Genomic DNA, 1,028,796 nt, shown 5'->3' with positions numbered 1-1,028,796 from the left:
GTGAAAGCAATTAGTGGAAAAATTAGTAACTATTATTAATAGTTACATTTTCTGCCTGGGCTGCCAGGGCAGTGGGGCTGTAACAACCACAGCTCACAGTAAAATAACCTACAGCAAGCTGCTCAGCCAGACAGAGCACCAGGGAGAAATCAGTCCTTCCAACAGATTCTTCCTCATTGCATCCATCAAGCACACAGATATAAAGGAGCAGCATTTAAAGGCCACATTAGTGGACACATCCTTAGACTGCTGCAGAGATGATGACTGCAATCACATTATCCGTCCCCTCAAATTCACCTGTACTTTTGAATTCTTCTTTGTAGTGTATTTGAAGGATTTCTTGCTTGATCCATCTTATTTTGCTCACACTGAAGCATTCCATTGTTTCTTTTAGGTTCTTAGAGGGGTAAAAAAACATTATCAGACTTAGACCTCTGTCTTTGCAGGAGCCCCAGTTTATAAGGGGAAGCAAAAGCACTCAGGTGGTGCCTGATGTTAACTTGAGACATCTGCTATGGTAGCTGAGCAGAAGAGTGTCTGAAAGACTGAAAGAAAATGTGTATTATTTTCCAAGTTACCCTGCCGTGCCAGTTTTAGGCAGTTTTCATCCTGCCTCCTGTTAATCTGCACTTGCTTCTACCCTACTGTGTTCCTGCTCGCTGCTCTGTTCAGGGCAGATCTTCCAACTTTCAGCCACAACACTAAAATGTTCGCTCACTTCTTGGTCCATAGGTTTCCTGCTTTAAAATGCCAACAGCTCTGTCTTTGCTCACAAAGCAGTGTGCTTCTACTATACAATAGCTTTTAGCTACACCATGGCTTTCAGTTCCATTGGGTATTCATCTTGAAAATTAAATTTTAGGAGGCAATGATCCCTGCTACTTTTCCCCTGGACCAGGCTTTGCCAGACACCTTCTCATTATGTCACTTGGATTCAATTACACTTTCCTTCGGACTAAATATTGCCACAGATACCCAATACTTTCACTCTGCTATATAAAAATAGAGAGACCTTTCATCCACTTTTGGGGTTTTTTTTATTTTTATTCTAGCACTGTTCATGTGTAATATGACAGAAACCTTTGCTGCCAGCGCTTCTGGTTTCTCCCCAAAGTCTCAACCAATTGGGTGCATTTAGACAGCTGGAATCTAGCCCTGTGTTATTAATGTGAGGAGAAGTGTTTCCATTCACCCTGGTGCCCAGGAGCTGGATATAGCCTCTGCACACCTGCAATCCAAGAACACCCCTGTGGCATGTGGCACAGGACATTCCAGGAGCTGCAGGCCACAGCCTCCTTTTTAATGGGCTTGTTTCCTCTCAGTGCTTTGGAGCAGCAGGGGAATAAAAGGTTACATTTGTAAAAAATGTCACTGCTTCAAATTGCAGTAACATACGTGGCTTTTCCTGATACATTGCCACCAAAGGGCTTTACAGCTTCCCTTGCCCATTACCTATAAACCAGCCTCCTTGCTTCCACTGCCTCCCTCTCTGGCTGCTAGTGGAACTGGGGAAAACTGTTTTTATTGGCAAAAACACCGATGAAGCAGGCATGGAGACACCTGTGATGAACACTGTGTAGAGAGGGGCTCAGCGGGACATAGGTATTCAGGCATGACATTAAAATCTCTAAATTAATCATGAGGAATTGAAGAAACACCTGAAAGACCCTTGATGTGGAAAAGAAGCAAGTAAACTCAAGGTCCTCCCTGCCTGCCTTTGCAGACAGCCACCTGATACGTGGGTAGGTGCATTTTGGGCCATAGCAGCATGAAAACACCCAGGATGCATCCAGCTACAGGAGCTGAAGTTAGTGACTGGAAGGTTTTTTTAGGTGCATTTTCTATGTAAAACACTTTTCCTCAATAGGGGTGCAACAACAGGGTGGAGGGAATAATCACAATGTTTGAAAGTCTGTTCAAACACAAGTCCTCCTCCCCAGTAAAGGTAAATGACCCTCATTTACTCACCTCACAGTTTCCTGGTGGGGCTATAGCAGATGCTGTGATACCAATATAGCCATAGCAGCAGTGCCTAGCTGTAATCATTAGCCCCAAAGAACAGCCTATGGAAAAGAGAGGCTGTAAAATAGCCCATTACTTCATGTCATGGATTCCAGGAAATCACGTTATATTTTGATTGCAGATATTCAGGGCAGGAACTGCTAGTACGGCACTTGAGATAAGGAAGAGGCCAGATAGACCTAAATAGCAAAGCTTGGTATGACTTCTTATGTAATTATCAGCTCTCCATCACCATGAGGTCTGCATGTCTCAGGCAGCTAAAAATAGAGCAGCTTCCTTCCCCCTGCCTTTCTCTCCTTCCAGCCTGTGTGAGGAAAGACCTGACTCACCACTTGTGTTTGGGAGAGCCCTCTGAGCCCCTGTGGGCTTTCCCTTCAAAGGCAATATAATATTGGTTCTCTAAGAGTATTTTTATAATAGGATTTTTTTTATGTGGCACACTCACAAGGTGCTGGGACTTTCACTCATTGCCAGTGTTTGATAATACTGAGACGAGACATTTCAGTTACTAAGCATAAAAGGGAACTTCCTGTAGGCTGGAATACAAAAATGGGCAGCACTTCTTCCAAAGCTGTTATTAAAAATTTATATTCTTTGAGAGAGACAACTTGAAAACCCTGCCCTTAGAAATAAAATGTTTATATTAATTTCTGGTTACTGCCATGAGGCATGCCAGATTAAGGTGTGAGGATAATATTAATTCAGTTCCTGCTATTTTTTCATGATTCCTGGAGAAGGTCCCAGCATATGTTTTAGTTACAATTACAGCTGTGCATTTGAATCTGTCATTGAAATTCACCATATTATACAGACAGAAATATTAAGTGGCAAAATTTGGACTCCAGTTGGGATTCAAAATTTCAGTTGTGCATTGCCTGGATCTAGGGGGTTGTTTTGTATTCTGATGCAATATACACAGTTGAAACCAGGTATTTCAGTGATTTTGTCCACATCCTGAATTCAGGGAATATGAAAGTGTCTGGGTTTGGGCTGGAGAGAGGAGAAGACTGCCACAACACTGCTGCTGTCTGCTCACACTTCATCCCAGCCTCTCCCTATGTTAAATGAGGATAATTAACATTTTGTTGCCTCTCAGAAGATCTGGGAGATAGCCTGTTGATAAGTTATTCCTCACAGTGCTTGCCAACTGCTTAAATATAGTCTGTAAATGTTTTGTGAATACTCTGTAACTGTAAACACGTTGCATTTCTACTCCATGTCTTTCAGACTTCTCCAAGCTTCAAAGGAATGTTGTCATGAGAGCAGGGATACTCTGGGGTGGAAGAGGAGGCAAGGGTGCAGACCAGGGTGTCTGGGACAAGGCAAATGACACAGGATGTCCTCCTGGGATGAGCAGCCAGAGCAGCTTTGCAGTTCACCCAAGGTATTCAGGGGTTTCCCTGTGTTTCTGTGCCAAGGGGATGAAGCTCCTGAGTTCAGGTGGACAGAGTGGGACACTCACCTGTAAGAGAAGATGATGAGTGGAGATGGTGCAGACTCAGGGGGGTTCCAAGGAAGGTGCTCACAAAGCAATGATCACCTATTATCCACCTCTCCACAAGAGCTGGAGGGCACTGAATGAAATTGCAAGCAAAGGGAGGCTCTGTTTTGTGTAAATCACAATTAAACTGCAGAGCCTGTGGGATGTTTTCGTAGTTAGGCTTTCACATGAGTCCCAGGAGGGATTTCATAAATCCATGGAAGCAAAGAGGTCTGTGAAATCTTATTAAATACCATTTCTGGCATAGAATCACCAGGAATTCTGGGAGAGCAGAGCAGGAAAATATTGGTACCTTTTTTGCTTCTCTTTGTGGTTACTTATTTCTGGTCACTGTTGGAGACAAGATATTGACTCAACTGAACCCTTGGCCTGAGTATGTATGTATAGTTGGGTTTATTTTTTTTCATTTTTCTGTGCAAAAAAAAAAAAAATCTTGTTTCTATCTATACAGGCTGGAGAGACAAGCTTGAAAAAAGGTCAAGACTCATGAAAATTCACTGTGGTCATCCTCTGCTTTTTACCAGTTTGATGATAACATTAAGAGTCTGGCTTTTTTGAGTGTTTGATCACTTTTCCCAAGCCTTACTGTGTCCACTGGAGTCCAGGCCCAGATTTTAGGACCACAACTTCCTTACCACCTGCCTTTTACCTTCATATCTCTATTGATTCCCACCTACAGATTGATTTTCTCCCTTTTTTAGCTTGGATTATTGAAACTGCTGATTTTTCTGTAGCCTGTGGTATAGGAGTTTTCAGTATTTTAACAGCAGTGATGTTCCAGATGTACACAAGAGCCTCTTCTGAAACCAAGGCATGTGAAGAAGAGAGACTCAAACCATCATTTGCAGGGTGGTTAAAACCTACCCTTACACAAATTTGGAAACAGCACATCAGTCAAAACAGAAACATGCCATGGGAGTTTCTCCTCTGGAAGTTTTAGTTGTTAATTCTTGCTGGAGGGGAAGAGCTTCTCCCAAAAGCAGATGTCTTGGTGCATCAGCAGCAGCAGAGTATGGCAGAACAAGGCAATCATGAAGGACCATCTGCCAGGCATCCTCAGCACTGCTCAGAAGCTGCTCCAGAAAAAATCATCACATAGAGAAATTAAATCAGACCAGCACAAACCCAAAGATTTTCTGAGTAAGCATCTTGTGCCAGTAGGGATGCATGCCAAAGCATCCATGACAAAAAAAAAAAAAAAAAAAAAAAAAAAAAAAAAAAAAAAAAAAAAAGAGAGAGAAAGAAAAAAAACCAAAAAAACTCCCACTCCGAGCATTCCCAAAATAGGCAAGATAGTAAAACAGTAAAACCCGAAAAAGCATAGGAGTCCTTTTTTCACTTGCCCATTTCTCTTGGCCTTGCAGACCAGCACATCTGGCAGACTGAAGTCTCAGGGGACAAGGCACGTAGGAGAGAGCCCCAGGGGCTTGTCAGGGAGGTCAACACTTGCTGAAGGGCTCTGATGCAGCAAAATAAGGTTTTAAGCTATACTGTGATGGAAAGACAATTTGGTGCCAGGAGGAAAAGGCCACACCACCTCAATTCCAGACCCCAGAAAAGTGTGTGTCTTTTAGGTGCATGACAGCAAGGAGGGAAATATAGCACAATGCAGGCTCAGCCCTGCCAGACTGCTGAAGTTCAAGTTATTTCCACATTACAAAATACCTTAGGGGACATGCAATTTTTCCACTAAAGTTTACAAAAAGGATAACAGAGATCTTACTGGTCTCTTGGCAATTTTCCTCCTCAGCAAATCAGAAGCAGTTCTTTGTTCAATGGCTGTGCATTGTCAGGAAATTTACTGTGTTTCTTCAGCAGGACTCCTGCTTTGTACACTCTCCTGACTGTCACATGTGCACTGAGACTCAAAACAATGTCAGCCTGTTTAAAACCATCAGCAAATAAGTAATCTCAAGACATTTTTTAATAGCAGGATTTGTTTCTGTGGGTATTTGCACTTTTAAGGAACTTATCACCACTGCAGCAATCAGTGTCTGGCCTCTGATGGCTGTCACTGACACTTGACTTCAATATCCTATTTTTCATCCCAAGTGTGTAAAGAGAGTAGTCACATCCCACTTGGTCTTTTTCTGCTGCATTTAACAAGGTGAATGAAGTTTGCTCCTGTAAGAGAAACTTTTCATCCCCACTTTCTCCACATGCTGGTGCCCAGACAGTCACAGCAACCCAAGTATGAAAAAATTGCTGGTGACTCTTAGCTCACTTCTGTTGGATTGTCCATAGATGGGGTTAGGCAAAAAGACCTGGTTGTATTAATTGCTTGGATACAGCTTTTTTATATCTTTTATGAAGACAGAATCGGCCCTTTTGTTGCTTCTGGTGGATCAACAGTTTCCACTCTAAGCTGCTGTTTTCATTTTCTTTGCATTTACTGAACTCCAGTGTGTTCAGTTTCCCATTTTCCACACTTGCAGTCTGCTCTAGGCTGTATTTTTTTTCTCCATCTCAGGAAATAGGGATCATTTGTTTCCAAGAATACGCCTGTGGAAAATTAGTTGTTAATGTTAAATACATCCATCTGTCCTTTTGAAGAGATTTGCCACCTGCTTGCAGTGGAAAGGAACCAGAAATTTGGCAAGGAGAAACTCTAGGGAGACATCTTCTGCTGTCCCCATGAAAATCTACTCACACTGAGTTCCCTATAAATGTCTGGAAAATACCAGTTTCATATGACAGCGGCTAGCACACGTCTGGCTGTTCCAGGAGAATTTGCTCCTTGGCATGGAAGGAAAGGGCATCACCCCAAGGACCATGCACCACTGGTAAGAGCAGCAGCCCATCTCCTCACCTCTTACTGCCTGTGTCTTTGGCTGATTCAAGGCCCTGAAGATGACAAGGGTCTTCTGAAGCATTGCTTTGAGGTGAATAATGCACCTGAGCTTTTAAATGAAAATGCCTACATGGTACATAACTATGAATACAGAGGAAAAATGTTTCAAAGTAAAAAGTCAATCTATTGTATAACACACTAATCCCTACTTTCTGAGAGAAACTTTCTCTCAGGGGAAGTTTACCATTTACCATTTTTACCATGAAATATTGGCACCAGGGTTGCTCGCACAGAGGAGAATCAGTAACAGTGGATTTACACCTGACTTTGACATTTTGCAGTCAGCTTTTCACATTCTGCTACAACCTGTAGCACTAACAAGTCAAACCAGAGTGCAATGCAGACACACCATAAAGCTGAAATGGCATCCTTAGGGGCAGTGTGACTGTCTACTGCTGGTTCTTTTATTTTAAAGTAGAGAGAAAAATTATGATCTGGTTTTAACACAGAAGAGCAGAGGAAACTAAGTCTCTGTGAATAAAGTGGATCAGAACCAGAAAGGTTCGAAATACACTCAAAAAATGTGATAAAAACCAAAAAAGGTTAGATGTTGATGCCAAAAGTTTCTTGTTCAGGAGTGTCTCCTGAAAGGAGGGAAATGGGTGGATATCTGGAAACTGAGTGAGCTTTCTTGAAGAATGTGGTATTAGGTCATGTTTCATACCAGCCTAAAGCTGCAAGATTCATTAAGATTCAAATAAGTAAATTTTCTTATTTGAAAACTTTATCTAACCGTTAATTTCTATTAAAAAATACCATTGTCCATGATAAAAGAAAGTGCTAACACTTGTGGTCTGGATTTTCTGTTGCTTATGAAAACTGAAACACATCCTATAATTGTGTTATACAGAGTTTTACCAGAAACAATTACTCATTAACTTTCATTCAGATTTAGGGCAAAGATCACAGTCTGCTATCAGAGTTCTGACGTATTGACTCTGGCTAATTTTTTTCAGTTTTATTCACCCGATACCTGACATCCCAGCTGAAGTCATTGTATTTCAAAAGTAGCTGCACAACTTCAGGTTTTACCGAGCCAGTGAACTATAAATTGAGATGTTATGCACTCAAGCAGGGGAGTGCTTGCACCTGAGCAGTCTAAATGACTTGAAAATAAAGTCATATATATATACATATATGTATCTTACTATTAACTGAATCCGAGCACAGGCTTCAAAAACTTTGACTCAACTTTTTTATTCCCCCTCCTGGCTCCAAAACTAATTATTAAATACGAAAAACAAACAATGGATAATTCAGTTTAACTCCTAAGAATTTTTTATTCCATTTGAGTGAACCAATACATTCCTTTGTGAAACGGTAAGCAACATTAATTAGTGTACATTTTTATGTGCCATCTATTCTAACGTGGCAACAGAGAAGCTTGCAAAATTCTCCTGGATTGTGGTGTTCAATTTGAGACTAATTTACTCTGTGACTGATGTTTCTGCAAAAGGCTCAGAGCGACTGAAGTAAGTCTATCTGATATTTCATACAACTTTATGTTTTATCTCTCTACCATTATATCATTTGGTATTTTAGCCTGCATCTGTTTAAATAAGCAGTAATCTTGACAGTAGCTTCTGAAGCCATGGTACTAACAGCGTGTGACACTAACAGCATAAAGTGAAACATTGTTTGCACATACCTCAAGCCTGCTAATTTTCTGAGATACACTCACAGTACCATCACAGTAGTAGCACCAAACACACACAAGAGATCACTGGAGAGCCTTCTTGTAGGCTAGCAGGTAGAATACAAAACTTCAGATACGGAGGAATCTGTTAATTATAACTTCAGGTCTTCCATTTTTCATCCTGCAAATTGTAATACCCTGCCTACAGCCTTCCCAGTATAAGTCTGTCATAATCTGAGTGAAAAATCTACTCCAGAGTAGTAGTTTTGAAGTTTTTATAACATGGAACACCAAATGCATTTTCTACTGTTATTTGGAGTAATTACAGCAGTAAAAGTCAAGTCTAAGGCTTGGAAGCCTTGAAAGAACACTTGCTTCCTAACATCTGGCTCAAGAACATCTGGCTCAAGAACATCTGGCTCAGCAATTGACACGATATTAAATGCAAGAAGTAAGGTCACTGACTGCACAGTTGGCATAGAAAAGAAATCAGAGGGCAGGTTCAGCAAAAAAAAGGGCAAGAATCCAAGATGGCAGGACAGTATGTTTAGCCTAGGACTAAGCCTGCCCCATTTCCCATGAACATAATACATAATTAACATTTGATTACTCATTGTGGCCAAAACTATGCATGATGAAAACCTGGCACTGTGGAACTGCAAGTGAGCACGCCCCTGTCCCCAGCAGCTGTCCTGCCCTGTCTGCTCACTGTGCCAGTCCTCAAAAGGAGGAATTCCCCTTGGAATTGCTGAGCTCATTGTAGATGACCTTGGCACGATTCCTGGCTCCAACAGAAAACGTGGCACTCAGTGGGCACAGGGTTTGGCAGCCTGGCTGCAGGAACCACGGCGTGGTGCTGTCCAACTGAGCCTTGGTCCCCCAGCACCACACACCAGGCTACACACAGGCAGCCATGGGCATGATAGGGCTTCACCCCTGATTTCCTCCCTGCTTTCTACAGTGAGGAAGGATGAGGGTCTCTAGCCAGCAGAGCACCTCAAATAATAGCAGCATTAAGAGTCAGCACTGCATTAGGCAGCCTGTCACAGCAATTGCCCCTACAACCCACCAGTACCTTTTTTTTTTCTTTCCCTAAAAATTGTAGTCTATATCAAAAGAAAGTATCTCAGTCCTCTCAAAGATATGGCACCTTGCAGAGCCTCAGGTGTGCAAGTTTGGAGGCATTCTTCTCTCTCCTGTATGGCTCTGGGTTTTAATTTGTTCTTTAGCAGTCTTCCTGTCTAGCTTGTTGCAAACAAGATTTGTGTTGCCTTTTTTTGTAATGAAAAAAAGTAATTAAAATCACTTCTATGCTTCCCATCTGGTTTTTGCATCAGGAAAACAGGCAAAGAGAAATTACTTCCCGAGATCAGCCAGTGAAATACACAAAACCTGGAAATTCTCTCATTGGTCTCTGCACAATCTAGGATACAGCCAAGGAAATAAACCGAGACTATGAACATAAACTTTCACTCTCTTTTTAGAATGTCTGAATGCTATTAGTCTCCCTGGGCCAAATATTTGCACTATTATTGTATCCAGAGGAGCACCTGATTTCTACTAATATATATTGATATTATGTGAAGAACAATGTGGTTCAACTTGTTGTCTATGTTTGAAAATCAGAGACTTCAAAGGGAAGATGTGGAGAAATGGGAAAATGAGTAAAAAAAGGAAGAGTACACTTAGGAATAAAATGCTAGGCGAGTCCTGTGAGCCTGAGCCATAATGTGAAGCACAGATAAAATGAGCACATTTAGTAACCATAGATAATGATGTAAGTGCAGATCTTGTAGCAAACATCACAGCACTGTGTTGTTCTCTCCCCAAGATGATGTTTTACCCACTCTGAAGGCATCTGGTAAGTGACCTGTGAAAGACATCTGCTGGTTTGTTTTAGAGGAGATGAGAAGAACCTCCTCTGAACAGACAAATGATATACAGCAGGCAAGGCTTTATTTTTGTCAAGCCAGCTGTGAGCATTCATCCTTTCAATCACAGGCTCATTAGGATACATACATATTTAATCAGGACTGTAACTCTGAAGGTACTCTGAATGCTGCTACAGTAGTGTATCTTTGAGCATATAGCACCTTGCATTTTGACATTTAGGTGACCATTCTAATACTGAGGTAAAATCCAGATTTCTACCACTAAACTTCAGAGGATTAGAAGTCGGCAAGCAGTCACTTCCCAGTGAAAAACCACCAGTTTTTTTTCTTTATGTTTAGCAAGCAGCTTATTTAAAAAAAAAAAAAAAAAAAAAAAAAAAAAAAAAAAACACAGCAAAAACAATGCTGAGAATTATTTGATTAAACTCCAGCTGAGGTCATGTAGCCATCTGCCTTACTGCTGGGGCTGCTGGAAGCTGTGGTCTTGCAGTGCTTCCCTTCCCTGTCCGGAGCAGAGCTGCCAAAACAGGAGTGCTGTTCTGTGTGCAGATAGCAGAAGCATTCAGCAGCTGATCCTGCTCTCAGTCAGCCTTTTCCCTTCTGCTGGCACCCCCATCAGTGGCAACAAATCAGGCAGCCTCCTTGACCAATGCCTCTCGATCATGCTGCCAGGTCTTCCATTGCTCATTTCCTGCAGCACAATCTCAAAGAAAGCCTGTTTCCACGCCTGAGCTGGTTTGGACAAAGATAAATCTGAAGGCTGCCCAGTGACTACCATATAAACATACAAAAAAAAAAAAAAATCTGATGATCCAACCTACAAGGCTTCATTTATTTGGTATAATTAAGTGGAGAAGATGCCAAGAAAATAATTACCGGAAAGTTTTCTTTTGACAAACTTACGATAGAAATTTCTCAACAGCTTCAAGGAACTCCATGGATGAGCTAAGCCCTTCCAAGTCCAGCAGATTGCCCTTTTTGTCATGAAAGTGGAATAATTCAGTCTCTTCCAGTTCTTCTCTAAAGAGATTGGTCTCTGAGGTAGGAATGATGATGATGCGAGGGACTGCATTGCTGATGACAGAATCCACAACTCCATTTGCTTGACTTCCTTGAGTTGCCATTTGGGAGGTGCTCGAGTCTCCTCTGATGACACTGCTGCTATTCAATCTGACAGGCAGAGAGGTTGCTCTCTGGGAGCTGGTCATGAGTGCTGCAGAGGGACTGGGTAGGACAGGCTGCCCAAACACCTTCTCCAAACAGCTGGAGGAGAGCGAAACCTGGAGTGGAGATATAAGATTTAGCATTGTCAGACACCATGTGGCTGTGGAAAACAGTATTTGAAATATTCATTGCTACCAGTCAATATCTTAGCCACCAGGACAATTTTCTAAACTCTTGAATTATTAATTTGAGGGAAAATCATTATGTGCTAACATGTACTGCTTGAAAAGCAGAATGTTAAATGGAGCAAAAGAAGTACTCAAATATCAGCAAGGAGTAAAAAGAAAAAAAAAAAAAGAAGAAAACAAAAACTCCTTCCTGTGTCTGACTTATTTAATCTGACTTATTTAATGGTACTACTTAAATTTTAACACATCTCAGGGTAACAGGGTACTAGATTATTGCACTTCTCTCTCTTCTAATAGAAGAGATCTCAGGTAAGACTCAAGTACACTTCATTCTTTATTTCCCTAAAATTTTGTCAACCTTGTGACAATCTCTTTCTCCCCAAATGGCTCCTGATACATCCTCAGGGAAGTTGGTGGCCTTGCATTCACACATTGAAAAGTGCTTCCTTCAAGAAAGAAGCAATAAATGCTCACTTTGCAAACAATGCTCACTTTGCAAACAATTTCTTATCTGCCTATTTTGAGAGAATTCTGATTTCTAACTTGGCTCTGATGGCAAGGCCTCTGTATTTTTTTGATAAGTCTTGTGCACAGTATTCAAATTCAGAGTCAACTAAGTAAGCTTTGAAAGTGTCAGTTAATATTTAAATACACTGGTAAGAGAAGGCATCAGTGGTCAGTTTTGGATTCCTTTAAAAAAATTACAATCAACGTATCAGATACAGAGATGACCTAGATGTTCCTCCTTTCTAGGGAAAAGCAACTTTTAAAGTGCAGTTTTTACTTCACTACTATGTGAATTCCTATAGTTTTGTGTCATTCTACTCCACAAGCAGGAATCATTCACAAATCCCTATTGATAATAATTTCTCTAGCTGCTCTATCTACCAAGTGGAGGGAAGCACAGTTTGCTAAAAAAAAAATGGTTTAAATTAGTGTAACAGAGAAGTCCTTCCATATTCTTCCATACCAAAGATATTAATAGAATAAAAAAATCCAACTCCAAAACCACTCTTCCCTGTTTCAAGTGCTGTGTTCATTGCAACAGAAGGATAGGTTTCTTTTGGATGTGTCTTGGTGGGCACAACACACACTGACAAGTTTTTTTGATAGTTTTCACATCAGGTAATTATCTTGAAACAAAACCTGGATGCAGAGAGGACATTTGACCACTCTCCTTTGAAATCAAGTATCCAAACTCACATTTTAATCCTTCCAGAAAAGCCTCTTCACTGCCATGTTAAATTTCCAGGGTTCAGCCTACATCAAGTTTGTTACTATCATAACTGAAGTAAGTCATGGGGCTGGATCGTATCTTTGTTGCAGCACAGAAAACAGTCATATGCATTTTTGTGCTTTGAAATGCACCAAGCCTGGGACACTGACTGGCTTGTCCACAAAAACTGAGTGTTTTTGGAAGTGCTCTAGCTGGAATTCAGTCAAAGACAATCCAGTAACGCTGTTAAAATCTTAACATAAATATAAAAACCTGCATTGGTGCTTTTTTAGGGTTTGTTGGGGTTTTCTGGAGGCTTTTTTGAGGATGAATGTGTGGTCTCATGTGGTGAAACACTCTAACTGAGCTTGACAAATAAATATTTATTCTGATAGTAGGAATAGTGATACATTGCATTTAGCTGCAATGAACACACAAAGGACCTTCACAACACACAGGAATCTCTGCTGAAAACAGTAAAAAAAGCAAGTGAGGCTTTGAACATTCAATGTAAATAAACTCCTCATAGTTCAGTGAATGCCACTGAAAGTCTAAAGGGTTATTTATCAAAGTAATTCAAGAGATGTCTTTCAAAGGCAAAGTATAGCACATGAGCCTTCTTGTGGGCTACACAGTTGCTAAATTCCAGATATAGTTATATTTATTTTATTACTGAACTGTTTATGCAGACCACCTGAGATTTACTTCCTTGTGAGACCACAAGCCAGGGATTCTCCAGAACCTGGAGACAATATCCTTTGCCATTTGCCTACAACCTTGGACACATCTGGCTGCTGACAGAAGGCAGCAGAACTAAGTGGTAGATTTGAGTTGCCTGACACCACATTAGAAGCCTCTGTTTTTCTACCAGCACTGTTCACAACAGTTACAGGAAAAGAACAAAACTTGTCAGGACTTGGTCTTAATGGCACACATGAAAGAAGACAGGACAGAGGCATGCAGGAACTGGGTCATTGGGCAGCTGGGAATTTTCAGAGTAGTTCTTGCTTTAAACTATGCTGTCTCCAGACAATTACCATCAGATCTGGAAGGGAGGACAGGGGACAGGAGTAGATGCTATAGCTGCCCAAGGTGTGGGTGTTCATCCACATGTACTAGAATAACCCCATGCAAGGGTGCCTCCATCAAAAAGGAGATGCTACTGTCCAGCCACAGACAGGCTTTGTAAGCCACATCTGTCTTTCCCTGAAAAGGCAGCACTGGTGTGTGCCTGGCACTGTGCCACTCACACAAATGTGTTACAATCTGGCGGAAGCTGACTCATGGGTGACCTACTGCTCCCATCAGGGAATGGGGTGCTCCTCAACAGCAGGACACCAAACCTCAGTGGTTTGGCCAATGAGGGTGATGCATCCACAGAGGATGTGCTGAGTACTCACCGTCTCCTCTTTCAGTGAGGGAAGGGTGGCACCTGCCAGACTTTCCCACCCTTAGGGAGAAATGGGAGTTCTTTCTTGTCTTCCCCCTCAACAAAAATAAAACATTTTAATGTGCACTGAAAAGAAGGAAAAGGGTACCTTCTATCACGTCAAACTCTTGTTTCACAGACTTGACTTTACTCTAAAAGGAGACTGCAGTAGGATAACAAGGGCCATGATGGAAGGAACCAAAGCTGGGGTAGATAAATAGGCAAAGAACTCATCTTCTTACATCTGATGCTATTGACTATGCCTTAATGCAGCTCCAGAGCTATAAGCAGAGCTGGCTTTCCAAAAACAGGCAAATACCAGTGAAAAACACGTAATTAGGCATTACTGACACTCTCATTTGTCACACACAGACACAAAAAAAAAATAAAAAAAAATAACAGCAAGGAGAAAGATGTTGGAGTCAGTATAAATAAATGAAATAGATGGGCATAAAGGCTGAACTATCACTGCAGAGATGATGTTCTGCAGCAAGATTAGCACCAAAGGGAGAACCCTCAGCTGAGACTTTTTTCAGTACCTTTTCAGCAGTGGCTGCATCGCAGCTGCAGGTCTTTGGGAGCGGGTCTCTCTTCTCTTGCCTCGGACTTGTGGAGAAAGAATGACTTCGGCGAGGCTTCAGTTTCTCTTGAGCTGGCTCTACAGGGTCGAGCTCTACATTGCTCCAGGTCTAATCACAAATTGATGAAGGATTTCAGACAGTTGCATCCTTCTCAAATTCTTGTAAGATCTCAAACTCTAGCAAAACCCATGCACATTCACAAAAAACCAAAGCTGTTTCAACATAAGTCTCACACTCAAAACTCCCCTGGGGAGAGGCTCTATTTTCAGTCCTGTTATTACCCTGGACTATTTTGCTTGCCGACCAAAAAATAAAACCAGCTTGGAAATAATGACAATTTATTTAAACTATTTTCACCAGGATGTTTTCCACTGTTTTTTTTATCTCATTGCTTATGCTATATTTATACTTGCAGAGCGTCTGAATTCTAAAGATGGGAGTTAATACAATTAATCTGTTTCTTATGTCTTGTGGCATTCTGTGTGACCAGTAGCTGAAATAAAACCATGGAAATGGACAGATCCAAAACCATGTTTGCATACATCCCAGCAGAATATCCAGAAAACCAAGGGCTTCTCAATCTGCATGAGCTTGCTGATTCTACAAACTATCACTAGTGCATGGGAGACAGTGAGTGGGCTTTGCTCTAATTTTCTATGTCAGCAATGAAGCACAAATGGGATATTGCAAAAGTGCTATTCCATTTACAGCCTTGGGCTGAGGCCTTCTGTTATCCCTTACTGTGTAGTGCCTTTTGACTGAGTATCAATGATGAGGTCATTCCACTCCAACACCAGCTTTTAGATATGGATAGGCAGAGGCCAGACAGGGCTCAACACAAGTAGGAAGTGCATAATTCCACTGCATCACCTTGCTCTTACATCTATGTGTGGCCATCTATTTATTTCCCCTCACTTGTTGAATAAAACTCTTGAATGAAACGTTCCTTAACATGACTCACAAATATGTTTTTTCCCTTCACTAACATGCACATACACACAGAGGAAAATGTTGGTGGCAACAGCTGCATCTTTTACAGTGTTCCTGGTGTCATTTCTTGCCCATCAATGTTTTATTGGAGCATTCCAAAATTTCAGTCAGTCCTGCTGTCATGCCAAAGTCATTGAGCTTAGCTTTTATTTCAGCAGCTGCTGTTTCAGCTAAAATCTCTACAGCTGCACTGAGCTGTCAGTTGTCCCAAGGACAATTGCCTTTGGCTGCATCAACTCAGCACAGCACAGCAGGGTTTTTAACTGGGACTCCTAAATCAAAGCTGGGCCAAAAACAAAGCCTCTCATCGTCATTATCCTGTCTATTTAAGCAGCACATGCACTGAAATACATCCAATAACCTGCTGCCTTGAACTAACCAAAACCAGGTAGTGAACAACAGTGAAGAACAGAAAGCTTCTTAGATCAGGATGATGCAGCTGAAATTACTTCATTTGGCATCAAATGAAGGAGTAATGGGAGCAAATTTAGGTTTTTATACCTAAAGGTATAAAAGGTATGCTTAGGATTTATAATTTTGTGAGAGGTTATTGGTGGCAGCGGTTGCTCTGGGAGGTTTCTGATGCCCAAACTGAGGGGGAGCAGCACAGGTCCCTAGGAGGGCCAGCCCCAGCCACAGCACTGTGCTGTGCCAGCTTCCCAGCAGCTCTGCAGGCAAGGCCAGCTCCTTGTGATTGAGAGAGGCTGTGAAGAGCCTCAAGGGATCCCTTTGTTTCTATCTCACTCAGTCACCAGCCTTAGTGATGCTTGGGGTATGTTCTTACAAAACATCCCACCATGCTCTAGGGGCAGGAGTCTTTCACTCCTCATGGCTAAAATCCAGGTAAAGAAGTAAAAAATTTCCCATCCTACAGAAAATGGACTTCTTTTAAAATAAAAATACAGCTTTTGGGTGGAAGATTGTTTACTTGTCCTCCAGACCTGTGAGATACCTAACATAGCCAGTAGTTGGTGACACAGGGAGTGTCTGACAGTGGCTCTTTTTAGTTCACATTAAAGACATAATCTGAACATCCTTAGTCCCAGCAGACATCAGAACCACACACATATGGTGGCCTGAATGCTTTTTCTGATCATAAATCACCATGCATGAACTCCCAGCATTGCAGAAATGACCTTACATGACCCAAAAAATTTGGCTACACTCTCCTCTTCGCCTTTTCTGTTTTCTAATTTTGAATATGTATTTTTAGAGTTGCTTATTTAGAGTCTGAGAAATGTTATACCCTCTTTTCATGGAAACAAGAAAAGACTTACAGCTTCTCCAGTAGAAACTGAGGGAACACAAATGCTCTTGGTCCTGCCAGCAAGAGAGTGGTGGCTGCAGAGAGAAGTCCTGAATGATGACTCATTTATGGATCCCCTCAGGAGGTCATTCTTTGATATTCGTATCAGGAACCTCAAGCAGGGAACAGCTTTGTGGATGGTTTTTCTGAGGGAAAATGTGAGAAGGAAAAAAAAAGCCAAACCTGTCACACTGAAGACATGGCTTTGAAATGTATGTGGTGAAATTCATGTGGTGAAAAGGCTGTCTCTTTCCATCACCTCAACACAGCTTCTGTTTTGGTTAAGGGGTCTTAAAGATTACGTGCAAACAGCATGGTAGCTGGTGCAAACAACTCAAAAAGAAAAATAACAGGTTCTTCTGGGCCTTGTGTCAAAATACACAGAAGAACTGCATAGGTAAGTGGTAAGAATTTAAAATGTCTTGAAGAGCATGATTGCATATGGTTTACTTAAAATGTTAACCCAGTTGGTACAAAGGTTTTCACTGTGCAAAGACACACAGAATGATGTAACACCTCCCCAGCACTTCCCAATCCATTATTTCAGCCCAACAGATGAACAAGTCAAGAAGTGAGGCAGCAAGTATGGCAAGGAAGTGATGCAGGGGACCACTGATCGCTGGAGGATGTCTGTGTGTTGACTTTACACTGAGATGGAAGTCAAGCAAATGTATATTGTAAAATATTTTGCTTCTACAGTTACCAGGTTTGTTGAATAGCCAGTGCATTTTAAATCATCATTTCAATTTTCACAAAAGATAACACATTAGAATTTCAAAGACGTGATCCTGGCATCATGCAAGAAGGTCACTCACTTGTAATCAAAAAAAGAAACCCACCACCATCAAACCTCAGCATTTGGCATCATCACCGCTCTCTGAATAGTTCTGTGTCTCTTTCCTCTGGAATTTCAAAGGCAAGTGAACAGCAGCTCTGTGTCTATCCTGGAGATGAGGACTGAAAAAAGCTGCCTGCACCATCATTCCTGATCCTGCCAGGATGCCTCTTGGTGACCAGGCAGGGCTCCCTGAGCTGCTTGGGGCAGACTCCTCACATGATGCTGGGTAAAAACGGATGGTTCATGTTGTGCACAAAATAAAAAGTCCCGAGGAAGGGTTTACAGGACACGAGAAAATGTCATCAATTTCCTTTCAGGCTGAATACCTCAGTCTGGTGCTGAAAAGCAGCTGCCAGCTTTTTACCCCAGCTAAGAAGATGAACTACTTCCCTTGACAAATTCAAGTTAGTGTAAAACACACCATCCTTTCTATTAAATTGGTTTTGGTGCAGAGGTCTCCTAATGATGGAGATTCAGGAAATGAATGTCTGATGGTGAATTTTCAAGGAAAATATATGAACATTTCTGAATGTCTCGAGGGACCAGAATTTCTATTTCACTAATATTTGGGAGGACTGTTGAGGGGCATTTTTCTGGTTGGGATGAAATTACAGGTTTTGAAAGGAGTTTTAATATTGTATGTGCAAAAAAAGGCATAAACTTAGGTACTTATTTAATGATATTTATATAATCTGAAATAAAAGAATCGCCTAAAGTGAAATATATAGCAATTGCAAGCAACTTTTTAAAAAATACTGCAAGTCAAATTTATTTGTGATTATTCATTATTTATGTTGTAGGAGTTTTGAACCAACATTTTTTGTGTAATTCTGCCTTACCTGGGAGCCAGTTGGAAACATGGAGTTGCAGAATTTCCTGTTTGCTATGAAAGAATTATTCCAAAACCTAAAAATTCCAAAATCTAAGGGAGATTCTGCAATAACTCTAACACAGCAATGTGTTAGTTATTGTGGAACATAGAGAAAAGTTGTTAAAGATGTGAAAGCTTTCTTCTCCACAAAAGAGCATTTCACAAATTAAAACTCTGAGCACATTCCTCACTTACATTATTTACTTCCTGTAAGTCCTATTAAGGAGAAGTGTTTTTCTCCTTTCTACTGGTGGGGAATGGGTGGGCAGGGGGATGGGTAGATGAGGAAGAATATAACAAATTCTTAAGCCAGTTCTTAGAAGCCAAATGCTAGCACAAAGGTCAGTGTTACATTTTCAGTTACATTTGCTATAGTGTACATTTTCTTTTCTCTGTAAGGAGAAAAGGCAAGGAAGTTCCACAAAAAGTCTTGGGTTTTTTGGGATGTTAAGATGCAGTGTCAGGAATTCTCTGTGGAAAAAAACATCTAGCTTTGCTAGTGGATTGAGCCTGATTTGAACACTTTTGATCCTGATTTCTGGATGCCTCTTTCTAGAAAGATTTGGAAAATAACTTAGATGTAATTTGGTTCAGTAGTTCCAATATAAAATGACAAATTATCCACTGCTCAAACCCTTAACCCTTTGGCCTGAACAGACTGGCCCATTTATCTGTGCTTGAATGAATTACTTTCAAGGCATAATGTGAATAATTAGAAGATTTGGAAATTATCCAGAAACAATAACCTTAACATATATATTCATTATTCACTGTTTAAGCAAAATTCATCCTGCCAACATATTTTTACCAGCTGACTTATTGGTATACTGTAAGGTTTTTTTGGTTTTGAAACTGCATTCTTGATTCATCACAAGGGACCCAACATTACTTCTTTTCCTGACTGGATTGCTCCCAAGCATATGAAATGTCTTCACAAGAAGTCCATAAAAATTTGTCTTGTTGATATGTCTATAAATACAGATTAGAAAGCAGGGGGTAAAAAGAAAAGCAAGATAAAACAAGATACTTATTAAGAAAATGTCTGAAAGCTTGTTGTGGAGTCCAGTCTTTTTCTTAGCAGTCTTAAGACAATGCTGATAGGAAAAAGACTGACTGAAGTAGTTCACTGTCACAGAGCCATAGGAGGGTGTGGGTTGGAAGGGATCTTGAAGGAATCTTAAAGACCATCTAGTTTCAAACCTGATGCAGTGGGCAGAGACACCTTCCACTAGACCAGATTGCTTAAACCCATCCAACCTGGCCTTGAACACTTCCAGGGAAGCATCCACAGCTTCTCTAGGCAATCTGTTCCTTGCTAAAATAATAAACTGAACAAAATAACTTTGATTCAGAAACAAATAATGGGTCCTAAACACATCAGCTAGCCATGCAAAACTTCCCATTGAATTTCTGCAACCCATCAGAAATTAGACATTCTTCTACTCCTACACTAAAATGCTCTGCAGGCTTCAAAAAAACTCAGATGGTTTTTGGAGGATGCAAAAAGGTGTTAGTTATGATAGCAGACATTTTCAAACAAAGTACCACTCCAAAATAGAGAATCAGGGATTTGACAGATGGACCCCTCAGTGGATAAGGAGTTGGCTGGTGGTGACACTCAAAGAGTTGTGCCCAATGACTCAGTGTCAGGTGGAGCTCAGTGACAAGTGGTGACCTCAGGGGTCAGGGCTGGGACCAGCCCTGTTTAACATCACTGCTGGTGACAGGGACAGTGGGATTGGGAGCACCCTCAGCAGGTTTGGTGATGACACCAAGCTGTGTGGTGGGGCTGCCATGCTGGAGGGGAGGGATGGCATCCAGAGGGACCTGGACAGGCTGGAGAGGGAGCCCATGGGAGCCTCAGGAAGGTCAATGAGGCCAAGAGCAAGATGCTGTCTGTGGGTCAGGACAATCCCAAGCACAAACACAGGCTGGGCAGAGAATGGATGGAGAGCAGCCCTGGCCAGCAGGACTTGGGGGTGTTGGATGAGAGGCTGGACATGACCCAGCAATGTGTGCCCACAGCCCAGAGAGCCAAACGTGTCCTGGGCTGCATCCAGAGCAGTGTGGGCAGCAGGGCAGGGAGGGGATTCTGCCCCTCTGCTCTGCTCTGCTGAGACCCCACTGCAGGGCTGCAGCAGCTCTGGGGTCCCAGCACAAGGAGGATGTGGACCCATAGCAGCAAGTCCAGAGCAGGCCATGAAGATAACCAAAGGGCTGGAGAAGCTCTCCTCTGCAGATAGGCTGAGGGAGTTGGGCTGTTCAGCCAGAAGGAGAGAAGGCTGTGGGCAGTCCTTACAGCACATTCCAGTACCTGAAAGAGGTTCAGTACTCCTACAGGAAAGCTGATGAAGTACTTCTCATGAGGGCATGTAGGGATAGGATAAGGGGGAATGGCTTCAAACTGCAAGAGGGAAGGTTTGTATTGGATATTAGGAAGAAATTTACTGTGATGCTGGTGAGGCACAGGAACAGGCTGGCCAAACAAGCTGTGGATGCCTCATCCCTGGAAGTGTTCAAGGTTGGATAGGGTTTTTGGTCTTGTGGAAGGTGTCCCTGTCCATGGGAGGAGGTGAGAACTTGATGATACTTAAGGTCCCTTCCAACCCAAACCATTCTGTCATTCTATAGAATCATAGGGTGAAAGGTTTTCACCCTTTTTGGGCAAGTTTGAACCAGTCTTCTGAGAGACCTTCACTTTTCTTACAACCACACTGTCATACATCACACATCCTAAACAATGAACTCAATTTCCAGCTCTCAAGTCCTAGTTGTCAGGCAATGGAATTTACCAGTTTTTCCACTTCTTGGGTGAAACAAGCCTCATAACAATGACTAACCCTGCCATCTAGTGGTATTTGTACATTTATCACATTTACCACCATGGCATCCCTGTGTTTTCTCAGAACTTTCGACACAGTGTCACTTTACCACTGTAGTGGTAGCTACACTTTGAAGGACTTGCAAAAATGCATGCTGGGTAGCAGTGCTGTTACAAGTATATCTCCTTTATATAATTAAGTAACTTTTGCTGACAGTGTCTCAAATTTTTTTTGTGAAAGAGTGCTTCAGAAAATCAAAATTTGAACATATGCATATATTAGCTGCTTAAATTGGTAAGGATGTGATTTTTTGAGCTTTACTGGTTGGGACCTTTTATCCAGAGAGTGCTCTGTAGTGGCTGTCTGTGGTACAATGAAAGGTGACCCAAGCATCACTTTCTCCTCCTGTCAGTCATAGTGTTGTGCAGCTCCACAGCGCAGAGCAGGGTTCTGAGGGAGAGGAAAGGTGAAGGGAGGGACTGTTCTCTTTTGGCCACTCCCAAGGCCATATCTGGAGCTGCCATGTACCAGCTGGGTCTGAGCACCCAGAGCCATCATGGCCTGGTCAGCACAGGAACATGCTGAACCCTTCCACCCCCTTCCAGGGGTAAGGCTGAAAGAACTAGGGTCATTTGTTCCATGTAAAAAATCCACATTTGCATGTACAGTTATACAAAAATCTATATATTTACTGTACCTGTATCTTGGGTGAATTATTGCATATATGATGGGGTTGTAGACTGCAGAAGCTTTGGCAATAACTGCTGGCACAGATTTGGAATATGGTGTTAGGATGTTGCCTCGACTAAAACAAAACAAAAAACATAACACACAGCTATGCCATAGACATGGATACTACATTATTTAACATATTACTCTTTTGAATTGGTTTTGTGCTGTTATCTTTTTATAAGAAATACACCTGTAAAGTTGATTCATTCAAGTGATTTCTTTGCTCATGTGAATGGTTTGAATTTGAGAGTGAGTACTTGGTTTCATTCATTTAGAGAACATCAAAGACATGAGCAAGTAATTTTAGGATGATTAGGAACACAAAGTATCACCTCTAATGTAGCAATTATTCAAGACCCATTTAAAAAGGAGATTCACCTCATGTGGATGATAGTACTAATCATATTTGCATAACCCCTGCTCTTTGGATTCTTCTTCCACTTACCCTGCCCAGGCAATCAAGGTGACACAAGCATATGGAGACCAGGACAAGACAAACACAATGATGACCACAAAAGCAATTTTTGCCAGCTTCCACTCATTCTTCATGGACTGAGAGAGGTAGGATTTCCGGCTGCAGGATCCCAGCTTTTGAACATCTCTGGGAGCAGGAAAAAATACACATATTTTAGCATGACAATAAAAAAGCAGAACCTCTAACACATTCTCAGCAATATGCAAAATGAAGTAAATTTTGTATTTTGCCACTCTAATTCTTCTTCTCTCCTATGATATTTAAAAACCCTAGAAGGTATTTAATGTGGTTGCAAGTGTTATGTTTGTCTGTGAGACTGAGCCAGAACCCCTGGGGCTACAGGACAGGACTGCTGTGTCCTTATCCCTAATGCAAGGAAGGTTTCAAGTTGCAAAGATACAGAAATTGGTGTCTCTTGCCCTTCACTACTTTTAGAGGTGGAGCAAGAAAAGGCACAGCTGGATGGGAAAATCAAGTCTTATGTCTTTTCCTTTTTGAGGGAGGAAATTCCAATTCATGAGGTAACATGCTGGAATACCCTGACAGCTTTAAGATACCTGTCCCAAACACTTGCAAGGACATTTTTGCTTACCTGCAGATTTATTTATTAAAGAGTATTTTCTTTATGGGAGGTACAACACGCAGTCCTAATATTTTTTTCATGAAAAATCAAGTTCTCTTTTCACACCAAACACACTATACTTTATTTTAGAATGTTTTTATAGTTAGACATTTTATATACTTTAGCATAGAAATAACGATTTTACATATTAGTGTTGTTAAATGGAGATACATTTCAGGCTGAGGACAATAACTACCAGCCAGCAGGTTAAAAAAGTTCCTGCTGGTGAACTGTAAATATAGAATAGAATCATAGATATATTGAATGGCGTGGGCTGGAAGAGAGTTTAAGATCATCTAGTTCCAACACCCTGCCATGATCAGGAGCACCTTCAACTAGACCAGGTTCCTCAAAGCTCCATCCAGCCTGGTCCTGCAAAAGGCATAAAAAAAGATTATGTCCACTGTGCTCCATGGGTGTACAAGACACCATTGTTTCAATGTATTCCTTCACTTGTTGTCAAGTATGCATTCACAAAGCACAATAAAAACCAAGAAAAAGGCCATAAAATAGAGTTCAGAAAGAACTTCATTTTAGGCATATATAAATGTACTTTTAAAAGTGGAATTTAAGAGTATGAAGCCAAATTATTTCAACAAGTGCCTGCACACAGGAGCAGAGAAAAGCAATCAGAACTGATGACACAATTGAGCAGCAGGAAGGATTCCCAGCACCAGATGGTGTTGGATCAGGCCAAAAATAAGCCATGTGTTCATTAGCAGAAAAATAACTCATAGAATAATGTCAGTTTAGAGATCTAACACCCTGCTGATTTTTCATTTCAAATATAGACCAAAAATTTTCTGAGGAAAAAAATTTTTTGATGAAAAACATCTGAGCAAGCATAGCCAGATATTGTGCGAGCATGCAGTTGTGATGCTTGAGTGAAGCATGATGGGGTTTGGGATGGTTGCCTTAAATAAAACTGTCAAAAAAATATGAGGACTGTTATGTTTATAGAGTTGCTCAAAGGCAGATGATTCCCCATTGCTTCATGTTTTTTATTATCCCTCGAGGCTGAAAACTGCTGGAATACACAAGGACATTGTTTCTTATAGTGCAAATCTGAAATACAAATAATTCAACCCAAGTAGCTGATGTACTATTAATCACTACAGTGGAATAAGATTAAAACCACTAGAAACCTTCTTCTACTCTGAAATTCATACATCCATTCCAGTTTTAAATCAGCAAAAATTATTTCTCCTGTTACAGCTATTTCAATCCAGACTAATTTTTGATTCAGATTTTTCTGCAGCAAAAGAAACTGAGAAAATCTTCTATTACACAAAAAGGGATATGTAGTTCTTTCAGCTAGTTTGCTTACCTGCCAGTACGCCTTATGGCCAGGAACATCGATAAATAGCAGTGGAATATTATTACCAGGGGGATAAAAAATACACAGCAGCATAAAATCATGGTGTAGCTTCTGTTTGCAGGGGAGTAGGTTACATAGTCCCATGTGCAGGATATCATCAAGCCCTCAGGCACATAGGAACCTATGGAATACATGGAACACATTATTCACACATGCACCCAAAGTTAGCACAGGTGCTGATCCAACCATTAAGCACTTAAAATAAACTCTGTCCTGTATCCATGGTCTTCAAGAGCTGTGCCAGCCAAACTACACATCATATATGTGGTCTGAGAAGGGAGTGCCCACATGGGGAGCAGATCCTGGCTACAGAGCTCTCAGGTACACACCTAATGCTCCATCTGCAGTTGTGCTGCTTAAATACATCCTGGGTGTAGGGGGGCAGAGTGTGCAGTGCAGTGCAGTAGGTGCAGATGGGTGCTACAACAACAAACCATCAGGTGGTGGCAGGGCATCCTGGTGAGGACTGATGAGAAAACTCATTTTTTTATGCCCCAAGCAAGGCTGAAAAGAGCACACAGGGAATGCTAGGAGAGAGAGAGAGCAGACAACATACTCCAGCCGAGGAGCGGAGCCACGCTCCATCCCAGCGAGTAGAGCCACACCGCGGCGATGACCTGCACGGTGCGTCTCTTGGAAGTCCACTGGATGGACTGCAGGGGCTTTGTGATCACCAGGTAGCGGTCAACAGAGATGGCCAGCAGGGTCATCATCGAGGTTATCCCAAAGAGAGCCCCGCAGAAAGCATACAAGTTACAGCCTGGAGAAGGAAATGGCAAGGTCAGGGGTTTTCTTGAAAAGAGGCTGTTTTCTCTCAGAGCCCATTGTAATAACTCCCCCTTTATTTTTTTTTTCTTGCTCAGGACTTCTTACTCAATAGGAGCATATTCTTAGCTTCACATTTTCATAGTTATTAAATGTTTATTAGAAAATCAAAAATACAAATAAAATACAAATATATGTATTTAAACGAGTTCTACTTCACTGCAGGCTGCAACTGGGAACCTTTTGTCAATGGAAAACTGCCTCAAAGAAAATCCAATCTAATTAAAGTTATATTTTCCTGGACTGTTGCCCAATATATTGATCTTAACATGCTGCAGCAGACATCTGTCTGTTAATGATGGATGTGTGGTTCAAGAAATGACTTTGGTTTCTGTGGCTTAAAAATGTAGAAGTGGTTTAAATTTGGTGACTAACAGACCAGCTGTAAAACATAGCTCTGACTCCTATATTTAATGGCAGCACTTTTTGAAAGAACTGACATTTTTTACATAACACAGACCTCTTAACCCCCTCTGCATTCAGGCATTGCACTACCAGATGGAAAAAGTTTCACTGAATTAAATGGAGCAACCCGTGTGGAAAGATCATCCATTCTTTGAAATCTTGCATTGCCCCATGCAGTTATAGACAAGAGCCCACCAGGAATGCCAGGCAGCAAAAGCACCAGATCCAACCTTACAACAGAATTCTGAAGTCCATACAATTAACTTGCAACTAAGGACCAAATCCCACTCAACCCAGATCAAATGCTTCATTCTTGACAGGGTAATTTGCACTGATTTTATCTAAGAAGTGAGCAAGACTAAAAATATCTTCAAATTAAGGATGAGTCCCTTCTGTGCTGCTGGCCTTGCTCCACCATTGTACAGCCACCAGTGGGTGCAAGTTTTCATCCATAATATGATGAGGAGCACCAAACAGCACTGAGCCTCCTTGCTATACCCACATTTCAGCTATAATTTCAACATAGAGCACCTTTTATTTCTTGCAGTTGGAAAGAAAGGAGCTTGAATTTGCTGAGTCCTCAAATGACTATGGTTATCTAAGTTTCTTAATTAAATATGAGATTCCTAGAAGCATGCCAATGGATATCAACATACATTTCTAAATAGAAGTAGTAACTAGCCCTCAAAATGAGACAGAAAAACTATTTACAACTTACTAAAACTTTGCTTCCTATTTTCAGCCATAACACTTCCCTTACAAGCTAAAGGGTACTGCATGACTACATGTGGATGTTGACTCCTTCCTTTCCAAAATATGCAAAATAAGTCACAGCTGTAATACAAAACATGTGACATCACGCTGACTGATGATTCCTGGGGCTGTGACTCAAGACATTTGTGCTGCTTTATCCATGGTGCAATCCAAGGCTGTTGTGGCTGAAACAGGCTGCAGGCAGCATAAAGCTGGCAAGGTGTGAATTAGTGTTGAAAAGTACCTATGTCTCCAAGTATCCATTCTCTGTGCAAGCTGTTGACAAAGCACATGGGTGCCTGAGAAGCCGACATCAGGAAGTCACTCACAGCTAAATTCATTATAAAGTAGTTTTGGGGAGTCCTCAGCTTCTTGTTGCTTAAAAACATGAGAAATACATAGTTTTAAAAAGACAAAGTGGAAAGTTAACTTTATAACTTTGTTTACTACCATAAACAAATATTGTCCAGGTTGGAATTGATAGTTACTCACAGTGAATCAGTTGCTAATCATCAGTCACTTATTGCAGCTACAGCTGTAGTCACTTCAAAATGATTGAAAAGAGCAGGAGCTATAAAATTGATTGTTTCCTCTTCAAGCTAAGGGGAGTTTCAGCTGTCTTGATATATATGGATTTGTTCAGAAGAGCAGCTCCCTAGGAGTGCTGTAGTATTGATTGTGCCTTGCACTGCACATGAGGAAGATCTGAAGAAAGTTACAGAGCCAAAGGATCTGCTTCTGATGATACTGTAAAAACTGCTGACTGAGGTGTTGTGTTGGCACAGTTGGCATGAAGTGGTTGACACACCACTAACTAAACACCTTTACAAAGTGCTGCAGCAGGAGCAGAGCACACAGAGATTTGGATAAAGTGCTTTTGCTTATGTACATCTCATGAGAGACAATGATAACTCTCAGTTGCAGACGAACAGGCAACATTAAACACCACAACAAAGAGTATGAAAGCGGAAGTCTGCAAGCAAAGCTTATCCAAGTAAAACAATTGAGACCTTTCTGATGTGCTTTGCAATATCAATCTCCACAGCTAACATGAATTTCTCTCCTCTTATTTTATCATTTGTTGATAAGCAAATACTGAAAGTGAAAGTGAGACAGCTATCTTAGTGCTGCTTCAATTCCAACAATTTCTTGGATCTCATAACTGCCTGCAAAAACAGTGAGAGTGCAGAGTTCACACCTTCCCAGGTGCTTATCTGCCTGTGATTTAATGATTAAATTTGACAATTTAATGCTTTTATTACAGCAGCTAAACCACACACATTTCAAGACAAATACGGAGCTTGTGCTGCATTTTAAAAAATTGTGATGGTATCTACAGTTGCAGGGAATTCAATTTCTCTAAATCATATTAAAAGCCTGTTATTCAAAATAACTAATGTTATTTTGTGTCTCTAGCTTTGTAAGGCCCAGTTGTGTCATCATGCATGATGACAGCAAGTAGTGAATGAGGAGGATTTTGAAAATCAGCATCTGTGTGAGACATAGGGCAGATATTTATTTTTTCCATGAGATTTTTGCATACTGTAGCTGCAGTAGCTTTGGCTGTCTATGTCTCCTCTGCCAAGACAGCACACAGACTGACAGAAATCCTATGATCTGCCTGCAGCAGGAAATACACTGGTGGCATGAGCTCATTTCATGTAGCACATTGCCTTCTTGGTCCTTTCAGGACATCTGGGCTCCTGGGAGGAGTGTCAGTGTTTGTCATGCATTTCTGCAAATACTACAGGGTAAGTGAAGAAACCTACAGCTGCAAGACTGTGGTTTCTATCACTAGCAGTATTAAACTATTCTTTAAACTTTCAGCTGGAAATTGTTTCTAGAACAAGGTATTACTTTCCCATTGTATTTGATTCTTTAATAGATCAGAAATTTATGCTGAGGTTATCGATGATGCATATGGATGTGTTTCTGTATGTGTAGGGTTGCTTTCTCCTCTTTCCCCCCGCATTTGTTGCCATTAGATTCCAAGTGGAAAGTAATGCAGAAATCTGCACATGAGGTGAATCTCAAGGCCACTCAAATCAATCACAAAAGGAATTTTTGTACCTGTAAAACGCATAGAGGACTAGGAGGTTTCCTATGATGCCAATGGAGCCAATAACGAGCACACACGTTCCTACAGCATAAAGAACATGGCTGGGGATCTCTGCCTTGGTCAGAGTGTGAGGCTGGGTACTCATGTTCAAACCCTGAATGGAAAACAGAGGAAAACAGAGGAAAAGGAAAGTTTAGCCCATTTGTGACCCTTAGTCCATGGAACACTCTCTCAGGCTGTTGGCATTCACTTCCACAGCTCATGCAAATCAAATACACAATTCTGAGTTCTTTTCACATCCCCTGTAATCAGGTTTCCCTCAGGTAACTTTCTTAATTTTGACAGTAGACATTTATCTTATGAAAAGAGCAACAGAGAAAGCAGGCTGGAAAAGACAGCTAAGGAAGTTATGATGGTGATGTGTAAAAGACAAAGAAGCATGAACATAAAACTCGCTCTGGGTAACTGCTGCACTTTGGGGCACAGAGCTGGCTGACAACACAGCCTGACAGCAAGAAATAACCTGTCACAGTTTGGCTTTATTAGGAGCAATGATACAAAATCCCACACTTACACACATTAAATCCTCTGGGTCTACCCAGGTTCACTATCCACTATCTCAGTGCTACAAAACCTGGGAATTCCCCATGCAAAAGAGAGATGAGAAGTATAACAGTAGCACTAACACTGCCTGTGTAAGAAAACATACATAAAATAGTCTTGACATCTCTTTCACTGCCCTGTATCTTCAGCACATGTATAGGCTCCCTCTGTTTTGTTTTGTTTTTTTTTAAATCAAATTCAGATTTATCACTGGCTACATTCAGCAGCAAGGCAGCCTACAGCTAATCCACTCAGCTCACATTAGCATTAGCAACGAGAAGAGTCCAAATTGCCTTGTGGAGATTCTTATTTACGAAGTCACAAGCAGCTATATCTCAACACTCACAATCAGACCTGGAGAGCTGAGTCAAAGGTGTGGCACCTTGCCACAGCTGGGCACCTGCTTCATTTCACCCCGTTTCTCAACTGCAAAGCTCAGCAATGTGTGGAGTGTGTGATAAGGCTGATTTTGGCCTGTGAGAGAGGAGATGGGTGACAGAACAGGTTAATATGATAACTATGTGATGATACCTCTTGCAATATATAAGCAGTCATTTTAAAAATTATAAGTACACCCTTTATTTTCCATTGTTACCTCCTAATCTCCCATACTGCTGCTTCTCCTTTCTGCCCTATATTCCTCACTCATCTGTGAAGCACACACAGTACAGCTCCTTATGTATAAAACAGTCCTTGCTGTGGGCATTATCCCCCCAACTCTGTGACCCTCCTGGGGTATGCTCTGGGGAGGCTTCCTTTGGCAAAAGGGAGGGCATGGTGAAGTGCATTGCACACCCTGAGCATTCATACAGCAGAGGGTCTGGGGAGGAAATGCTGACAGCAAAGCTCCCTGGACTGAAATGAGGTAGTAAAAAGTACAAAAGCTTTGGCTTCAAAGCACCAAGGTGGTTTCAAGCCTTCTCAGTCATCTGACAGACTCTACCCTGGACAGGATGGCACTTCACCATACAGAGATCACATCACTGTAAAAATAGGAAGAAAAGAAAAAGGGCATCTGCTGGTGCTGGTTGCACCAGGGGGGCCCCGACTGTTATTTCCAGTGCTTAGACAGCAATAAAAAAATGACACCATGTGTAGCATTTGCCCTTGAGAAAGGTGTGAGAGGCTGTGTAAGAGCAGGCAGAGCACAGTGAGGTGGCCCAGCTGCCATGGCTGTGTGGTGGCACCAGGCAGAGCATGGTAATGCCTCTCCTTCTCTCTCAAAGCCAATAATCTTAGCAGTGTGTGTGCATTGAATTATAACCCTGCCACATATCTGGCAATGCATACCAAAGAAGCTAAACTGGGGAGAAAGGAAAAGGGTTCATTTTTTCTTCCTTTCCATCTTACCTGTTAAGCATGCCAAGGATTTGCCTCTACCTAGAGATTTATTATATAGAGGGCTATTATACAAATGTAATTCAGGGCAAGTAGAACTTGCCTGTCATATGATTTATGCTTTACTTCAACAAATGGGAATTCACTGTTGCAGAAATTCATTTGAGAAATGGACTACAAATTTCACACCCAGAGGTGTCTCACCTTATCTCTCTGCTGAAGAGAAGCTGACTTGGACATTTTGGCCTCATTTACTCATTTGCGGGTGGTGAGCTGTGTCAAAAGCTGAAAAATATCTCACATGACAGATTTGTAAATTCAGCTTACAGTTTGCTGGCAGTACTAGATGAAATATAAACTATTGATGCTTACAGAGTGGAATCTAGAAGGAAATAAATACGAAGGATTACACAGAGCCTTCAATCTCAGTGAGAAGTTAAAGTGAGGGTTGTTTAGATTACACAAACTTTGGATCTTGCCTCCAGGGGAGTCCACAAAATACCACGGACACTTCTGCTGCAATGTTAATAGCAGTTAGATAACTTTCTGATCTGAATGGAAAGACAGCCACTCATTCCCTCTGCTGGTGTCACCATGAGAGAGCAGGACGTGGCAGGCATCCAAGCTGTAAAAAATGTGGCAAGCTGACAAAGACCAAAAGCCATTTATAACACTCTCATTCGAATCTGAGAAGAAAAATGTGCATATCTATGTGTGTGTGTGCGTGTGTATAGATATATTTCAACAGAAAATCTCAACTTAGATAAAAAATAATTTCACTAAACTGGTGGAAAATTTCTAAATAAAACAGGCTAAATGACTACAAATAGCTGTAGGTTAATCAAGGAGAATATATACCTCATTTTACTCACATAATGTGAGTATATTTGGCATATTTTCACAATAGAAAGCTTTTAAATTTAAAAATTCAAATACTCTTAAGTCTGAGAATTTAAAATCTACTCTGGTGAACAAATGCTGCTTTTCTAATACAAACCCATCCTCCATACAGCATAACATCCAGCTACAGACAAGTAGCACTATCGTCAAGGTTTTATGATATTCATTAAATTTAAGCTTTTTCTTTTTTCCTCTAGTGTCAGTTGTGAGAATCTGAACTTTTAACAGTTTTAATTAACAAGCTAAATACTTTCAAATGTAAATATTTTACAGTATAAAGATGAGGGCTAGAAATATGAAAAAGAAATTACAAACTTAGTGATGAGCTTTAAGGAGAAGCTAGTTTTTGCAGATCTTCTCAAAAGCTGCTACTATGCCATGCATTTCCATTTTGTACTTTTAGTTTCCCAAAACTAGTAAGAATACAATTAAATGATAGGAGAATATTCCAGGCTACTATGAGTGTTTTTAACCCAAGAAAACTCAAATAACTCTTACAAATCTTTCCAGATAACTCAGTAAGCAGGACAGCAGCTACATACAGCAGGTTGCATTCACTGCAGACACTGATGAGTCTTACTGTGTTATGTCTATATTAGCCTCTCTTAGCACCAAAATTATGTATCAAATGGTCAATGATAGCTGCCATGAATCAGCAAAAGGTTAGTTTGTACTATGGGGAAGGTCCTGCCTTTTAGATTTAGTAAAGCATAGATTTTGCATCCATCTCATGTCACCAAGACATCCTGTGCAATACTTTGACTTTATATTTCAGCCTAATCACTTTTATTAACTGCAAACTTAGATCTCTTGAGAATGCAATTGGAAAAATTAAAAAATTAGAAGACACATTGGGAGAAGTTCCCCTTCATCTGTTTCACACTGCTATGGTGACATACATCTGACCTGGATTTAACACACCTATCTGAACTGTGTTTATGGGCACTCAGTATCATCACAGCATTGTAATGTAGAGTGAAAAGCCTATTCTGTATAAGCCTCAGTCCTGCTCCTTGTCTTTAAGGATGTGAATTAATACAGTGATAATGAAGGAAGGCATTACATTTTATTCAATGAATATATTGAATATTTAATGGGTGAAGTAAGTTTTCAAGTGCTTACTTGAAAGGAGTTCACTGGCCCATTTTTCCCCCAGACTCGCTTTGCCTCCCTCCATATTTTGGTCCTGGGACAGAATCCTGAGCACTCTGCTAAAGACACATCCATTTGCTGAGTGAACATTTCAAAGGCACCACCCAGAATGACCAGATTGTTTAGGTCAAAGATCCAAATGCAAACAAGCAGCCCATGAAGATGCCAGTAATTGCACCAGGGCCAGCTTCTGGCATACTTGCCGACCCTGTGCTTGCTCTGTTTGACTCCTTCTGAATTAATGCTACAATCATTTGCATTTTGACTCTATGAGCTGTTGGAGGACCTGACAACTCACATAAATTATGATGTGGCCTTACCCTTATATATGAAGTGACTACAACATCAAAACACTGTCACCTATGTGGCTGCTTGGAGGGCTTTCCTGGCAGGGTAGCTGAGAGATCTGCAGGAAAGTGGAAGGTAAACAATTAACAGCTGTCTATCAACTATATGGCAAAGGAAGCAGGCACTAGATATAAAAATAAACTTTCTCCCACATTTCTTATAAAATAAAGATGGGAGACATGAAACAGATGAGGAAAGTCATTCTAGAAAAGCTTTTGTAATTTGATTTTTAGTGATAAAATGACGGTTAAATAATTAGAGCCATTGGTTTCTGCTTTTCAGATGCTAAGATTAATAAAGAAGACAAACTTAATTAATCAATGCAGAAGAAAAAAAAATGTTAAAAAGCAGAGCAAGGGCAGGTCCCCTTCAACGGATAGGGGTAGAAAATAATGGACAGAAATGGTTGTATGATTGGCATTAGGTGGATACAAGATTATTGAAAGCTTAATTCACCCTCTGGTTTTGCTCATGGGTGCAAGCTCATCTTGTGGAAATGATTTACACTGAAATGAGCTTAAGGAAGGGCTTGCTTACATGGGGGATTAATGTGCACTAACAAGGGAATAAATTAACAACATAGCAGCCTTCCTATGTTGAACTGCTCCATGGATTCACAACATAGAAGTTTGATTTGCTGTTCAAAATTTTGTCTATACCATTACACATGACATTTTTTTTAAAAAAGGCTAAATAGTGTTTAGGTATGTTAGCTGAAATGGGAGAAATCTGATCATGCCAGCTAGCAGATAATACTTGCCAAGTTCCTTATAATTTCACTGATAGTCCACATAATCCAGGTAATTTCAGTATGAAGGACCATCTGGTTTGAAATTACAACAAAATTTGGGGCTTAATGAAATATCTTGTACGTAGGAGCTCTTGAAACAGCAAACAGAAGGCCGTTGCTGTGTAGAGACTATAGCAGAGCTAGTGATCTCAGGTATTTTACAAAAGATGACATACTTAAAATGAAGATTTTTGAAAAATATTGTTAATATCCCTGGGCTTTTAAAAAAGCCCCACACTAAATCAACTTTGACAACAACTTTGCTTGTTCTGACTGACAGTACTGTGTTCCAACACCACACAGTAAGGTCATTAATCTGGCCCTCAGAAAGTAAAGTCAAACTGTAATCATCCACATGTGAAGAAGTTGCTTTCCTTATCAGCCTCTGGGTCACAGTCCTCTTCCACACTTGTTCCAGTCAGTTCACATATCAAAGCCAGGATCACTCAAACACACATTTACAGCATGTATTCAATCAAAATGAAAATTGGTTTAGCAAATAGACTTCAATGCGTGTGACTTCCATGCAGTCCATCCAAAAATGACAAAGCAGGAACTACCTGTGTGTAACAGGACAAGTAGAAAAGTTAGGCACCTGCCCCAGACCAGGCAAGTCCTCACCCAGACTGTCATCATAATTTTTTTGGAAAACCTTGAGAATTTTCTTACAATAAAGTATGTATCTAGTTGATTCCATTCCAGCAATTTGCTTCTGGGCTTCTGGCCAGTTGGAAAAAAGCTCTGGATTTCAGGACTCATTTGTATCCTTAAGATCTCATGTTTAGTACATCCTCTGCTTTGATGAGATGCTTTCTTTCAGGTCCTTAATATCTGTGCTTAAGTTTCTTGCAAGCAATCTAATGAAGCATGGCTGGGGATGGCAGAAAAAACCTCAAATCCCCCAGAAAACTCCAAAGAGAAAACCACCAAAACCACATCAGGTTCTCAATATGAGAATAAATCAGATGGATACTTAAAGTAGACATACTCAGATTTTCACATATCCAGCCTGACGAGTCAGTATAAGCAATATATATTAATAATTCAGGTATTTTCTAAATTAATGATATTGTATTAAAATCATGCTTCTGAAAACATAGCAATCAGTAGCAAAGAATAAAACTGAAAAGAATTTAAATTTTAATATCTATCTGCTAATTACAAAGCTCTCAAAGGGCATATTTTCATCTCTCTGACTAAAAGAACTTTAAAATGCAAAGCCTTTTCTGGAAAGCACAAAGACATTGCTTTCTATGTACATCTTCACTGCTGAAATCAGTGATAAAAGACACATTTGTTTGTCAGACCACAAAAGAAAAAAAAAATCCAAATATCAGCCCAGCTGAGAAACAAACTTGTGTTCCAGCTTGAGTATTTTCTACATGGTTTGGGCAGGAATTAGCAAACATGAGGGATTACCCAATGATCTGCAAGTTTTTCTATGGACCATGCCTGCACAGTCCAGCCTTGCTTTGTGGGGAAGGCCTGGCCAATAACCAGCACTTGTTTTCCTTTCCTGAATCCTGGCCACTAAAATCAAACTTTGAAGGAATGGACTTTCATTTCAGGACCTGAAAATTTTAAGCCAAGGTACCAAGACACATTTCCTGAGAACATTTCTGTTCCAGTATTAGCGTACTTGCACAATCCAGACAGGTAACACTAACAAGGTCTTCACTACATTTTCCTCTACAGAAATTTTATTTTCTATTTAAATGTATCCAGTTCTCATCTGAAGCCTAAAAGAACAAAATTCTACCATGAATTACAAATTTTTGAAAAACAAATAGAAACCCACTACCAGAAACTGTTAAATTGAGCTGGGGGTTCAGTCCATCTTTCCCCTATCATTTCTCACAGGCTTGCATGCCAGTGCAGACAGTTCCATAATGTGACCACTAAGACACTCCCCACATTGTCCCCTTGGTCATAAATGGTGTCTAAATTATCTGATGCTGTGTCCAAATGCACCTCAAATCACAGCCCAAGCTATACACGCTCGGGCAGGCAGCACACTGAACAAATGTAATCAATGCTGTCACTGCATCAAAATTAGCTGGACTGTTACAGTTCAGTGCATATTCCTTTGGCCATGAGGGAACAGATGACTGCTAGAACAGTGTAACAACAAAAGCAGCAGGCAGAAATCTCAGGATATATATATTTTAAAGCCTTGGAGCATGTTAGTTAAAAATATGGGTGGTCAGAACATGTTATGCTGGTTAAGTCCTTCAATATAAGAAATTAAGCAATAGAAATATATAAGAAATTAAGGTAGAAGCCACAGCAAATACTTGTTTTAATCTTATTATGCAGCATATTTTCATACATCATATTTCTCCTTCTGAGCATCCTGCTGCTAACTGGAGTTCTTTAATAATCACACAAAGTTTACCTAAAAAAGAAATCTCATTGTTCTGTGTTTGCCACCGGGTGGTGAGAGTGTTTTGAATTCACTTGGCTCTGTAACCCCTGGGGATAACTTGGGCTCTTCACCTGAGCTGCTCTCCCTCCTCTGCCTCCTTTGAGCTCCTGTAGCTCATCCTGCCCTGTTTTACTCATCCCAGGCTACCAGATGATGGCTGTTGCTATTTCATCAGCCACAGATGCCTCATACCAGGATGCTCCTGCTCCAGCCTTCCCACCATGTGTCAAAAGCCATTTCACCAGCTGCCACTGCTGGCTGCTGACAAGGCAATGCCACAGCACCCATGGTCTGCCTGAAACAAGCCCTCTCTCCCACTCCATCAGCCCAAGCAGCATGAGCTCAGCTCCCAAGTGAGGCTCACCTTACTGGATTTAACACAAGTACATGGAGAAATGTCTGCCTGTCCACAGCTGTTGGTAACACATGAAATTCTGATCTCTGCCAGTGGTTTCTGAGCTCTGCTCTGACGTTTCAACATATACTCTAGCTTCTGGACAGCTTAATTTAAAAAAAAAAATAAATTCTTCCTTACTATTGATAGCTGAAAGCACATTCTTCACCAGCCACCTCTGGCCTTATTCACCTTGTCTGGATGTTAGTCTTTTCATTCCACTGCTCAGTTTCTTGAGGAGCCCCACTCAACTGCTACTGGAAGATCTGTGCATGGAAACCACTCTGAGAAAAGTGCCCTACAGTTTAAATAGATCCCATGAAATATTTTGTTTATTTTTAAGGACTGTGGAAAAAAATCCCATCAGCTGACATTGGCTTTTCAAAAGCTGATTACAAAATGCAAGCACATCCCAATAAATCAGCTAAGACAAGATGTTAATAACTTTTACTAATTAATCCTGTATGGTGTTTCTAATGCTACTTTTAAAAATACAAACAGTTAATAATTTTCACCAGTGTGGTCATTTGGTTCCTGATGGATTCTCTGCTCTAGACTTCTTCTGTCACCTACAAAGAGCTGTGGTGAATGACAAAAAAATACAAATAATAATAATAGTAGAATTATTTCTTTAGCCATATTATAATGAAGCTTTTTTTACAATTTTTACTTGCTAGGCACAAAGAACTGTAGATTTCCCTCTCTACTTCTCACTATTTTTAAAAAAACAACTTTTTCTTCTGCAGGAAATATTATTAGCTGAAGGCCTGAAACCAGAAATTTCCTTCACCATCTAGGTAATTTCCATATTTCAAAAAGAGATTTTGGTCGTGTGTGACATGGGTGGGGGTGAAGGGCAACCCAACTTCTTGATGCCATTTGTGTCATTCTGTCACGTACATTTGGGAGCATGAAAACTGCTAAATGTAATCAGATCAGAGGCACAGCACCTCCTGTGTCTCACACCTGGCAGATTCTGGCAACAGATGCTTTTAAGAGGAAGAACATGGGGAATAGAGAAGTGAACACTCTTAATCTGATAACTTCAAGCACATTTGTGATATTAGTACAAACGCTGTAGCATTCAGTTTCTGTTTAGATCAAAGAATTGTCTGATCACTCTAAGATGAGGATTATTCCATATTATATCTGCTTGCTTCTGTTTAATATTCCTCTATGCATGGAAGGTGGGGTGTGCAGAAGGCAGAGCCAGACACTTCCAAGAGGTGGACAGGGAATGGACATAAAGAATGTCAAAATGTTGAAGTGAGCCCTGCTAAGAACAGGTGATAGGACTTGACAACCACCCTTCCAACATAAAATATTCCATAATGCCAGCAATAAAACCTCCAAAAACATACAGTTAATAAATATAGGTTAAACCCATAAGTGATCAAAATAACATGTATCCTGTCTCAGTAAATTTAATGTCTTCCTGCCTACCTTACTTTCACAGAAAATGGGACATAAAGAGCCAAGTGAACCTAAATGCTGTTTTATACCCAGAGACTTTAGATACTTCCAACTGATAACCTCTGCAGAAGCCATACTTCTTTCATGGGAAGGCTGTGGTTAAGTGCTCCACTTAATTTGCAACTCTTTTTCCTACTGTGGCTTTAAATCCACATTAAAAGAATGATTTCCAGAGGTCTTAGGCACTTCACACCTATTGATTGCACTGTTGGTGAACACCTACTGTTTTCCTGTGGTGCTGAAAATACTCCCTGGTGTTTATTTGCACTGTTAGGTTCCTAACCATCATGAAAATCTGCCTTTGAAGTATTTTATGATTAATCTTAGAGAATCTAAGTGGTACTGATACAATGTTAAGTCCCATGGCATAGTGCATTTTAATGTGGCAGATTCCCACTAGACACTCAAGCATAAAGCACCCAGACACCACAGGTAATGGAAATAATCAAGATGACTGGGAAGAGAAAGAAGTTACTGGGTGAAATATGTCCAAGGACACCTATTTCTGCAGCAAAAGGCAAGTCTTTATTGCCAAGTGAAACCTTCTGGCAGGAGCTCAACTACCCCTAACTGTCTAAAACAAGAGTAAAATAAACTCATCCAGGAAGGACATCACTGCTTTTCTAATCCCATGGAGGTTGAAGAACTTACACTTTTCTTGTGGATTTAGCATTGCTAAAGGAAGAGACCAATGTCCTTCTGGTCCATTTACAATAAGAAATCCACTGCAGCACTGGAGACATTTCAAAGATTGAAGCAACACTTGCAAACTAATAAAAAACTGCAATATGAGCATAATTAGAGAGGAATTACACCAATCAAAAGACCTTTAGATTTCTAAAGCACTAAACTAGCAAAGCATAAATTGACATATTTGGTAGAAATAGGTGTATATAGTATAAGTAATGTCTGTCTCTCTCAGAAAATTATCTCATGGCAGTGCTTGTCCTGGGGGAAGAAACAATATCTTACTCAAAAGCAAGTGCCTTTACTTAAGTTTGGAGAAGCATCAAGAAAATTTTGATACAGCAGTGAAGCAAGCTTCATCCTTTTGCTCTCCACTGCACTGTGTAACTCACTGAAAATAGGGATGATGCAGCTATTTTAATGTTGTCCCTTATTTTGATTCTTCAGGCCACTTACAAAAACTAAAAAAAATTTTAGCCCATCTGTGTTAGGAAATATCGTCTTCCTCTCATATATATCTCTGGATATGGGGTAAATCTGAAGCATCTTCTACATTGCTTCTGCAACATCACCTTGGAATTAGGATGAACTACCAGAAGACAAAATCTCAGCAAAGGCAGCTCCCTTTTCTGAGTTAAGAAAAGTGTCATTTACAGAAAAGAACCTTTATGTTAAAAACCATATAAAAAAACAGCAAAGTAATATGCACCAGAGAATCTCAAAAAACAAACAGAAGTCTAACAGAGCACTGTGTCTGCCTCAAGGCCATACTAGATTTGAGTTTACACTGGACCTTCCTCTGTCCATCCAAGTCTGGAAAAGCATCACATTAAAGAACATCTCTTAATAGAAAAACAGCTGAAGGAACAATTTGCTCACAATAGCTGGAGAGACATGTGAGTTTTCTCCAGCAGTAAAAGCCCACTGAAATGGGCTGAATAGTAACTGAAATAGTCACTATTAGTTGCAAAATTTGCAGCTAGTTTTTGCAAAATTGCGCTGAACTTCAGCAAAAGTTTATTGCTATTAGTTTTGTTGTATTAAACATTGAGCTAATGACAGAGTGCAATGCCATTGATTCTAAATGCAAAATTATTCTGTTACAGATGGGTCATTCAAGTTTTTTGAAGCATTACCCAGGACACCATCAGACTGCTACCAGCAGTGCCACTGGAGTTCTCCAAAGAGCCAGCATTGATCCACTAAGAGTCTCCCTGGCACTCCTGAAGTCACTTTCATTTGCTCTCTCTCAGCTGTGGTACAATGGTCTGTGCAGCACCATGGAGGGAGGGACCTCTTATGACAGAGATTGCATGGTGACAGCAACGCTGCCTGTTTCTAAGCCATGCTGACCCTTTCCCTAGCATAGTAAAGTCAATTACATCATTTGACCAGTTGCACAAGCTTCAGAACAGAAACTGTAGCAAAAAATATCAGGTATATAAGAAACTATGCCTATTTTTCTTTCTCAACGAAAGGCAAGTGATTTATTGAGCACTGTATTATTGGCTGCAGAAAGTTCAGTGGAAGCACATTGTCCTTTTTTAAATTCAAACCCAAACAAATTTCCTTCTCACTTGAGATTTTTAGGCATTGCTAACTTTTGCAAAGCACAAAGTGAGCTCTTTCCTGTTGCTTTAGTAGGTCTAGATTAGCCAGAGCTGTTTAAATGTTGCCTATTTCATCATGCAGCCAGCGAGGGCTTGGTTTCACCTAGTCAGTCATTTCACTGGCAGTCATTTCACAGTTGTGATGATGGCAATCAGTCTAGAGGGATCATCAACAACCAGAACAGTCCATCTCCCTATTTCTTGGGCTTTCTGCTTCGGGTATGTTTGAACTTTGCAAATGCTGTCAAACAAAGCAGCTGCTACCACTCCCTGGGCTGTTCTCAGCAGGATCAGCTGGTAACTCCCAGCTCAGACCACACTGCAACAGGCACACGGGGTGATCCAGCTGCACAGTCTGCATCCTTGAGCCATGCCCTGCATTCTGCATGTGCCACATCACACGTTCAGCTGCTAACCACCATCTCTACCAGGCATTTCTGACTGCTGGCTGACTTACCTGCTAAGCACACTTTCAACTCCCAGTGCCTACCAAAGCTGCATGCAAAGTCTGAACAATATCTTTTTATTTAAAACTTTTCTAGGGTGGCTGTCCTCATCACAGAATTCATAAAGAGTGTGTAGCAGCATGCAATCAATTTATGCAACTCAGCCTGGTGCTTCCTCTCAGCTGCATTATGAGAAGCTACCTAAATTCCCTTGCACCTATGCATTAAGATTTCCTGCTTTGCAGGACTGAGACAGTTTGACTTGTATTGCAGCTGCAATGCCTTGCAACTCCACGCTTCTATTAAGTTTGCATAACTTTGAAAAACTCTTGGGTACATTGATACCAAAGGCTGAATCATCTCATGCAGTAACAATGCTTTGTCATGCCCTGGGGGTTTAGGAGTGTGACCAGCCTCACTTAACCACCTGCAACAATATGCAGATGCACGTCTCTGCTCTGGGTCCTGTTTGTGCATTGAATTCTGCTTCTCAATTGCCTAGCCAGGGACTGCTGGACTAAGCAGATCATCTTCAGCAGCCACCCTCTCTCTCTCCAGGCTGGCACCTCAGGGCATTGGAAACACAGGACATCCTGGGGGGGATAATTTGCAACCTCTGAAAGCAGCCAAACCAAGTCAACCAAATTTCAACTTCAGATCTCTTGATCAACTAACTTAGTTGCATATACACATGATTTTGCACAGCTAAGCTTGTGGCAAGAGAAAGCAATACAGGATGTGAACTAGTTGAAAATTTGGTGAATGTATAATGACAGGGAACAAAACTTGGATTTCCTCATAAATTTCTCTTTAGAGAAAATTTAACAGCAAAAACAATCAGCGTGGTAAAGATGGGATTAAAAAGACAAACTGAAAATTAAGACCTTTAGCAGTGCCAGAGCACAATATTGGTAAATAATTTGGAGTTAGGGGCTACATGCTCAAATTCTTTTTCTCTTGCCACTTATTTATTACTCGAATGGACCCAATAAAAAGCTTGCTCCAACTTTTTGTCTCACTTATTCCAGGACCTGTTGCAATGAAACAACATCTGCAATTTCCCTCCCAGGCTGTAATTTCTCCCACAGCATTCCCATAACCTTTGCTCTTCCACTCTTCAGACTAGAAACAAATATTCTTGGTAGACTTCTTTGAATGCCAGGGATGGGCTGGCTAATAAAACTAAGTCCACATAAGTTGTCAAAGATTTAGCAGTAAATCTTCTGTCCTGAAATCTCTACAAAATATTGTAATGGTAAAGGGTCAGGGTATACAGGGATGGGGCTGCATGACGACAGAGGAACACAAATTCTTTATATTTAGCTCACTGGCCTATCTCAGTCTTCTGCCTCAAATCATCATAACTAATTTTAACACACAAGAAAATCCTCTTTTCATTATGAAGGAGTTCAAATAATCCTAGCTTAATGTATAAACTATTGACAAGCCTTTTTGCAGCACTTCTTTTAGGTCACTTTACATTCTATTAATCGGCTTCACAAAAGGATAACAGCTTTGAAATCTGGTTTAGGACTTCATTTATATTCCCTTTCTCATAAAAATATTCCTGCTATTATGGATCAGATCACAATAAGGTTTAATCAATCAGCTCTTGATGATGCAACAAATACTAACATAAGCAACCTCCTGCTACATCAAGCCCTTGCACAACCAGTTCTCCCATCAGCCAAAACTCCAAATCAATCCTAAAAATCTAAACAAAACAGCACAAAGAAAATAGATTTCCCTCTGGGGAAAACTGGGTCAGATACACACACACACACACACACACACATAGACACACAGAGAAAATAAATAACAAAATTCACATTAAACAACTTCAGTGAGATTTTCCTTCTAGAGGAGAAGCAATTCATTTAAATCATTCCTTAGAAAGCAAAGCAGAAGAGAAATGCTCCCTTTCCTCCTCCCTGCCCAGCTCCCAGTTCCTGAAGCCTTACTCCTGGCACGTACTTTTTGGGTTCAGCCGAAAGCATTTCCCTCCCCTCCGCACATCTGCTCTGTGCAGGGCTGCCGAGCTGCGACTCATCCTGGGGAGCGCTGGAAATCCCAGGCTTTAAAAAGCCGCTCGCAAGCCCCTCCTGGGCTGCCAGGCTGCCAGCTCCGGCAGCGATCGAAGCTCCGCATAGCCCCCAGCAAGCCACACGACCCGTCAGTCACCCTCACTGGCCACGCCACCGCGGCTCCAAGTGCAAACAGATGACTTGAAACAAACAAATAAACAAACCCTATCCACACCCAAAAAAAAAGATATATATATATGTATGTGTATATGTGTGCATATATATGTGCATATGTATTTGTGTGTATATATGTGTGTGAGTATATATATAATATATATTTATATATTTATATATTTATATTTCTAAAAAGGATGGACACAGAGGATGTCTTTTCCAGGGCAGTCCAGGTGACTGTCTCTGGCCAGCCCATCCTGGCAGCATCCCGAGTCCCTGTGGGTGCCACCACTGAGGCTGGGTACCCTTTGAGAGTCAGTACCTGAGGCTGTGTCTACTGCCCTGGGATGGAGGGCACTGCCTGGGATTTCTCTTGTGGCAACTCCTGCCCCTGGCCTCTTATTCTTATGCTGGAAGGAACCTGGGTCTGCCTTCCCTGGAACCCCCCTTAGATGGCTGGAAACAGCACCGGGGCACCCTCCATCACCCCTCCTCCCCCAGGCTCTTGCGGTGGCCAAACCTGGCTCCAGCTTTCTCTTTGCACACCCTGTGCTCCATGCCCACAGCCCATGAGCCCCTTTGGCCAGGTTAGGGTGGTTCTGCCCTGCTGCACAAGTGAGCAGCAGCATGCCTAAGCCATAGCTAGGTTTCTTGCAGGGCTGTCAAGAAACAGGGCGTAAAACAGAACCACTTCCCAGCAACTCAACTCACAGTTACCAAAACTTCTTTTGCAGAACATGCTTTAAGATTCAAACATTTCCTGTCACAAAGGGGCTTGCATAGTGGTGCAGCCCCCCAGGAGAATCTTTAAACTATTTCTGACCACAGAGTAACCCTTTCAACTGATGATTTTAAAAATAGTAGAAATTGAACTACAGATATGAAACTTACAAGAATGGTGAACATATACCACATAGACCATGGATAATCTGCAGATGCTGGAGAATACTGCTTGGAATTCCTGGACTGGAGGCTTAGATTTCAAAACAAAGTTTACTTTGGCATTTAATATCCCAAAGACATGATGAATATGTTAGAATATAATGAACAGTCAGCCAGAATAGAAAAAAAAAAAAAAAAAAGCCAACAAAACAACCTATTTGGTGAAAATACAGTATGGTGTAATACATTGTATTATAGAAGTATGGTATGACTGTCATACATAATTTAGACACTGGCACTGTTTGTTGGTCGTTACTTGGGTTTCATTCCCGTCTCAACCACCTTATTTCCATTCAATCATTTGACCTGACAGGTTCTGCTTCCCTGCTCTGAAGATCCCCAATTGTTAGCTGCTGTCTTTCAGTCAGTTGTACCTTGGCACCTTGATGCATTACCTTTCAGGGCTCCACCTGTTGACCTGATCTCTGTGATCTGCTGGCTGTAGATCCTTTTTGGATCTTTCCACTACTTTATATGCTCCAAGTTCAAATCCACCTAATGACACAGATATTTTTACAGTTATATATTTTTATTACCTTACAACTTTTTCCATAAATATTGCCTTTCAGAGGAAAAGCTATAGACAATATTGAAGCTACTATATACATTAGTGATTGTTTTAGAACCTGTTGATTTATAATTTGTTGGCTAATAATGTTTCTTATCTCCAGTGTGGTTTAAATTTTCTGTAAGGCAACAGAGATCACACGAGAAATTATCAGCCCTCTAACATGCACAGAAGGGTTCCTTTTTTTTCTTTCCTTACAGAAGTAAGTGAAATACTGGAAATGCTGCTCTTTGAAAACTGCAACCTGAAAAACTGCTCAGATGTCCTTTCTGAGGAACTGCTTTCTTTGTTCATGGTGTTCAGTCCCACGACTGCAAGCTGGAGCTGAAACTTCCCTGAAGACAAGCCACTACATACAACACCTCACATAGCTGGATCAAATTGAACCTTATCTGCTGTGAGATATTCTGATTAAAGTTAAGAATTGGATGCCAAGGGAAAAGTTAAATGCCAACTAAAGCAAACTTCTTCATGCTTCAGACTTGTTTAGACTTGACTTACAATGTAAGTTGGCTGCATGAAAGACAGTGTTTAGGTACAACTACACCTCCTGCCAGAGGATTACTGAATTTCTGTCCCACACATCTCTCTCTCCTGCTCTCACATCAAGAGTAGTTTTTCATTAGACTTCTCTATTTCAGCTATGTGTAATTAATGCTAGGGCATGGGAAAATACAGTAAACCAATCAAGTGAGTTCAACCAAAATGTTTGGAGTCTCTGAGCTTTATGAACTGCACTTGAATGCTTAAACTCACTGTGTTTAAATAAAATCACTGAAAATCAGTGTCAAAATTACTCACAGAAAACAGATTGCTCAAGTAACTGGAGAAAGAGGTAAGGGAAATAACTGCCTAAAAAAAGGCCAGATAAAATGCCTGGGACACAGTCAAGATGCAGGCACTAAGTGGTAGCAGCTCTGTGGGCAGATTTCAAGGAACCAAACAAACATTGAACAAAATGCAGGAAAGAAGAATACGTGGTTATTTGGGGTTTTTTAAAGGAAAACAGAGTAGAGTGATTTAGGATGAATAATAGCACTTTATATTTCTGTGACACCTTTCATCCCACAGGCTCCCAAAGCAGTTAGCAAATTTAACAAGTGGAAGGACATTGTCCTCCATACATTGGAATAATTTTATCTGTCACTAAAGGCATCCCTACTGGAGCAAAAGCAGTATCTGTTTAACAGGTTAGATCTATTGTGACAAATACCACATCTCAGCAAAGCCACAGGGAGAGGATAATTGTCAACAGCTGGAACCAGTGCTGAACCCTGGATTAATCAGTTGTTAGAAGTCTGCTAGTGTTTCTCCAGTTACCACTGGTGCTGATGACTTTATCACAGATCTTGCAGAACTGCCATGCCCGGGGCAGGCTTTCCCATGACCCAGCTCCTCTGGGCACTAGCCTCAGCATGATGTGCCTTCACATGCCACAGTTCCCCTTCTTGCAACACTTGGGTGTTATATTCATCAGACAGAGTGAGGGCAGAGACTGTAAATATCCAGGGACGAAAACAGACCCAGTGGTCAATCAAGAGACACTGCACACTGAGAAATGTAGAATCATACAACAGTTTAGCTTTAAGGGACCTTTAGAGATCTTTTAGTCCAACTCCTGTGCAATCAGCAGGAACATCTTCAACTAGATCAGAGCCCCTTGGATGTTTCCAGGTGATTCATCACCTCTTTGGGCAATATGTTCCAGTGCTTTACCAACTCTCATTGCAAAAGAATTCTTTCTTATATGTAATCTAAACTAACCTCCTTTTAATTGATTTAAAGAGTCAGCTTTGATCTAAGCCTTCACCAAGGTCATCTTTCTCTCGTTGCAGCTGCATTTCTGGCAACACAGAAAGTGTCAAAGGTGTTTCACACTGAACAGACTGTTCACATATACTACTTCCTAAGCCACATGGGTCTGACACAACCTTACCAGTCCCTTGGAAGTCTGGACATTGAGGTTAGCAAAGCAGGCTAAATTCAGTTACAGACTACTATCTATAGTGGCAAAGGGAGCAGAATTGCACTGAAAAGCTCCTCCAGGCTTCATATTCAGTGGGATAGTAGTGAGTTCCACACTCCCATGGTCTCACAGTCACGTCAGGGATCTCAGTCCTCCTTCTGTCCAATAATGGCTACTGATGAGAGTAAAAAACAAGGTGCGTACAGCATGATTATTAAAAAACATCAAACAAAACAACAAAACTGGAAGAAAGAAGAAAATTCAATGAAAGTTAAACACATGGCCACTGAACTGGTATATTCTAGCTTTAAAAAGCAAAGAAATAATATCAAAATCCCTTTCCAGATGTGTTGTTGGACCAAAAGACTGTCAAAGTCTGATGGGTAATCCACAGTCACATGTTCATTTTGGGATAGAAGAGAGGCATGTTTGGAAATGTGTTTTGAGCTGTCAAATAACCAACAGTGAAACAAAAATTGGGAAAAGAATTATATGGCAATGAGCAAAATGGATTTATTCAGCAGTCCATATTTTTCACACAAGGCACAAGGAATTATTCTTGGGACTGTTATAAGGTGCCGTGCAAACACTCAGTGTCATCCCGCAGAGCTTCTAACAAGTCTAAAAAGTCTCACACATTTCACATGGCAACTGAAATATTTCAACTGCAAAGGAAAACAGTGTTAACATGGGTCAAGCCAGCTGAGAGTGAATGAAACAACCATAGAAACTTTAGGGCTTGTAAAAACTCTCAAGAAGTGTAAAAATTCTCAAGAAGTGCTTCTCAGGTAGGGTTAATTATCATGGACAGCAATAGTTTTTCAATTGCTAAACTTCTGTAGTTTAATCTAAGCTTTAGGATATGAATGCAGTCAGTTTACATCAAAGTATGGGTTAGACTTAATCACAGAATTGGAACGCAAATCTCTCTGTTACAGTTTCCAGTGAGGAACAAATAAGACCAAACAATACTTATCTAGGACACAGCTTATGCACAGGTCACTCACTAGAAAAAATGTGAATCTGTACAGCTGACTCTTTACTTCTCCTCTCCCACTAACAGAGCATATGCCAATGACTATGATTAACTGGGCATTTGTCTTTTCTTTCTCCTTCACCTCTGCCAAGCCCAGAGAAATTTTGCTTGCTTTCATTCTGAGAGTGAGAAGCTGAGGGTACCTGAGGAGGTGGTCCCTGTATGAACAGGGGCTTCAGCATAATTCTTATCCCTTTCTTCAAGTGCCTTCCCTCACAAAGGCTTATACCCCTCCTATTCCCTTATTCCATGAGCAGCAATAAGTTAACAGGCCTCAGGCACAACTTTTCATCCCAGGAGTACCCTTACCTGGAGTCCTTCCCATGGAAAGAACAATCCAGTTGAGATCCATACCCAATCTCATTCCTCAGTTGGAGACATCCATTTTCTCAGATACAGCAAAGGACTTCTAGCCATGGCTTATAATCTTCATGGCCTTTGAAACTCCTTCCTCCCAAGGAGAGAGTCCTCAGCATCAAGCTACAGCCAAGGAATGTTATCTCTGCTGGAGACACAAAATGGCAGGGGAAGAACTGTCAAATGACCTGAGGGAGGAATTCAACTTCATAATGCTCTGGGGGGACACTCATCTTGGGGACAGGAATCTGGGCTCTTGGTTACCACTCCTAGCACTGCTATGTACCCTCTGGAAAGGCTATTTGAACAGGAATGGAAATGGACCTGTCCTGGAACAGGGACCTTAGATCAGTATTTTGTTAGACCACCAATACTATAAATTTACTCAAAATACAATTTCCTTTACTTTCAACACTTAGTTTTAAAACACTTTTCATGATACCAGTGTTTTCCACAGGAAAGACATTCTGATTTTAACTAACTCACAAGATTTTTCCCCTGCCTCATTCTACCCCAGAATTTTCTCCAACAGCTTATGGAAAAACCCTAAAAGTCACAACTTTTTCTGTCAAAGTCATGGCAGTAACAGTCACACTGATTCTGTTGTTGTTGTTTTGTTATCTTCTATATTGAAGTTTTCCATTTCTGGTCAAAGGTGACTTATTTCTAAAAACAGAAACATTTTCACACTTTTGATGCTTAAAACAAAATCCTTTTGTGTAAAAAGCCAGCCTGGAGAATTTCATCCTGGCAACTGAGTGAATCAGAGTCCTATCAATGCTTAGGCAGGTAATGAGGTTAAAAGAAAGAACCTCAAATTTGGTGTTGGCTCCCTATTTCAGACATTCATTTTAAAAGGGACACTGAAAAAAGGAAGCCCTTATAGATCTTCAGTTGCTACATGACAAAGGATGGAAGAATACACTTGGATGTAAAGCAACTATGACCCACACGTCCTTGAAGTGCCAGAGGGACAACTGGTACAATCCAGAAGGAATACACGTTAGTCAATAGCTGTGCTACTGCCCTGAACACTTAGCAGAAAGTGCTTCTCCCTGTTAAGTGCTGCCCCCAACACAGCTCTGATGGTCCCCTGGTGTCAGGGGCTCTGTGTGTGCTCCAGGTGATGCTCTGCCCTGTCCCAACCATGGCACTTTGCAGAGCACGGCCAGGGAAGCACGTGTGGTGTGACCTTGCAGAGCTCAGCCCTGCCCTCACCCTTTCAGTGATCAGACATCTGTTCCAGCTCTGAAGGAACCTTCAGTGTGAACCATTTCCAACCAGACACCTCCTAAAGTAGGGGAATTAAAATACAGGTTCCACTGAAATTATGGGCATGAGATGGCAATGTGTTTCAGAACATCTGAGGAGGTACTGTGATGCAAAAAAACCCGTAATTTCTTCAGCCATTTCAGGCCAAATAATCCTATGGTTCTTCAGATAACATTGTCCTAAAACACTGCCTGAACCAGAAGAAAAAATTAAATTTAAACTACAAACTTGTTTAAAAATTTGGCTTAAGTCTCGACTTGAGTATCCTCAAGACTCAGTGACAAATACCAAAACAGTTGTTGATTCTTACCTTGGAAAACAGAAGCAATAGTGTTCCAGTAACTGAATTAGATGCATAGTAGTACATTCATCCTGAGCTGAGAAGAAACTTGAATTTCATCTCTGCTAGAAAAAGAAACCATCACTAATACCTTCTGGATGAAAATCTGATGTGTGAATCTGAGACTGGTTTTCAAATGCAGGTTCTAAAAATAACAGAAAATAAACCCAAATTGTCTAATCTTTCTTTCAAATTGGATCTTCTCTGACTTTTTATCTTCAAAAATTTCAATTCTGTTCCAGAAAAAAAGAAGGAAACTATTTGGAAGCAATACTTTAGAAGAAGATTTCATACTTACATTCACTGGGTTTTTCTCCAGAAGAAAGAACAAAAAAGCCCGTTAGTAAAAACCCTGTTCTTCCCTTCACCAGACATTCTCTGGTCTAAAATTCCCTCTCTTTCAGACTGAGATAATTTCTCAGCTTTCTTAGTCTAATGCCACATGAGTTCCTGTAATCCCTCTCCCATCTGGTACAGAAGTCATCAGGATGCACTTATATTCCTCCGCAAAACAAATATTATTTTAAAAATCCAGCACTTTACAAAAAAGAAACATTTCAGACAAAACCTCTTTGCCTGAGAGCAGGGCATACAAATAAGGAGACTTGATGGGCATCACAAAAGAAGCTAGAGCAGGACTCAGGAGTCTGGACTTCTTCGACCACCTGGTGTCCTCCTTCCCTTTTCAACAGGTACTCCCACAAGTAACTTCTTCCCACATTTCTCACAGAAACCATAACACAAATGGTCATGTTTCCTGAAAAGGAGACAGAGTTTTACTTGGTCTAGAAATCATTAACAAAGGAAGCTTTGAAATGAGTTGGTTTTTTTCCCAAACATACAGTGAATAAGGGATAGCCAGAATGTAAAAACAACTATCTGCTCTTTCAGGAATGGATACTTCTTCCAAAGCTCAAAACTGCAGGGCAGAGAGAGAGTCAGAATAAGATATTAAAACAGCAAGATAAAAGGACATTTTTGTCAGAGAATGTGGTGACTTACATAGGACAATTTAGGGAACCATTTAATGTATGACTGAAAGAGGTTTTGCATTTCTTCTAAACATTTTAAATAGAGTGGTTTGTGTGTTTGTTTTGTTTTTTTTCTTAAACCAGAATTTTTTTCAGAAATACTACACAAAATTTTGCATTAGAACTATAAACAGGCCAGATCACACACTCTCCATTTCTGAGAGTGCCTGCATGCAGGTGCACACATACACATGCTTTGATAAAAATTAATTTAAATTAAAAAATATTTTCAAATATAGGGAACAGTCCTCATTGCTGAAGTTAACTGTACCACTACTGAACATTTATTCTGGCAGCTGCAATTTTAAACTCTTCATCCAACTGCTCAACTCAGGAGAAGGCTGGCCTACAGAAAAAAAGCATTTTTTTTGTCCTTTCAGAAGCATAAATGGGAATTAGATTGTGAAGTAAGCTTTGTTACAGCTTATTCATCAAATATAGCTGCATATTACAACAGATAAACAGTATCAAACAAATTCTTGAGTTTCCTTATTCTTGTTAAGCTTTTCCCAGTAGTCCCAAGTATTCTCTCCACATTTTTCCCAAATGACACAAAGAATAGGAACTAATGTTTCTTTGTCAGAGCTACATTTTGGCAACAAGGCACATGACTTTGAGGTTTAAACACTAGCAACAGCTACACTTCTATCCAAATTAATTCATAGGTGAAAACAAAGGAGTAGAACAGTGTGAAATCAAAAATCCAGAGAGGGAAAAGAATCTAGTTGGATCGTCCATTCTCTTTTGCCAGCTCTGTGAGTCAGAATGGTATATTGCTATTCAAGGAATGACTGGAACCATTCACTTTTATAACTGGAATACAAGAAGTAATCCAATTTGCTTCAGAGGAATCAAAGCAGCCTATAGCAGATTCTGTCAGGCAGGGAAAGTTTGTGAGCTTTCAGGTATGTTTAGAATTGCAGTACTTGTCCAGCTACACCATGAAGTTCAATGTTGCAGCTCTGCCAGGAACCAGCAGCTAATACTAAGGAAACAGAAGAGGCACCTCATTCGATATCACAGCCACAGTGTAGCTTTAGAAGTCAAGGAGTTTAAAATTCTGTGCTCAGAAGGCAAGATTTGCCATAGTTGCTCAGTTATTATTGAATTAAAAAATTAAATCCAAAAGTCACTTCATCCATCTCAAATTTGCAGAGCTGAATCCGACAAATTGACATTCAGCTTTGGTGTAATACACAGGAAAAATGTTGTTGCTTTTCAGCAAAAGCTGTTGATACAAATACAGCTTGATTATTCATCCTGTCAGTTTCTCTTTCAGCCTTTGGTCCTGAGTAACAAATCACTTTTCTTAAGTCATGGAACCAACTTCTACTCTTATATCACAAGCTTCCATTTGGCTTATCTATTTGCATTAGGATAGTGAAAACAGAAGGTGGTTTACAACACTGATCTTCACACATGTATTAGAAAAACCTCTATTGTATTTTCTAAGGAGAGCTATTTCTATAACCAGAATTTCATCTTTACTTTGAGAGAATTGCTCTGTATCCTTCACTTGGTCACTTTTTAAAAGTCTGTCCGACACAGAATGGTTCTCGAGTCCCAGAATCAATTAGATTGGAAAAAACCTTTAAGATTATAAAGTCCAACAAACACCACCTTGTCAATTAGACCAAGGCACTAAGTGCCACATCCAGTCATTCCTATGCACCTGCAGGGATGGTGAGTCCCCCATCTCTTTGGGTAGTTCATTTCAACATCTAATGACCTTTTCTGTTAAGAAATTCTTCCATATATCTGAACTAAACATCCCCTGGCACAGCTGAAGGCTGTCCTCTTGTCCTGTCACTGGTTGCCTGGGAGAAGAGACCAATTGCCATCTGGATACATCCTCATTCCAGGGAGCTGCAGAGAGTGATAAGGTCACCTTTGAGCCTCCTCTTCTCCAGGCTAAGTACCCCTAGCTCCCTCAGCCACTGCTGATAGGACTTGTGCTCCAGACCCCTCACCAGCTTTGTTGGCCTTCCTGGGACATGCTCAATGTCGTTCCTGAGCTGAGGCACCCTGAACTGGATACAGGACTTGAGACCTCACCAGTGCTGACAGCAGGTGAGGAATCATTTTCCTGGTCCTTCTGGCCACACAGTTCCTGATACAGGCCATCAGCTTTCTTGTTTCAGACCTCCCTGACCCTGATTTGGCATAATGGGAACATGGCATGATGCACAGGGCAGCACCAGGCAAAAACCATACAGCCTCAATTTTAGCCATGCACCAACTTGTTTTTATTGTACTTAAGAGGCCTCACTGAAGCACGACACGTTCATTACCACTGTAGCACTTTATAAACAAAACATCAAGCAAAGGATTAACTACATAAACATCTTGTTAAATTTGCTGTCACTATTTGCTTGTGATCTGATGATAACTGCATAACTTATTGTTAATACTAATTATTAGTCTTAACAGATTTGGCATGTTATAATAATTTCTACACCCACTTCCTGGCATTACTGTTTCCCTGCCTCCTGATCACCATTGATTTTGTGGTATCTTAGGAGCCTCCTGCTTTCTCCAGAGAATTTTGTAACCTCTTATCTGATCCCACAGCTTCTCTACATCCACCTAATTGAAGTGGTCACCTCTAGACAGGCAACAGAATGTTGAATTGATACCATATTCATCTGGACATGGTAACTCTGAGTGATGTCATACATCTCATCATGAAGGGAAGATGCATCTAAGGCAGAATCAAAAAGAAGTAAAGTCAAAGAAGAGTTGTTGAAGGCTTCTCTTTCTTTCCTTTGTGGTGCAACAATTACAGCCCCTGATCTGGTTTAATAGTTGTCTCATTAAAAGATTTACTACAGTCAAAACTCCGAATACATAGAACTGCTTTTTGATGTAGAAAATCTAATGATTCATAATTATTTTTGTTTAAAATAGGTAACTCAGCATCCTTAACAACCAGGGTGTCAGCAAATTCCTAATTTTAGTTTTACAAATGGTGTTCCAAAAAGACTTTTGATTCCAAGGTATGAGAAATATGTACAGAAGAAACTTGGCCTGAGATTTAATTTAGTTTCCAAAACTGTGGGTTTTTGGATGCTTATACTGAGAGATAAATGTCTTGGTTAATGTTAACTGAAGTCAAAAAAGACTACTAAACCTTCACTGGTCTGGAGAAAAGGATATTTAATAGATTTGAGAGAGGAGTATAAAAGCAAAATTTCTGAGGGTGAGCATGCAAGCTAGTGCATGTCTTTCACATTTCATAGAAAGCAAAGTATTCCGAAAAAGAGACTAATAATTTCCATAAGTTTATGGAATCTATAAGTATACCATGTAGATTTATTTTGTACCCTTTGCAGAATGAAAGTAAGTTTGATTAAACCAAAGAAGTATCTATACATAAAATTTTAATGTTAACTAAATCAAAAATTGCTTCAAATTTTAGGGTATTACTACTGTAGTAAAAGTCAGATTTCCCAAAACATGCTAGTCTATATCAGCTAACAGATTTACATGATGCTTCAAGCCCTCAGGATTCTTGGTATAAAGAACAAAGAAAGTCTGTTAACAAAGCTAGTGCTGTTTGTTTGTGAGGTCTAGCATGAAATGGTTTTACATTCAAAAAATTGTGTTATACTCACCTATTGCTTTGCACTCACCCATAGCTCAAAACAGGAACACAGAGCAGCAAGACTCAGCTGAATACAATGGATCTGTGGTGATTTCACTGGGCTATGGAGAACTTCTGAAATTTGATAAACCTGTGATAAGTGAAGAGACAATGAGTTATAGAGTACTGGCTTCTCCCATAATAAAGTGTCTGCCACATTTTGATCTTAAAATAGTGCTACTATTCCAGAGGGACACTTCACAACAGAATTGACACCTTGGTCACCCTATGGTCCACCCTTCAAAAATGATACTTAGCTAGCTAACAAACATCCCCCCCTTAGCAAATGGGCTCCTGCAGTAGTTCACATCCCAGTGTCAATGTCACATTCTTGTCCCCCAGTGCCAAAATGCCATGTAGCTGCAAAATGCAGCCTCATATTAAAATACCGCTGGTAAATCAAGGATAGGATCACTATAAGTTTAATGTACCTACACATGTATTAACATGCTAGAAAGTATTTAAATGAATTAATTTTTGCAGTCATATTTGATTGTATGAAAACGATTTCACTTTGACTTGCCCATTTAAGAACTCTTTCAAGCAGTCTTAGAAAATGTACTCAGAGATTGTTCCTTTACTTAAACTGTTGTTCATTTTCACATTTTCTATCCTGGCTAAAAATTTAAAAGATTTTATTCTGCTTCTTATAACTATGAATTAACTTCTTAGTTATACCTTAGTTAGCAATGAAATGAAAAAAAAATCCGTGTGATATTGCAGAGATTTATTAATATAATCAACTTTCAAAGTTTTGCTAAAATCAAGAACTCTGCAAAGGACTGTCTACATCTTCAGTATATCACACAGAACTAACCAAGAGCTCTTTATTTTCCAGGAAAACACAGATTTGATGGGAAATTTACTGTATTAGACTAGAGTACTTAAAAAAGATTGAAACTCCTATTTTATGTCAGGATGGCTTGTAGAAATTAGTGTAATTAATTTTTCTGAGCTGTCTGATATGAATTAATTTCTGGCAGTTAACAAGCCAGAAAACTACCTTTTCCTCTAACTCAGAGAGAATATACTGACTTCCATTCTCATCCAGGGATGACATCACAAGTGTTTCTCTGTCTGAACTGCTTGATGTGTGGGAGCCACAGACAAGAATGTGATTCAGTAGAAAATTATTTGGTAAGGGAAGAATAGCTATAAGATTTTTTTTTCTGAAAAAACACTTTTCCCCTCAGCCAAGGCAATGAAAATAGGAAAATCTGGGTGAGAAGTTAAAAAGTACCTTTCAGTAATTCAAGTCATGTGTATTTTACAAACTTTGAAATATAAAAATATCTTGTTGATGTTGAAAATACTTCTACAGTGGTAAAATCCTTACTTTTAAGAACTTTGATCCCCAGGAAAAAGCCTTTAAACATGAGGATTTTATATCAGCAAAGCTCTGCATGCAAATACCGGACTTCCTTGTACAGGGGTAAGTTCTAAATCCTGCTTAGCCCTCATAACATTCCCCTTCAATCTGAGAGATTTCTGCAGCATGCATCAGGTGAGTGTAATTATTACTCTCCTAGAAATTCTTGTATTCATGTTTTCTGCTTATACTTTAAGGTAAACAACATTTCCTTACCCAGGCCACTACTCAATGATACAACTGCAGTTTTCTGGAGGTGAGATGAACCTATTGGTTTTCAAATCAAAGAAGTTTTAAAAGACATTTATCAACTAATTCCTGACTGTGCAAATAAAAGTCCATGGAGAACCAGGTGGATGCAAAACATCCCCCTGGCAGAGGTCTTGCCCTCTTAAATTCATCTTTCCCAGGCTGGTGATTGCATGGAAAGCACCATGGAGAAAACAAAACCAAGCCATGCCACAGAGCAAAAGAATCTGAGCATTTTGAATTTCTATGGACCTGCTGTTCAGAGTAATGATTCAAAACCAAGAAATTCATTATTCTACTGATGTCTAACATTTCAGTAAATTATGCTCATTCGTTTAACCACAAAGGGACATTCCAAAGGGACAATGAATTCCCCGTTCCGGCTCAGTAAAAACTTCTTATGTAATCGAAAGGTACAGAACCCATTGAACTTTTTGTGGTCCCATTTTTCTCCCCACAACATAAATCTGGCCACATCAAAACAACCACATCCCTGTTTATGATGACCCTCCTAAGACTGAGATGTCGCTCATATACCACTAAGTCAGACCTGTCAAAATGTTCTATGACCGCTAAGCTAAGACCAAATGACTTCACCAGTGGCCCCTGGGCTCTAACAAGAGGAAAATAACATTGATCTTAATCAGATCAGACACCACCTTCTCTCAACTCTGTCTCAAAGTCTATTTGATTTCATGCTTCATTATAAAATCAATTAATTGTTTCATTGCCTAGTCATTTTATGTGCTTCTTATGGAATATATTGCATTGATATTCAAAAGATAGCAGGCACTCAGGATCTTTTGTATTAGCTACACAAAGTAAGAATGGAAAACAGCATTGTTTTTAAGAGACGCAGCACGTGTAAACCAATGCCATAAATGAGTTCACCAGACCATCCAAAGCAGTGTGATCAATTGTACCAGCCAGGGGGCCTTTCCTGAGTGCCTAAAAGCCCTGCTTCCACAGGGCCTTCAGAACCTGTGACAAGGGGACAAGTGTCATCCACAAATCCATCCTCAGCATCGCCTTTTTCCAGTGCACAAGCACTTCCCAGCATGAGAACTCAGTCTCCTCAGAGCTGAAGGCACAAGCATCTTCAGTGCAGTCAGATATTCTGGAAACTGAAGGTAAGCATGAAACACCAAATTAATTAGTACAGACATTACAACATGCTGGACATGTGGAAAAGGTAAGCCACGATGAGGCTCTTTTGTAGCTGTGCAATAAAGATTTCATTTTCCACACAAGTTGTAAATGTGAGTGGATGTTCTTGGAAAATGGAATCATTCACTCAAGCATGAGTTTCCTAATGAAGCTGATTTTTAAGGAAGTTATTTATAGTTTATTCTATCAAGCTTATCATTTACATCTAAATTCAGTAAAGCACTTAGCCATGATGCATTTAAGTTCAAGATGCAGCTCCATGAATATATAATGAGAAACATTCATTTCAGACAAATGGGAGTACAACATTAGCAATGAGAGAAAGAGCTTGTTAAGATTCAACCCTACAAAAGTATGCATATATCTTTCCCCTGCAGAGAGTATTTGCAAGAGATGTGGGCTGGAAAACTGCTTTTCTGTTTTTATATTAACTTTTGTCCTAGATGTCATGGACACACTCAAAAGAATAGTTTGCCTTAGCCTTCCTGATTAAGTGCTCCTATAAAAAAGATTTGGTTTTTTTTATATTGGATTTTATTATTTTTAGCATTATCCAATATTCCTTATACTTATTCCTTGATAATCTGCCATGTTCTCTTCTTCTGTGATTTACAAATATTCTTTGGATGTGGCACAATGACATTACCTTGCCCTATTTTGAGGTGTCAATAATTGACAGAAGCCTGTCTTGCAACTCTTTTGAAACCATTCTTTATTCATATCCAAGCTGTAGAAGTTGCAGTCAGAGCTGAGCTTCACCCAGAGCACAGTATTCTGCTTTTGACACTGACCACCACTAATACTTTCAAAGAACATACACCAGGACTTAAAAGAGGTAGATGTGGAATAATTTGCTGCCTACAGAATGATTTTTTCCCTCCATTCTAATTCAGAGTAGATTCAGGTCTCCTCTCACATCATTATCTTATTTACTTGATATGATGGCAGTTTTGATAGTTGCCTAATTTCTAAATGCATAAAGTGATTTTTGGAGTCCTAAAGCCCTGTCTGTGTATAGAGCACTTCCAAACACACTTGGACACTCACAAAGGTATCCCACTGCCTTTGTCAGGCAGGACATCTCCTGCCAGTCAATCTGACCAGCCCCATGGACCTGGCTTCAGCCTGGCAATCAGAGGAATGGCTGGAACTACAAGTGACTGGCTGGCTTTCAACAAGCCAAGTAATATTTAAGCAGAACACAAGCATTCAAGGCAGAAATATTAGATGTTCCTTTGTCTTTTACAGAGAAGGAGCTGAAGTCCACAGTGTTTCACATCCTCCCTGATAAGTCTGTGTGTGTTGGTCAGGGTCTCATTTCTATCCATTCCTGGAAAGTGATGCTACATTTCTTGTAGCTTCTTCACTTCTACAACACAAGGCCCCAGAAGCTGCATTTACCTGCATGGCTTACCTGAGAGAAATTGCCTTAATCCAAAGTGTCAGACCACTGAAAACCCCAAGTGTGTAAGCTGAGGTCACATGGAGGAATACATCTTGCAGCACTATGTCCCTGTCAGCGTGAGGAGCACACTGCAGTGCCTGAATGCTGCCAGCCTGCCTTCGAGGGTCACCAGCTCACATCCAGCCTCTATTCTGACTCTCCAAGGGGCCTGGTATGTTTGGCATGTTGTCTAGAGCCCTACCTACCATGCAGGAGTGGTATGTCAATAGTGGGAGGCAGGAACAGTGCAGTAAGTGCCAGATGTGAAGCACTGGAAAACACAGTCTGAAAGAACTGGTCTTACTCTGAACACATGAGGATAGATAAGCCAACTTGGCAAATTCTTAGTTTCTGCAAGATGAAAACTATTCTTCTGGAATGAGGATAAGTAAACACTTGGACTCACCAAATTACTGATAGTTTCCATTGAGTTAGGAGGGACTTGTTAAGTTTCTTTTTATTAATTTTTAAATCTATGTCCTACTAGAAGAAATTTTTATTTAAGTATCAATTTCCAATATTTCTCTGAGACATAGAGGTCTAGCATAGCTGGATTACTTATTCAGCACTCTTTGCTCTCTTTGCTTGATCAATACTTATCTCTAGAAATAAGTTAAAATATTTCTTCTGGTAAATCTATTTATAACACCACTGTCATGAACTTTCCTCAGGCTGAATATACATAGAACTCATTTTCACAAGCTGAGAATCACATTTCCTCATGTGTATCATCATAATAATGTGAAACTTTGTTTCCAGGCTTCTGTCCTCACTATTTTGGAATCAAAGAATGATTCAGGACTCATTAAATAACTCTCCCATCCTGTGACTGGGAAGAGAGTCATCAATTTCAGACAGAGAAAAGGCCACTTTCAGGACTGTGCCCCAATAGGGAAGAGGAGAAAAAATAAGCTATGAATCACAATGTCAGTGATTTTAACATCAATGAACTGTTTTCCCAATTTATGGGAAATTAACATCACCATTTGGCACTGCAAGGATATAATACAGGAATAAGTGGGTTTAAGTCTAACTTAATAATGAAGAGGCCATATTGTTTCCACATTTCTGTTGTGTAGTATTCAAAAATCTTATGATGAGTGCTGAGAGCTCATATCAAGTGCTACAGAAAATTGTTCTATACCTTCCTGTACCATACCTATAAGTCCTACGTTTGCATAATTTACTTAGGTATTCCAACTTTGCCCAGGGAACAGCACAAGGCCACAAACAGTTTAAGATTGTTGCTTTCAGTGAGTGTGAGTGTACCTTCACCAGCTCCAGTCACAATTCTGGACAACCTGGTGTAAGAAAGACTGGACTTACTGGAGTGGGACTAGACCAAGGTCACAAAGACATCTAAGGGACTGGAACATCTGTCACATGTGGAGAGGATGAAAGAGCTGGGACTGTTCAGCCTGGGGAAGAAACAGTGAGTATACAGCAAAGCTCATGAAATTCTATCTTCTGTATTCCATCAAGGATACACCATTTAAACTGTGAAGGTGGTAAAACACAGAAACATATTGTGGAACTATTAGAAACCCATCTGGACATCGCCCTGAGCTGCCCCTGCTTAAGCAGAGTGGCTTGACTAGTAGATCTCAAGTGATCCCATCCAAACTAAACTACTCTACCATCAACAGCATAATCTGCAGCAGCAACACTATAAAGTCGTTTTGTTACTGCTATGTTTCTGCACAAGTAACATCATTTTTGGATGGTCTGTAGTTTTCATTGGACTACAAGTAACTCCAAATAGTTCCAATTGATTTTCCTCTAGTTGGGGATAACATGAGAAAATGTGATCAAAAATAGCTTCAGCAATGGAACAAACAAAGTCATCTGCTTTAGTGGTCAGCTAAAGTGTTTGCAACCAAAGTCATACAAAGGGCAAATCCTCTTTCCAGTAACTTGCTGAGCTAAAAGAGAAAATCTTTGCATTGCCTGTGATTGCTTTCAGTGCAGTTATCTGCTTAGGAGTAGAAGGATCTACATAAAATAAATCTTACGAGAACATATAAACTGTGCTACACTTTGAGAATGTGTACTAAAATTTGTTACCGTTATTTTGCCTCCTATGAATGAAAATAAATGCATTCCTGAGCTACTGAGTAACTAAATCAACAAATGAATTTCTGAAGGTGACAAAATTTCATCTTGCTTTCAAACACTAACATACACACACAGCTACTTCCAGGTAAACTCTTACTGTACTTTTACTCCAGAGCACTGTGCTGTTTCTCAAGTAGGGTCCTTGAAGGCCTTTTTATCAGAAGGCAATTAACCCATCTCAGATTGGAAAGAGAAATGTCACTTTTCAGCTTTTACTGGGAATAGAAACCTCCTCAGAAACTCAGAAAAGAAGGATCCTTACCTCACTAGCTGGATTTCATAATCTGTGGACTCTTTTCATCTCCCTTGATTATGGTAAGAGATCAGCAGTACAAGCTGTAGGCAAACAGAGTTCCTCTTGCTTTTATAACAACTTTCTAAAATGAGTGTATATTTTTAGTTTCAGCTACTTCCTCTACTTCAGCTACTAACTCATCACCTTTCAAATATTTGCAAAGTATGATATATCAAGAACACAAAGCTACTTTCATTTCTTTAATATTGTGGTAAAAAAGGTCAGAAATCTCCAGTGATCTTGCTATTTCTTTAGAGGAAAAAACAGCAATGTATTACTGGAAGCCTGTATACAAGTAGAGTCTAAAAAGTGAAGTGACTTAGTAAGTATAGCGAAATCTTAGCAAAAGTAGAAATTGCAAAACAGACAATACTCAGCAGGGAGCATTCTAGTATGGAGGAGGAGACATGCACAGTGTGGTGAACACATTCTGTAATGTTTTCTTTGTTTATTTTGCAATGATAAAGAGAGAGTGTTCACCACTTGAGGAGACTTCAGGTTTTCACACAAAGCACAGAAGGAAGAGTTACAGCATCCTTTCCTGTTGGGAAACACAGCAATGTGGAGAATGAGATAAGGGGAAAGTGCTATCTGAAAAGAGACAAAAATACCTGAGCTCTGGGTCTCTCTCTCAGGCAATACACTCACATCCCTGCCTTCACAGAGGCCAGGGTCATCTCTCAAGTACCTCAGCTTTCACTTAGCCACAACTGGAGACTGACTCTGCAACTCCAACCACCCCGCTTCCAGGAGGGATCTGTCTGAGCTACTGCCATTCCTGTGTGAGGGAAAGAAGCAGCCCTTGCTATGTGTAGACCAGCAGGGAGAGTGAGAGAGGTGTGGAATAAGTTGGCTTGGGTAACTTCTAACAAATTCAGGAGACTACCTGGATGAGTAAAAACTCCCTGATCACTTATTCAGACAGGTCATGAGACTGGTAAAAAGGTGAGACAGCTGCCTGCAGGCAACCTGTCAGACTGACAGTGTAGTCTGGAGTTGGACCAATACCTCTGCTTTATCTTTAGGTACAAAACCAGGCTGATGCAGACCTACATTTGACATTCAACCCCACCCCAACAACCCAGCCAGTTCCTCCAGGCTGCTCCTTCTTCCTGCACTCTCTGAATCAGTGGCAACAAAAGGGAGCATTGTCTGGACAAGTGAATCCTGTCATGATGCTTCCCAGAAAAGCTCAACAATGGAACAGAAAACCTACGGATACTTCATCTTTTCCCATTTTCTTGTTTCAGCTTACCTCTCATCAGTTTGTCATTGCACCCCTGCAGAAGTGCAGTGATTATTTAACACATCTCTCTATTGTTCATGAGCTGCTGTACACTCACAATTTTGATGCTTGGCATAAAATAGCATGTCAAATGATGTGCTTGCAGTAAAATATCACTAGATAGGTCACAACATGACAACAATTTGCAGGTAAGAAACAATATTAGTAATAGAAACAGTAAAATAAAAAAACATCATGGAGAAAAGGACATCTTACACAGGTACTTAAAACTCTTGGAAAACATTAATCTATCTTTGCTAGGAAAAACACTTACTGATAAAAATGATGTTGCAAGACTACAGCAAATATTTTGGATAGACATCAAAAAACTTGTAGTTCAAGCAACTTATGTCTTCCTACAATTTTATGAGGATAGATAGAATAGTCCAAAATATGTTCAAAACAAGTATTTTATTTCAACATCCAAAGACTTTTTCCTTTCTGCATTAGATCATGACAAAAATATCAAAGCCTACAATAGGACAGAGCTTGGTCTTTTTACTCAGTGTACTTCCAATGTTTGTTTTGTTTTTCATTCTGCTAGCAAAGAACTTGCACCCAAACCCAGAAACTTTTCTGTTGAAGTGCAATTGTATTTCTCTCATCTTCTAAATCATTCAATGATACTTACAGAAAACAGGAAGAAGAAACTGCCCTGCAAATACCACTGCAGTTTGTCACTGAGACTTTCTGTATTTTGAAATTAACATCAACAAAAAATTTCTATAAATTCAATGACAAAATATGTGTAGACCCTTTACAGTGTCACAGTCAGCACTTGCTGGATGGACGAAGTCAGTTATATGGCAGCATCTGTCAAAAGTTGCAGACTCTCTACTAATTTTAAGTCCTGAAAGTCTGCAGAAAAGGACGAGAGCAAATAATTGAAGGGACAGTGGCTGTTTGAAAGTCTTAATATCTCTCAGAGACTGTTATGCCATCTGTATGTCCTGAAAAGAACATTGGAAAGAGAAGGGTGGGCAAAAATAAATGTTTTCACAATATTATGATTGGCAGAGTACCAAAAAATCAAAACCAGAAACCTCTTAGGAACAACTCACAGGAGTCTTGATCATTTCAGGCTTCCCTTGATGAGGCAATAAAAGTACTGACATGGTCTTTGAAAAGCCCCATCTCTGAAAAGCTGGAGGCATTTCACATTACCTTCTCTTATGCTGAGAAGAAAAGAAGGCAAATCTAGGAATCCCGACAGAGTAAGCTCTGGTCTTCATATGAATTAAATCTCAGATCATTGAAGTTGCTAAATAATTTTACACTGGTAGAAATTTCTATTTTCTATTCTATGGTTTTATATTAGTTCATTTTACTCTGAAGAGACTTCCTCCAGCTATGACACTTTGCTCTGCACCATCCCTGCCGTTTTGGAAACTGTACCATTGTGAGTAAATACCTGTGGTTGCTTGCTGCTGATGGACACATCTTGTCTACCCAATGTATCAGGCACTTAATAACACCTCCAAATATCTCCCCAAAGCTAAAATGAGCATGTTACTGGAAAAGACATTATTTTTTTCCATTTTGTCTCTACAGAAGCAATGTGAAGAGACAGTGCACTTTCACTCTGTTCTTTCATATCAACCACTATGTCCGGTTATCAGAGTCAGAACATGAAGCACAACTGCTGCTGAATTTTGATTCAAATCACCCTTCCAGAACATGCTGCCATGGCAATTTTAGGCTCTCTGGCACCTGAGAAAAAAGAAAAGGGCAAGCAAACACCCCTCCGTTCTCTGGTGCTGCAAGAGGAGAGTCTGAAGCCAAAGGCAATCCCTGTTGCTCTCCCAATTGATTTTCATTCTAATCGTGCCTGGTTGTTGTTAATTTTTAATTAATATCATAGTTTACCTCTGCCTAACATCAACCAAATGTTAGCTCCGTCTTCCTTCTGCTTCTCTTCAAGCCACTAAACAAAAGACTGCTTTGTTCTCTGGGTCTGAATGTACTGTAGAGAAGCACAAGACAGAGATAAAAAAGTAAACTATTTGTAACTAGTTTTAGAAATGGCTTTCAGGTCTCTGCCCCTAGCTCTATGCTTCTTTGCTTTCTATGGGCAAACTAGGATTGCAGCTGCCTACCACACACAGTTACCTGGGGATTGCACCCTGAGCTTCAAGCCACTGGAGGCAAGCACCCTTAAAGACATGCCTGCAGGTCTGAACACAGCACCCCCCCAGAAAAGGATGTGAAGGAAAGCCTGAGGCCAAGGATTGCGCTGCCAGTTAAAGGATTGCACCATGGGGCAGGGCAGCACATGTCTGCTGAAGTCCCTGAGAGCCCCAGCTAGACAGAAGTGTCACCTCGTGCTGCATGTGGCTCATGCACAGCACAGTCATGTCATCTGGCAGCACAGGGTGGAGCTGCACTTGTGTAAGAGCCTCAGAAACCACCACAGAGACGAAAGGAGCAAAGAACACAGGACACCAAACTACTCTTACCTACCTACTTTACTTTTTCCATAGCCAGTATAAATTCAGACAAAGAACACCTGAGTAACTTCCACTTAAGCACCTCAGACTATTGCTTAATTCAGGGAGGAGGAGGAAGAGCTAGCAATACAAACATGAGATTCTTTTTATTTTGAGAATCAGAATGTGAAGAATCCCTTTCTCCTTTAAGCACAAAAGAACAAATAAATAATTTTCTTGCTCATAAATTCAAGGCAATTTTCTATTCTGTTAATCTTGTAATGACTTCCACACTGCAGCTTCCCAGCTTTTCAGCTTTTTGAGTTCAAATTTGTTTCTGTTGCGCAAAGATTTACCTCTTCTTCCTCTTGTGTCTGCAATAAGTTCCAAGAACTACCTCAGTCCATTGGCATTAATTCTTCCTGAAAATTTCTCCTTAATCAAAAAAATCCAGTGTTTTAGCTAGACAAGTTTTCACTTGGCATTTTCAATAGTTTTTTTTTTAATGTATCTTATACTTCCTCTAACTTCCTTCATCATATCCATACACTGGGGACACAATGAATTTCAGAGGTGGGCTGGTTGTGGAACTGGCTAAGTTCTGTTATCTGGACAAAAATGCAATCATTCCCTTAGTAAATTTATGTTGGATTTACCAGTACTGGTTTCCACTCTGATTAGAGCAGTTGGTGCTGGAAAGTCACTGCTGGACCCATGGGGTAGCAGCATTAAGGCTTTGACATTGATCCTTTTGTCCTACTCACTTTGACATATCAGCCTCACATGCTTCTGGAAACAGAAGACTTCTCCTATAATAATAATTCAGAAAAGAAAAACAACAACAACAGCAAAAAAATTAACAAAACCCCCCAAAGATTCCTCCCAAAAGAACTAAAAGAAAAAAAATCACAAGCAAAACCAAACCAACCAACCAACCAACACCACCAAAACCTAACCAAGCTTTTAAACCATGTTCTTTAATTCACTTGAGTTTCCTTGAAAGCAATTGTGATATCTAATGATCACAAAGGATGGCATGAAGAGATTGGGTTTTTTTAAGAAGTCTCAAAGTTCAAAATGTTGAAGTGAATGATTTTTTCTCCTTCATCCCTCCAGCATATCTGTAAACAGGTCCTGTGCCTGCTCAGGGCTCCCTGGGGCTTCCTAGTGGGACCATCCAGTACTTGTATATGAGATGAAGGGGCTTCATGCTTTTAAGAAGGCTTCCCTTTAAAAGCTTTTATTTGCTTATTAAGTAACACATTTGTCTAACGTTATCCCTGCTGAAACTGATGTGGATGGAATCAGGCAGACAGCACATGTTACATTACATTATGAATCTTAACATTTCACTAATTGCATTGACCTACTTCTCTGAATTGCAGATTATTCTCCTACTCATAAAGCACATCTGATTGCTTTACGTAGTTGTTCATGCAATGTGATACAATTGCAAGGGCCCACAAGGGGGTGAAACCTTGTGATTTATCTATCCCATGTAAGCAGACAGCATCTCCAGCTTTCATCAATACTTTGACCAGATGAACAAAATGAGGAACAAAGCTCTCTTATCTTCTGCAACTTGTACAGTTATTTATTTCTTAACTTTTTCCTTCCCTTTTAAATAGCAATAACAAAACGTTAATTGAAATTAGAAAAGCAGCTGATCAGCTCTGACATGGCCATGTGGTTTTTCATTTCCATGACAAGTTTCTGCAGGATGTAATGGGAAACAAAGCTTCAGTATAGAGGCCTCAAATGGGTGAGGGTCAACCATCAGCTGACATACCAAGGACCTCCATTCAGTGTCTCTGTGCTGAACTGTATCTTCTAAACAGATGAATCCTCTGGCTATTCATTAAGAATTTTTACCTAATTGTTGTGCATGCATGTAACTCCCTATGAGCTGGGAAGAGCATCATTGCTCCTCTGCTGAAGCAGAAAACTACAAGGATAAATGCACTCTTTAGGGTAACTAGCTTTTTAAACCTTGTTTCTCATACATAGAAGTGCTAAGATAAAGCAAAGAGTCTGCCAGAGCTCAGGACTGAGCATTACTTACATGAAATGCTGCTGCAAACACAATGGAAAAGGTAATTCCAAATGCTCCAATTAAATGAGCCATTATGATCCTGCCCAAATTCCCAATGGCAAAACCAGCCCTTGAAATGAGAACCTACTAGTCCTTAAGCCAGCTTCACTGGACTTTGGACCAGGGTCTTTCATATAAAAAAACCACCTGTATCTGTGAACCTTCCTGCTTCTGAATGAAGCCAAGAGACCACTTCTGAACTTTAAGAACTGTGTCTAACAGACAGTGCCTTATAGCTCTTCATGTGGTAACATGAAGATGCATCTTTCAGCTGATGTTTTCCACTGTACACACAAAAGCTCCCTGCTGCCAGGAGCAGAGGAAAAAACAAGTTATCAGTCAAACTTAAAACCCCAAAATTGCACGCTTGTCCTTAGTTGATTGCTTCTCTAAGCTGCTCTGCTTCAAAAACAAATCTCATTATTGCTTGTGTAATGATCTCATTGATCATTAAGCATGGCCTTTTACTAGAGCTACAGTAACACTGGAAGGATATTTGAGTAGAAATGGATAATTTCTATTAAATGTATTTTTGACTCTTCTCTATACTTTTAACAAAATATCATTAAAAAATGTGATCCTGAATATGCATGAGCTAAGCAAGCTGCACAAGTAGAAACATGCTTATATTGACACAGATGGTGCTTTCAAAAACACTAATATTTTCTATTTCAAATTAGAAAGAGAAGGCAACAGAAACATCAATTCTCAATAAACTTTAAATGTGACAATTTTTCAAAAAATAAATACCTGGTATTTTCAATATTCCCTGCAGTATTTCTTTGATTAAAATGTTTGTAAACTTAAGCTGCAAAAGCCCAACATAGGTCTTTCTGAAGGTGTACTTTTCTGGCTGAACTTACTGCTTGCTAAAAGAGAAGGCAAATAGCTTAGCTCTACTTCATATAAACATAACAGACCAAGTGCCTTTGCTTCATTTGCAGGTCTAGCATTATTCAGGCCTAATATCCCTCCTTAAGTGGCTTAAAAATGATGAAACTTGTAATTATTCAATTCCTGAGTCTTACAGTAAATGCTCATTTGCTCAAGTCTCTAATAGCACCATAGTACTGTAATTAAAAAAAAAAAACAAACAAGGCAGAGGTAGGTGAGGAAATTGCTAAAGGAATGAACATGATGACTATATCTAAGTTTACTGTGAAACTTCTGACTTAAGTGGATTTATTCTCTTGAACACATAAGTAGGTACACTAACTGCAGGTTACTAGTCTTGATAAGATGGCCATTTTTTGTGAAGTGCAAAAATAGACTCACTATAAAAAATGGTTGGAATTTCCTTCCAGCAGGGAAAAAGCTGCACTGTGGTGATGTGATTACTCTCATTTCAGCTCTGGGGAGCTGGCCTCTTACTGTTCCCAAAGCAAGATGCAGGAATCGTGGCTGTTTCTCCTGGCACATGCAGTAAGCAAACTATCTCACCTCAGACCTGCAACAGAACATGGGCAACTTCATGAGATGCTATGTTTTGTTTCAAACCTTCTGCTTAACTATCAGTTCACAGGCACAAGGTGGAGCAGCAGCTGGGGCAGAAGAGGTGGGGAAGGTCTGGCCACAAGTCAATAATCAGAGTGATCCCTCAACACGTAGGAGTAATGGGGCAGGAGATCTGCCTGGAGTGTACTGATCCCCTAAAAGCCTGTGAATGCCCTGAAAGGAACATCTGCTGAACTAAATCTTGGATTTAAATTTAATCCATGTGAGTTCCTCTGCATTTAACTAGGGCTTTCAAACCACGAGGAGAGCCCCTGTGTTGACCAAGAAAGGAAATGTGTCATTGGCTTAGTGTGCTCACTTCCCCATAGAAAACATTATTTCACTGCCTTAGGGACTCCACACAATTGCCAGTTATATGCCTGCAGAGTTGTCCATGGGGCTCAGCTGACCATGAGAAACCTGGATGCTGTTCCACAAACAAGAGGTCAACTGAGTCCTGAGACCCCTGACTGCAGCTCCTGCCATTAAAGTGTCCCTGCTGCTATTCCCAGGAAAGGTGTTGGGCATGGAGGGATGTCTCTGCACCCACGTTTTATGCATGCTTTATTTAATTCATCATGATCTTGACTGGTTTGCTCTCCCATCCATAAAGCTCCCAGAAGCTGGACAGAGGTGAAAGACTCTTTAGGCAAAGAGCCTCATGTAACAGATGGATACACAGTCCCAGCCTGACTGCTTCATCGAGCAGTTCAGCCAATTTTTCATGCCATCATCAGCAGTTGCAGGCCAAAAGGGCAACAGAAAGGGAGAGCTTAATCTGTAAGAAATCATCAGCAAATGAAACCAAGGTTAGATCAGGCCAGTGCATTACTGACTTCACTATTTTGAAACTGTATGCACAAACCACTTCCCATTTTAGAAAGCAGAGGAATTTGTTTGTTAATTAACATGCATTTAGCCAAATCTGACAGAAAGAAATAATTACTTTTTCTTTAGGAGAGAGTACTTCCTGATCATGTAAAGAGCTTGAGTAACAGGTGCTCCTGAGCACAGTCCCTGTAAATCCCACTGTTTGCATACCCATGCCCTGAGGTGCTCAGAGCAGCAGTGAGGGGAGGGAATAATGCCTGCCCATGATGCATGGCCTGAGTGCAACTTCCACTGGACAGGGACTTAGTTACCTGTTCAAAATACAAAGTGAAAAATTTGGTCCCAGCACATTTCTGACACAGGTTGGAAATATTTTCTCCCTGAGCCATGTTGAAGATTACCTACAGCAAAGGGAAAAAGGGAGTTTCAGTACCTTGTCAGTCATTGAAGGTATAATTGTAACACAAAGGAGTACTTGTGTTTCATGCCAACTCAATGAATGGAAATCTTGGAGCTAAGGTACAGTTTTAACTCATTAAATTGCTCACAGAGAAGGCAAAGGTTAGATTACCAGTGCTTACTAATGCATTACCATATATTTTTATTGGTAACCTTGCCAGGATAGGAGTAAACTGCTTTCTGTTGAAAACAGTTCCTGGAGAAAAATACCTTCTGTTTCCCTTTGAGAAGGTTGAGACCCCGATCCCACAATATGCTGAGTGGTCCACTTTCTGCTCCAAAATAAAATAAATAAAAGTTCCTTGTTGCTCAAAATTTGCAAACTTTTATAAAATAAGTTTGTTTCAAACTCTATTTGCTTCAGAACAATAAATATTCCTTCAATTTTCTGCTACTTAAATGAGGAAAAAATCTCAAACTGCTTCTCTGCAACTGAAGGAACAGTTTTACCCCATATAGGCTGCTTTATCATAAGTCAACAATTAAAAACTGATGAAATATGGTATTAGAGCACTTGAAACTTTACCTTTTGGGATGCACTCAAAACCACCACATCTAAGATGACATTCTGGTGAAAACAAATATTAAAGCATAAATCTGCAGCCAAATCAAATCTAAAAGCATGGAAGTGCCACCACCAAGGTAAGCCTCAGCAATTTGTCTTATTGTTCAGTCTACATCAGTCTCACCATTAGAAGACACTTTGGGCTTCTTTTTGTAAACTTTTTCTTAGTTGTAAAGTCTGTTGGTTTGTGAAAACTCAGCTGTTGACATCAGGGAAAAATATGTATTGCATGAAAATGAATTGACCTGCAGCAAATTATTAAGAGTGTGAACTGTTACCTCCTCATGCCAGATTAGCACCACTCCCTGCACCTGCAGGGAAAACACACATGATTGTTTATTGATTAGAAGTGAAGAAAGCCTCAGTGAAGAAAGTGAAAGTAAAGAAAGCTTTGTGTGGTACACATCGGGCTACAGCATCAGAAAACTTTGTTCCAATTCTGCTGCATTCTGGTCCCATGCTCAGAGGAAAGCAAAGCAGAATGGACTTTGCTAAGACAAAAGTACAATTAAAAGTTGAAAGAAAAAACAAACAGAAAAGCACAACATCCACTTTAGATGAGCAGTAGCAACCCAACAGCCATAACTACTAATGTGCATTACTCACAGACACAGCTTGCATGAGTCCTTCTTCACTGATAGCAAAAAAACCCACCCACCAAAACCAAGCAAAACCCCAAAACCCCCAAACCACCAACTTAAATCACACTTGGCTCTTTATGTGAAAGGCTTAGGAGTTGGGGGTTTTTTGGTGCTTGAGGTGGAAAGTTTTGGGGTGTTTTTGCTGGTTTTATATCTGACTCTCCATTTGAGCTATTTGAGGCATTGCTCTAAAACTAGATCAAATAGTGTGGGCTTCACATTAGTTAGAAATAATCTATGAAAGACATTATTTGCCTTGTTCCACACATTTTACATTTAGAAAAAACACCCATCATCTGACTTAACTCCTCAGCACCTGTCTTTATCATTTTTATTATTATTATATAGATTCAAATGGCACTTTATCACTTTAAATTTGCTTTGAATGCAAGCCAAGAAATTCCAGCACCCAGTATGCTCTGCTAGCCCAAGTCAGCAGACTTGCTTGTTATCAGGAATGATGCAGATACCGTGTGTGTGAGACGGGGGAGGAGGAGAGTCATGCAGGCGGTCATGGGGAGGGAGCGGTTTGCATATTAACAGCCCGTGCTGGAGCGGGACAGCCTTTTCGGGGTCGGCACTCGGAGGGACTCGGTGCAGCGAGGAAAGGACCGCGTATCACCGGAGTGAGTTGTTTCACCTTTGCTAGCGCTGCAGCCTGGCTCCTCTCTTTCTCCTTGCTTCTCCTGATCCTGCTCTGCCCTCCCTAGGCTACCGCTACAGAGGCTGTGTGGGAGGTTAGTCTGTCAAACAGTGCTGCGTGTAGAGCAAGTCCTAAGCTTATTTAATTTTTAAAGATTTGTTCGTTTTACTCAGCCTGACTCTGAGTGCTGCTAGCGGCAGAGAGGAGCTCCACACGGTGGCTGCAAGTGTAACTCGACTACCCCATCTATGCACCTTCTGCGCTGCTTACAGGCATCCTTAAACTGTGCCTGCTGCACTTAGGACATCTGTACAATCACAGGCACGGCTCAAACCGACTTGCCTCAAAAATTGTGAGCTGCTCTTCCAGAGGCAAACAGGCTGTAGAAGCCCCCGTTCCTCATCAGTGCCTTGCGCAGTCAGTGCTGAGCTGCTTTGATAACCAGCCTACGCGTCAGGGTACTTGCCAAAGAAAAGACAACCTTATCAGCGAAGAAATCGGAGTGAGGAGGCTCTGGGCATTCTGCAGGGAGTTTTCAGTAAGTGAGAACCCATTTCAAACCAATATGCCATTAGACGTAAAGGCTTTCTAAAATGCCTTCGCTTACATAACCAAGCTAAATCTAGGCTAATGTCAGAGAAATTAGATGAATTTTAAGCAGCATCAACCAATTATTCTAGGTCATTTTTGTGCACTGGTCATTTTTCAAATTCCTGTGTTCTAAACCAATGGATTAACATACTCTGGTCCTAATTCCTACCGTCATCCTATAGAGAAAAAACCTCCTGCATCTGCTTCCATTCGCTCTATTTTTCTCCTTATCAGAAGTCAAAGGTTTATTTGTTATTTGTCTTTTACTTCAAAATTATACTCTAAATAGCTATTGAGGACTTTTTTTCCTTTCCTTCTAACTGCTGTCATTTTCCTATAAACATAATCCTCCCACACACATTTTCTCTCTTAAAAGCCCTTTCTTGTTCCCTGTTCATTTCAGACTATCCAAGCAAATAAACTGCAGCTATAAAGTATCTTTCCTGGGCTTCTGTACTCCTTACAACTGTTTGTAAACATTAGTACTTTTATACTCAAAACTTGCAACGTTTGTAAAGACAAAAAGACACAGAGATCTCTTTAAAGTTTACTTTTGTTCATTCTTTTGTTTTCTTTAATCCAAAATAGAAACTACCTCTCCCTAAAAATGTGCATATTGTGTAAATTACTCCCTGCTGCAGAGGCACACATGCCCAGGCACACAGTTAAATCTATTTGTATAGAAATAAGAGGGAAGCTTTCCAAATTTAATCTGAAAATATACACAAAGTAATTCTTAAAAGAGTGCACAAGCAAGCATGTTAGCCAGCGCAGCACGCTCCTGTGCCACTGCCCAGCCCTCTGCTCTGCTGCTCTAAGGGTTTGTTCATAATATTTCCCATTGCAGTCTGTCCCACACAACCTTCTCCTGAGCAGCTGGAAAGCAGAAGCAGTTGAAGTTGATGCTCATTTTCAAAACATCTTTAATTGAAATCTCAGCAGAAAGTAATTACACTGCCCAGGAGCCACTGACGTGGCTGACATTGGGCTAGCAGGGAGCATGCCCTGCCACAGAAAGCTGTGCTTATTCACACTGCTGGAGACCTATCATATATGCTGCAAATCTCAAACAGGTGATTTTTTTTACCCTTTTGACAGTTAGTCCAAGAAAACGCCTGGAAAAAGAAAGAAGGGGGGGAAAGTCAGCCAAATCTCACATACACATTTCAAAGTGCCACCGCTTTTAAGAACCTTGTCTAATCTCAAGTCAATCTGCTAAAACTCCCATAAAACAAGCTGCAACAATGAACTGAGAAAAACCGAAACCCCTAATTTTGCATCTCTTTAGAAGTAACTAAAAATATTGCTGGAATGACTTAGTAAAGAATAAGCATGAAGTGGAAAAAGGGAAACAAGGACATTCAGCGACACCAGACAAAGTGTACTAGGCTTTGTACTTGTGGTAGATGCAAAGAGAGAAGGCAAACAAAGGTTTAAGCTGTCTCATAAGTTTCGTTTAGTTGATGTGTGACAAAAAAGAATGTGTGATGTCTCAGCCAAAGGACCATTTTTCAGTGCCAGGCACTCAGCAATCGGGATTGCCCTGGAGCCAGACTAGCTTTCCATGAGAAACTGGCTGCAAACTGCCTCTCAGAAAGTACTTCCTACTTAAGTGTAGGAGCACACAGGTTAGGGTTTTACATACCGAGCAGTTTGTGACTAACTCAAGAGTCCTGCACGTTTCTCACTTGTTGCCAAATCTAGGTGATCCCCAGGCTTCTGGCTGGGTACTGCTCAGAGCTGTAAGTCCACATTCAGCACCACTGGTCCTCTCAAGGAGACTGGCAATGCCTGAAGAGCACTTTAACAAGGCTCTGGGTCTCCTCAGTCTCACTCTGGCTAAGAAAATAGTTTCAAAGTATCTGAAGATACTTGAGATCTGTGCCCCAGCCCACTGTACTGGTGCCTCCCAGACATGGTGGTCTGAGCCAAGTACTCAGGGCAGAGCAGGAGGACACCAGAGATTTGTGACCAGAACACATATTGGGTGGTACTGCAGAACTCAGCAAAGCGAATAAAAACTTTCCCCAGACAAACTTGTATCTGTTACAGGGATCATATACAGTGCTTAAAAGCCTGTCTAATTCTCTCATGCCTATAATTTTGGGCCTAGGCTCTTAGCAAATTATACAGTAGATTCACAATATGAAACAGGTCAAGTGCAAAGTAATTTAGACAAGCAGGGGGAAGGATTTGGTGCTTGTACTCCTCCTTGCACATATACCCACACTCACATCCACACACACAGCTTGGATTGAAAAAAAAGCCACTTTTTCACATCCAAGGAAAGATGTTAGGTGGCCAAGACAGTTGTTATACAAATTACTGTGCTGGACAAGCTTAAGAGGTCAGAAAATGGACATGATTCATCCTGGCAAAAGCAGCTGGCTTTGGAGAGCCAACTAAACAATACAGAGCAATGCTGCTCACAGCTGAGCTCTGAGCTTTGTAAGAATATTATGAGGTCATGCTGATTCATCTGAAGAGTTCAGTGAGAGAGGCAAGGCATTAATTTTAATGGAATGACATGGGGTTGGCAAGCATTAAAATTATTTAGGCTTTTGTTCTACCACAAAATGCTTTTGGGAATTCTTAAAACATCTGATGTGGAAATAAAAGACTTAAGTGGTTTTCCCTGAGAAATTATCCTAACCACTCATTCGTCTGTATCTTTCCTGAGATCTCTTGCACTTTTATTTACCAGTATTTAATGGTCTTGGGTGTGCAATTTATTAATCTAAAAGAGGCTGCACAAAACAATTTCAAAAGTTGCCTACATAAAACAAGTAGATGCAAATTCAAATCTTGAGGATCTGAAGGAAAATAAAGCTACCATGGATGCTAAGGCCCCAAAGGGAAGGGTGTGGCAAGCCAAGAAGACTGAGGAGACGCTGTTGAGGTGACTGAGCACAGCCCTGTCCATCACCACTTCCCTGCCTCCTTAATCCTGCTGACATGTGAGAGATCCCTCATTCACTTAAATTCAAACAAATGGGGTGTGCTTCAGATATCTGGCTTTATTATGATCAGTTTGATTGCAGTTGCCTGAGGGATAATCACAAGTTCAGCTCAGGGAAACCCAGTGGGTGCTGGCATTCTCCTTCTACAAGCCTTGTCAGTGGACACCTATTCACTGCCCATTCACACTGGACTCCCACTTTAAAAAAAAAAAACAACCTTTCATATCTTTCTTATCTTCCTTTTTCACTGATGCATTTTGGTTCTTTTTCTAAAAAAAAAAAAAAAAAATAGCAAAATACAAGTGCGTTTTTTTCCTGTGTTCTCCAAGGATTTTTTTGAGTTCTGATTTTCCATATCAGCAAAACAAGCCTGAAGCTTCCTCAGAGAGATAATTGCTTTAAGGTCTCCTATGGCTCAATTTTTTTTTTTTAAGCCCACATATTGACAGAACAGGCTTTGTTCAGACAGTAGAGATTTACTCATCAGGTCACTTAAAATACTTATAACCATTAGTACTGCTCAATATTCTCACAGTAATGCCTCAAAACCTCTCCTCCTTTTAGGATGCTGATTTCCCCCACAACAAATAAGGCAACAAATAAGCAGCACACCAGGTGCACGCACATACAAATCCTTCTAAAAGAGATTTTAAATCTATACTATGCTCTAAGTGATCCAGGTATCTAACCTTGAAAATCATGCTGAGAAATATCCATTATATTTGGAATTTGTTATTTCAAAATTCAACCCTACATGAAAGTTCATATACATTTACTTCAGATGATTTGCATATTAAAGAGAAAAGGATGCACAGATTTTTTTCTCTTTTCTCTCCAAGATTCAGATTGCTACCTGGCTTAGAAATATAAGAGATTAAATTCAAATATTTATTTTCTATAACTGGACCAAAGTGAGAAAAGAGACCATCAGTTTTCAGAAAGAGAGGTTATGTCAGACTGGGAGCTGACAGGAAATAGAATTACTTAGATTTTTCAATTTTAGTTTCTGTCAAAACAGACTGCTGTGGAAATTTTCCATTGGAAGACTTGAAGTCTTCCATCAATCTGCCAATATTCCCTAATCTTTCTCCACAAAAAAATGGGCAGAAAATTTCTTATTTTCTTTGCTAAAAAAAGAAGTAATAAGAAATTTTCTTTTGGCAGGAAGAAAACAACAACCAAAACCATAAATCAGTACTATTCTTGGTTTTCAAAGGCAGAAAATATCTCTTAAATCTCTAATATTTTTTCATTCAAGATAAAACAATTGAAGACATTCCTGCAGCAACCAATTTGATCAGTAACCAGGTGGAGAGCAGCAGCACACCCACAGGCAGGGCAAGGCTGCTTCTCAGATAGTTTCTGTCTTTTCAGCACTGCTCAAACAGGAAAATGTAAATAATTATGCCTTTTCCCAAAATATTCTGACTATTATGTTGATTAAGTAAAAAGGAAGAAATACTGCACATTTTTTTTTTTTTTTTTTTTATTTTTCCTGCCTTGTGTAGTTTATAAAGTTACAGCTGTGGAAATTTTTCTTTATTTGGATTATACAGTAACTATTTGAGTCTTGTCTCTCTGGTTCCTTCCTCTGAAATGCAAAAATTTAAACAAATAAAGGCAGAAAGGCTCACTTGGACAGTTAAAACATAATTTTAAAAGTGAGGAGGCAGAAAGCTGCTATAATGCTCAGCTCTCCAGTCACAGGGATGAGAAGGACCATAGGCAAAGATGGGCAAAATTGAACTTATTATTCCTAATGTTTCTCAGGTGAAACAAGGCAGACTAAGTCTCTTTCCTGGTTATAGACTTTTATTTGTATTCTGTGAATAACACAACTCTGCCCAAACTCTAAGGAACAGAACAAAAAATCCTTGCTTCATAGTTGGCTATGTCAGGTCATTCCTGAGATGACAGCCTAAGAAAGATTTCTGCTTTAATGAGCAAAGACCCTTTTGTCTGTACACACAGAGACCCAGACAGCTCCTCTCCTTTCCTTTTCTAAATTGAATATCCTAGGTGACATTAGCATGTCACTGGGAGAAAGGAAGACAAGGAAGAGTCTTCCCTCTGAAATCCCAGTGTTGCTGTTAATTGAAAACATTCAGCTGACACTAATTTTAAGACTTTAAACTGCATATGTGGCAGAAATATATGAATAAATATAAGAAATGGGTGAAATTGCAGTGCCCCATCCACCCCAAATCAGGGGCACTCAAAATCAACTTGTTGGGTCTGTATCTGCTTCAAAACTTGTTTGATTTTCAGGTTAACTTTGCAGAAATATTTCATAAAGAAACAGCAAATGCTTTGAAAACAGCACTAGGGAAAAAAAAAAAAAAAAGAAACTGAAAGAAAGAAAAATGTCACAAAGCTTCTTACCTTAGGATAGAATAGTGCTTAGAGAAGACAAAAACTTCAATTCACATGTCATAAAGAAAGATTCTTTTTGGCAGAGAAATCTAGGCTTGCATGAGTGGAAGCTGATTTGTTGTTATACTTTCATCCTGTAAAATAATGAAAATTGAATATATAATCATCTCCAGCAACTCAAGCACTGTGAATTTATATAGAAACTTAATCTTACAATAAAATAAAGAGGTATCCATTGACTGAATCATCACTCCTGAATCATTGTCATGTTCTGGTTGCAATTCAAGAGGGGACAATGACACCTGGCAGACAAAAACCTCGAGCTTCCCCTTTTATGGCAGGCCCACAGCAGCATTGTGCCAGGCACTAATTGTGGTGCTTTCCATAAATGACTCCTAAATTAATGAAGAACCCTCATGCTGAATAAATATAAATACACTGCAATGCATCATCTTTTCCAAGCACACAGTGCAAATCCAAACTTTTAGAAACACCTGGATGAACCTTTCCTCAACCCTACTGGCCTTGCTTCCTGGAGGGAGCAGCTGGACTTTTTTTACATCCTCTAACAATGATGAAACCTTAAGGCAAGAAAACCCTTAATTTCTTTCAGCACAAAGTACAATTAAAGGGGACTTTGCACCACAAGCCCTTTGACAGACTGGATGCATGTGAATACACAGCTCAACTCAGATGGTTTTTCTCCCTCTTCACCCCCAACCCAGGGAAAACTCACTGCTGACTGTCATCTCAAATACTAATAACCTTATACAGGAAAATGGAATTATGTGCTGCCTTATTTTAAAGCATTTTCTCTGAATTCTCATACTGAGTATCTGCCACCACTTTGCAGTTCCACTGCAAAGGAATCATGGAGGGATCCTTTTTAACAGATTTCTCGGTTTAAATAAAGCACAAGCACAGTGAATATTATATCTGAGAACAGTTTATTGATAAAGAAAGCTAGGTGGATAGAAAAGGGGACAGAGAGGCAGGGTAGGCTGCAGGGCTGAGCAGGGAGAAGGTGAGCAGGGGCAGTAGGAGCCAGACCTGGAGCCTCGTGCCCCTAGAATGGAGACAGCAGGCCCTGGTTACGGCACAGCTCACTGCGCTTGTGGGCTAAGGCTCCTCCCATGGTCCTACTGAGCACTAATCAGGCAGAACTTTTCCTGGGCAGCAGGAATTTCACTGCCTGCAGCCCAGTGGTGGAAGCTTTATCTCACCTGACTGACCGCCATGTGAAGTCTCCCCACATCCAGAACTTCCCTTCATTTGGTAAAGGCATTAGAGACCCTAAAATGGCGGCGGCCTCCGCACCCCTCAAGTGTCCCAGCTGCCCACTGCACGTGGCACGTCTTAAAGCTCTGTGGTAATCTTCCTCTCCACGTCAGAAAATGGATTTCTAGCATAAAACCAGGACAATGCTGAGGCATGCTGCCAGGTGAAGTACCCCCAGAGCCAGTGCTTCCCGCCATTTTTCAAAGGCATTGTCTGCCTAGAGACCCTAAAATGGCGGCGGCCTCCGCACCCCTCACGTGTCCCAGCTGCCCCCTGCACGTGGCATGTCTTAAAGCTCTGTGGTAATCTTCCTCTCCACGTCAGAAAATGGATTTCTAGCATAAAACCAGGACAATGCTGAGGCATGCTGCCAGGTGAAGCCCCCTCACATCCAGAGCTCCCTACCATTTTCCAAAGGCGTTGTCCACCTAGAGACCCTAAAATGGCGGCGGCCTCCACACCCCTCACGTGTCCCAGCTGCCCCCTGCACGTGGCATGTGTTAAAGCTCTGTGGTAATTTTCTACCCCATGTCAGAAAATGGATTTCTAGCATAAAACCTGGACAACTTTGAGGCATGCTGCCAGGCGAAGCCCCCCAGAGCCAGCGCTTCCCGCCATTTTCTGAAGGTGTTGTCCACATAGCGACCCTAAAATGGCGGCGGTCTTCCTTGAGGCGTAATTAAAACTCAATTGGTTCCTCACATGCTTCCAGGTTTTGGTGACCAGTCTAATATTTCCTTGTATTACCTTGAGGGCTGGATTTTCCAAAAGAGAGATGAAATGCTGTTCCAATAGAGAATCCAGCAGAAAATGCTCGTTCCTTCCTGGGCTGTTTTTTAACTTTAATCTTGCTTAAAGTTTTCAAATTGATTGCTCAGTCCTGCTTCAACTGGAATAAAGGCATCCCAAGTTCATCAGGAAATACAATATCTCCATAAAGCCACAAACAGTTTTAAATAATTTTAAATCTGTCATAAAATTTTTAGACACTTGTAACTCCACCATGATTTTTTGACTTATGTGTATAATGGTGGATGCCAACTTTACACATATTTGACATTCTCTCAGATTTCCTGTTTGATTTTTGTCACTGAGTGGCTCCAAGTTGAATTTAATCATGAGATCTATTAATCTTCTGTTTAAAGGTATGTTAAAGCCAGTTAAGCTGGCTTTCAGAAAGTCACAGAGAAAAGCTGGAAAATCAGCTAAGCTGGTCAACAACTTTGAAGTATTAAAACTAATTTAATAGTAAGTTTAAATCTGTTAAGTTCATGGCTTTGAAAGCTGTATGTAATGAAACTGGGACTGAAGTGTCAGGAAAATCCACAAAGCCAGAGGTTTATGTCCAAAAAGGAGGCAGAGGAGTCCTGCAACTTTATTTGGATAAAGAGAGAGAGTCCTCTGGGGCACAGGCCTGCAGGATTTTCTCTCTCAAAGTTCTGGAGGGCACAGCCTACTTTTATCCTGAACTCCCAGCTGCCTGTTGCCCTCTTCCTTTCCACATCTGAAGTCCAGGGAAGGTACTGCCTTCCCAAACCACCTATCCCCTACTCCCCCTTGAACCCCGAAGTTCAGAAACTCAGGAGCCAAGCTCTCTGGGTTCTGCAACCAACCAGCTGCCCAGAGTTGGTAGAGACATTAAGATCCATTTCAAAGACATTAACACCCACACCTTCACCCATCAAACTGTTTGTAAGGACATGAGCTTTCCTCTCAGAAGCACTGTCAGTGTAGGACAGGGCAGGTGTGCAGGACCATGCCAGCCACGCATTCATCAGAATAGGAATTGGAAAAACACTGCTTTGATGGCAGGTTTATTGGTGGAAGGTAAATCACCCCCTTCTGCATTTATTTACACCTGGCTTTTCAATGAACTCACCTCAGCAGGTTTGATAGCACTAAGGAGGTGGCTAAATACCTGCAAGTCTGGGCACTGAGGTCCATCCACCACCTTTCAGTATTTTTTAGCCATGACTAACCTAAAAAAAGAGAAATAATTTTAAATAGTTTTAAAGATTTTCCTGCTCTCCATCTCTGAAAAAATCCCCAACATCTTCACCCCAAAAACCAACTCAAAGACAACAAATAGATCTTTTTCCCCTATAAATGACATTTTTCAATAATTCAGTAATTCTGGGTGATTTAAATGGTTTCAAGATGTTCCTCATTATCCCCTTCTTTATAAAACACACTGGGAAAATGAGGTAAAGGAGGACAAGCTAAGAAAAACCCTAACAGCTCACTTTGTATGTTTGGCAAAAAGCTATTCTTAACACAACCATTTCTTTCATTCTGAAACTTATCTGTAATTGTTTAGGAAGCACTACTCCTGACATTTCACAGTAAATATAAATAAAAAATAAAACATACAAATATTTACAAAAACATGTTTACAGTAAACCTATAAAGGCTTTTAAAACATCAAGTATTTTTGGTAAACCCCTTGTGGAGTTGATTTTGGTTTTGGTTTTTTTTTGTTCATGGATGGAAAAAAAAAATCATAAGCTTAAAAGTGCATCACCACTACAAATACTTGATTACTCCTTAGGGTGTATTCATTAGAAATTTGTTTAGCTTTGCTTTAGACAACTCAAACAGTTTCCGCTGCTTCCTTAACAGACCAAAATATTCCACTGTCTACCACAACAGGCAGAGAGACTTGCTGATCATCAGCCAAAATTCCCAATTCTTTACATCACTTCACTACTCTTGACTGGACATGTCTTTGTGTACAGGGCTCCCACTGTAAGAATTAGGCTCTTCCAACACACTCACCTACTGGAATATTTAGATCTCAGCTGTCTCCATCTCTCTCTCTATGTAGCTGTCTACTCCCTCACAAGTGCACCTTAAAAATCCACTATTCTTATGCCTTTAAATGCCTCTGAACTGCCAGTAACTATTTGCTAACCTGGGGCTGAGTGGGCTAGAGTCAGCCAGGAAACAGGAGCCACGTGTGAGTGGTGTAGCAGGTCCAGGGCACTGGGACTGCTATGAATGCTTAGGGAAAAAAAACTCTATGGACACTCCTAAAAGAGGAAAACAGACACTAAATCAGCAAATCAGACTAAATCAGTGGCATTTGCTTGCCTGTAAAAAACTGAAAAGTAAGAGTCAGGGTTTGGGGCTCTTTCACTGTCATGAATCTCAGATAACACATGCTCTTTTAAAAATGCCATTTTTCACTCACAAATGGCCACACTAAATCAGATACAGGGACAAAAGGGAAGAAAATCTTGTTACCATCTCATTCTGTCTTCTTACATTAACTTTGTAGACATATAATCCAAATTCATAGTATATAATACTACATAGTTTCATCATGTATGCAGTAGAGTGTACCAAGTAATAAATTTGAAAACAGAGTAGCCAAGCTCTACCACTTACCTAAAATATGCTTGAAAAAGCTGAGACTGTCAAAATTTCTCTCTTTAGAGAAAGAAGTGGTTGCACCTGTAATCTGTGAGCTGCATTTGCCAAGCAGCAGACAAACATGTTTTCCAGTAATTAACACATCTAAAAAAACTGATCACATCCTGATGCAACTCATTTCCCCTGGAGCCTCTTTCTTTTATGCTGTGCAAAAGATCACACTTGACTTAATAATTGTACTGAAGTATCCATTTGGAAGCACTTGTAGATATCTCCATTGGTAACTTTCCAGCTCTGTCTCTCTTCTGGGCCATGAAAAGTCTCCATTCACTAATAATGTGAATCTCCATTCACTAATAATTAACTTCTGAGCCTGCTGTGTGCTGTAGGGCAGCAGATAACTTTCACAATAAATTAAGCAACCTCTAGTGTGCTCATTTGCTGGTTTTTTGTTTGGGTTTTCTTTTGCTTTTGCTTCTCTGAAGACAGAAGGTAGAAAGGTAGGTGTTCTGCAAGTGGCAAAACCAGTTTGCTCTTTTCAGTGTGAGTTAAGTGCAAGCTTTTCTCTATCTGAACAAAAAGTTTCTCCACCTAAAGTCAAAGTTGATGATGTATCTCCTCAAGCACATGTTTTCAAAGAAAGATGACTAAACAGGGGGTTGTTCTATTGTGAGGTTATGTGGTATCACTTACTCATTAAAAAAAGGAAAATAGTTCCCTTTCTGTCCTAGTGCAGATGATCTGTGTTCTAGGCTTTCTTACAGGCACTGTGAATGTGATGCATATAAAATAATGGTAAATGCAATGTCTACTTCAAGGCAAAAATGAGAAAGATGTGCTTTGGGTGAGGAGGCAGATGTTTGTTTTGCTATCCTTTCACCAGGAGATTTAAATCTCAGCTGAACTCTATTAAGAAAGTGCTTTGTGTAAATGCTTATCTTTGGCTTAATGCAACCTTATCTGTTCACCTGTCCTGTACCATCCTAGCTATACAATCAAACTCTCAAATACTTTCTTTTGCTGCCTGTTACCATGGGAAACAAATAGAACCTTCCTGTAACGTGATTCCTAACTAGAACTGAAGGGAAAAAATAAGTCACTTAAACTTAAAAACCTTAAAAAGTAATTTCAAGTATTCTTTTTGCTTCTGTGAAAAAACTGAAAATTCAATGATGATTTTCTCAAAACAACACTATAGCATATTTTTTTATTCTTGAATAATTTTGGGTGTTTGCTTATACAACTTGGGTAATAATTGATACAAGAAAATCACAAGAGTTTGGTAATTCTCATGATGTGATCTTGGATGAAGGTCTCCATAAACAGTAGGGACTGCACAGGGCAGGCCTGAACAAAACTGCTGCTCAAGACTACTATCTTCTGGTACACAATATGATTTTAAATTTGCATTCTGGAAAAAAAAAAGCAAACCAACAAACCAAAACTCATTTTATCAAAAATGTCCTGGGTTTGGAGTCACAAGAGAAAAAAATGAAAGCTGAAGGTTTCTATTACATCTGGGGGGGAAAAAAAAAATCAAGCCAACTTTCTAGAGACACACAAGGAGGAACTGCAGGTTCAGCTGTCTTTGTCCACATCTGTGTGTGCTGTGGCTGCCAAATGCAGAACAAAGAGGTGAGAGCAACGTGGCGATTGCAAAGTGCAACCCACCAGGGCTTGGTGTAATATTTCCTCTGCATTGTACAAGCATGTCTGTCAAAAACAAGCCCATGGAGTGGTTTTGTGGAAAAGGAGCTGAGTTAACCCTCTCTAAAGCAGCTCTGTCTCCCCTCCCAGCAGGGCCCAGGATGCCTCAGTACAAGCTCACCTACTTCAACCTGCGGGGACGAGCAGAGATCAGCCGCTACCTCTTCGCCTATTCGGGCAAGAAGTATGAAGACCACAGGATAGAGGCAGCAGACTGGCCCAAAATCAAACCAAGTGAGTAGCATGGGTTGTTATAGCTGCTAGAAATGCTGGCAAAAAGAAAAGCAATTGAAGAGTACCTGTACATTTTGTGAGCATAAATACACCTAATTTCTGGCTTTAATTAAGCCAATGCGAGTTTTAAGGTGAAACAGGCAAAATGTCACTGCTGATGCTCTCACAGGAGACCAGATCCAAATGTTCAGACAATCCAAAATGCCTTACCTGCAATCATCCAGCTGGGTTTTTACTCCTTATTAGTTCAGTACAGCTTTTGTGTACCTAAAGATAACTAAATGAGTGTGGATCTCACCTTCTCTGGATAATTTAATCTCAAAGAACACACCTTAGCCTTTAACCCTGGGTTTAGAAAGCCAAATTAGAGAGAAGGGACAAGAAGGACCTCCTTTGCAGCCTGAAAGATTTTCAGAGAGGAAAAGTGATGATAAAACAAAATCAGTTGAGATAGCAAAGAAAAAAAAAAACCCAAAAGGATCAAAACAGGTACTAGAAAATAATTGTTCCTAAGAATAAACCCTACCACCAACCCTTCCAAAAGCACCCTTCAGGCTATTGTACCCCATTCATTTCATATCTTTCAGTTTAAGTAATGTCTTTTCAGCTTTTAAAAGTATTTGTTGTTTCTGTTCTTTAAATTAGCCTTAGTTCAAGCAAAACAGATCTTGAGTTTGAAGACTCAGGGTATGAAACCAATGTCCTCATTTCATGGATTAGTCTTGTGTTTGGCTACATGGGCTATGACTTTTCACATCCAGAATGAAGAATAATGCCTTTAGTTTGGGGAAAAGACACAACTGATTCACAAGGTGACTTCTATTAATGAAGCAATGTTTTTTCTTGATAAGATTTCATACCATTTAATAGGCCTAGCCAGCAAGCTACCAAATTTTTCTAAGGTGCAAGTTTTGCAGGTTTGGTCTTTCCTTTTTGCAGTAGAATGTAGAATGATAAACACTCAAACACAACTCTAATCCAAATGGCAGTTGAAGCCTTCAGTGCTCAAGCCTAAAAAACACTGGCAAAAATCCACAGAGGAATCCACAGGAATAAGAAGCAGTGGAACAGTGATATTTTCAGCTAGAGATAACTGACTTTGGAAACCTTTTCCTCATAAGAGCTTAATCCACTTGACCACATGGTATAGCTTATTTCTCTTTCACTGCAGTTCTCAGGGAAGCAGAGTAGAAACTAAAGGTGAGATTAAGAATTCAGAGGACCTGAGGTAAGCTCTGCACAGGCTTTTCATATTTAATTATACACATATTCACACTCACTTTTGTCCTGCAATAAAGTTGAGAGCATAAGCAAAGTACATTTTTATGTGGAGTTTTCCATCCTGATTAATTAAGACAAATTAAAAAGACAAAGCATAATTAGTCACTTAAAGGGTGCAGAGGCATTCACATTCTAGGACAAGATGCTGTAACAGCAGATCTATCTGGTAAAAGCATTGCATCATTCTTTGAACATTGTTGATGATCCCAATGTATGAGTAGCACAAGAAATAATGCAGGAAAGTTCCTCCTATGCTTTCCTTCACTCACTGGGAGGTTTGTGCTCCACAAACTTCTCAGTGGAGCTTTATGTGTACATGACTTTTTCACTACAGTGAATGTGCTCCCAAAAACACTGGGAGCAGAGACACCCTAGAAATCCTAAACTACACAACTTGTGACTTTATCTGCTGCATTAACAAATGCTGGCTGAGTCATTAACCTTTGGACACTTTTGTTTCTCTTTCTGTGCTCTGAAAAGTTTGCTGGCAGGCTTACCAAGGGTTAATTAGCATTTTTCATTTTCTGTGCATAATAGCCTTTCATAGCAGCCTCTGTAACTGAGTCCTAGATGAAATTCCACAGCAGATAAGAAGTTTAGTAAAATGTGGGAGCTGCTGCTCTAAGATTTGTGAAGTCATCTGTGCAAAATTGATGCTGGTCTAACAGCTCTTTGAATTTCAGGCATCTGTAGGCACCCAGTTAGTCACTCAGACAGTCGATGGGAACAGGAATCTATCCTGCTAATGAGCCAGGAAAACATACACCTACACAGAAATAGTTGGGTGCATATCTGGAAGTGTTGTTACATCTTATAGCAGCAGGCTAAACTTTTGCTCTTCAAATCCTCCTGAGCCCTAGCTCTAGCACCAAAGTAATGGTGCCATCTGCTACCACTGACATGCACATTACAGACAGCAAGCAATTTAGGGGTTTGCTAATTAAAAAAAGGTTACTTGGATGCATAAAAATGTAATGCTGCTTCAGGAAATTGTCTGGAGATCTCCTGCTGGCTACCTCCCCTTCCTTTGTGAGGCATTTCTCATGGTTACGCGCAGTATTTCCAGACAAAATGTTCTCCCACATGCAAATCATTCAGAAAAACACTGAATCAAAGGTAGCAACAAGGCTTTGGAATAAAGAGCCTTAACTTTTCAACAAGACCAAAAGCCAGTGCCTCAGTCTGCCCTAGGGCACCTAAACTCTGACTTTGCAGGCTGTGACTCAACACAAGAAATGGTTGTCTCCTGGAGAGAGAGTAGGTTTGTACAGGCTTTGTGTGTGTTCACACTCTAAGTGTTGCATACAGTATTTGCCCTATGGAAAACAAGCCTTGCATTCTCTGCTGCCCTGAGCTTTCAAAAGGTGCCTCAGCTCCCTCCACAGAGACACAGCTTAAAGAGGAAAAAGCACCAGGTAACAGGATTCTTGCCCAAATAGTTAAACTACTGCTATGTTCAAAAGTAAATTGAAATGAGGACATCCTTCCAACCCACTGCATGTACAAAGGCATAGTTCACTCTGCTGAGAATTATTCTGCACAACTCTCATTTGTATCTCTATTCAGATCCCTTACATAAAGGTTTTATTCTCCTCCTATTTTTCCTGAACTGAGTCTATCTTAGAAAGAAGAGAAATAAAGTAGCAGATTCTAGTTAGTCTCATACTGGTGAAAACCAAAGGGTGTTAAATGTTTTGCAATGATAAAGGGAATTATAGCTGCATGTAGCAGCAGTTAAAGTAATTCAATTTAGTATGTGGCTTATTTTGTAGCCCTCAAAAATCAGTAAAATTAATTGAACTAATTACATAATTATATATTGAGGTGAGATTAAGAAATACCAGACAAATTGCTTTGTACATTTGCATATATCATGTTTGCCTTTACTCACTTGCCTATGAAAGGTCTGGAACCAGTTTTGACAGCAGTCAGCAAATACAACATGATGTCCCTCTTTTCAAAAACTTCAACTATGATCAAGCAAGACAAACAAAAAATACTTAGGGAAGAAGCTTGGACAAGAGAACACTTCATGTTTCTTGAGCTAATAAGGGACAAATTTAAGAATTCAAGTTTGTTTAAAAGCATGAGAAGTCAGGTCTCTGAATGAGATCTGAGAGGATAGGTTTGCTTCTGCAGTTTTCTCAAAATTGAAATAAGGTTTTGTAAGAAATACAAAGCCAGCCAAGCCATACCATAAAAACCAGGAAATACTGGCTTATATTATTCTGAAGAAAATACTTAATTCTGTAAAACTCATGGGAAAACAAAAAATATATGCATAAAGATCAATGTGTGCAGAAAAACCCATTTAGAAAGCAGACTTGCAGCTGTGGCAAGTTTAATTTTTGACCTGAACTGAAGAGTGTGGTGGGGTTTGTTGTTTGTTTTGACATTTTTCATGTGGCTGCCACCAATAAGCTGCAATTCTAACGTACCTTCAGGCAAATAAATAAGTACTCCCACCTGGAAATACTGTCCCACTTGATTTTGTTTACACCTAATGGTGCTTTTGTTGTGTATAAGAGGATGGCCTATTATAACATAAGAACTTCTGTTATTTGGCTTATACACTCTGAAGTTAAAATATCTATAACTCAACAATTGTGGTTTTTCCCTTCTGATCCCTTTAGATCATCTTTGGCAAATTTTCCAGTAGATGATTTTGGGCAAGGACTGCAGTTTAGAATATAAACACATTTAAAGAAGCCAGTGTATAAGTAGTAGCATTGTCCTTCTTTAGCACAGAATTTTAAAAATCAGAAAAATATCAAGCAGCAGCTTTCCATAATGCTTTACTATAAGTAAGTCAATAATTATTTTAACAAGTAAACTAATTAACTCATTCTTTATATGTATTTTTGAACACACTCTGACTTGACCATGACCCCATTTAAAGGGTAATCAATTCAAGATCTACAATAGGCTCATGCAAGATCTGTTCTCCTCACAAAAAGCACCATTGCACTGACATATGTCATAATAGAGCAGAAAATCCACTGTAATGGTGACCTAAGTTACCACCACCTTAGATATTAGGCTGCCAGGCAGCAATAGCTTTTGATCTGTGGTTTCTTCAAGCAATTTGAAGCACTGGCAACAACAGACTTTATCATCACAGCAAAGGATGCTTCTCCTGCACAGATGGCCATAAACACATCATGAACAGTTTAGAATGTGTAGAATGGTACTTGAAAGGTCCTTAGGAAATCTGATGGACTAATGGCCCTAAAAATACTCCCAAGATAACAGACAAATCTTGAGAAGCACCTGACAGCAGACAAAAATTCCTCAGGGGAGCAGTTGCCCTGCTTCCTGAGTGACTTTCTGCTATGTAGTTGTACTAAAATGTGTACATAGCTATCTCTGGGTAAAAAGGAGGGCTTGGCAAGAACTTCCGACGAGAATAGGAGCTGTAATAAACCAAACCTGGGCTGAGATTAAATCACAGCATCCTCCTCATCACCCCTTCCTAGAAGTTTCAGATTCTAGGATTCTACAGCTTGGGCCAACCATTTCCCAAATGCCTTGCTCCTCAGCCACCATTAAAAAAAATTACATATTTCATATATATCTTATTGGAAGATGCAAAATATCTATTTGCTTCTCATGATACAATTTAAATATAAATGGATAGGAAAAGCAGTTATGGTCAGTTTTCAAGGCAAAGGAGAACTTATTTTGACTTAGATATTGTAGTAAGAAACAGGTCTGTGACATTTATTTTGCCCCTACATTTGACTAAACCAGCTGCCTTATTATGGAGCCAATCTAAGCTTGATTACCAAACGATTAATTATTCAGCTTTTGAGAAATAATCAAGTGCTTAAATACATGCTGCATTGCATCAGAGCCATGGACAATTACAACATGGGCAGGATGAGTCATGGGCAGGTCATCTTGGGGAAAAAAATGGGGGAACATGTTGGAAGGACAGAACAGAAATGAGGAGAAGAACAATGGAGCAGTTAAGACCTGTGAAAATGGCAGAAAGAGGTAGGAGAAATTGGCAGAAAGGGAAGGAGAAGTTCAAGAACTGTATTTGCACTGGGGAGAAGAGCAGTGGAAGCACAGCATAGCAGCTGACCAGCCTAGGACAAAACTGTGCTTAGCTCTGTTGTGTTTCCCCACCTGGTCCCTGACAGTCCCACAGGAGCACCCTCCACTGGGTCACGGCCAGGAGCATGAGTGAGTGAGGAGTTTGTGTTCAAAGGGAAGGCCTGAACACCAGTGAGAGCCCACAGCCATGGCCAGAGGCCAGCAGTCATCACAGCCCTTAGGGGCTTGATGGGGTGGGAATTAATTAAAGGGATCTTCTTGCTTTTAACACACATCATCTCCCCTACTCAGCATCCAGCAGACTTGTATAAACACCACAGTTCTCATCACAAAAGCCAACCAGAATTAAAGTAGTATTAAAAGGAATTAATCCAATTCCTAAATACTGTACAGATACTTTAGTGAGATCTTCCTAAAACTTCAGGTCAGTCTGAGGACTTGTCCTGTCAAGGTTTTCTTCATGTGAAGTGTAGATTGTGCAGATTTCATTCCAGTATGTGATGCAAAAAGCCAATAAATAACCAACATAATACGAAAAACAAGAACCTGCTGATAAAAGTTCAATTTAAAGAAGACTATGGGTTTAATTACTCAGAAAGGAGGTTTTTAAAAAACCCTTTTCCTCTTTCAGTATAAGTTTGGAACACAAACATTCACAGCACTTTGTACTTCAGATGAGTGGCAAAGCAAGCGGGAACTAAACGGGAAAGGTCATATTTTGTGCATGCCTGAGAAATGACGTTGTTTGCATGACAACAGCAATAGATTTTTCTGCTTTTCCTGCTCAAAATGCATTTGCTCAAGTGGGAGCTGGAAACATTGTAAAGACAACATTGTTTTGAAAAACATGGAAAGCACATTGGTATGGATACACAAGGGCTTAAACTGACGTAAGTACGAAACAAAACAAGGATGGTGAGAGAAAAGCCAGCAAAGTGACACTCACATCCTCCCAGCCTGCACTACTTTGGCTTCACTGCTCAGTTGTAATTGCTTCCCAGTGGATGGTGTTTCATGCCTTGCCCCCATGACCTTGATTTTACTCAAACATCTCTCTCACACGGCAGCTTTTCACTTGCTCATCTAAAGTAGGAGCCTGGCAGGAGCCACCCTACCTGCTCTGCTCATCTGCAGTCACATAAACCATGCCTTTCACCAAAGCTGAGAAAACTTCAGCAGGTTTAGTGCCATGCTTATACACACAGGGCATTTGGGCATCTCCTTGAACACGTCAATGAGCTGAATTGGGCCAAAAGCACCACAGGAGGTCCAAGCAATCCACAGAAGCCCATATCCATGGGTCTAAGGGTAAGACTGCTTAAATCCACGTGCAAACAGGTTTCTGTTGTAGTTTAGAGCCCCTGAGAGTATGGCCTAGGAGTGGATTCTGCAACTGGTAAAGTTTCTAGAGGCCACATCGAGGTCATTTGTCAAATCCCAACCTTACCTCCAGCAATCCAGCAGTGTCCATCTAGTGTGAAGGCTCCTCATATCCTCCCTTAGGATGAGCTGTGTGACAAAAATCCATCCCCCTCTTCCCCAGCTGGAGATGGAAGACTCCAAGTTTCACAGAAAATGCGTTTCTCCCCATAACAGCCAAACTCAGATATACAAAAAAATCATCTGGGAAAATTGTTATACTGAATTACAGAAGTGAAAAGGTACTTTACAACAAGTTCCAAAAGATTTTGGTCATTACATGAATTTTAGACAATAACATTTCAAAGGCAAGTATTATTTTTTCCATACTGAAAGCACAACTTAGTAAGCCATTACACCTTCTCCTCAGATAAGGAGATGTACTCTAAATATTTTCTGCCACTTGACTAGTCTTTGTTATTTTCTTCTATGTAAAGCAGAATATCTGCTGCACTGTCTGGTGCTCAAGAATAACCTGCCCTGCACCCAAGAAGGAAAACCAGACTTTTAAAATTATCTGCACAGCACATGTGCACTTTATTTGGACCCCTTGGAATTTATAAGCACTAATTTATAATTTATTAACTCAGTAATCAACAAAATCAGGGCATAATTATATACATGCACTCTATCAGCTGGGAAAAAAAATCTATTACATTAAAAAAATTTATTACATTAAATCCCAACTTTTCCCTGTTCTTGATAAGAAAAAGTTAAATAGGATTTGAATACACAAGAAAGGAAGGGACATCTACCATTTACCGTGTGTTATCCTTTAAAGAGTCCTTTGTTCAGTAATGATAGCAATAGATTTGCTGCTTCCTAGCAAACAAACCCCAGGTCTCATTACAAATCAAAGCACTAATCTTTTAGACATTACAGGACACCAAAATAAAGTCTGGTCTCATTTTTTAATTTTATAAATGTATTAAGAATTGTGTGTACACAAAGCTGTCTTTGTATATTTTCAATTGCAAACTTAGTTTCTCTTTCAGAAAAGAATAACCAGATCTTCAAGAAAGTAGCTCAGCACTGAGGAGAATGACCTTTGTAGACATTACTCATGTTTTCAAGGAATGAATAGCAATTCCCTTGAATTCAGAAATTACTGGATTCCTGAGAAGGACAACATGAGAGCTGACTACCACTCTGCCAGTCAGCTGATTTCCACACCACAATCCATTTTCCTTAACTCTTCAGGAAGATGCTTCCCTCCTTTAGTTGTAATCAAATGTTTCTTAAAAAAAAAAAAAAAAAAAAAAAAAAAAAAAGCCCCTAATAACAAACTGGCATTAATTTTTCTTGTAGTAACCCACAAAGTGAAACATCAGTCAAAGCTAAGATTTATAGACTTCTTCCCCTGTATGTAAACACAGCAGCAAAAATATCTGTGGGTTTCTAGATGAAGCAATCCCAGTCTCAGTTTCCCAACCTCAGCAGTGAGTGACAGTGTGTTTTGACAGCTATTGCTACAGACTGGCTTAGTCATGTTGACCCTGCCAGAACTGCACTCCTTCTGGGGCCTCCAAAAAACCAGGCTGCTTAACCCCTTCATGGGGGGAGCTATTACCCCTGCTCTGGCTCCACTTCTGCAGTTTCCTGTTGCCAGACATTGCTGTACATCCCTTGTGGTCTGGGGGATGTGGAGCAGGCTGACCACACTGACTCATCCAGCAGCCCCACCTGCTCTCATTCCCTCTACTTGTGCTGGCCTGAAATATGTGCTTTACATAAACACAGTTACACATCTCTGCTGCTTTAGAGCAGTGATGCCCAGGGCCCTCTGCACCACTAACCCAGAGCTCAGAACCAAGACTCTTCTCATTTTCATAGCAGAGAGCTTTCTTGTCAAACATTTGGGAGATACAGCTTGTCACCTCTCAGTGAGTATCAATGAAACAAAACATGGACTTGCCAGGACCTTGCTGCTCTCTGGATAATAAACATGCAAAGTCTTCTGTACAACAAGTCTATTATTGCTTCAGTAACAACCAGCAGAGCTTGCTTTCTCCCTGGGGTACAGCAACTAATGCTCATTGAACTCTCTTGCTTCTGCTATTCATCAACATCTAAATTCATACTGAATTCCCAGTGTGCTCAACTTGAGGGAAAAAAAAAAAAAAGGTATAATGTACTCAGATGCAGAGAAAAAAAAAAGAAAAAAGAAAAAATAAAAAAGGCACAGAGGAGTCCTGGATGTCTTGTGCAACTGCACAATTCATGTTGCAGATCAAGATGTAACATCTAGGACCTGGTACCTAATGTGATTCGCATACATGAACAGAGCAGTGTTCATCATTTATGAAGTTGCCTTGCTAAATAGTTATGAAGGCATTAGGTTTCATTAATGTCCCTTTTTCATTAAGAGCTAAAAATCCTCATGGAATAGCAGTGTCATTCCTGCTGCCCTGTAAAGAGTGTTTTTTTGCCCTGTAAAAAAGTGCTTTTCAAACAGGGTTTGAAAGCACTTTGCATGCTTCCGATGGCCAATGTTCTCACTTTTCCACTACCACCTTTTTACATCACAAGACAGTCTTAAAATTGATATAAATCTTCATTACATAAAGGGTAATGCAGATGAAAATTGGATACAAAGCATTTAACTATGATCAGCACTTGCAGTCATGTACTTGGAAACAGGATCCTTGGAAATGCAGAGATTTACCATTCCCTCAGTGAACAGCACCAGGTTCCCACAAGCAGATTCTCACTGCCCTAAACACAACTGTTTTCCCCAGATTAAGCTCCAAGGTTCCAGTTCCATTTCATAGCATGCCAGCAGCTCCTCCAAAACACAGCAAAACAGCAGTCCAGGTTTCCACATAACTATGAAATGAATAACAGGAAAATAAGACTGATTTCTTATCTCAAACTGCCTTACAGATATCTACAACACCTGCTTAGTTTGTCTTTCCCTATGCTTAAAGTCTGGAGGCTTCTTCCCCATTTTTTTTAATGCAAGGCACATCAGGTAAATTTGAATATTTTTTTAGGATTTGTAGTTCAGTGTGAAAGATAGATTTGTCTCAGTGATGACTGCCAAGTGAAATGCCCTGTCATGGTGTAGGTTCTGAAACATAGATGTTTCTCTGAATTACTGCTTCTGAATTTCAAACAACCATAAATGAAAAATATCTTGCCATCTTTACCCACTCTCTTGCTTCATGCCCCAGCTGCATCCTGCAGCATGAAATCTTCAGTAGTACTTTACTTATCCTTGAAGAGGATACTTTACTTTTCCTGGAGAGGAAAAAGCAGGGGAAAAAAGGAAAAACTAATATTCCCCTGAAAATTTTTTTCCTATATAAAGAATTCTGGATGTATAAGAGCACATCCGGCCTCTACAGCACAACACCAGGAAATAGGAAACGCAATGCGCTGGTTTCACACAGTGCAATCTTGACTACATCCTAACTTTTTTATTTTTAGCCCATGCATTTCTCCACAGAAACAGTGTGAAACTGTTAAGTGCTATAACAATGCATATCCTCTGAGTGGTAAAACTACAGCTATCACAGACTCCCACTGTTAATGGCTATGATTTAACTTTTGTTTGTTTTTTGTTTTTTACTTTCTCCTCCAAGCTATCCCATTTGGCAAACTCCCCATCCTGGAAGTAGATGGAGTTATCATTCACCAGAGCCTGGCAATGGCAAGATACCTTGCCAGAGAAGCAGGTAATAGATCTTTGACTATTTTCTTTTTCTCTTCTTAACTTACATTCAATGCTCAGGTAAAAATACATCCACAGTAAAACCAGAAACAAACCAAATAGCTTGGCCAGCCTAACCACACAGAACTCAACACCAGCATGGCAAAAATGAAACCAGTGCCTGGGGTTTGGGCTGACTTCTTCAGCCAGTGCACTTTATTCACCTATCTCTGCATGACAGAAAGCGCATACCTGTGGTTTCCCTAAAGCTGCCACAGCAACTCACTCTAAAGCTCAGCTTTGAGCTGCCAGGCTAACCAGAGAGATGACCAGGAAGAGGTTTTGGAAGCATTAGAGATTATCACAGCAGGCAGAGAACTCTGAAGCAGATTTAGGCAACAATTCTGGGCTAGCAGAGAGATTAGAGGAGATGTTGACATCACTTGCATCTTTAAATACTTACATGCTGTGGAAGTACACAACCAGTTAAATGAAACGATATGAGACTTAGTAATGCAAGTAATCAAAGAGAGTGGCCAGGCTTTGCTTTAGGTCAACGAGCTGTCATTCAACACCATCTGCCAAATTGGTCTGGCTGAGGGCAGATGTGCTCATGGCATGCTGGACATCAGAAAATTGAAGAGGGGGGCTGGGAAGCAAGTACTATCCTGCTTTTTTTACACTGCCAGCAAATGGATGTAGCCTGCCTTTCAAAGTATCTCCCATTTTCTAACTGAGGAAGGAAGCAGAAGTTCATAGCACTATTCTTCAAGGCACTAACACAACATTTTCAAGTGTGTCTGTAATGTTTCTGCCCATTTCCTCCAGCTTTGATGCAATCTTGCAATTTTGCAAGAGAGGAGGATGAGGAGAGCCCACCTGGCTGAAAAACAGTGGGAAAGCCTTCCTTCCCCCCAGGATTCTGCCCTCCCTGGCTCCTGTTGGGAGGCTGATCTGGAGCCATGCTCTTTTTGCAGTCTGAAGTTCAGACTTTTTTTGATTGACTTGCACCAGTGACAAAGGCTTGGGATCTGGAGAATACTGAGGTCATGCTGTGCTCTTCCCAGAATTCATAGTGAAAACTTGCAGTTCTGCCATTAAGCCTGCATACACGTCACTAATCCTTTAAAATTAAGAAATGGCATTTTGAAGTGCCAACACCAACATCTTACAGCTGAAGGATCACAGAACCTGAGAGCCAAGAGGAAGGGCACAGCCCTCACCTTCTAAAGCACATTTCAGTAAAGGAGATGACCTGACAGAGATAGGGCGTGCAGTTTGTGATCTGAACTGCACAGTGAAGGTGAAAACATAAACACAGGTGTGTGAAGTGACAGCTGGGGAGAAAACATAGAGGCATTAAGAGAACTGCAGGGAAGCCAAAGGACTACAGGGGAGAAAAGCAGATTTGTAAACAAGACAAAGTTTGGCTGAGGTCCCTGATTATAGTGAAAGAATAGAAAGTATGTGGAATGTCATGAAAATGTTCTGAATGGGGCTGATATAGGGAAAGAAAAGCAGACTTTCACAGATGCACTTTTGGAGTTGAAAACACCAAAAACATCATGGAAACACCATGAGATGGAGAAGAACATTGACAACTGGGATTGGTAAAAATTAAAGGAAAGGAATTTGTGCTGACTCTCACTGAACGTGTGGTGGAAAGTAGAGAGGATAAAGAAATAATGTTCAGACTGGGGGCTCAGGTAATAGATAGAACAACTCACTACCTTGGATGGCTGTACAAGGACTGAAGAGGAAAAAAAGCAAAGGTAGATGAGATTGCACCTGGATGCAAGGAGTCAAATCCACATTGCTAGCCTCAAAAAGACCTGGAGAACGTGTATAGTTATGAAAATATTCACAGAGTTTGCCTTTGGGGTATCAAAAATTGCTGCTGGCACTATCTCTAATGTCCCTTCATATGCTTGCTTCCCACAGGTGTGGCAGGCCAGACACCTGTGGAACAGGCTTTAGCTGATGCCATTGTGGACACCATCGATGATTTCATGACGCTGTTCCCTTGGGCAGAGAAAAACCAGGATGTGAGAGTAAGCAAATTGCTGAGTTAAACGAATATAGCAAAGCTCACCAAAGGTGAGATGGTAGAGCTCTGTGGATCTCCTCCTTCACTAGGTTGTTTTCAGCCTTGGTAGAAACTCTGAGACCATAATGAGCTGCCCCTCACCAGTTCAGCTTGAACCAAGGATGTGCCTACACCAAACTGCCACAAAAGGGCAAAGACAGGACTGGTGCTGCAGAATTCCTCTCTTTTGTCACAAGAAACTGTGCTCAAATCTTTCTGCCAACTCAATAGGATGAATAGCCCCATCCCATCCTTTAGTGTTTCTGCACTTGGATTTCTTCTAGGTTTTCCATAAGTATCAGTGTTCAATAACATCAGCTGCCAGGGATGGCTGCTTGTCAGTCACCAGAGCAGTGTAGGACAGCAGGCACTGCTAAGTGGGGCAGGCAGCACAGCCCTCACAGTGCTTTTCAGATGTCACAGCCCACCTTGGTCCTCTGCAGTGCTTCTGACACCAGGCTATGCTGCCATGGCTGCTTTAACACACACTCACAGGCTTGTCCTACAGCATTTGGGGTTTCTTTTGGCATCAGGCCAGTGCCTCTCAGCAGAATCCTGAAAGCAAGCACACAGATCAGGGGGAACTGCTCTGGGCAGAAGGCAATAATGAGATCACTCCAGCATTACAAAGGCTCTGCACAGCTCCGTGCAGATAACCTGACACTCTTAGGGAAGTGGAGGTGTAACCACGGCTCTCACCGTAAAATTCCAGTGCAGCCACCTTCCATTTATTCAAAGGAAATATTTCACATCATTTAGGGTATCTTACTGCAGAGACCACAGAGTAAAAAATAATGCTTCAAATCCATAATAAATAAAGAAACAATATGGAAGTGCTATGAAGAAATCTTTCAGGGGAAAATCTGAAATTTGGAGGCTTAGTACTTAAAAGTGTGAATTACTTACACTTCCTAGTAATTTCCTGAAGTTTCCTAGTTTGGGGAGGGTAAATTGACTCATGAGTTTTAATGATTTCAGAAGAGCCACGCTCCTGCTGACGTGCTGGTACAGAGGCAGCACTGCTGCTCCTCCATGGGGAAGCTCCTGCTGTGACTCCTGCGTGTGCCCCAGCTCGTACCCAAGCACTTCTCCAAAAAGGGACCCAGATGGTGTCACCAGTGATTAATTTAAACAGGAAGAGCTGGCGGCCAACCCCGACGTGCCCATCCGCACGTATGCAGGCTACGTTATGTGCCGGGGCCAAGGATGGTCGGGAATCTCATTTTTCCCACTCTCCCAACATTGCTCTCTCACTCTGCTCCCGGGTGCGCTGCCACCACCTTGTGGTCGAAGCGGCGTCTCACGATCCCGCCAGGTCGGATTGACGTCGGCCACTCACACTGAAGCCAAAACACCTCCCCAGACATGACTAGAGCTCACGGGAACACGCATCCCGGGAGCTGTGAGAGGACGTGTTATGCCATTAGCCAGTAGCAAAGAGAAATCAAAGCAAAGTAGGGGAGCAGAGCTGGAAGCTCCCTCGGTGCCAGGCACAGACACCCCATTCACCCCACATTCCCAAAACACAGCTGGCACTGAAACAGCTTTGACCCACTGCTGCGGAGCTCCAGGTCTGAGATGAGCAGGTTGTGCCACTTCAGAAGAGGGATCCTGGTTGTTCCCAGCAACTTCACAACTTGGCTGTGCACTACAACCCAGGGCACAGATGAGATTTCTGGACTGCAAACTCCTGGCTGGTATTTGCAGTCACCTCATCCAGTTACTAAGCTCTTAAAGCAGAAAAATATGTCAAATCTTTGATCATGTCTGTAGAAACACTGGTTTGATTTCAGCCTGCATTTAGGTTTCTAATTTTTCTAATTCTCTTCTCATTTTTTTCACATTAACCCCAGTTAAAGCTGTAGAAATAATTCCATTCCTGTACATCAGTGCTTGTTTACCCAAGCCTGAGCATGTTCCTCCAAAATTAGGCCAAGTACAGTAACTGCACAAACTGTGCCACGTGGGTTGACCAGATGATCACAACAGTCTGCAGTCTTAACTGTTTCCATGGAACTGAGAAGAGAAAACCAGAAGTTCTCCTTGCCAAAGGAAATGGTTTAGCTATTTTATAAGGAACCTTAAGACTTTCTGCTATGGGGAACATCTAGTGGAGAACCACCGCCATGACCTCATGCTTCAGCCATTAACATACACTAAGGCCTGAGCCTTTGGATCATCCTTTAAAAACACGTTTTAGCCACCTCAAATCTTATTGCTGTGGAGACAAAAAAGAAAAATAACATGAACATTAAAGCTCAAAGATAAATCAACCCCACCAGGTAAGCTCAAAACCCAAGTTCCATGTCTCACATAAGAAGGGCTGACAAGCAAAGATAACTGACCAGCATCTGACTGACAGCATGGGAAGACTGAGCACAAGGGGTTCTGGAAATTTGAGACTGCACACTAGGAAAGATGACATTCAAAAATTACATCCTCCAAAAATTGCTATGAGACATTAGGAATGTATCTTGTAGCTGGATTCTTCCCAAATCTATGTCTGAGTTGTCTTGCCACGGCTAGGTGCTTATTCTGTTAGCACAGATAAAGCAGCATCACCACAGACATCATATCAGCATCAGGAAGCACTCAGGTGTTCCTTACGGGAGGAACTGGCTTTAAGTCATGGCTCAGCAAGCCATGAATACCATGTTTTGAGCCCTAATTGAACCCTAATCTTCTTCATATTTCAGCTTTTTTCAAAATGAATAGTAAATGCTCAAAAATTCAGTTTTGCTGACTGTTGTGCATCTCTGTGGTTTGTTCTTCCACCAGAAAAAAGCATTTGATGATATCCTCACCAACAAAGCACCTGAGCTACTGAAAGATTTGGATACTTTCCTAGGGGATAAGAAGTGGCTGGTAGGGAATTCTGTAAGTACAATTTTTGTTTCTCCCATTCCTATCAGGTGCCAGAAAAATTAGTAATGGACTATTGCTGAATTTCTGGGTTTCATGTCAGTCCATTAAGCAACTCTCCCCACACTTTGAGCCCTCTGCTCTTACCCATACACAACTGGTCACTTGATTGCAAAGTGAAAATTCTTTTCCACAATATTTGAAAAGTGAGGCAAAGCAAGACTAGGATCTGCATTTTCTAAAGCAGTACTTAAGTATGTTGACACAAAACATTTTAAATGCCCTTGTGAACACAATTCATGACTACACAGAACCCTGTTTATCATCACTGACTTAAGGCAATAAAAAAAAACAACAAAAAAACACCTCTGTAAAAACATTGTACCCTTTTTATCCCAAACTGTTTTCTGCAGCACAGTTTCCACAAGAAAGACTAATATTGTAACACAACTAATATTTGTAGCCAGGACTTTATTTTAACCAATATTTCACAAAGTCAAGCTTTGCATTGCAACCTAACTACTAGCCCTGTAATAATGAACTCAAAAAACACCTCCAACCCCAAAACCAAAACTTGAAACAGATAAATTCAGTTTTTTGAGAATATTAGTAGTCCTGGCTTTTGAGATTACCAACTAAACTTTACTGCTTTCTGTCCCATTTCTACTAGGTAACGTGGGCTGATTTCTACTGGGATGTGTGCAGCACGACACTTCTGTCCTGTAAAGCTGACCTGGCAGACAAATACCCCAGGCTTTTGGCTCTCAGGGAGAGAGTGCAAGCACTTCCAGCTATTGCAGCCTGGATCCAGAAAAGGCCAAAGAGTGTAATGTAGATCAGCTGCTCAGAAAAACAAATGCTTGCTTTATGACAAGCATCCTAAGTTATTAACTTCTAAATCATTTCAATTAACTTCAGTTGGCTATGCTGTATCAAATCAAAATCTACCACTTGTATCCACTTCCAAGAGAATCTAAAATACTGATTTAGTAGAGCAATAAATACTGATTCACAGAAGTGTGGTTTCAATCACATTCCCCTTCACTAACAGTGCTTGATCAAACCAACTGATGTTTTGTGCATTCTCAAAGGGAGAAAAGATGAATACATCTTCCCGGAGAGGTGCAGTCTCAACAACATTTTGCCTATTGCAGTCTTTCATCTGGAGGAAAGCAAGTTAAATTGAGAGGGCAAATGCATGGAACACAAAGAAAATAAAATAGAAAGAAAAAAAAAAAAAAAAAATATGAACCACTTAAAATTCAAGGGCCTGAAAAAAGCACTTGAGAAGCTTGAGGTTTATGCTGTGCCCCTGGAAAAAAACCAAATCTCTAAAACAAGCCAAGAAGTAGCTGGTGCCCACAGTAGCACCAGTTCTCCATAAACACACCAGCTGCACAAACATTTAGCAGTTCAGTATGTATGTCAGTAAGCAGGAGACACAAACTGGGGGTTGGTGGTGGCAACCAGGTTTAGAACAAATGAAGGGTTTGCTCTTCCAGGACTGAAGAAAAGGCAGGTGGAAATCCTGGCAATGTGGACAGCTGTGGATGAAAGTGGTTTACACAAACTCAAGGGGAGACAAGTGCCTGTGAGAGGTCTCCATTGTGTGGTGTAAGCAGATAAACCACAACAAACTTGGGCCACACTCTGCGCTGGAAATCACCACTGTGGGGAAAGTATTTCCCTTCACATGTCCTTCCCTCTCCCACCTCAAGTATTATTTCATTGAATCACGAGTGACACCAAATAACCCCGAAGAGATACAAGTCAGGTACTGTCAGAACAGAAAGAACCTTTACTCATGCCCATCTTCACCTGCTTTGGAACTCCTTGTGTGCTTTGCTCTGGCTCTTCACACATTTTTCCTTCTTTAGCTCCCAAGACTCCTCTCTTCTTCAGCAACTGAGTGCAGAGAGAGTGGCTTTGTGTTTCTTCCCCTCTGTTCATCTTTCCCAGTCAATAAAACAGAACCATAGAACAGCTGAAGGGACCTCTGGATGTCCTCTGGTTCAAGCCCCTGCTCACACAGGGTCACCTAGAGCCAGCTGCCCAGGACTGCAGCAAGTTTTTGGTTATCTTCACAGATGGTGGCCCTGCAATCTCTTGGACCCCCAGCTAAAAAGTATAAACAGTTACAAGGAAGAAAGGCAGAAACACAGGAGCTTCAGAGCACCTAAAGACAGATACTGACCCCAGACGTAACCACAGCTCCTCTGGACTGCATTAACTGATCCCATACACATCCAGAACACCACACAACCCATCCTGAAGGGCAGGGGTCTTGCTTCAATTCACATTTGAACCAGGCAGGTGAGAACATGCAGGTGCAATGGGATAAGAGCTGAGTTAGCATCACACCTAACAGAAACACACAACCTAATCAGCTGTACATCAAAAACCCGTGGTTCTCTGTTAAATCCCACTATTTAGTCCAGCAGAACCAGTAGAATTAAAGAAGCATAGAAAACTGATTCTAGCCCCTATCCCTTCTCGAACAATACATCTTCACCTTATTTCACTTGTGCATTTTGGAACAGAGAGCACAGCCACAGAACATTTCCAGGAAAAGCCAAGCAGTTTAGTCCACACTTGGAAAACAAGTTTTGGAAAAGCTTTAATTTCCCACCCATTCTGAATTTGCAGAGGTCACGTACAGTTGACCAGAACACCCACAGAGTTCACCAAATCACTTTGCAGGAGTTGTTTTTACAATCAATATCCTGACACCACTGTAATTAGAGTATAATGACATACTGGTAATTAACTACTGTTGGACAAGTCAGTTCAATTGGAACATTCCAGCTGGTGTGAGAGATGCCTAATTGATTTGTAACATGCACATTATCATCCCCACACCTGCCCCAAACCACTGCAACCATGAAAACATTTTGTCAATCTATGGAATTTTATTGGAACATTCCGAGTTGATACAAAACCAGTACAGAACATCAAATGAACCAAACAAGCAGAAAGACTTGGGCATTGTCAAATAAGGCACATATAAAAAAATCTACACGCGGAATCCAGTGAAACAGACAGTTTATATATATATATATATATATATATTTGGAGGTAGAAATAATTACAAAAATACTGACATATCTTAAGCAGTAGCAGATTTGTTAAAACAATTACTACTTAGGTCCCCATTTTCAAAAGTTATCTGTAAAACCTGTATTCAGCATCTGAGGTTGGCACTTTTGGGCCATTTATGCTTTTAAGCATCAAAAGAATGCTATTGGTGTTAAAAATCTTCAATACCATAAGCAATACAATAAAGAAACTACAAAAAGTTATAAACATTCATAAAACTCCTGGTCAACAGTAATTTAGGGAGTCCTTGGGATACATCATCTCCTTTCTTCCTTGAATTTCACAACATATTTACATTTTAGAGACCCAATGAAGCTTTTAATAACGTGGCTATATCTGCTGGAATGGTTCCTTCTTCTCCTGAGGAAAAGACAAGCATTAGTACAGTTTAAAATATTTCACATAAACAGATAAAAGCCTGCGTCCCCAAAACAGTAAAAAAAAAAATCCTCTGTTTTTAGAACTTGGTCAGACTCAGAGGGCACTGTCAAATCAAAGAACAACCAGAAAAAATACATTTACCCAGTTTAAGGTAAAAAACCATAACAAAAGGCTTGTCTGCATCAAGAACCTTCTTTTTTTCAAAGTAATATATTGCAGCTTTAATTTACTTAAGTGGACATCATTATGTGCAAGACACCTACCTGATTCTGCTGCAGTCATATCTTGTTCTAACTTCAATTTCTGTTGGCTGATTTTGAGCATGGTTTCTTCAATAGTCCCCTTACTGATGAGCTTTATGACCTGTACTTCCCTGAAAACCACAAAAAAAAACCCAAAAAAATCCATTTTTGTAGTCTGGATTAGTGCAAAAAGAAAGGATGCTATGCCTTTGCTCAGCTGGCTGGAGTTTAAAGCAAGGATGAGGAAATGAATGAGAGGGCAATACAAAGCGCATCTAGATTTTTCTCTGGAACAACTGTGTTCTGTATTGCCAGAAAACACATTTTCTCCTGCACTCCCAGCCTCTGCAAATGTCTAGACAGTCACAAAAATCTCCATTAATATAAACAAGTCAAATTCCCCCTAATTCCATTTTACCATTGAATACAGTTGAAATTACACACATTGTACGGTTTCACTTTTTATGATCAAGGTGGCACTTAAAAGCTTACAAGTCTACTGAAGAGAACAAACAGCTTGGCTAGACAGTCCCAAAAACTTCAGATCTACCTTGGAATAGTTCCCAGCACCAGAAATTTGAGAATTATACACAGTTTGAGAGTTACAGTGAACTAGGAAAAGGAGTAAAGTGTAAATAGAAGTTTGTTCTGCCCGCAACATGGACTAAGACAATTACAGTTCCTAGCTCTCACACAACCCAGAGCTGCTCTACACAAGCCTCTGCTTAAAACTTTTAATCATAAATACTGTCCTTTTAGCCTCCTTTGAGAGCTTGCCTCCAAGGTATTACGATTTTAAAAAGTCTTACCGTGTCTGACCTACTCTGTGGCACCGGTCTTCTGCCTGCTTATCATTGTAAGGGTTGCAGTCAATGTCATGAAGGATAACAACATTGGCCGAGGTCAGATTAATGCCCAAGCCACCAGCTTTGGTAGACAGAAGGAACACAAATATACCCATATCTGTGTTGAACTCATCAATCAGATGTATCCTGCAGAACACAAGACACCAAGCATTAGGCTTTCGAAAACACTCCACACTGGCTCCAGAGCTGAACACAGAAGTTAGGATCATCTTTTGGAAGAGAGGACAGTGCACAGCAGCTCCAAATTACAGATGCTATGCAGCAGGAAAATGGGAACCAACAGTCCTCTGCAGCGACCAGAGAAATATACTGAGTGACAGATGGATAGCTAAGAGTGAAAAAGATTTTGGTGATTACAGAACACAAAGAGGCAGCTAGAGGACAACAGAAGACTGAAACACATGACAGGGGATGAATTTTACTTCATGACAATCTTCTGTACTAACTGCATGTGCAAAGGCAGAAACAGATATCAGTAACACCACAGTAAGAAAGACAGTTTTTTGAAATGAAGGAAAAAGCATCCAAAAAGATCTTCAAAAATTCTTGAGACAGAAAATCAACTCAGCTCAAACACAAGAAAAGCATTACAACATTTTCAGCTGCAGGGACAGACAGACTGGTTAATCCTAGAGAAAAGAGTGTATCTGTCTACTATAAGAGAGATACACTCTACTTCCAAGAAATAGCTACAGGTGTTATGACATACTGACATACAAACACACCAGGAACTGCTGAAGACACACATTTTTCATTTCCATGGCTAAGACTGCAACCCCACCATCTAAACCTGATTTTTTAACCTCACCCTTACTAAGATGATCTGAAGTTCAATATTTAACACCTTCTATGGTCAATGTCCAGTGAGCAGACTTCTATACACCAGCAAACTAAGGTAACTGTCTGAAGTCACCTCCCCCTCTCCAACACATTCACTCTCTCTCACTTATTTTCGGCAAGTCACGTACCGCTCAGAAATCTGTGTTTTTCCATCCAGCCTAATGTATCTATGTTGCCAATGTTTTAGAAAAACTTCCAAGATGTCCAGCATCATAGTGAACTGGCTAAACAACACAACTCTGTCACCCTAAAAAGGACAAAGAAAAGCAAAAATTTTGAAACATGTGAAACATGTCAACTATGAAGTACAAAAATTCTTTATTGATGCAAATATATGATTTTACTTTCACAGAAACCCTGTTTTCTGAAATAAATGACTAAGCTGATAGTCAATCAGGATTGACTTTCAGTGAAGATTTCATATCCAGTAGTTCTGCTGTATTAACTCACTGTCTGTCATTGCAGTAATATTTTAATTATTTTGTACTTAAGTGGCTCAAACAAATCACATATCAAATGCATAAATGACAGATTATTTCATCCATAAACATCAAAATAATTTCATTCAAAATTTAAATTTAAATATTTAATGCAATATAGAGAGTAACCCTATTTTGTATGAAATAGTCAGATCCACAGCACCCACCTGTGCAAATTCAGGATACTCTGAAACATTATGGCACATGCTTATTTGCAAAATAAACCTGTTTGAATTTCAGAGTAGGATTTCTCTTCTTACCTTTCCACTGGCTCAACACGCAGATGATTATTCTAATGTAATACAGTCTTATTCAATTGCCAAGAGAAGTTTGTGAGGTGTGAAAATTATGCAAGATCCCATAAATTAATAGAGTAGTTAACTTGGGATGAATACTCTGAAACTTGGAAAACTGGGAAAATTTATTTCAGCTGTCTCTGAAGTGATGTGCTGCATATTAAAAGCTATAAGTGTTGCTTTGCAATTCTGCACATGCACTAAATTACATTGTAAAGCTCCACATCAAACCAACTGGGTTGCACACAGAACTGGCAGATATTAATTTAACAAGTTATTTAGAGCCACTCTTTAGACAGGAAAAAGCTTCAGCTATCTGTAATACCTTCTCTTTAAGGTCGGAGAGAATGCGTTCCAGTGCTCTAAACTTTCCAGAATCCAGAATCTGATCCATGTCTAATGTGAAGTCATTGATGTGATGATATTGCTTACAAAGCACATTCAGCTCAAAATCTGTCATCACTGTCATGTCTTCAAAGATAAGGTCAGGGTTAGCATCACGATGTGTGGGTTCCTGTTAGCAAAAATTAAGGGAAATAATGCAATACACAATCTCACCAGAGAACTAAAACCAAAACCATCACAGAGTAACATCTGGGATCTCTGAAAGAAAAAAGTAACACACCTAGACATGGACAAATGCTAGAGCATGGCTCATGCAAGCAATGAAGATGACCTCTCAGCTTCAGGTTTATAGGAGATGATAATTACTTCACAGTTTAGCTCTTACAAGCACTTGTACTAAAAACCTAAGAAGGATATGCTCAACCTTCATAGCAATTACCTACTTCCTATGACCTATGACCTTTCACCCCTTTATCAGACCACTTCCCCTCAAGACACATTCCCTAAAAGAGAGGTCCAATCCTTGGATAGATGGTAGAAGACAAGGAAAGCTCATCCCAAGAGGTAGGGTGGGTAGAGCGATGTCATGCCTGGAAGAAAGAGGGAAAAAAAGCCACATCTGGAGAGTACGATGGTATGGGAATAAAAAGGGACAAAAGTCCTTCATAAAACAATGGGTCACTTCTTGCTTCCCCCAGTCTTGTCTGGCTTCACTTTAAAACAAAGCTGAAGAATATTCAAAGCCAACTCCAACTTTTTTAGAGTCCTTGCTGCACATTGAGATTTTTTTTTTTTTATTTTATAGAGATAAGCAACAATTTTCCCCAAGCTCCTCAGGCAACAACACCACAGAAATTATATAAAAAAAAATCCTTAACAGATCAATACGTACGCCTTCCCTATTTTAGTTCTATAGTGCCTAGTTCTTGCTACTCAGAAAGCTACTAAACTCAAGTGACCACCTAAGATTTTTTCCATAAACGCTCTGGCTTTAAATTTTGGGGTGGAGGGAAGAGGTGCTAAGGGAAAGCTTATGAAAAGGAATAGACTGCAGACCCACAACCGTTCTCTCTATTCTAACGCTACAAAAATCAGTGTTCAATACCTACAGAGCTTGGTTAGAGCACTGGATAGATGCAGAGAAATAAAAAGCAGCAACAATGAATTAAGTTTGGCAAAGACACATTTTTGACCAGAAGTCTGACAACAAAACAAACAAAAAAATAAGTTTGCATTAGAAATTCTGAGAAATGAAGGATTGCTTCTGAGTCTCATCCCCTTACTTTGAGCATGAGAGTGGACATGGTCCTGAGCTTGTCATTCGTGTAGTACTGACGATGCAGAAGAGGGTGATTGGCCATTTTCCTAAGTTGCATCATTGCATTTCCCATATCAGAGTTTTTCTCTGTAAACAAAGAAGGCATCTTTGTAATACAACTGAAAATAACCATCTGAAACATCTATCTCTCAGCAGAGCTTTGTTTGCAAGAACTCAGTTTGAAAATTCACCTATTATCTGAACTTCAAAAAAATTCATAGAAGGGACATAGACAGTTTATGAGCATTTAGACATTTCTACAAAGCGAAGACTGTAGTCATGTTCAACATGTATCTCAGCGTGAAAAAAATCCACCAAAAGGAAACAAGGCCCTTACATACCATTACTGTTAATAGTTTTCTTGAGTTTGTTTAAGAGATCTACATAGAGTTGTTCCTGTTTATCAGACATGGCACACAGTTCAACGAGATCTTTTTTGGGAGGTAGCTGTTTAAGGACCTGTCAAAACAAAATGATACCAGATAAAACCTGTACTGCTGTGAACCATCAGTAAGACTGCACTGTCTTATAGCTGTTATGATACTCTGTTCATTCTCCTCATCCCAGCTCCTTTCACTGCTTGCAACTTCACTAACTCAGGCAGCAATTCAACTCAGGTCTTCACCTGGATTATACATCAACCCCCCCCCCCCATCAAGTAACGTGGTCTGGACACTCCAGAACTGCATGAGATAATATTATATGCAATATCTGGGATCTACTCCTCTGCTAATCAGCATTACCCCCTTCAGACCACTGACCACTGAAGTCTGCAAGAGCCCATTAACATTTTTTAAGACCATTTTTAAGTAATTTTGCCTCCTATTACAGTGTTGGTCTCCGAGATTATCAGGCTTTTTTTGATAATACAAACCCATCATTTTAAAGATAAAACGTTACCTCATCTTTTACTCTTCTCAAGATGAATGGTTTTATTATCTGCTTGGCATGTGCAATTCTCTCCTTCTCATATATGCTTTGTTCTTCAGCACTCTTCTAAGGAAAACATTGAAAGAATTCAATTACAGTGTGAAGCTTCCAGCTGTAACACCACCACCTTAACTTCCTTAACTTGATCAAAATCCCAGACAAAACGGATATACTTGACCTGACCATTAGTATTCTGAGATATCCTTTGACAGGATATTTTAATTTAAAAGGTTTACTCAATTGTTTAATTTTCTAGGTTTTCACAATCACATTACCTGTTTCAATAAGATACCAATAAAACAGAAGTTATGTGACAATAGCAGTCTTCTAGCAAAAAGACAAAAGTTATTTTCAAGAAGAGAGTCCAATAGTACTCACTGTTTTTGAAGAGAACATCCTTCGAATTTCACTTGTGCTACTGCTGAACATATGAGGCATGACAAAATTCAAGAGGGACATCAATTCCAACAGATTATTTTGAACTGGAGTCCCTGTTAGCAGCAAGCGATTCTTGGCCTGTTTGTCCAAAGTGGAAAGAGCAATGAGAAACATTTGTCAAACAGGCTAAAAAAATGTTATTGGCAAAAAAAACACCACAGCTATGGAGAACTGAGAAAGTGACCTTGGTTTAAATTACAACTAATTAAACTTATTATACATTTGGAACTCATGGAATAATTCCCTTGCTAAGTCAACAAAACTGCTTACAGATATGTGGGGAACTGTGCACCAATTTAAGACAATTTAAAAAACATTCCTGGATCTATTAGACTTCTTCCTAATTGCTCTGATTGGGCTTTGTTTTGGTTGTTGGGGTTTTTTTTGGGGGGAGGTTTTTTCTTCCTCTTGATGACTGTGTTAATTGCTGCTCCCATATCAAGCTCTCTAATGTCATACAGTACTTAAGCACAAGTTTTGAATTGCAAGTAAAAGCTAGTTTTATTGCTTAAAGATCAGCTTTTTAAAAAGGCTACTGATGAAAACATGATCTTGAAAAATAAGCTGCAGTAAGCAATCTTAAGTTTATTGTTATTGTACAAATACTACAGTGCTAGATCATAATATTCAGAGAAAGACCTGTACTCAAATATTTTTCAAAACTCCACTTACTCAGACTGCAAGGCACAAGAAAAATATTTTCAAGCTGGATCCTCTTACATAGCCCTATCAGAGCAGGTCCTTAAATACTACAAGGTTGCAGCACAAGTAATCAGAATAGCGTTTTTAAAATCTTTACTACTACGGGATATCACTAGGAAAAAAAAAAATTTGCTTAATACTGAAACTTAAGCACTACCATCACTGTAAGGATGGTACCGGAAATTTATCACGTTTCTTTGGGAACTTAGGTCCCTGAAAGAGATCACAGTGTAAGATCCACTCCTTAGACCACACCAACACTTAAATCCACTTGCATACTGTAGTTTCTCTAAAGTTACGTGTACCTGAACTTTACAGTTAGTATTCCATTTTCCCTGTGCTTGTAACTACAAAACAGAAAACCCAGGAGGTGTCCCCTCTAACCCAGCAATAACTGAACATCTTACATTAATTGTCATGAGGTGCTGGTAGCGGATAGAGCTCATGTTCTTGAGCATATGACCTTCATCAAAAATTGCATAGTGAAGCTTCAGCTTGCGGAACAGTCCTCGATCTTCTGAGCTGCTGATTGCAGAGTTGTATCTGTCAGAGACAAATATCACTTGCACTTAGCCTCTCTCTGGAAATAAATGTACTGTTACCACAATCAAATTAAGTTCTCTAATATTGTTAAAAATTATGGAGAAAGTACATGAGGGGCAGTAATACTGCCTGGAAGTAACCAATCACAACAGAAGTTTATTACTGGCAAATAATTTCAGTTTACTTGATGAGCCAACACACTCAGTAACACTTCCAAAAAATTTGCTGAAGTCTACTACAATGTAACACTATCTGTAATATACATACTGACAGATACATACCTAAAGCACCCTCTTACACAATCACAAAACCTTAGTTAACCATTATCTGAAACCCAGCTCCTAAAACTGTCTGGTTTCTTGTACCACTAGAGGTCAGCAGGACCTCACTAAAGCTCAGTTCGTAGTGTTTAACTGTACTTACGTAGTCACAATCACATTGAAATCAACAGCTTTATTATGAATGTCCACCCTGAGATGTTTCCTATCTTCTTGGGATCCTAAAGAAGGAGAAGACATAAAATGAGTACAATTACATATATTTTAGACATGTAACAATTAAAGACATTGCAAAGAAATCACCATCAATAAATCTGTACTTAAACAACTGTCTTAAAACAACACTGCCATGAGCAATTTATCTTTTCTTACACTGGCCATGCAAGCAACTGTATTACTGGATTAATTTCTTAACTAGATTCCTCACCATAGTAAAAGAGGACATTCAGTTCAGGACACCATAGGTGAACTTCTCTTATCCAGTTATCTGTAAGACAACATTAAAACAAAACCCAGTCAAGTCATTTATACTTTATTATGCCTTACTGTTTCACACCTCGGCATCAAACACAACATCAGATTTTAATGAAAATCCCTTTAAATTCTCCTGAAGTTAAGAAACATTCTGTCTTAAAACTGGAAAACTGATACATAAGAAACTGAACCAACCCCAACTGGGCTTTTTAGTAACTCAACCAGCTTGTACTTTCAACTCCTGCAGGAGCAGGCTCTGCAGGGTCTGCAACCACTGTGTGAAATAGATACAATTTCTAACTTTGCAGCTTGGTTTGTTCTTCTCTAGACAGTTAAATCCCCAGAGAGCAAATGACTTAATCTGCCAGTACTTGCCTGCAGAAGAATGTCACCAGGGGAGACAGTGCCTCTGGGAGCAGACAGGGCTGACATCCTGGCTGTGCAGCTCCAGGTGTGCAGCAGCACAGTGGCCACAGGCAACGCTGCTGTGCCCCTGGGGCAGCTGCTTGACAGCCAACACATGTGCTGACCCCAAACCACAGCAGAAGAGGGAGACTCTGCTAAATGCCACTTGGGAAGGGGCTGGACCTAGATCAGGGATGAGGAGACACCCTAGAAAAGTGCCAGGAAAGCTGCAAGCAGATTGAACTGCCGAGGCACTGTCAACCTGCCTCTACATTTTGGACTCTGAGACCGACTTCACAAAAGCACCTTTGTTCACATCCTAACATACACCTCCGGTTTTAAGTAATATATGCATTAATTAAGAGTTGTTTTAAAAAGTGGGTTCCAGTGAAGTTTGAAAGAACACTAAAAATAATGATTTTAGACCTCAGTTGAACAACTGGAAACTTTTTTGATACGTCAAGAGAAATTTTTGAAGCTCAAGTATTTTACATTGAAAGCAGCATTTACTTTCTAAATTCAGCTTTTTAGTTCCCCGTTGTCATTCAGCAAATCCAAATTTAACTCCATCAAGAACCATCTTCTCCTCAATCTCATCAGCTTTGCTGACATTTCATTCCACCATACTCTTTCCAATTTCAACTGAGGCCATAAAACAATCAGAACACACAAGTAAAAGACAGCTAGCCTCATCATTTTAGGATTTTTATCTGCTTTGACAGATGCTGTGCAGTAAAGACGAAAAGAGACAGTGCATGTTTAAGTGTCATGAAACCTAACCCTAAGCACAGCCTGAAGACTAGGAAGTTCAGCCAATATTCAAAAGGTAAAAAGATTGCTTTGCTGCACAAGTTCAGATTGTAACAAGCAGCTTCATTTTTTTGAGGCAGACAGATTATCTAAAAAAGTTCCATGCTAAGTCTAATTAATTCAGAACAAGCATGCCTGCAGTATGGTCTGCATTCCAACTCAAATTACTTAAGAAGTTGAGTACCACCATAATAAAACCAAATTTTCTTTCATTAAATTATCTTTGCTTTACTGTATGTCCATGACTGGTTTGGGGATTTTTTTCTCTAGCAAAAATATTTTTGAAGCTTGTAACTTACCTAACGTTGAAGCTGGCACAACTATCAAATGGGGACCTCTATTGCCCTCTTGGTAGAGATAAGCCAGAAATGCAATAGCTTGAATTGTTTTTCCTAAGCCCTAAGAGAAAATAAAACCATTTAAACAAAATTTACAATCTGTGGGACATAAAAGTGTTTTGAACTCATAAGACAATTACAGTGTAGTGATGGCCCAGCAAAGACTGGAAATCTGATTAGAAAATTTGTTCCATTTAACCAATTTTACAGAAGACAATTCCTTCTTAAGTACAACCTCAGTCAAACTTCATTATCATTTCAGCTCAATATTTGAACAAAGATTCCTCTTTCCAATTTATGAAGTTTTTCTTTTTAGTTCAAGTTCATCCCTCAATTAATTTTCAAAAATTTACCTTCCTGAACCAATGGTACTGAAAAATGATTACTTGGAAACTAAATGTTTATTTCCATTTGAATCAGTTGTACTGAAAGGGTATTCCAGTTATTTCTGAAGTGGAATTTAATATGGGAATCAGATTTAAGATAAGCCTACATTTCCACCAACACTCACTTTTCTGGTTTTCTGCATCATGAATTTAAAAACTTCACATATCTACCACAAAACACACACATTTTTAATTAACATGAGATATAGAGAAGTTGAGAAACACTGCTTAAGTCATAGCCAGGCAAAGCAGTGCTTTCATTCATAGTTCATCAGAATATGAACAGCAGCCAGGATGAAAAACAACAGACCATGAATCCAGCAGCTGCATCAGTAAGTTTTTTTCTGTTGTACAAATATGGGTGGTGTCAGCATTTAACAAAACCTCAAACCCATAAGCTCATCTCTCTTAGCTCAAAGTCGATGGGGAATGTCATGACAAGAGATGGTGGAAATGCTGATTCTGGAGAAGCAGAGAAAGTTTCTACTCACTTGGTTTTTCCTGCATTGTTATCTGCCTGTTTTGAAACTGATTAAGAAATGGAGAAAATAGGGGCTCATACACTAAATGCTGGAAAAGTAGAATGAATTATATTCTTGGGCAAGGAGCTGTTAAACTCAATGGTTTGAAAATAACTTGTTGTAGCAGAAACCAGTTCCACTGCATCAGAAAACACCATGTGACTTGTAATTGTCAGTGTCCATGAATCCTAGGCTACCTTTGATTTTCAAATAGAAAGGAGTTCAGCAGCTTCTAAGATCCTGGAGAACTGTTTGCAATTTAAGATCACTTATAACTTGCCTGAGGTTTCGAAGCAAGAATATAACAAAGTCTTTTTTGCAAAATTTTAACGAATCATAAATAAGTGGTTTCACACTTACCATTTCATCAGCCAAGATGCCATTCAATCCATGCTTATACAGCAGTGCTAACCAGTTCAAACCAATCTTCTGATATGGCTTCAGTTTCAAACTGTTAAAAACAATCAAGTTTATTATTACCTTTTATTTGTTTCTCCAGGAAACACAATTTTACACTTATGGTGATCACAGACTGGCAGGTTTAACACTGCCTTTATTTTCACTCCAGACCTCTTTGTGTAGCGAAAACCAAACACTTTCTTAATCAGTCACATGTACACAAAATGAGTTGCCTATTTGTTTTCATAGATCTAAAAATGAGCAAAGTAACAAAAGAAATACTTCTCTTCTACAATCAGTGATACACAACCAGATAAAAGCAGTTACAGAACCACTCATTTTAAAAATACACAATGAAGTGGCATTTTGCAGCTGCATCCCTAATTTTGCTATGTTGTACAACCACTGTTTGCATTAGCATCAAAGAAAAACCCAAACTCAAAACCCACAAAACACATGCAACAGCAAGTCACCTTGTTCAGCACTTTTTTCAAAGAAGAAGTGTCATTGACATCCTTCCTTCAAAGACTTCCTGCTTTCTCCCAGGTTTTATTTTCACACAGCTGAGAATCCTTTTGCTATTTACTTGTAGCAGCATCCAAATGGAATTCAAGATGCTACTTAGGCCACTCTCACTACACCCCTACACTTCCTAACCCTCCACCATATCCATTTTCATTCCATCTAATATCCATTTGGAGATCCTTACCAATTTACCTCTCTGAAAGAAATCCTTCCCCTCAACACATCCCTGCTGCCACTCCAACTGGACAGAGTTTCAAATTACTTTGTACATCTGAACTTTCTGACCATAGTCTTTCATCTAGCTGATAAACCTGCCCAGTTTGCTCAGATGTGTTCCAATGTAGCATTTTTGAAATTGAATCCTATTTGAAATCTGTCCCCCATTAAAGAAGCAGGTTTGCTTGGGCTTTTATTTGAATTAAGTTGACAACTCATGCTTCCATTGCTTCAGGTTGGCTGATACATTCATCAGAAACAGGAGGAAGTAAAACACTAACTTTTTAGCTCACTAAGTATCACTAAGTATCAAAAATCTGCAACTCTACTTTCAGAGATTACAGTTCTGAAAACCCTGGTCTTCAAGTACACCTCACTGTCCAAAACCCTTCTGAAGTATAAAAATGAGAGATACCTGCGATTCAGAATGGAGGGTTGCTCTATGTTCCATCCACATCCTCCATCTCTAGTAATCCTGGTTACCTGTTTTGTCAGTTTATTGGAAATGTCTTCACATTTATTCATGAGCTTTAGAACCACATCCCTCTCCTTCAGCAGTATCTTGCAATTCCAGACTATATCTTCTGACAAACCAGAAGTCTTCGTCATTTTTGTAAACTGAAAAATAGTAATAAAAAAATCTATGAACGGTGGTAATAGCACCTGTAGTGAAAATCCACAGCTGCTGCAGTGGACTATTGCAGGCAGTAATTCAAGGAGGAAGGAGCATCAGCACCCCGATCTTCTCTCAAAACTCCAAATACTCCTTATACTTGGCCCACTGCAATTGTGTGAATCCACACTGAAGACTATCATTGAAGCTCCTCACATTGTGAAGCATGAAATCTTAAGAGATACAAATTATTTGAACAGTTTCTAAGGTAAAATACAAGCACTTTAAACTCAAAGTTCTCAACGGGAGGCAACATACAGTGCAAAGGCACCTTTGAAGGCCAGGCACACTAACAGAACAAAACCCCAAAAGGAAGGGAAAAAAAGCACTGATTCTCATCAAGATGCCCTTTTAGTATCTGATAGAGTTTAAAGATATGAGATGTAAGTATACTATAGGCATCAAGGCAAACAAATGAACCTAGAATAAAAGTCATTACATTTTGTTATGGGTCTGTGTGGGTCTCAGCATTACTTGATTCCAGTTCTAACTCTACCACAAAGGTAGTCAAACCAGACTTAGGCATTGTGCCAGGCTTTCTGTGGTCACCAAGTACTGTCAGTACAAAGAAGCCTTACTTCCACCACTTGCTTCCTCAAGTCCTCACTAGTTAGGGCTAGCATGTATTTCCTTCCTCTAAATTTCAGATCTTCATCACAGTATGAATATTTTACATGCCACAGATAAGCAGCCTGAAGTTTTATCAAAACAGGCCCTTCAGGCCCATTGATTTCTCCTAAATTCCATGTAGAGCCATCTACAGAAAGTGTAAAACCTACCACTAAAAATGTTTCTGCAGTAATTGGAGTCATATTTGTAATTATAGTATTTTTCTTGAGTAGTTATGCATATTTCACTGTAAAGAACAGGCATCTTTTTTTGTTTATTGATGGATTTAAAGAATTGAAGAATACAAGATGTTTTGGCTTCATCATTCTTGTATTAAAACAAAAGTAGTTTTCACACAGATTTTTCTGAATTTTAGTCCAGGGATCTGTTAAAATTTAGCACAAGACTTCAGATGTATATATCCTCCAAGAATTCCCTCCATAAAAAAAAGAGTCATATGATCCAGCTATTATATGTTAAGTAACTCACCAATATTGCCACATTGCAGACCAAAAGCAAGTCTTGTTAAGGTGAAGAGTATAACCAGAGTAAATTAAATTATAATTTAAAAAACAGCTTTCATTAGAAAAATACTTTAAAAATAAATGGAGGCAATTACAGTTTGGGGGTATGCCTTTGTTTGTGTTTTTTCCATTTTAAACAAACCCCAGAAAGTTTACCAATACTCATAGGTTAGACCAGGCTAAGGTGCACGTCAACACCTGTAAAGATGTTTTCTAAATAGACACCTCTATTTAGAAATAAGAAAGAACATAGTATTTAATAAGTGCCTACAAAATTTCGACATTTGTTTTGATGACTAAAGCCCTGGTTGGCGTGAATAGAAATCCTGCAATCCATAAATAAAGGTGTGGAGAATTGAGCCATCTGTTATTAACAGAAATTGTATTGTTTCATGTCAGCACATTAACATCCACGTCCAAGTTGCAACAAGAAATACTTTAGCCACTGGTTTACATGTAAAATGCAGGGTGTTACCCTGCTCAGAACACAAAGCAGATCCACAGGTGGCCTTTGCTTTCCAGAGGTTCTGACACCCTCCCACGTTCAGCTTCTTTCAAATGAGGTCCAAAAATGTGAGACCATCATGGAAACTGAACCTATGAGCTCTCCCAGCACACTTGGAATTGCCACACCAGCACTTTACACCACTTGCAGATGATGAAGGCTTTCCCTTTAATGCCTACGAGTGAAAATTAACCTCAGCCTCAATCAACAAACTCCAGTTCTACTGTAAGCAGCTTCTCATTGCTAACCTGATGCATTTGCTGCTTCCCTTCAGCTGGCTTTGGTGCAAAGTGGCTCTGGAGTTTGGTTTTTGTGGCAGTTTGTACATGTGCAGCTGAACAAAATGAGATGGCAAAAAAGGTGGAGCTACTGTCCCTTGAGTCTGTACCGCCTAGCTCATACACTGCTGCAGTGTACAGATTACAATGGACAAGCACCACCTCTGACAGCTCAGTTCTCCCATTCCCCTAAAAGTGATGTGCTGTGTCAGCACTTCAATGTAATACTTTCATCAGTTTAACTCGTGTGTATTCTGTAGACCACAAAGTCTTTAAATGCTAAATTAGCCATCTCATTTTGCGATAGAGTAATACTGTAAATGACAAAAACAAGAGGAAACAGCAAGTCTCACATAGATACATATGTTTTTGCACTAATAGGAAATCCAGACAGGTAATGGTTATACACCTTAAAAATAAGAAACTGAATAGCATTAAACCCTCTCCAGTTCCTCTCCCATATTTACTAGAGGAAGCAGAAAATTGCAAAACCACCAATCCAGACCCCAAAACCTCAGCTGAGCTCCTCTGTGAGCCAGTCTAGGCTCTGCTTTTGTTTCTTGATGCACAGTGAACCCAGGCAAGTACTGCCCTCACATGACTGCGCTCACAGTCTCTCTGGTGAGAAATGGCGCTGAGTGCTGCAGTATCCAACACTGGGCAATTCCACAGTTTGGAAATGAGAGCATTGTTAAAATATAATTAAGCACCAATGAGTGTTTAGAGGAGTTAGGATGGGGAGGAAGGGCAACTAGTGCCCAGAAGTGCTTCTATCAAGGAAAGGAACGAAAATCTGCTGGTCCACAGTGTGAGCCAGTGGGGTATCATCAGGACCTCAAAGCAAACAAAAAAGGTGAGAAGCCAGCACAGGAGACTGAGAGGAGACCTCACTGCAGTTACAACTTCCTCCTAAGGGGAACCAGGAATGCCAGCACAGATCTTTTCTCTGTGGTGACCAGGGACAGGACCTGAGGGAACGGCCTGAAGCTATGTCACAGGAGGTTTAGGCTGGATATCAGGAAAAGGGTCTTCACCCAGAGGGTGGCTGGGCACTGGCACAGGCTCCCCAGGGAAGCGGTCACAACACCAGCGCGACAGAGTTCTGGAATTGTTTGGACAATACTCTCAGGCAGGTGTGACGGTGTGACTCCTGGGGCTGTCCTGTGCCAGGCCAGGAGACTGGCTTTGTTATCGTCCCTTCCAACTCAGGATTGCTATGACTCTGTGACAACACCCACCAGGAGAGCAGGTCTCAGCAGCTGTTGGTCTACTACCTCATGTCTGTCTGGAGGAGGTATAGAGCATGAGGCCAGCACAGAGCAGGCCTGCAACGAGAAACATCACTGAACACTGGCCCCTTGCACAAAATCTACCTAAAATATGATATAAGACCAAGACATACGTGAACTTTCCTCTCCACCCTGTCCTGCAGCGTGGTCTGATCTTTTGCTTCACCTTCCCCTCCATAGATGACGACACTCCTGGAGTTTGTCCCGCCCCTCTTCGTAGCTCTCACAACCATGCTTTCTTCTGACTGTCCTTCAGTTTGTCTACTGCTCATAAGCTCCCCTTCTATTCTAATCAATAATTCCCAGCAGTGCAGAGCTGCTCCTCATTGTCTCCTATTTGCCCATCACACCTCCTCTTATATCTCAGCTCCAAGCTTGAGCTTTGCAGAAGCACCTGGGCCTACCTTTCCAAAGCCTCTGCCTCAGAAAGCAGTGTGCAATATTTGGTTGTGAATATGACGAGCACTCAGAGAGGTGCTCTCAGAAAAGACATCCCAATTTCTTTTGTTACTTTCCCTGTGCACACAATGTATTCTAGAGAGGGGCCACCAGTCCTTGCACACCTTGCTCACTTCTCCAAGGAGACAGACCCCTAAAGCCTCAAGGACATATCCGAGTGCTCTTTATGCAAGCTGGTGTTTGAGAGAAGTCTTTCCCATCTGGTCATATCCAGCACTAACGACTGGATAAAACTGTCCTCCTGGAAAATATACTTGACCTACATAGCAGGCATTTCTAAATTGCCAAAGGAAATAATCTTTGTGAGCACGGACTCTCTCCGTTTATTGTGAGAACCATGTATACTCAATTTTTTCAATGTGTTTTAAGCATTACTAGATTAGGTAAAACACTTGAAATACCTACTCCAAAGAGTAAGTATTTATGAGTGCCCTTATTAACCCTATGAGCTTATGAAATTAATTTAAATCCTCTTGGAAACAAAATAGCTTAGTGCAACTTTAAAAAAAAACTGTTCAGAACAAAAAAAAAAAAAAAAAAAAAAAAAAAAAAAAAAAAAAGACATTCTCGTTTATGTCTTCCTGGAATAAAACATTCAATTTACAAATAAGTAGGCTTTAGTTTTTAATCTCAGACTGAGAGTCTTAATATCGCCCTCAATTCTAATAATGAACAAGTGGTAACAACTTGTAGTACCTGACATTGTGTTACACAAGATAGCATTAAAGTAAAAAAGAGATCTTAAAACTAAGCCAATTTCTTTAATGGTCTAACTGAATCAGCTCTCTCCATTTTTCTAACCATTCTTATTAATTGGTAGGAAGAACACTGGGTTACTGAGCTACTGGATCTTTATAAACAATTAAATCCACATACAGATACAAAACATCTGCTAAAATCTGCTGCAAACCACTTCTACTCCAGGCAAGTATCCACAATACTATATAAACATGTGGCTGCTGACAGCAGCAATCTTCATGAAAGACAAATTTCGAATGCAAACAGGCCCATGCAGCTTTTTCTTTTACTGTAAAATACTTTACACAAAGAAAAGCAGAAGAGCCCTGTAGCAAATACTTCTGCAAAGAATTAAGCTCAGACAAAATCCAACAAGTTTAGAAATAGCTGTGTGACAGATGTTCTATGAGAAGCCAAAGGCTTGGGGCAAAACGGATTTCTTTTGCTGCATACCAGTACCTTGTATTTTTTTCAAGTATCGTCTTCTTGTCTGCCCCCCCTCTCCTTACAACAAAACACACAAAGATCATTTTGTTCTCCTTAAAATTCTGTTTCTCTTACTGTTTTGTGGTAATATATTTCACACACTGAATAATAAAGGTTATTGTTTTACACATACTGAAGAAGCTAATGCTTATATAAGTGGGGGGGGGGAGGGGGTTCAGAAAGCACACTGATAAAAAGAACACAAATAATTTTGTAAAAAAGGCCTGTGTTACTGCTTTAAAAACCAAAGCACTAATTCATTAAATCAAGAGAATCTGCTGTAACGCACTACAAATTTCTTACCAGGGCATTGCTCTTAGCAGGCCTGAGGTCTCGCAGTTAACTGAAACTGTATGAAATGTGAAGTCTACAAACAAGCCATGGTAAACACCTGAAAGTAACAATGAAGCAAGAGTAGATAATGTACTTACCAACAGATACTGTTTTCCCTTCCGTGGTGCATTGTGGCTTAGCCTTCTGATGCTTTACCTTTCATTAATAAAACACTGCAACTCACTCCACTAAAAATGGCTGCATTGCTTAGCTAGCAAAACCATGCTAGACACTAAGCTGCAGTAGAATAAAGGCACAAAAGAAGAAAAAAAAAGAGAACGACCATTTCTTGCCTGAAACTGAAAATATCCATCCTGGCTTCTTCAATCGTGGAACTAGCCTGGAAGCTGCTGCTGCTATGCAAGTGTCTGCAGTAAAGTCCTGCCACATTCTTCCCTCCTGCGTGGGTTTTCAGCCACAAGAGCTCAGAACAGGCTAGCAAACACCTCCTTCTCAAGTGAAAGCTCTAATTTCTCCTTCTGCAGTGAAATCAACCAACTTTCTGTGCTACAGAGTGAGTGACAGTAATGTCAGCCAATCAGCTTGAGTTTTCCAGAAAAATCACCCCTTAATTCATTCAAAATCAGGTCATATGACACTATTTGAAATGCTATTGGCTTAGGAGGAACATAGCATTTTAGCCTAATGAGGATAAGGCCACCCATCTAAGCCTCCCTAGGCTGAAGCCACCTTGACTCTAGGCAGGCTGGGAATAGGAAAGGAAGAATGCAGACCTACCAGAGCCTCCCAGCTGTTAAAGGGCCGGAGTGCTATTATTTTCTGAGCCTTTTTCTGAGAACACTGGGGAATCAGAGTCAGTTCGCTCAGGGAAGCATCCTGCAGGAAGCTGAGGATTTTTGCTTTGTAGCCATCCTCCATCACTTCGTCACCGCTGCCGTAGTCCTCATCCAGGGAGCTTCCGCCGTCTTCGGAAGCAGACTCGTCCTCCATGTATTCTGTTTCTCTTTCAGCACTCCAAATGCTCCTTTTGCCTTTGTCCTTTTTCTGAAAGCCATTCTGCTCTTCTTCAGAAGCTTTCTGTTTTGTCTTAGCTTTACTCTCCTCACTCTGGCTCTCAGGGGAGGCTTCGGTCCAGTCAGCAACTTTCCTTTTGGGAGGAAATTCCACACCTATGTGTGCAACACAGAAGGCAAGAAGTCAACGTGTATTGGTATGGGGCTGATGAAAACACTAGCTGTTCTTCCAAAATAAAACCTACAGATGTGTAAAACACAAATCCAGTATTTAATACAAAAGGACTCAACAGCAGGTGTTACTAAGAGAACAGAAAAGCAAATCCGTATAAAATACGTAAATAGCTCCAACTGTGAGTATAGGATAAGCAAAGCTCATTTGTATAATGCTCAAATAGCAGAAGGTTTTAAATATCTTAAAATAGAGATGATCAACATAATGTAATATTTGTGATCTGCAGAAGCTCTGAAGCAAGTGCAAATAGTTAAGAACTCTGATGTATCCTTAAGATGAGATACTGGTCCTACTGCACCTGACTGCAGAGATATTAATTCTGCCGACTTGAGAAAACAAGCCTCCTTTCACCAAGAAAATGATATATTTTTTCCATTTTAATGCATTGTAGTACAGTATTTTGGGTGGGACAATGAAAACACGCACTTGTTAAAAAAACATTCAAAGAATGAGGCATCTCCAACCAAAAATAACTCAGGTGTCCTAAAATAAGCCAGAAGTTATTTACACAACACAAGCAATTAATTTTCAGAAGTGCCTTGCAAGGGTTTTGATTCCTTCATTGCAAGAGAACAGTTGCAGTGCAGAAGTTTCTCTTCTTCCCAATTCCAGCTTACTGCTGATTGAGTCCAACCCTGACATCTGCCTTCTCAGAAGCAGCAGTATGGACACAACTTCCTGAGCACTGACAACTCTCTCCACTTGTAAAGAATCCAATTAAGAATACTACCCTATCCCAAGAAGCCTTAAATAGCTGATACAGCAAAACATGCACATATCTGACAGCTGTGTAATACACTGAAAAGTAATCAACACATTAAATAGGACTTAAGTTATAACTTGCAGATTTACTTGGAATAACTGGGTTTGCTCCCTACCACGTTTAAAGTACTGGTATTTACAGACAGGTTGCATGATTCAAGGCCAGTTTCTAGTATGTTTCTCTCCTAGAATACATTTTAAAAGGACAAAATAGCATATATCACTTGTTATCTATGCAGTTAGTTGCGATTACTTGTTTAGAAACCATTAACTTACAAATAGTGCAGTTAAAAAACAAACCTTTTTTTAAACAAGCAGGAAGGGAGTAGGTATCAGCTTTAACATGTACCAAAATACATTTTAAGAGATACCCACAGGTAATTACAACTTTTCATGCCTATCTGTATCAGCAGGGCAAAGGTATTTATCTCTAGTTAGAGAGCAAAAATCAAAATACAGAAAAATTAAGCTCCCTTCTTTTATCCTCTCTGTAATACTAACTTCAAGTATAAGTGCAAGTTTCTAGGCATGGTGCTGTCAGGACTGGCATCACTGGACATTCAAAAATGTTTGAATCACAAGTCTGTTTTGTCTTTGGATAAAATTAATTATAAATATTTCTTTACCCTCCTCATCGTCTGCAAATATTTTCAGGGCCTCCAGTGCATCATGAAACACCCAGTTATGTTCCTCAAGTACCTCTCTCAGCTCCTAGAAAAAAAATAAGAGATTTCACATGGATGTGAGAAAAACACAAGGTAAATTTCTGTGCCTTATAACATCAGGCAAAGAAAGCCCCTGTAAATCAGATGATTCAAAACAAAAGGAAATATAAAAAAGGAGAAAACTTTTCCGTTTCTTTGTACACTCAGTTTAGGCAGAGCTGCACCCCACTTTTCAAAAGTGTAAGAACACACATGTGCAAGCTTTGCTTCCAACAGCTTCAAGCACAGTACTGAAAGGGCTCGAGCAGTTGCTGAGGACCACCAGGTACTAAAGTAATACAAAGTGCAAAATAGCAGTCTGGGGGAGAAGAGCGAGAGAGGGAGGAATCATTTCCCCTTGCATTTTTACAATAAGCCATCAAATTTGACTATGCTAGGCTTGTCATAGGGCCAGAAATGTAGGAAGAGTAGTTCCATGTAGTCCTAACCACATCCCATAGCTCTGAATTCAGGACAAGCCACATTCTAAAAGCAGGGACAGCAAAAGCCTTCCTACCCCAGGCTCTTTCCAGAAGTGCTGTTGGTATAAGAACTGTTTCATATGGACTATCAACAGCTGCAGTTTTCTTAGGAACTCAAAACCCGATGTGCCATAGGGAGACATCAGCTCACCTCCTTATCCAGTCCAGGGAATGTAGCTTGCAACTTCTTCACAAGCATCTCTTGCCTCTCCCATTGTCTTTTGGGGTTTGAGTCATCCAGCTATAGTAAAAAAAAAGGTAACCATTAGGTTTAATAATAATTACAACTATAAAAACAGAAGAAAACCTCATCAGTATTGCTAATCTTTAAAGAGCCACTCTAAATTATAAAAGCACTTAAGACAAATTCAAGCTGAAGTGATTCCTCATACATAGTCAATGATCAAAGAAAAACCAAAACTTTCACATAGAAAATGTCTTCAATCATGAAAGACTGGGACTCTTTACTTGATAAGCATACACAATGCAATGTTATATACCAAAATATAAATAATTTAGAACTGTCTAGTTAATTTTGCTTTAAAATCAAAAGTTATTAGTAATTCTGGATGATATTTAAGGCAGATAATGTCAAGGTTGGTGATCAGATTAGCTTACTAAGCATGTGGTGTTTAACCCACCACAGCCTACAAACATGTCAAATGGTGTGTTTATTTTAAGACTTATGGGTAAAAAATCCACAAATATCATGTCATAGCATCATGGAGTCACATCAAAAACTGACAAAACTTTTCATCAACAATAGCTTCACTAACAGCTACTATTAGACTGTGAAATGTAAGTTAACAACTGCCAAAACTTCCACATGCCACAAGCTGCCCTGCTTTGTATTCACTACTAAGAACTTCCTAGTTCTTCCTAGAGTTTCTTCCTAGAGCTCTGAACGCAAAGTGGTTACAGAGTTACTTGTCTACAGCAGAGATACCAACAGGCTGGATCAACATTTACTTCGCTGGAGGAGCACAAACCACATCACCCAGAGGCACCCTGAGTAACAGCACATTATTCCTTTCCTCAGTGAATCTACACTGTCAGCAAGAAAGCAGCTACAGACCACAGAAGAGCTGCCCAAGTATGCTCTGGTCTTAGGAACCACAGGGAAGAGCAAGACTAAGGAAAAAACCTTGCAAGTTCTCAGTACAGCTCTCTATAATGAGTTCTAAAAAAACATATTCCATGTTTGTTTTTTTCCAATCCTTCCCCCTTTAATTGTAATGAAACTGTTAATAACAGAAAACAAGCTGATGTATAAAACCAGGTCCAGTGAAACATTGTTTGCCAGGCTGGCTGGTTAATAATTAAATAAAGCCTCCTTTCATAACCAAACCCAGGGGTTTGATGAGGAGAAACAAACTCAGTTCACATCTCTCTCTCTCTCTCTCAGGAAAAAGGAATTACAAATGAGTTATAATATTTTTTCCTTTAATAGAAAACTGTGTTTTCTTTATTTGGTTCTGAGGGAAATATTAGCCTAAATTCCAACACAGTCACCCTCCTTCATCCAACCTCCAGTATTTATGCAGAATTCCCTTTCTCTACATAAGTGGCTTTCAAGGATGTCTACTGGAATGCCTGAGAGATGGCCTCATGACAGCACTGTAGGACTGTGCAAATCTGCCAAATGCCATCCTGAATGAACCAGGATCATGACACAGTTCCCATTAATTAGAAGAAGTCAAAGTAGTCATTCCTTTAAATGTAACCACTTTATTATTTTTAAGGATTTCCTTAAATCATAGTTTCAAATATTCTAGCAACATCTATAACAAAGAACAGCAGAAGATACAGCAAAAGATGACTTGTGCTGGAGGAAATACAAGAAATGAGGCAGACAAGTGATCCAGAGCCTGCAATTCCCACTGATGTTAACAAAAACTGAAAGGTACTCAGAGCCCCACACTGTGCTACCTGCCATCAACTACTTCCACCAAGCAGTGAACTGACTGGTGTGATACAAATTACAAGCACTGAAGAGCAAAGCAAATAATTCCATTCAGAATGTCAACAATAAAAAAGCACAAAAAACTTATCCAGATGGCAAGATCTGATTTGACTTAATTTTCTGATAAAACATGCCACTGTCACTGACCAAGTCAGGTAATTCCATTTATTTTACAATGCACAAAGAGAAAAGCACAGTACTTACATAACTAGCTCTTGACTTTTTTGCAACTCGCTCATTTTTGGTTTTGCAATTTGTGGGAGAATCTCTTAGTTTCCTTTTACCAGAGGCAGCTTGAAAAAGAATTGAGATGGAAAAGAAGAATTAGATCCTTTCATTAAGTTCACCCCAAAACAGTAGGATATTTTAATTACTACAACAATGTAGTAGCTACTTGTTACCCACACAATGTTTACCAGTCTCCATAACAGTTTCCTACTACAGACCACAGATATATTGAAATTTGAAGCAAAGCAGCTGCTTGAAGGTACATGTTTATTTACCTCTAAGTAATCTTCAGCAATCTGGCAATTAATCAAGTAATTACCTCTCATATATAACAACTGAAATAGCATTTTATTATTCTTTTTTGTAATTGCCACATGTTGTTGCACAAAGTTGTATGCATCTGTGTCTGGTTTTATTCAAGCTGCTATTTTTTCCAGGCTGAAGCCCATCTGTGTGCTGGAACATGTACGTCACTGCAAATCTGGAAGTGCTGATGACTGATTTCTGGCTCAGATGCACACTGGAGCAGTTACCAAATGCTTTTCAACATTAAATCCAGACGTCTCAAAGAAAACTATGCATATTAAGTCTGTGATAACCTTATCACTTACAAATAGTCCACATGAGCCATAACTTTCTGACTATCTTTAGGCCCTGGTGATTATCAAGAGATTATCATCTCAGCATTAAGGTCTGCCCAGCCAGGTGCACCTCCAGACTGCTGCTGTGCACGGCTTATGAAGGCAAGAACACATTACCAGTATTTCTACACACCAGCTTGGCTTGAAGCAGCAATACCAGAACAAATTACTGTGGAAATTCCTAGTCCATGATCTGAAGTAGTACTGAAAATTAAATCTTCTCTGGAACAGTAAGTGCCTGCAGAGCTTTGGTGTCTGATACCAGCATCTCTGGCCAACCTACCCTCCCAGCCTGCCCTGGGTGTCCAGTGAATAATCACACCCACACACAAAAAGCACATTTGCTTTCCAAACCAGAAGACTGTCTGGATGATCAAAACAGTTTTAACTCAGGAACATTAAGCAGCCAAATCTTTGTACAAGAAGACACTTTGTGTGGAAATACTTCAAATCAATTTTCTACTATAGTCATTTGCTCTGACATCAGAGAAGTGGCACAAAAATACTGAAAAAAATTTTTAAAACATCCCAAAGAGGAGTAAAGTGATAGCAACTCTTCCTTAAATTAAGGATCTAGTAAGATATACTAGAAAACATGAAGCTTTTTTTTTAAGTCTGTGTATTTATATATATATGTAGGTAAAAATATCACAGAATCATAGAATTGTTTGGGTTGGAAGGGGCATTAAGGATCATTTAATTCCAAATCTCTGCTGTAGTCAGGGACACCTGCCACTAGATCACATTACTCAGAGCCCCATGCAACTTGGCCTTAAATACTTCCAAAGAGGGGGCATCCACAACTTCTCTGGGCAGCCTGTTCCACTGCCTGCCCACCTGCACAGTAAAGAATTTCTTCCTAATTTCTAATCTAAATCTAGCCTCTCAGTTTGAAGTCATTTCCCCTTTTTCTGTCACTACATGCTCTTGTAAATAGTCCCTTTCCATCTTTCTTGTACTGGAAGAGATGTCTGGAATAATGCCGGAATAAATACAAGAGGCACAGTTGAAAGCATCCAGAGAATGTGTCACTGGAGGCTCTCCCTCACCATTCAGACCTTGACCTTTCTGCCCAAGACCTAATTTAAACAATACTGCCAGGAAAATGCCAGCTACTAGCTTAAGTCTGAGAAATGTGTGGTTGTCTTGATAATCAAACTAGGAGCTGCCAGACTGCTGCTGGGTCAAGCACTCTAAGTCACTGGAGGCCTTGTGCTATTATTTCTTAAGCTCAATTAACATGGTGTTCAGGATAGATAATTCTGAATGTGAACAGTGACCCTGCAAATCTCTTTGCCCTAAAAAAATACATGGGCTGGACAGAAGAGTATTTCAAAGATTTTCCTGCTTTTAGGTCATGGGCTGGGCACTCAATAGCCTTCGAAGGAAGCCCCATCATGAGCAATTTTAGAGGCAATTCAACTGAAACAAAGGATCTGGAAACCATGGTCTCAGGAACCTATAAACACAGAACTATTTAAAAATCAACCAGTAGTCTTTAGAAAACCACCACATTTGCAAATGACAAAAAAAAAAATCCCAACTTTCTGAAGACATCCACTTTGCAAAGTACACTTAATTTTTCTTTCACGTGCTAAGGAAGTATAAGGCTGAAGGGACAAAGAAACTCTTACTGCTAGATAGGAAGTATCCTTGGAGTGCAGGCAGGGCACACCAGGCCTTCCAGAGGCATCTTTGTTCCCCCCATAAATTTTATAACTAATGAGCCATCAGAAAAGCAGCACCAGGTTCTCTTTTATGAGACTTTAGAGGAACATCTGTAATTACTTCCCCTGTTACTTGCTGCTACCTCTAACAAAAAAGCCCCTTTTTTTGCTGTGATTTCCCTCATAATAATAAAACAATAATTTCTGACTGCTCAAAAAGCAGTGAATAACAGATTTACATGAGGCTTCAGCTCAGAAGCATACCCATCACTTTGGTGGTTTTCAAGATATACAGAAAGCAACACCAGAAAGAAATCACAAGCAACAGGTATTACCACAACTTCACATCTTAGACACATATTTTCAACATGTCACATCTAATCTACATGCCTTTCAAAAATCTGTACTGTTTCTTGATTTAGCTCTATACAACTATTGAATTCAAGCTATAAATACAAGTTTTTTGTCATTTTGGAAGGACAGAAAAATTCAAGGATATCTTGATTACACTTTTTTCACAAAGCCATGCTCCACAAAACTGTTTCATGCCTTGACCTCTCACACAGTCAACATTTCACAACAAGTAAAGCATATCTGAAATTGACACAGTTAAAGCAGATGTTCAGTAATGTCTCCATTTTTAAAAAATGTGTCCAAAGTGGGGTGATTTATACCATCACTGTCAGGCATGCTTACTCCTAACTAAATATTTTATACAACAGCTGTGATTAGTGAGAATTTTGCTGCCAAGATGACTTTCCCGTGGCTCATATTTAAAGGATGTGAAACAACATTCTTAAATCAACACAAAAATGGCCAAAAGGCAGGGTCTACATACCAGAAATCAAAGTGATTTAGTTCAAACACTGTGAACTGCAACAAAGTTTAAGGATATATAGTAGCTTAGATTGGATTAATATTTATCAAAACCCTTGAAAAGTAATCAGTCTTCCAGAAACAGCAGCACTCAGTGTATTTCTCAAAACATGCCAGTCTTGTTTCCTATTGCCAGTATCCAAGAATTTCCATCTATAGAATGGGACCATGCACACAGTGACAAACTCAAAATGGTCTGGTTAGTTAAGAAAACAACAAAAACCACAAAAACATCCTTTCATAGCCTGAATGTTTTTAAAGCTTCTTGGAAATTGTTAAAAATCTCATCTTTTATATGAAAATAAGAAAATAAAAATACAGTAAACATAAGAGGGGGAACTAAATAAGCAAAAAGTGTTGTTAAAAAACAGGAGTAAAACAGTTCTCCCTCAGCATACACTTCCTCCTAGAAGTATTATCCAGACCATAAGATCCTGCATGAAAAGACACATGAACTACTTAGAACAACTAAACAATCGAGAGTGATCATAAATAGCCTTTTCCATCATTTCCATGAAGATCCCTCAGGAAAACCTTGGACAACTGAACTGGAAACAGATGGTTGATCGGCTTTCTATAATATCAGCATTCCACTCTTCCCTGACCAACTCCAACAAATCAAAAACATAAGACAAGACTTAATCCTGGACTTGGGTGATGTCATGAAACAAACCCACGGCCTACAAATTATGACCCTTTTACACATCTAACACTTGCAACACACTCCCACAAAACGTGCTGGGTTTTTTGTTTAGCTTTGTTTCTTTGTTTTGGTAACAGTACGAGACTGCATACATTGAGGCGCAGAACAGACACCCCTAAATAAGCACCGAGGGTTCAAAAGCATGGTTTGGGTGATGTTTTGCTAGAAAAACAGTGGGATCTGTCTGATGTTTAATACTAACAGTTCTTATTGAGAATTACAAGCAGGTCTTGAAAGCAAACTGAACAAAAAAACTGTGATGGGCCTTGATACAAACAATATTCACATATTAATGACTACATACTCATCATATTTTTCCATACTACCAGGCAGCTCACCTAGAACATTTAGAATTACTTTTGCTAAGTCCTTACTATTTGCCTCAAATTCTGGACAAAGAAGGAATCAGCAAGAACAGAATAACTCAAGAAACCACAAGCAAAGCAATCCTGAGCGTCACAGAACAATTTCCACTTTCTGGTTTTATTTACAGATCTTGATCCACATCCTCTTCTCATCCTTCTCCCTGCAAAGCCTGTAAATTCGGTTTTGTGTTATTACAACAAACAAAGAGTACTGTAACTTTTAGCAAAAGCTTTACCACTTTTTAAATACCTCCTAACCAATTTCACTGAATAAGCTACAGCTTATGGGTTTGGTTTTTGTTTCGTGTTTTGTTTTTTTTTGTAACATACCTTTGTAATTGAGCTTCAAACCAGCAGCTACTGCTTCATCCATTGTGCATGCTGATTCTACCAGCTGCAAAACAAAAAAAAAAAAGCCAACTGCTAAGTGGAGAAATTTAATCCAGTTGAACAGAGGAAGCTGTGACTGAAAAATACTTTTAAAATACCCCCCAAATATACACCTATTATAAAATCCAAGAGCAAAACTAAGAGGTATCAAATTAGCTGGACTGATCACATAAGCTGTATTTGGAAACCCTTTGAAACACAGACTGGAAATATTTTGAATCCAATGTCATTTATTATCGCTTTCTTTCCTACTTCACAAACAAACTTGGCAGATTTACTTAGCAGCTTTTTTTTTTTTTAAAGACTATTCAATGCTGCTATCATAAAGCAAGATAAAACCCCCTAGTTTATTAACTCAAAGTGTTTGAATACTATTGTGATGCACTGGTCCATTTCCTGCAAGTAAATGCTTGAAATGTATAATATGCCTCAAGGTTTATCAATACATCCTTGCAGCCCTAGATTGTTTCTCCATCCACATGTAATCTCAACATTGATCTGTTTTACAAACTGCATGTTGAGACTTTTAGAAGGCTTTCTGCGAGGTAACAGCAACAAAACAAATTACCTAAATGCTACAAATATGAAAAAAGGCCACAAAAAATTAAGCTACAAGGAATTCTGATTCCCAAGTATCAGTCCACATTTGGAAACAGCACCTTAATTTGGCTTTTTCAAAAGGTTCATGATTTTTTTCCTCAATAGCCTTCATCAGTTGTGTCAAGTTTATCAGGAGAGCCTGCTTCAGGTCCTTCATGAAGGAACAACCTGATATTCCTCTGCCCTCCTTCAAAAATGTTGCAGCTATATAACTGCAGAAAAAATTCTGCACAGCGCCCATTTTCTACAAAGTTCTGCTGATACAGGAGCTATCTTGCACTCTCCTGAAAACAAACACCATCAGCCTCACATGCTGCTCAGTAGCTAAGTCACAAAACAGCAGTTAGACACAGCACATAGCATTTCTAGCAAGTTACTAAGCTACAATGAACTTTTATCAGTCTTTGAATCAAATTAATTCTGTGCAGCTAAAAACTGAAGATAAATTCTGGACATACACAAAAAATTTAAATTACAAGGTTCAGAAGGAGAATTTTAAAATTGCTACTTGCAACTCTTTTGTTCTTCCTAAAATAAAGGGAGCCTAAGAATAAAGCTTGGTCCATTTGGAAACAAAATACTCAGTAGGGAGCACCAGTAAAACGTCTGTATTTCTTCAATGCCATTTCAACAACCAGTAAACTTTATATATTAATTTAAATGCATTTAGCTTTATAAATTAAAGCTAGTGAAAACCTAGTTACATATTAGCATTGAAAAGTAACCTTGCTAAAAATACCATGCACTGTACTGAAGGTATTTTACTGTAATGAGCTACCATGTCTCACTTGGAGGAGCTACCTGTAGATTTGTATTGTACACTGGACAGTGGCCAAGAGTTCTCATGTTCACATGTCAGCATAATCAGAATACATTATAGGAAGTTCAAACCTACCCTTTGCCTCACTGGAAGTACTAAAGTCTTTGCATGTTGAATGTCATAAATGTAGCTTGCACAGAGTTTTATCTACTGGAAGATGGCAGTGACTTCACTCATTCTGCAATTCATCAGTTAGCTCATCCCAACAACAGCAGTTACTAATAGTTATCAATTGAGACAGCCACAAGTAAGATTAAATGTCACAACAAAGAAATACTCAAAAAATTTTCCATACATTGGAGTTCAATGTTGTTGAACTTACCTAAAGGTATTTATTTGAAGCGTATATATTCATTTTTATAGATATCCAAGTTCCCATGTATGTGGAAATGTTACACAGCTGTACTTCACTAAAATGTTACTTTTACCCTTTTGCTATTAACAATGAAGAGCTGCACTGTGTTTGCATGGCCCAGTTTGAAAGTGGCAGGGGCTACACAGGTGGTTTCTGTGAGAAGGCACCAGAAGCTTCCCTCATATTCAAGAGAGCCAGTGCCAATCAGCTCCAACACAGTCCTGATGTTGACCAAGGCCAAGTCCATCAGAGACAGTGGCAGCACGAATAGATAACAGTTAAGAAGGAAAGGGGGTAGGAAAATGGAGGAGAACAACACAACTGCAGCAGGAGAGAAGGAGAATTCACGAGAGAAAAACAACCCTGCAGACACCAAGGTCAGTGAAGGAGGGGCTGGAGGTGCTCCAGCTGCTGGAGCAGAGATTCCCCTGCAGCCAGTGGTGAAGCCCATGCTGAGGCAGCTGTGCCCCTGCAGCCCCTGGAGGTCCGAGGTGGAGCAGAGATCCACCTGCAGCCTGTGGAGAACAGAACAGCAGAGCAGCTGCTGTGACCATGTGGGAAGCCCTCCCTGAAAGCAGGCTCCTGGTAGGACCCACGGAGAGAAGGGCCCACACCAGAGCAGGTTTGCTGGCACGACTGGTGACCCTGTGGAAGTGACCCACAATGGAGCAGCTTGTTCCTGAAGCATGGCACACCATGGAAAGGGATCCAACTCTGGAGCAAGGGAAGGGTGGGAGGAGCCCTCCTGCCAAGGAGGGCTGATGGACTGACTGCAGTGCCCATATCCCATTCCCAGGCACTGCTGGTGTGGAGGGGGGAGCAGGTAGAGAAAATCACAAATATGTTAGGCTCCAAAATAAGGGAGGGGAGGGGGGAAAAGTGTTTTAAGATTTAGGTTTATTTCTCATTACTCTGATCTGATTGGTAATAAATTAAGTAATTTTCACAAGTTGAGTCTGTTTTACCCACGACAGTAACTAGTGAGCCATCTCTCTGTGTCTTTATCATGATCCATGAGTCTTTCATTCTATTCTCTTCCCTGACCAGCTGAGAAGCAGAGTGACAGAGCAGCTTTAGTGGACATCTGGCATCCAGACAGAATTAACTCACCAAAAGACTGTACCCTGTAATGAAGTCAGCTTAGAAAAACTGCCTATAAAATCCTATAAAATAATAATCAAAATAAATCAAAGAACTGAGCATTATTACTTTTAATAATTCTTGGTCACTTCTCTGGGGAAAATGTTCCTTCATTATTTGCAACTTTGAGTCTCTGTTATCTTCCTCTACATCCTCCTTCACAGCTGGCTGCTGCTCCCCACCATTTACAAGCCCCAGCTGGGGCATTTCCTCTTCAGACTGGTCATCATCATTAGACAGTTCAGAGCTACAATGTAAGGGAGAATAAAAAAAGAATTAAAATTTATTTTTGCTTAATAAAATTTTGCTTAATATTCTATCAGAATATTACTGTAAACTAACTCTACTACCAGGATTGCACAAAATGCACTAAGATTGTGTTCAGTAACTCTGGATCAACTTATATGCAAAGGGATACATCTATTCAGGACAAAGTTAGACATGTATCAAGTACAGTCTCCTCTTTGCACCAAACGATTTTAACTTAGCAAAGGAAAGAAGAAAGGAAGAATGGACAAGGGAAATACCATGACTTACCCTCATATTGTACTATAAAAGATTATTTATAATTTAATAATAACCACCTTAATACACTTTATCATTTCAGCTACCTGAATTACATCAGACTACCCCAAGTTTAATCTCAAACAGCTTTGCTAGTGTTTATTTGCCCAGATTTGGATTAGGTTCTGTGTAAACACTTTCCAGGTGCAGTATCAACTCCCTGTCCTAGTTCTCAGCTCACTGAGAAAGAAAATTCAAAGTTCCTTGTGCAGTTTTTTAAATGTATAAATATAAGAAGAGCCTTTCTGAAAAAAAGTCCTGAATTTACTGCAAGATTGATTATTAGAGCTAATTTGCAGGAAAAGCAACCCCCCTATGTATCTTTCAAGATATTAAGTAGCACAGATAAGACTGAACCTAAGCACAAGTCTCCCATCCTCCTTCCTTCCATAGAAATATAAAAATCTCCTTTTAGGAAGGCAAAATTAATTGAACTCTATGGAGTTTGCCATTTCATAGGGATTTCACCATCAGAAATGCTTGCCTGCAGTTCTCTCTATACAAATATAGGTAAAAGACTAAAAATAAGCCTGGTTTTCCTCAGTATAGCTTTCTTTAGCAGTTGCAACAGGCAGATTGCAATAGAATTATGGAATAATATGTATGTGTCACATAGAAGATACACAAAGATAACTGTTCATCAAAGAATCCTTTTTTCCCTTTCCTAAAGACACACACAGCTACATGGACTCTCTGGCTGTGCCTCTTAAGAGTAAGGAAGTAAGAGAAAACCCAAATTATTCTTCAGTCCATCGAGGCATTGAGTTGTAAGCCTCAAAACATGAGTCCTACTTCCACTTTTAAAAAAAAATTTAATGAAATATATTAAAATCCATTGGCATATTTCTGATCTTTCTGCCTTGATAACAAAGAAGGTTTCTTTTAAAAAGCGCATGTAAAAAAGAAAATCAATCCAAAATGAAATTGCTATTATCTTATCCCTTCCTATCAGGGAATAATATCTAGACACTTGTCAACAAAGCCAAGCTGCATACTTCATAAATCTTGTCCTCTATGTATAATCACATTCTTATCTAGCATAAAGAAACACTGATTTAACTACTAAGCAACTCTGACCCAAAAGGCCTTTGTTAGATTCTGCTTTTTTTTCCAACAGAGTCCAGACAGTGACTCTCTGGCAGCAAAACCTGTAGCACACTTTCTTTAGCAAAGATGCATTTTCTAGTCTAAACTTTCTGCTGTTCTGTACCTAGTTCAGAACAAAGGAAGCTAGGATATTCTGCAAAAAAGAAGCAAAAACTCACAAGAAACCACCCACTAACCTCCCAAACTGGGCAACACATGCACTAAAATCCATAATGCAGACACTGAATTGACTGATTCTATGCAAAGCCAGAGCTCCTAAGCCTGGATGGATCCCAGCTAACTCCTGCCATGCTCTCAATTTGTTTGTTAGCTCAACCAGAAAAGCTGCTTGTGAGACAGCTCCATGAGTCCTGTGCACATTCATCAGCACCTGAGCCAGCACACTGGGACAAAGTATCGGGCACTGAGGTGCCTGGTGGCTACACAGAAACGTTCAGGAGTACAAGAGGATGTAGCCTCAAGTTCATCAATCCCACTAGGAGACACCTTGCTGCCCATCTCTCACTGCCAGCAACCACAACACAGTACAGGAATAGCAAGCAGCAGCTCTACAAGTTGCATCCTGCGTGATTTATCAGCATCAGCTCCACAAGGTACAAAACCACCTGAAAAGCTTCCAGGTGGGACTGATCCCAGAAGCAGAGTAATTGCATTTATACAGCACTGCACACAAGCTAATTTGATGCATGCAACCAGCTGGCCACCTTTGTCTCCTTGCACAATCTACAACTTAAATCACAGGCAGAAGCAAGAGCTCACTTGTAACTGCTGATTTTTTTTTTTTTCTCCTTTTCAATTAGCTGCCTTAAGTTAAAACTTTTTGGAGGAAATGCTAAAAAAAAACCCCAAACCACACAACACCAATATTTCAGGTAACAGCAGCAGGAAAATGCATTATTCCACTTCTGCTGTAAGCCCCCAGTAACTCCATGCTCTGTGTAGTACTGAAAACCTGACAAGAGACTACACCTGTTAAGGCTGCAATTCCCACAGTTTTCTGCCCATTAATTCAACTAGTCTATCAAAAAAGCAGGTTAAGCCACCTTGTTTTGCTTAATACAAGAATATCTAGAGGGCACAATTACTACACAGACATATAACTAGCATGGAGTCCTTTAAACTCCAAATGGCTGCAGATGTTTATCCACGTTTTTCTCACCTGCTCTCTCAACGGTGCTTTTCTAGCACAGACACAAGCCTGACTCCTGCACAGTGACGTTCCTCCCAGCACATTCAAAATTATAAATTTCCAAATGACTTAGGAAAGAAATAGTTTTCACTATGCACAAGAAACACACCATGCAACTCATACTTAAGTTTACCTCGGGACTCATGCTACACACTCTATTTGCTTCCCTGTCAAATAAATAAACAAAAAAATTCAACTCCAATGGTTTAACATTAGTAAAGCAAGTGTTGTACAGTTTTCAAGTTGCACTAAAAGGATTTCACAGAAGGGCAAAGGCAAAAATGTATAAATTAACAAACATCATACATTTCAACATCGCAGAACTCCTCCGAGAAAATGTTTTAGCTGGGTACTTCTTCCCTGGAAAACCAGGGAAGCTGAACCCCAAAGGAGCAAACCAGAACCCAGCCCAGGCTCTGAGTTTCAATTCAGTGTTCCAACTGAGAACACCCCGTGAGGGTCAGAGACACGACAGAAAGCTAGTCAAAGCGTACATTGCGGCCACCTCTCTCCTCGGAGCCCAGGCTTCCTTGGCAGCACCGACGTTTCTGGGCTCCTCCTCCTCGCTGTCAGACACATCGAGGAACTGCACCCCTCGCTGGCGCTTGAAATAAGACTCTTTCACCGTCCTCTGAGCTTCAGGAGTTTCTGGGATGGTGGAATACTCTGTGCAAGCCATTTCAAAAGGAGAAAAAGGAGAAGACAATGACTTATAACTTCACTTAATTGTACTTAGAGCATCAGATAGCTGTGATTTCTTCAGAGACACAACAGCCAGTTAAACAGAACTCACACTCCCATGCACAGAAAATTCCTGTAAGCTGCATTCCTCTAAATGGGAACTTACCTGGCAAACATTAAACAAACAATTTTTATACTAGGAAGTTTGAGAAGATGTATTTTAGGTTAATAACTACTTAGAAATAAATACTTATTTTTAGATAAATGAATAATGATGAAAGTCCTCTGAACTACTTCCAAGCTGACTGAACACAGATAGAAACATAGGCATATTTCTCTCTTTTCTCTATGAAGAGAGAAAAATTGATGGACAGAGCAGAGAACATGACAGCTGCAGAGAGCATTTCTGTATGAAAGAAATCTTATGGAAAATAAACTTAAAATAACTCATTCTGGCAGCACTGAATGAACAGAAAAAAAATATAAATCCTAAAAGTACAAGCTATTGGCTGACATAGGAAACTGCACAGGCTTTGAAATGGAAAGGCACCCAATAAACTAAAAAAATATGGTACCAAATGTTACAGAGTACACTACAGAAAAAGAAGAAAACAACTTTAAAATGGAGTTTAATAGTGGTTAAAGGGATGGAAGTGAATGTAACTCAGTGCCTATGAAGAAACATCAACAAAGGTCAATGGCAGTTCAAAAGAGCAATCATTTAAGCCTTAAGCCTCCAGGTTGTTAAAGAAATTTGCCTATCCAACCATCCAGGAGCCACTCTGGGAGCACCTGAGATGGGAAGAAGACCCCTTTGCAGCTATAGATCCCACACTCAGAGTCATATGAGGTTTCCCAGAGCAGTCTCAGATGTCCAGATCCCCAATATCATTTATACATGGTGTAATAACAATCACAGCTCGTGCTGGTGCCTCTGAGTAGCAATCCCAAACAAAAAAAAATCCTGGGCTTTTACACCCTCACAGACTAAGTGCAGGGAAGTCTGGAGTCATCAGCTCTGGAGTGTCCCGTCCCCTACCTGGGACCTTTGTGCAAGGGAGCAGCAGTTCCCTGCCTCTTGTCTGGGGCTCTCCCCACCCACAGCTCAACCTGCAGCCACACACTGAGCTACCTGTATTGAATGGATCCCTCAACAAGGTGACATTAGCCCACGAAGGAAAAATCCAGGATAAGGCATAGGAGAGTCAGCCACAAACTTCTGAGAAAGTTGTGTTTTAGTGGTACTACTGTCAGTAGAAGTCATCATATAAAAACATCTTAAATTCTCTTAACACAAAGAAAGCATCACAGACATCCTCTCCCTTCTAACAGACCATCCATTTTTAAAACTCATGTGCTTGTGAACCAAGCACCAGTGGTGCTGCTAAGTCCAATTAATTATTGAACCACAATTTTGGCTGGAAGTGAAAGTAGTTTCTTTTGCCTCCATTCACTAATGCAGAAACTTGAGTTAAATTACTAGGGTGTAACATCACTTTGCAAAGCTGATTTGCCAGCAGACAGTAGACACAGATGCAGCTAGAATAAATTCATCTGATAGACAAATGCAGAAAGAAGCTACATAGCATCTAATTCCTTCATTTGTGATAAAAGAATTAATTTTAGTTGAGCTATCAAAATTTAAATATTTTCTATCATTTTCAAAGCACGATACAGGATTATGGTAATGATTTTTAGAAGAGGCAAAAGTCCCACTTCGCAAATGAACCTTATTTTGAAAAGCCCATACACATGCAAATTTAGGAAAGCCTAAAAATTATCAGCTCTGAAGTAGTAGTACACTGTTCCAAGACAATCCTCCCTGCATCCAAGACAAACATGTTGGCAGTGGAAGCTTCCTGAGCAGTACCTTCTTCTATCTGTCTATTTTTGGAAGGAGATGTGTTGTCCTTGATGCAGTTGCTTCATCTGAAAACTGATTAAGTTTTTGGATGAATACAGGAGAGGAGCAAAACAGACCTCTCACAATAGGACAGAAATACAAAACGCATTAAAAAATGTGATTCAATATCAAAACAGGTCTGTAAGAAATGAGAATTTCTCATCTATACTGAATTAACAGAATGGACCAAGGCAGTTTTCATTGTTCTTTGCCTTGTAGGTTAGACTAAATTCCATGCATATTCTCCCTGCAAGCAGCATGACATGGAAATGACAGGTACTGATGACAACTTTGCTAGGAGGCATCTTTACTGAATTTTAAAACACAAGGAAATTTTACAAAAATAAAATGGTCTTAATAGTAATTTTTTCCTTTACAGTATAAACCTTAGACAAGGTTTATATTTAAATAAAGAGTATTTACTATTTCCTTAGTGATTTCTCATTTTATTTTAATTTTATTTAGCAATTACTATCCAGTCTTCATGACAACTCCTTACTCCTATACTTATAAAAGGAAAAAAAAAAAAAAAACCAAAACATTCTCCCTCTCAAAAAAAAGCTCAGTCTTCTGCCCTTTCTCCACCTAGCTCACTGAACAAATTCCTCTACTAAGTGGGGGGGAAGCAGAAATCACACAAGTAATAAGGAGTCTCCTCATATTTAGAGCAAACTGTATCCTTGTAGAGTAGCAACAGATTAAAGTTATTGCCACAAGATGTAACTGTTGGAGGCAGAATTTTCTGATTACAGGCAATTCAAAAGAACTATTAAGGAATGCCTGCAATCCTAAAACCAGTATTTGATTCTGAGATTAGAAATAGGAACTCATAAGTATCCCTACATGCACACATTAACATTAGAACCGAAACCCACAATGACCTGTAATTCTAAACACAACCTCCTACACAAACCATACACCACACTCTGAGAAACCCAACTTCTTCTCTCCCAAGTGAAAATAAAGGTAAAACAAAAGCAAAAACTGAGGCAATACTTCAGAGGCTTACCACATTTCCTAGCACTGTTCAACAAGCATTGTCAAATAGAAAGTAACTTCCACCTAGTTTTGGAAAGCAGTATCAAGCACATGCTGCTCAAGTCTACAAGGTAATAAGTATTCCCTCTTCAAAGGAAAGGTTTTTCCATTGGCTAAAATAATCCTAAATGTCAGTATTACTCTAAGATGCATCTTAAAGCAGCCCTTTAAAAATGATGATTACTTCAACATATCGTCCCTTAGAACTTATGAACCCTTAGAAAACTTCACTAGGTATTTCAGTCATCACTTTTTTTCTAGAAATACTCTAAGCAGAATTACAGTCTATGAACTGAGACATAAGCAAAAGACAGGACTTCCTCAGATCCTAAAGAAAATGACAACAGAACAAAAAAAACCAAACCAAACCAAACAAAAAAAAAAAAAAAAAAAACCCCACCCAATAGTCCCAATGCAAGTGAGCTCTGAGCATTATAATCTCAAAGTGTAGTCATTTAATATACAAATTCAAACATTATAGAGAGGATATCAACAACATCAGCCATCAATAACAGGGTTATATACCGTAGTTTAATTTATTTTACAACTTTTATTTTAATTCTTTTTGGAAGCTTTGTAAGCATGCTTGTTGAGACCGGAATACAAGCTTCATTTTGAAATTCATGTTGGTAATTATTTTAATTTGTTCAGTTCTGGTATAGTTGTGCTCCATTTCTACAACTGTGTAGAATAATCTCATTATTTTAATACACCCAGCTATTTACATAATTAAAAACATCTACATGAAAATTAAGATGCTTCACCGTTTCCTTAACGGATTAAGAGATATAGAACTCTTCAGTAAATAATACTAATTTGCATGAAAAACTGTAGTAAGCCACTCCAGTGTACTTTTCTACCTATTTTAAGAGACAGCTACCATGTATAACTTGGTAACTATCCCCAGAGATGGTTTCTATCCTTCAGCAAATGCAATTCAGAATTATTCCCTCCCACCTGGCTGCAAAGTCACTGCAGGTCTGTGCAATTTTGAATACAGACAAGTGTATAAAGATGACCAATTCTTGTGGCCATCACACCACAAATTGCTTATCAAAGCATAAGGAATGCATGTTCAACACAAACGAACAAGAAGCATGGCCTACAGACATAAACGGAGAAAATCTACCAATAATGGTTAGTTCTAGGAAAACAAAAGTAAAGAAAATGCCTGAAAGGATAATGGTGGTTCATGAAACAACAGACAACATCTGATTACGTTTTTCTAAGATAGATGACATTTAGACAATACCATACCTTGTTAGACACGCATTTCAAGGCACTTGATAAAACAGAAATCTGAACAAATTTCTTGGAAATCATATTGAACTATTTGTGCTCCTGAAGGAAAAAGTCAGATTTTTAAATTCTTTTTAGATACACACTGTGGTTGAACAATACCAAAGGAAGTAGAACAAAACCCCAAGCCGTTAGCTGTTTAATAGCATTTCTGTTTGTATAAGTGAAATAAAGATCACTCTCCTCTTCTTTCCCCAGTTTCTTGTACCACTATTTTATTAATCACTTTGTTTGTCTTTAGAAGAAATCTCAGTAATTGTTGCCCTCACATGGTTGGCTGAGCATTAGGGCAAGTTATTTTTGGAGAACTTGGTGCAAACTGCTTCCTGTATAGAACAACTCCATAGCCAGACTCGTTGGCAGTTAGCATCAGAGAGCACACAGTGTCATAAATTCATCTTTGGGCTTTCTCCATGACCATTCAGCAATAAAAACAACAACAACAAAAAAACAAGCTGACTGTTTTATTTGACCCAAAGCAATAAAAATACTGTCTTCCTGACACTAATTAGGGATAGGCATCTGCTAATCAAATCTAGTCTTCCCTATTACATTTAAGTGCCTCATAACATGCTGACAAAATCTGAGGGTTTTATATTTTGTTTATCTCTGTAGATTTAGAAAATGTGATTTCATTTCTTAAAAGGTTATTAATTTTTAATAGGTTATATAACATTGATGTGCAAATAAGTGGGAGAAAAAATCATGAAACCACTTAATCTTCTTTAACACTGAATATCTGTGAAAGATGAAGCATCATGTATATGCAGAGCACTACTAATTACATCTCAATTTTAAATGCTAATTAGTGCCCCTGTTCTACACCAGCATCTGTGTCCATGGATGCTTTTTTCAGTTGGACACCTGTTGCAGTTTTGTCTGCTCATGCACTCCACCCTGTTTCACTGCTAGCTACCACCATCTCCCATTAGTTTTCCTCACAACTACTTAGCCTTGCATTACATTTCTTTCAGGCTGGCCTTCACCTTTCTTTTTAGTATCTTGTATCTAAACTCATCCTCTAAATTGGGTATTACAGCCCTTCTCCTCCACAGTCCTAGCCCTGCAGAATTTAAGACAAGGGAAACCAGCATTGTGAAAAACAAGCACTAAAATTTGTTGGCAGCTGTGGTCCAGCAACATGCTTATACTGACAAAGCACATAGGCAGATTAAGGGCAGAAACATAATATTAAAACAAAGTAAATCCCAAACACAATAAGCTCCAAAACAAGCAGCACCATCCATTACTGCACAACTACATTCACAGTTCAAGAAGGGCCCCTGCACTCAGTAACCCCTCCATAGCACAAGGCAATGATTTACCACAAGCAGGAAGGGAACACCTGTTCCAAAGTGCACTTCTTCAGTGCTCATTTTTTCATACAAGCATTACAAAGACACAGGTGCAGAATTAACCAGAATTAACAGCTGCTTGCTTCTTCTGTAAGGTTCTCCCTGTCACCAAGTGGACAGTGGACAGGTTACTCAATTCCAGACTTGCAACTCACATGTGTTATATATTTTATTTTTAACACAGAACACTGCTCAATATTTGCTAAAGTAAACACAAGAGCACTCCAATCAACTGAAAACAGGCAACCTGCACTAAACCAAAATTTAGGGAAGAGTAAATATCCATCTCCTGTAATTCTGACTTGGCTATGCTCTAAAAAAGGAACTCCTCCTTGTGCATGAAAGGTTCTCTTGCTATCACATGGATAAGGTATTGTGAAAAACTGCCTTGCACCACGAGAAAGTCACGTGCAAAAACAACACGTACTTAAACAACATCAACAAAATAGCTGTTTCAATTCTGAATAAATGCATAGTCAAGGTCTGTCTGATCTCTCCAATAACACCTGTAACTCGACAACTACACCAGAAGTTATATGGCATGTCTGAGAAATACCAAATAATCAGCAGGAGATACTGTCTGTTCGTATCACACTTCCTCAGTAACACGAAAAACCTACTGGTGAATGAGATTACACAGCCAACAACAATTTCAGTCATCAGTATTAACCAACCAACTCAAATAGGAACAGCACATCCCTGCTGTACACACTACAACACAATCAAGTTTTTGACATTGCCATGAAAACCCCAAGCTTCTGCCCCAAAAGAGAACAAACACTAGGACAAAACCATTTACACAGTCAGCTTCTGAGAATCATTACCAGGTCTCTCAGCTCTTTAAAAAACCAGGCCCAAGAGAAAAGAAACTGTTCTCTTTCTTTCCAAATCCATCTGAGATGCTTCAAAGTGCATTAGCCAAGGACTCTACTCAAAAAGTTAAGTCTACAGTGTTGTATCTATCAGACAAATATAAGCCACTTTTTCTTGAAAAACCCTAAAATACTAGTGCATAATAAGCATCAGTAAATAGAGTTAACAAATAGGAAAACATAAAACACTTTCAACTTAATCTGAAGATTATTTAATCAATTAATAAAACAAGTTATTTCAGAAGGTTACCGACTTGCCTGTAAATGCACAGGTTCAATTAGAGCACACACTGCTAAAAACGAGGATACTTCTGTGGAAATTGCTGCAAAATGCGCGCACAGAAAAACACATTTTTAAAACAAGCCAAGGGGGCAAAACCCGAAAAGAAAAACACAAAAACAAAAGACAATTACTTTATTTCTACAAGTTAAGTACTTACACAGCCCTTAGGCTGCATGCAAAACACCACCTGACTCACCAGTTCTCTCTGAGCCGTCCGAAGCCGGGGTGACTGGCCTGTTGCTGTCATCCGTACCTTCCTCCTCCTCCCCTGCGGCGGCACCGACCGCGGCAGCAGCGCCAGGTGCCTCCGCCGGGGCCGCCGGGGACGGGGGCTCCTGCTCCGCGCCCTTCCCCTTCCTCTCGAAGCGGAACCGGTCCAAATTGTAGAGGCTCATATTCTTCACCTTTCTGTGGGAAACGCCAGGAAGGGGAGAGAGCCGACAGGGCCCGTCTATTACACATAAGAAAACGCTGGCGAAGGGACCGGCCGGCGCTCCCACAGAAACGCGAGGCCAGGGACGCTGTCAGGCAGCTGGAAGGCTCCTGCCTGCCCGTCCATCCACCCGCTCTCCCTCTTCCCCGCGCTCCCCCTGCCTCCCTCCTCATCTCAGGGCGGCGGGCCCCACACGCACCTGTCGCGGGCCCCGGCGGGCGGTGTGAGGCGGCGGCGGCCGGCAGGGGCCGGGCCGGGCCCGGGGCAGGAGTGCGGCCGGCGGGAGGAGGGATGGAGGGAAGGAGGGAAGGCGGGATGAGGCCCGGACAGCGCACACGACGCGCTCCCCTCAGGAGCGGGGCGCGGGGCTGCCGGCGCGCGGCGATGACGTCACGGGCCCGCCCGCCAATCGGCTGGCCCGGCCCGAGCGGGCGGGCGCGTGCGCCTTCGCGCCTCTTTCCCGGGAGGCGCTGCCCTGAGGGGCGGCCGTGGCGCTGAGGGGCTGGAGCTGGTTCCGTGGGGGTCTGCGGGGTTTGGGCTGCACCCTGCTGCTGCCGTGACCCGGTAGATCTGTGGGTTCCAGCTCCAGGCGCCGCACGAGTGACGCCTTTGATTCCAAATCGTCGCGTGGTTCACACCCCGCCCCGCACTTCCGAGTTGGAAAGTTTGGGTGGAGAAGCGCGAGAAGACCGTCATAGGAGATCTGGAACCCTAAATATGGGGTGATACAATCGGAGAGTAATCTGGATTGGAAGGGTCCTTAAAGACGCCTAGTTCCAATGCCCCTGCCATGGGCAGGGATACCTTCCATCTTCCGGGCTGCCCAAAACCCATCCAGCCTGGCCTTGAACACTTCCAGGGATGGGGCATTCACTGCTCCTCTGGGCAACCTGCTACAGTGTCTCACCACTCTCACAGCAAAGAATTTCTTGCAACTGTTTAAACCTGCTCTCTTTTAAGTTTGGAACCATTCCCCCTTTCCCTGTCGACTTACGTGCTCTTGTAAAAAGTCTCTCGCTATTTTTCTTGTAGGCTCCCTTCAGGTACTGGAAAGCGCAATTTGATCACTTCTAAGCCTTCTCTTCAACGCTGAATACAAATTCTCTCAGCTTTCCCTCATAGGAGAGGTGCTCCATCCCTCTGATATCTTGGTGTCCCTCCTCTGGACCCGTTCCATCAGGTCTGTGTCCTTCCTGTGCTGGACCTCAGAGCTGCTGCAGCCCTGCAGTGGGGTCTCACCAGAGCAGAGCAGAGCAGAGGGGCAGAATCCCCTCCCTGCCCTGCTGCCCACACTGCTCTGGATGCAGCCCAGGACACGTTTGGCTCTCTGGGCTGGGAGTGTCCATTGCCAGCTCATGTCCAGCACCCCCAAGTTCTTCTCAGCAGGGTTGTTCTGGATCTCTTCATCCCTAGCCTGTGTTGATACCAGGGTTTGCCCTGATCCAGGTGCAGCATCCTGCACTTGGCCTTGTCAAACTTCGTGAAATTCCCACAGACCCACTTCTCAAGCTTTTCCAGGTCCCTCTGGATGGTACCCCATCCTTCAGCTGTGGATTTAGGGCAGTTTTCAGCTTAGGTTCCTTGACGTGTTTCCATCATTGTGTTTCTTTGGCAGAATTGGTGGGAAAACACCTGTCTTGGGTCAGGACCTGCTGCCATGCTGGGTTTCAGTGGATGTATGGTTGCAGAGCACATGCAGCCAGGTGTGCAAAGGTGCCTGAGGTTACCCGGTATTGCACAGAGAACCTTGCCAGGGCTGAAATGGTGAAGTGGCAAAGAGGTACTGAAACTACCTTCATATGTCTGCCCTTTTACATACCAGCCAGACATGAAATAAAGGGCTTCAAGGCCTGGCAGAAATGAATAAGCATTATACTGGGGAGCCAGGTGCAGCAGCTAACAAAGACAGTCTGGAGAGATTATGCTAGCTAACAGAAAAGCAGAAAAAGAAGCCACTTACCCATCTATTATGCCAGCTCTGTGGTTCTGGGCTCACAAGATGTTCTTTCACCCTTAAAGTTACTTGATTTTTAAATTGCAGTAGCCAAGCAACTGAGAAGAAAAAGGATTTGGAGGAAATCAAGCTTCACTAGCAATGTATTGCCTTCGTATCAAATTTCATCTACAATTTGGATAATAGATGAGTTTAAATTTAGTGGAAACTGTGTTCTGCTAATCCCAAATACAAATAAATGGCAGTGTAAATGGAACAGAAGAGTGATTTTGCCCCCTGAGGTGGATGCCAAGGCACAGGTGGATTTGCAGACTGGCTGGTGTCTGAACAGTGCAGTTCAGAGATCATCTGAGGTTATCCCCTGAGGTTATCCTCTGAGGAGGACTAAATTGTGCTGGAGAAGGAGTGCCTGGGCTAGACTCACTGTTGACATATAAAAAGGCAAGAGATCAAGGGCTTTCATGCTAAGAGCAGGTCAGTATGAAAATGGAAGAGAGTTTTGCCTGTCAGCACAAGTTCAGACTCCTAACAACTTGAAATTCCACCCGCTTAAAAGGCAAGTTACCCCAAAAGTGGGAATAAAGAAGCTTGTAGGTACAGCAGAAATAAAGCTGGGTGTGGGTTAGAGGAGGAAAAATGTACAGTCCATGAGGACACTTTTACTTTAGCTCAGAGAATTTGGCTCCTTTTTGGGACCTGATAACCATGGCAAAGCTCATGAGCTTCTCTGCACACATTAGTAGTGCTGTTAGCACCTCTGATGTGCTTGCCTCACACTGACTTTTTGCAACACACTGAGCATCTAAAGGTTAAGGACTCTGACAAGACTTTGTCCACTTTTTCCATGAGGAAAGGATGACAAACTGTGCATGTGATAGATGTCAAGTCACCTTGTTTGACTGACTTGGAGGACACAGTCAATGTTGTTAAATCTTCAGAGACAAATGGGCTATGAGGCTCCAAAGTGAATGAGTAATGTTTGAAAAGTTGAGAAAAGAAAGGTGAAACTGGAGAAAGTAAGTGTACAGTGGAGCATACACTCAGGCCAGTTTGTGATTCTACAAGGCAGTCAGGAAGAACATTAGTCTTGGGGACAAAGTAATAAGAAAAAAAATCATAAATTCCAGAGCTTGGGAGAAAAAGCAAGTTGAAGATAAGAAAACAGTGAAAATGAAGGGGATTAAATAGAACACTCCAGAACATGCCAGATTTTAAAAGCATTTCATTTACAGGAATTAGCATGAACCTAGAAAATGCTGCAGCAAATTACTTCAGTTTTTACAGTGCTTTGAACTTGGAAAGACTGGGTAATTGGTAGGTATTAGTATTGCTAACAAGCTATTGTGAATTCCTGGCAAGCAAGGCAGGAAAAACGTCTTTTTTGAGGTGATAATGACACTGGTTAGACAGCTCATGCTTACTGGAGAACTGACAGATTGCTGTCTGCTATTGTTTTGGAGGCTGATTTGTGAGGGATTTTTTAGTTTTTTTTTTTAAGGATGGCAGCAGAAATTTGAAAAGGATCTATATACAGATTTGCTTTACATGCAACATTAGAGCTGTTACATTTGACTTGTTTTTACTGAAGACACAGTTTTGTTGCTGTGCCAGTGATAGAGGAGTATACCAGATGGTATGTAGGCCTTCAGAGAACTTTATGAAGATTTATAGATCAGTGATATATAATAATGGCCTGAATACTGAAATAAGCAAAAGAAAACAAAACAAAAAAAAAATCAATTTAAAATTAGTCATTTTGAAATTGACACAAATTTAATTTGCATTGTCCTTAGTAGAAGGAAATTTGGTTTTAGGAGTTTGATTATAGGAGTTAAGACCTGGTGAGATACAAAGATTTATGTTCTATGTTACATTTTACAAATTGGCAATGCAGTCAAATTGTTGTTCACTAGTAAATAATCAGCCAAGACAAAATGTGTCTACAGACATTCCTGGCAATTCTCTGTTGTTTCAACTATTGTTCCTTAGATTTATTTCCTTTTGTATTAAGGGAAGGTCTACCTCAGCTACCTCATGAGAACCCACTGAAGTTGTACTGTAGTGTAAAATCAACAGGGTCTGTGACAGCACTTCGGTTGGAGCTTGCCCCCAGATATTGTATAGGATTGGTGGAAACTTTGTTATAACTTTTGTTATAAATTGCGAGCAACAAGATGCCTTGTCAAATGCCAGCGGGTTTGTACCTGAGTCTAAATAATAATAATAAAAAAATTCTAACAAAAATTTTAAAATTGATTAAAATGTTAAAACTAATTCAGCTACTGTAAAAGCAGCAAGAGTTGTATGTAGCACATGATGTTGCCGTAGCAACCTCACCATACCTAAATATATGAATAACCAAAGTATTTTGTTGTGTGAGCTGCATAGTGATGGCAGAGTAAGGCCTCGGGTCAGAACTGTCTCTTCTCTCTTACCCAAGGGTTTTTTTTTTCCTTTTTACTGTTCATTGCATAGACAGGGTTTTTTTCTACTCAGCAAACAATAAAAAAGAACACTCTTGGGGAAAGAATAAGAGAATAAGACTGGTTTTGTAGTATGACAGGTTTTATATTGGTATTATTTTATATAAGTGTCATTTTTTTGTTTGTATGAAGATACTGTCTGTTGTGGTTCATGTTTTCTAGGAACCATTCAGTAGAATGAACCATTCTACTACTCTACCATTCTGGAATGTTTCTACTTTCTGAGGTTATTTGAGGTAATTTTGTTCCAGTACTGTTATTTCAATAATGAGCTTATTGTATATGTGTATATATATATATATATATATACATATATAGTTTTATTTGTTAAAATGTAAACACTTTATTTTGCTCTGTTTCTCTGAGGTAGTTAGTGGTCTTTTTTGAGTTTATATATATTTGATTAAGAAACAAGAGACGGAAAAACTTAAGTGTAGAATTTCAGACATGGTGCTTGCTACCCATTTCATTCATTTGGGCAAATGCACTCCCAGAAATCAAGATAACCATAATCAAAAGTCTGGCTAGCTCTCAAAAGGCTGTGACTTGTCAGAAACCATGCACCCATGATACTTCTGCTGGATTTTTGTTTTCACTTTCAAGTGAATGTTACTTACAAGCACCCACTGAATTGTGGATGAGTCTGCCTAAGACTGGAACACCAGTTTCATTGGGACAATCATGGAGTTTCCCATTTCATTCTGCTCCCAAAGCACATCACCCATGCAATTTTCACCACAGGACTGCAGGCTATCTTCAGATCTTTTAATCCAGTCATGATAGCACATGGGTCATCATCTACTGCTCAATTTGTCATCTCTCAAAACCCCTGATTTAATGGCATCCTACATATCTTGAGGTCTTAGGATCTGTATTGAGTCTGGAAATTATTCTAGAAAGGAAAGCAGTAGCTGCTGTTTATTTAATACATAAGGAGTTAAAAACACTTTAAAAAACGAGCTTCATCAGAATTAGTTTTGCCTGAAATGCTGAATATAGGACCTTTGGAACAAAAAGAAGTGTCAGAACTGTATGAACATACATAATTTCAAGGATTTTAGTTTGTCACCTGCAGCTGAGACCTCCCATATTGTTTGCAATATACAAATCACATTTTTTGCTTCAAGGAACCATTTTGAGAGGAGCGTAACCTCAAAAGTGCAGGCCAAAAGGAATTTTAGTTCTCCTGAATCAATTAAAACAAATACATTTCCAGTGTGTGCTTCCATACTTACTTTTTGGCTTACTTCTGGCTGCACTGCTGTAACTCTTCTATACTGTTGCATTTTTGATGTGGCATAGTACAGAAACTGACAGAGTAAAAATGAACAGGAAATGCAAGTCCTTTGGCCCAGCATTCATATAACTGTCCCCATAATTCATCAAAACAATGTCATGGGGCTTGCATAAATAAATACACAGGAGCAAATGCATATTTTTACCAAACATTTTTACAGGGTTTTGTTTGTTTGTTTGTTTTTTCAAATTGCATTTATAAAACCTGGTTCAGCTATTTTTCCCCAGCTACTTTTGGAAGAGAGAAGGGCTGATCTGGACTTCTGAAAGAATATCTTTCAAAACAGAATTTGGCCTTAAGCAAATAAAATTTGTTCACTAGCATGTTATTAGCGCATAAGCAATAGCAGCTTCTGTCATATACTGTTCTGAGTCTCAAAGGAACTGGAGCAAGGCATATACAATCTTTCATTACGTGCATTTATGTATTATTTTATACCACTTTCTGTTTAATTCATGCTTTTAAATTATAACCCCTCATTTTACTGCAAATAGTGCTAAAAGAGTCCATGCCTTCACTGGTTAAAAAAATTATCTAAACCAAAAAATATAGAAAAAAAAAATAGACCAGTTATTTTTCTAAGAGAAAAAACTCAAATCATCCTTTGAGCTGCTTTTATATTTTCTTTGGGTTCTTTTATAACCTACTATAATTTGTTACTTCAAATCTTAATATTTAAAAGCTGGAGCAATGGTTTTTGTAAATGCACACAACAGAAGATTAAGTACAGGTACACTTCCACTCCTAGGTTTAGAGTTCCTTCCTTAATTTCTATTTTTGTAATTGGAACAAATACACTTTATTTCATTTTATTTTGCCTTCAATGAAAAATAAGCCTCATTCCTAAAAACATATCTTGATATTAGAGAAATATTTTTAACTTCTGTCTTCCAAACTTCAAAATCTCATTAAGAAGATATCTTTAAAGCTTTGGGACTTAGAAAGGTCACACAGGTAAACTGGGATTTACATGACGTTTTTTAATTGCTATAATTGTCAACTCTGCAAGAAAGAATTACTGTTACTAGGCTGCATTTAACTATTTGCATACAGTAAAAGCTTCACACATTTGGGGAAAGGATGACAATTTCCTGTCCTATATCTGTAGTGAAATTTTATATTTACTCTAAACTGAAAGACAATTTTCAGGGCTGTGGCACAACCGAGCTTGAAACACTTTTAATGAGAGAGAACTATTATGCCAATAAAATGCCAAGAAGCTATAATCACTTAATGCTCTCCCACACCCTCACCCCACACACACACACCTAGGGAGCAGCAGCCAGCTTGGGTTTGTGAAAATGTGTAATGTCAAACTGATTCAGCTTGTTTTGAAGCAGAGCAGGAAGGTTCATGAATATGGAGAGAACAGCAAATGTTATTTTGTTGACTTCAGTAAGGCTTTTGGCAGTGTGTTATTATTACAGATCCATGACTTGGGTATCCTGTGGCATTCCCATTAGCCACAGAAACACAATCCTGATCAAACTGCAGAACTGATTAATGGCCCAATAGTGAGTGGTCAGTACAGGAGAATTTATTCTATGGGGGTATGTTCCTGTGGCTTTTGTACAATCCTTGTATTTACAATCCAGATCACAGGATGCAAACTGCAGATGACACCAAACTGAGACAGAGCTGTAAGCATGCTGGAAGTCCTGCACTGAAATTAAGATTAAAATTCAAAGTAATCTTGCAAATAAAATAAATATGTGCTACTCAACAGCAAGAATCACTGTTCCATCCAGGATCAAAAATGAAAAAAATAAGGAGTGGCATTAATACAGATAAAACAGATGAGGAAAAAGTAGCCTACATATCCATTCTTCTGGAGAAGCAGAACTGGAAGTGATAACTGGTCACAACACTATGAAAAATGGAAATGCAATGTTTGGTTGTACTAAAATTTACATCCCCAAGACTGCTGTTTTCTTTGAGCAGGACTATTGTACCCAGTGCCCAGTAAGGCAAGAGCATTGTGTCCAGTTTGGGACACAGTTTGGGACATACAGCTTGTTCTATTGTGGCTGAATTGTAGGTAGTTTAGAAACAACCTCTATTTATTTTCATTTATTGAGATTTTGGCCTTTAAAGAAAAGTTTAATAAATGGGATGTGCCGAATATAAAGCAGAGAATACCTAGGAGAACATGTCTGCAAGTGCACATAAAAATACTTCAAGGAGGTAGATGAACATCTGTCCCCTATTTTCATGAGACACAGAACATGTAGAGATTGCATTAGGCTTAAGAAATTCTTTTAAACCATAGCAATAATTAAACACTGTAGTATAACATCTGGTGAGATTGTGAATTCATCATCATTAGAAACTTTCAAGAACCAGTTAGGCAAACATCTGTCAAAGCTGATGGTTATAGTTGATCCTGCCTTCAGGCACAGAAAGAACTGGATGATCTCCTTCTGCCTCTTCAAACTACATTTAAAAAATTATTATTTCTCTCTCTTTCTCTGTTTCCTTAGTCTGCTTTTCCCAGCTCCCTAATCTGTTTTCTTGCACCCAGTTTTAAAAGAACAATGTGGGACAACTCAGAAAGTCATGCAGACCTCATGGAAGCTTTCCTTAGTTAACTCTTTTAACTAAGTTTTTAAAATATGAGATAGAAATATCACATGAACAAGTACATGCAGTTGATTTCAACCCACTACAGTTTTCTTTCGTCAATATATACTTATGTCAAATGAGAAAAACAGTGTTTGAGTCTATTTGTAATATGGGTTGTAATGCGACAATCAGGGATGTAATAATCCCACAAATTCCCAGCTCTTTCTTTTAAAGTAAGAACTAAGAGAAGAGGCAAATGCTGAATGAAGGACTGGACCTCAAGCTGTGATGAACCAACCTGCAGGTTCTAGAGATGGGTCCTACTGCCTCTAGCTATGTGCTGCTTCTGCCCCCATGTCTCTGCCCCTCTGTAGCTCAGGCACAAAAGGCAAGACCAGCCATGGCTGCACAGACAGACTTCCCAGCCTCTGACTGCAGCTGTTGCTGAGCGCAGGGATCCACTGGTCTGCCAAGGGCTGAGGCTGCAGGGGTTCTCCTATCCTTGCTGCCAACCACACTTGGTGATGAGCATCAAAAAGACACACAGACAACCATGGCCAGGATGGAAATGGGCAACTTTCCTCCTTCTCCTGCAATCCAGCAAAGCCAAGAGCAGAACACAGAGATCACCCAGCTAATGCATCTCTGGCTTCAGAATCAGAGAAATCAAGCTGATTTTATTCTCATTTGATCTTCTTTAGTTCTTTCACCCTCTTTCAAAAGAGTGGGACAACTTCTTTACAAGTACACACTTCTGAAGGAAGGCCACAGATGTCCTCTGTTTGGACACCACTATCACAAGGACAGGATAAATATCTAATCCAGGGCCACACTTCCAGTGCACTGGGCACCTTCCAGTTTAGGGGCTCCTGAAGCCAGTAGCAGATTGCCCCAGCCACTTTAGATGTTCTGCTAATTGACTCGCTAATGTCGTCTTGCTCCTGCAGCCTGACCATGTTTCTTTATGAAGACCCTTGGAAATGCCTAACAGCTCTGTAGATTCAGACCTTGGTGGCAGAGCCTTCCAGATATTAACCAAAAAGCAGTTTTCAACCAATGGAAATGACCCCATGTAAATACCATGTTGCCCCTGGTGTGTTTCAATACAACATGTTTTTAAAAGGTCCCTTATTTCACTGTGAGAGCCAGCACAAGAGGAGCTTGGCATCACACAAAATTAATCTCTTGAGTTTTTGTCCATTTATAACTGATTGTATTTGTTTAGTTTTGAAGGGCAGGGCAAGGGGAATGGTTAATAAGGGTTTCTGAAGACTTACTTCACATTTTAATGCTTTGTTGACGTTTTCAATTAAAACAGAATAAACCTTGTGGGATGAAAACAAATATGCCTCTTAATTGGCATGGCACATTAAGCACAAATAAACACAATATATATTTCCTGCATAGCATAAGCTATTTACTAAGTATTCCCTAGCAAGTACTGTGGTGCCTTATTTTCTGACTTTCTGGTATGCTGACAGCTCAGTTTTCAAATAGTCGTAAAGTCGTTAACATTTTTACCTCTTCTGTCTAGCTTTACAAACAAATTATTTAAAAGTACATTCTCTACTCTAAAGAGACTAAGAATGATAAAATATATATTCTTGTGCCTCTCTCTTTTCTGGGACTATTTGGTTAAATGATCTAATTTTAACAGAATTTTTTACCAGAGCGAGGCAGCTCCATCACCTGTAATGTTCACAAGTTCAATTACTGCTCCACTGATGTCTTAAGTACCACTCTGAAGAATTCTCTCACCACTTCTATTAACAGCAAAGAGTGATTTCTGTGCTAAATAAGGGCCCGTTACCGATCTTCATTTTGGCAGAAATCTCATCAGGTTCATAAGGAGGGAAATCAGTAACAGGGATGTTGCTGATTTAGGAACCAAAGCAAGCTCATTCTCCTGGCCACCAGGGGGAGAAAACTGCCACCAACATTTCTAAAGTGCTCAAAATCAACTTAAAGATGCTACTTTTTTTGCTTACTAAGGCTTTTTTAGAGATTTAGGTCCGTCGTTACTGAATTATTTATCACTGAATTACTGGATTACTGAATTATTTATGATAAAATGATTAAGTCCCTTTCTAAACTAGTGTGAACACCATAATGTAATGCAATTTTACTTAATCAACAAATGTAAAATAGTTATTTTATGGATTGTGTTGTATCCTTCTGTTAATGTTTCATGCTACCTTATTTTAAAGGTAATCCTATTATTTCTAATAGGACTGATTGCATAGTAAGATACAACTTAAGTACAGAAAAATACTGCCTTTAGTGAAAGGAACAAATTTGTTCAAAGCAGGGTGACACAGAGTGACACATACTCACCCCTTGGCCTAGTATGAACTCTGGATAAGAATAGAAAAGTAAAGAAAAAAAAAGATAATGCATTTAAATGTTGACTTGGTACTCAAGAAGAGTAATGTGAATTCAAATTACCTTCAGAATGTAAGGAAAGAAGTTTAGGGGGTTGCATCTTGTTGGAACAAATAAAATTATATTTGAGATTAAATGATAATGCAAGTCTTTCATGTAGCTCCTTTTGTGGGTATTGTATCTTGCATCTCTCCTTCTGAGCAGATATTCAGCACGATTCTCTCACATATCTTCTTATATTGTTTTTTTCACACGTTTACATTCATTGTGGCAGAAAAACCCACAGAAAATAGGATTTATGTCACAAAAGCAAGTTCCATAGAGGAGCTGTTTATAATAGTGCTCTTTTTAAGCACCAGCTGACCAGATTTAAGAGTAGCTGTTAATTTTTAACCACACTTAGGACAAAAGCTGACTACAGCTTGTGGCCAGGCACACGAACTTAGGGTCAGGATGAGTTTTTGGGTGGTGTATAGGTAGCCTTCAGCCCTACTAACCAAAAAGTGATGCATCAGCTAGTGTCCACTAGATGCCAGGCTTCCTTTGCGGAGCGGAGCGCTGGCTCCGGCTTTCCGCGCGCTCTATCCCCATGGCCTCCGAGGTCCCTTTCTCTCCAGCACTGTGGGCAGAAGCTTTCGTGTTTAGCACCAAATCCTGACCCCAATCAGGCTGCCTCCGGGTTTATCATGTTATCCCTCACAAATTTTCAAGAGAGGCAAAAGGCTTTCCAGAAGGACTAAAAATAGGAGTTGTCACTGAGAAGAATTGGGCATTTTCTGAGTCCCTCCTTTTGGCACAAGCAGAAAGCTCCCAGTGAAGAGAATGGGATGAGTTCTGTGATTGACATACTCAATCTGCAAACAAACCTAGCTGAACAGTGGCAAGGAAGAATGCTGGCTGCCTCCTGTGCTCCTGCTGCTATCATCAACAGATAGGTGACCTCCAACCTCTGGCTGTCATCAAATAGGCCAGGCAGCAGCTCAAAATATTGACTTAAAACTACATTGAGGAAATATTTGCTTTCTGATTATCTTGCTTCTGTAGTTGAGGGAGGCTTCCAGAGTGCAAGCATCCCTCTGTATGAGGGAGAGGGGGAGGGTGGGCCAGTAGCTCTCCATCAGTACCTGGGGCAAGGCACACTCCATCACTCATGATGGGCCAGCCAGAGCAGCAGCAGGACTGCACACTCCTCCAGGAGGTCAACAGCTGTTGGCAGTGCTGCCCCCACACACTGGCACAGATTCAGGCTTTTCTGTTGAGATTTGGGTTATCTCAAAGAAAATGACAGGGCTATTAGAAGCCCCACTTGTTTCAGAGTCTGAAGACGCCAAAGTTGTGTGGTGCTTGTAGTCTTACTAAGTGGAATTGTCTTTAGAATCTTCAGAATCTTTAGAATCACAGAGTCATTTAGGTTGGAAAAGACTTCCAAGACCGTTGAGTCCAACCATTAACCCAGCACAGCCATATCCACCACTAAACCATGCCCATAGGTGCCACATCTACATGGCTTTTAAACAGCTCCAGGGATGGTGACTCCAACACTTTCTATTATATAGGCAGCCTATTCCTATTCTTCACAGCCCTTTCTGTTACTTTTTTTTTTTTCCTAATATCCAATCTAAACCTCCCCTGGTACAACTTGAGGCCATTTCCTCTTGTCCTATTGCTTGTTACCTGGGACAAGAGACCAACTCCCACCTGGCTCCAGCCTTCTCTCAGGCACTTCTAGAGAATGATGAGGTTTCCTCCCCTGAGCCTCTTTTCCTCCAGCCTAAACACCCCCAGCTCCCTCAGCTGCTCCTCACAGGACTTGTGCTCCAGACCCTTCCCCAGCTCTGCTGCCCTTCTCTGGACACACTGCAGCACCTCAATATCCTCCTTGTAGTGAGGGGCCCAGAGTTGAACACAGGATTTGAGGTGCAGCCTCAGCAGTGCTGAGTACAGAGGGATGATTCCTTCTCTAGTCCTGCTGGCCACACAATTGCTCATATCTTGGTTCAGATCAGTAGTTGTCTGCTGTGACTATGCACCTTAGTTTTAAAGAGTTGATTGCAGGAGAGAATACCTGATATAGGTAAAGACCTCTGGCATGTTAGAAGCTACATTATTTAAATTACCTGTTGTTAACTTAGAATATTAACTACTCAAAAATGACTAGCTATATTACTCAGAAATCCCTTTCTTGAATTCAAAATAGGATAATGGATATGAAAACTTTCTGGAAACCTTAACAGACCAATTAATTTAAAAAAATCACTACTGGAAAATGATAATAAACACATAACATACTCTCCTCTCTGCAACTAACAAAGTTTCACATTAAAAAAACAACAACAAAAAAAATTATTTATTCATTAAAATCCATTTTGGTAAATGGACTGGTTTATAAGCATTAAGTATTCAGCATCCATGTTTATTCTCTCTGCTCTTAGATTTTGTCTCTGTGGGCCCTGTGTAGCTGTGTGGCAAGATCTGCAGTAAGCATCCTGTGCAGCTCCTCCAGACTCTGAGCAGAGACCGAGGGGTTTGAGAAAACCACAGAGTGAAGCAGTTCTCTGCTCACCTACCAGCTCCTGCTGATAATCCTGCCCTACGCTACTTGCTGGGAACAATTAGGGGAATAGAATAGGGTACTCTGCCACTTTGCCTGTCATCAGCTTCCCCTTTGAGATCAAGTTGCATAAATGTAAATTGTCCTGCCTGTCTGGTGCTCAGCACTGTCGCATCCCTAAACTCCACAAAACTTTGGGTTTCCAGTCAGAGCAGTCGATATGTGTGAAAGGATTGCTGTGATGTTAAGCTTTGTCAGCACCATGAGCTGGGGATTTATATTAGAGCTCGATTTTCCTGGTGAGCATAAAGGAAAAATGATGAAATGGGCTGCTAGTATCACATACAGGAGAAAATGTTATTCCCTACCCACGTTAGAGGAACCAGCCATTTTACTCTGGGCAGATCCTCGCAGATAGAGACATTTCTTTATTCATGTAGCTCAGTGAGTGGTAAATGAGGCATGCTCACAGAAGTTATTTGGGATGGAAATGAGTCTAATTAGTCTATCCAGCTTAGGAATAGCACTGTGGAGCAAGTCGGGGGAAGCTGGGAGTCAGCAGTGGAGAAACAGAGTTATGTGCTTTCCACAGTTAAGCAGAATATTTATTTGAGATTTCATCTGACAGAATAAACAATAGATAAGGGGATAGCTCAAGCAGGAAAACATCCCTAAGAAACTGGTTCAAAAACATCCTTATTTTAACTGCATTGTTTATAAGTAGCCTCCTCATATTCCTGCCTTAGTTTTCAACTTCCTAATTTGTTGTACAGTAAACAGTAAAAAGCTGCTCAGTTATATCAGAGCTTTCTTAATGGGGCAGATGTGCTCTGAACTTAAGTTGTACTAATAAAAAGTGGTGTCTTTTGAGGTTAGCAAGGGCATAACAGTGATTTTAAAATAAGCTTCTAGAATATGTACATGTGTTTTATGTACTGACAAATCTTTTAATGGGAGAGAATCACATCTAGTAATGAATCGCATTCTTGGAGTGAATAATTCAGCCCTTGACGCCAACCTCTGAGGGAGAATATTGTGGTCATGGTGTCTGAACAGTGTGGTAGCTATGGCTACCTATATAATTCTTAGCAATGGAAAAAAAAGTGACAATGACATTAAATTTAATCAGGTTCCCCTTTTCTGTGGTTCCCACTGGGATGAGCCACTAGTGTCTTGCCTTAAATATTCAAAGCCTTCAAAGTTTGCATGTGTTCATATACTGGGACAATATCCTGCTAATACAGAACAATGGATCTGTCATGTATTTCTCCTGTGGGTAGCCCTAAGTCTGAATTTAGTTAGTATAGGGTATTATGATTGCTGCTTCTTTAGTGATTGTCTTTACATTAGTCTTCACTTAGAAGGAAGAAGAGCAGTAATGAAATGTAGCAAAAATACAATGAACTTGGCTATTTTGGTTTGGAAATATGGAGCAAAGGACTGTGTCTTCTTAAAAAGATCCAGCTTTATTTCCAGTCACACTTCATCTGATATGAATGAGCTGGTACTACATATCACATGGCTGAATACATTTGGGAAACATGACCTAACATATACTTAGGAAAGAGAGCTTAGACTCAAGCTAGAGTAGTTAAATGCACAAATTCTTTGAATTTCATTTGGTAAAATTCATTAGTTCTTTTTGTGTTTTACTGAAAAAGCTGTGAAAATGTGACTTTTATTAATTAATATTTACCAGTGCAGGAACTTTCCTTAATCTGCAGTAAAAGCCAGTAGTGAAAAGTCAAAACTGACAAAATACTTTTGAGTACTGATTTGAAGCAGATATTTTAAAATGCAGCCCTTGAAAAGCATTTGCTTTTTTTATTTCTAATTGAGAAAGGGTATTTTTTCTGTTAATTTGAAGATAAATTTTCACAGCAGGAAAAAGCTGGTGCCTTAACTGTAGGCTTAAATACCTACAGTTAAGCACATTTGACAGAAAATCTTTCTCTCAATTTATATTTCTTTGGAGAGTTATTGTGATCAGAAAATTACCAGATTTGTGATGATTTATTATTTTATCTTACTTTTTTTTTGGTAGTTTAATGGTGCTTATCTCTGGCAGAGTAAACCAAAGCCTATTCTTAATACTTTCTCAGAGCATCAGAGCAACAAATTTGAAAGCATCCCTTGTCAGGTGTGCTTTCTCTCACATCTGTGCTCATAAAGGAATACTGGTGAGAGAGTGGACACATTTCACAATTCCCACATGCAACTAAAAAAAAAAAAATCTTGATAAGAGGTGACTTCCTCTGCATGTCACATTCCTACAAACTATATCTCCTTAAATGATTGGAGTGAAAACTAAAGAAATAAATGCCACTCTCTTCTACAATACAGTAAATCATAAAGGAAACAGGATGTCAGCCACCTTTATTTATTTTTCTAGGTTATTATAGAGTCATATATGCTACTCATTATCTTGCTGCCTGAATACTTCTCATAATTATGACTTGTTCATGTGAAAGAAAAATAAAATAATCTCTCTTTGCTTTGTTCAGGACAGAGCAAGCACCTAGCTTTATTTTAGTTGGTTTAAGTAATTTAACATTAAAGAGTTAGATGCCTATTAAGCATGCAGAAAAGATGACATACTGTTATTTTATGTCATAAAATCCATTCTGTATTGTTTGAGGCAGTGTAAACCCAGCTAAATAATCAAGCTCCCTAGTTTGATCCAGGCCATCAGTACATTCAGCCTCAGTCAGTCCCTGAAGCTGCAGCACATCAGCTACAATCTAACAGTAGAACTGGACATTTAATTATAGCTGGAAAAAACAGCTTCTTTTTAGGTGCAGTCTGTCACTATGGGATCACAGACATTCTTGCCCAAACAGTAGCAAGAGCTGGACTGTCCATGTTTCCCAGACACACTTGCTTTCTCCACTTGGAGATTTTCTCCAGGTGGGGTGCAAAGACTCTGGCTCTTTGTGTAGGTCTTTACAGGCTGCCCCACTTAGCGTGAGCCTCTTCTCTGAACGCACATTTCACACCAGTGCCTTTTACACATGCACAGGCTGATGGCACAGCGTGTGTGCAGCAGTTCCAGCTCTTCCTCCATGTAGCACACACATGAAGGTCAGATGTCTCAGGCTCCCCAAGGACATGTGCTGCAGAGAGCATGCTTCCATCCAGGAGATGCCTCATAGAAATGGAAAACCTGCCCAAGAAGAAGGGACCTTCAAGGATGGAGAGATGAGTGAGTTCAGCTTGCATGAATTCTCTGTTCCTCTTTGCTCACTACCCAGATGCTCTCAGTGATGGTTGCCCAGCCCTGTGTACAGATTTTGGGTTGAGATTCATCTACATTTTAATCCTGTGTTTGATCCTGTAGTATGAACACTGACTCAGACTTTGATGTAGGTTTTAAAACATCTATAGGACTAGCAATCCCATTTTATTTTTCTTTTTTAATTATACTTTTCCTTCAACTTCCCCTCACCAAAACCAACTTGCCCTTCTTACTGCTGCTTCAAAAGCTTAGCTTTAAGGGTTGTGTCACTGATATGATAATGCCAGAAAAAAAGGAGAATAGGAGAATAATCACCCCTAGCCTGCTGACACCAGAAAGTGATGTCTGGTCTAATTAAGGCCTAATAATTAGCTACATGTTAAGATATGAAACAATATGAGGCAAGTAATGAAAAACAAGTTTTACACCTTGCTATGTCAGACTTGTTAACTGTCAAGTGGAAGATATGACACCTGCTTTGGCAAAATAACTTTTGCATCTCCAAAACAGTGACCACCAAATTAAATCTATCTTAAACAGTGCCAGATCTTTCTCTTAAGCACAGCAGTAGCAAATACCTGACTAGTATAAAAGGGCTGAGCTAGTCAGTTAAAATTATTATGCTCCCAAAACTGGCCACAAGCTTCCAATCTCTGTTCTGCACCAGGGTTTCACTGAGAGCTTGGGGGTGGAAGGGGAGTCAGCTCAATTTTCTGATCTGACTGAGACCTGGGGAAAAAAGAGTAATTTCACATTTAATCTCAGTCCAAGCAGATATTGTGTTTTCCTTCATCAATGTATTTTATGAACACTTGGAAATATGAAGACTAGTCACTATTCTCTAAAGAAATCGTTTTATTAGCATTTTCCCCTGGAATAAGTGACAGGCGGGTTCAAAGTAAATTGCTATTAACAAAACATTTCTTACCCAGCCATGTGGCAAATCTACAAACTGGGACACCTAGATGTGATAACTCCTCCTACACTGTATGTTCTTAAATGAACCCAAATAATAAAAAGTTTTTTCCCACAGAACCTGCAGGAAGTGCTTTGGGAGCAGATATCACAGAGGTTGAGAGGAACAAGAGTCCTCCAAGGAAGTGATGGCAGCAGGAGGGCTCACCAACAGCCAGCAAGGTGTGAGCACCATCTCTCACACCACAGAGGTGCTAAAAGGAAACAGCATAATCATGAGAATATTTCATCAGAAAAACACTACTCTCTCTTGCCTGGACAGCCATATCACTCATGGCCAAAGCACCACTCTTACCTGCCTGATGATCACTAATTGATACCCAGTTGTCATAACTATACATCTGAGAATAAATTTGTCATAAAAGCTTTTTTCCCTGCAGTAATGTCTACTGAAGATAATATGCACTGATAGATTTAGCTGTCATTTTAAATTGAAGGATATACCACCAAGACCAGGCAAACAGCCAACCACAAAAAGAACAAAATTACTGTAAGAGAGAGTAAAAAAGCAAGTTGTGACAGAATATTGTGTTCAACACAGAGACAAAAATTCACATGCTGGCCATTTCAGTTTGAATTTTGTCTGAGAATTCTACAACAATTACTAAAAGGAAGCAAGAAAGCTTCCATATTCAGTTTTTTCTAAAAATTAGTATTAGACCAAGAGAGAAATGTCAGGAACTTTTTGTTCTTCCCCCTCCTCTTGAAAGCCAAGTTAGAATCTTAGCTTTAATGAAAAATTACCACAGAGTTAAGCTTGCTTTGTGCATCTAGGGAAACAATGATGCTGCCATCCTGCATCTTCTTTCTGGTTCCACAGTTAGATCCTCCTGCCAGGCTGTACATATGTGTGTCCCAAGCAAATGCAAACTTTAAGGGTTATTTAAAGAATACAGCTGTGAAAAGTTTAATCTATTTTGTAAGTATGGAAAGGGATTCATTCTGCTATAGCATGATACATAAACTTAAGTTTCATGCACATTCTATTTCCTGTGATTACAAGAAGTAGTGCACATTCAGTTATCTTCAGCTGACACTTAAAATTGCTTCACTTGATTGTTTTATGATCATACATTTTAACTTCAAAGTCTTGAATGGGTCCAAGACTGAAATGAACATCAGTTTTCATTTAAGGTCTAGAATGTGTTCATGTCTGTGTAAGTATTCAGTCCCAGTGTATCAGCTTCACTCCCTACATTTTCACATGAGAGGCACAACATTTTTTTAGATAAAGTACCATAAATACTGAAACTGGCAAATGTGAACCCTCAAGAGGTAAAAGTAAATTAGATGTACTCACAGTGACCACTTCCAAAGGACTGAAACAGAATTTAAAATAGCCACATCATCAGTAAACCCATTTAAACCAGAGGGAAGACTGATCATCTCAAGATTTGGTAGAAGAGCTGTGTTACTAAAAAACATTACCAATGGATAATAAAAAACTTTAACAAACAACAAAAGCCTTTTGAATCAAGACAGATAACAACAGCCAAGGGATTGTAGCTGTGCTACAGGATAAAAACATGTTATACATAATACAGATTTCAGATTATGTGGATAATGGGCCACAAATTAACTTCACTTTTCACTTCAAATGCTAGTTCCTCCAAACCTGTTGCAAAAAACATACCCATGCCCCAGCTATCTTACTGCATTTTAGATGCAAACTCTATCATGAAACTTTATCTGGGTATGATAAAGTAATAGTTAGCCAAAATCAAAGGCTTTTCCTTCAACTTTCTGCACTGACCATAGGCAAACCACCCTTTCTGAGGTAACTAAGGATACTAGTGAGGTACTAACTAAAGAAGATGCTGTTACCAAGTGAGGCTACGTGGGCTCAATGAAGGTGCGGCTTTTTATTGCTCCATTTTCTGGATCCCTGTGATAGCTCTCCAGGGGGGAGCAATATAATAAAAAGGGTAAGCTGATCCAGCCCTTTGGAATAACAATCTTCTTAATTGCTGTACGCATCTCTTGCACGGGCTGGCCTCAGGGGAGCACGCCCTGTTGTCAAACAGCAGCTTCTGTATCGCACTGGTTCCAAAGTGCACCAACTTGTGTGTGCCCAGCACAGCCTGGCTGATCACTCATCAGCCCAGCACAGGGTGAGAAGGTTATTCATCATCCTGTGGCACAGCAAAGTTAGTTGTAGGGTGTTCTAAAACATGTTCCTGCAAATCAGTATAATATATATATATATTATTGAGTGTCAGAACCGTGTTAGGCCTGGGGCACGAGCTACATATCTGATGGCAGGGGTGTCCTTCTGAGCTAGCAACACTTCTGACCTGGTGCTAGGAGTGTCCCTGTCTGATATCATATATCCCTTTAAAATGGGGAATAGCTCTCCTGGGGTGCTGGGATATTATTGTTGTCACAAACAAACGTACAGCGTGACGTCTGTGGAGCTCTCTTCTTGGGCAGGATTTGGTGACAAGCAAATATTCTACACCTTTGTCATTGTGACAAAGAGTCACTGTTCTTCCCATTGCACTAAAATAAACCAGCCAAGTTGGCACAGTTGGGTTTCAGATTCCAGGGGACAGTGAGTCTCACTTGGGAGAAACTAGCTTTTTATTTCACAGACTGAGGAGCACAGACAGTATCAGTACTGGAGACACATTGATTCTGTTCTGTTTTCCTGGTGTTTGCAAGCTGGCCTGCAAACTCTGCTTACTTCACAAGCCAGTCATTCCAGAGCTTATGGGAGGTGCAACTTCCTCATCTCATCAAGTACCAAACCCCCAAGCTTGCCACTCTGATATGAGGAATTTTTAGCAGCAGTGTTTAAATTAAAAGGATCTGTGAGAAATCCAGGAACACTTGAATGAGTTATGAGCAGTTAACACCATCAGATTAATGAAGGATCAAAGGGGAGAGGTATTTCCAATGCAGAGTGATTAGAAGGGATATTACAGGCTGAGGATAATTTAATACAGTTGAAATTCTGCTTTATGTAGTTTGAACAGATGCCACAAACACAACAAATAATTTACAAAACCCATCTTGCCAAGTACAAACACCACTGTCCTTCAGGAGAGTAACCACTGGCAAATTAAGACTCTCACATGTAGCTGACTTCAACCACCAACCTCCTCGACCTTGCACTAAATGTACTTTAGAGGGAAGGAAAAAAAGTCTTTCCTTTTCATGATAGGTCCTTTTGAGAGTGAACACAGCATCTCTGTTTTTTTCTTTGAGACTAAGAAATTATTCCATGGCTGCTTCTTTCTGGCCTTGGGAGAAAGTCTACTCAGAATTACATCTTAAGATGACCTTTTCAGGATGGTTGCCGGCATGGATGGCAGAAAAATCTATTCCCACTGCTCCTGGAAACCAGAAATAGTGTTTGCACTTTCCAGTGAAGTAAGAGGACAGAGCTGTGACTGAGTCATGACAGAATCCTTCCTCAATTCTTTTGAACATACGTTTTATGCCCCAATGTATATGTCAGTTGAATTCTGAAACATATTTTACAATTTTCTAAAATTGCTTCCACACACCTTAGTTCTCTATCAAATGCTCATACACTCCTTGTTCCCAAAAATACTTTCTTTTTTCATCCCTATTAGAATTACTAGTGTAAATTTCATTGAGGATCAGGGAAAATTTTTCTTAGTGAGGATATATAAAGAAAAATATATTTCTAAAAGAGGTGGGCTGTTAAAAACTCACCAAGGACTCACCAGAAATGATAAGGATGTTTTTTTTCTTATCCTCTAATAGCTTGTTGGTTTGCAAGTACATTAATTTTTCTTCTTATATATCACTACACATTACCAAAAACATGTGTGTTTTTTCCTATGAGCTGCTAAAAATGTGGCCCTTTAGGAATTTTTGATCTATTCCTGTATTGTGTTAATAGAACAGACACACATAAACAAACAGTGTGGCATTTCTCTTATTCTGCCCATCACAGCCTTTGAAATTGCAGCTGTGAAAAACAGGGGTGATGAGGAGTACAGAGAATCTGTGTCAGTCAGGCAAAATTACTAGTCCAAGGAGTTTTGCTTCTGTTAAAAGGCATTGACTCTCTCCAGCCCGGCTTAGTGCTTTTGTACCATGACAGGGAAATTCTTCCCAGTAAATGTTAAATATTTAGCCTCCCACAGATTGACTGCTTTGGTATTTAGATGTTTGAACATTTTGAAACAGAATAGGAAAGAAGGGGCTCAGTTTTTTCCTAAGTAAAGTTGTGTGTTTCAAGAGACAGCTCTGAACACAGAGCCTGTGACTTCCCTAACGATCCTTCTGGTGGCTTTCAACCTTTTTACCTCTGCAGGAGCGTCCCGAGCCGCGGAGATTAATGTGAGAAAAGCCGGGGCCGAGCGGCTCAGCCGCAGCAGCAGCAGCCGGGGCACCTGATGCTGCCGCGGCCGGCGGTGATGGATGGATGTGCTGGGTTCGAGTGCGGGATCCCCAGCACTGCCCTGCCCCGCTGCCCTGGCCAGTGCCACCCCAGTGATGGATGGATGTGCTGGGTGTGATGCCGGGATCCCCAGCACTGCCCTGCCCTGCTGCCCCGGCCAGTGCCACGCCAGTGATGGATGGATGTGCTGGGTCCGATGCTGGGATCCCCAGCACCGCCCTGCCCTGCTGCCCTGGCCTGTGCCACACCAGCAGTGATGGATGGATGGATGTGCTGGATCCGATGCTGGGATCCCCAGCACTGCCCTGCCCTGCTGCCCTGGCCTGTGCCACGCTGGTGGTGATGGATAGTTGTGCTGGGTCTCATGCCAGGATCCCCAGCATCGCCCTGCCCTGCTGCCCTGGCCTGTGCCACCCCAGTGATGGATGGATGTGCTGGATCCGATGCTGGGATCCCCAGCACTGCCCTGCCCTGCTGCCCTGGCCTGTGCCACCCCAGCAGTGATGGATGGATTGTACCCAGGTTCGAGTGCCAGGATCCCCAGCACTGCCTTGCCCCTCTGCCCTAGCCAGTGCCACGCCAGTAATGGATGGATGTGCCCAGGTTCGAGTGCCAGGATCCCCAGCACTGCCCTGCCCCTCTGCCCTGGCCAGTGCCACCCCAGCAGTGATGGATGGATGTACCTAGGTTCAAGTGCGGGATCCCCAGCACCGCCCTGCCCCTCTGCCCTGGCCAGTGCCACCCCAGCAGTGATGGATGGATTGTACCCAGGTTCGAGTGCCAGGATCCCCAGCACTGCCTTGCCCCTCTGCCCTAGCCAGTGCCACGCCAGTAATGGATGGATGTGCCCAGGTTCGAGTGCCAGGATCCCCAGCACTGCCCTGCCCCTCTGCCCTGGCCAGTGCCATGCTGGCAGTGATGGATGGATGTGCTGTGTCCAATGCCAGGATCCCCAGCACAGCCCTGCCCCGCTGCCCTGGCCAGTGCCATGCTGGCAGTGATGGATGGATGTGCTGTGTCCAATGCCAGGATCCCCAGCACAGCCCTGCCCCGCTGCCCTGGCCAGTGCCACCCCAGCAGTGATGGATTGATGTGCCCGGGTACCATGCCAGGAGCCCCAGCACAGCCCTGCCCCGCTGCCCTGGCCAGTGCCACGCTGCCGGCGAGCGCCGCTGCACGCCGCGCCAATCCCCAGCCTCAGCGTCTGCTCCTCGCGCTCATTACAATTAGTCAACGTGATATATTGTTTACAATTTACAGCAAACAAGCCTGGGGCTAATTATGACTTAGCTAGTTTGTCTCTTTGATGTCAAGGTCCTCCGCAGGAGGCCCAGCTACTGAGCAGCAGCTAGGTTTAGTCTCAGACTCAGGTACAGGGAATCAGCACGGCTTCTAATTCATTCAACTGCAGCTATGCAAAGTCCTCAGGCACTGGGAATTATAGCAGCACAGCGAATAAACTTCCTGCAAATAGATTTATTTCTGTGTCCTCTTAAAACACCTGCTATCCAGGAAAGCAGCAATTAAGAAAAGAAACCAAAAAACTGTGAAATTCAGGCATTCTTTAGGTTGGTTCAGACACAGCGAGACTCCATCCACATAAAATATGAGACAAATATTCCTTCATTGCACTGGAATTTATGGATTGCTTTTCTGGTTTATGTTGCATCATTATGAAAGCTGCAGCATAAAAGACAGATGGTTTGACCCTTTCATGTAGAATTCTAGGTTTCTCTACCATTGTGTGCTCATACTCTACCACTGTGTTGCTAAAATAATATTGTCTGGATGAAAACTACCAGTGTATTTAATGCACAATTTCAAATTAAATAAATACATCAATAAGGTTTTTAAGGGAGAAACTAGATCTAGTCAGAATTGATACAGAAGGGAGGGCTTTCAACAGAACATGGTGCTCCTTCCATCAACAAGAAGAGAAGCCACACAAGTCCCCTTTGCCTTGGTCACATCACCAACCTTGACTCTCACCTGCACCTTTGGCATTAGGTGACTAACTCCTGCTAGAACCAAACAGAGGCAAGAAATGTGGTTAGAAAAGTCTAACATCAAACAGGCTTCCCTAACAAGTCCTAGGCCAAATCTGTGCATTTTGTAACTCAGTTGTGGGTGGGTTTTTTACCCTTCATTTATTCAGCTCAGTATAAGAAAAAAGTCTCATACTTCTTTTAATTTGGTAGCAGCAATAAAGGAGCTGCAGCTGTGGTGGTGAAGTGTCACCAGTGTGAGAGGTGGAGAGACTGAATTCAGTAGGAAAAGCCTCATATCTCTTCCCAAATATTTAAGTAAAATGTAACAATATTGACTCAGGATTTCCCAGTAAACTCTACCATGTTCCTCTATGGTAACTTTATCAATCAGTACATAAGCATTTTTAAAAAATGAAAGATGGGTGCAAACAGGTGTTAGGAACAAACTCTGTACAGTCTGGTTTATGCAGTATGTTCCCAGCAACTTTGCATTCTCTTCTCTCTACATTTTTCTGTAATCACAGCAAAATTTGCTTGACTACTGAGGCAAAACGAGGTAATGGATGGGATCAGGAATTGGGATAAGGACAGCATTAAAATAGGAGAGGGTAATCAGGCAAGATAATATCTGTAAATGCCATTTTCTTGTGAAAGTAACCACTTGTGAGTAGCAAGGATTGAAGGATAATCACAGTATGAGTCCCTCTAAAAAATACCATGTCTAACAGAAATCAACACAATCCTGCAGACCTTATTTTAAAAAGCTATTTCAGTTGTGGATTTATCCTTTCAAGAGTTAAGAACTCTTAAATGCCTCAAACTTGCAGTCTGAAATAAGCTGCAAACTTACCCCACCGTTTTAGACAGCCAGTCAGCTCATCCACAGAGATGGGCATTAACTGCAACATTCAGACCCTTCACCCATCTCTGCTACACAGAGAAACCTGCAAACTGAAACACCAATATATGAGAGAGCCCTGACCAGCTTCCCCATGAGTACAAAAAAGGAGCTTTCTTTTGGATCCTTTTGGGGAATCACACAGGGAATCAAACTCCTCACAGGGCCCAAAGTCCTCCTGAATCCCCATGTGCATATCTGAGAGGATAACTGCACTCACAGCAGTTATGTTCAACATGGAAAGAGCTGCAGTGCAAAGTTTACCAGTTACCAGATGGGATTTTCTGTTTCTTTTGAAGCTGAGGGACCATTGTGTGGCAGCTTTGGCTGCTGTTATCTGCTATGTTTGTGCCACTTGAAAATCTCTGACCTCTGCATTCCCTGTGTCATAAAAAGAACAAAGCAGTGAATATTGATTAATAAAAGTCTTTGACTCTACCAGAAAAGCAGTTGCAAGCACTGGGAATTTGTTTGAGTTGAAGAGTATGTCCTCCAAGACTCAACACCTCTAGTTTCTACTCTTTTGACCCAGGGAACCTGCTTTTCTCTCTCTCTCTCCACTAAGTAAATTTACCTGACCAGGTGGCAACAAAATTGTACATCTGTTCTTCTTGTGACTGAAGGATAAAGTTAAGGGAATGTTCTAATGCCTTTACAGCATGAAAACCAGTGTTGAATCTGAGCCACCTGAGTCCTGTCTCTGCAGGACAATGATAAATGTCTGCCTGAAGTGCAAAGATCAAGTGCTGGGAGAGCAAGGTCAGATGCTTTACATGACATCTAATGTGACTGTCATTTCTCAGGCTCGGTAGCCGGTGGAAATGTGGCGACAGGATGAGCCAATCACTAAGGTACCATGTCTGGCATTTAAATAGAGTGCAGCAATGCCAGCAGTGCCAAATGAGTACAGATCTAATTGCCATTGCCTAATGAATTCCTCTGTGGTGTGGTGTGCATGTTCAAAGAAAGTGTTAAGCTAAGTCCAGCAAGGTACTCTCAACCAAAAATGCATTTTAAAAAGATTAAATTCTGGCTTTCTACTCCTAAATAATCTCATGAATTAATAAAAGGTTCCATACAAGCATATCTATAAATAATGGATGACCATTTTGCTGTTTTATTGGGAATTACCTTTCTGTACATTCCAGCATTTGGCTCTAGGGAAATACCACTGTCTGTATTAAATGCCCCTCCAAGATCATGAGAATTATACAATTCAATTGTTTTGGTTTAAAAATCGTTATCAACTTCTTTTCTTTGAAGAGTATGTTGCCTGATTATTGTTACAATGTACTAGTGAGAGATACAAGATATAAAATATCTATTAAAAGGAGTGGAAGATATGATTTATTGGGAGACTGAAGACCTCCCGGTTTTCAAGTTAAGCTGATTTGGTTGCACCCTTGAGCACCTCTGGATGAGCAGAAATTTGGTGACAGATTGCTCTTCAGTTGATTTAACTCAGGCCATTACACCATCCTGTGGTGTCAGATAATGAGGGCAGATTAGGTAAACTCATCCACAAAATCAGATGTCCCTTTTTAAAATGGGATGGCAGCTACCCAGTCACACAGTTCCCAAAGACCATCATCACCTTTGTGTTCCTGCTGATGTCTAAATACAGAGTGAATTTTTTTTTTCCAGGAAGCTGTATTCTCTTTCAAAGAATTTCACCCAAAGTCAGGCAGTTCAATGGCCTGTGTAATATCAAGGAATCCTGTGGGCTGCAAGCAGTGTGATTCCTGTCTGCTTGTGGAACTTAAACATTCTCACGTAGTTTCAGATTTTGATATTGGTCTGAAAAATGCTTTTCTCTAGAATCATGATTTTGTTTAGCTCCTGTTCCTGAAAACTGTAAAAATCATGGAAATAACTAAAAGCCTTGTCAGCTGAATATCCACTGACAAGGGTTTTTTATCTACCAGAAATTCCACCTTTTTCATAAATGGGGAGGTCTTTAAGTGCCTCTCCAGGTCACTTTCTGATCTCTTCCTAAAGGTCACATAAAAGTGTACAAATGGAGGCAGATAAAGTTGAACGTGAAGGGGTCTGATGCTTTTTGCTGATGCTGTGATTGACAGCTAAGGCCTTGCACAGTGACAGTGTCACTTGAGAGACCCTGCCCTTTTTTTCCCAGGTTTTCTGCAGTCTCTGGTGTCACAGGGGGACAGCCCCCTGTGGTAATGCCAGGCTCCTCACTGTCAGGGGGCTAAGACCTGGACTAATTCATTGCAGTGCAGTTTAATTAAACTGCACTGGAGTTGTTTCCCTGGTAAAATAAGTGTGGGAAGAGAATGTGTGTCAAAAGAGACATGCCTCTTACTGTGTGTGCTTTATTGTTACACCACAGCTAATATATTGTGGGAATTCCCATGGAGTCAATGATAAACTATATTATCAAGCTCCATAAAATAGGCATTCTACTAGTGAGGGTTACTGTAGCCCACAATTCCATTAATCCTCCTAATTTATTATATTATAGCTGTATGTGAGGTCTCATAAATTTATTATACCCCTTTCATCTTGATAAAAATGCTTGTTTCTCCTCTCAAATAAAAACCCTTATTATTTGTTGTGTCTGTCTCTAAAAAATAAATGTATCAGCCCCTTGCAAGAAAATATGATTATTGGCTGAGAAATGTAAACTGCACTTGACATGTCTTCTGCCATAAAATTAAAGAATTTTATTAAACCTTGCTTTCTGAGTACAGAAACCAGTATATGAAGGCCCATTGAATTTTTATTTGCTTTTGTTTTAGAGCATTGCATTCTCTTTTATATATATATATATATATCTTTACAAGGTTTTGTAATTTAAAGCCACAGACCCTGCATCTGTCAGGTTTGCCTTTTATGAAGAAGGCAATTTTCTGAGACTGAACATTACATATCTCTTTCAAATTCATCTGGGTGGCAAATGAAATCATTACCTCTTTTAGGGCATTTCACATGAGTGAAATATTTGTTGATAGGTTATGTTACAGTCATCTACACTGAATCATTTGCTAATACAAGGGCTATATTGGGTAAGTATAGATGATGAAAATAACAAACTTTTCCCTAGAGCTGGTGTCCCTGATGAGGATCAGAGTGGCCTCTGTCCTGCACTGGACTCAGTGGGTGCAATAGAAATCTTGCCTCAGCCACAGTATAAAGAGAAGTCCTCTATCATGGAACAAAGCAAAATATGAGCAATTGGTGGAGTCTCACAATGGGCAATATCAGGTTGGACTGGGGAGCACAGGAAAGGCTGTGCTGATTCAGTCCAAGGGCCCTCCAGGCCATGTCTGATAGTGGCCAGAAGCAGACACCTGACTGAGAAAAGGGAAAAGCAAAGGACCCTCCCAGCTACTGTCTCAGGCACTGTCCTTTGATTTTGAACGTTTCTTCATTCTCCTCTTGAATCCATGCAAACTTTTTAAAATGCACAACATCCTTTACCAAGGAGATCCACACACCTAGTTCAGGCTGGGGTGAAGAAATAATCTCCCTGCACTCATTTTTACCCTGGTTCTTCCATGATCTGAGCACCCTAGATTTTATGTTAGATGAAGCAACAAACAGCACATCCCTGTCCATTCTCTCCACACTGCTCCTTACTTTGTTATCTCTACTGTCCTCCCACTACATCCCCTCTGTTATGAGCTGAAAAGTCTCAGCCTGCTCAGTCATTCCTCATACAGAAGCCACTCCTTGACCACCTACATTTTAAGAACAGGATTTCCTCAGCCCCCTGTATCTTTTTTGGATTTTACTTCCAGTTATCAAATTACAAGCTTAGTTGTGTCATGACCATCCTCTAATCCATCTCTCCTTGTAAGTGGAGTGCAACAAAATCTGCAATGCTCTTAGTAGTTCTTTGCCCTAGAAACAATACCAAAATGTGGTTCCAAGTCCCAGTTCAAAAGTTTGAAGCACAAAGAAATGATGCTGGAATCCTACTGAATAGGAGACTTCCAATACATGGAATAGGGTAGTCTAAATGAATGAGCCAAATGTAAATTTCCCTCAGGCCACATTACAACAAACATTGAAACTATCACATTGTTGTTCCTAGTGCTAAAGATTACTTTTAAACATAAACGAAAAGCTGAGGACAAAATTTTGAAATTTTGTGATATGGTCTTAAAGGAGGAATGAGGGAAGGGTGAGAAGGTGAAGAAATACTCTAGGCAGAAACTCTATTGAGAAAAAAGATTCAGTGTTATCTCACAACCCACCTAATTTTCTCTTTCAACACAGTTTCCTGTTCCAAGCAAGAAAAAGTCTATTATTAAAAAAAAAAAAAAAAAAAGATAAAGCTGTTAGAAGTTCCTGATTTGGTATATTAACTACAGTTCAAAGAATGAACATGAAGCAAGTGGTTTCTTTGGGGAACCAGGCAAAAAAAGAGTATTATTTTCCAAACAGTGTGAAAAATAACAACTGGCAGGTATTTCCCAAGAATGCCTGTGATAAAATCCTTGGGGAAGAAAATTATAGATTTAAAATTGCACTAAGAGTTTAAAATCACAAGTCTGGGTGATTAGTAAAAACAGAAATGAGGCTAAGAGAGCAGCATCTGATATCCATGCTGGTGCTCACCAGGTTGTGTATAGGGGAGATGGGAGGTGGAAAAAGCTCCTGTTCCTCAAGTTGATAGGCTTTTGTCATTGTGTGGGGGAAAAATTCTTTCCCCCTCAAGCTATTTAGAATAGTCTGATAAGACTGCTTTCTATAAACCTTTATGAAAAACCTCAATTTCTGTACCAATTTGCACTACAGAGCATGTTTGGACAACACTACTAAAAGTATCACCAGTGGGACTTTCCTGAAAGAAATAAGAACCTGCTTCATATAATAAAATTTACCTCTCTCCACAGCAGCCACTTAACTGCATCAGGATGCACTTAAGGACTCTTGGCTGCCTTGAAATAAAAACATGTTTGGTAGGGAATGAGCTCCCAGCTGGTGTCACTTCCTGGTGTGGCTGCACTGTTTTGTGCCTAAAAGTTTCTGATCTCATAACAGAAGAAAGAGCTTTTACATATTAAACCAAGAAGACATCAGTAGATTTAAACTCATGGGCCACATTTCTGTCCTAGTTCTGAAACCACAGTGAGGTTCACCTTCCACAGCTGCATAAGGCACCACAAGTTAGAGAAACAGTTGTGGAAACCTGAAGCAGATCATAGGCTGGCTGTGCCATGCCATGGAATCCCTTTGCCTCAATTCAGCTCTGCTGTAAGAATTTCAACAACAATTGTAAAGCTAAATAAGACTGAGATCTTAAGCACAAAGCTGGTATATCCTGGGACAGTGCTTTATAGAGTGTTCAAGTGGCAACATTTCACATCCTCTTCTCCCCCTTGACCCTTTCCTTTGTGTCAACAGAGGGTCTTTGTTGTCCAATAAATACATTGCTTGTGATGATTTATAAGTGCTAAGTTGCTTTCTCTGTTAAGGAAATCTCCTCTATGTTGGGTATGGATTTCTACCTGCCAGCAGATTGTTTCCCACTAAAGATGCTTGGTTTTTACAATGCACATATCCATATCCTGCTTGTAGTGACAAAAAAAATAAACAAAAAAACCAAAAACAAAAACAAGCATACCCCATCAGTTGTCAATGTGAGACAGTGTCTCATGTCTCTCATTTTGAACTGCAAAAAAATTATTCTTTAACACTAAACAGTCTTCAAAAGCTATTCCTTATGCTGCATTCTTAAATTTACAGTCAGTTCTATTTTCTGTATTTCACTTAGTTAGTCATATTTAGCAGCCAGGTGATAAAGACAACAGAAATCTTTAAACTTCCTTATCATTAGTATCCTCAAACATGAATAAATTTGTTCTATACTGTATTAAAATTATGTATTTCATGTAGGAAGTTGATCCATCGGAATTACAAAATAAGAAAAGCGTGCTTCAAGATCAGCTTAGTGCAATAACCATTAAATACAGCCATAGTTTATGACTATCACCTTAACACCCTTGTAAGGAGTAGATATTTGCCATCCAGTTGTCACTGCTTTCACAGAGAACATTTACCACCTGTGGGATTTTTTTATTTTTCATTTTTAAGCTACATAAAATTTAATTCTAGATTTTGACTACACAAAATCTGGTACTTGAGACAGAAGTATGAACCTGAATATGACCAATAGCCTTTTAGCAAGATGCTAATAAAATTAACACTCCCTGTTCTTAATGGGCATTGCCTGATTTGTGTGACTTGCTCAGGTGCTTTGAGTACCTGTGTGACCACAGCCATCACTGTATTCTGGAAGAGGAAATGGTCTTCACTTAAATTGAGGCTTTGCATTTTTCTGCCTTAGTACAAGAATGTGATCAGCAAACAGCAAATACTTGGCTGTTAAAGCCAAGCTGCCCAGGTTGGAGGAGTGTGAGCTCCCTGAGCTGCCTTGGCTGACAGCAACACTCCATCAGTCACAGGTGCAGGAGATATGCTCAGGAGAGAGTTCAGCATGCACATAATCCAGTGCAGAGATAGGAATCAGATTCAAAAAGGTGTTTTGGACTGAATGCCAGTAGATGTGAGGCACTGAGGTAGCACATGGATGTGGGTAGGAGTACTTCTGTATTGAGATTAAGGAATATGCAATGGCAGCAGGAAAAACAGGATATCTACAGGATAGTTTTCTAGAGGTCGAATTAAGGAGTATGGTTTGGAGGGAGACTAGAACCAAGTGGAAACTGAAGTTTTATTTTCTCAAGAAAGAAAAAAGAAAATCCAATAGGATTTACTATGCACAGCAATTTACTATTCAGCAATAAAACCACAGTGATTTTCACATAGGTCAGAAAGAGAAGGCAAATTCCACCCACATTTTTCACCAGTGTTTAGCTCAGCTCACTGAAACTTATACATTATTTTCTTAAACAAGAAAACTTTCCTGAAATTCTAGTGAACAAGTATGAATCCATCACATGTGCATCCTATCTTATTGACACATGGGGAAACTACAACAGCTGCACCTCTTGTTCAAGAATAGAAATGCATCAACAAAATAATGAAGTTACCTCCAGTCCAGAGACAGCAACAGGAATCTCAAAGCTCACCTCACATACAAGTATTTGCAAGAATTGATTTGAATCATGGCCAGAGAGCTGACACTGGAAGGCACAGTGGGAAAAGTGGATGCTGACAAGGAGTATTTCAGGGAAGCAAGCAAGGTTCCTTGGTCTGGAAATTAGAGCTTCTGCACTGTGTCTAACTTGGCTAAACTCAGTTGTAGTGTCAAGGGGTGAGAAAGGATGATGCAGACTAATGGTAAAATTTTTATATTGCTTTCTATCTGGAGTTAAAAAATTTACTTGGGAAAAAAGATCAGGGCTTTACATGACTTGGCAAGGAAATGAAAATATGGGCAGAGAGGTGTGTGGGCAGGGAAAGGGTCCAAATATGAATTACTCTAATAAAGTTAAGAAACAGCCAGTTCATTCAAGGTTCTTTCATGTTGACTGGCAGCAGTCCTGGGTTTACAGCGTGTGGTGAGGCTTGAAATTAAATAGACTCCACTGACAGCAATTGGAAAAGGTTGTTCAATCTTATAACAAAAATAAAGCCATTACACTCTGTCTGGAGGAAAGTTCCTGGGGGAAAATGGATGAGGAAGCTATGCAGCTGGTCAAGGTGAGGAAGAAATAAAATCACAGGACACAGTTTCTCAACCTGAGGAATTGTTTTCACTCTGCTTCTGTAGGGACTTTGTTGTACTTTCAATTTTTTTGCAGCACTGTTATAACTTGCAAGCACTATTGTCATGGCTAATACCTAGTGACCAGGTACCAGAGCTATCAGAGCTGCTTCTTACACTGCTTTTCCTCATTTTTCCCTTTCTTAAATACATTTTTCCAGAAGCACAGCTGTGTCCTGGGAGCTGGCTGGCAATACCTGTGTCCAGTACAGGTCAGCCTCTGGCCTTGCCCCACAGAGGGTGGAGCCCCTGCAGCTCCCCACTGCCAGTGCCTGGGCACCTGTGCCCAGTACTCATAAAATTTCAGTGATAAAGCCACAATTAGAACATTAAACCTGCCCTCAAAACAGCAAAACAAACCAACAGAATGGCCCAACAAGAGTTGAATAGAGCATATGCCAAGAGACAGAAACCCATATATATATATATATATATATATATATATATGAAACAAACAACAGTGAAAGCTTAGCATATTCCAAAGAACAGAACTCATATAGATAGATAGATAGATAGATAGATAGATAGATAGATAGATATAGATATATATAGATATCTATTTATAGATATATATTTATGTGTATATATATATATATATATATATGTATGTGATTTCCCTTCAGCACCTGCTGCTTTTCCCATGTGGGACTGCTTACACTCAATATTCCTCCTAATAACTTTAAAAGGAATATCTTGACACGTTTGCCATTGATAACAGACGGAGGCAAAGCAATTAAAAATGATAACTGCAGGTGCCAATCCTGCCTCTTGGCATTCAGGGAAACCTTTTCCAAAGGCTTTTTAAACACCTCCCTGTGATCCCCAGTCTGAATGGGGGGAGGAAGGAGTCACTGCTGGCAGTTTCTGTGCTTGCCTGAGGCAGGATCCATTCCCATACTCAGTGCAAGCCCAGCCTGCTCTGCAGTAACCCCAAACCCCAACACACCCAACGCAAACCCAAGTCCCACTAGACATAAATTTTACTTTCACATCTCCAGCCTGCCGCCGGGGCTGGTAGGAGCCTTGTGTCTACACTGAGATGTGCTTCCAGGGGGTGGTGACAGCTCTCAGAAGAAAGCAGTGACTGAAAGGGGAGCATGTCAGGGGGCCCTGTCTGACATGGACCTTAGCAGCATGGGAGAGGTTGCAGGGACGGCGGAGGGAGTCAGCACAGCCTGGCAGGGGATGGGGCAGTCAGCATTAATTCTCACCCTTAGACACAGCCTTCTACCAGCAGCTCGAATCAAAAAGAAAAGTTTGCTTTTAAATCATAAGGAAAGTTACAGGGTGTTAAAAAAAAAAAAAAAAAAAAAATCTCCACCATAAATAATGCAAATTATAATAAAGCAACATTTGAAATGGACTAAGAGTAATACACAGCTCTGATCGAAACAAAAACTATTTACCTCAAGCTGCTTACACACAAATCAGGATTTTTTGATACCAAGTTCACCTTCTGCCTTGACTGTTTATGTGTTTTATTGATTTGTTTGAAACTCTGGCTGGAGACTGTTAAGAATTTGCAGCAAAACGATGTTGTAGAGATCAGAAACACCATGGGTGTTAAATAACCAAGAGTGCCTCTTAAAGCCTCAAGAGCAGTCTAAGAAATAACATGAACATTTTCAACGTTAAGTTTCCCATTTCTATAACAAAGAAATGCAAATGAAAGTCAGAGACTGTGGCCAGTGTATAGCTAAGAGCTGAAGCTCAGCTTTTATGTGTGGATTAACTTGGTGATTGATCACCAAGTCAGAGCAGCTCTGCTTCTGTTATGAGCCAGTTTCATCGCTTACAGGATTCATCTCTGCTTAAGTGAGAAAAGTGCCAGTGCACAGGTAGCAGTTTAGCCAAGCCATTCACACTCTGGAAAGAAAACAGGCAGTGAATGTGAAGGCAGTGGCAGCTTTCAGACAGGAGGGCCTGGATTCCCAGGATTTTGCATTGCTCTGGCTGATCTCACAGACAGAGCAGGCTGGGGAGCAGTGGCTACAGAGGATGCACACTCCCACATTTGTCCCACAGACACCTGCTGGCTGAAGAGCAGCTAGCTTTATTCATCCAGCCTTGTACAGAGAAGTCTGAGTGCTGTTCCTTTGTCCTTTTGTTCCTAGGTTTGTTTTTGGATTTTAGAGAAAATTCCAATGCACATCTAACATTTTAAAATAAAACCTACAGTAATAAAACAGTAAGTAAGGGCTGGTGGTTTTTCTGTGGTTAGGCCTGAGAATAGGGGCAGTTGGCAGTCATTTGAAGCAGTAATATTTTTCAGAGATGCTCTTGAAGAGTATTCTTATGAATTGGCCTCTGACATCTAGTGAAGTACACACAGGACTCATTTGTCTTTAAAGAATAGTGGCACAAATTTCAGTAAGTTTTAAGGTCAGGGCATACTAGAAATATGGACTTGTTTTCTTATGAATTTCAGTCAGAAGAAACCAACAGTTTGTCATGGAGCAAAACAACCAGTATTTTCAAACACAGACTTATGGAAAATTAATTGAAAAAGAACTTCCAAAACACATATCACACTTTGCTCGTATACACAATCAAGTGGTGGATTCTTCATTAAGTGTAGAAAACACTCTCCATAGGGAAACACTGTTAGTGATACTGAGTAAAAAACACACAAAAGCATATTTCAGAGGCATAATGAAGAGTAGATTTGAGTGTGGCTCACATTGCCACATGCAGAAAACCAGACTGAGTCCCAGGTTACCAGGCTGGTAAGATCTGAACAGGGCTAAGATAATATCTCAAGATTGCAAGGGGAAAAAACACATCACATATTGGCTATCATCTTTAGGCAGCATCTGGAATAAACCAAAATAGCTCTGTAAGGAGCTTCATATAAGCCTCCTACGCCACAATGGTGTAAACACAGGAGAAGGGGCAGGAGAAATGGCACAACAATCTGGAAATCTATTGGGAAAATAAACAATTAAGGATAAGAAGCAGCTGTCAGTCACTGGCTGTGCCATCAGGTTTTTTCTGAGCACAACTTAGAGATGTATGTGTCTTATGTAGCATCCCCAAGTGTTTTGCTTGGTTAGAGAGTTTCAAGGACAGAAATTCAACTACAAAAATAAAAGCCATGGTCCATCCTGAATAACAAAAAAAAGCCCTCAATCAATCCAGATTCACCAACCTGGGCACTTTCCAGACATTTCCTGTTTCAAACCAAAAATGAAAGAGAACTTTGAAAAATATTACCAGGAAGAATTACAGGAGTGGTAATTCTGAGCATTTGTGCTCATGGACACACCTTCCTTTTAGGGCAGTAAGGGAAGGGCTAACTGTGGAGGGGTTTTTTGCTCTGGCAAAACCTGGTGCAGGTAACTCCATGCTGATTTCTGAATTTCTCACCATAGTGTCAGCTGGACCTCAGTAACAACAGCTCCTTTTAAAGGGAGCTTTGGGAGACATGTCAGATTTAGTCTTGCAGGCACAGATTGTGGCACTCTGTAAGATGTCCCAGGTTCTCTAAAACATAAATTGCAATTGCAGGGCAGTTATTCTGAAAAGGCAAGTAATTATTTAGCAATTTGTTGAAGACAAAGAACAAATAATTACTTACAGACTACAAAAGAGTACTTCAGGTAAAAAAGCCTGATTTGCCATTAATTTCTAGCTCGGTCAATGCAAAATATTTGCAGTACAAAGTGAATATGGACTCCTGTCAAAGTGCAGTATTTTCTCCTGTCTGTTTAAAGACATCAGAGAGGAAAGTGCAAAGGAGCAATGCCCCTAAGGAAGGCCAGATAAACTCTGCTCACATCAAAAAGAGCCTGGAATTTAACGTGGTACCAGCCAATCTTTGTGCAAGGAAGCCAGTGTTCAGGCTTGAAATGGGAAACTGAAAGAGGTCACCCTGCTTTTATTGAGCTTCTCCTTCATGTCAAACCAGTGGGTTGTGTGTTGTACTGCTCACAGGTCACTGACAGCCTATCACAAAGCCTCTCTGTTTGGATGCCATCCCCGAAACCTCACCAGCCAGCAGAGCAGAAACACCAAGGTAGAGCTGCCGTCCAAAAAGCTTCCCAGCACAATGGCTGCTGCTGTCATGGCAGGACAATAAAGTGGATTTTATGCTGGTATATTTGTCTCATCATATGCATGACAGAAAGTCTAATGGGCCTCACTTGTTTCTTAGTGGCTTTTAAGGCCCTATAAAATAGCCTACTATCAGTTTGATCTGTGTTCTCAAGATGTCTGCCTGAACATCAGAGAACTCCAGCAGGAGCTATGTTTTTATTCCCCCAACCTGCAGGGAAGAGATAAGCTAATTAGCTGAGAAATTAGAGAGGGAAACTATTAGCATCACAGAAGTGAAAACGAAAGCACTATGAGAATTTACAGATGGGGAGGACCCCACCTACTGCTCTCTAAGGTCTGTAGGGGTTTTGTTAACATATTCTTTGTTTTCCAGGGGAAGGCAGCTCCTGCCAACAGTCATGATAAAAAGGGACTCCTTTAATATTGGTGGAGAAACACTTTTTCCTTAAATACTCTACTTGCAGTTGGGTCTTGACTTTATGCAGTTTCAAAAGGAGCCTAGTTCTAGAGGACAAAAAGCTTGTGCTTCAAAATTACTGATGACAGAAGCTACAGACAGATTTAACAAGTGGAAGGGAAGATGTTTCCCATCTGACCAATCCATCATGTCTGGCCAGTGAAGTCTTACCCTTCTTTCTCTCTCAGCAGCCTAGGACTGTCCTACATCAATTCACTTGGTGCCAGCTCCTTTTGGGGGACTGGTAAATCCTCACCATGTCCCTGTATCCATTGTTATCCTTGATTCAGGACAAGGAACTCATGAGTTTTTCTCTCACTCTTGTTTATACTGGTCTGACCAACTGCAGCTGAGTCCACAAAAACAGTGCTTCAAGAGCAGAAGACAAATGGATTGCATGATCTTTTAGCAGCATAGCTAACAAACTTCATTCTTGGAAGACAAAGAGATTGAGTTCTTCTGTTTTCAGTTTTCCAAGATCCAGATTCACTATCTTGCTTCTACGTTATAACTTATTGTTGAGAAGATGCAAATAGGCAGAAACAAAACCATAGAATTGGAATAAATCCAGTAGATATTTCACACAAACCAACCACGTATTTACAAAATCAGCTATCAAACACTTTATTTTTAACTTGATCCCTGAGAGTTATGGCTATCATCAGGACATCTCCTGGAGAGACATCCTGGGCTTTAAACACTGCAGAGATCAAGGCTGAAGGTAAGAAGGAGCAGAGAGACTGGAACAGACCTTGTCCACCTAATTAATTTCTCTCAGAAGTTTTGTTCCTAGTTCTGACCACAATTCTTTCTGACATCTTCTGATACATCTCTTTCCTGAGTTACTTTCCAGAGGGTTCCAGACCTCTAAGGGAGGGAGTACTGCCAGTCCTGCAGACTTCTCTAACAGCACTTTGTTGTGACTATTCCCATGTTCCCTTCTTTCTGCTGAAGCATTTCTCTTTGCTCCTCCTCATCTCACAGCAGATGCATTCCCATAAATAGGTAAGAACCAAACTCCTTCCTTTTAGGAATTTAAGGGAACTGCACTTCTGAATGAATAATTCTTCTTTTATTTCCCCCAGATCTTTTTCTGAAAATTTCCATGCGTAGCAACAAAATGAATGCAACCATCAATGCTGTGTCCTTTTCCACTTGATATCCCTTTAAATACCTTCCCTTAGATATGCTGAGCTTTCTGCAGAGCCTGTTCCTGGGAATTCCTCTTGCTTTCTCATGGTCTCACAAATGGAAGTGACCATCTGGGGAGAAGCATGCTCCAGAAGCCAGTTCACAGAGGGAAAGACATTGTTTTGCTGCAATAATGAATTCAACCACGGCCCTACAAATCCACCCCACGTGTGCTCCAGGCTGAAGGTGTGTGTCAGCACTGTCAGTGTGCACAGGACTGCCCAGCTCAGGGAGGTAATTACAGGTTAATATTGCACCTCCATGATGGATACTCCCTGTGTTAGTGTGTACAACAAACCCCTGCAGCCCCATGAGACAGGGCACAGACAGAGACCAAAGGAAAGGGAGAGACATCTCTGTTTACCCAAAGCACCCAGGTCAGGAGAGATGAATATGCATCACAGGCAGCCTTTCCTGGTGCACCCAGGCCATTTCCAGGACAGAAAACACTTGTTGTAGTACTTAAACATATGTATTACAGCAGTACCTGGCTCTGTCACAGACATCTGGGAACAACCTGACTTCTTGCACTGCCCACCCCTCTCCTATGCATTACAGTGTAAAGACATGGGATTATGTGGCCCATTTCCTACAATAGTCCCTTTGAAGAACACGGAAAAAAGTAGAAGTTAATAAAACTCTCTCCATACCCTCCTGAAAAGGAAAAGCTTTCCAGCAACTATTAAGGAAATGTTTCTTCTGTTGGCTAGTACTTTCACTAAACAGATATATATTTACATAAACATTTTGTATATTTACTCTTGGCCTTGAGAGACATAATACACGTGTCACAGAGGTCAATAACATTTTAATTCCAAAGAATTTCTTTTTTCAAAGCCACCTGGGGATGCTTAAAACAGGATACAGGGCTTTTATTCCTGCCTGCCTTCAGGAAGGCAGCTCTATTCTCTGCTGCACACACGATAGTTGCTATGCATACAGATAGAGCCCTAACAATGCTATTCTGACATTTAAGCACTTCACGCTCTGTGCAGGACAGCCTGTTTGTATTTTCAAGCTTGGTTCTTGGGCCAAATGCAAAGAGACTACTGTGTGACTCTGAGGTTATCTTCTGTATTCCCATCTAAAAGTTAATGCTGGGGTGTGTCAGGTATCACCTGGGGATTTAAGCAAGAGGCTTTTTGCAGTTAACCCAATCCCGTGACCTGCTCTGAATTACCTTTGATTTGGAGGCAGTTTCGTTAAGTACCCAACTGCCCCTTCCATTAATTGGAATCAAATTCTCCTGAAATGTGGGTGCACAATAATTCCTATTTTACCTCCTTAATGGCTCTATAGTTACTCTGTTACACCTTAGAGCAGAGGTATTGATGAGTCACAGGTGGAGAAGGTTGTTTTGTTGTGCTCACCTTCTTGAACCTGATTTTATTTGCTGAATGTCTGCAGAATATCAGCATCTAGTTAATCTGGCAGCTTTCTATATGGAGGTTAGTGCCTTCTTGATAATAATGCTTTCTCATCAGGAGACAGTTCATTCATTACTGGTTTTACCAATATTATGATCACACTCATTTTTGCCCATCTTGTGGCATCTGGAAAAGGAGGGTAATAAGCATTAGCTTTGTCTCATTTTTTGTCATTACTGATTGAAAAAGTGGTATGCAACTAATGTAAAGAGTGGTGGCTTGACTGTTTTGAAGGTTAAATAAAATCTAACACACGCTCTCAGTCAAGGGCTGAAGCAGGATCTTGTATGGATGCTGAAATGAACTCCTGCAATGTCCTACAGCATCCATGAGGTCAACCCTGCCCCTGCAGCCAGGATCAGCATCTCTTGCAACCCAGATGACTCCATCCCTCTGCAGCAATGCCTCCTTAGTCGTTGCACTGTGCAGAACAGGCAGCTAGAGGAAGATCTAAGAAGTCATGTTTCAGAAAAAAAAGGGGATATTTGATGCAACACCAGTTACAGTTACTTTCAACAATTTACTAAGTTATAACTGTTTCATAAATCCTTAGTTATGGCAAGAGTAAACAGCAACTGGAAAAGGAGCATCAACTGGAATTGTGCCTGGAAAGCTGGTATGTGCCTTGTCTCTGTGCTTCACTGCACCTGCTGGCTTTGCCACTGCTGTAATTACACTTCCATGTAAGAGGCATGTGTCATGTATGTATGTATGTATGTATGTATGTATGTATGTATGTATGTCCTTTCTTGTGCAGGCTGACTTGCCCACTCAGGGAATGGTGCCTGTGATAGATATCTCATGTCTTACTTCCACAGCTGGTGCAGATGGAGGCTTCACAACAGAATCCTTTATTTTGACCAGAGGACATGTGGACATGCATGTTCATGGCAATTGTTATAATTTCGTCACTCTAATAATTTCTTTACAACCAGTGCCTTTTGCTTGCTGTCCCCTAGGTTTTTAGAAGCAGACAGATTACTGGTTATGTTTAAGATACACATTGAATGCAACTTTTGGTAATTGAACAACACCTCTTGAAAATCCTGCTAGAAATTGTCCCCAGAGTGTTTCCTCTGGGACAGCTTAACTCAATTTTTGTGATTTAAAGGTTCTGTCTAGTTCTTTTAAATATTCCTTTGATGTTGCAGTGCTCTGGTTGTAATAGATTGTTATTGCCCTATATTGAGTTTGCAGAGTGAAGGTAAATCTTTTGTGATGTGATTGTGCTACCCCAAACTCAATATTGTTCAGAGGTCCTTTATAACTCTCTGGTTTCACTGCAACAAGCGGGACAAATTTTCATTTTTACTCTTTTAGATTTCTATTCTCTGTTCTGCAGCTCTAAGGGATAATATTTACAGGCAATGTCCAGTGCACTTTTCATGAACTGAGAACTCAAACACCATGGAGGGACTGCAGTTATTCCCCCATCTCAATTTGCAATATTCTTAGGGGCAGAGAAGGCAAAAGAGACCACATGTGAGTCCTGGCATCCTATAGCAGTATTCCTAATAGTGTAGAAAACAAAAAAAACTTCCAGTTCTCACATTTAGCATGTCAAGGCAGCTCTTGCTTTACAAATACATAACATACCCATTTTCATATAATATCACCAGCCTAATTCCTTATAACGGTACTATAGGTATGGGAACCAGCTATACATCACAAAAGCCTGGTAATCAGTACACTAATTATCAGCAATCAGTAATCAGGTAATCACCCATCAGTACCCTATGCAATATATATAGCTATGTTTTTCTATACTGCATCCATACATGCAAATGCATACACAAACACACATACAATGGAAAATTTTCTTACTTTTGTGTCGGCCTGAGTGGTTTTTGTGAGAACCCTTCCTAAATGGATGAGTCAAATTTTGCAAGCTTGATGTCAGATCACGCAATACAGGTCAAGAGGCCCTTCCTGTTTGATGCTATGGCACAAAATATCTCTGAGAGCACAAGTCTCTGGCACAGATCTTGAGTGCCTTCCCAGGTTGCACACATGCAGCCAGCAAGAACAACTCCCCAGCTCCTGTCCCAGATAGCCAAGGACTGTCTGGGGCAAGTAGAGTAGCCTTAGGACCACCTCTGTGGCAGTCTTTGCAGTTGTGTTACAGCAGGTGTGCGTGACAATCCCACTTCAAGGGCACCATCCCTATGCTTGTTCATCACACACCTAGGGAAAGGAAGACTCCCCTTCTGCCCAATTTCCTCACAGAGGTTTAAATAAAACTGACCAAAACATTGGAGGCAGATCACATTTCTTAAAGGAGTCAATCAACTTCAAATTTCCTCTCACTAATTTTCAAATATCTGGTAAGGACAATGCATGTAGGATGGGGATTTAAAATTTTGTCAGAGACTAAGTAAATTTTTGTATAAGAATATTTTCATTTTGCATTCTGCCAAGTAGCCTCCTAGACAGAAAAATTAAAGACAATTCTCAACTTACATTTGGATTTATTTAGGCATAAACTGTTCCCAGACTTTTATGTTTCCCTAAATGCTTTGACTGCTTTAAAATGTCCAGGTTTAATTTGGAAAATCACTCAGACTGCAGAGAAAGTGTTTCTTCTGAGGAAAAAAAGAGCATTCTTTTTTCTCATCATTGTAGTAGCAAAAAATATCTGTACTACCTAGGGCTGTTTAAGAGAGAGACTGTCATTTATGCTAGTTAATAAAGCAAAGAAAGAAAATAGTTTATCACTATTGTGCAGTTCATCTTGTTTCATTTCGGTTTTTTGTTTGGGGTCTCCTTTTTTGTGTGCACACATACTTCTGGGGAGGTAGGATTTCATTAGAAATGCTGAAGAAAACCAATCTTAATTAGTCTGAAACACATCAGTAAACTCAAGCTTGCTGGCTCAGAGTCATGTAGTGTGAAAGGCTGATACACTGGGGTCAGTCATGATGAGTTAGTGGTTTAGTGAGACTCCCATGAGTCTACCTCTCCAAACTATAAGTGGTCAGCAAGACAAAATAGCCTTGATCAGCATTCAAAGTCATGCCTCTCTGGACAGGATGGTTAGCTACAGTTTTCTGCCTACTAATGTTGCAATTATTTGTGGTGCCCTTTGTATCCTGGGTCTGTTATTCTAAAATGTTTGGCTCAAACCCTTTTCCCAGGTGAGTGCACTTTGGCTTTCTTGAAGTTTTTTTTGTGAGATGTGGCTTTGACTCAGAGAACACAATCTCCCACCATTTTATAAGACATTTTGGACTAAAACCCACCATTTAGGAGGACACCCCATGCAGTACAGGAGTGCTGGCTGGGCTGACAGATGTACCTGCAGTGTACCAAAGACCTTGGGGTGAACCAAGCTGAATTTCATTAAGACCCTCAAAATATTTAGAATGTAATAAAAAGTTGTTGGTTGTTTCTGTTGGGGTTTTTTATTTGGTTTTTTTAAAAAAAAAAAAGCTGAAAAAATTAGATTTTGGACTTGCTGGGAACATTTGTAGGGGAGTAGAGAATGACAGGCATCAGGAAATGGAGAAGCCAGTGAGCAGGGAATTCCCAGGCTGAATGCAGAGAGGGTGTCTGGCTTGTCACTATGGGCCACTGATGTTACAGAGGGGGATATTGTCCTCACTCAGACCAGTAACTTGTCCATTTCAAATACTGGGATTCTATTCCAGCAAGAACAAGGGATTTTAAAACAAAACTATCTTGAGGATATAGTTTCTCATTTGGTGACTTTCCTCTGGTCACAAAACTGAAGGTGTCGAGGGAGGATTAAGAGAGAGAGAGAGACTAGTAGACATTTGGAGAAGAGGTTTGGAAGCAGAAGTTTCAAGGCTATTCTCGAAAATTCTAGGTTCTGCAATTAGGTGAACTGAGAGAAATTCTTAGGATCAAATTTTAAAAATATTTAAAAATCAACAGTGCGAGTCACAGAGCAGCCCTGCAAAGCATTGGCACCTACAGCCTAAACAGGCCCAACTAAGATAAGATCCACAAAGCCCAAAATGTGTTCCAATCCTATCTATTTCCTGAACAAACAGCAACCCACTTGCCAAAAACAGCCCAGAACCAAAATGTCCTTGCATCCTCAAGAGCTTCTGCTTCCCCTAAGAGGGCAAGGGAAGAAAGGGCATGTTCCAGTGTCCCTGCTGACATGGCCAAAGAAACCACAGAAACAGCTCTGGAGAGACTTCAGGGGGATGCTTACTGGATGATGGGAAGCTGCCTGAATTACTGCAAGGAGCAGGGTAAAACTGCAAGGGGCTGTTGGAGACAAGCCCCAGCACAGCCCAGGGAAGTCAGGCTCCCGGGCAGGCCAGGAGAAAAGGGGCCCCAAGTCCAGCTCTGCCTATTTTGTTGGGCTTTTTTTACATCTGTATCTATGTGGAGATCTCTCTGGCTGATGTTTAGCTTTCTTTGTAGCGATTTTATCGCTGCTACATAACACATCCCAAGGCATTAACAAAAGAATAAAACCTCTGGGACAGCCCAGCTGATCACCAGGCTCTGATAGGAAGAGGTGCCATCATCTGTCTTTTAACTGAGAGCCTTGACTGAAAGGAAGCTGGAAATAGGAGGCGAGGAGCCAGTGCCCAGTGACATTTCAGGCACCACAGGAGGAAGATCACCTAACTCATTTTGCTTTCTTATTGTTGGCTTTGTCTGATCCGAGGTACAGGTGCTGGTAGGGGAGTTTGCCTGGGGTCACTCCCCCTCTTCACACTCTGCATTAACTCCCTGCTGCCCTGTGGTGACAGCTCTCAGACACCCCACCTACAGCGCTTTGAGAAGTTATCCGGAAAACTGACAAATGATTCAGACCAAATCTCCCAGTGGTAAGCATTTGGAATGGAAAAAGCACATTGAAAACAAGGAAAATTGTATTTTCAGTCTTCCTGGAGCCTGGCTCCTTTGGGTCGCATGTGCACAGTAAAGTTTAGAGATGCCATCTCTTAAGGGAGGTCGTAGCTTCATTTACACAAACTAGAATTCCTGAACCATGAAACGATTCTTTCTGCAATGAGTAGCAGAGAGATAAAATCTCTCAAACATCACCTCTCCCCCCGTTACATGCCCTCTCCCCCTAACTTTGTGGGACGCTTTTTTCCAAAGAGTTAAACTGGGTGTTTCTCAGGGGTTTTACAACAGGCGTAACTATTGCTGAAAAACAATCTGATACATTCAACTTAGCAAGGCCCTACTCTTTCCCTCTAATCTTTCAGCAGGACCCAAGGGAGGCTGAAGCTGAGATCAGCCTATTCTCCCCTCGAACTTTGATTCGCTATTAAATTCCGCCTAATGACGATGACTTTGCCATCTCACGTTCATCAGCGGGCTCTGCACGGAACAATGCGGGCCCAGCAGCGTATAGAGGGACATTGTTCCTGCCTCCTGGTTGCTCTGTTTGAGCAGTATCACGTGGGAATCCTCACAGAGAAGGGACATGTAAAACCAGCAAGGAGTATTACTCTCCAGGGTGTGACAGTAACCCAAGTCATACCTTGTGCATGGGCGTCTGTATTTGTGTGATCTCCTGTCGAGCTTGGAAAAACAACAACAAAGCCTACAAAAGAATAATGCATAAGGAAATACCAGAGAACTTGGTGGAAGGTGACATGCAGGGCTGTGATGAAGGAGTCTTGTTCGTGTCTGCCACACAGAAGTTCACGTGCAGATTTCTCTGCCGTTTTACAGAAGTGCCCCAGCCAGGAGCAGCTCTCGTTACTCCACATAACAACTTGGTTTTCTTTGCTGTCCTGAGAGCTATTGGTTTCTGAGATTTCCCAAGCAGACACATGTGGGTGTATATCTGGTGTGATATCCACGGGGTGCCACATGGATTGTGCTATGAGACACTGCATGTGAGGTCAGCACACGCAGCAGCACTGTCCCTGGGGTTGGGAGCATACAGAGGGTCAGGAGGTGGCCAGAATGCTCTTCCAAAATGCATTATTTCCCCAGGTACCAGCCCTACCTTACTGTAATAAGCACAGCAGTTCTCAGTTACTGTCCTTTTGTTTTCTCTGTCGCTACACAAGGCAAGAAAACAACAAAAGCCTTGCATTTGCTAAACTTGCTTTCCTTTTCACACACTGTAACTCTTCCACTGCTCTGCTCCAATAAATGACATTACAAAAACATTGTAAAATCTCTAGGGAAAACCCTATGACTGGAAAGATGTAGTCCAGGCATGAAGAATTTTTGATGTCAGAAATGACTAGAAAACAAAGATTCTGTGTCTTTCCATCATTCCCTTAGCTGTCTCTTAAAACAGCCTTACACTTTTACAAATTCAGTTTCATTCTTTCCGATAATTTTCTAAACTACTACAAATACTTTGTAACTAGTTTAGTTTTTTTATTCACTGCAATATATACAGCTACTCAAACTAGGTGTTGTTTTGAGTTCGTACCCAAAAAGCTTGTTCAGCTTTTAGCAATCCAGCTCAAAGAGAATCCACTGGAAACAGGAGTCATGTGCCCTTTATTTATCTTCCTGCCTTTTTTGTTGGTTTTTTTTTTTTTTTTGCTCTAGCAAACACATTTTTCACCATTCCATACAAGACATTTAATCCAAAGGAGAAGTTCAGTACCCACTGACAGTAGCAAAGTATGAAAAGTGAGAAAAACAACCCTATGCCACATATCAAAAAGTGTTAGAAGTTTCTCTACAGGCACACACGTCAGCCTGATTCAGGAACACAATCTCTAAAGTCATGCTGGCATCAACATTGCTTAGGTTTAAAGCAATCCATTCCCTGTGCAAAACTTAATCTGATTTTTCTCATAAAGGCTACTATGAGGTGTTGACTTGAGTCACTAAAATAAACAGTTGTGGATATCAAATCTGGTACTTGACACAAATTTACTGAAAATCAGATATTAACAGGTTTGTGGAAGTTTGGTATACAGTAATTAATACCCAGAATAAATGATCAGAAATAACTGGTGAAAATAGAAATTTATCCATATCACTAGAACAGCCAAGTTTGAAGCTATCTGCTCATTTAGGACAGAACTTAACCTAGGCTCACATTGCAGGAGGGCGCTGATATTTGTGCCCATTAAAACACAAAATACTGCCATGATATTACCCTCACAGGGGAAAAGAAACTGAACTTCAGAAGCTGGCAGTTTCTTATTATTGACTAAAAGGTCTTTTAGTCCTTTTTCTGATTATAGCAACAAAAGAACAAAGAAAGATCTAAGCACTGGCAAAGAATGTTTTTAACCCATGTTCCAGTCAAAGGGAAACAAATTACTCTGCCCTTATCTCTGAAAGGAGATCCAGTCCCAGAATAACTTGGCCTCATGCAAGGATGTGCCCAGTACCAAAAAGGAGAGCTTCAGAGTAAAAATGGAAAACTTTTTGGCTTTGTGATTATTTCTATTATCTGCTCCATTCTTTTCCATATCAGGCACACACATTGGTCTAAGTGGTCACAATTTCTTTCCCTTTTTAAGACAGTGAAAAATACATCTCTGCTCATTTTTTGTGGACCTCTCAGCCATTTTGTAAGATAAGCCACAGCTTCTCTGGGACAAACAAGTCCCACCCTCATTCCCAAAACACCCTGAGTTCAACCCCACACACTTGACTCCCAACAGCCTTAAAGCAGCCTGTGATGGATTTCACACCAAAAATTCAATTCCAGTATATCTTGTATGGAAGCAGTGCCCCATCCTAACCTTCATTCAGCTCAAGCCACCTTCAACCACGGTTACACCCAGACTTGTCATCGTGACAAGGACAGAAACTGGCATTTCTTTACTACATACAAATATTTAGGCAAGAGACACTTAAAATTAATAGATAAATCTTTCTTCAACTCCTAAAGGAAACCCACACTGTCAATTACATTCATGCAATTATTCTGAAGCCAGGACAGGTGATAGACACAGGAAATCCTGTTGCTGGTCCATAGGAACCAATGTACATTTTAAGTATAGGTCACTTTTAAAAATGATCTCTGAAAAAGATATAACTGCTTTAATCAAAATTATTTCTACTTTTTTTTTTCTATTTTCTTTCTTTGTTGGCAGAAGTGTTTGCAATCAATAATTATTTCATAAAACAAATGCTATTTCACATAGGAGGTAAATTTCAAATCTCCAGCTGGCCTATTAATCATAAAAATCTCAAAATCCTAAACTTTGGGTCAATTGTTCACTGTGCAAGAGAAGCAAAAAGATTGCTGTAATATCATGTTTTCTTCCATCTTTCACTCATCTTTCAAAACTCGGATGTGAATGGATTTTTCCCCTCTCAAAGCCTCTCCCCTTTAAATGCTTGTTGTCTCTACCACTGATCAAGTTTCTGAGAAATGACTTTATGTAAGAGATTGAGCAAGATAAAGTTGCCACATTTCGTTTTATCTTTTTGGTTGAATTATTAGGACTTAAAGTTGTGGTGACAAGACTGCTACCTTCTAATAGGCCTTGTTGCCATGGGACTGGGCTTTTTGAAAAGAACAAGACCTACGGCCACCAAGACCTTTTTTACTATTATTTCCATCCTTGGCCAATACAGAAATCCTTAGTCACAGACAGGAAAATGTGGTGTCGTATACACAGTAACACTTGCTGACAGTGAAAAACAAAAGGAGTGGAAACTAATACTGCAGAAAGCTGAATTGCATCACAGCCTACAAGCAAAAGCATTTCTCTTCTGTAAAAGAAATGCTTTGTGCATCCAAACAATTCCCTCGCTCTGGGACTGTTCAGAGATAAAAAGGAGAGAAGGCTGTCATCGTACAAAGTAGGCATTCCAGACCTGACAGGAATTTATTTTCCTCTGGAAGAAGAAAACACTATGCAACAAGAATAGGCAGACAAGCAAAAATAATCTGCCAGGGGTCCACCAGCTCTGGTGCCTGGCCACCACCTACACCTGGAGTGGGATTAGCCACATGGAGAGGGTTAACAGGGAAGGATTGCTGTCCCTATGCAGAGGGAGACCTGCTTCTGCCACCCCACCCCCATAGAGAGAAATGCCATCATTCAGATACAGAACCACTAAAACCCAGCTGGTGAGCTGCATCCAGAATCACCCACGGGAATACAAAGAACAGGAGCAGGTTGGGAAAATCTGGTGTCTTTCTATATGCAAAGGTTTCACAGGCTGGATGTCTGCACACAGTTAAACCTTTAATTAAAGAGGTCTGCCAGGTGAAGCACTGATTAAAACCAGATTTCTGTTGTTTAGCTCTTTCTATGTCCTGAGATTTGTCTGTAGTTCAGCAAAGCACCCTGAAGACTGCTGGTCAGAGAGGGGTAAACAGTGTGGTGGCTGGTGAAAACTGAACTGTTTAACTGTGTAACAGACATTCACTGTTATTTTCTATTCACAGCTATTAAAAAAAAATCAGTTTTATCAATTCTTAAGAATTATTTTTGAGGAAAGTACTAATTTATCTGTAGTCTAAGTAAAAGAAAAAAATTATCAGGAAGATAGAAAGGGATATCTCCATGGATCAGTGTAGAAGTGATATGTAGCAAGTCATCTCTGCCTCCTGTGTCTTCAAATATTATTGTCTTGCTAAAAATTCAAGCAATCGTGGGAAGTGCTACTCCCATTCTGCAGTGCATTTCCTGCATTTACTACCAAGTCCTCTGAAACTGAACTGTACACAATGGTGTTACTATGGTTTGCAGTAGAAGAGATTGTTTTGGATGTCACCAAAGGGCATAGTCCTGAAGAAGGGTTTATTTGGATGAAATTACTGCTAGCTGGTAGTATGTTATAGGAACTCCAAGAAGGTGAAAATCTGTAGGAAAATGAAGCTGTTCACTTGTTGCATCTGTGGGTCTGTACTAGTTTAGTATTTTAGTTTAGTACTGTCTTGAGCAGCCTTTATTTCCTATGAGTGAACACACCACTGTGCTGACGTGAGAAAATGTTTTTACTTGGAGAAATGAGCAGCTGATGGTACAGGTGAAACTGGATGACTCAAAACATCTCAGCAGCTCTGGAGAATGGGCCAGAGCAAGTCTCCTGGAGCAGTCACTAGGTGGATATTGACTGGCCCAGGGGAGGGATTCAGGGGTCTCTAGAAAAGGTGATTTCTTTTCCTTTCTCTCCACCTTTCCTACTTCTAATCTCCCCTCTTCCTGCAACACCATCCTCCTAATCTCAAGTACAGAGCATCCATCTTCAGTCAATGTCTTTTATTCAAAGAGATGCCAGTATTTTCATTTACACCCCTAAAAAATGCTCTCTTCTTTCTCAGGCTTCAGCACATTCCCCAGCCACTTTCAAGCATCTGCCAAGTTTTGGGGAAAGGGGCTGCTAAGGGGGTTGGGGCTCAGAGCAAAATAACAGATGCACTGTCAAGCAAAGGATAGGGACCAAAGAACTTTCTACTTGCCATAGGAAGATGGACATGGTGGCTGTTGATGTTTGGGATAAAATGAGAACTACTGGTGTTACCATCAGATGTTACATACATGACTAATTCTTGCTATGAGTGTAAATAGGTAGCTCATAATAAACAATAAGCTGTCTCTGAATGCCTGTTTACTGTTTAATGTGTTTACATTTGGAATCTATGATCTCAAGGGCTTTTTCCAGGCTAAATAATCATATGATTCCTTTCTGTGATTCTGTGAATACAATGTTTAATCAAAAAGTGCAAACAAAAGTAAGGTAAAATAGTTCTGATGGCTCTCGAGACCTATTTTCAGAATACATTAAATATGCAAGCAAAATGAAGTCTCTGGGTAATGTCAAAGAACAACAAATAAATAAGGCCTATGAAACATAGATAAGTTATTCAAAACATGTTGAAGAAGGAGACACATTTTAACTATGAAAAGATCATCTAGGAAATTAAGGACTGGATGAACCAGTAAGATATTCACTTGCTAAAGTATATAACAGTTCCCTACTTATTCTTCTGCTACAAAAGGGGAAAAAAACAATTAATATCCTAGAATATCTATACATATAAGGTTATTTCTTGTGTAGACAATGTTGCTCTTCCCACTGTGTCATATTAGAAATACTTCCTAATACCAACAAAATGCCAGAACTTCTATTGAGAGGCACTGGGAGGTGCCTCTAATCCTAAATTGCATAGACATCACTTCAATTTAATTTATGTAGGAGAAATGTCAAGTGTCCATGAGAGTGGGCCTCCTGGGAAGCATTCAGAAATGTAGATTCAGGGCCCATGCCTGTTCCTATTTAAGCACATACACCCTTAGAAGCAGAGACTTTAAATTGAATTGGGGGTATTCTCTTGATCATCAGCTTTTTCCAGGCATGTATTTCAGAACTGGCTCCATTTTCTGTCTCAACTTACACTAGTGTCTGTCCCCTAAGGCAGTTTCATAAGGATCTGGATACAGGGCTCTGTAAAGAACATAGTAAAGCAGACCTCTCTATAAGAATCACTGTAATAAGTCCCAACAATGTTTCCAGCTATGCTCAGGTGTCTGAATATTTGCATCAGACTCTTCCTCATTGACCTTAAAGATCTCCTGTGCAAGTAAACAGCTCAAGAGATCCACATTTCCATCTTACCTCCTGCCTCCCCACCCCTACAAGCACGTGTTTTTACACCAACTTTCTTCTCTTCTCTGAGGGATGGTGTACTGGGGGGAAGCACAAATAAAAAGCCATGGTCTTTAAATTTGATTTGAAGGTGGCAAGTTTTGTGGTGGTTTTGATCTCCTCCAGGCATTCCATAATCGTGGGCCAAGTTGCCTAGAGATCTTTGTCTCCCACACTTCCAAGTCTCTCTGTTGTGGCTGACAGATCCATTGTTTTGGAAGCATGTAGCTGTCATGGGAGGTCATGATCTCCCAGGAGTGAGGCAGTCCCTTGCCTACTTTGGGTTGGGCTTTGAAGATAAAAATGGTAAATTTGAACTTGGGTGCGAGTGAGTTTGATGGAAAGCCTTCCCTTGTGCTCCTTCAAAGCTTGTGCCAGCAGACAGCAGGCACTGCAACAGCAAACCTCAGATTACAGTGATTTTTATTAAATATTATGCTTTAATAGCTGAAGCCAGCTGGGTCAGGGCCCACAGTGCCTGGGATAATGCAGACACATAGTAAGTGGCAGTCACTTAGCCAGAGCACTTACATTTGACCTTTGTATTCCTTCCACAGCATCCCCTCACTTGTCACCAGAAAATGTCTGCAGTGACACCAGTGTCATGCTGATGTAGTATTGCCTTATAAATTTAATCCAAGAAAGTTCCTGAAAGTGAATCCCATATAAACACTTAAGAAACATAGATGTGAGGCTCATGCTTACTCCTATATGACAAAATTAAAGAAAACCCACACCAAACATGTGTGTGGATTCTGTGTCTTCCTACAGTGTGTCTGTAACATACATCATTTCAGGGAATATCACCTCCCTCTGCAGAGGGGAGATAACACAAATATAAATACAGGCATCATTTGGTGCTGACAGGCACCTGCTCAGGTGATCCTGAGCCCTTCCCTCGGGAACCAACCCCGCTGTGTGGTGTGTGACTTCAGTTATCAGGGTTTTCTTCCTTCCTGCTCTGATGCTCTGTCATCTACGGGTACCAGCAGAGAGGATTAGAGCTGCCTGTCAGCTTTCTCTGCCTGTATGAGCTCACAGAATAGCCTGGGCTCACAGTGAGCTGGCCCTGCTCCTCTTGGCACAGAGCTGAGCTCTGGGCTCTGGCAGAGCATCCCCTGGCACACGACAGATGTGGGGCAGCCTAACAATGGCACTGGCCCTGTGCTTGCCCAGCTTTTCCTGCTCTTAATGTGGAAGGGGAATAAAGAATATTTGCAGGGATAAATCAGCACCTGTGCAAAGGACTGTACAGCAAAACCGCACCAGAGTAGAACAACATAAAACAAACAAACAAAAAAAACCCCAAACAACAGAACAAAACAAACCAAATTCTACAGGGTTTAAGAAAAACATCTTTAAAAGCAACAGAGTTATGTTGCTCAAAACCTGGTTAACAATCTCTGTACCCATCACACCCCTGCCTGCTCCCCAGCCCACCTCAGCAGCTCAGGCTTCAGCTGAATGCTGGCCATAAGAACAGAGTCAGGACTTGGAAAAAGCAAGCAGAGGGAAGCATTTGTGCTCCAGCATGCTCTGAGACAATCCCTCTGCTGACCATTGTCACACCTGAGAGTTGCTGGATCTCTGCTGTCAAAGTAGACTCCTTAAGCACATATGCTCTTGGATTAAGGGCCAGAGCTGGACACATTAATCAACAAACACTGCCCAAAATGCAGAGTACTGCTGGATAGGCAGCCTGTTGCTGGGCTGCCAACCCAACAGGCAAATCCTGTGGGCCATACTGAGGGCTGTGCAGGAGATGGCAGTCAGCTGGAATGTGCCATCCCTGCCCACTACCTCTATGGGCACACAGTGCACCTGTGACAGCTCTGCACCAGAGAGGGTTTGGGAGTGAGCTGGTCACTAGAACCTCTCTCTGTCCTCAAGTGTGCCCTGAACAGCAGCATCCAAAGATCATATCCCCTCTCAGACAGGCAGTGCTGCTGCCTTATGAAGCCTGGCAGAGGAGAACATGAAATTACAGTGGGTAAATGCAGTCATCTCAAAGGTCAGTCCAGGTGAATCAGGTGGAAATAAACCTTATTGGCATTGTTTGCTTCTCGTTCACCCAAAAAAAGTTTGAATTAGATAAGATTCCCACCACTACTTATTTATATGGTTTACAAAATCCAAACAAAATACCTTTTTGTTTAGAGATGGAAGAGTTGTACGTGGTAGATGCTGTTGGTTAGCTCAAGGTGCTAAAGGAAGCCTTACAGAGTCAAGCAGAGCCTCCTGGGGAGGTGCACTTGCTAAGAATTCCAATATAAACCCTCATACCTAACAGGGAGGTAGGTTTTGTGCTGCTTTTCCTTCCTCAAGTGCATTTCTGCAGAGAGAGCTGCTCTCACAAAAGCCCAGAGCAGCTTTCTGCCCTCACTGGGCAGCATTTGCAGGTCAGCATGCTTGGGATGGGGCAGCTCCACCACCAGGGAAATTTCCAACAGCAGCCCAAACTGAAGTACTCCAGCCAGTACAGTGGAGCAGGATGTTCTGGTTTGGAGGCAGACATTGTGGGTTTAGATTTTAATTTCACAGAATGCCATAAAAAATATTACGGGAAGTATTAATGAAGACATGAGACCTTAAGAAACCTAAATCATTATCATTTCTTGCCAAGAGGAGGGGAATAACAGTTGTGCCCAGCTTTACTTGCATCACTATCTATCAAGCATGAATGGTACAACTTGTCTGCTTTTTTTCTTCTTTTTCTGCCTACACAGAATAGAAGTGCTAGTACTTGCAAGTACAGTGAGAAATAAAGAGCTGCTAGTAAAAGATTAATATCTTACAGTGCTGAATTACATCCATACAAAAATCGTCATTCCTGCTAGCAATGTAATAATTTTTTAATTTGAACTAAATTAGATGATTTTCTTTTAGGTAAAAAAAATTATTGGTACTGAGTTTAAGGTTTTAAAAATTAAAATTCATCCATTATTCAAGTAATTAATTACTTTGATGAGTAATACTGCCTGGAAGCTACTTCATTGCATTATCATTGTTTCTCTTTTATAATCACGCCTTCTCCTGCTGTTTTATGGCGTAAGGAAATGAGGCACCCGTGGTTAGCCCATGGTCTGGAGTTTTCCAGGTATGGGAGCAGGGAAGGATTATCATCCAGCATGGAAAAAGACCCTGATCACTGGGGAAGAGTAGGGATATGAGTGGTTGTAGAGCACAGGTAACAGTGGTGGAGAAGCCTGGAAAAGAAACCTGATGTGAAGAGAAGCCTTTTGTGAGATCCTGGTGTGGGAACAAAGGGATGGGCAGCAGGGAGAGCTCTCAGCCACAGCTCCCATTGACCCACTTGTTCCAGCAGGGCCTGGAATTTGATGGCCTTCAGTGCCTAGTTGAAATGTTAACTAAACACTTAGGCTGTGTGTTTCAGGAAGGTATTTGGGGAGCTGCTCTGGAGTTTTGTTTTGCCAGTTTATTTGGCCTCTTTGAGTTTACAGCATGGGCACTACTGAAGGTCACTACTTACAGGCTGCAGTGCAGAAAAAGAAAGAAAAAAAATTCTATTTTGGAGCATAGACAGAGGAAAGTCTCGGATACTATGGAACAGGAGAAAGTGGGAAAAAAATTCTTAAATTTCAACCATGACTGCAATAAAAAACTCTTTGTCGTTAGTTTAATGCACATTAAATGCAAAAACAATTTTCATAGGTAAAGTCAAGAAAGGATGATTATTTGAGAATCAGGCTGGGACAAGAGGAAGTGAGATCACCCAACAAAGAACAGTGAAGAAATTCAAAAAAAGAAATGAAAGGAGAAGAAAGCCAGAAGAGACGAATTGGGAAAGGTCATCCAGAAGGACCAATATCCTGAACATCTCTCTTTTCAGTTGTTCTCTTTTATCTATCTTTCAAGTTTTTTAAATAAATTCTTTTATAGCCAAGAGGGCTTTGGGAATTTTCATACCTAAAACTCAAGACAGAGAAAATGCTTTCTCCCCTTTAAATGGAGGGGAAAGTGATGCACAGGTGCAATCATTTGTCCAAGGCCCCCCAAGGAAGTCACTGACAAAGTCAATTAACATCTTGCCCACTCAACCACAGTGCTCTGCAGCGAAGGCTCTTCCATGTGATGTGGGTCAAATTCATTGCATGAGCCATGCCCACAGATACTTTGAGTTTATTCCGTAAAAAGATGGGTAAAGCACAGATAATTTATTTTTATAAAGTTTTAAAACTTCATCCTAGCTCCGATCTTCATCTTGCACCACTGTTCCACCATCACATGTTACATTTATGTAGATGTATGTATCACTCCATAAAATATCCTGGTGATGCAATATTTCCATTGTTAAGCTGTCAGCAAAACCTTGACCTTTGCTCCTTCCAAAACAAACTTTCCTGTCAATCACTATCTTGTTATACATGGATATGACATTAGACCTGCAAATAACAATCTCGTTGATGGACAGCTCGTCTGCCACCACTCTCTCTTTAAATTGCCCAGAGTTTAAAGCCTTGAACAGCCAACCAACCCCACTTCCCTCTAACCTGGGGGCTATACTTGAAAAAATACAATTAATAGCCACACAGACTCTAATTTTCCCAAAGCAAACAAGCAAGGTGGAGAGTTGTAATCATCTGAGGCTACGCCTGAAAAGTAGGGGAAACACAAAATGTGCAAGAAAGCAGCAGATTATTTGGTAGAGCTTTTTCCACTACCCCCCTCCCTAAGGGGGCTGATATTTAAATTGGGAGATTTTTCAGCACATTACTTTTAGCAGCTACCAGTTTGAGGGTGGGGGGAGGGAGGAGGGTAGGGAAGTGAAACAAACAGTAAAACACAGATAAAAAAATAGCTGATTTCTAAACCAAGTGAGTCAGTGGCAAAAATCAGAGTCATCTGGGAGCCACTGCAACTCCCCTCAGCTTGGTGCAGTGACTCTGTGGCAAACCTCACACTTTCTTTGTCACAAAAGTGGTAGGAAGGAGCTAACACCATTGTTTCAAGTTGCATTTTTACCACCCAACAGCTGAGAGTGTGGTTACAGACAAACGCCTTGACTTCAGGTCACAGGGTAATTTGGGTTGAAAGGGAGAGCAAAAGGTGTCTGATCCAATCTCCTACTCAGATCAGGGTTGGCTAGGAGATCAGACCAGGTTATTTGTCCAATCAGGTATTGAAAACCTACTCATTTTGGTTGAAAATTATCTCAATTACTAGAGCACTTCTGTGGAGTATGATTTCCAAACAACTCTGCCACTCCTACCTTTTATCATATAGGAACACCAGAAATTACTATGATGGGGGGGAAGATTCATTCATCAGGATAAATTAGAGAGGATATGCTTGTTCAAGCCAATCATCCTAGCTTTCAAACAGAGTACATCTTGCTCCATTTTGCTTATTCTGCTATCAGGAGGGCATTGAAAACCCTTACCTGTTTCTATACCATTTCTATACCATGAATAGTCTATATCATTCGTGTGCTCATTCTAACTAGAAAAGCTTGAGACACCTAGCCAGCAATCTTTCAGGCTTATCACCTTCCTTTAGAAGCTCCAGAAAAGCAAAGCTTTGTAGAAGTGCAGAACAACAGGGGTCTGTGCAGCAGAACCTGTTCACAGCAGAGTTCCCCAAAACTCACCCACCTCCTGGCTGCTCCTGCCCAGCCAAAAGATCCTGCCCTCTCCCATGCACTAGACAGGCAAATGCAGCAGCAGAGAAGGCTATTGCTGCCATTTAGTGCACTGAAAGGGCTTTGGAGAAGAGCACTAAACATCAGAGGTGGGCAGAACACATTGCTGCTGGCACCTATGGGAGGTTTTCAGCACCACTCGGTTTAACTCAGGCCCTGGCCAACAGGATTCCAAGGAGAATAATTCTCAAAAGAAACACTATGGAGGAAAAGACCCAACGTGTGAAAAGCTGAATGATGCAGTAGCATTTATTAAAGTGCCCTATCAGACCCTCACATCAATATCATTTACGTGTGCCAAGGCCATTTGACCTCACAGCTTCCTTTGAAGAGCTGAGGATTTCCTTCAGGTGCACTGGGAATAGGAAGTGGATTATCTCCTGAGAGGCCACAGTGTAGCTTTCCCTTCTGCTCTTGCATTGTCTCTCTCACACATTCCCTTAGTTCTAGCTGCAGCCTGTGCTTCAGAGCCATAGAAAGCTTTGGATAGCAGAACAGGGTTTGCTGATTTGCTTTCCCCCACTTCTGCCAGCTTTGTAAAGGTAACTGGTTATTTCTGCATCAATGTGACTTCCCACATTAACACAGAAAGTAACCTGTACACATACAGGGCAAAGACTCCTCAGCTTTATATAGGAAGAATGAATGTCCTTGGGCCCTCTGAAGAATAAAGGATTTGGGTTTAGGGGAAGGTTGAAGATAAACCATCCACTTCCCTGCACCTCAGAACTTGCTGGGTACAAGGACACCACTGCCCTTGGGCAAAATCTGGAGTACAATGATTGGGTAATCTCTCAAGTTTTGACTCAATACACATTTTGGGATGACTTTTGAAACTGCTAAGAAACTGGATTTGGGGACAATAATTGTTATGCTAGCTTAACTTTTTCTGTATAAAGTACTAAAAGTTGAAAATTACTGGCTACTTTTTGACTTTACCAGACCCATTCCTGCTTCTGTGCAAGGCAACAAAGACCATGTTCCATCACCTACAACAGGAGCAGAATCAGATACAGCCAGGTGGCTTGCAGGATGGTTTTTACATACCTCCCTCAAGAGTTTAGCCACAGGGCTCCTCCGGTCACACCTCTTCCCTTTCTGCAAACCTCTGGAAAAAAAAAATAAAATGTCTCCTATCTCAGACAAAATAGAGTCTACATTATTCATCAGGACCACACCACAGGTCCGTATGGTTTATGGATCCTGTAATGTAGTAGAAGGCAGTGAACAGGGAGGGGACTGAAGATGGAATTGAGAAAGAAGGGAGCATTATGCTAATCTATATTCAGTAACTATAATGCTGCAGATACACTATTGTAAGGAGCAATATTTTGACATATCATCAGAGAAGATTCACTTTTACTAAACAATAAGTTTAGTAAAAGTTTTAATTAGTGGAAGATGAGAATTAAGAACTATACACTCAGGGAATCCAAAGAAAGAAAAAAAAAAAAGCTGAACCCACTGAATGTCATACCTGAAATATTAGAGTCAAAGTTGTGTTGTTTTTATGGGTGTCGCTTTCAGATTTGGGAAATTACAGGCACCGTGATAAATATTTCAGGCAGTTGATTACAATGAAAAGTAATTAACCCAGCTACAACAACAGGTGTTGTATGGGGAAATGCTGGCTTTTATCATGAAGTTGTGGGTGCATGTGCTAAATGCATTCGTCATTTTCTCCTTTCTTTTATTCAGAGAATGCCCTGGGGAAAGTATTCTAGTGCCAGCATTTATAGGATATAATGAAAACCCATTAAATATGTATTTGACTGCTAACAACAGTGTAGAGAAAGAGTAACTTAACTATGGTTATGTAAGGCTGCCTGTTCAGCTGGCTTTGGTGATATTGGTAGTTGTAGTAATCCCATTTGAACTCCTTCACCCTGTACTCAGTTGCTGGTTTTGAGCTCAGGGAGAACTGTTAATTTTCGTGCCATTTCATTTTCCAATCAGCAAATACACACAACAGGATTCAAAGCTGGGTTTGCTTTAACATAAAGAGTCAAAAATACCCCTAAATATGAACATGGCTCTCTGTAAATAATTAGGGAAGAAAAGTCAAAGTGAAAAAACAGCTGTTCAGAGAGCTAAAACATAGCACACATGGGTTTAAATGATGTTGCACTTGTTGTCTCAAAGCCTGCTCCTGACAGCCAGGCTCAGGCACAGACTCAAGAGATTGGGAAGATGCTGCAGTCAGTCAGAATTGAACTCAGATTTTTGACTCCCTTACGTAGAAAATACCATTGGACATATTGCAGCCTTCCCCTTCCTCCTCTCAAATAATGCAAAATAGATGCAGAATCTTCACTCTTCTGCTCCTCTCTACATTTGGAAGGAGATGAAGAAGCTGTGAGTCTACTTTTCCTGCTTTCCTCTAATCTGATATAACCTTCCCTATTCTCTGAGGGTCTTGAACAGCAGATGAATACAGGTAAAAGCCAGAGCAGACAAGACAGGTGAGCTGCTCTGGTAGAATGGCAAGGGAAAAACAGCACTGATTTCACTGACCCAAGCTGTCTTCTCCGCCAGATAAGAACCCCATCCTCTGCTTTTTTGCAAAAGATATCTTGGGCTGCCTGGCCCTGTGCAGGATTAGAAAAGGATCAAGAGAAGCAGTTTAGCACAGGGCATCCTCTGTGCACACCAGCTCCTCACAGCCCTTGGGGAAAGGAAATCTCCCAAGTCTTACAGGAGGAAATGCACATAGCATTGGTGAGCTGCAAACTCTCTGATCTCCAGAACTCTGCATTTCCCCTTTATGGGTTATTTCTCATTTAGGACTACAGAGCAAGAAGGAAGGGAAAAACATTAGTACAGATTGCTCTCATTCTCCTCACCAATGCTGCAAGAATTCCCTAAGGAAAAGGGCAAAGGAAATAACATTTACGATGGCCCTTGTTATTTTTCTCCAGAAGGAATAGATACAGGGGGTGTGTTTGCAAGGCAGGTTTGTTTGTCTAAAGATAAACAGAGTTGTCTCCCTTAAGCCAGCTCCATTATTTATGAGGGAAGATTTTTCAGCCCCTGAACAGCCTTAACAGCCCCTAACATGCTCATAAAGTGCACTGTTCCTCCCATCTGAGGCTGCGTGAGTTCAAAAGTCATCTCCCACTTGTGCAGAGATCGCCGCTGCCTCGTAAACTCTGAATTTACGGGGAGCAGGTTACATCCACTGACCCCTGGAGACAAAAGCTGAACCTGACACTGATTGTTTAATATCTCACTTAGACAAATGCTGCTCAGAACAGCAAAAAAAAAAAAAAAAAAAAATTCTTTAACTCTGGGTATTTTTAAGTCTGGGCTGTCAGGTTTGGGTTGGACTTCAAAATTGTGGTTGTTTTAGGTTTTTTTGTGCTGCCTGCTGTGTTACTTCCCATAAACAAATACACACAGAAGCATCTTACTAGAGAAAAAAAAAAAAAGACATTTCCCTTATTACAAATGTAAGGCTAAAAAAAGCTTCCAATCACATGAAATGAGTGTAATGCTTGTAATGGCTTTGACAGTACAGTTTGGCAAGTGGAAGAGAAAGGGGAGACAGTGTGAGGCAGGTTGAAAGTCTATTTGGGGTAAAAGACCCTTTCCCTCTAGCAGCTTTGGGTTTCCATGTTAAGCACCTATGTTAAACCTGCCACCTCAACAGGTGCAATCTGAGAGCAAACACATTTATCTGCCAGGCAAGGCTTCTTGGGAAGCCTGTGCCTTGACATCTGAAGATTGACTGATAATTTTAATAAGGGCTGTTATCTGGCAGGGGGTTGTTTGACCCTGATATTGTTGGTGTGTACATACACACTCACACCATAGTGTGTTGTGCTGTCTTCTGGCGCTGGGAGCCTTTCCCTTGCAGGAATATCAGCCCTGCCATGCAGTGAGAATCAGAGCTGCAGGAGAGCAGCTCTCTGTTTAACCAAACCCAAACATTGGATGGATGCTTCCTGGGAAGGGTCTGGCTGCTCACCATTTCCCACAGGTGAGGCTGTTCTGGCTCAAAGAAGTACTTACCCACATTCCTGCCAGAGCTTCTGCACATCACCACATGAAGCTGACAGGCAGAAGGGCTGGTCAATAAACTCACTGTTCCTCTCTCAAAAACACAAACAGAAAATAAACCCAACATTAAGCAAACTAATTTCATTAAGTGGAATATCTGCAATGACAGTCAACAGTTAAATAAATTGCATGTCTGCAACTAATAAACACAGACCTATTTAATGTCTTTGGGGAGATCTTTCTCCTTGTGTTATAAATGAAAAAATTACAAGGATTTTACCTAGTGTCTGCTTTAGTATTATGCATCACATAATTTTGTTCCTAGACTGTAAAAAATGCATCTCCTGTTAATTGTTGGCAAGGAACATGGCCAAATTTTTCACAAGTTGAGATGCCATTTCTCTCCTGGAAAATCCTGCTTCTGAAAAGCTCAGTGGCAACAGCTGGAGCTGAAATAGTGGCAGATGCCTGTATGTGCCAGCTACAGGAGCATAAACATCTTGGACTGAACCCTTGGTCCAGACTTTAGGAATACCTCATTATCTCTCTTCCTGCCTCCACCTCCCAAAAAAATCCCAACTCCATACATACCCCACTGTCTTATACCAAGGAGTAGTCTTGGAGCTAAACTGGTATCTGGAAAGCACTTGAGATAGTGGAGAGAAAAAAAACCAAAAACAACAGCAACAAAAAAAGCAGCATTGTAGGAAAAACCCCCACAAATGAAACAATTGCTTTGTGTACAGAGTAAAATATAAACTGCATGCATTAAGGGGCCAACTGAACCATGCATTCAGTAGATCAGTACAACAGCAGTTACCCAGAAATTGAACAAATTAACCAGTAATAGCATCTTGTGCAGAAGAATTGCACTCTATGGTCATGAAATAATAAAACAAACAAACAAACAAACAAACAAAACAAAACAAAACAAAACAAAACAAAACAAAACAAAAACACAAACAAAAAAAAAACCACAAACAAAAAAAAAACCAAAAAAACCAAAAAAAAACCCCCCCCAAACCTCAAGCAGTTAAAAGCAGTAAAATCTTAGGAAGTGTGTTTTCATCACAAAAGTTAACCTGATACCTTGCAACTTCTAAAATCTTTGTCTTTTCTTTACATTGTTTATAAAATACTTCATAGATGGTTAGTTTTTTTGTACATAAGTGAGTGCAGAATGCCCTTCAGAAGGGTACACCAGCTCAGTTCCCATACACATGGGAGTTATATTGTTTCTGGGAACCAACAGCTAGAAGACTGCAAAACTGCAGAATTTGTTTTTTGGGTTTTTTGTTTGTTTGTTTGTTTGTTTGTTTGTTTGTTTGTTTGTTTGTTTTATGGTTTTTTTTCCCTGTGAATGTTTATAGGCAGCAGTTTATACCTAAGGATCCCTTTGGTGAGCCTTTTAGTAAAAAAAAAAAAAAAAAAAATATATATATATATATATATATATATATATATATTAAAAAAAAACACATCCCTTGGGATAGGTTTTACTTTTTATTATTTAAAAAAAACCCAAGACAATAAATGGACAAACAATTCTTTTGTGTCCCTGACTCAAACCTCACTTTAGCTAGGCAGCAGGCAGAGAATTTGTGGCACAAGCTGCTGAGAGATACTGAAAGTGCAGCCTTGATAAATAAAGGTTTGAGGGAATCTATCTGCAGTATTATTTACAGACAGGACAGCTGTGCTGGTGACCAGAGTAAAACACCCTGACTAAATATAATCTGAAGCCAGAGATAAGTAAGTGTTTCAAAGTGCGTCCCTACAAGAGGCACATGTTTGGCTTTTCATGCATCACAATGGATGTCCCACATGAACTTTTTTCTTCTTCAGGTTTCCTTCAGCCCCCGACTGTCCCTGTCACCCTGTGCCAGATGGGAAGTGAGAGCTAAGCCGATCCACCTCTTTGTGGTGGAAACCCCCCGAGCTTCGGCTACAGGTTACTGAAGCCTTCATGAAAAATTCAGAGCTGGTATAACAAGCTTGCTGAAAGTAAAATGCGTGTCACATTATCCACCCTCCCTTTCTGCACTGAGCTGCCACCGCTGAGAGGTAGAAAATGTGCCTGTCACAAACTTGTGCGGGGATACGGGCGCACAAATAAACATTAAACTCAATCCTCTTTCTGCCTTTTTTAGCAGTAGAATTGATATGGTGTGAAAATTAAGGAGCAATAAAAGAACACAGAAAATTGGTTTATAGACACATATAGGAGAAGTGGACACTAAGCTGCTAAAGAGATTGGGGCATGGAAATAATTTGTGCCTTTTTCAGTAGTCAAAGCCTTGTTGTCCAACATCAGATGTCATTTACGAGTGGTATATTTAGTGCCTATTAAAGGTGCTATCTGCTTTAGGAGATCAAGCAAAATGATGCAAAGCAGAATGACCTGGTAGAAATCAGTTTTGTTATTTGGACCAACTTTCCTCTATATGCTTTTGCCCCACAGGTGTGAGGAGACACACACTCCCAGCAGTTACTGAGGGTCAGTGTGCAAGCTTGTCCCTGCTTTCCAACACCCAAACCCCACAGCACGTGGCTCAGTTCAGTAAGAGACTGGGCTCAGGGAGGTGGGGAGCAGCCTTCCCCTTCCAGCTGACTGCCTTGTGTGTCACCCTCCAAGACCTTTGCTTTTTGCCTCCATACTCTGGACTTGAGGATTTGTGTGGAAAAGGATAAATAAGGGTGATGTGGATCAACCAGAGAGTGGATGTGTAGGGATGTAACCAGATTTAACCAGAAAAGGAAAGTCAAAGAAGGTGTAACCTCCTGATGTACAATGCTGGAAAACTGGCAACAATGGATGAGGGGAAGGCAGAGATATTCAAAAACCTTGTCTTCAATGACAACTTGTCTTCCAACACCTCTTGAGTGGATGGACAGCAGGATGGGGATGTGGGAGCAAAGTCTCTCTCTGTGTATGTAAAGACCAGTTTTATGAGCACTTTAGGAACCTGAATGTACATAAGTCTCTGGGACTCAGTGGGATGCACCCCAGAGCCCTGAGGGATTTGGCTCCTGCACTTGCTCAGCCACTCTCCTCACGCTATTTGGAAAGTCATGACAGTCAGCTGAAGTCACTGCTAACTGGGGAAAGGGAAATGTAACCATCTTAAGAGAGGATAGAAAGATAGAGGAAGCCTGGGAGCTACCACCCTGTCAGCCTCACCTCTGTGCCTGGGGATACCATGGAAGAGATCCTCCTAGGAGTATGCTGAGAGAACAGGGAGGTGATTTGGGACAGCCAGCACAGCTTCACCAAGGGCAAGTCCTGCCTGACCAACCCTGTGGCTATGATGGAGTGACTGCATTGGCAGACAAGGGAAGGGTTGCAGATGCCATTTATCTGGGTTCTGCAAAGCCTTTGACAGGGTTCCCCCCAACCCTTCTCTAAACTGGAGATTGATGGGGTTAATGAGTGGGTTGTTAGATGGATAAGAAATTAGTTGGAGAGTTTCATCCAGAGGGGAGCGGTCAATGGCTCAGGATGCTGATGGACATCAGGGACAAGTGGTGTCTCTTAGGGGTCCATACTGGGACCATTGCTATTTAATATCTGCATCAATGGCAGACAGAGGGATTCAGTGCACCCTCAGCTAATTTCCAGATGAACCCAAGCTGGGTGGTGCAGTTGCCACACCTTCCAGTGGGACCTGGTTTAGCTTGAAAAGTAGGTCCCTGGGAATATCATGAAGTTTAACAAGACTAAGATCAACAAGACTTGGATCAGGGCAACCCCAAATATCAGCACAGGCTGAGGGATGAACAGCTCAAAAGCATCTCTGTCCAGCAGGACTTGGGGGTGCTGCTGGATGAGAGGCTGGACATGACCCAGCAGTGTGTGTTTGCAGCCCAGAAAGACAAGCCCTCCCAGAGAACTAGGTGAGTCTTTAAGGCATTTTATGTGCTGGCTCCTGCTGTGACAAAACCTCACATTTGCCATCAGTACAGCTGCTGAGTGGAGCCTTCTCTGTGGGATGGTGGAAGCCAGGGTGGAAGGGACACTTCCACCATTCTTTCCACATTAGTTCCTTGCAGAGGCCAACATAGCAGACAGAAGGGACACAGGAAAAAGCATTTGCAGCTGCATGATGCTTAGGAGAAGGAAAATTCAGAGGAAAGAAGACTGGGCACACAGAACCAGTGGATTTTGGTGGTTATATAAAACACAGGACCTGAGCATGCTGCATGCAGCATACCCCAACTTCACAGCAGGATAAGCAGAATTGCCTCCCTTGCCCTAGGCCTTTCTCTTGGGCAGCAAATGTGGGACAGGAGCCTGAGAGTTCCTCTGCCTTCCAGGCAGGCAGCAGCATTGCCAGGCTGGACAGCCCTTGGAACTACCTCAGCCAAACCACGTGCAACACACAGCCCTAAAAGGCACCCCAAATGTAATCTCCCTAATGCTTAAATTGTGCTCTAGAAAGCAGATTCCTGGAAAGCACCTCACTTGTAGTGCATACAGGCAGCAAGTGTTGCTCCATGGTATTTATAGCAATTAATTCCTCCTGCAAAAACAGACCTTTGCTTTTATTAAAGAGCACTTGGATTAAGGTGTAATTGCATGCTTGCTTGGAAAGTTTAGATAAGAGGTTTTAGGTTAAGAGTAGATTGTGCAGATATAATGTAATTTCTAGTGTTTCTTGCTTTTCCAATTCCTTCTTTTCGAGCAAACTCCAACATAATAATTTCTGCATGAGTACTCACTGATGGGATGCCACAAAAGACTGCTGTGTACACAAGCTACTGACAATGTGTAAGTAGTCTCAGACACACTGGAGGGAAAACACAAGGAATAGAAACTCCTAAGACCACAAGGAATAGAAACTCCTAAGACCACTTCTGTCTTTCAACTCACTACTTCCTCCTTTTGCCAAACTCAGACATTAAAAAGGAGGAAAGTAAAACACTAAGCATTTTTTGTCTTAACCTCCTCTGAGATTCGTGTCATGTTTTTACTCAAACTTAAGATTAAAAAAGCACTTCTGACTATTTCATTAAGTTACATCTTTTCTACTGATATTTTGTACAACTCTGTCTTTTGAAGTCCTATCCATCAGATCCTACCCTGTCTTCAAACACTGGCCCAATTACGTTAATAGAAGTGATTAATAATTCACCGGTGTTTTCTTTTATGGTCTAGGAAGGCTTGCGACAGTTATGAATAACATTCAGTTGTGTTTGCTCAGGATTTTTTCCTTATTTTCTTCTATCTCTGTTATCTTACAACATAATCGTCTCCCTACCTGCCCTGGCTGCTTTTACACACCCTCATTGTTTACAAAATGAATAATTAATGGTTGATAACCTGCAGCCAAATCCCTCCCACCCTTTTTCTCCTGCTTGGTCTATGCCATTTTCTAGTTTATTCCAGCAGCTTGGTTTACAGAACTTGATATCACTTGCATGTTTGAAAAAGAGTAATGGGAGCAAATAAAAGTGTAACAAGGTAAAAGTTCATGTTAACCTGAGCTACAATACGTGTAGGTAATTTTTGTAGCATTGTTATACGGCAAAATGAAATATATATAGACTTATTTTGTGAAGTAAATGAAAAATTCTCAGCCCTTCTAGAGCAGAAAAAAAAAATCACTGCAAACATCGTGGCCACTTTCTGAAGCACTTCTCCCATTTTCCATTTCCCATTTCTCCCCTGCACAGCCACAAAAGCCGGGCCAGGGGATGCTCCCTTGGGCTTTCCTGGCATGGCCCTGACTTCTGAAGACTCGTTTTTAGTTCGATTTTCCAGCTCAGCATCTGAACTGAGCCCTGACTGTCTTCTTGCTTCCATTATTTTGCCCTAGCAGCGTTTTGCTAGAGTCACAGGAGGGCACCACGGTGCACGTGCTCGGCTGCCCAGATGTGTCCCTCCACACCTGCACAAGGAAGCTGAGGCTGTCCAAACTGCAGGTGAACAATAAACTAAAATAAATAATAATAAAAAAAAGAAGCCCATGCAATCCAGACAAGGCATGCCATGAAACTCAAATATTTGGCATCTGTTTTTCCTTTTCAAGCTGAAGTTGCATGCACTTCTCTCGTAACCAGGAGCATTCAGATACCTGTGCTAGCAATGAGTGCACACCAGTCTAGTTTAAACCTGCTGAACAAAGCTTTTGTTACAGAGCAGTGCTGATGAGCTCCATATTTTTCCACACACAATACCCATTCAACTAGTAGTTTATGAACCAGAAGAGAAAAGCAAGTGTCATGGGTTTTGTTGGTGTGTCAAAAAGTCAAGACAACACACCTTTACAGTTCTCCCAATGATGCATTTCCTGCAAACAATTACAAAGCCTGTCAAAATTGTCAACATGTATACAATAAAATACATCACATACTACGAACTTACTGACAAAAATAACATGATGATAAAATGAATTAAATGCAAAAAGGAAAGCTAAGAATCATTGAAATGCACAGAAATTGTAAATCTGGTAATTTAGAGTTTAGAGCTTTTCATGGGAAAGCCAAATTAATGTCTGCTAATAAATAAAAAAGGAAGGCTCCTATAATTCCAATTAATTTGGGGCCTGGTCATCTTTGATAGCCTTAGCAAAGGGCAGAATCAGATTTCTGGGCATTAGAGGCACTTTTATCAGCACAATGACCTGGTGGTAACTCCTCTGCCTTTTGAGAGAGTCAAGCTGGCTGGAAGATCATTGCATCCATTTACTGGAAATTCAGAGAGGGACGTGGTTTTCAGCATGCCACCTCCAGATTTCTAAAATGAAATCTATCTTGCAGGATGCCTGTGCAATGAGAGAAATGAGTTTCTGACAGCAGCTGCCTGCAAAGTCCAGGCTCTGGTCACATTATGTTGGGTCCAGCCACTGCTTCAAACCACATTTTTCTCTGGTTCCCTCCAGATAATCCAAGAACCCCAGACCATCCCTAGGAGATTTCAGGGACTTTCACTCGCCCAGGTTAATGGTGATCCTGGCATTAATGGCATGCCCCAGAGCCATTCAAACTGGAAGGTCTGAGTCTCTGTTTCTCACAGCTGAATTCTGAAGGGTAGAAGACCTTCAAACCTCAGAACCTTTTACAGAGAGCCAACCTACCTACATCTCAAGAAATGTTACTTGAGAGGTTTTCTGCAGAACAGTTTGCAAAACATACTACAAAGCAACTTTTTTCCCCCCACCAAGTTATTTAATTAAACAATTCTGAAAAGTTTACTTGTTTAAAATTAGTTATAAGACAGAGGGGCACTTGAAGAGGTTATTAGGCAGGATGGTAGAAGACAAGAGAGTCATCAGTGGGACATGAACAATTGGCACTATGTTCAGGGTATCACCAGCCAAAATACCATTGCTGGTGTCTCATTAGGAGGGAATATCAATTGATAATTTCTGCTTTCAGAAACCAGCATGCAGTGGTAGGATGTTCAGCTATGAGCCAAGAGATTTTGTCTTATTCCTGACAGAATCACAGAGCTTAGAAAAGCAGCTCTGAATCAGATCTTCCACATCTAAAGCAGAGATGATAATTCCAAATAGCTCAGCAGGATACTTAGCATTCTTCATCCACACACATAGTGGGACTTGTAGTTTTAGGATGACAAGTGCTATGAAACACAAGCAAAGTTTAAAGCAATTTGGTGGGGCTGTTGAAAGGGAAAGAGTGGAAAGAAGGTAGAAAGCTTCCTGCAGTCACAGGTAAACCAAAGGGGTCAATAAAAGATAGCATAGGTATACAGCAGATGAAAAGTCTGAACTTTTTTGCATGGAAAGTATCAAGAGATGTGAAAACTTAGGATGAGATGTGAGGACATAACAGATAGCTGGAATGAGGTAACTACAAAACTGCTGCACGAAATGAGGGGCAGGGAAGGAAGCTTTTAGAAGGATTTCGGAATAAGCAACACTATTCCAGATGCTCAAGCAAAATGTGGAGAATCAGGAGAGAGGTCAGCACTGGTGAAAAAGAAAGGAGTTATGGTATCATCATGGCTATATCTTAAATCATAGTATAAACCATTTCTTAACCTATCAAAGAGTCAAAGTATTTCTGTGGGAAAATCTTGTACTAGGAAAATACATGGATCCCTAATCTCCAATTAAATCCAAGAGCTAAACATTTATATTCTTACCATTAAAAAACTAAATACTTCCAAAACACCTTCTAAGAAATCTAATACTCTAATCCTCAAGAGAAGCTTTTATAAAAGGGTGCTTAGACTTAGCAGTTAAATAATTACCAAGACCAGAAACATGCAAAGACATTTTGAAAAATTATATCCACTTGTGTGTTGCATGCAGGGCTTGGGGCTATTTTTTTATTGTAGTCACACTATTGCCAAAGTATCAGAGAAATAAAAGGAATCTATCAAGGAATTAAGTAATTTTTCTCTTTCTGTGACAAAAATTCTGCACAGAGGTTCAGAAGGAAATTCTTCCTGTGTGTTTTATTCCAGCCATAAAATACACTTTATAGTAGCACTGAAATGCAACAAGACACATTTCTGCTGTGCTCACATGGCTTTATGCCACCTGGCCAAGAGACATTGGTAAGGCATGGAGCACACACCCTGTCGTGTGTACTCAGCTTTTATTGCCCACTCAGAAAGTCTCATTTTCGTCATTTTGAAAGGCAGCAGAACTCACTCCAAGAAAACCCCAACCTGGATTAAAGTAGAGTCAAAATGCAAAGCAATCTGAATGCCATGGTGGAAAATATATTTAGCTGCTTCATTGACTTTTGCATTTCCACACTCTACACCCCTGTTACAAACAGGACTAAACCTTTCAAACCTCTCAATACCACATGAAGCTGCTCTCCAGTTCTCCAAGTTAAAGCCTTTTCTTAGGAACTAACCACTTACTGCACCTTTTCAGACTGGAAAACAGCACACACACACACATGTGCAGCTACCTGAATTTTCAAAATGGGCCCAGGAATGGGCTGGGCTCGGTACCACATGCCAGGCTCTGGATCCCCATCTGCCAAGTGAATGGGTTTTCATTAGTGTAGGAGGCTCCTGAAACAGCCCTTCTAGCTGTGTAGGAGAGGGCAGACACCCACTACAAACACATTGCTTTGGGGCACTTTGGTAGGAGTTTCACCCAGAGTTGTAGTAGCAGGTCTTTCAGTGGGCAGCTCCCCTGACAGAAGAAATTGCTGTGCTGGCCATTTAGCAGTTGGGTCTGCTACAAAAATGGGAATTAAATATGTTTCTAAGAGGAGGAGGTGATTTTTCCTATTTGGTGTTCTCTTTTTTTTTTTTTTTTTTTTTTTAAGCAGACCCAAGCATCAGAAATGCTCTGATACAGAAATAAGTACTCTGATACTTTGGTAAGTATCTGGCAAGGGATTTGTCATGACTTAGATCACTCAGTTTTCAAAACCTAAATGGCAAAGATTACCTTTTACAAGGTTCTGTGGAAACACACCACGAGCTGGCTTTTGTGCAGTGTGAAAGAGAACCTTGAGGCACTGATCCTGCTCTGAGTGCCTTGGGATGCATTAATACCTGGAGTGCACAGTGATTGCCAGACATTCAAAGCCAGGGCTTACCACCCTCATCCCAGTGATCACAGACTTCCTAAATAAGACACTCATAGGCCTCCAGCTGTGTTTGTGTGAGAAGGGTTTTCCAGGCCCTAAAGATGCCCATTTGGAACCACCAAAGCTGGAATTATACAGAGAAACATCAAGCACCAACACAGAACATTCTAAGAGTGTTTTAATACTGTTTTATAACATCAACAATGAGGGCTTTTGCTTCATGCTTGGGATCCTTGTTTAAATTGCATGGGATGGCCTGTTTTAGTTTGGTTTATGGGCACATCCTGTGCACTCTTGCACAGTTGAGCAATCCCATCCAATTCTAAAGGGCTATTTATGAGCATAAAGATGACTTACAGTAATAAAGAGCTACACCCTCGTCGTTCCAGCACTCACCTGCTCACTGAGGATCTTATCATAATACAAACAATGAAAAAAAATATACTCAGATTCCGTTTTGAGCCATGCCTCAGCAAAGCAGAGAAGAATAAACAAGGATCCTCCCACAGCTTCCAATTCCTGTAGTGGTTTGAGGCAAGAGAAGAAAATTCGAACTACAGTTCTTAGAAGGATGAAATTTTCTTGTTTCACTGTGGATTCAAGACTCACACTTCTGCCATTTTTTCTTGCATAGAAATTATACACCTGCTTTCAAATGCCATACTTCTGGGTTTTGTTTGGGGTTTTTTGCTGAGTTTTTTGTTTGTTTTGGATGTTGTTAGTTAGGGTTTTTTCATGCTATGAGTATTTCTTTCTATTATATCAAAACTAAATTCTTATGCAAAACAACCTAACTTTATCAACATTCTGCTTTGGAATATAATGGCAAATTCAGGAACTGGGTTTGTCTATTTCCACCAGTCTAAGTCTCCATGTTTCTATCCCTCCTTTTTTCCCCCTACAGAAGATACACCTGGCCTGTGAAGATTTTCACTGTTTGCTTCTTGTGTGTCTGGGATGGAGGCCCTGCTGCAGCAGAGGGCAGATGAACATCCTGGGGGTAGAGCCAGCTCAGAAGGAAACTGATGTTTCCCTGCCAGACACATATTACTGGGATTCTCCCTACACAGAGGCAATTCAGGGAGAGGCTCCTGGACCAGAGACTGTGAGCTCCAGAGAGAGATTGCTTCCTTGTGATAAACTAAGCTAATAAGTAAGTTTTTAAAATATCAGGATCTCTAATGTTGAGAGCTTTAAAGAAGGGTCAGATTGTGAAAGAATTATGGGTGATACACTGGCATGCCACAGCCAGAGAGGGAGACACTGGAGATGTCTGTGTCCCAATATGTGCCCCCTGCCAATGTCCCCTGACTGATGTCAGCTTACAGCAGAGCTGCTGGTTCATGTCAGACACCTTTCACCACAAGAAAGACTTTGGGGTGCTGTAGGGTGCCCAGAGAAGGGCAACAGAACTGGGGAAGGGTCTGAGTTAAGTCACATGAGGGAGCTGGAGGTGTTTAGCCTGGAGAAAAGGAGAGAGGGGAGATACCTTTTTGTTCTCTACAGAAAGGAGTTTGCAGAAAGACTGGGGTCAATAACAAGTGATGAGGGGAAATGACCTCAAGTTACATCAGGGGAGGTTTAGATTAGATATTAAGGAAAAAGAATTCCAGAAAGAGTTGTGAAGTATAGAGTGTGCAGCAAAGTGGTGGAGTTGTCATCTCTGGAAGTGTTAAAAAATATGTGGATATAACACTTGAGAGCGTGGTTTAGTGGTGAACATGGTGGTGGTGCTGCACTGACAGCTGGACTTGGTGACCTTAGAGGTCCTTTCCAAACAATGATTCTATGGCTGTATGACTTTAGATCAATTCTCAGCACAGCTTCTGCAAGAACTACTTATACTTCATTCTGAGCATTTTCAAAATATTTCTTTTTCATAGTAAACCTCATCAACTGAGATACAGACTGGAACAATATTGTCTGTTTTAACTTATACCATTACAAAAATCCGTGGACCCCAGAAGAAATTACCACTGTGTAACAAGAGTGTAACAAGCCACGCTTCTATGTTTCATATACCACTGAAGAGTTTTAGCTAAGGATGATATATTTAAAAAACACATGCTGCATTAAACAGGACGGGGTGAAAAGTTTTGCACTGAGGCGTTTGGGGCTGGGTTCGTTTTTGGGTTTTTTTGTGGGTTTTTTCCTTCTGAAGAGTCTGTGTTGGCAGGAAGGGACTAAACTTAGTAGAGGGGAAGAGGAGAGTGGAAAAAAGAAAACAAGAAAAACAACAACCAAAAAAACCCAAAAACACCACAAGCAAAAAAACTGGAAAAAAAGAAAGGAGGGGGGAAGGGAGGGGAAAGGGGCGGGGAAGGGAGAGTGGGGGAAAGAAGTGGAGGAAGAGAGGGGAAAAAAAATAAAAAGGAAAAAAAGGAAAAAAACAAGAAAAAAAAAAGAAAAAAGGGAAAAAAATGAAAGAAAAAGGAAAAAAATAAAAAACAAGAAAAAAGCAAAACCGTTAAAAAAGGAAAAAAAGAAAAAAATGAAAAAAGAGGGGAAAGGGGCAATAAGGGAAAAAATGGGGGGAAAAGGGAAAAGAAGCAAAAAAAGTAAAAAAGGAAAAAAGAAAAAAGGGGGGAAAAGGAAAAAATAAGAAAAAACAAAGAAAAAAAGAAAAAATAGAAAAAGAAAAAGGAAAAAAATTAGGAAAAAAGAAAAATAGGAAAAAAGGGGGAGAAAGTGGAAAAAGTGGGGGGAAAATTGGGGGAAAAAGAAAAAAAGGAATAAAGGGGGGGAAAGGGAAAAAGAGAAAAAAGGAGGAAAAAAAAAAAAAAAAGGAAAAAAAGGAAAATAAAAGAAAAAAAAAAGGGAAAAAAAAAAAAAAAAGAAGGAAAAAAAAAAAAAAAAGAGAGAGAAAACCTACAAAAAAGAAGGCGAAGCGAGCAGAAGCCCCCGCGGGTGTGCGGCAGAGCCGGGAGGCCGCAGCTACCATGGACAGAGCCCGGGCGGCGCTCCCGCCCCGCAGCGCAGCATCCTCCGTGCGGGAGCTGCAGCCCCAGGGCCGGGAGCGGCTCGGACGCGGGTTTATGGCCAGGCTGGGCTTCCCGTGTTGATTCAGGGCATCCCTCCCAACACCTGCCTCCCAGCGCCAAGCCGGCAGGTTCGGTTGCAATAAAAAGTTAATAAAAGGGTTTATTGCAGGGTGCGTAAACCTAAAATTTTAAATTAATCAAGGCAGCAGCTCATAGGCAACTTCAAAGGCTATTTTTTTTTTAAACATAACAGAGTCCTTCTACGTGCAACACAAAAGCTTTGTGGCAAAATACATTTTGTTTTAGACAAACTGCTCTTCTGCAGAAGGGGAAATATGAACACTGATGGATTTTCCTTTCAGGTATACAATGTACTCAGCACAGAAATTTCCTGTTATGGATTTTGTACCCCATTACTCCTGAAGGATGGTTATCAATAACACCTTTTTTTCCTAGATAATAGATTCAAAAGGGAAATCTGGATTTGGACACTGCAGTACGTACAGGGAGAAGGATGCAACTCCATGTTAAGTGCTTGAGAGGAGTTAAGTGCATGAGAGGAGCGAAGAAAATTAGAAAAAAAGCTTAGAGAGCTAATAGAAAATATCCCAATTCCCTAATTTGATCTAAAAGCCCGAGTTGAGTTAAAAAAGGAATTAAATTTCAAAAGAAAATCTGTTATATTCAGTTGTCATAAATCTGTGCTTGGTGTACATAATTGACACCAAGTGCATTGCTGAGCATCTTATTTCATGACACTATTTATATCTTTCAAAGAGTAAGAAATTCTGAATGTATTTCACTGGAAAACGAGATATTATCATATCTATTGATCTTACATAGAGTTTCAATAGACTTTTTTATGTTTCCTGAGAATCGCCCAAATTAATTGTGCAAATTCATCTGCTGATGTTTCATTTTCAAGAATAAATTGTTAATGCTGTCAGAACTTTTGAGAGTGCTATTCCCTTTCTTCAGCATAGTGTGGAGTTCCTAATGCTAATTCAATGCCCTGAAAATATAACTGGTTGAATATTATATTGTGGGTAAATTAGAGTTTTATAGAAACACTGAACTTTCCATGGAAAATTAAAAAGTCTTCTAAATCAGGTGATCTTGGTGACAGTACTGAATTGAATATTGGATATCTACACTCCCAATTTTGTGGTCCTCCAAGTTGTGCTCAGGGCTGGCTGGGTACTGAGAGGGCTTCAAAATAGCTGTGCTCTTTGAAAAAGCATATCCATGCTCTGGAAAGTAACATATTGCTCAAGGTTCACAGTTTCTTCAGGCAAAAGTACTATGGTGGTGTGGTTGTACAAAAATACATATTGGGCTGGGATGACAGATGTGTCATTGCTTCTGGGAATAACCAGGAAACTATTCACTGTCATGGCTGCTGAAAAGCTACCTAAAGTAATAAAATAGGGAGTTAGAATAAGGTTTCCATGTCAAAAATACTTGTCCATGTAAGTGCAAGCTGACAGAACTCCATTGCACATGTGTCAAAAGACAGGGTTTACCAGTAAAATCTGTGGCAATACAGAAGTATCCCACAAGAGCTGTGTTCTCAGCTTCAAAAAGCCTAAAATATTATTCTGCAAGTTAGAACAGCAGCTGCTTTTCTGGACAGGGTCCACACCTCAGTGTCCTCCTTGTAGTGAGGGGCTCAGAGCTGACTCCAGGTGCAGCCACAGCAGAGCTGAGCACAGAGGGACAATGTGGAAACAAACATTTGGGTCTGCCCACAAAACGAGCATCGGTGCTCCTGCCTGTGTGAGGGGAGCTGGAGCTAGATGATCTTTAAGGTGCCTTCCCACCCAAAGCATCCTGTGATTCCATGGTTTGCCAGCTATTACCAGCTCAGACAAGAGGGTCTGTATGAATTCAGAGGTCATGACATCTGCTGTTAGCACATCTCCTCTTCATCATTTACTCCACACCCATGAAATGTGTCTGATGGCCAGCACAGACAGATTTAACCAATGCTCTCACATTTCTTTTGATGTCTCATCAGATTTCCTGGTACTTCCAAAGACAAAGAGAAAAGCTGTTTCATCCAAATAACCTGTCCAGTTCTGTGCATGTACAGCCACAAATACATGCACAATATGGTAATTAACTGTCTCCTGGCTTTGTTGTTTCTCTCATATTTTCCATTTGAGAAACCTCTGGTCAGCTTTCCTATGGTATATTCTTTTAGTTAAACTTTTTCCATCTTCCAACTTAGATCGTGTTTCACTTCATATCACAGTACTGAAGGTGGTAATTATTTTCTCCAAAAAAGTGAAACCTTCCTGGATGCAGAGAAGGTTTATGCTGATGGGAATCTGTTACACTCCTCTCCTATCCAGTGCTCTGTTCTAAAAGGTTAACATTAAACTGCCACTCAAAACCCCTTACCCATTGTATTAAAAATAATAATAAATTAAATATCCCTTTTAAAAATCAGAGGCCTGCAGTAATTTCCAGTAACATTTGATGAGAACTTTAGGATATTCTCTTCCAGTGAGGACATTAGAACTCAGAATAATTCAGCCATTTGTTTTCAAACCATGAAATGCCTGAAGGGGAAAACAAAAATTGCAAAGCAAAAATTGTCAAAGGGAGTAGTTAGATGAAAATAGCAGAAATTAGGAAAACTTCTAATGTTATATTTTCTATTATGTTAATTGATTTTAGCTGATGAAACATTGATGTTGGTACCATAGTAGAACCACAGAAACTGTTTGAATGGACCAATATTGTTTGCTTCCTTTTTTTCTTTAGGCATAATTATAAAATATTAACTTTATATAAGAAAAAAAAAGATTAAAGCCAGCAGGGAACTTTCTCCCTCATGAAATCCATATTTCCCAAAGGCTGATGGCCCCGTCCTCCAACAATTGCAGAGTGTCCTACAGAAAATGCCCTGGGTTCCAGCACAGATCAGTCACTGATCTAGAGCCATTCAGAGAGCATGAAATTTATGTGATAGCAGTAAACACAGAAAGGGTAATATCTACAGACTGGGTATCAGGAAGGACAGGAGAGGCTGGCAAGCAGTGGTTTGATTTTGTTTGATAGAAACTAAAGCAAAAAAATTAGAACATATTCTTATTTTTTTTTCAGGCAATAGAAAAGCTGAAATCTTCTGACATGGCACTTCTAATAATTTTTCAAAAAGGTGCAAATGTAGAGTTAACATCTTGAAACTTGATGTTTTTACATTTCTCAGATTTGAGGTATTCAAAATCAAGAAGATCCATTAAAATAGATGAATTCATGAAGGGAGGGGGAAAAAAAGCCCTTATCTTTGATAATGTGTTGGGTTTTTACTTTAACAAACAAATTAAGGGTCTGTCAAAAAAAGACACCAAGCTATTTGTTCCCAATGTTTCCTGCAGACTTTGGAGAGCCTTATTCAGTTTGGCCTGCTGACCCTCTGTGGAGGCCCTGATCCTGTACCACCATCTATTTTGGTAATCTGCAGGTCAGCTCCCTACATCAGCTCCACAAATATTGTCAAGGTGTGCAAGGACAATAAGTACAACTGCCAGGTGCACCCACAGACACCACTTCAGTATTCCAATAAGAATCTGAGTTTTTCTTACCTGCTAAGCACACGACTGCCACCAAAACTGCTGAAAACTCAGTTTTGAGAACCAAAACCCTGGCTTTGAATGCTTATCTTTAATTTCTCTTATTTCTACATTGGGGAATAATTTTTTTCTTGTTTCTGGATTAAGAGTAGTCGAAATTATGACCACAGCATCTCTAAGGTCAGTTTAGACCCACTGTCTTCTGTTGCAAGATGCTCTTCTGTTTGCACTTCTCAGTTATTTAGAAAAACTAAAAGAAAGCCAAATATAGAAATATCCTTTCCAGATGTCACTTCCTCAGGGAGGGGTGGGAATACCAGTGGAAAAGCTATTAATTACTTAGTAAATTCTTGTTTAACCTGAGATACACAAAGGTTTATGTCCCTTGCACACACATCTTTAGTTGAATAGCCACACACACAGGCACAGACAGGGACCCTTCAGCACTGGAGTGCCTGAGGCAGGCTGTGCTCTGGAGCTGCCCCCACAAGCTCAGGTTCCAGAGGAGCTGGAATCATAGGGAATACCTGTCCTGGAGGTGTCTCCAAGCACCACAGCAGCCCCAGGCAGGTGGGTGGCAGTACGAGGAACTTCCAGCACACTGCCAGAACTCACAGCTGCTTCAGCTACACTGGACCATGCCCCAGTGCCTGGTAGGGCAGCCTGAAGTTGAGAAACTTCCAGTAAAACCACAGCACAGTCTTCACAGTCCCAGAAGAACCCAGCTGAAAAGGGGTTTCATTGCAAAGATACCTCATAGACTTTGCAGAATTAGCTAATGATATCAAATAAAACTGCCCTTCCTCAAAAGGTGCCTCACTCCTTCACCCTCAGCTTTGAATATTGATCACTGTAATTCTCCTTAGGGTGTCAGGGATGGGGTCAGCAACCACAGGCAACAGCAGCATCCAAGTGGAGTAACCCCAATACTTTCTAACCCCAAAATTACAGCCAGCAATGTTCCCAAGCTTTCACTCTCTTTCCCAACAGGAAAACACTAGGAATCCAACAGCAATTCAGAGCCTTTCTTTCCCAGCTGCTGTCCTCACAGAACCAGCTTTCTGCTTTTCAATCCTTTTTTAAAGAAAAAGATTTCAGGATATTCTGCAACGCAAAGAGGGAGCCACCAAACTTTAGAGCAGGGAAGAGGGTTAATTGAATGTCTTCATAGCCAAGTAATAGGAGCATAATTGATTTAATCCAGAAGTCTTTCCATGACCAGAGATGAACCACACAAAAATTTGCTGTCAGAGTATTTTTGCAAAACATTCTGGTAAGCAATGAAACATAACAATGCAATTCAAGCTGTATTCATAATATCATCACTACAAACATTGCAGCACTGCTAACTTAATATATTGGAAAATATATTCTCCCTACCTGAGAGGTGACTGAGGCTGGTAGGTTCTGCATGTTCTGCACATCAGACTGTGCTTTAAGGTCTCACATACTCTGGAACACTACCTCAGAGCCATGTTCTCACCCATCCCAGTGGGGCAGCTCCAGCAGGAACAAATTACACAGATTCAAACTTAATGAAGAAGCAACCTATGAAGTGGGAGAATAATTTTGTTTGCAGAAGCCTGCATCCAAGCACAATCCTTCCCAAAATATTGCTCAGCTTAATCCTATATTAGAAAATTTCACCTCTCCCTCCCTCTTGACCCACTCTAGATAACAGGCTACATCTGGGGCAACACATACTACTCTGCCTCCTGCTTCCTGGGACATCAGGAAAGGATGACACTATCAAAAAACACTGTGAAACTTCTCTGGAGCTGTAAAACCAGCCCCTAGCTGAACTTCCTTTACTTTGAGCAAAGTCTTGCAACGGGAAATACTTTTGAAGTGGCTGGAATAAAGTGCGTTTTGTGAGAAAGCGGTGGCACACAACCTGCACTCGTGCTCTATGTTTGGCCCTGGGCTCCTGTTGTCCATAGCAAGTCAATTAACATTTCTGGGCCTCACATCCCTCTACATAGACAGGAAAATTTCCCCTAAGCCAGAGGAGAAGATCAGGGACTGAGAACTATGAGTAGTCCCAATATGAGCCTCAGCCAAGCTCTCAGCTGTACCATTTCTGTAGGATGGTTGTACAGTCCCTCCACAAATCATCACAGCTTGTTGACAGTCAGCATTTTGGGGGACTTTCATGTAACACTGGCCCTAAGTTCAGCATTAGTACAGGAATGAGGAAAATAAAATAATATAATCGGTGGCTAATACAAAGCAAGCACTAAAGTGATACTTTTGCCCACAGCAACTGAAATCCCAAGCAGACAAGCTGTATGGAAGTATTTAGCCCCCTTTCCATGGCTTTCCAAAATGGAGTACTGGGAGGAACACAAGGAGCTCTGAGAGGGATCCCTGCTTCCCCTGCCTCCCTGCTTTGCTCTGACCCTGTGCACAGCCCATGCCTGCTCCAGTGGAAACCAGCAGCAAGGCTTCTCCCAGCCACTCCAGCCACAAAATTTTTGGCAGAAGAACTATCTTTGCCGTGTTAAAAAAAACCCAAAAAAACCAAACCAAAACAAAAAAAAAACCACCCCAATATATAAATGCTCCACCCTCCTCTTTTTTTGAAGCAGACTTCTGAGAAGAGTTGTTGCAGGAGACATTGCCATGCACGGCTCTTTCAGAAGCTGGGCTGGTGGATTTAATAAACGAATAAATAAATAAATAAATAAATAAATAAGCTGGTCTCCTCGCACTGCTCCCAGGAGAAGTGGGGGCGGTGTCCGCCGGCTGCCGGGGGAGCGGCGGGGGCCGGGGTGTAGCTGCTGCTCGGGGATGCCGCCCGGGTGCCGGGAGCTAGCAGGAACCTTTCTGGGGCAGGATAAAAATGTTGACTGTAGATAAGCGAGGTGCAGGTGGGGACTGAGGGCACTGCGGCGGCTCCGGGCCGTCCCCAGGGTTTGCTTTTGGGGTTTATGGGAAGCAGGTGATGCCGCTCAACCGTCTCGGGCTTATTCAACCTGTCCCCTGAACCAGAGTTCAGTCAGTGCACGTCGGCGGTTCGGGCATCTCCCGTCTTGGCAGAGCCCTTGCGGGAGGAAGGGAGCAGAGAAAACAAATAAAAGCTCAGAAACTTGCAGAGTCAAACGCTTTCCCCTACGCGGGGACGGAACTCCGAAAGCTCCGCCGGCTCGTTGCGGGGCGCATCCCAGATGTGCCGAGGTGCTGGGTGCGGGCTCGGCATCCTCCCCGGGCTCACCGGCCCCGGACGGAGTAGAGGGACCGGCCATCTCCCCGCGTGTCCCGCCCAGCAGCAGGGACGGGTTCCCCACGCGTCCCGGGGTCCCGCAGGCCGGGGGGTGGCGTGGGGTTCGTCCCGTCCCCCCACCTGCCGGGCTCCGCCACCCTCTGAGCCAGAGGATTTTGTAGCGCAGTGCTGCTCCACAGCCCGCCCGGGATGCTCTGCTCGCTTCCCATCCTGGCTCCTGCTTCTGGATAAAACTGCGTTTCTGAGCATCGGATGGGAACAAAAAAGTACCCCAAGGCCAAAGATGTCGAAACACAAAAATATCAGTGGGTGGTTGGAGCTGAAATGATACGAGCTGACCCGGCAGGGTCGAGGGATTTGCTTGTTCCGAACAGGTCTTTTAAACACCAATCTGACAAGCAGGAGAGGGGTTTACCGCGCCGGTGGGCCGGGTGTCCTGTTTCAGCGAGTCACGTACCATTAAAGAGGCACTTTTACAAGTTTGTGGCGAGGCGCTGAGGCATTCAAAGCTGCTCGCTCGGGAGGAAAACCCGCGGCGGCAGCGCTTGGGGAAAGGGTTAACCCGCTGGCCGCCCTGCCTGGGAAATGATGGTAAATTATCCGGCGCGTTCTCCCGGGGAAGAAATTAGACTTCAAAAGGGCTGGAGCCCTTCTGAATATATATCAAGCAGATGGGCTGATGCGCTGTCTCGCTGATGTGCCATTGATTAACCGCCCCACAAAAGTGCTGCAGCCCCGCTCGCCCGCGGCGGGTGCGCGCCGCCGCCCGCCTCTCTCCGGGGCACCCCGGCGGCGGGAGCGCGCCTCGGTGTGCAGCGGGGGAAGAGGGGTGGCCGCCGCCAGACACCGGGAAAGAAAGATGGGATCAGAGAGGGGAGAGCAGGGGAAGAGGGGGAAGGAAAAAAACCCCAAAACAAAAAACGAACAAACAAAAAAACCCACAAGTAAAACAACAACAACATAACTTCCCAAAAAAGGAGGAAAACCCGGGATGAAATACAAAAAGGAATCTCTTCGGAAACGGAGGGGATCTGCTTTCCCAGCCCCAAATCTCGCCTTCCCTGCCAGCTCTGCTGAGAGCCCATCCCCGCGCTGCACAAGCTCCCATCCCAAGTCCCAGCTGCACTCCGTGCTGCAGAGGGCCGGCACCTCCCCGCCCCGAGCAGCCTCGGCGAAACCGAGCTGGGAGCGAAAAGTTGCGGGGAGCGGTAGAAGACCGGAGCCCTTCTCGCTGCCCGACGGGGCAGAGCCGGCACCGGGCTGGGGGTGTCGCATCCACCCCGGAGGAGCTCGGTAAAAAGGGCTGCTCGCTCCTCCCGGGCCTGAGCACGGAGGGAGAAAAGCACACGCCAGAAAGTCACCCATTGTAGCGTTTAAATGCTTCACCGCTCAAACCGCCTTTGACACGCCTTGGCTGGGCTCCCGAAGGCATCCCGAGCCATTCGATAGCACTTCAGAAGAGGCCTTTCTGTCCGCCCCGCTCTGGGCAGCCTGGAAATGGCCAGCGACTGCAGTGGCAGCGCACCCACCGCACATGAGCAGCGCACCCGCGGCACAGGTGCAGCTCCCATCCACTGCTCTGGAAAACGTCCCTAGAGAGAGTCCGCCTGAAGTTAACACGGAGCGGCGGCAGGGCAGCGTGTGGTTTTCCGAGACCCCAGCCCAGCTCCGGGAGGGCAGCCGGTCGTGAGCCCCAGCCCCGACCCCGGCGCACACACAGCCCCTTTCCGTGTTGCAATGACTCGGCCAGAGGCGGAAAACTTGTCCCCTTGTCCCCCAGAGTGAGCTGGCAGCTCCTCGCTCCAGCCCGGCTTGCCCGCGGAGAGGATGGGGCTGGCAGGGTCCCCATCTCACCCACGCAGAAGCCGATATCTGTCCACAATCCCCTCACTTTTCTCTCTCGGACAGGCACATGGGACGGCGGGTGACCAGACACAAGGTCATGCCGCGTACTGGCACCGGTGCCCGCGGGTGGCAGCGCCAGAGGTGGGGCCACGGGAGTCGGGCACGCAGAGAAACGCAAGCCGGGAGGTTTGTCCCCTCGCGGGGAAGGGGTTTTGGGGCGCAAATTTGCCCGGGTGTTTCCCTCTGCTCATGCACGGAGCGGGGGATTCCTGCGTGTCTCCACGGACCCCTGCGAGCGAGTGCACGTGTGTGCAGGCGGCCACGCGTGTGCGCGCCCGTGCGTGCCCGTCCCTCTGTGGGCGCCTGCCTCTCCGCACTGTCGGAGCAGACACGCTGGGCCGCCCCTGCGTATCTTTTTCTCCTCCTTTGTCTCCCTTTCTTTGGCTTTGACTCTTTCAGGTGCCCCGGCGGTGCCCTCGCGTGCTGCTGGTTGCTGGGAGGTGGCGTGGCTGCCACTGCGCTGCTGTTGTGCAGGGGAGGGAGGGAAGGGGGCTTGAATGCTGGCTGTTGTGCTCGGCTGGGGTGGGGGGCCGCCGAGGAGGAGGAGGCCCATGATGATGATGATGGAGGGGAGGGGGTGACGATGGAGCTCACCGCGGGCGCGCAGCTCCCTGGGGAGCCGCCTGAAAGGCCGCTGCGCTCACCAGCTGACAACGCGTGCTCCGCTCCAGACACGGCGCACCGCGGCCGGGAGCGAGGCCAGACCCCCCCTCCGCCCTCCAGCCCCCCTGTCCCCCCCATTGTCCGCCCCAAAGCATTGTCCGCCCCGCTCTAATTAAGAAACACTGGCCCCACGGCCAACTCCCCTTCTAACCCCCCCTGCCGCCCCGTGGTCCCTGCGCTTTTCTGGTCTCCCCTCGCTGGGTTTAACCCTTCCTCCTCCCTCCCCGAGGCCAGAGGTTGAGCAAACAGCAGCCGGAGAGCTGCAGGGCAGAGATGCGCCCCTCTCGGCTCCGCTCTGTCCCCCCGAAACCCCCGCAGGCGGGACGGACGGGCAGAGCCCCGCACCGCAACCCGCGGCCGCGCTTCACGCGGCGGCTCTGGCTCAAAAGTCGCCGGAGTCGCCGTGCGCCTCGCACAAAGGCGACCGCCTCCCCAAGCCCCCCCAGCCCCCACGGTCGTTTCGCACACCCCGGAGGACAGTCAGCGTTCAGCCAAAATTTAACGCTCGGATAGTGCGCTTCTGACTCGCTCTTTTCAAATAAAAGCCCGTTTAGGATGATAAAACCCCACGAAGCAAGCCGGGCGAGACTGCTTCCAGGGGCTAGTGCGCGTCCCCGCTCTTGTTAAAAAACTTTGCGGTAGTCTATACAAAACAAACACTGTCGCAGGCTCAATAAAGCGATTTATCCATCTTCATTACTTAAAGAAATGTTGTCTCTTTGTTTGTTTGGGAGATATTAAGCATGCTTAGCTTGCAACACATAGTTGATTCCTTCGCTAGTATCTTGGATACTTGGATCTGACTTTGGAAGGTAGGAGCTAATTGCTAATAATGGAGAGAAAGGAACCAGCCAGCATAGCGGGAGTGGCCTGGCATATGGGGAATGAGCGGTCTGAAATACTCAATATTCAAGTTTCCAAAATATTAATGAGATTATAGCAACCTGCAGCTATACGTTACAGCTTGTTAACGGAGTGCAAGAGAGGGGGGCTGCCAAGCGGTTGTTATGCAAACTCTATAGCTGAACCTTAAAATGGGAATGCGGCTGGGTATCTCTTTCAAAGAAGCGTTAAAAAAAAAAAAAAAAAAAAAAAAAAAAAAAAAAAAAAGAGAAAAAAAGAAAAAGGAAAAGCCCCTCTGACGGCGAGTGCTGCGCTGCGGCTGCGAGCACCAGCCGCGCCATGCGGTGCGCTCGTCTGTCGGGGGAAGGACCCGACCGAGGGAGCGGGGAGGATTTTGATGCGCTCTTTTCCACCACCTCGTGTGTTCGCAGCCGCAGAGGCAGAGCCCGGGACGGCGCGGCGGGGAGAGACTGCACGCATCCGTTCCTCTCACTGCCGGCACCGCCGGGACGCCTCCTGGGCGCTGTCTCTCAGTCACGGATCCATCCCCAAACTAAACCAAATAAACAAACGACCCCCCCAAAGTTGGCGGGTTTTTGCTCCGCCGCATCACTCCCCCGATGGGAGCCTCGCGTGCCCCTCAAGATGCGAGACCGCCTTCCACAGCACAGAAATCAGTGCCGGTAACCAAAGCTGACCTACCCCCGACAAAGCCGGCGTTTTTTTAGGGAGAGAAATGACCCTCCCGATAAACTTTCCACCCTGCGGCACCGTACCCCGCTTCGGCAGGTTCGGGCACCGCCCGGTGCTGGCGGCGGGCAGGGCAGGGCGGCAGCGCGGGGTTACCGGGGGGGCAGGTGCCCTGTTTCTGCAGGGGAAAGTGACACCCTGCTGGGCTTCGCTCCCCCGGCCGCGCCTGGTTAACTGATCACCTCCCCGACACCCCCCTCCCAGTGTCACCTGCTGAACCCAGCGGGACCCCGGCACCGACCCGGCTCCGGTTTAGCCCCGGGTCTGGTGTCACGGGCAGGCTGGGCTAAGCATCAGCCAATCCCCCACTCCCGTCCGGGTTTAACAAGAGCCCAGGGGCCGCATCCTGATCCCCCGGCTGTTCGAGTGCTTCCGATACCCCGCCGGCTTCCAGCCTTTTCCACTCGGCTTATACCAAGGAGGCTCCATGGGGAGATGCGCTGGTACCCCCAGGAAGGGGAGGAGTGGGGAAGCAGGGAATGATGTGACTCGAGCGGGGTGCGGGGACAGGCGCAACAGAGCAGTGACAAGCTCCTTACCCTGCACTTGTTGCAATTACCCCGGTTCGGCTGGGAACTGCGGGACGGAAACGGGACGCGCTCCCGGCGGCGCAGGGAGCGGAGGCAGCGCTGCTCCCGGCAGAGCCCGCCCCGGACCCCGGCCCTGGGGTCCGCCCGTCCCTCTGCAGGCAGCCGGGACATCCCATCGGCTCCCCGGAGCACCGCTCTGTACCTCTCACCCCCGCTGCCGAGTTTGACACCACCCCGCTCGGGGAGGGCGAGGGGAGAAGTTGAACCCGACCACGCTTTGAGGCTGATTTTGTTTTGGTTGGTTTTTTTGATTTTTTTTTTCAACGTTTATTTGATCTCAAAAAAAAAAAAAATTAAAATACATAAGACAATGGCAGCTGGCGTTGCTAGAATCAAAATAAACGATTTTCGTCGTAGAAAAGAATTTTTGTTAAAAAAAAGAGAGAAGCAGAAATAATTGCAAACACTGCATAATAAATACGTTTCCTATTACCACAAAAGGAAAATAAAACTGACATAAAAGTTTGACACGACAAAACCGTTTTCGTTTTTAAGAGAGCGTTAGGATTAAGTGGCTTAATTAAACATTGGTCTCCAATTGGCAGTTAGTAGCTTTCCTCTTGAAACTGCATCTCCAGCCGCTGATAAAGTGCTTGCGCCAAGTTTCCCCCCAAAAGACGCCGACGTGGTGCTCTAAGGAAAATCCAAATTTTCTGCACTATTTACAGGTTAAGACGGTGCGTTACTGACTTCGCGCGTGTGTGTGTTTGCACAGCAATGCGACCCACGGCAGGATGGGTGTCTGGAAGACGGGGGTGTCAGGGCGGGTTGGCGGCCGGGTGGGGATGGATGGCGCCGGCGGCACCCCCGGCAGCGGGGCCAGGCTTTCTCCGGGCGCATCACCCGCCCGCCGACGGGGCGAGCCGGGCTCCGCGCTGCCGGGCGGCGTGTTGGCAGGAGGGAACGGCAACGACTTCTAGGCGAAAGAAACTTTCCAAGTGTAAACTAACAACGAAAACAAACCAACCGACCCCGACAGACAGGGCGGGTAGAGTCACTCGCTAACAGCCAACCCCCCCGGACACACCAGGGGCTGCCGGGGGTGGGAGACGAGGGGGCGGATTTCAAAGCGACCGAGGGGAGCCGATACTGTCCGTGGTGGCACCGCGTCCGGCTGCTCACCGCACGGCGGAGTCTGTGCTTCGAGGGGCGGCCTTGCGGGGGTGCCGGGCACGACGCCCCTGCCTTAGCTGGCCTCATCCGAATCGCTGTAGTGGGAGCGGGGCGAGAACTCCCCGTCGCTCCTGTGGGAGCGGGGCGACGTCTTGCTGCGCTCCTGCGGCGGCTGCCCGGGCTGCGGCATGAGGAGGGCGGGGGAAGGGGCTCTCTGTCCCATCAGGGCGCCCTCCGCAAAGGAGGAGAAGTGCAGCGGGTCGAGCTGCACCGAGTAGCCGCCCGCGGCCGGCGGCGGGGGGAAGCGAGTCCTGCCGTGCCCGGGGGGCGAGGCTCGGGGCGGCCCCGGCGGCGGCGCCGGCGGCCCCGACGGAGCTCCGGCCCCGGCGGCGGCGCAGGGCGGCTCGAAGGGGGCCCCGCGGTGCTCGGCCTTGCCGGGGCCCTCGGGAGGGGCGGCGGGGCCGTGCAGCAGCTCGGCCAGGGCGCTGATGTAGATCTGCGCCATCTGCAGCGTCTCGTACTTGGAGAGCTTCTTGTCGTTGTTGAAGGAGGGGATGACATTGCGCAGCTGGTCGAAGGCGTGGTTCAGCCCGTGCATCCGCCGCCGCTCCCGCGCGTTGGCCGCCAGCCGCCGCTGCTTCTGCACGCCGCTCACCTGCGCCCGCAGCCCGGGGCCGCCGCCGCCGCCCCGCGGCCGCCCGCCGCCCCGCGCCCCGCCGGGGCCGCTCCCGCCGCCCCGCGCCGCGCCGCCCTCCGCCGCCGCCGCCTCCTCGTCCTCGCCGGGCAGCAGGTAGCGCGGCGAGGCGGCGGCGGGCAGGCGGGCGGCGCAGCACACGCCGAGCCAGGAGCCGGGCGCGAAGCCGCCGCAGCCGCCGCGCTCGGGGCCCGGCGGCGGCTCGGGCGGCCCCGGCGGCTCCCGGGCGCGCTCGGCCCAGGGCAGGCTCATGGCGCTCCCGCCATGGGGCCGCGCGCAGCCCCCGCCTCGCGCCCGCCGCCCCGACGGCTCCGGTGTCGGCCGGGCGCGCGCCCCCCTTTAAGGAGCGGCACGCGCCGGGGTCCCCCCCGCCCCCGCTCCCCCTCCCCCGCCCTGCCTCGCGCCCCACCCCTCCCGCCGCACGCCCTCCACTCGCGCCGGTCGCGTGTCGGCGCGGCCAATGGCGCGCGCGCGCGCGGGGCCGGCGCGTGCGGGGAGCCAATGGCGCGCGGGGCGCGGGGGGGGCCCGCGAGCCCGAGGCCGGCGGCACGCGCTGCCCCGCCCCGCCCCGCCCCGCCCCGGCCAGGCGCGCGCCGGGCGGCCTCCCCGCGCGCGGCGGGGCGGAACGGGGTGGGCGCGCCGGGAGCGCCCCGACGGCGCGTCCGGCCGGCCCGGCCGGGGTGCGGGCCAGAGCCCCGCTCAGGGCAAGACTCGAGAGCCCCGCACTGGGCAGCGGCCCGGCCCGACCGGGGTGTGGGCCAGAGCCCCGCTCAGGGCAGAGACTCGAGAGCCCCGCACAGGGCAGCGGGCCAGAGCCCCGCTCAGGGCAAGACTCGAGAGCCCCGCACAGGGCAGCGGCCCTGCCCGACCGGGGTGTGGGCCAGAGCCCCGCTCAGGGCAGCGGCCCGGCCCGACCGGGTTGTGGGCCAGAGCCCCGCTCAGGGCAAGACTCGAGAGCCCCGCTCAGGGCAGCGAGCCAGAGCCCCGCTCAGGGCAAGACTCGAGAGCCCCGCACAGGGCAGCGGCCCTGCCCGACCGGGGTGTGGGCCAGAGCCCCGCTCAGGGCAGCGGGTCGAGAACCCCGCGCCGGACAGCGGCTCTGTCAGACGGGGGTGCGGGCCAGACCCCCGCACTGGGCACAACCCGAGAGTTCCCCACCGGGTAGCGGCCCTGCCCGACGAGAGGTGTGGGCGAGAGCAGCGGCAGCGGCGGGCGGCTCTGGCACAGAGGGAACACACACCAGCTGGCACCGGGTCCTCCCGCCGCTGCATTCTCTGAGGACGCTCCGTCGCGCCCGCCTGGGGAAACAACCCTTTCCTTTTAGCCGCTGCTGGCCAAACCTCAGAGGCAAATGCGCTCCCCACGCCTGGCGGGAGCAGCCGTCGGCCCGCCCGGCTCTCGCCGCGGCCGCAGTGACCCTGCCCGAGGTGTCGGTGCGGAGCGCTGCCCCCCCGGACGGTGCGGGAGGCGGTGCAGGGAGCGCGGCGCTGCCGTGCGGAGGTTCGGCCGCGAAGCCGCGAGGGAATGCCCTCGGTTTTAGAGCGGCAATCGCGGGGAGACGCGGGAAGCCCACGCGGGACCCGGTAGGTGACAAGCTGTGGCGTTTGCAGCCGGGACAGCATACTGCCCCTGGAGCTGCCACGTTTTCGGCAGGGTCCCGATCCCCCGCGAGCGAGTCCTTTTGTTGGGCCAACAATAGCTGGCCAAAGGTGGTAGAGGGGGAAATAGCTCCGTGCACGCATCTTAACTTCCCTTCCGCGCTGCCTCCCCTCCCGCCACCGCCGCCTGCCTGGAGAGGAGAAGTGGAGGTTTGCCTGTGTGAATAGGCGTGTGGAGAACAAAGTGATGGGCACAGTATGAGGTAGATATGTTTTTTCAAAAGTGAATAACTCGCAAGCCGAGGAGGGAGCGAGGGAGAGGGAGCCCAGCAGCTCAATGCCGAGCGGCAGTGACATGGAATGAGCAGCCTCACTAGTTTAGGAAGCTGGCTGGGCACGCTGGGCGCATGGCAGGTGCCTGGGGCCACCTTCCACAAACAACTGGATGGTATTGAGGAAACGCGATGCTGATGGTTTGCTTTCTTTAGAAACAAACCGAGGCAAACCTTCGCTATTCTTTTTTTTTTTTTTTTTTTTTTTTTTTTTTTTTTTGTCTGGCAATTATGCTTCAAAGGCAAAAGCTGCTGGCTCCCCCCCAAAACAAGTTTTCAGTTCCCGACCAAAATTGTTTAGTCGGTAAGAAAGGTGGCAATGAGCGGAAGTCAATACCTTGTTTCTGTATATTATACACAAAGTTGCCAGACCATCTATTTGTATCCAGTAAAAACTTTTATACTCTCCTATTGTCTAACCCCCTCCCCTCCTTCAATAAATGCTTCTATCATTAACAGGAGTAAAACTCAGCACTGTGATGCATGGTGTTGTTGCTGAATAAATTCCCAGCCCCCCAGTTTCTCTTTCAGTCCACGATCACCACGTGCTCCCTTCCTGGGTGCCCGTGGCACAGGTGTGCTTTGCCAGCAGCCCTGCTGTGCCCTCCTCCCCAGGGTTAACTTAAGCCTGCGAGTTCTCCGTTTGGGCACTGGGTGCCGTGGCTGTGAGCTCTTTCACGCAAGGACCGTGGGCCAAACCTTGGAAATGAGCAGGAGCTTTGCTAAGCAGTAGCCACTGACTCCTGTTTCCCCAAGCTTCCAGCACGGGGAGAGCCAGGCTGGTGCAGTGAAGTGTTAAACATCTCCCTCCAGGCTGGTGGACTGTGGGCACAGAGGGAAGCAGCATCCCATTAGCCTCCCATGTGGATGCACGGTGTCTGATGCCCCGAAGGATCCTGGCCTCTGGATACCCCAGGGCTGCTGTCAGGTGCCGGGGACTTCCCTTAGCTGTACCTCAGCGACTGTGTGCAGCACTGGGGAGATTGGCCAGACACCTCAGCATGCTCCTGGGATGGGAAAACTTCCCGGCTGGGAAACACTAATAATAAGCTGCTTACTTTTCAAGCACTTGTTTTGTGAGCGCATGCACGCTTTGAAACTGGAGGCATTTGACACTCACTCCACAGTTTGCCTTTGAAAGGACATGTACAAAAAGCCATTTTCCCCACCAACACCACTGCTCAGAGGGGGAAAAATGTTTTATTGAAATCCAGTGGTCTCTGTATGCCTGTATCTGCTGTGTGCGCACAGAGTCAAAGTCAAAGGCAAAGGGTGGTTTATGTCAGCACTGGGTTTAGCTCTGCTCTCCCAGAATAAGATAAATGTAAGTGATGAAGAACTCCTGGGGCTGGCTGAACTCATTTTGTATTCAACACTGCCCGGCCCTTTTCACTTTCCTTTCTCCCTCTCTTTGTATGTTCAAGCCTACTTGAGTTTCTTTTTTTCTTTTGTAGGAGTTGGTTCTTTTGAAGCGGTTCGAGGCACGCCCTGCTGCAAAGGGGACTTCACGGGAGTCGGAAACACAGGCACACCGGTCTGAAACACTTACTGTACAATAGCAGGAATGTAGGAAGCCTTGAAAATGAATCTGCTCTAAGCAAGTGTCAAAGCTTTCAGAGGAAAACAAACTGAACTTATCCCCGTATCTTTATGCATACTTTCCCCCCAGTCCTCCTTTCCTCCCTCCCCCCCTCCCCAGCCTGGTTAAGGGCCCAGGCAGCAACTCGGGGTCAGGAACGTACTAGTGTTACAGAAAAACGGGTTACAAAAGGGGAGACAGAAGACTTGCAAAAAGCCTCCTCTATCATTACAGCCAGAGACATTTTGAAAGCACAAAGCACGTGGGTCAGTCCTCAGTTTGTACTCAACAGTCTAATTGCTCATTCAATCCCATTTCAAGATCAGACAGCTTCTCTGCAGGCATCACCACTGGTCAGAAAGTATTTTATTCCTTCTTTTCCCTTTCCCCACGTGTTCTCCCGTTTCCTCCTTTCCTCTTGAAAAGTACATGGGGGGACACACAGCCCTCTTTGTACCTTGACTTTGTCTTCAAGCAGTAAAACCCATAAGTAGATATAGACCAAGGTGTGAGTCTTGTTCACTGAGATCAGGTAATCCTTTCCGAATCTCATCTGCAACCTGCTCAGTCCTCCTGCTGGAGGAGGGAAGGGGGATTTCTGACCTCCCAGTGGCTGGCCTGCTCCCTTTATGGCAAATCCCATAGGAGCTACTACAAATACAAAAGGACAATGTACATATTAATTATTTCCAGTCTCATGTACTGCATCATCAGAATATTCACCCAAATAATGCATTCATACTATACTATTCAGAGCAAGATTGCTTAAAGCAGAAGAGGGTCCAGCAGCAAATGTTTCTTAGGCTCCTCCTATAACCAGTGTCTTATGCTTTACTGCCAAATTGTGTTTTAAATACACATTAGAAGTGATGACTGCAAGGAATGCAAAATCCCAGGTACCTGGGAAATCACATTTCTGAACCCTGCCCCTTTACACTCAGGACCATGCTGCTGCTGAAGTAGATGTGCCCTCACTTCTATAAAGCAATCTTCCTGGGCAGATTGTTACACTTAGTCCATACCATTTGGTTCAGCTCTTGGAGCATTTGTAAAATTAATTCCCACTTCTTAGTGACATTTACCTCCATAAATATCTAGGCTCTGGGACTAATCCTGGGGATGGCTTGCAGTTGTATACAGTTAATGCTAACTGCAAGTACTTCCACTGCCTCCAAGAGAAATGCAAGGCACTGGTATAACAATACTTGCCTAGCTCCTGGGCCCATTGTCAGGCATAAGCAATTCAGCCTGGTGATACAGCTGGAAATATTATCTATGGAATTTGTACCAAAATGTACAAACACTTTGCCTATATTTAAATGGCTACAGCTGTTACTGAGATGTTAATTTATGCTCATATTTTAAAAATAAAAAGCTTCATATTCAAGGAAGCAGTATTTATATTTTCCTTTGCTCATTTTATTCAAAACCCTTTTTTGTTTTTCACTCAGCTTGGCAAGGAGGTTCCACTAAAATTGCTAAATGTCCTCAGTCCCACCAAAGTCTCAGACAGCTGAGGCACTTCTCAGCTGCGGGACACTTTGAACAATGATGTTATTCTAGGTGTAGCTTGCTCACCCTTTGCAGCAGGAACAATTCTGCAGAGCCTGTGCATGCTCACAGGCACCACCCACAGGTCCATCGTTTTAGTTACTCTTGAAATGAGCAGTAAGAGAACATTCATGACCTGCTTTATGAACAAGTGCTTTCTAACATGCTTTCCTTTGGCTGCTAGTTGATATGTTTTACTAGTGTAAATCACTTAAGCAACAAAACTACAAAACTGTTGTGATCAACAGTTTTACAGTATATGACCAATACTTCATTTAGTTCAAGATCAGAGAATTAACATCATCCACAGAAACATTTGTTTGTTTTTTTAACTGATTGCCTCCGCGTTCCCTTTTTCACTGTCACTTTAGCCACTGCAAAGTACAGTTATAAAGGTTTGCTCTGGGAAAAGATTCTAGTCATAACTTGAGGTATAAATGAAAAATTTAGCTTGCAGGCTCTCTGTGGCATAGTAGAAACATATAACTGAAGAGGAGAGAGAAAAACTAACAGTTGACATGTCAGAAAGAGGAAAAAAAAATCGACATTTGAAACAGTCTGCCTTGCCTCTCAATAGCAGCATCACTTGAGCAGTACCCTGGGAGTGTAGGGGCTGCTTCAGCTGCACTGGGCCTTCAATCTGCTCACATCCATCACCCACAAAGCTCTTGGCAATCAGGCAACTCAGTCCCTGAAGGAGGTTTCTTAGCTGTGGAAATGCCAGCCTGGAATCTGAACCTTTGTGGGTCTCTTGAGGAGGGAAGGTCTCTAAAATGTGAACAGTAAATATTTACAGTCACAGAAGCCAAAACAGTGGTCCTTCTAAGGGGAGAAAATCAAGTGAAAGGACCCAGTCTGGTGCTGATCAGCATCTCACATCAATCCCTAAGAGCTGAGTATTTCTCCAAGAAAACCTTGCCAGCCAAGAAAAAAATACCACATTGCCATTTATGGGAAATCCTCTCATTTAATCCCTGAGAGCAAAGAGCACAGGGCTTCTAGGAACAATCTATTTCCAACACAACACAGCACCAACAGAGCTTTCAGGAACTACCTTTCTGAAGACATCTTCAGCTGGACCACTACCTTGTAAATAAGAATGTCTTAAGAATTTCTACCTGTTAAAAAAGCAGAACCATTCATTTCACTCCCCTCTCCTTCATGGGGTTAAGACAGAAAGACATACAAAAAATTAAGCATTAAAGAGAATTAAGTTTTGGGGGCACCTCAAAATTCCAAGCCATGCATAAAACTCTTTGCAGTCTATCAGATATCAGACAGCTTCAGCAGAGAGTTGCTTGCCGTGCCTGAGACAGTGTCCTCATGGTTTTGTTCCAAGCAGCAATGCTCAGCTGAAGTCCTGCAGCTCTTGGGAAGCAGTTCTCCTGTGGCAGTGGGCTTGCAAAACCCTGACTGCAGCAAGACCTGTACCTCCGGCACAGCCCTGAGCTGCAGAGCAGATTGGTCGGGAGAGGGAGGGAGAATACAAGAATTTTTATTTTTCAGGCACACAGGATGATTTGATCTCCGTAGCAGTTTTAGAAATTCCCAAAGGGTGAAGCCTAGCGCTCATCTGGATTGAGAAGAGCTGTGTTGAGGCAGAAGGTGAAGCTGGACACAGCTGATGGCCTGCTGAGGCCAGGTGCTTGACAGCTTTCATCAGGAACCCACAGTTTGCAGTAGCCCGGGTGTATGGCTCTCATGTCACAGGGGTCATGGAAGAGCTCAGTGAGAACCGAGTGGTTCAGTTTTGGAGGGAGGGATGGCAGGAGTAACCAGCATCCCACCCTGCCTGGCTCAGAGACTCCCACCTCTTGCTTCAGCTCAGGTGCTTCACCCACGCTAGGAGGAATTATCTGTGCTGTATGCCTCTGTGCCTTTACACCCCAGTGAGAGCATGAGGTGACATGCACGGGAAAGCAGCACAAGCTGTCCAGCCAAAGCTGCCTTGCTGAACAGAACCCTGGTGCCTCCACGGGTCCTGGAGCGCCGTGCCTCAGCCGCCCGGGATGGACACGCGGGCATTCCTGTGCCACATATCCCAGCGGGATGGGGCTCCCCGGCTCGGGGCTCCTGCTCCGGGGGTGCTCGGTGGGCACAACTGGCCAGCCCAGCCCACACCGCGGCACTGACGGTGCCCCAAAAGCTCGCCCTGGTGAGACAGACAGACGGCGGCGAGGCCGCCGCCCGGGCCGCCGGGGTGGGGTGTGCGCCCCGGGGCTGCCCCGCTGCCGGCAGCAGGTTGAATATTGTAGGTGTGGGCGATTAAAGTGTCGCCGGCACAATGGCGGTCTGTGTCCCATTCGCCACGCCCGGGCTCCTCTTTGGAAAGCGCACACAAGAGGTGACAGGGCGCTGGCCCCCGCCATTATCCCGGCGGCATAGCGGCGCGGCCCGCCCCGTTTCCCGGGAAATGGCGCTCCCCGGCCGCCGCGGGACCACCGCGGCCGCGCACGGCTCCGCGCTCCCCCCTCTCCTGCCCCGGAACGGCGGCCCCGTGAGGGGGGATGGCGAGCGCCTGGCGAGGGGGAGTCGCAATGCCACTGCCGTCCCCCCCGGGGCACTTTTTGGGGACAAGAACCGCCCGTCCCGTCGAGGCCCCGGCGGCACCGAGCGCGGCCCGGCCGCCGCCGCCGCCGTGAGGGAGCCGGAGGTGGTGCCGCAGCGCCACCGCCCGGACGGCGCCGGGCAGGGCAGGGCCGGGCCCACCGCTAAACCCGCACGGCGCTAAACCGGCCCGGCACCGGCACTAAACCCGGCCGGGCCCGCCGCTAAACCTGCCCGGCACCAGCGCTAAACCGGCCCGACACTAAACCAGCCCGACACCGGCACTAAACCCGGCCGGGGCCGCCGCTAAGCCCGCCCGGCACCAGCGCTAAGCCCGGCCGGGCCCGCCGCTAAACAGTCCCGACACCGCCGCTCCTCTAACCAGTGACAACAATGTCCCCCCCGTATTTTCCTTCGTTTCTTTTGTTCGTTTGTTTTGTTTTTGGAAGTGCCCCCCATTAACTCGGGAAGATGAAGTGCGTGGCAGTGGATGGAGATCTGCGCGCAAATGCACCGCACCTGCCGCTTCCTCAGGTGGCTGCACCCCATGAAATAGAAATTCTAGAAATTCGTGTCTCTGCTCCGGGTTGAATTCTATTTACACACTCCAGCGAATTACTGTGTGCAGTGGATAATAAACCCTCTGTAATGCCACGAGTAATAATTCGCTGGCTGCAAGTTTTGGAAAGAAAAGCTACTTCTGTGTGTCAATACTTAAGGAATCAATGTTTAGGAATATTTATGGATACGTTTTCTCTTTTCAAACAACCCATATAAGACACAGCAGACTTAATACATATATGGAGAGACCTACATTTGTCAGATGATATAAAAAAAGTCTTAAAAAGTGAAGACTGCAATATTTATCGAAGACAATAAATGTATCTTTCAAAAGTCAGATTTCCAGATGTATCTCCTCTTATGTCCATCTCTCTTTTATCTTGGTGTTAGAAAAACAAAGCTCCCATATCAGCTCTACTTTTTGTATTGTATAGATGGGCTGACAGGATAATTTTTGAATCATATAAAGGGGTTTATGGAATTCTGTTTTGTTGGCAGGAAGGAGGTAAGAAAACTTCATCTGCAGTCTCCTAAACCTGGGGAGACATAAAACCGGTATGATTCAGAAAGGTCTGTAAAAGTTCGAGCAAGACAAACCATTCCAGTGTTGCCTGAGCACTATTTCATAAAGTAACATGCTTTCCTGTTACACTACATCAATTTCTTGCTGTATTTGCTGTCATGCCACAGAGACCATTCCTTAAAAATGTGTCAGATAGAAGGAGTAGCAAGTAACCACATTATTAGCTTTGTTCACAGTATTTACTTTCTTTCTCCCGTTCCCCCGTGTGTAAGCAAAAGAATTAATTAGTAACAACATGGGTCAGCTGTGATTACTCTTACTGTGGTCCACAGTGAATATTCATACCCAGAGAATATTCAAAACCAAACAAGACCTCCCCACTGTGTGTGTGAAGAAGCATGTCCCTGGTCAGTGGGGGAGAAAGGCAAACTTACCAGCGGTGGCAGGGCTACAATGCACTCACAGAGCTGCTCGCTCCTCCTTTTTTTTTTCCCCTGGCATTTGAAGGGACGTGAGCAAGACTGGCTTGCAAGAATGCAGCAAATGTAACACACAACCCACAAAAAAAGTGTTGTGGTTTTTTTTCTTTTTTTTTTTTTTTTTTTTTTTTTCCGGTAATGATTTGTGTATTTACCACCTTCTCATTCCCGGTAAAAATGTTTGTGTCAGGATCTTCTGGCTGCTTTTGGCTGTGCCGAGTGGGAAAAAGGGTCTCTCTGCAATCTAGGGGAATAAGTGACACCTCTGAGTCTTTCTTTGAGTGGCAACAAAAATTAGACCCATGTGGGGTGTTTTCCTATATGTAGAAGGACAGTATGATATTTCCAATCCAGTAGTACCAGCATGGTGGATTGGAATACTACACCTGTGTATCTAAGGTGCTGCTGCAGCCCCACAGGGAGGGAAAAGCCGGGCAAAGCTCAGCTGACCTATTGGGCAACCAGGTGTGAACCCTCAAATTAGGCATGTGCGTGTCTTGGGAGATTTTTGCTCTGAAATAAATCCTTGTTTCCTTTCTCCTCCTGTTCTCCATAGCCCACCAGGGCTCTGGTGCTGGGGTCCCAGTGGAGGTGGAGGGGGTGCACACAAGCAGCTGGAGCAGAGGGAGCAGTGGCTGAGAGCCCGGCGCTGAGCACTCACCTGGGGGCTGTAACACGAGGCACCCGTGGGGCTGTGGAAGCAAACCTGCCTGCCCCACCTCGCAGGGGCTGTGCCTGGCTGGCTGCCAGGTGCCCACCAAAGCTGCTGCACCCCTCCCCTTTCCTCAGCTGGACAGGGGAGAGAAAACATTATGAAAGGCTCAGGGGTTGGGATAAGGACAGGCAAAATCACTCACCTATTACCATTGTTGGTGAAACAGACTTGAATCAGGGGAAGATAAATATAATTTATATCAAATCAGATCAAAGCAGGGTAATGAGAAGTAAACCCAGATCTGAAAATGTCCTCCCTCCACCCCTTCTTTATTCCTGGGCTAAACTTTACAGCTGATTTTCTCTACGTTCCTGGCCCTCAGTAGCCCAGAAGGACCAGGAATAAGGGCTGGGGTCATCATTGTCTCTGCTGCTCCTTCCTCCTTAGGGGAGAACTCTTTGTATTTATCCCATACCCCATACTAGGGTCCCTCCCACGAGGGACAGTTCTTCATGAACTCCTCCAGCATATGTCCCTTCCACAGCGTGCAGTCCCCCAGGAACAGACTACTCCTGTGTTGGTGCCCCACAATGTCACAAGTCCTGCCAGCAAACCTGCTCCAGCATGGGCTCCTCTCTCCATGGCTCCTTTCTCCTGGCAGAACCTGCCAGGAGTCTGCTCCAGCATGTGCTTCCCACAGTATTCATTTGGGCATGCTCTGCTGTGCTGTTCTCCACGGGCTGCAGGTGGATCTCTGCTCCACCTTGGACCTCCATGGGGGCAAAACTGCCTCAGCATGGGTTTCACCACTGGCTGCAGGGGAATCTCTGCTCCAGCAGCTGGAGCACCTCCTCCCCCTTTTTCTGTCTGACTGGGGCTTTGCAGGGCTCTTTCCCTCACCCATTCTCACCCTCTCTCCCAGTGGCAGTTGCTCCTGGGCAGTAGCATTTTTCCCATATTGACTCTGTGATCCATGAGGCACTAACATTGTTAGTTGCCTTATGCAGTGGCAGGTCCCCCTTGGAGCTGTCTGTCATGGGGTTTCTCAGACACAGAGGAAGCTTTGGGCAGCTTCTCACAGAAGCCATCCCTGTAGACCCCCCCACTGCCAAAATCTGGCCACACAAACCCCAAACAGCTCTCATTTACTTGACTGCCACATCAGATGCTGCAGGAGCCAGGAGAGCAACCTAGGGAAGCACCTGCAGATGGATGGTAACTTCAGGAGCTTGATGACTGTCTCATTCACCCCCAAAACCTTTCATTAAATAATGGGCTTGCCTTTTAACTCTTTATTTTGATTTGGAGGGTCAGTCTTTTAATGGATGATGGCTGGATTTGCAAATAAATCTGTTGTTAACTTTTGTTTTGGCATAGTGCAGCACTCCCTTATCCCATCTTGTGTTGATGCATCATCTTAGAACAAAGAATGGGACACAAGTGTTTACTTTTTTCTAAGAAAGAGGAAAAATTCTCATGCACTGAAAGAAATGTTGGCCTTACTAGTGTTGGTAGGAATAATTAGCTACAGAAGGGCTGAACTGTGATGTCATGATGGAGGGGTGTCCTGTGCTTGCTGGGCTGCAGGTAGCTGTTTTTCCACTGGTATGGCAGTTATTGATCCCAGAAAGATTGGTTTTCCCCTTACAGCAGTGAATTGGTTCTAAGATGCTGAATTCTTGATTTTTTTTTCTTTTGACAAATGTTGCAGAAATAGATTCTGTAGTACACACAAAGTATTACACCACTGTGATGAATGGGAGTGGGGGGCACAGATTTTGCCAGTCTTGACAGGTAATATATTTATTAACTACACCTCTTGAAAATTATTTTCTTTCTAAATTAAGCTCTTGGTTCCTGGAATTTTGAGGTGAAATTGGTAAAATTTTTATGTTTAGGAATTTGTTAAGCTACGAATCACTTCCCCTGCTCTGACCTTCTTTTGGAGGCTTCTATTTCTGACCTCATGAGTGATGCCTTGGGTGAGATATAACAAGCTGATAGATTGTCATGATGTCTTCACAGTTGCCCACTGCTGTTGTTGGATGTGACATGTAGATGTATGTGTTCATGCATGTGTTTATCAAAAATTTTGTCTGTGACTCAGATTAAGGGGGAGAGACTTGGTTTTGACATGTATTTCAATACTGCTCTGCAGAGTGAAGAGGAAACATGAATTAGTACTGGGAGAAAAATGGTTAAAGCAGGGCCATGTTGGTGTGATGCCTTTGTTGTTTTGGAGACTGTTTATTTTGTTAGCTACAGCCACAAGCATGCACAAAGGAAAATGGTTTACTTTTCATGTCATCAGCTTTGAGCAGAGTGAAGGAATTAAACTTTCTGGGAGCATTAACCTCCAGTAACTTGCAATGACCCAGTGAGTGTTCACAGAAAGGATGTTCTCATAACTTCATAGCATCCTATGTAAGTAGGAAAGAAAAAGATACTGTGGAAAATCTGATTTGTTCAGGGAAACAGTCCTAGCACTTTTTTTTGGGTGAAGTCAAAAGGGAGACACAGGGGACTTTGGCACTGGTTGTGCTGCAGCTGTGTCCCTCAGGGCTGCAATCATTCACTTGGTTGGCTCAGCAGAACTATTTATCTCCAGGTGTTCATGGCTGGTCAATAGAAACATCTTTCTAGGTGATTCTGTGAAATCAGATAAACGTGTTTTCTTCCACTGCTCACTTTTTGTTTGTAGTTGGTATCTCAAAAAGGTCGTATAACTGCAGATACCATGCAAGCAACTCATCTTTATAAACAGCTGGCTTGTATCTCCAGTGGAGCTGCTGCAGCAGAAACACTTGGCAGTCTTTAACACTATTACTTCCCTGGAATTTGCTGTAAAGAAAGGGAAGTGTCATGTAGGGTTCACCATGGTGTAGCCCATTATAGACAGTACATCTGTCATATCTGTAAAACTACCTGGCTCTAGAGAGATGTGTGTGTGAGTGTGACAGAGACATATTGCCTCTATTTAAGTGGATGATCCCCTGGGTGCCTGCTAAGCTTAATAGAAAACTGTAACAGGTCAGGAATATTATTTAAGTGAACAAAATACACTGAATGTAAAATGCCAGGAGACAAACTTTGGTTGCTGCAAGTTAAATTGTCATGGCTGATGTTATTGCAACACAGTGTGCTAATGGTTAGGTCATTAGTTTAAAATGTTAATGAAACTTAAAGACTGAGAAAGCCATCATGAATGAAATATGGGCTACTTTCTCTCACAGTATAACTTCTGTTTTTTAGGCAGTGTATGTCCAGTATCAGAGAAAACTAACCTCTGTGCAAATAAAGATGGCAGAAAGTGATTCTATGAAAATAAAGGCCGTGCTCCAAGAAAATTCCTGCATTATACTAAAGCAGAAGGTGGGATGCAGTATTCCTAAAAATTATGTCCCATACATGTCAGTGCTAAGGAACTCTAAACTTACTCTCCAAAATTCTGTTTGTAAATGGTCTTTGAAATCTAAGCCTGACATTGATGAATATGGTAAAACTTGGTGTTTTCCACAGATGCTCTTCACTGAGCTGACTCACAGCAGCCTGAGGAGCTCATCCCACTTCCATTGGCTGAAACCCTTCTGTAGCAGAGCAGCAAATCCATGAGTACATTACTTTGCCATAGGCTGAAAATCCCACAGCACTCAGCAATTGAACTGGAGGAAACGCAAGTTTAGAAAACAATTTTATTAGACAAATTATTTAGACAAATTATACACAGAAAGCTCTGCCACTTGTAACTGAGGCCTCCAAAAAGTGTTTTGTGTATCTGTATAATAGGCAACACATCAAAATAGGCCTATTTTAAATATAGTACATGGTTAACAGGTTTTTTAATAGCTAAAATCACTGCAACATCTGGTATGTCCCTACGTAGCTTGTTGGAAAGAAATTTTCTCTTTTTTTCCTGTTTTTTTTTTTTTTTTTTTTTTTTTTTTTTCTTCTTTTCTCTTTTTTTTTTTTTTTCCTTACTCAGAAGTGTGAATGAGTTCATGAATGTTGCAAGGGGGAAGCAAGTTGTGCATGCTTTTAGACACTTGCTACCCTGGAAACAAAATGGCCTTTTGCACGATAAGAATTCGTTCTGCCTTACACAGTAGACAATATTTGAAGATTTAGTACAAAAAACAGTGACAGTACAAGATGCTCCCCCAGAACAGAATTAGCATCAAAATAGAATAGATCTGAAGAATATACCTTTTAATTTATCCTAAAGCAAATCACATAGGCTGATTCCTATTAATCTTAGCCAAAGAATGAGTTAGATTAAAATAAGTGTATGGTTGCATTAAAAAGAAAACCAAACCAAAAAACTCACAGGATAAACTGCTTGCTTTCTACTTAACCGCATTTTTAGTTTAAGGATTACAAATTGAAAGCTCTTCCTACGTTTCTAACAGGTAACAGTGTTACTTGAAAAAGCTGGTGCCAAAGTGGGCACCGGTTTTGCTCTCACTGCTGTTCTTATTCTTGCTTTATACAGTTGGCACTAATGTAAAAAATACATAGCTCCTCTAAACCTAACTTAACATAGAAAGGGTTAAACTGAGTGTCTGTTCATATTTTTTTCCCTTAGAACAATATGTGATTATAATTAAGGCCACATCTGTATATCTTGAGGGCTTTTTTTTTTTTCTCCACTAACACTATTATTGTATTGATCAACAGTGCTGACTTGGAAAAGGATTTATTGACCTTTGATCCATGTTTAACTGCTCTAGAGCTATATCAGTTGCTCATGAACATGGTATACCTAAGAGAGAGTTCCATTTGTTTAATTAATTAAAAGGAAAATAATCAAGATTAGCCTTATAGAATGCTCAAAAGCCAATGCAAAACCTAACCAAAGGAGTTACATCTAGGTACAAATGTTAAATTGCCCTGGATGCTCTAATAGAAAAGTATAAAATATGCTCTGTTGGCAAACGATGCAAGTCAGAATAATGTTAAAGCAACCTGTCTTTTCTAAATGAAAAGACACCCTGCACTGTACATCTCTCCTGTATACAACACATTTTTACTAAAGCTTTATTAAATGAATTGCAATAGCAACGGCTTCAATTTTATAGCTATATATACATGTATATATATATACACATACCTCTGGGTATATATGTATATATATATATGTATGAGATACTAATTTATTTAACACAACAGAGGCTTCTGCCATATGATACAGTTTACTGTACATAAGAAAAACTTTTAACACTGTACAATCACATAAAGGTCATATGCACTGTTGCAGTGCAAAAGTAGATTTAACTGTAGTCTTTACTGGCATAGTAATGGCTTTTTGTAATCCTACAAAATTGCATTCTTATATTACGGGGCCTGAATGATCTTTGAACTTCATTTGTTTTCTTTTTTTTTCCTGTTTTTTTAATCTTTTTGCCTTTTTTTTTTTAGTTTTCAATTTTTTAAACTGCAGGGTTTGCCTTTGGTCCACAGTTAAAAGGACACACAGCAGTGGAGCGCTGACTGGATGCAGCAGAGTACATGAAAAATACTTCAGTTATTGCAATTATAGTAAAAAAAGGCGGTGGGGGAGGAGGAGCAAATGCCCTTCTGTAAAGTAATCCTCAGGGTTTTCCTATGCATGAATTGCTGCTCGTTTCCTATATTTAAAGTATATGAAAAGCCTGAAGTAACCAAAACCTAACATGGTGATAAACAGAAGAATAAGTGATTCAAGTAGTAGAGAGAATAAGGGGAGGCAGAAGAGACCAGACTGAGAAAGCAGAGAAGAGGAGGAGGAAGAGTTGCTACTAATAATTCTGATTCTTAAATAAAATAAAGAAAAGAAGCCCAAAACAACCCCTAAACAGAAAATAACACCCAAACAAATAAAAAGAAAACAACCCCAACCCCAAACCACAACCCTCAAAACCAAAAAATGAGGAAAAGAAGAAAGGTTACATCCATGTTAGTCCCACAATATTACAGCTGCTCCTTGCAAAGGGAGTCCTAAATAAGAAACAGTGAAGAAACGTGTTCTGGTGCTCAGATGGAGGTGCCTCGGTCTGGGTCACTGCCGATGTTCAGGCCCAGGGTAGGAGTTGGTTGGTAAGGGATGGATGACATTGTTTTGATGGGGCTCCTGAAGAAGCCCCCGTTGGGTGCCCTGTGCCGGAAAGGGCCAGTTCGGTGCTCGGGCACGCTGCCGAAGGAGAATCCCGAGGCGGCTTTAGCAGACAGCGTGCGGCTCAGAGTCTGGATCTGCTCTGGTATGAAGGTGGTTGTGGTGATGTGAGTGTTCCTGAAGTCACTGATTTGCTCCAGTGCCTGGCGTGTGGGTAAAGTGTCAATGTCCAGCGGGGTCAAGTCAATCGAAGAGGTGGAGAACTGTTTATGGGGACTGTCGTCGTCTGTGCAGAGGCTGTTCACGCGCCTGTGGAGGTGCTCCAGGTCGATCTCCTTGTCGTCCTGGGGAATGAGAAAAACAAGAGGCACCACTCACCATCGCCATTTGTGCTGGGCTGAAGTTTCACAGGGTGATCAGCACTGCCCGGGGAGCACAAGGCACAATTAACTAGAGCTGGCTCTTGGCTGACAGTGTCCTGAATGTCACCAGCGAACTCCCCCACCGCCTGAAGCCAGGTGGGCAAAGCCAAACTGAGGCAGACCCTTACACCACAGCTACCTTCAAACCCTGGATCCAAACAACAGAACTCAAAGCACCACCGGTAGATTTTCAGGAAAAGGCAAGCTCGGAGCTAGGTGGGTTGGACTAGCAACAGCTGAATAAAAGTAAACTGCATAATCTCAAATGCCTGGAATGATGCCAGTTCTTCAGCTCCGCAATGAGAACTAAATTTGGATGTCAACATGGGAGGCTCTGAGGGATCAGGTTGCCATCTTTGTCATCCTCTCAGGGTTTAAGGGAGGGCTAGAAACTTCTCAGGTTCCTTTTTGCCTTTATAATGTAAATTGTGGTATGGAAAAGCTGAACATACAGAGAAAAAACCCAAGCGCTGGTGACTCATGGACATTGCACAGAAGGGAGTACACCAGGCAATTTTAAATTACAATGCCAACAGAGGGATTAATTATCTCCTTACCTACAAAGAAGCAATTCCATCTATTCTGATGGAATTATACTTTTGTGGGTGAGAAGAGAAGGCAGCCTGATGCATTTAGTATAATATATCATCGCTTCTCTTACCTCTGTCCCTTTTCCTTCTTAAATCTCTCTTCCCAGAGAACACAATTAAACATGTTTGTTTGTTATAATTGAGAATTTAAATGCACAGAAGTTAAAAAAGAGGAGAAAGCCCTAGGTGACCCAATAAATCACCTGTGTTGTACATACATATTTCTGCTGAACTGCAAGCTTAATTCAAAGCAGCATTAAGTACACACGAACAGGGATATTCCCTCAGTCTAAGTAGTTCAGCTAATTCAGAACAAAAATCAATTTCAACTAACCTTAAAATTTACCTTAATCTCTGTGAAATTTACTGGCTCTTCCAGGCCACTAGAAATATCTCACACTCTAGGACCTCACAGAGGGTAATTAGGCAGCCGATAGATGTGCACTGATGACTTCCAGCCTTGATTACTGAAATTCATTGACTGGCTTGATCCAGAGCTCCCTGAATCAATGGCAAAACTCCTAGTATACCGAATGGGCTTGAGATCCCTCCTTTCTCTAGGAATGACGTCAAGCACTCTGAAAAAGTCCACACCTAGAACAAACTGCAGGAGTTCATCTACTTAGCAGAAAGGATCACTGAACATTTGCGCTGGCACCAAGCCGAACACAGAGCCCGACTGGAAGGAGATTGAGCTCCCCTCCAGGACTGCACCCTCCGAGGGCAGGGACAGGGAGACAAACCAGGGAAAAAGGGGAAGGGAGCAGGGCATCAGGGATCTCCCAGGGACTGGATGATCACTGACCACAAGGGCTTTGGTTTGAGCTCATCATGGGAAGGAAAAAATGCAGTGCTCACTTCTCGGACTTAGCTTTCTGTCTATTGTTTATTCACAGGTGGACATAGACATGGATGCACATAACAACCACACAGGTGACATCAAATCCAAACGCATTCACCAAACGCTATCTCCTAAAAAAATTTGGAGCTGCACATGGATGCAGGAAAACTGGGGCCACATCAGAAGCTAAAGAAATATACAGAGGCTCGATTAGTGTGTGCAAGTCATGACTATGTCTCTGAGGGACAGTCCTAAATATTTTCCTTTTTTTTTTTTAAATTTTTTTTTTGTTTGTTTGTTTGTTTGTTTGTTTTTAATTTTGAAAAAAACAAACATACAAATACTTTGTAATTTAAAATGCCAATGGGGAAAAGATTGAAATTTCATAGTTTCTGAGCCTCTAAGAGTAACTCAAAATAGTCCTTTTTCTTTTACAGAGATGCATTTGGGGCTAGGGTCAGACCAGTGAAAATATATAAGCGGTGATAATCTCCCATGCTTAGCCCACAACCCAATCTCCACCCAATCGATACACCAAAATGAGACCCACTCACAGTAAGATTGTGCATATCTCCATAATATGATCTTTCCTCTTCTCTCTTGTGTGATCAGTAGTGAAACATTCAGCAGTTTTCACATTTAAATTATCATCAGGCTTCAGAGTCAACATCCCATTGAGATTACTGGGGCGGTTCATACTTCTCTCAGAGCTACTGTTTAAGGCTGTCTGCAGACTCAGGCAGACATCAGTGAATGGGTTACTTCTGGCACGCGACCGAAATGTTATCTTCGCAACCATTAGACAATTTTGTTTCAGTATAAATGCTTGCATTCTGGAGCACAAGATGGCAGCCACCAGGAAAAAGGGTTGGCTTGCTGACCACAAACTGGCCCAATCTGACCCCCGATTCTGGACTAGTGGCCTGGAAGAGCCAATGGATTTCATGGAAGCTAAAATGAATTTTAAGAAAGTTAGTTAAGATGTATTTCTTTGCTGAATGACCCCCACATCCAGGATAATGGGGACATTCAGCACATACGTCCACGTTAAACTCAGTTTTGAGCCAAGCTTTTAAATTTAACGTCGAGATGAGTGTTTAAATGCTAAGCTAATGACCATATAATAAAGATCATGGAGGCCAAATTATACCATTTGTGGAATGTACACATGTAAATTTCTCAGCATTTGAAAATGGAAATGGAAAATTTTATACTTGTGTAAAATATCTGTGTTGGCAGTTTTTTCTTTTCCTTTGTTATTAATTTTCACGTTTTGCACCAGATACATATAAAGTATGAAGTTCTGAAACTTTGTTTAAACAACGATCAAGTAAATTTTAGGGTTTTAAAATAATTTACCAGGTGAAACTACATGGTTTCCATTCCTGAGAAACCCAATTTAAAGACTAGAGATTCCTTTTTTTTTTTCCTTTTAATAATGGTCCGGTCCAGATCTTGAACAAAAAAGAAAAAAAAGAAAAAAAAAAAAAAAGAAAAGAAAAAAAAAAAGAAAAAAAAAAAGCTTGGGAATTAAAACAGGCAAGAAAAGATTAAATGTATTTTAACATCAGTGCCAATGTTGTCTAATTAGGTGGTGTAATTAATCCTGCCTGATTAGACAGCATTAGATTAGCAGGAATAAACACAATGAAGAAACTGCAGAGAAGGCAAGACCACTGCACACAAATTAACAGCAATACCCCACAAGCTACACAGATGTGCCTAAGCTACACAGACAGAAAAGCTGTATTTGATAGTGCTACATTAAAGCTCATATTTAGGTTTAGCTTTGGGTGTTGCTTCCAAGGACATTTTAATAAATCATTTTGTCCCTAATTTCTTTTTAGCATTTTGTAGAAGTAAAAACTTAATTATGAATATAAGAAATTTGGTGCAAAGTTGCATGAGGCTCAGATGGCTGGTAGAGGGACAAGTAGATTACCACAGGAAGGAAAGCATTATACATGCAGGTGTAGAAGCAAACTCATGTCAGGTGTAAAATAACATATTTCTCTGTGGCATCTGTACAACATCTTCTGAAACAAGCCTGTAGCAGGAGGTTTCAGAAATAAGTCTAGCCTGAACCTGAAAAATCTAATGTAGTTTTGCTTCCCTGGACTTCAGATGAAATAACAAGAACTGAAGTTCATGGAAGTCTCAAGAGCTTAATGTTTCTGAAAATGGGGACAAGCTTATTCAAGAAGCTAACAGCTGATTAAAGGGGGAAATTTTGCAAATGTGTTTTAAAAGACTCAGCCACTGAGCTTAGGGGATGTATTTTTCAAGAAGAAGCCAAGACACCTAGTGAGAATTAGCTGTTGCCAATGGGAACAATGAACTAAATACTGATGTATTAATAATGTACTATTCTACAAGTAACAATCGTGTTTTACTCAGAATAGTTGCATATTTATACATCATCAATATACATTTATTTTTATTCAAGCTTTTCTAGAAAGAATAGCTAGAAAGATTTTGAGGAACATCATTTACCTTAAAAAATCAGGAAGCTAATGAAGTATCTCTGAACTGATTCCCCGCCCTCTCTAGTGCTATAAAGTCAAGGCAGCAATCTTTAGGGTGCATGACAATTCCCCAGGAGAAATGGAGGGTCTAATACCTCTTTTGATGGAACCCGGGAGCCTTTCCTTTTATTCCACCACGTTTCCAACATTGCAATGAAACAGGATAGGACAATCCCTGCAGCGAGGATGCAGAAAACACCTGCAAAACTTTTTATGTCCAGGGCACCTCCTTTCTGTTTGGTATCCACGGATGAGTAAAGATCACACTGACCGTTCTTCGGCCACCATTTATGCTTCAGTACGTCCATGTCGCCATTCTGCTGCAGCTCCAAAATCCTTGGGGAGAAAGCACAGAGTCAGGATTACAGCAGGGGAGAGTGAGGGTGTGGATCTGACTGCCTGCAACCTTCCCACGTGTCTTGGAAAGCCAAGCAGCAGATGAACCTGCACAGACTGGTTCAGCCAGAAAAGAAAGCTTGGGTATGGGCTTGCCTGTCAGACTGAGCATATGGGTATCTATGTTCCACTCCAGATACAGCAAAGCACACACAAATCTCTTTTCTTCTTTTAACAGTCTCAATGAAAATGTTTTACTTCCTATACTGTATTTTCTCAATCAGCTTTTACTAGTCTAGGTCAACTGACTTTCATAGTCCATTAGGTACCTGACAATATTTTGCATCCTAACCATTGGAGAAGAAACTTTTCAACTAAAAAATCAGAAGGAATATACATTTCAGATTTACCATATTACACACCATGTTGTGGTAAACTGATCTTTTATGGGTTACCTTCCTTTGCTGCTTTGGAGAGAGAGCAAAACCATCTTATTGCAGTCACTGATGACCTAAACCAGTCTTGCTTAATGTCAGAATGCAACCTGAAGATAAGTGATTGCACAGGAAGGTTCCTTGCTGTGGAATTCACTTGTCCTTGGACCTACATACCCAGTCTGTGGCCAAGTATTTACTAGACAAATTGCAAGGACAACATATTTAACTAGATTTCCCTAGGATGAAATGTTTGAGAAATGAGAATTATATTTGGAAGAATATTTTCATATTTACTCCATTTATTTCTGAGGAGAGTGTTTTGTTGTTTGTATTTTTAAAGCATCCAGAAATGACTAGGGTAACTTCTGGGTGCCTCTGGTTATCCAAGATAAAAAATTCAATGGTTACACCTAAAAAGAATAAAACAACAGGAAAGCTTTCCTTCATGTAATAAATTTATTTTTCACTTGTGTTGGAAGTGCAAACAATTACTACTGCAGTCACTTGACACAGCATGCAAAATGCCCAAGTGCCCACCAACCAGAAGAGGTCTGAGATGTTGCTACCAGAGAGTGCACTGCAGGAAGAAGGAAAGCTGTCCCACAGCTCAGTGCAGTGGTCTGGATCAGCCTCAAAAGGGAGCTTGACTGCACCTGGGGACCACAGGGAGCTGCTCTGTGAAGGTGACTCAGTCTCTGATGCTGCTTCAACAGGTGGTTGTGTCCAAGAGGCCACTTAATTTGCTACAGCACATCCAAATGACCACGTGTTTGTGCTGTGGTCTTGCCAGGAATGGGAAGCTTGACACAGCCACCAGTGGCTGAAATCCCAGCACAGGCCTGGAGGGAGCTCCCAATGCACACCCAGTAGTATGGCTGGTGGCTGGGATCATGACCTGTTCAGAGGGGAGCAGCTTGTTCACCCCTGTGCTGTCCCAGAGGGAGAAGTGCCCTAAAGGAACAGGTCACAGGTGATAAATGTGTCCTTAGAGATGCCAGAATCACCTTGTTCATGTAGCTTTGAGTTCGTAAGGAGTGGGACAAATTCTGTGCAGTTCCTGCTGACAGTACATTGCTCAAGGTCCCACCCTGGAGAAAGGTATTCAAGGTCAGAGTCTCCTGCACTTCTCTCAAACCCAGAGACAGCTTAGGGAAGCCTCATCCTGAAGTTTTCTGATGGAGCAGGTGCATCTCAAGGATGGGAGGATTCTCTGTTTTGTGGCAAGGGACCAAATAGCTGTTACCATAGCTCACCCATGCTCAGGTGAGCTTTGGAGGGAAGGCACCATAGGCAGGACTGCTGCCATTGCTGCCTGTTGGGAGTGTGTAGAGAAGCTGGAATTAGACCCAGTAACAGGAGGAGATGCAACTGGGATAAACTGGAAGATAAGAAATTCCAACCAGATAAGAGGATAATCAGAGAGGTCAAACAATGGAACAGAGAATTTATGGCATCACCACCCCTGGTGAAATTCAAAGACCCAGAGCAAATTGACCTGCTCTAAACAAAGGGCTGAACTGGAGACCAGATTACTCCTCTGCAGTTGCAAACAGTGTCCATACACTACCCTCGATTGTGGCATACAGTCATTGAAAAGAACTCACCATAATTCTGTTTCTCACTGCCCTGGAATCCTGTACTAGGATTTAGGCAAGTATTTTGGCCCAAATATTCCATTCTGAGAGGTTAGCAAGAGCAGACAGCCAGCTTAAACAGAACTCTTTTGTAGAAGTTCTTGTGGAGTAATAGTCAATTAATTTTCAATGCCTAATATAAACATATGTGTTTTTATATTTAGAAATTACTGTACTATCTACCCAAGGCAGTAAAGAACATCCATGGGCTTTATTTCTTCCAGCAGAGGCTCTAATCCCTAAGCAGGGCTATTTTCTCTTTTTTATTCAGTCAGGAATAGAATGAACCATCCAAATGATTGCTCTATTCTCATTAATTAAATGATTCTTCAGTTGTCAGTATAATTCCTGATTACACAAGACATCTTCTTAACAAAAAGCATTTGCATAAAGACACTGAGCTTTGGCTTGTTCCTTAACAGAGATTTATTCCTAATTGTACCCCTGGTAATTATTGGCAATTTTCTTTATGGATGTAACATAAGTTCAATTCTTTAAAGGAAAACATAAAAAATGGAAGTAGAAATTGTGGTATTGGTATCATTACATGGGAGAGCTCAAGAAGTGGAAAGCTTATAATGAAGCCTTGTAAAATTGCAGCTGCAAACAGATGCTGAGAGATAAAAGATATATTGAGAGAAAAGATAAGAGCACTAATATCTAACTATATTAATGGCACGTAGAGAAAGAGGGAGATCCTGCTTCTGTGAGGCTTCAAAAACACTTTGTTTCAGAATTCACCTGTTTGTGGAATCAAAATAACAGTTAACATATTAAGGAGATTTAACACTTCTAACCTGTTGCTATTTATGAAAGTTCCTATCTTTGTAGCTCATTTTCAGAAAATGAGCTTTTCTGGAGATGCCAGGGAAAACAAAGGAGGAAGGGAGGTTCCTTGCAGGCAGGCACACGGGCAGAGCTATCCCTGCGTGCTGCAAGCAGGCTCCCACACGATGGCACTCTTTCCATACAAATACGGATTTCCCGCAGCTCCTGGTGGGCTCCCGATACGCTAATCAGATGTACCTGTTGGGTGGCAGACACTACAATCAGTTTGTTACTTGATTTTCAGATTTAATAAATGACTAAAGTAATAACGCATTAACGAAATGCTCTGAATGATAATGATGTTCTAATGCTATAATTCCAGCAAGCACCTCTCCTTTCTAGCCCCAGATTTTTACAACTGAACTTTTTTCTCAGTGGCCTTGGCTCTTTTCAACCTGCTTATTAGTACAGAGAAGTACTGCAAGACACAAGCCAGTGGAAATTAATAAGCAGGGTGCATGAATTCCTGATATTTTGAAACACCATAGTCTTAAAAAGCTTTCACAAGAAGCCTATATATTGAAATAATCTGATTTGGCCAAAAATCATGACCTTTAAAACTTGCTTATGGATAGAGTGCAGGTCTTGAATATATTTTTGTTTAGTAAGCAAAGTGCTAGAGCTACATTTTTCAAGGCAATGACGTAAATTTATTGAGCTGCACAAACGAAAATGTCTGTGTGCACTTTGATTTGGCTCTGAATTCAGAGTGCCAAGTGATGTCTCGTGGATATAAACACAGAAAACTAAAGCTGCCTGTGGTTTCCAAATCTAACAGGGATGTGAACAAATCCTAGTGAATCAATGGGAATAGGGTCCCACTTGGTAGCTATGTACTTTGCTGCTGGCAGTGAAATGGAATTACTCCTCCAAAATACCCATAGATAAAAAATCCCAACTTAATATGATAGCAAGGTGTCACAAATGCTCTGAAATTGAGACTTCTGTGACAACACCCTTTTTGATTTAATTTTTTTCTCAGATATCAGTAGTGAGCACGAGATATGAGAGGCCGTTTACAATGATATTGGAAATGCCAATGCATGTTCTGGTATGTCAGAGGTGACTGAATATCAGCTTCCTGCACCAGGAACATGTTGTCCAGAGGGATAACTTCCCTGTTGGCACTGATAAGGAAGAGCATGTGATGAGGTGCTTGGCTCTAGTCAGCAGATCAGACTGCTGCAGAGAGCAGATTTGCAGAGCCAATGTAATGAATGCCCACTGTTGAAAGGGGGGGAAATGTAAATAATAAAATAATAAAAATGCTGTAGTTGTGTACATTGGTGGCTCTGCCTCGGGTCCCAGCCCTTGTGCTGGATCCCAGGGGGCTCACATGGGCTGCCTTTGGGAGCACTCAGTGCTTGCAGATGGGATCAGGCCTCTGGTACCTTCTGCAGTGGCTAGCCAAAAATCATTCCTCAGGCAAAACCTTTTCACTGGAGCTTTTCTATCAAAAATCTGGTACAAAGTCCACAGAATTTGGTTCTCCTCTTCACGCAAGATACATAACTAAGCTGATTTGTAAGCATTCTTCAGTTATCAAAGTAGACAGGTAGACAGGGACCCATAAGGAGCATTTGTGGGCTTTTTGTTTCAGAGTAGCCTAAATCTTTCCTATTCACTGCAATAACTGGAGTGATGCCAGCTCCTGTTGCATGTCCCTGAGCAAGCTTTAGGTTTTGGCAAAGCAGGCTCCTCTCTGGGCAGCAGAGCAGCTTTCACTGGTGCCACCTGGGATGCTGGCTCGGGGCTGTGGTGCCAGAGAGGGATGGCTGCTGCCTAGCCTGGCTTGCTTCCTCATGGGGAAGGAAGCTGGAAATAAGAATGGAGAGAGGCAAGTGGGACACTCTTGGAGTCCTTTTCATCTCCTCTCCCACCTGTGGTACCTCACTGTCTCACTGAGACCTGGTGAGTTTTCTTGTTTTGCCCTCATCCTTGAGGCCTGGCAGGAGACACACACATTGATGATCAAAGCCCTGACTTTGATGCCATAAATCATATTTGTAAGATGTATAGCATCATATTTCAGACATAAAAAGGACCTGTGGGAAGGCATAGGGCAGAAGTCATTGTCCTGAGGTGAAAGAAAGAGGGGAGCACTGCCAGTGCCTGCTCCTGAGTGGATGAAGTGATGTTGGGAAAGCTTGCAAAATAAGCAAAGCACCTGGAAGCAGAGATCATTCTATATCTATATCTATATATCTATATCTATATATATATCTATATCTATATATATATCATCTATCTATATCTATATCTATATCTATATCTATATCTATATCTATATCTATATCTAGATCTAGATCTAGATCTAGATCTAGATCTATACCTATATCTATCTATGTCTATATACAAGCCCTTCCTTCGACCACAGATCTTGATATCTGTGAGAATTTTTAGTTCTGAAGAGACTGTTTTCTGTTTTCCTGTGTGGATATTTTTTTAAAGCCAGCTTTTTAATGAGCTGCCAATCATGGGCTCCATGAGAGGAAATTTTGTGTGCCAGCCAAGCGCTGCCAGATTAGACAAAGCAGTGCTCCCTTTGCACCCATTCCCACCACTTAACCCAGCAGAAGAGTGCCCGTGGGTCCAGCTGCAAAGCCTGTTTTGTGGCAGGGACTCCAGGCAGATTGAAGCCCAGCTAAGTGGAGGCCCACGAGGGCAGGCAGGTGGCTGCCTTCTGATGTGCCCTTCAGCAGTGCTCTGCACCAGACTGCTGTCAGCAGGAAGGCAGTGCACTGAAACCAGGATAAGCATCTCGCCTTCTAGAGATGACAGAAGGAGCAATAGTAAACCAGAGCTGCTGTTCAGCATTGAGGATTTGCATATCAAACAATATTGAAAGAGATAAAGCAGCTGACCTTCTGTTTTGTTCAGCAACAAACCATTGCCTTCTAAAGATGCAGCACTCATCACTTCAATCCCATAAATTAGTATCACTTTGTTCAATTTAGAGAACTTCTTTTTACTTGAATCTGTTGCATGGATACTCTCTCTCAAATGCAGAAGGCTAACCTTAAATGAAATGGACTCTGCAGTAAAATGAGATATTAAGTCTATTTATTATATGACTGGTGGAATTTGATAAGGACGGCTCTACAATAGTTTTGTTCAAGCTGAACAACTTTGCTGAATACATACTAACAATTCAGAAACCTACATAAAGATAAAAACCAAGTTATTAAAGATCTTCTGCTTACTTTTTATACAGAAAAATAGAAGTGAGCTTTAATGGCCTTTCACTGTGAAGACCTTTCCTGCTCAGGAGAAAGCAGCGATAAAAGTATTAGTACCTATTTATAAATCCCAAATGACAAGAGAACATCTACAGACAGTTGCATAAATATGAAGAGTTCATTAAGCTCAGTGCTGTTATGGTAAACACCAAATTAATTCATTATGGCCAGTCACGGTACACCGCCAGCCTTATTAAAACAAAGAAATGTACTTTCAAGGGACATTGGCTCCTGTGCGCTACCCACCATCCAGCCCTCTTTTGGAAAATTACTTGAAAAATGACAGTTACTAAGATTTATTAAAAATTCAGTACTTCATGGCCACATGAACACCCTGGACTTAATTTTCCTCTTGCTTTCATTAATATAAGCCAACAGCAAGAGCAGGGACAGCTTGTGGAGCCTGCAGAAGAACTGAGCAGGCTTTGATGTGCTCCCCTCCACTGGGACAGCTCTGCACTCCCTGTCCTCGGTTTGCCCTGGGTAAGGTGTCTTCCCGTGCTTCCCAAGTTGCCTCCAAGATCCACAGATCAGTTGTGCTGCACAGGACTGCCACAGGATGGAGAGACAGAATTTTCTAAATTTACACTTTCTTCTCACTGTCCCCCACAACACTGGAGGCACTTAGAAGTGATATTGTGCCTTTATGAGAAGAATTCATGATTACATGCATACCACTCAAGGACTTGAGTTGCAGATCCCAAGGAGAATGTAAGTAAATGAGGAGCTCCTCTCTTATCTGAAATTAACCAATAATTTCACACAAAATCAGGAAACCCCAATGTCCAAAGTCAGCAGGAGTTCCATCATTAGCTTAGAGCGCACCTGGGAGCTTCAACCTTTCTGGAGAGGCTGTGGCATCTTTCTGAATCAGTACAGGATACTTCAATTAACCAAAAATTGAAAACTTGGAATATGCCCTTTCAGCCACTGCATACTTCTTAGCTGTGTTCTCCCTTAACTCTCACCTCACTGAACATTTCCTCCAGTGTCACCTGCCAGCTGACCCCTGCCTGAGAATCCCTGTGGTTAACAAGCCATGTAAATTACTGTTCTCCTGCTTAGCAGAAGGGAAACAATTGAAACAAACACTTTAGTTTGACTTTGTTATTGTTTTTTTTTTTCCAAGATTGAGATGCAAACAGTTTTTAGGCTCAATTACTATTTCAAAGTGCATTCTCAGACTTTTTGGACACAAAGCAATAAGTCAAACACCAAAAGTTTGCATTAAGAAAACATCAAAATGAAATACTAAAATATTTGTCTTTCCTTTTATGGAATTCTTTTTAATTAGATCATAAGGAATAGTTTCAACTAATCTGTTTAGACCCTCTGCTGATGTGCTGTGAGAAGGATAAATAAACTAGCACTGGACAAACACACAAGCCTTGTCTTCAGCTAAGAGGCAATTGCATTAAAAATCAAATGATTAACATCTTAAGAGTTTAAGAATTGTGGTGACTAGTGAACTTCTTTTTTTTAATATTGTATATGTTTAGTCTACCTTTAAAAGGCAAGCACTTATTCCAGCTTTGACAACATGGTATTTGCTAATATCAAAACTGGGCTCCAAAGACTTGATGAGGCAGAATGAAAGCGAGCAGAAGAGACACAGGAGAGCTGGAAAGGAAAAGACAGGGAGCCCACAGAGACCCAGAGCATATGTGCAGTCAGAAAGGCAACACCTTGGGTGGTCTTTGAAAATGTCAGCAGCATCCTTAAGCACACTGTGATATTTGGGTTATTGGGTGCAGGAAAAGATCTTTCATTTCAGTGTAAGAACCTGGAAATGATCATGTTTGCTTGGAGTCATGCTTCGGGCAGTGCAAAGCCTCATTCTTATCCAAACTGCCTGCATCTATATTTTCAGAAACAGAAGACACATCAGCTACACTAACTCCCTTGAAGTGACAGTCCAGAATAGCTCTTTATAAAAGTAAGAGCTCTAGGTGGCCCTTGCATATTTGACATTTATCTGCTATTTACCTAAGCAAATATGACAAAAATTTCTGGCTGATGATTCTCTCATGTTTTAAACTGTTTGTACAGTGCTATTTTTTAAGCCCTTAAAAATTGAAAACAAGATCTTCAAAATTTCATTTTTGATAGTGTTTAAATGAATGATTTACATACCTTGACTTAAATATAAAAATTTGGATTTTAGAGACCCCAAATCAATAGCTTATAGCTATCTCCAAGGTGAACAGAGTTGCTGATAGAATAGGAGAGGCTAGACAGATAAATACAGAGTCTGAAGATCAAATCACAGTAATACGCTTTGTGTCTGAAATCTGACATTTAAAAATACCTCAAATGCTTTTATCTTCTTGGTACTTCGTAACAGTAGTGAAAGCTTCCCACATTCAGGGTTTTAAACACACTGAGGTTTTAAACCACTACTTCTGTACATGAAAACTGCAATAACCAACCTTATACATTTGGACATATACTGAGGAGACTCTCCAGAGAATGCTTTGGACAATGAAAGTAAAAATATTTAAGATTACTGTATAGGATATATTATTACTCCAAAACTTAATTCATAATTTTGATTTGCTCTCCCAAGCAAATAATTTCATGGAGGAACCATTTCTAGAGATACCCTGAAACACATTCCTTCTGTAAAGCCTTTCTCAGATCATACAATGAATACTCTTCAAATACACACAGCAGTAGAGAAGCTATCCAGGGAAGCCTAAGGAAAAGCCACAGTTCTGCCTAGAAATTGTAAGAGTCCCTGCTGAGTTTACCAGAGGCACTGGAGAGTGGATTGGACTACACTTTAAAAAATGCTATTTTTTATTCTGCACCTTGAGGTTTGAGAAATTCGACTTCTGCTGTTAAAGCTAAAGGTGTATCAAACCCCACTTTTGAAACAAGCTGGCCCAGGTTACAGACAGATCTGCCTGAGATGGACACCCTGGAAATATTGCTTAGGGCACCTTGGCTGGCTTGGGCTTGCTCTGCCTACCTTCCCTTCCAGCCTGCATCAGGTTAGACTTCCTCAAAGACATGAGACCATAAATGTCTCTACCTCCATGAGCATTCAGATCTTTTAATATCCGCCAAAGGAGGGTTTTAACCTCTCCTAAAGAAGATAATGAAAGATAAAGTAGTACAACTTTGCGAGCAAGGAGCTGCCTGAGTGCAGGGCTCTGCTCAGTCTGTGCACAGCAGAACCCATGGTCTGTGCTGCTGCTGCCTTTTGCAACCCTGCTGCTCTTGTGCATGGGGAGATAAGGCAGGAAGTTGCTCTTCTTCACCAGATGGAGTGATTACTTTCAGGAAGGCAGCAGCATGCCAGGCTGCCACCTCTGTGCCCACAGGTTTTCTGCCAACAGGAGAACTTCCTAGTGATCAAAATCCTTTCCCATGCTCTCCCAGGGCTACCAGGAATGTGGAGAGGTGAAAAAGCCCGGCACAGAAACCCTGCTAGCTGCTGGTGTTTAGGAAAGTTAAGAACTAATGGTTTATTGCCCAGCTTCCACTGGGGTGTGTGTCCAGAGGGGCTGCAGGCTTCTTTGCATGATAGGAATCAGGCTCTAAGTAGCATGCTGTTTGCTTGAAGGATCACAATACTTGAGATTTCCATGTTATGAAGAAGTGTCTTGATAAAGAACCAAGTGCCATTCAATCTGGATAACCATCCGCAGGAGGACTGAGTGTTTATTCTGTTAATAAAGGCATCTCCCTGATAATGCTGCAGTTTTTCAGGAGCTTGGCTATATTCTCATCTCACAAAATTTGCCTAATCAGGTCCCCTGGTCCCCTCTGCATTGCAATAAGGAAGTGTTGTACCTGTTCATGTGTGTAATGCTTTCTTTTTTTTTTTTTTTTTTTTCTTTCTTTTTGGCTCTGGATTTTAGTGCTTTGGAACAATGCAGAGCAGTCAAGACCTACCATTACTTTTGTTGCTGAAGGAAGCAGAGCAGAAAGGAACTAGTAGGAAGATCTGAAGTTTTGCATTTCACCTCATACCTTTTTTTCCCCTGAAATGTAGGTCCATATTATTCACACATTGATTAGTGACCTGAAGGTTACATTCTATCCAGCTCAGGAGAATAGGAGAAAGGAAACATAAGCTTGCATGGCAATGACAGCACACATCACTTGTATCTTAAAAGTATCCTACAGCTTGACCAACCAAATCTTCAATTACAGCAGATGCCTTGGAGCAAAAATCTTTCACAGCCAGCCAGACCAGCTAATGGGCTCGCTTGCCCTCCATTATTGTACCTCCAGTCACATCTTTTATGGAATTAATAATCCCACTTGCAGTTCTGCAATTTCTACCACGCGAACCTCGGAGGAAGAATTTTGGCAGCAAATAAATGAACCTTTCCCTCCTTCTCCCTTTACTCCCTCTCCAGTAGACACAGCTCATGAAGCAGCTTCCCATGCAGCTTCCCACAGGGGCCACTAAGCTGGGCTTGCTCATTGTCCCGTGACACCATGCCACAGCTGACTGGCATGGTTCACTGCCACTGAGAGAAGGCAATGCCAGGATTTCCTGTGTAATGTTACAAAACACATCCCATCATTTTCCTGTGCATTGTGCCAGATAAACTGTGGTTGAAAGAAATAACCCAGGAAATAAAATGCAAGGCATTCCCAAGTGTTATTCTATCATTTTCCCTGTGTGGAATGCCAATGGCTTTGTAGGAAATGTGACACTTTTATAGCATAGGTCAAAACCAAGAGACTTGGCACTGAGATTCAATTTGGATAAGCCCATGAGCCTGCTCAGTTGATCTGTGCATCTTTTTTCAAGATCAAGGGCATGAAGTCAAATTCTACAGCTCTTTTTGGTAGCATAGAGAAGTGAGCTCCTTTTTGCAGGCAGACAGAGCTGAGAGCTCCTGGGCCAGGGCTCCTTTTGCTGCCACTCTGCATGTTGTGCAGCTCTGAGCATGGGGCAAGTTTGGTGACAAACTCATCAGAGAGTAACAGGACTCAGAAGTAGAGTAGATGCAGTCAGATGTAGGGTTTGGAGGAGAGGCAAAAGAGAGGGGACCTATATAAAAAAAAGTCATCCAATTTTAGAGGAAGAATCAAGACTATCCTGACTTCTCTTGAAAAAGTTGTCTGGTAGGAGAGATGGAAGCATAAATGCCCAGGTATTTGCAACCCTAATTTCCCAACTCCAGAGAGTAAAAGTGTATTTGTGGGAGGCCAAAGGAGGATACTAACAGGCTTTCATTTTTACCCAGCCACTTCACCTTTCTCTACCTCTGTGTCAGACCAAAAATCAGGATTCAACTGAATGTCCCTGTTGCTGTGGGGCAAATTCACAGCTGCAGAAGATGGCACACAGTAAATCACTGTCCTCTCACTGAGGGCTGCCATAAATAATGCCACAGGAGGTCCCCCCCTGCAAACAGCAGCTGCCTGCAACTGCTGGGAGCAAAGCTGTAATGCAGCCCCCAGGTAGGGAACAGAGAGAAGGTAAACCAGAACAGTCTGGAAAATAAGATCTTGGCATTTATCATCACATTACCTTGTAAGCCTCCCAAAATATTTGTATCTTTTCTTCCCCAGGAGAATTTCTATATGAAGTTTACATTACTTTTGACAAATTTCAGGAATGCCCTATGTTAATGCTCTAAAAGTATCTAGTCTTAAAAGTATTTTCATTAACATCACGTATTACCATTCAGCTTGTACAGAGCAGAAAGCTGAGTCAGAGGCCATGAAGCAAGAATGGAAAGATCAAACCTCAGGTAAGTGGTGAAAGCAGTGGCTGAGCTCAGTTCCTGGTCTCTGCTCCTTTTTGCAGTTGGTACATTTGTCTGTTTTCCTAAGAGAAGTGTGGAGGAAAGGGAAGGCAAGTGAAAAGAGCAGTTTGGCAGCCTACATGACAGGTGGAAAAGGCTGAGGAGGTGCAAGTGTATTAGCCATGACTTCCCAAGCAGGCAGCTGGCTGACTCTATAGCTCAGCCTCTACATCACTGACAGTTTTGCAGGCTTGTGCTGCAGCACAGCCTCTCTCTAGCTGGCCACGGGCATTTCCCGAACACAGGCACAACCTTGGGGTTATTCTGGGCAGGGCTGGCCTGGAGGGGAACTCCAAAGCAGTGATCCCTAGGGGAATGGAGGGGGTGGTCCTCATGGCAGCTGGGCAGTGCCACAGCCCCTCTCCAGCTCCAAAGGGATTAGAGCAGCACCAGCAGCCAGGAATATAAGGGGGTGGTGGAAGAAAACTCTCAATGTTCCTTCTCTATATTGCCAAGCTGCAGCATTTCCCAGCCCTTTTCAGCACCACTTGGCATCCTGAGCTCTGCACCATTCACGCCTTGGATCACACAGCTGTCCTTAACTGCAATTCCTCCACCTAATTTGGGTCAGACAAGCTCCAGGGGATCCCTCTCTGGAAGTGCTTGACTGAAGACAGACATCAAGGGTGTGTATTGCACACCTCATGGACACAGCCTGCAGATGGGGCTAAATAGATAAAATCCTGATAAAAATCCTAATGTCAGATTAATTCCTTTCCTGCTTGGCAGAAAAAAAAAAAAAAAAAAAAAATTAGGAGCAGGGGCTTTTTCCAGTTCTGTAAATATCTTCTTTTTGATAAAGATGTATTCAAACTCTGACAATTGGTTTAAAAACAACACAAAAGACACTAGGAACATTCAGATATAAACATGTGGCTGATTGATCGTGGAGATTGTGATAGTAGAAGGAGCTTTACATGGAGATTGTTCTGTGAATATTTAAGGTTGGGCATAGTCCAATGAGTTTTTCTTTGGCTTTTTTTTTTTTTTACTTTTTTTTCTTTTTTAATACTAGTTTCTAATTCTGATTTAATGATAAACTAAGAAGGTTAGTGGCTTTTTTCCTTCCAATCTTCTCTTTTTGCTGGGGGTTTCAGATCAAACTGGATATTCTGACCAAATTTTTCAGAGAGCAATATACACATACAGGATGTAGGCAGACTGGACTCCTACTCTTCTTACCTGGTTCAAAGTAAGGACTGAAAGTGAGATCTCCTTTAGAACACAAGTTATCAGGTGGAGAAGTCATGCCAGAGACAGAGATAAGAGTCTCTTGCCCCTGCAAGTAAATCTTTACTTTAGGAAGCTACTGCAGGGGGCAGGAAAATCAGATATGGGAATCTGCCTGCATTAAGGAAAGCTGTAAACCTCTGGAAAAAATCTGATACTGAAGCTTAGGCTTCTTCTTATTTTCCCTCCTTTGAAAAAGAATGTTTGTTTTCCAGCCAGCTCTTTGAGGAACTGGAATTAAATCCCCAGCACAGCATTTCTGTGTTGAGAGGGGCACCTTCAGCTGCAGTGCTGTTGGACCAGAGCCTGCACAGGCACTCACCACCCGCTCTGGCAAAGGTGGATGTGACCCCAAGGTCAGCCCAAGCAGCCTCTAAGCAAGACCTGGGACTTCTGAGTGTCTGCTTCCAGTGACAGGGAAGTGCCACCAAAGGAAATGCAGCCAGCTGCAGAAAAAAGCACCAGAGCTTTTCCCTCTGCTGGAAACCCAAGGCAGCCACTCCTGTAACAGGGATGGGAGGCATGCTTTGTTTTATTGCCACTGCTGGCAGAGAGGGAAGCCAGCACAGAAAGTTCTGCAGGCAAAAAAATTACTTATACTGGCTGATTTTCTTCCTATACTTTTACTTTAGGGCAGTAATGCTGACAAAATTGTTGGTTCTTTTCACATCTACAAGAGAAGTCAGGTTTTATGTCTTGTCCATGATAGATAAGCTCCTTAAGACTGTGCACATATTTGCAAATTGAATTAATATTTGACATTGTAAACTTGATTTTTCCAAACTTATTTTTAGTGCAAGCATTGAATCTAACCAGGTTTTAAGTGAAACCCTGTAGAGCTAAGAATGAAGTTCAAAATTACTGCTTTCTTTTAAAATCTTTTTCTTAACTAAACAAAGAGAAGAAAAAAAATGCCATGTGAAGACTCATGAGCTGCTGGAGGGGGTTCAGTAGAAAAAGAAATTAAAATTTAATTTTAAACTAATTTTTAGGACACTTTTAAGATTCCTCTTTTGTAATTTTCCTTCAGAGGACATGAACCTGGTTTATATTTACCTCTGTTATCTCTCTTCCCAGTCCTGCGCATGGTCCTGGGGCTAGGAAGAGACTTTACTGGAAAAGTGGCCACATTACAGTGGGATATTTCTGGGATACCTAAGCTTTGTTTACCTGCTAAGATTTTTCAGCCAGGAGGAGGACTCTGCTTTCAAGACAGAGATTAAGGTCACACAGTTGCCTGAGGTCTGATGCCCAGAAAACACATGGGGAAAACTCCATGCTCCTTGGACACACTGATCTTTTGCATTGGCAACATTTTCACCTCTCCTAATGAAGCCTTTTCCCTAAAGGATGTGCTGAGGAAGGCCAATGAAAATTTCAGGTTTTCATGTTTTTAGCTGCTCTCTTAATTTCTTACAGTGTGCATTGCTGTGGGGTAGAACCCCAGAGTGTAACTCTGAGATGCTTGAAAACCAGAGAAGAAAATGAAAGATGCATTTATTTTTCTTTAAATGTATCCCTTTGGAAAAGCTAATCTCTAGTTTTGGGGGCTCTGGTTCACAGCTTTGGGCTGTGTGGTGCTGTAGACTGTTTCTTTACAGCCTGCAGGCATGGGGATGTAATACGCTCCTGTTTACCTCATAATAACAGCTGACTTCTGCTTTTTTCTGCTGTTTCAGAGGAGGCAAAATAGATCACACATAAAGGCAAGGAAGATAAGGAGATAAAGGGTTATGAACTGAGGCCAGGAAGAGCAATTGTGCACTATGAAAAGAGAGGCAGAGATGGGACAGGAGTGAGATGGGAAATACCTGACAGGAGGCAGTGCAGCCATCCTGATGTGATCAGGCTGGTGGAGATAGCAGAGTGGCTGAGCTGAGACAGGATGTTTAACCCAGAACAGGGGAGGAAAGTCAGCTGAGGGAGATGTCCCTGTGTTGGTGGGTGTGCTAAGACATGGTGCTGGCAGAGTCAGCAGCAAATCTTTCCCTAACTGGGGCACATGGCCCCATGGACATTTAGTGCCTAATCCTCTGTCAAGATTCTGACCTTCTGTGCCTTGCTGGGGCTGCTCTCCTCAGCTAAAGGTTTAGTGGAGGGGATGGGGCTGGCAAGTTGATTGACCTCATTTGACTGGAGAGGGAGCAGTGGCAACATGGGTAAGTGGCTGAGGGAAGTAAATGGACTAATTTTAGTCTCCCTGCCTTCTATTGAGTAGATCCCAGAAGAGAGCTTTTCTGACAGTCTGATAAAAAATCAGTTACCTGGTAAGTGGCACTGGAGAGACAGGTGCTCATGTGCTCTTTAGAGACACATAAAAATGGCTCAAAACTTGCTAGTCACTGGGCCTTAGAATGTAATTAGTTTAATTTCTTTTCATACTAACACACAGCATGTACCAACAGTACATCATCTCCCAAGGTGAGAAATTCAGGCAATGTTTTCTAAAGCAGCTAAATGATATGAGCATCTCAAGATTTTGTAAAAATACACCATGGGTTTGGGCAATTTTACCTTTCTTGACACATTCTAAGATGCACCCAATCCGTCCCTAACTACTATAGAACAAATGCTCCTGACACTGAATCCCTGACTATTCATACATTTAATTTTTCCTTTTGCAGCAATATCCCAGTGGAGCAGCAGCAGGTTTGGGGATCATAAGCACCTCAAGGGGAGTGCAATTCGACCACAAAGAGCACGTGTTAGAACATTTCCTCATGTGGAGGTGTTGTTTAAAGAGAGGTGGATGTTTCCTGCACGAGAGCTTTGTGCTCTGGTACAATTTGAGATCTCAGCACTGAGAGCCCCAGACACAGGCACAGAGCCCTGTCAGAGCAGAGCAGCAGGCAAATCCCATCATCTTTATGGAGCATGCAGTGACACACGTGGCAGCCAAGCTGCAAAGCTATTTTCCTGCTTGTAATTACTTACAACAGCACTTCTTAACCTGCACAGCCTGCCCCCTCCACACCCCAGCCCACTGAAATGCTGCTCCTCACCTCAGGAGCCATCAAATATGACATGGCACAAAAAGCTCTTAATTAGGCTGCCGTGGCTTAGAGGAAGAATTTAACACATGTGAAGCATTTGAGAGGCTCTGAGAGAGGTCCCTGTCTCGTGGTGCTCATACAGCACGAGCTCCAGGATGTGAGTGATCCTGACAGAAATTCCAGAATGACTCCCCTGCTCCCTCCTGGCTGCAAGGGGCAGGTGGGAAGAGCAGCCATGTGAAGCTGTACTCACAGCATCAGATCTTCCTCCAACACACAGGACTCACTGTGCAGAGATAAAAAGTAGTGCAGCCATAGCTACCTTGCCTAGCTGGTGCCTTTATGGTTTGCATCTGATAAAACCTGGTTCAGAAAAGATCCCAGCACAGACACTTAGTTAAAAATGGAGTCTTTCTTATACACTAGATTATTATCTGTTCCTGCTGGGCCAAGTTAAGCAGAAACACCCCTCAGCTGACTCATTTCAGCAGCCAACAGTTGCTCAGTTTTTTCTTATTAGCAACTTCTGAAAGATTTCCCAAGCTAAAAAGCCCACAACCAGCTAGAAAAATAAGATAAAATACGTCAATTAAAAAAAAAAATAAAAATCTTAATTACACTGCAGCTTTGTCCTCCAAAAGGAGGGTAGTTTTTCCATAAGACAGTGTTGCTCTTTTAAATAGGACTAGTGAACTTCTAACCCCTCACAACTTGTATTTACTGTATTTCAGAATTGTACTAGTGTATAAAAACCACGCCATTTTTTTTCCCCCTGGAACTGCAGATCCATTTTGCCATTCTCCTCTATTATGGAACTAAACATCCTATTATATTCCACAAAATAAATCAATAGAAGTGATATTTTATCCAGTGCGTTTGTAGGGTTGTAGTTTGGTTAGTTGTTTTTTGGTTTTTTTGCTCTCTCATTACTCTCTCCCATCCCCTATTATTCTGTCCATCTCTAAGGTAAAGCTGAATGCACTGAATTACTGTGGGTGCCCCCTCCACAAGAGACTGCTGGGAAGGAGTTATTGGCAAATAACCTTTTTTTCTGTGATGGTGCTTTTGTCTTCTTGTCTCCAGCAAAAGAGGGAAAAAAAAAATCCCCCTTATTACAGGTAACCTTCCCCTTGCTAATACCAGGTATTGCACTGCACCCTCCTGTTGGCAACCAATCAAGGTGTTAATTCTGAAAAATCACATCAGCTGAACTAAGAACAAAGCTGATGCTTTGCATGTTCAGAAATCCATTAAGGGCTTCCTAACTTGCTGGATGCTGTAGTGTCTCTGGCCAAGAAGATCTGTAGCAGATTCTGAAGACACAGTCCTATTTTACACAGCACATTTCTTAACAGAAACAGTATTAAAAGCATTTGTCTGGTACATTTTTTTCCTGCAGTGTTGCAAATAGTCAAATTCTCTGTCAGGGTTATCCTTTTAGAAGAACCTGTCCTTTTCAGATTTTGCCTGAAACTGGCTTCTCCTGGGTGGGAGTCAAGACTTGGAGAGCATCAGATTAATTCTGAGACTTCAGGCATCTCATAAAGCTTACAGAGGAGATACAGGATGGAAGATTCATGCCTTGAAATCTTTCCACAGGAGATGCTCCTGATCAACAGTTGCTCTTGAAAGGTACAAAGGCAGTTTATTTTATAAAGACTGGAGTGCACAACCACAGCTTTGAGGAACCCTGGTCAGCCAGGGGTGAGAAAACTCACATTCATGATTAGAATGAGATGTGACAGCTATGAAAATTCCTGAAGAAAACTGAAATGACTTAAAAATAGGAAGCTACTTGAAGATTCCTATCACTTCACAGGTTGGAAAAGCTATTCCATTGCCACCAGTTTAGTCTGGTAATCAACATTACCAAAAAAAGCTCAGCTTTCAGCAGACTTCAGCTGGCACAGAACACATTCCATCTACTTGGCTGGATGTAGATGGGATAGAAAGGAACACCAGTATTAAAGTTCAGACCCACAGCTTCCCAGGATTATCCAGGACATTAGTCCTCCTTGCACCTGGGAAGTATTTCTTTATTTGCCCCTAAAAACTGTCTGTCAAAGTGAAGGGAGGGCTGAAGCACAGATCTGGAATTCTGGGGCTGTGCTGGTGGGAGGATGCTGGATCCCAACACTGGTGCCAGAAGCTGTTGTCAAGAAAGAACTCTGGGACTCTTGGGAAGCTTTCAGACTGATGGAAGATCAGAGGCAGGGTCACCCAGCTTGGAAAAATGTTTCTCAACAGGAACACATGAAAGGCATGAACATGGCACTGTCACAGGCAGAGATCCCACACCAGAATCTCAGGTCACTCATCCCTGGCAGACGCTCAGGGATAACAGAAATGTGATTTCCACCTTCACCAGGCATAGACACAGTTTGAAGAGTACTGGAAAAGTACACCTCCTGAACCCAACAAGAAAAGTTAAGCCCAAAGGCACTTTTCCAGTCAGTTTTCATTAATTAGGTTTTTCTCTCAGTGGTCCACTTCAAGTTCATGAAACAACTTATGACAAAGACATTTCCTTTTCTGTCAAGGATGCATCACCCACCATGGACCCATTATCGATATGGACAAAGCATAACAGGGTTTATTTTTGATCTTAAGCACCACTTGGGAAACTAGCTGGAATTATCTTAATTTATCTATGTAAAAAACCCTATCAAATAACCTACTTAACATCTGTTCAATATTCTTTTTGATGAAAGCCATATAGCCATAAAGCCAATATAAATAAGAAATCTAAATATTCCATGCAAATATCAAAACACTCTAAATATTGTGATCCTACACAATGCAGAGTGTTAACAGCGACAATGAAGGTAGGATTTACTGCTCATGGTCCAAATACACAGACCACCATTAATTCAAGTGCTGCCAGTAGCTGATCTACTTTATGTAGAAAAATTACAATCAACTGCAAGTCCAAATTTGAGCTATGCAAGCTGAACTTTAAAAAAAATACTTGAAAGTTAAGTCTTGCAATGATTAAAAAAAAAAAAAAGTACAAAAATAACAATTGTATTTTCAGCACCCAGATAATGTAATTGCCTATTTCCAAGAAAGGAGTTTGGCTGAATTTTTGATAATTTTAATACAATACCCTATTCATCAGGGTGGCTTGCAGAACATCACTTAAATGAGAATGCTCAGACTTGCAATACCTATTTTAGTTCAAATAGATTTGTTAATACTTGCAATTCCCATTTTTCTTCCTGCACTTCCAGTCATGGCTTTTTCGCAACACTTTTCTAGGGACAGCTGTAATATTTTTGAGCATTACCATGTGTAGAAAAGCTGTCTCCTTGTTAAAGATTCAGAGGTAATAACCAGCCAATACAGATTCAGTTCTTTTGCCAGGGAACAGCCACCCTCATATAGAGAGCTTGATTTTCAACCTTGTTGAAGTGGAGACAAAATAATGCAAAGTAACAAATCAAACTTTTATTCTGTGCTGCCAGGAAAAAAATGTATTTCCACTACAAAAACTTCCTTCCTTCCAGAGTTCCTCTGTCCTCATTCAGATACAATGAGCAACCACATGGGCTATATCTACTCTCCTGTCTTGATCCATAAATATCATTATGGAAAGTGTTTCTGCAAGAAACCTCTGTCTAAGGGGTACTGCAAAACCTGACACTCAATTCCAGAAATCTGGTTTCCAGCCATGGAAACAAAAATTAGGTCTGTATAAAGTTGACATAAATTACTTGCTTTCTTTCTGTTCTAGAATAACCTAAACCCACTCATTTCTCTCTCATTTTGATAAGCTGAATACCTTGAGCTTCTAGCATTGTTCATGATAATCATGTTTCTCAGATTCCAGACTGCTTATGTAGCTCTGAATTTTTATGATGTATCTGTAACAGAAATGAGCTTGGTATTAACGACCAATAAAAATAACACCAATGTTGCATACAGAAACAAAAAGTCCCTTTTTTCCTGCATAGTAGCAACAAACTTGTGTTTCAATTTCCATTATTTCTCCTCAGGACTCTACAAATAATTAATTTTAGGGCCTGTTTGTAATAGAAAAAGATAATTTAATTTCTAACAAAATATTTAATCTGGCTTAGAGCAAAATGCTTTCTTACAGATTTAAGCACCAAAGGGCTTTTGGTTTTTAAAGTGAAATAAAAAACAGCTATGTTAAAAATTAATTTTGAATAGAAAAAAAATTGTTATTCAAATGTATATGAAAATATTTATAATTCCTTTCTTGGCCCAGTCTCTGAAAGAAAAAGAAGTTGATGTCACCATCCCAGCTTTTTTTGTCTTCTTTTCCTTCCTGAAATCATCTCCACAATTTCTATGAGGGCAAATTTGGGTTAAGGCAAAGTGCAAAATGGAGCCACAATGATTCAAAGGTCTCATTTCTTCTGTGCACTTCACTCCTCTTCAGAGTGAGCCAAGGTGGGTAAGAACACAAAACATTTAGAGAAATAATCTTTACACACACAGCTGCTTATGTGAAGGTGGATTGTAGAGCCTGAAAGCAGGGGCCCAGTAATGCCAGAAGAAAAGGAGAGGGCCCTGGGTCACTCCAGGCAAGGCGCAGTTTGGAGAAAGTTTATTAACTGTGATGCTAAGCTAGCACTGAGCTGCAGCAGCTGGCAGCTGGGGAAGCAAAGAAATAGACCTGTTCAAAATGTGAGTGCCACTGATTTGAAAATTTTAAAAACTTTGAACTCTGGACCCAGGAGTGTCATTTTATAGTTAATTTTCAGAGAGCTAATACACAGCAGTCAGTGCTGGAATAAGCCAACATCTCACTGAACTATTTATTGTCAGAACCACAGCTGTGATATACATGGTTACCATCCCACAAAACAGCCTTAGTATTACTTTTTAAAAGGGTAATGAATGCAATAAAAGCTTCTCAGCCACTGCAAGAGCTATAACAATATTAATGTAATTTGAAAAGATGGTCAAAACTCTTTGCTAATGCTCATGAATCATCAGCTGCTTTTGCAATGTAACTGCTGTGTTTGGAAATTGCATTTCCCCACTCATTCACATTATTCTGACCATTCTTCCAGTCTGTCTGTTTTTAAAGTCATCATATGTCCAAGAAACAGCAATCATGAACCTTGAATGTGCTTTTGTCCTGCTTTCATTACAGAGAAGGAAAATACACTGCAGGTGCCCCTCTGAGCAAGAAAAGCCATTCCTCCCAACAAGTAGCTCTGCAGTATGACCATGAGCTGCTGATGGAGTTGCTATCATTATAAATAGGTCTTCTGTGGGACAATCTTCAGCTGTGATTAGGTTTTGACGAAGACAGAGGGGTGCTTGATGTGGGAAGGAAGGATGCAAAGAGTTTCTGCCATTTTATCAGTGTGAAAGTGAAGTTATACAACATCTGAAGTGTTTTTGGAGAAATCCCAGAGCTGGTTTCTGGCACACAGTGGGTTTCCACACAGGCCAGAAGCAATAACCATACACAGAAATAAAACATGCAGAAGTGGACCTGGTCCTGACCTATGGAGTTTCTGCAATCTCACACCAGAACTCATTACACTCTCCACAGGGCAGTGAGACTAAAGCTAAACCTCATAGGTGAGCAAAGGCTTGGATGTGGCAAAGCCTAAGTGAGATTTTGTGTCCCTGCACCAGAAGCATTGAAGGAAAAAAGGAGCTCATCTTTTCTTCCCAGCTGCTTCCACTTTTGACCCTGAAATTGCACCTCATCACTAATGCAGGCTGATGAGGAGGGGAAAGGCAGAGAGAAGCCAGGGAAGAGGGGAGGTGGCCAAGCTAACCAGGGCAGAATTCCAAGGAGTAAAATGCTATCTATATTATAATAGATACTGTTATATTACTATTACTATTATATTATAATAGATACTACAGATACTATAATAGTATCTATACTATTCTACTATAATAGAAGATCTTAGATCCTCAGAGCAGACTTTTCCACGGGAGGATGGGGTGGGAGAGCTACATCTGCTACAGAGGGATAAATACCCTTGTAAAAGGCAAAAATGAACCCAAAATCTCTGTTTCAAAACACCAGGACAGCTGAAACACCAACAAACAAAAATAATTCTGAATAAAGCTTTTGTGACACAAAGAAGGCTGACAGGAATGGTTCAGAGTGTGAAAAATTGTGACTAATAAACAATATAAGTTCTGTTTTACTACAAAATCCCATCACATAAAAAAAATTGTTCCTGTGAATCATTCTGGTGAACAGACTATGTTCAGAGCACAGTCTGCACTGTCCATAAATATCACCATGGCCAGTAAACTCAAGGCAATGACAAGGGGGCTGTAAAACCACTGAGGGTGCCACCACTGCAGTGGTTGTAAAAAATGCTGCAAAAGTAAAATTATCTTTTATTAAATCTTTTGTTTGGGAGGAGCTTTGCACTTTAACAGGGCATTTGGCACCCAGGATAGCTTTCCAAAAGTAGCAGTCTCTCTGCCCTTAAACTGGATTTGGAGTCCTGTAAAGTTCTAAAACTTCTTCAGCCAAGAAGGTTTCTACATTTTCTACGTTCTCAGCTGTGACCAAACCTTCATTACCTTGCTCAAATACTTGCAACTGAAGCATGCAGAAGTTCAGGAGAATAAAGTTACTCTTTTCTCCTAAAAGCTCAACCCACAACTGTAAAAGCTCAGTAGGGGAGTGCAAGGTCTGATATGTAAAAAGCTGCACACAAGCCAATTATAACTGAAGCCCATCCATTTTATTTATCTCATGTGACTAAAGGTGAGAAAGTCATGTGGGGTCTGATGGGGCAAATGGTGTGCTGTGGTTTAGTACCACAGATGACATCCAGGCTGTTACTGTTCTTTTCCTGCAAGGACGTACATCTGGAAGAACTCTTGGAAAATCAGAATGGTAGGAGTTTCTGAAGAGCATGCATCTTCCAAGATAAGGGGAAAATTTGGCTTTGACCTCTAGACTGTTTTCTGGACTTAAGACAAATACCAAAGGACCTTCAATGCCCTGAGCAGAGTGGTGACAGCTCACAGGAAGATGCAGATATTATAAAACACAATTAAACTGCCTTCAGTTCAGCTATCAGGACTGACAGGTTTATGACCAAAACAAAGGAGTTTTACTATTAACAAGCCAGACACAGCATTTTCTCAGACTATACAGACAGATGTTGATTGTTTCAATGATATAAAAATAAATGTATTGCGTAAAAATAAATTCATATTTTATAGGTTTGATAGCTTTTGTCAATATGTGCAATCTTAACAAAATACCATATGCTCTAGAGATTAAGTATGACTCTTGTGTAATGCCAAATGAGTACACTTGGAGTTGTTTTTGCATATTAGAGGTTTAGAACTTGTTCCTTAGAGCATTAATATTTCCTTTGGAATAAGACATTAACAGCAAATCCAGCAAAACCCTTCACACTACACTATAAAACAAATGTAAAACAAACTTTAGTCTCACCCACAGGAGGATAGGATAATCTTAGGGTAATTCCACACTTCTCATTCCTATTAAAAAAGACATAAATTCAATCTTTATCATCTTTTCTATTACAACAGTCTCTCTCTATTAGGACATGCAGAGTCTAATCAGACAGAAATGCTTACTTTAACTAGTCAAGCTCTGTGTATTTTGTACTAAGGCCAGCATATTGTACCTAATTAACCCTTCTGCTTTTCTGGCTGTGTTGCTCAGATTGCTCTGAACTGAGCACTAAACCCATGACAATGAAATTTTAGTGAAGAGCTCACGAGGGAAAAATTGCACTCCATTCACCTTAGCCTTTTGTGGCATAGAGCAGCAGCATTTTTAATACAGCCTGTATTCCACCCAAATGCATCCCACAAACACTTCTGGAACGGCACTAAGGGAGAGGAGGGCAGCACTGCTTGCCCCCAAACAAGATTTGCAGAATCACACTATGGGATATAAGGGCAGTCTTTGCTCCTGCAGGCACAGTAACTGAATTTCCAGGCTATAATTGGATGATGTGGTTTGCACCATCGCCAGAACCCCTCGATGGAATTACATCTGCCTGATAAATTATATAGTTTTCAGAACTGTGTTTTACACAGAGCATGGAGCCCTGGGTCCTAATGTCTTGATGGGTATCATCTACCTTCTGCTCCTGACATCCCAAGGGAGGCTTACAATGATATGAGCTGCCCTTTGCTCAGACATGAGGCAGAAAGGGAATGCCCATGGGAGAGCTCATGGAAGCTTCTCCCTGCCAAAGGGTCTTTCCTTTCACAGCCTGACATTCATTTCCCTCTCTGGGCTAAGGAGAGAAACAGGAGGCAGGGGGAAAAGGGATGTCTGCTGTTGTCTCCTTTCTTCCCAAAGAAAAGCAGTACAAATCCACAAAGCATCAGCCACAGGGTTTTAATATGCTTGGTAAACACCAGGCTGCTGAGGCTGGGTTGTCCCAATATGTCTTTATTAAAGTGTCTCAGTGTTCTTTTACACCTGAAATTCTGATGTGTTGAAACAAAGTAGGAGTTAAACAGGATTAAATTAAGGATTTTGGCTTCCTCTGATACATTTATGCAGAAGGCAGTTTATACCAAGGGAGTGGATTTCAATCTGAATGTAGAAGGAATTGAAAAATAACCTATATATAACTGCAGTAGTCCTAATGGCAGCTTAAACCCCCAAGAACCAATGCAAATAAAGGGCCTGCCTCCCTCTATCTATCCCCTGACTAAAAGAGAATACACAATGAGGTTGGACAGAGAATAAATAAATGAGAAAATAGTCATTTAGTATACTTATTTAATTAGTTCTTTCTGCTTCTAGTGGTAATGTGGCAGAATAGGAGACTGAACAGAACAAGGTGGCTGCCTATGGCATAATTAGGCCTTTTAAGGAGGGAGAGAAAGACATCAGTCTGCACAGGCTGGTAGGGGAAGCAACTTCAGTGAGCACCCAATTTCCATAGCTGGAAACACACAGCCTCTTTAATGAATGCCTCAGATAAAACATTTAGGTTTTTTGGTATAATTTTAAAATAAAACACAACTGTTACCAGTGAGTTGAAAAGCTTGGGTTTTCTTTGCATTACTGGAGCTCCCAGTCTTGGGGCTCTCTGGCCCTGAATGTGCAAAAGATGACTTTAACACCTAAATGTTTTTGTTTTTTTTTTTTTTTTTTTTTAAACAAGGGGGGAATAAGAATGGGACAGCAAGAATGGAAGTCCTCAGAAGGAAGGACTGCCTGAGCCTCTCTTCCTCCTTCCCCTTCTCCCCTTTGGAGCCCCAAATCACCACTTTGTGTTTTGACTGAGTGTCCTGGACCAGCATTCTCAATTTTCTAATACATATCAGGGGCCTGAACACACAGACACACCCTGCACTGCCACCCACCACCCTGGGATAAACCTGTGGAGAACCAGCACTTCAGAAATCATTCAGGCTGCTCAGGACACCACAGAAGTTCTGGTTACCAGCAGATTGTATAGCAAAGACAGGGTAGGATAAAAAACTGACCTTGTAAAAGAGGGGTGGAAGATCTTTTAACCCCTTTAGACCTTAACTAAAATCCTTAAATTAAAACCACCCTATTTTGTGCAAAACATAAGTGTTTTTCTTGGGCCAAAATGCATGTGCATACTGACATATCCTCATCCCCAGGTGAAGTGCAGCCCCACTATAACACTACTGTAGCACTGAAATCTAGAGACTCAGATGAATTGATTTTTAAATGGATTTTTTAACCTCTTCAAAGAATCCAGCCCTAAATCTCTGTCTTTGATGAGACTTTTCCTCATGTGCCCAGGCCCCAGACAGCTTCAGTACCCATCTGCAATGTACATTGGAGCTTGGCAGAACTCTTTCCCTTAAACTAATCAGTTTTGCTCTAACCCACACTCCTGTGAGATGTAGGACAAGCATTATCCTAAGTGCATCGCTATTTATTTAATAACCTCATTTAGAGTACAATAAACACACACAAGCAGTGATCAGGATCATGTCTGGCAAGAAGCTGCTGTGGCTGAAGTTGATAAATACTTAGCAACTGATTTTAGTTGAAATTGGATTAGACTTCCCAAAAGGTCAGTAAAATGAATATCTACCTGAAAATTACTATAACCACTCCAAAATTGTCACGTAGAATTTCTAAAATTAACTCACAGGATAACATGAGGAATTAATACCAGGCACCAACAGAAACCTAGAAAGCAGCATTAAAAATATGGTCTGATGGTAACAATAGTTTATTTTTTCCTAACTCAATGACATTAATATTTATGTCTTTATTAATACTAACAACCCAGCCTTGTATTTCGGCAGATTATCTTTATCTGGGGAGATGAGTAACAGCTCTACTTAACTTTTATGGTTAGATTTTCAAAGTCTGAATCTGCTGAGGCCATTCCTGGCAGGTGTTTGGCACCAGACTTGCTCCTGCAGGGCAGGAACCTTAATGGAAACACAGGAGGTGTTGGATGGACACCCAGGGATCTGACTGCATGCCAAAATCAGTCTCTCTGCATGACATGATGCTGTCCACTGTGCCTACATGGGGGTCAAGACCTAGGATTGCACTGGTGGCAGTTTTCCTTTGGGAAACCAGGGCTAAAAGGGGAGGCAAGAATGCTGCTCTCCCTTTGTTTTAAAGAACACCTTTGTTTTTCTCCTAAAAGAGAAAAGAATACCAGCAGAGAAGCTACAGGTGATGGGGGACTAAGCCAATGTCAGCTAAACTCCTGGGAAGAAATATTTGACTTTGGTGTGTTTTGGATCTCTCCCTCATTTTGCAGGGTTGTTATTTGATCTTACCTGTATATTGCTTTGTATAAGACTTGGTGCCACTTCTGCAAATACCCTGCTACAGCTGATTTTGAAAATCCAGAGTAAAATACAATATCTTTGGAGAAGAGAGAGAGTTGATATTAAAAAAGAATCATTATCTGAAGTCACAGTCATTCCTTTAATCATAAGGTGGAAGAGAGATTTTGCAATTTTCTAAGTGAGATTTGCTCACTGCTAAGAACAAAAAGTGAGCACAGCTAACATTACACTGGGCAGTGCACCTTGTGAACATATTTTTAAGCTTCTTACTGGGAGAAAATAGTCACATATTTTTCCAGCCATGCTCCTTGGACAAGGAGCAGCTCTTTCCCCTTTTAGATGGGTTTTACTTACAATGACATATTTAGTGTTAGAGGCATCAAAGGGAACAAAATAATAAATAGGTGTTTTCTTTTTTTTTAAATCAGGTCCAAAGCATCAATTTAAAATTGCTGTGCCCAGTATCACTTGAAAAGCAGAATGGGTGATCCTAGTGGTATTGTTTCCAGGCACTTATCTCAGTTACCAGAATATCAGTGTTTTATAAGCAGAATTTTAGTATCTCAGTATTATATTAAAATACATGCCATGAAAACATTAAAAAAAAAGGTAATTATTATTATTTCTTATCAGCAGAAATAGCTGCTATCAGGGCTGGGTTCATGGAATTCAGTGCAGAGCACTGATACCAAACCAGTATGGTGGGAAAGCACCCAAAAAGTATCCTTTGAAAGGATTTTGGCCCATAGGTTTCACACAGCGTTGACATTTCTTCTGTTCTTCCTTCCATTTCCTGCTCTTGGTGCCTGCTGGAGCCTGGCACTGCATGTGATCTGGCAGTTCAATAGCCCAAAGTATGAAAAATACTTCATAATGCCTTTTCCCCACCATGGTTAGCATGCATGAAATGAATGAGGCTTCCTGCACAAGGGATAAATCTATAACTAAATGTCAAAAACTATAACTCTCTCTGAAGGTAGCTTATTAACAATTTGCTATGGTTCATTTTACAGTGACACTTCCATATTCGGGAGTGTCAGAGTACAGAGAAGCAGCCTGGGATCAATTCATTCTGACATTAGAAAAAAGAAGATTAAAAAAATAAAAAAATAAAAAAAAAAAAAAAAGAGAAAGGAGGGAGAACAGAACTGGTATCTAACAAAGCATCTGGACTCATTCAAAGATAAAGAAAATTCAAGATTCATTACTGAGCCCCCCAGCCCTACTCAGACAGGCTTTGTGGCACAGTCAGGGTGATTATAGCTCACTGGAGGAACACAGGCAGCCCTAAAGCCACATTTGCTTAAAGAGCATGATACAGCTCTTCCTCCCAAATCATGTGTTAAAGCTCTGCAGAAGAACAGCATGAGTGAAATACACTGTATGCATATGACAGAAAGAGCAGCACCAAAGCCATTGAAAGGAAATTAATGAGTACAGTAAACCCAGATTTCTGATACTATTAGTTTTTAAAACCAATATTAGAAGCAATGCAAGGTTTTGCTTAAAGGTAACAGAAAAAAGCAGCTCTGATTCTGCAGATTGAAAGAGAACAAGAGCACAGGTTTGGGGTTAACAATTAAAAAGAAAATCAGTTCTAGGGGCTGGCTAAAAAACTGCAAGTGAAATTTGCCCTTCTGGATCAGGACATCTCTATAGCAGTGTGATAACCTGGACACAACACCCATGGGGAAAACTTCCACACCCTGGAAAGAGAAATGTCTGCCCAGGCTGCCCCTCCAACACACAAACTTCATTACTGTTTGTCATCATCTTCTGGTTGGGAAATGAGGAATGGGCATTTCCCACCTGTTTTAGATCTTTCCAGACCAGAAAAATTGCAGTGGAGCCAGGCACAGCTCAAGGGAGCCCTGCTCAGCTCGTTTGCTGCCTCTGAACTGCTGCAGAGGAAAATGGGGAAAATGAAGGGGAAGTGTGAAAAGCCACAGTGTGTTCCTCCTGCTGGCTCAGAGGGACCCCTGGCAATGTGTGGGAACAAATGGGTGATCCTGAAGGCATTTTTCTCTGAATTTGCTCTCACAATAGCTGAGATGGGGCAGGTACCAAACTACTTTGTGGTTATTGGTGAAGTACTTAATAAAAGGGAATAAGGCATGTTTTGGCAGCTTGGTGATATAACACTATTCCTGGAGCTATCACCTCTTAATGATAAAAGTTTGAGGCCACTTTGCATTTCAGTGAAAACTTGTGGAGAGAGCCTGAACCAGAGATATCTGCAGTATCTGTATTGCAAGAATACTGGCTTTGTTCAGCTGTCAGACTTCTAGAGTTCTGGGGAAGTTTCCCTACCTTCCATATTCTAGTTCCAAGTTTTCACATTGAGCTTTACATCCTAGCATGGGTGAATGATAATAAGATTATTAAACAGCCATCTCTTAATGACTTTTATCTTCTGGGGTAATTTTTAATGCCACACCAGAAATGAAACCCATCTTCTAATGAACTAAAATCCCCAGCACTCCCAGACCTGTACATCTTTTATAAAGGTTGGTGTGTGAGAGACAGTTTACGAGAAAGAAAATTACTGCTTGGCCCAGAGCTTGGACTCTTAGGTGCTACCTGCCTATAAATTTGCAGACTATCCACAGGAAATAAAAACTACAGGGAGAAAAAACTGGAATGCTCTTAAAGGTTCATAAAAGCAACAGCAATTGTAGACCACCCAAGTTACCTTTATGTTCTTAGGTGGGAATACTGTTATCAGTGAAAAAGCAGAGGTATTTCTAATAAGACAGTAATTTTCTCCTGAGGACCCCCATCCCATTGGAAGTGTGTCACCTCCATAGCTCTGGATTTGGGTGTCAGCAAGACTGGATGTGGCTTGGAAAGGAGAGATGGTTCAGGGCTGGGAGGAGGCCCCAGAGAAACAAACCTGAGGAGAAAGTTAACACTCTTCTCATCTCCTTTAAAAAAATTGTAAATAAATGTAAATGCAAGGAATAGAAAGTCTGGTCATGCCATGAGAAATTACCTGTGATTTCTAAGAGGCAGATTTTCACTCTCTCTATCAAAGATGCCTCAAATGGATCACAATGGCATTACCTATGCAAGAACAGCTCAAGTGCTGCTGATTCTTCCATCCTTATGAAAATGAGGAGCAGAAGCTGATGCTAAGGAGTCACCTGACATTGCCAAGGTACTGCATCCAGTGCCAGTTTCCCTTATGCTTTATGTTATTTATTAACAGAGAGAAAAAGTTTAAATAGTTTGAATATTTTAAGCCAACAACTCCCTACCACAGACACAGTGAGTGAAATATTTTCAAGTGAAAATAGCAACAACAGCAACAATTAAAAGAAATTATTGTTTTTAAAAGCATGTTTACATCTTTTGCTAAGGATTTTCCCAACTCCAGGGGAAACTCCCCAAGCCCTCATGGAGGATGCTGGCAGCTCTAGTGCCTGGGAATTTATTCTGGAAATTTCTGAATGGAAGACAGTCACATTTGCAAAGGAACAAACTGAGAAACTTATCACCTGACATAAATTTCTGCCTGTTTTCTTCTGTTTTAGAAAAGCAGCTTTCTTGCTTGTATAGAGAAAATAACTCTTATCCAAAAAGCTGCCATTTTAATCACATTAGCATTAATTAGCAGAAAAATTTGATATTCTAATGATGATACTAATTGCTTGCAGAGCTCTCAATACCTTCAAAGCATTGCATGAGAATGAATAGAGTAATGCATAACTGTGCATGCCTTTTATCAGCTCCAGTACTATTTGATGCTCGTTAAGTATTTTCTGGAATTAAAATGCATGGCACTTGATAGCTGAAAGCCCAGTTGTTTAAAAGAATAGAAGCCACAGAAGTAGCTTTCTATGAGGGAAGAAAGTTTAATTTTCTCATCAGAGGAGCAAAACATGTTTAGCTTAGCGTGTTTGCTGTTTATCTCATTATTCCAGGGAGCACTGCATATTGCAGTTGTGTGCCTGTTTTTCAGAGGGACTGTGGATAAGTACAGTTTATTAAACCCTGCTGAGGCAATCTGTTGTGTCTGTCTGTTTTAATGTTGTTATAAGTCAGTTAAGCATGTACCATACTTGTTAGCTGCATATATACTAATTTAATGTATTGATGGGCTGTCAGTACAAATACCTAATGAATATTAAAATACAAACTCAGATACAGAAATGCAAAGCAGAGCCAGCATGTGGTCAACATTTTGAGGGACAGGCAGAGAAAGGAAAAGACCAGAGTTCAGAGTAAATGACAGTAAACACTCATGAAATGAACCTGAAAACAAATCACTAGCAGCTTCCCAGGAAAGATGGAGGAAAATAATAATTAGGGGTCTCAAAAACACAGGCTCTAAATATACACTGTGAACTTTGTCTTCTGCCAGCTGATTTCAATATAAATGAAACAAAGGGTGGTTAGCAGACCAGTATGCCAGTAAGACAAAGGGAGCTAGAGAAAACAGAATAAAGACACTGTACCAGGGGAGGGAGGGGAGGGGAGAAGGAAAAATCTCCCACTGTCTCTTCGGCAATGCTAATTTTCTGTTTAACAATGGCTCCAAAAATGGATAGCAGTGGATACTTTGCATGCCCTGCATAATCTAGTCTTTCAGCAAAGGCATGTACATACAAATCTCTCCAGCTCCAAGTGAATGTGGCAGGAGTTTGCTGGGCATGTTGCTCCCTATTAGATCACATTCAGAGCTGCAGCCAGCTGCTTGTTAGAGATTCAAAGGCTTGTGCACCATTCAGCCCCAGCTCAGAGGCATGCTGTCTATCCTTCTCAGGGTTTGAAGTGAAGAGCAAATTACAAAGAGAAAACCCTTGGGCCACAGGAGGAAATATCAAACCCCTCTGAGTGGGGAGGCAGCAGGGTGGAGACACGTGAGCAGCCACAGAGCTGATGGAACCAGGAGAAGCAGCCCAAGAAATGCAGGATCTGTCTGGAGTTCAAGTGCTGCTTCTTTCTCCCCGTCCCACCTCTCCAAAATTATAAATGTGACTCGGGGTGAGAGGCTTTGGCACATCTTCCAGTTGCAGAAAAGGGAAGAAGGCTGTTAAATAGGAGGTGACCAGGAGGGAACTCGTGGTGGTGGCACCTCGTGGTGGGAACACCTCACCAGTGCAGAAAAGGCACCAAAAAGTGTCTGGTCCAAAAATCCCCCTCTGGTGGCTCCTTCACAGGTGGGAAAGCCTGCTTGGACCTGCTGCTCCCATCCTGTGGGATGGTGACCCACTGCTGCCCATCCAGCAGGGGCTGCAGGGATCTGCAGTGGCCCAGGAATGAAGGGACTGCCATGCAGATGCAGAGGTGTTGGGAAATCTCCCTCAGAGGGCCACCAGGGAGATGCAAAACCAATGTAGTCTCCATCTGCAGGGAGAGTTGTCAGTTTTGATTTAGAGGTGATTTTCTCAGTGGAGACCTTCATACAGGACAAAATGGGAGGGAAATCTGCCAATTTATCTATGACAGAGCTTTCCTAGTTGGCAGCCAACAGCTGTGTTTGTGGATGGGGAAGAGAATGTGTCTTCATAGATCAAATGCATAAGGATATGTCAGAATTTCAAGCATTATGTAAACATTCAGTGAAATGATAGACAGCAAGCCTTTGAAATGAAAGGAAAATCAGTGAAATTGGAAAAATCTGCTAAAAATCTGAACTCCACATTAAGCACATGCTTCCCTAGTGGCATCAGTCACTAAAATATTTTACAGTAACCTTCTGATTTAAATATAACCTGATATGATCAAACACCTCATCTTATGGTTTGAGCTAGGAGGGTAAACCTACAGGTTTCTTTGACACCACTGGGCCTTCTTTTCTGCTCCTCTTTCCTGGCTCCTTTTCAAATGACTTGAAATGACTGTAAATGTGTGCCTATAATGCTGTGAGGTGTGAAATGCACTCTGCTTCCCTGATCCTTTGGGCTCTGCTGCTTCTCCTGCAGCCTGGGAGAGGAGTGGCAGCAGTGGCCATCAGAAACCTGCTTGAGGAACAGCAGCTGGGTGGCAGGCTGGGATGCTACAGAGGAGGAAGGACCAATTTAGCTTGGCAAGATGCACTTCATCACCTCTAATTTACAGGTAAGCAATCTTGCTGGGAGAAGCAGTGGAGGCAGGGGCATTCCTGAAGGTAGAAGAGAAGAATGACCTGCTGGGAAATTTCAGGAAGAAATGACCCTTTGGGCCACTGGCAGACATTTGGGTAGATGATGGAAAACCCAGCTAAGGAGATCAGATGAGGAGAAAGAGCACATGTTTTGAATCCAAGGGGAACAACACTTTTGGAACGGCAAAGCTTGAACTAATTTGAGTCCTTCTCACTCAAACCAAAATTTGCGTTGTGGAGAGCTCGATGCAAAGCCACCACTGAAGTTTTAGAGAAGCAGAATCTGGACTAGCACTAGTGTCTAAATCCAACCAATTTGTAAGTCTGTTCTCTGAATTTCCAGGGTTTTTCTATTTGCTTTCTGCCATCGGAATAAAGCCTGGTACACAGAGGTAGATGTCAAGCAAACATTCAGTTCAGTTTAATAAGATAGAGTGTAAATAACACAGGCTCTACGTTTGACACTCACTAAATATGACTGCATTATTCCTGTCTCTTGTGGCTTTTTTCATTGCTTCTGGCAGGAAAACACAGAGTGGTAGGAAATCACTTACTCCAAGGTAAAGGCTTTGCTTCTGTAATAACTCACTAAAGGCCTAATACTGCTGAGTTTGAAAAAAACTTGGTAAGACAAAGGATGTTTAATTTAATCAAGTATTAAGGTCATGTGCAAAATGAAAAATAAGGAAAATAAAGATAAAATAAAATGCAACCCTTCCATCAAGAGGCTGAAGGCAAGACAAAGAAATAATTGTCTAACTGATGGCTTCATGCTTGAATGGCTAGGAATATCTGCTATGCCCAGAAAATAACTGAAACATCTGAAATCACCCTTTAAGCCAGAAAACAGCTCCTGCTGCTGAAAATTGACAAGTCTGTAAAATCACACTGTACAGCAGTGGTGCTGAGCTGAGCCTTGCAAGACCAAGGCTGCAGCACTAATCTCCCCAGAAGCAGGGAGGGGAGGAGGAATGCAGGCTCAGTCTGCACTTTAGGAAGGATGGAGCCTGCAACCCTCAGCAGCTCCTGCAAAGTGCAGCTAAAGGGAGATGAGGCAAGGGCACCACAGGGATGTGCTGAACCAGGCAGAATAAATAAATCCCTGCTTGGTCTTTGCTGACCTGGGGAGCTTGGGGAGGTGTAAGTGTGCCCACTGGGGCAAAACAATCCCAAATTCATGCAGCCAGCCATGCTTCTATTATCCAGCCACTGGGGCAAGGAAAATGACCTTTTCCCCTTGCTCAGTCATCTTAACAGCAGCCACAACAGAAAAAAACACCTGAAATCTTGGCTTAGCTAACATATGCAGGCTCAGCTTCCCATCAGCATCACTCCTGCCTGCTGCAGCCCTGCCCCACACCAGCACCACTTCTCTTGCCCTGCTTTTGCCTGGATGTGAAGATTATTGCTGCACAGTCCTGCTGCTTCAGATGCAGACTGAGACTTTTCAAAATGCCTCCTTTTGCATTTCTCTGGCCTTGTGATTTCTGTGTGGTTAAAGCTCCAGAAAATAAACTGGTCTCTGGCACTGTCTTTGGAGGGATTGAGGAAATAAAAAGGTATTGCAACCAGATTTCACATTTGAAGCTATGTAAACTTAGTTCCAATCAAGCCATCACTTGTCAAAAATTAGGAGAAGGCCATCATTAGGCCTCATTCCAGCTGGTTTGAAATTAGTAATTAACTTTTCACAGAAAACAGACATTTTGCAGGGAATCAGAGATGACATTTTTGCGTGTGATGTACTTAGTGAGCCAAAGGAGTCTGCATATTGACAGTAAACATTATGCCAACAAACCTCTGTAGGTTGGAAAAACCTCCTGTGCTAATTTGGGATGGTTTTCAACAGTGAGGATACTAAAGCTGAAACAAGAAAACACATTTAGGCTGCAGTAAGCAGAGCATTAGCAATCTGAGGTGTTCCTATTTACCACCATTAAGCAGAATGGAGAGAGGAACAAATGCAGCAGCGATCAGCTCTGCCCTGGCTCAGGAACCTCCAGCTGGGATGGGGCAAGCAGGAAGGCAGACAAAGCCACACTAGCCCACCACAAACTTCTGTGGGGTTTCCAGGACAGGAGCTTTCCAGCTCACAGGTGCTTTGCTCTTGCTGGGATCTCATGCAGATCAGACCAAGGAGCAATCTCAGCACCAGGCAAAGGCTGGGTTTCTCTGTAGCCACAATGCCCACTTGCATTTACATGGCTTGGTTGTTCTTCCTTTGCTTTTGTAAAAATTCCTGGGAATCTAGGAAGTTATAGAAAAGCCTGTCTTATCTCACACCCCAAAATTCTGGTTCAGGCTAAAGTCAGGAAGTTTTGTACAATGCTGCTATTTGTTTAGCTAAACATGTCCCCACACATGAGTGTAAGTATTAAGAATACAGCTGACAGTCATAAATCATGGCAGCTCACTGTGCATACAGAAAGGGAAAAGAAAGCTGTCACTTTGGTGCTTGACAGCACAGTGATGAGCACCATACAAATGGATAGTGCTCATCTAATATAAATTAGGTAGTTGCTGCCTAAAAGACTGCCATTAGGGAGTACAATGCACTGAAACTTGGGTAAACCAATAATATAATATTTTCTGCAGCAAGAAAGACAGGAGTGCCACAGGAGAGTGAAGTTTCTCTTATTAATGACTAGATAAAGTATTTGGTTCATTCCACTTTGGGAAAAAACCCAAGACAGCAGAAGCACAGGGAAATTCAGAGGACGGATGAAGCACTGGGAAAGACAGAGAATAGATCTGCTTTGTTAGGGAAATAAATGGAGTGATCTGACAATTCCATATCCAATTCCTGTTTCTGTGTTAAGGGCAGTTTGAAGAGCTGCCCCAGTCAGGGCAACATGGAGAAATCACACTGGGGGAAATTTCCTGGCCTCTTTCTTGCAGGGCTAAAGGCACAGCAACCTGCTAACCTGCACCCTTGCTTCATCCTGGAGGGTCTCAGATGCAACATTCCCACCCAAGTACCAGCACAGCCTTTACTGCTCCAGCTAAGCACCAAATTGGTAACTTGAATGTTGTGAAAGAAATTTAATGCAACCAGGAAAATCAATTTTATTTTGCTTTGTTCTAAACAGGGATCTACTGGCTGACATGGATCATTAAGTAAAGTGGAATGAAAAAGCACTAGGAATGACTGAAAGCCTATTTAACAGAGCAGCAGCCATACCTGTAGGACATAACATGCACAAAAAGACAGTGCAGAGTATGGAAGGTGCTGGATGATATTTCCTGCTCATCTCAGCATGGCTGCATAGTTCAGCTATTCTGAAATTTGTTCATGTGAATCAGGAAAACAGAACAGACTGCAGCAATATGCAACTGGATGAGAGAAAATTAAATTCCATACAATAGTGACACTGAGCACTGTTATGCATATAGACCCCTTGGAATGTTTTTATTACAATGTCAGCTACACAAGGCTTTGAAATGTGGCCATAAGGAAAAAAAAAAGCTTCATAGCACAGCTTGGCAGACAGCACAAGAAGATCTTAGCCCAAAAAATAGTTGTTTTCATCTCTTCTCCCTGTACAGACCAAGACCTAAATCCACTTACAAAATGCAAAGAAATAAATATATTTTCATTAAAGATGAATTAAGCATGACAGCCTGGCCTGTCTTACACATAAAAGAGAGAAAAGGAGGTTGTTCCTCATTTGGAAATGTACTGCCTTCATGTGTCACAATGGCAGCTGGAACCTGAGCAACAAAACCTGGCAAGTGATTAATTGCTCCAGGTATTTAAACAAGTACCATGGCATACAGAATAGGCATCATTAAAAAGAGAGTTTGCTGTCTTAAATCTCCCTATTACCCTTCATGCAAACATGCAATCAGAACTGGCCTAAAGCTGTTGAAGCCTGTAAAGCTGAGTTTTGTATTTCCACTGGGTCATGTGGGAAATTCAGCCCTAACAGAGCTTGCACAGGGGTGAGAGGGAAGGAATCTCTGAGGTGTTGCTGAGACAGAATAAGAGCTCCACAGGTCCCTCCTCCTGTCCAGGTAGGACTGTCCTTTTTGATCTACTTTCCCAACAATTTTTGCAGGATCTGACTTTTTTTTTTTTTCCCCCACAGAAAAGATTCTTGGCATGCTAGAACAGATCTATGCCAAAAGGCAAGAAATCTTGAAGGAATAGGCTACCCAGAATAAAGATTTTTTACAAACATTCCCTGTGCTGACCAATACAAAAGCTCTAGTTTTAAAATAGCCAGAATCTGCACACTGATAACTAAAAATGAAATTTGAGCATATTTCTTACTAAAGAAGTGGCTGTCGAAGACAAGTAAAAATTTCAGGAAGTACTTAGTTCCTCCAGTAAAAAAGTGCACAAAAAAAAAAAAAAAAATTCTCTCAGAGAGCCAGTCAATGAGAATAGATGAGAAAAGACTTGCAAAGTTCTGATTTATCCCTGCCTTTTATCCAGTCAGTCTGGAAGGACATGCTTTAAAACACTGTTTTAGAAAAAGGGTAGAAATTAAAGCTGATTTTGCAGGACATATGGATAACTGTGAATTCTGGAAAGTTCCAACACAATTCTTCTTTTTGCAAATGTGACAGTGCATGATGTTAAATGCTTTCTGCAGCTGCTCATGCATGATTGATTACAAAAGATTCAAACAGCAGCTTTATTAGTTTTAATGAAAGCAGAAGGTGTCCAGCCTGTGAGAGTGCTTTGTTAAGAAAATTGGCAGGGATGGTACAAAAGCAGGAATTTTCTAGTAGGACTGGGTTGCTCAGTATATGTGGCTCAGACTTTTGAAAAACAAAGCAGAAAACCATCTTCACTTGGTGAATTTGATTCCTGGCTATTGTCTCTCAACTTTGCCAATGGCTATTATATGCAGGTATCCTTTATGTAATAGAGCCCTCCAACACATTTTATTTCCTTGGCTCCCACCAACAGTTTCTAGAAAGAATGTGCTGTTATTCACTTAAATTGGACAATTCAACAATAGTGGAGGGAATAATGGAGAGGAACCACAATCCCTCAAAGTGATAATAACCTGCAGAGATATTTCACTGCTCATTTTTTAACCAAAACCTGACATTTCTCATTATTTCTGAGTGCACACTACCTAATCCAGAAGTCTATCTATCACAAGTAATTCAGGTACAGAACTGACATTGCAATTATTTTTACTAGTACTAGCCAAAAAATGAACTATGTCTCAATGTGCACAGATCAAATCTCTCCTACAGATATAGCAGTATACCTGCATTGGAAACTTCCAGTTATTGGAATGAAAACACACAGTTGTGGATCCAAAGAAAGTGTTTAGGGAAGAAAATGTCCCTGTTTGACACCATTTATTACTTTCCAATAGCCTATCCCTGTCAAATAACAACTGTATTTTATGTTATTTAAGATGTAAAAATCCATCAGAAAGCACAATAAATTTATCTCTCATGCAGAAATAACAGTAGCACTAGTGCAAAATACTTGCAATAAAATTTCAATCCATGGGAAATGCACTGGAGTTTGGCTTTTGTTGGAGACTCAAAAGCATGCCTGATTTTTTTATAAGCTTCAGGATCCAGGTGAAGAGGACTGAGACAATTTAGATTTCATCTCACAGCTCTTATATGAAGCCAGTCTCTTGGTGGCAATCAAAAATACCTCTAAGAAAAAGAGAAAAATAGACTTTTCTCAAATTTTACCAGGGCTGTTTTTGCATTTTTTTTTTTTACCATGAATTATAGTAAATCTCAGCAGCATCATAGAAAAATTCAAGATTCTTGTAATTGTCCTACTACAGTGGATAATCAGAGACCAAATGTGTGATTATTATCAGTTATGTCTCTGAGGCAATCTACATTTATTATTCCCCAGGTTTGCCTGGGAAGAAATGCAAGCTTTAGCTTACAACAATGGAGTTTTCTTCTGTGCCACCATTCCCTTTATGCTGAAAGTCTGTGGGTGTGAGAAAAGTCAATGGAATAGAACTCTCTCAAAAGTGCCCCCTCAAAATAATCAAATGAAGGCTTTCTTTCCCTGAACTGCAGTACTACATTTACATCAGATCTTTCCTTACATAAATGAACAAACTGGAATTACTGCATTGCTATTTAAATAAATGATGGGTGTTTTTTTATTTAAGGCCATCTTCAGTCTCAGAGAAAAATAAAGTAACAAAAAATTAAAACACCCCCAAATTTATGCCTTCTATGTTTATCATTTTTACTGAGTTTCAATTAAAATCTATTTACCCCATTTTGAGGGCTGGTGAGCAGAGCTCATGAACACCATGCCAGCCAGGCATTCATTCATTGCTTGGACCTGAGTGAGGGCAGCAAAGGCTGAGCTGTGAGAGTGACCAACAGCCACCAGCACAGTGAAGTTGCAAAATGGGCAAGTGGTGTGCCAGAGTACACCAGCCTCAGCATTTCTGATTCATGTTCTGGCAAGTACACCTGCAATCTCATCCAACACACTCTGCACAACTGGCCTTTACCCATCTTCATGAAAACAGAACCAGTGCAGATAAGAGATACAGCAAGGAACAGGAGAACAGAGCTCTTATCTCAGGAGGTAAAAAGCCTTGCTGAGACACATGGAAAAGGAGAAATGAGAGTTAGAGAAGGCAGAAACAGAGGAGAGCAATGTGAGGGAAATGCCAATATTAACAAAAGCTAACAGTTACACACTGGCTGAAGAAATCTGACTATAAAGGATAGGGAGTAAAAGAGAGAAGGAAAAGCTTCCCAGCAGGAAAAGCATCAGAAAAACAACAGACCTCCCAGGGGAAAACACTCAAGTGAACAAAAATGCCTCAGCCTGGTGTTGATGTGGCTCTTGATGAAGTTATGAAAGGACCCATGTGGTGTGCTTGCCTATCATAGCAGGATAATGGGTTCAGTGACCCAGCAGACCCCTCTGATTCTTATGGTCATACAGCAGCAATAAAGCAAATTGCCTGTAGCTGTGTCACTTGGGCCATCTATCAGGCAAACGAGGATCTTGGACTGCAGATCTGAAACATGCACCCCAGTGCAGCAGCAGCAGGTTCTGGCATGCCCCACTGGTGTTCCCCAGTGCTGTGGGACATGTATGGTGGATGAAGGACACCAGACCTCTCATCTCCTTCCCCCCCATCTCTGCTCTCCTCCTGCCAGTGCCCCTCTCTGTGTCTGCCTGGGAAACCTGGAAACCTGGCTTGTCCAGCTGCAAACAAACCCAAGCCTCCCTGTACAGCCAAGATGCCAAAGGGATCTGCCCTAAGACCACATCCAAGGCAATCTGGAGCAGCAAAGTAACCTCTGGAGACCATTGTGCAGTGCTCAGCTGCCTTTGGAAAGCTGCTGGCTTTTGAAAGCAGTTTAACTTTCAATGGCCTAGAGTAAGGGGTCTTTCTAAATAAAAATGTCCATGTAATATTAATGAACCATAACTTTATTAATGCCAACCAAGCTTGCATAAATATTATCATAAATGAGCATATAAATAGCTAAGTAAATGCAAAGATATTTCAGACCTCCACAGGGGATATTAATAATGATAACTTCACTCTGGTGAAACCCTGAAGACTCTACTCAAAACTTAAGGTTTCCTTAGTAAAAATACATTGATCCAACAGAGATTTATTTACACCAACCTACTTTTAGTTCAGAGGACTTATAACACTATTACTCTGGCTATGTAATTAGTGGGTAAAACACATATACTAATGAGCTTGAAGGTAGAATTCAAATGGATGAATGAATTTTATGAATTTATGAATTTTATGGATGAATGGTTCACCCCTCCTTTCTGTAAAGATTTTACACTCTTTACTGTGCTAATTTGTGATACTGGGAAGCAATTTCTTTCCTTTCACTCATTACATTCCCACAAAGGAATAGAAGATTAACTCTCAGTTCACCAGCCCTCTAAATACTTGTAATTTCAAACTGGTCTCTAGTGCCTTTTGGTGATAATAATCCTTGATACACCACGTCAGCACAACTATGAAATTAAAGCACATTACAGCAAAATGCCTTCCAATGCTGTTAAAAGTTTTGGCCTGCCACATGGAATGAATCATTACAGTATTAAGTTTTCTTTTGGCTTTGCTGTCAAGTTCTCTGTAGCAAAAAACTGCCGAGGGTTTTATAATGGCTCCTGTCACCTTGGCCCCGATGGCCTCAGGAACACATACTGCTGACTTCAGCTACAGCTTTATCCATAATTTCATCCTAAACAACCCCGAGCTCATAAAAGCCACAGAAGAAAAATTCCCACTTTATTATCATATTGAACATGTCATGTTCTTGAAACAAACCAGCATCATGAGACTTTAATCCTCTTTCAACTTCCCATAAATGCCATCAATCAGAAAACTGTCAGCTCAAGTGTGACAAAAAACCTGCTTCCATTCTCCTGAGACCCTGGTGAAATGAGTATTATTAGCCCATTTTCTCCTCTAGAGGGGTCTGGTACAAAAGAGTGAATCATCAAGAAATGCAGTCTCTAGCACAAGATCAATATTGATACATCCCCTGCTGAGAGGCTTTAAAACACTACCCAACATATGGCAAAAACCTTTGTGGCTTTCCAAAGTCTGTGGTTGAGAAAGGGGCTGGAAAAGTGGCTTTGTGACTCCAGCAGGATATGACAGAGCCTCCTTGCTGCAAAACTGATCCATATGTGATAACCATGTGTGCAAATCTCTGCTTTTCCCTCCCAATACAGAAGTAGATGATTCTTGTCCAGACTTTTGCCAATCAATGACCTAAAGATCCTTCTTCTCCTCTTTGTTTATACACAAATTGACCATTAAGCAGTCTGGGATATTTAAAAGCATCTCTACTTGTTGCTCAAGTTGCTCAGCAAGATGATAAATTCATAGCATGATGTGCCAGAGACAGACTTTTTCCCATAAGGAAACACCTATCTTGAAAGGGCTGCAAACATTTTCTCCAGCTTTTGTAAGAAATTAATTTGATCCCATCCATGAAGCTATAAACTGAGCAAATTTAATACACATTCTTATTTCCAGACTTGTTTTGCATGGAAGGAGATTTTAGTCATTTTAAGAAAAGGTCCCAGGAGAGCATATTTGGATTGATATATAATGTAATACTTCTCCAAGGCCCCACTCTACTAATTTTCTCTGTTATTGTTTTACAGAAAAGAGCATTGATAGATTACTCTTATGAGCACCTGGTGTGTTTACATAATTTCCTTTGTCTTGCATTTTGCCTATAATTTTTGTCTGTTTGCAAGGACTTCAACTTCCTCAGTCAATACAGACAAAATTTCCATACTTATCACGCATGGATCTTCTTCAAGCTTATGCAAAGAAGTTTTCAGGCTAAGTTAATAAACCAACTCAACCAATCCATGTTAGAAGTGTGAATAGGAAGGCCCAAAGTCCAAAAGCACTGAGATGGAAATTCCTGCCCGTGGACACTGCCCACAGTGTAACACAGATGACAGGAGGTGTCCAGCCACCTCCACTTCTGCCATCTTTCTTTCCCAGAGCACCAGGGATGCTGAGGCTAAGCTCAGGCTTAGGAACACAGGCTAAAGGACATTTAAAAGATTCCCTGTTTTTCCCAACATGTCTTGGGTCTCCTTTGTAAAATATTTCCTTGTATAAAATGGCCAGACTCCAAGCAAGAGGAGCAGATGTATGAATACTTCAGCAACCTGAAGAATGACTTCAGAGACAATGACACATTTCTTTCAACAGTCATTTCAAATGCCATTGTGATTATTAAAAACCAAACCAGTAATATTCATCTAGGAGCTGAACTGAAAGACAGGATGTTGATTGAAATCAAACTATCTACCAACTGCTGCAGCCCCAAAACTGTGGTCCCTAAGCAGTATTAGTAAGTGACATTTTATGCTTTGAACTTCTACTTCTCTTGGCCATCAGCTTTCCTGCACTCCTCCAAGCACACAAGCTGCAGCCATCTGACAGTAATTGCCATGACAACTGATACTGGTCCCAAGAGGACAAAAGACAATACTGCCAGCAAAATTCAATAAGCAGTGTAATGAAGTCAAACACATCAGGGGGAGTTAGTTGTGGTTTCATGGTATGGAGAGGGAGCAATCTGCAGCATCCCTCCAGTGTCCCAGGGCTGTCCATGTCCCAGCCTGGAGTATCCTCATGTGCTGCTGAGGGTGCCCTGCATGGGATGAAGAGATGCTGCAAAGGAGGACATGACAAGCTGGGAGGAGGAAGGCAGCAGAAGGGTGGTTTAAAATGAAGTGAGGAGATTTGCAGACATAATAACACTTAGCCTGGCTTACAAACAATGTCACACTGACATAGGAAAAGCCAGAGGAAAATCTTCAGAACACAAATCAGGATTAGGCACTTTCCTCCTATGCATTTTCAGCTTCCTAAGTTTTCAGCTCATTGGCCTTCCCATCATCTGAAGACAAAAATCTAACAAGTTCTAACAAAATTAAAAAGAAAAAAAGCACACCTGTTTTTATCTACTCAAGTTTTAATAACTAAGGAAATGCCTTAATTATAAGCTTAAGTTAACTGCATGGCATCATTATAAGGCTGATTTGGAGTTGCATGACTGAATTAACTGCATCCCTTACCTTCAGGTTTCTTTGATGTGGAACTTTAATTCAGACTTTCATCATTTTACGATGACTGATTCTGGGGTTATTATAAGCCTTCTTTCTTATTTCTTTCTATCAAATCATAAGTTTTTCACTTTCAACTCTAACAAAGGTTTCAGTTTCTAATAACATTCAAGTATCCAGCTGACTCCAGCTAATTTAGCTAACCACTATGTCAGCATGCAGCAGACAGGCTAGCTCAGAAGTGGTGTGCTAAGAGGAGCAGTTCTGATTGACAAGGCCTTCAAGATATTTCCTCATACTTTTTAACTTGTTCCCTATTTTGAGCAAAAAGAAATTAAATCCATGAATATCATACAATTCCCCCATTCAACCACAAAGGGCTCCATTTGGTTAAAACCAAGCCTGAAATTTGTTTGAGAAAACTCAAGTACAGAGAAGGCAATAAACCCCCAGCTAGGAAACAATTCTGTAGGAAAACAAATGTTGCCAAGAAAGCTTCCTGCAGCCCTGCTGTCAGAGCACAGTGACTCAAGGCAAGCACCACTAACCAAGCCCAAATGGAAGTGATGCAGACTGCCAGAGAGAGCAGCAAACAGAAATAAGGACCCTTTCTTCCCAGATGCAATGTTTGTATTAGTGCTGGCAATACAGAAGGTTCAGCAAGTCCAGCATCAGGCCTACAGAGAAAAATCATGTGGTTTGTAGGCAGCACACCAGGTATTTCACCATCCCCAGGAACATTAAATCATCAGTTTTACCTGCAAGCATCACAAACTGAACTTTAAGACGGCGCCTCCAGTTAGGAGCAAACTATCTTGTTTATCCAGATCAATATATCAGTGCAGGCCTGCAGCATTTCTCCTGCTGAATAAAGATCTGACACTATTTACACAGAGATAACCTGCACCATTGCTATTAAGATTCAGCCCTGTGATAATTCCAGCTGTGTGGGACAGGCTAGATTAGCGATCTAAAGGGATGTAACATTTGAAAATTTTAGCAAGGAGCTTATCACTGCCTAGGCAAGATGAAGCACTGGCATCTCCACTTTTTCCTCAATTCAGAAAAAGATATTAGTGGGTATGCAAGCCTGTGGGGGATGAGAAAGCTTCTCTGTGAGCAAGCAAATCTTCAGAGCTGAACCTGAAATGCAGCACTGTGGGAATCATCTTAAATTGCAATAGGCTGAAAGGAGCACAGCATGGTCTGCTCCCAGCCCTGCCAGCCTAGGACACAAGTCTCCTGGTGAGAGTCTTTACCCAGACTTTATTTCCAACACAAGCAAAAAGATGATGACAGCTCATGAATGGACAAACCACTTAGACATCTGAGAAACAGGGGCAAAAAATGGGAAATAAAAAATCCTCCCTTTTTCACAGTGAGCAAGAGTAGAGACCCCAAACACCAGTTTTGTTTCTGGGGAGGTTTGCAGACCAGGAGGACAGGCACTTAGAGCCCTTGGGGCATCTCCTGGCCCCACAGGGTGCCCCCAGAGCCCACCACCCTGTTTGGCAGGCAAGGGGCAGCAGGCTGCTGCACAGCACTGAGGCAGCCAAAAGGACCTGTGCTCAGTGAGGCAGCAGTAGGAAAACACTTTGGGCAGGAAAAAGCAAACAGGCAGTGGTGCCAAGGCACCAGGTAATTTGGAATGAAGCTGGCAGCAGCAGGAGGAAGGGAGATGTGTCTGTGCCAGCTCTGCAGCCCTGCTGCCTCCCTTCCATGAGAGCAGAGTCTGCTTCTAAACCCAGCTCTTAAAAACACTCCAACACCAAAGCCACCCTGCATTTCTGCTATCCTAAAGGCTCAGAGCAAGTGAGCAGTAAACCACTGGTGAAAGCTGAGAAAATGGGAAGAAAACAGCTAATGGGGGAAGCAAGGGTTTGCTCTGCATCCAAGTGATTTGTGGGGTCACCTTGGACGTGTTGTTCATCCCCCCTGAGCTGGGTGACCTGGAGCAAGCTGGAGCTTCAGGGACAGACCCTTCACTTGCAAAGCCAAGCAGAAGGAGAAGGTATCACTGATCACTGCTCTGCTCTCTGCTACCAGCCCAGCCACACACACAGATATTTCATTTTGGGGCTGAGAATAAATCACAGCCACTGCTGCCAGCACAGCTTACATATACCTAGTTACACATGCAACCATGGATGTATTTCTTCTTGTGTTAAACACCTGTCAGTAGCTCTTTCTGAAACCTTGAATTTTCAAGAGGCCATGTATGTTTAATCTGGTGCAAGACTGCTACTCTTAAAAAAATTAAAATGAGTGTTATAGGTGTTTTTAACTTAAGAGGGACATGAAGAATATCAAGAAACTTTCACTTCCTCAGGGCTTTAACTGTGCTTCTTTTCCAATTGCTTTTCTTCTATGGATTTTACAATTTCCTCCAGATTGATACAAAATGGAAGAACACAGGGGAATTTGATGCTGAGGGTGAAGCCAAATGGTTTTTGAAAGCCCTGATTGCTGCCCAAGTCTGACTGTCAGAGCTGACAGGTTTCTGTGGCTTTGCATAGCACTTCGCAGCATAGAAAAAAGAAATGAACATAAATTCCCTGTTTCATGGGGACCTTAATCTTGAGCCTTACATCTAAATTATGCCAAAGGCATATTATAGGATTAAATTCTCCCGTCAGCTAAACCATTATAAATCTGGTAATTCTATGATCTGAAGATCCACTGCTAATTAACTAAATCCCCCCAAACCCAAGGAAATTAATATAACCAAACAATATTAAAAACAAAATATCTATTTCTCAGTTACCTCAAGGCTCACTTCTTCATGGTTTCTCTCCTGTGTTGCTGTAGGAATACCCCAGACAAAGCAAAAAAAAAAAAAAAAAAAAAAAATCAATCCTGGGCCAGGAACTTCTAATCCCTGCTCTCAAGGCTGAAAAACAGTGCTAATGACTCTGCTGCTTTTCTCTCCAAATATTACTGTAATGGAGTTTGTTTGTTCTTTTTTAATTAAAAAAATAATTGAATTTTTAATTAAATAAACAAACAAATCCTAACACAGCTTATCCATCTTATCAGTTTTCCATAGGAATCTGATGTCTTTGAGATACTGATGATCTCTTTGGTCCTGTAGATGTATCCCCCTATGAAACTGCAGCCAATACACTTATTTTTCCTTTTAATGCTTGTCACCAGCTGAAACCTTTCTGCTTTGGTGGGAGCAGCTGGAGCATGTACTTATCTACAAAGCCAGGTAATTAGGTGGCAGCTTTTCTTCACAGCTTTGGAAATTCAGCTGTTAGGCTATTCTCTCAGCTGAAGACAAAAGCAGCAAATAGAAGGAAAAAATATATTTTTCAATTGCAGTAAGAATGAAAGGATCATAACCTTTCCAAACAGGTTTACTTCCCCTGGCTCAGCCCTTAACTGTGAGTGCTCTCAGAGTGAAGTGGCAAAGCCAGTGCATGCTATTTAGCACATGCAAGAGGGAGATGTGCTCATGGACCATGACAAATTATTGCCACTAGGACTTAATCAGGAGTGTAAGCACATGTTCCAGACAGGCCAAAACCCCTTGTGATGTTTTTCTGTGACTGTCACGGGCTTATTATTCAAATCCCTCTATTGAGGGTGATCACTAGAGGAATATGATAAAGTATTTGGTTGAGAGGAAGTCCAAGTATGATGTACTTTTCTGATTTACCACCAGACAGCTGAAGAGTGCCATTACAAATGTCGTACATAAGAACCTGAAAGAGCAAACTTTTCATGATAAATTCTTTCATATCATGTTATAAATCCTGCCTACCCATTTTCTCCTCCTTTTTTTTTTTTTATTTTTTTAAATATGATTGGTCATTGAAAGCATGTATTTCTGTTCATTGACTAATTTTATTCTGTTTTATCTATTGCTTTTTTTTTCTGAGAAATTTCAGTATTCTGGTTCTATATAAGACTTCTCCCTTAGTCAGGAACTGCAGTCTGTAATAACAGCAGTCAAGGCAGTTCATTCTGAAAAATGCATGTCAGAAAAGGACTGCTGTGACTTTGAAATATTGAAAGTGACTGATAACATAATATGTGAAGCAGAATAAATGCATAGAAATGGAAGTTTTAGCTGAGCAGTCAAAGTATGAACAAAATACAGTGTCAGAGCTCTGCCCTGAAAGTTCTCTGTGCAGGTGGTTACAATGGCAAATTACTAAATGCACTTTGCAAAAGCGTTTTATGAATAAAATGGCAAACACAGTTTTTCCTTGGCCATATCATCATTTCTGTCTGCTTGCACACCATGTTTAAGTGGAAAACTGGGGTCTGGAAAGGCATTTGATTTTTAGGACAGTCATCAAAACTGTGATGGCTGGGATCAGGGCTCTGTTTTACTTTGGGCTAACCTAAGACAACTGGCACTAAAGCAGAATATAAACCACATTGTTGCACACTGAGCAAGCAGGAGTCTCCAGCATTATCCAGCTGGTTCATGTCAGCAAATGCTTCCATCTGCTTTGACACTGCAAAGCCTCTCTGCCACCACTGAGTCTGCTTTGGGATTTGGGCAGAGGTATTTCCAATTCTGTGATAGCTCATCATCACGACATTTTTTCCTCAAGACTACAGAGGAGTCAGAGAGCAAAGGATTCCCCACTCCATCTTCAAACTATTCAAAACCTGTCTATGCACTGCACTCTGACATACTGGTGACCCTGCTGGGCAAACTCTCTGGCTTCTCCTCCCAATTTCCTCATTATTTCCTTAAGGAGCAGCCTAGAGCAACCTACCCCATGGGATTGCTCTGAGACACAGCAGAAGATTTCTCTGGATGGTTTTTTTTTTAGAAATTTTTAAAATTTAGAAAATTTTAAATTTCTCACGTTGCTAATCTCCTCCTGCATGGAGTTGAGCAATAAGGAAGGCTTCATCTATTCACCCTCTAAAAATCCCTGAGGAGCACTCAGCTCCTCCCCATCCTCACTGCCTCTCCTGCCATTCCCTCTGTTCCTGCAACAGGCTTTCTTCTTCCTCATATCCTATTTCAGCAGGGGAAAACAACTCTGCTGGCAAACCTGCTACCACTCTTCCTTGGCTCTACAATCTGGAGGCTTTCCGCATCCCCTTTCCCCCTTTTTCCACCCCTGAGCTTGGCTGAAGTCATAACCAAGGCTAGCACCCTCTTCACTTACTGATGATTCAGGAATGGGTACAAAGAGCAGATCAGAGTTTTACAGCAGGGCAATCTCTGCAGGCTGAGGTAGCCACTGTTGCAGCAGTTCTACTGGTGGAAGCAAAACTCTTAGCTCAGATATGGGTAAATCCTTCCAGCTGTAATTCCATCAAGTTCATTTCAGCTTTCAAAACAAACTTTATTTTCAGGCCTTTTATTTTTTATCTGGAAAACAGGACCAGCTGAAAACGAGCTTTATGGTCCAGCTAAAGGTTAATTACTTTTTAAGGCAACAAAATGGGTTAGCAAAGATCTATTACTCTTTGCTCTTTTGCTACTCTTGATCATTTTGACTGAAATAGGTTGACCAGTGTTTTGAGAGCTGAGGCTAAGAGCTGGGAACCTTTGGCAGGTAGTGCTGGTGTGGGATAGGCGGGATAAACCCTCACTTGTGGTTTATTATGGTTCTATCATGAAGGCAGCTGCATGCTGGATCGTTCCTATTTCCAGGGAAAGCTTTGCACTCCTTTTCCACCCCACTTTAAAGGCAATGCTGCTGCTCAGCTGAGCCTGAGTGGGTAGTTACACTTGTTCCTCTCAAGACTGATGCACATGTTAAAGATTTAAAAACTGTACTACAGGACTGTGTGCACTGATGGTAAACCTGATCTCTGCTTCAGGAATTCACAAAAGGCAAGTTCTTGGAGGGAAGCCACTCACTGAGATTTCTTTTAGCTTTGCTGCCATCAGATTTATAACCAAGCAGCTTTGAATTCTGCAGCCATGCACTTACTCACTCCATAAAACTTTAAAACACATGAACAACTCAGCTTACAATAAACGTCGCTTCCATATAGTTGGATGAGCAACACTGTTTCCACTGACTGTTCTGCACAGCTCACTGGGTAATATCTGGCCATTTTACACGCAGAGTCTGAGGTGCCTAAGGCTAGAGAAGTGGATAGAAAGTAGTAAGAAATAGCAAGCAGTAAGATTTGCAAAGTGTTCTCTACTGATAATTTAACACATCTCAATTAGACTGTTTTCTTGGGGATGATTCATGGGTAATGATGGGGAATTAATATACAAAAGCATACCCTTACCTGGTTTGTCTTTGTGAAACTGAGTGCAGGGCCCTGTCTGAGAGTGAGCATTGATTAGGGAAAAGTCCTGAAATCACAGCACTGCTTGGATGCAGAGGTGCCTTTCCACAGTGAAGCAGACAGGCAGCTCTCTGTTGCTCAGAGCTCTATACTGTGTGAGAATGCAAGATCTAATGCCTTTTCCTTATTATTTTCTTTCTCATGTTTCTTCTCAGTCCTGCTACCTCATGATTCTTTAACTTAACCCATCAATTAATGTTATGGTATATTTAAAAAGCCCTAATCTGCTCACTGCCTTTATATGTTTTGGCTGAGTAGTTTTTCACTCTGTGTATGTAATACACTCCAGATCTGCAGCAGAATCCTTTAACCTATATCATCATTTAATATAAAGAAGTTGCTAAAGTCTGTGTTTGTGTAGGCATCTCCATCCTTTTCAGCTCCTAGTCATGAATTTACAGTGAGACCTGCAAGCATCAGGTGCAGGCCACCAGGAATCAATAAAGCCATTTCTCCTGTTCTCCCAATGTGATGTGTGGGAGCCACGGTTTCTCCGCAGTCCTGCAGCCAGCAGCCTCCTGAGCAAGAGAGATGGGGACAGGTAATAAAGCCAGGAAATGCTTCTGATGACAGTGCAGGAATCTTCAGGACCTGGAGCTCTGCACTAGGTAGCTAGTGGAGGAGGATGCAGAGGGACAGTGTCAGATCATCAGCCCCTTGGGCAAAGCTATTAGCAATGTGCTCAGACAGGACTGCAGAGCACTGTAAGCCAGGATCAGATGCCCGTGGGCTTGGTAGGAAACAGAAGAAAGAATAGCAGAGGGACCAAAGATTTCTGTTAGGGCTTTCTCATGAAGTAATGGATGTCATTTTTAAAGATCAGAATGAAGCTACATTTTTCTTATACTCCCTTTGAGCTTACAGCTCTTCAGCCCAGATCCAGTGGCCACAGTAAGTGTGCAGAGTGTGAACACCCTGCAGCCCCAGCGGGGCAGGCAGCACTTCCCCAGGTGTTTCCTGGCATGAAGGAACTGCAGTTTGGCTTGGAGGACCTGGGTCAGCAAAAAGGAAGATGGGCATGCTTTGAGACCTAGGGCCTGGTGCAGTTCCTAATCTTACCCCTACAAGTATCATGTAGACAGCAAAAAATAGGATAGACTGGTTATTTTGGATGGTCAAGAAATATTACCTAGGGTGTGGTTAAATTTTTTTATTTAGTATCCCGGTTATCTGAGAAATGACCTTGTTGCTATGTGATGCTTTGAAGTTAAGGCTTTTATTAGCAATGACTATATCTGAATAAATTAAGACTGGATTCTCATGTCAGATTTCTCAGAAATCTGGAATTGATTTTAATTTCTTTTTCCTCTCACTAATGTAATTTCAGTATTATGAATTTGTGACAAGATCTAAGAGCGGACTCTCAAAATTAAACTCTTCTATTTAGATTCAGGAGTTTGCTTGAAGTCAAGTAATTCTCCCAGTTTGTAGAGTTTCTTAATTTTCTGGAATTATTAGAAAAAATAGTGCTTTGGGTGGATTTTACTAGTTTGTCCACTATATGTTTCAGAGTGTTATATATACAGCTCAGAATAGGATTTCAATTTTCAGCAAACTACTGAGACAAAGCAAAGTTGATCTCTTACTAAGGGATCCACTATTCTGCAGATGATCACCATATTTAATAATGAAAAAATCCAATTAAATCATTATTGTTAGTACTCTGCAGGCTTAAAATATAACCCAAATCTCTTATTTTCCATATAGCTGGTAAAAGATAAGTCAGAGAATCAAAGCAAGGGGTACATAGTCCCAAGGGCAGAGAAAAAGAAATAAAAGAAATCAAGGTATTTAGGATTAAAGTAATTTTCTTTGCACTGGAGTCTTTGGACATAAGTGACCTCCAAGACACAGAATGAAAATTTAAGGAGAGAATTAATGGTGAGGGGACAGAAAGAACACGTATTTATGGCTCAGGGCAGGAACTTTCTAACACTCAGGATTTTGCTGATGAGATGTAAAAAGGATAGGAGAATATCCATACAATTTATTTAAAGCAGCAGGCTAATGATTTGCTAAGGAGCAGTCTGAAATGCCATAGGATGGCTTTCTTCTTTCCTTCCAAAGTTTTGGATATCTGAAAGCACCACTTGCTGCTAGGGAGGTGTCTTTGGGTTTGCCATGAGGAAATTATTTTAAGTGTCCATTTCTTTTCCCCCCTTAGGATAAAAACTTGTGATTGACTTGTCTAGCAACAGCACAGATTCACTGTGACTTTTTGTGAATAATGTCAAATTCAGACTGGGGCTTCTGCAGAAGCTATGTGGCAGTTGCACCTTCCACACTTTTTGCCCACCCTTCCCACAGACAACCACCAGGAATTATGGAAGTGTTGCTGCTCCTCTTGGCACACAGATAACTTTAGGTGCCCATGAGCTTGTGCTTGGCTGGGGCAATTGTGGAAGCACAGCTGATGAACAAGGAAGAGTCCCACACTGTGAGCTGTAAAGGCAAGCTTGCCTTTTGTTTTTCATTCTTCCTACTGTCACTGTTTCCTTTTACCTAGAGGGGCAGAACACACATGGATGCTCTTTGGAATATGAGGGCTGAAGAACAACTATGGCTTGATTTTTCAGTGGTTTTGGGTGTTGACAGATTCCAGTTACTTATGCAAAAAGCTGGCTGCTGGCCTCTGCTGGGCACAGAATTAGTGATTCCCACCCCTTTGCCTCTAGGTTGCTGTGTGGCTGGGACTGTAGACCCTGGAGAAGAGAGAGAAATAGCAGAGAAAGTGGGGACATGAACAGGATTCCAGCCCTTTGCTGCCACCCTCCTTGACCCCCACCAAAAGCTAGGCAGCAGCACAGTGCCTGAGCCATTGCTGCAGCACTGCAGGAAGCACAGACATCCTACAAAACACTCTGAAAAGCGTCTGCAATTATATTTATACCTCCTAGGGGTGCAATGGAAGTTATAAAGTTTAAGGCTGAAAAGAATTCTTAACAGGTGTCAAATTTAGTGTCACCACACAGCTCCTCATGAACCAAAAGACACATCCTTTTCAAGCTCTCCTAGGAAATTTGGCAGCTCCTATTATTACAGCCCCTGTCATTACCTTGAAAGAAAAATATATAGAGAGGGAAAGCTGACATGCTGCTGGTGCTAAGGAGGTTAAGTCTTAGTGGCAAAGGAAAGAAACAGCAATCCACCTGAGCACATCACCTGGCTGCCTAGTGGCAAGGCCAGTCATGTTTGTTGACATTTGTGACACGAACAAAGTCATCAGCATGGTCCATCTTTCAAATATCACCCAGCTCCTTTTCTATATTATTTGTGTTACAGCCACATATCAATTTTCAGGATGGACCCAGAGCATCTGTTTTCAGAGAAAGCATTAGGCAGGCCTGGTCACAGATGCTGTGTGTGACCCCAGCTGGCTGCTTTGCCATCCCTGTGCAGCAAAAAGCCAATCTCATACTGCACACAGGCCATTCTCTGCCACTCATGTCTTTGTTTTGGCACTGAAGGGATTTTTTAGAGTGAGAAAAAGAAGGGTCTCAAAGACCCTTTTTTTTTGACACTGCTTCCTGTTGGTAAACTTCACCACAGTGTTACCTTGACACTGTGTAGCTTTAGAGAGAAGGGGTGAGTGTTTTACACCTGTCTCTTTTCCTGTTTCCCTGGGAATCACCTGAATGTTTGGAAAAGGTACTGAAAAGCTTTAAACGTGTGCCTGTGCTTCCTGCACAGAGAACAAAATCTCCTGTAAGCTTGCCAGACCTTTCACAGCTGCACCCTAGGGATTTAACACTCTGCAGCTTATGGCTTTATATGAAATTTCTTGAAAGGGCCTGTATTTTCACATCAATATATTTATTTTGGGAAAGATCAAGAAGTGCCAATATATTTTAAACCAGTTCCCTACTGCATTAAAATGTGAAATATTCATGTGAACATTTGCTAATGCTATACAATGAATCTACTCCTCTCTCTATTTAGCATGCAGACTGCAGCTGCTGAAGGTTGTTGAGCCTTTTCATTAGGAAAAAATGTAAGGATGATATGTGAAAACCGCATGGATGTAAACTTAAGGAACAGTACAGAAGAGTGTTAAGAAAAAAATCTTGTTAGCTACCCTTAAGCATGATTTTTCTTTTCTCCATTTGTGCCTGTATAGTCTTTCACTGCTTTAAACTGTAAATTTATATTTATGGACATAATTAGAAATGCTCCATAGTATGTTCTCATAATACAGAAATAAGACTATAAGCACAGCAGCACACACATTTTCAGAGAATATATCTCAGGCTCTCTAAATGCTGCAGGAGGTAGTATTTCTCCAAGCAAATTCCAGTTTCTCTATTCAGCCATTATTCCTGCTAATGTAATGAGTTGTTTTCTCACCAGTGCTAACTTCTGCATATCCATCCAGATCCTCCTGTAGCCCAATACCTGACAAATAATCCCTTTCTCCATCTACCTGAACTCTGACAACTTTAGCAGGAAACCAGAAATGAGTGCCTATGATCCCTGATTCCACCAGGGGACAACATATGACCTTGGGATTTCGTTTAAATCTCCTGATGCTATGGATTCCCTAAGCATAAAGTGGAAATAACATTTGCTTTCCTGAGAGATGCTAATATTTAAGTATTGCTTCAAAGATCCTCAGATAAAAATACCTATATATGTGCAAATTTTTATGCTTCCTTCTGCTTTCCTATAGCTCCAAGATATAATAATACACTGAAAAGCCAAAATTTTCTTATGAAATAAAATTGTACTTGGAAATGTCAGGCCTGCACAGGCCAATGATCCAGGAGTTGCTGAAGGCAGTGTATCACAAGAAGCTGTAACCCCGCTCCATGTGCTGAATACCGCGAGCAGGAAGAAACTCTCTCACCAGAATCAGCCACAACCATTTCCCCCTTATGCCAAGAACTATAGCCAGTATATAAACCTTGTCCCAAGCAGTCTCTGAGGGCACTTGGGATGCATCCACCTTGATTTTCAGAGCAGCAGTGCTGGGCATGAAGAATGGAGTGCTGCTGGAGAATGGTGGTTTCACTGTGTTTAGTCATAAAGACACACACTGAAAAATTCCCTCATGTTTTCCAATTTTTGTACTCAAGCTCACATAGATAAGGATGTGGAGAGGATGACTTAACACCTTGACAAGCACCTGAGAACCCTAACAGGTGGAAGAATTTCGTCAAAAGATTACAGGAAGGAATTCTACTCCTTTGTTTTGCACAGAGATCCCAAATAGTAGAGTGCCAGAGATTTTAAGCAGAGCCAGCCTGGTCACAGCTGGAATATGAGAGTATTACAGTATTTGGTAAATATTTGCCCCTTTGAAATATACAAAGAATATACATGTTTCATTAAAATTAAATTTTTTGTTGATCCTGTGAAATTGTGTATTATGTTGCTGCTACGCTAGCAAAAAATTCAGCAATATCAATCCCAAAGAGGAACAGATTCAAAGAATCCAAGTCTTCTCTGTTCATGCAGTAGGTGTGAGCAGAGAGTGATTCCTCTGGATCTGCACAGTGTTACTTACTGGCTACTGTCTCCCCCACCACAGTCTTTGGACAAAGGCAAAGGCAACAGCCCAAATTTAGCATATTTTGTATGTTTACCTGGCAGTCACACAACAGAAATCCCATTGCAGCAACTGTAAAATTTTTCTTCATACACATAACACAAACCAACAGAAACCAGAATCTGGCTGAGAGACCAGATTCAGAATGAAAAAAAAAGATCAGGAGACTAGCTCACATCTTCTCCTATGCACCAAACTTCAGATATTACACTTTTTAAAAGTTTAGGTTTGGGGTTTTGTTTTTTTTTTTTTTTTTTTTTACATTTCACACACATCCTGATTTAGGAATCAATACTGGAGTGAAGCACAAATACTGCAAAGGCACAATACATACAGTTAATTTAGTATTTCCGATCCTAATAGAAACACAGTACCAGTAGCATGTCTAGAGATGTCACTTTTGTAACCCAAGAGATTGATTAGTATGGGGATAAACACCTATGCTTTTGGGGGCTAATAGGAGTCTTTCCACAAAAACATCAAATGTTCTTGTTCATCCCCTTTAGTTTTCCCATCAGTGTCCAAATTCACTTTCTTTTTCAGCTTCTGTATAGGAAGGGTTGAGTTTTGGTGACTCTCTATAACAAATGAAGCAACTCTTTCCTCATTTTCCTGCTAATGAAGTTGAGTTTTTCTCATTAATGTTTTTCAAAAGAAACAAGAACAATTCAAATAAGAATAACACAAAAAGTATTTTTAATGCAGTTTCCAGAAAAGTGAGTAATTCAATGTCTGGGAGAAAAACGAACGCGTACGCGAGGAATGAAGCGGATCGCGAACACAAGATGTTTCTCCTTCGCCGAAAATTAAACGAAAAGAAGGGTTCAGAGGTGAGAGAAACCATTCCTCAGCACCTAGAGCAAAGGCTTACCTCTGTGAGAAGACGTCTCGGTAGGGGCTGCCGTGCTGCAGGGCGATCCCGTATCCCCTGTCGGCGACCGTGTTCCCCACCGTGTAGAAGGAGCACTCCGCGTCGTTGATGGCCACGTACTCCAGCACTGCTGCGTCCCACACAAAGGCGTAGTTCCCGTGCTTCACCTGTGCCAAGCAGAGGGAAAGCTCAGCTGCGGGCTGCCAAGGCCAGAGGGAGGTCAGTGCACCTGGGAATGGAGCACTTGCTCGTTAAAGGAATGAGGTTTTGGTGCCCGAACTGCTGCCAGCACCTTTGGTGCCCATACACTGAAGGGCTTGGGCTGAGCACCTCGGCTGGAGCTGAAGAAATGTGACCTGGAAACAACATGCCACCAGTGACACAGTGCCATGGAGGAAATATGGACTGTGTCTTCTCAGTCAACAAGGGAACCACGCTCCCTCCCCCAACACTAAATTCCACAGGAAATCCCCCATCCTCCCTTGAGCTGTAAAAATAACCAGTTGGAGGCAGGGTAGGTATTCCCATTGGGAGAAGCATGGCAGGGCAGACATGGCTATCCAGAGGGAAGGCCACCATTCAGGATGGTCTACATTTCACTCATGCTTCAAGATGTGACACACTTCACAAAGACCCATTTGTCTTATGGGTTCTGTGGGCAAGATCACACCAAGTAGGTCTTTTGGGATTACTTCTCTCAGCATGAGGCATTTTCACATATCTTCAAAGATTTTCACAGAACAACATCATGTAAGCAATTTTAACTGTTTGACTAAGATAAATCCAACCAGATCATGACACTGAAAAAGCTTTTAAAGTAACATTTCCCCATCCATTCACATTTGAAACAAATCCAGATTTAAAAATAATTAAAAATGCATGATATATACAAAATTTAGGCTTTTATTCAGGAGCAAGCCTTTAATAGCAGGAACTCAGTCTATACAAATCAATTAATTTCTTCTTTCCAGATATATCCTGTTTTTCTGAAAAAACAGTAATCTCTAGGTGCTCTAGCAGACCCAGATCTTTTGCTGGTTCTTTGGTCTCTATGTCAGACCTGAAGAATCCCTCTGCTTTTTCTCCTGCCCCTCTGCTTGGCTTCATTTAGCTTTTTCCCTGTGCTGTATTAGGCAACTAAGCTGTAAAACTAGGCTGACTCCATTGACTTTGTACATCTAATGGGAATAAATACGTGACAGCTAAGTGAAAAGTAAACAAAACACAAAAAGGCCATGTGGGGCCAGGCAATCCAGAGAGAATTCAAAACCAAGTCAGCATATCAAAGTAAGCAATGTCAGTACATCATTTAGATTAGGCTTTGACAATGTAGATTATGTTTTTAAAGACTGTTTACATATAAAAGTTACTGAAGCAAGCCACACCGTCTGCTTGCTCACAAGATGTAGTGCACAAGGAACGATTGCATTTGGGACACATTCCTTTCTACTGCAGGCCTGGCAAGGGAATATTTCCTATTTCCATCTGTAGGCATGGCAGGGGGAGAATTTGTGCAGATTTTGGAGCAGAAAGGCAGCCATATTATCTGTGGACTCCACAGGACTTGCAGGATAAAGAAAATTCTTTTCAAAGTGCACACACACAGAGTGCAGGACTGGGCTAGTTTTAATCTTCAGGCTCTGGAAATTGTCAAGAATATTTTTTCTCTCTTCCCAGTGGAGTTTTAGGTATATCTAAACAGGCAGGGAATAGAGGATAGAAGTGAATTTGCAGTTAAAAAACAATACAACTTGTATGCTTGTCCTATAGGTTCTGCTGCTCACAGAGCTCTTCCTAGCATGGGTTGTTCTGATCTTCCTACAAGCACCACTTGAGTAAGAAATAGCATGACTGAGAAAAAAGCCCTTCCTTGGAGAATTTAACAGGATAATGACTCAGCCTGAAAAAGGATCATGGTGTGCAGAGAGCAAGGGGGAGAAATAGGAGACAAAAGCAGAGGATCAGAAGTGGGCAAATGAATCCTGAAAAGGATCAGATAGACTTTCTGAACAAAAGAATTTAGGAAAAGTGGGGTTCAAAACCCAAGTAATTTTACATGTGGGACATAACCTTTGAGGTGATGGAAAGAGCAGAGGGTTATGTTTTGACACCTGCTTTTGTCCTAACCTGCTTTTTTATCATCCTAGTGCATTGAATTCACCTAAGTGCTTGTAAGGAGACTTATTAGCTGCTCAGCTGGTCGGGAAAAATTCACTTGATTTAGCTGCCTTGCTGTAAAACAACTCACAAAGAGAATATATAAAAGTGGTAAAAGCACTTACTGTCAATAATATCTGTGATGAAATGGTATGTATAAGATCCTCAGAGCAGAGCTGATAATATCACAGTTCAGGTTCCCATGAAGATATTACTTTTCATAGATAAGATCACAGTGAGCCTCAGTTAGAGTGCATGGGGCACAAAAGAGATTGAAGAGCCAGAAGGGATCATTCCCATCACCTACCTTCAACACATGATTGCTCCATGCATTAAAATACATCTTTTTAGCACCTTTGCCCTATTCACTTACAAATCTGAGGAATTCAAAACCATGGAGCAAACCTCAGTTGTCATGCTTGCAATCCTTATTCTTACTACCCATTTTTTATATGTAACTTTCTTATGTCATTCCTAGGTATTTTTGCTCTGCAGTTTTAAATACACACTCACACTTTGGGGCTGACATCTTTCAATTATTGATGGATCTTTCTGTTACTTAGCTGAGCTGGATATAGCTTTCTTTAATCTCTCCTTGCAAATCTATCAGTTTGGCCCTCCCATTAGCAGTGACACTACTTTTGAACTGTCTCCAATCCTTAATTTTTATGCATGGGAGAAACACCTGTTTCACTAAAAGAGAATCAGTTATCTGCCAGCTCTGGACTATAGGATTTCCTTTCTAGCATACTCTTCTTCTGAGAATCGGTCTAAACTCCTTGTCCAGGGTTCTTTCACACAGCTCAAGACTGATTTTAGCTTAAAGGACTAAGAATAAAATTTTGCTAGGGTATAGAGTACCTGGAACACTGCTGATATTTCACAGATTTGCACCTACACTATGGAAAGAGGAGATGATGCTCTCTGTAAAATGCCAAGGGAATTTCAGAACAAACTGCCAATTAAAAACTTTTATCCTTCTGTCTCTCCCTCTTATCATGGGAAGCATGTATTTTGCAGCTCTTCAATAGCTATGCAGAAGATTTCTACTTTGGGCCTCAAAATCAACAGCAAAAATTCCAGCTCCAGTATTATGAGAAAAAATTAAGGAACTACACTCAGCCAATTATGGGAGCTAAATGAAAGCAGAATCTCCTTGGAAAAATAATTGATCCTTGCAACACATGTAACTCACTACTCACAGAAGAACTGAATCATCTCCTCATCATTATATTGGCCTTTTGTGCAGAGTGAACAACATTTCAGGATGGTGGCAGATCTGGATGCTGCTCACACGTGGCCATGCAGCCCTGGATCACCAGGGAGGGGTTGTAGGAGGGCAGCACATCATCACTCTGCAGTGACCCCAGCTCTCCAGCCCACCAGGGCATGCAGAGCTGGCACTTCACTCTCCTTCCCTGTGGCTTCCTGCCTGTCACTGTGGCAGAGGCTAAAAGACTTTTCAAGTATCTGATATCTGTTGTTATAGGAGAAAAAAAAAAAACCAACAAAACCAGGCAAAATTGAAACTGCAAGCTGTTCATCAGGGTATTTTGAACTCATGCACTGCAGTGGTCATTAAGAGAAACTGGGAGGTGTGGTACCACACAGAAATGCTTGACCTGACTTCATGGTCCTGTGAGCACTTCCAAAGGAGGGACTGTAAGAAGGGTTGTTACACAGAACAGGAGTCATCAGCACATAGATTTCTATAGGGCTGTTCTATTTCTATTTTCTATCATTGAACACTTACAGAACTTTTCTTTGCTGAAGCCCTGTCAGCAGATATTAGCCAGAATTTATCCTGGATGATTCCACCAAAAACCAGCTGAGTTATAAGATGAAAACATTTAAAGCCATTACACTGTTGCATGAGCACATTTTTCATGCCAAGAGGGATGTGGATAGTATTTCTTGTTACAGCTAACCCACTCATGCATAGTAAGTTGAATAATGTATTTGTGTACAACTCTGGCATTCTAAAAGCACATTTCTAGGTCTAGCAAATGTTAAATTCCAGAAAAAATAATTGTAAGTAAACAACAGCCAATTGCTGCAATTATTCATACTTGTATTCTTGGATAATATCTTTTCTGTATTTTGAAGTCCTCTATAAAAGAAATACAAAGAATCCTCATGAAAGAAAAAAAATACACAATAGATTGCAGGTTAAAAAGAACTGGCAGTTATTTTTCCTGCAGACCTCTTTTAAATATTTCACATAAAATGTGTTGACTGTTAAAAAACACAATAGAAATCATAAAACCAGGAAATCTTAAGTTTAAACTAATTAAAAGTATGTTAATTTTCTAGAATTAAATCTGAAAATTATTAGATAATGTAAATGAAGCCCATTTTCTGAACACCCTGTGCCTACACCCCCGAGGCACAGTGGTGGTGCTTTTTCTACTCCTTTCCTTTTTCAGCCAGGTGCTGAACACCTTTCCCTGCCTATGAAGTTGTCAGCTGTAGTATTTGTTGTATTTTGGCCAAAAACAAGCAGCCTCCTCTGCAGCACAGCAGCAGCAGCTTCAGCCCTGACCTAAAGCTAATCAAAGACACTGATTAATTACCTGCTCCCTACAGCACTTTGAGGGTCCTGTTCTCCAAAATGGGCCATTCCACTGCAGTGGCTACACAGAGGAAAAAACCCCATCCATTGCTGCTAGCTAGACCTCTGCCCATCAGTGTGGAGGTGAGACTTTGGCATATACAAATACACAAATCAAGTTTTTTATACACTCTTGCCATGTTCAGCAAGTGTGCAGCAGCTACAGCCTGCAGAGGGTTGTGCTCCTCTCTACAAAACAGCCTTGCCAAGGCTGCTATTACACAAGGAATGAAGGAGAGGGGAGAAAATTGAATGAACATTTGCAAATAGATGAGTGAGAGCTGGTACAGGTGATATGAATATTGTACTCCAAAATAGGGAAAGGAAAAGATGAAACCTAAAGGTGGAAGCCTAAATCTAGATTTTAAGGTTGTCAGATGTTGGCAAACAGCTTGATGGTATTCAGAAGAGAGGGTTTTTTTTTCTAGCAGAAGGGAATGGAAACACTTTCCATAACCCTCTTGCAAGAGGCCAATGAAGTTGCTGTTTATCAGACTGCAGCAGAAGTCAGATCTACTTTCAGAAAAATTCTTATTTTCTAACTTGTTTTCCTCAGGGGACCAAGGTTTCAAGTCTTGGTTTTGTTCACAAAGCAAATCTAGCTGACTTCTATTTGGATCCCAGTGAAATAAACCCTTACATTTCAGCTTTGTTGAATAGACCCCACTGATTTACAAAAGTAAATCTTTCCCTACATCCTACAAGTACAATTTTGGCACTTCTTGCCTCACACTCTTGCAGGACAGCACGTGTGGCTGATCTGCATAACTTAAGAGTGAAATGCAGTCATGCAATCAGGGAATCTGAATCTGAAATCTGACTGACAGCTCTCTGCAGTACAAGACTGCAGCTGGGTTCCCATGGTGGTATTAGAGCACAGAATAAGCATATATATATATCTCTATATGTATATAGATGTGTATATATATATATATATATATATATATATATATATATGTATATATATTCAGTCATCAAGGCAACCAGCTACTACTATTATTACTACTACTACCACCTTTAACATGTAATTTTGCATTGTCTGTACAAAGTTATTTAAATTCAAGGGCCACTATTTGAAAAAAATGGACATGTATTCTTTGTACTTATCCAAACAGAAAGTGGGGAATAGTTTCTAAAAGCTTCACTGAGCCCAGGAGAAAACAGCAGCAGGAAAATGAAACACCTGGAAGCTTAGGGGAAGAAAGAAGAAGTTAGAAATCCCAGCCTGACCTCCTCTTCAGTTTATGAAGTTTATCTTTCATTCCAGTGCCATATCAGCCTGAATGGCATGTCTATTTGTTACACATGAAACTTAATCAGGAAAAGCATTAATTCTTCATATGCAACCTGCCTTCAGTTTCTTGAGAGAAGCCTCATGATCACATGTTCACTTGGTCCACTGGGCAGAACTCCTAATTCACCCAGAATAAGAATTACTCAGGTATGAGAGCTCTGTAATGAGAGGGGCAGCACAGTGTCAGAACTTTCCCAGTGCTCAGTGCCTTCACATTTTGTCATCATAATTAAAGGTATCTTGTAAGTTGACAAGAAAGAAAATAACAAGAGGATGGAAAGAGTGGAGGCCAATTGAAGGTGCATTTCTGAGAGTGGTGGGAGAACAGAGCCAGCTGCTTCTTCAGGTGCTCACAGCAAAGCACTGAAAACCCAGCAGATCATGCTGATCAATGGCATGCAGCTGAACCACAGGTTTGCTACAGCAAACATTAATTTCAGACAGAAGAGACACAGGAGGAAAAAAAATAAATCTCAGCAAAGCAGGTCTTTGAAAGGTAAGGAAGCAATATCTTTTTTATTATGCCAGCTTCTCACCTGTTTCTTGACAACTAAGTGCTGCAGATAGCATTGCATATTATTTTAAGGGTATCATTAGTGAAGGTCATATAGAGAAATTATATGAAAGCACTTCATAAAATTACATCTGTGGTAATCAAGTGGCAATCTCAAAAATGAGGCAAATTTAAACCAAATGTTGCTAAAGCTATTCCCCTCTTCTGATAAAATTAATATTTTTATGGCAATTAATTCCCAATAAAAGAACACTTAAATGAGGAAATGCACATGGGTCAATACTCTTCATTTGGGTAAAAAAAATTAATTTTGGATTAAAGTACCATGAAAGAGTTAAGCAGAGGTGAATACAGAAAAGCAGCATCCCTCTTTATATTAAATCAATCCAGTATGATGCTTCCTGAAGGATTCTTGTCCCCTTTCTTTAGAATAGAAGCCGAACTGCAATTCTTGGGCAGAATCCTTTTTCAAATATATGCTAACTGAATACCAACTGCAAGGAGAGCAAAATCATTAGAAGTCAAAAAACTACTCATCAAAACCATTCATCAGTTGAAAAAGAACTTTAACCACAAGAAAAACCTTTGCAAAACTACCAGTGATACTGAAAAATTCTTCAGTAAAAGCTCATTTGAAATAATACTTTCATTTTAGAAACTTATTTTAAAGAAACTGACTTATCTTTCAGTTTTTTATATTCCTTGTACATGAGGCCCTGACCACTTTCCTAGAGGTAATAGGATTCAAGATGTCCCACTACTCACACAAAAGAATTTAACTATCTTCTTTAGAACCATTGTATTCTTCTCCTTTTGATAAGCATCTCCTGCCCAGATATGGAAGGAGCCAGCTTGGTCGAGACACAGTACCTGGAAGCTTCAAAAGAAAAGCTTCCCAACCCCTCTTTTTCCCCTCTCTGCAATTACACTGCACAGCAATTCTGCATGTTTCCCCTCATTGTGCTAACCTGCAGGAGACAGGAAGCACAAACTGCTGGCCAAGCTTGGGCTGCAGCGTGCAGGAACAGGTTTGCATCCTGCAGCTCAGGGCTTCCACATCAGTTTGCTTGCATACAGACTTTGGTTCCCTCAAAAGCCCTCTCTTCCTCTGCAAAAACTGAATGAAGCCACTTCTCTTCTCTGGCAGTGAGTCTTCCCCCTAACTGCAGCAGGTCATGTAACCGTGGGAAGAAGGAAACTGAGATTTGTCCCCTTTCAGCAACATCTGGCATTCTCTCAGAGCTCAACAAAGGCTGCCATAGGGTGTCTCTAAGCATCTATTTTGGAAGACTATAAATCCAGGCTGCAGCACAGTGTGGTTCTTAATGCCACCACACCATTCCTTGTCACTGGCTGGTCAGGTCTTTGGATACCCCACTGCTGAATGCATTTTGATTCTTGCAAGGTGTTTTGAACCCACTGGAAATGAGAACATTACAGATTTGAGCTATGAAGGTTTTCTCTTTCTTTTGCAGTTTAGGACCCATGGAAGGCATCAGGAGCTGTGGCAGGGGGAAGACCAGTGCAGTCACAGTTTTTAGTCAGCTCAGGCTGCATTCTTGCTGTAACCATGAAGACAACTGAGAAGATGACACAACAGAACAACTTGTGACACAAACTGCCTCTAAGTTTTGAAGCTAGCTCCTGTCTCTGCTGCCCTGCCTGCAGCCAGCCTACAAGCCCATGCCTGCAGTCACAAACTAGGAAGTCAAACCCCTCACACAAAACAGTGTAAACACCTTACTTGAGTGAATGAAATAATTTCATTAGTTAGCACCAAACTGTGACAAAGGAAATTGAGCAACACATGCAATAGCATCATAAAATGATGAACTCAATATTGTAGCACTTCATCCAATGTGTAGCTGGTATCATCCAGCATCTGGGCAGGGATGGCTTGAAAAGGGCCAACGCCTTGTCAGGAAATATATTCTCATCAGTGTTGTCTTATTTATTTCACTGACAAACAAGTCTATGTCTATGTCTATGTCTATGTCTATGTCTATGTCTATGTCTATGTATGTCTATGTCTATGTCTATGTCTATGTCTGTCTATGTCTATGTCTGTCTATGTGAAGAATGAAAATCTAAACTGCTGTTGCTTGCTAGTTACATTTATACCACAACCTAACTTAAAAATAACTTCTCTTGCAGGACTCTCCCTTGAGAAGGACAGTGTGTTGGACACATATATACTAAATGCAGGGAAGAACTGCAGTTTTTCTTTGGATTTCAAAAATTTGATACTGCATTGCACAGGAATACCTGAGCTGCCAGCACAGTGGCAAGGGTGGAGAATTGCCTTAACTGACTGCAAAAGCAGAAAAATAATTTACTTGCCCAGTTCTATATTGTTGGCATGCTCCTTGTTCCTTCAGCATGGATTTTTAAGTGGAAAATGATGAACACGAATTTTTTCTTCACTTGTTAAGGGATACTAAAGGGTGCTACACAGCTCTGGCACACTGGTGATAAGTGCCTGACCATATTTTCAGGAAAAGCAGCTGCATGCCTGCATCTGTACAAACAGCCTTGCAGCTGTGCAGTGCTCTGGGTGCAGATACAGCTCTATTAAAACATCACACTGCACACATGTGGGCTCTTCTTCTGAAAATACCATCCCTTCAGACACAAAGGGAAAATATATTTCCTACAAAGCAACATCCATGTCAAGTCTAATCTAGTATCATTGTTGCTACATCGTTCATGTTAAATTTTAGGAAAAACTTTAATTCACAAGATGTATATAAGAAAGCAGAGTAAATACAATGCCAGAAAAATATATCCCCTTTATCTTATGGATGACATATCTATGAAGAGCATATTATATTGCAGCTGAAGAAGATAAAACCACAGTAATATTTTCTCTTGTCTCTTTTAAAATTTCTTTTGAGATGCTTTTATTCCTTTTTGTCATATTTCAAATTATTTGGAGCTGAACAGTGCAAGTACAATGGGAATCTGAGGCTCAGGGCAGGAATCTACATTTGGCAGCTGGTGAATAACTAACAGTCAGCTTACTCTGTACACACATGGGGCACACACCAGAACTTAGGTCTAGCAATGTATGAGCTGAATGAATGAGGTAAATCACAGATTATAAAAATATGACAACAGCATAATAAAATAATAAAGAAATTCACCAATTTAGAATAACATGATGAAGGTGAGATCAAAACTGCAGTTAAAAAATTTACACAAGACTTGTCATGAGGTGTTAGAAATTCCTCATAACTTAAAAATTTTATGGAGTAGTAAGAAGTAAAATGAACTAGAAGCTGTATAGAAAGTGTGCAATGTAAGTCCTGAAAGGATACAGAACAATCTGATGCAGTATCAGTCCTAAAGTGTACCATGAGAAACTCTATGGGGACTGAAGAAACTCCACCAGGCCTTGGACTACTATTAGATAGAAATTAAAAACAAACCTTCTGTAAGCTTCTCTGTTATTTGGTTGAGATTTGTCTTCCTTCAGCCAGGAATGGATCTGGATGTGATACAGTGTTATGTCAAATAATTGTTGCTGTCATGAGATTTTCCCTTTGCAACTCTGTTCACAAGAGTGAACAGCCAAGCCAGCTTCCAATTGGTGTATGGAAATACAAATTGAGCTGAAATCTATCACTGACTGTTTTCAGTGGATGCCAAATTTGAGCTGAAGATTTTTCATGTTGGATACAGGGAGAAATTAACTTTGAAGATATGAGAAAGGGTGTGAGATAAAGACAAAATCTTTCATGGGATATTTGAAGAAGGTGGAGAAGCCAGCTGATTAGAGGCTGAATTGGGCAATGCAAGATCTTGAAAAGCAGGATGCTAGTTTGGGAAGAGAGAGGTATAGGAAGAAGCATAGCAAAATCCATCAGATACAACAAATTTATGTGATCTTTAGCTACATGCTGATATTTCCACTCTACTAAACTTCATTTAAATTTTCCAAAATCACTATAGCATCTAAAAAGGTGGGGAGACCCTCAACACCACACATGAGAGGGTGTATTCAGAAACTCTAACTTAAGATTGGTATTGGCATCTCTCAAAAGACAAAATAATACCCTGAGTATTTTCCACAACTGTTTTAATTCACAAACATATGCTATATGTCATTATATTAGCCAGAATTTTGGTATGAGCTCTTCTGAATTACTTCTGGGTTTGCCTAGTTTGATTCTCTTCTGAAATCTCATATTTTTCTGCTGTCTTTGCTGTGTTCCATCTGCTGCTCACTTTGTTATATCTGAAACGATTTAATGATCACTCTAATCAAATATAAGACACTGTTTAAAGAAAACCAGCTCCTTCATTTAGCTTTCAGCACAGCCATAGCATAATCAAAGATGTTCAGTTTGATAATAGCATAATCTGAAGGACTAGGAGCACTTTGCAAACATTCATTAACAACACTCACATTTTCCTTTTGTGAGGAAACATCCCAGATTTTGCTGTTTACACCTGCTCAGTGTGCACCTACATTGGTGTGTGCTGCCTCCTGACCATGCTGTGAAACACAGCATTTGGACTCCAAGAGATTCATACAAAAACACGAGTGACTTGGGAAAAATTCTAGAACTTGAGGTCAAAATTTTGATTCTGAAGATGCTGCTGCTGATAACCACCTAATATTTTTCATGCCAAACTCTGCTTTTGAGCATGCAGTAAGTGTGGGCCTCCCCTCTATGAGGGATGAGCAGACTGGTGTCCTGTCTTGCAGGAATTCTCAGTGAAAGCCCATGAATGAGGTGACAGGGTACTTGTGCCAGACCAGCAGCTTTCAAGTGCACACTTGAATGTCACATAAAACATGACCTCAGAACTCCTGCCAGCTGTGAAACAAAATGTAAAGGTTTTTAAAATTGGGTTTGTCACATTTTTCTGATCACATGCAGTTTAGAAAGCCTGGCCATGCCATTTCTCCATGCTGCAGGACACAAAGTATTGGTTTTAGTGTCTTCCAGAGGTAACAAATTCAGACCATTTTGGACAAGATGTGTCCTGGCCACATATCTTATAATATCTTATAAAACAGAGTATTAAAGAACTGCATTCAGGACTGAATGGAAGATTGAACAGAAATTTAAAGGTTCCCTGGGAATTTGTATTAGAGAGAGTCAGGGACAAGACTCACTAATGGGAAGGTGCCATGTCCTAGATTTGTTTATTTACAGGGTGAGAATTCTTGTTAGAAAAGTATTTGTCTTTGTTTTGTCTGGGTTGGTTAATTTTCTTCATAGTAGCTAATATGGGCTTCGGATTTGTGCTGCAAACAGTGCAAGTAGCACAGGCATATTTTCATTATTGCTGAGCAGGGCTTGCACAGTGTCAAGGACTTTTCCACCACCCCACCAGCGAGGAGGCTGGAGGTGCACGAGGAGCTGGGAAGGGGCACAGCTGACCCAAGGATATGCCACACCATGGGACATCATGCTGGGCATATAGAGCCAGGGGAAGAAGGGGGGAACACTCAGAGTGATGGTGTTTGCCTTCCCAAGTACCTGCTACATGTGAGCCCTGCTTTCCTGGGGATGGCTGGTCACCTGCCTGCCTGTGGGAAGTGGTGAACAGATTCCATGTTTTGCTTTGGTTGCTTTTGTGGCTTTCTTTTTGCTTATTAAACTGTCTTTATCTCAAGCTATGAGTTTTCTCACTTTCACTCTGCTGGTTCTCCCCCACCCTGAAGGGAGGGGAAGTGACAGAGTGGCTGTGTAGGGCTGCAATGCCAGCTGGGGTTAAACCATGGCTGCATTACAAGGAAATCCTGCTCTGAGGTCAGAGAGATAAAACAACACAATCTTCTAGCCTTTGATTGATGCTATGACCAGAACCCTTACAGACTTTTATAATACAGCTGCTTATCTTCTGGGTTTTTCATTACAGATGCATTGTGTTTTCCACCCATCTTGATACAGCCCCTGGGATTGATATCTCTCTCTCTCTCTTACATTCAGCAGGGAATGGGCTCTGTTTTATTTGATTAAATAGCCCTTCTGCAAACAGCCATAAGCACCAATCAGCCCCCATGCAGCAGAAAAGCTTTAGAGCTGGGAATAGTAAACAACTCTCTCCTGCCTTTGTAATTCAGGAAGGGAGTTGTGCAGTCTATCTAGAGCAGTTATTTCATGCAAAATAATAGAAGAATGATATGTGATTACAGCCTGGTTAAAATGCTTCTTAAAATACTCCACATAGCTCTTTAATCCTCTCCTCCCATAGCTTGGCTCTTGAAAAAAAGCTCATTTATTGCAGTCACATTTTCAAACTGGACAACTCTGCCACTTAATTCATATGCAAAGAGACATAAACTGCTTGATGGCAATTTAACTAAAGAGAATAAATGCTGGGAAAAACCCAATTATAACTACTTCTCAGCCTAAGGATACATTCTCCTTATTTAACAGAAGAGGTTTAGCTTTATTTTTAGTTGACACACTTCAGGAAAGCCCCCTTGCCCAGCTGGCAATAGGGACAGAAAAGCAAAGCACCCCCAAGAGCCTCTGTTCACATCATGACACCAGACCATGGTGCAGCCTGGCAACTTGTGCAGAGGAGACTTTCTGCTTACTGTAATTATCCTTTAAAGAAATAACCTCCTACATCCCAATGTCAGGATTTTGTTGGCATGAGTGTGGTTTAATCCCACAAAAGTTAATCATAGGTTCTGGCAGTTGCTTTTGTATGACAGCTGTCCAGTTTGACCACCTGATCTGCTTCAAACTGGCCCTTTCTACTCTCTCCTTCCTTAAACACAACATAATTTTTTCCCCTCCTAACACTGTGAATAATGAACAAGTTGAACTGATTGAAATAAATCAATAAAATTATATATTCAGACAAAATGCAGTTTTACTAGAATATTTCCCACTATATATATTGAAATGACTGTCGAAAAGCAGCCAGCAGCAAAAGTCTGCTCAGTCTCTTGTCTCCCAGACCAGACCTGTTTTCAGATTAGGTATTGGAGATCTCTCTGGCTGTAAAACTTCTGTGTGCAACCAAATGCATACAGGTATTTAGAAGCACAGACCTAGAGTTTGTAAAACAACTACCATTTTGGGGATGCATAGGGTTCCTCTTTTGTATTTGAAAAATTACACTTTTTTGTGTTCTATTTCTCTCCATGGTATCTTAAACTCCTGTTTTGAGACTAGGATGACTTTAAAGGCAATCATCTGTTTTAATTATATCTTCTGATACTTAGAGGCTTGAAACTTATACACATTAGATTTTCCCAAGTATTCTGCTAGTGCTTTTTAGCTTGCAACTTAATTTTCCTGTGCCATTCTTATTGTTCCACTACCATGTAGTTGCCTACCAATATGTTTATTAATGTTTTGACTATTCGTGGATGATATTGAAAAAAGTGCTGTTGGAGCAGATGCAGTCTGTCCTCATCTATCCACTTTTACTTTTCTATGACTTCCAGCTGTAAGAGTATTAGAAGGAAAAAAATTGAAACATTTAATGAGGAACTGTTAAGTGTCTTACAGTGGAGAATTCCTACAGATCTACTCACTGCAATTGCATTTGCTGGTCTTTGAAACAGACTTTTGTTTGTTTAGTAACAAGTTGTTGATCAGAAATTACCTAAAGCTATCAAAACTGTTTTGTGAATGATTGGTTTAGCAGCTTCAAAAACATGAGACAAGATCCCTCTGCTACCTCTTATGTTCCTCTCATGATTTTAGACTTGCAGCCCCACAAAGTCATGCTTTAAGGCTGGAACAGAGGGGATGTATGAAATGCACTCTTTCTCACTATTTCTATTCATCTCTCTTTTCTGTTGCAAACAGCCTGACATTCAATCCCATCATTTGCATTTGTTAATGCATCACAAAGTATTTGGGCATTATTAAAATATGTTAATACATGAAAATGAGAGCTGGAAACATTTAAGCAAGCAAGTGAACACAGTACCAAGTTGTGTGCCTGGAGCAAGAGTGTGCTCTGCTGCCTCCCTCTATGGACCATGAGGCAGAGCCTGCATTTCCCTGCTCTGTGAGTGGTACATCCCCAGAGCAGCCCACCACGCCAGGAGCCTGCAGCTGGGCTTCAAAGTGACAGCCAGAGCTTGGGAATGCTCCAGCTGATTGCAAAGGGAAACCTTTGCTCAGATCAAGGGAGGAACGCTGCAAACCCACGGAGACAACAAAGGGGATGTGTAACTCTGCTGAGAGGTGAAGGGTGGGAAGAAGAAAGGAATTAGAGAGCTGGAGATGCTGTTATCCAAACAGAAGGGACAAGGGGTCAAAAAGCAGGCAAATGAAAAAGTAAGAGGGAGGAAACTAAGTGAAGTGAGAATTCAGAAGGAAAAGAACAAGCAGAGGTTGCCTGAGTGCGTAGGAGTCTGTGCAGTCCCCAGACACTCTTGGGAGGGTGGTGTTATTAATCTTCATGAACCTAGAAATGTTACAGAACCTCTGCAGGAAAAGCTCTGTGTTAATGGAGATAAAATGGAGTAATAAGACCTCACAGGACCAGAATAACAGATGCCTGATAACTTATGTGTCCCCTGTAGCCAAGCAGGAGTGCTCCAAATACCAAACTACTCTTCTTTGTCAGGCGTTTTGTAGAGTTTTTCTTTCTTGGGATAACAAGAATGCAAAGTGACGTAGCAATTTCTGACAGAAATTTTCCACTGCTGCTTTTTGAAAAGGGATCTGGAACTAGATTTAGGCACAAAAGAAAATATGTGGTTGTTCAACTGCAGAAATTCAAATCTTCTGTGAGCCTCCCATAGGAAAATGTCTGCAAGAAGTAAAAGAATAACTTCAAGTAGGACATTTTGCTCATCCCAAGCTTTGCTTCCCTGCAGGTTGCACAGACACAACCCATGTCTGATGTAACCAGACTAGGAAAACATGCCTGGGAGTTTGTACCTTCCATCAGGAGTCCCTCTGGTTTAATAAAAGCAATGTACATGCTACTCAAAAATCCAGAGAAGGGAATATCCCTCCACAAGCTGCTGACGCAGGAGGATTTTCACTGCACTGAGGCACCTCAGCACAGCTTGCTCATCCCTCATCATACAGTTTTTGGTCATTTAAAGCTGCTGGTCATAACCCTTTTTGCCAAGGCAATGCCATAGGTTGAGGAGCCTGGGAAGGTAGCATATAAAATTTTAGCAAGAGTATTAGAGGTATATTTATGGATTGGAAAAAGTTACAAGCATTTATTATCTAGCAAAAGTTTCCTTGCATTGCTTTTTCATTCTGTGTATCCAGCATGTTTTCACTGTAAGATGCCACACCAGAATCAGCATCACTCTAGCAGCAGGGCCCAAATAATAACTGAGACCTTTCAGAACTGACCCCTCAGTATCTTTCTGCCCCCAAGAATCTGCATCTCCCAAACCCTTCCTGGCCCCTGCAGCAGATAAACTTTGGTTTTAATTGAGAGAGCAACAAGCAGCAGAACTTCCATTTTGCTACAAATATATCTGTGAAGACATTTCCAGTCTTGTGCTCTTTAATAAATCTGTGTGTTACTCAGGAGATGGTTTGTAACAGCACCCAGGAGAGCTGTTTCTCTTTCAGACCTCTCCCATGCTAATGCATAATGAATGCACTCATCACCTCCTAAATACTCACAAACCTTTTCTTTTATAGAATATGACAACAGCATTGCTCTGTTAGAAGTAAATATGCACAAAACAAGCTATTCATTTGTAGGGGTGGGTCCAGCATCCTTTTCTGTTTATACCAGCCAACAGGGTGACCAGCTCAGAAAAATTAGGTAACAAATAATACCAGCAAAAGAAATTCCTGTGAGCATTACCCTGACATGCTCATGCTCAGCTTTTGCAACCACTGACTGAAAATGCACTCTTTTTCTTAAATTATTTCCTAATTGTCAGTTTTCTTACTCCCTGATACCTTCTGAATTTTTTGATCCTGTAAAAATCCCAGCTTCAGGACAGAACTCAGAATTTCTACAATTAATCACCTGCCAGTGCAAATGAAAGCTTATTTTGCTTTGTTATTTGCTAAGCATTTATGTTGCTTAGTTATTCAGAAATTTAAAGTCCGCCACATATATAATGCTTGGGATTACAGTGTTCAGATGTGATAGGGCCATGGAAACAAATGGGGATATTTACCAGTCTGGCAGCAATTCCCAAAGTGCTCAGTATGACAAAAAGGCACCAAAAGACACAAAGTCTTCACACAGGAAGCCACAAGCAGTTATTCCATATGTGGTGGTCAAGGTACACCCACCATCAGTGTGTTGTGTTCCCACCTTCCCTAACTATCAGTCACACCCAAACTTCTCCAGAAATAACAAAAAAACCCAACCAACCAAACCAACAACAAAACAAAAAACCAAACTCCTATTTGATATCTCAACAGCTGGAAACTGGGGGCTATTTCCCACACAATTAGTTCTACTAACACAGAAAAGTTCTGCTTTTTGCACGTGCCTGAGGATTATTTTAGAGCAAATGGGGGGCAGTGCACCCTGGGCCTGATGGTGGCAGCTGGCCCTACACTCCTACAGAGCTGTGCTCCTGCCATCAGGACAGGGACATTTTGCACATCAGTCCATCTTAATTAGCCCAGTTCTACATAAGAAGAGCATCCACTGAAATCTTCACTCAGAAAGGAATCAGTTTTCCTCTCTGGACTTTTTTTTCCATATAAAAAGGTGACTACAGGATTAGACACAGGCTTAGGTGTGAAATACTGAGCTTTGCATTGGCCATCAGGATGAAGGATGGGACCCATTCCTCCATCCCATGCTCACTCCTCAAAGGGCTGTCATCTGTCCTTTCTCCAGCTGAAAAGTCTGTACTCAGCTCTGCAAAATGCAGTTCTACAGGACTGAAGCAAAATTAGCTCCTCAGAGTGTATTTTGCTGTTTCTTATTTTTATTGCCATTTCTAGTCATGGAATATGATCTTGGTTTGGTAGGTACTGTACAAAATAAGCCACCAAGAAAAATAGGTTTCCATCTTAGGCACTCCTGTCCACTCTCCAGAGAACAAAATTGCCTGTCTACAACAGCAAAGAAAGAAATGTGGACACCTAAATTAGACACCTTACACATGATGAGGGTATATTTATAGCCATTGACAGATCAAGGTGAAGCAAGGTTTCAAGAGAGAATTATCTTTGAACAGAAGATGGGATATATCTGTGGGGAGAGCCCTAAATAACCAAGTTTTCAGGCAAACAAGCATCTGAAAACAAGCAGAAAACTTCAAGATTAGAAAACTGCCTCTGAGATTAATGGAATGATGTTGTTGTTAATCCATGAGAACATTCAAAAGAAACATGTGGCTGGCACCATTGAATCTGGAGAAATCGAGAAATAACAAGGAGAAATTGCCCAATAAAATCTTATTTTCCCCATATATTTTTACATTGTATCAGACTGTTAAGAACCTTTAGTTCCCATGCCCATCTTTTGAAATCAGGCTGTAGCTCTCCTTTGAGGATGAAGGCTGAAAGGTCAGGCACAGAGAGGCTGTTTTTTGAGAAATACTATTCATCTGATAATGGTGGTGTTCATTAATTTAGTTCATTCTGGGGCACAGCAGTTCTTTGGTTTCCCCCACATCCCATCTATGACAGTATTTAGATGATTATCATGTGTGTTCTTCTCTCCCCTCTGATTTGGCAGATATAAAATAAACCAAAGGCAGGGAAAGAGCATAAAGAACAACAAAACAGAGTTGCTCAGCTGATGGGTAGTGATCATAGCCCACCAGGGACCTGGTTTTCAAGTTTTTTGTTGGTGTAATAACAAAGGGGAGCATTAAGGAGTTTGAAGGAAAGACACAACTACAGTCTTGAGGGAAAACATACTTTACAGAAGGGCCCTTAGAGAAAGCATAAAGATATTTTGCTTGAAAAAGGAGTTATACTGGAAGCTCACACAAATGATTTCCAATTCAGAAATGAGAAAGCTGCAGGGAGAGTCAGAATTCACCATGAAAGGCCTTGAAAGTCAAGGCAACTTTTTTTTTTTTTCTTTTTTTTTTTTTTTTTTTTTTTTTTTAAACCCAGGAGCATTTTCAAGGAAACTAAATGCAAAGAGAATTCTTTATAGAGGCCCCAGAAAATAACAATGGAAGCTACTGAAGTGACAGGCTGGAGGTCATATGGGTAAATCATAGACATGGTATGGAAAGTAAATTGGCAAGACTTAACTGGACACACCAGCAACAGAAAGAAAATTTAAGATGATGACGTCAGCTTCTGTAGACTTTAGGCTGAACTAAGTTAGTGGTCAGACATGAACAGACAGCAGAGGAGAGCACACAAATTTTATTTCAGATGAAAGAAGCTCAGCTCAAGAGAAGTGAAACTTCAAGTTGTTTCAGGGGAGCCAATTTGTTCGGACTTAAGGGACAGGGATAAGCTACAGATAGAAAAGACTATGGTCCTGGATGTAGGATGGCTCACAAAAATTTCAGAACAGCTCTGGAAAATTCTCCAAAAACCCTGAGAGATGAGAGAGAGAGAAAGCAAAGACATTCTACCTTCTACATGGAAGGCAGAATGGCACAGCAGCACAGCAGGACAGCAGTCACTGTGGGGTTGTTAAAGTCACCTGGGTGTGCACTGACTGACCTTTGAACAGAGTCAGGAGTAACCTGGGTGGCATTTCAGGGAGGGCAAAAATGGTGAGGTACATCCAGTAGCATGTAAGATGAAACAGGAGAAGATGAACTCAGAAAAACCTTCCAGAAAACTTTGGAGACAAAAGGATTCAGCAATAGTTGGCTTGCTTAGTTTCTGAATGAACACATGTCCATGTAGATTCATTTTTTGATATGCAGGCTAACTCAAATTTTGAGTTACTTATTCTTTTGAATAAAGCCCAACTGCAGAAAATAACTTTTACAGATGTTCTACTCTAGATAAAACCTGTGAAAACTCTCTAGAAAGTCAAAGTTAGATCAGCCTTTATAACATACTCAGAAGTGTTGGTGAGAGAGAGCAAGCCTTTTGTTAAACATATCCTGAATTCTGAGAAAATGTGACGGCAGGAAAAGTTTTGCATTTATTTTTTAAAGCTATGCACAGAATCTGCTTCATGCTCTGTTAACTGTCACAGACCAGTTGTTGTACTTTCCAAACACACTGAGCTCCTGAGCTAACCCAGATAACTTTTAGCCTTTTGATAATGCCTGAAAGTAATGCCACACTGTGTTTGTAGTGCTTTCTGGGCAGGATTCTAATTTTTATCACTGCTGTAAGTTTTTTAAAGACCCAGATAGAGCAGTAAAGATACACAGAATTATAGGGGGAAAAAAAAAGCCACACCATCCATGAAAATACAAAGTAAGGGCAGTCAGTGCCTTTGCTATTGCAAGGCACCTGTAAGCTCCAAATCATGGGCTGTGCAGGAGACAGTAATTGCAAAATAAGCAAACTGCACCTTCAGCTGTGGGACTGAGCACATCAGAGTCTTAAGGGTCCTTGTGAACAATTTTACTCATAGAGCAGACACAGAACATCTCATCTGACCGAGAAGCATCAGCTCCAGAGCAGAGGGGAATCAGGGAACTGGCGTCTGGGTTGATAATTATCCCCCTAACCAACATCTGCACAGTGCAGTCACCAGCTGGGATACACTGGAGAGCTGTCCCAGCATCTTTATATGCTCTCACCTCTTCTGCTTCCTATCCCTGTCTTAGCCACTGCCAAACTGAATCATGGTGCACATCCAGTATCCCAAAGGTCTGTCTTGGTTCTCTTTTGCTTTCAGTGTCTTTTCATTCTGGCTCCATGGCCAGAAATGTTCACAATAAAGATGTGTGGGCTACCATACATTAACTAGATTTTTTTGTGGTGCAATCAGTGAATCTGCAACTAGAATGGCAATTCCAATGGCAAATTTGTGAGTGTATCAGGAAAATTAATTAATTCAGGAGGGGTTTTGGCCCATCAAGTCTTCGTGATGTTGCTACTGCTGTAAATAAATTAAACATACCCATGGTCAGTTATTAACAATTTGTTCTAGCACAGAATTGCAAATTGTTATTAATCCTTTCTTCCACATACAAATAACCTTAGCAGAGCTTTGTTATGGTCTATTCATAAATATTTTTACTATTACAGTATTTTCAGGAGGGTAAAAGTGACATACACAGTGCCCAGGGAAAAAAAGGCTCTCATGCTTCCACTGGCATTGCAACTAGGATCACAAGAAAATCCAGATCTCAAGACCAAATTCCTTCTGATACTGTGAGCAAGTCGACAAGGAAGTACTGTGAGCCTACAAGGAGTTTCTCTTAATGCACCATCCAGAAGCATTATTCCACCTGACAATAATTCACAAGTTTCCTAGCAGCTAAATATTTTGCAGATAGAGTTAAATAGACAGAAGAGGTTTCAAATGCATTCAGATTCTGCCTGGGAAAGGAATTTTCCACTCTGTACTACTGAGAAAAATGAAGAGGCTGTAGGCTATGGTGTCATGTTCAGAAGAACAAGGTGGGTAGGATAGGGCATTAGGCACTATTATACTCCAGGGAAGAAAGAGCAGACAGGGGCACAATAGAAGTGCTTCATTATATTTTAAATGGGAATAGTTCCAAGGATAGGAAAGCCTGTGGTGCTTGTAAAGGATTAAGCAGGGTAATGTGCTTTTTAAGAAGACATAAAGAGGTATGTAATGTGATATCTTTAAGCCTAAATGATTTTTCGTGGAGTCCTCAATGAATGTTTAAGCAGGCATGACTTGGGCCTCTGTAAATCCTCTCTGAATAAATAACTTCTGCAAAAATAGAGATTCCTAGGACAGAATGAGATGCATATTTCATAGCCTATGCAAAAAAAAAAAAAAAAAAAAAAAGAAAAAAAAAAAAAAAAAAGAAAACCAATTTGAGACACACGAAACATTTAGGAATAATAAAGAAAAAGGGAAGATAAAAGTGAATATTCTCCAGAATAATCCAGGCTTATACAAAAATACAGCTACCTCCCCATCCATTTTGATTTGACAGTATGGGAAGACAAACAACTGAGTGCTTCCCCACCTTAAATTCAGGCCTTCAACAGCTTTCTGCTGCCTTTTGAGAAAGGAAGAGACAATAAGTGGAAGAAAATAACTAAAGTGCCTGTGCTTTTCAGGCTGTCTCCTGTTTGAGGTATTTAAAACTGCTCTCTCTTCAGGGTAAATCTATCCAGCTGCTCTCTAGCTGGACCTGTGGTATTTATAGCTGCTCACTATGGATGGAACAGGAGCACACACAGTGATATGTATGCACCTGATTTATGAGGGGAACAGCACCAATAAATATCAAAACCTGAAAACTTACAATGGCATCATCTTTCCCATCTTATTTCTCTCGCCTGCCCTGCCCTCCTGCCAGGAAAAGCAGGTCAAAGCAGCAGAATGCCTGATTTAAAGTGGGACTGTGCAATCACTGTCATTTGGCTGCATTGTACTTGCACTCCCACAGGTGCCACTCCCCACAAAGACACTGGCACAGCAAGCAGGCAGCCCTGCTGAGTGAGGGGGTGAGGTGCTGAGTGACTCTGTGGTTGGCCCCTCTCCTCTCCCCCCTGTTTATATATACATTAGCATCAGGCTGCTACTCTCCTCACAATAACATAGTGCCAGCTCCACTTGGGGTTGTCAGAATAAAAGCAACACCAAACCAGAGAACTTTTAGGATTTGACAAAAATATTTTGGGAAGTGTCTTCTGCAAAGGCTCCTTGCAAACCTGATGAGGTGGTGCAGCAAGGGATGCTGTTAAAGATGGGAGTGTCCACTGCATCCCTGCACATGTGGTGGTCCCTCCTATCCCAATCCTTTAGGGTCATTGCTCAGCTGAGTGGAAATCCCTTCCTCTGTGCCTGTTTGGAGCACTCTTTGAGTCTCTGCTGTCTCACCTGTGATATGCCCAGTTAAATTCATTAAAGACCCTCAGGAGCATTATGAAACATATAAATAGGCCAAGGAGACTCATGAATTCTTTCTGATTTTTTTTTTTTTTTTTTCATTTTTTGAAATGTTTTACAGAGATTATAATCTCTGCTTTTTATCAGATACCTTTTAAAATATTAGTTTTCCTTGCCTAAGATTAGCTTTTCACATTACTTTCTTCATGTAGCTTTCTTCCTAAGCAAGCCAACTACAATTTCTCAAAAGCTTCTGGTGAACAGCAGCTGGCAAATAATCTTTTTCTGTGTCATTTCTTCCTGTAAACTGAAGGAAGGGGAGAAACTGTGCACCCACAGGTAGATATGTATGTTCATTGGAATCAGACCTAATACCTCTGATTTTTTAAAACTGGAGGATGACTGGCTTGCTCACTTGACACAACTTAATTTTTCAACATCATCATTTGCTTATTCCTGGGAAGAAAAAGCATAGGAAATTAAGAACTTGGGTATTTCTGGTTTTGTAGGTTTTAGGACAGCAACTGCCATGTTTCCAGGAATGAAAACTCAGTGACTGTAATCTGGAATTACCTGCCAGCAGGATGTGCCTGTTTGGTTTTTCAAGCTAAAAGCTTGTGAGAGAGCACAGCTGTGTTTGATGTACTCTGGTTTTTGATCCTTCTGAAACTCATTTCATAACTTAGGAAGGGAAACCAGAAGGAGGGAAGGTTCCTGGGTTTGGGGTTTTTTATATATACAAAAGGCAAATCCCAGCTTTATCAGCCACTTACAAACTGAGCTAAAATATGTTCTCTCAAAAAAAGCAATTTCCTCTAGCCAATAAATCTTCAGACCCTTTTTCCTTGCTCTTTCAGCTTATGACTTTATCTAAAAGGGTTTCAAAAGTGCAGTTCCCCAGGACCTCTCCTGCCTCTTCTTTTATGCTGTTTAGTCTTTCAGAGGAGAAAATATTATATTGGTTATCCACACGTTGGACTGGGGATTTTTAAAACTCCAAATAATCTTTTTTTTGTTATTTTTTAGTTCTTTTATTACCAAGAGCTCACCAGTGATTTCATCATTCTTCTTAACATACTCTTTTCTCTTGTTACTACCTAGAGAACATCAGAAATGTCAGGATTTCCTGGCCAATGGAATTGGGTGAAGACAAAAAAGCAGAGTTCTTCTGGATTTTCAGAAGTCTCTAAATTCAGATTTTAACAATATGAACATACAATTCACAGATATTTTCTGTAAGAAACTCTCACATATTGAAGTTTAAAATAAAGTCAGCTAAACATGATATTTCTTTGATTTGATTTAGCAGTCTGAATATCAAGATACAATGGTATTGTATGGGAAAAGCTTGTACACAGTCACTTATTAACCTATATTGACTCTTATACTGAATCCTTTCATGGGCTGGTGTTTGTATAACAGCTGCAGCTGTCAGCCAGAATTTGGGAGGGAACTATTGCATTCACAAATGTGTCTACAAAGAGATCACAAAGTGTTTTTCCACTGCTAAACCTACTACAGGATGTGTTTGTGAGTCTCTTTTTAAAGTCAATTCATCCATTTCCGCTTTCCTCTCCGAAAAAACACACAACCCAGAGCTACAACAGAAAACCAGGATTTGCAGCGTCAGGAGACTACAAAAAAAGACAATCAATGTCTTGTGTTCTGGGGTTTGGAGTCCAGTGGTCCTATTCCCATTTTGCACCCTTACAAACACAGCCATCTCGTATAAAAACACCTGTAAACGTGGGAGTCAGTGAGTTAGGGGATTCTCTGAATCCTTCAGGGAGGAATCAAGGTGCAGGGATTGAATTAAAGCCTTTGGATGGATTGAAGTACAATAAGCCACTCACACATAAAGTAGACGTTTAAGTAAAAGTAAGTTAGTAAGTTTTAGTAGGAGCTGTAGTGCTTTTAGTAATTAAAAGGTCTGGATTCCACAAGAGTAGTTCAAGTTCTAGTGAAGGTTAAAACATACTGATATCTTCAGCAAGAGGCTCCAGGCCCACACTTGTAGACAGGACTTAGTCATAGAGCTGTAGTAAGAATATTGCTTACATTTTTTAGATAGAACAGGATAGGTTGTATGCGTAGTTTATATAACCTAGTGAGGTAAGAAATTAGGATTCTAATAGGTTAAGGAGTGGTGGTCTGAGCTTGCATCTTAGCTTGTTGAGAAAATCCTGTGTAAGAGTTAGTATTGGGGAGAGTTAGTGCTTTTTTGCCTTTCTTGCCTTTCTGCTTTGCTGTCATTGCTTTTTTCTAGCCATCAACACCTGAGAAGAAGATGGGAGCTGCTGCACCGACATCAGCCCTGCTGGGACCTTTGGGAACAGCCTCTGCTCTAACTTGGGACTCTAAACTAAACTTAGTAAGGACTTTGATGTCTGTGACGGTGCCTTGGACACTGATGTCCTTCTGCAATAAATAACCTTTTCAGCAGCTACTAGCTGCTTGCTTATTTAAGAGATTACCTGACGAATTTGGTGCCTAGAGCACCGGAGGTTGTAACCTCACACTATTGAGTGCCACAAACCTGACAAGTCCCAATGCTCTGTGCCACTGCAATTTCAGGAACTGATTCCAGGCAGGATCACTGCCCGGGTGCACATTTAGAAGCAACAGCCAGGTGTAACACACGGCATGCCCGGTGGGAAGCAGAGGGAAGGGCGCCAGTACCTTCTGGATGCCTGCAGAGGACTCGAGCACGTTGTTCTCGGAGCCGTTGCTGCGGTTGATCATGCGCCACATCTGGGAGTACATGCTGTCCCTCTCGAACGGGTTCAGCCCCTTCACCCGCACCTGCTCGTACACGGCCGAGTCCAGCACCGTGCCGTAGGGAACGTCCGTCTGCCGCGACAGGTCCTGCAGAGACCTGCAGGGTGGGCAGAAGGGACAGCGACACCTTAACCCACCTTTGCAAGAGGCAACTCAGACAACACTTTCTTCTGTTGGGTTTTCTTCCCTCCACCTTTTTTTTTTTTTCTTTAAAAGATAAAGCAAGACCGAAAATTTGTATGATTTAAGACACAAAGAGGAATATGAAGAGAAAGGAAGGGGAGGGAAAAGTGGAAATGGATGAAAAAAGAGCATGGATGCTGGGAAATGCCAAGCTCCTTTGAGGAGGGAGTGTTGGAATTGTACAGAAGTTGGGTATCCACCTACAGCTATCCACCTGCTGTGGGGTGCTGGTGGCAGCAGCAGAACTCATGAAATCCAGCCCAGAGCACCTGGGCTGAGCACCTCTGTGTGCTCCTGGGTTACACTGTGCAGGGGTGTTCCTGCACCAAACTGTGCATCCATCTCAAAGGTCACATCCTGTATTATTTTCAGCAATTAGAATATTTCTGTTGTAGTTTCATGAGCTGCTTTTCATCATATTTTCACTTGTCATAGTTCGTGTTATTTAGTCTAATCAATTTGTTCTGCTTCACCTGTTACCTAGCTTTACTCTATAAACCAAAAGAAATAAACCATTTTAGAAGTTCCTAAAGCATCCCAAATAGGGTTTGGTCAACCAAACTTGCCTTGAACTTAAAAACTGTGCATTAGAACCATTTAAAGTTTCCTTACCTCTTGGTCTTTATTTTTCTTTCCTGTAGAATTGCTCTCCCGTACCTTTGATTCTTTAATGGCACTCATTAAAATTTCAAAGTAACTACTGCAATATGTCTACTGCTTAAACCCCATTACAGCTTTCCCTGCACAAATTAACTGTGTATAAACTGCACAAATCTAGTGGATGACACATAAGGACAATCAAGGAGCTCAATGCTGTCTTAAAGAAAGCAATAGCAAATTGTGAAAGCTTATTGCAGATACAGAAAATGCAAACAGCAACATAGGAAAATCATCAAATTCCAAGTTGTATTTCTAAAAAATGTAAATATGAAGGCTAATGAAAATGGCCTTATAGGGAAGGGGTTGGAAAAAATGAAATTCTTAGGTGTTTTGAGGATGGCACTGAAGAAAACAGTAATGATACCTCACAGGATATGTATGCCATGAACAAAACAGAAAGCAGGAAAAGAAAAAATCAATAGAGATCAATGGCAAGGGTTTAGATGTTAGCTAAGTGAAAAAGAAATCCTTTGAAGTTTAGACATATGGGCTTAGAAAAACATTGACCCAAGAGCTAAATCCTAGTCAGATAACATACAGTAATTATAAGGAAGGAATAAATGTAATTGTGAGGAGTAAATAACTAATGGCATTAAAAACCCTCAAATCATCTCACTTTCTCCAACAAGACTGCATTCCTTTTAAACAGGGAACCTGCAAAGAATCTGTACATACATGGAATCATCAGAGGTGAGATGCTACATGTAATATTTCCTGAAACCAAGTGTATTGGTTCTGAAAGATTAAATATAAAATGTATGAGCTGTAAGCAAAAATGTGAAACCTCCTTGGTCAATTTGGTTGCCTTCTACACTAAAATTACTTCATTTGTGGGCAGGACTAGAGATACTGGCATGGTTTACCTTAACTTTAGCAAGGCACCCTGCCCAAAATATTCCTTCTATCCAGAGGAGGTCTTTAGGTAGAGCTGTGTGGGAAAGAAGGTTTGATAAATTCCCAATTGGATTGTCATTCTCAGGGCATATCTCACCTGCAGGCTGCTGGCAGGTGCCCCAGAGCTCTAACCTGGGGCATGTCTCTACCAATGACTTGGAGGAGGAAAGCAAGCACCCTCCTGTCAGGTCTGCAGATGATATGACATGGAGGGACCAGCCACCTGCCCAAGTTCAGGCTGGAGTTCAGATGGGCCTAGAGAGGCTGGAGGAGTGGGCTGTGAAAGCCACAAGGACAAAAAGAAAGCTCTAGGGAAGAAAAAAAGCCTGCAGCAAGCAGGCTGAGCACAGCTCTGCAGAAAGGCACCCTGGCAGGCAGCAGTGGGCCTTGCTGAGAGCTTCTCCTTATTTTACCATTAGGCAAAGTGTTGTGCAAAGTGCTGACAGACTGTCTATCTGTCAAAGGCATCACTGATGAAAGGCTCTGGATAAATACAGCATACTGTGTTCATCCATTCTGTTACTGCTGCCAGTACATTCCTGTAATCAGCTGGCAGTGCTCAGCAGTGCAATGAGCTGTCACAAGATGCATACTGCAATGTCCTGTAATTGTTATTTGTCATACTAGAAAAGTGTAAAAAAGTATTTATCCACTCTCCAATTTCTAGCGACAACACTTAGTAAAATTGAAATCATTACCTTACTAGACTCTGTATAGCCATATAGTTCCTAATACAACAATCAACAAAGCATTTTTTTGATATATTATTGCTAATCAGGATACAATTGACAGGTGTAGCTGCCACAAATCATTTAAAAACAGCACAAAAGAAGAAGAGCTCCTGTGTATATCTTGTAGCTATAAAAGCAATTTTGCTATTTTCAGAAAGGCATACCAGCACAAGACATGAGCTATTAGTCTTGAGGAGTGCTACAGTCAGGTATGGGAAGCAAACAGGCTGAGAAGCAAGTGTGCCATCACACACAAAAGCACCACCAGCAGGGAAATAACAAGGAGAAGAATTATGTCACTGCCTTCAGGAAGGCATGTTGCAGTTGCCACGTCTGGCATTAACTGGAGTCTGCAGTGCCTCACTGTTAGATGTGCTATCCCAAAATGCAGGATGCCTCTCAGCTGCCCTGCTTGCATCCTTTCACAGCCACAGGTGAGGTGCCATGCTGGGACAATGATGACAAGAGGACAAAAGCAAGACAAATGTAAGTGTAAACTCTGTGGATGTGCTAAATGCTGTTGTTGGCAGTAAACCCAAAGCTCTGGTTCACCTGACCATGTGCTGAGGAGCAAGAAAGCAGCTTGGGAGCCTTGGGGATGTACATGTGTATATACTGCTGCACAGACAAGCTGCAAATGCAGCAAAGATCTGGCACACATCAGTGGCTCCCTCCCCTCACACAAATATGTAAAATGGGACCATAATATATGTGACCTCCTTCAGAAGCTGTTTGCTTAATAACCCACAACTCTGCAGACTATTGCTGAGACACTCAACCTGGAAGCTACAACAAAACAAAGTACAGCAAAACAGAGAGAAATTACAAACTTTGAGAGAACTACAAGAATTATTAAATACTGAAAATATTAAATACTGAGGATCCTTTACAGAAGGAAGAACTCCTAAAACTGCTTTGCCCCAGCCTGGTTTATGGGTTGCACATTGGTTGGTGTACCTGTGCTCCTGGATTGAACAACTCATGCTCTTTTCAGACAAATATTTTCAGCAGACACATAAATCCTCAGCCTCACTCTGTCCCCCAGATTCACCACACAGCTGCCACACCACATCTCAAAATCAGGAAAAAGCATTTCTCAAGCTAATTAATTCCTGCAAGGGATCCTTTGATGCTCAAATCCTGATTCCATTACCTACAGTGAAATGTAATTTTTCAATAGTTCTCAGATGAACTATCTGCAAAGAAAAGCATTCATTAGCATGAGTAAGCAAATGATAATTTCATCTTTTAAAACTTTTTCTCTTTAAATTTCTAGTTTTGAAGCAATAAGTAAAGAATGATAAAAATTGTTTAAAAGTATTTAAAAAGCAGATGTAGTTGTAAATAATGTTAGAAAATAAGATCTCTTTAACTGAGTTTTTATACAGACAAATTCTACTTCTAGGGAAGTGACCATGCAGTCAGGTCATTCAGCTTATTTTTGTCTTTCACTCATGCAGCATTGTGGGGAAAAATATTATGTGTGGCCTTTACCGTGTGGTTTTTTACCTCATTGCAATTACTGGGATAATACCAATATTATCCCAGCATCAATATTATCCTAAATTAACTATGCTAATAGGGCTATTCTGAGGAGGAATTGAGTCATTTGAGGAAGAGTTATTAACAGATAGATGTATTTTTCAGTGTTTGCTGATCTTGTTTAGTATTCTACATGTTAATCAGGCAGCAGTTGTCAGGTCACTTTCATTTTATAGCTTAGTACAAATCAGTTAATTTGCAATTTAAAAAATTATCTCTTTCTGCAGCTAGAAGAAAAGCATGGTAGGATTTGGATATGTTTCTTTCTCCAGAGCATACCCTTTTCTATAAATTCAAATCCTAGACTCAGAATTGGTAACATGTTCACATATGTCAACCAAAGGTGTTAAAAAAGAACACAGAAAAATGTTGAGAAGCAGAAAGTCAGCTTCATAAAGAAGTAACTGAATTTCTTTTTAGGTGATAAAATACCACTGAGGTCAGAGACTTGGGCACCAGCATATCTTTGTAAACCTGAGTTATAGATCAATTCAGGCTAGCTCTGCTAGGCTCGAGTGCTGCATAGAGCTGTCTGCAAGAACCAGCTACTAAATTTTCAGCAAAAAACAACCAATGTCATGGCCTACACTGAAGTCTTTATTTATGACTAATTCAGATAAAGCTTTCCACTGCTTTTGAGGGTATTTTATTAATTTTTCTGATTGGTTGATTTTTTTTTCCCCCCTAGGACAGTAATGATTAATTCACAAGCAGATTTAGGGTTAGGGAACAGGGCACATTAAGCCAAGGGGTTTGACTGTTGTCAGGGTGAGCTGTGGCAGAAACCTGTAATATTGCTTGCAGGCTGAACCATGTTAAAGAAAAGATTAATGTTCATGCATTGGGCAATATCTAATGACTGTGTTCTGGGCAGCCCCCTTGTAGAAATCCTGTAGTGAGTTGCACTGAGCTGTATAAAGTTTTAAGGAATTCTCAGCTTCAAGTGAATCATGGTTCAGCAAAATTTTGTGAAAAGAATGGCTAAGAAAGACCTGCTTTCCATTTCTGGAGGCAGAGGTCTCACCTATCAAACAAGACACACTGGTTATAAGATGGAGAACATAACGTGAAGTTCTGATTTTACAGAAGACAAAAGATGCATATTTTCCCCCACAACATGTACAATCTAAACCCTTACACTTCCACATTTTAGAAGTTGATTAAACTTGAAACCACCTAACACCAGGCTTTCAAATGGCAAATCCTTTGACTTCTTCTGTGTACACCCCACCCCCACAACCTTCCTGCAAAATGTCTGTGCCCATGAGAAGGTGGTGACACCCTCTCCTAATCCAGAAAAACTGCAGTAATTTGAATAAAATCAATCTCTGCCAATGGACTCTTAATTTGGTCCTAAAGGAATCATAAAACATAATAATGTCAACACTGGGTCAGTGATGAGATTCAGAACATGAGCACCTCCTAGAAATAGCTCAGGACCTCCGAATTTATTTGGCATTTACTAAGAAAAGCCACTCCTAATTATTATTAATTTATGTTGCATTTGAGAAAGTGATCTAAAGAATTAAAACCCCTAGAAATTATGCTTTGCTGCCACAGTGTTTTGGCATTTGAAATGCTGACTGTCTTGATTTAAATGTCATCTGCAATGTGGGTCAAGTGTGAACAAAAGAATCATCCAGGAACTACTTCAGAACTTGAGTGCCTCTGTTCTTGATGGTGTGTGTTGGCAGAAGGTGAAAAGCTGAGCTCCCAAAGGTATTAAGAGTAGCCATTTCTATGGAAAAGCAGATTTAACACCCATTATTTTTCTTCTAGTTTCTCTAAATTAATTTAAAAACGGCAAAAATTTGATTCTAATTGAACCCTGAGGCAGAGCACAAGTGCCATTAAGTGAGGTTATACAGAAAATATCTACTTTGAAACTCTGTAGGGAAAGGGAACACTTATTTCTCTAAGGGTCCTCCTTAGTGGATGGACTAATAATATTTTTCATGCTTTGGTTTTCAAAATAGAGCTCTGTACACCACGAGGCACTGGCTGGGAGCAATGGCCCAGCCTTCACCCCAGCTGAGCAGGGGGAAGCTGCAAGGGCTCTGAACACAAACCAGCTCCATACCCAAAAGATGAAATGCAGTAACTACCAAATGTGTAATGGAAATGAAATGTGCTGTGGGCTGCTTGAATCCTCCTATCTTTGTGAAAGATATTGCAAGGACCATACCTGCAACAACACTCTGTAGTATCTGATGCTAGCTGGAAATCAGAAATGAAAGACTATTAACTGCTTTTTATATCTGTGAAAACCCACTGACTTCAATTTCTTTCCTTTTTCCTGGCTTGTCTAAAGCTGACAAGCACTACTAGCAGAATCTGGATTATTTTTTTAAATGCTTATACTCATTTCCATTCTGGCCTTGAAGGCTCCCCAAGGTACAATTTGAACTGTTAAAAAAAAAAAAAAAGAAAAAAAGGAGCATCAGCTTTTTTCTTTATTGCTTATTCATGTTTTCCACTTTGCAGTAATTCAGCATGATAAACAAACATTCTCTCTTATGTGCTGGTTTAAGTTTCAATTTTGGCAGTTTTGTAAACTAAAGTTTTATACTCACACCATAGTTAGGATAACTTCATTCCCTAATGGATACTAAACACATCTAATTACTCTATTTTTGAGCTGAAAGTGCTGTTGAAAAATGTCTGTTCTTTCATTCCAGGAGCTTTCCATCTGCAACATTCTCTACTGAATAAAACATTTTCAGTGACTTTGCCCATAAATAATACAGCACAAAGACCAATGTAGTCCCAACTGTACATAATAGCCTCAAAATTCCACTGAGGCTTTTCTAGTGACATCATAATAAACTGAAAGAAAAACCTGAAGATGTATTAAATTATACTTTGGGCATATTTTATTCTTTTTTACACATCATAAGAAAACACAGACATTTGTCACAGTAATTTGAACATTTTTCTGGACTATTTCAAAACTAGAAGGGACATGATTTCAAAGCAGGATGCAGAAGCATATTTCATTCTTGTAAGGACAAACTGAATGAGTGAATATATCATTACAATTTATTTTGCATGTCTAAATTCCCATGTTGTTTCTTCAAAGTCCTTGTTCAAATTTAAATCTTTTGAAACTTAAATAAATAAATAAATCAACTTTCATTAAAACATCAAGATCAATGTTGACAAACATTGATACACAATATCATTTTGCTCCCATACAATTTTTTGAAGGGATTTTTGAAGGGATTATAATTGAGACTACAGAGTCAAATGGTTGGGTTGTGTCAAAATAGCCCAGACACATTGCATCATCTCAAAAGAAAATGGTAACTTGATTTAACTGGCAATACAACTGCATCAGGGGAGCAATTTTCTCATTTTCTCATGACTTTAGTCTATTTTATATATCTCTGTCTTAGAATATGGAGCCCTCTTATAGATGAAAGTGGTGAGGTTGTTACCTCAGAAAGGAAGGATGGAAAATTTCCAGTTTGGAATGTAAGGACTGGTAAAGCCTGGGCAATTTGGTCTATGGAACACCAACTTCTCCCTCCAGCTTCATCACCCAAGGGTCAGGACATAACCATGCACTCAAAGTTAAGCACTGCTTCTGCTCCTGGGTCCAGCTTGGGCTTCAATTGCAAATGAAACCTGTCTGCTATTGCAGATGTTTGCCATTCAATGTGAAAGCCTGGATTGGTTTTAGCAGATAGAAAATCCTCACCTAGAGGAGAAGCCCCTTTGTGCTGGCACACAGTGATGCTTGATCCTGACCTGTGAATTCACAGGAGGCCAAGGCTCCCCCTGCTCAGTCTGTGACAGTGGCTCACTGTCTCAAGGGGAAATTCAGAGAGATTTTGAAAGCAGCTGAACTAGAGGCAGAAAGACTTTAGGTGATGACACACAAATCAGGGACTTGAATCAACGACTGGACTGGGAAAACAGAATTTTCCCTAAGGTCAGCATTGAGCCTAACTTGAAGGTCAAGTTCTTACCTTTCTGAAGGAAGAAATATGGTGAAATGTTTCTCCCTCTTTTAAGTCCCTCTGTGTTTTTTGCAAAGAAGGATACATAGGAAAGGGCAATTTTGTCACTCTCACACACTTTCACAGATTTGTAGACTCAAGATTAACCTGCTATGAAAAAATGGCCAGCTGTGGTGCTTGGCTAGCTAATGCTTCACTGTATTTTCTAGTCCCTGCTTTGACCCAGGAGTGAGCATTTGAAGGTGAAGGATGTCACTGGAGCAATGGGAGCGAGGATAACTCAGCATGCAGCTCACTGAAGGAGAGGGCACTGGAGTACAAAAGGGCAGAGAGAGAGAGAGGGTAGGAGACCTAGAAAGATTCCTGTGGTATGGAAAGACGATGTGATCTTCAGAAAAAGACTGGAAGGTGTGACAGAAAGAGTTCACCATCAAAGGAACAGGAGAAGACCAGGACATTCATTTCTGGGAAGCATAAAGCAAACAAATAGATGGGAAAAAGAGAATGACATGATCTGCTTATGTGGTAAGAGATCTCCTGGGAGCAGGAGGAGCAAAGATGACTGTGAGTGAGTTTATTACTGTTTGTTGCTGTTAACACATCTCTGCCTTGGCAAGAACAGGTGAAGTCAGTTTTGGGGTACCCATACTTTTTTTGAAGAAGCATTGGGCTCTTCCTGAATGAAGTGTCAGAACACAAGTATTGTGGAATACATCTGAATGGAAAGCAGAGCTGGAGAACACAGCAACAATTTATGCTTTCCTATTTCAAACACTGATAATGTGTGGTCATCTCAAACTCAATTGCTTCTTTCAAAATATGTATGTGTGCAAACATACATATGTATGTCTGCCACAGGGAAAAGCATCTACCAGAAGGCAACAATTCCAATCCTGAAAACAGAGTGTCTCCAGGGAGACCGACAGTCCATGGTATATTGTTATTTTTCTAACTTTCCAACTACTTCTCAGGAGGATAAAAATTTATTCCTGTTCTCACATTTAAGTAGCACATTTATACCCCTCTAGATGTATATTTATGCTCGCCCTCCTTTCCCTTGAATCATTCATTATCAACTTACTGGATGGAGTTCTCAATGCGTGTGATGGTGAGGAAAGCTGCTAGGTTGGCCGTGTAGGAGGAGATGACAATCAAAGCAAAAAGCCACCAGGCTCCCATCATCAGCCGGGTTGCCAGGGTTGTGTATGGCACCTCTCCTCCTGTGGGGAAGAAAGAAAAGCAAGAAAAGCAAGAGTTTTCATTTGGCAGAGGAATGCTCGTGCATGGCTCAGGATAACTAGACCCCAAGGTTAAAAGCATAAAGCAGTTCATTAAAAGCTGGTGCTTCAGTGAACCGAGCAGGATTTGGAGCTGCACTTTCTATGCAACAAAAAGCACTGAAGGAAGCTCACACTGTCAGTTGTCATTCCTGTGTTTAATCTCTTTTGCTATTGTGCATTTAATTGTAGCTCATCTGCCAGTCCTGTCCAGTAATGGAAATAGACTTCTAGATCTCAGAACAAAAGCAGTCAAAGTAAATTCTAACAATGTTCTTTCCTCAGAGATCTTATCTAAAAACCTTAATTAAGTTTTTCTTTCATTCTGGGGAACATAAAGTCAAAAAAATCCCATCAAAACACAATTACTTTTCACAGTTCTGTAGGCAGGCAGATGCTCGTGAGAACCATATGTATGCATACAACTTGCTGCAAGTGATCTTAGACATGCAGGGAAAAAAATCACATGTATTGAAGAAGAAAGAAAACATTTCTTTGTATTCCTATAGTTGCTTTCCTTCAAAATCCAGCTGCCATGTAAACAGAACATGAGCAGCAATTAAACCTCCCAGGATGAGCTGCAAACTATCGATTGTGTGACAAGAGCCTACTAATGCAAGCCATGAAAAGCAGCAGTTTTTATTCAAATAGCTGCCCCAAAACACACTAGCTTGGAGTATTTGCAAGAGCTCTTTCTCTTTAAAAAATAAACGAATCTCAGATTTTTAGATGAAGGAAAATGTAAATTTTTTTTAAATCCCCCTTTTGTCTGCAGTATGTTTTGTCACAGCTACAAGTAACTAAGGGGGGATAGGTGAACTCAGCAAACACCCACAGTCAACTGCTCAAGCTGTTCACCCTTTTCCTCACCCTCTACTCTGAGCAATTTCAGAAGCTGATATTATTTTTGAGGTAGCTTTCTCCTGTGCAGAGTCTTTTGATGGTACAATGCCTGGGATTTGCAAAAGCAATTTGTTACCAACTCACTCCTCTGTAGGTAGTTTGTTTTGTACTTATGTAAAAATTCCTTAATGTTTCCACAGCAAGTAAGTTTAAGGGAATACAAATTACAATTATTCCTATTCCAAGAACACATAATTTTCACTTATGTACAGAAACTGGATATTTAATCAGTGTTGCCTATTAAAGATTCTCTTACTGCTTTATTCAGAATTTTTCTTACCTATACAAAATGCTGAGAACTCCACATTGCCATACAAATTTGAAACCTTTTCCTGCATCAGTGATATGGAATTGACCCATATGTGAAATAATAATTGACTCCATTCATTTATACTTTGGGTGTATAAACACTGAAATCCTTTGCCTTTTGAGAATTCCAGAAATGACAGACAAAATCTGTTAGACCTACACAGCTGGAAACAAGTTTTCTTTTATTTCCAAGATGCCATGTAGTCATCTGAAAAAGGAATCTACTGATCACATTGGGATCTATTATTTCAGTCTAAAGAGTATCAAAGATGAACACTAACTTCAACATCTGAAGATCTGGGTTTCTCTGCTGCATAAATTTTAAATTACTTTTAATAGAGTATTTCTACTTTACAACAGTTTTTGCAACGTCTTTGAAATACTTAATTTAAAATGATTTTTTAATTAAATGAAAAGAGCAATTACATTAATTTTTCAGAAAAAGCTGTTTGTCCTTTTAATTTTCAGGTGCCAATCCCTGCAGATAATCTTCACACTTAATTGAAATGGATGGTGTGATTGAGAAGAAGCCAATGATATTTTGGATATCCTTGCATTTACTTTTTTCAGCTTAATGAGTGAAACTCTTAAATTCTCACATTTTTTAATTAAATGTCAGAACAGAGAGGACCAATGAAACTCACACATCTGCCTTCTGGTCCAAGTGAGGATACTGTGCACCAAGTGAACATGAAAGCCACTGTCAATCCCTCAGCCACAGCATTCCCATCTCTCCATGCAGCTTTCCCATACTTCAGTAAGGTTGTCCCCACTATTCACTATTACTTTTTCCTTTCCCCTCCCATGTTAAAAATAGACTTTAAACCCCATGGATGCTGATTCCCCAAGTGCTTTTATTTCATCCAGGTGTTTGTGGAGCCTTGCTCCTAATTCACATTTGTTCCTTGTATACCAGCAGTCAATAAATGAAGCTTGAGGACAAAGCTTGTATTGAAGTACATGTACAATAAACATATATCAAAATAATTCCTCGCTCCTCCAACAATTCTTGCACTGAGGATTCTTAAACCATCATTTCTAAAGCAGGGCTGACACCACAATTGAATAGGTGCATGATTGTTTGTGAGCAGTACAGGCAGGGTACTCCACCTTTCCTAGCAAAAGAAGAAAAGAAACAAAAATCAAAGGAGATCTTTTACTGCCATGGTTTTATTTCTTTGGCATCTATTAGGAGACTTAATGTGATACAGTCTTGTTCCATTGTGCCCTTTGCTAAAACACTTCCTGCACCATGACAGTTCATCTTAGGAAACCTCTTCATTCTCCCCAATTTTGTTTCTGGGGATAAGACTTTCTGAAGTTTTCTTTCGGTCCCAATCCACGTTTTCTCAGTGCAGAAGAGTGCCAAGTCACTCAGGAGAGCAACAATCCCTCCTTTTCCATTAACATAACCACAACAGAGAGCTGCAGACCTAAAATATACTATTCTCCACTTTAAACTAATGTGCAGGAGGGGCAGACATGCAAACCTCCCTGAGCTCTGCTTTCCAAGACCTAGGATGAGTTTCAGGAGTGTTGATATCGTTATGGATCACACCTTGTTCTAGTCACAAGAGGTTACACACAGCACACACAGAGCAAAGCAGGAGGGAGCCAAGAACATGGAACAGATCTTGGCCTGCTGCTGTCTCTTGTGCCATGTCAGAAAACAATGCAGACACCTGTTGATGACCAGAGAAAAATCTGTTCTATGACCCTGTTCCTGTACCAAGATCCATCAGGGGAGGTCAGCACACTGGTAGTGGTTACAGTGAAAACACTGCTGCTGGGGCATGATGAGCAGCACTTAAAAATACTGAGCCCTACTCATGAAACAAAGGGAAATCATAGAAGACAGCAGCCCTGTAGTTGCTTTGTCACCTTAAGAGACAGATCTCAAAGGAATACAGAAGCTTTATTATCATTTATTGTGGCCTTTCCAGTACATCTACAGTAGAGTGCAATGCCCAGAATTCCACTACCTGTATATCACCTATGTGGTGGCTACAGCTCCCAGTACAATTCATCTGACATGTGATGGTTGCTAAAATCACTTAGAAAAATCTAATCTGCCTTTAAAATTTTAAGATTGCATGTGCAGGAAGGGAAAGATGTTTTCCAGAGTAAACTGAACTAGAAAAATCAATCTTATTGGGAGTTTTCTGAAAAAGTTGAATTACTGTAGAAGTCACAGTGGAAGAAATTACTTTTAGTCCTCCCACTCTCATCTAATGCAGCTCTTCTTCATCAATCCTAGACAATTTTAATGCTGGCCTACTTCACATGACAGGCTTAGACTGCAACTTATCTTATAAATTTCTGTTTATTCCTGTTTCTTTCCAAGTGCTTCAAGCTAAATAGAAGGCAGGAAAAATAATGCATTGTCTTGATAACACAAACAATATAATGTATAATTATAACAGAATTAAATAGCAGGATAAAACCCAACTCAGTAGATAAAATGTGAAACTATACAATTACCATACACATTTTTACTTTAAAAAATTTATTTTCCCTCATTTGTATTCAGTTTAGAGGTTTCTTCACATCAAAAACCACAAGAGAGGAGTACAGGCAAGAAGGAGGAATGAAAACACAGGACAAACAGGCAAAATAGGGAAATTCAGGATCACAGCCTGGTAAGATGTTGGTATTTTAAAATTCTGGACTAAATTGGAAGAATTCAAAATGCATAGGCTCTTCTTCCAAACATCTTGTTCTCAGGGATTTGTCAATTGTTTGCCTGAAGAAAAACTGCAGTGAGCTGAGTTTCTGTGTAAGGAGTTTTCCAGATAATTTAAAGAACCGTGAAAAATATGTTAATTGTGACTGTTTTGTTGAGGAACTGTAATGCCATCAAAATTAAAAGCAAAGTATCTCAACTGTGCTTGGAAAAGAAAGGTGAAGAAATAATAGGGTGGGTTATCTGGGGACAGATTTTGATTCTCCTTTTTCTTACAAAAATGCTGTCCACATTCAGTGAATTATTGGCCTTTGGTAAAAAAGCACAAAGGACTTGGGCTGCAATTTAGCCTTTAGCCTGTTAGAACAGTCACATCAATTATGCTGTGAATCTGCAATTTCCATAAATAAAGTGCAGATGCCTGTTGCAAACAGTGTAGATCAATGTATATCTTCTGTTTTCTTTGTGAAAACGACATTAATAGAGAGGGGGTGCAAGGGAATTAGTTTGTATTAACAAAGAGGAAAAGGCATTTTATATTTCCACTTTTATTTTTTTGCCATAAGAAACAAAACTTAAAGTTTGACTGAGCTCTGTGATCTGTGCAAAACTCTGCAAAGCAGAGCTCTTCAAAGGCAGAACCTTTCAGAGCATTAGCTATTGCTATTGTTCTGTTAAAAACTTTCTTGATAATATAAAATCTCTTCCACTTTCAAATAGAAGTGTTCATTTCAGTATAGGACAAAAAAATATTTTACAGTCAATGAAGCCTATACCTATTTCTACCAGCTGTGAAGTAAATGCAGCTTGGAAGTTGTCGGGAAATCTCTCACCATGAATTTTTCTTCTCTGGTTTTAATTTTTTTTATGTATCCTTCTCCATTCTTCCTTGGACTTTTGCATGTATTTTTCCATAACATTTAGGCTGGCATGCCACAACCTGAGCTTGTAATATTCCATTTTGTGCTGAAGTTAACTCCCATTGACCACAGCAGGCACAACAAATTATTCTACAGGAGAATAAAACTGCTTGAATTGCTAATGCCTTCCAAATAAGCTTGTAAATCAGTGGCTGAATTCCCTTCCTTGCACACACTGGCAGATTGCAGGGGTTTGGGAGGGGGGAAGGAACTGATCATGAGGCAGGGCTGGCAGCCAGATCTTACAAGATGTGGAGAAGTTTGAGAGTCAGCTTAGTTTTTACTCACCACACCACCTGTTCCTCCTGCAGCATTTGCTTTGTATTAAAATGTAGTGATTAAAAAAAAATAATTATATGTGAAAAGAGACATTCAGAAATTTGCTTCACACATGAAACAGTTCTTCAGGTCTTTACTTCCTAAAGAAACAGCACTGCATCTATGTATTATTATAACACTGGGAAAACACTCCAAATATATTAGGAACTGTACTTTGAGTACATTGGAAGTAGTAGGTTTGGAGGGGACACAATTTTTTTTTTTCATTTACCAAGGTGATTATAAAAGTTTCCATCAAATCCCAAAGATAAAGTTTTCTATTCTTTTTCTTAAAATAAAAATGTAAAAGTAATGTGTAGACTTTTTTAAATGGTTATATCTTTTGAAATTGTTAAGTGTCTATTTATATTTGTTGCCTTGTATATCTGTTGTTACTTCCAGATACTAAGATGGAAGAAAAACTTGAATTGCAGGTCCAGTTTGGTCTTTAGGTTTACAATATTTTTTTTTCCACCTTTCTAAAACCTGCCCAATATTCTAAGATTCAAGTCAGCAAACAGAAATCTTGGAAGCTACACAGCAAACTCTCATAAATGCTTGGGTGAAATTTCTTTGAATTTGCTGATTTGAAACTGTGTTATGGTACTAGCAACCATTTAACCTCCACTACACAGAAAGTATTCCATTTGCTTTTTTCACAAGCATAGAAGAGAAATATTTATTGCCTTTCTGGCATAATGATTTTAAATAGTACCACCTTCACCTAATGCACCAATACCATCAAGGTTTTTATATCTCCTAATAAAGTTTTCAGCACCCTCCTTCCTGTTGTTCTCAGCTCTGCCTCACCTCTGTGCACACTTTCTCCCCATGTCATTTTTTCTCTGAAGTTTGCAGCATTTGACACTTTGGTGCAATCAGTGTTCCTTTTCCTTTCAATATGCTCGACATGTGCATTCCAGACACTTCAGCACTGGAGGATTGAAACACACACCACTCAGCCTGCCTGCCCCTCTTACACCTCACATTTTTCCTTATGCATTACAGGATGCTCTACAGGAGCCAACCATCCTCCACTCCAGCAGACACAGTCTCCCATCTTATTTTGTGCTCCAACCACTAGCACACAGAAAAACCCCAAGATCAGTTCTAAGTTCTCAAACTCTGAAGTACCTAATGCCATTTTACATAATGACACCTTCTTCCCCTTTTGCCCACCTTGTCCCTCTGACTTTCAGTCTTTCCAAGTGTTCCTACCAGATTTCAGAAACACCATGAAAATCAATTCTGTATTTCTGAGTCTAACTGTTCATGTTTACTATTCAGTTTTCTCCTGCTGGTCTATAGGCAATTAAAGAATGTGTTCACTTTGTCTTTTGGTGCTCTGATTAATTTTTTCCCCCCTTAATGTCTTATTTCTGAACTAAACAATCACTTACTCTTGCCATTTGTTGTTGTTAGTGTAATGATCCCCTGACTAATCTCATTACATTTTCTCCCTGGAAGATTGTTTTTGTTCAGCTGGGTGGGAAGCACTGCCCTCATTGCAGTCCCAGAAGGGAAGCAATGATGCACTAAAGAAAGCTCCCCCCATTTATTTCTCCCCTTTAGGTGACAGGGAGAAAATCTGAAACTATCATTCCTCTCCTTCAGGCTTATTTCAAATCACTCCTAGTTATCTGAAGTCTGTGAAGGAGTTTGAGAAGCTGCATCTTATACATGCTAAAGATGCTTATCAGCAGCTCTGGAAGCCAGCTAACCTTGTGGAGGCAGATGAAGGCTTCCCTCAGCCTCCTACCAAGGAGACCAGGCACCAGCCAGGTCTAATCTGAAAGAGAAATTTCCATGCTACCTTGTCACCCTCTGTTACTGCTGGCCAGCAATCACCTCCAAGCTACATTTCATATCTTGAAAACTCCCTCTGAAAATATTCCATTTGCCACTGCTGTGTATCAGTTTGGATGTGCCTTTGGCACTTGACTCACATACTAAGGCTCATTGCTCAGCTCTGTTTTCTCATTAATAGAAAAAGATTATCCATGCTGAGATTTCCAATGCTAGAACTAATCAAGGACCAGTGGCAGTGCCACAAAAACCCTCATCAAGCTACAGCCCAGAGAACCCATCTCATAAATATGGTCAGAGGGCCTCGACATATGACCTGATGGACAAGTAGAAATACCCAAAAGATTGGCAAAATGCCTGCTCACAAGCCGTTTTGCTTAAAATACAGGTTCTTCAGTCATGTTCCTTGAAAATACCCTTTCCAAAGGTAGAAAATCCTCCAGCATCAAGGAAAAGGTCAGTGCTACCCAGTGCAAAGCATCTCAGCCTACTACAGCATTGCTCAACACTGGATTAGTGACCTACTGTGTTTGTAAGTTTAAGTCTCTGCTATGTCTATTACCAATTATTTTTCTATCACTCTTCAAATACCAGCCTGCCTAACTTGCTGTGTCTACTGTAACAGCTTCATTCTAGTGACAGAGGGCTAATCATTTGGCCACCAGTCTCCCTTGGAAAATTCTGCCAAGATACAGCAGGAACTGTCAGATATCCCTGAGTAAAATTTTGTTTGAAAGTTAATCTATTTGCAGCAGTCTGTCAGATGCACCACTTCACTACGTGCTCCTCTTTTCTCTCTGGGTCTAATTTAAATACAACAGTAGTTGGAGGCACTACCAAGATGAAAAATAATTTGTGACAATAGCACTCCTAAGGGCAAACCAAGGAGGGCATCCAGAGGCAGCACACCTTTAGGTAAGTGGGAGTTGTAACTATAAAGGTCAGCTTTAACTCTGTCTCAACCCCCAGGTATTGATCACACTCCTTTCATCCTGTTCACCATTTCCACTCAGCTGTGACTAGACAGTGCAGGAATCATCCTCAGAATAATCTAGGTAGAACTGTGCTCTGCTGCTACTTTAAAAGCTGTTGCTCCTTTGAAGCTGCAAAACTTTTCCATAAACCAAACTCTACTCCTCCTAAAAAAAAAAAAAAAAAAAAAAAAAAAAAATCATCAGGTTTGGTGAGAAGAAAGCAGAGAATGAAAACAGAGAAAATGTGTTTTATGGGAGAAGCAATAGCAAGTCAAACCCAAAATCGAATGGACTTTCTAAAAGGCTATTTTAAACAGGAATTCAAGCCTCTATCAAAAAGGAGAGCAGTACAATGACAAACATTTTAAGTTACTTTTTCTATTCAGAAATTTTTAGATAAACCCCACATATTTAAATATATACTGAAAGTATAAAAAAGGGCCTGATAACTACATTCCAGTAGAATTGTATCTAATGTTATAATAAAAAGTTTAAACTCTTTTCAACTGAGCTGAGATTCCAATTTTCTGCATCACTAGCAATGATAATGTTACACAAACAGTGTTCAATCATTAAATTAATTCCCATTAAATCAATGTCCTTAAAGGCCAAACAGTCCTTTAATAATTACCTGATTAAAGTGATGTTAGCATAACATATTAGATATATTATATTTACAATTCCCTTCACAACAATAAGTCATTTCTTTCCACCCATCTTGCTGAAATGCTGGCAATAATGCAGGAGTTGGGAAGGGAAACTTGTACCACCATCTAGCAAATGGCTGTGGTCTAGCTTCTCCTGGTGTCTGTGATGCTTTAATCACACACATTAATCAGATTTTCATTATTATGTAATATTTACACAATGAATCTTCAAGACCTATAGGAATCAGTTCCTGGCTTTTAGGTCTAGGCCCACAAGCTTAATTACTTATTTCAGATATTAACAATTTTGCACTGGTCACATTCTGTCTTTCTGGGGGAATTAGCAAAATACATTTTCAATTGAAAATCAAAGTTCACAGGAGATAAAAGAAAATGTTGCAAACATTAGGGTGCATGAATATAGTGCCAATATATTGCAGTGACTTGTGCTACAGAGTCAGAGAGAGAGGGGATGAGTAGCCTTTATAGTACTTCTAAAAATTCTGGAAAATGTATCACAAAATATATTTTTTCTCTTCTGCTGCCATTACAAAATAGGAGCAATGACTGCAGTTAAAATGAAAATTGAGGCATCTATTAGCATTTGCTGAAGTTACTGAGAGCCTTAGATTAATAATTACTAGTCTTATGCTACGTCTTGATATTTGAAAGTGCACCTTTTGATATCTATAACAATGACCACATTGGAACTGAGGCTTGCTGTCCACCTCTCATGAATCCATTGGCCAAAATATACTGTATTAATGTTGCTTAAATGCATTGATTTATTGGAAGAGTTAGAATGGCTAAAAATTTAATTTTGGGGTTACCAAATATAGGACCATTCAACAACATAATCATAAATAACTGCACAATAACCCTAGCAATTTTACCAACAGCTCTTAAAAAAAAAAAAAAAAAAAGGGAGAGAGAGAAAAGAAAAAAGAAACAACTCAGATCAGATAATTCTTTGTTGCCACTTTCAAAACATAGGGCAATAATTTTAGAGAATAGAATTATTACTACACACACACACAGAGACAAGCACAGATTAGAGCTCAATGTGCATTTCCAACAAACACAGGGAGCCTCTGGGGATGCTCCTCAGGAGCTCTGTGATGTGATGTGTGCTTTTGAGATGGCCCTTGATCGCATGCCTGTGTGAAGGCACTATTTTCAGCCACTGGGAAGGCAGCAAAGTGATATATGCTTGCTATTATTTTAGAGGATATTGGCACTGGATCTTAACAAATAACCTTGCACACTGGCAACATTTAGATCAGATTTCAAGAGATGCTGAGACCAAATCTCTCAATTACTAATGTCTGGATTCAAAGGCTGTGAAGCCTCAAGCAATCAGCCACAATTATCATCTCTGGTACATATTCATAAGTGGCTAAGGAGATAATGTGTGTGTGTTTCTGTCACATACAGTTTGCTCAGCGTGGTCTTTCCACACACTATTGACAGGGTTGTACAGCACCTTCAGGGACAGCAGAAAACTGTGCACAATGGGCTGAAAACAGACCATCTGTACATAAAATTAACGTTCAGCTAGACAATGTCATTAATGAGGTATTAAAGTGTGGCTTTAGCTAAGAGCCTGTCAGAGAGGACATTATGAATACGAGGGAGAGAGTCCCCTTTGGCTGAAACTGAGCAACTGTGAACCAAGCAAAACACAAAATAATCCAGTGTAACCACAAGGACAAAACTTATTCCAGTAAAGCCGCCGCAGCTTTTGACAAGTAGTTTTCCCCAAAATCTTTTTACCTCTACATAATTCTGTGACTCAAGATTTTAGGGAGTAAAGGGAATCTAAAAAAGTATAACACACTAAAAATATGGTTTTACTTGAGGTTTTTTATAAATCTGTTCTTCCAAATTTTCCAAGCATTCATCAGTACAGAGTGATCCCTGACTACTTCAGAGGCAAGTGAATCACAGACATCTCAATACCTTAGATCAGATTTTATGTCACTAATTCTAGTTTTCCTTTAATTTTCAGAATGCTTCTCTGCAATGAACTCCTAACCTTATAGAATTCAATCATCACCGAGGCAGGAGCTCTAATTATGTTTCTAAATTACACATTTTAAAATTTATACTACAATTCCACTTCAGGTATGTCCTGCAATATTGTTATCAAAGCAATCTCTAAAACTCAGATGACCTAATGTAGTATTATGACAGTGAACAGAGGACAGAATGCAACCCACATCCTTTTAAGTTTCACAGAGAAAAATGCTATAATGTCATTTATTGATGAAAATCACTAATATGAATGCTTATGTTTGAAAGCTGAAAAACCTGGTTTTCACTGCAAATCAGCTATCACTCTGCTTAAGATCACAACTCAGGTTTGTCAGGAGTGAAAAGTGACTTCAAAGGTGACTTTACAGCATAGTGAGGATTTTCCTCTTTGGGGATACAGAAATAAAGGAAGCCATTGTAGGAATGAAGTGCATGCTTATGGCTAAAAATGCTCTAGTAGGCCTGGGCACGGACAACAAACACCCCACTCAACAGATGATTATCACTGTTCCTCAACAGCCTCAACAGCAGATGACTTCCTTCTCCCTTCATCCCTACCTTTACACTGTCCTAGTGTGGGGGAAGACAAGGCTGCAGTCAAAAACACCTGTGTTCCTTCATCTCCCTTCTGCCTGCTAGGTGAGGCATCACACATTTTTAACCCAGCCCCATCTCAATAGTTTCAAAACCACTGAAAAATTTAAGTCCTACTTTAAGATCTTTCCCTCTACTACTGACAGTGGAAGGATAAAAATTAGGCAGCAGGAGATCTGCTATAATAAAGGTAATCCCCTTAATTTGCATGCTGGGAAGCTGACTAAATTAAAAAAAAAAAAACACAAAAAAATCCCCCAACAGCCCTCATTTTACCATATATGCTGAGGCTGGTTCATATCAACAATCGGGGAAAGGAACATGTCAGTTAAAAAAATCATTTGATAGCATTTTATGTTTCCTTTCTATATTAATTTTGGCCCACTACTTTTATAAACACTTTAATGTGACAAGAGGTCTGAGGAAAAAACCCTCAGCTGCTGAAGAAGGGAGACATCCCCTACCAGCAGCTTGAAAACCTCTGCTGCTCCTGTCTTTACAGCTTTCAGGCAATTTTCCTGGCACCTACCCACCAGTTGATGATGTGAAGTGGATCTGCAAGGGTGGGTGCAGCCATGGCACAGCTGTTGCAGAGGAGGGACTCCTCACAGGGCAGAAAAGCAACAGGAAACTACCACAGGTTCCCTCAAGCCCATGTTTATCTGGTGCCCTGGATGTCCTCAGCTGGAAAAGGCTGATCAGTTTGCAGATGAAGCTGCTGGCATCCCAAGCAGAGGGGGAGAATTTTTAATAAAGCTAAAACTCACTTCTCACTTTCTCCCTATCTTAAACAGCTGAAGTTGTCAATTTAAGTGTAAACTCCTGTGCAGGAGTATCAAACAGCAGGACAAGCAGGACTTGCATCTTCAGCTTCTGAACACCTTTGAAGATAAAAATGGGGGTTATGTTGCTCCTCCATGCAAGAGACACTCAGCTCCTGGCTAAATAGTTCTCCCTTGTTTCCTCTAAATGTATATTAAACACAGGTGAACCCTGAAAAGTCAAAATTGATTACCTAGTCTGAATCTAACTTATTCATTCTTTACTCAATTACAGCATACAGTCATATTAGAAATTTTAACAATTAAAGGAACTGTTCTGAGTAAAATATTCACCTTAGGATGTTTTTGAAAGAACACAGAATTGTGGATGATGGATGGATGGATGCCATGACACCCAATTTTACTTTCCTTTTGCCTCACTTGGTCTGGATCAGGGTTTACACTGCAGACAGACAGACATTGCCTTCTCACAGTCAATCAAAGTCAGTCCTAAGCAATTAAAGCAGTTTTTGAGCTTTCACACTGCCATTCATTCTGCACCTCCTCACAGAGGGTATATCAGACACAAAATCTCTAAACAGACTGCCTCATGTACCCAGTGCTATTACTCAAGCAACCACGTGCAGAGAAGATGTAGAAATGCATTATTTAAGATGCCTCTGAGAACTGCCTGAATCTTAACTTCAAATTAGGGGAAAATCCAAGCACATCCCCTGGTAGTTCCACACTAGTGATATCACAGTGCTGCAAACAACTGCTCACACTACTGAACATTTTACTTGGAGCATGGCTATTCCATGGAGTTACAGCTTCAAAAAGAGACAATCAAGCCTCTGAAAGGACATAAAGCTGCATCAAGACTCACAAAAGTGTACTGCATACACAACAACAACTCTCAGTGCATGCTGTCAGTTCCAGTGACCATTTGTGGTTTCCAAATACATTTGAGACACAATTGCCAAAATGTACTCATTTTTGGAGGCTGTCTAGAGGGCTGGCCAAACCACTGAGACAAGAGAAGAAGCTTGGGTACCATAGGGCTGCAGTCCCTGTTTCAGAGAGATGACTTTATGAAGGCAAATACACTTACTGATACACCAGCCTAGCTTTAATCCAAATATCACAGGAATTTGGGGGGGTCACACTTTAAGGTGGCCACAAATGAATCTGCTGGTGTGTGTAGTTTTTTTTCCTAACATGTTTGGTATCTGGCTTTTCATTTTCCCAGCTCAGTGCTGTGCATTTTTGGCTCAGCAAGTCTGTTCCCCTTGCTACATGAATATGTCAAGACTGGCATTAGTTTGAAGAGCAATTAAAATTGTTAATTAATGAGACTGGCATTTAAGTTTTGCCTTCTATCAGAAGATATAAAACATGTTTTTATGAAGGAAGATGGGTAATATCTCAGTTTTAAAACTAGGCTATTAAATAATGTTTCTGTGCTTTGCCAGCAGATCAGGTGCAGAAACCAAATTAAGAACTAGGTCTCAGTTCTAAAATCTTTATAATAGATCTTTTTTGTATTTCTAAGCATAACCCCCCTCCCAAAATAAATCAGGTTTCACCACTAAATATCATATGTCAAGATATAATTAATTTCAAACAGAATTTTCCAGAATGATTCTAGAGTCTTCCTCTGATTATTAAATATTTGATTGTTGTACGGTTAATTAAGAGAAAATGTCACTAAGAAAGGATGTTGCTACAGCATAATGGTTTCCTGCTGATAGGGATATGCCAAGAGTGAGATAAGGAAGATGGAGTAATTTATTAAGCAATAGCAGACTCCAGGCAGTGCATTTCAGGAGGATTATATCACACCTTGGGTGGTAATACGAGGAAGAAGACTGAGAATTCTGAGCAGCTTTAACCATCTGAGAAATATTATAATGACTTTGAAGTGCTGTAGCTTGGAGGCTGCTTTATTGCTCCTATGAAATGTAATTTACACAAGGCAAACAGTGAGATTTGCTCATTTGCCAGGTATTATCAGCATAATTGGCCATTACTGACACCACTGATGACAAACCAAAACCTCCAGTAGTGACCAGCATTTTAAACAAATAGAAGGGGATAAAAAAATGGCCCACCAGTGGTGCTTTAACATCAGCCATTTCATAACTTTTCTAGGTTAAGCAAGTGTATTAAGATCCCTGAAGAAAATTATATTTTTGCAGCTAATACTTCAAGTGCTCATTATCCTATGGTCAAATTCTATTTATAAAACTGTAATGAATGTTTGTTTTCTTGCAATCACTAAGAAGTGATTAAATCCTGAACGATTCAGCCATTTAAAAGATATTTTCCATTATAGCAAAAAAAAAAAACAAAAAAAAACCAATCAAAACAGCCTTGCATCTTTACCTGCATAATCTAAAATCCTGCTAGGCCAATTCAGAAATGTCTTTTCTTACAGAAAAATTCAAAGCAAAATGAGCAGAGTGTGATAAGATAGGGATGAAGTCTTTTATGGAGTCTTTCATATCAAATACAAAACATTGTAGTTTTCTCTGACTTCATTATTTTGTCAACATTCAGTTGAAATCTATTATATTAAGTTGCTCATCACTGAATTCTGAAGAAAAAATTGAGAGGCTGCCTTCAAAACAAAATCTCCCAAAACATTCTTCTGCAAGTCCTTGGTAAAAAATTATGCAGCATTTTAGCTGTCTCAAAAACTGATCTATTGTACAAAAACTCTAGATCTTGAACTCCTGTTTCTTAAATCATTGATTTTCTCCAGTACTGGTGAGAGCAGAGTGCTCCCCAGAGTGTTTTGTAACAAGAGCCCCTAATAGGAAGCTAATAGAAAACCTTCAGGAGATTAAACCAGGTTCTCAGCAAGTATGAAAGTCATCAGAATATTGCAGCAGCTTGGTTCAATTGATCTTGATGAAGAAATTAGTAAAGTTTTTAGAACCCCCAAATTTCTTCTCTGAGAGTTCATATGGCAGGTTCCCTATACTGGTAAATTCTAATAAAGGCAAAATATGAGGAAGTAGCAACAAAAGCATGGCTCAAGAGAAGGAAAACTGTGGTTGTGAGCTAAAGCTACTTGCTAAAATCTGCCAAGCTTTTAACTATTTCAGAAGAAATGAGCTCTTTGTTTCAATCATAATTGTTATGAGTTTCCTTAAAAAATGACTTGTATTTTTGCTGCAGAGGGCTCTTGTGTCTTCAGAGCCATGGCAGGTCTGAAGCCACTCTGCATTCTTGCAAATTTTTCCTCTGTCAAGAGGAAAGAAGGAGAAGATGATGCCACAAATCACTTGTAGCCCCAAACAAAGAATCCAGAACCATCAAAGCACAAGCAGTCCTGGGTTCATGCTGCTTTGTTTCTGTCAGCACAGGGCATAAAAGCATCTTGGGCTCTATGTTTTGATAACAGAAATGGGTACCTTGTCATGCCTTAAATCGCTCCTGAAAGATTTCCTAAATGAACATGACAGTATTTGAAATGCCCCATGCTGCTACACTTAGGATTTGCCAATCAGAATTAATAGCAACAGATTTACTTTTCCAAAACAAATAGAAGCTGCAGTTTTTCTGCTGAATGAAGAGCTGATGAATGAAAACAGAGCCAAAATCCCCACAATAGCCAGTTACCCTGTCAATGAAAATTATTTTCATTTGTCTATATTCACAAGGATTAGTAAACAATAACGCTTCAGCTAATACAGGTTTTGTTATATTCAAATTGGATGTGAAATACAGGCTGATATTATAAATGGATCTCCTACTCTTTTGCACTGAATTTCTCAGTTCTTGAGTCTTTTATGTTTATAACAGTCAGTAAGTGTCATGTATTTTGGTATAAACTCTTTTCAATCTGTTTCATTTTTCCTTCTAGTTAATTCAGGACAGTTCTGCTTGTTTGAAGGAGAGCAAAGCTATACATACATGTCTATGGCTTTCCCTTCACTCAGTAGGAGTCAAGTGAGTATTTTACATTATTCTGGTGAATTCTACAAGGTTGTGTTGAGAACCCACATGGTAGAGTGGTAAAGTGTCTCTCTCTAAATAATTCCTCCCACCTTCCCAGTTCTATGAATTCCTTTTTCTGAAGTTGCACAAGAGTTTTAGTGCCTCCAGATGCTTTGTACCACCAGCAGGTTTTACTGAGTTCCACCTCATGTGAGACACCTCTTACCACAGGGAGTGGATACAGATCTACTCAAATAAATTATTATGCTTTTTAAATTTAATTTTTTTTTTTTTAATTTTTCCTGATGTATTCTGCTATTTTTGCCACCTGGTCCCCCTTCTTTACATCTACCTTCTTCCTCAATTTCATGCTGAATTCAAGGTTTCTCTCTCAGCCCTCCTTAAGCACTCATTTTCATTGATTGTCCAAAAAATCCTTTTCTTTTTAAGCTAACTGGGCATCTATCCAATTGCTCCTTTGGGGGCTGCTACTCTGGACCCATGAGTTAGGAAATTTCAGGAAACCAGGCCACACAGGCTTCCTTGGATAAACATGAGGCAAACTATTCAGATAACAATTGTTCAGACTGAGGTATGTTAAAGCAGTTGTGCCCCCTCTGAACCTTAGCTGGGCAGCCTCCTAAAAAGCTTTTAGGGACTCCTGTTGGGAGTACAGCAGGGATGCTCAGGCTCATAAACCTGTGTGGGATGACTCACATTCATGCAGTAAAGAAACTAATTCACAAGGTCTAACCTAACAGGAAGACAGATGTAATGAGTCTCGTTCTGTAGCAGACCAACTGTGCTCTCACAGCTGGACTTGCCAAACACTTACACTGGGGATATTTTGGACAGAAAGAGAGCTTTATAAACCCACCCATATATATTCAAAAAACTTCCATAGTTCTCAGCTACTCTGAAGTCTTTGGTTTTATTTATTTAAAAAAAAAAAAAAAAATCACAAAAAACCCTGAAACTATCTCTTTAGCTGACCATCACTGCTCAACAAAAATGATAATTTTAAAAGCAGTATCTCTATGCTTATGTGTTTAAAATCACCTCTCTTGTGGAAAGTCTCAGTTTAAGCTTTTCTTCTTTTTTTGCATAGTGACATTATTTTAGCTTTTTTTTTATTCCATTCTAGGAGTTTCATACTTGATTTTTGTGTATACCTTTTGTGGATGTCACCTGATTGTTTTCAAAAAAGAATAATGTAATGCTAAATCACATGTTGCCAGTGTTATGTAAATATGACATCTTTACCTGCAGTGTTCCATCCAAATTCAGGCTAAAATACAAAGAACTGTCTGTGAGTCTGGGGCTGTAGTGGCCATGGCTCTTTGTAGAGCAGATGCTCTGTGAAATTAAAACAGGTGTACCAGCAGTGACTGAGGAACAATTACATGGATAAGCAAGAAGGTGTTCATTCTGTTTTGTTGCTGATTGTTATTATCTAAACCCCCTTTGCTCTTCTATTAAGCTGTGTTTTCTTATTCCACTTTGCATTACAACCCCAACTTGTAGACCAGAATTCTAAGTAGTTTATACCCAGCCAAGACCTGCAGTCACTGACGTCTTTAGGATGCATGGTTAAAGCTCTGCCAGAAGAGTTAGATTGTGAAGGATTTGGGAATATAGCAGAATTGGAGACCAGCCTGGGCTACACCAGATGCTGGATAGGATTGAGAAAGCAATCAGGAAGGTCAGAGAAGCTTGAATCTAAACATTATATAGGAAAATTGAAATAAACCAGAAGAGGGAGGAAAGAATATCAGACACAGTAAGATCGTTTAACGCTGCTGATTAGTCTAAACTTAGTTCAAAATCCAAATCCCAGCATTCTCTGTCTGACTAGGTAAGAACATAGCATTTGTTAATGTTGAATAATTCTCCAGCAACTGGTGAGCAATACTTTTTTTTTTTTACTCAGAGAAAAATCACCATTCTGTAATAACAAAACAAGAAATCACAAGCTGGCATGTAGCGCTCTGAAATTCTCAGGGTTCCCACACAGTGCAGCCAAATATCTAGGAAATCTTTTCACACAAGGCTTTCCAGTGCTCCCAGCTCCTTGTGGGCTGTGGGAGGGAGGCAGGGAGAGGAAGGTCTCTGCAGCAGTGGGGGTGACACACAGGTTTTCTCTCACCTTGCTGCACAAAGGATCCGTAGACGAACCACATGGAGTTGTAGAGCGTTGTGGACGTCATGGATCCCATCTGGAGGCGCGGGGGGTTGAGCCAGTTCAGGAGGTAGACCAGGAGCCCCACCAAGAGCACCGTGCCAGCAATGCAGGCCCACAGGGAGAGGTCAAAGGGGGCCAGGCAGGCAAACATGTCCACAGTCTTCTCTGCCTTGCGCAGCAGCACGCCCACCGAGTAGTCCATGTACCGCGTGGTGAAGTCCACCACGTTCTCCCTGTCCGGGGTGATGGTCAGGGCAGAGATCCCAATGTCAGCTCTCTGAGCAGAGGGAGAAAAAAAAAACAACCTGCATGAGTAGGAGCTACCAAAAAGTTCTTTGTTCCTCTGTGATTTATAGCAGCTAAGTTTAAGGAGAACCAGATGCCAAGACCATGCTCGTCAGCATCATCTATGTGAGCACAGAAAGGTGAGTAAGGCTAGAGCAGGGTACATCAACCTTTGGCACATCTGTTCTCCCTGTTGTTATTTTCCAAGAAATAAAAATACTATAAATACATATAATACCTGGGGGAAATCTATTTTTGGTCATTTTTGTCACCCTAGCTTACTAAAAGCCATCGCCGCCATTGTGGCAAAAGTCAGATTTTGTGCAGGTCCAATCAGAAGAGATTAGTTGCCTTATAGAGGCAAATTTATAAAATATTTTCGTGATTTGATGATCATGACAAAGGGCTACTACCCTAAGAACACCTGAAATTCCTTAAAACATCAATTTTATCTACAAAGTCTAAAGTGCAGAAGGGCAGATTCTGCATGCAGTTCCTTTATGATTAATTCCTCTGTATCCTCCTGACAAGTAATTCCTCCAGTAATGCCAATCTGTCCTTCAGCTAGCCTGGACTTGCTTCGAGCCATTTCCATTTCCATTTTTTTTTTTTTTTTAATTTAAAGAACACATTTCACATGAAAAGAGGATAAGTAACATTTCTTGATCTAATCATTGTATTTCACAGTATGCATTAGGTCTCCAGGGACACCAAGCACAAGTACAGCAGGTGCTACTTTACTTTTTACAGGTACAATTAGAGCTTCACTGAAAACAAGAAAGGTTATTTAAAGCAGACATATGAATACCATTTTAAAAAGCCCAAGTACTGAGCAAAAAGACTGTGAATTTTAGATGCTTTAATATGACAAAGGAGTTTAAAATATTTAAACTTCTACTACCTTGATTTAATCCATTTTTGTTCTGCCTAAAGCAGTGTGTGATCCTTTGGAAGGGGGTGAGGAGAGCACAAAAAATTGAAAATACTGAATCAAATTTTATTAACACTCTTGAATTTCTTTCTTCTTGCCCAAAGAAGGCAGAGATTCCTAGTTCCTTAGATATGTGATTTGAAATACTGAGTGAGCAGGTATGGCAGCTGAAACTGACCAGAAAATTTTGTAAATCAACCAGGGTCTTTTAATATGATGTGCAAAGCACTTTGCAGCCCATGGCACAAGCACACTCCTCATCACGGTGCTCTTAAGACTTCAGTTTAAATGATGTTACTTTATATTGATTGTTCACTGGCTTGAGAAAGTGGCAGAGCCTAGCTGGAAACCTGATGATTTGGACAAAAAAAAGGCTTTGAAAATATTGATTTTCTTAAAAGCTATGAATTAGGGCTTCAGCTTTAATTTGCGAGTTAAATTCTCCACTGTCATAAGTGAAGTTGTGTTGATGAGCACAGCTGAAAGCGTGGCTTCATGAATTCACTTCAGGTCCCTTCCTAACAAATTTCTGTGAGTGATGATTCAACTGCCCTTTGCTCATGGGCAGCATCAAACTCAGTCAGTAATTAGAATTATCCATGGAAACGTTCTGCTTATCTGGGGCTCCCTTTCCTCTCATTACAAACCTTCTGCCCGAGGAGTGACTCAAGTGACTCACAGCACCTGCTGACAGCCAAGCCTGAGCTCCAATGAGCAAGTGGCAAACCAGCCAGCATTTGAACTGTTTTCCTCAATTGTGAACATAAATATGTTTTTAAAACTATTTAAAAATAAAAAAAGTCCAATAGTTGTCAAACAGGAAATTATGACTGCGTTTAATGAATAGCCTAGGCTTTTCCCCTGAAAGTATATCAAAAAGCAAAATAGGAATTTAGGGGTAAAGGAGGACATGTGGAAAAAAAAAAAGTCCTAAACTCATCCTCTGCTTAAGTTAGCTGGGTTATTAATTATTAGTATATTACTAAAATGCTTCCCTACCGTACTAAATCATTGAGTTTCTCACTCAGATTGCATTGTTGTAAGATGCCTAAAGATTCTCTACTACAAAGCAACAGTAAAGATACTTTTACCAAATAATAGCTGACTATATGACTTTTTTTCTGGTTTTCTCCCCCTTTTTACAAGAAAACACTTTTTCCCCCCATTCAATACATTGAAGAGAATTAAAGATAAAAGCAAGACACCATGGTATCTGTGGAAATTCTACTTCTAATTTGCATCTCTGGGGAGCAGTCTTTCCATATTCCCCAGAATTATCCACTCAGCTATCAACCAACTGTGACAGTGGAACAATACTGTGCTAATGGAAATGTTGCATTTCCTTTGCTGTACTGCAGAAACAATTATGTCTTGCTACTTTATATGCTGCATATATAATTAAGGCTTTGAGGTGACCTAATTGTAGCTTTCCAGTACCTGAAGGGAGCCTACAAGAATCATGAAGAGAGACTTTTTTTACAACGGCCTGGAGTGACAGGATGGGGGGAAATGTCTTCAAACTGAAAGGGGATAGGTTTGGATTAGATTTTTGAAAGAAATTCTTTACTGTGAAGGTGCTGAGACACTGTTACAGGTTGTCCAGAGAAGCTGTGGATGCCCCATCCCTGGAAGTGTTCAGGGAAGGGCTCTGAGCAACCTGATCTAGTGAAAGATGTCCTGCCCTTGGCAGTGGGGCTGGAACTAGATCATCTTAAGCCATTCTGTGATTCTATATGTCTTTATTTCTTGAGAGGTACTAAAGTGAAAAATAGAAAGGAGAGAGATAGATCCTAACCTCTTAGCACTCTGGTATTTAGCTGCTTCAAAGAAGAAGGGAAAAAAAAAAAAAAAAAAAAAAAAAAGAAGGCTACATTGAGATATGGCAACTCATATTCTTAACTTACTGAATTTGGATCATAAACACCAGCTTCCCAGGAAACTATACTTTTAGAACAAAACCAAGCTTAAGCTTCACTTGATACATAATTTACTGTTAGTGAGCATACTTTATTACATATAGACTCTGTCATCTTGTTTCAATATTGGAAGATGAAAAAAATTAAATGCTTGTCATTAAAATGTCAGATTGGATCAGAGCAGACATCAGTTTGAAGAAGTAAAGGTTCACTTAGTGCTTTTGAGATACAAAGGCAAATGCATGCAATTATGTCAATATTTAGATATAAAGCTGACAATCTGAATTACAAACATCTAGAGCTCTCCACTCACTAAGTTTTTGCAGTGCCAAAATCAAACAACCATCATATGTCTTACATATGACTCATGATTGAAACTGTGACTCCTGAAACATATTGAAAAAACAGCAGAGGGCATTATTTTGCTCTGTGTGACCTGCATAGGAATTTAGATTTATTTTCCTTAGCAGCAGTTCTCCTGAGGCCATTGTAAAGCAACATAACCAGAATGAGAAAATCCAAAAGAAATGACCAAAAGGGTCTCATAGCCTTGCTACTGGTGTCACAGAACCAGCTTATCTGCAAAGCCTAGAAATCCCTGAAATGTCCCTAAGCTACTGCTGTAGCAAGCACATCTCATACACATGAAAATCAATCTTCCTGTGGTTCATCATCAAGAGCAGGGCAAAATAAATTAATCTATTCTAAACTGGTCCTGTGAGGGCCTTAGTTTTATCCATTTTCAGTGTAAATCAAGCTTCAACAAATGCTAGAAGTGATAAAATGCAGTCCCACATTACACAGTCATTAACATGGACATGCAAAAACTAATCAGAGAGACATTTTTATTCAAGCTAACACACACAGACCCAAATAATTCTCCTTTCACTCAGCTATTATTTTTTTCTCCTCACTTTGTCCTCCCTGTATGGTTTCTCCCTTCTTATACTATCCCCCTGAAGAAGGTGCAAGAGAAAAAGAGCCTCATAAGAGGCTTGTGCTTGATTTGTAGTTTCTCTTAGAAATGATTAAGCACGGTTTTTTTCCTTTTCTGATGGACCTAAGTGGAATCAGGCTTTCCCTATGCTATTTGCTTCCTCATGGCTCCTTGCTGGAAAAAAAATCCTTGCAATCAAGGTAGCATGGCAAGATGTGAATAGCAATGGTTGATGGATGTGAATATCAGCAGAAAGCCCAGAGTCATGCTGGAAAGTGCTCTCCCTGAAGTGGCATTAGCCACTTCTCTTGCCTGTCACACAGGCTTATCCCTCAGGCCATCTGGATAGAGGGAAACTAAAGGAATCTCTGTGAGAAGACAAAGATAATTAACAGTAAGGGAAAGATTTGTGGTAAAGCACTGCTCCCTTGAGATGGTTTTAGCCTCTCCAGAGAGGGCTGCAGCTCTCTGAACTAATCCTGTTTGTGAGATGAAGCTCTGCAAGATGCAGTGAGAGCCCTGGTCACTTGACAGGAGAGGCATTAGAGCACCATGTGCTTCTCTCAAAGAGCATTTATTCTCTGAAGATCACCTGGGTCAGGTGTTTAGCAAACATAAACCTTTGTATAGCAGGGTTACATTCTGGTTATTTTGACTAGAAAAGGTGTGCATGGACCAAGTGTGTATCTAATATAAGTCCTGACAATCAAAGGAGGGGAGGCTGCAATCAGTTTCCAAGTTAAGTTTCAAATTAAAGACAACTTACTATGTTCTGCTGATCCAGCTCCTATTTTAGCAGCCAACAGAAACCTTGTCTTCAAAGCTGGAGCAGAGTGAACTAGGCACAATGTCATGTCTGTGAAGCCAGCTGTGGGCCCAGGGCAGGTACTTGGCACAGCTGGGCTCCTGCCCTGCCACCCAGCTCCAGCAGGGCTGCTGCAAGCCAGGTCAGCCTGGGACTGCTCCCCCTGATACCAGGACCTGCACCAGAGACTGCTGCATGCTGAAGATGGTCAATGCAAGCAGTGGATATTGATCTTGAGCACAGAAATCAGTTGCTACAGCAACTGCTATTTCATATGGCACATCTTCTGGAGTGGCCAAAGACACCCTTCCCAACGAGATGATCACTACCTGGAAGGAGGCTGTAACACAGTGGGGATTGATCTCCCCAGAAACAAGAAATAAGACAAGAGGAATTGGCCTCAGGTTGTGCCAGGAGATGTTAGAATAACCTCATTCACTGAAAATGTGGCCAAGCATTGGAACAGGCAGCCCAGAGAAGTGGTTGAGTCACCCTCCCTGGAGGTATTGAAAAGGCAAGTAGACGTGGCACTCTGGGACATGGTTTAGTGATTGACTTGGCAGTGCTGGATAGCAGTTGGACTCGATGATATTACAGGTCTTTTCCAAGCCAAATGGTTGTATGATTCTGTGCACTCAGAAAGAGAAGGCAGCTATTTTCCATTACCCTTGAGTGAGACTTGTCTCTTGCAGAACTCATTCCTGGCTGACACACTAACAGGCAGAGAGTACTCCCACTGTTTCTGGAATTCCTCCACTTGTTGGCCAGACTAGCATGTAAAATGTGGTTGGGAAAACAAGGAAATGCTGTGTTTCAAACAGGCTAGGCCTCTAATTTAAAACTATTCTCTGCTCCTTTACTTCCCCTTATAAAGTTGCCAAGCGGATGGAAATTTGAGTTCTGGGAGCAGAACTCAGTTCACAGTAAATAAAAATGCAGCCTTTCAAGAACAGCTTGCACTTGGTAAGGGGTAGATAGGCACTGGCTGCTTGCCCAGAGGTTCTTTTGCCTTAAGAGGGACAGAGAATGGGAGAGAAGGACACAGTGAACCTTTTCTGCTAATTAATTATATAAGGGTAAGGAAGACGAAAAATTACACTGCCATAGTATGGGAAAAACATGGATTTTGACTTCCAAATGCAGTTCCCTTAACTCTTCACACACTGTGGATGTTCAGAAAGATTTCATATCCATGCAGACTCATTTACAGCAAAATCACAACAGGCTGGTAAATCTGTTGCACTTGAGACATGGATTTACAGATCTGGGTGGTTACCACCTTCAGTGAGCTATTATTTGTTTGAATCCTTGCCTGCCAAGAGAACAAGGACTCCATCCATGTTTTTCCTTGGAGCCATTTGAGTTGCTATGAGTTCTGCCTTAGCAATCATCCATTGCAAATAAATAAAAAACATCCCAGGCCCACTTCCATTTCCAGACCATCTGGAATTATGATCCCTCCAGTCTGTGTTATGCAGTGACCTGATGAGTACTGTAGAGAGCAGGGTCTAGCATAGCATCAGATTTAGAGGCAGAAAGAATGGTTAAAAATAATTAAATGGGCCATAGTGGTGTACATCTCAAAACTAGATGAGGGAATTTTGGTTGCTGAGGTTTAGGTGGTGATGGAAAATCTACTTTTCTAGTTGTGTCCATCTTATCAACTGTGAATACACAGTTCTACCTACCAGCTTCATAAGGACATGGGGAGGTGGCAAAGGAAGTTTATTATTACAGCATAGGTGTATGAAAGGTGATAGGAGTACAGAATGAGTAGCTGCATTTTTCCATTCCAACAGGCTTCCTGCTGCTCAGGAAGGCAGAATAGGTTAAAGCTATCAGAAATGTTTAACCCATGGAGGATATTATTTATTTACTTAATTAATTTTCTTTTCCTCTATTGAAAGACTTAGGTCCTGTACCTGCACCATGGTGCTCCTTACTGTTATCTGTGCTTATGAATTAAATTCCACCTGCACATTTGGAAAAACACTTCTGTAGCCAATGTCTAAGTCATTTACATGAATATCTACTGCAGTTCTTTAAGGAAGCACAACAAATGTATGACTCTATAGCTGTAAACTCTACCCCTATATGTTAATTAGGAGCAAATACAATACATATATTCACAGTACAAGTGAGGCACCAGCAGAATAGAGTCTGCCTAGTCTTTTCTCTCTCAATGGGAGAAACTCCAAACAAGTAAGGTGCAAGGAGTGGGTAAAAAGGAAAACATTGCATATGCATTTGGTTCAATTTATTTATGATAGAATATTCAATAATTAATGTCAAATTAAGAAGACTAAATGGTTTATTAATTACAGAACAGATAATACATTACTCTTGATTAATACATCTACATAATGTGTTATTGTATACCAATAAAACATTTTCTGTTGATTATATACTTCATGTATTCATCACACCAACATTTTTCTAAGTGATGTACATTATTTATGTAATGTAATTACTGCAACACCAATTTTTCCTCTTTTGAACAGCCTCTTCAATTCATCTGTGTCAGGTCTTGCCAAACTAATTAGGATGTCATGCATCCCATCTTTTGACTACATTTAGATTTTTGGTTGAAATAAAAAGGAGATTGCCCTGCTCCTTAAACAGTTACTAACAAGTATAATTTTCAGCTTTTTCAGAGCTGTCCAATGCACACTATTCAAGTGCTGGCAAATTGCAATAAACAAATTGTTATCAATTACCCATGAAAAAGGTTACTGGCTGATGCAAACAGAACATAACACATATTTATTAACCTTATCACACATTTATCACACATGATTGCTTAGTAAGTTAGGAATGGCCTTACCTTAAACACCAGTTCTCCTATCAGGCCGTTCCATGACCCATCATCCTGAGGGCTCCCATACTTGTGATCTGGTGCTACATAAATTTCGTATTTAAAGCCGAGGTAAGTGGACAAGGCTTCCAACACATCTATTGAGAAGCCCTGATACTTCTTTGGTTTTCCCAGAACATTTTCAGACACCATGACAAAGGGCTCTTCCTAAAAAAAAAAAAAAAAAAAACAAAGGAGGAGTCTGTTAATAAAGCAATTATACGCCATGTTTGGGTGCTGGTTTTTTTTCTTTAAGCTATTAAAATATTTATATGGAACTTTCCTAAAATACATTGTTAGCAGGGAGGATTCCACAGCACTGCCATTTTCCACTAGCTGGGCAAACACTGTATGTAATGCAGCCACTAATTCATGTTGTAAGGAAAGAAAAACATGGAAAAACTGAAATATGTATTGCTCTTGTCCTACTGTAACCTGAATATAGGCCAGCTAAATTTAAATATCTCTGTCCAAAGAAACTCCATTTGATTACTGTAGAGGCAATCAATTATAGGACTTAAGGCTATCTGTAAGAATGATTGGTGAATATTCATCCAAAAAATGACTGTCATAAAGGATACAAATAATACCAAAAGCTGATACTAAAAGATTTCCAAACAACATGCTTTTCTTACTTTCCTGAAGACTTGTAATAGTTTTCTCTATTTTGTTATTAAATTGCCCCTGCCCTCTTATTCTTCCTGTTGCACAATTAATTTCTAGACATTCCTCTTCACTTTTTCCAAAAAGGATACAAAAAAACCAGATTATATTTCTAAGGAATAAAAAATATATACATTTGTCATAGATGGATTTCACTTAGGCTTGTTCCTTATTTTCTCTGAAAACACCTGTCTGATCTAAGTACAGCAAAATTTTAAATCATTCCCAAAAGCATTACCTATGTGCTGAAACACATAGGTAATTTTAAAAATATGCTACATGTCTTTCTTTTAATTCATTATATAGTGTTATAATTTTATATAAGGTTAACAGAAACATATATTCTGAGGTGCAAAAAAGTTACTTCTGACTTGCCATGGCTTGGCCAGGACAAGCCCATGAAACTACTCCTAATTTGTTCTGGTCTGCAAAACTGACAAGCAGATAGAAAAAAACCAGAATTTACTTTTTGTGGTGTTTGTGGCCAAAACTTAAATTGCATCTACAGTGGCATTTATTATTCTACTATTAATATCTGTAAATTACTTTGAAGCCAGAGTATTGTAACCATTTTTACATTAAACCTATACCTCACTAATGTTTTTAACTTACTGGAATGTCCTTCTACATGAGCAGGTGTCACTGAATTGCAGGCAGGATGTTCTTGAAATAAAAAAACATCATTTGTAAATGCTTGAGAAAATATTCTCAAGGACAGCCACATGCTGAGGACGCTGCCCAAGAAGAAAGGATGCAACCAGACTGCACTGGCAGGATGTTCTTTTCTGACTCTGGGAAATCCAGGAAAAAAACCCAACCCCAAACCCAAAACAAATAGAAAAGGAACCAAACAATTGCATCACTGACCAAAAATTAAAAAAGAGTTAAAGGTGGGGCTGCCTCAAGTTGTTTTTTCTAGTTGTTAGAATTTCTTTCTTCCATATTATCCAAATTCAGTGAAATTGGCTAAAAATGGGGGAGGGAAAGAAAAATGAATTTTTAAAGTAGTTTTCCAGTGCCCAGGTTCCAAGAACATTGGAGAAATTGAGACTAAGTTGATGAAAGCCTCTCTTAAATGAGAGCACAGAGTGAATTCAGCTTTGCTGATCACCTGAATGATAGATTCCATAAATATAAACTTAAAATTACTGGAAAGAAATATTTCTGCAACAAATAAAAATGGTAGTTTATCAATTTAAACGCACTATGCACAAAATTCTAAAGATTTATGTGTACAAAGGACGTATTAGAAGCTGAAAATATTCATATTAGAAAGGATTAATTTTTATCACTAAATTATTTAGAAAATAGTTGCTAATAAACTGATTTTCTATCCAGTTGCTAATTGTAGTGATTTAACATGCTGTTTAAAATGCAGTTTGTCATAACTAATATCCTTATTAGGACTTAATAGTCCTTTATTAAGCAATGTATTATTGTTTGGTGTTGAGAGATTTACAAAAAAAACCCCAATGTCCAGTGTCCTATATATAAGTAATGAAATATAAATAGTCAATCAGCTTCATGCCAAGCAACTAACATTTCACAATTTTTGTTGAAGTCTGAAGCAGCAAACCATTTAATCACATTCCAAACCAAACAAAACCAATCTACTGCCATGATGTTTTTTGTGCAATTGTTTACATTTCTGAGAATGCATTAAAAGAGGACAAAAATATTTGCCTTGATATTTTCCCCACATAAATGCTGCAGCCTGAAACTAATTTTTTTTTTTTTCATTGGGAGGTTGATATGGGAGCTATGGAAATGTGCATACATCCCTACAATATGGATGTTAAAATTATTGTCTCCATCTTTGAGAAAGTTGAAGATGCAGAAAGAAAATAAACACAGCAAAAAAATGAGGACAATGATGAGCTTGTAGAAAGTAGGTGTGAAAATCTAATGAGCTAACTGGTGATTTTGGAGGTGGAAAAATTCACCCGGATGATGAAGGTTCCATTCAACCCAAATAAATTCAGGGAAATCCTGATACACTTTCCCTCCAAAGCAAGTGTTATTTCAGGCTATATAAAAAGGTCTTTATCAGAGAATCCATACAATTGTCAGCCTTGGAGTTGCTCAAAACTCCCCTGGACATAGGGGAGTTCCAACAACCTGCTGTAACATTTACCCTGGTCCACACAGCTGCAACCCAAGGGTCCCTTCAAAGTTAAATTGCTCCAGAATAAGTGAGGTGATCCAAGGCAGGCCACTGCTGCTGCTTGTCCTTTTCTTTCTCTTGGAAACACCTCTCTAGGGGACTTATGAGCCTCTCTGGGGCAAGAGCAGACTGCACAGCCTGTAAAGCCAGGGAGGTCTGGAAAAGCAAACAAGTCACAACACTCATGGCTGAGGAGAAAAATTAAAGAGAATGAATGGTTTGCACATCCTTAACTTCTCGTTTTTGCAAGGTTGATGATCTGCCTCATTTAACCACATAGGCAGCCAGTATATTTAGGGGATGATTTTTCACCCAACCTCAATGAGATCCTTTGAGAGAGGGGCTATTTTCATTCAACTTTACCTTAAACGTGCCCCCTTGTCAACTGAATGCAGCACTACTAAGCCTGTGAGAAGGGCTCCTTCTCAAAACAGCTCCACAGTTATCACTGCCTGCTTTCTTCTTGGGATCAAAGCTGTGCTGCCCTGACCCAAAGGAGGATTTAAGGGTTTAAGACCTGGTGGATTTCACACAGGACTGTGGGTTAAATGTGGTGGACACTAAGCACCACACAGCCAAAACCACCTGCAGCAAAGTGAAAGTCAGCAGCAAACAGGTAAGGGTTATATTGGGTGAAGATGTGCATATTGCTTTTCACAAAAAGTCTGGCTTCAGAGGTGATTATGTCCCCAAGCAAGAGAAACTGCAAAATGCTAGACTGGCACAGCTAGTTAGGATAAAGATGAACCCATGATTATTGGCAACATGGCATAAAAAAGGGAAAGCATTAGGAAGATGACATGATAATACAAGTATTTTGGGGATGTAGCTCAAGAAAATGTTTGTCTCCATTCATTTCCCTATTATCACATGCTTTAAAGAGGAAGTCACAAGCTAAGACTGATAGAGGTTAACAATATGCTACATATTAAAACTGATATAATTTAACATTCCCAGCATCCCTGGAAACTGGTGTGAGATGGCACAGCATAACATCTGGGTCCTAGCCATGTCCCCTCCTGGCAAAAATTAACTATACCCTGGCCAGAACCAGGACAATGTGCTAAATGGTTCAAGCATCTAAGACTTAAAAGTACAAATTACACTTCTTGTTCACTGTGATGAAATTCTCAGAAATACCAATAATTTGGATAAAATATCTGGTTTGAAGTAGTCTTTTTATATTCTTTACTATTCTCCCTAATAAAGTTAAAAATAGGAAAAGAGAAAAGCTGTTGGGCACAGAAGACCTTCATGCTTGAAAACAGAAGGAGAAATACTCAAGCTAAATAGCAGAAAAGAACAATTAGGCTGAGTTTAACTTGGTTGTGTTAATTAATTAGACAATCAAAGAGAAACATCTGTTTGTAGCTGTGCTACAGATGTGGATGATAAAGTCAAGGAATAAATTCCAGTCTTAGAGGAGGCAGGCAGGGAGAACAAGAGAATGCTTTTCAGATGTTCAGTTCCCTAAATCCAGAGCCTCTGTTTGGGATGGTTTTTAGCCAGCAGGATAATGACTTCAAATTCCAAGCTTTGATAGTAATCTTTCAGTTCCTCAATGAAAATCCAGTTTTGAGGAATTTTGTACAGAAAGCTCTCTTTTTTGATAAATTACAGAAAACTTTATTGAAAGACTAGAAGAGTTTCAATCAGATCTTAAACACAGCACTCTAATTAAATACATGAGAGGAAGAAAAAAGTTGTGTTCAGCAGGCTATTTACAAAGAAATAGTGGTCTTAGCTCAGCTGTTCATGACTTTACCCCTGCCCACCACCTCATTAGGAGATCACTGGGCAATAAGATAGATTTTTCTCTCCAGTTAGAGGTTTGGATTCTCTGCCTTTGAGACTTATTTCAGGATAGAAATTATATGGAGCTCTGACACACTGCTCTGCTTCACTTATTTGTGAAGGTCTTTTGCTTGATCAAAATATAAAAATGCTAAAAAGTGAGGATGTAGTTTATAAACAAAAAAGCAAAAGCAAAAAAGAATGCTTTGTATTATTTTCCTGGTCAGCTAAATCCTCTTTACCCCTTAGCATGGACAGAAACTTCCTAGCCAGGGCACTATACAGAAGACACTGAGTAACAAAATGGCTTTTGAGGTTAGAGAAACTAATCACTCCTGGGATTTACAACACAAATTGGAGCTCTATGGGAGCTGGAGGGGTTTAGCCTGGAGAAAAGGAGGCTCAGGGGGATATAATTGCTCTCTACAAGCACGTGAAGGGAGGTTATGGCAAGGTGGTAATTGTCCTCCTCCCAAGAAAAAAAAAACTGTAAGAGGAAATGGCCTCAAGTTATGCCAAGGTGAATTACTTTGGATATTAGGAAAAATCTCTTCACTGAAAGGGTTGTCAAGCTTTGGAGCAGGCTGCCCTGGGGAGTGGTGAAGTCACCATCCCTGGAGACATTTGTAGGTGTTAGGGACACGTAGATGTGGCACTTTGGGACATGGTTTAGGGGTGGGCTTGGCAGAGCTGGGTTAATGGTTGGACTTGATGATCTTAAAGGTCTCTTCCAATCTAAATGTTTCTATGAAGAGACTTCTGAAAGTAGGTAATTATATGGGTGGTTAGAATTCATAAAGCATATGAAAATGACCTGTGTGTCTACTCATCAAAAATTTCTGAACACACTGAAATATAATACTTTCATAGCAAAACTCTATTCATCAGGACTCTACATTCAGTAAATGTTCCCACTTTCTCTGCTGAAAGTAGTGAGAGCAAAAGAAAGTGAGAAATGAAGCTCAGCTGTGGGCAAGACTGTCAATCTGTGCTTGACACTGACTCTAGAAACAGTGGGCAGGCACATTAAAGGATTCCCTTAGCCCAGGCTGAGCCTTGGCAATCTCATGGAGTAAATATTCACTGCAACACTTTAAAAACTCCCATTCCCTGCAAATGTAAAGAAACTGCTCCCCAAACTGAAATTCACACTTATTACTAGATCTCTCAACTCTCTTCCAATGGCTGCTGGATGACCAAGCACAGCCATTATAACCAACAAGAAACACTAAGTCTGATAAACTATAACCAAAACATTTCCAAGCACAAGATGCTATTGTCTTGTTGCTAGGCAAAATCACTTTTTCCTTGACTCAAAAAATAATGAATGGCCCCCTTTTATATGTGAGTCATTTTGCATGTCCTTCCCCAAAAGATTTTGGTGAATTATGCAGCCCCAAATACTTAATTTTCTCAAGTGCTTCATTGACCACTGTTTTGGGGATTTTATTTGGCTGGGAACAGCACAGCAGCTTGTTATTTTTAATTGAACAACAATGTACATTAATTCATGCTAGAATCAATGACCAAAATTTAATTGAAGCATTTCATCCTTTCATTACAGAAATTCTCCCACTATCAACAGTTATAGAATAGCTGCAAAACCTAGCACAGCTCCCACCCCTTAATAAAACCAAAACATAGATGAAGGAATCCAATCTGCAAGATCTTGGATAACTAAATATTGTGTCAATGGGCTGTGCAACCATACTGGCACCAAAACCCACTATTCTCTGATCCTGTGTTTTTCAAACAGATTGATTAGAAAGTCAGCTGTATTAACAGAAAATCACTTTTTCTACAGTAAGAAGCTCGTTCACATCCCAAAAATGGAGTACAATATTAAGGGCATTTTACATTTGGCCTATTCTTATCCATGTGTGTAGTCTGACACTTTGCTGTTTTCATTTTCATCTCCAATTAGACATAAAGTTTGTTCTTTCAGTTACAGTACTTTAAAGAGTATTTTTTCCCTCCTGAGTGAAATGGTATCTTCTGGATTTATGATAGTCTCTAGTTTAGTCCTATTTACAAGAAATGAACAAAGAATGTTACTCCTCTTCCCAACCCCTCTTCCTCCCATTTCTCAGCAATGGACTAAAATTCTATCAAAGCAATCTGTGGCAATGGTCTATTAGGATGCTGCCAAGCTTTGTGTATTGATTTTAATTCACAATAACTTAATGCAGGTAACAGCTCTTTCTGAACCATAGGACAGGAACATGGATTGAGATTGGAATTGATTGGAGTGTTTTAAAGTATGTCTGAAGAGTACAATGGTGGCTTTAATGCAGATAGTTCAGATACCTGAATTAGCAAAAGTGTGGTGTGGGTGCATGAGCCTGCTGGGAACTACCCTGGACTCCTTCCAGCAGCCTTGCAAGGGCTCCTGCTCATAAGGAGCTGTGTCACACAGCTCACCTTTTCTACCTTGCAATAGCATGGAAGGATAATTACAGTCAAAGAGCCTCTTTCTGTTTCAAAGTCAAATTTCTGTGAACTGTGTGAATTGCTCTGGAATGCAAATATGCCCATGGAGCAGATGGGCAAGGGTCAGAGAGGAGATAAGAGCCAGGGAGCCCTGAGAGGCAGCCCTTGACACAGAGATGAGTTAGGCTGGTCCTACCAGGCTTTGCACTGCCCCTACCTTGCTGTCAAGCTGTGGCCCCAGCCAGGTCTCAAAACATTTAAATTGCTTGATATCCACCTTATCTAGTATATAGTACCTGCTACTTTAGAAAAATGGGTTGAAAATAACAATAATTGTAAAAAAAAAAAAGGTGCTGGGTTTCCCAGCAGGCTGTGAGATTAAAGCTTGTCAAATGAATGATCACAGTAGTGAATAACTGTATAGTTTATGACCTGTTTTAATGCAAGCTAGGTAGCTCAAAGGGACATAAAACAGCTATTAAAAAAGGCCTGTGCCCAGTCAGTAGCAATTAAAACTTGGCCCTTGTACATGTGTGGTGGTTGGAAGAGGAATTCAAAGATAGGTTCTGCCTCTATCAAGGAATATTAGTTTCTGCTTTTATAATAATGATTTTAATTGTTACAATTTTGGGTGCTACTGTAGTCCAATATACCAATACATATATATATATATATATACATACATACACATATATATACACAGTATAATAAATGCCTCAACTAAAATTATTTTTCATAAAAGATTGTGGGCACTAGGGCAGAGATAGAGCTGCCTAATGGAATGAAGAGACTTTACAGAAATCCACAGCACTGAGTTATGAAAATGGGGAATGAGATCAGGACTGCATGAGAAAAGTGATCCCCAAAAAATTGGGAGAAAGAATAAGAAACATTATCTGTGAGATTATTGCACACAGTTATAAGATATTTATTCAATATTTAATGAGGTGCCCTGCACATAATCTTTCCTGAGGTTGAGCTTTATTTTACAGTCATTCATTGATGTTTTTGTCCTGACATTTTTAATCCTTTATCACTTCTGACTGTTTGTTCCACTGCATATGCTTAAACACTGTCTTATGTTATCTTTCTTATGCCTGTCCTTTCCCCAGTTACTCTGAAAGTTACTCCAGCTTCGGAAAAAACTTTTTTTTTTAAACTTTCTTTAAGCCAGTATTGGAATTCAAATCCCAAAGACAGTTTCAGCTTTTGAAACCAGGCTTTAGCTTCATATCTTACTTTTCATCTTCTCTCAGAGTGGTAAATTCAGTAGAAAAAGGGACTGAAGATGCAGATCTCCTGCCAGCTCCTGTCCCTAAAGACATTGTCTGCTTTCAAATTTCTTTCTTTTCTAATCTGGGCAACAAATGCTCATGAATTTAATACCAACCACTGAGAATTAAACTAGTCCACATATGATAACATTTTCCATGGTGCAAATGAGTTTCTTAATTATTTTTTTTTTTCTTTCTATGCTTATCTACCCTTTTGCCAGTCCTTTCAGTACATCACATCCCACAGTGCCCACCTGCAGCCAAGGGTGACCAACCTGCAGCTCTGTGCAGTAACCCAGGTGATAACTCTCTGTTAGATACTGTGTATGGGCATGTATGGCAAAGCATAACTCAGCATGGCTTGCTGTTATCTTTCCTTTATCAGGATCCTCCAGATATGAAAATACATTCCTGTTTGGGAGCTGTTGTGAATTTTCATGTAGAGTCACAAGTATCTTTTGCACCATTAGGATATTATACCTTATGCACTTTCAGGAAAGGCTCTGTACTCTTCAGTCAAGGTTTTAATGCTTTAAAACAGGGAAATGCAAACTTTTTTCCTTTTTTGAAAAACAGGAGCTTTTAAAAAATATATGATTTTACAAATACCTGCTGCCCTATTCATTGTCAAATGGAGCAAATCTAATTCCATTTCCAGCATCTTAATATTCATACAAATAATTCAGTAATTTTCATGGCTAATAAAATGGTATTATGAGAATATCTGCTGTATTTTAGGTCTTTTTCAATAAAACTGAACCACTGAAAAAGATAATAAACTGAGACAGCCCAAAATGGATGTATAGCTAAATTTGTTCTTGGGCAACTGTTCATTCAAGACACTCTGAATTTGTTTGGAATAGCTATGCTGACCTTTTATTGAGCTACATTTCAGAAATTCAGAATACATTTCAGAATTTCACAAGCAAATGACTTGAACTTAAGAGCAACTTGTCAAACACAAAGTTCAGACTTCAGCTTTGTGTGTGGAAGGAATCCAAGACAGAGACATCTGATATTTAAGTTAGACAAAATAAACCTTTTCTGAAAGTGTAGAAAGTTTGATACTAATCCAACTGAGATTAAAACATTGAATTATGTGTACACAAACATGACCACAGTTCTCCTCAGCATAAACCACAAATAAATATTTCTTATTGCTATTTATGCAAAGGAGAGCATTCACATTTACTGCAGAAGAGCCAGGATTCTCTGCCAAGAGAAACCACATGATTTCCAGTTTGGGGCTATACTGTATTCTGCCATCTTCACAAAGAGATTTTGGTTAAGGTCTGCAGCTATGTAGCTCATAATTATTAAATTTACTTGGGGAAGGGAATTAGTAGATGGATGTGGATGATGGGAATTGTTCAGCATTTGCTTATTGAAATACTGAGGAAATAAGTCACAATCATTTATGATTTTCAGACTCCAGAAGGTTCCATTTCATTAGTATAATGCAGTATGAACCCAGTATGAACTATGGAGTATGAACTATTCTCTCAAATTCCACTGCAATTTTTTTTTAAAAAGTCCTTTTTAACCTGAAGGCATAACAAAATGAAATTGGAAGAGGAGGAGTGCTATCTAAAAAGGCACGAGAGATTTGAACTGTTGACAAAGCAAATTTATAAAATAATGTGAACTTCTCAACTCTCAATGAAAAAGAAACCTATTAATATTGAAAGGTATTACTATTTAATTTTAACACTTGTTTCTCTGGATCAAGATCATTCTGTTAGAAAATAGCAGAATGAATAACAATAACTAATCAGTCTGTATAGATACTTTAGCAGAAATGTATTGACTTAATTCAAGAATGGAGAGAAAGATGGAAGAGAAATATTATAAAGATCATCACTAAAATAAATCAATGAACTCCCTCCTGCTCTCACATTCAAGGTAAGAATCATACATTTTTATCAAACAGATTAAATACAAATCCCCAGTTTTGTCCTACCCAGAAGATATAAAACTAGTCAGGAGACTGAAATGCTCTGTGCTCTGTGTTGAACTTTAAATGTCTGCCTTTGCTTTTAAAATTACTGTAGAATCCTACCAGCATAGGTAATTATTTTTGTATATCTTTGCAAGTTGATAAATATTCATGCAATAATAATGTGAACGAAGAAGCTCTCTGTCACAGTAACAAAGATAAAGCAGGAACAGTGGGGAGAGAGGGAAGAACTACTACTAAAAACAATGCTGATACTCTAATTCAAATTTATTTTTCTAGGCAGAATCTTAGATAATTTTTGTCAACAAATAATTATACTGAACCTTATACTGGGAGTATAAGGCAAAACAGACACCAGCCACTGCCACCATGATGCTATTTTGATTAACATGCAATTAAAGTATAATCTTACCCCTCTCTGTTATTACTTTTTTTTTTTTTTTTTTTTTTTTTTTTTTTTTTTTTTTTTCTGTGCATTCATCCTTCTTTGGCTGGCTTTTGCTGTTGTTTAGTTTTTGTTGTTTTGGGGTTATTTGTTTTGTTTCATCTTGTAGACACTACCACAGGAAATTCTCTAACGTACTAGGAGCTGGAATAGAATGTTCACCCTGACAGATAAAGGTGCTAAACATCCATAAAATTACTGGAGAAGTATGAAGGTGCTCTGTCTGTGGCATTGACATGCTCTGGTGATTTCACCTTCCACCCCAGACAGAGCCTCTTCCTTCATCGTGCACTATCAGCAATGCAAACCCTGAAAACTCCTTGTCTTGTTCTTTATAAAAAAGTGCTGGGCCCTCAGACACTGAACTCAAACACAAGTAGAGAGTAGCAAGAGGGAAATAGCTCAGTCTAACCTTGACAGTTCTGCAGCCCTGGGTCAACTTTGTATTAATGCATTGATCTGAAGAGGGCTATATGTCTCATATTATTTTCTTTTTTTTTATTTCTTTACTTTTTTTCCCACTCTTAAAAACTTCTCCTCAAGATGAGTTTATGTCAGGGAATACACTGGCCTCATAACACGAATTCCTATCTTTAAACCAATGTAAACCCTTTAATGTAAGATGTCCACACAAGGAAGGAACCTGGCTGACGAAAAGCTAGGATGGGACAGTAGATGTTTTACCAAACTAATTTTACTTGACCCAAGCTGACCTTGAATATTTTCTGAGTGTGTTAGGCTGCACTCAGTTTGCCTAGGTGAATGGAATTGAATCACTTAGAGCTACAGCTAGGTAACTTTAGCTAACAGGGCACTTGGGTTTGCCCTTTATCAGCTCACACGCTCGTGTTACCTAATTTAGAATGTGCCTGTGCAAGAAACAGGTTCTAATGTGTTTGAATCAGTCTGAAATGTGCTGTACTGATAAATAATTCTATTTTGTTGAAAATTATCCATCTTCCTGGGTTTTTTTGACCAGCTCAAATCAGACCCTCTAACGCCAAGTACTTTCTTGGTAAAAGGATGCACTTAATAAAAAGATGAGGCAGAAGGAAGAAAATACATTCCTGTTAGTGCAGGATGAGCATCTGCTTACCAGCACAGTGACCACACGCAGAACCACTCCTCTCATGTTGTTCTCCAGCTTTCTGTCTGTCAGTGACCCATTCAGACCAGTTACAGGATTCCAGCAGCCAAGCTAAAAGAGAAAACAAAAATAATTTTCTCACTGCCCAGAGAACTTTGCTAGTCGTTCCTCCTACGTGGCTTTAGGCAGGAATGTACGAAATAGACAGAAAACCTTCTGGAATCAATGGGATGGAAACTCAGGGAATGGCTTGTGCACAGATTCATCTTGAAATTGAAAATGAAGCAATTAAGGAATATCAGTTCTTGATTTTAAATACCATCGTGCAATGGATGACAGCATCCAGGATCTGGGGTTATATGCATTGCTTTAAAAGAGGTCAGAGAGGATTACAATATTACTGAAAAATATTTAAAAAGTACTGTAGCTGTAAAAATATTTCTACCTTGCTTTCAGTAATACACTAATTGGAGAAATAATAGCTACCATCATTTTAGCACGCTCTCTGCTCCAGCCCATTCTTCCTAGTGGAACTGACAAAAGGAATTACACCAGCTCTAATTAAAGCTTATACTACTAATTAGTAAGAGAACAGCAGTGATTTTAAGCCAGGTTAAAAATCACATTTAAAGATGATTGAGGAAAAGACCATTGGATAGGCACATTACAGTATTGGGAGAGTACTGCAATAGATAATGCAGAAAAAGTTCATCTATGCCATTTTTTGCATTGGTGCTGTGGTATTTCTTAAGCTTCTGTGGATGAAACTTTTGCTCGGGGATGTCTTTAGGTTTATCTGCCTTTCAGCCTGGGTTTAGTAGGTTCTGACTCGTGATTCAGCTTCTCTGAAAATATAACTTGCCTGTTTTTTTGTATGATGGTAGATGCTTTTTTTGAGCATAGAGAAACAAATCAATCAATAAATCAAACACATCCCTTGGCACCACACACCAAGACAACCACTTTCATTTTGGAAATTCATTGCCACACTCAGCTGGCCTGCACAATTATCAGTGTTAAATCCAAAACCCAACAGAAGGACAATGACTGACTCCAGAGGACTTTGGAGCAGAGTCTCAGTTAAGGCAGGTAAACCAACTGTCTGTGTGAAGTCATTACACAGCCAAAGGGACAGGCACCTGCAGCTACCAGTTCTTGCTCTGGATCACCTTCTCCATGGACTGTGAATGAAACCTTTTGCAGGGATGCTCATCTTCTGACTCCTGTTTAAAGGACCAAAATGTTTTAGTCCCTCTGACAAAACAAGATTAACATCTGTAGGGTACTGTTGGGTCCAGTGGTCTCTACTCTTGGAGAATTCAACTCCATAATCTGAGAGAAACAAACTGTAAAGCATGGAAAATATTACTTTAATCTCACACAGAGTCACAGAAATGGCAGGTTGCCTCAAACCATCTAAAAGGGTTTGTAAAGAAGGGGGCTTTTGAAGAAGAATTTACAGAAATCATTATTTTCAGTTATTCATGTGAAAAGGCTTTGTATATGTGTTTCATAGATCTTACAAAGTGAAACAGAAAACAAGGAATAAACTTTAAGTAAACATATTTAACAATTTCAGAAATGGGTAATCTGAAATACTTATTTTCTATTTTACTCCTATTAGACTAGAGCAGCTGCTAAATTTTCAAATTTCAATACATGCATATCAATTCTTTGAAGGTGCCTCCTTAAGAAATGCATCTCTCAAATAATAAAAAATAAAAACTTTGCTCAATGATATAGAAGTTAGGTTTGTCTTAATGGTCTCACAGGTCTTTTCCAATCTGAATGATCCCATGATTCTATTTCCCAAAGGAAGATAGGCTTAAAGCAATGTGGTCACTTCTCTCTGCTGCTTTCAGAAGTACTCACAGCTAATTCTCACCATTCTGAAGTCAAGGTTATCCCACTGTCAGGGAATGAGTGAGGGTAATGCTGAGCCTACTTATAATCACAAGTAATGACTGAATCAAGGATCTACTAGATCCAGAACCCCAGAGAAACTGAAAACAGTAACAGGATACAAGGAGACACAAAATCAGGAGGTGTCCTATTAATCTCTTGCTCATCTTTCCTATGGCTGTACCTAAATAAAAGCACAAATTATCCCCATTTGTTTTCCCCACTTTGTGTTCCCATCCAATCACCATGACCAGCAAGAGATCACAGCAGCCCTCTCTGCATCTTCTGGTCCAGCTCAGGATATCCAGCTGTTGTCTAGTCATGGATGGACTCCTGACACAGTCCAGGTCCTCACCACCCCCCAGGCAAAGCCCTGTAACACCCTTAGGATAACCTAAGTGCTGAAGTGCATTCCCTATAAGAGTACAGTGAAATGCTGCAAATGTACTCACACTGTACTTTGTATGTGACAAACCACTGACATCCCATAAAGCAAAGCATTTCAGGCTACATTTTCTGTAAAAAAACAGTGAAAACACTACTAAGTTCACAGCAAAACTGCATTAAATTAATTCAGTGGTTGTCATTCTTAGTCACACAAAGAAACTAATTAGAACTTAGATCCAATTAGCATATCCAAATGTGTTGGATGTATAATTACTGCAGAAGCTCTGCTGCTTTTGCCAGAACTAAAACCCTAGGAAGTTGCTGAAGAGCCTTTTTATCCTTTTGAGGTTAAAGTCCATTTTTAATTATGTACACTAATGTGCAAATATTTATATAATTAAGTTTTTAGCCCAACCCTACCTTTTCTAGGGCAAAACCCCCCCACCAACATAATATTTCTGGAAATTCAGTATAGCACTAATTTTCCTTTAAAAAGGCACTTTTTATTTTTCAATTATTGTTCACTTAATTTTCAATTCAATTGTTCCTTTATGCAGCTCAGTCATGGTGAAGACAAATGTGCAGTGTCTTGCCAACAAAGTTGAAATTGATTTTGAGTGGGAGCTGCTTACTGTTATTAGGAGAAAACAAATCAGCATTTATTGATGACAATTTGAGCTTGTCATTGCAGCAAGGAGCAAATGTAACTAGTGCTGAAACACTGAGATGGGGGTGGTATGAAGCTCCCTCTTCAGCTTCTGCAAAACATTTGCTGCTTCTGCAGTTACTTCCTTTTTTTTTGTTCTCTCTCTGATGGTTGAAATGAGAGAATAGATAAGACAATAACAGAATCTCCATTAATTCTGGTGGATTTGGGCAGATGGGTGATGGGAACTCTCTTACTGAGCACAGTGCTTGTCATCTTCATACCAGGCAAAATTTATCATTTATAGTGCTTTGAACTTCTGTTTCAGTTTCTTTTATTTATTTTAATGACAGCTTTCACTCTTCTAGGTTTAATGTAATATGATGAAGATGGAAAAGTTGTCAGTCTTCTACTTCCTTTGATATCCAATTTGCAATCTCTTTCTGTTCATCCCACATCCCAGCTTGTTATCCTCACTATCATCAATGTCAAAATGGGCTTTGTTCTCCTGTTTTGCTGGCAAAGCCAAAAGTTTACTTCCCTTCTTCATTAGAAAATTTTGAACTATATGAACAATGCATTATGGAAGGTCTTTAATTTGTATATCAATTTTAAAGTAGGCAAAATCCACTTCATGAGGACTTACAATTTCATTATTTATAAAGAATTTGGAACACTAAAGTCTGTAATATCTTTATAACAGAGCTTACAGCCAGTTTTCCTCCCCTATTTCCTATGCAACCAGTGAACTCTGCTGAATATCTAAGACTTTTCACTTCCTTTATTGGCAGAGTAAAATGCAGATTGTGTCAATTAATCAACAAAAATACATTGGCCTGGTATGGTCACAGTTGAGGACCATCAGAGAAAATGAATAAAACCAGAATACTGAGACAGATGAATCACTTAAGTGCTTGTCACTATATCAAAGTTTAGAGTGTTCTGTTACTTCAATTAACATAGAAAATATACAGGAACTGGTTTATCCAATGTGACCAACTCAGACTGCATTACCACAACACTACTATGGGTCAAGAGCAGAAAATATTCTAGGGGAAGTGCAATGGAAATCTGAGAGATAAAACTGCTCTGCATCTGCAACCCAAACCTATAAGGACATTGGGATCACTGGCTCCTCTTTCATTTATTTCTCTGTCATTTAAAGAAAAAATCCCAACAATATCTTGGTTTTAGTAGGGACAGCCTGACAAACATTTCCAGTGGAAATGCCTATGACAGAGCAGTTCATAGAGAGCTGCTGAACCACAGAAATCTCAGATTCCCTGCCTGAAGTACCCACAAAGTGACAATGCTGTCACAAAGTGACATTCAGCTGGATGGTTCGAACTCCCAGGAGGGCTGGAAGACTAGAAGTGGGGCACACACTAAAATATAATGATGAAAAAGGAAGAGGTTTTTTGGTAATGTGTGATTTCAGCATTTGCAAAATATTCTAGGACACCAGTTTAGGCAAAATTCAAGCGGGACAACATAGAAATTGTTTTGCACAGAGTATTCCTCATGTCTCTTGTCAGCTGTTGTTTAATATGTCCAACAGCAACTGGGAAATCAGCCACTAAATCCTATTGCTTAAAAACTGTCTCACTGAAGAGACACTATAAAAGACATCTTTCGGTTCTCAGGAATGTAAAATGTAGTCAGATGCTCTGTTACCTGGTTAAAGAGTCCTTTCAGTTCAGCTTTTTAGGCAGCAGCCAACAATTGATCAACCAAATCTGCAAAAATCTGGTGGCCAGGAGTTAACTGAGGGCTTTTGTACCCCTGGGCTTGATTGAAGAGGTAAGGATCAGTTTTGTTCTTCACAGCAATTTCCTAATAGGATTGGCTAGCAGAAAAGCTTTGTGTGTCTAACTGCTGCCTCCACCAAAGCTGAGGTAATAGTCAGCAAATAGTAAGTTGTTAAAATCAGTAGAAAATACTGTGCTCAACAACTGGGTAATGTATAGCAGCACTTGTTTCTCCTGCATTCTGTGTGGTGAAATCTCTATAGTTCTGTGCATTCTGTTAATTGTTTTGTACAGTGTGTTTTATTGCTTTAATTTGTCTCTGGCCTAGAAGGAATGGCCTGCCCCTACACTTGCTCTGTTATTTTCAAGTTGTTAAGAGGATGTGAATACTCAAGTTTAGTTTTATATCCAGGGCACTAAGGATTGCAATTCCAGCAGTTGAGGTGGGCTATTTGTTTTCTTAACTGATCGTAGACACAAGTGCAAGTGACCTCAGTAGGAATTTCTTTCCTCAAAGCCAATGCACAAGGCAGAATAACACTGAACAGAGCTAATAAAATATTTTGCTTTGGGGACTACCCAAATTTCCTTTTCTTACTGAACTGAAATAAAGAAGCTAATGGAAAGTTATCTGCTGGTAACCTGCTGTTCATTTGGCTACTAGCTCTTGCCTCAGTGTTTTCTCAAGGACCCAGATTGCTGCCAGAAGTTATAATTGGGTATTTTAGACCACTGACAAAAGCTGAATTTACAGGGGAAACAACATAGACTTAATAGGTTCTCCCACTGCATGCTCTACTCACAAAACTGATGCTTAGTGCTTAGGCCAAGTTTCTAGAACCTAATGGTATGATTTTTCAAACATATAGTAAATCACCATGTCTCAAAGAAAATGAACCATCTCTCCAAGCTAGTGGTGTCACTGTAATGATCCCTGACTTCCCATCCTCCCCCCCACATCTCTTTATCTCTGGCTTACTTTCTCTATTTCTTCTTTCCCTTTCATTTGAAATTTGGCGATCTTAATCTATAATTTTCTCCTTCTGTCATCTCTTTGGAAAACACCTTTTTTCCCTTCTTTAGTCCTTTTTTTTACTATGAATTCAGTACTACCAACAGCTCCCTAACCCATGGTTATCTTCCTCTTTCCTACACTGCAATACCTCTTGCCATCAATTTCTCTGTGTGCTTTCAGTGTACTTACTGCCCTCTCTGCTTTTCTGTCCCTTCATTTTCCTTTCCATTTCCTGCAGCTTTTTCCTGTATTTTTTATTTTTTTTCTTGTTTGTTTGTTTTTTCAGGGTTTGGGTTGGTCAAGGGACATCACTTTTCACTACATCTGGCTTAGACTCATTTTTCAAGTCACTTTGGGTCCATTCCCCTTTCTCTTTGCCCTTGGATCTCCTTTTCTCTCAGGCAGTCCTCTCCTCAGCAAACTTCTCCCCAGCTCCTCCTTCTCCTTTTGTGTTATGAGGGAGATGGGACTTTACAAAATAAATTACTGTGTAGCCCTGTTTCCTTTGCTTTCATCTCCTCTGCTGTTTTTTTTTTTTTACTCCCATTCCCTGACAACCTTACACAAGTCTGAAGAAAAGAATCAGACAAGGATAAAAATGAGTCGGATGCTGATCTCTTTTCCCATTGCCTCCATATTTCAATTAAAGTCAAACACTCAGAAAAGCCTGTTCTTTGAGCCAATACCAACTTCACCCCTTTGCTAACAAATTTCTTCATACTGCCAGAGTAAAACCCATGAATATCACTTTCATTTTACACTGGAAGCTCTCACTGATGTCTGAATTATTCCAGGGTAATTGATAATACCAAGGAAATTCAGGTTTGTGTACAGTTTAAATATAGTCACTTTGATTTTTAATTGCAAATGCTTGTCTCCTTTCTCATTAAGCATATTAAGAGTTTAAAAGGTTGTCTTTTATCTAAGTCATGTAAGGCCTGGAAGAAAACCAAAAATCTTAAAATCAGGTTTTTAAATTAACTTGGTCCGTTTGGTTCACCACTGCATCTTTATGAAACCAGAGAAAAATACTCAAGGTTACTACTCCAGCTAGTATTAAATCATATTATATAAACTTTTGATACCATCAGAAAACCTTTGATCAAACCTATTAAGTGAAAAAAAATGAAAAGCACTGTTTTCCACTTGCTTGCATGAAGATCCTTCTCTACAGGTAGCAAGAAAACAGACAGAGCACATTTCAGGTCCTCATCAGTTCCCTGGCAGCATCCAAATACTCTTCAGCAGAACCCCAGCCTTACCCTCAGCTTGGTAAGGGGCTTTTTTGAGATCTGAATTTTCTGAAGTGGTTTGCCAAACTGCAATATCAACAAAACCTGTTTGCTCTTGCAGGTCTCAAGAATTCCAGGGGCAGCATTCCAGTAAGAAATCCAAACAGTAATATTGCAGAGCAAGTCCACCACTCTTCATTTGGAGGGAAGCAGGTTTACAGAGCAGCATTCTGAATAAACCCAGTCCAGCAAACCATGCAAGTAGATCCTTCAGAGTAACTAAAGTGGCCTAAGGTGAATTCCCTGCTTCTGCAGCAGAGTGCTGCCAGAGCTGAGCTACTTGGGCACCTCCACACTGCAATGCAGTCAGCTTGGAGCATGGATGCTGAGAAACACCTTGGCTTTGATTTTTCTGCAATAAAGATCTCCCCTTCCATATAATTACTGAGTCTGGGAGTCAACTCTGGAAGTAAACCCACATGAAGAATTGTGTATTGGATTCATCATTCTCCAAACTTGGAAGAAAAAGAAAGAATCCTGTGTAGTTCCAGCCCAGGAACTGCAGTAGCAGAGCAGTAGTACAGACCTGTATTTGCATTAAAGAAATTGGGGCTCATTATAAAGGCAGATGGCAAGGAATGCATGTTTAAGTATATAAGGGGCACAATGAGGCTACAAACATCTGGACTAATTTCAGTGGCCCCTCTTTAGCTTTTTTTTTAAATGTAGCAGAATTCTCACACGCTGCTTTCACAGTAATGCATCATGGAACTCTACATCTGGTTATCTTTTCATATGAATAAAATGCTATTAAGTATACTTTTTTTTCAGGCATAGCATATGGGAATCTCCATTTTTATTTGGCAGACTAAAGGATTTTAAATTAAGCAATACCTCAGCACTATTTACTCAAAAGTATATTTAACTATTTATTCAGCTCCTGAATGCTCCCTGGGCAGTACTGCTGTGGTTGTTTTCCTCATGCATGAAGAACCCACTGGACTTGGGTGAAAGGTGGAGGATATTCCTAGGATGCACATACCATGGAAATACATGTCCTGAAAACCCTGGAAATAGAACAACCTCATTTCATATCATACTTATACTTAGCATCTTTGTCATTGCTACACAATTCTCAGCTTCACCATGAAACACCAAATAAGAAAAGGACATAGAAAAACACCCCCTTTCCTTAGATGAGGCACTGATGTACTGACATGAAAACACTTCCTACAAATACAAAGTCAAGGAGAGGCAGTTGTGATAAGATTACTATTTTTATCTCAAAGGCTGTGGGTCCCTGTCTCCTCAGACACATTCAGCCTCTCATCACCAACATGAAAAGCAAAGGAATTAGCATGTAGGTATTGAAAGAACATACACCAGTGTTCAGCACAGACAATTTCTGTATCTTCAAGCATATTTGTACCTGTCCAGAAGCTGTTCAAACTTACACAACATCAAAGTATCTTACACTTTCTGCTGCTCAGCACAGCAGAGTTTGCCAGCTCTTTCTTAAATGTAGTACAAAGAAAGAGCTGACAAGAATGTCTCCTTTTCATACATGCTAGTGCAACATGCTTCCCAAGGACAGGGGCTAGGAAACAGCTGCTCACAAAGCATCAACACCAAAAAGTAAATATTAAAAAATAAATAAATAAATTAAAAAAAAAAGAGAGAGAAAGAAAAAAGCTGATGGACCATGAGAAATTTGCATGAAAGGGCAGCTTAGCTTATTTCCATTTAAAATGTGCTTATGTGAAGGCACTCTGGAGAGTGCCTAAGGAATGAAGAGCTTAGGTAAAAAGTGACAAACTAAAACAAGCTTTTACTCCAATATTTTGCCTCAGGTTTCTCACTACAGAGGAGCTAACATGGCAGTGCAGCAGGAGTAGCACTGGATGACAAACTGCTTTCCATTGATTCTTCAGATTCCTGGGACGCTCAAATGAGGAACACAGAAATGGAAACAGTCTTTGCTTACACATAGATCAATACACTGTTTCTAAAATTCAGGATTTATTCTTAGTGCTGGCAGAAAAAAAGAGGTCTGCTAAGCTGGATATGTCACAGACTTACCAGCTTGATACTGGCTAGTAAATCAAAGCTGCATTTTGCCACTGCTATGATAGAAAATATTGCTCCAGAATAGCCCATGCTCACATAACCATATTTTCAGTGTATAAGGCTACAGAGTCACCAGCTTTTAGTGCATTATGGACCAGATGTTCCAAGTGATTTACTGGATCTTATATTTTTGAGAGTTTGGAAGTGAAGAAAATAAGATTGTGGGGTGTTTTTTCCCACTCCTTCAGCACAGAGAAGCTCTCTTTGAAATCAGAACTTTTAGTAAAGAAATAAAAAAAATTTACCCCAGCAGTGACCAAGCAGAGTTAGTATCAGGCCCCAGCTGAGAAGAAACAGCTCCTTCTTCTGAAGGCTCTTTTTCAACCCTGACACTTGGGGCAGTGGAGAACAGAAAGGTCAAGAGTGAATTTCAGGAGATAGTTGTGACCAACAACCTGGATTATAAGAAGTAACTTCTTCCCACTACATTCAGCTGCAAAGAGAGCAGGTGTGCTCACCTAGAGTCCTAAAGGTCAGCACAGGTACCAGGAGCACTGAGCACTGGGAAATCTTTGATAATGTGGTCCGGTTCATACCTGGGGTCCCTCCCTCTATGGGGTCCAGAGAGTACTTTCTAAAATTTTTGCCTGCAGATTGTCTAGCCTTAATTACAAAAAAAAAAAAAAGGCCTCTTTAGCATCAACAGATTGTTACTGAAATCATCTTTGGTCTAAAGGCCATGCACTGCTATGCTGATAACCAATTGTTATATTGATAATGGTCAAAAGCAATTCTCTAACTACCAACACTGTAAACTCATCTTCAGCACAGTCAATACATTCAACTCATTCCTTTCAATGTGCCAGAGGGCATTTGCTTCATCATTAGGTGTCACTATAAGGCTAGGAACAGCAAAATGATATAGCAACACACAACTTCCTTCAGAGGCAGGAGAAAAGCAATTTATTAAAAAAGCAGTCACACTTTTATAGACTAGATAGTGGAACACAGGATAGAAAAGGCTCATTGGCCCAAGAAAGGCAACACTTCCTGAAAGCATGCCTTTACCAAACATCATGTTTCTCAGGCACTGTTCTGTGATCAACACCAGGTGTTCATCTCTGTCATTAATTCCTTCGCTTTTGTTTTCCTTTAAGCAGCTTGGGAAAGTCCAATCTGCATCTTTCCCTGAGTTTTCAGCAGTATCCACAATTAGGTAGCAGAAAGGCTGTCCCTAAACCAGATCTGTATTCCTATGGCCTTTTGATGATGCCTCCAATGACACTTCAAAGGCATCACCACTTAACCAGTAAGAAAAGTGTAATTCTGATTTTCCTGGGGGCAGTGCTGTAGAGCTACCACAGCTGTACATGTTTAAAATATCTGTGTTACACTCGTGCATGCTACACAACATGCATGGCTGAGAGCCCATTTGGAGTCCACTGGGTTTACTGCTAGTCAGTTCTCCACTGAAGAATGTTTAAATCCTATCAGGATCAGTAACTACTTCAGGGGAGCCACCCACAGGAGTGGGTATTCTGCATTAAAGAAAGAGGCATTAGTGTGATTAAATTTCATATGCTTGCATAAACATCAAATGGCAAATGACATTCTGAAGAGTACCTGAAGACTTAAATAAAAGATCCTGTAGAAAATAGTAAATCATTAGTTTAAAAGATTAAATGACACATCTACTAAGCCCTGTCTAGAATAGCTGAATCACTGAAATAAATTTTTGTTACAAATGAAAATCTCTGCTCTAATGACAGAGGAATTTGCCACAAAAATAAATTAGAAATACATCTTAGTAATTAAAACTACAGAAACACATGATAAATCTGTTTTGCAAATGATGAGAATTGTATTTGCTAGAACACCATATTCCTAACAGTAGATTAATACACACTGCTGAAACTTTGTAAGGAAACCAAGAACTTTAAACGACTGAGAATTTTCCTTAGTTAGTTTAAGAACATATTGGCATATGTGGCAGTGATAATTTAATCAGCTAAGTAGTAATACTGGGCTCATAACTACAGTCTTTCTGGGATTTCATTTTAAGGGATGATATCTATTTTAAAATCGTATTTTCACTTGAAAAGATCTACTACTTTTAAGAAGAAATAAATGTCTGTCTTAAGAGTACATTAAGAAATCAGTAGTTAGGCTCAAATTACCTTACCAGCCTCTTCTCATAGAAGAAATGTCTTTCAGCTGAGAAGGATGGCTTAAAAATATCATCTTTCTAAATGCCAGAGAGAGCCCAAAACCAGAATCTTCAAGTATTTTTCTCCACACACCTGTGTGTGCAAGTGCATTATCTCCCAGTGCACACTCATGGCTTTTGCCTGGGCTCATTGATAATTTTTCAAGGAGCAGGCACTGTGGTTAACAGCTGCTGGAGAAGGTGTAAATGCCTGCAGGACTGAGAATGCTTTCTTGAAAGCTGAATCTTGGTGGTACTACTCCTGTCCAAGAGTTCAGCTCTATTATACTTTTGATGGAGAATGTTACTGGTGTCCATAAAATTAGAAGTTATTATTATTATTATTATAGTTTTGGGTAACACAAACTCCCTATAGTAATTTTTTAATTTTTTTTTTTTTTGTTTTTAATATCATGGTATTTTAAAATTTCCCTGCAAAACTAACCTCCATTTATGCAATCCCAGGTAATATGCTTTAAGTCCCCCACTTCAGGCTAGAGAGACCAAAAAAAAAAAAAAAAAAAAAAAAAGAGCCTATTACTTGGTGTGGCATCTATCCATTATCCATTGTCTAAAGCAGAGATGAATGCCATTAGTCTGTCAACACTTGTTCTGATTTAAACACTTTAGCCACTTTCATTAACTGTGTTGGCATAGCTATATATTACTCATTTAACCTGCACTTCATTGCACTCCTAATACACAATCAGGTTCACAAACATGAACCTGAATATAATGCAGTTGAGGGCTGGAGTCTGGGTTGGTGTAAGCCAGAGAATTTTATTGAAAATAAGCCTCACTAGCCTATATCAGAATCCAATCCTACCCCTACACCTCAAATGCAACTATATTTCTTCTTAGAATAGATCCTGAATGTGTCTCCATTTTTAGTACAACACCTGGGAGCTATGCTCAGCTCACTTTCCATTGCATTAAAACACTAATTAAAATGAGAATTTTTACTGCTATAGGAAATATAAATTACCTCTATGCGAGATGCACTAAAACTGAGTGAATAATTCATCTATTTTTCATATACAAATTTATTCATGGAATAATATCATGTAATAGCTCCTTTATGGAGATTACAGGCAGTTTCTCCAAATAATTCAATAATCAGAAAGCTATGCTGGTTTGTTTGCCTGGGCATATTGTCCTTACAGGGCATCTCTTTTTTTCATGATTGGACTGTCTGGTTTCTGGCATGAACATCTGCATTTATCAGTTCAATCCTTATCAGCTTTACAACCTCTTTACAACCCAGACCACATGCTTTCCAAGAAAGCATTAACAATAACTTAGTGCAAGCATTACACAGCACATGACAGTCCTGCTCTCAGGAACCAGCCCTGTTTAGCAAATTTAAATTCCTTGAACAAGCAGAACTAAGTCCTTGCACAAACAAGCTGTTCTAAGTCTAAATCCCTGACACCAAACCTGACTGTCTTGTGGTTTTGTGATTTCAAGATAAATTTGAAAACACAGAATGCTATAAAAAATGTGCTAAACTGGAAAATATTAACTAATTTCTTTCTCCCATTGCTAGTGGGATTTATAATTATCTCACTTTGCTAGCTAAGAGAATTCCCTTGATATTTCTTTCTGTTACTTCTTATATTCTATTTCACGGTTGAAAACAAAATATAAGTCACTCCAGCAGGTCTATCCCTACCTTTAGCACAATGGAATTTTCTATTCCAATCTCTAGAAACCTGTATTAGGCTCATATCTCTTTTGAAAAACATTATCTAATCTGGCCAGCCTATTTCTCTGCTAATTATCACCATGCTCAGAATGACTACATTGAATAGATCACCTTAACATATATAACATGTATTATTCTGGATTGTACAGGCTTCTGTCTCCTTGCTCATACAGAAGTGTCATTGTAGCTCTGCTGGTGTAATTCTATGAACCTGCTAGGCTTGTGAAGAGAAGTAATATCTTTTATTAGACCAAGAAATATAGTCAGGGGAGAGAACGAGCTTTGAGCTCAGAAATCTAATGAAAGTCCTCTGAGACAAAAATCTTTCTTGTTTTTCTTCCAGCTGTATTATTTGGTCTTATAAAAGATATAACCCTCTCCCTGTAGGCCTGACAGTCCTTGGTTATAACAGATTACTTAGGATGGAGATAGGTCAAAGAGGAATTGTAGAACAACAGACCAGAAAGAAAAAATACACACAGAAGGTAAAACCATGGCACAGACAAATTACAACTTTTTACATTAAACAGTTTGCCTGACAGTCCTGAGGATGGTCTCTTCAACCTCAATATCATGACAGGATTTCTCACCAAGACTACTCTAGACTAAAACACAGGGATCTGTTTTTTGGAGAGGGTGCACAGTGGAGTTGGTGATGGGTACCATGTCAGACAGGACACTGGATATTGCACAAGTGATGTTCTGTGCATCCAGGAGAGTAAGGCAATAAAAGAAGGGCTCTCCATCTATGGAAGGCTATGGAAAAGGCTTGTTGCTCAATGGGTGCAGGACCCAGAGACAACAAGCACAGAAACAAATGAGGAACATGCTTTCCTTGATAGAATCTTTACTGTCAGGGTTTGTTCTCAGGCTTTCCAGCTCCTGCATCTCATATCAGAGGCTTGGGGAATGAAGTACTACACATGTCATGAGGAAATCAATGAGGATGTGCTCAAAAAAAGAAAATTAGTCCATGGAAATGAACAGGATATAGCTGATATGGCTGAGGGATCTACAAATCTCTGATGTTTGGAAAGTCTCAGTGGCTGGAAAAGGGCAGACATCACACCCATCTTCAAAAAGCACAAGAGGATCCAGTAAAGCAAAGACTGGCCAATGCAACCTCAGTTCTTTGAAGCCCTTTCCATCAGAAGGTGATGCCCTCTGGGGATCAAGGCAGGATATCCTGCCCATGGGCTGCACAGCCAGTTCTGCCTTTGAAAAGGAAAGAAAACTTCTACAGAGTGAGCAAAAATGGTGAAAAGTTTAAAGCCTCTCCTTCGTCAAAGCAATTTCTATCTTTATTATCTATTATCCACCCTCTTTTCCTATAAGTCCCATTTTATCAATAATCCAGACTGTTTTCATAGTAAACAACTCCTCTTGTAGTTATCTGCAAGTTTTATCAATGATGGTTGTCTAGTTTCTTGAAGATTGATACAAATATTTAAAAGAAAACAAGACAATTTCCTTGAATTTAAATACAGAATTAGCAGCAGATGTAATACACAATCATAGCATAAACTGATGTATTCTTAGACATTCATAATAGATTGAGTTTTAATCAGTCATTATTAAGGTCACCCTATCATTTGTGCTGTGAAGCATCAATTTTTTATTTGCTAGATTTGGCAATTTGAACTACATAGGCTGAAGTTTTCCATACCAGATGTCAGTTCAGGATAAAATAAACTATCATAAATCATGAAAACATATTATTTGAATTACAAAAGATGGTGTTTAAATAAATCGTTAATTTTCTAATTTCTGGGTCATATTCAACCTTGAAAATGTTTTTAAATCCTTTTTATTTTTTAAATGTTAATACAGTAGGAAGTGCTTTAGCATAACTTTTAGCAAGTTCTCCTCCTACTATTTTTTGACTTGTTTCACACTTTCTAGCTGGAAAAGTTCCAGCTTTTGTCTTTGACTGGCATTTAATTTATTTTTTTTTAAACTAGGGCAAAATTTTTTTGCAACTCTGCAAAAGAAAGACTGCAGGAAAAAAAATTACTCTTAAAATTAAAAAAAGATCTAAAGGTGTCATGACCCACTTTTAATGCTGTTTACGACAGGAAGTTCAATTCAGCAAGGAAACAAACAAACAGTGAAAAGTTTGCATGTGGTAGCTTAACCACTTCTGAGGTAGACAAACAGCTCCACTCACCATTTTCACTTTTTATTGTCCTACAACTCAGGTGGAAGATGATTTTGGTAGCATCTGATTTTGACTTTTCAAAAAATCTTACTAATTTGCATTTTCATGACAGAAGAGGACAGACATCCTAATTCACAGCTCAGCTGTGAATAGACACACTAGAATTAGAGCTTTAAAATTTAGCAGGCTTTTTTAGAGATTGTTTTCAATTGTACCACAAAAAGCATGTTAAAGAGAATTAGCACTAGCACTAAAAACCAGAAATTTCCTGTGGACTACATGAAGCTGTTCCTGACAGCTCCAATAATGGCTTGCTACTAATCAGTCATGAAAAAAACAGCCCACAACATTATTTTATGGGTTTGGTCTTTGCTGTTTCTTCTTTGGTGAAACAATTCTTTGAGCTTCAGGAATGGCTGCTTGCTGTTTGTTCTTTAAAGCAAAGAACTCTTTCTCTCTCTCTCTTTTTTTATTTTTTATTTTTTTTTAGCAGAGCACAGAGTTCTCATGTAAAATACCTAAGGAAAAATGTCTCTTTGAATAGGATAAAATTGCCTTTCCTGAAGTAGGCTTGGCTCAGTGATTTGTAATTTCTCGAGGCTTCAGGCAGGCTATTTTATTCTAACTCAAACTCTTCCTCTTTGAAATCAATCATGGCTACACTTCATAATTTGAATTAATATCTTAAAAAACAACAACAGTTTCTTCCTTAAATGTAGAGGAACAAAAGTTTTAGCAAACTTTGCTGCTGTAGAAATAATTTCTATTCTTCAGCTAGTGCAGAAATCATATTAAGAAGGTATTTTGCAAACATATGTCTTGCACTCAGGTCCCAAATCAAAGACAAGGAACTGATGAATTCTACTGACTTCAGGCATCTTTGGATCAGAATTCTCTGCTTAGATGCTCAGCCCCATTTTTATTTTATTCTTCTCAAATTCTAAAGGAATGTGGCTGAAAAAATCTCTGTAAATTAATTACCTCATGGAATGAGCTGCCCCAGTTCCTTGTTATTTGTTCATAGCTATTAGGTGTTGACAGCATTAATAAAACACAGAATATGGCAGAACCTCAGACCACCACTTCAGGATTTCTCTGCTTTGACTGAATGTCAGAATCTCTTTATTGGATGCTCTCATAAGAAAACACTCTGTGGCACATCCTTGGCACAAGTATTTGCCAGAGAGTTCCTGGCCAAGGAGCAAAGGTGATCTATGATAGATGACTTCAGGCCACCCTTTAGCTCTGGGCTGTGTCATGAGCTTGGCAACGACATCTGCAGCATTTCTAGCAGTCTGTGTAGGCTACAGCATTACTTGAAATCAAACTAATATCTGAAAATATTGTCTTTGTAGTAATTTTTTGGTTTTAATCTATGCACCTCTTTGCCCTAGCATTCCTAGACAAAATACATAAGAAAGACATTTAATGTGTTGTTAGAATTCAGAAAATGAATTATTAGCAATGAGAGAGGAATCCCATGAGGAACAATGGGTGTGCAATGGGACCATGACAGATGGGATTAGTTGGAATACAGAAATGCTTTCTCCTTAATTTTTTGTGTTAACAATTCTGCAAAATCTCTAATTATTAAAGCTCAAGACCTGCAATTCTAAAATGTAGAGTTTAATAAGTATCAGTCTTCTTGGATTTGTTTCTGCTCTTGTGCCAAGCAGAACCATTTGGCAGGATTTGCTATCACTTCCTCTGCAACAGTGAAACAGCAGAATGACAACAACAAAAACAGAAAACCCCAAATCCCAAAAAACTCGGGAAATGACAGAAAAGGTACTGTGTGTCATAAAATAATAAAATTCATTGCAGCTGCAGAAATCAGTATAATCTGAGTTTGTCTGTGAGTGTAGGGAATTTGGGGAGGAAAAAAAATAAAAAATCCCCAAATCAACTCTTCTGGCTCGGAGTCAGGATGCACAGCATGCAAATTTGCTAGTTCTCACAGACCTCTCATAAAGTTTATAGCTGTCATATCAGTTACCTACTTCATATTTATAGATAAGGGATGAAGTTAATGCAATTTAAAATTTTTTCATGCCTTCTTTCGATTACATGAATACTGCAAAACCTATAAGCACAAGGGAACTGGGCTCATATAGCATAAGTTAGCAGTGGAGTTAGATTTTTCCTGTATTGAAGCTACTGTCATCTTTCTGCAAAACACAGATAAGATGAACATCAAACCTCTTCCATAGAACAGAAGATCCTGCACTTGCAATACCCATTATCCCAAGTGGGATATGTGGGAGAAACTTAAAGTGATGCAGAAATTCAATATCTTGCCCAAATTATCAGAATAAGATATCAGGACATATTATTGCAAAAACTGAAAATACACAAAAATATCCCCTAAGAAAAGACAATAAAAATAGATGAAGGTCCTGGCCAACCAGTTGTGGATCCAATTAACTCTTTGAAAATTCCACATGCTGACAAAAGTCTTCATTATCTCCTTTGATCACCACCTGCCTTTTTATGACCCATGGTAAGCCATAAAGGGTAGGTTACCACCAGCATCACATTAAAGAATCATTGTTCCCTCTCCACCTCACACACTCACTTTTGAAACCATAGGAATATAATGAACCCCTTACCCCTTATGTATATAGTCAAAGGTAAAATGTTGACAGCTGTGATGAGAAGAACGAATTTCCCTTTATCTAAAAGTTGTGCTTTTCAAGTTATATATACCTCTAAGACTTTCTTACTTGATGCAGTGTTCATATAGAAACATCAGTTCAAATAGACCTGGTCGATGCTGGTGAGAACCATAGTACAATATAGACAAAGTTTCAGCAATTCTTCCATGGGGCTTCTAACCACTCCAAGTGATCTTCAAACACAATTCAGTAGGAACACACCAGTAGTGATAAAGTTCAAAAGGAAAGAACAATTATAAGAAAAGAATTCTTAAAAAAATTTCTTCTCTTAACGCTGTCCAACACACAAAGATCTCATTTCTGAAGATGAACTAAGTGATCTCTACTGAGTGTCACCATTCCCAACTATTACATCATCTTGGTTTGTCTTGTCAAGGGTTACCACAATTTGAGTGAGCACTGAACTTAGTGCCTGAGTTCTCATTCTCTGAATTGGGATTCATTGGCTACCTTACCCCATTAGGATGCTAAGAGTACAGTTCCGTAAATACCTACTCACCATTTGAAAGAAATAATTTTTTTCAAAACAGCTAAAAGAATTTGAGACATAACTACAATTCCAAGTTAAAGTGGAACAGCTCAGAATGACTGTCAAGAACTTCCCTTTGTACCAAAATTTTCTACTTTTTTAGAAGTTTGTGACAGTCCAGACTCCCTTTATTACAAAATCTGTCCTGGGATGATTCTTACAGTCTGAGCACTCCTTTCCTTCCCATATATATATATATATATATATATATATATGTATATTGACAAATGTAATACTGTCCTCACTACATTCCACTAAAATCTCCTGTTAACCTGACTCAAGCAAACATTCACAAAACTACTGTTCACATCAACTGCATACAGCACTCATGACACATCAAACATGCTTTCTTAGGTTGTTTTCAACTTTTTGGTTCTTTAAATTACATGGTTTATTACAGGAGATTGAGGGGAGACCTTATCACACTCCACAGCTTCCTTATGAGGGGAAGAGGAGGGGATCTCTTCTCTGTGGTGACAGTGACAGGACCCAAGGGAATGGCCTGAAGCTGTGTCAGGGCAGGTTTAGGTTGGATATCAGGAAAAGGGTCTTCACCCAGAGGGTGGTTGGGCACTGAACAGGCTCCCCAGGGAAGTGGTCACAGCACCAGCCTGGCAGAATTCAAGAAGTGTTTGGACAGTGCTCTCAGGCACAGGGTGTGACACTTGGGGATAATCCTGTGCAGGGCCAGGAGTTGGACTCCGTGATCCTTTTGGGCACCCTCCATGTCAGGATAATCTATGATTCTATGATATCTGTGATATCTGTGATATCTATGATATCTGACACTAGTCTAAGTGCTATATTAAACAACACAGTAATATTTTAAAAGGCTAAATCAAAGTTGTGATAGAAATCTCAGTCCAGTGACTCAAACCCAAACGTGATGTAGATGTGCTTAACTTATAAATTCCTGAGCTACACAAGAGAATATCTATTACATCTGTACTTTAAAATAAATGTCATCAATTACTCTGGAGACCATGAAAAGTTCTGAAAGTTTCCAGGGACAGTGGTAATTTTGGCAAGAAGTCAGATACCTTTCTTAGCAGAATCATGATCCATCATTATATATGAAATCTCAAATAATATGCACTCTCAGAAATAATGATCTAATATGAAAAAATATCATTCACATACCAAATTACCTGGGAGAATTCTATGTGATTATCAAAGATTTTTAATCTTATCAAGTTGATTAATTTGAATGTGAAACCAAATAAATCTGAAGAATTTTCAACAGCACTTCTATTTTAACACAGATAACACAGATATTGACCAAACTCTGTCCTCCACACCCTAAAAATAATAATATTGATGGAGATACAAGAACAGGGATCAATTTTCACAAGGCTGAAGAAAATCATGACCCAACATCAAATGAGTATTTGTGCAAAAATGTTGACCGGATATCAAGGAAATGTAGAATCATAGGAATGAAACACAAATTTAAAAAAGGTTGATTTTTTTTTGTTTGTTTTGTTGGTTTTTAGGTTTGTTTTTTTAATATCGACCCACTAACTAATCCAAACAAGACCTCAAATGTTTTCTTGACTGCATTTTTAACAGATTTAACCGATTTTAACTGCTTTGTGTGCTTTGAGTTGATGGTCTTACTTCAAAGCTTGATGTAAAAGCAACTAGGAGATACTGGGTTTATTTCTCTTTGGAGCTTCTAAAAGAGGGTGGAGAAGAGTATTATTGGCATGTTTATTGAGACACTTTCATTATTGAAGGAAATTGATATTAGCACTTTTGATGCAAATTACCACCTCTGCTATTTATTACGTGGTAGCATTATTATGATTATCGATGCTGTGTTTAGATACCTAATAAGTGCTAATATTATCATCATAATGGTGGCTGGGAGAAGAGCTAGGGCTTTCATTTGGTGAATTAAAATACAAGAAGGAGAAACGTCTGTTCCTCAATCATTTTGAGATGTCACTGTCAATCAAGTGCTGCCTTACAGTTCATCTGCTGGAAATATTTTCCTTTCCACTCAAGCTCAGCTGCATCTCAACTACACTATATTCAAGGATGTGAATTTTTAGATTTTCCTCATTCACATTCAGGAAATATTTCATTTATAAAATTAAAATGATTAAGACTCTCTCTCCAGTTTCATAAGGGTTATTTAAGGATGACAGTCAGTCACTAGTGGCTTGGACTGGATTCAAATCAGTGACGTAAACATGGGACATTCTGTAATCTGTTATCATTTCCTGAGCAAAGCACAGTGATGTTTTACATGTTCACATCAAGGAAAAGCATGTAATTTGATCAAACTGCAAGTGCAAGCTTCTTGGCAGAGCCTGAGGGAAAGCAATGACAATAATAAAATGAATAGGCAGGTTGTCAGGAGAAGTGAAAGTATTTCCAACTGCAAAATTTTAAAGCAAGTCTTGCAGTGGAGCAGCTGAAAATAATGTCTGCGACAGTGCCCATGGCTATCCTGGAGGTGAAGGATTACTTTCTGAACTGTGGACATGCTATTATTAAATGAACTCAGATAAGAGTTAAATTCATTCATTTACTTAACTCTATTGTTGGCAGGGGAGCAAGTCTTCAGTGATGTAAAATGGAATTGGAACTATGACAATTTCCAGCACAAGTGTCTGACCCTAGAAGTATTTATTTTGCTTGAAAAAGTAAAGACAGTTTATATGTAAATGAGATTCAGCTTGCCAGTTCTGTATAATTTGTCAATATGGATGCTAATTTCACAAAGACTGAGCAATCTCTATTCTAGAATAATAATAATAGGACTTCATCTCACCAACTCTTACTTGCAGCAGTAATCTCATTATGGTGGTGGGACTAGAGGAACAGCTGGGCACATATCATATGATGCTTTTCTTCATATAATTTCTTTGATATGTTTCCTGGTCTCTTTCAGCAAAATGAGTGATTCTAAGAACTAAATGAAATTCTAGGATATCTAGTAAAAGCCAGCTTTTCCATGGATTTTCACAGAGTAGTATTTTTTGCAACTGGATATAGGTGTAGATTAAAAATACTCCTTTATAGTGAAAATCTGATATTAAAACTGCCTATTCTCTTCATTACAAAGGGATTCATGCCAGGATGCAGAAAACATTATGGAGCTTAAACCTGTCACATGAAGAGTTTCTTGAGAGAATTTCCCCTCCTGAGAGTTTGACACATAAATTCAGATTCTCTGATTTATTCCCACTCTTGATAGCATTGGCCTCAATCTGGAGAATTGACTTTCAAGGATTTTAAAAGAGCCTTAAAGCACCTTTAAAACTGAGAGTGCTCAATCTATTTCAAAGTGTCATAAGACCATAGTGCAGGCTATAGACATATTTTTCAAAAAGGACACATTTAAAATGTTTTCTCAGACACAACACTGAATTAAATCACTTCACCTAAGAACTAGCAAGAGAATAAAGAGCAGAAAATAAATAAGTGCATAATTCATTTTCACTTCACCTTCTCCTTGAAACTTTTCAATTTATTTTGTTTTCATTTTCTTCTGACCTCATTAACACTGATTTACAGTTTTTCAGTTGACTAACAAACATTCATCTGGAGTGTAACATATATGCTTTGGGATTCCTTGATAATGCTTTCTAATATTTTTCAAATAATTTTAATAAAGTCTTTAATAAAAAACAATGCATCATTTTTGTTATATATGCAGCTTGTGATGTAAGTTTAAATTACCTAGAACTGATCTCAATATAAAGATTAGAAGCATCTGTTCTAACAATGATTCTAAACCTCTGCATTTGTGGCATTAATTTAATTAGTGCATTATTTAACTTAACACAGTCCTATTTGGCTTAGCTGTGTTTATCCCAAATTCTTCCCTACCCTGCCAATATTATTTATGCAATCTTTGGGGCTATAACTCTATTAATTTTTTATATCCCTTAGTGTTGACTGTCTTATTTCCTGCTGTCTGCTAGACAATCTCTCTACCCCTGCAGAAAGCAATGGATATTATTCAAGAACATAATAAAAGGGCACAGCTGGGCTTGGCTTCTATCTGCCCAAATGCCATGGATGTCATTGTAATTTTAGCCTCCACTTAAAAATAAAGGAGTGCCAAAAGACTCAAGTGCTTTTCAGACTGGAATAATTAGAAGATGGTAACCTAGGCATCACAGCAGTAACAACATTGATCTGAACTCAAAAGCCAATTGCCATAATTAAAAGCAAAAGAGTACATTAGTTGGCTTTGGATGGAAAAGGATCAACTTGTGCTATACAAATAATATTAAAAATGGACAACCAGTACCTCCCAGAAAAATTTCTTTTTCACATTTTAAGTGTCACTTTAGTATTTACAAGGTCATTTGCCAACACTAGGACAGGTAGAGTAAATAAACATTTGTCAGCCCCATACTGTCTACAGAGCACAAGGCTGGAGCACAGGTAGATATTTCTATTTTTTCGTAATACTTCTCCCTTGCCACCAAATACTGCAGTGGTCAGAAACCACATGGTCAGACACAAGCTATAGAGCTGGGATGGTTATTAGCAGGACTTCATACAACACTTCTTATCCTACAAAACCAAAAGACCCACATGCCACATCACAGTGCACTGCCAGAACATCACTGATGTTCAAGCCTCATCTACCAAATCTTATTTAGGAAAATACCTTCATGCAGGATAGCAGATACCACACAAGCCTGATTAATAAATTTCAACTTCAACACATTTTAAACAACTAAACATGTTCCCTTGTTCTACTCGCATTTTTTAGTACGGATGAATTTAAACCTGGCCTTAACTGTCTGAATCAGGTCCTGTACACAATTACTTCAACAATTATACTTGAAACTTAAATCCCCCATAAACAGCCTTCAGAAACTATAGAACATGAAATATATACTTCAACATTAGTTGTCTACCTCACTGACTACTAAATCAAGCTCAGATGCCCAAATACAGCTTTAAATAAATAAAAAAAAAGCACCCCAAACTATTTCTTCATTTCACTGAAAAAATTGAGGGGAAAATCTCCTTCCCTGCATTCCAGAAATAAATAAGTAGCAGTTATTTCCTCCAGTTTGCTGCATATCTCTCCAGTAGACTGCTTTTAAATATGCATCCATGGGATTGCAGAACTTGCAATAGGGATTTATGAGCCCTGCTCTCTTTGACAGGGAAAATCTTAATAGCTTTTAAAAACAGACAGGAACATGTGTATTTTATGAAGGTGGATGCAGCTAGAACTTCCACAAGCCATGACTATGGAAAAACATAGGGATGTAAAACCTGAACTTTGTAGATCTTTCACTAATCCTATTTTTTTCCTTCTAAATTTGTTGTTCATTAAATGGTTTTTAATTTCATATAGGACTTATATAATGCTGTCTTAGCAAGCAGCACATACAAAATTTGTGATCTTCTGTGTAAATGTAGACCATGGGCACACATAATTTTATAGTCACAATTTGCAAGCTTTCAGATCTCTGTACTATTTATTATTCCTGTATTCATCTCAGAATATTTTTATGAGCCAAGACACCTTTTTTTTTTTATCACAAGGAATAAAGCCAGAAAATATACCAAAAGCAACATTAACATTTTCCATGACAAAAGTTTCACAGACACAGATAAAGGTGTCCTTGATGTATCCAAAATGCACATTCCCTTGACACTAATGTTTCAGCATCAACTAACTTAGAAATAAAATGAAAAACCCAATGCTTCTAAAGAGACTTAAAAAAAATATATTTGTTGGTCTAAGATACACTTTAGAAAAATTCTTATCTTACTAAATTTCCCAGTGAATCAAAAAACATTATATACCTTGCCTGCTCTGCCACGTTATCAGGCAATTCACTTATTGCAATCTCTGATAAGCATAATGCAAAAGGAAGAAAAATAAAAAAGGGGAAAATTCCTTGGTTTATATCATACATTTCACAACAATGCTATTTGATCATCATGTAAGGAAGTGAAGCCCAAAATCATGACATGAAAAACCAAGACAAGAAATACAGATACATTTTAATTGAAAATGCTGAGGTTTATACTTCTGCTACCTTTACAAGGAAGTGACTGATGTCTGTGTTTGTAGATGGATATGGAAGTGGCTAATAGAGGCTCTAGGCATTATTACTTCCATATGGGTGTCTCTTTCCCTATCCAAAATAATAGTATAAAGTCAAGTATTAACCAGTTTGACTGCAGATAGTGAAATGTAGTTTTTTACATATTTAATTAGAGTTCTGAGAAGGGACTGAAGTAGATATCTCATACCATACATATATACATATACACACACACACATATATATATATATATATATATTCAGCTTCAGCAATGCAATCTCCTTTTCTCCCTTCTCTCAGAGTTTGCTTTAATTTCTTTAGGTGCACAATTTTCAGTTCACCCTCTTGATTTATCTTTTTTCTTAAGTGAACACTGACCTTTCTACTCCCAACCTTTCTCTTGAGGTGCCACAGCCCTGTCTTTGGAAAAGTAGACAGAAATTTTAGCCAGAAGCAGACAACCTGGCATTTCCCAATAAATGACCTAATCAAACAGGCTTATAGCACTAAAACTGTGATGACAGGTAACTTGGTCATTAGTTTGGCTGTTTGCTTGTGTTTCTTCTGGCAGGAATTTCAAATCAGCTTAAGAGGCCAGGAGCTCTCCTGATCTGAATGATGCCAGGCAGTTCTGAACTCGTGTGGGGGGATACATGAAAAAACCACAAACTGCCTCAGAAAACAAGAGGGTCAGCCCTCAAATGCTACTGTCTGGAGAGAGTTAAAAATATAACTTCCAGCCCTACATTTGTGTTACCAGACTTTGAACAGCACTGTCCACTAACTGTGCATTACACTGGCTTTTATTTTGTTGAGTGACTATTTGACTCATTTTTGCACTTTTGAACACAGATTGCTTCAGCACATGAGCAAGATTTTTTTTTTTTCTCTTTTTTTGCAAGTAGGAGTAGACAATTTTGTGAACAATATGTAGAAGAATGACCTGAATACAGCAAGGGGGTTACAGGTAGGAGTGAAAAATCTCATCTCCAGATCTTTGCTAGAGTGGGTGCAAGCTCGTCTCACAGTACATCTGTGCATTGGGCTCACTTGAATGAGGAGACAGCTTCTGTGTCTAACACCCTTCCTGGAATCAGTTGTCCACAAAAAGATAAGGCAGTAATATTTGAAGAAAAAAGACTTATTTTTCCTGTTGTAGGTGGGTGGAGAGCATCAACCTCTTTTGCACAAGCTCCTTCAAATTGTTGTAATTTCTGCAGTAGGGCCTGAGCTGGGATTTAACAGTAGGCTCAAAGAAAAGCTCCCTGCTGATATTCTATCTCTAATAAAAAATCCCATGCACAAGGAAAATGTTCAAGTGTATTTCTTGGACTCAGGCTTCCTCCTGAAGTTTGTGAAGTCTGTAGGAGAAAATTCTCTAAGCACTGTGAAAGGACAGATTTTAAATTTATAGTACCAATAAAACTAAGACAAGTTTACACAACTGCAGTTCTGTCTCACAGTGAAGCATTTTCATCCAAAACTATTTAAGGAAAATATATACAATTCTTCATCTACAGTCAGACAAATAAAAGTGCATTTACAGTAAACAGGCAACATAAGATATTTAACAACACTCCAAAAAGAGGCTATAAAACCCAACACTTTTAACTTTAATGGAGACAGAAACACTGCAATTTCATGATTTGCCATAAATGCCATGCAGCATGGAGAGCTTCCTTTACCAAAAACAAAAACAAAAAAAGAAAGAAGAGTCAACATGAAGCATAAAATAATTCAAATCACAGTGAAGATAGGAAAAGATATTGTAGAAGTAAAGAATCAGATATGCAGTTAGAAGAAAAAAAGAAAAGGAAATGTAGATAGCAGTTTGATCTCAAGACAAAACAACAAATTAGCCTGCAAAACACCAGGATGCCTTAAGACAAGGAAGAAATCACAGCAAAAGCTTTAGGAGGCAAGGAAGGCTGCTCCACTCCACCGTGCCAGAAACTGATGGGAACCATCCAAAATGCTGCAAAAGAATGGGACCACCCCACTGCTTGTCAGCCCCCAAAAACCTGAATAGCCTTGGCTGCAGCACTATAAAGCTTGGATTGCCACACTTCTCTGGTGCTGAGGTGTGACATCCCTCTCTTGCCAAGGAGGCTCTTGCTAAATCCTATTCTAGCACAGCTCCCAGGCACCTGGGTTTCTTCAGTTTATATTATCTGGGTTCAGATGTCAGTCCAAGACTAATGAGCAGAGCTACAGTTGTACCTACTGCACTCCTCAGACTGCCAGCTAGTCACTGCCACACTGCTGCCAGCAATCCTTTTCTGGGGGTGGCAGCAGTGCAGTATGCATGTGGTAGAGATTAAGAGTATTTACCAGCTAGCTTGTGCTCTCTTTCACCCTGCCTTTACTACAGCCTTGCAACACACAAACTGGAGAAATCAACAAAGCACAGATTATCTTCTGAATAATTCACTAGTAGAAACAGAGTTGCACAGTAATTGTTCTTTTCACGCAGTTCACCAGTGATTATCAGTGCACAGAATTAAATTCTGTTGTTATTGCTGGTAGGAAAATCATTGCTGACCACAAACGTGGGTGCAGCAATGACGGAAAGCAAGTAAAGATAAGAGCACATAGAAAGAAATTAGACTTGTGGATCAACAAATTTCAGATATAATTAAAGAGGCAGGAAGCTCTTTGAGAAAGAAAACTGATACAGTTGATAACTATATTCCATCTTGCAGCAATGTCAAGTTTGGAAGGCTGTGGTTTAAAGCATTTGACCTCTAGAGGCAAACCTCCTCTCAACATCTCAAAATAATTTTAATAGAACCCTACATGAATGTACATGTCCATGCAGTACATATAGATATATTAATACACATTTGATGAACATGAGCAAGTTAAAGACCTGTGCTTACAAACACAGATTTCGAGTATATGCATTTCCACTTAAATTTCCACAACCAAGGTCTGATTTTTAAAGAAGTTCCATGAAGAGACAAAAGCAACTGAAATCATTTCCTCATTAGATCAGTTCTTACAACTCAATCCTTCTACAACCAGAGGACAAAACATAGAGCTTTCTGACCTGTAAAAAAACCCTGAAAAACTCTGTGTCCACAGATCTGTAGTTCTAATTTTATCTAGGATAAGCACAGAACAAGCAAGACACAGAGCAGAGGTCAAGTGAACTTGGGAATATGGTATCCACAGAGACAAATTTCTCCTACCTTTCTTCTACCCATGTCAAATAGGCGGAACTCACATCCAGGAATTAGGGAAAAGGAAGAGGCCAAGTTGCCAGTAACCAGGAGAAAAAGAAAGAGATAGAAAGATTATTCCCTGCCTAAGTATTGATGGGGGTAAAGAAGAAGCAACTGAAGAAGGAACTTGAAGGCCACCTCAGCTGACCAGTTTTATAACGTGATTGTAGCTATTCCAACTTTAAAGATGGACTTTTGGCTCCTATGAATGTATAAAGTTATCATATTCCCCTGCTAAGCAAACTATAATTCATCACCAGATTACGTGATGCAGTTTATTTTAAGGCTCTGCAACCTTGCTGAATGAAAGAGTTGGCTTCTGGCTGTTGAAAGTTAAGGGAGTTTGGAGCATTCTGGATGCATTGAGCAGGAAGAAAAAGTATTCTTTCATGTCTTTTGTACCTAGTTGTTTGTTTCCAGGGACTTTTCTCACTAAGGGTCAAATCTGTACTGGCTGCGTGGTTTTCCTCCTATGATTTAATCCATTAGAAAATTCCCAATCAAAACTGCATTGGGCAGAGTTCCTCCTTATACAGCACAATATTAAAATCAGATTAACTCAAATGTCTGTGTGAATCAGGCTTCCATATTAAAACACTTCATTCAGTTAACAGGAACACATTACTTCATTTGTTATAGTCCCATGGCACACCACTAGCCCACAAAAGTCATGTTACAATATTTAACAAAAGACATACTATTAAATAAAGTATTTGTGAATAAATCAGCAGTGATTTGTCTGCAATGTCTGACTATGAGAAAATAATGTGACTGCTGACTTTGTTCCTTTTGGTACAGGATACAGTTGTAAAATACATTTTTAAATCTTCAATTATGTTGCAAGTTGCAGAGTTTGTCATTGGCATTATTAAGCTGACATTCATCCTTTTTTTTCAAATAGCTTTGCCTAATAAAGTTCCCTATCTTTTTTTAACTACATAGCTTTCCTACACACTTGAGGCTTTAAATGTACTTTAAATATTAAAAAACTTTTCATTAAAATGCAGAAACAGGGGTGGGGGAGCTACTAAAAAAGCCTTTACTTTGTCTCCTTTAGTTTTATGTAGAAATATTAATCAAAAACTTCATTAATATTGTATGAATTCAGAGCCTTCACACAATTGGAATGCACATTACTTCCTATTTACAATATTTTTATTGTAAGGTACTCCATTTAACAAAAAAATTAGGAATCTGAAGATATTTATACACACATAGAATGTGCCATATTGCAGAACTCATGTTCCAGGTAAACTTCTGGATTTAAAAGTGGAAAATTGAAATTCTGTAGGAATCTCAAGCAGCATTTTCACAAATCTGCATTTGATATGACAACTCCACCTCTTTAAGTGACTGCTCATTGACTGCTCAGGATTTATGGTTAAGGTTTACTTTCTTCTTTCCAAGGATTGGGGTAAAAAATATGTGGGTAGAAAATCCACAACCTTCAGGAAACTGGGTGAGGTTAAACAGAATTATCAGCTGTGCTGCTAAATGCATGATTACAGGGGGAAACAGCATGCCTCTTCTAGATGAAAGTCACAAATAACAGAAGGTGTCATGGCATGTAAGAGACAATTCTTTTCTAGATAACCAATGTTAAAGCACAAAATGATAAGAAGAAAGAAACAGTTTCATATTAGCAGGATATTAATAATATCCTGGTATCTGCACTAATCTCCTGGGCTCTGCTTTTTGACATATTCATACAGTGTCAAGGGAAGTTGATGAAGAGCAGAGTGGCAAAGTCTGTATATTGTGCTAAATAATTCAATTGAGTAAACATGAAAATGGACAACAAACAATCCAGACAGATCTGTCAGTATTGAGCAACTGTGGTACAATAGCAGGAGATGTTCAATGTTGATAAATGTGAAGTGATGCACACTGGAAAAACTACTCTAACCGTAACAGGACAAAAAAAGGAGGGCAGGGTGGTGTCCCAGATTTGCATTAACATCAAAAGCTTAAAAGGCTTCAAAAAGCATAAAGAAAAATCCATTAATCCAGGTTTGTTAAACACAAAAGCACTATCTTATTCTAAGAAGGCTTTAAAACCTGCACTGCTGGAAGGTGTGATGGTTTATAGAGGGACTAAAACATTTTTCTGTTCTTACTTTGGCATTCCCTACTAGTCTTCACCAAAGTATATTGGACTAGAGGACTCTCTCAATCCTTCTTACACTATCTGAAATAGATTTGTTACTGTCAAAACCACTTTTCTTATTTGTTATTACATACTCATGTCATTACCTTTCTGTGATAATAATATTACACTGCAAAACATGAAAACAGTAAGTGTAAATGCTAATGCTTTCCCCTCTTCCCATTAATACGACTCCATTTATTTCTCCTAAATACTGCTTCCCTTCCCATACCTACAACTCTTGCATACTCAGACAGAAACTTCACAAATTGGAAAGGTTTCTTTTCTTTGGAAAAAATTGGTTCTACTAGATTAGTCCAGCTCTACATAAAAAGAAAAAGTCAAAAAGTCAGAAATTACTTTTGGAAAAATACCACCTGGAAAAATGACATCCTGTGGGAATAACTTCATTGAGGTTAAAATTTCACTTGTGGATTCAAACAGATAGTTAAAATTACACTAAAAGGCTTTTCAGAATCAAAGGAAAGAGAAGACTTGAGATCAGGCTTTTAACTGGAGAAAAAAGACTGCACAGCAGACAATTTCTACAAGATAAGTAGAATGCAGCAAAACTTTCATGAAGCTGCATAATTTTTTTTTTCCCTCAAAAGGACTTACTAATATCTTCTGGCTATGAGGTTTTGAATTGTGAGCAGCAACACAAAAATGAACAGCTAGATAAGAAATCTGGAACTAATCTGTGAGCTCCAGTCAATATTGTGATTGTACTGGGTGACCAAAATTATGCAAGGAAGCATATTAAATTTATTTTCCTGGTTCACTTGTATGGTGCAGGCTTACCATTTATCATTATGTGAATTTTATAAAGAGTGTGTCCAGTTATTTGCCTCAGCTAGAAACCCAGTGGAACATTTTCATTGTATGTATTACATTCAATGAAATTAAAGGATGTTATAACACTTAAGTGCCATCCTATGGAGATACAGAGCACTTAATTGTCAGTAGTTTTATTTTGTCAATTCTCTAAATATGTAAAGTGCAATACTTGCTTATTTCATTGCCAGTTCATTCAGGACTTTCACTAAGAATGGAGCTTATGTAGTTTGGGTTACACTGCACTCAGATATTTTTCAGTTCAGAAGGAGTTAATATTTGTCTACAAGACTACACTATCAACATCAGATGATAACATCTCTATCCCAGAAACAAAAAAGAAACTAAATAGTGGTTCCTCTTGAAAAATATTAGCTATCATGTTAGTTAGAATAACACTAATAGAAAACTTAGAACCTAATAAAATGGTTTAGATTTATATAATTTGTCTTATTTTACAAAATATGAACGAAACTTTCCTACCCAAAAGCAGCACCACACTCTATAATACTCGAATTGCGTTAAATCCACTCAGTAATTTCTAGATTATACCTCTCTGTCTTCTAAGGCAGCTGTCCAAGGTAGTAAATTTGCAGGCAGAAACTTTAAATTTTAGTGTAGGAACATATCCAAGTACCATGTGTGTTGAAAATTAAACTGAAAATGCTTTGTAAAGAATGTTTGACTGCATAAAATGTGCAGATTTTTTCACTTGAGATTGTCTGTGCAACCTTCAAACCAGAGGTTCCTCTAATCCATGGAATACACACAGTTGCTGATGTTGGGGGAGCTGGGTGGCAAGAAGGGGCAAGACAGTAAAGTACTTTAAAGTTAGTTTAATAAAACTGCTCACATTGTGCAGATACAAAATCAAAAGGAGCTTGAGGACACTTTTCTGAGGAAGCTACACAGCTCATGGGGAACATTTAGTGCCATGGTCCAGGTCAAGCTCCTCCCTTTACCTCGTTATGCCCATCTGTTGAGAGGTTGGTAGCCCATTTCCTGCTGTCTTCCTAATCACACATCAGAGCCCCAATGGTAATGAGATACCAACTGTGCATTTAAAAGCAGCTCTGTGTTTAGTGACAGTGTAGCAGTCTGAGAAATGAAGTTAGAATAAGTTAAAAACCTGCCATGTTCGGGTTTAGGAATGATGCATAATGCTAAAATAGAGGCAATTTCTTTCTCCACTCAGAATAAAAAAATACAAAAGTATATTCCTATGGTAAATAAACATCAACAGCTATAAACAGGAAGGCTGAGAAATATGAAGAGATAGCATTATCTGTTTTTGTGTGCATATATATAAAATTGGTTGCAGATATCAATGAAGATGATATGTACACAGACCTGATGCAAAAAAGTTCATATTGTGAATTATGGGAAGCATGAAATCTACACTGCCTAAGGAATTTCCAAGCTCCAATTTTTTGAGTCAAAGCACAAAAAGGAAATGTCTCCTTTCCAGGCTGCTGTACTACCTGAACTTGATGCTGAGGATATTGCTTACACCATCTGATGCCTCCTCACACCTAATACTGCTGTGTAGATACAGACACACTTACTACTGTAGGACTTAAAAGTTTTCCAGTTTTCTCTCCCCCTATACAGTAGTTTTCTTGGCCTGTCTTTAGAACCCATGAATGCCTTAGTTGTATAGATGGCCATTGCCAGTCATCCAAAGTTTTACCATATGTTCAACAGACTTAACAGGTAACAGCTAATTATCAGGGAAGATAATTTCAGGCAGTCAGCTCAGTTCCTTAAAGAGAAGAAGAAAAAAAGAACAATTCCTATTGAGGTGTTAAGCTGCACAGAAACTGAAGCAAAGTAGAAGGGCAAGAATAGGATTGATTAGCAGCTATGATACGTTCACAGATCATGCTGGGAGTCTCTGGTAAGCACAATGCATCTTTAATGCAAATCAGTAATGACAGTCTGAGGATGGCCCTTGAGAAAGGAAGTGCAATCAAGCTGCTGCTCCAAAAGACAGAGCCAGTCCAGCAGTGAGCTCATGGGCTCTCTCTTCACAGCGTCTACGGGAGGGAGGAATTCATCTGATAATTAGAGCAGTTCAAACGATTTTTGCTGTTAAGTAGGCTGTGAAATTCAGGAAGGTATTCTGGGTTTTGCTTTATAATGGCACAATTACTCATTGACAGAGCACAGTGGCACCATTGTGGTGAGCCACTAGCAAACACCAGCCTCATGAGCTGCAGATGATGCATAATTTGAACAGAAGTTGTAAAGCTTCCCCCAGATTGTCTTGGGACCTTCAAAAACCCACTTTCAGAGCCATGAAGTTTTGCAGTAGGTTTTTTAGAGAGAAGGTACAAAAGTAAGGCATGTATTTACCTGCCATCCCTCAATCTTAATGCCCATCTGTAATCACACAGGCCCTGCTCACCAAGGAACTGTAGGCAGGCAGTAATTTTTGCAATGTTCACTCCACAGAATCCAGAGTTATTGGATTTGAAATTGAAAGGAAAAAAGGAAGCATACTGCACCCCTAACCACCACACTTCTGTCTGAAAACAATGATTTCTTAAAGCTGTTTCACTGAGATTTCAAGTCTAGGCACATAGCTGGAGGGAAACTCTACTGCAGACCAAGGGGAGGAGAGGAGAGGAGAGGAGAGGAGAGGAGAGGAGAGGAGAGGAGAGGAGAGGAGAGGAGAGGAGAGGAGAGGAGAGGAGAGGAGAGGAGAGGAGAGGAGAGGAGAGGAGAGGAGAGGAGAGGAGAGGAGAGGAGAGGAGAGGAGAGGAGAGGAGAGGAGAGGAGAGGAGAGGAGAGGAGAGGAGAGGAGAGGAGAGGAGAGGAGAGGAGAGGAGAGGAGAGGAGAGGAGAGGAGAGGAGAGGAGAGGAGAGGAGAGGAGAGGGCTGACACCAGCCCTTGAGGGACACTCACAGCCATTAACTGACCTGTCCCTTTGCCCCCTCTCCTGAGTAAGTGTGGAGAGAGACAGGAGTCAGGAGGAGCAGCTCTGAGACCACTTCAGACAGTGCAGTGTGAATGGTTCAAACCAATTTGTTAAGCCCAGGCCCTTTATATTGTGAAGAGCTGTGCAGAGTGGCAGGGTGCCTGAAGCAGCTGGAATGAGCTGAAAGCTCTCCAGGACAGCACTGAGCTGCTCTCTGCCCACCATGGATCTTCACTGAAGGAAATACACAGGGAGAGAGCAAAGTTCATTATTACCTCAAGGACTAAAACTCACTCTGTGTGACCTTTGAGACTCAGGGCTGCAGTTTCCCTTTGGTTTTTCCAACATACCACACCAGCTTTCATCTGGGGAGGCATCTCAAGATGTCAGATGAATAGTAAGTTAGACACTCAGTTTCACAGGAAATTGTGCTGCTACCAAAAAAAAAAAAATAAAAAATAACAAACCACATTTCCTTTAAAGCAGGTGCTTTTTTCCAAATCCAAACAAAACCAGACAAAAAACCCCAAAAAAATCACAAATTAATATGTAGTGCTTAAAACTCACATGAATAAATCATCCTTGGAGCTTAATTGAGCATACATTTCTGAACATTTTGTTAAATGGAACAAATACCTGTAAAGTTGTGAAAATGTCTTAGATGTTATTACTTCTGCACCTAAATTTAGATTTATCTAAATTTAGATTTATTTTAGATTTATCCATATAAATCTAAGCACTTTCATCTTCTGATATGTTTAAGACTCTTAGCCCCTAATAACTTTGTAAATTTAGATATCTAACCCCTACTAAGGATAAACAACTTTCCATGCTTTTGGAGTTTTCATCAAGTATAATTTAGTTTGGAATTATTTTTCCCTCTTGGAGGGACAATCATATAAATAAAATTAACATATATGTATTTATTCACAATATACACTTAAAATTTGCTTTTTCAGTCCACTGCTTTATATTATGGTCTTAAATGTCAATGATTAACAAACTTTTTTTTTTTTTTTTTTTTTTTTTTTTTTTTTTTTTTTTATTAAATTGAGAATGTTGTAATTAGATAAATATCCTACAACTACAAAGAATGGGAACTTTGTCTGTGTGGGCTTTATTATTTAGTGTCAAATCTACCAGGCTATTTCTAAAGTACTCTAAAGAGCCATCCATGAAAACATTCCTAAAAGGGATCTAACATATATAAGGGATTTAAACAGCTTTTCTGAATTTTCTGCAAATAATATAGTCATGTTGGAATTTTAAAAAATATGAAATTAAGCATTTCAGCAAAAAGTATATCTATTATATATATATATATATGTATGCATGTATGCATTTTCATGTGTGAAGAATTCTTCCTAGCTTACTTGAAGATACAGTTAACAGTGAAAAGAATCTATACAAAGAATAAAACTCAAGCCAATAGAAAAATCAATGCAATATGCTACAGATAAAGCAATCAGTCTAACAAATCCACTAGTGCTTAAATATCAGGAATAAAGTTTGAAGTGTAAAGATTAAGAAGTACTACATGTCTGAAAAAAACCCAAATACAAAGCAAGATTGAAATGAACATAATAAGTGATACTATATCATGACCAGGCACCAGACCATGACTTAAGAGCATAAAACAGTATCGTCTCCTCCTCATAAATCTGCTGTAGGACTCATGATATTTCTAATTAACTGCTCCATCAAAGCCTAAAACAAAAAATGAAAGGCAAGAGACCCTCTTCTCATTTCCCATCCAAGTCACTTGGTTCATTAAACACTTACATTAGAGTGATAAAAGTCTGGTGAGTGATTCATTCATTTATCAGATGAAGAAGAAAATACAATTTGATAGCTTCCCCAAGTCTATCTATCATCATGTTAGGAAGGGATGAAAAGAAGAAAGAAACGATGACAAGAATATTAAGAGTTAAGAATGTAAGGACAAACGTGCTGGAGGTTAAGAAGAAAAGAGGAACCCAGAGGTAGAATGGCTCCCTGTGAATCCATTAATCTCAGAAGTTGAACCACAGGCACAATTTGCTACAACTGTCTCAGCATAATGAATTCATTATTGCTATAAATACTGTTGATGGCCATGCTCTGCATTTACCATGGGCACTTGGGAAGAGAGGAGCTGGGGTGACTTTCCATTCAAAGAGGCTCAATGACAGGCATAGCAGTAAAAACAAAGAAAAGCCAATAATATGTGCTACTGTCCACAAGCAACCCATGAGTCTTTTGCAGGCCTGAAGCAAGCAATCCCTTTTAGGATCTCAGGCACCCCATGAAACAGAGATTTCCAAAAGATATATGATCTCCAAGAGGGAAAAGCTCTAAGGCTTTAGAAATAAAAAGAACTGGAGTCAGAAGTCCATCTCACCTTTGGGGAATCCAGGATATCTGAACATCCTGTATTTGAGGCCAGTCAATCTATTCTCCCACAGAGAGCTCTGTGTCTAGGGCTTTATAGGAAAACTGTAACATAGCCAGCAGCTATATGTGCATGCACCTATATGTATCTATGTATATTCACAAATACATTAATGAGCTTCTTTCTGAACTCAAAACTGAACTCAGCCAAAAAGTCATCTCAGCTACCCCAGGTCTTCCTAGTGTTCTTTAAAAGAGGGGGGCAAATTAAAGGCACTCTAGCTACTTCTACATAAATGAGATATACACATAGTTAAAAATTACAAGCAGGAACTACACTGGGAATTCTGTTCATTTGTTTAGTTACAGGGAGAAATCTGAAGGCAGTGGCAAAAAGCTACAAACAAATTTTTCTTTCCAGTTACTTTTTCCAATTCCTTAGGAAGTCAGTAGGAAAAATTGGACAGTGAGCTTCTAACTGTAAAGAGGAGCAGAGCTGATATCTGCATCCAGCTTTTGGCATTTCACACTGACCACAACTTGGAACACTCAGAAAGCAAAAACAAAGGGCAGACAACACAGAAAGCCAGCATAGGAAGTAGCCATATTCATTCCCTGCCCACACTTCTCCCCAAACACTGTTTTTTACTCTAAACTCTTCTGTTCCCACATTGATGACAATACATGAACATCCTTACTGTTGTATTACCAGTGTTACCAGAAACTTAAAATGAAGAGGAAAAGATGTATTCCACACTTGTAATGTTGTCATTCCACAATGTTAGTGAAGGGCTTCTTCCTACCACTCACCTTGAGCTCCTGTGCTCTTGTCCCACACTCATGTCTCTAGTTTGCACCAGCTGTCACTGTAAAACTCACTTCCAAGGGGTGACTAGTCAAATCCCAGACAGAGAAATGGAGACATGGAGAAATGCCAGCCAGGTTTGTACTTTTAAGTTAAAACCTGGCCTTTCTACTAATAGGGAAATTGTCAGTAGAGAATTGCAGCTACTTGTGAGCCTGTCTCCTTCAAAAATGCAGTAGGGATGGGATGTATCCCACAAGACTGACTTGAAATAACAGCTACACAAGAAAGAAGGCAGGGAACTGTGTGGCAGCCCTGAGGCACTTCACAACAACTGTGTACCAAGATTGCTGCATCAAATACATTGCATTTTTAAAACATGTCATGATTCCTCTTCTTTGCTGTGTTGAAAGAGATATGATTGTTTTCCCTTTCAGTAAAGATTCAGGCAAAAAAATTTAATAACTATGTCTCAACCTGGTTCTTGAACTGTTTTTGCTCCTTCTAATTTCCTGCCAAAGTATGTAGTCAGTTTGCAAGGTTCATTTGCAGAGACTCCTTACAGATTGATTGGCTAAACTGCTGGGAAGCCGAGAGAATTCATACAGAGAATGACCTTTGTTTATTAGAAAGTCACACTGGTGATGTTGCCACATGCCAGAAAAGCCCAACCATTCCCCACACATTTTTCAGGGAGGACCACTGATGGATGCAGATCACAAGCAGAACAGCAAACAAGAGGCTGGATGATCTGCAGAGCTCCTGAGAACCCTTTAGCAAAAAACTCAGGTCATGGTGCTGCCTGGTGAGCACTAGACAGGAAAGGAAAAAAGCAATCTTTTCTTGGAAGACATCCTGCATAGCAACAAAGAGCTGCTTGGAGGTGATAGTGACTTCAGGCAGCAAACGTGCAGATCCCTTCCCTTTGTGAGCATCAGGAGGCTCTCCTTCCCTATCCATCACAATTTATCTCCCTTTCAGACTTTTTCCTGAAAGTTGCTGTGCTCTTGGCATAGCTCAAACTTTTAACCACTGACACATCTAATCCTCCTAGGCTCCAAACTAGGGGCACTTGCCAAATTTGCTTTTGGTACAGAAAAAGTCATTGCTCTGGATAAAACATCTAACGTGGATTATTAACTCGGTAATTCTACCAATAACATCCATTTGTGTTTTAAGTATTTCTCAGTACAAAGACTCAGCTCTGTGCTTTGAAAACACAACAGATGCTGAACTGCTTGTGTGGCTCTGGACGTGTACCACATTTCTGTTTTCTTTCATTTCTTTGGCTTGAAGAAACACACTGTCAAAAGACAAGACTTATTGTTTTATTTTTTCCCATTCACTCTTTTGTAAATATTGCCATAACATAGACATCCTGAAATACACAGGGAAACATAACTCATCAAAAAGATCCCTTTGGGAGTTGCAAGTTATACATAAAAAAATGTGTCATTTCTAAATTATAGTCCCTCCTGCAGTATAAACTCCCAGCCTTCCTGAACCAATAAGGCTATCATTGAAGAATTTGTTTGATTACTTTAAAGTAAAACACAGGATTGACTGAAGTTAAACTACACTCCCTGATTTAACTTAATCAGATTTAATCATGGCATGGAAATCAAACCTCATGTTTTTGTGATGTGTTTCACAAAACTGTTCATAATAGCTCGTGGTTAAAAAAAAAATCAGTCATGGTTTATGGCTCCATGTACTGCTTCTCAGTTTTCCCAAATATCAGAGATCAACTCAGGGGTAACTCAGGGAGCTTGCAAATCTAGATCTTATTTTCACAGAGTTTTGGAGGAGGAAAGTTCTTATAAGCTTTGAAAGAAAACAGTTGAAATTAGCTAACAAATATCCCCAGATACCTTTTGCAGTTTGGAACTGGCTTTGAGAGCAGTGCCTCCTCTCTGCATGGGTGAAGATTACTTGTTAACACATGCCCCTGAATTAGCTGCCTAAAATGGACAGGTTTTAATAAAATAGCAACCAGGTAATAATTACAGGAAGAAATTAAAATGTCATTAGCTTTGTCACTGCTCATAAGACACAGACTTTGTAGAAATTTTTTGACAAGTATTTTTAAATATTTTTATACAATTATGGGAAAATAATATATTTTCATGATGTTTTTATAAGGCTGAATATTTAAATAAATGTTCTTAAACACATATGAACACACATCACAGTCAACTCACAAACAAGCTGAAATAAATAGTACAGCCATCACAACTTCATGAATAATTATCAATCCACAATACCCAACTTTCTGTGATTTCCTGGCAAAAAAAAACTACTGGCGACAAAATAATCCTTTTTTGCTCTTTAGTTAAGGTTTGTGAAAAAGAGGCCACTTTTAACTCTCACCAAGAGAGGGCAGTGACATATCTCAAAATATTAGAAGATCCCATACAAGAGCCATATACCTTTATAGCAAGAATGATAGCAAATAATCTCTGCAGACATTTAATTTTAAATTCTGTGGAGCATTCAGCTGATGCTGTATTATTTTTAATTAACATCCTCCCACCCTTGAGTAAGTGTACTGTAGTGTTTGGAGAAAATAGAAAGAGATTGTGGATAAAACTGAGTCCTTATGAAATAAGATTTCTTTTTCAAGCAGGTTTTTCAAAGCAGAATATTAAGAAATACCTGTCTTTTACTATGAACCATGTTCATAGCACTGTGTAAGCTTTATTTTCAGTTTTAATTAACTTCTCCAGAATGTGAGGACTTTACTACTTATCTCTGTCCCACACTTTCTATTCTCTCAAACACCAAAATGGCAAGTTAGAGGCTTTTTTTTTTCCTTTCCAAGTCTTAAAAACCTTGTTACAGGTAAGCAGCTGTACTCTGCTGTTCAGGATGATTGATATTTTTTTTTTTTTTTAAAGGAAGTTAGTATGTCCATTTTTTTGCCCAAGGTTATCTCAAGACGTTTGGATTGTGAAGCCTAAATTGTCCTATACTAAACCCTGTAATTAAAATATTCCTAAGTCTGTTATTTTTGGTTTTCAAAGGACTGCAACATGTTCAAGTTCATGGCCTCTTGCACAGCTACTGCTATCCCCAAAGTTCAGAAACAAAGCTGGCAAAAAAGCCAGCACCTTTCTCTTTTTCACAGCCTTTCAATGGATAGATGTAGTCCAGAGGAAAATTTTTGTCTTCTAAAGAAAGACTTTGGGGTTTATGTTCAACAGAATTCAAGAGAGATAACACACAAAACTTGTCCAATGGGCCACACAGTTAAGTATGATTTTCTTTGCAATATTCAAGGCATCTTTCAAAAGGTATGGAGAGGACAGAGTGGAAAAAGTGGGAGAGAGGCATCCACTTCCTTTTATCTATAGTCGTTGGGGGTTTAGAGCAGCTGGAACCCCTTTCTGAAAGTGAATTTAACTAGACCAGATGCCTTTATATGGGCATTTTCTCAATTTCCAATGCAAATGAATGAACAAGAAGACACAAAATGAAATAGTGATGAGGACAAACATTTCTTTAACAAGGTATCATAACATTCTCTTATTGATATTTTCTTCATTGATGTTTTAATTTCCTCTTGTAGAAATAATTTGTCTCAATATGCTAGAGTGTCACAACAAACTAGAAAACAGCTTCTAATGACTAATGAAATGACTGACAATTTAGATGTTACAAACCTGTTAGAAAAGAGCTTGGAAGGAATATATAAATGGAACCAAACAAAAAAAAAAAAATTGAGAAATTGATCTGTAAATAATATGGAGTATCACATTACATATCAAGCACATTAGAGAAAGGGGGATGAGGTCCACAGTCAGAAAAAGTTCATCAGAACTTTCTTATTTACCCTTTCTACCATGTCAATCATCACACCATGTACATACACCCACACCCTGACACACTTATTGTAAAAGCAGCACAAAAATATCCACCACAAAACCAGTTTGGTGTTAAATTCACTCCCCTTCAGACTGAACAGAAAGACTCCAGTATGAAAAGATACTAAAAGCATTTGTATTCAGTGCACCAGTCCTTGTTTAAGGCAATCTGTTGGTGGCCTACAGTCACAGAGCACATAAAGATTATATTCTCATGTGGGAAGATATCCATCACTTAGCTGGTCTTGTCATTCTTGCTTTCCTGCAGACACAATAAGCAGCAAAGCTAAAAGCAAGCAGGGTGTCAGGTCTTCAGCAGAAAGGTTAGCAGCTAGAGAGGACAATAACTTTCACACACTGCTCTGTGTACAGCAAGCCCCAAGGACAAACAGAGAAATCAATTCAACTATCCAGAATCAAGTGCATCAAGAGACTCACTGATACTGGAGACCAAGTGAGCTGTGAATTATTTCAGTCCTTCAAACATATTTGGAAAGGTAATTTGTGACCATATAAACACTATGGAAATACAATTTACCTTATTCTATAGTGACCAAAAGGCTGTACTTCAAAATCTTTCTGCTAGCAACCAAACATGTTGGCAAGTTCCAAAGACTGAGATTTGGGTAAAATATTTCTATATATTGTTAACACAATTAAAAAAAAAAAAAAAAAAGTTCACCTTATCCGTCCCTTGATAATAGACTGTCACAGAGATAACATAAAAATCCATTCTCCTTGGTTTTCCAGATAGTAGCCTCATTCTGGAATAAATTTTGTGGGATTATACCCAGTGACTTCCAACACTAGCTACCGTCTCTCCGTGAACAGAACTGCTCAGATATTTGCTGGAACCTCTCTCTAATTCAAAGCTAAGACAACCCCTCCTCTATATTCTCTGAGCAGATTTTCTGGAGTGCAAATGAATTTTTCATCCTTTTTTAAGGCATTGCCTACATCCCCACAGCAAAGCATACAGCTCTCAGTGTCCTGGGGTGACTATATGATGCTGATGCTTGCATCCCCAATTGTCTGTTCTGTTTATGCTGGATATTGACTTCTACACATTTAAGGCTGTTTCCAAGAGTGTAGAGGAGGAAAAAGAAGCACTCAGTTTGTTTTCAGAAACTGCACTTGGTCCCATGCATTCCTGCCCCTGGACTGTGCTATCTGAAACACAGACAGTGGGACAGAGCTCTCTTCTGCTTTTTAGTTAGCTTTTAGCTAGCTGAGACAGAGAAGTTCCCTGGACTGTGGCTTCTCCTTTTCTTGGAACTGTTCAAAACTGCTCTGGACCAAAATCTCAGAACACCAGGAGCTCACACCTGTGGCCCACCAGGGCTGGCACATGGCATTTTCCAACACTGGAGGGATTGATAACAGACTGATCAAGATGAGCTGCAAACCACAAAAGGGACTTTTTGAATTTTTCAGCTCTTCAGAACAGTGAGAAATGTTATTATTTAATACTATTCATTTTTTAATGCTTGTGGATACTTTGCTTGTTAAATAAAGAGGTTTTTTTTTTCCCCATTTTTCTCCAAAGAAATATTTTCCCTGAATCAGCTGGGAGAAGAGCTGCTTGAATCTGCTTTCTAAAAAGACACCTTTGGAAATTTCTTCCCAAATTTGCCCTAAACCAGGACAAATACATTTTTTGGCACCCCATATGAGGCTTGAGAAAGTGGAAAAAACCTGTCCTGATTGCATTTTGGTTGTGCTTACTCTGTATTGGAATAAAGTAGTCAGTAGCCATGCTGCTTCAATTCATAATGTCATAATTCATAACGGGTGGAGGCCTTCATGTGTCTTTTTCTGAGGTTTTAATGCCTTTCTGGCCCCTAGGTTTATTTTCTAACCCAGAGATAGCTCCAGTAGTGCCTCCAGCACATTTTTACAGTAGAGGGGCATGGATTAGGATAGCTATCGTGCTGAGCTCGGTGGTAATGATTTATATGGCCTTTACAAAAATACTAAAGTTTGTTCAAGATATGCATAGTTGATAGTTTCTTCATCCTACCCTGTGTCCTAGTTCCAGTTGCATGTTTTGGGGGCTTATTGATAGTTGTACCCAGTTTGTTAGAGGAGGAGCAGGGGATGAGGCTTTTCAGCCTTTCCTTTTCTTCTCCTTTGAATCTGTTAAGTCATTTTTTGAGAATGTTCAGTTTCCCCTGAATATTAACGATAACACCTTCCTGCTATTTCCATACAGTCTGCAGCCTCTCTAGAATGAGGGCTGGGATGTCCAGAGAAGCTGATGAGACCCCTGACCCAGGAGCAGACCTAGGCATGGAAAATCCTGAGTGGAGAATGGTACAGAGAATGAGCCAGACCCTGAAATAATGTTCTGATCCTCCAGCCTGGGAATCTTCACATGAACAAATTCAGAACCCAAATGAGGTGGGGGAATATCTGGAAGAGAAGTGCCATGATGATTTTAATGAGAAAAAGCTTATTGCAATAAGCTGGGCTTTGGCATATACTTACCATATTAATTGCATTAATTGGCCTTGTTCCAGTGAGTGGTAGGAGTGGTTCAATAATGGATTTACGCTATTTAAGTAGATCTTAATTAAAAGACTTATTTTCTTACTTTATATTGAAGACAAGTAATATAATACACAGCTTAAAATAAACTGACTAATGGGGTCTCTGATGTGGACATTCAAAGGGGAAACCATACATTTTATCAGCAGTTAATAAATTTGGAGAGCTAAGAGTACCTGAGTTTTAACTCATTTAGAACACTGAAACCTTCTAGAGCCAAACTGATGAAAAACTAGCATCAGGGCTTTAAAATAAAACTTATTATTTTCAAATGCAATCAAGTTATAATGCCAAATCAGTAGAAATGTAGAGAAACTGAATGTTGCATTAAAATATTCATATAAAAACCCTTATGGCTCATTATTAAGGCACTCCATTAGAATACATACTTTAAATCAGGCTTTTATGAGCTCCAAGTACATTATTTATTATGACAGTGTGTTTAAAACAAACAAATAAAACCCTAAAATCAAAACCAGCATTTCAGATTAAGAACTTTGTGATGAGGTCCAGAAGCAGACTGGTTGAGCATTGATCAGGAAAATATGTTAAAGTTTCTAGCTTAAATTGAAATGTTATCAGCTTAAACACATATATTTTTACCCCCATATATAAATTTTGATATGCTGCATTTTTCTAATGCAACATATTAAAAAAATTTATATATATATATATATGATCTAAATTAATTTGAGCTCAAATTTCAAAAGAGCCCGTTCTGCAATTTATCCCATTCTATCCTTTTCTGTTTACACAAGAAAGAGATTGTTTCCACTGCTACAGTTCAGGAAGAAATGTCTGTAATATTTTTCATAGGTTTGAGAAATGAAGAGAAGTAGTGTTGGAATAATGATGAGACTATTTTCTAACTGACATCTGCCAGAGGTGCCAGACATACCTTTCTTAATTCCTTGAAACATGTTTATTCCCATGTGCTTCTAGCCTAAGGTGTTTCAAAGCCTTGTTAGTGCATACAATTTCCTCAAAAAACCTTTTCTTTTTTTAAAAGTAGTTCTATCAAATAAAATTAATTCTGTTTATCAAAATGGAAAGGTAAAGCATTTGAGCATTTTCTATTACTCCTGCTGTGCCTTTTAAAGCAGGAGTACACCATGACAAGAATATTTATTATTAAATTCTATTGTAACTTACCCTTTGATTAAGGCATTATATCATAACTTTAGAGCAGGCAAAAATCTGAGCACTGTAATTTTAAGGCTGAATCATAAAAACCTTCCAACACTATGAAGGAACTATAAATATTATGAAGTCATTGAAAGCTTCACCATCCTAATTTTTATTATTTTCAAAGATCTCAAAAGGCACAAAGAGGTGTCCCTAAACAATTACACGGAGGTAACTTTTTATCTCTGGAAATCACATTTAAGATTTGTTTAATTGCAGGATACAGCTATAACCCCTTTAGGGGAAAACAGATCTCAGCATTGCCATAAATGCAATATTGAGATAAAATGACATATCAGTTCTGGTCCTGAAGTTCTTTTAGCAGATAAGAAGACTTAACTGAAAACATTCATTTATAGATATAAATATATATATATATATATAGATAGATAGATAGATAGATATAGATATATAGATATATAGATATATAGATATATAGATATATAGATATATAGATATATAGAGGGTGTTTTCAGTGGAAATCTACAATCATCATTTCCCAATCAGCTGATGATTTGTCTAGCTCCTCTGTATCCCACAGTATGCTTGGGGAAGACTAAAGGAATTAAATATCTGTGTTTGGATTCTCCCTCCTTCAGTGGAGAAGCTCAGTGAATATTTTTATGGCCAGAGCTGAAGGTCATTTGCCTTACCAGGGTTGCTTACCTTACTGCAGGAAAGTAGTGCCTACTGCTATCAACAAATTATCATCCAGCACTATGCTCAATGAAATACAGTCTTTCCACAAAACAAAAAAAAACCACAGGGAAAACAAAACCAAACCCCCACAAACAAAACCAACCAAAAAAACCCCAAAAAACCAAACCAACCACATACACACAAAGATATCTCCACCATAAAAGCCCCAAAACAAGTAAAAAAAAAAACCACTTTTGTCTCTGATACTCATGAATAGTCACTGTCTAAGAGAACATATTTTTTATGTGTTCCTGCTAATAGACTAACTTGGAACAAAGAGCTTTTACTTCAAAAATTATTTAACTCTGCCTACTTTAAACTTGTACCAGCAAAGTCATGATTAATATGAACATTCAAGGCCTTTCAGATGTACCACAGGGGCTCATCCAAGTTATCAGACTCCAAGAAGTCCTTCAAAAAACATGCAAATTAGAAACAATTTATTGAAAGGTTGGACCAGATGATCTTTGAAGCCCAGCCTGGACTGCAGTACAACTCTATGATATATTATCATGGGATGTGGTTGGCAGAACCACAGTGATTCTGGAAGAAAAAGACAACCCATCAAGTTCAAATCCTGTGAAATGGCCCAGGTGGCCAAAAAGGCCAATGGTGTCCTGGCCTTTTTCAGCAACAGTGTGGCTAGCAGGACCAGAGCAGGGATTGTCTCCTCTCTACTCAGCATTGCAGAGGCCACACCTCATGCACTGGGCTCAGTTTTGGCCTCTCCCTCCAAGGAAAACATTGAAGTGCTGGAGCATGTCCAGAGAAGGGCAGCAAAGCTGTGATGGGTCTGGAGCACAAGTGTTATGGCTGAGGGAGCTGGGGGTGTTTAGCCTGGAGAAAAGGAGGCTCCTCATCACTCTCTAAATTTCCTGAAAGAAGAGTGTAGTGAGATGGAGGGTTCTTCACTGAAAGGATGGTAAAACACTGGAATGGGATGCCCAAAAAGTCATAGTGACACCATTTCTGGAAGTGTTTCAAAAGTATGTGTATGTGCTGCTTGGAGACAGGGATTATTGGTGGGTTTGGCATTGGACTCAATGGTCTGTAAGGTCCTTTCCAATCTCAGCAGTTTGTGATTCTAAATCTCTGTAGATCTACTTTCACACATTATGGACTAAGATCTGGATTATAACCCATAGATACCATCAGGTCTCCCAAGGCTGTGTACTGATTCCTTAATTCTGGGAACTGAACCCTTCACCACCTTCAAAAGCCAGAATTTAATGACCTACTTCATACTATTATCACTTCATGCCTCCTGTTAAAAGAAGCAGTTCAATTTTTTAACATTCCTCTTTCCTGCCTGGTCCCAATTATTAGGAATTTTTTGACTAGGATACAAATTGAATACAAATTTGAGTGGAAATACATAACTTACTAGAGATATAGTTATTATCTCCCTCTTCACATGACTAATTAGCTACAACACCCTCATTCTTTTGGTTTAATGGAGGGTTAAATACATATTACTTTTTCCTACTCCTGGAAAATATGTTTGTTCCAGTTAGAAGCATTTATGAAATGAAGTAATTTTCATCAGATGATAGCCTTGATTGAAAACAAAGCAGCTCTAGAGAGCAAAAGACAAGCATTAAAAACTTTAATTCTGAAAAGGACCTATGATTCATTGACAGTGTCCACCTTAAAACAAGCAATTCCAAATTGAGCTAAGTGTTTTGTCCTATTAATTTCAAGGATGATGAACCACATTCTGGAAGCAGCACCCACTGAGTACTCTCTTAAAGGTGAAAAGAAGTCCCTAATGGGATTTCCAAAATCACATAGAAGCATTACTGCCTGAGAGGTCAATGAAGCATTAAGTCCATTCTTAAATAATACACAGTTCCTCCTGACATTATTCAAAATGTCATTTTTGAGGCACTTCAAAGTTTCCAAGCACTTCAGATCTCTGAAATGAGTTACAAAGCTAATTTGTTCAGCTGAAGCATTTGAGGATAAAAATTCACAACGTGCCAGCCAGTTCTGCAGATCCATGTTCACTGGGAGACTTTCACAGCTACTCAAGCAGAAGAAAAAGCCATATAACCATAGTAAAGGTATTTCAAAAGTGGCCCACCCAATCATACTGAAAACTGCAAAGGGTTCTGCCAAGATCAAGTTCAGAAAACCAAAAGTGATCTAATCCCTTGGCCTGGTTGACCCAAGCCAGCTGTGAGCAGTTCAAGAGAAAGAGAGGAATACAAGATGAAGGAAAAATATTTAATGGACCCAAATCAAGTTAAATGTGCTACATAAAACTGATCAACATGGAAATCCAAATTATTTTTCCAATGTGGATATTAAAAATCCACCACACTATTTCTGCTATTTAAAATTTTCCAGGGCAAAAAGAGAATCTCTGCTGCAAAAATGACTGAAGTTCTGTGTCATTCTTTGCTCTTATGCCCATTTTGAAGCACAGAATAATCACACCGGAGCCTCTGTGGTTAGGCACTTGCCTAGCAGCATCAACAGAAAACAGGAGTTGCTGTTTCCAATTTTTTTTTAATTATTATCAGTTTTTGACTGATATTTCCCAAGTTTCTATTGTCATAACAAGAAATGAAAGGAAATTAAAAACACAGTTTGAAAGCGGGAAATATTTCTCCTGTTCTTTGCTGTCAAGACAACTATATTTTCTGCAGGAGATGGGTAAAATATAACCTCTTTTCCAGATGAACAGAAATGAATAAAATGCATGAAACTATATAATTTAAAGTGCATAAAAAAGATTTGTCTCTCTCTGATGAAAGCAATCAGTCAAAATAGGCAGTTCCCAATGCACTGAAAATATTTTTCAGTGAGAACATTCTTATCAGTTTTGACAGGACTGCATATTCTGAGCAAAAGAGAGACGAGCTCATCCCTGCCAAAGCTGTGAAGAGAAATACTACAGAGCACCAAGGTCCCAAGGGGAATTTCTGGTTGACATTGATGCTTCTCTGCACGGTTCCATTGCATTCTCCCCTTCCTCCATCCTGCATTTTCCCTTTCTCCCCACACTGTTCCCAACGCAGGAGCATGCCCCTCTTCACTCCAGAGTGCTGCAGTTATTCAGAATTTCTTTTTTTTCCAAATCCTCTCTAGCCCTGTTAGTCACTGTTAAGGGCCATCCAACCTGTGAGCTGGAAACTGGATAAACCTGGATCTTATTTATTTGAGCTGAATTTTCACAGAGCGCTTATCCTTATTGTTCTAGACCAGGGAATCTGGACACCCATAAATATTACAGCCTAAAATAATTTCTTTTTTACAACACACTGAACACACTGGAGCTGAGCAGACATGGCTGACTGCTCTGCTAAGAGGAAATAGGTGGAATAACACCTCTGTAGTGATCTGTGCTTGCCTTGGGTTTGTGGGTATTAGTTTGGAGTTTGACTTCTGGGTCATTTTGTTCATACAGCTGATCCTGGCTCTTATGGATTCCTGATGGGTGTTTTGCTCCACAGGTGAATAATTCATGTGGAATGTGTTGAGTTGTAGCAACCCTGCTCTGCATTTATCAGAAGGATGACTTGAACCTTCATCTTCTGTGTTCCTGGGGCAGCACTCACCGAGCCACCAAATTCATCTCTGGCTTCTTTACTTTGCACTTATTAAAAGCAATTAAATACTCAACAAACAGCCCAGAGTCAGGGCAGACAGAGCTGCACAATCCAGTATCAAAAATTAGATTTCACTCCCTCCCTCTGAATCAGAGAGTCCAAAAGCTGATAAATTCTCCAAATGGTACAGTACTGATTGCTTTGAGTCAGTCTGCCTCTTTCTGCATCCTCAGATTTTAAAAGAAAATGCTCCATTCAAAAGCAGAAAGGAATTTTTTCCCAAGACCTTTAATTTTTTTTTTTTAATTCAAAAGTACAATTATGGATGGATACTTTAATTTCTTTTTCTGTTATACTGAAATATGCATTTGGTTTGGCTTTTAAGCTAAGCAGAAGCACACTTCCAAGTAAAACACAGTTCTCTATTAACTCTAGTTTCATTGTGATGGCAATCAAATCCCCAACACTTTGCAGCCAAATTAAATTTCACTGAGATTGACAAAAGATTTGCAGTAGCTACCAGAAAGTAAAGAATCAGTCACTGTGTCTTAATGTATTTACTGCATAGCACTAAATGAAGGGAGGAAATGCTGCTCTTCAGCAGGCTTATAGCAAAAATTTAAGTACTGTGCTGAATTGGAACAGCATGTCTTATTTCACCAAGGTATTAAATTACCTCTTTATCTTTAGTACTAAGTAGTTTATTTCATTTCTAGAAGGGTGATAAAGTATTTAAAGTCACTTTAGAAAGACTATCATGGTAGCACTGTGCCAGGTCCACCTTCTCCATCAAAACTGGAGGCAAAGCAGTCAGACACAGCAAATTTTATTTCAACTTGTATTTTAACTTCTTAGAAAATACACCATCAATAATGTCTCTCTAAATCACAAGGGTATCTTTAAGTCACATCATAAATTGCATGTGAGCCTTTAGAAACATCTGCACAGGTCACAGCTTAGAGTATCAGGTGCTGATACAAACATACTTTTAAAGTCACATTACACAGCTCTACCTTGATTGTGCTCACAAAGAGAACAGGTGAACCCATCATTCACCTCAAGCAGCTTACCAAGAAGCTAACCAAGAAGGAAATACTTCATATGATCTTGATTATTAAATGGGATTAGTAATAAGTGTTGGCAGAGCTCTATCACTTCTCTTTTTACCTAATGTCACAAAGGGCAGTATGAGATAACGGATGCAGAAAATAAGTTTTAACTTTATAAGAATAGATACCAACTTCCTGAAGATCAAAATATATGCTTGGAACATTGTTCTGTGATGCAAGTGTAAGAAAAAAATATAGTGTATTAGAAAGAAAATCCACTACTCAACAAGTGTTTCCAGATGAAGTGGAAATAGTAATTATTTTAATAGAATGGAAAAAAGCAAAGCAGCTTTCCCATGTCTGAACAAATAGCACATCTATGGTGTGTTAACCCTTGATAGTCTGCGAAATAAAAACCTGCATGCTCTGATTGCAGGGAAGGTCCTGCCCCTTGCACTGGCAGAAGTGGAGAGGAAGGAGAGTGGAGGGTATCTTCAGACAGGTTTCAATCCCTTTCACCTGAGATGCTTGGCACCACAGCTCTCCCTTGGATCAAAATGGATAACATTTCCTCCTTAAGACAGACAAACCAGAATGATTTGGGACTTAACCCTACAATCCTAATGGACAAATGCAGATGGATCAAAGCATCCTGGGTTACCCTGGTGCCCCACCAAGGCTACCTGTCTTCCTGCATGCTCACAGCTCTATCCTTCCACCCAGGCATCTCTAGCTGTCCTGAATGCAAAGGAAACCTTGACATGGACATCTTGGTGCAGACAATAATTGATGCAAGAGCCTGGTACACCATCTTGCTCCCTTACTGGGAGGAAATGACCTAAAACATCTTCAAAAGAGCAGAGAAACACACAGGAGGTGGGTGTAGGGAGGTAGAGCAGAACACACCACGATCTTCAAATGCCCACATGTGGTAAGAAAACCAGCATAGAAACAGAAAGTCAGTCCTACAAACTTCAAAGGATGTAGAACAGAGCCTTTGAAGGTGAGCCCATTCTGAGTTACAAGGAGCACTGTAAGAAACATGAAAACCACTCTATTTCTGGGGTGCTCTTTCCTACACCACTAAGATGCAAGACAGTACTCAGAGCTATCAACTCCCTTTTGTTTGTCTGTTTCTTGGATGGTTATTCACAGGAATGGTGGCTTTCATTTCAGCAGTATAGATAAAAGTATTGCACTGAAATTTAAATGTCAAAGAATACATACTCAAATGTCAAATACCAACAGACAAATGCCAACAGAGAAATGTCAGAAATACACCCATGTCTCCCACTGAATATAATACATCTGCACAAATGCAAGCCACACTATGATGTGTAAAAGTGAGAGTTTTTCTTCAGTTCCCTTGGGGTTGTAATACCACTGGTGTCAATAAAACCAGTACCTGGCAGCAATCTGAGCAAATTACTCCAAGTACCCAGCTCTGGCAAAAAGTGCAGGCCAAGTGATCCATGGTCTGCAAGGTGATGGATAACATTTACAGTCATAAGGATACAAAACTGCTGTTCCAGGCAAATCCCACTCTGGGATTTGCTCACTCATCATTAATGACAGAGCTGAACACAATGACCTTTCACGTGGATTGTCCCACTGCTTTCCAGGCATGACAGCAGCCTGTGAAAGCTGAAGGAGGGGGTATGAAGACAGTTTTTCCCTAGATACGTGGCCTAATTTGTCCAAATAAACAAACATAAATATGAATTCCTGGTGTATCCTAAACTATTTGCTTTTTTGAGTCCTGGAAATAATTACCTACGAATATAAGTAACTTTGCAGAAGTATAAATGACTCCAGAACCCAAGCAGAACAGATTTCAAGCAGAATTTGGACTCTTTAGAAACTCAAGTGTGTTTTAAAATCTTGCTTGCATTATTAAATCAATCTTGCTTGCTTTATTTATCAATTGACTGTTCCTCAGGAAAACAAAATAGCAATTCTTTACACAATTCACTTGATGGGAATCTCTGGTCCCAATGACTTCAATGGGCCTTTTGCAATGATTTTACCCTTCATTATCTCCTATGAAAGTACTTGAAAATATGTTGATTAAAGGAGATGCATTAGATTGGAAATTTTAGTCAGTCTGCTAATTGCAGCTGCATCTACTAGAGCTGAGAAATAAAAACGCTTAGGTAGTTCTACAGTCAGATCACTAAATACATGAAAATCTGAAGTGTACTTTAATTAGTGTAGTTAACAAAAATATATCTGACTCCTGTAATGATTGTGATTTGCTTCTAACTCTAGTAGCTCATACACTGTAAAGTAAATCCTAATCCAAGATAAGACGTGAATTTTTGTCAAAAAGTAAAACTCCCTAAAAATTTTCTTCTCTGTCTCTGAAGTGATTGTTTTAAGAAACCTACCTTGTTTTTTTAACTCTGTGACATTGACTAGAAATACCATATTAATTTTAAATTCTTTTCTTTTTCAATTAATTACAAAAATTAGAAATAATTAATTGGATTTTTTAAAAAAAATCTTCTGAGAACAATTCTCACGTACAATATACACAGAACTTTCTTTCTAAAGAAAATTTCTTTCTGTACACCTCTTTCTAAAGGTTTATCTTGATTATTTAGTGCTGTTTAAGAAAAAAAAATGACACAATTTTAATCTGTTCTGCTCTGGACCCCTTCTTTTTAACCAAATGCAGCACATCACACAACTCTACAGAGAGGCATTTACTATCTTTTTCAACAGGAAAAAAATTCTTATAATACCTACATTTGATTTTAAATGCTCATCTTGGCAAATTTAATAAAAACCCACATATTATTAGTATCTTAATTTTGAACTTTCCTTTTCAACAGGATTGTATAATGCTGAGTTTCATCATCAAATTATATTCTGAGCAAAGCTCTATTGTCTTTGACCAACTTCAAATCCATTTCCCTCCAAAGACACTGAATGTCTCTTTTTTTTTGAACTATCACAAAGAGTAAACAAGGAAAATTCAAAAAGCCTGTTTGTAATACCCCACTGTTTCATACAAGTTAGGTGTGCCCACAGCCATAAATATCTGTATTAAAATCAAGCTCTACCATAGCTTAAATTAACAGTACAATTTTAAATTACACCATCAAAAAAGAGTTAGAATAACCAGGAAGTCTTTTAGTACTTCTATAATTTCAATATTTTTCTGTGAGTCTATATTTTTCTGTCTTTTTGGGAATGAATGAATACAATTTAGTGCTTCACTCAGGCATTCACCCAGACAGGCCTGAAGTCAGAAAAGCCCAAGTCAAAGTCAACCAAATAAATTAAATGAAGAGATACAGATTTGTCTTAGGAAGGTAGCTCTAAAGAATAAATAGCACCTCAGTGCATAGCAGTGAGAATAAATCAAAACATGTTGAAACAGACAGAACTTAAATGTAAGGAAATAAGGACTTATCCAACATTCTGGTCTCCAAAGACTCTGTGAGGTACCTCCCAATATCAACCAGATCCAGCTCTGTCTAGTTTCAGAAGCATGTCAGGACCTCTGCCCAAGGTGACATAACAATGGGCAGTGTGTATATTAGGGTATTGGCAGGAGATGGAACAGCATGAACAGAATAACAATTCTGATGAATAGTGGAGAAGAAAGTTCAGTTTTTAGACACTTTAGACTTCTTATTTCTCTCTTCCTTCTTTCAGAGTATTTACCTGTTGCTCCAGAAGGTGTGCAGACAAGTGATGCACTTCATCATAAAGTGACACTGACACATGGAACCGGTTTTACATATACTATGAAAACTCTCATTTTCTTTCAATCACTTCATGTTCCTCCTATACAAAACCCAGTATGATGTGATACACTAAATGAAGAGATCTTTGTCTTTTTCAGGAAGTCTGTCTTTGAAGGAGAGCTGCTCCTGGAAAAGCCTATTAGTGATTTGTTTACCTGTGAGGTCCCATATGATTTTTGCCATACCAGATAAGCAGTTCTTCAAAGTTAAGGATATTAATTTCAAATTGAGACATGTTTCCACCATTTGTTACACTGAAATTTAGTTTTAGACTGGCAAAACTCAAATACCAAGAAAGAGTAACTCTGCTGGACATATCTGCCATTCCCTGTAACAATCCAAGCCTTTGGACCATGCCTGGCAGCTGAATACATAACATTAACTTACTCTGTAAAAATTAACTCCTCTTAAAACACCATGTATTTATTTCATGAGGAGGCTACAGAAATGTTATCTATTCTCTTTCCATAGCTATGAATTTTAACCATCTAGCAGGTGGAGCATCCCACTTTGACCAAGTATCATGGACCAGTCTGGATGCTCTAAACATAATTCAATGTAAAATTTGCTATTTTGGGCAGGGATTGTAAGGGTTACAGTCTTTGGGACAGTCCATCAGAAGCTTAACACATTCTGCATTGCAGATGATATCCTGATCAATACAACCTGCTCCAAGACCTATTTGAAATAATAAAATAGATGAGTATCTCAAAGTTCAAAGGTTTTCTCCCATCTCTCAGCCCTTTATCAATACAGAACAGCATGTTATCTGCCATCCAATGCTTTTCTATTAACATGGAACACAAGAAAGGTTTTCCAAAATCAGTAAAAGCAAACTCTTCTTGAACATACATAGCCTCACCTTGCGGATGCCTCTGCCAAGATCTTCTCCATAGTTTGTCCCCAAAATTTCAAAATGCACATTGGGATTCCCCCCATTTTCTGCAAATTCCAGTTCTCCAGTCAAGCCATTCACTCCACCCTATTGGGAAAAAAAAAAAAAAAGGAAAATGGACTGAAAACTTCTAAGTGGGTAATTGTAACAACCTTTTATTTCTTGAAGACCTTCATGCACTAACTATGCAGAATACATAGGTAACTACCAGAATTAGGAGAGTTTTCCAGAGACCATGTTTCCTTAAAAATTCTGAAGCTAAAATTATTCCTGCTTCATAATGAAGTTTTTCAGAGAAGAATTAAACTCAGCAATGCTAAGTAAATACAATATAAGTAATAGTCCTACTCTTAGCATATTTACACTCCAGTTTTTGCTCTTTGACCCATGAGCATGTATGTATTGACACTAACTCCAACAAATTAAAAAAAAAATCAAAGAAGTTTAGTGGAAGAAAACCTAAACCCAAATACATAAAAGAAATTGCACAAAACTTAGTTATGTTTGTTGATCTTTTATTTTTCCCCTCAAATGTTTCTCCCCCATGAAAGATTTCCACATGAGGGCAGGCTGAGTTTTAGATGAAGTTTAGATGAATGTTTTTTGAGCTTAATGTATGTGATTTACACAAATGAAGAAGGGATTCATTCAAAGTTTAGCTGAAGACAGTGATTTTTCTTTTTCTTTTTCTTTCCAATTGTCCTTTACTAAGAATACATGAGTAACAAAGCAGCATCTCTTCAAGTTTGCTTTAACATTTTTTCAGTTTTTCTGGAAGGGGTTAAAATACTAGAGATGAAACACTGGAGTGAATAATTCCCACAAAGAATTAGAGTTGAAAGGGCTATACACACCACAGCCATACTCAAAATATATTTCAGAGTTAATTCAACATGACATACATTTTATCTTTGTATAAGAACTGTGATGACCTGAACTATAAAATCAACAGAGCCATATGAAATACTGATAATGAAAACCTTTACTCTTCAAAAATTTCTTCAGTTTACAGATTGAAGGAAAATTTGATGTTCAGCCCTCTCCATCAAAAAAAAAAAAAAAAAAAAAAAAAAAAAAAAAAAAAAAAAAAAAAAAAAAAAAAAAAGTAATAATCTTTCAAGTATGTACAAAAAAAACCCCAAGTCTACCTCTGGTGTAAAACCCCATGAAATGCATAGTTTTCCCCTAAATCATATGTCAAGAACTTTTCAGTTGGGACTGCTGTTTCACTTAAAAAATTTTTTATTTAAACTGGAAAACGTTGCAATATAAACTACCTAGATAAGCACATGAGTCTTGCTGACTCATGATATTAAATGCTCTATTTTTACATCTTCAGTTTGTAAAATCCAGCAAGGAATACAAAATTTGCATCTCCATTGCAATGAAATGACAGGATGTTCTCCTACTTCTATAAAACTTCTATAAAATTAGTGTGATTATAACAAAAGTAATGAAATTATTCATTGAGATGATACCTTTAGAACTTACTAGAGTACTAGAAACTAGTACTATCAGGGGATAACACATAAATAATAATATAATAAAATAATAATGCAAATACTATAATAATGCAAATATTTTATGAGTGTGATTTACAGTGAAAACCAATAAAATACTTTGTGTGTATATGTGTGTATATATATATATATTTTTAATGACTGTAAAGAAGATTTTCCATAATATTTTCTATAATATTTACTTTTTTCTTCTGTACTGAAACAAAAAATAAATGCAAAAAGAAAAAGAAAAAGAAAGGAAAAAACCAACAATCTGATTAAGGGTACATCTAAACAGACTTTTGCAGGAAGACTGGCAATTGCAAACCAATTTTGACAAATGCTGTGGTTAGCAAGACACTCTGATTACTTTTTATCTTGGCTACCATCCTGCAATAACCAGACCTTTGTAGCTTTTAGATTGGGGCTAGCACACCACTGGTTGGTTCAGAGTAAAGACAGAATGAATTGTGTTTACCCACAAAATCACTTGAACATATCCTTTGGTAAATAACCACGTTTCACTAATATAAACCTTTTCCTCTAACTTAAATTTGACTTCATCCTATTCATGGACGAGAAACAGAAACCTGCTCCATATACCTTTTCTTTCATGGGTTCTTATCTGGCTGTTTCAATACCTGAGGCACAGATTCACAGAACATGAGATGGAGAAATGCCTGTGAAGTGGCACAGACCTGCAAGAGTTGGGATGCCCAGCTGATTGCTCAAAGCCTCCATCTGGTCACCTTACCAGATACTGACTTGGTTATATTATACTTAATATTTCCTATATTGCTTCCTAAAACGTTCCCTGCACTGGGTATTAAACCTGTGGGTCTGAGGTAGGTAATGCCTGAGGATTAATTAAACTGTTACACATGACCTGAGCAGCACCATGACTTCAAATGAGCCACAAGCAGGATCTGGAAAAAGGAAAGGAAAACCCTGGAACAAAGTGGTAAAAGAAAGGAAATAGTCAACAAAGAACATTATGATCTCTTCAAACAGATGCTTTGTACAGCAGAAATGAAGATATAGGATTTTCAATCTAGAAAATTAAAGTGACTTTATTTTCCAGACTGAGAGCGGTCCCAATGCCTTAAGGAGCATGAAGATAAAATTTTTGAGACTTGAGATGACAATTTAAAATGTTGAAAATCTTTAAAACTTATTTTTTATAACCTTTGACCTTATTTGAGCAAATAAGATTAAAAAGAATTCAAAGAATCATTTAACCTCCATTATACTTGAAGTAATCCATCAATCAATTTCTTAAAAAAACCACAGAATTCTTTGGAAATATATGTCTCCTTAAATACAGCACAGGTTAACAGAATTACCTAATATGTTTTAGAATTTGATCTCTATCCAGAAACTTTGTACAAATTTGTTTAACTTGATTTTTAAATACAATTGTCAGGGCAAGATACAAACTCTAAGTCCGACAGCTTTATTTGCAATCCAATCTTTACCACAACAACATTATTTCTCATTTATCTATTTTGGCAATCTATTATTCTTTGAAAATTTCTCATTAAGGAGTGTTTTAATCAGAGCTTCCTCTCCTGGGCTGTGTACATGTGAAAATAGTGTAACAAGAATTCTAGTTAGAATGGCAATGCTGCCAGCTTGGGAAGGGCAGAGACAAAAAAACTAATCAGCAAAGAAGTGCCCATGTAATACCAACAATACTAAATTTGTGGGAAATTTCTTGGCAGTCTTGGCTTCTCCTCCCTGTCTTGTTGGACCTGCAGGCCATGCAGTCCTGTTATTGCTCTCCACCACTCCTCATTGTCTACACTGCCTTTCCACAAGGATTTCACAGCTCTGGCTGCTGCTCAGGGCTCACAGAGTGCAGCAGGATGTGGCCTAGAAGATTTTCAGGATGCTGCTCCAGTTTTTGTAGTAGCCTTTCACAGTATGGATCTGTCTGAATCATTTGATTTATGGCATATGTCTTATCCCTCTGCTAGTGCACAGTGCAAGGAGATCACAGAGGGAATGACCATCTGTATGACAGCTACTGATGCAGTAACTTCCTCATGAGATTTTTTCCAAGTGATTTCAGTGTTTATCATGATAATGGGCAAGAGCAAAAGAAATTTTTCATTCCATATAACTTACAGAAACAGTGCTTCTTGGGGGAAAATGAAGATATATTTGTTATCTACCTTCTCAAATTCTTCTAAGGTTCAGCTGCAACCATGCAATTTCCTGACACACATAAAACTGAAGAGTGAAATGTCAGTTGCTGGGCCAAAAATGTTTTACTTATGATTCTGATCACTGCTCTGGGCTTTGCAGAGCTGTTAGAAAGCTTGGCAATATAATTAAAGCCTACTTTAAAGCCCATTTAGACTGGCAAGATAAACTGCAGTTGATATGTTCTTAGGCACTACTATACTGTAAGTCCCTGAAGAAAGCACTGTTTACACAGCAGTCAGGACCTCACTTGGGAATGCCAGCTTGCCAATCAGCAGCTGTAAAATACTGTACTTGCTCTCAGCTCCTGTTCAAACTTCCTCTTATTTTTTTTCTTCATGTACCAGCTATTTTGCAATTAAGGATAAAAAAAAAAGGTGGCTATAGGCAGGAAAAAACCACTATGAACTACTAGTAAATAAACATTTCAAATTTTATTCTGGAAAAAGTTTGATCTTGAGAACATTGCTGAGTTTTTGACCAGCATAGGTAATCCAATATAGAACCTGACACACAATTTGTGTCTTTTTTTAGTGTCACCACTAAGTGTCACTGACATTTCTGAGAGCAGAACAGGTTGACAATTCCACCTATAATTCATGAAACAGCAAGAGGTATGGCTCATTTTCCCAAAAGGGACAGGCTCTGTGTGGCTGCCAGCACTAAAAATTTGCTGTTAGTGAGCTAAACAAATGTGGCTGGGAAGAGCCCTGAGACATGTGAGAGAAGGGATGGGCACAAACTTGATGCCATCTTGCTGAGTTGATCCTCCCTGTAATCCTACTTACATCTATTCCCAGGCTACTCAGGAAGATTAATTTTTCCCAAAGCAGAATTATTTTCCAGTGATAGTTATTCCTCCAACTCTGAAATAGCTTTACTGAGAAATAAACAAGTGAGCATGTGTTTAGGGATAGTTCCTATTACGAAAGTGAATTTAAACTAATTGCTGGAGCTGGCCAAATTCATTAGAAGGATTGTATTTCCTGATGAATTTAACTGTTTATTCAGTTCCAGAAAGGGCAGAAACAGATATTAGATTTAAATAATTGTGGTGGGCTTAAAATGTTTTCTTTAGGCTTTGTCCAATCAGCTGAATTCACAAAGAAAAAAATGCTTTTGTGGCTGTTTGTAGAAATAGCAAGGCATGAGTCAAATGCTCAACAGTGAAAAGTAACAAATGACAATAAGGAATGATTTAGACAGCTTTTTTACCATTTTAAGAAATTTGGAAACACTAATTTCCTCTCATTGCCTACTCAGCTTCACTAGCTAATTAACTATAAAGAAACCAGTTTATTCATCACTGGGGTAACAAATTTTTACAATTGCTGCTGTAGGTTAAACATCAGCACCCTTTCTCTTACCTTCTTCAGTGAGTAGCTTAATAAAGATTTCCCACCTCTTTTCTTATTTCCCCCTCCAGAAATCAAAGAAAGATTTCCCTCTGCAGCTAAAACACTGCCAGATATTCCTGTTCCTGGATCTTTTCCCCTTCAAAACCACTCTTGAGTGTAATTTGACTCCTAGTGAAGCTACATTGAGAGGAGGGACAACCTGAGACCAGGTGATGATTTCAGCTCTGCAATACAGGTCATCATGATGGGAGAATTAAGATGTTGCAGAGAATGTAAATTCTTTTACCAAGAGTACTGAAGAAATTTCAGGATGTTTTTTCACCCCAAATTATATCAATATCTTACTATGATATACCATTATACACCACCACTGGAAACAGTGGTGATTTCAAAATGAAAATGCAGAACTTTTATTTCAGAAACTATTTAGATACCATGTGGTAATTTCCTCCTCTTTCAAAATTAAGGGAAAGAAACTCCCTTTTTGCTTTTGAGGAATTAAAAAAAAGTGTTTCAGTTGATTTTACAGGATTCTCCAGGACAACACGAGAGAAAAGATGTTTAAAGAATAAGGCAAGATGGGAAAGAGAAGCATTCTCAGGAAGAGAGATTAGGTGGGGTCTTTTCTCCCTTCATTACTTTTACATTTTATTGTTTTCCTGATGCCTCATCAGGCATTCATCAATTCCAAATTTGTAATTTCAAAAATACACAGCTATGATCCCATGGTTCTTATACATAAACGCTCTAATGAAGGAAAAGGGAAAGTAGGCCACAAAACTAAAGCAGAATTCCTCTTCTTGTGCAATTCCAGCTCTCAGCTGAAACTTAGCTTCCCTCTGCCTATGGATTGAAATGCTACTGACATCCACACACAGTAAAATTTCTGTATTTCATTTGGATTAAATTTTGACTTTCAATTTTAGCATGTTACTTCTAGAAATTCATCTCTGTCAGCACAAAGGAGTGTAAGGAGTATTTGGATTATTCAATTTACACCAACAAAATAGTTTCTTATCAAAGCCATCTAATTGAAATAGCAGAGAAACCCAAAAGTGACAGGATGGAAGCATGGTTAGCTGCACAGATCAGGAATTTCTCTGGCATTTGATTCATTTCTTAGCAAGCTAACAACAAGTCTGGAATTTCCACTGGCTTCTGCCTTCTTGAATGCTGTCATAATTCTCCTGGCCATTTAAATGGGAAAGTGTGCACAGTATTTACAAAATCCAAGGTGAGGAGAGAACTAGCCTTGCCTGAAACGTAGGTCAAAATACATGGGACTGCCAAATGTGAATATGAAATTGCTCTGATAGGTTAAGAGCAATACAGTTTGGAGTCCCTTAAAGACCTATCCTGCCCTTGAAATAAGAAATGAGTCCAGGATTATTCTTGCAGTCTCCTGACTTCAAACTGTTAGAAAGGAAAGTGGAAACAGACACCAAAGAAACCCTTGAACTATCATTTTAGAGGTAACACAGATTAACCTGGGACTGGGTAAAATATAAGCAGTGCTCAAAGGAGTCTTACAGTTTGCCTGCATCATCATAATTTCTGGTAAAGCTAAATGCCTAATGCAGAATGGCAACTTCTCAAGACAATATTATATTTTAAATTGTTTTTATGTCCTGTAGTAAAAGTCATAAATAAAATACCATTTAATTTTTTTTTCTTTACCATTAATTTTTTTTCTGTGTTTACAATGCCAGCACTTTAAATGTAAGTATACATTACCAGGAAGTGTATGCAGAAAAATGTGCAGGCAGTTTTATGAAAGACATCAATAACATAAAGAAAACGAGACAGGGAAGGGGAAACCCTGAACCTGTTCATATTGACTAAATACTGACCCAGAAGGCTGCAATATTTGTATGTAAGTATGTGGAGTCTGTACAGATGGTGAAGAAAGGAAATAACTAAGAGAAATTAAACACTGAAGAACAGAAAAAGCATCTTGGGCATGAGCATGATTAAAGTAGGAAATAAAAATCACAGGGAAGCAGCAACATTGGATAAAGCTCTATTGAGACTGTTACTGGGACAGTTTTGAGGTGGCAGAATATAGTATAGATAGTATATAGTATAGATAATTTAGGGGGTTCCTTACTCCCATTTCTATGATTTCAATTTATTAATGTCACAGGCAGTGCAATGGGAAATTTTGCATAACATTACCCAAGTGTAATTCTGCAACTTTTTCTCCTTTCTTTTATAAACAAAATAGTAAATTTATTTTCTTTACTTCCTAACCTGTGAAACTTCTTCAACCTTGACACTTGTTCAACTTTGACACATTTTCTTCCTTGGAAACTGATTCAATACTATTTGGTTTTATTTCAATTTGATCATTATGACATGGAGAAAACCCAACCAACCAACGAACAACCCAAATCAAATAAAGAACTGCTTCCATTCAGGAAGTGTGAATATAAAAAAACTATATTGATAAGAGTAATCTGCACCTCAGGGAGAAATACTGCCTAATGTATTTTAGAAATCAAAGATGAGGAAATACAGGGGGGAAAGTACCTTCTTGATGGTTTCCAGCATTGATCGCCCTCCTTGCCAGGGTTTAGAGTTCTTCCTGATGCAGGTGAGGCTGGCCATGCTGTGCCACTTCCTGTCCTCCAGCTTCTTGTGAAAGGCATTTGCCAGCAGGAGGACAGTGTCATATATATACAGGTTTGAAATCTGTAAAGACATCAAAAGGAAAGCATTTGCATTACTATTTGTAGTCTACCACCAGCAGACAGAATTTATTATTTGTTTTGCCTCAACCATAATCCTCTGGTAATTAAATACTTTATTTGGTATTAAGAAGAATCTGTGAGAGGAAAAATGTCACACCTTTGGGCTTTGGTAAAATCTGCAGCTGGGGGCTGTAATGCTAAAAGTGATTTGCAGCAACAAACTGCACACACAAGAAGACAGGCAGCCCAAACACTGGCACAGCTCCACTCGCCAGATTTACAGCTCTACTTATGACCATAAACAGACTTCCTTTTATTTTTAACCAGTTGCTTGTGAGACTCAATTTTTTAGTAACCAGTTACTTGGACTCCATCAAATTATCTTCAAGGCTGTTTTGTTCTTTGGAAAAGCAGAAACTCTGAAAAATTAGAATAGATTTGATTGTGGTGTTTTGTTCCTGATCTGTGCAGTCAATTCTGATTGGCACTTTCTGGCATGAAATAAGACTCAATTAAATTTTTGTCAGTGTGCAATTGCATGTTGAATCTGCGATTCATAGTGCTTAGTGTCAGAGTGTTTGACACTGGCTGTTAATTCCTTGTAGGACAAAACTCTTATGAGTAAATGTGCGAGTTTCACTGTGAGCACAGCTGCATACAGTGGGAGGAAGTTCTAGTCTGGGATCAAAGGCAGAACACTGGAATTCAAGAAGAGAAATCACTTGTGTGCCACTTCCCCTAAACCATATTCTAGTTTTATGAGCACGCTTTCAAATGCACATAGTGCAAAGTCAGATGTCAAAGATACAATTAAATGTAAAAAACAGAAGCTCAGAACTCATGAACACTTCTGAAACAAGTAATTCACAACATAGTTCTACATCAGCCTTTTCTGCCCTCAAAGAGCAGGAACATTTAAGTTACTGACAGTATTGTAAAAAGAAACCTCAGCTGTCCTGAACAGAGGTTCTCACGAAGAAAAATTATGTTCAGAAACAAAGAGAACTTTTGGGAATATTATTTTTAGATAACCTATTGGTCATCTAAAGTTATTGAGGGAAGCACAGTATCCTCAGCTGCATGATAAAGGCTTTGTATGAGCATTCCTAGTGCCTGACAACAAATTAGTCAGTGGCAATTTGAGGCAAGGTTGCTGGGATTATTTCTCCATCAGTCACAGACAAGCCAAAAGACATTTCCTTAGATTTGTGGAATATGTTGGCTGCTCTCTGTAAGGGTTTTTTATAAAGATATAGGTGGTGTGCTTAAAGTTTAAAAAGAAGAAAGAAGCTTACAAAAGGAAAGTATGGGAATTTAGTGACCCTATTCTGCTTTTTGAATATCTCCAAGGACTGGTAAAGCCCTACAGTTATTAGGAGGGAGTATATGGTAAGGAAGCACAATAATGCTGAAGATCTGAGATACTGTTTGGCAAGTTTACACCCCACCTTCCTTGCCTAATTAGTCCTTTCTATATAACATCTTTTTATCTTTTTATTTCCTTTTGTAAATCCCATCTTTATGCTGTCTTTGCTTGTGTCATCCACCAACTGCTCTGTCAGCAGCACAGATGCACCTCTGCTCCTTAGTGCCCTTCTTCTTTAAATGATCCTTCACTGTGTCTTTCTTCCTAAGGAAGTGCTTCTTTATTCTTTCTTGAGCTCCTCCAGTGGCTGTGAACATTTCTATTTTGGTATTCACCCAGGAAAAAAATTGACTTTCTTCAGATGCACAGGCCAGGCATCACTGTGCATGACAGGATTAAAAGCATGGATTGAGGATCTGGGCCCAGGTTAATCAAGCATTTTTAAAACAACTGGGATTATTTGCCTGCATATTGTAAACCTACAAAGAATTCAAAAAAATTCAGCTAAAACTGTGTTTCCCCAATGAAGTCAGCACTAGAGGGACATTTGTTGGGGCATGGAGGGGAGGATTATCACCGTGTTGTGAGGCAGGCTTTTTTTTTTACAAGTCTTTTCCAAAGGGGGTTAAAAAAAACCCATACCACTTCTGGAGAGCAGAGGGAATAAGGTCACTAATGAGACTAAATTGGTACATGAAGGGCTGTGGATGCCAAGTCATCATTTCCCAGCAAAATGACATTGCTTTCAAGGTAACTTCTGTAACCTACTACCATGGGAATAGAAGACAATTGCCACAGTTCATGAGGAAGGATGCACTCACTAATTTAAGAGTAATATAGCTGGGCCTTCATCAAGTATTAACAGGGCTCAGGAGGACAGAGTTCAGCATTTATTAAGCATTGTTAGTCCTTCCCTAATAGTTGAGCTTAACATTTACTGCAATCAATCACTGATAATGCAATGATAAAGACCCTACAATTAATTCCTGTTCCTCAAAATCACCCTTCCCTGTCACTACCAGAAATATGCTTCGTTAATATCTGTCCTGATGAACAGAAGGGGGTTGTAATTTAAAGCCACTTTACACCTTTATTAATTTCCCATGTAAATTTACTGGGACATTTAATGCATTGTCTGGTGTCCATTACTAATCCCTTATTTATTCTAAGTCTTAGGCTAAGGGCTGGACACTTGCATTACCAGGAAGTCTTGAACTGCATAACCCTCTATTAATGCAATTCAAAATTCAGATGTGATTATTTTAGCCAGACTGTGGAAGAAAGGTACTTAGCATCAGATTAAGGATGAATGATTAATCTGGATTATCAGTATTTATTTTATGTGTACCTATAATATTAAATAGTTTTTAGACAAAAAGGTTACAGTACTAAATCCTTCTGTGAATCCAGTTTTTAACTTTCTGCCTTTGGAACGATACAAATTTATAAAATTTGTTTCAATTGGGCCAGTTGAAAAGACACAGTGTCACATCTTCACCAGAATATTTTTCAATGTTTTAATAAAGATGCTGAAAAAAATTAATTATTCACACAGACTTTAGGGGGAGTCATTCAGAAAAAAATAAATCAAGAAATTCACACTTATAATTTCCAGAGAATGTTTCTGATTAGTCACAGTTCGATGTCATTAAAAAAAAAAAAAGCTTTAGTAATTTCAATTTATAAACTGTTCCAATTCCCCACTGGATTAGAAACTAATTTATAATATTGTTGGGTAGAACAAAGAAGCAGCAAACAAACCCCACAGCTATTCAAAGGACTGTGCATCATACGAAGGCACAGGGGAAATTGTGTCAGAGTTTTCCTTCCTTTCAGTTTATAATGTTTCCTCACTCAGCTAAAATAATGAAGGACAGCCATCTCAGAGAAAGCATGAAAAAAATAAATCAGTTGCACAGAACAATTAAACCAGTCCAGCTTCCATCATTCCTTTGAACCAAAATACTAGGAAAGCTTCCAGTAGGAACATTGTACCTCCCCAAGATACAGGTAGATCATGATGCACAGCTTAAAATATAAGATCCAATCTAACAAATTAAATGGAATTTGCCAATTTATAGAGAATAAAATTTTTGAATTCTAGAACTTATCTTTGCTGGATTCAGCCAACTGCTGAAGTGAAAATGAAAATGAAGTTGAAGAGAAAGACAAATTGAAATGTAAAATATCCCATTGACACATGACTCGTTTTCTGGCTGCAGTCAGTAACTTTATTCATGAGAACTGCTCTTTGCACTCTCTGGCTCCTGCATGTGATCACACTCTCAGCTTGAGCTCACTGTCCTAGAGTACCAAAGCTCCCCTGGGACCATGCTGCCATGACAGAAAGGCACAGCCTAAAGGATTTCTGCACTTCTTAAACAGTCTTTGGGTGTATCCTGTGCATTGATGGGCATCACACATCCCTGCTTGCTTTGAGAACTCTGATAGGATCACTGTGCACTCTGCTACAGCCAGATTTTTATGTCATCAATAATTGCTGGCTGGCTGCTTTGTGAACTAAAATTAGTGACACAAAGGCTCTTACAACCGATCTGAAACAGGACAAGACTATCCACACTTTGTCCCTTACATATTTTCATTTTAAACAGCCACTCTTCAAAACCTCCCACTTTTCCTCCCATTGTTTTCTCTCGCTCTTCTCTTTCAGAATCATCAGGTGGCTGCTTTTAGCTGCTGGGTCAGATAATCTCCTCCCTCCACTGCTAAAAATAACAATATGCAGCCATCTTTCTACAACTGCAGAAATGCTCACAGGAAAACAAAAACAAACAAAAGTAAAATCAAAATATCAAGCCAATTTCCCACTCCTGATTTTTCTAAGCTTTGTCATGATAAAACGTAATGAGAGAGACAGAGGACTTGTTATTGGAAAAGCTATAGGAAGTCAGGAGGACAGGGATCCTGTTGCTGAATCCATGTGGTATGAACCTATTATATTTTAATTGTAGTTTGTGATTAACAGCCCTGAAAATAAGGCCTCCTTGGAACTTGGACATTTGTTTAGAAGTATACACCAAGGCATTTGAAAGAGATGATTTGGGTGCTCCCAGGAAGACTTTTTTATTGACAATATATCTGAGGATCAGAGAAGCACAGCAGCTCAGAAGACATTGACTAAGGAAATGACAAAAATTAAAATTTAGCAGGGCAACAAAATGACTGTCCTACTACCTGGAGACCAGGTGGCTTTCTTTACATGTTTATCTCTATTGCTGTGGAGCAGGCAAGCTGTTGCTCTCCATCAGACACATTCACCCCTTCCCCAATACCAACTCCAGGTATTTCCTTGTCATGCCATGAGACATTCAACCCCATTTTACATGGACATTATTTACTTGAAAAATAACTTTAAATTACAGAAAGCCTCTGGGCCAGGAAAACTTAGAAGTTATCTTGAAAGACAATTCCCAGGTGGGGATAGACTGGAATACCTCCATGCTTTGGGAGAAGGGGTCCTTGGGATCACACAGTGATGAAGATATTCTGTGGTTGCCACGGAAACAGCGCTGGCTGATGTTTTGGGGGACTGGAAATGTCTGTCGGATAATGGTTAACCTTCCAATTGACCTTCTCACCAGCTCCTGCACATCCACGTCGCTGATTTCCTGAAAGAGAAGGCAGGGGAGGGGATATGCATGAGGGTCAAAATTCAGAAATGTGACCACCAAATTATAAACAAAAAAATAAACTGAGAGGACTCCGATTGACACACAGCTGTTGTCAAACTTCACCGCAGCCTCAAAACCAATCTGTGCATGCTCATTAAAATAACTGGTGGTATTAAAGTACCACCCCTAACTGCAAAAGTTCAAAGTGTACTGTGCTCAAATCTCACCAAATATTTGTGTTTTCATAGCTGTTTCATTTTGGATTTTCTCTGCCTCTCCTTTTACCTCTTCTGATCTTTTATTTAAAAGTGCTTCACAGCATCTTTGACAGATAATGTGCAAATCAGTAGGAAGCCATAGCATGATGTATTTCTGAGTGTAGCATTAGTTAGGAACCATGAAGGCAGACTCAATGTTTCAGGCCTTAAGTGTTCATTTCCTAGAAACAGAATATCAAGAACCTATAAACTATGTGTAAATTAGCAATCATTTACCAAAAGGGCAAAGAAAATGCATAAGAACATTCTAGGTGTAAATGTGCTTGTTTATAGCAAGACCTAATTTAAAACAAATTTTTATTCCATAGGGTATCTATTAAGGCTTACAGCTGAAAACTCAGCTATACAAATACTTTAAAGAAAAAATAACTAAGTAAAAACACCAATATCAAGCTTGAAATATTAACATTATGACAGTTTAGGGAAACCAGAAAAACAGTTTTTACATAGCACAAATTTCTTTATGTTGGGAACATGGTGTTTTACACTGTTAAATGATGAATCCCTCAGGGAAGTTGAGTGATCCCAATCAACAGCAACTGACTCCTACCTTCACATAAGAACTTGAACTTTACTTAAACATGCTTTTTTTTTCCTAGTGAACCAAATAGCTGGTAGCTTTCAAGATAATTCTGTGTCTGTATTTTCCTGTAAAATAGTAGAAATAACCTAAATTTGTGCAGTCTTTTTAACCAGGATCTCTTTCTCATCATGTGGAACTGTCTGTCCATGCTGAACTGTCTTAATTAAAGTGGTGGATGACTCAAACTTTCCAGACATCTAAAATTGCAGATATGCCCTCAGGAAGGGAGGTGGATCAAGAGGCTCATATTGGCAGCCTGCATTTAATATTCCCTTGCATACAACCACAGTTTATTGAATATTTTTGATTCTCATTTGTGTATTTATAGCTTTGTCATTTTTCAAAGGATACGGCACATCTGCATTGTTAATACCTGTAATGAAATGCCATCATCTTTTTCTGCCTGATCTGTGACCACACTGAAGAATTTAGGAGACACCAGGACAGACTTGATCTCAAATTATGGAATTTTTGTTGTGGAAATGAACCCAAGCTTTTTAAAAAAGCAGCTTTTTAAATGTTTCGACAACCACCCCAGTTATTTTGGCTTTTTTTGCTGTTCCAGTATAATATCCTTTCATTATTTTGAAAGAACTACTTTGGACATACTGGTATTTGTTTATTTTCCTTAAATTTTGAAAGAAATATATGTGAGATATAAATTATAACTTCTGCTCTCTTGACTACAGTAAAAGTATTTTATTTGCCTTCACTGATTATCACAGTTTCTGAATTCATCTGGTATTAATGTTCTTTATGAAATAAAGATTTTTTTTCTGCAAAGAGAAATAGCATCAGCTGTGTTCAGTGTAATACTGTGCATTTCTGGTCAAATAATTCTTAATGTACCACAGTTAATGGCTTATCTCAGCTTAAGATGCTGTCTTTTCATTTAGCCTGTATCATTTCACTAGCTGTGAGGTAAAAAAAACCCCATATATAATGCTGTTTTAGCAAAAAATATAGATATATATATTATAATACTTTCAATATAATCATAAAGGAGAGTGCAAGAAATTTCTTATCTTGATTTTAAATTATATGCTTCCTCAGAAGATTAAAGAGAGTTCACCTGGTTTCATTACACAGCATGTCCAAACTGTAACACCAAGATTATTAGACTCACTCTAATAATGTAAAAACAGATGCCTGCATGGCCACATTATATTGCCAACTACTACTTTAAAAGAGATTTTGACTTTCAAATTCTCAAGCATTTATCTTTCCTGCCATAAAAGTGTATCTGTGTTTTCTGTATTCAGCACTATTTGGTGCATTTTCAATAGAATGTTCTCATTTTAACCTTTAGGTTACTACCTCATGTCTTTATACACCACCTGTGAAATAATAACAGAATTCAAACACCAAAGCCATTTTTGTGTGGTGCCCAAGGAGGTACATACATTTATAGATTAATGAAAGCTATTATTTTAAATGCTGATTATTCCATAAATCCAGATTTTAGATTGACAACAAAGGAATGCCTTGCAACCCCAAATTCAACATTAGTCATTTGTTATGTATTTCTTTGTCATTTTTTTAATACTTGGCATTGACTGAGTGACAAGCCTTTTATATAATTACTCTCCAATATCATCTCTCATTCTTAAATTTTGGATCTGACTTAAGAAAACTATATAAAGCAACTATTGTGTGAGAGGAAACAATTTTCATTTGCACTTCAAAGGAGGATACAGTGCAATGATATGAGGGTGGCAGATGATCTGTTATACAAGCCTCGAATGTCAAAAAAATTAGAAAGTTGGCCAAGTTGAACTGAGCTGGCACCTGAATAAATTTAGGCTAGGTTATATGAGGTTTTTCGGTTTTCTTTCGTTTTGTTTTTGGTGTGGTTTTCTTTTTTTCTTCGTTTTTACATCAAGAAATTCAATATACAGTTTCAAGCCTTTCTTTTGCTGTCTGAACTTGGAATTAAGGGGAGACTTTCCTGTCACAAATGAAACAAGGAAAAAATTACATGAACATTTCATCCAAGCAGGAAAATAAATAAGGAAAAAACCAATGTGGTTTTAAATTAAGGACTCTAAGGATGAATTAGGAAACAAGAACTGAAGAGGATCATCTTGACATATAAGGCAAGAACTCCAGTGGGGATCAAGACTACATACTGGACATCTAACATTTGTTCCATTATTTTAAGATAAGCAGCCCAGGCAGTGACTTACTATTCACCACAGGTCAATTGTACCAGCAATGGGAGTCATGGAGGGGAAGCACTTATTTACATGCTCCTGTATTAAGCACCAAATAAAGGCAACAATACCTTTTCTTATGGAAGCACCTTAACTTTGGGCCAAGAAGATGGTTCCAGTATCTATAACACATGCAGTGCATGCCAGGACTTCATCACAGAAAATCCTAACACTCAGAGAGGAGAGTGTTTCCTCCTTCTCCAAAACTCAGCAGAGGAGGAAAGGGTGGCTTAAGGCCTCTGGGCTGCCACTGCCCATCCAGAGCACATTGTGCTGTGCCCTTCCCGAATTTCTCAGCACTTTCCAAAGAGAATTTGAGGGAAAGGCATGGCTGGATAAAGGATGAAGTTCCAAGAGAAGCAAAAGAAGATTTTGAACTGCATCATTACTTGTTCCTTTGTTTCTCCTTTAGGATTTTTAGGCTTTGCAGAAAAAGGTGAAGCAAACCTGATAGAACAAGGAGAAATTAAGAAAGAAAAAATAAATCCAATATCTTGGAAAAAGCAGATCCATTCTGTGTGTTAGTTCTCACTAATTGCAGGAACTGGCAACTTGGTTGCACCTCTTCCAAAGAGGGTATCATTTCATACAGACCCACCAACCCAGTGGAAAATGTAAGGGTTCAAATGAAGCTCTAATGTTATTATCAATCACTATCCATATAAAAATGTTGAATTAGGTGAGCTTTGGAACTGAGCTCTGATTATGGATCCAGATCTAGCTGCTCAAGCTCAAAATATGGTTATGTTCTACCCTTATTCATGGTGGAGTCATTGGGCTTGAAACCCCATGAACAAGATGAATACCTGCCAAGGACAAGCCCTCTCCTAGGAAAAAATGTCTTCATCAGAAAGAATATGACCTTTGAAAACAACCTGGTAAGTCCCTCAATCCTCTCTTGTGCTATCCTGGGCAAACCTGTTGGACCTTTTCCCCTAAATTGGTCTTTAAAAGAGTCTTGAGTTTTGTTTCATTCTTTCATCAAGAAGGAGTTTTTCCAGACTCTGGTGCCTCTGGTAATTAGAAACCTTTTAACAACTTTTGACCTCAGTTTACTCATGCACAAATTGAACTCATTTGTTCTTGTGTCAACCTTGTCCTCTGTCTCTTGACAATGATGCATTTATTCACACCCTCTAAGTGTTTATAAACAGGGAGCACATCCTCTTTCAGTCTCTGCTTTCATAGGCCAACCAAGCCAACCTTTCCAGTCTCTTCTTACACAAATCTATCAGTTTTTCTGTGCACTCATTCCATTCTAATTCTAATAGATCTGGTCTTAATTGACCACATTACAGCAGATGAAATCCAAACAATCCTTTGTAAAGTAGCATTAATATTTTCATCTCCTGTATTACAGCTTTAGGCAGTGGAAAGTGTTTGGGGCTGTCCTTGAGTAAACAATAGCAATAAAGAATTGGTGGGAGCCTTGGGTATAGCAAGATAATAGTAAGATAACCCTGAAGGTTTTAACAAAGGAAAATGCTTGAGAGAGACATGATTTAAACTGAAAAAAACCCCCAAAAAAACCCCAAAAAAATAAACCAAAAAAGATATTTCCTAATTTAAAAAGAGCAAGGGAAACTGATGAAAATGATACAAATACCCTCTCTTCAGTTCCACTAAATAAAATCTAAGTTTACTGTACAGTTGTGAATTAAGAGTAATGAAAGAAATATAATTTTCTATCCTGGAACTTTGAAGCTGTATTTGCTATCATGCAGTGGAAATGAAGCCAGTAAAAATAGAGGGAGAAAGAGTGTCAGAAATCCATTCTCCCATTTTGTTAAGGCATATTTGATCATGACTACATTCGACTCCATGACTCCTGCAAATTTTAAATAAAGAATTGTAACATCTGCTTTAAGGCCCTGAAGAAACAGGAACATTTATCAGAAGAGTATTTCCTCAGCTGATTTTACTGATCAGAAGAGATTTGCATATTTGCTGTGGTCTAAAAAGATGCATTATGTTTTCGCAAATTATGAATTCTTTCATTTTATGGGAGCAAAGCCTCTCCTCCCACACTTACATTATGATACACAGTCTTCAAGAAAATTTGCTCTATTGCATAAAGTAGCAAGTAATGGGACAATAAAAATTAAGAAACTCTTTGCAGGCATTACAGAATTTAGAGTGAGCAATTAAAATAGCAGATGTTTACCTCACAGAGCCTAAGCAGATTACTGATCACAAAACTGAAGGTGGTATTTACTTCTGTATTATTATACTTGGTAAGAAGGTTGGATTCCCTTGGCACAGTGATGGAAAAGGAAAGACAATTCCAACTTATTTTGGTATCTCATGGCAAGGAATTGTTTGAATCAGATGCAGAATTTGCAGAACAATGCATTTCCACTGTCACAGATAATTTTAGAATTTCAAATTAAGAGGCCAGAGAAGCAGTGTTACAGTCACTTATTTGACAGTGTCATTTAGCCAATACAGGCACTCAAGCACAGATGTCTGAGCTGTCACAAAAGATTCACAGAAGCAACAAAATGGGCAGAGCTCATCTCCAAGTCACATGGAGGTACTGTGGCCATCAACAGGTAAGGGATGACCACCTCAAACAGACTGGGACATAAAGATAGCTGTTTCATGAATCACAAGAAAGGGGCCCACAAATCTCTGCATTTCCAAGTCCTGCACTGCCAAATAGAGCCATTGCAATCTTGTTACTGAGCTGGCAAAGCCTTGCAATAAGCAATTACCCAACATCAAACACTCAGGAAACATGTAGATTTCTGCTGTAATTTGGACATAGTGACAGGGAAAAATTGGGCAAAACAGAACCCTGGCTGTAGTATTACCTACCAATCTTATTTATTGCTGATATGATTTCTGCATCCACATAATATTGAAATTATTCTACATAATGCTGAAATTATTTTACATAGTATTGAAATTATTTGCATTTTTAAGCAAACAGAGATGGAAAGCTACCTAAGTGGCAATATGGATTTAGGTCCAGAAGCAGATTAAGCTGAGATAGCATTAAACATATTTTCTCTCAGAGAAAAGAGGAATTACTGAATGAGATGCAGAGACTTTAATGACGATGGTTTGCAGCAGTTTGTTGGAATGAACTTAATCACAGCTTTCACCCTTTTCATATACAAGACTAGGAAACTAAGATGTACATTTCTCAGTGCAGATCATCCAGCTTTTCCTGCTTCTGGGACTGCAGCCCAGAGAAAGAGTTTTGGAGCAGAAAAGGCAGCTGAACGGTAACCACTTTGATTGCTGTGCCATTTCATCTCCTGCAATGTGCAAATAACAATGCTTAAAAAGCAGATTTTTTTTCCCCCATGGAGACACTAATTTCTGAATAAAATTGCAAAGAGAAAGCATATATGCTAGGAATGGATCCTCAGCCTTGTTTTGTTTTTTTGAGGGTGAAGGAGCTGAAGCAGTTAAAAGCAAGCACCTTCTTTAGATCTTTAGGAAAATATGCAACATTTAAAACCAAAAATCAATGGCAGTGTCTTTAGCTTGAACAGCAAGCCAAAATCTGAGCTAAGAAACTGCTGTATGATCTACTGATTAAAGAGGATGGTTTTGGATTCTGTTAATGCTCTCCTTAAAATACCCAGTGTTAACTCTGAAGGGAATTCTGGTTTAATCAGACATGAAAAAGAAAATATGTATGTTGTTCACATGATTACCTGTAGATTAAAGCTGGGTTCTCTCCCAGCAAAGCCCCATTCAGTGCTGGAAAATACACACAGTACTGGTCAGGAGCAAGGCAGGGCCCAAACTAATGGTTGTGCTGGACCTGGTTTGTTTACACAGCAATTCCAGAGACATACTTTTCTCCAAAGAAAACTGGCTAAAAATCCACTGGTTTAGCACAGCATACTAATGGATATCCAATAATTAAGTATGAAAACAAAAGTGTACAATAAATCCAGATAGTACAATATGGAATTTACATGCAGTTTTTATCCTGAGAATATACAGAAGTTGCATGATTAGCATGTTAGAAGATAGTCATCTACTCAGGGAATCCAGCTATTTTGGACCTAAATTATTTTTCAAAAACCTGAATGCTGTCTAACTTGAACTGCAGTGTTCAATACTTCATATACAAAACTACTTCACACATTGGCTTGTCATATTTTAGCTGGCAAGCTTTCATGGGAGAACTAATTTCACAGTGTAAAAGCAGAATCTCAATTTACTTTCTTTTTTCCCTTTATGAACATTTATATATGACCTAATACAGAAATCTACCAAAGAGTCTCTCACTAATATCAACAGGTTTAGATATCAATCATGACAGAACATTTGGAGTATTCATAAAGGAAAGGGAAATATGATATTGTTGTTATTATTATTATTGTCGTTGTTGTTATTTAAAATCATTAAAATAGAAATAAAATACAAACACTCTACAAAAGATTACATAATAAAAAATGGCCTTAAAAATCCTGTGAAAACACTCAATGGTGAGCTCTCAAGACATTTAGAAACAAAATGGGCTTTTTAACTTTATTTTCCATTTATTCATAGAGGGACTTCCATTTAAAACAGGCAAGAAAAAACAGCAAAGTCCAAGAACCTGTCATTCTACTTTTATTAAGCAACATCTACTCCCTCAGTGAGCTTGAACTTTGTCATAGCTACTGCTTCCTGTTGGCAAAGTGAGAATCAGCATGAATATTGTCAGAAAGCCTCAAAACAGGATCCATGGTTCACAACAATGTTCACTTGACAGTTACCTCATTTATAATGATCCAGTGACAGTCAAAAGCAACCAAATTAGTCTCCACGACCTGAAACAGAGAACAAACCAGCTATCAGTCAGCTTGCTTGTGAAAGCCAGAAACAAAAAAATAAATAGATGCTCTCTGCAAATGACAAAACCAAAGCACATGCTCTCTAAAACTTTTGCTATTGAACTGAGGATAGAGAACCTTTAGCACCATGCTGCAGAAGCATTTGTGTTATTGTTTGACTTGCCAATTAAACTTGGAAAATTCATTGCTGGCATCACAGGAAAGAATATGTTTCAGCTGACTGAGGATAAAAGTGAAAACATTTTTGCCTTAGCACTGTGTGTTGAGAGGAAGCAACAGAGAGGAAGGCAGAAAATGAATATCAAGTAACTTTTGTCAGATTTCTGTATTTCCCTCTTCTTTCCACTGCATACCTACCCTGAAAGCCTGGATTAAAGAAAAACAAAACAAACCCAAAGAAAAAAACCCACATCACAAATGCTAGAGTTCATGGAAGTGCAAAGAGCAGGAAGGAAAGGGTTCTCCTGAGAAAGAGGGCTGTCAAAGGAATGATGATGAATTGTAGCCTGTCTCAGGTTCCATGCACAGAAGGCCTCTCATCCTCCTCTCATACATCTTTTCCTCTCCTTTGCATAAAATTTCTTCCATAACCCACCCTCATTGCTGGATTCAATGTGTGCTTCCTAACTCATCTTTCACTTAAACCTTTCCTTCCTTCAGTCCACCACACTTTTGTGGTAAGTCACTTTTGAATCTACTTCACAGTGCAAATGAAGAGAATAAAAATACACTTGGTTCTGCTTTCATTAGGTAGGAAAGGAATCATTGAAAAAAGGGAGGCCAGCAACAAAATCTGGAAAAAGCTAGACACCTTTAATTTTTTTTTCTACATTAAATTGAATTAGGATTAACATGCAAATAATTTTAAACACAAATTAATTCCATTTTAGTTACACAGTTACAATGCTCATCTTGATTCACAGCTTAAAACTACTGGATACTTAAAACTGTATTTAATATCCCCCTAAAAAAAACAAACAGAAAAATACCAAAGTAAAACAGAAACAAATCTTGGAAATGACAGTGTTTAAATATTCAATTAGTTGCCTAGTACTGGGCTCTTATTACTTGGACCATTGGCTTTTAATGACAACCAACAGAAACAGCACTTGCCAAGGATGGTGGCAATTTATACTGTGCCATGTCCAAAGGAGAACAATTTAACTGGCCACAAATCTTAAGAGCATCAAAAAACCTCACACTGATAACCCTCATCATTAATTCAAAGGCTATTAGAATTGGCATCACTGCTTGTTTAGCAGAATGATAAGGCAAGGTTGGAAATTCTGATCTGGAGAGACTCGGGTGAGGGGAAAACAAGAGCAGCAGGGTATGACTGATTCCTTATTTGAAACTCTCACAGCACCAACCAGAAATGATGGGGACTGAAAGCCATAGCTGCTAATGTGGTTCTGGAAAACTTCAATAGCATTAGCAGGAATCAGGGTCCTTAATTAATGTGGAGTTCAATACTTAAAAACAACGTGGCATTTTGTTGCTTTGACATTTTCTTGCGTTCTCCACTGTAGGCGTTCCCAGGGCACGTATAAAAGAATAGGATAGAAACTGGGTAACTGTGATAGGAGACAGCACCACAGACTGAGCCAGGATGCTGGAGCTGGAGCATGGCTGTTCTGATCAGATTGCTCATAACAAAGCAGTTGGAATACAAACACACCCAGGAGCCAAAAAGGTCAAAAGAGGACAGAGTAGTAACAAAGCTCTCAATGGAGCATTTGCTCCTTACGTAAACTTCCAAAGCATGGAAAGTTTATCCCATTTACAACATAAGCTGTCATTTAAATTTTCCATTAAACAGAACAAATCAAAGCCTGACTAAAGCAGGAACAATTCTGCTAGTCAATCTTCACACAGTTCTGCTGAAAGCAATCCTAATTAAATATAAAAAAAAAGAAAAGAAAAAAAGGCAGCACAGTCAGCATATTTTCTGATTTCTTGTCAGGTTCCTAGCAACCTTGTCCTTCCTAGCTTGGCTCTGGGATGTCCTTCTGGGAACGTCTGCCCTGCTCAAGATGAGGTCTCATAAGGTTCCTGTGGCTCCAAGGCAATCTGTCAGTGACACCCTCGAGTCAAGTCTCCCAGTGGTGGTAGGAAAATTACAATAACCGTGTTTCACAAAGGGCTCCTAAGTTCTTTCTCTGCTTCCAAATGGCACTCAACCAAAAGTTGAGATTTAAGGAATCCATAAAACAAAAATTCACATTTTCTGTTCAATTTTTATTAACATGCAAATGTTAATGTTAAGTGGCCTCGATAACTTCTTCAGCTGATCAGATTTTAATGTATTATTTTATCTCCCATTTTTGTTTCAGTTCATTTAGTTTCTGAATAAATATTTGGTTTGGAGTGCCTACTTTGCACAGATTCTCAGATTTCAATCAAAGAACATATTTTCAATTGAATATGGTCCTAACTGTCCCTGGTTTTATTATGTCAAGCTCACAGACCACTTAAGTCACTGGAAGAGGCTGATTGGACTCAAAAGTCACTTGCATTATTTCAAACAGTTCAGAGTATCTGTGAGAGATTTATTCACAATTTGCAAGTAACAAGATGAAATGAACCCATTTTTTAGTTGCAGTTGAAACTCCTCAGCAGAAAGATCATGTTTTATCCATTAAAGTTTATGCATTCATGAATCTACTTAATACTAAAAACGTTTTCAAAAACCATATGTCAAATTGAGATGAACTCTTAGTGGACTCAGAGACACTCAAACTAACTATTCTCAGTTTAGATGGTCTGCAAGTAGCCCCTGATTTAATAATTCACTTTTCTGTCTGCTAGGAGCTGCTTTTGGCATTTTCCTTAGCCCATAGACCCAAAGCTTGTTCTGGTATTGATAGTTGCTTAAAAAGATGGTTGATGATGCCCTGAGAAAGTTGCTAGATTTTAAAGGTAGATTTACGTCTGAACTGGGACTTGGGCATTAGGCTGGGATTTCAAGGCTATATTTTCATCTTTTGGTCATTCAGCCTTATCTCTCACAAAAGAATTGTTCATTACAGCAGCATCAAAATGCTGCATCTCAGTCTCTCCCTTCTTAACATCTCTTCTGCCAGCATGGCCTTTATTGTCCATTTAATTGACCTTAGTTGGCAGTGCACATTCTATGTCTGTAGGAATTGCAGGACACTATAATATTATCATTACCATTAATAACCTTCCCATATTTTCCAGTTATTGTGCTCCTTATGTTTTTCAGCGTAGATAAATGCATTGCCACATCCACTGTTTTACAAAAAAGAAATAAATGCAATGCTATGTACACCTTCAGTTTTGATGCTTGAGGGAAAAAATTGCTCATTCCTAAAATTTTCTTCAATTGCTAAGTGTAATTGTATGCATAACCTTACCATCAGAAGATGATTTCCATCAGCAGCTATTGAGTACTAGTTTACAAGTAGAAGACTATAATAAATCAGTTTAAAAAAACCCCAGATTGTCTAAAGTCAGCAGTAATACAACCTAGATCCAATTATTCATCAGAACAGCAGTCATTACTTGCACACAGCAGGCCTTTACAGCCATGACATGATGTTCCAGAATGCCCTTGTCTATCTACTTCTCTTGCCATTCTCTTTACTTCAAAAAGCCATTGCATTTTCACTTTGAAGGGATGATAACAAATAAGAGTGAAGTAAAAAAAAAGAGCATGGCTGGGTCTGCTTAAAATTCACCATAACCTGAAAAGCACAAACAGCAGAAATATTAGAGGCAGTCGTGCAGCAGGTTTCTATGCCAAATATGCTGAGAATTGTAAAACAAGTATTTTTTATCTGAGTGATGATCTTTTTCTGGTTGAAATTCATATCTGCATGCATATCAAGCGAGCTGGCATGAACTTGTGCTCTGTGCCAGGGAAAAATGAATGTAGAGAAAAATGCTTGCAAGGATATAAGGGCAGTAATGAAAAAGAAATCTGGAATCCTGCATTTTAGAAGCAATAAAACAACTTGATTGGGGCGGGTAGGAGGCTGGGGCTTCAAGACCTCAAGCATTTGAATACAATGCAAGTTTCAGATTCATCACTGGTTCTGCTGGCTCTGTGACAGGAAGCAGCACTGTTCCCTCCCAAAAGGTAAGGGACAGATTGGAAATTTCCATATAACACAGAAGGCAGGTGAACCTTTTGGTTATGAAGATCACCTCTAAGCTAAAACTGAGAAAAACTGGAGTGTGCATTCATAATGAAGGCTAAACACCAAAATTCTACACAGATATTAAATGGAGGAAAGCTGACACTTTCCCAAACAAAGAAAACCATGCACCTATTTGACAAATCCTCATTCACACATCCTCTAGAGGAAATTGTACATGCTGCTGGTTAATAAACGTACAAATCTATAGGTCAACACAAAAAACCTCTCTGAAGCAAAGCAGAGCTGCTAGCTGGGAGAGCATTATGAGAAAATATCACATATTCCTACCCTGTTCTTACTGCTCCTTGAGGCATTCAAGCCACCTTTGGAGGTAAGACACTGGACTAGTCTTTGGTCTAACCCCAGACAGCTGCCTTTGAGCTTCTAAATATACATTACTTTCTTATATAAGTTGTTTTCTGTGATGAATGGGACTACCAGTAGCTAAAGGAGGCAGAATTTATGAATTCTGTATTGACTGTTCTGCAGTTTAGACTGTATTTATTTACTGAAAGGGAAAATATTTGAAAGAATCTCCCACCCAAAAAGGCATTTTGTGCTTTTTAGGTGCCATTTCTCTTTGTTATTGAGCACCTCCACTGTGCAGGAACATTTGCAAGCAGAACTCCAGGGTGAACTGGGGAGCTGTGTTTAAGTTTAATGCCCATAGTCACTGACCCCTTCCTGTCTCAGACAACTAAATCAGTGTCAGAGATCAAGCAGAGGACAGCCTATTAACCAACTCCTTCAAAAACTACTTTTCTGAATTCAGTATTTTTTCATTTATAGACTGTTGGTATTCAATTATTTATAATGCCACATTGCATAATTCTCCATTACTAAGATACAAAGCAGCAAGTTAGCAGGTCAGGTCTGAAAAAAACCTTATGAAATCGTGGAAAAGCTGAAAAATCACTCTCTACTCACTCAGCCTTTTCTCAGACACAGAGAGTTCACACCTGAGTATATGAAAACATTGTCATTAGTTGCATAAATCCTGCAGCAAAGGATAGAGCCTGACAAGTATGCAGTGCTATTCATGTACAGTCACAGAAATCCACAGCAATAGATACAAAAGATCATTCCTAACATCTTTGTAACTTCAGAAATATGATCATGTCAAACTCCAGCAGCTCTCCTAACACCCTATTAAAATAAATCAAACTTCTGCTTCATGAGAAAGGTGTTCCACTTAGTGGAACATGGATGCCATTGAACTGATGAGCATGAACCTGGATGAAACAGAAACTAATTTTCTTTTTCTAAAGAATTCAACTGCACACTGAGGGAGATTTAGCAGAGAGCAAAAAAAGCTGCCAAGATGACAAGTGTTGAGAAAGGACAAATCATCTGTCATTGGCAATAACTCCAGAACTTCTGAATCTTTGGAAGAGCTTGACAATTTATCATAACTATTTCTATTGTTCAAGCTCAAACCTTCAAATGGCCTAAATGCAAGACAATCTACAGCAAGTGAAGCAGCTGTAGTGCCAGCATGCAAGCTTGTTCCATGTGCAGTAGCAAGCAAGAAAGAAAAAAAGGTTTTTGACAAAAAAAACCCCAAGTAATTTAATGGAAAATTACATTAAAAATTATCTAGATCACTTCTTTATAATAGATATGAGTGCACAAGTGTGGGCAAAAACTGCAATATACAGATCAAAGTATACACAAAGGAAATACAGGAAGAAACATTCTCCATTTAGCAAATTTACTCAAAATGTTGAAGGGAAGTGTCTCAAACTGGACTTTGCCTTCCTGCTAACTTTCTGCTCCACCAGGAGCTGAGTACTGACTGTGAATCGTTCTGCTGGACCACCACAGAGCAAACCACACTTTCCATTTGGTTTTTTTTTTCACAAAAGCCAACAGATGGCACTGCATAGCCCATAGCTCTGGGAATGGCTGATACTGGAATAATTTAGAAAGCGATTTAGAAAGTTTCCCAAGAGTTGTGCTGGGATACCAACTTTCAGTTAACCTTTCCCAAACAGTATCTGCCTACAATATGTCAAATTTATGAGATTTTGCAATCTGAACTGCATTCTGCCAACCAGAAGACTGATAAAATGCTTTCATCCAATACCTCTACATTTGCTGTCTTTTCACAGACAAGCCTCTTGGAGTCACCACTGCTGTTTTACAGGTGCATATGCCTTAACCTAATTTTCTTCCCCAGGGGCATGGCAATTTGCAGGCCACTAAGATATGATAAAAACCAGGCTTCCAGTACACACATGTGGGGCAGGAAGCCACTCCAATTCAACCCTGCTCCCTCCCCTCTCTGAGAACAGGACAACCCAACAAAAAACAACCACCAATCAAACATCAGGAGTCAGAGACCATTTCTGAACATGACATTTAACTCAAGTGATGTCATTGGACTGGTGTGAGCATTCAGAGCAGTCTCCAAGAGTACAGATGTCTCCCAAAGAACTGGTATGTAAACCAAACATGGAAGGTAAAGACTATTAAATAGCAAAGCATGTTAAGTGATAAACTGAAGACCACCTTAACTGATCTGAAGTTTAGAAAGGTAAAAGTGTGGAGTTGCACTATTTAGTATGTTGTACCACGTTAAACACCACAGGACTTGTTCATGGAGATACTCAGGTAGGTTTGTTTGTTTATTTTTACTTTTCTTCCTTCTGGCTCCTAGTTCATCAACCATCACCATCTTATCAGGCTTTTTGCACCATTTCTTCCCACTGGTGCCACAGAAAGTTCTTTCTGTGCTTCCACTCGTAGCCTTTGAGCTTTTCAGTAGGGAAATCAGTTGTTGATTTATAAAGCTCATTTCTTACCTGAAAACAAAGCTCATAAAAATCTCTCTTCACCAAAGGCAATATTTTTGTAATCTAATGTTAATCTCTACCCATTTCTACTCTTGAGAGAGAGAAAAATCCAAACCACACATGGCAATACTTATTTTTTTCCTCTGGACAATCACCTCTTTCTGGGATTCCTGTCACTGACATTCCTTTTAAGAAAAAGCAAACAAACAAACACCTCCCTCCCCCCACCAAAAAAAACCAAAAAACAACAAAAACAAAAAAAAAAACAAAAAAAAAAAAACAAAAAACAAAAAAAAACCCCAAAAAAACCAAACAAACAAAAAAATCAAAACCCAAACCTTCCCCCCTCCAAAAAAAGTGCTAAACAAGAAAAACCCATCAACCATTGGGTGAAACTTGAGAGAGACATTTACCAAGGATTAGAAAGGAAACTTCTACAGCATTTGGGGGAGGCAGTTGAAAATTGTCTTTGAGTCTTCTCCTAAGGACGGGTGATAAAGCTGACATGGCTTCATTTGTTTGTCTCATAAAAATGCATTTCTTTCAAAAATAAATAGTTGAAGCACTTGATTGGTTTTCCACTTTTTCAGATTGATTTCAAAAGATGATACTTTTAAACTAAAAGTGTTGGGTTACTCCACTGAATAATTAGTTTTATATTGACTTGGCTTGCCATCATAACTACATCTGAAATGAGTCAGGCTTCAGGGAACACTTTTTATCTTCTGTCCTAAGATTTTAAGAGATGGAGGCTGTTAAAGTATGGAAATCAGTCCCATGCTAAAGAAAAGAAAACAGTTAAAAATTCAATAAAAGTAAATGAAGAGAGCATTAATACTTCAGTGAGTTTGACCACAGGCTTTTACTGAGCACACAAAACAAAAACACATTCTGTCTGGTAGAAATGGCCTTTTAAAATTATTCATTTCCTTAATCATTGAGAAAAGTTAATATTATAAAGAAGCTAACAATTTTATAGGTGTCTAAACCCATGCATCTTTCTGAGGTCAACCTGTAGATTGTAGGTTTAAATTAAAATAAAATAATTTATGTATCTTTCATTTTAAGGATTATTTTACTCTTACAGTTGGTTTTCTTACTTCTCAATTTATGCTTTGATTCATATTCCTATTATCCTTCTGAAAAGTGCTTGTAATATCCACTCTGGGAAAAAAACACTAAACAAACCCCAGACCAAAACAAACCATCACAGAATTTTTTTACAGGTTCTGAATCTACTTGGCTTTGACTCAGACCTATTAGCACATTCTCCTGCCTGCACTGCAAGACAGTTACAAGAAAGAAGAATAATGGCATTCTTAATGAACAATCATGTACATTCCACCTAGAAACTATTTATTTCAAAGTAAAATGTGACTCCAATTATCATGGAAAGACACAAATTCAGATTCATTAGTGTTGGTTGGTTGCCTGTATCTGCCTTTCTTTTTAAGAATTAGATTTGTTTGTAGTGAAAGTACTAAATTTATCCCTGAAGATCTTGTTCTTTATCTGTTAATTTTTATTTATTTTTTAAGCTGAATTTCTGTTTGGAAATTGAAGCAGACAACTTGAATATTTGTCTTGGACAGGGGCTTTGAATCAAATTGTTGTTACCACCTTTGGAGTTGAAGAACCAAACATAAGAAGCCTGAATCTACACTACAGTATCAAAATTTCCCCATCATTATGGATCAAGAGCTAGAGTCAGAGATTTGTCCCAGCTGTGGTGTTTCTTTTAAACACCTCACCATCTCCTACATGCAGGAGCTACCCTTTTCTGTGAACTCACTCTAGACTGGAGGCTGCTGACAAGTCCTCCAAAAGATGGAAAATAATTACCTTGCTGATTTTGATGCCTTTGCAATTGCCTTCTCCAAGGCCAGAATTTCTCCACAAAAGTGAGAATCAGGGATTAAGGAAGTTTTGTCACAGATTTACAGTTACTCCATCTTCACATATAAATTATTTTTCTAAGCAGAATAAAAACTTCAGTTCCTAATTTTAACCAGTTGCAGACTTTATAGGCAGCATCTGATTTATTCCAAGCCTTATTAATCTGAAGAAAGCTTGCAAACTGTTAATGTGACATGGGAAGTTCAGAAAAACAGTCATTAATTTGATGCTTTAACTTGTAGAGGAAAAAGGAATGCCAATGACAATGGATCTTTCTTAATGTCTGCTTAGAATCATGTGTGCTAGTGAAGAGAGCTTTGGAGTCTACAAAAAATGCAGATGATAAAATGGTATCTGTCATAATTTCAAGGTATGGTCCTTTCTTAGCTCATATAAAAATATGCACATTCATATTTGCTTCCTCTTTAAACATATACCTAGTGTTTCTAATTGAGAATCATGATTAACCAAAGTTACCACCTTAAGAAGGCAGTGAACAGCTAAACTGAAGAAAAACACACTTGTGAGGCATAAGATTCCTTCCCAGAGTGCATTTCTATGGGTTGACTGCAATCATCAAAAGGCAAATGGATTGAAATAAAACTTGTAAAGGAATCATATAAAGGTTGTATTTTAAATAACCTTTCCCTTCTCATCTATACTCGATTTTATTCCCCAGTACTTCTATATATTGTAGTACAGTTACTCTTTACACCAGTTTAAATTGCAAGAATATGTAATCAGGATGGAAATCACTGTCAGAAAGAGAGTGAAGAATATGGGCTTTGAGGAAGAACTTGAGATTTTGAAGTAGAGAAGAGCAATAGCAGAACAGGGTGCCTGATTCAGTGGGCTATTTGGTAGTGTGAGCAATTACTTTTAGACTGCTATCACTTAAAAGCAAGCAAACAGAAAAAACAAAGACACGACAACAGTTTTCTTAATAGCAGCCATTTTCCATAAAAAAACTTCCTGTCCAAGCAAGGTACCAGCAATCCAAATTAATAAAATACAGATTAAACCACTCAATTTGGCCCATTCTTATTGATTATTTTTTTATATTAAGTGTAGATGCCATTTGTTTAAAAGTTTTGAAAGTGTTTCAAGACCTATTAAACATATAGATTGAATTTATGTCTTCAAACTGAAAACACAAGGCATAGTTCACCTTTTCCTCTTTTTTTTCCAAGAATAGCATGTGACTATTTTAGGGCCAGACCCTCTGAATTGCTCAGCATCTGTAAATCACTCAGATTTTCCTCAAGAGGGGCTGCAGGATGCTGAGTGCCTTTGAAAACTTGCCCACTCCATTCAGGTTTTTAAATACAAGTTGAGTGCCTTGAAAATCCAGCCCTGATTGTGCTGGCAGCGTGCTGTTTATTCTATTAGCAATACAGAAATGTGGTTTCAACTCCTTTTGAAGCTGTTAGTAAACTCAAGATTTAGTCTGACTGCATATCAGGGAAAATGTTAAACTTTATGCACTACAGAATATATAACAGTGCTGCTCTTTTCTCTTCTTTGCTGTCTGCCTTAAAAGCAATTTTTGCCAAGCATCAGTCTGGCATTACTGAAATAGAAAGTATTTCATTTTCCTATCACAGGCATTATTAACAAAGGTCACCATTCAAGTGACAAAATATCACTAAAGCCATCAGCTCTTTTTGCTCTCCAGCTTCATGGTGATGCCTCTCCTGTCATTTCACATATCTGTAGAGAACAACAGTGGCAGAGGTTCAAGTGAGATAGTCCCCATTTCTGACTTGTACATAAACTTAGCATTCAGCTCTCTTCTCCAAGCAAACAGGCTGAAATATTTTTTTTTCTGGTAATAAGAGTTCAAGAATCAGGAGCAGTTTATAACAGAGTTGTAACTGGCTGCAGGCTTGAAGCTCCCTATGGAAAAGATCCTCTCAAAAGCACATGTACAAAGACAAAATCTGTTCTAAACATATTGAAAACATTCTGGTCACCAAACTGTGAAGCCCAGTGGCCATTTTTGCTGCTGTGCTTCCCAAGAGATGAATAAAATGGATCAAAAGGGCCAAAGGCATTGCAGGCCCAGAAGGTCTGCACAAGGACTCACTGAGCCTTGCAGAGGGCATGGATCAAAGCAGCAGCCTTTTCTCATCATGGCTCTAAATTTTACTAAGAAAATACCTCTAAATTTTGAGAAATTCAGCTATTGCTTCTGAAACTAGTTCAGCCAGTCAACTACATGAACCTAGATCATAATTTAAAGATTTTCATAAGCAATGTGTATCCTTAACATCAGCCATGCAAGTTCAGATTCAGCTTCTCCAAAAAACCTTCTGGTCAGATACCTGTTAGCAGACCTTCAATCTGAAATCCTTCACATATGTCACAGAGGGTTACTGAAAACTAATCTTCAAAGTGAATACAAAGTACTCTCTTTATTACCACAATTCTCTAGCAGCTAATGGTTAAGCTAACAGAAATATGACAACCAAGCAGAACTTGACACAGGTTAAAATATATTCCAGCTCTATAAAGAGAGAAAATCTATATATTTTTCATCATTGTTTGATGCTGGTTTAAAAGCTGGTTCCACACAGTAATTGCATCTGGATCCAGAAAGTCCAAGCAGCACCTATCTCACCTAGAAGACACTGGAGGTACAAACATGCCAAAATTACACCTGAAACTCACTGCAGCTGGGACATTGGATCAGCTCTAAAATGGGACAGATCCTAACAGATTGAAAATAACTTTATCAGTGAAAGAACAGCACAAGAACCCAATATGTGTTCTGTTATGGAAAAAGATAGAACTTCCTAACCATCAAGTATGGTGGTTCTAAACCACTTCTGGCTTGTTACCAGAAACAAAACACAGAGGAATTGCAGGAGAGGCAAACGTTGCAATCATAAAAAACCAGAAAACTAGAGGCATTTAACACACAGAGTGTAATTTTAATACAGTTTAATAATTAATAGGGATTAAGTTGCTAAGAATTGTTTCTCAAATTTTCATTGTTGCCCATCTCTTTTGGCTTTCTGAACAAAGAGGCTTAAATTAGATCCTTGCTATCATCTTTTAAAAATAAATTGGAAAGCTTTGATGGAGAAAAGTAAAAAGACTGGAAGAACTTTAAGAGGATTTGCACATTCCAGAAAAGGAAAAATAGAATGCACTTTGTTAAAAATACAATTAGTTCTGCATTTTAAGTTTGTGAAAGCAACTACAGCCTTAGCAAAATGAGCTATGTAAAAAAATAAAGGCCTTTTGAACTTTTATAAAAGAAATATTGAAGCCCATTCTATTTAGGCCCATATTACAACTTAAAATAGAAAACAAGCCAAATGCATAATTGTAATGGCCTTGTTTTGTTTTCTCAGTTTAGATAGATAAACAGCAGAAACTTGACTCATGGTAAGAATTCCTCTAAAGTCTATGTGATTACTCAGCTGGTGAAATTACTCATGCGAGGAAAATAAGTTATATGTATAAGAGATTATTGGCACAGGTACCTCAATGTAAATTATGAAAGACACATTACAGTGTCATAAATTTTCTAGCAACACATTCCTTTTTCCCACAGATACTGTCAAACAGCTTTTTACCTTTAAGCACTGCATTTTTGTAGCATTCTTTCAATCATCTTTTTGACTAACCTGAACCAGAACAGTGATATATCTCTCCTAGTCCAACTATTAATAGTATGGGCACATGGTCTTTGCTTTTCAATGGTGATAGAAGCAAACTGACAGAACCAATATCCAGACAATCCTTGAAGTGATACATGAGCTTTACACAAGGATGATCAACAAGGTAAGGCACTATTTCTCCAGACTGATTGACAGGAAAAACAAGTTGGCTATAAGGCTGTACTTTCAGCAGGAAGCAAGTAGATCAGAAGTCCTCTGTGGGCTCCCATGTGTAGAAAATACAAAGCTTATCCAGAGAGAAGAATAAAAATAAATAAAAAGGAAGATAGGCAAATAGAAAAGTGTTATAATCATATAAGAAGGTAGTTTTTTGTTCTATTATGGAGTGAGTAGGAGAGATACACATCTGTCATGAAGACTTAAGTAAAATTAGGAATGTGTGAACATAAGTATGGCCCATCTGAAGTCCACTTAAATCCCAGTTTACCTGAGACAGGCTGGCACAGCTCAGTAGAACTGTGTTAAATGTCAGGTAACTTTCTGAGCCATTTCCAGAGCTAGGTCAGGGGCAGGAATGAGTAAAGCTTTTCCCACCTGCCCAGCCAGGAACCTCACACCTGTGAGCAAGAAGGGAACCTGATTGCTGCACAGTGCTGTGCAATTACACACAACTGCTCAGACACTGCTAAATCCTGCACCTGACTGCATTTCCACAGCTGCTTTTAGGGCCACGCTGCCCTCCCTCTGGGCACCATCAGCATGAGGAAAAAACATTTCAGAGGCAGAGCAGAAATGCACCAGCAGAGCCCTTGGTGGATGTTTAGCTGCTTTTCCTGAGTATTCCTCTTCTATGGTTTTTCAATTTTGCTGGTTGCTTCCCAGAGAAGGGAAAGGAAAGGACTTCTATAGTTTTGTGTTAATGTTCATGAGAGACAGATATGAATTAAGGCTCAGTGTGAGACAAGAGCTCTAAGGAATCATGAGAAATTCATGTTCAGATAATTTTCTGCACTGTCATCCTGCAAATATCTTAAAAATCTTCATTACTGCAGTGTCTGATGCTTGCAACATAGGCTACAAATACAGCTATCTGAAAACTAAGCAAAATGAGTTTATTTTCCTCTTGTCCCACGACACACAGTTTGTGTGTACATATATGCATGCACCAGAAATTTATTCCTATTCATCTACCATATCTTATCCTATACACTGTCAGCTTTGCCTGAGAGATCAGGGATCTATCTGTACATGTGAAAATGTCCTTTGTGTGAGTTATAATCCAGCCCTTAAATTTGTTTCCCAAACCAGGCATTTTACAGGATCCTGCAAAAGGGAAAATTTTCTTCATAAACATCACAGAAAATTCATTCTACTGAAGAAGATTCTAACTTTGATCCATGACCCTCTGCACACGACATCCTGTCTCCAAAATGGAAGAGATGCCATCAAAATTGCTTAATGTGTATCTATTTCACTCTCCCCTGGGCAAAAGAAGATAAAAGCAGAGCAATACCACAGTGCTGTCAAAATATGAATCTTCCTGGATGTATGTTACAATATCTAATAGACAGTGCTTTTTTTTTTTTTACATTTATGGCAATAAAAAGACATTTTTATCACTATTCTTCTGCACCTGTATGATGTCTGATGGCATCTTGGCACATGACTGAGCAATAACTGAACCAAATGGGGTACCTTCTCTAGCAGTTATCCTCCTCTAGAAGTTATCACTGTTTTTATGATTATATTTGGACATGTCAAAGGAATTACTATAATTTTGCCTTCACCTTGAGAACAAATGCAACAAAAAACCTTGGAATTAAATATACAGTACAGTATCTCCCAACCCCAAAACCAATCTTGATCTGAGAGTAGCTAGGATTAGAGGTGTCATGACAAGAACTACTGCTTTGGTTCAGTGTGAGAAGGGATACATTGAAAAGAAAGAAAACTCTCAGTCCTTCACCTAATGAAATTAAAACAAGTGTTGTCATCTTGGAATATTTCATGTTCTAAGCACAAAACCTCCTTTTGGAGGAAACAGGCTTTTCATTATGTTCCATTTGTAGTATTCCCTCAGACACACACCAAGGCTCCCCACAGCTGTGTTTCATTGTTCAAAGGGCATTTAAAGTATAAATACTTCTGGCATCACCTATCTGAAGAAAAAAAGCCTCCTTTGGAGGTCTCAGCTTTGTTCAACCTGTGGATGTGTGCTTCTTGTTTTTTGGCAGCTGCATATGTATTCAGGCAGATGAAGGAACTGAAAATGCAAATCAGACCTGTAAGCTGAAGTATCTACAAGTAAAAATATTGTGATCACATTTTTTAATGCTCTTCTGGTCCTAGGGAGAAGTGGAAAACACAGGAAGATGTCAATATCATGAATGGGTAAGAGGAAGGAGGGTGTATAGTTCTACCTTCCTTGCCAGGAGCAAATAACATTGAAAGGGACAATTATGAAATGTGCTACAGCAGTTACAAGGAATACAATGTAACAGGAAGCTTAAAAAAAATAAATTTGAAGGCAGTTTTTTCCTCAATGGGCTTCTGGTCCTACATTCAGTCCAACTCTTGTGCAGCTGAGCTGGTTGGGTGCCTATGAGCACCTATGCAGCATTCAAACCTTATTAATTGTGACTGAACACTGTCTGAGGCTGTTTATGTCAGAGAAAGTTTTGTTCTTAGAATGCACCCACAAAAGCACTAAATGAGATAATAAAGTGAACATTTGATGCCACTGTAACACATTTTTCTTCACTTTAATCTGAAAGGCTTCAATTACAATCTCAGGCACATTAATCATCTATGATTTTGCCATCTCTGCTGTATAAGCATGCAGGAAACCTGAAGAAAGCCAAAAGAAAAAGAACAAGGAGGAAAATTACCACAGAGTGACCAAGCTGTCTCTAGATTAAATGGACACAAAAATGAAGCCAAGAGCTGCTCTGTGTAAGCACTGTTGAAATACCATTATTCAGTATCTGTAGCAAGTGCCACTCACTACAGATATGAAATAATACATCAAAAAAAATGACCTGCTTTTAGAATTGTGACCTATAAAATGAAGCAAAAAAAAAAAAGACATCCTCCTAAAGGGAAGGAAATGACAGGAAAATTCTGTGGATATTGAATTGCAGACCACTGAGACTCAGACAACAAAAAACCTTAGAGAAGAAGAATTTGCAGATTACACCTACTTGGCTTATTTTGCATAGTGTTTCAATCACACTAAAGGAACACAAATCTTTTAAGACTGCACCTTCTTTTTCAAACCTCTGCCTTGCTCTTTGCTTAAAATGATGATACAAATACAATAGGAAAAGGATACATGACCATAGTAAATTTGGTCCCAAATTACATCTCTTATAAATATGATTTTACAAAGCTTTTATTTACACTAAAAAATATGTTGTTTCCATGACAGCACTAAAAACCTAGTGAAAGGAATTTATGTGCATTATTTATGACAGTGTCCAAAACTTAGACGTGAAATATCTTTGTTGGCTAGTGAGGTAATGAAGCCAATATAAACTGATTTAGCTTTTGTCCTTAAATAATTTGGAAAACTGCTGTGTAATGTTTATTTAATCATTACCACAGTGCTATGCTGTAAAATAGGTCCAATAAACTAATGTTTTCCTATCTGAGCTTCTGCTCCCCCAAAAAAGAGCTAAGTTAGCAGCCCTCTCCCAATTTATGCTTATTGGTCATTGATACCTAGTTTTTTATATGTGCTGTTAAAATTATTTAAGATTTTATTTATTTATTTAATATTTTTGAAAGTACACACAAAAAATACTTCCCTTAAAGCTCTATTTGCTTTATCAATCCTAAAGGTAGAGAAACTTTCATGTACAGCCTCAGGACCTCTGGCCCCACTTCCTTCAATAAAAGCTGTTTTCAGCCAAGTGCTCTTATTTGCCAGTGCTCTCACCTAATTTCCAGAAAAACAGGATGATTTTAGGGATTTATCAGGGCAGAAGCACAACTTACTCACGGGCGTGAAGGAAGAGTGTCTCTGACATAATGATGTCAGATACATAAAAAGACTTTTTTGAGTAATCTCATAAAAAATAGTTTCAGTGTGAAGGTCTCTTTTCTACCCTTGGTTTGGTGCCAGGGATATTTTCCCATTCTGAGAAACACACCTTCCTTGTGCTAGTGTGTCATCATGAAAATCATGAAAATGTATTTTTATATGTAAATCAGATCACCTGTACGAGCTACAGTGAAAAAGGAGGCAGCTTTCTCACAGTGACAACAATTAGCCTGAAGCTAAGACCCTGATGGAATAAGATATTCCCTGTGAACCATTTCTCAATAAGGGCTGAACCTGGATGTGAACTTTGAATTCAATAAGCAAACTCCAGGTCTGACTCATGGATTGTGGGCAGTCCCACATCAGAGCCCAGAACAGTATCAATGCACCAGTTCAAATCTTACAAAGTAAATCAAGGTTGCACCTTCTCCTTCTGAGGATGTTAATTGCTGAGAGGAGAGGTTTGGGCAGAAGATGCTTTAGGATCTGATTTACTTGAAGTTATTCCATCTTTCCTGTTCAATCAGTTCCTGTGCTAAACAAAGTCCTTGGGGTGAAACATTTACAGTTAATTATGAACTGGTATAATCTGTCTTGCTTTCAAATTAACAATTTATCACAGTGATAAATTAATTCCCCCTCCTTTTTTTCCCCCAGCATATTAGCACATCAACCAAAGTGGCTAGCCTCATTTCACTTCCATTATTGAGACAGTTTTCCCTTTTAATTCATACAAAGCATGAAATTTTACAACCAGATCTAAAACTTAGCTATGAATAAATTACTGATGAAATTTTACATTTCAAGTACAAAATGAGCATAGACATAAATGTAACCAAGACTAAGCCACTGTATATAGTCCTGTTGAGAAAATCATTAACTTTTTGGATATTTTTTTTTATTTACTTCTTTCTCAGTTACTACTTTCATACAACACTAATGAATCCAATAAACAGACAATCAACAGTTCTTCTAATAAAATGTTTCTTTATGATTCTTTTCAACAATTCATTCCCTTTAAAATCTGTAGTGTTCACTATTCATGGAAAAAAATAAAGAATTAGACCAAAAATATCAGGCTGCAGAGATAGCTACTGAGATAGCTAAATATCACTGAACATATAAACAATAATTATGTTTGCTGACACAAGCACATCAATATGTTTTCAGAATCTTCTCATAGAAAGTATGGCACAACTGTTTGGAGAAGCATTTCATTTTACAAACCAAAGTATTATGTTTCTAGGTAATACAGAGAAACTAACCTTTTCCCAGGATAAATCATAACTCTTTTGTCTTAATTTTATAGCTATATGATAGTGAAAAAAACTCTTCAGCTACAGGGAAAAAAAGCAGCCCTTGCCCTCTCAGGTAGCCTCAACAAAATCAAATATGAAGACACAGAAAAGAGGAAACAAAGCAACAAGTGATAAGAAAGCAGATATGAGACATCTGTGACACTGACCAGCTAAAAATGAGGAGAATCAGCTTCTACTTTTATTACCTACTCACATGCAGTGTTTGTTAATAAACAACAATATTGTTAGGTAGTCCACAGTGACACACACTTTTCTGTTTGTGGAGATGACTTCTAACTGCTGGATGTCTTTATTCACTGCAGTGATGCTCTCCCTCCACCTCAGAGCTGATGCTAGAAACAGACAGGCAAGCAGGGGAAGCTCAACAGAGGAGAGGAATATAATTGTGTGGCACCTCAAAGATGCCCTTAGTACCTTCCAACCTCTGCTCTTTTCCTTATTATTTTCTATTAGTTTCCCTTGCTGTGCTTTTCCTGAACTCCAACTCAGCATAAAATCTCATTACCAAAATGTCAAAGCAATAACTGTATCTTTATCTCTCTTCTTCATTTTTTTCTCATCCAAAATACATACACATAGAAAATGTTATTATGGCTGTATTGTTTTAGGTAATTAATAGCTCCAGTTCTGGGTAGGAATCAATTATGTTCATATTCTGTAATGCATTCTGGAGAACTCATAGCCCATATTAATGTGGAATCTGCATTACCAGGTCTATATCAAACATAGTTGGTATTCAGTGGAGAAATATGGAAAGAATAGAATGGCTACTAGGAGGTTACTTAAAAAACCTAAACCTTATCTAAATAATAGCAGGTACAATTCAAGTGCTTAAATATAAGTTTGTTTGCTAGATTAGACAATTATGAAAAATGATTAATTGTGCTTTGCTTTAGATACTCAATGCAACTTGCCTCTAATATGTCTTTTTTTTTTTTTTCTCTCTGAAGAACAGGCATTTCTGGTGGTCAGTGGAAAATTCTTGATCATTCCTCTCACACACACACCCTGCTGCTAATTGACAGTTATGGAATGTGGAGGATCCCACTTGGCTGCTCTGTCACAGTAGCACCATCTGCCCATGGACTGACCCTCTTCACCTGTGAGGAAGATGCTCTACAGTGCCTCCCCATCCTAATCTGGAAAACTGATTCAGGCTTGAAATGATCACAGAAGTCTTTGTGTGAAATTTCTAAGCAATCATTCCTTGTGGTTGCAGTGGATTTTTATACTATTTCCCCACAAAAGAGGTGCTTGCAGAGGCTGCAGCAGTCAGGAGTAAATGGAAGAGCAGACAAGCCCAGTATATACAGATTTTTCTGTATAAATCTACACTATATACAAATTTCTATCAACTTCTACTGTTTCATGAATACATAACACTATGAGAAGTGGAATCAATCAAAAGCAGGAATCCAGCAATAGATAAGTCTGTCCACCTGGAATAAGTGAGAGTTTCTTCATGTATTTTTCTATACCACACCTTTCAGAGATGAAATAAGAAACAGAATACAACCCATTTTTGTGATTATTAGTCACAAAGGAATGAAACCTTTTTAGATACAGATTATTTTCTCCCTTTTATTTTTTTCAAGTAATGGATATGTTCTTAAATTCCCTTCAAAACAGGTTGCCTCACTAAGTACAAGGAACTTGTTTACTATTCTGCTTTGAAATAAACAGAGACACCTTTGTTACTGAAGCATCTCTGCTGCCTGGTGAACAAAGACAAAATCCCCAAACCAGAGACACCCTGTTAATAAAGAGAAGCAATTCTGTTTTCCTGGCTTGCTTTACATGTTGTAGACAAGAGGGCAAGTCCCTTCACACTTTAAAAATGACAGAATAAGCACTACCTCTCAGAGTAGGGAAAAGAGCCAGAGTGCCAAATCTGTCATTCCTTATTAAAAAAAAAAAAAAAAAAAAAACAACAACAAAAAACAGCTAAGTAAATAAATCAGGATTAAGTCTGAATAACTATTTATTTTTCTTTTAAGATAAGCTTGCCATGTTGAGATTGAAACACTGTTTTGTGCTAGACTACCTACCTGCAAGTCCTTTAAGCACCACCATCCCCAACTCCAAATATCAGTGTCAAAAAATGCTGCTCTTGAAGGTCTAGCCAGCAGCACCTTAATGCAGAAAAAGAACAAAATTCCCTGGTAATCCATCTCTCCTTTCAAACCCATGGTTTCTTTTTCTTCACCTGCAAGAAAGCAGCAATTCCTGGTCCTCCAGTGCAGGATCCCTGGTGTGTGGCTCTATCCCTCTGTGGGCTGTGACACTCTCTTGGAAATGTGACCCTCCCTTGAGAGGGCAAGGGGAAAGGAAGTGGCCAAGACCTGCTGACTCGACTGCCTGCTCTCAGGACTGTTTGCATTTTCCAAGAATCAAATGTTGCATCAAATTTGTTATGCAAAATGACAGCTGAGCAGCTGAGCATCTCTTTTCTCTTCACTGGGTTAATAGCATGAGACACACGAGCCACTGCAGAGCACAGACTCCTTGGTGACTGATTTTGGTCTCTTGCTTTAGACATTACTTGTATTTTTAAAGTTAAAAGGCTGTCACAGTGCAGAGACTATGCCATTCTTTGCATTTTGAAAAAACCTGAAGTTGGCAGTAAATTAATTACAATGACAGGGAGAGGATGCTGAAAACTACCTGTTGTCAAAAGCCTCACCATAACAGTAACCTCTTCTCTAAAAAGGACCAAATACATAAACCAACAAAAACCAAACTAACCCCACATCTGAAACATTAATTTTAAATGCTTCTTTTGATTTTCTGTTATGATCTTTAGAGATACATACACATCTTGTAACCTCGTTCTCTCAGCTGGTACATTCCTAATGAGGCTGCTGATACAATAAGTACTAAAGCAAAGTTGTCTTAAGACATCAGGAAAACAAACAGAACTGCAATTGGGGATAAAAATAGGTCATGCAACTTCAGGAGACAAGCAAAATTTCTGATTCAGTATATGTCTGTGAAAATTCACTTTAATTCCCATTCTCTCCTACCTCTTTCTCAGTATGCTCTTTGAATCATAAATACCAGCAAGAAAAATTATTATTCCAAGAAAAAAGGAGGAGTCCTCTGTACCAACAATGATTTTTTTTACTTATTATTTAACCTTTTTTTTTTCTTTCCTGAATACCCACAGACTCTGTCCAGAATGGTGAATAAAATGAGAGAGTTTAAAATAAACGATGGCAGAGCTACAGTAACACCAGTTAATGAAGTGCCTCGAAGCCTATATGTGACCAATTCCCCACTGTCTGCTGTTGGAATTTAGAGTGATTTAGAGTGATTTCCAGGACCTGCTATTATCACAAGCCATAAGGTATTAGAATTTTGAAGAAAACAATAGCAAACAAAAACTTTCAAAGGGTTTATTCTGTTTAATAATGCGATGCTTGTTTAAACTCTGTCTTAAGGACATGGCACTTCAGAAGCTCTGTTCCCTGGCCAATTTAAAGCAATAGTCAAAGTCTGTTCCCATATTCCCAAGAAGTTCATTTCACTAAGTCCTAGCTTTTGCAGTGCAAGCAAGCTGGGAAGAACTTTTTTATAAAATGCTTAAAAAGCTGAGTGGAAAAAACTCCAGGATTTCAGAAAGGAGACCAGTGTCAGAAGGAAAGAAGCCGTTTAGCAGCACAAGTAGTAGCCACAAATGATAAGAAGAGGAAGACAGTAATTTATAAAGCAGTATTAAGAGAATGCTAAGAAAAGTTTGGAAATTACATTAAACTTTCATATAGGATGTGATAATTTCATGTGCACTGATAAAGTTGGTTTATGTTCTGGCATTAGTTTCTCATATGTGCTAAGATTCAAATTTGTTTCCACAGCCAAATCCTAAAGTGACTTAGAATTCAAGTTTCTTCCAGTTTAAGGTAAGTTGACCCAGTTCAATGTAATGAAATACCCAAGCATGAATAAAACTGAGTTTCAGGAAAATAAAAATTATATCTCAAATTCTACTACTAATGAGTTCTATATTTTTATAAAAAACACAATAGGTACTATATCTCACCACAGTTCTAAGAGTCAAGCCTGTGATATCACTTCATCTTTGGTTCATCAGAAACCTTTGCTTTCTGAGAGAATTATTTTTTAACAGAATAAAACATTCTGTTCCAAGTGGAAAAGTAGATGGTAGAGCGATCATTCTGGAATAGCTTTTCTGAAACAACAGTATAGATCGACAAATCCTCTTTTTTTTTCATATAAACTACTACACTACCTTCCCCTCTTACATTTTCACTCTCAACTGAGTAAAAATATGGAATATGAAAGTAAAACTAAGAAGAGTGGCATCAGACATCAGTGACAGGAGGCATAAATACAGAACATGCCTGTCAGAAGTATTTTTTAGCTTAAACTATACCTATAAAAATAGGTAAGAAAGATGAGGGGAAAAAAGAGAAGAGAAGAAAGAGTTGTAATTTCTGTAGGGTTTTGACAAATCCCAGAGCATTCCTTTGTCAATGAGAGACAAACTCAGAATGGTGAAAAGGGCACTTCAGGTGCTCTTGCATTTGTTTTACTGAGCTGATGTCCAGGGAGAAAGAGAAAGACATGGGAGCACAGAGCCTGGCACGCTGAACAAAACATCCCTGGACAGTATCTTAGTTCCATCAGGCACAATTTCATCTTACAGCTCATAGCCATCTGACTATTTGGATCTAGAGCACATCTCCTACTTGTGCACTTTTATATTTTTTTCACAAAGCCATATCCTGAACTTTTCCCAGAAAAAAAACAAAAAACCCAAAAACAAACACAAAAAAAAAAAAAAAAAAAAAAAAAAAAAAAAACCCAACCCCTCAAAATTAAAAAAAAAAACCCCACAACAAAAATTCCCAACCAAAACAAAAAATACCCCAAAGAAAAAAAGCAAAACTGCCAAATCCTGCTCCGTTCTCCCCATTGTAATCACAATATAGAATTTACAAAGGGACAGAGAAATCTGGCAGCCTGAGCTACCATCTAACAGATGGTAGCCTGAGCATGATGATAAAATCAAGAGTAGTCATTTCCTAATAGTAATACTCCTTTGCATCACTATTTAAGGGGGTGGTTACATTTTTTAACTAAGCTCTGAATGTTTTTCAGAAGCTATTTCAAATAGTTTCACACAGCAACTCATTCTCCAGTCTTGCACTTTTCATTACTCAAATTCCTCTGGTCAAGTATTTCAAAGTGATTCACGCCTACTCTCTCATGAGGTGTTTATTGTATCAATTTTAATTTCTGCTGATATTTTCATGTCAAGCACTGCCAATTTCTGGGTAATAATTTTAGCCATTGCTTAGCTCGGGTGTCTCAAGTGTAGCCTTGAGAGATCTTGGAGGAAGATGCATTAATTTTGGCATTTCTCTCTTGAGAATCTGACAACCAAATATTTTTCAAATTACATTTAGAAACACTTGGCTTAGTAGAGAGGGAGAACAATTTTATCTGTTTGGTGAACCTGGAAAGCTGAATTGCCCTTTTCTGAAATAAGGAAACCTTGTGAGAACCTGTTAACTAATTTCTACAGTAATACAACCATTCCAGGTTACCAACCAGTTTACTTACCAGTTAAAAACCACAATTAATAAACCTGACATTCTGACACCAGTAAAAACCCATTATGTCCAGATCTGTGCAAAAGATTCTTTTCCCCCTTAACATGTGGAACAATTCTGCTGATAAATCTTTTTTTTTTAAATGTCAAAGGAAAGGTTTAATTCAAAGAAAACAAAAATTCCAACTTTTTGAATGGCCATTTGCATCTACATTTTTCTCTTTACATCTTAGTCCCCAAAATTATTTAAATTAAATATGAAAAAGAAAGAGGTAGTGTCAGTCTTCTTGGGGTGTCTGGTTGCTGGTTCAGTTCTTCCCTCTCCACTGCTCAACTTGCCAGTAACTGAGCTTAAAGTGTAAATTATAATAAAGTCAAGCCAAAAGCTTTTCCTGGGCCAGAATATGTTGCTTTGGTATTTTATTTTTTTGATTTTTTAGATTTTTTTTTTTTTTCAGGATAAATACATTATTTTCTGTAATTGCTATATATGGCTAACTTGTATTCTCCAGAGAGGAAGACAACTATATGTCTAACTTCTCCTGAATCTACCTGCTGTGTTTGTGAGAAAAAATGGCCATGTACACATCAGTACTCCATGCAAAGCTATTGCTTCAGCTGGCAGTATGTTGATATTTCAACAGTATAGATTCTATATATTATAATCTCTTTCTTTTCAATACTTATTATAGGATGATTTCTGGGGTAAAAGGTATCATGTACTATAGAAATACAGGAATATTTAAAAAACGTGTATTGATAATATCTTAGTAGCTTTCAGCTTGCACAAGTTTCTTATGTGACTATGGGCAAGGACATTAATTTCTTCCTCTGGATTTCTGTTCTGTTTTTTCCAAGGTACCATTTATAAGAACTTCTTTGCATGGCATTCATTGCCAGTTTACAGGATTTGTTCAGGGTATTTACTATGCAGACAATATCAATAATGGTAGGAATTTTGGTTATTCTCAGAAATAAAGTGCACCACTCAGCTTTTTACTTTTGCTTAACCAGACTTGCTAGAAGCATCAGAAAAACAATAGTTAATGATATTACCCACCACAGACAGCCAGATTAGACAACCTAATAATGTAGAGAGTGGAAAATGGAAGTCATACAGAAGAAAGAAGACATGCACAGGATTCATGCTAAAGGAACTGCTTCAGCTCAGACACCTCTGCTCCTTGAACACAGCCTGGATACAAGAAGAAAGAAGGACCTCTGCACTTCTTTCTACTCTCCCTTTAATGTGCACAGTGACAATAGCATGACCTTTCCTTTGATAGTATAAAAGACAGGAGGAAATTCTAATAGCTTATCCACAGTACTTGATATCTGTAAGAAACAAGGAATGTTTTAATTCCTAGCCCAACTTATACCCATCCCCTAAACAACATACAACAAAACAAACAAAAAAGAGAACCCTTCAAAAGTGATGATAACATACTGGGGGTGTCTTCACTTATTGTTTAGGCAAGGACAGCAGGGACTCCTCTGCCCATCCCAGGCTCATGCTGGTGTCTCATCTCCTGTGTCTGAGATGTCATGACCATTTCTTGTAGCCAGCTGTGCTCGCTACAATCAGATAAAAGAGAGGGGAGACCCAGAAGACCTTCCCCTCTTGCTTAGCCCTTCACTTTTAGCAGCCACCTATCAGATAAATGCACGGCAGGGCTTCCCTTCACCTGGGCTTTCCATTGCTGCACATCAGCATTTTCCTAAGATGCAAACAGCATTCTATAGAAAAACAGTTGAGCTGCTGGCACTGTCACTGCCAGGCACTCAGGTCTGAGCTCAAACATTTCCTCTATAACACTAAACCTCTACCAAAAAGGCAGCTCTCCAAATTTTACTTACTGCTGTTTCTGAGAGGACCTTTCAGTTGCTCATAGGAGCATGAGCCCTGTGCCCTACCTGTGCAAATCAGAAATGGGAACACAACAGAAATGCCAGAACAGAGCTTAAGGACTAATTTCTCCTATTTTTGTACTTGCTCTATAGTGTAGGAGCTATGCTAATCAAGAGGAAAGGTAGAGAAAGAATTGGAAGGGACCTTTCCACAGCAATGCTGGACTTCTTCCCTCACCCTGTAACTGCTAGAAACACATTAGAGACTGAGCAAAACACCTTCCTTTCTGCAGCATTCCAGCCTGAATCACCAAGTAAATATTTCAAATGCTCTTTACACTTTAGAAAATCAATTTCAGACACTGGGCTAATGAGACATTCCTCTGGGAGTTTATTAAGATGCTAGAAAAGTTCCTAAATTACAGCATTGACTTAAACATGTTAAAGCAGCTAATCAGTAACTTTCAAAATGATTGTACTGTCTTCTAGCAAGAAGAAACAATTACAAGTGAATTTAGACCACAAAGTTCTTTCTATAGAGTTTAAACAGTTTTTTTCCTGACTCTTCCAAATACTGTTTAAGTATCTGGAATGATAAAGATTGAATATCAATAAATTGTCTTATTTGAAGCACAAATCTTCAAAACTGCATGAGAAAAGGTGTCACTTAAGTTATATGATACCAGTTACATTTTCTGTTTGTATTATTCAAACACCTGAAAGAGAAATGTAAGACAAGGACACTTTGCTGGAATGTAAAACAGGTTTGGCATTAATCTTGGTCAGGTTTCTTCTGCATGACAAAAAATTTGGTAAGTCACCTATTTTAACATAGCTTATTCAGCAGGAGAGGCAGCTCAGAGCCTTGTCTTTGATGGGTTTGGATACAGCCCAATTTGCAATGACTCAAGCAAGTGTCATTTGAGATCAATCTACCTTCCACACCTTCAATTACCCTTGAAAACAGAAGCCTGCTCCTGCATTTCATGACACTTAACAGTTTGGTTATTAGGTCATCTTACTGGGCTGAACTAAGCTAAGTGGCTAAAAGCCATAGCAAAAGGATCCTCTCCCAAATATTTGAATTTCGTGAGGTGAAGCTGTGGCAGAGTAAAGAGACTTGGCCACCTTCAGAGATCAAGTAATTAGAGGGCATAGGAGTATAGAGTACTGACCCCTAGAATAAATGCAAGAAGTTATCAAATACCTTCAAGGTTTCTTTTTTTTTCTATTTCACTATTAAAACCCCCTGTTTCCATCATAACAGAAGCTTTCAATTCTCCTTGGAAGTAAAATTTAATTTCTGTTTTTACAGAAGTCTGAAAGTCTGAAAGACAGGTCTTGTTAAAAAAAAAGAAAACATCAACAGACCCTGAAATGCAGCAAAGCTATAATGTAACTCTAATGAATTCATCCTGGCAAAAATATTGCCAGTCAACAGAGGGTAAAATTTCATTCTGCTATTTATGAAATATGAATAAAAAATTAGGTTTTTTTCCTCAATGACATAAAATGAAAGTGCTGAATTTTAAAGTCTGCAAATCTCAAGTGGATTTCACCTCAATTCAGACATTATATTGGTGTTTGGAAATATGAGCCTTTCTGTGAAATTTCCATGAAAATCCAATTTACCTACTTAATAATTTTAAAGGCTTAAACTATAGTGCATGGTTTGTGCTCTCTGAAGCCTTGAAACTGATTTGGTGTTTTCCTAAGCTTTGTTGAATAGTTTGTGACCTTCCTCCTCTCCTCCATATGTCTCTCCTTAAAATATTAATACTTAGAAGTCAAGAAAAAAAAAAAAAAGGAAAAGTATGCATGTCTAACAAAGAGATAAGGACAGTAGATCATGGCTCTTAAGATGATAAAAAAAATTCTCCTGGGAAAAGCTTCAATATTCAAAAATAATTTAAAAAAAGGAACATTCTCTTATAGCAAATTACCTCCCAAGACTATAATCCTTTCTGTAAATATGGATGAATATGTATTACAAAAATCAAGACTTATAAAATGTTCTACTCCTGAAAAATGCCACTGAAATTTCATTGTAAATATACCTCTTGCACCCAGAAGAGAGATTTAAAATCCTGGAGGAATTGTGATCAAATTTTACCTCTCTTGAAAAATAACATAACTACTCAACAATTCATTTAATCTGATCATAACCCCAGTAACCCAAAGCCACATGCACTCTAGCAGTAATTCCAAATTTCATTCATTTCAGATTTTGCATCTGTGCAATATATTATGAAGAAATGTGAGCTGGCTCCACCCACACCCAGACCTGAATGGAAGTCAGGAGAAGCACAACTCCATGTTCATGTAAAGCTTCCTGTAGCAGAGATAATTAAGTGCTATTCAGCATTATAACATCTGAACATGGCTAGTTTCCTACTCCAATTATGAACAAAGAAAGCTCGTGTCTGCCTAAAATGTATTGGAAATTCACCTGTTAACAACTTCCCACCCCTAAAGACAAAGTCAAACCTTTCACCTGCACTGCAAACATTGGTCCATGTGTGTGAACTCACAGGTTTATGAGAATGTGCTAGCTGTAATATGTTCTCTCTAGTGAAATACCAGAAGAATTTAATTTTACTTTCTCATTTCAGTCACATTCTAACTTCTGGATATTGCTATTGTTATGGATTTATGATTTTATGGCTTCATATTATTACTTTTATTTTTTCTTATTATTATTATAGTTATTCTTCTATTGTACTTATAGCCATTCTTTGGCATCTTGAGAATGCTTCAGAAGGATTTCTTTTCTAAACTTTACATTCCAAAAGAAACTTTCAAATGCTGTATTTTCACCGCAGCTCATTAAAATTCAGAGGTCTCAGGAATTATCTCTTCTGATCAAGCACTTTTACCAAAAAAAAAGTTGAACATTTTGGCTTCTTTATATACACTTAAACATGCAAGGGAACTCTCAGATATTCTGAATGAGCAATTTATAATCAGATAGCTGCACTTGCTTATTATTATTTGAGGAGCATTTTTTTCTCTCTCCAATTTCTGCCATCTCTTCTGCTGTTCAAACAGTGGAAGTTTGAACATCTGTACTGCTGAATCGAGAGCTCTTAACCCCTGGATTTCATACCTACATTACATGAATTTTCAATGGGGATTGTGTCATTAATATAACATATATGTATGATATACTTAAAAGAATTAGATATGCCAAATAAAACACAAGAGTATATTTAAGAGGTACCTAAGGCATGTGAAGTATTTTATGGGCACCAGAATATTGTGCCATAAAGCCAACATTTTTAGGACTGTAGTTATAGCAATACTTAAGCACACACTTGAGCACTAACCCACCTGCTGGGATTCCAAAAGGTCTACACCATATAAATTTCTCCTGAGGATAAAATGTGGATAAAAAAAATCAAAGGGAAATTTATATGTTTAACCTCCCTACGTGTCAGTGATAGATTTTCAGGCATCAATACAGATTTAATAACACTTTTAATGTTCAATATGCTTAAGAATTTAAACTGAATGTTGGCATGCATCTCGAGTCATTTTGCTTTCAGATTCTGAAAGCAGATGATGTGTATGAATAGCTTAATGGAGTATTTCCATTTCATAATATCAGGAGACAACCAGGGGTATCTAAATTTAGATTCAAAGCTGAATTCCTTCTCTTGTAGACTAGCAGTTACCTTAAGGACTGATAATATTGATACTGGAAAACCCATTGACTCAAATATATGCAGGAGTACAGTTTGTCCTTTTTTTGATTCTGAAATTAAAAGCATGACCTGTCTTGATTTTCCTATTGCCAAGTAAAAGAGTGTTGAATTAATTGTGTCTGACATTTCATAATAAGTCTTTTCTTACAGCTCTAAATCTTTTCTAAACTAATTACAAATAATGTTCATAAAATCATATTGATGAGACGTGTGACAGAGGTCTTCATAATTTACATCTGTGAAGAACAGATTTTTCTGTTTAAGAACCCCAAGCACTCACTGCTTGGGGTTTATAAATTCTCAATTTCAGTGGTAATTTGATGCCTCATTCTCACAGGTTGATTAACTTTGATGTCAAATTTGAGTCTCCATACTTTTGCTGTGCAACTTGAACCAATCATAATATTTCTGACTTTCTCCCACATGACAGCTCTCAGAGCAGTAGACCTGATCTCAGGGACACACACTTCAGTACTTCTTTAAATGTCATGTTTGACACTTAGAAATTTTATTCATGTTGCAGTACAGTTATATGAAGGGCAAAGTACAATTATTAGAATGCCAATTAAATAATTTACAAACTAGTTCTAATCCATATTAATCAAAGCAGACACCATTTTACATTTGCTTACTATTTAGATTGCATATGCTTGTAGGTGGTATCCAAACACAAAAAGGAAACAAGAGATGCAGGAACTTATTGACAAGCAATGAGCAATGTGCTCCAGCAAAGAAAACTGCAGGAATGTCTTTATGAAACACCATATACAGCCTGAGACCTGCCAGAGTAACACCCTCCATAAGTATTTCAAACAGATTGACGTGGAAAGCTCTCTTTGATATTGTGCCAAACTCTTAAAAAAAAAAAAAAAAAAACCAAAAAAAACCCTTTGAAAAATTGAAAGGACATTTTCATTTAATTGTTCCCCAAATCCACTCTGCGGCAGCTAAAAAACAAAATTGGCAAGTCTCAGCTCCAGCCTAGAGATTTTATGTGTTTAATACAAAATGATGGGCACAATTTATTGTTGTAATCACAGGGTCTTTTTTTTCACTTGTTCAATTAGCAAGACAAGGTAATTTGATACAATTCTGAGCTAACATATTTGAAACAATAGGCATGTCATGTTTGCTGCTTTTAAAATGAATTCCTCATCTTCTAAGTATCTGTGTCACTTGTTCTTGCTCTCTTTTTACTCTTTTCCCAATCGCTCTAAAATAAGTTTCCATTATACAGGAAGAAAGCTGCTGTGGCAGTAATGCAAAATACTGGATTTCTTGGTTAAAATACCAATGTTTGTGGAGTGCTTTGAAAATGCAAGAAACCAAGGATATAGAAAGTGATTTTACTAAAAAATAATGAAAGGGCAAGGAATATTGCCACTAGGTAAAAAAAGATATTTTCTTATTGTACATCCAGTTGTTTCAAAAGAGACAGACTTTGTGAAATCGTTATGTAAAATGAAAACCTTTGTCAAGCTTGTGCTTAGACCTGCATGGGAAACAAAAAAGGGTAAAGTGTCACAGGAGACAATAACCCAAACTCTCTCTCCAAGAGATGGCCACTGTCTGAACAACCTGCCCAGCTTAAGGGCTCCCTGTGTCAGGCACTAACTGGCACAAAGTAGTGCCAGGAATAGCAGTCACCTCTTCTGTGTGAATGGGCATATGATAACACAGCCTCAAGTTTGCAGCAGCTAAAGAACTGTGTGATCTCTTGTCAATGAACAGTGTGGGAGCACCTTTAGCAAAGTCAGTTCACTCCCATGCCCTTGAGAGAAATATTTTTTTGGTAAAGAGCCAGCCTATTTTGAAGCCACACATGCTACCTGAACTTCACAGGCCTACATTATTCTCTCTTTTTTTTTTTTTTTTTTTTTTTTTGTTATGTGTGGCTTGGCATCACTATTTTTTTTAATTGATATGTTAATTTCACAATGTACTGTCCTACTCAAAAAAAAGAAACTGCTTTAACATTATCAAGACTGATATAACTTGAAAGCACTTAATTGTTACTGAAAACAAAGGCACATTCCCTGAAAATAATTCCATAATTACTGTTAAACTGTTTGGGGATTATGTGTGCATGTAAGAAAATAATTTGTTTCTGAAAATGGAAAATATTCTGCTGCACTGGTGGAAACTGCAGTGTGAGAGAAAATGGTCCTCTGCTTTGGCAAGTGATATCCAGTGGTTTGTGATACTGACACAATCTCTGATCTCCCCCAGAGTGATTTTAGCATTTGAGATGGTCAGTCTAGTTCAGCATTGCTGAAGTTTACAAGGACAAATGCCTGTCACATTTCAAGTGACACCTAAGGTCCTTTAACATCTTACTAGTCCTGAAATTTTTTCCTGCAGTCTTTCTATGACAGTTCCACCCTGTTCATTATATGGAAACAGTATAGCAGGTTTAACAAAGATGAAATAAATATATGTCTCAGAAGTGTTTGATTTAAAGACTGTAATTAAATGATGCCCTAGCATTCCACACTACCAGAAACATTTGTTCTTGGTTAACCAAGGGAAAATATTTATCCATCTGTCACACAAAACAGTGTTCCTGACATTCTATGAGGAACTAATTGCTATGGATAATTTGATCTTTAAAAATGAAAGATTTGTGGCACCATCATTACCAAAACTGGAAATGTCAAATATAATTCCTCTGGGATGAAAGAGGAAAGAAACCACAACCTTAGAGCCAGAGAAACCCTGCTGCTTCTTTAGAGGAATAAACAAATATTGAAGGACACACTCATTTTTGGAGAATGTTAAAAGGGAGAGCACAAAAGGCTAATTTCTCTTTCCAGAGAATGTATTAAACAGAAGGCCAACTGTGGAGGTAATGTTGCACTAGATAAATCAAAATGTATGCAACTATCAACAGGAGACTAACAACACAAAAAAGCCAATGTGCTCAAACTGCAGAAAATTGGATGTTGTTACTTTTACCAAAGACTTAAGAAACTCTCTACAATAGCTGTGTTTATGAAGAACACTTAGGATTTAATCCCAACAAGTGTTTATGGACCTTTTGTTTATTTCATTTCAGTAATCACAATGTATATAAAGAAGATCTAGACAATAATTTTTCACCTGAGTGACTTTGGCTGTAAAACAGCACAAGAAATTAAATTAGGATATTACACATTGAGTAACAGTTTAAATCCAGATACAATCTGATGAGTACAAATAAGAGAAACCCTGATTTAGACTGAACATTGAGCTAAGTCTTAGAGCAGAGGTGCTTTATCCCTCCTATGCTTTTACAGTATCTAGTACAAGTGGGCACTCAGGAGGGCTAGTCCACAAACACTACATTTGAAATTCCAGAGGGAACAAAACTGACAGTGCATGCTCTTGGAAGACAAGAAGATATGAGCAGGTCAGGTATCAGTGAAATGAGATTTGATGAAATAAAACCTTAGTACATTACAAAACATGCAAGTTGTGGATACAGACAGTACAACTGCACTTATTTATGCATTCAGAGCTACTCAGCTCCTCTAGACATTGTACTTTATGTTACAAAATCCATGAATGAATTAACTATGGGAACTGAAACCTCATTCTTCCTTCACAATGGTAAGATGATTTCATCTGTGAGTTACATTGGAATTCCCTTGCATTTTAACTGTAATAGTATTTGTCATATTTTATGTCACCCAATATGTTTTTTGATTATCAAGTTTATTTGTAAGAGTTTCAGTAATAATTTAGTTTATGAGTTTTACAGCCAATTTAACAACTTGTTGTACTGACCAATTAATACTAAAGCCAAATTAAATATTATTTCATAGCTTTATGACTTTAAGAAACACACTTCATATTTCAAGTTTTAATTGGCTATATGGATGCAGGAAAAAAGGCATTTCATTTATTAGAAGACTGTAAATGGAAAGAAACATTGCAGCTATCTTACATGAAATGTGGGGTTAGAATCATAAAATCATATCAGTAAAGCAAACATTTCACAACTAAGCAAACAGATGAACAAGTGAAAGAGTTGGCATAGAGGTGCTACAACATGCAAGTGGGAACACAGAGGAGGGGGGAAACCACAGCAGGCAGGAAATTATGAGAGTGCACATTCCATAAGGAAGTTCTGTAGGTCAAAACCCACTGGGCACATGGATAAAGATGAGAGTGATCCTGCCTTCTGAAAGTTGGTATCTGAAGTGTAAAAACAAGACAGATCATTAAGGCAGATAGACAGAGTGATAGGTAGACATGTGAAAGAGGAACAAAGATGAAAGGGAATATTAGTCACCACAGCAGGCAGTTGTCTCAGCTTAACAGCTGCCTGTAGATTGTCAAGTTAATCATAGGAGAGGTGACAAAGAAGTTTGAAGGAAAGGTCAGAAGCAGGATAATGAATTGGTTTGGTGTGAATCAGTAATGTGCTCTTTCCACGTGCAAGGGAAAACCATGGAAGAAGAGAGGTCGCCCAGAAGAAAGCAGTGAAAAATAATAAATGTGCAAAGCAAACAAGAGCTGACATCTGAACACCATCTAGAACTCAAAAAAAAGCAACAGTCAATAATTCAAAAAAGGGTCTGGGAAAAAGCAAAAGCTTTGTGTTCTACACCACTAAAAAGGCAGACTCAAGAGCAGAGAGAGCAACAAGCTAGCAAACAATTTTTCATCAGGATTTTGACTAGCTTCAAGCTGGGTGAGATTGTATTTATCAAGAGCAGAGAAAGATTTTGCAATTACAACACATTGTAGCTATGCACCTTTTATTAAGAAAGTCTGCACCTGAAAGTTACTTCCTAAACAGAATCAGCTATTTTAAAATGCTGGGCAGGTGTGAAGATCCTGAGAAAACAGAAAATTGAGCAATAAGGGATGGATGAGAAAATAGCAGCTTGGCCAGAATAATTATACAAATAAAGGTTAAAACTTGCCTAAGTTTAGGTGATTAGACATTGAACAGATGTCTGAAGGACAGGGAGCACATTTAAGTTGCATGAAAATCCAGAAAGAACAATCAGCAGTCATTAGCACAGAGCAGATTCTGAATTTATGTTCCCAAACATAATTTTCCAGAATTAGAGAAGACAGCAGGAAATAATTACACCCAAATGCAAATCACCAGCATTGCTACTGTGAGAGTCATCCACAGGATGAAGGCTTGGGTAAGAACTATCCAATTGATAAACTTACCATTGCAACCAGTTTCTCTTGTCAGAGACAAGAATTTACTGATGTTGATAAATTTTGTTGACTAGTAACTATTGCCATGAAAATATTAATAAGAACTTCCCTTTCCATCCTATATTATCCTGTAAGGAGGAGATGATGTGACTATATATTTATACCCTTGTCACCACTTTGTCAACCCATGGGAATTACCAGTATGGCAAAACATAATACATACCACCAATATAGAGAAATTGAAATATCTTTGTGCAGAATGTGCACAAATGTGACAGAAAAATTAAATGCTACATTTTCATCAAAATATATTAACAGCAATGGCTTGTGTCAAGCAAATCCACCCTATAGTGATCATGGATAAAAGCTCCTTGAAAAAATAAACACCAGTAGGAAAAACAGTTAAAACTCATACAAAAAGAAAGAGTGAAGCGTTTTTGTGGGAAAAAAAAGCCCCCACTAATTGGGTAAAAGTAGAAAAATGCTGTTGATTTTCACAAATATTCTTTGGTGTGAAAAATGGTCTTGTGAAAAACATCTCATGCTCTATTTGTCTTAAATTAATCATGTGTCTTCTGCTTCAGAGTAAACTATCACCACTAAGTGCTGCATTTTCTGAAAATCTGGTATTTTTGTATATCACATAATGTTAAATCAAAAACTGCAAAAACGATCAGGACAAGAAGTGAAACCCCTGAGCAAGAAGAGGTGCCAGACTAAGTAAACTGCAGAATGAGCTTAAGTCAGCATGGATGGAAAAGGAGAAGCAGACTGCAATTGAAATAAACTATGAATTGTGAGGAGGTTATGGGGTTCTATGTCTTAATTTGGGGAAGATGAAAACAAACATCAAATTTTAGATGGGAACAAAGAAAACCAAAAATTTTCAAGCAACCAGAAGCTAAAAGTTCGAGTTTAGCATTACTGAGTGCAGTAGGTGTGACTGCCTCAAGCAAGCAGGAAATGTGCACAGAAACCAAAAAGCTCATAATCTTCAAATCCTAAGCACTTTGACTTGCAGTCAGATTGATTGAACTGCATACAAAATTAAAGAAAAAATAAACTAAGTGAAAGTAAAGGAAGAAGGGCATCTTAAGTCATCAAAGCATTAACTCCTGGCAAGGTTAAAAAACCCCAAACTACGAATGGGACTTTGTGTGAGCACCAGATCATCATATAAATGATGAGAATCTGACTCAGCCACCCCATGAAAACCACTCTGTCCTGATGAAGAATGTTTTTGTCAGACACAGAGTGAGTGGGAGTTGCATGCAGATTTTCCCTCTGCCAGTGTGTGATGGCCCCCACAGAGAGAGAGCTGCTGGCTGGGATCCACATGAGCACCAGCAACATGTGGAGGGAAGGCAGCAATGTGCAGAGAGGGATCCATCCACAGCATCAGGGACTCCTGCAGAATCACTTCAGACTGAGAGGCTGCAAATGATGCCACTGTTAAGAGACAAAGACAAATAAACCACCTAGAGCTTTACAAACTCTATAGTCCTAAGAGGGCAACAAAAAACTTATTTGAAAGGAGCAAGACCATAGCCACAGCATATGTGTGGTCTCATGGCAATCTTACAAAGACAACAGGGCAAGATGGATGAAATGATGCCTCTAATTTTAAGTAAAAATTGATATGCAGGGCATCTTGAGGATCTTGCTTAACGGAATATTTACCAGGCTAGATATGAAAGGAATTTCATAAAATATCATGATAAAAAGAAAATCAGTATACTACACTTACCATTAAAAAAAAAAAAAAAAAAAGAGGTAAATATATACAGAGGAACAGGCAAAAGAATAAAATGCTTTTAAGTGGAAAGTCCATGAGCTGTATTGAAGTATAAAGTACATCAAGTGAATGCAAGCCAACTGTGGAAATACATTTATATTGAATCTTTTCACTTTATTTGATCCTCAAGTATCATTAATTTTCCTTGGTATTCATTGACTCTTTCCACTTTCTCAATTCTTTCTGCATCAGAGTAGCACAAGCAGAAAAGCAGCATTTCTCATCAAGTTATATTACTTGTAATTCCTGTGAGGGGATGCATATTTGTACCAGGCTAAAAATTGTATTTCTTACCCTACACTACATATTGGTATCTTTCAACTCAACAAATTTAATCCTGTCGAATTTATTTCACAATCTAAACAAAATATTTGTCAGAACTGAGAGCAGCTCTAGTGCTTTCTCCCAGGGGAATTCTAGGTCTCTCTTCCTCTTATCCCAAGTGAATGCATTATGCCCTTGAGAAATAACCCTTTTCCCTACTTTTTATACATACATTAGAAGAATCAAAAACCTTGAGAATGTGCACCTTTTTAGTATTGTACAAACACAACAAAACATTCCTTGAGCAAACAGTAGCAGCTATACCTCAGGGAAAGTCACTGCACTGACAGACAATACACTGTAAAGCCCCTGATTTAACTTCTTGATATAACCAGGATAGTGAACAGACATGGCAAATTCTAATTTTAAATCAAATGAAATCACTTCACTTCATATTTTCTCAATACTGTTTTCTGAAAATAAATACCAAGTCTGCCTCAAATCTTCATCTCCATAAGCAATGGCAAAGCTAGGGAATCCAGTCTGAGCAGTTTTGTCTGCTCACACAGCTCAGGTGTGCTCAGACAGCTGTGATGGGGAAGTGGCAGTATATTATGGGTTCTCTCACCCTGTTCTGCCTCCTCCCTTGTTCAGTGTGCCCTTCAGCCTGCATGAGCCTGAGGACAGCACTCAGCTCTGTCCTCTCTGAGCTCTGGCTTGACTCTGTTCGGATTCACTGCTGCAAGCCTCATCAGCATCCTCAGTGATGGCAGGTTGGAATCCACCTTCTAAACAGAATTAAAATGGAGATTGATTAAGTGGACAGTGAAAAAGTACTTTCAGCTCAAACTCAGCAGTATGGATACCTAAACTCCTTCCCAGCAGAGATGTTCTCTCTGTGCTGGAAGACCCATGACCACAATCCAACAGGCTGAAATGCAAAGAGCTTGGCTTGGAAGTAAATTTGAAAGCTAGTCAGGAGAAAAGCAGAATGAAAAGAAAGGTCACGTAGCTCTACAGAGGATGTAGATGTTTGAAAATCTGGTTTTATTCCAACTTGGAATGAAGTGCAAGAGCTTAGAAATTCTCTGAAATATGTTTTGGAGTCCAGGCCCTCAGGTAACCTGCCTGCCTGTCTCAGAAGCAGAGACCACAAGAAAATTGAACATTTTTGATGGAAAAAAAAATCTCTTAGTTGGCTTCAGTCAGGATCTGATATATTAAAGTCAATGAAGTTTTACCAACATTTAAGTAATTTACAGAATAGAAACCACAGGCTTTATTCTTTAAATACTGATTCCAACAGCAGCATGATTCTGAATACTGGCCTGATTTCTGTTCTACAAGCATGATTTTTGTTAAATTTTTCTTTGTGTTAGATAAATATGTATGAAATAGTATATAAATAAAACATGGTTTTATTATATAACTATTAATTTCTTCCCCTAAAATTAAGGCAAAATATTTTTAAAAAAATAAAAATCAAAGAAGTATAAATCAGACCCACATTTACATCACTACTGTGAGAGTGAACTAAAGAATTAACAGGGGATATGAAACAGCTATTCTGTAGACCCAACAGCCACTCTCTCCTGAGAGAGGAAAATTTCAATACAACATGCATCTCCAGGAAATTAAAATGTTTTAAGGATATTGCACATGAAAAGCTTTCATTTCTCAGAGCATCTAAGAAAGCCAAGCATATTATTTTTGCAGGTCTCTGTTTAAATTAGAGTTTATGGGAAGGTACTTTCATCATTGCTTAATTGAATCTGGAGAAAACTTGAATCATCCACTTCCCTTTTTCCTTCCTCTACATTCCCCCAGCAAACTCAGTTCTTGTTCAATACAAAAAAGGTGAATAATAGATGTAATAATCTATGTAAATTTTTCCACTGTAAGTCCCATGAAGAAATGTCCATCCCATGATGAGAATCAGTCTACTGCCCCAAGTTTGGACCCTGCCTGAAGGCTTCTTGTGGCCTGTCTCCAACTACCTAAGGATGGGTTAAAAGGAGCCCTTGCTCTTGGTGCCATATAACTAAATGAATAACTTTTTGCAAAGCACTCTTTAAGGCAACTTCATTTACTGAATTCTTAAAGCAGGTTGACAAAAATCTATCTTTAAATTTAATCTCCTTTGAATTTCTGTCCATCTAACCCCCAAGCAATACTGGCTCGAAAGCCAGATAAAGAACAAGAGACCAAACAAAACATTACTTTCATCTTTTAACATAACATCTTTCTAATTTTCTTTTCCTCCTCTAATGTTCATGTGTAGAGTCTATTTCTCAAATTAATTTGTGCTGACAGCATAAACTCCTACTGCTCCTTGTTGAACATGACAAAGAATTGTTTCACTGTGAGGGTGGCTGAACACTGGAATAGGTTGCCTGGAGAGGTTGTGGAGTCTCCCTCTCCACAGATAGTCAACAGCCATCTGGGCACAATCCTGAATAATGGGTCTAATGGACTCTGACTGAGCAGGGAGGTTGGGCTAGACAACCTCTAGTGGTTCCTTCCAACCTGGTCCATTCTGTCATTCTTTATTTGCTCTGAAATACAAGACTTTCTGTAAGATCAAATTATTTATCTATCTAGAACCAAATGTTGATTCCTTTCCTCAGCAATTCACAGAATGGTTTGGGTTGGAAGGGACCTTAAAGACCATCTGGTTCCAATCCCCTGCCATGGGCGGGGACACTTTTCACTGGACCAAGCTGCTCAGAGCCCCATCCTGCCTGGCTTTGAACACTTCCAAGGATGGGGCATCCACAGCTGGATGTGGCCCACCCTGGGCTCTGAATGCACATGGCTGGGTCAAGTCCCACCTCTCATCCTTCAGCACCCCCAAGACCTTCTCAGCACCACTGCAAGAAGAGAAAAAAATAAGCAAAGCCCCAAGGATGCATAGGGCTCTTATTCAAAGAGAGGAACCTTGCTGTGGATGACACAGGAAACCAGTAGAAAACATGTTTTTACAGACTCAAAGTGATACTTTGCACCTATTCTCACAATCAGCAGAAACAGCTGTTACTTCCATTTATAGAAATTCTGAGATGAACCTCAGCACGATTTAATATTCCATTTGAAATAGGAACATCCGGTACAAAAAAATCTTTAAAAATTAGTTATAAATACGATAAATACCAGAAGTCCTAACTAGGGAAAAATTATGTGGGGAGGTAAGAAATTTATAATGTGTAAATCTAAAATTAGCTCTTGACATCAGCAGTCTCCAACTCCTGTTGAAAGTCTGTAGAAACCATAAAATCAGTTATGGTTGGCTAAGTGCTTCCAAAATAGAATAAATTATCTTTAAAAATTCTTCAAAAATATTACTGCTGATTATGAAGTGTCTACAAAAGTAACCTGAATCAAGTACCCATCATTGTAGCCATTGTTTCTAATGGTGGACTAAGCATTTTTATTAATCTGCTGTTGATCTCTCTACAGATAATTATGAAATCTGGTTGAACAAATGTTAAAGGAAAGAATTCATTTTGATACAAGGATTAAAAGTATATGTGGCAAAAGCATTATAGTCATGATAAAACTACCACACACAAAACTGATAAAAGGAGAGAAACATGGGAGACCTTGCTCAGCAAAATTTCACAAGAAAACTCCCAGCAAACTCTGTGAGAGGAGGGATAGTGTATAAACTTTGACCTTTACTTCACACAAACTAATGAGAACTTCTTCAGTGTCACAGGGACACTATCAGAGTAGAAGAAATGAGGGCTATTAGTTTTCATATCAGTTTAACTAAAGGACAAAACGAATTATATAATAATTGATTGTGAGTAAATTCACTGTGTTTTGGGGTTAGAAATGTTCAACACTGGATTTTCATGGTAGCTAGGAAATCAGTTATATTATCTGGAAGCCAAGGTAAGCTAATGCACCTCCATTTTCTGGTGAGAAGGAAGGAGGCAGAACAGTTCTGCCAATCAGGCAACATAGCTTTGGAGAAAGAATTGGATTAGAAATAGTTTTGTCAGATCTTATTTCCACTATAAGCTAATCCTCTCTAGCTGTCATTTTATTTCAAAGAGACACTCATCCCATGGCAGTCAATTGCATATTAGTTTTGCAGATGTTCAGAGTGGGCTTTTTATAACACTTACAAGAATCAGCCACCTTTAGTTATGTAGAAAATGCACACTTTAATACACTGACTGTCTCTACCAATGTATATGTAATAGCTTTGTGGCATTAATGTGCTTGCCTGCTTGATTTTTTTTTAAAATTTATTTACTCTGTTTGGCTGGTTGAAGCAATTTACTCTCCTTGGGAAAACATTTGTCTCTCAAGAGGAACACAACAGAGATGTTTATAGTGAGGCTATAAAAACAGGGAGGAAGGATAAGCAGTAACCAAGACTATCACATCCAATTAAAATTGCTGGTATGACAACAGGAGAATATAATTAAGTATGATAGCAATTTAAGAAAGCAGAACAAAGAATAGCCAACACAAATTGAAGAAGAAAAGAATTATTACATCTTTGAAGATCATGGGAGGTCAGCCCCTCAGTTATTTGTTTTAGTCCAGAAACAGCATACCCAGCAAGATTCCAAAGAAGAGGATGTCAATTACTGAGTTTTTGAAAGCCATGTAGAGAAACAGAAAGTAATTATAGGAAAGCATAACCAAACAGTTGTTTGCACAACAGCAAATATTATGAGATTCTCAAAGTACATAATATATCTTCTACTCAGTACTTAATCACTAAAGCTCCCCTCTTCTCTCAACTACACTAGCAGTTTAACTATTGCTTTCAATACAAAATACTGGTCATAGCTTACACACAGTACATATCGGATTTCTTCCTTATTTGATTATATTGCAAGGAAAAAAAAATATTATATAACTACCCAAAGTCTGATAGCATAAATATTTGTACTGACAACAACACATCAATGAGAGTCTTGAATGTATGTTTTATCAACAAAATAAGTTTTGTTTTTTATAAAAATAAATAATGCACTACAACTTTTGTTGCTGTCACTAGAGAGGTAGACCTGGTACAGATCTCATAATTGTGCTACAGTGTGACAGGATAGAAGCCAGCACCATGTGAACATCTATCTGTAATACAGGCCACACCACTAAACAGCATACAGCAGAATGGGGAAAATACTGAAAGAATGAAAATGCAGAGAAAATCTGTATGCTGTAAATCACACAAGTGCTCTGGTACATATTGGCTCTGTGGCACACTGCAGTGAATGTCTCCTTATGCCACCAACACCACATTGAGGGTGTAAAAGCCTAGAGAACCATGGTACAATTCACAAGGTCTATTGGAATCACCAGACTTGTAGCATCAGTCAGGCTTTTGCCTGACTTTACTCATGTGAGCCATGGCTGATTGAAAGATAAATATATCTATGCTGCTCCTCCTCAGCTGCTGTTATCAGCAACCTTAATCAAAACAAAAACCTCAGCATTCACAGCCAACACAAATGTGCCAGCTGAGCTCCAGACTACTGATATTGAGCCTTACCTTTCAGTAACACAAAGGCACAGACAGCCTCCAGCTCCTGTTCTTCTAAGTGTAGACCCTCTGTGTTGGGATAGATTTCCCAAAGTGTTTTTGCTTCATTTTAAATACCAAAATAAATGACCTTGGCTATACTAAGCGCTGCATTCTGTCCCAAGAATCCCAGTATTGCACTGCAAAACCTCAATTTTACTTTGCCTGAAAACACACAAACAGAAAGAATTGCTTCAGACTGCAGTTTCAGTAATGATGCAAATGACACAAATCCCTTGGAAGCTGACTTATTTTACCACTTTTCTTTTTCATTGTCTTGTAACTAAAATGTTTCATCCTTGAACTTTCACCTTATGGTAAAAAAGTGCATATAAAATCTAAGCCAGCATCACTTTATTCATAGCAAAAAACCCAGTCATTTTCTCATCCAGTCATTCAGCCATCAGCTGAATGGCCTATATTCAAGGATGCAAGAGCATAAAAAGGCAAGGAATTGGACTACACAGTAAACTAAGAGTTTTCTCAGATTTTCATTGAAAGGTAAAATGTAAAATCTTACAAGACCCTTTTTTTGCAGGTTAAAAAAAAGTCAGGAAGACCACTTAAAGGATGGTTCAAGTGGTTCAACACTCTGAACATATTTTCTGAACATCCCTTTACATGAGATTCAGAAGATCGTATTAAATTTAAAAAATCCTTTAAGCCTGTGTTTCAATTTGCAGCTATGAATTATGGGCTTAATACTGAAGAAAGAAGGAAAACAAATACATTTTTCAGATTGTAATTAACAGCAACAACAAATTACAGTGGAGTATACTGAATAAGATTTGTTCCACTGCAAACAATGCTATAGAGAATGGACTCAAAAAAGGCAAATATGCTCTCCAGGAGAGTGCAGGTCTAAAAGCTAAGGTGAGAAAGATGACCTCAAAGATGAGAACATTCAGCTTACTCATAATCAAAATAAAGGAGCAAAGAATCACTGACTGAAAAATCTGATTTTGGCCTCTGAAGACCATCACTCCTAGATAAAATCCAATCAACATACACACTTGTGATAAAATTATAGGAAAAGAAGATAAAAATAGCAGTAGGTTTATACATCTGGTGCCAATTCTTCACTTTCTTCACTGTCCTCTAAAAGAGCACTGCCTGAACAACTCTTGCCTTTAGAGACTTCAGACTTGTATTTTATGTAAATAGGATTGTTTAAAAATTCCCAGTGATAGTGAATAAACTTTCACAAAGAAAATACTGATAATCTCTGAAGCAAATTATGCTGCATCATAAGCATCGTGCATAAATGTGGTAAAGAATTACTCTTTTCAATAATTCATGGGAAAATACCAACCAGCTACCACATTCAGGAGGACACAGGAAATTGTGATGTAGTTATACATGTGAAAACCATTAAGTCACTACTCAGTCTAACTGGAAATCCAACAGGCTTCCCATGAGACCCGGGTATTTCTGCAGCCCGTCATTGGTTCTGTTCAATTGTCAAATTCAACTGAGCAAATCCTTGTGCATCCAATCTCCATTTTACTTTGACAAGAAGAAACTGTTTGGGTAGTAGAGTTAATCTGAAAACATAAAACTTTGTGTGGGTTTCAAGTGGCAGATGAATATGCTTTTATCATTGCAGAAAATGTTTGTATGTACACAAAGGACTGTCACTTTTTAGCTCATATACACTATGCATAGATATTCAGACACACACATAGCAGAAGAAGAAAATCCAGCTTTCCTAAATCCAAATCTGATGTCTGTTCTTGAACATATTTGGGACTGGCAGCCTATGGCACACACACCAAGGCAAACTAACTTTTTGGATTTCTGTAAAGCTTTCAATACTGTCTCACAGTATCCTGGACAAAATGTCCAGCACACAGCTGGATAAAATATCATGGGATGGGCGAGCAACTGGCTCATGGGCTGGGCACAAAGAGTCACAGTGACTGAGCTGACATCAGACTGGTGACTGTCACCAGTGGGGTTCCACAGGGCCCAATCTTAGGCTCTGTGCTCTTCAACACACTTGGACACAGGATTTAAGGGATAGTAACTAAGTTTGCAAAGGGCTCTAAATTGGGAGGAGCTACTGACTCCCTCTGCAGAGGCCCTGCAGAGACCTCAACAAATCACAGGACTGGGCAATCACCAGCCGTGTGAAGCTCAATAAGGGAAGAAAGTGCTGGATTCTGTACCTGGGATGGGGCAGCCCTGGATGTATGGACAGACTGGGGAATGAGATGCTGGAGGCAGGACCGTGGAAAGGGACCTGGGGGTTCTGGTCCATGCAAGCTGAACATGGGTCAGCAGTGCCCTGGCAGCCAGAAGGGACACCTGTGTCCTGGGGGACATCAGGGACAGCATCACCAGCCAGCAAGGGAGAAATAGAAGAATGTGTTAAGCTGTTAGAGAGCACCCAAAGGAGGGCTGTGAAGATCACGAAGGGCCTTGAGGAGAATCTGTATGAGGAGAGACTGAGGTGACTTGGTCTGTTGAGTCTGGAGAAGAGATGAGGGGAGATCTCATTGCAGTTATAGCATCCTCATGGAGGAGCAGGAGGGGCAGACACTGATCTCTGCTCTGTGATGACAGTGACAGGACCTAAGGGAATGGCCTGAAGCTATGTTAGGGAAGGTTTAGGTTGGATATTAGGAAAAGGTTCTCCACCCAGAGGGTGGCTGGACACTGAAACAGGATCCCCATGGAAGTGGTCACAGCACCAGCCTGGCAGAGGACGTGCTTGGGGACAGGGTGTAACTCAGTGTGTCCCACCAGGACCAGAATCTGGACTTGATGATCCTTGTGGGTCCCTTCAGACTCAAGAGATTATGTGAATTTCATTCACATTCAAGTGACTATGTGGATTTGATACTTGTCTGGAGTCTTCTACCTCTCTCTGCTATGTGTCTTTTCTGTCCACACCTGAACAAAAATCACTGCCAATCTGCTCCCATTGGAAACGTATGAATTTTTACTGCAGGTTTCAGTGGAAGTGGCAGGCGGGTGCATCATATTCTTAACTCCTAATTTCAACTTCATTCACTTCACCTCCTATCTGTATATCATGCTTTTGACTAAGGACAGAATAACTTTCCTTATTAATAAAAAGGAATAGAAAAACAAAACGACTAATGTTTGTCCTAGTCTTCTTTAGGATACATGTAAACTAAAAAGTGCAAAGCATCACAGAATTAGATTAAAAAAAAGGGGGGGGAGGGGGAACCCAAAAACAAATTATTAAGTTTCCATGATCTTTGGACACACAAAGGCTGAATCAACCTTTCAGAAAAGTTCAGTAAATTTTCCCAGCTTTCAGTAAATAAGTTGCTTAAAGAAACAAGCCTGGTTAGAGCACTGTGTAACACTTAAGCAAATCCTTGTCATTAGATCTAAAAGATTCACAATTTGCTTCATGATCAGATCTAACACCTGGTACTATGTCACTACATAAAAAACACTCTATTTTTTCAAATATTTACATTTAAAATTAACTGTTATTTTCAACAGAGAGACAACAATCAAATATAACAAAAATCAGGGCATTTACTATCAGGAATAATCTTGTTTCACAGAATAAATGTTACTTCTCGTTGTATTCACAGTAAAGATGAGTAAAAGCACGTTAAAAGTTCAATTACATTGAGGCAATTTAAATTACATTTGCTCCTTAAACACTCTTTCCTTTTTTTTTTTCACTTGCCCACAACATTGCAAGAACTCTTCAGTACTTAATTTATAATCTTCATTCTATTTTCCCTGTATATTTTACCATTTCATTTATATAGAGTTCTTTTATTCATGAATGTAGCAGTGTAGCTTCTTTTCATCCAAGGTAATCTTATTTTAGTACTGTCCCACATTAGCCTGGGATATATAAAAGGAAATTTATTTTCAAAATCATGAGTAGTAGATCATACTAATGCTGAAAGCTACACAATTTTAATTTTCTCTGAAAAAAATATAGAAAAATAAAACAGCAGCTATAGAAGCTAGTGCAATAAACCAAATACATACACCCAGGCCAACATAAAGGACTTATTTGCTGCAACTCTCAGATTTTTGGCAGCAGCTATTTTTTGTTCAATACACCTTTTCAGTAATTATAACCCATTTCTGTCATGCAGATGAGTTCTACTTTTAATAGATGTTTAACAGCAAACATTTCCAGTATCTCCAGCATGCTTGAAGTCTGGACATGATGCAGTTCAGTTACTTCGAGTTTGTTGCAGACTGGAAATTTTACAATAATAAATAGAAAATATTTTCATTTACACAAACCATGCAGTGTAGAGTGACTTGAAGAGTAATACTCTCCAGCCTGGAAAGTGCCAATGCTCACTGCAGATGCCTTGAGGTTCTAAAGCCCCAAGGAGCTTTGTTGGCTTACACATGTTGTCAATGCTCTGGAAATTTTTCTGGCACAGCTAGAAAGTGTTCTCACCTCTCTTGGTAAGAACCCATGCAGCAGAAGCAGGAGAAGGGACCTTGCAAGGGGCAGGAAGACACACAGTCACATCTGCTGAGGTTGCTGGGCTGGTGATCCCTCCTGTGAGGGGAGGCTGGAGGCAGCAGTGCCTTCTTCAGCTCCTACACCAAGACCTTCCAGAACCTGCCTGTCAAAACTCCAGCAAATTCCCTGGCTGATGCTAGGGCTCTTTCACACATAGCTTACTGGATTTTCAATGTGTGAACTTTTCCTCTATAAGTAAATTAATGATATAGCTGCATTGTCCCTCCTTTGTAATTCCTGTTATCACCTCCTGGAGTCACGACACAGCCAAACACATTCACATTTCTGCACTCAAGTGATAAGGTACCTTCCTGAGCTAAACAGAAAAAAATACCCTGAAAGCAGAGATGTACTGACAGCATTTTGGCCCAGTGGAGAACATCTGGCTTGTGTCCTAAAATATTTCTTCCCAAAGTCTTGCTTCTCAAACTTGCATTGTTATCCCCAGGAACTCTGTTGCCACCTGCTTTTCCTGGCTTGATCCTGCTCCTACCAGACTTCTCACACTTGACTTTTGAAGCCCTTGAATTGTGTTGTCACACTTAGCTGGCAAGGACATCTCCTTTAAGGACATCTTATTATTCCCTTGTATGGTTTCTCCTATCTGTCATATTCATCATGTGCAAAAAAAAAAAAATTCCCACCCCAAAAAAATAGAGCAAAAAAGTGACACATGCATCACTGGTGTTATCAGATAGCATAGCAAATTTTGTGCAAGAAAGTGGGATATTTAATAATCAGAAAAGTTTCAGTGGGAACATTTTGCTTCACCTGTGAGACCTGGGCAACTGTTTGAGACTCAAGAAGAATTTCACCACAAAAAAACCCCAAAAAAACCCTCAAAAAACCAACCAAAAAAAAAAAACCAAAAAAAAACAACAACAACAAAAAAAAAAAAAAACCAACAAAAAAAACCAACAAAACAAACAAACAAAAAACAAAATAAATAAAAAACAAACAAACAAACAAAAAAAAAACAAAACAAAAAACAAACAAACAAACAAAAAAAACAAAAAAACCAACCCAGAACAAATCTCTATCCCAGATGTTGCCACAAACTCACCTGTGGAGAGGTCCCAATCTCTGCTAGCTCCCCACCTGTGCACCCCTTAGCCCCTGTGAATTTCCCTCTTTAAGAAGATTTTTTTTCTTCTACTGCTCCATCTCCAGCTCAAAGTAACAAAGGACATTTGGCAATCTGTCTGGCCCCTCCCTCTCACTTTACATTAATCCTTTAGCCAGTAAAGAAAAATGTTGTGATAATTGCTCCTAAAGCTTCCTGCCTTTCCATGCTGTATGGAGGGCAAATTAATACATAGTGTTTAAAGAGAAGGTAGGATTTTATTTCCACAGCCAGTGAAGTGTATTTACTTCCTAATCTCCATTTTATTAAATATTAAATGTACAAGTACAGATCTCTCTCTGCATGCTCTAGAGGTAGATGTGGAGAGAAAGAAGTGCCTAACATAAAAAAGCAATACTGCTTAAAAAAAAAAAAAAAAAAAAAAAAAAAAAGAGAAAAAAAGAAGAAGAAAAATATTTCAAACATAGAATTCCAAAGAGTCTGAAGGAAGATAAATCCTACACAAGCAAACTCCAGTTTACAGACTGCTTATTTACACAGGGCAGTGTCTATTTACCCTGGAATAGTTGTTACTTGCATAGTAATCAAGACCACGCTTACTACAGCTGTTGCAGAGTGAATGAACCCTCTTCTCAGCTAAACAATGGCAGGGTTCAGCCAGAACAGTCATCTAAGAAGGGACCAAGCAGCAGAGATTATGTGAGGTCTGGGGAGAGGAGCAGACAGCTGAATCCAGAGAGGCAGCCAAAAGCTTCTGCTGGGCAGAAAAAACCCAAGGGCTTTTCTGTATATGAAGTTTTTTCTTACTCTCTTCGTAAGGTTTACATGCTAAATCCACCAGGTTACACTGAATTTCCCAGCTAGAGTGATCATGCACAAGGCACAGGCTTTGGAATCAGCATGACCATTAAATTGTTTAGGAATATCTTTGTCCATTGGCAGTCCATAGGGATTTATAATTTCTTTGCCCCTGCAATACAGCTGCCCCTATAACACAACTGTTCAAAAGAAGAGTTTTTAATATCCATTACAAAAGAAACCCCTGTAAACTTCTCATGCACAGACTTTTTGTGTTGGAGCTCATTTGTTTAGTTCACTTCCTGTCACCAACACAAATAAGCTATGGCAATAATCACACTTCTATCTGAGTAACTCTTCCTATTAAGAGGCTCCTGGTGTTTACCACTCACATATCATACTCCAAATAAATGCTGCCATCCTGGCAAAAACCTGCAATACAGAGCTGATGTGAGAGTCTTTCTTTGAACCACAGTTGCAGAAGAAGATAATGACCTTCTCTGGCAGATTTACAGATTCCAGAAAAGGAGAAACATTGGAAATCCCTTGTTTTTCAGGAATTTTTTGATGTTTAGTATAGAAAATATTTTGAGGGAGGGGGATTGAGGATTAAGTTTAGTTGATTTTTTGCTGGTCTTTTGAATTTTGGAGTCTTGAGTGGCCAGTTCCAAAGTAAAAACTCCTAAGTAAATTGTTTACTTTCTTGGCAACCCATACATGATAACTTCAAAAGGTGATAATGACTTTGTTACTATGTGTAAAAATAAATGATAAAATATATATTTTTTTTTTTTTAAAGAGTGCTTCTCTGTAAAAACAATGTAGGAGTTTTATTTTGTTGAGTTACAGTAGTTAGAGCCCCCAAGCATGCTTCTTTCAAGTTACAATGTGAAATATCTCATAATTCCTCTTACCAAAAAATAAAACTTGTGACTTGGGTGATGAAAACACCGCAGAACAATCTAAACATGCCTACAAATTGTTAAAACCTTATGAAGCACTACACACATTTAGATAGAGCAGCAGACCCTCATTACTCAGAATTAGCAAGCTTCAAGTGTGTAACAATGACAGTGAAACACACAACCAAAATAAACCAGGAGCAAACAAAATTTTGAAGAAATCAAGAAAGCTGACTTCCAGCTAATGTTCCTAAAAGGCATTCACTTGAGACTGGATAAGCAGTAGTTTTTATGCAGAAGTAGATTTTAAGTTTGAATTTCTCAAGACCCAGGTAATAGCAAAGTAGGGAAGAAAAGCAATGCAAGTTAGAAACAGATCCAAAGAGAAATTATTGAAAACTATATTCCTGTGAAACAAAACAGAGCTTTTTAAGTCTTGGCTGATGGTGAAGAATACACATGCATGCAAAACCACATTTGAAACAGCACAGTGTCATGTAAAAAGAACCATGTCTCTTATTTAAAAAGATTGTACATTTCATAGTTGAATGCAGTATGCAGGTCTTCTGTCTCTAAATCCCTAAGAACCTTTTGAAAATCTGGTCCATATTGCTTGAAAACATGACTTCAGTCTATTATCTCAAATTCTTCATGCAAATCAAATCTCTCATTTCATTACCATACTACTAGTACTCAGTGGCACATAAAAGAACATTACCAACATTATTTTATGTAAAATAAAAAAATTTCAATTTGGTGAACACATTTTATCCACAAATACATATTACATAAATATTTCTCTAAATAATAATAATAATAATAATAATAATAAAAGTTTCAGTTGTGGGGGCCACAATGGCAATATGGTACCTTTGAGCTTCAAACAGAAGCCTCGGGGGTAATTTTTCTGCATATTTCCTAAAAACTTTTGTTCATGCAGGATGTGGTTTTAATTTTTCTCTCTTTAAAAGTACATGCACATTTAGGAATGTGGATAAACACCTTTGCATGCTGATCTTTGAACTGAGAATATTTAAACTTTTACTTGGGACAGCTTACCTGGGTTTCTTTGATTACCATTATAAAGTCAAATAAACTAAATCTTTTGACAGACTGATGTGGTCTTGGTCATGAAAACAAGAAGAGAACCTGTCATGAAAATGCATACCTCTGTCAGGAATGACTTGGCTGTGGAAGGGTTCATGATGAGGATGGCCCGTCTCAGGGTATCCCGGTAGCGGTTCAGTTCCTCTATCCTCAGCGTGGCAAAGAGCCCTGTGATCATTTTATTGATGTTGTTTTCTACTTTCTGTAATGCTACATCCATTCCCTGTTGAGATACTTTGTCTAGAAATTCTTGTATTCCACGGATATCTGGAAAAAGCAGAAGGCAAACAAGACGTTAATTGGGAAGTGGAAAAAAAGACACAAGTGACTGTTCAATTTATCTCACAGAAACATTTTTTCAGTTAGATCCCTACAGGCTTTCCCTTAATATTCATTAAACCTCCTCCTGGGCTATGCTCACTGCATTTCTTAAAGTACTAAAACAGGAGAAAGAATGGCTGCACAACAGCTACTGTCCAAAACAGCCATTAGAAAACAAACCTACAAACACTTTTAGCAATTTTCCTAATTTGGCCACTCAACCATCACACTTGGTCCTAGTCTCTCTTAAAGGACTTTCACACTAAAATCCATACAAGGCACTGAGACCATCATGCACAATTCTTCCTTCAAGCAAGAGTTGTTGGAGGGCAACTGAGGATGAGAAAGGCAGGGAACAGATGGTTTTCTTTTGTGAAACTCAAAACTGTGCTATCCGTGCTATGTAGCTTCATGTATCGAAGTGAAGCTTGGGCTGTTCACTCATTAAAAAGTCTTAACATTGTTCTAAACTTCAGAACAACTTATTTCCTTCAGAAACAAACCAGAAGCCAGATGTACAGTTGTTGCAATGATTCTGCCTGCCCTCATCTGATACCACTGGCTGAGTTTAGTAAATTCTGCCCAGCAAATTGCTCCTGTGGAGCTTTTGGGAACTCTGGGCAAGTCTCTCTTAAGAATGACTTAGAAAGGAAGACTTGATCAGCAAAATGTCAACTACCTAATTTTTAGTATATTTACAGTCTACCAAACTGAAATGTCTGGGTACTCTTCACATTGTTATGCTCCTCTATCTGGCCCAGCCTTTGGAAGGGCTTTTTCCAGCATGCTTGACTTTTTCTTTCCCTTTGCTCTTTTGAATGATTTTAACTAAAACCCCAAACTCTATGCTTAAAATTTAAAATCATTGAATGATTTCACAATTCAGATCAGGGCCTTCTGGACCTGAGGAAAATCCCTTCAGCCTCCCTGAGTCCTTGCTATCTGACCCCTAGTCACCATGGCAGACTCTCAATCTGTTTGCAGGAGCCACCAGTTCCCTATCACGACTTTTCCCTCCAGCAGTCACTCTGACCTGCTGTCCAGGGGACACTCAGCCTTCCTTCCCTACTGGCATGCAAGCCTCTCACACACCCAGCTGCTCTCAGGGAGAAAGAAACAGCCCTAGAGTCACCACAACAGACATTAGCTGAAACACACACTGTGAGAAAAAGCAAGGAAATCAGTAACCACACATAAACACCAATTTTGGAAGAAATTTTCTTCAGAAATTAAAGGTTCCTCAGGTTTAGGAGGGCATTTGTGGTTAAAATCACCAGAAAATATTTCTCCCATTAGAATACTCAATGTGGTCTCTCCTAGATGCATATTCTTAGACCCAGTCTCTGAGGGAATACAGTTCCTTCTTTGCTTGTCTCAATCACTCCTTTTCCAGGGGAATGGTCAGACCTGAATCTACAGATGTCTACATGAGACATAATTGAGAAAGCTTCCAATTAGACTTACTTGGCTACTCAGATCTTTCATCCTGACCTACCAACTTCCCCTGATCTTTCTATGGGGGGTGCCACAAACAGCAGTATTAGGAAAAGAAAGTTCAGTCTGCACAGGAGAAAAAATGCTCTGCCTGCCTCACCAGCAGTGATCAACTAGAGAATAATACAGACAGCCATCCTCCTCCAGCACCACTTTACTGAGATGCTTCAAATTATGAAGAAATAGCCAAGCTGTAGCTTATAATCAAACTGTACACAAGAATAATTCAGCAGGGCTAGTCCTGGAAGTCTGTCACAAACAGCAAGCTGGGTCTTCTGTCTAGAGCTCCAAAATACCATGAACTGGAAAGAAATGGTATTTTAGGCATTCAGGCTATTTTAGACATTCATCACCAAAACCTCACTCTCCAGACACTGCCTAAATATCAGTATTACTAAACACTTGTAGGATAGTTTAACTATGAAGAAAATACATGCCTACCCTAAAAATAAAGCTCCATAAGAGAATCAGATACTAATTACAGCTTCTATTTAATATCTAAATCAGGAAAATTAGATTCAATCTAATCAGAGATGTTAGAAATTTTTGGCACTTTAAATACCAACAAGATTATTTGAAGTGCTACAAATATGTCTAGTTTTATGCAAATGATAAAATAACATCTTTCTACTTTAACCCCTTCATTCTAAAGTTCCTGTGGCTCACACACTGAGAATTACTCAGGATCCAGACTAAGTAAATCATATAATGGCTAAAACTGACTAGTTGAAGTCAAAACCATTGAAGCACAAGGAACACATGTAGATGGGATCTAAATATGTTATCAAAATACCAGGAAGAAAATTTACTTAGGCTATGAAAACCTTTTTAAATACTTAAATTCCATCTCATAAATCCATATATTTTCTGACACCAGAACAGGATGAGCAGGAGCCACCAAAGTTTCATTGGTCCTTCTTCAAAACAAGAACATAATTTCACTTGACCTGAATTTATAAACACACTGCAGTTATTGAAGTCTGCATGATCTGTGTTGACCCAGAAGCCAGATTATAGGACCAAATTATTTTCTTTGCCATGAAGATCTGCATATAAACAATGGAACAATTATATTGAATCTTCACTAAATGATGGGATAAAAGAGATCCAGTATTGTTTTCTACATTTATTAGGTGACTTTGTCAATCATATTGCATCTGTATGATATGCTATTAGGAAAACACCATCATTCTAATACAAAATGTACCAAACTAAGATTCCTACTTCTTATTTATTACTTCTGTCTTTGGCATTGGTACAACACAGAGACATGGGCAGGAAATAAATACAGACTCTGGTTATACCTCAGCTTACCCAGTAGCAGAATGGAGGTATTGGTGGAGCTCACCTGCTGCTGTGAAACAGCAGAAAGCACATGAAAACACCCTGCAATTTAACTGCTATTTAAATCACCATGGTACTTCCAATATTTCAGCAGCAAGTCAGCAGCAATGATCATATTCAAAGCACATGCCAAAGAACAGATGCTGCCCCTGAATGGGCAGCATTATCTTTCCTGCGTGGATTGTCTGAAAGTGGCACATATCCACACTGAACTGTGGAATCATCTTTCTAATAGACAAACTCCTTCTACAAAAAAATCTGGCAAGCAACCTGTGGCACAGATGGTTTTGCTAAGGAGACACAAGACTGTTCATGTCTGGAACACAGGTGTTTCTTGCCCTGAATTTGCTAGCCAACCAACCTGTTGCCCAGCCAGAAGTCACATTTCTACTTTCTATTTAAATCAGATGAGTCACAGTCATTGCCAGAAATGCAGAAGAGTTTCTCCATTATCACCAGTTTTAATTATCTTCCTTAGTGATCAAAGCCAAAGTTAGCACATAGAGACAGATCAATGCTAAAGCAAAAGTTGCTATCTCCTCTCCCAGCTCAATGCCACTATAATTTAGTATTAAATTTCCTGTTTTTTACTGGAGCCATCACTTCCAGTCTACACACATGTGCACAAGAACAGAGAACTCCTCTAGGAGTTCTCCTCTAGAACACCTTTAGGGTTAAACCAGGCTGGAAATTTAAAAGAAGCATTACCAAACATTCTCCTGATAACCCAAACTGCTCAATTTAAGAGACTGAGAAGTTGGCTTGGAAATGCTAATAAACCAAGCAAGCAAAATTTGTCAAGGCCTCTGTTGGAAATGTCTTTCCCTGGCAGACATAACCATGCCACAAGGCAGAGGTCTACAGGGAGGTCCATGGTCTGCACTGGGGTGCACAGCAGGTCTGACACTGCAGCACAGCTGGGGCACACATGCAGAGCATCCTGCAGAGCATAGCTCAAGGCCCAGAGCCTGTGAAGCTCTGCAGACCTAGCTGATATATTCAATTGCAGGTACTCAATATAACACTGCTCCAGCTGGGATCTCAATTCAGGTGACAGCTTCACCAAACTTGTCATTACTGTGTCAGCTACTATAGATTCTGACCTAAGAAAGAATTTAGGAAACGAAGTGTAAACTCACACACCTTCTTCTCACTGAACAATACTTTTGATACTGAAGAAAGCAAAAGAAACAGGTATCTTAAATACAGAGCATCTCAGAGAAAAGTGTCCCTCACAGACTATGGGTCTACATCTTCATCCTGGCAGGAACATTCAGAACTCACCTAAAACAAACCATAAGAACCATTTAATGGAAAAGCTCAGGCACTGGTGTGACTTGTGGGGCTGCTCAGAGCAGGGCCAGGACTGGCACTTTAATGAGCCTGTGGGTCCCCTCTAGCTCACAAGATTCTATGATTCTTGCACAAGGGCTTTTTTAAAACCATGGGACCAGATCTCATCTCAATTTTCTTTCTGGCTGCCCATAACTTTCCTTTGCCATCTCTTTTTTTATATGGAGGGAGCAAGTCCTCCAGTCCATCTTGGAGAAAACCTAATAATCAGGGCATCCTAGAATAAAATATGCTGGTTTTCAGGCATCTCATATAGGAATGCCAAGATGCATATGCAGTGAAGATTTTATAAGCTGAATAAAATGAAGAGAAAATATTAAATAACTCATAAGCTCAGTACTTCTTCCACCCTTATTAAAAAGAAACATCTACAAGTAGAAGCAAAGTTCATAAAAAAAATTCAGATCACACTATTATCAGGAGATGAGAAAGATGGCACTATTCACTAATGGTAATAAATTAATCCATCCACCTGTATCATTGTGTTCCACCTAAATTACAAGGCACTCACTGTGCACTTTGCTTGTCTCAAGCCTGGCTTACAGTCATTAGCTCATCCTCCCTCTGATGGCATTTCAGATCTGAGAACATTCTCCTCAGAGTATCTGGCTGATAAATACCAACTGATTCAGCTGCAGTGGTAAAGGTGAATGTGCTTGTCATAAATATTCACTGGCTGATTTGCACAAAAAAACCACTTTATTTGTACAGATGATGAGAAAAGCCATTGCATAGCAAACAACACTGCTCAAATTCTTACCAAGAACAGCTTTACAACCCTGCCACAGTGATTCTTCCTTCCATGGAGCTGGCTAACATGACATTAACTGTGGAAATGCACTGTACACAAGGGAGCTGTGCAGCTTCAGCTGGACTCTGATGTGCCCCTGCTCTGTGCAAAAGTGTTTGTGCAAAGTGTTTGCATTCCTGTGTTCATCTCTATTAACATGGTTAACATCCAGACTGAGGAAAACAACAATTTAGCAGGATGATTCAGTAACTGTCCTTCATTTTAGTTTCATAGCAGTGGGATTCCCTCTCAATAATCATTTTATATGTAATCTGTTGAATCTCCAAACTAAAATAAAAATAAAATATAAATCATTACAACTCTTTCATATTACCACTTGGGAACTAAGGACCAGGTACCTGAGCAATTTCTGGATGATCTAACTTCAGAGAATATAGCAGTAGTTCAAACTCATGACAAGTAAATTCAAGCCCAAATGTTTAATTACATACAAAATCTCATTTATAATACCAGAATTTCTGCAGCCTAAGAAATGGGGATATATCTTGGGAGAAACTGAATATTTGTAAATGGTACAAATGACTGGGGTCTTTTCCTCCCTTGTTTACAATTTTCTGAAATTTTGCACATAAAAAAGAAGCCAACAAATTGTCTCCAAATTTTTAGTAACACTGAACAGAGAAAAATGAAAAAAAGACACTTGTATTTTTTACATATTGCAAAATATACACTTGTATATTTTTTAAGATATTTCAGTTTCAAATTCAAATATAAGTAGGTGATTTCAACTATTTTGGCACTAGTGAAATGTCTATCTAGTCGCTATTTTAAAGGTTCATTCAAATGCCATTTACATTAGCTACTTTTGTGTCACATTATCAGTTATTAGAAATTATCCTTTAAATAAGCAAAAACAATACAGATAGTCTTGAGCAGTTGAATCAGTGTCAGGGAAAGATACCAACATTTGCAGTTTTCAAATCCTGCAAGAATTCAGTTTTGAATCGTACTGAGGGTTGACACAAATCACAAGATTCTTCCTTTGAGTTTCCTTTTTCCTTTTTTTTTTTTTTTTTTTTTTTTACTGGAAAGGAAAAGAAAAAAAGCAAAGAATAAAAAAGATAAATAAGAATGAAGTTAGAACTAATCCTTCAGAGTATCTGCTGTTACTGTAGCTTCTCAAAAAATAGAAAGGAAGTCAGATTGTGATCAACAGCCTCACTTGTGAAGGCTGACATGGCAATATATTCTATCCATGTACTTTTGACTGTATAACCTGCTTTCTATCTCTTCATTCAATTCCCTTTTGACCACAGTTTGCATTAGAGATTTCCAAAAGGCTTCTATGGGTTGTCTTTGAGTGAAACAACCTCTTGCAAAGAAATTGATTTTCCCTGACTAGTGCCTTCAAATCATGCCAAACTTAAAAAATTATATGTAAATCCTGTACAACAGAACTTTCTATATCTGTGTAGATGTAAGTCTTTATTAAATAGCAACTATATATGTATATATTTTATAGGTCTGCCTGTACAATTCACCAGTTCTCTGATGGTTCTCATAAGCATGAGGAAGTGTGCATCCCCTTCCAGGGAACTGAATAAAGAGTGACAGAGACTCTTTGCAAAAAAATAGAATGTCCTTGCAGGAAAAATTTGTGAATATTTGACAGAAAGTTGGGGTTCAACCTGCAGAAGAGAAGTTTGAGTGGAGATCTCATACCAACCTTCCTGTAGCTGAAGGGGAGTTACAGGGGAGCCAGAGGGGGACTCTGCCCCAGGAACTGTAGTGATAGGAGGAGCAGTAATGGGTTCAAAAGGAAAGAGGGATGATTTGGGTTAGATATCAGGAAGAAATTCTTGACTGTGAAGGGGGTGAGGCACTTCCACAGGCTGCCCAGAGAAGCTGTGGATGTCCCATCCCTGGAGGTGTTCCAGGTCAGGTTGGATGAGGCTCTGAGAAATGTGGTTTAGAGGAGGTGTCCCCTTCCAAGCCAAGCCATTCCATGACTGCATATGTGTTATAAACTTCCTTAAGACAAACCATTCTTTGACTCCACATCAATCTCTTCCTATGAAGAGATTAAAAATTGATTAAAAGTTCAGAACCTACAAAAGTGAAGCTGCTAAACTAAGATTCAGGAATAATGCTTCCTAGCTTTCTCCTGTCTCTCTACTTCTTCTTTTTTTGATTGGTTAAAACTCTCAGAGACAAGTCTTCTTTTCAATTTATAATATTAATTGACATTTATGATGTTATTACATAAAATTAATACTTTTTTCCCAATGGTGATATAATTTCTTCAATTCAGCATGCAAAAATTACTCTTCTCAAAAGTTTCCTCATTTGATTACTGTTCATTTATTTAGCTGCCAAAATATAAACTTACAAACGTAAATTTAATACTTCTCAGAAGATAGAACAAGATGTTGAGAGCAGAAAAATACTTAGCAAACTGTGGCAGCTATCATTACATGCTCCAGGTATTCAAATATTCTTTAAATAAATTGCTGTTCTTGTGATGCAGGCTGCATATATAAATGAAATCTTGTATATCTGTAAAACTTCAAAATAACACCTCTTCTACAGAGTTTTCCCACTTCATAGATATTGGGAGAACATTTAAAGTTTTATTTTGGCCCTAGTTTACTAACACAACACAGGTCTGTCAGACAAAACCTTTGAACACTTTCCCTATTCCCTCCCTAAGGACTGCAACATGAGGGAGTGACAAACACTCTCTTACCTTGCTGCACTTATTCACTTACAGTTCCTGCAATACATTCCTCCAAGTGTTCTGTGGCTGAAAAGTAGAAGCATGTCCACTTTTCCACTAGACAAATTTTATAGAATAATTCAGAGCTGAATCATCCTAGGCTCACCCAAATTATATACTCAATTTGCAGTGGTAACATCAATCAGCAAATGCAAGTTGTGGCAGAAGTTCTCACCTGACACACTCAAGTTACACAGATGAAAATTAATGCTCCTCTTTCCTTATCTGAATGACGTAATAAATACTAATGAAAAAAAAAAAGTTCAGTAATAAGCTTGAATTAATTATATGTTTATTGAGGCACAGTGAAGCAAATGAGTATGGGAAGCTGGCAAAAAGCCAGATGAGTAATAAACAGTTTTAAGACTGTCTGGAGACAGACTTGAGAATATTATAGTCATCAAGCAGCTGAAAACAGCCTCAGGGTAATTATAAGCATTTGCAATCGATTAAAGAGAGCATGATTCTTTTATGAGTCTTTATTAAACTTGCATTAAAACTTAAAATGATTAGAAAATGTTATGGTTTCAAGCACATCTATGTCAGTGGTCATTATATTTATTTCTGGAAAATGTGTGTGCAGGAAAGTGTCCATGGGATCACTTACTCCACAAGGGTTTTAAAGGAAATGCTGGGAATTTGGGGCCCATTCCTACAGAGGAGCATCATCTCAGACTATCACCTCTCTGAAAACATAGAGGGTAGCCTTTCTGCAAGCAGCTCAGCCTCTCAGGTCCCAGGTATAATCCCTGTTTTGCTGGGATTTTGTGCTCCAATTCCATAGAATTATGCTCAATTTACTTGCAAACCACTGCCTTTCTGGGGTAGGGATGGGGATAATGATAGATCTTCTATCTTCACAGTTTCACAGACCTGTTTACTTAAACTGAACACAGTAACACAGCTGTCATTGCTCTCTCCTCAAGATTCTATTCTATATTTGCTCTTTCTCCAAAATCCTCTCTCAGATTGAACTTGAGACACCTTCTACTGGCCAAGAACCTCACACCACTGCCTTCATCCTTTCCTTGTGCAGAAATAATCTGAAACTCTTGTATATGATAAAGGAGCAAGAAAGGAGATCCATGAAGAAGTTTTCTAAGACAGATGCCCACTAAACTCTTTCTTACTGCAAACATCCTGCCTTCTGCTCCAGCCAAGTCTTGACAATTACTTCTTCAGCCTCTGTTTCCTGTGGTGATGCCTCCTTCAGCCTCATAGAGCAAATCCCCTTTGTGATCTTAATGCTTGCTTTTTTTCTCTTCTTTACAAAAGTTAAAATTAAATTATCACCTCAGGGAATGACAAATATCCATTGCCAAATATTTGCAGTATTAGTAGGAAGGTCAAAAAACTGTAAGGGAAGATAACTTAGTTCTGGAATCAGTAAATATTTCATAGCTCTCCAGTGATGGCTGCATATCAAGAGCATGCTGGGATGAAATACAGAAGGTTAGGCCAAAAATTGGGAAAGAGAAGTGGGATTAAGAATTTTTTTTCTTTTAATACAAAATTCAGAAGGGTTTTAAAATGTTACTATCATAACTATAAAAGAATTGGGATTAAGATAAAATTAATTCTCCAGAAAAAAAAAGTCTTACTCCATCAGCCTTTCCAAGAAGAAACCTGCAGAATCTTTCTATCTACTTCAGCAGCAATGAAACATTAAAAATAAATGTTTTCAAACAGCCAGACTTTCTGTCTTTCATCTTAGAAATGCAGAGATACCTACACTGTAAATTGCACAAAATTCACAACTATGTTCTTGCAGTGATTGACTGGTTTCTTCATAAAGAATTTACTACTACAGATAAGTATCCACATTTTTTTCCTGAAACATACAGTAAGCTGTAAACTGCCCAAGAGTAAAACATGAATTGCAAAAGGTTGTCCCTTGTTGATGCACCACAGAGATAAAACCCAACAATATGCTGGGATTGCAGCTCAATCACTCTGCTTATACAGCCTGGGCTCACACATTCTGGTCTCAAATTACTATTTCATTCTGTGAAATGTGTCCATCTTTTTCATGTTGGTTTTTGGGCACTGGCCACTGTCAGGTGTGAGTCTGTGGATCAGGTAGGATTTGCTGTTTCAAACTCCATTTTGCTCACTTTGAACCTGAAACCATTAAAGATTAAGAACTTGGCTAACTTGCTCAAAATGTTTACAGATAGCAGTGGTTCTTTTTACAAATCCAAACTCTGCAATATCCAAAGGTACAAGTTAAATATTTATAGTGTCCATTCTGAAAATGCCTTCACTGAAAGGGTGCTGCTGCTCCTAAGGAGGAATTCATACTGGAGGAGAAACTTCCCAGGCTCCACATCTGCTTGTGAGGAGATAGATGCACAAAACCCTCTGCACAGTGATCCTACACATTGAGCTGAGCAGTCAAGAATGAAGTGAGTAGGAGCTGATTTGGCTGCTTAAATGAAGTAAATTTGGCTTCTGTATACTGTGTGGATAGTAATTTTAATAGCATTTTGAGAAAGGCATCAGTCTACTGCATAATTTTGCTGTATTTCATGCCACCTACTCTTTATTTCTGCAAGAAGATTCTCTTTAATGGCCTTTTAAGAAGTGCAGAATTCTTCTTGAATGCGTTTAATATATCCATATATTAAATTTTCTTAAACAAAATCAGATTTCATGTCCTGGATAGGCCCTAACTTCTTTTACCAGAAGGAACAAAACACACTGAATACAAGGAGTTTGATTTGTATAATCAATACATTGACTGCACTGGGAGTTTGGTCTAGATCATCCTTGCAGAATGCAAGGATTGGGGAAAAGACAACTTGTTCTGATTTTCAAAAGTTCATCTGAATTTACACACTAAAGACACAACTGTAGTAAATTAAATACAGCAACTATCACCTAAGCCTGCTGACTTTAAAATGCTCTTTTTTCTCACATCTCCACTCATTAATTCCTACTGTATGTAGGAGTAGGCTCTACCACTTAGAAAAGACTATGGCTTTTCTAAAGTCTTTACTTAGCATATCTAAGTCAACAGAAAGAAAATATATTGTTGTTTTTTTTTTTACAATTATCAAGGTGTCCTTTGTTTTGCATCAAAATAGTCAGCCTACCTTCAGATTTCTTGGAAAAGAAACATCATTTGAAAACTTAGATATCAATTATTTCAGAAATGCATTTCAACCCCACTTTTCTACTATCCAGCTGGTTATGACTTCATTAAAGAATTGCTTCCTTCAAAGACTTGACTTTCCTTGTCAGTAAAGAACTTTTAAGTAGACTTGAAGTTTCTGAGATTTAGATGTTAATAAGTAGTGTTAAAACAGAACTGAATATACTCATCTACTTACAGTCAAAATAAGAATTTGAGATTTTTAAGGAGGATAACATAAGGGAAATTATTCTCAGGCCTGCAGAAAACATTTCCATTGTAAAATATTCTCTGATAAATATCAATGAAATCAGCAACATAAAATAATATAAAGAAATTGTAGGAAGCAAGAGAAGAATATAGAAATTATTTGCTGCCCTAGGATGGCTGTTGATATCAAGGATTTAGCTTGTTAGAGTCTAAAGAAACATAAACTTTGCGCAGCTAATAGCTCTACTCAGAGTCACAGGGTAATTTAAAAATCAGATTGCATTTAAGGTCATTTTATACATGGTATTAATTCCAAACTATGCACATACACCCCCCACTCCAAAAAAAAAAACCAAACCTACCCCCTCAAAATGTCCAAGCCACAAAAAATAGTTAGAAAGGGGACAGACAGCTTAATTTTTCTAAATGCAGAATGCTGGGTTTTTTTTGCACCTTTTCCTGATATTTGTGATGGTGATCACTAATCAGAGTCAGATCACCAGTCTGTCCTGGTTAGTATGGCATTAGTTGTTGACTGCTGAATTAAGAATGCCAGAGAGGCTGGTGCAGAGACCAAATATTTGTCACAGGTCACATCTAAGGATGATGTGTCACTGAATGAGCTACTGCTCTGAAACTAATTCCCTGCAGGCAGGCATCTGTGTTATGTAAGTCACACCACTATGAAATTCTTACCCAGATATCAAGGACAAAATAACATAGTGTCTGAACTGTATTTTGAAATTAAATAATGAAACTTGAATAATTCAAACCCAGTATTTTTGAATATAATTATTCAAAGATATTAATTATAAAATTTACTTGAGGCTTTTAAACTCAAAAATGCATGCATAAAGATACACCTTAAATGAAATGTTTATAGTTGTCTTCATAGAAACCTGGCAGTTAAATATATAAATTCATAATTTCTGAACAAAAATATTCTCCTATGAGATTTTTAGATTTATTGTTTGTTCTTTGGGGTTTTTTTTTGTGTGTTCCTTAACCCATGGCTGGTGCTTTTAGGTGCTGCATTGTTATAAAGAAGAATTCTTCTATTCATCACTTTCTATTCTTCTAATTTAAGAATTTATTATGTAGGCAGGGAACAAAAATCAATAACACCTGACCTGAATGAACCAGATATTATGTACAGTAAATCGCTGAAGTGAGCATTTTTCTATAACTTAAAGATTTAACTTTGAACATAAATTTTAAAATGCTCATCCAAGCCAGTTATGATTACTTATGAATATTGGATGCATCTGAAGAAAACAGGTCTGGTTGCAAAGCAATTTTTCACAGAAATAAAGATTGTGAAATTTGTTAGATAATCCATCCTACTGGAGAAATCTTTGCAGTTCTCCTGTCAGCTGTAGAAAATATCTGGACCAAAACTGGCTGATTCACAGAGCTGGATGGTGCAGTCTTGTGACACTGCCATCTGTGTCACACTTACTCTATCACACAAAAACCACCAATTCAGCACCTTTCAGGAACACTGAATGAACTCAAAACAGAGGGAATGTTGTCTTGTCCAAGCCCTCCTCCTCAACTTCTTCACTCTCCAGAACTTCTTTCTACATGTTTTATATTTATGACTAGCACCTCATTCTTGCCAAACCTCTGACCTACATTCATCATTGCTTCAGATTCTGGCCAGAAAGTATATGCCAACAAATAGAAGAGATTCATCACACAATAAACTAATCTACAGAATGAAAATCTTACATGTTACATCTCGAATTGTCATTTTATGTTTCCACTGTCCAAAAAAAAATAAGAGAGCCTGCTAAAAACTTTTATGCTTCATAAACACGGGTAGAATAGAAAAATATGTAAGTTCTTCATTTATCAGCTAACTACTCTAACAAAGGCATTATCAAATAAACTTGTAAATGTTGATGGATTTCAGAAATAGATTTCTCTGAGGTGCTGTGAAATGCTGCCAGAACCATAAATGTTCACAAAGCAAAACATGATCTACTGGAAGACCATAAAGCTCTAATGTGACACTTTTCAGCAGGATCACGGGTTTGACAAAAACCACCCTGACAAACAAGCACTTACCGTAGTCATTATCGTAAAAAATGATGAATTTCTGCCAGGCATATTCTGTGACCACTCTGAAGATGACATCATTTAGGTAGACGGGGGGCCGCACGGAGAGCGTGTAGTCGTCGTTGCGGCTGCTCCTGGTGAGCCCGCAGCCGCTGCGCGGCGTTCCGGCCGGGGAGCGCTGGATGAAGAGGTGAGGGATGTGCATGGCATCGGCCAGGGACTGCAGGGAGCCTGCTGACGTGCAGCCAATGGAGCTGACCAGGGCCAGGATGCCTTGGTTCATCAGGTCACAGGCTGCAAGGAAGCACAGCGATACCGGGAGTGAGAGCGGCTCAGTGCGCGCACACACGGTTTATCTTGGTGTTGAAACACAGCAGGTCCAGTCCAGGAAAATATGGGTACATTTTTCATATGGAGTAATGCACACCTAAAATTCATCCAAATCACAAATCTGCTCTACTCACTTTGAGGTGTCTTGTGGTCTAACCTACAAGACTGTCCTGCCTGCTCTATCCAGAAATGAATTTTCCCTTAGAAACGAGACCCACCACTGGAGCCTCTCAAAAACACTAAGAAGAGGTTTTGGCTAAGGAATTAACATGGCCACCCAAGGAGATAAGCACTCTTTAAAGTCTAGCACAACAGCTTCATGAATAATAGCATCTCTGCATTATAGGAAAAACTTGAAATAACAGCTCAGGCTTGCTGTCAACCTTTGAGGAGAACTGAATAGCATTATGTACATTAACTTGTCCAAGGAAAAATTAAGTTTCTTCTGGGATTTAAGAGGCATATGTATATATGATAAATATATATATATATATATCTCACATAAACTTTTCTATTTCTTTAGAAGACAAATAACCTTCCTCCCCGAGCTAGTCTTATAAATAGCAAAATGCTTTCAAAATTCAGTTAACAGTTTCTATACATTTATTTTCCTCATCTCCTTAAAACAGACAAGATGACTGTGGAAAATATAACACCTTTAAACTAACTAATGGTCCTAATAGTTACTGTACACAGCCTTAAGTACAATACCAGTGACATCCATATTAATAAAATGGTGTTTATTATGAATAATGTTGAGGCAATCAATAAATATCAAAGAAATTCATAACCATTATGTCTTAAATTTTGAAGGGTTACCCCATGAATCAGAGTCAAGTGGCTATAATGTGTTTCTAACAAGCTGGAGAGCTTGAATGAAGAAATAACATGGACTTGCAGCATAATTCCCCAGAAAACACCCAAGGCTAAATTTTGAAATAGTCAATTTGTCATTCACAAAGTTACACAGGCAGTTAACCTGCATTTGCACATGCAAAAGAGTTATGGAATGGTAAAAATCAATATGTATTTATATATTAATATCCAATACCAAACTGCAAAATTATTTCTTCTGCAGGACTATTCTGTGCACACAACAGGTGCAGGCAAAAACAAGAATCCCACATGTGAGAATGTATTCACCTAAAAAAATTATAAAAACATATTTTAGTGCCAGACCTGTTGTCTCATATCATGTGGCTCTTACTCACAGTGAGTAATATTTTACTTTGCAAACACACCTATTGATTTCAATGGCAATATTTGCAGTATGAGGAATGGAATTCCATATTCAGGCCCACATGAAAATTGACTTTGATGCCAAAGGACAGCACCAGAGGTCACAAGTGCAGAGAACCATCTTCTCCTAAAGCCAGAGCATTATTCTCATTAAGAGACAGAAATCTGGAACATTCAAGGGTGTTTTCCCAGGGGCTGCTGATGCTGCTGCTGAGGCTTTGTTCCTGGTGAGCCCTTCCGAATTCCTTCATGCAGATAAATTTGGGAGAGAGAGCATTCCCACACAGAGCTTTCAAAGAATTTTGGCTTAGGATAAAGTGTTCTCTCTGTTACACACTCTGAACACAGCTCAGCTTCTGGACTTTAGGCTAAAGGTAATACATTTTTAATAATTGCAGGTATTCTTTTTCAAGAAAGTATCAAATATGATTCGTAATGGGACAACAAAATTATTGGTATCTCAAAATTTTCTAACATTTGAAATATTTCAAAACAATCTTAATAGCTATTCATCTTTTATGCTGCTTGCTACAGTCCTTTATCATGACTTTCAACAAAGATAAAAGGCTTGTAAAGTTAAATTTTTAGGGAGATGCTGAATTTCTTCCTTGATACGGTTTTTCTGTATCAAGGACAGCAATATCTAGGTTCCATATCCCAGTGACAATGCTACTGCTTGAGACAAAAACTACTTTTTGTTGATGTATTGCTAGCTATTGATAGACTTTATGTGAATAAAATTAATGATAAATTTTGCAAAAGCCTGCTTTTAATCCAACAAAGAATTAAGTTTTTTGCCCCTGATGTCACTTGCTCAAATAAAATATGGTGTGACCATCCAGTCTCTGAAGCCTGAATTTTAAAAATACAGCCAAGTCAAAATGCATTATAGAAATTGCTTGAAAATGTCTAAATTTCCAGGCACACTTTCAGACCTTGAATAACCACTCCCTGCAATGCCATGAAGTGGGAGACATGCTTTTTTATGAAAATTGTTATTGAAACACAAAGAGGAAGAAAACAGCATGGAACATTCTGCTCCACAGGACCAAATGTTAATACTGGCAGACAAACTGAATAAAGGATTAAACTCTTCTCCCCTGACAGTGCATCACACTTGTTACAATAGCCTCAGGACCTAAGTTGCCCAGGCATCCCTGTCTTCCATGATAGGCTTATGAGAATTGTGCATGCTGGATTGGGACAGTATGCACTCAATTATGTTCAAACAGACCTTACTCCTGCACACTTAGATATTAGCTAATACACAGAGAGTTAGCTGCTGGAGAAGGGACAATATCTCAGAGGCAGCTTTTGCTAGAAAATCAGTGTCTTGAGTTGAGAGTTCACCTCTGATTCAGACAGACTGGATTATTCTTTGAACAGAAATATAATTTCTGCAGTATATGCACATACAAAGTAAAGCCTGTGCAATATGTAAAACCATCCTCTACTATATTAGCTATTTCTCAGCCAAGAAGAACTTGTGTTGTCTTCAGCAGAAGAGTTCATTGGTAAAAAGCACAAGACTGAGGTCTATGTGCTTTCTTAAGACTTTTCTGCCCCTCAGTAACAATATTAAATTAAACCTTTTAAATCCTCTGTTAAATTCTTTTCCTACTTTTCCAAATCTTTCAACTGTATCTTATCAATGGACTAAAAGCTATAGCTCAAACATATTTGAGATCCTGGTTGCATTCCTTTCCTGAGCCTGTAATATCCAAGTTTTGTATTGCCCCATCTGTGTTAAGAAACCCACATACTCACATATGTATATATACACTTGACTGCTATCTTGGCATTCAAAACTCTCTTGTAATTTAATTTACTACAACCTCCTTGGTTGGTTGTATTTCCAAGCTGGTATTTAGGCTACTGCCAATATGATCAAGGAATATTAGTTTGCCATCAACTAGAGAAATAAAAATATTGCTGTGTCTGTAAAGTCCTCAGTCATGCCTGTAGAAATGCCAAACTCAGATGGAGCTGTACACAGCTCCACTGCAAATGTAGCAAAGGAAGAGCAGAAGTTCACTAATAGTGTTTCTAAAATATTGATTTATACTATAAGCTACATTTAAAAAGAAGTTGTCCAAACATTAGTTCACCCTTACAATCAACATGTAGCAAATGTTATTAACAACTGCATCTTCACCAGCTAAAGGAATAAAACTGTTCACACTATTTTAAGCATTGCATAGAGAGAATATGAAGAATACCAGTAAGATGACTTTAAATGCTTCACCATTATATATATATCTGTATTTAGAGCATATATCACACATGCTGGCATGCACTCAGCATCACATTTAACTCTCCAGCTAATATTGGTCTTTTCTCAAAAAGCAAAGTTTCTGAATTTTCAATGCTGGTGGGCCAATTGCCAATAACAAAAAAGCAATCTTTTAGAGTAAAATCTCTTGCTAGTTTGGCAGGCATCTAAAGAAAATAAAAAACATAATTTTGTGGTTAGTAAGCGCTTTTTTTTTTAAATAAAAAGCAGAACCAATTCAATTTGAAATAAATAATTTACATCTAGGCTATCAATTTGTACAAGCATTTCCAACAAAGCAGAATTTAAATGGCTATGGTAACAAATGTATCCCTAAAATGTGTTCACTCTAAAAGGAAACAATGGTAGGTCCTTAAGTAACTAGTAGTTGCTGTAATTTAAAAAGAAAATTAAAAAAAATAAATCTACAAATATGAGCAAGTTAAAAACAAATGTAGGAATAAATTAGAAGTGCCAAAAAAAAGAAAAAAAAAGGACTACTTAGATTTAACTATTGCTATGAAAGTGAAAATTTTCTTTCTTATTTCTCCCATGTTCTTCTGTTAATAAATCACAACACATCATCCTCATCTACTGTGAAATTATGAGCCAAAGCAAAAAAAAAGTAGTTAGGATCTCTAGAGACTTGGATAGCAGTCCAATTTTGTTCCCACTTAAACTGCTGGTTTAACAAAGTCAGACTTGCTCTTAACACTGTTTTTTGAAAATGCTAAATGCTGTGCACAAATAGTGGTTAGGGTTCCTTTAAGCAATCAGACATGTATTCTGTGGTCCTTTTCATCTTCTATAATTCAGAAACTACCAGGCTCCTTCCAGAACTGTAGCAGTGTTTGACTGAGATGATGTTGAGTGAACAAAAATTAGATCTAAATGGTGTTCCCAGAATGAATCATGGTCCCCCAACATCATTCCTCTGAATGTCCCCTTCAAAACTGACATCATTTCAATCTCACTGCTCCTGGATGTTTTCCACACATTATCCACGTGGTGTAAAGCCTGCAAGCTATTTATCTGAATGTGAATCTGGGGGAGAAAATCTCTCTTGACTGATATCTCTGGTTTGGGATGGAGACTATAGTTTGTTACCCTGTGCATGTGCTCAATGTTTTGAAAGTGCTCCAAGGACTTTGTCACCAGGAGGGCTTCATACATTTGGGCCAAATTTGTTTTCCTTTGATTTATCTTGAAGGTGAATACAGTCTTTCCACAGAAACATTTTTTATCTTCTTACTATCTTTTGGACACTGTACAATTCACCACCAGAGGAGTCACAGGTTCCCTGGGAGAATACTCAGATTAATTCCCTATCCCATCCAAATGTCTGGGAACATACAACCTGGTCAGAAATTAGGAAAAAATAATCTATTCCATAGGAGTCTCAGGTTTTCCCTGTACAGCAGCAATGAAGAGAGTATTAATTGATTTATTAATGCATCCCAGAAAGTCATTGCCTCTATTTGTACTAATCCACATCCAAATCAAGATACACAGCTGATTCCAGGGTCAAAATACCTGAGCCCCTCTAAATGCATACTAGGCAGCTTCTGTGTAGCTTTGAAAATATAAGCTATTATTTCTTGTTTATTTTGAGAATATGTTGTTGGCTGCTCCTCAAATTCTTTCTGAGCTTCAGGGTGCTGATGAAGACTGAGGGACCATAGGATGCAAATTCTTTGTTGCAAAGGGTAATGAATAAGGTTAAAATCTGCATTTCTTTCACTGTGGTGTTCTGCTCCCTTTCAAAACAGAATTTTTTTTGTCTTTTTCACCTTTAAATGCTCCCCAAACCACTCATGAATACATTGCAGAAAGATAATGTTTTCACAGGAAACCAGCCACGAAAAGTGACAACAAGTTTACACAGATAAACTACAGGTCTTTCTGTTTGGTGTTCATAATCACAGGTGCAAGAAGTAGAATGAAATGTGATTATGAGATCCATGATCCAGTGAGATTAACCTCAAATTTCCAATAGATCTTTTTAGTCACTTTTGGATGGCAATTCTGCTCTTGCAAATTATTTTTCCTTCATAACACAATGGTTCATCCCAGACTTAGAGCTGAATTATTTCTAGAAGAGTGACAGCACATTTTTAATATATCCTGAAAACTCTTCAGAAGGAAATAAGGATAAAGTAGGGGGGAGGGGAAATTATTGACTGGATTTTAAAGAATATTCTCCTCTGCAATGCAGATAACAGAGTCTGTCCTGTTCCTTTTTTAGATAAGGTTATAGAATTCCACTTCATTTATATCTTCTCTGTAAATATTAGTAAAAATTTCCCTCCCACTGCTCCATATACACAACTTGGACTAACAGTATTTTAAATTCACTTGTAATTAACCTTTAAGGGATTTTAGTTTGTCCTGACTGTAAAACAAACTTGTGTTTGAGCCTTAGCAGCTGTGCTTTCTAAGGCTTGGGATTTCTTTGTTTGGGAAAAATAATCCAAACTTCTGATATCTAAAAACTACTACCAGAAAGAACATTTGCATCTCTGTAGCACAAAACACCACAACCACTTTTCAAATTTTTAATGCTGAAAAGCATTTGAGAGCCTTTTCTGGGTAAGACATCTTCTGTATACAAGCTTTGCCAATTATGGTAGCATTAAATCCATCACATTAAAATGCAATAATTAATCTGAGCCTTGAAAAAATAAAATAAAACTCTCCCAAGTTTGGAGGGAAGCAAGATTTATACATGAGAGATATTTTGATGCCATGGCTTGCAGGATTCAGTTAGAGGGCTTGAAAGAATCACAGATTACAAAGGCCACCAAACAGAAAGAAGGCTCCACAAGTTCTCTTTTTGGACAAACATCCTGATGTATTTACTTTTTCCTGCACACCAACCTGCAATTCTTCCATTCAACTCTACAGAGACACAAAGAGGATGGGTGTCTTGCCAGGTTAGCACATCAGGCAGAGAAACAGCAGTACAACTTCTTATATTTTTAAAATCTGGTTTCACCTGGCACTTAACAATTGCTCCCAGGCTTTGTCTCAGTCAAATTATGGGTCCTAGCTTTCAAGAAGCCTGAAATTTCTAAAAAATAATTAGAACCATCCCCACCATTTTAAAGAAGTTACACAGCCACAAATCTTCAGCTGAAAAGTGGCTGCCATGTCTGATAGGATGTAAATCTGAATATACTCCCCAAAATGCACAGGGCATTTTCAGGGTGCCTGTGGCTGAGATGTCAAGAGGCTTTAGTATTGATAGATCTGGAAAAAGGAGGCTGTGCCAGGCAGCACTGTTCTAGGAAGGTTTGAAATGTGTACTAAGAGGTGAAAAGGGGCAGGGAAAGAAGGAAGTTAAAATCAATTAAGGCTAGGCAGTGACATACACTGGAGAAAAGGCCAGATATACACCACAAAACTGACCTCTACAGTCCTGGCATCCCAACAGGGATGCTTGTCTGCAAAGGTAACGTAGCCTATTGGAAAATAAGAAATGCAAGAAAACCAGGCACAGACGGCAACAACGTCTCCAAAATATTCTCTTTTATTTGTGCTGAACTCCCAATGACACAACACAAATCTCATCTGCTGCCAGCATTCTTGCTCAAAGCGTTGCATGGGCAACTTCCATTCACCCATTCAGCAAAATGAAAACTTTCCATTTGAAGCACAATCATTGGTAGATTCCACTTGATTACCTAATTAATGATGAAGGACATATTACCTCAGTATAGCATGACAACTTCCTCCATCCCTTACTTTGTTCCTTCACCCTTGCACAGTTTCTGGATCTTTTATTTCCTTAAGCAGCACTGTTTGAGGAGTTACTAGGCAGCACATACTCTCTGATACCCTTTTAATATCAAGCTTGCTGCTGCAGAGCAGACAATAGCTGCAAAGCAGCAATTATATGGAAACAAAAAGGCTGAGTCTTAAAGCAGCTTAATATAAAATTAAATACAATTTTATCAAAAGATAACATCCTGATAAAATCACAAGGATTTACTCTAATTCTGTGTTCTCTGCAAGTCTGTGTAGAAGCACTGAGGGGAAAAAATATCAACAACAAAACCTCTTAAAACCTTGAGCATCAGCACTTCTAGTTTTTTTTTTTTTTTTTACTTGCTCAAAATAAACCAGGGTAATTTTCTTGTTAAGAGGATAAAACACTGAACTTGATATTTGACAAAAATTACAATTTCCTTGCCCCCTATAAGTCAGACTGTCTTGTTTTTTTTCTTTCCATCCTTTCTATCTTGGTTCTAACTTTCCTCCCTATCTGATTTTTCCTGTACTGAGCATCAGAACATTGACTTTCCTCTTCTCATTGCCAGTCCTTCTCTCCTTAGAAACTACTGCAGACAAGCAAAACAACTTGTTTTTCCTCTTCTGACCACCTTGTCCATCTCTTCTTTTCTCGTTTTCATTTTTCCACTACCTACTTCACGCTGTTGCCTCCAATGCCCAGAAACAAGATGAAGAGGATTTGACATTGGACTGAAAATCTGAAGACTCATGCCCTGGGGCCAGCTCTGCCATCATTTTGTTGCATGACTAATTTGGGATTAGTAATCTGATTTCCCTTATGCTTCACTGATTATCATACTTTGACACCTTTGTAAAACACTCCTGCATGATCTAAATAAAAGAGATTACACTTGTGTTCCCCACACCCATTTTTTCAGGGTTATAAGACCCTGAATCACATTGCATAAATCACATTGCCAGAAGTTCCTTTACATCTCCTCTCTTTTCTGCATTGTTTCATAGCCCCCCTTCTCTTGCCCAAACTATTAATATGGAGACAACAGGCTCTGCTGGAGAGATACAGTGGGAAGCACAATACCACAGCCTAGTCCAGGGCAGACAAAAGAACACACAGCTGGTAGCATTAGTTTAATTGGAAGCCCTACAATGGGAAGAGCTGCCTGTGCTGCCCTGGATGAGCTTGGCATCCTTCCAAGCAAAGATATTACTGAACAACACTGTTCAAAATAAATCCATCCCCCAAACAAAAAGAAATCTGGGAACAGTAATCTGGGAGAGTTTTCTTTCCTACAGTGCAAACAGCAAATATTCAGGGAATGTTCTGCTATGGGGACAACTAAGCAACATTTTTCATCTTTTAATGGGGCATTGTAGACAGAGTATTTCCTAAGCCAAAAAAGGTATACATTTATTTCTTAAAAGAAACCCCCCAAACAACAGAAATAAAATGAAACAAACAAAAAAAGAGCCAGTTCTACCAGGTGAGTAAATTAAACAGCGCAACTTAAGAGCAAGCAATACAAAGGCCAGATCTTGCATTTGACACAATAAAGGGAAACAGGCTCTACATCAAGATAAAGAACTTTGTATGAGAACAAGCAGAAAGCAATGGAGGTGGCACATCAGTTGCAGAAAAATACATGGCTGTGAAAAAACCGAGGAGTCTGTAGGAGTTCAAAACATCAGTTCCATTAGCAACTTAGCCACTCAAGAAAACCTCAGATGAGTCAAAACAACTATCACCATTATTATCTGCTAAGAATAGACATTGTGCTTGTTTCACTGACTGACACACAGATTAACAAGCATGATAGGAATAAAAAAATCAACTACCTTTAACTTTTATTTTATTTGCAGCTCTGAAAGTGCTTTTCAAAGATGCTCAGCATCTTCATCTCTATTTCACAGAACAAAAAACCCAGATGTGCCCAAGAGGAGTTTCTTGTCCAAGGTCAAAAAGCAAGGCAAGAAAATTGTTTTCCATGCCAAACTCAAACAAGCACAAAGGCTGAAAATAAAGTTCTTTGTTGCAGCTTTTTATTGTTTGTTTTGTGCATTAGTGTGCCATTGACAGTGTTTTATGTTCTGAGCCCACTGTAGCAATGCTTTATGAAGACGAAACATTTTGAAGACAGGCAAGGCAGCCTAGAAAACAGGATTAAGTGACAAAGACTTTCAGATTCACAGTGACCCCAAAGCAAGACCACTGTTGCTTATGAGAAAATTTTGAGACACGAGCATGAAGGTGATGGAGAGTAAATGTGGAAAAGGAAAGCAGAGCTGTAGGTAAGATACAAGCTATTGATGGATAACATAAAATGCCAGCAGCAGACATGGAGAGTGCATTACAAGCAGAAGTATTTGATAAAGGAATAAACATTTTGCAAGGAAAATTACAGATGAGTGTTCAACAGAAGGGAAATTATAAGGTATTGAAGTAAGGGGAGACAGGGTGAACTATGCACTGAAAATTCAACTCATGATCATGAGATGTGGAAAAACATACATAAATACTCATATCAGAGGCCTCCACCATCTCTGCTCATATTACTTTAAAAAACTCTCCATATGGTTTCTCACACCTGATGTGCAGTGTGATTGGTTCTAACAACACCAGACAAGGCAAAGATTCACTAACAGCTACGCAAGACCTTGAAATCCAGAACAGCATGCTGACAAAGAGCTGAGGGTGCAATGCTGACACAGTGAAGACAAGAATTCAGAAATGTTAAAACAGTACCAGTGAAAGGCATGGGGACAGCAAAAAAAGGGAACACAGGACTTTGTAAGTAGCAACAATAAAGGATTATAATGAGGGATGACATCAGCTTTGAGGTAATAGAGAAGGATGTTAAATGTTAGCAAGAGATGAGACAGTAAGATTTGCAGTTGGGGAGTAATAAATCCATTTAGATACCAGGGAGGAGGAGGATGCAGTTTGCTGCAATGTGGGAGCAATGGAAGACAGAAGATACAGCAAGGAGGACAGTGACAGTGATCCTGTGCTGTATCTGCTGAAGTGCAAATAGCCAATGCATTGACAAACGTGCCAGCTAAAAGGGCACTGGAGAAAAATCAACTTGGGGCATGTTACAGACAAAGCAGCAGCTGGGCTTGGCAGCAGCTTCAGCATGTGAAGAGAAGGAGAGAGAAGACAAAATGTGCCTAAGTCTGAGAGTCTATTTTTGCTCTCTTACTCCAGGAATAATAATGGTGCAGTGTTCCTTTAGTGCCAGTTGCAACCTTTTACTGAGATTGCTTTGACTGTAATGGCTGCAAGAGATGCCAGGAAAAGAAGGTAATGTAGCTTTTCTTTTCCCTTGACTTTTTTCAATGTCACAGAAAAAGAAATTTGCATAACTCCAAAATAGAAAATATACATTTTCAACCAGGACCATTCGAATAACACTAAACACTTAACCTTAATTGAAAGCAGCAGTTGTTCTAAACCATGCACACCATGGCAAAATAGGATTGAAAGGAAATTTAAAACCCACCTCTGACACTGGAGAGATATGTCCAACAAGAACACGCCCGGTGAACTATCACAAAACAACTGACACAAATCCTATCTGGAATCAGAGGCAAATATTACCTTTGCCTTTAAAGTAGCATTTTGAAATTGTATCTCTCCCTGACAAACACAAAACCATGTAGAAAGCGAAAAAAAAGTGGTCTCAGCTTCCAAAGCTGGAGCAGAAGTAGTTTTGCCTGGCTCTACAGCACGAGACTATACAGCAGTGCCACGGCAGGAGCACCATGTGGAGTGAAGCAATAGAACTGCTGAGTTTCTCATTTGCTTTTCTCTGAAATGGAAATTACCATTTTCTTCCTAGATCTCTTAAAATCTTTTAATTGCTATTGGGTCTAAGCATCAGTGCTCTCTGTGCTGCTTCAGATACCAGCAAGTCTATACTTTCACTGAAGACTTCAGTCCTGTGGTGCAGCACTTCATGTATTTACTGACATGTTTTTATTTTCTCCAGCTCTTTCATGCTGCCACAATAACTCTTCAAAACAAGAGTATTGACTCCACTACAGGGAGTAGTTTTCCTTTGCTCGTTTTGCTTTGGTATTACCTCTCAAGTAGCAACAGAGTTGGTCTGTCACTACTGGATATGAAAGAGTGGAACCAGGCTTACTGTGTTACACCAAGAACTGTGGATTGCACATTGTGTCATTCCCTTTGACTTGCTTTCTCCATGCTTATATAGCTTGCAGGGATGCCCAGAAACTGGCAATAAACCAGAGTGTCACATAACACCTTCTCAACTGCAGTACTACAGATGTTGTTTGTGGGAAAGCACAAACCAAAGAACTGACATAAAAGTATTCTTTTCATTTAAGCATGTCCAATACTTTATGAAAACAAGGAAGTATGGTTATTTACATTTTACCACAAGATCTGAAGGACATGACAGACTAAGCAGCACATCTAAAGAACTGGAGTTACACAAATCTCTTATTCTGCCTAGTAAAATGCTGGTCCATAAGAAGGAAATGGATCCCCAAATGCCTCTTTGCTCTTTGAATCCTTCTGTGCAACAGAAGAAATGCTGAGGTTTCAGGAAGGCTTCCATAGGACTGAGTTGGGCAGGATTTTCTTAAGGCACATAAGCATTGCCAAGGATGTTGTAGCCATGCCTACATGGTCTCTGTGCCATTGGCCTGGTCAGAGCACAAACACTGCCTGCCTTTCCCACTGCCTCCCACTAGCGTGCTGCAAGAGCCGCTCCACAGGAAAAAATAAAGTAGGTCAGCCTTCAGAAATTTAATTACAGACGACTTGCTGTCAAGAGTAAATAATTTCAAAATTCATTTTAACACATGAGTTTGCATAATTCTAATACATTATTCCTTTGTCTGTAAGTCCATTTCTGCAGAACTTGGATAAAATAGGAGGCTTAAGCTTAGCGAATAACCCTGATCTCATTTCACCAGTTTTGAAAGGTGTGATGTTTTCTGACTTTTCCAAGAGTTATGCCTGATTTTCACTTATGAATTAGTGAGGAGAGAGCCAAGCACATTCTTCCATTTCTCTAGTTTTATGCAGTCAATTATCTTCCTTTGAGAGGAGGGGAATTTCAGACTGTTATATACTAAGGAACTGTTAGTTAGCCAGTATTTTTGCTTCATTTTCTCTCCCCCTTGCTGCTTTTGATAAAAGCTTATTTTTTAATTGCTATGTAGTGAATACACTGGAGATTTTTTTTTTCCTAGCAGTTGAATGCATGCTTTTCTTATTTGTTCTGTCAGCAGCACCCATGCACACAAATATGTATGTATACACAGAAAATATGACATGACTGGCTCCAACTTCTTGTGCACAAAAATATTCTGCGACAAGATGCATGGGCCAAATGCAAAACCAAGAGAAAAACACATCCTTCAACTTGAAGAACATAGTCTCTATCATTTATGAAAGTTGTCTGCACTTCTAAGTTCTTAAGACATCCAACCACAGAAAAAGTCTAAGGTCAGTGCTTTGTAAAGCTTCAAGAAACCTAGGAAAATATTTAGCATTAGTGCAAGGGATGACCAAAAATCCAGTGACTTTATCCCCATAATTAAAAAATTAAAGCCTTTTTTAGCCTTAAGTTGACATTTGAATTAAAGCAGCTTTCATTCCTTGTTATTTTGTATGAAGGCAAATGAACAATGTCAAATAGTTTGGAATAAGGGGATTTGCACACACATGAGGATTGTCAAAATACCACACTTCCCAAAGTAAGCAACAAAAGGTGAGACAGAGCAGGAAGGAGAAAAAGGAAATTCTCTTATTCTCAGTATCATAATCATTTCTAGAGCCAAAGCTAATCATTGTTAAAATCCAGGGATGCCAAATAAAGAATGGAAAAGAGTGAGCCTTGTATATTCATTCCTCTCTTAAGTATGCAAATATCAGGAATTAGCAGAATATTTAAAACATGAAAAAAAACCAACAAACCCACAACTAACAAATAAAATGAAAACAAAGACAAAACCCAGCCCTATTCTCAAACTTTATCTGTTTGAAAAATAAGGACAGCCCTGGAAATGCAGTAAAAGTCCTGTTTAAAGTGATTTTCTCAAAAGCTTCTTCCAGTGAGAAACACTTCTTCCTATTGGCTCAATTTTTACTTCTACTGCTTTTTGTTAATTGGCACTTAAAGCACCCAAGAACCTGAGCTTCTTGTGGCAAGCTAAAATCATGACTACAACTCCTTTAAACGGCTTGGGAATGCCTCCCAGGGTTGCCTTATCCCAACCCCTTCTTGAAAGGTCTATCTTCCCAAAGAAATCCTTTTTCTTCAAAGGAGAGGCAGGTACAGAGCCTTGAACAGATTTATATGACATGCTTCAGCCTCCTACCCATGGGCACCCATCCTCCCAAGTGGAAAAAGTTTCAGCCGCAGTTTCACCATGGAACTCGTGTTTATCTCATTCTTGATGTTTCCCATAAAGCCAGTCACCTACACCCATATTCCCCTGCCTGCACTGTGATTTGGAATAAAATCTTCTAGATCAACTTCCATGGAAGAGCCTGGCAGATCAGTTCCTTTTTCCTTCCACATACACAAGTCTCCAAGTCTACCACCAAAAGACAAATCTGAAGATTTCCTCGGAGAGGGACAATGTACCATGAAAGAGGTGTCAGGAAGCTTCAGGGGGCTGCAGACCCCAAGTCATCCTCTTCTGTCACCTGTTCTAGAACCCAATCCAGCTGTTTGTCAAAAACAACATACAAGCATGCTTGGCAGACCACAGTTAGTGCTGAGGTACAATTCCCAATCTAACACATGCCCCTGTTGTAATAACACACTGAGATGTTGCTGCTTCACATGTCTCCATCAGCTAAAGGACAGTTTTCTTCAGATGCTATTTTTTTCTCTGTACCTGGGAGTGAAACAGAAATAGAAACTCCTCTGGCTGCAGAATACATAAACTGCCCAATGCCTTGGGTTACTGTCTTTTTGCTGTTAATAGGAGCTGGCACAGGCTCATGGATTCACACTTGCATATCCTGCTGCAGAGTTAGCAGTTTCCTTTCACAAAGAAAGAGTATTGCACATAATGCTGTTTTGGTGGACTGATACCATTGTTTCATTTTTAATAGATATCTCTGCAAAGGGAATTGTTCCCAGTACTCTTGTTATGAAAAACAGATTAGGCAAAACAATAAATTTTATAGAATGCTGGTTACATGAAGAACAATAAAATTAGTAAGGCAACTGTTTTAAATCACAGGCTGCACCCACTTTCCCTCAGCTGAAGTAAAGAGGATTAGCAATTCTGCAAACCTGACTTCTTCAAATGAGGGGATTTTCAAACAGCATGTCCCTATGATGTTTGGTAAGCCTGGACAAACCAGACCAGGGAAAATTTCACATAAAGACAGACAGCATGGCCCTGAGGAAGCAGACAGCTGTGAAGGAGAAGCAGGAATTGCTGGCTGGCAAAGATCACTTTTTGTTTAACTTTGCCATTAGTAACAGAAGGCCATGTTTCTTTGCAGATTCATTTTAAACACTAGCCAAAGGGCATTCCAGCTTTCTGGCTTTTATTGTTTTCACCACACAACTTCCAAATCCAGTTCCACTTGGTTTTCCAAGGTGGTACGACAGAAATGGGTCCCTGCGAGATATAATATAAATTATGGCAATTTAAACTAAAGTATAGTTCTTACAAATTGGACTAAGCTAGCATGTATACCCATAACTGGTTAAATTACAGGAAACAAAAATCCAACCAGTCCAGTGCAGGCATACTGCAGTTAGATGTTTACTTAGTATTCCATGATTTTCTCTGTAATATAATATTAAAAGGAGGACTTAAAGCTCATAACTTTTGTGTTATTAATTTTACCAGTTCTGGTCAATCAATACAGATATGTTTAAGGTTATATGACAGAATACAGAATTGAAAGTAAAGCCTTAATTACATGTCTTTTTTGGGAAGCCCCTCATTATCACTAGAGTTGTTCCAGGCAGGATGGGCAAAACCCTAAGAATAGACAGGCTGCTGTAGGATTTTAACTATTGTGTTAGACAGTATTTTAAAAGGACTTGTGCATAACTCTTACCAGTAGTTGTCTCTGCAAGCAAATGTCACCAGCTTTTTATCCAGAGGGCTGCTGATACTTTCAAATTCCTGAATTAAATTGCTTCACTTCTATCTGGACCCATAAAAGTTTCTCTTCAGCACAGTGGCAGACCAATGGGGAATGCTGTGCCTTTATGTGATAAGCCCTTGTAACAAAAGCAGATACTTGATGAGGGTCTGCGGTACTGGGAAAATCTTTTCCTTAATTATTAAAATAATTTTTGTGGCGCTATTTACTTGGAAAGGCTTACCACTTGAAATCCCTACACACATAATCAACTCATAACAATTAAAGTCGTTGTTCAGGATGTGGAGGTTTTAAACTCAGTTTTCCTCTTCACCTAACAACACCACCTGATGTGACCCCAGCCCAGGGACTCTGTTACTGCTCAGAGAGGATTATTCTGTGTAGTGAAGCCCCAGTCTGCCTCTCTGGCCACTTCACTTTGCATAGGCTGCTCAAACACCTAATGGAACATGGGCTGAACCCCAGGGGTCCACCAGCCTGCTCTTCTCCCATCAGACACTTTGTCCTTATCATTATGAGAGATATAAGTTGAAGCCCTCTGAGGTAGAAAATAATTTGTGCCTCCTATATCCTGTGTACACAAATCACTCAGCTATCATCTAAATGAAGAAAATATCCTCCTTTAGAAATTCTGCATATCTAGACTCTCAACTTTCTTTGCTGCTTCTTACAAAAACTTCAGACAAACCATTATGTTTTGGACACAGCAGATAGCTCTTGTCTACAGATTTTTCTTTTCCTTATTTTATTCTTTTAATATCTTCTGTTCAGCAAACCATGAAGTCTAATTGCACACAAGCATGAAATTCCACATTATCCAGGCAGTCTTTAGTAGACTGCTGAGATCTGTGGAACACATAACCAGTATGCATCTTAAAAGAAAGGAAGCACAACTGTGTCTCTCTGAAATCCATGCTCAAAACCCAACAGATAGAGGAATGTGTTCAAATTCAAATCTGTTCAATCCAAAATCTTCAAATCCAGCAATACAGAGATTCCCATGGTGATACTTTACATAGATTTTGAAAGACAGATGTGTTTTATTTAATTTATTTTGTTTAGGGTAAGTAACAATATAAAAACAAGCACACAACAGGATTGGAAGTTTAAACAATATTTTGCCATTTTCTAGATTGCCAGAGAGAGTAGACTGATGAGGAGTTGTCTAAGAGCTCACTTTGTGTTATACAAATGAAAATCAACCCAAACAAAACCCTCAAAATTCAACCCAAATAAAAACCTGCCAGGCAAACAGGAAATGCAAACAAGATAATAAAATGTCTAAACATAAGAAAAAAAATGCAACCCAAACTCAAACCAAAGTTGCCACCACAACAACCAAAACAAACACCACCCACCCCACCAATACTTTAAGCATTATATCTAAAAATACTTCAAAGATTTTCTTCCCACAACAAAAATCCTCTTACCGAAACTAGGGATACTTCATGTCACACTAATTATAACCAAAAAAAAAAAAAAAAAAAATTAAAAAAAGGAAATATATACACTAAAAGCCTCATTTTAGGCAGTTACAGGAATCCAGTTCCATATTTCCTCTAAATCTGCTATGCTTTTATCCTTTGCTGAACTGAAATTTCTTGGCTGCTGCATTTTATGGGACAGATGCTTTTAAGACCACAAATGAGTATACACTTTATTAATAAGACAGTGATAACAGATATTAAGCTTAGACAAGTTGCATGGGAGACAATTTATCTCACCTAATTTTTTGAGATTTGCATTGCTTTGCACCTGAACAACACCAATACAGCTAAAAGATTTTCTGTCAAAAACATTAAAAACATAAAAAAACTTCAAATCTTCTGTATATTTACTGAAAGACTGCGGGAGGAAAAGAAAAAAGCTAAAAGGATCAGTAAGCATTTATTTCTCTAGACTGAAAATGCTGCAATAATGAAAGACTGAACCAGGGTCATCCTGCAATAAGCTAGAAATAATATTCATGGCACTCATGTAGAATGAAGGAAAACAAAACAAAAAAAAACCCTGAAAATATAAACAGAAAACCACATATTTTGCATAACTTCAACATGCTAGCCTGCTGGGCTACTTTGGGGCAAAATGAATCCATTGTGGGGCTTCATAAATATTTTTAAATAAGCTCTGCTGGAGCATCCACAATAGCTCCATTTTTACATATATTGCAAAACCAGTGCAATTTCCATTGGCCATAATTAATTTCTTCTAAGTGGATCAACTGGGGCAATTTCAAAGCTAGCATAAGCAAATGGAACTGCACACTGCTATGGAATTGTTCACAAAAATCCACTATGCTTTCATTTGCCCTCTTTTTCCTTGGTACCATTTTTCCTGGGGGAAAGCTGCCTCATCCAATTACACTAACTAGAAAGATAAGAGAACTAGTAAACCTACCTGATAGCTCTGTTCTGTATCAATTGGGAAATACTGCTCAGTACTTTGAGGTTAAGTAAAGCACTGTGTAACATCAGGAGAATCATATTACATTGCTGGAGGTAAAACTGCTCCTAATCCTAACAGAGAGGCTTCATCACTCCTGGTTATCCCTCAGGAAGCAGGGGATAATAACATCAAGGTTGCTTTCCTCCTTCCTTACTACACTCAGGCCATTTCAGGTTGCTGAATCATTGAATAAAATCTAACCCTTCAGATCATCCTTAAAATGTCACATTTAATTAAAACTTTCTTGGCACCTTACTTCTTTATCATCCTTCTTTCATCAAAAGCAAGCCTAGACATCGAACCTCAGAACAAGCACCTTTTTTTCCTGCTTCCACAAACTCTGGCACAAGGAATATTTCTGCTTCTAAGTGATTTGGACATGTCCCTAGTCTAAATGCATTTACTAAAATAAACTTTCAAAAAGAATCAGAAATCCATCTTGATTTTTATTTTTTTTATAATGATTCTTTAAAAGATTGCAAGATACTGCCACACTTCTTCATAACATCTCTATCAAGAACTTATAAAGGGAATGTTTGTTAAAAACTCACACATCTAAACAACTTCAGCATGTTGAGAGAAACAGAGATAAGAAAAAAGTGGAGCAGGGAAGAAAATGTTTAATTTTTTTTTTCCCGCACTCCCTTTGGCATTTGGTGAGAGGCTTTAGAGAAATCAATATTCTCAGATTTATAAGGAAAGCAAGCAGGGGGCCCCAAATTTCATGGCCTTTACAGAGGCAGGCTTCCTGTTAGCTGCACTAAGGGAATGTCAGATCATGATGACAGCCTGCATGAGCAGCTACCCGAGAGCCATCACGTTGACTAAACAGCCCGGAATAGGGGAACTGTGCGAATCATCAGCTGGAAAGTGCTAAGAAGCTGTCAAAAAAACAACCCCAAACCCAAAACACATGCACAAGACACTGCGTTGTTTTAGCCAGGAGTGAATAGAGAAATAGGTCTTCTAGTTATAAATTATTTTTGGTACCACAGAGAAGTGATGTGTCAGGGTGAGCTCTCTAGATAACATCCCCCTGCAGAGCAAACAGAGGCAGTGACTGCTCTTGCTCACTCACTGGCTATGAGGTGGCTGGCCATGATGTGCCAAATCTGACTTCAGGAGCAAAATCTTCTCTGTGGGAAACAGTGACTGATGTCTGACCACAAGCACCATAGTAGCCTTATCATAGAAAAAGCAAAAAGCAGAAATATTGCATCCCTTAAAAAAAAAAAAAAAATAATAATCAGAAAGCTGCATTGATTTTTAACCTAAAAGAAAGAGGGGAAAAAAAACAAACTGAGAATGAAATTGATGTAAATGCTTATTAGTTACAAATGCTCTATTAGATCATCTGGGCAAAACCCACAAAATAGCAACTCGTGAGAATGGTAGCTGGCCTGAGTGCAGGCCAATCAATCCATTATAATTTCAGTGCAAGCTGCTCTGGGGTAGAGGCATTAGTTTCCTACCACATCACATTTGCCAGCTTGGAGCAGGGGGGATGTTGGAACCAGACATCTCTAGGGCTGGGGCTTGCCAATGACTCACAGATATCAGAGAGACCTTGCTCATCTTATGCATGATTTGTCAAAATGTCCCACTTTTACAGCACATGAGAAGTGTTCCCTTCTCAGAACAAGTGATCTCCTAGGAGGAAGGGTATCTAGATTGTATATTCTCATAACCTCTAGGCTATAAGAAATTAAATTTTAAAAAAAGTTGCCAAGCCAAAACATACTAACTCTCATGAAAATGTAATTCTCAAACAGCACACCACACCCACCAAGATGTGACAAAATGTAATAGATGCCCTGCCAGAATGACAGACAAATATTTTTCTTTAAAAAAAAAAAAATTGTGGTGGGGGAGGGGAGTTGACAGGAATATAACCAAGTAAACACATATATTATCCAAAAACTTCACAAAAATCAAAATGCAGAAGGAATCATCCCCATGTCCAGAAGAAGATGGCAGCATATTAACAGTGAGCTTATGGCTTGCCAACTACCTGAACTTTTTCCAAATGCTTTAGCTAGCTCAAATTTGACTGCAGTCCATTTTGGCCACAAATTTAAAAATATGTCCTTCCGTTCATATATATTGCAATCATTTGGTAAGTGCTAGAGCCAGGCATTACAATTACAACATGCATTACTCAAGCATTTATGTGCTCTATTTGGTTATTTTTATCACATTCATGCATGCAAGTGTACATCTCAAATAATTCAGACCACATCAATTTCAATTCATTTAAAGCACAGAAAACATCTTTGTTCACTCCAGAAATTAGTACACTAAGAGATTCCTTATCCAGCAATGGGAAACATTTATTGAAATGCCTTATTTTTAAGGCAACCTGTGTTTTTTCCTTAGCTTAACTGGCTGATACAGAATCACAGAATGGGTGAGGTTGGAAGGGATCACAGTGTGTCATCTGGCCCAAACTCCCTGCTCCAGCATGTGTCATCCTGCACAGAGCACATGGCACAGGATTGCATCCAGACGGTTCCTGAATATGTCCAGGGAGGGAGAATCCATAACCTCTCTGGGCAATCTGTTCCACTGCTCAGCCACTATTTACCACAGCTCAGTGGCAGTAAACATTCATGTTCATCATGTGTATTGTAACAAATCTCACTTAAACAGCATTCTGACATTTTCTACTAGAAATGCTCGGCTCAACACAGATCTCTTCCACACTAGTAATGAATTTCAGCAGTGAAAAATGATATTCTGTACAGTTTTTTCTCACTCATCTTCTCAATATATATTTTCTTCAGTATTTCCTGCTGAGTACCCTTTTAAAGTTTAAATCATTTTTTGACATAACAGACAGCCAAGTGTTTCAATAAAAAAAAAAAAACAACAAAACCACAAAATCTTCCAGGATTAAACCCCCAAACACTACTGGAGAAGGGAAAGAGACATTAAATAAGTGGAATGTCTACAACAAACCAAGTGATCTTAGCTTAAAGGCTTGGACAGTTCATGTTAGAGACAGAGGCTGATTCAATCCATAAACAGTTTTTAGTTTCTGGAACTGAACCATCCTCTTGACACCCCAGCCTTTCCTTGTAACAGAAATGTCCCAGGCCCCCCATCATTTTTGTTGCCCTCTGCTGGACCCACTCCAGGGGCTCCATGTACCAGAACTTACAAAAACCTGTGAACCATGAGCACACCATCAAACAACAACTCTCTTCACCCCCATGAACTTACCCATAACCAGCTCTTCCTTTGAACAGACAGTGCTTACCAAATACAGAGCAGGCTAGAAATACAGAAAAGATTGTGGGCAGTACCCACAGTCAATTGGGGCAAAGTATGGGTACAAAGTCCCAAATTTCCCTTCTTCTGTGTGGATATTCACAGGCTCCCTTTCTGCATAACAAACTGTTTCTCCACAGGTATTTGATTCAGAAGCAGAACTGTCCCACTTTGCTGGTGTCACCTCCATGTTTTGATCCATGGCACATATATCTACAATCTAGAAAGTATTTGTCTAGAGTGAGACTCAATAGACAGAAGCAGATAGAAATTGGTCACAGCAGCTGTTTAGAGTCATGTTTCTGGTTTGGGGTATGACAAATCCTGCAGCATTTCAGCAATAACAAATATATTATCTAGCTGTAGTATTCTATGTTGCTATGTTTTGCAATTGTGTAACTTGGTGTTATTAATGATATTTAAACATAAAAATTGAAATAAAAAATGCAGCACTTAGAAGAAGATGAAGATCCACAGAGAATATTTAGTTCTACTGAAGGCAATGGCTCTCTCCTTCTTTTATAAATCCTATTCGTATCAACAACCTCCCTCCTTTTTTGTTTGATTACTGTCAGATTGTATTTGCAAAGTCTTATTTTAGTAGAAGGAATGTAAAAAAATCATGGTTGCATATTCCAAAGTATATCTGAAATACAAAATTCTGTATTCTGTTCCAGTGGCATCAGAAATTTGACTCAGTTGCCCACCAGTTATTAGGGGTGGAAGAGGAGACTTTCATAAACTACCATTGCTTCTGAATCAAGTGGTAGCATTTTCCTTTTCACATGGGTGTAATAAATGCAGTATACACTTGACATGTGTTATATAGAAGTTTGTGACTATTGATAAAAACAGCATGATGCACAAAAAAACACAGGATGCCAGCCATGATCAGAGCAGTCTTATGAAATGTCAGATCTTAAAATGCCAAAATCAAAGAATCAATAAGGCTGGGAAAGATCTCTGAGATCATCAAGCCCAGGCTTGGAGTGATCAACACCTTCTCAGCTAGACCATGGCACTGAGTGCCATGTCCAGCTGTTTCTTGAACACTGCCAGGAATGGTGACTCCTGATGTCTTAACATATTGTAAAGCTTTCACTTAAATACAGTTCTTAATACTGAAAATCAGTATCTTCCCTATAATGAAAAAAATAGATTTTTTTATGTGGTGCAAAGCTATGAAATATAAGAAGTTCACAGGGATGTTACTAATCCTTCCAATACTTCTTGAAACAGTAATTCACCTATTTAATAAAAAAATTCTAAAATTTTGCCGTCATTTTCCATCTGTTTCTTTCCCTCCTCCTCCTTCTACTTTTTTAATTAAAGCTTCTAAGGAACATTTATTGAAAGGTCTTTTATCCTCTTATTGCGTTTTAAATTCTTTACCTCAGTTCTTTTATACTCCTCCTTAATCATGAATGCAAATAAAATTCAAAGTGTAATCAGCAGCTGCCTAAGGAGAGCACAGAGCTCTGTTGCCATGGGAACAGCCAAGACAGTCCTTGACCAGCAGAGGAATCACACCTACCTTTCTGCCTTATTCCTTGTGCCACCCTCACCCCTTCTGGCTCCCAGCCACACTTGCTTCCCTGGAACATGCAATATCTGACAACAAGTATTTTCCTTTGACCTAACGACCAATGATCCCCAACACAAAGTCCTTCTACGTGCAAAACCAACCAGCAGCACTGGTTTGTGCACTGGTCCCCCATGCTGAGCATCATCCTAGGGCTCATTTCTCCTTTTCTACCCTGAGCTGCTTTGCCAAAGTACATCATCAATTGCTTCAACAGCTCCCATCACATTTTAGGTGCAGCAAGTAACTAGTGATGCTGCCAAAGTAACAGAACACTTGATTTTAGTCCAGTTACTAACATGAGATGAAACTAGACTGACAATACTGCAACATTATACAGCAAATGATTTCAATTTGAGAGAGATGCTTCCAACTACAAGACACCTCAGCACCTAGACCTTCTACATAGTGGCTACTCCTTACTAAAGAGCCCTCAGTGGTGTTGGATCACTACAAGAAAAGTAATGTATCCAACCCCTCAAGTGCAATATTTACTATTTGTATGATTTTGAGGATAACTCCTCTAACATCCTGCACTTACTGCTGCTCACTGCTTTGTTGAAGTTTTTGCCATACTTTGACACTTTGTCAGTGTAAATAGGTCAGCCCAGTGTTTCCAACAGAGGGATAAAAATGTCACTGGATTGTTACTGAAAATCTCCAGGCAGGGCTGGTTAAGATCCACTTTAGATAAACTGCACGTATCTGAAGTGGAAGGATCTGATAATGATGGCCAGTTTTGTCTTATTTCTACATTCTTCATCACAGCTGGAGCTTTTGCCCAGCACTTGATAAATGTCTGACTCTTCTATTGTTTTTTGGCAAGCACACTGGAACTCAACAAATTGCAAATATGTTTGAGACGTCCAGCACTAATTAAACTTTTCAATAAATAAATGGAAAAACCTTTAATCTCACGAACTCAGAGAGAATCCTCAGGGGAAAGCTGTTGTCCTGACCCAAGCAACTGGATATTTATAGCACATGCATTTTTTAACACAGACACACATATATAGATATATACATATATTCAAGAAGGCAAATGAAAACAAAATGATAAATAGAAAAATAATAATTTCATTTTGTTAACTTTTATCTAGAATTTACATTAAATGGCCAAAGTCTAAAATTTCCTCCTTACTTAAGACTTGGTTAATTGCACTTTTACCCCTTGGCACTTGTACCAGGGCACAATGTGCCTTTGTTAAATGCAATAATAAAATATCCCAATTAGGCCACAGTCACCTCCATTCACTCTCATTATGCCAAATCGGTCTCATCAGAGAGGTCCCAGCTCAAGTCAGTCTGTTCTAATGAAACAAAAGTAAATCACACAGGATGCCTATGCATACCTTTAGGAGAAGGCAAATCTGAAATACACCACGTTCCACTGCTGAGTGAATTTCAATCTGAGACATTCCCAATTATATCCCTGGGAACAGAGAGAGCCACAGAGAGAACCAGCCTGCTCCTTCTTCTTAAATTGAGGTCTGACAATTAATTGTACATGAATCCTTTCCTAGAATATCTTTATTCCTCTTTCAGTCATTTGAAAGCTGAGTATAGAACAGAGCAAACTTTTGCAAGGAAGAAAGAAGGCAAGTCCTTGAACAGAGCCATGTGCTTTTCATCACTTCATATAATTACTGTGTCACATTAAGAAAGGCTCTTCTGTATAAGCAAACCTTGAGACACACAAAAGTGTTTGTTAAACATTGGCTACATAAAGCCAATGAAGCATAACATAGATCTATGTTGTGGTTATAGGCAGTATTTTTTCTGGCCATTGTAAATTCAGTTTGTCTTTTGAAACCTCCACCACAGCAAGAAGGCTTCAGAAGGTTATTTTGCAGGTTTATCCTATTTTGTGCAAAGACAATAGGGAATTGTAACTCGAAGAACTTAATCAAAATAGAAGATAAATAAAAGATAAAAAACTAGAAAAGTCAATCTGTGAAGAAATTGCTCTGACACCTTATTAAATGACACTTGTTTTGGCACAGTGTCTTCCTGGCTTTATGCCAGAGGCTTGCTCTAAATAAAAATATCATGTATTGGTATAAGGCTTCATGTAAATATGAGCACTCTAATATAATCTAGCAGATTCATCTAACATTGCAATCTCCTGTGGGCAGCCATTGTCTTGATTAAGCAAGTCACATAGTAATAAAAAAATAAAGAAAGTTAATTAAGGGGAGTGACAGTAAAAGACAACTTGGGAAAAAAAAAGAATAAACGGGAATTATATACAGTGTACACCTTCATTCTTAAATTCTCTGATTAGGCATGATCCTCCAAAGAAGGAAGCACAGAATATCATTAGATATAAAGGACACCTTGACTTGGTCAGGTTTCCTGTCTTCTGGAAGAGTGGTGGTGAAGGGAAAAAAGGTGAAATAGTTTGAAAACATATTTCATCCTCCAGTTTTTATTTTAAAACAGTAATGCATCAGCCTCTCTATACATATCTGTTTTCTTCAGGCAGGGTGAAGCTGGAATGTCCAAACTCTATTAACATTTTCAAAAAAAACCCAATAAATCCACCTATCTCAGGACAACTGGTAATCACAAAATAAATGAGGTCACTCTGCCCTTCTCTTACAGCCCATGATTCTTTTATATCTAGAACATTAACCATGATAAAACATGATGTCTGTATCTACAATTATGCCAACACAGCCTCTGGAGGGCCTATGAGGTTTTTTTCCCTCTTGCTATTTACCATGCTGTGTATTTATAATTCATGTCCTTTAATTACGCTAATATATTTTAACTGACGGCTGTTCCTGTTGCTCTTATTTTTTTTTTTTTCACTCTCACTCCTGCTTACTACATTATTTCCAGCCCAAGCCCAGATGCTCTTGCCTCTCATTGGTCTGAGTAACAGGCAAGCTCTTGGGTTGTTTATTGGTTTGAGAAAAGGAGGTAGAAACAACATATTTTTTCATTTGAAGCATTGTTTTGGTGCTGCTCCAGAAGACTAGACTAACTCACATGTCATTTATCTACAGGATGGAGCTAAAGTTTAAAAAGTAAAGTTCCATGTGCAGAGTAATAACCCTCTTTTGTCTGCTTGCACATGACACACTTGAAATATGCATTGTTCTGTTCCCTTTGCTACTTTCATGTGTTCTGAAAATGTAAAATAAATGTGTGGGGCTGCTTTCAGAATAAATCTGTTTTTAATTTCTATCGGGCTATGTTATGGCACATTACTCCTAGAAATATCTCAAAACCATTTAAGGTGTCTCAAAGTAAGCCACAAATACAAAATTAATGACTTGCTTTCAGTGCATTGGGATGGCTATGAGGTGAATCAAGAAAAAAATATCCTATCCTTTTCTTTTTTAAATTTTTTTTAGGGTAACTGCAAGGTGCCATTTGAAGGTAGCTTCAGCTCAGTTAAATCCTCAAATGTTTATTTCAATCTGGTTTTTAAGAGAATCCTCTGCTTTGCCCTGTAAAATCTGAGCAGAAAAATCTTCCACCTTGCATCAGAATGTGAGGCAGGCTGTGAAGAATAAACTCTTAGCTTTTAAGTCAGAAGGTAATAATTACACTTTTGGCTGAGTAAGATATCCAGTTACCTCATCGTTGTTATACCTCTTTGATTTTAATTTCTGAAAAAATTTTGCTTTCCCTGTCAGTACCCAAATAAGCCAGTTATTCTTTTACTCTAATAGCCTTCAATTTTTCTCTCGAAATAAAATGTCACCTTAAAAGCAAAGACTAAGAAAAATTATTTTGTTCTATTTTTCATTTTTGATCAAGCATGTCTCTACAATGTCAACATGAAATTATCTTCATCCTCCAGGAGGAAGCTGCATTGAATGAATTGTTTTAAAAATAATGTATCTATTGTTCCAACTGTGAAAAGGAGGATGGTGCAGTACTCAATTTTGACTGCAAAAGAATAGTGTTGCAACGTACTGCAATATTTTACTTTAAAAATAATTGGGATATTGCTTCAGGCACCATAAACCTGATTGCAAGGTCAAATTGAGAAACCCCAAGAACAAAACCATGCAAACCAGAAACAAAAGCTCACACTCCAAGCATTCAACCTCAAATCTGCATTTGGCAACTTCTTAACTGACTGATTCACAAAAAATTGCACCTTTCGTTTCTCTCTTATGGCTGAAAGTTTCTTCAGCATCAGACATAATTTCCCTTTTCTCCTTCCCCAGAATTAAATGGGATGAAAATGTATTGCACTCTCTGTGACTAAGAGAGCTCATCATAAACACAAGCCATAACAATGTTAGAGTGCCTAGTAAAGCAGTATAGGGTTTCACTGCCATTTCTGGGAGTTCAGAGCTACAATAAGTACAGCCAATTGCAATGTAATCAGCCTAAGTAATTCCAGTTTAACAAGTTTAGTTCTTTTAAATTAAGATTTTTTTTTTTCAGCCACCTTTTAAAGTCAGAGTTGGAATTATTTGATATAAAAGTAGAGTCAGGGAACACATCAGTATCCTAAGATAAGTTTTGAGCATTTAAATGGCTTTTATATACTCCACCATTATTGCAAGAATGTTTCATCTTGGGTTTTGATACCCTTAGAATTGAAAGCTCTCATCTATGTGGGGTAAGACCTAAGAAATTTATCTGTATCTGGTTTAATGTGCCTATAAAAACTGCTAGTATTTTTCCATAGTGGTTGCCTTTCTAGGTTTCTTTTTTCATGCTTCAGCTGTTCTCTTTAATAACAAAGTTAGTCTGTTATTCAGGAAGCAATGCCTGAACATGAAATATTACAGATCAGATTGTCTTTAATGTAGATAAAAGTGTGGCCAGTAAAATAAAAAATCAGTTGCAGTACTTCCAATAAAATAAATTTATGCCTCAAAACCACTCCTTGCAGATAAAGCTTCATTACAGCTGTACTTGCTTTGTTTTAACCGGAAATTAAAGCAGTATTTAAGCAATAAAAGTTTCATTACAAGTTAAAGAAGTTATAAAAGAACAAACCCCTAATGACAAATGAAACACATCCAGCTAATACACATTCTCTTTCACTATCAGAGACATTTTAATTTTCATCCCATTAGAAAATTTTGTTTTGCTTGAAAGATTTCTTGATGTATCTCCATTTCCCAAAAAGCTACATTCCAGAATATGTAACTTCACAATCATGTTAATGGCTATTTCCATAGAAAGGAGGAATTTTACATCACTTAACATGGAAGCATAGAAGTTACCAGGTATATACATAAAATAAATATTATTTAAAAGAAATTAAGGCACACCAAAACAATCAAAGGACATAGAAATGAACAAACTGCCAGTGTCAGAACCATCAACCAAACTGCAAAGGACAAAAGTAATTATTTCACACCATGATGTAAAAAGAAATAATTTCTGGTTCAAGGGAAAGAACTGGGCCTGATCATCAGGCACTGAATTCAATGGCACTTTTTGAACTGTTAGAACTAAATAGGTTTGTAGTTTTCTGTGCAATATTCCTGGCTTACATGTACCTGTGAGGATTCTCTGCTGAATCAGGCCCTTTCAGCACTTACAAGCACTTAGAGCACTGATCTAGAAAATGAAAATAAGCATTTAAAGCCAAAAAGTGCTAAATATTACCTGGTATATTAAGAAAGGCAAAAGGCAAACCAGCAAAAACCCCAACCAACCAACTCCACACAACAACAAAGAACAACAAAACAAACCCCAGCTCCAAACCCTACAAAACTTAAAACAAACAATGACAGATAAATGAAAGGTAAATCCTTCAAATCACTGAAAGATGATTTTCTTCCAGTGAAAGCTGTTAACTGCTGCTGGGAGTTATGTAAATATTTAAGCATAATCAACATCAGGCCAGGGAATTCATTGCTGTAAACAATGCAATGATTTACAACCCTTCAGAACACTTCAGATTTCTTTTATACTGTACCTTATATGCAAATTTACCTATGTTTTCAGTAGGAGCATAACATGATGAAGAGTCCAGCTCAGAAAAACAGCTGAATGGCTTGAGTTTGTTTCTGGTTTGTTCGTTTTTTTTCCCATAAAGAATTGATATGTTTTTACACTCCAATTTACTATGTCTTCAACAACTCCACAAATATTTATCCAGCCTAATATTCTGATTTCCCTTTTACCTACAACTCTAATGGCCTCTGAAGTTTGTGTGTTCAACAATTTAAGATCATTCCCCATGCTGGCTCCTTGCTCAGCCCACCAACTAGCAGCTGCCAGTGAAAATGGTCACACTGACACAGAACACCAGGGTCAGGGCTCATGAGATAGTTTCACCCCTCCCTCTCTTGGGACAAGTGATTATTGGGGAGGTGTGTAAAAACAACAATGTAGGTACTACAGGCTTGTATTTCCCACTTTATTACTCAGTGATTTTCAGGTTTTATTTAATTAATTAAGGCAAAAGATGTTACTTCTACCTTTAACATTAAGAAAATGATTAGGTTGTAATTTTTCCCCACCCCTTTAGAAACACATCCAGCCTCCATGGTTTTCCTCAAATGTCTGAACTAAGTACTAGAAGAAAGAAGTTTTCCTTCTCAAAAAACAAAAGAAGCAGCAAATGTGAAAGACTTGACTAAGCCAGAAATGTCTTCTCTTAGAGATGACATAAAGATTTCTTTGGGTACCAGTTGGCCACCCTAGACCAACATCTTACTCAAAGGAAGGACACAACCTTCAAGCAGAAATGGCATGCACGCTCATATTCTGCCAGATAAAATTTAACCCTGCTTAATCCCAGTAAAACATCTACAAGACATTGACAGACAGTGAAGTGCTTGAGGTAAGAATGAATACCTTGGAAATTAATGGTTGACCAGAGATTTTGCAGAAGACAGGCTAAAAACAGAATCAATTTTCCCTACATGCAGCACGGGGAAACCCTTTGCAAACATTGATGCTATTGCAAGTAAAGTAACTAAAGCTTTCCTAGTTTATGTTTGATTTACAGATAAAAATGTTCTGCAGATTTCTCCAGCTGTGCTCCCTTTGCAGATTGTGAGATGCAGCAATCTGTTGGAGAGCAGCTGTTAGTTCACATGTAGTTTTATTTGCATCAATGTAAAATAGCAGCTTGGTCCATGAATAAAACATGTTTTCTCTTTATCCCGTCCTGGTAGAAAGATTTGTCTATTTAATTTAGTTTTACATCAAAGAGCTTTATTTTTAAAAGAGACTATTCTTTTTTTAAATGAAAAGTTATTTTCAATTATGTGTTTTAAGATTCTAAAATGCCCATGTAGTCTTTTTGGAATGGGTAGTATCTCTTTTTGCTCTGAGCAGAGAAAGCTTTGCAAGCAGATTTCAAAATATGTTCAGTGAATACTATATTTGAAAATCCCCCCTCCATGCCATTCACCACCATGATCAAATGCTCAGTAACTTTCAGAATTATATGCAGAAATGTGGTGTCTCCAATAGCAATGGTAATTGCATAATGCTTTGGAAATTTTCAAGCTTTTAGTGGCTAATTCTAAATTAGGGAGATATTAGTCTAGGGAGATATTAATGATGATCCCTTATCCCAATGCCTCAGATGCAAATCAGCATCCAATTTCAGCTGAAATGAGGAATCCACAGGAGACCCGTGAGACAGGCTCTTAAGTGATTAAAGCACACTTAAATTGGATTTATGCCTATCACATTCCAGTGGGACTGACCCTGACCTTCCACACTCACTGATGTCTGTTCATACAGAGGATCTTGTGTACAAGGCCACTGATCGATGCTGTAACTTCCCTGGATTTTCAGTCTCTCCCAAACTCAGCTGGAAACCAAGGTCCAGTCAGGAGCCTGAGAAACACTCCAAACAGCAGCTTCAAAAGGTTGTTGTCTTAGGTTTCTTTCTTAAGTCTGCCTTTTTTTTTGTTTAGGTAAAAAAAAAAAAAAAAAAAAAAAAAAAAAAAAAAAAAAAAAAAAAAAAAGTTAAATACACTACTTCATAGCTCCTTCCTCAGTCAAGGAAATGTTTTTTGTCAACAACATATAGGTTTTTTGTGCTGAGATGTTGCAGGGCTTTTTTATTGCTGTTGATTTTGGTGTTTAACTTTTGTTTGGGGTTGCTTTTACACCCTTTTAGTGCTTAAATGAGTTTGCTCAAATATAACTTCAGATCATGCTTCCACTCACAGCTGCTGCATGACAATAATAGCTGAATTCAGATCATCTGAGTTCATTAAAATTTTTAAAAATCAAGACCAAATTTTTCATGAAATGATTTTAAAAGTATGGAACACTTCCTACTGATATAAATGGTATTTCTCAGGAGGCCCTGACACTTGAGGGCAAAATTAAAACATGACCTTTACTGCACCCTCATTTACCTTTTCTCCAAATGTTTAAGACTGCCATAGGGAGGAACCATCCAACCTGTTTAGTTTCAGACACAGCTCTCAAGAATCACCAGACTCCAAGAAAAAAAAAAAAAAATCAGTGCTTGTTCGAAAATATTTCAGCAAACCTGCAGCCAAATACAAACATCAGTATCTTATTCTTTTCCATATAAAATAAATCACAGCTTTATCTGATTCTGTAATGTTTCTCTTATTTTTAAGACCTCAATTCTACCTCTCAGATTGCAATTGCTCTGTCATTCATGAGATTACATCTTTACCAGCTAAAGCCTTACCAGCCTTTACAATAGCTCCCAGATAGTTTCCACAGATACAGGGCACCAACCATTTGTCATTTTTCTGCAACAGCTGAACTTTCAGATCAATTACAAAAGGAAGCAGTGATAAAATAAACAAGATATGTCACCAGTTTGGATTCCAGGAACTAGATTTTGCCACTCTGACAAATACCATTTCTCTTCCCCAAGGGACATAACTAGGCTATTCACAAAGCAAAACACCATCCAACCCCAAAAGGGGTAAGGACCTGACTCCACATAAAATAGAAAAATTTAGGTTGGAAAAGACCTTTAAAATAATTAAGTCCAGCTATAAAACAAACACTGCCATGCCTGTGTCTTCACATATCATATGTATATATACAGCATATTTTTAATCATACATCACATATTTCATTTGTGGGAGTCCCTCCCTTCTCCCAAATTACAAGTGATAGGATAAGAGGAAACAGCCTCAAGTTGCACCAGAGGTGGTTTAGTTTGACATTAGGAAAAATTTCTTTACTGAGTGTGTTGTCAAGCATTGGGTCAGACTGCCCAGAGAAGTGGTTGAATCACCATTCCTGGAGGTATTTTTAAAAAAAAAGTGTTGATGTGGCACTTGGGGACACGGTTCAGAGGAGGACTTGGCAGTGCTGAGTTAACAGTAGCACTCCACGATCCCAGAGGTCTTTTCCAACCTAAAGAGTTCTATAATTCTATGAACCACAGCACACACACACAGACATCCAATTCCCATTCTTCCTTCACCAATACAAACCATGAAACACCTACTCAGCACCGTGGCTGGGTGCAGAACCTTCCATCTTCTCTTGAGCCCCATTTGTCTCCAACTAGATTCTCAATTGGATTTTAAAGAGACATAAGCACACTACTCTGAGAAAAGACCCTGGAAAGTTTGGATCTCATTATGGAAAACAAATTGGATAAGAGCATTACCTTTCTCCCCATTTCACATTAGGTATAATGAGCAGATTTATCTTCTACTTCCATGTGCTTTTTCCCTCACAGACAGCAGGGAGTATACCAAGATAAGTATAAAAAAGCTTCATGTTTTGAACTCATTTTAATTTGTTGCCTGAAAAAGTTCCTGAAGCAGAGTGCCAGTGCCTATGGATCATTCTTTTGTTTCATTAGATCCTCCCTGAGGTGATTTAATGGACTTTTCCCTATATAGCCTCCACTGAAGTACTGTGAGAAACAGTGAATAAAGAGTTGAATAATTCTTCATCTTGTTTTCAGTTAAACAATTGTGTTTGTCTCAATAATCCCCTTCTATTTAAACTCTCTGTGCCAAATAACTTCTGAGTTCTGCCAATCTAAATTTCAGCTGACCATCTTTTTAATAGTGTCATGTTTGAAAAGTAAGTCACAAAGCCTCATATAAACTCAAATGCATACTGCCACCATAGATTTGACACTCCACTAAAATATCTACAGAAAGGCTTTTCTCATTTAATCACAATAAACCTCAATCTACTAGCAAAAAGTCAGTATATTCACCTCCCTGTCCCTACAATGCTTCAGAAAAGAAATACACTCTAGCATAAACATACCAGGTGCAATGCTGAAATTGATAGAACAGCCAATTAAAACTGCTAAGAGTAGTGGGAACAAAACATTTTGGTAACCTTAGTCAAATAGTGAAGGATAGGCATGAATTAAGGCAATTGGAAGTGGTCAATAAGTCCATAAGTGGTCAATAAGTCAATAATAAGTAACAGGAAGTAAAGTATGAGCTCACATACTGAGTAAAAACACTGGAAGGCAGACAGAAAAACTAATGCAAGTAAGCCAAGGTTTATGTTACTCAGGATATAAAGATAAGTAAAATGTTTTTACCAACCTCCTCTCTCACTCTCACTGCTGATTCTTGTTGCCATATTTCTCTACCTGCAGCATTCAGCCAGCATGAGCTGTGGAAAGATCTATAGCTCACTGAAGCAGTCTCAATGACCAAAGCTCCCATTTTCATTTTCCACTGTTACTCAAGTAATTCCTTATTGTTAAAGATACAGCTGCTAAAAATAACTGAAAATTAGTTTTAAAAACCACCCTTTTATCAAAATGGTCAGGAAACACAACAGCCTCAAGAGCAAGGCTTAAAGAGTTACCACACTTATTTCCACTACATTTTTCAAAGAAAATGCATTGATTTTAATGCCTGGCTCCAAATACATCTTCTGTTCTGGATGTTATGAAGATTTATGAGACACAAATAACAAAATTTGAAATCAGAAAGAATTTAAAGTAACAAAGATCTTGTGGAACCTGTTCACTGCATGGACTGATTGACATTTGAGCTGAAAGCCACCAGAGAGGCTCAAGAGCTTTTTGCACCCTCCAGTTTAGATTAGACCATCGACACCAACTTTCAAATAAGTTTAAATATGACTTAAATTGATTTCTCATCTCTCTAAGATTTTTTCTATCTTTTATTATTATTTAGCAGCCAGTTATGTTTTGAAGTAAGCTTCTTACTAAACAGCAATGTGTCTCCTTAAACTCTGAAGGGCAGATTTGCCCATTTAATAATATATTTCATTAAAAATATATTTAAATTATCTTTTAAAAATCCCCCAAAAAGAACAAGCACAGACACAAACAACAACAAAAAAAAGAAAAATACCAGAACAAGCCAAACAATCTCCAACCCTCAACATCAGCCATGTTCCAAAATGTTCTGAAGCAACTCAGCCTCGCCTGAACTTTAGTACAGTGTTGGAGCTAGTGGTTTTTCCCCCAATCTTCTCAGACCTCAAAATGGGCTCCCCCTGGAAACCTCTGTACCTTTTATACCTGAACAGCTTCTGTGCCACAGACATCCCACCCATCATTTTCCCCAGACCTTGCAAGTGACCAAGTGCATGACGCACAGTTTGGAAAGGATGGCACAAAGGTTAGAGAACTACAAGGAATACATGGTGCTAAAGTAAATATTTGCTGCTTTCTGCATTCAGAAATAATTTCAAATTCTTCCATCTTATGCACTTCGCTGAAATTTAAAACCAAAAAAATTATTCTGCCAGCTTGGTTTGGTAAAATATCTGGCTCTTGTGTCTGTGAGACTGGTGGTAAAGTGGCTGGTTTTGGCAGAAGGAAAGAACAAGCCCTGCAGAATTACTTATTGTCATCCATTGGAAGATATCAAGAGACTCCCACAAATTATTTAACCATTATTTTAACAGAACTGGCCCTGTCTTCTACACTGAGCACAGAAAACCACTTGGTTTGACTTGGTACTGATAGATCTGCTGCTGTTTCTCCCTCCCTTATGGGTTTTAGGAAAATATTTGTAGCTCAGTAAGGCACCCAGTCACCAGAGCCTTGAGGGAGTGAGTGTGTGTGCATGTGTGGAACAGATCCCTTCACTTCTGAGCTCAACCCTTAAACCCATGTCACAGGTCCAGGTCTGCTCCAAAGCCATCAAGGGACATTTTCCCCTGCTGTAGCCTTTGCCTTTTTTCTGCTGCAGCTAAAGTGTAGAGATCAATGTCAAAGGGAATATCTCAGCAAGCAAAGAAGAGATGATACTGGTTTCATTTCTAGGGGCAAGATTCTGCCACTCTGCATCAGAAATAATTGTGTCCTTTACTGTAGAAGACCATGAGGCCATCCAAAAGCTCAGGCACAGCTTGTGGCAGCACTCTGTTTTCAAGGAGGTCAGTGAGACATGTATTGCTGTACACACAAAGGCTCCAAGTCTCTATTTACATTATTTTCAAGGATTTCTTACAACCATACTGACAAATAGAGTAGTTTATTCTTGTTTCTTTTTTTTTTTTTTTAATTAAAAACACCACACAGTAGCAATGCCACAACACTACACACAGCACGCAGTAAAAATGAGCAGAACCTGCAACTATCCTACAAATCCACGTTCTCCCACTAAGTTAATTTAGTGAGGTTCTCACAAACGTTCTTGTTTTATAATTAAATGGAGTATAAAAATAATAATACAACCTGGCATAATTGCAGTGCTAAAATAATCCTGCACCTGCACAACGAACTGCTGGGTAATCAGCCAGATGTTACATTTATCTAAATGCCTATACTACAACACTGATATTATACCCGGGTACTGCCTTCCTTTTCTTTCTCCAAGAGTCAAGAAACCCTCAGAGTCCCTCCTGTGGCTGATCCCAATGGTTTAACATCAGCTTCACAGTTGTGACTGACTCTGTAGTAAGCCTGGAGCTCAGCCAACTTGAAATTATGTCCCAAAAAAGTGCAGTACATAGCAACAGGAAGGCGAGAGGAGCACATGTTTTTCACCATGGAATATAAGGTTACATATGCACCACTACATTTTACAATTCATTACAGTGTGCATGACTTTCACAGGTATAGCACAGCCTCTTCCCCACAAAGGATAGAAAGACAAGCAAAAGGCCCCAGTGGGCCTTGATACTGCAATTAATTAGTTAATAGGTCTGCTGCATAATTTAACAAAGTTAAAGCATTTGGAACTGACTGGAATTTGTGCATGTCCACTGTTAGCAGATGTGAGATGTTATTTTACATCATTCCATAAAACACACTTTTCCCTTTTTCACCTAATGCTGCAATGTCATTGTGCTTTTGTCACGGTATTCATTTGAATAAAGGTTATTTTCATGGTTTGTAAATGCAGGTAACAAAATCAAGCCTGGAAAAAAAAGTATTTATCTTCTCAAAGACCTTTTCATTTTTCACATCCAATACAATAGTATTCACCCATAATTTTCTTGGAAGACATTTACCCATGATTCAGAAAGCTCCCTGTAATTGAATTATTAGAGATGGCCAAAATGATGTGTTCATATCCCAGTGAAACCTTCAAAATTTAAGGTATTATTTTTAGATCACCCCAACCCTTTGGATAAGATCAAGCTGAGCAACAGTTTAATACCAATATATGCTCTCTGAGAAACAGCAGAAAACCAGATTTGGTGATATAATAGGATTTTTTTCTACAGACATTCTAAAGGTTTTGATTCAATGAATTTTTTACCAGTGCCAAGTACCCAAGCTAAACTATTATGAACACTTGAGAAGAGTCAGTCTTACTTCAAATCTGCATTCAAAGTTATTTATATAAAACAAACTTACAGACTGAAGGGTCAAATCCTCATCTAGCAAAGAAGAGTCTCAAAATACTGTCAGACTATATGTGTCAATTTTCCTGGTCCTCAAACTAATAGAAAAATTATATACACTCTTAAAGTTGCATTTATGCTTGTTAACCAAAGAATTGAGTTATTTTAACCACCTGAGGCATTATATATTTTTTTTTCAACAGTGAAGTGAAGCTGCTGTTTACTTATTGTTGACTGCAGAATATTTTCATCAAATAAACCTAATGTTGTATTTGCCCAAGGTGGGATTTCATAAGGAAGATTTGTTTTCAGTAAGTATCTTGTGCTCCATTTCTGAAAGCACAGCTCTCTGGAATTTCTGTCAGTCCTTACTGTGAGTGAAGCAATGAGAAACAGTAGTTAACTTTTACCTCTTCATCATTCAGAGAGTCTCCCACCTCTGCTGGCACTAAAGCATGGGCACATTATTATCTGGGACTGCCAAAGCTATTTCATTAAAAAAACAGTATAAATGAAAAGAGCCTTCTTTTAATCCTCAAACTAGGATCCTGACTCTAAGAAACAATGAACTCAGAAAACATTTTTCAGCAAAAGCAAGCAAAACATTTCCTCTTTACTCTGAGTTATTCTTATTAATTACACTCAGTTTTAAAATAGCACAGCTTATAAAAGTACACAATTACTGATAAACAGTCTATTTTACTCTGTTGTCCCCTTCTGATATTTTTTGCCTCCCTATTACTTATATAACAACATTAATTAATGAGCAGCCCCCCACCAGCTGGTTAGAGAGCAGGAGGGAATCATTGCTGAACCTACAACAATGTGAGACTCTGTGCAACAGTTCAGCAGCTGAGAGAAGTCCAGCTGAGACAGTGTAGAAACTACTTTTAAAAGTGCTGTTAGAAACCAACACCAAACAACAAAAAGAGCAAGAAAATCCCAGTTTGTGTTCCTCATGTTGCAGAGACAAGCACTGCCACTGCACAGGCATTGCCATAATTTAAATACTGACATACAACATTAGTATATTAGTACATTAGTTCAGTCATTTAAACATTTCCATATATAGTACCAGCACTTTGGTTCCTGCACTCTTGCTGTCAGCTTCCTCAGTTTCCTGACCTGGAAGACAGGAATAGCCACAGGAGGGCCCTTCCCTGACAAAACCACTCTGCTCTTACCCAGGTCTGTGGATCTGCAGCTTTTAGATTGCATTTTAGAAAATATTCAGAAAATATAGAAAATGCCAAATGTCCAACTCCACACATCACAAAGACTACCACCTTGTTTGCTCCTCCAACACTGTATTTTGCTCAGTAAGACAGTACTTTTCTTCTTTCCAGAATACACAATTGCTTTATGCAGCCCAAATGAATTGGTCAAATCCGGTCATGGTGAGATATGGACCATAATTTATTAATTTCCTAAACATGCATTGAGAACTATTTTCTCATTTCAGAAGCAAAAATCTAAGCAGTTTTTATCTAATGTGTCTCCTGTCATTTCTCATCAAAACCAACAACTCTTCTAAAGCTATTTCATTATCCCTTTTTTTCCCCCAAAAGAATAAATTTTTCTCTTCAGTAATTGCAGAAAGCATAATACATTAACACTTCCAGTCTATTTTAAAATATTATTTGCAATGAACTCCATAGCCTGCTTTTGATTACTCTAAGAGATTATAACTTCTGTACAGACTTCAAAACCAGTATCTTTGTCAAATATGTGAAAGGAGATTAATTTACCTACACTCCTTTTCTCCAGGCTAAACAGCTCTAACTCCCTCAGTTGCTCCTCATAGGATCTGTGTTCCAGACCCTTCCCTGATCCTGCTGGACACACTGTCATTGACACAAGCCAGGGTGTTGTTGGCCTTTTGGCCACACTGCTGGCTCATCCCAGTATATATCCATTTTTTTTGAGAGTTTATGAAAATACAAATCCCTCTCAGAAGTCCTCTCAAGTGAAAATTTTCTAGGCATTCCTATAGTTTACTTCCCAGTTTTTAGCAACTCAATCTATAGAACAATTTTTGATCTGATACCTGTATCTTTGAACAGCATTGAAGAAAGTTCATCTCAAAGCTTTGTGGGTTTGTGTGTTGGTTTGGTTTTTTAAATTATTTGAAACTTGAGTAAATATTTTTAACCAAAAAATTGTCTATCTCCTTATTAATATTTTACAGTACTTGAGTAATATCTGTGATTTAAGTCTTCCTTTAACAAAAAATCTGTGACAGCTAAACAGATTTAAAAAAAAAACTTTAAAAAATACCACCTCTTGAAGCACACAGAATATCCATGAGTAAATATGCTACTCATCCTTTCCTTGTGCACATGTAGTGCAACAGAAAATCAACCTGCAGGATTACATGCTGCCTGTTCACAAAATATGCAAGTCTCACTTAATGGACAGAATAAGTAATGCTAACACATATAGTTATCTTAAAATTTTTTATTTTATTCTTATATTTTTTAATGTTTGACTACAGGCCTTGTCTAGCCAATACTTCCCAAGTTAATACTTTTATACTTAAATTAAAAAGCAACTGCCCCATAAAAGTTAAGAACTATTCTCTTGTTCTTACTTACTGCTTTACTGGCTTACAGGCAATGGGAATGTTCTTACTCCATTTAAATGAAAGAAAACTAGATTAGCTGGCATCACCCTAAATAATCATTATTAAAAAGTGTTGGCTATGTGGGTAGAAAGTGTTCACATGCAATCAGAACAGAGCTTCCCCATCAATTAGTGTCAGATGTTTCTTCTTTTGTTTGCTTTATTTTTACTTTAAATCAAAAACCCTGTGTACAGGAGGGGAACAATCAGAAAACAAAGAAGAGCAAGGCCAGACAGCATTAAGGAGTGCTCTCTTGAGAAGGAAAATGGGTTTGTATTGCATACAGTATTAACAAAGCCATTATTGCAATACTGTGGCTCTTACACTGCCCACATTTTATAGAAGACATTTATAATCTGGAAAGATTCAAAATGTAAACTGATAAGAAACAAGAAGAAAACTTGTAAAGCTGTTTCCCAGTAAGATAATGAAAGAATGCCCTAATTTACTTGAACTATTGAGAATAACAAAAATCAGAGTCTGTTTGCTCCCTAAACAGACAGCAGGTACAGGCAGAAAATTATTCAGTGAGGCAAGTCTTACAAATAAGGTGAAGCAGCATTTCTGAGTAGACACACAAAAAGGTAACAACTCTTAATTCAAGCTTAACAAAGACTAGTAATAAACCTAATTTTAAGTATGTGCTCAGAATAATGGTGCTCTATATAATGGGATTAACATAAGTTCAAGAGGGAGCTTGGACCTAGCAGTACCATCTACTTCCTATAGAAAAACATCTCATTATGAAATGATTACTCTTGGCAAATCTCTGACCCTCTAAACAATTCTAAATATGCAGGAGTACTCCAGTAAAGCACCTCTTTCCCCTGAACCACTTGATTTTTTTTTTTTTCAAACAATAAATTCTCACATATTTCAGCAAATTAGAAGAACAAAGAAGAAACACATTCAACTTACTCTTGCAGTTGTTTAGAGTTTGCTAGTGATAGAAATTAATATAACAAAGAATAAAATCAGTGACTGCTTCACCATCAAGACACACACTGAGAAAAAAATATCATCAGCTTTTATGAGGTCAATATCATCCACCAAGATATATCTGTACTATCTCTACATTAAAACAATTCCTGATCTATCTGACCTATAGATTCTTTCCATTGAACTTTTTGTCTTCCACCTGCCCAGCGGAACAGTCTGAAAAGAATGCTAGGAAAAACTTTTTCACTAACTCCTCAGCCAAAATAAACCTGTTTTGAAGATGGCTCTCTCCTCATTAACTCAGAGTAAACAATAAAAATCCACTGTTGAACTGGACACACAGGACACAATTTAACTGGGACAATTATACTGACTGTTCAGGAAATGATGCACAAAAAATGGTCTCCCCAGAAATCAGCTCTAAAATTACTCACACCTGTGATGTTTGTATGCCATTTGTCATCATCTGAACTAAAATGGCATTCTCATCTAGAGCTTTATCTCAGCCCAGGGAAGTGCCTCTCAATTCAGTCTGCCTCTGGAATCCTGAAACATGAATGTAAACTTTATAGACACATGAAAAATGAGAACGTGGAAACTACTCCACATAAAAGTCAGACCAATCTGGTCTTTCTCTGAGGAAGTAAGGACTGCATCAAATAGATGGAGAAACAAGGCTGATACTGTCAAGCCCCCAGATATGCTTTCAACTTTTCTGAGAAAAACCTCCACAATGGAGACAAATTTTATCAGTGTGTGGAAAAGTAAGACCTGTCAGGATCATAACAGTTGCATTGGTTCAGACCAACAAGACCTCACAGCCCAATACCTTTGTCTCCAATTGGCCATTAGCAGGTGCTGAGGGAAGAGTAAAACAAGCAGTTATGCCACTTTGTACTGGTGGGAATGGGATTGGAGAATTCATCCTTTTTGATTTATTTCAGGGGGGAAAAAACAAGCATCACAGAAAGGCATCAAAATATGTAAATAGTGGGATTTGGTAATGAGAAACATGAAAAGCTACTCTATGGCACTCAGTGGTGCAAGTCTTGCATTACTTAAATTATTCCCACATTCACTCTTGGGTTTTGCATGTATTTGTTGCCTGCTTGGATATCACAAACATAAGCAGAGCAGAGCTGCATCAGAATCAAACAGCATGTTGGCTGCATTAATGAAATATTAAGACAGTCTAATTATAACTCAAGGAGGCCATTAGCATGCTGCCTTGTCTGTTCCTCTTGCCTAGGCTGGGAGATGTCAGAATTGCAAGCTGGGGAATATCACACAGTGCAAGACCCCAGCTTCTGAATATTCTTCATCTACAGGGCTACAACTGCTACCCTAAGTTGCACAATCAGTATTTTGGATTAGTTAGTGTGGAAATGCACAGCTCTCAAACACCAACAAGCCAGGCATAAGCTTTTTCTATTAAATTCTTCCAGTAAGCTGGCATATATTTAGCAGACATATACTATCACTTACATTTATCTTTTCAGGTATTCTGTCCCTCCTTATGGAAATACACATTGGGTATCCTTTCATGTATTTAACAACCTGACCCAAAGTGCAAGTTAGATTTCTCTTCACAGCACCTTTTAAAAACAGGAATGAATTACCTATTTATAAGAATAAGTAAAGGTATAACTATGATTTATTGGAAAAATGTGCACTTCAGTATTGCTTAACAATAAACATCTAGATGCAGACTTGCTCCCTAAATAGAGCTGCACATCAACATCTCTCAAAAACCTGCAGCTTTCCCTCTCACAGGACCACAGCAAACTTTATAGCACATTATGCTGGTACCTTAATATCTGAAGCTGCAGCACCAGAAAAGAAACAATTTCCAATCTATTTTGGATCACAGAACCCTTTTAGCTTATAATGATGCAGTTAAGGACAATGTTCCTTTTAGCAAGAGCCTTAAAGGACTAGTAAACAGATTCTGTCTGTATATAGTCTCAAAGTCTGGGTATGACAGATTCTATTCCTTCAATCTCTTTTCTAGTACAGAGAGAAAAAGACTAAAAAATCAGAACACAGAAGTATCAGGCTTAAGCAAACTAGCTTAGACCATTTCAGTCATCAAAACCTTCAGCTCAGCACAGACTATGAAGAAAGAAAAATCCCACGTTTAACTAACCTGCAATCAGTCCTGTTGCTTTTCAAAGCCCAGGAAAAGTTATGTAATATCTTCCTGAGAACTATAAAGCCTGAATAAACATCACAGCAATAATTCACTAATTTTGTTGGGTTTGGTTTGTCTGTTTGGTTTTTAAACAGGTCAACTATGGATTTGGTTCCTGTGGATGCAGAAAGTCCACTGAACATAGCAGACAATAAATCCTTATTGTGTATAATCTACATCATGTTTTGCACTAAATGAAGTATTCTATACACAATTCCTCATTAAGAAAACTGTAAAAATTGTAGTTAAGAACTATTCAACAACATTTGTATGATAAAAAAGCACCTTAAGTTCCCACTAAACACCACTTGACATGTTTTTTCCGAGTATTATTGGAAGAAAATAATGTACAAAGCTGTGGTTGATGTGTCCAGATTCAGGAGTAATTAAGCACATGACCATGCCCTTTGATGAACATGAGTGCCATCCTTTGCCTTAGGGAAGTGGCTCCCACAGAGCAAGAGCTGATACAGGCAGCTTTCCATGTAGAAATTCTGTGTCAGTACAGTTTCTCCTTTCTTCTGGTTTATAATTGATGTGCTTGCCCTCTCTTTATTGTCGTGGCAGTAATGCTTGGGGTAGTGTGATTAATGTTGGGTAAATATTTTCCTGTGAAATTTGCTAAAAAAGGAGGGTTTATTCAGCAGAGCCTAAAACTTCTATAATTCCATGGCCCTTGCTACAGCTTTCTGTACTTTTCCTGAATGACATGGAAGAGAACAAATAGAAGATGCCCCATGAGTTCTGCAAGTATTATATATTTATGTACCTAAAGAGTAGAAAAACACTTTCTGACTCATTAACTCTTGATGTCCATTGAAAAAAATCTCTTTATCAAGACATAAATTTAATAAATCTCTAAAGTAATATCATGTGTCTTATTGGCATAAATTACACCAACATCTCAAGTAACTTTTGATATATGAGTAAAGGCATTTTTTACTGTCAACAAGGTGATGGTTTTCTGATCTAGAAACATCATTAAAAAATACATGAGGCCATAATACATGAAATACAGAGAAGACCTCTGTTGTAGGCTTATACTCTAAACAAGTTTCTTCCATAGGTAACATATAAACAATTTTGAAAAACAGTTAAAATGAACCCAGGAATATCTTAACAGTTTCCTTAAGCAAGACACCCTCTTAGTTAAATTCTGCTTGCAAATAAACCAATCAAAATACTTCACATGACAAGCTGTCCAGTTTGTGCTCCAGTTTCATTCAGAGTCCTGCCTAACTCAGCTGTGATCTGGATATGAAAATTTTCAAACTCATGGGATAATTTATTAAATAGTTTGGAAATGCTCTCTGCAACAATACTCTGGGTGTGATTTGAGAAAATATTTTATTGGTTGATAATAAGGTTTAAAAAGTTGCAGTGAATACCCAAATATTGGTATTATCAGCATTAATTCTCAGTGACACCTTTGCAGGTATTTCCCAATATACTAAAAACCTTCCAAAACTAGCCAAGAAACCAATCAACCAAAAAATATTTGCATAATCCCACGTAGATCACCATCCACCCATCATGAGGAATTTTCAACCTAACATTTACTGTGATAGACACAAGATTTTTCTGGTACACACTGATGACATAACTCAGAATATTTTGGGATATAGTTATGCCTTAAACACTACTGTATTTACTGATTGCCTCATTTTTTGATACTTTGAGCTTTCAAAAAAACCTAAATCCATCTAAGCTAACTAATTTAGTGAATCTTAGTCACAGATAAATTTTGGTTTATTTAAGTACAAACCAGATGTTTCAGTTTATGTTCGTGTTAGTAAAATCAGATAAACCACCCTGTCTGCTTCTCAATATTGTAAAGGTCATAGAGGGTGTGGAAAAACAGAAATCCAACTCTTAAAACTATCTAAGTTACAGAAAAGCAAAAGAAGAAAGCGAAAGAATTCATCATCAGAAAATGCTACCAGCAGCAAAAGGAAACACAACACATAAATATTCCCATGTAAACAACATCCTTCCCTGCAGCCAGCCTGCAGAGCATGGCAGTGCTGTTCATTTTACAGTGCTCTAACACCATGTTTGAATTGTTTCTTTGCTATGGATATGGCAAATGGGTCTCAGAGACATTCATCATACTCTGCAACGAGATCTCCTTCCCTGTTAGACATGAACTCCATTTAATGCTAAATGGGATTTGGACAAGCCTGAGATATTGGGTGAAAGAGCTGCTCTTGCTGCTGGATCTGAGAAACACTCAAGAAGTTTCCCCACGGCTGCACCTTTGGGAGTTGTGCCATGGCATTACTTGATAAAGTACTGACTACACCAGAAGCACGACCCTGCAAGTCAACTGTGATTTTCTGTTAAAGCAGCTTCCTTAGATTTATTGATTGATTAAACACAGAAACAAAATTTGTCTGGTTTGACTTCTCTTTCAACAGCCTCACTTTATGTAGCACCAAAAAAAAAAAAAAAAGCAGAAAACCTAAAAAGCTCCATTGGATTCGTCTTTCAACAGTGGAACATAAAACAATCTTCAAGCATGACAGTCACCACTATGGCACAGACTAACTAAACTGTATAAACATCCCAACAGGAAGATGGTTTCCTAAATTGAGAAAACAATTATGCCAGCGTCACCTATGGAAATTACAGCATGCATAATCTAATTACTTTTATTTTTCAAAGGAATTCAAGGCACTGAAATTTATGTAATTGATTCAATTATTTTATTGAACAAGCTCCTCTATTCATCTGTCTTGCATGTAACAAAGAGACATCCGTGACTTCCATTTCCGTTTTCAAAATTAAAATTCCTGTAGGAATGAGTTGCAGCAGTCACAGCCATTATTGCCTCTCCAGCCCTCACTGTGGAGGGACTAAAAACAAAAATCTGCTCACAGGCACGGTCAGTGTTAGGATCAGACATGACTTTGTGAAGCAAGTACAGAGAGGAAAAGGAGGCAATGTGTGTATTTAAAAGCTGTGCTACCTTTTTACTGAGACAACTAAAAGTATTTAATTTAAACAGAATATGAAATTCTTCCAAATATTGTTTTGAAAATTAATACTGACAGGATAAAAATGGTCACATTTATTTAGCCCCATTTGCTAATTTTTTCCTTAACTGCAGACTGAAATGCAATTTAAAAATAAACTCTCTTTGAAATATGATTCTTGAAATGTTGAACATGACAGAGGCACATTAACCATCAGCCTCAGCAGACTAGTCTGCATTTAAAGCTATTTGATTCTATTAAAAAGCGTATTACAGTTCAGGATTTATTAAACTACATCTCCAAACTGGACAATTCAACAGATATGTGGGTGTTCTAAACAGGTCCTCAGTTAGCTACATAATTACACTTAAACTTTGTTATTGCCATCAAAGGTGTAAGGAAATGTGCACCCAGATATGTTTACCACAGACTTTTCAACACTGCCTAGTTCTATAAGGCTGGGACCACATACAGATCTCAGCATAACATTTTTTACAGTGAAAGATGAGAGTATTCAAAATAATAACTGGAAGATAGGATCTTGAGAACATATGCTGGGAGTAAACCAAAAGTCTAAATGTCAACAAAGCAGGATAAAATACAAAGCACTCCTTGTGCCCATCCTACAACTCTATTTTAATGTATAGGATTGACAATACTGAGTTCATCTCTCTGGTGCTTCTTTCTGGAAGAGTTGTCATCAGAATGAACTACACAGCAAAAGATTTGTTGACTTTTTTGTAAAATATATATATATATATTTTTTTTATTTCCAAAGTCCCTTCTTCTTTTAGATGTCTTTTCACTGGGAATTGATTGGATTGTTATTTTAGCTTTATGGAAAGCAGGTGCAAAGAGAAGGTATTTAGTAAAAGAAACAGCCAGTATTGCAGGCTGAGTATCCTCCATGAACCCATCTTTTTCCTTGCTTTCTATAGAGCTAAAATTTCTGTTTACATCTTCATTAGTATAAAGTGAGGTTACTGGAACTCCTTGTACCAGGGCATTCTCTGTCATCTGCATTACTATTCCCATTCAAATGAAATTTAATGGTGAATTTCAAAGTCCAAATTTGAGCAGCTACCTTTGTCTATTTTCCTTTAATCCATCACTGGCCATCACTTGCAAAGCCTGCTACAGATATTAGTCCCTAATATCAGAAATTGCCTAATCTTGCCTAATAATGCTGCCTCATTTCCATGTCCCTGGACTCCTTTGCTATTTGGGCTACTGCTTCCCCTGTGCCAGCCAAGCCAGCATATCCTGCTTTTGTCCAGCTGCTTAAACAGCCACTTGGCTGAGTGATGGCAGACAGAGAAGGTAAATGATGCCTTCTGTTTTCTTCAAACAAGCCAAGGGGAAACTGAAACCTGCCCAACAGCAGTGCACACAATTTGACTAAATCTTTCTGTCCTTAGAGTGAAAGTGTTTTTACAGCCACAAGGAAAACTTGTAACTCTTTGGGAACTGCTGATGAAATTGGTTTTCTACGTACAGACTTTTAAAGAACCGTGGCAACAAGAAAGCTCAGCCACTGGAATAGGCAGCAGTCATTATTTGTAGTGTGCAAAAAAGATTTTTGTGGAATTAATCTGAATTATGAATTTCTTACACTTGTTTTTCCCTTCTGTGTTTTTTTCATGCAGGCAGTGTTTTGCTCATGTAGAAATGTCACAGGCTGTGGCTGGAATTTCAGTGCCATTTTTAAGCAGAATTTCAGAGCATGACAAGCATATATCCTCACATCATCTATGTGGTCTTCAGAACAAATATTGCAATACCACACCCACTACAAATGGAGCCTGAGACTGCATTGGAGTGTCATTGTAGTAACACTGTAGTAGCAGTTAAATATTCATGTTATTGATGTCATTACTATCTCTTGAGGAAAGTTCCTTACTTGCTGTAATCAGACTCAGGAAAATTCTTATCTGATGGGCTTTTATTTTGCTTTTAAGTAACCCCCCCCACAATTTGCAAAAAAAGTGATAAAGTAGCATCAAGAAAAAAAAGAGGGGAAGTATGCACACTAGCTTCTGCAAAATGGAGAAATGTATTTAAAACTCTTTGGCTGTTAACCAGACTCTCATAAAGAGCAAGACCAAAAAAAAAAAAAAATCAAGCTCCTTCATTTGAAATAGGTAGTGGAAGCTGGAGTAGAAAACCTACCTCTTGGCAAGCATCATCTTTTAGTTCCAACCAAAATGAGCTGAAGCCACGATGGAGGAAGAAACGTGGCGGGGAAAAAGGACATAGTGGAGAGTATGAGCAGTGGGAAAATAATGAAAAAACATACATAAAAGTGAGGTCAAAAAAGACTTTAAGATGAATTTAGGAAAGAACTGGGACACATTCTTTGGAGAACAAGTATATTTTTAGTACAAAACAATGAAGGAAAACATATACAGGGTATAGGTGGAAGAGGAGTTGATCATGTGAAACCATGGCATTGGAAAACCTAGCAGACAAACAATATCAAGTAGAAAGAATCAGAAAAAGAACTGGCATTCAGAAAAGATAAAATTAAGAAAAAATAGAGGCTTTTATACTGAAAACAAAAGACAATGAAGCTACTGGCAACTACAAGGAGAGGGGAAGAAGCAGCGTGGGAGAAGAGTGTAAAGACAATCTAGACTTTCACATTTAAATTGGTTCAATTACTTTTGAAAAGGAAAAGCAGGGGTTTATTACTTTCAGCAAATAGAGGAGAAGTGGAGGAGCAGCTCTTCAGAGTGGTAGCAGTTTTGAATCTGAAGAACAGAGGATTCAATATTCTAGCAGCAATCAGTAAATTAATCATTTACTGCATCACACGAGAAGCAAAATCAGACAATCCTGCAAAGTGAGGAATCCTATAGAACAACTGGGGAATCTAGGAATTTAATATACACATTCAACATCAATTCATCAGGTACAATGGCTGTTTGTTTCTGTGAAATGATAAATTTTGGCTCAGGGACCTGAAATGCTTGATACTTGAAATTTTAATATACTTGAGAAAAGGAAACTCTCCAATGACTAAAACCTTATCTTAAAGGCATCTTGTAAACTGTTTAAATGAAATTTGAAATATATTAGCTATCAAAACCAAAACTGTTTTTAAAATGGACATATGATGAGTTTAGGGTTTAATTTTCCCACAAGAACCTCAAATACCTCACAGAAGGATTGTATAAGATATATAACGTGTCAGTTGCTTTTGTAGGTTTTCCTAATCTATTTCTTAGCCATCAGAGAACTTTGCTCCTGAAGCACTCACTGCACCTTTACCACGATGCCATCTCTGGCTGCCAAGCATTTTCACTAGGGGTGGAAGTGGTGATGCATACAGAATGATTATGTGGCTCAATGAGCTGTGACAAAGGTGCAATAACAACACACTCAGGGTAGAGCAGTGAATTTTAAGGCAAAAGCCAGGTTTGAGGGCAGCTGAGAGCCTTATCACCACGTCAAGGAGAGCTCTGAGTGGACAGGCACAGTGGCCAAACTGAAGGGATGCTCATTAAACTTCACCTTTTGCTGCCAGGAGGATGCACACGTTCAGGATGGTTTAGGTGGAACACTGCCTACTGCTGCTGCTGGACTCCAAAAAACGAGAAGGAAGTGGACTGCATCTGGCTGGGATGAAATTAATGTTTTTTGTAGCAGCCTGAATGGTGCTCTGGATTTCTGGCTAAAACAGCTCTGATAATACCCCAGTGTTTTGATTATTGCTGAGCAGTGCTTTCAAACTCCCTCTTTTTTCCCCACTTTGTCATCCTGGTTCTGGGCTGGGGATAGACAAGAAACTGGGAGGGAGTTTTGGTGACAAAAATTGAGCAAAGGGATGTTCCACACTGTATAATGTAGCCAGCAATAAAATCTCAAGAATAGGGGGAGCAATTCCATATGTTTTCATGTATGACATCCCAAGCAACCCATTCGCAGGATCTGCTTTCCAGGGAGCTGCTGGACAATTGCCTGCAAATTTTTTTGCTTTGCTTTCACACACTAAACCATTGTTTAACTTACTTTCCCTCTCTTTATCCCTCTTCTTTCCATTTACTTCCTGTCCAGTGGGAGAATGGAGCAAATTGGAACTAAAATCCTCCACCTGAGGAACAAGGGGCTATTGCTCACAATACAGTTTGAAATTCCAATCAGGAACAACTTATACCTCTGCCAAAATCTCACTGAGAAAGAGGCCAGAGCCTCTGTTACATCCAGCTGCTGCATCACAAATATTGCAACAGGTTGACAATGCCAATAGAAAAGCTCTTCATTCCAAAATTATACACCTCAAGGTGCATGATTCCACTTAGAAAAAATAACTTTCAGGCTTTATAATTATGTTTAACTTTTCTGACTGATCTGTTTGACAGATATTTGACTACAAGAGCCAGAGGTAGAGGAATAAAATATGTGATCAGAATTTTTACTGGGTTTACACAGCTCTGAAATATGATACTGTGTTGGTGCAACCTAAGGGCTCAGACTCCCTGAAATATATCTGGAATGCTAATTAATGCTGAAAACCCATGAAGTCAGTTTAACATTTCTCCTGGGTGGATTTCCTCTGAGCTAAGGATTACTACATCATTGGTCTGATATATTTGTATTGCATTTCTTGGAAACATGGCATCGTCTCAAAAATAAATATCAGCTCGTTGAGCTTCTGTGAACCAGTTCAATTTTGCCTGCTGCTATTTTCCTAGGATAGGAAGATGATGAAACACTGATTGGAACAATAGATCAATGTAGGAGATGAAGCTCAGATGAAAACAACAGTTCTCACCTCCACAGTGTCTGTGCATTGATCTTAAAATTTTATATCTTGAATTTAAATCTGGAGAGCACTCTAATTTCTAAATACAGCTGTCAGCAGACATCTGCCTGCCTTTGTATTGAAGTCAGCTCGTGTGGGAGAGTTAATAAAGAGGAAAAATATAAAAGGAACCAAGCCCTCCATCATGATTGAGAGTCAAATATTAATGTTTTCAACTACAGACAATTTCAACAAGCTGTATTTTTTATCTTTTATTGATCGATATAGCCCTAATAAATCTAAGGTATGAAGCAACGAGTAAAAGGGACAAGAAAGGCCATAACTATATATGTTTAGCATCAATCAAAAGGTAAAGATGAAATATGTAAATTATGTTGCTATTTTCACCGGATCTTTTGTCATTGCTCCTTCTGTGAATATAAGGGACAGAAGTGAGGAACTTCAAAAGAATAGATAATATCTAAAGAATGGACAAGCTAACAAAAGAGATTAGTGATGAGATGTGAAAGATCAGTCGAGCCAGATAATCCTCAACATCTGTGTAAGAAATGAAGGAGAATGTGAAGGTTATATACAGGATAACTTTTCCTAGCAAGAGGTGTCTTCTGAAGGACAAGCGAAAAGAAAAAGTTAACATTAAAGACAGTTACCATAAAAAAGAAGTATAAAAGTTAAAAAGCAGTCACTGCTGCTTTATAAAGTGGGAACCATCAGCTACATTAAAAAGATTTATTACATGTGAGGCAAGAGCTCTGTTCAAATACTGAAAATGCCATGAAGAGAGGAGGATAAATGAAATGCTCATGTCAGGATATTATTAGTCTTAATTGTCTTCTCATCTCCTCCAGCTATAGCCAAGCCTTGGCTGTATTTTGTATACATTTCCTATTTTCTTTGCATGTTTTTCTGAATATGCTCTGATGCTAACACTGACTTTTGGAATCAGTTGTGTCTTGGAGAATTTTCTCAAGATTAGTATTTTTGGTTGTGTGCAGGCTTGCCCAAACATCCTCAGTGAGGACATACACACCATTTATTGTTCAGTATAGATATGGTTTATACTCAAAAGTCTATGGCACAGGTGCCTGAGGTACAGGCTTGTAGGAAACGCACAGTTTGTGCTCTACAATGCTGGCTGCACAAAAAGTGATGATCCATTTCTGCCCCACATTCACAGACCATGGAAGTACCAGGACTTGCCAGTTCTGCCACTACCACTGGCAGTCTGACATGAAAAATGCATTAGTTAGAGAGAGAGCCACAATGAGTGAGGAGGACACTAGGAAATTTTGCCATTCTGCACATGCTTAGAACTTTGGCGTGCATCAGTAATTTGAAGAAGGTATTCAAATGTTTTTGTGAATCAATTCAGCATTTAGTCCTTAGAAACTATGTGAGACTATGCAACACCTTCTATACTTTACCTAGATTAGAAAAATTTGATCTCAATGATTTCTTAGAGAAGCTCAGGAATTCTCATTGGTCCCAATACAAACTGTGAGTCAATCAGCCTCTTTCAATGTCTGAGCACTGCTTTATGAAAGAAAAGAGGAGGAAGAAAATCCAGGATTAAGAAACCCTTGTTTTGTTTCCACTCCAGAAGAGTATTAAAATATTAAAAAATAAACATCTGAAATAAACGCGTTTGACACAATTTGATATAGCACAAGAATTAAGATAAAATACTGTGGCATCCTAAGTGCCCATTGACCATGTTTTGAAGTTGATGTACTACCATGTAAGCAGTTACAAAGATTTACCTTAATGGATGAACAATTCTTTGCTCAGAAGGATTAGAGGATAATAGAGATGATCTGCTGTTTTTTTAGGATAAAGACTTGTGCTGTGCCACACTGTGAACCCAAACTACAATGAATAAACTGTATTACTGTTTCCCTAAAGGATCTGATTTGTCTCAACAGGTTGGCAAGTGCATAAACTGGACTCAAATCCCTTCTAGTGGTGCATCCCTCTTTTTTAGGTTTCTAAAAACTAAAGATTGAACAGTACTCAGTACAGTACTCAGTAAGACAGCACCATTTGTTGGAGGAAAGGTTTGAAGATAATTTTTAATAGTTATGGTTTTCAAACATATAAAGGAGAGAATGAAAGAGGCCAGATTTTAGACAATGAGAAGCAAAGTGAATTCCTCTTGTCCAGTATACTCACCCAGGCTCACACAGGTCTGCTCTATAATTGCCTACCTACAAGTTTTAATTCATAAATGAAAGACTCTGGGTTCTCTACACACTAGTCACGAATCCTTTTAGAAGTAAAATAATCACAATACATAAAAAGGTCCATGAATAATAAAACTGTCTGGAAGAAAAAGAAGTTAAGTTTGACAATAACAGCCTTGCCCAAACCCCAGGGCAAATTATTTCTGTGCTCTTTTATTTCTATCCAACTCTACTTTTTAGATTGTTTTCTTCAGAGAACCAGGATATTATTTGACAAGGGTTTTTCACAATCCCCATAGCTCTTCACTGCTATTTTTCCATAAACTTTCCTTTAAGAGTTATTAACCTTACTTTTGTAAAAAATATTTTTCCCCAACAAATTCCCTCCAACCCTTACATAATATTTTTGAGAACATGGCAAACTCTTTATCATCAAAAAAGAAAAAAAGCAAAATAATTAGAAATTTATTCTAGATACTAACTTTTGAGTTAGAAATGTCACTGTATTGTCCAATTATTTTATTTGGAAGAACATAAAGAAATCAGAGAGAGAGGATGAAAGTTTTTAAACTTGTCAGTCTTGCCATACATGTGGAGGTCTGGCAGTGTCGGGGCCTCAATTCTCCCATGATACTTCCAATAAAACTAAGGATGTGTGAAGAGTTTTCCACCTCTTCAGCTCCTTCTGTTAATGTCACTCTCCAAAGTTCTGGAGCTAAGAAGCTCAGGTTTTCTGCCTTCTATTAATATTTTATAAAAAAATTAATTAGAAATCTTAGAAGTCAAAAAGCTGAATGAAGCTGAGCTGAATTTAATCTAAGGACAATTAAAGATAATTATCTAATCTAAGAAAATTCAGTGGCATGTTCAGCAAAAGAAAAGGTTTTAAATATATATTTGAAAGTAGACATTTGTTGGCCAAACACTAATTTCTGAGAAGCTCATCTAATGCAAATGAATTATCCAGCCTATGCATCTTAAGTATTTGCAAAATACATTTACAATGAAACAAAATTACATTTTGAAGCATGCAGCAGAACTTCACCACCTTATTTACAGCTACATAAGCATGTACCAACATATCATCCCTTTTCTTTTCTTCAAAAATATCTGATTTCTGCCATATCCTATACTGAGGTACCACAGACCCCACATGTTAAATCATCTTTCTAAATCTAACTTCAGATCTTCAAAGGTATTTAGATACCAAATTCCCTTTGATTTAGTTGAAAAGTAGGCAGTTACACAATAAAATGTGCTTGAGTATGAAGAAAAAGATGTCATCTTTTTCTGGGAAATAATTTAAAGTTTAAAATATACCTTATATAACCACAATCAAGCAAACAAATTGCTATCACAACTATGCAGGAGGACATTTTTAGCTGGCCAAGATATTTTCCTTACTGAATTTAGTGGCTCATTCAACTGATCATCAACACCAGGGGTTAAAACACCTTGGAAACTGGTTCAGGGAAGGTTTGGAAAATGAAAAAATGGCACTACTTCCTACACTGCCTGCCTGTTGGAAGAAGATGGTTAAAGCTGAAAGTTTTGTCAAGAAGAGAAAAAAGTTATTTGCTCTCAAGCTGACCTGACAGCTGAAGATGCCAAGAATGTTCAGTGGGGGAAATTCCACATCGTTTTCTGTCTGTTTTGAGAAGTAGGATTCTTCTAGAAGATAACACAATGCTGTACAAGACCTGAAGCATATTCTCACCAGGTCTAGGCCTGCTGGTAGGAGAGAGGAGGGATAAGAAATTTGGAGACAATAAAACACAGCCTTTGAAGGACTGCACCTGTGCCAGGCCTTTGATGCAGGTGGGAATGGCACGTGTGCTTTCTGCCCCAGCTAAGAGGGAATAAGCTCAGCAGTGGATGTTCTGCCAGAGTGGTTTGCACTTCATCTGTGGATTTTGGCTGCCTATTTCTGTTCTCACACTGCCAAGGTCTTCTTCCCTTCTCACTTGCCTTTATGAGAGGTATCTTCTCCTTTCCCTCTCTCCCCAGCACCTTTGTGTTACACCTCCTCCCCTAGGTAACGTCCACAGTGTGATGTAAAACTCACCACACCGATTAGCAGCAATTCCCAGGAATTGTGCAGGGGTTAAGAAGCTCCCAGGGGCCATTCTCAATGGGTGTTTTTATTCAGTGATTTTTGGAGACAAAATAAACTCACTGGGTTACATGATGGCCAGTCGTGTCGGTCGACTCAGCGCCTGAGGACACAGCGTCAGAGTCCTTTACATCTTGATCTACATTGACACTATTTCTGCCTGCCCTGCCTCTTATTTCTCCATATAAATCAGCTTTTACACAGCCAAGTCTTTTCAGCATGGGAAAGAGAAAGGAAGGGTTGAAGGTCTACTCTTGGGCTGTTGTTCTAAGACAGGCAGCATAGGTAAATCGGGAAATAAAGGGGAAAGAGGAGGATCGACAAGTGCAAGAGGTGAGATGAAAAGGTCTGTCTCTGGAACTGGCAAAGACATGACTAAGATTTCCTTGGAAAAGCTGCTATGGGTTGCTGCACAGCACACAAGCAAGTGCAAAGGGTCAGCTGAAAACAGCACACAGGTTTGGTCAATTGAAACATACAAAACTTGTCTCCTCTGGCTTCAGCAACACAGTCAATCTGCTGCAGACTATTTTGGCAGCTCTTGGAACCAGCCCCTCAGAAAAAAAGACAACAGTGTCAACAAAAATCTGAGGAATGCAGGAAGGCTCAAACGTCAACTTCAATTTTTTTTTCTTCTCTTTTTTCTTCCTTCCAGAAATGGGTACTTCTAATGAAACCACTTTGATTAGACTCAGAAAGAAAGTGTCAACATCCCAATGATATAATGAATGGTGTACGAGAAAAATCAAAATGTAAGTATTGTCTTTCAGTTACATAAAAATGATGTTGGTTGAATGGGAACATTTTAGCATACGATGAGTAGGGGAAAACCACTGTTCGAAAAGTTCCAAAATACACATTAGCACCAATTAGTCTTCTGTAATAGGATTAAAGAGCCACAGTTAGGAGAAAATTTAAGCTTATTTCATAATGATTTATTCTTAGATGGTATTTCTCTGAAGTGCCATTTCACCATCAACCTCTCAATTACAGTCAAACCAACTCAAAGTTAATCTAGCCAGCAGAAATTGCTAAAGCACATAGAGCAAATATGAGTTGAGAATTGCCTTTCATCATAATTTTAGATTTTCATTTTTTATGGACTCAAGGGCATATAAACAATATTTTGAATAAGTGGAACTCACTGTAATATTTAGTTCAAGACTTGAACAGCACCACATTCTATCTGAGATCTAAATACAGCCTCAAATGACTACTGTATTATCAGAATCTTCTATGTAAAATACAGAAACTTTTGGAAAAACAGCATCCTTTAATAATTTACTCACTATTTATATAGTCTTTGGGTTTAAAAAAAAAAATTGCAGCAAGGCTGAGGTATGAAGCAAACAGCCTCTTTTTAATCTGAGCATACTCCCACAGCAATGCTTTATCTAAAGCAGACCTGTTAAGCCATGTATTTAAAATACACCCAAGCTATATAAAATCCTGTAAGACTTTAAGCAACAAAACATCTAGAATGTTAAATCACAAGAATCGGGGGTGGGTTGTTGTTTTGGTTTTTTTTGTAAAGATTATGGGGAATAGCTACCTCTGTCTTCTGCTTAAGCATGTTAAAGGCACAAAAATACACCAACAGTTGAGGCAACAACATAAAAATCTTTCACATTTGCCTGAAAATACTAGAGTTTGGACATACAAGTGCCTTGGAAAAGTTCCTGCTTCTTATATCTTAAACCACTGCATTGTCTGAAGCAGAACTACGATGCTTTCATCTGGCTATATTCCAGTTTGGGTAATTGCATTCTACCTGCACAAATTGCATTGGCAGTTTTCATTAGGCATGGTATTATTCTTTATTTCCAACCTTACATTGTTGCTATGTGCTATTAACACAAAGTTTCAGTGCTTCAGCCAAGAAGCAGCCACATACTGCATGGAAACCCCCACATATTCAGCTTATTTTCTATTTATCCATTCCTCACTGTTTCCCAAAACCAGTATTCTGGATAAAATTTGGAAGCAACTATGAAATCAGCAATACACTGCCCTAAGTCTAATCTTACACACATACAACATTTTTTTAAGGGGAAAAACAATTTTTCAATAGTTACAATTCTTTGTGCTTCTGGTTATTTTATGGTTTTAATGTTTAGGCATGTGATTAGCTTATGGCAAGCAGAATGAACACAGTATTCCACCAGAATTTCATCCATAACTGAATATTAAGAAAGTTTGGAAAAACAGAAAAGAAGTTGTCCCCTCTGCATAACATACAACATAAGCCCAAGTCCTGATGCAGAAGCAGAGAAAATAATCTCCTGTGTTGATGGACTAAAAACAGTGGCAGTAAGGCTGTGTCTTCAATGCAGAACCTTTCCATTTCTTTTGATAAAGGCTCTGCAGATTCATATTAATTTATAATATTCTACACCAACCTATACTGTTTCTTTACAGCTATAATACAGTTTCTTTTGACCATAGTTTGAAAATATTTATGAAACAATGTTCTTCAGCTTTTCACAGCTAATTAGTTAAAAGAGCATGTAAATAGATATGAATTAGCATAAGAGATAACTGTTGAGAATAAACCTCTGAGCAGGTTTGGTTCAGAAAAATTGTCTGTCATTTTGTCAGAAAATTCAGATTCTGGTACTAAAACCAAGATGGCAGTTTGAACAAAACTGTTGCAAAGAATGATTCCCTAGCTAGTTTTTTTTTTTTAGTATTATGGTTTTGGAATCGTTTTTTCCCTTTTAACTGGGTAGCCTCTACAATAAAAGATGAAGCATCAAGGCATTAACCCCATTTTGCCACATCAGCAGTGTAAATAAAAAAGATAACTTGGGTTGGTGCTCAGTTGTACATTCTTCACTGCCTTTGTTCTGCCTGAAGTGGAAGTTAGATAATGTATGGTAGGTTCATCTTCATTTATCCAGAGATCTTTTTGACATTCCATAAGTTAGACTCGTGGCAAGCAATTTTTATAACATCAGCCTCGATGAGCTAAAGACAGGAATGAATGTGTTCTGTGGCTGCAGTGTGTTTCTCAGATCATCCACCACAATTCTGTCATAAATAATATCTAGAAGGGGATTATTATCCTCTCTGATTAGATGATTAGACTAGAAGCTAAACCCACAGTTACTGATCCTAGAAAAAATATCTCATTTGTTCAAGTATGAAGCCAGTAATGGATTTAAGGAAGAATGAGGGGAGGGGAGGAGGTGCAAAGGACAGATTATGCAGCAAATTCAATGATTAAGATTTTAGGTAATTAGATGGAAAACCAAAAACCCTAACACTAAATTGACTTCTGTCAGACATTGATTTTTTTTTTTTTTTTTTTTTTTTTTTTTTTTTTTTTTGTCTTCTGTCAGACATTGATTTTTTTTTTCTTTTTGTCTTTTCTGGAACTTTTTCAGATGTAACTTAATGACTTAATAGCTGTTAGAAATAGTGTTACTGACAAAAGAGCTCCATACTAACATGGCATCAATAGCATAATTCTCAGGGTTGGAATTAACAGCAAGTACACAACGTGGATCCACATTGGTGAGATGTGGCTGCCCATTGTTACATAATTGAAAACACCCCTTTCCTCTTTGTGGCATTAGAGATTACCAACACCAAAGGCATTCTCTCACAGGTGTCCTTTACTAATCTGACAGTCAAGGCCCACAAAGCAGCTGTAGACTCTCCTAAACAATTTTTTAATCTTTGCCAATAACTCCTCAAGGTTTCTGTGAGATGGAGATGCCAGAGAAGAATGTCCATCACCACACCAAAGGAATGCAATTTGCCTTTCTGAAGACGCACCAAATATTCCTTGAAGTGGTGAACCTAGTCAGATTATGTTGTCTGACCTAATGAAGACCAGCTAAAATGTTTAAATTGATTGGATAGTACTGTGAAGGCTCAATCCTCTGCTGTAACACCAGATCAGCAATGACATCACGGTCAAAACTATAAATCACTTTTATTGATTCTTGAATTGGCTTAGTACATATGATCAAATCTAAAGAAAAAAGAAGTCAGGAAACATGCTGGCCATGGAATGCTGCTTCACAAGCAGCAAGTCAGGTGAGCACTCAGAGCTGTGGTGGTATGAAAAGTAAGAGGCTTGACAGCCTTGAAACCTCGATGACTTGGTTAACAATCAGTAGCAGAGCCATTTGACTTGCAAATGATTTTCAGCTCCCAGTCCCAAGGAGGTTTCCTTTGAGGTTTACCTCAGAGTGATAATGAAAGAAGACAGCTCTCCTATTCTACAGGCTGGGAGACCCTTTAAAGGTACCCAGTGGAAGTTATAGCCCTTTTAAATTAAGACCAAAATTTTTATCAGCAGAGATCTTGCATCCATAAGTAGAGTTTCCCTAAACAGTCAAAGAGCTGTTATTTCAACAACAGAAACAGTTTTTCTCTTCTTTTAAATCTTAAACCAAAATATCACTAACTTATTCTACATTTAAGGCCACATTTTCTTAAGTTTTTACTACAAGTAAAGTAAAAATTTCTATCTTGCATTCATGCAGGCAGTCAAAGTCTCCTGAGCCTCTGCTGGACAGAGAAATGCGCATGGTGAGGTTAGCCCATTCAGAGCACTGCTGAAAACTCTGTTGTTGATAAATTCTACTTTCTTTTATTTTTTTGTGTTCTGAAAAAAACTTTTAAAGTGAACACAGCTACGAATATAAATCATCATCTTGCACAGGTGAATTCCCAAAGCTTGACTGCCTCCAGAAAGGATATGCATTTCCAACATTGCTCCAGTGGATGTCAGTGGAACCTACAAATTATTTTATTGCATTGAGTCTATCCATCAGCCTAACTCCCAGTCTTTCTATGAAACCCAAGCCATTGTCTTGTGAGGTTACAGAAATAACAGAACCATTGGAGTGTTTGCAAGTGCAACTCTGACAATGGTGGGAATATGATGTTTGAGAACTGATCACAGTCCATTGGTTCATAAAGTCAGGAATCACAGTTCTGAACAGGAAATGCTTTCTCCATAGATACACATCTTACTTCCAGGACTATGTGCAATTTTTAATTTGTAAAAAAAATTAACTATGGTAACTTATGAATTGTTATCACTAGAAAACATCTCTACATAAGTGAAATAAAGGATCGACATGACAAAAAAATTAACATTTAGGAAAATTTTTGGAAGCAAAAGTTATAACAAAATCCCTCACTAGCAAATAAATTTCAGTGCACTGAGAATACAAATTAAATGTCACAATGAAAAAGTTACAATAAAAGCTCCTTAATGTTTGTATGAAATCTTAAAGCAAATATAAAATGTTCTGAGGAGACACCTTTGTATTCTCAGTGTTTACTTTCCATCCTTAACATAAATTAATTAATTTTACAGTAAATCTCTGTGTTTCTTCAGTTGTATGACATAGTAGGCAGTATTAAGAACTGCCTTTTTTTTCAGGTCACAAAAAAGTGACCATTTTTACAAATTTGGAATAACACACTTACATCTTTCACTACAAATTCTCTCAGTCTCATTTGTGCTTTATTTCATTTAAGCCTTTAAGGCACAGCATCTGCACTGCCAGCCTACACTCAAGATTTGATGTTTGGGTTGACTTGAAGTTAAAAAACAAATCAAAAAGATATTCTAAATACTGAAATGTGATTAGCCAGATGCAAATTCCTCTCTTCTTCCAAGTTCTGGTATGACCTGACTGACTGTCTTGAGGGTACTGCATTTGCAGAAAGTGAGTATTCAACCATCTCAGAGTGAGTATTTGCCTCTTTTGGGTGCCTCTGGAAGGAATGTCCAACCCAAATCAGTAGATGTATCAGTAGATAGTAGAAAATCAGAAACTTCTGGTTTCTGGCTGAATCACATCATACTCATTATCTCATATAGCTTGCAATTAGTTTTCCTCTTAAGATTGGCAATGGAATGGAACTGGAGCACATCCATGGCTTCCTGAAGGTAACTGGCTGACCCACAGCTTTATGGAGCATCTTTAATCTTCAGAAGACTGTTTGCTTTATGAACTTTTCTTCACCAAGTCTTTCACTCATATTCAACAAAAATGAAGTTATAGAAGTAACAATAAGTAGATGTCAAATTGAAAAGTTTCTCTGCTTCTGCCAGTTTACCAAAATCTTGAACAGTAGGGGTTTTCTTGAATTAATTAATGCAACATCTCCATGAGCTGAAATACTTTGCATCCTCTGTAGAGTAAAAATTTTAAAGAATGCTGAAACTGGTTGTTTGGTTTTTTTGTTTTTTTTTTCATGTGGCTGTAATTATTGTCTGTGAGAGGATTGATTTCAAAGGAGTGGATTCTTCACTTGCACTGAAGCTATTACTGTTTCCTGAGGTGTACTGGGGATATTGCTAGATTTTCTGAGACAACTCTCAGGCAAAAGAACTTCAGATGTGCTTGGCCATGCCTGTTGGTTACTGCATTTCTGTCACTGTGTCTGTCAGTGTCCTAAAAAGGGGAAGTGGCCACTTGTTGGTGTAACAGCATCAAAGCAAAGCACTGCCCTGCACTGACCAGGAGGCATCAGGACTTGACTGCAGCTGTGCATGGATCTAGGGAAGGGATGCTCTTCCTGGGTACCAGTGCTTGCCAACTGAGAATAACAAACAGCACACACTAAAGAGTTCTGCTATCCCTCTTACCCACATTAAAACAGACAGCATCAGGAAGACTGCCTCTGGAAGTGCTGTTTTCCCTCAATCCAGAGGAACAATAGAGCAAATCTCATAACAGATAAGGGATATCTCTTCAAATGCCACCTCTTTGGCTATGCAACAGTATGAAGGTGCTCTGTCTTCTTATTTTGAAACTAACACTCCATATCTGACAGGAATGAATTCCAATATATCCTGACAAGAAAATATTAATTAGAAGAACATAGAAAGAATAAATATACATAAAACTCACATTTTGCCTCACACCTGCCACCCTCAGATAAATAATGTTTACCAACCATATTGATTCATATCCATTTACTATCTGCCACCACAAGAGCTGAGAAGCACAGACCAACATATGCAAGCAGCCAAACAAGCAATGACAAAGATAAACTAAAATATTTTTCAACAGAAAATTATGAGAGCACTTTATGCACTCACTATACTACAGGTCAACTTAATTTCAAGAGTTCTATTAAGCATTGTTGTAATTGTACATCACTTACAGTTCTTGATCTGTGAAGGGGAATAAAAGATATCAGGTCATTGTGCGAGTAGCCATTCATTCAATTTATATTTTCAAAATAAAAATCACACACATCTCAAAAATCTTTATGAGCACACTAAAAACTGCATCACAAAGCCATCTGTTTTAGGCCATGTAGAGCTCAGTAACAAAATAAATGTTGCATTTCATTTTCTGATCCAGGGTTATTGATTATTTTATCTCCTCTGCTGCAGAGTATGCCAGAAGGCCCTGCTCTGGAGGCAAGTTGCAATGAAAAGAGACAAGAATTTTATTAGTGCTAGAAGACACATAGCTTTGCTTTGGGAAAAATTACACAGCTCTCCAACGGAAAAAATAATACAAATGAATGAGGCCTGACAAAAAGCAGAAAAAAGCCTGCAGCTGCCATAAAATTGATAAAAGCTGAAAGGGATCACACAGATAAGCATAATAATGCCTAAGCCAATGACATTTCATTATTATCTCTTGGTAGCTGTCTAGGGGAGCAGGTGAGCCCTTGATGCATTCTCTACCATGTCAATCACTGTTTTGCCAACCAAATTAGAGATGAATCACCCACAGGATCTGCAGAACAGTCTAGTGCAGCTCCTTTTGAGAGAACAGCTCCTTCTGACAAAGCAACACCTCCAGTAACATCATTACTGCCAGTTTTATTACCTGCTAACAGCAGCTAGGGAATTCATAGCCTTTGCACATTTATGGTTTTTATCAGCTGGGAACAGCACAAGGGAATGTTGAATCCTCTGTGAGCTGGTGCTGTTTGTGGCACTGTGATCTTCACAAAGACATGGCAGAGTCACTCCCTACTTTACATATTTACCCATAAAAGGAAATATTTTTTCCTGTTTTGATCTGCTCTTTTTCCACTGACAGGAATACATCTTCCACAGATACAGCTGGGCACTGCAAATGGACTAATGACCTCTACAACCCACCCAAGCATGCAGGCACTCCCACTCCATTCCACAAATCATCATTTGTGAAAGGGCAAAAATCAGTGTTGGCTCAGCTGGGAAAGTAAAGGTGTTAAAAGTAAGTGAGTATAGGCCCTTCATAAAGACAGTTTGATGCTCCTGTCAGTTGTGCAAAGGGAACAGCTCTAGTTTTAAGTAACAAACACAGCTGTACAAGCCCAAATTTGTTCATAAACTAATAGTTTCAGAATGAAGCTCAGCTCCCTTCTGGACCAGATCAATCAATGTTCACTCATAATACTGGGTCTGTTTTTCACCTACTCTCTGCATGTGAAAAGTTATTCCCTTTTTAGGAAATAATTTATTCTTCCTCCTTAAATTCTTAGATATCTTGGTAATTTAATTACTTATCTCCAACAAGAATCAATCCTGTTCTCTGTCTCCCAGGGTTTTATACACCTTGATGATAACCTCCTCATTCTGTACACCCTTAAGCTTCACAGATCAAATCTGGCTCATCTTTCATCTCTTGCAGACTGAAAATTAGAAGTCTCTCTTGCAACCTAATCTCAGCAATGTCCTTCTCATTATAAGGTTAGTGGAAGGACACAAATTATTCAAATGCAATTTTATTCTATTTTCAATTTTTGCCAAAATAATTTAACATTAAAAGTAAGCAGAATCTGTTTAAGACTCTGTATCAAGACTTGTCTTGCTTTTCTGCTTCCATGTAGTATTAAGTTAAAACTGGATTATCTACAAATAAAAGTCTTGAATTAAAATATACATTTCTCTTCCTTTCCTTATTGCAGGGTATGTATTATTACTTTTTGAGTATCAGGTTCCTTGACTTGTAAACTTCAATGCCTCTAATGCATTAAAACAATCTAATACCCCTTTGTACACCATTAGAAAGGAGCACTGGATTATTTTAATGGATTAGAGACACACTGTATTTAAGGATACAACAAAAAAATCTGAGCTAACATCATCAGAGGGAGCTTGGTTTTGCCAGTGGCACAATTTTTTGTGATATCCTTCTCCAAAGTCAATTACATGTGAGGCAAACACAAAAAATTTTTTAAATTACTGATGTTGCCTAAAAATACAACCAAAATTTACTGACATTTACTTATTGAAAGAAACAACAACTGAAACTTCACATTTTAAAGCACTTGAAATGTTCCTATTAATATAGCTTGATTTCACTGATAGCAGTCCATTTTGTATTTTATTAACAAACAAGAAATTCATCTGAGAAATAACACTAATACTATATGAAATAATCCTATATTACTACAGCAGGGCCCTGTGGAGAAGCAAAAGAAGTTTTGCACATACCAGAACAGAATAGTTAAATTTTGATAAACTTTCTACAGATTATTTTTTATGATTATTTAGATTCCCACAAGAGGCATTTAATTCTGTATTAAATTCTATATAATGGTTAAAATATTTGGCTGATATACGAAGCATACTTTGACTTGTAAGTGAAATGTCTTGCCATTTATCAGCAATTATACCCTTAATGAGTTCTGACTATTGTCAAAGCCTTCTAGCTTGTTAGTGAAGAAGATGCAAGTGCCACAAGATGCAAGAATTGATCTCTACAGGAAAGTTTATGAATTTAAAAGAACTCTCTATAAAGATAGCACTAAAATCTGCCTTTAGGATCTACCACTATGCTTTATGCAGTTTCATAGAAACCTCCCAGTCTGGGTTAAGAGTGAACAACTCAGAGGAAATATTATTCATCTCATAAAAATATGTGTAAACAGAGCACAGTCTTCTGAATGCATTCATTATCATAGAGAACTGCAGCAAACACAAACTCCTCAGTAATTTTAGTGGGCTCTGGATTAGATCTTATTTTAATTTCCTCTAAACGCATTTTAACTAGGATTTCACTGCTTAGAAGGAAAGTTCTCCATGGAGCTCATTAGCAGATGACTGAGCATTTGGTGCTTGGTTTATTTGGGCAGCACGTTGCTGCTCATATCAACACGAATGACACGACACTGCTCTTCTCCATTGGAGGACCAGGATTCTAATCCTAATGAAAGGGAGTGTGTAAAGGTAATGGGATATTTTAATCTCTCTAGAGAGGCTCAGGGATGAACTGGATTAGAATGCTCCACAGAATTCCTACACCAGGTCAACGGTGCTTATCTCCAGAGAAGCTCTGTGAGTTGTAGTTACATCACTGTGCTACACTAACAGCATACAGTATTTATATTCAATAGAAAGAGATTTGGGGAACAGAGAGACAAAAATAAAGAAGCAATGGGGAGACCATTTTATTTCAGGGGTGAGGGCATTAGAGTTCAGAGATGGAAAATTGGAGACCTGCTCATTAAGAAATATCCCATGTGGAAAAAGTATCAGCTATTTATTGATCTTTGTCTTTCTCTTTACCACAAGCATAACTGGTTTTTACACAGATTATCAATATGCATGAAGTATTTTAGAGTGGACAGAGGAATACTAATACCATGTTCATTTATGAACTTGGGGATGTTTTTGGGTTCCTGGAAAATCTTTGTGTGTGCCTGCAGTATGCACAGCACAGTCCTATCCCTGAATAATCATTGAAAGAAGATATTTAGCATCCTTTGAGAACAGCTGCCTATCATGGCACCCTGGGAACAGAAACACACAAGTGTTCACCCACACCACAAAGAATACCCTACAAAAACCTGTTTCTCACATCAGTTCTGAATTAGGAAACTTCAGTGAGCATGTGTTCAACAGTGAAACAATTCTCTCTATGCTCTCCACATAAATGCACAGAGACAGGAGTAAGGACAGCATCAATCTGCATAAACAAAAGCAATCTTGATTATCCAATGCAAAGCTGCAAGCTGGTGACATATATACTAAATAATTTGTAAAATCGTGGATTTTTCTACCTACATTGTGTTTCTTAAAAGTTCAAGGAACCTGCTTTTAATTTAGCTTTTTAGCAATTTGCTTATTCTTTGTCATTCTTCCATATGTGGAATCTGTCTCTAGATTTCAGAATTACCAACAAGTGTTGATATTGATTTTATCTTCTTTATGAGTGTGTCACAATTCATTTTGCAGCAGGATATTTTTTAATCCTTTCATCCTAAAGTTCTTGTCCCCTTACCAACAATGAATTTGGATATACATATGACAGATAATCAATACTCTACAAGAGCTGGTCAATGCAAACTAAACTGCACAATGCTTCTTGAGTCACAGTTTCCCAAAACTAAAAGCACCTACAAGGAATCCAAACTTTTTTACTCAGAACTTATCTACAAAGGTTGGTTCACCTGAACTTTTCTGCAGATTTGAAGATAAACTTCACAGATAGATAGTTATAGCTACCTAGAGCCCACTAATTGCACTCTGCTCCCAGGACATGAATACTGAACTGGAGTGTAGGAGTAGAGTAGCTTTTTTTAGTTTAATTTCTAAAATCACATCACCAGAGAACCATAGCCAACACTCACTTGAATTTATAGCTGCAGACTATGTTTCATATTGAAAGCCAGTAACACCAATAACAAGGGAAAGCTTCACTAAATGGATGTGGTTTGGTTTTCCTCAAAAGCTAGACACATTTCATAGCAAGATGGGCAAGATACAGCCTGGTACAGGGCTCTGCAGCTGCCAGCACCTCTTGAGTGTACAGTTTGTCTGGAATAAAAGTACACAGATTTTTTTACTACAAAATTATGAAGTAATTCAGAACTGTCCAGGGTTCAAGAGCATATATACACAATGTATATGTCACAGGACTAAAACTGGGTAAGCATAAACACGGGAACCACAGGGGCAAAGTGAGAGAAGGAATGAAGCCCTCTGGAGGTTCTGCTCTAAGTATAAGAAACCAGCACATGCTAAAAGTGGTTAGGGAAGAAGAGAATGAGACAGGCAAGCAGGCCCAACAAAGTGTGTTTCAAATTCAGCAACTCTTACTACACTTTGTGGACACTTTTTAAAATGCAGCTTTGCTGAAGAGTGCATGAAGTACCTACTGGCCCTGTGCTTTTGATCAGTGATCACTCTACCCTATAGATGACTGTGTGTGCCAATCCAGCCTGTCTCCCTGACTATGGCACTAGGGAAAGCTGTGTAATTGATATCTGCAATCCATTCATTTCCACTTCCCCTTCCCAGGCAATTCCAGTCACTTTCCCAGTGATATGGGGCAGAAAAGGCTTCCCTACCCCTTCCCCATGATGTCTACTATGAACCTGTTGCCCATGTGTTTCTCTAATACCCCACAAAACTCCTGCTTTTGTCTCTCTGCATTCTCTGCTGTGGCAAAAAAAATCCAATAGCTCAATATCACTGTTGGAAAAAAAAAAGAAAAAATATTTTCTCTTCTACATTATAAATGTATTTCCTATACCTACGGCACATGCAGCCCTGCCCTTTTTGATTTTGTTCATCTCAGTCATATCCCCAGTACTATGTTTGCTCTTCAAACCAAAGAGCCCCAGCCTTTTTACCTTCCCTTCAACAGCTTCTTTCTTATGTCAAGGAACAGTCAAGACAACTCTTCCTTGGCTCTTCTAGAGCTACAAGCAGCCTTGCCACATGCTGCCTGTCTTGATCCTAGCCCCCAAACTGTGTCTATCAGCAAAAGAGAAAATATTATGCCCTGAGATTTCTGCCAGAAAACGAGCTTTTTTTGCAGCATGGTATTATTTAAGAACAAAACAGCTCTGAAATATCAGATCTTCTTCTGATGCTTTGGCAGATAGGATGCACAGCTTCATGGAGCAAATTAGAGTAATTCTTCCTGCAGTCATGAAATGAAGCATTTAAAAGTGAAATAAGCAGAGCCAGAGTTTCAAGAAGTAATTTTTATCCCTGGAGTAACTCCAGATCCTCAGGAGCTTTGTGAATTTCTCATGCATTCCAAAGCAGGAAAAAAGGTGGATCTCAGTAATCCTGGTGAAGCTGAGGACTAGAGAACAACTTGGTGATTCGCATTATTAGTGTCAGTGTTGATAAATACACTCAAATATTCTCCCATTTTTGCTGTCTCTGTAGATTTCCCATTGCTATAGCACAAGGCTCAGCAGACACTGTACCTGTAGAAAATAAAGATTACAAAAGACACTGAAAGTTGATCATTAGAACAAAACAACTGGGGTTCCTTTGGGACAAATATGTATTACTGTGATAATACCTGAAATCCAAGCACTTCAAGATTAATTTAGTGCTTATGGAATACAAAACAAAACTTGATCTCAGGAGACCTTTTCAAGACCTCAGCATTTCCATACAAGGTATTAAATTAGTAAGAAATAAAAATAAATGCTAATTCTAAAGAGTTTTCAAAGCAAAGAAATTTTGGAACAGATCAAAAAATGTAATTTAGGTGCTTTCTCTGTCAAAATTAATGAAGCCATGTAAATCTTTATCTGAGTGTTACAATTTGAAGTTTATAAAATTTGTTTTATTCAATGTGAAATTTCTGGTAGTATTTGATTGGTTCCTTACATCAATGCAAACATTTCCTGTAGTCAGTTTGCTGGTTTTTTAATTTAAAAAAAACCACAAAAATGGTAATTTGGGAGAACTTAGTTTTTCAGGTTTTCAAGACAGGATAAAATTTTCCTTTATTAAATCCAATAATTAAATTATGCAGTTTTAACAATAGATAATCTTTCAAACCAATTTTGAATAAAACCTAAATCTTATTACTCACACATTCATTTCTAAGCACAGAAGTTTTTCTTGCTAATGACAGCTCATAATAACATGAAAGATTTTCTTTCCCCTCCTTTTCACCTCTCAAAAAGAATTGATATTCGTTGCTCTTTCAAATTCAGTATGGTGACCTCTGAAAGCAACACTGACATGACACAGAGGAGCTCATGCTGTTGTTTTTGTTGTTTTGTTTGTAGTCCCACACAGGGTAATCATACATTCACTTAGCAGCTAGACATATTCTCCAAATAAAATTAAAAAAATTAAAAAACCCAACAAAACACCACCAACAAAAAAACCAAAACAAATAAACAAACAAAATAACCCCACCAAACATCTGCAGGAGAAATTGACATCTTCACCTGAAACGTGCACTATACTTCCAAATCTAAAATGAGCTGTGTGTGTCCAGAGCTAGCCAAAAAGAGAAGGACGTTTTCTAAAAAAAACCTGTAGAGGCTGAAATTGTAAATTTGTGTATTGTAAAAGGGGAAACACTTTTGAAAAGCCAAGTACATAATAGACATCCTTACCTTTCTTCTTGAGGACTTAAAATGTGTGATTTTGACAATTCATGATAATCAGCACATTCACCAGTTCTGGATAACCTACCTCTCCCATCTCTGCATCCAAACTGAAGCAAAGCCTCAATAATTATTTCTGCAGACTAAATAGTCTAAATTTACTTAAAATAGCAGAATAAGAGCAAATATATGTTCTTCATATAAATCTTTATATGGAAAATTATAGCAAGGATATATCAAAGCCTGGGATTAATATCCCAGCTGTTGCAATAGGGCAGCTTTACCCTCTTTGGTCAGTATTAAGCTTGCTGCCCAGGTTTTGTTCAAGTTTTAATACAAAAAAATTCAGCCAAGGGCCTAGGTAAAAATATTTCATATACAGCATCATCTCCTCATGCAGAAATTGAGATCACATTGCTGTTGTCTCCTAATAGATAGAAAGGAGGGCAGGAGGTGGAATTATAAAGAAATAAAGATATTTAGCATGGAATTGTTTCAAACAAAGCAGGAAGCAGTGTCTTGCTGGAAGAAATACTTTTGTGAAACACAGATGCCATGCTGTTTACCTAATGACAAAGTAGCTGAACCAGAAAGATGGATGGATTCTCACTGGCAGTTCCTGCTGACCACGTTAAGTACCATAGCTGAGAGATTTTTTCAGACTTTTCTGGAATTATTTTACATAGGATTGATTGAACTAATGTGCTCTATGCAAATCTATATATACACAATAAAAACTGGAATCAGGAAAGGAGATTTTCCTTGCACTCACTCAAACCACAACAAACATTGCTGCATTGCCTGAAATACAGAAACAGTACTTGCACAAAGACTTCATGGTCTTATGGATAATAACCTTCCTGTGCTTTGCCAGAAGTTTTGGGTGGTTTTAGATTTCTGAATTACAGAGGAGATGAGCATGAGTTTCCACATTAATCAGAGTTCAATCAATTATAATACTCTGAATTAAAGCTGCTGTATCTCTAGAAATGCTCCTCACTACCCTGCAGCATGGTGCAGACATGCTAATTTCATTAGTACATTCTGAGGCCTTAGTAACACATCTTGCAATGCAGTTCTCCAAATAAGCTGCTGCCAGATTTGCCAAAAATTGCCAAGAGGAGAAAGTCAACTTAGCTATTGTAAAGCTTAAACGGGATTGGAAAATAAGCTGGAACTACTACACTGCTAAGGTCTTCATTCAGCCAGCAACCCCCTTCTCCCCACAAACAACAAAAACCCCAGTACAGCTTAAATTGAAATAAGCTTCACTCACCATTTTTTGGCTAACTCAGAGGCTAAAGTAAAAATGCAGAAAATTAGCTCAAAGGAATTTGAGAGAAGAAAGAATTTGATCGCTGTCATTGTTAGACTGTCGAGACTATTGTTCTCAGAGTGCTTTAGGCTCACTCAAATCTACCCTTCTGTGTTGGTTTATAAGTTCAAATTCTTTTCTTTTATAGCTGTACTGGTCTGTGCAGCCCTTTTAAAAGCATCAGAGCTGTACAGATGTACTGCACTGATTTACATGGTTTCAGAATTCGACTCAAAAGACTTTAAGCAGCACGCTGAGATCGGATATATAACATCTATACCAGAGCATCTAGAATTTGATTGCAATATAATGAAGAGTCATTTAAGTAATTACTTTTGCATAAATTACTCTGTGCTGGTACATTCCAATCTATAATTGCAGCACATTACAAGCACCATGGTTACTAATCAAGGGGTGAAAGGAATTTGAGACCTGGAAAGAGCAAGAGAAATTAGGTAGAGCTAATGTATGGACAGACTAAGGAACACATTATTCATCTTTCATCTTGACATGTAATATGCATATACACCAAAAGGTAAGAAAAGGGACCCAGAAGTGACACATCTACCTATCCTAGCTGAGGTAACTTGCACTTCAGTGCATCACAGAATATATAAACACACTGAATAGGTTAGATTGATATAAATTCCCTCAGATTAGTTTAAATAAAATGATAAAACAAGATGCCAACACTGCCATATTCTGTAATTCCCTAAAAAATCCAATATCTTCCAATGAAACACTTCCATTCATTAGTGAAAACCATGTGTTATAGACCCAGCAGCCCTACAGCCTTTCTGTGTTTTACCAAAGGAGTCTTTGGCCATAACAAAGTCCTTTGGCTGATTTCCAGTAGCAGAGGAAACTCTATACACAATTCCTAGCAAATCATGAAGTAGAGCACTAGTAGAGAACGTGGAGAAAAGCCCACCTATTCTCCAGACAGAATGGGAACAGTAGCATTTGCTGACTTGTGAGGCATATTTGCAAGCTTTTTATGATCCTGTAGCATGTTTTTCAGTCAAAGCAGTTTTGACTGGTACTCAATTTTTGTTAGGAATACTTGGCACAGCTGCTCTCTTACAAAACTAAATGTCTTGTGACAGTAAACGTAGCATGATGGAAGGGGTCTGGCAGAGATGCCAAATGATCTTTGGCCCTTATATATATGTGACATTTCCAGAAAAAAGGCCTATTTATTAGATAAGCCACTAGGGAACAATCCTTCAATTGATGGCTACAGCCATGTTCTAGCAAAAATTAGCTTCTGAGAATGCCAATCACAGGTTAGGATATGTTCTGCAAAGCAAGTAGAAATGAAATAATAGGAAGGAAAAACCCTTAAAGGGGAGTTATATTTGGACAGAATGGTTCCTTAGTTGTTACACTCAGAATTGCCCACACCACTCATCCTGGTAAAGCATTGGTACTACTCACTAAGCTCAGCTGCTCCACCATCCATATGCAACCATGATCACAAATAATTATTATATACTCTCAGAACACATTAAAAGCAGAGTGGAATTGGATGTAAATACAGGCAAATTAGGAACAAGACAAGACCAACATGATACACTGACATTTTCAAAACACCACAACTCAAGATGATTTTCTTTGACAAATTCCATCTGCAGTCCTGTCTCACATAAAAGTAGGCAAAGCTACAAAGCCTGTAAGTTTGCAAACTATGAAAAATAAGGTGTGGCATAACATATCATGTCATTGATAACACCTTCAGCCATCATCAGAAAAAAATCATGAACATACATCCAGGAAACTGGGTCGATGTCTGAACAGCTTTCCTATCATTTGGAATGAAAAGAGATGCAGAGTTTCTACATAAGGCGCAGAAAGAGTAATTAGACATAATTAATGAATACAACATAGAGTGAGGAAAGAACAAGAAAGAACAGCTTTGCTTTCCCCCCCTCCTTACAGGTTGTGTTGGTGGGCTATGTTGTCAAGCAATCTCAAGTTAAAGCTAACAAAGTCTTCTGTGTGGGAATAGATTTATATACACATATCACACTCAGAGCTATATAAACACATATGCCCAAAGACAAGCTAATCCCTTTAATGAATCCAGCCTGCAACAGTCTAATCATCATGAGTTTTCTTTATAATAGAAGCTACATTCAGATGCAGAAACACAACGCAGTCTTTGCTTGTAAAGTACTACAAACTTTCTTTTTTGAACCTGAAAGTATGGCCTGGTTAATTTCCTCTCTACCTTTCAGGCCTCTTTGGGTCCAAATTTTAAATCTTGCTGATGTTAATTTCTGCAGCTTAATTATGCTACCATGATTCTTTGTCCCCACTAGGCATACAGTGTACAAACCTACTGAGAAAACATTAATTCCTGGCAAGAGCTCTTGGCAAAACAGTGAGCCTTCGCCCTCTGCAGAGTCATTTTGGATATTAGGACTATGCACAGAAATACAAAAATTTGTCTTGGAATGGGTAGGATTTGTTGAAGCTGCCTTGGAAGTCCTGCTGAAATGTTTGAGTAAGTTTCTGAGCTTGGACTTTTCCTTGAGATGAATAAAAGCACAACAAAGATGCAGAGGAAACAAGAGAAAGCTGCAGGAATGAAAACATATCAGAGTAATCCCTCCAAACCTCTACCTCTCTAAAACGACTCTGAACAGATGGGTAAAGGTGTATTGAGCCAAAGCTGTTACTTTAGATGAAAACTGAATTAGATATAGAAGCATCTGATGCTCAGCAACACCACAGGTTGCAAAAATCTGACTTGCAAGATGCTTGTAAGTCTAAACCCTTCAGAATTTTCAGGGTATCCCCACTGACATCATAAACCCTATGATATGAAGGGATTTTCACCCAGAAGGTAAATAATTAAACGGAGTAAATCAGATAGTAAAAACACCCAAAACTTCATCAAGTCAGCTATAGTTATCCAGTCATTATTCCATCTTGTAAAATTACATATAGACACAGAGTTATGAAAATGAAGAAATTAATTAGGGTGGACAGTCATGCAACCATAGCTTTTTATACCAGAAAAGGTGAAGTTTGATGGTTTAGGGTTGGTTTTCTGTTTGGTTTTTTTTTCTTTTTTTTTTCTTTTTTTTTTTTTTTTTAAGCCTCCCAGATGCATTCATTTTTACACATATTTGCAGAGATATTGAATTATGGGTAATTAGCTGCATCCAATTTAAAAATGACCCAATCCTAGAAATTAGGCTATTGGGCTAGTCATGATCAGTCAAAATCTCCCCTGAGATAAACACATATCTCTCCCAACAGTTCTGCCTATGATATAGAAAATTCCTGAGAAATAGAGCATTGCATGCATAGATTGTGTTAGCTGTCATGTAGAGGAGGCTGTCAGCAGTTGAAAGGGAAAAAAACAAAAACAAGAATCCTAGCTTTTACTAACAGAAAAATCCTTGCTTTCATTCTTCTTCCAATAAAAATTGCAATCCAATGGTAATAATATTGGGTTTAGGAGTATCAAATTCACTTATTTGAATAGGCATTTAAGCAGGCATATCAGTCATGGAACTGTTAATTCTCCTAAAGGAAGTATCAGGTTTTTTGTGCTGAATTATGAGATCCTCCATGGATAAATAAATTAGACATTATGTGGACTAGATTTACTGCAGTTACAGGAGGAGCAGTGTTTGCCCTATAAATTGCTGCAGCACTATTTTCTTCACTCCCACTAGCTAAGCACTGGCTAAACAAGATGGAATGCTGATATAGTACGGCTATAATAACAATGTTATTGAGGCATTAAAGACCTCATGTCATTACTAAGACATCAAAAGCAAGACAAAAATATTTTCATTTGCCATTTGACTTTCAGTGGTGGCAAGAAAAAAAAAAAAAAAAATAAAAGGCTGAATTTTCCCTCAAATTTCAACTTTCAGATTTTGCCACAACATATTATTACCTATACAGCATCTATTGTTTTCAATGTCCACAGTAAACCACAAATGCTTTTTTTTTAGCCACAGATGTTAAGGGTAGCTAAGATTTCATTTTAGAAGAACACTGAAAATAAGATAAAGTGCTTCACCTCCAGCTCCTCAGAGAGCACCATGCTGCATGTCATCTCTGCTCATCTAAATTTTGAACAGATTTTAATACAATGTCCATGTTACACCTGGGACACAGCTCCAGTGGCCACACTAAGTAAATTTCTGGGCTTTTCTAGTTTATATCACATTTTTTATATTACATTTATATGCTCTATTATTACCATAGTAATCTGTTCTGCCAGTGTTAGGTGAGCAGACCACATCAGGGAGGAGTGGTATTGCCTTATCATTTCTGCATTACTCTCTTGAATTCAGCATGTGACTGCTTGAATAAATCACCATTTCCAGCTTATGTGATATGTGATATTTCCAGCTCTTATTATTAACAATTATGGGTGTTTTATTTTAAATAAGCTCATGGAGTACTCAGCCATGAATTAGACTCAATGTGCTTGGTTTCTCACTAAAACAGAAATGAGAATTTTTCTCAGCAAAGAGAAAGATTCATCACCTAACTCTGAGAAGGAGAATTGAAGTTTTACTCACACACTGAGACGCACAGCCAGAACCCAGAGCTATTACACAGGTATTTTAAAATGCACCACTGCTGGAAATTGTATCATAATAAGTCAGTATAAAGCATATTCTTAGAAATATCATCCTGTGAATAACCCAATTCCTCAGGCTCTCCAGTCCCAGCTGGTGGAAGATTACCACATAGTGAAAAGGCTTGCTGGGGATTTTGCTGGGGTACTGCCAGCTGAAGTTCTGGTGCAGCAAAAGGCATTCTCTGCTGTGAGGAAATTGAGGACAAGGTGCAGCACCTGATGCAATCATTAGCTGCCAACCTCTTTGCTTTGATTCCCTGGCAGCATGTGAAGTTTGGGCAAAGAGGAGAGTTTTACATAAAATGGAACTTCTAGTCATGGGTAAGTGATGGACTCGTCAGAAGATGAAACACAGATACCAAATACTGACTTATCTGTACAACTCCAGCTAGAAAATGCAGAATATATAAGAATGACATGGGAGCAAGAAAGGAAAGAGAAGAAAGAGAAAATGAAGCAAGACTGTGCAAAAAAAAAGTAGAAAGAGGTACAAAGTTCACTGCAAAGGAGATCTCCTAAACAGCTAGGACATCAGTATGACCTGTGTGTTTAAAATCTACTCATGGCTTTGGATCTAACAGGCTGGAAACTGTGACTTCTGCCACTTTTTTCTCCTCTGTGCATGGAGACATGGAGCAGATGAGTGCAAATACTTGAGGGACTGGGTTTTGCACAGGCAACCAAACGCTGAAGATGCCAGGAAACAGAAAGATGAGCACTTAAACAGTCACACTAAAAGCAAATAAGATCACAATCCAAACATCATGTGCCAGGTAACTACAAATTTGACAAAATTCGAATAACTCCATCAACCAATTTAATCAGATTCCAAACTCGAAATATTTCCTAAAAAATATTCATCAGCATTAAGGCAAGTTCCTTATTCAAAATTGTAAGGGCTCAATACCAGAGAGTCTGCATTGCAAAGAGAGTAGGAAAATATTTATGATTCCATTGTCGGAGATAATGTTTAATGAAGCCAGTAAATGCAAAATTGTTTTCTGACTTCAAAATCTGCAAGACAATTCAATGAATTTATGTCAAAAAAAAAAACCTGCTTTCAACACTTACTAGTACAATCCCTTTTACTGCAGTGTTGGAAACAGGCAGTTCAGACTTTTATGGCCATGTTTTCCAAGTCCTGTACACTTTATGCTACAAACACATCTGTTTGAAATTAAGTAATGAAAATGATTTTTTAATGTGTACAATAAAGTCAAAGGATCTAGCTGGCCATATGCTAACAACTGAAATGCACAATTGGCCTCAAACTTCACTATAGATCAGTTTGTGCATCAAACTACAAAAGCCTGGGGAAGTGGTTTTTTTTTGGGTTTTTTTTCTAGTTTTATTTTTCCCACTGCATTTGTACACCACTGATTTAAAAAATATAACAAACTTTGGGGCTGAGATAATTATTTTCTTGCACAGTCTTCAGCACGTGGAGAATATTGTTGGGCAAGGCTTCCTTTTCAAAGCAGCTTTGTCAATAATTGCCAGCATGCACCTAAATTTGTGTCAATCACAGTGAGCCTTAAAGTTCATTAAAATGTAGAAAGTGTTCATTGTGTAATTTTATGTGACACTACTCACTCACAGGGGGAAAAACCCCAAACCTCAAAACCAACCAATGCCAGGAAAGCTCTGTCCTGTAGGGATCTGCTTCCTGGTTACAATGAATGAAATGTAACTATGAAGTTTTTTGGTGTGCTATCCAATATTTATGTTGATGCTTCATGTCTCCATGCAGCTCTTAATTAATTTATCAGCACTACTCTTTAGAAACGCTGGCACTAAGCTCAAGAGCTTTGTTCACCTTCTACTACAGAGCACTACATTCCTAAAAACAGTAAGAAGCAACAGTTTGATGTCTGATAAAATACATGCAATACACTTAAAGATTTGAAATCCCAGTGTTACCTGTGAAATCAAAGAATGAACTACAGAAACTTTGGGGGTTTTATTTTAAAAATGGTTACTGTATTACAGGAGGTACTTATCAATATTTACATTAAAGTCATCAAATGAATCTGAAATATGTTTTTTTCCTTCAAAGTACAAATGGAACCTTATTGTTTCATGAGCACACAAGGACAACCAGGAAACATATTCAAATGTCTGGTATTTTAGATAATGCATGATATCATTATGAAACAGCTCATTTAAATTGATTTTTTTTTTTTTTTTTTTGGTACAAAATGGAATGGTCCTTTCCTTACTTCAAATATATTCTAATACAACACCCAGGAATGAGATCCACATAAAGCCCAAGACAGGATAATTAGAATATAAACAGGCTTCTAGAATGTTTGTCCAGCCTTCAACAACTGTTCATTAAAATCAGAATTCACATCCTCTAGTTAATGATCCTTCAGGAATTATTTTGTCCTTGAATTTGTCCAATGGCTTGGGATTTCTTTTTAAACGTATATAAACTTCAACTATCTGCATAATTTGACAAGAGAATTCAGAATGTAAATTTTCTTGTGCAAAGAAGAAACTAGGTTTTGTATGCAAAATGTACTTTTGTACACATGAAGTAAGGTCTTGGCTCTTATTCACAGCATTGAACATGCAGCTGGGCCAAATAAGAGACAGTTTAGAAATCTTGGGTTAATTTTATTCTGGAGAAAATATTACTATAAACTACTGATGCTGAACTACTGAAAGATTGTAGTTAACACCTGGGCCTGAACTGTGTTTTAACACAATTAATTGTGTTTTAAATTTTCTTTTGAAAACTAAGTGTTAGGAGGACCTTTTGTTTGAAATGATGGCTAATGTATGTGAAAGGAAAATCATGATGTTTATCCTACATCACAATAAATCTTGAAGTAATAGTATATAGCAATGATTGTTGACATGCTGGGTGACCTGACACTTAGATGTTAGACAAAGCCACAGATCTACAAAGCCAATGTCTTGTGGATTACAGCTACACACTTTCAGGTGTTATGCTGTAATGAGGACAGGCTTCAATATCCATCACCCCTCTCCTTTTTTGCCCAGAACTCTGAGTGTTCAAATGGACTTTACAGACTGATTTCCCTTGGGTATCTTTTCATTGAAATTCCTATAAATTGATAAAGAATCAAGGGAATAAAAGGGGATGGGAAGAAGTAAATGTTGCAAAGCTTGCTAGTGTTCATGAAAAGAGTATTTTCTGAGAGCACTGAAATTCCAGGTATGAGAAGATAATTTGAATTTTAGCCCTAAATGAATTTTTATCAGATGGTGTGTTCATCTTACATTTACATAGGTGAGAAAAAGACCAATTCTTCAATTTTCGGTTTCCTTAACAGGAATAAAATGCACATTTCTAAATGAGTACTCTGTTATAGAACATGAAAAAACTTTCTTTTTTTTCAGAAATAGAAGGCAGTCCTGGCTTTCTATTGACCTCAGAGAAACAGATTTGGGACAAAAGACTGTCTTCTTGGATCAAGTAGTGCAACAGTTGCCTCTGGCAGTGACCACAGGTGATGTTTTGTAACAAAGGATATAAAATCCCATTGCATTTAACCATTTACACAGTGTTGTACTGAGAGAAGAGTTGGTCACTCCTTTTTTCTTAAACTGATTCTTGCACCAATTGGCTTATAGTCTCTAATGTGATTTGTTTTTTATACTTTCTCATAAGCAACAATACAAATATCTTGGATTTGTTGGCTTGGAACCCACTTATAAGATGCATTCTTCTCTAATACAAGAACAACCCAACACAGAAAAATTAAAATCTATTAAAAAGGTAAAAAACCAGTGCAGCAATATTCCACCTTGAACAGATAAAAAAATAATACTCTCAAAGGCTTTCTTGGTTTTCTTAATCTGATTGGTTTTGTGATGGCTCTCATCTTGCAAGTTTTTCTTCTATTAGTCCATAATTCATAACTTGCCTTGAAAAACAATTTTCCAGTATTTATAATGCTCCTAACAAGCAGAAATTTTTGTCTTTGTTGGCTAAGACTAATTTTTTACTCTGCTGAGAGATTCAATCTGACTGAAGCCAAAATTCTCTGAACAGTTGTGGTGAGCCAACAGGAAAGGTGAAATTGAAGACAGGGTCAGGGCCACCTCATCAATGAATTACATGTGTTTAGCTGGCAGAATTTCAAGGTACTATACAGAAGAGACTCATAGAATTAAATTATTAGATTTCCAACTGTTACTATTAATGCTGAAACTTCTGCAGTGGCTTGCAGACTGTTTTTATCCCTAGATTTCCAAATGATGCATCAGATGATATTGGAGCACACTGAACAGTACAACACTGAAAACTCTTTAACATCCTTCACCATTCAGATCTTGATGTAAAAACCAACAAGAACACACAAATAAAACCCAGCAGCAGCTAATCAAGTGGTTTAGGGTTTGTAGCCTTTGAGTGACAGGATGAGGAGTGTCTGTTTTACTTTAACCTGTCTTTTTGGATTACATGAAACCTCTCTCCTTTGCCATCTCCCACCATCTGCTTGGACTGCCAAAATACCCAATTGGAAAACACCCAATCTGGGAAGAGAGTTTTGATTTGAATTTAAAAAGTTCTTTACCAAGCTTCACTAATCTGAGAGAGCTAGCTTGTTTTTGTGTAATATTAGGTCCTCATTTTGCCCTGCAGCCAGAACCCAGAGTCAGATCCATACTGATGTCAACTCACACTACGTCTTTAGAAGCCCTTTTATGAACTTCTGGATTTTCCCAGACAGACCATGACTTCTTTGCTTGAGATCTTTTTTTCCCCCCACTCTTTTTATTACTATAGTGAAGTTGAGAAAGCAGTTCTGACTGTAGGCTACTAATCTATAATGAAAACCCTGCAAAAATAGATTTCAGAATTCTGTCAAATGTAACACAAAGGTTAGCAGGGTTTAATAATTTAAAACAGTCATTCACTACATGATATTACATTTGCCTTTCAAAAATCTGCACCAAGAGTCCTGCATACAGTGCACAGGTGGAAGTCTTTTCACTTATCAGTATCTCTACTGCTTGTTCTAGTTTCATGCAAGCACTTCCCAAAACTGCCCAAATGACTGAGCCATCAGTGCCTCATTTCCCAAGAAGAGCTCAAAAGGAGTTCTCAAAACATCAGAGCAGAATTTAATCCCAAGCCATTATTAAATTTACATCTGAGCTGGTTATTGACTCAGGCTGGTGTAAAATCCTTTGTCTTGGACATTTAGAAATGTACACGTCCATCTGTCCTACATGCGTAGTCAGACTAGAAAACCATGACCTGATGTGCTTACAGAGCAGTCAGTACTGCACCTTACTTACAGCTGGTCAGTGCAGTAACACTATTAAGCCCTTGCTAAGAAGAGCAGCTTAGCCACACCTTTTGCACATCAGTTTCCAGCTCCTGAGATATCTCTGAGATCAGCCCAATTTAGCTACAGCAGCAAAATAGTCAACAGGTTGGAACTGAAACTCTCTGAAAGGAAATCTAGTAAAGTTGCTTCGGATTTACTTCTCTAGAAGAGGTAGATGGTGTTATCAAAATATGGGATTCAAAAGCTAAATCCTTATTCAAATAGAAAACTCAAGATTGTCCAGCTCCCACACTCCTCCATTGCTCAATGCAACAATGCAAGTGCCTCTTTTTGTTTAAAAAAACTTCCAAAATTCAGTTTTTTCTATTCTGCAGTAGATTAACATTTCTTGAAAGACTACCAAGTACCAAACAAGTCCCAGTCCATCTACACAAGCTGCAGTTGATGTAGTAAGGACCCTAATCTATAAAAGTTGTACACTTTCAAATACTGAAACTCATTTACAACTAATTATTTGAAGATGAAAGGACTACTAAAAACATGCAAAATTAATCACTTCCTTGTCTGTAAGACCAAGGGAAAGGGTTAGACCCTACTGAAAAGCTTTAATATTTGATCCAAGTTCAACCTAATGGTCATGAATCCACAAACATCTCAACAGGATGAAGTCCTCTGATGAGAAAAGTTGTGCTGTTGAAAAGCAATCATGAGACAGTGCTATGGGAACTCTGACCCATAAATTAGGTGTCACTGACATTAAACAGTAGAAATCCTTCAATGTAGGAGTGTATCACTGCTCCAGCAATTACTTCTCAATGGTTTGTTGAGGATTTTTGATTCTTTTAAATCATTTTCTAACCCAGCAGGGTCACATTAACTCTGAGTGTTGGTTCTGCTGGAGCTTGTCCAACTGTAAACTGAAATTCTCTGACCTTTGAGGCTCAGTGAAGACCTGATAACATAATCTACACTGATCACTTTTCCTAATTTAGCCTGTTTGGGGCTTTTTTTCCCCCTACATTTTCTGAAAAACGACCACAGCGTGTGCAACAGACACTTTCAGACTCCATAAATTAACCTGGCTTGACCTCCAAAAGAGGAAAAATGTTTTAAAAGGAGAAGGAGTAATTATTAAGCTTTTTGTCTATGCTACTTGTCAATTTGCATAGCATTATCTGTAATGTTTTGCAAAGCTTTTTTTTGGAGGTCATCTAATCTTGTTAAATCTGTCACAGGGCTACTGCTGTATCAGACTGGGATGACACGTTTGCACGACACAACAAGTCCCCAGCAATGATGATAAATGTGTTTGTTTCCGGCAGCCCAGCCACGCAGATGCTTATTATGTATGTATGCAGGCATTTGCATTATCTAATCAGCCTCAGAAAGGAGAAAGAGGTCTCAGGCACCCAAAATACAGCTTGCTTTTTTTATGTACTTACTGCCTGCTCGTGGTAGTTTTAAGCAAGCATTATTTGCTAGCTGATCCAGAAAGATCATGAACTTTAGGGATCCCACACTGTTAGCATTGTTTCTGTTTGTTCACAGAGACCTATCCATGCAGATGGATAATAACCAATAGTATCTTCACCCTGTTTAAAACACTCCAGCTGGAGCCTAAAATACGATAAGTGACATCAAGTTCAGGGGAAGACAAATGTGGATGGCTAAACTCTTCGTAGCAAGAAATTTCCTCTGGCTAACAAAATACATGAAAATACTAAGTGGTCTGTGCACAACTCAGCTGCTTTTATAAAGCATGAAAAATTGAATTCACTTACACTTTAGGAATCTGGTCCATTGGCATGCCAGGGCCACAAGGATTTGAGGGGAAAATCAGCCCTGTAAACCCTTATCGACTTAAAAAAATTGTTTCAGACCCATCTAGGATTAAACAAGGTAATTAACAAGGCAAACAAAAGCTTCCAACCGAAGAAAACAAACAAACAAACAAAAAAAACCCCAAAACAAAACAAAAAAAAAAACCAAAGAAACCCCCAAACTACAGATGTTATATGGAATTTGGCAATTAAAAGGAAAACTGCTAGCAAGCCATTTATTCTCCTTAATATGCCAAAACACAGTACTTGAGTCTCAGCATTTCATACAACTCAAACCTAATATCAAGCAAGCTTTTTCAAGAACAGCTTAAGTCTTTAAATTATATTGAGACATAAAATTTCAATTTTACCACTGTACTGAAGTAGGATTTCTTACTGCTGAATTCTAATTGCTTGACCATGTATTGAAGATGGTCACTTTCATTAGTTCAATCATACAAAATCCAAAAAGAAAGAGACACGTAGAGAATTAGGCTCAGAATTCCCATGTCATATGCATTCATAGGTAAATAACATCTCAAAACCTGTAACTGCTTAGAGATAAAACTCACTATTTCCAGTATCTTCCCTTTCAGCCCAAAATGATAAAATAGGTAGAAAATTGCAACAGCAGCCAAAGCTAAACTTCTGAATTAATTACCAAAAATATAGTCTTAACATAGCCTGTGGTTTAAATGGACTTTGCAGTTTGGAAGACAATTTCTAATTATCGATTTAAGGAAAGAACATGAAGAGCTAATAAAACAAACTTGGGTAGTCAACACTGCCTGCTGTGCTGCTGGAGATCAAATGCCATTGCCCTCTGTAGAAAGATCTGTTTGTTTGTTGTTACATCTGTGTCTGATTTGATGCTAGGTTGTCATTTTCTTTGTTGTGGTGGGTTGACTTGAGACAGCTGCCAGCTGCACTCCCCCTCCCCAAAAAAGCAGGGCAAGGAAAACAAACACAAGCTCATGAGCTGATAAAAGGCCACAAAGATCACTTACCAACTATGATCACAGCCAAACTACAAGGAACATGAAGTAAGGAAAGTAATTTAATGCATTGCCAGTTAAAATAGATTAGAGTGATGAGCCAAAAAAACAACAAAACAAAGTTACATCACTTTCCCCCATTCTCACGGATTTCCCTTGCCCAACTTCACTCCAACATCCCCAGTTCCTCATCATAACCTCAGCTGTTTCAAGCAGATCCTAGACATGCTTAGGTAAACAATGACATTGTATTTGGTAGAAAAACACTGATATATGAATGCTGCTTTATCCTAGATGATTTCCATACTCATATTAGAAGATACCTCTAAATCACAAGCTTCAGCTTGAAGATTGACTTCGTTCTGAAAGCAGTAATAAAGTTTGTAGATTATTTTTAATCATTTTCCTTTCCAAATCAAGAGCCTCTGTCAACCAAGATCTTAGGAAAATTTAGAGGAAAGCAAGATTAAGAACTCAGGCTTCCATACTGCCACATTAGAAATCCTGTTAATAACAAAAGTGTACAATGAGAAACACTAGACACAAATATTTTCTGTGGCAATATCACTTTCCTTTATAAGTAGCAAAATGACATTTAAAAGCAGCATGAATATTTATATAATTATACTTAACTGGTATAAATCTACTAATTTCAGCAGATTTGCACATATTTTACAGTGGACACACCTAGCTATCGATTCAAACCTATTTTTTCAATCAGCATAATAGGTTTTGAAAAAATGAAAAGCACAAATAATTATTATTTTTTATGAAACAAAAGATTTTTTATTCTAGCATGAAGTTACCTTAGCTAATGCGGTAATATAAAAGAAACCAAGAATATTTACTTTCAATTCAAAAGGGAAGCTTTAGTTTCCAATAACCATTTTACAAGAATCATGCAAACAGTATGTTTTTAAAAAGTAAGTTCCTCAGATAGTTTCATGCAGTCATACACACTTTGGAGAGCTCCAGGTGAGCTGATCTGCCAAAGGTTGCAGTGGAAGTTGATTCACAACTCTCTGACTATTCAAACACAACATTAATTTATGTTGCAAACTGAGAATATTGCAGAGAAGTTTATTCTGGTTATCTTCATAAAGGTAATGTACTTAATAAGTAGACTTGAAATCAATCACTTTTTCACTTATACATGCCCGTGTGAGTATTTCCACTTGTACAGCATGAGGAGATGAATTTTCAAGAGAACTGGGAGTTACAGATCATCAACAAATTCTTCTAAATGTTCAGACATGACATTCCTCTCAGCACTTTGAAAATTGCTCACATCAAGTGTTTCTACTTCTAAAATGAGAAGTTAAAATTACAGTGTTTCCAATATGGCCATCAATCTTTCTCCTTTGGTTATGACTACATATGTCTAAAATTTCTTGATGCGTTTCCTTGAGAAAACAAATGTTCATTGGTCTCAATACATTGCTAGAGGGAAACATAGTGTACATATCCTTTTCCCAAGAAAAATGTTTTTATAGATACAAAATATTTTATTAAAATATATGTATCTCTATATATCAGTGTTGGACTATGCAGAATATTGTTCATATTGTTGGTGTTCCTGTTAAGAAATATTCTAACATATTCAGTAGTAAGTCAAAAATTCCAAGCCTTCCTTGACAACCTTTACAGATGGTTATTATGCTAATATTGACTCAGATTATCTCTTAACAGTGCTTTTCAATCTTGGCAGTATTTTAGAAATTAGACATAACAAGAGAGAAGAAATTCTTGCTCAAGAGTCTGTATCTTTTTCCTCATTAAAATTCAAAGTGGCAGAGAAAGGAAATGGGCAAAGTTGTCAAAGTCTGAGCATTGTTTAGGGGAGAACAACTCCTGTTTGCCTTGAGCCAGCTTCTGTATTCAGTTCCCTTACAAAAATACTGGCACATCTTCTCTAGAGTAAGGAAACAATGAAATCTTAACAGTAATGATAACATAGAGATGCTAAGTAGACATATTTTAAAGGTAAATCCCAACTAGGAAAAAAAAAATGTACTTATCATTCATTTAATAAACTTCTATGTAAATAGCTATTAAAGCAAAATTAGTGGGGTTTTTTTTACATTTACATTGAAGCAATCATGGAATTTTGCATTAATATGAGAACTAACTGGAGTACTGTCAGGAGGGTCTCCTCTCTTGCACAGTGTCAGCAAATTAATTAACCCTCCAGGAAAGAAATTCACCTCAAAGCAGAGAATGAAGGGGTGGGAGTGGGCAAGAGTACACACGATGGCAGGGGCATAAAATACTTTAATTGAAACATAACTATGCCTTGACTAAAGCCTTGATTCACACAAAAAAACAAAAGACTCGATCCAAAACTTTGATCACATAATAAGGATTTTTTTTTCTTTTTAATCTGATCTGCTCAAGGGACTTGCAAGATCATTACCATTGACTTTTACATTGGACCAATTTAGGACATTGATTAAATGAGGAAAAATTGTTCAATGTTAAGCCTCGTGTATGGAAAATTTAAGTCAGCCATTCAGCTAAGCTTTAACTGGGCTGAGAGCTAAAGCAGTTGGGAGCAAGATAGAATTTTGGATCCAGAGGATTTTTCCCCCCCACCAAGAAGTTGGGTGAGGTTGGGAAACGTGGGATGGAGATGGAAATCTAGGAGAGACAAGCTGACTTTTTCTGGTAACGTTATAATTCTCTCAAAAATTTAGTTATTCCTAAATTTCTGCTTATATCTTTATCAACCTACCCCCAGTAAACTTGATAATAATTCTATAATAATTTAAAAAAAACAACCAACAAACCTTTAAAAGGTGTGAAAAAATCCCCTGAGTCTTGCATTTGTCAGAACTGAGTGGACTCATGAGCCATGAGCAGAGTAGGGACATTTTTCTTTTAATTTAGTGGGTTAAATATACAGCATCTCAATTTCAAGGTCTCCAAGGAGACAAGTAAAAAACATGTTACTCTTTCAATCACAGATAAAAATGTTGGAAAACAAACTTCAAGAAAAACTTGAGGAGGTAATCTTCAGGAGATGATCTGGAAATTATTTTGACAGAGATCTCAGTTTTCTAATCTGCTACACTGGGAGTGACATAAGTTGAAAAATGATGCTCTTTTGTGATTTTGACAACATTGCAACTTAGTAAAGAAGCACTGGAGAAATTACAGACTCTGTTATTGATCAGCTCGGTGAAGATGGCACCAAAATGAAACAGAAAAGATTTATGCACAATTTCCAATAACTATTTGTCTGCTACAAAGTAGCTCCATGGGATTCTACCTACACTGGCTCAGGTAGACAAAGCTAGTTAATCATTCCAAAAGTATAGCACAGTCCATACATAAATCTGTAAGAGGATCAAATAAAATAAGCAAATAATTGAATGAAGGATCATGCTTTTACCATACCTTTACCAGACAGTGGCAAAACTAGGAGCTGCAAGAAAGAAGCAAGAACCCATGCAAATGCTTAAATACTGCAAGAATAAACCCAAACCTTAGTTCAAATTACTCTGAAATTAAAGAAAAAAGTCTAATTAACTTTGCAAATGTTTGTGCTGACTAGGGCTAGCTGCGAGCCTGGAGGAGAGGCAAGGCTGATGAATATTACCAACCTCCAGGCTCATGTGTGTTTAGTGACAGGGAAATATTGTGTTTTCAGAAGGGCACAGCCCTGGCAGGGAGAAGGGAAACCCTTAGCAAAGACACGTGCTGAGAGTGGGATCAGTGTGACAGAGCAAGGATCTCAGAGGTGGACATGGAGCTGGACACTCTCTATTTCTCTATTTTATGTATTGAGCATATATCTGTGTTAGGACTAGGGGTTATTAAAGGTCTTTTCCTACCTAAATGATTTTGTAATTCCATAGATACTGTTCAGCATAAAGTGCATATATCTCACTATACACAGCTGCCTCTTAACATGATTTTTTGACAATTCATTGCTGAGTGCTAAGAAAAAGCCCTGATGCTGCAGGCTCACATATAACAGCATTTTTTACATGCACCATGTGCATATGCTTTCTTACTAGGCATGTAAGTCCTATTATCCTAAGAGAATACACAATTCTGTCCTCTTTTGCATATTCTGTTTCCATATGAAGCTCTAACACGGGGGCAGGGATAGACTGTGGTGGGGTGCAGCACAGAGGGAAATCTAGTCTCAGTTATTTCCATCAATGGAAAAAGAAAACCAGCAGCAGGATACTTTGCAAAACAAGCTGTCCCTGTGAAATTTCTGCCTACTGCAGATTCAGCTGGCAGCCTAAGCTTTGAAAGAAGCTCCTCAATTTCTAGAGAGCTTCTTTGGAAATCTGCTGCACATCAGAATTTGCAAACCTGTGTGAGACATACAAACTGTGTTGTTTCATTTTTCATGTCAACGTTATTGAATTATTCAAATCTGAAAATACACACCAGAAAGATACACTTGCCTCTTCACTGTGCTGTTTAATCATTTAACAAAGACATTTGATACTGGAACTTAATTACTCCACGACTAGATGGCCATACAGCTTGTGCTTTTATGTCTTAATTCCACCATCTCAGAATATTCTAAGAGCTCAACTGCCTGGATCCTCCCTGGAGACTTTTGAAACCATCTTCCATGTCCTGTGACACACTAAAGTGGCAAACACAGGGTAAGAAGTCCTGGTCATTTTAAAATATTTCTCCAACAGCTTATCAAAAGTTTTGTGAATCATGGATCAGGAGAAAAACAGTGTCCCAGGATTGCTTCTGCCATATTCTCAAGCTTCCTGAAGCATCAGGCTCCCTTTACTATTGTTACTTGGGGCTCTGGGACACTCAAAATCATTCATCTTTCATAGTGTTCTTAATAATTTTCTTTCTATATAAAGATATGTTTATAAAGATAAATTTATATTTAAATATGCAAAGTTGAAAGCTAGTAATGATAAATACAAGTATCAGTGGCTTCCACTAGTTAAATTTTGTTCTGTGTCCAGAAAAAATTGTACAGATGGAACAGGTGGAACTTCTTATTTCCTTGAATGAATAGCAGATCTCAAGGATGATCCTCAGTTCATTTTTGGCTAAATGAATCTTTACTTACCTACACATAAAAGATAACTCTAATTCATTGAGGCATATTTCCACAGCATTACATAATCAAGGATCTTTAGTTTGACATTTGTTTTAGCAAAGTGCTGAGATTCAAGAGCCAATGTCTTTGGGAAACCTCCATGACAAACCACAGCTTTACAGTGTCACACTTTGAGAATATGGTGTGTAACTGGACAAGTCTCATCAAGACTTTTGTCTACTGTCTATCAGTATCTGGTGTACTAAATTTTCTATACCATATGTGGAATATAGAGTTGCAGCTTGCAGAACATTTGGAGACGCTCAATGTTTAGTTTGCAGCAAGTGCAGCCTGTCAATAATCCACATTATTCTGAGTGGAGCATCAACAGATTAAAACATTCCCCAATTAGTCCACACACCACAATAGACCATAACAGCTGTGAAGGAGCCATTGTGTCACTATTAAGTGTTTTGTCATGCTCTGTCAGACAATACTAAGGAAAATTCAAGTCTCTAGATTGCTGCTAAGATAAAATGAAACAGCTCATTCAAATATGTATAGAATATCCTTGTGAAAGAGGTACATGGAAAACTCCTCTTGGTGTTATGGGAATTAGCTCTATGAATCCCCCACACACTTATGGCAGCAGGACAGACCCTTGTCACAGTGTGGCAACAAAAGATTTGGAAATTTGTTATTGAATGAGCATTGAGCATTTACTGGTTGGTAGGCTTGTTTCCTTTCACTGGTTCTTTTCTTTGACTGAAATAGCAAGCTGTTTTAAATCCTTTCACACTCACACCCAAAAGGCACTTTTAAAGTATTTTTAAAGGTATTTATCTCGCAACACTTGAACCAAGTAACTTCCCTCTCCCAGCCCTCCAAAACCTCCTTTGAAAAGCATCCATACCCCTAAACCTCTCATGCTCCATTCTGAGCATAAAAGGCCTGTGAATCCTCTAAGGATACCACTGCAACGGGGTAGGACAACACCTCTTGTCACAGGCAAATATCATTCCAGGGAAGAATTCAGCAACATTAAAAGATTTACCTCCTGATCTTGTCTTTGCTGTTTCAGAAACAAGAAAACCCTCTATGTAAACAAGTCTTTTACATGAGAAATTTCTGAGTTAGTTCCCGAGGACCTTGTTCATACTCCTTCCCTCACAATTTATTCCTTCAGATACTAATTTACTACATGGTTTCACATCAGAAGACACCAATAAGACTTAAAAATTGTATGGCACTTCTAATGTAATTTTGTTTCTCCTTTAGACAGATGGTCACACATTACAGCCCACTCTGTTTAGATTCATACAAAACCTAAATAAATCTTGGCATTGTGCTCACTTTAAATAGCACCAGTCTTAAGAGAAGCTGAACTAAGATAAGACATCTTTAGGGTGCTGTTCCATACTAAAATCAACACAGCAGGGCATTTTATCAAGTCTGGAACTCAAATTGGGTTAGAAGCAACATTGGGTGGTTTGGTTTGGGCATCCATTACTACAGGCTTGTGTTTCCTTTCAACAAAGTTTGTTCTAAGTCTTTCCATTCAATTTTATGCAAACCAAACACAAATATGTCACCTCATTTTAACTTGCATATTTTTGATTCATGAGAACAATGGAAACAACAAAGTTAGTTGCCAAGAGCAGTCTAACAACGTCAGACTGTCAGAAAACACATTAAATTAGAAGTTTGTATAGTTTCTGGCCTCACATAACAAAGCAGAGAACAGCTTTGGCTGCAGGGACATTCTAATACAGAAAGATGTGTTTTAATAATGGATGCAAAGTATTTTATCAGCACAGCAAGGAGGGATGAGGGTGGGAAGATGATGAATGACTTAAAATTCTGCAGGGGGTTTCTACTGATGTAGTTGTTTAGAAAGATGCCATGCTCTGTCACACTGCTTTCTCTTTCTCCAGGCTATAATGAATTGAGTGCAGCTAGGGAATCATAACCTCATGCAAGAGCACAGCATGGTCTTATCTGTCTTTAAGATCTAGTGCTTTGCTATCTCCAGTCATGTGGCATCAGCTCAGAAGATGAATTTTTTCAAATGGACCAAGTCAGAGTCTGGACCCTCAGCCTGCAAGGATTGCTGTTTGGGTTAGTAATCAGAACATGACCTTTCCTCTGCTCTCAGAGACTGACTATGAGGACATGCCCAATTTGCTTCAGACTCTTTACCTGCCTGGCAAAACAACAGGACCTTTCCATTAACTACCTCAAAGCTAAATATCCAAGGATCTAATTATCTATAATTAGTGTTCAGGAATGGTATCAACTACACTAATCTTACCTGCTTTTGCTCAAAGACTTTCTTCTTTTCATAAAACAACTTTAAGGTGCCCCTATCTCTTGTGCAATTTATTTCATGGTGGTGTTCTACCTATTGCCTAACCTAGACAATGACCCTTAATATCAGCATTAAAATCAGTTGAACTTATATTTATGTGCATCCTCTGTTTAAGACCAATTCACGTCACTGCCAGTGATTCCAGAAATACCCATTTACATTTTTCCTTTCTCTGGTACCCAACTAAACCAAATTAAAAGCCAAAACTCAAAAAAGAAATTCTGACTAATTTTTAGTAAGATTCTTCCAGAGTTTTACCAAGGAAACAGCTGAAATGATATAAGAAAATTAACTTTGGAATGTATAATCAAAGAGGCAATTTGACATACAGTACCTCAGAGCAGGTCACTATCAAATGACACACACAACACTCCTAATAAATAACAAACTGCAAATGCTGTGGTTAAAGCATGCAGGCATTAGATAAAATATGAAACCAGAGCTAAAAAAAGTAGTACTTGGTCTTTAGCATCAGCAAACCACAGGAACACCAAGCCTTGCCCACAACATGTGTCAGGTATCAGGGACTTCAAGAGAGCACATACTGAATGCAAATCCTGGTGTCATTATATGGTGTCTCACTCAGCTGCAAATTGGAGCAAAACACCAGATCCTGAGTCACCAAACAGAACCCTGGTAGCAAATTAGACAGGAAATATCCAGGAGGTCAAAATTAGAGATGACAGTTTAAGAACATCGGAGATGGGATGATGTAAAATTAAGGTGGATTTTCATTGCAAGACCTGGAAACTGCAGTAAAAGCTGCATTACAAACAGGTCAGAGATGGAGAGAAACTGTACCAGAGAGAGCCTGAGCTGGCACTGCTGCTTGTGCAAATAAATATATACTTCTCAGTCTTTCACCCCAGCAGGGATTCTGATTCCTGGCTTTCCTGAAAGCAGGAGATCCAGCCCATTATCACCTTTGTACATTTGTCTCACAGAAAGTGCATGAACAATGCAGAATCTCTAGTAACATGTTGCTCTTTTCAGGGTCTAAACAGCTGCATAGCTGGCAATTCTCTGAATACACTGTGTTTAATGGCTTTGAATATAGCAGAGGAGGCAGCAGCATTTCATCTATTGAACTGTTAAAGGCCATTTGCTACAATTTTTTGGAAAATGCATGCTATATTAGATTCCAGGGAGTAAAAGGATGTGTTGACAAAGGGCACATTTATTAGAGGAGACTTAATTGCATACTTAACCTTAGGTACATGCTGTTTTAATGGCAAATAAAAATATGCCAAGCATTTTGTATTTTTCAGAACAAGGGCCAAAGGGAACAGAAGAATCAAACTCTCAACACCGAGAAATCTTTTTTTTCCCTCATTTCATCATGGCTAAAGCAACCTCTGGATGCCCTCAGATCAGAATATCTGCATAATAATAAACAAGATGTTTTACAGAAGAGAAGCTCTCTTCTCTGCTGTCCCAATTGTCCCACCTACCCAGCTTCTTATAAACTGCATTCTGATGCATCTCAATGGCAAAACAATTGTCCTTATAAGTAGTGGGCAATATTTGGTAAAAATTATGTTATAGTTAACCTGTTTGCATCTTTTTATCTCTATTTTGTTGTATTTCCTATCAAGCTTTGCCTTTCCTACAAGTAGATGGTAAAGCAGCTTGTCACACTGAGGGAAATCCACTCCAATCATTTCCTATTAACCAATATGCTCTCAGTATCTGCTAAAATCACAGGGGTTACAGGGACCTAAATTGCCCTCCAAGGTTTCAGAGGGAGATGATGCATGATTATGCATTGAAAACCTCATTTTTGAGGGTAAAAAGAAACAAAACTAAGCAGCATCTACATTGACTCAAGAGGAGAAAAATCAAATTGGGAGAAAAATCATATTGATCTCTTCTCTGCTTGAACCTGATCACCACAATCAGTTCTAGAGAGTCAACTCCCCAAACCCAGAGCCACTCTGTTAGTCTTCAGAGTCTTTTATGAAGTAGCTCCTAGAGAAATGAAGGGAGTAAAAACTCAGCACACAGTCATGTCCATCACCATGAACCAACAAGGGACAAGAGTGGGTATTTAAGAGGAACTCAATCCATTATCAGGTACCAGAATTTTCTTCCCAGTGTGAGAAGGAAGGATGTGAAATGCTTTTTTACAGATTAGACACTCTGTGTTCCTTGTTCTGTGAGCAAAGATCATGTCAGTAACCAAACAGAAGTGAAAACAAAAATTATGTGGGCAAGCAGTTGCAATCTAAGAAAAAACAGGCAAAGTGTTTTCCTGGTTTGACAAAGGAATTTCCTGGGGAGAAGTAACAGTTTCTTGTTACATTGGCCGACAGCTCCTGACAACCTGGGTGAAAGAAGCCTGAATATAATTCAAAACAGACCAGTACAGAATATGGGGAACCGGCACATGCATATTTGGCTATTCACCCAGTACACTTCAATCATTTGAATTGTCTCTCTCCACATGCTTAAGATCTAAACCAAACCTTAAGGCTTAGTCCCAGAAGAGGTTTGACTTTCTCAAGAATTCAGAAAATAATTAGAAAATCTACCAAAACAACATGCAGTTTGTTTTTTTGGTTTTTTTGGGTTTTTTTTTCAGTCCCTTTGCCTTCATTCTGTGCTTGTGCAGGGGTTGTACAAGCTCTGCATGAATGTGTGACTGCAAACCCTCCTGAGACTGGCAGCCCCAGAGCAGGTGTGTGATGTTTATGCCTCCTCCTCTGGTAACACAGGAAACCTGGGCACAGCAGTGTATTTGTCATGGTCAAACATTATAGGGATACAATAAATTTGAATCCTAGCAAAATAACTTCAGATCACAACTGTTTATCCGAGTGAATATTAACAAGGCTTCTCCCATGACAATGCCAACCTGTACTAAAAATAATGTATTCTCACCTCTTGCAATGCTCTGAGCAGATATACAGACTGAAATTTCAGTGTGTGACAGGAGTTGTATTTTTGTATTCTCATATTCTCAGAGATACCAAAGTATGGGAAACAGCAAGAATAACAAGGTGATATAAAGTAGCAATAATATTTGAGCCTAAAATAGGTTTTTATTCTGTGAAAATAATACATGAATTCTACTTAATTCTATAAGCATTTTGACAAACAACAACATATTTTTCTTTACAATTTCTGATGGGAAATGGAGGAAGAGAATAATGCTTTTCAAAGATACCCGAGATCCCAGCTCTTTTTATATCTCCCAGCTGGGTGTGTATTTACCAATACTGCACAGTTATTCTATTATCTTGTATTTTGAGACATCACAGAGAAGGAAAGATTTGCTTGCTTTTACCAGTCAGTCTTTTTTAAAGGATTACCTGTCATTTACATTTATTCTTGCATGTCTTATCAGCAGTGTTATTCAACTCTTCCATTCTGTCCACATACCCTTTTAAGCTTACCAAGAATGAACAAGCATATAATTTAGTTAAAAAAACCACAAAAAACCCAAAACCCATTCTCAAAATGGTGAGAGAGGGAAAGACTCAATGATCCAGGCATTATTTTTCACTTTTATGAAACCAGTCCAAATTATGCATTAATGAAATTTTAAGGTAAAAAGCCAGACTATACAGAGGAAAAAATCATAAGGTTTCTACTACTATGAAAGGATACATGAAGAACATGGAACAGAAAAAGGGGATTAAGAAAAAATTTACTTAAGAGAAGAATAATGAAACCTGGAACTGCAGCTTGTCTGAACAGTCTTAGGCTCCTATAACTAAACAAACAGACAAACAAAATAAACTAGACTAAATTCCTAATCCCTTAACTTGAACAAAATCTGTTCACACCCTGAGATTTCACTTACTAGAAGAGTGCATGGTTTGTAGCATTTAAGAAGAAATCTTGGATTTGTGAGAGTAACTCTGGACATGTTGGATGGAACACAGAGTCTAACAAATATCCTGAATGGAAGATGACTAAGCAGCTCATTTCAGGTACTTCAGGGATGGATGCTGAAATAGAAAGTTTGACACTGATTAGAATCTCTGAGTTCTCCAAAAAGATGATTTTATTGGTCAGAATGGCAGAGCTCTGTCATCCCAACCAAGCAAGCTGAGCTCATGGGTTGAATCCCCTGAGGATAACTAAACAGAGCCTGTAACCATGTGGACAACCCCCTTGAATTGAAGCCTAATTTAATAAGCAGTGTAGTTCTCTTTCCAGGAGTCAGGCTGAGCTGTGGATCTAATGTTGAGGAAGTGCAGTATCTCATAGTCAAGCGAGTGGAAGAAATATTTTGAGTGACTTAAATCCCCACTCCAGAGGAAAAAGAAAAGCTTTCACATTGACATGTTACCATTTATGATATACTTAGGTACACTCTAGCTGCACTTTTCTTTCTAACAAAATTCAAGTACTAAAGAATAAAAGTACTGTCAGTTTATCCCTCCACTAAGTGCTACTTTGCAAGGTTTTTTCTTCTCTTGATGCTTTCCACTTGCTTAGTTCCAGATTCTGCTGCTAATACCTACACTATGCATTTTGTCACTTAGGGTACAAACATCAGCACCAACAGAAACAAGGAAACAAAACTGTTCTTATAACAAATGCTTTCCAGTATTAGGTTTTAAAACTTGTCTATACTCTTTCCAAATTTCAAAATATGCTTTTAAGGACATCTATTTTATTGCAGTTTTCTCCCATGAAGTATGGGTGCCTAAAAATGTTCTGTTTCCATACACTAAAAAAAGACCTTTCTATGCATTTTCTGTACAGACAGAAAACTTTTAGATAACACTTTTTTTTCTCAGTGACAATTACAGAAATTAATATATCATACATTATTTTTCAAGACCCAACAGACATTAAAACTGTCTTTCCCCCCCTGCCCCATAATAAACTTTTATTTAAGCCTAGCTCAGAGAATTCTAGGAATATTTTATTTCAAGCTTACTTTGTGTTACAAGCTGTCTTTACATGTAAACTCTAGGATAACTGCTGCAAGTGGAAAAATATGCTTTAGAACATCTTTGATGCTTAAACAGTCAGTAAGGGTTAAAGCCTCTTTAAGCCATTTAATTGCAAATTGCAAAAAACTTCTTAATATCACTGCTATATATAGTAAGTTAGTTTATGCATAAATATGTCAAGGTCATTTGGTGCCATTACTAATATAAGAAGCCATTTCAGTATGAATGTTATTAATTGGAGGATTAATCAGTCATACAGCAATGCTTAAGCAACTTCTTCACAAACCTTGCAAATTCCAGGGTCATCTCTCCAAATATTTAAAAAGGACAATTACTTCTTTCCCCAGTTTACAAACCTTTCAAGGACACTAAGTCAGGTCCCACCTACCAACTTTGGAAGAATTTCTGCCTCCAAAGAGGAAATAGCTTCAAAATTTTCAAGCAACAAATAAAAGTGGCTCTTACTACCACTCTCTGTCCTCAGTATATTATTTCTTACATCTTACTAATGAGAATCCCTTACTATGATTTCATAATTTGAGTACCTTCACTGTTACCTGCTTTAGCTTGCCAACAACAAACTGAAAAGACTCAAATGTAGAAAAGCAGCTTTAAACAATGTACTATCTCCAGGTGAACAGTCTCTATACATTTTTTAAATAAAAAAATCATAGCTAATTATGGATGACAAGCAAGCACCCAAAATTACTAAAATTAATGAAAGTAATTTCATTACTGAAATTTAGGAAAGGACTGAAACTTTGAGAAGAACAAAACAATATTGAGTCAAATAACAAGAGAAGCTCTTACTTTTGAAGCATTGAAAAATTTGCAGATATTAGAAATGAGTTATTTCAAGTAGTCCATCCTACAGCTGCTGCAAACACCTTTAATTTAAGCATTAATCTGGAATTTTCCCAGCTGGAAAGCAAAGGCCAGATTTAACTCTTTGGATGTGAAGCCCACATAATTTCATATTCTTTATGATGCCAATAGGCCTTGGGTTGTGTCCTTTGGAAATATTAAATTACAGGTTTTCAACTCACTGAGAAATGACTCATTAGACAATATGCACAGTTCATAACCATTGGCAGCACCCACCCATATGGAATTCAACCATCCCTGAGAAATCAAACAGGTGTGATACAACAATCATACCTTTAGATAAAACTTACAGAAAATTTTACATATGAACTTGTCAAACTCTTGTTACTTCCCCACTTTTCTTCTTCTGATTATTCTTGCCTATAACACCACAACACCTTCAAAATACTCATACTCAGGAGCTTTCAAAATAGTCTTTCTCCCCCTCTCTACGGGAAATCATGGAAATCCAGGTGGATTTAAATCACATCTCCCTTTCCTGCCAGGCAGCTGAGGGGAAGGTAAAAGGCAGGAAAGCAGAGCACAGCTCCTGCTGTCAGACACTCCAGGTTTGTCTGAGTCCCTCTGGCAATGCTCAGGCTCTGGGAAACAGGGGGCACCTGGCCCAAAAGTGCTGGGACATTTTCTGGGCAGGAACATACAGCACACATGTGAACCCACCACCACCTCGATGTGACAAGTTCTCTCTTTGGTTTTCAGACTACAAGCCTTTTCCAAAACCCACACCTGAGCTCAAAGCAGCAATCCATCTGCTGTTTTTGAAAGGAACTTCACCACATACAGTTTGACCTAGAAGAGAACCAACACTGCCAGGGTGAGTCTGCTCTTTTTGGCCTGCTTTAATACATGACACCATGACATTAAGTGCCTTTTACCTCTGAAAGAGGTTTGTTGGGCTTTTTTCCCTGCCCATTTCACAACTACTTTTTATAGTACTTGATGAATTACAGCAAGACAGACAACTTAGATAAATTGGATCATAGCCAGTAAAACCCATCTCACAGCTGCTCTCTACCTCTGCAACAGAAACATCCTTCATCATAAGATCTGTTAAAATAAGCTGTCAATAAAAATTCTCTGCATTTATCTGGAAAAGAGTTGCTGGCAGAAAAGGCCAGTAGCAATAAAATCAGAGATAGGTTCTGCAGCATCAGTCAGCATTCAGTGAGGAAAAAGAATCACACCATTGCCTTACATTTAATTAGGATTAAGCAGAAGAAATATGTGGCCAAATAAATATTCAGTGTTTGTAAATCCCCTGAGCTTCACTCAGCTTTATACTTACTGGCACCCATAAAAGTATGAGTGCCTTTCTCTGGAAATGAAATGCCATACACACTGATCTGGAAGAGAGGAGAAGGTGTTTATATTCTTATTAACATCCTGTACATCCCATCCAACATTTTCCTTTCAATACAGTACCATAGGGAAATATACTACCCTACCTTGAGCAGGCCAGCAATTTTTACACAGATAATGCCAACCCCTGGCTTTGGATGTGGTACCTTGTTTAACTGCAGGCAAAAAGCTGCACTGCCTGGGATGCTCTAATGCTGGGTATTAAAAAGCAAGCTATTTCTCTATGCACTGCACAGGCACAGAAATAACCTTAATAGTGAGTCTTGTTGCAACAGCACTAATAAAGTCATTTTACATGTAATGGAAATAAGGCAGTGAGACAGTAAGTAAATTGTCCAGCCACAGGTAGAGCCAGGAGAAGAAAAGAGATTTTCAATTCTCAACCTGCTGCTGTCACTTCTAGACCATATTTCAATCTTCTTAATAGTTCACTATTGATCCACATACAGAGGTCCTGTCAAACTTTATATGCCTTGAGCAGAAAAGACACCACCAGCTGATCTTCTATGGCATGAAGATACTCCATTGTCTTGGAGTGATCCACCAAGAGCAAAACAAGGTTCAAAACAACCCAGCACAAGGCATGCCCAGCTGAGGAAGAAGTGACTAATCTTCTCTTCTTCCAAGGTTTAACAATACTTCTGTTCACTTACAGAAAAAAAAACCCAACAAAACTCATAGAGAATAACTAGAATTTTATCACTACTGCTTAACTAAAAGCTAGGAAGAGGAAAAAATACTACCCTCAAAATGCCAGTTAAAAAAAGAGACTCTTTCAGAACTTTTTTGTATCGCATAAGTTTCTAAGGTGACAAGACCCAAGTAACTTATCCACAGCACATGAGTCATGTCAAAGCAGTTCAAACTGGGTGGACAGAGGAGTTCTTGAAAAAAAAAAAGATGGCTGAGCTGCATCTCTCTGTGTGTAAGTCTCAAAATCAAATTTAAAGAATGATGAAATATGCAGACCTCTCACAGGCATCCTTCCTGAGGGACAACACCACAGAGGATTAGTTTAATTAGCACCTAGCTTCATACCCTGGACAAGAGGGGACACTGCATTAGCTAAGAGTGTCCACTCTCTCCTGCACTGAAGGCTGTGGAACTTAGTGAAAGTGAGTGCTTTTTGTTACTTAGGTGATTTGTAATTTCACTTCTCAAATTAGCTGCCGACTGAAGGCACATTCACATTTTAATGTTTGAGGTCTAGTATCAAATCTGTCACAGATGAAATTGGTCAGTGCTGTTTTGCACTGCCAATAGTTTATGGGCTTGCACAGAATAAGAAAGGCAGGTTCTTGCCTTTGGATGGAGTTGAAGCTGCAGCTCCCACTGTAACCATCTGGCTACTTCATAGGCTTGGCTAAGGTACTCCTGGTTTCTCCCACTGACACTGATCTTTAAAAATGTGTCTGAATATTTTAAAGTAAAAGAACTGCAAGTCAGCAATTAATCTTTCATTCCTTTTAAAGTGACCATGGATTTGTCTTTGGGCATCTGTTCATCCAGAGATGAAACACCAAAACCGACTCCTGGTGTGAAAACTCTGCATATTCCTTTCTGAAGAGCTTTCTTAAAACTTGTCTGTGTTTACCATTAATTCCTTTTTCTAGTCACTCATCTGTATCCTTTCCTCTGTACTTAATCTTTACTTGAAGAGAGAAACAAAGCTTCAGTGATTGCTTATTGTGCATTTTATTCTTGCACTGTGAATCAATGAATTTTGTGTTAAGGCAATTTCTTCCATGTTCTTTCAACCAGCAATGAGCTGAACATTCATCAGTAGCTGAAGGATGCAGCAAAGAGAAAGCAAAACTAACTGCAGAGCTATGCATTGCTTCCTTTGGGAATGAGAGAACAAATTCAATAAAAGACGTGCACATTTTTATCTGAATTTCCAAAAACTGTATCACAGAGCAAACAGCATTCCAGGTACCCTACCCTGGAAATGGGCAGATTTCATGACTGACACTACAAGCTGCACTAGAAATGTTCTGAAGCCTTCAGACTGATCATATAACTGCCAAAATATCACCAACAGAAAGATACCAAAAAAAATAGTGTTGGCCCTTGTCCCTCTGCACCTTCCACCACTTGAGGCACTCCCAAATGACACAGTCTGCCAGGCACAGCAGCCTCCTGGACAGGCATCCTCCTAACCCTGTTTGCCCAAGACTATGCAGTGTTCATTCTTATGGTTTCATAATGAAACACACAGTCTGGGAGAGGCAGCATGATGCTCTCCTTACTCCTCTTGCAGGAGCAATAGCCAAGGGTTGGGAAGTCAGTGAGGAAAGGAAAGCTCTTGGTTCATTCTTGCTGTTTTGCTAGAAGTGAGGTTAACTGTGCACCTACCAAGGAAAAAAGCCATGCATGCAGCACACTGCATAAAGAAGTACAGGGTGTAGCACTGTTAAAATAAATCAAGATTTACAAAGCAGAGGAAGGGTAGGAATGTAATTTCATGATTGAATACCCACATGAAAGATCATCCTGATCCCTTTTCCTTGAACTGCCCACATGCACCACCATCCAACACCTGAGTACCTGGCAAGTCTAAAGCAAGGCCAGAACAGCAGTCAAGCCCCCTAGGCACTAAAAATCAAGCACTGGTCAGAGTGTCAGGCTCCCTTCCCAGCAGTAACATTCCATTCCCAGTCTTGCTAAAGCCCTCCAAGCCTCTTCCTCTGCTGCCCTGAGTGAAGTCAGTTCCATGCTTACTTTCCAGCTTTTTAATGCTGACATTTCTCAATGCCCATTTCTTTTGCCAGTAAAATTTGATGGAAATATTAAATACATTTTAGAAGCAGCTTACTGGAAAAAAATGTTGTCTTTGAAATCTACAGCATTTACATCAAATTCCTTTCATTATGCTTTCTACTTTTTAATTAGAACAAATTTAAAATAAATTTGCTGTTTTTTATACTAAAGCTTTCTAAGCTATTTTCTTTCATGAGCAGTAACAGCATTATTATTTGAGAATTTTTGTGTTGAATAATATTCCATAAATGCACAGGCACTTTTTGGCCATAGTACTCCTACAGAAGATCATTAAGCTTTCATATTGAAATTTGGTATGTACCAGAAAGGCTGGTGAGGTGAGGATAGTTCTTACAATGATAACAGGAGATGAGGGAGTTTTAGTTTGGACAGTGAGAATGCTCTGTAGTCTCTTGAGCTACCCAGCTTTGGGAGAGTCTTTGTCTGGATGTGAGTAATGTTTCCAGAATTACCTTTCCTGCACCATTACTCAAGTTGTAACTACACATAAATATATGCATGTTTCTGTGTATTACTAGAAATGGTAGCAAGAACCACTTCCTGCAGCAGCTGTAGAAAATATTCTTCCTCATGCTGATACCTTCAGGGACTCATAAAAACAGTTCCTCATACTGACCATAGGCAACATACCATAAAGTCAATGCATAGTTGTGCATGTCTATTCCTTATGTACCAGATAAAAAAAAATTATATATATAAAGATGAAAAAAAAAAGATTAAATATATATATATATACATATACACACACATATTCCCCAAAGCAATCATTAAAACACCTAAGATTGGAGTAAATTACTTTTGGAATAAAAAACATGCAAGAAGTATTGTAGGAATACCAGCTTCACTCTAACATAGGTAATCTACCAGAACTTCTAATTGCAACAGGAGAAGTTTAATATTTGTCTATGTCATTTCACACCAGAAAAGGCTCATTGAAACAGTATCTCCACCCCCTTTCCCCATCAGGAATATATCAGTTTTTTCAGGCTCAGAAAAGAACTTCCATCACACAAGAACAAGCAATGCAGTACCATTGGAATTTGAAGCATTTACAATTATTACAATTCAATTGTTCTTGAATTTGAATATGCATTATTAATCTCAATAAACTAATGGACATACAGCTAGGTGACCATTCTACTCTACTGACTTCCACCTGCCCTAGATAGCCTAAGCTTCCTGCAGGGCATGAGATTTATTGGACTACTATGAAAAGGACCTTTCCAATTTTGGAGTTAGAAAGGAAGGCACCATTAGATTAAAAAAATATATTTTTTAAACCCTTTGCCAAGGGTTCAATGAAATGATTTGAGATATGGGTCTAATGGTACACATGAAATGTTGGTATTTTCTATCTTAAAGGGACAATTTCCCAAAGTCTTTAGGATTACCTTAAAGAACTCTGAGCAGAAAGAAAACTTGCAGAAACCTTGGCCTCTTTGGCTTAGTTTATTAGATGACACCCTAAAATTTCTGATGACTTTCACACAGCCTCATAATACCACACTGGTAGGAAATATAACAGAGAGGTAGGCAGACAGAAAAATTGCCCTGTATTTCAGACAGCTATTTATTGAAAATAGTTATGGGCCCTTGAATTTTTCACCTACTGTGAAACTTTTCAGTTCACCATGCCATATCTTCACACATTGTAACATTATGTATAAAGCAGCGAGGCACAACACATCTGTGTTCAAGAGTATTCAATGTAAAAATACTTCTTGCTATCATATTTCAGTATAAAGAAGAGTATTTTTCATCTCCTAAAATGATACCAGAACCTGGCAAGAACTGGCTGGTGTACTTCAGGGACTTTTTTCAACCCAAGAGCAGAGAGCAAAGCATTTGAGCAGATGGAAATTTCTGAGCTGGTCTACATTTTCACAGGAAGCAACACCAGTGCATTCCACTGCACTCTCCCCAATGCTGAAACAGCCTTCAAAAGCAACATAATTTTTTTTTGGGCAAGAATTCTCAGGGATTACCCTTTGCCTTCTCTTTAAAATGGATGAAATACATTAATAGTTTATATCTTAACCTCTTCTAACCATTCTGCAGGGCTCAGCTGGGATGGAAATTTTTCTACTTACATGCTGCAAATATACAGTGTGAGTATATAAATGTGAATTTCCATATATTGTGCACTACCTAGTTATTGACTTTGCAAAATTATTACACTTTTTAAAAATCTACAAAGAAATCTAGCACTCATATTACAAGCAGTAGAGCCTACTAGGAAAAAAACACTATTAAATACCTTGTGCTTATGCATAATGAATTGCAGTTTCAGAAACAGACAATTCAAAGTGTTTTTTGCAACTGTTTCACCAATAAAAAAGGTGAAACTTCTACTCACAAAGTGGGTAATTCTAAACTAAGAACAAGGTAGCTTAAGGATTCAAATGAGTAATTGTTTCAAGAGAGATTCACAGCCATTACTGTATTCTGCTGTTTGTGATTTGCAAAATGGTGCTTTTAGCAATAAATCAGTTTATTGACATGAAACTAAACCTTGTGCACTCCTGAAGTCAGAACCTCAGTTTTAAATGAATGACACCTTATTTATGTTTCTCCAAAAAGCCTCTTTCAAAACAAAGGAGGGGAAGAGTTGACTGGATAAATGATTCCACTGCCCAAGAATAAACACCATACAAACCTATTTATATTATCTTGCCTACACAGCACAGTATAACATTTCCCTTCTATATAATAACATATTCTGCATTTACAGAAGAGTGATATTATATGTTATGACAGAACTGTTTTTTCCTGTTCAAAAAATGACATGCATGAATGAGAAAATATCAAAAGAACAGAAGGAGAAGATTTTTTATTATTACAGACATGGTAGTCTCTTGCAAATTAGCAAGAGGCCATTATCAGCCAGAACACCAATATATGCTCCCTGACAGAAGCCCATTTCAGGAACTGGTGACATTTTGATTAATGCTATATAATAGCACTGAATTTTACATGCTATATATCTTTAGAACAGTACTGCACCTTGGAAAAGATTTCATAGTAGTTCTTGCCAGATGACATTAAGAAGCTGGGTATAAGCCTTAATTAAATATTTGATTATGACTACTAACTATTGCTCAAACTAAGACAACAACAAGCCTAATGACTGATTTTTGGAATAAAGGGTTTCTTGTTTTTATGCTGTGTAAATAGATGAAGAAACATCCAGTGTGCTAAAGGCATTAATAAGAGGTAATATGTTTTCAAAAGTTAAAACATTCCAGTTGATTGCATTAAGCACGGCTTTTGCTAGCAATTTCTCTTAGATGTTGTTTTCTGGAAACTGTTTCATAGGTGATCCATTCCTGTAATAGTTCATTGTTTCATCATTCATAGAAAGGCAAGTCAGGTCCTTAGAAGAAAAGCTGTGTTGGAGATTTGAGTTGTAACACTCCTGAGTCACAAACACACTGTGTGTTTTGCAAGGCCAGCATTAAATTTGGGATTACTATTCTGCTTTTCAAAGGTGCCTGAACTTAACCTGCAGAGACAATCATCCAAACCAGGTAGAAAACAAGACAGCTGCCATTTTTAAATAACATAGAAATAAATGTCTAAAAAGAGATTTTCTGTTTACCTGACACACCTCTGAGGAAGAGGTCCCTACATATTCATTCCTGCCTTAGGAGTAACTGACAAGGAATGAGAAACAGTGTCCAATGCCAGATACAAATTTTAGCTTAACAAAATGAAGCAGATGTAGAATTCCATAATTCATCTGCCTTCCACTTCCCAAACACATCCTTGATCCTCCCTTCAGAGCAGCAGCAGTGTGTTAACCTCCTCGCCACAGCTGCCCTTCCCACCTCTCCATCTGGCTGCTGGAAAAGCAAGATCAAAAAAATACAAGTGTTTTCCTCATACCAGTCATCCAAAATTCAGCTAAAATTTAGGAGACAAATCTGGTTTATTTTCAGGAAACAAGGAGGGGATAATACACGTTTTAAAATAATGCATATTTCACATCCCTTTTACCTCCTACACCCCTTTTAATTTAAGACTCTTCTATGAGTTGTGGATTCAAGCGAAGCCAGTGAGAACCATCACTGTACCAGAGGTGAAATTCAGCAGACCTGCATAGTTTTTATTTGGCTTCTTTACTTTTAAGCCAAGTGGATTGACCAGTTTAAAGAGACAAGTTGTTTTTACACAGTGTGTTTATTTAACTGGCAGGCCCTGGTTGTGTTTGAGACAGACAGTGCAGGTTGTGTCAAGAGAAGGCAAACAGGGCATATTGTGGTCCATAAACCTTGAAATTTTGTGAGTCAGTAAGATCTGCCTGAAAAGTGAGAAATAACATGCAATTTGTCTTCAATTCCCAATATATAGTGGGGAAGGCCATGAACATCTCATGGTTCCCTTACCAAGGGGCAGAGGGAAAAAAATAATTTCAGTCAGTAAGGAAAGCACTGGAAGGAGGCTGACAGAAATATGAAAGCATGAATACTCATGGTGCTCCTTTTAACTGCACCTTGGTTTGAAATGCATCTGTTATTGCTTTATGGGACTTAATACAGGCTCAAAACTTCTATTTCTTCACAGGTCTCCCTGATGATCTTGCCCTTAGGCATGTACTGGTGTTATCCCTCCTTTCAACTCGTGCAGTTAGATCACATTCCTTATATTGGGTCAGCCCAAGCCTGTGTATTTTACTGTCTCTGGGGTGCACAGTGTCAGACAAGGAGAGATTAATGTATTATCACACAGCTTTTGATTTAAAATTAGCGTACCTATTGAATCTCTTTCAACTGGCCTTTTGAAAAGGATAATATATTCCAACCACTGAGCAAAGATGTCTCCTCTGGCATTGATTGAAATAAAAGAGCATTTTTGCTTGAAGAGGACTCCTTTTCTGACCCTTCTTTCTATCAAGACTTTTGCCTGTAATTTGGTAACCTGAAGCAAATCTCTAGCATACAGTCATTAACCTCATGAACCAAAGAAGAGTGAAGCTTGGCAAGAGAAATACCTATTTTACAATTTCCTTCCACCAGCATATGCCCCATTTTGTTTAATTTTCTAATCACTCTTCATTTATGCCTTACAAGCTAATCTCTCCAGTCACAAAAGAAATAATTAGAAGATTGCATTCATGTACAATTAATGTTCAAATTGATTGTGAGTGAAAGTCAAATTTTGCTCTGACTTAATTATGTAAATGAACACTAGAAAGAGTCAGACAGGTGAAGACCACAGGGTTTGCTACACGAGCATGTTGGCTTAACCCAGCTGAGTTTCTTTCTGCTTTGTGCACCCATACAGAGAATTAACAACTATTTTACAATAGAAAGTCCATATTAATCCCATTACAGCCCACCCTGCCTGTCCATGTAGACAAGAACATGATGTACTGGCAATGGAGGCTATACAAGCAACTTGAACTATACCAAAATTAATCTATCACATCAGAAGGACTGATAATTAAATTTACACAGAATCAAATTAAACCTCTTGACACTTGATGTCAACATACATACAAGTTTTTACAAAATAAAAGGGAAACTTGTGTGTTGGGGTTCTCTCCTTTTACCATATAGCCTTTGCTGATAATTTTGGAGATGAAGGTTTCCTATTGGCAAGTGATTTAGGGCCAAAATTACCACTAGGTGTGATAAAGACATCTAAAAAAATAGGATATTGAGAAGGCCTATAAAAAATATAAGAATGGTAAACTGTGGAGAACAGTGAGCTACAGCATATTTAAGATATTACTGAAACTTTCTTCAGACTCCAGTTCATGTTCAGGGGCAAGTATATTTACCACTCACTCAGCTGCCAGAATTCTGGTAGCTGTTTCTCATTGAAGCTGCACAAGTCAGAAAGTGCATTTTTAGGGGAAAGCAGCAGGAAATCTCCTTCCCACAGTGAAACTCTTACTTCTATTTCCTTTGATAGACTGAGATTCTGAAAAAAGAAAGCTTCCATTGCTGACTCTTCAAATGCACAAGCTCAAGTGAAGGCAGGTGTTCTGCCCAAAAAGCAGTGTCCCACAACATTTCTTTTCCCAAGTACTTGAGGATGGGCCAGATGCTTACACATCCAGCTGTGAAACATTCATGCTTGCTTCAGTCAAGGTGAGCTAGAAAGATTTAAAGGCCCTAAGGTGCTAAAGGATTGTTAAAAATACTAGTTAAGAAAGGATTTTTCTACTTGGAAAACAGAGCTCCCAGACTGACAAGTTGCCCACAATAAGAAGGCAAAGAAATCTATCTCTACTTCTCAATATCTGCCACATTTTTTCAGCAGATAAAACTGTTTTTGCTTGAAGAGGGTATAGTACTAAAAAGTTTGAAGTTTGAGATGTTTTATCACATGGTATGAAGTAAGCTTTAGCATTTTTAATGGAACAGTTGGTCTCAAACAGTACACAGTATTTCCTTTTCATCACAGCCTGTAAGTGGTAGGAAGATCATCTTTAGTTTTAAAACCTGTTTTACTGTGATATTTTCCAATTACTCTTTAAAATTTCTCATTTCCAGCATTTTTATAATTATGTGTTTTAAGATTAATGTGAATTACCATATGGTTTAAAATGCAGCAATTTTGCATGAGGCACACCTAGCTAAGTTAGGATAAAGGCATTTTTGTCTGTATCATATTCAGTGCTTAACTCATAATCAAAGACTACTATAGAAAACACAAAACTCTTGATGAGCTGTAAATAAGCCTCCATCAATCCACAACCTTAAATCAAAATTCACTTTGTTGCTTCAACTTTTTTTACATGTGCCACTCTATGTGAGGATGGTAGACCCTATGAGGGCCAAGTTCTTTGTGCTATGTTTGAGATTCAGCAGCTGATTTTATGAGCCACAAACCTCATGATTGGGTGGGTGCCTGTGATGCTGCTTTCTCAGAGACATTTTATTTCCTCATAAAGAATGACTAACAAACTATATACAGAAGATCCACTCAGATTTTAGTTGTTTTGCTAAGTCTTACATACAGGATTATAAGAAAACTCCTGCCCAGAAGCACCTAAAAGTGCCCTAAGTCACAAAAATCATACTGCATTACAAGACATTTTGTCATTGCACAGGACTGTAGGCACTTCTGCCTGCCACACTGGCCACCCTGAACTGGATGGTGCTGTTACTGCATGAGGCCAGCTGGGATTCATAAATTATATGTCACTGCACTTCCCATGAGTAGCTCAGCACACACCTGACACCAGCTTCCAAGAGCTGATCAAGTGCAAAGTCAAGCAGCACAAACACAGTAGGACAAAAACAAGGATGCAACTTTGCCATAACAACCTATAGCAGGTAGGTAGCAGCTGAAGGACTGCAGGCTAAAACTTTTTCCCTACCACAAGTAGTTCAAACCATCTGTTTATTCACTGTTGGACAAGAGAAAGTCTAAACCAGACCCACGGTGCATTTTCTCTTGACATGGAACAAGTGCCTTGGAAACACTGCAGAGTTCAAGGGGACAGAAAGAAGGAAAAAGAGGACTTGATACATGAAAAGAAAGAACCCAGGGTCCATGCCATTCACCCCATCTCTGTGGGTGACAGAACAATGAGAGACCAGCTGGCCTCTTCCTGGAGACAGGGCTTTATCTAGTGGGCTGCAGTCATGCACTTTGACAGCATGACTGCCCCAACTGGAAGGTATGCTGTTTGTGTCTCCTAAAAAAGTGATGAAATGAAGTAAAAACTTTACTCTGAAGCAAGGCTGTATCATTCCTTAGGATCACAGACAAACGAGTGAAACTTGATTTCAAATTCTGCATTACACTGGAATAACCACTGCATGTCCCAAGATCATTATAAGTGAATACATAATCGTGAATTTACTGAAAAAATTTATGTCATCTATTTCCCTCAAACTACTTCTTTAAACTGAAAGAATAAAAGTAAAATTAAACACAAGAAGCCTTAACCTGTTTGTACATCAATTAAATACACTCTGCCAAATTGGTGTGCTGACCTTTGAGATGCAAAATAGAACGGGGAAAACACATGAAATATTGCAGGAGGTCTCACTGCATTTGTGCTGTCTGAAAGTGAAACAGCACCTAAATTCCTAACCATATGCCAACCAACTCAGGGCAGGTAACAGCTTCACCAATATCATTCCCATGAGAAGTGTTTTACAGACCTGGAAGTGCTCCAGTGCAAAGGAACTGAATAGGAAGGATGAATAAGATCCCTGCAGGGAATGCTTCTCTTTATAAAGGAAAAAGTTAGAGAGCTAAATTTTAACCCTACTTTCATATTTAAATTTCTGTCAAGAATACTCTGCATTTTTATTTCACCTAATTTATAGGAATTTCAAAACACTCTGGACATATAAATAAATAAATTCTATTTGTTACCTCCCATGAAGTGTGAGAAGATTATTCCCAATTTAACATTCAGAAGCTTCAAGTGTTGAGATTAAGCTATTTACCACAGATTACAAAGAAAGACTAAGGAGTAGAGACAAAAGTCACAAGCCTCTCAGCTCCTCTTCTCCCTGCTCTTCAACATTCAACACTGTGATTGCAGAGCAATTTAAAAATATATCTATATTTTAAAAATAATTTAAAATTCACAGTTATTCTTAACATTGAAAGAAACAACCCTATGACATGAAGGGAAGTGCATAAGGAGAAAAAGGGAGAAGATAAGTCAGCATGTTCTCAAGGTCTTCCTTTTAGCAGTCTTTTCCCAGCTGAACAGTTCATTTGTCTTTAAAATATTCTTCCAGCATAACAGACTCCAAACCATCCCATGTGATAAACAACAAACTGTTCTATTTCTTCTCAGTGGGAACACTGAAGCACTGAAGTCAAAGCTTACACAAAGGTACCCAAGGACTCATTGTGAAACATGGAACTAGCTAGAGATGAACAAACATATTTATTTGTTTAGATGGCATAAGTGAAAAATACTTTAAACCATTTTATGTGTGTGATTCTAGATCAATCTGGAGTTCTTCTTTTCATCTATTGCTGTTGTGAGGAAAAAAAGGCAAGTAAAGGAAAAAATAAATATTCCTCCTTGCTTGAAACTGAATATCACATTTCAGTTACTTGAACTGCCAATAAATGCAACTTTTTCCAACATAAAAAAAACAATTAATATGAGACTTTATTTTTGTAATTGAAAACAGCTTTGTAAATAAATAATGTATATTAAAAAATTTCTGCCACCTTCATTCCAGTTTTCAGTCTGTCTGAACTAACCCAGAGGATCCAGCTTTGAGACCCCACTTATGCTGACCAAGGATGTAAGAGAGCCACTGTTTAAAGAGCTTCCTATCACAGATCCACCCCACCTGTGCTTACTCCACAACTCCCTTCTTAGGCTGGCCATGGGTGTTCAACTCAAGTGACCCTGTTTTGTTTGGTGACCTCTTGATGCTTTCCTGTCCTGCTTTCTGCATCAGGGAAGCCAGCCAGCTGAGAGAAAAGCCTGCTTGCAAACATGCTGTTGCTGTGAAAAGAGGGGAATTGGTGACATACAGCCTGCAGCTCCAGGGTTACAGATGCTACAGTGAGGGCAAAAGCTCATCTGGAAATCACACACACACATACTGCTGGACACCTTCCATTTCTTCTGACGATAGCAAATACATGGATAGCCAACAGGAACTGAAAATAAGTCAAAGGGATCACCACTTTACCACATCAATTTTCTTTTGGGAGAAAGTGCAAGAAGCATAGATTTCCAAGACTGGATCAAATGAGATGCTTAAAACTGATCATGAAATTTTGAAACACCAAAACCTTAGAGAGAATATGTTTAGGAAAAGGATTTCCATGCATCCAAAATAACATCACTATTTATCATGAAATGACAATTGTGCTGGATATTTACTCAGGCCATAATGATCCTTGTTTACTCTATAAGCCTAGGCAGATGAAACAATGAAAGCAGAGTTCCAGCAGCAGAGCTTGTTTCCCATTATTTGGAGCAGTGCACTTTCTAATACAGGGTATTGCTCTGCATGCACCACTATCCCTGTATCTGTTCCTCCCAGGAATAAAAAGCTGGTAGAACATAGCCTTGGGGAAAGCATTCCTGCATGGGATACAGACATGATGACACAATCCTGCACTACACAAGCTTCATGGTCCCAGTGGGGTTTGAGGGACACAGGGCAGCCTCCAGCCAAGACCCAGTGCTGCTGCAGGAATCCCACATGCCACAGCCAATCTGAGCTCCCTGCACACCGGTGCAAAGTGTGGACACTACCTGAAACCCCCTATCTGGTCTGTTCTCTATTCTGATATCTTTTCCCCTCTTCATATAGGAAATTTATTAACTCAAAAAGAGAACCCAGGGTAAGATTTCTTAAGGAAAGTTGACTGCCTATGAATTCATCTGAAAGGTGAAGGCACAGGATCTTAAACCCCAAACTGATGATCACCAACCAGCTGCTGGACACAACACTTCAAGCAATGGTTGACAGTAGTTGAAATAAGAACACCTGGGAACTAGACTTAGTTCTTTGAGAAACTGCTTTTTTCACAGTGGCAGATACTTCAGTACAGGCCTCAAAGAGGTTTATTTTCAAGGTAACACAGAAAATAGCAAACAAAGAAAATTCAACGAGTGAAAAGTGAAAGTAGCATGTGTGTATAAAGACCCCAGTCCCAAAGAATCCAACTGTTTCACAGGGCTTGAAGGAGTTTCTTATTTTCATTGTTGTCTTAACAACAGGTGAATTCAGCTATGACACATCTAACATCTCCCTCTTATTTTTCACTTGTAAACCAGACTGTCCTTTGAGGTCCAAAGCAATTGAAAGAAATTATTTATTGACCAGTCTACAGCAGTGCTAAAGCTCTACAATTTCATTGGAGCCATATAATAATAGCAATAAATTCCTAGGAGTTAGGTATCTGTGCTTTTTTTTTAAACCTAGATTGGAAACTATGATTTTGTTAAACCTAAATTATTTCACTTTACACAGGAATAATTCTGGGAAGTTCTGTAGCCATTATCATACAGCATTAGTGCTTTACCAATATTTTTCCTTTTTTTATTTAATCCCTCTAATGAAAACAAAAACCATGCATTTAAGTGTATCCTGCTACAGGACCTTCTTTACTAATGCAAGGCAAAGTGTACCTCAGAAAAAGAACAAACAAGAAAAACATTATACATGTGGGTCTGCAGTTTTTAAATGGTCCCTATTTCAAGACGCATAGTGTATAATACACTTCCTGTGTACCAAATTATAGTACCTGTATTTCTCAGAACACTGCAGGGGTGGTTGTTTCTTGTCTGCTTAAACACATTTCAAATCATTCTAAGTATTTAACAACAAGATATAATGGGCAAAAGCAGAAAAGGCTGTATAAATATTTCAATAGAGTATCATTTTTATTCACTTCAGTTTTAAAACTGCTTTTTTTAGCAGGTGGGAGGCCTGCTAAACCTGTCATTTACATATGAGAGTAAACCAAGGATATTTTGGTAGGGAAGATACTGTTCTGACAGCTAGGTGCTCCTTTAAACACTTCACTTGTTTTCACTCTCATAACCTGCAGCCTACAAAACAGAAATACGCGAAAAAACACGCCACTGCTAAAATTAGTGAGAAAGGATTTCATCCCTCGTGCATCTCAGACCTCCCCTGCAGGAGATGACATGGAGAGCCTCGAGAGCTGCATGGTGCCAGCAATCCTCAGCCAACTGCTGTCACCTGGATGGTGACACCCCCACCGCCACCCAGGAGGGCATCAGCACCTCCAGGAGCAGCATCTTCCCCAAGCTGGGAGATGATTTTCTGTGTAGCACCCACTTCCCAGCACAGTGGTAGGGGTGGAGAAGCAAAGCAGCATTGTGACTGCATTCTGCCCTCCTAACAGTTTATGCAAGGAGGAATGACATTTTCTTCGCAAAAAATAAACAGCCAGTGAATTGCAGGAAGAGTAATTAAGTCTCATCTAGCTGCCAGCCATGTTTGTCTCTGGACAAACATTTCAAATCAGTTTTGTTTTGTAAATGGGCAATGATAGTTTGGAGGGATTTTTTTTCCTATGTCTAAACTCCCAAAATTTGTATATCAAATGAGCTATAGAGCTCTGCAACAAGCTTTCTAATGAATGCTTCCAATACCTCAAGGGGAAAAAAAGTAAAAAAAAAAAAAAACAACAACCCAAATCTGCTACATCTTATGAATTCAGATATGAAGACTCCCTAGAAAAGGCTTTCATCTCAGATTCATGAGATGCTTTATAAAACAAAGTATGATCCCAGTTTGTAAGATGAAGCTATAGGGATGAGAAGGCTGCTGAATGGGTTAAGAGAGTAGCTAAGAACATCCTCTGCTCACCATCCTGACTTGTCATAATATGTCATTGCTTTAGGAGGAAGAAGACAAAACAAATCATGTCTGGTTGCATTGTTGATATGATTTTGACCTCAGGATAAACATCTGGACCAACTCTCAGCATTGCTACTATTTGTTGCCACTACCATCCCAGAATCCACAGTTCTGGAGCAAGACCACAGCAATGCTAAAGCAGCGTGTGTTGGCAAAATAAAAGGGCTATCTCTTTCCCAAAAAAACATAAATATTCAAACAAAAGGACAAAAAATAATATAAAACTCCAAACAGTTAAAGAAAAAGCGGCAAAATACAAATAAGAATGGTATAGCAGCTCTCTTTATTGGCTCCTTTTAAATAATTATTTCCATCTTTTCACATCTATTCCCAGCATACAGAAAAGCATTTCTAGTTGAGGAGGGTCTTTCTAGGAAGCCTTCTGAAACAGCACAAATTTACTATAACTTCTACCACATAGAAATAGCCTATTAATCACATCTGTAGGGCAAAATCCCTAGGGAAACACCTGAATCCTGAAAGAATCAATGTGACTGACCAACAAGGGAATGTACCCATTCCCTCTCCTAGGAGCTGAAACCAAGATATAAACCTAAAGCAAACACCCCAGTGCCAGATATCTTGCTCTGTATCTTAGTATTCATTAAACAACCCTCAGATAACTGTTTCAAATAAAAAAATGAACAGCCCTTTCGCTGTATTTCTTCTGCTGACCATAATTACTGAACACTTTTGCAATGCATCTTTTGACCTTACCACATTATGTCCATTAGGTATAAAGTTTAATCCAATGCAATAGCAAAATTTGCTCTTGTATTTTATCTATGTGGTGACCACCAAAACTAAAGAGAAATTGTAGCCAAAGACAATGCAATTGCTTTAGCATGATTTGAGACTGATCACTACTATAGAGAACCCCATAAAAGAAGCGCCAGCATTAGACCCAGACTAAAGAGGAAAGAGGTAAAAAGTCTGCTAACCTCTAGATTTGCCAAATGAAAAACTATTTGCCTCCCTAAAATCAGGGAAAATTAATTTCTCAAAAGCATCCAGGATTTTTGCAACGAGTTCTGGTTTGAAATAATTGTTCCATTAAAACAGTGGAGATGTATTTTTTACAGATACAAGGCACATTACATGGCTCTTCCTCATATGATTTGAGTGCTGGGGGTTGGGGTTGTTTAGGTTTTCTAAAGATTTTTTAGAGGCCTTAAAAAAGATTTGTTCTTCTGCCTTTCCAAGCTAAAGGACAATGAGATCATATTTTGTGTTTTAGAAGGCTGTAAGCCTTCCTTTGGAAAACCACTAAGTTTATTCACAGCACTGAACAGTCCCAATTGACAAGTTTATGGTCAAACTCCTAATTTTCCTCACAGCAGGGTCCAGCATAGGAATGCAGCTAACACATGGCTGGAAAATCCTACTGGAATTCAACTGAATTACAAGGAAACTTGTGAATCCAAGTACAAGTACAAATTCCCAGTATTATTAGGAAGCTCCTGCAACACTGACTTCCTCAAAAATTATTTCTTCCCTGTGCTTCATTTCACCTAAACATAGTACATGTATTTTTCTTGGGCACAAAAAGGGTCATGCCAAAACGTTTCAGCTGGCTACTCAGTTTTGTCAAACTATCTTGTGAAAACCTGGTTTACTGTCATTGGTCACAGGACCAGACACCAGAAAGGATGATGATATTTCTTCATAAACAGACCTTAAAATGAAGTGCTCCAATGACTGTTCTGTTTAAATGGATGCATTTCTCATGGCACTTAAAATGAAGGAGGATTGATTCCAGAATTTTCACGAAATTTGCAATTGGGATATAATGGGAAGGAAGGAGACCTAGGAGGGTATGATGCATACCAGCAAAAGGCTTGAGAATCTCTGAGTTGCAAGGAATTCACAGGAAGTCTGGTATCAAACCAGCTTCCCCAGTTACCTGAGAGGGATCCTTCAGGGAAATATTGCTCTTTGCTGCTGTCCTGGGTAGACATCAACTCGCCCACATCACTAAATCATACATCACAATCTCATTTTAAATCACATTATTTCTCCAGTTCACAGAAAAGTCTAAAACGGAGAACAGGAGAGCAGGAACTAAGTAATATTGACAGGTTCAATTTAATAAACTAAAATTTTATGAGGATTGCAAATCGGTGTAATTCAGACTTTGAAGACTTCTGACAAATATTTCACACCTCCAAAAAGGACACTTGAAGAGATTAATCAGCTGAGACATCATTGTGAGTCCTGAATACAAAGGAATCATTATTACAGTGGCAGAAGGTGTCTTCCCATGTCTATAAATACACACTTCCACTGATAATAATGGCAAGAAGAACAGTCTAATTCGTGTTGCATATTTATCTTTTTTTTTTTTTATAGTTTGGGGATTTCTTGAATAAATTTAATTAAACTGTGCCTGTGCTTCCATGCTTTGAGAGCTTGGCATGGGTGGGTTGAAATGTGCATGCATACTTGATAGTCTGTTCCATTTGCTTAACAGTCTTGGAGGAAGAAGGGAAAAAAGAAAGGAGAAGGAAATCACATCCTCTGAGTCACTTTGACTAAACCCTGCATTTCTGCTTTACTCAACATTTACATAAAATCATTAAACTCACTTGTCTGATTACAGAAGGACAGAAACTGATTTTAATTCCAATAATCAGGTCACTCCACATTAGCAGTACATATAGAGGACATGATGACACCATTTTTGCCCTGTCTTTTACATTTTGCAATGTAAAGTAGGTGGCATTGGTCTGTAATATATCAGTACCAGTCTAGAAGCTGAAAGCAGGCTGCAACCTTGACAAGCAGGTAGGAATATACAACACAGCTTTTAATTCAATGTTATCTAACTCCTTTTTTCTGGAACAGCCATTATTTCTCTGTTTGGCAGGTTTTACTTCACTGTGAAATCCAAAGTGGGCAGTCTCATGACTGAAAAATTGAGGATAAAATCTAGGTCCCGCTATAGTTGGAGTGAGTTTTGTCACTGACTTCAAAAGTGTTATAATTTCACCTTCTGAAATTTAAATTCCTTGCCTGGTGAATCCTGTGTATGTTTTCCATGAATACCCAATTCTGTCAGCTCTGAAATACTAAACATAAGGGAATGCTGCAGGAAAAGTACAGGAAAAGAAAGGGAGCACTTGGTTTCGGAAACATATCTTTGTGAAAGACACGTGAAGGGCCAAATTTGGGGAGTAGACCAAGAAAAAAAAAAAAAAAGAAAAAGAGAGAAAATAGAAAGGTTGTAACACCTGACTTCACTTGACTACCAACTTCATGCATATGATGTAAGTGCACTGCATATAAACAGCTCTACCATTCCATGAGCTGGTAAATTCTGCTACAGAAATCCCTAAATTTAGCATTTAGCTTAGGTTCTTTTCCTAGCTGAAAACCAGAGAACATGGAAAAACAGTTTTAATTACTACCACATTCCTGATCATCTAAAATTACAGGAAAACCAGTATTGCAATATTTTGAATTTTTAGCTCACATAATATGTGAGAAAAATATTTCAATGCATAATCATTTTGCTGCAAATTTTCATCTAGAAAATGCCTCTGACAAAAAAAATGACTAAGCAAGAAAAAGAACCATATTTTTTATGCCAAAAAATACAAGTACTGATTTCACTGATGTCAGCCAGCTTAGCAATTTTAGGTCAACCAAATTCTCTATGCAAGTATCATGTATGACAGACTGAGGTGCTTCTTTCCTCCCTCCTATCCACAAATTCAGCTGAATTATTACATTCACACATGCCAATGGCGAGTCACTGCTGTGACCCAGCACACATTTCTGCCCATATAGATAACTAAACACCCAAACACATGCAAACACAGAAGGAAATTGTGCAAACAAACCGCTGCATTGGTGTAAATTATAACCACCCCTTCTTCCACCCTGTGGCAAGAAAAAAGGGCACCCAGGTGGAGCCTGCTCCTTTCCAGAAATACAGACAATCCTGATCATCCAAGATCTGCTTTCTCTGGGGCTGCTCTTGCCAAACTCAGATGTTTCTCAGCTATCCATGCAACGTGGCCAGTATTTTGCCACCAGAACTGCCTTTCCTGCAGGAAGGTGCTGCACCCAATATCCATTCATCTCTGCGTTGCTATAATTAATGCTAAGCTCCAAATTGGATTAGCCATGTAAGGCAGCTCCATAAACAAGTTAATAGGATCTCTCTGCTAACAACACTGTTACCAATATCCAATTACTGTAACCAGGTATTAATCTAATGGTGTTAATCTGTCAGGTTCTAAAATTCAAAGCGCGCTGCTGTAACGCTTTAATAAAATTAAAAAGTAATTTTCCTCCCTTACTAAAATATGTGTTCTAACTAATATTCTATTTTGATGTCATAGCAATGGCCACATAGAAAACAAACAAAAAACCCAAACCAGATCAGGACCTGTGGCTTCCATTACTGCATTATTCAAACAGTGGTGCTGACACTTTTGTTTGGTGGGGCTTTTTTTGCCCACTGGAAAGACCAAAGTATTCAATCCACTACACTGAATAAACAGCAAGTATTTTCTATCAATTCTTCTAAATTCGTTTAAAAACAAATACCAGAAATAATGATTACTACTAGAATTCACTGTGGAATAACAAATAGAACACCTGTTAATGATTTTAAACTTTTCCCTCCTACTTTTTTTCATCCAAATACTACATGCTGTCTAGCAAAGAAGAAATGTTGAATCACTAGAGAACCAACAGCAAATATAGAATAGACAACAGCTTGTATTCAGAAAAAGATTGTTTTTGAAGCTCTGTATAAGAAAAGAACTAGCCCAGTAGTTATGATTTTTATTTATTCATTCATTTTAGCACAGGAAACCATGAGCTTGCTAAGGGCTTATACCACCTTGGGTACAGGAAACTGCTGTAGTACCTCAAAACAGTAAGCTGAGCACAACAGAAAACAAACAAACAAACAAACAAACAAATAAGTATCCAGCAAAATTTGCATTCTGGACAGCACAATTACCTCTCAAAAATGCAATTTTTCTGAATATCCAACCCAGTGCAAGGGATTCAGCTTGCAGGGACAGCTTTTAACTAAGCACAGGATCAAAACCCTGACCTTCTCAAGAGTCTGAGGGACAAAGGAGAAATCAGCTAGAGTAGAGCAGTGGATGCCACCTTAGCTATGTTGTTGTATCATTGAGCTCTCTACTAACATTAACCATGAGAAAGAAGATCAGAAACCAGAACCTACAAATACTAAAGTGAAAAATAATAGTGTAAAGCTGATGTACAAACCAGAAATCTGAGGCACAAAAGCAGATGCAAGCAGAAAGAGATTTCAAGGGTGAAAAAAAATAAAAATCACAGTAAGTATAAGGAATTGTTGTGGTTTCGGTTCAACCAAAACGCCAATTTTTATATAGTGGTTTGGTTCATCAATTTGAAATCTCCTGGCCAATGCACCAATTTATGTCATGGGTTTTCAGTCCAGGCACAAACAATTCCAAGAAAAAGAAAACAAAACTCTCAGTCCAGGGTACTTCTCTGCCTCAGCTAGCCAAAAACTAAACAACTTCCTTGGGTTGATTTTAGTGCCAAACCAGAACAGGAACTAATGTAAGGAACATCAACCTCACATGTGTAAGACAGAGAGAAAATAGCATGCTAGGGGATATGTAGAAGTGTTTCAATCTGTCTGATGTAGCTCATATGAAGACACCTTTGCCTAGCATTTAAAGAGCTGACAGAAGCACTCTCCTAGACAAGAGCTGAAAACACACCATGATCTTTAAAGGCCAGGGATGTACAGACCAGCAGCATGGAGGAACAGTTGCATGGCAAGTCTTTGAGCCCACATAGATTGAGAAGTTGCTGAGGTACACTCCTACTGATGGAGGACAATTAACATTTCCTAGCTGCAAATTTACTTACTTAACCTGGTTTTGGTTCTTGATCTGTGCTGGAGTCTTCACTTTAGCCCTTATTTTTTCTTGTACAAACTTACTGACTCAGGTCTCTGCTCCATCTGGAAGCACAAACCTGTGTTCCAATACAGAGCATCTATGTCCTACAACTCTTCATATGGAAAACAGCTCTACTCAGAATATACATTATATTTCCCCTATGAAAAATAAATAATTTGATAAATACTTCAGATTTAATAATATAGAGGTAATAAACATAACATTTGACAGCTTAAGTTCTATTAGCCAATTCTAAGATAACATTATATGCTAAATGTCAGAAAAGTAGTCCTAACTACATATTTCATGGGAGAAATCTGCTAAGATTAAAAAATTGTAAATAAAACATTATCACATCATTACAAGTCTGAGGGTACAAATTATCAGTCCATCAATTTCCCCTTGTACATCACAAGCTATAAAAAAAAGCACTAGCACTTGGTAGGCCACTCTCTTCTGACACCCCACATAAAACAATTTTACAGTAATAGGAAAAACTCTTAAGATGACAAAACTCCAGATCACTCACTAGTGCACTAATAATGCTCAAGTAAATCTTCCTGAGAGCTTCTACATGCCTTTCTTCATATGCTATAGCTCACACTGCTTGTATAATAATATAATAAAAAGTGCAGTTATATATTTTTGAAGGCCTGATAAACAAAGACTTCCAACTTTTAACAAAATCCAGACAGCTTTGCTTCATTTTATACTTCCTTAGATAACTGGTGGAAAGTGCAGCACATTTAAAAAAATATAATACATAAACTTACATAAAATATAAGCACATAAATTTATGTTATAAACAATCCAATGAATCGTTAATTAAATATAAATACAAGTTACTCAGGATGAAGAAAGAGTTTTTCTTGATTAGACTTTGAAAAGAAACATAACAAGCATATCACAGAAGAGATACCACAGGGAGATTGCCACATTTGGCCATCATGCATAGATCTGACACAGAAAAGAGAATTTATAAAATTTTGTCTCCAACACGTCAGTTTTTACTGAATAGCTTTACCTGTCTATCACTCAGTTATGGGAGGGCTTATATTGTCTTTGAGACCATTGCTACAAAGCAGGGCCACTGAGACACCCACATTTAACATGTCCATTCATACTTGTGTATAAAACATCACTTCTTTTGGGATCAATGAATAAGCTGTAAAGCCAGCAGAAGTTCTCTGAATTTGTGATGACTTTCTGTGCACAACAGGAGTGGTCAAAATTGTTCAGAAAACTTTCCCTAACCCTTCTGAAATCCCAAAGCATCCTACATAAGAAGACAGAGGCAATCTGCAACATGTGTCAGTGCTTGAAGGTTTCATTTTACTTTTTCTTCCTTATCCAGGCTAAAATGCAGGCAATGGAAATAGAGATGACTATATGCCTAATGATCCTGCAACCTAAAAATCAAGGCTGGCAAATGCTGTGTAAAGGTATCCCAAGGGTATTCCAAATAAATCTGTATCATTTCCACATTTAAAATTCAATTTTCAAAAAGTCTATTGACATAGGAAGTTAAGCCAATCTTGACAACCTTACTTAATCAACTTTGGCTGTATAGTGAAGGTATTATACCGACAATGGGTTAGATTGTACAGATTCTCCCAACTGGAATATCCTAGAAATATTCTGTACATCACCTATGCAAGTTTTAAATGATTCACACTTGAAAACTGTTGGAAACTTAGTATCTCTAATCTAGGTAAATATTAAACATGTTCACTTGCATTTTTCTTTTATGGTAAAGAAGTAGATTTGAGAAGCAGCCCATGTAGGTAAGGAACACAAGACTACATAAATATGGTAGCTTCACCAAAGAACCTTTTTGGTATGTGTTAAAGAACAGCTGGGAAGAGATTCCTGTTAGATATGCAACACTAATATGGTCTGTGGACTAGGGCCATGAAGAGAAGATATTTTCACTCCATTTTGACCCTCAGACCCTCCCCAGCTAACAGGAGTATTCATGCACCACAAAATCGGGCAAACTATTTACACAACATGGTGATGGCTCAGAACTTCATGTGTTCCTCTCTAGACAGGCCAGGATATACACAAGGATCTGCATTCCTGCTATTGCCAGGCCTCTCCTGATGGCCAGAATAACCAAGGAAACCTCACCCAGCAGCCTCTTTACTGCTGAAGGGGGACATCAGCTACTGAGAAACCCCTTCAGCCCTTGCTGGACTTGCCTGCCTGAGCTACTGAAAGGTTCTTCCTCCTCATACATTACAGATATAACACATCAAGAGCACTTCTCTTCTGAGTTACTTTTTACCCAGCTACCAAGGGAAAGAAGCTTGCTTGTACCCCTCCCCCTTGTAAACTTCTAAACACAGACAAAAATAATCTCTCCCAAAATCACCCCACCCTGCAGTGCCTTGGCCCCAGAGCGCCTGTGTGAGAGCAAACACTCTAACACAAGAAACTCTGCCTTTGCTGGACTTCCCAGGAGGTGCAAACACCTTCTCCAGGCTTCTGCTCCCCACACAGCTAGCCCAGAGCCAGGAGGAAGGTGCTGGAGGGGAATGGGAGCACAGGAGCCCAGCTGGAGGTGCGCACAGGGACTCACCACAGGCATGTGTGCAGTGTTATCCCTGTGCTGCCCAAGGCAGAGGTGTGCAGAATCCTGGGGGAAAACATGTAAAACACTAGCTGTTCAGCTGCTGGGCCAAAAGAACTTGGAAATTTGGGGGTATTTGAAGCCTGTGGTGTTTTGCAGCTTCTTCTTTACAAGACAACTCCAAACTTCAGCCTTTTGTAGCCCCGACTGCCACACCAAGTTGTGCTGGAAGCTCCTGCTGTTGCAAAGTCCCAGTGGGAGCCACCACAGTTTCACACAGGGCAGTAAAGCCAGAAAACTTGTTACAAGCCATAGAAACACTTCCTCATCAAGGACAAGAAAAAGTCTTTGTAAGTGCAAGCAAGCAGCACTGGCCTTGCAAGGGCACTGCTTCACCTTCAAAAAAGTTCTACAGTCAGCAGCACTTCATGGATTTACCCATCCATTGAGAGAACAAATGAAAAAAAACAAACACAAAAAACATTTATAAAAAGGTTAGTCCCTTTGCAGTGACACTGGGATGTTTTTCTCAGAGCACTGTCAAATTATGCAAAATTATTTCTTTTTCTTATTGTGGCCAGTACAAATTAGTACTTTTCTAAAAGAGAGGACTTTGCCATGAAGAGAGATCCCTCAAGATCTTTGCAGATGTTCTATATTAGGGGCTATTACCAGGGAAGGACAGGAAACTCAAGAAAGGAATATAAGTACCTCCCATGTCTGTCTTGACCCTTAAAGGAAGAAAAAAATAAAGCATTCCTCAGTAACACTGATAGTCTGAAAGACCATCTAATGATGCCAAACAAAAATCATTGTTTCTTTTCCCCTCCTTGTCTCTTTTAGTCCTGACATCCAAATTATGAGTCGCTGCACGTTCAATTCCAAAATATGAGCCAGGCACTTGGAACATGTTTGCTATCTGATTATTCATCTCTGCTCAGATATGTATGGCATCACAACAAGCCATGAACTGAGATTCAGCAATTCAGAGTGTGCAGGACACTCTGGGAGCAGTAAGCTTTGGTGGAAGAGGGATCACAGAATCACCAGGTTGGAAGAGACCTTCAAGATCATTGAGTCCAACCCATGCCCCAGCACCTCAACTAGACCATGGCACCCAGTGCCACATCCAGTCTTTGTTAAACACATTCTCAGGCAGACAATTCATCCCCAGAAGATGCTAGATGATCTCCCAGTCCTGACTACTGGTAGCCAGATGCTCATAGTCTTGTGTCCCAGATGCTGAAATCTCAATCCCCAGCTACTGCTCCAGAAGGGTATGACAATCTTGTTATACCTACGTTACTGCCTCCCCTTTGTTCCCTAGACAGTCTGAGAGATTCTCCAAAGCATTTCAAATCTGGAATGTAGCTCTCCACTTCCTATTTTCAAATTAAAGTCCACTCTGAGTCACAACAGGCAAGGAGCACATAATAAGGAGATACTATTTTTTCTGCAGTCTCATCTTGCACTACAGTGAAAAAAGATAACAAGGTCAGGATAAATCCTTGTTCTCAATATGCAATCGTTTTCTTAAAGAAAAAAAAAGATTTTAAAAGACTGTCACTCCTTCAAGCAAGTCACCAATATGGTTTTTTTAAATTCTTTTTTAAACCATATGCCAGTCTGAAAGACACAATCACTAATGTGAGATTTGAGGCAGACCTCAAGTCACTGCCTCTTAACTCCATCCTGCCTCTGTCAGGATGTCTCATCTAGATTCAACCCATTCATAACATAAGGTGACCCAGAAATGGATTCCCTGACATGCTGCTCCTGCTCCTTAAAGGGGTGGGTTCCATAACAGAGACTACTGACACAGACCTTCCCTCGACATTCAAGGTGGAAAAAAAAGTTGAATTCCCGTAGCTCACTGGGAATTCCTTCCCACTCCTCTGCACATTTCTGGAAGAGCTGGTGAGGATACTTTGGCAGCTGCTGGTCCAGAGGTAGCCTGAGGCACACTCTCCTGAGAGAAAGTCACCCACATGACTTTTCTAAGGCTAAGGACCTGGTTAAGGGAAGTTTGGAATTCTGCAGATACACAATGTGTTTTACCACTCTGTTACAATTCATATCTCTACTCCTTAAGTCTGATGTGCTTTCTTTCCTCTCTTCTCCTCCCAATGTGTTTATCCCACATTTCAGACTGCAGCTGCTTTGTCAAAGCCCTTCTGGATCCTCTCTGCAAGAGGATTACTTCCATGAACTGTTGCTATTACTTGAGAACAGACCTCCCTGACCTCCCATGTGGCTCTGTGGCTAGCTCTGTTCACACCTGCTTTGCAAGTGCACATTCTGTATTGAAAGGAAGGCACAGATGCCCTGAGCTTTGGGCAGAGCACCCTCCAAAGCAGCTTGCCCTGCACAGAACCACCTGGGCAGTGGGAGATGGATGGTGTGGGCCATGCCATATGTCCTTTAAAGGGATGTGTCTGCAGAACTGGGTCATTCCAAGCTCATCCCTGGGAGGTGAGAGCCATCCAAACAGCCTGCACACTCTCTGGAGGGTGGAGTTCAACCCACACATGCCAGATGGGGCACCCCACTGGCCCAGGAATCAGGGAAACAGAATCCCCAGGGAAGCCCATCAGCCCTGCCCAAGGACACCTGAAGTTATAGCAGACAAGCTTTCAAGGTTGGTGGATGGTAGTGACTGAGATGACTCCACAACTGCTGCTGTAGCATTTCATAATACAATAATTGCACAGCAGAGTCAAAGGGATTTTCCTTGGGCATTTTCCCAAGAGGGTGATTATGAGCTCTAATGTCCAATAATGACAGAGTTCATCAGCTACATATATTTTTTTTTAAATGGTTTTTCAGTATCCCAAGACCTAGCCAATAAATGTTGTAAGATAACAATGTGCAGTAAAGATAAAACATGAGCATTTTTCATGCTCCTGTGTGCCTCTAAAAATTTCAGTTGTCCTATAGATCTTTCATAAAAATACAGAAAGTTTACAATACACTGTTCATCTATTGCTGGCAAATGTAAAGCTCTTACTTTTTTTGTACCATAAGCACTGAACTTCAAACCATTTTCTACTGACTTCCTGTCTAACACAAGGAATTAGTCACTTCTGTGATAAATGATGAAAGTACTCTTTGTAACAAAACAGTAGTGTTCCTACAAAATGGTATGTGACAGGGATGACAAAAGAAACCAATCTACCCAAGCACTGCATGCATTTATTGAGACTGATTTATTTGTTTTAATTAATCTAAGCTCAAAAACATCCTCATCCCTCAAAAGAGATAAGAAATTACTTTTATTTGGCTCCAAAGCAACACATTAATTCAGGTCAGTTTTTCTTAAGATTTGTCAAAAGAGTTTTATGACCTCATAAAGATTCTTAGCTTCATTCCAAATTCAAAGAAATATCTGAACATAGGTGTGCTGCACAAGTCATATCAAAATTTCAGGAAATTCCCATACTGGAATTTGTGAAAGACATTAAATTTAATTTACCCTTTCTTGGACAAGTGCCACAGGGTCTTTTTTTTTTTTAATGATTTCCTTGGTTCTTTAGTTTGACCTTCCACCATAAACACAACAAACAGCACAGTACTTTAAAGCCTCATTACAGTATAAAATAAATAGGAAGAGAACACCTCACATTATTTCCAGCAGTGCCTATGTCAATACCAAAAGTCACAGCTAAACCTTGTTGAGTTCATGAAATCCCACAGAAGCATTACATAGATTAGCAGCAGTAAATGCAGTTATTCTGTGTACCACACTACCCAGAAGTGCTTTGATTGACTGAGATTAATTCAGGTTCAATAACATCAAAACTCCAAATCATTTTGCTGGTGTGACATAGTTTCTAAGGTTTGAAGCAGTATTAAAGATTTAGCAAACAAGCTGCAGCTCTTTTGCTGTTTTTGCTCTCCAATAACACCTCCTGGGTCTCTCTAGGTCACCAGCAACCCAATGTCCACACTTGTACAGAGGATTTAATAATTATTTAATTAACTGCAGACCTTTTTAACATAAGATAAAACCCCCATCATTATATTAATTGCAAACAAGAGTGAATCAATACTATTTTTTTTCCCAAGAGAGCTTTATGCTATTACTCTACTTGTCTACCACTTGAGATGGCAACTGCCCTCAGGAATTATGAAACAAAAAGTTAAATCACTTCAGTTCAATAGACAATTCATATTACATGGAACAGCAATTTGTACTCCAGTGCACATGAAATCTCTTACCTCTAGGGTTCTCCACCCCCATTCTTTCCAGTTAAACACAGGCTGTAGACTATGAAAAATGTGAGATAAAACCTTGCTTTTAGGGTCAAATATTTACAATCCAAGTTTATGGCATGAAGGACTTCCCTGTAAGATATTTAATATTATTGATCAAGAGTATGTCTTGAAGCACAATTTTCTGTTCCTTCCTTTGCTCTCTGCTGTAGATGGCAGCAGAAGATATAATTTTCACCTTTAACCCCTCTTTTCAATGCAGAAAGATCCTAGGTGTGTTAAGATGGTGATGTGCAGCTATCACCAAGAGTTAGCTTCAAGCGTAAAGAAAAAAAATGCATTTACTCATTCTGGAGAATAGCACTAAAATTAAACAGTGATAACTCCAGATATCCTGATGGGAAAAAAAGGTGTGGAGTGGGGTAGAGAAAGGCAGAGAAGAGCAGAAGAGAAGGGAAAGGGGGTTGGGTGTCTATAGTTATGGTTTTGTCACACAGGGGAGAGCAGGATAGAGGGGTTGAAGGAGGTGAAGACTGACAGAAGGGCAGAAAAAGGATGATCTGTGTGTGGAGACAGGCAGGCAGCAACCAAGGGGCCAAAAGGGGTGGAAAGGGGACAATGAAGGGCAGAAAGGTCAGAGAATGGGAAAAAAAAAAAAAAAAAAAAAAAAAAAAGTAGAGCAGAGCAGGGGAGAGAGCAGCAGAGAAAACAAAGGGAAAAATGAGCAAAGGGTGAAAAAGAAGAGAAGAAAGGTAGAAAAGAAAGAAGAGTTGAGATAGGCAGACTGCAGAAGTGAAAAGCGCAAAGAAAAGAACAGAAGAGTGGAGAAGGTCAGAAAAGTTAAAAAAGCTTCAGAGAAAGTCACAGAAGGTCACTGCCAATATTGGCACTGAAGGTGTACTCAGGAAATTCATCCAGTGATTGATCAGAGTTGCTTAAGGACCCATGATCAGTGCAGTGAAGCCCATTTCCCTTAATAATAGACATATATATGCATTTTTCAGTTCAAATGGGAAACGTGGGAGTTTTGCTGTCTTCTTTCCCTGGCTTGCTGCTTTTGATCTGGGAACAGAGAATTCCAATTCTACTCAGGCCTGTCACTGCAAACAATTTCCAAACCATCTGCTATCTAATAAAACAACTCATATAGACAAACCCCAATCTGGGCAACAAATCTGATATGGTACTTGAAGTCACCATAAGTATTAACAACCTGCCATATATAAAACAAAGTACATCACAATCAAAAGCCCTGCACTGAAAGAATATTAAGAATGTAATGCCATGTACTCAAATCCTAGGCAAAAAGCCTGTATCCAGTTATCTCTACACTATCAGGTTTTAATTTCATGAAGGCATTTTTTATTCCCCTCCTGTGGGATGAGTGCTTCATTCAGTGGGTAATGCAGGGGCACATGACACAAGTGAATCAGGGCTGGGCACTGAAGGTTGCTGTCCATGCCTCATTTGTGCCAATGCTGCAAGGAGTTAATAAATGGAGCTGGACAAAGAGAAATGAGGGTTTGAACAGCAAGACAACTGAATATTACTCCAGAGAATTGGATTCCAACACCATCTCTGCCATCAGGCTCCACACTGATGCTGGGCAAACATTTCACAGATGGCTACTAATTGTGTGTCTTCCTCATTTCCTGCATGCTCAGTGGGCAACACCTGAGGCCAGATTCACAGAAGTACTAAGCAGTCAAACAGTGTTTGACTGAAGAGGCTTTCTAGGCTACCACAGAAACTTGATGCCTCTGAAAATTCAGATCCTGCCTCTTCAAGCAAATGTTTGCTTGACAGTTTTGGCCATAATCTCCTGAAGAGTCAATTGTGTATTTGTGAAAAAAAGAGATAAAGCAGCAACTTTCCTTTGGGTATGGTTATGATAAATTCATTAAAGTTTATGCAGCACTTCAAGACTATAGCCCTCTAATACAAAATTCCCACTACAACACTGATGATGATGATGATGCAGAGTATTTACTGAGAAGTTGCAATGAAGTACACTAAATACAACACTCAGCTATACATGGGGGAGGATTAAAAGGACAAATACATGCACTGAACAAACAATTTCCTCTCTCTGTAAGACCTCTGAGAAAATAATGTGTGACTTCACAGGCAAAACTAATTTACCATACAACTACATAGAAAAATGCAATGGATTACAAATAGAAGGCAATTTTAATTCTGCTATCAGCTATTTTTGTAATATTTGGGGTTTTGGAGTCCTAACATTCATATTCTCTGACACAATTTGTGCTTACATGAATCCATATACATTATAGAAAGATTTCTGTCAAATTTCATAAGTTTGTAACAGTTGCCTTGGAAACTAAATTTAAACAGATCCCCTGGCTCCTCTCTTGACCCTTTCTTTCTGAAGCTTTTTTGAAATCTAGCTTTTCAATACTCCTCAATATCTTTTTGCTCTGAAAATGAAAATATACCAAAGAGTGCACCAACAGGGCTCCTATGAGATTATGGACAATTTCTGCCCATTGTTGTTCTACACGTCATAAATCAGGCTTTCTGATAGTAAAAGCCAAAGTGGTTTCCTGTTCTCACCTGATCCTCTTTAAGAATTATTTCTGAAATTAGCCACAACTCCAATTTGTGCTGAGAAACAAGTATGGAATTTTATTTTTTAAACTTTGTGACTGAACTCTAAGGTTTTTTTTATTCTTTACAGTTTGTGTATGCCATCTTTCCACAGTAAGGATCAATAAATCCAAGAAGAATGCTTCACAGTAAGGCTTATCCTTATCCTGTTGATGCACTAGTGGCTATACCTTGACCTTCCCCTTTTCCTTTCATAATCAAATCACAAATAAAAGCCACCTCAAGGCTGCTCTAAATCGTGCTCAAATGCAGCAAAGTAAACAAAGCCCGGCTGGACTCAAGGATTTACTCTAGACATTTTTCTCCCCCTCTCCCTGCTCCCCAAGGTGTCATCTGACACATATTTCATATTGCAGGCTGCAAAGAGGAGTGAAATAAATAAGACAGCTCTGCTGGCATGATGCCACCAAGGGATTTTCTTCCCTTCAGCACACTCCCTGGGCAGAAAGCTGGGCCAGCTGCCCTGCTGCTCCAATCTCACCAAGAAAGGTGGAAGAAGACAGGAGATCTGGGCCATGATAGCTTTCTGAAGAAAGCACTGCTTCCCATTCTGTGATTCCTGTTCAGGGTGTTTTAGATTAATGCTTTTTTAAAACCACAGCTCTCAGGTGGAGGAAAAAAAAAAAAAGAGTGTTTTGTGTTCTCTTGGCTTTACCTTCAACAGGCTAAAGTTAAGGTGCTTAGAGTCCACCAATAATAATGAATCACAAAAAGATTTGCCTGAGTAGGTTAAGCATTTGTCAATGAACTATCAGCAGCAAGAAATACCATAAACACTTCCCTCATCTAAGGTATTTTTTGAATACTCCCACAAAAACTTCCTCCAGAAAGAGAACCATGGTTATTTTTATGCTGCTTATGTTGATATAATTTCATTTGCAGGTTATTTTAAATGGTATTAAGAAACTTATATGGAAAACTCAGCAACCTAAATTTCCACTGATAATGGTTTTCACCAAGTGACAGCTTCAGAAGATGTTCTGTGTGAAGAACTGTCAGTTTTCATTTATGTTTTGCATTAGAAGGATGCATTTGGAATGATAAACTGTAAATTATAGCAAACTACAACAAAATTTCATAAATCTTAGTTATATTAACCAAAGCATGATTCTGACATACTTAATACAAGAAAATCAATCAAACTCAGCTCCAATTAAGCTCAGCTACTAATCAAAGAGCTGCCATTGTTAGGAACAGTGATTGCTTTTGGAGTTCTGAGTAAGAATTTAAAGGAAGTTTTGGCATATAATATGTCATGTGGAAAAGGAAATCCTTTGGCTTGGACACACTGTGGAAGGGAAGCCCATGTGGCTAAGAAACACAGCATAATGCTATTAAAATACAGTTTATGCATATTTAAATTAAAATTAAATTAATGTTCACTTCTGTGGCTTGAAGTATTTCTCATTATGCCCTTCTACCTTTTGAACAGCCTGTGCTCAGCTGAAGTCACATACTGAGAGGGAATGTGATAGACTGCCATTCTGACTATGGAGGTCCACACTTGTCAGAGGCAATGCTGGAAACCCCCATCAAGCAGACAGATGTATTCCAGGCTGAAGAACTTCAGTAAGAGGCAAACAATGTCTGCTACATGGGATTATGAGTTTGCATTTGATATCTGCCTAATTCACTACAGAGACCAAAGGCCATGTAAATGAAAGCTATTTTAGAGCCTTTTTAAAATTAAAGGTCAAGACCTGAGCTTTGATTCCTTTCCTACCTAAAGTGAGTAATAAAATTTGAAAAAATAAAAATCAAGCACTGCAATATCAGTTATGTTAAGAAAAATATCTCTGGAGGAAAAGGGAATCACAGATATACTGGCAACAAGACTTCCCTAGATTTACATATTCTTACACTGAAAGTGGCAACAGCTCCCCAGCTTCACAATTCCATCTGCAGCATTTCAAACTATATGTGCTCCTTAGAGACAGAGAAATGGAAGTGCTGTGCTCATCTACCAATCCTAGTAGCCTGTGCCATACATCTCCATGACACAGTGCTTGGTCTCCTTTATCTACCACAGTTTATACTGGAGAGGTTTTTTAAGCTATATTTAGTTTTAGCTCAATGCTCACTTTTGTGACAACAGACTTTCACCCATCAAAATCTTACAGCAACAACTTCCTGTGATATTTTTTCCTTTTATGATGAGCTTCCATCCTAAATGATAAATGGGGCATACAAGAAATTGAGGCCAGACATGCACACAATCAAATTGTAATTGTCTTTGCATGTACTATAGCCCTTACTTAAGTCACAGATCCTTCCCAGATGAAACAAACTTTCTCAGGACAGGGGTTGTTTCCTGGGGGTTTCACTCCAAGCTAACACACTCCTACCTCTCTTTTTCTCTTGCTCTAGTCCCTAGGCAAAACAAGCCCAGACAAGTAGAGAATACAAGTGTACAAGCAGAGTTTGCACCCAGCTACATACACAGGATTCTGCAGCACTTCATATTATTTCCCCCAAACGTGTTTGGCTTTCTGACCAGAAGATCAGAAGTGTGCAGCTCAACGTTGAAGTTCTTTGTTAAGGCAAAACAAAACCTGACACTTTAAAAAATAAAGTGATACACAAGAACAAATTAGTTTTGGTTCACAAGGATGCTGCAATGCTGGATACATTAAATGCACAATGATGCCAAACCAATACACCTTCAATAGTGCTGGATACTACTTAGACATATTTTAATGTAACCTTTTGGATCAACTTTCGTTATGTTTATTCACCAAAACATTCCTTCAGGCCAGAGATTTTTTTCTGCAAAACATCCCCTTCCAATATGCTCTTTCTACCAAATCATAAATCACAAACTCAGCACTAATCAGCACAAGCTAGAAAGAAAGTAACAAAAAATGTGCTCTATGTGGAGTCTTAACATTTCCATTTTGGAGTCCTGACACACTTCTGAACAGGAATGCTGATGTGCTGGAAGGCAGGAAAGCTCTGCAGAGAGATCTGGACAGGCTGGATTGATAAATCAAGGCCAATCATCTGAGCTTCAATAGGGCAAAATTCTGGGTCTGCACTTGGGTCACAACAACCCCAGAAGTACCCACAGGCTGGGGCAGAGTGTCTGGAAAGTGGCCCAGTGGAAAAGGACCTGGGAGCTGACAGAGGCTGAGCATGAGCCAGCGTGTGCCCAGGTGGCCAAGAGGAATAAAGGCACCCTGGTCTGGATCAGGAATAGTGTGGCCAGCAGGACCTGGGCAGTGATCAGACCTCTGAGCTCAGCATTGGTCAGACCACATCTCAAGTGCTGGGGTCTGCCATGACAAGGTGACACTGAGGGGCTGGAGCATGTCCAGAGAAGGGCAGCAGAGCTGGGAAAGGTCTGGAGCACAAGTCTGAAGAGGAGCAGCTGAGAGAGATGGGGATGGAGAAAAGGAAGCTCAGGGGCAGCCTTATCACTCTACAACTGCCTGAGAGGAGATTGTAATGATGTGTCTTCTCTGTAACATGGAATAAGACAAGAGGAAATGCCTTCAAGTTGCCCCAGGGTGAGTTTAGATTGGATGCTAAGAAGAACTTCCTTCACCAAAAGGGTTATCAAATGTTGGAACAGGCTACCCATGGAAGTGGTGGAACTATTTTAAATATCTCCACCAATCCTGGAGATATTTAAAAGACACATAAATCTAGTGCTTATGGACATGGTTCAGTGCTGGAATTGGCAGTGCTGGGCTGGATTCTATGACCTTAAAGGTCTTTTCCAACCTATATGATTGATATATGATTTAACCATAAACCCCATACTGTCCTCTCTAGGCTCCCATGTTTGCAACACAAAAAGCACACAACACTTGAATATAAGCTCTGTTGACAACACTTCATCATGCTAGAATTAGCAGAATTTCCAGAGCAGATATAAACAATAAAGCTTGACAACTTTTTTTATTTATTTTGAGTTTGCATCCTTAGGAAATGAAGCACAATGATATTTATGTCGATATTTCATGTTCTGTGTTCACAAAGAGTCAAGAACCCAGGTTTCCCTGGCAACCTCCATTGTTTTGCCTCCACAGGTTGCTGTAGTCTACCCTCACCTTGGCACCTGTGGTAAAGCACAGCCAGTACAGCTGGGACAGCCTGGGGCTCACTGTGCTGCTACTGCCACAGCCCTGACCTTCAGCAGGCTGCACAGCCCAGCACCAAAGCACCAGGGCTCTGAAATCTGCCCTTGCCTTCTTGGTGGAAGCCCAATTAATTTTCACAGATCTTTCCCACAGCTTCAGGTTGTCAAAGCACACAGCACCAGCCTGGGTTAAACTGCATCCAAAGAGACAGCAGCTACAGACCAGCTCTGTGATGCAGCTGGCAGCCCATTCAGATGAGCCAATGTTCAGGAGCTGGAGGGAGGGAACTGGGGAGAGTGACAGACAGACACAGGGTGAAGTCTGCTTCCAGAGGAATTGCCATAACATGTCTGAGCAGGTGGCAAAAACGAGAAGAAAAACCTATAAGGAGAATATGAATTTAATTTCTATCTCAAGTTGTTAATAGTAGCTGAGACACAGGCCCTTTCACAGCTGAACTGGCATTTGGATTGATCAGTATTGACAGCTTGTTTACTGGGAAGATCTTAACAACTAGAAGTGCTCACCCAGTAGCTCAAGCTCCTTCCTTCCAATAAAGGGAAAATACAGTGAGGGGGAGGCTAGCTCCTTACACTGCTGCTGAAAGAGGGAAAGAAAACCTTTTACTTTCTGGTTTTGCATTGAATTTAGAAAATTTGACTTGCTAATCCTTTATACGTTGGCATTCTTTCATCTTCTTGAGAGATAAATATTTTTAATCAGGCAATTCCCTTCAGGATAACAGTGATTCAAATTATACTGATGAATGATATCAATCAGTTATTAGGCTTGAAAAATGTGTATGTCAAACCCTAACAATGTTTATCCTAACAAAAGTGCAAAGTTTTTTTCTTCTTCTTAAAAATAACTCAAACCTCTAATAGTTTTTTTTTCTATACTCAAGAGGGCTTTTTTTTCTTCAAATGTTAGAGTAAAACCAGCAGCTAACTAGTGAGTCCTGTCTGCAGTAGAACACTATTAAATGTTCTAATTAATCTAATTAATGGAAGATAGCATGCCATATCCCTGCAGATATACAGAAGATATTTTCAAAGGCTGCTTTTTAAAATGGAAAATTAACATTGAATGGCACTGCTGAGTTTAAAAGCCCTACACATGGTTGTCTTTTCTTCCTCATTATTTTGCCAGATATCTATCTTGACTGAGAGAGCATCTGACTTTTCAGGATTTCAAATGATCAGAACATCAGGGCCAGTCCCAAGGGAGTTCAAGCACAGAGCTCTGCCCCTCTCTGTCCCTTGCCCTAGGAGCCAGACTGTGACCCTTGCTGCAGAGGAGGTGGCTTTGCTAAAACAGGACATCTATCAAAGCTTCTCCATGCAGTAAGGGGATGCCTGGACTACACCAGGAGGTTTTCACTGCAAGACAAAGCCACACCAGTGGCTGCAGCAGGGCATCACAGCTGTACCTGAGCATTGCTCAAACCAGCAGGAATCTGTGGTGATGGGGGACAGCAATTTCAGGCAAAGCCTGGGGAGGGTGTAACCACAAGCCTTGCTCAGACAGACCCATGTGCAAGCAGAAGTAGCAGCTGTACAAAATGTCCAAAGACCACAATGCTGACAAACTTCATCATGACAGGATCTGCATAGCATGATCAACTAAAAGAGATTATTTTGATGGAGACAGTCAAAGTCCCAACATTAGAAGGGTCTTAAACTTACTCTTACTTTTCCCACTATGTCTCTGATATCAGAAGAGAGATAAGATTGCTATCACCTTTTATATTTGCATTCTTCATGCAATAAACTCAACCAGCCTCAAGTCTCATTGTCTTACTAAGACCCCAAAAGGACCTGCAGACTTTTTGTGAACAAAATAATTCATTATATGTATCAGGGCACCCACATGCTTCTGTCTGCTACCACATGCCCTCAAGTTAGGAGGAAATTAAAAATCTAAACCAAACAACACAACTCTAATTGGCCCAACCATTTGTTCTGAGGATAACACAAGGTCTGTAACACAGGGCTGGAAAAAATACACTGCAAAATCAAGTAGAAACTTGCTCGTTTCACCTGTGCTCAACGTGGCCTGCTTTCCTCACAGGACCAACATTAGCAATCTGATCTAAGAAGTCACTTGTGCTTCACCTGCTGCTCACAAAAGACTCCTCCCTCCATCACTGCAGTCACAAGTAAGAGAGAAATGCTCAACAAAATGCAGTTTGGCCATTGCCATTATTTTAAGCTCCCTCTCATTAAAAAAAATAAAAAGTTCCACCTCCAGCATTCAAAGAAAGACAGACATCTTAATTGGTGTTCACAAAAGGATCTCTGTGATAATGAAAACAGTAAAAATCTACAGAAGAAATGACATTCTGAAAATAAATCAGGAAGCACATTCAATATCCAAACAATTCCCTACAGAAGGGTGATAGAGGACAAAGAATGCTCATCAAGATTAAGTTACAGTAAAATTAATTCATTTTGCAAACAGAAAATTCTTATCAGTAATAAGCAGTATAAACACCTAAAGCAAAAGGAGATGCAGCTGCAAATTATGGCATAATGTCATCTTTGCACGTGTCTTGTCATTGTGGAACTAAGCATATTGTTTAGCTCCTACTTGCAGAAGTTATTTTTCCAAAACAATAGTTATTCTATGCACAGTATCTGGTACTGAAGAGAGAAATGCAATATACACATTAAGATGTTTTACTTAAGTTCATACAGTCATTTGAAAAATTTCACCTTCATAAAGAAATCCAAAATAGTTTCCAAGTTTGATTATCTTTGCAAGAGTTGAGTATGTTAGCAGGGCTTCCTCACAAGACATGAATTAGAGGGTGCAGTTCAAAGGAATCAATTTGGCACAGAGAAGAACAAAAGACAATTAGCAAAAATTCTTGCTTGGAAACACTTTCACCTAGAAAAAGTGCAGAAATCCCAGTCCCGGGCACAAAGTTCATTTCCCAGCAGCGGATAAATGCCTAATCCAAATTGATTCTGGTCAATATTTCATGCTTTAATCAACAAATATATGTTGCAGAGAGCTATCTGGGGAAATTAAAAAATAAAAAAAAAAGGAAGAAAAAAAAGCAAAACATAACAAAGCATGGGTCCTGATCTGATGCCATGAAGGATATTCATTAATGCTGCAACAGATGGTTAATCTGCAGACTTAAAATATGTCAACTTCATTTAATTAAAAGTCAACATTATTATAATATTGCCATCATGAAATCAAGTTCTGACAGTGTGCCAAATTTTATTGCTTTACTTTTAAACAGAAACTTTTTGATGAGGATCAACACATTCACCACTTCTGTGAACACTCATAGATGTCAGTAAACACAGAGCAGCTTCTCCTGCAGGCTCCCTCCTGCAGTGGCTCTGCCACACACAGCAGGATTTTTGATCCCTCTACTCCTACACTCAGCAACATTTCAGGCTGCAGCAGGTTCTGGAGCCAATACAGATGCAGTGCTACTGGGAAGGAAGCTAACTGGTGTTGTGTCAGATGGAATAGCTCATCCATCACCCTGTAATTTGCAGTGTAAATAAACAGCTGTGAGCCTAATTCTAAGTGAGGTATGACTCAATGAAGGGGTATCAATAGCTGGCTTAAGTTATTTGTAAAAAACTCAAAACAAAGCAGTGCCTGACATCAGGTAATACTCATTATTTACCATCACCTGCCACCAAAGTAAACTGGCACTGAGGCATGAGGAGTGGCTACTAGAGCTGGCTGCCAGCACAAGACAGAGCAGTCATTACAAAACACCACACCATCAAAGCTATCCTGATCTCAGTATATGTGACTGCAATTTTGCCTGAGGCTTCTCAGACATTTCATTAGGGAACAACTCAATTCATCCCTTAATATTTCCTAATTTAAAATCCCAGATGGCAGGGACTACACCACTGAGAGACTTCATCCTGAGCTGCACTGCACTGTTTTGCAGGAGTTCTCTCTCAAAACTTCTTCTCCCACCAGAGAAGACTCCAGATCTTAATGGAAGAAGAGTGTGAACTGCAGGGCCCATCAGAGAGCAAGCATTTGACACCCACTGGTACCAGAGCAGAAAGGAATCAATTCTTGATGTGCAAACCCTGGTGACAGCTGGTTAGGGGTTGCAAAGAGCCTATAAAAGTGCCAGGGAAAGAGACAAGCAAAGTCCCATCTGGCTGTGGACTGCTATGCTCTGAGGTTTGGTGCAGACCCAGTTCTGTTAGTAAAATAAAATGCCATCTTGCTGGCCTGGATTAATTTGTCACAAGAATAAGGAAATAAGTGTAATGCTTTTACCTGGAGGAAAAAGAAAGCCTTTTTCTTGTCTTTAGCTAACACCCAATAGTTCTGATGTATAATGCCTCATATGTCATTGACCCACAGATATGAGGTGTAAGTAACAGCACCACTAGGGTATGAGATTATTTTTATGTTGCAAGGAAACACCTGTGGGCAGTGTTTTAAAACCACTACAAGAGTGTGGTCTGCAGAGAGATTGTGAAAAAAATAATAAAAATCTGACTGCTGTTTTTCTGTATGTTGCCAGACATCAAAGAGGGAGCTAAACTCCTGGCAGTTGCATCTGCATAATGACCCAGCAGCCATCTAACCTTTCTGTAGCCCCTTTGGGCAGCTGCACAGCTGCCACAGCTCCGAGCAGCAGGGCTGGACCAGGGGTCAGACACCACGGCAGAGTCAGTCACACACATGCCAGGCTTGGAAACAAGCAAAGTCTGCTTTGCAGCTCATAAACACACCCCTTATCAGAATGCAGTGCCTGAATTCAGTAGAATTCAGCAGAGCAGGCAAGTGCATGGGAACAAATTCATTGCTGCTCTAGTGGGAAGGTGCACGGTGACAAAGGATGATACAGCATTTACATGTGCCTCAAGTATTAAAAAATGCTAAGCAGAACTTAGTGCTACCAAAGCTTGGTTGATCTTAACTTCTTATTGACATTTTAATAACCATCTTTTCCTCCAGAGTTTTGGATCTTATGCCTTGGATGCTCAGAACAGTGACAGACACGCTCTCAGAAATATTAATATAAAACACACACTGCATTCTTGAGAGCTGAAGGCAGAAATAGGCTGCAGGATTGTCTTAGCAATTTGCAGTGGTCTTGTTTTAATTAGAGGCTAGATCAATCACTCCAGATGGCTATCACAAATCTGGATACCACAAGTATGAGTTCAGTACAAAGGTATTATTTGAAGGCAGATACTGGAAAATGCTGGTGTTGCAAACCAAGTGGGAAGGCAGAAGCCTCAGGGAGATGATGCATTCCTGACTCCTATTTCTCATATGCAATCTTGGTTGAGTTTGCTGCTAACAACTGTAGAGAAATGGCTGTGCAGAAGCAATGCCTCTTAGGTAGCCACATCCTAATCCACCTGAAGCTGTAGAATGATGTAGAGATTTCTGCCATTATCAGTGTACACAAAAACATCACTGGAAACTCAATGTACAGGGACAAAATAAAGGTCTAAACCTAACATGAATCTAACAACCCCATCCTGAGATCCCTGAAGTCCTGTACAAGAGTGGAATTCAGTTGGATTGAACTGTGACAGAAACATACTTTCTGGTAGAAAAGTATGCAGGGAATCCATAATCTACCTATTGCAGATTGTGTGCTAATTAGCACAGAATTTCAGTGAATACAAAGTCTTGCTAGCTATAAACAGGTATTCAACTTTTCCTCATATTCAAAGCAGTAAACCTGACATGAACACTGATAAGGAGTAATACTGTTGCTTGCTCAAACAAAGTCTTTCTCATTTCATAGTTGAATTTTGAAGACTCTGATTTACTTCAGCACAAGAAATCATCAGCCATTTTTAATATTTGTTTTGTCAATATGATAAAAAAATAATTTTCATATAGTCAAAGGATGTTTACATCAAACCCTCACTGAGATCAACTACTTTAGTAACTAAATTAGTAAATATCTATTGGATTTACATAATGCCCTGATGCATAAACACTTTTTCAAAGCAAAGAATGAGAGTCCAAGGACATCTGAAGCAAAGACACATTTAAGATCCCAGAGCAACTCAAAAAAGAAGAATCAAATTATAGGGAAATATGAAATGCTCACAACATGATCCAAAGGTCACTGGGATCAAAGGACACACTAATTATGAGTTCAGCAAACTTTGTGACTTGACCACAGTCATTTAGAAAAGGACACCAAGAACACCTTCAATGAACTCCCAATAAATATACCTTAATAGTTGAAACATTCAGTACTTCACAGTGATAAAGCACTGTCACTCTCATAGCATCTCTCATTAAAGGCAGACTGAGTACCAAAAGCTCACTCCAATAAATTCCAAGTATGCTAAAAAGAGATCATATTCAAAGATAAAACATATGCTTATTACCTGATATTTTTAGATAACACAAACTTCAGTTTCTAGTTCAAGTCACTTATTTTAATCCTAACTAAAAATAGCAGACTTGCCAATTCTTCTGCTAGCCTGACAAGTAGTCTAGACATGGTTAGATAATAGCACTCACCTTTGACAGTCCCCCTCTGAGATATTAAACATTTCTTAATGGTTTAATAAATTCCAGTCAAACAGTGTTTTATGGCAGTCATGCCAGTTAATAAATTCCAAGATGTTTATAACTACAAAGACCAGCTCTGTCCTCAGACACCTGAATTAGCATAAATTATGAACTGCAGACATTATTGACATGTGGAACAGAAACGTAATTGATTGAAACATACTGCAAAATTCTCTTCATGCTTCTACAAATACAGGCAAGTAATAGTTAAATTTGTTATGACAGATAATATAATAAGAAAATAAACATCAAGACATTTTTGTTGTCCTAAAAATCTTCAGTCTTGCAAAAACATATTTGAATTTTTCCTATCATTCAGCATTCTGCAGTCCTGAAATGCAAATACCTTTGAGGCAATTCTCATAGCACTTAGAACCACCAGTCCACCACATATTTCCCTTCATCTTGAAGTATTTCTCAAGTGTCTCTTTTCTTCCATGCCTCCTTGCTTTTCTAGAATATTTACTTTCTCAAACTACACCCAGTATCTCAAATAATGTGCATCCTTTGGCAAAGTGGAGATACAGTACATTTTCTTATCAGTACACCAATCCACAAACTAAAGAAATTTTTCACATTAATGAAAAAAATTAGTGAAAAGAGTGTATGCTATTTCCAGGACTTGTACTCTTCTAAGCCTTGTCCTTCAGCTTTCACATATATTTTCAAGCCATCACTGACTGGCAGATGATTTAACAACAAGAGAGGAAATAATGCCTCTCTGTGACTCAGCAGCATCCTAATACAGCAATATCTAAATATGCTGACCCTAAACCTGCAAAGAACATCTGTATGAGTTGATAAGAGATCTATACAATTGTCAGGTCACAGATCATTCTGCCTCAATGTTTCAGTTTGTTGCAGTAAACCCTGACATCTTCAGCAATCATAAATGCTTTCCTGCTCATACAATAAAAGGTTTAATATTGCCAAACACATTTATTCACTCCAGTCTCTTTTACCTTCCAACACAGTGAATGAAAAACAGATTTTGCAGTGTGGCTAAAATCAATGAGCATATGGGCCTCCATTTAAGAAGGATAAATTAGTTCTCTGCTGATTACTTAGAGAAATATAATTGGTGTCCAGCTTCTGCTACTACTGCAGAGCATCTGGGTTTCCCCTTCCTCTCTTTTTCATAGTCAAGAGAAGGATGAAAATTCCTTTCTGTTTAATGGCTCTGCAGAAAGGAGAACAATGCTGCTGTTCTTGATGGGGAAGAAGGAAATCCAATTTATTGATGCCAACCTGACAAAAGCTTTGATTAGGACTGTTCTCATCTATTCCAGCAGGGCAAGGCAGGGAAATTAATCCACTAGCAGTTTAACTGAGAAAAGTGATTTCCTATACAATATTTTGTAAATTTTTGGACCTGAAGACGAATCAAGAGAGCTGATCACAGCACTTTCTGTTTAGAGGGTCAAGAGCAACTGAACTAATGCAGCACCTGTGATAGGCAGGGCTTGGTCTTCAATGTGATAGAAGTCCACTCACCTAAGACAGACAGGGTAAAGATGTCTTACCCTTTTCAGAGAAGCTCTCTCAAAATATCTGTGAATGCTTCAGTACCCAAAATATCAACTTACCAACTGGTTCACAATTTAAAAGCTTGTGGTTGAAAAGAGATGGCCAGTCCCACAGGTGGCACATTGCTTAAACTATCACTGTATGATTAATGATTATTCCTTTCCCTTTTCCACATCTCATTACTTCTTTGTCAAAGCATCTGCAGTGTGATCCCACCTTGCTGGAAATCTGTAACATGGGGACTCCATATGGAGAGGGATAACCTGCATTTTCACAAAGCCTGGCACCTGCAGCCATGTTACAAACTTTAGTGGTGTCAATGCCAGGAGAAAAAGCTGGCCTGTGGTTTGGTGTTGAGCTGGCCACAGCTTTCAACAGCCAGGAATTGCATCCAAAAACCCTTTATTGCAATTCACTGGAAATAATTGGGAAAGAAGCTCCATACACCTGAAATTACATTGAGCCTATCACCCTGGGATCACTCCAAGGTGGTTCCACACTCCTGAATTATTCCAAGCAGATTATCAGACACCACACATAGAGAATTCCTACTTTTTGGGTGCTAGCATGTAAGAGAAAGCCTGAGCCTCTGGGGCATGATCACATTTGACAGATGAAGACTTATCTGCATTGGAAAGCTGCTAGCCTAGGTTTGCATACAAAGGGGATGGCAGCAGGAATGCTGCAAGCCTGGAGATGTACATTGTCAGGGTGGAATAATTCAGGGCAATCTGCTCTGACCATAATAAGAAGAAAATGCTGAAGTGCCTCCCCCTGCTGTGATCAAGCCTGCTTAGAGCCTTATCCAGACACTGCACTAACAGAGCAGGTTTGACCTCTCTGTGAAGGTAATACTGCCTCCTCCTTCCCCTGAACGTTCTCTTTGTGGGAGCACAAAGACCGTTTTCCCCTTTACACAGTGTCCTGCTGTGTGGTACCCTGAGGTCAGCATGCCAGCATGCTCTGGATCTAAATGGACTGATTTTTCATGCCACCTCTCTCCTCTCCCCATCACACTTCTGAAATTTCATTAATAATAACAACAGTAAAATAAAGAACAAAATATCTTCCAGGAGACAGCTGAAACACATTCTAAATACTTATGTCTAGGGAGGTTGAGGGGAAGCCTTACTGCTTTCTGCAACCACCTGAACAGAGGCTGGACTGAGGTGCTCTTCCAGGTGACAGTGACAGGATGGCAAGAAATGGCTTCAAGCTCCCCCAGGGGAAGTTCAGATTGGGTATTACAAAAAATTTCTTCAATTGAAAAGTTTACCAAGCACTGGAATAGGCTGCCCAGGGAAGTGGTGGGGTTACCATCCCTGGAGGTATTCAGGAGACATGCAGATGTGGCACCTGGGGACAGTTTAGGGCTTGGCAGAGCTGGGTTAATATTTGGGCTCAGAGATGTAAAGGGTGTTTTCCAGCCTAAGTGATTTTAAGGCTAACATCCCAAACTCAGCTCCAGTTTCCCTAGTCTGTCGAGGTCATCCTGTATTTCTGCACACCACAGCCTCTGCTCCATAATGAACCCTACAGGGACAGTTTTCCCTTTCTATCAGGGCCCCATGCTTCTGCTCCTGCTTGGGCTGGGTGCTCCTCTCATCCCCTCTGACTTCCATATCTCTTATCCTTCATCTTCTCCACTTTCTGACACTCTTGCTTTCTCCTTGCTCTTCCTCTGCACCATCCTTATCAAAGCACTTGCTCACAATTACACTGATAAAATGTATGCAAATTAATAATATTTTTTGAATCTGTGATGTATCTAGGTTTTCAGCCTCTCTTGGGTGTTGGTGATGCCTAACTGTTCAAATCTTTTCCCTCACTAACTCCCTCATTATAAAACACACAATTTACTTGCATGTATCTTTGTTCTTGCTTCCAAGTTAGCTACATGCAAATGTGAACTCACAGATAGCAATTCAGCTTTCTGAATTTTTAAATTCTTTTTCTCCCTGCAACATATCTCACTAGATGAGCAAAAAAACCCCTTCAAAGTATTTAGCACTGAATCAATTGTACAGTTCACTATGAGCTACTCCCTATGGCATTTGGTTAATTATTTAAGTTAAGCAGGTTTATTTGTTTTATTGCAACCCTGCCTTGTTTGCCCTTTAATGGATTTTTTTGGCATCTTTTCTCCCACCATTACTCAACTCATGAATTTTAAGACGGAAAACAGCGTCCCTGTTCCCAAATGAGAGATAGATACTGCCATGAACATTCTAATGGCTCAAAAGCACCAGGCAATTTTTGGGGTTTTTACTAGAAAATCACCTTAAAAATGTGATAAAATTAAAAAAAAAAAAAATAGGAAAAAAATGCAATAAAAAAACCTCCTAAGACCCTATCCTCAGGAGAAAACACAATTCCATTTTTTATATCTGTGTATTAGGAATGATCATTGGAAACTTACTGCACTTACTTCTTTGCCCCAGTGCAATCCCTGTTGCTCACAAATAGGTCTGAGAATGCATATCAGCACTTATTTAACCATGCAGAGTTACAGATCTTATTTAGGCACTATGAGACTGATCTGAAAATCCTGGTGGATTCTTTTTCAGTGGAGAGAAACTGCAAAGGGTCAGACCCTTGTATCAACAGGTAACTCCCCTTCAATATATAAATGTATTAATAACCCATCACTTCTGAACTGGAGATGCTGAACACTCCTGGGAGAAAAAGTAAAGGGAGGAAATCTCCTGTAAGCTTACCACTGAAAGTAATGAAGGCAAATGCCTCCAAATCCACTGGAGGAAGAGATATTTATAAGCATATATTTTTAAAAATTCTGAAATAGTATGTAGTTCTCTCAATATATTACCTCTAAAGGCAGAAGTTCAGTTTTGAATACATAGCATCAATATACCTTATGCTTTCCCTGAATAGTTTCTCCAGAGCAACAAAACTAGTTTAACTAGTTTGTTCTTCTAACAAAGAAACAATTCACATGTAGAAAACACTAAAACAGATCTGGACAATTCACTGATAACACAAATGTTCTCATGTATTACTCCTCAGGTTAAAAAACACATGAATATATAATGTAGGCAATACTTTTGGGGCTTTTCCACAAACTTTGTATATAAATAGGTGTAAATAACAGGGACATTAGTGACTATCACATTATCCCCTCGTGATTCCTTTTTTTCTTCTAAGGATTCTTACTGGAAGTGGAAAATCTCTGCAGTGAGATAAACTCAGAGTATCTACATTTACCTGGCTGTAGTTACCATTCTCCAGCTAGAGAGAAGAGCAAAAAAAAAAAAAATCTAATTTGTCCAAAAGCACCACAAAGCAAGAAAAGCTACTACACTTCTATTTCCAAAATAAAAAAAAATGTGACAGGAATGAATATATGGAAAATAAATAGTTTTCAACAAAATCTCAGACTATGGAGATTTCAGAAAAGATACTTTTAAAAAACAGCTGATATTTATCAAGAATTGCATGTGGTTTTGAAATAAACTGATTAATATTTTCATGATCAATGTCAGTCAGAAGTATTTCTGTTATTAGGTTCAATATTTTCTGCTAATACGATTATCAGATGAAGATGGAGGAGAGGTTGTTGAAAACAGAAAGCCATACTAAAACAAAAATACTCTTACTAAAATTATGTTTGGTACAGCATTTTGCAACTGAACTGCCTAGAGAGGAACAAAACAGCAGCTCAATCAGTTTTATTTTCTTATCCAGATTCTTAGTTCATTTCTGAAGTACATCCAGTCATGTGCAAACACCAGGACAGGCACTTCACTAAACGATGCCAAGTTCCTAAAGGCAATATCTGAAAAGTGCACCACTTTGGTTAGCTTTCAAGAATAAAACCAGTGATATTAATAGAATGCTTTTTGATTTGCACCACAGTACCCAATTGTGGCATGTTGCCCTTGCTGCCACTGGCATGTGTGAAGTGCTTTTACTCTCTCTGGAGACCTAGTGCACAGTGGAGTGGGAAGGTAAGGACAATACAGCAAAGACTTTCTAGCACATACACCTAGGAACTCTTGATGAAAGGCAGCTAGGTTTTCTTCATTGTGTCCATTCCTTTCTGATCAGTTCCAAGCCTTTCACTTTTGTGTGAGAAAAAACATCAGAAATAAGATTCCCCCTCCCCAAGGCAATTTCTAGAAGGGTTTCATTTAATTCATTGTATTAATTGAGTGATAGATCCCGTTTTTAATAAAGTGCTGAGACATGTCAAATCAAGAATGATTTCCTATACCAAGACTAATATCTGTGTGCATCTGATTAATTCGATTTCTCAAAAATAAAATAGTGACATGTAGCTCCAGTTTTTGTTCTTAGCTTGTTCTTTTTCTGCCAGTCCACTAGCAACAAAACCCAAAAGCAAAAGCAGACTCCCTTTTTTTTTTTTCCTCTCTTGCAGCATCAGACATTTCCATAAAATGTATTATGAAACATAACTGGAGTCTTTACAATAACACTGAACTGTTTTATGTTTCTAAATCAAACTAAGGAAACTCATTAGAGCTTTTCAGAGTGAGTGAGAACAGTTCTTCAAAGAAGCACCACTAAATTCTAAATATACATGTGCTTACTTCAAAAGTTCTCAGTTGAACAGAAACTGGATCTTCAGATATACTTCAGGATCTAAGCAATGTCAAGGAAAGACAAGACACACAATAAAAAGCAGAGAGGAGCTTTTTATAAGAAGTTATAGGGAGTAAGATTGAGCAGTGCAAAATTTTCAGAACAAGGACGAACACCCAGGGAAAAGAGAACTGCTCTCCCAGAGGTGAGATAAGGGCAAGGATCACCTCCTTGGACTTGAGTTTCCTAGGTCCAGATGTTTGTTTTTCATTAAAATGTACTGATATAAAAACGAGAGGCATCATGCAACATATTTGCTATCAAGTTCAGTTGTATCTATCTGTACAGTCCTGATATGGAATTGCATCTTCATTAGCATCACACACTGAAACTATTCCTAAACATACAGTCTAGGGCATCAGGGTTTTAGAGGTTTTTTTTGCTGTTGTTTTTACTTGTAGGATTTTTTTTCCTTTGCATTTGTACACCAATTTTTCTCAATCATACTCAATATTTCAATTCCTCCTCAGCCCATTTTCAAGTTAAACTAATAGAGCCTCAGTGACATTCTCCCTTTGCAGCAACAGCTTGTGTACTTCAGTAGGAGCCATTCACAGCCTCTGGCTCTTTCCAGGCTTAAGTTTCCAAACCATTACTCCTTGTAGTGTTCCTCATAAAGCAAATCCTGAAGTGAAACTGTATTTCCTAATAGATGCTTCAAGCCATGTTAGAACAACTTAATGAGAGCCACCCACTTAGAAAAAGAAAAAAAATAAGAAAAAAAGCAGAAACATTTCACAGGTTTTTTCATAGCTGCAGTAAACACCTGCTACGTAGAATCACATAATGGGCCAGCACTCTGTCCAGCTGGGTATCAAACATGCCCAATGTTGGAGTATCCCCATTTCTCTGGGGAGATTATTCCAATGGCTGATTGCTCTAATTGTGAAAAATTTTCCTCATGTGCTCAATTGTAATCTCCCTAGGAGTAAACTGCATGCATTACACCTCATCTTTTCCATCTGACTCCTTGTAAGAAGGCATCTCCATCTCCTAAGTAGCCATCCTTGAAATACTGGAATATAGTATCCTCCTTGCATCTCCCCCAAATCTTTTCTCAAAGCTGAACTAATCAAACTCTTTCAGTCTTTCTTCATATGGCAACTTTCCTTGTCCTTTGATCATCTGTGTGTCCCTTCTCTGGACCCTCTCCAACCTGTCCACAACTTTTTTGCATAGCAGGGACCAAAACTGAGCACAGTATTCAAGGCAGGACAAGCTGAGTGGAGTGGGACAATAATGATTTCTTTATCAGCTGGTGAAGCCCTTGTTGATGTCACCCAGCACCCTGCCCACTCATACTGAGCTCATCATCCACCAGAACCACCAGGTCCCTTTCCACGGAGCTGCTCCTCAGCAGGATAGGTTCCTGTTTTCCTGAACTAGGCTTTCCCAGGTACAAGACCACATGGACTTGTCAAACTTCTTGTTAGCCCACTCTTTCAGCCTTTCCAGGTTTTCCTGCAGGGTGGCTCTCCCTTCTGAAGTGTTCACTTTCCTCCATCAGCAAACTGCCAGGGCGCACCTGATTCCATCTTCCAGCTCACTTAGGAAGATATTAAACAGTGTTGGTCCCACCTGTGACAGGCTGCCCATTCAGAGAGTTATTCACCACCACCCTCTGGGTGCTGCCTTTCACTCAGTTCCCCACTCACCACAGGGACCACTTGTCCAGATCCTTAAGGATCCTCCAGGACAGGGCTTTGGGGAGCCATATTCTAAAGCCTTGGAGAAATCCAGATAAACAATGTCCACCACTCATCCCACATCAACCAAGCAAGTTACTCTGTCATAAAGGGCAATTATGTCTGTAAGCACAATTTGTCCTGGGTAAATCCATGCTGCCCCTTCCCAATCACTTCATCTGACTTGTGATGGCTCCTAGGAGGAGGAATGTTCCATCATTTTCCCAGGAATGAAGTAAGACTGTCATGACTAAAATTTCCTGCATCCTTCTTTAATCCCTTCCTGAGAAGGTGATTTTAGCCCTCTTCCCATCTTCTGGGACATCTCCCAGTATCCACAACCATTCAGATTATGGAGAGCAGCCTCCCAGTGCTGTCAGGGAGCTCTCCCAACACCCTCAGAGGGACATCAGGGCTCACTGATCACTGGAGGCCAAGCCCCTGTCACAGATCACATACAAATTCTTTTTTCCCTGACAGTGGGTCAGTGTGTACATCAGCCTAGGGTTTTTTTTCCCAAGGTCTGGGGCCCAACAGTGCTGGTAAAGACAGAGCTGAGAACCTTTGCCTTTTTGGTCTCATTGGTGACTAATTCTCTTCTGCTATTTAATCTCTCCTCTTTCTTCTTGGTGCTTACATACCCAAAGTACCCTTCATTGTGTTTTTTTACATCCCTGGCCAATTTCAATTTGAACTGAGCTTTTGGGTTTCTAACTGCATCTCTGCATGTCCTGGGAGTGCCCTTGGAGTTCTAAAGGGGTGTTGCCTGCTTTTCCATCTCTGGTACATTTTCCCTGGTTTCAAGCACACTTGGAAGGCCACAGTGAAGCCAAGGGGGTCTCTTGCTCCACCTAATTTCCTACCTTTAAAGGAGATTAAATGTTTTTGTTCTTCCAGGGGAATATTGAAAAATCTCCCAGCACTCACTAGCTCCTTTATCCTCCATGGAACCTTCCCATGGAATCCTTCCCACATGAGTATCTAAAAACCTAAAACCTTTTCCTTAGCACTAGCCTTCAGTATGCTCAGCAGGATCCCAAACTCCACAATATTGTGATCACTGCAGCCAAGGCTATCATTAACTGAGATATTACAAAGCAGTTTTTCTTGGTTTGTGAGTAACAGCTCCAGCAGTGCCTCATTTCTGGTTGGCACATCTAACATTTGTGTGAGAAAACAGTCTTCTATGCATTCCAGAAACTTGATGGATGATGTGTGAGCTGCTGCACTGCTCTTCCAAAAAAGTGTCTCTGTGGGTTAAGTCACTCCTTAGAACCAGGCTGGGCTGACACAAAGCTTGCCTAAGTGACTCAAATATCACTTTGTTGATTTTATCTGGTTGGTTTGGAAGTCAGAAGCATCTGGCAAGATTCATCTTGACCCATAGGGCTGGAATTATCATAGCTCACTTCCATACACTTAAGATTCTCCTTTAACAAAGAGCACAACAAAAACTTATTTTTCCCTGCCTACCTTTGCAATATAGCTTATAGCCATCTATTGTGGTCCTCCAGCCACATCAGTGCTTCAGTTATTTCTATGACATCCTAACTTCTGCTAAAGAACCTGTATCACACATCCACATCACAAGCACCTGTGTGCAAGCACAAGAGTTTAGCTGACTCTTCAGTGAGAGCATCAGTTTCAAGGACTTTGAATAAATCCTGATGGGGAGGAAAATACCTGCACAACAAGCTGTTCCAACTTACAAAGGTGAAAGTGGTCAAATTTCGTCTTACAACAAAGTAGAAGGAAAAAAACCCAAAAAGCCCAGTTGCAATGCTGCTTTTTTAACCTAGGTAAGTGGACAAGTTTCATCATTTCCATGTATTCAAATCAGGAGATTACATCAAAAGCTGAGGCTGAATTTGAGCTGACAATTAATCACCTATTATTTCATCCCATCTTTTGCAAACAGCTCAATAGATCATATTATTCTGCTGTACAAAAAACATACCTGTCATGAATTTTCACATCCAATATATTGAAAATTGAGTATCTTCTCATACAAGAAAGAAGGCACAAGCATGAATACAGCTGCCAGTACTTAATCTCAATTAGCTTTATGCAACACATAGTTTATATAATTTTCCTCCTCCCATATTCATTATCACTAATTTCTTTCCTTTCCACTTTATTTTGCCTGACTTTTCATCCAACACTTTTACCAGTCTCTATAGTTGGGACTATCTACAGCACTGAGTCCCACAGAGACTGTCTTTAAAAGATTGAGGGTAAAGAAGCATATACCAGAGAACACAAAATCTTAATCATATTTAAACAAGTATAGATGGTTCCTGCCAAAGATTTACTCACCTACTAGAAGGAACAGGTAATATAAGTGATAGCCATAGAGATGGAGGCCTGCTGGTCCTCCACATCTGGCCCAGCTGTCAAGCTCACCACACACTCACACAGGTTCTGTTCAAAAGCAATTTCAGGGGCATGAGCCTAGAGGCCAAATCCATCTTGTACTTGCCTGAATAAACCTTTCCTGTTTTTGTGACCTCCAGTCAATGGGATTAACTAATAGTTTCAAAGATGGGACATTTTCCAAACCCAAAGAATATTAAAGAGGATCCTTCCAGGCCCAACACAGGTGCTATCTGTGAGACCCAGAAGCAGCAAGCATGGTGTAAATATTAACAGCACAGACTCCAAAGTCAACATCAATTGTGATACCCATTTCAGAGGTGCATGGTAAATCCCATAGGTGCTATTGCAATCCAAGAAATTCAAGAAAGGCATAACATCTTCTCTTGTTACTTACTGTTATTAATGATTGATCACCCAAAGCACATTGCAGTGAATAGAACAATCACTTGAGCAGGTTTTCATGCATATGTATTCATGTATTTAAAATGTCTCCAGACCTACCAGAGTCAAATTATATTATGCTATACTAGAAACACAAATAATTCAAATACTGGCATGGGCAATGCAGTTGAACCTTCCAGTAAATATCTACTGTTGATCATGTGTACAGGACTTCTGACTGAGGCTTTTTTAATCTTTAAATGTGAAACATAGGCTCAGCTACAGTGTAGTTAAAACTTGCATTTCTGGCTCCAACTGTGTTCATACAACTATTTTACATATACACAAAAAGCAAAGACAAATTAGTATTTTTGCTTAAGTAAGTTACTCTAGTAATTCCATTTCTTGACTGTGGCCAGCGGGGAGGTGCTGAATTCAGTCCAAACTCTGCTGTTAATGATCGCTCAGAGGCCATGGTGCTTTCCATGATGCTCTCAGCAATTATGTGTCTGCTCTCAAATAGCAACATACAAAAATAACAGTCTCAGGGCATTGCCCAGATTCTGTCTGGAAACTTTTGCTGTTAAAAGATTTCCCATTAGTGAAAGATTTGGCCAGGCAGGAAGATGACTCACTAATGCCACCCTCACCAGAGCATAAATCAGAAAGATGACTGCATGCTAGGTGCACAAGAATACAGAAGTCTGAACTCACCTGAGCTAGCAAGTTGCCAAAAAATAAACAGCAGAGCCTTTATTCAGCCTTAACAGCAGCAGAGACATCTGTGTCCAAGCACATGGTCCTGTAATACAGCAGAGACCAGCAAAACTAATCTTTCCTGATGGACAAGAGCTAAGCACATACTCCTCCACAGCACCAGGAAAAAAAAAGAAGCTGCCCAAAACTGAGTGTTCCTCTGCTACATCACCATGTTAGCAAACTATCAAAAGGTTTCACAGGTGAGCTTCACTTACTAACTCCTGCAAACCCAGAAACAACCTGGTAGCTCTTGACACGACTAAGAAAATACATTAAAGAACCCAAACTGGTAGATCATGACCTTGGAAAGGAGGAGGCCACTTCTAACTCAGCTGCAGGCATCTCCTCGTTCCCAACGATGTCTCCTGCCCACATCACACACCCACAACCCCCTGCCCCAAAGGAGCTTTTTTAGTATCTTCTTGGATGGTCACTTTATATCCAGGTACTAAATGCAACCTATTCTCAAGTACAGTTATGTCAATCACATCGTAAAAAAAAGGTACAGCCTTAACATCTGTGTCTGTGTCATCCCTCTCTGTGTGTCTGAGCTAATCCACAGTCATTCCAATCAGGAATTCTCTATGTTTTCCTTAAATTAGCATTGAGAACCTCAACCTCTTGCATGCACTTAACTTTGCCTCGTAAAAACCTTCTTAGAAATATTTGATGGAGTCTCCTTCCACCTGCTTTCATACCTAAAGGAATTCTGCAGCAAGTTAATTACCTAGGAGGTTCTCTATCACTCTACCAAGTCTGTAACCATCTATATATATATATATAAACACACACACCTCAAGTACTGCAAAAATCACCTTCACCACTCCATCTTTTAAAGTGAATTAATTTCCTTTGGTGAAGGAGACTGCATGAATCACTGCCCTAAGCCCATCGACAGGGTACTTAGCTGACACTTACTCAATTGAATAAAAATATAGAGACCAATACAAGCCGAAAGTAGAACAATAAAGAACATTATTGTTTCAGCTCCTTTTTTTAAAGTCCTGCTAAATCATAGTAGCACAAAGGTTTCTGTTGCTCCAATTTGTCAGACTATCAAATCCAAGCCACGCATATTTATACTTCACAGACTGATGAAGCTGCAAACAAACAGCCACAAATATTTATTTAAGTTATTAGAAGCATTTTAAGTTGCTTATCAGTTCTAGCATGAGGACTCAATTATCTAAGCATTTTCCTATTCCTGTAGGCACATTGTGCTCAGGACTCTCTTTGAAGGTTCCCAGATGAATGTTATGTGAAAGATGCAAGCAAGCAAGAAGAAAATATATGGCCCAGAGTCTGTCCAACCACTTCTAAATGCTCATGTTCTGAAAGGATGAGGAAAAAAAAAAAAAGGCAGAAAGCTTAGAGACATATATATTGCTTCTGGCAGAAGTGCTTCATTAAAAATAACCCACAAAACTGAAACAAGATCAATGATTTCTTCCTGAAAAATAAGTCTTAAACATTAATTCTTCAGGCCTTTATTGAAAACCTTGCCTTTAAAATTTCTGCACTGCACATAAATGAAGCCTGGCTTCTGTCTTAAGTGTTAAACAAGGCAGGGTTACTTGGAAATCCAACATTCCAGCATGATTTTTTGTTGGAATTTTTTGTTGTTTATTCTTAGGTCTGTCACTTTGCTTACTTCTTGTCTTCACTCTAAATATATGTCCTCTTCACTGTATTCCCTCCATGACCACCACTTTTAACTCAAAGCAAGCCTTCCTTTTTCCATGTGGCATACTCCTCTGGTTCATTGCTCTTTCTAGTTTTTTATATTAATATACAACCCCTTCAACAATCTGCATTTTTAAAGTCCTGAGTACAATAGATCTGCATTCAGTCAATGAGTGAATTTTGCTAACAGAAGCATAAATTCTGCTTTAAAGACGTCCTACACATGCAATGAACACAGCACTAGACTAAAATTACACAAGTCCAAGAGGCTTTGACATAGAACTCCAAAGAGGGAGCAGCAATGGCAGCAATGCCCCACAGCATTTATAGCATCAGTGCCCTTCTCTACTATCTACTTCAAACCTTTAGCCTGTGTTTTTCTTTCCTCATCTTGGTCTTTTCAATCCTACTCTGAGAAGGATTTCATATTATTTTCTGTCAAACAATGTTAGTGTTTCACCATGATTCAGTTTCAAAGTTGTTAGATGGATTTGAAAATGTTGCTAAATCTTTTTCAAAAACAAAACACAAAAACTTCTCCTCCTGTATCTTTTTATTTTCCCTGAATGCCCAGTGATATTCCCCACTTTATTCATTCTTCCCTGCTTTTGTTTCCAGTTCTACAAAGATCATGTGTCATTACTTCTGCCTTATTTTTCTCTTTCTGAGCTGTACAAATAAGGGATACTTTCAAGAAAATGTTGAATTTATAGACCAAACAAAGTATTTCTGTTAGTGCTTAAGAAGCAGCCCAGCCATCTGCTCATTTCAAATAATATAATCCTTCACACTAATAAAATTAATTGTGTAAAATAATTTCAGCCTTTTAAAATGACAATCAGTCCCAGAGCATTCACTTTGTGTTGCTCAGAGTACTTTAATACCCCATGCTGTAAATAAAATATTAGTTTCCATATAAATTGATGTTGGTCTTTAAATGATGTCATTATCTCCCTCTTCTGACTGCATTATTCTTCTCAATAAACTCAATTTTTTTAAATGTCATACATGTTTCAGCAGTGATTTCTTGAAAACCTTTATTGCTCTATAAAGTTTAATTTCAATGAGGACATTGCACTAGAGACAGAGTGAAAAAAAGAAGGGATTGGGTGAAGAAGGACATGAAAGAATGTATTATCCAAAAACATAGTAAGGGAGATTGAACATACAGAGCAGTCTATACATTTCAAAGCAGAAAATGTGATTTCCAATGATACATACTTTTAAATATGTCTTTAGCTAAGAGAAACTGAAATCAAAATGCAAAACAAAAATAAATGAGGGCCAAGGGAATAAACTAAACAGAAAAAAAATGTTTCTTCTGAGCATCTGCTGAAACCCTGAATTTAAGCTTTCATAGTGAAGGTCAGGATAAAAAATCAGGTTGAATTAACAGATGTTAAAACTTGAATAATTTTAAGATGACAAATTATACAAGAAATACAATTTGAAATTAAAAAAAAAATACAACTCCCAGACATCTTACTCAATGTTGAATTGAAGGGGAAATACCAAATAATTTTATTCTATCTACGACTGCTCATGAAACAAGAGGAAAAGGAATAATAGACAAAACAAAATTATTCAGGAATAACCAGCAACAGTATGCTATGGCTTTGGAACTGTATCCTTAACATCAAATGACAAGCAGGTGAATAAGAATGAGAATGCAACTAGATTTCAATAGTCCTGAATCACCCTTTTCCCTTTTAGGTTGTCCTATATGTATATCACTAAGAACGAAAGAAAAATTGAGCACATGATATGCTGTGCTGAAAAAGGGGTTTGGATTTTTTGTATTGGGGTGGGGAGGAGGGGTTAACACTATTTTTTTTAATTGGGGTTTTTTTCATGCCTCTTTTCCCTCTTTCTTTTTTTTTCTTTTTTCTGAGAGCCCCTGTTGGAATGGCCTTTTTGGGCAGGTGGGTGTTGCCAACCCCCTTTTCTGTCAGTTCATTTGGGCACATGCAAAGAGGCTGCACCAGCAGGGCATGCAGAGCTTAAAGCTGTACAGCTGCTCTTTATTCATGGGAACACACACAAAACAGCAAGTTTAAGACTTGCTGGGCTATTCAGTACCCTGATTAGAGAATTAAAGGATTTTGCCAGCCAGGCAGATCCAAGGGGAGATGGGTCAGTGTCTGGAGCTCCCTGGAGCAGACACACTGTGTGACCAAGCTATTTTTCTTACAGGCTCTCTCACAGCTTTTTCTTATAACTTAACAATTTTCTCAGACATCTGACCCTGAGTTATGGAGCTGGGCTGTGTTTGAGCAAGACCTTGGATCCCTGGAAGACTCACAGCTGGATGGGGTAGCTCAGAAAGAAGTTCCAGGGCAGACATAGCAGAGGGGGTTATGGTGTACAGAGAAATCAATACCACAGGAGTAAAAGTGTCATTTTGGAACAAGTGTCTGCATCTAGCCCAAACCAGAAATAAAAACATCTCAAGTGTTGTATTGGAGAAAAAAAAAAAAAAAAAAACCAAAACACAAACCAAAAAACACACAACAACAAAAATTAAACAACCAAAAGGAAATCAACCAATGCAACACACTCCAAAATAAATTAAAATCCCACCCAGCAGTTAAAATGTCTAAACACTGCCTAGGCTTATATGTATTGCATATCTACTTCAGCTTCAAATTTCATCATTTAGTAAGTTAGGAAACTTCTTCACTAAAACAATGTGCCATGAAGGACTGATACTCTCCTCACCAGTCCTGGAAGACTTTTGCCCTTCAACAATTTCAGTGCAATATCAGAGCTTACAATGTTATTTATCACCTTACCTTGATTGTAATCGCTGAAAAAGTCATCTCAGACTCATTTTCTAGTACTTACTAAACCCAGATGTTAGCATAAGAGTTAAATATAAGAATTTTAGATGAGCGTTTTTTGCCCTTCCTTATGACCCCATCCTTTATTGAAAGTTGTTTATATCTTTGGAGCATCTGTTTGGATTTGTTAGAAACCATATTTCTCTTCTCTTGTGATTTAATCTTTAATCTTTAGCATTCCACTGCCCTTTTGCCCCATAAACTCACTTACATTCCATATGTAAGTGGAATATTACATTCCATATCAAAGCTCTCGGGGTACCTCAAACACTGTGTGATAAATTCCAATTCTTAATATGTAGACAGGATACTTTGGTTCCACTTACACAAAGCAAGCCCAATTCTGGGCTTTAATACATGCTTATATTTGGGGAGTTTTTGTTCAGTTGTTTAGAACATGGTATTGGTGATGCCATGATTGTGGGTTTGATCTCTATATGGGCCATTCACTAAAGAGCTGGACTCAAGGATCCTTGTGGGTCCCTTCCAACTTGAATATCCTGTGATTCTGTGAAGTTTCTCATGCAATACCACCAGAAAATAAAGGTCATTATTTTCTACAATTAAAATCTGAATGATCTGAGGATTGAAACGCAGAAAAAAAATCCAAAGCTAGAAAATAAATACATACCATTTGAAAAAAGAAATTATATGTTCTTGAACTAGCTTATCCTACCTCTTCATCAACTTCTTGGAATGTTTTCAAAGGCAGGAATAACCTTTTTCATCATTTCTCTTAACTGCACACACAGATTGTCTGATACAAAGTTAAATGAGTTTACCCACTGTAAGGTACACAGCTTGAGATGTGTAATTACTTCAGTGGCAGCCAACCTGAAATCCAAATACAAACCTGCTTCTGCAGCCCTAAGAAATTACAAAGTCTAAGACACCAAGATATATCTCAGGATTCTTTCAGAATCAATAATCAGTTAAGAAAGGATGCAAATATAACAAAGTCAGAAATTTGGCTTTCCAGACAGAAATTATCTTCCTCTTTTTTTCAACTTGAAACACAGAGCTTAAAAGCAAGGAGAAATATTTTTCTTCTGTAAGATTAATTGGCCTCTAAAAAAGTTACATTGACAAAAACAACAGAAACACTTCAGAGATTCAGAATAACAAGATAATTTTTGGAAAGCTACCCTGCCTGTGTTCTTTAATACATAACTGATGAGATTGCTGTTATGTTCAACACATGCTCATGAGCTTTCCTAAATCTCAGCAGCAATTTGTTTATTTTAGCCTCTGTCATATTACTTGTTCAATAACATGAGATTTCAATTTTTTATCATATTAGCAGCCCTTTCAGAAGAAACATTTTAAAAATATATGTAATTATTTCCCAAAATGTCTGTAATTTTACTCTGATTCTCTCTGTGACCACTGCATGAGTGAATTAAAATTATATATCACAGCTCCACTTGCAAACCTACAATTAGTATTTCAATTTTTAAAATAGTCCAGAGAGGTTTTTCATAACTCAGATTTATTACCCTTGCTACAGAAGGATGGAAATATGAAGCTTTTCTGGCCATCATTCTATAGCAAACATCTCCAAATCACTCATCAAAGCACACTTCCAATTAATTGTGGGGTCAAAGTTTCTCAGAGACTAGGGGCTATGTGGATCTTACTTCCATATGGTTTATGAAAACAAAGGAGGAAATATGGTCTCATTTTTTGTTGCTCTGGAAATTTAGAAACACTGAAGTTTAAAATAACATTAGTAAGTTATCACTTAAAACCTCCCAAATGGCAAAACCAACCAGTCTCCTTGCTATTATCTCATCTATTTTGAGAAGAAAAAATCAGGCTTTGCATCTTACAGTAAGATAGAAAATAAAGTGATTTAAAACTTCCATTATTCATTGCATGATGATGAGCAGCACTAAAATACTATTGACAAGTAATACTTGTTTAGAGGTTCTTCAATCAAAAAAAAGCTCTTTAGTAGCAAGAATTCAGTGGCTGAAAAGGATAATAATGATTTTGGAATTTCAAGCAGATGAAAACAACTGCAAGACAAATCATCACAATTATGCATTTTACAGATGCAGTGTTTAAATTTCAAGTTTGAGACTATGATGCTGCATGGCTACCACACTTAACACAACAAAGGAGCTATAATTTCCCTAAGAAAGAAGTAAAAACTGCCTTTTTTTTTTTTTTTTTTTTTTTTTAACTGCTATAATTCTTAAGCTAACATGTCACTAGCACATGATCCAAGTGAAACAAAATAATTCACCTGTGTTATGGCAAACTCTGGTATCTCATTACATATTTAAACCCACACTGGGTTAAAACAATCAGTTTGCATATTGTACCTCATACATTTTACAGGACCCAGGTCAATTTCCAAAGAAAATATATTCTGTCTTTTACCCAATACAGTAATTCAGTAATTGGCAAAGACAGGAAAAGCTATTGTTGTACAGTTTGGGGGTTGGTTGTTTTTTGAGCACAACCTTTGTAAAGTTCTGTTTGGATTTATCCCCCATTAACCCCTAACTTTTCCTAAAGTCACCATTTCCTATTTGGAGAAAGTAAGAAAACAGGAAATTTTCTTTTCTCTCTTAACAAGCCTATCTCAACACTGATCAGTCCACTTCTACAGATTCCTGAGGCACACACAGCTGGGAACTTCAACAAACAATGAGAGGACAGAGACAGGGAAATAAACAGAATTCTAATTTGTGAATGTATCACCCATGCTCATCTCCTACCTTATCTCAGGGGAGGACTCATGGGAATCTGAAATGGGTCAGCAACAGCCAATATGCAACCAGCTACTGCCTTATGGCAGCCCAAAATCACCACTTCATTCTCAAAGACATTTATCTACTGAGTTTAAATTGTTGACATACTAGACTTTCACAGCAATTACTAACTGATGAGCAGGATTTTAAAGTTTTTTTTTTTCTATTTTCTACTGATGACAACTGAAAACAAAATAACTGTCCTTTTTAATTTTACAGTCAGACTTAAACAGCTTTTCCTTTGTTTCTGTGATGATGTCAACATGTTTCATTTCTATGTGCTTACAATTATTTACATGACAAAGCCCTTAAAAGTGTTAATTTTCTCTAATTTTGTAAAAGCCAACCGTGCTGACAATGTTCAATTTCTGAAATTTTTAGTACAGACATTTTAATGATATGTTCATAATTTTGTGAGTGTCACAGTTGGCAGCAAATCACATAAATGACATGGAAAACCAGGAATTCTTGTCTATTTTTCAGCTCAGTTTTAACCATCTCACTAGAAGTTCCAGGAACAGACCCAACCCTTACTTTAGTTCTTAAACCTGCATCCCATATTTTATCTTGCCAGGAACAAAATGCCAACAATTCAGGCAGAAGCTCTCAACAGCAAACACATTCCCTATTTCTACTGATTGTTTGAAAATAAAAAACTCAACCAAACTACTTTAAGTAAATGCAGAATATCAAGATAAGAAGCTCAGCCCCACCAATGCAATCAATAGGCTTTGGAATTTAATCAATGATGTCTTCCATGAGTGGCAGAGTGAATAATTGCAGGTAGCCTCCTATAGTCAAAAACATCATTTGCAGATTCATTTTAGCCTTCACTGGAATAACACAGCAAGTAAATCTCCATCAAGTCACTCAGCAATCCCTTCCATCTTTTCCCAGCCCTTGCAGCCCTAGGTGAAAGAAATAATTTAACAACAAAGCACTCCATCTGACTGGGAAATCATTGCCTCATTGATTTTTTTTATCACTTCATAATATCACACCGATATTTCTTAAAGAAAATTTACTAAGCCTTGGCATGGCAGAGTGCACTGAGCTCAGCCAGGTGTGCAATTCTATCGACATCTCGTGTGTTTGAGGTTCAGATTAGAGAGACTTATTTTTCTAAATAAGATAACCTCTCACAGAAAATAATTATGATCTTGTTTTGCGAGTCTCACATCTTCTGTGTCATTTCAGTTTGTGATCCATGTATCCTTCTTACATTAAACACTGCCCAGCCCTGTTCCAGGGGCAACAGCTTTCTTAGGTTTTTAAAGCCTGAGCCAGCAGCTTAAACAGGTAAGGGAAAAAAAAAAGCCAGCTTTATTTTGAAAAGTTAATCACCACGCCCTCTTTTAGCTTTGCTTTTCCCCTCTTCAAGCCCTTCAACTCAGGACAAATACAAGTAGTATTTCTCATAGTAATGCCTACCAGATCTCCTAAAGGAAATCTCAACTTGGAAGCCACTGAGCAGAGGAAAACTCAAGCTGAATAGGATTAAATGCATCCAAATCAACTTCAAGAGAGCCAAGTTCTCTTGCTCTCCAGTTATCAGGAATTAAATGACACCTCATCTCCCATTTGTGAACTCTTCAGAAGGCACTCAGCCACAGCTGGCTAACAGGCTACTTCCAAACACAGTGGGAACTTGTTACTGCCCTGTAATGTCAAAGAAACTTCCAAAAGTCAGCTTTCCAAGAAAGTTTGTGTGACTCTCCTTCATCTCAGCTCTTTTAACAGATTTGTTAAGAGTTCATTACTTCTATCACTTTGTTCTTGGTTAAAAGAGTCTTTGCTACTGACACAAGTTACTGTGGAAATTTGGATCTATAGCTAAACTACCCCCTACTGGAAAACATTATGTTCTGAGTAATTAACTGCCTCCATTTCTGCTAATAGGAATTTATTTCTGAGTGTAAATCTCCAATAAAGTAAAGAAATCCAAAAGAAAGTACCACACAAACAAAGTGTTGTGAAAACCTACTACAGAAGGCCCCAAATTTTTCCTTACTTAATTATTGAGAAGCATTGATAAAAACCCGAAATGAATTCCAAAATTTTTTCACTTACTTATAAATTTACACAAATGTGTCTGTCTATCCAAAGTTATTATATTATATTCCTCCTCCAGAGCTTCCACGCCAGCTAACAAGGTTGAAGTACTTGTATACAGCTAAATAAGTTTAAAATACACAAACACATAGAATAGTTAGGAAGTTGTTCCTTTGAAAAAGCAGAGAGTAGTTTTTAATTATTTATAAACAATAAAAGTTTAGCCAAAAACTTGACTTATCAATTTAAGGAATACATTCCCACGACAATGATTAATTTTCAGACTGCTCCCAGTAAGCCAAATAAATTACATTTTGGACACTTACCAGAACAGTTTCTACAAAAGATTACTGTTCCTTTAGAATAACTCATTCATAATTGTCGCTATCATCCCACTAATGTAAAATTGCCAGTCTCTTGACCATTCTCCTCTTAAGTCTCTAAGGCTTCCCTGAAAATTCAACATTATAATCCATTTACTTGAAATGGATTTTTCTGTTTAAGGTCTATCCAAAAGCTTCTGAAAATAAGCTCAAAAAAACAAATGTTAAGCTCTCTAAGAAAATCATACTTTCACATTTTCTCATGACAGCTTATGTATGCATTGTACTTAAATTTAACCTCCTGAGTATTCAGTAAGGTTTACCAAAGTAAATAAGCCCTAGCTTGATGTGTTAATTGCAAACTACCCTTCCTTTCTTGTAAATGAATGTGACAAAGGCTTGGTGGCTCTCTTCTCTCACCTTACCTTGATAGAAAGCAATTTTCTTCATGTTTCTGGGTCTGATAAACATCTAATAATGAAAACACTCATTTGTTCTGAGATGCTTTTTTAAGAGGAAAGGATTAGATACAACCACTCCAATTAGAACAAAAAGCTTGTGTTAAAATCTCAATACAAGTGTAACATTAATAATAAGCACATACAACACGTAGAGTAGCAGTTCCCATGGCAACCATACATCTCCCTGCACATCTAATGAAGAAGGGCTTTTCTTCACATGAGTGCCAAAAGCACAGATAACCTGTTTTTCATTTATACATCCTCTAGCACGTTAGTATGGAACCTGCTAACTACATTTCATGCTGTAGCTGTTCTCTCCCCCATGAGCAGTGAAAAAAGCCACTACAGAAAAGTGTTTATCACATTTTTCACCATTTCTCAACTATTTTGACATGCCTGTCATGATTGTGTGACCTTCAAACCTCTGACACTCGTTAAACATCCCCTGATGCTTGTTAAAAGGGTCAGAGTCAAGATTTCAGAGGAGCTGCTGTTACTGCATGCCCTGTCCTCTTTGCAAATGCAACTTCAAGGTTCACTTACGTAATTTTTGCTTCCTAAGACTCTCCCCAATTTCTCTTGTCAACACTTTTTCCCCTTTAACAACACAGTATTTCAATTAGTATTTAATCAAGAACTTAAGCCTGTCAAGTTTATTCTCTCCGAGACCCCACTCTTGGGAAAAGGACTTTTTAGTATTGACACTCTACCCTCACTTCAATGCTAAATTTGTGTTTTCTCTACATTTCTCTCTATATTTGTGTTTGTCCCCAGTGCCCTTCCCAGTCTGCTATGTGTCCTGTTGAGCAACACCTAAAACAGGTTAATGACCAGAAAGAACTCTTTGAACATGTGCTGGGGTCTGCAGCACCATTACTGATCCAGTCCGTGCTCAGTTCCTCCTGGATGACCAGCAAATCCCAAGCATTGCACAACTTCAGCCTAGATGGCCACTCAAAACCACACACTTTGATCCTATTTGTCATAAACTCTCCTGTCTACAAGCCCAAACTAGAATTTAGGAGTAAAGTACTTTAGACCTGTCAAGAATAGAGAATGTGAGATCATCAGAAAATAAACAGCTACAAAACCAGCAGAACATTTTCCTCCAGAAGTATGAAGTCAAACAAGTTGATTCCCATGGGCAAAACCTCAAAACTCATTCCATCCACTGGCCAGAAAACAAACAGCACTAACATTTGAGATAACCACATGCTGTGGATCTTCACACCTCTGCACACTCATTAATGCAGTGTCAAAAAGCATTCAGATACAGAACTATGACTAACCTTCTATGGGATTAGAAACAAGTATGTGGCAAATTTCTGACTTTTCAAACTGCTTATTGTTAAAAATAATAGCCTCAAGTCAACAGAGATGGAAGAAATCTTTGAGGAGAGACTTCTGACAGAAATATATTAAAAAAGAGTGCAAAAAAGAGTTCTCTCCTAACATCTGTGCTCTTAAAAAGTCGAAAATGACAATTTATTGACCAAGTATATCACAGAAAACTCACCCAAACAAAAAAGAAAGAAGGAATAAAAATATATGGACATGTTCTTCAGTCAAAGAATGTCAGGAATGAATTGTGCAAGTCTTCAACACAAAATATACTTGATAACAAAAATGTTACTGAGTTTCTGAAAGGAGAAACAAAGAAAATTATTCCAAACAATGAAAAACAAAAGAATTAGGAAATCAAAGTTTGAGAAAAGCAAAATTTTTCCCATTTACTATTAAAGACCTTCAGATATGGCACATGAAAGATAACATACATATAAGGCAATTGTGCTCAAAATTTAGTTGTAGTTCTAGTACAGCAGAATACGTGCACTAGGATAAGAGCACGTTTACATAAGTGCACATATACATAGGATTAACAGATATGACCAAAATGCTGCATAAAAGAAACATAGAACGCTCAAATGCAGATTTTTACCCCCATTTCACTTTTTTTTTTTTGGTAAGCCATGCTCCCAATGTCCTTTTTTTAAATTTCATTAATATCTTTCTCACCATTCTCTGTGTAATTTTCCCTTTCGGTAGATGTTATTTGTTTACCTTCTCCCACATTAAGAAGGTAAAAACACTTGGAAAATAAGCAGCAATACAAGATGTTCCTTTAGTGAATGTCATAGGAGGATTACAAAGCTGTTCTCTAAATTCAATTAAACTTAACAGCATTCCTCTGCCTGCTACAAAAGATTACAGTAACAAGCTTAAATATGGAAAAACTGAAACCTAGACAAGAATGAATCTGTTCATGGCTCCCAAAACAGAGAAAAAAAACCCCACATTTCAAGTGTTGATTTGGGCTGCTGATGCATCAGACTTTCCTTTCTTTTTTTTTTTTTTTTTTTTTTTTTTTTTTGCAAATTGACTGCTTCCTTCCCTCCTAAATACTCTGTTGAGCACCAGAATCCTCATATTGTGCTGTAAGGTATCAGGCATGGAGAGGGTGGATATGGAATTCCAGGCTACAAATCCAAGACCCAACACACTGCCTCAACTAATTCTGGGTTAGAGGGTCCCAATTCACTAACACATTGACAACTACACAGGATGCACAAGATAAGTTAAAAATACTGCTCTCAAAGAAGGGGAATTGCAAGAGGGCCTTGCAGGAGTGGGATACAGGAGGAAGAACTCAATAAGGAAACTTCTGCTCCCTATTTCACACTTAGCCCTACCAGCATAGTCAGAATGACCCCAACAGCTCAGCTGGCATGCAACAGTCTGAAAAGCTGAGAACCTACCATTACAGAAACAATTAAAAGTGGAAATAGGATGGCCAACAGCTTCAAACTTGTTTGATCCAAGCATATGATCTGGGAATTTCTCCATATTCTATTCTAGTTTATTTTCTTATATATATAAAAAAAGTCCTTAAATCTCCAGCATTAGCAACTCAGCATGCACCTTTGGATTATCTGAGTGGCAAATTTTCAAACAGGATAGTGAAGAGTTAATAAATCTATGCAAACTGGTGAAGAGTTAGGGAAACCATTATGAACTTTACTGTGAAACTTCCAATAAAAATACATTTAATACTCAGTGATGTTTACCTCATAAATCACATGAACTAGATCTTACAAAAAGAGATCTTTATTGTCAATCAGTGTTGACACATGCTCAGAAGAAACTCAGAGGAATGAGAGACTTTATCCAAAGAAGGACTACAATCAGATAGATATTTCTTCTAAAATGACATTAGCTGACAAAAAAGAAAGAATCAAAATTTCCTAAAAATGGATTTAAAAGGAGGGAAAAAAACAAACTCTGGCAAAAAAACAATTATTTATGTATTTGAATATTCCAATATTATTCTGCAAAATTAGAAAACTATTTTGACTCATCCAGGAAGCACAAAGAATTCACAATAGAACCATGACTGAACCCATAAGTGATGTCAAAAATAGGAACTTGTATGTCTTCTTTCACTGACCTTTGTGTTCTCCTGCCATGTCTCATAGCATCTTGATTAATGTCATTCATAACTGGAGGAAGGAGCCACATATATAAGCAGGAGTCATATCTTGTAAGGGCAGTTAGGTTTGACTTTCAAGCAAAAGCAAAATGGAGCTTTGCTTTTCCTGTCTAATTAGCCCATTGATTTTCCAGGAAATACCATTCATCTCCTTCCATCCTGTCCATGTCCTCTTAGCCAGAAATGTAATTAAAAAGTCAGTTCCCTCAGGAACTGGTGAAACTAAATGAAACGTGGGCTCTCACAACACAGGACATTTCCCAAAGCTAGCAGAGAGCAAGGAGATGTTAAATCTTTTTGATGCTCTGAATATTACAGATCCAATTAATTCCTAAGGTAGCTGTGTGGAAGTCACAGCAATTTGCCCCAAGGGTAGACTTACAGAACATACAGCACTACCATGGTGTTTATGATTTCCTGAATTGCAAACCAATGGCTGACATACTGCAGGTTTACACTTCTGAAACTTCTGAAAATGGGTATTTGTTGTTCTGGAAGAAGAAAACAGTACTTCTAACTCCAATAAAAATGTCACTGCTCTGGCCTCCAACAAGACTATTTAATGTATTCAGCTGTAAAAATGCACCATCTGAAGTTGCTTGGTCTCTATTCTGATGCTGAAAATTCCTTAACAGAAGCAAGAATAAACAGGAGCACAGATAAAGAATTAGCATTAATACTATTAAAATTATGGGAAACAGGGAAAGAAAAAAAGCTGTTCAAATCCACATCTTAAGTGTTCAGTTAACTTGAAAGTGAGATGGTACCTGAAGTGAAAGGCACCAAGTTAGAGTTCATGTAGCTCATGTTTGCTACCGTCAGCTTTTTCTGAGATCCAGTTGATATTTCCTTGCAAGGCTTGCTTCTTAACAATTAGGATTTTGATGCTAAATATTAATGCATTCAGTCTTCCAAAGTTTGCAGTCAAGAGCAGAAAGCCCTAATAATGTCTTTTAATAAGCTGTGATGTTTGCTAAGAGGAAAATAAGAGAGATTTCTGCCACCTATAATCTACATGACAGTTTTGTATGACCTGGGACAGAAAAAGTGAACATCCTGTTGCAATAAAAATATTGACCCAGTAATACATGTGACAGCATTATATTATTTTCAGCATTTTTCTGTATTCCTTTCTGCCTACTTTTTTAATGCTTCCTGAACACTAAGCAGATATTTTTTATGGAATTCCTGATAATGATGGAGAATGCAGGAGGTCCTTGACTAGCTACCTTTGATTATACCTTCTAAATGCATCCATTTTTTTTATTATTATTTTTGGACTATTCAAATTAAATAAGCAAAACAACTTAATTTTCAGATATTATAGTTCTTTCTCCAAATTTCTGCTCACTTACCAGTATTCAGGGTACAATCTGAAGGAAAAAGATTGTTTCAAGGAATTTTTTCCAGATGGAAACTTTAAGTGGCTCTGAAAAATACAGTGATATTTCTATTTTTCATCTCTCAGAAGCTGAATAACTACACAACCCTTGAGTTATGAAGGGACAAAGATGCTCCAGCTAAATATCATTCCAACATCGTTACCTGTAGGGTCCCAGTGTAGAGTCTAGCATGTCTCACTTTGGTTTCTCACTGTATGACAGCTCCCTACAGCTCATTTTTAGTGAAATGACATGTACTGCAATTAGATACCCAAGCCCATGTGTGTTTTCTGGTGCTCTGCTTCTCTCCATCGATACAAGCTGCTTGCTCATCCAGAGACTAGAAACACTTAATGCCACAGCCTTGCTGGTTTGCACCAAGATTTCTGAGCATATTTCTGTATTGCCATCAGAGGATATGCTACATTTGTGCCAAGCATGAACTACATGCACATTACACAGGTAATACAGTGCAGAGCAGATGTTTCTGTCTGCTTCCTCATGTGTTCCAGCAAAATTTCAATCAGTGTAACCAAGAGGGAGCACACAGAATTACAGTCCTACTCAGCATTCAGTGCCCCTCAGGGATCCCAAAGTGAGAATGAACATGGATTGACTAACTTATAACAATTACAGTGCATTCTGACACTCTAAGAGAATAACAAATAAGTTTCACATGTGCCCTGTTACTAGAAATAACTGATAGTATCAGGGGGTAGCAGGCTAAGCATCCTCCTGACAGCTGCAGGACATTTGTACAGAACCTCCAGCATTTCATTCTAGAACTTTATGTATAGGATGCACACCAAGTTTGGTACAGAGGCTTTTACAAGTCTAAGAAAATAAAACTGGTAATCTATGTGATTCTTAAAAGGAGTTGAAAGTATAGCTCTAGGTGCTACATCTGCTCTAAATTGGAAAAACAACTGAGCAACACTACAGGCACTGGCTAACAGCTTTTTTATGATACAGAATAAATTATGAAAGCCAAAAAATACCTGTAATGTTGAGAATCTCTCAACATTTACACTAGTTTTACTAAGATAAGAATTTTTATTTAGTTGTCTAGTTTAGAAGTCCCTCTTTTAAGAAAAAATATTTTAATGTAGTATAAACTGCCAGAATAAGTGGCAGGCAGCCTGGACTGCATCCAGGGGCAGCAGGGGCATCTGGAAAAGAGGAAGTCAAAGACTATCAGTTATATTAGAGCATTTTAAAAATACACTGACTTACAAATCTAAGTGGATTTTAATTTCAACTTACTATAAAGAAAGGCAGCAAAGTCTTTCAGAACAGTGCAATTCATGTCAAATTCCATCTGCCTGAGATGCATTAATTGGGTATTAGCCAATTGAAGAGTACACGACACTTTAACCTCGTGTCAGTAATAGCCAAAGCAGGTTACTGTGCTTTGCCACTGAGGGTAACTCCTAAGAAACAGCTGCAGAGAACACAGAAAATCCATGAACACACTGTTTTTCTCTTGTGTGTGTCACATCCCTTAATGTACCTACCAGGGACAGAGCAAACCCTTGGCAGGATGAAAGGGCAGAGAGGAAAGTGCAAGTCCAGGGAAACAACACACAAGGAAAACTCTGGTCCCAGTGGTGTTAATTTAATGCTTTTCTGTCTCTAATAGGATCGATTTATTTCACTCTAGTAAGTTTGTAAGAGCTTGAAAGAGCTCGAATTTCTCCTTTCCTTGCTGCTCAGTCTGTAATATACACATGTATATTTTTCATTTCAGTGGTTTTCAATTACAACACTTTGCTCTTTGTCTTCTGAAACATTTATTTTTCTAAAATCTGATATACACACTACACAGCTTGCAGCTAAATATTTTTCTAAAACATTATTTGTTAACAGTCTTTTCAATAGAGCTTTTTCATTGGTGCTGCTAAAGAAATAATTTTTGCCTCAAAATTCTTTTTTCAGTCTGTTGTTGGACTGACCACCATAGGAAAGAAATCACAACATGAGGAAACTAGAAAGCTTCCAACACACGGAAAATTAAGTGCTACAGTTGAATATTTGGATATTATATGACAAGACATCTTAATGTCAGATTTACATAATCTGTCTGAAGATAAAGGTAAGTAAAAGTCATCTTTGATCAGATCTTTTTATTGACCTTCAAGCAGTGATGTAGAAACAGTAAAAACTTCATGACACTATTAAAATGAAGGTGAGCTGAATGCATAAAACCTTGTGACAATCAGTTAATGCAAAAAACATTCAGTCTCAGACCTCCCAGTAATATTTACCTAAGCTCACCCCCATACCACTATATTTAGATTGCTGATGGCTGAATGCTCTTCTGAGTAGGATCCCATATTTCTTGCTGGGGCCTGAAGCTCTTTAAGAACCAAGGCAAAGAATTACTATTGGAGAAACTCCATGAATAAGTCTGATTTGAGCTATTTACTAGAGATATCAGTGAACTTGACTGCAGCCTAGGAGTGTTTTATCACTGGACATGTTTGCAAAAACGCTGAACCTGGGAAAGTGAGATAACCTGACAGCAAAACCTCTCTATCAGCATCCTGCATCACACCTAAAGGTACACATTAGTCTGTAGACTGTATGGCCATACATTTGTGAGCATAAATCTGATCTGTTCCAAGAGAAAAATAAATCTCCCTAAAAAATTCTTCATCAAGGAAGGACTGAAGTTATGGGAAAGACAAATCTGCCTGCCAAATGGAATACAGTTTTTCTAGTGTGAACTTCATTTTATTTATATGTCTATAAATCCTGTCCCACAGGAAAATCCACCCAGCATTAGACTATTGCTGTCATGAAAAGTAATGTCATAAACATACAAGAGGGTAAGAAGCATCAGCTCTGAGATGCTACCAGTACCACTCTCAGTGCAAGGAATTATTTTACTATAATAATAGTAGGTGAAAAAACAGCACTGGAATAATATTTTGGATGGGCAGAATTGAAGCTCAAGTTAAATTAGTGAACAAAATACACATTTTTGTTAAACTTTGCTATATGTCAAATCTTTCCTCTTAAAAAGAGCAAAACTCAAAACCAAAAGCATAGCAGTACATGGAGCCAAGAAGGAACAGCAGTTTCATCCTTCTTGGCCTTATCACACTTTTGCTTGCTAAACTTGCAGCATAAAATACATACATTGATAACACCTTTTGGAACTCCTTAAGTTAATAAGCTTATTGTTTATGAATTGTCTAAAATAGCATAAGCCATAGTCTGAAAAATAACTAGGACTTTTTCTTATCAGATATATTGTTACTGAAAAGACCTGGACCAGTCAGTACTGAAAGCATGTCCTAATATTACCATTCTCACCTAATTCAGAAACAACAGGACAATGCTGTCCACTCATGATGGTGACAACACCTACATGGTCTCTGTAGTCTGTGTAGTCTGTAACATTAGGTACAATGGTGAGATGACTTTGAATTAAACAGTGTAAACATCCAAAATTTGAGCTGATAAACCAGACACAATGGCATTAAAGAGAGAGCTAACTAGGTCCTAGCTCTAAATTAATACACAAAGAATGAGAGTAAAGATGCATTCATTCTATTGTTTTAATGTAGCAAAAGTTGAAAATGCAAAATTTGTTGTGATCAAATATGTGACATTGGGGGACTGGTTCAGTTACACCAACCACAAATTAACCATTTTTCAGAAATTTAAGAAGTTTAGCTTTAAAGGCTGTATTTTTTTTCCTTTGCCTGATTTTTCCAAGTGAATTAAAATCTGAAAAGAGAAAATTATAACCGTGATTGAAGGACTTGCTATTTTTCTGCTCCATTTGTGATTTTAAGGAGTTTTTAAGAAGTTTTTTCCCATGAGATTTCTGATCATTTTTTCAAGATTCAAAAATCTCAGGAGGATAAAATTTGAGATGAAAAAAAACCCTTTGGTATGTTATCAAGCATCAAAAACGTTGTTGGTTTTTCACACATAAAAGTTGTCTACTTTTTTAGAGGAGAGGAATACAGAAAGAAGTTTAAGACTCTAGAGTCCAAAGTCAGGTAAGAATTAAACCACAGAAAAATTGTCCTTGTACAGCATTTGTGTCCTCAAAACAGCTTTGCCCCAGCCTGGCATTCTGGAGAGAGGCATCCTCTCAAACGAAGCCAATAAGGTGGAGGAAGGAGAACCCAATGAACACTTTGGTGAATATGTTTTAAAGAGATTTAAACAATTTATTTAGATTCCTAAGAGTTAGTTTCAATCCAAGCCTCTCACACAGATGCCTTTTTTGGGTCAAGGGAATGAAAAAGGAAGCTGTGAAGGTCTTCAGTTTGCATTATTTAAAACAGGACAAATTACCTTTGGAACATATCTATCTTTCCATTTATTTTTGAAGGTCTTAGAAAACAAAAAAGACTTTTATTTGAATTGGTGAAGGGATATAGTCCCCTCCCAGCTGTTGTCACAGTAAGACAAAGATGTTATTCTAAGGTAAAGATGAGTCTGAGCAAAGAAAGTATCAACATCTGGTTTGCAGCACATAGGCTTCAACTCTGCAAGGCAGAAAACCTCACTGGGTCACTGAAATTCTCCTTACATGGCTAAATGACAGGAAATCTCTTTTACTGGTCTATTTTATGGAGAAGAATTTCACTTCACAGAAAAGAATAGTGGGAGGAGTGGGAAAGAAAAATCCATCCAGAAATGCTGGAATTTGGAACCATGGATGTGCCAGCCTGTAGCAATGAACCTACAATGTGAGGCTGGGTAAAAATAGAAACTGAAAGCATCCAAACTGTGTTGACACTTTTAATTTGATCTGGTGCTGAGAATAGGCTGCTTTTGAAGGGGCTATGTAATTTCCCATATAAAAGGATAGAGAATGAGCAAAATGAGAAGCGTGCAGTCCTTAAAATGTTTTTACTTCCAGGGTATGAGATGTTCCAGCCCTTGTAGATATTCAGAAATACCCTGTTTAAAATGAAAATACTAAACAACAGTGTTTTCTACCAATTTAGCAACACCAAGAAAGATATACAAAAGCAAGTCAAAATGGACAGGGGACATAGGAAAATTAGGCTGAAAGGGTCATTGAGAATGAGGCTCTAGGTTATAAACTGATTTTTCAAGATTAAAATATATTCTTTAACATAAGATTATCATTATCTACTTTAGATTTTGCTTCTTATTGAAAAGTTCCATTCCTTGCAGCATATAATTTAATCTTTTCCACCAATGCCTCTTCATGCTTCCACTGGCTTTAGAGAGCTACTGTACATACTGCATGACTTCTATATGAAAATCCATAACTGAAGTTCCATGTCTACCCCTTCCATGGGATGCTGCCAACAACATACAAGTTTTGTTTTGCTTGTTTGTCTTAGGTCTCAGATGAACTTGCCACATTCTTATTGAACAGCCACATGTGGCCCTCTGGCTACTGAAAACCAGAAAAGAGCCCATTCATTACTGACTATGTTACAATCTCTTAAGGACATCAAAGTGCCCAAGTCCTTATAGTGAACTTTTGAAACAAGTTGGCAGAGGTCACTTCCTGTTTGTTTTGTGAAGGGATATTACCTTAGCACTGACCTTGCCAACCCACTTTACCAACAATGTATGCTGGGAAGCAGCATATGCTTGACTAGTTTTTCTTATTTGATTTCTATCATGTTTCTTTTAAACTTCAGTAAGCCATGTGCTGCTGTATACATTATTCTATCCCATTCTCATTCTCCTTAGTATCAGAATTTTTGCCAATACCAGGCTCCTCCCATTTCCTTCAAAGTCAAAGGGGCTGTATATTCCATGGGAAAGCAGCAAGCACAACCTCCCAGAATTTGTGTGACCAAGGTGCTGCCCACTGTTAGATGCCAGGCAAATCACTCAGGCTCCTCCCTGCCTCACACTCTTCACACCCACACAACAACAATAATTCTCAGTACCTGCCTCCAGTGGCACAGAGATTAAGCAGATTTATTGGGGATTGCCTTTTGGTTCCAAGAAAAAATTTCTTCTGCATCTTACACTGGCATTCTGGTTGATGAGGAGGCTTTGTTGTGCTGCTGTGAGCTGCTATCAAGTATATGCTTTAATACAATTCTAATGTGAAATGTACCAAATTTGCTGTTATTTCATGGGTGAGAAGCATGCAGCAGCTTCAGTTGCTGCCATCCCTGAGCTTCAAAGAGCTATTTGGCTGGCAGCAGTTCATGGGAAAGAAGGGACAATAATCTTGAGTGTGTATGAAACAGCTGCCTTTTCCAATGCTTCCCTGAAGGGATGGAGCACATGATTTCCTGGACATACACATGCTCCACTGATCCAACCAACAGCAGAGGTTTTTAATACTAAATTTAACTTTTATTTAAAATGTTAATTTGATATTTTCTATAGTTACATTTTTTACAGAACTTTAAGTATGTTTTACACATTCCCTGAGCAGAGGACTATTTAAACACGCCTCTGTCAAAGAATAGTGTTGACACAAAAAAAGCATAAGATCAGCAGATATTGGGGGGGGAGGGAGGACCACAAAAAGAGAAAATCTGAGGAAAAAACAACAGATAAACAGCATCACAAAAAGTGTATCATTCATGCTTTGTTTCCTAGACATGGAGAGCGAGTCAAAGACAGGCCAAAAAGAGAAATTTTGAAGGCATCTTTTCAAAAGAAATGTATAGGGTTTGGATTCTTCTGATTGTGTAATTAACATTCAGGTTGACTCTGATGATTTGTTCTGATTAACTCAGAACTTGGAGGAAACAAATATCTTGTATCCAAAATCAAACAAAATGTTAGTCTAACCTCTTGGCAAAACAATCAGTATGCAATGTACAAGAAATCATGCTGATTCATTCTCAGAATGATATGTCAGACTAAAATAGCTATTTTCTGATATTGTTGAGATAAGACAGGAATCTAATGTCTCCATCATTTTATAGAGCAGTGATAAGCTTTATTGGCAAAGCTTCTACTGTGTTTACTGTAAAATTGTCAGTTTGTTCTTTTCTGGAGATAGAAAGATTTTGTGCATGATCCAAACACAGACAACCTTTACCCAATAATTTATTGTATCCAGTTTGTGTGAGTTTTTCTCTAAGGAATGGAATATACTACCAAGGTTTTCTCTCACTCCTGCAAGAAAATGAAAATAGTTTATACTGTGGAAACAAAACTGATAAAGCCAAGACATCCTTTTGAATTGCATTATCCAGTTTCAGATGCAATGCAAGGGGAGAAAGTTTTTAAATACTTCATAATTCACAAAGGCATTATTCAAATTTAAGTTTCTGAAACTACTCTGCAGAAAGGTTTACTAGTTTACATCGTGGTCTTTTAAACCATGGGATGACTTCAAAGAAGCAGTTAAAATAAAAAAGAGCTTCAAGGTAAATGTTGTCTGGAGTAATTAATTATATTATTTATAAGTTCACTTTCCTTGCATGACTGGCTCTATAAAGTGTGGCTAAGGCAGTTACAGCTGTATATCTGAAGTTAGTTTTTAATTTCCAAATGCACCACCCGCCACTCTATTACTAAAATTTAGTACAGCTAATAAACAAGATCACAAACTCCTTGGAGCAGGACATACCTTATTATTTGTATAAAATCTAAGCACAGTAATAGCACTGCAATAAGAAAACACAATATTATCTATTCATCATGGTCTGTTCAGATGAGCCAGTCAGAACTATGGTCTTGTGCAGAGTTTTATTTTCAAAGCTTCAAGTGTTCTAAAGGTTAAATATGTTTTAAGAGATAGAGCTGTAGGTGTTTGATAGTAGATGAAATGAGGTTCAGTTATTCATTGTGCAACAAAAGAATGGACAGTATGCAAATTCCTGGTCAGAGAACTTGTCTGAGGCTTGGGGGTGGAACAGAGCAACAATGAACAGCTGCACAGAGTTGTAGCTGCAGCTTTAAGTTACTTTTAGTGTTTAATGATAACCAGCATCATCACCCAAATTACACAGAACCACTAAACATTTTAAATCTATCTACATTCTGCTTGACAGTTATTTCAATACATCTAAAAACTTATGTGAATTCAGGTTTTTTTAATTCTAAACAGTGAGAGAACTTTAGTGATATGAAAACCTACAGCCATAGCATTAGTAGGTGGCTCTCAAGCTCTTCCCTTTCTCAGTCTCCAAAAGTGAAGGTAAGTTTTGAAATGTCATCATTACTGTTTTTTTAGTCAGCAGCAGGGCAACATCCAGGCAAAAATTAAGAGTCAGCATTGGTTTATATAAAGACAATAGCTGTATCTGGAATATGGTTGAAAATAACTCATCATCACAAAAAAAAATCGACCAAGAGAAAGGCAACTACACACACAAGTAAAGGATGGGGACCCAAGGAAATCCTGATGTCCATCTCTCCACTTTCACCAGCTTAGGGAATGCACAGTAACACAAGGGCAGTACAACACAGCAGCAGTTGATGCAAATCACAGAAACATGGAATCAATTAGGTTGGCAAAGATCTCTGAAGTCATCCAGCTGGTTTATGAGTTACTCGTTAAGTATCTACACAGGCAATGTATACAGAACCTCTCCACTGCAGGAGGAAAAGTCTTCCTGCACTCGTCTCAAACTCTGCCAGACTGCAGAAAAGGAAAACAGTGACCACCCCACACCAAGTCAAGGTGGGTCTCACTGATGGATCCCCTTTTCTGGATCACTCTGGCCAAAAGGTAATGGAATGAATTGGCCTTGCTGCATTCAATATGCAAAGGGGAGTTTCCTCTGTGCAGGAATTTCTGCAGTAACCTCATGCTGTTTTGAAGTTGGAGCTACTAAAAAGCACTTGAAAAGACAGACTAACAGACCTGTTTACTTCAAAACTTCTGAAACTGAGTGCTCTAAAACTGCGCCATAAAGATGAGCTCATCTCACCACTGTACCCTCAGGTTCTGATATAAGTATGAGAAGGCAGTGGAGAACACTTGGTCTCCTTACAGGAGTTTTGCCAAGGTCCACCACTAGAATCCAACACAGTTTTCCTCCCCAACAGAATGGTGTTACTGTTTTGATGTCCTCCAGACATGTAATACTTGACTTGAATGGTCACTTGGGTTACAAGTAATTTTTCTGACTATTTTTCAGTGATTAATAGTTAAAGCAGTATAAGACACATCCACATGTATTGGCCATGAAGTCCTTAAGTTGTTGGATATGATGTTATTAAGTCAAGTAACACAAATTGGGTATTTAGGTGACAGCTAAGCAAACCCAAGATTAACATGTGCAAGTGTTTAAAGCAACAAGACAAATAGAACACAAAAATGTTACCTTTCTTTCAAAAATAAAAACATTTAAAGGACTCACATTAATATCTATGCGTACAATTTACAAGAGTACATTATGATTTGACTGGTTTTTAAATAGAGTGAGAGGAGATGCAAATGTCAACAGGAGATGGAGATGACCTGCAACCGAGTCAAACCTTAAATTTTTTAATTGGCGACATTTTTTTTTTAATCATGTTTTAAAATCTAGAAACGTTTATTAGCACAATCATGATATTTAAATTTTTAACTCCCTTTTTCATTTCTCTTTCTTTGCTCTCATTAGTTCTTCAATTTTCCTGCTTTTCAGAGGAGACTAGTTTGAGGCCACTTAGGCACCTGGACCATAAGGAACTGCTAAGAGCTCGTGCTGTGAGGAGGTTCAAATGGAGAGTCATTTTAATCTGTGCATGTAAAATAGGCCACTGCTATTTCAAGTGACAAATTTAGGTCTTGATTTTGCAAAAGAATTGTGAATGCCTAATGTGACACTTGAATAGTCCCTTTGCTTGAATGTACTGCAAGGCTAAGAACAGCCTTCAATGGTTTAGGGGTTTAAATTCCATTTTCAAGTTTGTCTTACACACTTATTAAAAGACTTTGTGATTTTGAAAACAACTTAGGCTTGGTTGTCATTTCAGTGCTTATATTTTATGTGAACTGAAAATATATTGTACAGTACCTTCAATTCATTTTTCATATCTACCAATGTAAAGGAATGAATTCTGCTGCAATATATAGCACCAAAAATCAATGACAGTTGTATGTTTAAAATGAATTCTGCCTTTTTTTTCTTTTTTTTCATCTCTGTTCCTAATTTCCAGGCTTTGGGCATTCACTTAAGAAAAAATTGGTGGTTGTCTAACAAGGCTGTGTACTGAGGTTCACAATTAATAAGAGAATTAAATTAAACACACTGCACAAGTCCCAAAATGTAATATTCAAGAAGTAATTAACTTATGCAGGGAAAAATAGAAATGCATGAGTATATGCTTGTGGATACAAAGTTAAGCTCCTCAAAACATCATAGTGGCAAAGATCTAGGATGTCTCAGGCATTTCTGGACCCAGTGAAAGAAAAAAAGGCTTAACACTTCTATACTTGAATGAAATTTTAGCATTCTACATCAGTTTTAGTGTGGATTCCCTGTTTATAGATTAAACACATAAGATAAAGCAAAAATTCAGAAAGACACAAAAGGTCCATTTACTCAGTGCACTGACTGTGATGTGAAAAGATGCAAGATATCAGAAATCTGATACCCCCCTTCAGCACAGCCCAGCACTTTGGAAGTTAAAGATTTAGAAGCATCAAGGGCATACATCATGCACAAGTAGTCCTCTAGACTTGGAGACTTAAACTTCACATGATAGACAAAGATGAAGGGCCAGATTCTGCAGCATTTATGTATGAATATTTCTTTATCTCAAGGAGTTTTTTGATGCCCCCAGAAACTCTGGAAATTGAATTTCCTGAAATTAACGACATCACATTATCCAAAAAACCTGATAAACCTCCAGAAACTTGATAACCCTGAAATACTGACTTCCAAACTGCATATGCATTTTGGCACTCCTCATTCCAGAATAAAATTTTAAAAAGCTTATACCAAGGAGACATTATAGTATTTTGCTACACACAAGATGAGCAGTGATACCTCATTAAAAAAAAAACCAAAAAAACAAAAAAACCCAAAAAAACCACATTTTTATCAGAACAAATAATGCTCCCATAGTGAGTCAACTCACTGTAAATTCTTTTCAACTTCCAGTTGTCTTTTTGCTTCATTATGAAGGTCAAATCTTCAATGCTGCAGCAAAACATACTGTAAAAGGCTAAAATGTACCAAAGCATTTGCCATGCCAACATGTCCCTAATGAAAATCCCTTCCACTTCATGAACTGGTCAGGCTGTATGCTTCATTAAATCACAGACAGCACACTCATTAAAGATCAATGGCATCTTCCAAATGCATTTTGTTTTGCTTTAGTCCTAACATATGGTCATAATAATGCATCTAACAGTAAGCCTGAGTGCTGATTTTTAATGAAAAATAATGTTCAGACCGGCCCATGTAATTTGCTTTTATGTTTCTGACCTTGTTCTGAAATGAATCCCCATCGTTCCCAAACATTCTCGTTCCAGGTTCTCAGTTCTCCTGCCAAGAAAGGCAGATGCCATGGTTGTAACTCTGTTTAAACCACCCCCCTTCATCTAATGCTGGGCTGTGCTTTGCCTTCCTAGGTGCCCACTGGCTCCCAGAGAAGAAAAAAAGAGATGCAAAGCAATTCCTGTGGACCAAAGCTGGTGATAGTAAGGCAGATATCCCTCTCAGAGGCACGCCGCGCTTCTGTCTAGCATGAGGAATGTTGTCATTTCAGATGTACAAAGTCAGCCTATTTCTCCATCTGTGTAGGAGCTCCAAGAGCCCAGAAATTATCACAGTGAAGAGTGATCAAAGGTTTGGCAACTATACTGACATATTTCATTTTTCAGCGGGGGGAAAATAAAGTCCTTCCACGTTTGCTAGTAAGGCTCTGCAAAGAACAAATTCTTACAATGAAGTTTTCCCCCAATTATTTGACCTAAAAGAAAAAAAAAAAAAAAAAAATCAGCTTAGACTTTCACCTTTGCTTCCATCATCTTTGCTAATTTTGTATACAGGTATACAGGCAGTGTCAAGCCCTGATCCAAGCTTAAGAGAATGGCAATCAACCACAACCCAGCAAAATTAAGAGCTGTAGTTTTTGTAACACTGAGACATGTTATTCCCCAACACACTTCAAAAACCTGTCATAAACTGAATTTTTCAGTCCTCTTTTCCCAACATCTAACCTTCCTTCTAGCTTTAACCAGTCAATACAAGTAGCAGCAGGCAGTCCTGTAGGTCTTCCTTTTTCACATACTACCCAAACCCCTGACATTAACTGGAAACTTGGAACAGAGCAATGCCTCCTGCTTTGCATAATGGAAGCAAAAGTCAGCTCTTGTTCCTCCTCACACCAGCACGTGCTCAAAAATTGGAGCACTGGCACATGACAAAAAGAAATGGAGTTCTTATACCCTAATTTATGGAATCTTACTCCTAACAGCAGCCCAATCCTAGTTTTCATCATAGCTGAAGGCATCTTAGTTTTACAAAAGCACACACTGAAACTACTGTTCCATCAGTACTGTTTCACATGGGATCAAAAATAATTTTAGCTCTGTAAACCTAAAGAAAGCTAATAACTAGAGGTCCTCAGCAGCAGTTTTCTCAAACCAGTCCTAACCCTTGTTTTAATTAAAGTCTAATGATGCAGGCAGATAAGAGAATCAAAGCATCCTTCAGATGTTAACCACCATCTTAAACCTAGTAAGCTTGCAATGTTCTTCAGTAGATCTGAATTCCCAAATTCAGTTTCCAATCCTAATTTTAAAAATAATGATCCACCAGTACAAGTGTTGAAAAAACTCAGCAGTCCTTTGCAGAAGGGCATAATCTCTGTGCTGTTGACGTTCTTAATATATCAGATAGGTGCAAAAGTAAAAAGCCAAGAAGTGACTCCATCCTTCTCCTTTCAACAGATTTCTAAAAGTCTTTTCATAGCATAATTTCACTAAGAAGAACATTATAAGAAATGCATAAAATGAATATTAAACCTCCTCCAAATTTTCACAGTATTTTAATTAGCTAAATGACTTTTCCTGATTTTTCTTCCTACAAGGTACATGCCTGTATTTAACTTTTTATTATATGTCATTAGCATTCAAAACTGGAAATTAAGTTTCTATCAAAGTCAAATGAATTAACACTAATTCAAGGAAGAGAAATTTTCAATTAAATTTCAATACTTCATTTTTGCAGTTTGATTTCAAGCTTACATGTCTCCATAGTACAAAACAGACGGGATATATTTAATCACTATGCTTTTATGATGGACTAATATTTGAGTAGAAAAATCCTTCAGCTGTGTATTTAATTCCAAACTCAGACTGTCTGGACTGTGTGGAGTTCACAAATGGAAATGGCAAAATGTCATATTTTGCTCAGTTTCCAGGTTTGCACAAAAAATTTTGTTTCTTCTACTTAACTGCATCCTAGCTGCCACTTTTCACATACAGATGTCTTTTTAGCAAAGTTGTCATTAGTTTGCAAGGCAGTTTGGATTTGGGGGGTTTGTAATGCACTATGCATATTTATCACATTTTTTCATGTTTATTCTTGACAAGAGCTCTTTTGTGGTTTTAGTATCTTATTGACTTTCCCCTAATTTGTACTTGCTTCCTTAGCCCTTCAGCTGCCTAGAGGGTTTTTTAAGTGGCTGCAGCCACTGATTATTGTGACACTCTTTTACATTTTCCTAAAGTTAATGTTCAGCTCCATTCACTTTGTTGCCTTACTTACAGATTCATATTTTGTTAGCCTTATTTAAAGATGCACTTGTTTTAGACCTTAGAGTGGTCTGCCTGCTGAGTTAACAGTTATTATTACCTGTAAGAGGAAAATGTATTTTGAAAGAAATGGAAAACATGGGTTAGTGGAGAAGCTTTTATATAAGCAATTAAATAATACCAGAATTAAAGGGAGAGGTTTGCAAGTAAACTAAATTGTTTCTTAAAAATTACACTTTTGAGAGCATCAATGGGGCACAATTACTTAACTTGCTGCAAAGGAATGTAATTCCTCTAGGAATGAACAATATTGTGGCAACCCAAAGACCACATACTTTTTTAGAAGAGCTCAAAAGACATTTTCCCCTCACTCTCTCATATTAATTTAGCAAAAGACATACTTTGTAAATGTAAATGTGGTTTGTTTATGAATTGTTGAGTAAGATCTTGGTGAAGATGGTATGAAGCCAATTCTGCAGCTTAACAAGAAGAAACACAACTGATGAAAAATCAAAGACAACTATTGCTGAAACACCCTCATTCTGAGGAGTTCTTAAGGAGAGTGTTTAACTTCAATCAATTTACAGAGAAGTACTGACAGCAGCTGGGTGTCCATGAGATGAGTGTCACACACAAGATATCCAGCACTGGCTGCACACAGCTGCTCCAGCACAACTAAATCCAGGGCAATCTTTCAGTCATAATTACCAACACTATTTCTGTGCTTCAAATTAAGAATGCATTTAGTTACTGCTGCTGTACCCCACTCATGAGTGTGAACTGCCCTGTGCCCACCTGGGATTAAAGATGCACCTTAATTGCAAAATACACCAATGCTGGTGGTAAAAAGTACTTTTGCTCAACTTGCATATTGAGTAAGTGGCATATGTATAATTTCCCTGCAATCAATGGAAATCACAGATTTCCATATCACATACTAAATGCTGAGGCTGATTACCATTATATTTAATTTATAGCATTCACTGTGAGCCTAGAGGGGCTTTAACATTACACGGAGATTTACATCAAAAGTTTTCTTTTTTTTTTTTCTTTAGGAAAAAAAAAAAGTGTAGATGGTATCAGAAACAGGTTTTCATATACAACAACACACACAATAAGTGCTTAGAAAATGACAGTATGTATTTTAAAACCATTTGAATGCTGTTATTTGAAAGTATTTCAGTAGAAAGCTTTGTCTTTCCTTTTGGAGATCTTTCCTGAGCAATGATAAAATAATTTTAGCAACCTTATTACCCCCATTTATTTCTAAAAGTATCTAGAAATAGTTTCTTATCCTTCTCAGAGTTAAAAAAACCCTAAAATTTCACATACTTTTTGTACTGGAAAATATTACAGGTTCAAATTATGTCAAAGTATGGGAAGTATGTATGTTACCTCAGTAAATTTTATTTTATATACTGACAGTCCTAAGGCAGCATGTGTCTTATATTGCATGGCCATACTGCTAAAAAAGAAAAAAAACAAATGAATAAAAATATTTTATATCATATTAGCAGAGGACTTCTGATCTTTCAAGCTGAAAGAAAGAAAATCAATAGGCATGACATAGCCAAACTCTCAAAATACTACCAGACAACTGACAACTCTCACAGAACTGAGATGACACCTGGAAGCAATTACTTCAAATACAGAATAATTCAACACTGACTTTTCACATGCAGTAGTCTGTTTGATCAGGGTTGGGTTTTTCTTTTGTTTGCTTGTTCATTCCTGAGGAGAAAGAGAAGTTGCACTGGCTGTGTAGGCAGGACATTCAAAGTATAGCATACAAGCTTCCAGGCTATCTACTACTTCTACAGGAAAATAAAAAGAACAGATTTCCTCTCCATGCTTTCTTTTCAAAATTAACTTTTATCCATAATGCCATACTAAGTGAAAAATATCAGTTTGTGTCTCTTAATACATCTAGGTTTTCTTTTTAACTGAACTGATTCCCATTTGTGGCAACAGAGTTACAGGAAAGCCAAATCAGGTCCTGGTTAGAACTTATTTATTTATTTTTTTGAAACACAAGCTGAAAATCTGCTCTCATATTCAGAAAGGTTAAGTCAACTGGATTTAATCAATCATGAGGTCACAGATACTAAACATTAATGCTGAAACTTCAATGGTTTAAGAAGCTGGAGGGTACTTGGGGAGGTAGAAACTCCACACTACAAGATCAGTCCCAAATAAGCTAGAAGGATGGATTTCAAGTCAGCCCATGAGATGATAAAATCCATTTCAACATGAAAAGCAAATCAATGGATAAACTGGGCAGAAAGCAAACCAAAGCCATTGACACTGTGTCTGCAGTTGACAGTGTAAAATGTATTTGATAAGCTTGACCACTTAACACAGAGAGGGGAAAGGTCAAAATCCTGAACAAAAGCCCGTGGAAGGAATTCAGAGGAAGAATATGATATCTGCTCACATTGACATCCTGATAACCTAATTCTGTGAACATGAAAAATTGTATACATTCATATCTTTCTACCAAAGCCAAAAAGACCAATTGCTCTCTTCACACACTGACTTGTAGAAAATATGTTAGACTGAAGATATATGAGATAAGGATTATCTAATTACCTCTCTGAAATTGAACTATCGTGATAATCTGAATTTATATCCAGAGCTCTGGGTATCTCTAACTTTCAAATTATTTCTTCTTGAAACACTCATCAAGTGTAATACTAGTAATGGATAAGTGGGGGAAAAAAAAATTAAAAAAAACCCAGAGATTTTAAGTAGAAATACTATTCCAAGTTATGTCAGAAATTGTTTTAGGCTAGTGGAACATTTCAAGTATTCAAATTGAAAATGAGAATAAAAACAAGGTAGCCTTTCTTTGGGTCTTTTAAATACCTTTTTTTTTTTTTTGCAAAGGTGAGTCTATTTTTCTGTCACAGTAATTGGTAAGTAGACTGTAAATTCTTCCATCTTATTTTCTTCTACAGTTCTATCAAGAAAGGGTAGTGAGAGAGTGGCTGGGTGGTCAAGCCACCATCTACAGAGGTTTTAACAGCAGGGATAAGAAACATGCAGTCAGCAACAAAACACTGAGGATCCTAAAGTTAAACACCCCAGGAAAATGATGATGAGAGGAGAGCACATTTTTACTGCCCTCCCATATTTAGGTTACCTAGACTCTGAAGTGACTCTGGATATCAGAAGGCATCAGATCTCAGCACATGGTTAGTGCTGAAGGATTGGCCCATGTTAATTTCTGCTAAACATTAATTGCTCTGTGGGTAAGGAGATGTCAGGTCAGGTTGCCAGGTCCTTGTGTTACCTACATGAGAGCACCTTGTTCTGAGAGTTTCTAAATCTCCATTTCTTGGCTGCTTAGACAGACATCCATTTCCTTGTGATACTTCAGTGTCTACTGCCACAGATTAGAACTAGGAAAGCATAAAACAGGATCAATACATATTTTAAATTAGGTTATTATTTAAACTCTTCAAGTTTTCAGAAAGGCATAAGAATTTCACCCTCTTTAAAAACATCTTACTAAAAAGGTAGTAATATCAAAACAGATCTACAATCACATGGGGTGATTAATTAGGAAGGTCAGGTTTTTGTTCAGTTCCTTGTCACTTATCAATGTTAAAATGAATGCATAACACGCATTGCAGCTTGCAATGCCAAGCACAAATGCAAATCAGCTCTTTCATGAGTGTATCATTACATTGTATTGCCATAAAAGCTGCTGTCTTAAAATATGCCTTTTGTTACTGCTAGAAGTTAAAGACAAAATTACTTTCCTGAAAGCCTTACAAGAGAATGAATCGAATTAGCACTCAGCCAGTGAAGTCTGAAACTCATCCAGAGAGAAGTTCACGTGCACTGAATATGCCTGAAATCAGAACTGCCTCTTGATTTTCCACTTCTCACTATACCCTAGATAAGACTTCAACCAAATATTTGCAGACTTCTTAAAAAAAAAAAAAAAAAGAAAAAAAAGAAAAAAAGAAAAAAAGAAAAAAAAAAAAAAAGTCAGTTTTGTTTGGGTAGTTTAGTCTGGAGAACTCCAGACACTCCTGCTTTTAGAATGTGTCCCGTATTCATCACCTCAGGAGTTAAACATCCAATTCTTACTCTCAGTGGAATGAGACAAAAAAATTGAGGATTTTGTCTCTGATTCTGTTCAGTAGAAATGATGCATATCAAGAAGAAACACTAAGCTGTTTTCTCAAATATAGAAAACCTCATTTTACTGCTAAAATTAACTCACTCTCAACAGAAACCAGCATTAATACTTTTTGGTCCTATTTATGTCTGAATGATTTGTTGAAGAAAAATTTAAAAGAAAAGTAATTAAGATTGGTAACAGTGTTCTTTGTTGCTGTATCCAGGATATTTGTCTTTGATTTCACTTATTTCAATGTCTAAGATTATTAAAAAGGGCAATGACTAATGCACAAGCAATAAAGAGCTACAAGCAAGATCTAGAAGTGTACAGACAAAACTCTATCCTAAAAGTTATTTCCTCAGATATGATTCTCAGAAATTAATGTCTGAAATGACTAAAGAGTAAGTCAGACCAGAACTTATCCAGTTACTTTGAAAATTAATTCATGGATATGAACTGAATTAGCAGCTCCACACAACACTCAATTTCTATCCCTTCTGTTGATCATTCTCTTCTTAAAATTCAGTTCACAATTGTGTATAACCAATGAAAATTCAATCTGAACCTTCAGTTCTGGAACTGAATATTGACATATAATTCACAATATTACACTCACTGTCTGCTTTTGGTATCACAGCACTCTTCATGGTGAGTTACAGTGTCTAAAAATAAAACTCAATTTTTAAATTTCTCTTCCAAATGCCAGCAAGAATGCGAACCACAAGCAAGAAACAGCTTGGAGCAAGTCAATATGGTACTTAATATAAAAAGTATGGCAGAGGTTGGTCAAAACTTCTCCAGAGCTTCCCTGTTCCCAGGATGTTGAAACTTTGACAGAAAGCAGAGATGTAGACAGGACAGTTATGAAGGCTCCCAATATAATCATGGAATCAGAAGAATTATATTCTTTCATGTTGCATGGGGAAGTCAGGAGCATGACATGTGGAGAAGAAATGCTTCCTCATGGTTATTCAGATTTGTTATTGGTGGTAGCTGAGCTTGTGATCAAATGCATTTTAAGTCCAACAACGAAACCACAGACTCAGCAGCAGAGCAGGGACAGGAAGATGATGCATGCCTGGTCCAGATTATATGGGAAAAGCAAGCCAGAATTCCCACTGAATCTGGCTGCAGTGCACAGTAACTGGAGGACAGTAGTGACAATAGAGCAGATGTAGTCAGCTCCAAATAAATGACAAATGCAGTCTGACCAGCTGCTGCTAACATCACTATCCCTGCTTGAGAAATCTCCAGAAATTTAGCACACAATCAATGATGGTCTGCTGACTTAGACATTTTCCTGTTTCCTATGGTACAACACCACTGAAAAAATCTAATAGTCCTTGGCATATTCTCACTGCTTATAAATACTACAGGTGAGGCAAAATGAAGAAAAAAAAAAAAAAAAAAAAAAAAAGAATACAACACAGTGGTTCCTGGCCAAATCCTATTACTTGGAAACGTAAATTTACATGCTGAGCATGTTTTTTTCTTTCTTATCTCCATTTTCTCATTTTGCAGCACTAAAAGTAGCTTCAGGGTGCTTTAATATTTAATTCCATTAAGACTCTTCAATGCTTACATCTAGCTTTGTAAACTTAATTTAAAAAATTAAACAGAAATAGTGCAAACACCAATACTAGCCCTTCAACATCAAGAAAGATCAAAGGGGAGAGCATACATGCACACACAAATCAGCCAATACAGTTTTTCATGCTAACAGTTACCAAAAATTAATGCCACTCACAGTATTTTAAATAAATTATCTTATATTAAACTTTGACACAAGAAAACATATCTGCACACATGAGTCTGATCACACATCAGAGCAGCTGGGATGCAATTTATACATTATGTTAATTTTGTTTGTGTAAGAGATTTTGAAGGACCCACGAACACTGTTCAGTCTAGAGGAATTCCACAGTACACTTTTCCATATCTGAAATTAGTTTATCCTCAGTTATTGGTGCTCTGAACAAGGTCACACCAACTCATCTTTCCAATGAATATATATTTATTAGGGCAAGGATCATTCACAGTTGAGAAAGCCATAACTGTTTAGCTGGAAAAGTTGCTGGGAATAGCATTACTTTAGACAGTGAACTTTATGATCTCAGTTAAGAAAAAAATGACTTGCTTCTCTGGCTATTCCAAAATGGTGGAACTAGAAAAAGGACTAAATGCATTATTTTAAGAGAAAGTTGCATAAATTATACTCAGCAATTATGTCAAAAGATTTAGTTTTAGAATTATTTCACCATCTTGGAAACAAATTTAGACACAAAATTCTCTGCAAGTCTAATTTACTTTTTACCATGCATCACTTTTTCTGTGTCATTACTTCAAAAACAGCAATTCTGTACAGTGCTCCTTATTCAAAGTTCCTATGGGCTTGAATGCCCATCAGCCTACCATCCTCCTCCTCTTTTTCCTTTTGAATTCTAGACTTTGACAAACCATTCTCAACTTTCCTTTAGGAAAGCAGGCAGAAACTTTTTAAAAATGCAAGAGGAAAAAAAAATACAATATACTTTGTTTAGGAAACTATCAGTTCCAGAGGATATTTATTAAAATAAAAAGGAAAAAAAAAAAAAAAAAAAAAGCATCATAACACAGTTCCCCCCTTCACTGTGCCAAGAAAGAGTTGTGTTTGACATTCAATATCATTGAAGTTTTCTGTAGCTCCTGAACACATTGAGAGAACAAATTTCTTTCTAAGCCAGAGACTGAAGCCAGAGGGCATCAGCAGCTGTATTGACTGATGTTAACAGATACCACACACAGTGCACTCCTGTCTGAAGTCAAGAGGAAGGTGGTGCTCCCTGTGTTGGTTTAGGCTTAAAGGCAAAATATTTAATCTTTCTCCTCCACAATCAAAACAAGAACAGGCAAATTGTAATAGCAATCTAAGAATTAAATCAGTGACTATTTTCAATACCAGCAGCATTAGGAAGGAACTTGCCATTCAGCTTGATTCTAAGGAGCTGTGTTACCAGTTAGTTTCTTATCCTGGAGGTGGGAATAGAGGAGTTCATTTTCCCAAACATATTCATGAATATAGGACATATTTGTGTTTAGAAAAAAAATATATACTTTTTTCAACATTTGATTATAGTTAAAATCACCTATTGAATTTGCAGATGCCAGTTCAGTTTGAAGACCTCGCTGAAAAAATGTTCCCATAGCAGATAAATAAACCCTTATTTGTTGCCTCAATTGAATATTTTCTTCCCCTCCATTTCAAAATACTTAACTATGGGGTTTTATATTCTCAGTTTTGAGAAGATATTAGATCAATCCTCCTAAGATTGAGAGAGCAGCCATCAGTTGACAAAACTGGTCAGCAAAAATATTCAGCAGCCTGAAGGCAAAACATTTTGAATTTAAAAAAAAATAAAGCTTGATAATATACAGACAAGCACTGTACATGATCCCCTGTGAGCCTTCTCCAGCATTTTTCAGAGAAAGGAATGGCTCAAACAATGTTAGAAATGCTAAGGGAAATTTATGCTCAAACAATTTCACTAACTTCTAATAAATTTGAACTTATTGCAATAAACTGCTGTCTTGCAAAGCAATAGAATTGCACTGAGGACAATGTAATGCTCATCAGAAAAATGCATTCCCTTTAAATCAGAGCAAAGACATATAAAGCCCAGCAAAGGCTACACAGGAGAGAAAAAAAGCTTCTAAATTTATATACCAGAAAAAGTGAACCTAAGAAAGAACCAAAAATTAAATACCATCAATTTCATGTTTTTATCACAGACTAACTTCTCCCTAATTTAGCAATATAAAGGTTGTATACAACATAACAGATACAAAATAACATTTGCCTTTAATGCCAAACCTTGTAAGACTTGGAAGTTTTAAATGGGGTTTAGTTTCAAATGTGAATGTCAAAGCAAAGTTGAATCAATTCAGTAAATGAATATAACTCAAACATTAACCTTAAGGATGAAATTTGAGCAACATTTGTCCTACAGAATACAATTTTATTAACTGTTATAATTTATGTATTTGTTCTTTTTCTCACTTCATAGCAAAGCAATAGCAAGGGTAAGAGCAGTATGACCACACAAGTATTTGGAAGCAGAAAAGGATCTTGCAGTGGAGCTGATGTACTCAGAAACTTTCTTCTTCAAGACACAGCTGTAATTTTTGCCATTAAGGATGACAGCATGAGAAAGCTTTGAACATAACAAAAATTGTCATAACTACAATTGATAGATAGCTTCAGGCATGGGCAGATGTTTGGGGATGGGACTGTGAGATTGTTCTACCTCTGTCTCTCTCCTAGACTTAAGCCCACTTTAAAAATCTTACCTACATCTCACTAGGAAAACAATCAGCTTTCTTGACTCCTTTCATAGATAAGAAAAAGATAGATAGAATAAGTGGAAAATTACCTGGAGTTATTTGTCCTGCACACAGGTTTTTTGGTTTCGTTTTTGCTTCGGTTTGTTTTTTCATCAGAAAGTGAATGAACAAGGAAGGAAGGAGCAAACAATGTAGAATTTTTTGAGACCTATGTTTGCTTAAGTATAAAAATACCAGCTGAGGATGCCAGTTTTCAAGAAACCTTTCACCTCACATGGTGTTACTGGGAGCTCTCACGAGCTCAGCTCCAAGAGCAGGGTCTGAGCTAGCACATAAAGGTCTAGCCATGCAAGCCCCAGGAAGATGAAATCCACGGAAAACAAATGTTTAGCCCACACAGAGGATCTCCTTGGGGTCAATTAAACACTGGAAAAAAAAAAAGCAAAGCAGCACAATGCTGTTTCTGCAGCTGAGCTTTCTGCCTGTGCAGTGCCACTGTGCTAAGCTGCACTGAGCACAGGCCAAAGTGATTAAAATGCCAAACTGCTGAGCCTTCAACCCCATGTAGTGCCCCAGGAAACAGGGCTCTTAACTGAGCTCCACTTGGGGAAAATGCCCTTCCCTTAGACCTCCTAACTAATAAGGAAATCTTTGAGCACACACAGAACGAGGTGGCTGCTCCTCTGAGATGCATCCTAACAGCATCTTGAGCAGTCCTGGCACTTCCCTCTGGGATTCCTACAGCAGCTGGAAAACATCCTCCTCCCATAAATTGACAAGAAGAAACAGAAAGACAGAGACTTAAAGAAGATATTAACAAAGATGACAAAATTGTGAAATGTTTCCTCCATTCATCATTTCTCTAAGTCTTTCTCTTCCTCTTAACCTCTTCCCCCTCCCTTTTTCAAGACAACCTTCCCTGCATTTTCTTAGATGACATTGCAAGATTTGAGGATGATAATTGATTGAGAGGAGATAATGAGATGAAGATGAATATTTCATCCTTCTTGGAAACCTTATATTCTCACTTCTAGCAAAAAAAAAAAAAAAAAAAAAGATATCCTGTATATGAGCTTCTACACATATACTTATCTGTCAGAATAATGGGATTGACTTTCAAGTATAGAGTTCAACTCTCTTCAATGCCACCATATTTACTTAAATAATTTTGCTTTTAAAATCTCTGTCTAAATGCTTACCATCATTCCTCACAAATAACCCCCAACCACACTTGTTGCTTGGCCAAACTTCAATAGGTTCACAAGGTTTCCACATTCCCATTCAGCCAAAGAAACCACATGAAGGGAAAAGTTGTCACCAGGCCCCACATTTCCCATAAGGATACAGGCAGTTAAAGAGGTTTGGAGTTGAATTTTATCTTGAAATGAAATAAACACATCTAAAGGCTAGAAAGCCCTCTTGGGTTCAAAATAACAGGCACAGTCAGAGAAAGAAAAGATACACTTCAAAGTTAATTAAAGTAATTAGTGGTACTTTGAAGACAATAAACTGTATTTAGCAAGATTTCAAAAATGATTAATGAATTGGTCAACATACAGACTTCCCAGTCAGCCAACTACCCACTTGCTTAGTGTTTGTTTATTAAACAGAATGGGATCGTTTGCCATGGAAAATTAAATTTTTCAAGATAGCACACTTGAACTGAAAATTCATTTTTCTATTTAACATCATCAACTGCATCTACTGTTTATTGCATGCTTTCAATAACAAATTCCTAATTGTAGCAATTCCAGCACAGGTGATGAAGATTTTAGGTAGAATTAGATAAATTACTATAGCTTCACTGCTGAGTGCACCTGTGCTAGTATCACTCCTAATCTCTTTTTTGCGAGCAAGAATTATGCATCACACTGAAGCATACACTGTATTTTTTTTTTTTTTTTTTTTTTTAATAAACTCCATACAGAGGTTGGGGACAATAAAGATGAAATATAAGAAATCTCTGTTGAAAAAGCTGTATTGAGTCTCCAGCTACTCTGTAAGTCTTTTGCAAATATTCTCACAGAAAGAATTCAAACTGGCTGATGTAATGGATTAATTTGCTCCAGCAACTGCATAGCTCCAGACACAATCCATCTAAAACATAATTAAAATACATTTGGTAGATCTGAGGCTAAGCTTTTTGAGAACAACAGATTACATTAGAAAGACTTTAATGAGGCCAGGGCTGATTACATCCTTGCTTCCTCTTTTGGATAGGGACTGGGGAATCCTCTGAATGAGGTTAACATACCATTTACCAGCTAGAAGTATATGGCAAACAAGAAAAAAGGGACTAAAATAATCACGGGGTCTTTTGTGTTTTTAGCAGTATAAAATGAAGGTGTTTAGCATGTATTTACTTCACCAGAAGAAAAGCAAGTGGCTGTTATGCATCACTGTCAGCAGAGTACTATTATCTATGTATTATTCCTGTATCATTTCCACAAAATACTGCTGTTTTCATATTATGTCAGGCATGTTTTAGTGTGCATCATCCTCCAAAGATGAACTAAATGCCAAGTACTCGGTGAAATAAAAAGTGTTTGGGTAGAAATGTGCCACACTCCTGAAGTAATTTGCATGAATTAGAATTCACATTAGCAATGTTAAATACCCTCTGATACCTCTAGATGAAAAGCATTGAGTCTTCTGTGGGATGACATGAAGCTTTCACAATTATCAAGATTAATCGAAGACGACAGAGGTAAGGTCTTCCTCAAAACCCACATGCTGTGGGTAAAATTCCCAGGCTTGTCAAATATTTTCTATTTCTTTAATTTTAGCTGAATCACAGATAATTTCTCTAATATCTTTGGTAGATTTGGGAATGTAGTTATATTCAATATTTATTTTCTGTCTGCAAACTGGAGATAATTTTTTTTTTAACTACTATTCTATATGGATGCATCCATTAACATTTGGGATACATCTCATGCTAGAGTGGCAGAGGTCATACAGCTAATCTCAGTATTAATGACCTAACACTTAGTAATTTCAAAACATTCATCTGGATAAATGTCCAGATGTTCAAAAGGATTTATCACCTGTTAGAGATACCTTGCCAGCCCCTCCTTTCCCCCAGTATTAGAAACCCAGGCCATTGGTTTTGGCCTCTACTATGAAATCAGAAGACCATGTATTCTGTTGGTTTTTTTTCTTTAAATCCTATCCTAAACCATCTCTCAGAAAGAAAAGGTGAAACAGATTATGTGGAATAAAAGATACCCCTCTGTCATCTTCTCATAAAACCCACAGGAAAAGCACAGGCAGTCACAAGAAGCAATCTGGGACTTCACAAATTCAGTGGTGCCTTAACAATGTCATCAGGTTTTCAGGCACTAAATCTTCACTGGCTCACTGTAACAGTTTGATTCCCTACCAGGATAACTACATAGCAGGATGAATATTGACTATTTAAACCTCCCCACAGTCACTCTGCAGAATTCCTTGAAACCTGCAGCTCCCACAACCTCTTCAGTATATGATTATAGATTTTTAAGATATTACATAATTACTACTTAACACACAGTGTTGCACCTGGTTGCCATTTTATTTCAAAATTTTATTGCTGAAATACCCATTGTAGATCACTTAGACAAATTATCTAATACTATATATAAGGAGTTTAATACTGTGTTTCATCTTTAACATTTACATCATGACACAGTTGCAAATCACCACAATGATATGCTCACTTGGCATTTGAAAACTGAAGCAATCTTTCCAACAGAAAGATGCAGATGAACATGCACACAACAGCTTTTAGGGCTGATTGAAAGATAAAATGTTTATTATGGTGGTTTTAAAAAATCATGATAAAAAAGACTGTGGGGCTTATCTGCAAGCAGATCATAATCATGGGAATGTATGTCTAAATGTTATTTTGTTAAATGCCTGAAATTAGGCACATCTGAAGTACCAGACATATTGCAGAAGAAATTAGCTTACCCCCTGACTCCAGTCAGAACTGGAAATTTTTAGCAATATTTTTCAGGATGGACCTAAAATACCTCACAATACTGTGAAACTGTTCTGATACTATGAAAATTTACATCCTAGCAACACTGTAAAATATTTCTCAAGAAATAAGATGATTATTCAACAGTACAGTTGAGTAAGTTTAACAAACCCAACAGATTACTAGAGTTAGGAATGGCAAAGGTTTTGAATTATTAAGATCTATCCCACACACACTTAAAGCAAGTTGTAAAAGATTGGAGCAAGAGTTCACGGTGTGCAGGCAGACTGTGCCAGTGAACCCACAATCACTCAGGATGGAACCACAGCCAAGGCAGCACATCTGGAGTGGCACAGGCACACACAAGAGCAGTATTTTTCAGGAGGGCACACGCTTGCCCCGTGTGCACTCCCAGCTGGCCAGGGCACTGCCAGCAGAGCCTGAGGAAATTCCCTGCTCAAAGCCAGTGTATTCCAGCCCGGGTTAAGACACAGCCTGGGGGCAGCTCAGAGCACAGGCTGGGGGAGCTGGCTCCCTCTGACACAGCTGTGCTGCCACTGGCACTGATAAAGAGGGGTCGCAGCAAGAACTCAGCAAAACCAGAGAGAAACACAGGTCAGAGCAGCAAAGGAGAAAGGCCAAGAGAAAATGAGTCAGTCACTAAGACCCTTCAGCCAAACACCATGTACATCCTTCTTCTGCCACGACCTTCCAAAATTTCTCTGTTCAACAGATGACGACCTTAAGATCTGCTTCATTTTCAGCTATATACAAAATTGCCTCAACTTTAAAAAGCAGCAAGAACAACTAATATGGGAATTTTCCCATTAAACATTAAAACTTTTCTTTAATATAAATAATTTATATAAAATGTTGCATATTATTTAAAGTATGAAAATTCCACCACCACAAAAACTTAACATTATGCTGTAAGTGTAGAGGATTCCTTAAATCCAAGTTGCTCTGAGAAATTCTGTTTATCCTCTTTCATTTAATTTAATTCAAATACTAAACCCGTTTATTTTCCTTCTGGGGTGCAAAGGATTTCTAATGATGCAGAAGTGTATAAAAATATAGTAATAACAGGAAGATTATTTTTCACTGGGATTAGTATATCTTTGAGCAAAGGTAAGAAACTCAAATGTATATGATTTAAAGGCTTAACTTGGTACATAAAGAATAATTCTCAAAAATTTTGGATTTATTAATTCCGAGGACATATGGTCCAATTTTCGCTTCACTAGCCTATTTACATCCCATAATTCCTTTCCTTTTTATATTTTAATTAACTGATATTCAAACTTGCTTGAGTCCTATTAGCTTTTTATGAATGGAAGGATTCAGGCTGAGGCTTATTTACTACTTCTCACAAGACTGAAACATGAAAAACTTGTCCTTGGATTCCACCGATCCAGTGTGACCTTGGGAAAACCAAGCCACACTATGCTTAATTTCAGCTTTCACAGCAGCATGAGCATTTGATACTGGGTCACTTCAAAAATATCCATTCTCAGTATGGGAAAAGACTATGACCCTTTTCTGAATGTTCAGGATTTTTAATGTGGAACACAAAAACAAAATAAAACACCATACAGCTATTTCAATTATGGAAAGTAAAATATCCGACAAAATTTGGCATGTATGAATATTCCAATGACATTAGAAAAGTCACACTCACGTCTTTTTCATTACCTATTTGCCCTTTTTGTTTGTTTTCTCTGCAAATATATACTGAGCCATATTTACTTAATTCTCTTCAGTTCCCCTAACCAGTTTTGACTGCACACTTGTAGCTCAGTGAGGCACGGAAGAAGGAAAGAACATTTCTCATTTCAGAAACTTTCAAAGATCTTTTGTTTCATATACAAAGGTGAATCACAAAACTGCCTAATGAGAGACAGGCAGCTTTCTGGCATCCCATAGAATATAAATCAGCAGTTGCCTTTTCACATTGCACTTCAGTGACACTTCCATGCGTGACAAGTTCTCCTACACAATTTATGAGAGGGAGAAAGCCCAGCCTACACAACAAAAAATAAATTTTAAAAATTGCTGAGATTATTTCAATGGCTGCTAAGTACTATTGCCTGTATTTTTAGTAGCAGTTTGGCTCAAGGGAAGTGATGCACAATCCAGGACCTCTGTGTGTGGCCACCAGTACTCAGAGTTTGATAATATTTAGCTAGATCCAAGTGATGGCTGTTGTCTGAGGTTTTTAATATAGTATTATTAACAAGGCATATACACAGTGCAAGTGTGTATATGTGATCAGGGTTGAAAAGGAACACCCACCCTTGAGCACATTTGATCTACAAAAGGAAGGACTTCTACCTTTCTTCCAAGCAGTTGTACACAATATTTCAAGACTACTTCCTTTGAAAGTAGAAAATTACATTTTGCAGTTTCTACTAATATAAGAACTAGAGAGATAAAGGAGAGCTACAAAGAACTGTTCACATAATTAAAGATTTTTATAAATAATCCCTCACTTTGCTATGCAGCTGAATTTTCTGACAAAGTCAGAGAGGAAATTATGTCCCTCTACTAAGCACTGTGAGACATTCAAGAAAGCTACAAAGGATTTTATTCCCTTATCCACTCCAGAGGTGTTATGAATTATTTCTTTAGACATCTGTTATACAGATATATAAAATAGCTTATATATCTAATATATCATATAAGCTTTTTGTTCCTTGGAATAATTTGATGGGAAAACCTTGGTCTTTGTGGCTATTATTATTTGTATGAGAGACACAAGCAGTTTTTCAGTGTAAAACTCCGCTGATGAATGAGGTCTAACAGTTTTGGGAACAATTCAAGTCTCACTGTTCTGTGAGAATCTCCACTGCTCAGCATGAAAGGATGTAGAAGTTTCCACACATGAACGAAGATTTTTTCCTGAATAAAGTGAAAAGAGAGGAGCCATACCACTAAACAGAACTGCCCACCATCCCATGCTCACCTGGGAAATCCCAAGCCAAGGTCCTGAACAGCCAGTTTAGGCTGCACTTGAAGTTACATCTTTTGCAATCTATTCTTTGTTAAAATTTATACTATGAAGACTGTCAATAAAGAGGGAAAAGAATTCACAACTATCACTTTTGCTAATAAATTCTCACCTCTCCTTAAAAAGCACCATTTGTCCTCCTGTCTGATACATGTTAGCATCCCTGTGCAGAGAAGGCATCTATCTTGGAATTGTACAGTGCACATAATCAGCTCCTCAAGAACAGATTTCCAATCAAGGAGAAAACCACACATGTGCAGCATTCAATCATTTTCATAGGAGAACCATCTTTTCACTGCACAGTGTCTGTACAAACATTTAAGCTCTTTATGATATGAGAGGAATATGTTCTGTCACTTTAAAAACCCTTCAGTGGAAAATGGGCAATGTAAGAACACGACAGGCAAGCACAGTGTGCTGTAGTGGAATAAGCAGTAGCCAGAGAAGGCACTATGCTGAATTTCCCAGTTCACAAGAGCTTAGCTCTTGCCCTGCGTTAATCAAAGCCTCCAACACTGACTTTACACACATTACTGATAACAACAACAAAAAAAATTTGGCAACAAAAAGGGTTTGGTGCTCAGTCCCATGTTTGCTGTTGTGCTTTTCTGACAGGCATGACACTCTCTACTTCCCATGATTGTTGGGGTTAAATAGCCAGCAACAGACACATCTTCCAGGGCACTGCTAGAACTGTTCAACCATAAAATAAACACTGCTTAGCACGTTTTAAATAAATACTAAAGAATTAGAGAGCACATGGTAGAAACATTAATCTCATAATCCTCCTAGCATGTCTGCTGTTTATGTGTGGACAGACAGGGGGTTCAGGCTGGGTCTGGTGGCTGCCATCAGCTCCAGCCTTGAAATACAGTCAGGTCCTAACTTTAAAAAGCAATGAATAATCACATTCTTCCTGAAGCTGTTGGATCTGGCCTGGTTTTTTGGAATAGACGGCAACTGATGAAGTTGAGATGTCTGCAAGACCAGCCTGGATACATAAAAATAGAAGATGCAGCTATTGTGCCCAGAACCCCTGATAAAGAGAATAAACAACTTCTCACTTGGTGTTTGGAAATGGTGCCAAACACACAACCGATGGCTATATCCAGATTTCAGCCTATAAAACATTCACACAGCATGACTTCATTGCTAGATACTCTTTACAACCCTCCAGTGCTCCTCTTTTACACCTCTTCCTGGAGAGCATAAGCAGCTGCTTGGTGTGACACACCAAACCCACGTCCGTGTCCTTAGGATTTGACATGCAGCAGCTAAAGAAAACCTTTTCCCCAAATCAAAATGTCACAAACCAAGCTTCTGTATTGATCTTTACTGGGGATATGATGTTCATGACACAACCTAATTTTATTTCATTTAAAATAATGGCAAGCTATGAAAGCAAACCAGATCAGATTTATGTTGATATTTAAAAGTCTTCTGAGGTCTTCTCTGATCCATTAGGTGCTGTCTATCAAAACAGAGGATGTGCTGTGCACAAATGCATGCAGGATGAAAAGCTGCAGCTGATTTATGTTTTTATTACTTGACACTAGCAGAGTGTACCACAGATCAGAAAATGCAATCTCTAAAATGATTTAGATCTGGATGATTTTATGTCATTAACATATTATAACCACAGCTCAGAGGTGATCTTTGAACTGCAAGTATTATTTCCAATCAAATGGAAACAGACATCACTTAGTCTTGACAACAAATTAATGAATCCCTTCCATAAGGCTTCTACCTGTAAACCTGGTATTTGGTTTCCCATAATTGACATCAAGGTTTCTACAGTAGGACTAGTATCTCTTACTCATTTTTAAAATATTTATTCAGAAAAATCTCCAAATTAGGTGCTAGTGCACTGCAGAAAGATTGCTATACCTGGTACCTCATTTTATTTTCTGCCAGCTACAGCAAATACTGATGGCAAGAGCCTCTCAAAAGAAGAATAACTAGGGTAAATATGAGCAGAACTGGTCCTACAAGGAAATTATTAATCAATGTAAAATCCAAGAGAAAAAGTAAAATTAAACCTTTAGAATTTTGATTGTTATTTAAAAGAATTTTTTTTCCTTAATCTTACACAAACACACTATTTATTACCAGTGCTTCATTTAATGTACAAATTTCCAATTTTGTGACTCATTTCTCTCATCCTTCTCTGCATTGTTTTGTTTCTCTGTTTGTTTGGCTTTTAATCTAATGGCATCAGGAAAAAAAAAAAAAAAAAAAAAACAACAGGAGTGGGGTGAAGGGAAATGAACGGAGGAAAACTTATTTAGGGCTCTGTTTCAAACTGAGTTTTAGGTTGTGTGAGGATAAGAATGGAGCAGGGAAAGCAGTGACAGCAGGGGATGTGGTGGAAATTGAGGAGTTGTCAGTGGAATGCTTTTCTTTTAAGCTGTGAAGTCCACAGTCTTTACCAAAAGCAGGAACTGCTTGCTCTTTCCATCAATACTGTTCTTTCAAATCCACACTGTCTCTCCTTCGACATGATTTTGCTCAAACCTTCCCCTGTCTGGAAAATTTGGGTCAAGCTTTGCATTGCATTGCAATTTTTAAAAATCATGCAGCTTTCTCCATCTCTTGCCAACTCTCCAAAAGCACAGGAAAAAGCATTATGAAACTGTAGGTTATTTTGCAGAGGCAATGAGCAGTTTTTTCAGATACAAATAAAATTAATATTAAGGCATTAACAGCATCATTTTAAGGAATTTTAATTTATTTTTCCCCCTGGTTTAGTGTCTTTTTTTGATTTTTTGGTTTCTTTTTTGTCCTCCTTACAGCTATTTCATCCCCAAAAAGTTCAATGCCAGGAAAAATTACGATTTTTGCAATTATCTTTCCAGAGTTAACAAGGTAAAATGATTGTTATAACAAACAGATTGCTATCAATAATCAGAAGACCAAAACACATAGCAAGTCTTAAGTACTCTGGAATATGGCATGTTTATCATTCCTTTATTCTGATAAAACCAACTACAACAACCATCATCACAGGATCCAACAGTGCATGAGATTAGCAACAGGTGAATTTGGTCACACATTGAAGTTAATTGTTTGCATGCAAGAAAAAGCAGATTGCATACTCCAAGAGACTCTCTCTGTTTCCTCCTTCCTTAAGACTCATTAAGTGACTCTACAGCTGTTTACTTTTTACAAAGCCTTCAGTGGTTTGCTGGGATTTATAAAAAAATACCTGCATGACCTGGGAGCACAACTCCCATTGATTATTCCAAGAAACTGCTTGCAGATTACTCATACACTTCCAAAAAATCCAGTTTCCCATGCTTGATCCTCCATTGTGCCCCAGCCTAGTACAGAGGAAAGCTTTTGTGCTATAAATACAGCAGTGGTGTCTGGGACTAATGGTGGCTAAAGAGAAGGGGAAGGGTGAATTACCCCAGGAGCACCTCCAGAACTGAGAATTGCACCTCACAGGGGAAGCTGCTTGTGACTGAAGCATTTAATTGCAAAGAGCAACAGCACAGCTCCTGCTTTTTTTTTTTTTCTAAAAGGACACTGTGTCAAGGGATGCCCACAAAATTGATCTCAGCCTTCTCAAACATCATACACCTAAATGAAACGTGCATTAGTCTCTCCCAGTCCTCCTTGGCCGAAGGGATTGACTTTTCCAGAAACACTTGGAATAGTATTTTGACAGGCAAAAAGGGCTAAAATTTTACTGATGCATCAAAAACAGTAAATACACAAGTGTATCTTGGCTTCTAGTTCAGAACCTTTGATTCTCAGTACTGCTTTTTGACCAAATCCTCATTTCTTCAATCTGAAAACATCTGGAAAACCTGGTTACTCCTTGTCTCCTATTTCTTAAATGCATCCTAAGGGACTCTAAAACAGTCTGAACCACAGTCTCTGCTTCAAACTTAACTCTGTAACATATAGAAAAGTAAATTTCTAAGAGAGTGAGTTTCATACACATCCACTTGAGCCTTCACTAACTAATGAAGAGCTCAGAGTATTTCACAAATAGCAAGCCCTGTCTTTTGCCCTATTAAAGTTTTACTGCTGCAATAGCAAAATGTGAACTTAATGAAGTATTTCAGGAAGACAGGAGAAAGATGCAAAAAGGTGAGGTGGGTGAGATGTGGCAGCACTAGGTCTCACAAACACAGCTCTCAAGTCTCATGGCTATGGACAGGTTTCTTTAAAGAATAGATGCCAGCAAAAAGCACAAACAAGTCCCATTTAATTATTTTTTTATGCTAACATCATTATTTCTCTAAAGGAAGGAATGAATAGGGGTGAAAATGCATAATAATTTAGAAGACACATTAGAGTAACTAGCTCTCCCCCACACTTTTTTCCAACCATAGTTTAAAAGGAAATAATATATACTGGAATGTTCTTTTCTGTTTGTGTGGAAGAGAAGCTAAAATACTATACAAGGATATAATTACAGAGCCACACCTGTTTACAAGGATAACAACAGCCAGATTTTCATACTACCTACTGCTGCTACTAGGCCTGAAATAGAAGTGCAACTACTTCATACTACCAAAAATACTACTCCAAGCACAGCAGCACAATCATTCTAATAAGCTGAAGATGTCTGTGTCACCTCTATAGGAAATATAAAGATGAATCACTAAGATACAATACTATAATTTCCTTTATGAGTAAACCAAGGCAAAATTTACTTCCCTTTCAATTAGTTTTCCGCAGGAAATTTTGTATTATCAGTGTGCAACTGGCAAGGCAACATATATTTTAAAAAAACCTTTTTTATTTCCATTTAAAGCAAGAAAGCTGGAATGAAGAGGCAATGTCATACTCTTGGGTGTTAGGATTTTACCACAGAGGTCACAAAGGAATTCTTCCTCCAGAAATAGCTTCAGACCTTCAGCAAGACAAGCTGTATGTTTTCCTGCCCTGTTTACCTCTGACACTTCAAGTACCAGCTATTGTTGCAAACAGGCCAGTTGCTTTATGTTCTAGAACAAGTCAAGTCTCCAGTGGAGAGCAAAAAGAGCATTTAAAAACAAAAGCTAAATAACCAAAACACAAACAAAACTGAAAACAAGCAAAAAAAAAAAAAAAAAAAAAAAAAATCCAAAACAACAACTAATAAACCAACACCAACTCCAAAACATGAACCAAAAAACAGCTGCTGAAAAATGACATTATATTTAATAGACTATAAATATCACTGTAGTTCTGTTCCCAAAAAGAGAGGAATGCAGCAGTGCTGCAGCAAATTATTGGAACTCAAAAAACTGGAAGGATAAGAAAAAACTAGTGCTGCAAAAGAGAGAGACTCAGGAAGGTAAAAAAGTAGCTCATAGATGAAACCCTCTAAGGTGGAGAACAGGATCTCACTGACTCCTGAGGCTCCAGGCTGCCTAGGAGAGGTCTCACTTAGAAAGGCTGGAAAGTAAAAAGCTGCAGAAGCTCCATTGGGTTGATATTTACATTTGGAAAACAAATTTAATTTGCCTGAATTACAGCCTGTTTTCTTCTATTCTGAGTGAATATTAGTACAAGCAAAATATTTTATCAAAGTAGTCTCTGAACAGTGAGCTTCACACAAAATATTTATTTTGTATAAATAAATTTTCAACAGATACATGGCTTTCTTAATTTAGATTTGACAGATCTTGATTTCTATAGTTCAATACAATTATGTGAAGATTCCTTTTTAGCAATTTCGAAGCTTTGCAATCTTTTTTCCCCTTCACTTTCAGAATTCACTTCCTTGAGTTCACTTCAAATTATAAAAATCTATACAGCATGTTGGTTGTTTTTTTATTCTTCTCTTTCCTTTTCTACAAAAAAGTTCAGCCTGTAGATGTATATTTCAATAATGTAAATAAAACACTAAGTTAGTAGATATAGATAAAATGGCAAAGCAGTGGTAGTGTGTGAGAAGGGAAAAAGACAAAGAAGAAAATTATCCCTTCCTCATAAGTAACCAACTCTTCTAATTAAAGTAGCCAATATGTAACTACCAATTGGTAAACCAGTCATTTCAAATATACATAATTCCTGCATTTTTAACTTTTATTTATCCTTTTCTTGAGAGGCTTTCCTGAGTCCCCACCAGACTGCAAACTCAGAACAAAAAGGACAGTGTCTGCCCTAAAATCTTCCAGCCCAAATGCATGGCACAAGACAAGGAAAAGCCAGGTGGTCAGGATGACAGGCACTGACTGATGTCAGGCTCCTCCTAGAGAAACAAGGTACTAAGAATCCATTAAAAATAAAAAAATAAATAAATAAAAGGTGGTGCCAACCAAAATGGTTTGTGTGTTGATGCAAGTGGTCCCCAAGTCTACAAGGACGCATAGAATAAAAATAGCATGCCAATGTGAGTGACAAAATCCTTGTGCCACTGCCTGTCTCAAACAGGACACAAGGTTGAGGTAGCACACAAAACACACAGGCTGGGAAAGGCCTCCAGCATCTCTGCCAGAAAAAATGAGCACTTGATTCTGATGTGATAGAGAAAGGGAAGTTAGCTGAGAGCAGGCAAAATGTTCCAAGCCACAGGTTACAGAAAATATTTGGGCAGGAGATGTGAGTAAATGGAGATTAGAAAATATGTTGCCTGCCAAGAAGAGAAAATAGAATATTGGGATGTCAAACGTGGTGACTTTCAGATTTGCACCTGGCTAACAAGAGGTGCATGTTAAAGCTCTCATCTAAAAACAGATCATATAAGTAAGATGATGCTGAGATATAAAAGGCAGTCAAAACTGAGAGGAGATCAGGTTAAAGGTCAAGTAACAGTAAAGAGATGCTACTCCTCACAGCTACTAGGAATGCTGTACCTGGCAGTAATGGAGAGGAGATGAAGAGCACTGCTTTAACCCCTTTGAAATGATGCCCAATGGCAGGTGAAAATTAAACATTTCCTGCAGGATAACACCATTGTTAAAAAGGATACGAAGAAACAACCAACACTGCTATCAAGGTGTTAATTGTTTCTTACAAAAATACCTTTCAAAGAGGGAAGCTGTTAGAGAGCCTACTGATACCTCAACCACAAGCTGCACTGTTACTGACAAAGGAGGGCAAGCTTCCTCTTGCAATCCACTTCACAGGGACCAGAAATGTGCAAAGCAGCTCCTACCCACACCTACTTTAACTTAGATACACTTCCTTCATGTTTTCCAAGCACCAATATCCTCAAGCTCTTTCTGAAGCTGAAGAAAACAGGGTACAACATCCTTATCATGGTTTTGTGATAAGACACTCAACAGCATCAACCACTTCTGTATGATATGAAGTTACTCTCAGGGATTGTTATCATTGCCTCCAAAAGCACCATCCCACTCTGATCCTCAGGAAAAGATGGCATTAATTCCATGAATTCAAGCAAACTTCAGAGGAAAACACCATAAATGCAATTTGTCAAACAGGCAGTCATAAATACCTCCTAAAATCCAGGAGACCTGAGGGAGCTAGATAACAGATTTTAGTAGCTGAATAAATTAAACTAATGGCATCCCCACAATAGTTTTTCTTATACTTTGGGCTTCATCTGTACAGCACACTAAGCAAAACAAAAACAGCAACAACACCCCTCACCCCCCCAAAAAAAAAAAAAAAAAAAAAAAGTGAAAAGAGAAGGAGAATAGGATAGGTTTCCTATGATGCCTTTTGGTTCAGTAAAGCAAAGGTTAGCTTAATCCAACTCTCCTTTCGGGAAATATGTGAAGATTACACCATATGTAACAATGGACTGGAAAGGGAGAGGGATAAGATGGAAAAATGATAGACAGGTGGGATTAATACATTCACAAGGAGAAGGGAGCAAGTGTCATTCTACTTTTATCTGTCTACAGTTCTGACTCCAGATAATACCTAATTCCCCTTTATGTGAGTTTAAAAGAAACATTTTTCTACAAGCCATATGAAATCTAATGTTCATGCAATATATACCAAAAGTGCTCCTAATGTCTAGTAAAAAAAAAAGTTAGGAGCTTGGGAATTAAGCATTAATTTTCAAACAAAAAAAGAACAAATTATCATGCTTTAAAACCCACACAATTTTGTGCATCTCTAAACACACACCCACGCTGTTCTGTACATACAGGAAATTCTCATTAAATTAAATCTGAGCCCATTTGTGGAGCTCATAGTGGCACCACAAACAAAGTAAAAGGTATTTTGGAAAGTTCATAAATAATTTAGGAACAACAGAATAAGTGGTGTTGCCAAAGTGCAATAATGTTATTTTTGAAACTGGAAGAAATATTTAAACCTGTGTGTTCTTCACTAACTGCAGCAGAAGCCACATTGTTGTCCTGAAAACAGATTTGTAGGTGTTTCTGTCTGTACCTAAGTCCAAGAAAGTATTCTAAAGACTAGAATATAGGCATTTGTCTTACCATCAGAGGTAATCAGACATATTTGCTACAACATTTCTGTTATCTTCCCACACAAAGAAAAGGATTGTTCTTTTTTTTATCAGTACTGAAAGATATTTTCAAAGGTGACTTTCACAGAGAGGAACTAAAGCAGTGACTCTCACAATGTTCTCAATTATTTGGAAATAATTTGAAAATCACAAGTGGGTTCTGAAAAAAATTCAATAAAATATTTAATCAGAATATGAATAGGAAGAAAGGCCCTGCATTTCAAATATTCTCTACACTGAGAGAGGTTTATGGTCAATCCAGGGAGCATATGAGAGTCTACACTTTTAATTCATCTCTGTTTATATTTTTGCTACCAGTTATTGCTCCTTCCTTTGCATGGCCCAGTATTTTTCCATTTCTTATGAGAAATTTTATTTTCTTAAAAAAAGCCTTTCAAAACAAAAATAATGTAATTTCTCTGTTAATTCAGGCTGACCAATCATCTTTGCAGTTATATTTGACTACCCTCCCTCACATACAAATTACACAACCTCCACCAGCACACCTGGCTATGTACAGAAGAAAACTCACATAATCTTAATGCCAGGCAGCATGTGTGAATACTTACAGATTTTTATTAATTATGCTATTAATTAAAACAATTTATTTGTTAAGGCCACTGATTTCCAGTATTTGACCGGTCACCTGTATCTTCCAAGTTTTATTTGCTCTAATGTCTGGCAGGATATTATGTTGAAAAGAGATATTTAGGAGCCACTCAATGAATGGCAGAGAATTTAGATGCAAGATAAACAGATAATAGGACAACTATAAGGAAGATCAGCTATGAGGAAACTCAGTATTTTCAATTCACATAAATAAATAATAGAAATTACTATTACCCCTGGCATTTAATACCTGTGAAAGAACAGATCTTACTTCAGATTAGAATCCATAACAAATGGATTGATTCTCTGTTATGAAAAGGAAGGTAGGCACTTTTTGGCTGTAACAGAATTTTTAGGAGTCCCAAAATAGCTGAGAGTGCACAAGTCACTCAGGCTCCATACCACTGAACAAGATGCAAGTCTTTGGGACTAAGCAGATACAGCTGAAAAAACTAAGAGCCTAAGGCATAAATCTCAGTAATTCAGGAAAAAGGGCTGGCCAAAGACAATAGCAAGGGCCTGAGACTAAAATCTTAAACCCAAGCTAAAAGTCAAAAAAGGGTAATTATCATATTCCCTTGTATCCCTGAACTGAACTGTTTTGGAAGCAACTCTTTCCAGAGCATGGGGAAGGGCTGTATTGTATTATTTTATAGATAAAACACTGTGGAAAGTGTAACACTCAACCAGACAGCAACAAAACTGCTCCACAAGGATGCATAAACCAAGGCCATAATTTGCAGGACAACAAAGGCAAACTGATTTCAGGTCAGCTCTTGTGTACCAAATCAGCAGTTCCAAGCAGTTGCAGACACTTGTATTGACTGAAAATAGCAGGATTGCACAGGTGTAAGTGGAGGGAAAATATACAATGAAAAATATCATTTAACCACAGTAACATCATCAAAGTCACAGCATCACTGGATTTAGAGTTCCCAGAGGTACATTTAGGGCTGGTAGTTTAGGAAACACATATTGTTACCTGTCAACTGAGAATATTTTGTATGAAAATCAATGAAATATGGAAATTAAACACTAAGATGTCATAGATACAAGTCCAATGCTCAGCCTTGGACTGTCATTCTCTGAATGCAGCGCTGACTGAAGGAAAGGCTTGCACACAGAGGTGGAAGAAGAAAAGAGAACAGAAGGTTCCCAACACAGAAATTATACTTGGACTTTGACCAGATTCAAGAGGTTTAAAGCTGCTGTAATGTTTCCTCCTTCAAAATATGTGGGAACATCAGAAATTAATGACCTCCCAGCAGCACTGGAGAATCAAGTTTGCCTTCCCCATACATCTTCAAAAACAATATAGGCTATATTAAAACTGGTTTCTCCTGTAATAAGAACAAACCTGAGAGCAACAGCAGTGGAACATAAAACACTGTAAGATAACTAAGGGATCACCATTATAACAGTTTTTGTCATTCTTTATTACCTCTCCAAAGACTTCAGAAGAAGACAAAGCTTTCATAAAGCAAATCCAAAGCTTTCAGAAAACAATACCAAGGATAAATTAAATTTAGGATTTACTGCTAGGCATAACCATGAAGCATTAACAATGTACAAAATTGCATTTAAAGTTATGAAGAACATGACCAATCTCCAGTGTTTTTTAAAGAAATTAGGCAATAATTTTATTCTAAGTGAATGTTCCAGAGGGTAAATGACTTTTGCAGTGCAATAAACGGTACAGCAAATTGAGGAGTATATTTTAAAAGTAGGAGCAATTTTCCTTCCATAACCTTCACTTGAAAGAACATTATTGCTATTTTATTAAATAGACTAAATGAAAAATAAATTAGAAGGCATTTTATGGGGTTTAAATACACTTAATATCACAGTAAGATATGTGGATTTAAATGTCAGCTTTCTAAATTATACCACACTGGAAGCATAGAATATACAGAACAAATTAAAGAAATAATGCATCCTGACAGGACAGTTACTATTGTTACCTAGGGGACCCATTAAAGATACCAAAGATCTATTCTATCTCTGTTTATGTAACTCAAAATTCCGCTTCATAAAAATCCAAGATTCTGGTAAGTTATTACTCCCCTGCTATAAAAAGTGGTGAAATCAAATACCTTAAGGACAGACAGCATGCACAAACTTTTTATGGGGGGAAACAGTGAAATAGATTTTGCATGGCAATCTGATGCATTTCCCAACAAGGACAAAGTACATGCTACTGATAGGCCAAAAAGTTGCTGAGCAAGGTTATTTTCTTATTACTAGGAGAGATTGAGCTCTCAGAAAAAAATGAAAGGAGTTTTTGCTGTTACAAGATGTTCTACAGCACAAAAATAAGCACAAAATAATTACCGAAATAGGTCTCATATTGAAACAGCACAAAATAACAACTTGTAATTTATTTTTTTTGCCAGGATTTATTGAGGATATCAAAACTAAAGTCTTGTTTCATTGCAAGAACAATGCCTGTTATGTTTACCAAACTTGTAGGTAACTTGGTGAGAAACATGAGTATTCATGTTTCCATTTATTTATTTTCATTATGTAATGAATAATCTTATAAAAAACAGCACAAAAAATGGGTCTCTCTGCTAAGCCTGCCCTAAAAGGGAGTTGATGCCTTATGCAGAAAGAGAAAAAACCATTGTGGAGAGGCAAGGGAAGCACTGCCACTGTACAGTATTGTTTTTCATCAGCCTGAGCTGAGGCCCTGAGGGTTCCCCAAGCTGCTACAAGACTGTAACTTGACTCTGGAACAGTTGTGGAGGTTGATGGCAAAGCCAGGAGCCCTCAGGTGAAGAACTGTGTGGCCAGGCACAGCTTGCCTTTAGCATGTGTGAATATGGAGTGCAGTGTCATGGTGCTTTACATTCTCACATAACACTCCCTGCATTTCTTCACAAATGTACACTGAAATGTATTCTGCTCCTTTTTTATATTCTGGCAGTTTGAGACTCCCTCTTTGCTTCTGTTTATGAATTTTCTTGGCTGAAAGTTCTCATATCATGTTTCGAGAAGTGGCATAAATGTGAATATTTATTACTTGAGCTACACACAGAGAAAAGTCATATGCAAAACCATGTTCAGAAATACTCACTGCTGATGAAAAGGCTGTAACTGACTACTCCCAGGATTTTTCCCTGATGGAGCTATCAGTGTTTTGCTGCTGTCTCCCACGAGGATATTCAGCCTACTATTGGCCCAATCCCAATTATGCAGAAAGGGGCAGATCTTCACCCTTTTAGACAAACTGAAGGCTACCCTTTTTGACATACAGAATGCTTTCTCAGTATTTGAGCACCAAAGAAAAACATTCACAGCTGTAAAAACAGATATTAAAATCAATAAACAGCACAATATGCTCAGCCAAACTTTAAGGGAAAAGCATAGGTCCACTGCTTTTTTCCTTTCTGCTTTTCCCCATTGTTTTAAAATCACTAATGCACTCTCAAAAAAAGTGCAACACCTGCTGGAAGGCAGGGGAGGACCAGGACAATGAACTAACCCTGGAATGGTTTCTGTAGCACTTTGCCACTTGGGTGTCATCATTCTGTCACCAGCAACACAAAGTTGTCACACACAGGCAGAGCTCCAGGGCTCTGCTGCAAAGTCAAATAATACCTTTGGAGAAAGGGACGAGCAGAAAGTGAGAAAACTTTATTATCAATTATTTTAGCCTAAAACCTCTTAAGATACCATGATGTTCAAGACAGGCTGACTGAATCTGGCAGGAATCTTTCCACAGATCTATCCCAGGCCTTTGAGCTAATTTGAGGGCCAGGTTTTTCTGTGGGACAAACCCAAGTAAAATTTGTAATGATTTTAAGAATTCCCAGTTCAGAAGAGTAAATCTGGGTTAACTGTACTGGTTTCCAATTTCACTGGTAGAGCTTTTATATTATTATATTCCTTGCAAACCAAAATTGCTCCAAATATTTCAGAGTTCAGACACGATCTGTGCTTCACAGGAGTATCTTAAACATGACTTCAAAACTGTCACAATACTTTCCAAGCCATGCATATAATTCATACATATGTCAGGAAGATGATGAATTATCAAGCTTGCATTTGTAAAATATAAGCATAAGGCTCTTCTAAGATATGTGCACTTTTTAATTGCTATTTGCTTTTTAAAGTTTCAAGGGAGAGGTGTAGTTCTAAAACAGGAAGGCTTGAATATAAATAGTTCTTTGCACATGAATGCAACAAGCTGTCCCCTGTCCTGCAGAATCTCTGTGGTCTGCTGTGCCAAGGGCAGATTTCCCTGTGCTGACACAGAGTTTGCAGCAGCAGATGTCTCATCCTTGTTTTCCAAATTAATCTGGCATAGGGAGTAAAGCATGCACTCTGAGAGGGGAAAAAACTAAACCAACTTCCTAAGGCAGCTTTGTTATACACAAGTTATTGTTGGCTTGTTTGGTTGGTTTGTTATTTGTGTTCCTTGCTCATCTATGCACTCTGCCTTTTTCTCCAATAAATCTCTCTTCAGGATTAAATCTTGTCTATGATTCATAACAGCTATTACTTAAGAAATTATGGCCAAACTGAGTGGCACTTGCAGAAAACTGATATAATTTATTTATTGACACCAATAAGTAATTTTTTGAAACTGTCAAATCACTTTAAATGATGGTCTTATTTTGTAATGCTCAACTTTGTCATTTTGTTCCTCTCCTCCTTGTTTTTAGTGCCAACTACTGCATTTTTTTCTTGAAAAGTATTTAAAAAAAGGCAGATGGCCCAGTCATAGGCAAAGCCAGTTAAACAGAATAGATCATGACAGCTCATTTCTGACTGGGGACGTTTGGTACTATCATGAATGCATATATTGGCTACCAACAAAAAAAAAAACCAAAAAAAAAGAAAAATAAACAAACTCTCTTCCTCCCTTTCCCCAAAATAAAAGAAAAAACGACCCTCCTCAACAGAGCCAAGAAAAAAAAAATACCAAAACAAAATAAACTAACAAAAAAAAAAAACTTAAAACCTTCCTCCTTACAGATCAAAATGGTTACAGAAACCCTACAACCTACTCAAGTCATGTGAATAGCACAGCTGGTTTATTTCTTAAAACACAGATGAATACAGGCAAAGAAACATCTTTTCCCACTCTTTAAAATCAGATTGTTGAAGCCAAAAACAAGCATGTATTCCCTTTCTAAGTGGCAATAATTGAATATGCCACCACAATGATACTTTTCCCTTTGCTCTTTGAACAAAACTGAAGAAATGCCTTCTTGATAAAAACCTTCACCACAAACATGTATCCATGAAAATGGCAAAATTAAATGTTAAAAGTTTCCCTAGAAACTGGGACATGGTCTACCAGGGATTTATCGAAATAAGTTATTTAGAGGCACAAATACAGTCACAAATACAATTCTTTGCTACAACAGTAGCAAGTGGGCTGAGTTGCATCAGAGGGGAAAGTCTGAATTTTTATGGCATGGAAATTACTAGAAATAAACAGCAACAAAGTTGCTGCATAGAAAGTAATTTGCTTTGTCATTCAATAGCTATCTATTTTGAAAACAAAACCCTATTAAAAGATCACTTATACTCCAGCTTGATTGATGAGTTGTCACTTTTGCTACCCTTTTACTGAGCAGCAGACCAATAAGTAAAGAGTGACTTTGAGTGACAGTAAACCCAGAATTTAAAGTAAATTAGAGGAAAATAATCTGTATAGATAAGAGTCAAAACAAACACCAAGGTTTGATTTTTCTTCTCTTCTACTGCAAAATTGGGATGTAATTAAATTTTGTAATGACAGCTCTGAACTCAACCATCTGCTTTTTTTCCCCCCCCCTCATTTTTCTTAAATTTTCATGTAGACTGTGACACTCATGTTCCTAGGAGTAAAGCAAAGATTAGATTTCCTGAGTGGTGACTCTCTCCAAAGGAACAGTGTCTCAAGATGGGGAGCTGCAGGTCACAGCACCTACTTAGAGGAAACTGCAAGGGTGTAGGTCAAAAAAAGCACTTGGATGTGCATAGATAAGCAAGAACTGAGTAGGCTTAGGAGGGTCCAAGTGTCTTTGATCTGCCCCTGAAACTGCCTTTGGACTGGTGGGTCCTGGCTCTTCATACTTCAGAAAAGTTGGTGAGACTGAAGATGATTCAAAATGCAACATCAAATGGGAGCCTAAAAAAATCAGAAAAGCATGACATAAAAAGGAAAATCAATCTGTTTTGCTGATCTAAAGGAACATGAAGGAGTGACTTGATTACAGTCTTTAAGAAATACATGAAGCAGAAAAATTTGATAATGGAAGAATCACAAATGAATGGCCAAAACCTGAAGTAAGATTAATACAGTCTGAAAATAAGGAGGTTATTTTTAACACTGGAGGCAATGAACCACTGAAGCACCTTATCATGGGTTGACATCAGCTCTGCAGCACTAGAAACATTAATGTTCAGCTTGGTGCTTTCCAAAAAGCACAGATCTTTAGTTAAGAAATAACCTCCAGGAGAAAGGTCCCTGGTTAGATGGAAACAACGACTTCTTACAAACTCCAGGACTGAATCTAGAGACATGATTGGTGGGTACAGAAGGAAAAACAACTGGAGTGAATGGGTCTTGATGACTTTACAGTCCTGCACGCTGAAACCTCAAAGCAGATAAATTCAGTTTTCAGCAAGCAATATAAAAAAAAAACAAAAAAAACCCAAAATCCTGTGATAGCATCTACATCCTAATAGTTTTAATTGAATGCATTTCAAATTCCAGTGGCATCCTCTGAATGGTTTATTTGGGGGGGAAAAAAAAAAAAGGTAGCTTAATTAAATTCTATGAAGCCAAAAATTTGAATTGACAAAGAAGGCCAAAACCAAGGCAACATGGGCCAAATATTGTCCTTTATATCTGCTAGACCTGACAGCTGATAATATTAGACATCATTGATAAAGAATACTGATGCATCTCACTGTAATTTTAATCTGTAATGAGAAGCAAAAACAATGCCTATAAGCAAAGATAAAAATCTCATGTTTAAGAAATGTGATGTAATTTTTATTTTGATTTTTACTTATGCCAATCAAGTAATACTCAATATAACCCCTGGATGTCGGTGTCAGATGCAACACAACACTGGTAAGGTAGTGTTATCTCTAAGGGCTCAATTTAATTTTTAGCAGTTTAGGGTTTGATAAATGTTGGAAGTTAAGCAAAAATGGGGTACCCTCCAGCAAACTCAGTCAGATAGTTTATTACAGCATTAATAACTCCATCTTTGTCAAGCAATTAGAAAGTAAAATGCAGAAAGGTAACTGAAAAACATACCTTCATGAGCAATTCAACTTCTAAAAGAAAGAAGAACTTCACACAACAAATAAAAAGGAGGAGGGGTATTTTTCTAATTTGTTCAAGCACTCAAGTAAGCAATAAACAAATTCAAAGGCACCTTACATACAGAACAGACATTTCAAATGTACTTCCACAGCCTGGAAAAAAGATTTAACCCAGACCATTACAATTAGGGGTTGGGGTGAGCAGGGAAAGGACAAAATTAGTGTTTAGGGCACAATGTTTGCATCAGAATCCTGGAGCATTCACTAACTTTTTGGTTTTTTTCTCTGTGAGACATATCAGTAGTCTTGGACAGCAAATGCTTCTGTGCTTACTAATTGTTTACTACAGAAACATCTAACCAGAATAAGCACAATCCTGCAGCTATAATAGTTGTCAGAGAAATGTTTTTCCTCTCTCCCACTTCCCTCTTTACTTTAGAGGAAGAGAACAACTGGCAAAGCAACTGGTATTAATCTCTCTCCAGCACCACACTGTTCCAGTGGTTTGAAACATAAGAAAATCCTTGGAGTAATTCAAGAACAGGTGAATAGAAGAATTCCTATATTACAAAACAGATTCCTTTGTATCCAGATGTTCTTAAACTCCCCCAACTACAGCTGCTTCTTAAGAGACTACAGATTAAAAGTAGTACCCTAGAGCTTTTCTACTGAAGTTTTTGCTACTTTATGGCTGTAATTACAGTTTCCACAGTGGATATTCACAGAAACTACTTGGAGTTTCCATGCTACTTCACTAGATAATGAAGGTTCACTGACTCCCCCTTATATCACAAAGCAAATTCAGAGCCTACCACATGTCAAGGCAGTCTGCAAGACATCTGCTCTGAGATCAGCTGGAGAAGAAGAGGAATTCCTTCAGGACCACTGCTTATTTTCCCCACACCTTTTACTTTTTACTCACAAAGTAAATCTCTCAACTAGGAAAATGACCAACTTTACAGTCCTGTAGTGGATTTTGCTCTGGCTGGCAGTGCCCACCCAGGCACTCTCACACCCCCTACTCGATAGGGCAGGAGGAGAAAGTCTGATGGAAAAGTCTGGGGATTGAGATAGCCAGGGAGGTGATTTACCAGTTAGTTACCTTCACAGGTAGAAAAGGTATGACTTGGGGAAGATTAATTTAATTTATCACTTATTAAATCTAGACCAGAATGGTGAGAGAGAAAGACAAACCAAACCTACAAGACACCTACACCCAATACAGAATCTAAAGGCAAACACCAGAGGAAAGCACAGTGTCTGCATGTCAGACAAAGCCATGGGTCTGTGATTGCTTGGATGTGACACCTGGACAAGCACCAAGTGCCCCATCTCAGCTAAATGACAAAATCCAGATGCTATTTGAATAATCACAAATTTCAGTCTTCAGTTTTTGGGACACGGTTGCATATCTCTGCATGGCCTACAATACACAGCAAAATACAATTTCTCTCCTGAGCAAAATGGTGAGGAGACAAAGCCCTGGAAACAGGAGTCTCCTGAACTGGCAAAAGTAGGAAACATCCCATCCTGTTGGTTGAGCATTTGGGAACAGGGGTAACCAGCACTGGTGCAGTGAGTGGAAAGTTATGTCCACACAGCCAAAGGCCTGAAGTCTGTTTCTACCTGAAAAAGTTCCATACACAGCTTTGGGAACAAACAAACAAAACCACATAAAATGTGGACAACAGCCTTGCATATAGAGTACGGTGTGAAAAAAGAGTCTGGAAAATGAGACTAAATTACTGAACATAACCAAGATATGAGCCATCAGAGGAGGAAAAACATATGAAAGTCAACTTGAGAGAGATGATTCATTTCTATGAGGTAAACTGAACATCTAAAATTGATATATTTCTAATTAAAAGTCCAGAGGAATTAATCAATTATGTTTCTAGCCCGACCATTAGTTCTTCTCTGTGCTTTTCTTAATGGATCTGATTTCCAGTGCTATCCATGTAAGGAGCTTCATTACTCTGTTGTTTTAATAAAGTGATGTGAAGACTTACTGCCCTCCCCATGCTAGTGAAGATGATTTAAAGATGAAAATCAACCTGAAGTTAAAAGTTAAAACATGTAAACTTATAAAAGAGCAGCATCACAATACATGAAAGAAAATTATTTTCATGAACTATGCTTTTTTTAAAGCCAGGCACTATAGAAGAACTATATAGCACCAATTAACTGACTACAGCTATCTAAGTATCACCAACATTCCACTTCCACAACTGTGTTTTATGCAAGACAAAAGAAAAAATTAAAACAGAACTGTCTATACAAGACCAAAGATCCTTTTTTTATATCCACATCTTTGGAATAACATCAGGTCTGCTCAGCCCATAACTGGTACACCTCTATGTCCTAAGACCTCACTTTTAACTCCAAAGTACATCCATATGGATTTCCAAATTAATCCTTAATTTTTTCGACTTGATGCCAACTTACAGCTGAATTTCTGATCCTTCTTCCTTCGTGCAACTATGAGGTACATTTACATATTTTTTTGCACAGGACATGATAAGTAGAGAGCAGTTGTTTGTGCTTCCATTTAACAGTAAGCTTTGCTGTCTTAGAAATTTCTTGCAGAGGAAATGAGATGACAAAAAATATGAGAAATTAAGTATATATAAAAAATGCCTTTTTTTTTTTTTTTTTTTTTATTACATGTGCAAGCATAAGTGCAATCAAAAACAGATCATTCAGCTACATGGAAGCCCACCCAGGCCTTCAAAGCATTTGGAAGTAGCTGTAGCAGGAAGGTGAGAGGACAAAACAAAGCACCCATCTATTCTCTTCCTAATGACCTGCCACTACTACAACTGCCAGCAAATAATCCCCTGGGACAGTCATGTTGTTGTGTTTAATAAATTCTTTAAATTGTCTTGGCTTTTTTTAGCATTACTGAATTATATCTGAACATGTTTGAACCCTCAAATGTCAGCTCTGAAACCTCACAGTACACATAAAACTGCCAAGAAAAACTAGAGCCATACAAAACAGCAGAAGAGAGAATACTTTTCTTTCCACTTTTCATCAAGAAGACAGAGGGAAGCAATCTTTTTTAAAAATAATTATTTACTAGTCACATGTGAATGAGTACCTGAGCATTATACAACAAACTATTCTCCATTTTAAGTACTATGAGCAAAGAAAATTCATCATATATCCAACTCAAGCCACAAATGCCTCCAGCAGTGACCATGAATTACAATTTCTGATCTTTACTGTAAATAGAATAGAACAAGTCTTATTTCAAATTATTTTACAGTGTATAATAATTTGTGTAAAGAAAAAAAATCAGTTATTATCTCTCAGTCATTTATCCTTCAACTAAAATTTTATTTTTGCACTTGTTTTCATAAAATCTATTCTTCTTACCTGCAATGACTCAATCATTGCTAATGTGTAGTCTTGCTTTTCTACTTGTTAATATAACAAGTGGTTAGAAAAACAGCCAAACCTATGCATAGCACCAAGCCTGAGATTCAGAAGACCATATATCATGATGGTAAATACATTTCCACTCTATTGATATTTTCTCCTTTACATCCAATGAGCTATCCTTTTCACTGCAACTCTGATTACTCTTTTTATTCCTTGGAGTGTTTTAAGTAAAAGTAACTAAGGCCAAGTCCAGTTCTAATGAAATGAGGGAAAGCTTTGCCATCAGCCTTAATATAATCATGAAGCAGCAGTTAGTGAATAAAAGCTGTGTACCTTTTTCTTTACTTCTCTGTATATTATTCAGGCTTCATAGCACATCCAACATTTCTATATTTCTGCTGATTTCCTAAAGTATTTATACTTTTCTACAAACCTGCAATGTCTTGCTGTAATGACCACCATCTGTTTTACTTTTAATTTTCTTTTACTGTATAATGCACATGTGTATTGAGTAGGTTATGCTGTAACAGAGCAGGTTAGTGGGGATGCACCTTAGGGGGAAATTTGTTATTGCCTTGTCCTGCTTCTGCACATTGGGCCATGGTGAGGCTTCTGGGGAGAGCAAGGATTTCCTGGGACTGAGATGCAAGAAGAGTGAAGTGAGGGAAGGAAGGAGGACTGGGAAGGGAAGTTTACAGAAAAAATGCAAATCTGGACAGCAGAAATGGCTGAGAGAAGTGAGAGGCAGCCAGGCCTTGGAGGTGATAGATAAAAACTTTTCTCTGGAGGGGAACACAAACATTGCTCTCTAGCCAAGAACCACTGGGGAGAAAACTAAGCCTGGAGACAAGGCTGTGATTGCACCAGAGAAGGAGTGGAAAGACTGCAAGGGGAGAGAAGTCAGGCAGAGTAAAATTTGCAAGCTTTTGATATCAGTTTCTGTTTACATGAGGTTAATTTTGAGGGGTTTTTTTCCTGCTTCAAAATATTAATTGCTGTAATTTATACTCATGATGAGTCTGACTTTTGGATTTAAAGCTATTTTTGTCATTTGGGAGCATTTGCTACAGAGGAGAGTTTAGGCAAATCCATCTAGAAGATAGAGATGACTCAGTCTCATCACACCTACAGAATGGCAAATATTTGTAAGACTTTTCCATCACAAAATATGAACCTGTGTGCTCTCATCTGAAGACTGAGAAGCTTTATTACCCACATAAGTTGCACTGCTGCTTGCACCCTGTCTTCCACAGATAGCACAGCTCTGCCAGGAAGCCTCCTAAAGTCACAACTCTTGCATGCAGAAATTGCAGTCATGCTTGTAAAATTTATTATGTATGCTCACTGGAGAGCCAGTTCTCTAAAAAGGGGTTTGTGTATTGTAAGTTTTAATTTCTAGGGCACTTGCCCTATTCTGTTCAGTTCTAGTCTCCTTGATGACTTACTGTTATTTTGTAGAACTCCCTGGATCTTTCCTGCAGGCAGTGCTTGATCTCTCTCATAATTTCAGCAATGGTAGCAGCTTATTTTGCATAATTAAAAAACTGTAATAGTTTGTCAAGCACTTGGATGAAATTTGTGCTTACAGAGGGGTGTTATCTAGAACATGATTTGTGTTTCAAGAAATTCACTCTGAAATATTTGGTAAATACACAAAAAATATCAGAGTTCTTTGGTAAGTACAGCTTATTTTTCTCTGCTAAATAATGGAAGGGTTTTTCAGTAAAAGGGGAGGATATGTATAAACAAATGCAGAACAACTTTAGATGTGATCTATTTTATAATTTCTCTGAAAGATTAATTATTACATCACTTAGATGCTGGCCACATCCACCCATCCATTTTCCAGTCAGATCCATGGCAGTTTTTGAAGGAAGCTTTGGCTTTTTACCTCTGCCTGCCTTGCAGAAGGGAAATGGAAATTATGCTGCAGAGTTCCCAGTCCAGATACCCACTGCCCATCCAACCCCCTTTCAGTCAACCTGCCAAGCAGCTGAAAATACCTGCCAGAAAAGGAAAAAAAGGCAAGCACCAATCTGTCAAAAGACTAAGTAGTAGCAACTGGTCACTGTATTGATACACTTGCAAGGGAATCTGAGGAAAACCATTGCAAGAAGGGAGAGATTCCTTAAGGCTTTGGACTGAGATGTTGAGATAGGACTGCTCCCCTACAGTTTCTGCCAACTAAATACTCCCCAATGGGTAACATCACTTGCATGCACAGCTTTTACAGAAGGAACTGATTAAACCTCTGATAATTCAAATATTAATCTAATCAAAAATTCCATTAACAAAGGATGTTGGAGTGGTGGTGTATTACAGATTAATCAGAACTCATTACAATTCTCTCCCGTGGTGCTAATGATTCATTGGTCTTTCAGTGGAAAACTAAGGGATATCTCTAGCAGCTCACAGGAGCTGTCTAAAAAAAATTATTAGTCTTGCTCATTCTGCAAAATACCAGCAAAAAAGTGTTCTATCTTACAAGGGAAATACCATACTTAAAAATAAGCATGCTTATAGCACCTATCAGAGTGGCCACATGCACACAGAAAAACAGGTATTTTAATCACTGACCTCTCTCAAAAATTAAATACTCATTCTAAACCCCCAGCAATCTCACAAAAGCCATAATCATACCAGAAATCAGCAGAAAGAAAGGGGGCAGTAGGAAAACATATGTGCAAGTTCAGCTTTCTCAGTGTTTATTTAAATAGGAGGGAAGAAACACTGAACATATGTTTTGCATATGGGGGGAGAAGTTAATTCTTTAGTTTTCTGAAGCAATACACATTTGATTGCAGTGGCAAAGCTTTTATTAGGTGGAGGCATTTAACCTGAGTTGCAACCCACATGATCTTCTGCCATCTAATTTACAGCCCTTCAAGGCACAAGTTCTCTGCACAAGAACAGGCAAGAGATGCCCTGCAGAATGCCATGATCCTGTCATTGTTTTCACTTTTCTGCTTCACAAAGTGTCAGCTGTGCAATAAAACTAGATATTTCGTGGCTGATTATGCAGGCTGTGGTATGTACAGATACTGCTCCAGAGCAGTGGTGACAGTGACACTAATAAAGGTGATTTGATCTTCCCTGGAATGCATTACAGCAAAAATAGGATGATAACATGAATCAACATTATATTCCATTTTCAACCACAAGAATACAGAAAATTGTATTTGTTACCTTTCCTGTTTACTTCTCCATCCACAAATATTTACACTTTGAAATGTTACCTTCTGGTACATGCAAAAATAGTAAATAGTGTATCAGACAAGAAAATGCACACTCTGTAGGCTTTACTCAAGAGCAGTACAAAACTGCAAATAGGCAAGCACCTAAATTAATGATGTACAGGAGACATGACAGGATACCTGATTTTATCTTCCATGGACATACACCTGCCAGTAGTATGGAGCAAGATAGAAACTACAGTTTTGTAGGGCATAAACCACATCAAAGTGGAGGCAGTGCTGAAAATGTCACAGAATGAAAAAAGGCCAGATTTTCTGTTCAGAAGATGCTGAGGAATAAGGGAATTTAGAGTCTAGCAAGGTCTAGCAGATGAACACACTAGGATGTTCTGCTGTGTCTTTGCCAGCCCTGAGTTCTCCAAATTTTTCAACCATTTTACTGAACTCCAACTTTTAAGGGAATAAGAGGAGAAAACAACATGAGATATCTTAAGTAAACTGAGTTTAACCTTAAGCAAAGAAGCAGCTGAAAATAACCTACATCAATCTTACATTTAAGAGACAGAGCCATACCCAATTAATTTTAATTAAGTTATTCCATTAGCACTGATTTCCTCTGACACTGCAGAGCACGACCTCCTCTGTGCTCTGGGTTAGCAGCAGGGCTGAGCTTCCATCATAACAAACCACCTCACTTAAACTTCATTACATGGTTGCACTAATGGAGTGGAAAGGATAAAGAGAGCATCTTGCACATCTTTTGCCAGTATTGTCTCCTACCATAATTTATGCATAAACTCCTATTTCTGTATAACTTATTTCTATCATAATATGGCAACAGGATAAAAAAAACAGCAGATCATTTTTTGTTCTTGCCTTTCAGCTGCTCTATTCTAACCCACACAAGGCAATTCCTACTTCCCTGCCATCCCATGTTCCTCTCCCTCCCAACCTTGTCTGCATTTAATATTTTAAAACACTATGAAGACAGAATTTAAAAGAACACAAATATAACTCCCCTTCTATTGTCACCATGCAACACATTCCCAGAGCAGGAGACAGTAGCCTTCATGTTGTGCCCTTCAGGCAAATGAAAGTGTTAGCAGGGGGAAAAGCACATTTCTACCTCAAATTTCTATATCCAATTTTCTGAGAAGACAGCCAAGAGATATTTAAAGAGAAGACATTTTCCTCCTTTTTCTTTCAAATATATTTACCCAGAGCAGTGGCAGCTAATCCAGGCACTAAAAGGGTCCATAGATTTTAATAAGATCTCATGGATGGAGACAGCATTTCCTGAAGCCTAGTAACCAATGTCACATTTTATAGCTCAATCTAAGGGTAGCTCAAGTCTATCATGAGACATTGCTTTAGACCACCCTGGACCTTCAGAGGTAATTTCATTTGATCATTTGAATACTAAGCTTTAAATAGCAATGAATGCAATTTTATTATGAAGATACTGCATCCTTAAAAACAGTATCCAACAGGTAAATTAGAGGCAGAACTTAATATTAAAGCCCTAGAGACTCTTTAAAGCCATTTCTCCTAAGAAATGAGCCAAAACCTCTTGAATTACCAGAGGTGTCAAATCTGCTTTCAGTAGAAACTCTCCACAGATCATTTCATTAAATCATCTGATCACTGGCTATTAAATAAAAAGGGAAATAATTTTGCAGGAGAGCAGAGAGGGAAAAATAGCTATAATTAAGCACAGCAATTTAAAGTTGCACTCTTCACACACCATTACTGCCATTGGAAACCTACTAATATGCTAGCAAAGTCACATGCCAGAACTGGTGAATAAGGAAGAGAGGATACAGAGTTTTTCTGGAAAAGTTCAGCAAAGTTCATTTTTGCCCACACCTATCTGAATTGTTTGTTTAGCTTCATATGTGGGAATACTGAAAACAAAATGTTTATCCAGCTGTACCACTGGCCACCTCTATTTCTCTACCACTATTTGGTCTGGGATTACTGAATAAAGAACAAAAAATTTAGGATTTTGATTCATCTTTTGCTTAGGAAAAATTGTGTTCTACCGTTCACAGAACTTGATCTAGTTTCAAATAATACCTATTATTTGTACATATATTAACAAATTGAAATGGAATTCATACATTTGTGGCATGACCTTGTTTTCCATTATACAGCTCTAGGTCTCAGAGGGCAGTGGCAAAGCACCATTATGTCTCCTACATTTTCATTAATAACTCAAGAGTGATGAGGGAGAAGAAAAGGAGAATTCAGCTGTGTGCATAAAGGGAAAAGAAAGGTGACTGTCATGCAGAGAAAAGAAGATTACAAATTTGCTAAAATGAATAATTTACAACTAGACAAAAATTCATTCAAATTAGGTTTTCCTTAACTGAGTCTCAAAACACATACAGAAACCACATTTTTAAAGTCTTAAATAAGGGTCTTTTGCCAGACTGGACAAGGCTAATGGCTCAAACAGTAATAGAGTGACTGAGGCTTTAGGGAGCTCTACCAAGAAGCATCTCCCCAGTTGTTTTGGACAACTGTTTTCTTCTAGTGTTTATTATGCACCCTGAAAGATAGATTTTATTTATTTTTTCTTTGTTTGTGGAACTGCAAGTGTTACTGAATATAAAAAAGAAGTCCTTGTATTACAGGCTGGTTCTGTTTTGCCTATGTCCATTACTGCAAAGCACCAGGAGAACAAGGAAGAGTCTGTTAAATGGATGATGACAATTTCTGTCTTCACCAAAGCTTTAACAGATAGCTGAAAATAAAGCACAAGCTCTGTGACACATCCCATTGTACACCAACATACTGTTATAGAAAAAGTCTTCACACATGTTGAGGATATTAATTTTTTCAAGTATAAAGACTGAAAGGCCAAAGCAGTTTCAGGAATCATCTGGGCTGTGGATATTCCCTATGCACATGCAAGGAAAACCTCTTAACTTTCTATCCCAAGAAGCAGGAAACCAATATTGACTAAACATAAAATTCCCAGTGTCAGAAATATTTCGTAGGACTGCAGTCACATGCAGAGCTTAGTAACTCTAAGCATAAGGTGGAGATTTTCTGAAATCATTTTTTAAAGCTAAGAAAGGGCTAATAAAAATGGCTTTTCTACAAGCTTAGACTTCCCTGCCAGCAGGAAGGTCTCTGCTGAGCACCCTAACCAGGGACTGCTGAAGCTGTGATTGCTGAAACTTCTCTGCACACAATTTTTCACAAGAGAGCTGACACAACAGGCTGCTGTTGATGAAAACAGAGCTGTCAAAGCCCAGTCTCCTGGCCTCCCAGTCCCAGTTGTGCTTCCACAGGAGCAGGAGACTTGCCTCTTTCTGGCTGGGTCTGTTTTTTCCTAAATTGGTGAACTCAACTGGCTTGCCAAGTGAGAAGGTGATCAGTGGGGATCGTTCAGGGGGAGACAGAGCAGGCCAGGTTAGGACAGAGGGGAGGAGGCAGCTGAAACCTTTCTTGCACATTAAACATCATCATTTCAGTCCCAGTACATCCAGGCCTGAGATAACTTAAAATCACTTCCTCAGTTAATACCCACCTCCTGAAATACACCTGAGGAATGAAGACTGCAAGACTTATTTGTTACCTGGCAGTTTCTGCATTTAGCTAGATTTGCACAAAATAACTGCCACCAAGTTTTAGGGTATTTTACATCCCTTCTTCACAATTTTAATGACTGTACAAGCATGTAACACACTGCTCTGGTCAATTCTGGAAAAGAATATTAAATAAAACTTTTTAACAAATCAATTGAGAGGTTTTATGACAAAGTTGCAAAGTTTGAATACTAGAGATGTGGAACTCAGAAATTTATAATTTATTCCTTCTTAGATACTGCAAGAGGAGAAAAACCCAACAATATGTATAAGCATTGTGCTCAGTTCAAAACAGTTTAAAATTCTTAGCTACAGGTCAATAACCAGCCACCGTGATTAAAGAACCCATGCTGACTCTTGGCAAAACTTTTTCTGTGAGGAGTTCTCATCTGCTTAAGGTCAATGATGTAACTTCCATCAGCAAAAGGCCTGGGAAGATGCCATTAGAGCACCAAGTTGCAACACAGATTCAATTTCACAGCTGCTGGCCTAAGGCATAGGGTTGTCATGTTATCTTTGCAACTTTTGAACATTTTTCATGTTTTAAAAACACACACCTGGATAGTCTAGTGACTCACTCCCCTTAGTGCTGGTCAGCTTGACATCCATCAGAGAAAAGTAGGACATATGTGCAATGCCCTGGCCTTGTTTAGTTATTTCTCATTTTTAGTTCATAGTTTCTATTTAGTTTGTTGAGACAGATTGACAAGCCAAAGAGATAGACATTTCAATGCCTCTCACCATGGCATCTAATCATAGATCTAAAATAGTGTTTGGGGCAGAAAAATGAAATTAAGGTTGTGATGTGAGAAGGATGAGATTGAAACTTCCTGACCTCTGATCCTTTAAACTGAAGAGTGATGTGTTCTCTAAATTTTGAGCCAAGGAACATAAAAGGAAATAGCATGTCCTGCCACCCCAGTCTAATCATGCATAGTTAGGTGCTCCTAGCCATCAGCACTTTAGCATACTTGACTAGTGATGTATGAAGTAGGCCACCCCTGGAAATTGGTTTTCTTGCCCTGTGTCCAGGACCAGTGTAACCACAGGCCATAAATACTTGGGCTGTTCAATATCCTCTTACTTGTATTTTTTTAGAATGATTTATTCACGTAACCAGGTTAAAACTGCAGCAGTAATTCAGATTGGGGATTGAAAAGCTGTCTGACTTCAAGGCACTTGGGAGTTATTACCCATTTAGACTACAGGCAGAACAAGCCCTGTAGCCTGATTTGCTGACATTTGTCCAAAAAGGTTTCAGCACTGCTGTGTTAATCGACTGGCCTTGATCTGGGAAGGGGACAGAGCACAGATTTACTCCCCTATTTCACCACAATCTCAATTCCTACTTCCATCCTCTTTTGGACCACTTCAAATCTGTCACCAGAAATAATTATTGATACTGAAATGAAATGCTCCTGTTCATTCTGTTACCCAAAATGTTCCAAGAATTATGGTTCACAGAAATAAGCCACGAACTATAAAGTACAGTAAAGTAAGGTTTCTAAGATAAAAATCCTGCTGTCAGACTGCTAGATATTGGCCACAAATTGACCATAGAAAAAACCAAAAGACACTGCAATAAAGAGGAGATGCTTGCTACAAGCTTTCCTAAAGATAGCTCATCCTCATTTTCAGGCACATCACATTAGAATGCAATTGCTCTGAAATTTTTGTAATTTTCAGACTATATTCCAAAAAGTGACTTGCCTGTCTTCCTGACAGAATCCTGTCACCACAGAGCCAATTTTGAAAGCATAATTACTCAAAAAATTAATGGCAATATATTAGTATTATATCCCCTCATTTCACATGCTAGACTGAGATCTCCATGAGACCACCTAAAAAGTATAATACTTTTAATAAATATGAATAAAAATGTATCTTCTTTTCTAAAAGAAAATCTGGATTCCTCAAAATTCCTACAAAATAATACTACTAACTGTATTGAGACAACAGTGCCAGAAATGGCATATTTAAGGGAGCTGGAGCATCAAAGGATCTTCAGATTTATGATCCAGCATTAGTTGCTTTCATTGCTGCTTTAAAATTGGATGAACAACAGCCCATCCCTTTCCTGCCAGTGATAACCCAAATGTAGTCAAACTATTTTATAAATATGGGCCTAACAGCTTTGTCCACATTTCGTGTTCTCCACTTTCCTAGGCAACCTGCTAATGCAAGTGTGGAAAAAAAAGGCAAAAACAGTGAAAGAGGTTAATTTATCTAGGAGCAAAAGCTAACCTGACACACAAAACTATTCTGAGAGATCCTTTACACCACTTGCTGGATGCTGGGATGGGCATCTGGACAAGCACTTTGTATTTCTCCTTGTGTCATCACTTCCATATTGCTGACAGATGCCATCAGCATCTGCCCAAAAAAGCAGATTATTTTTCAACACCATGGACACCATAGTCCACACACAGGTTGTGCAAAACTAGAATGGGGGCATAATCCACTTTATTTTGTGGAAATATTGCTCCTACCTCAGTTTACTTCCCTGATACAGAGCTGGCTAACTGTACAAATTGTAACAGAGGAGGTGGAAAGATGATTGCAGAAAATGATTTATTGAAATATCCTGCTTAACAGACATGAGATTGGAGGTTTCTGTCAATTTCTAAATCTGTGACTGACTTGTCCTTCATGTTACCACAGCTTACAGAAAGGCATCTGGGAGTACTTTTTCTTCCTCCCTGTAGCTTGCTTAATTTACTTAGCACCATGTCTTGGACCATAATTGCAGGGCTTATCTGCAAGTATCTTAGCTCTACTCTCTGCTTGATTTGCAGGTCAGTAGGTTTTTCCAAAGGCTACATTTTCTCTCCTTTCATTCTGAATGCATCTGATCAAAGAAGCTATTTTAAGTCTCTTTAATCAGATATTGGTTAAAGGTCTTTAATGCTGGCCTCTAAGAACTAGGAAGCTGAACCCCTGACATCTGCCTACAATAGAATAGTTAGCTTTAAAATAATTTTAAAAAGTGATGGGACAGAACTCAGTGAGCAATATTAACCAGTACCAGGCAGTTCTCAGAAGCTGTTGATCATCCTCAAAACTTTCAGTATGAGTATGCTCTTTGCATAGAGAGTAACAGACTTCCACTTGGTGAAAAGAAGGGGAAAACCAGATGCAACAGCTCCTGCCACCTGAAGGATGCAAGATACAGAGGGACAGGGCAGGAGAAAACCCTGCACTCTGGGAAGGGCATGCACAAGCGCACAAAAATGCAATCTGAGCAAAGCACCAAGAGAAACCCTCAGCAGGACCAAAGTACATCAAGTTCTGTCCAAAAACCTGGGTAAACTTCTCAATACCTACAAATGCAAAAATACCAGCTTGTGGTTGACTGCCTTCTCATGCCAGAGGCAGCAAATACAAACATTATTTACTAATTTCCTGCAAACATACAGGTTTTTGTGCTAGACCAAATAGAGCTTCAACTCATGTTGTGAGGAACATTTGGGCTTGGCAGTGTTAAAGATAGTAAGCCTGTGTATGTAGAAGTAAACAGAATATTGAACACTGCATTAAAACACAAACATTTCCAATTATTTAGAAAGTGTTTTTAACCAGTGGAATCTAGAATCAAGTTTAGAAAGGAAACAAAACAAAACAAAAAAATACAACCACCTATCCCTTTACCAATTTTACCAACTGGAAAGGAAGGCTTGAAGTGCTTTCCACACAGGTGATGGTGATTGCCAAGTTTTCTTTTGCACAAAAATCAATAGTACTGTAGGATCTTCAAGTGTTCAGCATGAGAATGCCTAAAGAACTCTGAACTAACTTTGATTGTTTCTGTCAGCAGCCAAATTTAAAATTTTAGTTCCTCTCCACCTTCAAGCTGGACCTTTCATCCTTAACAATTATATGCATGTGCAGATATCCTGGATGTTTGAACCAAAATGGCCATTATACAAACAACATATGCATTATAAACAAAGGTATTTTGCTGCATGGTGCTGGGAGGAGAAGGCAGCTAGAAATTCACCCTTCAGTAGATTTGTTTCACATAGAGCTGCAGGAGTGGGGAGCTAAAAAAAAAAAAAAAAAAGAAAAATCATGAGTACTCATTGTCTTCTGATCTGAAAACCTAGAGGTAGGATTTCTATCCATTGTATACTTGACAGGGATATAAATGTGTTTTATTCACATATACATGTACAGGATATATATCTATTATGAAATTTTACAGAAAATAAACCCCTTGCATTCCAAGTGTTCTCCAGAGCTCAGAGGGCTTTTCAGCTCTGTAAGTCTGGTCATGTTCAATAGGAGCTTCCATGGGCACAGATTCATAAATAGGGCTTATTTTCATTTCAACACAAAGTCTGCATTCAAAAAGAACTTATGTGATCACAGATCCACAAATAGTGAGGTTAACTAGTTCAACCTTATAGGTCCACTCATGTTTAGTAAGAACCTTGAGATCACAAACTGACTAATAGTGCAATGTATTGAAGCAACAGAAAGAGTTTTGGAATTGCCATTGATAAATGCACCAGCTGTGCTAGAGCTCTAGCAATAACAATGATATTGTGTTAACCCAGGAAATAATAGTAACCTATGAAAAAGCTTACAAAGAAGGCATGCCTGTTTGGGAGGAGGAAGAGAAGAGCAGCTTGTCAATTGTCTCTGAGGTGTTTAGGGTTTTCCTCCTAATGAGCTAAAATTTCTACCCTTCTAATATACAGCCCAATCTTATCCTTTTCCTCCTATGTGACATACAGGAAGATCAAAGCAGAGAGTTGAGTAATGCAGTCATATAGGTGATACCATGTACTGCATTAAGCTTATTAGCACATACTGCTAATATAAATGATACTGAAGCAAAAGTTACTTTTTTGGCCATAGTTGCCTTTAAATTTCCAGTCATATGACTTTGTTCTGTTCTATGCTGTTCACCAAAGCCAAAGCAAGACCATCCTATCTCCACAGGATCTCATCCTTCAGCCAGCTCACCTTTCCTTGACATCAGCTGAGCAGATCTCCATCTGCAGAGATAACACAGAAGGTTCACAGGGTAGACCACAAGCAGGAAGCCTTAGACCTTGCCTGTCTCTTTGGTCATCATCTCACAGCTATTAGAGCCGCCTCTAATTGCTTCTTACATCCTCTAAGTGGCAAAAAATATTCAAATATCCTACTACATAGGACAGATAAATAAGTCACTTTAGTAGTTTATTGGATAGCAAAAGGTCTCTGTTGCTTTGCTGGTTGCAGAGCAAACTAATCTAAAGTCTATGGGCAGACTGGCAAACAGGACAGGTAATGAGAATCTACAAGACACAGAGCAGACAAAGACAGTGTTTTTACCTTGCTGGCTTTCACACCAGATTCAGTTTTTCCTTTTAAAGAATCTGATTTTTTTGAGTGAGAAAGAAGGAAGCAAAAATTACCATTTAAGCGGATTTAATGAGCCTTTTCTTTTCACATTCAGTAATTTCCTTCATGTGATAACTTTGTTATCTGTCAGTCTACACGATATTTGTGCTGTCCTAAATGATTGTTTTAACACCATACCTTTCTTATTCTCCCAGCCTAAACAACATAGTTAATATAACAAAACAGATATGGACACCACAGAAAAAAAAAGCAACTGAAATTCTCCACTTTTTTATATGGTACATAAACTATAGCTTCTTGATCTGTCATTATATCATGTTAAAAACATTCCTTTCAATATAGGTTTGCATAAATTATACATATTCTCTCTCATAAGAAGTTACACCATTGATTTTCAAAGGCCTAACTCTCACTCCAATATGCTCATAGAATATTAACAGAAATTAGGAACCTAAATGACTTACTGGACTGAGACTTTATCATTAAGCTCAGGAAATATCTAATTTTTATAGCACAACAGATATATTCTACATTACAACACAGGTTTCTGAATCATAATGCAAGCTTTATTTTTCTTAGTGTGGCTGAAAACTGTTTAGGATTTTCCTGTTTTAAATATTTTTTTTTCTTTATCATTATTATTTCTTAAATGAAACGGGCATGAAAAACTATAATGACTAGCAAAGATAATACAAAAATTCTTAACATTTTAAAGCATCTTCTTGAAACTTTTTGCATCCCAAAGGGGAGAGATTAGTTTTACTGCAGTAATTCCAGGAATAAATTACATGGCCTTAGTCCAAAGAAACTCACCAACTGATATACCCCATGCAGTACAGACAGACTCTGAAAAAACAGACTCTTTTGATCTCAGGCCTCTCATATGGTACAGAGGTTATATCTACCTCTGCCAAACAGTGTTCCATCCTATTGTCATTTTTATATATCAATTCTATTTTGCTTTGCCTAACTGCACTCAAAACCTTTATTGAATGCATTACCAAAGGTAAACTGAATTTACTGAGTTATTTTGACTTAGATTTTGGGCTCAGAGTGTTCATTGTGTCTCTAGTGTCCTATGATTGTTCATAACAATATCACTGTTTTCCTTTTGGAAGTCACAGACAGAAATGACTTCATATAAAAATTAAATCTTGCTCGGCAGATACAGCAGATATTTTTCCCCTGGATGTTCTTCTCATCTTTGATATTTCCACCTTGGCTGAACAGAGGATGGTTTTCTCCCAGTTAGCACCTGTGTATGGTCCTTGACAAACTGTGCCAACTGGATCAAAAATACTGCTCCTTTAATCTAGTAATGTTCTCCAGCCAGCTTTTGCAAATAACTGAACTTTAAAAGGTTTCAGGAAGTCACTGATTTCTTTTTAATCTGGCCTGCCCCAGCCGTCTCATATAAATAATTCTAATGTTCCCTTGTTTTATTATGTGCAGATACATGCACGTAATGCAGGTCAGTGCATAATCACAGGCATGCATATGGCATCTAAAAGACTTTTGGTTGGAATTTGGGTTATGCAGCACAGCCATACAAATCTGAATTTCCAAACTTGCACACTGCTCAAACGAGCACAATCTCTTATCTTGGAATAAGGCCATCTCTGGGTGGGATGCAGACAATGCTGCTATTTATTGTATGTTTGGTTAGAATTTGTAAAATGAAATATACCCACAATGGTATGAAAGGTTAGTATGAAGGGAGGTTAAATTATTATTTTTAAATAAAAAAATATTTTGATAAACTGATGAAAAGGACCATGGAGCAACACTTAATAAACCCCAACACAGTGAAGTCATACCATTCTTCCAATGGAAGAATGTTCCAAGAAAGGAACACTATGTGATCAAATGAGAAACCAACATTTAAAATATAGTAAATTTGCTCCTAAGTTTAACTTGTAGTTAGTCCAGATCAAATACAATGCTAAGAAAAATTTTGTCTACAGTCCATTGACAGATTTGTTCACTGTATAATTCAAGAGGAAAATAAGCTTCTGAGTATTAACCTCACCATATTCAGCAATTACCAACAGCTTGTAAAACCTAAAAAACTATTTCTGCTGACACTGTTTTACTTTTCTGTCTCAAGGAAATTACTTTAGTGACTGGGTTGAGGTCACACAAGGAAGAGAGGTGGAATACTTGTTCCCCATTTCGCTTCCATCTGAAGTTCAATGGGCAAAGTAAAACAGGAAATAGCCCATAACAAACACTGGCTCTCTGAGTGTGTAATTTTGTACTCACAAACCATTAAACTGAAAGAAAATACTACATCAATAATTTTACAGCCAAATTTTGCAATGCCCTGCATGCCACTTTGTAGCTTTCTGAATCTGAGGAAAATATGTTTCTTACAAAGAATGTTTTCATAACAGTAAGGCTGGATATGGAACTTATCAAATAAAGGAATAAAGGGAAGCAAATGTTGATAACAACTTTTCACATAGGTCATGAGATCATAAGCAAAATTTGTGAGTCTCATCTATTGCTCTGGAGGAAAACAAATCAAGTAAAATCCAAAAACCCCTACACTTGCCCAAACCAAAGCACTTAGTCTCTCTGTGCCAGCAGAGCAACACAAGAATGATTCTTTCTCTGAATGCTTCACTGGTTACTCCATGGTGTTGGAAGATTTCTAATACAGATCTGCCTCTCAGTTATTCCTGGGATATACCACTATTTAACAAATGGTGTTTCCCTAGCAAGAATCACAAAAGATTTGGTATAAAATCAGCAACATGTCTCTAGCTGTAGAGAGTGACAGAAAGCCAGGCTTTATACCCCTTGGGTGTGCAACTTTGCAAAGGCACTCAGTTGCCAGAGTGCCCATTACCCAGTGATGAAGAGAAGCTCCATAGAAACACAGGTGCTTCTGTGCTACCTCACTGTTGAATCTGGCACGAGCCTCAACAATATTGAAATTGCCAGTGCCAACACCTACAAAAATGAAATTAAGTCTAAATCCTTGTACTAAGCAGGTGTGAGGTTCTGCAAGCCCTGATACACAGGGAAAAAAAAAAATCTCTTTACCATAAAAACGTGCAAGCAATAAATTGACATAAAACAATAAAAGCAGCTTTTTAACCATTTTGAAATGTCATAATTTTGCTTGTATACTAGTTTGATGAGCAGAAGTTGAGCTTCTTGCTATAGTCAAAGCTGCACCATTAACATAAAAATGTATGACATCTATAAAAGTTAATAGGCATAACGCTAAAAGCTGCCAAGTATAAGAGCAGAATAAAAATAAAAGCTTTTGCCTTCAGAATCCCTGTAACTGTGAAATCCATATCCATCAGAGCACTGTGCTCTACGTTATTTCACTCCAAATATAACATTGCCAGAATGTTATTTAGCAGTGCTGAGTGCTCATTACGTTTCAGAAATACAGCCATTCATCAATAGACAAACTAACAAAAAAAAAAAAAAAGGCCAACAAAATAAACTCAATATGAAAAATAGATATTTCACAAAAGGGTTTCAAGCCCCACACCAAACTGGGAGTGAATAGTCTTCCCACTCTACTTTAAGTACTGCTGTAAGCTTGGTTAAATGAAGTCTGGCATCATGCATTATCTGTATTCATGCTTCCAGACTGATGACGACAGTCAATAAAGGAGAAGTCCAGTAGGTCCATTAGCACAGTTTTCCTATTACCATCCTGAACTGTGGAATGGTTTATGTCTGTAATCTCTTCCTCCAGCAAGATCTGATGCCTCAGGTTTAAACTGCTCTCCAATTGATCTACTCATCTGTATGTATACATAAACTATCTCACTGGAATATATAGAAGATCAATAACAATAGAAATTGAATTTTGTACATGCTTATCTCATTGCACAATTAAACCTCAATTGTTCTACATGCCTGTAACAATGCTTGATGCTGTCTCTGACAAGAAATACAAAACATAAGCCTAAGCCTGTGTTTAATTAAGAAATCCCTGCAGTCCAAAATGGATGGTTGAAGACTTATAAAATCACCACAAAAACTTATCAGTGCAGATGCAAAGAACTCATTGTTTCCATTTATAATGATTAGGAGAGAAAAGGATGATTATCTTAACAAAAAAAAGAGACAATGAGAATAAGCACATGCACATCACCATTGACAAACAAGTCAAGGTAGGATGAGGAGTAGAATTGCATGATCCTTTTAATAATACAATTTTTGTGGTGTTTCCCAAAATGGTTTTAATGAAGCAGGATATTAGTGGGTGAAACATGAGAACATAAGTCAGGTAAAAATGTTTTTCAATTTCACATCCCTGTTACTAACCCACAAGTATCATTCTCCTGGAACCATTCCCCTTGGATTATTATATTGCAAGCAAAAAAGGAAAAAAAAACCAGTTTTTATACATCAGTAGAGCCCACATAATCTACTTCTCTCTGAATAGCTTGTCTTGGGAGCTCAAATACAACCTAAACTTCACATGGTAAAACAAACCAGACAACAACAACAGCAACAACAACAACAAAAAAGACAGAACCGCAACACCAAAACACAAGGAAAAAAAAAACCAAAAAACAAAAAACAAAACAAAACAAAACAAAAAAAAAACAAAAAAAAAAAAACTACAAAAAGCCCCCTGTAAACTATTCTGGGATCAGTTTTTTTATATCCATATCCATCCACCTGTAGATGAAATCAAAGACAGCACTTGATAATATACAGTAATTCTTTAGAGACTTCAGGAGGGACAACTCTTATTCTATGGTGTTGGACAAGGTGATCTCAGGTTATTCCTTCAACTAAATTGGCTTTTGCTCTGTAATTCCAAAGAGAGAAGGACAAGTAGAGAGAAATGGAGAGTATAGAGAGTGGTCAAACAGTGTTCACTGAGTCAACAAATAAGAACAGGCCACAGCAGGCAATAAAAACCAGAGTTTGGAGAAAAAAAACCATGGAGCTGTACAGCAGCTCGTGGGGTCTTTGCACTGAGAGCTCTGCTCAACAACCCCAAAGAGAAGCTTGGGAAGCAGGTACAGGAAGCCATGTACAGAAAATACTGGTGTTTCCTGGCAATTCTCCTGTGTGCACATCTTCTCCTGAATGTCTGTAGAGCCAAGACATTATCTCCACAATGCTTTGGAAGGATTTCTTTGTGTAAGTACATTGGCTTGATGGTGTAAAAAGTTTACCTCCCTCCCAGTCATGCCAGTTTCAGCAGCATGTCATGAACCTATGTCAGGACATTGAACATTTATACCTTAGTGGGGGAAAGAATTACTAGTAGATTCTAAAAGTGGAGATAGAAATGTTACTAAGAATTTCTTATGGGCTGCAATCTTATGTCTCCTTTTGTTTCCATTGCTGGAATCAAGTCATTTGGATGCCAATGTGTTTTCCTCCATTCCTTCCACTTGCCCACAAAAAAAATCTGCCTCATAGCTCTTTTCTCCCCTTCTCTCTCCTTGTAGGGAGAATATCAGGGGCCTTTTCCATTTCCAGCAACTCTTTGTGCCTTCAGATGCTTTCCTCTGTGCTGCCAGGTATGTGTGTACCAAGTTGAATGTAAAGTCTTCCTACAACCAGATAGAGCAATGAATGAAGTGGAGAGATGAAAGGAAACAGCAGTTCCTTCCACGTAGGAGTAGCATGAGGCAGGAAGGTGTCATAAAATACATCCCTGTTGTCTAAAACTGTTGGATTGGGAGAGTGTGGTAACACAAAGTTGCCTGTAGTTACATTTAATGATATCCTGAATGTCAGTCACTCACAGAAAGCTGTTTAAACATCTCAAGCTTTGGGTTCACTTCTTCCCCAGGGCTGTGGGGCTTATCTGCTTTATGGATCAACACCTCAAGCACAGCAGCATTACTCCTCAGACTGGGAGATCTCCTCTCATACCCTACAACTCCTTACAGAAATAAAAAAAAAAAATCCTCCTAGTCTTTGTTGAACTAGTCCAAAATAGTTTTGAAGTTACCTGGGTGAACAACAGTGGACATTGTTGTAATTTTCCAGATACAAAAATCACACTGTCACGAGCTAGAAGCACCAATGGGGCAAAACCAAATACCACAGGAAGAACCATGAACTCCCTCCTCCTGGAGCCAACCTGTTGTTGCTTGCTGTGCATCAAAGACAAGCTGAATGCCAGCTCCTCTCCTCTCCACCCCAAAATTCTCATTTTCCAATTTGGCCTGTTAACACAGGCAAAGTAAAAATCTGGGAAAATGGTTTAAAACACTACTGATGTACAATATATAGCTATAGAATGTCCTTATATACATACCAAACATTGCAAAGTGTTTGCTATGCCTCCTGTTGGCTGTTACCTCACATTTTATTTAGGTACATCATGGAGTGTAAACACATGCTCATAACTTAAAAAAAAAAATCCTAAATTAAATATGCAACAAAAAGATAAGAAATTATTCTGCACCAAGATTATCTGGACAGCTTCAAAAATATGTTCTCTCTAAATGCTATAGTTTTTTTTTTTTAAATAAAGCCTCTTGTTTTAAAGGCTGTTGCTTGAGACCTTACAACATTTACTTATAAAAATGTTTCCAAACAATAAAATTTCCTGTAAAACCATATTTTCACCTAGACAACCTATTATAGAGCTCTTTGGTTATAACTGAGCAGTGTAATCCCACAAGAAAAAACCTGCAGCACAGAGCAAAGAGCACTGTTAGTGGCTGCCTTTGCCAAAAAAAAACAAAAAAAAAAAAAAAAAAAAAAAAAAAAAAAAAAAAAAAACATGTAGGACTCTGCTGCTTATTTTAAAAATTATTGTAACATTCACTAATGCCATTTTATAAACCAAAGCTTCAGACCTGGAGTTATTCATTAATTATAACTATAAAAACACCTTTGCTCGAGGGTTTAACGATATCTGTGTGATATCCTTCAGGCGTCTTGTACAGTAAAATTAAAAATAAAAGAAAGGCACATTTAAAGCAGCACTGTGCCTGTCAACCCCAGAGTAAAATTGCCACAACTGCTTCTTTTGCAATTTTTTATCCCATGGATGCTCTTCCCAGGGCTCCCATTGCTATACAGGAGCTGCTGGAGGATGTTATCACTTGTGTTTTGAAGCTACTTGGTGAAGCATCCTGCTATTCCTTCAGAAACCTGCATGGCAAATTACACAAAAGAATTAGACTCTGACTGTCCTTCATCTGAAAGCACTAGTTCATCACATAAAAAAATTAAAAGTGTCAAATAACATAACAGTAATGAAAATTAAATTGCTCTCCCTTGATTTTTCTCTTCTTATTTTTAAATAGGTAATTGCACTGCACAGGCTGTAATAATGCAATTTGCAGCAGGTCTTGGTAACTTGTTGGTAGAAAAAAAATCATTACATGGTGCTGTAACACCTTGCAAAGACAAATATTCTTGGAAGAAATAAAAAAAAAAATCATGGGGAGAAATAATAACTGAATAGGCAATAAAAGATTAAGTAACTTTCAAAAGAGACCAGTGACTTAGGAAAACAGTCACAACTAGAGACAGCACTTACTGGAGTTTATTACTAACAGTAATTACTACAGTAATAGTGTTAATGATTGCTAGGAAGTGGGATGACACAGCAGCCCTAATACTATTCCAAATCAATTTTATCTCCTCCCCTTCTACCTTAATCTAGACTTTTTAAATTATGCTGAAATTCTGCATTTTATTAATAGAAAGAATAATTGAAAGAATTTAAAAGCCTGGCAGAAAAATTTCTTTGAAATTTTCTGCTCTAAAGTCAAATACTCAACTCCCCACAATAGATAGGTGAACAGGGAGGCCTCTGAGTGCTTTCTAGGCATGTTGCCATTAACTGAACAGCAGCTGATAATTAATAACCTTTATCTAAATAGTAATTCATACAGGATTAATCTGATCACAAACACTATAGCTTGATGCTGTTGAAACCATTATGATGTAGTTTTAAATCTGTATTGTCAATGAAATCATCCCCTGGCCAATTCTATGTGTGTATTTTAGCTTACAAGATGGAGGTAGGAGGTGCAAGGATATTTGATCTGATGAGTCACAACAAAACCACCTTTTTTATGATTCTTATGCCAAGAAAATTACAGAGTTAAGGACACTGAAATCTGTCTAAAAAGGAGAAGGTTAATGAACACAATGCCAAGCTCCTGTACATTGTACAGAACATCTTAATCAACTCCAGATAATTAATAATGAGTATATTCAAAATTCTGGCATCCAAAAGGTAAAAAGTACATCAGAAGAACAAAAATAATAAAGAACATGTATCACTGTAGGAATGAGCAGGAGAGGAATCTTAGGAAACTTAACCTACTTCAGGTCAAAAATCATGGTTTGGACACTGGCTATTTTCATATCCATGTTGTAACTTCCCACCAAGAAAACCTTATTTTTCAGTAACAGTTCAATTTTTTATTTTTTTTTTTTAAGTTAGAAGCTCTATAGATAAGAAGAAAACAGTAAAAGATGTATATTAGGTGCTAGTCAAACTGAATTGGAATGAAGATGTAGAAATAGGCTTGGAAGAGGAATGCAAATACATCCTGTGTGTGTGTAGTTCAGTACTAGGACACCAGCTCTGCTGACACACAGCTTTTTAAGAAAACAGTCATATCTATCACCAGTGTTATAAGTATAAAAAAAGCCAACACTCAGACACATTAAGGCAACACTGTAAAAACAGTACCTTAGCACTGTTTTTTAAGTGAACTCTATTTTGTTAATAATAGCTCAATAAAACATGAATGGTACAATTACACACTACAGATAAATAACCACTCTGGACCAACTTGAATTTGATTAAATAGATGTTTCTTTCTGAGTTTGCACCTAGATACAAAATTTTGCATATTTATTAGCTGGTTGAAAATATTTATACCTTAGCATCTAATTTGGAGGATGCAGATCCTTTTACTTGATAGAATTGTTCCCCAAGTTGGGAATGCTGTTGCAAAATGCATATGCTAGCCATCAAAAATCCTGGATAGTATTCCTATCTCATCTGTTGTGGTATCTTCTGTAACACACAAGCCACACATGTAAAAACTGCTGTCTTAGAAGCCCAGATCCTGCACTCAGGCATTGAATTAGGACAGATAATCAACTCCAAATAGGTAATAATGAGTATATTGTGACTCACCATCACAAACTTCTGCCTTTTAATACAGGCCATTTTTTGTTCCTGTATTTATAAGGTACACAAGGAAAGTTATAATGGCAGAGAAATTAAGGAAAGCATTCAGCAGTGTTTAGGATGCCTTGCTAGCCTCTATTCATCCCTTTATGTTTTGTTTCTCCTCCTGCAAACCTTTGAAATTAAATGAAGAGGCAGCACAGATGTAACTCCCTGCTACTTCATGGGTGTGTATCAATTCAGCACAGGTGAGATTCTGACTGGTGCACTTGTTTACAGTCTTGCAAGATTTCCTGATGAAGCCATTTCTGAGAATCCTATTATTACCCTACAGCCAATTAAATGACCACATTTAGCACTGCTGAAGTTATCTTTCACCTTTGAAAACACTAAAAATGCAAATTAAATATACATTGTATTAACTGAATAAAACATGAAGCTCTCTTGCCCTCTTATAATAATGCAGAGTAAGGAGCAAAAGGTGAATCAGGCAATAAACTTGGGCTTGGCTACCCTGTATTCAGAGTTTTAGTTGGAATAAACAGATGTAATTTGCTTATACAGCTATTGAAAACAACCAGAACATGCTGCCAGAGGAAGTGGGTGAATGCAATGAAACAGATTAATGATGCTCAGGGATGTTTAATTCTTTCTGCTTAGGTACAATCCCCTTCTATTGACAGCAATTATCATCGTCTGAAATCTCTCCTTTACTCTATCCCTGGTTTTCCCAATCCTTCAAAAGCATGCATTAATCTAAATAGCACTCAGAGTTTCCAAAACTTGCCAGTGGCAAGTGGTATTCAGTCAGTCTGGGGAAAACATCTCTTCTACTTGTCCATGTGAGTTTTGTTGTCATAGCCTTGCCTTTTCTGAGGGATCCCCAAGGGCACCACACCACGAGGACAGCCATTCAGAACAGCCCCACCACTGATGCTGTGATCAAGAAGAGGGCTGGACTCTGGCTGGCACAAAGAAACAGTGGGGAAAAAAAGAGCACTACCATTTCTAAAAGGATGTATCTTCAAAATATGTTTATCATTTTCTGGAAACAATCTCATTCAGCAATGACAAATGCTTCCCAAGCAGTAAAACAAAGTGTCCATAATTCAAGAATCCTAAAAGATTTAGCCAAAGAAATAATTGCTAATGTGCTGGTGCTAATTTTTAAAATAAAAATTGAAATAATGGCAATGTTTCTGCAACACTAAAGGTGTTACTTCTGCAGTACTGAAGGAGGGTGACCTGATAACTACAGGACTCTCACAGCAGTTTCAACCACACAAGGAGAATAATGAAAAATTATAGACTCAGAACAGGTTATAATTGGTACCAGTGATTCTGAAAACTGTAAAAGGCTGAGCTGAAGTGTAGCTACACTCATGGGGAAAGATATATTTTGTGATATATTTTGGAAAATTCCAAAATAAGTCTTTACATAAACTGCTATTTACCTTGAGAGGCAAGACTGCTTCAAAGGACAGCTATGCATAGAACAGCTGCCAGGTTAACTTGCAAGACAGTTTGTCTGGAATGAAATCTAAGTTACTTATTCTGCAGAAAACTAAATGCTGATCAAAACCTCACATTGTACATGAAGAGAACTGAGTAAAGCACTAAATCAAAGAAAGAAAAATTCCATGTCAAGGAGCACTATGAAATTTTATTCTGTTCCCTCCTAGCCCTCTTCTCCCATCTCCAAACTACATGAGTTTACACACATGAAAATATTAAGCAAGAAGAAAATTAAAGCATCATGTCCTAAACATTCAAGGATTCTTTGCCATGTTCTCCTAACACTTTGGTGAAACTGCATCTCAGGTAGCCCAAAATTTGAACAGTCTAGGCTCTATCTGCTAAGAACTTTTTTCCAAAACAGCAATTCTTAAGATTAGATAAGACAGTTATTTCTGATTTAACTCATATCCTAGCTTACACAAATAAATTTCTCTGGGTACAAAGTAACCTTCAACCCCCTTTTTCCCATTGTAAATATCTTGTTACTAGCCCTGCTCATCTGTAATGAGGAAATCTGCCATAGGGAACCCAGCCAAGGATCATGTGCTCCTAAATTTAGTGATGTCCAGAACACAGTCATCAAAAAGACAAAAACTGATTCAACTATTTCAAGAGACAGCCTGGAAACAGCAAAGGTAAATCTCAGAAAGTAGGCCATTTAAATATTTATGCTCCCCATACTTCTATAGTGAGACTTTAAATACAAAATTATATTATTAAAATAAAATTATATGAATCCATAGATAAAGAAAATTTCCAAAATAACCAGACTGTGGGCTCTACAAGAGTTAACAGACAAACTACCAGAAGCAGGTAAACATTTCAAAGTTCATTGTCATCCAAGTGTAACATAAAACCAGAGAATCATATTTTACTTTTCCAAAAATTTGATATTTCCAAAACTGCAATCTACTCGATCCAGATATATATTCCAGCTGCCAGATGTAATGACTCTGCATGGCAGATACATCTGCCAAGTGATTTTTATGCCAGGTGAAGCTTTGGGAAACAGCTATTTCAGATGCTCAAGTTGCTGCTACAGTGGTAGGTTTAACAGAAAAAATTACAGATGCATTTGAAGACAACATCATGCATACACTTGTAGGCTTGGTAAAAACAACAATTTTATCACCAGTTAATATGCCATATGTATCCACACACATCTCTACCCAAAACTATTTTTTTCCAACTACAGAACATTCTTTTCTATTAATGTGTTGCTGGTTATAAATACCAAGAATTTATAGACTAACTGATTTGAAGACATATCTTCAGATTCTTTGTATTAGCTGAAAAATTCAAACCTGTTCTTGCAGTATCATTGTTCAGATTTTTGCAAAGTCCAACAGAGGTTATAGGCATGGCTTTCTACTCAATTTCTATTTTGAAAGTGGGACCTAGAGAATTAAGCTTAAACCCTTCATGTCTCTTTCTGTGATCTGTACATCAATTGAAGGAGTGCAACTCAACCCCATGGGAGTTAGCTTTTCAACTCTTTAACAGAATTTGAGAGTCCTGAATAGAAATTGAGAGAGAAGAGGAAAAAAAGGGAGATCCTGAATCTGTCAGGCACATTAGATGAAAGTTTTCAACTCATGACAAGCAGGTGAATTTCATGTTTCTCTAAAAGATTTTTTTCATTTCCTTTTAGAAAAGGCCCAGATAAATACACTTTTAGGATGATATCATTTACTCTTGCTTGATAAATATTTACAGTTAAAATAAGTGTGGTTAATTTTGCATAAGTTCTTTACTGCATCACAAGTGAGGCCCTCAGAGGCTGCAATCTTTTCTTCTCCAGACTCCAAAAAGAAAGATACTTGCATGCACAAACATCTGTGCTGTTTCTCCCTCCAGCTTTTCCATATCCTTTATAGAACACACCTCTCTCCAGGAGATAACTATTTAGAACTAAACTCTTTTGGCTTCATCAAAAAGTCTATTAACTCCTCCAGTCTACCACACACAGTCAACCCCAAAAACTTCTAAAGTTCTCCAAGCCTGTGAAGTCTGAAGTAGTATGATTCTAAGGACTTACACTTATCTTTTGAAACCAAAATAGCCATCCTAATCCACCTCAAGAAACAAAGCAATTTAAAAAGCTGAAGAAAGTAATAATTTCCTAGATAAGAGAACTTGCATTGACTCTCTAATCCTGCAGCTGAATGAAAAGCAGAGATCTCTTGAGATGCAGACATCTCACCAAAAATTGCATTAAAAGATCTTTTGCTTCAAGCTGGGATGTCCATTCCTCAAAAATGTTCAACTCCTCTTACACAAGTAATGTGAGTCTTGCAATGAAACCTGTGCTGCTTTCTGAGTGGCTCCATGTCACCTGTACCATCCAAAATCTGAGGAGGTGGTCTTCAAGCCATTTTTGCTCTAATACACATAATAAATACTTACATTGTTGTTACTTGGCTTCTACATCTTCCAGAAAAAGCATTTAAAAAGTCATCATGAACTTTTTGCATTTTTCCTTTGGATGGTTTATCAAAATCTCTAGTCTTAACACCACTGCATTATAACACACATATCAATCATGTTTGGAAAGGCACAAACAAATCTTTAAATGTTGCTTCCACATTCTTCATTTTTTACCAACCCTCACTTTTCCTACACCTCAGTGGCATACTTCAACTTGTCAATTTGTGAGAAAGAAATCTTACCTGAAAACATACAATAACAGTTTGTCTCATTTCCTACTTTTTTTTCTTTTTGTTGGTTTTTGACAGACCTTTCTTACATTTTGCATATTTCAACTACCGTTTGTAATATTGCACACCCTTTTGCATTGTGAAGAATCTGAGTTGCAGTTTGAAATTAATTCTGCCAAGCAGTGACACTCACCAAGATCTCAGCAGCAAGGAAATTTTGCAACACAGAAAAAAAATACAGTAACCTAGTGTTACAAATGCCATTTTGTTTTTATCTTTAAAGCCTTGAGTTTGAATAAAATCACTGTAACAGACACACTGTTGAACCCATGGATTTTTTTACATGTGATATTTTCCAGCTTGCTATTGTACACAACTGATCACACTCAAGTTATGAGAAAGATTTGCTGAGCCTGATCTTTCCAAGAATCAGTAGCCATAGTGATTTTCAGAGGTAATTTAGAGTGAAGATTTTTTCATATTCCTAAAGCTGGATAAAGACAAGCACTTTTGTTTTCGATTCTTATATAGCCATGCCATTAAAAATGGCCATATACAGCAAACACTTCCAGATATAAGCACTGAACATCCAGAAAAAAAACCAAAAAGAATAAACTAAGAAAAGGGAGAAGAATAGAAGAGGCCATCCCTTAAAGAAAAGCTCAAAAAGTTCTCTGGAAGCTGTTTGTGGAGGAACATACTATAGTTCAGCAGTACAAGAATTCCCATGAAGGAAAGCTACTCAAAATTCTGCTTTTCATTATCAAAGGAAATCACTCATCCACAGATACTTTTGAAATCACTTTTTTTAATGTTGCAAAATAAATTGCTTCTCCAGTTCAGATAAAGAATCACAGAATATTCCAAGCTGGAAGGGATCCACAAGGATTATCAAGTCCAAGTCTTGAAGCCAATGAATAGACAATGAAGAGGGTTCTACATGAGCTGGCCCCTGCATTAAACATTAATGGATATGAAAAATAAAAGGGGACAAACTTCCAAGTTACTATTACTGCTGGTAATAGGAAAAGCCAAGCCTTTCTCCCTAAATTCCCTTCCCATGCAAGAGGTGAGTGCAACTTCAAGCCAAGTTTGTTCACAACAAGTTTTTCCTCAAGAAAAATACCAAAATATGGTCTATAAAGCACAAAGGGCACAAGCTGAAGGCATGGAGCACAAACACACAGGAAAACAGATTTCAAAATGCCAAATAATTAAAAAAAAAAAAAAAATCAGAATTTAAAAATCCCTGACAGAAGATAAATGGAACCTACTCTTACAAGGTGGCAATTGGTAAAGCAATAAATACTGTAAAATAACAAAAAAATTATTCTTGTTATTTAGGCAGAAGCTCCAGAAAATAACTTGAAGCTTAAAAACTAATACACTGATGTGTAACTAGCTTTAAGAATGTCCTTAACATCAAGAGTGCAGAAAGGACTACACCTTTCTCACTCTTTCAGAAGCTGCTGATTCCACCTGTGTTTTTCCACTTGGAAAGGGTTGTTTCTCAAGGTGCACCCCTCACAAACATCACAGAACATGAACTTTTTGATAGGTTTGACCAAGGAATCTTGTCTTTCAAAGTCATCCCAATTGCAGCAACATCTGGCACTGTTTACATAAAGAAGCAAGTCCAAAACTCTTCTTTGAGGCATAGTTCATGTCAGAGTTTGAGCATCAGCAGTTGCCAAAGGAGGCTCCAGATACCACCTGCACTCCTCCAGAGTCTGTTCTGGCTAGGAATAGAAGGTGATCCAGTATATTCACTACCCATAGCCCCTGGAGCTTCCACAAGGAACATCTGCTCATACACAGAAATTTCCAACTCTCCCATCAAGTTAGACTGCACATGAAAAAAGCTGAACATAGAAAATCTTGAGAGGTGATCTTGGCATGATCAAATATATTTTTTAAATACATTTTAGAGTTTTGAAGCTAGTTGTACTCAAATTCCAAGGAATCTTAGGATTACAGAACTTGCTAAAACAAGTATGTTAAAACACACTGCCTTTCTTGCTAAGTTTGTTGAAAGGAGAAGTAACTGAGAAAAGCCATAGCCAGACTCACTTGTTACAACCACAACTGCTTTTTATATGCAGAAACCAATTATTGAGAATTTTGATGCTATAGAACACAACCTAACCTGTCAAATTGGTTTTTATGGAACTTTGTGAAGATTCAGAGCCAAATTCGAACAAGTCTTACTGATCTAAAGGCTCAGAAGGTTTAAGTAGTACTTTGCATGAATTATGACCAGTTATTCTTCCTTCTGAAAAAAAAACCTAACAAATCTTCACAATAAATTTTAATAATAGAGTTTCAGGCATGAGTACTAGGCAGAGAAAAAGAAACAAAATAATGTTAGAGAAGTTCTCCATGGTAGATAGAGAAATATTAAAAAATAAGTATCCTTTATGCTTAAAAAATTGTGACTTGAGTGGGACTCATACAGCCAGTCAATAACTGTGCCTGGAGCTTGCCTGGATGCTGACCTTTTGGAATGTTAATCCTACAAATAACAAAAATCAATGAAAAATCTTCTCGAGTGCCGAATTTCTAGTAACTCTCAATATAATGCTGTTATCTGCTATTGAAAAGTACATTTTTTTTGTATTAAGAATCAGTTATCATTAACAAAGAGTGCCAAGAAAATTCATGCTTTCCCAAATACAGGAAAATATTTTTCTCTATAGTTTTTTCTTGAGTTGTGGTTGGTTGTTTGGGGTTTTTTTAACATAAAAGCAGAACAATACAACTTTTAATGCCATTTAAACTCAGACAGCCAAGAACATGACTTTAAAAACCATTTTCTTAAGTTAGTATTTTCAGAGGCTTGTTTCACACCCAGTTGTTTCTATTCTAAGTTCACTGTGTTCTGCTAACCCAGCTGAGCTAGGTGCTGCTTGCTCCTGTGTTGTGTAGGTATCTCTAGACTCTCTCCTGCTCCCACCACATTAACCAGTTTCTACTCCATGATGTCTGGAACTCAACCAGTTAAGCACACAGAAGAATGTGATTCTGGCTCAGCATTTGATCCACCAGTGACAAATTAAGAATGAAAAAATACATTTAAAGGTAAGCTAGCCAAGTGTTGCATTATTCCTTCATCTATACCATTTTACCCCCTTTTCCTTACTATCAGAGAAGTAGGATTAGCCAAGACCTCAGGAAGAAACTCAAAATTTATGTTTTAAGGAGAACTAATGAGCCTCTTTACAAATGCCTTGACAAGTCCCTTTTTTACATCACCTCACTCTTCACATCACACCCCTTGGAAAGAATGTTAACTCTTACAACATAGGCAACTTTTTTTTTTTTTTTTTTTAACTTCTGATAAGTCTGAATGGATTTTATTTTCTCAAAGCATTCATCTTCACTGTTCAGGAAATAAAATTTTCATGCCCTTTCTCACTGAAATGGCACTTTAGAAGAGCAAAAGGCTCTCCTGTTAGGGTGGCTGGTTTTTTTCTGCATTTGACAACTAATGATCATTTATTTTCAGCTCCTGGCATCCAACATTAGAGCAAGCTGCTCCAACATCTGGCTGCACCTGGAACAGGGAGCTCACCCTCCCTTCCCGTGCCCTTGGCAAGGGCTGGCTGTCACAGGGCTTGCCACTGAGTCACAGCTTGCTGCTAAAGACACTTAATATTTCTGAAAAACAAAGTAGCTTTTGCTGGCTTCCTGCCCTGGGCCAGGTCACGAAGGGACGGGAGGGACACAAATTGTTTACCTGTAACAGGAAACTGCAATCTCTGAGCTCTCTGCGACTCTGATGACCAAGCCCTGTACATCACAACCCTCTTGTTGTGAAAGTGTCAGGAGACAAACCTCTGTAGGCTTTTACTTGTTTAGCTGTGTTTTGTGGCTACAGATCACCTGGCAGATTTGGACAACCAGAGGTAAAAGATGTGAAAATGCTGAAAAGATCCACAAGTTTCTGGAAAAAATAAGCCCCTAAAGTAAACAAAATAATGAATACCAGCTGCCAAAGAAAATTAAGTCACTGATTTGGGATTGCTTAAGTATATCCCTGCTCAGGAAAGCCTTTAAGCAGGTGCTTAATTTCCACATCAAGTTAAGCCCCACGTGTTAATTCCTTATACCCTTACATAAAGATCCCAAGCCCAAACTCCCACTTGTGTGTCAACAGAACATGAAAGGCTCTGCAAGGCTCCCATGCCTATTCCAGGCTCAGAGTAAATGCTTTATAACTACCATCAACACTACCTGCTTCATCTGCCCTCTGCAGGTGCTGCACCCTTCAGAGTGGCTTGGCTCACTTCAATACTCTTTCAGACTACACAATGAAGAATTTCAGGAGATTGGATTTTAAGGAGAAAAGTAAGTTTCAGAAGAGCCTGTAATCACAGGAGCTAAAGGCTCACCAATAGAATGAATGAGCATTAAAATCCCACAGCAGGCATCCTTTCAAAAAGATAACACAGAAGGTTATGGTTTTCTGATATGATTAGTGTTTTAAAACAACTCTTGGTAGTTTCAAAATCTGTCCTTGTAACTGCACTATTTTGCCCAGATAATATTTCATAAATTGATATTTAGTCAAAATTACTTGGTAGTGTACAATACAAAGGGTCTAAGTAACAGGAACTAAGCTAAAATATAATTAATTCCCCCATCTAAGAGAATGACCTTCATAATTCACTTCAGGCTTCACCTCCAGAGTTGTCATGGCTCATTTCCTCATTACCAAAATTAGATTTTAAAACACTACTGTCCTCCATAAAGTACACTTTGTCTCTGGTAATACAGAGAGAGAGAGAGAGAGAGAGAAAGAGAGTGAGAGGAGTACATCTAAAATTATTTGAAGCACACAAATACCCAATTGCCTCACATACAGCCTGCTCTATTTACTAAGAACACAGTGACCAAAGAGCTAATAGGTTACAAAAAAACCAGCTCGCAAATAAAACAAAATATTTTTGAGAAGAGAATGAAGAAGTGCAAGGAAGGTTCAAAGGGGAGAATTAAATTAAGAAACGAATTAATTAAAATTAATTATCTCCATTAACTTTTAGACAAGCACTGAAATAGATGCAGCAAATATGGATCTGTAAGGAGTCAGACCCATGTTTTTACCCAAACTCTATGGTCAAAAAAGGACCTGGTGACTTGGACTTAGTTCATAGAATTTAGCCAGGACAAACAAAAGCAAAATGTCCAATTAACCTTATGAGAGGACTCAGGAGGACCCTGAATAGCAGAAAACAGCTGAATGCAGCAGTTCATTACTTGGTAGCAGCCACAACCTGCTGCAAGCCTGCAGTCTGTGAGACCTGTCTGGGAATACACATGTCTGCTTGGACAGTGATGATTGACTGCTCTGGTGATTTTAGTGGACACTGCTTCACAAAAAGATGAGAAGGAAATCCAGATAGGGTGTCCATTACTTATTTAAGGAGATTACTTTAGGGGACTGATAGCTCAGGGGGCTAGTTAAATAATTGGCATCCAGGAAGATGAAGCATCTCTCATTTACTTTGTCTCTATGCTTCTGTTTGTTAAAATACCCCAAAAAACCCTCCAGGCACAGTGGCTTTAAACATTTGAACATACTACTGATATTATTTAATCACATCACAATCTGCATAACTCTCTTAAAAGTAAACCCCTAGCACTGTGTCAGAGTACATTAACACAGCAGACTGAAGCTCTGTGCTTAATGTATGAAAACACATATTGGGCACTTGTGAACTGCAAGTGGAAACACATCTATTGCAAAATCAGAAATGATCCAATCCAGATTTAAACTGTAAGTACTGCAGAATAGCTGTCTGTCCAACTTTTCCTACAATAATGTGATAAAATTCACTCTGCACCTCACCATCAAAAGGCATCACACTTGTCCAGTGTCTATTTATTCATTTATTTGATCCACCTTTTTAAAAGGGGTTAGAGGTTAATGGTCTCACAGTCACATGTTTTTCAAGCAACAGTCTGGAAAAGAAATCATTTCAAGCCTATTAAAATTCCTGCCTATCACTTAAAAGTGGAAAATCTGATAAAAAAAATGTCAAAATCTGCCATAAAAATTAAGTCGAGCCAAACTTTGGCAACCAAAAATGGCAAACGGCTTCAGCATCAGGAAAGACATTCCTGCTGTTTTCAAGTAATGAGACAGCAGAGGTGGGGGAAGGACCCCAGAGAGGTAATGGGGTAGGTGATGCAAACCCTGAAGCACCAAAGTCCTGGGTTTGATGTGTGGCCCTGCACAAACACCTTCAGCCACAGCATTGCACCTGAATGCTGCAATGCAGCCAAGTGTAGCAGGGGATGTTACCAGGTCTCCTGGCCACCTGAAGAAAAGTGGTTTCCATAGAAACACTAGTATTCTTCCCTTAAACCACAACAAACATGCAGCATTCATAAAGTGGACATTCAGTGGGGTTTAGGTGCTACAACAGCACCTAAAGGATGCCAGGATCTGGTCCTAGACTGCACTGGAGTAAGGCTCCATCCTCCCCTCTGGCTCAGCAATTTGGAAAGCCTGCTGCAGAGAAGGCAACCACCACAATATCTAAACCATGTGAGAAATTAAGCTATAAACTATCCTGAAGAAAGGCACTTTTGATAAGCTGATTTTTTAATTTTTTTTTTTTTTTATTTTATATGGGTTTGGGGAAATTTTTCAGAGCTGAATATAAATGATGTTATTCTTCAAGTATCTGAAAGTCTAGTGCAGTTCACAGCTGCCAGAGCTTGCTTTCAAACTAGAAACAAAGATAATGGAAGCTGTCTTACAATCAAAGAAAACACTACTACAGAAAGAATTAGGAACTAGAAAACATTGGGGCTCAAAATCCAAAGGCTGGAGGAGTGATGGAAGTCTTGCAATTACTGCATCAGCTGTACAGTCTGAGACCTTTCTGAGGATAAATCTGACCTCCTTTTACAGCCTCCAGTATGTTGTGAGTAGATTACTTCTGGGCAATGAAAGGTCACAAGAGCTTTGAAATTGCTGCTGAAAATGTGTTAAATGTGCATCCTGCTCATCCTAAACTAAGCTTCTATTACATGTCCATTTTCCAGTTCCATCAGTGCTCACTCCTCCCTTCTTCTTGATCTTCCCCCATGCAACCACTGCCTTCCCAACCACCAGGAAGTTATCACCAAATGTAGCAAGATCTTTTTTCTTAAGCTGTCAACACTTGGACTCCCGTGGTACATTCATGCAGATTGGAGATCTGATGGATTTTGTGGGGTTAGCAAGACTTCAATGAGAACAAAGACTTGGTAAGGGAGTAGGTTCCTCACCCAGCACCTTGAGAATAGAGCAAAGTGCTGCAACTGCTGGTGCATTATGAGAAAGCACAGAGGACAGGTAATTCAAAAAATCTCCTATCATATTGTCTGAAGTGCTCATGATAGAAGCAATTTGCAACTGAAAACACTTCCAACAGTTTCTGATTTTACAAAGGAGTTTCATATCATTATTGAAATGCTTCTCCTCCCCTTCTTCCTTGACTTTTTAAAGCTCAGATCTTACTTGACTTCTTTTCCTCCTCAGTACAGCTGTTCACATCAAAATCCATTTTATCAGGAAATAAAAAAGCAAATCAGAAATGAAATGAAGGGGCATTGAAGAAGTTCAACCCTGTAAAGGTTTAATCTCAAACTGAACATGTACTGGTTAATAAACAGCACAAGGAAGGCTGAGGAATATCAAGAAATAAGTGACACAAAGTGAAAGGAAGTTTAGCAACCCATGAAATCTGTGGATTTAAACAGATTTCTACAGTGATCAGAGAAATGGGAAAGGACAATCTTATTTCATTCATCTAGTCCCAAAGGCCAAAGCAGATGCATCCATCAGGTTGTAATTTCTGACCATAAAACTTTGCTTGAATAAAATCCTGCATGTGACCTTCATACACATTGCTGCCCTACAAACCTCTGTTGCTCTACAGCTGAATCCCATTTAGTTATGACTCACTGCCTTATTTACTTCACTGATCACAATAAGCTTTCAAGAGCCATTAGGAAGGCTTGAGTTGGTGTCTGTAAGCATACTCTGGTGACTACTCTGAATGACAAAAAGGTTGGGTTAGGAAAAAAAAAAAATAAGCCTCACATATATGTGATTGTATTAGGAAAATGCGTCCAAGAAAGTTAATTTCAAACATCATCGGTCAAATCTATTTGTCACATGTTATAGGTAACATGTAGAAGAAAACATTGGATTATGACAGAATTATTATTCAAGATAAGTAAAATGTCATTGTCAAAACAAGAAAAAAAGCGAGAGTTAGGAGAAAGGAGTAAAATTAAAAACAAAACAAACCACCAGGACTAAAAGAAAATCTTTGCCCTGAGGTTAAAACATGGCCAGTGGATCTCCAAGGACGACACACGACTTTGGCAGAGCTCTGACTACTTTCCAGATGCTGTGGATGCCTCAAGCACTGCAAACCCTGCAGAGTTTGCTCCATAACTCCCAGTGTGCAAGTGGAAATGGCAGCACGAGGGCTGAGGAAACTCTGCTGCTCAAGGATGTGAATCAGCACGAGCCCAGGTGTTACCTCTGGTCCAAGCTACCAAAGCCACCCCTTCCCTCCACTTGCCACAAAAATGCAAAGGCCATCCCACATTTTCCATCAGCCATTCAGCTACTGTATGGCCATACTATTCATGATAAATTAAGGACTGGAAGAAACAGCAGGCTCTGAACCATAAAATTAAAGCTTTAATTATTAGTGCATTGAAGTAAGCCCCAGCATAATAAAACTAAGAGAAAGATAAGAGAAAAGAGTGATTTTTCTGACAAACGAGAAAATAAGTGTTGTATTCATTTCAACCAAATTTCCCAGTGAAAGAAAAGAGTTCATTGAAAAGAAAGAGAGAAGCATGTCTTTCATAAAAAAAATAATTACAATTTAAGTACATGTAGAACTCAAACCCTTTTGAAGGCCTGTCCCACCCCTATTTAAATACTGCTATAAATTGGAGCCTCACAGGAAAGGAAGTAAAGATTATACTAATATATATTATTAGCACCAGTGTGGATCTGGACCATAATTCCTTATTTCATAGTGCTAAATCACTGCCTAGCTACCACGTAATACCTGACTATCCCTACTTCTTTCAATATCTATACACAAAGAACACTGAAGTTTCTGCTTTTCCTTTGTGGTACCCAACATGGGCACAGCATAAAAAGCCAGTCACAATATTCTTCCTCTCTCAATCACACAAACACACAAATATTTTGAGACACCACACAGAAGAGTACTGCAAAGATTGTGAAGCATTTTGTATCAAAGAAAGAACAAAAGAAAGGAAGGAACCTGCCATGCTGGACATTTCCACAAGTGCCACTGGGACAAATCTCAGCAACTGGGCTGCAGCTTCCACAAGGGCATGGGATGAGCCACACCTGCTCTTGGCCCTCTCTGTGGCCAACAGAAAGGAAGACTAATTTTCCTGACTTAAAAACTTTCACCTCCTGTTTCTGTGCACTAGAACGTGCCTATAAATGGTCCCTGAGGGCACTCCCAGTGATATTATGGGGCATGTCATTCACAGGTCTTCTAGGATAAAACCACTCAGCTTTGCTATAGCATCATCCCCCCAGTCAGAGCTGTTCAAAAGATGCCCTGAGGTACAAGTGGGAAGACGTTTAAGGGCACCATAATAATTTATAGAAACGGATTCAGAGGGAAGAACATTGCACTGCAAATCTGTCAATCCTCTCAAATTATTTATCTTTACATGTCAAGGTCATTATAAAGTGTCTGAGTATTTCTGTTTACATGGTTTGGTAGTTACTTGCCAACTTCAATAATCAAGTGAAATAAAAGAAATTATGCAGGTAGTCCATTACTGCATCATTACAAAAAAAAACTCTGTACCTAATGTCTTGTTTCATGAGGTCTTTGCTCATGACTTCTTGGTTCAGTCCTAGGCAAATTCTTTATTCTTCTCTATTCACTGAAAAGGGTAGTTTAAAGACAAATCTAGACCAATTTTAAGCTATTATTATGAATATAATGCTTTAGATAAGCATTTTACAAAGCATCACAAGTTGGGGTTTTTAAAGGTTCTTCTGTAATTTATATAAGAAAAAAGTCAAAACCTAAAAACTCCAGATACTGTAGCCTAAAACAAAGCCAACTTCAAGGAGTTTATATGAAAATATTTTTAAAAAGCAAATAGTAAATTTAATGAATAATATATTTTCTGAACATTTAGGCTCTGCTTGATAGGAGAAGGCCATGGACCTCAGACTCAGTGGTGTTATGTTTCCAAGGAAAGGCTCATGCTTGCATGAAAAAAAGGAAGTTTGAGAATACTGAATATCTCTCATGGAAAAATATAAGATTTAGTCTTGTCCTAGTATTTCTTTCACAAATAAAAGACCAGAATGGCCTGTTTAAATGAACTTTTTTCCTGGTGTTCAGTACAGTGCGTTTTTGCTAAGCATTTGTCCAAGTTATAAACCATGCCAATATGCCAGAAAGTTAGTGTGGTCCCTTTCCCTGCAACTAACATTTATAAGAACTAGAACTAAGACCAGGGAACGAGTGACATAGAGATACAGACAAAAGGAAACAGGCAAGAAACTGGTGCAAAATAATCAAATTATTACACTGGAGCTTCTGCTATTATTGTATGTAATAATATTATAACTGCTGTGTGCAGTTATAATAAAACACATAACTCTGGTAGAATATTTTAGCCAACAAAACGCCACAATACATACGTTTAAAAGATTAAAGCTTTTGTTCCTTACTTGGATTATTCCAAACAAAACACAGGGCCCTTAAAAGATAGGGAATACAATATTTGCTAGGCTTGTAGTTGTATTTGACCATGTATTTACAAAAAACAGATTTACTGGAAAACACTGAACTCATCAGTATCATAACAGACCTTTCACCCCCCAGCAGACAGTAATTAAATTTATGTCAGATCTGCTATGTTCACATTTCAAATGTTGACTATACTTTCAACAACGAAAAACACAACTTCTGCATAAAATAATAATTGAATATTGAAATATTGGGTCATTAGCTCTCTTGGATGTTCTACTTTACTAGGCACTAGTTTCTCTAAGTTACAAATAAGGTAGTTAAAAGATAATTTCGTTAAATAGTTTCCAACTACACCACCACAATGATACAGGAAATTAATTGCTAAGTTTCAGAGTTAATTAATGCTAAGAGCAGAGAATCAGCTAGCATTATCCATCCTGGATTTAAAAAAAAAAAAAAAAAAAAGGAAAAATAAAAGCTTAAATACCAACAGTGTAGAAAGAATCTTAAAAAGATTGATCTCATTTTCCCCTCTGAATTCTAAAAGTATCGGATAGTTCCAGTTTCTATGTTAGCCTTTTCAGATTGAAAGAGATGAAATTGATTCTAATTGGAATACCTTCAAAATCACATATTTTTCTGCTTCAACCATATCAAGCACAGACTTGAATGCTTCTCATTACACTGATCCAGCTACTTGTAAAATTTAACAAAAAAGTTACTAAATCACTAAATTCTCAAAAATTAAAAACACCATTGTTAAAAAAAAATAAATAAAAAAATAAAAAAAATAAAAAAAGCATTAAACACTTTTTCTTAACATTGCCTTGTTAATAATCCCTTGAAGCCAAACTTGTGACTTCACGAATATCAAAGCAACTAATTGCATATTTCCCTTAAATCTCAAGTGGCAATACAGAGCTAGAAAATCATCAAAATTTAGTTCTGTTGTTCAGAAAAGTTTGGTAATATACTTGCAATAAATAACTTTGTCATCTCAGGCAGAAGTTACTGTTCCAGAAGAGCAAAGAAATAACAAATGCTTAAACCCCAAATTTGAATCCATATTTCAAAAGACTTCTCCCAGCTGTCTTTCCAGAGAACTGCTCAGTCACACCAGTGGTTTACTAATCCAGCTCAGAGGGATTTCAAATATTATTTTCTGTTATCATCCTGCCACTATCACAGGAGCCCAAAGCAATGTCGTCATCCCTTGTCCAGTAATTGTGGAATGACACAAAGGACAGGCTGAGAACAAAATCATGTTGGGCACAGCCAACTTTGAGCCAAGTTCTCTCTAATCCCTCCTTTAAAATATGTAACTTTTCCAGGTGTGTGGGCTGAGAAGGTTATCCATGCAACATCCTATGTCTCCCAACAAATTGCCATTAATTGCACAAAAATAAACAAAAAATTAGTAGAAAGTAGTCACCATTTTGACAAGTTCAAAGCAGCCTGGAAAGAGGAAAGATGTAGGTAAAATGTGTCTGACTTCTTTACCACATTTCAACAGACCATACATAGAAAACAGATAAAAAGCTGACTTTGTAGCTATAAGTCACTAGGACCCACACAAATCAAAGCAGCTAAATCCAAAATTAAATACATTATTTGATATTTCATATAAAAAGAAGCCAACAAAAACGACAAATTCCCATAAAGATAGGAAACTATCAGAATAGTATTTTGAAGTCACAGAAGAAACAACAGTAGGAAATCTCTTAGTTGTCCTACCTTCTTGAACCGCCTGGAAAGGATTGTTGCCATCCACAAATGTCACTGAACATGTGATTTTCTCCGTTTGCAAGATTTCATCATTCTGGTTGAGATCAGCTACTGCCATTCGAAAAACTTCCTCATCTTTTTTGGCAGATTCATCAAAAATCGCCCCTGTGGGGAAAAGAAAGAAAAAGAACAAAAATCACATTGTACCTTTCACCTGCAGTATCCCAAAGCATTCATCATAAGCACCTAAGACTTTTTTTTGCTAGAACTCACTCCTTAAGAGCAGTTTTTTTCTATCCAGAGCCCAGAAGTTGCTTCACAATTATACAGAATTTTTAAATTTTGACATAATTTAAGACATATATTGAAGGGCAGCATTGATTCCAGCTAGAAATATCAGGGAAAACTAGTTAGGCATAAAGCAAATTATGTGTATAAGAACATGGCCATGAAATGAGAATTGAATTTCTTCCAAAGGTGCCATTTAATATACTGAATGATTACAGTGGGCTAGGATCTACATTTAATATCATGTCTGCTGCCAATTGAAAAATATAAAATTCAAACAATGTGAGAATAAGCCTAAAAAGGTGGCAACACTGGGAAAATGAAGTAGAATTAACACCCACCATCAACGGACAGATCAGCAGCCAATATAAATTATTTTAAGTGGAATACCTCTAAGGATTTGCAAAATAATTCCAACTAATTGTCTGACTCTTGAAGTCAAAAAGTTAAATTTAAATTTAAACAGTTAATTAAAATAAGTTCTGCCTTTATAAGTCTCACAGAAAGGGAATGCTCTGCCTACTTCTTCAAAACATTTAAGCAGAATATTGTAAACAGGGAACCAATAAACTCAAGAGGAGCTGGCAGAGTGAGAAAGCCCAACTCTCATTTAGCCAGTTCTTCAGGTGGACTGAAAAAGAAGACTAATCTAAGGGTTTTAAGCTTGTTTAAAAAAACCTGTAGCATCACTTTTAACATCACTGATTTCCTATCATTTCACACGTGCTTTTTGTATGAACTATTTATCCAGAGATGGCTTCAATTACACTGTTATAGTCCTATGACAAATGCTAGATTGTTTTAAACCTTAAAATCAAGGCTATTAGATTTTCAAGCACCTTTAAAACTTTTACTTCCAGGCAGTAGATTAGAGAGACAGAAGGGCTGCTTCAAAAGCAGACTTTTGAAAAGTGTGTTTATTTATTCTTGAGTGTCTGCTGTCAATACAGAGCTCAGCTAAGGCGTTGAATGTCAAGGCAAGCAAAGACAATAGAAAACGCTGATCACTGATGACTGCAGGTAAACACCCACAATAAGTGCTGGAAAGAACTGAAAACGATTCATTTAGAAGAAACGGCTACTTTAAGATAAATAAACTTGAAACCAGTGCTTGCTGTGTTTTTCCCACTGACCTCTGACACTCATCTCCTTGCCAGCACCACTCATCCTTGGTGAGCATCATCTCTTCCTACAATCTGACCGCTCTGACTCCAGCATTTTCCCTCCTGAAGCTCCTACCATCTGGAACAGCTGTTCTGTACCTCTCCACCTCATTCACCTGTCATCTCTGTGCAAATCTCAGTTGAAAACATTCATTTCTTTCCCCTTGCCCCCGTTACGTTTTCCCTTGCTTTATTTAGCCCCACAAAGCAAAGCTGCACATGACCGAGAACACGCTTGGTATGCAAGATGCTGCAAATCCTGTCTTCTCCACAAAATAGCTATTTGTGGGTACATGAAGCATTTAAGGGGAGAAAAAAAGCTGTGTCCAAGACATGTCTTAAAGCATGTTTCTATTCCCGTGGAACTCAAACCAAACCCACACAGGGTTTCCACCTACACTGGAAATAATGACAGAGTCCTGCAAACATTTGAAGGAGCAATACTGCATGGCTACAAAGTAACAAGGGTAAAATTAAGGGGTAAAAAAAAAGAACTGGAAAATAATTACAGCAATTAGTCAAATTTTATCCCTGTAGAGTAATTCTGCCACAAATACTATACTGTAAAGTAGTGAACATACAGTTTTCATGCACACACACATGCACAACAGCATGGCAAAACAAAGATCTTCCAGCCAACACTGCAGAGTACAGCTTCTTTCTTATTCAACAGATAGGAAATACATCTAAAAGCTGGCACAGTGCCCAAAATAATCCAGGTCATTTATTGAGTAGAGGGTACAGCCAAGTCCAGGTAACTAGGTTTCTTTTGCATGTGTCATCATAAAAATGCCCTTCAGCACCTTTGCCCTTCCACTGGGCAACTGAGGGCTGCTGCCAAGATAACCCTGGACTGGTGAATCCATCCAAGTTCTCAACAGATTAACCTTCTTGACAATCTTCTGTCTTTCACACACAGGTATTCCTAATAAACTCTATGCTTTTTCTCCAGTTTCTCAGCCTGCCAAGCCCTACCTCTGGCAGCACCTGAATGTATAAAGGACTCAGATCAAACTCCATGCTGTTTTCACAAATGCTGCTCTTTCCCACTTGAGTACAATGCCTCCACTTTTGCTCTGACCACTGCTTATGTTTTTATGGCTCCATATTTCAGATGCAAATTTCACAATTTTTCCTATAACCAATATTGTATCTGACATTTTAAAGAAACTACCTCACAGAACCAACATCAAACATGTTAGTGTAGGAGTTTTTCCATAAGTAAAACACATAGATATATAGGTGAATTGCAAAAAAAGAGTTCTAAATATAGTTTGTAAAAATGCTAAATAACACAGTTCTGAACACAGTTTGTTCACAGATGATCATAGTCTGAGCATCCAAGCAGGAATTAGATTGTTTTCCTTTAGAAATTCAGGCCTTATTCATTAGTGTATCTAACTTCCCTACACAAAAAGCCTTTTAAGATATAATAAAGATTACTTTGTTCCTTTCAGGAGATGGCAGTGCACAGCAGCTCATGCATTATACTTTCAAAAAGTGATAAGAGGAATTTTATTACACAATTGATTCTCAAAATTTAATTTCAGTAGTTATATAAAATTTAAATCCTAGAAACAAAAGAAAGCCAAGCCTAAATTCCCTGAATTATTTTAAAATTGTTACTACTCTCATATATAAATAATTATATGTCTGTTTCAGTTGTTTTTCACTTGTCTATACATCTCTCTAAATTCCAGATGGAGGTGGAAGAGGTATTTTTGCTTGTTTTCTAAAAGAAAAGCCATTTAAATTAAAAGATGGAAGGGTTTGTTTGGACATTGCTAACATTGGTGGAATGTTTTCCTTTCTCTGTCATTTCAGGAATTATTCTCTAGTTTACAGGATTGATCTTTCTGATGTGAAAGAGGTGTATCAAAACTGTTACATCTAGCTCCATATGCAACCTTTAAACTAAGGTTAACTTAAGCCTTATGAGGTATAATATTTTCCTGCCAAGACCTGAAGTTTTATGTGCATTCTTCAAAATATTGTCATTCACCCAAGGCAAACAACACAAATGAACAAATAAAGAGTATCAGACTTGAAAACTACTTTCCTAGTGAGACCTACATGCTCTCTCATTTCTTCATGTAGAGCTGGAAATGAGAGAACTGGGATGACCACAAACTTACTTGGAGTACATGTCTTGAATGAACCCTTTTAGCCATATGAAAAGTTGTTACAGAAAGTAGTAACAGTTGAGGAAGAAAAGAAAATTATTTCCATAGATATTGTAGGGCACTTACTCTCTAGAAAAATGATGCAACACTATTTATAAAGGGAGAAAGTCTGAAAAATGATAAAGAAGTAATGCTGTTCATTTCTCTTCCAGGCCTGCTGCTCATCTCAGCTGGAAGTGGCCTGACACTAAACATGTCATTTCTAACTATGCTCAAGGAGCAGCCCCATGATTGCATCAGGAGCTGGCATGCTGACACAGCAACTACTGTGCACCAGCTTCCCCCTCCTGTTTTATTAGCATGTCATTACTTCTAGCTTTATTTCAGGATCTGGATGAGGACAGCACAAACATAATTCTCCCCTGGCTTTTAAAAAACCCTCAGCACATCAATAATGTCGTGTGGCTTAGTTAAATGCAAAGAATTCTCTGCTATCTCATTTGCACTCAGCCATGCCACCAGAAGTTTGTCATTTTAAGTTTATATAGACCAAATCAGAGAAAAGCTCAATAAGTTCAGATACCAATAACACCAGTAGAATGGCTTTTGAAAGATCCCTTGTCCTACTGACCCCCACACACACAAAAAATAATCCAAATTAGATATTATCAGCTATTCCTAGAGTGATTTGAGCAGTCTTGTGGAATCAGTCCAGAAAACAAAAACGTGAGAGAAATGTGTCATGATGAAGCAAGAAGAGATTTAAACCATCGTTCATATTTCTATCAACTAAGAAAGGACAAAGTCCACTGCTTGAAGCATTCTCAAGTGCTATAATTATATTACATATGAAAGTATGACATCTCTGGACTTCAGTGCCCCATATTAGTCTCAGAAAATTAAGTAACTTATTTCAAAGGGCACATGGATTAAAGGCCATTGTGAATTGAGGTCACAGTTCAATTTCAGCACGTGTTTGATTTTCACCTTCTAGCATTGCACACAGCCACCTCATCAACAAAAGCCATATATGCTTTGCCCAGTAATTTACTAGTTCATTCCAGGAATGTTTGGAGAAAAAAGGAAGAAAATGGGAAAGTCTATATAGAGACTTTTTGAGCGACTATCTCATGCTCTCAGCAGCTCCTGATTGTATAACAATTTTTTGTGCCACTGATATTGCCAACTTTTTCCAGTGTCTGAATCCAATTCCACTGTGTTTTCTCAACTGCTGCTATTGAATTATTATTCTGAATGAGAAACTTAACACTGCTGCTGGGAGAAGGATGGCCATGCTGTTAATGCTGAGAACTGGAAGCTGAGAGTTCTGACTTTTCACGGCAGATCTCATCTGAAATGTCCTTCAGATCTATGAGCTCACTGCCACAGGTCCAGCTACCCAATATCAAATTAGGTTAGGAAACATTAATTTCTAAAGGCCTAAGGCTGGTATTTGATATCCTCAGATACATTGCAGAACCCAATCTCAGGTTATTTCTACGCCATCTGAATGCCTGGTTGGGAGAATCAGTATCAAATCCATTCATTTTTAACTGCAGTGGCAAATGCCTAGGTGTATTGCAGACTATCCTGTCTGATTTACTGAATGTATGCATGCAGCTTCAGTAGGCCAATTATAATGGTATTATTGCCAACAACAACAAGAGGAACAGCAGGAGTTTTAGAGAGGGGCTGAAGTAATGCAGGAATTTAGGAAGTCACATACAGAGACCTTGCCTTGGGCATGCAGCTCCCATTATCATGGTATTCAACATGCACTCATACAACTGGACCCTAAATTTCATTGTGACACATTTAGAGCTGCAGTTCAGCTTCTCTATTGACCAATGGGCAGCTGAGTACGTGCAAGCAAATCTTGATTTTGTCGACAAAGGGAGAAGAGCACGCTTCGCCTTCGTCTTTTAAGTTGACTGAGTTTCAGAAAAGCAGAGCAAGCTTAATTTTGTCAGTGCAGCATTAAGGCAGCTGAACTCCTCCACCTCCTGGCCCAGGAGGGAGCTCCAGCAGACGTGCCCTGAGCCCCCAGGCACAGCAGGGCTGCCCCAGCTGGGGCCAGCCAGGGCTGTGGCTCAGGGCAAAGCCCTGGCCTTGTGGAATTGTCAGCCTCCTGTGTCTGCTCCCCAGAGCTCCCTGCCCTGCCCACAGGGATCTCAGCACCACAGTGCATCTAGGTCAAGCTGAAACTTTTGAAAACACCACTTGTTTGTTCATTTTAATTTTTCAAGGCGTTCACAGCTCCCATGATGATGTTAAAAGAGACAGCAGGGTAGGCTGAGGAGCACCTGCACCATCTCCTTCTGCAAAGAATGTAATGTCTCCATGGCCACCAAAATGTAAAGGTAAGATTTGTCTTTCTACTTTAAATATCACTTTATTTTAACAAGAACAATAAAGACAGTGAGCAACACATTAGCACATATTTTCCACTATTTATCATCAGACTTAAAAAGAAAATTAAAACAATCAGTTTAAGAGAATGCATTTGCCAACACTAAACCTACACATATGTTTGGAAATTCTACTTGTTACTTTTAGCAGCACAGATGAGACCAGGAAAACTTCTCTACAGTTTCTTGATTACCACTAACACAAGACTGATCAACTAAGAGAAACATCAGGCCCACTGTAATTTTTAAATTTTTTTGTAAATGTCTGCTTCTGATAGAGATGGTATTTTCCCAGATCATTAGCAATCCCTGAGATCAGTGGCACTGGGTGCCCATACATTACATATGCCTGCATATAGATGGCAGCCATCTCCAGAATGCATTCCTTAAATAACAACTGTGTCCATTTTTAATGTAACGGGGAAAAAACAAAAAGGCAGCAGCAAAATTATTAAATACAGGGTCAACACCTAATTAGAATACTTGGGTGAAAAAAAGAAACAAAAACAAAACACCCCAAAACAAAATTCCCCACATTATTTCCTAGGGAATCCACCCTCCCTCTGAATCTTGCCATCTAGTTCTGCAGTCTGGTGAATCTATATAACTGTACATTACTAGAGTTAATAAGAGAAACTACCCTCATAGCTGAGCACAACAATTAAATCAGGGATTAACTGGACTGGAGAGTCAAGTTTTTCACATCAAAGTTTTAGCAAATGCTTTTTGAATGTACAAACCTAAGTTTAGGTTTATGAATAGTCTCTCTCAAGTCTCATCTGGAAACAAGACTGCTGAGTTTTATACAGTGCTTCCAACTTTGTGTGGCACCACTTACCAAACCACAGCAAAAGACACCTCTGCTCCCTCTGGAAGCTACACCATGAAAACACACAGTCCATTTCTGCTCCTTTTATAAGCAATAAACCCATTCTCAGATCAGCTATATGACTGGAATATCACAGAAGTGATAAAGCAACTCCTTCCCTTTACTGTTTTCATTTTCCAACTTGAAATATTTGAAACAGAGACAAACAAAGAATTTTACAGGTGTCTCAATGTGGCAAACTGCTAGAGGCAAAGACTGAAATACACAAAGTCAGAAAAGTGCAGTTGTCATCTAAATACAGAAATGTCTCTCAATTTTTCTGCCAAAACATGGTTGTTTTTTAATGTCCCAGTCTCAAGTAAAACAACCAATACTGTTCTGCTTGGCTTTGAAAACTGTTATTTGTTTTAAATTATTTGACTTCAAGAGGATATCCACTGTATTACACTTCTTTTTGTTCTCTCTGGAGTATGCCAACCAAGCCTTGGAAGAAGGGGGGTTTGACAGGTTGACAAATTAAATGAAGACTCCATTTTTAAGCATTTCTGAAGAGTTCTACATGCAGTGAGAGACAATGCTTCAGGTACTGCAGGTCAAACCCATAAATTATAAGGTGATATTGAATTTCTAGGTAAGGTGGGACACAAGCCTGAAGGTATAGAAACAGTTGTTTATGCACTGCCTTAATTTAATTTTAATATGATTGGAGGCAGTCTGGGGTCAGTTCATCTACACACAAAAGGTGCTGGAGTTCTGTGGAGTTCAAGAAATTTTGAAAATTACTGCTATGACAGTTTGCAATACCAGAATGCACACTGGATATTTTTTTTCTGTTTAATTCTACAACAAATTGTGGGTACACATCAGTGTCATTGGGAGTTATGTTCACATTTGGAAAGAACAGACTCCAAGATCTTATCCTCCTTATTTATACTGTCAGGCACATATGCACAAGCACAAACTCCTTCCAATCACCATTGAATTATTTTAAGCTCATCCTGACAGATATTTCTAATTGTTCTCAAGTTCTAAACCATCATTTTACACTTATATTTAATGTAGCAAATGATACAATTTGTCAAAATCATCTGCTGTATCTTGTTAATCTCATTTAAAAAACTGCTGTCATTTGCCAATCCCTTTTTCTGATGTGTTATTTTTGGCTATCAAGTGCAAGAAAGAGGAACACAGAGGGAGGGAAGGCAAAACATTTTGATCCAAGCAATGCTCTTCATAGGATGTAATGAATTAGAAGGGAACCAGAAGATCAGAGTTCAACTCCCAGCCTGGCACAGGCCAGCCCCAAAACTCACACCATGAGCCATCTATTCTGATGCCTTTCTTTCCTATGCAACATATAATCAATGGCACCTTGAAAGCCAACTCTAGAAAATCTCCAGGTAAGTAATAAAGTCCCTTCTCAATTGCCCAACACTCTCATTAGCTTAAGGGGTCCTCAAGTTGAAAAGGAGCATAAAAACTACTACATCAAAGAAATAACAATTGACATACACCTTGTTTTTCTTTTTAAGAGCTAACTAATTGATTGCACAAATTGCAGAGCCACAAAGAATTTGTTCCTGCAGATTGAAAAGTGCTGCACAAGCACCTGTTGGAGCATTGGAGACTGCTAACTACTTTTGTAAATGCAGCAGGGCACAATATCATCATCATATAAACAATGCATTTTATACACAATGTACCTTTCACAGCATAAGAACTAAGATATCTTCTGTGCACTGTTCCACTCTTAAACTTGATGTGGTGATTAAGTACAGTGATAATATCTTCACATTCATTATGCAACAAATGAGCTGATAATAATGAGAAGCTTTTCATGTTTTCTATCATACCCATAACTATCAAGTTAGGGTCTAGCTGTGAAAAGCATCTGGTTTGGTAGATAGACTTGCCATATTATTAATACCCCATACAGAAAGCTAATGTGATGATCATAAATTTACTGAGTAATACCCACATTTTGGAGAAAATAATATTTAAAAAAACCTTATAATGTATTTTCAGAGCTTGTTCAAATGCTGGCTTCAAACCAGAGGAAACACTGATTCAACGCACTATTTCATCATTTTTGTTAGCTCCTACTTGTTAATGGAAGAATACCTCACAAAGTGTCAACAAGGACGACTGCATAAAAAAAAAAAAAAAAAAACAAAAATAATTCCTAAAGATTTCTTAAGCATTTTTCATTGCCTGCTGACTTCCACTCTTAAACTTGTTGCTCTGCCTGTGTGTCCAAGATTTGAAAGACAAACTAATGCTTTAAAATTAGTCTGCTAGGTAGAGATGGAGAGAAGACTGCTGCCAAACCATTTCTTTATGACATGAGGCAGCTGCAGCACCTCACTTCTGTAGCAGCTGAACTCAGTGGAGAATGAGACTCCCAATATGCTGGAGATGTGGTTAAAACACTGACATATGCCTGTGTACACACACAGACGTGAAAGTGCAAAGATTGGAGCATGAGGCTTTCCTGGAGGGCATTTTTCTGTTTTTCCCTTCCTATTTCACTTGGAAATTTCACAAGTCGTTTGTTGCAAGCAGTTAAATCATTTAATGGATTACAGAAGCCTGGCTTTCAACACTGAGATACAGGTGTTGACACTAAAGATTGCCATTGGGAGGGTATTACAGGAATAAGAGACTATTTCTTGAGTAGCACACAATATATAAATTCAGCATCTTATTGCCTCTAAAAAAAATAAACAGTGTTGAGGCATCATGCTGCAGACTCACAGAATGGTTTGGGTTGGAAGGGACCTTCAAAGACCATGGGCATGAACACTTTTAACCTGATTATGGAGTTAAAACCTCCATCCAAGCCAACCTTGAATATATCCAATGATAGAGCAGAGAACAGGGTAAATATTGCTGAATATATTGCTTTTAAAAATCTGATACTATATGCAGTGATATGAATGCCATGGTTAAGAATTAAATAACACAGGGAAGAAAGCAGTAATGAGAAATGGTTTTATGAACCCTTATGAATATGCAGACTCTGAAAATAATCCTTTTCTTAAACAGCTTTTCTATTCTGGTGTAGGAGAGACATTCAGACAATTTACACACAAACATTGTATTTGAGTGGAAATGGGAGCAACCAAACAAATTAGACCAATTTCTTGTAAGACAGGACAGGACTGTCTTGTAGAGGGCAATTTACATTCAAGATGAAAATTAACATATGCAACTTCTTTCACTCTTATTTCACAAAGAGTAACAAATCTGGAAGCAATCTGTTTCCAATTTCAACAAAAACCACATCCAAAATTGCCCCAGGAAATAGCCACTTTCCAAAGAATGGTACAAATACCCAGTTTCTACAAACATGGTTCTCCGTACTGATTTTTACTTTATATATTTACTTTATATATTTACTTGTCAGGACAGATTTTGCTGAACTAGTGTTACTCCCCTTAATTACATTTTTTCATTATATCTTATAATTTTGGCAAAAGGACCACCACATGGCTCTGAAAATTTCTTTGCAAATATTCAGGACTGTAGGCTCAAAGTGCCTTCATGATTGAAGACGTTGAATCCTTAAATTCTTTGCCACTTTCTATAGAAGATGCTTCCATATCTTTGTCCTTTGATAAAATATTTTCTACTTTCTCGACTCATCACTAACATGTGTGTATAAAAAAATAGAGTCTCAGAAAATCTCTCCTACAACCTGAAAAAAATTTCAAAAATTTCACCCAATAAATTATTGTAATGTTGTTTCCATTTTAGAACATGCAAAATGAGAAGTGGAGAATAAGAAAAGGTTAATGTCATCCTACATGAGACACATTAGAATATGACCAAAAAGTCCTGCTTTAGATTTCTTCAACTCTCTGCCGCAATTTACGTTCACCCTTTGTTTTATTAACCCTACAGTTCTTCAGAAATACAAAGCACTTTGAAAATTCACTGTCATATGAAATGCCTGTGAATGTGCATTTCCCAAAGCCTCACTCCAAGTCAATTAAAAGCCCAAATTCTGCTAAAGAGTAGTTTCCAAAGTGCTGTAAATGTGCATACATTTCTAAAAATGAAGACAGAATTTCTGATTTTAAGACAGAAACAGTGAAAAATGAAGAACAGGTGTTTCTTCCATTGGCTTCTGTAATTTCAGCCTCCAGGTCTACAGCTGGAATAAACTTGAAACTCCCTAAGATCACAAATACTTTTAAGGAACTAGCCCAGCAATCAGATTTTTTTTTTTTTAATGAGACCTAGAACTATGTGTTTGGTTTAAGCTATCACCTGTCAAGAAAAACTTATAAAAAGCCATATGCAAGTGAATAATTACTTTCTCATTTTAGAGATTAAGCAATATTAAACAGATGTGGAGTGACTTGTTCAGACACTCCATAATTAGTTGCCTGTCAAAATTAGAAGAATCTAATAAAAACCTGATTATTCAAAGTACCTATCTTTATTTCTATCACTTAACACATAATCTTGGAACACTGATATTAAAATAACAGTAAGTATGCTATTATTATAGCTCCCACTAATTCTGAAAATTTCATTGGAGAAAGATTTAGTTTGCATTTTTTTGGTTGGAGAGTTTTAGGAGAGGTTGTAGGTTTTGGTTTGTGTTCTTGATTAGGAATTTTTTTTGCTTTTTTTAAGTCGAGTAGCTCTAAACTGAAGACAACAAAAACATGTTTAATGCCTTCAAAATCGCTAACTTGAACAGACCTTAAGTCAAATAACTTAGCCAAAGCTTTTTTTTGCTAACACCCCAACACACCACTGAACAAACAAGAAACCAATAAAAAAAATCGTGTTATTAACCATATTCAAATTTGAACATGCAATTTAGAGACTTGGACATGAATGAAAAAACTCCAGAATTGATGCTTGGGGAGATATCAAACTTGTTCTTGTAGCTGCATGATTTCTACTGATCAGGTATGTGAGGAGTCCACCAAAGTGACAGAAACAGCAGCCAATTATAGGCAACAGAACATTTTGAGAACATTTTTTTATTTATTTATGAAAGTGGTAAGAAAGGCAAGAAAACTTCCACTCCAATAAAAAATAAAAAATGCTCTCTCTAACAAAACATAATCTGAAATAATTCCAGCTATTAACTTTCTGGGAAGCAAGATCAAGGTTTTGTTTTTCTCTAGTCAGCAGAATGTTATCTGCAAACAATGTGCATATTTTTTTCTGTCATGAGTAATAAGCACCTAATAAATAAATAGACAGGGAAACCCAGGAAAGAAGAACCTTCCTACCATTCCTGTAATAGGAACACTTTCACTATCAGCAATTCTCCCAGCTCACTAGTTCACAAACTGTGACTTTGAGAAAACAACCCTAGTAGAACTGTAATGTGAACATTAAAGCAAATTAGGAAATTATTTTACAAAGTTGAAGGACGTGTTACATTCCAGCCTAGAATCTAAATTCTGCTCACCTCAGCATTTAAATACTTGAGTAGACATATTCAGTTTGATTTTTTCAGTCACTTCTGCCTTAATCAAGTGCTTTTATGGATTGGGAAAAGATGAAGAAACTTAGCTCACATTGACTTTGCCTACAGGTCTGTCACATGACCAGATATAAAGCTTTCAAATTTGTGGTTTTGAATCTCATTATTATCGTACCACTTAATTACCACATTTTAATTAGTTACTACTGTATTATTACCAATTAGTTCAGAATACTTTGAGTATATTGTGGCAAGTTTGATCTGGGACAATGTGTAATTAATTTGTCAAATTACTCCAGAAGACTACACCAGAATTCTACCTAATATAAATTCTTTTGCACTCATAACTCCTGTTATTCAAATTCCTAACCAGAGGAAAAACCCTGTAAAATTAAACACTGATACAGGAATTCCCCAGCAGTCTGTGCCAAACTCAACTTGTTTCTTAAATGATTTTTTTTTTTTTTAAATCTCTCTCATTGGCCTCTTTCCAAGCAAGAAGAGGATATCTAAATATTCCTTATTTAATAGCAATGGAAAAGGCATTTCTAGGAACTAGATCTCAGCTGCAGGCATAACTCCTAATCCTTCATTTTTAAAAGCAAGTACAACTTTACTGAGGTCATGATTTTCCATGCTAGATCATCACTGTGCAATAATTTACTCTTTATAACAAAGTGGAGCTAATGCAAGATAAGATTTCTTAGAAAGAAGAAAACTGCCCAGGATTTAAGAATTATGTACATGCTGCATAATAACAGAGCATGTATACTTAACTGGCCCTTAATAAAGGTTAAAAGTAGTTTAAAAAAATGGGACCTCTACAGATATTCACATCCAGATGTCCTCTTCCCTATCCTCTATTCCAGACAAAATGCAGTTCAAGTCTGTATTCACATATGTAGCTCTAAAATGAAACTGTAGGTAGCAATCCACATTTTCATGAACAATATTCAACTTCTTTCCACTTAAGGGAAAAACATTCAAACCTCAAAACCAGTTAGTATTCTTCAAAGAAAAAGTATTATTATCAGCTTGACAGAGCTACCAAATGGTACTTCCCTGATTCTGGGATCTTAGAGGATTTTCTTTCAGTATTACCCTTTCAGCCTCTAGTCATGCCAGTGAAACATCTCCTGATGGTTCCTTTTACAGGTTGAAGAAAAATAAGCCTTGAAAAGCATCTTACCACTCATACATAAGCATTTCCACTTTTCTGGTTTTTTTTTGGTTTGTTTTTTTTTTTTGTTGTTTTTTTTTTTTTGTTTTGTTTTTTTTTTTTGTTTTTGTTTTTGTTTTTGTTTGTTGTTGTTGTTTTTTTCACCATACAGATACATACATACATACAGATAACATAATTTTCCTCTTTGGTCTTAGAACAGAATGCCAAAAAAGATTTCTAGAAGCATAAGGTAAAATTTACATCAGACATTACCCTACCTACATTTCTCTTCCTATCCCTCCTTCACTTTCATGAGCTGTGGATCAATAAACTTTGCAGCAGATGTATTTATAGCACTGGTAAAGATGCTTTTACTGTCCAGAAAATATCTCAAATAGCAGGATGCTGCAGTGGTGGCTGGGACATTTTCATGGGACACGGTTTAAACTCCCAAGAAGGAATGAAAATGAGCAGACATTTTGAGCACTCTTAACAAGTTCTTTGACAATTTCCTAGAATACAAGAGGAAATATCAGGCATATTCCTTATTGATTTATTATTATTCCTTATATCATTATGGAACACATTCCACTGTGTTTCATAAGTAAGGGAATTCACACCTCTACCTCCTGTAGAGGATTCAGGGCTGTATATCCCATAGGACTTCCACAGTACACTTCCCTGCTCCCCTTAACTCAGGATAGAGCCAGGTTTGAAAGCACACCTTTGTCATCAGCTATGCTTACAGAAGGATGATATATTCTGGCTAAAGTTTCAGATTTCTCTTTGTTTATGTCGGAACAAACAAACAAAACACACACATGCAGTCATTTCTGTGTTTCAGATCTAAGCCCCTGTGGCACATACAAGTCTGGTGCCTGGGTAACCTCTTGACCTGTTTGCTACATAAAGCTACTCCACCTTATATAAATTCCCTTTGGAATAATTACCTGTCCTTAGAAGACTGCAGTTTCTACTTCTGCTTATATACAGATAATGGAGAAGATGACTGTTACTCAAGCTTGAAGATGCATGACTTATCATATTTCACTTCTCTAGTTACTTTTTAAAAAAATCCCTCAATGCTATTTCATAGAAGGTGGAAAGGAAGTCCCCTTTCTATCTATATAGGGAATATAAATGAAAACATCACTCTAAAAGGTCACAGTTATATTTGCAGTCTGCAGTAAGCCACCCTGCATTACATGAAATTCATGCAACCTTAGATTAAAAAATGAAAATTCATATAAGAAGCTCACAGAAGGGGAACACTGTATAGAATTATCATCTCATGCATACACACTCTCTAAAAGAAAGTGAAGAAGCAAAAGAACATGGTTTCCCAAAGAGAAATGGCAGGTCACATGTCTTAAGCCAAGGCAGAGCCTTCTAGAAGTGTAATAAAAATTGGTCAGGTAGAAGTCATTTGGGCTTTATAAGCTCTATCCTAGAGTGCATAAGGATGACAAGGTTAATGAAGACTAACTATTCTAACACAATTCTTCAGCAGTAGCATATATAGTCCATTATGTATGAATCTATGTCTCAAGTTCATTTTTCAGAGATAGTTATAGACCCAAAGGACAAAGACTCAAAAGTAAAAATGCATCACATCTCAAAAAGCCTTATGGAGTCAGTTCTGCTCTTTAAAATAAACACTTATGTTAGTGAGTCATTACAAAACCTTAAGATTGACACCTAAGTTTCCACAAATAAAATCTTCCAATTTCCTTTTCCATATGACTGCAGAAGGGTTTACCATATTACAAATATAGATTTGCATATTACTTGTCTTTTTTCACATATTGATTATATATTAAGTTACTTTATTCTCAGAAATATGTAGGAGACAGAGAATTCCAGAGAAATAAATCCTTGAACTCATATTAGGAATTGGGGAAAATTATATACAGTAAGATCATCAAATAATGATTAAGCAGCCATAAATCATTGCTTAAATGCAAAAAGGAAACTATTTTCTAATGAACTCCCATCAGGAGATTATTTTTTCCTAAGAAAACAGGAATAAATTGCTATCCATGCATCTTTCATCAAGAGCACCAGCATTTTGCAGTTGTGTTTCCAAAATATTTGAAGAATCAATTGCAACTTGCAACTGTACTCTAATTTAAGTAATAAATAAATAAACATTCTTTTGAAGTATCTCCTTGGCTGCTTCCAAAGCCTTTTCACTATCAAATAGTATGGTAAGGTTTTAGCAACCATATCAAAATCTTGGTATCAACTTCTGAAGGGGAGAAGGACCAATTCTGAATGCCTTGATGTTGGCTCTACTGAAAAGCATGTAAATACCAGATTACCTTTAGACACTGAAAATAGTATCTGTGTTAAAAAAAAAAAAAAAAAAAAAAAAAAAAAAAACACAAAAAAACAACACTATTTCAATAAAAGAAGAGCTTGTAAAGCATTTTGGCATTTTTTTTTTTTTAAAGCTGCAAGCTGAAAAGCAATCATGATAATCACTGCAGAGAGGCTAACCTGCCTTTCACCTACTTACACTGTTTATGTACTGAAACAGCCTGGGCAGGGATATAATCAACTGCTTCTTTGAGAAAGTAGAACTAATTCTCAGAAAGATTATTTGTGGCACATTTCCAGAGAAAACTGAAAAACTCTGTGGGTTTCAGGAAGAGCTTGACTTGCCCCACATTCTTCAAAAGATTTTCAACACATTCAGGACTGCTCAATATTTCTGCACAGTTCAAGCTCATATAACCATCTTCCAAAAAAAATTTTAAAAAATTAAAAAAAAAAATAAAAAAAGAGATTCTCACCAAGCACTGCAAACTCAGTGCTGGTAAGACATGGAAATTAAACAGACAAAGGTTTTAATCAGCCACGGTCAAATAATGTTAAGAGCAGCTCTTAGCCCAGGGAGCAAGAACTCATCAGAAGATACAGACAGAAACCCTTCACCCTTATTCTCATATGTCTTTCAGTTTAGGTTACACTATAAATGACCTGAATATATTGTTATGTATATATTTGATTGTATAGTGAATATGTTTTCTCTCAAATTCTACAAAGAAGAAATCAGTGTAGAAAGAGCAGCTCTGGAAAATGCAGGTGAGGTTTTAGAAAAACAGGCATGGATTTGCAGGGGGGTTGGAGGCATTATCCAGGCAATCTGAAGTGGCCACAGTCATTTTGAAACAGAATGCCATTATGCAAATGGAGTACTGAAGTACTGCAATATAGAGTATTTGGAGGTTCACTTTTTAGATGCAATTTTCAAGCCATACTAAAGGGCTTGGAAGGTCACCAAATAGTGGCCTGAGATCGTACCTAAAGGAAAATGTGGCACAAGGCTGCATGTCAGCAGCAAGGTAAACATGTTCTTGAATGGCAGCTGATCACATGCCACCTTAGGACTCAATGTACTTCAGGTAATTTGAATCAGAAAAAACACATTTATAGGATGCAGACAGTGCTTTTCCTGTGCATTTCAGCAGGCTCAAACACTGTGCTGGGTAGCATGAGAGAAAAGCTTGCCCAGTCATCAGACAAGGATTTATATAACTGGCCTTTCTCATGCATGCATATTATTCTTCAGCACCACAACTATTAAGTTACCAGATTTTTAGAGCTACCCACTAATCAAAAACCCAACAAGAACCAAGCATTTGCAGCCAAAGAATATAGTGTCAAGGAAATTTCTCTATATATTTTGTGTGAGGAAGTGACACTTCCTGCAGCTTTGCTGCCTTTGAGAGGCTGGCACGTCAAGCACTGACAGGAGAATGAATAGAGCCAGTCATGCTAAACATGCATCCTATTGTTTTGGGCTGTGTTGGTCAGACCCACTGTCAACACATTTTCTGTTTCTCCCTCTGCCTCCCTCCACCACCATCTTTTGTTGCTGCTGTTGGCAACTTATACTCATCCCATTTAATTCAAGAACACTTTGCTGGGAACCATGCTGCATCTGCCAGAGCTGGTCTTTTAAAGAAATACATGCACACTTTTACACTTAATTTTTATTTTTTGTCCAAAAGGCCTCCAAGAATAACCCCTTGGGAAGGAGGAATGGTTATCTCAAAGACTGGCAGCTTGACCAGGCATTTGATCCATAACTCAGCCTGAGCCAGCCCTGTGTGGGCAGAAAGAGCTCAGGTGAATTAGAAACTTCAACAGGGGAAATACAACTTGGGACTCAAATACGGGCAAAGTCTGAATGCTCTGCAGGTATTTGAGGCAATTTCTATTTTGCCTAATGAAAAGCTGCAGTTTGTCTACTCTGTTTTACATATAAACACATCTCTTTGATCCAAATTATTTAAAATTTAGTAAATGCTAATGAAAACTGTTTTCCCTCTCCTTGCAAAGAGATTTACAGATTATGAGGAGAAAAACTTTTAAAAAAAGGTGCTATCCTCTAGGATCATATTTTACCTGTGGTGCCACAAATATATACATTTATTTTAAAAAATCCACCATCCAGGACTTCACTGTGGTCTGGTACTTTTCCAGATAGGGAAAATGTTTATCAGTAGGAAAAAAAAATGGTTGAAACATCCTTCAAAAAGTCACAAAGCCTAATTTAGATTCTGTCTTGGAATTTAGGGAGCAAAGACAGCACTTACAAGACCTTGAAAGCCAATGATGAGCCAGAATGAAGCCTTGGTTTTGCTCAATTTTCAAAAGACATTAACCTGGCAACCAGCCTTGAGTTTACAGAACAATAAGAAAATGTAGGCACACTGTCAAGTGGTTCCTCTCAGGTTTCCTGCTAGGGAGAGCAGCACATTTGTCAGGATTGGGAATGTCATCCCTGTGGCCAAGAACAGAACCTGCCTGGAGAGATGTTTGTGCACAGGCTCTATGAATGAAATAAAATTGTGATAAAAGGATAAGTTGCCAGGGTTCTGGTCTACACACATTCAAAGGAAGACTGAAACTACAACCTACAGGGAGAGGCTGTCAAAGCAAAGGATGGCAGAAAGTCACCCTGCCAGACAAAATAGGAAAGGCTGTGATGTCTATTTTTTATCAATCACAGAAGCTGCATCACATCACTCTTTTTAACCCTGAAGCTTCAGGAAAGAGAAGACAGGCCTCTAAGGACCCCTAGGTTACTGCAATGACAGGGAATCAAACAGGAACTAAATGGTGTTAGGAAGAGTGGGATCCAAAGAAAAAGAAGGAGATGAAAACAGAGGCCTATCAATCTGTTTCAGGAAAGCTTGGGCAGCTACAAAAACAGAAAACATGTTCCAAGCTGCAAGATCTCTTAAAAGTGACAGACAGAAATTGAATAAGCATGTCTTTGTCCAAAGAGGAGGGAGGGAAGGTGATGGTCTCAAGGTTACAGGACTTAACAGGCTACCCCTGATCAGAAGGGATATGAATAAAGAGATTTTTAAACTTGATTCCTGCTTCTCAATCTTATGACACCACTGGATTATGATAGATTTACTAGATTATTTAATCCCATTTTACTTCAAACTCCAGAAATTTGTGACTAGGGGAAGAAAGAAATGGCTTGCCAAGGCTCAGTTCTTCAACAAGTACCTTGAGTAGTATAAAAAGACTGAACAGTGTATTCTGTACTGATCATGGCCCAGAGAAAATTATTTCAAAACAAGCAAAACAAAACAAATATCACCCACATACACTTTTAAGCGTTTATTGATAAAAAGACCCACAAATTTCTGGGTTACACCATCTGCAGAGTTAAAAGACAAAAGAAAACTTCCCGTTGGCAAGTTTCCACACTCACATCCTTCAACATGAACTTACTGACTGGGTAATAGGACTGATTACAAAACAGCACAATTTCTATCGTGCAGGGAATGTCTTTGAAACAAACTTGCCATGTGACATCAGACTACAACATAATCAAGTGTGGATCCTTAAAAAGTCTCCTTAATTTCTTCTTTAATCTTTTTTTCAGTGTTCTGTTCACTGATGCCTGGATCCTTTTTTGCATTCTCTCTTCTCTCCTCTTAGCTTTCCCTTTCAGCCTTAGCTCCAATTTTTTTTCTCTGCTTCATTTACTACACTCTCTCTTATATATTCCTAACTTAACTGCTAAGATTCTGCATTCCTTGCAGTCTTTCTCAAAAACATGTTTTCCAATCATACCTATAAGGCATATTGAATTTAAATGCAATGCTTAAAACCAAAATAGAAAAAAGTAACAAAATAAGTCTAATCACTTCTATACGTTCTCCACTTTTCATCCCAAAAACATTCACTCTCAGTTACATCTCGAGATTTACTTCTTTAAAACAAAGACATTTAAAAGAAATTGGGACTTCAAGTTCTCTGGTTTCCAGTTGTATAATTACCTATAAAACTGCCTATCTATTTATTTTCCATGCCAAACCCTAATTGCTGGGGTTCTCCTACATCCAATTTCTTGCAGACTAAGGAAGTGGAGAAGTAAATGGGTATCACAAGACAGGAGAGCAAATGTTAAGAGAAAATTTTATCTTCATAAATCAACACAATTCAAAAACCTACATCAGATTTAAATAAATATAGTTAAACTAGGACTGGCTACTTCCAAGATGGAAACAAGAACAGAATAGGTCATCATTTATATTTTGGCCGTATGTTTTTGAAAGAAAAAAATATTTTTTCCAAAGGCTTCTGAAAACAGTCAGTTTCAAGTAATACATAAATTGCATGAAGATAGGTACATGAAGAAATATTCAATCTTTTGATACTACAGTAACATGGGTCATCCATCAACACTAAGGCAGAATTGCTTTGACCTCAGACTTGTCTAGCAACTCAAATAAAATCAGTAAACATGTAAATGCCCATGTTCCAAGGAAATGCAAACAAATCTACCAAAATGTCAATTCGGAGAGCAGGGAAACTTCACCTAGGATTCATTTCTGGGGCATTTGCTTACTCTTATCATTCAATACCTGAAATCAGAAAAGCTTTAGCAGCACAGTTACCAGTTTTCTTCTTTAGAAATGCACTAGGTTAGACTTCTTCCATGGATGAACCTCTAGTGATTGCAAACTTGCCATTTTATCAGGAGAAGATTTTTACCTGTAATAATTACTGTTTTGACATCCAGCAGCACTGCTAATCTGATGTTACAGGTTAGTTCAATTATTTCAGTATTAGGTATTAGTAATTAAATTAGTTATTAAGTTTCTTATATAAAGACTTATAATGTAATGTGCAGTAGAAGTTTTTACTTATTCTAGAAGGATTTAAATGTAGCATTTCGCACCATTAAACTCAGTCTGGTTTAATTTAAATAGAAGTACTGCAGTAAGACAGAAATAAAAAAATCAAACAGTCCCAAGTGCAGTAATTTCTATCATTTCACAGATACACCATTGTGTCAGAGATGTCATTTTCCTGACAACAATACAATATGCAGTGAAGAGCATCTGAAAATAAAAATCAACTTGTGCCTGTGTAGAGACCCCCTCATTAGCTTCACTGGGCATTGAATCAGGCTGTTACTGCAGATCAGTCAGTGTAATTTCCCTGATGTGCCAGACATTAAATTAATTACACTAACATGGCAAAGACCAGCAAACAGCTGATGACAAAATTGCCCAAAATGCTCACATACCCCTGAAGCCTGCCCATCAGGCACCATTTCATAACCTTATGAGAGGCTTGCAGACTCAACATTCTCTTGCTGTCATCATAAACATACTCCTTCACTTCCCTCAAGCCATTAAAGGTTAGTGCTTGCAGTTATTTCTGCCTACCAAGAGGCAGAATTCTGGCACTGCTTTTACAAACATTGATTCCAAGTGGGATTTTTTCAGCCCAAGTTTATGAAGATTCATTCTCTGCTCTCTACAGAGAATAGGATAGATCTTTACCACATCCTTACTCCTCCAGAATAAAGAAGAGATTAAAAATTGATATCTTTCTATCCTCCTGGGAGTATACTTCTCCAATAGAATTTATGCCATCAGCTTGGACAACCTAGGTTGTAAACACTCATTTGTGAGCAAATGATTACATTGAAAAATCCTAGATGTATCACCAAGTTTACATAAGTCAACTTGCTTTTCAAGACAAGCTTTCAGCTTCCTCTCTAACTCAACAGCTGCTAGTTCTATTGAAAGCTGAGCAATATTAACCTTTGTAATCAAGCTCCTAAGGTTTTATGGTTTTCTGATAGTGTGCTAACACAGGTGTGCTACCCTCAGTACAGTGTACCTAGTCAGAATGTACACCTCCAGATTAACCCAAATGAAATCAGGCATAAGGTTTGGAGCATTCAAACAATCTCATTTGATACCAAATAACCTCTGAAGCATTGTACCACAACATCTAGAAACCTCTTGCATTTTTCCTTTTTCTGTAAACACATTTACAGCTGTTTTCCAAAATCCCTCATACTTGGAACCTGAAACTTTTCCCTTGCTCTGCCCCACATGTGGCAGGTGTGAAAAGATTTTTATTTAATAGGAAAGGATAACACGTACATGGTCTTACTAAAATCAGTATCACTTTTATTTCCCAAATGAGGCATACACTTGTACACTAGCAGTTTTTAGAAGCCATTTGAGATGTGCTCCATTCACCTTTCCTGTGTGAGAGCCTGGGCACTCAGCACCTCTAACCATCAGATCAATACTGCATGCTAAACAGTGCCTTTGTCAAAGGCTGCTCTGAGCTGGCACACTCAAGAGAGTTGAGATCAACATAAGTAATTCTAGTCTGAAAGATTTCTTGCAGAGTATCCTTTTCAGAAACTTAGGTTTTTCTACACAACTATCTTCCAGTAAGGACTAAATTACAAAATTTCATCTCTTTCATTTGATTTAGGCTCGTTTTTTCACTCCCCTCTTGCTTTGATTTACCTTATCTATGTTTCCAGACAAGGCTGGCTGAGTAGCTCCTAAAGATGTATTTCTGTTCCACAGAAGTGCAACCTCACTGCTGCTTTGATTCCCCTAAGCCAGGTCTTCCTAGACAGATTCTGGGGAATACCTCCACAGTCTTAGAGTCTTTCAGGCTTTTGTTTTTCATCCTTTTTACATCATTGTCTAGAGTAGGTGAGACAATATGAATAGCACCTCACACATCTCTTACTTACTTAGTCCCATAGAAAGAGGAGAGATGGAAGATCTGATACAAATCAGCAGCTCTTCAGAGGGAGGACCCTGGGTTTAAAATGTCACTGAACATCAAGAGTAGAGCATGCTGGCATCTTTGGGGAAATAGTTTCTTGCCTGAGAAACACAGTCTCATGACTGCACTCTCTGTTCTCTGCATCAGTAGCTCACAGAATGGTCTCAAGGAACTGAGCAAGGTTTCTCTGCTCAGAACACTGAGAGGTCAAGGATACAGATGCAGACACCCACCAGCACCACTAAAGGGCTCACGGATTAGAGAGATACACAAGAGAAGGAAATCGGCCAGGAGGTCAATTTGGATGCTTACAGATAATACACTCTGCAATGATTCAAACCAGTTGTCAAGTGCACAGAACAAATATTAGCAATTAACTGGCAAGTTGCTGATGGTACCTCCTCTCAAGTGGGGGAAGGTTTCTGCTGAAACCCTTCCTGGCTTCTATGTGGTTTTCATCACCATCAGTTTCTTATACAAATTGAAACATCTTGCAGTTGGCTGGATTGAGTAGAAAACACTAATGCTGATATTTTAGGGGTTTTTTTCTTTACTATCAATGAAATCCAACCCGGTGCTCTCTGCAGTTTACCAAGCGTCAAATGAATCAGATGGTGAATTGCTCTGGGTTAAAAATCTATTGCTGCTCTTGCTGTAAAACGATTTCCCTTTGTATGGAAAAGAATGAGACAGACTGGCAAGGTGCAGTAGGGCACACAAGTACAACTTCCACTGACATGGCACACCATTGTCCATTCAGCAAATCCTAAAGATGCTTTGGGATTCAGAGACTGCAAAGTCTAAATTGCTGGGCTTGCCTCCTAGCTCAAGAAATAAGGGTTCATGTTTCCAGACTAAGGGCAAAACTCAAAGGACTCTCTTTCCACACGTCCAGTTCAAGGAACATTTTTACAGTTTGAAGATATTAAAATTTAGTCACAGTCACTAACTTACAAACACACTGTGTTGAATAGATTTTCTTCAGTTAAAACAGGATGTTGTTCAACACACTGTATCACCTCCTTTTTCTCTATCATTATTTTTAGATAAGGTTGTGCTTTTTTACCTTCCATTAACTTTCTGAATCGTGCATATAGATCCTTATGCAAAAATTACTACATCTGTTTTTTGAGTTAGGAAGACAACTTTCATTTTGTTTGTTATATTACTGTTTTAAACAACACAGCAGGAGATAAAACACATGAAATTTGATTTGTAAGAACACAATAAAACTGACATGGTGACCCATAATCAGATGTGATTTTTGAAGCCACTGTGAAATTGATCTTTTTGAAAATGATAAGATTTTGTCAACATCCCCTTAAAGTACTACTTTCCACCAGTACTTATAAACACATTTTTTAAGGGCACAAAGAAAGAATTACGTAAAAAATTAAATTAATCTCATAGTCAACTTAAAAGGGCAGTCAGGTTTAAAAGTGAAAAAAAAAAAAAACCCCACAAAAAAAGCAACTGAGCACAAGTAATCAGTCATTAAACCCCAATAATGAAAAAAATGGTGAACACTTAGATAATGCTATTTTCATCAGTTCAGGAGACTGCATAATTTGTGTCCAAAGACAGGACAAGCTTTGCCACATTGAAGAATGCTTTTTTTTTTTTTTTTTTTTTCCCACAAGCATCAGAGGCTATTTTCTCAGACTATATAATTCTCCAGTTTTAGCAGTAGAAAAAAATTAAAATATAGTCAGAATTAGTCTACTATGCTAAGTACTCCAGGATTGTAAACTATAACTTGTGCAATCAGCTGGAGTATATTATTTACTTTAATCCAAATAAAAATGAAAACCACAAATTGGTCCATCATTAAGGTGCAAAAGATTTGTCCTTTGAATTCAGTTGCTTAAACTGGTCCTGTATAATAAACTGAAAATAATACACAATCAGATTCTGCTGTTCTCCAATCACTTAAAACTTATTATGACTATCTTTTCCTACAGAAAAATATCAAGTTACTATCATCTACTTACAATAAACTGAGTACCTCATTTATGATCTCTAACTGTATAGTATTTCAGCTTCCATTTGAAAGAAATAAAATAAATTAAAAAAAAATACACAAAACAAGAAAAAAAAAAAAAAAAAAAAAAAAAACTAAAACAACCAACACCACCGAAACAAAAAATAAAAAGAAAAACCAAAAAGTTCAGCCAGAAGATCTGCATTTCACATCCAGACATTCACCAAACCACAGCATGTCAGGGCAGCTCACCCACTGAGTAAGATTTTCCTACAGATTAGAGCATGGAAAAATAGCAGCATTTCCATTTTCTCTCATAAGCTTTATTTGCAAAGTTTAAAAGCTTTTATTTTGAAGTTAACTAAGCTGGTGCTTCATGGATTTTCCCCATTAAAATATAATACAGACAAGAGTAAAGCAAACAATCCATTACTACCAGACACAAAATATGTGTCTGCCCAAAATTCAGCTAATGTCCCTTTTTTCATTGCAGAATGCATGCAAACTCTACAAGGGGAAAACTGCAGGATTCACTCAAATATAATTAGCACTTCAAAAGCATCTCTATATCAATAAAAAGGAAGTTTATAGAAAAACCTTATAGTAAAAATTGCACAGAATTTAGTCCAAAATGTAATGAGGATGTGGTTTTATTCACCCTACAGCCCAGATAAATGTGCAAATCCTCACCATAATATATAAAAACAATTAATGAGTGGCTATGGCTGGGTTATCCAGAGCATGGTGGTCTCCCTGGAAATACTCCTACATATGCTTCTCTGGAAAGCCAATGGCAGAATGTTAGTATCCTATCACATTGAAAAAGAAAAACAAGCAAATAGGCCCACACAGAGGTAAAAGGTTTAAGAATTAGCACTCCAGACAAAATTCCACTGTGGGATAACAGACAGCAGCAACAGGAAGATGCCAGGCCAGGTGAGACAAATTTGGATAACCTCCCTGGACAGCAATTCTCACTACAGCAAACTATGGAACTGAGAAAGGAATCAAGTCCTTCCACACATGGTGTCATTTGTACTTTAATTGGGGCAGAGGCATCTTTTAATAATCAGGCCTATTAACTGTATCAACATAAACCAAAGAACCTCAGTTGTGAGGCTGTGTGTCAAAGCAAAGAGCCTTTACCCTACCTAAACTTTTGAGTTTTGTAATTAGCATGTCTAACTAGTAGTTAATATTATAATGAATTCTCATCTGCAAGGCTTGAAACTATATCTTAGTGTCATGGGCAGCAAGACAAACAACTGTTTCCTGAAAAATATGAAAAATTTGCTCTTGATGTCTGAACATGACCTCTTAACCAGAAATAAATGATCCAAAATGAAAGATAACATAGAACTTGGCTTTTCTTTGCATAAAAATTCTTCTATAGATCTCATTAAGTCTGCATGAATATGATTAAAATGTCACCCTGTGGCTGTTTTCTATGAGACTGTGCAAAAAAACAAAAGCCAACAAAAAAAAAAAAAGCCAACCAAAAAAAAAAAAGCCAACCAAAAAAAAAAAAAAAAAGGTCATAAAAGAATTGCTCAAACTCCTTGTAGCATTGAAGTGCTAAAAGACCAGAGCTGTCCATGGGGACTAGGAAAAGAGAAATGCTGTTTTCTACAGCTCAGAGATAAGTCATAGCCCTTGTACTTGCTTCCCAATCCAAATTATGATACTTACCCCATCATAATTAGAACTGTAAAGCTCAAAGTACATTTCCTAATTTAGCTGGCTCCTTGATGTCAACGATTTTCATGGATATAAGGAAGATCATTGTAGGAAAAAAAAAAAAAAATCCTATTCTATAGTGCACTGAACTTTGCTGGTGAGGCAACTTGCTTATTTCTGAAGAATCGTCAGCATGGTTGGGCACCAGTACATCATAATAACAAAAAACTAAAAATTCACACCTTCCAAGCAGGGAAAAAGATGGTGCTGGGGAGGGCCAAAAACCTTAAACACCAGGTAATGATTACCCCTTGCACTATCACAGAAGGAAATACAAGTTATTACTGAGATCTATTTTCTTGGCTCCTTCAGCAAAATGTCAGCAAACTGACTCAAATGACAGTGACAGCTGTTAAACCTTTCTTCAAGGAGTAGTTCAAAGAGTTAGTGGGAAACACAAAGACTCCTTTGTTTTCTACACTGACACACCTTGCTTTTCTATTGTATGGAGTTTGGATATTTTCTCTTCTGTATTGATTTGAATGTTTTTGTGCAGTGGGTATTTTCTTTTGTATCCATTTTCAGTATGGCCACACTGACAGGCTAAATTTTAGGTTGAGAAAAGCTACAAGATACTTTTCAAAAAGTACTAACAGAAGAGATAAAATAACATCTTCATAGAGCTGTGTCTTGAAGCTCATTTCTTTCTTATGCTAACAGTTGGAAGATGATCTGGTATTCTCTTATAAAAACGGACAGAAAAGCACAGAATTTTCTGGAAGACCACGACAAACATTTGAAAAAGCTAGAAAGCCTGTAACCATTCCAGGGGCCATGTGTAGCTTCTACAGCTAGAATTTTAAGGAAACCTCCCTGTCTGACCATCCTAGAGCCACTCTTGCAGCAACTCTCTCACGACCCAAGATGTGACCAAGGCCCCTTCACCTTTACACACTCCACACTTACACCAGGTTTCCTTCCTGACTTGATCCCAAGATTTCCCTGAACACAGTCTCACACATCCAGTCTTAGGTTGCGATGCAGGATGTGACCAAAAGTGTATATTCTATCACCATCTGCTGAAACCAGCTGGGGCAGTCATCTTTATCTTCTCCACAGCCCATCCTCCCTCCAGGAAGATATCATCTGCTGCTGGCCCATTGAGTCCCACTGTGTGACTGATAAAATTACATCATCCCATGGAGAGATGCTCCAGCCAGGGGGAGGAGCCAAGCCTTTCCTACCTAGATAAAAACTGAGATTTTGGACAGCAAGTTATCCTTCTTTCCACTGGATTCCAAAGGAACACCAGACCTTTCTACATCATCCCTGGACCTTCAGAGGAAAACTGCACCTTCTACAGGAGCACTGCTCCAGCTGAACCACATCTGCCACTGCAGGAGGATGCAGCCACCATTCAATGGGACTACTTCCAACACCCTGACTGACTGACAGGGTGTCAGCTTGGATTCTGACTCTGTCAGTGTTTTGGGATTGTTCTTCGTAATACTGTAATTCTATTTTAATTTTCCTAGTAAAGAACTGTTATTCCCAATTCCCGTATCTTTGCCTGAGAGCTCCTTAATTTCAAATTTATAATAATTTGGGGGAGAGGGGGTTACATTCTCCATTTCAAAGAGAGGCTCTTGCCTTTCTTAGCAGATACCTGTCCTCCAAACCAGGACACTGACCCTTAAAATAATTTAGTTATTGCACCGTGACTAAACAACAAAATTCCAGCTCAAGCTGGTGCCTCTGAGGAGGGACTTGGAGCAAAGGAGCCCCTGGGCTTTTATTCCCTCACAGCCACAGGGAAGGAGAGTCTGGAATCATCAGCTCCTGCTGGCCCACAGGTCCCACAGCCCTCTGCTCTGCAAAGGACCAGCACTTCATGGCTCTTGCCTGGGACTGGCTCCTGCCCCCAGAGCTGCAGCTGCACCCCAGGTACCTGCACTGATGGATTCCTCACCACGCAGTGTCACACAAGAGGGACACACAAGGACATCTGCAGCTCCCACTCCTGGGACACAAGCCTCACTTTGTCTGGATCCAAATCTGAACATCATTAATAACTCCTCTAGCAGTCCCACAGACAGTGCAGAGGGGAGCCTGGCTTCTGCCAAAAGGTTTTGTGGTAGCCATGTGCCCACCTCAATTCCCCAGCTGCTCTTTCATGACAAGGGGCCAGCAGGGAGCTGACTCAACATCCAGAGCCTGACAGAGAAGCACTCTGCTTCCCTGCAAGCCAAAACACAAGTGCTCAATGATTTTTAATGACACAGGCTGCACTTCAACCTGGAAATACAACAAATGTTTTGAAATTGAAACCAGATTTAATCTGTTAAGAGCACCTGACAGCAACAGTACCCTGCATTTAAATCTTGACTTGAGAAGCAGTGACACACAAATATCATCTGTTCTGATTAGCTTAGTTGTATGGATAGCACTCTCCTGCTGCATCTCAGTCTTTCAAGGAACATGTTTTGCCAAACAGTGCCAGTTCTCCAGATTTAATGCTTTTGTTTGAACAACAATCAGTCAAGAAAAAACTTGTGAAGCCCAGGACGAAAATTCTGGTTAAGCCAGAGCTAAACACCTGATTATGGAGCTGGATCCTTCACATCTCAAGAGAACACAATATTCTCTACTGGTTACCTCAAAATGCTTTTCCCTCTCATTATTTTATTCCAATTTGGACTGACAATATATACCAAAAGAAGAAAAATTTCAATTAATAAAAACAAAAGCATGATTCTTGTCTATCTTTAAGAACTCTGAGGGTCAAGTCTGCTTAGTGCATGTCTAACCTTGATGGCACTTGCAAACTGAAAAAACTCCTTGGAAAAGATCTGCCCACTTTTTCTTTTTCATGGTTGGCTGAGTGATATATAGAAGTAGGAAGTAGTAAATTACTTATATCTTTCTATATTTTTATAAAGCAAGTCTATAATTAGTTTCTTTGTAAAGACACAGTTCTCAAAAAACAGTTGTAATATTTTTTCTCCATTGAATATTGAAAATTATTCTAAGCATTGTAAACCCTGTAAGAATTATGTCTTTAGAATCTGAAGTAGTAATATATGATTTAATTAGCAAGAAAGTTACTTTTGTTCAGCTTTTTTTTTTTTTAAATGTTCTGTTTCGGTGAACACATTTAACTCAGACATCTGGCAGAGCAGTTGGAAGGAAATCCTTGTGATTAAGGGCCAAAGGAGATATGAGCACTGGGAAGATCTCCAGAAAAAGAACTGATAAAAATGGTTAAAAAAAAATTAAAAATAATCTACATGATCTAGGCTCACAATAAGAAGAATCAAAACCAAAAAGAAAACACCATAGTAATTCTACATTCCCTTCCTTTTATTTCAAGTTATTTCTACATCTTTCAGTCCCACCTTCTGATTTTTTTTTTTTCCCAAACCATTTTTATTACTGATCTTTGGATTGAGATCAGACTTTATGCCATCACAGGACAGTGCAGCCCTGAGGACACAGTAGCACATGGTAACACACTTTTCCTTTCCTTTTGAAAGAATGGCAGGAAACAAAACTGGCCCAGCCTTTAAGTGTTTTACTACATGCATCACTCTGGGGTTGTGTGCCTCCTAGGATGAGCTGTTAAAAGCATGTAGTCTCTGCTCTTATGTCTGTATTCCATTAAGGCATTTAGTGCTGTCAGAAATTAAATTCAGAGTCGACAGTCAAACACACTGTATGTAAATGTGAACCTGAACTCTTCAACCCAGATGCATTTCAGACCACAGAAAAAATACTGCAGCAACTTAGTTGAATTACACTTCTCAAAACCTCATGATGATCCCTTGTTCCATTTAATTCTTAGTTACTTCTATTAATAATACAAAAAAAATGGAAATAAAAATCAAATAGCTGCAAGAAAGCAGCAGGGAACAGCTTTTAACTGCTCACTCCCACAGTTGTATTTCATCTTCCAGAGCTGTCTTTAAAACACTTTGACAGCTCAGTTCTAGACTTGATCAGCTACTAGGAGCTACAGTTCAACTCATCCCAAAGACTTCAAACTGCTCATTAAAACAAGATGGATGTAGGCAACAATGGAACTAAAACAATGTGCTACAACCTGGTTGCTTGAAGGAAACCAAGACAACTTCGAGAAACTCAAATTCCTTCAGACTTGAGAAGGAAAAACAGAACAAATCATCTTCAGGAAGGACTTTATCAACTTTTTCTTCCCCCATCCCATGCTTTCTCCATGTCTTCTTCTGTTTGGATTAGAGGGCAAGGTCTCAGAGCAGTGACTACTTGCAGCTAGCAGAAACTGCTCAGTCCATATTTCACAAACAGCTTTGGAATTCTATCCTAGATGTCATGTTGCCCATATTTATCATGTTGAAAAGTTCATATTTGACTTGGCCTGCTTTTCTGTTCTGAAAGTATAATGGTACAGGGTAGAGGTAGAAAGGAACTGCTTTATTTATTTGTCTGGTTTGTTTTGTTTGAATTACAAATGTGCAATGTTTTACATGACCTCTCCATTTTTGTATTTTACAGATGACCTTCCTGCAAACTGTAATCAACATAATATATATATATACAAACACACATACTTCTTGATATAATAACCAAAATCTTTATCTGAATGCAGAAGCAGAGGATGAAAGAGATTTTCCCCTACACTTAAATTAGCTCAGACATCTCTGTTCTTTTAACACTCAGCCCAAAGCAGCTCTGAATGAAAATTACATTAAACCAAGAAGTTGCCAGTTCATTTGTACCACGTTGTGTAATGGCACAGAATTTGAGACTGGAGCATCTTGGTGGCCACCCTATGGAAAACTGATTCACTACTGAAGGGACTGAAGCAACTCCAGACAATGAGGTTGAAGGCAGAGAAACAAGACAACACAAATTTTTCAAGCACTAACAAATTTTTCCTGGTAAAAATGAGAACCCAGCCATTCCTAAAGCTTGGTCAATGAGGAGCAAATGGAGAGGATGTGAGATTTTGATAGGTAGAGGAGAAAAAAACTTTGTAAAGGAAGAAATGGATGTAATTGTGTCTGAAAAACAAATGTGTGACCCAACATCTCTCTCCTTTAGACAAGTTTCTGAGCAGTTCCTCAAATTTACACTACACACTTATTTCCTTAAATGTGTATTAAAATTTTATGAACACTTTCATATTGACCTTCAGGCACATTATCTGAGAAGACCATAAACAAAATTTAATTTTAATAACCCCAACATTAATAAACAGCATAGCAATAAACACTGATCATTAACTTAACTATAATGATTTCCTCTAGATTTTAAATATCTACGTTTTATTCCATATTTCAAAAGCATCCTAAATCATTTGCTGTGAGCTGTACTTGAACACAAATTGCACAAATACTGAGCATTTGCTGCAGTGTGGTTTGCTCAAATAAAACTACCTCCTGAGATTTAGTGCACAATTGCATGAAAGGGCCTTTTTTAACTTCTTGTTTCTCTCTCAACATGCTCTTATAAAACCTCAGATTTCCTAATTTATTTAACTTGATACTTTTAATTGCAGTTTCTGCCAGTTTCTGCATTTCTGAGGAAATGAGCAGATTATTTGCAACAGTTAGGACTAGTTTACAGCCTGAGTACAAAACAGTATTTTCCAGACCTCTGGGCATTTCAGAATGCCTGGAAAGCAATCAGAAACAATACCAAAAGAAAACTCATACAGAAATGAGAAAAACAAATTTATCTATGCCTATATAAAATATTAGCATCAAAATACCTAATACATCTTATATATTATTATTGCTTTAAAGAGCCTCATCCTTATCATCATTGCATTTGCATTAAGAAACAACTTCCTCAGAGAACGTGCTTTAAGAAATACAACCCAAGGGGCACCATCAAAATACAAAATAAAATAAACTCATTTCCCTAGGCATTGAAAACAGCTCTCAAGTTTAAGCCAAGATTCTTCTCCTATAAAGCTGTACTTTAATTCTGACAGATTTCTCTATTTGATGGTCCACCTAAAAATTTTATGATGCCTATTCAAAGAAGGATTCTGAACTAGTCTTTGTCTCCTTTCTCTACACAAGGCTCCCTTCTCCTTGCGACTGGCTGACTCCAGGGCCAGAAGAGAACACACTAAAAAAAAAAAAACTTAACTGAAACCTCTAAGTCTTACTTGAAACCTGTGAGCTCTGCAGGCCTGCTATGTCACTAGCTACTAAAATCCATCACCCAAAAAAACCTGTCCCAACTCACCAACAACTGATCAGAAAACCCCAGCTTTACTAGACATGTAGATTTATCTGGCAACCAGAAGCTTTTCATCATTGCCAGTGAAGAAAAGACAGAGCACAGTATCAGCAAGCCAACCACCTTCTGAGCAATACATACTAAATTGAAATCATCCACATGCTAGAGTACCTTTGCTCTGAAAGTACAGTAGTATGTAGAAGAATGGAGAAGACATGATGGCAAACTATAAAGTATTTGTAGCTTATTTACAGTATCTAGATATATATAGATATATATTTTTTGGTGCTGTCCTGAACTTGTAGCTAAGTTTAATGACTCTGTTTGTTCACAACACCTTGCAGGACTCAACTAAGCCAAATATTTTTGGGGCCAAAATTTTGACTTTCTTCCTCTTTCTAGAGTGACCCTCACTGCAAAAAGAATATTATTCTGTGCCCAATGTAATAAAGACATTTGCACCTGATTATCATTATAATAAAATGAAGTCTGAATATCTTCAAGTCTTCTAGTGGTGAAAACCTGAAGCTGAAAAATGAGCAGATAAACAGACAGGTGAGTGTATGGGGTCTACCAGTGATAAGATCTCATTTAGCATTGCTAGAGTCCTCTCCACTAAACATCCTCCAGGAAGGCAAATACTGGGCTGTCCATTCCTTAGAGCCCACTGCACTTCTTAAAAAACTGAAGTCTTGGCAATCAGATAATTAAGTAGCATTTTATTCTCTCAAGAATTCAGTAATACTGCATAGTGAGTCACATTCGTCATCACCAGCTTTTAACTTCATGTCAGACACTGTTATTTGTGCTGGTCCACATCTACCTTTTCAGCTTTGGATGGTACAAAACACAAACTCCACACTTGTTTTGCCACAGCAACAAGAAGGTCCACAATTTAGATTTTTAATTGCACAAAAGTGCTAATATTTAAATAGACAGAGTGTGGAGAGAATACCAGTAACATAGTTGTAAAAACACACCCATCCCAAATAAGCTGAGATGGTCATAGCTGTTGCCTCTGTACACATCCAGAAAACGAGGACATACTCTATGTATTTTATTTTTTAGTTATGATCTTGACTAAGAAGAGAAACAGAAACAATTAATGAACAAAACATGTGACACTTCAGTGAGCCCTTCACAAAGGCTTGACAGAATTTGAATTATCAGACAGTGAATATAATGGAAACAATTAAAACTGAGAGTATGTTATCAGTAAAGACCTCATGATAACCAATAACATCTCACAATGTGTAAGGCTAAGTAGTATGACTTATTTTGCAGACATTATGGTATTAAGATGGGTCAACTGTTCTTGAGGAAGTTACAGTGACTTCTAACCTGTAAATCTGCTGTTTCTAGAAGCTTCCACAATCCCAGCAATACCATAAATTTAACCATATATATTAAGTATTTGCTTGATTCACAGATATTGGCCATTACTGAGATGCTGATTGACATTAATATCAAATCCTCTTTTCCATCAGTACAATGGATCAAGTTCCATTGATTTAAAAACACGGGGGTTCTTTTTCTTCCCCACCCTTTGCACTAAACAAGAACAGGAAAGTTCAGGGCAATACCAGGTTAGCTTTTAATGATAAAGTCTCCTCCAGTCCATAACCATTTCATCTGCAGAAAAAAGCCATAAGGTGCTTGACTAGAATCTCAGTAGACATGGCTGTGCTTCTACAGAAGTCAACTAGCAATATCTGAATGCATAAGGGAGCACACAAATGCCAAGGTAACTGCATCCAACACATCAATAAATTTCACTTTTTCTTTCTCTCATTAGTCCTGGAGGTTGATCTGTTGAATTGTGGATACTAAACCTAATAAGCTTATTTTATCTTGTAAAGGTCACATAAGTACTCAAAAGGGTATGAAAATTTAAAACACTGCATTAGTGCATTTCACTTTCTCAATTTATAACCTTCATGACTGATTTAGTGCTATTTAAGAGTTACAAAGACCATATTTATGAGACTGGAAATGTCTATTCAGCTTGGATGACAGACTATGGATCAGCAGTCTATTTTAATTTTTTCCTCCTCTTTATGTTATCTCAGATATTTTAGTTTTGTGTCGTGAAAACACACTTAGCCCTAAGCATTAAAGCACAGAGTTGGGCACACTATAGATGATGCATTAAAATTACAAATCAGTTGATTTTATGTGTATTCCATGCAGTTATGTCTTAAAGAATCACCAGAAAGCAAAAAGAAATAGATTAGCTGCAATATTGACTTGAGAAAAAAAAAAAAAAACGGACGACCTTATCCTGAGGTTGAAATACTTTATATTTGTCTGAGCATCCCTTCACACTCCTTATGGTCCTCCATTGGACTCTAATACCTTAATGCTTTCTTATTGGTTAATTTTTCTATATATTGTAGTGTCCAAAACTATGATTTCCAAAGGCAGATGATCATAGGACCACGGAATGGTTTAGGTTGGAAGGAAACTTTAAGATCACCTCGTTCCAGCCTCTATGTTCAATAACAGTGGGTAATGTCAATCCCTACAGCACTTCCATTATCTACAAAGCAAATTTTCTACTTCTCTTTTTTTTTTTGTGGCAATAATATCAGGATGTTGCAACCTTGACTGAGCAACTCAGAATGCAGAATTTGTGCTGGCACAAAGCAGCATGGAAGGGTGCCATGCAACCTTAAGCTGGAAACATCCTATTATCAAGGGAACTTAAAATGCAAAGAATACGAGCTCCCTGAAGGAAGACCAAAGTAAATTAAGTAGAGCTTTGTAGCTTGTCTCTTAGTGAAGCATGCTAAATTAATACAGTAGGAGGAGACACTAATTCCATGGAGTAGGGCAGAACTCAAGCAGCATCAAGCAGCCATCAGTGTCACTACAAATTCAAGGGCCAGGCTAACCAAAAGCTGTGAAGAAGGAAGGAATAGTTTTAATTCAGGCTGCCAGTCACTTTAGTGTTAGTTCTTTAAACATTTTATTGCTCTCAATACCTTCTTGAGAAGGTCTATCAGTTGTCTATCAGTTTCTAAGTGCTCACCTTTAAATCCTTTCAGGTAACTCAGAGTCTCAGGCTTGGTAAATAAACTATGCACCCCTTTATTTCCTTCTCTATTTTTTCACCAGTCTTTTAAAAGTTCGAAGCGATTAAAATGGCAGTAAAATGGAAGAGAGAATCACAATTCTCAAAGCAGAGCTGGAAAAGTTCACCTTAGTCCCTGAAAAATGCAGCATATTGTGGTACTTTCTACAGGAAATGTGAGATAATTATAAATAGATTTCATTTACTTCAAACTGGTGGACTGGACAGTATCAGAGGCTACCCGGATCATCATTTGCAATTAAAAATATAAAACCATGTAAAAGTGCCAGTCCCAGATTTTAAAGACTGACCTAACCCCTCAAAAATGAGGCAGAAGTTACCTGTCTATGTGATTATGACCTCAATTTGAAACTGAAAGATGGATGAAGAGTCATTAATTTTCAGGTTTTCAAGGCTGAGCATACAAATCAAAAATACAGTGAGCAAAAGTTGTAGCTGTGGCACTAGAAATTGAAAAGTAGTTCCTGAAGAAGCAATAAGGATTCTTCAGTAGTGGAATCCTACAATATTTAGGGTTATAAGACAAGCAGGAAAGAAAACAGAGGGCAAACAAAGCATACTTGCCCATTCCATGTTGGTAATACAAGACAGGGTCATCCAGAAGTGTGATTCCCCAGCCATTCAGAAGCCTGTGAAGCTTCTTTAAGTGGCAAACATACCAAGAGTATATGCAAGGTGCACATGGAAGCAACTAAAGCCTCACATGGTTGCTGGAATATATGCAGACCTCATGCAACAATTATGATCACAATTTTCCTTGAGCAAGAAAGAGACTTTTACATGTAAATACAGAATCAAGAGAAATCATGCATGATCTGGTAAAAAAAAATAAAAAAAAAAAAAAAATCAAATGCTTCGGACACTTTAGAGTCATTCAGAGCCCAGACAAGATTCTACTTGGCTTTTTATTTCCCCTGATCTAGCTTACACAAAGGTATTACTTTTCAAAGACCAGCATTACTATTTTCTAAAGGCAAGCAACTATTTTTATCATATGCTCTTCACAAACCATCAAGACTTCCATTAATGTCAATGGAATCAGGATCTGAAATCACACCTTTGCTGTTCATCCTCCAGGTATTGGTGCTGCAGTTACCAGCTATGGAAGAGAAGCCATAAGACAGCTGATTTTTTAATTTTTTAAAAATCTTTTTGATTGAGTTAATAGCAAAAGGTGTTAAAGTAAAAACGAAAATAAATTTTCAAAACTGAACTAATCACATGTGAAATACTGAGTAGAAATCCAGATTCCCTTTTCATTTATACCACAGTTTTTCTGGGTGCTCTCCTGGCTGAGAGCAAAAGCACAGGAAGAAGAAATTCCCTATAGCCACTTAAATTGCAAGAGCCTTATTTTGACTTCTGAGATGAATGCTCCTAATCTTCAAAATGGGCTTTGCCACAAAAGCTATCTTGAATTTTGCCTTCCAAAGGAGTAAGCCCCCACTGTCATTTGAAAGCTTTCAAGGTTTATTCCTATGGAAAATCCATTTAAACAAACATCCAGGCAGACTCTCCTTAGTGCAAAAAACTGAAAACTTTAAAAATAGCTATAGGGTGTTTAGCCTCCTGAGGTCAGTCTTCCTTGCACAGTGACTGCCAGTCTCAGTACCAATCTTCTCTGGAACTGTCAAACCTGTAAGACTGCTTGAGAAGTGTTCTGCCAAATGGATAATATTCCTCTTGAAACACTGATAAATGTTAGCAGAAAAAAAAAAAAAAAATCATGATCAGTTATCTTTACTGCAACAATCTGAATATAAATAATTCAGCAAAGAAAGAGACATCCACAATAAGAATGATAGCCAGCACTGGACCACAGTTAACTACTGCAAAAGGTTACCATAGTCCTAAACACAGCTGTAATAAAACTTATTGCAAGAACTGAAGTATCAGGATGTGAAGGAGTTAACTGCAGAACAGAATACAAGGCCTTGAGGAAGAACAGGAGAAAAGGCCTGACTGAATGATCAGGTACAGGAACGATGGTTGTTGTAAAACAAAGCTTATCATGTTCACATAACCCTTTCAGGAGCTGATTAATGGGACTTCTAAACTAAAATAAATTAATTTACCAAATGATATGTTATTTCTGTAGTGGAAATATGATCATACTTAAATACTACCAAAAGCAACATAACCTCCTTGTTCTTCATAACTTCTCCAAAAAGTCTCCCTAATAGCTTGTCTCATTTTAGAGTCACATCCTTAAAAAACACAGAATTGACTTTTTTTTTTAAATATGCAAGGACTTCATCTTGGATAGTGTCAGAATATTTTTTTCAAAATATGATTTTACAATCTTTAGAGCTGTGATTACTGTTTCTTAACAAAAATCACAGAAAACTATTGTTGAATACTCTAAACAGAGTTAACAATAAGGCAAAAGTATATATATAATGATCTGGCATTTACATTATTTAGAATTTCCTTTTTTTTTTTTTACAGTAATTTGCAAGGCTATCAAAGAACTTCACCATACCACACGTGCTAGGAAAATTTCCTGATACACAAAGAAGCCACATTGGTTTGACATCATTTTTTCTTTGGAAACTCATTTTGGCTTATCCGTGTTCTTTAGGTTCTTAAGAACTGGTTGTTTCCAACTTTTCTCTACCCTCTTTTCAACCCTTGGAGTAAGGAGAGAGAAACTGTACTATCAGTCATGCTTGCTTTTCCTCTTTTGAAAGATTGATTACCATGTTTGCCCTTCTTCAGCCCTCTGGGGCCAGCCCATTCTGTATGAGCTCTCAAAGATAAACACTGCCAGTTTCTGAGCCATTAATCCAGTTTGTTCCTGAGGGACAGTAGGTAAACCTCATCAGACACAAATCACTTCAATACACCAAAGATGGGGTAAAAGATTCTGATTCATGCTTTTCCTGTTCTGGTCTGTGTACTCATCCTACTCTTGACTTTATTTTGTTAGATTGTTTTAAGTAACTTTCTTTTTAAAGGGAACACAGAAGAAAATAGACCTTTAGCTTAACGTGAATTATTAATTATTTTCTCTTCCTCAACAAATGAAATTATCATTTTTCTTTGTTTACTTTTCACACCTAATATGATGAACAAGACATGCTTATGGCCTTTTATTCACTGGTACTTCATCCACCTTTTTAATTTTGTCTCTATGTTTGTCTAACCCTTTTATACATGCCATTGCCAAGACTGTGCAATTACCAGTTAGACTACAGTTTTGACAAAACTACATTTTTCATTATTTTGCTTTATAGCTGTATTTTACATCAAAATAATTGTGTTGTGGTTTAGATATTCTCTCTTTCAAAAACCTTTTTCAAGACCTTTACTCATTAAATAACTTCTAATTATTTTATTATTTGACAGAAACCTACTTTTCAATTGTCATTGCCTCAAATCTTCTGCAACCATTCCTTCTCTTACTTATAGTCAGAAATATGATAGCCACTGGACCAAGTCATCCTTTCAAATATTATATTTCTAAGGTGTTTTCAGAACAGTTTCATTCTAATAGTTTTGTCCTTTCAGACTGAGCTCTTTTCTCCCTATATGTTAGAATCAGTAAAATTATTGTTCCCTTAGTTATTTTCTCCACCCTAGCAGATCACCTTTGTTTGCTGGAAATACAGAGACAATGAAATTTCTTTCAAGGTGTTTTAGCAATTTTGATACTGGCTGTACACATCAGCTATTCTCCCTTATACAAACCTACTAGGGTAAGTTTCTATTTGTTCTTAAAATGCCTATTTTAAAAAAAATTCCCTAAAAGTGTTTGATGTGAAGTCAGCTTTAGAGTTAAATCAGCTTTCACATTATTTACTAACAGGAAATTTAATTTCCACAAATGTAAGGAAATAATGGAAAAATGTTGGGATGTAAGCTGTACAACTTCTTACTATAAAATGTGGGAAACCTCCCAGCACACAAAATAGTGGAAATTTCTATGAATACGTGACCTCAACCCATTCTTTCAGCTAAGGAAAACTCTTTTATATAGCTAATCTTCAGAATACTGGAAAGCAAACAATGTTCAAATCTGGAAGGATAATTTATCATTACAATTTCCAAAATCCCCAAAGAGGAAATGGGAACTCTCCAGTTAACATACAAAAATGGTATTACTACTATTCAGGTTTTTTGATATTAACTGAAAAAAATGGTTTAGGGCCCCAATTGAAAATGCACAAAAGTAACTCAACCTTGCTATACCTCACTTCAACAGACCAAATAACATGAAGCACCTCTTGCATTTCAGAAAATCTTGGCAAATTTTCAAATAATTCCAAAGATTAAATCCAAAATCTATAATATTTGGTATTCTAGATTTAGCACTAAGTCCTCATTAAAGTAATTTTGTCAAAGCATGAAGCATATGAAAAAGGCAATTTTTCTTTTTTTTTCTATTACACTGTGGACATAGTTGAATCTTCCAGAATTAATCTGTGCATTATTAGCTGCAATTCAAAGTGTATTGTCAAATTTCAAATGCATAATACTTTTTCAAATATTTCTAAGTATTGCATTTCACTGCTCAGCTGTTTCAACAAGCCCTTGCAACTGGATAATAATGAGCAACTTTGAGAATTATATGACTGCACTCATGGACTCAGGCACTAGGGAACAATATCTTCTTTCCAGTCACGGCTTGAATGTTTTTTTTCCTAAACTTGCCTAGACTGTGAATAGCACAGGGCATCACCCTCCCCAGCTACTTGAACCAGATCTAGTGTAAGAAAAACACAGACTACATACAGGATTTATGCCATTAAATAACAAAAGTAAAATAAAAGTTTTCAAAGTGAAGAAGCATTAAGGCCTGAATTAAACTTTGCATAAAGAAAACTGAGAAAGGCAAAATCCAACTAATGGGAAAACTTGATTAGAAGCAAGTACAAGCAGCCTAAACAGGCAGGCTTTTGCTATCTCTTATATTTGCTGGATTTACATCACCAGAATTTTCATTCCAAGTGCTCAAATTACAGTCCTGCTATGTCAGTGCCACAGCTCCCTAAATTAAAGCAAAGACTGCTATGGGAGTGTCATACTTCACTGAGCAAGAAATATCTCTCTGGTGCATTTTGGGTCAAGCATTATTAAAATGTAATCTATTGTTTCAATTCACTGTTCCCTTTCACTGCATGAATTGCTGTTATGCTAAGAAAATGCATTTGAGGAAATGCAGTGGTGACCCCCAAGATAACATCTAGGAGATTTCACTCTGTCCAAGAGATCACTCAACTGACTAGACAAGAGCCTACAATTAGACCTCTGACACTAATGAAGATTTTTGCCTTTTTTTTTCAGCTAGAAGTAATGCACAAAGCAATTAAAAACCTAAAAATTAACACAGATTCAATATCTACTGCTTTCTGCACTACTCAAATAGTAGAAACTTCTGTGTGAATGAAACCTAATGATGCAAATAACAGATAAGGACACAATAGACCTGCTATCTACTCCACAACATTTTTGGGGTTGAGAGAGATTACATAAGAGTGGAAAAGGATTAGAAGGAATTTTATATCTCTGACAGAAAAACATTTTCCCAGATGAAGCCCAGCCTATGGAAGTTATTTGTTACATTAGCTGTGACACAGTGGCATTTTATACTTCCAAGCTAAAAGAACTGCAGGAGTACAAAAACCAAACAAAACTGCTAAAAAAGAGCAAACAAAACATCTCCAACAAATGAAAACCAAAATAAGCATAATGGAAACAAAACTCCTTCCACATAGCTCAAAAAAAAAAAAAAAAAAAATACCAAAAAACCACCAACCAAAAAATTACCTTCCAGGACCATGGTTGAGAAAATAGATTTTTTTATTTGCTAATACCTTACTTTCTTTACTAATTCAAGAAAATAAGAAGGTGGCTTCTGAAAACCAGACATTAGTAATGACTGATGTAATTAACAGTACCAAGATGATAATCACACAAGCCTCTGTAGCTGGATTACACGTGCTAGAAAAGCCCTCACTGAGGTAAGAATTTCAGCTAAAAAGGACTGTTTTCCATGACTAATCTCATTAGCTTTACCGGGAATAAAAATGATGTTAAACTTTATAGATCACCGACTAATGCCAGACAACATACAGGAAACTGTTTGACCTGTTTGTACTCATAATAAAGAAACTATTTCCCCTAAGGACCTAGAATCTCTATGCAAAAATTCAGTGCTGAGGTTTCCTCATTAATGTTGGTAAAATATGTTGAGGTCTGGGATGGGAGCCACTACAGAAACAGCTTAATTTCCTATGATAAAAGAAGAGGAAAAACACACAGGAGAGCAAGCCTCTAATCTTGAAAGCAGAAGTGCCATATGAGCTCTTAATTGTTTACCATAATTATAAACTTCTGAATCCTTAAAACACTACTGTCCCATTGGTGCAGCATATTTTCTGTAACAGAAGATGAAAAATTACAAGTTAGGCAATATTTTCTCACAGAACACAATTTACATATTATTATGGTCACAAACTCGATGTAAGTAAACACTTGTGTTTTAACAGGGAAAGATAAACATCACACTGGGATGTGCAGAGTGGTGTTTAGCCCATAAAAGACATCACTTAATTCTTTTAATCTCTGTGACGCTCTCGAGGAAGCTGCAGGAGTGTGTTCAAAGCAGGAAAAAACAAATGAGAAAAATGAAAACAAACAAACCCAAACACACAACAAATCAGTACACCAGTGAGGACAATAACACCTGGGAAACCTGATGTGCGAGGAAAGACTGAAAGCAAAGACATTGTGGTGGTAAAATTAATGTTTGATAATGGAGAGGTATCTCTAAGAAAGTATTTTACTATAACATTATTTTTTAACTAAAAGCTAACAGACTGAGATGGTCTCCAGCTCACCAGAGCATTACAAGGTGTGCTACTCATGGTCTCCACACCATCCCATCATTGACTGCCTGGCTCTTCCCTGGAACCATGGCAGTGAGCACGTTGCTCAAGGACTTGGCTGGCTGGCACATGGCTTGAAAACCAAAAATCAATGTTTTCTCACCACCTCTTCCTTTTTATTCTGAAATACTCTATAGGCTGGGTCTCTGCAACCACTTGGAAGAGGACAAGGGACACTGGGGAGATGCTGTCCCACTGTTCTCTCACCATGATCATAGTGAATAAAATTTCTGTAGGACCTGCCCTAATTTGCACTTGTACTGTTAGGCACTTGAAGCACTCAGATTCTTTAAAGAAGATTAATCATGGAGAAGGGAAAACAGACATTCTGTGAAGGAAAAGATTTCTGTTTTCCCTAATTTCTGAAGAAAACACTAATGAATTTTTATTGGCTTTTAAGAATACTCAAATGGAATTCCCCTCACAGTATTTACTTATTAACATCTTGCCTTATCTACCTAACACAAAAAACATTAACACATTTTGTGTTAGAATTCAGGAGGGATGAGTTCCTGACCTCCTCAGGTCCTTTCCAATCCTACTAATTATGACTTTACAATGTAAAGTCCTTTTAGGTTTCAGGATGCAGAGTGATCCTGAAACATTGATTTACTGAATGGCCCAGGAGCAGAAGTCTGACAATAACCACAATGTACTCCAGAACCAGAGTTATTTACACTCTGTCTCCTTTACCCTAAAATCACTCCCAGGGAAGAACCATCAGAAATAAATTTATTCACACAATCTAAACACTTAAAGCATATTTACAAAAGCTTTAGATAGCCCTTAAAACATCCCAGACTAACATTTCATCATTAGATCTGAAAAAAAAAAACCTCCCACAAAAGTCACACAACAATGTTCTAAGTACCATGAAGCTATTTCAAAAAAAAGAGAAATTTAATATTCATGTGACCATTCAAGGCTTCCAATTATCATATCCAAGACTTATATTGGAAAAATCAAATACCTTCAATTAGCAATAATCCAACTGATAATTTTCTCGTGTTTTTATTAAAGAAAAAAAAAAAAAAAAACCTTGGCCAAAAAAAGAAAAAAAAATAGAAAATATTTCCCGCATTTTCTTTTGTTTGGGTAATGACCGAAAGGAAATCCTCAAACAATTTTGCATTAGAAAAGGAATGTTAAGGAAAACTTCAGATGTGTGAAAAGTGGGAGTTACAAGGGAAAGTATTTTGCCACAGTTGCTACTAGCAACTGATATATTGGTTCACACACTGCATGAAAATGCTGTTTTACCTTTAGGTATCTTTCCATGAATATTAACTTTTGCATTATAGTCTTTACTATCCTTCTAGCATCAAGTGCAAAAAACACTAAAGTGAAAAAACACACTGGGAGCTTATATTGTTAATCCTCCAATTTCCTGTTCCATCCTCAGAATACAGTTCTTCCTCTTCTCCCAAATATTTTGATGAGAAGACAGAGTTCAACACAATAATCCTTAAGACAAGTAAATGACACTTAATTCCTACCAGCACCATAAACAGCCTGGGCACTAAACAACTTCAAAAGGTTTTTACTTTCCTTATCTTGAAATTCCAGGTTTCAAAAATAATTAGTCTGTTAAGGAAAACATGTTTAACTTAGGTGTTCATTGCCATTTTGAAAAGTTAGCTAAATAAAAATTTAGCCTTCAGATAAAGACAACTATTTTGACAACTCAAAACCAACTTTTATGCTAATCTGTTTTGCTTCTCTTTCAGAAAATGCAAAAATATTGTTAAATAAAATTATGAAATTTGTAAATCACAGCTCTATGTCGTAAATAAACAATATGGAAATGAAAGAAAGCATTTAGGATGAGCAATTTACTGAATTCATTTCATAGGAATTTATTTTCTGCTTTGTTTGAAAAAAAAAAATTAAAAAAAAAAAAAAAAAAAAGGCATTTTTTTGCAGCACAAGTAATTTTGTAGTCACTTATTACCCAGTTCCATTAGTACATTCTGAGTGATTTGGCCACTGTCCAAGGAAACTACTTTTTGCCCAAAATGTTGCACTACCTTTTCTATTTGCATTGAAAAATTCCTCCCATCTTGCTTAAAGTGAAAGAACAGGAACAAGGGTTCAACTTCTATAGGATAAGTGAAATCCATCACTCTGCTATGTTCAAGCCAATAACCCATTAGATCTCTCATTTTGGGAACCCTCTAATGGCACAGTTAACATCAATCACCCATTTCTTTTCTGGTCTGTAGCCTTATGACACTATGGGCAAGGTGGAACTTCTCTAGTTATGCAGAAAAAGGCTAATTGCTTCTGCTAAGAAGCTTTTTGGTTTTGAAATAACTATTCCTTACCAATTTTTAGGTCACATTTGTCTTCTGCAGAAGCAGGAATGCAGCATCATGGGCACAGATCATGATGTGAGAAAGACAAACAAGATCCCAAACCAGACCATCAGAAAGGGCTGGCTCCCTCCCTTGCTCTCCTTGAGTCTGGCACCTGAGCCTCACAGGCTTTGCTGCACACTCAGACACATCAGCAGCCAGAGCATTGTGTGACAATTGGATAACAAGTGAAAGCACTTGCTCCCCCCCAAGGGTAAGAGACTAAGATCTCAACAATTAAGAAGCTGAAAAATTTATAGTTTCAGGACAATTTTTGACATTTGTTTATCTCCACTGTTATTCCCCCTGCTGTCTTCAAGGGTTCATTACCAAGTGTGTGCTCTCAGCCCTTTCACCAGAGAACAGAGAAACACACAACATAGCATATGCAACAAGATAAAAAATGTGCAGCTCAAATCTCAGAGAAGCCATCTCTGAAGAAGACACTTTATTCTGAAAGAAACTCTAAGCAGGGAAAGAACAACAGAAGAAGCAGCATAGGGTTGCTGCAAACTGAATTAAAAATATATGACTGAATATATGCTGAAGTTTCTGTACCTCAGGGAAGGTTCAAACCAGAAGACAAACAGACCAGTTCTCTTTCTGATGCATCTGGAATCCCATGAATGTGCATATTTGCATGATACACACAAAGCAGATACTCCTCCTGGAACCTCATTACTACACACTCAGTTATTGGTAAAAGGAAAAAATTCTTAATGTCATCCAAGTTAAGATTTCTAAGCATTCCACTGATTTTCAAAGGTTACACAATCAAAATCAGTAGAGCTTTGCTTCTGATTTCTATTAGATGAGACTGAACATTTGGAGTCTTAGCCACTAAAGCCATTTTCTCTCTGAACTAACCTGTTTCTTCTGCCATCAGATTAAACTCTGATGCAGGCCTGCTTTCTGAGCAGAGCTGCATTTAGGGATGAGTCACACACAGTTCTATTTCTTTAGCTTCAGTTAACAAATCACACCAGAGTGCTAATTAGTGAGGAGATGATTTATATTGACAGGCAAATATCATTCTAATTACTAATGATGAGAAAAGAACTACAGAAAACACCCTTGTGGCTTAACTGTAACACCATCATTGATGAATAATATAAATCCTATTTAACTATATGAAAAAGTTGTGGGGAGTATTCTCCAGCTTCTCTTTTAATCAAAAGAATTGCTGCAACCTCTTTTACCAACCAGACTCTTCTATAATTTCCTTTTCTGCCTTCAAAGCCACAGAAAAGCCCAGGTCACCCTGCCACCCCTTTCAGGAAATGGGTGCCTTAATGTCCCCTCTGATGTTCCACTGGTACCTACACACCCCATTTTACCCATCCACTGAGCTTTTCTTAAATGGTTCCGAGTTCTGATGGAATCCATTGCCCAGCTCCAGATTAGCTTTCCCACAGGGGAGGATAGTTGTACTCAGGAGTGAAAAAGGGAGAGGTTGGTTTTTTTTTAAATATACACTGCAGAAATTTGTAGGGAGGAGGTACAGAGATTAACCAACTCAGGCATAAAATACTGCAGCAAGCTACAAAGCCATATTTGATCCCAACCTAAAACCTACTTATTTCCAGGTAATTCTGGAGAACTGTGGCCCAACACTCTCCCATTTGGTTAGAAATTACTCAATAGGTAGATTTACAAGAATTTATGAAACACTTAGAAAACCAACTCAGATCAAATTAGATTTTTCCCATTTTACTTGGCTTTTTTAAAGTTAGTGATTGATGAAAATAGATTCCCCAATTTATCCACTAATTTTACTTTAGAGGTTCTCAAACAGATGAGCACTCTCTGTCATCTGGATCTCAAACATTCCAAAGAAAAATACTTCAAAAAGCTGAGCAGAAACTCCATGTAGGAGCCCACAATAGGAGTTGTTTGACTCTTTAAGAAGTCATTATCACTTCTGGCTTAATATCATGTCATTTCTATTTTACAGATCAACATTTTAGGAAAAATCTGACCATAGGTCCACACTACAAGAAATACTAAGACATAGTTGCATAGTTTCATTGCTTGTTCTACAGACAATTTTTTTAAATTAGCAACCTTCATTCTGAATCCTAATGCCTCTTACTACCTCTTTAAAATGAGCAGGATATCCATCCAAGCACCACTGAACACCTAGGAGCCAAATTCATATCACGGATTTTCTTCTTCAGTGTAACAATAATTCTCCCCTGCTGCTATTATTGGGTTTTATGCATACTGTGAGACAGCACTTCTGCATGAATAAAAATTATCTGATTAGAAATTCGCTATAATGTCAAAGATATAGCTTCAGGGATAGTCACAACACCAAGGTCACTAGTTAGAAACACAAGGAGTCACATCAGGAAGGTCACAGAGTCCTCAGGATAAGTAATTGCACTTATGGCAATTTAGGCTGTTAAGGAAATTCAACCATGTTTAAATGCAAGTGTTGGGATTAAAAAAAAAAACAGCTATGTTTGATTTCTGGTGTATAGTACTATCCTCAAAAGAATAAAAAAAGTGCTTTAAACAAGAAAAAATAATGGGAAAAAACAAAGGGGAAAAAATCCAAGCATTGATACGAGACAAGGATCATATTCTAAAGCTCTTCAGTACTCAGGCAAATGTTCAAAATTACCTTGGCAAAAAGCAGATTGGTGCTAAAAGGATGTCCAGTGTTACAAGAAACTACTGAGAAGTTGCTAAAACTGTCTGGCACATGTCTCACCTCTGACCACCTTAACATCCTTCTGCTAAGCCAAATACATGCTAAAGTCATCTTTTGGCTTCTAACTTTCTAGCTCTTCACATAACTTAGTGGGGGTTTAATAACTAAAATGTTAGGCTGGTTGCTTGGAAAATTAGGTGGAGTTGCTAATGTTTGACAGATTCCTTTTTAATCCTTTAAACAGAAATATAAAATTCAATACAATCAAAGAAAATAAGCTGATGACTTCCATTGTTTTTATTCTTTAGAATAAAAAATTAAATAGCTTTAAAGAGTTGTCCATCATGCCAGAAAAGTTATTCTGGGAAAATTTCTTTTCAAAGATGATCTATTTCAACTTAACCCTTCCAACAGAGAATTGATAATGGATAAAATAATAACTCTCTTGCCTTCTATTGGACACTGTCTAACCTCCAGAATTCATATTTTTAGTCAAGTCTTGGAGGTGATTACTTCATTTTTAGCCCTGCCATCGTATTTTTACCTACAGAGGTATCAGGCAGATATATTTCCATCTTTTGTGCTTGAATTATCTTTTGGTCTCAGGAACCTTAACTGCACTACACTTCTACTCTCCTAAATGAAAAGCAATCCATCTCCATCTCAGGCCTGTCACTCTTGGAAAAACTGCTTCCTAATCACAGTACAAAACTCAGTCTTGACCCAAAGACCTGAGTTAATGGGAAGTTCTTTCAGCATCTCTTCTTTTCAGCATGAGGCACAGCATTCTCAATCTGATTTTTAATGGGCACAGAGATTAGTACTCAAATACATATTCAGATGTAGACTGGAAAGGTCTAGAAGTCACAGGAGGACACATAGGACACAGCTCTAATAATAAAAGTACAAGGCAGAAGGCTTACCAACTATGGATGACTCTATATTTCTAAATTCAACTAGTCTTTTGGTCTTTTTGCACACAATAGGAAGTCCTAAATCTACTATTAAAACTACAGACTTTGTTTTGTGATTACATTTGCATAAAAAAAATGTGAACTTAAATGAACTTGCACTTGTTTTTCATGGTCAGCTGACATCTCTGTATTTCACTACCTTGTATTCTTCATAGAGATTTCACTCACTATGCAGTTCAGGCTCTATTTAACAGCCAGACTTTCACACATTCACTATCCTCTCCGAGCCCAGGAATGGAATGAGCCATTTAATTGGGCTCTGATTACTTGATTGCTTCACAGTTTACTAATGATCTGCACATTGAAAGGAGAATCCAAATATTGCAAGAGGAATAGCAATGACATTGTGTTTTATGAGACTGCTCAGAAAAGCCTCCCACGTACACATATCAAATGTGCCTAAATTTTTGATGCTAGCTATACTGCTACTTTCTATAATATTAATGGGAAATAATGCCTTTTAACCCTCCTTTGAATCAACTGAATGAGCTAATTATCTATAGCTGTATTTGAGATAAATACTCAAATTTATCTCAAATTTACCTGCCTCACTGTTTTTCCCTGCACTTTACAGCCTGGATGCCAGTATGCAATAAAAGAAATAAAGCACAATTTTAGCTCACTTAAGTGGAAGATAAGAATCAAATCTATTATCTGATAAAGGAACCACTTATTTTCTAAACTGGTATCCTACATAGCACTTACACTTAGCACTTCTGAGCTCTTGTGAGTAGCACAAATCACCTGTTCAGATTACATTTTTACCTATCCCTTAGGCAGCAGGATTTGCCTAAAGGCATGTATCAAGCAATAAAAAGATTTCAATTTATACTTAAATTTATCTGATTTATACAGACACATACAAAAAGGTGCACATGTTCATACACAACCACTATCCTTCAGCCACGAAGCAGAAAATGTGCTTAGAAATCAAAACAAAAATTAAAATTAAATGTGGTAATGTATTAAGCCTTCTCTTTGATTTATTCTCATTTTTCTAGGAATTCATTTTAAAAATTAATTCACACCAATTCCATTGACAATTAACCCATTGTGTTCCTGTCACAGAATATAGAAGGTTTTTACATAGTAAAGAAAATCACCCCAAGAGCAGAACCACCAAGAAAACCAAAGCAAACACCTTCCCCCAGAATTAGATTCAGGCAGATGTCTAGAATGAGTCCTGAGGTCACTGAAATTAGGAGTCTGCAGCATGTAAAGAACTGTAATAAGTGCAATAAATATATTCCAGGGTATTGCTGTCCTTTTATCTGTCACCACACTACTCCAAACAGGCTGTGAATTAAGTGTACCTATGTTGTATATGTAAATGCAGACTGTTACATTTGATATTTCGACAGATCTCCAGTGCTTATTCAAAGAAATATTTACCACCAATTTACTACTTAACTTCTCTTTTCTACAAAATAAGGAGAAAATAAACTGTTCTTGGCAATGTACTTGAACATCACCAATGCAAACTAATGACATCTAAGCAATGTGAAACTCTTACACTTCATGTCATGAAAAAATATACAGAAAAATTCACAGCAATAATAAAAAAACAAATTAGTCTAAGTGTAAGAGCTTTGGTGACAGCTACAAGCACTGCACCAAAATATCTACTTCAAAATTTGTGAGGGTTGTTTTTCTTCCCATTATTTTTTTTTTCTTGAGAGTAAGAGAATTAGGTTAGCAAGTACACTAAAAGCCACTAAAGAAAAACTAGGCATGTGCAATGAGGCAAAGCCATGTCAACATCCCCTGGGAAGAATTAGCATATATTCAACTTCATGTGCAGCAACTACTTGGTCACTTCTTTGCCATTTCTATAGGCAGGAAGGGCCTTTAACTCATCTACTTTGGATTGCCTCAAACTGGCAGGACTTCCATTACTGAAAATAAACTACCAAGGATGACAGGGCTGATTGGACTTTTCTCTGCTGAGATTAGGCTTCAGAGAAAATTTTGGGAGCCATTATTGTGCTGGATACCTAAATTTAACTCAATCTTGAGATTCCATGGCTGAAAAAGATTAATAAAAATATTGATCACCCTAACTTTCACAGTTTTGTGAGTGTGGGCTTGACAAGGCTAAATGCAACACTGAGAAAGGCTGACACTTCCCACAATGGAAGGCTGATAAGAAGAAAATTATGTCGAGCATCCAGTAGAAAGCATTCTTCATTACCTTAGAAGATTGCTTTCACAGCTTCTGGTCTGGAAACCATTAAAATGTTTGATAAGATTTAGCACTTCTCCAGTATTGGTGCTTGCTCAGCTGTGGCACAAAGCTACAATTTCTTCTTACTAAAAAGCACCTGGGCAGTCAGTCTTCAAATCACTTTACTTCCTTCTTGCCTCTTCTGGCCACTTCGACATCAGAGAGGCAACTCTGATTAAACACATGCCAGCTTTAGAAGACAACTATCAGAAATAAATATTTCAATTCCACCACAGAAACTTGAGTGGAGAAATCAGGGCATGAGAGCTACTGCATAACTGGAGACCCAGACAATTATTTGCAGTCCCACCACAACTGTAGGACTGGCCTGAGGACTGAAAGCTGAATGATTTTCACTCATTTTTAGTAGGTCTCACAATAGAGTATTTACAGCTGGCTTAAAAACATCTTTTATGAAATGACTTCAATAATGTAACTAAACAATACCTTTGAATACACTTGTCATAAATCTCTTACAATTTGAGGAAAACCAGCTTTCTCCTCCCTCTGGTTGTGAGAGAAATACTGACTCCCACATGCAAATGACACAAACAATTACCACTAAAAAAAAAAACCCTTAAAGTACTGAGTCAAGTACAATATTGATGTCTAAGAACATTTAACTGTTCTTCCTACAGTAGGAGCTTTTCAGCTCATGTGTCAAGTTCTCCCATTGCCAAGGTACCAAGCTGTTTTGCTGCTGTTGCTCTTCCAGATCATCCACAGAAAGACTGAGATTTAAGTTCCCTTAGGCTCAAAATACACAAGTTGCTCTTTCAGCTGGCTGTCAGAACTCTCCTGGCTGAGCCACATATTTAACTGTGCTCTTTTGGGCTGGGGTAGAGTTAATTTTCTGCAAATCTTCCTCTCCCATGTGGGCAATATGCAAAGGAAATTCCGAGCTTCCTACTTAGAATGACCATTATAAGATGGAATCATTACACTGTCAGTTTTACTCCAAAGGTATATTGATAGCATTCTGAGATTCTAGATAACTCTGAATATACAGTCTATCTTTTTACAGCTTTAAAAACCCTCAGTTCTCACATGGAATCCTGTAGGGTTCACCCTACAGGAGAAAAATCAGCCCCTGAGCCCTTTCTGAACCTCTACAGCTCATTACCCATCTCTCAAAGATTAAACTGCTTTTAGGTTCCTCCCTACAAAGGGTTTCTATACTTCCTTTTCCTAGAACTAGCTTTCACAGTTACACACTTCCATTAGTGCTGTCCATTTACAAGTAGCTAAACATACCAATATCAGTGAATGATACAGGAATTATGCCACCAGCAACACTTCCATCAAAGGAAAGAAACATTAACCTTTCAGTTCCTTGCCTTTTGCCTCAAGTACAAAGTCAAGGAAAAAAACAAACTAGGTCTCTTACCAGAACTTCCATGTGCCATTTATGCTTCATGGCTAGTATTGCTAGAGTCCAGCAGCATAAAAATAAGTCTGGAAAACATGCTTGTCTGTATTATTAATACCAGGGGATAAAGTCCTAGCAAGTTCTTGAACCAGTTTGGGCCCTGCCCATTCATAGCAATTGAGAGTCTTGTAGGAATTGCACTGGCCTGAAAATTGCTTTGAGATCTTTGTGCTTTGATGAAAGATATCCAAGAGGAGACAGCAGTTTCAAAGCCACAGGTTAAATTGCTACATTCAGCATTTTCACTTTGGCAATAAATGTGTCCAGATCCATCCACAATGGGAAAAAAATATTTCCAAAACAATTTAACTCCTCCTAAAAGTTCTAAAAAATAGTAGAGTAAGATCAAGTTCAGGAGCAGAAGCACAGTATTGGAGTTCATCTCCTTTTTTATATAAGCTAAGTGTTTTTAGGTGTTCTATAGTACATACAGAGTAATTAAAAAAAATATCAGAAACCTCATGCAGAATGATGCTAGAAATTAGAGTCTGCAGGATTCATAAATGACAGTCTATAACTCACAAAGAAATAATTGTAACCAATTTAGAATAAAATAACTGAACAAAAATATTCACTTGTCCTTGGTTCTCTTTTCTCCTAAATGCAAAATTCGGTTTCTTATAATTATTTATCATTTTTACAAACTTGACTGTCATACTGCAGCACTTGAATAACACAGCATCATGTGAAGTGCATTTGGAATAATTTTTTCTTATTTTTGTGGGGATTTCCCTAGTAGAGAACTGAATGCATAGGGTCCACATCAAAGAGATGAACAATTAAAAAAAGGAGGAGGAATGTGAGGGGTGCAGTCTAATAACAGATAAATCTGTTTTGAGATGTTCTCCCAACAACTCACTCTCATCCCACTGATTTTCTTTCACTTGACCTTTCCCAGAAAAATGGCTGGCAATGGGGGGGGGGGGGGGGGGGGGGGGAAGGGGAGGAATGCAAATTCTGATATGACATTTATTTTTCAGTGTCCTTAAGACCAAGTTAGTATCAAGGGTGAACTCTACTAGCATAAGCTGTAACACTTACTGCCATAGACCAGATTCACAGCACAGGATAACCAAACAAGAATATAGCTAAGAGCTGAGAAGTTTAAAATGCCGATCAATTTCAGTCTCCTCTACATTCTTCTGATAAAATAAAATAAAATTAAAAAAATAAAAAAAAAAAAATCATTGTTTCTGCAGCAAAATAAACACACAGAATAGGAATAGGTAGAAAGGAAGAAGCCAATTTTTTTCTCATGCTGCTTTTATTTATTCCTCAGAGAGCACCACAGCTGCAGGGAATCCTGAGATGTTCACTGCCAAAATTAATGTTACATAAAAAGAACAAATGTGAAACTCCTCATTCTCTGTTTTGCTGCTTTTGTTGCCAGTATGAATCCTTTACACACTTCACTGCACGTGACCATCATTCTTGTAAGTACCTGACAAACCATAAGCACAATACCCTAATCCTTCACTGCAAGCAGCTCCATAAAAACTGACAACTGTTAGTTTGTAAGTATAGCCATCAAATTAACAAAATACCTTTTTCTTTTCCCCAGGAAATCCACCATTCAAGGGGAGGGAAGCAGGAAAGCATAACTGTGCACTGCCACCTATGTGGGACAATTACATATTTGTGTGAGTGACTCATTTTTTTGTCACACTCAACTGTACATTGTGCAGATGGAGCAACCCACAGATATTCAAGCTTTGTGTGTTAACATCATGCACCCTTTTCAACTAGAGTAGAATTCAAGGCAGGCAATGAATGAAAGAACATGCAGGGGAGATGCTGCTCCCTATTACTGACAATATTTCCAATTCCTTAACTGATGTTACACTGGCACTGTCACATAATCCAAGTAGAATACCAGGAAAGATATCCAGCACAAATAAGGACTGAAAGAGTTCAGAGAACCAAAAGCCCAATATTGTGTATCATAACAGAAGGGTAATTTTCACCTGCCTTAAAACAGAAGTAATACCCTCTTATGGGAGGAAATGCAGGAGACTGTGTAGAGCTCTAACAACTAATCAGACTCTAAGAAATCTAACAATTCTGCAGAGCCAGACAACTGGTATCACAAACTTAAGGCAAGTGTGAAGCTGCCTAGAGATTTAGAGCATGAGGTTTATGTGAAAGCAACATAAGAAAGAAAGGGATCTCTGAGGATAAGGAAAGGAAAATAAAATCAAGCACCAGAAAAAAAAAAAAAAAAGGAAAAATCTGTAAGAGATTGTTAGTGTATGTAAAGATAAAGACTTCCTGTAAAATGCTGGCTGACATTAGCAAACAATCTCCCTTGGTTTGATTTCATAGAATCATAGAAGAGTTTTGATTGAATGACACCTTTAAAGGCCAACTAATCCAATCACTGCAAAGAGCAGGGAAATCTTCACCTAGATCAGGCTGCTCAGAGTCCTGTCCAGCCTGACCTTGACTGTTTCCAGGCACGGGGCATCCACCTCCTCTCTGAGCAACCTGCTCCAGAGTTTTACCACCCTCACTGCAAAAAACTTCTTACATCCAGCCACACCAAAAAAATTCTCTGAAAATGTAACCAAGCTTTTTGTTGTTTGGTTTTTCTTTTAAATGTACACTGAAAACAATCATACACTCAGTCTCTCCTTGTAAGGTTGCTCTGATGCTGAGGCCAGTCATTCTTGCTACAGTACTAGAAATAAGCAATCTGAGGAGATAGGAAAAGTCTTGTGTTCCAGAATAAAGTGGTTTTAACCATGTAAAAGTACCACACTTAAAGGTACCCTTTGCAATAAAAAAGCATCATTATATTCTTAAGTCTGTTTCAGACACCCCAAAAGTTCAGTTGCCTTCTCTCAGAACTATAACACAGAGGAATAGTGAAAGCTTCAGTGTGTATAGCCCAGAATTTTAGTACTAGGAGAAAAAGTTTCCAGCTGTTTTTCAACTTATATTCAACTATATTTCCTGTCTGGAAAGACAGAATTTCCCTTATCTACTGAAAAAGCTTATTCTCTCAGCCTAATATTGCAGAGTTCTGACAGACGGCATGGCAAGGCGGTTTAGGATTTAATGTGCAATATAAAAAAAAATATACAAGAAACATGAAATTATTTTTTGCTGGATAGCTTTTACTCAATAAACAGCTCATTGTTACCTCAGGAAACTCAGGTGGCATAAAGCACCACATGAGCTTGTTTGCCAAGTCCACTTTCCTAACTGCAGTTTGAGGATTTGCTATCAATCCAGCTCCCAAACTCATGACAGACACTCCTTTGCACACTCCCAGCCCCTATAAAGTGGGATACAGTTTTAGTGAAAAAGCTAATGGTATCACAAGCAGTGTTAGAAGCAAGGTGACAACAGCTGAGCCTAAAATGAAAAGAGAAGATTTGGGCAGAGATGACCAAATAGAACTCTGGTATTGTAGCAGCACTGCATGAATTTGAAAGCCTTTTTGGCATATCACTTTCTGTGGTCCCATAGAGCTATATAAAGAGGGATTTTACAAGTGGTTGCATGGGATTCAATATTTCAATAAAGTTGTTAAGTCTCCCCCAGACTGATTTAAGAAAAAAAAAAAAAGGAAAAAAGCCAAAAAACAAGAAACACCTACACACACACAACCCCCATGCATTTACAATCAATATCTCACCAGACAATACATACAGGTGCATGCACACTTGAATTACCCATGTGTGAATTCTTCCTAGGTGAGTTTAGGCTCTAACTATCTTCCAGAAAAAGAACAGCAGAGGAGAAAGCAAATCTGAGGGTGGGGATGAAGTGTAAGCTGACTGCTGCATAAAAATATTCCTCAGGTCTCTTTCAGATCTCATGAGATTTAACCAAAAAATCAAAATTCCAGAAGAAACTATAAGATCTACTATTGCCACAAAATATTTCCCTGACTACACCCTTAGTCAAGGGCAACATTTCTTATTATCCATCTTTAAAAATATCAATATCTTAGCTTTTTACACATATCATGTCTTTTTCTCTTAAATATTTCACATACTTATTGTTCTCTAAGTAGCCCTAGCACTATTTCCTTGAGGAAAACAGACAATACAATTGACCAAGACCTGGTCACTTGAAGCAGGGGGAAAAAAAAAAAAAAAAAAAAAGTCTCCATGCACCTGCTTTTCCCTTAACACAGTAAAGTCATGGCTTCCCCAATCGACCTCTAATCTAATACACACAGATATTTCTTTTGCAAATGACACTTGCTATCAGGCTGCATCTTTTAATTTACAAAGACAACAATGGTAATTTCATATTCCTTAAGCATAGTAGCTCACTTTGCATTTTACAAGGATCTTTTCCTTTGATTTTATAGCAGCTCATCCTGCTTTTTAAGTCTCTATAATCTCTGCACATCTGCAAACTATTAGCACATTTTTCAAACCTGAAGCTGTGTCCAAACGCCATTAAAATTATCACCTTTTTATTTCAGATCTTGGCAGCTTATCTTTTTATGTTCTACCTGGCTCTTTATTACATTGTTCATCTTTTCAGCAGGAAAAGATCCTTTGCCACACCACTTTCTCACAGAACCCTCCTTTCTTTTGCTGGGCAGCTGGCTTTATTCAATCCTAATTTCACAGAGATTACAGTTCATTATTTCGCTGGTTACATTTATAATTTGACATACTTTTTAAATTAACAAATAACAATATATAGAAATAGCAACTTTAAAAGTTGGTATTTGAAACCAAAACACTACTGCATCCTCCATTGAGGAGCCATTATCAGCCATCACAGTTTCACTGGAATTCCATTTTGGGTCATGAAAGAGGGAAGAGTTGCAGACAGCAGAAAAAGAAAACAGTTTGCATGCAAAAGCAAAGTGCTCTCCTGCAAGGTTAAAGATAATTTTAGAAGCTATTCCAACTAATATATTTATCCAGGTTTTTCTGACCTAAGCAAAAACTTCACACTAAAAATACTCCCAAAACAAACCAACCCCACCACCACAAGGGTCCTGCATTGCTTTCAGCTAAAGAAAGAGGAATTCTCTCTGCCCACATATAAATTTAGCAGTCAACAGCTTAAAGACAGTTTTTTATAAGATTAGCCTTTTTAAAATCACGATTTATTATAGTCCACTTATTAAAAGAGATGGTTCATAAATACCAGTTCTTTTATACATATAGATAGAAATAACCCAGAAAAAAATGCTATCTCTTTGCCCACACACTTTCAGTTCTATTGAGATGCCATAAACCCCAAAAGTCTGACAGATATTAAATAATGTCACTGAACCTTACTATCTCTCTTTATATAAATATCTCCTAGAATATTTCTATCAGCACTGATAATTATATCACTCCTAGGTACTTCAGCCCTTTTTCAAATGTAGATAATGTGCAGCACTTGAACAGTCTTGTACTCATGCTGCAAGTATAAACATCTGAGATCTCCACAAATGAAAGATTGAATACACACACAAGAAGCCAGTATCCCCTGGGTACACACCTGGAAAAATACACACACAAAACTGCTAAAACACTCTAATAATGTGATATGTGTACCATCACATGCATTCAAAGATATCTCAGGTGTTAGGAACTGAAGTGTGGAGAAGTCTCTTCTCCAGCTTCCAGTGGCTTCATCAGTAATGAAGCAGAGTAAGAAGCAGCCTCTCAATGCAGGAAAACGTAGTTTTGCACTTCTCCTGGCATTTTTGCCAAAATCAGCAGGCAGACCATAAGGACATGCTGTCAGTTCACAACACCACCCTTAATGTTACCTTCTTTTGTGATGAAGCAAACATTACCCTTCAAAGCAAAGACTCCAGCAGACCAAATTTTCACACAGGCTTTCACCAGCTGCTTTTTCAATGTTTTGTAGTGAGCTTTTTAGCAGCACCTTCAAAAGCATTTGTACAGACAGTTGCTTGGGAGGTCTTCAGTTTTTCTCCACATTTGTATAGCATGGAGTTTCACATACAGAAAAAGTGATTAAGTATTTTTTTGCATTTAACTAGCTGAAAATCAAACCTTTTGTAAATAAATTAAGGAGTTTATTACCAAAAAGGAAGAAGCAGAGACTTCTACACCTTCCTAATTTCACATTCTGAACTGTATTTCAAAACCCCAATAATACTTTCTCATGCACACATAGCATTGATGTGATTTTCACAAGAAAGAAAATACAAACCTATACTTCCCCTAATGAGACTGACAAGCCTGTGGGTAAAATAAGAGATCCTCCATCATGATGTTGCTAATAACCACAGTAGTGACATGCCAGTTAGTTTAACTTTTTAGAATAAATTTATCATGCCACGTTGCTGATGTCTCAACATAGCCCAGAATAGCAAGCAGTAAGTAATAATCAAATCTTATTAATTTTTTTATTAAAAAAATCCAAACCAAACAAACCCCTAACATCAAAATTTGAAGGCCTTGATTTTTCCTCTTTCTACAAGTACATTGACAGTAATCTTGACTGTTCTGCCAACTTGTTCCAACCCACTGTCCAAACAGAACTTCAAAGCCTTGAATAAATGAAGGTTAAAGCCAAGAAGAGTAATTTTCATGTTGTGTTCATCCTTTCTGAGATATAGGAATGAGATACAGTCCTACTGTTTCCATAATGTGACTCTGATTTTGATATACCTACAGGATGAAGGACAGAAAGCTAGCCTCTAACATGAATTTCATCCAGTTAGCTGAAGTGCCATGGAGGCTTACATAATTTGGAAGAACTTTTGATGGTTTAATCCTCCTATTTAAATGAAGTTTTACCCTTGAGATGTTACTTAAAATCTGATTTGGCATTGGACCAAAAAGTACTCTGCTAATGCAGAATAAGTCCCATATACTGGGGCAGGAATTTCCTTGATACCTTCACTTTACATGAAATGGACATAGCTTTATAGCACTGTTGCTCTCCACAGAATGGAAACAAATGCATTTTTCATTTGTTTTTTATTTTTTAAAAGGAGTGAATCATCCCATTTTCACTGGATGCAAAGTAGGAACAAGTAAACAGGTCATGCTATTAAAAACTCACCAAAAAGTTTCTTGAATCATATATAACCACACATTCCAGGCTGTTAAAAAATAACACTCTGTATATACAGATTTTCTAAGGGAAGCAGAATTCAGGAGTTGTGATAGTATATATGTGAATAAACAGGTGTCTGCCTACTAGAAGCTGGATGCTGCTGCTATATTTTCAGTAATACATAATTCTACTTTTTTTAATGGTGCTTCATTTCTTTAAGCTACAGAGCTGAGTGCTATGGGATTTTTTTTAAATATGGAGATTAATGGAAGCCAAGGTTTTCATTCATACATTGACTTCCATTTAAGAGAAACATGAATGGAGAGATCTGAAGTTCTTATAAAACTTCAAAATCAGAAAGGAGCTATTCAGACCACACATCTGGGGAGAGTGTGTGCTGGTTTCAGAGTCACGTATGCATCCAGAGAAGTCATCAGTGCTATCATAAAATAACTAGCAAAACTTTCCAAACTGGGGCAGGCCAATAACCACAGTGACTCTCTGATCCCTCCTATTTATTAGAGGATTAACTCTTATTCCTAACCAGTGGAAAGGCTGAAGCAAGAATCCAGCAACAGCTGTGATAGACAACTGCTTTTCATAAAATATCCCAACATTTCAGTGCTTTGTTTTGACTCTGAGTAAAAGATTTCCTATTAAAATCTACTTTGAGATATTTGAGGGTTTTGCCTACTGAATGTTATATTTCACTAAGTAAAACTGCTGTCCCTTCTGTATACTTACAATCAAATTAAATTTTTAGTAGAAGAGTTTTATTTCATTTTATACTGGATATTCTACATGTACTGGCATTATAAAATGAAGGGTTTTATCAGAGGAAATTATCTTTTCTTGTTCTCTAAATACAGCTTCAAAACTCAATTTGATTTATTTTTCCTACCAAAAATTGACAAAACTAGATTCACAGTTTTATATTTGAATTACCTCTGAAAAGAAACTAATCTGTTTAAAAATGTGATTCAGTTCTAGGTGTCAGGTGCCTGCTATGAAAACAACTTAGAAATTTTCTCCTGCCATTGCCACACCCACACAGTGCCAAAGATCAGAATACCAGCATCACCCTGTAGACTCCAAAGCATAACAAGGGCCTGCACTGGAGAGAAAAAGCAGTTTAGCAGATGAAGAGAGCACAGGTTCAGATCAAGACTAACTGGAGGGAAAAAAGAAGGAATATTAAAAAAAAAAAAAAAAAAAGGCAGTAAATATATTACTGAAAACCCTAACTTGCAGGTATTTCAAATTCCCTTAAATTATTTAGAGAATATATTGAATGCTGATTCTTCTAATAGGAACAGCAGAAGCTTACTATGTTTATTTCAAGTATAGTGCATTTAAGTTTCTTAAGCATTTAAAGTAATTTAATACAAAGTACCCGTCTCTAAACACTTGTGTTTTTTGACAAAGGAACTATTCTAATGGACTTGCAAGCTGGATTTTCATAGCGAAAAAGGGACACATATTTTAGCTATGATCATAACTTTATGTCTCAACAATATAATCTCTTCTTGCACTACTGTAGGAGAACATCTTTGACCCCATACAGGATGTACTAATTTGTAACTCCCAACCACAAAATAATGAGGTGGCAGAGCAGAAGCAGCAGAAAAGACAAGTAAATTGGAGACATGTTGAACCCCAGTCTCAGCCTACACACAGAATAGGTGGAAACAGCTCTCTATTGCTCCCTTCTGCTTCATTTCATCAGCTTTCTTTATAGGTTTTTTTTTTCAGTTTTAAGAGTTCAAACATGCCAAGAGCAAAAGAATCTGAGATTCCTTGGAGGTTTTCAAATGGAATTTTTGGGATGAGTCATCACTAGAAAAAGTTGCAATGTCCCACCCCAAAGGTGATCCTCTAAACAAAGAAGATGGATTAGAGCTGTTGGCTAAATAGCAGAGAAATTTTCTGATACATTCAAAACATTCACAGGGTCTCTATTCAATGCCATTTAGCTTGAAGGGAAGAACAAAAAAAGATTTTAACTAAGATAGCTAGATATAACCAAAAACCATCCACAAAAATTTCAAATAATTTTCACTTGCTGCATTCTACCCCACTACTTAAACAATAACCTGAAAATCATTACAAGCTACTTTTCCTAGACTCATTTAACATACCAATAAAAAGGTAGTTCCATACAAGCATCAGTAATACTGAGGTGTGATCTATGAAATAAGTGGTGAGCTGACAGACTAAATAGTGAGCCCTTCTTGAATTTTCTACAGCTAGAACAGGGAAAGCAGTCATCAACCACAACTAAGTCACAGAACATCGTCTATTCCTGATGAGAGCTTTTTTTTTTTTCCCCCAATAAATATTATTACCAAAGAAAAAGCTGAAAAGACCTTGCCCCACTCCAAAAAACCCCAATAATGAACAATGACAAATTCCCACCATGGGGTTAGCAGCAACATCTCAAGCTGTTTTTCAGTTCCAGGGACAAATGGTTGAAGAGACTGTAAGGAGGACTTCAGGGTTACTCACTGCCTAAGGGATTCTCTGCTTTAGCAAAGAACACCTTCTAGGAAAGCACATCCATCACTGATGGTATTGTATCAAAGTTCCTATTACAAACACAACAATGGAAAGCTGCAAGGTAATTCCTCTGAGTCATTAAACTCCAAACTATCCTATGTTACTTTCATGACAGAACTACCATGATGGCTTACTTGTTAAATAGAAATCTGTAAAATGGCAATGAGAATGAATAAATAGGAGTCTTGCTAAGGACTCTCTGCACCTCACACAACTGTTACTGCAGTCCCTTGAATGGTATTTTCTTTTACCATACACCTGTGTACTGCATGCTCTTGTGGATTTTACACAAACATCTATAAAGTCACTTATTCAAAACAGGAACATCATGCTGATATATAAAGCAAACATGGAAGGCTTTCTACATGAATAAGCAGCATTTTGTGTTTTGTTTGAAAAGCAAAGAGCTTCTAAGATATCAAAATAATGTATCATTTTATCCTCTACATGCAAATAAAAGGAAATTTTTCCCTGTTGGTTTTGTTTGTAGAACTTCTCTGAAATACTGACACATACAAGATGCACCTAAAGCAACTCTTAGGGAAGCATTGCCACAACTCAGACTTCAGTGTCATCCAGATTCCAGACTTCTTCTTTGGTAAGATAATACTACAAGCCAAACTGTGCAGACATGAACTAGTATTAGTGAACTAAACTGAAGTCCCAGAGGCATCCCAAAGCAGGAGCCCTACACAAATCCCAAGAGTTCTTCCAGCTGGCTGTTGCACATCCTGACAGCCACTCCACAGCAGCAAAACCTGTTCCAGAGCAGCAGATCTGCAAGCCAGAGATCCCTTCCATGCTAAACCAGTAGCTAAGGTCTCAATAAAGTCCTCAGAGATTTAACTGAACACCCTATTCCTGTTGCCTCAGTACCACATTAGGAAGCAGTACTTCTAATTTAGCACACCACAATTTCTGTACAGGCAAAATTCCAGACTCAAAAATTCTTGGGAAATAAAAGTGCTACAATAGTAGAAGGAATAAATGGCAAAACTTATCTAATAAAAATATAGGGCTTTAATATACAACTCTTTTTCTCTAGCTTCAGTAAATCACTGGGAAAATCTTTTTCTGTTGAAACACTAACAGCTGTACAATATAATAATTTTTTCAAGGAAAGGATCCAATTTTATTGGACATAGAAGTTAGGAAAAAACCCCACCAGACAACAATAGCCAATATCCCCCCAAAAAAATTCCATAAGCAAGCCTAGGAAATCAGAAAATGAAAAAATAAAAAATTAAATTGCATTTTCTTGACACTGACCATCACTTTCACAGAAAAAAAAAAAAAGAAGACTACAAGGTTTCCAAGTGCCCCTGAGGAAACTTATTTCACAGTTACCATAATTTGCCATCTGTAGCTTCCTTCTTTAATGAAATCTTTAGAATAGACTTCTTTGCAGATGAGTAGGAACTGTTAACTCTTCATTGTGGGGGTTTTGACAACTTGTGCAAGCTCTTTTAAATTAGAATTCCTTGCATATTAAAATGTAGGTTTATCCTTTCCCACATGAATCATTACACACTCTGTTAGCCTGTTAGTCAGCAAGAACATACCAGTAGCATTTTGAAAGCTGACTATTACTATCTAATGATACATTACAGCAACCTGCTAAAACTGAACATGCAGAACTTCACATCTCTTCCTGCTATAGTAATATAGGCATGACTGATGCTTCATAAGTTTTACTGTTCATCTCATTAGATGAGATAAATTCAAACAAATATGGAAAAGATTCTACTAAAATTATTACAGGTTTCTCTTTTATTTTGGTCATCAGGTTGAAAATCATCACTTAATGATTTATTGAATTATTCAAAAAACACCCTCAACAGCTACTGAAAAAATGTAAAGACCATTTGATAACTAACATCTCTTACAAAAAATTATTCACCTGCAATCAATTTTAGGTCTTGTTTACTTTCTAAATAAACCCTGCATCAACATGATTCTGAACCAAGATCTACATTCACCGCTTTATTTTCACCTCAACATTTCATTCTCCATCTGTCTCATTCTTCACTTTCAGTCTGTTATGACCTATACAAGCAGATCTTTGAAGTATATTCTGTAGCTAATACAGCAAACCAAAAGGCATAAAAATGTACCCAAGGAAAAAAAATGAACAGGTGATATTGAGAATAGTGTTGCATTATGTTTGCCATTTAACTGTCCAAGTCACAGGTCACTTCCCTTTATTTTCACAATGATGATCATCAGCACATTTGTAACCACCTTCATTTTGTACTTGTGTCTAATTTACCCACATATCTTCTTATCCTCAGACTTTACAGTCTGTTAAACCCACTTAACAGTCTGTTAGATCCACAAAATCATAAAATTACATGTAAGGAGAAAAACTGCTTCCCACACAAAAGCTTTGATTTACTAGATTGTCACCATGTCTCCAAGACATCAATTAAAGGAATAAAAGAGACAAACAGCTAAAACTTTGAATATCTTATTTTCAACCCATTAGTAGTTCTTTTCAGTCTCACCAAGGTCCTTTTCATCCCCCTAACCCCCATGTATATATTTCAACTCTTACCTCTTCCTGCAGCTGTGATTGTGCTTTATGAAGGTTTAAACTAAAATCTGCACAGCTGTGGATTTATTTATGGCCCAAGTTAAAGCTATAGACTGGCTCTTTAGAAGGAAGAGTGGTTTGTCAGATTAGCATAATGGGGGTTGACAACAGCACCATAAATGTGTAGTAAAATGGAAATGGAAAAATTCATCAAGCTGCACAATCTTAGTGCATTGAGATATGCAGATATAGCCATACCACTAATAAAACTTAAATGGAAATACACAAAGGATAGCAGGTAATTTTGAAAAAAAAAAAAAATAAAGCTACTCCTAGAAAGCAGTAGCCCTGTATTAAAAATATCCCCATTTTCTTCTTGTAATGAAGCTGCAGATTTATGCAAACAGATAACATCCTCCAACCACTTAATATTTACCATTATAGTAATACAATCTAATAGTAAGTGAAATATAAAACCATAAAGTAGTCAAAAAATAAATAGCTGCATGGCAATTTTTAAACACTTGCATTTAATCATACTCTTCTCTTGATTTATGATCAAGATAATGTTATGTTCTTTCAGTGTTTTCTGAAATATTTCCATATTAATGGAAATGTAATTTACCAAAACACTAAATATACCACCCACAGACAAAATACAATCTTGTAAAATATCATGTCAGAAGCAACCTTTTATCTGTGTTTTTTGGCTAGAACTATTTATGAAGTTCTAGTTTTACAGTTTCTTTTTATACCAATATTTTAATTTACAGAGGTTAGTAAACCTGAACTTTCAGCAAGATGTCACCTTTCTGACACCATATGCCTGAATTTCAATTAATGCCATGTGAATAAGAACATAATTGTTTTCCTTTCTTTCCTCTGCCAGCTACAATGAGAGAACACTAAAGAGTGGAAGGCAGCATAGCATGTGAAGCTTTATCAAAATTTCAGTGCAGAATATTTAATCTGATTGCCCAATTCCCCGAAATTTTCAGCTTCAGCAGTTACAATCACTGTCACAATCACATATGAATTAAGATACTGTCCTAAAACAATGAAGGTGAGATGACCCAACTCCATATCAAACTCTGGCTAAATGCCAAAATTGGTCTCAGAAATAACTCTAACCCAGTCAAAGATGAAGGAAAGCTTATTTATAAGCAGTGCAGGAAAGGAGATTCCTTGCCTTTTTCTAAAATTAACTCAGACATTGAATGTGTTATATTTGGGATTCAAGAACTAAAATACATGCAAACTTTTAAATAAGGTACAATTTAAGACAGAGCAGTAGCCTGTGAGCAAATGGTGTGTCCTTACTCCTCACAGACCCTGGCAGTGCCTCTGCAGGGGTAAGAGCAGGAGCAGTCTCAGATCTTGCACAGTCACTCCCTGATGCCTTATGACATGAAGTGCTTCAGTAACCCAGAGCAAAATTCAATGAAACTTAAAAAAGAACTTATGTGATTGAGTAAAAAATATTCTAACGTCACATTAAATTTAGTTAAGTTAACTTGACTGCGAGCTGCATAAATCATTTGAAAAAAGAGGAAAAGTGCAAAAGAAATTGTTTAGGTTAATTAGTCTTTCCAAGATCTAATCCTGCAAATAACTGCATTCTATAAAGTAGTAACTGTCCCAAACCCTTACTGATGCTTGAAAGCTTTAATATTGTACTGCACTTCCTGTAAAATGCTCAGCTTAGAGCATATACACAGCCTCTTGTTAGTATGAGACTTACAGATATTTTGTAGGCAGAATTTAGAAACATCTATACAAGTTACATGCAGTATTGAACGTGGGATTATGCAATAAAGTAACATTTAAAAAAAAAAAATCTGAACAGAATGTAGAAAATCAGGCAGCAACTGCTCCCAGTAGCCCATGGAGGCATTTTTGTTTGGTAAGCCAGACCTTCCCCAAGGACCCAATCATGCTAATTGTCAAGTACATCCTGCAGGGCTGAGTACCCCCAGCTCCTGTCTGGATCTGGGGCTCGTGACCACAGTGCTGCTCTCTGCCTGATTCACAGACATGTGGCTGTGCAAGACTGATGTACAAGGGTGTATGAAATGCACAAGAACCCAAAGAGAAAGGCTTGGGAGTCCTGGTGGATGAGAGGATGAACACAGGACAGCATTGTGCCCTTGAAGCAAAGAGCTCTAGGTTGCTTTATACACAACATTGCCAAAAGGTGAAGGGAGTTAAGAGCCTTCCCCTCTGCTCAGAAAAAAGGGCCACAAGCAATGTGCATAAATTGAAATATAAAACTCCTCATTTAAACATGAGAAAACACAGTCTCTGTGAGGGTGGTTGAAATCTCTGGGGACAGGTGCCCAGAGAAGGAGTGAAGTCTCCTTGGTGATACCCAAGGCACAACAGGACATGAACCTGAGCAATCAGCTCCAGCTGGTCCTGCTCTCAGCAGGTTGGACTAGGTGACCTACAGAGGCACCTTCAAAACCCAGCCATGACTCTGTGTGGGATATTTTGAAATAAGGGAAAAAAACTAGAGATGCTGTTCTTTACAGCCTCATATTTCAATATATCTGGACTAGACCTTAGAAAAGTTATTTAACAAAATCAGAGCCAACAGGATAAATAGTCTGCAAGCCCTGCTTGATTTTTTACTTGTCAATTTTTGCATACTCTTCGTTTTCTTGGGATACACTTTGTAAAATTTCCCCTATATTTCCATACATACCAAAAGCACTAAATCCCATTTTAAGGTCCTAATGTTAGCAGAATTAAGATGCTACCCCTTTCTCAGTAGGGAAATATATTATGCTCATCAATCACTCCTATTTCCATCTAAAGAGAAGCAGTGAGTGCTAACAGGAGACTGCATCAGCTGGTTTTACCTTTGACACAAAGCACTTTGTTGGACTTTAAAAGGCAAATTTGGCTTTGAGTCATTTGGCTGCTCTTGGGTTTTTTTACTCTCAACAGTGATACTGTTCAGCCATTTTGTCTCAGAAAACAGCTGATTCTTCTATGAGCCAGAAATTGCTTCAAAGCATAAGGTTAATGAAATACAACGTGCATACAAGGGTATACACAATAATTTAAATGTCCTATAAGAGGGACCATTCCTGGAATACAGGGGGTGGGGAATCATGCAAGGTAGAAAAGAGTGTATCAAGCACTGGTATTTTTAGATTTATCCTCCCAGAACTGGAATTCCCACCTGGAATGGAAGACAGATACAACATTTCCCAAGTCCCCACATAATGAGAGTGACTATACTTGGTTTATTACTGTAATGTATATTGCTACTTGTTTCTCTTTTCAACACAAAAAATGGACTACTTGCTTAAAAATTTAAAAAAATAAAAAAATAAATCTGCAGAGTCAGAGGAGGAGGAGCAGAGGACAAAAGTGCTGAGAAATCACACACATTTTCCAATCTGTCAAAAATAGAGCTTTTAATTTATAGATGCCAATACATACAAAAATATCTAACTAGGAAGAGCATAAACACAAGCTTGTTATGGATAATGAACTGAAATTGCCCACTGTGTAAATAGGGAAATACTGCTGAATCAATGCAATGTTGGAAGAGTGAGCCACACAGCCTCCTCACTTACTCAACACTTGAAAGCTCTCAGAAAAAGGCTAGCCAATAAACCAAAGTCAGTTTAGAGATTCTGGCTCACAGGTAGGTGGTGGCAATTGTGAGATTTTTCTAAGGCTTCTGAATTAACTCCTGACCTCAAAATTGATTCAAACCATAATCCTTTACAAGTTCCTTTGAAAGCACCTCTTCTCCTCCTGGTTTAAAAATACCCTATAAAGTTATAAAAAAACCCAAATCACTTTAGATCATGCAGGAACAAATAATCAGAAATCAGGATACAGTAAGAAAACCAAACACTACAGCCATTACATGTAGGATTTTCTTTTTCAAAAAGAGCTGTGCTCATTTTCTGACTGACTCTCTTTGACCTTCAGAGAGCCCTACATGTTAGCAGTGAGCAGTTCTGCAAGTGTTGATGCCTGCAAGATGACATGGCCACTAGTATGGAACACTTTAGACTGCTGTCTAAAAAACCTCCACTCATTTCAGTTTTCTTCACTTACTCCCCGTTTTTCTTCCCCTCTGGTCATTTTGAATGGCAGCAAACATGCAGATGGATCTTCCTTTCAAAACATCCTCCTCCAGTCCCACAGAGGAACTCTAAGCTGAACAGGTCCCTGGAGCTAATGCTTGGATCAAGCTCTGCATGAACTGATCCATCCCTGAATGGATATTGTTATAACCTTTGCCACCACTAAAAAGTGACTAAACAGGACTCACTGGCCATGATTTGCAAGGTAATCAGTGACAAAGTGTACCAACAGGACAGAATCCATCCCAAGTGCCTTGTTCCATGTTTGTACTGTCTCTAGCAAAGACAGAGGGAACAGAAGGCAAAGAGGCACTAAGATCTCCAAGCATGCAAGGAAACTGGCCACATGCTTCTGTGAAAAAAAATATAGCACCTCAAGAGACAGTCATCAAAACAGTTATTAAAAACCACTTCTGGCAGTCTTTAAAATGGAACAAAAAACAATTGGTTATGCTAATGGTTATTAAGGTCAAGTGGAAATTTGAGTAAAACTGTAATGTGTAGAACCTGATTTAAAATGGCACTCACCATGAATGACCTAAGAGAACATGGCTCTACAAAAAGTGAAGATTTTATTGCCAGTGACTATCACATTTTACAAATGTCGCTTAATGTTGTCCTACAGTGCCAACTAGAAAAAGAAATTGCTAATTTTTCTGTTGCTTTCCTGTATCTCATTATAGCCTTAACTTGCATAAAGGTGTGTTCTTTCATCTCTGTCAATGCCATTATTTATTTTTCTGCACTACCTTATACCTCAACTTGCAAGCCAATTTAATAAGCATTAGATCTGGAATCAAGGCTCTGTATTCTGGTAAGTTTTGAAGTAAGAAGATGCCATAGCTCTACTATTTTTTCACTAGAGGTGGCAGGACAAATGTCATGCTGATAGCTTGATGGGAAGAAAGAAGAAATAAAAATGAGGAATATAAGCAGAATCTTTGTTAAAGACAGAAAAAGGAAGCTCTGACAAGGTACAAGTCGTTTAATTTGTAAGTGAATGTCTTATCAACTAAAATATTTTTCTTCTCTCCTCATAGATAGTACTTCATACACTTAATATTGTAAAAAAAAAAAAAAAAAAAAAATAGAAACACTTCCACAGTTAATGCATAATACTGTATGAAATTTAAAGAAAATATATGTGTGGTATCTCTCAGCACCATCATACAACAGCATTGTAATCCTGTCCCAAGCAGACAGAAAGAATTGCCTAACAACTTAAAACTTCTTACTATGGACTTAAGTCCATCCTACTATGGTGCTTTTCTGTTGTGAAAATGGGTTGCACTGTACCACAAAGTACAAATCAGTTAAACAATGCACTCATGCAATAAAGACAAATACAGCATGAAGAACCTCACAACATTCAACAAGGACAAATCAGGTCCTGCATGGAGTGACTCTTTCCACCAGTACCACAAGGCCTAGGGCACCTGGACAGGAGCTCTGTAGACAAGGACTGAAGGGTCCTCGTGGATGTTTGGCTAAAGATGAGCCAGCATAGCACTCTGGAATAGGTGAAGGCTGATAGCCTAGTGGGCTATAACAAGAAAAACTGCAGGAAACTCCAGTGAATCCACTGGAAGGAAGCCAGGATGGTCAGGGGAGAAAACAGGATTTGAGCAAATAGGATTTGTTCAGCCTTGAAAAAAAGAAGGCTCCAGGGAGAGAGAGCACCCAGAGAGGGTGTTGAGAAAACAGAGCCAGGTTATTCATGGTGGTGCAGAGTAGAAGGCTGAGACACACCCACCCTGCCATAAATAGGTGGTTGCAACTGGATTAAGGGGAATGGGCAGGGAAGGTTTCACCATGAGGATAACACAGCTTGAGAACCCAGAGAGGTTGTGGAACCTCCATCCTCAGAGATTTTATAGCTCCAGACAGCAATGGTCTTGACTTAATGCTGGCTCTGCTTTGAGCAGGACCCTGGACTAAATTCCTCCTGAGATCTCTCCACACCTGAGTGATTCTGCAATTCTAAGTCATAAACCCAAAGATTTAGAGAAACTCTTTAAATGGAACAGCAAGAAAATCCTGTGTGATCATTTATCATTTATTTTTGTACTACTAACAAAGCTGTCTTTTCAAATGTCTGAACAACTGATTTGAAGACTAATGTATTTGACTATGGTATCACAAAACAGGAGAAGAAAGTTGTTCATTTCTCTAGCATTATTTAGTTTGGAGAGGCAATTTCACAAAAAGCATCATTAATGATTAATCAGAAATGTCTGAATCACCAGCAGATACAAGCAGTAGATTAAATAACCTGCTAACTCTCACATGCTGTATGGCTTGGTCACTCTCAGGAAATGAACAGTCTAACAGACCAATACATCTCCTACTTGAAAGGCCAATAAAACAACACAATCTGAAGAAAAACAATTCATTTACATGCAGTTATTTCACCCCAAACTGTGCCACTTCTTTCTTATGGGGTGCAGGAAGGATCACAGGAATGACAAGACAGGAAGTAAATTTTGAAATGTTCATTTTATCTAAAAACATTTTTCACTTGAACATTTAGCTCCAACTGCTACAGCAGTGGTTTTTCTAGAGTTGCTTGCTATACTACACAAGTCAACACTATATTCAAGAATGGCCTAGAGCACATATGTGGATATTCTGCAGGAAGGTAACACAATCCTCATTATTTAAGTGCAGAAATACTGAGGTTGTTGTCAAACTTCAGTTATTACTGACATGAGTTGTGCCTGAAATACACCAAATAACGTGGCATGGACTTTTTTCCAGTGCTTAGATATATACAAATACATTAATTCCCAAAACAACAAACAAAGATTCTATATGCAGCCAGTAATTTACCACCAAAACAGTATAGTTCACACAAGTATAACTGGATGCCTTATCCTGACACTGGCTTGCCTGCAGCAAAACACAGAACATACTCCTCCAGCAGTACACAAATATACTGACTTACATGATGTGATATTCTGATTGACTTCAGATACACTCCTTATTCCTGCTCTCCTGGAAGTCTTATTTTTCAAGGAATCACCACATCCCAAAGGGAAAAAAAAATCCCACCAAAATAAACATACAAAACTACCTCCAAAGAAGCCTAATACTCAAACACATCCTTTCAGACACCTGCTGAACACTATTCCCGTCAGAAATCAAAAGATGGCATTTACCTGGCATAAACCTTGCATCAAATGGAGATTGAAGTGCAGTAGCTCAAAGATGTCACAACAGCATTGAGTTTGGTTGGTGAAAAGGAATTAAGTAAATGTATATTAACAATCATTGTTTCTTATATCAATTCCATAATATGTTACCATTTCTAACACCAAAAATGACTCTCTGGTTACAAGTCTCCCTTCAAAGCAAATATAATTCTTACCATATTCTCCTGGAATAAACAGAAATGCTCTGAATTCCTTAGAAAAGAGATATAATTCTTTTGCTGCCCCAAAACGAATTTTCCTTTCCTCAAAAGGAATAAAGGCCAACTCAGAGCCCTACAGTTTAAGGCTTAGATTAAAAATCAATTGAGCTGTTCATGAAGTTACAATTACCTAGTTGCTTAAACGCTGCTGAATTAGATGCAAAAAGAGGTAAAAATAAGAAAAAATGTCTCACTTTAGAACAATGACCTTGGTTATAAATTAGTTAGGACCACTTATTTTCTAAGCTGGGGCTCTACTCAAAGTAAATTCTCCCCAAAGATCAAAGATATCTTGCAGTGACTGTGAGAGCCATTGTCTCTTTTTGGCTGGGTTTTTGGTTTTTTTAGCATGATATTTATTTCCTCATCTTCTGCTGGGCAAATAATGAAACAAACTGGTTTCCATAAGCCTTATCAAAAGACAATCAAAAGCTCAGCATCTTTACCAAAAGCAAAATTGCATTGACTAAACAGAAAGATCATTCTAATAAAAGCCTGACATGAAATTGTAACTTTCTTCTGTACAGAGCAGTGAAAAGAAAAAAGACAAAGATATGGTAACAAAAAAACCCCAAGGGACTGAAGCAAATATGGGCAAAAACTACAATTTAGTTCTGAAAGTGGCATTAGAAAGTCCCAGTTAAAAAAGGGTTTTTCATTCTAAGAAGATAGGAGATGATACATTCAAGGTATCATCAAGTAAAATCAACCTCACTGCACATTAATTTAGTTTAACTCTGCTTAAACCAACTGGAACTCTGCTGGCAAATTTCTTTATTTTGCAAAATTTACATATAAAACTACAGATGCAGGAGGAGTTTTGAGCAAAGAGTTTTCTGAGGACAGGTTGCAGCAAAACAGAATTGAATTTTAGGTCAACAATTCTTGTAACCAAAATGTCTCATTAAGCTGAGACATTATTCTGACTGCAGGTATTTGGTACTTGGCTTTTCAAATACCCTGTAGAAATAAAGGTAGCATTTGCACATATTATTTAAAAGTATCACCTAGTAGACTAGGTGTTCATGACCACATAATAAACCAGAAAAGCTAAACCAAAAGGGCACTGGTTGGAACTTCAGAGATTGTTCCTAGCATTGCCCTATTTGCCTATGCAAGTTATAAGACCATGTCTGGATAAGACAACTAAGTTGGGATTGAAAACAGTACCAAACTAGCTCACTATGGTTTATATAAAGAGTAATGAAGAAATGATTCTTGTCTTAAAAAAAAAGCTTGGAAAAACAAAAACAGAGTCAGTTTGTGGACTCAGTTTGAATGCCGAGACCTAAACAGAAGGGGTCCCTTTTGAGGTCACTTTAAAAAAAGACAAAAGCCAGACTGACACAAAGAGCCATGGGTAAGAACTTAATTCAGCTGTAATCTTGGTATTGAGTTTAATTATACTGCTGAGGTAAATTATACAGTCATAGGATGGGCACAAATGGCAAATTTGTCATTTAAACAATATTTGTGGCACAGGCAGAGAAGTCAAGGGAAGGAATAGCAGGAAAAACCAGAAGAGCTTGGCTTAAATAGCCTTTCAAATTGCCAAGAGCAAATATATCTTTTGTAAAAGCACCTCCATTCTCCTTAAACACCACTTGTGCCATTTACCAAAGCATTCAGATTCCATTGACACAGTATTTTAGTCACACAGATTACAGAGCAATGGCTGGAGTGCTTTTCAATGGCCTTGGCATAAATCAACAGCCCCTCTCCCACTGGGACTTATTTTGCCTTCATAAATAATACTGCAACCAGGGAGGAAACTATGTTAAATCTATCTAAGAACTAAGTTCATATCTTAGCAGCAAAGAGGTCAGTAAGCTGCATATTAATAATTCATTTCAAGAAATACTGTGGACTCCAGCCCAAATAACTCCCCTAAACACGTACAACAGTGTCAAGCATCTGCTTGATACATGCTAACATAGCAGCCAGCACCTCTGGTAGTGGTAGCTTCCATTTTTACTTGTACATAGTGTGGGTAGCATAAAGTCTTTTACTTCATTAAAAAAAGGGGGTTTCATACTGATCCAAGGCTTAGAGATACCCATTTTGTTTTTGTCCCCAAGACTTGTCTCCACCTGCAGCCCTCACCAAAGAACTTGTCCCTCAGACAACAAAATAAACAACACCAGGGAATAAAACTCACTTACCATGAGTAAGTTGTGACAATGCTCCCAGAGGTGAGCTGACTCAGAGAAGCATCCACATGACACCTTCCTCCCTTCTACACCAGCAGAAACTGTGTCCTCATAGAAAAATCACTGCAAAAACCTTCTGAACTTTATCCCAAAGGCTCCGCCTCCTTAAAGCACACCTGGTTTTACACCAGATGTTTCCATCACCTCCCTTCAGGCAGCTGTACCCACTCTGTGAAGGAGCTGTGGCTGTCTGAAGAGGCTCTGAAATAAGCCAGGTAGTCTCAGAGAGCCCTCTCTTCCACCTGCCATCCCTCAGGGAAGAGGAAGCTCAGCTGCTGCCATTTCACCGGCCATAAAAAGCGCCCACATTGTCACAAACACTGTTCTGCTGCCCGAGGAGCAAGCAGTGCTCCTGTCTTGGATTGCAAGGTGGGCAAATCCCTGCAGCAGCAAAGCAATAGGAATGGCACAAGGTAATTTTACACTGAGTAACATCCATCAGAAAACTGTTAGCATAGATGACAGCACCCAAGTCTCTTGTTAATTACTTGACTGTAAAACTTAAAGAGCTTTAAGTTGACAAGTGTTCTCAATGGAACATAATTAATTCCCTAGGAAGAGGAAATAAACACTTTAAAAATGTATACTTCTATGTACAATGTAAATTATGTTTTCCACATTTCTGCTTCTTCTTTCCCATCCCTTCACAGACCAAAAAGCATCTAGATTTATATCAGCATTTTCATCATAGAAATAAATGTATAACTTAACTTAACTTTCCAAGACTTAAATAACAGCAAATATGATATATGAAACAGTATTCAGGACTAAGAGAAATGTTATTACAGGAAAATATGTGTAACTATTGTTGAAATAGAGTATATTTCATTAAGATAAGACCATTTTCTATTACCACTAAATAGTCTTTACTAACTACTAAAAACCAGACAAAATAGAAAAGGATAGTGAAAAAAAAATCTTTTAAGTATGCCACATATTCTTACATGGCTTTTAGCTTTAGTAAGCAAGAGGTGAGGAAGACATTCAAATGCATTATTTTCACTATTTTTAAATGTTTTTTCTCCTCAAATGTTTCTAAGCTGCAAGACCCAAAAATCTACTATAAAGAAGTCAGTGAACTGGGATTGATTAAAGCAGCAGTATTTTTAGAGATGCAGTGAGAAAAACAAGGCAATGTTTCTAGTGACACTGGATTTTCTTTTACACAGCAAAAGGATATTTAAACAGTGTTTTAAGTAAGCCACTAAAATCTAAGTTTCCCTTAATAGAAGCTAATCTCATTGTTTGCAGTGTGGTTTTTTGAGGACAAATCAGGAAAAAAAGGGTCATGTTTAACTTTTTGTATAATAAGGTGTGACAGAAAAATATTCTTCAGGCTTTATATGGAGAGAAAAATGTACTGTCAGTTCTTCTTCCTATTCCCTATTTTTTCTCCTACTCTACAATGTGCTGTATTGGCAAATGCAAATAAGAAAATGTCCTATTACTTTCTCTTCTCTAACATCTTCAGAAAAGAGTCTGGCTTTTTTAGACTTTTTCACACTGAGTAGAAAAGACCATCTATTTCTCTCCTACACATTTGCCCATTTAAATTTTCAAGACACATTTAGCTGAGCTTGGGAATCTCATTGGGGTTTCAGTCTATTATGAAGCTCAGATTTTAAATCATGACTGAAAATCTGAATTCTCCTGAGTCCTGGCTGTCTGATTACTCACACTCACAAACTATTTTTACAAATAAGTCAACCCCCTTGCTCTCAGGCAGTTTTGCTCCAGACACTTATTTCCCACATGCAGGATGAGAAAGATTCCACCTCATTTGAACCCTTCCAAATGCCTGGTATGAAGGAAACTTTCCTGTTTGAGCACCCAGGACCCAGTCTGGCAGCCACACTCCTGCCATCAGAGAGTTTAGCTGATGAGACTGGGGCCCTTCCACAACAGGAGATGACAAATTTACACCATTCAGTGTAAAACTCCTTTGCCCCAGGGAGCTACCTGGGCATTCCCACCTGAACCTGAGTGAAGATGAAACCCACTGGGCTCTGTGTTTTCTCAGCTTCCTTCACTGGGTCCAGACTGCAACCAGCACTGGGATAAGAATGGGGCTCTCAACACTGAGAAGATCACAAGAGGACCCACAGAATGCCATCAGGATCCACAGTGCTGATATGTGTTCTACTTTCTCTCTCTGACGCTTTCTTTCTCCTCTCTTTTCCTATTTCTTTCTACCCCTCCCTCACACTGGCTGTTAAATAAAAATCCATACTATTGACTTCAGCACATGGTCGTGTTTGCCCCTTCATTTGGGCAGAGACATCTCTCTAATAATTTTAATAACCAGACCTTAGCAGCAAGTAACACCTGCCCTTGCTCTCTTGCTTCAACACCAAAAATTTATTGGACTGCAACACAGACTTTGCTTCATGTCAGTTACTTTGTACAAAACCAACCAAACAAACCCACTCAAAGACATGTGAGAATAAACATTATGATAAAGGGATGTGCAGAGTATATGGGGAAAAACTCCTCAGTTTTCACTGTGCTGTAGAACAGATGAGGACAAAGGCAACTCTGCATCTGGTCTGGGAGTCAGCCATAGTGTGGATTCAGTCAAAGATGAAAGTAACAGCTGAAAGTGCCTTTCATCAAGAATCAAGGTAACTGCCAGACCAGGAAATCCCTACTGCATTTCCCAGTCAGCAAACTAGCATTTTCAGGCTCAAAGGGTCAAAAATTAAGGTTAACCTGTGACCTGTTAGAAGGCAACATAAAATCCGTCTGGATCACTCAGCTGCTCCTAACAAGGTTTACAATAGGTTACCTAAATCTCATAGTAATTTACAGAAGATGATCCTGGTTTTGGATGACAGCTGGCCTCACAAAAACTTCATTTCACCTTGACTCTGTTTTACCCATAACTTGCTGGCAGACAGAACAAGGCAAAGATTCTGATAAATACAAAGGGAAAACAAAGAATGATTCCTTTGCCTTTGAATCTTTTTCCTTATGCTGTTCTTGTGGCACATTGTGTCATCAAAACATCAAAATATTTTTTAGACCTGCAATGACAATTTTGAGACAGAAAATACAAAACTAGCACAAGCAGAACATAAGGTATATAAGCAGAATGTAAGGAGTATGTCACTGCTCTTCTGCATGTTTTTTTCCCAGAGCTTTCATGTATGCCAGTGTTGCATGTCATGAAGTACTATACTGAATGTCACAGTGTGTGACAAAGTTATGTAATTTTCACATTTGGAGTAGTTGCTCTGTAAAGTCCTTGTTCTTTTTTTTATTATTTTTTAAATGAATATACATCTAATTTTGAATAAAGATGTTTATTTCCATAAAATGTGGTGAGCAATGTGCATATCCTGATGCACAGAAAATCAGTGTGATGGGTGGTTTTGAGGGAGTGTAGTTAACTGATTATGGCTGGAGCATAAGTTTAGGACTCCTGAATTACCCTCTGAACTGTAGAACTGATTATTCTATAACTGTAGTCTATGGTACTATACAATATTACAAAGAACCCTGAGGATCAAGTAATATTTACAGCATAATTTAATACTCCAAGTGAAAGGCATTTTTAGCAGTATGACAATTTAAACTTGCTAGTTTTAAAAAATAAAAAGTCACTAGCAGCATAAAAAAATCAGGATAAGTGTGAAATTACCTGGGCTTATTGTTTCTGATGGAAGTCTTCTCAACCATGCCATGTGAAGATCTGCCCTGCTAACAAATTTTCTTAAAATCACAGAATAATTTGAGTTCAAAGAGATCCCAGCAGGTCACCTGATCCAATCTCCTGCCCAAAGCAGGGTCAGCTGTTCTTTAATCCTTCCTAAGAAGCCATTAATCATTCCCTCAGAGCTGAGTTATCAACATCATCATGAATTGTTTGGTAACCTGATTACAATGATTAATTAATCAAGCCTGAATTTTGCTAATCCAATTACAGTACTCTCAAAGAACTCGAGGCATGTTTGGATGCACAGTGCAGTTATTCGTGATACAGGGCAATTCATAACATTTTGAAGATCAAGCCTGTGTGGTTTATTTAGCAGTGGCTCTGCTAAGGGAGTGGAGACATAGGCATTCTCTGTTAAGGAGCCAAAGGGTTTACTGCCTGTCAATTGTACAGAGTGGGACAGAATGCTTACAACAGCTCCTCTATGGATGGGCAGCCAGGACTCAGGCAGCCACCAGGAAAGGGGAATATCACTGCAGATCTAAGAGTGCAGCTCATGATTTGTAACACTGGGGCACAAACAGCACAACTGGCCACAGCTGCCTTTTAATGCACAGCTGGTAGAGAGCAGCCTTGCCTTGGAAACATGAATCATCACCTAGAATACATTTCCTCTGTGCACTTGAGGAATGGTTATGAATGACAATCTCTTTCATTTGAGGTAATGTGTAGGTTTATTTTGGGGAAGAAGAACCACAATAGGAAGAAAACTGAAATTATCATCTTGTCTGATTGACCACAGAATTTGATTCATACAAATCATCTTCTTTACCTCAGCATGTTATACAGCCCATAAGATCAGTACTATTCTGGTGCTTCAAGGAGACAATACTACTAGCAGATAAAAGTTATGAAGAGACAGCTTCTGTAAAAATGTTTGCAACTACTTACAAATTAAAATACATCTTTGCCTAGACAGATTCTTCTGAGAGGACTCTTCTGGCATAAACTACAACTGCCTTATTTCTGATCTATACACTGATCTATACACCACCAGAATCCAAGTCATTCTTCCACCAAGATTCTAATGTTCTGTTTACACCGAATTGCTTTTGTTCTTCAAAAAAAAAAAAAAAAAAAAAAAAAAAAAAGGCAACGCACATAAACTAACGGGATGATAAACAACTGCTTATTTGAAGTGGCATTTAAATTTACTCTCTAATCCTGCAACCACCAGGGAGCCAAACAATTGTGACGAGATCACAAAAAGCAATCATGAATATATGGATCCCAGTCTAAAGGGAATACACCTAGGGGAAGCAGAGTAACTTACCATGCATGTTGCATAACAACTGAGGGGTTTGCATAGACAGGAACTGAAACATTTGTTAAATCCTATTTATCAAAAACATAGGTAGAAAACACACAACACTAGAGCATGAAATAGAGCTGAAAGGTTTGAAGAAACTGCAGTATGACAGGGGAAAGTTTAATGCATACTAGTCAAGGTACAGAGAAGGTGACAGAGAAGCAAGCTAATAATAAACCTGGTGGGTGGCAGTGTGGACATGTGATTCCACTGGTTTAGCCTGAGAATTTTGCCAAAGCCATACTGAAGGTCTCAAGTGCATCTAGTTAAAGCCTACATTTAAAACTGTTAACCACTAATATATCTGAAGAGGTTTCTTGATTGTTTTTTTTCATTGTTACATCTGTTTCCTCTCCCCTTTCCTTCTGTCAGACACACTCCACCCACTACTTTAACTCTTCTCCACTTCCAAGTCTGTGCCTGCACTGAAGGCAGCCTCTCTGGGTATCTGGACTTCAGCAACAACACACAGAATCTGGAGTATCTTTATTTAAATAATGTTTTAAATCATACTGCACTTCATAATAAAACCACAGAGACCTGCTGTTTTGCTGCTGCTCCTGGGATATTTGCAATTAACCAGAGCATAATGCCATAATGTCATCCTACTCCTAAATTCAAGGCTGAGTGAAAAGAGCAGAGAGGAATGCACTCCAATGCATGCATTATGTGCTCCCCAGCCCCCAAGTTTAAGAAGGTTACATTCAAAACCCTCTGCTGTAATACAACATGATTAAATGACTGTGTTTAAAGTCTGTAAGTTTATAAACTGTACTGAAATAATGTATAGAAATTATACCATTTCTCTTCATGAGCACAAAACCTATCACATTCTATCATGAAAAGCAGTATTTTTCATTCATTATACAATGGAAGCAATCTTCCTAATACTCTAAGCAGGTAAATGTTATATATTACATGCATATCCTACAGTTGCAGAGTGAGACTGCCTCTGTAGAATTCCATCATGCAAACAATTAAGCAGTGCTTTGACTCACTGGGGTACTTTTACCAAAATTTGCACTTTCCCATCTAATACAATTAATTGAAGTTTATTTTAGGTCATGCCCAACTCCATTAATATAAGTATTCTTGCAGCTTTATACACCATTCATAAAATATCCCCATAAAGCCAGGCACAGGGTGATACTATGGCTCCCCTGCACAGTCATTCTGCCCTTGCAGACTGGGTCTTCTACAGGCATAATTAAATTCAGTCAGCACTAATTTATCTTGTATTTCAGCCAAAATTATTATACTTAGATAGGCTGGAAGGAGCTGTAGGGCTTTCTTTATTCAGTTATTACAGGAATTGCATCTGTTTCCAACAACTAATAAATGGGAGTCGATACAGCTACAGGACAATACAGTGGCAATAATGTTAAACTATGCAGATTAAACCACTTCCAGATCTAAGTACAAAAGGCACTTAAGAGAGGTGGAAATACACATTTTCAGTCTAAATGTACCATTAACAAATTCAACCTTTCATTAATGAGGGCCAAACCAAAGACTTCCAAGCTGTCTTTAGCACCAGAAAGAAAAGGATTTGTCAGCACAATATGTAAGGGTCGCACCACATGAGCTGGAGACATCTGAACTGTAGAGTCTGGCAAATTCTAAAAGGGAATAAGTAAGAGAAAACAAGCTGATATCAAATGTTCAACAATTACTTTGAAATTACAAATAGCCTTGACTTCGGAACTACCTTGCCTGCTTCTTCTTTTCACCCATGACAAAACAAATTAATTAAAAGTAAAGACAGCTGCATATAAAAGGATAAAAAGGCATATAACTAAACACTTCACAATCTCATCATGTAAAAATAAATTCAGTTGTATTCAATAACTTTATATTTTGATCACCTAATGCTACTCCTATTCTGCTGTGTGCCCAAACTACCTTCATGGATACAAAATTATTTTTCAGCATCTATATTACTGTTCTCCATGGAGTTATAATCATTTCTATGCGGACCTAACCTTGTTTTCTTTCCTTAAACAAATTTAGCATTTCATATGAAATTCATTTTGCAGAACATGTGTTTAATCTTCATTATTAATACATGATCATCACAGATATCATTCTGTTACTTTCTGTATAAAACTAGCATCATGCAAGAAACAGCTTATTTATAAGGATTTCAACATCTTAAGTACATTCTGTCCTTCTCAAGTCATAACACTTTTTTCTAACCAGATGATCAGCTTCCTGAATTGAATTATACTGTAATAATATCTGAGGCAACTTTGCCTCTGAAATTGGTGTTTAGATATTGTATAGCATGATTAAACTTACAGTGCAATGTTTTCTTGGTCCAGGCAAAAAACCATACCTTTCTCTAAAGCCTCTTTTTTTCACCTCTACTAGGTGAAAAAAAATTAATTTCAAAGAATGTTCTACCACTAATGTACAATATTTACCTCATCGTGCTAACAGTACCTTGTAAAAAGGTTCATCAACACAACATTTACAAATAGCTCGAGTGAGAGAAGAAGGCAAAGAGAGGCATTTCTCTATTAAAACCACACAACACTTCATTGAAATTGGGCAACCCTACACAGCATCATGGATGTTAAATATATTGAGTGGGTGTGTCTAAGTGATGGAAATTATAAACTGCAGCTAAATTCTGATAAAGAAGTGTCCTTGAGAAATACTCTCTTTTTTGGATAGTTTTGTTGATACAAGAGATACTGTAGCCAGAGACATCCCACAGCCTTGATTGTCTAAGTAGACCCTGTACTTATCAGTCTACTCTACCTGGCAGTAGTGTCACAAGTACTGGAAAACCTGGCTAAACACCTTCCTTACCAGACAAAAAAAAAAAAAAAATTGCTATAACCAGTCATTCACTAGAATAGGAAACAAAATATTGTAACATGGCCTCCAACATTTTGAATAGTCTTAATTATCAAAATAGCCTCACATCATGGAAATTTCTGGAAATGCTTTTAGTAATTTATTCTTTACTTTTACAAACTATTTTAATTGTTTTGAAATTTTTTCTAATAAACTATTTTTTTTCTGTTAATGAAGGAAAAAAAATGCCAGTGACAACAACCATACTTCTCCAGATATTATTCTCTCAAAAGTGTTACCTCCACTACTAATGTTTGCAAATACTGGTAGAAATTAATGACTAAAGTACATTTAGTGTATATACTAAGTTTAAACATGCAATGCAGATGAGTTCTGATCAGCATAAAGATTAATACAGAATATGTGCATAAAGGTATTTATATAAAATTTATGTTGTTTATATCCTGCTTTATATTCTTTACAGAGAATAATGATCAATAGACTAGTTTGTTATATTAGGTCTATTTTCCACAGTAATATTGCTTCCTTTTCTAATATCACAGTATAAAAAATAGAGGCATTAATCTACTGCACAATATTACAAACAAATCAATGTGGTTGGGGCTCAGTTCCTTTTTTTTGCCATCAGACACAAAATGAAAGAATCATGAATTTCAGGATTAAAACAGAAGCATTTTGTCTCTAGGACTAAATATGCTTGAGGCTTCTGATGGTGATGGGAGAGTGTTAACAACTTTGCATGCATTTTGGATTGCAAACACATTTTTGCACGTGATTTTCATTTGTCCCCTGTGCATCTGGTCAAATGTATCATCTTGGTTTCTGTCACCCTTCAGCCCCTCCCACCTAAGACTGGGATTTCAAGCAATACCCTGACCTGTACCTTGCTGTGCTCTGCCTAGAGAAATTTCTGTCCATTCTAGGTCCAGCTTTACAAAGCTGGGGAGAGAGTCTTGCTGTCTCTCATAACAAATCCATCTTAAGGGCTACCTGAAGAGAAAATAGCAGGCCATAACTCAGGGATACTAGAAATAATATTATTTGGTAACTGCAGTTATTGAAGGTAAAATATTGAATCTTAATGGTTTTTAGTCAGAGCTACCAGTGCTTTCAGTGGAAGGGAAAAGGTCAATTTCTAAAGCTAACAATTAAAAATTCACTTGCTGGTCTTTACTTAGGAGTTAGGTTGCTTAAAGTAATAACAATTTTGTTGCATTAATAATTCTAGATCAAGTTAGCAAAATATAAAGTTGGTTGTTTGGGGTTTTTTCTCAGAACCAGGATAGTCTCTGGCATTTAGGAATCTAGTTTCAGAATTTGAGTTCTACTGGCAGCATCTACCTACAGCTGTTAATCTGCTGGCCATAAAGCAGTTCTGTCATAGTGGCCCTGTTGGGTTTTGTTCTTTCAATAAACACTAACATCATATCTGAACTCCTAGGCAAAGCACTGAGCAGGCAAGAAGGGTTGGAGGACAACTTCACCATTTTTTCATCACCCTGGAATAAAAGTAGAGTTTCACCAACTATCTAATTTATTGAACACAGAAATCTTAATAGTTACCTCAAACCTTCATGCATAATTATCACTGCTTTTGTCAATTCACTGGTGATGTCTCCTCTGTGTTGTGTCTTCCATTATTCTGATAAGCCAGTGACACCCTAGAGACACAATTTAATTCTATTCTTTCCCTTCCAAAAATGAGGGAAGCACTTTCACTATTGTCCAATCATGCTCTAAAAGATTTTGTTTTCCACTGTAGATGAATCCTTAGAAAAGAGGAGCACTTCACAAAGAAGTCCCTAAGAGAACCTTCAAAGGGTGATAAATTCCTGGCAGAAGGAGCTGTCCATGGTTCAAGCCCCAGGTGAGCTCTGTGAGGGCACTCCCAGGCCAGACACAGCCACTTCTGTTGCAGTGCATAAAAGAGAAGCCTCTCTGAGTCCCTCAGAGAGAGAAAAGAATGCAAGAATTGAATTAAAGCCTTTAGAGAAAATAAAATGTATTAAGGCACACAGACATGAAGTAGAAGTGTGAATTTTAGTGTTACATATGTAGGAATATGCTTTAAGTGCCTTAAGAGAGTAAAAAGCTCTAAAGCCTAGTTTAAAGTTCATAATAGACATAAGGAAAACATAGCAGAACAATGCTTGCATTTCTAGATAAAACAGACAGAACCATTTGCATGAATAGATAGAACCAATGCATAAATTATGTGTAAGAACTGGCACTACTTTCATACTTTAGAATTAAGTTCTGATAGGTGTAAAAAGAATGTTTCAGAACGTTTTTAGCTCACTGGATGATTTATTAATAAAATCCCCTGTATTGGGATGAGAGAAAAGAGAAGAAGAAAATGGAAGAAAATGGAAGAAGAAGAGGAAGAAGAAGAAAATAAAGAAGAAAACAAAGAAGAAAAAGGAGAAAAAGAAGAAAAAGAAGAAAAAGAAGAAAAAGAAGAAAAAGAGAAAGATAAAAAGAAGAAGAAGTAACAAGGAGCTGCTGTTGCTACTGCTGCTTGGGACTCTATGCCAGAAAGCTTTAACATGAACCTTAATACTCTGAACTCTTTGCCTTCAAGACTGATGTATTTCTGCAATAAACAACTTCATAGCAACCAACAACTGCTCTTGTCTCTTTGAAGACCCAGACCCATGAAGAACTCAACACACTTCCAGATGGCACCAGTCAACCCACCCAGACATGGCTAGGTCCTTCCACAAAGGTGTCGGTACCTCGGGGAAAGTGCATTTAATAAAGATTTAAAAAATCCTGTGGAGCAGTTGCTAGAGAATAGTGGAAAGTGAAATGTGTGAGAAACAGCCCTGTGAACAGCACAGTCAGTGGAGGAGGAGAGGGTGGAAGGGCTCCAGGCACCTGGGCAGGTACCCATGCTGAGGCAGGTTTATCCTAAAGTCTGCAGCCCACTGAGACCCCACAGTGGAGCAGGGAAAAGTGGGAGGGGGAAGGAGCAGATGATAGGAGCTGTTTTGCACTGACTCCAACTCCTGCTCCCCATTCCCTGGCCCCACCTGAAGGAGTTGATAAGAAAAGCTGGGGATGAAGGAGTAAAGTTGAGCCAAGGAAGAAGCAGGGAGAGGCAGGGGAAAGGAGAAGTTGGGTTGGATTTTGCTTCTTATTGTCCTACTCTGTTTTCAATTGGCAGAACATTGCAGTAATTTTTCTCCAGGTCATGTCTGTTTGCTCATAACACAATAGGTGAACAATCTCCCTGTTTCTTAACCCAGGAGCTTCTTCATCTTGTTCTGTTCCTGTATTCTGGTGAGCAGAGGGAGTGAGGCACTCCTGGGTGGGCACCTGAGCAGCATCCAACCCACCCCAGAGAAAACAGGGACATGGAGGCTGTGCACTGCAGGTACAGAAAGGAAAATTCTCATTGACTGCAATACTCAAGTCAGGAGAACTGCTGATACCTTTGTCTCCTCATATCCTGCCCCGTGTGATGACTGCACACACAAAAAATGAATGTCAGATGACAGATTTCCTATGTAAATTTGAAAATATTACCTACCCCACATCTGCAGCTGAGGTAAATTTTGCTCTGATTATGTAACAGGCATACATGATGATATGAACTTTGGCTTTTAAAAGTCACAAGACTTTAGTGTTCTTGCAAATGAAGATCATTTTGTTACAACATACACATGGCTAATTTCAAACACATGATCCCACTTACTTCAAAAAACAGATCAATGATTCAAATTGCATACTCAAAACTTAAAGTTAGATGACTATGATTTAATTCTTCATTTCTTAGAGATAGCAGGAGAATGTCTGGGGAATAGAAGTAAAAAGTAAAAATAATATACAGAACTTAACTCTTTTAACCAGATATTTAAAAGCACTCATTTTATTCCAGTTTTATATCTATTTTCTTTGCTGACTGTAGAAAAATAAATTTCTTGCACCACCACAAAATGATTCTACATGTCTTAGCAACTATCATTGGATTTTGGTTTTCCTATAGGCTCTACCAACCTGCCTGATAGGTAAAAAACACTGTATGAAAGTAAGTTTTAAATTTGACTTGAAACTGATTATCAAGTTTCCAAACTCTCTGATAGTGTACTGCAAAATTCCCATCTGACAGAGAATTCATTTGTCCCAATTCCAAGAAATGCAGTTTGGCCATAACTTTTATTCCCTCAGAAATATGTAATTTACATTCTTTCAGTTTAAAAAGGACACCATAAAAGGTGTCACCTTTATAAAAGCTGTTTCAATAAAACTTGACTTCCACACTATACTTTAAAATTATTTTGACCTTGAATTCTAAATTTCAGAAAGGTGAGTTTACTACGCTTCCTACATGACTTTTTAAGAAAAAAAGAAAAAAGAAAAAAAGAAAAAAGAAAAAAGAAAAAAGAAAAAAGAAAAAAGAAAAAAGAAAAAAAGAAAAAAGAAAATTTGACAGCATATCCACTGCATTTGAGACCACAAATTAGGACACTTGGGAAAAAAATATTTTATGCACCCCAGCTTTTAGGAAAGTATATGTTATGATTTGAAATATACTACAGTCCCTTAAAACAACTAGATTTTTCTAACAGTTAATCAAAAAGTTTATTAGACTTGCATTCTGGCTTCCCAAAATGGCAGAAGACAAAATATTCCATATAATTATGCCAGTAAGGACATGAAGGGATCCTTTCAACAGGAGTAATTTAATCCAGATCTTGCAAGAAAAAGTGTAAGGTACACATCAACATAGAGTAACAAAGCTAAGACCACCAAATACCAGCTGAATTACCACCAAAAAAAAAAAAAAAAAAAAAAAAAAACCAAACAAAAAACCCAAACAAACAAACAAAAAAAAACAACAACCACGTAACAAAAATAAAAGTAAAACAACAAAGAAAAAAATGAAATAAAATATACTTTTTCTATTTCTTGTAGACAGGCATCTCTTGAGACAGAGTTCAACTGGCAACTCCAAGAGGACATCCTGAAAATATCACATTTTTATTACCCCATAACATCCACTATAGGTGCATGAGCAATACCTCTTGCCAAGGTGTAACTCTCCACAAGACAATTTGTTTTTATTCACAGCCTGCCTCCTGCAGCAGTGCAATTTTGTGCTTTTCATAATGGTACTCGCATCATGGGCCAACATTTTTTCTTCAAGGATTACCGGAATTGCACTCTGAAATATTTTTCTCTACTCAGACATTTAGCCTTGCCTATGTTATTTCAGTTAGCAGCTATCAGCTGCATTCACATAACTTCTTTTTGGACATTTCAGTACAGAAATTATATATAATGGACTGCAAGTCCTCACATGCCCTGTTCTCCTTGATACAGTCTCACAAATCACTGAGACATTCTTCATAGTTAATCAGTTATCTCCCTACCCACTAAATGTGACACTTCATACCCTTAGTTTAGTAATGCCTCTCACAGCTTTTGTCCTCAGCCAAAAGGCATCTTAGTAAGTTTTTCACATTTCAGTTCTCTCAAACCATTGGTAGCATATGACATTATTTGTGAGGCAGAGGGCTTGCAAAATGACTGAAGTAGTTTTAGACTGAAATTTCTAAGGCTCACTTCTGTATATCTGACAAAAGATCTCTCTCAGGGAGAAGGAAAGCACTCTCCTTAGACTTAGGATTTTTCTCTGCTTTCTCACATATAGGCTGTCAAAGCCACAGCATTTTGTCCTGTGGTCACAAGGAAAGCACTAATTGGAGAAACATTCAATAGCAACAGATGACTGGGGGAAAATACCAGTCAAGTTTAACTCCTATTAAGCTGATTTTCAATTCCCACCAGAAAGAGCAGGGCATCTGTGAAGATGGGAAGATGTGTTGGTTGAGTACAATGCCTGTTTGCAAATACACTGCCCTTCTTATTAGCAGCTGTGTCTGCAGTTGGAGTGTATGCTCTATTACATGTTTTCATAAATTATTCATCTAAATGGTGCATGTAAAATGCATGGGAAGGTATTCCTGAGATTTACAAAAGCATATAAATAAATATTCCATAATATACATGTTTTTCCTTAAGTATTTTTCTTCACAGCACTATCAGGATTATCTGTTTGCATGTTACCAACAGAAATACTTTAGTCCACTATAAATATGTACAATAAATACTGCATGAGAGTACTTTCAAATGTAGGGCAAACTCTAAAATGCACAAAGAGCTGTGCATTGGTGGTATCAATTCAGGAAATCCTTGATGGAATATTTTATTCTTACATTCTTCCTCAATACAATCACACATTTACTGTATTTGTTTTAAAGTCTGTTCAAATGGGAGGAAGAACATTTGTACTAACACTTTCTCAAATCTACAAAAAGAAGTGAAAAGTTGAGTTCAGCACACGAACACCATCCAAAACATCTTTGTCTTAATTTCCCACATAAAGACTTATGTATGAGCAGTATTTTCTACACATGTGCAGATGTCTCTAAATACTTGAGCTTCTTACATATTTCAACATAAGCATAACATGTGAGACTTTGCAGGACTGGGATCTTTTCCAGCTCATGCTGACTTCAATGGGAATCAGTTTATCTATCCTTCAGTCTAACAAAAAGCATGTTGACATAATTAGACTAAGACCAGAATAGATCAGTTTGGAGTATCAACAATAATTGTGGGTGTTTCAAACATCACAGCACCTAAATTTATCTACAAGTCATTAAACTGAGAATTCCCTCGTTTCCTTGAGTTTTGTGCTTGCAAATGCAGGAAGATGTAAATTCTCAATTTCCAAGCAATGCATTTTTCACATCAATGCAAACACAATATCAATATGGTAAAGAAATAAACATCAGCACTTATAAAAAAGGACATGCCAACAGTCTGTTTTCTTCTACTCTTTGAATTACTTAGGACATCACAGAAATATTTGTTTGTTCCCTTACTGAAAGGGAAGATTATGGTAGAAATTTGGACTATGAAGACAGTCTCCAAAGTGAGAGATGATAATCTTTTAGACTGTTTCTATTTCATAAAAAAAAAAAAGGTGGGGGGGCTAAGGGGTTTCATTAGATTTTTTTTGTTTTGTTTTGTTTTTGTTTTTGTTTTTTTTTGTTTGTTTGGTTTTTTTTGTTGTTGTTGTTTTTTTGAGAGCAAGAGAAAAAGATCAATACTGGATTTATGTTAGAATCATGATATCTTTATTAATGGGCTAAAATAAACTATACTTCCTAAACATAATGCTTAAAGGCAGTGGCCTAAGACTGCCAGCTATTTCTTCATATCTGCAAAGAAACCCACTGTCTTCATTAAGGCCATGCAGAAACAGCCCAGTCTGGACCAGGGATGATATTATTTCTTGCTGAATAAGCAAAGCTCTTAACAGTGATGGTGCTTAGATTTATCATCTGGATTTCTAGAAAAATTGAGGAGGAAATTGAGGTTAGGAGATTAAGTGTGTCCAAAAATGTCTGTTCTAAAATGACAGGATAATCCTAACATTTATACAATAAACTAATACAATAATCTTAAATTATTCCTAAGCAAAGATTTATTGAGTGGGGTCATAAGGCAAGTTTGATTTTATTATGTTACTACAAGCTGCTTATGACCCAGTCCTAGCTGAGAAGTTTGAAATAAGATCAATTGCAAGGTGATATTCAAAGCATTTGAGACAAGAACTTTCCTGCTAACAGCAGACACCCCTACATCCTCCTCTATAGTAACCCACAGACTTGCCCTTTGGTGAGATCCTATCTGGTCAAACCCCTTTTCTCACACAGACTAACAGTCCAAAGTTGCTGGACCACATTTTTTCACTGCTGTAGTGCTTGAAGCATAGCCAGGCTGTGACCATCAAACTGCCCCTCCCTGTTACTCTCATTTGGTTTCTGAATGAAAACATCCAACTGTCCCTCAGATCTTTGATTTCAAGCCAGGGCTTTGCCCATAGTGCCAAGTGTCACCCCTTTCCCACAGATTTCTTTTGCATGCATGCATGTATGCACACACAATTTAAAATACTCTATTCACAGATGTGAGAAGAGGCAATTGGCTCTCTGTCAAGGTTAATAGAAGTCAGATAGTTAAGTATATCTGAAAAGCAAGAAGAGTAGTTCTGCTGCTACAGTACAGGGAATTTTCTGAAAGGAACATATTCTAAAAAGCTTTGCTGATTTTAGCACTACTAGTTTCCTTTCAGTTAGTAAGTTTAAAATCAGAATCTCAAATGAGTCGATTTATTCAGAAATGTTCATATAAGATTTTTGGTTCATTACACACAGCCTTTGCTCTGACACAAATTGGATAGTACCAACTTTTTAACAAAAATCACATTTCTGTCTGTATATTTTCTGTCCTACTTGCAAGAAAAAACCGTGAAAAAACTCAGTCATTTTGCCAACTAGTGTTAAAATTTTTTCTTTATCCTCCAAGGAGAGTATTTTCTTCGTGTACAGTTACTAAATTTTCTTTTTAGAGCTGAAAAAAGTTGAACATTCCAGAACTCAGATATTCTCCTATTCCCTTTCAATTGCATTGCATGATCTTGTACGGATTCCACAAGCATATTACATTTGTGATTTCAAAATAGCTTCTCCATACTGATTGTCCTAGTGACCAAAAGACATAAATTACTTGGAAGAAAACAGAAAAACTGAGTGATAAGCTTTTCTGCAATCAATGTCTCTAATATGTATGAGAATGGGACATCACTTCACCAAAACAATCCATCTGTGAAGTATGAGAAGGGATGACTGCGTTGGGATACAGCAATTAATCACCACATTATTTATAGCTCTTCAGATGCAGCTTACAGTACATTAATCAGGGATAACTTCTGCTTAATTAACAGAACTGCCAAAAACATCAAACAAGACCATAAAAAATGGAATTGAGAAAGAAAGCAATAACAAGGGACTTGTAATGATGAAATATTCAAAGTTCATCTTCAGCAAAGGTCTTCTCCCAGTTTCTTGTTCTACACCACCAGTAAGCAACAAAAAACTGTGCTAGGTGACCATCCTGGTAACATTAGACACTCATGAGCAAAAAGAAAACAAAGCAGCAAGAAGCTGTTTTACTGCCCTGCCATGCACACAGGCACATGGCCTTGGAAGACACTGAAAGTAAAGAAGCAACTCATTTATTTGAAAGATCTTCCTTTGTGCAATCTGAAGGGCCACTAGAGTGAGAAGATGCATGGGCTACAGCATGGGCTCCATCTGAAGTAAAGAGGAGCAGCCTGGCATTTGCTATTTAATCTGCTTTTCAAATCATGGCTCAACGGGAGTCTCTTTCTCATATAGAGGCACAAAAAATAAACTCATGTTTTCCAGGAGTGTGAAAGGCAGTGTGACTCTCCTATTCAAAGTACATGAAAAGAAGTTTAGCAATTAAAACTGAGTAAAACATTAGTAAGATATAGAGAACACAAGTAATTTGCATGTTAGGCATATGCAAATTGAAAAATAAGATCTGGTTTAAAGGAATAAAGAACTTCATAAAATTACATGGCTATTAAAAGTAGCTTATATGCTAAGAAGTATTCTGATTTACATAAGCAAATTTATTTCAATTACTACATGCAAATGGTAATTATATCAAGTAAAAACAAATTTTTATTGAAACCACATCTCATTATAGAAAACATCAATGAATTTTTCAGTTTTGGGTCTTCCGTAAGAAGGAGTGATGAATAAAATGCAGTAAAAATGCAGTAAAAATGCTTTTATTATTCAATGCACAGCTGAAAGTTTAACTATGAAGACAATGCAATCAGGTTTTGTTAGTCTTTTTTTAGCCTGGTGTCTATTGATCTCCAAATAATTTGAGACAGCCACTGGAAGTAACAGTGAAGTGCTTCTTGTTACTTGTCACCCTTTAATATTCTCATATAAAAATACCCTTTTTTCACTGTTGAAACTCTGCCTGTCCTTATGTAAACAAGGATACCTAAATCTATCATTAGTCTAACATTTGACATGTATAAAAGGCAGGTAAGTTTAGGAACTTATATTTTGTTTAAGAGCATTTTCATAGAAGCTTTCATGAAGCTGTCACTTGACCCCAGAACGTGCATGCACAAACTGCACTTTAATGTGTACATTTGTATGCATATTTGTGTTTATGAAATGGAAAAGAAATCAAATGGACTGAAATGAAAGTGGAACCTTCTACATATCAGCTGTGCCTGAAGAAAGCTCTGTCAATTGATGTAGAATAAACTATTTCTGTGTCACCGCTGAAAGAAAAAGAATCATAGGACCTGAAGAGAAGGAAAAGGCCCACCAACATATACCTTTGTAAAATACAGATCTACATAAATATCACTCCAGGCTCTCATCATGTCCCTCCTGGTTAAAAGTTCCTTACCTAATAGTAGAATTTGGGACAGTATAAAAGAATGCTTCCAGTGCTTTTGTTATTTCATACAGTACCATTTACATGGTTATCACTTGTCTTAATGGGTTTGAAGGGCATTTTTCTCATTGCATGCAGTAACAAAGACTGTCATGAGGTCCCTCAACACACACCAAAAGGGCTCAAATTAAATATTCATCTTACCTGCTAACAGTAAGGTCTGTTCAACAGTAACATCACTTCAAACTATTCTGTAAAATAATATTGCCCTCCCAGAATTTGTGGTTTGCTGAGTTCATTGAGCTTTCTCCTGACAAACCAAATGCATTTCAGATCAGTGGGGCTGGGGTGAGGGGAAGGAACCTTGTATAGTTAGCTACAGAAGGCATTAGGAAATGTGGTTAACTCTATTTTTTCATTACTCCTTAAGTGAAACTATTAATCCAGAGGCCTATAAATTACTCCATTTTCCTGTATCAGCACTTTTTAATGTTTTGTTATTCATGGAATGAAGATGGCAGCCTGTGAGCACGTCTGGTAGAATTTCCTCTCAATGATTCAGAGCTATAAAACACTGGATTAGTCAATTCTCAGCAATCCTGGGCAGATGGTGTTCATTCTTCAAACAGGTGTGGGGATGTAAAACGTGCCTCTACCTTTTCCCACTGACAGTTCACTACAACAAATTGCTTAAAATAAAAGAGATAAAGTCTAACTTGGAGGAAGCTACCAAATTATTCTTCCTGCATCCAAGACTCAGAGTGATTTAAATGGCATTTCAGCACGTACTAGAAATGGCAGATCAGTCTCTGAGAAATCTTACAATTCCAACTAAAATGCATCTCAGTTTGCTATTTCCTGACAAATCCTTTATGACTGAAATCAACTACTATCCATCTGAAGTCACTATTTCAATAAAAATTGCATCAGACCATGGAATCACAAATACAAACATACTCCTGAATATCTCTACAGCGTATTGTAAAATATACTTTTCCTTTCTTTTCTGCAGAAGTCCCATTATCACTGATAACTGCTCTCAGACAGGCAATGTTCTTTCACCACTGATAAGTCTCCTAGACGGACAGACTATGCCAGACAGATAAAACTCATGCAGATAAATACTTTGAGCATTTCATAGAACTATAAATAAAAAGGTCTCTAGAAATGAATGATAACAAATGTAACGCTGCAAGCCTGTTTAAAAACCTCCTAACACAATGAGAGGCAGAGTTACACAGAAAATGGGAAAACAAATAATAAACATGACAGACAGAAAGGGCTTCATCTGTAGAAAAACAGTATACTGCTCTGAATCAGAATGCATTTAAAAATGTAATGTAAGAAAACCCAGTCAGGCAAGACATCAGCTCTCTGTAAGTGCACCCAAGTCTAATCAAATAACTCATCCTGCTTGGGCACAAAACCAGACCTAAAAACTGGAACTATTATGAAGGTCTATCTGAGGAAGTAAGAGTCCCCCAAGGATCTTGTGAAAGGTTCTGTATGGCACAGAAATTACCTACCTGCAAACCAAGTGACACAGCACCAGCTTTCATTGACAACTTCTAAGACACCTTAAAGTCAACAGGAATATTCTCCTGATCCTGATTATTCCTAAAAAAGGAGCAGATTACCTCCTTATCATATGCCAGCTGTGAAACAAGGAGCAGACAACCAGTGAAAAAAGAAGGCAGAGATGGTTTTACCTGTCTCAAAGAAAGCAAATTCTGAACTTCCCCATGTCCTGGAATAGCTTCAGGCACTTACATGGACATAACCACCAACTACTAGGCAACACTGTCAACTTGACCTGAAATCACTATCACAGTCCATTTGAATGACAGCTAAGACCTAAGCCTCTGACAGAACTCCCTTTAGTGTGAAAAACTATTGCAAAATGGTTATTCCTCATTCAAATTTTGAGATCCCAGGGTGACCTGCATTTTTCCACATAATCCAATTAGTAAGATTGAGACTAAGCTAATTGCAATAGGGAAAAAAAAAGAACCAATCATCATGCAAACCTTGTGGCTTCGTGGTTTCACACTTTGTCTTTAATACCTGTCCAACAGATAATACAGGATTTTCATTCTGAACCAGCTCCCACTGCAGCTGGATAAATAAATAACAAAACTACTTAGGAGTCATATGCAATGCATTCTGCATAGAGTATTAGGCTGGAAATGAAACGATGCATACTGGTAATCAAAGGAATCAGCTTCAAAAGGGAAGGTAATTCTCTTTTAAATCTAAAAGTGACAAATAAATCTAGAAAAACTACCCCACAAGATCTTTGTCTTTCACGAGCATATGTTGGAAAGCAATCAATGTGAATTAGCAGCATTCATGGGACTGATATTTTACTGGATAATTGCTGATTACTATGCAATACATAATTGTGAAGTATTTTGCATGTGTGAATTGACTAAACATTGGAAATAACTCTATTAAGGATTAACCAGTGCTTTGGGTGAAAAGTTATTTATAAGCAGAATGCTCTTTTCCCTATTTCTTTTATTAGCCATGTCTTTGAGCTTATTCTTAGCATTCCTTTGAAAGCACTGTGTTTATTTGCCTTAATTTTACATCTCACCCTACTGTAAAACATAGTCACTTACCTTGGTGGCCCTTCCTGAGCCTCTCTTTTAATCTTTGGAAAGATTAAAATATCATTTCATCCTCTGAGGAGTTAGTTGTTTGTTTGTTTGTTTGTTTTTACAGAGCATGCAGCAGCAAAGAACATAGACATACATTTCTATTTCCTTTTGATTGGATACGTGGAAGATTTTGATGTTTCAATTAACCCTCACTATGCTAACAAGCTAAACTGACTGTGGTCTGACAACAGAAAGAACTAATGAGTAAGAGAACAAAACAACTTAAAACTTTAGAGATGTCTGTGACAAGACCAGGAACTAAATTTTAGTATGGGCTCTGCAAATCTACTATCCTAGCTGATAATTCCTATTTTATTATCATATATGTGAGAAAATATTTATGGACTAAAGAGACTTTCATTTTACTTGAATTTACATCTCAATACAGCTCTGATTCTCAAACTTTCTTATATTAATTTCTTTGAGCAGAATAGCATACAAACATATGGCAAATATAATCCCTTTACTCAAAAAATATTCATTCTAACATTTCCAATCAACGGGCTTACACTCAATCCAAAAAATAAATACACCTATGCACACAAAATATCTCAGCTTTAGCTGTCTTCCTTTATCATTCTCTTGTGGTTTTTTTGTCACTCCTTTCCGAAATGACATGAGTGCTATTCAGCATTGGTGTCAAATTCCCCTTATTGATCTTTAAGCCACCTGCAGTTTTAACCAGCTCTGTTCACTGCTCTTCCTCTCTGTCTTCACCCTTTTTCTCATTCACACCTTCCTGTTCCTCAATACTGAAGCTATGCTTTGTCTCTCCTTTCCCACACTTCTGCCATCATTCTAAAGCTCCTTACATCCAGAGATTTGCTGCTCAGGAGCCTTCTCAATCTCTGGTAATATATTTAAGTTTAACAGTCTTCTGAAATCTCTTTCTCTGCCTTGGTGCACTTGTTTTTTTTATATCCAGAAAAAACACTCAGCATTCCGAATACCCAATGGCACAGTTTTGCTTATTGTAACTGTGTCTTCTGAGGAGCATCTTCTCTTGCTCGTTTTGAGACTGCTTTCTGCTAACATCCCCTGATGTGCCATTGTTCTTGTACAGAAAGAAACTATAAATAATAATTCTCTGTTCCTCCTCCCTCAGCCCAACATTGATTTCTTGATTCTGTCACACACCCTTTAGTCATATCTTCTTTTTCTAATCTGAAGACTCCTTGATTATTCAATTGCTACTTAGGAAAAGTAATTTTCTAATAAACTTTATCATTCTTCTTTTTCTTAACTTTGCAAATATTAATATATTCATCCAAGATAGACTTCAATACATGGACATATTGTGAATACATATAAAGCCATAAAAAATGTTTCTAGGGTTTTTCCACTCTTTTCCCAATAATTTCTAATAGCCTACAAATACCCATTGCAGCCCTTGCATCTCATTCTTAAAAAATAGTCATTAATAAGTTCATCATCATTGTATGATTGCAGTTGGGATTTTGTTTCTACTTTCATTTGTACTTCACATTTACTTAGACTGAATTTCATCATCTGCTTTTTTGCTGCACTTAGAATTTGTTCCTTCTTCATCTTGCCTAACTTGGCAATCTCACAAGAATTTCATCATTATTCCAGAAAATTCAGCCCCCAATGCAAAATCCCATGACTCCACTCTAACTCTGACCCTATTGCTTTGTGTTTTGCTTGTGTGGATTTTTTTTTTAATTATTATTTTTATTTTACAGATACTTCTCCACGTTGAGTGCCTCTCAAAATCTCATGGCTAGTTTTTCTTATAGTTTTTTAATGAGAATTCTTTTAAAATATTTTCTGGAAACAGACTCTATTGACAGGACTACTCTTCCTACCCAAGTGAATTCTGTGAGGAACAATTAAATAAGGCATGTTGAGTCTTGCCCAAGATATCAGATGTATTTATCTATCCAGTAACTATTCTTTGTCACAGTTTCTATCAATCTGGTGAATGCAGACTCAGTGGTTAGTAGCTCCCTAGGTACTCTCAAGAACCATTCTCTAACTTGACATTACATTAATCTTTCTCCAACTCCTCAACCAAGTGTTAGGCAACACAATAAATACAAATCAATTTAACTAGTTCACCCTTGATGGTCCTTTAGGTCTCTTGAGCAAATGCCACTGGGTTCAGATATTTTTAACCAATATTTACTGTTTATTTTGTCCGTTTGCTCTGCTATCTCTTCTATTGAGTTACATCCTCTAATTAACTTCTGGGGAAAAAAATCACCATGTGGGAATCTTCCCAGTTTATTTTGAATTTGCATTGTTACTGCAACAAACCTTATTGGTACATAAATACTCTTTTTATACTGTGATATTCCACAGGCCTTATGGACTACCTGGCAGACATCCCACACTTCAGGAGTCTGAGAAAAGTCTTTAGAAGTTCATTCTCTATTGTGTTTGCTCTGCCTTACAGTTCTTTACATTTAACCTAGCAGATTCTACATTCTTTTTTTTTATTTTTGAGATTTGAATGGGGATTAAATTTTGTGAAGAACATTTGTATATTTGATAATTTCCCTAGCCTCAGTATCTAACAATGATGGTTTTCAAACTTGATCTTCCTACAATTGCTTTAATGCAATATTATTTTTTGGCTTCCAATACTGTGGATTGAAACAATACCCATGTCATCTGTTAAGATGATTTTCTAGCCACCTCTATCAGCTTCTTTTTAACAAGCATCCTCATTTTTCTGAAACTCCCCATTTGTGGAATTAAGTATTTCTGTAGTGGTTCTTCTGCCTTCTGTTGTTCCTGACAGCATGCTGAATTTAAGCACGTGGTAACAGAATGTACTTTGGTAATAACACTGCATCAATAAACTGCCCCTCCATTGATTCTCCAATTAGCTTCCTCACTGGAAAGTCATTTATGGTATCTAAAAGTTTAGTTTGACTTGGCAGCTATTACCCAATTGACATGGGAGGTGCAATCATGGTGAGCTGAAATAACAAATTTCTCTTGTGTACCTTGACAAGTGTCTCTGACCTATCATGGTATGCCACGTTCATTGATCAAGCACTTACAGCCTTATTGCTTATACTAAATTTAGGCCTAGAAATTCAATAGAGATTCTTAGTTACTGCCTGACATAGTTAATTTGTTTATCTGCTATAGACGTGCATTTCATTTATTACAGAGCACTATTTCTCCACATGCACGACCATCCTTTCATTACCTTGTTATTATCCCTGTACTTATTCTCCTTACAGAAAATTCAGAGTATGCTTTCTATAGCAATAGACTAAATAAAGCTAGGCTTCCTATAAAGTTTACAGCCACTCCCCTAAAACTCTTAAAGAAGACAGTATTTGCAAATTTGATACCTTAGATGTTAGAAGATTCCAGAAATAAGCTTGTCTAAACAAACTCTCACTGACGTCCTTGTATGCATATGGCATATCCTCTATTTACATTCAAATTCTCTATTTCCACAGGACAACTCTTCTGTTCAAAGCAGGGCATGGTGAGTACTCAATTGATCATTATTCCTCTCTTGTTTCCACATTCACCACCCAGACTGTAATCCCACAGTGTATTTACTGGACATGATCCAAACTCTGTGCTGAATACAGAATTATCACTTTCCTCACCGGCCTTCAATAGTTCTCTTATTCTGTTATCTTACTGTGCTCCTGTTTTAAACAAATATAATTAATCTAGCTTCATAACTGTCCTGTAAAACAAGGTGGTTCCATACTACACACAAAGAACAGAGGGGAAGCAATTAAAGGTAAAACTGTCCAGGAGTCAGTTAATTCACCTGGCTAATAAGAAAACAATATCTTAGAACTCACTTTATATCTCTGAAATTTCCAGTGATATGATTAATGCTACAACCACTCCTCAAGTAAGATACCACGTATATCAAGTGGGGATGCCAGAAAAGAACAAGCAGAAAAGATTAAATTTTTGTGACTCTGTGCATATTCAGCAAATATTGGTTCTCTACAGAGAACTTTTCTAGTCTACTTCAATTCCTATTCAATTGTCATTTTTTTCCATGTTCCTTGCATCAAAAAAAGAACAATTTGTGCAAATTCGCTTTGTTGTTGTAGCACAGGTGGTCATGTATAGAACCTCAAAAAAACCCCAAAAACCAAAAAAACAAAACCTTAACAAAATCTGATCATATAATCAGATTAATGCAACAAACTCATGGAATAAATGTTGACAAGCCCACGGTGATCCTCAATGTGGACACTCTAGAAGAGTGTGAGATGTCTACACACATGAGATGTTTCCACACAGTGGAAAAGTCTACTAAGGACAAAGAATTGGGTGTGAAAATAGTTCACAGAGAGCTCAAAGAAATATAGTAAAGATATTTTCTTCCAGAAAAACAAGGAGGAGGAATTTTTTCAACCCTTTAAATCTACCCATCTGTCTGCCTGGAGATAATATCTGCCTTTTCAGAATTTCGGATTCACCCCAACAAAGAGTACCCAAGAATAAAATTCTCTCATTTGAGATCTCAGCCATCAGCAAAATAATGTGTAGCAGCATTAAAGACAGGCTAAGATAAGCTAGAGGAGAGGCAGGATGGTAATCCACAGGTACATAAAAGGCTGCTAACAAAGAAGATGGGAATAGTCTGTTTTCTGTGTTCATTAATGGGCTCCACTCACAGCAAGAACAATGCATATTAAACATAATGGAAACTTTCAAACAGGGAAAAGAGTAACAGACTGTGACAAATTGCCTGGTGAGGATGTGGAAAGTCTGTAATTAGAACAGGCAAGACAGATATCTGCTTGGAACGATACACATAAAATTACTTGGGGCAAGAATATTTCCTCTTGAGGCCCATTCCAGTCCTAGTTTTCCACTTTTCTTTGTACTCTCTAACATCATTAAAAAATTAAAACTATTTCCCTAAAATTCTCTCAGTATGGAATGTATATTTAAAATAATTCTGCCTCTCCCAGTAGCTAGTATAAAATTGCTGTGACTATTCAACAGAAAAGGAATAAAGAACTTTTCATGTTTCTTTATACTAGTTTATATCAACTGAAATACTGAGAACCTACTTTTGTGGGTAAGCACAAATGCAAAGCTCCCTGTGCACACAGAAGCCAGGTGGCTGCCTATAGACAAAACAATGACATGCCAATTTGAAGTGCTGTGACACAAAAGCATTCATCTAAAATTTGATTACCTGCTTCAAATATGTCTCATTTGCCTTTAGCTGTTGGGGAAAAAAATATAAAAAGAGAGGGGGCAGAGGGGAATCTGTAGGTAATAGTGTCAATTTTTCACTCATATAAAGGTATTCTAATATGACAATTATAAACTCTTATCACTGTTATAACCACCTGAACACATTTTTTTCCCTCTAGTATCTGTCTAGGTCTAATTTGTCATTTTTAAACAAAGGTAATTAAACTAGTGTTGAAGAAGAGACTGTTCCTCATGTTGCCAGTCCAGTGTGCCAGTCCCAGTATGCCAGGGTTCATTTCAATGATGTGCCACAGTCTCCTTCACACATCTGTGACACCAGAAGGTTCTAATGTACCCTCACCTCTGATTCTCAAAGTCTCTTCTGAATTCACTATCTAGACTGTACTGTTGAGCTCAAGCCCAAAACTGACCAGGACTATTCCTAAAGATGCAGCTCTGGTCAGCTTCAGGCAGATCAGACCAGGAATTGGAGCAGAGGGCAGACAGCTCATTTCTCCAGTATCTTTCCCAGATTTATTGGATGAGGACAAGAGCACAAGCAAAGGAGTCTTCACAAGAAGACAAAAGGGAGGAAAGAAAGACATCAGGAGGGGTATGAGACAGTAAAGGGAAACGGGAAAGGGCAAAACGAGCGGCACTCATAGGTGGGTAAAAGGGACTAAACAAAGAAACTGACAGCAGGAAATTGAAGGGAAATGGTAAAGATACTTGGGAAAGGCATCCAGAATGGCTCTGCAAGGAAACTTGGCCTCCAATAGAAGCAGAGTTAGCAGGAAAGATATACGGGGGCTGGGACGAACAGGAATATGAATGTTAGGATATAAAGCAACACAGAAAATCTGGACAGCAGAAATCTGTATTTGCTCTGCATGAAATCTGAGAAGGGGGAGCTACAAGGAAGAAATAAAATTTATATCAAGGGAAGCAATGAAGTTCTGAACTAAACCTAGGACTGTTGAGAAGCTGGGGTGGTGGTGTAATGGGGCAGAGGAGTAGGAGGGAGACAATGTCCAGATTTGGACACAGAGAACAGCAAGAGAACAAGAAAAGGAGGGGGAAAAAAGAAGAAAAAGACTGAATCATGCAATGGCAGGAGGGAGGGAGAAGCTTGCTGGCAAGAAGCTCAAGAAGTAAAAACAAGGTCTTAGTAAGTAAAGAGAAAGAGTCTGGAACAAGGAAAGGATAATTTGGAGTAAATTAAGTATATTCTACACCAGAGCCTGGAATGCAACCAAAAATCCCCAGTCTTGCCAACACTCTTCTGTCAGGAATCACCTATGAATCCCATCTGAGAAAAAAACACAGTGAGCTTTCACACACAGTCAACAATTGCATGCTCTCATTTTCTGGTCGCCTGCCTGGAGACCCTGGGGTCTGACTTGCAGAAGTGCTAAACACTTGCAGCAGTGAGAGAAGGCAACAGAAGTCACTGTTGTGAGAATAAATTCATTACTGTTTGGGATGTGCTCAGATACTACAGCAGTGAGTGCCATGCTGAAGCTCAGGAGTAACTATGACTTCAAAAGGTTTTAAATGGAGTGCAGAAAATAAGATAAAGAGACACACATGCTATATCAAGGTAAAAGCAAAGTATCAAAGCTGCTGACAGAGGGAATTCATCTGGTCTATCTAATGCACTGTGAGGCAGAAGACATATAAAGCAAAATAATAAAAATAATACAGACTATTAACATAGGTACACTAGGAGAAAATTTGGGTATTTTTTTTTTAGCACAGTGAATGCCTGACTTTTGAAGCTGTACCCATGGTTGGTGTTACACATGTGGATGGTATCTACATATTTCACTCCCACTGACAGTAAATGGTATGATCTCTACATACAAGCTACACCTAAAGGGCAGGTCCTGTCTTGCAGACTTACTAGTGTGAGTGACACACATCTCATTTAAGGTCCATGGGAGGTCTGGGGATGACTTCCACCAACATGGCCTCAATCACACCATTGGTTCCACTTAAAGCAGCAATACAAAATGCTTCCCTCAGATTTGCAAATATCCTGAAAATCTTCAATACTCATTGGCCTGTTACAACCTGATACACATTAAAAGGAATGAAGTAAACAAAGATTATGGCTCTGTAAAGCAATGAAGTGATAGTTTAACAGTGTTAGAGAGGATTTATTCTGCTTAATACTACTTGATTCCTCTTTCCTCTTTCCATTGTTGTCAGTCTGGCTAACTGTCAAGGCCAGCATCATATCCACTCTTCCTGAGGTTACTCACTGAAGTTTCTGGACTTAGGACTGAAAAATTTTTACTTTCTTCAGTGCTAAATTTATTTTCTTTTGGTATTACAGTCATTTCACCGTATTAATACTCAAATATTGGTACAATTACTATTTCATGACAGTCTGTCAGTAAATAAAAACTTACCTGGCTTAAGAACTAAGTTAAATATTAAAGTCAGCTTAAAGCTAGATGGAAGGAACTAATTCTGCCCAAATCAAGAAGGCAGAGGTTTAATGTTCCCAAAAAGCAGAATGTCCTGAGTTGAGCAACCCAAACATGTATCAGCTTAGGAGTCTGACTGCTCAAATACAAAGTTGGAATGTAAGTCAGATGTAAATCCAATTCCTTCACTTTCAAAAATTCATCCCTTTGATTTGGCATGGAGACAAAGATGCACAAAATCATTCACTGCTGATTCAACTGAATCATGAACGATTTAGATCCTTATCAGGATCAGCATTTTTTCAAGTTACAGTCAAGGCCTATTAGTTTTTACATTATTGGATAATTTTTTATCTGTTTGACAGGACTGCTTACATCAAATATTCCTGTAAAAGCTGTAAGTCATGTGCTGTTTGTAAAGCACTGGAATTTTTTACTTACACATCAAAGTCACCTTAGAAAACAATTTGAACTCCTGTGATCATCTGAATAAATGCAATTTTCATTAAGGCTTATGCAGCATCTGCTTTGGGTCAAAACCAGACCTACAAGAGTGTCTTCCTGCTACTTCTAGGAAGCAAAATTTCATTCTATAATTCTTTAAAAAGTGTGTTATTCCCTTACAAAGCAGTCATTACATCCACACTTAATGATTTGAGGTTTTTCCTTAATGTACAACAAAGCTGAAGGCTCTCACAGAAATGTTCTGTGCAGCAATTTTCACTCTGGATGTGTGAGAAAGTTGAAATAACATATGAAAGAAACTCCAGCTGAAAGCTGTTTTTAAAAATTCCATTTTTCAGTCCTTCCTGGTTCTCCCCAGCAACACTCCTATTTGCATTGCAGCAGTGTCCAGTGGCTCCTGATCAGGGCCAGGACCCAAATCAACATCAATATTAATTCAGAACCTTCAAATTTCATTTAATAAAATATACACTACTCTTGGTGTCTATCACAGGCAATGCATGTTTTAGATGTACACACAGCTAAGCAGAGAGATCAGTAACCCTGGGAGCTGTGAGCAATCCCCCTGCACACCAGTTCCCTGTCAGCTCTAACACACATACACCATGAATGTTCTCATTTTTGAGACTTAAGTCCCATTCTCTACGTTTGGGATTTTCTACTTGTTTAGATTAGTGATAAGGATGGACAGGAGTGGGGAAAAGGAGGTATTAACTAGATTTAAACAGCAATATCAAGTTATCTGTGTCTGACCTGCAGCTTTAGCTCATCTGTTGAGAGTTGGAAAGAACAGCTGAAACACAAAATACATTCTCTTATGCTATGGTTAGCCACATCCCCAAAGACTTTGTTAACTTGCCACAAGAAATTCAGAGCACAAGCAAGCAAAGAAGGAATGTTTGAAAAGTTCTAATGTCATCCCTCAAATCATGTAAGGAACATGACTGAACAGAATAAATAAATAAATTGTTATTTTTTCACTCCTGGTAGAGGAAGGAGGCCCTGATGGAAAAGCAAGATAAAACCTGAAACAGAATTTCAAAAACAGGATTTACCACAATGTGTTTGCTTTCCATTTTAATCTGCTGCATTAAAAGGGATCAGGATTTGGAATTTCACACTTATTTATCACCTGGTTAAACAACATTCAGTAACAGAGCACCAGGGAGCTGCTGTGCCACTGAGCAGAACATAGCCTAATTCCCCTGATCAAGCAGCAATCATTGCATCTCTGTACATTAGGTTGCCCTTAGAGAGAGACCCCAGTCCTGTGGCTATTCTAATTAAGAGTGTCATCAGTGGGTGAAGTGTGGTGCACAGTAATTCAAACATTTCTATGGCAGAGCTACAGACTGTTTCAACAGGTGTGCAAAAAAATGTAATTTTTTCAACATGAAAGCTTACTACAGCTCTGGTGTACAGCTATTGAAGAAGAAACATCCCAGATTTGCATCTTCAAATCTGCCTTCTGAAAGCCAGGACTGAAGTCAGCTGACAGACCTCAAGGCTTAATTGAAAAGAAAGCCTGTCAGCAGCTTTCAGTCTCATTTTGCTTCTGGGTAGCAGACTCAGTTTTAATTTGTTGTGCAAGATGAGCATGAAAAGGTAAGACTCGGTCACCTAGTGAGTCACCACACAAAATAAATGACTAATGGGCCTATCTGCATTTGACAGATTGAGGTTCAAATCCTGCTGCTCCTTCAGGAAAGGCAGATCTACTGCTTGGAGGAACAGAGGCTCATGGTTATGCAGACAAGGTTTAGAAGAAATTTTAAAAGCCAGCCGCTTCCATGATGCCTTTAGAAAGTTCCTGTTAACTTCGTTCATCAAGAAGAAAACACAATTATTTTGTGTGCAACCATTTGCCTCCACACAAGCTCTTGCACTGACAGATACCACCTTCTGCATTTTGATGATGTGGCTCTGATCTGACCCCTCCATTGTATAGTGGAGATTAAATTTATTCATTATGCTTCCCTGCTTATCTCACTATTCTGATCTCCTATTTGCTTTTTCCCCCTCACACTAAAACAGTCTATTCAGTCTATACCATCTTTTCATGTTTGCATTTCTCTCAAATTTTGACTTCAGAAAAATCAGAGGTTTGCCACACTTCTTTAAATGCCTTCTGAGAAAAACTTGTTATCATATAGATGGACAGAATTTTACTAAAACGAAAGTAGTTTCCTGAGGTTGTTAATTTAATCTCCTTGCAGCTTCTTTCTAGTACTGAAGCATTATGAAGAGAAGAAAAAAAAAAAGAGAGAGAGATAAAAGCAATATACACACAAAAAATCAACCCAAAACTCAACACCTCTCAAAACCTGCCAGACCAAATTTTAAAAATTTAGAAATTTTACCAGTCCAGAGAAACACCAGTCTCACCACTTTCCAACCCTGCTGTTCAGACTGTTCTATATCTTCTGTGGAATGGAAATATGTTTTTAAAAAGTTGCTCATTTTTTATAGAATCATCTTGAATATAAAGGCTAATTAATGTCAGGGAGTTGTGAGGCTGGGAGACAGCCCTCTGCTCGAGCAGGACCACTTAGAACTGGCTGCTCAGGGCCATGGCCCTAAATCAAGCCCTCCTTAGCAGGCAGGCCATCTGTCCCAGCAGAGATGATTTTTAAGGCAAATCCTGTCTCTTCCAAGTATCCCACAGAACATGTCTCATGGGCAGAGACCCCAAAAATTAACCATTAGGATTCTCCTTTAGAGTCAGTGGGAGGACCAAGGCAAGAAAACAACCCAAGCACAGGTCTAGTCATCCTGTTCAGTTTGCCCAGACACCTACCAGAAAGTTTTAGTTGGATAAAATAAATCAGCAAGAAGGTTAAAGAACCTCTCTCTTCCTCATACAGTTCTTTCAATTAGGTAATTCCTGTTCCTTCAGTGTTCAAGCCAGAACCTTCTGGTGTCAGTCTACCTCTTACATCAGCCCTGACTGAATGTACTTTGGTATAGATTGATTTGAAGTTGGTAATGTTTTCTTTTGGATGTCAAACTCACTGCAGCAGTTGATGACACTGCTATGATAGAATCACAGAATTAAACATTTGAAACCAAGCAGAGCCTTTTGTTTTCTCTGAAGAGAAGCAGAGCAGTGCTAAATAACATTTCCCACAGAAATCATTGCCCAACTGCACCTGCAGCAGCAGCTTGTGGGGAGGAAGACAACCAGAAGGTAAGGAAGAAAATTATAGCTAATAGCTAAGAGGAAGAAACAGATTGATGACTTACAATTTTGTTTCACTGCCCACAAAGGCAATCTCAGACTCTAATTTATTCTAAAACAGAAAGTGTTTCTGTTTAATTAGGTACTTAGATTTAGATACTGATTCCACAAATCTTTATGATTTGATTTTATTTAATTTGCTGGATATTTCAGAGATGTGACCAAAATGTTTCTTTGTTCCTCCAAGTGGAGACAAAGCAGTGAATTCATAACAGAAATAGCTTCTCCATTGTTTTTTTTCAACCCTAGTACTTTAATTAATATCAAAAATTTCAAAATATTAAAATTTTGTTCTTCTCATAGTTACTCAAGTGTTACTTGAATAACATCTTTATGCCAATGCTTTGTATGCCAGTTGTATTACTTTCAGTGCAAATATGCAAAGACCTTTACTTAAAAAGGCTTGTGAGGGATAAAGCTATGGATAACAGCTGGATGAAACTTAAGTACAAAACCAAAACTGGTATCTCAAAGTTACACAGTCAATCAGTTCCACAACACATCAAGGTCTGAATTTTTAATTAAAAAAAAAAAAAGGAAAGAAAAAATTAAAAAGGAATTCAGACCTTTCTTGCAGATCACAAGTCCACAGTGCAGAAATTTATTGGTGGCAAGGAAAATTTCATTCTACAGCACAAGAACCTGCATAATATAGATCAGCAGGAGCATGCCTAAACTAACATGAATTCCCACCTGAGAAATCCACTGAACTGAGTAGGCAACATAGTCCAGACTTTTAAAATAAGTATGAGAACAGCTTTGCTAATCTTTAAACTTCTGAACTCTTTCAAAACCAGTAACACTCTCATCCTGCCTTGTAGATTGGTGTTAGGTTACTAGCTGATAATATAGAGAATGAAGGAGAATCCAGTTTGAGGAGTCAACTCTACAGACTCCAGGATCTCCATGGGACAAGGTCTGAAATGTTCATCAGCCTCAGGGAACTGTCCAAGGCTGGGGAGATTTGACCTCGACAAACACCAGAATTTCTGGCACTGCAGAGAACCAGATACCTGCAGAAATGTCACTGGTGTTAAATCAGGAAAAGGTGCTTCAGCTTGCTGGACAGAAGCAATCGTGCTCCAAGATCCCACTGTACTTTTTGATTTGCTTGGACTTGCAGTCGAATTTGGTCAAGCAGGACAAACTATCCAAATGAATGCTGCAGCACTACTTATTGACAGACTCTGCAGGGACTGTCAAGCCAAAAAGCATGAAAAAAATATGCTACTGCACTATTTGTAATTCCCATGCTTGTCCCTTCAATCTTTCTACACTAAGTCATCATGAATGGCAGGTTAAATTTGCCCTCCATTCGCCTTGCTGGTGTTTCATTTGAACTCAAGCAGCATTACTGAAAGGAAGGTTATTGACACAGACTGCAGCATTAGCATCCTTTTTTTTTTTTTGTCAGAAAGATGCATTAAGCTAACAGACTCATTGAAGCTTAAAGAATTGCTTAAAATCAGATATTCTATCCAATACAAGTTTATCAAATTAAAATTAAAAAAAAAACCCCAACACTCTTAACAGTATTTACTTCCCAGATTTTTACTGGCATTGTTTAGAAACTAAAATAGTAAAATCAGATCTAAAAAAATATCACATCTGTATAATCACACAACCTCTATTTCCTAAATTCTTTCTTTCTCTCTGTTTTATTCATTTGTCACACTGGTTTGTAAAGCACTGCACTCTTCTTGACCTGCCTGCAGGAGAACATCACTTTGAAGGTACAGTTTCCATGATCTGACTGTGAAGGACGTGCCCCTTCCAGTCACAGCCTCCCCGAGCTTCTGTCAAAATAATCTCTTCCTTTGTTATTTGATGCTGTCATCCAGGAAAACTTAACTTGAGAAAAAAAAAGCAAACACCCACACACATGTGTACACATGCTTGGGAGATGTATTTGGGAGGGTGGGCATACCTGAGCACAATAACCTTCCACAGCAATTAAGTGAGGGGCACAGCACCACCATAAAACTGCTTCAGTTTCATTTGAGAAGCAGCATTAATGTAAGATTTGAAACTACTTTTGAGAGTTTTAATGGATAACAACACCTTTCAAAGTCCAAGTGTCCAGTCCTCCACGTGCAAACAGCTCCGTTCACATCAGCGGTGTTCAGTGCACACTGCAGCACTGCCTTTCTCTGACAATCCAGACAACAGAGGAAAAAAGCAATGCCCACATCAGTGGTGCCTAACTGATATTTACAACCACTGATTATAAAGGGTCACAAGGTGTCTTGGTGGTAAACACATAGTCCCATTTTCTCTGATTAGAAGACAGTGTTTTGATATCATCTTTCCTACTTACTCATTCTTTATTACCAATAATTCAGGTGACACTAGCAACTAATCCTAGTTTGGGTTTTGGGGGGTTTTTTGTGCAGAGAGAAGCAGGGACCTTCTTCTTCTCTCCCTTCTTAGAGTAATGTTTCTGTTGACTGCCTACAAATCTGACTAATCCAGTCCCACAGTCCCTCAGTATCTGTCCAGATGCAATTGCCTACATCCAGCTGTCGTCTTGTCCTGCACTCACACTCTAGGGGCTTAAGAATTTCAATATCTTTCTTCCTTATCAAGTTATCCTTATCAGCTTAGTAACAACAGTGTGTCCTAAGTGACACAAGAGGTGTCTGAGTGCTACAGGATTGCTAATTCCAGTACCTGCAACTGTCAACTGGTCTAATAGCACTATGTAGATTTAGTCCAGATTTGTAGCACTACAAGAGTAAATTATCAGATATATTCTATATAAAAACAATACCTAAAGCCTGTTGTCTGGGTTACTCTCAATGTACTATAAAATGGCTCTGTGATTCAGAAAAACATTTCATTCATAGATTAAATTCTAGCTAGATTTACCTCAAACAAGCAAGCCGAAACTAACTTTTCAAAAGAGATGCAAAAATTCTCCCATTTCCACTAAACAATATAAGCAACTTGCAGAGATTTGACAAAGACAACTGGTGACCATTAAGAAACAAATATTTCTGAGTTCTATTTTATAGAATGCAAATATATTATTATTATTATTTGTAATGTGCAACTAAGAATGGTAAAGCTACTGGTAACAGTAATATCTAAGCAGAATTTGAAATCAAATATGAAAATGTTTATAATCCAGTTCTGCTTCCATTCTACATTATATTCAATGACTAATTTCAGTCAGAGCCAAACGAAACCCTTGAAACATCCTGACAACACATGAGGAGAATTGATCTGCCTGGGTTACAAACCAGAACAAACTCAACTTCATACCTACTCCATGTCCATTGCTACTTTAAATCCATTGCTTACAGAAAATTCAAGACAAGGATGAGCCCTCTCATTTTCTAGAGTACTTCTTTATGACCTCTCCTATGAAGAAAGGCTGAGAGTTGGAGCTGTTCAGCCTGGAGAAAGAAGCCTTGTAACATAATCCCATGTATCATGATTTCTGCTCAGGTTGAGTTGTGCATGCCAGTCTCTGAAGATGTGCAAACAGCCAGGGAAACCCTCCCTGACAGCTGCTGATGGCTTGAGGGGCCAGGTTTAGTGCTAGCATGTGTGCTATTCACAGTTAAAAAAAGAAGTGAAATAAGGCTCAGAAAAATTATAAAGGTTATAAAGCTTTGGAGGCATTAGGTAGTACAGTTCTCAAGGTAGCAGCCTCTCTGGTTTCAGTTCAGACTAATGAACTCAACTAGGTCTCCTCCTTCAAGCACATTAAAGGGTGTTTAGACTGCATCCTGTGCCCAGGTTCCTGCCCACAATCACTATACTTTGAATCCATGTTTTTTAAATATATGCTTCCATAGGGTTGGGAAAATTTCTTCCCTCATGAGATCATCTATTAAACAGATTTTAGTGGTTTAGCAGCAAATACTTACTCTATTAATGCAGTAAACTGTAACCTTCTCAGGAGTAGGATTATGAATTACCCAGTCCCTGATCTCATTAAGAAATTACTCTGTAAAAGTGTTAATGAAACAAAAGAGACACACCAGTTCTCTGATATGTGTTACAAAAGCCAGGCAGGCAGTTTGTCTAGAAGAGAGTCAAATCCAAACAGGGCAAACTGATTTATTCTGTGCAGTGTTCACTTAACTCAGTGATTGTAGAAGAGGAAGTAGAAAGAAGTTTGTTTTCATTATAGCATGAATCATCAAGCAAGAAGCAAAAGGGGATTGGAAGTTAAGACTTCTGTTAATTTGTGCATCTTTTAAACTCAAACATAAAGGTCAAAGGAATTTTGCCATATGGATGACAGCCACATAAACAAATTAGATGGAATACAACACCATTGTGCACCTATAAGGTTTATAAGAGAAATTTCTTTTTAAGATGAAGCTAGAGACTGTGCCTTGTTCCTACAAACACTTTTTACTAAAGACAGCTTTATTCATTTTATTGTCCACTGACATGCAAGTCACTTCTAATTAAAGCAAAATTTAGAGCTCTAAAAAAAAACAGGCTGATATGTTTTTAAGCAGATGCTACAGCAGTACTCACTAGAAAGCATAAGATTCTGACTCTCATAATGTGTAACTGATATAATTTCTGCACAAGCCCATATGGCTCCCAGTTTTGAAGTTCAAATATATTGGTACTAATACTAGAAATATCTGCAGCTGTGTGCCTGTCCCAAGAGTCTCTCACCAACTCAGAGGACAAAACACAACCCAGTATAACATCATTACCTTGTGTTTTGCAAACTGCCCTATAGCAAAGTCCTGGGGCACTGCTGCTAGGCTTTGGAGACCAGCTAAAGTGGATTTATTGTGGACCATTTATTATTACAAGAAAATCCTACCAAACCAGGAGATGCTAGGGAAAGGACTGTCACACACCGACAGAGTTGAATATATGGATCAATATGCATTAGTCTGGTTTGATATAAATCAATATGTCATGCAGGAAAGCTATATGCTTTATACTTCCTAATCTATAGAAAGCCTTGTTTTAAGCAGCATCAAATAAATTTTATAATAGTGTTTGATTTCTTTAGCTATCAAGTGATTACCTGTAATTAGCCCTCCACCAGCTCTTTGTTAACACAGAGAATTCCAAGTAGCAGTTTACTGTGGTGCTCCAGTGGGAACAAAAAAGTCCTTTATAAAGAGAAAGGATGCTCAGCAAAATATTTAAGCTTTAATCACACTTGTTTCAAGCTGTCACACAGAGAAATACATGCAATACTATAAAAAACACAGCAAAATTGTACAAGTGCAACACTGCATTCATTCCTGGTTTTGAATCCTGTGAAAGCTTGAGCATGCACCTCTGGCCTTGAAAGCTGCCCAAAGTCAGCAACCCTGAAAGATCCTCTGCTCGACAGGACAAGCTGAAACACAGAATCCTGTAAGGAACTGCCACTCATGAGACAAAGAACACCAGCTCATGGTGTGACCTTGCTGCCTGCTGAGAATCCAGCTATAAATACGAGCTTGTTTGCCAGCCCTTCAGGCTGGGAAGAGGCTGCTGGAGGCTGTGCCAGAGGGGCTCCCATTACCCAAACAGGCAGAATCACCTCCTGCTGCTGGGAACCCCTCCTTCATTCTGCAGCTTTGAGAGGGCACTGATCAAGACCAGAGGGACAAGTATTTGTTACCCCTCAGTTCTTATCCAGCTCTTCCTCACTGATTAGAGGTTATTGTTAATCCCAAGTGAGTGTGTGCAAGATGTGGTCCTTTCAGTGAAGAACTCAGGAATCCAAGTCACAAATCCTTACAAGTGGTGTACAGCAGTGGGAGCACTGGGAGCCTCTTCCTCCTTACACTAGTCAGCACTGGTGAGGTCCTGCATGCTTTTTAAGTGGCAGGGTACAGTTCAGGCACTGCCAGGGCTCTGAGAGATAGTTCCACTCACAGTGTGGGATCATGCTTTGGGAAGTGGTCATGTCTGTGGGCTAAGCAACCACTGTGACAATAGCAAATGTGACCACTGAAGCTTCATTTACACTCACTGAAATTCACAGACTGTGGTTTATCACTTCGGACATGCAAGAAGTTACACAAACCTTGACCAGCCAAATTCTCAAAAAGCAATTTAAAGTTGTCTGTCTTGTTCCATACCATTTCCCAACACCTAACGCTTTCCTTTGCCAAGAATTTTAGCTTGCTGGGATTATTTAGTTTTCACTTTACATCAGCAAATGTGGCACAAAATGATAAACAGCTGCATTCTGCTTTTCCTCCTCTCAGATGGGGTGTATTTCCCACCAGGAAACAAACAGCACTGTACAGAAACAAAGCAAATCTCAGCCTTGCTGACTGAAAAAAATCAATGGCCTTCATACACTCTATGCTTTTTATACATAGTAAATTTAATTTCCTGTTTAATTCAGCAGAATCTGTTTGCTTTCTTCTCAACCAGTTTATCAATCCATGACATTTGCAATGCACCTCAAACTAGTCTGCAGTTTAAAGACAAAAGTAACGTGATGCATACAAAGCACTTTTTAAAATCTAAACTTATACATAATTATAGAAAAGGTATTTAATTTGGTTTTGTGTTTAAATTTGTAATCACATTAAATTCAATTTGCATGTCAGCAAACTGAAAATCTTTGAAGTTCTCTGAGAAGTGTTCTGCATAGGTATGCATGCCCCACTCTCCTCCAAAATCAATACAGCTGAACATTAAGTTGAGAGACAAGAGAGATCATATTTCTTAAACTGACAAAAATTACACAGAAAGGGACTGTTAAGAGGAGACAATTCACAGCCTTTATGAGACTCTCTGATAAAACTTAGTGTCTAAAAACAAATACAGAATGATCTGTATATTTCTTATGCTGTGGTGACTTTTGTTTTTCTATCTGTGTAGGTAGGAGATATTTATAAAGAACATCAGAAATGACACAAAGATACTGTTAGGAGAGACTTGAGGAAGTAGAATCTAGATTTTTTCCCTTCCTCAGGATGGAGGTGTATTACTTTTCACTCAAAGACTGATATATGTACAATATAGATTTGCAGTTAAAATTTCAGCTCAACAGAAACAAAAACCCTGAAACTTTTGATAACTGAAAATATACATTCATTCTACTTTAATTAGCACACATTTTTATGTGAATAATGAAAGAATTTATTTTTTTTTAGCACAAAGATCAGCTCCAACCTTTTCACTTACTTCCTGGGCCATTAGATCAATATCAGCTCAATCAATAGGATACCAGTGGAAAAGGACTAATCTTACCAAAATGTTCATCACCACTAAGTAAATTCAGCTGAGACCTTCCCTGTGTGTTTCCCCTGAATTTCTTGGGATAGAAAAGAGACTGCTTAAGTTACTGTTATTTTTTTAACAAGAAAGTTGATGTTATTATTTATATTTCAACTGACTTCTTGTCACTTAAATTCACCAGAGTTGTCTTTACTTCTGTCTCTGCTACACTGAGGGACTCAACTAGCTGGTCTTCCAAGCCAGTGGTACCACCCCAACTTCTGGCATAAAATTAAGAGCAGTTAAGAATTTCAACTGGAAACAACATGATAGGAAACACCAGTTTGTCAGACACTTGGAGGCTAATGGGACAGTGAGCTCTGAGGAGCAGCCAAGACAGGTGTCTTCATCTTAAAGCACTGTAACCATTTGGTGACTAATCTGGTAATGACTCACTGCATTGGTATGTGTACATAGAAAAAGAAAGAGAGTTTGTAATTTGGCACCTGCTGCGCACACTGAAGCCATTTCTTTACAGAAGCATTCATGAAATATGCATGAGGAGTTTAACTTGATTTTCAAAAAGTTCAAATTTCACTGATTTTCTAGCAAGTTACCTCAAAGCTGTTGTCCTCAAAGGAACTAACTGAGCCAAGAAATGATTCTGAAGAAACCACAGACTTTCTTTAGCTTAAGAACACATTGAGATAGCTTGCTCCTTCTGTCCGTGGCTACAATTTACTGTAACAGCAAGAATTCTCCTTGGAAAACATCACAGGAGAGTGAAAAGGCAGCAGTACCCTAGCACCTGAGATTAAAAAGAATGTGGTGTTTTGCAGAGGGCTGTACATGGGAGGGAGAGAATAACCAGAGCCCTTATGGCTTTTCTTTGTTTCTGCTTCAGAAAAATCTTTTGAAGGCCATCACTTGCCAGACAGTAAAAAAAGTTTTCCTGATAGAAAACAAAAAGGCACAAATTACTTAGGGCAGAAGTTTTTCAAACCGGCAGTTGGAAGTTGAGGGACCCTGGAGTCTGAATTAGATGCTGTGAAAGCCTATTTTGCTCACATTTGACTGCAAGCAGACCAGAAACTATCACAAGCAGCAAACACTGCTGCAGATAAGTACTAGAATGCAATTATATTCATATTTTGACAATACACAATGAATAAATATATTACTTGTAATCATCATTCATTTCCCACACCAATCTCATGTATGGTAAAACATACAGATCAAGAGAACAATTCTGCAAATTGTATTTCTCTTTTCTGTTCTTCATATCCTTAAATTCTTTTGCCTTTCACAGACATCAGATAGCTGCACAGTGGTGTGGGGGATTAGGAAAACTGCAGAGTGGTTCTCTGCAGCATTTTAAGAGATGCTTCAGAGCACAACAGCTAGCACAAAAACAAATGTCCTACTGAAGACAAGTGTCTGCATCATAATCTGAAGTCTCCAACTCCTTAAGTGTTTTTCAATTGCTACAGATGTACACGTTGATGGAAATACAGCACCTAATGAGTTTCCAGTTACTTTGACTGGCCCATCAGCTCTGTTAATAGAATTGTGTTTCTTTCTCTTTTTCACATTGCTAATGCGCTAATGGCTAAAATTTATCTTCCTCCAGCACAACTCTGACCAGCTCACCTAACAACTCACAATGTAACCCCAGAGTGGCTTGAAATGCTAAAATATATAGGCTAGGACAACTCCTTTGCTTCCTCTTCATAATTTAGGGAATGTACTTTTACATTGCAAAAAACACACCTTTTCCCCATTTAGAGCAAGGTCAATGGGCAAAGTTGACACAGTGGCTTGTGGGAAGTTCTGAGAACTGGTGTGGTTCAGAAACCAAATTACTTGCTCCCTACAGATATTGCTTAGGTCTAGTTCCAGAATATCAGCAAAGCATTCTAAAGTCAGTAGGGTACACAAAAGCAATAATACTGACACACAGAAGGTCAAATTACCTACCGACATTACCACCAACCTGCTAACATCACATATGTGCACCAACATCCCTTCTAAAAATAAACTCTGTTTAACTAATAAACAGAGCTAATAGCTGAATGTCCCTTTTAATAGGCAGTTATGGATTTAAAGAACAATCAATGCACTGTACTTCTTCCCTCTTGTCTTAATTACTGTTCTGCATAGTTACAAATGATGAATAAGGAAGAGGAAAATTAGAAGGCAAATTAATTCCTTAATCTATTCAGAAAACACTGTAGGATTATACAAACATACACAGAATTACTCATAGAAGAGCTATATATGCATACTGGAACAGAAGGAAAAATAATTGGTATGCAGGAAAAATAAATGTTAGTAACCAAAAGGAATAGCTTATCTTCTACAATAACAGCAGGCTCAACATTACCACTTTAGATAGCAGATATCCATGTAATCATTGTGCTCAACTGTCAGGGTGATTTGAGGCATCCTTAGTAAGCACCACATCATAAAAAAAAAAATATAAAAATTAAAAAATCTTAAAAATAAGATTTTGTTAAGCGATAAAAAGAATCAATTTCCACCAATGTAATTTCTTTGTCTTGTTTTAAAAGGAAATATTAAGTTTTGGGATTTGAAGTTTTTTTATATTTAACATTTAACTTCCTTAATTTTTTATATATTATCCTGTTGATCAGTCATGGCTCTATAACCATGATATTCTTCAAATAATTATTTTCAATCATGTGTTGAAATAGAAGCCATAGTCCATTTTCAGTAATGGTGGAAGTAGCTTGTCTCTCTGAATATTGTTGGGGGAACAAAATAGTAAAAGTATGTAGTTGCATGTGGCTGAGTAAGTAAATATGTGTATGAACAGTCTAGGAAGAATTCCCACTGCCACACTAAAACATTTTATATATATGCTGTCATCGCCTTGTCAGGATCTGGCAATACCACCTTAGTTATATATTACAGATCTTATCATTCCGAGGGAACAGAACATTCTGAGTGTGCCTCAGAGCGACATGGAAAAGCTCAAGGCATGAGCTTTTGTTTGTTTGTTTTGAAGCTCTGGATTCTGCTTATCTGCTCAGGATGCCCCAGCTTTTCAATGTTCCCTTATAAATCCCAATAATTGCAAAATAATATTCTGAAGATAGTGACAGAGCCAGAAATGCTCACTGTTATTCACACAATGAAACAAGATGAATGACTTGTCATGCCAGAATTAGTGGAAATGGCAAAAAAACACAGGAGTCTCCCAAGTGCAAGTGCTTTAACCACAACATTATTCTTGCATCTAAAGTGCACAACTAATCTGACCTTGCTTGCTCAGATAACATTCCTAAAGCTGAAGTTCTACTGTGAGTGAACATTTCTTCCTATTAATATTTTAAATAGGATTTGACTAATCCAGACAGCATAATAAACAATACAAAATTTCCTAAAACGTGAATTCATAACACTTATGACAATTTCTGGGTAACTTTAAAAAAATCCTGCTTTTACTCAGCTTGGCTTGAAATGAAATTCCATAAAAATATTCATTATTTTAAAAAGCCTTGCAGATGAAGACTCTGAATGACTTTAAAATAAGCTGTGAAATGCATGAACTTTTCAGAGCTTATTCAGACTTAATCCCTTTAAATATTTGAAGTATTCAATGCTGCAAACCTGACGACTTCAGTGTAAAAATAAAGGAGTACATATATGATATGCTTTATGCTTATACCACTCAGCCACCTGTAGAAGGCAAATACAGATCCAATAGGAAAAGAGAGTTGAGGGGAGATTGCTGCTCTTGAGAGACACAACTGGAAATACACATGCACAGCAGGACAGCCAGATGTGGAGGATGAATCCCAAATTATAGGAACTCCACACCAAAAAGCAGGGCAGGAGGACATCTTTCAGAACATAGCAGTGGATGTTTTCTGAATCACAGAAAAGGTGAGGCTGACCAAGAGGTGGTACACAAGTAAGGATATGCAGAGAAAACACCCATCTTGGATGCAGACTGCTCAGGGGAACAATGCATAATATTTCCATCTCTGCTCACCTTTTTTTTAATACTTATGTCCACTTTGAACAGTGGGTGAGAAAACCAACTGATTACTGGGACTGTTTCACCTGCTGTACACATTCTGCAGGCTGCATATCAATTTAGTACCTTTCAAATTTCAAAGTACCCCTTTCAAAACCCCAAAATGCTTGTAGCAATCTATTCTGTTAACTACTGCAGCATCTTTGATTAATATTTCCAATGGGAAAGTTGTTCTCAAAAATTCTTTTGTGTTCCAAAACCTTGGTAAGAAGGAAAAAAGGTGTGAAATTAAAGAAGTATAGGCACTTCAAGTATAGACATTAGTTCAAAAACAGATGTGTACTTCTCTGCCCAAACACTTGCTTTGCCTTGTAGAATAAATGACATTGTTTTAGTTGGCCTGCTCTTTGGTGGATTTAAAATGTTGCAGTATTGTATGTCAGAGGAAAAACAAACACATAATCCTCTGGTAAATCAGGAAATCATCTACAATTCTCAGGTTTAGGGTTTCAAACTGGATATTTCAGATTCTAATTGACAGCAGTGCAGCAAATGCAAAATAGAGCAAGTCCTCCAGATAACACGTTTACCAGCAACAGCAGATAAGAATATGTGAATAAAGAAACCATTTGTTTCCTATTCATGGAGAGATGAATTTACAGTGCCATTTGAAACAGTGTCATAAGTACCTTTACAGTCAGAGCTACACTGCTTTCATAAATGCACATATATATTTTTAACTTACACCCAAAGCCCCAGTTTCTGCCTGAAACAGTAGCAATCCACATCAGCACTTTCCACCCTCCAGTAAAACTGAGCGAACACTCCAGCTCCATCACTCACAATCATCTTGGAAGCATATCACAGAACAAGCTCATTGCTTGCATCCAAATTTTGCCTTCCTAAAATAGAATAGCTTGTTCTAGTCATTGATGCAAAAAATACGTTTTTACAACCAACAGTTGTACAGGAAGCTTCAAAGCTCTCAGCTGAAATGGTATCAGTGTCATTGGCCATGCAGATACAGCACAGCACGGGGCACAGCTCTACCTGAAGAGTGCAAACACAGCAGACAAGGCAAAAGGTGCCCAGTAAGGGGATATCATTCTCCCCCTGGAAAAGAGAGCTTCCACAAGTCAAGGCAATACCTGCACAGAGAGCAGCACTAGCTCATGAGGAGCCCTGGTGATCCCACTTTGATAGTTCATACGTGTCAATCACAGTGTGTGCTCCTCCAGACCAGGATAGAGTCCAAAACTGAATTCAATTTTCACAAATTCTGATCTTTAAGTGTAAAACTACTTTTTGTCTCCTGTTGGCTATAATAAGGACAAAGCATGGAATGGAGGACATACAGTGCTCGTTCAGTGTAGTTCATCTTATTCTGTCTTTAGTAGCTGACAGCAATCGATGTTGCAGAAACACTAAAAATTAACTTGCTTCTAAATAAGGTTTTGCCTCTTCAGACAAAAACACTTAAAGCAATCCAAAAGATTCTAAGAGTAATAGGAATAATGTGTCAGTGGGATTCCCACCTATGTTTAAATCTGAATGTGAAGATTTCCCTAGTCAGCCTCCCTCAATTCACACATGCATGAACACTCCACACACATTACTGAAAGGCTGCTTATGAGTACTGGCAGCTACTAATGCCTTTGCATAAAAAGGCAAGGAAATATTTGATGGGAGAGAGAAGGAAAGGATAAAAGGACAAGAAGGAATTACATAAATATAGAAGATGTGATCCAAAGTGCAATAAAGTCCATGGAACGATTCATTCTGATTTTAGAAGTCATGAGAGACAGAGTCTGAAAAGGCAGAAAACAGATTTCAGCCCCAGTGGTGGACAGGCTTTTCCTCCAAAAGTTCTACAACGGAGGGCGTGATGTTTTTATCTCAAAGAATCATCTGTAACAAGATAGTTATAGCCCATTTTGTTTCCTTTTAAATGGCTCTAGCAGCTTTTCCTAACGTGTGATATGGGAAATATTTCCTTTTATTCCCCCCATCCTATATCCCCAAAAAAGTTTCTATCTGCACACACTCAGGTCTCTCAGACTGCATTAGTGGCTGCACTATCACAGCCCTTGGGGATGATGAAAATAACGTCAGCTCTGAATTACGTGCCCTGCTGGAAAAAAAAAGTGGCATAAGTGACTAATTTGAAAATCAACTGAGCCCTTCACCACATTCTAGTCAGAGATGAGAAAAGGAACATGGCCAGCAACACCAGTCCTTATCCTGATGACTGTTCCAGTAGGAGTTATTACCAAGAAAATAGTTAATACAGGATTAAAGCTCCATTTGGACCCAGCAACGTGTTCAAATGCACACTGTGTTCAGACAGTGAGGTGGGACAGTGACACTTTTTTTCAGATCTTTACAGAATAGGAAAAACCTAACGTCTGAGAATATTTCAAGGCTGTAGTCAGTCAGCAGCACCAGCAGTCTGCAGAAATATTGTTTTGCATGACATAAAAACAAATGCATCAAAAATCCTTTGTTGTGTCACTGCAAAAACTTCCTGGCTGCACAATTTATGATTATTAGTTAGGAGAAAAACCCTGAGCTCCTCTAGCTGCTCTTTGCTTTTGATTGCATATAAATGCAGCTCAATACAGACTATACAATGAACATGACCAAGTAGAAGTTAGGTACTGTGACCAGCCAAGTTAGCTCTAGGACCCCCAAACCAGTGCCATTTATATCATGTAACCAGCAAGAACCTAGAAATCCTATTTTATGAGGAGCAGACTGATAAATAAGCAATTTAACTAGGATTTTAGTACGCATTTTGGCTCTAAATATCATGTTGTGCTAATAAATATAATCTGTCAGCACAGATGGGAAAAAAAAGAAGTGACAGAAGCAGAAATATTTCCCAAATAGTTTCAAGCTAAAACTATTATTGAAGCTTTCCTTTGCCTTTCTGGTAATGTAGATAAAAGAGCATTGTCCTTGGGCATGAGACCAAGGAAATTAAGCTGATGGGAAAAAAGACAGCAAGATTACAAAACCTTCACCATGAACTGCTTTTTACTATGCACTCTTTACAGACAGCACAATAAACTAGTCCATTATCTCAGGTACTCTCACCACAACATGGGTACTTAGCTATGCTATAGGATGAACAGCACCAGGGAACACAATTTTCCATTTAGCTACTAATTTCAGAGACAACTCTTGCCTTAAAGCTGCTGCCTCAGGAACTCCTCCAGTTCCTCCCTATCATTATGCCAGATCTCAACATAAATATGCTTGCACACCAGTACACAAACACAGTGTCATTTCATCTCAAAAAGTATGGATCTCCATAAATACAGGGTTTTGCAACATAGGTACTGTGAAGATAAATGTCCTTGCTGGTGTCAAATTCAGTCTGGAGGGAATGGTCCAAGACATGGTGAAGAGAAGCACCTGCCAAGTGGCAGGCAACTTTCCTTTCTTGGCTTTAACTCTTGGCATTTCATGAGCACAAGAAACTGCTGGAATGCAGGTAAATCCTTAACCATCCCCTGGAAATGGTTTCAGTGGCAGCAAAGTAAGTGGAAGCATGGGATGGAATGGGATGAGATAATCTGGTTGGGAATGAGATAGGCAGGCAGCTGCATACACAGAACAGGATAGTCAGGAGCACATCCAAGCTGTTTTGGTGAGAAGGTAAGGAAAGGAGGAGAACCTTACACACCTGTCCAGAAATGAGCTGGTTTAGTTGCCATGAGTGACTCCCCAGCAAACTGCATCAGGATGTTCCTGTGTGAACTCACCCTCAGTTTTGTGAGACAGCACTTTTAGCCAGGCTACTCTGCCTTTTGCCAATCACACTTTTTAAAAGACACTTGTTTATTTATAAACAGAGGTAGATTACCAAGAAGGATTTGCAGTAAGGACTATGCTTCTGAGCACTTCTAAATTTTTATTTTAAATCTCATTAAACACCTCTCTGCAGAGTTTTAAGAAAATACCAATTATTCAAAAGGAAGAAGCAGACAACAAACATGTGCCTTGCACAGCGCTCTACCATTTTTACACTCAATCATGGAGGCAAGAATTCATTAAGACCTGCAACAAATCACTAATCACCTCCTACCTTGCCCCTCATTCTCTGGTGCTAGAATAAGTGCTTCCTTCCCTCACTCCTGGTGAAATCAATCTCATTCTTTGTCAAGATGCTGGGAATGAGAGGGATCAGTAAAGAGATAGCTGCTAGAAATTGCTTTGAGTCCTTTCCAAAACAATGAATTTATGAGGTAGAGATTGTCCTCCTCAGCCCTATCATGAGTTGCTTCTTAATAAAGTTAGTTCCTGCTCATATGTGCTTTGAATGTCAGTATTTAAACAGTTTCAAGAGGCAAGATAAAATTTACATACAAGGAGACAAGCAGTGAAAATGATGTGGGAATGCATCTGGCTTCATTCTTGTGCAGGTCACCATGTGACAGACCCAGCACAGATTACTCAGCACCCGGTTATGAAAACCAGAGATCCCTTCAAGGGGCAGCTTTATAGACAGACAGCTGTGGACTGGCCAATTCTATTCCATCAGCCCACCATTCACTGTAAATGTGTGAAAAATCCATCTGGTTTTATTTCTCTGTATGCACGAGATGTGAAAGGAAACAAAAACCTGTCTAAGCAAAAAGCATGACAAGAATACTGCTATGGTCAGACCTCATTCTCACAATTTAAACAGTCTCTGTTCCCTCTGCCTCACACAGATGTTTGCTAACACAATGAAGGTGCCTCTCTGTACTCCCTCCACATCAGATAATCCACAATGCTGCTCAGTGATAGTACAAGACAACACAGTTGCTTGAATTGAGTAGCAGATAGCCAAGAAATCTTTCCTTCATCCTGGATTTACAGTTACTTGTCTCAAACAGGTGACTTTATGGGTAATCAGGCTGTCTACATGTAAAAAAGGAAAGCAGTGTGGGTTTCTGAGGGGCATTTTGGAAAAGGTGATCTTTACACCCAAAATAATGAGTGAAAGGCTTGACTCCTTAATCACAAAATCAGTATCAGTTGTACTTCTAGCATGGGAAAAGATAACACAGAACAATAATGCAGGGTAGAACCGGTTTATAACTGAGGAGAATTTTACTTAGCCTTGGCCATTGTACCAGCTGGCCTATGGATATACACACAGCACCCAGACCTCAGCAAGAAATGCTGATTGAGATTATTTCAGGTAAAAGCATATGAGAGATGGTCAATTTATGTGCAGAGCAAACTAAGAATATTAGTTATAGTCCACACAAGACACTGAATAAACAAAACTCAGTAAATCCTTTATAGGATGGGGGAGAGAAAGACACAAAAAAAGCTTTTACTTGGCAACATTTTCTCTTTTTTCTCAAATGGAATGTTTATAAAATGCATCTTTTAATATGGATCTCCAAAATCCTCCCTAAACAAGAGAATCCAACAGCTATGTGTAGTCTGTCATGACTAGATTCCTCTTCATACTCCCTTCTTTAAATTTTGTGCAAGATTTTGCTGTTTAGCATGAGCAAAGTGGCTTTATTACTGATACAAAAAGCACTTCCTAAAACATACCACCAGTAAGTTACACTGGCTTTTGGAATAGGTTCAAAACTGAGGGTCAGACCCTCTTCTTACTACAAGCTAAATTACTTCTGCATGGCCAGCTGAGGGAATTCCAGGGATGGAGATGTTCTGGTACCAAGAACATTTCCAGCCACAGCTCACACTCTCCAGCTTTCACATTGCAAAACAGGCTGAGTGTTCAGGTGGTGTTCACAACCCCACAGGAACATTGAACAAAGAACTGCCTCCCAGTCCACAAAAGTTACACTGTAAGGAATGAAGCTTTTTATATATCCATGGGGAGCACACTCCCTTGTTATCTTACCATGCAAACTGTATTTGTAGTTACCACTGAATTTTTGCTGTGATGTGAATTAGAAGTCACTGCAAATTTAAAGGTTTCTGCTTCAAAACTGGGGACCAAACTGGAAACAGTTAGGAACAGGCACTATTCTAGTTCATACACTACAAATATTTACTCCCTTAAGTGAGCTGAGAGTGTGACACAAAATCTCTTGTAGTTAGTGGTCCCCACAAAGAGTTTGTGACTTCCTGAACTAAAATACTAATTTAGAGTTAGACTTGTCTTCATGCCATGACTCTTCTGCTCTTTCTGGCAATTATAGAGATTTTAAAATATTACTAATCCTCACTAGCAGATGGTAGTAGCACTTTGTCAGAGCATTATTACATTTAAGTTAAGACTTTGGAATTTTAATGCAACGGCTCCAAGACTCACTTCTCAAACTCCTCCATAAAAGGGCCATTTCTAAGCTTACATCTACGACTGCTGCCATCCACTGGTTTCCATCCTTTTTAAGAAGGGGCCTTTGAAATAGCAGTATTAAAAATGATAAAATACTTTCAAATCCAAAGTGGTCAGGGGGAATTTGTGAAATGAACCACAAGAAACTTCTGTTGTAATACCAAAGCTATGCCAACAACAAAATACATCTCCATGGCCCCTACTCCTGAACTTCTTTCAAAAAACCCAAATGCTGGTTGTTTCTGTTTATTTATTGCAGATGCCTGGAGCTGAGAGCAAAGGAAATCAGCACATGCTTGTTCTGAAGGGAGAATTAGTCACAATGAAGGGATGAGGGCACCAGGGATGTTTCCAACAGCTTCCAAAGTTCCAACACCAGTAATTTCAATATTCTATTTGTTACTCCAAGTTAATGGCACAAAATGATGCAAGGACCTTGTTTATAGAAAGTTAGCCCCCCTCTCCCTTTCATGTTCTCTATGTAAACTGAAAACATTCATGCTCCTTACTTGACACAACACAAAGAGCCAATTAATTCTAGCCTCAGGAACATTTGGCAGTCTTACAAAAATGGGGGGAAAATGCATCCCTTTAAAAAAATGCTAAAAAAATCTCCAACCCCACAGTAGTTTATTGAACAGACTTTTTGGTTTGTTGTTTGTTTTTTTTTTAAATATGACTAAATTCTGAGAAGATGATTTTCAGCAATAGCAGTTTCCAAATGCCATCATTATCTACTTTCCCCAGAGGAAGTATTTACCTCATCTTTCCATACATCATTCCCTGTTATTAGAGATCATTGGCCTCAAACAGAAAAATATTCTGAAAAACTATTATCTTAGTTCTTAATGTGCCTTATTTGTAGGAAACACAAGCCACTGGCTGTGCCTTTGCTGCCTTGAATGGGGGTTGGACAAGGTTGATGCCGACAGAAAACCAGACCAAATGAGGACATATGCCACGAGATAAGTGTGAAAGGAGATCCACTCACCACTCTGGGCTTCACTGAAGAGAGGTGTAACTTTGATAGCAAGCTATGCAGCTATTTGAGATGAGGAAAAGCTAGCACTCGCCCCCTCACTCCATGGAAGTCACGGCAGCCTTTGCATCCAGGAGCAGGCTGCATTATTTACCCTTTCCTTCCTTCCTAAATTAGGTCAAAAGTCAATGGAGCAGAAGCTGTGGCTGTGTGCATCCCTTCCTCCTACTCAGCAGCCACAGAAGCTGAGTTTAAAAGGAGGCATGGTACAGACCAGCCCGTGAAATAAAATGCTAAGGTAGTGCCAAGGCACAGGAATGTACAACACACTCAGAGTCAGCCTGGGAGGAGAGGAGGGGAAGACGACACTTCAGCACTGATTGTTTGCATCTGTGTACAACAGTATTAAACAATACAAAGGTAAAGTGGATCTCACTTTTTTGCCAAGTATTGGCTGAAAAAAAACACAATAAAACTAAGATCTACCAAAAAATCACATGCTTATGGTAAACTATAGAGGCTAGACAGGGAGAAACAATTCCATTTTCTAATCTGCAATTTAGTTTCTTTAAAACTTAATATTATCTTCAAGCTATATTGTACTCAAAGCACCATTTTCACTGTATTAGTGAGCTTTTCAGTAATACTTGTGCCATTCCAGTCCCTTGCTCTTCTGGATTTCCTAACTTTTCCCATATGCTTAGACATATACCTCCCTTACAAGGCCTGTCCCAAATATAAAGCCTGGTCTCCAAACCACATAACATTTCCTGCTGTTCCCTGAAGGTATCCTGCACTGCCCATCATCCATGCTAAAGCCTCCAGATGTTTCCTGCACCCCTCCACCACCAGCCACTGCTAAACACATCCCTCAATCCCTTTCCAAAGCTCCCATATCAAAGGCTCCACCAGCACATTCCCCACAGCCTGTTCCCAGAGCAGCTCTGTGGCAGGGAACACATTTTTCCCCTGCCCATTGCCTTCAGCCATTTTTATTTAATATACACCCTATGCTCTTTGCAATGCTGTCAAAAATGGGAGAACTTTTTCAAGTAAATGAGCATTTCTCATGTATCTCCAGGATGCAATTCAATTCCAGAACAGGTGAGCTACCTTGAGGAGTTGGAAAATAATTTCTCTGAATTGTTTCAATAATATATTCACAGCAATACAGAAACTTCACAAGACTACCAAAGGAGGCTGCAGATACCTTCAGAATCACTGACTATATCTCTTCTAAACAAAGTAGGGAATTTTGCAACATAAATTGTTTTGTTTCTTCAAAAAAAAAAAAGGTTGTTTTCTTCCTATCTAGTCTTCCAAAACTATACCATGAAGTAATTGTTGAAGTGAGACAGAGAGTGAGAGTGGGCATGTGCATAATTGTGCACTAATTCCTGTGCTAGGTAAACCCAGAGAGTAACAAGGTGGCAGCTGATGATTGCTTCTATTTGCCCAATTCACTCAGTGTTACTGGCAGTAACACACTGTAGGTAATAATTATAAACACATTGCTGCCCTTCATTTCTTGCCAGTTCTTTCAACTCACAGCCCCAGATCAGGAACTTCTGACTTCAGCCACGCAGCATCAGCCCTGACAGGACACCCCTGCAGACATTTCCACCTGCTTGCACCCCTTTGTACCCAAACATGAATTCACAAACATGAATGAGGAATCTGCCTCTCTAAACACACACGAGTCTCCAGGTGCACAAACTGAGAGATCCAAGCCCTCTCCTGCACTTTCAGCTTCAATCTCTTGACAGCCAACTTTTTGTTTCCTATCTGTACAGCTTCCAGCACAGTGGGGTGCCATTTCACCACTTGTATTCACGTTATGGCTTCCTGCCTGCAAGCAAAAAGCCTCCAAAATCTTCCTGCTGTTACTTAGGGTGGAAACAAATGCCATCCCGAATTAAAAAAAAATCCTGTCAAACATTTTCAATAAGAACAGTCCTTCTGATTACTGAAAAAGTGTGTACTTATATATTGTATGTGCATACATTAATACATACCTCACTGCTTGCTATCAACCTGTTGCATGGAGCCAGAATAGCTCCAGAACAGTGAATTGTGAAGATATTTATAGCAAACACATCAGTGGCTATACCTCAATACTGCTTCAGCATATTTATTCACAGAGAGGAGAGATGAAGGGAGATTACCTTTAAGAAATATAAACAACTTTTCAAAGTGTATTTGTCTCGAAAGAGGTCAAATAAGTGGAATTGCAGATAAATTTCCCAAGAGAAAAGAGTTTTATCCAAATAATAGATATTTGTGTTATGGTGTGTTTAACTTTTTACTTCCTGGACATTAAAAGCAGATATTTAAGTGCACAGAACAGTGTCCACCACAGCTTCTTGCCATGAGCCTAGAATATGAGAGAGAAAGAAGCTACTAGAAACAGTGAATGAGAGAAATTAATGTATTTCAGTATGATGTAAAATAGCTATCTCTTTCACTTGCATTTAACACACAGTCCACACTGTACACTGGCCACACACTGCCACTACTCTACAGTGGCTTCACTGAGCAAGAACTGTGTCTTTTCTACTGTCTCCTTCCCTGTGACAACCCTCTAGCACGTGAAATTATTTTAAAATGTTTCTTAAATGTTTAAGTTGAACACTCTAAAGATTGTAAGAAGGCAAAGTATAAACAAAAAGAAACATTCTTGCTTAATAATGTTTGGTCTGGAGATACCCCCACTGTGTGCTTTCAGCCCAGCCAGACAAGTTTAATAGTGACAGTGAGAACTCTGCAGAAGTGTCTTGGCACCTGAGAAATACAACTGGCATCTTGAAAAAACACCCCAAAGGCTCAGGAGCCTCAGTATGACTGAGATGAGTTCCTGCATGGTTTAAAATCCAAGCAAGTCTGTCATCAGGTTTGGGTCCCAAAACCTGCCCTGTGCAAAGTTTCATTTCTCTATCTCAAAATGGGTTTCCAAAACTGATATATATATCTGTGTACATTCAAATGAGGCACAGGAAATCCAGGCCTGGCATTCAGGTCTGCTGTTCTGCCATCCTCTGCTCTCTCCAGAGCTCCTTTCCACAGCACTGGAGTGGTGCTATTTGATTTTGATTTATCACAAGTGAATTATTATAATGAAATCACCAACTCGATTTAAGCCGCTGAGAAAGATATGGTTGGACTAACAAAAAATTATTCTGCAAAACAAGCAATTATTGTTAGGTTCACTGGATATTGGCCTTAGCAAACCAACTGATTACAGAAAGTTAATGTTTTAAAAAGCAATGAAAAAATAAGGTATTAAATCCTTTAAATCTGCATGAAAGGCTCCAAGAGGAATTTTATAGTTATTTTCACCGTATATTTTATTAGATATGTGATAATTTATTCATGGGTAAAGCAAATATAACAATTAGGAATAATTAGCATTTCAGCACAGAATGTTATCTAATACATTAAAATACACATATAATTCCTCATTTACATTCTGTATCCTCACATTTTTCCCCTTTCTGGTTCAGGACTTTTCCATTGAGCAAAGCATTTACAGAAGCATTTTACAGCTCCCAAAGAAATAGAAACAGACAGAACTACTGGCTTTTGCCTTTGACATCTTATTTCCTTGCCCTCCTTGCATTTTTACTCATTTTCTTTTTCAATTTCCTCTTGAGTATAGAGCATGTCAGATAGATCCAGCACAACTTTCAAGAAACTTTGTCCCTTTCATCTTTTCTTTTCTACCCCACCCCTCATCATTCCACAACTAATGTTGAAATAATGGAAATCTACTTTAAATCTAACCCTGCTCTTACAAATACAACAGTTTAGAGTTGACTAAAACTAGAGTAATTGTCTCTGTACTACCTCTCCCACCATAACTTTAATGCTTCACAGAAATGCTGTAGTTACTGTATTATCCTTTCTCGTTAAGTATCACTTTTTATGAGGGCTTTTCTTTTCTTTTCTTTCTTTTTTTTTTTTTTTTATTTTTTTTATTTTTATTTAATGCAGCACTTACAGCTCTCAGAATACCCCTTCCTTGAGCTTTTGTGGTGAGTTCCAGACCAAAGCAGGAAGAAGTCTCTCCAGCTGAAGTGCACTCTGCAGTACAATACAGAACACAAAATACCTCCTTTTCTGAATTAAGTGTATTATTACTGAAACTAGGACATAAATTCTGAATCTTACAAAATTGCAGCAATGCACAACATCAGATGTGCTCCCTTGCCAGGCTTCAGAACTGTCATCCAAACACCAGCACATTTCATTACTAACCTTCAATTTCAGCCTGTGTCCTGCCTGTTAGAGATCACTTATGACTCTTCAAGTCACACAAGCCTTTATTAATTGTAGTGGTTGCAGACACAGGAGAATCTTTCCCTTACTCCATCAGCTCTCACAACTGCTTGGCCAACAATAACCAGAAACCAAAGCCTGACACTTGTATAGAAGAATAGCAGAGGAAACTGCCCTAATGGTGCTCCTGGGAAATTCACAAAGATGCAGCAAGAAAGACAACTTTTCCTCACTCACTCCTCCTCTGAATGCTTCCATTTCAGTCCAGATGTTTAAATTACTATGACAAGAATACACAATTATATTCTGCCTCTGTAGTGGGTGACAGCAGCACTTCCTCTTCAAATGCACAAGCCAGCTAAAAGCTGTGCCCAGAAGGCTTTGCCCAGGTTGAGGATGGATAAACTAGCACTCCACCAAACTCATCCACCACACATTCAGCACACATTCCATGCCCCCTGCACCCCCTCAGTATTCACCTTTTCCAATATACTCTGCTAGCCCAGATGAGTGAGGAAGCCACAGCCAACACTGCTCTGACAAAGGCCAACATAGCTCATTTTGGTACCTACAGCAAGTGGCAGGGCAGCAACTACTCCCTCATGGACATAACACAGGGTGCAGGAAGATAAAATAGCACCCCAGAAGGAGAGGAAGTGCATCTGTGTGCAGGAAGCCCTGTAGGGAGCCAGCACAAGCCTGGGGTCCAAAACAGCTCAAAGGAACATGAGCTGTGATGAGCAGCTCCCAGCCACTGTCAGGGTGCCAGCCACCTGCCTGCTGTGCTTTACTCTTGGGCTGTGACAGTCATACTTGTCTCTTGGCACCTCTAGGTAGCACAAACTGCATCTGGGGCTCTCAGAGGGGTGTGAGCACGAGCAGAGCCATGAGCTGGACTGTAAGGTCTGTAGGGTGCACAGCTGTGGAGCTGTCCAAGTTCTGACACACTAGCCAAGCCTGAATCTAAAACCAAGGTTTTCTTCACAATTTCACCACTTAGATAATAACTGACTTCTTCTGGAATTCAAATCTAACTGAAAAAAGGGACAACTGAATTTGCAGATGCAGAAAGGTATCTGAATTTTCCTCATTTCTAATCTATCACCTGAAATCAATGTTTGGCACATACCATCATGTATCATAACATATGTGCAAAACATTTTTTCAAAGTTTGGTCATTTTCTTATAATTGCTCAAAATACTAGAATGCTATTTCCTTTTCTTATTGGTCACTTGCAAGTCCAAACATCAATGGAAATTATCTGTGCCTAGTAAGTTTTTAAAACTGAAGATATAAACAAAAATATATCTGTAGAGTGTGTAGATGGAAAGAGTGTTACCATGTTCTCCTATATAACCAGGTAATTAAAAAAATTTATTATAAACTGATAGCCAAATAGAACTACTCTTTCACATAGACTGTTTTTAAAACCATTTTTACTGTGCTGAAAAAAAAAAATCAAGCAGTGGAGTAGCAGCAACAAAGAGTGAAAATACAAACATCAACTCAAAAGCCTCCAATAAATTTCAGCCAAAACCAGGCTGTCATGGCAGATTATAAATAGCTATATATCAAATGGAAGAAAATGATGTAAGTTCAAGTCTATATCTAGGGAGTAACCTAATGGCTTACAGAAGTCATCTCTTGCCAATACCACTTGCTTTACAGGGCCAGGGAGTGGAAGAGAACCATATTTAATGCCTTTGTTCATTAAGTTAAATGAACCTTAGTGGGTAGGTTTATGTAGTCACAGTCTTGAAAGATTTTTCTCCAGTGTGTTTTTCAAAGATGGCATTGTGAGAATGAAGGCTCAGTGCATCCATAAGTAGTCATGTGAAAGCACAGAGCAGCAGCAGTGATTGCCATGTCAGACATTTGTTAGGGCACCACTTGCAAACGGATGGTTGGTTTTTTTTTACTCTGCCTTTATCAAGGACAAAGAACCTGGCATAACACTAAGAGTTATTTAAGAACATGAAAAGGAGCTGCCTGCTGCGGTCAGCAATCCACAGGCTCAGTTTAAAATCTTCTGAAGTCAACTAAGCAACTCACCTGGATTATAGCAGACTCTAGATCAGGCCCTGATGATGACTAAGAAACCCTCCAGAAAGCAGTGACACCTAATGGCAAAGATGCCTTTGGATGATGGCAAGCCCTAATCTATGGCATGCAAAGTTGTCCCTCTTTAGCTACACATTACAGGGACTGAAGCACTGCCACAAACCTACGTACCTGGGGAAGTTTCAGAAATAACACACAGAAGCAGAGAGTTTGTCACACAGGCTGAGCATTTGAGTAGAGCACAGTCACTAATAGAGCCTCCTGGAGCTCAGCCCAGCACACTGGGGTCCAGCTCCTCACTTGTAGGTGTTTAAAATTAGCAAGTAACCTTCTCACATCCCAGAGCAGGGACAACAGGGACCAGAGTGCTCCCCTACTACAGGCACACAGGTTTATTTGTTTTTAATAAATCTGTTTTGCTTGCTTGTCCTGTGCTTTACAAATGTATGTGAGTACTGTAATGAACAGTTAGTGGCATACACTACGTACCTCCTAATGAGGCTTCACCAATAGCACAGCAAATTAAATTCCTATTAGCAATTCACAACACAACCCAAGCTGCACTGTAGCACATCAACTTACAAGAAGAAACGTGGACAGGCATACCACCAAGCAACAAGAATCCCTCTCTTTTACAGAAAAAAAAGTTACATTTTAGTCACCACCAATATCAAGAGAAGAAACAAGGAATAGATCCTGTGTTGGAATGGCCTTGATATTATTAGCCATGGTACAGAAGAGAGTAAAGGTGTGAGCCAAAACTCAGGACCCAGCAATGCTGGGAACTTATCCAACACAAGGAATGCAGCAGTCCTGGCCTACAAAGTCTAAAAGCTGAGGTAAGGGCAGAACTGATTTTCTCTCTCAGGAAGAAAAAATTATATCTATAAATATATTAAGACCAGATATATAATTATATGTAGAAGCATATATAATACATAACTATATATCATATGTATTTATGAAATTTCCATTAAAAATAAAAAAACCAATGGCAGTACACAGCTGACTCTGTATGACTGAAGTTACTGATAAACATAAAAACCAACTTGAGGTAATCAGGGAGGCTTAACTAGATTAATCAGCCTTCAAAAATACTGTAGACTTTTTTTTCAGCAAAACTTTTGTACCACACTCTGTACCTGCTGCCCTGGGTGATTTTGCAGCACCTAGTATGCATATGTCTGCCTATATGATTCTACAGGCACAACAGGAAATTCATAAGCATGTAGAGATGTATTACTATGTAGGTATCAAGGGAAAATAATGAGCACAAAGTACAAAATATGAAAGCATGAGGCTACCAGCAGCAGAAGATACAAAGCATACACAAACTGTGCGGCTGACAAGGAATGCCATCTAATCCCTACTTAATTAAAACACTGTTCTAAACTCCTGTTTAGGGAGTGAGGAGTGTGGGACGACTGATGTATGAAGGAAATATCAGGCAGCGTGGCTAATCTCAAAGACTTGGGAGCTTTCGAGCTCCATAAATCAGAGCGACTTTTTGAATAGCCTCATAAAACACAGAATCATTACCATTCCACTCATGACTTTCAGATTCTTCCTACAGCATACAGATCATTAGGAAACTTCTAAGCAATCAAGTAATGTGGGACTGATGAAATTACTCAATCAATGCATGGGCTGAGAGAAGCAGCATAATACAGGATTGCACAGTTTTGACATGGTAACCCTGCCCCTTTCTTTTTTGTATAAGGGTAAGGAAAATTATAGTGGAGTCGATTCATTTCACCATTTTCACAAGAGTGCTTAATGTAGTCTTTCTGAACTGCCAGTTCCTATTTATAATAGCAGGGCAGAAGAAGCATACAGACTATAAGCAGCTCTACCGATGTTTAAAATATGATACAGGAAAACATTTCTTTTTAAACGTGCACATTTGCATATACACAGACCTTCTCTAGAGATCAAAAGCAGAATCTGTACACAGAAGACAGGAATATGAAAAGGCATTATCACAGACAGACACCAGTCATTGTATCCCTCTCACTGACATCACCAAGTCGTTAATGTCTACTCACTAAATTGTAACATTTTCTTGGCATTGTCTAAGAGATTACTGAAAAAATACTTTTGAGACAGAAAGTATCCTTTTACAGGAAACATAAAATAAAATGTGGGCAAGAAAGGGAGTCTGTGCATTATATTGAAAAAAGTATATACTATTAGGAAAAGGATATGCACAGGTAGCATGTTATTTCTTACGACCATCTGCCCCTCTCAAACATGGGAAAATATTTCCTTCTTAAGAATCTTAGCACTGCAGAACGAAAAAAAGGTGATGCATTTATTCTGTCTGTTGCCTAAGGCAATCAGTACTACCTCTGGTAGTATTTCTCTTCCCCTAAACTGAGCATTTTGGTTTTTTTCTTTGGCTCTGTAGATCTTGAGTAGTTAATTCAGCTTTTTGGCTTTGGCTTTTGACTTCTTCTGTAGTTAATTTCTTCATAGAGTACCCTGCTACTGCTTTTGCTTACTCAAATAAATACAGTTTATTACTTATGTCTAAATATTTTATACATAAATTTATTTAAAACAAGTGGAAGAAACAAAGGGGGGGTCAGAAGATCCGTTTACAACATACAGTAGTGTTACTTGGGGCCAAATTTTCATCTGTGAGCTGCACAAGTCGGAATTTTTAGCTGTGTACTCATTTACTGTTAAAACAATTGTGATCACAGGTAATTTATTTTCAGAGTATTCATTTTAGTAGATTTAAAGCTCTGTGTAACAGTTATATAGTTTGCTATTTTCATGGCAGCATAAACCAGTCTCTAAAAAGAGCTAATCCCCTTGTCAACTGTACTAATTGTCTCTCAAGACAAATTGTGAGAGAAGCAACTGCTTTGGTTCTGCTAGTTTGGGTTTGGTTGGGGGTTTTGTTGTTTAAACGAGGATTTACTGTGTTGATGTATCTAATCACTAACAGCATTATTAAAAAAAAAAAAATTTAAAAAAAAAAAAAAAAAGGAGTTAAAATGAGTTGCATCTATCATACAGAACTAGTAAACCAAACAGATTTTCATTAGCACGAGGGGAGAAAAGCCATCGCCTCCCCTGATGGCAGTGCAAAGGCACACAGCTTGCCCAGCAGCGCTGCTTCAGCCAGGAGGATGGGCGACAGCGGATTGCAAAGAAACTCCTCATGCTACAGTCAAAATTTCCCCCCAAATCCTAGGCTGTGATCGTTTGCTACAAGCTCTTAAGAAAGAAACCCTAAGACGTAACTGTCTCCTAGTGTCGCTTTAACACTCTGCAACTGGGTAGAATTTTAAAAGTCCTTCTCCCTTTAAAAGGAGGGCACAGAGCGCTACCTCCCCTGTGCAATATCAGCCGCTCCAGTCGCACACAGCCGAGGACTGACCCCTATAAAGTTGCGGTACCGAGGGGAGCGGTGGCTCCGGGGCACAGCTCACGAAGGGCCGGCGCACCGCTGCCCCGATATCGGTCCCGCAGGAAAGCTGCTGCCGGCCGCGCTTCCCAAACGCTCTCCCCGCTTCCCCTTCCACAGAAACCCGCTCCGGCTCCCCGCGACAAGCACCGGCAGACATATTTACAAAGCCAACCCCGGGGAGAGCGGCAGCTGCCCCGCAGCCGGGGCCGGCACCGCCCCAGGAACCTGCCCGGCTCCCGGCGGGACCGTGGCCCGAGATGCTCCTTCCCCGGGGCAGCAAGCGCCGGCCGCCCGCCCCCGCTCCGCCTGCGTGCGGTGCCTGCAGATGGGCGAGCGGCCGCGGGGGAAGCGCCCTGCTCTCCCCCTCTGCCCATCTCCGCTCCCCCCCTCCCTCCCCGCGCATCCCCGGCCGGCGCAGGGGGGCCGCCAGCCGCGGGAACCGAGCGCCGCTCGGCATTCCCAGGGATGCGCCGCCGAGAGGCAGGGCTGCCGTGCCGGACGGAGCCGGCTCGGGATAACGGGGAGCCAGGGGCGGCGGGCACCGGCAGCACCCGAGCTGCCCTTGCCGGGAGCCGCGGCTCCGGGAGGAGCGCACGGGGGTGCGGCCGGGAAGGGGAATGGGAAGGGGGTGCCGGACGGCCCGGCCGGAGCCCCCCGCCCCCGCGGCTCGGGAAGCGCTCACGTTGCCAAACCACCTGTTCCGCCGCGGGAGAGGAAGGAGGGGTGCGGGTGTGAAGGAAGGAAAAGTGTGGGGGGGTGGGGGCTCAGCGTGGCTGTCGCCGTGGGGCGAGGAACGCGGGGAGGCGCGGGGTGTCCCCCGGCCGAGGGCGAGCCGGGGCCGGCGGAAAGCAGGCTGGAGCTCTGGGGCGGCGGGGAGGGAGCGGGGAAGTGCCCCAGCCCTGGGCCCCCCATCATCAGCCTCATCAAAACCTCAAGGTCTAAAGCACGCACAAACCCCGCCGCCAAAAAGCCTTTACAGCGCGGCAGGGGAAAAAGAGGACGCCTGGTGTCCTGGTGGAAAGCAATTATAAGAGGGGACTAAACAACCAAAAAAAGCAAGCGAGCAAGCGATAAAAGAGAGTGGGGGCTGCGGGGAGAGGGGGGAAAGCCTTCCAAGAGAGGGAAGGTTGCAAAGGAGAGCCGGAAAAGTGTCCAGCAGCACCAGCAGGCGCAGCACCCCCTTACCGATATGAATGATTGAATCTGCAATCGCCGCTTTCCAGGTTCGAGTCCAACAGACGGACACGACCAGGATGAGGGAGAAAACTTCCATCTCCTCCGGAGGTCCAGGCTGTGTAAGAACAGAGCTCTTCGCCGAACGGTGCCGCCGCGGAGGACAGCGCAGCGCAGGAAGCCCAAGAGTTTGAGGTGCAAATCCCGATGGCTGGCGCAGAGCCGCGGCTGGGCAGGGAGCGAGCCCGGGGCTCCGAGCGCTTCTCTCCTCGGCCAAACCCGCGTCACTTCGCGGGGCTCCTGGGCAGCACCAGAATCGCTGGGAGCGCCGGCAGCAAATCCATCCAGCCCGGGCGCCGCCGCGGGCAGCAGACGCCTCTGCTGGTCAGACAGTCCCCATCCTTCCGCCGGGTCCAGGGATCCGCTCGGTCCCGCTGCTGCACGGCAACTTGCAACCCACGGCACGCTCGCACACACGGACACGCACACGCACACACGAGCAGACACGCACACACGAGCAGACACGCACAAACCCTCTCGGCCAGAGCAGCCCCAGGAGCCCGCAGCAAATAGCTCGCCTTCAGCGAGGTGGGAGGAGCGGGCGACCGAGGGAGCAGGCGATCCCGCTCCCAGCAGCCAGATTCCTGCAGGAAAAGCCCCCCCGGAGGCCAAAAAACAAAGTGAACTTCAAGGTAATGCAGATAGTAATGCAGAGATTTCCCCCCACCCTTCGCTTAGAAAAATCGCTTCCCACAACTGGAGGAAAAAAAAAAAAATAAATCTGCCAATGGAGCCCAGCGTGCTGTCTCTGTCGCGCAAGGTGGTGGTTGGACAGGGCAGGAGCGAGAGGAGGAGTACCCGGAGCGAGGCAGAGGAAAGCAGATGATGATGGTCTGCAGGTTGCTTTTGGAGCTTGCTTTGCTGGTGGGATGCAGAGAGAGCTGGCAGCTCCAGCACCAGCCAGCACGTTGCCTAGAAATGGATCACCTAGGAGAAGGAGAGAGAGCGAGAGATAAGTGCTATCAGCCAGAGAGGGAGAAACAGAGAGAGCGAGCGAGCGAGAGCGCTTCTCTCTAATAACCACCTCCTCCCCCTATCTGCAATACAAGGGAGAAACAATATAGAGCCCTCGTCTCCCTTGAAATCTTCAACTGGGACTGAGGAACAGACATAGACAAGAGTGCACACAGCCTAAAAATACATTGGGGGAGGGGGGAGAGAAAATCCTTTTGAAGTGTTATGCTCGGTTTAAAATAAAAAGAACCCAACCCACCCCATTTATTTAACCTTGTAACTCCACTGTGGGCATCAAGTTCAGAGCTAGACAGGCACTTCTACTTCTCAGTCTTTGACAACTGAGTCAGGGACGTTACTCGAAGTGGAAAAAGAAAAAAAAAATCAGGGACACCTGGCCTCTAGGGGAAAATGAAGACCTAAAAATCTATTAATATTACTTTAATTATCTGTGTTCTTGATGGAATTTGCACAGCTCTTTAAAGCAATGAATTAGCTTTTTTTTTTCCTCTCTCTTTAGGTAATGGAGAAATTTCTATGGGAAACATTTAGAGCACACTTTTCATGCTCAGGGTTCTATGAATTCATTAACCGATTAATCCTCAGACTTCTCCTGCTGTAGTTAAATACATTATCCCCATTACACAGACAGAGAATTGTACAGAGAGGTTAAGTATGTTCCTATAAAATAGTCTAAATCCCCACTTTATGTCTTAATACACTTTCTTCTGACTTTGATTTTTCTAGTCCCGCTAGAGACAGGAAGCAGAAATCAAAGAATTGCTCAAAGCATAGAAGTTATATCCTAAATTCACATGAGCCATTGATAAGTCCGGGTAGTCAACAAATGGGAGGTTGATCAACCCATTTCCCTCAGAAAAAAACCTCTTTTGAAGGCATCTTCTTAGTTATAACACTTCTAAGTTCATCATACTCAACTTACATATTTCTCTTCTTTCTCCTGACTTGCATTTGACTTCTTTCAGCTGTGGGACTGGTTGGCAAAAATAGTTGTGTGCCTATAAAACTTAAGGATTTAGTTCAAGAAGGAGAAATAAGCTTTTCAAGAAAAGCTAAACTAAACCAGTGGCAAGATAATTCACTCTACTTAAAAAAAAAAAAAAAAAAAAAAAAAAAAAAAATCAAACAAAAATAACCAATATCACCAAGAAAAAAGCACCAGCAGCAATTTCGACTTTGCTTAGGTCCAACTTGGAAGGTGAGAACTTCTCTACAAATGGTAGCACTCAAAATTCTTCAAGCCTAACCCAAAGCACAAGTCAGGGCTCACCTTTTCACAGGCTAGAACAGACTCTCGTTCTTCTAAGAGCTGAAACAAATCACAACTAGAATTGCTTTAAAGACAAAAGAAAAGGTATATTAAGAGAACAATAGATGAGCAGTGTGAAGCTAAACTCTCACAAATTATGTCACTCACGTGCTGCATTTGTCCCTATCTTCTGTACAAGTCACAGATATGTTACCAATAAGGGCAAACAGTAAGAGGGAGTGGGCTTTTTTCTACAAATGACAATTTATGCACAGTACCAGTGAATGTAATGGGCATTAATTTTACAAGTAATAAATTCTGATTCATCTGAGAAAGTTTTGGAGCTGCTTGAGTCATTATTACTTCTTCACAAAAGAACAGAGTTCACAAGAAATGTTAATTCACTTCTTTGGGGGGCATGTCAGAGCAGTACTCTTTAATAATGTACAATGCACAGTAGGCAGAATAGGAAATGTAATGGAACCCTTTGGAAAATGATAACTTTTTAATTCTCAGTTTAGATATTACTAAGAATTTAGAGGCCTTATCTAGGAACCAGTTATCCTTACTGACTCCTTGAAGCATCTAGAGCCCTGAACTGGCCACACTAAATGGAATTTTTTTGCACAAGTCTGTAGACACATATGACAGAATACAAGAGTTTGTAGCTCACAAATACCCTCTTACTAATAAAAAAAGAATTTTGTGTGGAGTTTGGAATAATAATTCCAGTGGTAAAGAACTCCACATGACAGTTTGAAGGAGACTGAAGTAAATTTTAAAAATAAATTAGAATAAAATTACTTTAAATAATGAACACATTGTTGACTTGATTTACATCCATCACAGATATAAAGTAATTTTCACTTTCATTCTCTTTAATACTCATTAAAAACAAAAACTGATGTCACCCATTTCAACAGAGTGAAAAAAATCTTATTCTATGTGGTTGTTCAAGGTATCATAAAAATATTGAAAAAGAATAGTTGTCTTTTCTATTCAGATACAAAACATTTGCCAAAAGTTAAAGCTAGGGGAAAGAAAGAGTTTCAGAACTGAGGAGTTACCAGTACTGTGAAAATACCCTGAAAAATAATGGGCACATCCAGGCCCCTAAAAAGCCACAAGCACCATTCTCAGCACTGTGGAAACTGAAGTTCCCCAGTTTCAGCCATGCCTCTCTTCCTTCACTACAGCTTCCCTCCCAAACACCCTCAGCTCCATCAGAATCCCTCCAGCCCCACCACTGGGCTCTGTGGGAGAAGTGCCAGCAGCCAGGCATGGTTTCTAACCACAGGGAGAGGTTCTCTTCCATCCTGGCTCCAGTGTGGTTAATGGTTGATGTACCTTGTTCCCACTGATCAGCTATTACAGTGCTGCACATTAATGCAGCCCCTGGAGGAGCAGCAAAGAGAGGATGTTCTTGTAAAACAGAGGCAGTGGGGGGAAAATGTGTCTATCTAAGGTTTACTGCCTTTCACCCCTATATAACACACTGCTACCTCAACCAAGTCAGCCTGGGACCTGAGCTGCTGTCTACAGAGGAGACAGAGCTCAAACAAAAAGTTTCACCTGCTTTTCAGTCATTTAAAGCTTTGATTTTGATAATATAATGCCCCTTTCCTATCTCTTTGGCCATACAAGCAGCTCTGACCATGCAGAGATCATATTTTCATTTGTTTAGTTTTTTTAAGTCCAGGAGATCCTTCAGGTGTTTGAAGAAATTCAGAGAGTGATAAGACAAACATAACTTTCAGTTTTGGGAGATAAACAGAGCAGCTAAGCCTTACAATTACACTCCTAAATTCCATAGGAAGTATTACTTTTCTCACACATAAACACTGAACGCATCTTTTGTACATTAAAATTGAATATTTTCTGTTCAAGTGTATTGCCTAAATTAAAAAAAAAAATTAAATCAAGTTACACCATGGGTTAGTCCACCAGCCCATTTGCTCCAACACTTTTTTCCATTAAGGCCCATAAGTTATTAATTCAGAGGAAAAAGAACAAACCAACCAGCATGTACCAATCTGACTGTTCTACATTATTCGGGAAAAGGAAGAAGAGAAATTCCTTCCTGACCCTACTAAGCCATCATCCCCTGTCAGTTAACATTTTCACCTTAGCTTGCATAGTATGGATCTTAACAGGCACAGAGTTAACCCAAAAATAAAATAAATAAAAAAGGAAAAAAAAAACAATCCAGCAGCATTAAACTTTGTGACCTTCTGTGAATTCCAGCTGTGTCAACTGCCCATAAGAAATAACATTTTTTTTCTTACTTCTTATTGATTCCACTGTCTTTCATAAAATAGCCCAATATTATTGCAGTAAGAGGTGGGATTAAAAAGAACAGATCATCTGTGGCAGGGGACAATCATTAATCACAAATACACAGCAGTCACATCCAAACTGTTATTGATGCCATCTAAGCATGGGAGAAAGGCCTGAAAAAGGCCCACATACTATTGCTAAGATTGGTTTCTATTTGTGGAATTTTAATACAATTTGTTGTCATTTACACTATATTTTCTGCTTCTTCCTTGAAGTCTTTGTGGGTCATTTTTTAAATAAATACTCCTGATGAGAAAATTAAGAGTAATTCTTCCAATCTCCCCATTTCTTTGATGGCTTTTTATTTCTCTTCAGATTATATTGGAGATTCAGATTTGTCAGCAAATAGTAACATTATAGAATAAATGCAGAACCCTGTAACACCTTGAGTGCTACAACTCTAGAAAGATAACAAGCAGACTCAGCATCAGGACAAGATCAAGACAAGCAGCTCCCTATAGCAGCCTCCCATTTCAATGGGTACAAGATCTTTCCATAAGGACACCATTCCCAGATCATATGCAAATTTACATGAGGCATAGAAAAAAAGAGTTACTAATATTAATTCTCTCTTTATAATCATTCTGATGTAGGCTCTGAGAAGGTCTACCTAAATTTAAATTGAGGCTGGACAGATAAATAGTTCATGACTGAAAAACAACCAACCACAAGCCTCCAACCCCTAATTTATGTGGGGCAACATTTTCCATTTGGCAATAGTATTTCAACTTAAATAACACTGTTTCCCCCCATTTTTAAAATGCAAACTGGCGAATATCCCTCACCTTGCAGTGCTGTATTTTTGTAAAACACTTGCATTCTAGAAGTGCTGGTATAAAGCAGCTGACTGGCAGACCTACCAAGAGACCACGTGCCACAAGCAAATGTTGCTGTGCCCCTGAGCTGGTGCCCAGACTGTCGGGGAGTGCTGCTCACTCCAAGGGGTTACTGGAGTTGACACATCCACTCAGTCTGTGCTTTACCTGGCATAGCTTCAAACAAGAAGTCATCTGGGAGGGCTTTAGTTAAGTGGACATCTGTCCATTAGGAAATAGACTTGCTTCAGTGACCGCCAAATAACCTTTAAATTAAAGCTTTTGCCTACTGCCAACTTTTAGGTTGTTCTGTGCATTATGAGAGAGGTCCAGGTTAATAGGACCATTCCAATTCTAAGTAGTGGCCCAGACATTGACTCCATCTGTCCTGTCACACTTAGAGTGAAGCATATACTCTTGGGGCTCCGTCATCCCTCCTGAATAAGAGGGATAATCTTGCCTTTACTTAAAACAATAGTTTGAGGTCTAAACACATCCATTTTTTAAAAATGCAAAACCCTTTTTCCAATTTCCTTCACTCAGTTTCTGCATAGTTTAAATATGTGAACGTGTGTATATCTGCAAGAATGTGTGTGTGCAAGTGCACATGCACATGCAGATAGGTAAACAAATAGAAAGTAATTTAATTTATCCATCATAGAAATAAACAGAACATTAAATATTTACTGCGTTTCAACAGACAGTGCATGATGTGGCCTTGAATATCTTATCACAAAAGAATGCATCACAAAACCAGAATCAAGAGTTATTCTGCTGGGCTGGGAAGTTGAGAAAAAAAAGAGTATCAATGCAATACATAGCAAGGATTTCCAAGTTTTCTGCTTTTTCAAAAACTACAATGTGATTTAGTTGAGAGCTTGTGTTTTATCCTCAGAAAGTGGCTACAAAGTAAAGTGAGCCCTTAGAGCAGCCAATGTTATCAAATGATTTGGCAAGGACTGATGCTGAGGTAGATTTATTTTGTCTCCATTTAAATTCATGTTATAAATCTCTTGTGTTGCCTGAGCCATCCTGTGATGTACCATCCTATGATGTGCTTAGAAGCTATTAGGCTGCTGGAGAGAGGGGGACACAGGGCCCAAGAGCCATAAAGTTTATTGGGCATGGTCTGAACAGAAAAAAAACACAAACTTGAGAAAATGAAACAGAAGTGGTATCAAGTTATTAATTTCATTGGTACCAGAGCAAATGTGATGCTCTCAGATACACGGATATATGACATCTTTTCAATCTTATCTATGTTAAATGACAACCAGAGAATAAATTCTCCCTTCTCTTGCTGCTTCTGCCCAGTGAGTGTTAAGCCAAATTCTTCCAATGCAAAATCCTTCCTGTGTCTTTAATTGCCCAGCTAGCTGTCCTCCTCAGTCTCTCAGCCTCTCACTCAAACTTCCTGTTATTCAGCACTTGGCACAGTTGTCCTCCAGGTCTTTCCTGGTTCCTCCCAAAGATGCTTTACTGTACCTCTACATGGTAAATATACAGTTTCACTTTTCTTCTTGCTGGCATTCTGGTCCTTCTAATGTCCCTCCTCCTATTATTCCCTACATTCATGGCCTTTGTTGCTATCATCCCTTTGTCCCTTCTTTTCTTTCCCTTCAAGAGCTGTAGAAGGGTGAAAGACATGCAAGGCACTCTCTGCCAAAGCCACCTCACATTTATGCTGAGTGAAAAGCAAGTCACAAATGGAGGAGAAAGCCTGTAGGGGAAGGGTGAGAAGCAGGGAATATGCTGACAGCTGCAGACAGAGGTACAGTTTGTACCTGTGGATCCTCTATTGGCAGCAGGAGGGGAGTGACTTTCAGCAAGTGCTTGGACATGTCTGAGAAGCTGGGTAGGGTGTGCCCAGCCATGAGAGTGCAGAGACAGCACTCCTAGCAATTGTCCAAGGATGTGGTCCATGTCCATGCATTTTCCTCCTAGCTCCTCTCCCAACAGCTGTTGATGACTTCAGGCTCGTTCTAGGCACAGGTTAGGAGCCACCACAGTGGAGAAGCACCAAGGAAAATGCACCAGTCCCTGGAGAAGTCAGGGAGGCTGGGACACTGTCTTTGGAGCGTGACACGTTACTGTAGAGAGAAACCTTCAGCAAAGCTTTGCTGACAGACAGCAGAGTGGTGGCAGAGCACAGTGGAGTCACAGTTCAGATCCAAGTAGCTCTTCATTTAGCCTTTTAGTGTCACACAGGCTGAAGGACTCAGACTATTCTGGGTACTACGTGGAGTGGAAGAACCAACCAAGAGCGAACCATTTGAACTGGTCTCTTTCTATTCCTTCACTGCTGCTGAGAAGAGAGGAGGCAGCTTCAGCTGTGACAGTAAAAGAAAGGCCAGTTGGAAGTCATCACTGAACCAGAAATGCCACATGCTGTTTGCTTTGTATAATGCAAGGCCAGAATCAGCTCAGTCTTCCCTACTGCAAGTGGTGGAAGAGATAATCGGAAAAGCGTAGTATTGGAAAATAGAATTACTGTTGCTCTGGGAGCCTGTGGATGCAGCAGGGGGAAACCTGGCACACTAGATTCTTCTACCTGTTTGGAAAAGGTAGCAGGAAACCTGTCAAATCTGGTGTTTTAACAAGAGTAGGACTCAATTATTTGTGGAAGAGAAATAGTGCAAACATTGCTGGTTATTTAAGACTGTAGTTAGGCTGACTCCTGCAAAGCTCTACGTATTTCTCTACTGCATCTATTTTTTTAGTAATAATCATTAGTGTTGTTACTGTTATAATAAGAATACTTGCAAGTCTAAGATTTCATTGTGGCAGATACAGCAGAAGAAGCATAGCAAAATATTGCTCACAACAATACAGTACATTTTGATTATACGAGAAAAACTAGAGCTGGGAAGAGAAACAAAAAAGGCAAATGTATTCCCAAGCTCCTACGCAATAAAATCTGAAGCAGAATTTGAATTTCCCAAGTTGTAGTACAGGAAAGACCTCACCAAAATTATCCACTCTCTGGTCTCCTTCAAGAAGCAGCAGCAACACGACAAAAAATTACTTTTAACTGTAAACTTAGACATGTTTTTAGTACCAGGATTCCAGAAACATTTGATAAGGTCTTGTAAAAACTGAACTATGTTGTGCAGTCCTTCCTATCTGCTGACTTTTAAACAAAGAAAATTCTCAGTACCAAATAAATCTCATGTCTTGCCTAAGATATACTCTCCAGTACAATTATTGGTGCTGGGTTTTTCCAACAAAGCACTGAACAAAATGAAGACCCAGGTAGAAAAGGATGGCTGATAAATTTGAGAACTGTATAAGCCACTACTCTTTATGTGAAGAGTAAAAAAATTCTCCAGGCCAAAAGGCACCAATTGGTGTCATCACATATTGGATATTATTATGTCTATTAGTCTCTGAAAGAATTATCCCCTCATAGATGAGAGAAATGTGTTTCCATATCTGAGAGTCTCTAACCATTCTTTATGATGTATGTTTTCACACTGTTACTTTTGGTACTAATCCCTCACCTTTCCTTCCTTCCCTTCTCCCCAAAAGACATATTAAATCAAGGTAACTGAAATAACCTATTTGAAATTTCTTTCTTTGATGCATTAAACATAATTTCCTTCTCTCTGTGTTTTCATCATAACAAACAGCATCATTATAGTTGACATTTACCTTATTCCACAGAATTTCTGTCATAAATTAAAAAAGAACCATTAGATCTGATGACATGGCAAGGGAAAAAGTACCTAAATAACATGATGAATTATTTGTGGTGATTTTTAAGATAATTCAACTTTGTCTGTACAGTACCTAAATTTAAAATAAACAACCTATTTTTCTCAGTTGGACTGGCTTCTGCAAGTACTTTTCACATAATATTTACCCTGTATAACCATCCCAACAGGACTGGAAAGGTTGTAGAGCTCTGAAGTGCTACTATTTCAGTGAAAGGCAGTCAGAAAGACTTAATTTCAAAGAGGCTTTTGAAAACATACAATACCAATAAAACCCTACAATATATGGAAAAAAAAAGGGAACATGAAGTAAAATTACCTTCCTATTATGACCTACTTTTCATGGATGCCTACTTCATTTGCTTAGAATTACTAACAAGTGTGTTTTGAAAAGCAAAAACTACATATTCTGTTTTGACTAGGTTAAACATTTTGTTCACATTAGTGAAGTCATGCTGATAAATTGAAACAATTCCTATTAGCATGACTGCAAAATGTGTTTTGGATGATTCCAGAGAGTGAATGTTCATGCATCATCCCCATTACACAGACAGAAATTCTACAACATCTATTTATACAACAAGCTTGCCAACTATTACTGTTCTCCATGTTCTCCAATGTCTTCGCTCTTTTCCTCTTAAATTTTACTCTTCTGCCTCTTTTTCATCAGCTTAAATCACAAAAAATAGGCAGATGACCAATATTCATTTAGGTGATTAATGAAGTGCAGGATCTTTCTGAGCACCTACCAGTTTGGTGAAAGACTGGGAACAAATTCACCACTGGGGATGATAAAGTGCTCCATATTCCACTGTCCTTTACCTTTCAAGACTATGGTCTAGTTTGAAATGTTAACCAGTAACAATAATTTGGGTCTTTTAAGAGTTATTTGTAATTAATACTTTCTTCCTTCCAGGAATTAAGAGTATAACCACACTTCTGCCCCAGAGGTTCCTCTACAAAGCCTCATTTTATTCTTCAGAAAATAAGAGATTGCCAGTAGTGAATGGCTCTGTAACATTCAGTATTTCCATTTGCCATTTGGCTATGGAAAAAGGGGGGGTGTTCAATTAACAGAATGCTTGCCTGTTTTACACTGTAACATAAAAAATTAAATATTAAAAATAGTTCCAATGCCAAGCAAGGTCTGAAAGAAAAAGCTGAGCACGTTATGCACCTTATAAAAATCACCCACCTTTCTATCTGCCTTGTTAGACAATCCTCCCAGTAACTGTGAGTAACTCCAAGTAACTAGAGTAACTGTGCAAATGCATATAAATTATTCTTGTAGATAAGCAACTGCATGTTTTATGACCCTCCTTACATGCACAAGACTGAATGGACTTGCACTGACACGTGAGCTACTTGCTTGGAAAGCTGCAAACCATTTAGCCTGAATATCTGCCCTGATTGCACATTTCTCTTGGGTATCAAAGAGTTATTCAGGTTCACAAAGCTCCACTTCACTAAACATCTGCTATAAATTCTGTGCTTTCCCCCACTTTTATTCTCTTTCACATATATATATGGACTTGGTGAGACATTTATGCAAATCCATGGAGTTTTGGCCCTTCAATATAAATTGCTCCTCAATTGCAGGGAAGTGGAGTGGGATTGGGTAAGGAGTGAAGGATGGGTGACAGTGGCCTGCAAACAAGATTGTGGCCCTTGATCTGTCCAAGTTAATTGATGAGCTACAGTCTCAGACTCTAAACTGTCACTTGTGCAAAGCAAATACCACACTGAGAGAGGAGGAACCCAGTGAGGGGGAAACAATAATTGCATTAAATCTCATTTAAAATATTTTTGACAGGTGAATCTTGGCACAAAGTGAAAAGCAGTAAATCACCATAGGGGTTTAAAACTCTGGGTGTATCCAGAAATTTGTGTTAGCATCACAACTTGGTTACCCAACTCCCTTTCAAATCAGTTAAAGTCTCAAATAAATTGAAGCTAAACACATCTGCTCAACTCTCTGCTTCAGAGAGTTTCAATCAAATCAGAGACTTTCCCTCTATACAGAAAGCTGAACACACCAATACAAGTTTAAAGGACTGGAATTTAAGGGAATATGATTTGTCTATCAGTTCCCTATGGCATTTTTTACCTCTGTTCTTTAAAAAAATGAATAGAAAAATCAATAATCCATAGAAACTGCCATGTCTCCTTTTTGAATGTCCAAGCGGAGAAAAAAAAAAAGTAGATGACAAAAAAAAAAAAAAAAAGTAGATGACAGAGCATAAGCAACTTTAATAAACACCTTGTCAAAGAGATTCTTCTACCCCCAACTTTGGGTGAAACTACCAGGCACAATATGAAGCAGAAGTCTCATTACAAGGAGAAATCAAGCAGTTCCTCCTTTGTAAATGAAAATAATTTTGCAAGAATGTATCAAGTTTGGACTTGAGCTTAAATATAGTCATTAAATGTGTTACCAGTGTCACAAAAGGTGAACTTTGACAGGCTAAACTGAGTTAAAACAAACCAAGTAATGAATTAAGCACAGACTAATTAGCTGTGTCTTCTATCAAGCTAGGTATAAAATGAGACTTATTTCTATATTAAAAATCAGACTTCCAGTAGAAGGAAGTGAGAACTGAATTTCTGGGTCTACTCAGGGGAGCAGAAATAAGGGAATGATCTCTCCTATTTGTTGGAAAGTCACCTTTAAAGAAAGAAAGAAAAAGAAGCCTCTAAAGACTTACCACAAAAGCAAAACCAGTTTCCTATGCAGCAATATGATAACATTCTAACATTTTTTATTAAGGGGGACGTGGGGGTCACATCACAACATGTCATTCCTCTGGATGACTTTTGTTATCCAAACCCATGTATAAAACAACACAAAGCATGGATAAGGACCAAAGCAGGAGGGAACTTCCATAAACCCTATGGGGAGTAGCACTAAACTAATAGATGGATGGGAATTTTGAACCCCATGTTAGTTTTCTGTGGTGTACAAAGAAATAGCAAGGAGCTCATCCAAAACTGGTGCACATTTGAAGGAGGTTTGTCATCAATTCAGTTTCTCTTGAAAGAAAAAGAAAACAAACAAAAACCTTCAAGTTAAAACAGAAACATCCCATGATGTGCTGCTGTTATTATCACATATAAGCTGTAAGGCAGCACAGTGGCTGGAACCTGAATCTCTGTACACCAGATGAGCCCCTGAATTATTGTGCTATAAATAAGGTCTGGCTGAATGTTGCTCAGAGCTCTCAGGCCATGGTTCTCAGTGTGAGGACCCGGCCAGAACAGAAACATTGACTTCCCCAGATAACCCAATCTGGCAGGGCAGAGGCTCTCACACACTCAGGACTAGAGCCCAACACTGTGAGGGTGAAAATGCAGCACTAGGAGCTCAGAACTCCTTGGTGCAGCAATTTAAACAATGCACCTGAGCTTCTCCTGACAGAGCTGTCCCACTTTCTATAAATAATGCTCTAGCTGAGGGAGACAGACTGTGCTTAGACCATTCTCACATATGATTTAATTTGAATTTTCTACTTTTGTTGTGAATGGTCCTGTCCATAAAAGCACCAGCTTTAGTAAGATTTCTTTTAGTGTTCCTTTTTTCTCTTTTTTTTTTTTTTTTTTTTTTGTAGTTGAGAATACACTTGGTAAGATTTAAGATTAATTACAGGAAGAGATAATATAAAAATTTTTAAAACAACGGTGAAATAGATTGCTTATATTACACACTAGATCCGTGTATATTATAAAGAACCCCATGATTTTTTTTAAGATGTTAGACTGAAGTTGCCACAGCAGAGTACACCAGGGGCACTGAAACTATTCTGTGTTTTCAACTTCAGTTTTAAAAGTGCTGAGAGACATAAGGTAAAAGACAAAGATGTGCACAATTCTTTGTTTAAAAAAACCCAAACAAAACAAGACATTAAAAAAGTAAAAATGAAAGAGTATAGATGAAAGCACCAATGGTATTTTCAGTTGGTTTTTATAGGAGTTTGCAGTAAAAGTCAGTACAGGTAGAAGAGCCTATCCCCAACTTGACACACTCCCAGCAGGTTGTAACCATTAAAAGGAAAGCCAGTCTATAACACAGAGACTTCTTCCTGAACTCCAACCTAATATCAAAGTGACTAACCTTTGTTTCAGCTCCTTTTAGTACATCTAGAGGAGGGACAAGAACGCTTTATGTGTGGGAAATTGCCAGGGAGACGGAGAAACAGGGTCAGTATTTAGCAACAAGTAACACTCCCCACTGCTCTTGGCTGTTTGTACAATTTCCACTTCTTGGTAGAAATCAGTCTGAAAAGTCTTTAGAGAGAAAAACCTGCAAATGGAGCCATTGGCAGAGTTAATAATGTGCTATTAAAAAAAAAAAAGTTTAAAACTATTAATAAAAACTAAGTGTTAATGATGCATAACAGCTCCTGAGAAATTTTTGGATGCTTGAGTTTTAACCAAAATAATATTCTGCATAAGCATCCTCATGCAACTGAACCCCCACACACATATCCAAAACATGCAGCTTGGCCTCAAATAAGGGAGGGAAGCATGCTTCCAAAACATCTCATCTGGTTAGCAACATTTTTGATACCAAACAACCAGACAGGAGACCTCCAACTCTTCAGTTTTCTTGTAAACACACTGCTTAAGGACTTCTAATGGACATCTCTAGTCCACCCTGTCTTAGAGTTTCACATACTATACCTGAAAACAGACTTTGCAAAATAAGTTTCCTTGCAATTTTTAACACTGCCATCTTTTTATCACAACAGTACAAAACAGAGAGTACAGTACAGAGGTGGAAAACACAAAATAAGTTACTTGGCTGGGTTTTCCCTGTGCAATTAGAAAACTTCAAATATATTCACATATGTACAGATTATGTCCTTTCCAAGTATGCTGTGTTTCATAACTTGATTGTGGTGCAGAGTTAAAAAGGAGTGAAGAAAGTGCCTACAGTTGATAAGCAGATATCTACATGTATTTACCTCAAAGTCATTATTTATATGGACTTTGTGTTTAAATTTATATCTATACTGATACTGCATATTTGAGAGTGGATTTGAGGTTTCCCTAAAGAGAAAATCTATTCCCAAAGTACAAAACTATTTCAGTTTAGAGCACTAGCACTGAACCTTACAACATTTCTGACATTAACATAACTTTATCTGCATTGTTTTCATCTACAGCATCCAATATAAACATAATTTGCTGCTGATTTTGAATTTACCAGGTCAGTTCTGTGTACACTGATGTAGCTTTCAGTTCTTAAAATTGAGAGTATTAATAGTCTCTTTCTATGTTTGATACCTTTAATATTCATATGACAATATGTTGCACTGACTAGGGAGCCAAGCAAAGCAAAGCCCATTTTCTTTATAGGGGAAAACCTGCAAGTTCCTAGAAAGAAGAAATAATTTTGAGACTTCATCAGGACTTCTCAAATGAAGCTGCTAAAATTCAAATATGTGCTTAAATCAGTTTGCCCTAAAGATGTTACCAAAAAGACAGGAGGGCAAAGCTACAGCCTGTTATACCAACAATGAAGTCCTTCCTCTCAACATTTTAATAACTTCTCTTTACTTTAAAAAAGACATGTAAATATTAGTTTTATGGCATCTTACATACCCCCCAAAATAAAAAGTCAAGTAAAGACAAAGCATAGAAAAATCTCAGCTAGCATGGGAGCTTTAATTTGTCGTGAGTCAATAAGCAAATTTTAACTTTTAAACACTTTAAATCTCAACACTTCTTAAATTAACATTTTTAAAATTTCAACACAACGATACATATAATACATCTCTATATAAATATATATGTGCACTCATATTTCATCAATCACATTTGCTTTGAAGTCTGCTTTGGTTTTGCTGTATGAAACTTATTAATGTGGTCTGCCATGCAAGACAAGACTAAAAATTTTACTTTAATCTTTCATTAATTCCTAGGAAAACTAGACTTAAATTATTCCTTAGAACATCTATTAACTATTTTCACTAACCAAAAATAGAAAGACAGTAGGTAAAAAAGAGAACTTTATTTCCTTGTCCTTGAAAGGAGCATTGTCTATACTGAAAGGTGATGGGACACCTGCTGAAGTATTCAATTTCTCTAAAAGAAATATCTTCTCTCAGCTGTTCTTTCATATCATGGAAGTTAATGATCATACTGAAATAAATGTACAATATCAATCAAACAACATTTAATATGACTTCTACTTCTAGTCTCTCTCTCAGCCCAGAAATATTCCTAAAGGCTTTTCCTCTCATTGAACTAAAATTTGCTGAATTAATCTTATACTTACCTCAGTGCTTATAATTTTGGCCAAAACAGAAATATACTCTGGTCAACAGCAAATTAGCATCAAGAGCATGGATGAATCACAGGTGTGCAAATCTTTGAAATCACTTTAAAGAGACAGCTGAGAAAAAGAACAAACTATTTGATGAAAACAATCAAAGAGATAATTATGCATCAATTTATTATTTCCTTACAAATTTAATGATGATAGGTATGCATTGATTATCACTTATCAAAATTTAGATCTGCTCAATAGGGTCTAATAGATTAATTTTTAGATATCGTTCAGGTTCATCCTTTAGACTAGCAATACTACCTTGATTACCAAGAATACTGATAAGTGGGTTTGGAACTCTGACAATTATAAGGATTCATATTCTGCTAATGTAATACTCTGCTGATATTTTAACAACTCATCTAGATACATCAGACTGTTTCCACATCATTTGTTCTCTTTCAGACATCTGAATTTCTTTCAGCTGATGTATTCATCTCACTCAAAGCTGTCAATTTGTGATGTTCCTTGAGTGCATAAAATTTCTTTAGTAATTGAATCATGTGGTTTTGCCTTCCATTTTCTAATACAGACATATGTTAAAAGCTTACTCCTCCTCCTCTGGCATTCACTTAGTCTCAGAAAGGTGCATATCTAAACTTTGTGATCTTTTCAAATATTATTTCCATGCCTTATTAAGGCATCTCAAGTTGCCACAGCCAGTCAACATTTAAAACAGATTCACCAGCAAAGGAATTTCTTCCTTAAATGCCCCTACAGAGTTTAGAAAATGCCTGATTTTTTTGACAGAGCTAAAAAACCCAAAGTGTTAACATAGAGTCATTTATTGTAGGTTCATGATGTCCTCTGGGTTGTGGGTCTTTTGCTAGGGAGGCAGAGCAGACTTTTGCTTTTAAAAGGCAGTACTTCTGTACTTCTCTAACATATCTCAAGCCTGTCCAAACAGTTTTCCTTCTTGTACATAGCACCCAAGATCATCTTAGGCTTTTGTCTGAAATGTTTCTTTGTAGTCTCTCCCAAATGCCCCACAGATGGTTCAGAAAGCTAAACAGCTTTCACAACAACTCAGATATCTTCACCAGCTTAGTACTTCTTCATTCCTTTCAGTTTATTTTTTCTAGTCCTCAGATGTCCCTTATTGGTTCTTCTTCTTGTGTAGCTATGTTAATTTTTAAATTGTTCCCCAGTATTCTTCAAGAGAAAAAAAGAACTTCTTTTCTTTTTTGAGAATTGGAGGACAATGCTAGCTTTGGCATATTTGAAGATTGCTAAGGCTAGAATGTACTCATGGACTAAATGTGCAAAACTAAATTTCAACATCCAAATTCTTATGTTGCATCTAAGGCTTTAAAAAGTCTGTTTGAAGATGCATTACAAAAATATATTTTGTCTTGGCCATTCTAAAATTCACTGGAGATTTCTGGGAAAGATCTGTTAAACCTACTGATTCTGAACTCAATTAACATAAGCTCAACTCAACATATATAACATGGTACTATTATTGCAGCAATGAGCTCACATCAAAGGAATCTGGATTTTACTTGCACTGAATGTGGAATCACAGAACCATACAATGGTTTAGGTTGGAAGGGATCTTAAAGATCATCCAGTTCCAACCCCCTGCCATGGGCAGGGTCACTTTCCACTAGACCAGCCTGCTCAAAACCCATCCAACCTGGCCTTGAACACTTCCAGGGATGGGTCATCCACAACTACTCTGGGCAACCTGTTTCAGTGCCTCACGAGCATCACTGTAAGGAATTTTTTTCCTATTATCCATTCTAAAACTACTCTCTTTGAAGCCATTTTCCCTTTCCTTGTCACTACATGCTCTTGTAGAAAGTCTCTCTCCATCTTTCTTGTGGGCTCCCTTTGTGTACTGGAAGGCCACAAATAGGTTATCCTGAAACCTTTTATTCTCCAGTCTAAACAATCTGAATCCTCCCAGTCTTTCCTCAAATAAGAGATGCTCCATCCCTCTGATATCTTGGTGTCCCTCCTCTGCACCCATTCCATCAGGTCCGTGTCCTCCCTGTGCTGGACCCCAGAGCTGCTGCAGCCCTGCAGTGGGGTCTCAGCAGAGCAGAGCAGAGGGGCAGAATCCCCTCCCTGCCCTGCTGGGTCACATCCAGCCTCTAATCCATCAGCACCCCCAAATTATATTTCCCTGAAATAGGAGTAGTTTTTCTCCTTCCTCACACTGTATATATGTATATAATGTTGAACTTTCAGTGTGGATAGTGACCATTACAAAGGAATATATCAAGGTATATATCACTTTTTAAGGGCTGGTCATCCATGCTTTATGGTTTTGGAGATAACACAACATACACCTAGAAGTACAAATGCAAACTAAGTTAGAAAGTGACCAAATATTTTCAAGGTGTCTTCAGCACTCTGCATTTATTTCACATCAGAAACAACAACGGCAAATCCCCAAGCAAAACCACTATTCCTATAGAATGATAAAACTTTCCAGGGAAAAGGAAAGAAACTAGCACATAAACTAACCTGACCAGACTCATAAAAATTATAAAAATGAGTGCTCCAAAAATTTTTTGCAATTTTCCCAGTTTAGAGCAGGGTATACAGGAAGAGCCCATTGAAAGACTCCTCCAGCCACAGGATTAACTGCACAACCAGCTTTAGGCAGTACAATCAGTTCTGCAACTCACATTAAAGGGCTAAGGCTTGCATTTGTAAACAGATGGATCTCAGTACCTTGAACCTCAGATTTCTGGTATATTTACTTTGTGTTACAAAGTAGTATTTCAGCCTACTACTTAGCTCTATCCAAACAGAGGATGGTAAGATCCCTGCTCCTGTGAGGCATAAACACTACTGATGCTGAGTTAAACTATTTGGTTAATGCTTCAATCAACAGACTATCTAGTAAAGCTTTTCTGTAAATGCTAGGACACAAAAGGTGTAGAAAAAAAATTTTAATTATTCTTGGTTTCACTTCCTCTGGCAGTGAAATTTCAATTTATGGAAAATTTCTCTTTACATGGAAATTGGAAAATTTCAGATCTTGCCAATCTCTTTGTCACAGATCTTCCAGAAACAGCAAAAGAGTCTGATCTTATGTGTTGTTCTTGTGAAAACAGCTTGGTGTAAACAACACTGAGAATTCCATGGGTAGGGTTTTTCCACTGACTTCTCTATAAAATATTTATTCTCTATAAAAATGTTGGCACTGTGAACTTCCTGTGATCAGATGCTCCTTTTTATCAGCTTCTCCTATGAAACATCCTAACACAGCTCAAAGAGGGACTGCAGACCCACAGGTATATCTGCAAAACCCTCTCTGGCTTCAGGTAATTCACTCAGTTACACAGGTACACACCTATTAGTCTAAAATGGCTTTGGATCCACAGCTCAGGGGAATAATCCAAAAAGATTTGAGTTGCTCAGGAAAAGTTGGGGAAGCGACAGCCTGCAGGCTTTCTCTGACTACAGAAATACATGAAAAGGAAAGAAGTCAGTCTGGCTGTTAAATCTTAGATCTGCTTGCAGGGCTGCACGACAGATTTTATGTTACAAACAAGTATACATTAAACAGGGAGACTAAAAAAACAAAAACCAAAACAAGTGGAATATAATGAACACAGAATTCTACAAAAGAAGTCTACGAATAGCCCATATTACCTGGAGTGATGATTTAAAAAGAAAGACTCCTGATATCTTTCCCATCTCCTGAGAAGACCTCACTGTATAAATTTAACATTTAAATGCCTGTAGGATTTTATTTACAGTATTCAGAAGGTGACACAAGTTCATCCAGCAGTTATATCTTTCAACAAAGAAATAATAGGTCACCAGGTTCAAAGGCTTTTATTTATTTTCATGGTTTGTGAAGAAATATTTGAAGAAATGCTCCATGCATTTCAGTAACAGATTCTGCTTAATACCAGTATAGTGGGAAACTGTGAGAAAAAGGTCTGGGTTCTACTCTTTATGCAAGCTACTGGTATTTTCATATATATCACTTTGCATTAGTAACAGAGAGAAGGATTTGCACTGGATTTGTGCTCCTAAATCACTGGACCATTAAAAAACCCCTCCTGTAAACTACCTTTTATTCTTGCAGGTAAGTTCCATGCTTCAAAATGTGGTCTAGCAACAGACTGTGAATACAATGCTTTATTCCATAGCTGGAGGAGCCTCTTACCACAAGGTATGCACCATTCATCAACACTGAATTCTAAAACCTCAGGAAAGCACATGACTTCAATTTCTTGGTGGCTCTCATGATTGATTTTATGTCAGTCTTACAAGATCTGCTACTAATCCTAAACAGCAAATCCCTTTTTGACATTATTCTGTTTTTCTTCAGCTGCACCAAAAAATCCCATGGGCTGAGCTGTATCAAGAGAGAGATTGTCTGACACTTAGGGTAGACTTTGCTAAAAGGACTCTCAGTGTTCTCAAATCAAGACCTTTTGTTTTCTTGTGCATGTATCTCAGAAAAACATTGTGACCCTGAAAAATTTTAAGCAGATACTGCTTTCAGTATTATTGCTTATTAATTGCATTTGATGCATTTGATGGACATGTCAAGGCCAGAGACCAAAACCCCTGCCTTGATAAATGCATTAGTGTTTATACAAAACAAGATCCCTGCAATTAGAGCAATGGCATTTGTCCTGAAGCTGAAAAACACATCTCTGGGGTGGTTCAATTTTTATAGAGTTATAAAATCCAAAGAAGGGATCTGTCAGGGAATTCTAGTCATTTTCATGGTAACATTTGATAGCACCATGCAAAAAGCACTCATTAAATTCAAAAGCTGTTCACCTAATGAATGACTGCATAGCCATCCAAGGAGTAGGATCCTACTTGGTATTCATCACCTTGCAACTCATGAAAGATTTTAATATTTTACTTTTCAGCCACATATATAAACCACTGAATGGAGGGGGCTGGATATCACCTTTCTTTCTCTCCTCTGGAGAGAAAGGAATGCACATATTCAGTTTGAGGAATATGAAAAGTACATGGACATGCAAGTAGAGACCAGTGTACTATCCTGAAAGTAATCCATGCAGCTGTGAGCTTTCATCTTTCTACTGCTCTCTTTCTCCCAGGATGAGCACTGGCTTATCATTGTGCCACCAGAAAGATTTGGGGAAATGACCTTTGTAGCCCTCAATTCCCAAAGCATGAGGGAGGCTGCATAGTTGCTAAGGTGAATTTCTGAGGAGTCTGTGAAACATGCTCAGTTTGGGTACTTCTGTGAGCAGGAATTTGTGATTGTCTGCACTCTAAGTTTTTCCTTTGGAAGCTGATTAACTACAAAGTATGGGGGCTTTGAACAACCTGATAGAGTTGGTGTCCCAGCTCATTACAGGGGGCTTGGACTGCATGACCTTTGAAAGCCCCTTCTGGCCCAAAGTATTCTATGGTTCTATGAAAGCAGTCATTATTTGCAGAAAAGTCTAACCCCAAAACTTTGTGACTATCAACAACTGAATAAAGTTTACAACACCTGTTGTGTCCCCTTTGATCTCCCATCCTCATCCAGTTTTCCCTCCTGTCTCTTCTCCATCCTAAGGAGCATCCAGCAGTAACTCAATGGCAAAAATGTAGTCTAGGATATGAATCTTGTCTCCTTCCCACAGACTGCATGATAGATCCTATATCCCACCCTTCTGGATTTTAGGCTACAAACCTCTTTGGGTTACATTACAGTTATGTTCCTGGCACAGCTGCACTTCCAGTTTTCACATTCAGTAAGTTTTTCTGCACAGCACCAGACAACCACAAGCAATCAATTCCTTTTTTAACAGGCAGGTCTTGTGTCTCTGTAAGCACTCTCCAGACCTGCCCAGCAGACTTCAGCTGGGGCACTGCATCCATGTCCCTAGAATCACTGAACAGCCATGAGAAAAGCAGAGCTGGCAAGCACCTTCCTGACATCCTGAACATCATGATAATGTTAATCAGGTAATAGCAGTAAACAATCTTTCCAATATTCAAGATTGTTATTAGATTTAACAATCTTCCAACCATTTCTCCTTCAAATGTAAAGATGTAGCAGATCTTCAGACAAAGGAATGCCACTCAGCATGACATTCCTGTGCACACAGCCAACCTGCTTCTCACACAGCTCTTCTGCACTGCATGTTGAGTTCCCTCCGTGCTGCAGGCACTGTGAGACTCCAGCAAGACAGATTCTCACTGTTATTTTGATCAATTACATTTTATCTGTAATTTTGGGATGGGGGATGAACTGCAGCATTCTGGATACCCTGCCTTCAACAGCTTTTGACAGCCAGGAATAAAGTTCAGTCAAGACACAGCTCTCTCATACTTTGCTGGAAAGTACTGACCCAGTCTAAAGCTTTCACCATGATCATAAAATTTAAATTCATAGGAGAAGAATATAATCACACAAGATGAGTTTCTGACCTTCAGCTCAAACAGGTGGCTTAAGTGATCAAAAATTTGCTCTATACCCTGAACAAAAGTTTGATAAATTTCAAATAGCAATACTTGAATTCAATTAACATGTCTATATTCTGGTAGCCCCAAAGCACTGGATCAGCCATTCCTACTGCTGAACATGCTCCACCTAAAGCTGTGTAGGATGGTCTGAACTGCAGCTTGTGTATTACTCAGCTCAGCTAACAACACTGTCATATAAAGCCCAAAGTTCTCAGAAATCTGAAATTTTGGATAAAGTGGAGAGAGAGGATAAGATAATGAATTCCAACAGAAGAACCAAAAATGCAACTGATATTCCCATCCAACAATCAAAAGGGAGGAAGGGTTTCTCTCCCAAGATACAACACCCAGATTGTGCAACTACAAATATTGCAGGAACATTCTTTATGTACTGGAAAAGGAAATTTTCAGCTACTCTGTAGAAACAACTTATGAGGAGTCTGGTTATTTGTGGGATTTGCTAGAAGCCTAAATAGGTCTAAACCTGATGGAATTTAAGATGAGAATCCAATAAACATTTACTAGAGTTCAACTTAGAATAGATAGGAAAAAAAAGCCAAAAAAGGGTGTTTCTGATAATACACTGTTGGACTTCAGTATGAAGACTATACTTACACTGCTGTTTGCTTTGTCTGTTTGGTGACTTATCAGAATAGTTTAGGTTGGAAAGGACCTCTGGAGATAATTTGCCCCAGTCTGTCTCTCAAAACTAGGCAATGGCTTACTGTTTCTCTAGATTTCAAGTGTTACTTAGGTTTTAGATGAGTGAACAGGGGAAGGCAGTCTCAAAACTGTCTTTTCTGAAGAAACACACCCCTCATTTTATCAGTATTAATAAATTAAATATTTTACTGAGATGGAACAACAGACCATAGAGATGCAGCATTTCTATTTCAAAGAAATACACATTTTTCTTTATCACATTGAAGTTAAAATCAATTCTTATGCTCCACTTTACATATGAGAACAGATGCAGGTCAGTGTGAAAGTAAGGTGATCTCTACACATAAGAAATGTGATCTCTACTTGTAACCATCCCCATGAAGAACAGGTGTTCCATTTCTAGTTTGCAGGCCATTAATAAAAAGAAGAAACCAATATCTGCTATACTTCTTGAAACAGTGGAATATCTGGATTTATCTTCACTGTGTAGGAAAATGGGGTATTATTCATGACATACAACTGTCTTGAAACAGCTCCACTCAAGTCCACTCAAACTGTGATGATGGCCTAGTTAATTACAGGTTTTGGCTTCAGCTGATAGGGCTGAATAACCCAGAACTTAAAGGGGAGAAAAAAGAAAAGGGAGGCATTTCTCTGCAGATTGAGAAATTTCCTTAGCAAGTGTCCATGTGGCTCATTCTTTTTTTTTAAGTGATAAAAGAAACTTACTAATATTTTAGTGCTAATACTTTTAATACTTTCAGATTTAAGAGATTTTTCTATCAATCATTTTTTTTAGAAAATAACGTTTACTAACAACTACCTTTTCTGCCCTGTTAATTGGACTAATGACACTGTTGATTCTGGCAGATAGAATACTTCATATCCTTGGGAAAATTTGAGCCCTCTGACTTCTACAAGGAAGGATATGAGAATCTTCCTTTTAACTATATGTCCTAGTTTTCATAGAATGACTTGGGTTGAAAGGGACCTTAAAGATCATCTTTTTACAAACACACCCTGCACCCCTCCTAGGCAGTTTTGACTACCTTCATAATGAATTAATTTTAATATATAAAATAGTTTTATAATTAATAATTATTTTTTCTCTTAGGTTCCTCATACAGCACTGGATTTTGGATTTAGCATGAAAATACTTATTCATAACACAGTGATATTTTAGGTTTTGCTCAGTTCTGTTTACCCTAAATAAGGATTTTTAGTTTCCTGTGCTCTGGCAGTGAGCAGGTGCACAAAGAAGCTGTGAGGGAGCATTCCAGGACAGCTGATCCAAACTGGCCAAAGGGATATTCCATGCCATAGAACACCATACCAGTGCATAAACCAGGGTGAGTTGGCTGGAATCATTGGACAGGGTGAGCAGGGAGCAGGATTTGGATTGGGCATTGCTTGTTTCTCTTGTCTCTCCTCACTAAAATTATCATTAGTGTTATTAGCACATTTTATTTTGTTTCTATTAATTAACTGTTGTTATCTTAACCCCCGAGTTTTACCTTTTTCTTTTTTTTTTTTTCTTTTTGCTTCTTTATTTTCCTCCCCACCAGGAGAGAGGGAGTGAGTGAGTAGTTGCACACTGATTTGGTTGCCAGCTGGGGCTAAACCACAACCTTACAGAAAGCTTCTGTTCAAACACCTTTTTTGAGCAGCATTTTAGACACAGAACTGACATAATTTAAAAGAGATTACTAGCTACCCACTCAATGATACACCATGTTATATGCTGCCTTTCAGTCTTTTAAAAACAAAACCAAAATACTCAAGAAATAAGCACCATGCACACAAACATCCACACAGAAAGGACAAATTAGGACAAAATACACCACACAAATTTGTTCTTGCACCGGTGACTCCAGTATTCTACATAGACAGTGAGAAAAGCTCTCTGCAGGACTTCTGTAGAGGGAATTTTCTCACAAGGGAATTAAACCAAATGAAGTCACAATGCCACAGGGTTTTGCTGGTCATAATGGAGCAAAGATTACTTCACAGACTTACATAATAGAATAAATAGTCTTTTGAGAAAAAGACTGTCTGCTGACATAAAAGACTGACTGACATAATTGCATAATTAAGATTCCACTGGAATGAGGGGAAAATACACATCAGAGTCTACTTCCAACTAGAGATTTCTTTTTTTCCCTGTGTATAGTAAAATAATTACATAAGTGAAGTTCTTGCCTTAAGGATGATTCTGAGGTGCTTTTCAAATGAGCTTGCAAATGAGTAATGGCCAAAGCAAAATGACTTCAAAAGGTCAAGAATCACCCTGTCTCCCATCAATGTAAATGCTTAAAAGCTTAAACTGAAGAAAGCCCAAGCTAACATTGTGCCTTTGTAATATTCCTCTCCACACAAAGAAAATGGAGTTAGTGCAAAGGGGAAGGACAGCAACCCTCATGTCACACAGGGAAACTTGTTAATGTTGAATTGTGTGGCCTGGTTGTTATCAGTTTAAGTGTTTCACAAACAAAACCATTCCCAATCATTTCTTTCACTCAGTGTTTTTTTAGAAACAGTATTAAGAAATGGAGGTGTTTTGTTATTGAATATACTGGCCTACTATCTGAATAAACAATAGTTCTGTGTTTATTTCCATACGTCACAGAGTGACTAGAAAGCCATTACAAAGCTCTGAACATCAAACTGAAAGATTATCCATGTTTTCTAGAAAATTCTGTATATGAAAGCCCTGCATTGTTATTGAAGTTGCAGCCTTGCTTAGGAAATAATTCTACCCACCAAATCAGAATCTGCTTTTCCATCTATATCCTTTCCAAGTTACTGAGTACCTGTCTGTCAGAGAAAGTGCTCTACATTTTTCCTTCTGCAGGATTTGCTTCCTTTGGAGAACTTTTTCCAGATCACCTTACATAGAATTAGAATTGCATCAGATACATTCAAATCACTGGTTTTTAAGGCTACAATGTGTGCAGTTCAGTGAGATTTGTGGTTTCTAGATTTTCTCATTTATTTCTAGAATCAGGTCCTTAAACCTGGGTCAAGGGTCAAGCCTACTCATACAGCAATATTTTAATTATATTATTTATTAATATTATCATTTCATGCAAAACACTAGGAAATGAGTTTTGTGCCAGTTATAGGTAGTAAATTATATTCCTTATTAAGTTACTTCATTTACTGTATATTTCAATTCTTCCTTTCTTGAGAAATTATTTCATTCTGTATACTTTCAAATGGAGGAGCCTTATTTTTACTTTTCTTCTCAGTCAGTAACTATTTAAGTAGTTACTTAAGTCAGTACTACTTAAGGTACATGGCTAAGCTTCCTCCTTAATATTTCAGCTTTTATTTTGATTCTTTTCTGCTTTACGTGTTTCCTTGTAATTCTCCAGTAAATCCTTATGGACAGTAAAATATGGTAAGCAAACTACTGGCTAGAACATATATTCCAAATTAGTCAATAATAATTAGTATAACTGTTCTCTTCAGCTCTTGAAATACATGTGTTCCCAAATGCTTTTCAAATTACAAAGCCAGCTCAACTGCAGACTCAGGTATCATTTGTCAGAAGTTTATTTTACATTGTTATAATTAACTTTCAGCTTGTTGAATAGAAATGCCTCACTGAGCTTTCATACCACGAACAATATGCAGACCCTGTGTTGCCACATTTGAATCAGAAATTGCTCTGTGGTTCTATAGACATGATTTGAGAAATCATTTGCATCCTGACATACACGTGCAGGAGGCAAAGTTAACATGATGTATGAAATGTTAACCTGATCATTTCCTGCCAGCTAGATACTTTCCCTAACCATATATTTTTTAGCTCCAGACAATAGTATCAGATTAGCCTTATTTTCTCCTGGAAACAAGATTTTTTTTGCACATTCCAATTAAATGTATGATCGCTGAAGCATTCACTTGACAGATTATAAACTAGTGCTCATTAAAAGTTACAGTGTTTCACAGATACAACTGCTGGAAAAGTTTAAAATACTTGCTTTTGTTTAGAAATAGGGAAGCAATACTTCATTATTTTCCTTAAATCCTAGAATGGCTTCTCTCAAAAGAGATGATATAGAGCTAACTACCCTAAGTGAAACTATTAAAAAACTTCAGTTCTGATTAGAGGGACATAAAACAAAACCTCAGTTATACCAGTTGCACAACTCTCACCATCACAGTAAAGATAGCTAGAAGCTTTTGAGCTTCTATGTGAGCTTTTAATTGCTCCCATACCTTCTATATTCTTTGGAATATGGACACAACTGAGCTACTGTGCACAGTCCTGGGCAGAAATTAAACTGACACATTTTTCAAAGGCAGAAATTTTTGGTTTTACATCTATATGCTCATTACTTTAATGGTTTGTAAGATAACTAAAACAGAAAGAAAAAAAAAAAAAAAAAGAAAAAAAAAAAAAAAAAAAAAAAAAAAAAGAAAAGAGGGAAATCATGTTCAAAATAACTGGGAAGGATCAGCCCTCCCAGAAGAAATGTGGTCTTCTAGGATTTTGAAAAGGGTGATGACCTGGGACTGCCATTAGGAATCTTGTTCAGCTGCCAGTCAGAAAGAAGCAGATTGTTATTTCTCCAGCTAAATGCATCATGATAACTGCAAGTTACAGTCTCCAACTTTGAAATGGAAATGAAACTTTGAAATGTGTTTCTAAGACAAAGGCAGCAATGAATTATCCCTTTTTAACTTGACTAATTAGCTCCACTTCCCTTGAGACCCTCGTTAGTAGCTTCTTTTAACTTCAATGTCACCCTTTCATGGTGACACCACCGATCCACATACAAGCCCATTATCACAAGTAGGCTCTTGTTTCAATGATTAGTACAAAGAAACAAAGGGAATAAACAAGAAACAGGAGTATTAGCTTGACAGGTATAATAAAAGGAGAAGAGTCTCAAAAAAATAAAAATTACGTGTGTCAGCAGCGATGAATCCTAAAACTTTTTAACATTAGGACTGGGCATAAATATCTTCTCTTTTACTTTCTGATACATGAGAACAGCATGAATTTATTATACACTGCACCAAAAGCCACAAAAAAATATTCTTTTGCACTTTGGCTAGAACAGTACCACATGCTGTTCTTATCCAGCAATACCTTTTTTCCTATCATTGTTTCCAAATGGTCAATGCTTTTTTTCCAAATACATCCATTGTGTTCATTCATCTCTACAGATCTTTTACTACAAAGCATATCTCTAATCTATATTTGATATTTTCCCTCTCAAAATGTATTTTGATGAGAACAAGTGTCTTAAAGTTACAGAAACTAACATATGCTAATTGTTGCTTTGATTTTTTTTATTCTATTTGAGGAAGTTAATATATATTAGGCATCTAAATGGGCTATAAAAAGACCATAATATACAGTCATTTGTTATTTTGAAATGCACAAACAAAATAATTCTGCAAAAATTCTGCCCAATTAATCAGCAAAAGCTGGTAATTTACTCACTTATTCCTTGCTCTCCAACAGTATTTCCTAACCTATTAGATGTGTCACTTCAACCACACACTAGTTCTGTATTGTGTGATTACCCAAATCCACAGAAAGAGGCTGGAACTGCTGCTTTAATGCCAACTGTCCCATGAACAGAGAAAAATTACAACTCCTCAGCTCCTCTAACTCCATGTGTGCCCAAGAGGGACAGAACTGAAATAATTTCTTCTCATCCGTGGAAAGACCTGCCTACCTCCTGCTGTGAGCAGGGACTGCAGTGAGATTTTCTTCTGCTTTCCATTCCCCCTTCAACCTATTTACTCTCAGTCAGGAAGCTGGAAAATTAGAAGAGGCTTTCTACAATTTGACTGGAGTCACAGAGGTATCTGGAATAAGCTGAGTGCCTACTCCTTACACTTCTTTACCTCTGCACAGGAGCAGAGACAGTTTATCCTTAACCATTGGTGGTATTCTACCCACAGATGCAATTTTCACATTTTAGAAGCAGTCTCACAGGCAAAACACTATCCTCACTAAAATTAGTGAAGAGCAAGAGCAAGGGGCCATAATGCATGGAAAGGAAACAAAATATTTGGAAGCCATTCAAGCATTCAAAAATAATTTTTCTGCCTTTGCCATTTCTCACATTCTAGCTAAAAATTGAGTCCAGCGCTGCTCATAGCTCAATACCTGTTCCAAATTTAAAATCAGACAGATTGACTATTTCAGCTGTACTAGAGGTTGAATTGGAGGTAATGTGCTGAGCCAGAATTATTGTGCCTGGTGGTTTTCAGACTCGAGCAGGGTGAAGCTTGGAATCAGACACAGGGGGTTTTAGTTTGAAAGCAAAAACTCCTGTACAGCACCAAGGAAAAGTGGAGTGTTTGAGTGTTCAGAAAGAAGTTAGGATACCTTGCTGTAAGTTGTCTTGTTTCAAACTAAAAATAAAATAAATAAATAAATAGATGAGTGTTAAGCAATTGCAAGTGGGCAAAATGAGCAAGTGGCTTGCAATGTAAGAACTAAAGCCTGATTGCATCCTGTGACTCAAAATGCACTTCATTGCTGTTGTGTTGTCAATGTCTTCAGCTCGTTTTTCCCACCCTGCTCAGGCTTCCAGTAAGTCTGTTCCATTTTTCACCTCTGAGCACTGCCTCCTTGCAGAATCCCAGAGGATAAGGGGCTAGTGTGTGTGTGTCTGTGCAGCCAGCCAAGGGCTGCTGGCAATAAACAGACAGGAATTGCTGGTAGTGACATGCCACAGGGAAGAGCAAGGTGTGGCTGGAGCAGGGAGCCACTGGGAGCAGGACACCACTTTTCCAGGCCAAGCATCCTTGTTCTCATTCCTGGGGATAAGCACAATACAGGACAACACAAGAGCAGGAATGGGGCTTACAAGAGGGCATGGAGCTCACAGGAAAGTCAAGACCACCCAAGACCCCCCAAAACCGTCTGACCCAGTTCCAGAAAGGTCTGAAAGAACACCCTGCACAGAACTAATTTGCATAAGAAGGGAGAAACTTGTCTATAAAAAGGTATCCCCAACCAAGGCTGGATGCATGCTCTGGAACTCGGGACATCCCTTTGGCTGGACCAACACTGAAAGCAGGACTCGTGACATTTCTTTCCTTCCTTCTCTCATTTCATCTTAACCCTTCATCCAGAGCCCACAGCAGTGTGCTCATTTAGTAGGTTAGGGACCAACATACCAATCTGCATGTCAGCTCTGTAATTTACTGATAAAACTTTGTGATTTTATGCAGACTCCCTGAATTTTGTCATTCCTTTGAACCACAAGCATCTACAAATCTTAGGTGCTCCCTTCCCCTTAGGAGTTGGACATCACACTCCTGTGCTCTGTGCTGGTTCAGGAGTCTGCACAGCTCAAATCTGAGAGATGAGCTCCTATCTTCAGGTGGGAGCCCACAGCTGCCTCTTAAACAAGCAACCTGAAGAAGTCACACTGGCCTAAAAGTGTTTTCCAGGAAATCAGGCAAGAGGAGGAATAATGGAGGACTGGCAAAAGGAAGATGTGCTAATTGAAACATGCAAGCAGGACACACAACTAGGTTTTAGCCAGAATAGCAAGCATTAGAAGCAACAAGAGTGAAGAAAGCAGCAAGTGAACATGTGGGAGTAAATATGCTAAAAGCAATAAACAGTGTGGGTTTGTTGAAAACGTGGTAGGTCATGTCAAAAGAATCTAATAGCTGGTTTGTGCCTGTTTGTGTCTGATTTTACTTTAAAACAGAAGCCATAGGTTCTGGAAACTGATTTGGATTTGGGTTGGAGCAAGTATAACACAGCATAACATGCTCTAACCATTGTGTAGCACTGCATGCATTTCAGTGAAAAAAACACCCTTAAAAGAAAACACAGAAAAATAGCATACCTAATAAAAGTATTATTTTAGCAAAGACCAAAAATACCCTAAAAGAAACATACTTACTGCATCTTTTACCTTCTCTTATCTGCACAATCAACTAATTACTGCATGTAAAACACAGAAGTTAATTTAGCATGGCTCAGTAGAAATGTCAGAAACTCATGCTGTTTACCATTTAGATAATTCTTCATTCTGAATTTTTACATGCTGCCAGGTACAGAAATGGCTTTTGTCACCAGGAAGGTATAATTGCACACAGCTCATTTACATTGAGATAGGGAATAATGAATCCAACTAAAACTGAAAAAATAAGTTGTAAGCAATTAGACTCCAAAGGTGGCTCTGAAAATCTCCTATGACTAGAGAATTTAAATGAAAAGTGCTTCTTTCCTTCTATTTTTAGAAGTGGTGAATACCTCAAGAATACCCCTCAGTAGACAGTCACTCTCAGTAAGTTGCATTTTATTTAGAAAGTTTTATCCCCTAGCACAAGCACATCTTTAGCAGCAGATTTGTCTTAGTGATTTTTACTTTTTATATACAAGCATTAAAAAGAACTTCTCTGCTTTACTTAGTTTTGTCAAAGTATAGGAGCTTAGATTTGTAAAGAGTGCAGTCTCTTACCTTCTAAAGCTGCTGTAATGATTCACTGATCCATACCCAACTAGACTGAACAAGAAATACACTTAAGTACCACTGGAATAAAGGAATAAAGTAAGTACCACTGGAATACTACTGTAGTGAAGTGTTAGTGTAGCACTACAGGAACAAAACCATCTTTTTGAGGAATTATAAAGAAATCCTGTATCCAAAGAAACTATTGTACCTGTCACTTCAAATACTTACATAGCACTTCATGGTCTCCTACATCTATGTCTCTTCTACATGGTCACCAACAACACATTGGGTATTGTTTGTGCTTTATGAAGAAGGATGAAAAGCACAGAAAATCTTTTCCAAGATTGCTGCCAAGTAGAGTTTAACAAAGTGCATTCTATAGCTAAAAACGTAAATTCTAAAGCAAAAATGTTGATCCAAGAGTAATCAAGCCTGAGAATTCTATTTATCTTTGAAATTTAGTTCAAATTCATGAGAAAAAAAGAATGAATATGTGTACCACACTAGTGTGATGAAAATCCAGGAGAGTGCTCCTGAAACATGTAAGGGGGTTTCCCCACATTCAAAAACATGCTGTATACTGTATATTTATGAACATATAGGCATCCCTCTCATCTCATCTGTTTTAAAAGGAGCACCTGAGTAGCATGGATGGAAGAACATAAATGAGAAGTACCAACCCCATTAAAATGTACACAAATGGTTTTTAATTAGCATGATCAAGAACAGGGCCCCAGCACTGGTGAATTTTATAGACACTATAGAGTTCTGCACCAATTTCTTTTCAGAAGTAGGATGCTTGACCATGTCAAAGTAAGCATATACTGTAATAATAGATATATTGTGATTCAGCTGGAAGATTCTTTCCTTTTATGACAACTAGCCTGATTTAACTCTAAGTTGGTAGTTGCACCTAACTAAACAGATAACTCCCATTTGTTATGCTCAAAAAACAAGGTTGACAAAGATTAAATATCAAAGCTGACAGAGCAAACTGAAGCCCCAAGAATGTGGGACAGAACAGTGGAATAAACAGTCACCTTTACCAGATTATTTCGAATTAATTGCCTATTTTAAAAATACAGATGGTGAAAACTGCTAAAAGTACTCAAAATGAAAGTGCTGTCCAAGTAAATAACTACATATCTTATTTAATGTTAACATAACATATGAAAAGGTGTGGAGCTAAGCTCTCAGTGTTTTTGCTGTACTTGCTATACAGTAAGACTAGTGCAGAATAAAAGGCAATTGGGCACTCTCTACCCAAAATATGACAAATAACCCCTCAAAATTTAGATAATTTTGAGACACAAGCTTCACATTGTGGAATAATATTTTCTTTCTTTCTATCTATCTATCTATCTATCTATCTATCTATCTATCTATCTATTTTCAAATAATTCTTGAAATCAGAGAAAAGAGGCTTTTTTTTGTATCCTGCAGGTTAATTTTTTGTACCAAGGAGAGAACTGCAAGATCTCCATCAGGGAGCACATGGCCAGGCTCCCTGCTCTTCAAACCGAGGGGGCAGCAGTCTCAGTTCCTTATTAACTCTGCTATTGATCCAAGCAGCCTCTGAAAGAGGTAAATTCAATATCTTTTAAGGGTCTGTAAATTAAAAAAAAAAATTTTTTGCTTGTAGAACAATGCCTTCTCAGGGCAGTTTCAGGGTTACCAGTGATCTACACATAGTCTGAAGCAGAACTCTCCAGGTGGAAGTTAAATGAATAACAGTGGCAATGTGTGAACCACAAAGTGTGAACCACAGTTGCTCTGGACATAAAAGCATCAATGGGTGCAGAAGACACTCCTTAATGGTAACTAAGTGATAACTGAGACATGGGATGTGACTATCTTGCTGTAACCTGTAATTCCTCATGAACACTTCCATTCATTCTACAAAAACATTTAAGAAAAATGGGGGAAACAGAAAATTCCTTTAAAAAACCCTAGCAACTTTCACAAAGTTTTTTCCCAATTTTCCCAGATGTTGAGACAAAACACCAACATTATCTCCTCTTCCTTCCTTTAATTCTCTATCATCAACATATCAAAGATTGCATCTTACAGGTGTATTCCCATAAATATAATCTCTTTTCATTGCATGTAGAATACCTACTGGTTTTTGAAGCAGCCCCAAAGTTGTAAAACCGATCAGTATTATATCTAAAATGGAACTGCTGTGAACACATTGCATTGAACCTTTCACTCAAAAGAGAAAAAATGGACTTAAAACAGATAATTTGCTGCAGGCACACAGCAGCTCTTTGACAACATGACCTTCCTAAAGCATTCACTGACATACACTACAAATGACAGCATTACGTTACTTTTCTCAAAGGGGAATCTGAAAAAAAAAATTGCAGCAGTTAATAAAAACACATTATCAGTTGCCAATGTGCAGCACAGTATTCAATCTGTCAACACTCAGAGGCATCACACAAAATTCAAGGGCAGATGAACCAAAGTCTGAGCCAGTCCTTAAAGTTCCTTCCATCTTTGTCCCTTTATAATTCTATCTTGAGGGTGTTTGCTTTATGAGACGTGAGAGCTGAAAAAATGCTCCATGATCATCACACAGAGATATTCACCTTTTAAGTGGATAGGTATCTTTGAAGGGCATTTTACAGAAGACACATCAATCTTCATCAATTTTTGCTCCAGAAACTGTTTCTACAAACACAACTCCTTCACCTCTGTGCTTTCATCAACTTTCATAAAAGCTCAGCAGCTGGGGGGTAAATTACCACACAGTGTGTCTTATTTAATCTGACCTTTTAGATGGTTGAGCCTTTTCTAGCTGCATTCGGTAATTTGGTGGCTTTATTTGAGTGACCTTTCTTTTTTTTCTTGAACAACTTTTCTAGCAACTGCTAAACATTTTATGGAACTACATAAAATAGTGTAGGAGGAAGAAGGCAGGTGACAGAAATTCAAATCAACAGCACAAATTTAACCCTTGACATTTGACTAAAAATTCTGCTACCTTGTTTTAGTAAAGAACTATATCTAGGCAAGGTTTGTAACCCTGAACTGAAATGCAAAATGCAAGCATAGATTCATGTAATTGTGGATTTAGAGTATGCTGGAAAAAGATGGGAACAGAAGGTAACACATGGTATAATATGAAATAATATTCCTTTTAAAAGAAATATTAGAAACAGAATGGAACCTTAAAATGAAGAGAGCTTACTTCCATTAAGTATTGTAAATTGGAAGAGATTTGTTTTCATTTCTGTACTTGCTATGCTCAGAACATAGATATTATGTCTAAATGTTAGTGAACTTTTTATTAAGTAGGAATTAAACTTAAGAAAAAATACCAAGTGTACTACACCAGCAGCATCTCACATTTAAAAATATTTTTACCTATGCACCTAAATAGAAAGGTCACATGAAATTAATAAAACCTGTAAATGGATAAGGAGGCAATCCTGCAGATCATTTCAGTGTCCTACAATCCTTCAAGTGTTTCTGACTCCAACAGGTTATTTGTCCATGCTGCACAAGGGAACAAATCAGCTATCCCCTGGTAAACCCTATCACAAGCAGGGAACAGTATATTTAATTAAAATTCTATGGGAAAGGAAGAGACAAGCTTTTTATCAGATTTTGCAAGAAAAACCAACTAGTCTATACATTCCTTAAGGATAGGAGGAGCAGATAAAATCTGTCACCTGGCATATACAGATAAGGCAGAGCATTGCACTCGGGGGCAGAGCAATATTTGATTCGATATAGAAAAGGTTTGCTTTTAGCTCTCGAGAAACAATATATAATGTGCCTTCATTGCAGTCCTTACAAACATATTTAAGAGCTTGCCTTGTGGATCTGCTTCTCCCCAGCAGCCTTATAGCAATATTGGTGGTGTTTTCTTTGGAGAACTTCACCTTGCAAGTTACACAGGGCAAATGTCAAGCCTGTACTGCTAAAATAGCAGTTTAAACAGAGAAGTGGGATAGGACAAGAGGATGTGATAGGTCAACAGGAAATGGTTTCAGGTTGCACCAGATAAAGTTTAGATTGAATATTAGGAAAAAATTCTTCACCAAGAGGGCTTTAGAACTGGCTGCCCAGAGCAGGGGTTGAGTCACCATTCCTGGAGGAATTTAAAAGATGTGTAGATGTGGCTTAGTGGTGGGCTTGGCAGTGCTAGGTTGATATTGGACCTGATGACCTTAAAGGTGTTTTCCATGCTAAACAATTTTGTGATTCTTCGATATTGTTGTCCAAATGAAGAAACCTTTTGCTAATTTTAAGTTGCTGTGAGAGTTTCCTATCACTGCTTGTGAAAAAACTTGTTCTCTCTACCAGCTTCCTGAACATCTATCCTTTGGGGATGTCTCAACATGCATGGAAACCAAAGAACTGAAGGAGTAGCTTCTCTCCTCCTTCATTGATAAACAGAGCTGGTTCTCCTCTCCAAATAAATGAGTCAAATAAAAGCACCAGTATCATTGGAAAGGCACACATGCATCCCAAAATTTTATGCCATGGATAAGAAATCGAGGATTAGGCTCTCCAACTAATTATCCACAAGCACATAGCTGTGAGGGAGAGATTTGTGACTATGTTATTCACCAGCCCAAAAAAAAAAAAAAAAAATAGCTTGCTAAAACTTATCTGTGAGTCATAGAATAGCATTTCTGCAGGAATGCAGTTACAGAAGCAGAAAAAACAAAAATCATTGTTATATCAATACATATTACTTAATGTTAAGTTATATCTAGAAATGACATTATTTCCATTCCCCTACCCTCCATTGTGTTTTTTACCCTCATAAGTTCTTTTGCATAAATACTCAGTTCAAAGAAAACCCTTTAGATAACAGATACTTATTCTACAGGTACATTTATTACAAGGCAGAAAACTCCATTTAAACTTTCTCAGAAAACACATGAGAACTCAAGATGAATAAGAAACACCTATTTAAAAAGTCATTAAAAGTGAGGAAACACTAACAGATCTATTTGTTTTGCTGGCTAGATGGATACAAACAACATCTAGAGGAATTAAGAATCCCATAAAAAAAGACTTAAAACCTGAAGGAAAACAATTACCTGCATTAGAGTAATTGGTAATTTTGTCAGTTAGTGGCTTGCATTTGGTGGATACAATAAGTGGTAATTTTGGTAACCTGCAATCCATTACCACAAGCACGCAGGAGAAAAACTCAATTCCCAGTCTGGTATAATAGAAATTACAGCAGAGATTTATAACAATCCCAGATTTATAACAGCCCCAGATTGCTAGCCAAGGTCTGAGACAGAGAGTAGCCTAAGCATTGCATAATCTGTCTTTGAGATAGATGTGGGCCCACTCCAGCATAGTGGATCCCAACATACAGTAGTTGACGTAATGCCTGAGCACTTCACAAGTAGATGGGTGTTAGTAAGGAGTGCTGATTAACTCATCCTCTACATTATTTTAGCTCCTGAGTACAGCCTGCAATGGAGTTACATCCATGCACCAAAATTCAGAAACTAATTGGGTCAATATTGTGGTCTTTGTGTTATGCAGCAGCGAGAGCAAGCAAAGACACTTCTTATTCAAGATAAAACAATTGGTGGAAGCAGAAGCAATGGTTATGCTCATGCTTAGCCCATCAGATCAAAAGTACACAAGCACCTCTGGAGCTATTAGATACTTGTACAACTACACAAACCTGGGATTTCTCCCAATTTTTTTGGGAGACAACCAAACACACTTTTTGTTTTGAAATGCTGCTGAAGTTTCTGACATGGTTTCTGGAGCTCACCTTCTTCCTCTGAAGTATTCTCATAAAGGACAGAGAAGGGATATGGTTTAGTGGTGGGCTTGACAGTGCTGGATTAAGTGTTGGACTTAAATGCCTTTTCTAACCTCCATAATTCTATCTATGGCTCTATAAAAGGAAGATGGGACAGGTAAAGCAAAAGTTGGGCAACTGTAGGAATCAATGCAAGGAAGGGATGTGAGCCCTAAGAAACATAGCAGGAGTTTAAGAGCCTGGAAGTTCACTGCCAAGTCAAGCTCCTGACTGCTCAAAGTACAGTAGATTATATATACAAGGGAAGTGTCTGCCTGGGCCAGACAGCTGAATCAATATTAAAAGGGATCAAGTAGGAAATGTTTAACTGCACTTTGAATAGCTAATTTAAGGGAGATGAATCTTATCCTTAGGGCCACATTTTGCATCCTTTCTTCCTTCTGAGTAGTACATTGCTTTATTCAAAATGACTATTTGCAAAGTATATATCTTTACAAAATGAGCAAGGGTATTACAAGCTAACACTTAAACTATATAACTCCAGAGCCAGGGAGTAGCTTTTATTGTATGCAAAACAAGCTTTGGTTGTGCTGTTTGACACCACTGAATGTACCAATATTAAGTAGGGAGTAAATAAACAGTCTAAGTAAGCAAAGAATCCTATGCTAATCATTTGTGGCTGAGTTCCCCTAATAACAAAATGTCAAGTAAGGAAAGATGGATTTTTTTTTTCTCCCCCTAATCTTTTTGGTTTCTTTCTTCTGCTAAATTTTTATATTTGAAAAATACTGCTATATTCCTTTGCATAAAAGAAGACATGGGGTAATTGAAAGAAGGCCTTTATTATCTTTGACTACAGAATTAATGATAGTCAAATGGTTTACAGGAGCCTAGTAATGTGAGTGTATGATCCCATCAAGGCTGATTGCAGTGCTCTGTATGCTGTAGTCAGGGTTAGAGCACTGAATTTAATGTTGCACAGAAGGTTGGAATAAATAGTGAATAATGACATTGCACATAAAATTTATAGTGAAATTTACAGGTGGATTTTAAATACAAAAATCAAAATGTCATAGAAAAATAAAAAGACACATTTCATTACTTATATGTTATTTAAGAAATTCATTAATAATAGCATCAAGTCAAGCAAGGCACAAATTCCTAAACAGAATATGCCCACCATTACCATCTGCCAGTAGTAGTTGTATATGAATTAATATATTCATAGTCTTTAAGGCCACATCTAACCCAATTTCCAGTGTCTCACCAATAAAATTTTTGCCCATTTTTCCTGTAGCATACAAATAACGAAGATTTTACTGTAGTAAACAGAATAACAAATAAATTTATGATCTCATTTCCATCCTCTCACATCCAAACTGAACCACTCTTTTCTATGACACATTGGTTACACTGTCTATTTAAAACAGGCTCTGATGTTTGGAATCCAAAAGGAAGGTCAGCACGTGATGCACTGGTTGTAGCAAGTTGGAAGAAGTAAAACTTGACTATGTTGAAAATAAACCAAAACAAACCAACACCCCAGACCAAAAAAACTTATCAATTCCACTTCCAAAGAAAAAAAAGATTAGGCTATTTGTGGACTGTTACTAAGCCTAACTGGAGCTTAACTGTCAGAAAGAACATTTGGTATTAATTTCAAATCTTCAGGAAATACACAATTCACAGTTCCCCTTGGCAGTTTTTTTTTTCCAAAGGTTAATCACTCTCAGCATAAAAATCTGTGTCTTATTTTTAATTTGAGTTTATGCATCTTCTGCTTCCAGTCATTAGTTCTTGTTATGATGCTTCTGTTAGATTAAAGTAGCCCATTAGTACATTTTCTCAAGACTGTCAATCTTCTTCTATGGCTCATTTTCACATTATCTTCAGGTTGTTTTTCCATTAAATACCAACATCAGCTTGTGCAGTGCAGCAGACTGAGTCTCATCACGACTGAAAGAAAGGCAGCAGCAGCTATATTGTTTCTGCAATACTTCTATACTGTTTCTGCAATCTCCTTCTAAAACCTCTAGTGATATAGATTCCTGAAGCCTTCCTTCCAGCTGCTTCAAGACTTCTCTCAGCATATGACAGCCCATCTTTGTTATATGCCAATCAGCTTGATGCATAGGAGAATATGGAAAATACTTAATTCATTCTGTCACCTCAGCTAATTCAAATCTGCCTGAAAATTATCACCTCACCTCCTCTGCTTTCTTTGCATCCTAGAATCCATTGTCTTCAAGAATTCTTCAAACCTTAAAATGTCCTAAGCTTCCTAACATTTTGTCAGTGAAATTTTTTAGACTTCATTCCCTTGGCCAAAAATTCCATGAAGTGTGATGGAAAGTTAGAAACAATAATTAAGCTAAGGTTTCACCACTACAGCTGAAGCAGTAGACAGGTCTCCTTTCCTTATTTTGCTGATGATCAGCACCTGAGTAGTCATATCTAAGCACTGCCATCAATGATACCACATTAGTATTCAGAGGAATACATGTATGATATTAGAGATAAGCCCAAATGTGGAGCACAAAGTCAGACAGTATTCAGCAATACCCAGCAATGACCAACATGAAGACTATTCAGACACAGTTCTACATATTGAAAAGGTGTTTTTTTTTTCTTTTTGAAGAAGTGGTGTGAAAGGATGAATGGGCAATGGGCTTTGTGCTCCCTGTTGTCACATCTCACCTGACATGAAAGTTTTGCTTGCCCTTAGCAAGGGGGATATTTAGTCTGATATGACAGTCTGTGTGATGTACTGCCTCAGCTCTGCATATTCTTTGATGAAGAATGTGTCTTCGTTTAGTTTATTCTCTTTGATTGTATTAAGATTTGGGTCCTTCTCTGTGCCTGGGCCATCTTTATACCACTACTTGAATCAGAAGTTGCATACCTGTGAAAGCTGAGGAACTGCATCATCAGATGCACATCAGATGCACATATGAAATGCAGGGTTAGCAATATTCCACCATAACAGGTCTGCACTAGAGATGGATGTCACACCATCCTAAGATACAATTCCAGATTTTATAAACTCTGGTTATAAGGCTTGCTATTCACAATACATACAAGAAAAATCTTGGGTGAATAATGAATTCCAGACAGATGCTGTGCTCTTCATTGCAAAATGCTGCAGTTCTACCCTTTCTCTTAGATTTAAATGTAATCAAGAAAGAGTTTTTCTGTGATATGTTTCCTCCATCAACTTCTATCTTTAATAAGAATAAGGTCTTGTCTCTTAATCTTCTATCATTATTATGAATATTAATAGTGGTAAGACAGAGCTTTTCTTATGAAACTCCATTTATATAATGAGCTCTCAAATTAAATATATTTTCCACATTCAGATTTTCAACAAGTAGCAGTACTTTAACTGAAAAAAAGTTTACACACATGACTTCTTCTCACAAACCCAGTTTTATCATGCATAAAATATCTTCTTACATGTCCTGCAATTTAAAGAGGATAATTAAAAAAAAGAAATGCAGAGGTACACATATCTAGGAAAAAAAAACAAACAAACAAACAAACAAACAAAAAAAAAATCCCCAAAAAACCAAAACCAAAACAAAACAAATAAGAAATTTCATTATAATATGCTATAAACTCATAGCAAATTTGTATCTCAAGGACTGTGCAGTATGATCCTCTGTCTCCACAGGCCCTGGCAAAACTGGATGGACTCTCTACAAAGGAGTGGGGTTAGACTTGAAGGCCTCCTGAAATTTTTCCAACCTGAATTCTATGAGTCTGGATAAAGAGAAGGATGTGCAGCAACTAACTACAAAAACATGAATGACATGGAGGGAAAATGTCTATAGTGATCACCACTTCTTGTGGTACAAGAGCTAAATTGTTCCAAATTAAAATTACTATGTGAAAAATTCTGAAAAAACTGAAAGTAGTTGGTTCATCTCAAAGCTTGCAACAAAGCTATAGAATTCCTGGCCACAGGCCATCCTGGATGCTGGAAGTTAGTGTAAGTTCAAGAACAGCCTGAGTACCTTCATGAAAGAAATACATTGAGGGTTAAAAAAACTACACAGAAAGCTCTTCTAGCCCAGTAACTTTCCAAATTATAAATGGTTTGAGGCTGGGAAAGTAATGAAGTATTACTATGCACTTGCCTCAACAGCCTTATACTCTCTCTCAAGTATTTGCATTTTCCCCCCAGACACTATCAGAGATGAGACAGGAGAGATAAATGTCCTTCCTGTCCCAGTGCAACCTTTTCATTACATTACCTTCCATTGTCCTTAAGCTAAACCAGTGACTTCCAATCTTTTAGTCTGAATTTTGCTCATAAGTCTCTTGGCCTACCTTTGCATTTGCCCTCTTTGAGTTAAAACCACTCCACACTAAATCTTGTCTCAACTTTGATCTGCACATGAAACACACTTTCTTGAACCAAGTTTTACAAATGCTTAGTAAATTTTAATTACATTCCTGAAATTTCTGAGAAGCCACTTATCTGGGAATGTGATGGTCTGACAGGTTTTCACAGTGTGCTGCTGAAAGAGTGTGTCTATCCAACTCCCACAGTTGTCAAGGAACTCCACTCTGGCACAGCTCCTGTTCTCAGTGGAGCTCATGTCAATGTGACTGCAACGATGACAAAAGATAGGTGGGATCTGCAGGAGGAACTGTCTGGATGCTCACATAATTAATGCACTCCAGAGATGGGGAGCTGGGGGGATTTCAATTGGCTTTGGTGCACTTCAGCCTGCAAAATGGTGTAAAATGCTGCTGCACATTGGACCAGTGGGGCAAACTCTTTTCCTGAGGCTGCAGGCAGTTCCCTGTGCATCCCTCCCTCTGGCAGGGCTGCCTTCAGGCTAGGGCCACCCTGAACACAGGGAGAACTCCCTTCTGGATAAGTGAGGAAAAGCTCAAAGATCTGGTCACATACAGAAATAAGATCCTAATGTAGCTCCATGGGTGATTTGTTGCTTTGCAATTGTGCATTCTGCCGGGCCAAACCCATATATTTCCAGCCAGACCTGCCTTACATTATAGCCCTTTAGACCTGATAATGTCATGTGCTGCACTGGCAATGTGTATTAGCAATAAATCTAATCATAATCACCTACAAAATCGGTGTCATGCTTCTTGTGCCTGACCAAGAATCTTCACTCAGCTACAATCAATCGATTACTGAAGCTGGATCAGGCCCTCAAAGTGGAATGCCACTTACAAAAATGCCAAAAAAAATGCAAGTTTCACCTTCAGTTCTGCCCAGGAGCAAAAGAACACTATTGCATGGTACCAGAATACAGTTTTGCTTTGCCTTCAGCATTAATGCACACAGCAAGTTTCACCTTCTAGGAATATCTAGTTATACAAACCAAGCACTTAATAATTGATCTTGACATGAATCCTTTAGTCCTGTCCTTATGTGATTAAAATTGAGAGTAAAAGTGTGCAAACAGTTCCTAAGATACTATTCAAATCAAAGTCTGAGATGTCCTTAGGTTTGATCTCTCCTTTAAATTTAATCGACACATCTGAGCAGAGAAAAAAAGGTTTTATTTAGTTTGCATTAAGTAAAATGTCACATTCTATACCATATCAGGCACTTTATGTTTTGCTTTTAAGTTAAGTCTGCCTGAGTTCTGGGCTTGTTTCCTAGGAAATGAAGGGGTGAAAAAGAAAGCAACAAACAAAAAAAAATCTACATATACAAAAAACCACCCCCACCAAACAGGAAAAGACACAGTTCTATATTAATAGTTCCAAACTCCAATTAAGACTCATTTTCTCTTTGAATCCATTCAAAGTGCAGCTAGTCCATTTTTTTTATGCTCACAGACACATGCCTTTAAATACCTTTGAAGGAAGATTAATAAAAACACACTCTGTAAACTTAAAGTGAAGAAAAAAAAGTAATTTTTCTTTACTTTGCACCATAAATTACAGTTATTTTCTACAGAAAGCTCTAATTGCCTTCTTGGGTCACCTAATTCTACCACTTTTCAGATATCTCATCTTGATAAGCCTAAGAAGCTGCTATATCTACCTACAGTTCCCATGACACTAAACACAGTAAACTAAATAAAACTGAAGCACTGTAAAGTGCTGCAAGCAAAGAGACAATATCATCCACTTAGAAATTCCATATACTCCACTGTGGAAAGGTCACATTATATGCTCAGATCACCACCATGCAGTAAAGACCTCACATACAGCTGCTGGCAGGTCAGTGGCCATTGTGGGGTTCATTCTTTCAGCAAATTCTAAGGTGCAGAAGTCCAGATATTTAAAAACAAGCTCTTCTGCTGAACACTTGGGAATTTACCACTTCAAGTAAAACAATATTTCTAGCCATCTATCTCTTCTTGACAAATACACCCTGGGCATTTCAACAAACAGGAAACAAAGGTTTAACCACTGAACAACTAAAACCTCCAAATATCAACTGTCTAATTATGAACTAATAATTTTCTGTGTGACCTTGGATAGCAGTTTATCCTGGTAGAAATGCATTTATACTACTGGCATACTTGATTTCAGCTCAGAGAAATGTGCTCCAATGTTGTCATCTCTCTAATGAATACTATATCTTTATTAGTCTCTGTTTATTGACTCTCATTCCTGCTATCATGAAGGAAAGGTACAACAAAGGCACTTCAAATAGAATTAAATATCTGTTATGGGAGAAAAAGTGAATAACCAGGTTGAAAAACTATGTGAACTGACATATTTATATTCTATTTTCTACCTCAGAATGCAAAAGTAGTTCAATTTTCCTCCTCCTTTTCCATGAAGATGATTTATAATCAAGTTTGTACAGAATAAATACTTTTCCATTCAGACAAATACTTCTTACCAAAAAAAAAAAAAGGAAGTGCTCCTGATTTGGGGGCAGAACATTAGAAAACAAAAATTTCTACCAGCTACAGCAGCTGTCTCTCAATGTCACATTGCAGCAAACTCAGGTAAAATCAGTGATGATCCATTTTTCTGTAGCCCTTTGCATGGTAATCAAGTGGTCTGTGAAAATCAGAAACTAACTCCAAAGAAAAAATTCAGTTCCATTTTTATAAAACCATAGGTGCTAGACAGACATGATTTGCTTTCTTTATTTGCAACATCAGCAAGGCAGCCAAATCTTCTATGTGAGGAATTGGTGCTTCAAATGCAAGAAATTTTTTAACCATTCCCTTCTTGTATTTTGGAGTCTGGTAGACGTAACATTTTAATATAGCATATTACCAAAAACCACATTTGGCAGAGAGAGCAAGTTCCAAGTGTACACTGCAGAAAAACTAGAAAAGTTTTTTGAATCTAATATTTTCTGGTTTGAAATTATTTTTCCCATCTCACTCATTGGACTACTTTTGCAATATTACATTAATAAAATGAAATTGTTTGCAGGTTCTTGGCAGTTCTTCTGTATCATGGGGCTTTAACAACACACATGGATTCAATTTAGACTAGATTACTAATGCAGTCATTTGGAAGCCCATGGTTTTGAGATTTGAACAAAAGTACATATTGTGAAAGCAGCTCATGATGGATACAAATATTAGATTTAAAAAAGACAAAACTCGTTTGTATAAGGGATGGAAAACTTTTTATTATTAACTGTTCTATCAATGAGGCAAATTAGCTTTAATACAACTCTTACATAACAATTAGGAAAAACACAGAAGGTAAGAAGAAAGTATGAGAAGCAGATGAGGCCTTAGGATATCATGAATAAAGTATATGTTCCAGCCATTTTTATATTATTTAATTTAGGAGATAGAAGAAGAAAAACCTGAGTTTCACCAGCTGAGCAGTGAGGATACAATGGCATTCCAGCTGATCCTTAAACTATCAGTCTGTTGCCTGAAGATAAAAAAGCAGACCATTGAAAATCCCATTTACCTTTGCAGCATTATTAAATGCTTCAGAGCAGTCAGGTGGAGAAGATCAGCTTTAGGATCCCAGGGCATGCCTCTAAAGTCAGAAATTAACTAGCTAGACTAACACTTAGTTTCACTCCTATTTTGAATTACATTGGCCAGATTTTACAATCTTCCCTGAGCTTACTGCTGTGGCTCCAGCTGCTGGAGGGACACTGGTGTGGCTGCCTCCACCCAAGGTGCCCAAGCTTTGTCTAAGAGCACCTCAATACCTGAGAGCAGGCAGGACAATGCTGCTTCCTCCTCCACCACTCTGGGCCCTATAAATTATTGTCCTAGAGGGCCAGTCTCAAGCTCATCAATGAGATGTTGACATGCTACTGAAGTACAAATAGTAGTATTTGGGTGTTCTCCTGCAGGACATGGCTCACTGTTCAGCACTGAAGGCCAAAAGGAGTGTTCTTATAACCCACACTGCCTGAAGTGACAATGACTTGAATTTCTCTTGCATTCAGTAGCTGGAAATGATATTGATGAAAAAAAAATAATACTTGCAAAGAACAAAAAACTGCCAGTTCAGAAATTAAGTTACTTAAATTAGTAACAGACATTTCTGATGGTGGGTACCCTGACATACTCATAAATAATTGCCTGCTTCACTGGAAAGGCCCTCCTATTTCTGTTAGAGCAGATAGTGACCAGGTTACAGACCTCAGCCTTAGTTTGAGAACACATGCATGAGCTTAATCATGTTGTAATCTGTCTAGGCTGCAGGGTTCCTATTGCATGAGGATCACTAGGATAAAACCTCTGTTAGATCGATCAGCAGAGTGTATTTCTTCCAATGATTTAATTATTTGAACAGCCATTGACACATACATTTTTCTATGGTTTCTAATTGTTTTCTATTCTGTAATGTTTACAAATGTCCTTTGTGAACAGGGTGAAAGGGGAGAGAGGACTCAATCTACTGAAGAAAGAGCACTACAAAGTGGAGTAGCAAGTCCCAGTTAGTGAAGGCTTCATTTGGTAATTTCCTAAAATATAGCATGGAGGAATGTTGTACACTATCATAACAAGTTGTGATTAAGGTTGCCCAAGGAGAAGGATGATGTGTCTGCAAGGACAGCTAAGGAACATTTATAGTGCAGGATTCAAGCTCATTTTCAGAGATGGGAAAAATCCTGCCAAAGCATTTGCACATCAAGCTTTTAAAACCTTGTGCAGCTCTTTTGAAAAAAATAAATAACTAATCTGTTAGATATTATTTTTGCAGCCTTGATAATTGTCTCTTTTTCTCAGTTATAAAAACAAACATGATATATGTAATTTATAAGTTTTAATTGAGTCATCAGACTGACAAAAGTTGGTTTCTCATACTTAGAACACCAAATTAACATATTTTGGATTTATTAATTGGTGCATCTTAAATTGCAAATATTTTTGAAGGTAATGCATAGAACAACATTTGGTTATTTTGAATGTGTCTTGTTAAAGGGCCAAGGTCTTGCCTATTTCTTGTGAGGAAATTGTCACTTCATATTGTGCACTTCAATTTATAGAAGCAGGAACCCAAGTGAGCCAATGTTTCAATTACAAGGCTTCATATGAGCATCAAAGTACTTTTTCTCTTCTCGCAGTTATCAAGGTTTCAGTCTCAATGGATCTGTGACTTGCTCTACATTGCACTTCCTCTTCTCATATTATAAGTTCTATTCTTCAAAGTCAAAGTTCCTTGTGAGCAAAGTATTTCTAGGTCACAGAAAAAACTGGGATGAAACACACGTGGTATAACACAGTTTTACTTGACATAATCGGTCCAAGTCAAGCAAGTCAACAGTATCTGTTCAAAAAGAAATCTTCTCATTTGTGTTCCCAGAACTGATAAAACTGGCTTGGACTTTAATCAATCTTTGTGATTGTTCCTTTACATCACAGCAAAGAAACAGAATAATAATTTACTAGCAGACAGCGTATCTGACATTCTGCTCTGGGATCTTAACTCTTATTGCAATCATTATCCCCCTCCTTATCCTTAAGGCTCCCTGCATTGAAGGACTCACCTAAGCACTTCTCTCTGCCAGTTTTCTAACAGTGGAGATCTGAGGGGAATTTGCTCTTCCTTTTGGTTAGTGTCATGTTTTTGAGTGCCCAAAAAGGACAGTGGAGCTGGTGAAGGGGCTGAGCACATGCCGTATCAGGAGTTCCATATGAGGGACCTGGGCTTGCTTAGTCTGGAGAAGATGCACAGGGGTGACCTTATCACTCTCTACATCTGCCTGAGAGGAGGCTGCAGCCTGGTGGGGTCACTTGGGTTGGTCACTTCCCACAAGTATCAGGGGATACTTGGAAGGAAATGGCCTCAAGTTATGCCAGATAAGGTTTAGATGTGGCATTAGGAAGAATCTCATTACCAAAGGGGTTTGCATCAACCTCTTCCACAGGCTGCCCAAGGAAATGGTGGAGTCACCATCCCTGGAGGTATTAATAAGGTGTGTAGATGTGGCATGCACTCACATGGCTTTGGGGTGGACTTAGCAGTGCTGTATTAATGGTTAGACTCATTGATCTTAGAGAGCTTTTCCTTTGTGATTCTGTTTTCTCTCTCTTTTATTTTTTTTCCCCTATCTGTTCACATGAGGATAAGAAGATATTTTTCCATTAATCTCTTGAGATTTTGAGCTTTTCCTCCCCTGGAGTTCAGTCTGCATCTTCTATTTTGAAAGAGTAAAAAAAAAGATTTCTCCATATGCTGGTAATGTGCAGCCCTCAATAATAAAATAGGTTCTTGGAAAACATTTTCAAACCTACTGTTGGATGAAAACAATTATACACACATGAAAATAAAATCAATGTTTTAACCTGAACATGAAAGGGTTTGTCATTTTGGAGAAAGAGCCACAAAGATTTATATCACTGTGAGTGTGTCCAGGAAAATAGCACAATAGGATAGAATAGAAAAATAAGTACAGATAACACAAATAGTTGCAGATCAAGTGCTACATACCTAATCTTCTCCAATTTTCATCTCATTTTACTCTGATCTGCTGAACTTTATAATTTTTTTCAATAAGAATTCTTACTTTAAGATTTACTACCATGTATCTAGGTTAAGTATTAATGAATGAATTCCATTAAAAGCTGGGACAAAATTTTTTATTCAAAAATTCAGGGAGAAAAAAAAATTAAAAATCAGTGTTGTGGCTTGAACCAATCAAAATTCAATAGCCCTCAACAGAGCAAAATTAATCAAGATCCAAAAATGCCCACTAATATAATTACCCCTCCAAAAACCTGTGTACTGTTTATGCACTGTGTTTTTATTGCCAAGTGATAAAGAAGTCACCCTAATATCCTCTGTAGATTATATAAATTTATAATGGACTATATAAATAATGAATTAAAATGATGACAAAGAGTAACTATGTATTGTGGTTGCTTTCATTCATCTGAACACTACTTTAAACCAACTGTTTCAGATCAAAGCATTATGCTCATTCTTTCCATTTTCATTCATGCATTAGGGACAATAGGATATAATTAGAGAGCTGTGACCATTTTTAAACTTTACAATTCTAAGCTACAATTTCGTAACAAAACAGATTTATTTTCTTTAGCAATCCTATCTTTTGCTGCACTGTTAAGCACTTTTCATGCTCAATTTCCATTTTGTTCCCTTAATTTGAGTGTCAGGAAGCCTCTATTCATCTTCTAGCACATGGTATGAGCTGAAATGGATTTTCTGTAAACAACTGTGTCCTCTAGGTGTGTGTGCAACTCAGGTTCTGTGACACTTATGAAGTAAATTGACTCAGAAACTGTAAAATCACTCAAAAGACCAACCATAAAACCCCAATTTTGTCTGAGATCTTTTCATACAAGTGTGCTGAATGAAAACCATTGCTTTTAGGTGCCAGCACTCAGTATGTGCATAATAGCAAAAAAAAGAATGTTCTTGATCAGCCAGTCATTTGACTTTTACCAGATGGACTGGACAGCCCCACTTGCCTCATCCTTCAGAGCATGACCTTCTACGGATTGCCATCCTCCTTTAGATTTTTGCCTCCTTAATCTTTTGTTCAGAAAGTATTTGCAAGTTTTAAGATTGCAATCTATTTTTTTCCTTAGCTCCAACATGTCAGTGCCTCCAGCTGAATCTAAACACAACACATGGAATGAGACATAAGATATTATTATCATTATTATTATCATTAGGCATTCTATTAGTGTAGGATTTCAATGCTGTGCCTAATATTAGCTTCAGTCACAACACCCTTTTCACATTACAGTAGTTACAGCTTGTTTATTATATAAGGGATGGCCCTGCTCCACAACCACAACCAACATTCAACGGCTTAATGAATGTGCCAGAGAGTAAAAGTCCATTTAGTATCAGGCAACTTTTCCTGAGTAAACAGGCATTTCAGGGAAGTGAATAACTCCACAATTTCTCAGAAGTGCCTTCACTTCTGAAGAAGGCAACTTTATCAGCTGCTGTAGTTGTGGTGGTGAAAGCAGCACACTGCCCTGCACAGCTAAACCATCTCCATATATATTTGCCTAACCTGTGGCACAAAATCTAATATTTTGCCTCAAGATATTTTTCCTCATAGTCTGAACAGACTGTCTGAAGCTGTCTGTGGTTCGCTGTTCCACCCACCATTGCTTTATTTTCCTTTCCCTTAAGCTTAGAGGAGAGGTATGAGAGCTGCTTTTTAAGTTCAGCAGCAAATCCCTTCTTTTCCTTCTCCCTCCTAGGTCCTGCCACTGCTGATTCTATGGCACTGTAGGTTTTTGCCTAGGTTGATGCTGTTCTGCCCAGAAGCCCATTGTTGTGACTAATAGCAGGTAATCACCTTCACCACCAAATCACTGACATCTAGAGGCACCCAGGGCAGGAATTGCTGCCAGCCCATATTTTGCATACAGGTACAACCCCTCATTTCTACTCAACCTAAATATAAATGTGAATTCAATTAGGCACAGCCTGAACTATAAAGGATTGGGGGTGGAGGGGGTGGACCCCAAACCATCATTGCCATTGTGGATGTTCCAGCTAAGCATCCCAATAAGGACTAGACAAAAACATATTCTACTTGACAATTCAACCATAAAGTCATGAACCTATGGTGTTATTGCAAATATTTTAGTGCAGTAACTCAGGGAAAAAGGCTGCTCCTTGATTGCTATATGTGAACATTTAAATCACAGAAGTGTAAGTCTGAACTAATTTAAATCCCTCGCACATCTATTAGACTACTGAATTTCTGTTGAAATACAGAGAGAAAATGTCCCTTATGCCTTATAACCTGTACCAAAAAATTGCATTGGAGGTGGTTCAGTGTATAAATCTCAATTTATTAATGCTATATTTCTAACTCAATTTAAGAGATCAATTCCCTCCCTTTTCCAGAAAACAAAAAATTCAAATAAAATAGTATTTGTGCAAGGTTAACAATTTAGGGTAATTTCAATATCCTTAATCATGTTGAACAACACTTTGCTTTGCCAGTAGCCTGAGTTGGTATTTGTTGAGAAAATTGCTACCTAACAGCAGAAAGAACATCAGAATATGATTTTCAATAAATTCTAAATTAAAAAAAAATAAAAGAGAGATGAATGTTATATAGTGTAACTATTATTAGCAATATTAATATAATAAAATGGTAGTAGTGTTCCTTATAGGTGTGTTAGATAGATAGCAGCAATTCACCATGCACAAAACTGTTGTATTTTCACAGAGCTGTAAAAACATATTTTGAACCTTTATTGCTGAGCAATTACAGATATTTGTTTCCTACAAGAAGACTGAGTCCTTAAAAAGCAAAGAAAAATTGTATCCTGTAAGCCTGGATGTAAAGTTCCCACCAGAGGTGAAACAGGAATAAGGACAGCAGTGTAGGAGGCTGAATGAAGTTTAAACTGTATCCTTTATTTTCCAAGCTCTGTTAGAAGAGTTTATGAAAGCTTGGTCTCCTTCCTCAGTTCTTTGCTTTTATTACTTGCAGAAGAGCTAAATGATAGCTCACAATTGATACTTGCATAACATACCTTAATAGACTGAAGAAATATTATTAGCTAGGAAGAGAGTTATAACTGGAAACTGGCACACCCTAACTGAAAAAAAATCACTGACAATCCCATTACATAGCACATTCCTTGATAAGGGCATAATGAAATATCCCATTGTTGCCTGATTACCTTGCAGTGATCCTCAGAACCTGTTGAACAGTATGGACAATTTTCATAGGAAGTGACATTTGTGAACATAAATGTGTCATTTTCATCAAAAACACTCTACCCAAAAAAAAAGAGTAGTTAGTTATGCCAAAATAGAAAACAACCAAGGCTTAATAATTATTTAGGAAATTATATTTGTTCCTGCAGACTACTGTTTTTAAAATAGAATAGCCATATGTCAAGTTCTTTATATTTGAAACAATCAGTCAAAGATTATAATTATGGTGGAAAAAATTTAAATCCTCCAGTTTTATGCAGGTAACCAAACAATAAACAAACCAGATGTGCCTTCCCACTCTGAAGAAACAGAGCTAAAAAAAAGTATATTTTTCCTTTACCAATGAATATTATAACATTTATAAATCTAGGAAAGCCACATTTGTCAAAAATTATTTTAAAAAGTAAAAAGAAAAACATTAAATAATTCTCTCATATTGCTTATTCTCACTGCATTCAGGAAATGAATGCAAAGGGAAAAACTGAAAATGCACCATGCAAAATAGATCAATTTCTATTTTAGGAGTTGAAGAAAGTGATAATCTTTACTATCATCTTTCCAAAAGAAATTGAAGCCATGGCAGCTGTAACAAAAGTACATTAAATGATAAAATTGAGCAGTACAATAAGTTCCATCTTAATCCTGCCCCCTTTAAGTTTGTATTATGATCCAGACAGTCAGTACTCAGTCATGTCCTCTTTTTCTCCTTCTTCCAAAAGCTGTCCTACCTCTGGGACACACACAGGAATGTGGAGAAAAAGTTAACACATAGAATTAGTATTCTTGCATCTTCATATATTCAAATACTTGACTTTTGATACATTTTTTTGAAGATGACACAGGACAATAAGCTTTTTAATCAAGAAGTCTATCAAGGACTTCCTTTAAGAGCTTAGGATCTTTAAAGGACCACCTTCCCTCCAGAAGTCCTGTATGTTGCAATCCAAAGAAATATCCCTGGTTTGAGGGCCTTTCTCAGAGAAGACTATACGACCATCTTGGGGTGGGTGAAAACTAAACTAGGTCTTCATGGATGTTCTTCTCACTATGAAGTTGCAACTAAGTCCTCCAAATGCAAGTACCATGCCAGGTACTGCATGCACAGTAGCAAAAATTTGAGGTGCTTGCTCTGTGCACATTTTGGGGAACAAAGATAAAAAGAAACACATATTCCTGCTTGCAATGTTCTCTTTACAGACCCTGACTGAGCAGTCATGCCTCTGGAGTAATGCCTACAGGGCTTAACACACTTCACAGAATCATTTAGGTGGGAAAAGACCTTTAGGATCAAGCCCAAGCACTAACCCAAGTCCATCACTAATCCATGTCTCTACATACCACACGTACACATATTTAGAACACTTCCAGGGACAGTGATCCCACCCCTTCCTTGGGCAGCCTGCTCCAGTGTTTGATGATCAATTGTGTAAATAATTTTTTCTTAAATATCCAGTCTAAACCTCCTCTGGTGCAACTTGAGTCCCTCTCCTCTCTGTGCTCTCACTTGTTACCTGGGAGAAAAGACTGAGCCCCACCAGTGCCCAACCTACCTGCTCCTACTTTCTTTGCCTAAAGCAAAGGATAGAAGCAGCAAACTGAAGCTGTGGTGTTCTGCCAGGCTGCTTTGGAAGTCTGTAGAGCCCTAATTAACCAGCATGGATCCAGCAGCTCCAGCACCAGCTTGCTGGTGCCACACAATTGCAGTGGTATTCCACAAACTCTTTTCCCATTAATTACCAGTATGGGGAGCAAGCTGTGGTGGAGGGTGCTCTCAAACTCTGCAAGCAAAAGGAGGAGGAGCAGTTGTGCTGTACTGAACCCACCAGTAAAACTCAAAAATGTTGCTTCTTAATTCTGCAAGCACTATTTGGCTGTTTTCACCCTTTAGCAGTGCTGCACTGGCAAGGCCAGGATCCTGCAGAGCTCTGATATGCTCAAGGTTGCTCCAGCTTGTATTCTTCAGTGATGGCAATTGTAATACATTACTAAGTTAATTGATGTACTGTCAGAGAGATTCATTTGCCTATCATTCTTCCAAGGATCCCACTTATTTGCTGCTGCTGCAGATGATGAACCTGCACTTGCACATAGTCAGGCTGAGCACAAAATGCAGCTATATGCTAAGCAGACAGATGAGGGTGATTGAATGAGCACTTGAGAGGCTGAAGGCAAGATGGCACTAGCTCCCAGTTTGGAGATAAGGGCTGAAAACAATATTAATAAGTCTCACTGGCTACCTATTGTCAGCATAGCCAAAAGGGAATATTTTCCTAAAGCAGGTACCATGCACACTAATTTTCTTTACTGATGTGTCCAACTGGAAATGCAGCCAGAAATTTCAGCCCAGCTGCAAAAGAGGTAGTCAGTGCTGGACACCATATGTGCACATATCCAACAGCAGCATTTGGATGTTTAGACATCTTGTGTTTTGCTGTGGGATGTATTATAACTGCATGCTACAAGAGTATAAGTCCATACATATTTTTAATTCCTAGGATGCTGTGAAATGTAGTAATTGCAAAGCATGTGCCTGTAAATTTTATTAGGTTTCAGGCAAGAGTAGATGAGCTGTTTAGCAAGTGTTTCATCAGAATTCTCAAAAAATTAATTTCTACAGGTAATTTAATATTAACCCAAAACTTTACTAAAAGCTTTTGCTTCAACCACTTCTTGTGAATTTCCTCATACACATGCTAAAGATATCCAGTTAATAAAGCCAAAGCTAAGCACTTAATATATTAAAGCCCCATGGAAAAGGAAGTCCAGACAGACTAGATGATCACTAGCAGTAAAAATACAGCCTTGTGGTAATCATCATTTAAGATGAACACTCAAACAAAATTTCAAAGATGTCTCTGCAGTTCAACTGGGTTTTGCTGGGATAAAGACAGAATCATGTACCTCAAACTCTTCTTGAAATAAACCAAACACTTCCTTTATAATTATAACCACAATACAAATGAGGGAAATGGGCACAACTAATTTGGCACTGCACTTATACCATGGACCAACAGCAGAGAGAACATTTGTCAGAATGAAGTTTCACATTTCATTCCTTTTAATAAAAAAGGTGTTGTAAAATAGAAATGCAATACTATTCTAAAATTTTCTTATTGGGGCAAAACACAAATTTTGATTAATTTCTCTGCTGTGCAGAAAAACATACCTATAGGGTCATTTGCAACATATTTTAACAAGATACTCTGAAACAGAACTACTGAAATGCAAAAACCAGTGGGGGTTGGGAGAGTACTGAAGTTATTACCTCAGAAAGATAAAGAACAAGTGACAAAAAGACAAGATATGACATTTTTCTTGCTATGTTCAATTATAGGTGACCACTAGAGAGTGTCCAGAGCTGCAGAATTATTTGACACAAACTATTGGTTTACAAAGTGACCTTTAAGAAATTTTGATTTTTTTTCTTCCCCTAAAGGCAATGCCTGAAAAAGTTACTTACCTAGCCACAGCATATACTTTCTGACAGCAATGTACCTATAGAAGTCTGTCTTCATTATGGCAGGAAAAAATGCAACCAGCCCTCAAAAATACACACAAGTCTGAAGAACACAATCAGCAGTTAATCTGTGGATCTTTTTTTATGCATCAGAACCAAGTGTGAGTTTACAAGGAAAATGGCTTTTGCTAAAATGCTTCTTCTACATACAATGAAAGGGGCTCATTTTTATTCTAAATAACATCATATAAAGAATTCATACAAACAATTCAGATGTGTCATCTTACAGCACACCAAAATGAGTGACAAAGTCTACCTCATGCACTGGTACAGAGCAGTCTGACATGAATAAGCTGTGGATAATGCTGGGAATCCAAATTTACCTGCAGGCTCCACTAAAAAAAAAAAATACCAAACCAAAGCATAGATTTTTTGTTTGTTTGTTAAAGGGAATTATGGAGGGGACCACCCTACACAAAGCTCCTTGCCTTGCATTTCCAAGGCTCCTGTATATGGTGAAGGCAATGCTAGCATTGCCCAAAAAGTCTCTCCAAAAATTCTAGCCAAAAGAAGGACTGTGAGACCTGATTTGAAGCAGTTATTTTTTCTCCATGGACATCCTTGACTTCCTGAAGATCTTAAGAAACAGCTGTGCAGCACTCTAACTTTGCTACTGAAGAGAAAAAAAAAAACCTTTAATCTCCTCATGTGATGACAAAGTAGAGCTGATTTCCATGGAGGAATCATTCTGTTTAAACACTTCTGAATTTTATAGCAGGAGGAGTCAATCAAAACAAAAGCCTTGTGTAGAAGTACACATGTATTAGACACCACACTTCAGATTTAGCACTTATAGTTTTAACAGCACACCAGGATAAAAATAAGGATATCTGCTCTTTGTAATACTACATTCTTCCCACACAAACAGAACTGACTAATTAGTGTTCTGATAAATGTCACACCCCTCTCACTGGGACTCCAGATTCACCCCAGTGTATTGGTGGGGCTCTAAACAATAGATAACCTGCCTACAGAAGACCTTCATCATAGTCCTGCACTAGGGACAGCACTAGATTATCATAATTTACCCACAAGGAAGGAAAAGCCAGGTGATATGATCTGATAGGTCAGAACAGGGTTGGATGCAACAGATCTGATTTTAATTTTCCTGACACAGTGTTGAGGGTTGTTAACTGATTTACAAAATGAATAGCATCTGCTGAGTAGCTGCTCTGGTTTATTTAGACTGTCATGTAAAGAGCCTTGCATTAGGACAGATTAGATACAGAATGTCTGAGCTTTTAGCAGTTTGACCTCTCAAGAGGAAATCAAACCTCAATTTTTCCCACATTATGTATGGGGAGCATCAAAATCTCTACAGAACAGGGCAAGGACTTCAAACCAGTCCGTGTAAAATGCTGTGCCAACAATATCTGTGGACTGCTTCCCTTTCTCCTGGCCACCAAATCCTGAGCTGGTCTAACACTGGGCCTAAATTTGACCTGTGCCAGCCCCAAATCCTCCCAGGAGCCAAGGCACACAGCTGCTCACGAGGACCTGACCAGCTTTTTCCTCTCAAACAGGTGCTGGTTCTACTAATGCCAAGAGTGGTTTCCTTATGTTAAAGGTGAGTTTCTAGTACTCTCAATTCAGGAAATTGGAGAGCAAGCTCAATTTCTCTTCAAGAGCCAGAAAGAGCAGGATGCTGTTATATATTTCTTAATAACTGTTAGGGCGTTATTTCCAAATCTGTGACATGATTATCCCTCAGTATCTTTCCTGACTGCCAAGAAAGGGCTCTAAATCAACAATTTGCCCATAGGTTTTTGTTTCAATACATGCCCCTGCCTTTCTGCATATCAAATATCTGCAAGTAGAGTATAGTAAAGACATGGACAATAAAGACAAACTAGAAAACCAACAGCTTTGGCAGCAAGTAGCAACATAAGTAAATACAGAAAAGGACAGCAAGTTCCCAAAATAGCTGTCAAATTATAAAAGCAAGAAACTGGTTCTTTCTTCTATCAACTGCTGCTTTCCTTATCCTGAGTAAGCAAGTGAGCCTCTAACAGTATCTAGGGACTCAGGGCATGCAAGCACCCTACAGTTACAAGTCAGAATAAAAGTAAAACAAAAAGAAAGAAATAGCCTTCAAAGGTTGCAAGCGATTTCTGGATGAATCCCTGCCCCAGCAGGAACCCAGCCCCAGCCCTGCTCCAGCCCTGCCCCAGCAAGAAGCCAGGGTACACCTGGATGAAAGTGGGGGAAACTCACTTTTGGAAGGGCAAGTAAAACAGGGAGAGAAAACCCTAAAGAAGCTACTTAGGTGCTGTGTTGCTTTGTAATTGTGTTTTCTGCAAGGCATTTCTAGCCAAGCCTTCTTATATTTGATTCTTTAGACATGGACTGTTGATCAAATCTGAGTCTAAGTGATCCTAGTCACATCTAGACTTCTCTGAGAAATTTAGACAGCAAGGAGGTCTCACTGAAGCTCATGCTTCAACAGGAAGCATCTCCTCAACAAGAGTCACCACACCCTAATTAAAACATAATCTATTGAAATAAGTGACAGTGTTGCTATTTAGATACTGCATTGCAGTATCTAAATACTGAATTAGCAATAAACTTAATCATAATCATCCATATCATTATTATGTCCTATTTCTCATACCTGGCTGAGAACCTCTTTCTCTTGATAGCTGTGCTACAGACATCAGAACTAGAAGTAAGATAAGTTAATTCTCATTGAAGAGCATGTACTTAGTCCAAAACCAAACTAATAGTTCAAATTTGATTAAGAATACACCTTTATAAACTCTACAGCAATCTACTAGGAAAGGAATTCTCCTTTGAGCTGTTAATTTGCAGTCCTCTTCAGAAAAATGACAATGTGAAAATGATAACTTTCTACTCTCTTCACAAGCAGACAGTCTCACATGGTCTGACTTCAGGTCAAATAAAAGATGATATATTTTACTCCTCCTTGTCCTACAGGATTGGGATAGATTGAATCATCTGCATGCTATTTCTATACCTGCCTGACAGAACTGTCACCAAGCACTAATCAATTACACCTTGCAAATGTGTTGTGAAGAAGGTTTAAATTAGCTCTACTTCCAGTGATCAAATGAATGCTAGAAAGATGTAATCATAATTGTACCCATAGCTGTTTACAGAGCTGGCAGTTTGTTTGCAAGATGAATAACTTCTAAATTAACTGTGCTCATTTAATAAATAACTATCAACTGTCTACTTCTAAGTCAGTTTATAGCTAATTAACTCAGTCAATAGACAGATACATCTGAGCTATCTTTTTTATCAAAGAAGCCAATGGCAATCACCAAGTCTGCTTGCAGGATAAAATTCCCCCTTACTACCACTGTAAATATCTAATTGCCAAATGAAACAACAGCCAAAAAATCCAGCTCTGTGCTCATTGATCCTGAAAGTTACTGCAAAGTCCAAATTCCAGGAATTAAAGATGTCAGAATAAAACAAAGGAGCAGCCAGTAATATATAGGCAGTCACAGCTCATGGTTTGGGGTTCATTCTGCAATCATAAGATTTCTGAAAAGTTGTGCATCAGATGAGTGCAAGAGACAAGCAGTAACCAAAGTTAAATTTGGTAAAGTCCCAAGCACCTTCCTCTAAAGGGCTTTTCTTTCAAGAAAGAGCAACAGTTGATTCATCTCCTTGTGCAACATGCTGGAACTGATGGAAAGGTTTTTCAACACACAACACAACCACAGTGAGCCTTTCTCACCTCCTGGGAGAGGTCAAGTGCATTCTTAGGGTTTACCTTCCTTTACCAGGCCACTTTTGTAACTAGTGATAACTGGGATTTTGCAAGTGCTCCATCTATGGAAGCATTCAGAACTGTACAGGTTTTAATGTTGGCACAGATCTTGCTAAAGAAAAAGACAGACTTTCATATGCTGCCTTCCTCCAAGCTACATTTAACTGTGATCACTGGCCTGATTTAAGGATGCAGAGGCCAGACGACCATTTCATACAGAACTATGCCTTCAGCCAGCAAACTGAACATACTGGACACCACAGGTGTGACCAGCAGGGTACCTGTGTTATCCATCCATGTCCTGTCCCTCAGGGGCACTCACACTGTGCAGGCACACAGCCTTCCAAACCCCTTCTCAGAAGCACAGGCATCTGAGATCAGCAGATCAGGGGCACATGCTTCCTTGCAGCAGGTCCCACGTGTTCATGTTGGAGTGCCAAGAGCACTTCAGATCTACAGGAGAGGAAGCCACAGAGGCAGCTCAGGCTGCCAACAGGACAGGTTGCACTGCAGCAGCACCCAAGAAATCCTGAAGACCACTTGTGATGCTGAACATGAAAGAGGAAACTGTGGCCTCTGGACGGAAGCATAACCAAAAATTACAATGGCTTGACAAAAATACTTATTTACAAAATTGAGACTCTGCCTCACATTTTGCTTTTTTCATGGTATACAAGCATATCTAACAAACCTTTAGGATCTTCAGACCTGACCATGCCCACGCATTATTCATACAAATCGTTTCACTAGAGCTACCCCAAGCCTACAAAGTAACATTCAGCCACATTGCACTGAGCAGGAAGAGATAAAAGACTTACCTGGGAATTGTCTTGCTCTTTTTAATCTCCCTCTGGGACCTGATCTAACCAAGTGGTATTTACTGAAATACATCCACTGACCCAGAGTAATTTCTTGCCCTGTAATAGCAGCCTAGCCTTGAAGTGCTGCCTTCCTTTATATTTAGACAATGTAGAAGATATCTGATGCTTGGCCACATCAATGCCTGCACATAACACCCAAAGAAATTGCTTCAGAGAAACTAATACAGGAAATTAGTACATTGACATTTCCAGGTTAAGTCAGAGCATCAAGACCTACAGAAGCTGAGGGAGAATATTGGAATACTGAAGCACAGAGATGTTGCAGAAGTTGAAGGAAAAATATACTAGAATAACATTAGAAAGGTTATAATCAATTCTTAGAAATACTATATAGGGACATAATTCTTATAATTCTCAAAATCACTCTATTTTCTTGCTCTGATTTGTAGTACTTGAACCAGCCCCAACCTTCTGCTTCACTAGCACTGTCCTAACCTGGTGCTAGAACTAGTCTACAAACAGTTAGAAGGAAATTATTTAACCCTTAGATGGGTAAATTGAGGCTCTCAAGTAATCCACAGTACAGTAAGCAAGCTGGAGATGTGTTCCTCTCACACTCTGCCTTAAGCCTGTTTAATGATAACATTGACCATAAAAGAAAGTTGCAGCCTCTTCATCTTAAGTTAGCCCCCAAAGACTGTTTTGACCTCAAAACCATCAGGGGTTAAAATAATGCTTGAAGGTGCTGTAATACTAAAATCCTAATTTGCCCTCTAAAGTCTTTTCATGCTCTTCTGGGAAAGACAGGGCAAATCTTTCCTCTTAATATCTTTTTTTCTTTGTTTTGGGGTTTTTGCTTTTATTTAGTTTTCATCTTTTCTTCAATGGCTGGGATAAAACTGACATTGTGCAACACGAAATAGTTCAGAGTTCAGGGTTTCATCCCTCTCTAGGAGCCCAAAATTCACACAGTTTCGAGCATTGGAGGGGTGAGGACAGCACACTGAAATTAAGTAGCCTGTGTAACCTGACAGTCAAAACGGACTGGAAAAAGCTTTTCACATCTGCCAATACACCATGGCTCATTGCAGGTGAGCATAAAGAAAAGCTTTTAGATGTTATAGCAGCACCTGCAGCAAAACCTTGTCCTCCAGGTATGACTCAGTCACAGCTCCATTCGAGACATGGCTCGCACCCACAGCTCAGTGCAGGGCTCTGAGCAAAGCTCACAGCCACACACAGCCACAGCACTGCTCTGCCTGCAGTCAGCAGAGGGCACTGGAAATTATTGTCTTCTCTGGAACTTCGTGTAATGCTTCTATTATACTCTATTTTAGACTTCCCTGATACTGATCTCCCACGGTGTTATAATGAACCGAGTAGAAAAGCTCTTTTTTTTTTTTTATTTTGTCTTATGTCCTCAGGCTTCTGGAAGGTATTAGTCCCTTACACTGCCTTGATTTTAAATTTCACTTCATAATAATAGTTATTCTGGAATACAGACCCACTCAAGTATTTCTTTCACCCCATTCTAAAAAATCTGATTTTAGAAGAAACAGAGCTCTGGATATAAAAGAATTCATGGCTCCTCAGCAATCCATTGCAAGCAATTCCCTCAACTTGATGTTGTCACAGTATGTCTACATGCAGCAGCAGAGAGAGTAGTAGTTTAGGCAGGCCAGGGGCCATCATCATCACAGGCACTGCTTGATTTAGATTTGCTTGAGCTAAAGCCTCATCCCAGCTGGATCAGCAACTGCTAATTAAAATAGATCAGTTCATCATACCAGGAAATAGCAAGAGAGCATTATTTCATGTTATTAGCTATATACACTTAGTTACTTCAATTTGAAAAAAGAAAGGGGACAAATTAAAAAACAGAGTACTGGTCCTGCTAATCCACATCATCTATCTCTACTGCATGACAGGACATAATAACCTGGAAGCCATTTTCCTTTGGGCTTCCCCATCATACTCTATATAGATAAATAATAAATAAAAGTTACCAGCTTTTTAAAATTGTTCTTTTTAAAATGGAAAAATGGTTAAAAGGTGAGAAAACAACTCATTCTGCACCATCCAAATACCACATTAACCCCATTGCTAATAGTTATCTATTTCTTGCTGAAATGCCCTCTGAAAATTTTGAGAAGAACAGGATATTGCTACAGCCAAAGTAAATTATAACACATTTTCAGCTAATTTATTCTTTCTAAAGTAAAAGCATGCACAACCAGAATGGTCAGAGCCATCACAAACAAATCTGCACCTTTGGAAAAAGCTGCAACAGCTAAAGGTTTCTTAGAGTTACTGTACAGTAAGGAGACTATCTTAAATGCATGCAGCTACTTCTGATAAGCCTTTAGCTTCTTTTATCAGAGGACCATTAGCCTTCATTTTATTCATAAGATGTAGAGAGGCCAAGTTGGGGTAGAAAGATACAGAAGGAAGACAGATGTACCTTATCGGGAAATAAAGCTGCTGCCAGCAGCTCCTTCAGTTACTATTGGGTCCTCAGTTCCTTTGCAAACCTTTATCCTGTCTCTAGCTCCCAAATGACTGCAGATTTACTGAAAAGTGTCTGAGCAGATATTTGGCACCAAATTCTTGTGGGACCGGCATACTAACGTTTTTCTCTGAAATCAAATGAACAAAATGAAGAAAGTGGCATTGTGTCTGAAAGCAGATAGCATGTCCTGTTAAAGGGTATTTTATACTATTTACTAATAAAACAGTCAAAAGTAAAACAGAAAATCTACACTAATCATTCCTGATGACAGAGATGTGTCCAGTAGGTTTCAGCCAGGACCATATGCTCCTAATCCAAACAGTTGCCCTTAAATTGTTATATTATCACCTGCTTGCTATAAATCCTAAATGCAACTGCAAGTTTTACAATATTTTCTTTTTCCTCTAATTTTTTTTCCTAATGGTGAGATAGAAAAATTACATTGTGTCTAACAGTTTGATTCACTTCTCTAAATTTCAAGTGTTACTGATAGTACATGGAGATAATTCTAAGTTAACTTGGGGCCATCAAAAACAAAGTTTCATCTACAGCTATCATACACTCCTGATACCCCAATTTATCTCATAGTTATAAAGGAATGTCAAAAGCTTTCCTCCTACTTTACTGAGGCTGGTTTTGGGTGTGTTGATGCATTGCAAAAAATATATAAATATCTATATAAAATTGACATTATGTCAAAACAACACAAACAGCATCTTCCAAAGAAATTCTTTAAAGGTATCAGTTGCTGACAAGTGCAGACAGACTATGAAGTCTAATCTTTTCAGCAGTATAATACCTCAGTGGGGACCACGGTTGTATCCTCAGCAGCACTGCAAAAAGCCAAAATTAACTCAGCCTAACCTTTTGAAGTTAAGCAGGTAGAGACAAACAGCCCCAATCCTGCCAAATATCACTGTTTCCAGTAGTCACCTCAACATCATGATTTGTTTTCTAGGCATACACACAAATGCCTATGACCTGATTATTCAGCATCTAGTTATGAGATCCTTGAAAGGCTTTTCATCGGGAGTAGAAAAAAAGTTTTGACCTCCTAAGAAGAAAATTAAAATTAATGAAATTCATCCAATAATGTGAAGGCTGCTTACAGTCAAAAGGCACAGAAAATAGAGGTGAAAGGAGGCCAGATATTCCCTCTCATTCTCCATCCCCTTCCCACTGCTGCTTATGCTTCCTTTGAGCAGTTATCAGCAGTCTGATCAGCATTCAGCTCAACTTCACCCAACTCTGACCTTGATTATTTTATAGCAAGGCTCTATGAAAGTCCTGCAGTTTCTGGAGCACCTCCCACCACGACTAGCTGAGGGCTGCAAAGACATGCTACACATCACCTGAGTTTGCCCCATTCTGAAACAGGGTGTAGGCATTAATCTGCACAGGAAATTCAAATTTACAACTCTAGAGTTTAGTTCACAACCTTAGAAAGGTGCTCAGTCAATGCTTATTTATCAAAACTTGCTATTTTCCCTGCCTAGAAATAATAGAGATTTTTTCTTACCAATGTTTTGCATCTTATCTTCAATACCAGGACTTCTGGAGCCATAGAGCAATATTTTAAATTTAAGGGGAGGGATGGGTGGATTGTGATGTGTTGATCCCAAAATCAAGGTTTAAGTGAATTCCAGCTGCTGGCAAGGCTACTTAGAGCCACCTGATGCAACAGTTCATGATTTCTGTGAAACTTAAAGGCTAGAAATTTTTCAGTATTGCCTTATAACCTATATAGGTTCCTCAGGCTGTTTAAAACTGAATGTTTTTCACTGCATTCAACAAACCTGTGCCCAAAATAGTTACTAATAATTAACTGCTTTCCAAAATTGTGGTGTTTTCAAAACTGCACCTAATATTTCTCATGCTGAAAAAAAGGCACTTTTTCATATAACTATTGTTCACTGCCTTCAAATCTAGAAGTTCACAGTTTCTTCTGCTAGGTGCCATCTCACATTGCAGGTATCAGATTTTCTCAGTTTCCAAACATTTGTAGGGTCTTCATATCTCTGTGTAGGCAAGAGTCACTTAACAGATCTTCCTCATACTTCAGGCAAAGCTGAGAGAAAAAAAAACCTGCACTTCTACCCCACCCAAATGGTGTGTGTCCTCACTTTTCATGCCAGCAGCATTTTTCATTGCCTTTCTTGGGGCATTCTTTGGGGACTCTGTTATATAGAAACCTAGTTTGCCTTCCCTTCAAGTAAAGGATAATCTCCTAATGCACAGTCTCTGCAAAATCATTCTGTTTATCCCAGGAACAGTAGCAAAATATGAGAGTTTAAATGTGGCAACACGCAAGTGCATCTCTATAAACTCTAGAGGGTTTCACTGCACAGCTGCACAGCTCTCACTGGGAATATTCTTGCCTTTCAAGCTATGAACTTCCTGCTGTGGCCAAGCTGTACAAATCTGAAAGGCTTTGTATTACAGATTATGACAAACCCAGGATATGACCTGTAGAGAGAAATATGAGAATTCACTAGGGCTCAAGTTTAGAGGTTTGGGTTTTTTTTGTACTCCTCAAGTCTCCTTACTTCAATAGGGAGAATAGAGTGTACAAACCAAATCTGACCCAATCCTTTATCATCTACTGGAAAGTGCCTTCAAAGGAATATATTATAAAATATAATTAATCAGAATAGCTCTCATACTCTTGCCATAAAATGCTAAAATATCGAGACCACTGTAAAGCAAATTATTTTGTGACAACTGTTTGGCACTGACACTTTCCTTTGTTCTTGACCTGTCTTATCTTTAGACTTACCAAGCTAAGCCAACAGCTGTAGCTATATCTTTGGCAGAAAACAGAACCTGGATTTAGATGCCAAACATATGACTAGTTTGCATTTTACTCCATCTCTCTATCACCTTCAGGAACAGACTCGGGGTTCATGTGATCTTTTCTGATCATTCACTTGGCAAGGTCTTTGAGAAAAACTGATCACTGATAGCACTGACAGTAAAAGGAGCTACAGAAAGACTCAGAAAATTTAATGAGGTTTGATACCAGTTGCTTAGACTCTGCCCAACAGATGATGTCCTACCGCATTGCAAAGTTTAACAGTGTCCTCAAGATTTTATTACCAAATGAAATTAGGTTAATGGTAAATCTCTTTTAGATCCTATGCCTGCATTCAACACAGAAGTTTCTCATCAGTAGAATCAGCTGGTAAGAGTAAACTTCAGCCACAATGTTGTCTCTTACCCAGTAGTAGCTTATTCTCTTTTTAGAATATATCCCCATCAGGAATACTCAGACTTGATGCTGTGTGCAGTAGAATCCACTTGTTTGTTTCCATCCCACAAGCCTATGAGAAAGTCTGAATTGAAAATGTGAAAGAATAACCAGAATTACCTTTTTCCTTTCATTTTCTGAACTAGCCTGCCTGCCTGGGTCTGTGCACCGTAGAGGAATGTGCAGCCTGGGAGAGAAGCAGTCTTTGTATGTGGAAAGAAAGGGTTTGGTAGTAGCTGAAGTAACTGCTATTTTTTCACAGCGACAGACAAGCAATTTGGTGGGAGGCATTTTAAACAGCAGGCATTTTAAAGTAGTCACTATCATTTAAGAACTCATTCAGTTGTTAGAGGTAGCAAATGCAGAGCAGAAATGGGATCTGTGCACGTTGTCATGGGAAAGGGATGATACATTCATAAACCCAGAGGGACTGTCTGGCTGCATTGCAGCCACAGTCACTCTGCTGCAGCCATGGAGAGCCAGAGGTGCTTTGGAGCCCCAAATAGCATTTCATATGCACACTGCAGTGAAGAATACAGCATTCTTCTTGTTCCAAAAAGTTATGTGATCCGTGCCTGCTTAAGGAGTCCATGCATACACACAGTCCTTTAAACCAAAGATTTGCATCAGCACTGACACTAGTTCTTATTGCACACAGCAGTATCAAGGCAGTTTTAAATGGAGGAATGTAAAGGCTCTGAAGAAATGGATTTGTGCTGAAGTGTCTTAATCAGAACCTTTCGAGGGGAGGTTATAAATAAAGCTGGTATTTCATTTCAGCAAGCAATCCATCATCCCTATCATCCCATTGAGTTATAACAGCATGGAGTGAGTTGCTATTTACTCACACAAACACTTCATGCTGAAGCACCTCAGTAACAAAAGAAGAGCACAAGCAGCCTCTAATAAAGTAGCAAGTGCTAAGTAAGAAGAGGTAAGTAAAGCAGTCTACCATGACATTAAGTTTGTAACATTGTGTGATGTCCTGCTGAGTAGAAAAAATTCTGAATCACACAAACTGCAGCATAAAAGAAAGCTAGAATTTTTTTTAAGAACCCTATTCATTTTCATGAACTATATCAAAATAATTTTCAGGATAATCCTGTCATTGCAGTATTCCCAGAGGACAGAAACATACTAACTGTTCCTAAGCAAATGTTAAAAGTTAAAGAATTTTACACCTCACAAGTCATTTGGTACTTGATACAAGAACTGTTTTACCTTAAATGCCCCAAATACAGCACTTCCTAACATAACACAGGTTAACACCCTGCTGATCACCACCCAAAAGCAACCTAACAGTGAAAACCACAGATCTACACATCAACAGTTATTTGCAATTTGATACAAGTCATTGCAAGATAAAGGGTCAATTTTAGTCCTTGCTTGGGTAAAGTTCTCATTAATTTCTAAAAGGGCTCCACCTTCTCAGAAAAGATCAGGCACTTAGACAAGGGGGTACTTAGGGAGGGCCTGAGAGGATACCACAGAAAGCCTGAAATATATTCAAGCACCTTTGTGGCCATTTCTACAGTAATAATAAGAACAGATAAAATGTATAGACAAGGTTTATACTCTAAGGAGGCAAACATACCAACAGAAGTACTTGATGAAGTACTTCATTGGAGAATGAAGTTTAGTCCCTCATAGATAAAAAGCAACTCCCAAACTCCCACTATTGACTAGAAGATTATCTTGGAAAACAGCTACTTGACCTCTTCCTTGTTATTAGCCTTTCTGGTGTGTAAATCTCTTCCTGTCATCCACAAAGCAAGCTGCAGCTCACTGAAAAAATACAGAACTAAATGATGCCAAGGAATAAGTGCAAAATGCAGGAAAACCCAAGCAGATCAAATTGCTGAGATCAAAACAGAATCTATAAAGCAAGAGGCAAACTACAATAATAAATCATCTATCAGACTAGTGAAGTATGAATATTTATAGGAGGGAAATAAACTTTTTTACAAAGGACAAAGAATCTGTGATGTCTTACATAAGCCTGAAGATGAACTTTAGCTGAAGGGTTTCCCAGAAGACCTGTGTGGAGCACCTTGGGAAAATGCTGACTGTGAGAGCTTTAGAGAAATCAAGAGAGAATTGCATGCAAGACTAACCCAACACATGGCAGACATCAGCAAAAGCCCAGCCAGCTCCCAGCTAGGAAAACATGCCTTATCCACAGGTTATAGAATAAACACAGATGCAGCAAAATGAGTCACCAGAGGAAAACAGAAATTTAAATTGGAGGCAAATTAAGCTTTTTGCACATGCATGACAAGAAATCCATTGAGCAAAACTAATTTTATGTCTGTGCTGGGGTAAAAAAAAAAAGATGACAATGCCAAGGGGGGAAGGGGAAGGGAAAAAGGAAGGGGAAGTGGAAAGGGCTCACAAAGTAATGATTTTATCTTCTTTATAATGAATACCAGAACTGATCATCAAGTCAGACCCTTAATTCCTGTTGGTTCTCTGCAAACTCTGAGGGAAAAGCCTCACTTCCAGCGAGTGTAGTTCAAATATTAATCAGATATGATGAAATGTCTGTTAAAGATAAACATTTTCATAAAGGCTCAAGTATGAGGGTTTTTCCAGAAGATTGCAGAGTGTGAGGCAGGTGCCTCATGCACAGCATATGCCAACCCTATACTCTATCAAGGAAAGTGAAAAATGCTTCCAATAATCTGTGAACATTTCCACTATATAATAAACAGGATTTATAAACTCCTTGAAAATGTAGAAAATAACCTACAGTTTCTAGAATTTTTTATACTATTATGATTTCACACCAATTTATCTCCCCATAATAGCTTTCCTAGCAAAAAAGAAGCCCTATTCACAGTACAAGAGCCAACTGATTCCTACAAGCCAGCTGTGCAAAATCCCTGTTGTCAAGGGGCAAAAGATCTGCATCAAACCCAGGAGTCATAAAGTAGGTTTTCCTATCTAGTTTATAGTTTTAGCAGTTGAATCTTCACCTTACCAGCTATGTATGCTGGTTCTTGATCAGCCAACAAGAGAAGAAACTGAATAAATATTTTCAAAGTGATATGCTGTTCTCAAATAAATGGGGACACATGAACAGCTTTGCAGAAATATACATGGATATATGTTTATTTACCTTTGTGTACATTCATCCTTTATGTTTCCTAAGTTCAAATATTGTAGATATTAGAAATCCAAATAGAAGGGAAATACTTACTTTATATAGAAAGAGAAGGAAGTGCCTGACTCAAATACATCACTTATTTTATGGGATGTAAAATCCCATGCAGTCAATAAGGAGAGCCAGTATTGAGATACACATGGGTAGTAGGACCTTAAGAAAAGTCTGTCTTTTTGTATGGTAGTGCATGAGGGTAATGCAAGATTGTAGTCTTGATTTTGGGCATCAGCCCATCAGAATTAAAATACATTCTGTTAGAAGGCTTCTCCAAGTTTTGGAGTTTTCTCATTTGTTTGTTTGCATTTTACATGGGTTAAAAACTCCAGACAGACTTATCTGGAGATATACTTTCAACAGAAAGAAATAACTGAGAAGAGCAGTAAGTGCTAGTTGCTAAGCAATCCACTTTTCCTGGTCCAGATGGAGTGCCAACCTTCATGGGATTCTGACTCTTTCCCTCTAAATACTGTACAATAGCATCATTTGGAAAGGTGCTCTCCAAAGGGCATCCTCTGAGCCTGCAGGGTGGGGTGCTTGGTTCAGCCTGGCTGCAGCCATGAGTGCTGCCTGAGGAAAGCCTGGCACTTCCCATCCTCTGCACTCAGCAGCTGTCCTTGCTTTTATGGGGACAGGCAACTGCATCTGTGACTGCCCTGGGGGGTTTGTCCCTTTGGCAGGTGTGGAGAGGGAAAAAAAAATAAAAAAGGAAACTCTGCTGGTTTGTGCCTATGCACTGCCAGCTGGAATAGGCTTTCTTGCCACTTTGTGTTCACTCAGGATGGAACTATTTAAAAAAAAAATAAAAATAAAATAAAATAAAGTAAAATAAAATAAAATAAAAGCACCCCTAAACACACACGTGCACTCATCCCAGATTACACAAACAGGAAAAATAAAGGAGAAAATCAGGAGTGGCAAAGCAAGGGTTCATCACAGTCCAGCCTTGCTCAGCTCAGGCCAGGCCATGGGGGATTGTACCACACCAGCTTCAGGCAGCTCCCTCAGCTTCCCAAGCTGGAGCTGCCTCCTAATTTCCTATTACAGCTCAACCAGAGCAGAGTAGACCACGCATAGTCACTTGCACAAACATATAGGAAACTCTTTTGCAATCACTTTTGCTTGCTTAATTTTCTGAAATAATTATTACTAAGTTCCCAAGAAGATGTACCAATAAACAAGTTAAGTCAAACACTGAAATATTTATTTACTGACAACTTTCAACTATATTGAACATCACTTATACAAAAATAACTGTAAGGTTTAACTATCACAGTGTGTTATTGCTGTGAGATGATGTGTAACAGCTGGGAATCTGCATTTTCTGGGTATTAAATATTACTGAAAAATGCTAAAGAACAAACATATTGTTCTCATAGGGACTGATTTGTGAAGATGAGAACCTCTGTGTCCCACTTCCTTTGCTGGGAGCCATGAGAATTCATCTCAGAGGAACACTTGGGAGGGATGAACTTCAAATTAGATTATTTTATTATTATTATTATTAAATTCTGGATCTTATAATAAGCACAGCTGTTTACTTATGTGCTAACTATATTTAAATAGACATCAGAGATTTAAAATTTGATTTTCTAATTTCAATAGTATGTGCAAATGGTCTTACTGCTGCCAAAAAATCATAGTATGCTATAAAAATCCATAACTATCTTCAGCTCTGTTTTCATACTTCACATATATGCTAGAATGGATAAACATGCTGACATTCAGAAGCAGCAGTGGGTTTTTTGGAACATCTGCTCAAAAGTGGATATTATAGAGTTAGGTGCATATCACAGCCAACAAAATACATTTGAAAGGATTGTGTTATTTTGGTTTTTTTTGTGATTATCAGATATTTTTCCAGGTGAGACTGTTATACCAAGACCAAACCTGGAGGGGTTTCACCTTCCTTCCAGTTTCCTTCCATTGCTCTGCTCATCTAGAAAATGAATTGCCACCACTTGTAGTCCCTGAAGTGGGATGGAGAGCCAGTTCTTTACTGCATCACAGTAAAGGCAACTGAATAAGGCTCTTTTTCAGAAAGGGGAACATGCTGCACCACAAAACAAAACAAAAAAAAATTAAAAATATTTCTTAACTTCCTTTTAGCTTTATTGCACTTTCCTAATTCTGCATGTTGTACCCAAATATGTAAAACTCTTCTCTTTAAATAAGGTGATTCTGTGAATGGGCATTGTTTGTCTTTTTATCATTAGAAGCAACTCAAGCAATTGGAGGAATAAGAATTTATTCCATGTTTTCTGCTACAATTGCTAGTCTACTTTAAATCAAGTTATTGATTTAAAAAGATGTTTCTTCATTTATAATTCTATTACATTCTAAAGAGCCTGTAAAGAGAGTTGGAAAAGAAATTCCTTTTTCTGTGAGCTGCAAACATATCTTGGTTGGATTTTCAGCATTTGATAGATGTATGAATTTTTTAAATATTACAATATGTACTTACATTATTATGCATGGTGTGTGCATTTATGTGTAGATATAGAGTAGGCAAAGCTCTAAGTTTCTGTTATATAAGGGTAAAAAATAACAAACATAAATGGCATTACATAGCACTGATATGGACAGCCTTTGAACATTCATTGTTTAACCACACAAATAAGACTTTTGAAAGGATTCATTATGTTATCTTCCTTTGTGTTGTAATAATTTCTCTCTTTCAGAACTTACAAAAGCTTCTTTTTAGTCAAAAGCAACATCACGGAAAAGTAAAGAAATGTGGAAGCAGAGTAAGAGCGATCCAATGTTGAAACAAGCATCATCAGAAAAGTCAGATAAAGCAAGTCTCCTTCCATGTGCATGAGCACACCTCAGCCATGCCAGTGTGCTCACAGATGTGCTCTGCAGGGACAGGGCTGGCTGTGCAGTCCCAGGAAACAGCAGCCAGTGTGCAGCTGATAGGGAAGCTGAGCATGTGGGGGAATCACAAAGGGAAGGGCTATAAGGCAAGAAGGAGAAGGAAAGGAGGCTGAAAGGAGTCTTAAGTGAGGACATGGTTTCAGAGAATATCAATAATCCTTAATGCTATCAGAGTCCTGGTGAAATTGAAGTACAGAACTACTTTATAGCCGTGGGGGTGAGGGGCTGAGCTCAGCCAGTCTTGGAACACCCTGCATGGCAATCTGCAGGATCCTTAGTGACCTCATTGAGGGTGTTTGGGGCTCATAATGCTTCTCTGTATAATCCTACATCCATACTGGGAGAAAGAGGCTCAAAAATAGCCAAGTCAAGTGGAAAGATGCAAAGGAAACAGAAAAGGGGAAAGAGACCAGCAGTAAGATGGTCTTTGAGAGCATTAGTACTGAGTTTCACAGCTTAAAAACTTACAGAATGCAGAACTCTGAAGCAAAATAGAGCACTAACACATGGCAGTCTGAAAAATTTATACATGGACATTGGCATTGAGAGAAGAGAATTAATTCCCTTGTTGCTGAAAGCTGGAGTGCCATTCCAAAGTGGCAGAACAGGAGGCACTGCAAATGCAACATCAAACATTTCTTAAAGCTGATATTATACCATAATCCTACTCAAAAACATGGTGAATGTTTTAGTGTGACATCAAAGGAAAAAAAAAAAAGGAGGGTAATGTTATTATAAAGGTTGGTTTGAGGCTATCTTATATTAAAAGTCCTGCACTGTAACTGAACATAGAAAAATCCTGGACAGCAGAAATTATTTCTCAATAACTTCCATTTGTCTGTGGAAATCACTGTGAGAAGACCAAACAAAAATATTTTCGTCTGGGTTCTTTGAAGTGGACATCTACTAGGTGGAAAACAGAGGCAGACAGGGTGGATTCCCTAACAAATAAAAAACATAGTATATTAAACATATGCAGCAAGCCATGAAGTCTAACTTTTAGTGCCCTTCCATGTAGAGGCAAGTACATATTCAGGTGGAAAGTCCTTGTGGTTTCAGACTGACATTCTGGTAAAGTGCACCTCTGTGTTTACATGAACATTATTCTCTCTCTGAAAGTTTCAGTCACTACTTATCCTACTGGAGGAGAAAGAGGATCAGACGAAACCACAGATCCTTTTTAAAAACTTTTTCACCCTCTTACACTCCTTCAAAAACACTTTAATGCTGCTTTCATAAACTTGAAGATCCCTCAAAGGTTGAAGCTCTGTAAGCTTCATTGTACTGAGATGTCTTTCTTCCAAACCAGTCAATACTGTCTTTGTTTTCTTGACTCTGCAAATATTTCTTTGCTGCCCTCTGCTTAATTTTAGATCAGGAGCCATTCATGCAGGAATTCATGCCCAGAGTAGAGATTTTAGATACGGCTGTAATTAATAATAAGAATGAGAGTGGACAGAAAAAAGAAGCAGTTCTCCAATAATGCCATGTCCCTTGGAGAAGACATTACCAAAGCAGTAATTGGGTTTTCTGAATAGCTTTGACTTCATCAGTAGAAGGAATACAGAACCAGGCAGTACTTCACATACTTGAGAGAAAGCCATAAAAGAGATGAAGCATCTCATTGCTGGAAAATAGCTATAATTTAGGACTTACTTATGCCACATAGAAATATGAACACTCATTTCCCTGCAAATACAAGATACTAATGATTTAGAGATTTTACTTGCAGTTGTTTTAACAAATTTCCAGTGTCTGGGGAGGAGTGGGTGAGAAAGTAATTGCAAGTGTACTTCATCTAAAAAGAGTAAACTGATATTTTTTTTCCCTTGATTTTTGTAACAAATCAGATGTTGGACATTAACACAAGATTTTAAAAATTTCTGAAAACTGGTATAGCGTAAAGGAAAATAAGTGCAAATCATGATAATTTGCAGGAAAAAGAAGCATTACAACTATAAGAATGGGAAAGATGTGGTAAAAGGAGGTGACTAGCAGAGGAAAAAATGACTGCTTGCTAGAGTTTTATACCATTCTATCCTCAGATTTTAAAGGGAAAAAAAAATGGGAAAAAAAACCCAACCCAAACTCACTAAAGCTTAAAGTAGCAATAGCTTTCCAAGGGTTTAAACTGTTTGAAAAGCTGTCTGTGGTGAACACTGTTAGAAGGTACAAGGTGCACCAGAGGGGTTTGCAGGAAAGCCAAAACCAAAGTACTTTTCAAGATCAATCAGAACTGCTGTTTCAGGAACTGTGCTAGAGTTAATGCCAAATAAAATGCATGCTACTCCACAGAGATTTTAATGAACCTGCTTGGAGGCAACAGAATGAAGGTGCCATTGGCAGGGAGCAACATTTCAAAATAACCTGGAGCAAGTTACTTAAAGTCCAAACATTTGTAATAAAACTGAACAAAACACAAGTAGAAATAGGGAGGAGGCTAATGAAGTCCTGTAAGCAGCATCAATCATTCCTAAAACACACAGAGAAAACAAACTGTGTTCAAAGGTGTTATTTTAAGCTCTGTGTGAGATACATTAAAATCCTTTGAAAAGGAGGGAAGTTCATTTGAACAACTTTAGGCATTTACATTCAGTAAACAAGACAGCTAGAGAAAAATTCTAGTCAAGCCCTCCTGTCCCTCCAAGCTAAGTTCTTTGGTATTTGTCTCTGCTTTTCTTCTCCATCCACCCCACTCTCCTTTTCATCTGTTTCACTTTCAGCACACCACTTGGGATCAGTGCACAGCAGCTCCTGTAGCTGTGCCATGCCAGAGGTGGCTGGGAGTTTATTCACCCATCTGCCTAAGCTGCATTCCTTATTTCTTTTTGGCTTTTTTTGATTTTTTTTTTCCCTGTGTTAGATTTTCTCTCTGCTGCTGGAATCTGAAACATGTTTCACTCAGCTATGTGGTAATTAGAAATCATGCTCTAATAATCTGCATTTTTCAAGCATCTCAGTGTTTGCAAAGGAGTTATTTTTATAGCCAGTACAGAAGCAAAAGGGGTGATTCTGTTATCACTTATAACATATTTTGCTCTTTTTTTTTTTTTCCCCCAGATCTAGTATGCATCCTGGCCCTAAGGAGAAGTGCTTACCACCACCACCTGATACAGAGCTGCCCTGCTGTTGCTGAGTGCTGTTTGTTTGACCTGTGAAGATTGGACTGGGTTATTGCTCTAGTAATATTAATTAATGGTGATGAGTTCAGTTGTACCAGGCATAATGAATGCTGGACCCTAGTACAGTCCTAACATCTTTGTAATAGTGTTCCCCAATGGTATGAGATTGCAGCTGAATTAGTGAAAGCATGGGAAAAAAATTCTTAAGGCTGAGAAAAAAAGCCAGACCACAAGCCCTACCTTGTTAAGCTACTGTAAACTTTCTGGTGAAAACTAAGTTTCTCCAAAGGAGACATTTTAGAAAGTGATTTTTACTTTGAGAGGAGTTTTTTCTTCTGTATTTTTTTTGTGGGCATCTTGAGTGGATGACACAAATACATAAGGTGATGTACTTCAACAAGTATGGCACTGTGATGGAAAAAATTGCCATAAAAGAGGGTGGTAGTTTTGTTGGGTATTTTTTTTTTTTTTTGTCCCATTGGTAAATATGATGATGACATCAGTTTCAGATGCCAAAAGAACTTGAAGCATTTTACTGTTTAATATTAGTACACACATTAGTGGTAACACTATTGATGATCATTATGCATGTCCCTTGTTGCCAGCTCTTATTGCACTCCTGTATCTGAGCCTGGGCTAGCTGGAGTTAACATCTTCCTGAACAGTAGGAAATTACAATAATTGATCAGTGCAGCTATTCAAGCCTGGCTGAACATGATAGGGATGAGTTGTAGCAGGTGCTGAGCAGCTCACACAAAACTTTTTTTTCCAGAAAAAGGGAACATACTTTTTTAGCTGTATGCATTAGGAACCCTTAAGTAACAACAAGGAAATAGCAAATTTCTATGGTCCTGTGTATACCTGGCAGATCCCAGAGGTGATGCTGGGGGGGGAAAAGAGTTCATTCTTTTCTCTCTCCTACTTTTTCCAGCTTTTAGAAGTTTTCAATGAATAATGGTTTGAACAGTTTCTGGGGCTCCCAGCAAAGAGGTGGGAAACAGCTATTTCTGGCAAGCAGGTAAAGGTGCCAAAGCTATGAGTACCCACAGTGGCTGCTTTGCAAGCTCTACAAACAAGCACAAAGCATAGCTGAAAATCACCATATTTGTGTTTGGTTTCCTATAAGAAATGTCTTTTTTCGTAGGCAGGACAAGGAGGAACAAAAATTAGGGTAACTCAGAAAAGTGAAGTGTGTGATGAAAGAACAGGTGACTGCCAGCAGAGCACTGTTTCCATTTCCCCCTGGCTTTGTTCTAGAGGGTGTGTGCAAATATGAGTCCTGTGGCCCATTGAGAGGCACAAACAATGATGCTGAAGATGCTCATGGTATAAAATAAAACCTTTCAACAGGAACAGGCTGGATGGTATCAGGTTTAGGATCTCCACAGTCGTTCACCACAGACCTCAGGGATTTCAGGACTAGGCTGCAAAGGCCTACAGAGAGAAACTTTCATTATTTATGACCTTGGATAAGGAGAAATGTAAACAAAACACTGACAAACAACTCAGCAGAAATTATACCATGTGGTTTTAATACCTTAGGAACTTTGATTAATAAAGTGTGGGGGGAGGTTTAGCAACAGTGTACCAATTTAAAATAATAAAGCCTAATGAAAAATTAACAATAACATGAAATGTTTCAGTAATGTTCCCTGTAATGGCTGTTGACATGGGAAATAAATCATCAAAAGGATTTCTGAAGAACAAATTTAGCAAAGAAATATGTAATAAGAATGGCTTAGATAGCCACACTCAGTACATAGGTTTAAAATGTAATTCTACATTCTCACACATTAAATATTTAAATTCTCATAAGGAACAAAGAGTGTGGGACTCTCTCTTTCTTCAGGCATATTACATTTCAAAGCAAGGATGTCCTTAGCATCCAGGTAAAACCACGATCTGAGGCTGCATTCTATTGTTTGGCCTCAAACTAATTGTAGCAGAAAATTAATTATGTCTAACATTTCAAACTTAAGTTTTCTAAAAGCAGCTTGTCCTGAAGGGCAGGAGTTGCTCAGCATGTTACATATAGAGCACTAAGTGGCCTGATTTTTCAGAACTGCTTGACTTGCCTAGCACATTAGTTTTTGATAGAACCAGATGGTGTTTTGGTCTCAGTGTTTCAAGGCACCTTGACACAGATCCTTAGATGCATTTCTGTGTAACTCAAACTATTTTTTAACATCTCTGAGGGTCTTGCCCCTGTGTCAGAAATGGTACCATTTGGAAACTGTAGTCTAAGCATTAAACCTGTGTGCATATCTGTGTAATTTAAGGATTAGAGAAAAGAGAAAGAGGTTTGTTTTTTTGTATCAATCTATACCAGCAAAAGAACATATAAAGTTCTGGCCTTGGTTTTTTGTTTTTTTTTTTTTGGTTTTTTTTTTTTTTTTTTTAACCTTTTTCGAGTCTGGGACTTATAAAATGACTCCAAGGTTGAAAACTTGCTCAGTTGGTCTAGATGAAGATTTAAAAATTTTTTTTTAGGGATATCAGGTTGTGTATCAAAAATCAGTTTTCTAACAAACAACTGGACTGGTGAAGGAAAAATGAAAAGAGAAACTCCATTACATAATCCCTTACTCCTACTACACCAAATCCCTGAATTTGAATTCTTAAAAGCAAACCAGCTTGAAATTAGGACTTATTGTCTAGCCACTGTGCAATGCAAGTCTTCTGGAATATTTTGCTTCCAAAAGGTGGACAAATGTTATTTGGGAAAGCCTCAGTTCTCTCACCAAGGCTCATCACTGCAAGATGGTTATGCTGGCTATTCTCTAAAAGTGAAATAGAAATGTCCTGACCTTGGCTTGTGTTGAAATTCTGATGTTTTCTGCACTTATCACAAACTTAAATAATGTTTCTGCCTTTTGGAAACTCTGAGGAGTTTATGAAGTTATTTATAAACTATTAAATTAAAAAATAATGTCAGCTACAGCACCAACTCAGTAATTAAACCCCATCATCTTTTACATAACCAACACAAATATCATATTCTGGACCTCTTTGGTTTAATATCTCCTTATAGCTTGGCCTGCTGTTGTCTAAATTTAACTGAAGCTTTCAGCAAAATAACACCAAGGTATTACCAGAGCAATCTTTGACATCCTCCACCCACCACAAATACCCTATTCATCTTCATTTCCTTTTGTGTGCTATACTAGTCCAAATGCCTTCAACATAATGACTCCCATTCTTTCACCCTGCTGTGAAATGAGCTGTGTGACCTTTACAAACCTACGAGAGACAGCCTGTAGAGGGGAAAAAGGTAAATAGAAATTAAAAGTTTTCCTGCATTTTAATTCTTGTATTGGTCTTTTAAATACTCCATCTTCAAAGGAAGAGCACTATTTAAGTGTCAAGGACAGCAGCATCCCCAAACTGGCTGTACTATTCACAGCATTTCAGATTGTGTGTGAGACTCCCTTGATTTTGACCAAAACACATATTATTAAGTTTTATTTAGTGGTTTTGTTGTCGACATTAAGAAGCAAGGAGGAAAAGGGAGGTTGCAGCAGACTGAAGAAAGAGCAGCAATGTGTGCAGAACAGCATAATCAATCAACTGCAATCAATCAAACTTCCAGGGCCACATCCCAGGCAAGTCTTGGTGTGCAATAAATGTCTCACAGGTGTGCTGGTTGACAGTAGGATCCTGGAGTGGCCCTGAGTGGCCAAAGCAAGGAGAGCTCCCTGCCTTGCTGGCTGCCCTGCTAAATCAAATCTAAATGCAGAAAGGCTGCTTGGCTCTCTCAAACCATCTCAAGCTGATTTCAAGACTGACAGATTAGCAGTATTCAATTTTTTTTCCACTCCTAGTCTTGCTGGACCCTTTTGGCTCTTTGAGCATCTGATTTTTCCAAAGAGCTCTGCTAGAATAATTTCATTTCACCTCATGTTTAAGTCTCAGGTTACTCAGAAAGTACATTTACATTTAGAACAAATACCACACCTTCAACTTGTTTTCTACTCAATACCAGAGAAGGGGAGAATCCATTACTTTGTTTTCATGAAGCCAATTTCTCTAACCATCTGTATATTCATGTGGATCATCTCCTACCAGATCTACCTTTTTATTGCAGATATAGGAAATGCAAAAACATTTTACAACGTTAATTTATTTAAACTTACTGTAAAAGCATCAAGACATAAATAGCATTCTCTGAAACAAAGATTAATGTTTATACAGAATGACCTGCAGAGCATGGAGGTTTCAAACTAACACCCACTTTGTTTTGAAGGAAAATTATGGAAGCACTTGGAGCATAACTATAGAGGAAATGAAGTAGTTGACCTTTTATTATGCTATTCAATGTGATCTTTACTGTGAAATAATAATGATAATGATGGCAACAATGACAATGCTTGCTGACTTTGGCTACTCAGAATAATGAGGAAAAATGTGTCCTGAAACCTGACTAAAAAGCAAAAATGAGCTGTTAATTCTCACAGGATCCCTCTAGTATATAATCAATAAAGTTACAACTGATTTTTTTTTCTTTAAATCCATCATCCTCAAAAAGAAAAAATAAATAAAAAAAAAACACCAAAAAACCACACCAAACAAAAGACAAGAAGTAAAGAGAAGAGTTAAGCAGCTAAGCATACTATGAAGTACTTGCCTACATTCAAACCAACTTTTGGAATGAAGAAATACAGCAACATTATTGAATTATATACAGTTTGATCTTATTTTAAAAAATGATGCATTTGCATTGACCTGGCTCTCCCTGCATGATGACTGATTTAAAAATCAGCTCAAAGAGGGGGTTCATTGTTAAACCAGAGACAGGTCAGAACCAAGCCCTTGACACTATGCACTGTAGCCACACAACTGATTATATGCTTCAGATTCCACAATATTTATTCAGCAGAGCTCAGAGAGACACTGAATCCTGGCCTTTGCAAAGTGCTAAAAATGCAGGCAGAAAGGGGAGCATTGAATGTGCAGGGAGATGAACAATATGAGCTGACAGGTCTTTTCAGCTTTACCTTGTTATCTTATGGGTTTATCAATAGGGGATGGAGAGAAATCCAATGACTTTCCCAGCCTGAGGATGTAGTTGAAAAACCGACTTCTTTAAAAAGTTGCAAGTCTTTAAGGTGTTACAAGCTAGGATTTCACTGTTGCAATCCATTGAGCTAATTAATATACCAGTTTCCAATTCTAAACTTGCTCTTTTCTGACTGAAGTACCTCCTCCTTCTTTTGCTCAGGAAGGAAAAGGTGTGGGGTAAAATTATGTTTGCTGAAGTCCAGTGAGGAATTGCTCTCCTCCCATGGAATGAGTTCACAGCAATGATGTCAAAAGGCAGTTTTGTGTTTCTTTTCAAAAATCTTAAGTGTTTTGGAACTTTTTGTACTGTATATTTTTACAAGTGAGGTGTGTGCTTTCAATGCAGCTCTAGCAATGGTACTGAACTTCCTTGTCCACATTAACATTAATTAGATTATACCTAAGATATAAAGATGTTTTTCATATTAAAAAAAAAAAAAAACCAAAACAGCAACAACAACAACACCAAGCCAAACAAACAAACAAAAAAAAACCCAGTGATTACTTATATACATTAAGGGTTTCCTTGACATGCTGCTTAATATTGGTTATACTGAGAAGTGAAATGAAGAAAGGGTATGTGGGGAATGAGATCTTCTCAAGGTAGTCTTCTAGGGCCAATGCATTGTCTGCTCCCGGAGACTGTCCATAGATATTTTGAGTAAAGAGTATCTTGACTATAACCAAGCCCATTCAAAAACTTTACAAAAGAATCAAATTAAACTGCTTAACAACAGGAAAGAAAGCACATAGATAAATATGATTAAAACAGTCAAGCTTAGGAGTGACCACCATCCTTGGAGATATTTAAAAGACATGTGGATGTGGCACTTCAGGACATGGTTTAGTGAACTTGGGAGAGCTGGGTTAATGGTTGGACTCAACAATCTCAAAGAAGTCTTTTCCAACCTAAATGATTCTGTGATTCTATATTCAGGATAATTTAGAACCTCTCAAGGAAATGAATGTCATTTATATATAATTAAAAAGCCATGTAGGAAATATTTGGCACAACAGACATTGGAGGATATCTACCAAAAGGGACAAGCTTACCTCAATATTTATATATTCTTAAATTATATAATCTTAAACTTTTGCATGTTCACCCTTTGAAAGGCTGAACATCCTATCACTTGAAATGTTCATTAATTACCTATTTCCCTGATAATCATGAGCATTTTGTTTTTCTTTGCTTAGTCATATTCATTTTTGTGCTTTATTATCTTGCCTGGGAGACTAACAGAATAGCATTATTTACAGAAATAATACTGTGATTTAATGCATGAAAACAGATGGTTATTTAAAATTACTTAGTTTTGATGTTTAATATTAAGTAACATGCTTAATAAACACAAATATAATGTTAATTAGGCATAATTTATTCATGAATCCCTCTGAAACATTGATGACAATTTATTGGAGAAAACTATGCTCATCTGCCTGTTTACTTATATGCTATAAAACCAAAAAGACTTTTAAACTGTATCTATTAGTATACATCTATTTTTAGATCTATTTTCTTCTCATTCAGAAGAAAAGGATGACATTTCTGTGTCAGCTTGAATTTTTTTTTTCTGCTGGCAAATGAATTTCATAAATCTACAAAAGACTTGTTGACTTAAAACAAAAAAAAAAATACAACCTTCTGCCAAACCAAATAGTTTTGCACAAACTTTGCTTTTACTATGAGGCAACCAAGGGCAAAACCAATTCCTTTGAGGAGCAAAGGCTGCTGCCATTTCCAGGCCAGCAATGCTCTCTGTTGCTGAAGCTGTGTTACTAGTGGAACAAAGTCTTTGCTGTATGACTCAAACAGAGCCCCAGAGAGCAGAGAGGAGTCAGGGATTCCGCCTATGACTCAGGCTTAAAGTGTCAGCACAGCCTGACTGAGATACAAGCTGACACCAGTATAAAAACAAGGATAAAATCCTTAGTGGGTCACAAAGCACATGGAAGGCAAAGTAGGATTCTGGCCATTTTTCCACAAAGTTTCCAAGTTGGTAGCTTGCTTCTGGCAAATCTAAAGCATAAGGAAAACAGTTTAAAAAGAAGCTCAAACCAAACCACTTCAAACTTTCTAAAAAGCTACAATTGACAAAGTCTAGAATATATAAAATGGTCAATGAGAGGGAAGAAAGCTTTTGATGTTGCAGTCTGTCATTACAAAGAAGGTATAGTGTGAGGATATCATCTGCCTCAGATAAAGCATTGACAAGCCATTGACACCCAGAAAAAGAAAGCATTATCATAATTGCTCTAGTAGCATTTGGGTACAAACAGTTTATGAAATATGTATGGAAAGAAAAGGCGCAACAAGGCCCTCCAAAATCCAAAGTTTTCATAGCAACACTCAAGTTAGGGAAAAAAAACTCCTTCCAAGGGCACCCACCATGCCAAGGAGAGACAAACCCACAGCCATGACCGGTCATGCAGCCAGGAGAAGGGACCTGCAGTGACAGTGTGCCAGCACAGGCTGTCCTGTGTGTGTCCTGACATCCTCTGGGGTGCCTACCCTCCCACTGATCACAGCTCCCACTGAACCCCACACCATGTTTAATCCTGGCAGTTGCAGCCCCTGGAGTACAATCCTTAAATTCTTCTCAGAGGCAGAGTACCAAGTGCGAGGGGGAAAATTGAACAACTGCAAGCAGATGGTGAGATGCATAAAGAAAAACCAACATGCAGATTATATTCAACCTCTCACCTCAGTAATACCAGTTTAAATATTGCATATTCTGGAGTAGCACTTATTTGAGAAAATAAAAATAAATACAGGCTTGAGCCTTTGGCTTTATTATCTCCTGTCACAGCACTGATGAAATTATGCCTTTGGGGGTCTCAGCTCAGTGATAAAACTATTTCTTAAGAATTTAATAATTACAAAAATTAGGGGAAAGAATAGGATATCACAATACACATCATAATTCCAAGAGATAATTAATTATTTCAGATGTAGACAAGATAACACAACAAGGAAGGTTTTAGTTTGAGAATGGGATGATGTGATCTACCAGGACATGCCTTGCCTTTACAGAGCATGTGGAAATGGAACCTACTTTTTTCTATTTGCTGGCATGGATTTTAACTATTAATATAACTGCCTTTGGAGCAAGAGACTGTTCTCTCATTCTTATTTGTTTCCAAAGGATTGGCCACAAAGGATGCTGAAAACAGCAAGCATGAAGCAGATAAAGAAATTCAGGTTTCATTGCTAAACTTGACCATTGATAAGTTTTGAGAAATCCAGGTACCACAACTTATTTTCATCACCTCACATGAACTCTTCCCTTGCTGACTGTATCATTCTTTATATAGCCTTAATTCCCTCTCTGTAAACATCAATAAACCTGGCTAAGAAGACTAACAAAGATTACACCTGAATATTCTAATTACAGTGGCCTTTGCATCCTCTCTTGTATTATCATTCCTCTTGCACACTGATGCAAGTCAGCTGGGAGAATCTAATCCCTGTTTGCTGAAATCATTCCTTACAGGCTGCTTACAAAAGGCCTGAAATGTAGGAAAGGTACAGAGTGGCTTAAATAATATTTAACTTCAACCCTGTTTTTCTTTTGAGTAGAGCTTGGACAGAGGCAAAATCTCCTGGGATATTTTCTTTGTATTAGAGTACATCAGCTGTTCCAATTAGAACTGTAGCAATACTTTTCAAGACCAATTGATGTGTAATGGACCTAGCATCCACCAATCTGCACCAGGAATGGAAAGTATTGAAACAGACCAAAAAAAAAAAAAAAACAACCAAACCAAACCACTAAAAAAACAACTCACAAAAAATCCCCAAACAAAATCAAACAAACAAACATAAAAAAACCCACAAAAAAACCAAACTAAAACAAAAAAATAAATCCAAGAAAACAAAAAGGAGGTTTGGGTGAAGATCTCAGTTCCTCAATAGAGTAATTAAAAGAAAATCCATTATCCTCCCAAAATCTGCAAGGTTTACACCAAATGAGCCAATTCAAACTCAAGGATGATAGAGGGCCTGGAAATTTCCCAGCACAGCTGCACTATTTTTCTGAAACAAAGGCTGAAGCTAACTAATCTGATAATACTGATTTCATTAGGTTATAGTGGAATAAAGACCAGAAATCCTGGCTTTAATCAAACCTGTGGAGTTACTAAAAAAATAATAAAATTATGACCAAAATAAAACATAATTTAAAAATGGCATCTTCCTAGAGATTCATAAACTAGAGATTTCTTTTCATCTTTGCCTTAAAAAGATGGTATCAGATTCAAAACTATGTTCTGTTTCACACTTGTATGAGTACATCACAGACCTACAACATGAGGGACAAGAAAACTCTGAGGTAGGGCTCCATTCATTTCAGAAGATCGAAAGCAAACAAAAAAAAGTTCTCAGCACTATTAAAATCAGTTTCCAACTGGCTTTAATGAAAATGCTGCTTTCCTAAACAAAACAGAATACTTGTATACCGAAGAAGACTGTCACTGATTTTCAGAAGATAATTTTTGTGACTGTCCCAAAAGACATTGTCATGTGATACCTATAAAGAGACAGACTGTTCTTTTTGATGTAGAATCACCCACGTGACTGAGATTGCAACTGGATTTCTGTTCACAGAGCACTCAGGAAAAAGTAACATTAAAAACAACTTGTCCAAATTCGCAGAGCACTACTGTGATGGGCACAAGAACTGGAGACCTTCCAAAAATCTTTTCCTGTGAGGCAGCCCATCTTTCAGATATATCTACGATTTAGGAGGTAACACCTTCCTTTGTGTTTTATTAAGCTAGTCTTTCAAACAAGGAGCTGTTTCCTGGGAAGTACCTATCGATGTGAAAATCAAAGATGTGCTGAGTTCAAAGGCATCCAATGGGATTACCTAGCTCGTCTCCTTTCTTTGAGGCAAGATGAAGTGCATACCGAGGACACTCCAAGTAGATGTTTGCATGACCTGTTCTTAAAAACTCCTGGCTTACCTCCTTACATAAATCCTCTGTCTACAGATGATGTCTTATCCCATGTGCAGAAATGACACAAATTCCTGATAACGATATTGATGTGCTAGAACATTTTCTGTTTCCCTAACAACACGTACTTGCATTAATAAAGGAACACCAGCATTTTCAACTTTCCAAGTTAATTGCTATTATTTGAAACTTGTTACACTCTTCCAACCACCACTTCCTTTTTAAAGAGGGGTGTGGGGGACGGGTCCTGATGCTTCCAAGCACAACATATCTGCTATTATGTTCCATGCAAAAGGGAGCAGAAGCAGTGCCAGCATCAGCAGCAACAGAATCTGTTTGCCTTCCTCCTTCGGGAGCAATCCAACATGTGGAAACATGAGGGCTCTGTCATTTGCAGAAAGTGAGGCCATTTAAATAAGACAGGATCCATCTGCTTCAAGATGAGCAGAAGATTGTTTGCATGATAATAACCTCTTTGGATGTTGCAGAAGATCTCTGCCACGTTAGCAAATGGAGAAGATGCACAATACTACACTTGCTTACTCAGCTCTAAGTCATAGCTGTCAATATTGCAGAGGATTTCACACACAGTTGACTTTCACTTAAACAAAAGCTTACAAATAGAGTTACTTGAGGAGATTTGGGAATGAAAACAGATGAATGAAGCTTTTTCTGTTGAAACCTCTGCCTGATGGTGGCAAGTCACCTATAATGTTTTACCCACTTTTCACAAAAATCTAACTTTTTAACAAATCTCAACTGACACAATTAACATAGAATGATTTTCAGGTGTGATGTGGAGGCTCTTAGCAAAAGGAGATCGGATCAACTGTGGGTGCAGAAGACATCTTTTATTTATAACATAGAAATAAGAACAAATACCTATTCTCCAAATACCTATCTAGCATACTTCTAACTTTGCTCTGTTACAATAATCTCCTCTCTTCATTACCTTATGCCCACAATTACCTTGTGCCTAGTAAGTATATTAAATGGTATGGAACACTCATAATTAAAACTAATCTTGGTGTTTAACCTGTATTATCAGGTAAAACCTAGAAAAACAACTAAAAGCCACTGAAGACTCAAACATGACACCGTGAAACAAGTCATGGACACCAAATCTGCAGCTAATTTATTTGAAAGTCCTGAGCTGTTTCTCATTAGTAAGGTTATTTAAAATAATTAGTATATGCAAAGGATGGATTGTAACTATTTTCCACCAAAGTACTAATGCAAATGAAGTGATTAGCAATTACTGATTTGGTCCTTTAAATTATGTAATTTTAAGGTTATGTTCTCTTCTCAGAAGTATTTTGCACAGTGGTATAGATTGCTTCTAAACTGCAGATTTATGATGTAATGGTGAAGTAATATGCTATGACACAATAAATATTAAGCTGCATCTCTGCTGGTTAGGTTTTTCCTTTTTTTTTTTTTTTTTCCCAATTTTCAGCAACTGTATAGCCTGTTTTAGCTACTGAAGCATGGTTCATAGAGCATAAATTATATTCCTTACCATAGTTTCCATTATTTCTCTGCTAGAATATGGATGAAGAACACACATACCTGTGCCCCACTAGAATAATTGGCACTGTAAATCTAGTATCTAACACTGTAAATTTAAAATACCTTTGATATAACACACTATGCTACCCTGGGGAGAGGAAGGGTAGCAAAAGCTCAGTCTATGTACTACTAAGCCACAGCCTCCCTGTTCTCTCCTGTTGTTCCACCAGTGGTCTGCCTAGATCTCACATTACATCACCAGGGACCAGCTCCATAGTTTGCTGTGGTTTCCTTTGTCCTAGGAAAAGGTGCAATTTTTATTTTAATTTAGAAACTGGGGAATAGAATCAAAGTCATAGGATCATCAAGGCTGGAAGAGAACCACAAGACTATCCAGTTCAACCATCCACCCAGCACTACCACTGTAACCCCTGAACCACTGAATCATCTCCCAGTGCCAGAGCCAGATTCCTTTGAAACACCTCCAGGGATGGTGATCCACCACCTCCCTGGGCAGCTTATTCCAATGCCTACCACACTAACAGTTTTTTAGGTTTTCTAGTATCTAATCTGAATCCCCCATCTCAGCTTAAAGTGAATTCCTCTGCTCCTGCCAGTGCCCAGCAAAGACGAATCCCCACATCACTACAGCTTCCCTTTAGGGAATTGTAGAGAATGATGAAGTTCCCCCTGAGCCTCCTCAAGTCTAAATAAACTCAGCTCCCTCAGCCACATGACATAAGAAATGTTTTTTAGAATCTTCACAAGACGTAGATACTTTCAAGACTTCCTTTCCAGCATCTGTTTGTAATTCAGTTCACTTTCCACTACTAACCTATGGATGAGAATTTCTTTTCATAGAGAGTAACAGTGGAAGATTCCCTGCCTGTGGATACCTGAACAAATACACTTGGAATATTAAACACCTGCTAATTGGAGGCAGATTTCCAAAATCAACATGTGTGCCTACTTATGTGGGCAAATTACAAATTCCTCTCCAGCTGGACAAGAGAACTGGTTCAAGGATTTTGTTTCCAGCAGAGAGATCAGAGCCACATTTGGAATTCCTTTGTTTACAAGGATGCCTCTGGACAGCCTAACTGGCCAATGTACATGATTTAGACCAGTTATTTTCTAATGGCTCTGCCATTAGACTAGCCAGGTTTTCTTCATAGCTTTGTGAGATATCTTTATATAACCATTAAATTTTCACTGGCAGACTATATTTCTTGTATCTTAGTGTTCTTCCCAGAAGCAGACCAGAGAAGGAGACTTAACATGTACCATCAAAATGTCAGCTTGCACTGAGGTATCAAAGGCACCACTCAATGTGTGGAGATTTTGAGAAATAGCAATAGCTATGTTGTCTTTTAATGAACTATGAAGTAAGTACCAATAGTTTAACATCTTGCCTTTAAATTACTTACTCTTGTCCACTAAATGTGTAAAAAATTAGAAAAGTAATGCCTGAAAAAGGAGTAATTTCAAAATAAATTTCTAGGACTAATATTGGTACAGGGTGTGTCTTGAGAAAAATAATTTGTCATGATTCAAAAACCAGAATGCTTTTAAATTATAAAACATCAAAAAAATGTTCTATTAAAACTACAATAATACAGCACATCCTTATCTTGTGTTTCTTTCTCAACTACTGGTCATAAATTCCTGTGTGCTAATGCTAAACTTCGAAAAAATATCTCTGGATTTTTTTCTTTGCAAATGCATTTCAGGAGTATAATTTTCTTATAAGTGGTCTTGTTGTGAATGTTCTTTTTATTCCTTTTTTTCCCCCAAGATAGAAATATACCCAAAGGAATACTGATATTTTCTAAAAGTGTTTTGCAGCTTTTTCATAACATGTGACAAACTTTCTGTGTGTCATAATGAAAAAAATAAAAGAGGATTTTACAGAGGAAAAAAAAATAAAAACCTGCCAAACAGTACAATTTAGATATGCTCTTCAGAATATACCTGATTTAAAAAAAAAATAATAATTTTAAGGATTTTAATATCAGCTCCAAGAATTTCCAGGAGCAAAAATCTCCCATCTCTAAAAAGAAATGATAGCAGAAGCAACTGCAGTCCTTTTTCCTGCACTTCCATCATCAGATCCCTAAGCAATGGTCTTTAGAAACCTTGAAATTTCTGCTCTTATTCATCTCTTGTCTCTCAATACATCTTACTGCCTATTCACTGGTAACTGAGCAAGCCAAAAAGCCAAACAAAACAAAACAAAAAAAAAACCCCAAAAATACCAACCCAAACCAAGAACAGCAACAACAACAAAAAACAAACACAGGAAAAAAAAACAAACAATAAAAAAAAAAAAACAATGAAACAAAACCCCACAATCCTAAACATCAAATTTACTCTAGAAGATCAGGAAAATTTAAGGTGATGCCTTAATGGTTGGGAACAGAGTAAATGACATAGATGAATGTGCAAAGATAGAAACCCTAGGTGTATATAAATTGATGGATGAATTACAATGCTAAAATTAGAAAAGAGGGAAGAAAGATAGATAATCTGTCCTTTTCATAATACATCAACATTTGCTCATGCTCAGAGATCTTTTTAAAATCCCTTTTTACCACTAATTTCAGACTTCAGTTTGACTTAGTAACAAAGCATCTGAATAGGGGGAATAGAGCAAATTTAGGCTCAACAGCCTTAAAAGAGCATTGCAATTGCATGTTACTATAATAAAACTGCAACACTCTGAAGAGGAAACAGAAGCTCATGGCTGTTACTCAGTAATTTTCTAAAAGATAGGTTCAATAAAAATATATCCAGTTTCTGCACTACTAAGTCTCACAAGGCCACAAAAGCTTTATATATTTTATTGAATTATGCCTGAAGCGTGGATTTGTAAATGAGAAATTATCTGTTCCTGAAACCCAGCAAGAAGATACAATTTTATTCTCCAAAACTGATTGTATCCCTCCCATCCATCCCCCCACCCCCTACTTTTTCTTCCTGGACTATGAAGAACAAGCTAAAATAGCAGAATATGTTGAAGACTTTTTTGACTGTTTAAAATACTTATCTGCATACCACAAAAATGCAGATGATTTTTTTAAAAGTGAGCAGTGCAATGAAATATTGTTGCACCATGATGGAACAATCATTTTTATGCTCTCATTATGATTTTAAGTAGGTAAGTTTATTACATACAGCACTTGCTCTCTCAGTGAAGCATGAACACAAAGACTGTTGCTGAGATACAACTAAATTTTTAAAAACCAACTAGGAAATGCCTTTTGCTTATTTTGTTTCCAGCTCTAATATATCTTTTTGATACATCTACAGGTTTTATCTATGCAAACTGGCATCCATGCACAATAGGAAGCAGTCAAGGTTCCTCTCCATTTTGAATAAAAATATTAAAATTATTTGTTCAGTTTTCAGAAGTCATTGGCTGGAAGTCAGTGGATAGCATTCCCTTGGAACAGCTATCTCCAATAAATATTTGTCCCAAGTACCTACATCTTAGCAGCTAGCATAGTAGGACTTCAACACTGAAGAATACCAGAGGAGGAAGAAAAAAAATCACTTATGAAATTTTCATGCTGCTTTCCAACAAGTCCAGAGCTTCTAAAATGTGGGTTCTGTTTTTCCTTAAGCCCAGAAACCAGTGCAGCAGCCAGAGATCGCTGCAGGTCCTCTGTAACGTTGCCCAGCAGAGAGGCCATATAATTTAGGAAACCAAACCAGAAGACTGGTGCCTCCCTGTGGAAAAATTACTGTATTTTCACAAATGTCAGACTGATCCAGCCATCAAAGGCAACGCTGCTGACTGATGTCTGAGTCAGAGACAAACAAACAAATCTAAAGATAACTTTAATGGAGCAAATATAAAAGGATCAAAGAGGAAAAGTAGGTGCATGCAACAGTAGCACACATTCAGTGTTAGCTGGAAAACAAGGAAATTCAAAGGGAGGGAGGGAGGGAACATGATTCCTGCGTCTAGAATTCAGACATAAGCATGGCACCTAAAAAAAGACATTGAGACATAAATCTGGTTCACCTCTCCATCACCACAGTAAAGCCAGCAAGGAGCCTGCTGCACACACAGTCAGGGAACAGGCTGGCTGCAGGGCAAATGCTCTGATCTGGAGTGCAGACTGAAATCTCAGCTGCTGACAGGTAAACTTTTCACCAGGCAGTCCCACTGAGAAGCCTCTCTCTCCAGTTTTCCACAGCCACATCCCACTACATGGAGTTACAGAGTCACTCCACACTGCCCAAGCCAAGAGGCAGGAGTGTGCAAGGACTGGTGTTAAACAGATTGTAAAGATGGACAGCTGGTGGCCAGGTAGGCTCGAAAAGTTTGTGGGCAGGGACAGAAAAGGACAAAAAGAGAATCAAAGAGCAATTTAGGTGTTACCAAAGCATGAGTTCTTTAAGGACTGAATTCCTCTCCTGATTTAGGAGATTCACAACAGTAGTGAATGGACTCCTGATTTATTTTACTCCTGCACAGCCCCTGCTGATGAGGGCTCAGCTTTTGCTCCAGTTGATGTCATCTGAAGAATAATCTTTCAAGGCCCAAAGCCAGATACTGTAAGAATATACTAATCCCCTGATCTTTATCTATCTTCGGGCTAATAGCAATAGAGAACAAAACTTAATATTGTTGTATTATCTCTATTATTTATAACAGGAACCCTTAATCCCTTAACCTCATGCCAATTGCATTTTGCTTAGCTCTGCACCTTAGATTTTCCTTACCTTACCAGTAGCTATTTACCTCTTTAAATAACACACACAGTTACATTACAATAAAACCAATTTGCAAGTATTGTTATTGCAGTAGGCAATGGGAAATTGCTTCTTACAGATTTAGTGCAGTTTTTTGCAGTAAGAAGAGTTTTTAACATATCCTAGGACAATATCAGTTTGTCATAATCAGTAAATTGCATCCCTGTCACTGAATTTACATAATGACTTCAGCAGAGGTAACTACAACTATTAACTTTAGTAACTCTTCCACAGTTTAATGAACAGGAAACATCTCGTGTTATCTCTAAAAATAAGCTGTTAAAGTTAGCAGCTTTCCAAAGCAATTTACACTGCAATAACTGCAGCTTGCCTTATTACAAAGATCAGATAAAAGTGCTGCTTCCTCAGAAGTACCTGCAGGAAAAACCCACCTGCCCAAAGAGTTTCCTGTTGTTTTGACAACAGGGTAAAAAAAGGTTCAAGTGGCTTTTTCCACCCTCAATGTGCTCCTGCTCTCTTTTTCATTAGAAAGAGCACTTCAGCAGGGCAGCTTATCCCCAGGGATACTAATAAACCACAAGTCATATGTTGAGTATTGGTCAACTCTCTAATACTCATATCCCATCAACTGGACACTTGAAAATTCAGAGAATTGCTGTAAAATGAACTTTTTATGAAGATGAGAAGAGATCTTGAGAACTGTTTTCCTCTGATTTCCAAAAAAACATTATGGGCAAGGCCTACTAAGAATATTACATATTGCAGTGAAGCCCAGCTCCCCTAAATCTAGTCAGGACTTGGCATGTTTTCAACATCTGTCCTTCTAGGTGTTTTAAAATTATGTTTAAAAAGATGCAATTATTAAGAAGGGCCAACAGCAAGGTTTATGGAAAGCCACAAAAGACCAAGTGCAAAAGGCAGCCAGAGCCTTGCATGCTGAAGAATAGTTTTCTTTTAACATGTTTTCAGAAACCTGCTGCACAGAGTGATATTTAAGAGTCTTTAAAAGAACATCAATTAAATCAAATTGAACAATTAAGGTGTTAGGAAGTAAATGATGAGCAAGCCAGTGAAAACAGAATTGCCTATTACCAGAGAAGCAGGACCTGAAGAGAATATTAGTCCCCATTTTAACTTTTCCTTTTCTACACCTGCTACATTCTCTGCAAAATCCAGTGGTTGTTAATCACTCTGAGGTTCCATAAACTTTCAAATAATGTAAGATATATTAACACACAATTTTCATTACATATCTCTAAGTATTTCTATTTCAACATACAGGTACTACTGTATCCCTGTAGCTATGCTTTAAGGAGTTTTCAAGGTTCAAAGTTTTAAGCTTTCTTTAGAACACTGAGGTCTGGAGATTTATTTAATGAGCTTCTTTACTTTTAACTAGGCATCAAGTTGAAATTGTCAAGAAACAAGAAAAATCAAAGTGTCTTATGAAACTAGAACCAGCTCTAGGGAGAGCAAGCACATTAAGATAAGGACTATAACTTCTTCTTTGCTTAATGTCTTCTTGAGATAATTTTAGTCAGTTCCATAGATCCCAAATAATTCTAAACACTGTTCATACTATACAATTCTTTGATTAAATCTAACACCACATAAAAAATAATGGGAGGAAAATGGGAGATTATCATCAGTTCATGTGACTTCAGGAGCTGAACATGAGCTGTCAGTGTGTCCAGGTGGCCAAGAGGGCCAATGGCAACCTTAATGATTTTATGATTTTATATGGTGATAATTGAATAGACAACATTAGTTGTGGTCCCTTAGTTTTGTCCTCCATTTCACATTGATCATCAGTAATCTTCAATATTGCCTTGCTTGATCATATGAAGACACAACAATGACAAGTACAGTAGCTCAGAAATGTTACCTGCATACAACAAAAAGTTAATTAAAATTGTTGTAGGAACTATAGGCTTGTTTAAACAAGTGCAGTATGATAATGTTAAGTATTCCCTTTAGGTGTCTGATGAAGAATACTTAACACTAAATCTCTTTCTGTTACTTTGGCAAAAGCACCTATGTGGTTCTTTTTCAATTAGATTTTATAAATTTTGTGGTATAAAGAAACAGGCTGAAGTTTTGATTATAGTTTTGCACATTTTAGTATACCATAAGAAATTAATATATCTTTCTAATTGCACATAATTCAGCTGTTGTTGTGAATACTCTACCATTGATAGTGAATAAAACCTTTTCATACCAAAAAAAAAAATTAAGAAAATCATGCTCTTACATAAGCAGAGGCAATAATGGGAAAAAAGAAAGTCTGAAATTATATTAAAATATGAACAGGGATTACACTTGGTCTGATCAGTATCAGATGCACCTAGAACAACATTAGGCCTAACTAATACTGCTGGAAACTTCCCATGGCAAGAACTGCATTTCAGTACACTAAATTCATTACATGTAAGAACATAGAGAGTTTTTAAAAAGTCTGTGTTTCCCCCTAAATCAATTTTCCATATACAGATTGAATCCTTTGCAGCCTAAATTAGCCTAGAAACAACAGCAGACAAATTTAAGCAGCTCAGACTGAAATTTTCTATGTTGCAGGTCTACCTCAGGCTGATTTCTTTTTATTTAAGTTTCATTTAAAATAGTTCAGCCTACTTTTATGGGACAAAAATACAGAGCTTTACACTATGCTGGAAAGCTTCTGTGCTTTGAAGTGCAGGCTTGAAATCAGGATGTGAAATGTCTGGGTGTCAAGAATACATCTTTTGCAATCCCTATGAAAAATCCAAGGGGAAAATATATTTTAAAAAAGGTGGCAGTTCAATAATACCCTTCCACTCTTCTGCTCAGCTGATTGAGCTGCTTAATGTGGAACTCAGGGCAGAATGACACATGAATGTGGGAGTCAAAAAATATCCCACTTCTCATCTCTACATGGCACAAACATGAGCATGGCAAGGGGGAGAGGTTTTTTTCACTCAAGTGCTTTGTCTAAGAGTCTCTGTCCTGCTCAGCAATCTCAAAATCAGCAATGAGAAATTTGTGTTGACTGGCAACAGCTCATGTAAAATTCCCACAGTTTCCTGAGATATGTTGGCCACAAAAATGCCTCCTAAGAGGCTTCCCTGCTCTGCCTCTGAGCATTAACACTGACATTAATACTGCTGGGCCTGCCCAATGAAATGGGTCAGGAAATGCTCTGCACTCAAAGCTAAACCAGCCAGATTTATTCATTTATTTATGTATTTGTGCAGGCCTAACTGCCAAAGAAGAACTCCTTCTTCTAGGCAGACAGACATTTCATGCCAATTCAAGCATAGATGGAATTGTGGGATTAGAACTGACTTCTAAGGAAACAAAAAAATCATATTTTAAATGGTGTTTAACCAAGCATTAATTAGGTGTGAAACTCTGAGCTTGTCTATTAATAATGAAGTTGCCAACTAAAAATTTAAATAAGCAAAGATCAAATAAAGATAAAATAGACTAAATCTAATTTTTATTCTGCATCATTATATAGTAGAGTATTTTATGTATTTCAGTCTTTTCATACTTAGAAGAAAAATTACCTCCTACCATTTTGGGAAAGCTGTTGAACTGGACCAAAACTCTCCACTGAGATACTGCCAATTAAGGATATAATACAGAATTGCACCTCCATGTCAGAATAACATTTAAAACTCTTAAGTATTTACATGTTTTTTTCAAGATGAAGACCCAATTTTCCATAGTTTACAAGAAATTTATTTATTAATATGATTTCTGTATAAATCAAGATTCTTCATAGGCTTGCATTCCAATTGCAAAGGTAGAAGTGAATCCAGATAAAATGTTATAATTCAAGCTACAAGTGCACTTTGAATTCTAGCTTTCTATTTTTCATATTAGGGAAAGGAATATTGACATTTTCTTAACACCTATTTAATGGCAAAGCATGTGCATAAGGGCAGGGTTTATGGGTTGCTTTGTAAGAGTATGAGCTAGCCAGAATTATTGAAATAACCCCCTCCTACCTTTCTTCTCACAGTGAAGACTGCAAGTGATGCTTTGCTTTGTGATTCTCTTTCCTCTCCAGACAATAATTCCCCTGCATCCTTTTTTCCCTTTCCAGACTTTACTTTTATAAGTAAAGGAAAATGCAAAGCCAAGAGAATTATAAATATAATGCATTATGGTTTAAAATCAAATGCATTATGTTTTGTATTCAAATGCACTCCATTAAAAATTACATTCAAAGTAAGAAATTTCTAAGTGAAAAGGTTTTGTAACTATTTCAGAGACTGCTAATAATTTTCTGGTCATTTTTAAATTGACTGCAGATGTTTCACTTTCATAATTTATTGTTTGCATTTGTTTTGCAAATATGCTCTCAGTGTAGGTGAATGTCTTGGTTTAATCTATTTTGTGACTATATAGTTGGTTCTAATAAATATTTTTATGACACAATTCCATGCTTTCCTATATTTGTATTTAGGAAATCTTTCTTCCTTAAAAATCTTACTGTACTGACAGTAGTCAATCCCCATGTAACTGCTTTAGGAAGTGATGAAATGTCCTAAAGTGGCCTTAATGTAACAGAGAATAAAGCATATTCGATTTCATAGGTATGCTTTACACTTCTGCTACCAAAAACAAGACTAAACTCAAGTGCTGGCTCTTGTCAAATCTGACTGCCATTTACACTAAGACCTCCTCACAGAACTGCTGCTTCCTGAATTAGCATTAGTGCAAAAGCAAATTAGATCCCCTAAGTCAACAACCTAGTAGCTGATGGATTTAAACCTGGGGGATGGAGGGAGGTGGGGTGGATGGGTGTATAATTGGTTCCTTGGAACTTTTCTATGGTTATTCCTCTAGATGTGTGAATAGCTATTGATTACAAGAAATAAAACTTGTTATACAGTTCTTACAGGGCTATTTTTGTAGTTTCTTACGTTTTTCTGAATACAATTGAAAATGAAAGCTTAAAGCAGCCTCCCTTTTAAGACATTGAGATGATCTAAACTGTACAGGTTCAAGTAGAATTGGTTAATATGACTTTTAAAAGTATCCAGTTGTCTAAAATATAATTACATGCTATGTTTTTCAAACTCAGTGCTTGACTCAAGATCATTAAGACCACATGGAATGGCAATCACAAGTTCTAGCACCAGCAAAAACACTGACTTCCACTCTGGATGATGACCCTCCATGAACAGTACTCAAACTCTTGAAGAGCAGCTGGCACAGAGCAGTCCCAAGTGATCATGAATTGTCCTTTCAGAGGGGTTTGTGGTGATGAATTAGAAGCTTATTTTTCATGTGTTGTGAACAAGAGCTCAAGCAAAACAAGAACAGGCTGATAGGAAAATATTACCAACCAAAGAGTCTGTATGCAGGTTGTTTATCTGCAGCTCTCAAAATATCACTAAAGAAGGGAAGTGTTGCTGTCTACATCTTCCAGATAAGAAAACTGGAGAGTCTTGCCACAAAATAGTAAGGCAACAAGGCAAGTGTTATATTTCCTTCACTTTTCAATTCAAGAGACAGAGTCCTTGCACTCCTTTAAGCTATGTGCCATATTCTCTCTTTACAGCAGTAAACCATGGCTGCCATTATAATTTTTTTTTTTTTCCTGCTCAGAAATTGCCTTATTGGAAAACTGTATAGTAATACTTCAAGAAGAATAAAACCTCTTAGTTCTTCCTGTGTCCTTGGCATATATCAGAGCCTCAGCAGCCTGTCAGGTGTTGTATATGCTCACAGGAGTAATTATGGTACTGTTAAATGGAATTCTAAAGAGAGTTCATCAAGGGTGTTTAGAAATCAACTAATCCATAAGATTGGCTTGTGAATCTGTTTACCATCCAAACATGAATAAAAACATTAAACAGATGCAGCAACTGTTAAATACTATTGTCAACACTGGAAGAAACAAGTAATGGCATGAACAGGTCTCATTATTCATAGGGAAAATAGCCTATATTTACACCCTTTCAGGTGAAAGGTGATGCCTAAAACTTGCTGGACTAAGATGTCATTTTTCCTGCCCCACATCCTCAGACCATTAAAATAACTAAGATCCTGCTTTCCCTGAGACTCAGTAAAGAAGAAAGGACTAAAGAAACATATTGCTCTCTGAAAGATGCACCTCTCATTTCAGCTTTGCCAGGCCCAACTTACTATTGTTAATTTTCCTTCTAGTACTTTAACTCATCTCAGCATAGATGTGCAAAGAGAAGACAATATTTGAATATGTTTTCTCTCCAGTTCATCTCTGGTTTAGCTCCTCTTTTTAGGAGAATGACAATTGCTGCTGTAAGAACATCAGTATTACTGCTATCTAAAGCAGATTCCTCCAAAATGTAAATGCTTAAATATTAGCACATTCCTATAAGTAAAATGGATTGTGGCCATCATCCTACCACCACCCTGAACATTCCCCAAGGCTCTCCTGAATTTCCAGCAGTATCTGCTAGATAAGCACTGCTTCTGATCTGCCCTTCTCCTTCACACCCTTGGTGATGGTTACTGCAAGAAAAGGCCATTATCAGGTAATCAGGCACCAAGGAAAACCAAAAATCACTGAATTTTCTGTATGTGGCAATGTTGTTTCTTGGGATGGGAAGCATGGGCTGCATGGGCTGCCTTTGTGAGAGGAGGACCAGGGGCTGAAATGCAAACTCTCCTGCCTAGTGATAGCCTTTAAAAGATGTGTAGAACCAAATTTGGTGTGTTAGGGACAGCTAAGAAGCAAAGAAGCTAAGTTACAACCAATTCCACAGATTTCCAAATTTCCACAGACACCTACTCAAGCTGCACAAGCTGTAAAACAGCGTATCTCACTATCAAAATGCCTCAGCTCAGATCTTCCATTAAACCTGAATCACTTACCTTTAAATCCTGCTGCTCTCTTACACTTCCTGTCAGATGGACCACTTCTCCTTTAAAAAAAAAATTTAAATAGCTAATTACCTTGTCACAGCCTACAGTTATATCGCTGACCCTTCTCAACCCAAGCAAATCTCTCTGGATGGGTTCTCACTCTTAGCAGAACATGGCACGGGTAAAATTCCTATATTTGGAGAAATGTTGCTTTTCACACAAAGCATGCAAACTGCCCTTTTCCCTTAGACATAAAGTAAGAGTTGAAGGGATTTCCTTTCCCAGTAGGCATAGTTTGGGGGGACATAATTTACTGTCACTTCAGGCTGGGGATGGCATTTGATGTGCAGCCAAGACCGAGTGGCCACCCAGCCCCAGCTTCACCTGCTGCCAGACCCACTGTGCTCCCTGATCTCCTGGGCTTTGTTATTGATCTTTTTGGGAGATGCAGGACTACAAAAGCCACTAGAACAGCCATCCAAGTCCTGCTGATGGTCTTATAAAATCAACCAACAAGCCTACCAAATAAAAGACCCAAACCCTAAACCCTACAGTACTACACACACTGCTCTGGTGGTGATACTATTTGGTGCTTGCAGAGAAATGAAAGAACCACCCTTTACTTGAGTATGTGTAGTGTTCCTCTTCAGTAAAAAAAAGAGGAAAGGAACTCTACTTTCTCAGAGGATTTCTTCCTGATTGGTAGGTTGCTTCAGCACAAGGTAAATGGATTTTTTTCCTCTGGAACTACTCATTAATCTCAAGCTGGACTAAAAGATGCAAGTCAGAAATTTGCCAGCAACACTGATAAAAGCATCAAGAGAAAATCCATATGTCATAATTATAAAACAGAACAAGACCATAAGTTTCATAGTGGGTCTAAAAGCTCATTAAGAAGTGCAGGGCTGGGGGGAGGAAAAGGTGGAAGTGGTGATGATAATGATTTTTTTTCACCTTGACTGTGTGAAAGAAGAGCTCACATAATGTGTTTTGTGATTAAGAGCTTTATTACTAAAGGAAAATAGAGAAATGAATTCAAATTTTTGCAAGAGGAGTTTAAAGTTTAAAGTGACATTTTGAGCAAAATTTCTGAATTAACTTTGGAGTAGTAAATGAAAGATAGGATTCTCCTGCCCAGTGATGTGCAGAAGATTATGATACCATAATCTCCCTTATATCTACTCATAGTTTCCACATTTTCTCTTAACATTAAAGAAATTATGGAAAACATCTTAGATAAAAATCAGTACAATCAATCCAAAAGGGGCATGAGAATGACCTCAGGTAGAGAATAAAGACAAACTGAACTGCTCACAGTCATGTACAAAGAAATTAGGCATGGCAACTCTGTGAGCACAGAAAACAGATATCCTTTTTTCCCTCTTAAATGGCCTGTATCCTCTAGCAATGACTTGCTGTGTCAAGATCCATGAGGCAGAAAGTGGCAAGGGGAGAAAATAACCTTTTTCTGGATAGCAACTCTTTTTAAGCATCAACCCAACTACCCAATCCTATCAGAGCTGAAGCTCTTTTAGGCATGAAGAGAAGCAGTCTTCCATGTGCTTGTGGAAAATTGAGATGAAAAAAAAAGTATGACAGCATTAAAAGAGTCAGGCTGAAGCTGTTTGAAAATATTTAGGGTTGAAATTTGGGATGTTTTTATCTGAAGTCTTAATGGGCTTGAAATATAAGATGTATTTTAAAATGTACTGACTCTTGCTTCCAAGTGCTGGTAGAGAGGTCACCCAAACATTTAGAGACCAGTGTTTCTAACATCTTCTTTGATTCTAAAGTTTGTTAGTTGAGCCCTAGATAATATTGTCATAAAGCAACTATAAAAGTAGTAAATTCAATCCTATTTTCAAACAGCATATTCTACTGACAAATGCACGCTTAGTCACTGGGAGAGACAAGCAATTTAGATACTGTACTCCTGCTTTCAAAACAGGCCCTACACCACCACCATATGTGCTGCCAAAGGGACTAATTTTTAAATTTCACTTATTCAGCTGTTATATCCACATCACACTCTTGATATATTTCCATCATCTGCATCTGGAGAAAATATCAACTCATGGCCTGGAATCACTCCCCCTGCACCCACACTGCTTCTCAGACCTAGAAGCTGGTGCTAAACTACCTCCAAGAAGAATAGACATGTCTTTTATATCATTTTTATGATCAGTTTAATTATGAAGTATCAGTAAAGATAAATAATTTAATTATTGGGTAAAAAACCCCCACATTTTTCTCAAAATCAGGAGAAAGAAAGAAGGGTGAGAATAAACAAGGTCATGTTTCTGCAGTTAAACTCAGTGATGCCACAAAGTTATTTTCCCTGACTCCTCTGAGGATTTTTCTCACCCTTATCTACATAGTAGTTCCTGGCTTTGGATGAGGAAGGACATTGGAGGAAATTCAAGTGCCCACATAAGTAAAAAACTTAATTCCTCTTATGTAAGTGTGAGGATGTTGGAAGTGGGAAAGGCAGTTTCAGGCCATTTACTCTTTTTTCAAGAAATGTTGGGAGGTTGGTAGATACTCCTGAGACTTGCCCTTAGACTTCTTTATGATGGTATAGGGGCTTTGAGCCAACAAACAAAAAATCTTCCCTTAATAAAATTAAAACAAAAAGCCAAAACCATACTACCAAAAAAAAAAAAAAATTATGTAGTTTCTAGCTATACCACATGACCACAAAAACCCTTTGAAATATTGACATTCAAAACCAACTAGACACACCAAACAAACCAAACTAGCTTGGCTCTCCCAGAAGAAAGGCTCATGGCAGAGGCACCAGAACTTCAACATCAGCTGAGATAATAAAGTTAGTCATTAACATCTTGTACGTAAAAAAATTAAGAGAAACTTTTCAAACTAACATTCCATTTTGTTAGTAATACTCTTCAAGAGAAATCACTATTCCTGCTGTCCCTGTCAAGTACAGTCAATCTTTTCACTTTACAGTTTATTAATAATCTCCAAGTTTCTGCCAAGACAAGTAAATTTCTCTTGCATTTTAGGTTTAAATTTGTTTTTTTGTTTTTTTTTTTCTCAAAGGTTCTTTCACAGGCAAGATTTGGAAAGAAAGCAGCTGTCAGTTATGTTTTAGAATATGGTTTTGGCAGGGGAAATGTATTTTCTGAACACTGAAGTCAAATCTGCCTAAGAACTGATTGGGCAAGGTCAAACCACAGTAATCTTTGGAAAGTAAATAATGAATCTTTTCACATATTTTGTCAGGAATCAAACTTTCCAGCTGAAAGGCCATGGAAATACAGAGAGGTGTGCATAAAGATAAATATTTATATACACAAGTACCCAAATGAGCATGTACATACAATGCCTTAAGAACTGGGGAATAAATGTGACTTTTGCTTCTAACATCATGGTCTGAGGCAACCTTGATGAAGAACAGGTTTTAATCTATTATATCCTCATTTCTATGGGAAATAGGGGAAATGTTTTTGGGGTGCAGCTTTCAGGAAAGCACTTATTTTTTAAATACCTCAGACAACAGCACATCTCCTTTTAAAAAGAGAACTGTTAGAAATTTTGGAATAAATAGATCAAAAGATCCACAGCTTAAAGCATTTTATGAAGGAATTGATGAATGTAAAGGATTGTGGTTTAAATGCGGGTAGGAATTAAATCTTGAAAACTTACAGATCCAAAATATCTGTACTCCAGTTGAACACGAGGCATAGTAACAAATGGATGAGCAGCTCTGTCCCTCCACACCCTGATTCCTTGGGGAATTACGTTGAAGTATTATTGATAATTCCGTGCTCTTCCCAGAAGAGCCATGGAAAACAAAGCTGCTCACTGACAAGGGCAGCAAAGGGAAAGGCATGGCAGATAACTCCTACCCATCCATTCCTGCCTGGGGCTGCATTTCCATGCAATTTATTAGTCTCCTTGCAAACTGTCATGTTGGACTGCTCTCTTCCTGAGGACAAATACGATGAATAGGATCCCAGACTCCTGTTACCAGAGGTAAAGTTGGAATTTCATTTCTTCCCAACCCTCAAAAGCGAAAGTATCATTTTTCCCAGCTCAGGTTGGTTAATTTAAATATCCAGATGGAGAAATAGTAGCAACTTTCCTGTTTTCATATAACAAATCCCACCTGGGGGAATGGAGAAAAACAGGAAAATATTCTGGCAGTTTGTCAAGTCTAGAAAGTGATAGAATAGCATTGAGCCAACTTTAGATGAATGATCACTATTTTCAAGGCACAGGGAGATATCTTTATTGCAAGAAATATGCATTTACAAGGGTAAAATGCAAATAAAGTAACAAAGATGTTTTCAAATAAGGAGTGAGCTTGTTGCTTCCCGTTTCACAATACCTATATGTAAACATGAACCAATTTTCATCTTTAAGGTTTATCCCTGAGAACTAGTGGAAACTATGCCTTCCACAATTCTCAATGCACATTTTAAAGTATAGTCTGAGGTGAGTCAATAAGGATATTGAAATCAACAATCTGATTTTATATTTAGACTTTTGAGGATACTTGAGAACTTTGGGTGCTAAAATGTTGTGCAACACTTTCATCTATCATCACTGTCTGAAGATAATTACAGTCAAGGACCACACACCTGCATTTGTCCTTTTATTGTCCCTGTGGTTCTCAAATGAGCCAACCCTAGAAACAGTGGTCTTTAAAGAGCTCTCCCTACTGGCACATGCATTCAGCTTCCTTCAACCCTCTCAATATTAATAGAAGTACTGCTTTATAAAAAGGTAGACTGAAAAAAAAAAGCCAAGTTTTGTTTAACGTTTGTCTTAGAGTGATACAAAATCTTTGTTTGCCCTACACTGGCAGGATGTGTAATGAGAATGGTAGAACGCATTCCTCTAAAAAGGAGCACACTGACTTGAAAGGAAACATTTAAGAGCAATACAACCTGAGAGAGAAGACCAAATCACAGTCTGCCACTAATGTCATTATGTTTGCAGTTCCTGGAATTATTCTATCTACATGCAGAATGCAGGTGAAGATGGGAAAACAGAAATTTGTGTCTGCAGGTTATTTTAAATCCACTTAACACCAATGTCAAATGTGGCAACAGCACACAGAGAATATTTTGAATAAACCACACATTTTGAGATCCATGTTAAAATAGAATCTTAGAAGAAAAAGGGGAGTTAGATACTCTTTCAGAAAAAAAAAAAATGTAAACATCAAAAGGAGTACCCTAATTGTTGTGATTAAAAAATTATGTGGTTCTTGATAGTACTGAATATTGCAAAAGAACATTTGAGAGTTCATTGGCACTGATGAAAACAAGACAGGGATATTATTTCAAGCCAATTTACATTACAAAATAGAGCAGCACTTTCCTTCCACTGAAGAGGGAAATAGAGAGTCTTAATGTTCTGCTGCTGGTTTATCAAAGTGTACTCCACTTATCCATGCACCAGCCACTCAGCTCTGTGTTTGAGCCATGAAGAGTAAGCAGCTGCTACATTTCTCAGCCTAAAAGCTAGCCTAATAATTCAAATTAGCTCAAGTCATGTGTGTATTTCTCTCTAGATTCACACATGCAAACCAGGACTACTTCTGGATATCACACTGCAAATAACTTTCATGAATTATAGAAAGATGCCATCATAAGCATTTTAACAACAGAGACAATTAATTTTCCACTTAGAATTTTTTACATCCATCCAAAAATCTTTCTAATGATTGTTCAAACCTCCCAGTCCTACAATTTTTTACATTTCTTATTCAGGCAACAGTTTTTCCTTAGTTATTTGGGCTGTATAATCAAATACATTCCTACTGCAGTATATCCTAGGAAGTATATAATTTGTCCTCCATTTTCAGCTTTTATGCTTATTTGGAGACAGATGCAAAGGAAGATGGTTCAGACCTTGCTTTTAAAAGGGGTGAAGGGCCTAAATGTGACCTTAGACCATAGATTAAGGCAGGTGTTTTTCCTCTGCAGTCAGAAATACTAAGGCAGGGACAAAGAAGTTTAAATTGTCCTTTTCCCTCCTTTCCATTTCCCTTGAGGCCCAAGCTAGCACATTTCACTAACTGGGAGCCTGAATGGAAAAAACCCCCATGAAACACAATAGAAATAGCAGGAAAAAGAACAGCACAAAATTTTTTAAAAATTTAATTCCCTCCTCAATCTACTGAAAAATATAGTAGTCCTGCTGCCAAGGTCCCTTGCTCTACTCTAATTCAAACTCGTATTCTTCTGGAGTTAATCATTCATTTATTATCTGACTTAAAACACTAGAACTAACCAATACAGAACTCTCATGGAGAAAGAAGCAAGATTTGAAGAAAAACCTAACAGAGAACAAGTTCAGCACAGGGGAAAGGAAAAAAAAAAAAAAAAAAAAAAAGAGGAATAATTGAGGGTGAGGCTTTTCCAGATTGTGCAGTATCAAATATTGGATGCAACAAGAAATAGTATGCTATAAAAATTGATCACTGATCAAAGAATTATCAATAATGCAGCTATATTGCAATTCTCTGCATGTAATTCCTTTTAGGGCTTTTTATCATTGTCAAAGGGGACACACCAGCTTCTGACTCCTCTTAACTTTTTCCCCTAATGAGGGGTGAAATCAACAGTTAAAATGCTGATTTGGGCACAAATAACATCACACTTCTGGATCCTTCCCTCAGCCTGACCCCCACAGGCTGCCTGTTTGTGCTGCACACTGTTCCAGCAGCACTCCCACCTCATGTGGGACAAGAACTGTTGCAGGGTGTCCCCAAATTAGGGGGTGGCTTCTTCCTAATCTGGTGGTGGCCACTGCTACAGATTTAACATGGGCTGCTGCTCCTGCTGCAACTGGATCCAGGTGCAGGCAGGGGGATGGAACTTTGGTGAGGTCCTCCTTTCTGTGTTGCCAGTCCACTGGCTCTTCCTTTTCATTCATGTGTAAATTGAAAGGGTTTGCATAAACCAGGAGCACAAGAGCAGGTGCTGATGCCAAAGCTTCACTATCATTTTCAAACTTGTTCCCATCCTGGATTTCACACTATATCTTCTACCTCCCCCAGGTCTTGCTGCTTCTGCCAGAGATTTGGTGAATTCTCCCAACCCATATAATGTAAATTATATTTTTCTGTTTTCACTGGCTGACCAATAAGCAACCTTGAAGAAATTCTCTTTAAGACAAATTTTCTTCAGCTATTTTTTTTTTTTTTTGTACTTCTAAGGTAAATGATAAGCAAATTGTATAGAGCACATTCAGAGATCTGCAATACAGATAATTGTGAATAACTTAATACCAGAAGTAATAAAATGAGTCTAGAAAGATGGCATTGACTTCATCAAGACTTCTAAGAGGGAAAAAAAGTTCAGGGGGAAAAAAAAAAAAAAAAAGAGTTGAAATCACAGGTCTTGATCTAGTGCTAGCCAGATCAAAGCAAAATATAGGTCAAAAAGGCTACTTGAAAGAGTTTGATACAAGTTCATGGATGCAATCTGTACTGTGGCCATATCAGCATTCTTGACCCACCTTTCTTGGGTGGAAGCAGCAATACTGTGTTTAAATACAATTTTATTGTATTGATTATTTCCAAATATCTGTCTTTTTCACGGTCTCAGAACAGTATCAACTTGCTTTACATGAAGGCATTTTAAACTATATGAGTATTATTTATTCACAGTTTTGCAGCTATAGTTTATGTGACGTGCTGTCAGATGCCTTCCAGATTTTGAGTATAGGCTGTCTACCATGCCAACTGTTAGGTCTGTGACACTTCAAAAGAACTAAGGCTTCTCACAACTGCTTCAGCCTCTAGCCCAGTGATCAAATCTTAATTGCAGATTTGGAATGCCTAGATGGCTAAATCCAGGAAATTTGTCTTTTTTTTTTGTTTTCCTTTTATGTCAAAAGACTTTGGTCCTTTTAGGTCTCAAGGGAAAAATATAGGGGACTTGATAAAAATCCCCTACATTTTATGCCAAAATCTGACCATACAATTGAATATAGCTGATCTTACGTGAAGGTCTGAATAGCAGGGAAAAGTGCTTGCAGAAGTTACACACTATCTAGCAGTAAAGCACTTCACTTGGAAAAACTTTGCTTTTTGTGGGTTAAAGCTTCATTATAAAATTATGGAGAAAGCTTAAATTCTGATATTTAGATTAATTACAAAGTAAACAATTTGATCAACACCATGTCAAAGATCTGTCATCCACCTCATTACAAACTCAAATTTACACTAGGCTGACTGTGCTTTGCTTTGGCTTTTCTTTCTTTGTTTTCATGCCAGTAAATTCACTGGTACTACTGTGACTTCAGAAGAAGCAGACCCTGTCTTCTGGATAGATAGTTGCTTGTTCAACAGGAAAAAAAAGTCAAGTCCCCCCCATTGGACACCTGTAATTTCCATTCACTTCTAATTTTTGCACCAGAATATTATTGCTTCCCCCCCCACCCCTCACCTACAGAGCACTGTTGCCACCACATGCATCGTTTTTATTCAGAGAAGACAGGATCAAAGTGTTGATATTTAATGGGCACAGATCTCTCACTGGTGCTAAGCCTGGAAATTTCAACGAAGATCTTAAAATCCAACAGCACTGTTGTATGCCAACAGTTATTTATTTCCTGTTAGCAGTAAATTGGTACTTACTTTTGAATGTTTCTGGCAACAGTTTTGTTTTGTGAAGCCAGGAGTGCTGCTACAGCAGTATGACCATGCTTAGCAGCTTCTGTAGAGTCACAAATAACTTGGTCTGTTTCTGCTCTTGAGCACGGATTTTATGAAGAGACCATTTGGACATGCTGGAGCAAGTGATTTCTGGTAGACAGAAAGCAAACAAAGCCATCCTGCCTGTCACTACTGTGGTAGGCTTCTGAAACAAGACAGAAGCTACTAAGGAGATACCAGCCTACTTACTGTAATTACATAACCCTTATCATTCCCTCATGCTGCATAAGGGGAGGAGAAATGAGGGAAAAACAGTACCAGACATGCAAAAAAAGAATTCTCCTGAGCTTTGTCAATTTGCTGTGAATCAAATCTGCATCATAAAATTAAAGTGCAGTCATTTCCTTTGCCATGCCTGCTAGGAATTACATGACTGGTACTTTTCTCCCAAGTGCCAGTGGACACCTTGTCAGCACCCCAGAGGGAGCCCTGTGGGTGGACACCCGAAGTCAACAACTTCACACCCCTCTAGATGGCAAGGACACCCCTGCCAGCTCCTCTTTTGCTGTGAGAAAAGCTCCATTTGGAAGCTGGGCTGGCCTGGGCAGTGACAGCACAGCACACGCTCACTAAACCACAGGAATTTCAGCATCAGGTATTTACACATGTGCCCAGTGGTCCTAGGTTACAATGTAAAATATGCCCAAAAGCATGTATTCTATCTCCATCTGCTGAAACCAGGTGGGGCAGTGATTCTTATCTCTTTGGGAGATATCCTCTGCTAATGGGTCATCTGTTAAAACCAGATGGGGCAATGTTCTTTATCTTTCCCAAGACTCACCCTTCCTCCAGGACCATATCTTCTGTTAATGGGCCATTGAGTCCCACTGCATGACTGATAAAATTACATCATCCCATTGGGAGGTGCTCCACCCAGGGGGGAGGAGCCAAATATTTCCTACCTAGATAAAATCTGAGTTTTGGAACATCAAAGCTGCCTTTACCCACTGGTTTCCAGAGGACAAGAGCTAACAGACCTTTCTACAGGATCACTATGTCAACAGGACCACTTCATCTGGACTGCTACTACCAGCAGCGTGTCAGGTTGTATTCTGACTCTGCCAGTGGTTTTTCTTCTGTACTATTGCATGTATTTTATTTTCTCCTTTTTTTCCTATTAAATTGTGCTTCTGACTTGGAGTCTCTCACTGGTTTTGATTTCAGAACCATTACACCAGTCAAAACTCCAACTCTGTGTTCTGGAATAATAGCTATAAGAGAACCTTATTTGGATGGTACAGTCTTCTGTCTCTAAGATCAGGAGGTAATCATTTAAAAGGTATGCCATGTACACTGTGGTTGAATAGTGCCAGGAGAACACAACACACTAATTCAGAGTGATGAATGGTATCCACACCCCTATCCTGACCAAAGCTGTTTAAGAATATACAGATAAAAGTGATTAATTTCAGAAAGCTGCATATTATAAATGCTAAATTGCACTGCCAATATAGTTTCAGCTCACCATGAGACTAATAAGGTAAAATATGTGTTACTCAATAATATATTTATTAAAATAAATTCCATGCAAATATCTAGGTGGCTTTTTTATTACACTGCAACATGAGCTGACTGGGGTATTATATATTGACATAAATAGCCTAAAATTACTTATATTTCATGGTGCACAGTACAATAGTCTATCAATAGTAATATCTGAATTCAGCCATAAAATAAAAGACTTTCAAAAAGAAAATATCATTTAGCAGGCTTTGAAGTGTTCCTGAGATATCTTTTGTAGACTGGGGAAAAAAAAAGGTTATTTTCTACACGTCTTTTGGCAAAATACAGGTATATAGTCAATTCCTCATCCCCCTGTTAAACCATTTTAATACAGGGAGGATTCAAAATGCCCTAGTTCCATCCAGCTGTTTGACTCACCCAAGGATAAGCAGTATGTTGCCTTTTCTATTGTGATTTTTGGAAAGTCCTATTTTGCCAGTTAAGAAGGTAAACGAGAAAGTGCAATTCCAAACAAGGCTATGGCACAAAATTGGCCATGTGGGATCTGATGTGAGTGGAAAAACATGCAGTTAAGTTACAGGAACTTCTCCTTGAACTGAAGAAATCTGATTTCAAGAGGGGTGCTAAGATTAATGATTTACAAAACCATTTTTGTATTAGAATGCTTTTTTCCTCCATTTTGATCTTTAGTTTTAGAGTATATTTTAACTACTCATATGAACTAAAGCTGTATCATGGTTTGAAACTGATTTATACTTTGAATCATTAAGAACATAACCTTTATTTGTTCTATCACAATCTCTAATGAATCATTGCAATTTTCTTTGGAAATTCCAGATCCCATGATGGTTAATTTGTCTGTATTTTTCACCTGTATTCTAATTAATTTCTCTTGTTAATATGATAAATTTGTGAACTTAAAACACTTTTTTTTTTTTTGAGGACAGAAATACCTTGCTGTATGAAGTTATCTGCTATGCAAAGTTAGGGAATTTTGGGCCATAAAATGTTTGTGTATTATCAGCTGAGTGCAATACTTTGCACAGGCTATTTTTGTATAGTTTTACTGATATAATTTTCTTCTCAGTATATTTTCTTCTCAGTCTTTGTGCCTCTATTTAAGATTATTCTTAAAAAGGCCATTTAGCAATTTAGCACAAAGTCTTAAGTTGCTTTACACCCTTCCCTACTTTTTTAATCTCCCATGGTTCATGCATGCAAACTTTCATGGTATTACTGAAGTCAGTGGATAGTTTACAGTTCTAGATATATACATGTACTTCCTCAACTTGGGGAAAAAAGCCCATTCAAAGGACAACTCTAACAACTACAAACAGGAGGAAGGAAACTATGAAGTGGCACTGACTTCAATGGTCCACATAATTTTTTTTCTGCATGAATGGAGATAATAACGAAAGATTTGTCATCCTCTCCAAGTTTTAAGAGTAAGCACGTGTGTAAGTATGCATCTCGACAGCATTATGATGAGAAGGCAAGCTTTGAATCCTATAACCTCAGCTGAAAGAAATAAGTGTGAGCTAATAAAAACAACTGGATTAGGGATAATACTTGACTATTTCCTGAATAACTCAGGATTTAATAAAAGAAAGTAATAAGGAGAAAGAAAAACAGTCTGGTTGGAATCTAAGATAAATGTGGCATTAAGTATAAACCAGAAACTATATTGTAGAACAGCAATGGTAATGATGGTGAAATCTGCATCCAAAAATTAATGTGTACATGATTTTTACCAAATGTAGAATAGGTCAGTTCAGATTTATTGTAGGTGTACTCCTGGTGTCTGACGAGCTCTGTTCAGGAATTTGTTCTGTAAGCAAAATTTTTTCATTGCACAAACAGCAGGAAGTGAAAGGAATGCAATCAATCACCTTCCAACAGTATGTCACATCATCTTGATCTGAATTTAACCCATGTAACTGGATAAATTCTTATTTGAGTCAGACTGCGCATACAGATAGTAAATGTAATGTCACAAACTAAACCTAACATAGAAAAATGAAAAAAAAATTACACATGGGAGGGCAAAAAAGCTGACATTTTGTGATCAGCAATCACAACAGAGAGGCTATGACTTAAGAAGATCTAAATCTAGAAGAAAAACAGATAAGAGCCTCATTACTCCTTCCTGTTGCTGGTCTCTTGCATTGTTGGTGTTCTATGGTTCCTGTCATTAAAATCCTCACACAGGTTAAAGTGTTCGGTCTTTAACATTGCCTGGCATTTGCTTAAAGATCACAGATTGATAAACAACCCATGAGGGTTACCCAGCCTCACCAGCATTTACTGAGCAAAGAAGCAAAGCTAAAAACACAAAACAAAAACACAAAAAAACAACCCACCACAAAACACTAAACCAAAAGAAGCAAAAAAAAAAAATACCAAGGACCAGAAATTCCTTTCCAATAGAGTGGGGGAAAAAGAAAAAAAATATATTTTCTTTAGTAGGAAGGAAAAATTCTGTCCATAAAATGGGAAAAAACCCAGACCTGATGTCCCTTGTTAATGTTAGCTGCTAACAGGGGAAGAAGTTGCCAATAAGCAAATAGGAAAATGGAACTGGAGTAACTTGTCCTGTGTTTACTTCTGTCCTTAAACCCACAAAGCATTTGTGGTAATTTTAGTTAAAGTGGGGAAGGGGTTGGGAAAAATCAATTTACACTCTTAAAACTGCAGCATCCTTATAGGTCTCCTTGCAATAACCTCATTGAAAATTTCCAGTGTTTTAGAGCCAGTTGCTGATAGTGACCCACTGAAGGCTCTTAGCACAGTCTTAGTCTTCAGTGGAAGGAAAAAAAACCAGATGAGACAATTGTTTAAAAAAAACCATCTTAGCTCTGAAAAGTTGTTGAATAGATGGATTTATTTTAGATGCTACTTCATATCCAACAATTTATTTTTTCCTTTTATGGCATTTCTTTCTCAAATTTCTTCTTTTAACTGCCATGTTAACACATTAAAGCAAATCAACAAACCAGTCTTCTCCTGAACTCTTCATGATTATTACATGCTATCACAGCAGAAAAGTAGCTGTTCTGTCACATTTTAGGGTTTGGATTGATTGACAAATCATCACAGGTTTCTGCAAAATGTCTTTTTAAATTAAGTAAGTTAGAAGCAAAATGTTTCATCTTAAGCAAAATTAAAACACTTCAGAGAACACCATTTGACTGCTCCTTGCAAATATTCAAAACCAAGCATATACTTTTATGAGAATGATTGATTAATGAATGTTTAATTTAAGATAAATTTCATTTTATACAAATCATCTAGAACTATTTTCCAGACAGATATTCTACAAATATATGATGCTAGTCAATTAATGAAATTATATTTGTGTTAGGCTGACAGAATGTCTTTATATGTCTCAAGTTCTACTAGCACAGAGGCTCACATTCCCAATAATTCTTTGCAATAAAAAGCTATTTTATTTGATTTCATTCAATACTTTATGGACTCTAGAGTATTTCCTTAGTGATTAAATTATACTAAAAATTTGAAATACCTTAAATCATACATTTCTATCCAGCATTACAATGTCACACTTTAAAAGTTTACAAGCTTGTATGTAAAGAATTCACATGAGTTGGGGGGAGCTTAGTTAATACATTATTAGTGAAATTGTCTGGGTTTATAATCTTTAATTCCCTCTCATTTAACTTAGCAGCCAACCTACACTAAACCAAACCTTTGATTTTATGATGCAAACTTAAAATTCAAACTTTAAGAAGTCAATTGTCTGACTCAGTCCAGAAGAAACTAGAATGTTTTCTCCAGAAGACTGCAGACAAATATTTGGGTGGTTTTCTTTAGTTTGTGTATAAGTGCATACATATGCATATATAGATAGACAAATAACAGAGAAAGAGTACACAAGGAATAAAGAGAATCTTAATCTAGTCATAAATTTTCTTCTTTACTGATCATGAGGAAGGATTGTCTACAAAGCTTGTAAAGAAAGAAAATCAAGGATCTTAAAATGCATATGAAGAGAATTGCATCTCATCAGATAATGAACTTGTTTTCAAGTGACAAAAATGATAATGAGCCCATTAGTAATGCTGTTTCCAGGATTAATAATGAAGATGGTGATTGCAAATAAGTGTATAAGAAATATTTCCATTTTAGATGGAAGAAAATAGCGTAAACAATAGGTAAATGAAAGTTAATAAGAGAAAAAAGGAAATATATCTGCTCATTACAAAAAATGAAATAGACTTACTCAAAAATTAAAAATTTTAGAACAGAATGTGCTATTATTAGAATTGAAAATGGAAACTACAGAAATCAAATCAGATAAACCATTAAATAGATGAACCTATCTCTTCTTATCTAAGTTGGAATATTATAATGATTTTGCAAGTAATTTATATACTTTTAGCTAAGTCATGACCTTGTAGTTTTCATCTTTTATCTTGTGTACCAACAACATTATGACCTAAATTTTTTTGCAACGTTTTTTGCTCTTGAGCCTCAGGACTTCTACAATGTTCTTCTCAATGGAAAGATGTATGAAATATAATATTTAGTTCAATATTGACAAATATTACCTTGAATAGACAATTGATGTTTCCTGACGAGTTCAAAACTGCACTCACACAGCCAAAATATTTTACATATTTATTCTCATTAGTAACTGCTCATCATATGTGGAATTCAGATCTCATTCTCTAGGCATTTAATGGAAAATTTCAATTGAATAAAAGTACTGAAAAGTTACTTTATTAAAGATGCTAGGCATTAAATAGTGTTAATAGAATTGGATGTCTTATAGTTCAACCACATAAGAACCTCACCCAGAACTCACCACCAAAGCATCTTTCAAGTCAAATTTCAATCAGCTACTCTGCTTGCTGTGTAAAGTGAACAATCAATTAAAAAAAAAACTAATTTATTTGAATATTTGGTAAATAAAAATGCTATTATTGTCAGAGTTACATTCCAACCAGCAACATGCATCTGCTGTGCTAGAACATGGATTTGACATTCACCAGTCTACTAATCAACACTTGATATGGTAATCTGCCACAGGAGTTAAAGAAAAGGATGCAATCATTAACTCTTTGGGGATTAGTTTTGCTTGTTTGTGAAACCTGAGAAAAGAACAATGCTGATTTTATGCTCAGTGTTCAAAAATGGCATCCCTTTTTTCAGAGGCAGCACAACAGAGCAAAAACATTCAGAGAAGACAACATTTCCTGGATGGTGCTTTCATCTCTCCTGGCAGAAGGCACAAAGGAGCTACCTGAGTGCATTCTGTACTGGGAACAGTGGGAGGGAGAGGCTGTCTAGGAGCAGTAAATTGCAAAGCAGATTGGGACTACAAGTATTCAAGGCCAGAAGAACACAGACTGCAGTACTGGATAAATTCAGTCAGCATTTTTCTAAAAGTGACCTTAGGAAGGAGAAATACAAGTGCTGCTGTCAATGGCTCTGGCAGCAGTGAGGGTACACTGCAATAGACCCAGAGAAGATTTTTCAGTCTTGTTCTGGTTTTTAGCATTTAAAAAAAATTAGAAAATGCCTTATCTTTTGTTCATATCTTACTTTTAACAGACCAGACAGCTTGTCCACAGAAGCTAAAAGCTATATATTCATATACAGCCAAAATCTGTTTGCCAGTTTGGACACACATCTCCACAGCCTCATGCTGGAAAACTGAGGTACATCCTGTGAAGTGTATTTTTTTGTAAGGAATATTTCAGGTGATTAGGCCCTTATTTGTCAGGCAGGACTGTTTCATTCAAACACTCTCCATTTTGCACTAAGCTCCTGTCTCTTGTCCTCCTAACTGGTAAAATATACAATGAACCAGTTGCACATAAGACTCAACTCCTTCCTCCCAAGGCACTGTGGATTTTTAATTTTTAGGTTTCATGGTAGTTAAAGTCTGCCTGGCTAGTTCATGTCATTTTGTTAAGATGGAAAAGAGCTCAAGGCTTAGAATACAAAATTTATTTTAGATATTAAAAAAGGCATATTAGAACAGTAGAAATCAGCAGATTAATGTTAATGTTACATCCATGTCAGTGAAAGGATATATAATAATCCAATTTAATCACTCAGAAAAGGCATAATATTTACTAATTAAAAAGGACTATGTGTATTAAATATGAGTATACTGATCTAAAATGCAGACTGACACATGACAGCTGCAAGAATTTAACTAGTTTGATTCAGACTGAATCTAGCAGCTGGATCTTTCTCTGCCTGAACACATTCACAGGAGACAACTGGTGGGCTTTCTGCTCTTTCATGAAAAGCAAACACTACTATATAAATAAGTGACAGTGAGTAAAATTAGCTGATGTTCTATATCTATAAACACCTTCAGTAATGCATTATTCATTGAAATATGTACTGAATTTATTGGAATAACCTTTTTTACAGTTCATTTAAATTGACTTGCTGTTTCTTATACAAATCACATGATACAATAAAGCACTTGTAACACTGTAAGATACCTTATGTGCTGCATTCTGCACAGAAAAGTAATTGACAGATAAATCCATCTCAACACACACTTGAGTGTTATAGCCCCAATAATTGTAATGAAACTGTCTCAAATCAACAACAGGATGTTAAAGCAGAATCAATTAAAACTCAATATGAGGCTGCAAGCGTCAGATCCATCATGGAAAAACACTGCTTATGAGTCTTTTAAATTTATTTTTTATGGAATAGATATAGGAATCAAGATGGCTTTATTCACAGAAGCATCAAATAAAGTAGCCTTGTGTCAAGGAAAGAGCAATTTTTACTTTTTTACTGCATCTTGGTACAATTCCTAGCACACAGCTTCTGAAATACTATAGTAGGTGTTAGATTTTGTTTCCTGTCATGATTTGTTAGTTGGAAAGGTACCATTAATGCATTACCCTGTAATCTGCATAATTTTCTTCTTGTGCATCTCCACCAGCAATAAAGTGCCAGCAGGCCCCTGGGTGATCCTCAAGGACACACTTTTGCCACCCTTTTAGCCATTAAGGCTTTTTCCAGAACACAGAGCAGAAATAGAAAAGCCATTGCATCTCCAAAGCAATGAAATAAAGAGAAATAAAAGCTTCCAAGACTTATAGAAGAGATGTAGAAGGAAAAAAAGTATTGGCTACATGTTACAGTAGTTGACTGTGCAACTAAAGTGCAAGTGGATAATAGATGAAAAGAAATTATTAGTTTAAGGGGCCAAAAAGAGAGAAATTCTTTGATTCCTCAACTTCTCATTTCCAATCTACAGGGAAAAACTCAGTTTTATTTTAGTGCTGTTGTGCCCATATAACCTGCAACATCCTTCTCTTCTCCCACACCTCACTTTCACTTAGCACTTACTCCTCTTACATCAAACTTCCATATTTCAATGCAGGTAATATCACTTTTTGGTGAGGGGTTCATAATCTCATGAGTGAGTGTCAAAAAGTAATGAAATACCCAATTCAATTTAGTCACCTTGCTTTTGAAGCAGGTCAGCATGCTTTCTAAAACACCCACAAGTTTTTGAAGGATTTGAGTGTGATTTATATGCACAATTTGGAGATGTCATTATTTAAATGGCATGCAGCCATTTTCAATTATGTGCATATTTGAGATGAGGTTGTTGTGCATTATTCACATAAAAATTCATTATTACAGAAGTATCTAAAACCACATATGTCCTGGCATCCCTCTATTCTCACTAAAATGACTGAGTTTATTTCTTTGTATTTCCATGTCTGCTATTTGTGAAGATTGTCGTTAATTTGAACGCATTCTCTTACACTTCCTAGTAAATAATTGATATTTCTAGAAGTAATTGAGCATATTTGTAATTATTTCAAATTACTCCTAGTTAAGCAAACTGTACTGTTAATTTGAACTGTTCCATACTAGTTGGCAAAATACACAGTAATAAATATTCATTTTCAAATATTTACATTTAAAACATTGCATGATTGAACTTGATTATCAAGCATTTATTGAGATGTATTTTCTTTTCCCCTTCACTCAGGTCATTTTTTAATGAAGTGCAATTATTTGCATGTTATACTTTCTTCAGTATGTCTTTGTCTATGTAGTGGTACAAATAAATGTAAAGCTCTACCAAACTAATTTTAGACACAGTGAGTTTACGTGTCACATCAATACCTGTTCTTTTTACCCCTTAGAAATTCACACCTTTATTTAATGAATTCTGTCTTGTTAGTGAAGACGTGAAACAAATATTGAGAGAAAGTCACCCCATAAACATTTAAATGCCAAAAAAACTAAGCATAATGCAAATTTTAAGGTTATTAAAAGAAGATAATAGTTTCTTACAAAAAAAACCAACCAGCAATGTTTTTGCAATGTTCTGAATGGTCAAAACTAACCAACTGCAAGAACAAGGAATGTTGTAAAGACTGCTTAAATACAGAGAATACACTGAATTAGGCAAGATATAAGAAATTAGAATGATCCAGTACCTCCATTTATCCTCACAACATGAGGAATGCTTCAGATGCTTAATAAAGAAATTCAGAGCACTCATCTTCAGCAGATTGCTTTATTCTAAACAGTTCTGTTAGCCAAGAACAGCAGAGGTGAGAAGCAAACACTCCCTGAAATCTCAGCCTCAGAAACTGGGTACTTACACTGTAAGTGCCAGTGTAGGATTTCACATGAACTAATTTAAAATGTGTCTGCATACAATGCTGCAGATGTAAATAGTGGAACTGAGCTTTCCATGTTAGGATGTTCACATTGCTGACACACCCATTAACAAATATTCTCCATGCTTTACACACAAATTGCACTACAGCATATAAACTTTCTTGTATTGCTTCCAGAAATGCAAGTTACTGGAAACAGCCCTTTCCAGAACACATTGGGATGCACAAAAATTTCTTAATGATGCATTTCATGTTCGAAAATTTTACTACATTTCAGCCACTGAGAGAGTGCAGAGTGTGATGTCACACTTTTATTCTGCTGCTGTGTAGGAATCAGATCCTCAAACAGTTTGGGAGACCATAGTTTATGAACTACACAGCAACTGGGGTGTGAATGAGTTAAAAGCATCACCATAACTGCTGTCACATCTACTGTGGCATAACTAATGGGTGAGTTACTTCAAATGACAAAGCCCCTGTTACAGTGAAATTTGTAACCTTTTGCTTTCTTTGAAATAAAAGCCTTAAAGATATTTACCTACTTTTCTGTCACACATGGGCTATGCTAATAAATGTCAGCCCACTCACTGGGTCTGTATTTTTAGTCAATTGCTCTCATTTCCCCCAACATCTTAAAAATGAAATTTCACAAAGCCAAGTAGAATAGTGTATGATGCCACTCTGTTATAAAATTTCCTCTTAACCACTGTCAGGTTCTGCAAAATGTTTTCCTAATTAGAAGCTCTGAAAAGTTTTTCTTTTGGAAAATAATTTTCTGATAACAAATTTAAGAGAGTTAAAAGAACACTGATAAAATGGAATAGTTCACTTACTGCCCCTTACTGTTCATTTCAAGATTAACCCACTTCAGAAATTTTAAAATTCAAAATAGTAAATGTGTGTATACAGTCAGGAATGTATTTTCAGTTTGGGAAAGAAAAAAAAAAAGTCCACTGCAAACTTAACAGAGGATTATTTTGGTCACCTAAAGTCTCTGCATAAATAACTTTCCTCCTACTTGTTATGTTTCAGCTCTAATGTGTTATTTTGCTTCACTGTCCTCAAGCTAGCTCTCCAAGTTTTTCAAGTGTCCTTTCCCATTTGAAATCCTTTTAAAAGTCACCATTTCTTCAAGTGTATTTTTTAATCCAATGAATCAACTAATTTTAACCCATTTTGACTAAAAGTATTTTTTTTCCTAATGATGCATCCTCTACCTTGAAGTCATTCTTCCTTCCACAATTCTGTGAGCATACACTTCCTTGGGCATATTAATCTAATTTTTCTATTCCAGAGGTAGGAAAAAATTACAATAAAATTATCAGTCCTTCCTTTAGCTAGTGGTCATCTTTGTATTAGTAGGAAGCACTGTACTTTGACTACATTTGAAATAATTTACAGATAAATTAAATGATCAGTTTAAAGAAAACCTTCTTCACATACTCATTCAGAATGGTGGCAGCAGATGATGCTGAAGAAATAATCTAGGGGATGTATTTTAGTTTTCAGCTCTATATTTTAGAGATGGAATGTAAATACTGGGGAAATCATCCACAAGGATACTAATGGGTGAAAAAGAAATGCCCTTTTCTATCTTGAGGTAACTGGAGTTGGTGTGTAGTACCAAATGGAGATTACACTTCATAAGTGTAAGAAAAAAACACCTTTCATATGTTATTGCCATTGTTAGTTTAAAATTTATACTAATCTGGAATGTCTGTTGCATTGAGTAACATTGCACAGAAAAGGATGATAATTAAAAGTGAATGTAGGCTTGAAGATTTTAAAGTGAAATATAATGAACTGGAAGAAGCTTAGATGTTACATTAAAGAAAATTCTGCATTTTTAGAACAAAAATTAGTAGAAGTCCACAGATAATTTTCAGCTCCAAGAAATGTGATTTCTACTAATATTGTACCATATTCCATTTAGTAATCTGAAAAAGTACAAACTGTCTATATTATGTTTTTCTAACAGATTGCATATTCTAAGGGACTTTGCCTTGCCTAGTCATTGTTTTTTAGAGGGTTTTTACTTGCTTCTTCCCCTTATACCCCTACCCCTCTCAATTTTTGCATTGTCTTTGCAAGTTTATCTTCAGACACTTAAACATTCAAAGTAACAACAGAGCAGCAAATAAAAAAGCAATATAAATTGTGGCAAAGTTTGATCAGAGTGGGAAGGACAGCAAGGACAGGCAGGATGTGAAAGACAAAGTAGGGATAAAAAACACTTAGAAGAGAAGGTGGATAGAAAGTGGCTCACAGAAACAGGGGCACATTTTGTATTTTGTGTGGTGAATGACTGGGGAAGTCCTGCTTTAGCAAACAGAGTAGTTTGGGGATGAAGGATGAGCTAAGCCAGCTTTGTGTAGGAGCAGGGAATGCAGTGTCCCATGGTAATTATCATTTGTGGGAGGACAGAGCAAAGGGAACCTTGGCATTGAAGCTCATTCCCCAAGTGATTGTAACCTGAGGGAAAAAGGAGCAACCATCCCTAGGGAGAGCACACTAAAAGGGAAGAAGCCATTATTAACAGATAATGAATTCACAAGAAGACTACAGAATCGGTGTCAGAGTTCAGCATTTTTATATTTGTGTTGCTAACACTTGCTAAGCCACATGCAATAACACAAACTCTTAAGTTTGAAAAGAAACAGTGGAAAAATTTACATCTGCCACTGTCTGTTCAAAAAAACCAGGTCAATTAACTGACAGATAGCCAAAGGCCAGTCCTCTGGTCCAGGGGTTTTCCAGATGCCCTTCTGTTCCAGCAGAGTCACCAAAAACTGATGCCTAAAAAGGCTACCTGTTGAGTTTTCCTGGGATATTTTTTTCTCTTATCTTATATTTACATGTATCTATGTACACAAACAGGACAGGAATGCAGGAGCAGCTGTCTCAAAGCCTTTATTCCATCACAGTTATCAGCCTCATTTTACAGAACCAAGCAAGAGAGATGGAAACAGCTTCAGCCACTTGCAGCAGCAGACAAAGTTCTGTATTACAAAGTCTCTAACAACTTTTTAGCCAATGGCATAATACTAAAAACTGACAAGCATTTGCTGAGGCCAATTAATAAAGATGCATATACATCTTGCTTTGAACAATGCTTGCTTGTAATAGCTTAAAACAATGGATAAAGCTTCATTATTAAGCTCACATATTTCTGCTATCTTGCTTAGCATATCTTCCTGAGGTCTATCTCTACACAGCTCACAGCCCTATTGTTTCTTGTCCTTGCATCTTCAGCATTCTTGCATTTCTCCATCCTGAGTCTTGCTTTCACACAGGTTTCTGAGAGTTTTATACCTTTTCTATTTCCCATAGCTGCCTAGAACAAAGGCTAGACAGTATTAAAAGAATAAAGTAGGTATTTATTAAAAGGTCTTAAAAGGATACACCTTGGGCAGTACAAGAGCCTGGCCAAGGCTGGACCCAAGATGAACCCCAAGTCATGAGTTTTCACATTTTTATAAGTTATAAAACCTTTTAAATTTTGGTCTATTTACATATTGGGGTTAATTGTCCAATTACAGCCTCAGATAATGAAGACCCATCCTCCTACAATTCTCTCTTCCATTTGCCACTGTTTGCAGTTTTTGAGCCCAAAGCTGCAATGGTGTCCTTGGTTCTCAGGCTGGAAAAGGATTGTTTTGTCTAACTGAACTGGGAATAGAAGATGTGCAATGAAGATGTTTCTTCCTCTCTTTCTCCCCAAGACTCAGATTGGTGGCAAAATACACTTTACAATGACAAACTAAAGAGTATAATTTTTTGTTAGCACAGCAGCAGAAAAACATTAGCAGTGTTTTTGGTGGACCCCTGCTGCTGCTGAGATTTTCTGTCACTGTTTTGCCGGTTAAAGTCAGTAAAAATATTTAAACGTTTGGGGTCACAGATTTGTAGCCCCAACCTTGGTATTCTAATCCTCAAAGTATACTGTGGATAACAGAAGCCATGTCACACATAATTAGAGTTTTACCCTTGGCTTCTGCATGCAGCACACTTCTCTAAGTGAACAGTAGCTTCTGGCATTGAAAATTGGTTTACATTTAACATCTCATTACAAACAATGCAATATCCTCTCTTCCTACTCGTATAAAAACACATAAGAGGGTGCACTTCAAATATCACCTTGCTTAGGGCTAACACTGTGCCTGTGGAATACCTCCTGGCTGTCCCTGAAACATTGCTTTTGCTGGAGAAGCCTGTTAAAGACAAGCAGTTTCAGCATTGTGTGAAGTGCAGTCCTTGCTGAAGTCGGGGACAGCCTCTTCCAGGAGCTGTCTCCGAGTCCTTGGCCTCACCAGAAACAAAATAAGTTAAGCCCTGGAGGCATGGAAGCTAATCAGAAAGCAGTTTGTGCTCCAGATCCCTTTGTGGTGCCGTGGCACTGCTGGAGAACTTCCGATTTCCCAGATGGCAAGATTGCACCTCGCAATTTGGGTCTTGGCAGTGGGGTTTTTTCACAGTAAAAAAAACTTAATAATGACCTTAAGTTCCTTCATCAATCAGGTACTCATTTTAACTATCCTACTGAAGATGCTGTTACCTCTCTTAGACTCCTTCCAGATATGAAGCTTTCTTTGAAACTAAACCTATTAATTTAAGTTAAAAACCCTCCATACTATTGTGATTTGAGTGCATAGTTGAATATCTTTTTCTGAGCTGATCTGAGCACATTTCAGGAAATATGTTATTTACATCTATACCATTAAGATCTCCAAGAGTTTCCTTGTCTATTTTAAGTTTCTTATGCCTCCATTAACACCTTTCCTTCATCACAGGAGAATCAATGTTTAGTACTTCATTTCTATATTACAATTTATATATTTTTTAGACAGGAGTAAATTCTTAGACCATGTTTAAAAGTATCACTCAGCTCCTAAGGCTCGTTGTCAGAGAGTGTACCAGTAAAAAACCCCACCCTACAAATGCAAATAATGGCTATAAGGGATGCACAGACTGGTTGCCAAGAGGTGCCAAGCTTGTATTAGAGTTGAATTACTCAAAGTCAGACAACTGTCCTTCCTGGACATGAGATATGGGGATCTATTTAAACTACTTGGTACAGTACTGCATTTATTCTCTTGATAGGTTTGACCTAAATAATTAAGTTATTTTAAATTATTATTATATGTGTGGCTGCCCTACTGTCTCGTTGTTGTAACCTTGACAAATTAGTAGATTTTTTAGACTATCATCATCTCTGAACTACATGTTTTGCAGTTCAGGCATCTTTGCAATCCATACTAGGTTTTGTGCATCTTTTCATTGGCCCAAACTTCTCCCACATATCACAATCTCATGGCACAGCTTTGGCAGTTCCTGTTACTAAAAACTGTCAAAGACATCAAAATGCGCCTCTCCAATTCCACTGTTTGTTTTCCTCCATTTTGCCTGAACTCCTCTCTTTCTCACCTGAGGGTAGAAACAAAAGTTTCATCAAAATGAATTCATTTTCAACAAGTCTGAACAAGGAGAAAGACTCATGCCATGTGTCCTGTGAAATAAGACAACTAGTCATGTACAAACAATGAAGTGTCCAGCGTTCAGCTGTGTTTCTGCAAGTCAGTCCTACCCTCTGCATGCATTGAGCTTGCTGGGAAATCTGTAAGCAATATCTGCTGTCTTAGCAATAGGGGTGTTTATTTGATCTGGGAACAAACAGGTGAAAGTAGAATTTGAATTTATCCTCCTAGAACTGCTTAAGCGCAATCAGCTGTGAGAAAAATTTAATCCCTAGAATGGTCTTGGAAAATTAACTGAAAAGTAATTTTTTCTTTCATCCTAAAACAAGTCAGTCAGGATTTATAAGCTAGTGTTCTTCACTGTTTTCTTGGTTTGCAAAATTATCATGTTTGCAGAAGATAAAAGATAAGATGTTCTTGCCTCTCTGAAGCAAGGGGTAGCCAGATACAGAAACAACAGACCTTATCTAATTAATCAGAATGTGTATCAGAATCAAGCAGTTGTACTTGGAAGAGCCAAGAAAATAAACTCCTAAATACAATCAGTACCACAAGCAATCCTGCAAAATAAAAACAAATAAATATGTGAGGTTTTTTTAATGGAGATCCTTCTCACCAGAGCACTTTGGCCATGACACGCTTATTAATGGGTAAAGGCCATACCAGTTATTATTGGGACCATTCTTGAAGAAGCCCTGTATAACATTTAAAGCCTCCATAGGATGCCTGAGTTTTAAAATAGGCTTTCACAGTTTTGGTCACTCAAATCAGAAACAAGCTCTCATTAACCTGAGCAAAATTAAGTTATATTTTTTTATCCATGACAAAAATAATTTTAAAAGGATCAAGTCAACGCCCTTGCCTACAACACCAATACAGACACTTCAAAGTTTCAGACGTTATATGGACTGGGAAAGTTGCAAAAATTTGCTATGAACTGGTTCAAATATCAAATTAGGGAAAAAAAGAAGTCTCCAAGTACTTGGGAGGTTAGCCCAAATTGAGCTTGTAGCACTGCTTGCACAGCTCAGTATCCAAACTGTGATGTGATTTGATGCATCACTTCAGACGCATACAAAAGACTTTTCTTTTTCCTGCACAATGCAGTTTTGTTCCCTGTGACAGAAGGATGCACAATTAAAGTGCTTTTTTCCCATGCTTGGAGCAGGAATAACTCCATTCCCATTGCCCTTGCATGGAGTTGGTAACCAAGAAAGTTTAGTACACATTAGAACACATACCACCCTAACTCAAAACAGGCAGCTTGGAAGAGGTAACAGGGTCCTGTGCTGTGCTATCCACACAGAAAAGGTTACTTTTCCTGCAGCATTACATATAATTTTCAGCAATCTATTACTCCTTGGCCTGTCACACAGGCTGACATGCTGTCACCATAATCACACATACAGTGGCACAGAGCAGAAAGTATTTTAATGGTATTTATGGGTACCTAAAAAGATGAAAGGAAAAACATTATAATGAAAGCTCCTGACACAGACAAAGCACTTGTCAACACCACTGATAGGCTAATGAAGGGTCAAAGATACCTCATCTTCTCAGCAACTCAAAGTATCCATCCTTTTTTCCTTCTAAAAACCTTGCCTGATATTTTGATGCCTACTACTTAGTCTTGTTCCCATCCAGTCCTTTTCTAAATTTCTTTCTCTAAAGCAAGAAATTTGGCAGATGTCCTTGTAAATTAAGAAGGAAGCTTATATATTTCACCTTCCTGATTGGGCTTTCTGCCGACTATTGGGAAGCAATAACCTTCAAATGTGACTGACAGCCAGATTATTGGCAAGCAACATCCTTGTAATTCCAAACAGCAAAGTGTAAGAGACAAGGGCAAGTACAACTCTGTATTTTTCACCTCCCAATATAGAAACCTGCTTTTATTTTTATGCAGTGACCATTACTTCCATTAGGGACATACTTTCAAAAGTTTTTCCCACCATCAAAGATTAAAACTGACAGTGCAGGATCAAGAATTGCTCCAGCCTAATATTTGGAAATCACAAGCCAAACTGTCACTGGATATTGATCATCTTGTATAATAACACTGATAACTGAGTGATTGGTCCCCCCAACAAGAGCAATAAGAGAAATTAGGAGCAACCTCAAGGCTTTGGGATGACTGGCTGAGGCATCTGGAGCACAAGTTGGGTTTTGCTCTATCCTGCAGGTTGATGTGAATTATGGGAGTAGAAAAACTCATACAGATCAATACCTGGCTCCAAGCCTGGTGTCCTTAAAATAAACTTCACCATTTCCCCCATCCCATGTTGTAATTTAGCTTATCCAGCCTGTTTTCTGGATGAGCCTAAAAATCTAGCCAAAACCTGGGAAGGAGGCTGATGAGAAAGACATGAGAAAAAGCACCACAGCAACATTGTTGTGCTGGAGTTTGTATTTAGTCAAAAATAAGCATAAACACATAGTAATTTTGACTGAAAGTGTTATGAGTGCTTGTTTTGAGATGCAAATAACTTGTTTACTTATTTAAATCAAGCTTCCTTTTTTCTTCCTAGTTTAGCAAAGCATGGTCATGTTGTTAAACAAAAATTTCATTCTTAGACTTGAGTATTATTAGTTTTACTGGGCTATGGTGCCTCAAATAACTTATTGTACTGTAAAAAGGGTACTGTTGCTGGATGTCATACAGGATTTTTCAAAGACAAATTCTCAGTTGTTTAAAAAAAACACTCATAATTTACTTAACAATAGGATTTCACCACATTAGTCCTCAACATAATGCAATAATACAGTGTTAAATTCTTAAGTCTGCTGTCACATGAAGAAAGGTCTCTAGACTGCCCAGAAAAAGCAACCAGCTTCCCTAAAAGTGCAAGAGCAGCATACTAGAGGAGCAATGCACACAGCCTTAAGACTGTGGAATCCACCTCAATGATACTAATTTATCAGGGAAACTACACTTTTTCTTAGAAGAGAAATGTGGGGCCCCACAGAAATGTGAAGAGCCCCAGGTATCTTCAGAGATTACACAAGTGAACGCCAGGTACTTGCTCTGAAGGATGAGCCCATTTTCTGCTATTAGCACCAAAAGCAGCACAATTCCACAGCCAAAGTAAATCCAAGCACAGATGCGTCCTGAAGGACTGGCAGATACATTTAGAGCTGAGCAGCACAGCTCCTGAAAGAATGGCTGTAATTGGAACCCTCAGGGCAGCTTGTGCAGGGATTGCTGAGGTCCACTGCTTGCCTGATACACCAGAAACTGCTCAGAGAGTCTCAGGCTGCCCACACCATCCCATACCACTGATAATGGGGAGCTGACTCAGGGAGTGACAAAAGAAGCTGATAAAGCGTTTCTGTGACCACAGCTTTACACCACAGAGCACTGTTTCCAAACACACTCTTTCAGATTTCTCTGCACACATCACATCCCTTCCCCAGAAGATTAGGAATTAATAGACTCACTCACATTATCTTGCATATTGATTATTTTGATTCTACATTATGAAAATACAAGAGATGTTTGAAAGACTTACTGAGCTTAAGAAAAGATGGATTTTGTTTTGTTTTGTTTTGTTTGGTTTGTTTTTTTTTGTTTGTTTGTTTTTTTTCCTTTTTTTTTTGTTTTTTCTTTTTTTGTTTTGGAAAAAAATACAAATAACAAACTTGCTTTCCTAAGTCAAATACACTACTTCCTTTGCTACATATATATATATAGA

General features: G+C 38.8%; 6 protein-coding genes across 9 annotated transcripts; 2 read left to right on the top strand and 4 right to left on the bottom strand.

The window, feature by feature from the left end:
* Positions 1-10,705: 10,705 nt before the first annotated feature.
* On the bottom strand, positions 10,706-47,813 carry LOC130252359 (melanopsin-like). Its single transcript, XM_056489832.1, is given in 10 exon segments — positions 10,706-11,182; positions 14,439-14,588; positions 16,748-16,922; positions 22,005-22,112; positions 22,485-22,640; positions 24,464-24,635; positions 25,071-25,274; positions 26,742-26,875; positions 28,568-28,710; positions 47,742-47,813. Coding segments are annotated over 10 exon segments (1,695 nt in total). The 3' UTR covers positions 10,706-10,801.
* Positions 47,814-70,989: 23,176 nt separating this feature from the next.
* Positions 70,990-100,041, top strand: HPGDS (hematopoietic prostaglandin D synthase). 3 transcript variants are annotated; one of them, XM_056490450.1, is made up of 6 exons: positions 70,990-71,133; positions 83,525-83,665; positions 94,009-94,101; positions 96,018-96,127; positions 98,941-99,039; positions 99,695-100,041. In XM_056490450.1, the coding sequence occupies exons 2-6, from the start codon at positions 83,533-83,535 to the stop codon at positions 99,857-99,859; spliced, it is 600 nt and encodes a 199-aa protein (XP_056346425.1). In that variant the 5' UTR covers positions 70,990-71,133; positions 83,525-83,532; the 3' UTR covers positions 99,860-100,041. The 3 variants fall into 3 exon arrangements, with proteins under 3 accessions (XP_056346425.1, XP_056346424.1, XP_056346426.1); XM_056490449.1 differs by having other exon boundaries at positions 70,992-71,133; positions 83,522-83,665; XM_056490451.1 differs by lacking the exon at positions 70,990-71,133 and adding an exon at positions 71,611-71,688 and having other exon boundaries at positions 83,522-83,665.
* A 1,584-nt stretch (positions 100,042-101,625) lies between these two features.
* SMARCAD1 (SWI/SNF-related, matrix-associated actin-dependent regulator of chromatin, subfamily a, containing DEAD/H box 1) lies at positions 101,626-143,758 on the bottom strand. Of its 2 annotated transcripts, XM_056490447.1 has the most exons (24): positions 143,575-143,758; positions 143,139-143,350; positions 136,006-136,177; positions 132,721-132,898; positions 129,677-129,740; positions 125,071-125,159; positions 123,055-123,144; positions 122,344-122,428; positions 120,485-120,876; positions 114,268-114,470; positions 113,073-113,163; positions 111,767-111,866; positions 110,206-110,265; positions 109,924-109,999; positions 109,365-109,500; positions 108,196-108,333; positions 107,788-107,883; positions 107,229-107,346; positions 106,853-106,974; positions 105,550-105,738; positions 104,578-104,696; positions 103,553-103,735; positions 102,765-102,874; positions 101,626-102,480 (listed from the first exon to the last, which is right to left on the bottom strand). In XM_056490447.1, the coding sequence occupies exons 2-24, from the start codon at positions 143,335-143,337 to the stop codon at positions 102,419-102,421; spliced, it is 3,072 nt and encodes a 1,023-aa protein (XP_056346422.1). In that variant the 5' UTR covers positions 143,338-143,350; positions 143,575-143,758; the 3' UTR covers positions 101,626-102,418. The 2 variants fall into 2 exon arrangements, with proteins under 2 accessions (XP_056346422.1, XP_056346423.1); XM_056490448.1 differs by lacking the exons at positions 136,006-136,177; positions 143,139-143,350; positions 143,575-143,758 and adding an exon at positions 135,818-135,917.
* Positions 143,759-229,233: 85,475 nt separating this feature from the next.
* ATOH1 (atonal bHLH transcription factor 1) lies at positions 229,234-230,249 on the bottom strand. Its single transcript, XM_056489665.1, has one exon. The coding sequence runs from the start codon at positions 230,204-230,206 to the stop codon at positions 229,334-229,336; it is 873 nt and encodes a 290-aa protein (XP_056345640.1). The 5' UTR covers positions 230,207-230,249; the 3' UTR covers positions 229,234-229,333.
* Positions 230,219-231,232, top strand: LOC130252353 (proline-rich protein 2-like). The gene has a single exon (XM_056489823.1). It carries the CDS (start codon positions 230,219-230,221, stop codon positions 231,230-231,232), a length of 1,014 nt encoding a protein of 337 aa, XP_056345798.1.
* A 12,242-nt stretch (positions 231,233-243,474) lies between these two features.
* Positions 243,475-906,251, bottom strand: GRID2 (glutamate ionotropic receptor delta type subunit 2). The gene is made up of 16 exons (XM_056490497.1): positions 903,930-906,251; positions 768,598-768,753; positions 517,210-517,494; positions 503,819-504,024; positions 453,574-453,627; positions 445,599-445,772; positions 440,617-440,778; positions 432,993-433,112; positions 378,883-378,984; positions 367,030-367,227; positions 359,296-359,608; positions 341,060-341,198; positions 331,908-332,103; positions 306,801-306,967; positions 250,341-250,581; positions 243,475-246,211 (listed from the first exon to the last, which is right to left on the bottom strand). Exons 1-16 carry the CDS (start codon positions 904,015-904,017, stop codon positions 245,789-245,791), a joined length of 3,024 nt encoding a protein of 1,007 aa, XP_056346472.1. The 5' UTR covers positions 904,018-906,251; the 3' UTR covers positions 243,475-245,788.
* Positions 906,252-1,028,796: the final 122,545 nt, after the last annotated feature.

This window comes from Oenanthe melanoleuca, chromosome 4 (genome assembly GCF_029582105.1).
Source record: "Oenanthe melanoleuca isolate GR-GAL-2019-014 chromosome 4, OMel1.0, whole genome shotgun sequence".
Lineage (NCBI taxonomy): Eukaryota > Metazoa > Chordata > Aves > Passeriformes > Muscicapidae > Oenanthe > Oenanthe melanoleuca.
The sequence above is the reverse complement of the archived record's forward strand: the minus strand, read 5'-3'. Positions and strand labels throughout refer to the sequence as shown.

Bases quoted from the DNA above. Each gene is read 5' to 3' on its own strand.
- GRID2 (XM_056490497.1), bottom strand. From the start codon at position 904,017: ATGGAAGTTTTCTCCCTCATCCTGGTCGTGTCCGTCTGTTGGACTCGA. The intron at 768,754-903,929 runs GTAAGGGGGTGC...TTTTCCCCACAG, and splicing joins AGATTCAATCATTCATATCG to GGGCGATTTTTGATGAATCT. The intron at 378,985-432,992 runs GTGAGGCTATGT...TTTCTCTTTTAG, and splicing joins TTGGCAGAGGCATCCGCAAG to CTTGGCTGCTGGAATCCTGT.
- SMARCAD1 (XM_056490447.1), bottom strand. From the start codon at position 143,337: ATGAGCCTCTACAATTTGGACCGGTTCCGCTTCGAGAGGAAGGGGAAG. The intron at 109,501-109,923 runs GTAAGTACAGTT...TGTCTCTGACAG, and splicing joins TTCAATGTGATTGTGACTAC to ATACAACTCTGCAATCAGCA. The intron at 103,736-104,577 runs GTACGTGACTTG...TGTGTTCTGCAG, and splicing joins AAAACACAGATTTCTGAGCG to GATACATCTGATTGATGAGT.
- ATOH1 (XM_056489665.1), bottom strand. From the start codon at position 230,206: ATGAGCCTGCCCTGGGCCGAGCGCGCCCGGGAGCCGCCGGGGCCGCCC.
- LOC130252353 (XM_056489823.1), top strand. From the start codon at position 230,219: ATGGGGCCGCGCGCAGCCCCCGCCTCGCGCCCGCCGCCCCGACGGCTC.
- HPGDS (XM_056490450.1), top strand. From the start codon at position 83,533: ATGCCTCAGTACAAGCTCACCTACTTCAACCTGCGGGGACGAGCAGAG. The intron at 94,102-96,017 runs GTAATAGATCTT...TGCTTCCCACAG, and splicing joins ATACCTTGCCAGAGAAGCAG to GTGTGGCAGGCCAGACACCT. The intron at 99,040-99,694 runs GTAAGTACAATT...CATTTCTACTAG, and splicing joins AGTGGCTGGTAGGGAATTCT to GTAACGTGGGCTGATTTCTA.